The sequence below is a fragment of the Homo sapiens genome, chromosome 22, assembly GCF_000001405.40.
Source record: "Homo sapiens chromosome 22, GRCh38.p14 Primary Assembly".
NCBI lineage: Eukaryota > Metazoa > Chordata > Mammalia > Primates > Hominidae > Homo > Homo sapiens.
In genome coordinates, this window is record NC_000022.11 from 18,720,434 (window position 1) to 19,679,744 (window position 959,311).

Genomic DNA, 959,311 nt, shown 5'->3' on the forward strand with positions numbered 1-959,311 from the left:
AAGAAAAGGGAACACGTTGAAACTCATTCTAAGAGGCCAGCATTATCCTGATATCAATGCCAGATAAGAACACTACAAAATAAGAAAACTATAGGTCAATATCCCTGGTTAACATAGATGCAAAAATCCTCAATGAAATACTAGTAAACCAAATTCAACAGTGCATTAAAAGAATTATTCACCATGAATCCAGTCTCTACCAAAAATCCAAAAAAAAAAAAAATTAGCTGAGCATGCTGGCGGGTGCCTGTGGTCCCAGCTACTAGGGAGGCTGAGGCAGGAGAATGGCGTGAACTTGGGAGGCGGAGCTTGTAGTGAGCCGAGATCGCGCCACTGCACTCAGGCCTGGATGACAGAGCGAGACTCCATCTCAAAAAAATAAATAAATAATAAATAAATAAAAAACAAAAAAAGAATTATTCACCAGGATCAAGTGGGATTTATCTCTGGCATGCAAGGATGCTTTAACATACAAGAGTCACTAAATGTGATACACCACATCAACACAATAAACGATAAAAATCCTTTATTTTTATTATTAAAAAGCACTTGATAAAATTCAACATCCTTTCATGATTAAAAAAAACAACAAACTGAGCAAATTAGGTGCAGAAGGAATGTACCTCAACATAATGAAGACCACATGTAACATACTCAACAGTGAAAGACTGAACGTTTTTTCCTCGAAGATGAAGAACAAGACAAGAATTCCTACTCTCACCATTTCTCCTCAAAATAGGACTGGAAGTCCTAGCCAGAACAATTAAGCAAGTAAAGAAATAAGGATGGAAGTAAAATGGTCTCCATAGATGACATATTTTTATGTATAGAAAACTGTAAAGACTTCACTAAAAGACTGTTAGAAGTAATAAATTCAATAAAGTAGCAAGATACAGAGTCAACATCCAAAAATCAGTTGCATTTCTATGCATAGATGGACTGGAGGGCATTATGTTAAGTAAAATAAGCCAGACACAGAAAGTGAAATATTGTACAATCTCACTTATGTGTGGAACCTAAAGACGTCAAACTCAGAAGAAGAGAACAGAATGGTGGTTGCTGGGAGCTGGGGAAGAGAAGGAAATGGGAAGTTGATGGTTAAAGTGTACAAATTTCAGTTATGCAAGATAAGTAAGTTCTGGAGAGCTATACAGCATAGTACCCACAGAAAATGTTACTATATTCTTAAATTGTTTAATTAAAAACTTTTATTATTATTATTTTTTTTTAGACAGATTTTCACTCTTGTTGCTAAGGCTGGAGTGCAATGGTGCTGTCTCGGCTCACTGCAACCTCCGCCTCCCAGGTTCAAGAGATTCTCCCACCTCAGCCTCCCAGTACTTTGCTCAGATTATAGGTACCCGCCACCACGCCCAGCTAATTTTTGTATTTATAGTAGAGATGGGGTTTTGCCATCTTAGCCAGGCTGCTCTCCAACTCCTGATCTCAGGTGATCCGCCTGCCTCAGCCTCCCAAAGTGCTGGGATTACAGGCGTGAGCCACCGCACCTGGCCATTAAAAACATTTTTTTATACAATAATAATAATAAAGAGGCAGAAGGAAATTTTAAAAGGTGATGGATATGTTTATAGGCTTGATGATAATGGTTTTATGGTGTAAATTTATCAAGATGTGTACGTTAAATATGTACAGTTTTTATGTAAATCATTCCTCAACAAAATGGTTTAAAAAGTAATAAAGTAATTACTGATAAGGGGGGACTTACTTCTGGCATTTTGCTATACATTTTCTATATGCCTTACAGCATTTTTGTCCATTTCCTGCATGATCTCATTTGTATTTAGTTGATTTTTTGTAGCGAAGTGTTTTAATTCCCTTCTCATTTACTTTTTTATGTTATATAATGTTTTATTTGTGGTTACCATAGGGATTACACTTAACATTCTAAAGTTATAGCACTCTAACTTGAATTCATACCAGCTATATTTCAATAATATGCAAAAACTCTCCTCACAGTTTTGCCACTCCTCTTTCAGTTATCAATGTCACAAAATTACATTTTTGTACATTGTGTGTCCATAAACATAAACTAATAATTGTTTTTAATGCATTTGTCTATTAAATTATGTAGAAAGCAAAACATGGAGTTTTAAACCAAAGTTACGATAATACTAGATTTAATATTTTCCCATATATTTACTTTTACTGGCATCTTTATTTCTTCATATGGCTTTGAGTTACTATCTAGTGTTCTTTCTTTTCAACCTGCATGATTCTCTTTAAGATTTCTTGCAGGGCAGGTCTAATGGTAGCAAACTTCTCAACTTTGGTTTATTTGGGGATTTCCCAATTTCTTCCTCACTTTTGAAGGACAGTTTTGCTGGATATAGGATTCTTGGTTGAGAGGTAGTGGTTGTTTTTCTTTTAGCCCTTTACATATGTCATCCCATTGTCTTCTGTTCTCCAAAGTGTCTGATGAGAAATCTACTTATAATCCTATTATATATTCCTAGCATGTGACTAGTTGCTTCTCTCTTGGTGCTTTCAAGAGGCCCTACTGGCTAATTATAATGTCTCAGTATGAGTCTTTTTTTTTTCATCCTACTTGGAGTCCATTGAGTTTTCTGGATATTTATTTTCATGTCTTTCATCAAATTTGGGAAGTGTTCAGCTTTTTTTTTTTCTTTTTTGAGACAGAGTCTCGCTCTGTTGCCCAGGCTAGAGTACAGTGGTGTGATCTTGGCTCACTGCAACCTCTGCCTCCTGGATTCAAGCGATTCTTCTGCCTCAGCCTCCTGAGTAGCTGGGACTACAGGTACGTGCCACCACGCCCAGCTAATTTTTTTTTTTTTAAACGGAGTTTCACTCTTGTTGCCCAGGCTGGAGGGCAATGGCACAATCTCGGCTCACTGCAACATCTGCCTCCTGGGTTCAAGCGATTCTCTTGCCTCATCCTCCCAAGTAGCTGGGATTACAGGCATGCACCACCACACCTGGCTAATTTTGTGTTTTTAGTAGAGACGGGGTTTCACCATATTGGCCAGGCTGGTCTCGAACTCCTAACCTTGTGATCCACCCACCTTGGCCTCCCAAAGTGCTGGGATTACAGGTGTGAGTCACCGTGTTCAGCCTCAGCCATTATTTCTTCAAATGATCTCTCTGCCCCTTTCCCTCTCTTCTTTTGGGACTTCCACAATGTCTGCTTGCTATTCAACAATCGTCCTTATTTCTGTTCCTCTGACTTGATCATTTCAAGTGTCCCATCTTCAAATTCACTGAATCTTTCTTCTGTTGCTCAAATCTGCTTTTGAATCCCTCTGGTGAACTTTTATTTCAATCACTACACTTTTAGTTCCAGAATTTATTTATTTTTTTTCTTTTTAGGTTTTCTATCTCTTTATTGATATTCCCATTTTGTTTACACATAATTTTACTGACTTTCTCCACATCTTCCTTCAGTTCTTTGACCATCTTTAAGAAAGTTGTTTTAAAGTATTTGTGTAGTAGGTTACCATCTGGTCTTTCTCTGGAACAGTTTCTGTTGTTGTTTTTCCTTTGAAATACCATATTTTCTTGTTTTTTGTATGCCTTGTGTTTTGTATTGAAAACTGGACACTTAAATCATGCTGCTATAAAGACACATGCACACGTATGTTTATTGCGGCACTATTCACAATAGCAAAGACTTGGAACCAACCCAAATGTCCAACAATGATAGACTGGATTAAGAAAATGTGGCACATATACACCATGGAATACTATGCAGTCATAAAAAATGATGAGTTCATATCCTTTGTAGGGACATGGATGAAATTGGAAACCATCATTCTCAGTAAACTATCGCAAGAACAAAAAACCAAACACCGCATATTCTCACTCATAGGTGGGAATTGAACAATGAGATCACATGGACACAGGAAGGGGAATATCACACTCTGGGGACTGTGGTGGGGTCGGGGGAGGGGGGAGGGATAGCATTGGGAGATATACCTAATGCTAGATGACACATTAGTGGGTGCAGCGCACCAGCATGGCACATGTATACATATGTAACTAACCTGCACAATGTGCACATGTACCCTAAAACTTAGAGTATAATAAAAAAAAAAAAAAAAAAGAAAACTGGACACTTGAATATAATAATGCAGTAACTCTGGAGATGAGACTCTCCTCTTCCTCAGGGTTTGCTGTTTTGGGGTTTTGTTATGTTTTACATTGTTGTAGGTTGTCTCCATGCTGAGGATCAACCTGAGTTGTAAGCTTGAGGTCTTCTCAGGTCTGAAGCTGCTCCTTTCCCTGGGCACACACTCCTCTCTCCAAGGATGTGTGGTAACTTTAATTTCCTCTGTGTATGCCATTGCTTTTGAGTGTCCTAGTCTTTAATGTTTGGCTCCCAAAAAAGGAAAAGAGAACAACGAAGGGGAAGGGAAATGGGGTTCTGGCCTTTTCTATCTCCTAGAAGTTGCTTCAGTCTGGTAAGGGCTTGCAGCAGTGGAGTGGGGAGTTGTGAGCAATAATGGCTGCCGGCCTCTGTGTTTGCCCTTCCATAATCAAAAGTAGCAATCAACAACCAGAACGCAGATGCTAACACTTGGAGGACAGAGTGCTTATCGCCCATGATTGTTCCCACAAGTCTTAGCCCAAGAAGTTAGAAGTGGTGCTCAAGTTTGTTTGTCTGACAGAAACTGTGAATCCACACTGGCCTGCTTATTTTGAGGTTGTGTTGCCAGAGCTTTCCTAGCATAATAAAGAGAGGTGCATACAAAGGAATAGGAATAGTAGGAGGTGGGGGTAAAAATATCAGGTGTGATCCACATGCCAAGCCGACCCGCACTGTGTCCCACAGGAAGCCCAGAAGATGTTTCTGTAAGAAATTAAGGATTCGTTTGTTGGGGAGGGCTGCTGGCATGCTTGAAAAGTACTGTGACGGCTGAATTTTGTGGGCTTGGGGAGATTGCAGATTCTCTGATTTCAAGGGGAATGATGTGATCCTAGAGTTGCAAAGAACAAGTGACAGTGGAGGCGCTTATGCTTTGTGACTGCACTAGAGACAAGGAAGACACAACTAGAATAATGGGGAGCAGGAATGGAGCGGCCAACAGAATATGTGACTGTTAGGGATCTTTGATGAAGGCTGATTCTCAGGGAGTGAACTAGATCAGTGACCAACTATTTGTCTTTATATAACTGGGTAATGTGGATGGATTCTAATAAAGGGACTACTTACAGCACAGCAGGAAAGTCACAAAGAAACCAGACAGAAGAGTGTAAGTAGTAAGGGGCCAAGCAGTCACCTGACTAGAGACAGTGCCAGCTTGCCAAGAAGGCACCAGACAGAAGCTGTGATCTTCAGCAAAGGGACACAGTCTGCCTGTGCTGACCCTGCAGGGGCAGAGGTGGGGGATACACACACTCTTCTCTCACCTATCTTCTGCCACCCCCTCCATTAGCTGAACCCCAATAAAAGCATGAGGGTAAGGGAGATCTCTGAAGTATCCAATTCAGGTGAGCCTCCTAAGGAACAAAGCAGAATGCAGAAAAATTAAGAGTGGGTCTAGGGAATAAAATAGAGATATGCACCAGAGTATGATGATGTGTCTGGGAAAGAATATACAAATACTTTTAAAATTACTAGACAATAAACCTGAGATGACACTAATACAGGTAAATCTCATTTAATGGTAATATATTCCAAGAAATGCATCATTAGGTGATTTTGTGGCTGTGCAGACACCAAAGAGTGTACTTTATACAAACCTAGACAGCGTAGCCTACTACATACCTAGGCTATATCGTACAGCCTATTGCTCCTGGGCTACACACCTGTGCAGCATGTCACTGTGCTGAATACAGTAGGCCAATGGTCCCCAACACCCAAGCCATGGACCAGCACCGGTTCGTGTCCTGTTAGGAACTGGGCACAAAGCAGGAGATGAGTGGCTGGCCAGCCGAGCATTACTGCCTGAGCTCCGCCTCCTGTCAGATCAGCAGCAGCATTAGACCTTCACAGGAGCACAAACCCTATTGTGAACTGCCCATACAAGGGATCTAGGTTATGTTCTCCTTATGAGAATCTAACTAGGCTGGGTGCTGTGGCTCACGCCTGTAATCCCAACACTCTGGGAGGTCGAGGCAGGTGGATCACAAGGTCAAGACAATCCTGGCCAACATGGAAACCCCGTCTCTACTAAAAATACAAAAATTAGCTGGGTGTGGTGGCGCATGCCTGTAGTCCCAGCTACTCGGGGGACTGAGACAGGAGAATCACTTGAACCCGGGAGGCAGAGGTTGCAGTGAGCCGAGATTGTGCCACTGCACTCCAGCCTGGCAACAGTGGGAGACTCAGTCTAAAAAAGAAAAAAAAAAGAAAAAAAAGAATCTAACTAATGCCTGATGATCTGAGGTGGAAGAGTTTCAGCCCAAAGCCATCCCCACTCCGTGGAAAAATTATCTTTCACAAAACCAGTCCCTGGTGTCAAAACTTTGGGGCCCACTGCTGTAGGCAGTTATATCACAGTAGTAATATCTAAACATGGAAAAGATACAGTAAAAACACAGTACATTGGGAGACCGAGGGGGGCGGATCACCTGAGGTTAGAAGTTCGAGACCAGCCTGACCAACATGGAGAAACTCCGTCTGTACTAAAAATACAAAATTAGCTGGGTGTGCTGGCGTGGGGCTGTAATCCCTGCTACTCGTGAGGCTGAGGCAGGAGAATCACTTGAACCCCGGAGGCAGAGGTTGCAGTGAGCCAAGATCGTATCATTGAACTCCAGCCTGGGCAACAAAATAAAACTCCTTCTCAAAAAAAACAAAGAAAAATATATATATATATATTACAAAATTTAAAGAGAGTGGTACACCAGTAAAGGACATTTAGCATGAACAGAGGTTGCAGGACTGGCAGATGCTCTGATGAGTCAGGGAGTACTTGGTGAGTGAATGCGAAGGCCTAGGATATTACTGTACATAACTATAGACTTTATATGCACTGTACACTTAGGCTACACTAAATGTATTTAAATTTTTTCTTTCTTTAACAAGTTCATCTTAGCTTATCATAACTTTATAAACTTTTAATTTTTTTAATTTTTTGATTCTTTGATAATAACACATCTTAAAACAAAAACACATTGAACAGCTGTACAGAAATACTTTATATCCTTATTTGATAAGCTTCATTTATTTTGATTTTTTATGTTTTAAACATTTTTGTTAAAAACTAAGATACAAACACACACACTAGCTTAGCCCTGTAAGGGTCAGGATAATCAATATCACTGTCTTCCATCTCGAAATCTTGTCCAAGTGAAAGGTCTTCAGGGTCTTCAGTGGCAATAACATACATGCAGCTGTCATTCTCTATGATAACAAGGCTTTCTTCTGGAAGAACTCGTGGAAGACCTTCCTGAAGCTGTTTTATAGTTAATTTTTTTTAATGAGTAGCAGTACTACACTCTAAAATATGAATAAAATCTATAGTATTATACATACTGTTGATCCTTGAACAGTGCAAGGGTTAGGGGACCAGCTCCTGTGCAGTTGAAAATCCATATATAATTCTGGGCTATCCCCAAACTTAACTTAATATACGATATATATCATATATAATATATATGATATATATCGTATATATTACATATGATATATATCGTATATAATATATACGATATATATCATATATAATATGTATGATATATATTATACACAATATGTATGATATATATTATACACAATATGTATGATATATATTATACACAGTATGTATGATATATATTATACACAGTATGTATGATATATATTATACACAATATGTATGATATATATTATACACAATATGTATGATATATATTATATACAATAAGTATGATGTATATTATATACAATATGTATGACATATATTATATACAATATATGATATATATTATATACTATATGATATAGATTATATACAATATATATGATAGAGATTATATCCAATATATATGATAGAGATTATATACAATATATATGATACAGATTATATACAATATATATGATACAGATTATAAACAATATATATGATACAGATTATATACAATATATATGATACATTAGATACAATATATATGCTAGATTATATACAATATATGATATAGATTATACACAATATATATGATATAGATTACATACAATATAAATGATATAGATTATATACTATATATGATATATATGATATATCATGGTATATCATATATATACCATGGTATATCATATATATATCATGGTATATCATATATATGATATATACGGTATATCGTATATATGATATAGATGATATATCGTATATATGATATAGATGATATATCGTATATATGATATAGATGATATATCATACCTGATATAGATGATAAATCATATATGATATAGATGATAAATCATACATGATATAGAAGATATATATCATATATGATATAGATGATATATATCATATATGATATATCATATATTATATAATAAATGAAAAATATTATCTATAATAAAAGATATATATTACATAATAAATGATATATATTATGTAAAATATATGATATATATTATATATTATATCTGATATATATTATATATTATATATTATATCTTTTATCTGATATATATTATATATTATATCTGATATCTGATATATTATATATTATATTATATATAATTATATTATATTATATTATATATTATATATAAAATTTATGATATATATTATATATTATATATAATTTATGATATATATTATATATTCTATATAATTTATGCTATATATTATATATTCTATATAATTTATGATATATATTATATATTCTATATCATATATATTATGGTATATTATATATAATTATATTATATATTATATTATATATAATATACCATAATATATCATATATTATATAATATATAATATAATATAATATAATATAATCATATATAATATATAATATATTATATTATAAAATATATTATATTATGATATGCTATATATTACATATTACATTATACAATATTTTATATAATATATAATGTATATTATATATTATACTTTATTATATTACATATATAATTATACATTATTATATTTCATATATAATTATATATATTATATTATATATAATATCTGTATAATAATATATATTATACATAATATTATATATTATGTTATATATAATATTATGTATAATATATATTATACAGAATATTATATATTATATTAAATATATTATATATTGTATTAAATATAATATTATATATTATATTAAATATAATATTATATATTATATTAAATAAAATATTATATATTATATTAAATATAATATTGTATATTATATTAAATAAAATATTATATATTATATTAAATATAATATTGTGTATTATATTAAATATAATATTATATATAAGGGATGCAGGATGTAAAAGGAAATTATATATATGTTATATATTATATATATTATATTATATATAATATATATATATATTTGGGGGTGCCCTATTTCCTATCTCATAACTTATTTTAAGAAGCACAGCATAATAATGTGTGGACTTGGGATTCAGTTTTTGAAACGAAACACTGAGCCTTCGATGACCTTCCTGTACATCTGAAAGCACACCTGTCTGCATGGCAGCAGTTGGACCTCACAGTGTGGATTGTGCCTTCACCCTGGAATGTTTATGCCCTATCGCCATGGTGATGGGATTAGGGATCTGCTGCCCTTGGTCCTAAGTGCCACTATCTGTGCTGAGTTTTTCAAAGGTCAGAGCAGATTGAACCATTGTGGTTTCATTTTCCCTGATTTTGATTTTTCTTATGGGGAACCTGTGTGGCTGCATTCAAGGTATGTTCATACTGGCCTGTCAAATGCGATCTTTTCAAATTACTAGTTAATGCTTTCAAAATATGTTATATAAAAAATTAGCCTCCGTATTTTCCATATGCAGTTATAAATATGTTTCATGATTATGTTTTATTCCTCAATTTATATATTTGATTATTGTACCAAGCAGAGTATCTTTGAAATTTTTCTTCATTTAAAAAATATGTATCTTGACTCAGGCCTGTAATCCCAGCACTTTGGGAGGCCAAGGCAAGAGGATCACAAGGTGAGGAGATCAAGACCATCCTGGCCAATACAGTGAAACCCTGTCTCTACTACAAATACAAAAAATTAGCCAGGCATGGTGGCAGCTGGTGTAGTCCCAGTGTGGTGTAGCCCCAGCTACCTGGGAGGCTGAGGCAGGACAATCGCTTGCACCCGTGAGGCAGAGGTTGCAGTGAGCCAAGAAGGCGCCATTGCATTCCAGCCTGTGCAACAGAACAAGAATCTGGTCTAAAAAAAATTATACATATATAATGTATATTATATGTACTATATATTATATATATCATATAATATATAATATATATAAAATATAATATACATTATATATAAATAATATATATTATATGTCACGTTATATATATAATATATTATATATAATATATTATATATAATATACATTATGTACATAATATATTATATATAATATATTTACATAATATACTGTATACATAAGATATATTATATATAATATATTATATAAATGTATTATATATAACATATTATATATAATATATTATATACCTAATATATATTATATATAATATATTATATATAATAAATATATTAGGTATATAATATTTACTATATATTATATATAATATATGTAATATAACATATATAATATATGACATATATAATATATATATTTTATATAGAATATATAATATAGATAATATACATATTATATAATATGTATCATATATTACATAAAATATATATCATATATAATATATATAACACATCATATATATTATATATAATATGTATGAAACATATTACATAATAAATGACATATATAATATATGATATATATTACATATAATATATGATATATATTACATATAATATATGACATATATTATATAGTATGTGACATATATTACATAAAATCTGTGACATATATTATATGTAATATATGATATATAATATATAATATATGATATATAATATATAATATATGATATATGATATATGATATATAATATATGATATATGATGTATAATATATAATATATGATATATATGATATATAATATTATATTACATATAATTATATTATATTACATTATATTATATATATCATAATATATTATATAATATATAATATATATCATAATATATTATAGAATATATAATATATAACATAATATCTTACATAATATATAATATATTATATAATATATATCATAATATCTTACATAATATATAATATATTATATAATATATATCATAATATCTTACATAATATATAATATATTATATAATATATATAATATCATCACATTCCCATAAATATATTATATATTATATTATTATAAAATACATAAGCCTATATAATGTTATATATAATATAATGTTATATAATATTATAGAATATAATATTATATAATATAGAATATTATATTATATAATAATATATGATATTATTTTATATAATAATATATGATATTATTTTATATAATAATATATGATATTATATTATATAATAATATATGATATTATATTATACAATAATATATGACATTGTATTATATAATAATATATAACATTGTATTATATAATAATATATAATATTGTATTATTTAATAATATATAATATATTATATAATAATATATATTATATTATATATTAATATATAATATTATATAATATAATATTATATAATGTTATATAATAATATATAATATAATATTATATAATATTATATAATAATATATGATATATTATATAATAATATATGATATATTATATAATAATATATAATATTATATTTAATAATATATAATATTATATAATAATATATAATATTATATAATAATATATAATATTATACTATATAATAATATATAATATTATACTATATAATAATATATAATATTATACTATATAATATTATATAATATTATATTATATAATATTATATAATATTATATTATGTAATAATATGTAATATTATATTATGTAATAATATGTAATATTATATTATGTAATAATATATAATATTATACCATGTAATAATATATAATATTATACCATGTAATAATATATAATATTATATCATGTAATAATATATAATATTACATCATGTAATAATATATAATATTACATCATGTAATAATATATAATATTATATCATGTAATAATATATAATATTATATTATGTAATAATATATAATATTATATTATGTAATAATATATAATATATTAGATTATAATATACATTATCTTATAATATATTATTGTATAATATATTATATATTATATTATATATAATATTATATTATATATAAAATATATATTATTTTATACAATATATTACATATAATATATTATATAAGATATTATATATATCTTATATAATATATTATATGTAATATATAATTTATATTATATATTATCTTGTATATATAATTATACATATTATATTATATGTAATAATTATATATAATTATATATTATATTATACGTAATAATTATATATAAGTATATATTATATTATATGTAATAATTATGTATAATATATATTATATTATATGTAATAATTATATATAATTTATGTATTATATTATATGTAATAAATACACATAAATATATATATTTTATTATATATAATATATATAATTGTATATTTTATTATATATAATAATTATTGATTATATTATATATTAATTATATTTTATATTATTTTTAATATTAATTGATATTAATTAATAATAAATTTAAAATATTAATTATTATTTTATATATTATATTATATTATATATTATATTATATATTATATTACATTATATATAATATATGTTATATTATATTCTTATATATTATAATATATAATATATTATAATATATATTATATTATATTCCTATATATTATAATATATGATATATTATAATATATATTATTATCTAATATAATATATTATATTATATTATATTATATATATTATATTATGTATAATATATAATTATGTATTATATTATATATAATTATATATAATTATATATATATTATATTATATTTTATTATTATATATATTCATATATATTATATTATATATAATACATATTATAGTATACGTAATATTATATATAATATAAGGATGCAGGATGTAAAAGGAAATTATATATATGTTATATATATAATATATATTATATTATATATAATTATATGTATATATATTTGTGGGTGCCCTATTTCCCATCTCATAACTTATTTTAAGAAGCCAGCATAATAATGTGTGGGCTTGGGATTCAGTTTTTGAAACAAAACACTGAGCCTTTGATGACCTTCCTGTACTTGTAAAAGCCCACCTGTCTGCATGGCAGCAGTTGGACCTCACAGTGTGGATTGTGCCTTCACCCTGGAATGTTTATGCCCTATCGCCATGGTGATGGGATTAGGGATCTCCTGCCCTTGGTCCTAAGTGCCACTATCTGTGCTGAGTTTTTCAAAGGTCAGAGCAGATTGAACCATTGTGGTTTCATTTTCCCTGATTTTGATTTTTCTTATGGGGAACCTGTGTGGCTGCATTCAAGGTATGTTCATACTGGCCTGTCAAATGCGATCTTTTCAAATTACTAGTTAATGCTTTCAAAATATGTTATTTAAAAAATTAGCCTCTGTATTTTCCATATGCAGTTATAAATATGTTTCATGATTATGTTTTATTCCTCAATTTATATATTTGATTATTGTACCAAGCAGAGTATCTTTGAAATTTTTCTTCATTTAAAAAATATGTATCTTGACTCAGGCCTGTAATCCCAGCACTTTGGGAGGCCAAGGCAAGAGGATCACAAGGTGAGGAGATCAAGACCATCCTGGCCATTACAGTGAAACCCTGTCTCTACTACAAATACAAAAAATTAGCCAGGCATGGTGGCAGCTGGTGTAGTCCCAGTGTGAATTGGGATTCAGTTTATTCAGTTTATTCCCAAATTCCAAATTATATATATATATATATAATTTCCTTTTACATCCTGCATCCTTCAACGTTCCATCCCCCACCCCACAGATTAAGTTATTCCCCAGGGGAGAATATGGCAAAGTCTATTTTAATGCAGTTTTTAACCCAATTAAGAACCTATGAAATCATTACTTTCCAAAACTTTGGAACAAAGCCACAGTAGTATGGATCCGTTGGAGGCTTTTCACACAATAAAATGTACATCTCTTTGTTTTTAACATGTTTTTCCCTTCCTCTCTTCTTTTTTTGTGAAATGTGTATTTACTTTAATATATTTGTAGTAAGTCACTTCCATGCACATATTAATTTTTTAAAGTAATAAGTATGTGTATTGTCTACGTGTGAAAGAAAACACACATTTATTTTTATGCCTTGGAAGTTATCCAGAATCATGGAATTGTCAATCACAGTCAATCACCCAACCTACTCACCTTTCCAGTGTAATCTTAGTCAAATTTTTTTTTTGTTATCCAATGAGATGCAGTATTTCAACTCAGAAAGATAAATAGAGTGAATTTATAGAGACTATTAACTAAGAACATACAGTTTTATTTATACTCAGAAGCAAGTAGATTATGTACATATATATGAAGATAAAAATTAAAAGGATAATTGTGTAAATTTGCATGTAGAGGGCTTTGAAAACCTGTTTACTTGTTAATGCTGTTTTGATGTATTGTGTCTTTGTTCTCCCGACCCATCGTCCAGAGCTCTCTGCAGGAGCTAAGTGCTCATCAGTTCCATGACTTGGAAACTGTCTAAGTTTAGAGGCACTTGTATTTGTTAGTAAATAAGGCAAGATGATATTGTTTCACAGGTTTTAGTGCCGAAGACTGAATAGATAAGCTGCTCCACCCAGTACACTGGTGTTCATTTCATGGTCATCTCATCTGTTAACCATGGATATAAAACATTTATCTTCAATGATGGGGTTTTACCATGTTGGTCAGGCTGGTCTCGAACTCCTGACCTCAAATGATCCACCCACCTCCACCTTCCAAACTGCTGGGATTACAGGTGTGAGCCACTATGCCTGACTGATTATTTTCATAACCAAGAAAAGAAATAAATACAATTAATGCTGGTGCATGGTATTAAATCTAGTTTTTAAAAAATTCACACATAAACAAGGCAGAACCCTATACCCTCCATGATAAATGCAGTAGCAGTGTATGTGGGTCTGTGGAGGTTGAAAGGGACTTGGTAGATGTCAAGAAGGTAGTGGCAGTCCTGCTGGGCTTTTAAAGGGTCTGAAGAAGTGACAGGATGCTGTGGTTGAATCCTAGCATGTATTTTAGCATTTGTTCATTTGGAGTTGATTATTTCACGTTGCTTTCATTTGCCATTACCTGGAAAGCCAAGGGCTCTACTCTCATTTCCTTGCTGCTCTTTCTTTGCCTTCCTTGGTCCGTGAAGAAGATGGTCCAGGAGAAGCTCATTCCATGCTTGTTAACCAGGCACGCCCCTAAGTTCCAGTCCCTGAGTCATTCATGAGTAGCACTGCCAATGAACTGACAGCCATGCTGTGTCCCTCCACATCCCCTAGGTGACTCGAAGAAGCCTTCCAAAAAGCGTGTGAAAAGGAAGCCCTACTCTACTACCAAGGTAAAGTAGCCTGTCTTTGCCTAAGATGTAAATGTTGTTTTCTTGGATCCTTTATTTTTCAGTTGATATCAGCTATGGGAAAATTCTCCACTACATTATAGGTGTTAGATAATATTTCCTTGGGGATGGAGGAGGTGTATTTTACCAACTGACACCTGATTCCAGAGGACGTGCAAAATTGGCAGTGTCAGATAGTACACTGGGTGTTAAGGGATGTTTTCTTCAGGAACAAGCTTTCCACTTTAGATAAGAATTCTGCAATTGCTACTCAAAAATTACCTAGACAGAAACATTCTTCAAGAAAAGCTCCTGTGCTTTCCTAAGGGAACTCTACTCTAGAGTTGGGGCTTTTGACTTGAACCTTATTTCCAGTCTTGGTTACCCAGAGTTTCCAAGTGAACAAAAGACCTGTGTGAGCCATCCATAGCATAGCCTGATTCTCAGAGTGTTTTCCTTCTCTAATTACAGGTGACTTCAGGGAGCACATTCAATGGTACGTATTCTGGAATCACTCACTGGTTGTTAGAAAAGGATTCTACAGGAAATCTGGAGCTTAACTGCTGGCTTTTGTCTGGAGAGCCTCCATGATCCAAGACATCTGGTGGGAATGAGGATGTAGGGTATAGTAAAAGAAACTGGTTTTCCTGGTGACATACTCTTTTTATCTATGTATAGTTTCTGGGAACATGTTCACATTAGGTTGTGTGTGGGTATGTGTGTATTAGGGCGGGGGTGGGGTGAGGTGGTCTGTGTGCAAGTCTGCATGATTTGCTTGTGAATGTGTGTCTATGTGTGTTTCCCCTAGGAAAAAAATGTTGTGTTTACCCAGCACAACTCTCAGTGCCATGTTTCTTAATTTAACAAATCAGACCACATACTTTACTTACATTAGTTCACACCTCATCATCATCATGCCCATATGTTGTGAGCTTGTTTATTGAGCCCACATGCCAGATGGAGAAACTAAGCCACATAAATAAATGTGCCCTGGTTCACTTGCTGCATAGTGAAGAGTCAAAATGTTTACTCAAACGGTGCTAATGTTGAAGGCCTGAACTACAACCTCTATTTATCAGCCAGTGAAGAGATCACTATTCACCATGCAAGGGAGTTCCAGCACCCTCTATGCCTGGAATTACCCACGCCTGCAGAGATCCCAAACGCCATCCCTCACATAAGACAGCCTCATGATCTCATAATCCAGGTAGCTATGTAGACATCTTCCTGCAGGTGTCACATAGTCCTTAGTGTGAAACCAACATAGAAAGCCCATGTTTCTGATCAAATCACAGGTTCTGAAACACTAAGGGAGGCACTAAGTAGGACAACGTGGTGCCTGCGTGTCATAGCTGGGTCTCCTCAAGACATGGATCAAGTCCAGTAAGAATTGGGGAGATGCTTTAGAGTCTTGATGGAGTTATCACCACAAGCCCTCTGAGCTACACACTTTAGGGATCATGACCATTAAGTACTCAAATTACCATTTGGTTGTTATCCGGGTATCCGTCGTCCTTGTGGCAACCCTCTTGTGAAGCTGGTGTGGACAGCCTCAGTGCTGGAGCTGTGCCTGCCTTCTGAGTGGACCCTTTCTGTGTTAGCAGGTGGGTACAAGCGTGGGGGTCAGCACACTCAGTGGATTTACACACACAGCGTTGAAGAGTAAGGCTGGGCTTCGTTATTTATACATTTTCAATAAATGATGATCTTCATAACATAAAATCAATGATGTAGTACACTAGAATACTGTCCCTAGTATTGAATCTTGTCTCTCAGCAAAGGGTTGCTTAAAGTCACGTGACAGATTCCATTCAACTGATGACACATGCTGTAGCAGCAGTTAAAGCAGTCATTTGAAAAGGCTTTTACTATAAACTTATGTGTGAGCCTGAAGTGGGGGATAAAAGAGGTGATTAGCTCCCCTGTGCCATGTTTCTGTTATGTGCGTGGTGGAGGAAAATTACACAGGAAGGTGATGGAGAGAACAGAGCAAAGGATTGGACAGGTCCATTGAACCCATAAGACTATGGTGAGGTTAGTGAATGAGACTGGTCATTTTAGGTCAAATTTTACCCAGAGCTGGTACAGCCACTGCCGATTCTTAGCCAGACCTTATTGCAGGCAGCTCTGATCAATAGTCAAGGAGGCAGTGGGGGTTGCAGACTTTATTCATTAAATCACCAAAGCACCAGCCCACACGGCCACTTTTCCAGTTAATTCACAGTAGCTTGCATATTCAGGTTTGATCAGTGGAAGGGAAGTTACTCTTTGCAGACTCATTTTTGACAATCATTTTGCGGTGTCAGAAGGTCTGAGCAGCCTCGGGAGGCAAGCAGTCCCTGGTCCCTCAGTGTAGTCACTGGAGGAGACAGTCACTGAGAGGCAGCTGGCAGGGTGAAGGGAAAGGGGAGGCAGGCCACAGAGATGACAGTCTTTAAGCTGTCATACTGGTGAGGTCAAGGATCTGAAAGAGGAAGGAGAATTCTTTATCATTAAGGACCTGTCCTTATCTCAGGCATTTCCTCCAGAGCATCACCTTTGTCCACCCACACACCTTGGGCTAGGAGGACTGGAGAAAGACAGTGAGGGGTCTCTTGGGTCTCTGGCACAGGGCGTGATGAAGAGGTGGCAGTTTTTCAGGAATCTCTCTCTCTAGGGAACCAAATACATTTCCCATCTCAGGTCCTTCACTCAGCGGGGTTGAGGTTCTGCTCGTCACTTATCATCTCTGAATGTCAGCACCCTCAAGTGTAAAATCTCAGCCACAGCCCCTCCTCTGCACCCCCTGCAGGGCTGATGTTCTCCATAAACCATAAGGCGTCATGCCCACGGAAAAGCCGAACAGGAAAGCATGCTCCACTGCCCCGGAGCCATCCAAGTTCCCCCTCCATATTCCGCCACTGCTAAGTGTCCAGCTTATTCCTCCTGGCCTGTAGTAAACACTTAGAGAACATTACTGAAGTACCAGTCCTCTCTAAGGTTTTCCTGTATTTAGTGATTTTTTAGCCCTGTACTGTGATACTAAGAAGTAGGGCCTAAATAGGGCCTAAAAAGTATTGCTAAAATTACATTATGACAGTGCAGAGAACTGAGGGCAGAGGGAAGACATGAGCTTGCCAGGTCCACATGGCTTAGTGGAATTTGAATCCGGGCCCCCACTCTGCACCAGCCCTGCACTCACAGTCATCCGGCTGTGTTCCCCTCTCCAGGAAGGCACTGCCCACGCAGTCTGTCTGATAGAGGTGTTGAGTGCTCACTGAACTCCGTGATCTTCCTGAAACCCAACTTTGATTCAGTGGGCTCTGCTTGGAAGCCTGTAAAGAAAAGGATCATAAGTTTAAACTTAGAACAGATTATCACTATTTTCCCTCTGGCCTTCTGTCAGCAAGATGTCAACAGCCCTATCTATTGTCAATGCATTAACCAGCGTCTTCTCTGATAGAGAATACAAGAAGATATGCTGTGCACACCAACCAGTGTAGGAGACCTCATGGCTCCCGGGTAAAGAAGAAGAGGTACCCACAAGAAGGTACTGTGGAAGTTCATTAATTAAGTTGATTCAAGAATTGCAGTTGCGGGGAGTATTCAGTGTCCCATATGTAAGAGGAAACTATGAAGAGACTAAGCCATATTTTTTAATGTGTCAGGATTCTAATTTGCCTGGTCAGTAAATATTGCTACCACCACAAAAGTAAATATCTACTTAAAAGTCAATTTTGGTTCATGTTTAATGATAGACAATGTTTCAAGCTAATGTCTAGAACTTACCTGGTTGTTAAACAAAAGCATAGATCTCCCTGAAAGAGTGGTGCTATATTATTACTTTTCAATTAATATATTTCTTTAGAGAATTTTAAATTGACATAAAAACTGAGCATATGGCCGGGTGTGGTGGCTCACACTTATAATCCCAGCACTTTAGGAGGCCAAGGCAGGCGGATCATCTGAGGTCAGGAGTTGGAGACCAGCCTGGCCAACATGGTGAAACCCCATCTCTACTAAAAATACAAAAAAATTAGCCGGGTGTGGTGGCAGGCGCCTGTAATCCCAGCTACTCAGGAGGCTGAGGCAGGAGAATCGCTTGAACCCAGGAGGCAGAGGTTGCAGTGAGCCAAGATCATGCCATTGCACTCCAGCCTGGGTGACGAGTGAAACTCCATCTCAAAATAAATAAATAAATAAATAAATAAAAATTGACTATATAATACACGAAGTTCCCATATTATTCTGACTCCTCACCCTCACTTCCTAATTTCACCTATTAGTAACATCTTACATTACTGTGGTACATTTGCTAGAATAATGAGAACATATTGATACATTATTATCTGAAGTCTACATTTGCATAATGTTCATTCTTTCTGTTATACATATATATGAATTTTGAAATATTTAAAACATTATGTTCACCCTTATGGTCTCATAAAGAAAATGTTCACTTCCCTAAAAATCCTCTCTTCTCATTAATCTCTGTCCTCTTTCTCCAGAAACCTTGGCAACTATTAATATTTTTACTATCGCTTCAGCTTTGCCTTTTCCAGAATGTCATATAGTTGGAATCATATATTATGTAGTTTTTTCAGATGAATTTATTGCACTAAATTGATGTATGCTTTAGCTGCTTTCATGTCTTTTTTATGCCTTAATGGCAAAAAATGGCACATTAAATCACCAAATAATATTGCATTAAATGAATTTTTGTCTTTTTATTCACCTGTTGAAGAATTCGGTAGATTTCATGAGAGAAACCATCTGGGCCTGGTGCTTTCTTTTTCGGAATGCTCTTAATGTGAATTCAACTTATTTAATAGACATAAGTTTATTCAAATTAGGATTCTAGCGTGACCTTGGGAAGATTGCCTTTCAAGGAATTGATACATTTCACTGAGGTTATCAGACTGCGGTCATAGAACTGTTCATAATATTCCTTTTAATGCCTAACAGTTCAGTAGAGATGGCTCCTCTTTTATTTCTGAAATTGGTCATTTGTGTTATCTTCTTTTTCTTGGTTAGCCTGCATATCAATTCATTCATTGTAATGAGCATATCAAAGAACCAGCTTTTGGTTTTATTGATTTTCTGATGATTTCAGTGTTTTAATTTTATTGATTTCTGTGATGTTGTTTATTACTTTTACTTGCTTTCCATTGCATTCCTCTATTTTCTATAGTTCCCTAATTGAAACATGATATTACTGATTTTAGGTCTTGTGATTTTTAGTATATTGCATCCAATGCTGTAGATTTCCCTCTAAGGACTGCTTTTGCTACATCCAGAAATCTTGCCAAGTGACATTTTCTTTTAATGTAGTTAAAAGTATTTTTAATTTTCTATTGAGACTTCTTCTTTTACCCATGAGTTATTTAAAAGTGCATTGCTAATTTGCAAATATTTGGGGATTTTGTGGCTCTTTTACAGTTGTTGATTTTTTGTTGTCAGGTGTGTGTTGCAAAAGCAGTCGTCTACCTCATCTTGCCACCACCCAAGATGGCCCAGGATGTGGGCTCTCCCTGAGTGAATCTTTGGCAATCTGCCAACCTGATGTGTTCGGCCTCCTTCTTTAGTCTGAGCTTGCCTTCTGCTTAGAAAGGGCCATTCTCAGTTCTGGCAGGGAGTTTTCCCAACATTGAGAAGGTGGCATTCTTACTCCCCACTGCAGCCTGCACCTCTGACCGGTGGTCAGCAGACAGGACAGAGGTCCTCATTAGACAGAGTTCAGCAGGGTCTCTGACCAAAGTGCATCTTCAGAGTCTGCACCTACCCACTGTGACCACGGGCAGGCTCTGAGTCCTAAAGCAGGAGGAACTGTGCGACCATCCTGATTGGAAATTTGTGAGGATCACCGTGTTACTCAAGTAAGGTCTTTGGAAAGTGTCGTATTACTACTGTTTGTGAACTGCTTGTTGGTGGCCTGGCTGAGCCACACACTTTATGAAAACCAGGACCCCTCAGCTGGTGTGGGTGTCTATGCAGCCTGAGACCCTCATGTGAACAGCCTCGTGGCAGCTGTCTTTGCCCCTTGCCACCATCAGTGCCTCCTTGTTCCTGGGCACTGCTTTCTCTGATGGTGCTCCATTGTTTTCCTGCACCTCAGTGTCTACAGCTGGATGTCTCTTCCACAGTCTAGGCGAGGGGGCATCAATGGCAGTTCTGCTGTGGCACTGCCCTCCTTCTTAGCTTGTCTTGCTCTGTCTTAGGCTCCCTCAAAGATCCCACCCTTCGGGTTCTTCCACAAGTTTCTTATTGAAATCCGAGCAGAAAACTATGACCAATATGACCAATCCTATACCCACTGAAGACATGAATGAAGAATTAAAACAATTCTCCATGGACTCTACCATATAGATCCCTAGAAGTAATTTCTAAAAAAAAAAAAAATCAAGGAAGATGTAATAGTTTTCCATAAATTAGAATACCCTACATGTACAATTAAATGAAATGGCTAGTATAGTCTTGAAACCAAATCCAGATAAGGTAAATTAAATTCTGTGATATTTTAAAATACTTTAAATTCTGACTAATGTGAGTTAATCTCAACATATGAAATAGTAGATTAACATTGAAAATGCAATAAATAAAATTAGCTACCTCAAGAGTTTAATGGAAAAAAATGTGATTATTGCAATAGATTCAGGAAATTCATGAATAACATTCACCCTATATTTGTAGGACAACTATCTGATTAACTTTAAGTGACCTGTGACAACCACTTGAATTAATGCTGCTTTCACAGCATATCTCTTGGCTTGTTAAAAACCCGACAAGAATTTCCGTAACATTATTTTTAACACCTATATTGGGTGTGAACCCACCATAAAGTTTGCCCACTGAAAAGGTCTAGAATTTGATGCTTTATTAAATTGATACTGTGTGCACCCAACACCACGATCTAATTTAAATATGTTTCCCTCACCCAAGTTCTCTCTTGCGCACTGGCAGTTAATCCCCACTCCCATCTCCAGCCCTAAGCAATACTGCTGTGACATTCCATCTCCATAAATTTCCCACTTGCTTTATAGAAATGGACATATATATATATTTGGAATCTGACTTCCCTCATTTAGCATACTATGTTTGAAGTTAATTGACGTGTTAGCACGTGCTGGTCATGTGTTTTCCTTCATAGTCTGCTGTGTTTATTCATACAGATAGTGTTTATTCATTTATCAGTTAATGGACATTTAATTGTTTTGTTATTTTCTTTGATGAGTAATGTAGCTTTGTGCATTCATATACAGTCATGTAATGCATAATGACATTTTGGTCAAAAAAAATTTTTTTTTTTCTGAGACCCAGGCTGGAGTGCAGTGGCACAATCTCGGCTCACTGGAACCTCCATCTCCCAGGTTTAAGCAATTCTCATGCCTCAACCTCCCGAGTAGCTGGGACAACTGGCACACACCACCACGCCTGGATAATTTTTGTATTTTCAGTAGAGACAGGATTTTGCTGTGTTGGTCAGGCTAGTCTCAAACTCCTAGCCTCAGGTGATCCACCCACCTCTGCCTCCCAAAGTGCTGGGATTATAGGCATGAGCCACCACACCCAGCCTAATTTTTTTAAGAAAGAAGGGAACTATTTTCTAAATTACTTTTGCCAATTTATATTCCTACCATGATGCATAGCACTAATTTCACCGTACAATGTATGGTAGGCCCCAATATGTAAGAAATGATGAAAGTAACACATAAAGATTAGTATAAGACAAATGAGATTATCGTTGTTGCTATCATCTTTGTCAAATTCTGAAAACAATCTGAGTATATTTTTATATAAATATGCTTGGCAACATAGCTGAAAAAAGCATTATCAGTTACATTTATCAGTAACAAAGACATAAATTTGAAGGGGGAAAAACACTTGTACTAACAATGCAATGTCAGAATTAACATAAAAATTCTGCTGGTCACTTTGGAATATTTAATTGCCTGGGGCAGTGTTTAGTAGACACATGAGCATCTATGGAGCACCCAAAGTAGGGGAATCAACAGAACTTGGGTTTCAAAAGTTATCTGGGTTTAGAGCGTGAAACTTTGTTAGAGGACACACACCTTGCATGAGTGAGGTGCCTTGGTGTGTGTGGACGTATCATTATGCTTGGAGGTACAGCATAATGGTGGCTTCCTCCAGAAAGGGACATTTGGGGTAGATTCATGCCATCTAGACAACACAGCCTGATGTGGCATGGACATGAATGGAGGTGAAATGGTCAGTAGTTGAGAGGATCAGTCCTGACAAGGGCCGAGGTGAAAAACCTGGGAACCCCTTCAGGTGCAAAGTCTTCAGTTGAAAAAGGAGGTGGTCACAGGAAATACTGAGATGGGTCAGCAATGCATGGGAGACAGAGTTCTTGGCCCTGCAGGGTGAGTAGTGTGGATTCTCAAGTTTTCTCCTCTCTCCATTAATTTCTTTCCCAATGCAGATGACTTCCATCATACAGTCTTCAGCAACCTTGAAAGATTGGACAAGCTTCAGCCCACTCTTGAAGGTAAAGGAAGGCAGCTAACAAGACTGGCATCTGGGCTTGGCTGTGCATGTTTTCTATCGTGGGGAAATATATATAACACATTATTTATCATTTGAACCTTTTAACCAAAGTGTGCACTCCGTGGCATTCAATATATTCACAGGGTTGCATAACCAACACCACTATCTACACCCACAATTTTGATGATTTCTTACAAAACCTTGTCCACAATAAGCAATATAGCGCCTTCCCCCTATTTCCAGCCCATGGTGATTCCTATCCCACTCTCTCGTATGAATTTGACTATTCTAGGCACTTCATGTAATTACAATTATACAATATATTCCTTTTGTGTCTGGCTTATTTCACTAAGCATAATGTTCTCAATGTCCACCCATGTTGTATCATCTATCAAAATGATGTTCATTTTTTACAGATGGATGATGTAGCATTGCATGCAGACCACCTTGCTTTTATTACATTCATTTGTTCACTGATGGTTGGATTATTTCCACCTTTTGGCTCCTGTGAAAAGTGATGCTACAAACATTAGTATACAAACATCTGTTTGATTTCTGTTCTCTATTCTTTGGGGTGCCTAGGAGTAGAGTTCCTGGGTCCAACAGGGGTTCTATATTTAACCTTCTGAGCCACTGCAGACTGTTTTTCACAGTGGCTGCAACTTTATCCATTTCTACCATCAATGTATCAGGGTTACAATTTCTTTACATCCTTGTTCACACTTATTTTCCTTTAAATCATCCTAGTAGGTGTATATTGGTGGCTGCTTGTGTTTTTCATTTGCATTTCCCTAATGACTAATGATCCTGAGCAGCTTTTCCTGTGCTACTATTTGTGGCTATATCTTCTTTAGGGAAATATATGTTGAAGTCTTTTGCCCATTTTTAAAGAGTTGTCTGATTTTTATTTAGTTAGTTTGTTGCTGTAGATTTTTGAATATATCTTAAATATATTTAAAAATATTCTAAATTTTAGTCTCTTACAAGATAAATGATTTGCAAATATTTCCCCCTTTGTGTAGAACTTTAGATTCACAAACTTCATTAATTTGTATGAAATCCTCAGCAGTTGACCCCAAACAGATAAGACTGAAGCAGTATTTTAGGAATAGTTGAAAGTATGATCACCACAAAACATAAGCGTAATCAAATCCTGCAAGCTACATGTAAGGCACAATGACAAATAAGGCAGCAAAGGGCCATCTGGTGATTAGTTCACCACACTTGTTGCAACTGTTTGCGCTGCAGAGTTAAAACATACCAGCATTCAACCCATGTCTCCTGTCTTGAAGTAAACTGTCGTATGTTGGCTGGCCTGAACAAGCGTAGATATTCTCCATCCTCAGTTAATATGCATGCATGACAAAGAAAAGGAGGCCTGGATGAAAAAATATTGTGTGATTAATAATTATGCTTTAATTAATTTTAAAGGATATAATTTCAGTACTTCTAATTCTCCCATCAGCAGTTATAACAAAGGATTAGTGAATAAATACCATAGACTGTTTTGCCTAGAATTGAATCCAATCTGTCTATTAAACTTTGCTTTTATTCAAGTGCAAAATGCTAAAACACATAATAACTGCAGTGACAGCCACTGTGGATCCTCAGAGGTAAAAGTAGTCTTGGGACATAAATCCTGCAAGTAATATTGTTTTTACAGGTTTAGAAAACCATTTAGCTGGGTTTCAAACCTCACAGTGTGAGCAGTGGGACTCTCATCAAACTATAGCATGTGCTTCAGTACCATTTGTAGACTGACTCATTCCCATTGCCTTAAGTTGCCATCAGCAAAATGCCAGGGACTCTATTTCTTGCTCCTTAGCTCCTCGTTCTTGCCTGTCTTTCCACGAGGGAGGATTTTCTAGCAGGAGCTCAAGCTGTGCTTTTAATGAAACACATCCACACACACTGTCCTGTTGTCCACATTAAGCAGAGCTCCCTGAATAGCTCATGAACAAAAGCATCTATGACTAACTGTTGCTCTGTGTCCTCCTAGCCTCTGAGGAGTCTCTAGTTCACAAGGACAGAGGAGATGGAGAGAGGCCAGTCAACGTGAGGGTAAGGTTGCCTTGCTTTCTCTGAAATAGAAATGTTCCTTTCTTGTTGTCTTTCTTTTTCAACTGACTTTACATGTGAAAAGATGACAATGTCCATGACAGGTATTAAATGCAGTTTTCTGAGGGGGAGGAAGAAGTGACTCTTAGCAACTGATATGTAATCCAAAATGGCATTTAGCTATGATGGCTTCAGGTTGTAGACTGTATCCTTGGGGTCCTTGTCCTTGGAAGCAATGTCTTCTCCTTGGATTCAGTATTTTGCACTTGCCAACCTACGTGGACCTGAGAGATCCGCCATCCAGAAGCTGATGTCTTTTCCAGTGTGTATCCTACCCTTGTTTTGGAGGCCTTGAAGTTGACTACACTTTCTGATCAAGTTTTCAATATTCATTGAGAGAAACACAGCCTTGTGCAAACAATCCACAACATGACATACCCCTCAAAAAGCTTTGTTTCTGTATTGCAGGTGGTGCAGGTGGCCCCTCTGAGGCGTGAATCTAGTAAGTATTCTGGAATCACTTACCAAGAAAACAATCTGGATGCCAAGAAAGGTGTGGCATCCTTGCCTGGTTTCAATGTGAAGAGCCACCCTGATCCTGGGATTGTGATAGGAATAAGTATAGGGGAAGTGTTTTTTTAAAACCTGAATTCCCCAGGGAAAAATTATGGCCAAATTTTGAGGAAGCAGCTGTGCTCCCTTTTGGGTGGTGCTGAGTTGGGTGCTTGAGGATTGGTGGTGTCTTGTGTGAGGCTGCATCGTGTGGTGTGAATGTGTGTGTTTCTGTACAGGTGAGGCTGTGTGTTTTCTCAGGAGAGATTTCCCACTTATACAACCCAATCACCAGTGTCCACTTCTAACAATAAAATCCACCCCCGCTCTACTCTCTCTGTACAGTGACTCCTCCACCCTCACCAGAGCCATCCCCGGGTCTGCCTTATTATCCCCACTGCTCAGGTGGAGAACCTGAAGGGCCAAGGGAGTGGCCCCAGCTCCCGAGTTCCTGAATGAAACAGTGAAAACACGAACCCAGGAGTGTGGGCCAGTGCTGACGCTGACATGCACTTAGTCATGGGGTGTTCACCACCACACAGGGAGTCCAGCATTCATGTATAAACCCTAAGGCACCGAGCCCAAAAGGCCCCAGGCACTGCCCATCATCATAAAGTGGCCTCCGTGGTCACACAACCCAGGGCAGTTATAGGTTCATCTCCCCACGGACAGGCATAGTCATCAGTGTGTCAAAAGCACAAAGATCCCCAGGTGTTTGGCTCAGCTCACCGATCCTTTTTTTTTTTTTTAACTTTTCAGTTCAGGGGTACATGTGCAGGATGTGCAGGTTTGCTACATATATAAATGTGTGTCATGAGAGTTTGTTGTACAGATTATTGCATCACCCATATATTGAGCCTAATATCAGTTATTTTTCCTGATCCACCCTCTCCTCCCACCTCCCACCCTCCAGTAGGCCCCACGCTCACAAATTCTAAGAGGAGTGGGGGACCACAAAGGCCAGTGTGGCCCACTTCAGTTGTGAAGTTAATTTGCTCAGCAACTGGCCAAAGTCTATAAGGATGGGTGATGTATTTTAGTAGATTTAGTAATACTATCTTCCCAAGCCCTAAAATGCTCAAATCCTGCCAGCCAAAAATGGTGAGGAGGGACAGATAGGAACTCTGTGTGGCACTTGGTTATTAGCCTGGCTTCCATCCCTTAGTGGCAACTCTCTTGTATATGTGGGTTAAAGACCCTCAGCCTCAAGCCAAGCCTCCTCCATGAGGAGCCATCTCACTATTGACCGGCTAGTGCCGGGTATGGCCACCAGCCCAACTGAAACAAAATGTTGCTTTAAAACAAGTGTAAATCTCGTACATACAACAGGCAAATGCAGAAGCAGTGTGGTCTCGCAAGTTGTAAAGAGGACAGTCGCAATTTTGCTGGACTTCAACCTGGGTAGAAGACACGAGGGAACTCTGTCACTAAATCACGGCAGAGTTCAAGGCCGCTTGTAGACTATTTCGTGTTATAGAAGGTGGCCTTTAGCTACTAGGCAAAGGCCTCTGTTTCTCATTTCTTTCCTGTTCATCTCCTTGGTCATCCTTCTTCCGCAAGGGAAACGAGCCCAAGCAAAAGGCAGTTTCAATATTAATTTGACCGAGGTTTTGTGCAGTTAATTATCATCCAGGTAATCAGGTGCAACCCAGTCTGCCTAGCAGCCCCCCTATCTCTGCTCTGTGTTTTCATTTAATAAACATTTTGGTCTACTTACTATGTGCTAGATTTTCTCGAGACCAAGTAAATGAGATAGAATCTTTATGTTGGCAGCTAAGTTAGATTTCACATAACTGACAAAAATTAAAATTTCTGATTTCTTGTAAAAATATTTTGTATGTGTGAATGCATACTGAATGTAAAGTGGATAAAAAACTCACACTTGCACTCATGGAAGGCTTTTCATGAATTTGTCAATTTTTATTTTTTATATTTCCCCACTTCACTGGATAATGCATACCTGAACCTGGAAACTGATGCCCACTGCAGAAAGTGTTCTGAGCCACATCCCTTAGCTTCACTAGTGCAGGTCCACCTGGGAGGATGTCCCAGCATCAGCTTGGCCCATGCTGTGATCAGCCACCTCCATGCACCACACCAAGCAAGCCCCTGGGTGATTCACAGTCTCCACTACCAGGGCACTGACCTTAACTCTGTGTTCTTCTAGCTCCCCATGAGGACACCGTACACAACATCACTAACGAGGATGCCTCACACGATATCACTAACGAGGACGCTGTCCACGGCATCGCTAACGAGGCCGCCGCCCAGGGCATCGCCAACGAGGACGCCGCCCAGGGCATCGCCAACGAGGACGCCGCCCACGGAATCGCCAGCGAGGACGCCGCCCAGGGCATCGCCAACGAGGTCGCCGCCCAGGGCATCGCCAACGAGGACGCCGCCCAGGGCATCGCCAACGAGGACGCCGTCCATGGCATCGCCAACGAGGACGCTGCCCACGGCATTGCTAACGAGGATGCCGTGCACGGCATCGCTAATGAGGACTCCGTATACGACATCGCTAATGAGGATGCCATATATGACATCGCTAATGACACCGTACAAGGCACGCTAACGAGGATGCTGTACACGACATCGCTAATGAGGACACCATACAAGGCATCGGTAATGAGGACGTTGTATATGACATCGCTAACAAGGACACTCTACAAGCCGTCGCTAACAAGGACACTGTACACAACATCGCTAATGACGGCACCGTACAAGACATCACCAATGAGGGCGCTTTATACGACATTGCTAATGATACCGACAAGGCACGCTAACGCGGACACTGTACACGACATCGCTAATGAGGACTCCGTATACGACATCGCTAATGAGGGTGCCGTATATGACATCGCTAATGACACCGTACAAGGCACGCTAACGAGGACGCTGTACACGACATCGCTAATGAGGACACCATACAAGGCATCGGTAATGAGGACGCTGTATACGACATCGCTAACGAGGACACCATACAAGCCGTCGCTAACAAGGACACTGTACACAACATCGCTAATGACGGCACCGTACAAGACATCACCAATGAGGGCGCTTTATACGACATTGCTAATGATACCGACAAGGCACGCTAACGTGGACGCTGTACACGACATTGCTAATGAGGACACCGTATAAGACATCGCTAGTAACTATCGCAAGAACAAAAAACCAAACACCGCATATTCTCACTCATAGGTGGGAATTGAACAATGAGATCACATGGACACAGGAAGGGGAATATCACATTCTGGGGACTGTTGTGGGGTGGGGGGAGGGGGGAGGGATAGCATCGGGAGATATACCTAATGCTAGATGATGAGTTAGTGGGTGCAGCGCACCAGCGTGGCACATGTATACATATGTAACTAACCTGCACAATGTGCACATGTACCCTAAAACTTAAAGTATATATAAAAAAAAAGACATCGCTAGTGAGCACGCTGTATACGACATCGCTAATGAGGACACCATACAAGGCATCGCTAACGATGACGCTGTACACAACATCACTAATGATGACACCGTATAAGACATCGCTAATTATGACGCTGTATACGACATCGCTAATGACACCGTACGAGGCACGCTAACAAGGATGCTGTACACAACGTCGCTAATGAGGACAGTGTACAAGCCATCGCTAATGAGGACACTGTATATGACATTGCTAACGAGGACACTGTACAAGGCATTGCTAACGAGGACGCTGTACACAACATCGCTAATGAGGACACCATATAAGACATCACCAATGAGGATGCTGTATATGACATCGCTAATGACACCCACAAGGCATGCTAACGAGGACGCTGTAGACGACATTGCTTATAAGGACACCGTACAAGACATCACTAACGAGGACGCTGTATACGACATCGCTAATGAGGACGTTGTATATGACATCGCTAATGAGGATGCTTTACAAGACATAGCGAATGAGGTTGCTGTATATGACATCGCTAATGAGGACATTGTATATGACATCGCTAATGAGGACGCTCTATACGACATCACTAATGAGGACGCTGTATACAACATCGCTAATGAGGACGCTGTATATGGCATCGCTAATGAGGATGCTGTATACGAATTCGCTAATAAGGACGCTGTATATGACATTGCTAATGAGGACACTGTACAAGACATCTGTAAAAAAGAAGATGCTGCCAATGTAAGACACTTTTCTTTGTCTTGAACAGAAATGTTACTTTCCTGGCTTCTTTCCAATCAGATGTAGACATGAACATCTGCCAGTGTGCATTATCGATGTCATCTGCAGTTTAATCAAATGTAGACATGAACATCTGCCAATGTGGACTATTTATGACATCTGCAATTCCCTTGGTGTGGTGCTATTGATTGGCGGCCTCTCACCAACCCATGCCAGGCACACTGGGGTGTGGTAGATGGCAGCATCCACGATCCACTGCAATGCAGAGGTGTTTCCCTCCACAGCAGTTTTCCCCCATGGATTAAGAGTTGTGAAACTGCCAATCTAGATACACTTTAAAGATAAATTCTGTGGGAAAAGGTCTTGTCTTTTCCACAGGTGTCTTCCGTGCCAGTTTTGGGGGACTTCATATTTTCTCTCTCAAGTTGTCGAGAGACTATCAGATCTGTGTGACGTGTATGGCATCATTTCACCCTCCTAATGTTTTCTTTTCTATAATTGCAGGAGCCATTGACACTGGAGAATGATACCTACCCTGAAATAACTCACTTCCTGAGAAAAAAGCGCCATCTCTAGGGTACAGAAACCTGATTCTGGGCTCCTTTTGGGAAGGAGGATTTGGGGTCTGGTGAGAGCAAATGATTTTGCAAGTATAAAACCATGTCCAGAGAGGCTGTAGGGATATCTGTGAGCCCAGAGGAAACACCAGGGGATCCTGTGCGAAGCACCATGGCTTCAGCTAGGGTGGGAGGAGTGGGTGGGCCTCTCTCTAATGACTTATCCTGGTGTTTGTGTTTCTAAAGATTTGATTGTGGAGAGCATATCTGATGATGGGGATTTGTAGGTAGGTAACTACTTTCCACGTAAGATCCAATTGGAGAGAGTTCCCAGGGGCCTTCGGGGTATCCATGCTGCTTGGGAGGTTAAGGGAGGGGGCATGAAATCAAAACAAAACAGGAAATATGTGTCATATTGGACTTGGTCTTTTCCGGGTTTATTGGCATAATAGTTAGAACTGTCTCTCTGGGCTATGAGGGTGCTGTGTTATTTAAAGGTGGTCTTTCCCAGAACACCTGGCCTTTTCTTTTCTGCCTCTGCCAAACATCACAGCCTTTGGGTTGGATTAGTCAGCACCCCTTGGGATTGTGCAGAAGAGGTTTGGGGTTGCATCGAGTGTCACCTGTGGTGAACAGAATCTGAGGGACACAACTCTCTCACAGGCACTTCCTCCAACCTGGAGACAGAATTCTCCTGGTGTGTGCCCAGGGGTGGAGGAGAAATTGACAGTCTGCCTCTGAACTTTCAGGACTTTAAAAAGCACTCATGTTTCCATCCTCACTGTTGACTCCTGGCTTAAAGGGATCTCCCGGGGTGAGTGAGGAGGCGGGATCGGACCCTAGCAGTCTGACGGCAGCACCTGTGTTCCTCTGCACTGGGCCGTGGATGACATTACACACCTTGGTGAGAATCAGGAATTGAGGCTAACCACATCTGAAATTGAGATGGGCCTTGAGTCATATAAATAGTTTGGAAAAGATGCATTTTACTACGCTATTGAAAGAAACCATTTATTTCTCACTCCAGCAGGATAAATGGTTTTCAGTATCCATTTAACTGCTCATTGACTCTTACTGTAGATGAGGAGGTGGCCAGCAGCCCCTGCCCTCCCCCAGTTGGTAGGCCCAAGGTAACCAGCAATTGACTGGATATAATGGAAGAGTGGTGCATTCGGAGGTATCTGTATTAATGGGACCCACATGATATGGATGAGAGCTATTAGGGTGAGAAAAAGCCTGGGAGCACAATGAAATATTTAAATATTAAACAAAACATTGTTGAAATCTCCATTGTACTTTAGTAGTTGAAGTCATTCTTGTGGTCATCACTGCCTTTCCCAAGCATAACAAGCTACTTAATATCACATGGACCCGTGCCATGAGGAATGATGATCAGTTTGTAAAATGCCAATAAAACAATTGCCTATATAAGCCACAATGTTTCATCCATATATTTCAATTTCCATGTATAAGTATAGTTCAAATTTCAGAAATTTATTATTATCTAATAGAATATGCATGGTATATCAATGAGCAATTATCATACTGTTTCTATTAACAATTATTTGTATGATGAAAAAAGCAGACTCCCATTCTTGGATTTTTCTCAGTTTGCACACATTAGCATGACAGCCCCATTTCCACCTGACATGTGCCAGCAAGAGGCCAGGAACAGAGGCTTTTCTTATTAACTAAGATTTCTAAATGTATTACGTATTCACATTTAGAAACTCTAAATATCATAAAAGGTTAGCAAGGAAGTTTCCCTTCCACTCTGAACTTCCAAACACCAAGTCAACATTTTTGTTTGCATATCATCCCTGCAATCTATGTGCAAATAGAAGCATGCACCTGGAATGCAGGCTGATGTGTGATCGTGTTTACACAAAGTCCTCTGCACCTCTGCATATATCACTGGGCAATGCACCTTAGTTATCATTCCACATTTCAAATGTAAATCCATTGTATTGTTTCAGAGCTATAAAGTACTGCACCCCATGACTATTCCCAAAATTACTTAAGCACCCCGCTATGGGTATCCATTTGTTCTGTTTCCAGTCTTGCTCTTATAACCAATGCTGTAGTGAACAGCACTGTGTTGAGAAGTGGTGAACGTGGGCATCTTTGTCTTGTTCCCTTCCTCAGGGGGAATGCTTTCAACTCTCCCCCATTCAGGAAAATGTTGGCTGTGGGTTTGTCATAGATAGCTTTTATTACCTTAAGGTATGTCCGTTCTATGCTGATTTTGACGAACGGTTTTAATCATAAAGAAATGCTGGATTTTGTCAAAGGCTTTTTCTGCATCTATTCAGATTATCATGTGATTTTTGTTTTTAGTTTTATTGATGTGATGTATCACATTTATTGACTTGCGTATGTTAAACCATCCCTGCATCCCTAGTATGAAACCCACTTGAATCATGGTGGATTATCTTTTTGATATGCTGTTGGATTCAGTTAGCTTGGTTGTAGCATTTCTTATTATTCCATCTGTGGAATGTATTGGTTGAAATAATGAAAACATGTTCTATCCTCACTGCTTAGCACTTTGTGTTTCTTTAATAGCCTTCCCAACAGGGCAACATAAAAGCAGGAGCCCTGCTAGTCTCCCCTTAACCCGGAATCCCCCCTTCTCCACAGCTCGCTCATTGGACAGGATAGACTGGGCGCCCAGGCTTCAAGGTAAGGACATGCTCTGTCACCTAGAGGTGCAGTGCTTGGGAAGGCCAACCTTGGAGGGTTGCCTGCCAGCTTTACAGTGACAGAGGTGTTGAGAGGGACTGACCACCAGTGCAGAAGGCTGTGCTTTGTTGGTGACATAAAGGATTGTTTCACAGATTGTTGGGGAGGGACAATCCCAAGGCCTCCCCTGGCCCTGGTGCTGGCTCTGCACAAAGGCAATAAGAGAGGGATGCTGGTAAGGGCTGACCTGTTGCTGTGCTGGGGAGGAAGGTGCTGGGCTGAAATTCAGGAGGCTGAGGATGCAGCAGTCCCATAGGAGGTACATGACCTTCAGGATACATTTTCTTCATTGATGATCAATGGAAATGAGAAATCACTGACTATTTTTTCTATCATTGGAATCTACTCTCCACTGCTCATGCTGTTCCTGTCTTTTGGGGAAGATGGAGGATCAATCAGTGTGCGCTGCCCTGAGTGGAAGGAAGGAGAACTGTGACAAAAATTAAGGAAGGATGAGAGACGGGAGGGCCCTTCATCCAGCTGCTTGCAGAGTCCTCCTGAGGAGGAAAGCCCCGTGGCTCCCTGGCGAAGGAGCAGTGAGGGCTGCGTGACTCCCACAGTGAAGTGTGTGGTATGTCTGAGGACACCCAGGCTGGTGGTCCATGAGGAGCCAGTGGCAGAGTGAGAAGCAGAAAGGCCAGGAGGGTGGCTGGAGGCCAGGCTCTGAGTCATTCTCCATGTGATGGAAACAGCCGGAGCCCAGTGGGCTTGGAGGTACAGGATGCGGTGGCTGATGACAGAACAATGTGGAGAGAGGTGTCATTTGTCAAATCCTTACTTTGTTCTGGGCATTGTGCTAAAAATTCTGATGGCTCATCCCATTTAGGGGCTGAAAGTTGCAGAGGTTTAGGAAGCTCACCCACGATACTGGAGCCCCCATCTCCTGCCCTAGTGCTGTCCACCTTCTCACCCAGCCACCACCTGTTTCGGGGGAACACACAGAAGTGGTAACCTCTTATGGAGAGGCAAGTAAATTCTGCTGTTTTTGTTATTCACAGAAAAACACTGGCTCGTGTGGGTTGGGAAGGTGAAATACCAGAAGTATTTCATCTGGTTATTTCTACCCATGCGACTCCTATAGTATTGAAATGCATAGGTTAGCATTTTTGGCCAATTTACTCAGCATTCTGGGTTAAAGGCTTTTATTTATTTTATTTATTTATTTATTTACTTTTGAGATGGAGTTTCACTCTTGTTGCCCAAGCTGGAGGGCAATGGTGCGATCCTGGTTCATTGCAACCTCCGCCTCCCAGGTTCAAACTATTCTCCTGTCTCAGCCTCCCAAGTAGCTGAGATTATAGGCACATGCCACCACACTGGGCTAATTTTTTTGTATTTTTAGTAGAAATGAGATTTCACCATGTTGGTCAGGCTGGTTTCGAACTCCTGACCTCAGGTGATCTGCCCTCCTCGGCCTCTTAAAGTGCTGGGATTACAGGCGTGAGCCACCACGCCTGCCCTAAAGTCTTTTAAAATTCACTTGTATAAGTTGACTTAGTTTTCTTTAACCTTGTAGAAAAATACAAAAATGGCAATCTCTTTTATCACACAAATAATGTCTTTTTAATGGAGTGATTTTTTTTCTAATTGAGGTATTATGTACTTTTCATTTACTAATTATTGTTTACATTTGAAGTGTTTTATGAATTAATATTTAATTGCATAGATGAAGATTACTAGTTATAGGCATTTTACTAACCAATACTCATTAAGCATAGCGTGGATTCATATGACATCAAGGAGCTATTTTATTTGGTAAAACGAAAAAGCACAAGAATGAACGAACGCAAGAACTGAAACAGTGGAGACACCTAGAATGACTTGTCTAAGATCTAAATCATTTTGTTGTCTTCCCAGCGTACTTATTATCCTGATCATTGTCATCAGCATTGTTTGGGTCCTTTTAGCACAGATTTCTCAAAATGGGTAACTCCATAACAGTTGGAAGCTTACGAATTCATATAATTTGTAAGAGGTCAATTTGGAAGTACCTATCTATTTTAAAATTCCAATAACCTGGGAATTTCATCCCATGTCTAGAGTCTTTTATGTAAAATATTTCCACAATTAGGAGAAATATGTGCATGGGGATTTTCTATGTAGCGGTGTTTTGATAGAATAGAAAATTGGGATAAACCAAATTTCCATCACGAAGGAAATAGTAATATGCTGAATAATAATACAGCGAATATTATGCAGGCTTTAAACATCAAAAAAGAGTTCAACTTCTGACTTCCGATGATGGTGTTGAAGCAGGTCACTGCTGGTTTACATTTGATTTTCATGTGGGAACTCTGGAAGTCCGCCTTAGTGATTTTACATGTGGCTAAATTGAGCTAATGACAAGCTGTTCGAAGTATGGCAAAATGGAACTTTAAAACAGTATCTTGTCAACAACCAAGAGGACCTGTTTCACATAAAGCCCACGCATTCATCTGCCTGTCCATCATTCTGTCTGTCCACACGGGCATCATTCGTTAGTGGAACTGAGTGCCCGCTGTCGAGCTGACAAGCCCATAACCTCCCTGTTCCTAGTCACACATTAATTCTTCAACAAGTCCCTTTTGATAGATTGTGATTAAGCTTAGCTACTATTTCCAATTGCTTCCCCAAACGTACTTCTCACTGTTCTCCCATCACACCCTTCAGCCCATCCATGCGGGGTTCCTTTGCTTTTCCCACCTTACACCAAACTCCCTATTTTTACTCCCACTTTTACCTCCTCTCCAAGACAAAACAAACAAAACTAGCATTTTAAAACTTAGTTGTAATCTTTCTTCCTTCATGAAAATTTCTCCAACAGCCACTCCCACGGTCCTGTGTGTTCCGGATATTTTAAAATAATGGCTATAAGGCTGAGCACTTCAGGATATGCTGTTTTGCTGTGTGCAGATGGAGGCAGTGGCTGGAGTGAATGAACGGCAACACTTGCTGGCAACCGGCAGAAGCTGAGAGACAGGGAACAGGCTCTCCTCCAGAGCCTCCAGGAGCCAGGCCTTTGGACACCTTGAATGTGGGCTTCTGGGAGACCATGCGTTTCTGTTATAAGCAGCCCAGTCTCTGGCAGTTTTTACGGCTGCCCCGGAACACTCATCTATACCTGTCTGACAAGGTCAAGCTCCAAGGAAGGGATTCTTTACATATCTACATTGTTTGCAGATTTTACAATAATCATTTATTCTTGCATGGCTGATCATTGTTAACCAATACAAATAAAATAATAAAGAAATGACCCACATTTTATGTTGGGAGTTTGATCTGCCATTTATCAAGTATGGAATCTTGAACAAGGGGTTAAACATCTGAATGTCTCCATCACTTCATCTCTAAAGTGGGGGTGCTCACACCCACTGGGCTCCCCCGCCCAGGTTGGTGCCGGACTCTCCCTGGGCCCCCCTGTTCTCTCACCAGCCACATCCATTCTCCCCCCAGAGGCGCTAGTGACTGTGCGTGGCTTTCCATTCCCACCACGTTTGTCTCTAACCCCAGTGGCAGATCAGTGTAAGAACACAGCTGAGTGCTCCTCGCCTCCTTGCCCCTTCAAGGGCTCCTCACCACCCACCAGATCAGGTGCAAACTTCCAAGCCTTACTGGATCCCTTTCCACATTCTGAGCTCCGCCTGCCTTCCCATCGCTATCCTTCCCCACCTGCCTCCCTGGTAGAGAAAAGCAGAGTGTGTGATGCTGTCTGAATGCTGAGCACGGCCTTTTGCAGCCAGTCCACTGTGTACGCTGCCCCTATCGGAGACCTCCACCTTAACCCTTTCCAGCCTGTAGGCTCCTCCCAGGGCCCCACAACAGAAGTGACTTCCCTTGCCTTTGAATTTCTATAGCACAAGCCCTACTGCCCCCCGTTAAAACTGCAAAGTCCTTTTGTGGAAAATAACTTTATTCATGACTGTGTTTATCACACTATCTTATGGAGAAGAGATGATCAATAAATATTTGCTGAATAAATGAATAGCAGTTACAAAACACTAGATTCATATGGAATTAATGTTGGTTCTCAAAGTGAAAAATTACAAACAGCACTGATATTCAGCCAGTATACAAGTCTGGTCACAGCAGTTGTATAATACTGAAATACCCCCTGCCACTGACCTTTGGCCCCCAGATGCCTCCCACTGCCACTGCTCTCCCCACTGGGAACCCCTGAAGTTCCCACAGGCTCATAACTAAAGGGCTAATGTCTCGCACAGCAGCGAGCACCCAGGACCGAGCAGCCACATGGCCGGGTCTGCTGGTGAAAGCATCCATTCTGACTGATCAGGACCTGAGGGGCCTCATGGTTACATATTTTGATAATATCCCTAATTATAAATAAGGCTCAGTTATATAGTTTGAAAACAATGCTTCTCCTCATTGCAAAATCTCTTAGAAGACTCCGTAGATCCAGGAACGGAAATGGAAAATGACAGCGTGTCAATCTCTGAAGGTTTTGGGCATTTCCATTAGCACTCCATCTTCATGTAAACCAGAAGATATGCAGTTTCCTGCCTAGAGAGAAGAGAAGACACATCAGCACAGCGGCATGAAACCTTCATCAGAAAACAATGCTTCATTAATCCGTGACAGGACAAGCGTCAGCAAACTTCCAGGCGGCTGGATTAGGCCTTCATCTATCCATCACCTTGGAGAGGAACAAAATAGGTGGCCTGGGAAGTTAAGCACTATGTTTCTATTAGTTAATATCTAAAGCGGAGGTTAACAAGCTATGGACACACAAGCCAAACCCAGCCCTCTTGGGGTTTTTTAAATCTACTTTCAACTTTTATTTTAGATTCAGCGGGCACATGTGCAGGTTTGTCACGTGGATATGAGCATACTCCCCAACAGTTGGCCTTTCACCCCTCCCCTCCCTCCCCATCCAGCAGTTCCCAGTTGTTGCCATCTTTAAGTCAATGAGTCCCCATGTTTAGCTCCCATTTATAAGAGAGAACATGCATTATGTTTTGTTTGGTTTTTGCTGGTTTTTTTTTTTTTTTTTAATGGAGTCTTGCCCTGTAGCCCAGGCTAGAGTGCAGTGGCACAATCTTGGCTCACTGCAACCTCCGCCTCCCAGGTTCAAACGATTCTCCCTCCTCAGCCTCCCGAGTGGCTGGGACTACAGGCGCCCGCCACCACGCCCGGCTAACTTTTTGTATTTTTAGTAGAGACAGGGTTTCACCGTGTTAGCCAGGATGGTCTCAATCTCCTGACCTCATGATCTGCCCACCTCAGTCTCCCAAAGTGCAGGGATTACAGGCGTGAGCCACCGTGCCCAGCCTTTTGTTTATTTTTTGACGAGACCGTTCTTGCTCTGTCACCAGGCTGGAGTGCACTGGCACAATAATAGCTCACCACAGCCTCGTGCTCCTGGGCTCAACTGACCCTCCTGCCTCAGTTTTAGCTTCCTGAGTAGCTAGGACTACGGGTGTGTACCACCATGCCTAGCTATAATAATTTTTATTTTTTTGTAGAGATGGAGTCTTGCTTTGTTGCCCAGGCTGGTCTTGAACTCCTGGCTTGAAGTGATCCTCCTGCCTCGGCCTCCCAAATTGCCGGGATTAAAGGTGGGAGATCGCACCCAGTCTCCAACCCTCTTTTTGCAAGTAAATGTAACTGGACCCCAGCCATGCTCATCTGCCCATGTACTGTCTGCGGCTGCTTTTGCTCTACAGGGCAGAGTTAAGTGGTTGCAACAGACACCGCACAGACCACAAAGTCTGAAGTACTTTCTCTCCAGCCCTTTACAGAGAAAGTCTGCCAACCTCTAATCTCAATAACAGGGAAATCAATGACAACCACAAAGTGACAAAGATTGGGTGTCTAAGATGGATGCTCAGAATAAACAAGAGAGAAAGATGAAAAGTAGAAGGAGGATTTCAAACGCAAGCTTCACCTAATCCGTTATTTTTCAAATGACCAGGCCTATCTCTGTAGCTGAAAATCACCTCAAATAAGATCTCTGATATACAGTCTCCAAAAGCTCAGCTAAGAAACTTACAAAGTCTCTCTGCCTTAACTTCATCCACCTTTTTTCTCTCCAGCTTTTCCTCGGTAGTTAATGATTATAAAAATATTTATTGGCTCATGCCTGTAATCCCAGCACTTTGAGAGGCCGAGGCGGGCAGATCACGAGGTCAGGAGATTGAGACCATCCTGGCTAACACGGTGAAATCCCGTCTCTACTAAAAATACAAAAAATTAGCCAGGCGTGGTGGCGGGCGCCTGTAATCCCAGCTACTCAGGAGGCTGAGGCAGGAGAATGGCATGTACCCACAAGGCGGAGCTTACAATGAGGTGAGATCCCACTACTGCACTCCAGCCTGGGCGACAGAGCAAGACTCCATCTCAAAACAAACAAACAAACAAACAAAAAAACAGTGTGATGGCCAGGCGCAGTGCTCATGCCTATAATCCAAGCACTTTGGGAGGCTGAAATGGATGGATGGCTTGAGCCCAGTAGTTTGAGACAAGCCTGGCAACATAGCGAGACCTCATCTCTACAAACATCTTTAAAATATGCCAGGCATGGTGGTGCATGCCTGTAGTCCCAGCTATTCAGGAGGCTGAGGTGGGAGGATCACCTGTGCCCGGGAGTTCAAGGCTGCAGTGAGCTATGATCACACCACAGTGCTCCAGCCTGGGCAACAAAGCAAGACTCCATCTCTAAAAATAAAATAAAATTAAAAAAAAAGATCTTCGCTGTAAAAGAGGTACGCTCAAATGCAATAAAAGCATATAAGAAGGCCGGGTGTGGTGGCTCATGCCTGTAATCCCAGCACTTTGGGAGGCCGAGACGGGCGGATCACGAGGTCAGGAGATTGAGACTATCCTGGCTAACGCGGTGAAACCCCATCTCCTCTAAAAGTACAAAAAAATTAGCTGGGCTAGGTGGCAGGCGCCTGTAGTCCCAGCTACTCAGGAGGCTGAGGCAGGAGAATGGCATAAACCCGGGAGGCAGAGCTTGCAATGAGCCTAGATCGCACCACTGCACTCCAGCCTGGGTGACAGAGTGAGACTCCGTCTCAAAAAAAAAAAAAAAAAGAAAAAGAAAAGAAAAGTTCTTCTGACATTTGTGTATGAAATCAGCCTTCACTACATGGATAGGACCAGCACGCTTCTGCGGCACGACTCTGCAATCTTACTACATTTTTTTTTACTTTGTATTTTATTTATTCCTTTTGAGACAGAGTCTCACTCTGTCACCCAGGCTGAAGTGCAGCCGAGATCTCGGCTCACTGCAACCTCCACCTCTTGGGTTCAAGCAATTCTCTTGTCTCAGCCTCCCAAGTAGCTGGGACTACAGGCACACGTCAAAACGCCCGGCTAATTTTTGTATTTTTAGTAGAGATGGAGTTTTGCCCTATTGGTCAGGCTGGTCTCAAACTCCTGACCTCAGGTGATCGACCTGTCTTAGCCTCCCAAAGTGCTAGGATTACAGGTGTACATTTATTTATTTATTTGAGATGGAATCTTGCTCTGTATTTATTAATTTATTTATTTGAGATGGAGTCTTGCTCCATCGCCCAGGCTAGAGTGCAGCAGTGCAATCTCGGCTCATTGCAACCTCTGCCTTCCAGGTTCAAGCGATTCTCCTGCCTCAGTGTCCCAAGTAGCTGGGATTACAGGTGCCTGCCACCACAGCTGGCTAATTTTTGTATTTTTAGTAGAGACAGTGTTTCACCATCTTGGCCAGGCTGGTCTCGGGCTCCTGACCTCATGAACCACCTGCCTCAGCCTCCCAAAGTGTTGGGATTACAGGCCTAAGGCACCATGCTCGGCCATATTTATTTATTTAATTATTTAGAGACAAAGTCTTGCTCTGTCACCCAGGCTGGAGTGCAGTGGCGCCATCTCAGCTCACTGCAGCCTCCGCCTCCAAGGTTTAAGCAATTCTCATGCCTCAGACTCCTGAGTAACTGGGACTACAGAAACTTGCCACCACGCAGGGATTTTTTTTTCTATTTTTTTGTAGAGACACAGTTTCACCATGTTGGCCAGGCTGGTCTCGAACTCCTGACTTTAGGTGATCTGACAGCCTCGTCCTCTCAAAGCACTGGGATTACAGGCATGAGCCCCTTGCCCGGCCTCTCACTACATTTAAGTGACGCCATGGCTCATGCCTGTAATCCTAGCACTTTGGGAGGCCAAGGCAGGTGGATCACCTGAGGTCAGGAGTTCGACATGAGCCTGGCCAACATGGGGAAACCCCGTCTCTAGTAAAAATACAAAAATTAGTCAGGTGTGGTGGTACAAGCCTGTAGGCCCAGCTACTTGGAAGACTGAGGCAGGAGAATCACTTTAAGCGGGAGGCAGAGGTTGCAGTGAGCCAATATCATGCCACTGCACTCCAGCTTGGGTGACAGAGTGAGATACTGTCTCAAAAAAAAAGAAAAAAAGAGAGAAAAACATATGATGCCGGGGCATCTCGGCCTCAATACCTGGGTGAGCACAGTCATGTCCAGGCCAGGGCTGCTGGTCGAGGTCCGGCCCCATCTCTTCCAGCAGAAAGGGAGTAAGCTTGCAGGGCGGCTGGGGGACAAGATCCCAGGATCTCAGCCTCTGCTCATGGATCAGCTCTGAGACCCCGAGTGAGCTGGGGGTGCTCTGTGCGCATTGGTTTCCCCAGCTGTCAAGTAAAGGGATTGGATGAGGAAGTCTTGTCAAGGTGGAATGATCTCAGATTTGGGGCAGCAGTGAATGATCCCGCTCCCTGGGCCATGCCAGTGGCCCGGCCTCGGCTGAACACAGCCCCAACACTCTGGAATGGGGATGAGGGGGCAGTCAGCTCTTGCTCCTAGTAAGAGAGATGCAACAGGGCTCTGTGGCTGAGCTGGGTGCCTTGCCTCACACCTGTAATCCCAACCTTTGAGAGGCCGAGGCAGGAGGATTGCTCGAGACCGGGAATTTTGAGAATAGCCTGGACAACATAGCCAGACCCCATGTCTACAAAATAATAATAAAACACACAGCTATAGTCCAAGCTACTTGGCAGGCTGAGGCAGGAGGGTCCCTTGAGTCCAGGAATTGGAGGCTGCATTGAGCTATAATCGCACCACTGCACTCCAGCTTGGGTGACAAAGTGAGACCCTGTCTCTAAAAGAAAAAAAAATTGGCCTGTGAGCATGGGCTTGATTTTCAAACAGGACCCGGAGGGTAGGGTAAACGTGTGGGTAAATCTAAATGAATGTTATTGGTATAAAATTACAGTAGTATAGAAAATGATATCTTGTGGGGTTTAAAAGAAATAAAACATACTGAAATATGTATGGGTACAGTTATATATCTGGGATTTGCACTGAAATAATGTGGGGTAGAGGGAAGCAGGAAAGAGTATACATGAAATGAGCTTGGCCATAAGATTGTTGTTGAAATTGAATGGATACTCGGGGCTTCATTACACAATTCTCTTTACTCTTACATAGCTCTACACTCTCAACATAAATAAGAATAAAAACACAAAAAACACACAGATACATCTATGCACACACACATATTTAAAATACACAAAAATATTAGCATATAAGTCACTGGGGGTAAATTTAGTTCCTGTTCCAAGGTTCTTGTACTGACTAGGAAGAGGATAGAAGTACTAACTCATAGGCTGGGTGCGGTGGCTCACGCCTGTAATCCCAACACTTTAGGATGCCGAGGTAGGCAGATCTCTTAAGGTCCGGAGTTCAAGACCAGCCTGGCCAACATGGTGAAACCCTGTCTCTACTGAAAAAGAATACAAAAATTGGCCGGGCATAGTGGTGCACACCTGTGGTCCCAGCTACTCAGGTGACTGAGGCAGGAGAATTGCTTGAACCCAAGAAGTGGAGGTTGCAGTGAACCAAGATTGCTCCACTGCACTCCAGCCTGGGCAGCAGAGGAAGACTCTCTCTATCTCAACCACAACAAAAAGTACTAGCTCATGTTAGACTTTGATAAGTGAAGGATGCATGTTGTAAGCTCTAAAATAATCCAGTCATCTTTTAAAATAACTCTAAGACTGCACAGTTATGAAACTAATAGAGAAGGAGGAAATTAAATAATAAAAATAATAAATCCAAAACAAGATGTGAGAGGAGATAAGAAGAAATAGAATAGGCATGGAAAACAAATTGGTGGTGGGTTTCAACCCAAATAAATCATTAGTTACATTTAAAAGGACAATAAAAATTAAAATAATTGAAAATAAAGTAAAACCCAACTAATGCCTTTTATATAAGGATACAGAGAGGTGGAAGATCATGAAAAATATGTCATGCATGTACTAACCAAGAAAGCTGTATAACTTTTTTTTTTTTTTTTTTTTTTTTTTTTGGGAGATAGAGCCTCACTCTGTCTCCCAGGCTGGAGTGCAGTGATGTGATCTTGGCTTACAGCAATCTCTCCCTTCTAGGCTCAAGCGATTCTCCCACCTCAGCATCCCAAGTAGCTGGGACTACAAGTGTGCCAACTTAGAATTATATTAGCCACACCCAGCTAATTTTTGTATTTTTTGTAGAGGCAGGGTCTCGCCATGTTGCCCAGGTTGGTCTTGAACTCCTGGGCTTCAGTGATCCACCCACCTCGACCTCCAGCAAAGTGCCAAGATTACAGCCATGAGCCACCATGCCCAGCATAACTATTTTTAATGAAGTAGACTTTAAGAAGAAAAGTATTATTAGAGGTAAGAGACACATCACAGAAAAGAAGAATTTACTAGGAGCCAGGCGCAATGGCTCGTGCCTGTAATTCCAGCACTTTGTGAGGCCAAGGCGGCGGATCACCTGAGGTTGGGAGTTCAAGACCAGCCTGACCAACATGGAGAAGCCCTGTCTCTACTAAAAATACAAAAATTAGCCAAGCATGGTGGCACATGCCTGTAATCCCAGCTACTCAGGAGGCTGAGGGAGGAGAATTGCTTGGACCCAGGAAGTGGAGGTTGCGGTGAGCTGAGACTGTGCCATTGCATTCCAGCCTGGGCAACAAGAGCAAAACTCTGTCTCAAAAAAAAAAAAAAAAAAAAAAGAAGTTACTAGCTAGTTTCGGTAATTCTTAACAACCAGGAAACTGGAATGTGAAAGTTTTTCAGAGAAACTAAACCAATAGATTATACATAGAGAGAGATTTATTTAGGAATTGGCTCACATGATTGTGGGGACTAGCAAGTTTTAAAATCTGTAGGGCAAGCCAGCAGGCTATAAATTCAGGTAAGAGTTGATCTCGAAGTCTGGAACCTAAAATCTGTAGAGCAGTCAGCAGGCCAGAAACTCAGGCAGGGTTTGTGTGTTACAGTCTTGAAGCAGAATTCCTGCTTCTCTGGGAAACCTCAGTTTTTGTTCTTAAGGCCTTCAACTGATTGGAGGTGGCCCACCCATATTATGGTGGGTAATCTGTTTTACTTAAAGTCAATTGACTGTCAGTGTTAATCACATCTATGAAATAACCTCCCAGCAAGATATTGACAAGTATTCGACCAAACAACAGGACACCATAGCTTAGCCAAGTTGACACATAAATTAACCATCAGGAGCAAGTAGAATATCCAAAAAACAACATACTAGGGGTATTATATCTTATATAGCTATTATAATTATATAAAACATATAATTATAGAATGACGATATTAAGATAACCATTAGAACAAAAATATAAACTTTTCTTTCCTTTTTTTTTTTTTTGAGACCAAGTCTTGCTCTGTCACCCAGGCTGGAGTGCAGTGGTGCAATCTTGGCTTACTGCAACCTTTGCCTCCTGCGTTCAAGTGATTCTCCTGTCTCAGCCTCCCAAGTATCTGGGATTACAGGCACCTGCTACCATGCCCAGCTAATTTTTGTATTTTTAGTAGAGACATGGTTTCACCATGTTGCCCAGGCTGGTCTCCAACTCCTGACCTCAAGTGAGCCACCCCCCTCGGCCTCCCAAAGTGCTGGGATTACAGGTGTGAGCCACCACACCCAGCCAAAAATCACCTTTTTTACAAGGATCAAAACAGTCATTATGCTGGAGATGACAGACCTCACTGTCACCATGCTCCTTTTGTATGTCTACTAGGCACGGTGCTGGGTCCACACTCACAGAAACCTTAGGAACTCGCACCCAGGGGCTCCGGCTGTAGCAGAATCCCAAGAATAAAACCTGGTGCTGAAAGAGTAGGAGATGAGGCCGGGTGCCATGACTCACTCCTGTAATGCCAGCACTTTGGGTGGCCAAGGCGGGTGAATCAAGAGATAGAGACCATCCTGGCCAACACGGTGAAACCCCGTCTCTACTAAAAATACAGAAATTAGCGGGGCGTGGTGGCTGGCACCTGTAGTCCCAGCTACTCAGGAGGCTGAGGCAGGAGAATCATTTGAACCGAGGAAGCAGAGGTTGCAGTAAGCTGAGATCGCGCCACTGCACTCCAGCCTGGTGACAGAGTGAGACACCGTCACAAAAAAAAAAAAAAAAAAAAAAAAAAGCAGGACACTGAACTCTGGGAGGGCCTCCTGGTGAGAGGTGAGCACAGAGGGGAGAGATGGAGGCAGGAGCATGGGCTTCTGGTGGCCCCAGCAGACCCTGTGGCAGCGTGGCCAGGGTCCTCTGCAGGGAGGAATCTTGGCCAGGATGACGCTGTAGCAGGCCTCTTCCTGAGGCCTCCAGCCAGCCCGGCCAGGGTCCCAGCGTCCAGTGACCCCTGTTTCACAGCAGCAGCTGGGGCCAGCCCCAGGCTCTCTTCCACTCCCAGCTTCTTAAAACTGGAAGTGGAGAGAGTTGTTTGATAAAACACTGGGGCAAACCACATCCTCTCTTCACCAAGGGAGAGTTCGAGGGGATGCCGGCAGAGGGAGCTTTAGAGTAGAGACCCCTACCCAACCAGTGACCGTCACGCACACAGCAGGGCATGCTATGGAGACCCCCAGACAGTCACTCGGGGAGACCCAGCAGGTCCAGACTCTTCAGAGATCTGTGGCAGCAGGTCCCCACTCCCAAAAGCCACGTGCCCACGGGTGGTCTCTGGTGCCTGAGACCCCAGTCTCATTTGCATCTTTGCAACTTCGAGTTTAAGTGGGTGTCGCATCTCTGTATGTCCTCCCGAGCAGAGGAGGGGCACAGCCTGGGGTGGCAGCTGACGTCAAACCCTCAAATCCCCTGAGAGCCACTGGGGAGACTAAGCAGTCCCCAGCCCCCACTTGTCCCTGAGCTGCCATTCTCAGCCCTGTGGGAGGAGACAGAAAGCCCTGAAGAGAAACCAAAGGACCAGGTCAGGAGGGGCTGGGGGGGTGGCATGAGCAATCAGGGCAGGGAAGGATGGACAGATGGGGGAATGGAGGGAAGAAGGAATGAATGAAAAGGTGAATGAATGAACAAAGAGAGAGAACGGCCACTCCTCCCTTGCTTTAGTTTACAAAGTACTGGGATCCTCCCAACAGCCTGCAAGACAGAATTTCTGGGAAGCAGACCAGGTGGCTGGCAGGGAGGGGAGGCTTGCCCTGGCTTTTGTGGGCCCAATGGGAGGCAGGGGGCAAGAAGGGGCATCCTGTGTGTGTCCTCCCTGCAGCGGCAGCAGCACCTTCCTGGAAGAGGGTCAGGAAACACCCGCTGTGGCCCCTCTCCACCACGCCCTCATCCAGGACACCAAGTATCAGTCACTCAGCTCACGAGACCCAGGCCCTGACTCAGGGAGAGAGGATGTGAGGGGTGGGGCACCGGGCTCCTCAGGACTGAGAGACCTGAGATGTGGCCCCGGGCTGGGTGTAGGGGCAGACTGGCTATGGCAGCATTGTGTGTACCCCAGCAGGCCAGTACCCACGCAGGGAGCCTCCAAACCCCTTCACCCATGACCCTGGGAGAAGACCGCAGCCTTGGAGAATTGGCCTCACTGAAGGGGCCTGCACCGGCCAGCAGGGTCAGGCGGGGCCAGACAGGTTCCCACCTGGGATATGCAAATGGGCCTCCTGAATCCTGGAGCCAGGTATGGACTCACACACCACCATTGTCCCCAAGTCCCCATCTGCCCCACGGGCACACCCTGCCGCCTGTTCTGTGCAAGGGCCCTGAGGCTGTCTCCTTGCGCTCAAGCCCTGCAGGTGCTGAAGCCCACACACACGGCTCCTGCTTACTGGGCCAGTGCACGTGCACACACACACACGTGCACACACACACACACCCACAAATATACCCACACACAATCACACACATTCACACATACCCACCCCCCATACTCACACTCACACATTTACACACACCCACACACCCACACTCACACACTCACAGTCACACACACCCTCACACAGCGAAACACAATCACACACATTCACACCCACCCACACCCCCACACACTCACACTCACATATACTCACACACACCCACACACACATACACAAACACAATCACACACATTCACACACACCCACACTCACACATACACACACCCAAACACGATCACACACATTCACACACACCCACACCCCACAAACACACTCACACATATACCCACACACACTCACACATAATCTCTCACACACACACATGCTCACACACACACGCCTTCTCCAGGAGGGGCTGGCTGCCAAAGGCCACCCAGCTTCCTCCCACGTCTCACTCACCGTACAATATTTGAGAAGACCTTGGAGTCAGCAGCAACAGCGGTGTGGGCAAAGGCCGGGGGTCAAATGGGGCCTGGTGTCGAGAGAGGACCACAGCCAGCACAATGACAGCCAGCGCCAGCCCCAGCCCCAGCCCCAGCAGGACCAGGTCACCCATGGCTCCGTAGTCCTGGGCCATGGCTCTGCGGCCCAGAAGGAGAGGGGAGGCCGGTGGGCAGATGGAGGGACAGATGGGTGGGCAGATGAATGGACAAGAAGATGCATAGATAGACTCACAGGTAATTGGACAGATGGACAAACAGGTGGGGGCTGAAGACAGACACGAAGATGGATCGACAGACAGGCCAGATAGCTAGACAAAGAGGACAGTAAGAGAAAGATGGTCAGATAGACAATGGGACAGAGATGGGCTTACAGATGGGCGGACAGACAGACAGGTCTGAACAGCGGGCTGCCAGATGGACAGATGGGTGAATGGACAGATGGCTGGCAGCTGTGGCGAGCTGCTGCCCTCACCAAGTGCACACTACGGAGTGGCCAAACTCATGCCTCAACTTCTAGTTTTCAGCTCCTGCTTGTTCCTGGCAGGAGGCCAGGCAGCAAAGCGTCTGAGGGGAGTTTTCTTTGCCTAGAGAAGTCAGCTGCTGTGTTAACTCCCTCACTGCTGGTAGGTCCAAAGGCCCGACCTACCGCCCACCAGAGCCCATGGTCACACTGTCGCAATGTGCAGGAGAACTTGGTGCGTGCTGCACTGCGGTTGCCAGGTAGGGGCAGGGCTCCCTGGAACCTCCACACCATTCCCCAGGTTCTCAGCAGCTCTGGGAAAGCAGAGCTGGGGCCGCTTAACTCTGCCCTGGATCCGGCAAGGCTGCCCCCCTCCCAGAGTGGAGCCCTGCTCCCCAGCTCCCATCTCTATCCCCTAACCCTCTCCGCATGGCCCAGCCTAGTCAGCATCAAGGTGGAGCTGAACAGAGGCAGAAGGAGGAGGACCCAAGGTGGTGTCACTCAGGACCCGGGTTCAAGTCCTTATGCTTCTGCAGCCTGGCCTGGGTCCCCCAACTCCCCCAGGGTGACCAAGGGCTTCCCAGTCTGCACAGAGGACAGGGGGTCTTGACAGCATCAAATGCTAGTGACTACGAGACACTTACGTGGGAAATGCAGACAGACCATGCCTCTAGCCCTTGGCACCAGGCACCATCCATCCCTGGGACTTGCTGTCCTGGAAATGCAGCATGGTCCTCCAGGGAGGGGGGCTGTGCCATGTGGGGGCCCCACCCCACCTGCAGCTCTTTCCCACCCTGGCTGCAGGTCTGCTTCCCTGAATCCAAATCCGCTACTACTGTGCTGGCAGCGCAGCCTCTCTGGGGACACTGGCCTGGCTCTGTTCTCCCCAGGCCTCAGGGTGCCTAAATGGGAGGCAACCAGGGGAGTGAGGACCCACTGAGGGGCTCCGTTGACCAGGCTCAGCAGGGGTGCAGGTGATGTGGGGTGGAATCCTTCCCACATGGCCCCCACAGTCCTCCCCGCTTCCTCCCCAACTGAACACTGCCTGCTCCAGATGTCTACACCTGGAGTCTGGGCCCCTCCATCTGGGCAGCAGAGAAACTGAGGCACAGAGACAGACTGTGTCCTTACAGGGCACACAGCCTGCCAGGCCCCTATGTCCGGCCAGAGCCCCTGGCCAGCCTGGGCTGCAGTGATTGTTTAGAGGTAGGCTGTTCCCACGGCTGCCTCTCACGGTAGGGGGGCCTGCGGACGCCTCCTCCCGCCCCCACCCGACTCCCAAGCCTCAGTGACATTGCTCAACCAGGAGCTGAAGTGCATTCCTGGGCTCAGGCCAGCCCACCCACCGACCCGCTGCAGTCCTGGAAGCCCAGAGGCCTGGGCAGCAGGAACAGTGGAGACAGCAGTGTGGGGGACGTCCCCCTCCTCTCCCCACCATCCTCGTCAGGCAGAGGCCAGGGTGCAGGGACCGCCCGAGCAAAGGCCCAGGGAAATGAATGGGTGTCATTCTGGTCCTGACCCGAGGCACAGCCAGGAAGGTCCCTGTGGGGAAAAGAAAGAGATATCAGACTGTTACTGTGTCTATGTAGAAAGAAGTAGACGTAAGAGGCTCCATTTTGTTGTGTAGTAAGAAAAATTCTTTTGCCTTGAGATGCCGTTAATCTGTAACCCTAGCCCCAACCCTGTGCTCACAGAAACATGTACTGTGTCGACTCAAGGTTTAATGGATTCAGGGCTGTGCAGGATGTGCTTTGTTAAACAAATGCTTGAAGGCAGCATGCTTGTTAAGAGTCATCACCACTCCCTAATCTCAAGTAAGCAGGGACACAAAACACTGCAGAAGGCCGCAGGGACCTCTGCCTAGGAAAGCCAGGTATTGTCCAAGGTTTCTCCCCAGGTGACAGTCTGAAATATGGCCTCGTGGGAAGGGAAAGACCTGACCGTCCCCCAGCCCGACACCTGTAAAGGGTCTGTGCTGAGGAGGATTAGTAAAAGAGGAAGGCCTCTTTGCAGTTGAGATAAGAGGAAGGCATCTCTCTCCTGATCGTCCCTGGGCAAAGGAATGTCTCAGTGTTGATTGTATATTCCATCTGCTGAGATAGGAGAAAACTGCCTTAGGGCTGGAGGTGGGACATGCTGGTGGCAATACTGCTCTTTAATGCATTGAGATGTTTATGTATATGCACATCAAAGCACAGCACCTTTTTCTTAACCTTGTTTATGACACAGAGACATTTGTTCACGTGTTTTCCTGCTGACCCTCTCCCCACTATTACCCTATTGTCCTGCCACATCCCCCTCTCTGAGATGGTAGAGATAATGATCAATAAATACTAGGGAACTCAGAGACTGGTGCCAGCGTGGGGCCTCCATATGCTGAGTGCAGGTCCCCTGGGCCCACTTTTCTTTCTCTATACTTTGGCTCTGTGGCTCTTTCTTTTCTCAGTCTCTTGTCCCAGCTGATGAGAAACACCCACAGGTGTGGAGGGGCAGGCCACCCCTTCAGGTCCCTGAATGTCCTTCCTCAGGAAATGATGGGGGAAGGGGCGATGAGAATGAAGGAGACGATTTAAGTCCCTCACCCCCCGAGGTAGTCCTGGGCTGAGCCCCATGGGACCTAGAGAACCAGGGTGTACCCCACCAGCATGTCGGGTCCAGGAAGCCTCGTGGCCAGCTCCCACTTCTCTTCCTGCTGTGCAACCCAGAGCAAGGCCTGCCCCTCCAGCTTCAGTCTTCTCCCCTGCAAATGGGGCCACGGCCTTTCCTCTCAGGCCAATATAAGGATTGAGGCCGGGTGCAGTGGCTACCCCTGTAATCCTAGCACTTTGGGAGACTGAGATGGGGGGACTGCTTGAAGTCAGGAGTTAAGACCAGCCTGGTCAACATAGTGAGACCCCATCTCTATTGGTTTAAATTTTTTTAAAAAAAATTAAATAAATAAAATAAGGATTGAAGAGTGACTTGTACACCAGTTGAGCCCACCTCCATCTCACCCTTGCAGAGCCCCAGAGACACAGCCCTCCAGAGCTCAGACCCAGTGGGACTTGACTCCACAGGCATAAAACCCTGTTTGTCTATGGGCCCTTTGGAATCACCAGGTTTTCGGGGCTCCTGAAGGATAGCCCCGACCTGGCCTCACCTGGCCCCTGGCCCCAGTGCCCCTGGTGATATCCAGGTGCTGGGCTGTGATCACCGCCTCCCACCAGCCCACCTCCACCAGCCCTTCCCAGAACCCTGCTCCAGGTGTTGGAACTGTGCACAGAGGAGGGAGCAGGCCCCGAGGGAGGCCTGGAGGGGCTGCCAATGGTGAAGGCTGCTGTGTCGAGCTGTTTCCTTCCGGACCCACTCCCTCTGGGCTGCGTCCCCGGCTGGTCCAAGCCCTGATCCCTGGGATCTGGGGACATCTTCCCGTTTGCTGTTCCCTGAGAACCAGGCCTCCCTCTGGAGAGGATCACAAGCTTGGGTTTCACTCTGGGCTTGCTCTTGGGAACCCCCCAGGGGCATGGCTCTGACCGAGATGTTTTCCTCCAGCCTGTTGCCCAGTCCCCATTCCTCGGACCCTCAGCTTCACCTCCAGTGTCATCGGCAGGGTGAGCTGGACGCCTACGGGTCTGAGAAGGCGCCCGGGTTCCCAGCATCGGCTGGCCACCCTCTGCCTAAGAAAGCGCCAGGGTCGTGACACCCCCTGGTGGCTGATCCTAGGTAGTGTCACTGCCCAGCCCCAGTAAGGGAGGGCCTGGCCCCAAAGTCTGAGGGATCAGGGTGGGAAGGGGCAGGGTTTGGTGTGAACCTTCCCCTGGCCCCCAGCCATGTGCCTTGCTCTCCCCATGCTGAAGATGCTGAGGCTAGTTCCAGTGCCCGCATTGTGAAGATCTCCGAATCCCACCTCTCTGTTCCTCCCCAGCCAGATGGCTCCATTTCACACACAATACACTGAGGCCCAGAGAGTGGGGAGACAGGCCAGGGAGGCCACCTGGAGCCTGGCACAGTGGCCTCATTTATTATGCTGCTCTGCTGCTCACAGGGGAAGCCCGTCCCCCAAAGTCCTCTTCCTCATCCTGGTGAGTATCTTGTCCCTGGATTGCTTGTCAGCCTTGTCTGCCTGGAGCACTCAGTAGCCAGCAGGTTCCCCGCCTTTCCTGGAGTCCGAGGCAGCTGCCCAGCCACCAGCCGTGCGGACGATGGCTTGCACCACAGCGATGAAGGTGGACGCGATCTGGGTGTGATGGTGCCGGGTCTCCAGGGCTGCAGTCACTGCCTGGGGGTGGGAGGAGAGGGGAAGCCTGAGCAGGGCTCCAGATGCCACCTGAACCACACCTGTGTGGTCACAGGCCTCAGCCCAGGTGGTGCCATTTCAGGCCAGGTCATCAGGAAGAGCAGGTTGGGGCCTGCTGGGTCTCACTGGAGCAGGGGGCTTGGCCCTCATGTCACAGGGGCTCCAGATGGCCCAGGCACTAGAGAGAGGACACCAACCATTGTCCACTCTGTGATGATCCAGGCCTCCAGCCCAGGATGCCCTGGGACCCCACACCGTGACTCAGTTTCTCCAACCCCCGGCCCACCTGGTCAATGTTTCTCTCCACTGTCGTGACGTTGGGCAGAAGCTTGTTGTGCAGCCGGGGCTCCTCCACGGCCCTCTTCACGTCATAGCCGAACCAGAGGTTGTAGATGATGGCCTGGGGCATGGGAGTGTGATCAGCGTGGCTTGGGGGCTGTGCAGAGTGGGCAGGGCCAGGGAGAAAAGGGGTGACACATACCAGTGCAGTGTCTGTGGTGATCTGCGTGCCCCCAGCAGCTCCCACCACCATCCGGACCTGGCCGTCCTGGCCCACCATGATCGTCGGGCACATGGACAAGAGCGGCTGCTTCCCTGCGGCCGATGGGAGAAGACAGGGATGCCCGTCAGCTGCCTGCCCAGGACACCCGCCCCTCTCCACCCCAGTCCCCCACCCCCCGGACCTCCACCCCATACCTGGCTGGATGAAATTGGCAGGTGAGGGGGGTGCCCCAAACTCATTGGTGATGCTGGGAGAGCTGAAGTCGTCCATTCATTATTGAACAGGATCCCACTGACCGGGGAGCAGACCTTGGAGCCAAAGCTACCGCCCAGCCAGGTCAGACAGCACCCGACCTTGCCTGGCCCAGCCTGGTCCCTATCCACCCACTGAGGCTCAAACATACTCACTGAGAGGCCCAGGATAAGCTACCAAGGTTGGGCCTCAGTTTCCCACCAGGAAAAGAGGTGATGGAGCCACCTTACTGGATAAGTGGGCAGTCCCTGGGCCACCCGCCCCTGGCCCTTTCCCACCCAGGCGGCCCAGCAGCCCCTACTAGAGGTTGATGGTGCTGGTGGCGGACACAGCACTGCCGTCCTCTGCGACGACAGACAGGTGAGCAGTGCCCCCGTCATCCGGCGTGTAGAACTCGGGCTTGTAGTAGGAGATCGGGTGAGTGGTGTGGTCAGAGATCTGGGACCGGAGCTGGGCAGCGAAGAACTCAGAGGTCATGTTGCGGACCACCTGCTGAGACCCCAGAGCTGGCCTGAGGAGGTGGGGAGGGGGCACAGGTCTCAGAAGGCCCTTGACTGTGACTCTGACCGCAACCCTCTGGCACCCACAACCTTCCGTGGCTCCCCAGGACCCAAGGGCAGGCCCAGGACCTTGCATGACCAGTCTGACTCCCTGTCTCTGTCGCGTTCCAGCAACTCTGAATGTCTGTCTGCCTGGTCCTCAGCCTCCAGACCCTTGCCACATTCAATCACTCATTCTTTCATGCAAAAAATATTTCTAGAATTTGCACTGCATGCCTGGCACTGGGGAATCAACAGGGAACAGACACTTAAGTCCTGCCCTCATGCCAAGAAAAACAAACACACACAGGGAAAGTGCTGAAACCACAGGCCAGGTAAGGGGAATCAAGAGGCATGAGGTATGGGCAGAGTGGTCAGGGAGGGCTTCTCAGAGGAGGCAACGTGTGAAAAGAGCCTGGAAAGTGGCCTAAATGGTCAGTGCAAAGGCCCTGAGGCAGGTGGCATAGGCTGGTGAGCGATAGGCAGAGAGTGAATGGAGTAGGGTGGGGAGAAGAGGATGAAGATGCAGGCTGGGGCCCATCCCACAGGACCTCCTAGGTCCCATAACAACTGGCTTTTGCTCTGTGCCATGCAGGCTTAGGGCAGAGGAATGAGGAGGCTGGGGAGTGTTTTCACAGGGTCCCTCTGGCAGCTATGACGGGGATAAGGATAAAGCCCAAAGGGGAGGCTGTGGGTATCAACCAGGCAAGAGATGATGGCCTGGGTGGGAGAAAGAGAAGAATCAAGCATGGTGCCGACTAGCGAGGCCGGCAGAAGGGGCCGGTTTGGGGATGGTCAGGAGCTTGATTTTGGATACTTCATCAGACCCAAAGAGCATGGGTGCACGTATAAAAAAAATAAATAAATAAGCATGGGTTCACGGGCAAGGGCGGGCTGAGAGATGAACATGGAGGTATTGACATTGAGTGGCTGCTGGATGCCATGAGCCTGGCCAAGGTCCCCAAGGCAGTGGCGAGGAGGAGATGAGGAGGTCAAAGAGGAGACAGAGAGGATGGACCCGAAGGCCGAAGAAAATGCCTCAAGAGAGTTTCAACACCGGGCGCGGTGGCTCACGCCTGTAATCCCAGCACTTTGGGAGGCCGAGGCCTGTAATCCCAGCACTTTGGGAGGGCGGATCATGACGTCAGGAGATCGAGACCATCCTGGCTAACACAGTGAAACCCCGTCTCTACTAAAAATACAAAAAATTAGCTGGGCGCGGTGGTGGGCACCTGTAGTCCCAGCTACTTGGGGGGCTGAGGCAGGAGAATGGCGTGAACCTGGGAGGCAGAGCTTGCAGTGAGCCGAGATCCCGCCACTGCACTCCAGCCTGGGGGACAGCCTGGGGGACAGAGCGAGACTCCGTCTCAAAAATAAAATAAAATAAAATAAAGTTTCAGCAACACCCCACGGATTAGCTGACCAATCCCAGGGAAAGGTGTTCTGTCTGAATCTGCCCTCAAGGAAACAGAAAGGCAAATCCACGATGTGGGACATTTTCCAAGACTACTGCCCTGGGCTTTAAAAATCAACAAAACAGGCCAGGCACGGTGGCTCATGCCTGTAATCCCAGCACTTTGGGAGGCCGAGGCAGGCGGATCACGAGGTCAGGAGATCGCGATCACGGTGAAACCCCGTCTCTACTAAAAATACAAAAAATTAGCTGGGCGCAGTGTCGGGCGCCTGTAGTCCCAGCTACTCGGGAGGCTGAGGCAGGAGAATGGCGTGAACCCAGGAGGCAGAGCTTGCAGTGAGCCGAGATAGCACCACTGCACTCCAGCCTGGGCAACAGAGCGAGACTCCGTCTCAAAGAAAAAACACACCTGTAATCCCAGCGCTTTGGGAGGCTGAGGTGGGAAGACAGTTTGATCCCAGGAGTTTGAGACCAGTCTGGGCAAGACCCTGTCTCTAAAAAAAATACAAAAATTATCCAGGTTTGGTGGCACCTGCCTCTGGTCCCAGCTGCTCAGGGGGCTGAAGTGGGAGGATTGCTTGAGCCCTGGAGGTTGAGGCTGCAGTGAGCCAAGATCACACCACTGCACTCCAACCTGGATGACAGAGACTCTGTGTACAAACAAAAACACAACAAAAACAAAACAGCCAAGGGAGCCTACTGTAGGTAAAGAGAAGGGACAGCAGGTTGTGTCACCCCGACATCCTGCTGTGCTATGTTCAAGTCTCACTTTTGAGACACACCCTGAGGTGCGACATCAGTAACCTACTGTGGAATCCCTCAGAAAAACACGAATCCCAATAGATGTGGGTGGAGACGGAGAGAGTTAGGAAATCCGGCAGAAATGTCCACACTGCAGAATCCAGGAAAAGGGAACATTGATGCTTGGGCAGTTTTGGGTTTTTTTTACATTTTTGTAGGTGCGAAAATTTGCAAAATGAAAACTCGAGGAGAGTGTGGTGAGCTGTGTGAGATGCTGCTGAGTGGGGCCTGATGGGGAAACTGAGGCTGGACATGGCGATCTGGTGGCATGGGGATAGAGCAGGGGAGGGGATACCCTGAAGGGAGAGAGGACATAGCCCAGCCATGTTTGCTCTAAGAGGAGCAAAGGACAGAAGGAGGCAGCAGATAGAAGTTTCTAGAGCAACAACAGCTGCCTTTTTTTTGGGAATAATCCGTGATAAAGAAATAAATCATCAGAGGCAGACAGGAGCATTGTAGGAACAGCACCCCGAGCCAGCGAGTAGATGAAGGAGCTGGCCTTAGCCAAAAAGGAGGGCAGAGGGACACGCTGCAGTGGCTCTGTCCCCTCAGAGAGACAAGACACCAGGTCACTGGCTGCAGCGGGAGTCAGAGGTGCAGAATGCTCACAGGGAAAGAGAAGACACCACCCGGGCAGCTGACGCCCCTCCTGGGAGGTCACTGGTCAGTGTGGGGGGGTCTGCAGATCCGCCCAGGAATGCCAAGGACCCAAGTAGGTAAGGAGGGATGTGAGGATCCTCAGCGGGAAGGGATATGACAGGGTCTTATAGGGACCCAGCATGGAGCTGGGGCAACTACTGGGTGAGTGGGTCAGGTGGTGCAGGGCTGAGGGTGGCATCTGGGAAGCGTTAGTTTGGAGTGACAGGGAGTGGGTGGCCGAGGTCTCTGTTCACCTGGCCCTCTCCCTTTCACCCATCCATCTCACCATGCCCGAGGGCTGCAATGCCCCCATGCATTCCTCATCTCAGCACTGAGCACTCAAGAACCACAGCATGTGCAAAGGACCTGAGGTAGGAGGGTGGCCACTAATTCCCCACACTGTCAGTTCTGTGGGGCAGAAGCCAAGACTGGGGGTCACCCACAAGTCCATCCGAGCACACAGTAGGCCCGCAATCAAATTCTGTGGCAGGAATGGATTCATAAAGCATATGTGAGGCTGTAGCCACCCTGGGGAGCCCACCTGATGCCTCTACGGCAGGCCCCACACCCACAGTGGGCCAGCCCCTGCCCCTTACCTCAGTCACATCCACAAACTTGGGGTCCCCAAGCAGGGTCCTCTTGGCGTAGGCAAACCGGAAAGCCTCTACGATGCGGTGGTACGTCAGGCCCTTCTGCTCGGGGGTCTCCACGCTCTCCCGGGAGAAGTTGTACCCTGGTTGATCAGAGCCAGGTGCATGTTGCTGAGCCCCAGAGGCTCTGAGGGGCTCAGAGGGTTAACACCTGCCTGAGCCACTTTGCCCACCTCAAGGAGCGTTTAATAATCAATAGCAGCAGCTGCTTCAGAAGGCTGTGGTGAGAGTGAAGTAAGGTGAGGGCTCCCGAGCCTGGACCTCACGTCACGCATCAGCTCTGGCCATTCAATGACCAAGTGGCAGGGTCACCCACTGGACTGGGGTACCCTCTGGACCGGCCCTGCAGCCCTGAGCTCCTGCACCTCTCTCCCTCCTGATGACTCCTGTTCCTCCTCCAACCCTTGAGCATTGCCCGCTTCAGCCCTGTTGCTCTGCACTGCCTCCTTCAGGACATGGTGAGCTGTGACGCAGGGACACACCTCAGGAGCTCAGTGATGGAAAGACGTGGCATGGGGGGCGAGCAGAGATGCAGGAGGGGTGGGGCGTGGGGAGAGAGAGGCAGTGTCATGGGTCCTACCACACGGCTGTGGTGCGACCACTCACCTTTGAGGATGTTGAGGATGAGGGCCAGCACGGGCCCGCTGAGCCGCGCACTGGGCATGTACAGCACCGCGTCTCCCAGGCTGATGTTCAGCGGGTGCTCGATCAGCTCAGCACAGTAGTTGTTCAGGTCCTCAGCTGTCACAATGCCCCCTGCAATGGGACAGCAGCTCGAATGGGCGCTGGGATGGGGCTGCACCACTGCGTGGAGGATGGAGCTGCACCAGTGGTGTTGGGGGCAGGCATGGCTGCACCATGGTGGTGGGGAAAAGCCTGTACCTACCAGGGAGGACAGAGTGCACTACTGGAGGGGTGGGACTGTGCCCTGGGAGGGGGCCACAGGCAACCTCACCTCCTTGGGAACCTCACCAGCTCCGGCACTCCTGTCTCCCTGACACTGCTCACCACCCGACAGCTGGGCTGGGGCCACCTGCCCTCTGCCTGCTTGGCTTACTGGCTTCCTGTCTGCCTTCTCTCATCTGTGGCCAGAGAGTGTTTTCTTTTTTCTTTTTTTTTTTAGAGATACGATCTTGCTCTGTTACCCAGGCTGGAGTGCAGTGGCTTAATCACAGCCTTGAACCCCTGGGCTCAAGTGATCCTCCAGCAGACCCTCCCCAGTAGCTGAGACTAAAGGCACAACTACACCCAGCAAATTTTAATTTTTTTGTTGTGTTTTGCTATATTTCTTTCTTTCTTTTTTTTTTTTTTTTGTGAGACGGAGTCTCGCTCTATCGCCCAGGCTGGAGTGCAGTGGCGCGATATCGGCTCACTGCAAGCTCCGCCTCCCAGGTTCACGCCATTCTCCTGCCTCAGCCTCCCAAGTAGCTGGGACTGCAGGCACCCGCCACCACATGTGGCTAATTTTTCTGTATTTTTAGTAGAGACAGGTTTCACTGTGTTAGCCAGGATGGTCTCGATCTCCTGACCCCGTGATCCACACGCCTCGGCCTCTCAAAGTGCTGAGATTACAGGCGTGAGGCACCATGCCCGGCCGGGTTTTGCTATATTTCTTTTCACTATGCTTTGAATTTTTTGTTTTCTTGTTCCCCACCCCCACCCCCACTATATTTATGTAGATTCTCAATATTTTTTTTGTAGACTCACTATGTTGCCCAGGCTTGTCTTGGACCTCCTGACCTCAACTTCTACCTCAGGCTCCCAAAGTGTTGGGATTACAGGCATGAGACACCAAGCTTGGCCTCAGAGGGCCTTTTCTCTCTTTTTTTTTTTTGAGATGGAGTCTCACTCTGTGGAGTGCAGTGGTGCAATCTCGGCTCACTGCAACCTCAGCCCCACAGGTTCTAGCGATTCTCCTGCCACAGCCTCCCAAGTAGCTGGGATTACAGGCACAACCCACCATGCCTGACTAATTTTGCATTTTTAGTAGAGACAGGGTTTCACCATGTTGGCCAGGCTGGTCTTGAACTCCTGACCTCAGGTGATCCACCCGCCTCGGCCTCCCAAAGTGCTGGGATTACAGACGTGAGCCACCGCACCTGGCTCAGAGGGCCTTTTCTAACTGGAGAATTCCTGCCGGTGTCCCTGCTGCTTGGCCTCTTCTCCTCACGATGAATGGATAGAGGGAGGGAGGGAGGCTCTTAATTCTCCTGGAGTCAGCTCCAGACAGGGTATTGGCATGCCAATTTCCAGCCTCAGTGGTAAAGGTCGACACGCTAATCACCCTCCTCCATGAAACAGTGACAAAAATTACCTGAAGAAAGCCACAGCCAAGCTCCAGGCCCCTGCCCCACAAATCCCCTTCCCCATGCCTCTCTCAAGGCGACCCTCATCCCTTGTAACCCTCTTGGTGAATCAAAGCGCCCTCTACTGGGCCTTAGCCCAGCTGTTCCTCTGCTAGGAATCCCTTCCTCTCTCTGCCTAACGAAGTTATCTGCAGCCCAGCCGCCACCTCCTCCAAGAAGTCCTCCTGGATCTTCAGGCTGTATTCTAGTGCTTCCCTAGCCCTGGCTCTTGCCTACACCTGCATTTACCCCAACAGGGACTTGCTCTCCTGGACTGTGTGGCCTCTCTTGGTTTTGATATAAGCAGGAGCTGTGGACCCACATGGCCAGTCACTGACCCTCCTCCACCAGGAACTTCCTGCAGGCTCAGGCAAGACAGGAGGACCCCATGGCTCTGGGCTACAGCTCAGGGTTTCCACTGCAGAGTTCCTCACCCAGGTCCTTGAGGTTACCCACTCACCAGCCGCCTGGATGTCCTTCACAATCTGGGCCATGAGGCTGCCGTTGTAGAAGGCCTGGGCACCCTCGATGGCCAGCATCTCGTAGGTGTCAGCCAGCCGCGGCAGGGTCAGTCTCTCCCCCTCCCGAAGCACCTTTCTATCCCGGCAGAACACCTCACTGGGGCAGAGGGGGCTCATGTGAGGCAGCAGGTGGGGTGGACTCAGCTAGACCACCCCCCACACCTGCCCACACAGGAGAACGGAGCAGAACAGGGGCAGCGCCTGTCACAGGTGGGTGGCCCTGTCACTCAGCGCTCGTCCTCCTAGTGTCCCTTCCGGGAGCCTCCTAGTGTCCCTTGCCACTCAGGACACGTGGCCAGCCACAGTGGCCACTGGGACCCCACGCTCAGAATGTGTCCCCACACGTGGTGGGAAGGGTCTGTATCTCCTCATCCCATTATCAGCACAGGGTCCTGAAGGCAGAGGGCCGCTCCACTGCTGCTACGGCCTGCAAGGTCCTTGGGCTGTGCCTGCCCTGCCTGTGTCAGGGGGCCGCACCCACAGACATACCACAAGACAGGCTGCTGCTCGATGACGGTCCGCTTGTTTTCCAGGACTGCCGCCAAGCCCTTGCCCACGGGGAAGCCCTGGCGGGCCAGCTGGATGCTGGGCTGGAAGAGGCGAGCCCAGGGCAGCCGCCCATGCCGCTGGTGTGCCAGCTCATAGCCTCGGATCTCCCCAGGCACCGCCACCGACAGCCCTCCTGGGGAGAGAGAGCCACAGTTAGTGACCCTGAGTGGGGGACATCGGGATCTCTCGCAGGCAGCATCCCAGGCACAGTCCCTGACTCGCTTTACAGATGGGGCAATGAGGCTTAGGAGGAAAGATTTTTTTTTCTTTTTTGAGTTGGGGTCTTGCCATCTTGCCCAGCCCAATCTCGAACTCCTGGATTCAAGCAATCCTCCCACCTCAGCCTCCTGAGTCGCTGAGATTACAGGTGTGAACAGCACACCTAGCAGAAGGGGATTTTTAATTTTTAAATTTATTTTTTAATTTTAATTGTTTTTTTTTAGGAGGGGATGTTTAATTTTTTTTTTTAGGAGGGGCTCAGCAGGTAGGAGTGTACATGGACCAGGGATGTCTGAGGAGGGCACAGCAGGGGAAGCAGTAGCATGCGGCTGGGTTTTGCTGTCCCAGGATGAGGTGTCTGTCTGTGCAGGTGCCTGCATGTCTAAAATCCTGTGCCAGGCCAGACCCCCTCCCATCTCGCTGACCACAAGGCCTTATCCTGTAAGACTCATGGGCTCCACCAGAATGTGCCAAAACAAGAGCAGATCCCACCTTGACCGAGGTCAAGCACAGGCCACCTTCAAGACACAGCCAGCCCCAAGAAAGGGCTCCCTGCCTCTTTTCTACTGCCCCAGAGAGGCAAGACTGAGCCTTAATCTCCGTCCTGTCCCCTCTCCCAGCCTCAGTTTCTGCATCCAACTATAAGGGTTTTTGTTTGTTTGTCTGTTTTGAGACCAGGGTCTCATTCTGTTGTCCCAGCTGGAGTGCAGTGGTGCAATCATGGCTCACTGCAGCCTTGGCTTCCCAGGCTCAAGCGATCCTCCCACCTCAGCCTCTGAAGTACCTAAGACTACAGACATACCCCACTGCACGTGGCTTTTTTTTTTTTTTTTTTCTGAGATGGAGTTTCACTCTTGTTGCCCAGGCTGGAGTGCAATGGCACAATCTTGGCTCACTCCAACCTCCACCTCCCGAGTTCAAGTAATTCTCCTGCCTCAGCCTCCCAAGTAGCTGGGATTACAGGCATGTACCACCACGCCTTGCTAATTTTTGTATTTTTAGTAGAGACGGGGTTTCACCAGGTTGGTCAGGCTGGTCTTGAACTCCTAACATCAGGTGATCCATCCTCCTCAGCCTCTCAGAGTTCTGGGATTACAGGCGTGAGCCACCACTCCCAGCCTAATTTTTTATTTTTATTTTTTGTAGAGACAGGGGTCTTGCTACGTTGCCAAGACTGGTCTCAAACTCTGGCCTCAAGCAATCCTCCCACCTCAGCCTCCCAACATGCTGGGATTACAGGTGCACTCAGCCTATAAGGGGTTTTGCCTTCCAGTTCTGACTTTTGAGGAGGTCATTGGAAACAGACCCCTGGGCCTGCTTCCCCCCGAGCCCCACTGCCCATATGGACACTACAGACACTGACCCTTTGCCCAGAAAGGTACAACTATGGCCTCTGCCCCCAGGGACTCTCCTGCTCTTGCGAGAGATGATGGGGCCATTTGCCTTGGCTTGGCGGCTGTGGCTCTAGAACTGCCTCTCCCACCCTGAAGCCTGGCACAAGTTTCCAAGAGCTGGTGGTTTCAATTCCTAGAAGCTGCACATATATCCCGGAAGGTCTGACACCCAGCATATGATTCCTTCCACCTTGTAGTTAGACAGAAGTTCTTTTTTGTTTTGTTTTTTTTTTCTTTGTTTGTTTTTGAGATGGAGTCTTGCTCTGTCTCCCAGACTGCAGTGCAGTGGCATGATCTCAGCTCACTATAACCTCCGCCTCCCAGGTTCAAGCGATTCTCCTGCCTCAGCCTCCCGAGTAGCTGGGATTACAGGCACAGGCCAGCACGCCAGGCTAATTTTTGTATTTTTAGTACAGATGGGGTTTTGCCATGTTGGCCAGGCTGTTTTCAGACTCCTGACCTCAGGTCATCCACCCACCTCAGCCTTCCAAGGTGCTGGGATGACAGGCGTGAGCCACCGTGCCCAGCCAAGACAGGAGAAGTTCTAATCTTTGATAGCAGACCAGGGTGACGATGCTTAGCAACAGTATTTTGTATATTTCAAAGTAACGAAGAGAGCACTATGGTGCTAACACCCAGAAATGAAAAATATTCAAGGTGACGGAGACTCCAAATACCCTGCCTTGATCATTATACACTCTATGCATGGAACAAGCACTCACATGTACCCATAAATATAGAAAATATCATGTATCAATATCAGAAAAAAATCTCCTCCTGACCTCAGCCCAATCAGGCTCTCATGCCACCACACTTGCCAAGTTCTCTGGTGACCCCCACACTGCCAGACCCAGTGCCCCCTCTCAGCTTTACTGGGCTCATCACTCTCCCTGAGAGCCGCCCCTGCATCCCAGCACCTGGCTCCACCCGAGTCTCCCCCGCCTGCCATCCTAGCTCCTACTCTCCCCTCTGTCTTTGCTCTCTCTCCTGGTGGTCTGCTTGACATCTGAGCTTCAGCCTCCATTTATGCACTGACAACTCTCAAATTGACCTGCTGGCCTGGACTGCTCCTCCGATCACCAGACCTGAGGATCTACCTGCCTGCTTGAAGAAAGCATCTCAAACTTCAACGTGCCCAAAACCGAGCTCCTGAGTGTCTGCTCAACCTGCTTCCTGAGAACCCTGCCTGTCTCCATTAGGGTCACCCCATCCTTCCAGGTACAGACAAAAGATCAGGGGTCCCCGGGGACTCCCTACACAAGCGTCACACCCAACCCATCCTCAAATCCACAGGCTCCACTTCCAAGTGTGTCTGTGCAGCGTCAGCCACTTCCCAGCACCCTCTCCACGAATTACTGCAGTGACCTCCGGACAGGTCCCCACATGCTCCCTGCCCCTTACACAGCAATCCAAGGGGTCCATAGACCAGATCCATCCCCTTCCAGTCACACACTCCACGAGCCCCCACTTCCCTCAGACAGGAAGCAGAGGCTTCACCATAACCTAAGAGATCCCGCACAACCTGGGCCATTCCCCTTGGATCACTTGCTGCAGCCTCCCCAGCTCCCCACAGGGCTCTGTCCCTGCCATCACACCTGGATAGCAGACCAGGAGATAACTCCCCTGACCCCATCTCTGCCTCTGGGTCTTTGCTCAGATGTCCCCTTCCCTGACTAGGTCACCCTCCATAGAGTCCCAGATTTTGAGGCCCTCCAGGTCTGTTTTTCTACAGCCCGTAACACACCCGCACTTGCCTAGTTTCTCCTCCCACCTGGAGTGTCACAGATTTCATCTGCCGTCTTTGTTTTTCACCCCAGCTTCAGGAACAACAGCTGATTCTTTAAGACAATGCTCAATACATTCTAGTCAAATAAATGGTTTTAAGCGTCCACAAGGTGCCAAGCCTATGATTCCCGCATTCTCTTACCCTCAGCAACTTCATGTCTACAGATGCTGAGTTTCTCAGTGAGTATTAAAAACAAATGAAAGATTGGTCGGGCACAGTGGCTCACGCCTGTAATTCCAGCACTTTGGGAGGCTGAGGCAGGGGGATCACGAGGTCAGGAGATCGAGGGACCAGCCTGGGCAACACAGTGAAAACCCGTCTCTACTAAAAAATACAAAAAATTAGCCGGGTGTGGTGGCGGGCGCCTGTAGTCCCAGCTACTCGGGAGGCTGAGGCAGGAGAATGGCGTGAACTCAGGAGGCGGAACTTGCAGTGAGCTGAGATCGCACCACTGCACTCCAACCTGGGCGACAGAGTGAGACTCCGTCTCAAAAAAAAAAAAAGAAAAAAAAAATCAAAGATTGAGTATGTTGCAGAAGACTCCAAAGGGCACCACCCAGGACCCCCACCTGAAGTCTAAGACCTGCTATGGTGAGTGTGTCCTGCCCCTCCATCCTCCAACTTTTTTTTTTTTTTTTTTTTTTTGAGACGGAGCTTCGTTCTTGTTGCCCAGGCTGGAGTGCAGTGGCATGATCTCGGCTCACAGCAATCTCTACCTCGTGGGTTCAAGCGATTCTCCTGCCTTAGCCTCCTGAGTAGCTGGGATATTACAGGCCTGTGCCACCACGCCCGACTAATTATTGTACTTTTAGTAGAGAAAGGGTTTCACTATGTTGGCCAGGCTGGTCTTGGACTCCTGACCTAGGTGATCCATCTGCCTCAGCCTCCCAAAGTGCTGGGATTACAGGCGTGAGCCTGTGAAAAAAAGGCCCAGCCTTTTTTTTTTTTTTTTTTTGACAGGGTCTCACTTTGTTGCCCAAGCTAGAGTGTAGTGGTATAATCATGGCTGACTGCAGCCTCAACCTCCTGGGCTCAAGTGATCCTCCCACCTTAGCCTCCCGAGTAACTGGGACCATAAGCACACACCGCCATACCTAGCTAATTTTTTTTTCCATTTTTTGTAGAGATGGAGTCTTGCTATGTTGTCCAGGCAGGTCTCCTGGGCTCATGCGCTCCTCCTGACTTGGCCTCCTAAAGTGCTAGGATTAGAGGTGTGAGTTGTTGAGACCCTCCCATCCTCCAACTTTTATCTCACACTCTATTGTGCCTCCTTTGGGGACAGACAGTGGCTTCCTGGATGGACAGTGGCTTCCCCTCAGGTACCTGGGGAATTTGGGGGCCTCCTCCCCACTTAAGACCAGATTAGAAAAGAGAGACTCCACCTCACATTCTAGAGCGCCATCCCCACAAATGAACAAATGAGTGAATGGGATGCCTGTTGAAAAGGCAGGATATAGACAGCCTGGGTTCAATTTTAGCTTCACCACCTCCCAGCTGTGTGACCTCAGCTGATTTGCATGACCTGTCTGAGCCTCAGCATCCCCACCCTGTAAAATGGGAATCCACACAGCATCCCCTTGCCCAAAGGAGCAGGGAGGGTTGTGAGAGGCTCGTGGGTGAAAAGCACAGAGCAGAGCATGGGCCCCAGTGAGCCCTGATCCATGAGGTCTGCTAGCATAATAATTATTCTTTCCATGTGCTGCACAGAGTGGCCCCGGAGGCCTTAGCAGAAATAACAGAAGCTCCCGGCCCTTTACCATGGTGATGATGGTCCTGACCACTCACTGTGGGAGGGTGCTATGGGGACAGGAAGGGATGGGGGGTGCTAGAACTGCCCCTGAACCCTGACGGGAGCAGGCTCCTGTGGGCAAGGCCCCTTCCCGGTGGCTCAGCCAGCTCTGCACCCACGCCCCAAGTCTGCCGCATGGCTTACCCTTCTGGGACTGCTCCGAGCTGTTGAACATGCTGGCAAAGGCCAGCCTGGGGGCCACCTCGCGGGCATTGATGACCTCAGCTTTTCCTAGAAGAAGCAGGTAGGCAGGCCCACCCACCAAAACCCTTTATGCCACGTGAGCCTGGGGGCCACCCAGCTGTGCCTCGGCCCAACCCACACCCCCTGCCCCTCTCCCTCTCCGCTTCCGAGGCACTCATGAGTGGTGCTGTTGTAGATGGTGAGGAAGAGGCCAACCCCGATGCCCATGCTGTGGGCATTCATGAGCCCCACACACAACAGGGCTGCAATGGCTGCATCCACTGCAGAGCCACCGTCCCGCAGTGTGTCCCTGCCATGTGGCACATAAAGGCATGAGAACCTGCAGGCTTCCACCCTGGCCCCGCATACACACCCTGCTGCCCACCTGCCCAAAGGAGGATGGAAGAGAAGTCCATTCGAGTTTTGGGGTTTTTGTTTTTAGTTTCTTTCTCTTTTTTTTGAGATGGAGTCTTGCTCTATTGCCAGGCTGGAGTGCAGTGGCACGATCTCAGCTCACTGCAACCTCTGCCTCCCGGGTTCAAGCCATTCTCCTGCCTCAGCCTCCTGAGTAGCTGGGACTACAGGTGCATGCCACCACGCCCAGCTAATTTTTGTATTTTTAGTAGAGACGGGGTTTCACCATGTTGGCCAGGATGGTCTCTATCTCTTGACTTCATGATCCACCTGCCTTGGCCTCTTTTTTTTTTTTTTTTTTTTTTTGGAGACAAAGTCTCTCTTTGTTGCTCAGGCTGGAGTGCAGTGGTGTGATCTTGGATCACTGCAGCCTCAGTCTCCTGGGCTCAATTGACCCTCCCATCTCAGCCTCCCAAGTAGCTGGGACTATGGGCACATGCCACCATGCCCAGCCAATTTTGTTTGTTTGTGTATTTTGTAGAGATGGGGTTTCATCATGTTGCCCAGGCTGGTCAAGAACTCCTGTGCTCAAGTAATCCACCCACCTTGGCCTCCCAAAGTGCTGGTATTACAGGCATGAGCCACTGTGCCCAGCCTTTGTTTTATGAGACAGGGTCTCACTTTGTCACCCAGGATGAAGTGCAGTGGCACAGTCTTGGCTCAATGCAGCTTTGACCTCCTGGGCTCAAGCAATCCTCCCACTTCAGTCTCCTGAGTAGCTGGGACTACAGGTAAGAACCACCACACCGGGCAATTTTTTGTCTTTTTCGTAGAGATAGGGTCTTTCTATGTTGCCCAGGCTGGTCTCAAACTCATGGTCTAAAGCAATCCTATCGCCTCAACCTCCCAAAGTGCTGGGATTACAGTTTCTTCTTTTTCTTTTCTTTTTTCTTTTTTTTTTTTTCTGAGACAGAGTTTCACTCAGTTGCCCAGGCTGGAGTGCAGTGGCATGATCTTAGCTCACTGCAACCTCTGCCTCCTGGGTTCAAGCGATTCTCCTGCCTCAGCCTCCTGAGTAGCTGGGATTACAGGCGCACACCACCATGCCCGGCTAACTTTTTATATTTTTAGTAGGGACAGAGTGCACCATGTTGGCCAGGCTGGTCTCGAACTCCTGACCTCAGTGGTCTGCCCGCCTCAACCCCCCAAAGTGCTGGGATTACAGGTGTGGACCACCTTGCCCAGACAGTTTCCTCTTTATTAAGCAAACAAATGTACATGACTTTTATAATTGGGACAAAAAGGGAAATTGCTATACTTTATTAATAACATTTTTTTTTTCCCTGCTAGAGATGGTGGCTTACACCTGTAATCTCAGCACTTTGGGAGGCCAAGGTGGAGGATCACTTGAGGCCAGGAGTTCAAGACCAGCCTGGGCAATAGAGTGAGACCATCTCTACAAAACAGTCTTTTTTAATTAGTCAGGTATGATGCACGCCTGTAGTCCTAGCTACTCAGGGGGCTGAGGTGAGAGGATCGCTTAAGCCCAAGAGTTCAAGGCTGCAGTGAGCTATGATCATGCCACTGCACTCCAGCCTGGGTGACAGAACAAGACCCTGTCTCAAAATATGAAAAACATAATATTTTTTCTGTTTAAGTCTTTAGGAGGGAACTTATCTTTATATATAACATGAGATAAGAGTCTAAAATAGAATAACACAGTAGAAGCCAGGCACCATGGCTCACACCTGTAATCCCAGCACTTTAGGAAGCTGAGGCGGGAGGATCACTTAAACCCAAGAGTTTGAGGCTGCAGTGGGCTATGATCGCTCCCCTATACTCCAGCCTGGGTGACAGAGTAAGACTCCACCTTAAAAAAAGAATAAGCCCTTCATGTCCCTGTTTGGGCAACAGCGTTCCTTGGGGGGAGGGGGGAGGGGGGAGGGATGGCATTGGGAGATATACCTAATGCTAAATGACGAGTTGGTGGGTGCAGCACACCAACATGGCACATGTGTACATATGTAACAAACCTGCACATTGTGCACATGTACCCTAAAACTTAAAGTATAATAATAAAATAAAATAAAAAAAAGAAAGAAAGAAATTGTCTCCTAACCAAAAAAAAAAAAAGAAAAGAAAAGAAAAGAATAAGCCGGGCGTGGTGGCTCATACCTGTAATCCCAACACTTTGGGAGGCCCAGGTGGGTGGATTACCTGAGGTCAGGAGTTCGAGACCAGCCTGACCAACATGGTGAAACCCCATCTCTACTAAAAACACCATAATTAGGCCAGGCGCAGTGGCTCACACCTGTAATCCCAGCACTTTGAGAGGCAGAGGTGGGAGGATCACAAGGTCAGGAGTTCAAGACCAGCCTGGCCAACATAGCAAAACCCTGTCTCTACTAAAAATACAAAAATTAGCTGGGCATGGTGGCACATGCCTGTAGTCTCAGCTACTGTGGAGGCTGAGGCAGGAGAATCACTTGAACCTGGGAGGTGGAGGCTGCAGTAAGCCAAGATTGCACCACTGCCCTCCAGCCTGGGTAACAGAGCGATACTCTGTCTCAGAAAACACACACACACACACACACACACACACATATACACACACACAAATTTGTTGGGCGTGGTGGCGCACTCCTATAATCCCAGCTACTTGGGAGGCTTAGGCATGAGAATCGCTTTAACTTGGGAGGCGGAGGTTGCAGTTAACTGAGATTGCACCACTGCACTCCAGCCTGGCAACAGAGCAAAACTCCATCTCTAAATAGATATAGATAGATAGATAGATAGATAGATAGATAGATAGATAGATAGATAATAGATAGATAGATAGATAGATAGATAGATAGATAGATAGATAGGAAGAAATAAGTAAAAATAACAACCAAACAACAAAACAGTGGAGTTTATCCAAAGAAACAGAGACTCTTAGAACTGAGAAAAGGGGCCCTGTTTGGCTCTAGAGACCCACACCCTGCTCTCGGAGTCACCGTCCCCTTCCCAAAGGCTACTGAGAGAGTCCAAGCGAAGCTTACATGTGGGGAAACTGAGTCTCAGAGGGGTGAAGGTATTGCTCAGGTCCACTTGCCCAGTTTTCAGGGCCCATGTCCCATGCCCTGCCCCGCTCACCTCCCAATCTCCAAGCACTGCTTGGCATCCGCGGCCACGGCAGCCCTGGTGTACACATGGTTGTCAGGTTCCTTGGAGGCCGAGGGCAGCCAGAGACAGAGGCCGACAATGACCAGCACCAGGACCACGGCCAGCAGGCCCAGCACCACTAACTTCTTCTTCATGGCTCTGCTGCACCCACGGGGTAAGGAGCAGGGTCAGGCCCAGCCTCAGACATGCCCTGGCCCCTCCCCAACAGGGCACAGTCTAAAGTCAGGCCTCAGAAACACAAGGCCTGTGTCTCCTTCCCGCTTCCCAGAATACGTGCAGGCTGTCCGGCCCCCAGACCTTTGCGCAGGCCATGCCCTCTGCCAGAAGCTCTGGGCCTCATCTCTGCCCTCCCAAATCCTCCCTGCTTATCTTCAGAGCCCATCCTGGTAAGAACCCCATCTCCAGCAGCGGCCCTTCCTGGGAGCCCCCAGATTTCCACACCCCTCTTTCTGCAGGGCCTGGCCTACCTCCTCACAGTGGCTGAGCCTCCACTGCTTAGGGAGAAGCTCCAGCAGGGATGGGCCTGGCCTGGTTTCTCCTGTGTCCCCCACCCCAGCCTAGAGCCTGGCACTGTCCAGGAGTCCTCTGAAGACCCTCCACCCCACCTGGAGCATGGGGTTTAGCTTCCATAGTGCCCACAATCAGAGCGCCCCACAGATTCACTGCCACGGGGCCAGGACTTACCGTCCAGCAGCAGACGGGGGCCCCAAGCCTTGCCTGGGGTGTTGGCCACGAAAGACAGGAGGATTTGGTGGAAACAGCTGAGGAAATAACCGGGGTCTCCCTCACACTCTGCTGAAGCCTGTAGCCACAGAATCTTCTTCAGAGACTCTCTGATCAGGCAGCCTTCTCGTTCTCCTGAAGGTCAAGGGAGGTTACCTGAAGCACGCACAGCCCAGACCTTTCTGGGGGACTCCGTGTTACCTCCCTCTGCCTCTAGCTGGTTTCTCTGTCTCCAGTTGAACTCTGGAGGCAAAGAGGCTGTCAGTAACACATTTGTTTCCATGAATTCTCTCAGCATGTCTCCCAGGCACAGGGTTTTGCACGGAGCAGGGCAGGTAGGGGACAGGGCATTCCTGCACAAGCCCAGGATGTGCATGCGGTAAGCATGGCAAAGGGGGCTCAGGGGGCACCGCCAGCCTGCCCTGCTCTGACGCTGGACTTGCCACTCACCTGCTGTGGGGCCTCAGGCAAATCACTGAACTGTCCAGCCTGGATGACGGCAGCACCTCACTTGCCTTGCTGCTGGGAGTGTTGTGAATAGAGTAGGTTAGACTGTGGGCAGGGCTTGGTGAATGGTAGCTGTGATTATCATCATGGCTGCACTGGGGACACCCCCAGGAGGCCTGAGTGGCACAGGTCTCTTGCTCACTGTATGTCCCCTGTGGACTCCCTTCCAGGCTGTGCAGTGAGTGGCAGCAGTGACCCTTGGGAAGTCTCATGGCTACGGCAGCAGGTGACAGGTGTGACAACAGGGAAGAGGGATGTGGTGACAGAGGTTGGGGTTCCCCTCTCCCACAGTCAGTTTCCCACAAAGGGCGGTGTCTGCCAGCAAGCCCCTCCAATGAGCCCCAAGCTTGGTTTCCCTCCACTCCACGCTGTCCCAGTGCAGAGCGTCTGACCTCAGAGGCAGACACACTGTCCCAGAGGTGGTCTATGAATGGAGTCCCCGTGCCCTCCCCACACACAGGGAACATCCAAATGCCATCATGGAAGGGTGGCCACCTCCCCAGGCTTGGTGGGCCTGGGGCCGATAGTGTGATACATTTGACCCCCTCCCAGCCCTGGATGCAGACACCAAGAGCAGAGAGACCTGGCAGTAGTCATGCAGCAGCGCACCACCCCACATCCTCAGCACAATCCAAAGCAGCCCCTCATCCCCACCGTGACCACCACAGCCTGAATCCAGGCGCCACCTGTTTCTGACCTGAACTCCCTCACAGCCCCCGCCTGCACTCCCTCCCTCCAACATCACCTGCCCTTCAGTCTTCCAGAAAGCAGCTAGAGGGCTCTGTCTGTCCAACTGCAGAACAGGCCCTGCCTCCTCCCTGCCCCGTTGGACAGCTCACACCCTTCACCAGGCCTGACAGCGCTCTTGCCACTCCAACACCCTGGGTCCCAGCTGGGAGTCCGGGTCAGGGTTAAGGGTTCCTGATAGAGACACCGATTCCTGGAGGTCCAAAGAGCCTCAGGAGCTGGGCCAGCAATATGCAGCATCTATTATGGACACAGAACATTCCCATCACATGGCCGGGTGCAGTGGCTCACGCCTATAATCCCAGCACTTTGGAAGGCAGAGGCAGGTGGATCACCTGAGGTGAAGAGTTCGAGACCAGTCTGGCCAACATGGTGAAACCCCCATCTCCACTAAAAATACAAAAAATTAGCCAGGCATGGTGGCAGGTGCCTGTAATCCCAGCTACTCAGGAGCTGAGGCAGGAGAATTGCTTGAACCCGGGAGGTGGAGGTTGCAGTGAGGCAAGATTGCACCACTGCACTCCAGCCTGGGCCACAAGAGTGAAACTCCGTCACACACACACACACACACACACAAGAAAAAAAAGGTCTCCTGCTGGGACACAGACTAGTTAGAGAAAGGAAAAATAAACAAATGATAGTATGTGTATTAATAAAAGAACTAGCAACACCCACTGCTTAGTTGTGATAATAAAAACTGGACATTAATATAGGCAGAAAAACAGAACAGCCTTGATATGGTTAACCCTTTGACACTGGCAAACACTGTGACCAGTGCTGCCCACACTGGAAGCTCCTGCATCCCTCTTCCTCATGTTTCCTTCAGCATTAAGGAGCAACAAGGGAGACAGCCAGTTCATAGTTCCTTACGCATGGAGCCAAAGGACCTTCAATGTACAAGGTCTGAGCAAGGACCCGCAGCCACATGTGCTTCCTGCTTCAGCAGTGCCCCGTGGGTCTCAGAGCTACCCAAAGGCCTATCCTTCCGAGAGGTTTCTCCTCTCTCCCAACTGATGTCATACGTCTCATCTTCCTTGTCATTCAGATCATCAACCACAAACGTCCTTGCCTTATATTTTCATATCCCTTTTCACCAGTTACAGGGTTAGTTAACTTACGAAATTCTTAACATCTGCATTAGATCTTTTTAAAGTTTCACCCTCAACCACCTATTATTTAGAAGTGAACACAGAAATTTAGTTTCCTTGTGCTATCTGTTGACCCCTAAAATATGCTGGGAGTTTTGGGATTTTTTTTAAAGTCAAATGCATGGCATAAAGCAAAATTACACTACTAAAGAACTGAGTCAGGCCAGACGCTGGCAACGTGAAGACAGCTTCTCCTTACCCACTAGGTTCATCTTTGCACTGTTAACTCCCAAAGTATTGCTTCTCGGTGCTGGGTGTGTGGCATTCATATTCCCCGGCATCCCGGGCCTGAAGATCTGTGATGTGCAATAGGGTTGGGTTCCCCTGGACTCTTTCTATGAAGATCTTCCCTCCGCGGACGCGCTGGGTGTAGATGGCATAGGGGAAGGAAGAGTCCATGGTGCTGACGATCTGCACCTCTCGCTCTGGCGACGAAGGCAGGTAAATGGACCACTGGAAATTCTGTTCAGAAGGTCCCTGGTAGCCACTCACATTGCACCAGATAGTGATGTGGGAGCCCTCCGTGCGGTACAAGGGTCCTTCCTGAACGGTGACCTGCCGCTGTGCTGACACCACACCTACGAGGGAGAGAAACACACGCAACATGCTCACTTACTTCTCAGACCAAAATGCAAAGTAGGCAGCAATCTCCAAAGGGTTTGTTATTTGTGTGACATGATAATAATATAAACAGCTTACTGGCCCTTTCAAAGGCACTCTGTGATTTATAAATATTAATTAAAACACTCTGTGGTAAAGCACTGTCCCTAATTTGCATATATATGGGAATTTGATCATGCCAAGATGTGCTTTTGTTACTTATTCAACAGCTGACCCTTGGGAATTTCATTTAGCCCCTCTGTTTGTCATGTATACGGCAGTTTTATATCTATTTATTAATGCTGTGTATAAAGTTTTTAATAAAATAAGCAGGAAAAGTTGAATCCTTGGCACAAATTCAGATGAAAACAAATAAAAGCAACCATCTAGGAATCTGGCTGAAATTAAATGCTTCTTCCTTGGTCCGAGTGCTGGTGGGAGGGAGTCCTGGGAGCACCTTTTTACTGGTGCTGCACCCTTCATTTTCCCATGTAGCTGCTCCCCAACACCACCCCAAGGAGCATTCCTTAGTTTCTCTTCCCTCCATAAATGGAGGCAGGGCTGAGCTCCTGCAGGCTGCTATCGTTTTAAGCTGAGCACACCCAAATACAAATGTGAAGGGCTGAAACAGATCCCTGATGCCCAGATTCCCACAAACTGACAAAGGGGGGAACTAACAGTGCCCAGCTAAACCTGTGACAAGGACAGTCAGGCTACCCTTGAGTTTCCCACTCAAGACTCCCCCGCTGACCTCCTGCCTTCTGGCTCAGATACTGTTCTCCACGGTCACTTCTGCCTGCCTTCTCCATGTTCTTCTTAAAGTGGCATGGTGAGTTTAATTTCTCATTTCGTGCCAACTCAACATTGATTGTGCCTGAGCCACTCAGAAGGTGGGAGGGGGCACACCCCTGCCTCTTCATTTCGGCAGTGGTCACGTACTGCAGGTTGTGAAAAGCGCAGGTGAGTTATAGGTGCAGCTTTGCCACCAATTAGAGCTGGTTGTGTCATCTCAGACAACTTGCTTTTCTTCTCCAGACCTTGATCTTCTCATCTATCACATGATTTCTAAGAACGCTTTAGAGAGCACTAGCATGGGTTCCGATGCTGGCTTTGTCACTTATTAACTGTGATCTTGGATAAGCTGCTTAACCTCTCTAAGCCTCAGTTTTCTCATCGGTAAGATGGGGATAATAATGCCTGTCTCATAGGGTTATTGAGAAGATTTAGTAACATCTGTAAAGACCCTAGCACAGAGCCTAGCCCACAATCAGTCCTCAATAAAGAGCTGCTGGCTAAGACATATTTCTGCTGGAACATTCTGTGGCTCTGGATCCATAGAGGACAGGATTTGGCCAATGACTGCTTAAGGACATTTCAACGGCCCCTTGACAATGACACCATCACTGGGCTGCCCACCTCATCCCACAGCTGCAGCCCATTCTTGTGATAGCTTCCCTTTTCCCCCACAAATGGGAATGGCGGCTGCCCTGGCTATGCCTATCTGAAGTGGATCCAGCTGGTGAACAGCCGGGACAGCTCAAATACTAGTGGAGTGCAGCTCTCTGCCCAGCCCAGCAGGTGACTGTGCCTCAGTGTAAGCTAATCTAATCTGCAAGATGACAGACCTCAAAACGGCCCATACAATGAAATGCCCATGGCTTGCAAAACTTTAATTCATGCAGAACCTTTCCTCACAAACAAAATCTTACACAGCACCCCATCTTGGCTTCAGCAGAACCAGGAAAAATAAAAAATTGGCAGGGGAAGGAAATAAACAGAACAAGTGGTATCTGAATTTATTTGATATATTCTGGTTGATGGCATTAATTATGACATTTAAAGTCACCATGAGGACAACTCATTAGTAACATCAGTATGTTAAAATATGGTGCATAACATTTTTAATATATGTACAGTCATGCACTGAATAACATTTCAGTCAATGAGGAAACACATGTGCAACAGTGATCCTGTAAGATTATAATGGAGCATATATAGAGATCTAATATATGGCACTTAATGTTGGCATGGCAGATCAAGTAGGGGAAATGACTGATATTTAGTAACAGTGCTGGGACATTTGATTTTCCATAATAAAATATATAAATGAAAATATATATCCCATCTAGGTTTGTTGAAATACACCCTATGATGTTCACACAAGAATGAAATTGCCTAATGATGCATTTCTTAAAACATGTCCCCATCATTAAGTGACCCATGACTGTATACACACACACATATGGTGACACTTAAATCAAATGATTGCAGTATTCCTGAAACACAGAACATTTTGCAAACAATTTACCTACATTCATAACATTAGGCATCCTTAGAATTGCAGTGTTCTATGACAGAGCAACTACAACCAACCCCCATCCATCTCCTGCAAAGAAGGCTGGAGGCAGGTCAGGGTACACCAGCATCTTCAAGAACTGCTTCTCAATCCTGGACCTACACTGGAATCACCTGGGGAGCTTTAAAAAAAATAACAGTGCCTGGACCCCACCTGACATAACTGGTCTTAGGATTAATTAGGGTTTTTTTTGAAGCTCCACAGATGATTCAAATCAGGTGTAGCAAAGCACTGTTACTTTAAAGTGTCTCTACCTACGTGGTGCCAGCCAAGTGCTCAAATGAAATATCTTAAGGCTCTCACTGGCTTTAAGTTTCTCTCTTTGGTAGAGACCCAATCACTGGTTCAAGGAAGTTTCATTCTCCTCCAGTCTTCCCCAGTGCAAAAGAAAACAGCTGAGACCCATCAGATACTGGCTTTTGTGATGCAATAATGAGTTTAACCAGAATGCATCCGATTTACAGACCTTACAAAGGCACTAGGCCAGCGGATCATGCACGTCCTCCCCACCCAAAGGTAAACAGTGTTAAGTGGCCTGAATGAGCCAGGACAGCAGGGTCAAATCAACTTGTCTAGGCTGGAAGCAGGTTATAAACAATCTGGACAAATAAATAACTACTGGATTGCACTTTAACCACACACATTCAGCTGCACCTGTTTATTAAATACCTCCTTATTTTCCCTCTGCCCCACAAAGGGCTTCTGACCCCTGAAAATAATGCTTCTCAACATAAAAAGAATTGTTTTCTTCTTGGCAGTTTAATTCCCCTTCCACACATCCCACCCCACCATTTCCCTATAATGGTAATACCCCGCTGTGCAGACCTCTGCTGCCTCCAAAGAGACACAGGCGCCCAACCCTGACCAGGGCATCCTCTGACCCACAGCCCCTCTATCTCCCCTCTCAGCCTACAATAGAAAGTTCCTCCCAGGCAAGGATCATTTTTTTTAAATAACTTTTTTAACTTTAGACATTCTGTACTCTTTGGATTACTCTGCAATAAGCAAATATGACTTCTGTAACATAAAAAGAAAGATCAAAATGTTATATATAACTGCATGAAAAGAACTAGAAAGAAAATACTAGGTGACAGGATGGCAAGTGATTTTTATTTTTTTCTTAATATTTTACTCCTTCCCCCAGTCCTCTGCAATGAGTATGTACCAGTTTTATAACTAGAAAAAAATTTTAGCCAAAAAGAAAAATAATGCATGTTTGCTATATAAAATTCACTACTGTAGTATTTATATATATATATATATATATATATATATATATACACATACATATTTGGTCTTTGTCCCCAGTTCCTGGCACTGAGCTCCTAAACCCCTTGGAACTTCCTAAGCAATGGGAGTACCTTTTGTTATTTATAAGAAGCCCCTTTTGGCCATCCCAGAGTTTATGCTAACGAGGTGACTGAAGGTGAGCACGGAGGCAGTTTCAAGGAAGGAGCTGGCCACGCTTAGAATTGTGGAGTTTTCAGCCCCGCCCTTAGACCTCCAAGGACAAGAGGGGGACCGCAGATTGATCCAATCAGCATTGGTCAGTGATTTGATCAGTCATACCCACGTAATGAAATCCCATATGAAAACCCTAAATAATGGAGTTAGGAGAGCTTCTGGGTGCTGGAAGCGGCGTGCACCAGGAGAGGGCATGGGCAGTGAGCACTACTCCCCTCTCAGACCTTGCCCTATGCACTAAATAGGACTGACCTATGTGACCAATAGGAAATGCACAAATGGTGGAATGTGACTTCCAGGGCTAGGTCATAAAAAGACAAGCACGATGTTATGAGGACATCAAAGCAGCCATATGGGGAGGACCCCATGAGGCCTCCTGCCAGCAGCTAGCACTAACTTGGCTAGCATGTGACTGGAAGTAGATTCTCCAGCCTCAGTCAACTCAGTCAAGCCTTCAGATAATGTCAACCCCAGGCATCTTTTTGTTGTTGTTGAGACAGGGTCTCACTCTGTCACCCAGGCTGGAGTGCAGTGGTGCAATCATAGCTCACTGAAGCCTTGACCTCTGAGGCTCAAGTGACCCTCCCACATCAGCCTCCTGAGTATCTGGGACCACCAGCACACACCACCATGCCTGGATAACTTTTTTATTTCTTATAGAGATGGGATGATATGGTTGGGGTCTGTGTACCCACCTAAATCTCACGTTCAATTATAATCCCCAATGTTAGAGGTGGGGCCTGGTGGGAGGTGACTGGATCACAGGAATGGATCTTTCATGAATGATTTAGCATCACCCTTTTGGTGCTGTGCTCGTTAGAGTTCTCCCAGTATCTAATTGTTTAAAAGTGTGTGGCACCTCCCCCCTCTCTCTCTTGCTCCTGCTTTGGCCATGTAAGGCGTGCCTGCTTCCCCTTCACCTTCCACCATGATTGAAAGTTTCCTGTGCTTGCCCCAGAAGCTGAGCAGATGCCAGCATTAAGCTCCCTGAACAGCCTGTGGAACTGCGAGACAATTAAACCTCTTTTCTTTATAAATTCTCCAGTCTCATGTATTTATAGCAATGTGAGAACTGACTAATACATAGGGTCTCACTGTGTTGCCCAGGCTGGTCTCAAACTCCTGGGCTCAAGTAATCCTCCTGGCTTTGCTTCCCAGAGTGTAGAGATTACAGGCATGAGCCACTGAACCTGCCCCTTTCCCCCCAACAACATCTTGATTGCAACCTCCTAAGAGACTCCGAGTCAGAAGTATCCAGTTAAGATGTTACTGACTTTCTGAACCACAGAAACTGTGAGATAATAAACATCTATTGTTCCTTTAAGCCTTAAGTTTGGGGCTTTTTTTTTTACACCAATATATAACTAATGTAGACACCTGCAGTCCCTAAGATTGAATGCAAAATTGTGTTACATACACATGAGTGTGTTCTTCTGGGAAAAGAGTCCATAAACTTCAAAAGATTCTCAAAGGAATCCAAGACCCAAAAAGATTAAGAAACATTGCATCAGACAATAAATTGTCAATGAGCAAGGTCCTGTCCTTTTAGATTGGGTTTTGAAATCACCCATCCCACAAATATATGATACCATTTAACTAGTTTTTCAAGATATTCCTTGTTCAAAGATGCTCCCACTTTTTCTTTGTGCTCAAGTCCTAGATAAACTTGGCTAGGGGCAGGAGGTATGATTCAGGAGTTAGTGAGCCGGGAGGGCTCACTGTGCCTGGGAAAGCCAGCTTCTCATGAATTTTTGGAATATGCCTTGGCTCAGAAACCTACCTCTCTAGGCACAGGATCCAACTTATATGTTCAAGATGTGTGACTGAGCATGTGAAAGTGTCAGAGGGATCGACCTCACCATTTTACATCTACTTTTCCAGTTGTGGCCCCTACAATCATCAAGGCTCATTCGGCACCATGCTCCTCCAAATTCTGCATGCGACTCAGCCACACTAATATCTTTCTTCATCTATAAGATGAAAGTAATACAATGCACCATGTAGCAAACTCACAGGAGACCCTAGAGATCAAATAACACTGTGAAAGCCACCAAATGAATATTTTAAAATTTTATCTCATTTCTGCCAAGGTGAGATATCAATCTAAAAACAGGATAAATCTTTGTAAGTACAAGAACATTAAAAAGAACATTAAGTTTGGGTTAAAAATGCAAAACTGCATATGCAGGAAAATTACGTTAAAAAAAAAAAAAAATCCTACACCTACAAAAACAACCAAACAAAACATTGATGATACTGGGCTGATTCACTGAATGGTGAGAATATGAGTGATTTTCTCCTCTCCTATTTTTCTCAATACCTTTTCTCTATTATCTCCTTTTTTAAATAAGCAAGTATATATTGTTCTAAACCGAAGATAAATGATCATGAGCAGCACTTTCCCAGGCACTGTCCTAGTTGCTCTGCATACATCATCGCATTTAATCCTCACAACAGTGAATGGGGTCGATTTCATTACAGCCACATTTACCAGACAAGGAAATGGTTTTCAAGGTTAAGTAACCTTCTCATGACACAGAATGTGACTAAGAGTTTTCTTATTCCATGGCTCACACTAAATGTGCTCTGTGAATATCAGTGAGAAGTAATAAAGCACTGACTGGATTTTCTTGGTCACCGGGTCCTAAAAGAAATGATGGGGAATCTATGCAGTCCCAAGTTAAAAATGGGAACTGAACTGAGCTGCCACAGCATGCTGAATAGGTGGAGTCCAGGCCAACTAAGTGCTTCATGGAACTTAAAGGCTCCAGAGGGAAAGCAATCGGGAAGGCACTTCCACAGGCACATCGGTGACAACTTCTGGGGATTCTTACCTGTCAGCCTTCAGCCAAGGAAGGACAGGAAGTGGCATGGGCTAAAAGATCCTTTGTTTGACCTCTTTCCAGATCAGGTGACAGGAAAACACAACACTTGAACCTTTCCAATAAGGACAGCCAGCACTTACTGAGCCCCAGCCAGGTAACTGACACTGTTCCAAGTACTCTGCTTGTATAACCAGCTTTAACCTTGCAACAGCCCTCTGAGGTAAATACTCCTAGTGACCTCACTTTACGGATGCAGAACCTGAGGCAAGGAGTTAGGGAGTAAATGAAGCTGGCTAAAGGCACTTGCACTGGCCAGGCACAGTGGCTCATGCCTGTAATCCCAGCACTTCCAGATGGATCACTTGAGGTTAGGGGTTCGAGACCAGCCTGGCCAACATGGTGAATCCCCAGCTCTACTAAAAATACAAAAATTAGCCGGGTGTGATGGCACACGCCTGTAATCCCAGCTACTCAGGAGGCTGAGGCAGGAGAATTGCTTGAACCTGGGAGATGGAGGTTGCAGCAAGCCGAGATCACACCACTGCACTCCAGCCCACTCGGTCAATGTCACTGCCATCAAGGGACAGTCTAACCAAGGTCCAGATGGCACAAGTGGAGCCATAAAACCAGGACAGCTTGAGGTTCAGCTTCCTGAGCCCACAGGTGCAAGGACCTTATCTGGATCCATACTTTCATCAAAAATGTCCCTTGAGGCCAGGCACAGTGGCTCATGCCTATAATCCCAGCACTTTGGGAGGGCGAGGCAGGTGGATCACCTGAGGTCAGGAGTTCGAGACCAGCCTGGCCAATATGGTGAAACCCTGTCCCTACTGAAAATACAAAAATTTAGCCCAGCATGGTGATGTGCGCCTGTAATCCCAGCTACTCCGGAGGCTGAGGCAGGAGAATCGCTTGAACCCAGCAGGTGGAGGTTGCAGTGAGCCGAGATCATGTCATTGCACTGTGGGCTGGGCAACAGAGCAAGACTCTATCTAAAAAAAAAAAAAGGTACCTTCAGGATTCCTCGAGCCTGGGAGGCCAAGGCTGCCATGAACAATGATTGTGCCACTGCACTCCAGCCTGGGTGACAGAGCGAGATCTTGTCTCAAAAAAAAAAAAAAAAAAAAAAAAAAATGGCTCTTGAAACAGCCATCAACTCCCATGTGATAAATGCACTGCCACAATCCAGCAGCAAACCTAAAGTTCGGAGTGAATTCCTAAGTCTTCGCCTTCACTGACTTCCCACAGCATGGGCAGTAGCTGTGAGACCTTGGGCTGGTTACTTAACCTCTCTGCACCTCAGTTTCCTCATCTGTAAAGTGGTATAATCGTCACAGTGTTATGGAAGGATTTAATGAGTTGCTACATTTAAAACTTAATTCCTGGCACACAATAAGTGCTCAATAAATGTTTAGCCGCTAGTTGCAGTAGTAGCAATAGTAGTGATATTAACTCTAGCTGTGGAACTAATTTCTCCCACACACCGTGGCAGGTTGTATTCTCCAGACACAGCAGTAACAATATCTCCTTCCCACACGCTCTTTTGCAATGTGACCATGCCACACACTCCCATCAAGAGGTGGAGTTTAGAATAATTCCCTCCTCTGTGGATCTGGGCAGGAAGTCACTGTGTGACTTCCAGTCCTAGGTCATGAAAAGTGATGTAGCTTCCATTTCACTCAGGGTCCCCTGAACCACCACATAAGAAAGCCAACGGTCCTGAGGCCATGCTGTGAGGGGGCCCAAGGCACATGGAGAGGCCCTGGGCAGGTGCTCCAGTCCAGAGCTGGCTCCAGCCAGGTCCCCCTGCCACCAAGTGAGTGAATGAGCCAATCACCACCCAGCTCCACCTGCCACCATGTGAGTGAACAAGCCTCCCCTGTGAGCTGCCCCCAGCCTCGGAACTTCCAGCCATGCCTGCCGTGCCTGTAAATTCTCAACCCCCAGATTCTGTGAGCATAACAAAATTGTTGTTTTAAGCCACTGAGGTTGGGAAACATTTGTTACATAGAAAGGTAACAAGAACATATGCTATGGCTTCAATCAACATTTTTTTCAGTACCTATTATGATGGACACTAGGACAGAAACTGAGGGAGAGATTAATAAGACATAGTTGACAAGTTGTCCTAAGCTGACAATCCTAAAATAAATACACATAACTAATCATTTTAATGGTATACGATAGCAGTGAGGTGCAAAGTGCAAGGTTAAGCCCTTTCAGAAAGTGAAAGCATTCAAAAAGCCTTCAAAAAAGTAGTGACATCTGAATTGGGTCCCAAAGCGCAAGGGAAATATATACCACATGAAAACACCGCAGTGCATTCCAGGATTAGCAAGAAGTTTGCGGAGGTCGTTTTGTCACATGACTGGAGGGCACATCAGTGCCAGGCGGAAAAGGGCACCGAAAGGCACATTAATAAAGTCAAACACCTCCTCTGGGACAGGGGAAGTTGAGAAAGAGCCTAACAGAGGTAAGGAAGAAGATGGATCAGATTTACACTTTCGAATTATCACTCTGGTGGCAGGTGAAGGACAGAGCAGAGGGCAGGACTGGAAGCAGACAGACCAAATTCACAGTCAAATGCGACAAGATGAGGGCCTGGCCTAGTTTTAAATCCAAGGACAAAAATATCATTCATTCACTCTTTCATTCTTTCTCTTATCTGAATCCCCAGTGGTACCTAAAATAGAGCTGGTCTAAAGATGATGATTAATGAATGTTAAATTATTGATACTACTTCTAAGAAGATGTAACTGCCAGCTACAGAACCAGCCAAAAGGACTGCAAACCCAGTAATTCATTTCATCCCAACCTGACTGATCTCTCTGATGTCTGCACTGCTGTGTCACTAGACTGCCTGATTGTCCTAGGTTGAGACATTTACCTACTGAGCCCCAGGGATGGGTGGCTGCTTCTAAGCTGCTGCCTAATTCCCTCATTACTAAATGTTGACGCTGCTTCCTTAGAGGACTGCTAAACCATAACTCAAAAATGTTTTAAACATGCTACTATTTACTTAGATTAGAATATTTACTTAAATGTTTTAAAAAATACAGTATTTTAAGTCTTTTATCTCTTCTGACTACTACCACTAACCCTGCTTCCCCTCATTTTTCCAGAGATTAGCACTACTGTGATTTAAGGATAGAGCTCTCCAGACTTAAAAAAAAAACAAAAAACTGCTTTTATATCTAGATATATGTAACCACTGAAAAATATACATTATTTTTCAGCATTTTTTACATAAACATTATCATCCCTTTCATTGAGTTATGTTCCTCAGTTTTCCTCCTCAAAGTTTTTGAGATCAAATATAGTTCCCATTTTTCTTCTTTATATAGCTGCACAGTATTCCATCATAGGATTACACCACATTTTATTTATTCCAATATTAATGAATATTTAGGTTATTTATAGTTTTTTTTCTATAACCAACAAGCCCATGCCTTCTACTGCTTATCCTTTCCCCACCTGAATTTGTACAATCCCCAGCTTCTCTTATCCATGACCACTGAAACCCCAGGGAAGACCTTATCACTTTCAGGATGTCCATGGCTCTTTCACCCTATGCCATGCTTGGAACCAGGAAAGCCCAAAAGACCCCACTTCCTGCCCTTCTATTCTGCTCCTCCTCTCCTATCGCTCATTTCTTTGCCTCTATCCTCCACTCCTCCCAGCAAAGGTAGGGATAGCACCTGAGTCCTGCCACCCTCTCACCTGCATTCCCCCTCACTCTCATGCGAAGGACAGCACAGAAGCAGCATCAAAAAAGAAAGGCAGCGAGGGAGCCCTGCAGCCTGCCCTAGGCCAGCCATGCCCACAGCCACAGGAATAGACACTGTTTTCAGCCCCACCTAGATTCAAGGCAGCATCTAATAGAAATGCTTATAAGTAAATATAAGTGCCAGTATTTGCCTTCTATTTTCTAGAGGGGAAAAAAATTAAAAGGCAAGATCAGATTACTTGCCTGGAAATGTTCTCCCTGTAATTACTCTGACCGCTCTTTCTTTCCCTCCGGTTTTGGAGATAATGGAAATAGGCTGAGTGTTGGGCATTTTTTTTTTTAAAGAGGGCAGCTTCATGGCAACACTCCCTCTGAGAAGTCCAGAGGCTCAGTGAACCGCAGCTTAGAGTGAGTTCCAGTAAAAGGACCATCACTTGAACCAGTAAGTGCCTCATTCCTTCTCACAGCATACATTTCACAGCAATTACTGTTGCTATTATTTTACGCTTCATTTCTGGACCTAGGATACCTCAGTTTCTCCAGACTCTCAGTCTGGTCCCCAGGTTTTCAGTCTGAGAGAAAGGTGTCTGCTGGATTTCAAACAGTCCCTCTACTGGCCGCCACCACCACCCTCTCCTAAAGAGGACTGGAATAACTCTTCCACAGCTCCCGCCACACTCAGCACTGCCTGCACCTCCTCCTGGAGCTGGCAGGGCCCCAGCTGTGCACCCCTCAATGCTCTCACAGCTTCAGGAAGAGGACTGCTAAGCCCAGGGCCCTGCTGACAACATGCCGGGAGCGCATCTGCAGGCAGGGTCAGAATGTCAGCTACCAGGCAGCAGAGAGATGCGGGGCACCAACAGCAAAAGCACTTGGGGGGCTTTTTCAAGTGGCATCAGAACTAGACCTGGATACAAAGGGGTGGCCCTGGCTTCAGGAAGCCCATGATAAGTCAGTCTGCTGTGTCCTTCAACACAGTGTCCCCACCTTCTGTCTCCCAACACTAGGCCATGGAGACACAAAACTAGAAAATGGGGCTGCCTAGCTACGAATGCCCAGGCTGTGAATTGGGGTCTCCAAAGGAACCTCAGAGCCGTGTCCTACTCAGAGCAGCTCCTTCAGCTCTTCACCCTGGAAAGCACTCCGGTACAAAACAGGAATATTCCTCTTCTCCTGACTCTGCCCAAGGCACTGCTGTGACCCTCTCAGCAGTGGAAGCACTAGCCAATGTGCCATCCTCTTGGACGATAGCTGGATAATCGCAATAAGCAGAGCTCCAACAACTAGCTCTAGTGTGTGGGGAGAAGTGGGGAGGATGGAGAAAGGATACAAAAAGACACTGTGGGATTTCAGGGCAACCCATGAGTGAGGATCACAGCAGAGCTATGCCTTGCAAGGACCAGAACTGGAAAACCTTTGTGACTTAGACCACCCTCCTCAGGACAGCTCCCGCCACTCTTCAGGGACAAAGTTCCTTTACTCAGCCATAGTTTCTGTGCTCCAAATACTCAGCTTACACATGCCTGTTGCTGCTGCACTCACCACTGTGGTTCTCAGTGCAAATTCCCCAGAAAGCAGTCTGACTGGCTGGGAGACCTTTTTTTTTTTAACCAGGCCCCCAAAGTTGTAGATTTTGGGGTCATTTACAATATGCATTTCCCCAACACACTCAGATCTAGGTGGACTTGACCAGATGGGCATCTGTATTCCATTACCCAGCATATAACCACTTTGGGCAACAGGGAATGTGAAGGGCCCCAAACCGTTCCCCACCAAGAGTGTGGGTGGCAGGCACCCTGAAATATGTCTAGCACACTCATAAAGCATGAACATCTACACACAACTAAAAATAAATAGTGAGAGCCCTGACACTGCTTCTGGGGGTTTTCCCAAGCACCTGTTACGAATGATAACAATGGATGGCCGCTCCTTCTCCCTCAGCTTTGACTTTCATTGCTGGTGGCTCAGGCTCCTGTGCTTGGCTGTCATCGGTGGGTAGCCCTGGATTGGACATTTTCCCTATTCAATTCAAGGACCATGTTCTTGAGCATAACTATGACCAGGCAGTAGGCAGTGGGCCCTGCTCTTTCTTTCCAGGGAGGCACAGATAAGCCAGCATCACAGATGCAAAAAACAGAACCGTGGAGGTAGAGACTAATTCTTCAGCAGCCCAGAGAAGAGAACTGGGAAACAGGGCCCTCGCAGATACACAAGACCAAGCTGGAGAGTTCAGGGACTTCCAAAAGAAGGTACAAGAATGAGCACTATACCATAGTGGGGTGGGTCACAAAAGCAGGAAAAGGTCCCCAAACAAAGAATCCATCAGTCAGTTACAGCACTCTCCCCATGTGGTGAAACAGTACGCAACCATTTAAAAACTGCAGAGAACAATATTTATGAACACCTAAAAATGCTGAAAGCACACTACTAAGTAAAAGGGGAGAAAGGCTATAAAAGGATTTGAAAGTATTTTCGTAAAGATAAACACCCACACACACCCACACACCTCTATATATGTGTGGAAAAAGGACTGGGCTAGTATATTTAAAAAACGCTAAAGGGAGGTCGGGTAATAAGGGATTGTTTTTTCCTTGCACTTTGTGTTTTCTAAGTATTCTATAGTCTGAATGAATTAGATTCATAATTAGGACCAACAGTCATAAGCAATTTCTCAGACCACCTGCCTCATAAAACCCAAAAAAAGAAGTCAGAGAGGGGTGAATATTTTGGTACAGATGAATTCAGGTTGTGTAAGTGGAGAGGAGGGAGGTGGCCAAGGAGCCTGAAGTGGGGGAGGGGGGCTGATGGTGAAATAGGGAATGGGTGGAGAGAGAAAATGATTGCAAAATTGGCTGGAGCCAGCCTGGTCAGGTCAACTTTGCAGGTGTGTGAAGTGTCAAATGGTTAATCAGTTGCCCTCTGTTTGAGCTGCTTAATGCACAAGGGCCTGGTTGAACAGGTTTGACCTCATTTACTTTTTCTTAAAGCTGTTTAGCCACTTTCCTAAAAACTCCTATTTTCTGAGTTATTAAACTTTCCATTCCATGTTGATCCCTTCCGAGCCCTCTAACGCATCTCTTCTCTTGCTTCTTCCAACTGGATGCCTTCATGAGGCATTAACAGATACTGTGAGCCCTGATGAAAATCATCCTTTCAGGGTACAAGGAAGGCACCTGAATGACAGATGGTTGGAGGAATCTTGAGAAAGCAGTTTAGGCATTAACATGCAGGCTGTCGCTGACTTACACAGAGCCAAGGACGTGACATACAGCATGGGGCCATTTCTAAATCCCCACTGAGGACAAGGGTCCTGGAGGGAATGGGATTTGGAACAAGATTTGGGCTTTGAACATTCGCTACAGGCTCTGACAAAGCAGTGATGGTTCAAAAGCCTCTGCCCCCTGGTGGCAAGCCCTGCCCAGATGCTGTTAAGGGGCTCTCCAGGCACGCCCTCCTAATTAGGGGCAAAATCAGAGAAGCCTCTTTGGAAGAAGACAAAAGGCACAATGAGATGCGGTCTCCTGAAGTAGAGGCTTTCTCTCTGGTTATCACCTGAAACAGGAAATAAGGACTGAGTACCTGCTCAATTCCAGGCACTAGCCAAATCTGCAGCAAACTAGCATTTCCAAAGGTGTCTTCTTACTTTAATCTCACAGCCACCCTGTGAGGGAAGTGTACATTCCCCATTTCGCTGATGAGATGAGCAAACTGAGGCTCGGAGAAATTGTCAGTGGGATACAGAGTTGGCATCCAAACCCACAATCTCTGACTCTAAGCTTCTGTTTCATTCATTCCACAAATATATATGGTGTCTCCTCTTTGCTGGACACTGTACTGGGCTGATGAGCTACAAGACCCAATCTTTACAGTCTAGGAGGCAGAGATAGATAAGTAAACAGAGGCGGCAAAGCGTGGCACTGTGAAAGATGCACTGAGGACACCGAGCTAGGTGTTCCACAGGCGTCAGGAAAGGCTTCACACAAGAGAGGTTGCTTGTGCCCAGTTCTAATTAGGATGAGTAGGTATTTCTGCTAGATCGTGGTGGGGTGGGGAGGACATCACATAGGACCTCAGCAGAGAGCAGCTCGAATCTATGCAGAGCTGCACGAGGAGCCGGAGGTCCAGAGTACTGCAGCAGTTTGACATTGATGGGTGGTAGGGTCCATGAAAGTAGAGGAAGACCAAGAGGAAGCAGCAGACAGGGGCCAGGCCAGGGCAGGGATAGGGTGCTCTACTAAAGAGCATGGGCTTTGAACTATGAGCAGTGGAGAGCCACTGGGGGTGTAAATAAGGAAACAGATATTCCAAATCCTGCCTTGGGAAGATTGTTCTGGCAGGAGTGATGGGAAAGGGGCCCTGGCAGAAGATTCCTTCATGCTCCTGCGGTGATCCAGGTGAGAGCTGCTGAGGACCCCAACCAAATCAGATCACTGGACCTCCACTGGGAGTGAAAGGGGGTGGTCTGGCCAGAGAGATAGTAAAGAGATGTAGTTAACAGGCAAGAGAATGTGGGGATATCCAGGGAGCTGTCCACAATTCGCAGGTCTTAGGCAACTGCTTGGGAGAAGTTGATGAGGTCATCACTGGACAGAGAATCTATTCCCTGGGCCCAACCAACTCTCTAGACCATCCTGCCATGTGCCTCTGAGAAGTGAGCTTCCCCAGCCAAGCCCACAGGAGGACATATGGAGCAAAGGTCAACAGTCACTCAGCTGATGGATGGCAAGCATTCAGATGGGAGGTGCCTCCACAGGCCATGATAACCCATGGATCCATTTGAGAAAGATGCCAAAAAACAGTTAATTCAAGGCCACTTTAAAATACCTGGCATTCAATCCTCCTCAATGTCTCCATCAACTGTAGACCCTATAACTACCAAATGAGCTCCACTCGCCACAAAGCTCAAGACACAGAAACGGTCAGAGAGCAGAGCCTATTCCTGAAAAGCAAAAGACTCCAAACTTCCACAACTCAACCAGTGAAGGGCTGGGGAAGACTGACAGGTTCACTAAGAAATGAGAGGAAGGACAAACAAGGTGTTCAAATTAGAAAATGATTCCATTAATGAGGGCTCTGATGATATAGTTGTGGAGGTTATCAGTTTGCCAGAGCTGCAGATTTAAAATACTTACATGGTCATCGAAACCAAAAAATGCTGACCATCCCCCAAAACCTCCCACCCCACCTAGTGCTGATAACAGGAGTTATCAGTTGCCTTTTGTGTACAGCTAGATGAGATATGGATCTGTGGGGGGAAGAAGGGGTGGGCGTGCTAGCATCTCTCAGCTAGACTGTCATCGGATGGTGACATTCCCCAGGACTCAAGCAGCATCTGAGAAGCCACTTTCAGTATGACTATGGAACAGCTAACCACACAACACAGCATACTGAATGAGGAGCCTCGCAGGCTGAGAAGAAAGCAAACCCGGAAGGCAACAAATGGATACGTGCATGCTGAAGGACTCGTGTTTAATTCTTCCCGGTAATCCTTTGTCAGGCATATATTTTTGTCTCCTCAAACTTAAGAAAGAAATCCATGCTCTGGAGGGGAGAAAGAGAGGCTGTACTCATTAACTCAGAGCTGACCTCGTCTGGCAGGATTAACTCGCCATACCTGTCCAGCCCACAGAACCTGGCCTGGAGCATGGAGGGAGAACCACAGCCAACTCCAGAAAAATAAAAGGCTGCAGCGAGAAACAAGTGGGGCCACAGAGAGAAAGGGGTTTTGAAAAAGTTCTAAATCCCCATGGCTAGGGACAGTGACATCAGTGTGTTTACCAAGTATTTGATTTACTTGCTCAGGCAAAATTCCAGAAGAGACACTGGGACCTGTGTGGAGAGTTTCTTCACTGCAGCTATCCTGCCAAGCTCATTGTAAAGTGACGAATTTTGTGGACACTTACAGAGAAAAAATAGCTTCAAATGCTATAGACCAATGCTGCACGCTGCAGAGACACAGTCTTTGGGTTCTGTGAGCTGTATTTGGGCATTACGCAGAGTTCAGCTGCCATCTGTCCCTTTGAAGGCCAGCTAAGAAGTTGGTCCCAGCCTGGGCATGGTACCACTGTCCTACATTCCAGCCATTTGGGATATCCTGGGTTCAAGCATTCCCTCCCATTGCTGGATCAAGCACTTCCCACCTCCTGCTCTGGGAAATCAGATCTCAGTAGGTCATCAACCATCCCAGAAAGTCCAGCAGAGTTGGTTTTGGTTTGGGGGTGTTTTTTGAGTTGGGTGGAAGAAGAGACCTTATATAATCTTTTAACTTTTTCTCTAAGGCTGAATTCCCTATAAGCAAAATTTTAAAATTTTTTTTAAAGAAGAAAAACACCCAGACAATCCTTAAAATCCCCTTTCAGCTCCAAGACTGTGTAATTCTGTGATACCAGTATTGAAAGCCCCTGCATTTCCCTAACTATATATTCCCCTATGCCAGGGAAAGGTGCATGTAAGTGAGAGAACAAAAAATTTCACAATCGTGGGGACCTCTTCTTTCGGCTTTGGAGCCCCCTTCCCTCTGTCTCTGTACGGGGCAGCTTTTTCCTTCTGTCTTCTCCCTTCCTTCTTGTCTACTAAACTCTCTGCGCCTTAGAACCAAAAATAAAAAATAAAAATTCAAAATCATGATCTTAGGGGTGAAAGAACACTGAGAAACCATAGAAAGCAAAAATGAAAAGCCAACATAGAAAAAGTCTGACTTGAATTAGAAGCAGCACTTAAAATTACAGGTTCAGAAAAAGCTTGAACAGAATCCAGGGCTGAGGTCAGCCCTGAGTCTGCAGGCTCTGCCCTCTCACAAAGGTGAGTAGATGGGTCTGGAGAGGGCTGTTCATGCTATGGAAGGGCCTCTATGCCATCGAGGCTAAAACCAAAGCAGGAGCAAATCAGCCCTGCTAGTGTGTACAGTCGGCATCAAAGAGGCAACAACGGTAGAGAATATTTTCTGAAAGACACACATGAAACCAGTAACGGCGATGGTCTCTGGAAGAATTAGGTCAGAAGCAGACTTAATTTGCACTGTGTACATTCTTTGGTATCCTTTTTAATTGAACGCATGTGAATGCATTACCTATTCAAAAATAAATGTGTAAAAACACGTGCCACGACAAAGCAAAATGAGGAGACAGTATAAAAAAGACAAGGATAATTTTAAATTTCTCCTAATAAAACGCTGTTTAAAAATCTAAGAGGAAAAAAGGGTAGGCTCCAGCTAGTGGAGAGAACAACTGAAAAACAAGAGCCACGTGTTCCCATGGTCCTGGCCAACCCCACTTCTTTCCCATCCTCACTCGTTCACATCTGCCTTGGAGCACCCACAGCAAGCCTGGCTTCATGCCCAGAACATCGCCTGGCTTTCCTCCTCTCTCCCTGCCCACATCTCCTCAGTCACTCGCTGCCTCCTCTCTTGCTTCTCTCCCAGTTCTCAGTTTGCCCATCAAATCTCAGGTGGTACTCTCCATTCTCTGCTATGAGGGAGTTCATTTGTTCATGCAATTTCCCCACCGGAGACAAAATGTATTTCCCAAAGTTGGCTTGCAATGACATCTCCCATGCCTGCTCTGCTTACCCATGACTTTGACACTCCTTCCATCGAGAGGGCAGAACCTGTGTTTCCTCTCTCTGAATCTAGGTGGGCTACAGCTCTGGTAGAAGTGACACTCTGTGACCTTAAGGCTAGGTCACAAAAAGGGAATGCAGCTTCTGCCAGCAATCCTGGGACACACACTTGGAGCCCGAGCTGCTGTGTAAGCCATCTGCCTGCTCTGAGCCCACCACACTATAAGGAAGCCCAAGCTAGCCCACAGGAGAGACGAGGTGAAGAGAATGAGATGCCAGTCTCCACTGCTCCAGCTCTCTAGTGTCCCAGCCCCAGCCACTATCTGACTGCAACCCCATGAAAGACTGAGCCAGAACCACGAGCCCAGCCCTTCCTGATGTTGACATACAGACTTCATGAAAGAGAATAAACTAATTTTTGCTTTAAGCCACTATGATTTGGGATGATTTGTTATGCAGCACTGGATAACTGCAACACCTGCTTCTAAACAGTAGAATCCCAAACGTCTAGGCCCCATCTCTAACTTACTTCATGTTCCTGTTCTCACTGATTTTTTGCCACTGAGCTTGACCAAGCCCTTGAGTCACCAATTCCAGATATTTGTTTAAACAAATTCACTGTGACTGTCTACACTATCCATTCCTCCAAAACAATCCCTGTTATAGTTGGCCTTCCCCAGTTCTCTTCCTGGCATAGAGTAGTCTGTGCCCTTCTCTCATTTCTTAATATGACCCTCACCCATGGAGTGTTCCTAGATTCTGCTCATTCATAATGCTTCTTCACCCACCCTAACCTCTCCCTCCTGTAGCCACAGATCATCCACTTTTCCAGGCCTCTGCACTGGAGGCTGCATCAGCCACCTCCCAGTACGTCATCCTTTCCAATGCCCTACAACACGGGGCAGAAAGGACTCTTTTTTGCTGCACATCCAGGCTGTTTAAGAAAAGGCTTAAGGCAGCTTAAGCACAAAGAATGTCATCTTCAAACATTGTAACGGCATCTTCTTTTTGGGACACTGAAGTATTCCCATGATTCCAAGAATCAAATGAACAGCATCTGGTTATGGGGTCTCTGGTCTCTGCCAAGGCAAACTCATAAAGCATTTCAGAGCCCTTCATCTGGAAAGGCCTTTTCTCCACCCCACGCCCAGCCAATGCCCACTCATACTTTAAGGCCCAGCTCATCCGTCATCTCTGCTAGGGAACCTTCCTCAGTCAGTGCCTTATGCAGGCAACCATTCCTGCCTTGTGTTGTGTTGTGTTGTGTTGTGCCTTAAGTCAAATCCTTAACTCATCTTTGTGTGTCCCCTTGCATTTCAGACAGTAGGTGCCCAATAAATGTTTGTGGGATGAATCAACTGGTAATTCTCCTGGAACACCCTTTCCCAGTACACCTCCACTCGCCAGAACAACTGTCTTCCTCACAGGTGCCAGCCATCACCCCGACCACACCCTCTCAAAAGGCCTTTGCCAGTCATCAAACAAAGCCTCTTGTCTCCTGAGAGCCGCTCCACAATCACCTTCCCAAGAAGAATTCCCCATACCGAGTCCACCATTCCTTCCCTGATCAAAGTTGCTTTCACAGGCATCTTTTCAGCTATCCACTCTTCACGGCTTGGTTTTCATGCACTCTGAGTTGGCCCTATCTCCCCTTTTTGGCCTCAAGCACGTCAAGAGGAAGGCTGGTGACAGCCTTTCCCGAGCTCAGGACAGTTTTCATGCAAACTCGTTCTTCCAGGTTCTTATGCCTGGAAGAACTGCTGCTCTCCAATAGCATGAAGTAGACAATGATGTTCTTAGCATCCAGTCTTAAAACTAGAAAAAGTATTGGCACTGCTGAATCCCCAGCTCCTAGAACGGTGTGTGGCACCTAAACAGAGCTCAAAAATATTAGGTGAATGGAGGAAAGAATGAACAGTCATCTGGCCCAGACTTGGAGAAGCTGTGATCTGTCTAGCCCTTCTACACCAGGAGCGAGGCCTGAAAAGCTGCATGACTCACCCAAGGTCACGAGCAAGCCAGTGAAGAGGGGCTGGAACCCTGTCTTTTGCCTCAAAGCACAGGGCCCTCCTTCTGTCCCACCCAGCTTTCTCACCACCCACCCCACCCCTTCCACACTCCAAAGACAGCATCTCCGTGAGAAGCGTTGGGCAGTGTCCAGGAGTGTTTTTCTTCCTGGCTTTAAAACAAATTGTGACAAATGGCTCCACAGATCTACCGGGCCGTGGAGCTGAGCAGATGGGACTGCAATTCACGCTATTAACTCAAATTCTACTTGACTTTCTTTCAAATCAGGGCATTTTATCTAGAAATTATAAAAAATTGTTGGGGGAGTGCCTTTGTAAGGAAGTTTGCCAGCACATTCATTTACAAATCGACTTGCTCCTGGCCACCCTCACTGATCACGGACTTTTACTCACGCTCCCTTACTCTCTCCCATCAAAGAGTCCAGCGCATGGAGAGAGTGATGGAATCTTGAGGCCCACCGGTCTAACCACCCACCTAAGCTTGACTCCCCTGTGCCTGTGGACATCCTGCGTGCAGATGCACATTCCCACTAATGGCAGCCAGGGGAAAGCACTATTCGAAAGTTCTTCTTTACTTTGAACTCAAATTGGGCTCAGGGGTCCTGGATACAGGACAACCCCAATCTCTTATTTATTCAATGGACAACAGGTGAGCACATACTAGGCCTGGACACTGATGTAGGTAGGCACTAAAGCTTCAGAGAGATGCAAACGAGCAATCTTTACCCTGAAGGAGCTCATGTTCTATGGGTTCATTTCCTTTCCCTGTGTCTTACAAACAGGTTCCAGTTTGTTTCCGTCCTTCAGAGTGTACTGCCTAGAACTGCATGCTATTCTCCACAAGTGGCCTGACCAGCTTGTGGACAAGGATGAAGCAAGCAGACCACCTTCTTTCAGTGCAGACAAGATGGCTGTTTAGAGGCCACATCACGTGGCAGACACCTGCCAACTAAAACCCTCCATCCTTCCCACAGCCTCCCCCTCCTACACTTTGCAGCTGGATTCAAAACCTTGCATTCACCCTTGTTCCATCAACAGGGCCAGGCCATCAGTCTGTCTCATCCGGACTGTTTTTTATCTTACTTGCCAACCTACACACTTGCTGTTCCTTCTTGCCTTAAAGTCATACAGATGACTTTAGGTGATTCAGATGAGTGTGACCTCTACTTTCACCAAACACAATAGTCAATTCAGAAAGGTCAAGGACAGAACCCTCCAGCATGCTAACGCAGCCAAAGAAGTCTGAAAACAATACTTGGCCACACTGTTTTCCTGCTTACGGATGTGGGCTGCTCTTGTCCTGCCTGTAAATATATCGGATCGCTCTCCTTCTTGCTGGCATCCACAGTAACTATACTCAATAAACACACCAACTTTGATGCCAAATCCTAGGCCATCCCACACATCTTAAAAATAAAACAAAAATATGTTATTCCAGCTACCCTCACTCTTTTTGTGGTTTCCTGCAGTCCAACTAGCTACAAATCTCAAAGCCAAAGATTGTAGCTCCCTCTCTTTTGTTCTTTCATCAAGCCAAGGAGTCCTGCTCCTCTCTCTCTAGTCTCTCCTGTGTCAGTGCCACTTGTCAACTGCCTAATCCAGCCACGCTGCTCTTCAATATTAAAGGTCTTCAGCATATTTTAAAGTTAGTCTCCTACTGCCACTCTTTTCCCTACTCTTGCCAGTCCACTCAGTAAACTACTGCCATACAGGTCTCCCACAGCAGTTTCTCACCAGATAAACAATGGCCGGAGATTCCACTTTGCCAATCACATCAAGTCCAAACTCCGTGTCTTGGTATCCAAGGCTTCTAAAGTCTGGCCCCACTCCACCTACTCACTCTGACACCCACCACTCCCTCCAAACATTCCCGGTACGTCTTACTGGATTTTGCCATTTCCTCCAAGTTGACCAGGAGTCATTCACACCTAAAGGCTATGCTTACATCGTTTTCCATCTCTTGTGTTGGTGAGCTAAAAACAAGATGGAAAAGAAAAAAGAAGAGGAAGAGAGAAAAAGAGAAAAGGAAGAAATGGGGAAAACAGCAATAGGACCAGCTAACTCCTACAGCAGAGTCTTGCCAGGCCCTCCCCTAATTGCTTTATATGTGTTACAATGTTTAACCCTCACAACTACAACAGGAGTTGGGTACCATTCCATCCCCACCTGCAGATGAGTGTGGCACCCCAAGATTAAGTATCTGCCCAGGGTCACGTGAAAAGTCTGCATGCATGCTGAACCATTCCAGCTGCACCACTGCCCAGGAAAAAAGTCACAGGTAGGAAGACAAGTATAGAATTAAGAACAAGGCAACTAACTGTACCAGGTGCTACAGAAGGGTGGTCAGCCTGGAAAATCAGGAGGTGCATTCCTTGGGAGATTGCCGCAATCAGAGTCTGGGAGTATGCAGGAGCCTGGCAGGCAGCCCAGGGACAGGTGAGGCACAGGCACTCATTCCCTTCCATGTGAGAAGTCAGGGCACGTGCAAAGCCAAGGCCAGAGGACAAAGGTGAGCTCGCCAATAGGGCCAATACTGGGTCTGGCTGGAAGGGGAGGGTGGACAGAGATGGGTACTAAGAAGTGAAGATGGACAGGCAGGACCAGGTCTTAAAGGGTTTGTGTCTTGCTAAAGATGGGCCCTTAATTCCGTGACACATCTATTCAACCACTCCTCATTATCTACCTAAATTCTACTGTGCCTTTACAAAGCCCAGTTCAAGTCCTTTTTCCTCTCAGGCCTGTCCTCCCTACTCCTGAGCAAACCACAGGTGTGGAGACAGGTCCCAACCACCTGCAGATGACAGAAGGAAGCTGCATCTAGGATCGGTCTACACAGAGGCAAGAAGGGATCCTCCTCCTCTGCCTTCTCCTTTCATGCTGTTCTTACCTTCTCTCAAAAAGAAAGAAAATACAGTGTCATTGCTTCTTCCCTAAGCTTGTTAAGTCAAAGCAAGTCAAAGCATCAGAGCTTCATTACTTGGCTTTTTCTAGCTATAAGTGTCTGGAAAATATCAGGAGTCACTGGCCTCTAGGAATCCATTAAGTTAAAGGAGCTCCATGATCTACTATCATAAGATGACAAAGAAAATATGCACTTTCTTTGGGAGGCCAAGTTGGGCGAATCACTTGAGGTCAGGAGTTCAAGACCAATCTGGCCAACATGGTGAAACCCCGTCTCTACTGAAAACACAAAAATTAGCTGGGCTTGGTGGCAGGCACCTGTAATCCCAGCTACTCAGGAGACTGAGGCAGGAGAATCGATTGAACCCTTACCCAGGAGACAGAGGTTGCAATGAGCCGAGATGGCACCACGGCACTCCAGCCTGAGCAACAGTGTGACTCCATCTCAAAAAAAAAAAAAAAAGAAAGAAAGAAAGGAAGGAAGAAAGAAGAAAATATGCATTTTCTCAGGATTAAATAACAAAAAATGCCAAGTTTCTTAGCTCCAGTCAAGAAAATGACATCATGTGACAACAGCAGCCATTGCAAGTTTATCAGAAGATGAACAATTACAGATTTTTCATTTCTGAATAAGGAACCATTTACACAGACACATGTATAACAAATGTCTGTGCACATCCCGGACTTGTCAAATCTTAACATTTTGCCACACCTGGTTTAGTTTTTTTATTTTTCCTTTCAAGAAAGAAAGCATTACAGGCTGTGCTTCAATCCCTATTTCACCCCCTTTCAAGCCCCACTATTCCACCCATCCCAGAAATGACAACATCCCGAATTTGGTATTTACCACTCTTGCACATTTATTTTTATGCTTTTACTACCTATGTATGTAGCCATAATATATAGAGTTTTTGGATGCTATAAAACTGTTTAAAATGGCATCACACTGTATGCACCCTTTTGCATCTGTTTTAATTGACAAAACATTTTTGAGGGTAATCCTTGTTGACATATGTCACTCCAGGGCATTCCTTTCAACTGCTTTATACCATGGTCCACTGTCTGGATAATCATTATCTATAGCACAATGTATTCATTTTCCTACTGATAAATTTTTAAGTGGTTTCCAACTTTTCATTGCAATAAATATTCTTGTAAATCTTCATCCAAGGGTATCTTCAACCACACTAGGCATTGCCCAAATTGCTCTGCAACATCAGTGCACCAATTTACATTGCCAAGATCAGTGTTTAAGTGTTTCTATTCTTTGATGTCTTTGTCAACCTTGGTACTATTTGACTACTACACTTTTCACCAATCAGATATAAGGATGAAATGGTGCCTTCTTGGTATTCTGAAAATTAATTTTAAATGGGAAAATAAATTACTAATAAGTGCAGCTTAATCAACAAGAGTTTTCATTAACATGTGGGAATACACCAGGTGTTCCTTGGATTTTCTTGAAAATTCTACAGGGAGGGTACGGGAGTGACGGTACAGATAAGATTGGACATGAGCTGATAATTGTTGGAACTAGGTGATGAGTGTATGAGGGTTAATTATCCTGCTCTCTCCACTTTGGTACATATTTGAAATTTTTCACAATAGAAATTAAAAGAAGAACAGGGCGTGGTGGCTCACGCCTGTAATTCCAGCACTTTGGAAGGCCATGGCAGAGGATCACTTGAGGTCAGGAATTAAAGACCAGCTGGTCAACATGGGGAAACCCCACCTCTACTAAAAATACAAAAATTAGCTGGGTATGGTGGTGTGTAATCCCAGCTATTGAGGAGGCTGAGGCACGAGAATCGCTTGGACCCAGGAGGCAGAGGTTGCAGTGAGCCAAGATCGTGCCATTGCACTCTAGCCTGGGCAACAGGGCAAGCCTCTGTCTCAAAAAAAAAAAAAAAAAGAAGAAGAAGAAAGAAAACAAAGAAGAAAGAAAGAAAGAAAGAAAATTAAAAGAAGGAAATGCCATAAAGCATCTGGGCAAAGAACATCCAAAGAAGAGCACTGATCACTGCAGCAGACAGCCGTTCAGAATGGGCAGAGAGCAGAGCTGGCAGGAAGAGAGGACAAAAGGAAGACCAGGAAGGGAAGCCAGGAAAAGAGATTTTGCATTGTGTTATTATTTCAATCAGAAGACTTAGGAACATTATTTAATTATCAAATTTGTGTGTCTGATGATCCTTTACAACACTGCAGCATCAAATAAAGTGTTATCAGATTTCTTTCTTTTTTTTTTTTTTGAGACTGGGTCTGATTCTGTAGCCCAGGCTGGAGTGCAGGGGTATAATAATAGCTCACTGCAGCTTCAAACTCCTGAGTTTGTTTGTTTGTTTGTCTGTTTGTCTGTTTGTTTGTTTGGAGAGACAGCGTCTCGAACTCCTGGGCTCCAGTGATCCTCCCACCTCAGCCTCCCAAAGTGCTGGGATTACAAGCATGAGCCACTGTGCCCCAGCCCAACATCTGATTTCAAAAGTACTATTGATATTATAATCACCATTAAAAATCACTGAAGTTTTTGTCACCCAAAGTTTTACTTTGAAATATAGAACATTTCATTTTTTTCCCACACACCTCACATCTGCTTTTGATTTTTAACATGTGCATGAATTACCTCTTATTAGAAAAAAAAACACAAAATTTTTTGGTAAAAGAATTATCTTAAGTGGGTATTTTTTCCCTAAGTCTGAAATGACTTAGTAAGGATAAGAGGTCAAACCATATGCTTTGTAGTGAAACTGCAACTATGATGAATAACATTAGAATTCTGGATGCCTTCCAGCAGCTGGAACAGGGCAGACCTGAGGCGGGAGTCCTCATGCTTAGGGGAAGGGGCTCAGGCACTGGGAGTCGGTCAGGGCTCCCAGGATGTAAAAGATACACATGAAAGAAACAAACAGTGGGACTCGGGCCAGTGCAAAATTTGGCCTGGAACTGAGCTAAAAACTGTCATACTGGTGGGAAGAAGCAGATTGGTTCAACAGGGTAACCAAATGTGAAAAAGAAAAGCCTCACAAGAATTAAAATTGATGGTTGGAACTGGGCGCTCCGAGGCTGTGGGCCGGTGTCCTGCCCCGAAGGGTTTGGCTGCCAGCAGGTGCAGCGCTGCCCTGGGATACCAGCTCCTGGGATGCGCTGTAGTATCATCAATCACCGGTGCTGCTCGCTGGGCCTTGGAAGCACACAGTAGTAGCAGATGTCAGCAGGGGGCCACCAGGGCCACCTGCCAGTGAGCCCACTGCTTAGCTGAGTCATGGTCAAGTTTCTCTGCAGATTGTTGCCTGAAAATATTTCACCACCTGGAACCTCCCTGTCCCACCCATCTTCACTTGCAATACTCACTCCCCTCACCTCTGCCCCTAAAGCAATTATTCATTAACCACAGGGATCCACCATCCAGGAACAAAAGAGGCTTGAAAGCTCTATCTGTGCCTGCACTTCTTGGTCCAAAAGGCGCAGGGGGATGGGGGAGAGGCACCGGGGTCATGGTGCAGGCTCAGCTGTTGAGCCTCATTCCCCAAACACAATGTGACAGGTATCAATAGTTCTGGAGTTGATCATTTCACAGAAAGGAAACTGCTGTCAACCTGCCCAAGGCCACACAGCTAGTCCTGGATAAATTGACTTAAAGAACCCAGGTCTCTGATTCCCAAATCAGTGCTCTTACCCCTCCCACGCCACCTCTCTCTTCTAAAGATCCACCCAATGGAACTGCCCCAGGGCTGGTATCCCAGCTACTTCTCCATTCATGCCGCAGGTCAATGATTCAGGGCGGACACTCCTCAAGTGACCTTCAGAGGCCCTGACTCACTCCTCCGACAGTCCTTTGTGTCTGGACTCCCAGCCGCTCCTCAGCAGCTCTGTCCTCTTTTGTACATTTATTACTGTCAGCCTGAGGCTAGCAGGAGGTCTCAATGCCTGGTGATCTGAGGCCAGCCTGTCCCAGGCCCTCCCAGTCCCGTGAGGTCCTCCTGGGGATGCAGGCACAGCGACTGACAAGGATAAGGAGCAGAAGGGCAGGTGGCTTTCTGGGTGTGAGCTTGGCCTTCTGCCACACCCATGCTCAGAAAGGTGTTTACGGGCACGTCTTGTGTTGTCACAGGTGTAGAAAGGGCTTTGACACGCGGCAGATCCTCCAATCCCTGTGAAAGAGGGATCATTCTTTCTATTATACAGTGAGGACGCTGAAGTCCAGAAAGGTCAGGTGACTGATGAAAGGTCATAAAATTAGCAGGAATCAGGGAAAGGGCAGGAAAGCAGAGCTTCCAGTTGCAAGGTCAGAACTCTTCAGCCCAGCAGGCGAGTTTGCCAGCCAGTCTGTGCCCTGGTCTCTGCCCTCCCCAAACACGTGCACCAATTTGGAGGGGCTGCTCCCAGCACGCATGCTGCAAGATAAACTTCAGTGCTCAGCCCTCTCACTGTGACAACAATCCCTTAGAAAGGGGTCCACGCTGTCCATCTGGGCCCCTACACCAAAGAACACCTAATTATCAGTGGTCCTCACTCAGGAAACATGCCCACAAATAAAGACAAAAGTAAACCCAACTACACATTCCTCAAAATCCTCCTCTCCATTTCACAGAAACACCACAACAGAGCAGAACTGCAACCTGATAGCATCCCTGTCTGGTTTTGACTCTTTCAAAACATCAGGGACCTCACAGGAAAGCAATGCAGAAAACTGCAGTCATTTGGCCGCTTGTTAAGGAGAGCCCTGAGCAGCAAGCTCCAGACCGGAGATGCGCATATAACAGCAGCAGTTCCACACAGCCCTGCACAGCAGCAATTCAGCCTCTGGCAGCTGTGATGATGCTGAGGCAGTGTCCCCACTGCCCCAGTGGCTTCTGCATGCAGGTTCATTTGGGACAGGACACCTCTAACTCCATCTCTGGCCAGGAGCCAGCATAGTAGGTGCCATGAAAGCCAGGAAGTGAACTGCACAGAATGGACTGTTCCAATGTCCATGGGCTGCAAGTGGGTCCCACGTCACCCACAGGTGAATCTTAATTATGAACCAAGGTGACGGCAGAGAGGATGGGCAGCAAAGGAGGGTGTGTGTGGTGATCAGCCATCAGAGGAGACGGCCCTGTGTGATGAAAGGACCTCCTCAGGAAACCTCCCCACCAGCAACTGGCTCCAAATGGTCAGACTTTCCAAGAAATTCCTGTGAAAAGGACAGGCTCAGGGCATGTGAATGTGATAGTCAGCAATTCGCACCTCAGCAGCCAGTGACACTATGGTATAGGGAAAAGAACCTAGATTAGGCATCAAAAGTACCCGGTCCCCTTCATACATGGCTGGTGGGGAGGTAGGATGGTGCAGCCACTTTGGAAAACAGTCTGGTAGTTTCTTTCAAAGTTACCAAATGACCCAGCAATCCCACTCCTAAGTATTTACCCAAGAGAAATAAAACCTGTGTCCACACAAAGACTTGTACACATCCTAATAGCTGTATTCATAGTAGCCCCAAACTGGAAACAACCCAAATGCCCATCAGTTTGTGAAGAGATGGACAAAATGTGCTATATCCATAAAACGGAACCCTACTCAGCAATAAAAAGGTGTGAACTAGATACACACAAGAACATGGAGGGATCTCAAAAGCACTGTGCTGAGCGAGAGAAGCCAGATTCAAAGGGCTACACACTGTAGGATGCCATGTGCATCACATTCTGTACAGTGCAAAACTGTAGTGGCAGGATTCAGGTCCCCTGAGGCTGGGGTCCTGGAGGCAGGAGAGGGGCTGGTAGCAAGGAGGCACAAGGGAACTTTTTGGGGACAGAGGAGTGGTCCATATTTGATAGGTGGTGGTTGTGTGGCTGCTCATGTTTGTCAACAAAGAATTACATATTTTAAACTGGTGAGTTCCGTTGTATGCAAGCAAATTATACCACAATGAAGCAAATCTTTAAAACACTAGGTTCCTTTTCTTTATCTAGAGCTCAAAGTAGTGGCCCATGCTGGCTATGACTTGGAGAAATCACACAAGCTTACTGGGTCTCAACTGCTTCATTTGTACAGGTGGCTGCATAACACTCCCCGGGCAGGGGAACTGTAGGGATGAAATCAGCAAATGTGAGTGAACACACAGAGGAAGCAACACATAGGCCTTCCCCAAATACCCACTTCTGTTTTCTTTCCTCAGTGTGAGTAAGTGGCTCTAATGATCCACAAACCTTCCAACCAGCCAAGTCAAGGACCAGCAGGAGGACTCAGGAAAGTACTGAAATGCTGGGGAGAACCAGGACAGCGGCTGAGCACAGCCAGACAGGGAGGGCAGCCTGGTGGGGCCCTGGGAGCCATGGACGCGACTGCGCTGGGAGTGGGGATGGGAGATAGCAGGAGTTGGTGGGTGGGGCACAAAGTGGGAGCCAGGGCCAAATTGCTGCTGATTTGACCATTTTGCAAAAGGCCAGCCTGGCTGTGGCCTCAGGCCTCTCATTTCCTCTACCATAATGAGGGGTCACGGAAGTGCCTTCCCACAACTGCAGCATCTCCCTCCACATTTGGGCTCAAATACAGAGTGGGGCCGGAGACAGAAAAAGTCTCCGTGACACACTGTGATTTGTTTCTGCACTGTGTGAACCCTTGGCTCTGTGACACAGAACACAGGTTTCAGCAGTTCCTGTCACTTCCCACAGGCGAAACAGACAGAGCATTCTTTTGTCCGGCTTCTGGTGAAACGCCATTATCGTTATTTTTAGGAGGAAGATGGAGAATTGGGGTGGGTCCCCACAAAGAGGATGGATTCAGGAGACTTCCAGGAACCTTAAACGGCTTGGAAACTAATTGTGCCAGTTCTTTTTGATGTCTAATTTTACTCTAAAATTTCCTCTCAGCACAATATATTAATACTGATCAGCCAAGAGAAGGTTAGGTTTTGGCTCACAAATAGTCAAGGAGAGAATCTCCTTCATTCATTGAGAAGGCAGAAGATGGCGTTAAAGAGTATTCACAGGTAACTAAGATTGCCAGAGGGAGAATCGAGTGAGTTGTCAGTGGTGAAATACAGAGGAGGTAGAGAGAGCTACACTGAGACAACAAAGGCAGCTTAAGGGAACAAAGCCAGCTAAGGGAACAAAGCCGGGGTCCCTCAGGTCTGTGGCCACCGGCTCCAGCCAGGACAGCCTGGTAGCTGAAGAGCACGTCCTTGCCCGTTACATGCCTGTGTTTCAAGTGATGCTAACTTGCTAATGCAGATATCTCCCCAAACCCTGCCCCTGGCTCACCACCCAGTGAGCAATCACTCACTTTCCCCAGGACACCTTCAGGGAGGTACTCTGCCAGCACCGCACACTTAAACAGCTACTGCAGGTTCTTCTCTCAGACGCAGCACGGTTCCTGAGATGACGTCAGCGCTGCTCGCTGAAAGCACCAGGCAAGGAGGCAAAACAAAGGAAATCCTAAAGAGCAGGCGAGAGAACAGTGGAACTGGCAGAGAGAGGCACTGGTGCGGATGGAGAGGGCAGCAATAAAAACTGGGGGACACTTAGAGGCAAAGGTATGGCAGGTGACAAAAAAGATGAGCTGAAGCTCAGGAGAGACCCAGGCAGCGATGCCCAAATGACCGGCTGAGGAATCACCTCACTGCTGCTGATGCCCTTGACAGCAATGTCTGAGGCTGGCGTGAGTGCTCCATGCTCAGAGATACCTAGAACCCAGCTACAATGGCCTTATCAGACTGAAACAAGAACACCAAGATATTCCAAGGGAGGTGACAATGGGGTCCAAAGGTTGTGCATTTATGGATCACAACTATGTGCTGAGTGTGGCCCAAATCCCAGCTCCATATGGTCACACCATGTCTACAGCCAATCAGCTGACCGGGGTGGCAACCCCTGGCTCTGCTCAACAATAATGACAACCATCATTTACTGAGCACTTACTATGTGCCAGACCGATGCTAAGTGCTTTCCTCAGATGTTTCCATTTAACTCTTAGAATCACCCTAATGAGTATCTCCTATTATTTTACAGATGAGGAAATGAGAGTTTAGAAAAGTAACTTGCAAAATCATACTGCTGGCTCCATAACAAATGTTGATTGAATGTTGTCTGGGTGGACAGAGGCAAGGATGACCGGAACGAGACAAACAAACAAAAGGCTGACTGACAGACCATTCGGGTAGCACTTTTCCTGGGATTAAGCTTAGACCTTGTAGGCCTATCAGCCAGAAGCAGTGTGTAAAATAAGAGTGGCTGACTGGGCACGGTGGCTCAAGCCTGTAATCCAAGCACTTTGGGAGGCCAAGGCGGGAGGATCACCTGAGGTCAGGAGTTCAAGACCAGCCTGGCCAACATGATGAAACCCCGTCTCTACTACAAATACAAAAATTAGCCGGGTGTGATGGCACACGCCTGTAATCCTAGTTACTCGGGAGGCCGAGGCAGGAGAATCGCTTGAACCCGGGAGGCAGAGGTTGCGATAAGCTGAGATTGGGCCACTGCACTCCAGCCTGGGCGACAGAGCAAGACTCCCTCTGAAAAAAAAAAAAAAAAAAAAAAAGAGTGGCTACCCAAGAACGCAACAGCAGCAGCAAACACTGATCTGATGACACCCCAGTTTTGCAGAAGAGGAAGGAAACATAAGAATGTCAACTCTCCATTCAACAGAGAAACAGTGCCACCACTGTCTTTAAATTTTCAAACTTATCAAGAAAAGCTCCAGAGAGGCCAGTGCCAGCAATGCCGGCTGTCTCCCAAGTCTGAAGGGTTTTCCTCTGGGTATTAGGAGTTGAGGTGTTTGGTTAGAGAAGAAACAGGATGCACGGGAGATCACACACACAGATTAAGAGGTGCCTCTCAAATGCCTTTCCCACGTTTCTAACTCTGCTTTTTTTAAAGCACGATCAGACCCGCCATCTGCACTTTTACCTGCTGCCTGACGAAAACCAGATGCCAAAGGCCTCCCAGCACTCACGGGGCCCTTTACCCTTAGGAAAACACCGTGATTCAGCCAGGCCAGATTGATGCAACATTGTAACAAAGCGTATGCAAAGTGCCTAGCTCCGGACTGCTTGCAGAAAAGGCACATTTTGACTCTTCTGAGAGTGGGAAAGATTTGAAAGATGGGATTTGCACCTTATTCTTATTCAAGTCTGGAGATCTGGAACTTCTTCCTGAAGCTCCACGTTTAGCCAGATAATTGAGACGCTCCACCTGGTCACCACTGGACACCAGCCACCCAAACATTCTCCTCTGCAAGGCACTTGGCATTCTGGTGCCTGTGGAGAGAGCAGCCTTCTCACTAGCACAGCTCATGAACAAGGATCCCCTTCCCTGGACAGCCAAGATGTAAACCTGCCCCCAGAAACACTGAGAGTCCTAGAGGTAGAATGAGTCGGCCAGCAAGCTCCAGCCCATTGAATGCAGACCCCTGAGCAAATCAAGTCAGGAGAAGGTGGACAACTGTACCCTGAAGACCACATACCACCCAGACCCAACACAAATAGCTGTCAGCACTGCCACCCATTACAGCTTCAGATCTCGCTTCTACCAGCATTTCCCAGCTGAGCAACAACCGTCAAAGTCTGGTCCTGGAAGGACAGCCCTCCCCGTCTTGGCAGCCACACTTTCTGGCCCTAGCCCAAGGCTGCTGTGGCATGGGAGGAATCAATGGAGGAATACATGGCTCTTCCCTGGTTCCTTCCTCTCCCACTTCATTGACTAACACTAGTCACATGGCCCCAACTGAACTGTGAGGGAGGCTGGAAAATCTGGAGTATGTGCATGCCTAGTGAGTTGCCTCTACCACATCCTCTTAACCCTTGGCCTCTCATTCCCAAAGTCTAGCCCTATTTTCAAATGAATTCAACGCCTCATTACTTAGATCTTTCCTCATTACCTCAAAGCCATAGTGGCAAAAAGCAAACAGCATCTTCCTAAAATCTTCCTCTTCCATCTTCCTCTCCTAGATATCCATCTTACCCTTCTTTGCCAGTTAATTTATTACAATCTTCCTTTGACAGCTTCACTCCCTCCCCGCACTGCTATCAACTCAAATGTGAGTTATTTCAGTAGCTTGAGCTTGTCACTGGCCTTTTACTTTTTTCCCCTTCCAAAGAACCTGGTACCCAGCTACTTAATCCTTATCCTTCTTCCCAAGGCCCACTTTCATTCCTTTCTCCCCCATTCATGAGCCTGCAATACTTTTCCCGCTGCATAAGTCACGTGTCACCATATAAACTCACAATTTGAGGTGCTCTAGAATCTGTCCATGGAATTAGTCAGGACATAATCTCCCTGTTTTTCGGCAGTGCCACATCCATACCTGTCTTCACAGGTTTGCTCATGCCACCATTCCTTTCCCCAGAACGCCCTTCTGCTCCTCCCACACAAATCCTAACCCTCCCTCAGGACCCATTTAAAATACAATCTCCTCACTCAACTCTTTCCTACCAACTTGCTTTCCCCTCTCCTTTCTGCCTTACCACAAAGCTAAGCTCTGTCTCTGAATAATGTGCTTTTTGATGATAATCTGAATGGTACAAGAAGAAATCCTATTTCATGCTCCTTTGAGGGAGTGTCTAATATAGGTTGCCTTCGACTATAAGTAATAGAAAATTCCCACTCAACTGGCTTCAACAGTGAGGACAAAATGTATGGAGATTGGACGGTTCAGTCTTCAGGGGCTTGGCCCTCAGGGTTTTTCCCATCTCTTCCCGTCTGCTGGCCTCAACAAACCTGCTTTCCTCATTGCAACAAGATGGCTGCTTCACGTCCGAGAATCTAGTGAAAGAAGCTGTCCCTTCTGCATTTCCTTTTACAAGGAAAAACATCTTTCCCAGCATCTCCCAGCAGACTTCTCATACCTCAGTGGCCAAAACCATGTCTAAACTACGGGCCTCCAGGATGGGCTCAGCTCAATCAGCACATACCCTAGAGCTGGAGGCAGGGTCACCTTTCCTTGAGTGGCGTGTGGGAGAGGTGTGGCATCCAACCCAACTGGGTCCTGCCAGCAGGAAGAGAAAACAAGAGCCACTGTAGGTAACCAATCACGTCTACCACAGGCAGGGACCAATACCACATATCTGTGTTTCCCCTCACTTGCCACCCCCATCCTGTGCTGGCAGATGAGGATGCTCAACAAATAGCTGTGGAACTACAAATTATCCTGTGGGTGTGAGAAAAGAGTGTGCATTATAATAGGGTGGTACAATTGGACATGTGTGCACGGAAAATGGAAAAACAGCCATGAAATCCAAACAGATGCAAAAACGTTCTTAACACAGAAGGTTTGGGAAGCTCTGATCTAAGCCCTAGCCTGGGCCCTACTCCCAGTTCCACAGATAGGGAGCAGGCCCCAGGCCAGAGTGCTGGGCTTCTCCCAGCAGGATCCAGCTGGGGCTTTCTCCTCAGTTCAACCCTTGCCTCTGAGGACCAGTGGTCTACAGTCCAGCCCACAACCCTTCAGACAGAAGTTCCAGGCACAAAAAGGAAGCTCACAATAAGGAACGCCCATGCCTAGCCATAACTGAGCGCATCACAGACTCACACAAATCTGTGGAATGAGTGCATGATCTCATGAGCTCTGGTCTGGAAAAGTAAGTCTCCCTACACTAGGACTTAAAGGGAAGGCTTCTTTGGCTATGCCAATATCTTTCCTGCCACTTTCTTCTTCAGGCCAAACAGCTCCTATCCCTGCCTTCCATCTTAGCTTTCCAGCATACTCTTCCCAGGTTCTTTGGGCTACTGACAAGCACTCCAGACCCAAATACACATGCTCCCACCTGAGGCTGGGAAATGTACCAAGAACTGCATAGAAAATATACTGGACAAAAGGCACTCCAGTCTCACAGATCTCCAGTCCCACAGTCTATATCACCAGTTTTAGCTGTTTGAAGTTTTAGAATTCCTTTTCAAAACCATAGCTAGCATTTCTTTGGCTAGAGAAAACTGTGTGAAATGCAGCCTACCATAGGATCACTGATTACAACATGCATTCAACATTCAATACATATTGACTGAGCAACTATTAGGTTGAACTATGTGACATTATTGACATTCGACTGCTTCTGACCTATCAAAATGGCAATAAAGCTCAACTTAATATTTACTCTATGCCAGGCAGTAGGCTAAGGAAGGATTTGGGACACCATGACAAACAACACAGAAGTAACCCCTATCTTAATGGAACTTAAAATCTAGTTGATTAAACCATTACTTACAAAAGTACAATCTAACTTCAGGATTGTAATTAATTATAAATGCATTTATTTGTTTACTGCCTGACTTCTTTGCTAGCCTATAAACTACACAAAGATGAGGGTTATGTCTCCTCCATTTCACACACTGGCAAAGCATATAGCAGAATACATCATATATTTGTTAAATGTATTGATTAGTGTTACAACAGACAATTGCATGTGCTATGGAAGCGTTTGGCAGAGAGATCTAATCTAATCTTGGAAGGTGAGGATCCTGGCCATCACTAACTTGGAATTTCTGATACTGATGATATAAGGTTGAGTTATGTCTTCATGAAACAGGTCTCTATACAGCATATAAACAACTACCAGCATGCACAGGGGTTCCGTAGGGACTATTTAAAATACTTAAGGGAACAAACGGTTTTCAAGCTCAGTCTAGTATTTCAGAAATTCCATTTACATAAACAATTGGTGCACTAATTGCAAATCATTCTTATTTCTCTCCTAAAGCAGGATCCCCTAAGGATCTTTATTAGGCATTCTATTAGCCTAGTTTGAGTTACAGTATTTACTTAAAAGTAATAACAGTGAAGTTCTTGAAAAATATTTGGTAATTCAGACATTTTACTAATTCAAACTAATCTTCCTCATTAGTCTACGTTGTTAGAGGTTTAACCATTGTATTAAGAGAAAGTATCAAAGGCTTCACTTAGAGTAATAGTCACCAAATTTTTTTGCAAGACACCTTGGTAGCAGGAACCTGAGCTAACATCAGGAGGTAGGTAGAAATAGAAAATAAAGGAATGACAATTTGAAGAGCAACTGCAATCCAATTTAGTCCAACAGATGACACACATATGAAGTCACATTCAAATTATAAGCAGAGCACAAAAATATTTTAGATCCTTATCTTTTGATTAACCTGGTATCATTCAGGGAAAAATGTCAGGGAACACCACTGACCAGCAGTCCTCTCTTATCTATTTTGCAGATCTTATCTATTTTTCTCCCTGAGAACCAGCCCTGGACACAAACTGCATAAACATCAATGAGCCTAGACAGGGTCTTCATGTGTGTTTGGCCTGCCATTGTTCTCTGTACCAGTACGGAGATTTAGTAACACACTGGTCACATTCATGGGGCATCTTGAACTCTCTTGACATGGTAAATGAACAGCAGGTCCTGTTCCCATGCCAAAAGCAAACAAAAACCTGTCACCAGCAAGGAAGACACCCAGTCTCTCCAAAGGATGCCAAAGTCCACATCCAGCCTCCTTTGCAGAGCCTCACAAATCTCTCGGATGCAGGCAGGATGATCACGGGCTAGGGAAGATTATGCTCTGAATGTCTTAAGAGATTAGTTACTTAAAATCCTCCACATGACTTCAGTCATCCCCGTTGCAGATCACAGAGTAAAAAGCCTACCTGATTAAAGCTGAATGCCTATACATTTGCAAAAGGGAAAATATGCAGAAGAAAACGAGAGTCAGATACTGATGGGCATAGCACCAGCTCTAGGACATCAGAGGTGTTGAATAAATGATGACAAGGAGACACACATAGTTCTGATATATTCACCATAAATACCACAGTCCTCAAGGCTCTCTCAATTACTTACTTCCCCCCAAATCAGAGACTGAATCTGGCCTTATCTTCAAATGAGGCCCAGCTCTCCCCAAATTCCAAATATGGGAAATTACAGCTCCTCTGTGGTAGGGGGAAGAGTGGGAAGGCGAATGTTTGTATTGCATAACGTTTTAATTAAAACAAAGATGACGTGCACCAGAGTCTCTTTCTCATCTCCTGTTAGGGGCGTTTTCCAGTACTACTTCCACCCTTTACCCACCCAGGTCACCATGGTCTTTTTCTTCCCTCTAGGACAATTCACCTTTAAAATAAGAGGATTGGGCAAGAAATCTACAAAGATTTTTCCAAAATGAACTCAGGCCTAGAGGCATATTAGTTCTCTATCTTGTTGCTCCCTTCTAGAAGTGCACAGTTCAGAGGGATGCCCAGCCACAGAGGTGCCAAAACGCAGAGCTGGAACCAATCACCTGCTCCAACAGAGACAAGGTGAAAGCACTGGGCAGGGTGCTCAGAATGTGCTCTTGCTTCTTTGTAATGAAATATCAGAAGACAGATTGTAACATTGTTCAGCAAGCTATTTTTTGTACTGAAACATCAGAAGGCATTATGAAACTGTTCAGCAAATCATCTCTAAACAATGTCATAAAGGGTTACCTAGTTTGGGGTAAGCCCGGAATGAATATCTGCACCATCATTCCTCCCGCTAACAAACATGTCCATCTATGTGAAGCATAATTCCCAACACACCACCATCTCCAAACCAACACCAAACCACTGCCAAACAAAGCTGAAGAGGAAAACCAGAAAGGTCTCCGAGAAGTGCTGCTTGCAGGGAGAAGAATGGCCCTGCACAGAGGCTCCTGAGGGCAGCAGGTGCCTGCTTTGGAGCCTTGGCAATTTCCACCAGGCAGAATTTACAACCGTCTGGGACCTGCAGTCTCAGAGGGCTCACGGAGAAGGGGGAAGCTCTTGGCTACCCGGGAGGTCACCAGTGACTCTGAGCAAAGTGCAGATCAATGCCTGCTTAGGGTTAACCCCAGGCTGGGAGAGGGCATCTGGCAAGGAACAGACCTGGAAGAGCCTGCCCCTCTTTGAGCTGCTACAGCAGCTTCTGGGAATTTGTAAGAGCCATACTGATGAGGGTCCCACACCCTCCCTTGCCAGGGCGCCCTCAGGGAGGCCACACTGCAGGAGGCAGAGTATGAGGTGGGGAAGATGGATCGGCCTTATCCTCACCACCCCCCATACGAGTCTCCTCTGGTATGGATGGTGTCTCCTCTCTGGTGGGAAGTATGTGATTTCTCTATTTCTATTTCTCTTTTGTTCGGGCTTCCTAGAAATTCAGAGCTAGGTGTGAAATTCCCAATTCCCACAGACAAGCAACATCCCCAGCAGTAATAAGGACGTTCCACACACCCAGGACTTGGGATATTTGTGTATTTTCAAGAATAAAAGTTTGCCCTTTAGCCTCCTCAGAGCCCCCTCCCTTCTCCTCGCTCTCCCCTTACCACTGCTATTCATCATCTTACTCCTACAGATACCCCCTCTTCGTGGTGGCACCGGGCACTAGTAACTCATGGCTGTAAAGGAGAGCTGAGAACAAAACAGGAAGAAAAGAGGTTAAGTAATGGCAAGAAAAAAGATGTACCTTAGGAATAAAAAAGAGTTCCCGAATGTCACAGTGTATTTAATTAATGCTTCTATTTATTAAAGATTAAAAATACATATCAGGTGACGACTTAAAATGTTAGTCATGATTTTAACTGTGAATTCTGTGGCACCGGAGATAACAGAACAATGAGTGCTTGTAGAAGGCACTCGGTTATTTGTTGAATGAACTTCTTGGGAAAGCCTTCTTAGGAAAGTATTAGAAGTAGATTCTGCTAAAACAGGGGCTACCCTCAGAGGTCTCAGGACAAGGGATAGAAAGTCAAACACTGATGTTTAAGAAGGGATGCCTATGACACATGAATCCCACAGCCATCTCTCCAAAAGAGCAACTATTTTGACTGCGCATGCGGGAAGATGGCGGGCCGGGCGACTTGAGATCCGCGGGTCTCCCTGCTCCTTTTCCGTCTGCGTCGGGAGCTCCCGGGCACGTGAGGCCGTGCCGCGTTTACTGGCGGGAGGGACGGCCTAGCCGGGCGACGCCTCGGAGGAGGCCGCGGACCCCTTAGGTGCTGGGCCCTTGGAAATCGGCGCGTGGGGGGCGGTGCTCGAGCTGAGCGCGAGAGGGCGGGAGAGCTCGTGGGGTGCGAGAGGAGCAGGACGCCCGGCCGGGCAGCATGAGTCAGCAGCGGCCGGCGAGGAGATTACCCAGTCTCCTCCTGCACCCGACGGAGGAGACCCCATCAACGTGGAGGGCCTGCTGCCATCAAAAATAAGGATTAATTTAGAAGATAATGTACAATATGTGTCCATGAGAAATCTGCTCCCGGGGGTATTCTTGACTTAAACAAGGTTGCAACGAAACTGGGAGTCCGAAAGCGGAGAGTGTATGACATCACCGATGTCTTAGATGGAATCGACCTCGTTGAAAAGAAATCCAAGAACCATATTAGATGGATAGGATCTGATCTTAGCAATTTTGGAGCAGTTCCCCAACAAAAGAAGCTACAGGAGGAACTTTCTGACTTATCAGCAATGGAAGATGCTTTGGATGAGTTAATTAAGGATTGTGCTCAGCAGCTGTTTGAGTTAACAGATGACAAAGAAAATGAAAGACTAGCATATGTGACCTATCAAGACATTCATAGCATTCAGGCCTTCCATGAACAGATCGTCATTGCAGTTAAAGCTCCAGCAGAAACCAGATTGGATGTTCCAGCTCCCAGAGAAGACTCTATCACAGTGCACATAAGGAGCACCAACGGACCTATCGATGTCTATTTGTGAGAAGTGGAGCAGGGTCAGACCAGTAACAAAAGGTCTGAAGGTGTCAGGACCTCTTCATCTGAGAGCACTCATCCAGAAGGCCCTGAGGAAGAAGAAAATCCTCAGCAAAGTGAAGAATTGCTTGAAGTAAGCAACTGATGGCATTTGAGAATTTATGTATCACTGAGTTTTTTGGGAATATCTTCGTGGAGAATTACGCATCAAATTTGATTCTCAGAGCAATAAATTATCCATGAAGTGCTCTCGTTCTCAGTAGCGGCATCATGGCCAGTAGTGTCTTTGAGGAGTTCACCACTTAGATTACTGAGTAATTGTGGTTTCCACATTTGAAAACAACTCCTTTTATAATTATTCACTGCTTTTTGTCAGTGAAATAGACATCTTGCCTCCTGAAGTAGCTTCATCACAGAGTGTCATGAAGACAGACAGTCAGGCTGAAAAGGACAGTTCTTTGTGGACTCTACCCTTCCCTTCAAGGAGTATGTCATATGTCACAAAAGAAATTGCCTTACACTGGTTCATGTTTGCAGTTACTGTTGTACATTGCATAGATGTACACACGAATTTAAATGTGATGTCTTTGTATATATCTGTATAATGTTGAGATTACTTACGAAATATGTCTGAGTGACACTTTTCACTCTTGTACAGCCAAAATAATGTATATATGGAAAATGACAGACAAATTCTCTAATCTCTTTGGTATCTATAACTTATTAGAATCCTCTGGATGAGGGTTAGAAGAGACTTTTTCCAAACTTCTACATGTAGAAGTATCATAAATGTGCTACACATTTATGTTTGTGGATTTAATTAAAGTATTTTAATATGGTTTTCAGTGCTAAAATTGGAGTCAGATACTTCTTGGTTTTAAGCTGTCTACCTAATTGCTGTCTCCCAGCAGATCGGTGGCATGCCCAGTGGCTTTGGGGGCAAGGATAGAAATGCCATCAGGAAATAGCTGAATTCATTGTGAAACATGAATTCAGTCATGGTGATAATTGGAAACTCCTTTCAGGTTTTTGCAAGTAGATTTTGTAATGTTTGTGTATGCAGCCTTGCTGTTGAGTCAGTCCAAGGGGTTTTACTTAGGACAAGTTGTACCTTGCCCTCTCTCCAGCTCTGCTCCCACATTTTCACATACCTAGCTATTTCTACCTCATTGGGTAAGTCATTTACCACTCTGTGCCTCAGTTTACTCTGTAGTTTACCATTAGACTGTGAGCTCCTTGAGGGACTTTGTCATAATCACTGTTACATCCCAGTGCCTCACACTATGCCTGGCCCTTAAGAAGTGCTCAATAAATGTCTGAACAAAAAAAAAAAAAAAAAAAAAAGAGCAACTATTTTCAAAATCAGGTCTAAAGATGAGCCATCCAAGAAACTGCTCTTGCTCCCAGAGGTTTTAAAGAAAGTCATTCCCATGAACGTGAGAAGTAACCCAACACTTTGAAATGATAATCTTTTTACAGCAATAACTGTTGCTGCAGGGCTTGAGAAAAAAAGTTCTCTTCCTTTGGGTTAAAGTCTTAAATGCTGAGCCCGTAGCCAGCAACCTTAAAGACTACTCGGGTCCAGTTCATTCTATCTGGAGGAGTCACTTGGGAATTGAAAACACAGGAAAACTTTTTTTCTGGTCCATGAACAAACAAGAACACTTAACTGAATTAGACACAAAACTAAGTATTTATGGTTGTCATCTTAACAGGTTTCAAACAGGCTTCATTTTAATTTAACATAATTTCAAAATTATAGCAAAATAGTCAATAAAATACGAACGTGCTTAATTTGATGAATTTATGTGTTTTTTGAAGAAAATATGCAGAATAAACAAGTCAATTATTCTCACTAAATACATTAAAATTTAAGGGTAATATTTTTATTATGACTTGCTCTCCTGATACAGCAAAATTTATTGTTATGTAGTTATGGAAGGAGGCTCACTACTCCCCAATGATTTCACAAATTACAGCTTCAGCCAGCTATAAAATAACCAAATCAGTTCTGATATAGCCATAAAATTAAGCCTGAAAAAATAGTGAAGTAAATCATCCCTTTAAAATCAAGTTGTTGAACAATATGTTCTGCATGATTCCATTTATGTCAGAAAAAATATATTTGTGTAAGTATATACACAGAAAAGGGTCTGGAAGAATATATACCAAACTATAAAGAATCTATATCAAAGTCAATAAGGGGCATAGACAAGGAGGGGAACTTTCACATTTTACTTTCCACATTCTTTTTTTTTTTTTTTGCCGGAGTCTCACTCTCTTGCCCAGGCTGGAGTGCAGTGGCGCAATCTTGGCTCACTGCAAGCTCCGCCTCCCGGGTTCACACCATTCTCCTGCCTCAGCCTCCCGAGTAGCTGGGACTACAGGCACCCGCCACCACGCCCAGCTAATTTTTTTATATTTGGGGTTTCACTGTGTTAGCCAGGATGGTCTCAATCTCCTGACCTTGTGATCTGCCCACCTCAGCCTCCCAAAGTGCTGGGATTACAGGCGTGACTTTCTACATTCTTGTAACAGAATTATAGTCACCGTTACCTCCATCAAAAAATTAAAATTCAAAAATTAGGCCAGGCACGGTGGCTCACGCCTGTAATCCCAGCACTTTGGGAGTCTGGAGCAGCAGATCACCTGAGGTCAGGAGTTGGAGAGCAGCCTGACTGGCCAACATGGTGAAACCCCATCTCTACTAAAAATACAAAAATTAGCCGGGCGTGGTGGAGGGCACCTGTAATCCCAGCTACTTGGGAGGCTAAGGCAGGAGAATCACTTAAACCCGGGAGGCGGAGGTTGCAGTGAGCCAAGATTGTGCCACTGCACTCCAGCCTGGGTAACAGAGCGAGACTCCATCTCAAAAATGAATGAATGAATTAATTAATTAAAGCAAACAAATATAAGCTACCACCTGAAGTAGAAACCAGTATCTCTTCACCTTACATTTACATAATACTTTACCCTAATGCATTTTATCTGCTGTTCTAAATCATGACTTACTTCAAATCAAATCTTAAGTGAAAATCAAGATTTCCTTTTGGGGGCATTATACAAAAAAGACTGTAAAATTTCATTCTCTGAAAGTCTTTTTAAAAAGGGATAGATTGTATCTGGCTGGGATAGGGTAGGTGTGATCGGACCCGGAGGAAATGACGGCTGCTCAACTCTGCATCTCCTTTCCTCACCCTGCTGAAAAGTGCCACCTAGCATGGTCAATCAAGGTCACCAATGCAAAGCAGTAGTGGGCAAACACCACCCAGGTTATCCAAAGCAGCACATGGGGTTGGGAAACTGATGACCTTGGAGATTTCAAAATCACCTAACAATAACCCCACCTTCCCTAACCACAGGGCTAAGCAACCTAATGGATCGAACATATGTGTGCTTTGGTCATCCGCAACCCAGACCACTAGACTAATTTTGCTTTAGAACTGGACTATATCAAGTGTGAACGATCATACTTGTTATCATGTGGGAAAAAAGGTTTAATTACTCCCTAATTGTCTGGGAAACAAAAGATTTCAAAATACGGAGCTCCTGGGGGAAGGAGAGTTAATAAAATGGGTCCTTGAGAAGTGAAGTGGGAAGCCTGCCTCATGCCATGGCACCAGCGATGCCACAGGTGTACCCAGTGCCCTGCCGAGAGCAGAGACGGTGTTCTCAGAGTTGCTATCAAAAAGGAGGCAGCAGACTGCATTCTGAAGCATCAGACAATGGGTCACATGCGAAAACAGAATTAAATACACAAAAATAGCACCAACTTAAGGCAAGCCTGGGCAAACTGCACTACATCAAAGAAAGAACACACAACTGGTATCAGATTTTTTTTTCTGTTTTAATAAAGAGAAGGCCTGGACACCTGAAAGTTGACGGGAAGCAGGCATCACTAATTTCTCCGAGTTCACAGTTTTGTTAGAATGTCTTTGCTCTGATTATGGTTTTATTTATTTATTTTTTTGAGATGGAGTTTTTTTTGTTTTGTTTTGTTTGCTTTTGTTGCCCTGGCTGGAGTGCAGTGGTGCAATCTCGGCTCACCGCAAACTCCGCCTCCCAGGTTCAAGAGATTCTCCTGCCTCAGCCTCCCAAGTAGCTAGGATTACAGGCACCCACTACCACGTCTGGCTTCTTTGTGTTTTTAGTAGAGATGGGGTTTCACCATGTTGGTCAGGCTGGTTTTGAACTCTTGACCTCAAGCGATCCACCCGCCTCAGCCCCCCAAAGTGCTGGAATTACAGGCATGAGCCACCACGCCTGGCCTGATTATGTTTTGATGGATATACAGAAGCTCTTGCTTTGGTACAGAAACAGGCCCCGCTTTGCTTCGACCTCTGGGCCCCCCACCTTCAGAAATGTCTGGTGCCATTCCTGGCTCCTCCTCTCAGTGGTCTTCCAGGGTATCCACTCACAGCTTTCTGATGTCGCCCACCTGTCTCTAGCCCAGATACCCAGTCCTCATGGCAAGTGACTGCAGCAATTTTTACAAATCTACACCCTTAGGGTTCCCATCCCAGGACGTTCAGGTTTCTCCACCCCTTTAGAAGTGCCCAGAATATCCCCTACCCCACAATTCCAACAGGACGTCACTCTCCTCTTACTTAAGAAAAATGCCTAAAATTCCAGCCCTTCCAAAAGGCCTTTCTAGATTGACCACTCAGGAGTTACTCTGGCCTCCCCTTCACTCCTGCTAGACTGAAAACAAGGACAGACTTGCCTGGCCTCTCTCCCCGAGTAGACACCTACCCCCAGTGAACACATCCTGTCAGTGTCCTCCCGTCTATTTGCAAATTGATTGACTGTTTCATTGCTGGCCTTGGATGACCTCTCCTAGAGGGCAGGGACGGTGGTGTTCGGCAAAGCCTTGGTCGTCTGGATAATGGGAAATGGGGTCTTCTGGTGAATTTAATTACAGGGTTAGGTGGAAACTTTGCTTCAACTCTCATTATTAGAAAGTCTATTGTAAAGCTTTTTAAAATACAACTGACCACTTTCCAGCGAGGGTAGAGTTAATATGCCTTAATCTTTGATTTAGGATCTTGCAGTGCCCCAGGCTCACCATTCTCTTCTGCTACTATAATTATAGATGCGGAAGACATACAGACTGGGCTGACGACTGCTTGGAAGCTAATTTCTAGAATAAACCCTTGCTACCACATCTTGTGATTTTTGCCCTTCTGAAGGTGGAGTTCCAAAATAAAAACAAAATCCCGCTTAACTGAGGGTTCCAGTTGAGGGAGGTCTGCTGCCATGGTCTTTGTTAAGTGCCTGCCACCATGGCCCACAATTAGTCAGTTAATAAAGGGTTCTTGATGAGAGAATTTGGCAACATGTGATTTTCCACAAATATAAGCTTGATTTTGATGCAACCACTCATTTCTTTGAAAAATCAGGGGGCATTCACACACAGGTGTTCTAGATTTCCTTACAGTAAAACCTACCCTTTACAAGGAATAGCTGTGTTCACTTTGAAGCAGTAAAGAAGCAGGTGTCCACTCATGGCAAATGAGGAACTCCCTTTTTTTTTTTTTTTTTTTGAGACGGGGTCTCACTCTTTTTTTGTGTGTGTGAGATGGGGGCCACCCAGGCTAGAGTGCAGTAGTGCAATTACAGCTCACTGTAGCCTCAACCTTCTGGGCTCAACCAGTTCTTCCCACCTCAACTTCTGAAGCAGCTGAGACTACAGGTATGTACCACCATGCCCAGGTAATGCTTTTGATTTTTAGTAAGATGAGGTCTTGTTATATTGCCCAGGCTGGTCTCAAACTCCTGAGCTCAAGTGATCCTCCTGCCTCAGTGGCATGAGCCACTATGCCCAGCCAGAAGCTAAAAATATTAATCAAGGAGTCATAACTAAGGATGCACTGCACACCCGAAGCCAGGGACCACAAGAGGTCAGCAACTGGGACTGCTTCCTCCAGTTCCCAGGCTGGGGCTCAGCAGCAGTGGCCTGGGCTCTGGGGACTTACTTTAAGCCGAAATCCCAAACTCATTATCATTCAAACCAATTTTCTGTGTCCAGCATCATCCCACCTAAACTGGTCCTTAAAACCACTGACAGTCATTTCTCCAATCTGTAAAAGGCCTGCTGAGGCCTTTGCATTATCAGGACTTAACTGGGAGTAGAATGCCCTCCCCATCCAAATCCTGACCATTTCTGAACACTCAGCCCATGTCCTCTTCCTGAGTGTCTTCCCCAACAACAACCACCTACGCTGAACTTTACTTTGATCTCTGCAGCAAACTGTAGATAGAGATGGGATCTCACTATGTTGCCTAGCTGGTCTTGAACTACTGAGCTCAAGTGATCTCCCTGCTTCTGCCTCCCAAAGTGCTAGGATTACAGCAGTGAGCCACCACACCTGGCCTATGTATGCCTTTTTTTTTCTTTTCTTTTTTTTTTTTTTTGAGACAGAGTCTTGCTCTGTGGCCCAGTCCGCAGTGCAGTGGTGCAATCTCGGCTCATGGCAACCTCCAGGTTCAAGGCATTTTCCTGCCTCAGCCTTCCAAGGAGCTGGGATTACAGGCACGCACCATCACGCCCAGCTAATTGGCCAGGCTGGTCTCAAACTCCTGACCTCAGGTGATCCACCCACCTTGGCCTCCCAAAGTGCTGGGATTACAGGTGTAAGCCACCACACCCGGCCACGTGTGCATTTTAAAACGTTATGCTCAGACGGGGTCTATAGGTTTCACCAGACTGCCAAAAGGATCCATGACACAAAAAAAGTACTCTCAGTTGCATCCTTCGGAACCTTTCAACACATACACATATACCTCACTCATCCTTTTGTGAAGAGTGTCTATTAATCACTAGATTAAGAGGATTTGGATAAAATTTATAAACGTACAAACTTTGCTACCAAGGACTGACACATTTACTTTTCTAGCTCATCAGTTTATGTCCTAGAAAAATTCCAGAGCCATATTAACCAGCTGTTTCCTATTTTTCATTTTACGATGGTGTTTCCACTTTCACCTGCAAAGTGACTAATAGTAATACCTATTACAGTAATTTAAGTAACACCATTTAGAGTAATTTCATCTTTAGTACTGTATTTATACTACTAAGAAAGCCGCCAACGATTCAAGCTGCACTCACTGGTGAAACCCTATGCTATATACGTAATTAATTTATTTCCTAAATTCTTACCTCCCTCCACCCCCTCCATTGGAAAATAAACTCTAAGAATGCAAAAGTTTTTGTGTGTTTTTCTTCAACGCTTAGAGCAGTGCCTGGCACCTAACAGTCAATATCTGCTAACTTTGATGAATGAATGGTATATTTATATTATGCAATATTACTATGCAGCCATGAAACACAATGAGTTAGAGTGGTACCAGCTAATTTAATGGAATTTCCAGAAGTATGAAATTAAGAAAACAAGAAGAAAAGTGTCAAAAATATCATCCCACTTTTTTTTTCTTCCCTGAAACGGAGTCGTGCTCTGACACCCAGGCTACAGTATAGTGCTGCCATCATGGCTCACTGCAACCTCAACCTTCTGGGCTCAGGGAATCCTTCCACCTCAGCCTCCCATGTAGCTGGGACTACAGGTGTGTGCCACAACGCCCAGCTAATTTATTTTAAATTATTTTTTGTAGAGACAGGGTCTCCCTATGTTGCCCAGGCTGGTCTCAAACTACTAGGCTCAAGTGATCCTCCCACCTCAGCTTCCCAAAGTGTTGGGATTACAGGTGTGAGCCACTGTGCCCAGCCTAATCCCACTTTTTAAAAAGTATACCCCCAAATCCATACACTGGTGAGGAAGTGGAGAACGTGGAATCCTCACACACAGAATGTAAAATGGTACAGCTCTGGAGAACATTTTAGCAGTTTCTCAAAATGTTTAACGTAGCTACTACATGACCCAGCAATTCAACTCCCAGATATACACCTGAGAGAACTGAAAGGATATGTCCACACAAAAATTTGCAGAGGAACTTGTACACACTTGTTCACAGTAGCATTATTCATAATAGCCCAAAGTGGCAAAAACACAAATGTTCATCAACTGATGGACAAATAAAGCATGAACAACTGATGGACAAATAAAGTATATCATTCAGCATATAAGAAATGAAGTGCTAATACATGCTACAACAGGAATAGACCTTAATAACATTTTGCTAAATGAAAAAAGCCAAACAAAAGGTCACATGTTGTATGATTCCATTTACATAAAAATACCTAGACTAGGCAAATCCGTAGAGACACAAAGATCAGTGACTGCCCAGAGCCAGAGGGAGTGGTGAATGTGAAATGGCTGCTAATGAGTACAGACTTCTTTTTGAGGTATTGAACATGTTATGGAATCAGATGGTGGTGATCAATGCATAACTTTGTGAATATACCAAAAACCACATGAAAGGTACACTTTAAAAGCCTGAATTTTAAGGTATGTGAATTGTATCTCCATAAACCTGTGATTTTGTTAATATACGCTTATTTGCAAACGAATACATGGATAATGAGGAATAATATGAAAGGTTAATGACAACCTTGGTGATAGGGTACAGGAGACTGGGAGAGGAAGATAAGTGTTGAGGTAGAAGAAGACAAAAAATAAAAGGCTAAAACAATAATCCAGGGCCAGAGGCCATGAGTTGGGAGATGGAGCAAGACGAAGTGTACAAAGAAATGAGCATAAATCATAAAAATGAGGGAACTAGGGTTGAAAACTCCAGCAAGTAGTTTGTAATGGGGGAGATGAAGCAAACCTAAGTAACTGCAATGATTCAACGGAATTTGCAGAAAATGCAGAAGGGCGAGAAAACAATGAAAAAATGGATCAGAAGATTTAAAATTGGCTCTACCCCACCAAAGTTTTAAAAAGCAAGCAAGAAGAAAATTCAGTTGCTCCTGGGCAAGAATTCTTGGGCCCAGTGGGGTAGAACCAAACCATGATAAGGAGACACCAGTGTTTTGTAAGCAAGAGAATATATTAAGGAGAGAAAAGGGGCATTTATTGGGAGAAAAGTTCTCACTGTGATTGTTCTGGACTAAAGTAGCCCCATCGGACTGCCTCAGGAACTCATGGTGGAAGAGGTGCCACTGGAAAATGGCTAAGTCGGGATCTTCCCCAAGAACACTAGAAGAGACAGAGGAAGAATAGAAGAGCTTTAAATTTTAGCAGATATTTCTTTTTCTTGTTTAATTAAAATAAATCTTATTGACCTAATATTTTTGAGACTGGGCTCTTGCAATGCTCCCCAGACTGAACTCAAACTCCTAGGCTCAAGAGATTCTTCCACTTCAGCCTCCTGAAAAGCTGGCACTACAGGTGCACACCACTGGGCCCAGCATAATGGCTATTTCTTGACAAATCTTGACAATGCCACCAGTATGTTTTTCTTTAGAGACAGAGTCTCGCTTTGTAGCCCAGGCTGGAGAACAGTGGTGTGATCCTAGCTCACTGCAGCCTCAAACACCTGGACTCAGGAGATCCCCCTGCCTCAGCCTCTCAAGTAGCTGAGACTACAGGTGCGCACCACCACACTTGGCGAATTTTATTTTATTTTTTTTATTATACTTTAAGTTCTAGGGTACATACACCTGGCTAATTATAAAATGTTTATCTGTACAGACAGGTTCTCGTTATGTTGCCCAGGCTGGTCTCGAACTCTCGGCCTCAAGCAATCCTCTCCTCCTCACCTTCCAAAGCCCCGAAATATGCCCACATCCAGCCTGCCACCAGTTTCTTTGCATACTTCTTTCCTAGGCTTGACCAAGACCTTTACTTTCTTCTGTGTACAGCTCAGCATTAAAAAAAAACAAAAAAGTTTAGGCTGGGCACAATGGCTCACGCCTGTAATCCCAACACTTAGGGTGGCCAAGGTGGGAGGTTTGCTTGAACCCAGGAGTTCCACACCAGCCTAGGCAAGATGGCAAGACCACGTCTCTCCAAAACAATTTTTGTAAAATTAGCCAGGTGTGCTGGCGTGGGCCTGCAGTCTCAGCTAGTGAGAAGACTAAGGCAAGAGGAACCCTTGAACCCAGGAGTTCAAGGCTACGGTGAGCTGTGATCACCTCTCCAGCCTGGGTGATAGGGTGAGACCCAGTCTCTGAAAACAATTAAAAATAAAAAAAGTTGAATAATGAGTCTTCTTTTTAGAGGCAATGTATTTTTCCTCTTTAACTTTTTGTTTTCCTTAGGCTATATGCACAATAGACAAAGTTGAAATTTAATCTTAATCTCGTAAACCCTTACTGTCCAAACACATCAAACTCAAAAAAAAAAAAAAGACAAAAACAAAAAAGGTGAAAGGTGTACAAGAGAAAAAAGGGAAGTAATCTGTGCCAAATGTACATTCCTTCCACAATTTGGGACAAAAATGATGTCTACCTGGTCTCTGGGTGCCAAAATAAGACATTAGAGACACTCCCCTCCTTCAAGAAATAAAATTGGAATCAGACACTAAGATACAATTAAACAGACTTTGAAAGTTGGTATGCACTACTGGGAGGTGTCTCACAGCTGGCAGGGTCAACTGCAACTAGAAGAAAAGCTCCTAAGGGCAGAAACTAAGTGGCTCACTTCCTCTGTAACACTGCCGTGCCCAGCACTGTACCAGCACCCCAGCAGAGTCAACAACTTTCCGTCAAGCCACACACTTACGGTCTCATCGTCCAGTGGAGGCCGCAGATGAGACATAGTGTGCCAAATCCCAAATGCACAGGGTGCCAGACAAGTCTGCGGGAGGCAGGAGGACTAGGGAAGCCTTCCAGGCAAGGTGATGCCTGAGCTGAGTTGTTTTTCTTTTGAGTTTGGAACATTAATTTAATCGGAGGAAAACAAGGGACATGAAAAGGGCAAGGAAATAAGAAAATGAGCTGAGTTTTGAAGGCAATGATCGGATGAAGTGAGAGAAGAATATTCCAGCAGAGGGAGACAAGGAGACTGCAGAGATTTCAAGGGGCCAAGAGCTGTTCGGTGCAGCTCAGTGAAGCACCTAAACAGAGGTGGGGGAAGGAGAACAGGGGTCAAAGCCCAGTATTGAAGTGTTCTGGATACCAAGCTAAGGAGACCTTATTACGAAGGTACTGGGGCTGCTGAAGGGTTTAAATGGGAGAGTGATTGTGAACAGATTAATAGTTTGGAAAGATACAGGCAGAAGTAAACCTCTGGATTTAACCAAAAAATAAAGGACAGAACCACAATGAAGATGTTGGAAAAGATCAGGAAAAACACTGTTAAAAGATATTCACTCTCGGGGCCGGGCGCTGTGGCTCACGCCTTAAATCCCGGCACTTTGGTAGGCCGAGGCGGGCTGATCACGAGGTCAGGAGATCGAGACCATCCTGGCTAACACGGTCAAACCCCGTCTCTACTAAAAATACAAAAAAAATTAGCCGGGTGTGGTGGCGGGCGCCTGTAGTCCGAGCTACTCCAGAGGCTGAGGCAGGAGAATGGCGTGAACCCGGTAGGCGGAGCTTGCGGTGAGCCGAGATCAGGCCACTGGAATCCAGCCTGGGCGACAGAGGGAGACTCCGTCTCAAAAAAAAAAAAAAAAAAAAAGAGTCTGGCTCTGTTGCCCAGGGCTGGAGTGCAGTGGCGCGATCTCGGCGCATCGCAATCCCTTCCCAGCCCCCGGGTTCAAGTGATTCTCCAGTCTCAGCCGCCGGAGTAGCTGGGACTACAGGGGCGTGCCACCATGTCTGGCTAAATTTGTATTTTTACTAGAGACGGGGTTTCACTATGTTGGCCAGGCTGGTCTCCAACTCCTGATCTCGTGATCCGTCTGCCCCGACCTCCCAAAGTGCTAGGATTATAGGCATAAGCCACCACGCCCGGCCTCTTTTTTTTCTTTTTCTTTTCTTTATCTGGAGACTGAGTTTTGCACTTGTTGCCCAGGCTGGAGTGCAATGGTGCGATCTCAGCTCACTGCAATCTCCACCTCAGCAGGAGAGCAGGAATCTTCAGTGATCCACGGGCAGATCTGCCGCCATTGTGGGCACCTGTTCCTCCCGCGACCTTTGTGCTCGCCTCTCTCCTTCCAGTACCTATTGCATGACCCCCCACGTCCGCCTCCCGCCATTGCCAGCAAGCGCCTCGCGCGGGTACCTGGCTGCGCTTATTAATCCGTTAAGCTCGCTCTGTCACGGGCGCCGTGATGTGCTCACGCGCCCGCTCCCTCAGGTTTAAAAGGCGCGTTGCCCGGCAACAGAAGAAACTGCTGGCTTAGCCGTTGGCCGAGTTGGCGGCTGGACGAGGACGCTCAGAGCCCAGCTCTCGAGAGTTCAAGCAACCGACGGTTCCCCACTGCTCCCAGGAGCGGTTACCTGGGCACTCTGTGCCCCTCCTTCCTGTTCGGGCCCAGGCCGAGGACCTGCCAGTAGGGCTCAGTTGCCTGGAGCCCGTTCAGCCCATCCCCCAGTTCACTTTGCCTGTGGGATCTCCCCGTTGCTCCTGCCCGTGGACTGAGTGGCAGGCCATCCTACAAGCACCCGGACACTTGACATCAGTGGTGTCAAGACAACTCTAAGAAGGTTTTCCGTGATCCTGCAAGCCCTGCCTTCCTTCCTGGGATCCTGCCTTCAATTTGATTGCACAGGTACCACAGCAAGCCAGTGCTGTGTGCTCCGAGTTCCAGGGCGTCCTCCAGCTCAGCCACTGCACTGAGAACATGGACTCTCTGTGGGGCCCAGGAGCCGGGAGTCACCCCTTTGGGGTCCACAACACCCGGCTGTCCCCAGACTTGTGTCCAGGGAAGATAGTGTTGAGGGCCCTCAAGGAGAGCGGGGCAGGGATGCCTGAGCAGGACAAGGACCCTAGAGTCCAAGAGAATCCTGGTGATCAGAGAAGGGTCCCCGAGGTCACCGGGGATGCACCGTCTGCATTTCGGCCCCTGCGGGACAATAGAGGCCTCTCTCCCTTTGTGCCCGGGCCCGGGCCTCTGCAGACAGACCTCCATGCCCAGAGGTCAGAAATCAGATATAACCAGACATCCCAGACCTCCTGGACGAGCTCCTGCACCAACCGAAATGCCATCTCCAGCTCCTACAGCTCCACGGGAGGCTTGCCGGGGCTAAAGCGGAGGAGGGGGCCAGCCTCATCCCACTGCCAGCTGACCCTCAGTTCCTCAAAGACAGTGAGTGAGGACAGGCCTCAGGCTGTCTCTTCAGGTCACACCCAGTGTGAAAAGGCAGCAGATATAGCACCAGGGCAGACACTCGCCCTCAGGAATGACTCCTCCACATCCGAGGCCTCTAGGCCCAGTACACACAAGTTTCCCCTGCTGCCACGCAGGCGAGGGGAGCCTTTGATGCTGCCACCTCCCTTAGAGCTGGGGTACCGGGTCACTGTTGAAGACCTGGACCGGGAGAAGGAGGCGGCATTCCAGCGCATCAACAGTGCACTGCAGGTTGAGGACAAGGCCATCTCGGACTGCAGACCCTCACGACCTTCCCACACTTTGTCCTCACTTGCAACAGGGACTTCTGGTCTGCCTGCCATTTCTAAAGCACCCAGTATGGATGTACAGCAGGAGACACACAAGTCCCAAGACTGCCTGGGCCTACTGGCCCCCTTAGCATCTGCTGCAGGTGTCCCCTCTACAGCTCCCATGTCTGGGAAGAAGCACAAACCACCAGGCCCCCTGTTCTCCTCCTCAGATCCCCTTCCTGCCACCTCTTCCCATTCCCAGGACTCAGCCCAGGTCACCTCGCTGATTCCTGCCCCCTTCCCAGCTGCAAGCATGGATGTGGGCATGAGAAGAACAAGGTGTGGCACTTCTGCTCCTGCAGCTGCCGCAGCAGCCCCTCCCCCCTCCACATTGAACCCCACGTTGGGGTCACTACTGGAGTGGATGGAGGCCCTTCACATTTCTGGGCCTCAGCCACAGCTGCAGCAGGTGCCCAGAGGTCAGAACCAGAGATCCCAGACCTCCCGGACCAGCTCGTGCCCCAAACGAAATGCCATCTCGAGCCCCTACCGCTCTACGGGAGGCCTCCCGGAACGAAAGCGGAGAAGGGGGCCAGCCTCATCCCACTGCCAGCTGAACCTCAGTTCCTGAAACACAGTGAGTGAGGACGGACCTCAGGCTGTCTCTTCGGGTCACACCCAGTGTGAAAAGATGGCAGATACAGCACCAGGGCAGACACTCGCCCCCAGGGGTGGCTCCCCCAGATCCCAGGCCTCTAGGCCCTGTAGATGCAAGTTTCCCCTGCTGCCACGCAGGCGAGGGGAGCCTTTGATGCTGCCACCTCCCTTAGAGCTGGGGTACCGGGTCACTGCTGAAGACCTGGACCAGGAGAAGGAGGCGGCTTTCCAGCGCATCAAGAGTGCACTGCAGGTTGAGGACAAGGCCATTTAGTACTGCAGACCCTCACGGCCTTCCCACACTTTGTCCTCACTTGCAACAGAGGCTTCTGGTCTGCCTGCCATTTCTAAAGCACCCAGTATGGATGCACAGCAGGAGAGACACAAGTCCCAAGACTGCCTGGGCCTAGTGGCCCCCCAGCATCTGCTGCACAGGCCTGTAGTCCCAGCTACTCAGGAGGCTGAGGCAGGAGAAGGGCATAAACCCGGGAGGCAGAGCTTGCAGTGAGCTGAGATCGCGCCACTGCACTCCAGCCTGGGTGACAGAGCGAGACTCCGTCTCAAAAAAAAAGAAAAAGAAAAAAAAGTTATTGTGACATTTCTGTATGAAATCAGCCTTCACTACATGGATAGGACCAGCACGCTTCTGCGGCACAACTCTGCAATCATACTACATTTTTTTTTTTGTATTTTTTTTATTCCTTTTGAGACAGAGTCTCACTCTGTCACCCAGGCTGAAGTGCAGCCGAGATCTCGGCTCACTGCAACCTCCACCTCCTGGGTTCAAGCAATTCTCCTGTCTCAGCCTCCCAAGTAGCTGGGACTACAGGCACACGTCAAAAGGCCTGGCTAATTTTTGTATTTTTAGTAGAGATGGAGTTTTGCCATATTGGTCAGGCTGGTCTCGAACTCCTGACCTCAGGTGATCTACCTGTCTTAGCCTCCCGAAGTGCTAGGATTACAGGTGTATGTTTATTTATTTATTTAAGATGGAATCTTGCTCTGTATTTATTAATTTATTTAGTTGAGATGGAGTCTTGCTCCATCACCCAGGCTAGGGTGCAGTGGTGCAATCTCGGCTCACTGCAACCTCTGACTTCCAGTTTCAAGCGATTCTCCTGCCTCAGTGTCCCAAGTAGCTGGGATTACAGGTGCCTGCCACCACAGCTGGCTAATTTTTGTATTTTTAGTAGAGACAGTGTTTCACCATCTTGGCCAGGCTGGTCTCGGGCTCCTGACCTCATGAACCACCTGCCTCAGCCTCCCAAAGTGTTGGGATTACAGGCCTAAGGCACCATGCTCGGCCATATTTATTTAATTATTTAGAGACAAAGTCTTGCTCTGTCACCCAGGCTGGAGTGCAGTGGCGCCATCTCAGCTTACTGCAGCCTCCGTCTCTGAGGTTTAAGCGATTCTCATGCCTCAGCCTCCTGAGTAACTGGGACTACAGGTACTCACCACCATGCAGGGATATTTTTTTCTATTGTTTTATAGAGACACGGTTTCACCATATTGGCCAGGCTGGTCTCGAACTCCTGACCTTAGGTGATCTGACAGCCTCGTCCTCTCAAAGCACTGGGATTACAGGCATGAGCCGCCAAGCCCGGCCTCTCACTACATTTAAGTGACACCATGGCTCATGCCTGTAATCCTAGCACTTTGGGAGGCCAAGGCAGGTGGATCACCTGATGTCAGGAGTTCGAAACGAGCCTGGCCAACATGGGGAAACCCCGTCTCTAGTAAAAATACAAAAATTAGTCAGGTGTGGTGGTACAAGCCTGTAGGCCCAGCTACTTGGAAGACTGAGGCAGGAGAATCACTTTAAGCGGGAGGCAGAGGTTGCAGTGAGCCAATCTCAAAAAAGAAAGAAAAAAAAAAAGAAAAACATATGATGCTGGGGCATCTCGGCCTCAATACCTGCATGAGCACAGTCACGTCCAGGCCAGGGCTGCTGGTCGAGGTCCGGCCCCATCTCTTCCAGCAGAAAGGGAGTAAGCTTGCAGGGAGGCTGGGGGACAAGATCCCAGGATCTCAGCCTCTGCTCATGGATCAGCTCTGAGACCCCGAGTGAGCTGGGGGTGCTCTGTGCGCATTGGTTTCCCCAGCTGTCAAGTAAAGGGATTGGATGAGGAAGTCTTGTCAAGGTGGAATGATCTCAGATTTGGGGCAGCAGTGAATGATCCCGCTCCCTGGGCCCATGCCAGTGGCCTGGCCTCGGCTCAACACAGCCCCAACACTCTGGAATGGGGATGAGGGGGCAGTCAGCTCTTGCTCCTAGTAAGAGAGATGCAACAGGGCTCTGTGGCTGAGCTGGGTGCCTTGCCTCACACCTGTAATCCCAACCTTTGAGAGGCCAAGGCAGGAGGATTGCTCGAGGCCGGGAATTTTGAGAATAGCCTGGACAACATAGCCAGACCCCATGTCTACAAAATAATAATAAAACACACAGCTATAGTCCAAGCTACTTGGCAGGCTGAGGCAGGAAGGTCCCTTGAGTCCGGGAATTGGAGGCTGCATTGAGCTATAATCGCACCACTGCACTCCAGCTTGGGTGACAAAGTGAGACCCTGTCTCTAAAAGAAAAAAAAATTGGCCTGTGAGCATGGGTTTGATTTTCAAACAGGACCTGGAGGGTAGGGACAGACAGTGCTGTCACCCTTAGGTGCTGAACACTCAGAAACGGGCCAGCGGCAGCCCTTCCCTCACCTGCAGACACCAGATTGGGCAGAACAGCACATGGCACTTGCAGCTCTTGCAGTGAGGGCAGAACCCAGTGTCAACCCTTCTGCCTGTGGGAGGGGCTGCTGAGGCCTGCGGAGAGGCCAGGGTGGAGGCTCGTCCCCTTGTCCAGCCCTTGGCGTGGTCTCCACCAGGTCCCCAGCCCACCAGTGCAGGGCGCCCCTGAGCCTGCTGCTGCCATGGGCCCTGTCTCTACCCAGGACGTCCCCACACCCTCGCAGTGTCAGGGAAATGATCATGGTGGCGGTGACACTCCGCAGGCAGGGCTGCTGAGAGAAGCTGAGAAGGGTCACACTGCAGGCAGGGGCCCGTGTGACAAGCCCCTCTCACCCCGAGAGAGCTGACCAGGCAGCTCACGAGCAGAGCCACATCCCGGGAGTCCGAGAAAGGTCCTGGCTGGGCTCAGCCACCTCATTGGCCACGGGCAGCCTTTGTCATGTGAGCCTTGCTCTCCTGGGGAGGCTCAGGCTGACAGCTGATGTGGGCATTGCCGAAGGTAACCCGTGGCCCAGTGTATATGGCCGGGTCTCCTCAAGCTGCATTCATTCAAGTAGGACCCAGGGTGCGTGCCCATCTCCAGCCCAGGGCAGCTCCCCTGTAAGCTGGGTGAGCTACTGAAGCCAAGGCGGGAGGCAGCTGACAACACCCACAGCCCATGCGGAGGTGGTGGAAAGGCTGAACTCAGCAGCAACACCAAATCCTGGACCAGGCAAAAACCACCCAAGACTGAGGGGCTCGTGCCAGAGCGGTGGCCACAGGTAAGAACCCGGGCCCAGGCTGTGTGGCAGGAATCCTCCATGTCCCAGGGCTTAGCATAGCAAAGGAAGACCAGCCGGGTCACCCTGGTGGCCATCTGTCCCTGTCCCACCTGCAGAGTCAGAACAGCCTCTCCCCAGTGGGGATCATCTCTCTCTGCCAAAGCAACAGCGGTCCCTGCCCCAACCAGACTACCCCACTCAGTGGAGTTACGGATGCTGCTCCAGCATCCTAACACTGCCCAGCTGGTGCCTGCCTGTGCTCACCCACACCCCCCAGGCCGGCCTTCCCTGCAGCCTGGGCTTGGCCACCTTGGCCTGATTGAGCACTGAGGCCTCCTGGGCACCCAGCCCCATCACTGCACCTGCTGCTTCCAGCCCCACCCCACCGGCTCAGGGGTTCTTCCCAGCGGCGCTGATCATGAAGTCAACATGCACGCAAGTCGTCTCAGGAAACTTCTTAATGAAAGTGTCGGCCACGGTGGTGTGTAGGTGGCTGAGCTCAGATTGCAGCTGCTAAGACACCAGCCACTTACCAAGAGAAAGCCAGGCTGCTTCAAACCCAGGGCCCACGGCAAAAAAGCATCACTTCCGGCCGGGGAGTCTGGAAGCCACGCCTTGTGGGAGGTCACACTGGCATCTAGGCCTTCGCCTGCATTGCAGAAGGAGAGCCGGGTCCCCCTCCTGGAGAACGCTGCGTTCCCCAGCCCCACACCGGCTTTGCCACCACACAGGCTGTTGAGGCAGGAGGCGGGTAAGACGTAGCTGTAGACCCAAAGCAACCACCAGCCCTGGGACCCTGCGGGAGAGGAGCACTTTTAGAACATGGAAAAGTGTGGTCATCCCATCATTAGACAGCACACATCCTACATAAATAAAAAGTCGTATGGGGAAGGAGGTTGGGGAGGGAATAAAAAATTGGCACAGACATTGATAGACTGGTTTCCAGTTTCAAGGTAACAGATGCACATCATGAGACCAGAGGAGGCAGAGACAAGGCTGGATTTGGCTTTTCTAAGCAACATGTGTTCCTGCGCAGGGCTGAATGGTCGCTGAGACAGAGATGGAAGCCAGGACAAGGGAGCCCACCGGGCCCAGATAGGTACAGAGAGCAGAGGCTCCTGTTCTGTCCTCGCCACCCACGAGGGTGACACTGCTTGTAAATGGTGGCTGTGCTCTCCCAGCAAGAAAAAAGCACAACTAAATCCACACTGCACACAGACGCAGACAGAAAGCCTTCAAGTGGCTCTGTTTTCTGCTCCCTGCCTTGCCAGGTCCACAAGCAGAGAGGAGTGTCAGGCACATGGCCCCGCTGTCAGGCTCCCCAGTGAGCTGCGGGCTCAGCAGGAGCTGCCCACTGACACACAGGGGACACCCACTCCTGCCACCTTGGGAGCGGTTGCCAGACAGAGCCGCACTGGGTGCTGGTGTCATCCAGGGACCCCACACACTTCCTTAAATGTGATCCTGCTTCCCTCTGCGCAGCTGCATCCTCTCCTCCTGCAGGACCGTCTGGAAACTTGGCTCTCAGTTTGCTCTCCCTTCTCTCCTCTGCCTGCCCCAAGCCCCTCTTTCTAAAAAAGTGATGCCATGTTCATGGGGTTATTTCTTGAAAATACTTGGCGGCCTCCATGCTTCTGTTTTCTTTGAGCCAGGTGGTCAGGAGGGCTTACAAACAATGCCTGGGCTCCCCCGCAGCTGTCGGCAGATGGGGTAGCGAATGGTCCTGTGCCTCCACCTGCTCCGGGAGGGAGTCTCCCGTCTCTAGGCCTAGCCCCTTCCTAACCCTCCACGTATCCTGTTCTCCAGAGACTTCAGAACCCACTCCTGAGAACAGCGGAGCCAGGCGCTTAGAGGAAGACCAAATGCTGCCAGGACACGGATTGTCCAGGATTACATTCCAGCATCTTATTAGGTATCTGGATCTGTTGGGGAAAAAATTAGAAACTATGTATAAAACTTAAAAATATTCAAGCATCAAAAGGTTATTTAGGATGAAAGTTTTAAAACAAGTCATCAGCAAGCTGCTACCACCAAGTGGAGACTTATACAAAAGTTGAGCGAGTCCACTGAGCTGAGAGGACAGAAATGAAGTCACCTGTGCTGGGGCAGGGGCAGGGACACTGGGGGCAGGGAGTGTGTGGGCAGAGAAGCCAGAGAAGTCCAGGCCTGTGGAAGCCAAACAGGAGAGCGTGGGCCGGAAGGGCGGTCAGGATCGGGGGACGAGGTCGCTCTCCCTGGAGAACGAACCCTAAGGTGCATAGCCTGGGATTCCCTCCCTGGAGGTCCTGTCCCCCGACATTTCACGGGCCTTCTGAGCTGCCTTCCAAGGAGGACTAACACGGCAACAAAAGAACCATTTCTGCACAAAAATCCTTCTGGGAAGAAAAAGAAGAAAGCCAAGAATGGAGTCAAAACGCTACCCAGTGCTGACTAAGCCTCTCAAACCCTGTTCTAGGTGGACTGTGGTTTCTAAGTCAGGGAAATGGAAGAGGCCCCACCCACACAGGGACAGGGCCATGGCCCCCACAGGATGAAGCAGCAGCGTTTATTCAAGATACAACAGTGAGGGAATCCGGTCACGTTCCCTTCTCCCCAGAGAGGGCGCTTCTTGACAAGTGATTCAGTAGAAATCTTTTAGACTCTATAAGTTAAGTTCATAAAAACCACTGCTTTCACCCTGTCTCCCAGGGCCAGGCCTGGACTCCGAGATGAACTGGTTTGGGGCGCCCTCGGGTGGCCACATAAAAAACCCACAGTCTGAGGCCAGCCTGGGGCTTTCAGACCTGGGCGGGATCTGCCCAGGCCACCTGTCCTTCTGCTTTGGGCCGCTGTCTCTTGGCAGATGGCCTGACACCTGGGGGTGGCCCAAGGATGCCTCAGAAAATCTTGATTCCCACTCTACAGATGGCCTGATTAGCCAGAGGTTTCCAGGCCGTCTGTCCGCCTCCAGGAGATGGACTGGGACCTTTAGACATCGGTGGAGAACAGGATGCTCTGTCCCTTGCTGTCCAGGGCAGGGATGGCCTCCAGCCGCAAGAAGTACAGCAGCACCTCGACCTGCCCTCGCGGAGTGGGGAAGAGGAGAGTGGCTCAGAGCGGGGCTCACAGCTGCTGGTGGGGAGGTCTTTGGGGCCCAAGCTCCCAAGTCCACCTCAGGTGCTAGAAACCCCTGCTGGTGTCATGAACCCCTTACAGTGGGACGGGGGTGGGGTGGGGTCCTGACAAGGCATGACTTGTTGGGTGAGGGGTGGTTATTTATTTTAGAGATGCACAGGGCCTTGCTCTGTCCCCCAGGCTGGAGTACAGTGGCTCCATCATGGATCACTGCAGCCTCTAACTCCTGGGCTCAAGCAATCCTCCTGTGTCAGCCTCCCAGATACCTAGGATTACAGATGTGTGCCCCAATGCCTGCCTAATTTTTCTTTGTATTTTTTCTGGAGATGGGGTTTGCTACATTGCCCAGACTGGTCTCAAACACCTGGGTTCAGTTGTCCTGCCTCGGCCTCCCAAAGTGCTGGGATTACAGGCATGAGCCACCACACTCGAACACTTGGGGTGGTTTTAAGCCCCCAGCAAGGTGCACCAGCAGGACCAGGAGGTGGCCTGGGCACCCCCTATCACTCCCATCCATGCAAACCTAGGCAAGTCCCTGTCTCTGAATCTCAGCCACCACCACATACAATGCAAGTGGGAAGATGGGCAGGACTGGGGGTGGGGCAGGCAGAGGCCACCTCTGTCAGGCTGGGGTTGCATGGGCTGGAGGCTGTCTTCCCATACCTGGGACATGACCTCCAAGGACCAGCTGTCAGTCATGGTGATGGGCTGGCTGGGGTTGGCAGGGAGCTTGCTCTCCTTCTCGGAGGGCCGGAGCAGCGTGGGGCCAAACACCGTGCCAAGGTTGTGCAGGGACATCTTATTGACTGCCTCCTTCTCTGCCATCCTGTAGAGGACCGAAGCAGAGGGTGCTGTTTCAACGCCACCACCAGGAGAGAGGCAGAGGGGCTGTGCCGTGCTAGAGTCCTCAGGGAGGGAGTGACCTCGACCCTGGCTGTGCTGCAAGCTGACTCCAGCCTTGGTACTTCTGGGTCTCAGTGGCCCAGGACAAGGGGCCAGCTCTGGGCTGATGGGGAGGTCTTCATGATGTGCTTGGGAGGGAAGGGGGGGCGGTCCAAATGCACTGCTGGCCACGGCCAAAGCTCTGAGCTCTTTGTTAAGGCCACAGTGCAGAGGGAGGAGGGTGGCAAAGAGGAGAGGCAGGGGCGGGGGTGGCAGTGGTGCTAGTCCTTAGAAGCAGTGAGTTACTGCAGACAGGGGTCAGGGGATAGGTCCGTGGTGCTGGGGGTCTGGTGGGAGCAGAGGGGCACCCCACGGCCTGGAGACCTGGTGTCCTGGGCAGCCACAAGAGAGCTGGGCTACCTTTCCAGGCGGTCTAGAAGGAAAAGGAAGGTGAGCAGGTTGGCCTCCGGCAGGGACGACAACAGGTTGAGCATGCAGCTCTTCTTTGCAACTGGGTCTGAAAGAGCTGCAGGAGGCAGTGGGTCACTCCCCTGGGTTACGACAAGCCGGAGACCTCTCCCGAGGTGGTCACATGGAGCGCCCGGGACACGAGTCCTTGCGCAGTTTAGGCTTGTCATCATCGTCACACCCACAGCGCTGGCCGCCAGTGAGGACCCTGTGAGGGGCACCTGTGTGGGGTGTGAACCACCTGAACGCCTTTTCTCTGCCTCGCAGGGGTCAGCAGCACCCGGCAAACAGCAGCAGGAGGAGCCGCTAGAGCAGCTGCTCATGGGCAGAGCTGCCCTCGGGCAACTCCTGCCACCACCCCCTCCCCAGGGAGCCCAAGGCAGGGGAGGCTCAGCATGGAATGAAACAGGGGAGTGAGGGACACAAGGAGGTGGGAAGTGGGAGGGTCCCAGCCCCACCAAGTACGCAGAGAACCCCTCGTTGTCCTGGACACCACAGGGGCACCTGCAGGCTGGGAGACCAGGTCCTCTGTGCATGGGCCCGGGAGGCAGACCTGCCCTAAGGGTGATGCACAGGCTACAGGTGCTGCACGCTCCAGCGCCCACTCTAGACATCAGCCTCCAGGTTGACTAAGGGTCAGGTCATGTTTGAAACCATGCTTGGCTGGACCAGGACCCATGGCAAGAGCACCTGGGCACCAGTGTTTAGCCCTGGTCTGCAGGAAGGAGGACAGCAGACTTTAGGACCCCACAGCACGGCAGTGCTGACCATTTCACCCACTTGGCCTCCTTGAGAAATATGGATGGGGACCCCTCTGGGGATGGGCAAGGCCTTCCAGGATAGGCTCAGTTTTGGTCCCCTGCTTTTTGAGGTTGGGTTAAAATTCCGACCATGGCAGAGGAAGCACAGCTCAGGTTCCCACACCTCACTTTTCACAGCCTCTGAGGGCAGCAGTGCACGTGGAGGAGACGTCTCCCATGAGGCCAAGGCCTCCAGTGCTCACCGATGCCCTCTGCGAAGTTGGGGTAGAACTCGTCAGTGAAGAGGGGCTCGGGCAGCTCACGGAAATACAGCTTCAGCGTGCCTGCGATGGCGTTCACGTCCATCTCGCTCATCATCACCGACACGTCCTTGTTATCTGGAAAGAGCACGGAAATGCAGCGGCCTCCTTGAAGATCCTGAGTGAGTCACCCACCATCCCTGCCTTGGCTAAAGCACCGTCCCTGCCATCCTGACCACTGTGTGGGTCCCTCCTGGGCTTTGAGCAGCTCATCTGACTCCTCCCAAGAGCTGTGCATGGTTCTGTGTCTGCAGAGTTGATAGGGGTGCGTGGGCATTCCCATTCCTCTCCCCTGCTTGGCCTGATGTGATGGCCAGGAGGAGGCCAGCATGGCAGGACACAGCGCCTGCGTGGGGATTGGGTGGCTCTGCCCTGTACATAGCAACCACCCCTGCACCAGTGTCATCTGATAGCAGGAAGGCCGTGGGAGAATCTGATTGGTTTCAGTGTTTGAACCGGTGTCTTCCTTTGGACCCAATTGGCCATTGGTGCTTACATCCTCACCACAGGCCAGGTTCATTCTGGGCCCTCAGAGGGAGCTGAAACTACCACAGGGCCCTCCCAGGGATGCTGGGCATTCTAGGGGTCCTGGTCAGGGTGGGTGGTCTGTGCTGCAAAGAAGGGTCTGCAGGCACAAAATCCTGTTGCTTTGAAGATGCTGGGAAGGACCCTCTGGGGTCTCAGTGCCCTCCCCTGGCATTTGAGGCAGGTCCGGGTCCTTCAAAGCCTGTGAGGGTTGGTGAGATGGAGGCGGAGAGGCTGCAGCCCCGGCCTGCGCTGAATTTCATCAGTGCCCTCTGCCCACCACATCCTCATACAGGGCAGTGGACAGACCGCACTGAGTCCTGGGCTTCCACCTCCTGTCCAACCCCAAGGCAGGAAGGCCAAGGCCCCGCAGAAGCCCCTGGTCCACTGCACCAAGTGGCACGAGTGGGTACGATGGTGTAAAAACTGGCTTCTATAGAAGCTGTTTGTACAACTCTTGTTTTCTCTTTTTTAAAAATAATAAAACAGTAAATGAAGAAAAGACACAGAGAAGGATGTGACATGCCTGGGCCGTGGAGCACTCTGAGATCTCATCGCGGACACCACTGCCCACACCTCCATCCCGTCCTGCGCAGGCCGACACTCACTGACGTTGAAGGCTGCCTTCAGTGCCTGGATGTCTGCGGCCACCCCAGACATGCGGTAGATGCCCACCTCCTCCATGCCTCGGCGCTCGATCTCCTCCACGCACTGGCGCACGATGTAGGGCACCTTGGACCTCTCTCTCCTGCGGGAGGAGGGAATGTTCTCAGTGTCCTAACAGCCCTGCTTGGGCCATAACACAGGAGACCTGCTCCCTATGTGCACACCCGGAGGTGGGGTGAGGACGGTGATGAAGGTACCCAGGTCTGGGGCTGCACACAGAGCCTTCTGCATGCCTGTCCTCCCTCTGCAAGCTCTGTCCTCATTGCATGTGCTTTCTCAGGAACCTTTCAAGCGGCCAGAACCCCTGCAAATCACACATGACCTTTGTGGGAAGGTCAGGAGGCCTGTCTAAGTCAAGTCAGCACGGGAAGGGCATCTGACAGATTCCAGGCCTGGGGTGAGCAGCCTGTGCCCCCGGCTGGGAGGTCAGACCCGGTGTTGGTCCTGCCACCCACGTGCTGTGTGAGAGGAGAATCCGTGACCCCTGCCCTGGGCCTTAACACACATCCGACGAATGAATGAAGGGTTGCCTCAGCACCGGTGCTCCAAGTCCTGCGATGCTAAGTGCTTTTCTCCTCTGAGTCTTAGCAATGGACAATTCCAATACCTCCACACAGGACACTAGAGTAAGAATCCTTCACAGTTAGAACGCAGTGCTGTGCGGAGGCCTTAACTTGAGTTCTGTTTTGCACCTGGATTTACCAGCACATCAAAGCTGCTTCGCAAGCCCCCTCATCAGCAGGGCTCATGTGGGGGAGCTGCTGATGGAGTCCTCGCTGCTCATGCCCACAGCCCTCCCAGAGTGCTATGCGAGTGGCTGCCGTGCAGTTGGGGGTGGGGCGTGGTGTTTAGACACAGATAGGAGTCCAGGGTATGACTGATGGAGGCCCCGGCCCACGTGACCAGCAAGGTCAGAGGCCCAGCCAGATTCCATCCTGAGGAAGCAAATGAATTCTCAGAGGAAGTGGTCTGTGTCTGCATGAACTGCTCTCAAACCAACAAATAGGCTTCTCTTGGCAACTGACTCGTGACAAAGGGTTCAAGATTGTTTGAAAAAAAAAAAGGGGGGGGGGGGACAGGGAGGCAGTAGGTCCTGGAAAAGTAAATTCTTTATTTTACAATAAGAAAGTGATTACATATTTTATTTTTTTTTACAATGGTGGAAAATTAGAAGTGATTGTGAAAATGATGTCTACCCGCCTTGCTGATGAGTAGGATGTGATTTGGCTCTTTAGGAAACTGAATTTGCAGAACTTAAGAATATTGATTTATAAAGGGCATGGCCATTGACCCAGTCCATCTTATGCAAATCTGGATGCCATAAATAATATTTAAAAATGAAAGTATTGGGGTGGAGGTTGCAGTGAGCGGAGATCGCCCCACTACACTCCAGCCTGGTCAACAGAGTGAGACTCTGTCTCAAAACAAAAAAAAAAAAAAAAAAAGAAGAAGTCATTCCCAACATTGCTCATCAAATTATGACCATAAATTTCCAGGATCAGACTAACGGCTAAAGAGACTGATGCATCAACACCAGGCAGAGAATAAAGCAGATTTTTTTTGTTTTGTTTTGGAGAGCCTCTAGGAACTTGAAAAATACATATGCCACACTCTTAAGACCCGGTGGTTCTTAATCAGGGATGTTCATTAAAATGCTGGAAAACTCTAAAGATTTCCAGGTCCCATCCAAGGAGATTTTGCTTCTGATTGACTGGCTAGTGGCCTGGCCATTGGTATTTTGAAAAATCCCTCCAAGTGATTCTTTTACATCCCAGCTAGAAAACCCTAAATTAAAGGTGAAAAACCAGACACCAAGTGGCATTTAAATAAATGTCAACTTTAACTCCACAAAGCATCTGGTTGCATGTGGACAGAAAGAGAAGGAAAGAGGGCCCTATATCTGGATAACTTGGAAATGTGCTCCCCCTAGCAAGATATCTACCAAAATTAAAACCATATTTGAGGATGCTGGCACTGTGAGCAATATATAAATGATGCATGTAACATCATTTAATATGATCTTATTTTTAAAAATGAGTAGAGTGGTGTTTTCTAGCTGTTAGTGTTTCCAAATATCAATGTAGAAATTAGCCTTCTGCAGCTGCAGAGGCAATTCAGTTTGCAGCTTGCTTGCATGTGGCCTAGAGCCACCCAGCCTGATATGTACTAATTTTTTATGTTTAACTTGCCAGAGTAGAAACTCAGTTTCTGGGCGAGGCATAGTGGCTCATGCCTGTAATCCCAGAACTTTGGGAGGCCAAGGCAAGCAGATCACAAGGTCGGGAGTTCAAGACCAGCCTGGCTGACATAGTGAAACCCTATCTTTGCTAAAAATACAAAAATTAGCCCGGCATGGTGGCAGGCACCTGTAGTCCCAGCTACTTGGGAGGCTGAGGCAGGAGAATCACTTGAACCTGGGAGGCAGAGGTTGTGGTGAACTGAGATCATGCCCCTGCACTCCAGCCTGGGCAACAGAGTGAGACTCCATCTCAAAAAAAAAAAAAAAGAAACTCAGTTTCTGGTTACATCTGATCTTTATTTTTTATATATCATCTAAGCTATAAAGTTATATTCCCTATTTGTGATCTTAAAAGAAGGACTCCAGGAAAGTGTTCAAATATTCATATATCTAAACTGGAACATATGTTTATATTTTTAAAAGTAGCCTGAGAGGTTGGCAACTAAAGTCATATGTTGAATGATCATTTCTCAAGAGTTTCATTTTATGGTCTTTCTCTTGTTCTGTAAAATGTGGGCATGGATAGATATAAAGTGCCTGGTGTCCATGCTTTTGTGAAATCCCTTCCTCTTCCATGTGAATGGGACCTGTGACTTTCTTCTAACCCAGAGAACACAGCAAAAATGATGTGATTTATCTGAGTCCATTGATGACATTGATTACGACTTCCCTTCACCACATTATTTAGGACTGCGTCGTAGGAGACTGGGACACATATCCACTTTGCTGGCTTGATGAAGTAAACTGCTAAGTTGAGGAAGCCCACATGGCAAGGAACTGTGGGCAGCCTTCAGCCAACAGGCAGCAAAAAGCTGAGCTCCTCGGAGCTACAGCCTCAAGGAAGTTACTTCTGCTAACAACCTGAAAAAGCTTGGAAGCTAGTTTCTCTCTAGTGGAATTTTTAGGGAAGAGCATGGCCCAGGCAAGATAAATAATGTAAGTGGAAAAACCTGTCAACAATAAAGGTTTTAAAGGAAAAAACAAAAAACATGTAATTTAGAAAGTAACTGCCAGGAAAAAAAAAAAAAGAGACTGGGCCAGTGGCTTACTACACCTGTAATCCCAGCACTTGGGGAGGCTGAGGCGGGTGAATCACAAGGTCAGGAGATCGAGACCATCCTGGCTAACACGGTGAAACCCCGTCTCTACTAAAAATACAAAAAAAAAAAAAAAATTAGCCGGGCGTGGTGGTGGGCGCCTGTGGTCCCAGCTACTGGGGAGGTTGAGACAGGAGAATGGCGTGAACCCCGGGACGTGGAGCTTGCAGTGAGCCGAGATCATGCCACTGCACTCCAGCCTGGGCAACAGAGCGAGACTCCATCTCAAAATAAATAAATAAATAAAATATAAGGTCTCAGGAACGTAAAGATTGACATTTACTCCCAAACTATTAATATATGTCCACCCACCTTTCTTGTAGCAAAATCTTAACTTGACGTTTGTTTCAATAGTTATTAAATTTAATTATAATGTCCTAGCCCAAAATACAGTAGAGGTAAACATCCAAGGTACTGGCTTGAGGCCACTGGCCCTGTATCTATAAAGGAGAGGGAGACCATCAGGGGAGGGAGGGTAAGAAAGGGAGGAAGAGGGCAAACAAGTTATCAAAAAACAACAGTAGGCAGGGCACTATGGCTCATGCTTGTAATCCTAGCATTTTGGGAAGCCAAGGTGGGCAAATTGCTTGCACTCAGGAGTTCAAGACCAGCCTGGACAACATGGCAAAACCCCATCTCTACAAAAAATCGGCCAGGCCTGGTGGTGTACGCTTGTAATTCCAGCTACTTGGGAGGCTGAGGTAGGAGGATCACTTGAGCCTGGAAGGCAGAGGTTGCAGTGAGCCGACATCATGCCACTGCACTTCAGCCTGAGTGACAGAGTAAGACCCTGTCTCAAAAACAAACACATCAGTTATTCATATTTCAGAGTAAGGACAAAACATTTTTAAGTAGCTGGCAAAGGACATCACTATATTTCAGAGTAAAACAAATAGGAAATGCTTATCATTTGACATATTTTTAAACATTGTATCTGAAAAGTGAACAAAGAAGTGAATGTGCTTATGATTAAATTGACTTTGTTACTTTGTAAACTTGTAGCTTTAGACCTGTCTCTTAGCATCACCAAGCCTTGATCTTTTCATCTATAAAATGGGCATGGTAATGCCAGCCTTGCTATGTTTATAGGTCACTTAGGAATGAGGTATGTATGGTGTTGACCATGGTTTCTGGCAAGTGGCATATATTCATTATACCATAGCTCTTTTCAGAAAGCTAAGTCACCACGTACATGTTAATGCAACCTGCTGAAAATAGGCATGGAAAAACTAGAAAATCTAGAAAAATTAGAAAATCACTGAAGAGGATTTTCTTTAAAAAAATACATACTTTAAACTCGGGAGGCTGAGGAGGGAGAATCGTTTGAACCTGGGAGGCGGAGGTTGCAGTGAGCCAAGATTGTGCCACTGCACTCTAGCCTGGGCTACAGGGCAAGACTCCATTAAAAAAAAAAAAAAAACCAGCAAAAAACAAACAAAACATAATGCATGTTCTCTCTTATAAATGGGAGCTAAACATGGGGACTCATTGACTTAAAGATGGCAACAACTGGGAACTGCTGGATGGGGAGGGAGGGGAGGGGTGAAAGGCCAACTGTTGGGGAGTATGCTCATATCCACGTGACAAACCTGCACATGTGCCCGCTGAATCTAAAATAAAAGTTGAAAGTAGATTTAAAAAACCCCAAGAGGGCTGGGTTTGGCTTGTGTGTCCATAGCTTGTTAACCTCCGCTTTAGATATTAACTAATAGAAACCTAGTGCTTATCTTCCCAGGCCACCTATTTTGTTCCTCTCCAAGGTGATGGATAGATGAAGGCCTAATCCAGCCGCCTGGAAGTTTGCTGACGCTTGTCCTGTCACAGATTAATGAAGCATTGTTTTCTGATGAAGCTTTCATGCCGCTGTGCTGATGTGTCTTCTCTTCTCTCTAGGCAGGAAACTGCATATCTTCTGGTTTACATGAAGATGGAGTGCTAATGGAAATGCCCAAAACCTTCAGAGATTGACACGCTGTCATTTTCCATTTCCATTCCTGGATCTACGGAGTCTTCTAAGAGATTTTGCAATGAGGAGAAGCATTGTTTTCAAACTATATAACTGAGCCTTATTTATAATTAGGGATATTATCAAAATATGTAACCATGAGGCCCCTCAGGTCCTGATCAGTCAGAATGGATGCTTTCACCAGCAGACCCGGCCATGTGGCTGCTCGGTCCTGGGTGCTCGCTGCTGTGCGAGACATTAGCCCTTTAGTTATGAGCCTGTGGGAACTTCAGGGGTTCCCAGTGGGGAGAGCAGTGGCAGTGGGAGGCATCTGGGGGCCAAAGGTCAGTGGCAGGGGGTACTTCAGTATTATACAACTGCTGTGACCAGACTTGTATACTGGCCGAATATCAGTGCTGTTTGTAATTTTTCACTTTGAGAACCAACATTAATTCCATATGAATCAAGTGTTTTGTAACTGCTATTCATTTATTCAGCAAATATTTATTGATCATCTCTTCTCCATAAGATAGTGTGATAAACACAGTCATGAATAAAGTTATTTTCCACAAAAGGACTTTGCAGTTTTAACGGGGGGCAGTAGGGATTGTGCTATAGAAATTCAAAGGCAAGGGAAGTCACTTCTGTTGTGGGGCCCTGGGAGGAGCCTACAGGCTGGAAAGGGTTAAGGTGGAGGTCTCCGATAGGGGCAGCGTACACAGTGGACTGGCTGCAAAAGGCCGTGCTCAGCATTCAGACAGCATCACACACTCCGCTTTTCTCTACCAGGGAGGCAGGTGGGGAAGGATAGCGATGGGAAGGCAGGCGGAGCTCAGAATGTGGAAGGGGATCCAGTAAGGCTTGGAAGTTTGCACCTGATCTGGTGGGTGGTGAGGAGCCCTTGAAGGGGCAAGGAGGTGAGAAGCACTCAGCTGTGTTCTTACACTGATCTGCCACTGGGGTTAGAGACAAACGTGGTGGGAATGGAAAGCCACGCACAGTCACTAGCGCCTCTGGGGGGAGAATGGATGTGGCTGGTGAGAGAACAGGGGGGCCCAGGGAGAGTCCGGCACCAACCTGGCGGGGGGAGCCCAGTGGGTGTGAGCACCCCCACTTTAGAGATGAAGTGATGGAGACATTCAGATGTTTAACCCCTTGTTCAAGATTCCATACTTGATAAATGGCAGATCAAACTCCCAACATAAAATGTGGGTCATTTCTTTATTATTTTATTTGTATTGGTTAACAATGATCAGCCATGCAAGAATAAATGATTATTGTAAAATCTGCAAACAATGTAGATATGTAGAGAGTCCCTTCCTTGGAGCTTGACCTTGTCAGACAGGTATAGATGAGTGTTCCAGGGCAGCCGTAAAAACTGCCAGAGACTGGGCTGCTTATAACAGAAACGCATGGTCTCCCAGAAGCCCACATTCAAGGTGTCCAAAGGCCTGGCTCCTGGAGGCTCTGGAGGAGAGCCTGTTCCCTGTCTCTCAGCTTCTGCCGGTTGCCAGCAAGTGTTGCCGTTCATTCACTCCAGCCACTGCCTCCATCTGCACACAGCAAAACAGCGTATCCTGAAGTGCTCAACCTTATAGCCATTATTTTAAAATATCCGGAACACACAGGACCGTGGGAGTGGCTGTTGGAGAAATTTTCATGAAGGAAGAAAGATTACAACTAAGTTTTAAAATGCTAGTTTTGTTTGTTTTGTCTTGGAGAGGAGGTAAAAGTGGGAGTAAAAATAGGGAGTTTGGTGTAAGGTGGGAAAAGCAAAGGAACCCCGCATGGATGGGCTGAAGGGTGTGATGGGAGAACAGTGAGAAGTACGTTTGGGGAAGCAATTGGAAATAGTAGCTAAGCTTAATCACAATCTATCAAAAGGGACTTGTTGAAGAATTAATGTGTGACTAGGAACAGGGAGGTTATGGGCTTGTCAGCTCGACAGCGGGCACTCAGTTCCACTAACGAATGATGCCCGTGTGGACAGACAGAATGATGGACAGGCAGATGAATGCGTGGGCTTTATGTGAAACAGGTCCTCTTGGTTGTTGACAAGATACTGTTTTAAAGTTCCATTTTGCCATACTTCGAACAGCTTGTCATTAGCTCAATTTAGCCACATGTAAAATCACTAAGGCGGACTTCCAGAGTTCCCACATGAAAATCAAATGTAAACCAGCAGTGACCTGCTTCAACACCATCATCGGAAGTCAGAAGTTGAACTCTTTTTTGATGTTTAAAGCCTGCATAATATTCGCTGTATTATTATTCAGCATATTACTATTTCCTTCGTGATGGAAATTTGGTTTATCCCAATTTTCTATTCTATCAAAACACCGCTACATAGAAAATCCCCATGCACATATTTCTCCTAATTGTGGAAATATTTTACATAAAAGACTCTAGACATGGGATGAAATTCCCAGGTTATTGGAATTTTAAAATAGATAGGTACTTCCAAATTGACCTCTTACAAATTATATGAATTCGTAAGCTTCCAACTGTTATGGAGTTACCCATTTTGAGAAATCTGTGCTAAAAGGACCCAAACAATGCTGATGACAATGATCAGGATAATAAGTACGCTGGGAAGACAACAAAATGATTTAGATCTTAGACAAGTCATTCTAGGTGTCTCCACTGTTTCAGTTCTTGCGTTCGTTCATTCTTGTGCTTTTTCGTTTTACCAAATAAAATAGCTCCTTGATGTCATATGAATCCACGCTATGCTTAATGAGTATTGGTTAGTAAAATGCCTATAACTAGTAATCTTCATCTATGCAATTAAATATTAATTCATAAAACACTTCAAATGTAAACAATAATTAGTAAATGAAAAGTACATAATACCTCAATTAGAAAAAAATCACTCCATTAAAAAGACATTATTTGTGTGATAAAAGAGATTGCCATTTTTGTATTTTTCTACAAGGTTAAAGAAAACTAAGTCAACTTATACAAGTGAATTTTAAAAGACTTTAGGGCAGGCGTGGTGGCTCACACCTGTAATCCCAGCACTTTAAGAGGCCGAGGAGGGCAGATCACCTGAGGTCAGGAGTTCGAAACCAGCCTGACCAACATGGTGAAATCTCATTTCTACTAAAAATACAAAAAAATTAGCCCAGTGTGGTGGCATGTGCCTATAATCTCAGCTACTTGGGAGGCTGAGACAGGAGAATAGTTTGAACCTGGGAGGCGGAGGTTGCAATGAACCAGGATCGCACCATTGCACTCCAGCTTGGGCAACAAGAGTGAAACTCCATCTCAAAAATAAATAAATAAATAAATAAATAAAATAAATAAAAGCCTTTAACCCAGAATGCTGAGTAAATTGGCCAAAAATGCTAACCTATGCATTTCAATACTATAGGAGTCGCATGGGTAGAAATAACCAGATGAAATACTTCTGGTATTTCACCTTCCCAACCCACACGAGCCAGTGTTTTTCTGTGAATAACAAAAACAGCAGAATTTACTTGCCTCTCCATAAGAGGTTACCACTTCTGTGTGTTCCCCCGAAACAGGTGGTGGCTGGGTGAGAAGGTGGACAGCACTAGGGCAGGAGATGGGGGCTCCAGTATCGTGGGTGAGCTTCCTAAACCTCTGCAACTTTCAGCCCCTAAATGGGATGAGCCATCAGAATTTTTAGCACAATGCCCAGAACAAAGTAAGGATTTGACAAATGACGCCTCTCTCCACATTGTTCTGTCATCAGCCACCGCATCCTGTACCTCCAAGCCCACTGGGCTCCGGCTGTTTCCATCACATGGAGAATGACTCAGAGCCTGGCCTCCAGCCACCCTCCTGGCCTTTCTTCTTCTCACTCTGCCACTGGCTCCTCATGGACCACCAGCCTGGGTGTCCTCAGACATACCACACACTTCACTGTGGGAGTCACGCAGCCCTCAATGCTCCTTCTCCAGGGAGCCACGGGGCTTTCCTCCTCAGGAGGACTCTGCAAGCAGCTGGATGAAGGGCCCTCCCGTCTCTCATCCTTCCTTAATTTTTGTCACAGTTCTCCTTCCTTCCACTCAGTGCAGTGCACACTGATTGATCCTCCATCTTCCCCAAAAGACAGGAACAGCATGAGCAGTGGAGAGTAGATTCCAATGATAGAAAAAATAGTCAGTGATTTCTCATTTCCATTGATCATCAATGAAGAAAATGTATCCTGAAGGTCATGTACCTCCTATGGGACTGCTGCATCCTCAGCCTCCTGAATTTCAGCCCAGCACCTTCCTCCCCAGCACAGCAACAGGTCAGCCCTTACCAGCATCCCTCTCTTATTGCCTTTGTGCAGAGCCAGCACCAGGGCCAGGGGAGGCCTTGGGATTGTCCCTCCCCAACAATCTGTGAAACAATCCTTTATGTCACCAACAAAGCACAGCCTTCTGCACTGGTGGTCAGTCCCTCTCAACACCTCTGTCACTGTAAAGCTGGCAGGCAACCCTCCAAGGTTGGCCTTCCCAAGCACTGCACCTCTAGGTGACAGAGCACGTCCTTACCTTGAAGCCTGGGCGCCCAGTCTATCCTGTCCAATGAGCGAGCTGTGGAGAAGGGGGGATTCCGGGTTAAGGGGAGACTAGCAGGGCTCCTGCTTTTATGTTGCCCTGTTGGGAAGGCTATTAAAGAAACATAAAGTGCTAAGCAGTGAGGATAGAACATGTTTTCATTATTTCAACCAATACATTCCACAGATGGAATAATAAGAAATGCTACAACCAAGCTAACTGAATCCAACAGCATATCAAAAAGATAATCCACCATGATTCAAGTGGGTTTCATACTAGGGATGCAGGGATGGTTTAACATACGCAAGTCAATAAATGTGATACATCACATCAATAAAACTAAAAACAAAAATCACATGATAATCTGAATAGATGCAGAAAAAGCCTTTGACAAAATCCAGCATTTCTTTATGATTAAAACCGTTCGTCACAATCAGCATAGAACGGACATACCTTAAGGTAATAAAAGCTATCTATGACAAACCCACAGCCAACATTTTCCTGAATGGGGGAGAGTTGAAAGCATTCCCCCTGAGGAAGGGAACAAGACAAAGATGCCCACGTTCACCGCTTCTCAACACAGTGCTGTTCACTACAGCATTGGTTATAAGAGCAAGACTGGAAACAGAACAAATGGATACCCATAGCGGGGTGCTTAAGTAATTTTGGGAATAGTCATGGGGTGCAGTACTTTATAGCTCTGAAACAATACAATGGATTTACATTTGAAATGTGGAATGATAACTAAGGTGCATTGCCCAGTGATATATGCAGAGGTGCAGAGGACTTTGTGTAAACACGATCACACATCAGCCTGCATTCCAGGTGCATGCTTCTATTTGCACATAGATTGCAGGGATGATATGCAAACAAAAATGTTGACTTGGTGTTTGGAAGTTCAGAGTGGAAGGGAAACTTCCTTGCTAACCTTTTATGATATTTAGAGTTTCTAAATGTGAATACGTAATACATTTAGAAATCTTAGTTAATAAGAAAAGCCTCTGTTCCTGGCCTCTTGCTGGCACATGTCAGGTGGAAATGGGGCTGTCATGCTAATGTGTGCAAACTGAGAAAAATCCAAGAATGGGAGTCTGCTTTTTTCATCATACAAATAATTGTTAATAGAAACAGTATGATAATTGCTCATTGATATACCATGCATATTCTATTAGATAATAATAAATTTCTGAAATTTGAACTATACTTACACATGGAAATTGAAATATATGGATGAAACATTGTGGCTTATATAGGCAATTGTTTTATTGGCATTTTACAAACTGATCATCATTCCTCATGGCACGGGTCCATGTGATATTAAGTAGCTTGTTATGCTTGGGAAAGGCAGTGATGACCACAAGAATGACTTCAACTACTAAAGTACAATGGAGATTTCAACAATGTTTTGTTTAATATTTAAATATTTCATTGTGCTCCCAGGCTTTTTCTCACCCTAATAGCTCTCATCCATATCATGTGGGTCCCATTAATACAGATAACTCCGAATGCACCACTCTTCCATTATATCCAGTCAATTGCTGGTTACCTTGGGCCTACCAACTGGGGGAGGGCAGGGGCTGCTGGCCACCTCCTCATCTACAGTAAGAGTCAATGAGCAGTTAAATGGATACTGAAAACCATTTATCCTGCTGGAGTGAGAAATAAATGGTTTCTTTCAATAGCGTACGTAGTAAAATGCATCTTTTCCAAACTATTTATATGACTCAAGGCCCATCTCAATTTCAGATGTGGTTAGCCTCAATTCCTGATTCTCACCAAGGTGTGTAATGTCATCCACGGCCCAGTGCAGAGGAACACAGGTGCTGCCGTCAGACTGCCAGGGTCCGATCCCGCCTCCTCACTCACCCCGGGAGATCCCTTTAAGCCAGGAGTCAACAGTGAGGATGGAAACATGAGTGCTTTTTAAAGTCCTGAAAGTTCAGAGGCAAACTGTCAATTTCTCCTCCACCCCTGGGCACACACCAGGAGAATTCTGTCTCCAGGTTGGAGGAAGTGCCTGTGAGAGAGTTGTGTCTCTCAGATTCTGTTCACCACAGGTGACACTCGATGCAACCCCAAACCTCTTCTGCACAATCCCAAGGGGTGCTGACTAATCCAACCCAAAGGCTGTGATGTTTGGCAGAGGCAGAAAAGAAAAGGCCAGGTGTTCTGGGAAAGACCACCTTTAAATAACACAGCACCCTCATAGCCCAGAGAGACAGTTCTAACTATTATGCCAATAAACCCGGAAAAGACCAAATCCAATATGACACATATTTCCTGTTTCGTTTTGATTTCATGCCCCCTCCCTTAACCTCCCAAGCAGCATGGATAACCCGAAGGCCCCTGGGAACTCTCTCCAATTGGATCTTACGTGGAAAGCAGTTACCTACCTACAAATCCCCATCATCAGATATGCTCTCCACAATCAAATCTTTAGAAACACAAACACCAGGATAAGTCATTAGAGAGAGGCCCACCCACTCCTCCCACCCTAGCTGAAGCCATGGTGCTTCGCACAGGATCCCCTGGTGTTTCCTCTGGGCTCACAGATATCCCTACAGCCTCTCTGGACATGGTTTTATACTTGCAAAATCATTTGCTCTCACCAGACCCCAAATCCTCCTTCGCAAAAGGAGCCCAGAATCAGGTTTCTGTACCCTAGAGATGGCGCTTTTTCCTCAGGAAGTGAGTTATTTCAGGGTACGTATCATTCTCCAGTGTCAATGGCTCCTGCAATTATAGAAAAGAAAACATTAGGAGGGTGAAATGATGCCATACACGTCACACAGATCTGATAGTCTCTCGACAACTTGAGAGAGAAAATATGAAGGGGTATAGTGATTGAGTCAAAGGTCGAAGTCCCCCAAAACTGGCACGGAAGACACCTGTGGAAAAGACAAGACCTTTTCCCACAGAATTTATCTTTAAAGTGTATCTAGATTGGCAGTTTCACAACTCTTAATCCATGGGGGAAAACTGCTGTGGAGGGAAACACCTCTGCATTGCAGTGGATCGTGGATGCTGCCATCTACCACACCCCAGTGTGCCTGGCATGGGTTGGTGAGAGGCTGCCAATCAATAGCACCACACCAAGGGAATTGCAGATGTCATAAATAGTCCACATTGGCAGATGTTCATGTCTACATTTGATTAAACTGCAGATGACATCGATAATGCACACTGGCAGATGTTCATGTCTACATCTGATTGGAAAGAAGCCAGGAAAGTAACATTTCTCTTCAAGACAAAGAAAAGTGTCTTACATTGGCAGCATCTTCTTTTTTACAGATGTCTTGTACAGTGTCCTCATTAGCAATGTCATATACAGCGTCCTTATTAGCGAATTCGTATACAGCATCCTCATTAGCGATGCCATATACAGCGTCCTCATTAGCGATGTTGTATACAGCGTCCTCATTAATGATGTCGTATAGAGCGTCCTCATTAGCGATGTCATATACAATGTCCTCATTAGCGATGTCATATACAGCAACCTCATTAGCTATGTCTTGTAAAGCATCCTCATTAGCGATGTCATATACAACGTCCTCATTAGCGATGTCGTATACAGCGTCCTCGTTAGCGATGTCTTGTACGGTGTCCTTATAAGCAATGTCGTCTACAGCGTCCTCGTTAGCATGCCTTGTGGATGCCATTAGCGATGTCATATACAGCATCCTCATTGGTGATGTCTTATATGGTGTCCTCATTAGCGATGTTGTGTACAGCGTCCTCGTTAGCAATGCCTTGTACAGTGTCCTCGTTAGCGATGCCATATACAGTGTCCTCATTAGTGATGGCTTGTACACTGTCCTCATTAGTGATGTCGTGTACAGCATCCTCGTTAGCGTGCCTTGTACGGTGTCATTAGCGATGTCGTATACAGCGTCATAATTAGCGATGTCTTATACGGTGTCATCATTAGTGATGTTGTGTACAGCGTCATCGTTAGCGATGCCTTGTATGGTGTCCTCATTAGCGATGTCGTATACAGCGTGCTCACTAGCGATGTCTTTTTTTATATATATATACTTTAAGTTTTAGGGTACATGTGCACATTGTGCAGGTTAGTTACATATGTATACATGTGCCACGCTGGTGCGCTGCACCCACTAACTCATCATCTAGCATTAGGTATATCTCCCGATGCTATCCCTCCCCCCCCACCCCACAACAGTCCCCAGAGTGTGATATTCCCCTTCCTGTGTCCATGTGATCTCATTGTTCAATTCCCATCTATGAGTGAGAATATGCGGTGTTTGGTTTTTTGTTCTTGCGATAGTTACTAGCGATGTCTTATACGCTGTCCTCATTAGCAATGTCGTGTACAGCGTCCACGTTAGCGTGCCTTGTCGGTGCCATTAGCAATGTCGTATAAAGCGCCCTCATTGGTGATGTCTTGTACAGTGCCCTCATTAGCGATGTTGTGTACAGTGTACTTGTTAGCGACGGCTTGTAGGGTGTCCTCGTTAGCGATGTCGTATACAGCTCGTTGGCGATGCCGTGGGCGGCGTCCTCTTTGGCGATGCCCTGGGCGGCGTCCTCGTTGGCGATGCCCTGGGCGGCGTCCTCGTTGGCGATGCCCTGGGCGGCATCCTCCTTGGCGATGCCCTGGACGGCGTCCTCGCTGGCGATGCCGTGGGCGGCGTCCTCGCTGGCGATTCCGTGGGCGGCGTCCTCGTTGGCGATGCCCTGGGCGGCGTCCTCGTTGGCGATGCCCTGGGCGGCGTCCTCTTTGGCGATGCCCTGGGCGGCGCCCTCGTTGGCGATGCCCTGGGCGGCGTCCTCCTTGGCGATGCCCTGGGCGGCGTCCTCCTTGGCGATGCCCTGGGCGGCGTCCTCGTTGGCGATGCCCTGGGCGGCGTCCTCCTTGGCGATGCCCTGGACGGCGTCCTCGCTGGCGATGCCGTGGGCGGCGTCCTCGCTGGCGATTCCGTGGGCGGAGTCCTCGTTGGCGATGCCGTGGGCGGCGTCCTCCTTGGCGATGCCCTGGGCGGCGCCCTCCTTGGCGATGCCCTGGGCGGCGTCCTCCTTGGCGATGCCCTGGGCGGCGTCCTCCCTGGCGATGCCCTGGGCGGCGTCCTCGCTGGCGATGCCCTGGGCGGCGTCCTCGCTGGCGATGCCGTGGGCGGCGTCCTCGCTGGCGATTCCGTGGGCGGCGTCCTCGCTGGCGATGCCGTGGGCGGCGTCCTCGTTGGCGATGCCCTTGTCGGCGGCCTCGTTAGCGATGTCGTGTACAGTATCCTCGTTAGCGATGTCGTGTGTGGCGTCCTCGTTAGTGATGTCGTGTACGGTGTCCTCATGGGGAGCTAGAAAAACACAGAGTTAAGGTCAGTGCCCTGGTGGTGGAGACTGTGAATCACCCAGGGGCTTGCTTGGTGTGATGCATGGAGGTGGCTGATCACAGCATGGGTCAAGCTGATGCTGGGACATCCTCCCAGGTGGACCTGCACTAGTGAAGCTAAGGGATGTGGCTCAGAACACTTTCTGCAGTGGGAATCAGTTTCCAGGTTCAGGTATGCATTATCTGGTGAAGTGGGGAAATATAAAAAATAAAAATTGACAAATTCATGAAAAGCCTCCCATGAGTGCAAGTGTGAGTTTTTTATCCACTTTACGTTCAGTATGCATTCACACATACAAAATATTTTTACAAGAAATCAGAAATTTTAATTTTTGTCAGTTATGTGAAATCTAACTTAGCTGCCAACATAAAGATTCTATCTCATTTACTTGGTCTCGAGAAAATCTAGCACATAGTAAGTAGACCAAAATGTTTATTAAATGAAAACACAGAGCAGAGATAGGGGGGCTGCTAGGCAGACTGGGTTGCACCTGATTACCTGGATGATAATAAACTGCACAAAACCTCAGTCAAATTAATATTGAAACTGCCTTTTGCTTGGGCTCGTTTCCCTTGCGGAAGAAGGATGACCAAGAAGATGAACAGGAAAGAAATGAGAAACAGAGGCCTTTGCTTAGTAGCTAAAGGCCACCTTCTGTAACATGAAATAGTCTACAAGTGGCCTTGAACTCTGCCGTGATTTAGTGACAGAGTTCCCTCATGTCTTCTACCCAGGTTGAAGTCCAGCAAAATTGCGACTGTCCTCTTTACAACTTGCGAGACCACACTGCTTCTGCATTTGCCTGTTGTATGTATGAGATTTACACTTGTTTTAGAGCAACATTTTGTTTCAGTTGGGCTGGTGGCCATACCCGGCACTAGCCGGTCAATAGTGAGATGGCTCCTCATGGAGGAGGCTTGGCTTGAGGCTGAGGGTCTTTAACCCACATATACAAGAGAGTTGCCACTAAGGGATGGAAGCCAGGCTAATAACCAAGTGCCACACAGAGTTCCTATCTGTCCCTCCTCACCATTTTTGGCTGGCAGGATTTGAGCATTTTAGGGCTTGGGAAGATAGTATTACTAAATCTACTAAAATACATCACCCATCCTTATAGACTTTGGCCAGTTGCTGAGCAAATTAACTTCACAACTGAAGTGGGCCACACTGGCCTTTGTGGTCCCCCACTCCTCTTAGAATTTGTGAGCGTGGGGCCTACTGGAGGGTGGGAGGTGGGAGGAGGGGGTGGATCAGGAAAAATAACTGATATTAGGCTCAATATATGGGTGATGCAATAATCTGTACAAAAAACTCTCATCACACATTTATATATGTAGCAAACCTGCACATCCTGCACATGTACCCCTGAACTGAAAAGTTAAATAACAAAAGGGATCTGTGAGCTGAGCCAAACACCTGGGGATCTTTGTGCTTTTGACACACTGATGACTATGCCGGTCCGTGGGGAGATGAGCCTATAACTGCCCTGGGTTGTGTGACCACGGAGGCCACTTTATGATGATGGGCAGTGTCTGGGGCCTTTTGGGCTCGTTGCTTTAGGGCTTATACATGAATGCTGGACTCCCTGTGTGGTGGTGAACACCCCATGACTAAGTGCATGTCAGCGTCAGCACTGGTCCACACTCCTGGGTTCGTGTTTTCACTGTTTCATTCAGGAACTCGGGAGCTGGGGCCACTCCCTTGGCCCTTCAGGTTCTCCACCTGAGCAGTGGGGATAATAAGGCAGACCCGGGGATGGCTCTGGTGAGGGTGGAGGAGTCACTGTACAGAGAGAGTAGAGCGGGGGTGGATTTTATTGTTAGAAGTGGACACTGGTGATTGGGTTGTATAAGTGGGAAATCTCTCCTGAGAAAACACACAGCCTCACCTGTACAGAAACACACACATTCACACCACACGATGCAGCCTCACACAAGACACCACCAATCCTCAAGCACCCAACTCAGCACCACCCAAAAGGGAGCACAGCTGCTTCCTCAAAATTTGGCCATAATTTTTCCCTGGGGAATTCAGGTTTTAAAAAAACACTTCCCCTATACTTATTCCTATCACAATCCCAGGATCAGGGTGGCTCTTCACATTGAAACCAGGCAAGGATGCCACACCTTTCTTGGCATCCAGATTGTTTTCTTGGCAAGTGATTCCAGAATACTTACTAGATTCAAGCCTCAGAGGGGCCACCTGCACCACCTGCAATACAGAAACAAAGCTTTTTGAGGGGTATGTCATGTTGTGGATTGTTTGCACAAGGCTCTGTTTCTCTCAATGAATACTGAAAACTTGATCAGAAAGTGTAGTCAACTTCAAGGCCTCCAAAACAAGGGTGGGATACACACTGGAAAAGACATCAGCTTCTGGATGGTGGATCTCTCAGGTCCACGTAGGTTGGCAAGTGCAAAATACTGAATCCAAGGAGAAGACATCGCTTCCAGGGACAAGGACCCCAAGGATACAGTCTACAACCTGAAGCCGGCATAGCTAAATGCCATTTTGGATTACATATCAGTTGCTAAGAGTCACTTCTTCCTCCCCCTCAGAAAACTGCATTTAATACCTGTCATGGACATTGTCATTTTTTCACATGTAAAGTCAGTTGAAAAAGAAAGACACCAAGAAAGGAACATTTCTATTTCAGAGAAAGCAAGGCAACCTTACCCTCGCGTTGACTGGCCTCTCTCCATCTCCTCTGTCCTTGTGAACTAGAGACTCCTCAGAGGCTAGGAGGACACAGAGCAACAGTTAGTCATAGATGCTTTTGTTCATGAGTTATTCAGGGAGCTCTGCTTAATGTGGACAACAGGACAGTGTGTGTGGATGTGTTTCATTAAAAGCACAGCTTGAGCTCCTGCTAGAAAATCTTCCCTCGTGGAAAGACAGGCAAGAACGAGGAGCTAAGGAGCAAGAAATAGAGTCCCTGGCATTTTGCTGATGGCAACTTAAGAAAATGGGAATGAGTCAGTCTACAAATGGTACTGAAGCACATGCTATAGTTTGATGAGAGTCCCACTGCTCACACTGTGAGGTTTGAAACCCAGCTAAATGGTTTTCTAAACCTGTAAAAACAATATTAGCTTGCAGGATTTATGTCCCAAGACTACTTTTACCTCTGAGGATCCACAGTGGCTGTCACTGCAGTTATGTGTTTTAGCATTTTGCACTTGAATAAAAGCAAAGTTTAATAGATAGATTGGATTCAATTCTAGGCAAAACAGTCTATGGTATTTATTCACTAATCCTTTGTTATAACTGCTGATGGGGGAATTAGAAGTACTGAAATTATATCCTTTAAAATTAATTAAAGCATAATTATTAATCACACAATATTTTTTCATCCAGGCCTCCTTTTCTTTGTCATGCATGCATATTAATTGAGGATGGAGAATATCTACGCTTGTTCAGGCCAGCCAACATACGACAGTTTACTTCAAGAGAGGAGACACGGGTTGAATGCTGGTGTGTTTTAACTCTGCAGCGCAAACAGTTGCAACAAGTGTGGTGAACTAATCACCAGATGGCCCTTTGCTGCCTTATTTGTCATTGTGCCTTACATGTAGCTTGCAGGATTTGATTACGCTTATGTTTTGTGGTGATCATACTTTCAACTATTCCTAAAATACTGCTTCAGTCTTATCTGTTTGGGGTCAACTGCTGAGGATTTCATACAAATTAACGAAGTTTGTGAATCTAAAGTTCTACACAAAGGTGGAAATATTTGCAAATCATTTCTCTTGTAAGAGACTAAAATTTAGAATATATTTTAAATATATTTAAGATATATTCAAAAATCTACAACAACAAACTAACTAAATAAAAATCAGACAACTCTTTAAAAATGGGCAAAAGACTTCAACATATATTTCCCTAAAGAAGATACAGCCACAGATAGTAGCACAGGAAAAGCTGCTCAGGATCATTAGTCATTAGGGAAATGCAAATGAAAAACACAAGCAGCCACCAATATACACCTACTAGGATGATTTAAAGGAAAATAAGTGTGAAGAAGGACGTAAAGAAATTGTTACCCTGATACTTTGATGGTAGAAATGGATAAAGTTGCAGCCACTGTGAAAAACAGTCTGCAGTGGCTCAGAAGGTTAAATATAGAACCCCTGTTGGACCCAGGAACTCTACTCTTAGGCACCCCAAAGAATAGAGAACAGAAATCAAACAGATGTTTGTATACTAATGTTTGTAGCATCACTTTTCACAGGAGCCAAAAGGTGGAAATAATCCAACCATCAGTGAACAAATGAATGTAATAAAAGCAAGGTGGTCTGCATGCAATGCTACATCATCCATCTGTAAAAAACGAACATCATTTTGATAGATGATACAACATGGGTGGACATTGAGAACATTATGCTTAGTGAAATAAGCCAGACACAAAAGGAATATATTGTATAATTGTAATTACATGAAGTGCCTAGAATAGTCAAATTCATACAAGAGAAAGTCGGATAGGAATCACCATGGGCTGGAAATAGGGGGAAGGTGCTATACTGCTTATTGTGGACAAGGTTTCGTAAGAAATCATCAAAATTGTGGGTGTAGATAGTGGTGTTGGTTATGCAACCCTGTGAATATATTGAATGCCATGGAGTGCACACTTTGGTTAAAAGGTTCAAATGATAAATATTGTGTTATATATATTTCCCCATGATAGAAAACACGCACAGCCAAGCCCAGATGCCAGTCTTGTTAGCTGCCTTCCTTTACCTTCAAGAGTGGGCTGAAGCTTGTCCAATCTTTCAAGGTTGCTGAAGACTGTATGATGGAAGTCATCTGCATTGGGAAAGAAATTAATGGAGAGAGGAGAAAACTTGAGAATCCACACTACTCACCCTGCAGGGCCAAGAACTCTGTCTCCCATGCTTTGCTGTCCTGTCTCAGTATTCCCTGTGACCACCTCCTTTTTCAACTGAAGACTTTGTACCTGAAGGGGTTCCCAGGTTTTTCACCTCGGCCCTTGTCAGGACTGATCCTCTCAACTACTGACCATTTCACCTCCATTCATGTCCATGCCACATCAGGCTGTGTTGTCTAGATGGAATGAATCCACCCCAAATGTCCCTTTCTGGAGGAAGCCACCATTATGCTGTACCTCCAAGCATAATGGTACGTCCACACACACCAGGGCACCTCGCTCATGCAAGGTGCGTGTCCTCTAACAAAGTTTCACGCTCTAAACCCAGATAACTTTTCAAACCCAAGTTCTGTTGATTCCCCTACTTTGAGTGCTCCATAGATGCTCATTTGTCTACTAAACACTGCCCCAGGCAATTAAATATTCCAAAGTGACCAGCAGAATTTTTATGTTAATTCTGACATTGCGTTGTTAGTACAAGTGTTTTTCCCCCTTCAAATTTATGTCTTTGTTACTGATAAATGTAACTGATAATGCGTTTTTCAGCTATGTTGCCAAGCATATTTATATAAAAATATACTCAGATTGTTTTCAGAATTTGACAAAGATGATAGCAACAATGATAATCTTATTTGTTTTATACCAATCTTTATGTGTTATTTTCATCATTTCTTACATATTGGGGCCTACCATATATTGTACAGTGAAATTAGTGCTATGCATCATGGTAGAAATATAAATTGGCAAAAGTAATTTAGAAAATAGTTCCCTTCTTTCTTAAAAAAATTAGGCTGGGTGTGGTGGCTCATGCCTATAATCCCAGCACTTTGGGAGGCAGAGATGGGTGGATCACCTGAGGCTGGGAGTTTGAGACTAGCCTGACCAACACAGCAAAATCCTGTCTCTACTGAAAATACAAAAATTATCCAGGCATGGTGGCGTGTGCCAGTTGTCCCAGCTACTCGGGAGGTTGAGGCACGAGAATTGCTTAAACCTGGGAGGTGGAGGTTCCAGTGAGCCGAGATTGTGCCACTGCACTCCAGCCTGGGTCTCAGAAAAAAAAAAATTTTTTTGACCGAAATGTCATTATGCATTACATGACTGTATATGAATGCTCAAAGCTACATTACTCATCAAAGAAAATAACAAAACAATTAAATGTCCATTAACTGATAAATGAATAAACACTATCTGTATGAGTAAACACAGCAGACTATGAAGGAAAACACATGACCAGCACGTGCTAACACGTCAATTAACTTCAAACATAGTATGCTAAATGAAGGAAGTCAGATTCCAAATATATATATATGTCCATTTCTATTAAGCAAATGGGAAATTTATGGAGATGGAATGTCACAGCAGTATTGCTTAGGGCTGGAGATGGGAGTGGGGATTAACTGCCAGTGCGCAAGAGAGAACTTGGGTGAGGGAAACATATTTAAATTAGATGGTGGTGATGGGTGCACACAGTATCAATTTAATAAAGCATCAAATTGTAGACCTTTTCAGTGGGCAAACTTTATGGTGGGTTCACACCCAATATAGGTGTTAAAAATAAATTAATGTTACGGAAATTCTTGTCGGGTTTTTAACAAGCCAAGAGATATGCTGTGAAAGCAGAATTAATTCAAATGGTTGTCACAGGTCACTTAAAGTTAGATAGTTGTCCTACAAATATAGGGTGAATGTTATTCATGAATTTCCTGAATCTATTGCAATAATCACATTTTTTCCATTAAACTCTTGAGGTAGCTAATTTTATTTATTGCATTTTCAATGTTAATCTACTATTTCATATTTTGAGATTAACTCACATTAGTCAGAATTTACAGTATTTTAAAATATCACAGAATTTAATTTACCTTAACTGGTTTTGGTTTCAAGACTATACTAGCCATTTCATTTAATTGTACATGTAGGGTATTCTAATTTATGGAAAACTATTACATCTTCCTTGATTTTTTTTTTTTTTTAGAAATTACTTCTAGGGATCTATATGGTAGAGTCCATGGAGAATTGTTTTAATTCTTCATTCATGTCTTCAGTGGGTATAGGATTGGTCATATTGGTCATAGTTTTCTGCTTGGATTTCAATAAGAAACTTGTGGAAGAACCTGAAGGGTGGGATCTTTGAGGGAGCCTAAGACAGAGCAAGACAAGCTAAGAAGGAGGGCAGTGCCACAGCAGAACTGCCGTTGATGCCCCCTCGCCTAGATTGCGGAAGAGACATCCAGCTGTAGACACTGAGGTGCAGGAAAACAATGGAGCACCATCAGAGAAAGCAGTGCCCAGGAACAAGGAGGCACTGATGGTGGCAAGGGGCAAAGACAGCTGCCACGAGGCTGTTCACATGAGGGTCTCAGGCTGCATAGACACCCACACCAGCTGAGGGGTCCTGGTTTTCATAAAGTGTGTGGCTCAGCCAGGCCACCAACAAGCAGTTCACAAACAGTAGTAATACGACACTTTCCAAAGACCTTACTTGAGTAACACGGTGATCCTCACAAATTTCCAATCAGGATGGTCGCACAGTTCCTCCTGCGTTAGGACTCAGAGCCTGCCCGTGGTCACAGTGGGTAGGTGCAGACTCTGAAGATGCACTTTGGTCAGAGACCCTGCTGAACTCTGTCTAATGAGGACCTCTGTCCTGTCTGCTGACCACCGGTCAGAGGTGCAGGCTGCAGTGGGGAGTAAGAATGCCACCTTCTCAATGTTGGGAAAACTCCCTGCCAGAACTGAGAATGGCCCTTTCTAAGCAGAAGGCAAGCTCAGACTAAAGAAGGAGGCCGAACACATCAGGTTGGCAGATTGCCAAAGATTCACTCAGGGAGAGCCCACATCCTGGGCCGTCTTGGGTGGTGGCAAGATGAGGTAGACGACTGCTTTTGCAACACATACCTGACAACAAAAAATCAACAACTGTAAAAGAGCCACAAAATCCCCAAATATTTGCAAATTAGCAATGCACTTTTAAGTAACTGTTGGGTTAAAGAAGTCTCAATAGAAAATTAAAAATACTTTTAACTACATTAAAAGAAAATGTGACTTGGCAAGATTTCTGGATGTAGCAAAAGCAGTCCTTAGAGGGAAATCTATAGCATTGGATGCAATATACTAAAAATCACAAGACCTAAAATCAGTAATATCATGTTTCAATTAGGGAACTATAGAAAATAGAGGAATGCAATGGAAAGCAAGTAAAAGTAATAAACAACATCACAGAAATCAATAAAATTAAAACACTGAAATCATCAGAAAATCAATAAAACCAAAAGCTGGTTCTTTGATATGCTCATTACAATGAATGAATTGATATGCAGGCTAACCAAGAAAAAGAAGATAACACAAATGACCAATTTCAGAAATAAAAGAGGAGCCATCTCTACTGAACTGTTAGGCATTAAAAGGAATATCATGAACAGTTCTATGAGCGCAGTTTGATAACCTCAGTGAAATGTATCAATTCCTTGAAAGGCAATCTTCCCAAGGTCATGCTAGGATCCTAATTTGAATAAACTTATGTCTATTAAATAAGTTGAATTCACATTAAGAGCATTCCGAAAAAGAAAGCACCAGGCCCAGATGGTTTCTCTCATGAAATCTACCGAATTCTTCAACAGGTGAATAAAAAGACAAAAATTCATTTAATGCAATATTATTTGGTGATTTAATGTGCCATTTTTTGCCATTAAGGCATAAAAAAGACATGAAAGCAGCTAAAGCGTACATCAATTTAGTGCAATAAATTCATCTGAAAAAACTACATAATATATGATTCCAACTATATGACATTCTGGAAAAGGCAAAGCTGAAGCGATAGTAAAAATATTAATAGTTGCCAAGGTTTCTGGAGAAAGAGGACAGAGATTAATGAGAAGAGAGGATTTTTAGGGAAGTGAACATTTTCTTTATGAGACCATAAGGGTGAACATAATGTTTTAAATATTTCAAAATTCATATATATGTATAACAGAAAGAATGAACATTATGCAAATGTAGACTTCAGATAATAATGTGTCAATATTTTCTCATTATTCTAGCAAATGTACCACAATAATGTAAGATGTTACTAATAGGTGAAATTAGGAAGTGAGGGTGAGGAGACAGAATAATATGGGAACTTCCTGTATTATATACTCAATTTTTATGTATTTATTTATTTATTTATTTATTTATTTATTTATTTTGAGATGGAGTTTCACTCTTGTCACCCAGGCTGGAGTGCAATGGCATGATCTTGGCTCACTGCAACCTCTGCCTCCTGGGTTCAAGCGATTCTCCTGCCTCAGCCTCCTGAGTAGCTGGGATTACAGGCGCCTGCCACCACACCTGGCTAATTTTTTTGGATTTTTAGTAGAGATGGGGTTTCACCATGTTGGCCAGGCTGGTCTCCAACTCCTGACCTCAGATGATCTGCCTGCCTTGGCCTCCTAAAGTGCTGGGATTATAAGTGTGAGCCACCATGCCCGGCCATATGCTCAGTTTTTATGTCAATTTAAAACTCTCTAAAGAAATATATTAATTGAAAAATAATAATATAGCACCACTCTTTCAGGGAGATCTATGCTTATGTTTAACAACCAGGTAAGTTCTAGACATTAGCTTGAAACATTGTCTATCATTAAACATGAACCAAAATTGACTTTTAAGTAGATATTTACTTTTGTGGTGGTAGCAATATTTACTGACCAGGCAAATTAGAATCCTGACACATTAAAAAATATGGCTTAGTCTCTTCATAGTTTCCTCTTACATATGGGACACTGAATACTCCCCGCAACTGCAATTCTTGAATCAACTTAATTAATGAACTTCCACAGTACCTTCTTGTGGGTACCTCTTCTTCTTTACCCGGGAGCCATGAGGTCTCCTACACTGGTTGGTGTGCACAGCATATCTTCTTGTATTCTCTATCAGAGAAGACGCTGGTTAATGCATTTACAATAGATAGGGCTGTTGACATCTTGCTGACAGAAGACCAGAGGGAAAATAGTGATAATCTGTTCTAAGTTTAAACTTATGATCCTTTTCTTTACAGGCTTCCAAGCAGAGCCCACTGAATCAAAGTTGGGTTTCAGGAAGATCACGGAGTTCAGTGAGCACTCAACACCTCTATCAGACAGACTGCGTGGGCAGTGCCTTCCTGGAGAGGGGAACACAGCCGGATGACTGTGAGTGCAGGGCTGGTGCAGAGTGGGGGCCCGGATTCAAATTCCACTAAGCCATGTGGACCTGGCAAGCTCATGTCCTCCCTCTGCCCTCAGTTCTCTGCACTGTCATAATGTAATTTTAGCAATACTTTTTAGGCCCTATTTAGGCCCTACTTCTTAGTATCACAGTACAGGGCTAAAAAATCACTAAATACAGGAAAACCTTAGAGAGGACTGGTACTTCAGTAATGTTCTCTAAGTGTTTACTACATGCCAGGAGGAATAAGCTGGACACTTAGCAGTGGCGGAATATGGAGGGGGAACTTGGATGGCTCCGGGGCAGTGGAGCATGCTTTCCTGTTCGGCTTTTCCGTGGGCATGACGCCTTATGGTTTATGGAGAACATCAGCCCTGCAGGGGGTGCAGAGGAGGGGCTGTGGCTGAGATTTTACACTTGAGGGTGCTGACATTCAGAGATGATAAGTGACGAGCAGAACCTCAACCCCGCTGAGTGAAGGACCTGAGATGGGAAATGTATTTGGTTCCCTAGAGAGAGAGATTCCTGAAAAACTGCCACCTCTTCATCATGCCCTGTGCCAGAGACCCAAGAGACCCCTCACTGTCTTTCTCCAGTCCTCCTAGCCCAAGGTGTGTGGGTGGACAAAGGTGGTGCTCTGGAGGAAATGCCTGAGATAAGGACAGGTCCTTAATGATAAAGAATTCTCCTTCCTCTTTCAGATCCTTGACCTCCCAGTATGACAGCTTAAAGGCTGTCATCTCTGTGGCCTGCCTCCCCTTGCCCTTCACCCTGCCAGCTGCCTCTCAGTGACTGTCTCCTCCAGTGACTACACTGAGGGACCAGGGACTGCTTGCCTCCCGAGGCTGCTCAGACCTTCCGACACCGCACAATGATTGTCAAAAGATGGGTCTGCAAAGAGTAACTTCCCTTCCACTGATTAAACCTGAATATGCAAGCTACTGTGAATTAACTGGAAAAGTGGCCGTGTGGGCTGGTGCTTTGGTGATTTAATGAATTAAGTCTGCAAGCCCCACTGCCTCCTTGACTATTGATCAGAGCTGCCTGCAATAAGGTCTGGCTAAGAATGGGCAGTGGCTGCACCAGCTCTGGGTAAAATTTGACCTAAAATGACCAGTCTCATTCACTAACCTCACCATAGTCTTATGGGTTCAATGGACCTGTCCAATCCTTTGCTCTGTTCTCTCCATCACCTTCCTGTGTAATTTTCCTCCACCATGCACATAATAGAAACATGGCACAGGGGAGCTAATCACCTCTTTTATCCCCCACTTCAGGCTCACACATAAGTTTATAGTAAAAGCCTTTTCAAATGACTGCTTTAACTGCTGCTACAGCATGTGTCATCAGTTGAATGGAATCTGTCACGTGACTTTAAGCAACCCTTTGCTGAGAGACAAGATTCAATACTAGGGACAGTATCCTAGTGTACTACATCATTGATTTTATGTTATGAAGATCATCATTTATTGAAAATGTATAAATAACGAAGCCCAGCCTTACTCTTCAACGCTGTGTGTGTAAATCCACTGAGTGTGCTGACCCCCACGCTTGTACCCACCTGCTAACACAGAAAGGGTCCACTCAGAAGGCAGGCACAGCTCCAGCACTGAGGCTGTCCACACCAGCTTCACAAGAGGGTTGCCACAAGGACGACGGATACCCGGATAACAACCAAATGGTAATTTGAGTACTTAATGGTCATGATCCCTAAAGTGTGTAGCTCAGAGGGCTTGTGGTGATAACTCCATCAAGACTCTAAAGCATCTCCCCAATTCTTACTGGACTTGATCCATGTCTTGAGGAGACCCAGCTATGACACGCAGGCACCACGTTGTCCTACTTAGTGCCTCCCTTAGTGTTTCAGAACCTGTGATTTGATCAGAAACATGGGCTTTCTATGTTGGTTTCACACTAAGGACTATGTGACACCTGCAGGAAGATGTCTACATAGCTACCTGGATTATGAGATCATGAGGCTGTCTTATGTGAGGGATGGCGTTTGGGATCTCTGCAGGCGTGGGTAATTCCAGGCATAGAGGGTGCTGGAACTCCCTTGCATGGTGAATAGTGATCTCTTCACTGGCTGATAAATAGAGGTTGTAGTTCAGGCCTTCAACATTAGCACCGTATGAGTAAACATTTTGACTCTTCACTATGCAGCAAGTGAACCAGGGCACATTTATTTATGTGGCTTAGTTTCTCCATCTGGCATGTGGGCTCAATAAACAAGCTCACAACATATGGGCATGATGATGATGAGGTGTGAACTAATGTAAGTAAAGTATGTGGTCTGATTTGTTAAATTAAGAAAAATGGCACTGACAGTTGTGCTGGGTAAACACAACATTTTTTTCCTGGGGGAAACACACATAGACACACATTCACAAGCAAATCATGCAGACTTGCACACAGACCACCTCACCCCACCCCCGCCCTAATACACACATACCCACACACAACCTAATGTGAACACATTCCCAGAAACTATACATAGATAAAAAGAGTATGTCACCTGGAAAACCAGTTTCTTTTACTATACCCCACATCCTCATTCCCACCAGATGTCTTGGATCATGGAGGCTCTCCAGACAAAAGCCAGCAGTTAAGCTCCAGATTTCCTATAGAATCCTTTTCTAACAACCAGTGAGTGATTCCAGAATACGTACCATTGAATGTGCTCCCTGACGTCACCTGTAATTAGAGAAGGAAAACACTCTGAGAATCAGGCTATGCTATGGATGGCTCACACAGGTCTTTTGTTCACTTGGAAACTCTGGGTAACCAAGATTGGAAATAAGGTTCAAGTCAAAAGCCCCAACTCTAGAGTAGAGTTCCCTTAGGAAAGCACAGGAGCTTTTGTTGAAGAATGTTTCTGTCTAGGTAATTTTTGAGTAGCAATTGCAGAATTCTTATCTAAAGTGGAAAGCTTGTTCCTGAAGAAAACATCTCTTAACACGCAGTGTACTATCTGACACTGCCAATTTTGCACGTCCTCTGGAATCAGGTGTCAGCTGGTAAAATACACCTCCTCCATCCCCAAGGAAATATTATCTAACATCTATAATGTAGTGGATAATTTTCCCATAGCTGATATCAACTGAAAAATAAAGGATCCAAGAAAACAACATTTACATCTTAGGCAAAGACAGGCTACTTTACCTTGGTAGTAGAGTAGGGCTGCCTTTTCACACGCCTTTGGGAAGGCTTCTTCGAGTCACCTAGGGGATGTGGAGGGACACAGCATTGCTGTCAGTTCATTGGCAGTGCTACTCATGAATGACTCAGGGACTGGAACTTAGGGGCGTGCCTGGTTAACAAGCATGGAATGAGCTTCTCCTGGACCATCTTCTTCACGGACCAAGGAAGGCAAAGAAAGAGCAGCAAGGAAATGAGAGTAGAGCCCTTGGCTTTCCAGGTAATGGCAAATGAAAGCAATGTGAAATAATCAAACTCCAAATGAACAAATGCTAAAATACATGCTAGGATTCAACCACAGCATCCTGTCACTTCTTCAGACCCTTTAAAAGCCCAGCAGGACTGCCACTACCTTCTTGACATCTACCAAGTCCCTTTCAACCTCCACAGACCCACATACACTGCTACTGCATTTATCATGGAGGGTATAGGGTTCTGCCTTGTTTATGTGTGAATTTTTTAAAAACTAGATTTAATACTATACACCAGCATTAATTATATTTATTTCTTTTCTTGGTTATGAAAATAATCAGTCAGGCATAGTGGCTCACACCTGTAATCCCAGCAGTTTGGAAGGTGGAGGTGGGCAGATCATTTGAGGTCAGGAGTTCGAGACCAGCCTGACCAACATGGTAAAACCCCATCTCAACTAAAAAAAAAAAATAAAAAACCCAGCTACTCAGGAGGCTGAGGCAGGAGAATCCCTTGAACCTGGAGGCAGAGATTGCAGTGAGCTGAGATTGCACCACTGCACTCCAGCCTGGGTGACAGAGACTTCATCTCAAAAAATAAAAAAATAAAAAATCCGGCCAGGTGTGGTGGCTCACGCCTGTAATCCCAGCACTTTGGGAGGCCGAGGCGGGTGGATCATGAGGTCAGAAGATTGAGACCATCCTGGCTAACAGAGTGAAACCCCGTCTCTACTAAAAACACAAAAACTTTGCCAGGCGTGGTGGCACGTGCCTGTAGTCCCAGCTACTCGGGAGGCTGAAGCAGGAGAATCACTTGAACCCAGGATGGGGAGGTTGGAGTGAGCTGAGATCATGCCACTGCACTCCAGCCTGGGCAACAGCGCAAGACTCTGTCTCAAAAAAAAAAAAAAAACCTCCCCTAAAAATAATCAATTATTAAAGATTAGAAAATACTGAAATGCTTATATTTTAAAATAACCACTCTAACCGTACATTTTCCGTTCAGTCTTCCTTTGCCCTGTGTTTGCAGTCATCGTGTGAGGGGCTGGCCATGTTCAGCCCAGGCAACCCACAGCCAGAGAGGGCAGAGCGGGGAGATGGGCCCTGGTGAGCACTGAGGCTCTTCAAACCAGCTGCCAAGGGAGTTGCAAGCTGGGTGACACATGAGGCTCATTATTTAGTGGTATTTTATGTTCTTACTTGTCCCCAGTTTGTGTAGCTCACAGACTTTTTTTTTTTTTTTAACATTTCTATAGGGGTCATTTGAAGTTCATAACGCCATCAAATATCAGTACAGGGTCTTCCCATTATTTACCGGCTTTGGGATATGTGCTGAGGAGTGGCCGCGCACTGAAGGAATGTGACCGGTTGTCCCAAGTGTTGTCCTCCAACTCAAAATCCGCAACCAGTTCAAAAGCATTTGGGCTTTTATGTGCCTTTCACATAAAGACTATGACACAGCTAAGCTATTCATGTACTAATACCTGCCCTGAGCTGTGTGACCACAGACACCACCCTATAATGTGCCCAGTGTGTAGGAACTCTACAGGCTCAGATCATTCCACACATACATGCAGATGTTGGAACTCCCTTGCACAGTGACTCATGATCCCAAGGCTGAGTGCTGAGGGCAGGTCAGTAGTTCAGAGCCTCAGCATTGGGGCTGTATGCTTGGGTTCCCATCTTGGCTCTTTTGCTGAGGGGCTCATAAGCTTGGGCACATTCATCTCTGTCTTTTTCTGCCCAGCGAAAGGTGATAGTAAATCAATCATGCCATTTGTCTGTGGTGATGGCCGAATGATTTGATGTAGGTAAAGTGTACAGTATAAGTGCTCATGAGGCTTAATTATCAGTGAAATGTCTTGCTTTAGATTTCACAGCTTAATAAGGCTCAGAGGCTTATTCACGCCCAGGATTCTGACCTCCCAAGTCATTGTTCTATGACATACACCTGCTTGGCCTAAAACCGACCACTTTATCATAATGCAGACCCAGTTTTGAAAGAAGCAGATAAAGTTGTCAAAAGTACTGTGTCTGCCTCAGCGCACACTCAGTGCGCTCCACACAAAGGGCATCACCATCTGCCACAATGGCCCAGTGGCCTGGCTGGCACAGACAGTGGCAGAGCAAAGGGCAACAGATCCCTAATCCAATCACCATGGTCGATAGGGCATCATAGACATTCCAGGGTGAAGGCACAATCCACATTGTGAGGTCCAACTGCTGCCATGTAGACAGGTGTGTTTTTACATGTACAGGAAGATCATTGAAGATAAGTGTTTTATATCCATGGTTAACAGATGAGATGACCATGAAATGAACACCAGTGTACTGGGTGGAGCAGCTTATCTATTCAGTCTTCTGCACTAAAACCTGTGAAACAATATCATCTTGCCTTATTTACTAACAAATACAAGTGCCTCTAAACTTAGACAGTTTCCAAGTCATGGAACTGATGAGCACTTAGCTCCTGCAGAGAGCTCTGGATGATGGGTCGGGAGAACAAAGACACAATACATCAAAACAGCATTAACAAGTAAACAGGTTTTCAAAGCTCTCTACATGCAAATTTACACAATTATCCTTTTAATTTTTATCTTCATATATATGTACATAATCTACTTGCTTCTGAGTATAAATAAAACTGTATGTTCTTAGTTAATAGTCTCTACCAATTCATTCTATTTATCTTTCTGAGTTGAAATACTGCATCTCATTGGATAACAAAAAAAAATTTGACTAAGATTACACTGGAAAGGTGAGTAGGTTGGGTAAATGACTGTGATTGACAATTCCATGATTTTGGAGAAGTCCCAAAGCATAAAAATAAATGTGTGTTTTATTTCACACGTAGACAATACACATTTTTATTACTTTAAAAAAATAATATGTGAATGGAAATGACTTACTACAAATTTATTAACGTAAATACACATTTCACAAAAAAAGAAGAGAGGAAGGGAAAAACATGTTAAAAACAAAGAGAGGTACATTTTATTGTGTGAAAAGCCTCCAACCCATCCATACTACTGTGGCTTTGTTCCAAAGTTTTGGAAAGTAATGATTTCATAGGTTCTTAATAAGGTTAAAAACTGCATTAAAATAGACTTTGCCACATTCTCCCTTAGGGAATAACTTAATCTGTAGGGTGGGGGATGGAACGTTGAAGGATGCAGATGTAAAAGGAAATTATATATATATATATATATATATAATATATATACGTATATATTATGAAGATATATGTATATATATTATATATAATTATATATATAATATATATATAATTTGGGAATTTGGGAATAAATTGTATCCCAACTCACACTGGGACTACACCAGCTGCCACCATGCCTGGCTAATTTTTCGTATTTTTAGTAGAGACAGGGTTTCACTGAATTGGCCAGGATGGTCTTGATCTCCTCACCTTGTGATCCTCTTGCCTTGGCCTCCCAAAGTGCTGGGATTACAGGCCTGAGCCAAGATACATATTTTTTAAAGGAAGAAAAATTTCAAAGGTACTCTGTTTGGTACAATAATCAAATATATAAATTGAGGAATAAAACATAACCACGAAACATATTTATAACTGCATATGGAAAATACAGAGGATAATTTTTTAAATAACATATTTTGAAAACCTTAACTAGGAATTTGAAAAGATCGCATTTGACAGGCCAGTATGAACACAACTTGAACGCAGCAAGACAGGTTCCCCATAAAAAAATCAAACACAGGGAAAATGAAACCACAAAGTTTCAATCTGCTCTGACCTTTGAAAAACTCAGCACAGACAGTGGCACTTAGGACCAACAGCAGGAGATCCCTAATCCCATCACCATGGCGATAGGGCATAAACATTCCAGGGTGAAGTCACAATCCACATTGGGAGGTCCAACTGCTGCCAGGCAGACAGGTGTGCCTTTACATGTACAGGAAGGTCATTGAAGGCTCAGTGTTTTGTTTCAAAAACTGAATCCCAAGACCAAACATTGTTATGCTGTGCTTCTTAAAATAAGTTATGAGATGGGAAAGAGGGCACCCCAAATATATATATATAATTATATATAATATAATATATATAATATACATAATTATGTATAATATAATATATATAATATACATAATCTCCTTTTACATCCTGCATCCTTATATTATATATAATATATTATATATAATAATATATAATAATATATAATTATTATATATATAATATATACAATTATATATGATTATATAATTGTATATAATTATATATATAATATAATAATATATAATATCTATTATTATATTATATATAATATAATATTATAATATATATCATATATTATAATATTATATGTAATATAATATAATATCATAATATATAATATATACTATAATATTATATATAATATAATATATTGCATAATATATAATATATACAATATATTATGTATAATATATAATATATAATATTATATATAATATGTCATACTATAATATATATTACAATATAATATATATAATATTACATATATAATATAAAATATTACATAATATATAATAATAATATAATATAATATGTAATATTATATAATATGTAATAATATAATATATAATATATTATGATATATATAATATAATATATTATATCTTATGATATATTATATATAATATAATATATGATAATATATAATATATTATGATACATTATATATAATATAATATATGATATAAGATATTATATATGATATATGATGTAATATATATAATGTATAATATATAATATATATAATATGTAATATATATTATATATTATATATTATATGTAATATATATTATATATTATATATTATATGTAATATGTATTATATATTATATGTAATATATATTATATATTATATGTAATATATATTATATATTATATGTAATATATATTATATATTATATGTAATATATATTATATATGATATATAATATGACATTATATATGATATGACATATAATATATATTATATATTACATGTATACTACATATATTATATATGGTATATAATATATACTATATATAATGTATATAATAGATATAATATATAATATATAATACATTTTATATAATATATAATATATAATATATATAATATATAATATATATTATATATAATATAAAAAATATATGTTATATAAAATATATATAATATATATTATATATATATAATTTTTTTGAGACAGAGACTTTTTCTGTTGCACAGGCTGGAATGCAATGGCGCCATCTTGGTTCACTGCAACCTCTGCCTCACGGGTTCAACTGATTGTCCTGCCTCAGCCTCCCAGGTAGCTGGGACTACACCACACTGGGACTACACCAGCTGCCACCATGCCTGGCTAATTTTTTGTATTTTTAGTAGAGACGGGGTTTCAGTATATTGGCCAGGATGGTCTTCATCTCCTCCCCTTGTGATCCTCTTGCCTTGGCCTCCCATAGTGCTGGGATTACAGGCCTGAGCCAAGATACATATTTGTTAAAGGAAGAAAAATTTCAAAGTTACTCTGCTTGTTACAATAATCAAATCTGTAAATTGAGGAATAAAACATAACCATGAAACATATTTATAACTGCATATGGAAAATACAGAGAATAATTTTTTAATAACATATTTTGAAAACATTAACTAGGAATTTGAAAAGATCGCATTTGACAGGCCAGTATGAACATACCTTGAATGCAGCAAGACAGGTTCCCCATAAGAAAAATCAAAATCAGGGAAAATGAAACCACAAAGGTTCAATCTGCTCTGACCTTTGAAAAACTCAGCACACACAGTGGCACTTAGGACCAACGGCAGGAGATCCCTAATCCCATCACCATGGCGATAGGGCATAAACATTCCAGGGTGAAGGCACAATGCACATTGGGAGGTCCAACTGCTGCCATGCAGACAGGTGTGCTTTTACATGTGCAGGAGGATCATTGAAGTCACAGTGTTTTGTTTCAAAAACTGAATCCCAAGCCCACACATTATTATGCTGTGCTTCTTAAAATAATTTATGAGATGGGAAATATGGCACCCCCAAATATATATATATATAATTATATATAATATAATATATATAATAGATATAATTTCCTTTTACATCCTGCATCCTTATATATATTACATTATATAAAATATAATAATATATAATTATATATAATATAATATAATAATATAAAATATATATTACTATATTATATATAATATATAATATATATTATATATTAAACAATACAATAACATATAATATATGTTATATATAATACTATATATAATGTATAACATATATAATATTACCTATGATATATAATAATATATATTATGTATAATATATCATATTATAATATATATAATATAGTATATATAATATGTATTATATAATATCTAATATTATATAATATATAATATATCATATATAATATATTATGATATATTATATATAATATAATACAATATAATATATTATATATTATGATACATTATATATAATATAATACAATAAAATATATTATATATTATGATACATTATATATAATATAATACAATAAAATATATTATATATTATGATATATAATATGTAATAAAATATAATATAATTATATATAATATAATATATAACATATAATATTTATGATATTATATATATATAATTTTTTTGAGACAGAGACTTTCTGTTGCACAGGCCAGAGTGCAATTGCGCCATCTTGGCTCACTGCAACCTCTGCCTCATTGGTTCAAGCGATTGTCCTGCCTCGGCCTCCCAGGTAGCTGGGACTACACCACACGGGGACTACACCAGGTGCCACCATGCCTGGCTAATTTTTTGTATTTTTAGTAAAGACAGGGTTTCACTGTATTTGCCAGGATGGTCTTCATCTCCTCACCTTGTGATCCTCTTGCCTTGGCCTCCCAAAGTGCTGGGATTACAGGCCTGAGCCAAGATACATATTTGTTAAAGGTAGAAAAATTTCAAATGTACTCTGCTTGGTACAATAATCAAATATATAAATTGAGGAATAAAACATAACCATGAAACATATTTATAACTGCATATGGAAAATATAGAGGATAATTTTTTAAATAACATATTTCAAAAGCATTAACTAGCAATTTGAAAAGATCGCATTTGACAGGCCAGTATGAACATACCTTGAATGCAGCAAGACAGGTTCCCCATAAGAAAAATCAAAATCAGGGAAAATGAAACCACAAAGGTTCAATCTGCTCTGACCTTTCAAAAACTCAGCACAGACAGTGGCATTTAGGACCAACGGCAGGAGATCCCTAATCCCATCACCATGGCGATAGGGCATAAACATTCCAGGGTGAAGGCACAATCCACACTGTGAGGTCCAACTGCTGCCATGAAGACAGGTGTGCTTTTACATGTACAGGAAGGTCATTGAAGGTTCAGGGTTTTATTTCAAAAACTGGATCCCAAGCCCACACATTATTATGCTGTGCTTCTCAAAATAAGTTATGAGATGGGAAATAGGGCACCCCCAAATATATATATATATATTTATAATTATATATAATATAATATATAATATATATAACACATATATAATTTCCTTTTACATCCTGAATCCTTATATTATATATAACATATTATATAGAAGATATATAATATATTATTTTGTACATAATATAATATATATAATTATATCTAAATATATAATTATATATAATTATATCTAAATATATAATTATATATAATTATATCTAAATATATAATTATATATAATTATATCTAAATATATAATTATATATAATTATATCTAAATATATAATTATATATAATTATATCTAAATATATAATTATATATAATTATATCTAAATATATAATTATATATAATTATATCTAATATATAATATATTATGCTATATTATACATAATATAATATAATGATATATAGTATAATATAATATATATCATATATATCATATATTATATATCATTATATTATATTTAATAGATATCATATATTATATATAGTATATATCATATATTATATATAATATGTAACATATAATATATAATATATATCATTCATTATACTATATATTATATATAATATATATCATATATTATATACATAATATATGATATATATTATATATAATACATGGTATATATTATATATAATATATGGTATATATTATATATAATACATGGTATATATTATATGTAATACATGGTATATATTATATGTAATATAGTATATATTATGTAATATATTATATACTATATGATGTATATATTATATATTATAGAATGTATATTATATAATATGTTATAGAATGTATATATTATATAATATATAATGTATATATTATATAATGTATATATTATATAATGTATATATTATATAATGTATAATGTATATATTATATAATATATTATATGTTGTATAATGTATATATTATATAATATATTATATGTTATATAATGTATAATGTATATATTATATAATATATTATATGTTATATAATGTATAATGTATATATTATATAATATATTATATGTTATATAATGTATAATGTATATATTATATAATATATTATATATTACATATCCAATATATAATATATTATATATATCATATATCATACATTATATATTATATATGATATATAACCTATAATATATAATATATATTATATATGTCATATAGTATATATTATATGTCATATTATATATATTATATATTGTTCATATAACATATATTATATATGATGTATATTATATATTATATATAATATATTATGTATATAATATATTATATATTATATATAATGTATATAATATGACGTATAATATATATAATGTATATAATTTGACATATAATATATATAATGTATATAATTTGACATATAATATATATTATGTATATTATGTAATATATCATTATATTATATATATTATATATTATATATACATAATTTTTTTTTAGACAGAGTCCTGTTCTGTTGCACAGGCTGGAATGCAATGGCGCCATCTTGGCTCACTGCAACCTCTGCCTCACGGGTTCAAGCGATTGTCGTGCCTCATCCTCCCTGGTCGCTGGGACTACACCACACTGGGACTACACCAGCTGCCACCATGCCTGGCTAATTTTTCGTATTTTTAGTAGAGACAGGGTTTCACTGTATTGGCCAGGATGGTCTTGATCTCCTCCCCTTTTGATCCTCTTGCCTTGGCCTCCCAAAGTGCTGGGATTACAGGCCTGAGCCAAGATACATATTTTTTAAAGGAAGAAAAATTTCAAAGGTACTCTGCTTGGTACAATAATCAAATATATAAATTGAGGAATAAAACATAACCATGAAACATATTTATAACTGCCTATGGAAAATACAGAGGATAATTTTTTAAATAACATATTTTGAAAGCATTAACTAGTAATTTGAAAAGATCGCATTTGGCAGGCCAGTATGAACATACCTTGAATGCAGCAAGACAGGTTCCCCATAAGAAAATTCAAAATCAGGGAATATGAAACCACAAAGGTTCAATCTGCTCTGACCTTTCAAAAACTCAGCACAGACAGTGGCACTTAGGACCAACGGCAGGAGATCCCTAATCCCATCACCATGGCGATAGGGCATAAACATTCCAGGGTGAAGACACAATCCACATTGGGAGGTCGAACTGCTGCCATGCAGACACGTGTGCTTTTCCATGTACAGGAATGTCATTGAAGGCTCAGTGTTTTGTTTCAAAAACTGAATCCCAAGCTCACACATTATTATGCTGTGATTCTTGAAATAAGTTATGAGATGGGAAATAGGGCACCCCCAAATATAGCCAATAGTGAGAGTTTCAAATTGAAGAGAGGCACAACTGATACGTTGAGAATAAACAGAGATTCCATTCTGCTTTTTCTTTTTTAACTTTTATGTTAGATTCAGGGTGTACATGTGCAGGTTTTTTCCTGGGTATATTGTGTGGTGCTGAGGTTTTGGGTGTGAATGATCCCAACACCCAGGTACTGAACATGGTACTCAGCAGTTTTTCAACCTTTTCCTTCCTCCCTCCCCCTCCTAGCAGTCCTAGTGTCTATTGTCACCATCTTCATGTCCATGGGTACTCAGAATTTAGCTCCTACTTATAGGAACATGAGGCGTTTGTTTTCTTTTACTGCATTAGTTCACTTCGTGGATTCCAGCTCTAGACATTTTCCCTCAAAGAACATAATTTCATTCGTTTTTGTGGCTGCATAGTATTCCATGGTCTATATGTACCACATTTTTATCCAGTCCACTGTTGATGGGCACCTAGGTTGATCCCATGTCTTTGCTAATGTGAATAGTGTTGCAATAAACATATAAGCGCATACGTCTTTTTGGTGGAATGATTTGTTTTCTTTTGGATACATATTCAGTAATGAGACTGCTGGGTTGAATGTTAGTTCTGTTTTATGTTCTTTGAGAAATCTCCAAATTGCTTTCCACAGTGGCTGAACTAACTTACATCCCCACCAAAGGTGTATAAGCATTCCCTTTTCTCCTTATCCTTGCCAGTATCTGCTATTTTTTTTTTTTTACTTTTTAAAAATAGCCATTCTGACTAGTGAGAGATAATATCTCATTGTGGTTTTGATTTGCATTTCTCTCGTGATTAGTGATGATGAGCATTTTTTTCATGTTTGTTGGCTGCATGTGTGTCTCCTTCTGAGAAGTGTCTATGTCTTTTCCCCCTTTTTAAATGGGGTTGTGTTTTGCTTGTTGAATTATGTTCCTTATAGATTCTAAATATTAGACCTTTGTTGGATGCATAGTTTGTGAATAATTTCCCCCATTCTGTAGGTTGTTTACTCTGCTGATGGTTTCCTTTGCTGTGTGGCAGCTCTTTAGTTTAATTAGGTCCCATTTGTCAACTTTTGCTTTTGTTGCAATTTCTTTTGAAGACTTAGTCATGAATTATTTCCCATAGCCCATATCCAGAATGGTACTTTTGAAGTTTTTCTTCTAGGATTATTGTAGTTTGAGGTCTTAAATTTAAATCTTTAATCCAACCTGAGTTAATTTTTGTATATGGTGAAAAGGTGACCAGTTTTTTGTTTTTTGTTTTTGTTTTTTGTTTGTTTGTTTGTTTTTTGAGAGGTAGTCTTCCTCTGTCACCAGGCTGTAGCAGAGTGGCGCCATCTCAGCTCACAGCAACCTCCACCTGCCGGGTTCAAGCGCTTCTCCTGCCTCAGCTTCCTGAGTCGCTGGGATTACAGGCACGTGCCACCACACCCAGCTAATTTTTGTATTTTTAGTAGAGACAGGGTTTCACCATGTTGGCCGGGCTGGACTTGATCTTCTGACCTTGTGATCCTCCCACCTTGGCCTCCCAAAGTGCTGGGATCACAGTCGTGAGCCACTGTGCCTGGCCAATAAGGTGCATTATTAACATCAATAAAGCTCAGGAAACAGCTTTCACCATATTTTTGTTTAATTTACAGTTTTTCCCAGAGTCTTTGGAATAGATTCCTCCCTCCATGAGCCAGAGAACTTACAATGTTCACTACAGTGTCTTTAAATGTAGCAGTAGCAGCTGTGGGTTGAGAACACAAGTCTTCGACTCTTCCTTTTAGAGCCAGCCATTCACGGTGCTCTGTGTTCTTATTCGGCATTGGGTAGGGGCATCTGGGTGCTGGGCATAGCGCCAGTGCCCCATGGAGGAGGGAGGCAGGAAGCCCCTTTCTTCCTTCTCTAAAACCTTTTTTCTTTATGTAGATCCAAGTTTTTAGCCTATATCATTTTCTTCTCTCTGGATAACTTCTTTTAACATTTTGACAGATCTACTGACAGCAAAATTGCATTTCTCTGAGAAAGTCTTTATTTTTCTTCACTTTGGAAAGATAATTTTGCAGGATACAGAATTTTAGGTTGGTGGAATTTTCTTGCTTGCTTGCATGGGTTCTGAAGAAAAGTTTGATGCAATTTTTATTCTTATCCTTACATGTGTTAGGCCCTGCTAAAGCCCAAGGTGGTTAGACTCTTGTGAAATAGTTTCCCTGGGGCAGGCTTTTGCTAAGGGAACGGAACACCCAGGGTGTATTTCAAAGTAGTTACTTTTCCCCTTCCCTGTGGGAAGCAGGAGGGAATTTTTCTCTGATGTGCATAAGAGCGTCTGGCAGAGCTCTTGGAGGTTCATGAAAGTGTAGGGCCCCCTAAGACCGGGCTCCCTTAATTCTTAATTCTCAAGTTTATGTACACGTGGCCTCCAGAAATTTGTTGTTTACATGTAAGTCTTCCCACCGTGGTTCTGGCTCCAGTGGCAGCCTCCGATCCTGTTAGGCTGGGACTCACTGCCTCTCCAATTTGGGGGATAATGGTTTGGCGTGTTAACCTCAAGTCTCTGATGGATCTAAGAAAAGTTGTTAATTTTCAGTTTGTTCAAGGTGTTTTTTGTTGTTGTTGTGAGGACAGGAGTGACAGCTTCCAAGCTGGAAAACAGAAGTCACATTTGGGTTTTGTTTCAAGATATTTTTCCAATGACAGAGAATGATGCCACACACATTTCCATAGATGTCTTTTGATGCAGACGTGCATGTGTTTCTGTTATCCTAAGAGTGAAATACCTGAGTCCTGAATGTGCTCCTTTCTAGAACCTTTATTCAATGCCAAACACAGTATCCCCTCCAGCAGTGATGAGAGTTCTTGTTGCTCCAGATTCTCTCCAACACTTGGTGTTCTGTCTTTTACATTTTAGCCGTTTTGGAGGATATGTTATCCTGTTGTGATGTTAATTTGCATTTACATGAATATTAAGAAAGCTGAACACATTCAAGTATTTGCTTTTATAAATTACATGTTTAAGTGTTTTACCCATTGTTCTTTCTCTTAGTGATTTTTTTTTTTTCCCAAGGCAGAAGAATTTTTCTTAGTACAGAACAAAATGAAAAGTCTCCCATGTCTACTTCTTTCTACACAGACACGGCAACCATCCGATTTCTCAATCTTTTCCCCACCTTTCCCCCCTTTCTATTCCACAAAACCGCCATTGTCATCATGGCCCGTTCTCAATGAGCTGTTGGGTACACCTCCCAGACGGGGTGGTGGCCGGGCAGAGGGGCTCCTCACTTCCCAGTAGGGGCGGCCGGGCAGAGGCGCCCCTCACCTCCCGGACGGGGCGGCTGGCCGGGCTGGGGGCTGACCCCCCCACCTCCCTCCCGGACAGGGCGGCTGGCCGGGCGGGGGGCTGACCCCCACCTCCCTCCCGGACGGGGCGGCTGGCTGGGCAGAGGGGCTCCTCACTTCCCAGTAGGGGCGGCCGGGAAGAGGGGCTCCTCACTTCTCAGACGGGGCAGCTGCCGGGCGGCGGGGCTCGTCACTTCTCAGACGGGGCGGTTGCCAGGCAGAGGGTCTCCTCACTTCTCAGACGGGACAACCGGGCAGAGGCGCTCCTCACATCCCAGACGGGGCGGCGGGGCAGAGGCGCTCCCCACATCTCAGACGATGGGCGGCCGGGCAGAGATGCTCCTCACTTCCTAGATGTGATGGCGGCCGGGAAGAGGCGCTCCTCACTTCCTAGATGGGATGGCGGCCGGGCAGAGACACTCCTCACTTTCCAGACTGGGCAGCCAGGCAGAGGGGCTCCTCACATCCCAGACGATAGGCGGCCAGGAAGAGACGCTCCTCACTTCCCAGACGGGGTGGCGGCCGGGCAGAGGCTGCAATCTCGGCATTTTGGGAGGCCAAAGCAGGCGGCTGGGAGGTGGAGGTTGTAGCGAGCTGAGATCACGCCACTGCACTCCAGCCTGGGCACCATTGAGCACCTCTCTTAGTGATTTTTAAGAGCTCTTTACATATTGTTGATGTGAGCCCTCTGTCAGTTCTATGTGTTCATAGATCTGTTCCCACTCTGCAACTTGCCTTGTCACTTTCTTAGTCTCTTAATAAACAGAAATTCTTAATTTGAATACAGTCTAATTTATCAATTTATTCCCTTAAAACTATGGCTCTTTGTGAACTGTTTAAGAGATCTGTCCCCATTCATGGTCATAAAAATTGGCTGGGCATGGTGGCTCACACCTGTAATCCCAGCACTTTGGGAGGTCAAGGTGGGCAGATCACCTGAGATCAGGAGTTCGAGACCAGCTGGCCAACATGGTGAAACCCTGACTCTACTAAAAATACAAACATTAGCCAGGTGTGGTGGCGGGTGCCTGTAATCCCAGCTACTTGGGAGGCTGAGGCAGGAGAATCACTTGAGCCCAGGAGGTCAAGGCCGCAATGAGCAGTCATTGTACCACTGCACTCCAGCCTGGGTGACAGAGCAGGATGCTCTTTCAAAAATAAACATAAAAGTAAATCTAATGAGCTCTAGGATTTCTAATTTGAAGATAGAAGCGATAAACAAAATAAGAAACCAAAATACATTCTGTTTTGATTAAAGCAGAGGTCAGCCATAACTCTGAACCTAAAAAGGAGGTCACCTGAAGCAGCTGTGAGTAAGCAGGGTAAGATAGGAAGCAGAGAACCGATGCTCATTGCCAGATCTTAGGAAAAAAATAATAAATTAGGATGACATACTTTTGCAAAATTAAAGAAATCCCCTGAGGTGCTAATACAAAATTTCATTTGTGATAGGACTAATAAAGAAATTCAGCTAGTAGTGGGATCTGTCGTGGACTGAGTTTGATTCCAAGAACAGAAGAGGCAGGACCAGTGAGAAATAGCACAGACATATTTGCAAAAGCAGCCCTCCCACGTTAGGAAGAAGGGATACTTTTGCACAGTGAACAGCACTACAACTGCTCATGTCTTTCATGTACTATCACACATGGAATGACTGAGATAATCCTGTGTTCCACACATAGTCCTCCTCCCATCCCCCACCACTTAGGCAAGAGCTGTGCCCAGGAAATGTCACCCGTAACTGGTCTGCACAGACCCTGTCTTCTAAAAGGGTGCTGTGCCTCCACCAGACCCCATGAGCAATACATTTGTCAAGCACACGCGAGACATGCCAAGGCCAAGGCCTGACTGATTTGACAGTAAAGACACAATGAGCCCCTCTCATTCAGAGCTTATTACTCACAGAGTGAAAATAAGAGAAGTCTGAGGTGGCAGCTCCCTGCCATCCTGGTGCCACACACTAAAAAGGACAGCACCGAAACAAAAGGGGTCAGAGGGCATGCATTGCAGGACACCCAATGCAGAGGAGCCCCTTGAGACTGCAGCTGGGTGGTGTCCTCATCTGCAGCTCTGTTGTGAGGGCCAGGGGCAGGGCAGTGAGGAACCCTCACCAGGGCCAGTGAGGCAGGCAGTGAGGAACAGTCTTGGGAGACAGAGGAAGTGACCAGTGGCCTGGGTGCAGCCTGATGTTCTGGGAGGAGCAGGCTTAGGTCAGGTGCTGTGTGCACCTCTGTGTGGCCTATGGGGATCCTGCAATGGCTCAGGGTCTCACGGCAGAGCTGTTTCTCTGCCCACACAATGGACTCACAACCTGACACACGAAAATTCACAGAGAAACACAGAAAGGCACACGTGACACTCAAAGACAGACCCACACAAAAGCCATGCAGCAAAGCCTTTTGCCACACATGCACATGCACACACACACACACAGGCTCCCATCCTTTCAAACCACAGACTTGGTGTTTGCCCAGACACACCTGTGTCAGAGAAAGGGGATCTGCAGCTCCCCAACATACACCAGTCACTCCACACTAACCCAAGGTGTCACCAGCCAGCCTGGAGGACTTGGGAAGCTAAGTGGAGGTGGACAGTGGCCACAGAGCAAAGGCCTTCAGTGGATACCACCTGATGTAAAGAGCCATGGGGTCCACCATGTGCACGCACACAAGGGGCACACATGTCTGCGCACCAGCTCCCCCATTCCTACACACATATCACCCATCCCTAGGGCTCTGGGGGATGAGACCCCTCCCTGAAGACCCACAGGAGTCCCCATGCCTGAGTGACCCACTGCTCACGTCCATGCAAAAGAAAAGAACTTTTTATCTGAGGAATGCGAGACCCCTTTAATTATCTGGCCCAGAGAGTCACTGGACTGAAACAGCAGTCACATGTCACTCCCACTTGAGCTAACGACCTCTTGAAGCCAATTGCTCTGTGGGTTCCAGACTGACACCAAGTAGACATAAAAAGCCAGACGCTGGACACCATAACTCTTCCCCTGTAGTCCAACACCTTATAGCCAGTCACTAAGGTTCTCTCTGGAAAGCAGTCAGAATTCCTGCTGACTTCATATCAGCCCACTCCTTGTCCCCTTCAGTCTTTAAAAACTTGCTTGTAATAAGGCTGAATGAAGTACTCCCAGGGCAACTTGGTGTGTCCTGGGCAGCTCTCTCAGCCTTGGTCCAGACAAACTCTCTATATGAACTGTGGTTCAGTTTGTTTCTTTAGGTCGACATCCACATTAGGGGAGCAGTGCTGCTGGGCTGGGGAAGCTGGTTCAGGTCAGATGTTGCACCAAGGGTTGGAGAAGGGGCCTTCCTGCATCAGCACCCGGACAAGGCAGAGGAGCAGGTGTCCAAACCCAGGCCTGGTCTGCTGCTGCTGTGGCTCACAGCCCCCACCCCACCTGGCAGACCTGGCAGACCCCGGAGCTGGCGACAGTGTTGCCCAGCTGGCCACAGACATATCATCACGTGGGGCTGCCCTATATGCTCCCAGTCTCCACACAGACACCCTTCATGGACTGGGGGACTGAGGGCAGGGACACTGGTGAAACAGGCAGGCATCTTCACCCAGCTACTCATCCCACTCACCACCTCCGGGGGAGGTGACAGTGACCAAGCCCAGCCCCAGCTGGCTCCTGGTCACTCACTACAGACTCAGCTCCCACAATCTCGAATCCCACCTCCAGCTCCTGCCATTCCGAGGGACCTGGAGGCCAGGGTGCCCGGCGCATGACCAGCTCTGGGTTGTGGACCGCCCTCCACGGCAGTGGCCTGAGCGCTTGTTGTCATTATTCACTTTATTCACTCCTGGTTTCTGTCTGGAAGGGATCACAAAGACATGGCTTGCAGGGGAGCCAATCCTGCCAGGGACTGAGGAAACAGATCCTGGAGAAAACCAGAGACTTTGCTGGCACTTCAGGGGGACCCCAGTTGGCTCAATGCCCCCCTCTCCCCCATAGCCAACTGCTAACCAATGTTCTCTCTGGAAACCAGTCATAATTCCTAACCTGGTCAAAGCAGGGTCATCTCACACAGCCCAGCCACCCATTCTTTAGCACCGCAGGCAGCTAAAGAATGCCTGGTGAAATGCAAGTCTGATCGTGTCTGCGTCCCCAAGCCCTTCCGTGCCCCCTGCTGCTCTTTGGACAAGCCCCCAGCAGCCTCTGTAATGCACAGCACCCGCCCTTGTCTCCTGTGCTGGCTTCCGCAGCCTGGCCACACTGGTCCTCTCGCCCATCCACCTGACCTGACTCTGGCAGGGCCTTTGCAGGAGCCATTCCTCCACCCGAACCCCTCCTATTAAAACGTGTTCCTAGCCGGTTCAGCCCCAGCCTGTAGGGACCAGCCCCACATGGTCGGTGGGTCTCTCCCCGTGTGCCGCAACGAGAGAGTGTAGAAATAAAGACACAAGACAAAGAGATAAAAGACAGCTGGGCCCGGGGGACCACTACCACCAAAGCGCGGAGACCGGTAGTGGCCCCGAATGTCTGGCTGCGCTGTTATTTATTGGATACAAAGCAAAAGGGGCAGGGTAAAGAGTGTGAGTCATCTCCAATGATAGGCAAGGTCACGTGGGTCACGTGTCCACTGGACAGGGGGCCCTTCCCTGCCTGGCAGCCGAGGCAGAGAGGGAGAGGAGACAGAGAGAAAGATAGCTTATGCCATTATTTCTGCATATCAGAGACTTTTAGTACTTTCACTAATTGACTACTGCTAGCTAGAAGGCAGAGCCAGGTGTACAGGATGACTAGGCATAATAAAGGCAGACTAGGAGCGGGACCACTGAAGCACAGCATCACAGGGAGATGGTTAGGCCTCCGGATAACTGCAGGCAAGCCTGACTCATGTCAGGCCCTCCACAAGAGGTGGAGGAGCGGAGTCTTCTCTAAACTCCCCCGGGGAAAAGGAGCCTCCCTTTCCCGGTCTGCTAAGTAGCAGGTGTTGTTCCTTGACACTTTTCACTACCGCTAGACCACGGCCCACCTGGCAACGGGCATCTTCCCAGACGCTGGCGTCACCGCTAGACCAAGGAGCCCTTCTGGTGGCCCTGTCTGGGCATAACAGAAGGCTCGCACTCTTGTCTTCTGGTCACCCCTCACTGTGTCCCCTTAGCTCCTATCTCTGTATGGCCTGGTTTTTCCTAGGTTATGATTATAGAGTGAGGATTATTATAATACTGGAATAAAGAGTAATTGCTACCAACTAATGATTATTGATATTCATATATAATCATATCTAAGATCTATATCTGGTATAACTATTCTTGTTTTATATTTTATTATACTGGAACAGCTCGTGTCCTCGGTCTCTTGCCTCAGCGCCTGGGTGGCTTGCCGCCCACACCAGCCACCAGAAGCTCCCCAGCCCCGGCCCAGCAGCTGGTCTGGGGAGCGGGGAGAGGGCAGTCTGGGCTCGCGGTTCCGGCTGGGGGCTGGGCACCCCGGGGCGACCACGGCAGGCCCAGATGGGGACTCCGGTTCCAACTCTCCTGGCCCAGAGGCTCTAGGGTGGTCTTGTCTGTCTCACTCCGGGGGCAGAGAGGACGCAGACAGACCCCAACACCACTGCTCGGCCGCGATGGTGCCTTAGACCCAGGTCCTGTGGGCTCTGGCCCGAGACCCCTCCCTCTGGGAAGGCCGGTGACCGGGACAGTCCACCTCGCAGGCGCGCCGGCGCGGAGCCCGGACCTCAGCCCGCAATGACTCAGCAAGGGCCGGTGGGATTCTACATGGTCCTGCGATATCCAGGCGACGGAGTCTCGCCTCTAAAGTGGCCCGGGGAGCAGGAAGGTATGAGCCTCAGCTGAGCGAAACCCTCCTTGCAGCCACCACGGAGGGACGGGGCGCGTCTCCTTCTGAATGACGCAAGGGGCGGGGCGCGTGGTGGGGCGGGGAAGGCGCGAGGCGCGCCGCGATCGGGGACTGTCCTAAGACGGGCGGGGCGCGCTGCGCTAGGGACTGTCATAAAAGGGGCGGGACGCGCCGCGGTCGGGATGACGTGAGCTGGGGGCGCTCGTCGCTGCAGCCGGCGGCTAGCGGGCGTCCGCGCCATGGAGCGCTACGCGGGCGCCTTGGAGGAGGTGGCGGACGGTGCCCGGCAGCAGGAGCGACACTACCAGCTGCTGTCGGCGTTACAGAGCCTGGTGAAGGAGTTGCCCAGGTACGCGGGCGGGGCGGGCGGCGGCCTGCCGAGGCCGCATCGTGTCCCGCCGGGGCTCACCGCGCTCCTCTACCCCGCAGCTCATTCCAGCAGCGCTTGTCCTACACCACGCTGAGCGACCTGGCCCTGGCGCTTCTCGACGGCACCGTGTTCGAAATCGTGCAGGGGCTACTGGAGATCCAGCACCTCACCGAAAAGAGCCTGTACAACCAGCGCCTGCGCCTACAGAACGAGCATCGAGGTGCGCGGGGGCAGCGGGAGGAGGTGCCGCCTCCTCGGGGTCGGCGCCTCCCGGCAGCTCTTGGTATCTGTGCAGCTCGGCTCCTTCCTTGGGAGTGTTCGGAAGAGGTCCCTAAGATTAACAAAATCAAGGGCGCAGAGACTGAGACAGCGCCTTTTTGGTGACCAATGTGTCCAACGAGTTTTGTTTTCAGTTGCGCAGCACCCACCTTCTTAGCAGAAACTCCCTGTTCGGGCTTCCCTGTGCCCCACCCCCTTCCAGGCCTGATGGCCCTAGGCCTCCGTGCTTGGTTGGCCGGCAGGCTGACTCTGGTGGTAGATCTGACTGCGTTGCCCTCCGGTAATTGGAGTTCTGTTGACAGGTGAGCAGCGCCCTTGGGTAGTTGGAGGTCTGTTGACAGCTGTGCGCGCCCTTCAGGGTCAGTTCCCTCTCAGGCCTGCAGGGCCTCATTCTAGTTGCACATCAAATTCCTAAGCACTGTCTCCTGTGGCGCCCTCCCAAACCAGAAGAGCTTCCCACTTGAGCCGCATGCTTCCTGGGCTTCGGAGCCCTTTCCTGCAAATTATATAGGGCAGGTCCCCCTGCACCATCAGATTTCCACCTTTGCTGTTTTATTTTTCCCAAACTTCTTATTTTAAAAGTTCAAACATTTGGAAAAACTGAAAAGACAGTGTAGTGCATACGCTTGTGCTCTCCACCGAAAGTTCAGTAGTTAACATTTTGCTCTAGTTCTTGACATCCCAAAATACATACATGTGACAGCATAGAATTCACCAAGAGTCTTCAGCATTCCTGGAGACCAGGATTTTCAACCCAGCCATGCTGACATTTGTGGCTGGGTAAGTCTTTATGGTGAGATGCTGTCTTGCGCATTGCAGGATGGCAGGGGTACCCTCCCTAGTCGTGAAAACCAAGAATGCCTCCAGACAACCTGGGTGGTGGGGTCAACCTTGGCCTTGGATTGGGAGCAAGTGCTCTAGAACAAGAGCGGTCTCCTACACAGCTGCAGAGGGTAGCCCCCTGAGAAATTAACTGTTCCAGGTGTCTCCTGACTTTCAGTGCATGGCCACATCATGGTACCTAACTTGTGGCAAATTGTTGCTTTATAAGTAAGGATCCAGTCCAAGTTCATGTACTACAATTGGTTACTTTGGTCTCTTTGCTTCTGGAACAGTCCCCAACATTTATTGTGGCATTGACTTTTTATAGAGTCTAATTCTATAATTAGAATGCCCTGCTCTGGATCTATCAGAGGAAATGCTTCCTCGTGCATTTAACCTGCTTCTCCACTCTCTGGGTTTACTGTACACTGGACTCCTGGTAGGAGCCTGATTAGAGGCAGGTTTAATGTGGCAAAAATTCCTCCTAGCGGGGCAAGGCCCCCTTCCCCAGAAGGCAGGCAGTGTCCATCTGCTCCAGGATTGGTGTGTTTCTATCAAGAATGGATGTTGGATTTTGGCAGTTTCCTTTTTGGCAGCTCTTGAGATGATCACGTGGTGAATCATTTTCTATTACTACAGTGAATTACAGTCACTTGAATTCCATCCTACTGGGTCGTGCTGTAGTATCCTTTTTATGTATGCTGGATTTGATTTGCTAAAATCTTGTTAAGAATTTTTTTGTCTATGTTCATGATAAACTGTGGTCTATAGTTTTCATGTAATACCTGGTTTGGGTATCAGGGTTTTTGCCAGCCTTATAGGATGAGTTTCGAAGTGTTCTCTCCTCTTCAGTTTTCCAGAAGAGTTTGTGTAGAATTGGCATTACTTCTTCCCCTAAATGTCTGGGTGACTGTCTTTTTAAAAATTTTATTGAGCTGTAAGATGCATGCAGTTTACTAATCCCAAGTGCATGGCTCATTATTCCTTAATGCTCAGACTGTGCCATGTGTGGCCAGTTGGGGGCGCTCCAGGCACCTTTAGATGCCGCCCCATCATTCTGTGAGCACTTTCTTGCTTTCTGGTTCAGGTATGTGTTCAGGCTCATCTTTTCTTGTTTTCTCCGTGTCTCAGTCCTGGAATCGGCCATTTTTCCACAGAGTTGTAGTTCTTTCTAGCAGGATGGGGAGTTTCAGTAACTGCCTGGGCCCAATGCTGTTTGTGCTTCAGAAGGTTTGGGCCAGGTCCTGGTTCCACCAGCAGCAGGCATGCCTGCGTTGACTTTCTGCTTCTCCTGCTGATTTGGCAGGGGTGACTGGCTGCTCCTGCCTCCTTTGTGTTCCCGGTCGTGTCTAAGGCCAGGCCCCTTCTGCCCAGGCAGCCGGCGTGGCTCTCTTCTTGCCTTTTGGTTGCATATCTAGTGGAATCTCGTAGTGGACCTGGCACTTGTAGCAATGTTTGATCAGTAGAGTGAAGATGATGACATTTCCCTGCTTCCCTGTGTTATGGAGCTGTCTTGAGGGGGGCTTTTGGTAAATACCATCGTCGAGGTGTGTACAGAATGCCAAGAAACAGGAGATTGGGGAAGGCTGTAGGCACAGCTGGAGCCAGGCTACCTGCAGGGGAGCCTCAGGGGCCGTGGAGTTCCCTGGAGACTTGCCACCAGAGAAGAGCTGCAACATCAGGGCTCTTCCCAGGAACAGAGTGTTGGATTTCACGTTTTGTTGTGGCCAGGGACCCCTCCTTCCTGGGGAACTGTAGCCATTTGGCACTTAATGCACTGGCGCCAGCTGCGGGGTGCTCCATGTTCCATTTTGCCATGATGGTTTATGTCCCATGATCGCTTCCTCTGTACACTCCCTTCAGACTAGAGTTTGCACATCTGTGTTTGTGCACAGTTTAGCAGGGACCGTGGAGCTTTGCTTGGTGGCCGAGGGTGAGCCCCTCAAAGCCACACAGACTCCCTGGCCCAGAGCCTCACAGGCTTATGACACCCCAGGTTCATCCCAAACTTGGGCCTCCCAGGTCAGCTCACCCTTCTCCCTCTGGTGCTGTGTAGGGGCTGGGAGCTGCAAATGGGGGAGGGGGCTGCCCACCCTGAAGGGCAGCACCAAGGGTGGAGGGGCCAACCACACACCTGGTAGGCAGAGGCCCCACGCTCAGGGTCAGCGACCCGGCTCCTCCTGCTCCTTTCCCATGCCTTTGCCTGAGGTGGTCTCCAACACTTGAGTAGATGTCCTATGGCCTGTGGCCACGGGGGCCCTGAAGCCCTCAGACTGCAGCCTCCCTCCCGCCTGCCCCCTCCAGCTGCCCTGGGTCTGGGGCTGCAGCTTTGGCCCCACCTGGCCAGTCTTCCCCACCCCCACTCTCTTTCAGTGCCCCGCACCTTCTGGAATCCCCTGGAGACTTGCCGTGACAGTGGGGTGGGAGGATGGAGGAGGCTGGCGTCCTCCCCAGTGCAGACACCCCTTTGGCCTGGCTGCTCTGCTGGGTTGGTAAGGCAGGTGCCCATGGGTGAGGGCTGCTGCCGAGTCCCACCGCCTGCTGACGGGCTCTCATCCCTCCCAGTGCTCAGGCAGGCGCTGCGGCAGAAGCACCAGGAAGCCCAGCAGGCCTGCCGGCCCCATAACCTGCCTGTGCTTCAGGCGGCTCAGCAGCGAGAACTAGAGGTACTGGGGACGCAGGCAGGGTGGCCGGCCCAGCTCTCCTGTGGGCACCACCTGGCTCTGCTGACTGGGCTGAGCTGAAGGGGTGTGGGGGGCTCAGGTGTGGGTGGCTACCCTGGGCCTGAGTGGGACACTGGAGGCCTAGTGAGTCCCACCAGGTGGCTCCTCGCTGAGGGTGCCAGGTGTGCTGGGACTGGGTGGAGGGTGAGAACCCACCAGTGCTCCCCTGGAGTCCATTAGTGCCCCTCGTGGGTTGGGGTCTCCGCAGAGCAGGTGGCCTCGGGGGGTACAAAGGCAATGGTGGGGTGATGGGGCCAGCCAGGAAGGGGCCCATCCTTCTCCCCGGGAGCACAGGGACAACCAGAGACCGGCATGTAACCAACAAGTCATGGGGCAGGGTGTGCCTGCGGAGATGTGTGTGTGGTCCCAAGGCAGTCCCAAGTCAAAGCATTCGTGGAAGCCCCTTGGGGCCCCCTTCAGGGGTTCACTTGGCCGAGGAGAGGCCTGGGTGTGGTGAGGATGCATTGGTGGTGTCAGAGCTGGTGCTGTTGGGGACAGCAGCAGGAGCATGTGTTTGAGCTGCCCTCACCTCCCCCGCCGCCCCCGGCCCCACGGCAGGCGGTGGAGCACCGGATCCGTGAGGAGCAGCGGGCGATGGACCAGAAGATCGTCCTGGAGCTGGACCGGAAGGTGGCTGACCAGCAGAGCACACTGGAGAAGGCGGGGGTGGCTGGCTTCTACGTGACCACCAACCCACAGGTCAGTGCCTGGGCCTGCTCTGTCCTAGCCCGAGTGCCCCTGGGCCCCATTCCATCTGGGATTTCACTGCTGGTCCCTGGGGAGCCAGGCTCAGGGTATAGGGGGTGAAGTGGAAGGATTGAGGCTCTGGAAAGGATTTCTGTGCCATTCCCAGCATGGAGGCCAGGCCCATTCCCTACAGGGGGGTGAGCCAGCCAGCCATGGGCACTGCCCACCCTCCCCAGGCCTGCTGTGCCCCACAGGGCCCTCTTCTGCTCCCCTCCCGCATGCCATTCCAAGTGGCCCTGCTGGGTGCAGAGGCTCAGATTCCGAGTGGCCCTGCTGGGGGCAGAGGCTCAGATTCCGAGTGGCCCTGCTGGGGGCAGAAGCTCAGATTCCACCCTGTCGTAGCAGGCCATGACCAGGCTTCACAGGATGGTCGCCCCGTGGGCTCACTGCCTGGCACCTTTGGGCCGGGATGAAAGGGGCCTGGGGGTCACTCTGGCCTTCATGGGGCCCCTCTGTATCCCAGGAGCTGATGCTGCAGATGAACCTGCTGGAACTCATCCGGAAGCTGCAGCAGAGGGGCTGCTGGGCAGGGAAGGCAGCCCTGGGGCTAGGAGGTCCCTGGCAGTTGCCTGCTGCCCAGTGTGACCAGAAAGGCAGCCCTGTCCCACCATAGCCACAGGCAGCAGAAGTCTGGGCAGAGTTCATCTTCTTGACCTTTGGCCACTGCCTTCCCAGCTGCCCGCAGGGGGTTCCCCCTGCTGAGGAGAGACCAGGTGGACCCCAGCTGCCTGTCACCCTTCATCTGGGACTTGCTGTCAAACCCTAGGATAGTCTCATAAAGGGGAGGCTGGGCCAGCCTGCTGCTGTCTGCTTCAGGGCCAGGCAGAGAGTGAGGCTGGGGGTTCTCACACCTTACTCCACCGGGCACATCCCAACCTGCACTGGGGCCCACTCGAGCGCTTGTTCTGGTCTCAGCCGCTCCCTTGGCAGCTGCAGCCCCCATGCAGAAGAGGCTCCCAGGCCCAAGCTCTGTGTGACCCAGAGAAATAAAGATGCCTCAGTGTGGCCCGCATGTGGCTTGTGTGATAGCTGCAGGTTCTGCCATAACCGGGGCCCTGGTAGGGCCCCCACCTCTGTTGCAGCAGAGGCCTCTACCTGGGGGCCCCTTCCTGGGCTGTGTGCCCAGCCCACCACCCCTCCCCCTGCCTGGAGACTGGGACCCTCCAGCCTTTCCTGCCCCAGCCCTGGTCCCAGGATGCTGTCACTGCCATCTGTACAGGGGCCCCCATCCAAGCCCCAGGGCATGAGGACCACATCCAGCCTGCTTTGTGGGGCTGGGGGCTGGAGAGCATGGGAGAAGGCCCGAAGTGCAAGTATGCGCCTGCCGCAGCCTGGTCAGTGTCCTGTGGGAACCACTAGGAGGAGCCTGATGCAGGTCACTGGGGTAGAGGACTCAGGGTGGCAGGAATGGCCTGAGGAGGAGCCCTGCGGGGAGGCGTGCCAGGCCCACCTGGGGAGCTTGGCCTCTGCATCTGCATGAGTCCCCTCCGTGCTGGCCTGGGCCCATGGGCCCTGCTGGGTCCTTGTGGAGTCAGGGTTGGGGGTGTCCAGCACCCTGGGTGGCCAGGTCTGCGCAGGGCCTGGCCCCCAGGAACAGATGATGCTGGAAGCCAGAGTCTGGGATGAGACTTCTCTGACCCTGTCTGAGCCACTCCCTCTTTGTTGCCCAGAGCTGACCCTGTGTGAGGGCAAAGGGCTCTCAGCTGCAGGAACAGTGGTTTATTGACCAGGCAGGCCTCCCCAGCCCGGCCACTGCTCCCCAAGGGGCTCGGGCTGTGTGGGCTGGCCTTGGCAGAAGGTGGACAATCCTCTAGGTCCAAGGACATGGGGGTCACAGAGGTGGGGGCCTTGGGCCCACACATTCGAGGAGAGTTCCCAAAAGTTTCCAGTGGCTGTCCCAGGCAGGTATCAGGTTCGGCCCACACCTGAGTGCCCATACTCTGGGCAGGGCTGGGAGGCACCTGACCTCACCTCCAGCAGCTCTGCAAGTGTGGGGTGAAAAAAGGTGAATCTGTGTGAGGATGGGGTTGGCTGCAGCTGTGGTGATGGCCTGGGCGGGGGCGGGGGGTGCTGGAGGCTAAGGGTGTGCTGGCGGGTGCTAGGCAGGGCGATGGAAGAGGTTGCCAGTTCGGAGCCGCCTCAAGAGCTCCAGCCACAGCAGCTGCCGCTCCCGATGGGTGCCCTTCATGAGGCTGCTGTTCTCCAGGGCACGGCGGGACAAGTAGGGCAGCACCTCCATCACGGGGCCATAGGGCACGTACTTGTACACGGGGTAGCCGGCCTGGCCTGCATGGGGGCAGATACACCATGAGGCCCAGGCCCAGCACCGTACCCCATCGCACCAGGGAGGGCCCCACTCACCCAGCGGGAAGCTGATCTGGTCACACATGCCTAGCAGCTGTCCAAAGTACACCCGGTGGTCAGCAGGATGCAGGCCCAGCTCCTCCATCCTGTGCAGGTGAAGCCAGGAACTGAGGGCCAGTTCCAGGACACTGTCCCCAGTGCAGGGATACAGGGCTCCTGTCCCAGCTCTGAGCCTGTCCTGCCATCCCAGGTGCCCCATCTGCACTCTCCAGACTTCATCCCCTGCAAGGTGGGGCTGGGGTATGGGCTCTGCCTGGCCCTGCCCCAGTGAGGCCTCTTCCCAGCAGGACTCTGCTGGGCTGCCCTACTCGTCTCCCTGGGGAGGCCTCAGCCCTTGGCCAACAAGGCCTCCCACCTGCTTTCCCTCCCCTCTCCTCTCTCACCTCTCCTCTAGCTCCCTTCTTGGAGGTGCAGCCCTTCCTCGGGCCCTGACCCACCCAGCAGCCTGCCCCACAGGGCAGAGAAGCTCCTCAGCTCTCCTGCCATCCCTTCCTCAAGCCCCTCCAGGGTTCTGTGGTATGACTGGTCTCCGGCCCCTGCCCTCGCCCTCTGTGGGCTGCTGCCCTGCCCCATCCCCACAGCTGCTGTGTCCCACACAGCTGCCACCAGCCCCCGAGTCCTCGGAAGGCGGCTGCTCTGAATCGAGATGTGTTGCAAATGTCAAATACACACGGGATTTAGGAGACTTTGTAGAAAAATAATGCACGATGCCGCGTTGCTTTTCTAAAAGCAACTGGAATACAATTTGAAGTAATATTTTGAATATTTTGGGTTAATTAAAATTATTCTTGAAATTCATTTTATCTTTTTCCTTTAACGTAGCTACTAAATTTTAAATTACAGATGTGGCTTGCATTATATATCTATTAGCACTGCTCAGATACTGGGGTGGGGCCTCCACTCTGTCCTGTCTTCACACCACCCCGTATAGCGTCTTACAAAGATTCTCAGGGTCTGAAATATCCACGCAGTGGCAGTTCTCAAGTTTCATCTCCAGCTTACTATATCCAGGTATCCCGACTTCGCTGGTCTGCAAAGCACTGGGGTCCCCACCCTGGGGTGAGTTCCGCCTGCTGCTCACGCATCACCCGGGACCACCCAGTCTAAAGCAGGCACCCATCTCTGCCACATCGCCCTGGCTTCCATCTTGTGTCTTCCTCAACCCCAGGACATGAACCCGAGAGCCGGGTGCCACTGCTGGCTGCCCCCTCCCCTGCTGGTGTGCACAGCCTCTGCCATGTGACTGCGGCTCCTCCCAGCACAGGACAGTGGCTCACTCCACCTGGCATCTGGGCTTGGCCTCGTGAGGCACTTTGGCCAGCAGGGAGGTACCAAAGGTGACACAAGCAGAGGCTTGCCCTCTCCAGGCCTTCTGGAAGCCTGAGCCCACCACGTGCTCAAGCCTGGGCTGGCCTGTGGGACGCTGGACCCGGGATGCAGTCTCCTTTACTGCCCCAGCCATGAATGAGCTCATTAGGCCCCACCGGCCCCAGATCACAGACGCAGGAGGGACACAGGCACAGCCAGCAGCAGAAGCATCAGCTGAGCCAGCCCACCCCTGGCCTACAGAACATGCCACTGTTCCAGCCTCTAAGTTTGGGGCTGGTTTGTTCCTTGGCCAAAGCCAACTCCGATTGTTTGAGGGTGGGTGGTGTGGCAGTCTGGGCCCAGCACAGGACAGAGCAGCTGCCATAGTCTAGAACCACTTACCCATGGGAGGGGACCCCAGCTCCCCAGAGCTCCCCAACCACCCACAGCAGGGGCAGAGCTGAAGCCTGCAGGGGTCCAGCCTCTCAGGCAGGGATGTGAGCGTGGTACTGGGGGAGCCTGGCACAGGGCCCTTGGGGCCAAGAGGAGAGAGCCCGGCTGCCACTCAGGGGAGGGGGAAGCTGTGTCCACTGGGGAAGCCACTGCCACAGCAAGATAGTAGGGACAGACAGGTGCCGGGCGGAAGCTGGAGAGAGGAAGCCCTGCTGAGGGCAGGCTGTCCTTTCGGAGTTGGATGGTGATGTGTCTAGTCAGGCTGTGAGTCCACCAGCATTGAGAGTCCACCCAGAGGCTGGGAGTCCTGATTACAAGCTGAGAGGAACCCCCACCAGCTCCCGAGTGCTGGGCAGTGCTGGCCACCAGGCCTGTGCGTGTGGAGAAAGTGAGTCTGTCCCATCACCGACACATCTATGACAATTAGCAGAGGATCAGGGCACAAAAATGGGTGTGCTGCAATTTCAGGCCATGAAAAAGTAGCAGCATCGTAAACAAAGGCTGAATGTGGACATCACTGAATGATTTCAGAGCCGTGAGTCAGCTCCCGAGCAGCACCAGGATGTGTCCTGTTGGCTGCAGCCCTGGCCCCAAGCCTGGCCCTGTGGCTTCACAGCTTCTTGGGGAGCCCCCTCGTGCCACAAGCCCTGGATCTGGGGCACCCTGCCCTGCTGAGAGTGGAGCTCCTGCTCAGCTCCTAGGAAGGCGAGAGCCAGCGAGGCCACTGCCCAGGCCCCCGAGGGTTCTAGGGGGTCCCATCCCTGGGAAGGCGGAATCTGGGAGGGGAGGGGGACCTAGGACCCCATTGTGTGCATAGCTTGGACTAAGGCATGAGATAAGACCAGGGTGACAGTACAGGAGTATCCAAGAACTGACTTCACCTAACTTCTGCATTTGACTTGTTAGAATTCTACCGAAGTTGTGCTCCATGGGACAAATGTTTAAAGAGAAAACAAACCGTTACATTCCAGATGTAGTTAAAATGTTAAGGGCGTATTAATGAGGTGGCACTGTGGAGGCCTCCTGAGGGACTGGCCTCCAACACTGCATTTGTACCTTTCAGGAGCCATCCGAATACCCTGATGAAATTTAGTTTTTTAATTGTGAAGTTTAATAAGTCAGATGTTAATTTTTAAAAGTCTGGGTACAGTGGCTGATGCTTGTAATCCCAGCACTTTGGGAGGCCAAGAAGGGAGGATCACTTGAGGCCAGGAGTTTGAGACCAGTCTGGCCAACACGGTGAAACCCTGTCTCTGCTAAAAATACAAAACATTAGCCAGGCGTGGTGGCACATGCCTGTAATCCCAGCTACTTGGGAGGCTGAGGCATGAAGAATTGCTTGAACTTGGGAAGCGGAGGTTGCAGTGAGCCGAGACCACGCCACTGCACTCCAGCATAGGTGACAGAGCGAGATTCTATCTCAAAAAAAGAAAAAAGTTAATTTTAAAAACCAACGTAACTGCAAAAAGCCATTGTGCTCTCACAGTCCGATGTCCAGAACGCCAGCGGGCCTGGGCCTGCCCACTGAAGCCACCCTCCAGCTCATTTCACCAGCCTTTCCCCACAAATGCCCGACCACCCAGCAGGTCGCTCTGCCCACCCTGAGCTCTGCGCTGCTGCCACCTCTCCCCAGCCGGAGGAGACAACGGCTCAGGTTGGGGTTTCGGTGCAGGGTGGGGCACACCTACCTGCGCAGTGCAAAGCGCACTGTGTCCTCATTGTGGGAGGCCACCATCACCTTGGCCTTGGCGTTGTGCTTCAGCTCCTCCAACACGTAGTCCAGGCACCTGTGGAGAGTGCCATGTGAGCCCAGTTCCAGGCCTGTGGCTGCCTGCACCTCTCATTACCAGCTGCACAGAGAGGAGGCCGAGGGCAGACCCAGATCCATCCATTGAGCTGGCTCTTTCCAAGGGTATCCACAGGATCAGGAGGAACAGGAGCAGCATCTGCCCCTCCCAGCACCTCATGAAAAAGAAAGACCAGCAACCAAGCAAAAGCGATGTCTGGGACCAGACAATTCACGCAGAACCAGCTGTGGGGGCAGAGTCCCTGCATCAAACGTGCTGTGACTCTGGGGACCAGCCCAAACATGCCCATGAGCCTCATGACAGACACAGCTTTGCTTCTGGGGAGGGATCGTACAGTGCACCCCTGGCCCTGCAAGGAAATAAAAGGGAAGCAGGTCCCTGTAGGGCACAGTGGGGGTGGGCATCCCGGTGCACCAGGAAGCCCGAGCAGTACGGCCCTCCTGCAGCGAGGTCACTCAGCAGGCTTGACCACACGCACGTTCTCTCTGACCCAGCAATTCCATTTCCAGCAACCTAGGACAGCTGCATCCTCAGACACAAAACCCCTGACGGCCCGTGTGTACCACAGAGGGTGACGGTATGTCCAGCGAGTCCATTACAATAACCAGACTAAAAACCAATAAGATCAAAGATGCTGGACACATAGCCCCGGGCACTCCATGCTGGCTGTTGACAGCACCACTCTGCAAGCCCACACAAGAGGACCCAGATGGAACGCGAAATGAAAAACACATCGGGCAGAGGACACGCTACAACGCAAAAAACAATGGCGGAGATGTGTGCGCTGTGGCACGACATGCACAGCGGCTGCAGGAGGGGAGCTGGAGCCAACCAGGAGACACTTGGGGTCTCTCTGAATTTGCAGCATGCACACACGCCTCTAAGAGGAAAAGCCCATGGTTGGCCAGCCTGTGCTACATGAAAAGATCACCAAGAAACTAGAGCAGTAAAAGCAGGTGCAGAACAGCTGATGGGCGATCCCACTGTGTGAACTGAAAAGCAAACAGGCTGAGCCTGCAGGGTGGGGAGGACCGGGTGTTCATGCACATCTCTGGATCTAAGTGTCTGCAGGAGCAAGCTCAGGGAACTGTGGCCAATTTTGCTTTGTTCAATAGGCTTTTCTATATTTATAAAAGAATAACCTTAATGCTTTTGAAAAAGTAACACATGACATAAAAGCTGAGGAAATACCAGTTCTGACCTGGGGACACATGTGGCTGACAAGTTCAGTCTCCAAGCCTCTCCCTCAGGCCTGGTTTCTTGGCGCCCTGCCCTGAGAAGACAGAGGGGTGGGAGAGCTGCGCACCTGTGGTACATGGCGTTGGTGGCCTCGTACGTGGGGTTGATGGGGTCCTCATAGCCGATCTCTGCCGCACGGGCTCGCTCCTGGGCCAGGTATGCGCCCCGCACCAGCTTGGCCCCAAAACACCAGCCCTCACGGCGAGCCAGCTCCACGTCCAGGGTCACATTGTCATAGGCATCCTGTGGGGCCAGGGCCAAAAGTCACAGGGAGCCTGGGCAAGCCCAAGTGACAGCAGGATGGGGCCTTCCTGGGCCCAGGTGCAGTCACCAGGGCTGGGCAGCAGCTGCCTGGGGAGGTGCAGCTCAGGGCACCTGGAGCAGGTGTGGGTGAGGATGGGCCTCCAACCTCTGTCCCCAAGGAGCAATGGCAGTGGGGACGTCTGCAACTTCCTGTGTGGCCTGTGGACGGCCCTGTGGGTGCAGCCCAGGCGCCAGCAGCCATCATGTGCTCCAGACTCCCAGGCCGACCGGGAGGGGTGCATACTGCATGCTCCTGCCTGGACCCCTCCCCATGCCACCCTGTGTCCTCTGGGCATCCGGCTCACCCCTGAGAGCTCTGGACCTGCTAACATCCCTGAGCAGTTTGGGGCCCAAAGGCTAGGGTGGGCTCCCTGAATACATGTGACATCCTGGGTGAGTCTTTCCGGGGAGGGCCCAAAGCTTTCAGGAGGTTCTTAGGGGCGCTGAACTGAAAACACGCTGGAGGAAATGGTCATGTGACACCTTCCAAGTTTGGGGTGTCGGGTACATCTAGTGGACCCTCATAAAGATTGTTGTCTTCCTCCTGCTCCTTAGACACTCTTGGCTGGTTCTGAGAACCAGGGGAGAGGTTGCGGGCAGCGGGTCTTTCTTGCTACTCTGAGGCAGTCACCCTGGCCTCAGCCTCCTCTGCAGGCCTGGCTGTGGCCACCACCTAAGGGGCTCTTTCCTGGACCCTGGGGCCCGCTGGGTGAGCTGTGCTGCAGAAGACCCCAACAACCCCTTGGGGGCACGGCCCACTCCCTCCTCCATCCCATGAGCTCCCTGGTGGGTGCTGAGTGTAAAACCAGCCAAATGCCAGGGAGCTCAGATGAGAGGAGCCCCTCCTGTGGGGTCTCCAAGCCCCAGGGCAGGCAGGGAGGGGCTGAGCGGGGGCTTGCCTTGAGGTAGCACTGGTATGTGTTGAAGATGAGCGGCTTCTCCACATTGAACTTCCGCTGCATCTCCAGCGTCAGGCGGCTGATGGCCGGCTGGAAGTAGGTCTGCTCGGCATCCACCATCAGCCGCACGCCCATCTCTGTGGCTTTCTGAGAGGCGCAGGGGGTGGGAGAGTGGGAGCAACTGTTGCTCAAGTGAGGCAGGTGCCCTCTTCTCCACGAGTCCCAGGTACCCTCTGCCCGAGCGGGACAGCTCACCTTGGCCAGGACATCCATCCGCTGTAGCATCCTGGTCATCTGTAGCTCCTCCTCCTCAGTGAACCGGGACAGCAGGGGCTCCAGCTGTCCTGTCTGGGGGTGCAACACGCGGTCAGGCCACAGCAAGGGCGGGAAAGTGCCACCCTGAGGCCCAGGCTAAACCTCTCTCAGTATTCCCAGCCCACAGGAACCCTCTCACCCGTCTGTGCAGGGCTGGGAGGGAGGGCCACCTGGACAAGCAGCACAGTGCCCCTGAACCTCCAACGCAGCCAGTGCACTGCCCTATGCGGGGCCTAGGGGTACCACGAGGGAGCTCAGTGCCCATGTCAGTGGGCCCCAGGCTCAGTCCAGGCCTGCACTCCGAAGTGTGTACTCCCCAGTTCCCACAGAGGCCCCACCGTTGTGGGAGAGCCCCCTGCAACTCCCATGTGACATTGAACAAGTGAACACTGATCACCCAATCGTCAAACAGAAGGGCTCCACCCGGAGCAGGCAGAGGGCCCAGGAGGAAGACCCCTGGCTACAGGCAGACAGGGCAGTTGTGCAGCACGTGCTGACACGTAGCCAGGGACCAGGGCAACCACCAGGATGAGGCCTTCAAGTTGCTGGTGCTCAGAGGCCGTGGGGACCCATCCCGCAGGGCCTCCCGCTCACCCCTTTGCTGGCCCCAGCAGCCTTGCCTCACTGGGCACAAACAGTACCACTCTATCCCTTGCTACACCATGCTAAAGTCTCCAACAGCTGGTGGCCTTGGTGCACAGCCACACTGTACGCACTGCGCCCCGAGGCTCTGGGTCGGGGGCTCTAAGTTTGAGGCTGGGCCCTTAGTGGACTGGGGCTAGATGTGTCATGGAAAGCTGCCTCTGCAGGATGTTTTCTGAAGGTGCTTCTGTTCTTTCTTTGAATCCCAGTTTAAGCTGTGGTTTCAAGCAGTCTGCCAGGTCCTGGGCCCCCCTCCCACAGGCAGATGAGTCTCATTCCTCTCCCCGCTGTATACAGGCTGGCCTGGTGACATGCTTCTAACAAACAGAACTTGCCAGAAAAGACACCGTGTGACTTCTGAGGCGAGGCAGGAAAAGGTCACCCAGCTTCTGCCTGGCTCTCACGTCTCAGGTGACACTGGCCCTTAGAGCCCAGCTGCCATGTTGGGAAAAAGCCCAAGCCACAGCCAGCACCAACTCCCAGACATGTGAATGGGTGCCTCCCCCAGGTCCCAGCGCCACCACTCTGTGAGTACAGCTACCCAGGAGACCCCAGGGGAGGACTGCCCAGCTGAGCCCTGTCAACCCCAGAACCATGAGGCAGAAGCAGAGTGGCTGCTGCCGTTTCAGGCCTCTGAAGTTTGGGGTGACCTGATGCACAAGACAGATGACTTGGGGAAGGCCCCCAGACCCCCTCTCCTTGTGGTGTCTTAAGGCTCCGCGTGGGTCTCTGTCCCGCCAAGCACTCTGTGGACACTAGTGGGCTTGTCTTCTTCCCCCTGGACCACAGGGGGTCTGTGGGGCCATAGTGTGCAGTGATTTTGGTCATGTTAAGTTCCCAGGGTAGGCAACAAGAGACACACGTGGCAGGCTGAATTCCCTTCTTAGCGCAGCGCCCTGCTGAGCTGGGCCTCACTGAGGAGCGGAGGTGTTACCTGTGCGTTGGGGACTACCAAGTGCTTGGACAGCTTGGTCCTGCTGTCGATGAGGCTGCTCCAGTCCAGCAGGTCCATGGTGCTGAGGGAGGAGGCGCATCAGCAGAGGGGGCACCCCCACCTGTGGGTGCTAGGGTCGGGTGGGGGATCGAGGCCCAAACCTGTCCGTTCACCACCCACCACAAAACCCACCTCGGTGTTCAGTTTTAAAAGACAGAGGAAATATAAATATTGTTTTCTGTTTAAAAATTTAAAACCAGTGGCATGCGGGGGCTCAAACTTATAATCCCAGCACTTTGGGGGCTGCGGCGGGCAGGTCACTTGAGCCCAGGGGTTTGAAACCAGCCTGGGCAACATGGTGAGACCTGGTCTCTATAAAAAATAAATTAATTAAATAAATTTAAAACCAAAACACAAACAGTCCTGCATCTAGGCGGCTCTGAAAACACTGAGTACCCTAGGCTGTTTTGGGCTTGTGGAGGGGCCGAGCACAGGCAGCCAGGCAGGAGGCGGACACAGCTCCGGGCGGCCAGGGAGGACACAGTGGGCAAGGCTGGCAGTGTGTGAGGGGATGGCTCACTACTGCACCACCCCAGTCACCTCCCCACTTCAACTGGAGGCTCCTGGTGATCTGGGTCCCAGCCCCTGGCTCCAAGGATGGGGCATGGGGCTCTGATCCTTCACCTGCCGGCGTGGACTCCAGGGAGGGCTGAGAGTGCCACCTTTGCTCTGGACCCAGATAATTCTATAAAGAGCCCTCTATGGGGTCTGTGCTGGCCCTGTGTCTCCCCTGCCCAGCCCAGCCCCAGCCTCAGGGACTCCTGAAGCCATCAAGTCCTGCTGTGTGAAAAGCAGTTCCTTCAGCACTGTCATCCCAGGGCCCACCCTCTCAGGCAGGGCAGCCAGGACTGGGAGACGTCACTGGGGCTTGGCTGGAACCATGGCTGATGCTCGTGTCCTCTCAGCCTGGGGGCTGCTCTCACCCAGACACTCCCAGGGTCTCTGCCGTGAACCAGTCCTCAATCTCAGCCCTGGATGCGATGCCCAACTTTGCGACACTTTCCTTGAGAAGTGAGAAGGCCTGGATCAGCCCCATTCACTCATATTTTATCCTTCCCCCCACCCATTGGCCTCTGGTGCTGTTTCTGGCTTTATTACATCGTTAGTAAGAACAGGATCCATGTCTGGTTTGTTTCTACTGCATAGACAGGTCTATTCCCACCCCGCTGCTGATGCACGCCCACGCCCTGCAGGGCTGGGTCTCCAGCCCTCCTGCCAGCATCTCCCCTCTCTGTTCAGAGTCCCTCTGACCTCCTCCTCCCCACCAGGCCAACCCCAGCAGCTGCAGAGTGAGCCACATGCCCTGGGTGAGTTCCCAAAACCACCTCCGACCACTGCCCACCATGCCCCGTGTGACCCCACGGTGCCCACCCCCTCACAAGCCACAGGAGTGGGGAAGGGGAAGGCTGCCCCACCTGCAGCACCGCCACCTCCAGCTTGGTGTCCATGGCAGCCAGGCCCGCCTGCCCTTGCTCCACAGCCATTTGGTGAAAGAAGCACCTCCACTTGGCCAGCACCTCTGAGAACTGCAGCTGCAAACGCAGGCCTGAATGCCATCTGCACACGCCCCTGCCCACCCCAGTCCCCCACACAGCCCCTGTGGCCAGCTCAGGCCTCTAAGGCATGGGCACCTGTGTTTTTGGTGGATGCCCACAGCTGCCCTGAGATCTCGCACAGCACCAGACTCTGCAGGTGGAAGGTTCTAGCACTTACCAGAAACTGGGGTCTCCCCAGTGCTGTGAGCTTAATGGCTATGAAGCCGTCATCGCTGACTCTACCTGTCAGAAGCCACAGGAAAAGCCATGACAGCCCTGAGAGGTGCATGGAGGCAGCGCAGGGTGCGACAGGGAGGGCCAGGGCCTGGCCAGCCCACAGCAGGCTCCTGACCCCACCCCACCCCGCCCATGAAGTCCTTGCACATGGCGCTCTAGAGGCCCTGTGGAGATGGGAGGGGGCTCCGTGGCGGGGTTTCTGTTTCCATGCAGGTGTGGGACAGCAGTGGGCACAGGAGCTGCCTGTCCCCTGCCAAGCAGCCCCCACAGGCTCCCTGCCTCGGTTTCCTTCCCTGTGCCACCAGCACCACAGGCTGCTCACACGTGGGTCACAGGACCCAGAAACACCGAGCGTGGCTAAGACAGAGACACCCCAGCGAGGTCCCCTTGCTCAGGCCTCTGCCCCAGAGACCGAGTCTCTCAGGAACCTCTGACGCAAGCGCAGGCTCCTGCCCCCGTGCAGCCAGCCCGCAGTCCCACCCTGTCCTCCAGGCCAGCCCTCCTGCAGCATTCTTGCCCCTGACACTTCTTTCCAAGCAACAACCAGAAATGTTCCTTTAAAGTGAAAGCAGATCTTACCATCTCATCTTGTTTCACGCCACCCCAATGCAGGGCCTTCCCCTTCCACCTGCCCTGGGAGAACAGGCAATGGACGAGGAGAAGACGCCCCTCACCCTGATGGCCCAGCATTCAGCTGGCCACTCTGACCCTCAGCCCCCATCAGGAGGCGGCTTCCAAGCACTGCTCAGAAGTGCCAGGTGCAGCGGCATGCACCTATAATCCCAGCACTTTGGGAGGCCAAAGTGTAAGGTTCGCTTGAGGCCAGGAGTTTGAGACCAGCCTGGGCAACATGGTGAAACACCATCTCTACAAAAAATATGAAAATTAGCTGGGTGTGGTAGTGTGTGCCTGTAATCCCAGCACTTTGGGAGGCCAAGGTGGAGGGATCACTTGAGCCCAGGAGTTCCAGGCCAACCAGGGCAACATAGTGAGACCTCATTTTTTTTTTTTTTTTTTGAGATGGAGTCTCACTCTGTCGCCCAGGCTGGAGTGCAGTGGCGCAATCTTGGCTCACTGCAACCTCCGCCTCCTGGATTCAAGTGATTCTCCTGTCTCAGCCTCCCAAGTAGCTGGGATTACAAGCGCCTGCTGCCACGCCCGGCTAATTTTTTGTATTTTAGTGGAGACGGAGTTTCACCATGTTGCCCAGGCTGGTCTTGAACTGAGCTCAGGCAATCCACCCGCCTTGGCCTCCCAAATTGCTGGGATTAGAGGCGTGAGCACTCCAGCCTGGGTGACAGAGCAAGATCCAGTCTCATTTGAAGCAAACAAACAAAAACATAAACAGGCCTGGGACCCGCTGCCCCTGACGGAGGGCTGCTGGGGCCAGCATGGGGCTGTGCAGGTCGGATGTTTCTAACACTGAAGGACATTGGGCCTTGCTGACCTCTGGCTTCTCTATCCCTGGAAACACCTGCTGCCCCCACCGCTGGCCCCCAGAGGCTGTGTCAGGGAAGGACAGAAGATGCGGCACCAGCTCCCTGAATGGAACCTCCACCCTGGGCTAAGTGTGGCTCGGCAGCTGACATGGACCAACTTCCTGCAGCTCCCGATCCTGGCCCTGAGCCAGGGAGAAGGGTGGGGGGCATGAGGCGGGATCAGGGAACAGGGAGCTGGGGCAGGAGAGGAGATGCCTTCTGGGAGGCAGTGGGGCCCCTCAGGAAGGGGCTGAACAGTGAGGGACCCAAGTGTGGTCAGAACCCAGCCCTCTGGCTCCTGCCCCAGCTTAGTGTTCACCCACCGGCACCTCCATGAGCCCAGGGGTCCGCTCAGGCTGGGACATGGCAGGGGTATAGCCAGCAAAGAGGGGGCCCCACCTGAGGCTTCGATGCAGCGCAAGAATGTCTCCATGTGGCTGTCGCACTTGGCCTCATTGGCGTAGAAGTAGGTGCGGGCACTGATGACACCATTCCTGCGGTCCCCGAAGGCCCAGTGGGCCTGGTATTGCTTGTCCCGCTTATTCGTGCCTGGAATAGCGAATGCACGGCCTGAGCACAGCTCCAAACACCCACCCCCAGCACCCACACACCAATAGCCCAGGGCCCCTGCCCTCAGGAGGGCTCCAAGCATAGTGGCCTTGCCAGCCTGGCCCTGGCACTGCACTGCCCCATGGTTCCCATCCCCAAGCCCACCCTCCTGTCTACACCGCGGCTCTTCCACCTGGAGTGCTGCATCCCCCTGGCTAAGCCTCCTCATGAGGCCAGGACGGCAGTCTCCTTAACAAAGGCCTAGGTCCACCAGGAGGCCATGAAAAAGGAGCAGGGCGTCTCCCCAGACACTTGCGAGTATGTCAGAGCCCAGAGCGACAGGGCAGGTGCCCTGGACATAGGGAGGAGCCCGGGCTCCGACGTCACCCCAAGGCCCACTTGTGCCCCAGCCTAGACTCTCCTGAGCCACCAAGGGGTGTGCGGAGTCGGGAGGGAGTCTGTTCCTGCGCGGCAGCCTCTCACTCACCACTGCCATCCCTCTCCGCAGCTGAGGTGCAGGACCTGTGGGAAGGAGGGGGAGAGCAAAGGTCAGGGTCACGCCACCTGAGCCTCAGGTGACAGGCACGTTCCCACTGAGGCTGCACGGAGGGCCCCACCACAACCCCGGTGGAGGGTAGATTCCAAGGTGCAGCCCCAGCCCCACCCCTAGCCTGGGGTGGAACACTTGGGCCTGGGAGGGGCAGCAGTTTATGGGGCTGCTGTGTCCCAAGGGCTCAGGAAGCCCGGGGCTCCTTGTGGGTGGAGAAATCAGAACGATATTCCTGAGCTCTCAGAACAGCCCAGGGCTTGCAGCAGGTTCTCAAATAAAGGTAGTTACCTGGTTCCAAGACAGAGCCAGTCAGGGCTGAGAGGAACGGAGGCGGGAAGGCACCAGCACACAGAGGTCCCCAAATCCCCAGCGAGGCCCCCTTACTCAGGCCTCCACCCCAGAGCCAGGGTCTCCCAGGCAGCTCTGATGCAAGCACAGGCTCCTGCCCCCGCACAGCCAGCCCTGCAGTCCCGCCCTGTCCTCCAGGCCGGCCCTCCTGTAGCATTCTTGCCCCGACACTTCTTTTCCAAGCAACAACCAGAAATGTTCCTTTAAAGTGAAAGCAGATCTTACCATCTCATCTTGTTTCACGCCACCCCACCCAGGGTTCCCATCATTTCCTAGTAATGCCCAAAGTCCTGGGCCCCTGGCTTGGGCACCTCAAGACCAGTGAGGCCAGGATGCAGGCTGTCCCCCGCTAGGCTGGCCACACTCTGCTCAGCCAAGCCCCTGTCCTTCCTGCAGAAGCCTCTCCATCCCCGCCTGGCCAGCACCCCCATTCCCCCTGGCCCCTCCCTTCTCTAGGGTACCTGGCTCCCCTCCCCCACCAGCCCTGCACCCCTGCCAGAGCCTCCTCTTCTTCCTCCTCCTCCCCACAGCCACAATCTGCTTCTGGCACTTGGTTTCAGTGCTGTGTCATCCAGGCTAGCAAGAGTTGCTGCGGCCGTTAAGTCTGCTGTGACAAAGCGACCATGGTCTCCCTGGCCCCCGGAGCAGCTCTGAGGGTCACCTGACTTTATATTCAAACCTGATCAAGTCAGTGACCACGGAGAGAGCTCAGCTGCATGACCAACAGCACCCAGAGCCTTCCTGAAGCTCCCCAGAGGCGCTCGGACCCTCAGGGGCAGCTCTGCCCACACTCACAGGAAAGGAGAGGGTCCCCCTCAGATGCCGGGAAGGGGAAAGGCAGAGCAGTGGTCAGTGAGCCGCATCCCAGAGGCCTCCATGTCAAGGGGCCTCAGCTGCCCACTTTCCACCTGGCTGCTCAAGGAGCAAGCCCTGGGCCAGGAGCCCCCGCCAGGAGGCCTTCCCTCCCACCCACTCCTGGGCAGCCCCACATGGGCCAGGGACTCCACATGTGCTGCCAGGGCCCCTGAGGCTGCAGCCCAGTGATGGGAGCTGGCAGGCAGATATGCTCTGGCCACCTTATGCTGACAGAGATGTGACAGAAGAGGGTGGAATGTCACCATGTGACTAGGGAACAGGCAGGCAGCACGTGAACCCCTGCCTGAGACAGGGAGCTCCTGGGCCCCTGGCTTGGGCACCTCAAGACCAGTCATGAGATCAGCCCTAAGACCTTCACGCCAAGGCTTAGGTACAGCCAGGAAAAGCCATCCCCAAGGGGGACTCACTGTCTATGTTAAGGCCGGGGTGGCAGCCAGGGCCCTGCCCAGGGCAGAAACCCTCATGGCAAGTAACAGCAGACAGTGGGGACAGGGCCTCAGGGGCCTCCATGACCCTGAAGAGAAGGTCCCATCCTGAAACCACACAGCCCACAGTTTGGATAACACGGGACTTAACCACACAGGTGTCTGCCTGTGAGGCAGCTCACCTTCATGAAACAGGATCATTATCTGACAGGTCCCCAGGCAGATGAGTTCCCGCTCAGCATTCCCACAGCTGCTGTGTTCATCCTCTGAGGTGGGCCTGGCAGGAGAGGCTGGGGAAGCCAGGGCTGCTCCCTCTCCTGCTCTGACACACTCAGAGGCAGAACACCATAGGCTACCGCTGCTCCTCTCCGTGAACTTCCAGAGCACAGACCAGGCTGACACAGCCAAGCAGTGGCCAAGATGACCACACAGCACGTGCAGTGGCCAGAGGGGCAGCCAGGTCTCAGAGTGGATGGCTACGCAGCAAGGACAGGGCCACACTCTCCAACAGGCATCATGGATAAGTCACAAGGAGACACAAATGGTGGTTCCCAGGCAGGTCAGGGGTCCTATTTCCACTGGAGAAGAGGAAGAAAGCACCCTGGGAGCAGCTGATTCAGAACTGCGGGTGCCACACAGGAAATCTGGCTTTCGCCACCTGGGACGTTGCCACGTCCTGGCTCAAGGCACCACAGGGAAGAGGGGGGCACATGGCACTGGCAGCTGTGGGGTGTTAGAGGAGGAAGGGTGAACCAGTGGATGTGGGGCCCTGATCAGGGTGGGGACCACATCCCAATGCCTCCTTAAAGCCAGGACCTGCCTCGTGCTCCCCCAGTCCCACCCCTCATCATGCCCAGGGCATAGTCTGTTGAAGGGCACATGATCGCACACATGGGCACGACCTGGGACAACAGAGGAGGGAAGAGCGACAAGGGGACATAGGGCAGAGGAGGACAAGCACGTGTCCCCAGGGGGTCTTCAGAGACAGCAGGAAGACCCTGACCACCCCCTCAGCCTCCACCTCAGCTCTGGGTGGCTGTCCCTGGGGACGTGATGCCTATTGAAACAAGCAGAGCATGGGGGTCCACACCCCGCCCTTGTCCAACTCTCTCCTGGAGGGAAGCCTGGCAAGCCGCTTCCTACCTGTACCCCCCTCCCCAGCTCCCCAACCCTCTGCCTCCCCAGCCCCTCGCTCAGGACACTCACTGCACACATATCCTGCCTCCAGCCAGCCCTGGGCCTGCACAGCCAGACCAATGCCCCCATCCACCCCCTAGGTGTTCCCTCACAGCCCAATCATCAGGAAGATGCCTTGGCCCCTTCCCCATCCCCAAGCCCTCAGCCTGCTTCGGGGATCCCTGGGACTCCTCTCCTGGGGTTGGGTGGGGCCCTGGCCTCTGGGAAGCATGGTCCACCCCCCCCCCGGGTGGGCATTGCCCTCCTGCACCTCCAGGCTCCCACCTCCTCTTTCTTTCTCGGGAGCACTGCTGGGACTCACTTTGCCATGCACTCAGACGCCTCCATCCTCCCTGGGCCTCTCACGGCCAGCACCACTTGCCATGGCCTTAATTTGGGGCGGTGGCCTCAGTGTCTCTCCCCAGAGTAGAGCCCATGGCCCTTGTGACAGGAGGGTAGGTTAGGAAGGCAGATCTCTAAGCAGTTCCCTGCACTAGGGTCTGCGTGACTGGTCACTCCTGGCCAAGCAGGCCATGCTGCAGTGTGGACATCAGACCAGTGCTTGCAGACCCAGCCCTACCCCCATGGCTCAGGCCCCTCTGAAAGCACAAAGCAGCTGAGCTCGGTAGGTGTCCTCAGCATGCACCCCTGTGAGGACAGGAGGGAACCCTGTTCACTTCCCAGAGCTGGAGCAGGACCCCTGCAGACAGCAGCCACCAGCAGCAAGACAGGTGAATCCCTTGCAGGGCAAAGGACTCAAGCTCCTAAGGACACAGGTGCCCAGCCCCCTGGCAGAGTGCAGGCCAGTCCACCTCCAGACACTCAGCCTGCAGGGCAGGGAGGAAGCCAGGCAGGACCACCCTGGGAAAGGAGTCTTTTCATACCAGAGGCGCCTGAGAGGAAAATCCCATTGTGAAACCAAGTCCCCACCCAGACTCCTTCTGAGAACACACAGGCCATTGGTTATTCAACAGGCAGCTCAGCAAAGGCTGCAGCCAAGAGCTCAGGCAGCTGCAAGGCCCACGGGGCCTGCTAGGAACACAGTGGGGTGCTGGGGCTGTAGTACCCCACCTTCAAAACAGCCAATCGCAAGGCAGGGGCTGGGCTCCCCTGGCCAATCCTCTCCAGGCAGCTGGCAGCCGACATGCTGAGGCAAGCCTCAGACATTCCGTTCCCAGGGCTGGAGGCCTCATGTGACTGCCTTTCCCTCCCCTTCCCAGGCCAGCCACCAGGGGAGGGGCAGGAACAACCACCAAGGCCTGACCAGGTCCACAGAGGGACTGTCCCAAGCCTTATGTGGGTCAGGCCCGGCTGCTGTCAGGGTGCAGGGGACCCAAATACATAGGAAGACATAGGGAGATCCCATCTTTACAAAAAAAAATTAAAACTTAGCCAGGTATGGTGGTGCGTGCCTGTGGTCCCAGCTACTTAGGGGGCTCAGATGGGAGGATCACTTGAGCCCAGAAGGTTGGCTGCAGTGAACAATGGCACCACTGCACTCTAGCCTGGGCAACAGAGCAAGACCCTACTTTAAAAAAACTGGTTGAAAGAAATCAAAACAAGAATAATATTTTGTGACACAAGAAAATTATATGAAATTCTAATTACTATGGCCCTACTGAGGCAGAGTGAAGCCGTTGTGGCAGGGAGGGTGTGGCCCGACTGAGAGTCTGTGCTACCTGGCTGTTTACACAAACTTGCTGACCTGATGGAGGAGGCTCTGCTACAGCCTCTCTTTTGCAGGGATTCCTGACCCGCAGGCAGGTCCCACTGCCCGACCCTTGCCTGGCCTCAGCCTGCCCTGCAGTTGTGGAACCTCCCAGGCCTGGCCCCTGCCCCATTGTCAGTGGAGAAGGGAATTGAAGCCAGGAGCAGTGTAGCAGGCCGGCCTGGAGTCAGCTCCTGGAGGCCACTAAGCTGATACAAGGCCCCTTCCCTGGGCAGTGAGTGTAGAGGGCAGTTGGTACCACCCTGACCCGCCCTCCTGGGCAGGGCATCAGGACAGAACAACAAGACCACGTTTCCCTCCACTTCCTGGAGCAGTCCCTGGCTCATGTGAGATCCAGGCGAGACCAACCATTCTTTGCAGAGTGCTTGGTTCATATGCTGGTGCCTGTGCTCCTCCAGGCGGTGGACTAGATAGGGCCAAGGGCCATTCTGTACTCTGCTTCCTCAGGCCTCACGCACACCAGGCCTCCCATGAAAGCCCAGAGCTGTCCACCGCATGAAACAAAAATGCAAGAACTCCAGGCAGAGCCCAGGAGGGTCATCGGTAGTTGGGCTGACCAAGCTCTCCTAGCCTTGGCCTCTGCCCAGCTGAGGCTGAAGCCCAGCAGCTGGATACATCCCACCTGCTCCCACTGGGTGCTCCAGGGTCATGATCAGAAAGCCCGCAGACACCGGGCAGGCCTTACTCCATCTCCTTGTGCTCTGCCTCCTCGGGGCTCAGGTCCTCCTCCACTCCATAGTCCAGGATGGCGCTGACACCGAAGGCCCTGTAGTGCCGAAGCAGGGGCTGGATGGACTCCTGGTCCTCCCCGGCTACAAAATGCCCATAGAAGGTCATCTTCATGAGCTTGTTGAATAGCCTCTGTCCTAGAAGTTTCCTGGAAACATACAGCAGCTGAAAGGCAAAGGGAAGCCGCTGTCCTGGGCTGCCTGAACTCTCCTTTCCCAGCAAGGCACCGCTGCTCATCCCCGACCACACTTCACCCCAGCCATGGGGCCTCGATATGGTCTCTTGGCGACTGGGCTTTCAGGGTCAGTTTCATGGTGAAGACCAGCTAAAGCCGCTTGCTTCTCCACCCTGTCCATCACTCCAGTTCCCATCCAGGGCAGAGAGACCACAGGAGGTGCTGCCTGCTTGGCCTGAGGACACTGTTCCCACCTGGACTCTGCCCCTTCAGGGCCCCACCCATGAGTCACTCCAGCAGCACACAGTGGGTGCCTGACCACTGCTTGGTGGATAAAAAGGAGAATGGCCAGCCTCCCTGGGGATGACAGCCGGCATTTTGAGACCATCCTCTGTATCCACACCTTGGTAGTTCTGCTGCGGAAGAGGAGGATCTAACTTGACTTTCTAGTACTTGAGTGCCCAGATTTTTCAATGTTTTGTTCCCTCTTATCCCAAGTCCCTTAAACAGTGTGACTGGCATGAGGCCAGCCCCCGAATGGATGCTAAATAACAAACGTGTGAAACTCAGGCTGAGTCTGCGCCCAGCTGGAGGGAGGCATGCCCTGGCAACAAGGACAATGAGCTAGATGACAGTCCACAGGGGCCTGTGAGATGACTCCCACCCCAGGACCCATGCGCTCTGCAGGGTCATCTGGGGCTGACCAGCCACTCTGACAGATGCTGCCCGGGAACTGTCTGTCTCCTCCAATCATATTTCACCACGTCGCTCATTCAGATGTCCCAAGCTGCCATGCACCAAGCACCTTTTATAGACTGGAAACAACCAAAGGAAACCGACCAGGATCTCACATCCTGGTGGTAAAGGAACCCCAAAGGGGAAGGAGGGACTCTGCCTATGACTCAGGACAGGGGGATGGGGCAGTGCCTGCAGGGTAGGGCAGGGGTGTTTACTAACCCAGATCCAGGAGTGGGGCTTGCCAAGGCGAGGAGATGGCATGGACAACTGTGGGAGCTCCAGCACGGGGGACAGCCAGGGCAGAAAGGACAGGGACAACGAGAGGCTACTTGGAGAGGAGGGCCGAGTGTGATGCTCAGAAGCACACCTCCGCGTTGTGTCTGCTGCCCCTGCCGACTCAGCCCCAACACAGGAAGAGCCTGGGGTTTCTCAAACCCAATGGATACTAGAACTCCTTTTATGTGGGGAGCATCTCTTGAGACCGTAGTTTCAGGAACAACTTCTAGTCTAAGCAAAACCATTAGCGAGTCAAACACTTACACCCAAGCCAGCCCTGAGCACCCACACGCCTGCCCACAGGCAGACATAGCCCCACAGCCTTACCCTGAACATTGGTGCCCCATGGAGACGCCTCCTGACCATCACCCCTGGGCACGCCATGGGGCAGCCCCAAGGACCAGGGTTTCCCAGGCACTCACCCCTGCCTTCCTGCAGCCTCCAAGCAGAATCTGACTTTAAGGCATTTTGTTCTTTTATCAAGAGGATTAGAAACTGGAAAATGAACAGGCTGACATGTTCTCCGTCTCCCACTGAGCCTGAGCCAGGCCTCATTCCTGCTGGCAGCACCCAGGGATAGTTGGGAGAACAGGATGGGTCTGAAACATATCAAAGATCACCCAAGTGGCAGGCGGGGCAGAACTGGGGACCTGAACACCATCACTGGGCTTATCCACATCCGCTCTGAGAGAACCATCAGAAAACAACAGGAGGGAGGGTGGGCAACTGTCGACTGCCGCACGGGGCCACGCAGTCTCCCTCTACCTAACTGCTCGCCTCCGCACGGCCAGCACTAAATGAAGGGGCGGGAGCCCAGGCTGCACTGACTCCAGGGATGCTTATTCACAAAGATGGGGGGCTGGGGGACTGGGCCCGGGCTGAGGGTGGAAGCTCCCTGCACAGGGCTGCAGAAGCACACAGGCAGGGCTGGCAAGTTTTTTATTTATTTATTTTTAGAGGCAGGGTCTCACTCCTGGGCTCAAGCGACACTCCTATCTCGGCCTCCAGAGTAGTTGGGACTACAGGCATGCACCACCACACTCAGCTAACTTTTATTTTTTCTTTTTTTTGAGGCAGAGTTTTGCTCTTGTTGCCCAGGCTGGAGTGCAGTAGCACAATCTCGGCTCACTGCAACCTCCACCTCCCAGGTTCAAGCGATTCTCCCGCCTCAGCCTCCCAAGTAGCAGAGATTACAGGCGCACACCACCATGCCCAGCTAATTTTTATATTTTTAGTAGAGATGGGGTTTCTCCATGTTGGCCAGGCTGGTCTCAAACTCCTGACTTCAGGTGATCCACCCGCCTCGGCCACCCAAAGTGCTGGGATGACAGGCATGAGCCACCGCACCTGGCCCCAGCTAACTTTTAAAAATATTTTGTAGAGACAGGGTTTCACGATGTTGCTCAGGCTGGTCTTGAACTCCTAGCCTTAAATGATCCTCCTGCCTTGACCTCCTTAAGTGCTAGAATTACAGGCATGAGCCACCATGCCTAGGCATGAGCCTAGGGCTTGTAATTTTAAAGCTGACTCCACAGCAAAGCAACCACTTTAACACCATCCTGGTGTCACTGATGTCCCCGCATGGCACTACCTGAGACCAGGGCAGCCCCACATCTTCTTCAGGTGAGGAGATCCTTCGAGGATTTAGAAACCTGCACCAGTAACACATACACTTGTACCCCCTGTGAAAGACTCAACCAAATGTGTGCAGAGTAACACTGGTAGAGCCGGTTCTCTCCCCTCCCCCCACTCAGGGAACCACTGTCACCACGGGTCCTGTCCCTTCTGTGAGGGCGCACACCCAACCTCAGTGCTGTTGTCATGGAAATCCTGGGACTTTCCTAAACCCTCCTCAATAAGTCTGGCTTTCAGGCAAGGGCGGGCCCCACTGCTGTCCCCATCCAAGGCAGCAGCTCAAAGATCAGCTACTACAACCTGACACGCCTGTGGCAGATGTGGCCTCACTGCCCGGGTGCCTCACAGACCTGTGCTGGCTCAGCAGAAGGAATCTCCCCACAGCCCAGAGGGTGAGGGAAGGAACTCCCCTCTGGCCCGCTCACAGGACCAGGTTCTAGTGAGCAGCTCACAAGCCCAGGACCTGGCCTCTGCCTTCTTCCAGTGCTGAGGCTGCCGACACCCATGGGACCACTAGCAAGACAACAGTACAGACCCCACTGAGGGACTTCCCAGGGCACAGGTGGGACCCTAGGGGAGCCTGGGAGAGGTCACCTCTGGATGCCCTGCCTCTTCCAGGTACTCACAGCACCATCCCTGAGCCCTGGCACTTGCCTCAAGAAGGCACCCAAGGGACAGCGGAGCCAACAGTTTCCTCCCACAGTCACGGAACAGCACCTGGCATTCCCCGCAGCAGACTGGGCACCAAACCCCACACCCAGCTCTGCTGGCTTCTCTGTGCAACAACTTGTCTTGAATCTAGACAAGAAACCTTAGGGCTGTGCCTACAGAAACCTGACCTGGTGCCTTCCTAGCCCCCTCCCCATCCCAGCCATGCTTAGGGCTGTGCCTACAGAAACCTGACCTGGTGCCTTCCTAGTCCCCACTCCATCCCGGCCACAAGGTGGGCATGGCTTCTGCACGACTGGCCCCAGCTGCCACCTAGCATGCCCGTCCTTGCCCTGGGCAGGGACCTGTGGCTGGCCACTCCCTCCCCTGGCATTTCTGCCCTGCTGCCTCCTCCTCCTATTGCAGCACCACCAGCACTGGCTCCTCTTTTGGGATGCCCCTTAGATGTGGGCACTCCCCAAAGCCTCCACATCGCCGTCCCTCACCTTGCCAGTTCCTCTACCTGGGATGTCCCTTCTCGCCCTCCTGTCTCCTTGGCCGGGGCTCTCTATGACCAAAACTTGACCTTAAGACATCCTTGTGTGCACACACAGCAATGCCCTCCCAGAGCCCTCCATCTGTCCAGTTCAGCTCCTTCTTCCTCCACCATCCTCCGCACTCCCGCCACCACGGGTCCTAGGCTGACCTTGGCGCTCCCCATGGGATTCGGGCCAACAGCATCTGACTCTGAGTTCGTGGATCCCTGCCCTCACCTCGCACCCGCCGAGGCCTCACCTAAGCTCAACTGTGGCTCGGTGCTTCTCATCTGACACCGTCCCCCGCCTTCCCCCGCCTCCTGTTGAGGCCAGGGGTGCAGCCCCCGACCTCTGTACAGTCTCACCTGAGAAATCAACACCACCAGATACCCTGGCGCCAAAAAGCGGAACCTTGCAAACTCTTCCCAGGGTCACCTGGAGATAACCGTCATCTCTAGTACCCCTAGGCTGATGCGGCTAAAACAGTGTTCTGCTTGTTGCCCCCCACCACCGCCACCAAAAGCCCTGACACTTTTTAAAGCTACCATGGGTGAGTTCAAAGCTGGGCGTTTGAGGGGCTTCCCATTTTTCCCCAACAGTGTTCTCAGAGTGGCCGTGTCTGGGAAGCTGCTGGGTCCCGGGGTTTGAATTCCGGGGTTCCAGGCTATGAGCCCTACACCAGGATTCTCTTGTCTCAACATGAAGAATACTCCATTTTAAATTCCAAGTGATAACTCTGTATTCCCACAAGTGGTATATATCGTAAATATGAAAACGACCATTGTTTTTAGTTGGTAGACATCGACAAATAGGAAAATTTGCGAGGTCCGAGAGGGACTGCAGGAAACGCCTCCCTTCCTGGCTTCCCTTGCTCCAGGAGATGCTTGGGAGGCACCCGTTTCAGGCCAGGAAGCTCCGTAAAGGCTCCCGGGACCGGCAGAAGCCCCCGCGCCCCCGCCTGCACCCCGCGCACCTGCTCGTGGCGCGCCAGCAGCGCGGGCCAGGCGCACAAGCGCAGCACCAGCAGGCTCCGCGCCAGCTCCCAGGTTCGCCGGCTGCGGTACGCCTCCTGCGCGTTGCCGAAGTCCACGGCGGGCACCGGCGGCCGCACTGCCGTGGCCGACCCACCTCCTGGCACGGCCGCTGGGCCCGCTGCGGGCTGCTCGCGGGAGGCCGGCGCCGTGGACAGCGGGACGAAGCGGGGAATGCAGGGGCGCAGCGCGGGCAGGGCGCGCCTCAGAGCCATGGCGGGACGGCGGTACCCGCCCGGGCCGCTTAAGTGTGCGCTGTTGGTCCCGCCCCGCCCCGCCCCGCCCCGCCCCGCCCCGCTCGGTCCCAGAGGCCTCACCCTATATTCCTGACAAATGCCAGACAAGGGCTTAGACTTCACAAGCACCCTGGCACTTCAGCTGCATGGTGGGGACCCTCTGCCGGCAGGGCTGAGGCCAAGGCCCACTGGCTTCTCAAAGCCTCTGCTCCTGCTCTCCGTGAAGACAGCAACAGAGTGAGACCCTGTCTCAAAACAAAAATTATGTATTTTCAGATAGCTTGAAGGAGAATATTGAGTGTTCGTAATGCAAAGAAATAATAAATGTTTGAGATGATAGGTATGCTAATTACCCTTATCTGATCACTATACACGTACAGAAACATCACTACGTACCCCACAAATATGTACAATTATTATGTGTCAACTAAAAAATAAAAATAGCCGGGTGTGGTGGCTCACGCCTGTAATCTCAGCACTTTGGGAGGCCGAGGCAGGAGGATCTTTTGAGCCCAGGAGTGCCAGAGCAGTCTGGGCAACATAGTAAGACCTCGTCTCTACAAAAAATAGAAAATTAACCAGGCATAGTGTTGCATGTCTGTAATCCCAGCTACTCAGGAGGCTGAGGTGAGGGGATTGCTTGAGCCCAGGAGGTTGAAGCTGCAGTGAGCTGATTGTGCCACTGAACTCCAGCCTGGGCAATGGAGGGAGACCCTGTCTCAAAAATAAAAGTGAATTTTTTTTTTTTGAGATGGAGTCTTGCTCTGTCTCCCAGGCTGGAGTGCAGTGGCATGATCTCAGCTCACTGCAACCTCTGCCTCCCGGGTTCACGCCATTCTCCCACCTCAGCCTCCAGAGTAGCTGGGACTACAGGCGCCTGCCAAGCCTGGCTAATTTTTTATGTTTTTAGTAGAGACGGGGTTTCACCGTGTTAGCCAGGATGGTCTTGATCTCCTGACCTTGTGATCCGCCCGCCTCCGCCTCCCAGAGTGCTGGGATTACAGGCGTGAGCCACCACGCCCGGTGAATTTTTTTTTTTAAAGAAAGATTCCGGACACAAACGGCCACAAGTTGTATGGTTCGTTTTATATGAAGAGTTCAGAATAGACAAATCGATAGAGACAGAAGTCACACGAAGACAAGCCCATAGTGGAGCCTGGTGAGTATGGCACTGGCAGTGGTGCCTGGAGGTGGAGGACGGGAGGAGTGGGAGGGGCTGCCAAGGCCCACGGAGTTTCTTTGGGGTCCGGAAATACTCTGGGGCTAGAGAGTGGTGATGTTTGCTCAACCTTGTGTATAGACTAAAAAACCATTCAATATCTCAATAAAGCTGTTATATTTTTTTAAAAAAGCAAAGTTCTAGCATTTGCTTCAAGGAAGCCTGTGGCCCTGCACAGAGGCAAAGGTGGGCAGGGGCTGCCAGGGGCAGGGCTGCAGAGAGGGCAGGGGGAGAAGCGAGGGGTGCAGGGATCACAGAGATCACCACTCACGTCCAGACCATAGCAGAGCAGGCCTAGCGCTGGGTGCCCAGGCCCACGGGAGAGCCCACCTGTGAGGGCACCTGTGGGAACAAGGCTGGCCTGAAAGTCACTGGCTCCATGTGACAATCAATGAAACAACCGAGTTTCACAGGAGCTCTGTAAATCCTAGGAAGCAGGTCTTAGGCTCAGCTGGGGACCCTTGGCAGGTGGCTACCCTGAGCCAGCTGATGGCTTTTTTTTTTTTTTTTTTTAAGAGACAGGGTCTCTCTCTGTTGCCCAAGCTGGAGTGCAGCCATGTGATCACAGCTCACTGTGGCCTTGAACTCCTGGTGTCTCATGTGTCCCTGTGAAGGGACCACCAACCAGCTTTGTATGAGCAACAAGGCTGTTTATTTCACCTGGGTGCAGGCAGGCTGAGTCCAAAAAAGGAGTCAGCAAAGGGTGGTGGGATTATCATTAGTTCTTACAGGTTTTGGGATAGGCAGTGGAGTTAAGAGCAATGTTCTGGGGGCAGGGGTGGATCTCACAAAGTACCTTCTCAAGGGTGGGGAGAATTACCAAGAACCTTCTTAAGGGTGGGGGAGATTATGAAGTACATTGATCAGTTAGGGTGGGGCAGAAACAAATCACAATGGTGGAATGTCATCAGTTAAGGCTATTTTCACTTCTTCTGTGGATCTTCAGTTGCTTCAGCCCATCTGGATGTATCCGTGCAGGTCACAAGGGATATGATGGCTTAGCTTGGGCTCAGAGGCCTGACACCTGGGCTCAAGTGATCCCCCTGCCTCAACCTCCCAAGTAGCTGGGACTACAGGCTGGACTGCACCTAGCTAATTTTTAAAAAATATTTTTTTGTGGAGACAGGGTCTGGCTGTGTTACCCAGTGTGGGGAAAAGCAAGAGAGATCAGATTGTTACTGTGTCTGTGTAGAAAGAAGTAGACATAGGAGACTCCATTTTGTTATGTGCTAAGAAAAATTCTTCTGCCTTGAGATTCTGTTAATCTATAACCTTACCCCCAACCCCGTGCTCTCTGAAACGTGTGCTGTGTCAACTCAGAGTTAAATGGATTAAGGGCGGTGCAGGATGTGCTTTGTTAAGCAGATGCTTGAAGGCAGCCTGCTCCTTAAGAGTCATCACCACTCCCTAATCTCAAGTACCCAGGGACACAAAAACTGCGGAAGGCCGCAGGGACCTCTGCCTAGGAAAGCCAGGTATTGTCCAAGGTTTCTCCCCATGTGATAGTCTGAAATATGGCCTCGTGGGAAGGGAAAGACCTGACCGTCCCCCAGCCCGACACCCGTAAAGGGTCTGTGCTGAGGAGAATTAGTAAAAGAGGAAGGAATGCCTCTTGCAGTTGAGACAAGAGGAAGGCATCTGTCTCCTGCCTGTCCCTGGGCAATGGAATGTCTCGGTATAAAACCCGATTGTATGCTCCATCTACTGAGATAGGGAAAAACCGCCTTAGGGCTGGAGGTGGGACCTGCGGGCAGCAATACTGCTTTGTAAAGCATTGAGATGTTTATGTGTATGCATATCTAAAAGCACAGCACTTAATCCTTTACATTGTCTATGATGCAAAGACCTTTGTTCACGTGTTTGTCTGCTGACCCTCTCCCCACAATTGTCTTGTGACCCTGACACATCCCCCTCTTCGAGAAACACCCACAAATGATGAATAAATACTAAGGGAACTCAGAGGCTGGCGGGATCCTCCATATGCTGAACGCTGGTTCCCCGGTTCCCCTTATTTCTTTCTCTATACTTTGTCTCTGTGTCTTTTTCTTTTCCAAATCTCTCGTCCCACCTTACGAGAAACACCCACAGGTGTGTAGGGGCAACCCACCCCTACATCTGGTGCCCAACATGGAGGCTTTTCTCTAGGGTGAAGGTACGCTCGAGCGTGGTCATTGAGGACAAGTCGACGAGAGATCCCGAGTACGTCTACAGTCAGCCTTACGGTAAGCTTGTGCGCTCGGAAGAAGCTAGGGTGATAATGGGGCAAACTAAAAGTAAAATTAAAAGTAAATATGCCTCTTATCTCAGCTTTATTAAAATTCTTTTAAAAAGAGGGGGAGTTAAAGTATCTACAAAAAATCTAATCAAGCTATTTCAAATAATAGAACAATTTTGCCCATGGTTTCCAGAACAAGGAACTTTAGATCTAAAAGATTGGAAAAGAATTGGTAAGGAACTAAAACAAGCAGGTAGGAAGGGTAATATCATTCCACTTACAGTATGGAATGATTGGGCCATTATTAAAGCAGCTTTAGAACCATTTCAAACAGAAGAAGATAGCGTTTCAGTTTCTGATGCCCCTGGAAGCTGTTTAATAGATTGTAATGAAAAGACAAGGAAAAAATCCCAGAAAGAAACGGAAAGTTTACATTGCGAATATGTAGCAGAGCCGGTAATGGCTCAGTCAACGCAAAATGTTGACTATAATCAATTACAGGAGGTGATATATCCTGAAACGTTAAAATTAGAAGGAAAAGGTCCAGAATTAGTGGGGCCATCAGAGTCTAAACCACGAGGGACAAGTCCTCTTCCAGCAGGTCAGGTGCCCGTAACATTACAACCTCAAAAGCAGGTTAAAGAAAATAAGACCCAACCGCCAGTAGCCTATCAATACTGGCCTCCGGCTGAACTTCAGTATCGGCCACCCCCAGAAAGTCAGTATGGATATCCAGGAATGCCCCCAGCACCACAGGGCAGGGCGCCATACCCTCAGCCGCCCACTAGGAGACTTAATCCTACGGCACCACCTAGTAGACAGGGTAGTGAATTACATGAAATTATTGATAAATCAAGAAAGGAAGGAGATACTGAGGCATGGCAATTCCCAGTAACGTTAGAACCGATGCCACCTGGAGAAGGAGCCCAAGAGGGAGAGCCTCCCACAGTTGAGGCCAGATACAAGTCTTTTTCGATAAAAATGCTAAAAGATATGAAAGAGGGAGTAAAACAGTATGGACCCAACTCCCCTTATATGAGGACATTATTAGATTCCATTGCTTATGGACATAGACTCATTCCTTATGATTGGGAGATTCTGGCAAAATCGTCTCTCTCACCCTCTCAATTTTTACAATTTAAGACTTGGTGGATTGATGGGGTACAAGAACAGGTCCGAAGAAATAGGGCTGCCAATCCTCCAGTTAACATAGATGCAGATCAACTATTAGGAATAGGTCAAAATTGGAGTACTATTAGTCAACAAGCATTAATGCAAAATGAGGCCATTGAGCAAGTTAGAGCTATCTGCCTTAGAGCCTGGGAAAAAATCCAAGACCCAGGAAGTGCCTGCCCCTCATTTAATACAGTAAGACAAGGTTCAAAAGAGCCCTATCCTGATTTTGTGGCAAGGCTCCAAGATGTTGCTCAAAAGTCAATTGCCGATGAAAAAGCCCGTAAGGTCATAGTGGAGTTGATGGCATATGAAAACGCCAATCCTGAGTGTCAATCAGCCATTAAGCCATTAAAAGGAAAGGTTCCTGCAGGATCAGATGTAATCTCAGAATATGTAAAAGCCTGTGATGGAATCGGAGGAGCTATGCATAAAGCTATGCTTATGGCTCAAGCAATAACAGGAGTTGTTTTAGGAGGACAAGTTAGAACATTTGGAGGAAAATGTTATAATTGTGGTCAAATTGGTCACTTAAAAAAGAATTGCCCAGTCTTAAACAAACAGAATATAACTATTCAAGCAACTACAACAGGTAGAGAGCCACCTGACTTATGTCCAAGATGTAAAAAAGGAAAACATTGGGCTAGTCAATGTCGTTCTAAATTTGATAAAAATGGGCAACCATTGTCGGGAAACGAGCAAAGGGGCCAGCCTCAGGCCCCACAACAAACTGGGGCATTCCCAATTCAGCCATTTGTTCCTCAGGGTTTTCAGGGACAACAACCCCCACTGTCCCAAGTGTTTCAGGGAATAAGCCAGTTACCACAATACAACAATTGTCCCCTGCCACAAGCAGCAGTGCAGCAGTAGATTTATGTACTATACAAGCAGTCTCTCTGCTTCCAGGGGAGCCCCCACAAAAAATCCCCACAGGGGTATATGGCCCCCTGCCTGAGGGGACTGTAGGACTAATCTTAGGAAGATCAAGTCTAAATCTAAAAGGAGTTCAAATTCATACTAGTGTGGTTGATTCAGACTATAAAGGCGAAATTCAGTTGGTTATTAGCTCTTCAATTCCTTGGAGTGCCAGTCCAGGAGACAGGAGTGCTCAATTATTACTCCTGCCATATATTAAGGGTGGAAATAGTGAACTAAAAAAAATAGGAGGGCTTGGAAGCACTGATCCAACAGGAAAGGCTGCATATTGGGCAAGTCAGGTCTCAGAGAACAGACCTGTGTGTAAGGCCATTATTCAAGGAAAACAGTTTGAAGGGTTGGTAGACACTGGAGCAGATGTCTCTATCATTGCTTTAAATCAGTGGCCAAAAAATTGGCCTAAACAAAAGGCTGTTACAGGACTTGTCGGCATAGGCACAGCCTCAGAAGTGTATCAAAGTACGGAGATTTTACATTGCTTAGGGCCAGATAATCAAGAAAGTACTGTTCAGCCAATGATTACTTCAATTCCTCTTAATCTGTGGGGTTGAGATTTATTACAACAATGGGGTGCGGAAATCACCATGCCCGCTCCATTATATAGCCCCACGAGTCAAAAAATCATGACCAAGATGGGATATATACCAGGAAAGGGACTAGGGAAAAATGAAGATGGCATTAAAATTCCATTTGAGGCTAAAATAAATCAAAAAAGAGAAGGAATAGGGTATCCTTTTTAGGGGCGGCCACTATAGAGCCTCCTAAACCCATACCATTAACTTGGAAAACAGAAAAACCGGTGTGGGTAAATCAGTGGCCGCTACCAAAACAAAAACTGGAGGCTTTACATTTATTAGTAAATGAACAGTTAGAAAAGGGTCATATTGAGCCTTCGTTCTCACCTTGGAATTCTCCTGTGTTTGTAATTCAGAAGAAATCAGGCAAATGGCGTATGTTAACTGACTTAAGGGCCGTAAACGCCTTAATTCAACCCATGGGGCCTCTCCAACCCGGGTTGCCCTCTCCGGCCATAATCCCAAAAGATTAGCCTTTAATTATAATTGATCTAAAGGATTGCTTTTTTACCATCCCTCTGGCAGAGCAGGATTGTGAAAAATTTGCCTTTACTATACCAGCCATAAATAATAAAGAACCAGCCACCAGGTTTCAGTGGAAAGTGTTACCTCAGGGAATGCTTAATAGTCCAACTATTTGTCAGACTTTTGTAGGTCGAGCTCTTCAACCAGTTAGAGAAAAGTTTTCAGACTGTTATATTATTCATTATATTGATGATATTTTATGTGCTGCAGAAACGAAAGATAAATTAATTGACTGTTATACATTTCTGCAAGCAGAGGTTGCCAATGCTGGACTGGCAATAGCATCTGATAAGATCCAAACCTCTACTCCTTTTCATTATTTAGGGATGCAGATAGAAAATAGAAAAATTAAGCCACAAAAATAGAAATAAGAAAAGATACATTAAAAACACTAAATGATTTTCAAAAATTACTAGGAGATATTAATTGGATTCGGCCAACTCTAGGCATTCCTACTTATGCCATGTCAAATTTGTTCTCTATCTTAAGAGGAGACTCAGACTTAAATAGTAAAAGAATATTAACCCCAGAGGCAACAAAAGAAATTAAATTAGTGGAAGAAAAAATTCAGTCAGCGCAAATAAATAGAATAGATCCCTTAGCCCCACTCCAGCTTTTGATTTTTGCCACTGCACATTCTCCAACAGGCATCATTATTCAAAATACTGATCTTGTGGAGTGGTCATTCCTTCCTCACAGTACAGTTAAGACTTTTACATTGTACTTGGATCAAATGGCTACATTAATCGGTCAGACAAGATTACGAATAATAAAATTATGTGGAAATGACCAAGACAAAATAGTTGTCCCTTTAACCAAGGAACAAGTTAGACAAGCCTTTATCAATTCTGGTGCATGGCAGATTGGTCTTGCTAATTTTGTGGGAATTATTGATAATCATTACCCAAAAACAAAGATCTTCCAGTTCTTAAAATTGACTACTTGGATTCTACCTAAAATAACCAGACGTGAACCTTTAGAAAATGCTCTAACAGTATTTACTGATGGTTCCAGCAATGGAAAAGCAGCTTACACAGGGCCGAAAGAACGAGTAATCAAAACTCCATATCAATCGGCTCAAAGAGCAGAGTTGGTTGCAGTCATTACAGTGTTACAAGATTTTGACCAACCTATCAATATTATATCAGATTCTGCCTATGTAGTACAGGCTACAAGGGATGTTGAGACGGCTCTAATTAAATATAGCATGGATGATCAGTTAAACCAGCTATTCAATTTATTACAACAAACTGTAAGAAAAAGAAATTTCCCATTTTATATTACTCATATTCGAGCACACACTAATTTACCAGGGCCTTTGACTAAAGCAAATGAACAAGCTGACTTACTGGTATCATCTGCACTCATAAAAGCACAAGAACTTCATGCTTTGACTCATGTAAATGCAGCAGGATTAAAAAACAAATTTGATGTCACATGGAAACAGGCAAAAGATATTGTACAACATTGCACCCAGTGTCAAGTCTTACACCTGCCCACTCAAGAGGCAGGAGTTAATCCCAGAGGTCTGTGTCCTAATGCATTATGGCAAATGGATGTCACGCATGTACCTTCATTTGGAAGATTATCATATGTTCATGTAACAGTTGATACTTATTCACATTTCATATGGGCAACTTGCCAAACAGGAGAAAGTACTTCCCATGTTAAAAAACATTTATTGTCTTGTTTTGCTGTAATGGGAGTTCCAGAAAAAATCAAAACTGACAATGGACCAGGATATTGTAGTAAAGCTTTCCAAAAATTCTTAAGTCAGTGGAAAATTTCACATACAACAGGAATTCCTTATAATTCCCAAGGACAGGCCATAGTTGAAAGAACTAATAGAACACTCAAAACTCAATTAGTTAAACAAAAAGAAGGGGGAGACAGTAAGGAGTGTACCACTCCTCAGATGCAACTTAATCTAGCACTCTATACTTTAAATTTTTTAAACATTTATAGAAATCAGACTACTACTTCTGCAGAACAACATCTTACTGGTAAAAAGAACAGCCCACATGAAGGAAAACTAATTTGGTGGAAAGATAATAAAAATAAGACATGGGAAATAGGGAAGGTGATAACGTGGGGGAGAGGTTTTGCTTGTGTTTCACCAGGAGAAAATCAGCTTCCTGTTTGGATACCCACTAGACATTTGAAGTTCTACAATGAACCCATCGGAGATGCAAAGAAAAGGGCCTCCGCGGAGATGGTAACACCAGTCACATGGATGGATAATCCTATAGAAGTATATGTTAATGATAGCGAATGGGTACCTGGCCCCACAGATGATCGCTGCCCTGCCAAACCTGAGGAAGAAGGGATGATGATAAATATTTCCATTGGGTATCGTTATCCTCCTATTTGCTTAGGGACAGCACCAGGATGTTTAATGCCTGCAGTCCAAAATTGGTTGGTAGAAGTACCTATTGTCAGTCCCATCAGTAGATTCACTTATCACATGGTAAGCGGGATGTCACTCAGGCCACGGGTAAATTATTTACAAGACTTTCCTTATCAAAGATCATTAAAATTTAGACCTAAAGGGAAACCTTGCCCCAAGGAAATTCCCAAAGAATCAAAAAATACAGAAGTTTTAGTTTGGGAAGAATGTGTGGCCAATAGTGCGGTGATATTACAAAACAATGAATTCGGAACTATTATAGATTGGGCACCTCGAGGTCAATTCTACCACAATTGCTCAGGACAAACTCAGTCATGTCCAAGTGCACAAGTGAGTCCAGCTGTTGATAGCGACTTAACAGAAAGTTTAGACAAACATAAGCATAAAAAATTGCAGTCTTTCTACCCTTGGGAATGGGGAGAAAAAGGAATCTCTACCCCAAGACCAAAAATAATAAGTCCTGTTTCTGGTCCTGAACATCCAGAATTATGGAGGCTTACTGTGGCCTCACACCACATTAGAATTTGGTCTGGAAATCAAACTTTAGAAACAAGAGATCGTAAGCCATTTTATACTGTCGACCTAAATTCCAGTCTAACACTTCCTTTACAAAGTTGCGTAAAGCCCCCTTATATGCTAGTTGTAGGAAATATAGTTATTAAACCAGACTCCCAGACTATAACCTGTGAAAACTGTAGATTGCTTACTTGCATTGATTCAACTTTTAATTGGCAACACCGTATTCTGCTGGTGAGAGCAAGAGAGGGCGTGTGGATCCTTGTGTCCATGGACCGACCGTGGGAGGCCTCACCATCCGTCCATATTTTGACTGAAGTATTAAAAGGTGTTTTAAATAGATCCAAAAGATTCATTTTTACTTTAATTGCAGTGATTATGGGATTAATTGCAGTCACAGCTACGGGTGCTGTAGCAGGAGTTGCATTGCACTCTTCTGTTCAGTCAGTAAACTTTGTTAATGATTGGCAAAAAAATTCTACAAGATTGTGGAATTCACAATCTAGTATTGATCAAAAATTGGCAAATCAAATTAATGATCTTAGACAAACTGTCATTTGGATGGGAGACAGACTCATGAGCTTAGAACATCGTTTCCAGTTACAATGTGACTGGAATACGTCAGATTTTTGTATTACACCCCAAATTTATAATGAGTCTGAGCATCACTGGGACATGGTTAGACGCCATCTACAGGGAAGAGAAGATAATCTCACTTTAGACATTTCCAAATTAAAAGAACAAATTTTCGAAGCATCAAAAGCCCATTTAAATTTGGTGCCAGGAACTGAGGCAATTGCAGGAGTTGCTGATGGCCTCGCAAATCTTAACCCTGTCACTTGGGTTAAGACCATTGGAAGTACTACGATTATAAATCTCATATTAATCCTTGTGTGCCTGTTTTGTCTGTTGTTAGTCTGCAGGTGTACCCAACAGCTCCGAAGAGACAGCGACCATCGAGAACGGGCCATGATGACGATGGCGGTTTTGTCGAAAAGAAAAGGGGGAAATGTGGGGAAAAGCAAGAGAGATCAGATTGTTACTGTGTCTGTGTAGAAAGAAGTAGACATAGGAGACTCCATTTTGTTATGTGCTAAGAAAAATTCTTCTGCCTTGAGATTCTGTTAATCTATAACCTTACCCCCAACCCCGTGCTCTCTGAAACGTGTGCTGTGTCAACTCAGAGTTAAATGGATTAAGGGCGGTGCAGGATGTGCTTTGTTAAACAGATGCTTGAAGGCAGCATGCTCCTTAAGAGTCATCACCACTCCCTAATCTCAAGTACCCAGGGACACAAAAACTGCGGAAGGCCGCAGGGACCTCTGCCTAGGAAAGCCAGGTATTGTCCAAGGTTTCTCCCCATGTGATAGTCTGAAATATGGCCTCGTGGGAAGGGAAAGACCTGACCGTCCCCCAGCCCGACACCAAGGGTCTGTGCTGAGGAGGATTAGTAAAAGAGGAAGGAATGCCTCTTGCAGTTGAGACAAGAGGAAGGCATCTGTCTCCTGCCTGTCCCTGGGCAATGGAATGTCTCGGTATAAAACCCGATTGTATGCTCCATCTACTGAGATAGGGAAAAACCGCCTTAGGGCTGGAGGTGGGACCTGCGGGCAGCAATACTGCTTTGTAAAGCATTGAGATGTTTATGTGTATGCATATCTAAAAGCACAGCACTTAATCCTTTACATTGTCTATGATGCAAAGACCTTTGTTCACGTGTTTGTCTGCTGACCCTCTCCCCACAATTGTCTTGTGACCCTGACACATCCCCCTCTTCGAGAAACACCCACAAGTGATGAATAAATACTAAGGGAACTCAGAGGCTGGCGGGATCCTCCATATGCTGAACGCTGGTTCCCCGGTTCCCCTTATTTCTTTCTCTATACTTTGTCTCTGTGTCTTTTTCTTTTCCAAATCTCTCGTCCCACCTTACGAGAAACACCCACAGGTGTGTAGGGGCAACCCACCCCTACAACCCAGGTTGATCTGAAACTCCTGGGCTCAAGCAATCCTCCTACCTTGGCCTCTCAGAGTGCTGGGATTCAGGCATGAGCCACTGCGCCCAGTCATGGATTATTTTGAAAGAATGATGCCCTGCCAGGGCCAGAGGATCCAGGTGGGAGTTGGCGGTGGGGGGGTCCTCAGGGAGATCGGCTGGATGGGAGTTGAGTGCCGGGGACAGAGGGGTGGGGTCTGTTCTCCAGCTCAGGAGACAGGCAGAGCTGAGAGGGCCAGACTTGGGCATGTGGTGGTGACCCAGCTGCTGGGCGCCCCCGAGGTTGGGCCGGTCACCAGGGCCTGCCACTCCCAAGGAGGAAGCAGACAAGAAACAGACCTTCGAGGGTAGAGAGGCCGCTGTGCTGCCTGTCCGGGCCCCTGCGGACATGCAGTCAGCCCCGCTCAGGACTCCTTCCATTCTCCCACTTGCACTCATTCCCAGCGAGATAATTGTTTCTCCTCAGCCATGAGCATGACATTGGAGCTCTGGCAAAGTCAGGTTTTTTTGTTGTCTTTTTTGCCATGTGCCTCTTACCTGTACTCCTGAAATATTTGTTTCTGTGCTGGAACCATGGCTCCCTGCATTCATTCTGATTTGTTGCATTTTTGCTGCTTGCCCTGTAGCTACTTTTACCAATACATTTGCTCTGTCTGCAGGCAAAGGAATTCATTCACATTTGTTTAATTTGGAGCTTGTCTTTCCTTTATCAGCCTGCACCAAACCTGGGCTGCTGGGTATATAAATTTCCCTCATCGGTACGTTATCCCATTATCCACTTCATGCTGCCGTTCACAGATCCTACTTGAGTTCTGTTCAGCTATGTCATTTTATTCATTTTTTGCAAAGCTAGTAAAATGTGATTGCATTTCCTGAAGTTAAGATTGTCTGCTGGATCCCAGAACACGCCACTGTTTATGTGAATGCAATCACACTTCACCACTTTATATAATCATTTTCAATGCGTGTATGAGAAAAGGTAGTTAGATCCCCCCACCCCTGCTAGATTGTTTCCTGCTGAGACCAGCTTAGTCGGGGAGACCCTAACACGGTGGCGCTAGAATAATTAAAGACACACACACACAGAAATACAGAGGTGTGGAGTGGGAAATCAGGGGTCTCACAGCCTTCAGAGCTGAGAGCCTCAAACAGAGATTTACCCACATATTTATTGACAGCAAGCCAGTGATAAACATTGTTTCTTTCTTTTTTTTTTTTGAGACAGAGTCTCGCTCTATTGCCCAGGCTGGTGTGCAGTGGGACAATCTCCACTTACTGCAAGCTCTGCCTCCCGGGTTCACCTGCCTCAGCCTCCCAAGTGGCTGGGACTACAGGCGCCCGCCACCACACCCGGCTAATTTTTTGTATTTTTAGTAGAGACGGGGTTTCACCATGTTAGCCAGGATGGTCTAGATCTCCTGACCTTGTGATCCGCCCGCCTCGGCCTCCCAAAGTGCTGGGATTACAGGCGTGAGCCACTGCACCTGGCGTGTTTTTATCCATTTTAATGGGTTACTAGCTGCTAATCTGTCTGCAGCTCCTTCAAGCACTCCAGTTCCTGGCATTAAGGTCAGATGTTCCTGGGATGCTTTAAATATTTGTTCTTTTAATTTTGCACATCCAAAGACAAATTTGTAGAGGGCCCTTCTAGATGCTTTTTTATTCTTTCCCAAATTTTGATCTTATTAAGAACTGTTAATAGTTTCCACAAATCCTTATGTGAAGCTCCTAGAGCGGGCCATATCATTTGAGATTGAGGTGCCACTATACTGCCATGGTTCCAGATAATGGGAACTTTTGCCATACTTCTTATCATTTCTACCACCTGACCATTTGTTCAGACCAGCTGAACATAGGGTGGCCGTGGCATGCAGACTGAGAGGTGCAATTCAAGCTAAACATCCCCTTAGGGGACCAATCAATAATGATTCCATAGGAATCGCTGCGCAGCACCTCTGCCTGTTCTGCAATGCAATCTTCCTAAACAAGTACGTTCATTATTTCTGGCCAGGTTCTATTTTGTTTACAAATAGGTTTTTGAAGGCAGTATGCCTCAATTATAGGAGCAGATTTATTATGGTAAATACTGAGATCAGAAAGCATGTGTAAATACGTCATAGAGTGATTACTTTCAGGCATTATTACCAGTCAAGATTGATAAATATGCCCTGTAAGTATAATTGTTCTCTGTGTCAGACCTTGTTGAAGGAATACTCACGGCAGTGGTGATAACCGATATCATAGCTACCAGTAAATTACTCATTGTGACTGGTTGTCCCTCTTTCCTCAGGTTTTCTTCTGCCATCTGTGACAGCTTCTTGATCTGTCCCCAGGTGGGTGGCTGTGTTCAATGGGTGTTGCTTGTGACAGTTGGCTGGTGTGAGATGTGTTTCAGCCCCAGGTCTCAGCCAGTGGTCGCCCAGTGGCACAGTCAGAGCCGGGCCTGCCTGGTTCCCTGGGCTGGCACTCTGAGTCCAAGGTGGCACGGTTGGGCAGCGACCCCTCCCTGAGCCCCCAACCTCTGACCTCCTAGGCACTGGCCTGAGCCGTGGCTTCTGAAAAGGAAAACCTGGGAATTCCTTCAATGTCCACCTTAGGTGATGATGGGCTCAGGGCACCATGGGGTGTGCCCAAGATGATGAGCCCCTCCCTGCATGTCAGTAACAGGGACACACATCTCTGATGCGCGGGGAGGGAAGAGTCTGAGTGTGTGAAGCTGTCTGTCCATGCAGGCCACATGTGGATGGGGGGCAAGGACATGGAATGGAGGAAGACAGGACTCAATGTTTTTGCATCGACCGCTCTTGTATAAGAGCGGTCTTTACAAAGTAATAATGCCTTGAGTTAACCCCACAGTTTATCTTGTAATGTGGAACAGTCAGGGCCAATTGAAGATGAGCATCCCCCTGAGGCTGACTCATAGCCGGGCCGCTGGAGCCAGGCCCTTCGGGGTATTTGAGATTTCTTTAGCCAGGCCTGGGGGGCACTGGCAGGGAGTGCCTCCAGAGCTGTTCACGGCCTTTGTCTCCCCTCTGGGAAGGGCACTGAGTGGAGTCAGGTGAGGGGCCCGTGCTCGCCCACCAGGGTTGTTCCAAACACAGGCAGCAGGGCTCCCTGGCAAGCTCCCGGGTGCCCTGTGAGCAGCTCTGACGTCGGTGGACAGTGTTCCCAGTGAGTCTGCCGTCAGTCCTTGTGCCCAGCATTGATTTTCCTTCCGCGGTCAAGCTAGGCTGTGTTGTTGGTACTCGCTGTACCTCCAGGTGCTGAGCAAGCTGACCTTGGCCTCCCTGGCCCCACGGCTGCATGAGGCTAATCTCCCCCTACACACCCCACCCCTCTGCCCCCGCCAACACCAGGGCACAGAGGGGCTGGCCCATGGCTTTCTTGAAACGGTGCATTTCACTTCTGATTATAAAACTAAGGCGTGCTTTGGTAGACAGCGTGGTGGATATGGGGAAGGATAAAAGGACATCAACCTGTTCTGACATCCCAGCACCCAGGGCAGGGACCCAGAGGGGAGATTTGGGTGTATTTCTCTCCGTTGTCTTCTCTGCAGGCATGACACAGGTGTGCACACACTCATCCAGCCCACTGACGTGTGCACAAGCATGAACACATGTGGGACACTTGCCCTGCGCTGCAGTGTGTGTGAGTCATGTGCACGTCCACTGCCCTCTGTGGAAGGCGTGTTCACACCTGTGCACATACCTGAGGCCGCTCTATCACTGCAGGCCCCTGTGCATTTCCTGGGAGGTATGTTCCCATTTCATTAAGAATTCTCGGCCGGGCGCTGTGGTTCACACCTGTAATCCCAGCACTTTGGGAGGCCGAGGCGGGTGGATCACGAGGTCAGGAGATCAAGACCATCCTGGCCAACATGGTGAAACCCCGTCTCTACTAAACATACAAAAATTAGCCGGGCGTGGTGGTGGGTGCCTGTAGTCCCAGCTACTTGGGAGGCTGAGGCAGGAGAATGGCGTGAACCCGGGAGGCGGAGCTTGCAGTGAGCCGAGATCCCGCCACTGCACTCCAGCCTGGGCGACAGAGCGAGACTCCGTCTCAAAAAAAAAAAAAAAAAGAAAAAGAAAAAGAAAAAGAAAAAGAATTCTCAGTGATGGATCTACTCCAGGCCCTGCCTCACCATCACTAGCCACAGAGCTACTCACAGCCAGTGCTCTCCTCACAGGGGTCTGAATGGCAAGGAGTGAGCCGCAGGATGACCCAGGACAAGTGGCAGCAACAGGGTGAGTTCCCAGGATGCTGGACAGGCTGTGTGCAGCTCCCGGTTCTCAGCGGGTACAGAGATCCCAGGGAAAGCCGTGAGATGACTCCTGCACTTGTCCTGCCAGCAACCTGCAGGGGTGGGTGGGATCAAGAGTGACAGAAACCGCAGGCACCAGGCATCCCCCCAAAAGAGCAAGGGGGCTCTGGGTGATGTCCTGGAGGGGCAGGAGCAAGGAGGGAGGCCAGGGGCACCGAGGGCATCTCATCACATGGGCTCTGTCCCAGCCACAGTGCTGTCTCTCCCAGAGCCCTGTGTAGCCTCCTGCCCATAGGTGAAGACCCAGCCTCAGCTCCCTGCACGCAGCAGGCCCACCCATCCATCCATCTGTTCACACCAGGAAGCCCAGAGGCAGGTGGATGGCCTCTGTCCTGGCAGTGCAACATTGCTGGAAGCATCCTCCAAGAGTCACCCATCCCCACAGACACTGATGGAGGACAGCAATGATGCTTCCTGACAGCAACCACCATTCACTGAGCATTCAGCAGGGGTGGGTGTCAGGGTCAGCCTCCACCACGTCACTGTGGGAACAGCCCCCAGGACCCGCTAACTCATTTTATACATCAGGAGGAAAGCCAGGGAGCACGGTACACTCTCCAGCTACCGTGGGGCCAGCACACTGTCCAGCCACCTTGGGCCAGTGAAACGGAAAAAGTTCCCTTGTTGCCCTAGCAGTGTGTGTGAGAAGGGGAGTGGCTCGCTTCTTCAGTGCTCCACTGCCCAAACCTCTAGGGGAGCTTACAGACGGGCAGGCTGTGGAGCTCCGACCCCACAGCAGTGTCTAGGGGTGAAGGTTTACAGCTGAAGCCCCAGTGGGCGTGTGTCACGGGGGCTTTTTTAGTTTGTCGTCTGTAGGGTGGCTTGTGTTAGTCAGAGGGCTTTCTGGATCCTGGGGTTCTTGCCTTTGTGTACCAGAAGAGTCAGATCACACGTGGACTTGGAGAATGAGTGCAAGGTTTTATTGAGGGGAGGTGGCTCCCAGCAGATAGGGGAAGCTAGAAGGGGGTGGAGTGGGAAGGTTTTCCCCTGGAGTGGGGCCGCTGTGCACCCGGGCTGTCCTCCAACTGCCCCAGCCAAACTCCGCGTGGTTCTGCCAGTCAGTGGCCTGCCAGCATGCCGGTGCCTATCAGTGCGTTCATCTCGACATCCAGCCGCCCGTGTGTGTCTCCGCTGATGTGCTCCTCTCCACGTCCAGCTGCCTGTGTCTGCCTGCTAAGGTCTCAGGGGATTTTATAAGCACAGGATGGGGGCGTGGCAGGCCAGGGTGGTCGTGAGAAATGCAACATTTGGGTAGGAAGTGCCTGTTCTCACCTAGGTCCGTGGGGTTGGAGCCCTAGTCTGGGACCATGCCCTCCTCTACCCAGCACTTCCTTTCCCTGCTTCCGTATCATTTAAATGGACCACACTTTTCCCTTCCCAGCACTTGCCTTCCCTATCAACAGCACATTCTCTAGCCACCATGGGGTCAGCACACTCTCCAGCTACGTCGGGCCAGCAGCGGCTGGGCTCCAACTCAGGTCTGCACCAGACCCTCATTCTTAAACCCCTGCGTCTCGGCCTGCCCATGTTCCAGCTTCCCCAAGTCTTGACTCCCAATGTCCCAGCCTCCTTGAGGTCTCAGTCTCCCTGTTCCAGGCCTCAGCCTCCCCTGAGTCCCTGCCTAGCCCAGTTCCTACCTCCCACTTCCCCTCCCCAGGTCTCTGCTACCATGGCCCACCCAGCTGCACCCCCACCCCACACTTCTCCTGGGACCCAGGAGGCCACTCATGGGCTAAGCCTGGTGGCATCTTCATGTAAACCTTGCCCTGAGCACACGCCCGTGGCTGTGGCTGCTGACTTTCACTGTGCATATTAAATGCCATTAAGATGGTTGCGATTGGTTTTCAGTGTCCAGAGGACTGCAGCACACGGAGAAACAGCCGCCCTGCAGGGCCTCTCCCCGAGCTCTGGCGGGTGAGCCCTTGTGGGAGGGGCTGGGGAGCTGGGACCCATTTAGGGTGTGGTTGGGGGAGAAGGCAGGAGGCAGGTGGGACCTCCCCCGGAACCTCTCCTGAGACACCCTAAGGGCTGGGAATGGGAGCTACTTGGTGGGGGAACCCAGCAGGGGTTTCCTGTCCCCGGGCTCTGGCCATGACGAGGACCCTCCTGCTGTTGCCTCTCCCAAGGCCACTCGGCCCCTGCTCACTGTGCAACCTTACAGAGCAGCTCAGCCTCTCTGAGCCCCTCTGTCATCTTTAGCCACTGCCCACCAGAGTCCCCTTGGAGCTGCTGGCCAAGGCAAGGCTGGGCAGGGGCTTGACATAGGCTCTCACGCCTTCAGATGCCCTCAAATGGGATTCAACCCCGTCTTGGCTCCTGAGACCTCCCAGCCTGGGGTCTGAGGGTCTGTCCAGATCTGCAGGTAGATGGCTGGGCCTGCAGGGACAGAGGCGGCCGGCGGAGGGCAGCAGAGGGCCGCAGAACTGAGCGGCCGGCACTCACCAGGCCGGGATGTGGCCACCCTGCATGCAAGCAGCCCTGCCTCTGCCCTGGGTCTTGTCCCACCCCCCAGGACACCCAGGCCCTGGCTTGGCTGCGGCAGGGAGGCCAGGCCTCACCCCTCTCCCTCCTGACACCTGCCCAGCCACTGGCTTGGGCCGCCGCCCTCCAGGCCTCTCCTGCCACCCACCCCAGCACCAGGCCCCCTGATGCCCCTGCTTCCCTCCCAAGGGTCCCTCCTAGACACCATCCTGGCCCAGCCAAGATGCCAGCACAGGATCTCCCCAAAACACTCTGGGCCCTGGAGGACAGGGTGAGGCTCCGGCACCTTCCAGGTGGCACTCATGATGGACAATCTCAGGGGCCACACACCCTGGACCCACCTCCCCCAGTGCAGAGACCCCCACGGCAGGCTCTCAGCCGTGAATATGGACACACAAGGCTCCCGGGACATGGGCAAAGGGTTGACACTGGCTCATAGTGTGGGCACCATGTCACAGGGCGAGACGGAGACTCAGCCCCCAGGGTAGCGGCCAGTGCTGACCTTGGGCTAGGCCAGGGCCTGGCCATGCTGAACCAGGTCTGAGCATCCTCAGGGGCCAGCCTCTCCCTGTGGGGTCCCCACAAAGGTGGCCATGGGCTGTCCTCTGATGACAGGAAGCCCCCCTTCCCGTCAGCCCCGTCTGTCAGCTCCCTCTGCCCTGGGGTGAGGCCTCTATGGTGAGGCCCATGGTCCTGGCTCCAACCTCGCACTCCTCGGGACCCACTCCCATGCCCGGCTCCCTGCCAGACCCACACACCCAACCCAGCTAACACCAGCCCCACCCTGTCCTGCCCCACGGGGGCAGTGCCCTCCACTCTCCTTCACTGGTCCCCTCTCCGTCCTCCTCTCACCCACTCTTAAGAAACCTCCCACACATGAGCACCCGTCCGTCCCCACACCTGCTCACCAGGCCTGGCTGGGCCTGACCCTCTCCTGAAGTGAGGGCTGCAGCCTGGTCGGCTCAGCTCATCAGCACAGACTTGTTTCTGTCACAACAGCTGATGAGGACTGAGCAGATCATGGGCTAGCCAGGTCTCCATGGCCTGCCCCAGGCACCGTGATGTTCCAGGATGGTAAAATGAGGGAGGAGGTCCAGGTGGCTGACAGCTGGCTGAGGCAGAATGCGCTGATTGGCGCTGCCCAGAGGGGAGGTGGACCCCTGGGCTAAGGGAGCTCCAAGGAACAGAGCTGAACCCACCACTAACAAAAGATGGGCCAGAGCCAGCACCGTATGCCACAGCACGCAGAACAAAGGCCTCGTGCCCTGTGCCCAGCTGGCCGTGTGTCCCCTCCAGGCCCGTCACTGGGCTTCCTGACCGCCTCATCTCCACTGTCTCTGGTAGCCACCCTCATTGTACCCTTCTCCATGGTGCCCTCTGAATGAGGCCACCATGTCCGAGGGGACATGGATGACTCCAGCTGGCATGGCCTTGCCCATCCCTTGGGGCTGCAGCACAGTGGCCACCCTCTCCTCACTGCTGGGAATGTTCTGGAGCTGAGTTGGTGCAGGGAGGGTGAAGAGGCCCCGAGCCCTCCACACACCCACCTCTGGCAGCAGTTAGCAGCAGCTGGGGAGAGAAGGGTGTGAGCTCTTGCAGACATGGCACCCCAGGGTATCCTGTGCCAGGGGACACTTTGGCCATGAAGGAACTGTCGGGGCATGGCAAGCTCTGGGGGGCATCGAGGGTGCACTGACAGCACTTGTAGGGGAGCGGGGTCCCAGTCTCAGCACTGTCCAGTCAGACAGGCCTGGCCTGAGTTCCAACTGCCTCTCCCAGCTGTTTGACCCCAAACATCATGGTTTTCTGGCCTCTGGAACGGTGCTGGAGAGGGATGAAAGCATCACCGGGGGTGCAGGAGGAACCACAAAGTCCTGTGGAAGTTCATGGCAGCTGTGAGCCTTTCATTCTGAGTATCTGAGACCCCAGGAGGGGCTGGGCGCTCGTCTGGGCTGATGTCTCACAGTGAGGGGCGGCGGCCCCAGCCAGGATGCACCATTCATTGCCATTGATGAGGTCTGGGAAGAGAGGTGGTTTGGGGGACATCATACGGGGTCCCTGGGCCGGAGGGTCCCATCTTTGGAACAGAGGGGCCGGGGGCCATTCCAGAACAGTGTCCAGGAGAGAATGGGCTCTAAGCCGACCACCCAGCCCCCTCCTGCCATGTGGGGCTCTGTGCTGAGTGCATGGCCCCCCAGCCCCCCGCCTGTTTGATGGCTTCTCCCCTCCCCTCTCTGCTGCCTGGTCCCCTGGAGCTCTCCCTTCCCCAGCATGGGGCTCAGTTAAAGAAAAAACTGATTCCTGCAGATGAGGGGAGGAACAGCCCTGCTGGAGGCAAGGTGGGCGTGGGGGGAGCTTGTCTCCCCTGATGCGCAGGCAGTGGCTGGCGGAGCGTCTTCGGGGGTGGGGGATGAAAGCTCAGACTCTGGCCTGTGGGTTCCAGCTCTAGGCTTCCCAACCACCAGGCTCCCCAAAAGGTCTGTAGTGTCCTGGGCACCCAGGCCCCGATCTCGGGGGCAGGGGGCACAGTGCCTCCCACAAGCGGCTCTCGGCCCAGCCTCAGGGCTCCTCACGCACACCCAGGGCCTCTGGAGTGGGCAACTCCTGCACCCTCCACTTCCCTCAGCTCAAAACCAGGGCAGGTTCGAAACGCGCGTGCAGCTCATCATAAACACGGGTTTGGAATTTCTAACGCGGTGCCTCCAATTTCACAAAATATTGCCCCACTTTAGACATTCTCAAGGAAAGGAAATGGGGGCTGGGAGGGCCCAGGGCCTGTGGAGGGTGGGGCTGGGGGAAGCAGCCATGGGACCCTTTCCCTGCTGCTTTCAATCTGGCTCAGATATTTTTTAGATGAAATAAAATCTGATTCAGTGGTGGTTTCTGCACTGCCCCCAGGGTCTGGGGTCAGAATTCCCCCGCTGGGGCACAATAGGTGCCATTTCCCATGTTTGGGGGCTCAGGGAACAGGGTGTAAGCCATGAGGGGAGGGGCTTGGGAAGGTGGGGATGGGCTGCTGGAGGCCGTGGGCCGGCGTCTTGGTGTGGCAGCCTCCACCACGGCAGGCAGGTCATTTGATGCCCAAGGCCCAGGGCCCCCTGTCCAAGGTGAGGAGCTGTGGCTGGGTCTCTGGGGAGGCCAGGCTGCCTGCAGTGGACCGGCTATACCCTGGAGCCCCGCGCTAATGCCCATCCTCAGATGCTCCCAGCTCCGGCTTGCCTCAGGGCCTTGGCACTGGTGACCCCTCCCGGTCTCCTGCACTGTCTTCAGAGCCTATGGCAGCAGCCCCACCTGAGTTCCAGCTCTGCAGTCTGCTTTGGGCCACATTTCCTCACTGCAGGCCCAGCTGGCTCTCAGCATGGTATCTGCCCGGGTGCCCACATCACAGAGACTGGGGTATGGAGGATGGCAGGCTCCCAGGGACCCTCTGGGCCGATCTCCAGGTTGGGTGCATGCTGGACACTCACTCCATTCTGCCCTCCATTTGCCCATGCTCCGTCCACCCAGCCGGGCCCGGAGGGTCAGGGGTGTGTGGGCAGGTGCTGCTCAGAGGCCCTGGCTATGGGGCAGGGGGCCCAGCCTCAAGACTGCGGCCTGGCCCTGAGCGTGGGCGCAGCCTGGCTCCCCGACTCTCCCTCCCCATAAATAAAAGATTCCCTTCCTCCTTCCAGCTTGCGCAGCCGCCGCCTGCTCGCCGGCCCGGCCCTTTGTGCCCACGCGTTGCCATGGAGATGGGCGATTCAAAGTCCTGGCACTTCAAGGCTTCCCTCCTCTCCTGGTGGGCCGGGGCGGGGGTAGCCGGGATGGTTGCCCGAGCCCCAGTGGGTGCCGCCTCCTCTCTCTGTCCAGTAAAATGCCAGATCCTGCCGGGGCTAGGGCACCCACCAATTCTCACTCTGGTGTGGGTGGCTGACTCTGGCCCCTACCCTGAAAACAGATGCGCTTTTACAGGGACCTTCTTCAAAGTTTGATAGAATAAGGGAAACTGAGGCACAGCTGGTCCCTTGGCCACCGTGGGGAACACAGAGCCGACCCCCTGTATCATGCACCATTTGCACAGTGGGCTGCTTTCAGCTGTGTGCTGGCCAGGGTCATCAGGCTCCAGGACGTGGCCCTGCGGAGAGGCTGCCCTTCCTCCATCCCAGCATGGACGGCCCAGGGCTGGAAGCCGGGATTTGGGGTGAGCTGCACGGGGATGACTAATCCAGCCACAAAGCCGTCCCCTCCACACTCTGCCCGCCATGCGGGTTGGAGCTATCTCTGAGTCACCGTGGAGACGTTGAGAATGTCGCAGGGTCTTTGAGGCTCTTCCGCTCCCCCCAATCCTGTTCCCCACTCATACTTTTTATCTCCCCACAATCTGCCCTTTGATCATCTCCTAAGACTCATGCAACCAGCAGAATTGACGGCAGCACTTTCTGGTTCAGCCACTGCCTCCCACCTACCCCACTGCGGCAGCCACTTGGTATTTGTTGCCTGCTCACTGTGGCAGCCAGGCAAGTCTGGGACCCCTTAGAGCCTCGGTTTCCTCTCCTGTGTAATGGAAGCAGTCGTCCACTCTTAACAAATGTCCAGAGATGTCTGGGGGCCAGGTCTCTGTGCTGGGCCTGGGAACAAGACACCTGATTTTGGGGGAGATTCTGTCCCCCTTGCTCCACCCCATGAACTCTGGTGAGGGTGACCACCACACACCACAGTTACTTCCGGGCCCCAAGTGGCTGGCCCATCAGGGACTTCCCGGGAGTCACAGGTTGGAGGGAAGGAAGCCAGGGAGAGGTGGCAGAGCTGGCTGCACCCCAAGGCTGTCTCCAAGGGGCCCACCCTTGGCCTCCATCCACCCCTCCCTGGCCCGGACCCCTGTCCTGCCTCAGCAGCCCAGCCCACGGCAGCTGTCCCCTCACAGGCTACAAAGATGGTGGCCCTGGTCCTGGCCGTGGAGCAGGCAAGGCACGTGGAACATAAAGAAATATGGTTGTGAAGTGGCCAGGCCATGGAGGAAGCTCGGGGGACCTCGATGTCTACATTAAGACCTCCCAGGAGTGGGTTGTCCCTTCTGGAAGGGTGCTGGGGACAGCCGTGTGGCCCTTTTCAGTGGAAGGATCCCACATCCTCAGGCAGTGCCATCACATCCCCTGAGAAGCCCTGAAACCCAGGCATGAGGATGCAGCTGGCCCGGTCCCGGCAGGGAAGGGAGTGCAGCAGCTGGGCTCCGGCTCGCCTACCCACTGATTGCCAGTGTCCTGGGTGAGAAAGCAGGAGGCTTTTGTGCACACATGGGCCTCGGGACTGGGTCAGGGCTCAGGCTCCCCAGACGGGAGAAAGTGCATGCAGGGCCACCGGCTCCCCAGCTGAGGCTGAGGGAGGTGTCCTTGCCTTCCGTGCTCGGAGCCCTGTCTCAGGTGCTTGGCGCTCTTCTCTGCATCTTGGGTTTCCAGCAGGCCTGCCCCGCCCCAGGACTTGTGGGGAGGCTGGGACTGACCGCGATCCCCCAGGAACAAGGCAGATGATTGATAGAACTGGGCCCCGCCTGCTCTCTCAGCCCCCAGAGCCCCCAGAGGTGAGCTCCAGATGTCACCAGGGCTAATTTGGGAGCCCCTGCCCCATAGAGGAAACCCCCTGCACCAGGCAGAGCCCCGCTTGGCCCCTGCTTCAGCCGAGGGCTGCGGCCCATGCTGCCACCTCCCCTGCCCTGCAGCGGAGCTAGATGATGGCTGTTCTGTCAAGGGGGCCCTCGGCCTAGAGCATCAGTGCCACTCGGCCAGGACTAGCTCAGGTGGTAGTTTGGGGCTTTGACCCTGGCCTGTCTGATCTGCAGGCCGAGCATCCCCCACCACACTGTTTTCTACAGGATGGAATGGAAAGGAAGCCAGAGACCGGGAGACCCAGCCACAGCCATGCAGGAGAGGGCTGGTCAGGGCTGAGGCTGCTGCCCCTGACCTGAGAGCAACGGCACCATGCCCCTCCATCTGCCATCTGCACACAGGGTCGCCTCCAGCCCACAGGGCAAGGGGGCCAGGGCTGGGTCCTGAGTGCAGGGGTGTCCTTGGCAGGGTAAGAGTCAGCCTAACTCAAACTCCACTGCCACACTTTGCAGTGAGACTGACAGGTGGAATAAACCCACCAGGCCCCTCAGCACCAGTAAGAGCTCTTCAGAGTGGCCCAGGCCTGGCCATGTCCCTGAGAGAGGGGTGCTGCTGGCGCGCCCTGAGCAGGGGGTGGGCTGGGCCCTACTGCTTGGTTCTATCTCAGATTTTTGCTAATAAGCCCGTCTTTTTTCTTTTTTTTTTTTAATAAACTTTTCAACTTTAGAACAGTTTTATCTTTGCTGAAAAATTGAGAAGACAGTACAGAGAGATCGCATCTACCACACACCAGTTTCACCGTTGTGAGCATCTGGCATTGGTAGGTTAGAGTTGCTGAGCCAATAGCGGCACACTATTATCAGCCATCGTCCATGCAGTGTTCACATTTCCTTCGTCCTTACCGATGTCCTTTTCTCCATACCAGGATCTGACTTTGGTCATTGAAATTGCCAAAAACAAGGGGACACAGGAGTGTGTTTGGCCAGGTGGGCCACCTGCTGCTGCTGCCTCCAAATGTTCATCCCAGCCCCCCACGCACTCGGGGGATTTTCAAAGGGTCTCACGTGTTGGGTGCCAGAGACACCCTCCTGGGCCTTGGATTCCTCCTCTGTGATGAAGGCCGGGGCTGCTGGCTCCTCCACACCACACTCGGCCCCCAGCAGACAGGCAACAGGGGCCTTGTCCCACTGTAGCTGTGGTCAGGTGGTCCAGGGCTAGACGGTCCTATGGGGAGCTGAGGCCCCCACCTCGAGATCTCCCTGCCCAAGACACCAGTGGGGTTGGGGTGGGTCAAAGGCCTGTTCCTCCAGGGCCCATAGCAGGGGCTTCTTAATCTGAGGGTGAGAGGGTTTGGGAGGTGACACCCCAACTCCCACCCCAATTCTCACCCTCCACTTCTCACCCCACAAGCTATCACCATGACTGCCCACCTCCACTTCTCACCCCCACCTCTCACCCCTACCTCTCACCTGCCGCTCTCACCTACCACTTCTCACCCCCAATTCACACCCCTACCTCTCACCTGCCGCTCTCACCTACCACATCTCACCCCCAATTCACACCCCTACCTCTCACTCACACCTCTCACCCACACCTCTCACCTTCCAGCTCACTCCCTCTATTTCTCCCCTCTCAACCTCTTCCTTCTCTGAGCTCAGCCTCCACTGAAAAGGTGGCCTTTTCCCCAGATAGCTGGGCAGGGGCTGGACCGGACAGATTGCTGGCAGGGGAGGCACACTTGCTCTTCTTTGGTGAGAGTGGCTCTTGCCTCCTATGATCCTGGAGCTCAGGCCTGTCCAGCGCCCCTCCTGGAGGCAGCAGGGTGGGTGTGTTCCTGCAGACATGGACAGCCCACCTTGGCACTCAGGGCCCAGCAATCCAGCCCCTCCTCCAGGCAGCCATCCTGGATCACTCCTCGCTGCTTTAGCTGACTGGCATCTCAGCACCTCCCCAGGGAATGTCCCCAGGCCCTGCAAACTCAGTCCTGTCAGCCCCCAGCCCGCTCTGGGACCCCTCAGGAATGCTCCTTTCCTCGAGTCTTCTTCCTCCCACGGCCTCCATTCCCGTGGATTCTCCCTGCTAGGAAGTAGATCTCATCCCGTTTCACCATCAGGGAAACTGAGGCTGGGAAGGTAAAGGTACTGCCCAGAGCCATGCCTGTGGGAGGGCTGGGACTTGCTGGTGGCCTGTGAAGGTTGGGCAGGGGTGGATGGCTGGAGTCCCCAGGACCACCAGGACCACACCTGGCAGTGGAGGCCTAGGGTGAGGGACTGGGGCTGAGCAGGGCCTCTGTGCTGCCACTGTTGAATGTGACACAGCTCCTGAGAAGCAAGACCAGAGACAAGTTAAGCAGGCCTCTGCTAATGGGGCGCTAACAAAGACAAGAAGGGTGAGCAGGCATCAGGAGCGCTTGGGGACTCGCGGTGGGACAGCCATGAGAACTCAGCCCACAGCCATGTCAGTGGTGGCAAGGAGAGGACGGATGTCAGCTGTTTTTTATTTTATTTTATTTTATTTTTTATTATTTTATTTTATTTTGTTTTATTATTTTTCTAGAGGGTCTTGCTCTGTTGCCCAGGCTGAAGTACAGTGGCATGATCAGGGCTCACTCGAACTCCTGGCTAACATGATCCTCCTGCCTCAGCTCCCAAGTAGCGGAGACTACAGGCGTGCACCATAACAGCCAGATAATTTTATTTTTTTAATTTTTGTAGAGACTGGGACTCACTATGTTCCCCAGGCTAGTCCCGAACTTCTAGCCTCAAGGGATTCTCCCTGCTCTGCCTTCCAAAATGCTGGGATCACAGGTGTGAGTCACTACAGTTAGCCTGTTTTATTTTAAAATATATATATTTCCTGTTTTGAATGGGTATCCTCTCCTTCCACCCCATCCCCAGCGACCTGACACCCCCAGCTGTACCTGCAGGCGGTCCCCCTCCTCACCCCCACTAGACGTATCTGTGAGTGCCTCACCCCGGCCCCACCAGACCTGCAGGCCTCTCCCTGCCCTCCAACAGCCAGACCTGTGGGAGCCCCTAAGCAGCCCCCCTAGGGAACCCCCAGCCTGATGCGGCTGCCATCCCTGTGGGTGAGGGGCAGCATCTCACTGCAGCTTAGATCTGCGTGTTTCTCACTCTGAGTGAAGGTCAGCAGCGGGTGATGGGAGGTTCCTTTCATGCCTTTGCCCATTTTTCTCTTGGGCTGTTGCTCTTTTTCTTACTGATTTGTATTGAGAACCAAAAACGGCCCTTTGTGAACTGAGTTGCCGATGTTTTTACCCTTTGTTGGTTATCATTTTATGGTGGTTTTTTTCTCTCCATGCATCTGCCTTTTATTTTCACGAGGTTGAATATACCCATCTTTTACTTTATGGCTTCTGGGTTTTGTATAATTCTTAGAGTGACTAAAGATTGGTTTTTTGCCATCCATGCTTTCTTCTAGGAGTTTTATGGTTTCATTTTTACTTTTTAAATCTTAGTTCCACTTGGAACTTGTTTTAGCGTCAAGGAGTGAGGTAGGAATCCAAATGTTTCCTCCATATGTCAATTCCGTTGTCTTAAGGCCAAGTGTTGATTGTATATGTGGGATTATTTGTTGAATATTCCATCTCTCCTCTTGGATTTGACCTGCCTCTTCTCATATTTGCATTTGAGCCTCTTTCTGGACTCTTTCCCATCGTGTGACTGTCCAGGGTCTGTGTTAATTATCATGGTCTTAGAATATAAGGCGTTTCAGGATGTGACATGGCCCATCTCTCTCCGTATGCTCCTTCTTTCATGTGAACTTCACAATTGCTCTGGATGGGCCTCCTGATTCATTCAAGGAACAAGCCGTCAGGCTTCAGCCAGGCCAGAGAATGGGCCGTGGGTCCCAGCACTGGGCTTTCATCTGGGTTCCATCCCATTGGCCTGTGCCCCAGGGCCTGGCTCCTCGGGACTCAGCCAGTCCTGCCGGTGGAGTGCGCAGGCGTGACGCTGAGTGCTGGACTCTGTTTCCACGCGAGGCCTTGGGGTGGAGGGGTGTCTCAAGGGAGTGGCCAAGGCAGAGGACCCTCTTTCTGGATGTCCTCACTTGCCCATGGGAAGGGAGGTGGTCCTGGCTGAGCCACAAGGCCCTGCAGGCCCAGGCCCTGCACACATGCACCTTGGCAGAGCCAGCCAGAGAGGCCTGATGACCAGAGCACCCAAGCGGCAAGGGCAGGCAGGAGTGCCCAGGAGGGAGCCAAGCTGTGGCCGCTCTGCTGAGCCATCCGTTCCAGCAGGCAGCAGGCAGCGGACTGAGAATGCTCAGTTCAGAACTCGAGCCTGGGCATGAACCGGAGCCTCCAGAAACCTGCCCCTTAAGCGGGCCGGCTAAGAGTGGCAGCTGGGAGCTGGAGACCCAGGACACAGGCAGCCCCCAGCAGCCCATGTGGCCTCTTCTCAGCCACACCCCGAGGGCCCCGGGCTCTGCTCCCACCATGGCCGGCCTCCTGGGAGCCCCTCGCCTGGCTGGATGGGCCAGTGAGGCGGTGGCATTGAGCAGAGGGTGGTGGGGCCGGCAGACCCCAGATGTCCTGACACAGGCTAGGAGAAGCGCCTCCAAGGCTGGCAGCAAACCCCAGCCAGCCTATATAGTCAGCAGGAATCCTGGCTAAAAATACCCCAGTCTCAGAGGCCCACCAGCTGCTGCAGTCTCAGAACCCCCTCCTCACGCTGGGCACTGCCCATGTGCCCCTCCACCTCCCTTGCAGGCAATAAGGCCTGCGGACACAGGAGGAAACTCAGGCCCTGTGCCAGCAAGTCCTAGCCCCAGGGCCTGGCCTCCAGGACTGCCCACAGAGGCCCCCATCTTACTGCAAGGCCAGGGCTGGCCCCGCCCTGCTCTGCACCCGTGAGCCTGGGCAGGGGTCAGGGCAGGCCCCATCAGGACCAGCTCGGGCAGGGGCGCAGGCTCTGCTGGCCCCACCCTGCACAGCTCCCTGTCCCATGGCTCTCAGAGGCAGAGCCACTGGCTGGGGGGCAGAGCCCCAAGGACTTGGTCTGAGTCACCATGGCAGAATGTGGGGTGCTAGGTGGGCTCTTCCCAGTCACCCCTGTGGGCTTCAAGTGACCACACGGCATGGCTATGCCCTTTATCCTGGAATCACTGGCTGGGGAACTCAGGCCAAGGCCCACCTCCCCGGGGCTCAGTTTCCCCACCTGTACCCAGTGGGGATATGTGGAATAGGGGTCCAGTAAAGGTATACGGGGTGTTACAGCTTGCCTCTCAGAGTGTTTGTTGAGTGACTAAATGAATGAGGAAGTGAGCAGATGAAGGCAGTGAGGGAGGCTGTGAAGGGTGGGACCACTGCGCTCAGAGCAAGCCCTCAGCCTCTCCATCTGGGAAACGGAACAAACCTGCATGCCGCATGGATCATGGTGGCCCAGAGTGGGGTGCCCAGGGACCCAGGGAGCTCCTACAAGAGCAAGGCTGGGCACTAGCCAGCCAAGGCATCCTAGGGACCATCTCACTGTGGCCCCAAGGTGGGTTTGGCGGTCCACCCTGCCTTCCACTCCCCACCCACTCCTGCTGACAGCTATCGCCATGCCTTCCCTGCCTTCCCTGCTCCACTGGGAGCTCGTGGGTGCTTTCAACAGGTGCCCCTCCCCCCCAACCCAGGTTTGACTGCCTGCTGGGCTCCTGGTGTTAACAGCAGCTCCCAATTTAGCTGTCACTGCCAGGTGGGTGGCTCTAGAAGGATCCGTACTCCCTGCAGGGGTGGGGGAGGGGCGTGAAGCCACAGCGGATGCCTTGGGCACAGCCCAGGGACCCCCACCTTCCGGAGCTCTGCCCCTGCACCAGATTTGTGCCTACAGGGACCAGAAGCCTCCTACTCCCCAGCCCCACCCAGCCGGCCTCCCCAGAGAGAGGCCACCAAGTTGGTTGTGCCCACTGAGAGAAGACCCTGAGCCCATCTGCTGGCGAACACAAGTGGCCCGAGCTCATCTCAAGGTCCAGGAACCCTGGGGACTCACCCCTTCCTCTGGGCACCAGGAAGAGTGGTGGACCAGGGGTCCAGGTGCCAGCCTGGCATGTCCCACTTGGTCGAGTGTCCTTTCATCTCTGTTCAGGTTCCCATCCTGGAGATGGGCCACAAGGGATCCAGTCCAGGGCTGGGGGAGGCAGCCCTGTGGGAGGAGGCCCTTGCTAGTGAAGGGTCAGAGGCATTTGGAGATGGGCAGGCCCAGTGGGATTCTTGGGGCCACTGCCAGGATTTGGTTGTCGGTCCCTTCCTTGTGCCAGCCCCCTTTGCTGCTGCGTGTGGCTTTGATGAATAAGAGATGAGGAAGCATATTAATTATGGCTTAACATGCACCAAAGTTGGGCAGAGGGACTCCTAGGGATGGGAGTCCTCAGGGGTGCAGAACTGATGGGGGAAGACCAGGACACCCTCTGCAGCCCTGGGGATGGGGGATGGTGAGAGGCTTCTGGAGGAGGCAGAGGCTGTGGGCAAAGAGAGGGCTGAGAGAGGCTGCCAAGACGTGGGTCCACCTAAGCTCCCCAGACCTCCTTCTCTGGTCTGGAAAATGGGTGGTGGTAGTAGTGTCTACACTGCAGGACTGAATGGGATGACTCACTCAGCAGGCCTGGCACAGAGTCCTCTCGGGCCTTGGGCATGCAGCCACCCTCTGTGGTGAGAGCAGATGGCAGGCTGACGCCCCCCAGCTCCCTGGCACCGGGACCACATCCCTAGCCGCCCACTCAGAGTGCAGGGAAGGGTTGGTCACATTGACACGCTTGGGCAGCAGGCATGTGCTTGCCGCATGACCTTCTAGCTTCCTTCCTGGTCTCTCCTTGCATTGGCCTGGAGTGGCCCAGAATGTGTGGAGCAAAGACCCAATTTCCTTGCTGCCCATCCCTCCCCAGGAGACACCGAGGGCCTGGATGTCCGTGAGAACCGCACAGGCATGCCAAGGAAAGCCATGGCACGCCTATCTCTCCAGGCGGGAGATGAGCCTCCCGAAGCCCTGGGAAGAAGGGACCTTCCAAGGAGGCTGAACCGTGTCCCTGTCAGCCCAAGACGGGCCACTGCGAAAGGTCCCCTCATCTCAAGCTGGCTTCTATGGGCAGGCATGGAGTTTTGAGTGAAAACCCTGCATGATCCTCTCAGGGGACAGGAGGGGTGAACAAAGGAGGGACAGTGACCAGCTGACCAGGCCCTGAGGCATTAGCGTCTGCCTCGTCCACATGCTGTGCAAGCTCAGCGAGGCCAAGGGGCTGGGCCGAGGTCACACAGCTGGGCAGGGCCCTCATGACCGGCATGCTGGTCGTGGAGGCCGAGCCCCAGGTTGGGGGTGGGGGTGGGAGGTGAGGCAGCCCCTGGCCTCACTGGAGGGGGGTGGTGGGCTGGGGAAGCTGGCAAAGGATGTGCCCTACATGGTGGGTGTGAGGTGGGGAACGATTCGGGCAGATGCCCGTGTGGCCCTGCTGACCCAGTCCAGGCAGGGTGTGACAGGTCTGCCCAGCCCTGAGGTCACAGCTGTCTGCAGTCTCCAGCTCACTCCTGATCCCCAGGGCCACGTGTCCAGAAAGCCTGGGAGCTTGCATCAGCTGGGCACAGATGGCCTGTCCTCCCAGCACCCCTGCTGGGGCTTCCTAGGAACTGACTGGTGTAGACTCCGGGCAGCAGACGGCCAGGCTCTGCCCACAGGGTCCCTGGCTCCTCCCATGAGGTGACCCGATAGAACTGGCTGTGCCCCTTGACCAGGGGCTCCAGCCCTTGTCAAGCCCTCCCTGCTAGCCCCTCACCAGCCGTCAGCTGCCCTCCCTCCCTTGCCCGTTGGGCCCTGGGGGGGTGATGGCTCCGCGGTCGCCTGCCCAGAGAGTACACCACTCCCCATGCTGCCCCCCGACCTGGCTACACCCTGAAAAATGTGGCTTACCAAACCCTCCCACATGCACAGCCTGAGAAGCGGGCTGTGCCTTGCTGGTAGCAGACCGACCGGCTGCCTAGCCCTGCTCAACTCTGCCTCTGCACCCCCATAACTCCCTATCAGCGCTGGCCCACACCTAATCGTTCCAGCTAGCACCCAGGAGTGGGCTCAGCTTCCAGTGGGGAGGGCGCTGGCCAAGGTGCTGACCGAGGTGGCGGACACAGGAAACCAGCCGGTCCCCCAGCGCTCCCTCTGTGGGCCTTGGGCCTGCTCCCACTGCACAGACAGGTGGGGAGGTGGAGGCCCAGGTCCCAGCCCAGAGCAGCTGGGAACAGCCGGACTTGATGGCTGGAGAGGGCTGTGGTGCCAGAAGCCTCCAGGTTAGCCCTGGCTCCCCATTTCCCCCCATGCCCATCCCATGCCCCAGAATGGTCACTTTGGCTGCTGCAGGAGGGGTGGGAGGGGCTTTAAACCTATGAGATAGGGTGTGGGGTCACAATCTTCAATTGTAGTGGGCCGCTCTGGGTCACTGGTAATTGAAGAGACGCCTGCATAGTAAGCACGCAAGTGTCCTCTCAAGCCCTCTCTGCAAGCACAGAGCAGCCCGAGACTGGAGCCTGGTCCACCCCAGCGCTGTCCTCAGACTGATGGTCAGTGCCTCATGACTCATCTAGGGTCTGATACATCCCTGTGGTGAGAGCTCAGTTCCTAGTCTAGGGGCTGCTGCGTGCAGGGACCCTGGAGGAAGAATGCTTGTTTAGGGGTCAGGCCTCAGCCTCCCACTGGCTCTGTCAGCTTCGCCTGAGGTTCCCCATCTGTGCAATGGGTGATGACATCTTGGTGTGGCTCTGGGAGGACCTGTTGAGCCACCTCAGGGGCTGAGCTGGTGGCACTCGGCAGCCAGCACCCTCTGGGGAGGTGGCAGTGTGTGCACAGCCCACCCCTTCAGGAGGCCAGGGGACAGAGTGGCTGGGGGTGTCTGGGCCCCACCTCACCTTCTGTGTGGCTGGGAATGGCATGCACTCCACAATGCCCTCATAAGCCTAGGCTGGGACAAGGGTGATAGGGATAAAGCAGGCCAAGGTGATGAGGGCCACAGAGCGGCAGCCAGAGGCATGTGGGCAGTGCAGCCTCCACACCAGGCAGAGGGCCCGGCCAGCATGGCTCCACCCTGGGAAGCTGCCTGCCACTGGGATCAGATGGGAGCACCAGGGCTCTGGGAGGTCCTCACTTCCTCTGGACAAGGCAGGCAGGTCACCAGCCCTGTGCCCTGCTCATCTCCCTCAGGGCCACCTCCATGGCCAGGGGCAGGCAGAGAGCACAGGGCTGCCCAGTCACCAGGTCTCTCTGCTTCATATCAGTGGACCTGGGCTCTGAGGGGAGCCATCAAGACCTCAGGCTGGCCCACTCCGTCCTTGAGTCAGGGTCCTACAGACTGACACCAGGTTGGCCTGCAAGACCCTGGTCCTGTCATGCAGGGTGGGCCTGGGGAGGACCCAGCCCAGCTGAGCTGACTCCCAGCACTCCTCCAGGTGCAGGGACAGCCTGGCAGTTGTCTGAAGACCCCGGGATGGGCTTAGGAGCTCATCATCATCGGATGCCCCCCGAGCAGAAGACGGAGAAGGAACACCCCCACCCTGTGTGGTGTGTGTAGGGGTGTCACTGGGTTCTCTGGCTCCATGACGCCCCCCCGGCCCCGCTGGGGGCTGGCTTAGTAGAGTGGGGGATGATACTAAGCAGGCGGCCTCGGAGAGCGTCTTCTGGGTTTGGAGGCCACATTCCGCAGGAAGGAAGAGGTGGGGGACCCCTGCAGGGTTATGGGTAACATCAGGCCTGGGTCCCCTCCCTGGGGTGGTGCAGAGAGGGCCACAAAGGCCCAAGAGGGCCCCCAGAACGCTCTTAAGCCTTGAGCCTGTTTCTTACTGAAAAATGGGGGCGATCGTGCTCCAGCAAGGGGCTTCTGTGCAGGGGGCGGGGGGGGGCGGGGGGTTCATGGGTTTCGTGAGGCCAGGAAGCGAGTGGGTCGCGCAGAGGCCATCCCCAGGCCTCAATGGCCCCAGCCGCCATCCCCTCCGCCGCCTGCAGGGCCGCCGCCTCTTCAGGAATGCGCGGCTTTGTCTAGGGCCGGGTGGGCTGAGCACCTCCTGCTGCCCGGCCTACGCTCCCCGGCCAGCCGCGCCGCTCACGCCCCAACTTGGGCCCGCGCCCCCCAGCCCCCGCCCAGGCCCGCGCCCCCCAGCCCCCGCCCAGGCAGGCGCCTGCGCCCAGGTGAGGGCCCCGCCCGCCGCCGCCTCCCGCGCCCTGCGCGCCCGCGGCCCGAGCCCCGCCCGAGCCGGGCGGAGCGGAGCGCGCGGAGCCTAGACCCGCTGCCGGGCCGGGGCTGGGCCGGAGCGGCGGCGCCTGGATGCCGGCCCGGGGCTGGGCCGGAGACTGGCGCCCGCCCCGAAGCGACTTTCGGTCCCCGACCCGCTCCGCCTGACCCCTATGATGAAGAGGGCGTCCACTGGAGGTGAGTGTCCACGCGGCGCCAGAGCCCAGCAGGCGGCGGGGCGCAGAGCGGGGTGGTTCGCCCCTCCTCGGAGCCGCAGGGCCCGTCCAGGGCTTCCAAGGCTGGGGAAGCGTAGCCGGGCGGCCGGGAGGGCCACCGCAGTGCCGCGCCAGGCTGGGGCCAAGGGCGCCCCGGCCCCGGGAGGGCGGAGCCGGAGGCAGCAGGAAAAGTTGCCGCTTCCCGGGTAAGTTGACGGCGATGGCGGGGCCGGGGGTGGCGGCCCGGGGGTCCCCGAGGCTGGGCCAGGTCCGGGGTGGGGGCCGCGGGCTGGAAGGACGGGGTCCGGCCTCGGCGCCGCGGCCACGAAGGGGTTAATGAGCGGGTTTTTTTGCAGAAACGCGGGTACCGAGAGTAGGTGGAGGTATCGGGCCGCCTCCGCCCCCGCCTCGCGGACTGGGCTCAGAACCTCCCGTTTTTCTGAGGTCAGGCCTCAGGGGGATCAATGGGGGCGTTGGCGGCAGTAGAGGGCGTGGGGGACAAGGTTGTCCCAACGCTGCCTCCAGGGCGGGCGGTGAGAGGAGGCAGCAATGCCCAGACATCCGCAGCCCGAGGGACATTGAGAGGCTTGGCTGGGGGAATCAGGGGTGGTGGGGCAATCAGCATCCCCTCCCTGGCAGCCTTCGTGAGACTCCCCCGCCCCACTGGGTGTGAGGTCCCGCAGTGGGGGGCAAGGGAGGGTGGGCTCCATGTGAGTTGGGCATGCCCTGCCTGGAGGGTGCTCCCCAGGTGCCCACCCAGGCTGCCCTGCTGATGTCCATGGTGTCGCAGGCTGCACACACGTTTCCTTGCACGTGCACATGTCTACACGGACTGCACACTTGCACACCTCTGGTGCACATGCGTGCCAGCGCCACCCCAGTGTACACATGCACGAACACTGGGTGCACACACGGACTCTGAGGGTGCATATCTGTGTCCTCGCCCCCGCTTGCACGCCCACGGCCACACATGCATGTACGCGACATGCCTGCTGTGGTCTCCACGGGTGGCACATGCTGGGGCCCCTTTCACAATACCCACTCCCGCACCCACATGCTCGTCTGTTGAGTGGGGAGGCCAGGCCCACAGACAGGGGCAAGACATCCTGGGCCCCACCTCTGCCTGCCTGCCTCCGTGTCCTGGGGGTCCCCGCCTCGGGCGTGTGTGCGTGTGTGTAACTTGGTATGCATCTGCACGTGTGTCTGTGCGCGTGATCATGTGTGCCTGCGAGCACATAGGCATATGTCTCTTTGCCTCCAGGGTGTGGGTGCCCCTTGTGTGCCTAGACAGGCTGTGGCCTAATCTGGAGCAGAGGCCCTGGAATGTGTGTTGGGGGCTCATTGAATGCCCCCAGCCCAGGGTGTGAGGGGCAGGGTCTCCCAGCCACTCCGCACCCACCAGGGCTGAGGCAGTGATAGATGATGGTGGGCTGGAACCTGTCTGGTCAGGGAAGACCCATTTCAGGCCATGAGGTCAACACTGTGACCAACAGGCCAGACCCTGGGCACCCTTGGTGGCCGCTGCAGCTTGGCTGACTGGAGCACGTGACCCAGCGTGACTGCAGAGGCCCCGCCTCCAGTACCTCAGTTTCTCCATGGTGAGGACCTTCTTGGTGAGGGGTTCCGTGGTGGGCTCCCCTACCTCCGGTGTTGTGTAGGGTGCTGAGCAGATGGATGCCATGCTGCATGATGGGCAAGGGTGGCCCACTAGCACTGTGGCAAGGGCCCTGGGCTGGGGCTTCAATTGGCAGGCCACACCTCCTGCTCCCCTGGCCACCACCAGAGGCTCATCTATAGAGTGGGGACCAGCAGGTTATCCTTGTAGGTTGTGTGAGGGTGAAACATACTAGCAGAGGGGCAGCTGAAGCAGTGGGGCTGGCCAGTCTCTTTTTCTAAGCCTCAGTCTTCCCATCTATAAAGGGGGTACTGTTCCCTGTTCTTCTCTACTGAGGTGAGGAGGAAGTGAGCTCCCATGCCGGGGGTGGGAATGGGTGGCCATCAGCACCTAGACCCCACCTGGCAGAGGGGCACGTGCAGGGCCTGCCGTGGCAGAACCGTGACCTGGATTTGGGTCCTGGCTCAGCCACCTGCTGGCAGTGTGACCTTGGGTGTGACAGGTCACCTCTCTGCCTCAGTCTTCCTCACCTGCACCATGGGCCAGTGGTCAGGGATTATCGGGGCACTTCCAGGCTGAGGCTGGGCGGAATTGGCCCGGCTTTCCCTGTGGAGTTCCGACTCTGGTGCTTCTGCCTCAGAATGCCCAGAACACCTCCCCACACCCCAACTCAGCAGAGTCCTCCTGGGACCTTTGCATGGCCAGCTGGCCCCTCACCCCATCCATTTGCAGAAGGGACAATAAAAGCCCCTAGTCAGGCAACTCAGGCCACAGGTGAGTGGAGAGGGGACAGGGCAGGGATGCTGCCCAGCTTGGGAGACCCTCCCATAGTACCTTCACTCCCTCCCTGCCCTCCCCCTGTTCCTCACCTGGGGGTCTGTGGAACCCCTGAGCCTCAGTTTCCCTGTGCCAGGGTCCTTCCACTGGGACTGGCAGAAACGTAGGTTTGCATGGAGTGAGAAGCAGGGGAGAGGTTGAGGGAGGGCCTGGCCCAGCAGGTCTCTGAAAGCCAGAGGGCTTGTGGAGGGTCTATGGAGGACACCCCCACAGGGGCTGGGGCCCTGGAAGGTGGGGGAAGGTCCTGTTGTCCTGGGAGGCTGGGGACTGGCCCACAGCCTGTGGAGGGGCTGGGGTTTGTTTGCTGTTGCTGTGAGTGACAGGCAGGCTGTGAGGGCCAGGGCATGTGGGACCGTGCCCTCCGCCTCCCTCTGCCCAAGGACAGTGCAGCCTTGTAGCACTGCCCTCTCCTCGTCCCTGCCCCAGCCTTGAATTCATGCTTTGTGGCACGGACGGCCCTGTGCAGCCGGTGCAACACCAGGAGGGTCCAGCTGGTGAGGACAGGACGGGTGGGAGGCAGAGGAGCCCTCCTGCTGTCCTGGGCCTGTGGCCCGGAACCTCTCACCGGGAGCCTTGGTCTGTGCACCTGGGAAAGGGGTCAAGAACAGGAAGCATACGGGGAGTTTCAGGATGACCTGGAAATGAACAAATGCATGTGTGAGCCAGGCGCCCTGCCCGGCCCTGGCACAGGGTTAGTGAGGGCTCCCGACGCTTGGCTACTGTCTGATCAATGAGGTTCATGCCGTCCCGCCCCCATTCTGGCAAGCCTGACCTCTGATCCCCAGGCTGGCCTGCCTGACCCTCTGCAGCCACCCAGGGCCTGGGCTTTGGGGTCTGCAGGAGCCGGCCTGGCTGCCTGCTGCCTCTGCAGCTGTGCAGATGCCCTCTCGGGGCCCTCTCTGCACCCCTCAGTGTCCCTGCTCTGCAGCCTGGCTGCACCCAGGCCAAGGTCACAGGCACCCTCCTCGAAGCCAGATCCCAGATGCTGCATTTGCCCCAACTGTCCGTTCACTTTCTCATTTGTTCATTCATTTGCTTGTTCGTTCCTAGCCTGTCAGATTCTCTTCTGAGCCAGGCAAATCAAGGGGTGCAATCCTTGGCATCGTGCATCTCTAGGATTAAATGCTTTAAAGGATAGGAGGTAACAGAGTGGCCCCGGGGAAGCCCGATCGGAGTGGCGGGCATGCTACCCCACCCTGCAAATCTCCCTGCACTGTCCCTGGGGCCCAGCTGGGTTCCCCACACCAGTTGTTCTGTGCTGCCGTTTCTTCTTTTATCGCTGTATTTTAAACACTTTGCACATCGGGAACTATTCTTGTGCATCGTGGGTTTTCTGGTGTGTGTGGAATCCCTTCCTGAGAATGCACCATCATTTATTTATCCAAACCTGCACCGGCCTCCTGCACTGCCTGCAGCCGTGGAGCTGGGCACCGGGAGATGCAGCTCTGCACACCCACCCCACCATGTCCTCAGCTGGCACCCACCAGGTCTAGGGGCTGGTCACGTGCCTCTCCCCTGATGCTTGAGCTGATTTCAGGGGACTCGGCAGCAGGGCCAGATCCCGCCCCTCCTAGCCAGCTGAGGCCTTTGACAACCGTGGGCTGGCCGGGTGGGTGATGGTGAGTGAGTAGAGTCTGGGCATCCATTTGTGCAGTGGGTGCCTTGGGGCCGCCTCTCCTCTCCCTCTTTCACACAGCCTCTGGTCTTGCCCGCTATGGCCTGCGGGGCCTCTTCTGCGGGGCAGCAGGGCAGCGGGGCATGGGGTAATGCTGACACTGTTCTGCAGCTGTGTCCTGTCCAATGGAGGCAACCCACGGCAGCCAGACCAGGAGGTGGAGAAGAAAGGCAGGGCTGTTGGCACACCTCGAGAGTGGCCTTAGGAGAGGCTGAGTGGGCACAGGCCAGGGTCCCCATGTAGTTCTACACAGGCCTGGCAGGCGGTAAGCCCCATTCAGGGCCCTGGCACATGGAGCCGGGCTGATCTGGGAGTGAAGTGTCAGGTGCTGACCCAGCCTCACTCAGAGCAGCCTGCCCTGGGCCCCCGGGTGCCTCTTGGCTCTCCAGTCGGCACCCTGGCATTCTTAGCTGGCTGTCACGGGTCACGGTCCATGGAGTTGAAATTCTTTGGAATGTTGGGGGTATCACATAAGGGCTTTGTGGTCAAATGTGGGACCTGCTGGAATAAATGGTGCTGATGGTGCTCCTTTCCCGCAGGGCATCTTGGGCTCTGTTTTGGAGAGGGGTGGGCAGCACCTTCTCTGAGAGGCACCCCTATGCGATGTACCTCAGGGCCTGGTGTGCCCAGGAACCTGTTTTGGGAAACAGTGGTTGAAGTGCCTCGGAGGACCAGAGGAGACCTGTGGGCCTCCAGCAAGTGCCCCAGGATGGGTAGACCCTGCCACACAAACCCCGCACCCACGGGGCGCCCAGTGGGTGGAGGGACCACTGCTTCCCCCAGCAGTTTGAGGCGATGTGCAAATTTAACCTTTGGATTTATGACTCAATTTCTTTGTAGCAAATGTCACGGGAAATGTCAGGCCAAGGCTGAGGCTGGGTGAGGGGCCCGTCGAGGAAGCGGGTAGGGCTAGGCAGGCTAGAGTACCGAGGAGGGGCTCAGGCCAGGGTGGGCTTCAGGCCCCTCACCTCCTCCTGGGAGCCTTCCTGGATTGTCCCTTGCTTGCCTGGATCCCCGGCACTGTGTCCTCAATTTGTCCCAGCTATCACAACCTTGTTGAGATGTTGCCTTTATTTGCCTTCTACCAGGGCCCAGATGAGGCCAGCTCGGGGACATGCCAGAAGTCCCCCATTCCCCAAGGCTGGGCAGCCATGGGATCAGCTTGTGCAGTGCCGGCTTGCTGTATGACCTTGGGCAGCTCCACCCTTCCTGGTCACCGTAGGCCTCTCTGCAGTCCACAGCTGGTGGCCAGAGGTGGTGTTCCCAGCTCAGTGCCTTCAAGAGTGGGAAAACGCCTAGAGTCCTCAGTATGTGGGGTGTGGGGCTCTGGAGGAAGTGGGTGGGGGCTGAATGCAGGGCTGGGGTTGCGGAGGGCTGGCCCTTGGTGGTCCCAGGGGCTAGAGCAGCCCCTGCACACAGCAGGTGCTCAGTAAAGACCAAAAGGCAGTGCGTGGATGTGGAAGGTGGAGGTGGATTCCAGCTGGGAGTCCACAGTCCCCAGTTACATGTCCCCCCTCCACCGCCACATGCCAGATGTCATTCCAAGGCCCCACGCTGGCCCGTCACCAGCTCTGCCCTGCCTCCCAGGCCCGGGCGGGTCAGGGAATGGTGACTGCCTCCTCCCTGCCGTGTGCCAGGCCTGTGCACTGGAGCAGGGGTTCAGGCTCCCTAGTGCTCTGCATCTCTCCTGCACACACAGCTCCCCACACTGCACACCTTAGGCCTCCAGATCCAGCCTGTCTGCTAGTGTCACATCCTCCGTACCCAATGTCCAAGCCCAGAGTCTCAGCCTCTTCCCTCGACCCATCCCCAAAAGCAAAATCAGTGTCAAACCTGCACCCTGTCTCCCGGTCCATCCCCTTTACTCCTCACTGAGGACCAGCCTCAGACCTGGCCTCTGTCCCCAGCCTGTGGCCACAGCTGGCCCCTGCAACCTCCCTGCCTCCTGGGTTCAAGCGATTCTCCTGCCTCAGCCTCCTGAGTAGCTGGGATTACAGGTGCCCACCACCAAGCTAATTTTTTTGTATTTTTAGTAGAGATGGGGTTTCACCATGTTGGCCAGGCTGGTCTTGAACTCTTGACCCCAAGTGATCCACCCACCTCAACCTCCCAGAGTGCTGGGATTACAAGCGTGAGCCACCGTGCCTGGCCTCTGAAGGACACTTTCAAGAGAATACACAAACAACAAATCAGGAGAAACTATTTGCAAATCATATATCTGGTAAAAGACTTATATCCTAAATATACAAATAATAACTCTCAAAACTCAATAATAAGAAAAAAACCTATTCACAAATTGGGCAAAATAATTGAACAGATGGTTCACCAAAGAAGACATTTTGTCAGCAAACAGGCACCTGAATAGATGCTCCACATCTTTAGTCATTATGGAAATGCAAAATAGAACCTCAGTGAGATAATATTTCACACCCACTAGGATGGCTGTAATTTAAAACAGAAAATATCAAGTGTTAGGAAGGATGTGGAGGAACTGGAACTCTCATACGCTGTTGGTGGGAATATAACATGATGCAACCACTTTGGAAAATAGTTTGGTAGTTTCTTAAAGAGTTAAATATGAACCTACCATATGACAGTCATTCCCCTCCTAGGTATTTACCCAAGATAAGTGGAAGCATTTGTCCAGACAAAGATTTGTATACAAAGGTTTATAGCAGCTTTATTCGTATAAGCAAAAACTGGAAATGACCCAGAAGTCTGTCCACATGTGAATGGATAAACAGGCTATGTGATATCAATACAGTGGAATTGACTTTTGACACATGCAACGTGGATGTGTATCATGGATGAATATCAAAGGATTTTAGACATGGATAAATATCAGAATGATTATGCTGAGTGAAAGAAGTCAGACAAAAAGGAGTACATACTGTATGTTTCTGTTTAGATTAAATTCCACAAGATGTAAACTAATCTACAGTGACAATATAGAAGAATGGTTGCCCGGGGCAGGGAAGGGCACGGGGAACCTTTTGGGGGTAACCACCTCAACTGTGGTCAGAGGTTCACAGGTACAAACATGTCAAAAGGTACCAAATTATACGTTTTAAATGGGTGCAATTTATGTCAATTACACCTCAACAGAGAAAAATACAATGCTTATTTTATGCAAAGGGTTATTTTGTAAAACTCTTTTGAGGAGGACCGTCCTGGTCAGCGGCCCTCACCATCGAGACTCTCCCTGCACATGGGTGCTGTGGTGACTCGGCCCCTGGGCTCACCCTCTGGTGCTGTGTGCACCTCAAGAGCAGGATGGAAAGGTCCCCTCCCCACAGCCTGGCTGTCAGACCCCCGGCACAGAGGTGCACCGTGCAGCCTCCCGTCATTTCCCATTTGCCTGCCCAAGCTCTCAGTGTCTGAGCTCTGTCCTCTTTCTGGAAGACAGCCAGGTTTAGTGTTGGGAGCAGGAGACCAGCATGGGCTAGCCCAGTCCCACCACCTGAACAGAGGGGCTGTGATCCTCCAAGCTACCCAGGGAAGGTGCCACCTGGGTGCACAGCTGGTCCCAATGGTCAGGCCTCCCCTTGACAGAGGGGCAGGGCCGTGTCATGGTCAGGGCCTGTGCTCTAAAGCCAGACTGAGGGTCAAAACCCAGCTGCCCCATTTACAAGCTTCACGGTCTCAGGAGTGTCACTCTGCACATCAGTTTCCTCATCTGTAAAACCGATCAGTGACATCTGCCTGGTTACCTGCTGGGGCAAGTGGGTGAGTTGAGTCCGATGAAGCACTTAGAACGGTGCCTGGTATGTGGCAGTGTACAGAGCATGGGGCAATCACTGCAGCCGACCTAGCTGGTGGCTCCAGTGGGCCTTAGTGCCCCAGGCATCTGAGGAGCCCACTCTTCAGCACTGCCCCCGAGTGGCTGCAGCACACACTCCCCCAGGACTCATTCAGCCCTCCCAAGGAGTGGGAAGCCTCCGGAACCTGGTGCTGTCCGAGGCACGACACGCAGGAAGCAGGGCAGGTGTCCTCCCTGGCCCCTCACCCTTCCTAGCCAGGCTGCAGCTGATCCGAGGTGGTTCCTTGATCCTGGAGTCTGAAGGGACATTGAGGGGCTACCTGTGCTCCAAACAGACCAGCCCGCTTCTCATCTGCTTCACACACAGGGGTTCTGGGTAAGATTTCACTTCATTTCTTTGAAACACCACTCTGCTGGGCCAGCCAAGTCCTGTAGACCCCATCACTTGTACCCCTTGACCTCAGCAACAGGACCAAGACCTGTAGACCCCACCACTTGCACCCCTTGACCTGAAAAACAGGACCACAACCTACACCCAGCCGTCCTCACCTGGACTATGAGGATGGTACTGCTCACTGGCTCCGGACAGCTGTGTGACTCCAGGGGAGCCAGCTGTGGTTGAGATCTCGGGGGTCTTGGTAAATCTGGTAAACTCCTTGTGCAGTTCTAGCGAGCCCAGTGTGAGGACTGCCTGTTGGCTGGGAACCGTAAATCTGCTTGGGTTTCATGAGAATCTTGCCCTGAGTGACCTCCAGCTGGGGAACTCACCCTCCATCTGCGCCAGGGAGAGCTTGGTCATTGTCTGCAGGGACCCAACTAATCAGGACGGGCTTCCACGAGGAGACAGATTTGAAAGTATGCTCTCTTCGGGAAGCAGTAGCTTTAAACTGGACTAGCTCTTATATAATGGGCACTGTGTCCCTAACGAAACCAAAATATGGTCCAATAATGGCTTCTTTGAGGGAAGCACAGGGCAGTTGGGTTGTCCAAAGCCTTCTTTGGAACTTCACAGGTTTAAAAGGTGATGGTTCAAGAGGCCCCAGTATTATTCAGCCATATAAAGGAATACATAAACAAAAATGTGGCCTAGCCATACAGTGGAATATTACTCAGCCATAAAAAAATAACATTCTAATACGTGCTACAACATGGAAGAACCTTGAAGCATGATCCTGAGTGAAAGAAGCCAGACACAAAAGGTCACATGTAATGTGATTCCACTCATATGAAATATCCAGAATAGGTCAATTCAAAGCGACGGAAGATACATTAGAGGTTGCCAGGGGCCAGGGAACAGGGAAATGGGGAGTGACTGCTAATGGGTTCTGCTTTAGGGTAATAAAAATGTTCTGGAATTAAACAGCAGTGATGATTGCACACCATTGTGAATGTACTAAAACCAATTAATTCTACCCTTTAAAGTGGTGGATCTTATGTGAATTATATCTCAATTGTATCTAAATAAATAATAATTTGTAAAGGCCTCAGGAGAGGAGCTGATAATCAGGACTTAATCCCTGACTTGGCACACTACCTGTCACCCAACTGTCTCCAGTCCTTCATACTCATCAGGAGCCTTGTGCAACATCACCTTTGCACTTGAGGCTTCCTCTGCTTAGAATGCTGATCTGCCTGCCCCAGCATGTCCCATGAGCCTGCCTGGCTCAGCTCAGTGACTCTCGGCTTCTGCTCTCCCCATTCCAGGTATCACAGCTTGTATTCTGCTTTCAGAAATCAGGTAGTCAATCTTGCTGGTGCCTAGGGGACTGGCATTCTGTCACATATAAAGAGTGGGTGACCGCCAGGTGCGGTGGCTCACACCTGTAATCCCAGCACTTTGGGAGGCTGAGGTGGGAGGATCACGAGGTCAGGAGATCGAGACCGTCCTGGCTAACACGGTGAAACCCCATCTCTACTAAAAATACAAAAAATTAGCTGGGCGTGGTGGCGGGTGCCTGTAGTCCCAGCTACTCAGGAGGCTGAGGCAGGAGAATGGCATGAACCCAGGAGAGCTAAGATCGCGCCACTGCACTCCAGCCTGGGCAACAGAGCAAGGCTCCATCTCAAAAAAAAAAAAAAAATGAGTGGGTGACCAGCATTAGAGCATCAGGGAACACCCTCACCCAGGCACTCACCTGTGGGATGAAGCCACAGCACATCACCATGTGGAAGCCAAACTTGGTCACATACTGAGGCTCAGCACCCTCACCTCTTCAGCCTGTTGACAGAGATCCTTGGCCTGAAGGAGCTGTTTGTCTTTCTCTTAAATGCCAGACCTCAGCAGAGCATCAGTACAAGCCTGGGCTGCACATGCTAGAATATGGGTGGTCTAAGGATGTACTACATACAGTAGCAATTAGTCAATATATGGATCTGCCAGGACACTCCTACCTGAAGCACACTGGACAGCAGGGTTGGGTATAAAAGGGGTTATTATTACCTCAAGCACACCAGACAAGAGGGCTGGGTATAAAAGGGGTCATGTGCCAATTCTACTAGCTTATCAGCTCCATCAAAATTCTTATTTAATAATGTCATTTTCATAATGTAGTGTAAAGGGAGATGGTATACAACTCAACCTATTATTGAAATGCCACCAAGAAGTACCATGAGCACCAATCTAGGGTAGACAATGTGGCTGGGTCAAGGTACCCAAAAGCAATCTGAACATACCCACTGTGTTCTCCTCCTTCAACTTCTCCCTGAGCTTCTGGTTGTAAAGGTGCAAATCTGCCATCTGGTCTCCAAGTTTTGATGCTTAACGGAGGAAAGAAGAAATGCCCCTAATTAAAATAACAAATAAAAAATAACATTATCCAGTTTGTTCCATTTTCAGAAATGTTTTAAATACATTAAAAACTACTCTGCACTCTTTAAAAAGTAAAAAATGAACCCCAGGCAATGACTCTTTTCCTATTTCTTTTTTTTTTCTTTTCTTTTTTGAGACGGGGTCTTGCTGTGTCATCCAGGCTGTAGTGCAGTAGCACAATCATGGCTCACTGCAGCCTTGACCTCCAGGCCTCAAGCAATCCTCCCACCTCAGCCTCACAACTAGCTGGGACAACATGCATGTGCCACCATTCCTTTTTTTTTTTTTTTTTTTTTAAGATATGGAGTCTCCCTATGTTGCCCAGCTGGTCTTGAACTCCTGAGCTCAGGCGATCTTCCTGCCTTGGCTCCCCAAAATACTGGGATTACAGGTGTGAACCACTATGCCTAGCCCTGGCAATGACGCTTTCCAAAATATAAAATTGTGTAATCACAAAGAGGAATTAAGCAGGTGAGCTTCAACAGAAGTCTTAGCAGGTACTAGGAATTAAAGGAGGAGTGCTGAAAAAGTAACAATAAGTGAAAATGCAGGGTCAGGCACAGTGGCACAGTGGCTCAGGCCTATAATCCCAGCACTTTGGGAGGCTGAGGTGGGAGGACTGCATGAGACCAGGAGCTGAAGACCAGCCTGGGCAACATAGTGAGATCCCATCTCTACAAAAAATTTAAAAATTAAAAAAAAAATAGCTATAAATTTTTTGTGAAAACCAATGTAAATCACATATAGGAAAAAGACTGGGACTGGGTGTGGTGGCTCACAACTGTAATCCCAGCACTTTGTGAGGCTGAAGGGGGTGGATCACTGAGGTCAGGAGTTTGAGGCCAGCCTGGCTAGCATGGTGAAACCCTGTCTCTACTAAAAATACAAAAATTAGCTGGTTGAGGTGGCCGGATACCTGTAATCCCAGCTACTCGGGAGGCTGAGGCAGGAGAATTGCTTGAACTTGGGAGGGGGAGGTTACAGTGAGCCAAGATCGTGCCATTGCACTCCAGCTTGGGTGACAGAGCAAGACTTTGTCTCAAAAAACAAGCAAACTGTCTGGGTGGGGTGGCTCACGCCTGTAATCCCAGCACTTTGGGAGGTTGAGGCAGGTGCATCATGAGGTCAGGAGATCGAGACCATCCTGGCTAACACGGTGAAATCCCGTCTCTACTAAAAATACAAAAGAGAAAAGAAAAAAAAATAGCTGGGCGTGGTGGTGGGCGCCTGTAGTCCTAGCTCTTAGGGAGGCTGAGGCAGGAGAATGGCATGAACCCAGGAGGCGGAGCTTGCAGTGAACCGAGATCGCGCCACTGCACTCCAGCCTGGGTGACAGTGAGACTCCAACTCAAAAAAAAAAAAAAAAAGAATTGCGTATTTGTTTGTTTTGAGACAGGGTCTCACTCTGTCATCCGGGAAGGAGTGCAGTGGCGCGATCTTGGCTCACTAGAGCCTCTGCCTCCTGGGTCCAAGCAATTCTCCTGCCTCAGCCCCGGAGTAGCTGGGATTACAGGTGTGTGCCACCACACCCTGCTGTGTTTTTGTATTTTTACTAGAGACGGGGTTTCACCATGTTGGCCAGGCTGATCAAGAACTCCTGGCCTCAAGTGATCCACCTTCCTCGGCCTCCCAAAGTGTAGGATTGCATGTTTAAAAAAAATCAAACCTCATGAATGAGACCAAAGCGTCTACTGGCGCACAGGAAAAGAACACCCTTTACTTGAAATTACCCCAGGGAAAACCCAGGCACAGCCTCCCCAGCCTGGCAGCCCCTGCCAGCCTGTACCTAGGGTGGGCGTGAGCGTCCACAGCTGGGAGAGCAGCCGGCACACCCCAGCCCTGCTCCCAGGGTGAGCCACGCATGCACCAGGCAGAGAACTCCTGGGCTTCCGGCTGCTAAGCCCCAGGGGCCCCAGCGTCACCTGCTCTCGTGCGTGGACTGAGCACCTACTGTGTGCAGGCCCTTCTCAGGGGTGGGAGGGAAGGAGTGGTCTCACCCTGCAGAGCTTTCAGGACAACTGAGGAAGTTTCCCAGGGTCCATGGGAAGTCTGAACCAAAAACTGCTTCCCAGTGAGTGGGACTCCTCACTTTGAGGGATTTGGGTTCTGAGCCAGTAGAGCAGGCAATGCAAGAGGATCCGATCCCACATCCAGGCTGCATGGCTCTGGGAGTCCTCCTGCCAGCACTCTCCACCAGGACCCCTGCTGCCCCTCAGAGCACCCCCCACCAGAGTATGCAGGGCCTCTTGAGCCCACTTGGGCCAGGAGGGCACCCAGGCCTGCCTTTCCCTGCCTGCCTGCTCTCAAGGGTTAAGCTAACTTTCTCCATTTGTGCTAACGTTTTCCATACATTCTTTATTTATTTAATTTTTTTTATTTTTTGAGACAGAATCTTGCTCTGTCGCCCAGGCTGGAGTGCAGTGTTACCGTCTCAATCTAGGCTCACTGCAACCTCTGCCTCCCGGGTTCGACTGATTGTCTTGCCTCAGCCTCCTGAGTAGCTGGGATTACAGGCCCGTGCCACCCCCCCGCCCCCACTGGCTAATTATTGTATTTTTTAGTAGAGACGGGGTTTCACCATGTTGGCCAGGCTGGTCTCAAACTCCTGATCCACCCACCTCAGCCTCCCAAAGTGCTGGGATTACAGGCATGAGCCACCACGCTTGGATTTCCATACATTCTGGCCATTGGGACGAGCTGTGCACCCAGGTGTCACATTCCCTGGGTAGCTTGGAGGATCACAGCCCCTCTGTTCAGGTGGTGGGACTGGGCTAGCCCATGCTGGTGTCCTGCTCCCAACACTAAACCTGGTTGTCTCATCCACGCAGGGCCCCCACAGGACCTCCAGTCCATGCAGGGCCCCCACGAGACCTTCTGGTCTGCACAGGGCCCCCAGAGACCAGGAAGGATCCCCTCGCTGGAATTTGAGTCCCAGCCTGCGAGTTGGGCCAGTGGCATTTGTTCTCCACGTGTGACTCTGTAAACAGCTTTCCCTCCTGGTTTCTGTCTTTTTTTTTTTTTTTTTTTTTCCGAGACATGGTCTTGCTCTGTTGCCCAGGCCGGAGTGCAGTGGTGTGATCTTGACTCACTGCAACCTCCACCTCCCGGGTTCAAGCAATTCCCCTGCCGCAGCCTCCCAAGTAGCTGGGATTACAGGCGCCCACCACCACGCCCAGCTAATTTTTTGTATTTTTAGTAGAGATGGGGTTTTACCATGTTGGCCAGGATGGTCTCGAACTCCTGACCTCAGGTGATCCACCCGCCTCAGCCTCCCAAAGTGGTGGGATTACAGGCGTGAGCCACCGTGTCTGCCCTGGTTTCTGTCTTGGGTGTGGTCCCCAAACTCTTAAGCACAGCCTCACACCTCCACCCAGTCATTCACATAGACCCTGGGGTGCGCAGAGGCAGAGGGTCACCCGCAGAGGAGCTGTCCGCATGTCCATGGCAGCCTCAGTGTGGCTTCTCTGCTCAGCCCAGGGTGTGGTGATTCCGTCACTGCTTTAAATGTGGGGTTCAGGAGGAATTCTGATATAACAGGGATGTCTCCACATGTCTTCCCTGCCTTAGCGTCTTGAGGTGTACGTGGAAAAACCTCTGGCAGGGCTCACTCTGACAGAGTCCCGGCCTCTGACATTGAATCACCCACAGTCTCTCTAGTTTATGTGGTAGGGTTCGGGATTTATGAAAATCAAGTACTAAAAAATGACTTCCTTGTCTCTTTGAATTCAACTCTGATTAATGTTTGATCCTATTTATTAACTTAAACCATGAAATTCCCTTAAGTATTTTAAATGGAATTAATATACGTCATATATTTGATTTTTATTTTCCTATATCAGTTGTTTGGCTAGCAAACAGACCTTCCAAGCATTTAAACAGTGCTTGTAAATCTAATAAATTAAGCTAAAAATATGAAGCACGTTTAATTCTCTGGATTTTAATATACTTTGTGAGCTTAGTAACATTTTTCTATTCCTCTTAAACTTAAAAAAAAAAATTGAAAACTAGGCCAGTTTCAGTGGGTCATGCCTGTAATCCCAGCACTTTGGGAGGCCTAGGCAGGTGGAACACCTGAGGACAGGAGTTCAAGACCAGCCTGGCCAACATGGTGAAACCCTGTCTCTATTAAAAATACAAAAATTAGCTGGGAGTGGTGGCACATGTGTGCCTGTAATCCCAGCTACTCCGGAGGTTGAGGCGGGAGAATTGCTCCCAGGAGGTGGAGGTTGCAGTGAGCCGAGATTGTGCCACTGCATTCTAGCCTGGGCAACAAGAGCGAAAGTCTGTCTCAAAAAAAAAAAAAAAAAAAATTGGAGACTAATATTAAAGAGCACAATCTAAAGTGTAGGGCTGGAATGAATGAATGAGCTCTCTAGGCGAGCAAAGCCTTTCAGGGCTGATGTCCCTCGGTCCCACGAGCCAGGCCTCCGCAGGCTGAGCACTGAGCGCTGTCTGTCTGACCAGAACATCATCCACTCGGGCAGTGCCCTCCTGGCCCCGGCCACCAGGGCAGCGTGGGAGCAGATCCAGCGGAGCGAGGGTGGCACGGCACAGCTGCTCCGGCGCCTCGAGGGCTACTTCAGCAATGTGGCACGCAACGTGCAGTGGACGTACCTGCAGCCCTTTGTCATCGTCACCACCAACATGAGTAAGGCACTGGCTGCGTTGGGGGTGGAGGCCTGCAACCCTCAGGGGTGCGCCCAGGAGCTGGGTCCCCATGGGTGGAGCAGGTGGGCTCCCGGCCCCCACTTGGCCATGCTCTTAGAAAAATGATTCAGAGGCTGGGCGCAGTGGCTCACGCCTATAATCCCAGAACTTTTGGAGGCCGAGACAGGCAGATCACATGCAGTCAGGAGTTGGAGACCAGCCTGGGCAACATGGTGAAACCCTGTCTCTACTAAAAATGCAAAAAGTAGCCAGGTGTGATGGTGCATGCCTGTAATCCCAGCTACTTGGGAGGCTGAGGCAGGAGAATCACTTGAACCTGGGAGGCAGAGGTTGCAGTGGGCCAAGATTGCACTATTGCATTCCAGCCTGGGTGACGGGGAGACTCTGTCAAAAAAAAAAAAAAAAAGCCGGGTGCGGTGGCTCATGCCTGTAATCCCAGCACTTTGGGAGGCCGAGGAGGGGCAGATTACGAGGTCAGGTGATCGAGACCATCCTGGCTAACATGGTGAAACCCCGTCTCTACTAAAAATACAAAAATTAGCTGGGCGTGGTGGCAGGCGCCTGTAGTCCCAGCTACTCGGGAGGCTGAGGCAGGAGAATGGCGTGAACATGGGAGGCGGAGCTTGCAGTGAGCTGAGATGGTGCCACTGCACTCCAGCCTGGGCGATAGAGGGAAATTCCATCTCAAAAAAAAAAAAAAAAAAAAAAAAAAGGTTCAGCAGCAAGGCCTCCATTTCCTCATCTGTAAATGGAGCCTTTGGGAAGACAGTCTGCAATGACACACCCATGGCTCCCAGGGGACAGGTCCTGGGCTTGGGAGATGTTAGGCCGTGATCTTGGGGGTTTGGCAGGCCTTCCAGACCCTCAGGTGTGAGACTCTAGAAGAGTGAGTGTCGAGGATCCTGCCTCACTTCAGGCTCACTGCAGACAGGTGTAGGTACACATGGGATGCAGGAAGTTGGAAGTCGCTTCTGTTCTAAAGATGGTTAGTCAACTGGATATGGCGGTTCACACCTGTAATCCCTGCATTGTGGGAGGCTGAGGTGGGCAGATTGCTTGAGCCCAGGAGTTCGAGACCAGCCTGGGTGCCATAGTGAGACCCCATCTCTATTTAAAAAAAAATTAGCCAGGTGTGGTGGCATGCTCCTGTATTCCCAGCTACTCAGGAGGCTAAGGTGGGAGGATCGCTTGAGCCCAGGAGGTTGAGGCTACAGTGAGCTGAGATTGCACCACTGTACTCCAGCCTGGGTGACAGAGTGAGACCCTGTCTTAAAAAATACATATAAATAAGTAGGCTGGGCACGGTGGCTCATGCCTGTAATTCCAGCACTTTGGGAGGCCGAGGGAGGCAGATCACTTGAGATCAAGAGTTTGAGAACAGCCTGGCCAACATGGTGAAACCCATTCTCTACCAAAAATACAAAAAATTAGCCGGGCATGGTGGTGTGTGCCTGTAATCTCAGCTACTCGGGAGGCTGAGGCAGGGGAACTGCTTGAACCCAGGAGGCAGAGGTTGCAGTGAGCAGAGATTGCACCACTGCACTCCAGCCTGAGCGACACTGTGAGACACCGTTTCAAAAAAATTAATAATAAAAAATAAATTAATTAATAAATATGTCCAGCCAGTGTCAGTGTGACAGTTGTGGTCATTTTGATAACAGCAAGGGTTCAAGAAAGCCCTGGGAGTGATGTCTGATTAAATGAACTGTCCCCCCAGTTCTTGCTGTCGACATCTTTGACAAGTTCAACTTCACGGGAGCCAGAGTCCCATGGTTCGACGCCATTCATGAAGAATTCCCCAGGGAGCTGGAGTCCTCCATCTCCTTCCCAGCCAACTTCTTCAAACCACCTGAAGAAAAAGGTAGAACCGCTTAGAAACCTGCTACTTCCCTTGGAGTCCCCAGCGTTCAGGGAGGGGAGGGCTCCCCCTGCGGGCATCCCAGGAGGATGAACACGCCATACTCCCTGCGCACTGAAGATCCGGGGCCGGAGTGTTCCGAGTGTTCGCTGGCACCAAGTCCTATTGGTGACAGCAGGTTGTTTTGTCCAAGTGCTTAGGTAGAGGTTGAGCATCCTAATCCTGAAATCTGAAATGCTCCAGAATCTGAACCTTCTTGAGCACCAACCTGACACTTAAAGGAAGTGCTCATTGGAGGGTAAGTATGAAATGATACTTTAAAATAAAAAAAAATCAAAATCCAGGCCGAGCACAGTGGCTCATGCCTGTAATCCCAGCACTTTGGGAGACCGAGGCAGGGGGATCACCTGAGGTCAGCAGTTCGAGACCACCCTGGCCAATGTGGTTAAACCCCGTCTTTACTAAAAAATACAAAAAATTAGCCAGCTGTGGTGGTGGGCACCTGTAATCCCAGCTACTCAGGAGGCTGAGGCATGAGAATCACTTGAGCCCAGGAGGCAGAGGTTGCAGTGAGCCAAGATGTGCCAGCCTGGGTTACAGAGTGAGACTCTGTCTCAAAAAAAAAAAGAATCCAGAATGTTCCCAAACATTTCAGTTAAGGGATACTCAGCCTTGTAACTGATAACTTGAGAAAGAAAAGAGAACTGAAATTTGTATGTGAGCTGATTGTCTTTGATGGGCAGTTGAACCCGTGAAGTTGAACTTGTCAAAGATGTTGACAGCAAGAACTGGGGGGACAGTTCCTTTAATCAGACATCACTCCCAGGGCTTTCTTGAACCCTTGCTGTTATCAAAATGACCACAACTGTCACACTGACACTGGCTGGACATATTTATTTATTTATTTATTTATTTATTTATTTATTATTATTAATTTTTTTGAAAAGGTGTCTCACAGTGTCGCTCAGGCTGGAGTGCAGTGGTGCGATCTCCGCTCACTGCAACCTCTGCCTCCTGGGTTCAAAGCTGCTTCTAGCTGGGCATGATGGCTCACGCCTGTAACCCTAACACTTTGGGAGGCCGATATGGGGAGGATCGCTTGAGCCCAGAAATTCAAGACCAATCTGGACAACATAGGAAAACCCCATCTATACTAAAAAAGTTTTTTTTTAAATTACCTGGGCATGGTGGCACATGCCTGTAGTCCAACCTACTCAGGAGGCTGAGGCGGGAGGATTGCTTTAGTCCAGGAGATGAGGCTGCAGTGAGTTGTGATTATGCCTCTACAGCCCAGCCTGGGCAACAGAGCAAGAACCTGTCTGGGTCGGGGGAGGCAGGGGAAGCTGATTCTAAATAGAAATAGAAATTTTAGACTCACCTTCCCTTCCCTGCAAGAAACAAACAAACAAAAACAAACAAGAATGCTGTCTGTGTATGTACAAATCTTCACTCCTGGGTTGAGATTATGATACAAAACAGTTTGAACATTCTGAACTTTCTTAAGGTGCTTTTTTTACAGATCTGTGACAATTACTAAAAACTTCCCCAAATAAAAAGGACATGAAAAGGTAAACTCCATAATGGACAGTTTAAAATTGGAAACCTTCTTAGTAAATGGATTTTGTCAGGTATATGGTGTTACCTCATGTGTCTTTTTTTTGTTTGTTTTTTTTTTTTGACAGAATCTCACGCTATCGCCCAGGCTGGAGTACAGTGGCGCGATCTCCGCTCACTGCAAGCTCCGCCTCCCGGGTTCACGCCATTCTCCTGCCTCAGCCTCCCGAGAGTAGCTGGGACTACAGGCGCCCGCCACCACGCCCAGCTAATTTTTTGTATTTTTAGTAGAGACGGGGTTTCACCGTGTTAGCCAGAATGGTTTCGATCTCCTCACCTCGCGATCCATCCGCCTCAGCCTCCCAAAGTGCTGGGATTACAGGCGTGAGCCACCGTGCCTGGCCCTCATGTGTCTTAAAAAGAGGGGTGACTCTGATGTGGGGTCATGCTTGAAACTGAGAGGACGAGGTCCCCGACCCTCCATTGCAGCCAGCTCTCTCTGGAACTAACAGAGTGAGAACTCGCTCATTACCAAGGGGAGGACACCAAGCCATTCATGGGGGACCCACCCCCATGACCCAAACAACCCCGACCACGCCCACCTCCAACCCTGATCACATTTCAACATGAGATTTGGAGGGGCCAGACCTCAAAACTGCATCAGATACATTCATGTTTAAGCAGTCCATCTCCAGAACTCTTTTCATCCTGCAGATCTGAAACTCTAGCCCACAAAACACCAACTCCACTCCCCAGCCACTGGTGCCCACCGTTGTTTCTGTCTCTGAATTTGACTCCTCTAGGGACCTCCCATAAGTGGAATCATACAATATTTGTCCTTTTGTGCTTGGCTTATTTCACTGAGCGTAATGTTCTCTAGGTTCACCTGTGTTGTAGCAAACGTCAGACTTTCCCTCCTTTTGAAGGCTGAGTAATATTCTGTTGTGTGGATGGAGCACGCATTGTTTATCCACTCACCTGTTGACGCATGCCTGGGTCGTTTCCACCTTTCGGCCTGTGTGAATGGTGCTGCTCTGAACAGGGGTGAAGACGTATCTGGGCGTCTGCTTTCAGTTCTTTTGGGTGTATACCCAGAAGTGGGCTTGCTGGGTCACGTGGTAAATCCTGTGGTTGATTTTTTGAGGACGCACCATACTGTTTTCGGTGGGACATCTGTTGGGTTTTGAGAAGCACCTGCTGGCACTGAGAGCTGTCTTGGGGAACACAGGTGCTCCTGCCGGAGTCCTCACGCTCTGCTCACGTTGCAGAAGGCCCCCTGGTAAGGCCAGCCAGCCGGAGGACCACCCCGCAGACCACACGCCCAGGGCCTGGCACCGAGGGGGAGGCCCCGATCAGCAGGTGAAAGCGACACCCTGATGACACTGGCTAGTTCACCTTCACTCTGGTCATCGTTTACTGTACCCCGGGGCAGCTCCCGCCTGAGCCCTATGACCCCAACCGCCGCAGCCTCTGGTAAGGCCTGGGTATGGGGCACATGGAGAGGGCCCATTCCAGAGGCTCCTAAGTCAAAAGAGATTCCACAAGTCAAAATCCTGATCCTGATCAAGCACAGGCCTTCACAGTGACATTTCACTGTGACCCTGGCCCAGAGACAGAGACCACTGTCCTGCAGTGTCCCTGGGAGGGAGGTTCTGGGTCTGCCACAGGACACCACACCCTGGAACATTGCACACCCTTTGCCTGGCCTTTTCCCAGTGTTTCTGTCAGAAATGCCCCCTCCCAAGCATACACCCCATCTTGTGCCCCGAGGGACTCGATTCTCTCCCCACACACCCGACCCGAGGCTGTCATGGGTAGTGCCTGCTGCTGGCCCCAGGGTTAGGGCTGCTCAGCCAGTCCTGGCTGGAAAGGATGAATGTCCCACAAGCAGCTTTGGGGCCTGCTTGGTGGGAGCAGCCCGAGGATCCGCCCTTCGTCCTCCTGCCATTTCCCACTTCCCTGGCTCTGGGGTCCTCATGTTCACGTGGTTCTCAGTGACTGGGTGATTGACCCCCATGAGCTGTCATTATTTTGGTGTCTTTTGCTGGACATTTAAGCCATTCCTTGTGTTTCTGCCATTAGCTATTATGGGCTGTAACATCTTTGCACCTGTGCCTTCTTTCTTTTTAAATTTCTGAAGTCCTAATTTGACCCAAAGGTGACACATCTCCCTGTGTGCCCTGTCAGTGATGAAACCTGCTCTGGGGATGAAGATGCCGTGGGGCCCACAGATCCAAGCTCTCGGAGTGTGATTCTGTCTCCCCTAGAAACACATCCATGGCATGTCCTCAGGGCATTTGTGCATGGGATTAAGCAAATGTTTCCTAATCATGTTTGTCCCTGTGCTCTGGCTTCTTGACCTCAGGCTGCCTCACTGGCCCATCATTAATACGTCGATGGTGAGCGCACTGGTGTACAGCGAGGGGGCTCCACTTCCGAGACCCCTGGAGAGGCCCGTCCTGGTGGAGTTCACCCTGCTGGAGATGGAGAAGCGAACCAAGCCTGTCTGTGTGTTCTGGAACCATTCCCTGGCGTAAATGTGATGCCGGGAGTTCTGCATCTTCATGTGAGGGCTTTGCCAAGACACAGAGAACCCGCAGGGTTGTTGGCTCAGCGGCAGATCGTCCCACGGGGACAGTCTCTTGTGGTCTGTGTCTCCCCCTTCAGCCCCCTGTGGGGCAGTGAGCCTCCTGCTCTGCTTCTGTGGGTGCATCAGAGCCCCCCCAGATGCCCACACGCAGACGCGCACAGGCCTGCACGTGGAAACACAGACATGCGCACACGCAGGCCCACACACAGACGCACACAGAGCTGCACGTGGAGACACGTGCGCACACGCAGGCCCACACGCAGGCCCACACACAGGTGCACGCGGACCTGCACGTGGAGACACAGATGTGTGCACATGCAGGCCCACACACAGGTGAGCGTGGACCTGTGTGAACAGATGCGCGCAGACCTGCACGTGGAGACACAGACATGCAGGCGCACAAAGAGATCCCTCAAGGCTGACACCCAGGAAGGGGCCTCTCACTTGTGGGACTCCCGAGATGCAGTGGCCAACACGAGTGTAGTGCCCAGTTCACTGCTGGATAAGACAGAGGCCTGTTCTGGTCACACATGGGAGGCAGAACCCAGAGACTGGGCCCAGGAGCCCTTCTGCTGACAGTGGGAACTCCCAGCTACGTGTGGGGGTCCCCATACCAGACAAAGGTCCCTGACCTTAGTCTTGCCCGAGAGGCCGACACAGCCCAGCTTTGGGGTCTGGCTTTACCCACAAGAGGCCACACCTTGCCACAGCACTGTTTATCTGGCCTGTTTCAGAAGCACCGTCAGAGTGGCGAAGGCAGGAGGTGGTGCACGAGAGTCTACGTTCTAGCATCCATTCAAGTGAGGGAAAGGCGTTTCGTACTTAGAAAAATGCAAAATTAATGATTCTCACCCACACATGAGACTGTGGATTCACCCATGTATGAGATAGTGGATTCAGAGCCATGCTGTGGCTCTCATCTGCTGGGAGCCAGTAGTGTTTGTGCTTTGGTTTTGCTTTTTTAGCTACATGGTTTATGTGAGGTGCGGACTTACTTGAGTTGCTCTGTCTTTACAGGGAGCTTGCTTTTTCTCTGCTGGTTTGTTTTCACTTTTGCTGTCTCTGTTTAGAAGAAAACATTAGAACTGGGGTGTGGTGGAAGGATGGGAGCACAATCTGGGAGGGGAAGACCTGCTCTCTCTCCACATACCAGGAGGGAGTGGCAGGAAGGGGAGACACTGTGCCGGACTCAGGGAGTCAAGAGCGTGAGCACCCCCAGGCTTCAATCTGCTGAACGTTGTGCATCTGGGGGCGCCCGTGCAGCAGGAACACTCTCCCCATCACAATTCCTCTGGGCACAGTGGAGAGCCATGAGTGGGGGCTGTCCTGGGGGCTGCGCTATGGTGAGTGAGCCCACGCCAGGAGCCAGTTCAGCCCAGCCTCATTCTTCTCCTGCTTCTTTGCTTTCCAAGTTCTAGTTCATAAGCAACCAGCACAGTACCTGGAATGTAAGAGGCGCTTGGCTTATAAAAGAGAGAAGAAAGGAACCCCTTTCACCACGAGGGACGTCAGGCCCAGCTCTCTGTCCCGGGCATTCATCTTTTTTCCGGCAATTAGCTTCAGCTCTAATGACCTGCTGTCTGCTTTATGTTGCACCTATGATTTCCAGATTGTAAAGTTTGTGGCAAATGTATTAACGTTCACATCCCATTTACAGATTAGCAAACTAAGGATCTGAGAGGTTATGTGATTTTCCCAGTCTGGCGGAGGGCAGGGCCCTGTCAGAAGCCGAGACACACCTCGTAACAGCTTGTTATTTGGGGCTTCCCATCAGTGAGGCAGGAGTCATAATGGGGCCCTGGCTTCTGGGCAATTCCCATAAAACATTGTGCCACCTGAAGATGGAAGTGTCAGAGGAAGGCGAGATGTTATTTCTGAAAGCATCTACCCTCAGAAAGAGACAGAGGAGTGCATCGCAGCTGTGTGAACCCGGGGTGGTGGTGGTTCCAGCAGCGGGGCACGTGGTGGACGCAAGACGGCCCCGTTTGAGTTTTGCTGCTAGGTGACATGTAGAACTTGAACTTCAGAGGGTGCTCCTTGGAGGCCCTGATGAGAGAGACACAGAAGGGAAGGGAGACTGTTCCCATGGTCCTGCCTCTGCGGCAGCGAGCCTGCTGCTCTTGCAGCTGGGTGGCTGTTCGGTGCAGGGGGCCGGTGAGGAACACGGTGGGGAGCAGCCTGCGAGGGCGCCGGGCTTTCAGCACTCACTATACCTGCTGTTTGGTTTGGCCAGGATGGCCTGGGAGTCCCCAGGGCCGGGCAAAGACTGCCCCCAACAGACATGGGCGGAGGGAACCGTCTCACCCCTGCCTCTTCTCCCTTCTCTACGCAGTGTCAGTGGGACGGGAGGGTGGTCTGCCCGGGGCTTCAAGCTCCTGTCCAGGAACCGGACCCATGTCGTACGCCAGTGCAGCCACACGGCCAGCTTCGAGGTGCTCATGGACGTCTCCAGGTGTGAGATGGGCATCTTCTTGTGGCCACTATGCCCGCTGAGCCTACCCCCAAACCTGCCCCTCCTCAAACTAAATCTTCCATTCTAAGCGCTTTGAACGAAGCAAATCAACCAATTAAAAAAATATATTCCAGGATTGGCCAGAGTCTGTGAAGATTTCCATAACAAATCCCCGTTACAAGGGTTTTCAGAGAGCCCTGGTTGTGCATTAAACCCCGCGATGGCAAACCCAAAGCTCAGGCTCTGAGGAGCTCTTGGAGTCTGCCCCTCGCTTCAGAGATGGTCTGTGCGAGGGTGCCGCTCTCCTCCCGCTTTGATCATAAGGAAGGTGACAGCTGCTGGGGACGGTAGGCACTCTCCCTCAGGGCCACAAGCTGGGCTGCAGGATAAAAGACTGGGCGGCTAATGTTTAACCTCTGGCATTTTAAGCGGCCTGGGAGTGTGAGCCGGCCATTGTGGGCCTGCAGATGAACTGGGGAGTGGCCCGAGTGCTGTCCTCGGCAGGACAGTGCTATCCAGCCAGGAAGTGGGTGGCAGCCAGCCTGGGAGTGGCCTATGTGGGACCCTCCTGTCTAGGAGTCAGAGCCAGAGGCCTGGGTGGCCTCCCCTGGCCCCTCCCCAGGGCTGCGCTGTAGCTCAAGGGCCCAGGCCACCATCCTTCCCGAGGGCTTTCTGATGTGAAGTGGCCCTGGTTTCTGTCACAGTCTTGGAAGGGTGAGTCAGCCCTGGGGCAGGGCTGGAGGAGGGCTGTGGCTTCCTGTACAATGTGCGGGGGAAGCTGTCCCACCTGTGCCCCCATCTCATGGGCAAATGGCACTCCCCAGCAGGACCCAGCCTGGAGAGGGGTTCAGTGATTAGTGGACTTTGTTCATAGAAGGGCAGGGTTGGGGGTTGTCTCGTGGCCAGGACGCCGGGCAACATGTGGGCCAAGGAAGCTGAAATTGAGGCGGAAGGAAGGAGGCTGGAGTGGGAGTCCGAGGCTCCCATGGCCTGGGTGCCCCAAAGTTAGCGGTCTCTGAACAGCCCTGAACCAGTGGAGGGAGACTGGGGTGCTGCTCCTGGCCCCAGGGATGTCCAGGGCCCGGGCATTGAAGGGACCTCAGAAGGGGCAGTTCCAGGCCCAGGGCTGTGAGCACTCGGCCTCCCCAACCCAGCCAGGTCTTGGCTTCCCAGCTCCTAGTTCCACATGGTAAGCAACGCCTTCCAGAAGTTACCAGAGAACCAGAGCTTGTTGTTCCCCAAATGCAGAAACTCCCCAGGGACCTGGGTCCTGGGCAAGTGTCCTGGTTTGTAAAAGCACAGGAAACACAGCAATGTGAACCTACACACTGCTGAACTGTACGCTTCAAAGTGTCCAAGATGATATGTTTTATGTCATGTATATTTTAGCACAATTTTCCTTTTTTTGTTTTTTGACACAGTTTTGCTCTTTTCGCCCAGGCTGGAGTGCAGTGGTGAAACCTTGGCTCACTGCAACCTCTGCCTCCTGTATTCAAGTGATTCTCTTGTCTTAGCCTTCCAAGCAGCTGGGATTACAGGCTGCAACCACCATGCCGAGCTAATTTTTGGATCTTTAGTAGAGACGGGGTCTCACCATGTTGGCCAGGCTGGTCTCAAACTCCTGACCTCAGGTGATTGACCTGCTTCGGCCTCACAAAGTGCTGGGATTACAGGTGTGAGCCACTGTGCCCAGCCTGTTTTTTAAAGACATGTTCACTGCCTGTAAGAAATGCATAATAAGGTGGGGTGTGGTGGCTCACACTTGTAATCCCGGCACTTTGGGAGGCCGAGGTGGGCAGATCATTTGAGCTCACAAGTTCGAGACCAGCCTGGGCAACATGGCGAAACCCTGTCTCTACCAAAAATACAAAACTTAGCCAGGCATGGTGGTGCATGCCTGTAGTGCCAGCTACTTGGCAGGCTGAGGTAGGAGGATGACTTGAGCCTAGGAGGCAGAGGCTGCAGTGAGCCAAGATTGTGCCTCTGCAACAGAGCCAGACCCTGTCTCAAAAAAAAAAAAAGCATAATAAGGGATCTGGAATTTAAAAAATAGGTCCATATAACAAGCTATAATAGAGACGTGCAGCTGGCACAGGACATCCATCCACTGGTGATAATGATAGAACACGTCATATTGCACGATAGTAGGAAAAACAGGACAGATGGGAAGGGTGCGGATGACCAGCGCCGTAGCAATCTGAAGCATCGAGCCTGCCAGTCCACATAACTGAAACCTGAAGCTCTGCCCCTGCCCAGCTCTGTGACTTCCAGCAAGTTGTTTAGCTTCTTTAAGCATTGATTTTCTCACCTGGAAGATGAGGGTTGCATTCACACTCTCTTCATAGCTGTGACCTAAGGATGATATGAAACGACGCCCTTGGCAGATCTATCAGAACCCCTACCACATAATAAGTGCTCAGTAAAAGGTTTTGCTGAACAAAGGAAATTACATTCATGTTGTATTACCACAATTACCCACTTTCTTTATAAAGCGGTAGTAAGTCTTTCAGCCAAAAGAATAAGTCCATGATGGGATTAAGTGAAAGTCCAAGAGGTACTGCATGCACCTAAGGTGGAGATGTGTTTATCTTTTGCATAAGCTGGGGATGTATTTGGAAGGTTTCTGCTAGCCCAGAATTTGGGTGGACAGGCTGAGCCCCTCCCAACAGCAGGATTCACCTATGGGGTTGGTTTTGGGTAGACAGGCTGAGCCTGCCCCATGGAACTGTAGGGGCTTACGAAGGCATTTCGTTTGGGGAAGGAGCTCATCCAGGAGGACTGGGATCTCTGGTTATATGTGACTTCTGACCTCTGGGCATGGAGGTCTCTCTCCAGAGGCCCAGGCCTGGACACGAAGGGAGAGAGGCCTCCATTGTCCCACAGGGGCCGAAATGCAGACGGTGCATCCCCGGTGCCCTGGGGAACCCTTCTCTGATCATCAGGATTCTCTTGGACTCCGGGGTCCTTGTCCTGCTCAGGCATCCCTGCCCTGCTGTCCTTCAGGGCCCTCAACACGATCTTCTCTGGACACGAGTCTGGGGATAGCCGGGTGTTGTGGGCTCCAAAGGGTTGACTCCTTGCTCCTGGGCCCCACAGAGAGTCCTTGTGCTCAGTGCACTGGCTGTGCTGCAAGATATCCTGGAATTCGAAGCACACAGTGCTGGCTTGCTGTGGTACCTGTGCAATCAAATTGAAGGCAAGATCACCAGGAAGGAACACAGGGCTTGCAAGATCACGGAAAACCTTCTTGGAGTTGTTTTGACACACCACTCATGTCAAGTGTCTGGGTACTTGTAGGATGGCCCGCCACTCCACCCAGGGGCAGGAGCAACAGGGAGATCCCACAAGCAAAGTGAACTGGGGGATGGGGTGAGTGGGCTCCAGGCAACAGAGCCCTACTGGCAGGTCCTCACCCCCTGGGCCGGAACTGGAGTGAGGGGCACAGAGTGCCCAGGTAACCGCTCCTGGGAACAGTGGGGAACTGTCAGATGCTCGAACTTTCGAGAGCTGGGCTCTGAGCGTCCTCGTGGAGCTGCCAACTCGGCCAAAGGAGAAGCGAGCAGTTTCTTCTGTTGCCGGGCAACACGCCTTTTAAACCTGAGCGAGTGGGTGCGCATGCAAAGAACGGGCGCGAGTGACAGAGCGACCTTAACGGATTAGCACCTTAACGGATTAGCACCTTAACGGATTAGCGTGGCAAGGTATGCAAGCAAGTCACCTGCTGGCAATTTGGGGGTGGGGAGGGGGAGGTGCGCAATACATACTGGAAGGAGAGGCACCCACACAAAGGACGCAGGAAGAACAGGTGCGCACAAAGGCACAATGGCGGCAGATCTGCCCGTGGATCACTGAAGATTCCTGCTCTCCTGCTGAGGTGGAGATTGCAGTGAACTAAGATCACACCATTGCGCTAGAGCCCGGGCGACAGAGCAAGACTTGGTCTCAAAAAATAAATAAAATAAAATAAGTACAATAAAATAACAAAACAAAACAAAGTAAGAGGAGATGATATCTGGTCGTGTTTTATGGCCATCTGGTAAGCTAGATTCTTTCCTTTGGTTTTATTGCCAATCAATGATTAGAAAGAAGCAGTTTGCTGTTGGCTTGTTTTTCCCCTCAACTAAATGTAAGAAAAAAAAAGAGTCAAAAATACCGAAGCTAATTTTAAAATGTATGTATAGAGAGAGACTTGGTCTTACCTTGTCATCCAGGCTGGAGTGCTGTGGTGCCATCACGGCTCAGGGCAGCTTCGACCTCATGGGCTCAGGCAATCCTTTCACATCAGTCGACCAGATAGCTGAGATTACAAATGTGGGAAACCACACCCTGCTAATTTCTTGTATTTTTTGTAGAGTCGGGGTTTCACCTTGTTGCCGAGGCTGGTCTTGAACTCCTGGGCTCAAGCAATCTTTCTGCTTCTGCCTCCCAAAGTGTTGGGATTATAGGCATGAGCCACCATTCCCGCCGAAATATTTTTGAGATTCATAGAGATGAGTAGGTCATAATAAGAGTGCACAACTTGTAGTTATATTTAATATCTTTTGAAATTACTCGGCACCCCCATTGTAATTTAAATGATTTGTTCCTGACCTGGTTTTACTTTGTTCCTGAGGGTTGCAGATCCCTTGAACAATATTCCACGAATGAAGCAGTGATAATAAACCTGCAGCTGCCCCGAGGGGGCGCTGTGCGGAGGTTCACAAAGGGACCTGGGTCTCCCTGGTGCGGATGCGGGGGCCGCCTCCATTCTGCTTTCTGACACTGCCACCGCGGGGCCAGGCTTGATGTGACCCCATCACTGCTCAGTTCACTACACAGTTTCATCTTTTGATATGGAAGATTTGACTCCATCCACGTTCCTTAGGAGGTTACTGGAAATGACAGCGCTGTAAATTTCTGGGTAAATGAGCAGCCAACATTTTTGGGAGCTGTCACACAACCACACTGCCCTTCCCTCTGCCTGAAAACCTTTAGGCCTGATTGACTCGGAGAAAGCCCATTAAACTCAGCCCCCACTGACTTGTTCATTTCCACTCAAACGTTTGTGATAGTCCCAACACAAGGCTTGTCCTCCAAGGGACAACTTGTAAACACTTCTAAGAGAAAGGGTTGACTGGGCCCGGTGCCTCACACCTGTAATCCCGGCACTTTGGGAGGCCGAGGTGGGCAGATCACTTGAGGTCAAGAGTTTGAGACCAGTCCATGATCTTGGCTTGAAGAGGCAAGACCCTATAGTTTATTGAACATTTTAAGCCCACTCCTTGATCCATGAGCCGCAGAATGGATGTTGTATTAGCAAAAATGAAAACAACATTAATCTCCTTGTATCATCATTAGAGCTCCTGGCTGACTGGTTACATTGTCAATCAACAGTAATATTTTGAAAGGAACAGTGGGCTTAAAATGTTCAATATGCTGTCAACAGATGTGCTGTCATCCAGGCTTTGTTATTCCGTTTATAGAGCACAGGCAGAGTAGATGTAGCGTAACTCTTAAGGGCCCTAGGATTGTGGGACTGGTGAATGAGCACTGGCTTCCACTTAAAGTCACCAGCTGCTTAGGCCCTAATGAGAGAGACAGCCTGTCCTTTGAAGCTTTGAAGCCAGGCATTGACTTCTCCTCTGTAGCTATGAAAGTCCTAGATGTCATCTTTTAATAGAAGGCTGTTCTATCCACATTGAAAATTGTCATTTAGTGTGGCCACCTTCATCAGTGATCTTAGCTAGATCTTCTGGGTAACTTGCTGCAGCTTCTGTATCAGCACTTGCTAGCTTCGCCTTGCACTTATATGTTATGGAGATGGCTTCTTTCCTTCAATATCGTGAGCCAACCTCTGCTAGCTTCAAACTTTTCTTCTGCAGCTTCATCACCAATCTCAGCATTCATAGAATTGAAGACAGTTAGGGCCTTGCTGTGGATTCAGCTTTGGCTTAAGGGAATGTTGTAGCTGGTTTGATCTTTTATTCAAGGCAGGAAAACTTTCTCCATATCAGCAATAAGGCTGTTTTGCTATCTATCATTTGCGTATTCACTGGTGTAGCACTTTTAATTTCCTTCAAGAACTTTTCTTCTGCATTCACAACTTGGCTAACTGGCCTAGCTTTCAGCCTTTTGGCTTTTGCCGTGCCTTTCTCAATTCGCTTAAGCATTTCTAGATTTTGATTTAAAGTGAAAGATGTGGGAGTCTTCGTTTTACTTGAATACTTAGAGGCCATTGTAGGGTTACTAATTGGCCTAATTTTAATATTGTTATGTCTCAAGGAATAGGGAAGCCCAAGGAGAGGGAGAGAGACAGAATGGCTAGTCAGTGGATCTTTCAGAACACACACAACTTTATAGATTAAGCTCACTGTCTTATATGGGCACAGTTCATGGCACCCCAAAACAATTACTATAGTAGCATCAAAGACCACTGGTAATACATCACCATAACAGTTATAATAATAATGAGAAAGTTTAAAATATTGCAAGAATTACCAAACTTGACCTAGAGACATTGAAGTGAGCACATGCTATTGGCAAAATAGTACTAACAGACTTGTTTGTTACAGGGTAGCCACAAACCCCCAATTTGTAAAAAACGCAGTATCTGTGAAGCACAAGAAGGTGAAGTACAATCTGAGGTGTATCTGTATTTTCTTCCACGTTGTTAGGTGTCTTCTTATAACCTAAGTTTTAGATTTTCCTAGACAATAACTTAAATAATTTTAGAACATTATAAATTACTTCTCCCTTGAAGGATTGCTTGTGGTCAGGAGTTTGAGACCAGCCTGGACAACATAGTGAGATCTTCTCTCTACTAAAATTTAAAAAAATATATAGCCAGGCATGGTGGCGATCCTCCCACCTCAGCCCAGCTACTTGGAGGGCTGAAGCAGGGGGATGACTTGAGCCAGGAAGTTGAGGCTGCTGTGAGCCATTATCACGCCACTGCACTCCTGCCTGGACAACAGAGCAAGACCCTGTCTCCAAAAAAAAAAATTACTTCCCCTTTGATTATAGAACTTTGTCACATATCAAGTTGATTAAATGAAGATAATTCAAGCATTAAGTAATTATTTAATGCTTTTTGTGTTCTTCTAGTTTGAGTTCTATGATTCTATGATCTTAAGATATTTACCTTAATATATAGAGAGACATATATATTAATTATTATATAACACAAATCAATTATTTCAATTAATAATTTGAAGTTTTTTTCCATTTACTTGGTACTTAGAATGCAGGGGGAAATATGATATAGGATGGTTAGTCATACATAAGGAAAATTCTTTTTGTACACTTGACAGTCTTGGCTACATACCCAATTCTCTGCTTTTTTATTTCCTATGGACACTTCTTTGATGATATATATGTATGGCTTGGGGGAGGCGGTTGGCTTTTGTTTCCTGTGAGACAGATATCTAAGTTCCATAGATATCTGTTCCTTCCCTTTAGAAGCAAAGAGGATACTGGTTCTTTTATTTCAAGATCTGTAAGTTAAAATTGGACAGTCTGAAATGCATAATCTTTTTCTTTTTTGAGACGGAGTCTCACTGTCACCCAGGCTGGAGTGCAATGGTGCAATCTCGGCTCACTGCAGCCTCCACCTCCCTCCCAGTTTCAAGTGATTCTCCTGCCTCAGCCTCCAGAGTAACTGGGATTACAGGTGCCTACCATCATGCCTGGCTAATTTTTGTATTTTTAGTAGAGACGGGGTTTCTCCATGTTGGCCAGGCTGGTCTCGAACTCCTGACCTCAAGTGATCCGCCTGCCTCAGCCTCCCAAAGTGCTGGGATTACAGGCGTGAGCCACTGCACCTGGTCTGAAATGCATAATCTTTTAAAACTGAAAGCCATTTCTAATAGTGTTCTTAATTTGTCAAGAATCGTATGAGAAGTGCCAGTGCCCTTTGCCTGTCTAGCTATAAGTGGATTATCATGCCCACCCTTTGGAGCCAGCAGTTTTGGTTCAGTCCTTTGGTCTCTGACTACTCACAGTCTGCAGGAAAGAGCAGGTTGTGACACTTGACTAGTTTATGAGAGCAGAAGCTGTTACGTGACACTTAGCACATACTGCTCTCAGAGGCCCCAGATGGATCATTAATGCTCGGAACGTGCGTGCTTTATGGAGAAACCGCCTAATCAACGGAGGTAGATTCCCTAATACCCATATCATCTTTCGTTAACTCTCTTAAGAGTCACCCTAAAATTACTGTGCTGACGATCACTGTATTTCATTAAGTATCCATTACAAAACAAGCCCTTATGAGTTTAGCTTTTATTTAACAAATACATTGTTCTCTTCTAACTTGTGCCTTTTATCATCCGTTGAAGCTTTAGAATAGTAGAATGTTCATGCTGAAAACGTCTTGGCATTCTGGTTTATTATCAGGTTTACAGATCTGGGACTGAAACCCGCACAAGGATAAATGGCTGCCTCAAGGCTATCTTGTGAGTCCAGGGCGTTATGTAACCAGCTTTCAGTACTATTGCTTTAAGGGTTGCATCTTCCTTTTTTTCTATTTTTAAAAAATCAGTGCCTCTGTTTATACACAATTATGTTTTTAATTTAAATATGCAGCTAACTGTAATAATTTTTAAGTGCTTATCATGAGAAGGGGTAATCGAGTTCCCATTTCCTTATCTCTAAAATTTCGCTGTCCAGAGACAACCATTTTTAATTTTTTTAGCTGTTGTCTTTAGGGATTGATGGTACTAGATTGGTAATACAAGAATAACCAACCGGAATAGAGAAGATGTTTATACATTCAGTAAACTTTTCTTTGGTTTTAGATTTTTCTGTCTATGAGCTTTAGTTGCGTTATTGTTTTCTTGCTCTGGAAAACCCTAACTGAATGCAATCAAGATGCCTCTAAAGGTTCAATTGAGAGAGCTTTATTTTGAATGAAAAATCTCATTGTTTTTTGATGAAATGCTAGACTTAGAAATGGATTGGTTAAATCTGAAGAATAATGAAACCACTTAATCTAGTATAAAATACTTTTAATAAATGAACAGAAGATTTTAGTGCTGCCTGAGGTCATTTAATCTCAGATTGACATTGAGAATGCAGCTTTATTGGGGGATGTACTTCATGAATGTGTGGGCCACAGAAGAAAAGATTGGCTGTTTCTTGCTGGAGATGAGTGGAATCAAAAGAATTAATGGGCTGGAATGGTTTAGCAGGCATATATTTATGTGTTATGCTTTGCTTGCATTCTAAGCTTTTTTTCCTAATATAAAAGTTAATAATTTGTCAACTAGTAACCTCTGTGTCAGGTAGTGTGCTGAGTGTTTAAATAGAAGTTAGGGAATAAAAATAGTTTCTATTCTCAGGAAGTTTATGGACTAGTCAGTAAAAAATACATCAGTAATTAAAACTCAGTAAATTAAAACTTTTGTTTATGGTTATAACAGAATATCAGACCAAATCTCTGATGAGACTACTGTAAAAACTGTTTAAAATACAAAAACAAATATCTTTGATGGCACTGGGGACTAACCAAGGCAGCCAGGTCAAATTTGGCAGGAGCCAAAATTGTAGAGAAAAATCCTATTGAGTTGAGCCCGTATGTACCCCTGCTTTTTTCCCTTAGGGTGGTGGCTAACTCTACACATGGGGTGGAGACCAGACAAAGCAGTGGTCCAGAGTTTGTTTCATAACCACTGAGTAGTGGGAGTAAAACTTGAATTGAGGGATTCTAAGGCAGCCAAGATTTGAGGGTCCAAGATCCTAGGAAAAAGACAACCTCAAGAGTAATGAACTCAGTCAACATGGTGGCACATGCCTCTAGTCCCAGCTACTCAGGAGGCTGAGGCAGGAGGATTGCTTGAGCCTAACAGTTCAAGATTACAGTGAGCTTTGATCACACCACTACACTCCAGCCTGGGCAACACAGTGAGACCCTATCTCTTTGGGAAAATAGAGAGAGAGAAAGAGGGTAGTAAACTCAATATTTGACTTAGCTTTTGCTGTTAAGGTATTTTTCAAAGTCAGAAGGAGAAATTCAGTAGAAAGCTATTACCCAAGCCTAAAAAACGTAAGCACAGTTTTTGTTCTCACAGGAGTAGGTTGACAAAAAATTAGATTTCAAGGCCAGCCAAAGAGGAATGACAATGGGAAATACTCCAGGCCTTCGGCTGAGACCTCAGAAGAATTATGACCTACAAATAAAGGTTGACCAGAAGTTATCAGCTTGAAATCCAGCTTCAAAACTTTGATTGGATCAGGGTGATCAGCCCTTATTCTAGTTACCTGCCAGAAGAAACTTAGCCCCTATACTCTTGGAACATACTATCCTGCATTCCATCAAAATACCAGGCATGGCCAGGCGCAGTGGCTCATGCCTGTAATCCTGGCACTTTGGGAGGCCAAGGTGGTAGGATTACCGGAGGCCAAGAGTTCAAGACCAACCTGCCCAACATAGTGAGACCCTGTCTCTATAATTAATTAATTAATTAAATACCAGGCATGCCAATAAGCACGATCAAGTGAATGAAAATCAAGAGAAAGAATGAGTAACAGAAAGAACTTGAGGTGATCCAGATATTGGAACTCTTAGATAGGCTTTTAAAATAACCGATTTATGAGTTTAAGGAAACAGATGAAGAGATAGAGAGTTTTACCAGAGAACTGGAATCTATAAAATAGAATCAAATGAACATTTTATTTTATTATTTTATTTTATTTTTTATTTTTTGAGATGGAGTTTCACTCTTGTCACCCAGGCTGGAGTACAATGGTGCAATCTTGGCTTGCTGCAACCTCCGCCTCCCAGGTTCAAGCGATTCTCCTACCTCAGGCTCCTGAGTAGCTGGGATTACAGGCACCTGCCACCAGGCCCAGCTAATTTTTTTTTTTTTTTGTACTTTTAGTAGAGACGGGGTTTCGTCATGTTGGCCAGGCTGGTCTCGAACTCCTGACCTCAGGTGATCCTCCCAAAGTGCTGGGATTATAGGCGTGAGCCATGGCGCCTGGCCAAATGAAAATTTTAGGACTAAAAATACATTAGCTTGAGTTACAAACTCCCAAGCATGTGTTTCACAACCACTCAACACGGAAAAGATTTGTGAATTAGAGGACTGATCAGTAAGAAATATCTACAGTGAAGCACCGAGAAATGAAAGGATGAAAAAAATACAGTGTAGTGGAGACACAGGACATAATAGAGGGGTTAAGACACATACAATTGGGTTATACTAAGAGAAAAGAGAGGGCTAGGAGTGTCATAAGTGCTAAAAGTCAAGGACAGCAAAAAAAATCTTTAATTGCTAGAGAAAAAAGATACTAGGTTAAGAGGAATAATAAGATTGGCAGCCGATTTCTCAATAGATAACAAAAAGAGGATTTGTCACCAGCAGGCCCATTCTGAAAGAAAAAGGAAGTTCTCGTCGCAGAAAGAAAATAATACCAAAGGGAAACAAAATTTCAAGAAGGAATAAAGAACAGTGGAAGAGTAAATATGAAGGTAAATATATATGAATATTGACTGCAGTGTAATAAAAATGTCTTATTTAAAGATACATGCAGGTTTAAAGTTTAAGATAAAATGGTTCAAAAGTTAGGAGGGGGCAGTAAATATAATTAAGGTGTTGCAAGGTCTTTGAATTGTTCAGAAGGTTAGGAAATTAATTTGTCGTAGACTCTGAGTAAGTGAAGGGCTGCACATTGTAAATCTCTAGTCCTACACGCTGCTACAGTTGACATTCATTGCACGGAGTTACTGAGAACTCAAATGTGACTATTCTGAATTGAGATGTGCTGTGATTATAAATAAACACCAGATTTTGAACACTTAGAAGATTTCATATAGAAAAATAGAATGTAAAATGCTTCATTTAAAAAATACTGATTACATGTTGAAATGATCTCTTTTTTTTGAGACAGAGTCTCGCTCTGTCACCCAGGCTGGAGTGCAGTGGTGCATCACGGCAGGCTCCACCTCCCGGGTTCACGCCATTCTCCTGCCCCAGCCTCCCAATTAGCTGGGACTACAGGTGCGTGCCACCACCCCCGGCTAATTTTTTTGTATTTTTAGTAGAGATGGGGTTCCACCGTGTTAGCCAGGATGGTCTCGATCTCCTGACCTCGTGATCCACCCGCCCCGGCCTCCCAAAGTGCTGGGATTACAGGTGTGAGCCACTGCGTCTGGCTGAAATGATCATATTTTTAATATGTTTGATTAAATAAGATACATTAATATATATTTTTAACTTTTTCAATGTGGCTACTATAATATTTAAAATCACATATTGTTAACAAAGTAATAAAAGAATGGAAAATAAGAGGCTAACAGAAGAGAAATGGAATATTAATACTTGATTAATCCAAAATAAGGCAGGAAAGGAGAGAAAAGGAACAAAGAACTAAGGGTACAGTAATAGATGTAAACCCAAATATGTAAAAATCACATTATAGGTAAATAGGCTGCATATTCCAGTTAAAAGACAAAGATTTTCAGATTAAAAACAATAGACCCAACCATAATTTTGTTCAAAAGACCCACTTTAAATAGAAAGACTGGAAGTAAAAGAGTTGGAAAAGATGTACTATGCGAGCACTAACCAAAGGACTGCTGGAAGAGCTATACTAATTTCAAAGCGTCATTTCTCAGAAAGAAATATTACTAGAGATAGAGATTGTCCGTAATGATAAAGGATTAAAACAATTACAATAGCCAAGGCACCCTTAGAAAACAATGTGGGAAGACTTCACGCTGCCCAGTAAGACTTTAGAGGCACGTAGAGCACATCATAAATTCATATGTATCTAGTAACGCAGCCCCAGAGAATATAAAGGGAAACTGATAGAACTAAAAGGCGAAATAGGCATATTTGGAAATTTTAACACATTCCTCTCATTAACGAATAGAAAAAGCAAATGAAATTTAGTAGAGCTACAGAACATGTAAGTAATGCTATTAACTACTTTGTCCTGACTGATCCATAAAACACTGCACCAGACAACAGCAAATTGCACATTCCCTTTGTGTGTGTGTGTGTGTGTGTGTGTGTGTGTGTGTGTGTGTGTGTGATGGAGTCCCTCTCTGTCACCCAGACTGGAGGGTAGTGGCGTGATCTCGACTCACCACAACCTCTGCCTCCCGGATTCAAGCGATTCTCCTGCCTCAGCCTCCCGAGTAGCTGGGATTACAGGCATGTGCCACCATGCTTGGCTAATTTTGTATTTTCAGTAGAGACGGGGTTTCTCCATGCTGGTCGGGCTGGTCTCAAACTCCCGACCTCAGGTGATCCACCCGCCTCGGCCTCCCAAAGTGCTGGGATTACAGGTGTGGGCCACCGCGCCTGGCCTGCACATTCCTTTTAATTGGCCACAGTATATTCATCAGAATTGGCCACATGCACTCTCAAAAAATTTCAATGAATTAAAATCCTTCAGAGTAAGTTCTCAAAGTGGAGGGAAAAATGTGATCTAATCAAAGTGATGAACAAAAGCATTTGATAAAATTCAACACCTGTTTATTAGTTTCCAAAAAAACCCCCACAGAACAAATTTCTAACAAACTGGGAATAAAGGGACTTTTAAAAAGATGATAAAGGGTATCTACACAAAATAATATTTATAGTGGACATTAAGCCTAATGGTGACTTATTGAAAGCTTTCTTCCAGAGATGAGGAAAGAGACAAGACCCTGCTCTCATCACTTCTATTCAGTGTTGTATGTAAAGCTCTACTGGGAGACTGAGGCAGGAGGATCTCTTGAGGCCAAGAGTTCAAGACTCACCTGGGCAACATAGTTAGATGCCCATCTCTACAAAAAATTAAAAAATAAAGTTCTAGTCAGGGCAGAAAGGCAGAAAGAGAGATAAGAAGTATAATACTTGGAAAGAAAGAAATAAAATTCTATTTGCAGACATGATTATGATGTAGGAAATACTAACAAAGATGCATGTAAAATATGAGAATTAATAGCAAGTGAAAAAAATTTCAGGATCTAATTTTTATTAGCATTTAAAAAATAAAGTACAGTGGCCAGGCACAGTGGCTCACGCCTGTAATCCCAGCACTTTGGGAGGCCGAGGCGGGCGGATCACAAGATCAGGAGTTTGAGACCAGCCTGGCCAACATAGTGAAACCCTGTCTCTACTAAAAATACAAAAATTAGCCAGGTGTGGTGGCATGTGCCTGTAGTCCCAGCTACTTGGGAGGCTGAGGCAGAAGAATTGCTTGAACCCAGGAGGCGGACGTTGCAGTGAGCTGAGACTGCACCGTTGTACTCCAAAATGGGCGACAGAGCAAGACTCTGTGTCAAAAATAAATAAATAAATAAATAAAAATTATAGCCAGGCTTTGCTGTGCCTGCAGCAGATTAGACACAGAATGCCTCATTTTAAAAGCTCATAATACCAAGTGTTGGCAAGGAAGCAGAGAAACAAGAACACTTGCACCCTGCTGATAGGGCTCTAAACTGTTCTCGCCAGTTTGGAAAACATTGGCACTATCTGCTGAAGTTGAATAGTCTCCTTAAGAGTCAAAAGCTGGAAACAACCCAAATAATCATCAAGACATGAATGGACAAATGAATTGTGATATATAAGGTATACAAAACAAGCAAAAAAAAAGAACAAACTGTTGCAACATGCAGCAGCGTGGATGAATCTCACACGCATAATATTGAGCAGAAGCAGCCAGATGCACGGGAGTCTGAACTATGATTCCATTTAAATGAAGCCAAAACAGTGGTGGGAATTAATCTATTATAATATGTCAGAAGAGTGGTTATCTTTAGGGGAATTGAGGGAGGCTTTCTGGGATTCTGATTACATTCTGTATCTTGATTTGGGGGAGGTGGCTACATGGTGTATTCACTTTGTGAAAATGCTTTTAGCTGTACTTATCATTTGGGTACTTCATGTATATTATACTTCAGCAAAAATTAATAAAAAATATTTTTGGTATTTTCAGGAATGTTGTTGCCCCAATTATCTGTGGTTCTGAGGTTTTTATGTCACATGTTTCTGATATTTTACTCTTCTTCATTTATTCCAGATGATTTATTAAGATCCATTAGATTCATTTTCTTTTCTATATAAAACAAATTATTTATAGTATAGTGTATTCGTTTTCTGTTACTATTGAAATTACTACAAATGTAGTGGCTAAAACAACACATAGTTTTCAGCTTAGAGTTGTGTTGGTTAGAAGTCCAGCATGGCTCTTACTGGACTAAAATCAAGGTGTCAGCAGAGCTGTGTTCTTTTCTCAAGGCTTTAGGGGAGAATCTGTTTCCTTGCCTTTTCCAGCTTATAGAGGCAGCCATGTTTTTTGGCTTGTGGCCCCTTCCTCCATCTTCAAAGCCAACAGCTGGTCAAGTTGTCACATTGCGTCACTCTGACCATAGGTTATCTGCTTTTAAGGTCTTGTGTGATTTGATTGGGTCCACCTGGACCATTCAGGATCATCTTCCTGTCCTTAAAATTCTTAATCACATCTGCAAACTCTCTTGCCATGTAAGTGAACATGTTCAGAGGTTCCAGAGAGTAAGACATCAATAGCTTATGGGGCTACCACAGATACCTTATACAATTATCTCCTGAAAGTTGAGTTTCTAGGATTTAGTTGTGTTATTTTTTTTTATAACTTGCATACCATACAACTCACCAAGTTGGACAGTTCAGTGGTTTTTAATGTATGCACAGAGTTGTGTAACCATCATCACAATAAATTTTAGGATATTCTCACCACCTCACAGCCCTAGGCAGCCACCATGGGTTTGCCTGTCCCAGACATTTCATGTAACAGGAATCATTTGTGGTCTTTTGTCACTGGCATCTTTCAGGTATCATTTTTTTTAGGTTCTTCCATGAGGCATGTGTTAGTACTTCACACCTTTCTATGGCTGAATGATTTTTTTTTTTTGAGACAGAGTTTCTCTCTTGTCACCCAGGCTGGAGTGCAATGGCGCGATCTCAGCTCACTGTAACCTCCGCCTCCCGGGTTCAAGCGATTCTCAGGCCTCAGCCTCCCAAGTAGCTGGGATTACAGACATGCACCACCACACCCAGTTAATTTTTGTATTTTTTTTTTTAGTAGAGACAGGGTTTCACCATATTGGCCAGGCTGGTCTCGATCTCCTGTCCTTGCGATCCGCCCGCCTCCACCTCCCAAAGTGCTGGGATTACAGGTGTGCACCCTGATAAGTGACAAGTGCTGATTAATTTGCATTTCTCTCATTATGAGTTAGGTTGATCATCATTTTCTGTATTTGTGTGTGTGTGTGTGTAAATTGATTGTGTGATTCATTCATTTTGCTCATTCTTCTGTCTTTTTTTGGTCTTTTTCCCTTCAATTTTAAACCATTTTGGATGTATTAGGGACCTTAAGCATTTACTTGTGAGATATTGCAAATATACTTTCCCAGTTTTTTATGTTTTTAAATTCTATTTATGATGGTTTTCTCGTCATGCAATAACATTTTCACTTTTTTTAATTAAAAGGATTTTTTATTTTTAAGATTTTAATTTTTATGTAGTCACATCGATCAAGTCTTTGTTTTACAATTTCAGATTTAAAATCGTAGTTAGAAAACCCTGGACTTTATATTTGATATGGTGTGAAATAGGTCTCAGCATTTATCTTTGCCCCCTTTGTGTATACACTTGACCTAGCACTATTTGCTGGAAGACTCTTGTTTTCTGCATTGCTGCTTTGGTTATAAAACATGTGTCTATAAATATGCAGCTTCTTCAGAGACTGTTTTACTAGTTTATTCTTGTGCCAGTGCTGTATTGTCTTAATTATTATAAGTGCAAAGTTTGTGATTTGGTGCCCTTGTGTATATTTAACTTTGTCATTACCCAAAGGCAAATTGTAACCAGAGAAGTGTGATGAGTAATCCACGTTGACATGACAATGGAGGGTGGTTTTCAATGTAATTATTATCAAATGAAAGAATATTTAACTTACGGAGGAAGAAAGATTAGTTCAAAGACAATTTTACTTTTATTAGCAGGATATAAAAGAAGATTGAAAATATAAGAATATGTTGAGTTTATTTACTGGCTAATAGAGGAGGGACAAATTGGCAGGAAAGTGGTATGACTTTCATTGTGTGACTTTTTGGCATCATAGTTGATGGCCAGTTTTTGTGAACAGAAACAAGTCTTAAAGAATATGAACAGGCCAGGCGTGGTAGCTCACACCTGTAATCCCAGCAGTTTGGGAGGCCGAAGCAGGCGGATCGCTTGAGGCCAGGAGTTTGAGACCAGCCTGGCCAACATGGCGATACCCTATCTCTACTAAAAATACAAAAGTTAGCTGGGCGTGGTGGCACACGCCTGTAGTCCAGCTACTCAGGAGGTTGAGTCAGAAGAATCGCTTGAACCCAGGAGGGGGAGATTGTGGTGAGCCAAGATCATGCCACTGCACTCCAGCCTCAGTGATAGAGTGAGACTTTGTCTCAAAAAAAAAAAAAAAAAGAAAGAAAGAAAAAGAAAAAAGGCTAAGCGCAGTGGCTCATGCCTGTAATCCCAAGCACTTTGGGAGGCCAAGGTGGGTGGGTCACCTGAGGTCAGGAGTTTGAGACCAGACTGACCAACATGGTGAAACCCCATCTCTACTAAAAATACAAAATTTAGCTGGGCGTGGTGGCGCACGCCTGTAATCCCAGCTACTCAGGAGGCTGAGGCAGGAAAATAGCTTGAACCTGGGAGGTGGAGGTTGCAGTGAGCCGAGATTGTGCCACTGCACTTCAGCCTGGGCGACAAGAGCGAAACTCTGTCTCAAAAAAAAAAAAAAGAATATGAACAGTCCTTGAAATTAATGAAATTAGTGCAGTGTCTCTCTCTCTTTTTATGTATTCTAGATTTCATAATGTGACAGCCCTAAATCATAAATCACCAGAGTTAAATTCTGTTTAATTCATTGAAAATATTGATCCCTTTTTCTGCCTCTTTTTTTTGGGGGGGCAGGTGGGGACAGGGTCTCACTCTGTTGCCTAGGCTGGAGTACAGTGGCGTGATCACGGCTCAGTGCAGCTTTGACCTCCTTGGCTCATGCGATCCTCTCATTTCAACCTTCCCAATAGCTGGGACTACAGACATGTGCCACTTTACCCAGTTAAATTTTTAAATTTTTTGTACAGACAGATTCTCCTTATGTTGCCCATGATGGTGTTGAACTGGGCTCAAGTGATGCACCTCGGCCTCCCAAAATGCTAAGATTACAGGCATGAGCCACTGTGCCCAGCCTTTTCTGCCTGTTCTTAACCTAATGGTACTGTATTAGAACTTTCATAATTGAATAACAGAAATACACTCCACATGGAGTCACTGACATTTAGAACTGGAAGAGACTTTAGAGATTAGTTACTTATAAACTACTTTGATTTGTACAAATAAATTCAGTACAATTATCTGAGAGAGGGCATGGTTCCAGATAGGAGATAGTGTAAATCGGTTGGCTAACTCATGCCAAAGAGACAAAACTTTTGGGTTCTTTTGATAAAAAGTAGTTTTTATTTTTTTTCCCCACAGATCTTTAACTCCTCTGTGTTCCCTTCATTTCTAGAGGAAGTGAAAACATTTCTTCACTACTTTTTAGAATAATAAATTTACAGCCAATTTATTATCCATAGTGTTTTTTAAAGCTCATATTTTAAACATTGTCTTTATAAAATATAAATATTGCAAATGGTCTTTATCAAGTAATATGATCATTTAGACAGCATAACCCTTGCTCAAACTGTAAAGTCTCTAGTTTTTTATTAATATATTATGCATGTTTTAGAAAATACCTCCTTTCAATGGTGACTAAAATTTGACTACTACAGAATTATAAAGTAAAAAACATAAATTTCAGAAAAAATTCTTTTTTTCTTTTTTTTTTTTTGTGACAGAGTCTCACTCTGTCACCCAGGCTGGAGTGCAGTGGCGTGATCTTGGCTCACTGCAAGCTCCACCTCCCGGGTTCATGCCATTCTCCTGCCTCAGCCTCCCTAAGAGCTGGGACTACAGGCACCCGCCACCACGCCCAACTAATTTTTTGTATTTTTAGTAGAGACAGGGTTTCACCATGTTAGCCAGGATTGTCTCGATCTCCAGACCTCATGATCCACCCACCTCGGCCTCCCAAACTGCTGGGATTACAAGTGTGAGCCACCGCGCCCGGCCCAGAATAAATTCCTTTAGATACTGGCCTCATCATGGAATCACTTTAGAGCAATGAGGATTATTTGACTCTCAATGATATTTCTTTCTGGAAATTGCAAGATGACACTTCCTGTGGCATTATAGGATTTTCCCAAGATATCATGTGCTATCCCCCATCATCTGAATCTGGCATATGTGGACACATCTCAGGCTTCCATAAAGTCTTTGATTACATATATGATTTTATTGTTTTAAAAAGAAGTACATGATTTGGCCAGGCACAGTGGCTCACGCCTGTAATCCCAGCACTTTGGGAGGCCGAGGTGGCTGGATCACAAGGTCAGGAGTTTGAGACCAGCCTGGCCAATATGGTGAAACCCCGTCTCCACTAAAAAAAAATACAAAAATTAGCTGGGTGTGGTGATGCATGTCTGTAGTCCCAGCTACTTGGGAGGCTGAGGCAGAAGAATCGCATGAACTGGGGAGGCGGAGGTTGCAGTGAGCCGAGATTGTGCCACTGCACTCCAGCCTGGGCAACAGAGCCAGACTCTATATCAAAAAAAAAAAAAAAAAAGAAGTACGTGATTGTTTATAAACCTGTAAAGTTCTATTTCTGTAGCGCAGTATGGTGTGCTGCTTACTACCCGTCAGAAAGTTTTGGTAATAGGGCTCTTGAACTCAGTATAAAAGTCATGAGCTTTGTTGAGTCTCAAAATATCTAATCTTGCTTGATCTACTAAATTCGTTTTCATTTTCTGTTGCTTCTAGACCAAGAGCAGTGATGACCTTTTAGCTGGAATGGCCAGAGGGGTAACGGTGACTAATGGTGTTAAAGGGAAGGAAAGCTCCTGCCCATCTGCAGCACCTTCGGCATCTGCCCCTGCCATGACCACTGTGGAGAACAAATCCAAGATTAGCACAGGTATGGGTGACATTCAGTCTGAGACTTCAACTGCTTTTTTGTTTGAATAGGCAGGATGCATTGGTGTTTACAGTGTTCCATCTCATTATAGGAAATTGTAGACATACAAAAGTAGATGGATTGATATTTCAGCCCAATACGCTCATCACGCTCATCACCATTATCAGCTCACAGCCAGTTGTAACTCTGTGATACCCACCCTCCCCTCTTATTATTTTGAAGCAGATTCTGGACATCATATCATTTCATCCATAAATATTTTATTATCTTGGAAAGAGAAGGATTCTTTTAAAAATATAATCCTAATACCATTATCAGTCCTTAAAATAATTGATAATCATTCCTTAAATCATACCTTATTCAATGAGTATTTAAATTTCTAACAGTCTTATAAATATTTTTGTTTTATTTACTATCTATTTTTATGTTTGGATCAGGACTCCCATAGGTCCATATATAATTGGCTGATGTGTCTCTTAAATCTTCTTTTTTAAATCTATGGGTTTAACCCAATTCTTGCAGTTTAATTTTTGTGGAAGCTGGTCACGTGACCTATAGAGTTTCTGAGCATGTGGATTTTTATATCACAATATCCCCATGACGTTTTTGCCCATCACCCTTTGTTGTGTGTATTTATTGTAAATGGCATTGGAGACTTATGGGACAGATTCAGGTCCCCTGTCCCCCCAATTTGAAAAAAAAAAAAAAAAACAACCAAAACACCATGTTGACCAGGCTGATGTCGAACTTCTGACCTCAGGTGATCCGCCTGCCTTGGCCTCCCAAAGTGCTGGGATTACAGGCATGAGCCACCGCATCATTTAAATGTACTGAAAGTCCAGGCATGGTGGTTCAGAGCTATAACCCTAGTACTTTGAGAGGATGAGGCAGGCAGATCACCTGAGGTCAGGAGTTCAAGACCAGCCTGGCCAACATGGCAAAATCTTGTCTCTACAAAAAAAAAAAAAAAAAAAAAATTAGCCCTGCGTGGCGGCGCACGGCTCTAGTCCCAGTTACTTGGGAGGTTGGGGCATGAGAATCCTTTGAACCCCGGAGGCAGAGGCTGCATGCAGTGAGTTGAGATGGCACCACTGCACTCCAGCCTGGGCGACAGAGCAAGACCCTGTCTCTAAATAAGTAAATGTTGCCGGTAATCCTAGCACTTTGGGAGGCTGAGGCGGGTGGATCACCTGAAGTCAGGAGTTCGAGACCAGCCTGACTACTATGGTGAAACCCCGTCTCTACTAAAAATACAAAAATTAGCTGGGCATTATGGCATGTGTCTGTAGTCCCAGCTACTCAGGAGGCTGAGACAGGAGAATCGCTTGAACCCAGGACGTGGAGGGTGCAGTGAGCCGAGATTGAGCCACTGCACTTCAGCCTGGGTGACAGAGTGAGACTCCATCTCAAAAAAAATTAAATAAAATAAAAAATAAAAATAACAGCTCCCTAACAGCTCCGGAAAGATAAACAGAAAACAGAAAATGACATGCTCAGCCCTTGAGGCCAAAATGCCCTTCCCCAGAGCAGCTGCCAGAAGACAGGGAGCAGGATCGGGTTGGAGGTCACTTCTGGGTGAGGGGGAGAATGGTCAGACCCGTGGCAGGGGTGTTGGAGCCTGGTCGGCCTCACTGGAACAGAAGAGAGCTGCTTCATGATGCTCAACTGACAGGCAGAGCCTCGCATAACCCAAGTTCTCATGGTTCAGAGAGGCCAGCCAGTGCGGGGACAAAGACAGGCACGCACTGAAATGGTTTCCTGGAAGACGGCCCGGTTGCATCTCTCAAACGGGACCAGATTGGAAGGGAGACCAGCTGCTTTGGGCAACCGAGGCTGCTTCTGGGTGAACTCCCAAACTAGATGGTGCCGAGAGCCCTGGACCTGGCAGCTGGGCTGGACATCACATGGCTCTGTATTCCAGGAAACGGCATCTCAGTGCTTGTCTGGCCAGTTCTCCAAAAGAACCATCCACAGGCCATTTTTCCATTCCCTTCCTATGCACAGACTGGGCTGGGCCTGATCAGAAAACTCTCCCTTAGGGTTTTCAGTCACTGGCGAAACTTGAGCCCGGCACTGAGGATAGGATGTTAAAATGTGACTCTGGGCCAGGCGGCGGCTCATGCTTGTCAACCCAGTGCTTTTGGGAGGCTGAGCTGGGAGGGTCACTTGAGGTCAGCAGTTCAAGACCAACCTGAGGAAAATAGATCTCTACAAAAAAATAAAAATAAAAATTAGCCAGCTCTGGTGACATGCACCTGTAGTCCCAGCTACTTGAAAGGCTGAGGTGGCTTGAGCCCATGAGTTCAAAGCTACAGCTATGATGGTGTCACTGCACTCCAGCATGAAAAACAGAGTGAGACCATGTCTTGAAAAAAGGAACAAACTAGGCATAGAAGAAACATACCTGAAAATGGCCAGGCCCAGTGGCTCATGCGTGTAATCCCAGCACTTTGGGAGGCTGAGGTGAGTGGATCACCTGAGGTCAGGAGTTCGAGACCGGCCTGGCCAACATGGTGAAACCCCATCTCTACCAAAAGTACAAAAATTAGCCGGGCGTGGTGGCGGGCGCCTCCCAGCTACTCCGGAGGCTGAGGCAGGAGAATCACTTGAACCTGGGAGGCAGAGTTTGCTGTGAGCTGAGATTGCACCATTGCACTACAGCCTGGGTGACAAGAGCCAGAATCCATCTCAAAAAAAAAAACCTAGAAATAATAAAAGCTGTATACGACAAAGCCATAGCTAACCTACTACAGAATGGGGAAAAGTGAAAAGCGTTTCCTCTGTAAACAGGAACAAGACGAGGATGCCCGTTCTCACCACTTTTATTAGACATCACACAAATATGCAAGAGAAAAAAATAAAAGCCACCCACACTGGAAAAGAGGACATCAAATTATCCTTGTCTGATGAAGATGTGATCTTGGATTTACAAACATGTAAAGCCTCCACCAGAAAACTCTAGACTTGATAAATAAATTAATACAGTCATTTGCAGGATACAAAATCAACATACAAAAATCAGCAGCATTTTATACACCAATAATGGTCTAGGAAAGAAATTAAGGAGGCAATCCCATTTACAATAGCAACAAAATGAAAAATGATATGCCACAGAGGAAATTTTACCAAGGAGGTGAACGATTTCTACAAGGAAAACTACAAAACACTGATGACAAAGTTTAAGAGGACGGAAAGAAATGGACAGTCATTTCATGCTCATGGAAGGAATTCATAGCATTAAAATGACCACACTGCCCAGAGCAGTCTAGAGATTCAATACAACCCCTACCAAAATACCAGTGTCATCTCTCACAGAACTGGAAAATCGTAAAACTCATATGAAACCAAAAAAGAGCTCAAAGAGCCAAAGTCATCCTCAGCAAAAACAACAAAACTAGAAGCACCCCATTTCACTGCAAATTAGAATGACAAAATTTTTGACAAGTGCATGGTAACCAAAACAGCATGGTCCTAGCATAAAACTAGACACATAGATCAATGGGACGGATGACAGAGCCCAGAAAGACAGCCACATAGTCTTGGGGCTTGTGTCTCTCCTGCTGTGCATCCATGCTGGGTGCTTTACATACAACAGGCAGACAAGAAGTCCCTGTTGCAAGTGAGGACAAAGTGTGGGAAGGCCGTGAGGGTCTGCAGTCCCAGATGGCCTTGGCCTCACCCCGCAGTGCGCTTTTGCACCAGAGTGCCACCTTCTTCTCCAGGTCCAGGTCTTCAGCAGTGACCCCAGACCCCAGCTGTAAGGGAGGTGGCAGCATCAGAGGCTCCCCTTGCCTGAGTGGCAGCAGAGGAAACTTGCATCTATGGGGCCTAGAGGCCTGGGATGTGGGGGAGCCATTCCTGGGGGCAAGTGTCTGCCCTGGTGCTGCATCTGCTGCCTTTTCACACTGGGTGAGACCCCAAGAGACAGCCTGAGGCCGGTCCTCACTCACTGTCTTTGAGGACCTGAGGGGCAGCTGACAGTGGGATGAGGCTGGCCCCCTCCTCTTTGGTGACAGGAAGCCTCCCATGGAACTGTAGGAGCTCACGATGGCATTTTGTTTGGTGCACGAACTCATCCAGGAGGTCTGGGATCTCTGGTTTTATCCGACTTCTGACCTCTGGGCATGGAGGTCTCTCTGCAGAGGCCCAGGCCTGGGCACGAAGGGAGAGAGGCCTCCATTGTCCCACAGGGGCCTAAATGCAGACTGTGCATCCCCGGTGCCCTCAGGAACCCTTCTCTGATCATCAGGATTCTCTTGGACTCTGGGGTCCTTGTCCTGCTCAGGCATCCCTGCCCCCCTCTTCAGGAGGGCCCTCAACACGATCTTCTCTGGACAGGAGTCTGGGGCACAACTGGATGTTGTGGGCCCCAAAGGGGTGACTCCCTGCTCCTGGGCCCCACAGAGAGTCCTTGTGCTCAGTGCACTGGCTGAGCTGCAAGACATCCTGGAATTGGGAGCACACAGCACCGGCTTGCTGTGGTACCTGTGCATTCAAATTGAAGGCAGGATCGCCAGCAAGGAACACAGGGCTTGCAGGATCACAGAAAACCCTTGGAGTTGTTTTGACACACCACTGATGCCAAGTGTCTGGGTACTTGTAGGATGGCCCTGCCATTCCATCCAGGGGCAGTGGCAACAGGGAGATTCCACAAACAAAGTGAACTGGGGGATGGGATGAGCAGGCTCCAGGCAACTGAGCCCTACTGGCAGGCCCTTGGCCCCCGGGGCCGGGACAGGGGTGACAGACACAGAGTGCCCAGGTAACCACTCCTGGGAGCAGTGGGGAACCGTCGGATGCTTCAACTCTTGAGAGCTGGGCTCTAAGCATCCGCCTTAGCTGCCAACTTGGCCAAAGGCTATGCGAGCAGTTTCCCGTTGACGGGCAATGCATCTTTCCAACCTGAGCGAGTGGGTGTGTGTGCAAAGATGGTGCGAGTCACGGATCTGCGCAGGAAGGGTGACTTTAAGGGATTAGCATGGCCAGGTATGCACACAAGGCACCTGCTGGCAATGCCTTGGTGGGGAGCGGGCAGTGCACACAAGAGGTACTGGAGGGAGAGGCGCGCGGGAAGAACAGGCGCGCACAATGGCTGCAGATCCACCTGTGGATCGCTGAAGATTCCTGCTGAGGGTTGAGGCTGCTGGGCTGGAGGACTGTATGGTCCATGCATTGTAATGTCCCCTTCTCTCCCTGGCCCGGAGCCCCAAGAGCTATCCGGACTCTCTCCAAGACCTGGTTCTGGCCCAGCAAAGAGGTCTCGGCAGGGGAGCAGGATTCCCGGCCCAGCAGCTGGCTCAGGAGGTGACAGCTTTGGGATTCGCATCTGAGCATCCTCCTACTCTTCTCCTGGGAACTCTGTTGGGGAGGGTTGCTCAGAACAGAAGTGCCTGGGACGCCCAGATCCTGCTGGAGTGGCAGCTGGGGTGATGGCCAGGGCAGGCTGGGAGGGACATACTTTCCATAGGACCCAGTGCTTTCATCTCCGTGCAACTGACCAAGAGAAACCAAACCCAAACTCCTTCCTTTACACAGACCTATTTGAGGGAGGCTGGGTATTGTTTGTGTATTTCAACCTAACAAGATTTTGAGATAGTTGGAATGCAGAAGGAGACAGGAGGACTCAAGTGTCCTGTCTTTTGCAAAAATGTCAAACGTAGCTACTCAGTCTCTTTTTTGTTTTTTTGTTTGTTTTGAAGACTATGGTTATTTTGCAAAATATATATTATTTGAGTTTCTCTAGGTGCTATTTTTAGATAAATTAATATACTTTTTTCATCAGCACATGAAACGTTCTTCAAAACAGATCCTTTGTTAGTCCACAAAAGCTGTCCCTACACATTTTAGGAAATCATAATCATAATCATTCCAAAGATCAGACAACAGAGGAATAAACCTAGAAATGGACATCAAGGCAAACTACAGAACCTATACGCATACATGAAAATTAAACCCCACCCTCCTGAATGAGCACTGATTCAATGAAGAAATTAAAATGAAAATCCGAAAATGTTTTCAAACAAATGAAAATGGAAACATCATATACCAAAAGCCTTTGGATTCAGCAAAATCAGTGCTGTGAGGGAAGGTTGTAGCAATAAATACCTACATCCAAAAAGTAGAAAGATGAAAAATTAATAAACTTATGATGCACCTTAAAGAACTAGAAAAGCAAGAACAAAGCAAAACCAAAATTAGCCCATGAAAAAAATAATAAAGATCAGAGGAGAACTAAATAAAATAGGGTCTCAAAAACAACACAGAAATCAAGAAAAGGAATTACTGGTTCTTAGCAAGAAAAACACACTTTGGGTATTTCCTTTTTTTTTTTTTTTTTTTTTTTGAGAAAGCTTTTTTTTTTGAGAAAGCGTTTTGCTCTTGTTGCCCAGGCTGGAGTGCAGTGGCAAGATCTCCACTCAATGCAAGCTCCACCTTCCAGGTTCAAGTGATTCTCCTTCCTCAGTCTCCTGAGTAGCTGGGTTACAGGTGCTAACCACCATGCCCAGCTAATTTTTGTATTTTTAGTAGAGACGGGGTTTCACCATGTTGGTCAGGCTAGTCTCAAACTCCTGACCTCGTGATCTGCCCGTGTCGTCTCCCAAAGTGCTGGGATTATAGGTGTGAGCCACCGTGCCTGGCCTCAAAATATTCTTTTGAGGGACTCTTGCATACAAGCCCCAAGAGGCAGGTGCAAAAATGTCCATAGAAACACAGTAATAGAAAAAAAGAAAATCCAGACTGATTCAAATGTCCATTAACAGGAGAATGAATAAATTAGTTGGAATCTTCTTTTCTTTTCTTTTCTTTTCTTTTTTTTTTTTTTGAGACGGAGTTTCGCTCTTGTTGCCCAGGCTGGAGTGCAATGGCACAATCTCAGTTTGTGGCAACCTCCGCCTCCGGGGTTCAAGCCATTCTCCTGCCTCAGCTTCCTGAGCAGCAGGGATTACAGGCATGCGCCACCACACCTGGCTAATTTTGTATTTTTAGTAGAGACGGGGTTTCTCCGTGTTTGTCAGGCTGGTCTCAAACTCCGGACCTCAGGTGATCCGCCCGCCTCGGCCTCCCAAAGTGCTGGGATTACAGGCGTGAGCCACCACTCCTGGCCATTAGTTGGAGTCTTCTTATACAGTGGTGAGACTGAATCAGCCACAGTTGCACAACAGAATGGATGAAGCTTAGAAGTAATGTTGGGTTTAAATGGCCAGTCCCAGGCTGTTACATTTACCATTTGCAATAACAATAGGAACTAAGGTAACTGAAGAATCTAACAAAAACTATGCAAGACCTGTATAGAAAAATTATAAAACTTGATTGAAAGACATTTAAAAAATCTAAATAAGAGAGATAATACATAATCTACTCTTTGTGGATTGGGAGATTCAGTATTATAAAGTTGTCGATTCTCCCCAAATTGTTCTACAGATTTAATGCAAATCCAGTAAAAAATTCAACAAGAGGCTGGGCGCGGTGGCTCAAGCCTGTAATCCCAGCACTTTGGGAGGCTGAGGCAGGCAGATCACAAGGTCAGGAGATCGAGACCATCCTGGCTAACATGGTGAAATCCCGTCTCTACTAAAAAAAAAAAAAAAAAAAAAAATGAGCCAGGCGTGGTGGCGGGTGCCTGTAGTCCCAGCTACTCAGGAGGCTGAGGCAGGGAATGGTGTCAACCCAGGAGGCAGAGCTTGCAGTGAGCCGAGATCGAGACACTGCACTCCAGCCTGGGCGACAGAGCGAGACTCTGTCTCAAAAAAAAAAAAAAATTCAGCAAGGGGTGTGTGTGTGTGCCTGTGTGTGTGTGTGTGTGTGTGTGTATGCAAGCCATAGACAGAATACTTTTTTTTTCTTTTTGAGACAGAGTCTCACTCTGTCGCCCAGGCTGGAGTGCAGTGGCTCGATCTTGGCTCACTGCAACCTCCGCCTCCCAGGTTCAAGTGATTCTCCTGTCCCTGCCTCCTGTGTAGCTGGGATTACAGGTGTGCACCACCACATCTGGCTAATTTTTGTATTTTTAGTAGACACAGGGTCTCACCATGTTGGCCAGGCTAGTCTCCAACTCCTGGCCGCAAGTAATCTGCCCACTTCAGCCTCCCAAAGTGTTGGGATTATAGGCGTGAGCCACCGAGCCCAGCTAGTACACAGAATACCATTTTTTACTTAAGTATATTAATCTAGAAGAGTTTTTTTTAAAATACAGTATACCATTTTTATCTATAACACTTAAAGACAATCAAAGCCAAATTATGCTGTTTCAAGATACCATATACTTAGAAAAACATCTATAAAAAGCAAGAGAAACATACAAATCAGGCCCATCTGGAGAGAAGGGAGTGAAGCATTGCGCTGATACGGGGATAAATATGCTGGTTGGGTAGACAGGCAGTCCTTATGCTTTTGGCTGACGTAGATGTTACGTACTATTTCATGTGTTATCACACTCTCCAGTAAACACGTAACATAAGAGAATAATTAACCACTATCAAGCGTTCTCATCTTGAGACAGGAAGATGTAGAGGAAAGACCTTGATGTGTGTGTCAGTTACAAGGATGTACACCAGTGACTGACATGACTTGGTGCAAATCTTGGGTAGAGACCTATACTTAAGCTCCTCACCCCCACCTGCCGAGGCGTAAGGGCTCAGAGGGGGTTCCATGGGGTGGGCGGGAGTGGTAAGGGTCGAGGTGCAGCCACAGCCTGGCTCTGTGCACACCCCCTCCCTCCCCCTGGTCCCATGTGCACACCCTCTCCCTGCCCCCTGCCCCTTGTGCACACCCTCTGTACCCCCCTTCCCGCCCCAGCCTGTGTTTGCAGTGCTACAGGGTGGCTGCAGCCTTTGCCTCCCACAGCTCCTCAAGGTCAGAGGGCTGGGAACCCCTGGGATGTGGCTGGGATGAGGACCCTGCCCCTCCTCAGGCATTTCCAGGCAAGGGGCACAGAGACACAGCCAGCCCAGCAGCTGAGCCCCTCCTATCAGGCCAGGTGGGAAACTGAAGCATGAACACAACCCCAGACTGGAAATAAAAAGCCGTCATGTACTGTGTGCCTACTGAATGCCAAGCCCTATGCCCTATTCTTTAATGTCATCTTTAATGAGATGTCTTCACTCAGTTCACCACATGATAGTAGACAGGTATTTATGATGCGCCTACTGCATGCTGGGCACTTTTCTGGGCCATGAGGACTCAGGGAGGTCCCTGCTCTGGTAGAAGTCAAACCCGACAGGAGACAGAGACTAGGGGCCCACACACCAGGAGGAAGAACCCAGTGCAGAGAGTGCCAGCAGGAAGCCACAGGGGCAGGGAAGGCGCTCCTGGGAGGGTGGGTGGCTGCGTCCTGAGGCTGAGCAGGGGGAGCTGGCCTCGGGACAGGATGTGCGCAGGCGTGGAGCAGGAAGTTCCTGGAATGATGGGCAAGAGGGAGCAGGTCACTGGGGGCAGGTCTAAATACTGGGGGCTGCATTGGGATAGCAGAGGCCTCGGACAGGCCCGCTCAGCATGTAGACTCCCCTCCCTGGCCCCTTCCCTAGGATGACAGTGGAGGTCCATCCCCAGGTGGTGGTGAGGGCAATCCTGACACAGAGACCCCAGCCCAGCTGGCAGGGGAAGGGGAGCCCCCAAGGACCCCTGTATGTTGGGGCGTGTCCCGCCAGGCGGCCCTCCATGGTGCCCAGCAGCAGCCCTGCTTGCGGACCCTCTTTAGTCCCCACTGTTAAAAAAATAATTCAGTGAAAATTGACACTAGCTGGGCATGGTGGTAGGTGCCTATAATCCCAGCTACTCGGGAGGCTGAGACGGGAGAATCGCTTGAACCAGGGAGTCGGGAGGTTGCAGTGAGCCGAGATGGCGCCACTGCACTCCAGCCTGGGTGACAGAGTGAGACTCCGTCTCAAAAAAAAAAAAAAGAAAAAAGGAAAAATGACACTTGCCAAAGCGCTGTAGGGAAGACTGTCCAGGACCGTGTCACTAGGCATAAGGGACCACGGTGATGAGATTCTGCAGTGGGTAAGAGACTGGGCTCAGCCTCGAATACAGCATGGGCAAGTGGGATCGGACCGTCAAGGAGCAGGGGGAAGACTATCCAGGACCGTGTCACTAGGCATAAGGGACCACGGCGATGAGATTCTGCAGTGGGTAAGAGACTGGGCTCAGCCTCGAAGACAGCATGGGCAAGTGCGATCGGACAGTCAAGGAGCAGGGTGGGGGGCAGCGCATGGAAAGTGACTAAGAGGAAGCATCAGCAGCCAGGGATTCTGGCTTAACTCCCCTAACAGAATTCTTGCTGAAGGCCGGCCAGGATGGCCAGACCGCACCTGGGGGACAGAGGGGGAACCCGATCAGATGTCAAGGACGGGGGGCTTCTCGCTAAACTGACTTTGCAGGATTCTTGCTAAAACTAGAGTTTATAAGGAAGTGCTCAGATGTGCCTAGGAGAAGGCTCAGGAGCCTAAATAAAGCTTGACCAAGCAGAGAATCTTTGTCACCAGCTGTGGTGAGAGTGAGGCCCAGAGTGGGTCAGGGCTTACCTGCTCAGGTTGTGCAATTGGGAGGGGTCCATCAGGAGCCCGGAGTCTTCCCACTGGGGGCTGAGTCTGGGCCCTCAGGGCACATATAGGTAGATGCTGTCAGACCCGACACCCCATGCAGTGCAGACTGGGATGCTGGTGCCTGTGGCACAGACTGGTCAGACCCACCCCAGGCTAGACATTCCTTGCAGGGAGAGCTGAGGCTGCTGACACCAGGAACAGACAAACAAGGTCATCACCAGGTAATGAGCTTGTTACCCACATCAGGCAAGGCCATTGCTGGGTAATGAGTTGGCCTCCTGCAGAGCCACCTGCGCTGGGATGGTTCCCAGAGATCTGGCTAGCCAGTGCCACAGGAGGCCGGGGCACAGTTCCAGGGCCTAGTGGGCAAGGCAGGGGTATTCAGGGACAAGGTGCACCTGAGTCCCCACAGGAAGCCCCAGACCCTGCAGTAAGACCTGGAACAAGTCATTCTCCTCTCTAAGCTCTCAAAGAAGAGGTCAGCTCAGGGGTCTGGGAGGCAAGGTCTCCTAGAGTAGACTAAGCTGGCCGCTGCCATGCTAACACACACCCTCCCAGCCAGCCGCTGGTCCTGACAGATGAGGAAACTGAGGCTAGGTGTTTTCATGAGGCCTCTGAACCCAGAACCCAGTACCCAGTGTCCTGAGCAAAGCCCAAGCCAGACCTGCCAGCTTATGTGTACAGAGGCCCCACTATGCAGCCTGCACTCCTGGGGCCTAAAAGGACCATCACCTCCCCTTCTAAGAGGCTGGGCACAGGGGCTGGGTCCCAGCCAGGCCACCCTTCCTCCTCCTCCAAAGGCCCAGCAGCAGCTGCTCCCAGAGCAAGCAGCACAGTCGCAGCAAAGGCTGGACAAGTGTCCTGTGCTCTGTGGTCTGAGCAGAGGGCCAGGGGCCGTGACCCACATGGCCCCTCCAGGAGCAGCTCCAAGATGAGCCTTCCTGTCCCCACCAGTGTGTCCGGGACCTCAGGGTGGATCAGCCGCACCTGCCGGCTGCTCCTGTTCCTTGCTCTTCCTGGGGCTCCCCACCACCTTTGGGAGGCAGCTCCAAGACCCTGCTGCCTCCCTTGCTTACCCTCAGGCCCCTGCTGGGTGTGCCCCCTCCCCACACAGACCCCTGAGCCAGCTTCGAGGACTCTGCCTGCATCTCCACGTCCACTCTGATGACTGTGAAGCTACAGTCACACTCTCCGCCTCCACCCCCGCCCTGCCGGGTCCCTGCAGCAGCTCTCAGAGGCCCCCACAGCCCCTCCCACACACAGAGCTCGCCTGGCCCTGCCGTCTGAGCGCTCCCCTGGCTCCCAACCGCCCTTGGGCTCTGGGACATAAAACCTCCAGCCAAGGTGGCTGCCAAGTTTTATTTAATAGCCATAGAGCACAAAAGGGATGACAATTAAGTCACACGGAGAGACTGCCCCATCGGGACCCCTGGCCAAGCTAAGCAGAGGAGCCCTGGGGTTTCCTCTGACCCCCCACTGTGAATGCATTACTGACGGGCAAGGTGGCCAGTTGCCCACCCAGCCTGCACGTCTGCATGCACAGAGCTACAGCCTGGGCCCAGGGACAGCCCCGGGAGCCGGTGGCTTCCCACAGGCACAGCCAGCCTCCCCACCCCCACCATGCCTGGCCCCCGGCCCAGGGCACACTGAGGGGAACAGGAGGGGAAGGAGCAGGCCCTGCACTGGAGCCTCAGTCAGCTCCTCTGTGCCAGGGGCAGCTGGAGCTGGCTGAATTTGAGGAACTTCCCGGAGGAACTGGAGAGCAGACCTGTGTGCGCGCCCCGCTCTGCCACGTTCCCTGAGGGACACACTGCTTTGACCAGCCCCCACCCCATCTCCTCTCCGCCAGTCCCCGGTGTCCACCCCAGCCCCGCTACCGATGAAGCTCAAGCCAGGGTCCCCATCACCTGCTTCACGGCCATCCCTGCACTTGAGCTCAGGGGCTCAGGGTTGTGCTGACACGCCTGCCTGTCCACCCCTCACCGACACCTCTGCAGTCCTCCTCAGGGCCCAACAGGACCCCCAGGACCCCGCTCCCATTCTGCCCTTGCTCCTGCCAACCTGTCTTCTCTATGCCCATGACTTTGGAACCCTCTGCCACAAGTGCCAGCCCCCACATCTGTAGCCCCTGCAGGAACAAGCCCTAATCTGGACTCATTGCAATGGCTCAGCTTCTCTTCCAACCTGTCCATAAACCTCCAGGCAGAGATCACAAAACTAACAGCTCTTTCTGCAAATCTGGACTCTCTCCTGCACCTTCTTCACCGTCCAGGCCTCCCTGTCATCCGTCCTGGGGACCTCAGAGATCTCTTCATTTCACAGGTGAAGACTTGGCTCAGAGAGGGCAGAGCCCCTGGGTCACACAGCCCGTCTCCAGTAGGGCTGGGGAAAAGAACCCAGGGCGCTCTTGTTGGCAGTGTTTTAATGACTGGGGGGAGGGAGAGAATGGCTAATGAGGCTCTAGGGATCAGCACAGCCAGCTGCTGGAGGTCCCAGAGGACGGGTGACTCAGCAGGAATGGGGGAGTCTGAGGGGTTGACAGAGTGCCCAATTCTCACCTCCTCCTGCACCTTCCAGAGAGACGGGCTGCAGGGAGTGATTGAGTGGATGAACATGACTAGAGGGACCCAGTCTTCTCCTCAGCAGCTGCTTGAGGACAGTATTAGCGGTCCCCTCAATCCCCCCCCCAACACATGCACACATGCACTGACCTGCAGGGGCCAGATCCCGGTGGACCCGGGGACACAGCTTCCAGGGGCTGTCTTGCCATGTCCCTTCCCAGATCTGCCTGGATTCATGCCAGGCCACCCTCCACAATTTGCTGAGGGAGGCCCCAGAGTCCAGGGCACCCAGAGTGCTAACTAGCCCCTGGGGGTACAGGGAGAACAGCATGCTGTGTGGGGGATACTACTCTCTGCCCATACCTAGGGCCCTGTGGCGGCCACAGGCAGCACTGCTTATGCAGAGGCACTGGGGTGAGAAGGAGTAGGGTGCAGTAGTGAGGGCTCCACAGAGGGTGGAAGGGCTGCAGGGGAAGGCAGACCAGCAGGGATGCCATGAGGGCCTCAGATGCCAGGCTGCAGAGGTGGACGGGCTGGCCAGCTCCTCTCCCCAGCCTCCTACTGTAAAATGGGAGAGGATCCCAGCCCTGCTGATTCATCCACTCACTCCATGGCAAGACAGCCACTGACAGCTCTGTCCTGGGGCCCACCCGGGCCTGGCCTCTGTGCAGGCTAGCACTCAGTATGCTTAGTGCCACACTCGGCCCAGGAGAAATGACCCAGCCCTGGGCTCAGAGACCCCACAGTGGGTGGATGGAAAACAGTCATTTAAATACAACTGTGAAGGGTGCTGTGGAGGAGGGGCTCGAGGTCCCCAGTGTGGGATGGGGTGGTCATGGAACGTTTCCCTATCTAAGTGGGAAAAGTGAGAGCCACCAGGAAAATGGCGGGGGTGGGGGGGGAGAGGAATTATGCAAAGACCCAGAAGGATGAAGAAGACTGTTGGATTAGAGGAGGTTAAAGACACAGACAGGCTTGGACATGGTGGCTCATGCCTGTAATCCCAGCACTTTGGGAGGCCAAGACAGGAGGATCACTTGAGGCCAGGAGTTCAAGACCAACCTGGGAAACACAGTGAGACCCTATCTCTACAAAAAAAAAAAAAATTAAAAAAAATTAGCCGGGCATGGTGGTGCACAGTTGTAGTCCCATCTACTCAGGAGACTGAGGTGGGAGGATCGCTTGAGCCCAGGAGGTGGAGGCTGCAGTGAGCTATGATTGCACCACTGCACTCCAGCCTGGGCAACACAGCAAGATCCTGTTTGTAAAAACAAAACAAAACAAAACAAAAAACCCAGCTTGAGATGGCCAGGGATTTCCAGAGGCCCTAGGCAGACCGCCTTGGAGAGTAAGGGAGACCCTGAAGAGCTCCCATGGAAGGGCCAGCAGCCTGGGGCTGGAGATGCCACCTGGATGGATTCCTCCAGCTGTGTGGACTAGGGGACAGGGTGAGGAGATAATGGCCTGGACTACATGGAAGGACGTCGCCCTGAGCCATTGAAAAGGGCTGTGGGGTCCATGACCACTCCTGGCTTTCCCTTGACTATGATGGAGACAGTAGCTTCCAGTGTAAAATGTGAGCTCAGTTCCTGACTCGTGTCTAGCGGGTGGTGCCTGGTCTTTGGCTGGCGATGCTCCATGTCACCTATGCCCAGAAACTGGGCCATGCCCTTTGTGAGGACCTGCCCACAACGTCGTCGTTCCCGCAGGGTCCCCTGGGAACCGGGCTGCCCGAGACCCGGCCCTGCCGGGGTTCCCTGCGCCCCAGACCGGAACCCCCAGGGCTTTGGTCGTTCCCACAGCCGTCCCGCGGGCCCCCTCCACGGTGCGTCGCCTGGGCCCCAGCGGTCGCTAGGCTGCAGCCTGGGGCTCCCGGCCATCCCGGGCGCTGGCGGCGGTGGAGGCAGCAGGGCGGATGGCGGAGCCCGGCCGCCCGTGGGCCCAGGCGCGTAGTGCGTACAGAGCCAGCGAGGTGCTGCGGCGCGGCACGGGCCGCCGGCGGGATCCGGGGCCGCAATCCAATGGGCCGGGCCAGGAAGACGCCCGAGCCCCGGGCCGGATGGCTCGCCTGCGCGGCCAGCTCCGGGCCGAAGCGGCTTCGCGGTCCGAGGTGCCGCGGCTGCTGAAGCTGGTGGAGCGTGCGGGGGCCGGGGCGGCCGGGCGCGGGCGAGAGGACCGGCGCGCACAGCCGCGGGCTCCGTGTGCTCGGTATGCGGGGAGCCCCGCGGCGGGGCCACCTACCCGGCGGGGGTCCTGGAGGTGAGCGAGCGGCGGCTGCAGGAGGGCCTGGCGGCAGTGCGCGAGGAGCTGGGCGCCGGGATTGAGGCGCTGCGCGCGGAGCTTCGAGCGGAGCTGGATGCCCTGCGCGCGCTGCTGCCGCCGCCGCCGTCCCCGCCTGCCCGCCGCGAGCCCCGCGCCGTCCCCCGCGCCGCGCCCCGCGGCCCGACCCTGCCGCGGACGCTCGGCACCGTGAGCGCCCTGGTCGCCGCCTCCAGGCCCGCAGACGACGCCCCGGACGGCCCAGCAGAATGCGGAGCGCACCGAGCCCCGGCCAGGAAGAACCACAAGAAGATGCCAGTGCCGCCTGGGGCCCCGCAAGGTGGCGGGGACTGAGGGCGGCCGCACAAGGGCAGCCTAGGCGAGGTGCGGAAGGCGTCGCGCTGGCTACTCTGGTACCCCCAGGACGGGGCAAGTGAGCAGATCGGTCCCCCTCGTGGAGCGTGGCTCTGAGTCAAAAGGGTGCCCGGGTGCCGCCAGTTAGGGCTCCGGTACTGGAAGGAGGGGGTGGGCCACGTGCGTCTAGGGAGTGCAGCTGGCAGCCGGGGTCCTTGCCAGAGACTGAGTCCGGCTAGAGAACAGGGTGGAGCCCCTTTGGACCTTAGAGCTGGGCCTTTGGGCCTTGGGTCTGGGTGGGCCTTTGGGCCTTGGGTCTGGGTCAGCCTTTGGGCCAGGGCTGGGTCAGCCTCCAGGGAACAGCCGAGACTCCTCTTCCTTGGGGTGACTGCAGGTTCTTTTTCTTGCAAGGTCTCAGTGAGGAGGCAGGGTCTCCACGCACTGGAATAGTGTCAAACCACACACAAGAGCACAGAACCCAGGGACACAGGGCGGCTGAGACACTCAGCTGGTGATGGTCCTCAGGATGGTGTCAACCAGTATGTAATCACATTCCACAGGGCACCAACTGGACAGAGGCCTCCGGTCAGCCTCACTCTGACTGCAACCCCCTCTCACTGGACAGCATCACCTGGACACAGAGCCTCACCTAGTCTGTGTCCCATGGACACAACTTTGCTTTGGACAGTGACACCAAGAATACTCACCCCTTTACTTAGCCAGACCACAGGCAGCCACCTGGACACAAACATCTCTCCAGAGTCAGCCTCCACACAGACTCCACAGCAGAACTCCCAGGGAGGCACTGGGGCATGGCTTCAGAGCACCAGGCAGCGCTCCGCGGTGCCTAGCACCCGCTCAGCCAGGGCAGCCTGCAGCGGAGCTTGGAGCCAGCAGCTTCTCATCTCTTGGCCTCGGGAAATGTAGCTGGAGTCATCATTTAGCAGAGCACGGTGTCCCTGGGTTGGCCACCCAGCTTAGTTTTAAAATAAAATAATGTAATCTTGGCCTAATGGTGGAATTTCTGACTGCTAGATGTTCTCCTTCCATCTGACCAGGGGATTCAGACACAATGTATAGGATGAGGGTGGGGGCCCTTCTCCCTCTGAGAGGAACCTGGAGAGGCCCGGGTTCTGCTGAGGTAGGAGAGGGTCACTCAGAGGGCTCCCACGGAACAGACAGGCACACTGAGGCCTCAGTGGGATTAGGGCAGGAAATGCCCCTCTTGCAATGGGGGACCACGCCGGGTCACGCACCCACCCCCTCCAGGCTACATTAGGCTAAGGTCACTCTGTGCATTATTTCATTATTTCACATGGAGGGTCGCCCACGGTTGACAGAACCACAGGCTGAGCCCCAGGCCCATCAGAGCGCAGTGCACAACTGCTAGGGTGGGGGAAGAGCAGGGGGCTGCTGCGGGGACCGAGGCTCTCGGAGAGGCCAAGACTGCGTGCCCCTTAAGAGGCTGCTGTGGGCCGGGCACGGTGGCTCAAGCCTGTAATCCCAGCACTTTGGGAGTCCGAGGCAGGCGGATCAGGAGGTCAGGAGATCGAGACCATCCTGGCCAACACGGTGAAACCCCGTCTCTACTAAAAATACAAAAAATTAGCCGGGCCTGGTGGCGGGCACCTGTAGTCCCAGCTATTCAGGAGGCTGCGGCAGGAGAATGGCATGAACCTGGGAGGCAGAGCTTGCAGTGAGCTGAGATTCCACCACTGCACTCCAGCCTGGGCGACAGAGTGAGCCTCCGTCTCAAAAAAAAAAAAAAAAAAAAGAGGCTGCTGGGGGCGGAAGTTACCCGTGAGCGGTATGGGGTGAAAGTGGGAGGGTCCAGCCTGGGGCAGGGTGTAGAACAGGGTCATCTGAGGGTGCAGGGCAAAGAGATCAAAACGGGGTGGGAGAGGGGCAGCGCCTGCGGGAGGAGCCAGGCAAGGCCCGGGGAGGGGTGTGGGGGGCGAGGGGGGACGGTGGCTCCACCTGCACCCACCGGATGGGTATGGGGTCCTCGAAGACGGTCCAGAGCACCGTGGGCTCGCAGTCAGGCGGGGTCAGCGACCCAGCGAAGCGACAGTAGCTCGAGGTGTTGGGCCGCATCGACGCCAGCGGGAAGGTGGACATCAGATTCACTGAGAGCCCCGGGCGGCAGAGGGAGGGGGATTGGAACCAGCCTCCCTGTGCCCTGCTGGTGCCATCCCCAGCAAACCCCCCGCCCCTGAGCCGGAAAACGACCCGGTGGCTCCTCACCTGGCTCAGGCACCTTCCTCAAGCCCGACACTATGGCGCAGAAGTTGGTGTTGCTACAGTCCTGCTCCTGGGAGGGGCTCCAAGTGCGAGGGGTTCTGAGTGAGGGAGTCTCTGAAGAGGGAACTCAGCTGGGGTACTCTAAGCAGGAGGCTCCCAGTGGCAGGAGGCATCTGGCATCTGGGAAATGGGGTGGAGGGTTCTCGCCGCCACTGGCCCTGCCGATTCAGGCATTCCCACCGCCCCATCCTCCCACAGATCCTATAGACCCTAGAGATCCCCCCACGGACTCCACAGGCCTGGCCTGTCCACTTCCAGGATCCCCATGGACCCCTTTTTTGGAAACATACATAGAATCACAGCCCTGCCTTCACCGCCAGCAGCACCTCCAGCAGCAGGGCCTGCACTCGAGCCCATCACCGTGGCGTGGTGCCTCCTCCATGCTCTGGTACTTTGTGTTACTGTGGACCACGTGCATCTGGGGGGAGGCACAGATGTGGGAGATACCCAGCTGCCCTCACCTTGCTCTCTCTCACCTCCGTGGGAGCACTCCGGCCACCCCACCTTGTTCCCGAGTCTACCTCCATAGCCTGGCGCTGCCTGTCCAGGCTGTGCTCCGAGTCTGCTCGCCTCGGGCCCCCCCACCGCCGGCAGTTGAAGTGCAGCTGCAGTGCGCGGTAGACAGGCAACAGCAGCCCAGCCTCCCAAATCTCCAGGTGGTTCTGAGGATCAGTGTCCATTCAGAGTAGCAATGAAGGGGAGGAGGCACACGACACCCTCTCTACCTCACCACCTGTCCATCTTGTGCCATTAGGGCACAGGGTATGAGCAGAGGCCCTTCCTCAGGCCAGGTTTCTCCCCAGTGCGGCCCCATTGCCTCCATGGAATGGAACCCATGGTGTCCATGGCTCCTGCTGGTCAGCAGAGCAGAGCTCCACAGACTGCAGGGGAAACCCTTCCCCCCCCCACACCCAGCATGGCATGGAAGAGGGCAGAGGGCAGCCCTCCTGGTGTGGGGCTCTAAGCCCAGCTGTGTGTGGTCAGGGATCCTGGCCCTGCCAGAGACCCTGACTCCTGGTCCTCAGGGGCCATGGCTGGTTGTGATTTGTAAGGTGGGACCTGGCACCTACACAGAGGGTGCATCTGGACTGCTGTGTGAGGATGCTCCTTTCCTCTGAAGCTAGCCCCTGTGGAGGGTTTTTGGCCCTGTAGGTTGTCTCAGCTCCCGTGTGTAGGGGGTCCTGGTCCCTGTGTACACGCAGGAGCTCTCATGCCCTGTGTGGGGCTCCTGCCTCTGCCTAGGAGGGGTCCTGACCACAGGGTGCTGACTTGTGTGGCTGTCATTCTCCAGGGTCCAAGGGCCTGGAGGTGCTGAGTCATAGCCTCGGAAGATGAAGGGCCCTAGGGTAGAGTTCCGCCGGACCCTGTGAAAGTCAATGTTGATGAGGGACTGGCCTGGGCCCCCACAGGCAGGGGGCCAGCTTCTTCCAGTGGGTGGGGACTGCTGGAACAAGGACTGGGGCCTTTGGGGTGGGGGGGGGGTCAGGGAGGCAGCCTGGGGGTGCAGCAGAGAGTGGCCCCCATACACCCAGAGGATAGCCCAGCCTCAGGAAACCTAGCTCCCTGCTTCCCCCACACCTGAACAGGTCACAGCACCCCCCTTCTCTTGTACCCTGCATCTGACCTATCCATCTAGTCTCCCAGTTGGCTGCCCCATGGTGAGATGAAGGTGGAAGGGTCTCCGGCACACAGTTGCACACCCACACTGGGACCTCTATCACCTGCACACACTTGGGCTGGCCACAGTAACGGGCACACCAGCCTTGACTGACTCGGGACCGGCAATCACAGCAGGCCCAGACTCACACACAGGGGGACAGTCACGCACTTGCACCTGATGCCCAGTCAGTCTACTGGGGCAGACGACTACAGACAGAAACCTGCAAAGGCCACAGAGTGCAGGGTGCAGACTGTCTCTTGGCCACTCTTGCACCACTGGCACATGCTCTGGTGGTCCCAGGACACAGACTGATCTGACACAGCCTCACATGACACTCTGTCCTCACCATACTTGAGGTCCTGGGAGTCATAGCACCAGGCACCTATAGAGACAGTGGGCAGGAGGCTGAGCTGAGAGGCCAGTCATCTGGGCCCTCTCCAAGCCCCATCCCATCAGCTGGGGTCCAAGAATGAAGTAGGTCAGGGGTTTAGGCCAGGGGAGGCCAGTGAAGAACCTTCTCTCCTGTCACCCCTACCTCAGTATTTTCTCTCCCCAGTCCCTCCCCACTCCCAGTGGCAAGACCTAAGGGGTGGTGGAGCATGGCAAGAGGGTAGATTGGAGGCCAGACAGGAAGAGTCCTGGTGCTCACTCTCAGAGTCTGCGCCACACCAGCTGCACCGCAAGGCGAGCATGATGCCAGGGGCGTGCGTGGCTCAGTGGCAGCCGCAGCTAGGAAGGACTAGAAAGTGGCTAGACCACGCAGCCAGGATGCTGGCCTGGCTACTACATATTTATTCATTAGCTAGCTGGGCTAGGGGCGTGGCTACTGAGGAGAGGATGGGAGGGGTCGGTGCCCAGGCAGGGCCACCAGGAAGAGCGCGAGCGCTCCAAACTCACCCAGGTGTGCTCTGGTCCCAGGGCTGCACTGATGCCAGCAACAATCGCTGAGGTTAATCCTGCAGGGGAGGGGTGACCTATTATTATCCCCACTTACAGTCCAGGAAACAGAGGCTGGGGACCAGAATGACACACCAAAGCCACCAGCAAGAAAGGTCAAATAGTGAGGGCACCTTGGACCCCAGTGCCCATGACTTTCGGGGCAAGGATGGGAGGAAGGTGTAGGATGTCTCTTGCCCCACTGTGGGCCCGGAACTGCCACCCCATCCCAAGACCACAGCCTCCCTCCTACCCAGGCCCCCCTGCGGATCCAGGCCAAGACGGAGCCCTGCAGGAGGTCAGAGGAGGGGACTTCTTTGCACCCTGCGCCTCTTTCCAATCGCCAGAGGGCAGGGCCCTACCCACATTGGGGATGGGAAGACAGCCCCTACCCAGAGGCAGGGCTCGGGGCTCTGTCCAGAGTGCTGACAGTGACCTGTGTGCTCGGGACTCAACACCACCACTCCACTCCTGCCCCAGCAGATGGGATAAAAAATGAGGGGCCACATCCTCGAGGCTCCCATCCCTGCCAAGGGACTTACCAGTTCCTTTCCTAACCCTGACTCCTCTCGTGTCCGGCCGCAGGACGTCCCCCCAGTATACACATCTGGAGTGCCCCCAGAGCAGGGCATGCAATCACACTTCCTGGGCCCACTACCCTCTGAGACCTAGAGATGGCACTGCTGGACATGAGTGAAGAGGCCCCAGAGGACCTAGGCTACTTTGTAACATTAGGTGGCTTGGACTGGAGGGAGGGGCTGTTTCCAGCCACCCGGATGATGAGGGGAGCTTAGAGGAAATGGCGCTGACGGCCAGGTTCCAAGCCCTGCCCTACCACCCCGTCCCATGCTAGCTCCCAGATGGTGTCAAGCAGCCTTGCCTTTATGTGGATCCTGTGCACGTCAGCAACACCTGCCAAGGCAGCAGCCGATGCCCCAAGCAGGGCTGGGTGCTGCAGGATAGCTGTAGGCAGCTCAGGGCTGCTGCTCTCCCTGCACACTCCACCTAGGGGCTCCAGGCTCAGCTCTGCCTGGTCCTCAGGGGGTTTGATGGACGCCTGCAAGGGCTGCAAACCCTAGGTGCATTCTGCTGAAAGGTGGGTACCCAGCCTCTTCCACCTTAGCCTGTGGCAGCCGTGGGGGCCACACCAAGGACTAACCATGCCTCTTCCGGAACACAAGTTTATTTGGCATTTGGATGAAATGATTCTCACAGCATCTTAAGAAAAGTTAGTGTCAACCCAACCAAAAACTAAAAACCCTTAATGAAAACATAAAAAAACAGGCATCAAGACAATGTACAGTATCAAATCCCACCTCCGCATGGCAGGTCAGAGGGCACCTGGGCTCTGAGAAACCGTGGCAAGCTGGTCCTAGAGGAGGAGGACCCCTGGAGCACAAGGTTCAGCAAGGGTGACCCCGGGACTTGCTGGTCAGACTGGGGACTGCAGCAGGCCTTGCAAAGGGGGCATTCTGGATGGTGGTGCAAGAACAGATGAGCGAGTCCAGCTCTCCTCATGCTCCCAAGGGCCTCCTGGAGCCACAGTGGCAGCGGTGTTCCAGGCAGCCCTGCCATGTGGACCTTCTGCCTGGCCCAACGTGCCAGTGGCCTGAGTGCTTGTGGAGGCCCATGGGGAAGGGGCCACCCAGCAACCCCGGCCAGCCCAAGGCCCACCCTCTGCAGCCTGCATGGTCCACTTTACCCCGTTTCCTCACTGCCCCCTACGTGTCTGACCGGCCCCTAATGTTCCTCTGGTCCCCAAAGGAAGCGTCCCAGTCCCACACATCTCGTGCCAGCCACCCTGTCCCGCACACACAGTTCTGAGGCCTGGCAGGAATCCTCTGAGCTCTCAGGCTCAGGCCCGTGGGGGACTCTGCTGCGTGGTCCTCGGGCCCTCACTGGCCACCTGGCACCCATAATGCACATGCCTGCTGCTCTGGAACCTGGCTGCCCTGCCCCAGTGCATGTGGGATCCACGGCATGCTTCCTGCTTCGTCCTCTGCAGCCAGTAGGGGACTCCTGTGGCCAGGACTTCCTTGTTAAGTAGCAGCCCTTCTCCAAGGGGAGCACAAGCCTGCCCGCACACAGCCTCCAGCATCATGCTCCAGCAGGCCAAGCTCAGGGACAGGCAATTCAGTAACAAAACTCACAGCTCTGGACAGTTCTGGCACAAAGGTCAAGTCTGTCTGTGGGCAACTCAAGATTCTCATTCCACATGGGATGGAAAAAATGGGTCTCCAGCCACAGTGTGAGAATGTGTCAAGAAGTGGACTGTGCATGGAGTCCATCCCCGAGCAGCACCACAGAACTGCATGCTTCAGACAGGCCTCCCAGGTGCTGCCCCGCTGGTCTGGAAAGACTGAGCGAGACAGCACTGCCTCAGCACAGCCCAGGATGCATCGATGACCCTGGAAGAGTGGGCCCCCAGTGACCCGTGAAGTTCCATGTGCCACCCTCACCTGCAGACGCTTGGCCACATACACACACAGAGACACAAACATACAAAGGAAAGATCCAGACATTCAACGTAGAAAAGATATGGATGTGCTAAAAATCGCACAGAACCCGCTTAATCTCCAAACCTCAGAAATGTTAAAGGCCCTGTGTCAGGCAACAAAACCACTGCCCAGGAGCAGGCAACAGGGTCCGTCAGGCAAAAGGGTGCCAGGAAGGGCCCCCAGCCCCTGCGCTGCTGAGGAGGGGCCGGGAGGTGTGCATGCGGCCGCTGGGCACTGAGCTGCAGTAGTGGCGGTGATGTAAGGAGTGGACTTTAAGGAGATAGATGCAGCCCAGGATGGTGGTTTCAGCCACCCCTCCTGCAATGAAGCAACCCTTTATGGCACAAATGGGGCCGGGGGCAGGCCCAGGGGCAATTCAACAGGAGGCAAGAGCCCAGGGCTCCAGAGTGGAGAGACAGGAGGCAGCTCAGTCCCCAGACCCCAGCAGAGCATCTGGGGCCTCGGCCCCACTCCAGAGCTTCTTCCTGAGGGAGCCATGCACAGCAATGCTGGGAGAGGGACTGATGGGGTGGGGTCAGGCCTCCTGCCACAGAGCTGGGCTGCAGAGCCCAGATGGAAAGACACAGTGAAGAGCTCAACCTCCTTCCAAGCTCTCCTTCTCAGGGCTTCAGGTTCCAGAGCCCCAGGGGAGCTCCCAGCCAGGGGCAGGGTCACCTTGATATTCACAACTGGGCTTGTGGGGGCCATCTTCAGTGCAACCGTTGTGACAAAGTCAAGAGGCTGCCTCCCTGAAGCAGACCCACTGCCTACGCCACACTGACGGTCCAGAGGCCCCCTCCTGAGGGCGGCCAGCAAGGGGCACTGTGGCAGCTCCCACTGTGCCTGTCCCAGACTGGGTCAGCAGGTCTCTCTGGACAGCACACTGCACCAAGTAAGCCCACCAAAAACGCATCAGGTGTGGCCATGGCCCACAGTACCTTCTTCATTCCCTGCCTCTAACATGTGCGGTCTGAATGAATTTTGTCACTCTTCTGCCATTTATAAAGGAGAAGACAGTGATCCAAAGCTATGCATGTTTCTGAAGCCCTCAAGGAAGCTCGGTGCAGGCCATCACTTCTTTTGGCAGAAGGCGGGCTGTGGTCTCTATGTACACACGCGAGCCCGCCAGTGACGTGCGGCAGTGCGTGGCGTCCAGGCTGGGACAGGGGCCTTTCAAGTCTCCCCAGGGACCGGTGTTTTCTACAACAGACAGGTGCTCCCAGACCGTTGGGGTACAGGCCAGGCCGTCTACACCACAGTATTGAGGGAGCTGCGGCTGTGGCGGCCACCCCCTGGCAGTGCCTCTGCAGCTGGGGTGCTCCCGCTCTGGGCAGGGTCAGGGGGCACGAGCAGGGCGCTGCTGCTGTCGGCAGAGTCTTCCAGGTCTGCCAGAGAGGCCCCCGCAGTGGGCAGAGGCTGCTCCAGGCGCCGGAGTAATGCACCTTCACTCCCACCATCCCCAGGGGCTGGCAGGCTGACCTCCACAGGCTCAAAAGCATCATCGTCTGCAGGAAGAGACAGAGGGGTGTCAGAGGCAGGTACGGGCCTGGCACAGGGGATGCAGGGGAGCTAGGCAAAACCAGGAGACACTCCTCCTGCCTGAAGGCCCCCCTGAAGCTGGGTGGTGAGCAGGACCTGGGTGGCTCCCCCGGGCCTCAGATTTTGAAGGAGGAGCCTGCCCCACATGACACCTGTTGTACCTACTGCCCCCTGTGGCTGGGAACCTGGTATATGCAAGGTGCAGGGCCCATCTCACAAAGGCAGACACGGGCCTGTCCCACCATCGGTGTGAGGTAGGGGAGACACACTGACCAGCAGTCACTAGAACAGAGGGGCCCAAAGGGAAACCGTCTCAGACTCAGTAAGGTGAAGACCCGGCTCAGCAAGAAGGCAGGGGCATTTGTCATCAGGGAGGCACTGGGCCCAGGTGGGTGGAAGAACATTCAGGGCTGCAGCTGGAATGTGGCAACCGGAGTGTGGGCAACAGGGCTGCAGTGAGCGGCCTGGAAAACCACACAGGTGTTTGCAGGAAGCTCTGATCCAAGGCAGGCTGTGTGGTAGGCAGTCGACTCGCTTTGTTTTGCCCGATCTTTATTACTTGCTTTTTTTTTCTTTTAAGAGACAGGATCTTAAAAGATTGCACACTGGTGTGCAGTGACGTGACCATGGCTCATGACAGCCTTGAATTCTGGGCTCAGGTGATCCTCCATTCTCAGCCTGCCCAGTAACTGGGACTACAGCTGTGCCCACTATGCACGGCTAGTTCTGAATTTTTTGTGGAGAAGGAGGTCTCACAGGCTGGTCTCGAACCAACCTGGGCAACATAGTGAGACCCCTCCTCCCGCCTCAGCCTCCCAGAGTGCTGGATTACAGGTGTGAGCCACTGCGCCTGGGCTGCCTGCTTGTCATTACCATAGGCTGTCTCTGAAAGCTAACAGCACAAGGCCCCGGTGATGCACCTCCCTCCCGGCCAGCCCCTCACAGCCCCCACCCTGCTCTGCAGCCTGGCCCACACAGGTGTCTGGGATCTGCTGCCACCCACCACCATCCCTTGCAGGAAGCTGGTCCTACCCTGGAAGACTGTGACAATCTGTGTCATGAGGGCAGGGGTCAAATGCAAGTCTTTTCTGCACCCCCAGATCATGCAAGAGCTGTGGCAGCTGACTAAACAAACGAACAGGACTGAGACCTTTAGGCACAGCAGCCCCAGCCTCACAATGCCCATTCTGCCGAGATGGGCAGGCATGCAAGGAGCCAGCCACTTTGGGGTGGCACTGCCTACCAAATATACTACAGGTTTGTGTGTGTTAGGGGGCCTAATGCACAGGGAGATGGGATGGGACACCTGCACTGCTCAACAGAGACAGAGACAGGCCAGGGGTCAGGGGCCTGCCACTCCTTAGCTACACAGCCTTGAGGAATGGCGCCCACTCTCAGATGGGTGGTAGGCTCCAACTATGGGCCAGTAGCACAGAAGCCACGCTTTCCTCCCACCTCACAGAGCTGCCTCCTGACACGACAGGAGGGGCTGTCACCATGGTGTCTCTAGCTCATGTGTCTACAGACAAGTGATTGGCTCCTGGGTCTGGGCCAGCCCTGTCTTCACAACCACCACTGTCGGGCTCCCCAGGTCTCTAGAGCTGGGCTGAGGGCCCTGAGGGCTGCCCAGATGACAGGTGCTCACAGAAGGCAGGGAGGTAGGAGGGAGGGGTCCCAGGCCTTCTCAGAGCTCTCTGCACAGATTGCCAAGGGCGGCCAGGCAGGGAGATCAGGACCCCTTCTGCACGGGCAGCCCCAGGAGAAGCCTTAAAGGAAAAACCAAAGACAAAGCCGGAAAGAAGTGAGGTCCCTAGGCCTCTGCAGCTGGGCAAGAGTGCTGGGCTCAGCCCCACGTGCCAGGTTACTTGACAAGGTGTTCCCTCTCCCTGGGGAGTCAGGCACCTGCAGGGTCATAGAACACACTGTCCGGGTGGATGGAGGCCTCGTAGGGCGGCGGAGGGTCGTCGGGCTGGCCGATGTCCGGGTACTTGTATGCCGTGTAGGGAGGTGGAGGGTCGTGGAAATGGAAAGTCCCACCCTCTCCGTCGTCAGAAAGATGCAGCGGCGTGAGGCCCGTGCCAAACCCGTCTGGGCCGTAATCAAAGCCAGGGATCCTGCGGCCGAGGTTGAAGTGGTGCACTGGGCCATCAAAAGTGTGCAACGGGAACAGAGACAAGTCACTGGGGGCAGGCTGCCTGGCTCCTGAGCCCCCCACCCCCAGGCTGGGCCTGCCGTCCCTGAGTGCACACACCTGTGCCCCGCTGCCTACCCCTCGGCCACATTCGGCATCCCCATGAGACCCCTGGTGTGCTCCGTGGCATGTCTCACCCTCACCACACCAACCTGTCCCTCTGGGCTGACACTTCTGTCAGACCCAGCCTCTGGCTGACCACACCCCTCCAGCTGGAAGGGTGATCCGGGCCTCTGACCCTCAGAGGCCTCCGAGTTCTGCCCACCCTGTGGCTCAATGGGAATAAGGAGGGTCTTGGCAAGAACTTTCCTGGCCCACAGGTGAGGACACAGACCCCACAACATGTGGCCTTCAAACCTGCCTCTGCCCCTCTCTGTCCAGGGCTGGGGAGCTCATGGAGACATGGGGTGACCTGGGGTGGGGATGGGGACCAGGGTTGTGGCCCTCAGAGGGCACTTACAGTTTGCTCCAATCAGGGACTCGATGCGCTCCCGGCGCCGCTGGCGCAGCCGGTGGACCATGAAGAGCAGCAGTGACAGGATGAGGAAGGAGGAGATGCAGCTGACGACCAGGCGCATCCCGCTGGCCATGGAGTCAAACAGACTGTTGCCATCTGAGGGGGAGGGGAGGAAATGGCCGCTCTGAGAAGGGGGCCACCCTCGTGCTACGCTGGGGATGCTGTCGTCCTCCTGCCCAGGCGGGCTGTGTGGACAAGGCACACAGTGTCTCCCTGCACCCAACCATCTTTAGGATACATGTGAAATAAGGCCGCTCAAAATCAAGAACATGGTGACAGCACAGAAGCAGAAGAGCGAATCCCAGGTCAGGAGGAGCATCTCACCATGGCCCCAGGCTGCTGTGTGCCAACACCCCTCTGACCATCACCGGAGCAAACTAGGATTTCCTGTCCTAGGACTAGCACTCCTAGGAGGCTGCGCTCATGTGCTGTGTACCCCAGGTGTGGCTGGGGAGCGGCCCTCCTGCAGAGGTGCACATCCTTTTCCAGGGGCCAGGGCTGCACACAGGCCTCCCACGTCCGTCCAACAGCAGCCTTCCTTTTGTCTGAGGCCTGGGCTCTTGGGAGGAAGGTGCTCAGTTGCCCAGCAAGAATGAGCCAGGGGGCGGTGAGGGACAGCCCTTTCCTGGTAGGAGGCCAGGGTTGGCCAGGTAGGCAGGGGTCTCATGGATGACAGTTGCTGGCAGTTTGGAGTGGGGGTGACGCCCCTGCGGAGCATGGCTCGGGCGGCTGCCGTAGGGAGGACAGGCTGCAAGGGAGTAGCATAGGGCATCAGGAAGCCAGGAGGAGGACCTGCCGCAGCAGAGAAGGGAATGACAGAGGCCTGGACCGGGTAGTGACAGACTGGGAGAAGTGACAGTATAAGGTACACTTGGGACTCGGATTGCCACAACTCCCTGATGGACTGTGTAGGGGAACAGTGAGCCCCTGTGGGCAGCCGCACGGTCAACTCAGGTATCATTTCACAAATGTGCCTCTGCTGTGGTTGGGCGTGAAGCCTGTCACTCCAATCCTTAACAAGCCATGGCAGAGAAAATGCGCATCCCCTGACGCACCCAGCCCTGGCATACACGTGCAGATGACACCTGGACACAACACTGGGTCTCACAGGCTCCCCACTGAGATGCTCTCCCGGCTCAGCCACACCCACACATTGGGTACACACGCACCAAGCGCAGGTGTAGGAGGGCTGGGTGGACCCGACTCCACCTCTTTGCTGGGTGAGTAGGCAGGAGGGGCCATGAAGCTTGAAGCTGAGTCCCAGCCAGGCTAGACGCCAAGGAGCACTGAGTCTAAGCTGCTGCGCCTTCCTCTGCTCTTCTTCAACCATTTCACGCTTTTCGTGACCACCACTTGGCTGGGATGCTACTAGTATTCAGCAGGTGGAGGCCGGGGTGCTGTTCAACATCCTCCAGGACAGCCCCCAACACACAGTATCTGGTCCAAATGTCAACACCGCCAAGAGGGACACACCCTGCCCTGGTGCAGTGCACACTGGGGACAGGGGCTCGATATGAGCTGCCCATGGGGAGGCAGAGATGACATGAGTGGTAGCAGGCATGAAAGGAGAATCTACCAGCCACACATCTATAACATGGCTGGCAGTTCCATGCACTCCTGACTTGGGTAAACTGGCAACTCACAGAAGTCACAGAATAATGGAACCAGGAAGTGGTCCCAGAAGTAGCTTCCTCCACAGACCAAGAGTGAAGGCCAGGGAGGCTTCAAAACGAGGAGTGACCCATCAGCTCCTGGAAGCAGGAGGACCCCACACCAGCAGGGACCCTGCTAAGCTAGGAATGGCCACTCCCACCTCTGCAACAATCTCGGCAGGCAGGACCCCTACTGCCTGCCCCAAGGAGACACTTCACAACCCCCGTGTGAGTGGCTGGGTTCCCAGAGCCCTCAAGCCATTCCTGCTAGCCCAGTACACTCCATGCCCACACAGATGGCAGCGCCAGCTCCTGTCCTCCTCCCACGGGGCCAGGAAGCATCTCCAAAAGCTGCATTTTTTGCTGACGACACATGAAGTGAATATGTGAGAAGGATACATCCTCTCACCAATTAGCTGCTTTTCCTGATGCCTCTGACCCTCCTCCAGTCTCAAGGGCACTGTCATCAGTGGGAGAAAGCCTAGTGGCCCAGGGACTGGTGACGTGCCTGTTCATTGGAGGCCAGTTCAGAGATCCCAGGGGAGCTCCTAAGAAAGCAGCCCCTTTGCAATGACTAACTCTTAATCCGTTCTAAAATAAACCCAAGGACACGGTCAAGGTCCCAACTGTCCCTCCAAGGTGGGGACCGGAAATAATCATCTCTCAGAACCAAGCCACTTGTAGTCAAGCACAAAGAAGAGAGCCTGCCCCAGAAGCCAGAGGCCAGCCCAGGGGCCCCAGAGGCCCCTTGATAGGGCTGATCTCTCCATGGAGTTCTGGGCTGTGCAGTTGGGGTTGTCTTTTGTCTCTCAGCTATCCTGCAGCTCCCAGAGAGAGGATCCAGCCTGTGCAAGAAGAGCTCCAGTGACAAGGAGCTCACCATTTCATTGAGCTTGGTTAAGTGGTAACAGTTTCAAAATCTCCATCAGAGACACCATGGGGAGCAGAAGGTCAGCAGGGATCAGAAGCTGAGACCAGGAACCCAATGTGGGCTCTGTGCCTGGCAGCTGCACCAGCCAAACACCTCACCATGCCTCTGGGAACCTCATCGTATCAGGGCTGCCCGACAGCAGCAGAGCAAGCAGGGGCAGAGGGCGGCATGAGTTTCAGCTGCTCTGCACCTTGGCCAGCACTTGATGCTATCAGTTTCATTACTTTAGCCTTTCGAGCAGGGGTGGTACCCCACGTGGATTTAGTTTGTTTCCCTAATGGCCAATACTGAGCATCGTTTCAGCTGCCTGACTGTCATCCTATATCTTCTTTGATAAAGTTTAATAATTTACATCTTCTTCTAAAGCCATTTTTCAATAGCATTGTTTTGTTTTCTTATTATTGAGTTTTTATGTATTCTGAATACAGACCTTTGATCTGTGTTTTGCAAATACTTGTTTTGATTCAGTCAGGGGCTTATTTTTTCATTTCCTTAACAGTGTGTTCCAAAGAACAGAAGTTTTCAATTTTGATGAAGCCAAATTTGTCTGTTTTTTTTAAGGATCATGCTAAAAATGTTGCCTAACCCATGGTCACAAAGATTTCTCTCCTATGTTTTCTCCTAGAAGCTTTATAATTCAAGGTTTTACAGTTGTGTCTATGACCATTTTGAGTAAATTTTACATACAGTAGGAGGGACAGTGTAAGGTTCGTATTTTTTGGCATATGGATGTCCTGCTGTCCCAGCACCAGTGGTTGAAAGACTATCCTTTCTCCACTGAACTGCTCTTGCACCTTTGTCAAAGATTAGGCTGGTCTGAAGGTAGTGAGTCATCTCGATTGATTGTTCACAGTCAGTAACAGATCAAACTCCTTGTTGTACTCTTTTCCCGTTCTCACGACTGCACTTGACTCGTCTTAAACAAACAAAAACAGAGAGATCACCTGATTATACGTAGTGTGGGACTATTTCTGGACTGTTGTGTTCCACTGATCTATGTGTCTGCCCCTTCATCGATACCACACTGTTGTGATTACTATGGCTGTACAGTAACTCATACATTAGGTGGCATGGATCCTCCAACTTTGTTCTTTGTAAAAACTACTTTGGCTATTTTAATTATTTTGCCTTTCCACCAACTTTTATCTACCTTTTTATTTAAGAGACAGGGTCTTGCTATGTTAGCCAGGTTGGTCTTGAACTCCTGGCCTCAAGCAATCCTCTTGCCTCAGACTCCCAAAGTACTACAATTACAGGCATGAGCCGCTGAACCCAGCCCTATTTTATTTTTACTTTTTGAGATGGAGTCTCGCTCTGTCACCCAGGCTGGAGTACAGTGGCGTGATCTCAGCTCACTGTAACCTTTACCTCCCAGGTTGAAGTGATTCTCCTGCCTCAGCCTCCTGAGTAGCTGGTATTATAGGCATAAGCCACCATACCCAACTAATTTTTTGTATTTTTTGTAGAGATGGGGCTTCACCATGTTGGCCATACTGGTCACAAACTCCTGATCTCAAGTGATCCACCCTCCCCAGCCTCCCAAAGTGCTGGGATTACAGGTGCGAGACACCATGCCTCGCTCCACCTGATTTTTAGAATTAGCTTGTCAATACCTACAAAAATGTCTGCTAGAATTTTGGTTGGGATTATACTGAATCTATAATTTGGGAAGAGCTAACCTCCTAATGATATTGAGACACCTGATCCATGAACATGGTATCTTTCCTTTTATTTAAGCCTTTTTGTCATCATGGTTTTACAGTTTGCAGCAAACAGAATGTGCACATATTTTATATTATTTATAATTGGGTATTTCATTTTTTTTGGTGCTATTATTAATGGCACTTTTCTCAAAATTTTCAATTTTCAACTGTTACAGATAGATTATATAAATATGATGAATTTTTGTTACGTTGACCTTATATCTGGAGACCTTGCTTAAACACACTTATTAGTTCTAATAACTTTCCTGTAGATTCCCTAGGATTTTCTATGCAATCATGTGATCTGCAAAGGGAGATGGTTTCATTTCTTCCCCTCTGGCCTGGATGGTTTTTCATTTCTTCTTGCCTTCTGGCACTGGCTTTGACCTCAAGCACAATGATGACAGGGTGGCAAGAGTAGACACTCTTAGCTTGTTGGAGGGGACATTCTGATGCTTAACACATGACATCCTATTCCCAGAGTCTCCAGTTTTGGTGATAGTGTCTCGGTTCTTGAGCACTTTCCAGAAGAAGGCCCTAGGAGAGTCAGGAGCCCATGGAAGCATGGCCACAGGGCAGGCAGAGCAGGGCCCAGCTAAGTCGCTCTGGCCGTGCAGGAGAGAGGGCTGCAGCTGCTCTGGGCCCACCCAGATGCACTAAGGGCCCTGCTCTGCTAAGAAGTCCTTGGGGCTGGGCAGGCTCTTTAGGCCATACATGCCCACAAATGGGTCATCCTTGTACACATCTGGGCATTCTTACAAAGCTTGGACAGAGTGGCAAGGCAGCACTGGTAGACTCCTGAGAAATGGAACCAGGAGTCCAGGTAGCATGGCTTGTGAACAGAGTTTGACTCTTGTAGCCAGTCACTAAGCTGGGGGTTTAAAGTTATGTGGCCGGGCACAGGGAACTTGATAAGCACTCAACCAGTGCTTCTCATGGCCCTAAACAGACATGCACCCTATACGAGGAGAAACTGCCCTGCAGAATGGGGTCCAAGCATCACCCTCTAGCTCTGGGTCCTCTGGTGGGCTTGGCTGCAAATGTAGCCTTGTGCTCACCACAGTCAACTGCACATGTCTGATGGTACATGCCACAGTGCCCACTTTCACCCAGCCTCAGGCACAGCCTCTGGAGGACAGCTTTGTCCTCCCACCCAGCAGCCCCCCAGTGTGGAGGGACACTGACAACATTCCACTCAGGGGCAGCTTTCACTGTTGTGGCCCAGCCTCTAGCTGCAGCCTCTCCTCCACAGGGCCCCTAGAGACAGAGATGGCCATCACACCCTGCCCAAGCTGCTCTTCTACAGGGGCCACAAGTCCAGGGGCTTCCAAAAGTCCCCATCATTTCATTCCTACTGTGGCACCCAAGAAAGAAAGAAACTCATACTTTTGATTTACATTTCTCTTGAGATCTGAATTCACACAGAGCTGCAGCTACACCGGTGTGCAGAATGACAAAGCATGCCCGTGGAGTGTGAGGGGTGTTAACATCTCAGAGAGCAGTGGCCCACCTGCTCCTCTCTTTTTGCAAGTGGAAGGGAGAGGATCACCCTGAGATCAGATTCCCTGTAGTGTCTACCTTAAAGCCCCCGCCTGGTGGTGAGGAGTCTGATCTCGAAACTGAGAATAATACTTCATCTTTTTCTCGAAGATTCTAAGGTAAAAATGGATGACTGTAAGCAATGACAACTGTCACTACCCTCCATATCATCATACTAGAGAACAGGAAGAGCTCCAATGTGGACATAAATTAGAAGTCTAGGCTGGACGCGGTGGCTCATGCCTGTAATCCCAGCACTTTGGGAAGCTGAGGTGGGTGGATCACTCGAGGCCAGGAGTTGAAGACCTGGTCTGGACAACATGGCGAAACCCCGTCTCTACTAAAAATACAAAAACTAGCCAGGCATGGTGGCATGCGCCTGTAGTTCCAGCTACTGGTGAGGCTGAGGCAGGAGAACGGCTTAAACCCTGGAGGCGTAAGTTTGAAGACAAGTTTGAAGCTGTCAGTGGTGACTTGTGAACAAACAGCCACACTTGAGTTCAAGTTCATTTGTGAATGCTGCCTGTCACCCCAGAATGGGAAGGAGGCAGCTGGAGGGGTCGTGTCAGACACGCCCACTAGAGTAGTGGCATCAAAGTCTCTGAGACATCTCTGTGACAAACGCTGCCATTGCTGCTGCGCGATGCTCCATAAACTCTCCTGAGTCCTCACCACTGAGGAAGCAAAGGGACGCCCAGCCTCCAGCCCCAAATAGGGAGGCTGACTTGGGACGTCCTATCAAGAGTCTCACCTGGGTCCAGACACATGAACTTGCAGCACTCTTTGGGGTCCTTGCGGTACTGTTGGCAGCCCTGGGGCCTCTCACAGAGAGCAGCCACACACATCTCAGGCTCCCCTCCATGGCAGGTGCAGCTCAGGCATGGGTCGTCCCCCTTAGGGGTGAAGTAGAACCCTTCATCCACCACGTTGTCCTTGATGTCAACACATGTTTGACCTGCAATGAGCATACATTGTGTACAGATGTATACAATGCCAAAAAAGGTAGCCTCCCCGTGTGGGCCACACTGCCAAAAAAGGTAGCCTCCCCGTGTGGGCCTGTGAATGCTACCTGTTACCTTAGAATGGGAAGGAGGCAGCTGGAGGGGGCATGTGAGACATGCCCACTAGAGTAATGGCATCAAAGCCTCTAAGACAGCTCTGTGAGCAAACACTGCCATCACTGCTGCACCACTTGACATGAGCTGACCTTCCCCACCTGGGCCTGGGGAACGAACAAGGCAACTGAAGACTTGGCCAGATTGTGCTGAGAGTCTTCCCAGGGCTGGAATGCCATGGATCTCTGGCCCATGGCACAGGGAGTGGCTGTCCAAGAGCAGTCACTACAACACTGTTAGAACAAAGTACATCTAGCCAGGGCAAATGGAGGCCGGAGAGCCAGGATGGAGCACAATGCCAGACTCCAGGGTCACTGCAGAAGTGTTTGCCTGGAAGTTGCTGAAGTAGATTACTTATGAGATTTTCTCAATTCTAAGATGCAGCTGCTATGAGTATTAACCATTTCAAAATCAGAATGTGTGTAAGGAAGCTGCCAGTTCTGCTTGGGAAGGCAGTCCACTGGACCTGAGGCACACTCTGCACAGAGCTGACCTAGGATGAGAGTAAGAGGAATGGCCATGGCTAAAAACCCAGAGTCTTCAACTGGTAGGCAGACGTTGCAAATGCCTGGAGGAGAGACAAGGAATGAAGGAGCCTCCAAGAGAGCCACCCTCAGTGAAAGGCAAAGAGACATGAGAAGGTAGCTTCTTACAGTCTCCAAATGGGGTAAGGATGTCTAGAAAAAAGACTCTTCCGAAATTTCACAATCACAGGTCTATGCCTCACTTAAGATTGTAGTCAGCTGGGCGCGGTGGCTCACACCTGTAATCCCAGCACTTTGGGAGGCCGAGGCAGGCAGATTGCCTGAGGTCAGGAGTTCAAGACCAGCCTGGCCAACATGGCAAAACCCTGTCTCCACTAAAAATACAAAAATTAGCCAAGCGTGGTGGCATGTGCCTGTAATCCCAGCTACTCAGGAGGCTGAGGCATGAGAATCTCTTGAACCCCAGAGGTGTAGGTTGCAGTGAGCAGAGATTGTGCCACTGCACTCCAGCCTGGGCGACAGCATGAGACTCTGTCTCAAAAAAAAAAAAAAAAAAAGATTGGGATCAAATCTAGGTCACCCATGTGGTCAGGAACTCCCAGGGCAAGATACTCACATACAATTATTCCCTGGCTAAAATAGAGAAAAAAGAATGAACAGAAATGAACAGAGCTCCCAGAGAAATGTGAAACACCATTAAGTACACCAACATATGTGAAACAGGAGTAACAAATGGAGAGGAGAGAGAGAAAGAGGCAAAAAAAAATTAGTCGAAGAACTAACAGCTGCAAACTACTCAAATTCATTGAAAAACAATAACCTATACATCCAGGAAGCTCAACAAATTCCACATTCCTAGGATAAATGCAAAGGAGCCACAAACTGACACATCAGAGTGAAAATGCTGAAAGTGAAAGACAAGGCGAAAATACGAAAAGCAGCAAATGGGACGTGACTTGTTACTTCTAAGGGAACCCCAATAAGACAAACAACTGACTTCTCAGCAGAAACAACAGAGGCTGGGGCAGTGGGATAACTGCTCACAGAAAACCATCAACCAAGATCCATATCCAGCAAAGATATCTTCTGAAAAATGAAAGTAAAATAAACTTTCCCAGACAAACAACAAGTGAGAGAAGTTGTTTGCAGATCCACCTTATAAGAAACACTAAAGGAAGTTTTTCAGGCCAAAAGTATGCAATCCCCAGATAGTAATTTGAATACAAATAAGAAACTGAAGAGCAACAGTAAAGGCAATCGTGATTATAAATTATAGCCTACATGCATAGTTTTCCTCCTTTATTCTCTTAGCTGATTTAAAAAGCAATTGTATAAAATAATATGTATGGAATGTAGTATTGGGTCTATGACATACAAAAATATAACACACTTAGATTTGCCAAGAATGGCACAAAGGTGGTGTGTGGGAGCAAAGCTATACTGGACTAAAGAACTTCACCTAAGTCTCACATCTTATTAAAACACTCATTCGAAACATGTCCTAGACTTAAATGTAAAACGGAAAATGATTAAAATTTTAGGAAAAAAACACAGAAGAAATGTAAGGCTAGGCAAAGAGTACTTGGACTTGACACCAAAAGAATAATCCATAAAAGGAAGCTGGTTTCAGTGGCTCGCACCTGTAATCCCAGCACTTTGTGAGGCCGAGGTAGGTGGATCACCTGAGGTCAGGAGTTTGAGACCAGCCTGGCCAACACTGTGAAACCCTGTCTCTACTAAAAATAGAAAAATTAGCCAGGCGTGGTGGCTCATGTTGGTAATCCCAGCTACTTGGGAAGGTGAGGCACAAGAATCACTTGAACCCAGGAGGTGGAGGTTGCAGTGAGCCAAGATTGCACCACTTCACTCCAGCCTGGGCAACAGAGTGAAATTCTGTCACAAAAAAAAAAAAAAAAAAAAAAAAATCCACGAAAGGAGAGAGAAATAACTAGGACTTCATTAAAATTAAGAACTTTTGTTCTTTGGGTAAACTTATACTGCCAGGAAAAAACAGCAACAACAAAACTTTTGTTCCTGAAAGCTCACCTGAAGAGGATGAAGGCAAGCTACAGACTAGAAAAAATATTTGCAAACCACATATCTGACAAAGGACTGGTATCTAGAATACATAAAGAACTCTCAAAACTCCACAGTTTAAAAAAGAACAAAACAGATCATTAGTTCACACCTGTAATCTCAATACAGGAGGATCACTTGAGCCTAGGAGTTGCGTTTGAAGCCAGCCTAGGCAACATAGTGAGATCCTATCTCTATAGAAAATAAAAAACTTAGCCAGGCATGACGGTGCACACCTACAGTTCCAGCTACTCAGGAGACTGAAGTGGGAGGACTGCCTGAGCCCGGGAGCTGGAGGTTACAGTGAACTATGATTGCACCACTGCGTTTGAGCCTGGGTGACAGAGCAAGACCCTTTCTCAAAACAAAACGAACAAACGATGCAAAGAGAAAACGGAAGAATAATGTGAACAACAGAGAATATACAGATGGCAAATAAGCACATGAAACATGAAGAGGTTTTAACATCAGTAGCCTCAGGGAAATGCAAATTGAAACCATAAGGAGCCACAGGTCTACATACATATCTGCATACCTAACAGAAGGGCTAAGATGAAAAATAGTGAAAACAGTAAGCGCTGGGGAGGATATGGAGAAATTAAATCACTCCTACGTTGAATCACTCCTACGTTGATAGTGGGACTATAAAATAGTACAGCCACTCTGGAAAACAATTTGCTTGTTTCTTTAAAAACTAAACCTGCAACTACGATACAATCAAGCAACTGTAATCCTGGGCATCTATCACACAGAAGTGAAAACACATTTGCAGCCAGGCGTGGTGGCTCATGCCTGTAATCCCAGCACTTTGGGAGGCCGATGCAGGTGGATCATCTGAGACTGGGAGTTCAAGACCAGCCTGGTCAACATGGTGAAACCCATCTCTACTAAAAAGACAAAAATTAGCTGGGCGTAGTGGCACATGCCTGTAATCCCAGCTACTCGGGAGGCTGAGACATGCGAATCGCTTGAACCCAAGAGGCGGAAGCTGCAGTGAGCCAAGACTGTGCCACTGCACTCCAGCCTGGGCAACAGAGAAAGACTCTGTCTCACACACACACACACACACACACACAAAAGAAAAAAAGAAAAAAGAAAACACGTTTGCACAAAAACCTGTATGCGGATGTTCACGGCAGTTTTCATTGTAATAGCCAAAGACTGGAAACAGCCCAGATGTCCTTCAACACTTGAGGCCTATAGTTTGAGACCAGCTTGGGCAACATAGCGAAATCCCGCCTCTACAAAAAAAAAAAAAATACAAAAATAAGTTGGGCACAGTGGCATGCACCTGTGGTCCCAGTTACTCGGGAGGCTGAGGTGGGAGGTTCACCTGAGCCTGGGAGGTTGAGGCTGCAGTGAGCAGTGATCACACCACTGTACTCTAGGGTGACAGAGACCTTGTCGCCAAAAAGAAAAAAAAAAGGAACAAATCATTAATAAAAGTAACAATTTGGATGACTCTCCAGGGAATTATGAGTGAAAAAAGCCAACCCCAAAAGGTTGCAACTATATGATTCCATTTATAGAACATTTCTGCCTCATGATGATACCTGACAAAGGCCAGACCACATATGACCAAAGGCCTCTGACCTACCACTTCTGTAGCAACCAGTCTAGGGCAGTCAGGATCTGGCCAGTGGCCACCAGCTTCTCTATTTTGAGTCCATACTTCCAACTGGAAACCCACCAGGGAAAGTCAAATATGTTCCCCAAACCAATCACCTCCACTGCCCTGCTTCTAGTCAGGCTGCCTCTAATCAGAGCATACCTGGAGCCTTTAGGGCCCTGGTGAAAAGCCACTGTGCTGGACCCAACTCCAGCTGCAGGAGGGTCAGAAGCACTTGTGAAGGCTCCACCCTGGATCCTCAGGGCACTGGGCCTGCTTAAGGCTCAGATACAGTTAGAACATCAGACCCTACTATCAGCATGCTAACAAGCCTTGAGTCACACAGTGGACTACTGCTAGGCGGGCTGCAAAAGACAGACTCTAGAGATGTAGCCCAAAGGGATGACCTCAAGTAGAGGGTGGAGCAGACATTAAGAAAAACCCTCTGGCAAACCAGCCTCCACCCAGAACAACAATGCTGCTAAATACGAAAGCCTGAGGTGCACTGAGGGCAACTACAGTGCCAACAAACCCCAAGCCCAGCCCAACTCTCGCCCAGATCAACGCCCTGCACTGTACTAAAGACCTCCCCACAAGAAAGGCCTAGTGGAAGTAAAGGCATAGCCACTGCAAGCACAAAACTACTGAACTCAGTCTCTATTGTCCCACACAAGATGTCAGAGTTCCAATGAAAAGCCTAGAAAAAAGTACCATGCTCCAGAGACAAAACAATCAAAAAACCAGACTCAAATATGACACAGATGAAGGAACTTCCCCACAGGGAATTTAAAATAACTACGATTAATTTGTTAAAGGCTCCAGTGGAAAAGCTGGACAATATACAAGGTTAGATGGGAAATTCAGATGAGAGATGGAATCTATAAGAATCAAATGGAAATCCTATAAATAAAAAAACAGACAAAATCAATGAAACAGATGAAGAATACCTTCAATGGGCTCATAAGCAGACTTGACATAGCCAAGGAAAGAATTAGTAAACCTGAGGACAGGTCAACAGAAATTACTCAAACTGAAGGACTAAAAGAATCCAAGAGACATGATGACTAGATGCAATGCATGATTCTGGACAATGAAAAAAATAGCTATAAAGGATATTATTGGAACGACTGATAAAACTGGAATAATGGATTGTGGATTACTGTATGGTACTGTATCCATGCTAAGTGTTCTGATTTTGATCCATATAGTGTGGGTACATAAGAAAGTGTCCTTGTTCTTAGGAAATACACACTGAAGTATAAAACGCTTAATTAAGGTCCACAGTATCTTCAGTTTACTCCCAAATGATTCAGAAGAAACATGTAGAGAAAGTGAATGATAAAGCAAATGCAGTAAAACTGAAATACTGTAACTGGTGAGTCTGTGTAAATGGTGTATGAAAGGAAGTTCCTTGTATTATTCTGCCTTTTCCATAAGCTTGAAATTATACCTAAATTAACAAGTTACAGAAGTCTCCCTCGCCTGACCCAGATGGTCCTATAAGGTGGTTCTATCAAACACTCAAAGACAAGTTTATCTCCAACTTGGACAAATGGATTTAGAGAACAGTAAAATAAAATGTTTGCCAACTCATTTTAGAAAACTAATATAGTATAATACAGAAATGAGTCAATGTAGTCCCAGCTACTTGGGAGGCTGAGGCAGGAGGCTCACTTGAGCCTAGGAGTTCAAGACTGTACTGTGCTATGATCGTGCCTGTGATTAGCCACTGCATTCTTGCCTGGGCAACACAGTGATGCCCCACCTTAAAAAAAAAAAAAAGAGAGAGTCAAGGAGAGTATAGAAAAAAATGTAACAGGCCAACCTCACTTCTTAAAAGAGTTTCAGGCCAGGCACGGTGGCTCACACCTATAATCCCAGCACTTTGGGAGGCTGAGGCAGGTGGATCACTTGAGGTCAGGAGTTCAAGACCAGCGTTCAAGACCAGCCTGACCAACATGGTGAAACGCCATCTCTACTAAAAATACAAAAATTAGCCAGGCGTGGTGGCACATGTCTGTAATCCCAGCTACTCAGGAGGCTGAGACAAGAGAACTGCCTGAACCCGGGAGGCAGAGGTTACAGTGAGCTGAAATCACGTCACTGCACTCCAGCCTGGGTGACGGGGCAAGACTCTGTCTCAAAAAACAACAAAGAGTTTCAAAAATTCTAAATATCAGCAAACCAAATCCACCAATATAATATATTATATATATATAAACCATGAGGATGGTTTAACATAAGAAAATCCATTTATATGAAATAATGACTGAACAGACTGAAGAAAAACTACATAACCCCAATAAAATCCACTAAAAGCATTTAATAAAAATCAGTACACTTTTGTAACACAAATATTCCCAGCAACCTAGGAATAGGTACTTCTTTGACTTCATACAGGTACATTCTAAAATCCTATAGAAGGCATTCTGTAGAATATTGATACATTAAAATAGCATTCTAAGTTGAGAAGACAAGAATGCTCACTACCACCATTTCTAATCATCACTGTCCTGGAGACTGTAGCAAGAAGAGTTGACTGGGCAACATAGTGAAACCACATCTCTAATAAATGTAAATAAATAAATAAATGTCAAAGATTTGAAAGAAGAAACAAACCCATCTAAATAGAAAATCAACAAAATCCACAAACTAAGAGAACCAATAAAGGAGTTTAGAAAACATATCCTAAAATTCACATAGAAAAGGGTCAAAAATAGGCAACATAACAGGCAAGAACAAGGCAGAGGAAGTCGTAACACCAGCAGTCAAGATTTATCATGAAGCTCTCTCTGTTGCCAGCCACCTGGGAGGAGCTGCCGCCCCGGCCGCACATCTGCAATGGATGGTCGCGAGGAATCATCCGGCCTGATCAAGGGGAATAAGCAGACCCACAGCACTGAGCCTGAGAACTTAAAGGCTGCAGCTCCTTCCACTACAACGAGCTGATTCACTGCAGGACTGTGGGTGTGGACCCGGCAGCTGATGGCAAAGGTGTGGTGGTGGTCATGGAGTGGAGATCCGGCCAGCAGAAGCCAGCCACCTCCTATGAGGGGACCACCGTCGGGTGGACACGGTGGCTCACACCTGTAATCCCACCACTTTGGGAGGGCGAGGTGGGCGGATCACGAGGTCAGGAGATCGACACCATCCTAACACTGTGAAACCCGCCTCTACTAAAAACACAAAAAATTAGCCGGGCGTGGTGGCAGGCACCTGTAGTCCCAGCTACTCAGGAAGCTGAGGCAGGAGAATCGCTTCAACCTGGGAGGCGGAGCTTGCAGTGAGCCGAGATCACGCCACTGCACTCCAGCCTGGGCAACAGAGCGAGACTCTGTCCCAAAAAAAAAAAGAAAAAGAGGACCACCGTCAACAAGAACGCCTGCACCATGCTCGGCAACATCACACACATGATCCGCAAGAACAAAGCCTCTCCCCAACCTGCGCACAGCTGCCATCCCAGAGCCAGCGCCATCCTGCGAAGCCAGAAGCCTGTGATGGTGAAGAGGAAGGGGACCTGCCCCACCAAGAGCTCCTGAGACCCCTGTCCCCCAAAAGCAATAGAGTTAGCTGGCTTTAATAAAAAAAAAAAAACACACACACCATAGACTGGCAAGGTAAACAGAGAAGCAGAGAAGCAGAGAGAAGGATGGCAGAAATGGGGGGTGGGGAGGTGACAAACAGCCTTAGATGCTCCAGAGATGCCAAGTCCTTGGGTCCTCATTCCCATTTACTCTCTTAACAACACTGCAACAGGGAGGACAGGGATGATTGTCTCTTCCGTGGGAAAAGAAGCTGGGCTCTAAGATGCTTCCGTGGGCTCTAAGATGCTGACCAGCTGCCCTGGTCACAGAGCTGCAAATGGGCCCCAAGAACAAGGTGTGAGCTGGTAAGGGGCGTCCACCGCAACACTGCAAATCAGGTTCTGCCTCCGAAACCTTGAACTCAGGGTCCAACAAAGTGACACAAGGGCCCAGACATTCCCCAAGAACGCCAGCTCAAGGGGGCTTACTTCTTTTACACAGAAATGAAGACTTCTCGTAGCAGCTCTCGGCGTGCCAGCTGTGGAGGTCGTGGTGCCGCAGGGTGGGGAAATGGAAGCACTGAAGCTGGGCACAGAACACGTTGTCGTTCTCAGACATGGCCGAGGCAAAGATGGGGTCTGGGGGCAGGAACACCTCTGAAGAGCCTGTTGGGGAGACAAAAGGTGGGGCTGGACAACATCACATCAGAGGACAAGCTGTGCAGTCCTCAAGGGGACCATGGCGTCAGACAGGATCATCAACCACAGGGCCTGGACCGCCAAGTACTGGTGGTCACTGTGGCCAGGTGTTCACTCGGGACTCCCCAACCTCCTGGGAGTCACCCCAGGTGCTGGGCCTAGCGGGAGCCACTCCTTGGAGCCTGCAAGCACACAGGCCACAAACCCTGGGTAGCAGTAAGTGCCAGCCTGAGCACCAGAAGAGGGTGCTGGATCACGGTTAGTGGGTGGCATTTAAAGTTAGAGCAACAGCATAATAACAAAGTAATGGATTGTGGCACACTGGATTAAAATGCAAACAGGGGAATGGGCAAGGGAAACAGGCAGGGAAGCTCTCCCTTAGGACAGCACACTCAGATAAACAGAAGACTTACAAAGTCCACCCAACACCCAGGAGAAAGGCGCCGTCAGGCAGCATTGGCACTGGCCGGCACTGCCAGCAGCTGGCTGCAGGGAACACTTAGGAAGCACTGGCTCCCGGGGACCTCTCTCAGCTCAAGGGAAACTGTCACCCACTCAGCTCCTGCCTAAGCCAGGCACAAGGCAGTCAGAAACCGTGTACCCCTGCCGCAGAGAGCGTGAGGGTTGGGGACTGCTAACCTCCAAGCCTCTCTTTTGCAAGGTTCCAGGTGGGCTCTGGCCATGCCCAGGGCATGGCACAGCCAGCCCTAGGCCCCACTCTCTCCCCTGCACGGCCCTTCCAGTCTGGGCTGCCAAGATTCCTTGAGGCTTACCCGACCAGGATCAATGGAAACACAAAGCAACCTTTCCAAGAAGCAGAATAATGAAGGCACACCTGGTGCTCTCCCCCTCCTAAGACAGCAGCAGTGCAGCTCACCCCATTTATAAGCCTCCAGCATTCTCACCTGCGTCTTTTGGAGCTCTGTTTATACCCAGCACGAAACATGGGGCTCTGCCTCAAAAAAGCCAGTGAGTCTGGAGGCAGGCCTATGCTGTGGGCCTGTGGACACATGGTGCCCTGCCATGGGCAGGAGGACAGCTCTCAGGAAGCTCTGAGACCTGCAAGACCTGTGCCAGGCCAGCAGGCAGCCACAGCAACAGCTGTGCCCCCTTCCCAGGGACATACAGGCCCAGCATCTCGCCTGCCTCATCTGCATCTATCAGACCCACAGCAGAGCAGGAAAGGGGCCCACTGTCTGGAGTCACCTCCCCATACCACCTGGAGGGCTGGTCTCCACTGCTGACAGTGGGTGCCACCACCATCACGCTGTGCACCACCCCACCTTTCCTCCAGGCCCCCGAGCCCCTGCACACCCTCCTCATCTCCCACAGATGCCTTCTCACCTAAGTAGAGCCCCTCCCCTTTTAAACACTGTTTTCTTCACTATTTGCCTTCTTGTCCCGTGGCAAGAAAACCAAACAGGTTCCTTCCAATCTTTAACAAACAAAAAATCTTCAGCGCTGAAGCTAGTTGCCAGCTAAGAGCTCCTGCCCACAACTACAGTACATGACAGCAGACTGAGACCAAGGACACAAATGACCTCTCCGGGCAGAGTCCTGGGACCCAGCATTTGCCCACGAAAGCTGCCTGGACCGGGGCACAGCAAGTCAGAGTGAGTCAGGCAACCAGCAAAACAGGGTTCGTGTGGCACTCTAGGCCAGGGCCCAGAGAGCCACACAGTGCTCCCTCCTGGCAGCAAGCTGCATGGGCACCTGTGTAGCGCCCCTGCCCAGGGGAGCTGCTGGTGGCTCTGCATCCAGGTGCTGAATGGGGGCTGGTCATGCGGGCACTGCATGCCTACCCGAGGTGCAGCCTTGCAGAGCGGGCAGGTGTTCGTCTTTGGAGCATCCCTGGAAGAGGTCACAGTGGCAGCCATGAACAAGGCAGCCTGTGGGGCTGGAGAAGAGGCTGGGGAGTGGTAGGTGATGAGGGTAGTGAAGGAAGGGGCTGCTGGCCTTGATGGAACTGTGATTTCTATGAGAAACGAGAGCTGTGAACAAGGGAGCAGAGGTGAAAAGGACCCCCAGCAGCTGTGTGAGGAGCGGTGGGGCTGGGGCCAGGAGACCAGACAGAGGCCACGAGCACAATCGGGTGACGGATGATTGGGTGTTAGATCCCGGTGGGGGCTGCAAGACTGGTGCCAGGTGATGAGATCCTGGACATATTCCAAAGGTGTGAGAGGAGCCTGGAGGCTTCCCGATACTGCACTGGGGATGACTCCTGCAGATTTTCCTCCAGGGCCTCCCACTTCCTCCTGGACACCCCCTTACCTCAAACATCCCGCTCTTCCTGAAGGACCCTCATCCTAGAGAAAGGCCCTGTGAGCAGAGCTGCCCTGGCTACCAGAGTGACTGGGAGCAGTTCCTCGTGCAGAGCCCTCCTCTCAAGCCTCCCTCCAAGACACTACTCCTCACCCCCTGCCACCCCAGCAGATCCAGTCCTCACCTCGACAGGGTGGCGGCAAGTTTCCAGGTGCCCCTCCCATATGTCCACACATGAGGTGTGCGCAGGACTCTGACGGGAGCCTTGGGCTGGGCCGTCACCAGCCACCGGAGGACACCCTGCTCCCCAGACTGATACACGAGGGCATCTGAACCTGATTACCTCTGCCACCACATCCTCTCCCACATGTGCGAGCAGCCACTGCCACCTCCATGTCCACCGCTGCTCGCCGAGCCTGGAGAACCCTCCCCGGCCCCCGAGTCCCCCATTGTTCGAGTGGTGGGGAGACCTTCACTCACTTTTCTGAGCCCTCAAAGAACCTCCCCTTCCTGTCTCGCCACCTCCACAGCCACAGAATGAGCCTCCACTCGGGCCCACCAGGGGCTGTCCAGATGCTCCCGAATGCCCCACCACGGTGGCAGCTGCCCCACTCAGGGTCTGTCTCCCCTCCAAGAACTGTGGCCTGACCCCAGCTGACCCCATCCTAGACCAATGGTCAGCTCACCCAGAGGGCAGGGTCTCTACAATGCACCTTCCAGTGGCTGCTAGGCCAGCCTGGCCCCTCCCTCACTGCTGACTGAGGCTTCTAAACGCTAGGTCCCACAGGCTGGCCCAGGACCACAGCCCTGACTGCTGGCCTCAGCGGGCAACACCATACAATCCCTCAGGTACAGCACCAGAGAAAGAAGAAGACGGAGACCATAAAGGACTGGGCACAAGATTTTGGGGGAGAAAAGAAGGCTTCTACTAAGTCACACACCTCCTGACCTCAGCCAACCTGCAATGTGCGTGCTGAGACACCACGGGGGACAAATGAGGGCCAGGCACTGAGTAATCTTAAATGAGCAAGTGACACAACATGTGGACACATGAAACACACGCTGTTTTCACTTTTATATTTTAAGGTAAATATCAAGTATGACTCACCAGACAGAAGCTACACTGCTGGTGCTGACGGGAAGGCCCTGGGAGCAGCACGTGGGGCGGTGTGGATGATTCTCCCTACACAAGGATCTGTACTTTTTCAACCTTTCTGCACAAATGTTACAGAAATCCTGGCCTCATGTCTTCTGGCAGCAGCAGCGGCAGTTCTGTCTCCAGGGCACATCATGACCTGGTGCTGTCAAACCTGCAGGGTCTTGGCCCCCAGGCGGGGCTCACAGGCTGGTGTGGGCCTGGGGGAGCGCCTGGAGAGCGCTCCACCAAGGCGCACAGGAACCCTGCGGAAACGAGCTCCCAACTTCAAATGTGTGTGCAGGGTACCGACACATGGGCATAGTAAGCGTCTATGTACCATGGTATCACTCACACCCCAATCTGGAACATATTATACAACACAGAAAAGATGGACAACATGTAGATGAAAGAAACATTTTTCAACATCTTAATGTGAGGCCCTTCCACCATCATTAGCTGATATTCTCAGGTACAATATTTTCTTAGGGAAGGGTTCAGAATGAGTAACAAATGACTTACATCCATTTCCCATGGTTTTTTGGGTATTTTTGGGGGGGCCAACACCTCAGACCCCAATGACCCCTCTGCTTTGCACCATGTCCCCAGGCAGGAGAAAGGCTGGGGTGGGCTGGGCTGGGCTAGACGTGCTCTTGCTAGCTTGTTTTATACTCAGTACTGTCTTCACTCTGCAGCTTGCTTTTGGTACAGGAATTTTTAAAACGATTCCACTATGGAGAGAGGAGTGCGTGCACCCGAGCCACCTCGGTGCTGACCGCACCCTGCTGCTTGGCTCCTCTCTGCCCTACCACCCTGGGAGCCCCTCCCCTGCAGACTCCAGGATACTGGCTCCTAAAACCACACAACCACAGTCCTATTGCTGCACCTAAGAAAATGAATCTTCCACAAGTCCCCACTCATTTCTTGAATTGTCCTGTGGAAGATTTTATAAGCCTCCCAACCTAGGACACCATAAGGGTTCTTGTGCCACATTTGGTTTTATGTTTCTTTAATCTCTTTAAGCCCAGAACCACTCATGATGCTGAGCTGCATCAAGGGCCAGTTATCCTGCAGCAGAAGAATTATTGTTATTGTTACTATTTGTTTTGTGACCACTATTTAAATCCGCTAACAGAGTTCCCGAATCCATTTAACTGGGCACAAGCAGGCAGTGGCACATGGTCACCTCCGTGGAGCTCCGGGATGCTGTGGGGCCCCTTGCACGTTGAGCCACACAAATAGGGAGCTCTATGCCAGCTGCAGCTGCCAGCACCAACATACGTGTTCAATCTTTTTCTAAATTTTAGGTTCACTCTCCTGCCTGAGGCTCCAATGGAGTCACTGAGCTGCACTTGGCCATTAAAGCCCACCCAGGACCCTTGCCATTCTCACACCAAGCATGAGGCCCCCAGTCCCCAACTCTGAATGTGCTGTCATCCCACTCAGAATCATGTCTTCTCTTCAACCACCAGTGTCAGGAGGACAAGCTACCAGGATAATTATGCTCTATGAGGCAAACTTTGACTCTGGGGCCTGGAAACCCAGAAGCCATTGATTAGTCAATAGCAATCTAAACAATGCACTCATAAAGCCAGGGAATGCAAATGTGGCTGGGGCTCTCAGGAGGGCACTGGTGGTCATGAGAACAGGGTGGCATCTGTCCTGAGCAGGATCGGGACAGCAGGTGTGGCCCCAGTCTGCTGGGCTCTGCAGCCCCCACCTCTGCTCCTGCCCTGTCCCAGCAGCCAGGCATGGCCCCGCCTCTGTGGGGCCCTCTTTTCTCCAGGGAAGCCGGCCACCCAGGCCTTGACCCTTTTCAACCCTGTCCCCAGGCCCATCACTCCTCATTTATCCTTCTTAGAGATACTTAAGACATCAACAGCAGGACTGGGATGTGTTTACGAAAAGAACCCAAATCCTAGCTCAAGCCACAGGCACAAAGTACAGCCCAACAGACAGGGAAGGGGCAGGGCAAGGGAGTGTGACCCTGGCGGCAGCTGGAGAAGGCACTGCTGGAGTATGTCCAGGAGGAGCTCGCCAGTGCCAGGGCAATGGGACAGGAAGGGCAAGCCAAGTCCGAGCCCAGGGAATGTAAAGGAAACAGCAGCCATGTTTCCTTTACGTCGTCTTGGTATTTCCAAGCAGCTCCGCATAAAATCTTTGCGCACACACACACATGCATGCTCACTCTCTCTCTCTCTCTCTCTCTCTCTCTATCTGCCTGATAGTTTCCTTCAGGTCTGGATTCTACGTCTGACCTTTGTCCTGGCAAGCTTGTCCTCCCCTCCAGCCTGCCAGGGGCACACTCTGCATGCTCATTTTTATACTCCAAGGTCTTTAACTTCAAAAGGAGGCGGGGGACAATCTAGAAAGCTGGCCAAAGTGAGATGCAACAGAGGGTTCCAGAGACAGCCACCGCCCAATGCAGGGCCTGATCTGCAGGCTGCACTGGCCCCATGACCGCAGCCCTCCCTGCAACTGGGGCTCACCCACTCCCTGCACAGCACCCCTACGGGCCAGGCAGCACTGGGTAAGAGGGAGGAGGGGAGGCCCCGAATCAGGGTGACTCTGCCCAGCTTCAAACACTCCCACACACCAGAAGGGCTCACCTTTGAATGCCACCTCCCAGCGACCTTCCAAGGAGCGGTTCCGGCCAGTGATAACATACTGATAGCCAACCCACAACCTGCAGGGCACAGAGACAGAGACAGAGATCTCAGCGGCAGGAGGGATGCAACCATCAATGACTGTGTGTTTTTTGTTTTTTGAGACAGAGTCTCGCTCTGTCACCAGGATGGAGTGCAGTGGTGCGATCTCGGCTCACTGCAACTTGACTTCCTGGTTCAAGCAATTCTCCTGCCTCAGCCTCCCGAGTAGGTGGGATTACAGGCACAGGCCACCACGCCCAGCTAATTTTTGTATTTTTTTTTTTTTTTTTAGTAGAGACGGGGTTTCACCATATTGGCCAGGATGGTCTCGATCTCCTGACCTCATGACCCACCCGCCTCGGCTTCCCAAAGTGCTGGGATTGTTTTTTAATAGCTATACTGACCTCCACAACACTGAGCTTCTAACATGAGACACTCATGTTAGAATGCATTAAAATTCAAAACAAGAAAGTTCACAGGGCAGGAAAAGTTTTATCTCAGGGAACTCTTGCCAAGACTGTTTCTATGAGCTAAACCGGTAAAGCTTTCACAATTTAAGCAAGAACAATCTTATTCTTGGTAGACATGAAACCCCATGAATACAACTCGGTGACTATGCTAAAACCATAGGACAGGGCACTCCACAGGGGAGATTTTCATGGCATGTGAACTGCATCTCAATAAAGACATAAGTCCCTGCAAATATCCACTACCATGGGGGCTGAAAACACTTGCACGGCTTCCCACTCAGAGCCAGCCCACCTCAGGCCTGCAGCCTGCTCCTGAGCATGCAGGCCTAGCACTGAAAGGACCTTGCACTGGCATCTGGCTGACCGCCATAAGCTCCTGCCTAGTCCATGTCCCTTGGCCCAGCTTTCCAGCCCCAAGCCTAGAGATGCCCATCAGCAGGTCTCCCCGCATGGCAGGAGCCCAGGGATGGCACACTCTGCCCTATGCTGTGCAACCACAAGGCTGTCCTCAGAGATGGGGCTGCCCTGCCCTCCGGGCTATACCCTCTTGCTTCTCCACTGGACTCACAGGCCTGTCCTCATGGGGTTAGTACAACAACCTGTGAGCTAAGAGTTAGTTTCCTCCCTTTGTAGCTGCAGAAGGAAAAACAACTCCGTCTTGTGATTTGCCAAACTCTCACAGGGCATAACTGTGGAGTCAAAACCCAGCTTGGGTCTTGAAGCGAAGGCCCCCTTGCTTTCTTGGGGGGAACCCCCACCTACACTGCACACCCCTTGCACAAGGCCCACGAAGCCCCACACCAAGCAGTTCTCCCCACACAAGCCAGCACCCCCAGCCCCCTGCCTGCGCTCAGCAACTGCACTTGTACAAGGAGAGGGGTACCAATGAAAGGGGCTGCCCCACAGTCCCACAAAGTAGCAGCAGAGTCCAGCCTGCCCCTGCTCCCAGGACCCTCCACCTATCTCGATGCACACTCCTACCCATGGATCTCCTGGGCTTCCAGTGGGCGAGGCTGGTCTTCCCAACCTGCTGTCTGCCAGCTGTGCTCCAGGAGTTTACTGAGTGGTCAGAGGCCATGTGCTCAGTAGTCATCAGACTCTGACTCCAGCCCCTCAGGTCCCCAATCCAGGACTCACTTGCGCTGGTCCTTCCAACCAAAGCTCCGCTCGGGCTGGTCCCATTCCTGGGCCAGGACAAAGCGCAGCTCCTGGTCAGTGGAGAAGGTGGCGAGAGAGCCATTCAGGCGCTGGCAGGTCTGCGCGGCATCCCAGTAGTTCTCCCCGCTCAGGTAGACCCGGTAGCAGCTGGCCGTGCCTTCGTAGTGGTGCCACCCTGTCGGGCACTTCCCTAGGAAACATAAAGGACAGAAGGGGAGTTGTCCCCCAAGTTAGGATCCAGCTCCAAAATGGAAATTATATGTACTCCATCAGGGACAGGCACACCTTGTAAATCACCCTAGAGAAGTGGGGAAACTGAGGCTCAAGAGGACAAGGTCTGCTTCTGAAACCACATTGCAGAAATGCTCAAGTTTCTCTAAAACACAGATTCAATGATACAAGTACATTCGGTGACTCTTCCCATTTCTATAAGATCTTTTAATTTATTCACTAGTCAAGAACGGCTGCTGAATTAAGTCTTGTAAAGTGGATTTCATTCTCTGGGTTAACAACACAGCACAACTCCCATGCAGTTCACTTTGGGCCCTGCTTCCAATGCCCAGCTCTCCTGGCCTCCGCTGCCAGCTAGCTCACTCCCCTCTCTCCCTTTTCTACTTACATGAGCATTTGCAGTAGGGGCTGGCCAACCCTCCACTAAAACAGCAGCTCAAAGGATAACAGCTGGGAGAGCCATGACACTGTGTGACCCGCCCCTGCCTCCCACAGCCGAAAAAAATAAGGTGTGGGCGATGCCACAGGTGGCAAAGCTAAGGAGCCAGCCAGCACTTGAGTATCAATGAGTCTGGCCAGCGTCCTCTCACTTCCTCCACCCATCACTTCCGACTCCTACACCCACACACGGGAATGCCTGGTAATTTACAGCTCACCTTAGGTAACACCAGTGACCTCTTTTATAGAATCTTTAACCTTCAAATGTTGGGTACCTCATATTAGTACACTGGAGAAGAGTGACAATTTTTAGCAAAGCCAGTTGTAAAATTAAAAATGCCATTTTTAAAGTGCAGCTATGTCTTGTGGCACTAGTAAAACTTCTAGACACGTATCCCCATGTATTTATTATGTAAGCATGTGTGTGTGTGACTTCTTCATAAAGGCACATAGATTACAGAAAAAGAGGGGCACCCCTAGCCCCTAAGCATGGCCACAGCTGGACAGCACCATCTGCTCACCGTGAAGGGTACACCTGAGTGTGCAAGGAAGCTCTTTAGGTGCAGACAAGGAATCAGAGGGCTGGCAACAGTGGCTCACGCCTGTAATTCCAGCACTTTGGGAGGCCGAGGTGGGCAGATTGCTTGAGCTCAGGAGCTTGAGACCAGCCTGGGCAACATGGCGAAACCCCCTATCTACCGAAAATACAAAGAATTAGCCAGGTGTGGTGGGGCACACCTGTAGTCCCAGCTACCTGGGAGGCTGAGGTTGGAGGATCACTTGAGCTCAAAAAGGCAGAGACTGCCTGCAGTGAGCCAAAAGTGCGCCACTGCACTCCAGCCTGGGTGACAGAGTGAGACCCTGTCTGAAAAAAAACAAACAAAAAACAAACAAACAAAAAAAAACAAAACAACAATAAAAAATGTCAAGGCATCAGCTCTCGAGAAGGTGTGTTGCACATTCATTGCGTGTTTCCTGGGTGCCACACCAATGCATGCAGCCTGACCACATGCCCCGCAGGTGGCTCTGCACCGTCTCCATGAAGAGGTGAGGACACTGAGGCAGGCAGAGGCCAGGCCCCTATCTCAGGCAAGGTGAGAGGAAGCCCTGTAGGGAGGGAAGCTGGCTGAGGCATGGAGGGAAGGAGACATCCCAGGATGGGAGCCAGCTGGCTGGGGCATGGAGGGAGGAAGCACTCCTGTGCACTGACTCATCTTCTTTATGTTCTGAACTTGGTGGAGTTGCTTACTACCCAGGCAGAAGTGCTGCCTGTTCAAAACTGAACAGACAGGCAAGGGGAAGGAAGAACATGGAGCTGAGCATCAGGACCCCCTGGGGCTGCACTGTGAACTGCCCCTTCCCTACAGGTGGCCTCTCAGCCTCAGTGTCTTCACACACCAAGCCTGTGCACCACACTTGCACTGTGGGGACCCGTTCGGGCTGTGGGCACAGGCCGGAGACAAAGTGCATCACCAGGACATGTCCAGCCCTGCTTCAGCCGCACCAACATGCGTGACCACCTGGAAACACCTGGCCCCACTCTGGCCACCCAGGGTTGGTGGGGGTTCTGCCAGAAGCAGACCTGGTCACCTCTGAGGTGCTCCCCAGTGCTGAAAGTCTGGGGGCTGAGGAGTAACACAAGCAGACAGGCCCAAGGCAGGGCAGCAGGCCCATCCAGTATCAGTCCTGCCTGGTCCACAGCCGCTGCTCAGCGTACTTGGGTACCTCGCGCCTGAGAGGGTCTGCTCAGGGCCATTTCAGTGGTGGCTTTTCCTCCCCTCAACCTTCCTTGATGATCTCATGCCCCTTTAAAATTTCAATGTCATAGGTAATTTATTAAATAACTAATCACCTTAAAAATTTTTCTTAAAATGGCTGGACACAGTGGCTCATGCCTGTAATCCTAGCACTTTGGGAGGCTGAGGTGGGTGGATCACCTCAGGTCAGGAGTTCGAGACCAGCCTGGTCAAGGTGGTGAAACCCGGTCTCTACTAAAAATACAAAAATTAGCCGGGCGTGATGGCACGTGCCTGTAATCCCAGCTACTCGGGAGGCTAAGACAGGAGAATCACTTAACCTGGAAGGCAGAGGTTTCAGTAAGCTGAGATTATGCCACTGCACTCCAGCCTGGGTGACAAGCGTGAGACTCCGTCTCTAAATAAATAAATAAATAAATAAATAAATAAATAAATAAGGAGTCGAGCCTTCCCATTTTATTGCTGTATCTAAACTCAGAGCTGGTTTCCTCATTTATAAAAGGGAATAATACAACTTTGGAATTTCCAAGGGCCAGTGCCTTCTGGCCCTGAAAAGCAGTCACTTTGTGAGAACAAGCAGCCTGGCCTCAGAGCCGGTTGACTTCCTAGGGCCTTGAGTCACATACCACCACTCCAGCGCTGGGTGACTGCGGGTGGGTCATCATGCAGCCTCATTCATTCCCCTCACTGGCCTCCAAGGGCTGCTTTGAGAAACCCCTCACGCAGCACAGTAGTGCTGGAAAGGCAGGGGTCATGTCAGGCTTGCACTCCCCAGTGTCCCAGTCAGGGCAGGTCTGCAACTTACTGCTGAAGCGAACGGGCTGCGCCACGTTCACCGCGTGGAAGTGCGAAGGGTCGCCTCCTCTGGCCCGCCCCTGCCGCGGATCCACAGCCTCCTTCCCATGATGAGGACGCACCTCCCCGGTCACTTCTGAAAGCAAAAGGAGATGTGTGCTGTGAGTCCTGCCTGTGCAGTCGCAGTCTCCCTGGCCAGCATGGTTCAGACCACTCAGGGCTGCAAGGCCGGAGGGGGGGCCTGTAGCACAGAGTCCGGCAATGCAGGCTTTCTTTAGAGCCCTATGAAACACTGCCGCTCGCATCAAATGGGTCCCGTGTGCTTCTTATTAAAATTATGCCGTGGCAGTTTTTGTTTTTTAAGTTACTATTGTGAAATGGAGGCCCTCTTCATTGCATTTTCTAACAGGTCATTGCTAGCACAGCAAAGGGTCCTGCATAAATTAAAATCCCTCAGCAGTTCCAGCCCCATGGGGATGGCCCATGAAAGAGTTCTCTCCAGAGCCCAGGCTGCCCCTACCCCTTCCTTGAGGGCCTTCTCTCCCAGTATGAAGGAGACCCACGTGTGCAACCTTCCTCTGCAGCCCTTGTCCTGGGGCCTGAGCTGCCTATCTGTCCCCCTGCCTGCTGGTCCCCCATGGCTGTGAAGGCCTCCAGGCCAGGACCTCAGTATGTTCCTGTCTGGCTCTTTGGTGCTTGGCACAGGCCCTGGTGTGCAGCAGGTCTCAGTGCATGGCTAGAAGGTGTCAACAGGCAGCTGAAGATGAGGAAATAACTATAGTTTTATACAGCATGATCTAATAGTAATTTGCACACCAGTGCTTCCACCCACACACTCTCTTTTGTCCTCCAACCCCCTTGTGAAAAAGGAGAACCACACTCCTCCCATCTCACAAGGTGAAGGGCAGACTCAGAGAAGGGGAGTGACTTACCCAAGGCCATGGTGCAGGGGAGAGGGCCCTCATGGGCCCGCTCACCTCCCACTCTGTACAGGTGTACCCTGATGTGTCATGAAGGGCATCGGGTACAAGGTCAGGTCAGATGGGAAACAAACTTGGTCTGCAAGGCTGCACACAGACAGACGCCTGCCAGCAAGTGCACTCTGGCTGCAGATGGCGAGTGGGGCCTCGGCTCCCCAAGGGAGGTCACAGGGAGGGTTAGGAGGCCTCCTGCAAAGCCTCCTTCCCTGAACCTGAACCGGCAGTCAGCGCCACCTGACGAGCCCCTCTCCAGCAGGTTGGTTCTGCTAGTGTCATAGACTTTGCAATGGTTTTTATTTAATAAAAAATCCACATGCTTTTTTGCTCATGATAAAGTAACAAACATTCAATGTGAAATGCTTGAAAAATACAAAAGTTTGAAAAGACAATAAACAACAAAGGCCATATTTAACTATGCGAGCATCTGCCCCCTCACCAAGTCTCTTTTCTACACAAATCTTTAAGAATACTGGGATCACATCAGACACTCCATTTCACGACTTGCTTTGTAAGCTTAAGACTATAAACAGCTTTCTATATTTTTAAATGGGCTTAGGAACATGACTTTTGATGGCTGCATAGTATTCCACAAATGGATTTCTTTCATCCCCATAATCTCTATGGTTTGAGGTTAGGCTGTTTGCATTTTTTTCATTATTCTAGAAAAGGCTGCCTTAAACACCTTGTACACAAGTGCGTATGTAGTCTCATTTCTGAGACTCTGGATACTCACTCAGTACTCAATAAGCATAGTTCCATAGCTCCTGTCAGGCATGTGATGGGGATGGGTTGCTATTCGACTGGGAATCACTAAAATATAAAATATGCTACCTGTGTCCGAGACACTTTCAACAGAAAGTGAAGACCTCAAAGGGAGAAGCATCTTCAAGGCTTGTGTTTTTTGGTAGAGGTGTCTTTGGGGTACTTTACCACCCCAAAATACAACCTAAGGACCTCAGTGTGGGACAGTAACTGGCACCACGACAGGCCTGATGCTGTAAACACGCAGTACTTGGGGACCATCAGCTCTTTAGGACTGGTCCCATGTCCTAAGCCATGCTACCTGCAGCACCCGACACTCTGGGTAGGAGACTCGACCCACAGACTCGCTGGTAGCTCTGATGCAGGGATGCAGCCACTAGGATGGGGCATCAGCACTTGGTGGAGAAGGGAAGAGCCACCTGAGCTTCTGGGCCTGAGACTGGAAGCTGAGAAAGAACAGAGGGGCTTTCTGGCAGATGGAGCAGCTTTGGCAAAGGGCAAAGGCAGACATATCCGGGATAAACCTGAGGCCAGGCCTGAGTGTGGCTGGAGAATGTCACTGAACTTAAATTCAACATCTCCCTCTGCTCAAATGGGCAAGACCTGTGGCTCCACTTTGTATCCTGGCCTCTTCCCCAAGCCAAGCACAGTACCTGGTAAAATTGCTCACAGAAAGACAAGATGAACTGAGGGCAGAGGAAAGGGAAGAGAAAGAAGAGATAACAGAGGGACAGTGCTGCCAGGTCACATGGGCACCAAAGACCAGGTTGTTACATGTTGACTGAGTGAAGTCATCTGCCCCCTGGGGTGGGAGACCAGGTGAAATATTTCAGAAACATAACCAGAAAGCCAAATGGTGATAAAGGACACCACTCTGTTGAGCAGGCTTCTCTGGGTTTAGGTGGCAATTGTGAGCCCTTTCTTTTTTCCATCATGCATCTCCATATCCAAATGCTCACATTCATCCCCTCACCCCCACGTTTATTCAATGCCCATTCTGGGCCCACCATGGAAACCTGCCAGCACAGACACAGGCCTTTGCCAGCAAGAAGGGGAAGGGCTTGGCTGTCAAGATGATGCTGATGTCAGACAGTGTCCTGGGGGAGAGTCTGGGGGCCAGGCTGGGGAATGCGCATAGCACAGGACAGAACCCTTACAGACCTCTCAGGCCTGCCTCTGACAGTAGAGAATGTCCCTCTTCCCGCGGAGGGCCAGCCTTTGGTAAGCTGGGGGGCCTCTTCCACCTCCACCAGGGCCATGGGGCCCGAGCAGCCCTGCCTCACAGCCCAGCTGGGGACCTGGTGCAGGGGTCACTGTAGCACCCAGAGCCACATCTGCTCCGACTCTGGGCTCCATGACCTGTGCAGCTCGGAGCACATGTGCCCCTCCTGCCTCCAGCACCACTAGAGTGCCACGCTGCTGCTTCCCCAGCACAGGAACACACTGGAGAGCAAGTTCAACAAGGAAACAGAATCAGGGAGAATACCTAGAATACCACTCCACAGACTATTTATTCACAAATTACTTTTCGTCACAAAAAGGGAAAGAAATATTCACAATAGTGATCAAACTTAACATCACCAATAATGAGACAAAATGACCTTGGGCCTCGTGATTTGATAATTTATGACTTACATAGTATTGCTACCTAAAAAAAAAAAGTCTCACCTGAAGCTAATCCTGAAGAAAGAGACAAGTCCAAATTGAACGCCATTCTACAGAACTGACCTGGACTCTTCAAATATGGCAATGTCATGAAAGACGCCCAAAGCCCCCTGCAAAAGAGGGCTGGGAATACTTCTAGATTAAAGAACAAAGCAATACGGCAATAACATACTTACATTAATCCTTGAATAAATCTTGAATTAAAAGGGGAAAGAAACCTGTAAAGGATGTTCTGGGGATAATGAAAAGAATCTGAATATGGATTACACAGAATAGTACTACAGTAAATTTCTTGCATGTGAAAAGGCTTCTGTAGAGGATTGTTCTTATTTTTTGATCATAGTATTTAGGGGTAGAATATCATAATATCTGTAACCTCTCAAAGGGTTCAGAAGAAAAACACAAAGAGCAACTGCGGCAGGTGAACCCGGGTAAAGGTGCGGCAGGACACTATCAGCTGGTGAACCCGGGTAAAGGCTGCAGGAGTGTTTATTGCACTATGATTATGAGTTTTTTATAGATCTGAAATTATTCATATTAAAAGGTGGGCGCAGGGACAAGGCAGGTGGACACACCCAGATTCCTCCCACAACTCAAGCAGTAAACAAATCAAGAGTTAACTGGTAAGAAGATAAAACAGGTGGTGTCTGGGTTAGGGGACACCAGTTCAGCTGAAAATCAGGGTTCTTTACTCAGGGAAGAGAGGACAGATTCCCCATCGCCATTTTTCTTCCACTAAGCTCTCAGAACCCCAGGCTCCAGGCAGATAGGAAATGGTCCTTTATGGAAAAAATCTGACCAGGTCAAGAAGAAAGTCCCCAACAGGAGGAGATTCCCAACGAAACATATCCAGCTGGTTCACCCTCCAGGGAAGCCCACGTGCACAGAACTTCAAGTCCCTCAGCCACATACAGCAGATAGGGAAGGACCACCAAACCTCTGAGGCAGAGACCCAAACCACAGAGGAAAATAGCACAGAAGAAACAAGTACAGAGACAAAAAGTTAAAACCAAAAACAGGCCATTAACATCCTCAAAGTGAGAGGTTCTACTGTACTCATGAAACAAGAAAAGGGTGCTATTAAGAAGGAGCATGGACCGGGCACGGTGCCTCACGCCTGTAATCCCAGCACTTTGGGAGGCCCGAGGTGGGCAGATCACAAGGTAAAGAGATCAAGACCATCCTGGCCAACATGGTGAAACCCCGTCTCTAATAAAAATGCAAAAAATTAGCTGGGCGTGGTGGCACACACCTGTAGTCCCAACTACTCGGGAGGCTGAAGCAGGAGAATCACTTGAACCCGGGAGGCAGAGGTTGCAGTGAGTGGAGATCGCACCACTGCATTCCAGCCTGGCAACAGAGCAAGACTCTGTCTAAAAAATAAATAAATAAAATTTTTTTTTAAAAAAAAGGAAAATGCAGACAACACTATCCATCATTACTTGCCTCTGAAAATGATCTTGTACAAATGAACAGGAGGCCAGGTGCAGTGGCTCACACCTGTAATCCCAACACTTTGGGAGGCTGAGGCAGGAGGATTGCTTGAGGCCAGGAGTTGGAGACCAGCCTGGGCAACACAGCAAGACCCTGTCTCTATGAAAAATAAAAATAAAAATAATTAGCTGGGCATAGTGGCATATGCCTATAGTCCCAGCTACTCAGGAGGATGACACAAGAGGACTGTTTGAGCCTAGCTGTTTGAGGCTACAATGAGCTATGACCACACTAGTGCACTCCAGCCTGAGTGACAGTGAGACCTGTCACACACACAAAAAAAAACTGAATACATGACAGCAAACATGAAAACTCATAAAAGATTTGGCAGAAGTTATAGAAACCTACTAAAAGTAAAATAATCAAAGAGATGGAAAACTGCAGAGGAGAAAACGAAAACTGGGAATCAATCCAAGAGCTCCAATTCCCAATAATAAAGAGTTCCAGAAAAAGGGAACAGAGAAGAAAACAGAATAGAACAGAGAACAGGAAAGTGACCCCTTTCCCTAAGCTGTAAGGCATGAGTCTAAGATGAAAAGACCCACTGAGGAGGCAGTGCAATGGTTCAAAAGATACGCAAAATTTCCAGGAAGAAAACAAGTTATGTTCAAAGAATCAAAAATTATGTCACCAGCAACACTGGTGTTGGAGTAAAAATGGAGTAAGCTTAACCTTCAAAATTATGGGAAAAACTTATTTCTAGCTTATGATTCTAAAACCAGCCAAACTTATGTGCAAAGGTAAAATAAGGACACTTCAGACATGCAAACAAGGAAACACAAACCTTTGTCTCCTATGTTCCTTTTCCACATAAGTGGGGCAGTACTCGACTAAAATGAAGGAATAAAACAAAACAGGAAAGATATAAAAACCAAACACCAGAGGTTCCAACGCAAGGAGACACAGGTGAGAGTGACTGATTCTCCCACACTGATGGTGAACGGGGAAGCTGGCCCAGCAGCACTGACAGGTGAGGACCACCAGGGGCGTCTGGGAAAGGAGGGGCCAAAGAACTCTGACTGATAGAGATCTGTAACTGAGGGGACATCAGGAAAGAGACTTCTAGGTACTTAAAAAGAAAAGATATATATGAATCTACAGGATTCACACCAAATTGGAAAACGGCTTGGCAATTTCTTAAAAAATTAAACATGGCTCGGCACGGTGGCTCACGTCTGTAATCCCAGAACTTTGGGAGACCGAGGCAGGCGATCGCTTAAGGTCAAGAGTTCGAGACTAGCCTGGCCAACATGGTGAAACCCTGTCTCTACTAAAAAATACAAAAATTAGCTGGGTGTGGTGGCATGCACCTGTAATCCCGGCTACTCAGGAGGCTGAGGCAGAAGAATCGATTGAGCCTAGGAGGTTGCAGTGAGCCGAGATCGCGCCACTCCACTCCAGCCTGGGCCACAGAGCAAGATGAAAAAAAAAAAAAAAAAGTGAAAACACAATGTTGTGCCAACAAAAAGGAAACGGAGTGCTCCTGCATGGCCCAGCTAGGAGCAGCACTGAAAGCAGGCAAGACCTCACAGAGCACAGGGCCCAGACTCACCCACCAGGCTTAGGGAAGAATCAGCAGAGAATGCCTAAAACCACGGAATTTAAAGACACACAGATAAATACCAAATGAAACAGCTAAAACAATGTTTGCCTTGAAAATTAGAGGGGTTCATAGGGTTTGCTATTAAAAAAAAGACTTACAGAATCATTTGAATATTCAAATTGTATGCATAAGTAACTTGAATAAAGATAAAACTAAAAATTTGAAGTAGACAATCAAAATCAGTTCCTCTACAGATCTGGGATGCCCCGCCCCACCTTTTTTTTACATCGGAGCTGCCGCTGAGGCATCTACTGCTCTGATTCCTGATCCTTTTATTGTGACCCAGGTTTCCCGCTACAGGGGTTGATGTCCTCTGCATTACCAACGTGCTGCAGCTGCACAAGGAGGTAATTTATACAGGCCTTTTTAAAATTATTGTGCCAGTCCCTTCCAATCCAAGGATACAATCTTTCATTTCTGGGAAATTTTCTTATATAACTTCTTTGCTAATTCCCTCCTCCCCCATCTCCTCTATTTTCTTTTAAGGAATTTGTATTAATCAGATATTGGATTTTCTGAACTCATTTTTAACCACTTAAGAGTGTACAGTTGGGCTGGGTGCAGTGGCTCACGCCTGTAATCCCAGCACTTTGGGAGGCTGAGGCAGGCAGATCACAAGGTCAGGAGATCGAGACCATCCTGGCTAACACAGTGAAACCCCATCTCTACTAAAAATACAAAAAATTAGTCGGGCATGGTGAAAATTAGCCGGGCGTGGTGGTGGACGCCTGTAGTCCCAGCTACTTGGGAGGCTGAGGCAGGACAATGGCGTGAACCCGGGAGGCAGAGCTTGCAGTGAGCCGAGATCGTGCCACTGCACTCCAGCCTGGGCCACAGAGCAAGACTCTGTCTCAAAAAAAAAAAAAGAGTGTACAGTTAAGTGGCATTATTAAGTACCTTCACATTAGTTCCATAACAACCATCACCACCATCCATCTCCAGAACTTTTCATCTTACCAAACAAACTCCGTATCCATTAAACATTACCTCCCAATTTTTCTCTCCTCCCAGCCCCTGGCAACCACAATTCTACTTCCTGTATCTATGCATTTGAGTATCTTGATAGCACATCTAAATGGAAACATACAGTATTTGTTATTTTGTGACAGGCTTATTTCACTGAGCATATCCTCAAAGTCCATCCATGCTGTAGCATGTGTCAGAATTCCTTCCTTTTTAAGGTAAACCATATTCCACTGGATGGATAGACTACCTTGTTGTTGATCCATTCATCTGTGATGGACACTTGGGTTGCTTCCACCTTTTGGCTACTATGAGTAATGCTGCTATGAACTTGGGTGTACAAATCTCTCTTCAAGTCTCTGCTTCCAATTCTTTGGAGTCGAACTGCTAAGTTGTATGATAATTCTACTTTTATTTTTTGAGACAGAGTCTTGCTCTGTCGCCCAAGCTGGAGTGCAGTGGCATGATCTCAGCTCACTGCAACCTCCGTCTCCCAGGCTCAAGCAACTCTCCTGCCTCAGTCTCCCCAGTAGCTGAAATTAACAGGCGTGCGCCATGACGCCCAGCTAATTTTTGTATTTTTATTTTATTTATTTTTTAAAGTTCACTTTATTTTTTGGGGGGGAAGGAGTCTTGTCCTGTCACCCAGACTGGAGTGCAGTGGCATGATCTCAGCTCACTGCAACTTTCGCCTCCTGGGTTCAAGTGATTCTCCTGCCTCAGCCTCCCAAGTAGCTGGGATTACAGGCATGCATCACCATACTCGGCTAATTTTTTTTTATATTTTTGGTAGAGACGGGGTTTCACCATGTTGGCCAGGCTGCTCTAGAACTCCTGACCTCAAGTGATCCGCCCGCCTCGGCCTCCCAAAGTGCTGGGATTACAGGCGTGAGCCACCGCGCCCGGCAGGTAATTCTACTTTTAATTTGGGTGGCACTGTCATACTGTTTTAGTAGCTGCACCAGTTCCCATTCCTAACAACACCGCAGAGGGATTCCACTTTTTCTAAATCCTCGTCAACACTTGTCATTTCCTGTTCAACAGCAAACATCTAATGGCTGTGAGCTATTTCACTGCTGTTTTGATTTGCATTTCTCTAATCATTAATGTGCTTATCAGTCATTTGTTTATCTTCTTTGGAGAAATGTCTACTCAAGTCCTTTGCACATTTTTTTTTTTTTTTTTTTTTTTTGAGATGGAGTCTCGCTCTCTCTCCCAGTCTGGAGTGCAGTGGTGTGATCTCGGCTCACTGCAAGCTCCACCTCCAGGATTCATGCCATTCTCCTGCCTCAGCCTCCCGAGTAGCTGGAACTAAGGCGCCCGCCACCACACCTGGCTAATTTTTTGTGTTTTTTAGTAGAGACGGGGTTTCACCGTGTTAGCCAGGATGGTCTCGATCTCCTGACCTTGTGATCCGCCGGCCTCCCAAAGTGCTGTGATTACAGGCGTGAGCCGCCGCACCCAGTCCTTTGCACATTTTTTAACCAGGATATTTATTATTATTGAGCTGTGGGAATTCTTTTTATATTTTAAATATTAACCCTTACCAGATATGAGTTTCAAATGTTTTCCATTCTGTAGGCTGCCTTTTCACTCTGTTGAGTGCTTCTTTTAATTAATAGAAGTTTTAAATTTTGACGTAGCTTAATTTATCTATTGTTTCTTTTGTTGCCTGTGATTTAAGTGTCTTATGTAAGAAATCATTGCCAAATCCAGTGTCACGAAGACTTTATTATGTTTTTCTAAGAATTTTATAGTTTAAGGTCTTAAATTTAAGCCTGATCCATTTTGGGTTAAGTTTTGTATATCATTAGCTAAGGGTCTAACTTTATTCTTTTGATTTGTATGTCCAGTTTTCCTAGCACCATTCATTCTGAAAAGACACTTTTTCCCTCACTGAATGGTAATGGCATCCTTGTGGAAAATAATTTGACCACTGTATGCAAGGACTTATTGCTAAGGCTCTGTATTCTATTCCATTGGTCTATATGTCTGTCTTTATACCAATACTACAATGTTTGGATTACTGCAGCTTTGTAATAAGGTTTAAAGTCAGGAATTATGAGGATTTCATATTTCTTCTTCTTTTTCAAGACTGTTCTGGCTCTTTGGAGTCTGCTGAGATTCTATGAACATTAGGATAAATTTTTCTACTTCAGCAAAAAAAACTTGTTGGCATTTTAATAGGGATTGAATCTGTAGATTGCTTTAGGTAATAGTCACATCTTACGTTTTACAGTCCATGAGCATGGAACATCTCTCAATTTATTTTTGTCTTTTTTTTTTTTTTGAGACAGTGTCTCACTCTGTCACCCAGGCTGGAGTGCAGTGGTGCGATCTCAGCTTACTGCAATCTTCACGTTCTGGGTTCAAGCAATTCTCCTGCCTCAGCCTCCTGAGTAGCTGGGACTACAGGTGCACCTCACCACACCCAGCTAAGTTTTGTATTTTTCACCAAGACAAGGTTTTGCCATGTTGGCCAGGCTGGTCCTGAACTCCTGACCTCAAGTGATCCACCCGCCTTGGCCTCCCAAAATGCTGGGATTACAGGTGTGAGCTACCACACCCAGTGTCTTCTTTAATTTCTTTTAACATTTTGTAGTTGTCAGTGTTTTCAGTCTTTCATGTGTACTTAAGAATATTCTTTAGTACAGACAGACCCCCAACTTATGATAGTTTGACTAAAAAATTTTTCGACTTTACAATAGGTTTAAGACATAAATCTGTTATAAGTTGAGGAATATCTGTATTTTATTCTTTGTACTATTACTGTAAATGGAATTATTTTCTTAATTTCCTCTTCAGATAGCTGAGTTAGTGTACATAAATATAAATACAACTGATTTTGTGTTTTGACTTTGTGCCCTGCAATTTTGCTGAATTCATTTATTAGTTCTAACCATGTTTCTGTGAAATCTTTAAGGTTTTTATATATAAAATCATGTCGTCACACATACAAACAGGGATAACTTTACTTCTCCCTTTCCAATTTTGATGGCTTTCTCTTCTTGATTAATTACTGTGGGCAATTAACTTCAATACTATGGTGAATAAGTGGTGAAAGCAGACATCCTTGTCTTGTCTCTGATCTTAGAGGAAAAGCTTTCAGTCTTTGACCACTGACTGATTTTAGTTTGCTGAGACATCCTTGCATTACATTTGGTCCAAGCCTTTTGACAGACTGCTAAACTTGGTTAACTTGGTTTTGCTAGTATTTTGTTGAGGATTTTGTATCAATATTCACAAAGGATATTGGTCTGTAATTTTCTAGTAGTATTACTGTCTGGCTTTGGTATCAGGGCATGTTAGAGTCACAGAATGAATTCACTTGAGAAGGACTGATGTTAATTCTTCTTTAAACGTTTGGAGAATTCATCAGTGAAGCCATGTGGTTCAGGACTTTTCTTTGTTGAGAGGTTTTTGATTACTGATTCAATCTCCTTATTAATTATAGTCCTATTCAGATTTTCTATTTCCTCATGATTCAGTCTTGGCAGGTTGTATGTTTCTAGGAATGTGTCCGCTTCATTTAGGTTAAGCAATTTGTTAATGTACAATTCTTAACAGTATTCTCTTATAATCCTGGCATCAAGTAATCCTCCCACCTTGAACTCCCAAAGCACTGAGATGACAGATATGAGCCCAGCCCAAAATCCAAAACTCTTGAGTGCCAACGTTGTACTCAAAGGAAATGCTCACTGGAGTGTTCAACTGGTAAGTATAATGTAAATATTCCAAAATCAGAAAAAAATCCAAAATCCAAAACACTTCTGGTCCCAAACATTTCAGTTAAGGGATACTCAATCTGTATTTTGAATGTGGCTTTTTCTTGATTAGGCATTTTCTTAGCTGGGCTAAGAAACCTCTGACTGTTTTCCAGAGCTTCTATAAAGTTATTCCATCTAGTCCCTAGTTGCTTATTAATGTTTTCTATGGTGGAACGAGAACCTGGAGCTTCCTGGACTGCCATTTTACCAATGTCAGAATACATTTTTTTAAGTTTTATTACATGAATAAAGTAACTGCTAATTGAGGGATTACTGTGTGCTACATTCTTGTCTAATCCCTTTATATGTAGCATGTAATGTAATCCTCACAACAACCCCAAGTGACAGGCACTATTATTTTCTCCATTTTATGGATGCAATTTGCCCAAAGGATCACAGCCAGTAAGTGGTGAAAGCAGGGGAGCAGCCCCAGTCCCTGGCTCAAGCCCCCACATTTAACCACGATATGACATACAGCAGAGCTGGCTGCCTCAGGCCACTTTGCTGTGGCCCTTCTGGTCTGGTGTGCTTTGTTCAGACTCTGGCGAATATCCACAGTGGATGTTTTCTTCTAGATCTGGTCAGCACTGGTTGTCTTTCATCATAAGAGGAAGGTGACCCAGCTAGCCAGAGGCTCTAGTGAGCCTAGTGGGCTAGACGCTTGTCAGGGACCACGGTGGGAGAGCTAGTCTTTCAGTTGGAAACCTTCCATTATGTTGACACTTTTCTACCTCTTGTATGAAGTGCCAGTGTCTCTAGAAAAGACTCCTCCAATCTCCTGTCTGGGAAAACACCTGGCTGCTGACATCTGGAGAGCAGGGCAGAAGACAGGCCTGAGCATCCTACTTATTACCTACTTGTCACTACAGAGAATTTCTCTTAATTCCTCTATTTTCAACCTCCACGACTCCCCTCTGTTGTACCTGGTGTCACTTATTTTGCAGACTTTAAGTGCTGTCTAATAGAAACACAATGCAAACCACATTTCAACAAGTAGAAACAAACATGAAATTAATTTTAATACTTTATCTAACCCAATATATTCAAAATACTATTACTGCAACATGGAAACAATATAAAGAAGTATTCATGGGATGTTTTACATTCTTTTTTTGTACTAGGTCTTTCCTATTTGGTGTGTATTTTACACCTGCTGCACATCTTCCTTCAAAACAGCCACATGTGACTCATGGCTACTACACTGGACAGTGTTGGTCTAGAAAATCAACTCCTGCGGGGCACAGTGGCTCATGCCTGTAATCCCAGCACTTTGGGAGGCTGGGGGCAGGATTGCTAGAGCCCCGGAGTTCAAGACCAGCCTCAGCAACAGGGCGAGACCTCGTCTCTACAAAAAATTTAAAAATTAGCTGGGCATGGTGGTACACGCCTGTAGTCTCAGCTACTCAGGAGGCTGAGGTGGGAGGATCGCTTGAGTCCAGGGGTTTGAGGTTGCATTCAGCTGTGGTTTCACCACTGTACTCCAATGGGCAACAGAGCAAGACTCTGTCTCAAAAAAAAGAAATGAAACCCCACATCTTATGGTAGCAGAAAGAGTCACCCAGTGATGGAAAGTGAAGAAGGGAATGCGAGTGCCAAGAGAATTCCACCAATCCCTATCCCACTCCCATGCCTATGCCTGATGCCTGCCACCCTTGGCACTCAGAGCCTTCAAGCGCTGAGCCTTTCTGGGAGGCTGCTGGGCAAACTGCTTATTTCTTGTTGTTCTCACTCAAGCAGGCCCATGGTTGCAGCTGCTCTGCTACACCAGGTCAGTTTAACTCTCCCATTGGCTTTTCTTTGGAAAGGAAAAAAGCTGTATAATATGTGAAACATTTCAAAGAATGTATGTAGCACACATGTAAGATTCATAAGCCTAATAATATAGTTGTGAGCGACCTCCCCACACCCCATTTAGGAAATCAAGCATTATTTTGCTTCTCCCAGTCTTATATCCCTCTGTCTCTCCACCAGGAACTAGAATTTTGTGTATCACTGCGCTTATTTTTTTCTTTTAGTTTACCACATGTGTATGTATCTATAAGTAATATAACGATCTGTTTTGCTTCTCTATATTGTGCCATATGTCGTTTTTAGCAACTTGCTTTTAGCTGACGTTCTGTTTTCAAGATTCATCCATGTTGCTGCATAAACCTAACATTCACTTACTGTTGCTGGTGTATAACATTCCATCATGTGAGCACAGACATTTGGGTTGTTTCCAAGACATGTATCAATGGCAAAAATTAAGATGTCTGACAAAACCAAGAGTTGGAGAGGATGTGGATGGCTTGGAATTTTATCTGCTCCTTTACACCCACTCTGGAAAAACTGTACAAACAATTCTGCAAGGATTTTTCCAGAGTTTCCCTAAATAGAAATCCTGGATCACAGAAAATAAGAATGTTCAGCTTTGCAAGATAATGTCTCTATTCCAGAGTGGGTGTAAAGAAGCACATAAAATTTCCACACTATCCATATCTTCTCCAACATTTTAATTTTTGCCAGTCTAAGCATCTGTAAAGTGGTATCTCACTGTATGTAGTCTTAGAATACTAACGAGGTTAAATTTAAATGTCTTTTTCTATGTTTAATCACCATCTACGAAATGCTTTATAGGAGTTCTTTATATACACTGAATTAGAATCCTTATCCTTTACAGGCTGTAAGTGTTGCAAATATCTTCTCTCTACTCTAGCTTGTCTTTTCACAGTCTTTACTGGTGTTTTTTGGGGTTTTTTTTGTTTTTTTTTTTTTGAAACAGGGTCTCACTCTGATGTCCAGTGGTGTAATCTCGGCTCACTGCAGCCTTGACCTCAGGGACTCAGGTGATTCTTCCCACCTTAGCCTACTGAGAAGCTGGGACTACAAGTGTGTACCACCACATCTGGCTAATTATTTCTTTTTTTTTTTTTTTTTTTTTTTCATAGAGACAGGATTTCACCACGTTGCCCTGGCTGGTCTGGAACTCTTGGGCTCTGGCAATCTGCCCACCTTGGTCTCCCAAAGTGCTGGGATTCCTGGCATAAGCACCTGGCCTATTGGTGTCTTTCAATAAACGAGAGATCTTAATTTTAATCTAGCAAATTCAGTCATTTTTATTTTAGAGTGAATATTTTATGTGATTAAGAAAAAGGTGGCCAGAGGCTAGGTATGGTGGCTCATGCACCTGTAATCCCAGCACTTTGGGAAGCCGAGGCAGGCAGATCGCCTGAGATCAGGGGTTCGAGCCCAGCCCGGCCAACATGGCAAAACCCCGTCTCTACTAAAAATACAAAAATTAGACGAGCGTGGTGGCAGATGCCTGTAATCCCAGCTACTCGGGAGGCTGAGGCAGGAGAATCACTTGAACCCAGGAGGTGGAGGTTGCAGTGAGCTGAGATCGCACCACTGCACTCCAGCCTCCAGCCTGGGTGACAGAGCGAAACTCCATCTCCAAAAAAAAACAGAAAAAAAAAGAAAGAAAGAAAGAAAAGAAAAAGGTGGCTGGGCGCAGTGGCTCATGCCCCCGTAATCCAGGCACTCTGGGAAGCCGAAGCAGGCAGACTGCTTAAACTCGTGAGTTAGAGACCAGCCTGGGCAACGTGGCGAAACACCGATTCTACGAAAACATGCAATTAGCCGGGCATGGTGGTGCACGCTTGTAGTCCTAGCTACTCCGGAGACTGAGGTAGGAGGATGGCTTGAGCCCAGGAGGCGGAGGTTGCAGTGATACAAGAACGTGTCACTGCACTCCAGCCTGGGTGACAGAGCCAGACCTTGTCTCAAAAAAAAAAAAAAAGAAAAAGAAAAAGGCACACTTCCCTATCAAGGTCTTAAAGATAGTCTCCTATAATTTATCCAAAACTGAATTTCCTGTATGTTGTGAGTTAGGGATCCAACTGCATCCTTCTCCGACTGTCACAGCACTGTGTTTGAAGAGTCTGCCCTTTGCACAGCGATATGTAATTCCACCTCTGGAATTCAAGCTTCTTAGGTCTGTTTCTGACAGCTTCTGTCTCACTGGCCAATTTGGATTTCCCTGAGCCAATTTTGAAGTAAATCTTGATACGGGCAAGGCAAGTGCTCCCTCCTCATTCCTCTTCTTCACAACGACCTCTCAATACTACGACTTAATTCTTCTCAACATTTTAGAATCGACTTATCGCATTTCACATAAAACTCACGGAGCTTTAAAGATGCACTGAATCCACAGAACAATATGAGTTTTTAAAAGATTCGGTCTTCCTAGGCAAGAACATTCTGCCACTATTTACTTGTCTTCTTTAATGTCTCTTAATAAAACTGCAAATTTTTCTCCCTCAAAAATTTTACACATCTTTTGTTAATTCTCGTTTATATCAAAGATGGTTCCCCTCTCCCTCTCCCTCTCCCCCCTCCCCCTCCCCCTCTCCCTCTCCCCACGGTCTCCCTCTCCCTCTCTTTCCACGGTCTCCCTCTGATGCCGAGCTGAAGCTGGACTGTACTGCTGCCATCTCGGCTCACTGCAACCTCCCTGCCTGATTCTCCTGCCTCAGCCTGCCGAGTGCCTGCGATTGCAGGCGCGCGCCGCCATGCCTGACTGGTTTTCATATTTTTTTTGGTGGAGACGGGGTTTTGCTGTGTTGGCCGGGCTAGTCTCCAGCTCCTAACCTTGAGTGATCCGCCAGCCTCGGCCTCCCGAGGTGCCGGGATTGCAGACGGAGTCTCGTTCACTCAGTGCTCAATGTTGCCCAGGCCGAAGTGCAGTGGCGTGATCTCGGCTCGCTACAACCTCCACCTCCCAGCCGCCTGCCTTGGCCTCCCAAAGTGCCGAGATTGCAGCCTCTGCCCGGCCACCACCCCGTCTGGGAAGTGAGGAGTGTCTCTGCCTGGCCGCCCGTCATCTGGGATGTGAGGAGCCCCTCTGACCGGCCGCCCAGTCTGGGAAGTGAGGAGCGCCTCTTCCCTGTCGCCATCCCATCTAGGAAGTGAGGAGTGTCTCTGCCCGGCCGCCCATCATCTGAGATATGGGGAGCGCCTCTGCCCCGCCGCCCCGTCTGGGATGTGAAGAGCACCTCTGCCCGGCCACGACCCCGTCTGGGAGGTGAGGAGCGTCTCCGCCGGGCCACCCCGTCTGAGAAGTGAGGAGCCCCTCCGCCCGGCAGCCGCCCCGTCTGAGAAGTGAGGGGCCCCTTTGCCCGGGAGCCGCCCCGTCTGAGAAGTGAGGAGCCCCTCCGCCCGGCAGCCGCCCCGTCTGAGAAGTGAGGAGCCCCTCCGCCCGGCAGCCACCCCGTCTGAGAAGTGAGGAGCCCCTCCGCCCGGCAGCCGCCCCGTCTGGGAAGTGAGGAGCGTCTCCGCCCGGCAGCCACCCCATCCGGGAGGGAGGTGGGGGTCAGCCCCCGCCCGGCCAGCTGCCCCGTCCGGGAGGGAGGTGGGGGGTCAGCCCCCGCCCGGCCAGCCGCCCCGTCCGGGAGGGAGGTGGGGGGTCAGCCCCCGCCCGGCCAGCCGCCCCGTCCGGGAAGGAGGTGGGGGGGCGCCTCCGCCCGGCCAGCCGCCCCGTCCGGGAGGTGGGGGGCGCCTCTGCCCAGCCGCCCCTTCTGGGAAGTGAGGAGCCCCTCTGCCCGGCCACCACCCCATCTGGGAGGTGTACCCAACAGCTCATTGAGAACGGGCCATGATGACAATGGTGGTTTTGTGGAATAGAAAAGGGGGAAACGTGGGGAAAAGATTGAGAAATCGGATGGTTGCTGTGTCTGTGCAGAAAGAAGTAGACATGGGAGACTTTTCATTTTGTTCTGTACTAAGAAAAATTCTCCTGCCTTGGAAAAAAAAAAAAAAACAAAGATGGTTCCACTGGGAAAACAGAAACCATGCTAAGGGATTTCTAACACGAAGGGTTTAATACAGAAAATAGGTGCTTTCAAAACAACTGGCAAGGCTATATAGTGTGAGCAAAAGTAAAGTGGGCTAACTCCCCATCTAATTCCCACAGTCATTGTCAAGAGTCAGGAAGCTACTACTGCCATCTATAGGTTAGGAAACTGCAAAAATCTGCTGCCAATACTGCAGCTGCTCTGCAGCCCTGAGACAGCTGGCCAGTGGGGGAAGGCAGAAGCCACTGCAAAAAGTCACCTCAAAAATCTAAGCCCATGCACACCCCCAACATACACTATGGCCTGAGGAAGAAAGGTTCCACCTCCCTTCCACTTGCCACATTTCCCAAGACACATGTCATAGGGCAAATGACACACAGAAGCCTGCTGCCAGGTGGTTCTGAGTGCTACTGCTCCAGCATTCCAGCCTCTGAAACCCACGGACAAGCCCAGAAGGGAGTGAGTGGGAAGGTACTGAATGCCCAGGCTGTACCTAGCATGTCATTTCCCTCTTTTCAAAAACATGCAGAAATTACTGATCTACTGTTACATCTTTCCCCTTTTTTTGTCCCTTTGGTTTTACATTTTTTATACTCCTTTTTAGCAGGCTTTTAGCAGGGCAATGAAGTAACCCCATAAGGTAACTCCAGAAGTCCTGAAGTCTAGTTCAAAAGCAACTTGACTGAGAATGGCCCAGGGCTTCCCTAGGGGTTACTGAAACTCTCCTCATACAAAGGAAGGTCACAGCTTTTGAGCAAGGGTGGTTATTAGCTAACTCTCTACTTCCCCCACAAACACAAAGAGTTTCCTTTTTTGAGAGGGGAGGAGGTTGGGGGAAGGGAGAGTGTCAATGAGGACTTGACTCTATATCTATGATTTTTTAAAAATTTCTTTTAAAATAAACTAGAAAAAAAATCACAAGATTTAGCAGTCATTAATTCAAGGAAGTAAGAAAATACGTATTACACATTCTTTGTACATTTTTATGACTTAATTTGCTCAGAATCTCAACTTTAAGAACAATTAGAAATCAACCTGCTTGGCCGGGCACAGTGACTCACGCCTGTAATCCCAGCACTTTGGGAGGCCGAGGAGAGCGGATCACAAGGTCAGGAGATCGAGACGATCCTGACTAGCACGGTGAAACCCTGTCTCTACTAAAAATACAAAAAAAATTAGCCGGGTGTGGTAGCAGGCGCCTGTAATCCCAGCTACTCAGGAGGCTGAGGCAGGAGAATGGCATGAACCCGGGAGGCAGAGCTTGCAGTGAGCCCAGATGGCGCCACTGCACTCCAGCCTGGGCAACAAAGCGAGACTCCATCTCAAATAAAAAAAAAAGAAATCAATCTGCTCACCCTCCAGACTGTGACACAGCACTATACAAGGACAATCATAGGACCGTGAGTCAAGGAGAAGCAGGGTGAGCCTTGTCAGGGCAGTGGCCTCCTCAGCCCACCCAGAACACTCCTAGGCCCTACCAAGCCTCAGGGGGCTTGCACACACGGGTCCTCATTGTCATGCCTTCACTGCTCAGCCCTGGTGCAGGCCACCACTCGTAACTTTCGGCTTCTATGAGAGATTTTATTTTTCTGTCTAGGGAAAACATATGGCAACCAATGTAACTTCAAGCCAATACTCAAGTGCAAAGTTGATGCCTGCTCCATGCCAGGCCATGTGGTCAAGAGAAATAAAACCTACTCCTTGCCTTCAACAAGTCTTCAGAGCGTGGAAAGATGAACAAGGTGGCAACTATGAGTGTGGATACCACTATGTTCAGCGTGTGTAACAGGACAGTTATTACAAACAACTACAAAAGCAAAGCCAAATGGCACTTTGAGAACAACAAATAAACTCTGCTTCCATTTGAAAGCAAACCAAGAATCATCTGGTTCTCTCTTCAGGAATTCTCCAAGAGGCTGGATATAAGGTCTCACTCTATGAGTCAGACAAGGGGAGGCTCCCACTCATAACCACATGGTCGTCCCCAGGCTGACCAACCAGGGAACTTCAGCAGCCCAAGCACTGGGAAGCCCACTGGGAATCCACTTTCTCTGGGCTTTGACCCCAAAGACCCACCAGAGAGGCTCCCAGACAAAGGACTGTCCCAGAGGCTCCTGACCGGGCCAACACCATCCAAACCCTCATTTGGAAAGGCAAACACCTCTACCAGAGACACGCATAATCTGATGAAGAATGGGCTCCAGAGATGATCAGGAGGGGCCCCCTCTAAACAGCATTCTTTTCTTTTTTTTTGAAACAGAATCTCACTCTGTCGCCCAGGCTGGAGCGCACTGGCATGATCTCAGCTCACTGCAACCTCTACCTCCTGGATTCAAGTGATTCTCCTGCCTCAGCTGGGATTACAGGTGCTCGCCACCACGCCCAGCTAATTTTTGTATTTTTAGTAGAGATGAGATTTCACGATGTCAGCCAGACTGGTCTGAAACTCCTGACCTTAAGTGATCCTGCCTGCCTCGGCCTCCAAAAGTGTTGGGATTATAAGGCATGAGCCACTGCACCTGGCTTTTTTTTTTTTTTTTTTGCCTTTGAGACAGAGTCTTGTTCTGCAGCCCAGGATAAAGTGCAGTGGCACAATCTTGACTCACTGCAATCTCCTCCTCCCAGGTTCAAGCAATTCTTGTGCCTCAGCCTCCTGAGTAGCTGGGATTATAGGTGTGCAGCACCACACCTGGCCAATTTTTGTATTTTTATTAGAAACGGGGTTTCACTATGTTGGCCAAGCTGATCTCAAACTCCTGGCCTAAAGCGATCCACCCACCTCAGCCTCCCAAAGTGTTGGGTTACAGGTGTGAGCCTTCGCACCCTGCCTAAACAGCATTCTTTACAGGCAAATACAATCTGACCAGACCATCTCTGCTTCTTATTTTGGAACCCCCCCTCAAAGAACTACCACAAGTTCAAATGTCACCTAATCCCCTACCTAATACCCTGGTTGGAATGAATTGGTTTTCCTTCAGTACTAAGCCTATAGGAATTACAGCACACCTTTCATGTCCTAGGCCAAGTCCCACTAAGGAAGGAGAAAGGTCTCTGCCCCCTGGGAACTCATGGTCTGGATGGAAAAATCAAGCCTGGGCACCAGGAATGGTGAGAATTACCAATGGTTCTGATGCTATAAGAGAGGGACGAATGGGGGACTGGAAGAAGCCAATCTATAAAATGAGGGACCACAGACATTCTCCCACTGGGGTAACATCTGAGCTACACCTTGAAGGATGGTAAGGCTTGTCTATGCAGAAACAGAACAAGAGAATTCCAGGAAAACATAAAGGAAGCACACATCTACAAGATTATTAATGGGGTGGGCACAAGAAACAGCCCAGCTGAGCCACTGAAGGGGAAGTAGTGATAAATCAGGTTGGCAAAGCAGACCTAAACCAGCTTGTGAAGGAGTCTGCATGTCTGGCCAAAGCATTTAAGCCTGTGATTCTCAAGCTGGGGTAAGACACACTTTCCCCTTAGTGGCTTTATCAGCACCACCTAGTCTTAAAAACGAATTCATGGATACATGTATATGTATGTCTCACACATTCACACACACATGCACAAGTACTCACTACACCTCCCACCCAACCAAAGTTGAGAACAACGGATCCAGTGAACATTGTTATTCATGGGGTGCCCTGTATTCCTTGAGGGTGCTGAGGCAGAAACCAGGTGAAGAACCTGGTTCTCCGATTTAGCCTTTTTGTGGCCTTTCCATACATCTTTAGGAGACTACATAATGGCCAGGAGAGAACCTGTGAGTGCAAAGTTCCAGGTGAATGAGTGAGCAGGAGGGGAGGGCGTGCCAAGGCCAGTCTAAAAGAGCACATTCAGGATCAAGAGGCACCCACATCCAGAGCCAGGATGGGGATAAGGTCAGAGAGGTGGCCAAGGTGCCACCCCTCAGGAGGGGTTCACACTCAAGATCATCCAAGTCCAGGGAGTGCAGCGCCTCCTTAAGTGGAGCCTCCTGGGCATCTCACGGGCCTCCCCACAGCCCTGCCATCTTGCAAGTTCTGGGATCTGCCTAGGTTGGGCACTTATTTTTTAAAAAGACAGAAAGACAGAGAGAGAGGAAGGGGTCGGCTCAAACTAACTTTCCAATGTGTTAAGACAGCACACACCTCCACCCCTCACAAGAGGCACAGTCACCCAGCTACAACAAAGAGACAAGGTGGTGTGTACCCCGCCTACTCAACACACTCACCTGGACAGTTGGCTTCGTCGCTCTCATCCTCGCAAGTCGCCCAGCCGTCACACTGCCAGGGGAGGGGGATGCACTGGATGGTGCCGCTGCGACACGCAAACTGCCCAGGGTTGCACCGCAGCTCTGTGGGACCAAAGGGTGAGAGGCCATTGAGGAAGTGGCAGTAGGCCAGCAAACCATAGCCCATGGGCTGGATCAATCTCTTCCCATTTGTTTGTTTGTTTGTTTTTGAGACAGAGTCTCATTCTGTCACCCAGGCTGGAGTGCCAGTGGTGCAGTCTCAGCTCACTGCAACCTTCACCTTCCGTGTTCAAGCAATTCTTGTCCCTCAGCCTCCTGAGTAGCTGGAATTACAAGCATGTGTCATCATGCCTAGCTAATTTTTATATTTTTAGTAGAGACGGGGTTTTGCCATGTTGGCCAGGCTGGTCTTGAACTCCTGGCCTCAAGTGATCTGCCTGCCTCGGCCTCCCGAAGTGCCAGGATTACAGGCATGTACCACTGTGCCTGGCCCCCATCTGTTTTTAAAATCAGGTTTTATCAGAACACAGCCACAAATATGTATTGTCTATGGCTGCTTTCAAGCTACAGCAGCCGAGCTGAGTAGCTGCAGAAAAGACTATATGGCCTGCAAAGCTGAAAACATTTAATGCCTGGCCCTTTACGAACCTATTACCTAGAGATAAAAACTGTAACACTTAAGATGAAAAGTACGCTGCAGAACATTAACAGGTTAGATTTTGTAGTAGAAAAGATTAGTGACTTGAAGATATAATAATAGAAACACTCTGAACTAAAACACAGAATGAAAAAATACCAGGAAAAAATGTGCAAATCATCAGTAAGCTGTGGAACAACCTCACACACCCTAATACATGGGGGAACAGACACAACATCTGAAGAAACAATGGGGAAAATTTCCCAATTTGATGAAAACTATAAACCCACAAATCCAGGTAGCTCAATGAACCACAAGCACCAGAAATACAAACAATACAATTCCAAGTCACATTGGAATTGAATTGCTTAAAATCAGCGATAAAATCCTAAAAGCAGGCAGAAAAAGAAGACATGCACAGAAAAACAAAGATCTAGATGACAGCAGATTTCTCATTAGAAACGATACAGCCTAGAAGACAGTGATGTGACATGTTAAAGTTCTGAAAGAAAAAGCTGTTGACCTACAATTATTTAAAGCAAACACACAGATACTGTATTGTGCAGTTTATAACATACACAGAAGTAAAATTTTGACAATAGTAGCACCAAAGGTGGGAAGAGAGAAACAGAAGCACACTGTTTTAAGGCTCTCAAACTACAGGTAAAGTGGTCCATCACTTGAAGGTAGTCTATGATAAGTTAATGATGAACCCGACTAAAATAACACAAGAGTTGTGGCAAGTAAGCCAACATAGAAGAGAATAAAAAATAATCCAAAAGAAGGAAAAAAAAAAGACAAACAGATGGTACAAATGAAAACAAAGGGTAATATGGTAGATTTTAATTAAACTTGCCTAATCAATAAATACGCAGAACGATCTAAACACTCCAACTGAAAGGCAGAATTTGTCATGTAGGGAAAAAATCAAGATACAACTACATATTACCTAAAACAAACTCACTTTATATAGGCATAAATAAGAGAAAATAAAAGAATAAAAAAGATATACCATGTTAACACTAATCAAAGGATAGCTGGAAGGGCAGGTACATGGCTCATTCCTGTCATCTCCATAATCCCAGCATTTTGGGAGGCTGATGCAGAAGGATCACTTGAGCCCAGGAGTTCAGGACCAGCCTGAGCAACATGGCAAAATGCCATCTCTCTAAAAATACAAAAAATTAGCCGGGTATTGGGACAAACGCCTATAGTCCCAGCTACTCGAGAGGCTGAGGTGGGAGGATCACCTGAGCCTGGAAAGTTAAGGCTGCAGTGAGCTATAATCGTGCTACTGCACTACAGCCTGGGCAACAGGAGTGAGACTCTGTCTCAAAAAAAGGCTAGCTGGAGTGTATTAATATCACACAAAGTAGACTTCAGTGCAAATATTACCAGGAATAAAGAAGGTCATTTAATAATGATAAAGGGATTGATTCAAGAGGACATAATCCTAAATGTTTATGTATCTATTAAAATTTACAAAAGAAACTTCAAAATTCATGAAACAGAAACTACTGTAACTGCTAATAGACGAATCCACAATTAAAGTCAGAGCTTTTAATAACCCTCTTGATAGAACAAGCAGATAGAAAACCAGCAAGGGCTGGGCGTGGTGGCTCATGCCTGTAATCCCAGCATTCTGGGAGGCTGAGGCAGGCAGATCACTTGAGGTCAGGAGTTCGAGACCAGCCTGGCCAACATGGTGAATGGACAGGAGTTCGAGACCAGCCTGGCCAACATGGTGAATACTAAAATACAAAAATTAGTTGGGTGTGGTGATGCACGCCTGTAATCCCAGCAACGTGGGAGGCTGAGGCAGGAGAATCGCTTGAACCTGAAAAAAAAGGAAATTACAAAAGAAGAGCAAATGAAACCCAGCAGTAAGAAATAATAAAGATGAGAGTGGACATTACTGAAATTGAAAACAGAAAAATAGAGAAAATAAGAAAAACAAAAGTTGTTTTTTTGAGATCAGTAATATTAATAAACCTCTAGACAGTCTGATCAGCAAAAAAAAATAAAGAATACAAAATACCAGGCCAGGCATGGTGGCTCACACCTGTAATCCCAACACTTTGGGAGATGATCCAGCAGATCATCTGAGGTCAGGAGTTCGAGACCAGCCTGGCCAACATGGCGAAACCCTGTCTACTAAAAATACAAAAATTAGCCAGGTGTGGTGGCACATGCCTGTGGTCCCAGCTACTCAGGAGGCTAAGGCAGGAGAATCGCTTGAACCTGGGAGGCAGAGGTTACAGGAAGCCAAGATTACACAACTGCACTGCAGCCTGGGCGACAGAACGAGACTCCATCTTAAAAAAAAAAAAATACTACTATCAGAAGAGAGATGTCATCACTGTGGATTCCAGAGAAAGTATAAAGGCTAACAGAGGAGTGAAGAATAAGGTAATAGTATGAAAAACTTTATGTCAATAAATCTGACAATTTGGATGAAATACACAAATTCTTTGAAAGATGAAATGCAAAGTTCACTCCAAAATAAATAAACAATCTGAACAGCCCTAAAAGGAATTGAATTTTTAGTTAAAAATCTTCAAAGGAAACTCCAGGCACAAATAGCTTCAATGGAAAATTCCTCCAAATATTTAAGGAAGAATTGATGTCAATTCTATACAAACTCTACTGTAAGTTCAGGTATTTAAAAATTACCATTAACAATAGTATCAAAAAATAAGAAATACTTAGGTATAAATCTAACAAAAGATGTGAAGTCCTGTACACTGAAAAATTTTCAACATTGCTGAGAAAAAACATTTTTTAAAGACCTAGGTGCAAAGGCAGCTCCCTGAAGAAAGAACAGGCCTTTCAACAGAATGGTACTGCGAAACACGGAAGAAAGAAAAATGAAGAGGAGGAGGAGGAGGAAAGAAAGGAAGAAGGAAGGAAGGAGTTCATCTACAAAATGAAGTTAAAAAAAGGAGGAGGAAGAGGAGGAAGAAAGAAGAGAAGAAGGAGGAGGAGGAGGAAGAAAGAGGAACAAAGAACAACTACTTTGATCCATTCCTTGAACCGCATAAAAAATTCAGAATAGCCAGGCCCAGTGGCTCATGCCTGTAATCCCAGCACTTTCGGAGCCTGAGGCGGGTAGATCACCTGAGGTCGGGAGCTCCGAACCAGCCTGACCAACAAGGTGAAACCCTGTCTCTACTAAAAATACAAAATTAGCCAGGCATGGTGGTGCATGCCTGTAATCCCAGCTACTCGGGAGGCTGAGGCAGGAGAATCGCTTGAATCTGGGAGGCGGAGGTTGTGGTGAGCCGAGATAGTGCCATTGCACTCCAGCCTGGGCAACAAGAGTGAAACTCCACCTCGAAAAAAAAAAAAAAAAATCAAAATCGATCATAGGCCTACAGGTGAAGCCTAAAACTATAAAACTCAAGAGAAGAAAACACAAGAAGAAAATCTTCGCACCCTTGGTTTAAGCAAATACCTTTAATATATCTACCAAAAACACAATCTATAAAAAAAATTGATAAATTGGACTTCATCAAAATTGAGAACTTTTGTTTTTCAAAAGACATGTTAAGATAATGCATAGACAAACCACACACAGAGAGAAAACATTTGCAAATCATGTATCTGATAAAGGGCTTGCTTGTAACCAGAATATATAAAGCATGCTCAAATTTCAATAAGAAAACAACCCAATTTTTTAAATGGGCATGGGCCAAGTGCAATGGCTTATACCTGTAATCCCAACACTTTAGGAGGCCAAGGTGGGAGCAACACTTGAGCCCAGGAGTTCAAAACCAGCCTGTGCAACATAACAAGACCTCATCTCTACATTACAAAAAAAAAACAAAAAAATTAGCTGGGCTTGGTGACACATGCCTGTAGTCCCAGCTACTCAGGAGGCTGAGGCAAGAGGACTGCCTAAGCCTAGGAGTTGGAGGCTGTGGTGAACTAGGATTGCAATGCTGCACTCCAGCTTAGGCAACAGCAAGACCTCCCCAACTCTAAAAAAAAATAATAAATAAAATAGGCAAAAGATCTTAATGGTCACTTAACCAAGGAAGATATATACAGATGGCTAGCAAGCACATGAAAAGATGCTCAACGTCTAGTCATTAAGGAAATGCAAATTAAAGCATGAAAAGGTGGGGCACGGCGGCCCATGCCTGTGATCCCAACACTTTGGGAGGCTGAGGTGGGTGGATCACCTGAGGTTAAGAGTTTGAGACCAGCCTGGCCAACATGATGAAACCCCATCTCTACCAAAAACGCAAAAATTAGATGGGTGCGGTGGCGGGCGCCTGTAATCCCAGCTATTCAGGAGGCTGAGGCAGAATTGCTTGAACCCAGGAGACAGAGGTTGCAGTGAGCCAAGATTGCACCACTGCACTCCAGTCTGGGCGACAGAATGAGACTCCGTCTCAACAAACAAAAACAAAAACAAAAAACCATGAAGAGAAACCACTTACTAGAATGGCTAAAATGAAAAAGAATGACCATACCAAGTGGTGGCAAGTGTGTGAAGCAACTGGAACTCTCCCAGTGAAAATGTAAATGGTACAACTTCTTTGGAAAACAATTTGACAGTTTCTTTAAAAACTGAATGTATACCTACCATATAATCTGACCATTCCATTCCTAGGTATTTAACCAAGAGAAATGAAAGCATATGTCCACACAAAGACTTGTTCATAGTACTTTTATTTGTAATATCCAAAAGCTGGAAACAAACAGTGTCTATCAAGAAGCAAATTGGTAAGTTGTGTACAGCCATACAATGGAATACTACTCAGCAATAAAAAGGAATAAGCTATTAACACATTCCGCAGCATGGATGAATCTCAAAATAATTATATTGAGTGAAGAAGCCAGTATGTACTCAAAAGAATACCTACTGTATGACAACATTTATATAAAAATCTAAAAAATGCACTTGCAGCTATCAAGACAGAAAGGGATGGGGGTGGGAGGGATTACAAAGGAGCACGAGAAAATGTTTGGGGTGACGATACGCTGTGTTTGTTATCTTGACTGTGGTGACGGTTTCACAGATTTATACATATATGAAAACTCAAATTTGGCCGTGTGCAGAGGCTCACGCCTATAATCCCAGCACTTTGGGAGGCTGAGGTGAATGGATCACCTGAGGTCGGGAGTTCGAGACCAGCCTGACCAACATGGAAAAACCCCATCTCTACTAAAAATACAAAATTAGCCAGGCGTGGTGGTGCATGCCTATAATCCCAGCTATTCAGGAGGCTGAGGCAGGAGAATCGCTTGAACTTGGGAGGCAGAGGTTGCAGTGAGTCGAAATCACGCCACTGCTCTTCAGCCTAGGCAACAAGAGCAAAATTCTGTCTCAAAAAAACAAAAAACTTGGCCAGGCGCGGTGGCTCACACCTGTAATCCCAGCACTTTGGGAGACCGAGGCAGGCAAATCATGAAGTCAGGAGATGAAGACCATCCTGGCTAACACGGTGAAACCCCGTCTCTACTGAAAATACAAAAAATTAGCCGGGCGTGGTGGCGGGCGCCTGTAGTCCCAGCTACTCGGGAGGCTGAGGCAGAAGAATGGCGTGAACCCAGGAAGCAGAGCTGGCAGTGAGCCCAGATCGCGCCACTGCCCTCCAGCCTGGGCAACAGCGCAAGACTCCGTCTCAAAAAAAAAAAAAAAAACAACTCAAATTTTACACTTTATGTATCATTTATTATAAGTCAATTATACCTCAATAAGGCTTTTTTTAACTATCATGAAATAGATTTCTGTTTAAAAAATCAGGAAACAATTTTGAGATCAAAAGATACTGACCACAAGGCTAAAAATCCAGGCACCCTGTGTTCTAGGACTAGATATGCCTGGAACTGAAGAACTAAATTGAATCATGGCCCACCTAACGTGCTTGCTTCTCTGGAAAAGACAGCCTTGGCCTACCAGATCTCACCCCCGCCATCCATACAGGAGCTAGGTCCTTTTCATAATTATAAATCCAGGGCTTGCCCCATGACTGGTACTGAAGCACTATTTGATGAGTAAATCAGCAATTGGGACATGCTCTTCTGGCCTAATGTCTGTCTTCCTCAGCCACAATTAACCATTAGACCAAGAACCTGGAACCCTCCATTCCTCCTCAGTGTATTCTAGGTCTTCAGTTTTATTAAAAATTTCTAACTTCTTATTATTTTGCCATAAAAATGGAACATGAATGGAACTGGAGGACATTATGTTAAGTGAAATAAGCCAGGCACAGAAAGACAAACTTCACATGTTCTCATTCATATGTGGGAGCTTAAAAAAAGTTAAACTCATGGAGCTAGAGAGTGGAGTAGTGGTTACCAGAGGCTGGGAAAGGCAGAGGTGAGAAAAAGAGGTTGGTTAATAGGTACAAAAACACAGTTAACTATAGTTAATAATGGTTTATTCTATACTTCAAAATAACTAAATGAGTAGAATCAGAATGTTCCTAACACAAGAAAAGTTACAAATGCTTGAAGTGACAGATACCCCAATTACCATGATTTGATCATTACACATTCTATGCTTGTATCAAAATATCATATATACCCCACACATGTAACTACTGTGTCCATAAAGTTAACAAAAAATTTTTTTAAAGACTAATGCAGGAAAAAGGAAAAAAAAAGCCTTCTAATTTCCCAAACTATACTGAGAAAGAGTTCATTCACTGAATAGAGATTTAGCAACAGAACATTCTTTTTTATTTTTTAGAGATGGGGTCTTACTATGTTGCCCAGGCCAGAGTGCAGTGGTGGCTATTCACAGGCACAATCATGGTGCCTCAAAGTCAAATGACTCTCCCACCTCAGACTACAGGCCTGAGCTACCCCGCCCAGCAGAATATTTTAACAGTGTCCATTCTATTAAAAAAAAAAACAAAAAAAAAAAACACCCTATGGTGTTGTTCAAAGTAAATTCATAGCTCATGTCACAGCCCTCCAAATCTACGCCCTAACATATCATACCCTAGGCCCAGAAAAACTTCAATGCACTACCTTAAATTATTTTTGGAAATAGTTGAGTAAGAAGTAATAAGTAACAACACTGGGGGTTTTCTTTCTCCATACCCCTATATCCTCCAAAAGCAAACGTCAGCCAAGTCTTCTCTGGCAAACAAGGCCCCTTCCCCCATGCACCACATCCACCTTGCCTTGCCTTGGCTGCTTCTAAGTAGTACTTGTCACTCCTGGCTTCCTATATATCAGTATATAGTAAACCTATATATATATATACATATATAGATATGTAAGTGAAACAGCCAGGTGCAGTGGCTCACGCCTGTAATCCCAGCACTTTGGGAAGCCGAGGCGGGTGGATCACAAGGTCAGGAGTTCAAGACCAGCCTGGCCAAGATGTTGAAACCTCGTCTCTACTAAAAACACAAAAATTAGCCAGGTGTGGTGCGGGTGCCTGTAATCCCAGCTACTCTGGAGGCTGAGGCAGAGAACTGCTCGAATCCGGGAGGCGGAAGCTGCAGTAAGCTGAGATTGCACCACTGCACTCCAGCCTGGGCGACAGAGCAAGGCTCTGTCTCGAAAAAAAAAGTAAAGCTTCCTGAGGGCACAGGTCATGTCTGCACTGTTCACTCCTGTGTTCCCAGGGCATAGCCGACCACACTTAGTGTCCATAACTCAAACACACTTGAAGAATACTTCTTCTCTCCATACTCTATGCATGTCTGGGAAAGGCTCCAAAGGCCCAAACAGCCTTCCTCTTTGAGAAGTGCCCATCTGGCCACTCCATGAGTGCCACCTGCCCTGCCCCAGGCTGGGCCAATGAGAAGAGTCTGTAAGGTGATGGGAGTGGGAAGATCCAGGCTAGCCAGACTGAGACAGTCACTTGAAGTTCTGTGCACCCTGAGGCAGAAAGAGGTAAGGGCTAAGACCAGAAGGGCTGAGAAAGGGGAGCAACACCCTTCACAGTCCCATGACCCCAAGGATGGCTGTGCTTCCTCCCTGGGCTCAGGGAAAAGTTCCTCCTACAGCTACTCCTTACAACCAGACAGCTCTGGCTAAAATAGCCCCCACACGGATTTTCTGTCCTTTTCTTTCTTTCTCCAGACTTTTAAAAAAAAAATAGTTATCAAAAGAGGAAAAATAAGCTATCAGCAGAATGACTGTCTTGCTACATCCTGAACACAGCTGGGCTCCCCACTGCTGGGCCTTAGTCCATGGCATCCCCTCTCCCCAGGTCTCAAGACACACCACTCTCCAGGAACCCCTCCCCAAACTCCCCTAACTGAGTCGGCCTTCTTGGCCTAGCCCTGTTTTCCTAAGCAGCCCTTCTCTGTTCTTTTCTTCACACCCTGAGTAGGGTCAGCACACTTTTCCTTCAAGGGCCAGATGATAAGTATTTCCAGGTGGCCAGCTTCACAGGCCACCCTCTCTCTGCCACAGCTGCTCAACCCTGCTGCCGTGGAGCTAAAGCAGCTGCAGATAATATGGGAATGCGTGGGCATAGGCATGTCCAATAAAGCTTTAGCGAAAAACAAAAAAAAACAGTGGCCAGTTGCAGGTATAGTTTGCCAAACCCTGTTCTCGAGTATACATATAGGGACATTTTACATACATGTAAATGTTTTGTTTTTTGAGACAGGGTCTCGCTCTGTCACCCAGGCTGGAATGCAGCGGCATGACCACAGATTACTGCAGCGTAGACACCCTGGGCTCCAGTGATCCTCTTGCCCCAGACTCCCAAGTAGCTGGGACTACAGGCACATACCACCATACTCAGCTAATTTTTTATTTTTTATTTTTAGTAAAGACAAGGTCTTGCTATGTTGCCCAGGCTGGTCTCGAACTCCTGAGCTCAAGCAATCTTCTCACCTTATGCTCTCAAAGTTTTGGGATTACAGGCATGAGCCACTGTGTCTGGCTGAGGGACACATCTTTATTGCTGCCCCATACTCCATGTCACCAACACCCCACACATGGAGGCATGCACTAAATGCCTAATGAACTGCACAGCTCAAAATCTTCCCATATTCTGCTAGCAGACAATGAAGTGTCAGAAGTTCTCCAATAGGGAAGGTTTTTCTCCCTTCTTGATCCATCTGTCAAGCCGGGTCTATTCTGGAAGCAACTGAAGATGTGGATCACTCATTAACACTGGCACCTACTCTGTGCCAGGCAGTTCTCCAGGTGACAGGGCTGTGGTAATGAACAAAGAAAGTCAATTCCAGGACATGACAGAGCTTGCATCCAGCACAGCACACCAGATGGTGACTCCAACAGGTCAAACTGGCATTGCTTTAGCTGGACATCAACACTGCGTTTCCACTGACTACGCGTGGTGACTCACGCCTGTTACCCCAACACTTTGGGAGGCCAAGGCAGGTAGATTACTTAAGCCCAGGAGTTCGAGACCAGCCTGGCCAACATGGTGAAATCCCAGCTCTACTAAAAATACAAAACATAAGCCAGATGTGGTGGTGTGCATGCCTGTAGTCCCAGCTACTCAGGAGGCTGAGGTGGGAGAATCACCTCAGCCTGAGAAGTCAAGACTGCAGTGAGTCACGATCACACCACTGTACTCCAACCTGTCTCAAAAAAACAAAACACCACCACCAACAAAAAATTGCCTGTCCTTTCTCAATATCCTCCACAGTCTCTCTGTAAAGCAGTAAGTGCAACTTCTGCCACATACAAAGTTGCTTAAAAACAGTCACCCTTGGCCAGGCGTGGTGGCTCACGCCTGTAATCCCAGCACTTTGGGAGGCCAAGGCACGTGGATCACAAGGTCAGGAGTTCAAGACCAGCCTGGCCAAGATGGTGAAACCTTGACTCTACTAAAAATACAAAAAAATTAGCTGGGCATGGTGGCACATGTCTGTAATCCCAGCTACTCTGGAGGCTGAGGCAGAGAATTTCTTAAACCCAGGAGGCAGAGGTTGCAGTGAGCCGAGATTGTACCACTGCACTCCAGCCTGGACGACAGAGCAAGATTCTGTCTTTAAAAAAAAAAAAGTCACCCTTGACCCAGTATGGTGGCTCATGCCTATAATCCCAGCACTTTGGGAGGCCAAGGTAGGAGGATCACTTGAGGCTAGGAGTTTGAGACCAGCCTGGACAAGGCGAAACCCTGTCCCTACTAAAATACAAACATTAGCTGGACGTGGTGGCACACACCTGTAATCCCAGCTACTCGGAAGGCTGAGACACAAGAATCGCTTGAACCGGGGAGGCGAGGTTGCAGTGAGCCAAGATCACGCTACTGCACTCCAGCCTGTACAACAGAACAAGACTCTGTCTCAAAAAAAAGAAAAAGAAAGTCACCCCTTTTCACTGATGGCTTTACAAGGTCCTGTCCCAGGCCTTCTGGTGATGACTGTCACCTTGCTGTAGCATGGCAGAGGCAGGCCAGCTCCTCTTAGCCAATGGATTGTTGACACTTTATGAAACAATCCATGCCCACAACATACCAGCCACAGTACCAACATAAGGACAGCCCCATCCTGGCTAACATGGTGAAACCCCGTCTCTACTAAAAACACAAAAAAATTAGCCGGACGTGGTGGTGGGTGCCTGTGGTCCCAGCTACTCGGGAGGCTGAGGCAGGAGAATCGCTTGAATCCGGGAGACGGAGGTTGCAGTGAGCCAAGATCGTGCCACTGCACTCCAGCCTGGGCGACAGAGCGAGACTCCGTTTAAAAAAAAAAAAAAACCTGCCACATCAGCAGTTCCTAGACTTCTTCATTCTAAGACACCTTAATACACTTAAAATTATTGAAGACCCCAAAGAGCTTTTATTTATGTGGGTTATATCTGTCAATATTTACTGTATCAGAAATTAAAACTGAGAAATTTGGCCAGACATAGTGGTTCACGTCTGTAACCCCAGCACTTTGGGAGGCCAAGGTGGTCGGAACACTTGAGGTCAGGAGTTCAAGACCAGCCTGGCCAACATGATGAAACCCTGTATCTACCAAAAAATACAAAAATCAGCCGGGCGTGGTGGCACGCTCCTGTAGTCCCAGCTACTCGGGAGGCTGAAGTGGGAGAACCACTTGAACCTCGGAGGTGGATGGTCCTTTGCAGTGAGCCGAGACTGCGCCATTGTACTCCAGCCTGGGCATCACAGCGAAACCCTGTCTCAAAAAAAACACTTGAGAATTTTTTGAACACAAGAATCTGAAGCACCTGCTCAAAGGTTTTAACCTTTTAATAGAATTATCAAATGCTCACGATTCCACTCATAGGCATGTACTCAAGAGAATTAAAAGCAGAGACTCAAACAGATGCTGGCACACCACTGTTCCCAACAGCATTATTCATACTAGCCAAGAGGCAGAGACAACCCAAGTGGCCATGACAGATGGGAGGATAAATAAATGTGGTATAGCTCTACAAAAGAATATTATTCCACCATAAAAACAGGAGGCATGTAGTACCCCATGGGCAACCAAGTAATGGTGTATTGTGTCGCTTCAAAAGTAAATGTGGGGCCTGGCATGGTGGCTCATGCCTGTAATCCCAGCACTTTGGGAGGCCGAGGTGGGCGGATCACCTGAGGTCAAGAGTTCAAGACCACCCTGGCCAACACGGTGAAACCCCGTCTCTACCAAAAGTACAAAAGTTAGCTGGGCGTGGTGGCGCACACCTGTAGTTCCAACTACTTGGGAGGCTGAGGCACAAGAATCACTTGAACCAGGGAGATGGAGGTTGCAGTGAGCCAAGGTCACGCCATTGCACTCCAGCCTGGGCAACAGGAGCAAAACTGTTAAAAAAAAAAAAAAAAAAAGTGAATGTGGGCCAGGCATGGTGGCTCACCACACTCGTCAGTAATCCTAGAACTTTGGGAGGCCGAGGCAGGTGGATTACTTGAGGCCAGGAGCTCAAGGTCAGCCTAGCCAACATAGTGAAACTCCGTGTCTACTAAAAATACAAAAATTAGCTGGGTATGGTGGCACACGCCTGTAATCCCAGCTACTTGGGAGGCTGAGGCACAAGAATTGTTTGAACCTGGGAAGCAGAGGTTGCAGTGAGCCGAGATCGCATCACTATACTCCAGCCTGGGTGAAAGAGTGAGACAAAAAATAAAAAACAAAAGTGAATGTGATCAGCCATCAGCCATAAAAAGGAAGAAAATTCTGACACATGCTACAACATGAATGAACCTGGACAACATTATGCTAAGTGAAAGAAGACAGACACAAAAGAGGCAAATAGTATATGATTTCACTCATAAGAAGTACCTACAGTAGTCAATTTAATAAGGATGGAAAGTAGAATGGTGGTTGCCAAGGACTAGGGGTGAGGAGAATAGGGAGTATTGTCTAATGGGTATAGTTTCTGTTTGGATTGACAAAAAAGTTCTGGAAGTGGGTAATGGTGCTCGTTCCATAACATTCTGCATGTTCTTAGCACTGCTGAATTAACCGTACACTTAAAAATGGTTAAAATGGGGCCGGGCGTGGTGGCTCACGCCTGTAATCCCAGCACTTTGGGAGGCTGAGGTGGGTGGATCATGAGGTCAGGCGATCAAGACCATCCTGGCTAACACGGTGAAATCCCATCTCTACTAAAAATACAAAAAATTAGCCGGGCATGGTGGCGGGCACCTGTAGTCCCAGCTACTCAGGAGGCTGAGGCAGGAGAATGGCGTGAACCTGGGAGGTGGAGCTTGCAGTGAGCCAAGACTGCACCACTGTACTCCAGCCTGGGTGACAGAGCGAGACTCCGTCTCAAAAAAAAAAAGGTTAAAATGGGGCTGGGCATGGTGGCTAATGCCTGTAATCGCAGAACTTTGGGAGGCTGAGACAGGAAGATCGCTTGAAGCCAGGAGTTTGAGACCACCCCAGACAACATAGTGAGACCTCATCTCCACAAAAAATAGAAAAATTTGCCAGACACGGTGGCATGCACCTATGGTCCTAGCTACTCCGGAGGCTGAGATAGGAGGATCACTTGAGCCCAGGAGGTCAGGGCTGCAGTGAGTTATGATTTGATTGCACCACTGCACTCTAGCCTTGACAACAGAGTGAGACCCTGTCTCTAAAAAAGATAATATGGTAAATTTTATGTTACATATATCTTACCACAATTTAAAAAAGAAATGAAATACTAACACATGCTATAACATGGATGAACTGCGAAAACATAATGCTAAGTGAAAGAAGCCAGACACAAAGGACAACATATTGTATGATTCCATTAGTATGAAATATCTAGAATGGGCAAATCTATACAGACAGAAATTGCCAAAGGCTGTGGGCAGGGGAATTGGGGAGTTACTGTTTAAAAAGTATAGAGTTACCGTTTGGGATGATAAAAAAAAAAAAAAGTTCTGGAAATGGGTAGTGGTGCTGGCTGCACAACATTCTGAATGTTCTTAATGCCACTGAATTGTGTACTTAAAACTGGTAAATTGTATGTGTATTTTACCACAATAAAAAAAGTTCTTTTTTTTTTTTTTTTTTTTTTTTTTTTTTTTGAGCCGGAGTCTCGCTCTGTCACCCAGGCTGGAGTGCAGTGGCAAGATCTCGGCTTACTGCAAGCTCCGCCTCCCGGGTTCATGCCCTTCTCCTGCCTCAGCCTCCCGAGTAGCTGAGATTAGGCGCGCACCATCACGCCCGGCTAATTTTTTGTATTTTTAGTGGAGACAGGGTTTCACTGTGTTAGCCAGGATGGTCTTGATCTCCTGACCTCGTGATCCACCTGCCTCGGCCTCCTAAAGTGTTGGGATTACAGGCGTGAGCCACCGTGCCCGGCCAAAAAAATTCTTAAAAAAAAAAAAAAAAAAAAAAAAGGCCAGGTGCGGTGGCTCATGCCTATAATCCCAGCACTTTGAGAAGCCAAGGTGGGAGGGTCACTTGAGTCCAAGAATTCAAGACCAGCCTGGGCAACATAGCCAGACCCTGACTCTACAAATAAAATAAAATAAAAATTTTATTTTTTATTTTATTATGAGGTGAGAGTACCTCTTGAACCCAGGAGTTCAAGGTTACAGTGAGCTATGACCCAGCCACTGCAATCCATCCTGGGCAACACAGTGAGGCACTGTTCTTTCAAAAGAGAGAGAGAAAAAAAGAGAGAATCCCAAGCATACATCCCATTAGCTGTCAGAGCAATGATGTCATCACATATCAAATAGTGTCTGGAAATGCTACCTTATGCTTGTGAGGATGAGAGAAAGGCAAATGACACCTCAGTATTATCATGAAAACAGTTTTGACCTCACGGAGCCCCTAGAAGGGTCAGGGAACCCCCAGAGACCCCTGGGCACACTTGGAGAGCTACTGCTTTGGGCTATGCAACGCCCAGGAATTAGTGGATTCATGCCCTGTAGAAACCCACGAGTCTCTGCAATACAAATTCTTTCTCTAGATTCAATTTCTCCTTTGTCAGCAAGCCTTAGCCTTGTTTCAAGGCTGTCTCAAACTGAGCTGTCTCAAATTACTGTGTGAAATTTAGTATGCTGCATAAATTGTTTAGAATTGATTTCTCTTCAACATTTGCCCACAAAGAACAAGAGGGAGACAGAGTACTAGCAGAAGCACACATGTCCACAGTTACATCACTAAGAAAATCAAAACATTTCCAGCAAAGAAATGCAGGAGAAATTCCAGCCCATCTGCTCGCACTACTCACAGCCCACTAAGATAGGTCTCCACCAGAGCAGTCTGAGACCCATCAGACACAGACTCCCACACCCGGGGTAGGGGACACCCATGCCCTGCTGGAGTGCCCAGAACAGAAGGTTCCAGCATCCCTGGCAGGCCTGCTCACACCTGGCAGTAAAGCCTTACTGCACATTCTGTCTTGGAAAGAGCTGGCAGCTGCTTCCCAGTGGGGCTTTCCCACAGGTCATTTCACCTTCCATACAAGTTGCTACTAGGAAAGGGAGATTTGTCCAGCACACTTCAAAGCAGCAGCAGCAGCAGAGGGGAGAAGGTTTGGAAGCCAAGGGCTGGCTGGGCTATTGTAACAGGCGACCACGCATCTCCAGGAGACCAGAGGTGTGGATGCTGGGTTCTGCCCTGGGCCAGCCATCTCTTCTCCAGATGCCCTCAAGAAGGGACAGAGGGCCGGGCACGGTGGCTCATGCCTGTAATCCCAGCACTTTGAGAGGCTAAGGCGGGTGGATCACCGGAGGCCAGGAATTCAAGACCAGCCTGGACAGCATGGCAAAGCCCCATCTCTACTAAAAATACAAAAATTAGCTGGGCGTGGTGGCGCACACCTGTAGTCTCAGCTACTTGGGAGGCTGAGGTGGGGAGAATTGCTTGAACCTGGGAGGCAGAGGTTGCAGTGAGCCAAGATCATACAACTGCACTCCAGCCTGGGTGACAGCATGAGACTCCATCTCAAAAACTAAAAAAATAGGGAGGACAGAGACCACTGTTGATAGCACAACTAAAAGACAAAACAGAGGGCATATTGCTCGGTGACCTTCTAAATGGAGGGGTCACCTCTGTCCTGAGGCAAGAGTGAATAATAAGGGCCTTGAATGGGGCCTCAGAGATGGCCAGCATCTGAGCCACCAGGGGCCATGGGCAGGCCTCTGGCAAGCACCCATTCTGAACAGGTGCTGCCCAGTGGGGAAGGGAGCGATGCACGCTCTGGAAGGCACACTGTACTCCGGGGCCCCAGAGGGACTTCGGGACCAGATAGCTTCATGGGATGTGCTATAACTCCAGAAAGGGACGCGGCTGGCGATGGAGGAGTGCATCATCAGAACACCAACCTGCGTCAGACAGAGAGCAGACCTGGGAGGGCAGAGCTAGGAAGTGAGGAAAGGCAGGACCTGGCATTCCAAACAGTGCACAGACCATCCCAGAACCAACTGTGATCACATCACAAACTCCCTGCCTTCTCTACAGTGCTCAAATGCCATCTGCCCTTTTATGGAGTCCAAGGGCCACCTCTAACCTTCCCGCAAAGCCCCACATCCAGGTTCTTGGGGGTCCCGGCTCACCAGTCCCTGCAGCTCTCCCCTGAAGCCCGTCTAGCCCCTTCCCCATCGCTGCCACTGCCCCGTAGCACCAGCAGGCCAGCACACAACCTCCCCACCCCTGTAGCTTCCTGGAACCACGCAGGGAGACTGGCTTGGAAAGACGCCCCAGAGATCCGTTGCGAGACAAACAGCAGGCTTCAGCTCCTGGCCCGTGCAACCCTGCTCAGCCTCGCCAGGCTGCTTCCTCCATCTGTAAAGCATGGAGGTGACCATCCTGCCCTGCCTATCCCTCCTGACTTCCACGGAGGTGATGAGGCCCAAAAGAGAAAATTACTCCAACAATGCTCAGCTGCTGAAGTTTCACATATGCCACCCTTAGGAACAATCCTGGGAGGTCCTCTGCAGAGATAAATGCTCTGAGAGGGACCCACAAGGGCAAAGAGAGGATGGGAGGCAGGAACCATGGCCAGGGGTTCTGTGCAGTTTGACCTGCCACTGCGTCTCAGCAGCAGGGGGCAGTGAAGACTGCTGATACCTGGAGGCCTGAGCATCCTCTGTACTGGCAGCCACCAGGCTACAGCACCAACGATGCCAGCATCTGAACCTCAAGCCACAAGGAGCCCAGAGGCCAGCCGGCTCCTCACCCATGAGGGCCCAGAGTTCAAACGGGAACAAGACATGTGTGGCTCATGGAAAATGATGAGATTGGAAGTTTCATTAGCAAAATGTGAAGGAAGGCCCGAAGCTGTTCTATGTATTGAAACCCCCAACTAGTCCAGCCAGCTAGCTTCTCAGAGGGGCTGACCCGCCTACTCAGTGTCCCACATCAAGTTGGCAGCAGCAGAATGGGCATCAGAGGTCAGGCTGTGGGCTCTTTGACCCAAATCCCCATCCCTGAAGCCAGCAGAGCCCCTGGGTGGGGCTCTGCATTCTGACTCCCTAGAGGACCAGGTCCAAACTTTCCAGTTCTGAGCCATTTCCTTCACCGAGACAGCAGTCAGCAGAGCCTCTGGGGGCTCACTGCACAAAGCCCAGGGATACCAGAGCCCCACCACCAGTCTGGTGCAGAGCCAAGGATGTACCAACATATTGTACTTTTTTTCCCTACCAGTGGCCAGTTACTAGAACAAAATATTTTACACCTGCAAACACTCCTGCTGTGGTTTTGAAATATGCCTGCAACTTCTTTGATATGGCTCCCTAAATGGCAGTAGCTCCCCAAACACATAACCACCAAACCCATTTCCAAACAGCCCCCGGGGCAAGTGGAATCTCTGAGTGAAGGCTCCACCCTCAGTCACTCCTCCCCTGGACCCTGGAGCTCCTGACTCCCCATCACCACCACTGGAGACAGGTGGCCAGCTCTCCTGCAACAGTGGAGAGGGAGTAGGGTTGCCAAGCGCTAGGGGAGTGCCAGCCACTTTCTCCCACAGCCCAAGGGGTCACAACACTGACACTGGGGAACACCACACAAGAACAAAGGGACAAGGCCTATGCTTCAGCATTTATTTCTCATAAATAACAAGCATTTTCTACCTCCAGGAGAAGAAGTGATCACCACCTGCTACCATCTATCTGTAGATGCTGTCCAACCAAAACACTGGCTCAGCTGCTCTGCCCTGTGGCTTCTCCTTAGGCAGATGTTTGGGAAAGAAGGCCCTGTTTAAAATAAGTTATCCTAGAAAAGAAGGGAAGGTCCTAAGAAAAAGGAAGGGATCATATAAGATGAAAGAAGAGAAAGGCAGGTCCACCAAGCATACCTATTCCATGAGTGACACTTTCAAGAAAAGAACAGCAACTTGCAATCAGTCCTTATTTCATGGGGGTTCGGGCAGGAGGGGCTACATACTTGGGAATAAGACCAGGGCAGGAGGGTGGGACAGAACTGGAGCGAGAGCTATCTCGCATCTGATGTAAACATCAGCCAGCAGTTTCATCCAACACTCGCACCACATTTCGATCATAGCCACAGGATAGCGCAGCCAATTTCTCTAAGAGAAAGAACAGCTGTAGTCAAATCAGATTCCTGAATGCTCATTTTGCATGTGCCAGGCAGTATATCAAGTGCTTAGAATACATTATTATGAATCCTTAAGACAACTCATTTGCTCCTTCCATGAACACCGCCGTGTACCTCCTAGGGGCCAGGTGTTGTACAGGACACAAGTGAGAAGAGCAGGAGGAGAACCATAAGGTGTCTGCCCCCACGAAGCTCAGATTTTACTAGGGAAGGAGAAGAACTTCGTAACCTTGGGGTAGGCAAGGATTTATTAGACAAAAACAGAAAGCATGACCATAACAAGAAAAAATGATAAATCAGACTTCTTTAAAATTAAAAAAGTCTTTGATCAAAAGCTTAGTAAAGATACACAGACCACACTGAGCACAGTAGCTCTCACTTGTAATCCCAACACTTTGGAAAGCTGAGACAGGAGGATCACTTGAGCCCAGGAGTTGGAGACCAGCTTGGGCAACACAGGGATCCAGTCTCTACAAAAATTAAAATAAAAATATTAGCCACATATGATGGTGAACACCTGTGGTCCCAGCTACTCGGTGAGGGTGAGGTGGCAGGATCACTTGAGCCAGGGAGGTCAAGGCTGCAGTGAGCTGTGATCCCACCACTGTACTCCAGCCTGGGCAACAGAGAATTTATCTAAAAAAAAAAAAAAAAAAAAAAAAAAAAAAAAAAAGATGCACAGGCCAACAGAACAGAATAGAATACAGATCTCAGAAATAGACCTACACAAATGTAGTCAATGGATTCTGACAAAGGTACAAAGACAATTCAATGGAGAAGGTATAACCTTTCAACAAATGGTACTAGACAGTTGGACTCCACATATCAGAAAATGAACCTCACACTTTGGGAGGCGGAGGTGGGAGGATTGCTTGAGCCCAGGAGCTCAAGACCAGCCTGAGCAACAAAGTGAGATCTCATCTTTACAAAAAAAAAAAAAAATCAAAAAATTAGCTGGGTGTGGTGGCATGCATTTGTAGTGCCAACTACATGGGAGGCTGAGGCAGGAGGATCACTTGAACCCAGGAGGTCAAGGTTTCAGGGAGTTACGATTACACCACTGCACCTCAGCCTGGATGACAGAGCGAAACTGTCTCAAAAGGAAAAGAAAAAAAAAACCTCCTTAATCATCAGGGAAATGTAAGCCAAAACCACAATAGGCTATCACCTCACCCATTAGGATAGCCACTGTCAAAAACAAACAAACAAACAAGTGTTGGCAATGATGTGAAGAAATCAGAACTCATGTACATCGTTGGTAGGAATGTAAAATGGTACAGTCACTATGGAAGACAGCATGGAGTTTCCTTAAAAAATTAAAAATAGAATTACCATATGATCCAGCAATTCCAATTCCACTTCTGGGTACATACCCAAAATTAATTGAAGGCAAGGTCTCAAAGATATATTCATATACCTATGCTCACAGAAGTACTACTCACAATAACTAAGAGGTGGAAGCGACCCAGGTGTACACTAAATAAACAAAATGCAGTATATGCATACAGTGGAATACAACTCAGCCTTAAAAAGAAGTTCTGACACATGCTACAACATGGATGAACCTTGAGGTAAAATAAGCCAAACATAAAAAGACAAATACTGCATGATTCTACTTATATGGAGTATCTAAAGCAGTCAAACTCTTAGAAACAGGAAGTAGGACGGTGGTTGCCAGGCTGGAGAGAGAGATAAAAGGGAGGGGTAGTTACTCAATAGGTACTGAGTTTCAGTTTTGCAAGATGAAAACATTCTAGAGATCTGTTGCATAACAAGGTACATACTCTGGCACTACTGAACACTGAATGAACTGAACACTGAATTGAGTGGTTATGATGGCATATTTTACGTTATTAAAAAAAAACTGCGGTAGCAGTGGAGCCGCCTAACCCTGAAAAGCACATATAAAATACGGAGGGATTTAAAGTCCTAAGGATAATATTACAACTGAATGAAGTAACTCCTGCAAGAAAGCAAGACTAGAAATCTGACGCATCTAAAAGGAGACTGAGCCTACAGCCCAGCCATGGGCAGGCAGTTCTGCCCAGTTCCTCCCTTGTCTAACAGAGTGGGTCCAAACTTTAGTGTGATCACCACAGGGAGTTACACTCACAAAAAGCACATGTCCTATCATATGGGGTCTTTAAAGAACATTCAAAGGAAACATTTGCAGTCTGAAAGCTTCATTTCCTGCTCTTATTTCAAAACCTAAGTTGAACACAAGATTTAACACACGAAAAACTCTATCCAAAAAACGGGGTTACAGTTAAGGTTAATGGAGCTATTACATGCCAAGTGCTGATGAGGGTGCCTGATGCTCAGAAATGGGGATGGGGTGGCAGTGATAAGACAGCATCAGCTAAGAACCAAGGCAGGGACTGCAGGAACAGGCTGCGGGGAAGTGTCAGCTTCCTGGGGGCATTTGTGTGGACACAGCAGGGGTGGGCCCTGAGGAGTCAGGGCTGCGGCACCTGGAGCCTGCTGAAGCTATGGGAAGAAGACAAGAAAAGCAGGGTGGGTGGGAAGGTTCACATTGAAAAGGCGGGAGGAGAGCATTAGGACAAATACCTAATGCATGCGGGGCTTAAAACCTAGATGACAGGTTGTTAGGTGCAGCAAACCACCATGGCACATGTATGCCTATGTAACAAACCTGCATGTTCTGCACATGCATCCTGGAACTTAAAGTAAAATAAAATTAAATTAAAAAAAAAAAGAAAAGGCAGAAGGAGAAAGACAAGGAGTAGATGGAAAAAGAGCCAGAGACTTCTCTTGAAGCTGTGCAATATCACAGCATGAACTCTATGCTGCCCATGTTTCAAATACCCACTCCATGACTTTAAAAGCTGTGTGACTTTGGCTAAGTCACTTAGTCTCCCAAGCTCTGTTTCTCTATCTGTAAAATGAGGTTAATATGAGTAAACCTACTTCCTATAAAAAGACATCACATCTCATGCTGCAATTATAAAGCAGAAATATGCAACAGCATTAAGCTAAAATTTCATTTAACTTTTTTGTGGGTTCTAAGCATTTTAGATCTATTTTTTCTGTTAAGTAGTATGTTTTATATTCAGTTATACACATTTTTTTCCTTTTAAAATACCTTTTCCTCATCTTTTACTTTCATGAATGTTTGTTAAGAAGTAATACATCCACACGGTTGAAAACCCACAAAGTCCGTCCATACAAAAGAAGGTGACACTCTAATAAGCCTCCCAAGCTTCTGGAAACACACAGGTAGATTTGATTGCAATCACTGTGTGGTGAGATCACAGAGGGTGGTCACCAGCTGGCCTGAATTGATCACCCAAGCCCAAAGAGACATCACAGCATCAGTGTCCACACAAGATGCTGGTGCAGTCAGAACTGTGAACACTAGCGATGCCCAACTCAGTGAAAAGGTGCCCGGTTCTTAGGCAGGAGGCCCCAGGTGGTGGCGCTCCACTTAGCTCCCTCTGCCATACAGCTCTTTCATCAGCTTTTGGAATCATGGTGCAGGAGGCAAAGCATGTGGCTCAGGATAGCAGTCCTGAGTTTCCTGTTCTTGCTTCTACTTAAAAGCTAAGTGATGCCACCAAGCAAGCTAATTAACCTCTCTGGGTCTTAGCATCCTAATCTCCAAAACAGACCTACCACCTGCCTCACTGATCACCCCTCCACAATGAGTCTTGTCAGGTAAAGGGTGTGTAGAACTATACCCAAACTCCCAGGCCAACCTCAGCCCCTGCTTCAGACAGCTCCCCCATACCACTGCATACCCAAAGACTATCAGAGCACGAACCCAAGCTATCGGATGGAGAGGAAACACAAAGGGTGATGGCTGGTGGAATGAGACCCTGTTAAACCAACAAGCTCACAATGTCAGCACTTGGGCCCAAATAGCCCTTGAACATCTAAACTCTTTTTTGTTTTTATTTTTTATTTATTTATTTTTTTTTGTCTCCAGGAAGAAACTGAAACTTAAAAAGTGATTTACCAAGAGTTTTGACAAAAGTACATCAACGAAGGCTCAGGACTGTCAGAAATGAAAAATAATTATTTTTAAAATATCTATTTATTGGCTGAGCATGATGGCTCATGCCTATAATCCCAGCACTTTCAGAGATGCAGGCGGGTGGATCACCTGAGGTCAGGAGTTCAAGACCAGCCTGGCCATCATGGCGAAACCCCATCTCCACTAAAAATACAAAAATTATCTGGGCGTGGTGGCACGCACCTGTAGTCCCAGCTACTGGGGAGGCTGAGGCAGGAGAATCGCTTGAACCCGGGAGGCAGAGGTTACAGTGAGCCGAGGTCGCACCACTGCACTCCAGCCTAGGTGACACAGCAAGACTCCATCTTTTAAAAAAAAAAAAAAAAAACCTAGGAAAATAATAAAACCGTTCAAAATTGAGATGCTTCCTTACCAATTAGTGTAATGAAAGAGGGGCTTGTTATAAATACTGAGGTTACAGTAAATACCACTCTCAATATTATTTAATAAACATGGTTTCAAATCAAAACAGGTTTTTTTTTTGGTTTTGGTTTTTGAGGCAGGTCTTGCTCTGTTGCCTAGGCTGGAGTGCAGAGGCATGATCTCAGCTCACCATAACCTCTGCTCACTGGGCTCAAACGATCCTCCCACCTCAGTCCCCTCCAAGTAGCTGGGACTACAGGCGTGTGCCATCATGCCCAGCTAATTTTTGTAGTTTTTGCAGAGATGCCATATTGCCCAGGCTGGTTTAGAACTTCTGGGCTCAAGCAATCCACCCACCTCAGCCTCCCAAAGTGCTGGAATTTCAGGTGTGAACCACCCGGCCCTGCCTCAACACAGTTTTGAACCTAACTGTGTAACAATCACATGGAAGAGAGAAGAGAATTAATCCAAGTAGCTTTTGAACCCAAGAACCTTGAGTATACACCATCAATCTGAAAACACAAAGAGCTAAAAAAAATTAAATTAAATTAAATTCTACTTAATAGGTCTGCTGTTACTAGTGGTGCGAATGCAGTACTTCTGAAACTATTCTGGGTGCAGTGTAAGACTAAGCAAATGAGTAAACCTACTGATGCTGTTGGGAGCCAGGGTTCTCACTGTAGAAAAAGAGAGAAACAAACATGCAACAGAGAAAGCAAGCAAGAACCTGGAACGCTGGATTAGAACTAAAGAAACAGTATGGGCCAGGCACAGTGGCTCACGGCTGTAATACCAGCACTTTGGGAGGTGGAGGTAGGCAGATCATGAGGTCAAGAGATCGAGACCATCCTGGCCAACATGGTGAAACCCCATCTTTACTAAAAATACAAAAATTAGCCAGGTGTGGTGGCGCATGCCTGTAGTTCCAGCTACTTGGGAGGCTGAGGCAGAAGAATCGCTTGAACCCGGGAGGCGGAGGTTGCAGTGAGCCGAGATCACCCCACTGCACTCCAGCCTGGCAACAGAGCGAGACTCCGTCTCAAAAAAATAAAAATAAAAAAAAAAAAATAACAGTATGAACTTACACAGGCACAGACACATGCACGTATGCACACACCTCTTGGGCTAGACTGAAAAGATGGAGTCGCAGCATACTCTAGTAGCTAGCAATAAACACATCTACCACCAAAATCCTGCTTTCTAAATACCATCTCCCACCAAAAGGAACCAGCGCTCTGTGGGAAAATGCCCCATTCCAGTGTGGGGCAGGTAAGGTACAAGATGTGCCTGGTAAAAAGGAATTTCAAGTTGATGGAAACATGTCAGAAGGCGACACGCTCCCATCCTGAAAAGGCCAGGTGAAGGGGTTTCCACTTGCCAAGTCAACCTACTGTTATGTAGGTTTGAAATATTTCCAAAGTAAAAAGATTTCTAAAAAAGAATGAGTTAGGCCAGGCACAGTGGCTCATGCCTGTAATCTCAGCACTTTGGGAGGCCAAGGCAGACGGATCACCTGAGGTTGGGAGTTTGAGACCAGCCCAGCCAACATGGCAAAATCCCATCTCTACTAAAAATACAAAAATTAGCCGGGCATGGTGGCAGACGCCTGTCATCCCAGCTACTTGGGAGGTTGAGGCAGCATAATCACTTGAACCCAGGAAGTGGAGGTTGCAGTGAGCTGAGATTGCACCACTGCACTCCAGCCTGGGCAACAAAAGCAAGATTCCATTTGAGGAAAAAAAAAAAAAAAAAAAAAAAGAACGAGTTAAGACAATCTTGCCCCGACCCATTCCCACCTTTCCTCTCCATCTTTTGTTACCAAAGGAAAAAAAAAAAAAAGAATGAAGTTATATATGCACTGATCTACAAAGATCTCAAAATAAGTTAAATACAAAAATTAAATAAAAAATATAATTCCATTTATGTAAAATATTCTATGTATGAATGTTAGCAAATGTGAAGAAATATCAACTTTATTTTTTCTAGATTGTCCAGACAAGATCTTCTACACCCTTGGGCTCTCTCCATGCCCCATGGCTTACCATGCTGGTCTAGCAGGCATCCTTCGCAAATAGGGTAGATGGGGAAATCCGAAGAGCTGCTCCCACTGTCAGGAGTGGCCAAGAAACCTCCAAGAACTGCAGCAAAGGCCTGCCATGGCCCCCAACAAGCCTCTAACTCTTCCAGGTCCTCTTATTCTAAGACCATAGACAGAGTTCTGTAGGTAAACTAATCTACCTGGAGGCCCTAAGAAGCAGCCAGTGGCACCGGAGAGACCTCTGCATCAGCAGACCTAGTTTCAATGGAGCATCTGGCCCGGTCCTGTGGTCAGTCTCCTGCTGATCATCCCTGTGTTGACCTTCTGGGTCCCTCTGCTGTGACTCCTGCCCCTCATCCAGTGCCCTGGCCAGCCACAAACAATCCTCTCCACAACTATGAACTCCTAAGGAAGGTTTCCCAGAAAATGAGACTTCCCAGGCAAGGAAGAGGGCAGGGTCTACCTGGGGGACCCTTAGTCCACCATACCCACCAGAATACTGTCCTCAGTACTGTCCTGTCCAACAGTAGCAGCCAACAGCTGAAGGATGACAGACTAACCAAGGAAGACAAGCTAACCAAACTGATAGCTGTCTGCCATTTTGCCAGAGGTCAGCCAGAAGTCAGCCTACAGGGAGGGACCTGTAGGGGACAAGGGCACTAAGAACAATGACCAGCTCAGAGTGACTGAAGCAACAGCTACCGCAGGCAGAGGAGGAGGAGAAGGCCAAGAGGCAAGCATGTGCAGCCCATGCAGCCCATGCACCCAGCCAGCTCTTGACCAGAAACAAGCCCTGCACTGTGCAAACAACCCAGGGAAGGTCCAGCCACATCCTCACACAGGGCAGTCCAGTTCTCAAAGCCAGGTGCCAGCAAGTCCATCAGAGAGGCAGCTCCCTCAGCACCGGCTTGCTGGGGTCCCTCCCTCTGGGAGCCCCTCAACCCTCCACCCCAGGCTGGGCAGCTGGTGAGCTTCAGTGAGGATCCACATTAATGAGAAGCCACACTTGCTCTCACCTCTCAGCTCAGCTCCCATCACAGAAGCAAGCTCCTACCAGGGTGGGGCCCAGGCCAGCTGGCTCCACAGCCATGTCCCCTACCCCCGGATCCCATCCTCCCAAGGCATTTTTGCAGGACTGCCACAAGGCTCTCATCCTCCTCGCCACCCCCACCAGAGGCAGCTGCAAGGCCTGCTGGCTAAAGTAGCTGTTGCTCTTTATGTCAAAATATAAATAGGCATTTGTGCATTTGTTCAATAACTGATTTCTGAGTGCCCAGTCTGTGCCTGACCAGGCCCAGGTGACAGAGCATGAATGTGACAAAGAGCAAAACGTGTATGAACAATCCCAGCCCTGTCCAAAGCACCATGGCTGTTTCGGGGGCTCTCAGCAAGTCATACGCAGTCCCTCTGATCCCATCATAACAGCAAAGAGCACTCTCTGTGTGGCAGACACTCCTCAGAGCCACTGTACTCTGCCACCTCCTGAGGGAGCTCTCTCCCGACCAATAAGCCCTGTGCACAAACCACCTCACATTTCACATTTCAGTTCAGGGTTCCTGAACTCTATCTGTGATTAACACTAACATTTTGCCTGATGAAGAGTTTGCTTTATGTCAGACACTTTTTAGAATTTTATACTTACCCATTTTAATCCTCACAACATCTCTATAAAGCTCTGTTACGATGTCCATGTTCCAAATGAGGAAACTGAAGAGTGAGCAGTAGAACAGATTGAGCCTAGGCAGTGTGGCTCTAGAGCCCATGCTCTTAAGCCACCATACCCAACTGCCTGCCATGGGCCAGGATGAGAAGGCTTGATCTAATCCCAGCTGCTACTTTTACAGACAGCTCATTTGAGGCAAAACCAGACCTGAGCTTCCCCATCTCCCAGGAGGATGCCCAGAAGGTCCAGGGCATCTGGGTCCACAGGCTATTCACCCTCCAACCTAGACTTGCCCTGCCAAGCCCGCCATGTCCACACTGACAGGACACACAGCTTGGAATGGCAGGATGAGATGGACTGGCTTTGACTAAACTTCCCAGGACAACTGGTAAATCATGTCAGAAACACAAATACAGGTGTTACACAGCTATCACATAATAACCATACCCAAGCCCATGCATCACTCTGCTCAATGAACTGTTGGCCCAAAACTGGTCTCTCGGGATTACCGAGCCCACTCTGCAGACTGGCAGTGAAAGAAAGGAAAGAGGACGGTCATCAAAACCTCAGCACCCAAACATAACAGCACATAAGAGAAAATCTAATAGCATACCAAGGAAAAGACATCTAATCAGTCAAGAGCTATCTACGGGGTCCTTAAATGTTGTCACTGATGCATTCCACTTAGAGTCAAGAAACTACTAAATGCCAATCGGGTCGTCCTTATGCCAACAACCAAGAGAGGCAGAGGAACTCCCTGCCTGTCAAAGGCTCAGGTCCAGCAGGAGAGAGTCAATAACTAGATCACCTGCCATCAGTGTTGAGAGGATGCATGCACTACTAGATCACCTGTCATCACTGCTGAGAGGACATGCACACAACCGGATCACCTGCCACTACTGCTAAGAGGAAACATGCATAATGAGATCACCTCCCATCACCTCCCATCACTGCTAAGAGGACACCTGCACAACCAGATCACCTCCCACCATGGCTAAGAGGACACGTGCACAGCTAGATCACCTGCCCTTACTGCTAAGAGGACACACACAGATCACTCACCTCCCATTACTGCTAAGAGGATCTGTGCGTAACAAGATTACCTGCCGTCACTGCTAGAAGGACACCTGCACAAACAAATCACCGGCCACCGCTGCTAAGAGGATATAATCACTCAGTACTCTGGGAAGTGGGAAGGAAGGGGTGGGGAAAGTGCCCACAAGCTAGCTTGGGAAGTGGAGCAGCGAAGGCGCAGCCTAACACAGCACAAATCTTCCACAACAGCAGTCTTCATTCCTAAACCCAGAACCGCCAACTAAAACAATAACCCTGACATGCAGTGATGCCAGCTTGCCTCCACCTGGGCCAACCTGGGCTTTAACTACAGGGCTTCCTGCACCCATGAGACCTTCCCACGTGACACAGGGCTTGGCACATAGCAGGTGTTAGTGAGAACGATGGGGTGGGGTTAAGTGGGAGCAGCCTCTACTCTCTGCAATGGTTAACATGTACAAGGATAAACGGCCATGGCGCATACAACTTATTCTCAAATGGTTCAGAAAAAAGCAATGTGTGTGAGTACACAGATATGCACATACACATGGAAGATGAGGGATAAGGCAAATAAGGTAAAATGCCAACAGTAGGGAAGCCTCAGCAAAGGATATGCAGGTGTTCTCTGCACTCACTTTACTCTTGCAACTTTTCCGGGAGTTTGAAATTATTTCCAAATAAAAGTTTTCTTTTTGTCAAGAAAAAAAAGGAAAATTCATTAGCTAGTGAAGGTAGAAAGTATATTACATCACTTTCCAACTAAAAAAAATGAACCTGTTAACCCAAAAGCCAAATCTACCAGTGGACAAACTCTACAAAGTGTCACAGTACTGGCTACAGAGGAAAGCACTCCAAACTCAGGAGGATTTGGCAAGGCTAGGTGCAAGCTCACCTCTCCAGCTACTTCTGAACCTCGGTCACTTTTCCTTGTGATGAAAATATGCACTCTCTCCCTATGCACCAAACCCCTGTGCTACTTCACATGAAAGAAAACTCTGGACTCCAGCCGGGGAGAGGTGGCTCACACCTGCAATCCCGTAACTTTGGGAGGCCAAAGCAGGTGGATCACTTGAGCCCAGGAGTTTGAGACCAGCCTACATGGCCAACATGGTGAAACCCCGTCTCTACTAAAAATACAAAATTATCCCAGCATGGTGGCGTGCGCCGTAATCAAAGTTACTCTGGAGGCTGACACAGGAGAATTACTTGAACCCAGGAGGTGGAGGTTACAGTGAGCTGAGATCCCGCAACTGCACTCCAGCCTGGGTGACAGACAGAAACTCCATCGCAAACAAAAAAAAAAAAAAAAAAAAAAAACAACTCTGGACTCCAGAGCCAAGGTGCTGTGTTCACTTCTCAGCTCCCTGAGATGTGATCAGCTCAGCACAGCTGCCTACTGAAAGCAAAAGAGAAAGAACCCTGAGCTAGCAGCCAGCTCCACCTGGGTCTGAACCCACGCTCTGCTGCTCACCAGCTGTGTGACCTTAGACAAGTCACTTGCCTCTCCCAGCTAGCTGTACCAACAATAGAAGGAAGACGACCTTCTAGTCCTCTACCTTACCAAGGGGCCTAGCTGAGCACAGGCCCTGTACAGGACCAACAACCAGCAGGAAGGGACCAGGGTGCACCAGCATTCAGAAGGCAATTTTTTCTCAGCTATGTATGGTGGGTTCAACCTGGATAGAGCTGTGGCTCATGATATAATTTTGTTTCACAATTAAAGCTAGAAAGAAAAACAGTTTTAGAATCAGCAGTCGATGCTGCCTTCTCTACACAGATGGAGAAAGGGCCAATGAGACAGTATCACAATCAGTGGTCCCCAAATCCCCCCACCATCTCGCTGTCAGTTACCTCAGCAGTAGTCTCCAACCGTTCTTCCTCATCACACCCCCAGTGATCATAACACACATCATCAGTGGTCACATGGCCAAACACAGAAGGGATTTGGCAGAGGGTGAGTGGTTCTGTCCCTCAGACTGGAGTATCCACATGGAAAAAGATTCTGCACCCTCACCTAGAGGACCCTGGGACCTAACAGGGGACAGAGGCAGTCTGTGGCTCCACCTGGGGTTAAGGAAGCTGTTCAGAGCATAATATGAGGTACTCCTGTGGCTGGGCTGGAGACACACAGTTGGAGTGCACAGACCCCAGTCACGGGTGCATGATGGGGGGAAGGCCAGACTCCTACGATGAAATCTCATCTCAGCCTTAGCTTCATGAGTGCTCTGGATTTCAGCTTCCCCATCTTTAAATGAGGCTAAAAACAGCATCTAGCAGGGACCTCTTGAGAGTTAACATATGTTAGTGCTTAGAACAGTGTCCGGCACATGACACATCTTAAATCAAGTTCAAATGTGCACTTAAAAAAAAATTGCTGGGCATGGTACCTCAGGCCTGTAATTCCAGCACTTTGGGAGGCCAAGGCAGGTGGCTCACCAGAGGTCAGGAGTTCCAGACCAGCCCGGCCAACATGGCAAAACCCCATCTCTACTAAAAATACAAAAATTAGCCGAGCGTGGAGGCGTATGCCTGTAATCCCAGCTACTCGGGAGGCTGAGGCAGGAGAATCGCTTGAACCAAGGAGGTGGAGGTTGCAGTGGGCCAAGATCACGCTACTGCACTCCAGCCTGAGCAACAGAGCAGGACTCTGTCTCAAAAAAAAAAAAAAAAAAAAAATTGGTGAAAGGTCAAGTACAGCAAGCACTTGCTGCCCCATAACTCCATGAAAGGCCTTCCACCCTGCCCTGTACCAGAGAGGAAGCCCAGGTGGCTTGGCATCATCTTCAGGGACCCCACCAGGCAGGAGTCAGAAAACACCCTCCTGAGAAGTGGGCTCTGACTGATACCTTCCTCATACTCAAGTATGCTTTTAAGGCCGGAATCCCCACAGAAAGAACGCAGACTAAGACCAGAGAAGCCCCAGCCTCTTGCAAGCACCAGCCAGGCAGATCCCTGCAGCACTCTCAGGAAGGACACATGGTGAATGTGTGAAGAGGCACACACGGGCATACAAGGAACACATCAGGCCCAGAGGCCTGCCCTCCCTGCCCAGCCAAAGCCAGGAAGCCAGCTGCAGCTCCCGGGTTCTGCAGGGCAACTCAAGACGCCTCCAGGGGTAGCTGCAATGTTCTCATCTGGAGAGTCATGGAATCGAAAGAATAAGTTTGCTCCCTCTACCAGATCCACCCCACCCATGCCCTACTCCGACCTCAGTGTGAGGTCTCCTGTGACGCCCTCACTGCTTCACAGGTACAAAAAGATGGCCACCTCCACCCACCTCTGGGACCCCACACTCCAGGGTATTCAACACACAGGAGTGTGACAAGTGACTTACACCTGGCCTCTGTTCCACATCAGGCACTCCTAAAAGGAGGGGCTTGTTCTTGTCACTTGGATTCCCTAGGGATGGGCAGGGGGCAAGCACCCACAGGCACTTTCTCAGTTGCTGCTGGCCAGTTGGCAGGCTATGTGAAAAGGCTGGCAAGGAAAAAGGAGTCGGGGACGTCAGTCACCTCTATCACCCAGGCAGGAGATGCTGGGCCTGGAACCAGAGGCACCCCAAAGAAGCCAGGCATAATATGGCCTCACCTGAGCCCGGTGACCTCATCTGCAAAACTGGGACTCAAGAATCAGAAAACGGTGACCTTCTACCTCTCTACACGTACATATATGTTTTCTAAAGAAGTTAATCACAAGAATCCACAAACCCATTGGTTCTGACCTCCAAGAGCCTATATGATACCCTCCTCCACAGGTAGCCCTTTTCCTGGCTTCTGTTCTTACCAAGGCCACCCCACAACTAGTCATCCCGCTGCCCAGAGAGCAGCCAAAAGCAGTGAGCAACTAGCTCTACATGGGGAGACCAGAGAAGCATCACTGAATCTGTCCAGGTTGAGCACCGGTCAGGGCCTTGGCCACCAGGCAGGCACTAGGGAGGAGGCAGACATTCCACATAGATGACACAAGCGCAGAGCCAAGAGGTGCGGTGTATCTGGGCTGGGAGCCTGGCTAGGGCACAGGAGAGGGCCACACACCCCGTGCTCCCACACCCAGGTCATCAGAGAAGATGGCCCTGGCACTTCTGCCTTCATGGGACCTTTCCTCCATTAAGAAATATTAAGAGTCATGCTTTTTCACTGTATTAGTATAAAGATGACTGTATTAATATACATACGAAAACATTTTATTTGACCTAAAAGTTCATTTTTTTTCTGCTGACTTTAAAAAAAAATAAAATAACATTCGAAGGCTACTAAAAGTACCGTGGGCAAGTGATACCAGGATTCCTGTGCCTGATGGATACATCGGCCCTGCATTTAGGGAGTTTGATTTTTTGGTGCAGTTCAAGGGGAGGTACACCGAAATAGGTAGAAAAGGGTCTCCTGGTTGCCACGGTTCTGATTCCCCACCACAGACTTAAGAACACACTAGCTCCGAGGGGAGTTCCAAAGCACGGACTCATTCATCACATACACGCAGCACGGCTAAGGGCCCCGCACAGTGGCGAGGTCTCTGCTCCCGGGACGCTCGCGCCGGCCACACAACGCTAGGCTGACTCCTGGTGCCTCCTCTAGGCCCGGTGGGACCTGAGGACTTCCTTAGCGCAACGTCTCACTGAATGACAGCCACAACCACCGCTGTCCAGGCGAGGAGTTTCCAGGACTGAGAGGCTGGCACTAGGCCACTGCTGGGAGGACGTCTGTGAAACCAGGTGCCCCTGAGAGCCACTGTCCCCAGCCCGACTCCGACGCTGGACTGGCGAGAGGGTGCGCCCGTGGCGTAGCTCCTGGCCGCCGCCGCTCCCGGGAAGGGCCCAGAGGCAACATCCTGGACAGCAGAGCTGCACGAAGTCCGAGGCGCCGCGAGCCCAGGTAAGCTCCAGCAGGCGTCCGCAGAGAGTGCCAGGCGGCCCGCGAGCCAGGCCCCGCCCGCCCCTGCCCCAGGCGCGGCCCCTGCAGGAGGGCGCCGCGGGTGAAAGGAGGTCCCGGGGCGACCCCGGCCCCGCTCGCCGCCCAGCCCCCACACCGCCCCCATCGCGCGGCGCACCTGGCCGCAGCGGCTCGGTGACAGTGAGCACGAGCAGGAAGAGCAGCAGGAAGGCGCCGCTGTCTGCCTTGGGCACCATTTATCCTCCGTTCATCGTCCCCGGGGCGGCTGGAAGGCCGGACCAGGCCGGACTGAGGGTCAGGGGACCGTGCCAAGCGGAGGGTCAGGCGGAGCTGAACCTGGGCGAGGCGCGGAGAGGCGGCGGGAAAGAGCTTCGGCTGGGCCGCGGGCTGGCGCACACTCTCGGCTGCAACCTCAGGCACCGACTCCAGCTGCGCGCAAGATGGCGGCCGTCCTGCTCGGCTCCGCGCCGCGCCGCCCCGCCCCGCCTCCCGCCCGCGACGCAGGCGCGGGCCAATGACCGTCAAGATGGGGGGCGGGGCCAGAGCCAAAGCCCTCCGAAGAGGGTGAGGCCTAAGGTCGCGACGGCGGAGGGCGGGGACCTAAGGGCGGGGACTGAGGGGCGGGCTCTAAGGGAAGGGCGGGACCATACGGAGTGAGGCGTGCCATTGGTTAAGCAGAGAGGCAGGGCCGGGGCCGGGGCCTGAGCGGCGGGGCCACCGAAGGGAGTAGGGTCTCTGGACGCCGGTTAGGGACGGCGGGCGCGGGACGGCAAGGATGGACATCGAAAGGCGCGGGGCATGGGGCGGGGCGCCGAGGGGTCGCGCGGGTGGGGAGCGGAGAGAACGAAGTGGGAACCTGGCTGGGACTCCAAGGGTCTTCACACCTGCAAGCTCAGGTCCCGTGAGCAGCCCAAAAGTGCGCCCCAAAGGGGTCTTTTTAAGGCCGAACCGCTGTGGAGGAGGGAGGGCCTGCCGGTTCTGAGGGTGGGGAAAGAGGAACAGGAATGGCCTAAGAGAGTGTCAGGCAAAGAGAGACCGGGAAGGCCAGGTCCTGGAGACTGCAGCGAAGCCGGCTCCCTGGAGGACCTGCCTACACAATGGCTAGGGGAAGGCCACATGTGCAGGAAAGAAAGCTAGGCAGAGAGGAGGCTCAGCGCCCCTGCGAACAGTGCTCCAAGTGCCACTTCTCCCGTCATCACCAACAGGGTGAACCTTGGAGGGCAGTGTCGGCGAAGAGTCCAACTCTGTAAAATATTTGAAGACATTTCTTCTGAGCCAATATGTGACCAATAGCCTGGGACACAGCCCCAGGAGATCCTGACAAGTGCCCAAGGGGGTAGGGCCACAGCTTGGTTTTATACATTTTAGGGAGACAAGACATCAATCAGCACATGTAAGATATACATTGGTTCAGTCGGAAAAGGCGGGACAACTTGAAAGTGGGGGGTGGAGGGGGGCTTCTAGGTCATGCGGATTGGCAGTTGGTTCAAAGAGTTTATCTAAAGACCTGGAATCAATAAAAGGGACTGTCTACATTAAGGGGTTGTGGAGACCAAGTTTCTTAGGCAAATGAAGCCTCCAGGTATCAGGCTTCACAGAGAAAAGACTGTTAATGTTTCTTATTAAAAAGTGCCAGACTCTGCCGGGTGTGGTGGCTCACGCCTGTCATCCCAGCACTTTGGGAGGCCAAGGCGGGCGGATCACCTGAGGTCAGGAGTTCAAGATCAGCCTGGCCAACATGGTGAAACCACATCTCTACTAAAAATACAAAAGTTACCCAGGCGTGGTGGCACACGCCTGTAATCCCAGCTACTCAGGAGGCTGATGGCAGGAGAATCGCTTGAACCGGGGAGGCAGAGGTTGCAGTGAGCCAAGATCATGCCACTGCACTCCAGCCTGGGCAACAGAGTAAGACTCTGTCTCAAAAAAAAAAAAAAAAAAAAGGAAAAAAAAAAGGAAAAATAAATAAAAGGTGCCAGACTCTAGTTAATTCTCTCAGGAGAAAAGACCTTGAAAGGGATAGGGATTCTCTACAGAATGTAGATTTTCCCCACAAAAAACAGCTTTGCAGAGCGACTTCAAAATATGTGAAAGAAACCTGTTTTGCAGTAAAATATGTGTTTCCTTCCGGGCCTGCTGTCATGCTGGTATCTTACTGCCACAGAGTCTGTTGTCAGTCTTCAAGTCTCTGTGTCGATGTTACACTGCTTAGCTGTGCCTGAAACCTGAAGGGAGGAGGGATAATGAGGCCTGACTCCCACTTCCTATCACGGCCTGAAATAGTTTTTCAGGTTAAGTTTGGAATGCCCTTGGTGGAGAGGAGGGGTCCATTCAGATGGCTGGGGGGTTAGAGTTTTATTTTTGGTTTCCAGGAGACAGTAGTTGGGGTGTCCCCAGCGGGAAGGAGAAGGAGGCTGTCTGGAAGGAGGAGAACCAAGAATGCACAAAGGCCTGGCAGTGGGCAGTCAGCGTTAGGGAAGAAGGTGAAGGAGCAGAGAAAAGGGGGAAGGGCCACGGCAGGTGGGGACCCAACCCAACATGAGTGACAACCAGCCCGCCCTACCAAGTCATCCTGAGGGGCCCAGGGTTCCACTTGGCTCCTGTGAGAAAGGGGTGCTCACTCCCTCTAGGTGGATGAGGCCAAAGTCAAATCCAAGGCTAGGATAGTCATGTGACTCCTACTCCCCTAGGGCATAGCCCGGAACAAGTGCTGGACACAGAGCCTGGCACAGCAGAGGGGCTCCACTGCCAGAAAAAACAATGGCCACACTCTCCAGTGCTGCCCCTGCTGCTTGTACTGTCCTCAGAGCAGCCACCAGTGCTCAGGGTGGCATCCAGTCCCCGCCTTTAGCCCCCAGCCCCAGATCTGCCCTGGGAGCCCAGCCAGGGGCAGAAAAAAAACTAGTTCATTGAGTGCCAGGGAGCCCTGCCCAAGGACATGGCGTGCAAGATGTTCCACCAACTCTCCTCAGCCATTAAATACTGCCACGACCTGGACATCATGCACCAGAACCTCAAGTGTTAGAACCTTCTCCTCGACAAGGACTTCAACATCAAGCTGTTCTACTTCAGGTTCTCCAAGCTCTGCCTGCGGGATGACAGTGGCCAACAGAGATTAAGCAAGAACTTCTGCGGGTTGGTGGCATATGCAGCCCCCGAGCTGCTGCAGGGCATCCCCTACCAGCCCATGGTGTATGACATCTGGAGCCTGGGCATGATCCTCTACATCATGGTCTGCAGCTCCATGCCTTACGACTCCAACATCAGGAAGATGCTGCGTATCCAGAAGGAGCACCGCGTGGACTTCCCACACTCCAAGAACCTGACAGACGAGTGCAAGGACCTCATCTACTGCATGCTGCAGCCCGACGTCAGCCAGCGGCTGCACATCCATGACACCCTCAGCCAATGCTGGGTGCAGCCCAAGGCACAGGGACTGCCCTCTATGGTCTTCAACAAGGAGGGGGAAAGCTCCCAGGGAACTGAACTCTTGTGGACCCCTGAACCTGGCTCTGCCAAGAGGTCTGCCACCAAGCTGGAGCCTGGGGAACAGACACAGCCCGAGGGACAGCCTGAGACAAAACCTGAGGGGTTGGCAATGCAAATGTCCAGGCAGTCGGACATCCTAGGCTTCCCCAGCAAGCCGTCGACCAGGGAGAAAGAGGAAGGGCCCCCCAGCAGCCTCCAGAGATGCGCACCTAGTGAGCCGTTTGTGGCCCAGTGTGCCAGCGGCGAATGAGATGGAGCTCACGCCTTCAGGCCCAAGCTCTGAAGAAGTCAAGGCACAAACCAGAGAAGGAAGACGGTCCCGGATGAGCCGCTGTTTTCATCAATTTCTTCTCTCTCCCCTTGAACTTCATAACCGACATTGCTAAAGGAGCAATAAATCACTATATTAATGCAGATGCCAAAGTGAATGTCTTTGCCTCAACTGACTAGTCCTGGGCTCCCCTCCACTGGTTTCCCACTCAGATTGTGCAATGATTCCTCGTTTGCTTGGGAAAACACATCCCAACGTGCCCAGTCCAGACCATGACCTCAGGCCCAGGCTGGGGCTGGGGCTTGGGCTGGGGCTGGGAGAGACCTGGAGGGGCAGGGGCCAGAGCTGAAAGGTGAGTGAGGAAGCCGCTGCCTCAGAAGGGACGCCCCCAAGTGCGGTGCTGGGGTCGGGAAAGGGCAGGGAGAGGACAGGACCAAGAAGCATGCCGAGGTACCCCTGTAGAGGAGCGCAGGCTTTATCTGCAGTTGGGACTGAGGGTCTGGGCAGACCTCTCCAGCCCCACAAGGCTGCCAGTGGGGGTTGTGGGAGGCTGCAGAGGGCAGGTGGCCAGCCTCTCAGCCACTCCTGAGCTCCCTACCCTGCTGGGCAACTCGTTCATTGTGCTCTGTCCATCAGAGGCCCCCTGTGTCCAGCCAGCACCCAGCTTTCAACAGTGCCGGGGTCGCCGCACCCTGTGGTCATTCTCTAGCCCGGGAGAAATAGGAGGCTCTGCTGGATGGCCCAGCCACACTCCAGCCTGAGCATGTCCCACAGTCTTGTGTGGTCTTGACCACATCTTGTTGTCCCCGTCCCAGCCTGTCCCAAGGGACGACACCCCTGCATTAGAAGTTGACACTGGCAAGTAGGATACGACAGGCAACCACAAAGGACAAGCGCTTTCAGAATTACCTCTCCCATGGCCTCTAAGTGGATGGGGCCAAAGTCAAACCCAAGGCTAGGACTGTCATGCGACTCCCACTCCCCCAGGGCGGGGCCTGAAGCAGGTGCTGGACACAGAGAATGTCAGAGCAGAGGAGCTCCACTGCCAGCAACATCGATGATCACTGTCCACAGTCTACCTATGGTCACTTCTCTACCTCGGGAAGACCCCAACCTCAGTCCCCTTGGAGAAGTAGGGTCTAGTGAGAGCCTGGACTGGCCCTCCTTGCGCTCTTCCCCAAGTCCACCTGCCTCCTCATGTTCTCACAGCCCCCTTCCACGTGGTTTAATTTCAGGCCTCCACCCCAACCCTCCCACCACCTCCGACAGTGTCCAGAGCCATCCCCCACCAGCCTGGCTCCCACTGCCCAGTGGGGAGGAACCTACCCTGGCCTCTGGGGTCCTCCTGTGGCCCAGTGCATCCTCCCCTGGCCTCTGGGCACCAGGCCTCACCACTGCGCCCCCATCACACACACGGCCCATAATCATACAGGGAACTCGCCCCTGCAGACTCTGTCCAGCTCTCCAGGCTCAGCTGAGAGGCTGAGGCCTCCATAAAGCCTTCTAGGGGTTCTCAGCAGCCTGCCACTGTGTACTCTGCCAACAGGCCTCAAGGAGCCACCCTATTTTTCCCACCAAGAAACTCATGGTGGAGAGGGAGCCCAGAGTGCTGGGATGGGGGCCCGGGTGGGACATCCTGAGAAATGGCTCTTGGGGCCTCCTCCTCAATTATCCCCACGGACCTGCGCTGGTCCTCAGGGCAGTGGCTGGCAAGCAGGTCTGGGAGCCTCACTGTAGCTCAGCCAGGTAAGCCCGGGTGGGAGGGGCTGCAGGAGGAGTTCCTGCTCTGAGCTTTACAGCTGGAAACAGCTCAGAGGGAGTGGGCCACCTGTCTGAGATCACACTGCCCAGGGCAGGAGTCCCAGGTGACGCCTCCACAGGTGGCCTCGCCATGCCGGGCGACTCCTGTAGGTGGCTCAGCCCTGGCTCAGACCCCTTCAAGGATTCTCAAAGGTGCTAGGACCAGGACCTCAACAGGGCCCTCCATGGCCTGTCCGTGCTCCTGCCAAGCCACATCCCTTCAAACCGTCACATGTAATAGCTATCCTCATCCCTCTCCACCTGGCTAGTTCCTCAGACCTCAGCCTTCCCCAGCTTCCCAAAGTCCAATCCCCAGTTCCCTGTCCTCACAGCACCATGGTTCTGATGCGTGGCACAGCCACCATCGCGCACACACACTTGGTGTGATTGAGCCTCCCTCGCCTCTGGGCTCCAGGACGGCATGGGTGGTCTAGCTCATCAGTGTACCTCGGCATCCAGGGCAGACCCTCAGTGCTTGGGGGACAAATAGGTAAAAAGGTGTCTACTTTATAAAGGATAGGAAGGTTCAGAGAGAAGTGGATTTCTCAGAGTGTGCAGGTACCTTGCTCACAGGACTGCAACCCTAGGAGCAACGCTGGAGGTCTCCAAGTCGAATCCAAAGCTCTCTGTCAAACATACCAGGAGTGCCGGCCCTGTGTGTGCATCCTGGATGAAGCGGCCCGCTCCATGCCCGGGCAGTTCTGCCTCTGCAATGTTGACACCTGCCTCTTCTGGCATGTCCCCCAAGAACCAGAGAGACCCTCAGGAGGTGAAGAAGTAGAATGCACAAAAAGAGGGAGAAGGCATTGGTAGAGTCTGGGAAGAAGGCAGATATGCAGCCAGGGCACGGTGGCTCATGCCTGTAATCCCAGCACTTTGGGAGGCCGAAGCAGGCAGATCACTTGAGGCCAGGAGTTCGAGACCAACCTGGGCAACATGGTGAAATCCCATCTCTCCTAAAAATACAAAAATTAGCTGGGCGTTGTGGTGCTTGCCTGTAATTCCAGCTGCTCGAGAGGCTGAGGCATGAGAATTGCTTGAACCTGGGAGGTGGAGGTTGCAGTGAGCCGACATGGTGCCAGAGCATGACTCCATCGAAAAGGAAGGGGAGGGGAGGGGAGGGGAGGGGAGGGGAGGGGAGGAAGCAGATATGCAGAGAAGTGTCCCAGATAGGGCATTTGGGGGAGCAAAGGAAAGGGTCAGGGGGTGGTAAGTGGGAGGTCTCATGCTCCTGGGTCCTGGCCTGCAAATTTTCATAGCCAGCCCCTTCTAGGACAAAAAGGAGTGAAGTGTTGGTCATTTCAGCCGTAGAGGCTCCCAGGAAAAAGGAAAGCATCAAACTAAAGCTATTAACCACCGATGCTATAAAGAGCTTCGGGTGGGACTCTGGGAGGCTGTCACTGCTGGAAGGCAGTCACTGTAGGCACGTCGGCCCACCCTGCCCATCTGAGCCTCTCAGCTTAGCATCCTGACTTTGGCTGCCCTGTTTCTGCAATCCTCCCTAGTGACCTCCAAACACAGGGTGCTCCCTGTGTACTCCAGATGGAGTGGGTCCACACAGCCATGCCAGGGCCAAGATGTCACATCTGTCTGACATGTCCTGCCCCTCTTGTCAACCCTGTGGAGTCTGCTGATCCCCAGCACCCCAGCTCCAACATCACTTCCTCTTTGAAACCTTCCAGGACTAAACCCCACCTGGGAACAGGCCTTCCTCCCTCTCCCCTAAACACTGAACACACAGCTCATCTGTCCCAGCTGCTCCCTGTGAATCCAGGATGCCTGTGATGGATGACAAATGAACATCAGTCCAACGCACCTGAGGAGACATGTACAGGATGCCACATTTCCCAAAGCACAAATCCACACACCAGCACTGAAACAGGATGTTCACACTGCAGGTGCAAAAGGCAGCCCGAGACGTAAATGCTACCCAATGTCAGGGTTCCAACAGGCGACTGCTGCTCACTCCACACAAAGGCCCAAACTGATGTGATTCAGAACCCCCTCCTCACCCAGGTGCCTGGTCTTTGCAGTGCATGGCCTGGGCGCTCTCAGCCCCAGGATTCCCCAGCACCAAGGCCCATCCACTCACAGTCTAGCAAACAAGACTAAGACCTGACCTTCTCTGTCTCCTGCTGATCCTGAGGCCCACCCTGGCCCAGCCTCTTCTCATTTGGTCAAAGGCACTGGCCCCCACTCTCACCTCAAAGCCAATTCTACTCTTTCTGTCTCTCTCTCTCTGCCACTGACCATCTTAAAACACAACTGGGACGGCCCTCCTCCTGTCTTGCACCTGCAGGGGCAGGCTGCCGCTTAGAGAAAAAGCCGAGACTCCTTCACTTCCCTCCTACTTCCAGTCACTTTCAGAAAAAGCCCTCTCTTCTCCCAGGCTCTCTGCTGCCTGGGTGCCTTCCTGCCGCCTCTACCCAAGGGAGGCCCTGCCCCACCCCTCAGACATGCAGCCACCTGCCCTGGACCCTGGGCACCCAGCTGGCATGCACTGCAGCCCCGACCCACCCATACACAGGCCCTTGCTCGCTGGAGCAGCAGCGACTCACCTGCCCGGCTCTCTACCCTGAGGGGCCTGCCGCCTCTGCTCCCAAACACAGAGCTGCTTTCGTCTACCAGGCTTGGCACCACTGCCAGCCTGACTGGTCCAGGGCAGTCCCTCCCAGGTACCACTGTTCCCAGAACCAAGCCAGGTCCAGCTGCATTTTCTTGAGGCCCAATAACGAGAAGCAGACAAACTAGGAAAGAAGGGAGTTTATCACTGTAACTGGATACAGGGAGAAGGCTGGAGATAATTCCAGCAGACCAACTCAAAGTGCTACAATTTTCTTACTGTTTATATAGGTTGGGGTTATGTGCCTACATGCAGTACAGCAATCACCTAAGTCTACTGGTAACTAATTTTGTTCCAAGGAGAAGGTCAGAGGCAAAAAAAATGCTTGCTAAGTCCGATTAAAAGGGGCCCAGTGCCTTCAAGGCCTGTCTACTGTGGTACCGGAGTGATTATTTCGATTGTATCTCCTTTACAGCTTGGTCCAGAGAGCTGCCTTAGACTATCCAATTGATCTATTCAAACAGCTGCCTGTTCCCTTAACTTGTCTTCAGATTTTGTCGACCCGAGATGGGTCCTGGCACTAGGAATGTAAAACCGTTCCTATTATTTTGGCTTGCTCCAGCAAAAGAGAAGCCCATGCAAGGCTCCTGCTGACCATGTTTCATTTCTAGCTTTGATGTCTGGGCACTGATTTCCCTAGATTTAACTATGTGCTCAATGGTAAGGCAGTGCTGTGGAAATCTGTCTGTGTAACTGGGGTGCTATGCAGGCCTGTCTGGGTGACTGTCAGGGACAACTGTCCTACCACACCAAGGACACAGCCCTGGGGGTGCTTTTCTTCATAGCCAAAGAAGCTGCAGGAAACCCACCCTAGTGGGACAAAGACCAATGCAGGGTCAGTCCCCACAGCCAGGTGATGCAAACAGGCTGGACGTGGGCCGCCTCCCCTCCAGCTTGACTTGTGACAGGGAAACCAATGCAGCAGCAGCAGGGCCACCAGAGTCCTGTCCTGGGGACAGGCTTCCTTCCAGCGGGCGGGGAGTGGGTGCTCCTGCCAGACCAGCCTGGCTTCCACGGTTCCAGAGACCCTGTTCTCCCTCAGCCCAGTCCCCGCCCCCACTCCTTGGCTTTATGAGTTCATTGGCTGAAGTCACCCGGAGACAATGCTGAGTGTTCCACCCCTGAGTCGAAGCCCAGCCCAGGGCAGCCCAGCCAGACGCCTCCGGTAGTGTAAATGAGGACAATGCCTGCTGGCCCACATGACGGGGGGATGTAGACGGCAGCGGCGCCAGTCGCTCCTGGCACCATGGACGATGCCACAGTCCTAAGGAAGAAGGGTTACATCGTAGGCATCAATCTTGGCAAGGGTTCCTACGCAAAAGTCAAATCTGCCTACTCTGAGCGCCTCAAGTTCAATGTGGCTGTCAAGATCATCGACCGCAAGAAAACACCTACTGACTTTGTGGAGAGATTCCTTCCTCGGGAGATGGACATCCTGGCAACTGTCAACCACGGCTCCATCATCAAGACTTACGAGATCTTTGAGACCTCTGACGGACGGATCTACATCATCATGGAGCTTGGCGTCCAGGGCGACCTCCTCGAGTTCATCAAGTGCCAGGGAGCCCTGCATGAGGACGTGGCACGCAAGATGTTCCGACAGCTCTCCTCCGCCGTCAAGTACTGCCACGACCTGGACATCGTCCACCGGGACCTCAAGTGCGAGAACCTTCTCCTCGACAAGGACTTCAACATCAAGCTGTCTGACTTTGGCTTCTCCAAGCGCTGCCTGCGGGACAGCAATGGGCGCATCATCCTCAGCAAGACCTTCTGCGGGTCGGCAGCATATGCAGCCCCCGAGGTGCTGCAGAGCATCCCCTACCAGCCCAAGGTGTATGACATCTGGAGCCTGGGCGTGATCCTGTACATCATGGTCTGCGGCTCCATGCCCTATGACGACTCCGACATCAGGAAGATGCTGCGTATCCAGAAGGAGCACCGTGTGGACTTCCCGCGCTCCAAGAACCTGACCTGCGAGTGCAAGGACCTCATCTACCGCATGCTGCAGCCCGACGTCAGCCAGCGGCTCCACATCGATGAGATCCTCAGCCACTCGTGGCTGCAGCCCCCCAAGCCCAAAGCCACGTCTTCTGCCTCCTTCAAGAGGGAGGGGGAGGGCAAGTACCGCGCTGAGTGCAAACTGGACACCAAGACAGGCTTGAGGCCCGACCACCGGCCCGACCACAAGCTTGGAGCCAAAACCCAGCACCGGCTGCTGGTGGTGCCCGAGAACGAGAACAGGATGGAGGACAGGCTGGCCGAGACCTCCAGGGCCAAAGACCATCACATCTCCGGAGCTGAGGTGGGGAAAGCAAGCACCTAGCATGACAATGGCCCCGTTGTGTGTGGTGGGGGTCGGGGTTGGGGGGCATGGTGCAGTCGGCCTTCACGTAAACTAAGTAGGCAGGTAGGATCTGAAGAAGGCACAGGTGCAAGTAAAATTCGTCAATTAAACCACTATTTTGATTACGTTCCATTAGCTTTCTTCCACTTAGCAGCAAAGACGTTCCTTACTGACCACCAAATAAACCACAGGGTGTGTGCAAGCATCAAGAGTGCCCAGTGAGGAGTGTTTTTCTCTGGGACTCAGCCAACCGCCCCACCTGACACACAGTGGTCTCCGGCCTAGGAGCACAGGACAGATGCTCAGGTACAGGCAGAATCACAGTGTGGCCTGGCCTTGTGGGGGACAAGAGGGCCTCTGCCAGGGTCCACCCACCAGGCCCACACTGTCTCCCTCTGACCTGGCCTTGTCCCCAATGCCCTGGGGCTGGCCAGCTCCAGTGGTCCACGACTCCCCCTGGCTTCCTGCAGTTCAGCCCCCTCTGACCTACCCCCACTCCCTCACAATCCCTCGCTCAGCATCCTCCTCTTCCTCTATTTCCTGGAGTCATGTGAGATTTCTGTCCTCAGCCCTCAAGTTCCCTGCCCTGTCCTCCAGGGGCAGCCCCAGCTGAGACCTCCCCGTGTGCCCTCCCCACCCAGTGGCTCTTCAAGCTGCTCAGCAGCCCTTGATGATGGCACACTGGCCGGTCTTTTGTGCTTCCTGCTGGGTCACCCATTGCTCCCAAAGCATGCGGCCCACTTGCTGGCCAAGTGCTCCAGGTGGTCAGCACCTAGACATGCTCCTCCCCCCTCCCTCCCCACTTCCTGGGGGCTCCCTTGGGATAACGTGCACCCTTTCCTAGGGGATAAAGCACTGAAGGCCCCACGTCCCCCACCCCTTAAGAGTCCCAGCCTGATCTGTCCAGCAACCCACTGTTATCTGGGAGCTCCTGTTGGTGGAAGTGACCAGGTGAGGCCAGGGCCAGCAGCATAAGATGGGCAGTGCCTATAGCAGAGGGGTGAGTGGGATAGTCCCACCCCATGAGCTGGAAGCCAGGTGCTGGGAGAAGGTGATAGCTGAGATCACCTGATATGCAGCCCCCACACAGTCCTATAACCAGCGCACCTCACAGCCGGCAAGCCCAGAGTGGAGGCTGCAGACCTGGGCCCAGAACCGCAGGGGAACCTAAGGGTACAACTTCCAAGGGCTCCGTTTCTCCTTCATATCCCCCCAGAGAAGCAGAAAGCACTGCAGGATGTGAGCTCAACTCAGAACACAGGTTCCGAGTGCCGCAGAAAGCAACGCCAGTCACCCGGTGCTCCCACAGCCGCCCCACCTGCAGCTTCCTCACCTGGGGGGCCCCTCGCTTCAAGCCCCGCAGTCCTGAGACGTGATGCAGGCCCCAGGGCAAGGCTAGGGCTCGTGTGGGGAGCAAGATGGAGAGGCAACCCCCCAGACTGTACCTAGGTGTTCTTTAATGACAGTTCAAGGGGCCAATTAAACAGCAAACAGCTTGGCAAGGCCCTGGGGTGTGGTGTGGGCACGAGTGCCTTGTGCCAGTCTGGCCCCAGCACAGCCCCTTTCTCCAGTGACTCCTGGTATGGTCAACAGCTTCTGGCCCAGGCCTGGGCCCCGAGAAGGCTGGAGTCCTCTGCTGGGTGTACAGCTGCCCTGCAGGCTCTGTGAAGCGTCTATGAGCCCAGCCCAGGCCTGGCTCTAAAAGAAGTCCGAAGCTTTGCGCCGGGCAGGGAGCTGCAGCAGGTTGTCCGTGATGGAGGCCGGGTCCTGTGTGAGAGGGGTGCGTGTGGCAGAGCCAGGCGCCGGTGTGCTTGTGGGGGTCTGCAGCCCACTGGCCGGGGTCTTGAGGTGGGTGGAGCGTGCTGGGGATGGTGTGTAGCTGGCCCGCAGGGCCCGGTCTGTGTACTTGCTGGCCGTCCTGCTCACAAGGCGCTGTAGGGCTGGCGACATGGCTGGGCTCAGGCCTTTGGGGGTGAGGCTGGGGTGGAGGAATGGGTGAGAGAGGCAGGGTTAGGTGGGCTGAGAGCTGCCGGCAGCAGGGCCTCCCTTGGCTCCCAGGAAGAGCCTGGGCAGAGACACAGTCACTCTGAGCTGAGGAGGATGGTACTGCCAGCATGGCAGCAAATGCGGGGGATCCCTGAGGTCAAACAGCAGCGCTCAGGTCAAACCTGAGGTCAAACAGCAGCACCGCCCTTGGCTGTGGGGGCTGGGGTGCACCCCCAGGCCTCTGAGAGTTGGAGTCCCCACCCCTCTCCAAGGGGAACGATGACTCTCTCCACAGGGCTGATGAAAGCTCCCAGCAGGACCACACGCCTAAAGATGCCTCTTAGGGACGGGTCAAAGAGGACGTGGAGGAAAGAGAAGATGGAGGGGGCCTCTCATCCTGTCCATGTGCGGCCATGCTCTGGATAGAGGAGCTGCCACAGTACCCACTGCAGAACCCCGCGGACCTGCCCTGGACTCTGCCGCGTGGGCCATGCCTCCACACGGTCAGGGCAGGGGCCGAACAGGAGCAGGCCAGAGCCACCCTCGCACTTCCCCACCAGCCAGGCGGCCCCTCACCTGGCCAGATTCTCCGTCACTCTCCGCAAGGCTTCCTGCTTCTTGGCCCGGTTCTTGGCAGCGGCCTCGTTGGCCATCTTCAGACCCAGCCGCTCCCTGCGGCCTGGCTCCAGGATCTACAAGGTAGCAGGTGTGTGGGTAGCTGCGCCAGGCCTGCCACACGCCAGGCAGCCCCTCACACAGAAAGCCACTGTGGTGGGTGCCAGCCTCTCTTTGTTGCCTACAAAACCCCCACAACCCATCACCTCCCACTAAAAGCCCCTGGAAAGCCCCAAACCCCACCTGACCTGCCCAAGGCGCAGCACTCCTCACCTGTCTTCGTGTTCCTCCCAAAACCATGACCTCTGACAATCTCTCAGGAAAAAGCAGTCTGTTTTAGTGTTTCCCTGATTATCAGAGTGAACATCTCTGTCTTTATCGGCGCTCTGTATTTCGGGCGCTTCCCCGTGTGCCTGTGGCCTATTTTGCTCTCAAGGGGCTCATTTTCCTTTTCTGCTGCTGTTACTCAGAAGACCCTTGCCAAGACCTTGTGTCAAGTCAACTGTGCTACGCTGTGCACATGTTTTTTCACTCATTTACATTTGTTTCATTTATAACATTTTCTGCTGTATTTGTTATTTTCATTTGTGATTTCTTCCTTTGCTTTTATGTTTAGAAAGTCCCTCCTAACTTAAGATTAGACTACAGGCTGGGAGTGGTGGCTCACACCTGGAACCTCAGCACTTTGGGAGGCCAAGGTGGGAGGATCACTTGAGCTCAGGCATTGGAGACCAGCCTGAGCAAAATGACAAGACCTCATTTCTACACACACACACACAAAATTAGCTGGGCATGGTGGTGTATGCTGTTAGTCCCAGCTACACAGGAGGCTGAGGCTGGAAGGTCATTTGAGCCCAGGAGCTCAATGTTACAATCAGCTATGATTGCACCACTGTTCTCCAGCCTGGGCAACAGAGTGAAACCCTATCTGTTAAAAAAAAAAAAAAAAAAAAAAAAGAGGCGAGGCACAGTGGCTCACGCCTGTAATCCCAGCACTTTGGGAGGCTGAGGTGGGTGGATCACGAGGTCAGGAGTTCGAAACCAGTCTGGCCAAGGAGTTCGAGACCAGTCTGGCCAACATGGTGAAACCCCATCTCTACTAAAAATACAAAAATAAGCCGGGCGTGGTGGCACGCGCCTGTAGTCCCAGTTACTTGGGAGGTTGAGGCAGGAGAATCACTTGAACCCAAAAATCAAACTAAATATTCGCCACTATTTTCTAGTCCCAGTTACTTGGGAGGTTGAGGCAGGAGAATCACTTGAACCCAAAAATCAAACTAAATATTCGCCACTATTTTCTTCTGGTTGTTTTATGGTTATTGTTTTTACATGTAACCTTTTCACCTTTCCACAATGTATGCTGCTACACATCCTGAGGACCCAGCTCCCTTCATTTCTAAATACTCTGCTATTCAGTGCAATCTGAGTTGCCATCTTTATCGGGCCCCAAATTCTGACTTGGATCATGGTTTGTTTCAGAATTTATCTGTTTACTGTTGGCCTGGAGACTCGGGAAGCAGTGGCAGGCATACCTCAGAAGCACCTCAGCCCTTGCCTTGCGCTCTCACATTGGACAGCACGGCATCCTCTTCATTATCCCTCTCGCACGTTTGCCTTGGTTATCCTTGTGTCCCAGACAATTTAGAACCAAGGTAACCAGAACCTCTCCCCATGTTTTGTCTGGACATGGGTTACCTGTACTAAGTATTCTGGGGAAAGGCCCGCAGTGGTATGGGGAGGCCTGTTGTATCTGACCCAGCCCACGAAGAGCCTCCCCTGGTCTGTGCCGGGCCTCACACACTCCACCCTGACCACTCCTACAACACCAGGCTTGAGCCGTGTAATCCAGCGTGTCCCAATCGTGTTCTGTAACCAGGGGCCTTCTCTACAAGCACACAGCCTCGTCCTATGGCCCTCAGGCCTGCAGAGCTCCTCACGTGTCTGTGACCATCCTGCCTCATTCATGAACAGCACCCGGCCTCCAGGATCCAGAGGGCCCAAGCCACTCCCTGCCTTGGTGTCTCAGCCCTTACACCCCCAAATCCCTCTGTGACAGGTCCACCCACCCACACCTGCCTTCAGCACCCTGGCATTCAGAAAAGCCAGCACTCTGCCCGTCAGCAGCTGGGGGCCGATCCCAGTGCTCAGTCCTGAGCCACAGGCACTCAGGGCTCCAGAGGTGTCCACCCCGGTCGCACACAGTTCCCCCATCACCACAACCCACCTTAAAAGCTGGGCCGGGTGTCCTGTCCACGTAGGGCGTTTCCGACCCTTCAACTCTCAAGGGTGTGTTCTCAACCTCCCCCCAGGTCATCATCGGGGACTCGTTCACACCTGCAGACAAAGAGCCCAAAACCACCTCAGGCCAGAGGACTCCCCACCACCCTCCCCTCCAGTCACAGCTTGTTCACCCAATGTGCATCCCAGCTAATACGAAGGCAGGCAGCTAGCCCTCTCTCCTTCCCCAGGACTCTGGAACCCTGGCACCTCCATCCTCCGAAAGGGAAATGCCAAGCTCCCAGCAGGCCCGAGGCAGGCTCAAGGCCCTACAGCCATGTGCTTAGCCTACAAGCCTCTGGGAGGTCTCCCCCAGCCACGCAGGAGGAGACACTCAGGCCTTCCAGGGCTCCCAAACCTCCTAGAACCCCAGGCAAACCTGTGGTGCCTTCACATGCCCTGGCGTGTGACACAGCACCAGCACCCAAGAGCACAGAGGCCAGAGTGCAGAGGGACACCCACGCATGCCACAAGACCACCTGAGTTTCACCTCCACTGAGGTGCTGGGCCTCCCTCCCTGCAGTGCTAGGTAGACTTAGACTCATAAGCACTGTGCACACACCCCCACCCACTGACATCACAGTAAGGACCAGGACAGGACACGTCATCCCAGGATGTCTCAGGCCAGGTCTGCCTGAGAGTCCAGCCCACCCACGGCCCCAAGCAGCCTGGACACCTGGCCTCTAGGGCCTTGTACAGACAGGAGACCAGGTCCCTGAGTTACACAAGGTGTGGGGCAGGCCAGGTAGAGGCCAGGAGTGGCCAGGGCCGACTGAGAAGCCCACCTCCCCCAGGGAGTCCCAGCAGTAGACCCACTTGCCAGTGGGCACTTTTCTCACCAGGGGCAGGGGAAGGAGTGGCAACAAATCCAAATCCACCCACTCGAGGGGACTCCTGGGGGATCAGCTCCTTGCCATCGGGGCCCACCTTGCCCTGTTTGTGCTGGAACAAGCAGAGAGGCTGGCATCAGGGGGACCGCAGCCCACGCTCGACAGCTGGCCGGTGGGCAAACACGTGGGAACATGCTGGAAACACTTCCTCTCCTCAGGGCAAGGCTGGGGCTCTGGGGTTGGCAGCCTTCTTGGAGAAAGAGAGGGAGGGCCCCTGCCCCAACCCCCCAAAAGACCTTGAGGGCCTGTCAAAGTGGGTACCCAAGCAAGGAAAGCCCCCTCCTCCCATCCAGGGAGGTGCCAGGGCCTCCACTCGAGCTGCGCCTATCCCAGCAACTCCAGAGGATGCTGACGCCAGGCCCCTGCAGGGGGCAATGCTGATGACAGGCAATGCTGATGACAGGCAATGCTTATGCTCTAGTCTCTTCCTGCCTTCCCCACTTCAACCCTGTGACTGCCACAGTCACCATCAGAGAGTATCTACTCGTCTTGCTCCCAGACTCAGAAAGCCTCTGCTCTCTGCCAACCCAGGGCCTGTCCCACCCCAGCCACCCCCTGGGGCTGGGCTCCCTCTGCGGCTCTCTGGCTTCCCTGCCCGGTGTGTGGGCGTGCAGCTGCCAGCCTGGGCTCACTCCCAGCAGTCCCTTTTCTCTCCTGCCCCTGCCATCAAGGGAGCTGGCACAGATCTGGACCTACAGAACGTGTGTGACCAAGGCAGTGTTCAATGGAAGCCCACTGGGGCCAAGGAAAGACTCAGGATCCTGCCGCACAGGGCCCCAGATGGTTCCACTCACTGAGCTCTGCCAAGCTCAAAGAGATGGGAGAGATCATGCCTGCCCCCAGGCAGCCCTGTCCAACCTGGCCCATGCGGCCCTGCTGACCCGCCTGCTCACCTGGGCATTGAGGGCGGCTGCCTGCTGGAGCTGGCACCTGCTCAGGGCTTGGCTGAAGGGGTCCCTAAGGAAGCGCGTGTTCTTATGTACCACCTGCCGGGGCTTCTTAAACAGCTGCTCCTCGTCAGGGACACCTGGCAGACGAAGCAAAGGTAGCAGCAGGTGTCAGAAGGGCAGCAGCCTAAGGAGCATGAGGAGCTCGCTTCTCGGCCAAGTCACTCCCAGATGAACAAAAGCATTGAGCAGAACGCAGGCCCCAGTGCCGCTGGAGAGGGTCTCACTCACTGCTGACCTCACACAGACCTGTCCACCCTTAGACAGACCAGTACCCATCAGAAGCCCAAACTGCAAGGGGGCACGGCCATACACACCTGGAAGGCTGCTCCAAACACAGCCAGACACACACAGCTCTACCCAACACCTCCCCATTTGGCTGCGAGGCCCGCCACTTACCCTCTGGATAGTACATGAGGGAATTCTTGGCCTTGTACTTCCAGGTCTCCACACTGGCCTGGCTGCTCTCGATGGCCTGGTGCTCTGCTGACGGGAGTTCGAGATTATCTTTCTGCCTCTGCAATCACATGGGGAAAAGTGATGGTCAGAGATGCCCCTGGGCATTGTACCCATGGCCCTGGGGCTCCCCAACCACCACAGAGGGTGCCTACGCCTATGTGACACCCCAGACCCCAGAGACACCTTCTCAAACTCTTCCTCAGCCTGGTAGAGCCAAGCGTGGCGTGCCCGGCTTCTCTCCTTGGCCACCTCCATGATCTCCTGGAAGGAGGCATTGTCCTCACTCGTGTAGCGGCTCAGGAAGACATCTAGGCTGGGCAGCGGCTCCTTCTCCTCCTCCTCTCCAGCCTCTCCTGCTTAGGGGTTGCGGGAGGAGGAACACAGCACCCTTTGCAGTCAGGAAAGAGGAGGACACCCAGGCCCAGGAATCATAGCCCCCAACATGCAGGGCTGGAATCCTCTCCCCTGGTCCTGGCTTCTGCCCATGAAAGCCCACACTGCCAAGGACTCCCCACGGGGGCAGAATCCACCCACCCTGACTGCCCAGAGAGCCCTCAGGTGGTACCCTACAGATTCAGGGCCAGCTCTGCTCATGTGCTGGATGCCAAGGGAATTACGTGGTCTGATTCAGACTGGAGAAAGCAATACAGGTGTTAGAGCAAGAGCTCGTGATCACAGGCAGGCTCCTCCCCCACCAAAGTGGTGCCAGGCCTGTGGGTGCCAGGCCTCCAAATCCCTGGGGCTCTCCCTCACTCCCTAGGATTTCCTTACCTTACCCACTCTTCTCTTCCTGGTACCTGTACTACAGGTGGGTGGTCATCGCCTAATCATCCTGACCTGAGAGCGAGCCCCAATTCCAGGGATCTCATATGACTTAGTCCTCTGGATGGGGCCTCACAGGTGCTAAGCCACAACCCCAAACACCCCCCCCTCCGACCAACCCTGCCACCATGGAAAGTGGTACTCCCACTGAGGTGGTGCCCTGGTGCTGCGTGTGGTGGTGCAAACTTCGGTGGGGCCACCTGGAGAGCTCTGCCTTCAAGTCTAGTGACAGTCCTGACCACCTGCTACACGTGAGGCTATGCACAAGGCACAGTGGCTACAAGCTCAAGACCCACGGGATGAGGACAGGGGTCAGAAACTCTATTCATCTCAGAGAGATAAGAAGTGAAACCCTGACCATCTCTGAGACCTGCAGAAGTGACTGCCTTTCTGAGCCTCAGTTTCCTCACCTGTAAACATGATGATGGTTCCTACCACTTAGGTTCTGAAAAGGATTCCTATATTTACTGGCATGTAGGTGTACAGGTATTGAAAATCTGCAAACTGGCTAGGCATGATGGCTCACACTTGTAATCCTAGCACTTCGGGAGGCCAAGGTGGGAGGATCACTTGAGCTCAGAAGTTTAAAACCAGCCTGGGCAACATAATGAAACCTCATCTCTATAGGAAAAAAAAAAAAAAGGAGAAGAAAAAAATCTACAAATTGCCCTGTGATGCACAAGCTACATTTCAACAGATAATCAAGCTTCAAGGACAACAAGGACTGTGTTAATGGCCGAAAAAGCTGGATTGTAAAGCAAAAAGTATCATGTTTGCATGTTTGTGCAAACACACAACACATCTGTGCTACTCCAGCACAGTGGAGTCTACAAACTGATAAGAAAGAGTGTCTCGTTTGTCTATACATGCACTGACATTCTACTACTGATGAAAAGAGGGCCTGACAACGCAGAAGTCCCATGGCGTGCAGAACACTTGCATTCAACAGGACTCGGAGTGCCCTTTCCTAAACCGACTCCCCCATCAAGTCACGATGTTACCATATAGAGCTGTGTGTCCCAGCAAACATGCTGAAGATGACAACTCTTTCATCTGTTCCATGTGTATCTGTGCAAGGCCCACAACACCACATGTGCTGTTCCCAACACGGAGCATACAGATGAAAGCAAAACAAAGCTTCTGCTCTTGTGCAAGGGATGCCAATTAGGGAAAGAGACCATAAACAGAAATGCCTTTAAAACGTTATGTCTTGGCCAGGCGCGGTGGCTCACACCTGTAATACCAGCACTTTGGGGGGCCGAGGCAGACAGATCACCTGAGGTCAGGAGTTCAAGACTAGCCGGGACAACATGGCAAAACCTCGTCTCTACTACAAAATACAAAAATTAGCCAGGAGTGGTGGCAGGCGCCTGTAATCCCAGCTATTTGGGAGGCTAAGGCAGGGAGAATTGCTTGAACCTGGGAGGTGGAGGTTGCAGTGAGCCGGGATCACACCATTTTACTCCAGCCTGGGTGACAGAGCGAGACTCTGTGTCAAAAAATTAAAAATAAAATGAAATTAAATAAAATAAAATGTCTTGTGATGAAAAACCAAAGCCAGGCTGGAAGCCACAGAGCACCAGTGGTGTTGTGACTTCACACTGGCAGGTCAAGAAAAGTTTCTCTGAACAGGTAACACCTATGCAGAGATCTACAGGAAGAAACACAGTGAGCCATGCAGTTATCTGGGAAGTGACCAACATGAAGGAAACAAATGGAGAGGCCCTGAGGCATCTTCAGGATAGTAACAAAAGGGGCCTTCCAACATCCATGAAGCCCACAGGGCAGGGCTGGAACACAGCAGAAAAGCCAGCAAGAGCTGGTGAGAGTCCCATTTCACAGAGGCGAGCCATGTGTGGGAGCTGGACCCAGATGTTCTACCACCTAGACCAATGTCCTTTGACTTCACAGGCTGCTATTTACGCAAGACCCCTCAGGAACAAGATGTGGCCTGCAGCCCTCTGGACCACCCCCTCAGGGCCTCACAGGCTAAGATTCCCAGGCAATCCTGACCATGTGACTTAAAGAGGGCACCCTCACTCACCATCCTCCAGGCCTCGGCCGCGGGGCCTGGGCTTGTTGCCCACCACTCCAGTGCCTGCATGCACCTCAGGGGTTTCAAATGTGGCTGGAGTCACATCTAGGGGAAGAGAGGGGGATAAGAATTAGAGTGAGCCTGAAGCGACAGTTCAGCAGGCTTTCCCCTCTCCGCCACCCACAGGGTCCTCATACAGGGTGGCGGGGGCTCCCGGGACATCTTGCCCAAGGCAGAGCCAAACTTGATGGCAATCTGGCGCATCCGTTCCAAGTCTCCATTCTCCTCGGCTTCCAGGTACTCCTTCTGTGCCTGGAGCTTCTCCACATCAGGAAAGAAATCCCTTTGGATGACCGTCTGGAGGCCCTGCAAGGAGAGATCAGAATGAAAGTCAGAGGCCAGGCGCGGTGGCTCACACCTGTAATCCCAACACTTTGGGAGGCCAAGGGAGGTGGATCATGAGGTCAGAAGTTCAAGACCAGCCTGGCCAACATGGTGAAACCCAGTCTCTACTAGAAATACAAAAATTAGCCGGGCGTGGTGGCAGGCACCTGTAATTCCAGCTACGTGGGAGGCTGAAGCAGAAGAATCGCTTAAACTCGGGAGGCGGAGGTTGCAGTGAGCCAAGATCACACCCCTGCACTCCAGCCTGGGCGACAGAGCGAGACCGTCTCAAAAAAAAAAAAAAAAAAGAAAAAAGAAAGTCGGAGCTGCAGTCTGGGTGCTCCTGCCTCACAGGTCCACTGCTGTACATGCTAAGGAACTTGCTGAACCTCCTTCAAATTCTACTTCCCCAATGACTGGGGCTGGATTGAGGGAGCTTGAGGGCACTTTCTAGTGGGGTTGAGCATCCCATATGGTAGCCATGCTGCAACCTCTAACATTACTAAACACTCTTCTGAAGTCCGTGAAACCCTTCTCTCTCGCCCTTGCTAACTGGTCATTCTCATTCTCCATTGCTGGCTCCCCACAAGCCAGACCAATGTGGGTGTTGTCACTTTCATTCCACACATGACTTTCTATTTCCAATCTAAACCTTTCTCCTGGCGGGGCATGGTAGCTCACGCCTGTAATCCCAGCACTTTGAGAGGCCAAGGCGGGCGGATCACCTGAGGTCAGGAGTTCGAGACCAGCCTGGCCAACATGGTGAAACCCCACCACTACTAAAAATACAAAAATTAGCCGGGCGTGGTGGCGGGCACCTGTAGTCACAGCTACTCGGCAGGCTGAGGCAGGAGAATGGCTTGAACCCAGGAGGCAGAGGTTGGTTACAGTAAGCCGAGATCGCGCCACTGCACTCCAGCCTGGACGACGAGCGAGACTCCGTCTCAAAAAATAAAATAAAAATAAACCTTTTTCCTGAGTAACTTCAGCCAGTCACTACCACAAGTTGAGATTCCCAAGTCTGCACCTCCAGCCAGACCTTGCTCCCGAGCTGCATATCTGGGCACCCAACCGTCCGTTAAAGCCATCCATCTACATATCCCAAAAGGTGTCCCGAATTAAACAGGTCTAAAACCAAACTGACTTCCGCCAATCCCCGTTTCAGCTCCTCCTTCTGTGTGCGTGTGGTGGGGCGACGCAGGTCCACTCACTCGAGATGCTGTCACAACTGCGGTCTCTTTCCAGGAACCCCAGCATTCACACTTGCTGCCACCGCTCTTTAGAAAGCCCTCTTTGCCACCATCCTTCCAGTTTGTCAAACTCCTACTCACACTTTAACAGAAAATCTTCTTTCCCTGACCCCCGTCCCATACAAAGAGAGCCGCTCTCTCTTTTCCCTGACAACACTACTACAGCCTCTTCCACCACAGACGTCTTCCTCTGCCCTGTTTACTTGACTCGTGGGACCGTCCACACCCGGCTCCTCCACTTCCACGAGGAGACGGAGTGTCAACACCCGAGAGAGGGAACCTGAGAGGAGCTTGAAGCAGAGGATGGGCCCAGAAGTCGCCGGCGTCCGCACCGAGGTCGTACCTCGATATACTCTTCCTCGTCCAGGACCCGCTGCTTGCTCGTCGCAGCCCCAGCCTCTCCCGCCTCGCGCTTCCTCGGGGGCCTGGACGCGGCGGGAAGCAACAAGGACGACGCTGATGCGCCCGGCGTCTCCATCGCTATCCCAGGAAAAAGCTCGGGCCCAGCAGGCGCGTCACAGGGTGGAGGGGGCGGGACTGCACCATTTGCGCAGGCGCCTCCAATAGTTGGCCAATGGAAAAGCTGTGGCTCTAGAAAGCCAGCCCGCGCTCCGTTCTGACGTCACTATAAATGCTAGACTTTATTGGAAATGTAGTCCTTGTCCTGCCCCGCGCTATTCATGCTTGTCAATGCTGTGAACACGAGGGGGTGCTGTGGAGGTGGCGGGGAGGATGCTATAGGGCGTGTTCTTCACGCGAGAAATTCTGGCTTTGCAGCGTCCAAAGGCCTTAGAATTCTAATTTCCCACAAATAAGAACTATGTATGCTTCGAGATTATTCTACAAAAATACAAACCAGGAAATTTACTTATATAGGAGTTTCAAGCTTTATGCAAGAAAAGGGCCTTAAAACAATTTTTTTTTTGAGACGGAGTTTCGGTCTTGTTGCCCAGGCTGGAGTGCAATGGCATGATCTCGGCTCACCGGAGTTCCCGGGTTCAAGGGATTCTCCTGCCTCAGCCTCCCGAGTAGCTGGGATTACAGGCATGGGCCACCACGCCCGGCTAATTTTGCATTTTTAGTAGAGACAGGGTTTCTCTATGTTGGTCAGGCTGGTCTCTGGATTACAGGCGTGAGCCACCGCACCCGGCCAAAACAATCTTTTTTTTTTTTTTATAGTTATCTAACAAAAGGTGAAAGAACAAGACAGTGGTTCGATTAAGAAATGTCTAAAGATTATTCTGTAATCCCAGAACTTTGAGAGGCCAAGACAGGCGGATCACCTGAGGTCAGGAGTTCTAGACCAGCCTGGCCAACAAGATGAAACCCCATCTCTACTAAAAACACACAAAAAAATTAGCTGGGCATGGTGGTGGACGCCTGTAATCCCAGCTACTCGGAAGGCTGAGGCTGGAGAATTGCTTGAACCCAGGAGGCGGAGGTTGCAGTGAGCTGAGATTGCACCATTGCACTCCAGCCTGGGTAACAAGAGCAAAACTCTGTCAAAAAAAAAAAAAAGATTATTGGGCCCCCAAATGCCAGAGTGGGCTTCCCAGAAGAGGGATCATTCTCATTCAAGACCAGGCACGGTGGCTCACGCCTGTAACCTCAGCACTTTGGGAGACCCAGGCAGGTGGATCACTTGAAGTCAGGAGATTGAGACCAGCCTGGCCAACATGGTGAAACCCCAACTCTACTAAAAAAAAAAAAAAATACAAAGTGGTGGTAGGTGCCTGTAGTCCCAGCTACTTGGGAGGCTGAGGCAGGAAAATCACTCAAACCCAGGAGGTGGAAACTGCAGTGAGCAGAGATTGTGCCACTGCACTACAGCCTGGGTGACAGAGTGAAACTCTGTCAAGAAAAAAAAAAATTAATATTCAAGTGAACCAGAAAATTGCCTCGGCATTTTTAAGGAATTTCTTCCCAAACGAAAGATGTGAATTGTGTTGGACAAATAAATTCCGCCCTGGAACAATTTAATACAATTTTGCTTTTGCAACATACAGGGATACCTTCATTCACTGAAGTGCAGCGTGCTGCTGCTGCCCTTGTAGAAGTGACAGTGCAATGGGGAAGACAGAGACACTTGTTAGATCATCACACAAACAGGTGTAAAATTGCAGCTGTGTCCGTGCAAGAAAAGAGTTTGTACTTGGGGAATCTTGACCTAGTTCGGGAGGTCAGAGAAGCTTCCCCAGGCAGAAAGTGATTGCAGATTCAAAAGACGAACAAACCGGCAACAGTCAGGTGGAAAGAGCATGTGCAAAGGCCTAGTGGTGGGAGGGAGCAAGGCAAGTTCTAAAGAAGTCCTTTGGAAATGCAGAGTGCAGTGAGGTGTGAGATGATGCCAGAGAGGCAGGGCCAGGCTGCACAGGGCCTTGTAGGGTATGGTGAGGTGGTTTGTCTTCATTCTGAATTGAAGGGGCAGGCCAGGCACAGTGGCTCATGCCTATAATCCCAGCACTTTGGAAGGCCTAGGCCGGCGGATAGTTTGAGGTCAGAAGTTTGAGACCAGCCTGGCCAACATGGCAAGACCTCATCTCTACAAAAAACTTTTCAAGTTAGTCGGGTGTGGTGGTGCCCACCTGTGGTCCTAGCTACTCAGAAGGCTGATGGGGGAGGATCGCTTGAGCCCAGGAGCTGGAGGCTATAGTGAGCCATGATTGCACCACTACACTCCAGCTTGGGTGATGGAGCGAGACCTTGTCTCAAACCAACCGACAAACAAAAAAGCAGAGCCAGTGTGGTGCAGGTGGACAAGATTAGAGACAGTTGCAGTGGTCAAGGTGAGAGGTGACGGTGGCTTACATCAGACTGGTGCAGTTAGAGCTGGAGAGATTCTGGGATTTATTGATTTATTGATAAACAGTAAAACTGACTTCCTGTCAGCCTGGGTATAGTGGATGATCAGGAGAGGGAGGGGTCCAGGGACCAGTTTCGGGTGGGCGGCTAGCTCTCTGGCTCATGTGCCTGGTTTGCACAGAAGAGCTCACTGTGGACAAGGTGACCTTAAGGAGTCTGTGGGCTTCAAGGGGACAGCTGGAGATAAATACCTGGCTCAGGGGAAGTGCCTGGCTTGAGATGTAAATGTGGCAGAAAGATGGGAATTGGAGTCTGAGGGTAAAAGATAAACCGGGAAGAGGGTGAAGATGAGAAGCGAGCGCCTGGGTGTGAGCGTGAAGGATGCCTATGTTAATAGCCTGCTGTGGGGGGTCAGCCTGCCAAGGAGCAGCTAGAGCTCAAGAAGCAAATTCAGGAGAGCAACACAGCCACTGAGCCCTGGAAGGTGGCGCTCCACAAGCTCTGATCGGGGCTCCCAAAACAATGACAGATGGCCATTCAACCAAGGAACTCAAGGGGCCTGGAGCCTGTGAGATGCGAGTGTCCCCAGCTGCAAGGGAGCTGACTGGGACACGGGCATGTCCACAGGTAGTCTGTTCAGTCCCCAAGGGCAAGACCAGGGTTCAGGGAGAAGGGCTTTGTGTGCATGCTAGGGGTGGAGGCGGGGATGCTAGGGACACCCAGCAGTGTCAGGGCAGTTCTGACTGGGGACACCATGCTTGCTTGGTGTTATCCAAGCTGGCCAGCCTTGGGGTGTCTGGGGAGCTGCAGCCCTGGCTTCTGCAGTCCTGCTTTTAGAGATGGACTTCATCTCTTGCAGGTAGAATGGCCCCATTCCCTGCAGGGCCTGTAAGGAGACAGAACGAGGTGCTCAAGCCAGCTGGGGGTGGGGATGTGAGATGCTTTGGACCCACTGTAGGGCCTACTTGGGGAATCTAAGGCTTCTTTCCACTGTGCCTTTTGCCATGGGCCAGGATAAAGAAGGGGAGGGCAGGCATCTTCCCAGGCAGCAGGGGCGGGGTCTCCCCAGTCCAACCTCCTCTTGCCCTACCCTAGGATGGCACAGATTGCTGTGAGGGAGTCCGAGCCCACAGCATGAAAACCCCAGGAGGAAGCAGGGGACCCTCACCCATGGGCAGGTTCACAGTAGCCTAGAGGCCAGGGCTGGACCCCAGGGGTCCAAGGCCACCATCCGTGGAGCAGTCCCCTCTGCTGGGGAGCACCCTGGTGCAGAGACTGAGGATCGCTGAGCTGTGCTCCTCTCAAAGACAGCTGTACCCTAAATACCCCCTCGCTGGGAAGGAAGAAGAAGGGACAGCTCCTTGTTGGGTGTGGGAGTGGAGCCAAGGTGGACTTGAGACTCTGGGCGGCTTCTGTGGTATTTGAAGTTGCTAGTTTCTCAGTATCAGCGCGAGGCTCGAAGGTGAAGGGACTGTGGAGGGGCTCCTGGAATCGCTCCTGCGACCTTCTTATTCTACAGGTCCAGATACCAAGACCCAGCCCAGGGCCTGGGAAGCCTGCAACGCCAGGACTGCACAGACACGAACCCCATCCCCTCTCCCGCTGGGGGAGGACGAGCCAGGTCAAGTTAGGTCAATGTCCACATTGAGAAGAGGGTGGCCAGCATGTCCCAGGGTGCGGAGAGACGCTCCACTGCGTAGGATTCTGGGTCCCGTGTTGATACGGGGTGGTTCCCCTCCTGCGGTGGAGTTAGTGTCTCTCGGGGGGTAGGGAGCTGAGGAAACTGCTCTATGCCCCAGCCCACCCCCAAGGGACTCGCCACTCCCACTGCCGTGGAACACCAAGCACCGGGGGCCCGTCCCCAGCGCCACGGCAGCACGAGCTGCAGGAGGCAAGGGCTGTGGAGACGGGTGGAGGCGGCCGGTGTACTCTCCCAGCTCCTTTTCGGGTAGACCTGTCTTCTCTCAGCGCCAACTCCAAAGATCCCAAAAAGGGTGGCCGAGCCCAGGGGCAGCTCCTAGAGTCATCAGCAGCTCCCCTTCGGGGACTTCTTGACGCCGGGCAGGAGCCTCGCGGAAGCCGACGCGCGCTTCTGGTGTCGCCATTTGGCCCGGCGGTTCTTGAACCAGACCTGGGGATGGGGGGAATGCTCAGCCCTAGCCCCAGGTCCTGCGTCCCACCGGCTCCCGAGGGTCCCACAGGGACCGAGAGGGGAGCTTCGCAACAGGGATGTGGGCGGACGGCGCTGTAGAGCCGACACCCGGGCCGCGGCTGCGCGCCACCTGCCCTTATTCGCTGCGGACAGACTCGGTGGGTCTGGACGCGAGATGGGAACCCCCTTAGTACCCGCCCCAGCCTCCAGCTGGCGGCGACCAGGACGCCCCTTCTTGGGTTGCGGGCTCTTCTGAATTTCCCAAATTCTGGACGTGAACGCGGGCCTCTTTCGTCACCAGAGGAAAGTGTAAAACAAAAGAAAAGAAAAGTAGCCCTCCGGTTCCTTTCCCGCGGCACCTCCCTGCTCTCACCCGCTCCTCATACCCCCGGACGCCCAGCGCCGTCCAGGGACCTCCTCCCTCCGGCGCGCCAGGGCGGGGCTTGGGCCGAGGCCGTCTTTGCAAAGGGCGCCCGCCCGCCAGGACCCCAGTCCAGTGTAGCCGCGGCCCGCGCGCTCCGGGGAAAGGCTGGGCGGGGCACTCACCTCCACGCGCTCCTCGCGAAGGCGGATGCGGCCGGCCAGGCGCTCGCGCGTACTCACGTCAGGATACTGGTTCTGCACGAAAAGCGCCTCGAGCGCCTGCAGCTGCTCTTCGCTGAAGATGGTGCGGTGGCGCCTCGTGCGCCGCTGCGAACCCGGGCCGACCGCGCCCGGGAGCGCCCCGGAACCTCCGGCTGGCGCACCCAGAGACAAGGGCACCGCCGGTCCCAGCCTCAGCGGCCACGCCAGACGAGCGCCTGCGGAGCGAGGGCGCGGTGAGGCGCGGGGCTGGGGCCAAGCTCGGCACCCACTGCGCCGCGCCCCGGGCTCCGCCGGGCCCCGCGCCCCGCTCCGCGCCCACTCACCCAGCCCGGCGGCCGCCTCTGGGGGCCCGCAGGGCGCCGCGCGGGGGCCGCAGCAGCAGCAGCAGGCGCAGGGCGCAGCCTCGGGCGCCCCGGGCTCCTCTGGCTTCGCGGGGCTCTGGCGACCGGCGGGCTGCGGTGGGCAGGCGGCCCGGGCCGGGAGGCTCCGCTCGGGCAGGCTGGAGAGGATGTGCTCGATGGAGAAGGGGCAGGGCCGCCCGGCACCCCGGCGGCTCGCCGCGCCCCCAGCCGCTGCCGCCATGCCCGGCCCGGCCGGGGCGCCGCCGCCGCGGGAATATATACGTCGGGGAGGGAGCGCGCAGTAATCCCCGGGCCGGGCGTCCAGTCCACGCGGGTTAATCCCGCAGCGCCGGCCGCGAACGCGCTAATCCTCGACTGCGGCGGCCCTGCCTCCGCGCGCGGGGGCCGGGGGCGCTGCAGAGAGGGCCCCCTGTGCCCCCCACCCCGCCCCGCGTCCTCCTGCCCCACCCGCGCCCGCCGCTCAAGCTGGCAGGGCGACCTGCGGGGAAGGGGCGGAGGGCCGCCTCGCCGCCGCCCGCGGGGCCTGGCAGCCGCTCGGAGGGCGCCCCGACCCTGGCAGCTCCCCAGAGCGCGGCGGTGCCTCCCGGCCCAGCCTCTGGTGGCTCCCCCTCGTTCGGCTGGGCCTAATTCCTCGTCCCCTCTGGGGCCCTACTGCGGCGGCTCAGCACGCCTGCAGAAGCTCGGCCTAGCCGCCCACCCGAAACTCCTGGACCGCAGCCTCCATGGGGCCCAGCACCACCGGCAACCGCACGATCCCGCCGCGCTCGGGTCCCGAACCTGCCCGCCACCTCGGAGCCAGGGTCTCATGGCCCTGGAGGGCGTGAGAGCGCGGCAGGAAGCCTGGGCTGCCGGGTGCCCCCAGTTCTCCGTCTCCTCACCTGTGTCAAGGAGACCTCCCCGCCCCTTCCGAGGCCCCTCCTCGGTGCTTCAGAGCCGCCTGTCCTCCAGCTTTCCCACTGGTCCCAGAATCCCCGCGAAAACATCCAACACTGCACCTCGCCCTTCCCCGCACTGTCACTGCCCCCCAGAAGCTGTGGGCTCCCCCTCCTCGCTCTCCGCCCAGGCCAGTCCTCTGGCCACACCGTCCTCGGTCCCTTCTGCCACAGCGCAGGTGACCCGCACTTGGCTACATTGTTTCACCCTCAGTGAAGCGGCTCCTGGCAGCGGGACCGTCACTTCAGCTTAAGACCCTTTCCTCTTGACCTTTGAAAATACAGTATGGGACTCATAGCACAGAGAAACAGACGGCCTGGCTCATACTCCGTTGTCAATTTCTGGCCGTGTGACCTCCATAGGCGTCTTCAGCCTCTGGGCTTGGCTTTCCCAATCTGTAAAGTGTAGTGACTAGGTGTGAGACGGTTAGAACCTGGCCGCCTCCCCAGGGCAATGCGTATTCCTGCGCTCCTCCCGCCGCCAGCCCCTCTGCAAGACTCTGCCATCCCCACTCTGCTATCAGTGAAAGTGCTGTGGACATCACTGTGACCGAACCTGCTGATTTAATTTCTGTCACAAGAGCTCCCACATAGGTTTCCCAGGGGTAGTCTGGAGGCTCAGTGATGAGCTGCCACCTCCATGAGTGGCTCTGTCAACCCCTCCTCCACCCACCTCTTGGTGGTAGAATGGCTGCCACAGCCCCACACTTTTCATCTCCTCCCATGGCCCTTTGGATGGCCATGGATCCCTCCTCCCTCAGCAGACCTCCCTCACAGAACTGCATCTGGACCATCCTCCAAAATCAGAGTGCTGCTATGATGGGGGAGGCAGGGTCATTGGTCAGGAGAGCCAGCCCAACATTTGCTGAGCCCTCTTCCTCCTAGCCCTGGCCATTCCTTCATCCTTTCCCATTCTCACCCTCAATACCTATTCCAGCCTTGGAGCTCCAGACACCATCTTTGTGACAGTGACTCACAAGTGCACCTCCAGCCTGGCCTCTCTCTCTGCTCCACGCTCTTGTTTCTGGAGCCTGCTCCACATCTCCATCTCCACTACCAATAAAGTTCTCCCAGTCACCATGCCAGAAAGGAACTCAAGGTCTTCTCAAAATCCCTTTCTTACCCTATGTTCTCCACTTTTACAAATGGGCCACTGCCCACCTGTCCATCTCTAGTGCTCATTCTCTTCTACCTATTTGCCTCTGCGTGTGCCCTGCCTCTTTACCAGTCCACCTTGGTAAATGGCCCACTGTGGCACTTTTTCAAAAAGTTTATTTTCTATTTTGCATTATTTTTTGAGACAGGGTCTTGCTCTGTCACCCAGGCTGGAGTGCAGTGGTGTGATCATGGCTCACTGCAGCCTTGGCATCCTGAGCTCAAGTGATCCTCCTGCCTCAGCCTCCCAAGTAGCTGGGACTACAGGTGCACCACCATGCTCAGCTAATGTTTCTGTTTTGGGGGGGTTTTGCCACGTTGCCTAGGCTGGTCTCAAACTGCCGAGCTCAAGCAATCCGCCTGCCTTAGCCTCCCAAAGTGTTGGGATTACAGGCATGAGCCACCGTGCCTGCCTGGCCTGCCCCCCTCCCTTTTTTTTTTTTTTTTTTTTTTTTGAGACGGAGTCTCGCTCTGTCGTCCAGGCTGGAGTGCAGTGGCATGATCTCAGCTCACTGCAAGCTCCACCTCCCGGGTTCACGCCATTCTCCTGCCTCAGCCTCCCGAGTAGCTGGGACTACAGGCGCCTGCCACCATGCCCAGCTATTTTTTTTTTTTGTATTTTTATTAGAGACGGGGTTTCACCATGTTAGCCAGGATGGTCTCGATCTCCTGACCTTGTGATCTGCCCGCCTCGGCCTCCCAAAGTGCTGGGATTACACGCCCGGCCTTTTTTGTTTGTTTTTTTACTTTTGAGACAGGGTCTCGCTCTTTCACCCAGGCTGGAGTGCAGTGGGTGACCATAGCTCACTGCAGCCTCTGAACACCTGGGCTTAAGAGGTTCTCCCACCTCGGCCTCCCAAGTAGTTGGGAGCACAGGCACACGCCACCATGCCTGGCTAATTTAAAAAAAATTATAGATAGGGTCTCACTATGTTGCCCAGGCTGGTCTAGAACTTCTGACCTCAAGCAATCCACCTGCCTCAGCCTCCCAAAGCTCTGAGGTTACAGGTGTGAGCCACCGTGCCTGGCCACTCTGGCGCCTCTGAAACATGCTGGCAGGTTCTCTGATGCTGCTCCCTTTGGGAGTTTAATTGGGTTTCTTCCTGAAACATGGGCTGGCCTTCACGACTTGCTTGTAATCCATAGAATGCAGCAGAACTGACATCGTGTGGTTTCTGAGGCCAAGTCACACACAGAGTCACACAGATCAGATCAGCAACCCAACTCCTTCTCTCTCTCTCACACATCTTGGGATGCTTGATCTTTACACCCAGCCACCATGCTGTGAGGGGCACAGGCAGCCTCGGGAGAGGATAGGCGTGTTCCTGCCAGCAGCACCAGCTGAAGGACCCATCCACCCCCTGCACGGGTCACCTACAAGTGAGTGAGGAAGCCTTCCAGATGGCTCTGGCCCCGGCCACCATTGGACTGCAACCACAGGAGACACCAAAACTGAGAATCCCCTCCCTGAGCCCAGTCAAGCCCCATGACTATGAAATATAATAAAATAGATGATGCTGGGTGTTTTTACTGCACCAAGTTTGATGTGGTTTGTTATATAACTATAGATAAGCAGAACGGGATCTGGTACTGGAAGTGGGGTGGGTGCTGCTGATACAAAACCTAAATCATGTGACATTGGCTTTGGGATGGGGCAGTGTCCAGGAGCTGGGAGGACCTTGCAGAGGCTGACAGTGGGGACTTAGAGGAAAGTGAAGAAATTGTTACTGGAAGATGGAGGAAAGAAGACCATTGTTATGCAGTGGCAGGAAGTTTAGCAACATTGTCACCTGTAGCCAAATAGGAAATAGAAGCTAGATAGTATTCCCAAGAATAAAATGATCTAAGGACATACCCAGAGAGAAAGTTCAAGGTGCTACTTGGCTTCTTCTAGCTACCAATAATAAAAAGAAAGAAGATATGATTCAAAAAGCAAGATTTAGGGCCGGGCATGGAGGCTTACTCCTGTTATCCCAATGCTTTGGGAAGCTGAGGTGGGAGAATCACTTGAGGCCAGGAGTTCAAGACCAGCCTGGGCAACATAGCAAGACCCTCATCTCTATAAAGAAAAGTTTTTTCTTTAAGATGGAGTCTTGCTCTGTTGCCCAGGCTGGAGTGCAGTGGTGTAATCTCTGCTCACTGCAACCTCCGCCTCCTGGGTTCAAGCAATTTTCGTGCCTCAGCCTCCCGAGTAGCTGGGATTACAGGTGTGTGCCACCATGCCCAACTAATTTTTTTGTATTTTTAGTAGAGACGGAGTTTCTCCCTGTTGGCCAGGCTGGTCTTGAACTCGTGACCTCAGGTGATCCGACCGCCTCAGCCTCCCAAAGTGCTGGGATTACAGGCGTGAGCCACCTTGACTCATCACCCTGGAGCTTCAGGTACTTCTCTTGATGTCCTCATCTCCTAACATCCTTCCTCTTCCTCCCCCTCCCCTCCCCCTTCCCCTCCCCCTCCCCTCCCCCTCACCTCCCCCTCACCCTCCCCCTCCCCTTCCCCTCCCCCTCCTCCTCCTTCTTCTTCTCCTTCTTCTTTTCTTTTCTTTTCTTTTCTTTTTTTTTTTATTTTCCAAGACAGAGTCTCACTCTGTCACCCAGGCTGGAGTGCAGCAGTGTGATCTTGGCTCACTGCAGCCTGCCTCTGCCTTCCAGGTTCAAGCAATTCTTGTGCCTCAGCCACCTGAGTAGCTGGATTCCAGGCATGCACTGACATACCCGGCTAATTTTTTGTATTTTTAATAGAGATGGGGTTTCACCATGTTGCCCAGCCTGGTCTCGAACTCCTGACCTCAGGTGATCTGCCCATCTCAGCCTCCCAAAGTGCTGGGATTACAGGAGTGAGCTACTGCACCAGGCCCTCATCTCTTAACTTCTAATCTTGCTCTGTCCAGGTCCCTGAACCAACCAGCTCAACTATTTGCTACAGCTGGTGGGTCTTGCAGGTTCTGCCTTTGCAGAGTGGATGGCACAGTGCTCACAGAAACTCTGCCGTTTGGGAGTCTTTGCCCTCATGCTCCACTGCCGTTCAGGGCTGCCTGAGTGAGCTGTGGGGCAGATGTCATAAGTGAGGCCACATGGGATGGCAGTCACCTGCTTTCACAGCTTACGTGTGTCCTCTGGACTTGCTGAGAGCTGATCCTCGTAATGCCACTTCTGTTGTGTGGATGGTTGGTACCTTGAGACCTGGTGGCTTGGCCAAGCACAGTGGCTCACGCCTGTAATCCCAGCACTTTGGGAGGCCGAGGCAGGAGGATTGCTTGAGCTCAGGAGTTGGAGACCAGCCTGGGCAACATAGCAAGACCTTGTCTCTACAATAAATAAAAAAATTAGCTGGGCGTGGTGGCATGTGCTTGGGGTCCCAGCTACTCAGAAGGCTAAAGCGAGAGGATCGCCTGAAAGATCGCCTGAACGAGTTCGAGGCTGCAGTGAGCCGAGATCAAACCACTGCACTTCAGCCTGAGTAACAGAACAAGACCCTGTCTCAAAAAATAAAATAAATAAAGCCTGGCATGGTGGCTCATGCCTGTAATCCCAGCACTCTGGGAGGACAAGGTGGGTGGATTACCTGAGGTCAGGAGTACCAGACCAGCCTGGCCAACATGGTGAAACCCCGTCTCTACTAAAAATACAAAAATTAGCTGGGCGTGGTGGCAGGCATCTATAATCCGAGCTACTCGGGAGGCTGAGGCTGGAGAATCGCTTTAACCCAGGAGGCTAAGTTGCAGTGAGCCAAGATCACACCAGTGCACTCCAGCCTAGGTAACAGAGCGAGACTGTGTCTCAAAATAAAATAAAATAATAAAATAAAATAAATAAAAGACCCAGTGGGTGTCTCTGACAATACCCAGCTCTAATGAGCCTTCTGGTCACTCAGTAGCCCATCGTCAGATGCCCAGTTCCTGCCAGGGCCCAGAAACGTGGAAGGAGCTGTTTTGTTTTGTTTTGTTTTTTGAGATGGAGTCTCGCTCTGTCTCCCAGGCTGGAGTGCAGTGGCGCAATCTCAGCTCACTGCAACCTCCGCGTCCCAGGTTCAAGTGATTCTCCTGCCTCAGCTTCCCGAGTAGCTGGGACTACAGACACCTGCCACCACGCCCGGCTATTTTGTGAATGGTATGTGGCATGGCCTTGCTCCAGAACCCTAGGAGTGGGCACTGCCACCCTTCCACTGCAGCCTGCTGAAGGCGCCACATGAAACCTTTCTCTGCCAAGCGTTGGCCATGGCTCTGTCAGGTCACAGGGTCAGGCTCAGGGCTGCTGGTACCACAGCCTGGACCTGCAGCAAATCCCATACTGCCCTAGGCTCTACTAAAAGCTGGCATCCTCCATATCACCCACAAATTTCTTGGGCAGTATTCCCAAGTTTTTTCCGCCTCCAAATCGCAAAGAAGCCTCACCCTGTTGTGTTCTTTCATAGTGGTGAGAGGAGCTGGGCGCTCGCCCTTCGCCTTGGAGGAGTTGCTCTGGCATCCCAGGCCGCTGGGCTCCCAGAGGCTGCTTTTTTTTTTGTCTCTTCTTCATTACCGGTTTGTGAGAGTTCTTTGTATATTTAAGATACTAGTCCCTTATCAGATATATGATTTGCAAATATTTTCTCTCATTCTGTGGGCAGTTTTTACTTTTTCCTTTTCTTTCTTTTTTTTTTTTCCAGAGACAGAGTCTCGCTCTGTCGCCCAGGCTGGAGTGCAGTGGCGCGATCTCGGCTCACTGCAAGCTCCGCCTCCCAGGTTCACGCCATACTCCTGCCTCAGCCTCCCCAGTTGCTGGGACTACAGGTGCCCGCCACCATGCCCGGCTAACTTTTGTGTTTTTAGTAGGGATGAGGTTTTGCCATGTTGGCCAGGCTGGTCTGACCTTAGGTGATCCGCCCACCTCGGCCTCCCAAAGTGCTGGGATTATAGGAGTGAGCCACTGCACCCAGCCTTTACCTTTTTTTTTTTGAAACAAGGTCTCACTCTGTCGCCCAGGCTGGAGTGCAGTGGCATGATCATAGCTCACTGCAGCCTTGACCTCCTTGGCTCAAGCCATCTTTCCATCTCAGCCTCTTGAGTAGCTGGGAATACAGCCAAATGCCACCATGCCTGGCTAATTGTAAAAAATATATATATACGTATACACACACACACACACACACACATATATATATTTGTAGAGACAAGGTCTTGCTGGCCTGGCACAGTGGCTCATGCCTGTAATCCCAGCACTTTGTGAAGCTGAGATGGGCGGATCACCTGAGGTCAGGAGTTCGAGAGCAGCCAAGCCAACATGGTGAAACCCCGTTTCTACTAAAAATACAAAAATTAGCTGGGCGTGGTGGCGTAGGCCTGTGTCCCAGCTACTAGGGAGTCAAAAAAAAAATTGAGACAAGGTCTGGCTATGTTGCCCAGGCTGGTCTCGAACTCCTGGGGTCAAGCAGTCCTTCCACTTCAGCCACCCACAGTGCTGAGATTACAGGTGTGAGCCATTGCGCCTGCCCGTTTTTTGCCTTTTTATTTTTAGAGACAAGGTCTCACTATATTGCCCAGACTGGTCTCAATCTCCTGGGCTCAAGTGATCCTCCAGCCACAGGCTCCCGAATAGCTGGAAGTCCAGACGCTCACCAGCATGCCTGGCTTCAGCTGGCATTTTAATAGGAGTTATATTGAATCTGTAGATTAGTTTTCGGAGCAATGCCATCTCAACAATATTTAACTCTTCCAAGCCATGAACATTAGATGTCTTCCATTTATTTAGTGCTTTGATCTCTTTCAACAATGTTTTGTAGTTTTCAGAGTTTAAGTTTTCATTTTGTTTACATTTGTTCCCTAATATTTTGTTCTTTTTTTTTTTTTTTTTTTTTTTTGACAGAGTCTCACTCTGTTACCAGGCTGGAGTGCAGTGGTGTGATCTTGGCCCACTGCAATCTCCGCCTCCTGGGTTTGATTCCCCTGCCTCAGCCTCCCGAATAGCTGGCACTGTAGGCGTGCACCACCACACCCAGCTAATTTTTTTTTTTTTTTTTGTATTTTAGTAGAGATGGGGTTTCACCATGTTGGCCAAGATGGTCTTGATCTCCTGACCTCGTGATCCGCCCTCCTTGGCCTCCCAAAGTGCTGGGCTTACAGGCGTGAGCCACCGTGCCCGGCCAATACTGATGCATTTTATTTCTTTTTCCTACCTAATTGTAGAGCTTTCTTTTCTTTTTTCTTTTTCTTTTTCTTTTTTTTTTGAGACAGAGTCTCACTCTGTTGCCCAGCTGGAGTGCAGTGGCATGATCTTGGCCTACTGCAACCTCTGCCTCCTAGGTTCAAGTGATTCTCCTGCCTCAGCCTCCTGGGTAGCTGGGATTACAGGCACGCACCACCACGCCTGGCTAATTTTTGTATATTTTTAGTAGAGACGGGGTTTCGCTATGTTGGCCAAGCTTGTCTTGAACTCGTGATCTCAGGTGATCCACCTGCCTCGTTCTCCCAAAATGCTAGGATCATAGGCGTGAGCCACTGTGCCCAGCTTAGAGCTTTCAATACAATGTTGAATTGAAGTGGCGAGAGTGTACATCCTTGTGTTGTTCCTGATCTTAGAGGAAAATGATTCGGTCTTCACCATTGAGTGTGATGGTAGCTGAGGATTTTTCATAGGTGCCCTTTATCAAGTTGTGGAAGTGTCCTTCTTTTTTTTTTTGAGACAAAGTCTCACTCTGTCGCCCAGGCTGGAGTGTAGTGACGCAATCTCCTCTCACTGCAACCTTGCAATCTCCGCCTCCCGGGTTCAAGCAGTTCTCCTGCCTCAGCATCCCGAGTAGCTGGGATTGCAGGTGCGTGCCATCAAGCCCGGCTAATTTTTGTATTTTCAGTAGAGATGGGTTTTCACCATGTTAGTCAGGCTGGTCTTGAACTCCTGACCTCATGATCTTCCCGCCTCGGCTTCCCAAAGTGCTAGGATTATAGGCGTGAGCCACCGCGCCCAGCGTGTCCTTCTAGTTTTGGGATTAAACAACATGATCCACTGGTTTTTGCAGGAGCCAGATAATGTATTAAACTGGGATTTGCTAAAGACCACATTGCAACCTCCTTTCAATCTTTATTTATTTATTTTTTGAGACAGGGTCTTGATCTGTCACTCAGGCTGGAGTGCAGTGGTGTGATCAACACTCACTGCAACCTCACCATCCTGGGCCCTGGTGATTCTCTTGCCTCAGCCTCCTGGGTAGCTGGCACTGCAGGCATGCACCATCGTGCCGGGCTAAATTTTGTGTTTTTTTATAGAGACAGGGTCTCACTATGTTGCCTAGGCTGGTCTCAAACTACTAGGCTCAAGCGAGCCCCCTGCCTCAGCCTCCCAAAGTGCTGGGATTACAAGGCATGACCAGCCACTCCCGGCCATCCTTTCAATTTTCAACTGAGACCTCTAAGCTCTGCTATCCTTCCTGGGACGCAGCACTGTATTTTTTTCTTTTGAGACGGAGTCTTGCTCTGTCGCCCAGGCTGGAGTGCAGTGGCGCAATCTCGGCTCACTGCAAGCTCCGCCTCCTGGGTTCACGCCATTCTCCTGCCTCAGCCTCCTGAGTAGCTGGGACTACAGGCGCCCGCCACCACACCCAGCTGATTTTTTTGTATTTTTAATAGAGACGAGGTTTCACCATGTTAGCCAGGATGGTCTCGATCTCCTGACCTCGTGATCTGCCCGCCTCAGCCTCCCAAAGTGCTAGGATTACAGGCATGAGCCACCGCGCCCGGCCAGCACTGTTTTTTTTATCTTGGTAGGGGCAGTTCAGGAACTTTCATGTAGCCTTTATTGCAAAACAGGTCTCACTTTTGAGAACTGAAAGTAAAATCCTAAGCACTCCCACCAACTGAAAAGATCCCCCTTGACCAAAGGACCCCAGAGAAACCTTAAAAACTGAGTTAACAGCCATGACAGGACAGAAGGTCAGACATGCCTCGCTGTACCCTGTCCCTTTTGTGGTTTAGGCACAACTGACCAACATTAATGTTAAAATAGAGATCATAAGACTGACAGAAGAGACTCTGGCAAAACGATACCAAATTATAAACAGGACCAAAGGCCATGCTAGGCAAGGATTAAGTCATGCACCCCTATACTTAAAGAAGAAACTATATTCTGTCACAGGTGGTTTTTTTTTCCTCTAACAGTTAAACAAGCACTAGCCTCAAGATAAACAATATTAAAACAATTACAACTCAACCACTGCCAGACACTCACTGACCCTCCTGTTGTACAAGCCACAACTACAGCTTTGATAGGACATGAGACTGGATTTAGTAACTTTCTTCTGATAAAAAGACCATCCACCCTAGACTGGTTCTGGCTGGTTACAGAGGCTGCACACTTGCGTGCCTTCACGTCCGTCCCTACTTCACCTTCTGACGTGTAGGGCCTAATTGTAATGCATTTAAATGTGAAGTCTCCGCCCCAAAGTAAACATGGCTGCATGGGACATGCGTATTTGCTTCTCACATATGCACATGTTCCCCCTTCATGAATATTCACAGCTCCTCCTAGATCCTGTTAAATATGTATACTTGGCTGGCCTGGTGCGGTGGCTCACGCCTGTAATCCCAGCACTTTGGGAGGCTGAGGCAGGTGGATCATGAGGTCAGGAGATCAAGACCATCCTGGCTAACACGGTGAAACCCTATCTCTACTAAAAATACAAAAAAATTAGCTGGGCGTGGTGGCGGGCACCTGTAGTCCCAGCTACTCAGGAGACCGAGGCAGGAGAATGGTGTGAATCTGGGAGGTGGAGCTTGCATTGAGCCAAGATCGTGCCACTGGACTGCAGCCTGGGAGACAAAGTGAGACTCCATCTCAAAAAATATATATATACACACACACACACACACACACACACATATATATACATATATATATACGTACACATATATATACACATATATATACGTACACATATATATACACACATATATATATACACATATATACACACATATATACACATATATATACACATATATATACACATATATATACACATATATACACATATATATACACATATATACACATATATATACACATATATATATATGTATACTTGGCTCTCCTATTCAGCATAAATTCCTGTTTCACCGCTCTCATCCTAAACATGCCTGTCTTTTGATCTCTGCGAGAGGCTACACTTCCCAGCCTGGCCGCCTTGCAGGCTATAACCCTTTATAAGAAATAAAGTTGGCAGAGCACAGGGCTCATGCCTGTAACCCCATAGTCCCAGCACTTTGGAAGGCTGAGGTGGGAGGATCACTTGAGGCCAGGAGTTGGAGACCAGTCTGGGCAACATAGTGAGACCCCATCTCTACAAAAAATAAAAAAATTAGCAGGTATGGTAGCGTGCACCTGTGGCCTCAGCTACTTGGGAAGCTGAGAGGGGAGGATCTCTTGAGCCCCAGAATTTGAGACTGCAGTGAGCTATGATTGTGCCACTGCTCTGCAGCCTGGGTGACAGAGTGAGACTGTCTCTAGAGAAAAGAAAATAAATAAAGTCTCCTTTCTAAATTTATAAATTGTGTGATTTTTCAGTTGGCACTCTACAGGTTAGAAATCACTGTGAAAGTTCTGCCAAATACTAAATATGTCTATTCCAATTATGCATTCAGAAACTGCAGAAATAACCTGTGAGTAGCTCATGAATTGCTGGGCCCACTGTGGGATGGAATTGGGCCAGGACTTTGCGTACTGCCCGGCTGTCTGTGCTCCTGCTCTAGCAGGGAGGCCATGAGGGCACTTTGGGTCCCAGGAATCAGTGCTGACTTGGAGCCAGTATCCAACAGCACTAAAAAGATCTGGGTTTTCCCTTTCCCCAGCGCACAGCTACCTGAGTAAGCGGAAACAGGCCCCTTCGTGAAAGGATGAGGGGAATCACTACTAGAAGTACCTTTCATGGTGTTCCTGGCTCCTTCCTCATGGGAAGGAGACTTCAGCAGAGGAGGTCTGGGCCTGAGAACTGGCTGGACACTGGGCGACACTGAGACATTTCAGTGGGCAGGTGACCTGACCTCAGCCTTTTGCCCTTCTATTATTTTTACTTATGTTTTTAAATGTAAAATAAAGACAGCATAGCATTTACCATTTTAACCTTTTTGTTTGTTTGTTTGTTTTTGGTAGAGGGGATCTTGCTCTGTCACCCAGGCTGGAGTACAGTGGTGCAGTCATGGCTCACTGCAGCCTCGATCTCCTGGGCTCAAGCGATTCTCCCACCTCAGCCTCTGGTTGCTGGAACCATAGGCATCCACCATGTGTACCTAATTTTTGTATATTTGTAGAGACTGGGTCTCACTTATTTGCCCAGATTCATTTTAACCTTTTCTACGTGTGCAATACAAGTGTGCATTAAGGATATCCACAAGGCTGTGTAACCCTCTCCGCGACCATTCCCAGAGCTTTCCTAATCAGAAAACTGTAACCATTGCACAGTAATTGCCCTTCCCTGAACTCCCAGCCCCCGGCGAGCGGGGCTCATGGCTGAATAACACTGCACTGCATGTGCAGACTACATTTTGTTTATCCACTTATCCCTCCAGGGTCCTTGGGTTGTTTCCACCCTCTGGCTGCTGTGAATAGCGCTGCTGTGAACATGGGTGTAATGCGCTTGCTTCAGTTCCTGCATTCAGCCCTTCTGGGTATATACTGAGGAGAGGAATTGCTGGGGCGCATGGTAATTCTATGTTTAGGGTTTTGAGGATCCACTGAACTTTTCCACAGCTGCATCTTACATTCCCACCAGGTTCCCATAAAAGTTCTACTTTATCCACGTCCTCAACAACATTTGTTATTTTCTGGTTTTAAAATGTATAGACATCCTAGTGGGGATGAAGTATTTTTCTCATTCTGACTTTTTTTTTTTTTTTTTTTTTTGAGATGGAGTCTTGCTCTGTCACCCAGGCTGGAGTGAAAGTGGTGCGATCTTGGCTCATCGCAACCTCCATCTCCTGGTTCAAGTGATTCTCGTGCCTCAGCCTCCTGAGTAGCTGGGATTACAGGCGCCCGCCACTACACTCAGCAAATTTTTGTATTTTTAATAGAGATGGGTTTCGCTAGGTTGGCCAGGCTGGTCTCGAACTCCTGGCCTCAAGTGATTGGCCAGCCTTGGCCTCCCAAAGTACTGGGATCACAGGTGTGAGCTATTGTGCCCAGCCTCTTTGCTTATTTATTTATTTATTTATTTATTTTTATTTATTTTTTTGAGACTGAGTTTCGCTCTTGGCCCCCAGGCTAGAGTGCAGTGGCACAATCTCAGCTCACTGCAACCTCCGCCTCCTGGGTTCAAGCAATTCTCCTGCCTCAGCCTCCCGAGTAGCTGGGATTACAGGTGGCTGCCACCACACCCAGCTAATTTTGTATTTTTAGTGGAGACAGGGTTTCACTACGTTGGCCAGGCTGATCGTGAACTCCTGACCTCAGGTGATCTGCCCACCTTGGCCTCCCAAAGTGCTGGGATTACAGATATGAGCCACCGTGCTCGTCCTCTTTGCTCATTTTTAATGTTTTTTTCTTTTTTCTTCTTCTTCTTTTTTTTTTTTGAGAGAGTCTCGCTCTGTGGCCTAGGCTGGAGTGCAGTGGCTATTCACGGCTCACTGCAGCCTTGAAATCCTAGGCTCAGGTGATTGCGTGAGCCACCATGCCCAGCCAGTTGTTTGTTGTTGTTGTTGTGTTGACTTACATTATTTTTTCCAATATTTCATCATGAAAATTTTGATGAAATTTTCATCAAAATATTCAGATAATTTGAAGGGATATTCACTGTCTAGATTATTCAATTATTAGTATTTTGCTATAGTTGATTTATCACTATGTATGCATTCGTCTTTTATTTTTACAAATGGGGTCTTGGTATGTTGCCCAGGCTTGTCTTGAACTCCTGGACTCAAGTGATCTTCCCGCCTCAGCCTCCCAAATTGCTGAGATTATAGGCGGGAGCCACAGCAGCAGGCCAGGATTGTTTTTTATTAATTTTCCAGTGGCCTGCCAATGGTATATATAAATCCAGTCCATGTTTGTGTAGTCATCTGGTAACTGTTTTAGCATCCCAGCACACAGTCAAGAAAAATAAACTTTAAAAATAACTAAAATAACTAAATAACTAAATGGCCCAGGCACGGTGGCTTACGCTTGTAATCCCAGAACTTTGGGAGGCCAAGGCGGGTGGATTGCCTGAGGTCAGGAGTTGGAGACCATCCTGGCCAACATAGTGAAACCCTGTCTCTACTAAAAATACAAAAAATTAACCAGGCATGGTGGCGGGTGCCTGTAATCCCAGCTACTTGGGAGGCTGAGGCAGGAGAGTCACTTGAACCCGGGAGGAGGAGGTTGCAATGAGCCGAGATTGCGCCATTGCACTCCAGCTTGGGTAACAAGAGTGAAACTCTGTCTCAAATAAATAAATAAAATAACTAAATGGAAATTCTAGAACTGAAAAATGCAACATGAGAAATAAAAAATTCCCTAAATAGGCTTAACAGCAGAAGAAAGATAACAGTATAACAGAAGAGTCAGTTTGAGACTAGCCGGATAATAGAAATTATCCAATCTGGGGTGGGATGGTGGCTCGCACTTGTAATCTCAGCACTTTGGGAAGCCAAGGCAAGCAGGTCACTTGAGCTCAGGAGTTAGAGACCAGCCTGGGCAACATGGCAAAACCCCACTTGAATTTCTACGAAAAATACAAAAGTTAGCCGGGCATGGTGGCACATGCCTGTAGTGCCAGATACTCGGAGGTGGAGGCGGGAGGATTGCTTGAGCCCAGGAGGTTGAGGATACAGTGAGCCAAGATCACACCACTGCACTCCAACCTGGGTGACAGAGCGAGACTCCATCTTAAAAAAAAAAAAAATCCTGGCACTTTGGGAGGCTGAGGAGGGCAGATCGCTTGAGCCCAGGAGTTCAAGACCAGCCTGGGCAACATAGAGAGACCCCCATCTCTATAAAAAATACAAAAAATTAGCCAGGGGTGGTGGTGCACACCTGGAGTCCCAGCTACTCAGGAAGCTGAGGTGGGAGGATCACCTGAGCCTGGGGAGGTCAAGACTGCATTGAGCCATGATCCTGCCACTGCACTCCAGCCTGGGTGACAGAGCAAGACTCCATCTCAAAAAAAACAAAAGCAAGTAAAAGAAGATTTTTTTTGTATAGAGTCAATAATATATAAAAAGGCAAAAATAGGCCGGGTGCGGTGGCTCACGCTGTAATCCCAGCACTTTGGGAGGCCAAGGTGGGCAAATCACGAGGTCAGGAGATCGAGACCATCCTGGCTAACACGGTGAAACCCCGTCTCTACTAAAAAATACAAAAAATTAGCTGGGCCTGGTGGCGGCCACCTGTAGTCCCAGCTACTTGGGAGGCTGAGGCAGGAGAATGGCGTGAACCTGGGAGGCGGAGCTGGCAGTAAGCCGAGATCACGCCACTGCACTCCAGCCTGGGCGACAGAGCAAGACTCCATCTCAGAAAAAAAAAAAAAAAAAAAAAAGGCAAAAATAGAGAAAATAATGAAGCCAAAGATAAACAAAATTAATAAACTAAACTGAATCAGAAAAAAGGAACACTAATTACTAATATCAGGACTGAGGGAAGGGATGTAACTATAGATTCTGCAGAATTTAAAAGAATAATAAGGGAATATAATGAACAACTTTATTAATAATCTATAGTTAACCTGCAGTTAATATCATACTTTCTGGCAAAACGTTGGTTATTTTCTCCCTAAAATTAAGAGTAAAGTAAGGATATCCATGACACTTCTATTCAACGTTGTCCTGGAGGTTTTAGTCAGTGCAATAAAGCAAGAAAAATATAGAAAAGGTATAAAGGGCTTGGCATGGTGGCTCATGCCTATAATCCCAGCATTTTGGGAGGCCGAGGCTGGAGGATCACTTGAGGCCAGGAGTTTGAAAACAGCCTAGGCAACATAGTGAGACCTTGTCTCTAAAAAATATTTTTTAAAAATTAGCAGGGCATGGTGGTGCACACCTGTAGTCCCAACTACTTGGGAGGCTGAGGTGGGACGATCACTTGAGCCTGGGAGTTGGAGGCTGCAGTAAGCTATGATCATGCCACTGCACTCCTGCCTGGGCACCAGAGCAAGACTCCATGTCAAATAAACCCCTCAAGGCCGGGCGCGGTGGCTCACGCCTGTAATCCCAGCACTTTGGGAGACCAAGGCGGGTGGATCACGAGGTCAGCAGTTCGAGACCAGCCTGACCAGCATGGTGAAACCCCATCTCTACTAAAAATACAAAAAAAATTAGCTGGGCATGGCGGTGGGCACCTGTAATCCCAGCTACTTGGGAGGCTGAGGCAGAATTGCTTGAAACCAGAAGGCAGAGGTTGCAGTGAGCCTAGATTGCAACACTGCAGTGTAGCCTGGGCAATGAGAGCAAAACTCTGTCTCAAAAAAAAAAAAAAACTCTCAAAATAAAAAACCTAAGTGCGCAAGGCCATCCACTCAGATACACCGCCCCACACATCAGCGTCCCACCCCTTCACTATCAGGCTGTCACTTTGCTGTGAGAGCCTTGTTTAGGTTGAGATCCCCTGCTTCTCCTGGAGTTCGGCTGTGCTCCACTAACCCCCGGGGCCTCATCTTCATTTCTGTCCACCCGCCGGCCAGTCTCTGCATGTGCCAGCTGGGCTCTGATGCGGGGCACTCTGCTTCATGCTGTTGATCGGTGTGTCTGGATCTGTCATGTTCTCTCCTCAAGGAATCAACAGTGCTTAGCAACAGCCTCTCAGTCCCATGGCTCTTGGAGTTCCTCCCCACCTCTCAGGTGCCCAGGGCACTGCACCAGTGACACTGCCTCCAAATGTCTCCCATCCCAGTTCCCCCTGGTGACAGTTCTTACTGTCACACTGTGACCCAGGCCGGGGGCTGTCAGTTCTCCACCTGACACCTTGGCATCTACGAGGATGGAACACCACAAAATGCTGGAAACACGAGAAGAGTGACAGCTCCTCGTTGCCACCCTGCCGGCGCAGGAGCCAATTTCAGAGTGCTGTCCTTCAGGTGGGCTTCCCAGGGCCACCCACCAGACACCCACTGTTGAGGTCGAGTTCCCTAGAAGCAAAGCCTGAAGCAAGGATTCTTGTTCTCGGGCTGTTGCTGAGCGTGTGCCCAGGAGAGTGAGGAAGTCTGTGCTGCCTTCCGGTGGTGCTGAGCCCTGAACGGTTTCCAACAGGAGCTTACTTGTTCATACTTCCAGAGGTCAGGAACCCAGATCAGGGTGTCAGCAGTGTCGTGCTCTCGGAAGGCTCCAGGGGACAGTCTACCCGGTGCCCTTCTCCCAGCATCTGGCCTTGCTGGACCCACTGGGCATTCCTTGGCTCACAAATGCCCCCTCCCATCTCCACCTTGGTCACCACATGGTCTTCTCCTGTATGTGGCTCTTCTCTTCTGAGGACTTCATCAGTCTTACTGGGTTAAGGACATACCCTACTCCGGTATGACTTCATCTTCATTTGCATGGTTCTTGTTGTTGTCTGGTTTACAGGCAGGGTCTTGCTCTCTTGGCCAGGCTGAAGTGCAGTGATGTGGTCACAGCTCAGTGCAGCCTCAACCTTCTGGGCTCAAGCAATCTTCTCACCTCAGCCTCCAAAGTAGCTGGTACCACAGATGTGTACCAACATGCCCAGCTAGTTAATTTAAGTGTAATTACATCTGCAAAGATCTTATTTCTAAATAAGTTCACATTCACAGATAGGATGAGCGAGGACTTTGGCATCTCTTTGGGAGACACAACAGAAACCTAGAGGGACTCCCCATCCTGATTTGCCTGTGACTTTCCCAGGTTTTGGTGCTGACAGCCCTGCTTTCCGGGAAATTCCTTAGTCTTGGGAAAACTGAGATGCCTGGTCACCGTGGAAGTAGGACAGGGCTGGGTGGTAGAGTGCAGACTGCTGAGCAGAAAGCTGTCTCTGTTACAGGTCAGTTTTCATCATTCCACATGGAACCGCTGTGGCAGACACTGAGAACTTCACAGATCTGAACCACCTTTCGGCAAAGCAGGGATGCCCAGGTATCAGCCATTGTCAGGGTTCTGCCTCTGGGTCTGGAGGGCTGCTGTGTGGGTGGCTCTCATTCCCCAGGACAATTCTCCAAGACCAAGGTGGCCATGAGCCACCAGGAGGCAACAGTCAGCAGCTGGGGACCAGTAGGCTGACCCCTAAAGGGGATCTGAATAGAGCCATCTATGCACACCCATCCCCTTGTCTTCCCAGTAAATGGCCCGCGGCCCCACCTACTCACCTGGGTAAACACACACCTCGACTCCTGTGCACCTTGGTAAACACACACCTGTCCGTCCAGGTAAATGCCCCACTCACTCACCTGTGCACCTTGGTAAACACACACCTGTCCGTCCAGGTAGATGCCCCACTCACTCACCTGTGCAGCGCTCACCTGACTCTAGAGCTGCTCAAGGCTCAGCTGGTGGGCAATGCTTAGCACTCCCTACTCCCACCTCGGATCTCATCGTCCACCTCCAGCTCCATCTGGTATTGCCCACGCCTGTCCCTCTGCACTGCCTCCACCTTGGCGCCAGTCGTAGATGTCTGCCACCGGCACCCCCACAGTGGCTGGCTTTTGAACCCACTCCCAGCAACTTTTCTCTCCTGTCCTCCTCCCCAAAGTGAGCCTCCCCGAGAGGCGTCAATGCTTGCCACAAACAGAAGTCCCATCATGGCACCCTCACTTCAGATGCCCGGAGTGAGTGGTCCTCAGTCCCTGGAAGCCCTGGACTCTGCCACCTCTCCCATCTGTCCCCTCCCTCCTCACTCTCAGCTGCCCAGGTCCCTGGTCAGCTCCTTCAATGCATCCACCCTGGCTCCTTGACGCCCTATCCTGGGGCTCCTGGCACCTCTGCAAGGGGGCCTTCCCTACTGTCCCCACCTGCACCTCTCTAGACAATCCCAGTGCTCCCGGCTGCCACCATTTCTTTCCCCGACTAAAGAACAGACCTGACTGTTTCCAGGACTGGATGAAACTGAGGCAGATGAAGAGGGCAGGGATCTGGAGGGGCTGGGGGAGAATTAGAGGCCACAGAGGAATGGAGCTTTGGGTGGGCACGGACAGACCACTGGATTTGGACAGTCAGGGCCGGGACGCAGGAGCAGCTAGGGCCCAGGGAGCCGGGGGTTAGGTCCCTCAGATCCCGCACATGCAAAAGTGAGGCTGAGGTAGGGGGGTGGTCCCTCGGCATGTGAGCCCAGGGGGTTCCCGAGCCAAGTGGCAGCCGGAACAGTGGGGAGGGACAGCCAAGGAGGTGGGGAGGGGTCGCTGGCCCCGCTCAGGGCTGGTTGGGGTGGAGGAAGCCCGGGCCCAGGCCGCCCCCCGCTGGGTCGAGGCCACCCCGCCTCGAGGGCGCGGCCGTCCGGATCTCCTGATTGCTTTCTTTCATCTCTGTTCCTTTCTCAGCCACAAACGCCCGCTAATGCCTCTTTTATCACGGAATTAGGGGATTTAGGGCCGGTCGCACAAAGGGGCCCTCGATAGCGGCCATAATCAAACCCCAATCGGCCGACCTTGGACGGGCCGGGGAAGAAAGGAGCGCCGGGGATTAGCGCGGTACCGCGGCCGGGCAGGCAGAGATAGCATCGGCGCCGCTGCGGGGCTGAAGCCGCGGAGGGCTCGGCCGCGCTCGGAGAAAGGACGGCTTAGCTCCTGGAGCCGGGGATTCTGAAGCCATTAGGTGGGGATTAACACCCAAGTTAATCTGCTTTGGTCGCTCAATTGTCAGCAGCGAACGCGCGGGACTGAGGAAGCCTGGCTCCCAGCGACCACAGGGCCTTGCCACCCAGCAGTCCAGAGCTACGAGCTGGTATCAGTTTCCCCAGCTGTCACCCGGCCAAGGCGGGCCTTGGAGCCAAAAGGGAGATGCACACCTTGGTGGGCTGGCCAACGGGTCTGGATGAGTGGACCCCCTGCCCCGCCAGCCTTCCTGGGTAATCAGGGAACTCAGAGAAGGATGTTCCTGCCCCATCCTGACCCAGACCACTTGTGGACCCTGACAGCCAGTGCAGCCCTGGGTGCCACCCACACACTGAGCTTGGGTTGCACGGCAACATGCATGACACACCTGTCCCCATCAAGCAGGGTCAGGGGGCAGCCTGCAGACTGGGTGGACGCTGACAGCAGCTAGCAGCCCCCTTGCAGACCCTCCATCTTCCCTTTGGGGTCCCTGTCCAGGTATAGCCCCCTAAAGACCTCTGTTGACCAACTCACTGACAGGGCAGATGTGACACCACCTGCTCTCAATTCATCCTCACTCTTCATCTTCAGTCCTCTCTCACTAGGCGGCAGAGGGAGGGACTGGACCTATACAGGTCCCAGGTAGGTCCTTTGTCTCTGTCTGGGTTTTCCTATCTGAGGAATGGAGCCGGCTAAGGAAAGGCCCAACCAGAATGTGCCAGTGTCGTGTGTGGCCTGTGCTCACTGCTATCTTCTGTGGGGACGCAACCCCAACCCTGACTCCTTCTCCTGTTCCTGCCAGCAGGCCCCCAGAGTAGGTGGCTCAGAGGGGTGTGCTTACACCTGCCTCCTCCTCCATGGAGATGTGGCAAGGTCACTGTGCCTTACATGAGCCTACAGGCAGCAACAAGTGGCTGGACTGGAGCTGACCAGGCAGGCAGGATGGGGTGGGCAGTAGCAGAGGAGAGGCCAGTGGAGCGCTCTGGGTCCCCATCTTCTTTCCCATGGCTGAGACTAGGGACATTGGAACAAAAAGTCCCAAGTGGAGGAAAAGACGCAGTCATAAGTACATTTGTCTTTCCTTCCCTCTCATCTCCCTTCCTCCCTTTCTTCCTTCAGCAGTGACCAACGATTCTCCCATCCAGGCCCTGTGGAGGGGACACAGGCGTGAGCCACAGACCCAGGCTCTGCCCTCTGGGAGCTTGGGTCCGAGGACACAGTTAGACAACCGGATGGGAGGGCGCCCTTCGGGAAGGGGAAACAGGCACCCCACATGCACAGGGCCAGGCAGGGCCTGAAGGGCAGTGTGAATTACAGGGAAAATGCGGAGGGAGAGGAAGAGTGCTCCAGGGCGAGGAAGCCGCGCCCGCAGCGATCTGGAGTGCGGTGGGGAGCAGGTGAGGCGGGAGAAGCCCAGTTCTGGGACACGCAGGCCAGCTCTAGGCAGGGGAAAGGAGGGGCGGGAGGCCAGGGAATGTTCCCTCAGGCTGGTGCGTCAGAATGGCCCAGGCAGCCTCCAGCGTGGGCCCCCGCTGGTCCCGGGAGGCGCCGCCAGAGGCTCGGGGAGGGTGGACGATGTGGCTGGGCCGGCGAGAATCCAGGGGCTGCAGGCAAGGACGGGGACTCGCGATGAAACCCGAAGATCAGGGGCTGGTGGCAGTGACCGCGAGGGGCCTCCAAGCAGCCCAATCAATCTCGGACGAGGGGTCGAGTCAGTGGCGGTGCAGGCGGCAAAGGCAGCCAGGGTCTGAGCAGCGCGGCTCCAGCCCCAGCAGCAACGGGAGAGCGCGTGCGCCGCCCCAGACGACTGGACGCGCCCTCGTGACGCCATCAGCGCGCGCCGCCCCAACTTCCGAGCGCAAGCGTGGTCGCCCCCACAGCCTGTGGGCTACGGGAACGCGATCCGACTCGGCGGCCCTCCCTGCCTGGATGGCCGGTCCCCGAGGCTGAGGAAGTCCATTCCTCTTTCGGAAATGGTCCCCAGGAAGCTTCTCCGTGTCCCCCTATGGCCGGGTACTGAGCGGGGCCCGGGTGGTCTGCGGCCGTGGCCCCCGCCCCTCAGCGCAGGCGACCCTCCTGGCCCTGGCGGGCACAGCGCCTCTCCCGTGACCTGGGCCGGCCCGCAGGATGAGCCCCCGGATCACGATCGCTGGCATTTTATTTACCTTCTTCCATTACAACCCCAGGCGAGTCTCCCGGGCCCCGAGAGGAGGGGGTGACTGGTCAGGGTCATCGGTAGCGGCGGCAGGGGCCTGCATAGGGCTGCCTCGGGGCGACTAGCAGAATGGCCGCCAGCCTCGGCTGCCCCAGCCCCCAGCGCATGGAATGTGCCCCGGGCCCCAGGAGCTCCAGGAACCGCGCTTGTGAGACGGAGCTTCGGCTGCTTGGAGCTAGTGAGCCACCGGCCACGGCAGGGATTTGAGCAGAACTTGGGGGCAGAGGGATGAGATGGTGCATCCCTTGAGGTCACTTCAGGAGATGACACTCCTGTGGCTAAGTGTAGCTTCCCAGGTCATGGCTCCCAGGTCAGGCCTGGTCAATGGAGAATTAAGTGGGCGTTGGGTGGTGGATGGATGTGATTTGGCAGAGGGGACAAATGTGACAACAGTGTAATAAGGGCCATGTTGGGGAGGGTCAGGGGTCAGGGTCCGGCCCAACCTGAGCAGAAGGGAGGCTGCTCTCAGGGATATTTGTCAGGTAGGAATGGGTGGAGTGGAACTACAGGGCCACCATGTTTCCCATGGGTCACCCATGGTGGCCTTGTCATGTTTATCCGTGATCCTCAGTGTTCTCTGTGGTCCTCCCGTCACCCCTTTCAGACTGTCCTTTCAGTTCTCCACTGTCCCTGCATCACCTCTGCCCCTGTCCCGTTTGTCTGTGTTCAGTCCATGTTCCCAGGTCTTGAGGTGGCCCCTGGTTCTATGCCCCTTACCTAAGACCCTGTGCAGGGAATCTGTGAAAACACAGAGGAAATAAAAAGTGAGGAAAATAGTACTCTTGCATCCTCGACCAAGATAGTGTTTGTTGTGAGTGCTGAGACGGACCAGCATTCTCTTTGTTGGTGAAGAGGAGACAGACCCATCCACAGGAGTCATTGGCTTTTTTGAATACTAAGCTCTGACTGCCATTCATCATCTACACAGGGACAGAAAACCCGGTCTGGGGGACGTGGCACGCAGCAGTGTGTGAGGGGAATGCCAAGGAATCTGGGGAGCGTCAAGGAATCTGGGGAGCGGGAAGATGGAGCGGGGTAGCTGCCTGGAGGCCTCAGTCCCACAGCAGTGAGGACAAGGCTGGAGGTTAGCCAAGCCCTGCCCTAGGTGTGGTCACGACCTCACCAGCTCCCTTTTCCTTTTCTCTGAGGCCATTGTCTCTCCTGGGCACAGTCCGTAAGGTTCAGATTCCAGACTGTGACTTTAACTGGTCACCGTGGCTCTGGCTGGAGCAGGACATGGTGACCTGGAGTCTCCATCCACTCCTCCGATGTGCACTTAGCCACCTCCTGGGGCTCTCCCCAGCACTGGCCGAGCATCCTGGTTAGTGGGGAAACGTGGAGCACCAGGCTAGAAATCAAGACCCTTCTGCCTGCAGACTAGCTTGGAGACCCATCCACGTGTCTCTGCTCCTCTGCCCCTTAAGGGCAGGTGCGCCCCAGTGTTCTTAGTCTGTGCTACTCCCTGCTGCGGGCCTCCTCTCTGCAGTCTGGTTAAATGCAACTTGGCTCCCTCCAGGCCCCTGCCTGCCTCTCCAGCCTCCAGCTCTTTCCTGCACAGACACCTTTCCCCTTGGGTCTCAGCTCCAAGACTGGAGGCTGCTTGCTTCTTGAGGGAATGTGTGAAGCAGCCTACAGTGTGGGTTCTATCTACCAGAGTACGTGGCTCCTCCATGCTCGTGGCCCCAAGGGACTCAGACCCAGCTCAATCAACATTTCTGGCTGGGCTATCTGATGTCTGCCGTGTGATTCAAAGGTGATTCGAGGTGACCCTGAGGATGGCAGGGGTCCAGGGAGGGTGGAGACCCATGCCATCCTACACCCTGCTCTCACCTAGTGCAGCCTCGGCCCCTTCCTGTGGAGAGGGACAGGGACAGGACTCGGTGCAGGTGTGCAGTGAGTGGCTGGCATCTCTGGAGGTCAGTATGTGAGGGTGGGGGTCCCCTCCAGGCAGCTGCGAGGGCTTGGCTGCTCCCAGAACTGCCTGGAACCTGGGGAGACTGTAAACAACCTCTTGCAACCCCAAGAATAAAGCTGCCATGTGTGAGGGCTTGCTCTGAGCTAAGCATGATTCTGAGCACCGGCAGGGAGTACAGCAAGTGGATGCTGAGGCCTGGAGGGCAGGCCCCAGAGAGCTGAGTGCCCCTCCAGGTTTCATGGCTGGCACTGTGGACCAGTGTGGCCCACTGCCTGCTTGCCACCCCACAACAAAGCTTCAGAGGTGCAGAACCAGTGGCCTGAGCTCCAGGGACAGGAAGCATCTTGGCGTGGGGTTCTCATGGTGGCACTTGCATGCCCTAGTGCACAGGGGCGGAAGGGGAAGCTCTGTTGCCTGGGCCCTTTCTCTGTGGCAACAGATGGGGAAGTCTGCCGTGAGGATAGAGAGTGCATGGCCATCCCATCACAGCACAGGTTGAGTGCTGAGCCACCCCGAGCCCTCCCCAGCCCAGCGGCTCTCCCCAAGGAGGCTTCAAAACCCCGTGCTCCCTTTGTACCCCCAAGCCCATGCTTGGCTCTCAGATCCACCTCGGGCCCTTTGCACCCCAGACTCCTCCCCAGCTGCACATTCCCGGGATTCCAGGCATCTGGTGCTGTGTGAGGTCACTAGGACAGGGCAGTCTCCCCAGGGACGGGACCTGTTCACATGGAGTTTCTGGCTGGCAAAAGCTTGTTCTCCAGTCTGAGCCAAACGCTTGCATGACTCTTCCCCCACGGAGGCACTTGGACAGGAAGCTGGCTTCTCTGCACAGCCAGGGGCACTAAGTGATCCCATCCTGCCTGAGCGTCCTCCACGTGGCTCATAGGCTGTGGAAAGAGGGGCTTGGCCCCATGGGGACATGCCAGTTCAGAGCTCTGGCCTCCAGCCAGAGGGACACCTTTCTCTGAGGCTCATGGCTGTGGCATGAGGTGCCCAGAGAGCCCTGGTCAGGCAGCCCCACCTCCTGCTGCCCCAGGGCAGCTGCCTCCCAGCCCAGGTGAAGGAACAAGGGAGGGCCCCTGCCCAGAGCCTTTGGGTAGCAGATGCCAGACACCCACCCCCACCTGGAGTTCAGAGGCCTCAACGTGCCCCCATCTCCTCCTCCCCACGAGCAGCCCATTTCACTCACTGAGGAGCTGGGCATACCCCAGAGGGGCCCTGGGCAACCCAACCCTTCCCTAAGCTTCCCTGTGGGTGAGGGGCAGGCAGTCGTCCTGGGGGCTCCATCTCCTGGGCCCAGCCCCCTGCTCTGAACACTCTGCCAGGCCACCCCTAGGCCTTGTCAACACACCCTTTTACCCATGCCACGGGATCTTGCCCAGAGGCCACAGGGAAGGCCAGGGTGCACCCAGATCCTTCTTGGCCTGGCGCTGGGCTTCTCAGGGAGCCAACACTGTGGCCACAGCTGCTCTGCCCTGGGTGGACACTAGGCTTTCCCTGTCCCCCTACTGCAGTGTCCTCAGATGGGGGTGGCCTGGTCCCCTGCAGAGGCACAGCCACCAATGCCCATGCATAGATGGGTCCATACAGGGACGAACACAGGACAGGAGGCTGCAACAGGATCCGGTTTATTCTGCCTTGGCAGGGTGGTCCTGAGAGTGGTGGGTGCCACCCTGTCCGGGGCGGAGAGAGGGCCCGAGGGCCAGTTAAGGCCAATGGCGGGAGAAGCAGGGGGCTGCAGCCCCTGGAATGCGGTGAAGCCAGGCCGAGGCCCGGAGGCAGCTGTGGTAGGCCAGGGCAGGGTGGAAGGCACCGGACTGGGACCGGGCCAGGGCTACAGGGCCGAGGACCCAGGCCACACGGGCACCCCGGGAGGCGGGGCACAGGGTCACGTGACACAGAACATGAAACACAGGCACAGGGTCATAGGCCAGATGCACATCCAGCCATGGCTGGGCCAGACACTGGGACACAGTGGTGGTGTCACACACAGACCACAGGGGGGACACATGGATTTGACAGCCACAATGCACAGACCAGGCTACAGAGCTCGAGGGACGTGGGAAGGGGCCTTTTGGCACTACTGCACTGGAATCGTGAGACAAAGGTAGCAGGACACTCTGGCGGTGCCTGGGGCGGTCCCCTTGCGGCCTCTCTAGGCTTAGTCCGTCTTCCACACTTTGTTGAGCAGCTTCACCACTTCATCATAGATGACAAACACTATGGCCACATCCAGGCAGACCCGGCCCAGGCGGGGGACAGTGCCCTTGTAGAATCTGGGTGGGAGGAGGGGCGGGGAGAGGAAGGCAGGTCAGCACAGTGTCCCTGCACAGGGCAATCCCCAGATACTGAAGTGAGAGGCACAGAGGCCTGAAGGGGACAGAGTGGGCAGGCCAGGTAGGCCGGGAAAGGTTTGAGGTGGGGACAATAGCCCTGCCCCTCCCCCACTCACGCCTTGAGCCCCTCCTTCTTCAGGATCTGCAAGCCGCAGTCCCACGTGTTCCGGTATTTGTGCGCCTCCAGGCCCTATGGGGGACATCAGCAGGCAGGGGCTCAGCAGCTAGCTCTGGCCTGGTCCCCCCTTCCCCTCCCCTTCCCGGCCCCACCACCTGCATCCGGGTCTTAATCACATCCAGAGGAGTGTTTCCAAAGACACTGGCTGCGCCTGCAATAGCTCCGAAGACCCCAGTGATCAGAGGGTTCATGGGCTTGTTGGGGTTGTCCCCTGGATATAGGAGGGGTGAGGTGGGTCAGAGGGTGCCGGGAGGGGCCTGGATCAGCACTTCAAAAGGTGGGTGCCCGCCACCCAGGGGTGGCCCCAAGGAGAGGAGAGGAGCTGGCCATGTGCAGAGATGGGGCCCTGTGATGCAGACACACCTCGGTACCAGTTGCGCAGGGAGGTCATGACGAAGAAGCGGATGGCCTGGTTCGAGCCCTGCTTCAGGACAGTGGCTGTGAGGCCCTGGTACGTCCCCTTCAGCCCTGCGGGAAGGCAGGCACGGGGTTACCCTGCAGCCTCTCAGGCCCCGGTTGGGAATTGGTGTGTGTGGGGGGTGGGTGTTGCACAAAGCCCAAGGCAGGATGGGAGGTGCAGGCCCTTCCCACCCTGGCCCAGGTCCCTGAGCCCTATCAGGAAGGTCGAGTGGCTCACCTTGTTCCCGCACAATCTCCCTAACCCCGTGGAAGAATCCTCTGTACTTGGGGTTTGGGGAGGTCTGGTCGTGGATGAACTTCACCTGAGAGAGAGAAGCAAAGGCGCAGGTTCTCGGCTGCCACCTGGGTGGGTCCTGGCTAGCTGGCAGGCCCAGGGCCCATCCAGGGTGGAGGGAACTGGGAACTCTTCCCCAGGAAGCAGTGCAGCCAAGGCCGCCCTGGGCTGCCCACACGGACCATGCCCCGGGACACAGGGCAGCCCACACGGACCATGCTCTGGGACACAGGGCAGCCCTGTGAGCAGCCTCTCCCTTTATGTTTGCTGCTCTTTTCCAGTTTTGGCAGTGAAGGTGTCATTTTGTTTTCTGCTTTATAAAAGTATTTTTTAAAGACTTTAAGGCTGCCTTTAGCATAGACTCAGCCTCCACGGGTGGCCCTTCGTGGCAGGCGTCCTGCCCCAGGGCCCCGCGGTCACCCCGCCGGCCTTCCCTGGCGTCCAGGAGACCCTCCCCAGCTTGCCGGTTGCCCCGGGAGCACCGGGCCAGCGGGGCCGCCCGTCTCCGTACTCCCTGCGTGTCCGGGGTCCTCGCCAGGACCTTCCCCACCTTGATGGTCTCCATGGGGCACACGACCACCACGGCCTCGGCCACGCCAGCGCCCAGGCCGCACAGCAGCCCACGCGTGCTGTCCAGCCGTCCCTGGGCATCCCGCATGTGGTTGCTGAGGAACTCGAACATTCCAAACCTGGAGGCGGGAGGCGGGTGAGAGGGGCTGCCGCGGCCGAGCCCCCCTCCCGCAGCAGCCACCGGCCGGGCCTCACCTGACGGCCGCCTTGGGGATGGAACCGTAGAGCAGGGAGCTAAGGCCGCGGTACAGGCCCAGGACGCCATGGCTGCGAACCGTCTGCCGCACGCAGTCCCCTGGGGGAGGGGGCGGTCAGGACCCCACGGCCCTCGGTGCCGCCGCCCTGGGTACCCGCCCCCCGCGGCGCCGCGGCCTCCCCCTCCTCACCGATGCCCCGGTACCGCGGCGGGTGCGAGCGCTCGTCCAGCTGCAGCTGCGTCTTCACGTACTCGGTGGGGAAGGTGATGCAGATCTCGATGCCACCCGCCAGGCCGCCTGCAGGGACCGGGAACCCGCTCCTGAGACTCCCGCCCGGCCGCTGGCGCTCGGGCCCCTCCCCCGTCCCGGACTTCGGTCGGCGCGGCCGCCGCGCCAGTGCCGCGGGGAACATAGGCTGGGGCCCCACGCCCCCATGCCCTCACCCCGTTGTCCCGGCGAGGCGCAGGGGGTGACAGACGGGAGGCGGGCGAGTCCCAGCGCGCCGGGTGGGGACCAGGACCGCGCCTCCACGACTCCCCAGCCCACGGCCCAACCCGGAAGTGGGGCGGGGCCTCAGCGTCCCGGGCCCACCCAGAAGCGCGGCGGGAGAGGGGTCCGCGTCCCGGAGGGGCCCACCTGCCAGGATCGCCTTCCCCGGGTGCGTCAGCTTGGCCTTCCCGGACGCGGGCGCGGCGGCCGCCAGAGCGCGCGGGGCGCGGGGCGCGGGCATGGCGGGCGGGAGGCGGGGCGCCCTGTGGCGGCTTCGGGTCCGAGACTCCAGAACTCCGCGCTCGGTCCGCGGTGGCGGCGGCGGCCGGTTATGGTCCCAGGGGCGGGGCGGCCGCGTCAGCTCCAGGTCCCGCCCCGCGTGGTCCGAGCCAGGCCCCGCCCCCAGCCCGCCCCGTGCGGGCCGGGAAACTGAGGCCTGGGCGGGGCGCGCCGAGGCAGGCGTAGGGGCGGGGCCAAAGCGCAGCCAATGGCCGAGGCCGAGTCCCTGGGCGACCGCGAGCGGCGGGACGGGGGCGGGGCTGCGGGAGGCGGAGCCGTGGCCCAGCTCCGAGCAGTGGGTCAAGGTGCACTGTGTGCCGCGCCGCGGGATAGCGGGCCTCGGGTCTGCGCGACTGTCGAGAGCGGCGGGATCCCCAGGGATCCCGGAGGCCAGGGGCACACCCTCCCCGAAAACACGTGGGGCTAGCCCAGTCCCAGAGGAACTCTAACGTTTCAAACCTGGAGGCGGGAGGCGGGAGGCCGGTGAGAAGGGGCTACGCCGCCGGGCCCCCCTCCCGCAGCAGCCACGGGCCGGGCCTCACCTGCCGGTTCCCACCCACACCTTTCCCGGTTGTAGTTTCTGCGCTCAGCGAACAAGGTCAGGAAAGACCACAAATGCAAGCGGCTGTATTCTCCTAGGCAGCTTGTCTGGGCAACGGAGGTCCCACACCCCAAAGAGGACCCAGCAAATCTTTAATGGACTGCGGGGCCTAGGAAACTGGCCCGTCCCTCCTACCCATACCAGCACCAAGCAGAGCACCTTTGCCTGGATAAACCGACTTTAATATTTATGATTGCCAAGAGGCTGAGAGTCCTTTTATGAGGTCCGGTACCTCCAAACAAGACGTGTTCATGTAGTCTTCAAACTGGCCTGGAGGGGGCAGCTCCAGCCAGTCGGAGGCGCCCAGGAGGAAGGCCTGGCTCCAGCAGGAGGGCCCACAGTCCAGTCTCTGTTGTCGGCTAAAGCTGGTCTTGCGCCGTCAGCCTCTACCCTGGCCTCCCCAGGCTCTGGGATGGCTCAGAGGTTGCCGTCATTGGGTTTCAGCAAAAATAAATATTGTCCAGGTGTCCCTGCCTCCCATTGCGTCCCCTGTGCTGCTGGAGTGACATGCTCCTTGGAGAAGTTAGTAACTCTGCAGGTAGGGTGGGTGGTGACAACGCCCACTACACGCGGAAGTTGTACATTGGAGGCTGGCGAAGTTGGGAGCAGAGGCATATCCATAGGGGAAGCTGGCAGGGGCTGGGCCCACGGCAGGGCCTGCAGAGGGGGAAGCCCACAATGAGCAGAGCTCTTCCTGCCCATGGGGGTCCTCTCCTGGCTGCCCCTGAGTAGCCCGGGGCCCAGGGAGCAGGGTCTATAGGACCAGCCCTTACCACCCAGACGCTGAGGCCCCAAGAGAGCAGGCATCCAGAGGCAAGGAGCGTGGGGTCAGCCAGAGAACCTGGCCTGGCTAGAGGATAAGCTAGTCTCCAAATGGGACACTTACTTAGTGCAATCAGCTGGGTCTCATTCATGCCCATCAAAATCTAAAAAAACCAGAATGACATTAATGGTGGAAGGACACACTCAGCCGGACGCTGGAGACCCGCCGGCGTGCTGCACACTCACACCACACCCTCAGGCCTGTGTTTGCCCCACAGTGTCCAAGCACCCCACAGCCTCTCCAGTCTGCTCGACAGCCAGGCTGCCCTGGGCAGGTTCTCAGGTGCAAAGCCCCTCCCAGCACACACCAGCAGCAGCCTTGCTGTCCAGGGGCCAGGCCCAGCAGGACACAGCAGTAGTTCACAGCTAGGCAGGCACCCCTATCAGAAGGCAGGCATCCTTACAGCAGGGAGGACAGCGGCCGTGCCAACATTCCTGGGCGTACACTTCTCCACACCCAGTAGCCACTGGGATCCTTCCAGCCCCCACCCATCTATTCCCATCCCCATCCAAAGCCCAGCCAGGTAAGGGCAGTGGGACTTTGACTCCCTCCCTGCTCCCTCCCCAGGGGGTTGGGGGCTACAGGTGCCACCTACCAAACACGAGAGGGGCAGGCTCTGTCACATGCTCCTCTTGCTTGCGCAGACTCTCCAAGGCATCCAGTTTGTCCACCTGCAAGGAGGCAAAAGCACGTGAGCACCCGCTTGACAGAGTGCAGTCCGGCCTCTAGGTGAAAGTGGAGTGGAAGGTCAGGACACAGGGCCTCCAGGAGAATGACAGTGGAGGAGGTGCACATGGGCAGATGTGGAGTGGCTCAGCCCACACCCCATGCACTTTTAGAATGCAGCAAGGCATGGAGAGGTGAAGCCTCGGTAGCTGGGCTGAGATGGAACGCCAGGTGGGGCCCCCAGAGCTTCCCAGTGGGCACTGGGGCAGTCAGTTGTTACAGGCTGTGCATGTGGCCTGCTTATGGGGGGCCAAGTCCTCCTCTGGATACAGGGACACTGCCACTTACCGACCTGCAGGGCTGGGGCCATGTGCAGGGAACACTGTCTGCTTCTGGCTCTGGCCAGTCTAGTTTGCCCGCCCCTCCAAACCAGCAGAGAGATCATGTGGCTCTCAGAGACAAGTCACCTGGCACCTAGACACTTCACCTGAGAAGCACTGAGGACAAACTGCCTCCTCACTCTTCCCTGAGGCTTCACCAGGCACTGACCCCACCCACTGCCAGAGAGCGAGGCGGCAGCACTGCACTAGAGGGGCGGCAGCAACTGTGCAGCTAGGATCCCCTCACAAACACACTGAGTAAGAAAGAGAAATAAGAATGTGCCCCCCATGAGCTGGGGTCTGGGGGGGGCTGAGAAATGAGGAGGAAGCAGGGGGCACACTTGCTGACACCTAGGGTGAGGGCTGAGCTAGGCCTGTACCCTCCCTACAATGGGAGAGCGCTGGGGGCGTCTCAGAGGGATGGCCCTCAAGCTTCCCAGATGAGCCACGAGGCCCCAGGCCCAGCTGTCCACCAGGAAAGGACTGTGCTTCTTGTCCGCGCCCTCATTCTCCCAGCACTGCTGTGTGGTGTCAGCTGAGCACCAGCTCAAGCTGACAATCAGCTCACACCCCCATGCCACTGACTGGGAAACCCCTTGCCAGCCCCCTCCTCTCCTTGAACTCTCCCCATGACAGGCGTCTCATCTGCCCCAGCAGGAATAGGTGGGTGGCAGCAGAGAAGGTGCTCCAGCAGCCACCACCTCCCAGGGCCAGTGGAGTCTGGGAACCCTGGGCCAAGGCTGTGCAGCCACAGTGTGGACCAACGTGATAGTGGCTGCTAACTCCATCATCCGCAACAGAAAGGGAATGTGCGCCTCAAAGTCCTGGGGGATCCCCACAAGCACTTTGACCCCCACAGCAATGACACTCCCTAGGGCCTGGTGAGCCTGAGTTCCTCTGACACTAACCCACGGGCCTCTACTGCCAGGAAGAGATTCAAGCACTTTCTTTCCTTGTGCTGGTTCTCAGAACACAGACTACTTTCAGGAAAGACACCCGAGGGATGGGAAAACCTGCTCATCATGGTGACAGCAGCTTCCACAGGCACGCACCAGACACCGCACACCACACACTGCATACCACAAACCACATACCACACGTGCCGCCTGTAGGGAGTTGCCATCCACTGTGGTGGGGGAACCAGGGCCCTTGTCAATCCAACCAGTCCATGTCCCCTGGCAGCCCACGAATCTCAGGCCACGTAGCCAGGGCTGTCCCTTCCTCCCCAACCCTTGAGAGTCATCAGGGAGTCTCACTCAGGCATGCTATGCAGATGGGATGGGGTCACACTGTCCTACAGGAGGGCAACGGCCTTGAATGGACTCTGGGATGGCCTTTATCAGGGGCTGGGCAGCCCCCTGGAGGCTCTGCAGGCGGCAGGCAGCCCTCCAGGCTAAAGCTGGCAGCATGAGCCCGCCTTCCTGTTTCCTTCCTACCTCCCACTCACCTGGGAGGCCCCTCCCTTCCCTCGCTCCACTGAGTGATGCTTCAGCATGAGTGCCTTCCGAGGCTCTCCATCTGGCTTGAAGGAGGTTAGATAGGCAAGTAGATGCTACTGGAAGTAGCTTTTCCAGTGTTAGAAACAACAAACTGTACCAGATGACACTGCTGACACAGGTCTCTGGACAGTGGCTAAAGCTAGATCCCAGCAGGGACTCCTAGGACTTCAACACCCAGGGAGAGTTTTACAATCAAGTACTGTCACTTCGATGAGGCAGAGAGTCATCCTCCCTATAGCTGTTAGAAGGATTCAGTGGATCTGTGAATACTCCTACTATGTGTTCAGCAAAAGGCAGCTACCACCAACCGTATGCTAACAGCTGCACCCCCAGACGCCACTGGGAGCTCCTCAGGGAGCTGGGATTGCCAGCCACCTCACTGTCACCTTGTTGAAGTCCAGGGCTGGGGATGAGCACGCCTGTTGTGCTCCTAGCAGTGTGCACATTGGGACAGCTGCCCAGCCAGAGTCTACAGGAGGGCTGCTGCCAGTGGGCACTCCCCATGATGATTTTCTGGAGGGGCTTAACGTTGGGCAGAAAACCACTTCAGCATGAAGGAAAGCAGCCACTCCTGAAGGCAGCCAGGGCTGGCTGGGGAATCTGGGTTGGCCTCAAAGGGGCCCACCCTTAAGACCTGCGGCCAGAGTCACTGCCAGGGTTGGGTCATGCCACACAGGGGCCGGGGAGCTGCAGCCGGCCCGGCACCTACCTTGCTCAGGTACTCCCTCATCACCTGGATGAAGTAGGGCATGGCCAAGTCCACGAGGTTGTGCCTCCAGGCCAGCTCAAGCACCATGTCTGGGCGAAGCAGGTCATAGCAGGTGAAGAGACAAGCTGCGAAGCACTCCCTCTTGCCTTCCTCCAGGAACCACTGCAGCAACTTCTGGGCCAGCTCAGCATCCCGCGACTCTGCAGCATGCTGCATGGCATCCTGCAGCCAAGGCAAATGCTTGCTTGGGCATCCTGCAGGCAGAGGCTTTGTGCCTGCAGCAGCTGGGCCGGAGGGCAGGGAGTGGCACTAGACTCCACCAAGGACTTCCTGCGCTGTGGAGCAAGCCTGGACCCATGGCTGGGCCATTCCCTATGCCCTGCTGCCCACTGGTGAAACGGAGATGCCACCTCCGGAGGCTCTGGAGGGGACAGGTGGCTCACGGAGGCGCAGGTGCCCTGGGAGACAGGAACTCTAGCCCCGAGGGCAGAGGGCGTGCACAGGCTGCTCTGAGGAAGGCACTGATGGGAGTTTGGGGGTTGTGGGGCTGCTGCAGAGGTGCTGCACTCAGGTCCATGGAGCGTGTGACACCAGGGGAGCAGTTAGGAGGGGTACGGCTACTGCTCTAGAAACAGCAATGTGTTTTTCTTTCAAGTGGCTCAAAAACCCCTAACTGCTATTTTCATCCTTGCAAATGTATTTGTCTAAGACAATATCATTGACAAAATAACACCTGCACCTGACCAGTCCTGAAGAAGCCTGCACTTTCTGTGGCCATTCTCTATTTTCTAGCTCCACAGCAGGCACTGGATCACCTGATTCCTTCTATGGCAGGGGCTATTAGTACCCCATTCAGAGACCAGGAACCTGAGACCCAGATGTAGTCACTTGCCCAGGGCCACTCCACCTGGAGTTGGCCATGATCCACTGACTGTGACCTGTGCTCTCCAGGGATACCCTGTGGCGGTCCCAGCTCTGCATGCCTGCCATCGCCTGCAGCACACACCTCTGAGTTCCGTTTGGGAGACCCCTGAGGACGCCCAGTGCCCACATCTGCATGGACCCGATGTGCTGAGCTGGCTCCGGAAAGAAGTCTCCCCCGCTGGCATGCTGCTCATCGATCGCTGCCTCCTGACCCACACTGTTCCTACAAAGGCACCAGGATTCTGACCCTCAGGTGAGAGCTCCAGGTGCCTTTGGGTCTCCGCTTTGAGGACCTGTGACGCCCGCTCATCTGTCTCCCTGCCGTGCCCTCCACCGGCCCAGCCTACCCTTGCTGACTTGTCTTCCACATGTGCCTAAAGTGGGCCCTGCTCTGTTCCTCCTCTGTGGGCCTTGGGGACTGTCTCACTGCCTTCCCAGAGGACTTCCAGTAGAAGCAGCCCCCAGGAAGCTCCCAGTCAGTGTCCCGCTCCTGCGGCCTGGAGCCCAGCTCGAGTCAGGCTCTCCCACACCCTCCTCTCTCATCACCTCCCCGGCCCATGCCACTCTCAGGGAGGCTTCATCCTGGTCCCCATCCCTGTGTCCAGCTCTCCAGTCTACACCTGTACTTCCGCAGGCCCCTGCTCTTCACTGGTGGGTGTGGGAGGGCCCCACTGACCGAACTTTCATTTAAATGCTACTTCTGTCATCTGGAAATACAGTTTTCTGTTGCTAGCTGGCTTTGCCCTGACTGGACACGCTGTGACCTGGCCACTCCTCCAGGAAGACTCCAGGAGGCTTCAGCTCTGGCCTCAGGGCAGGCTCCTCCAGTGGCAGTGCTGACCTTGGGAGGTCTGGGGAGCCGCCTGTGCACTGGGGCTTGTGGGCCCCATCCCTGCCTCTACGGCCTATACACAGCACCACGCCCTAAGCTGTGACAACCAAACATTCCCTGGGGTCACAGTCATTCCTGGCTGACAGCCACTGTTCTGGGGGAAGCGCGCTCGGCCACTTTCTTTTTTTTTTTTTTTCTTGAGACGGAGTCTCGCTCTGTCACCCAGGCTGGAGTGCAGTGGCGTGATCTCTGCTCACTGCAAGCTCTGCCTCCTGGGTTCACGCCATTCTCCTGCCTCAGCCTCCTGAGTGGCTGGGACTACAGGCTCCTGCCACCACGCCCAGCTACTTTTTTGTATTTTTAGTAGAGATGGGGTTTCACCATGTTAGCCAGGATGGTCTCGATCTCCTGATCCTGTGATCCGCCCGCCTCGGCCTCCCAAAGTGCTGGGATTACAGGCATGAGCCAACGCGCCCGGCCCTGTGCTCGGCCACTTTCTATCTGTGGCTTTGTCCTCTGGACTCTCTTCTGGGCCCACGTGGCTCGGAGTGGGTGGCTGGCAAGGCCAGTAGGCCTCTGGCAGCACTGATGGCCCTGCTCACTCATCACTGCCTGAGTGTTGAGGAGGCTGTGTGTTTAAGCCCCTGACAGGGACCACATGGGTAGGACAGAATGGCTGTGATCAGCCAGCCGAGGGCAGCCTTCCCTCAGGTGCGTCTGAGCCCAGCTGTCTCCTCCCAGCAGCCAGGTCCAGAGACCTCCAGGTGCGGTCTCAGAGCCTCAGCAGCTTTTCCTCTCCATTCCCTCTGCAGGGGCCCTGTGGGCACCTCAGGAAGGATCACAAGCACTGTCACCAAGGGCTAGGATATGTCACAGAACAGTCCAGAACACTGGAGGTGACAACTTAGGGTGAAACTCAATGCAACACTGATGCAGGCATCAGAGGCCTCCACGGAGTCTGAGCCAACAGCCGCAGACCAGGAGCCATGAGAATGAGGCCCCTGTGCGGGACAGGAAGTGGCAAGTATCCATGTGTCCTGTGAAGATACTCAGGAATGCCTAAGGCCAACTCCGTAAGTAACACCCTCAGGTCAAGTCCAGAGTCTTTGGGCACAAGGAGCCCTTGGGAATTGGCTCAGCTGCATCACACAGCACCCACAAGGGCCCTCTTGTACAACTCCACCTCACCCCCGCGGGGAGATGTTCAGGCCAAGCAGAGGATGTTAATGCCTTCAGGGTCTTGGGGGTCCCTCCAGGCAGCCCAACCTGTCTAGCTGATGCCCAGATCCCGGTCTGAGAATGATACTAAGAAACCTCTCACCAGCAGAAAAAACACAGTTTCTTTTTCCTCTCAAGTGATCCTCCCACTTCAGCCTCTAAAGTAGCTGGGACTACAGGTGCACACAACCGTACCCAGCTTTGAAACAAATGTTTTGAATGTGATTTATTTATTTTTTTCCTTTTTTTTTTTCCGAGACAGAGTCTCACTCTGTCACCCGGGATGGAATGGAGTGGCGTGATCTCCGCTCACTGCAACCTCCGCCTCCTGGGTTCAAGCGATTCTCCTGCCTCAGCCTCCCAAGTAGCTGGGATTGCAGGAGTGCACCACTACACCCGGCTAACTTTTGTATTTTCAGTAGAGATAGGGTTTCACCATATTGGCCAGGCTGGTCTTGAACTCCTGACCTCAAATGATCTGCCCACCTCAGCCTCCCAAAGTGCTGGGATTACAGGTGTGAGCCACCACGTCCAGCCTTTGAATGTGATTTTAATTTAGGTTTTTAAATTCCTCAAATCTTTTTTTTTTTTTGGAGACAGGGTCTCACTCTGTTGCCTAGAGCAGTGGTGTGATCATAGCTCACTGCAGCCTCTGACTCCTGAGCTCAAGTGATCCTCCCTTCTCAGCCTCCCGAGTGGCTGGTACCACAGATGTCCATCACTACACTTGGCTAATTTTTTGTAAAGATGGGGTCTTGCCATGTCGCCTAGGCTGGTCTCAAACTCCTGGGCTCAAGCACTCCACCCACCTCAACCTCCCAAAGTGCTGAGATTACAGGGAAGTTCCCAAATCTTGATAGGAAGTAAAGTAGGTGCCAAGAAGTGAATCTTGCCACACTGTGTTTTGGTAGAGTGAAACTCACACAAAACTGCTGCGAAAAGAATCAACTCCGTAAAACTCTACAAGTCTTTCAATCCAAACAGTTTTTAAGGGGTGCTAGCTCACTCCCAATTCTTACTCTATGTTCTAAATATGGTCTCCCATTAATACTAATCCCCCCACCCACCACGAGGATCCCCTGGTGAAGCTCAGAGCCAGGTCTCAGGAACAAGAGGGAAGGGATGTGACCCCCAAAGCCATCAGGAAACACACCAAGGCAGGAAGGTGGGAGGAAACGGGCCCAGGCCACCAACCTTGTAGAGATGATCCTTCTTGCAGAGCTCCACGCTCTGGGCCCACCAGTTATTGCCCTTGTACAGATAGGCCGCAATGCACCTGAACTCCATCAGCTGATGCTTCTCCAGCTGCTGAGCCAGGCTGATGTTGTCAAAGTTGTCATAGGCATCGATAGATGCCCTTAAGCCCTAGGAAGACAGCCTTTCTGTGAGGGATGGGACACTGACATGGGCTGCCTACACATGGAGCAGGCACCTTGTGTTACTTGATGGCTGTTGCTATCAGCACAGCCTTAGAAAGGCCCCTGCCCATATATCCACTGGTGTCCTGTGGGGCCTGCACACCCTCCTGTGCAAAGGCAGCCTGCTTTGAGAACAGAATGGCAGTTGCAGGGGAGGAGCCCAGCCCACCCAGGACAGGGCTCCTTCCTGCACACCCACCTGATAGTCCTCCTCCTCTGTCAGCAGGTGGTTGAGTGCCTCATTCACACTCTTGTTGTTGTGGCTCTGGACTGACCGCAGGTAAGGCTTCACCAGGGGCAGCTGACCTGCCTGACAAGTTGAGGGAACCGTCAAGGCACTTGGCCAAGCTTGTTATGGGGACACTAGGCAGGGGCACAGGTGGGCACGTGCGTGCCATCCACTTGAATGGTCCAGCTCTGGAGCCAAGGGCACCTTCTGGACACCTAGAACCAAAAGACCTACACTCACACAAAGAGGACTGTCTGGGCGATTCAGTGGATGCCAATGTCACCACAGACATTCACACCTTAGAGAGACACATGGGTTTGGGTCCAGACCACCACAATAAAGTGAACATTGCAATAAAGTGAGTCATATTAATTCATGTTTACACTATGTTGTAGCCTAAGTGTGTAACAGCATTATGTCTACAAAAACACAGTACACACCTTAATTAAAAATATTTTAGTGCTAAAGAATGCTAACAATCATCTGAGCCTTCAGTGACTCGTAATCTTTTTGCTGGGGAGGGTCTTGCCTCAATGTTGATGGCTGCTGATTCATACAAGTGGTGGCTGTTGAAGGCTGGAGAGGCTGTGGCAATTTCTTTTTCTTTTTTTTTTTTTTTTGAGATGGAGTCTTGCTCGTCGCCCACACTGGAGTGCAGTGCCGTGATCTCGGCTCACTGCATCCTCTGCCTCCCAGGTTCAAGCAATCAATTCTCCTGCCTCAGCCTCCTGAATAGCTGGGACCAGGCGCTTGCCACCACGCCTGGCTAATTTTTGTATTTTTAGTAGAGACAGGGTTTCACCATATTGGTCAGGCTAAGTCTCGAACTCCTGAACTCAGGTGATCTGCCCACCTCTGCCTGCCAAAGTGCTAGGATTACAGGCATGAGCCACTGCGCCCAGCCGGCAATTTCTTTCCTTCTTTTTTTTGGGGCGGGAGACGGAGTGCAGTGGCGCGATCTTGGCTCACTGCAATCTCTGCCTCCTGGGTTCAAGCGATTCTCCTGCCTCAGCCTCCTGAGTATCTGGGATTACAGGTGCGCGCCCACCACACCTGGCTAATTTTTGTATTTTTAGTAGAGACAGAGTTTCACCACGTTGGTCAGGCTGGTCTCGACCTCCTGACCTCATGATCCACACGCCTTGGCCTCCCAAAGTGCTGGGATTACAGGCGTGAGCCACCGCGCTCGGCTGGCAATTTCTTAAAATAAGACATCAATGAGGTTTGCCTCACTGACTGACTCTTCCCTTTATGTAAGACCACTCTGGACTTGTGTTGCATAAAACAAAATAAACTAAACAAACAAAAAGACTCTGTGCAGCATGCAATGCTCTTTGATAGCACTGTACTCACAGTAGAACATTTTTCAAAATTGGTCTCAGTCCTCTCCAACCTTGCTGCCACTTTATCAACCAGGTTTATGCACTATTCTAAATCCCCTGTAGTCATTTCAACAATGTTCACAGCATCTGCCCCAGCAGTAGATTCTATCTTAAGAAACCACTTTCTTTGCTCATCCCTAAGAAGCAGCTCCTCATCTGTTCAAGTTGGATCCTAAGATTGCAGCAATTCAGCCCCTTCTTCAGGCTCCACTTCTAATTCTAGTTCTCCTGCTGTTTCCCCCACATCTGCAGTGACTTTCTCCACTGAAGTCCTGAACCCCCAAAGTTATCCATGAGGGTTGGAATCCACTTCTTCCAAATTCCTGTTAATATATGGATATTTTCCTTATATACTGGTGTCTTTACTTGTTTCCAACTTCTTATTGATACATGATAGTTGTGCATATTAATTGGGCATATGTAATATTTTGATACATATACACATGTGGGATGATCAAATCAGGGTAATTACGATATCCGTCACCTCAAGCATTTATCATTTCTTTGTGTTGGGAACATTTCAAATCTTCTCCTTTAGCTATTTTGAAATGCACAATAATTTATTGTTTTTTTTGAGATGGAGTCTCTCTGTTGCCCAGGCTGGAGTGCTGTGGTGCAATCTCGGCTCACTGCAACCTCCCGGGTTCAAGCGATTCTCCTGCCTCAGCCTCCCAAGTAGCTGGGACTACAGGTGCCTGTCACCACGTCTGGCTAATTTTTGTATTTTTAGTAGAGACGGGGTTTCACCATGTTGGCCAGGCTAGTCTCGAACTCCTGACCTCGGGTGATCCGCCTGCCTTGGTCATCCACCCACCTTGGCCTCCCAAAGTGTTGGGATTACAGGCATAAGCCACCATTCCCGGCCATTAATTAGCCTAATTCCAATGCTGTTGTGTCTCAGGGAATAGGGAGGCCCAAGGAAAGGAAGAGGGACCAGGGCACGGCCAGTCAGCGGAGCAGTCAGAACACATACAACATTTATCCATTAAGTTTCCCTTCTTATAGGGGCATGGTTTGTGGCATCCCAAAACAATTACAATAGTAACATCAAAGATTGCTGGTTGTGTGCACTGGCTCAAGCCTATAATCCCAGCACTGGAGGAGGCCAAGGCGGGAAGATTGCTTGAGGCCAGGAGTTCAAGGTTGCAGTGAGGTATGACCATGCCACTGCACTCCCACCTGGGCAACAGAGCAAGACTGTCTCAAAAAAAAAAAAAAAAAAAAAAAGATCACTGATCACAGATCACCATAACATATATAATGACAAAATTTGAAATATTGTGAGAAATCCTAAAATGTGACACAGGGACATGAAGTGGGCACATGCTGTTGGAAAAATGGTGCTAATCGACTTTCTCAATGCAGGGTTACAAACCTCCAATCTTTTTTTTTTTTTTTCTTTTGAGACAGAGTCTCACACTGTCACCCAGGCTGGAGTGCAGTGGCACGATCTTGGCTCACTGCTAGCTGTGCCTCCCGGGTTCACGCCATTCTCCTGCCTCAGCCTCCCAAGCAGCTGGGACTACAGGTGCCCACCACCACGCCCAGCTAATTTTTGTATTTTTAGTAGAGACGGGGTTTCACCGTGGTAGCCAGGGTGGTCTCGATCTCCTGACCTCGTGATCCGCCCGCCTCGGCCTCCCAAAGTGCTGGGATTACAGGCGTGAGCCACCGCACCCGGCCACAAACGGCTAATCTTTAAAAAAACACAGAATTTGAGAAGCACAATAAAATGAAGCATGATACGGGAGGTATTCCTGTATCTGAAACCTAAAACACTTTGATACACTGGTGAATCTTCAAGTCAGCTGGGGGTCATTTCAAAAACTCTTTATAAAGGTGCTATCATTCAGATGACTTTGTTAGAGCTAGCCCAATACACTCTTCTACCTGGGGTTTTGGTTGACTCACCTTTGAAAAGAAACTGACTGTCCAGGTGTGGTCCAGCCGGGGTGAAAGCACCAGCAGCAGGTCATTGATGAGCAGTGGTTTGTAATCCAAATAGAACTGCAGGGCTCTGTAACAGAGCTCGACGTTGGCAACCTGTGGTGAGCAAAGCTGAGGGTCAGTCCCTGCCGCTGTCTCCAGATACCCCAGGGCTCCTTCCAGTTTTTGCTCAAATGACACTTTACTACTGAGGCCTGCCATGACTACCCCCTATAAGACTCAATGGCCTGTGAAGGTGCCTCCTCTCATCCCTGAGGTATTTTGTCCCCCAGCACTGACACACTGAGCATTTTTCTTAAGAGGCCAGCCTCAGGGTTTCCTGCCTCAACCCAGCACCTAGACCAGTATCTGATGCAGGGTCCACGATCACTCAGTATCGGCTGAATGAATGAAGTGTAATCAGTCAGAATGAAGCCCCACAGCAAAACCAAACAACAGAGTATGTTTCCATCCAAGCAAGATTACTCCAGCTTTCCTTGGAGGCCTCAGCCTGAGCCATAACCAAGTGGACAGCATGTCCTGTGACATCACCAGAGCTTTTGAGCTGAAACACTGTGGTGCTCAGACCCTGGGTGAGACCTGAAGGCCAGCCCATGCAGAGAGTGGACCACTCTGGGTGGACCCTGTGCCTGTGCTCCTGGGTCTCGAGATTTGGCCAGGCTGCTGTGTCTCTTAGCACTTTCCCCACTGGTCTGCCACCATTCTCTTGCTGGGCGATGTCATCTTTTTTTTTTTTTTTTTTTTGAGACGGAGTCTCACTCTGTCGCCCAGGCTGGAGTGCAGTGGTGCGATCTCTGCTCACTGCAAGCTCTGCCTCCTGGGTTCATGCCATTCTCCTGCCTCAGCCTCCTGAGTAGCTGGGACTACAGGCAGCTGCCACCATGCCCGGCTAATTTTTTGTATTTTTAGTAGAGCCGGGGTTTCACCGTGTTAGCCAGGATGGTCTCGATCTCCTGACCTCGTGATCTCCCCACCTCAGCCTCCCAAAGTGCTGGGATTACAGGCGTGAGCCACCGCGCCCAGCCCTGGCGATGTCATTTGGTGGCTTGCTGACTGTGGCATCGATGTCCAGGGCCTGGACACAGCTCTGTTCAGGGAGCATGCAAGCCAGATGGGCATGAACCAAGACAGTGGTGATGAATGTGTCTGCGTGAGTGTGGGGGTCCCGGGATGTGCACAGGGCACAGCTGGAGCTAAAGTCATGCTGGGATCCCAGGGTGATCACCACTGGAGCCTCCAGCACTGCTGGGTTTGGGTGACCTGGCAAAAATGTGGGGCCCGATGGGGTCTTCTGACTAAAAGGGGTCTAATGGTCCCACTATGGCTTACTGGCCACTTCAGGGTGTCTTCTTTCTCCTTCTCTTTTCCTTTTGTGCTAGAGCACTCACTGTCACCAGAGATTCTGACCCAGACAGGCAGCAGGGTCCCTAGTACCCGCCACCATGGATTCAGAGCAAAACGGTGAACTGGCCGCATCACAAAGCTTCACCTATGGCACTGGTGGGCCCCCAGACTCTGCCACAGGCCACTGTGGGTCCACTCCTATTGGAGCTCTAGCACCTGTCAGCCTTCTAGGCTGGCCCTTTACTCAGCAGCAGGGCCAGGACATGGGGGCCTCAACTAGACACTGAAGAAGCAGAGAGCAGTCAGGATGTGATGTGGGGCTGAAGAGAAGGGTAGGGACTCAAGTTCATCTTCTGTGGCGAATCACCTCCTCAAAGCCCCACCTGCTTCCCCACCAACCACAAGGCTCCTCAGGCCTCCCGTGAAGGAGAGGAACCATCCAAGGACAAGCCCATTTCAGAGACTCTTGCAGGTATCACGCGAGTGGACAGACTTGAAGTGGGGCACCAGCAGTCCTAGCTTCCCTTGTGGGACACCTGGTACCATGTGCACTCTTGGCCCTTTCAACAGGTCCATGCAGCATGGCCGGAATGCCGTTTAAGGTGGAGTATAACTGCCATGTTCCCACCCAGTTCCTCTGGTGTTGAGGCCTGCAGGGACACACATCTCTGTTGGGCTCAGCTGCTGGGATCTGGAGCCCTCTGCACTACAGGAGGAATGGAGCGGCGGGGCCCCTCTGGAGCGTCCTCCAGATCCAAGCTGAAAGACAGGATGGGGTGAGTCCACTAGCCACGCGCCAGGACATGGAGCACTGGCAGGCCCGTGCCCACTAGCATGGTCAGCAAGGACAGCCAGCACCCCAGAAGACATGGTAGTATCCCTGTTTTATACAAGGGAAAACTGAAGGCTGGGCGTGGTGGCTCACGCCTGTAATCCCAGCACTTTGGGAGGCCAAGGCAGGCGGATTGTGTCTGTAATTTATTCCTTCCGGTGGGTTCTTGGTCTCACTGACTTCAAGAATGAAGCCACAGACCCTCATGGTGAGTGTTACAGCTCTTAAAGATGTTGTGTCCAGAGTTTGTTCCTTCAGATGTTGAGAGGTGTGAGTTTCTTCCTTCTGGTGGGTTCGTGATCTGGCTGACTTCACAAATGAAGCTCCAGACCTTCGCAGTGAGTGTTACAGCTTTTAAACCTAGTGCAGACTCAATGAGTGAGCAGCAGCAAGACTGATTGTGAAAAGCAAAAGAACAAAGCTCCCACAACATGGAAAAAGACCCGAACAGGTTGCACTGCTGGCTCGCATGGCCAGCTTTTATTCCCTTATTTGGCCCCACCCACATCCTGCTGATTGGCCCATTTTACAGAGCGCTAATTGGTCCATTCTACAGAGTGCTGATTGGCCCATTTTACAGAGTGCTGATTGGTACGTTTTTTACAGAGTGCTGATTGGTGCATTTACAATCCTTTAGCTAGATGCAGAGTGCTGATTGGTGTACTTACAATCCTTTAGCTGGACACAAAATTTCTCCAAGTCCCCACCCGACCCAAGAAGTCCAGGTGGCGTCACCTCTCAAGATCACCTGAGGTCAGGAGTTTGAGAACAGCCTGCCCAACATGGTAAAACCCTGTATCTATTAAAAATACAAAAATGAGCCGGGCGTGGTGGCAGGCACCTGTAATCCCAGCTACTCTGGAGGCTGAGGCAGGAGAATCGCTCGAGGCTGGGAGGCGGAGGTTGCAGTGAGCCAAGATCGCGCCACTGCACTCCAGCCTGAGTGACAGAGTGAGACTCCGTTTCAAGAAAAATAATAATAAAACAAAAAAAGAAGAGAAAACTGAAGCTGAGATTCCGCCACAAGCTCCAGGATAGCTGGTTGGCGTGCTGTGCTGCACAACCTGAAAGAAGCGCCCACCGGATGCCAGGCACCTGCCATGGACCACTTGGTCGGGAGGAAACATGATGTCCATTGTATGGATGGGATAACGAGGTTCACAGCGGTGACACCCCTAGCCCACATGGAGAGAGACAGTGAATGGCTGAGCTGGGGTGCCCCCCGTGTGAGTTAGCAAGCTCCCCTGCTCAGGCTGCTGCTGGCCCAGCCCTATGGCTAAGTGGATTCCTGCTATCGTGTGCCCCAAATACAGATTGGATGTCGTCCATCTGATTGGACCCCTGCACTGGCGAGTATCCTCCTACCCCCTTCACACCTGAGCTGACAGTGTCTGTCTCCCACACGGCAGGGTGTAGTAGAAGCATCATGAATCACACAAGGAACTGGACTCAGCCATCAGCCCTGCAGGCACCAGATGAGAGATGCTGCTCTCCCACACAGTGAGTCTCAGCTGTCCTGCTATTATTTTATATGCCAGTAAGAAACAAAAGCATGGCCACTTCCACCACGGCTCAGCAATTTTTAAAAACACCCTAATATCAGAGGAGTTACAATGTGAATAAAATACACACAGGATTGATCAAGTATGGATTTTCCAGCACACAGACAAATCTACAAGGCAGCAGCCACGTGTGCCAGGCCACAGTAAGGTATGACCTGGCCGCACTCCCTCCAGCAACCTGCAGACTCTGCTCAGGGTGGGACGCCCCATCAAAGGCCCCCACTTTCACGTACCACCATGCCCAGTAACATGGATGTCCTCCAACAAGAAGCTCGGGCTTGTGGCCTGGTGCTCAATACTGGGTTCCTTCAAATAGTTCCCAGGAAAGGCAGAGGCTGAAGGCCTCACCTGGCAGCACACGTGCCACTCGCGCCCACCCTCAGTAGCCGCATGTGGAAAAGAGGTGCATGAGCGAGGCCACAGCTCACTGCTGTGCCACTCCAGTCACAAGCCGACTGTGACAAGTTAGTTACCCAAAGACCATGGCACAAAGCGCAGATACCCAATGCAAAGGGATGGGGGCTGAGGATAAAGAATTCCAGCCCCTTCACCAAACTCACATACAGAGCTGGAGAGGGGTGGGTCCTGAGGTTGAACTCTCTAAGAGACCGGAAACAAAATAACAAAGGCTCACTTGACCATGGCACCCAAACCCGACACCACCCAACAGTGTGGCTGCTGACAGAGAAACTCGGGTCCCGGTTTAGCCCAGTTAGGCTACAGGATGGAGGCCCACTCCCAGACAGGTAAGGCCGCTGGTGCTGGGGAGAGACATGAACTAAAAAAAAAAAAGGTCCGATGGTGAACAATAACCACAGGAAGTGGGGGTGGGAGCCCTGAGCTGACAGGGCAGAAGGAAGAACGAACTGAGGCCTGGCCACAAGGGCGTGGTATGGTGGGAGGGGCGGGCAGGCAGGGCCACAGGGCCACGGCTGCATGCTGGCCTGACCCTGCCCGCAGCTCAGCTGTGCATCGCTAGACGGGTCACCTGCCCTTCTTAAGTGTCAGTTCCCTTCAAAGATGGAATTACTACCATCTGCCCAGAGGGTGGTGGACTCATACAAGTGAACGCACACACAGCATGGGGGCATGCTGGTACTCATTCCACTCCCACCTGCCCATTCCCCTGCACCCAGAATAGGGCCTGGCAGAGGCTGGCAGGAGCCAGCGCTCTGTATCCCCTCTTACCTTGGTAATGATGTCCTTGAACTGACCCTCCTTCCAGGCCTCAGTGGGGTGGCTCATCATGGTGAGCACAGCATTGTCATACTCCTCGTACTTGTCATAGAGGAACACCAGCTCAGCCCACAGGTGTGCCTGCTCTGCAGCCCTCAGCACCTGGACAAGGAGGTCAGGGTCGGCTTGTGCTGCACGTGGCCACGGCTGCCAGACTGCAAGGAGTACACGGTACCTTTGGGATGTTGACACGGGACCAGAAAAGCTCCAGATGCTCCAGCATCTTCTGTGGCTTGAATTTGGAGTAGAGGATGGCCAGCTCAGTGAACATGCCCATGTGGGCCCGCTCCAGGCCCAGGGCCGCTTCCAACAGCAAGATCAGCTCCTCAAAGTAGCCACGATCCTAGCAGACCAACAGCCACGCGTGGGGCAGAGTGATTGCATGCCTCCTGCAGCCACCCTCCAGCCCATGCCCACGCCGCAGGGACTGTGCTTGTGACTGGGAATGATCCCGAGGAGGCATGTGTGAAGAAAACGTGTATACATACTGTGCTACAGATCATGCCATTTACTTAGCAACTTATTGGATCATCTGACAATTACCAGTGGCACACTGCACTACAATTTTCAAGTTTAGTAAGTGCAAATTAGTATTGCCAATTTTATTTAAAGAATTAGAAAAAAAAATAGGAAGTGGGTGGTAACAGGGTCTGGGAATGATTTGTTTTAATCCCTTGCTACAGCTCATTACTGAGATCCTGGCTCCAACAAACCTTCAACTCCACTCACGATGCCACGTGGCTGTTGTTTCACTGTGTCCCTAATTATGATGGCCAGCCCCTTGCATTCAGCCCCACACGCCTCTGACACTCTCCCTGGACAAGACCAGACGTCTGGTTACAGCCTGCTCAGCATGCAGAAAGCCTGGAGAAACACCCAGCCATGTGACCCTTTCCCTTTACTCTAACGACCACAGCCCTGGGAGGGTCCGACCTAGAGGACTGCCTCACACCTCTTGTTTTCCCAAGGAGGACACCCTTCTGTGCCCCCTCCACTCTCAGACTAACCTCATTTCCCAGTGGCACACTTGTCTGCTGGCAGCATCTGCACCCCCCAATCAGCTACAGACACGCCGCCTGTGCTCCTGTCTGGAACCTGCCCAGCCTGCAGCTCCATCCCACCTGCTTGCCTACCAAGGCCACAGCTCCGGTGACTCCTCATTTCTCTTCTGCCTTATTTTCACTCTCCACAGCTGGGTTCAGCAAGCATCCCGCTCATCCTCCTATCCTAAACACCCTCTTGACCCGATGTCCCTGCTAGCTACCTCCCATTTTTTCTACTTCCTTTTGCAGCAAAAACTCCTCACAACAACCATTCCCATTCCTCTCCCTGTTCTCTCCAGCCACCATCAGGCTGAGTCTCTCCCAAGCTCCAGGTCACAAGCAGCCCCCTGGCCCTGCCATCCTGCTGTCTGCTCAGCAGCAGGCCCTGTCCCTGCTGACCGGCCCCTCCTCTCCAGTGCATCCAGGAGCCAGCACACTCTCTGGGTTTTCTTCCCACTGTACTGGCTGCTCCTGCTCCCCTCCTCAGCCCACCCCTGTTGGGCAGTCTGGTCTTTTCACCTACACTCATCCCCAGGGGACTGCAGGCAAACATAGATGGATGTGGATCACCTATATGTCAGCAACTCCAGGTTCACTGCTCTAGCTAGGCCCCTCCTCTGTGGAGCTCCAGATCTGTCTCCAGCTGCCTACATGATGCCCCCACCTGAACATCCAGCGGGCAGCTCAAGACTTAGCACCATGTGTCCAAAAAGTAATTCTTGTCCTTCCCTCCCGTGCTGCACCTTCAGTCTTCCCCTCATCCACTGGTGATAACTCCGTTATTTCTACTTATTCAAGCCAAAACCAAATGGAGTTATCCTGGGCTTTTCTCTCTCACTCCACATCAGTGCATTAGCATATCAAGGTGGCTGCTCATTCAAAGCACACACCCAATCCTGATGGCCTGATCACCTCTCACCCTGTCACCACCACCCTAGTCAGAGTCACTGTCCCTTCTCGCCTAGACCACTGCAACAGCCTCCAGCTGCTCTTCTGGCTCCTGTCCCTACTCCTCAAGTATGTGTCTCAGCACATGAGCCACCATGATCCTTTTACCCCCGACAGCCCTGCACCCATCCCAAGTACAGCCCGTGACCTTCCTAACGGCCTGAGATCTGGCCCTCCGTCAGCCTCTCTGCCCCATCTCTGGCTCCAGCCCCTTCCTTGAATACACAGCACACTTCTGCCTCAGGACTTTGCCTGGCCACTGACCCTTCCCTCAAATGTTCCCATGACCAAATCCTTCCATTTCTTCAGGTCTTTGCTCAAATGTCACCCCCTCAATTGCTGCTACCTTGACCGCCCCTTTATGAAACTCCATCCAGGCACTCCTATGCCCTCAAACCGGCTCCATTTTCCTCTATAACTGATCACCTTCAAACACACTATATAATTATTCATTAGGTTTGTTGCTTGCCTGCCAACCTTGCTGAATGCCAGTTCAATTAAATAGAGGCTTTTCTGTTTTGTTCACTGACACAATTATTGAGAATAATGCCTAGCACACAGTAAGTACTCAAAGATTTGCTGACTAAATTGTTCTTTTGTCAGCCCTGTACTGCTTGATCACCCTCCCTGTTGGCTTTCCAGTTCATTTCTCAGGCGCCTCTCTGGGGGTGGGAAAGCATTTCTCATTGAAAAGCCATCACACCCAGCTAATATCTGGACACTCTGGCGCTGGTGCGAGCCCCTCCAGACAACGTCTCACATAGTGAGGGGTTTGGGGCTCAATTTCCATGGCCATGGTGACACTGCTGAGCAGAGTCAGATCCCATCTTCGTCTGCCTTGACTAACCATACCTGGAGTTGTCATGTGGCTCTAGGAATCCCACAGGTGGAAGCCCAGGTCCCTAAACACACAAATCACTGTCTACCAACCACTCAAGAGAGCCTACCTACAGCATGAACATACAGGGCCCCACCCTTCCAAAGGGTCCAGGTGGGGTTCCCTCTCTTGCCTGTGCTTTGTCCCTAAGGCACTTGAAAAACAGACTACTGGGGCTGCACACTGTGGGGAACTAGGCTATGGACTAGAGCTCTGCCACCACCAGCCCAGTATTCTCAGCAACCCTCCAAGGGTTGTTCCCGTCATGCAAGCCACTGACTGGGCTTCTGAAGGCCCAATAACACAAGAGGATGGAGAGAACTTAAAAAACACAAAATTCCAGCCAGCCATGAGGTCGAGGATAGCTAACAAGGCAATTGAATTTAGTTCATAAATGACTGTCTAACACATGAATCTTCCCCTCAGGGCCATGCTTCATATTTGCAGATGCAACACTGTGATGGTCACGAGCTAAGGGGATGACCGTGCCTCTCTGTGGAGTGTTTAGGCATCACTTGTCATCTGCATTACCAGCAGAGATCATCTGGTCACCTGGTAATAGCACATCAGCTCCTCCAGCTCATCTGCATGAATGACGATGTGAAGACCACACAGCTGTGCGAAGCGGAACTCTTGTCCATCCATGCAGGCAAAGCACACCTAGGGGACGGAGGGCAAGCGTGAGGGTCCCCAAGACAGGACACAGCACCACAGCAGCTGACTTACAAGGCACACAGTTGCAAATGCAGAAATACCAGCAGTGGGGTATTTTAAGTTGGATTCTGAACAAGTAGCTAACTCTATGATGAATTGTACAAGACTGGGAGAAAAAATATGACATTTGTAATCTGCAGGCCAAGGGGGTGCTTGAGACCATGGAAAGAATAAAGTTTGTGCATTACTTCGTAGGCCCTGAGTTTTGTTCAGGTGGCGGGAAAGTCATGCTGGAATTTCAGGTTTGGGGTTTGAAAAGGAAGGCTAAAAAATAATGACCATCAGAATGCATCTCATCTGAGTGTTGTTTTCACGGGGGAGCTTGTTTTAATAGTTTTTTAGACTACTTTTGTTTTCTGCACTGTACAGTATGTATACTTAATGATAACAAGCCTTGAGAAGTGCAGAATTCCCCTGTACAAAAATAATCACATAAGCCAGTGTCATTAACTTGAGATATAATCTTTGGCCCACTGTTTCCTATGTGTGATGCATACACCAGCACCCTGACAAATTTCCCACATAAACACAGTGGAATTACATCATACATTCTGCATGATGATATATTCCTCGCATAATATTGGCAACATCTTTTCCTGCAACTCTGCCTATTCATCTTAAACAGCAGGGTAGAGTTGTAATGCATACATTAACAAAGGCCTTGGCCGGGCGCAGTGGCTCATGCCTGTAATCCCAGCACTTTGGGAGGCTGAGGTGGGTGGATCATGAGGTCAGGAGATAGAGACCATCCTGGCTAACATGGTGAAACCCCGACTCTACTAAAAAATACAAAAAAATTAGCCGGGCGTGGTGGCGGGCGCCTGTAGTCCCAGCTACTGGGGGAGCTGAGGCAGGAGAATGGTGTGAACCCGGGAGGCAGAGCTTGCAGTGAGCCGAGATCGTGTCACTGTACTCCAGCCTGGGCGACAGAGCTAGACTCCATCTCAAAAACAAAAACAAAACAAACAAACAAACAAAAGGCCTTGACATTAGACCTTTAGGCTAATTTTAATCTTTCATTAAACAATGCTGTTTTGGATATTTCTTCAGTTTTTTCTACTTGAAGATGGATTCTGATATTATCAGAGAGCCTCCAGACAATTTACCAATTTGCCACAAAGGACCAATAATGTAAATTTACACTGATTATGCAAATAAGGTGACATGATTTAAAAGTGTTATGAAAATACTTATAATACTGGTAATTCCATGCTATTAAGGCTACCTCTGGGGGCCAACTGGTTCCACATCAGATTCTCTGGGGCCTCTGTTCCAACTACAAACACTAGCCTAGAGACTCTAAGAATCCCAAGGGTTCAGACCCCTGCCTGGGCAAGAGACCGGCACCCAGAAGAGTACCGAGCAGAACGCAAAGGACACGGAGAGCGTGCCTGTCCAGCACACTCTGCCGTCTGCAGTTGCCCGCAGCTCACCTCCTTCCACGTCCGGGTGCTGCTGGCCTTGCGGCTGTTGTCCACTGCTGCCTGATACTCACCGAGGTGAACCAAGGTGGAAGCCAGGCGGGCAAAGTTAGAAACATTGCTATAGAGCAGCTTGGCAGCCTCGTACATTCCCTCCTCGTAACAGCGGTCTCCAACCTACGGATAATAGGGTAGCTCGACTGAGACACTCTTCAATGGGAAGATTTCTCCAGAGTTGCTTTTAAGTTCCTAGATGGCAGAGGTATTTTTCTGTTTGCTAGGGTGGTAAGCATCTTTCTGATCGCACCAGTGACCAGATGAAGTTGGCCTTGGCTTTCTAGTCCCTGGACACCCTCCTCCACCTCAGGGGGCGCTTCTACCTGCCCGCTCCTATCTAACCCTGCGTTCTGGCACCTCTCAGGCCCTGGCTGTCACCTACCACATCTGCACCCCACTGGGCCTGGGCTGAGGAGGTGTGCTCCTTGCTGCTTCCAAGCCGTTCCCCTTCCTCCTCAATAAAAACCGTTCACAACCAATCTTGTGTCAGGTATCACTCACCAGCCCTAGTTCCTGATGCCATTTACAAATCTTTCTCATTCTCTGGCAATTTATTTGACTTCCTATGAGCTGGGGACCTTGTTCTTCTCACAAGAACAAGTCACTGCCATAGCCACACCTTACACCTCAGAAGAGAGATGCCAGCCCTGGGAACCTTCCACAAGTACCTACTCTGCCTAGCACTGCCCAGCTCGCCATCCTGAGCGCCTCAACTCCACCAGTCCAGTGACTGGACTGAATTCCTGCAGCCCTGTCCATGCCCAACTTGCACTTGCCCCAGCTGGTGGCCCCAGATCATGCTGGACAGCTCCTGGCATTCACTCTTGACTCTCCTGATTGTTCTCAGTCCTGCTCAGAGCTAGTTCTCTGCCCATTCCATACCTGTGGCTGCAGAGCTAAACACAGACAGCAGAACCCCAAAGTGCTGATGGGTCTCTCTAAATTCATGAAGGCTAACATCAAATGCACTGGCAACACTACCCATCCTACTTCCGCCATCCACAGCACCTCCCGCACCAACCCTCCTTCCGCCATCCACGGCACCTCCCGCACCACCCCTCCTTCCGCCATCCACGGCACCTCCCGCACCACCCCTCCTTTGCCATCCACGGTACCTCCCGCACCACCCCTCCTTCCGCCATCACGGCACCTCCCCCACCACCCCTCCTTCTGTCATCCATGGCACCTCCCCTCCTTCCATCATCCATGGCACCTCCCCTCCTTCCGTCATCCATGGCATCTACTGCACTACCCTACTTCCGTCATCCATGGCACCTCTTGTACCACCCCTACACGCCTGTCATCCATAGCACCTCTACTGCCACCCCTCCTTCCATCACCCATGGCATCTCTCATGTTAACTCTTTCATATCTCCTTCTCTTCTCAAAGCTCTAACGATTCCTCAAGCTGAGTATTTGGCTTCCCTTTTCCTGAGAAAACAAACTATCAGGAGAGCCTTTCACAGCACAGTGTCCGTGGAATGTCCTTCCTATGCCACCAAGGCCTGCTCCATGGATGTCCCTGACCCCCTCTCCACATGCTCCATGTCAGGGTTTCAGCAAATCCCTGCATCAGCATCCATCACCTTCTGCACTCATCCACTCTGACAAGCTTAAAGAACCACTGTTCTTTTCTCTAGTTTAAAACAAAACAAAACTGGCCAGGCACAGTGGCTCACACCTGTAATCCTAGCATTTTGAGAGGCTGAGGCAGGTGGATCACCTGAGGTCAGGAGTTTGAGACCAGCCTGGCCAATATGGTGAAACCCTGTCTCTACTACAAATAGAAAAATTAGCTGAGCGTGGTGGCGGGCGCCTGTAATCCCAGCTACTCAGGAGGCTGAGGCAGGAGAATGGCTTGAACCTGGGAGGCAGAGGTTGCAGTGAGCTGAGATCGCACCACTGCACTCTAGCTTGGGAGACAAGAGTGAAACTCCATCTCAAAAATAAATAAAATAAAACTAATCCAACTTGCTCTGCCCTCAACTTACCTGGGGGCTGTCAGCCTGTTTCCATGCTTCCCATCAGAGCACAGTTCTCAGGGAGTATCTGTGTGTCTGTAACAGTTGTCCCCTGTCTTCCTATTCTCTCTGCAATCCACTCCAATCAGGCTTCTGCCAGCCTCTCTGCCAGGGTCACTGCTCCTCCAGACAGACGCAGACATGGTTTTCTGGACACCCCTGCCTGCTTTTCTCCCACCCCGCTGGCCAGTCTCCATCTCCCCCTCTCCCTGCTGTGGGGCTTTGGGGTGCTCTGGCTTCTTTGGTCCATCCCCCCCCAGCCCCACACCCCCACTGCCATGCTCTCCCACACAGGTGGCGGCTGTGGGTGCTGCCTGTCCCTGGAGGCTGCCCATGCACATCTCTAGTCTGGGCTTCTCCTCTAAAACCTAACTCCTACTTCCAGCTGGACAGATCCACATGGCATCTACTAGAGGTCCGACTTGTCCGAATATTAGTCCTGATGCCCCCAGGCAGTCCTCACACACTGTCCCCACACTGGTAAGCATGACTGCCCACACCCCCAAGCTTGACCCGCCCTCACTGCTTCTCTCCTCACACCCCACTTGGCAGCACGCCCTGCCGGCTCTGCCTTCAACACACATCCAGAAGCTGACTATGCTTTGCACTTGCCTTGCCCACTTTATCTGCTGTCGCTGCCCCTTGCGACATCACTGCACCATCCTCCTCTATGCACTCCCTGCTCCACCCTTGTCCTTCACTCTGTTTGTAGCATAGCAGCCAGAGGGGTTCCGCTGACCCCTAGACCAGATCATTTTCCTCCTCTGCTCAAAATGTCCAGTCTCGCCCAGAGCAGAAGCCAGAGAAGCCAGAGTCCTGATGACGACCCCTGAAGTCCTGACCCGCAGAGGCCAACAGCTGCCTCTTCCTACTGCTCCCCAAGCCTCTCTCGCTGGATGGCTGTGCTCCAGCCAGGGGCTCCTGCACCCCACAATGCTCCTCACAGGATCCTTGCACTTGCCCCGCTGTCTTGTTCTAAGGGCTCCTTCCCAGAGGTGTACAGACTCAGCACTTACCCAGGGGCCCTTTCTAAAACCAGAATGTCCACTGTCACACCCACACCGTTCCAACGCTTCTTATCCCTGCCCCGCTTCACTTAGCTCCTTATATTCACCATTTAATAGATCACAGTATTTTTAAGAATCTTATGATTCACGGGGCAGAAATCTGATTACCATTTTCCCTGCTACATCCATAGCCCCTACTCTGGCACACAGCTAGCTGATGCTTAATAAAAGGTGATGAATGCATAAATGAAGTATTCTATCAAAGGGGTAAGCATGTAAGACTTGTTACTGCCAATTTACAGGAAACGCAGGGAAAATGAGTTAAATGACATTGTGGAGTTGCAGTCAGCAGATGCCAGACTGTGGGAAACATACACAAACCAGGCGATGGGCTGGGATCTGGCCCCCAGGCTGAAGGTTACTGGCCCCTATCTCAGGGGAGTGACAGCAGAAGGCAGAGAGCTTGCCAGGCCTGGGGCCACTATGAACATAGGTAAAGAGCCAGGTGTGCCTCTGCCCCACCCAGCCGGCCCTATGTGAGGGAGCTTCTGCTCTGGCCCACAGCGCCTCTGACTCAGGAGAACCCTGTTACTAACCCAGAGGGGGATTGGGGGCAAGGCTTTGTTTTCTATTATTTTAACTACTTTTTGGATTATAAGGGCAATTTCTAAAGTTACATGATCACTGATTAAAAAAAAAAAACTTTGCAAACACAGGCAAGTAAAAGAAAAGCAATATGATATTGCCAATTCCAAATCCCAGAGTTATTCACTGTCCTCATCAGTATTATACTCCATTGATGGATGTTGTTATTTAACTATTTCTTGGCCGGGCACAGTGGCTCACCCCTGTAATCCCAGCACTTTGGGAGGCTGAGGCGGGTGGATGGTTTGAGCACAGGAGTTCGAGACCAGCCTGGGCAACATGGTGAAACCCCGTCTCTACCAAAAATACAAAAATTAGCTGGGAGTGGTGGCGTGCACCTGTGGTCCCAGCTACTCGGGAGGCTGAGGTGGGAGGATGGCTTGAGCTCAGGAGGTCGAGGATGCAGTGAGCTGAGATCGTGCCACTGCACTGTAGCCTGGGTGACAGAGGAGACCCTGTTTCAAAACAAAACAAAAGCACTATTTCCTTTTGCCAGACATTGGCTTTTGATTTTTATTTGCATAATCATGCTGCAATGATTAAATATTTATAGGTAAAACTATGTGGATCTTTTCTACTTTCTTGGGATAGATTTTTACATCTAGACTTAGAGGTCCATGTTTAGAAATAATAAAACTCTATAGCTATATTTCAAATATTTATGTATTAGCTGAACTGATATTTTCCTTTATGCTTTCTTCCACTGCTTACATGTTTAAAAATTCCTTTCTCATGCAAAAATTCAAATACATATTTTTAAAAAATTTTAAGGAAAAGCTCAATTTTTACCTTTAATTCTTTCATCTGGAATTTTACTTGGTTACAGAATTACATGATGAACTTTTAACACCTTTCAAAACTTTAACTTAATTTCCAACCATTGTTTTTTTTTTTTTTGACACAGGCTTCTCACTCCGTCACCCAGGTTGGAGTGCAGTGGCACAATCACAGCTCATTACAGTCTTGACTTCCCAGCCTCCAGTGAGTCTCCCACCTCAGCCTCCCAAATAGCTGGGACTACAGGATGTGCCACAATGCCTGGTTAATTTTTGTATTTTTGGTAGAGATGGGGTTTCTCCATTTTGCCTGGGCTGGTCTTGAACTCCTGACCTCAAGTGATCCACCTGCCTTGGCCTCCCAAAGTGCTGAGATTACAGGCCCTTCACCCCCTTGTTTTCTTTTTGTTTGTTTGTTTTTTAAAGACAGGGTCTCGCTCTTTGCCTAGGCTGGAGTGCAGTGCCCCGATCACAGCTCACCCCGATCACAGCTCACTGCAGCCTTGACCTCCTGGGCTCAGGTGATCTTCCCACTTCAGCCTTCCAAGTAGCTGTGATTACAAGTGCATGCCACACACTCGGCTAATATTTTTTAGTTTTTTGATAGAGATGGGGGTCTCACTATGTTGTCCAGGCTGGTCTTGAACTCCTGGGCTCAAGTGATCTTTCCACCTCTATCTCCAGAGTTGGGATTAGAGGTGTGAGCCACCGTGCCCAGCCCCAACAACTACTTGGAACTTATTTTGAAATAAAAAGCTCAAAGTTCATTTTGTTATTTTTTTTCTTTTTCCTTTTTAGAGATGGGGGTCTCATTATGTTGCCCAGGCTGGTCTTGAACTCCTGTGCCCAAACGATTCTCGCACTTCGGCCTCCCAAAGTGCTGGGATTACAGGCATGAGCCACTGTGCCCGGCCCACTTTGTTGTTATTCATTTCAATAAATTGCATGCGTTCCTCCAAGAAGTGCACTTGTAACTAATATAGAGTTATAATACATTCCATTATCTCTTCATGTCTCTGCATCACATTTTCCAAGGGTAACATCTTATCTACATGGCGGACTCCACAATTATTTAGATCTTTTATTTATGGTTAAGGTTTATTTAAACATTTTGGCTTTATTCCTATTAAAAAAGGAATGTTTTCTTCCCCATTATGTTATCTGATTTTTGGTGACATAAACTACTAATTTTTTTTTTTTTTTTTTTTTTTTGAGACGGAGTCTCGCTCTGTCACCCAGGCTGGAGTGTAGTGGTGCTATCTCGGCTCACTGCAACCTCCATCTCCCGGATTCAAGCGATTCTCCTGCCTCAGCCTTCTGAGTAGCTGAGACTACAGGCGTGTGCCACCAGGCCTGGATAATTTTGTTATTTTTAGTAGAGACGGGGTTTTGCCATGTTGACCAGGTTGGTCGCAAATTCCTGACCTCAGGTGATCCACCCGCCTCATCCTCCCAAAGTGCTGGGATTACAGGCATGAGCCACCATGCCCAGCCTATTAATTTTCAATATATATTTTATGCATCCAGATTATTAACTCTGACTCAATTAATTTTGTTTTCTTGTAGTAAACAGAACGCCTGGATGTAAGTCTTCACATCTCTTCTAGGAGAATTATTCTGATGTGTATAGCCAAGAGCATGTCAAAATTCCATGGGTCTCAATTTCCATACCAATAATAGCAACAGGTTACTTACTTCCTCGTGTGGCTTGCTTCTCATGATCTTTATCTGCATCACACTAAAGCAGCGGTCCCCAACCCCCATGCCACGGACCGCTGCTGGTCTGTGGCCTGTTAGGAATCACGCCCCATAGCAGCAAGTGAGCAGCAGGCAAGCGAGTGAAGCTTCATCTGTATTTACAGCTGCTCCTCATTGCTTGCATTACTGCCTGAGCTCCGCCTCCTGTTAGATCAGCAGCAGCATTAGATTCTCACAGAGCACAAACCCTATTGTGAACAGCACACGCGAGGATCTGTGTTGCATGCTTCTTATGAAAACCTAATGCCTGCTGATCTGTCACTGTCTCCATCATCCCCAGATGGGACCATCTAGTTGCAGGAAAATAAACTCAGGGCTCCCACTGAGTCTACATTATGGTGAGTTGTAGAATTATTTCATTATATATTACAATATGATAACAGTAGAAATAAAGTGGACAATAAATGTAATGCACTTGAATCATCCCCAAACCACCCCCGACCTGTCTGTGGAAAAACTGTCTTCGATGAAACCAGTCCCTGGTGCCAAAACAGCTCGGGACTGCTGCTCTGAGGAACATCCCTGGACCTAAATCTGACTGGCAGTGCACAGCCCCCAGGGGGCATGGCCTACCTGCTGGATGTGGGCATTGTTGGGTCCATTAATAAAATCTTCTAGCTCAGAAACACGGCTGGTTTTAGCCAAGGCAAAAATAAGTTCAGTCTCTATATAGGACTCACGGCCCTTTTTCCTGGCCATCTGCAGAAATTTAACTAGATCCTCCCAGTTGTCTAAAGACAGAAAACAAAGATAGGTTAACCCAGAGCTGATAATTTTAAACAAGGGCTCAATTCCTCCCATTCTGTTCTCAGCCAGACACATTTACCCTCCAGTTATGTCTCACTGGGAACTCAGACTCCAGATAACGTCTAGGAGGTCTTGATTATGCTCACTAAGCAGATCCATAGCTCAGAAGGGAGGAGGGGAGGGGCAGAGCCACACTCAGGCCACCTCCCTTAGAAAAGACTTTGCCAGGAGACAGAATGCTTGTTCTGGACATCAGAGAGGTCGGTGCCACAATCAACTTGAAACACCAGAAGATCCCTGGGAATTGTGGGCCTGTCACTCACTTTAAAATTACTACAGTGGCGATATTGAGATATCTAGTGTGCTTAAATGACCTCATCTTGTAAAGGAGGGCAATAGTCAACTAAAGAGCTGGTGTCAATAACAGAATAATGTTTATCTCAGACTCTTGTGGGAAACTTTCATGTAGATGTGCCCTCTGATATCTCTGGATACATCATACGTAGAGATTTGTGAGAATCTCTTCAACTTCTTGCTTCAGCCAGGTTTTGCATCAGTGAGATGCAGAGCCCTAGGGAGAGGGGACTCACTTACTGCTCCTGCTGGCTGACTGAACAACTTCCAGGTAAGAGGAAGGGTCGTCCCCTCTGATATAGGAGTTGATGGCTTCCTTCACCAAATCTTTCTGGAGCTGGGCTTGGGCCAGCTGACTCCACACAGCAGGCTCATTGCATCTCTCCGCAAACTCATATGCCCGGTCCAGGTTTCCAATGTGCTCGATCAGGACCTAGGGGTTATGAGAGGACTTCCATTCTCTGCAACATCTAGTCAGCTCCAAAAAACAGACACATTTTTGTTTGGTTTCCTGTTCTGCCTAAAGCTGCATGACCATTTCACTTCAGTCAGAAGCAATCAGGTACTAAGCATTTCTCAGATGGACAGGTTGAGGGAAGAGACAAGAGCTATTATATGAGAAGGGGGATGCCGAACAAAGAAGAGACACTCCAATAAAGAGGCACAGAGATGGAGATAGCCAGGTTAAGCTTTCTGGGCCGGGGGTAGGACATGGGACTTGCTCCTGACCTTGGGAGGAAAGACAGTGCAACAGAGCATAGAAACTGTAAAAGAGTTCACAAGAATTGCTGTGGGGAATAAGATTGCTCACCAGGCAGAAACAGGCTTGCTGAGCAGTCTGGCAGATTGCGTGACAGTGAGGGCCACCCACTGTATAGTAGTGGAGGTGGTGGCAGTATCAGCTGCCCCCTAATATGATGAGCTGGTCTGTCTCAAAGCAAGGCCAGAGCCCATGAGGGGGCACAAAAGAAGGGCTCCTGGATTGGGGGTTTCACAGCAGGTATAGAAATAAGGTAAAGGAAGAGGCAAGGACATAAAGATAATTGGTAGGACAGCAGTTCAGGTGAGATGTCCTGTGGTTTACAACTGATTTGGAAATAAAACCAGAAGAGGCTCATAGACTGGAAAGAAAGGGATGCAGTTTAAAGAAGAAGAGTTCTTGAGGAGGCAGAGGGGCAGGCAGGGAGGGCTGGAGGGCCTGCTCTGGGAACCTGACCTTGGATCCTGAAAAGCTCCTGCTGAGGAGATGGGGGAATGGGGAGTATAGGGGGTGAGTAGCATGGTGCAGAGGGCTGGAATGGTTGTCATTGAGGGTAAGATGTGAGTGCCTCTGAAAATCAAACGTTTCTGTCACCTGGGCTGACCGATGACATTGGGTCAGGTACCCAAGTCCAAGGGAGTGCTGGGGAGTAATAGGGAAGGGGCAGACTAACAGCCAATGGAAGGAGCACCCACAGAGAAGGTCAAGACAAGGGGCCAGCGGGCTGGGAAGATGGGTTGCTGGTGAGGAACAGAGAAGAGCACGAAGAGATGCACTGGACAACCAGAGGGTCTGACACCCTTGGAGAGGACAAGGGCTTGCAGGGCGCACTCATGATGTGGCAGAAGGTGCTAGGTCCGACATGCTTACACTCAGCAGCCCACCTGGATTGCTGAGGCATTCATATCAAACTTGTGGAAAACGGTGAAGGCCTCCTCATACAGTGCGCTGCTGACAGCGATGCTCGCGATGTCCAGTGCGTCATAGTTGTCCAGGCGGCTGATGTACTCCATGACCCGTGTGCGGTCTGCCTTGATGGCAGTCAGGATCAACAGATTCTGTAGATTCCTGAGGAGAGAGGGTGGTCAGCACGGCATCCCAGGAACGAAGGCTGCACAAACCATTTTTTGGCAGGTCAGGCATCCCCAGACCCCCAGTTTTTTTAAAAAAGTAATTAATATACACACACATAACTGCTAAGTAAATACAACAGAGTATTTGTGAAGTATTTGGGATCTAAAAAGAAACAGTATAGCAAAGTCTTGGGAAAGCACAGGTAAGAGAATCAGAATGTGCCAATCAAACCACTGGGAGGGCTGCTGTGGCTTTTTAGAGCCCAGCCTCTGGATCCTGCTGTAGAGGTACCTATTTTCCTACCTGTGCTTTCTTTGTGATTCATTATAGCTTTATCACATCTACTGTATTTCTAAGCAATATAGGCAGCTTTGCATTTTTTTTTAACTTTTTAAAAATTTTGAGACGGGGTCTTGCTATGTTGCCCAGCTGGTCTCAAACTCCTGGCCTCAAGTGATCCTCCCACCTTGCCCCCACAAAGTGCTGGGATTACAGGTGTGAGCCACCACACCAGGTCACTTTGCATTTCTTGAACTTTCCTTTGCTTTAATTATAATAGATGCATTCTTGCAAAACTTTATACAATTCAAAAATGTGGAAAAAAAATCAGTGTAACACACCACATATCAATAATCTAAAAAAGAAATACTACATCTTTATCAAATGATCAGAAAAAGCATCTGACAAAATCTAACACCTATTAATGAGAAAAACTCTCAACTAGAAATAGAAGGAAACTTCCTCAATCTGAGAAAGTACATCTACAAAAAGCCCACTGTTAACATCATAAGTAACAGAGTCTGGACACTTTCCCCGAGGATCAGGAACAAGGCAGGGATGTCCACTCTCCACACTTCTATTTGTGCTGGAGGTTCTGGTTAAGGCATTTAGGCAACAAAAGAAACAAAAAGTTTCTTTTCTATAATGAATCGCAAAGAAAGCACAGGCAGCACTAGATTAGGAAGAAATAAAACTGTCCCCGGTGTCTCACGCCTGTAATCCCAGCACTTTGGGAGGCTGAGGCGGGTGGATCACAAGGTCAGGATATCAAGACCATCCTGGCTAACACGGTAAAGCCCGTCTCTACTAAAAATATAAAAAATTAGCTGGGCGTGGTGGCAGGCGCCTGTAGTCCCAGCTACTGGGGAGGCTGAAGCAGGAGAATGGCACGAACCCAGGAGGCAGAGGTTGCAGTGAGCTGAGATTGCGCCACTGCACTCCAGCCTGGGCGACAGAGCAAGATTGCATCTCAAAAAAAAAAAAAAAAACAAAAACAAAACTGTCCCAATTTGCAGCCAACATGATTGATTAAAAAAAACTGAAGAAATCTACAAAAAAAAAAAAATCCAATAAATGAGTTTAGCAAGGTTGTAGAATACAAGGTCAACATACAAAAATCAATTGTATTTCTATATACTGACAATGTTTTTCAATGAACAACTGTAAACAAAAAATCTATTTAAAATACTTCCAAAAATATGAAATAAGTATAAATCTAATAAAATCTACATATGACCTATATGCCAAAAACTATAAACTGCTGATGAAAGAAATCAAAGATCTAAATAAATGGAGAGACATATCACTTTCATAGAATCAACATAGTAAAGATATCAATTCTCCCTAAATTGGTCCATAGATTTCATGCAGTTCCAGTTCCAGCAGATTTTCTTGTACATATAGACAAGCTAATTCTGAAATTTATATAGATAGGCAAAGGAACTACAATAGCTAAAACAATTTTGAAAAAGAATAAAGTTGAGCCCAGGTATAGTGGCTGACACCTGTAATCCCAGCACTTTGGGAGGCCAAGGTGGGAGGAGTGCTTGAACCTCAGGGTTTGAGACTAGCCTGGGCAATATGGCAAGACCCTGTCTCTACCAAAAAAAAAAAAAAAAACAACTAGCCAGGCATGATGGTGCACACCTGCAGCTACTCAGAAGGCTGAGATGGGAGGACTGCTTCAGCCTAGGAGGTTGGGGCTGCAGTGAGCCGTGTTCATGCCACAGCACTCCAGCCTGGGTGACAGAGGGAGACCCTATTGAAAGAAAGAGAAAGAAAGAAAGAAAGAGAAAGAAAGAAAGAAAGGAAGGAAGGAAGGAAAGAAAGAGAAAGAAAGAAAGAGAAAGAAAAAAGAAAGAAAGAAAGAAAAGAAAGAAAGAAAGAACAAAGGTGGAAGAATTACACTATCTGGCCAATTGATTTTTGACAGAGATGCAAGAGCAATTCCATGGAGAAAGAGTATTTTTAACAAATAATGCTGGAATAAACTGGACATTCATATGCAAAAAGCTGAACCTCACCCTAAACTTCACACTTTATTGGATAATGAATCTAAATATAAAATGAAAAAGAATGAAACTTTTAGAAGGAAATAACAGAAAATCTCTGTGACCTGGGAGTATTAACAGAGTTCTTGTTTTAACACCAAAGCACAGTCCATAAAAGAAAAGTTTATGAATTGGACTTTATCAAAATTATAACTTTTGTTCTGTTAATGACACTATTAAGAAAATAAAAGAAAATCTACAGAATGAGAAAATATATGGAAATCACATATCCAACAAAGGACTTGTATCCAGAATATACAAAGAACTCTGAAAACTCAACAAAAAACCAAACAACCCAATTAAAACACAGGCAACAGATTTCAAGAGACACTTCACCAAAGAGGATCTACGGATGGTAACTGAGCACATAAAAAGTTGTTCATCATCATTAGCCACTAGGGCAATGCAAATTGAAACCACAATGGCACACTGCTATACATTTATGAGACTGGCTAAGATAAAAAAATACCAATATACCAAGTGCTGCTAAAGATGAAGAGTGACTGGAACTCTCACATATTGCTGGTGGGAATGCAAAATGACACAGCCATTCTGGAAAACAATAGTGAGGCGGTTTCTTAAACAGTACATATACCATGTGATTGGGTATGTTTAAACAAAAATCTGGACACAAATGTTCACAGCAGATGTATTCATAATAACCTCAAACTGAAAACCACCCAAACGTACTTTGATGGGTGAAGAGATCCTGTGGTACATTCGTACAACAGAATATCATTCAGTGACAAAAAAGAATGTAAGGCTGATGCGATGCACTCACCAAGTTGGATGAATCTCAAAGGCATCATCACGCTGGGTGAAAGAAGCCTGTCACAGAGGAGTCTATACCACGTGACTCCATTTGCATGACATTCTTGAAAATGCAAAACTAGTGTGGCGGGGTGGTAGCCAGGGTTGGGGGTTGAGGTTTGGGGGAATGTATAATATACACGGTAGCTAGCACAAGGGAATGTTAAAGGGTGATGGAATTGTTTGTATCCCGACTGTGGTGATTCTACAGATCTACACTTGTGTTAAAATTCCTAGCACTGCATTCCCCATCCCCTTCCAGAAGGTCATTTTTACTGTATGGTGGTTTTATAAAAAAGAATTTTAAAGTTGGGTGCTAAGGGTCATCCATGTACAGTGTTCATTTCTACTGCTATCTGGTATTCCACTGTATGACTGTACTACAGCCTACTTATTGATGGTTATCTGGATCGCTCTTAGAGCTTTGTCTTGAGTATCCCTGCACATCTCCTCATACAAATAAGCTGAGTTCCTTTAGGGCTCATAAGGAAGAGAGGAAATTGCTGGCTGTGTGCATCTTTTTTCACCAAACTGTTTCCAAATGTAACGCACATTCCCAGCAGGGGCACGTCAGAGGTCCAGCTGTTCAACATCCTCATCAGCACTGATTAGGAGAGTGGGGTTCCTGCTGCTCTGGCAGGAGTAACAAAGCATCGGATGATGCACTGTGGCCTCACTCTGTGCCTCCTTGGTGGCTGATGAGGCTGAATTCACAAGCTGCCCTTCCTCTCACCGGAGGGTGTGCTCAAGCTCTCTGCTTGGTTTCTCATTGGGTTGCTTGTGTTTGTCTTTTATTACAACTTTTCCCTACTAATTTTTTGTTGGTTGTGTTGCAAATATCTTCCCCGCATTTGTAGCTTCTCATTTGTCCATCTTCTTTACGATAAAGTGCTTAAGTTTAATACAGTCTTATTGGTTTTTCACTAAAGGTTTATTTATGGTTTCTGGTTTCTGTGACTGGCTTAAGAATTTATTAGGTCATAAGTATATTCTTCCAAGTATATACTCTAAAAATAATATATTTTGCTTTTTTTTTTTTTTTTGAGATGGAGTCTCGCTCTGTCACCCAGGCTAGAGTATAGTGGTGCCATCTCGGCTCACTGCAACCTCCACCTCCCAGACTCAAGCGATTCTCCCGCCTCAGCCTCCCGAGTAGCTGGGATTACAGGCACCTGCCATCATGCCTGGCTGAATTTTTATTTTTAGTAGAGACAGGGTTTCACCCATGCTGGCTAGGCTGGTCTCAAACTCCTGGCCTCCCAAAGTGCTGGGATTACAGGCGTGAGCCACTACGCCCAGCCAAGGCTATTTTTACCTACGCATAAAACTGTCTGGTGAAATCATCAATGAAAGAAGAGCACGAACTTGAGGTTACCTGCATGTTTGAGAAGCAAGTGTTTAAGAAGACAGCAGAGCTACAGCCACCTGTAAGTGCCTGGAAGTACACACAAACTAACAACTATCAAAGGAGGTTGATCAGACAGCAAGACAGAATATCGTAGCCACCTCAGGCACCTTAATCCTGGCATCCTGTCATTAGTCAGGGTTTATGATTCCATTAAATATAATTTCACATTCCATATGCCATTACCATATAGCATCTCCAAGTTTAAAAACACACACACAAATTCCTCTCTATAATACTACAGCCCTTGATAGCCTTTCTGGCCTACAAAATAAATCTCATAACTAAATCTTTACAGCTGCACTTATGATGTGAGTTGATTAAAATCTGACACAGAATCTCTGATGGTGAATTTTGAAGTGGAGAGGAACCCCAGGTGGCTGGCCCATGCGGAAGCACGCACTCTTACCTCTATGGTGCCTGCCCATGCAAAAGAAGCACGCGCTCCCACCTCTATAGTGCTGGTCCATGCCGAAACACACACTCCCACCTCTATACTGCCGGTCCGTGTGGAAGCGTGCACTCTCACCTCTATAGTGCCGGTCCATCGGAAGCACGCACTCGCACCTCTATAGTGCCGGGCCTGTGCTGCTGCCCCTGCCACAGCTCCTGCTCATCTGGCTTCTACATTATACTTCGGGCAAGTCTTCCCTGATACATGCCCAGATCTGGTTCTCCTGCCACCTTTCTCCAAGCTTTGTTCACCATGATTTGAAGAGTTCAACACATCCTTAGGCCACATGAGACCTTCATAAAATGCCAGCTCCCTTTCTCTGAGCATTGTGTTAAAGGACAGTGTGGGCCAGAGCAGTAAGAGGAGCGCAGGCTCCTAGAAAATGTGAAACTGAGGCTGGGCTCTGAGACAGGCAGGAGCTAATAAGGGAAGGGCTAGATTGAGGTAGAGGAGGTGGTAAGAAGATTGGCATGTCTGGGGAGCAGCCAATGGGCAGGCTGGATGGGTGAAGCGGTACGAGATTGTAACAGAAGATGAGTATCAAGCAGATGTTTTGAATCTGCCTGTGTCCACAGCTACCCCTGGCATAGCCTCACCTGTGCTCGCTGAAGACAGAGTTATCCAGAACTATCTTCTCCAGCAGTTCAATCAGTTCATTAGGCAGGTCGGCTGTCATAAAGGCTTTGACAGTGACCGAAATCTCTTCAGGATCCCGTGTTTCTGACAATGCTGTCTGTACCACCTGGTTTTAAAAAGCATTTGAAAGAACTTGATTAAAGTCAATTCAAGACTGTATCTTTGAAGCTAAACAGAAGGGAAGGACTCCTCCAAGATGGTCTGGAATAGACACAGAGAAAATGGGAGACTTCTTAATGTAACAAAGGAAGGGTTTTCAAAGTTAATTTCAGGAAATTCTGTTTGCTCTGTTTTGACAATTAGTTTTTCTCTCATATCAAATATGCTACAGACTCTTACTCAGCTCCAATGACCAGTGCACCAGGCATTTTGAAATGAATGTCTCCTTTTAGATTTGTCTCTTAAAGCCACTAATAGCAAATATGGCTCCACTTCTCTAATGAAGACACCGCAGGGGCTTCCAGCAGCCTCTTACTAGAAGAGAGCACTGCCACTGCTGTGGCACAGTCCACAGCCAGAGCTGTGGAGCCACGTGCCTTCACACCGGATGACACTCAGAACCACAATCTGAAGGAAAGACCAACAAAAGACTGGCTGTGCCACCCCTCCTCCAATTATAGGTGTCTCACATACAAAAACACTTACAAATAGGGTGGAAAGACAGTTTTCCAAAGAGTACATTTCCCATGCAACAGCAGTTTGGAACGCCAGCACTGTTCTCTTTGCACTTTGGACCAGGCACCTTCAGTGACTTCCAGAATCTAATATTTTTGCCAAGTTTCTGGTTCTCCTCAGGGGTGGGCAACAGCCGTGTATCAATGAGAGGGAAGAGACAGCTCTGGACGGTCTTTCATGGCTAACACAGCCCTCTGACCATGAACTTTCACCTAGCAATCTTGAGGGGCCTTAAAGGAACCTAGGGTCAAGGTCAGTCCAGTCCACCTTTCTGCTAGTCTTTGTGAACTCAATGGTACCATAAGATGCAAAAGTTCTACCTCTGTGGAATTTGTAGTAACTACAACAAGGAGGCTGAAGAGTTTGAGAACAGGAGCTCTCCCAGCAGCTAAGGAACCAAAAGGGTATGCCTGAGGGAAAGGGGCACCAGGACACAGCACAAGTCCATCCAAAGGAGAAGGTACACTTCCAACAGTGACATCTAACTGTCAATTCTTGAAAACCTTGGAGGCCGGCCGCGGTGGCTCATGCCTGTAATCCCAGCACTTTGGGAGGCCAAGACGGGCAGATCATGAGGTCAGGAGATCGAGACCATCCTGGCTAACACGGTGAAACCCCAGCTCTACTAAAAATACAAAAAAGTAGCCGGGCGTGGTGGCGGGCGCCTGTAGTCCCAGCTACTCGGGAGGCTGAGGCAGAAGAATGGCGGGAACCCGGAAGGCGGAGCTTGCAGTGAGCCGAGATCGCGCCACTGTACTCCAGCCTGAGTGACAAAGTAAGACTCTGTCTCAAAAAAAAAAAAAAAAAAAAAAAAGAGTTCGAGACCAGCCTGGCTAACATAGTGAAACCCCATCTCTACTAAAAATACAAAAATTAGCCAGGCGTGGCGGCAGGTGCCTGTAATCCCAGCTACTCAGGAGGCTGAGGCAGGAGAATCACTTGAACCTGGGAAGTGGAGGTTGCAGTGAGCCGAGATCACGCCATTGCACTCCAGCCTGGTGAAGAGCAAAACTCTGTCTCAAAAAGAGAAAAAAAAAAAAAAAGAAAGAAAGAAAACCTTGGAGCAACTTAAATAAATACACACAGGTTGTTTTAAGGGCAAAAATAAATTTCTACCATCTGTTTGAGTCAATACAGGATGCCCCACCTAAGGTTGCCTCAGGACACTGCTCTCAGTAAACTTTTCATAATGAGGTTCCACTCCAGACACTAAAAGCAGCCTCCCTCTGTTATTATGCGCTCTGGATTACAGGAGCATTGCAGTTGAATTTCGCACCAGGAGGTGGCTACAGATATCCAATTACAGCAGAGATAATGAAAGACCAGCAGCTCTACCCAGAAACAGGAAGACAAGAGGCCCCCGCTGGCTCCGGTATGGTGCAGTGTTAAAGTGGCCCTTCCCCAGTACCAACATGAAGTCACCTTCAAGGTGTACCAGGTGGCTGGACTATACCTGGAGAAATGTCTGATGTCTGGGAACCTGGATGTAGAACCCTAGTAGAATATTGTGTTGTTTAATATTTTTATTAGATTTGGATGGGTAAGTCCAAAGTTGAAACAGAGATTCAAAACAACATGACCTTCCATAAATCTCAAAGTATTTCAAAATAAAAAGTTTATTTAAAAAAGTAGTGGCACAGGCTTGAGGAAACAGTGGACAGAAAACGAGAGGATGAAATTCAGTAGAGATAAAGGTCAAATCCAGCCCTCAAGCCTTTCGAAAGCACTGGTCCAGCAGGTTGGCAATGTGTATGAGGGAGGTGGGAGTTTTAACTGGTCCTATTCTCAGGGCTGAAGCCACTTGTTGGACGAGGGTTTTGTTCCAACATTGGTCTTGCCCCACCCCTAAACAGTCTGCCTAGCACCTAGGGACAGTGCTGAGGGCAGCAGAGGCACTATCTGCAAATGTCTGTGAGGCTATAACTGGAGAGGAGGCTCTTCCACAGGGCTGTGGGAAGCCCTCCCAGAGGCCGAGGCAGACTCCCACCTGCCAGGCCATACCCAATAATGACCCCTGGCCCCAGCACTCTGCCCAGTCTCCAAGGAGGTGCTGGATAGTCACAGGGGCATAAAGAGCACCTCAACAAAGGGAAGTCAGCTGAGACAACCTTGAAAGCTACTTCACCTCTGTCCACGAGGGCTGAGCTGGGCCCAGCATGCAGGCATGACACCAGGTACTCTCTTCCTGGGCTGCATATCCCTGCTTTGGATCCAAGGGCCAACTCTATGCCCTTGGCCAGTTAACAGTTCCAAGTCAGCTTACCCTGGGGAATCAAGCTATTTTTAGGCAAGCTATTTCTGCAGGGGAGAAGGTTCGTAAGGACTAAGATGTTTTATTTATTTATTTATTTATTTATTTATTTATTTATTTAATTTTTTTGAGACAGAGTCTCACCCAGTTGCCCAGGCTGGAGTGCAGTGGCGTGCAGTCTCGGCTTTCTGCAACCTCCACCTCCTGGGTTCAAGCGATTCTCCTGCTTCAGCCTCCTGAGTAGCTGGGATTACAAGCATGCGCCACACAGTGTGTTTTCGTATTTTTAGTAGAGATGGGGTTTCACTATGTTGGCCAGGCTGGACTTGAACTCCTGACCTCAAGTCATCCACCCGCCTCGGCCTCCCAAAGTGCTAGGATTACAGGCGTGAGCCACCATGCCTGGCCTATTTATTTATTTTTTTGAGATGGAGTCTCTGTCTGTCGCCCAGGCTGGAGTGCAGTGGCACGATGTCGGCTCACTGCAACCTCCACCCCCTGGGTTCAAGCAATTCTCCTGCCTCAGCCTCCCAAGTAGCTGGGATTACAGGCGTGTGCCACCATGTGCGGCTAATTTTTGTATTTTTAGTGGAGATGGGGTTTCACCACGTTGGCCAGGCTGGTCTTGAATTCCTGAGACCTCAAGTGATCCACCCACCTCCGCCTCCCAAATTGCTGGCATTACAGGCGTGAGCCACTGCCCTCAGCCAAGATGTTTTAAATTAAAAATGAAACCAGTCACTTGAGCCACAATGATGATCGGACGGCAAAATGCAGGTGTGCAGACATACCCATCTCTGTGCCTCACCTGGTCAATTAGCTGTCTCCTGGATGGGTTGGTCTCCTCAAGGACGTGAGCCCAGAGCTCCGGATCCTTTCTGCATACCAGGTAGCGGGCCTCGCTTTTGAACAGAGAATTCTCATTGCACACCTGAAATGAGCACACTCATGTGTGTGACACAGCAGCCAACCAGCGGAAGCTGCTTGGGAGGACACACCCCAATTCGTTCCCTGTGTGCCTGATACTGGTTTGGTGGACAGTCAGGGCCCAGGCAAGACGCTATGCTTTGACATGGGATGAGCAGCATCCTACAGGGTTAACGATGGACTCAAACTACCTCAAAATGCCCTTTCCAAGTTTACAACAACTCCCAGGGATGTGCCACATATCTGGCCAGTAGGACTTCCTGCATTCAGGGACATGCTCTGTCTCCCATTCTGTCTGATACAGCCACTAGCCATGGGAGGCTACTGAGCCCTTGAAATGTGGTGCGTGACAGGAACTAAACTGGTAATTTTTAATTTAGTTAAATTTAAGTACTCATATGTAGCTAGCTTTAAACCATCTGTAAAATGTTATCAGAACAGCCTAGAACTGGTATAAAACAGCACAAACACTGCAATGTTTCAAGATCTAAAAACTGTAAACTGTGCTTTCACTGGTAGATCTGGAGACCTTTTTCTGAATGTTATAACAGATCTCCAAAACACCAACAGTCCACTGGAATGTTCTAGCGTGTGCAGCACTTGCTAAATCCTGGTGAGGATCAGATCTGTTGAGTGCCAGATGCCCGGCACAAGGCTGAGCGGCGTGCACACGTGCTTGCGGATGCAGCGCAGTCCGCCTGTGTATCACAGGAAAAGCCCAAGCAGGCTGGTGTGGCACCAACCTCACAGGTGCCCTATTCATGTCTGGATTTTTAGATCAAATGATTAGGTAGGAACAGTTCATACAATTCAACCTAAACATGTAATTATATGTGGATCCAAGCCTGGGCAGATGCAGGCAAAAGACCTGGGCAGATGTCTCAAGGAGAGGCCAGCAAGAGCTCATTGGTCAGGTGATGGGGAAGGGCTTGTGTAGAGGGTTACCCCAAAAAGGGGGCATGAAGTACAAGGGTACTCGGGACATGAGGCACCCAGGGAATTGCAGGCCTCTCCAGGTGGGGTGGCAAGATGGATGGCTGATCAAGTTCGGGAGTTGGGAAAGGTGGCAGTCCACAGAGGAGCTCACGAGTCAGGCCAAGGAGTTCAATTCTGCCCTCAAATTGCCAGGCAATAGTAAGGACTGTAAGCAGAGGGATGATAAGTCAGGTTCAGGACCAACTGGTCTACAGGTACAATGCATACAAATTGCATGAGCAAGTTCCCAAAAGCTGTGAGAATCACAAGGAAATAATCTCATGACCTGCCATCTCCAGGTGCACAGAAAGCCCTGATCAGCTCCCCACAGGCACACCTTTGAAAGCTTCCCTGGGAGCCCAGGGTTACATGGGCAGCTCAGCACATCTGCTACCCACCTTGATGAGCTCAAGGTCACACTGCCCCCGCTCATAGGCAACACAGGCCAGATGGGGGTCTCGCTTCTCACAGTAGCGGCCCACCACGCTGCTGTCATAGTAGGCATTCTCTCTCAGGAAGCACTCGGGGCTGTTGTTGCTGTCGATGTAGATTTTAGCCAGTGCATTGTGAGTGGCAGGCTCCTCACAGCCTTCCTGAATCTGGGACTCCAGCCAGGGAAGCAGCAGCTTGAGCCTTTGAAAGAAGGAAGGTGCTGTAAAGTCTCAAGGCTACCACTGGAAGTCTTGAGGGCAACTCCAGGGCTCTGACAGATGTTTCCTGAAACAAAAAATCTCAGAGTCCATTGACTTCAGGTTGCTCTAGGGACCAAGATGGACCTGGTTTCCAAACTGATTTCTACTGTTAGGTTTTCCCCCAAGGTCTTCACAGTACCAATAGCAAGTAACTCATTGCTACATCTAAGATGTGTACATGAACGACCAGCTATAGAGACAGTCCTGGAGAATTAGACAGAAACAACAACAGACACTAGAATCCAGGGGTAAGAGAAAACACCAAGTAAGGACACCTTACCTATTTCTTTTTTCTACTTCAGCCACCAACTCATCAGTAGAGAACTGTCCTCTCACTGCCATGATTAAGTGTTTAATCACTTCCTCAGAACAATCCACATCAAGCAGCCCTCCAATCACAGCTGGGGTCCGGCTAGGGTTGACCTAGGGTAGTCAAGGTCAAGTAACTTCAGTGTTGCAAACACAAGTTATTGTTAGAAGCCTCCTACGACGTGGACAGTTTGGGCAAAACCCTGAAAGGGCTCCTGTTTAGCACTGCGCTGTGTCCCACCAAAATTCACCTGCTGATGTCCTAACCCCTAGTGGGATTCTACTTGGAAAGAGGGTGTTTAAGAAGGTAATCAATGTCAAGGGTGGGGCCCTAATGTAATGGGACTAGTGTCCTTCTAAGAAGAGGAAGAGACACCAGGAGTGCACATGCACAGAGGAAAGGCCCTGTGAGGGCACAGCCAGGAGGCTGTCTGCAAGCGTGGGAGACAGCCTTCACCAGAAACCAGCCCTGCCGACACCCTGATCATGGACTTCCAGCTTCCAAAACTGTGAGAAATAAATGTGTGTTGTTTCAGCTGCCTGGACTGTGGTCTTCTACTCTGGCAGTCTGAGCACACGAACCCACCACCCTTCAAAATGATAGTCTCTGAAATGTCAGGTGTTACAGGCAGCCTCTGAGGGGAAGACTGCCACTGACTGGGGCCCAGAGGCAGCCGGGTGTCACTCCAGGGAGCCAGCAGTACCTTCTGCACGTAGATCTCAATGTACCTCTGCAGGTTGTTGCGGTATAAATATAGGACAAGGTCATGGACAAAGCCAAAACGATCACACACGATGATGAGGGGAAGCTGGTCTGTGAGCTTGGCCTCCTGAGGATTAGAATGCACAGAACAAGTCAGGGAGTGGAGAAACCAGACAGCCAGACCTCGGACTCATTGCACACATGGGACGGCTCTGTCTCTGCAGCAGAGTGACACACAGGAGACTCAGAATGAGACTGCTCTAAATAGGCTGTCGTTTTGTGGTATGGCATTTGCTTTGGGAAATAAGTGAGAGAAAGATATTAGTATTTGGTTAAAGACTGCTACATTTGGCATTAACATTCCAAATCTGGACAAAAATATCTTTTAAGACAAGCAGCTCATTATGTGCAAACCCAACAGAAACCAGGCCATTCTCAAGAACAGCACACCTGCGGTAAGGGCTGCCTTTTCAGACACGCAGCCGCAGGCCATGGAAACACACCCGGCCACCATTCCCAGATGATGATGGCACTTGGGTAGGACAGCCACAGGCCACCACAATCATGCCTCCCCTCATGTGGTCCCGTGCCTAGATCACATTTTGAAGTTTTAAGTGTGGCCACATGACCTCATTTCCTCCAATGGAACGTGAATCCAAGTGTCATCTGCCACTTGCAGGCCTCGCCCATAAAAACCACCTATGCTGGTTCCTCTGTGCTCTTCCCTTCCTCTAGCTGACTGGGAAGACGACATCCAGGTGAGGTGCTGAACACGGCAAAGCAGCCATGAAGCTGGTCCTTGAAGTACAGTGGGAAGGAAAGTCACCCCACTGACCTCCAGCCTACCCTGGACTGCCACATAAGGAAGTAGGCTTCCTGTTCTTTATGACACTAGTGCTGAGTGGTCTACTTGTTTCTGCAGCTTTGCCTGCCTAATTGACAATGGCACTAATGGGATGTTGATGAATTACAATGCAGCAATAAGTGCCAGATACTTAGAGCACAGCCTCAAGCTGCTTTCCACACTCTTAAAACGATAGAAGGGTTACTTTAGAACTTTAAGCCATAAAGTGGAGCTCTGTCCCTGGGACTAAGGGGTCCCTGGCGAGACAGATCCAGCTTCCTGCCCCTGGGACGTCCTGCGGATGGTCTGCCCCACCTGCCATCAGCAAGGGCAGCTCATGGAAGGAGGCAGCACTGGAACACACCTTCAGGAAGTTCTTCACACGCTCTGGGTTGTAGCAGCTGCTCTCTCGGCATATCCTCTCCACCTCCTTGATCTGCCCTGTCTTACAGGCAGCCTGAATGTATTTCAGATGCACATCTGGGTCTTGGCTGAAGTTCACGATTGAGCCCAGGAAGTAGAAGAGGCCTATGAAGAGAGACCATTCCATTTTTGTCCTTGTAACACCTGCCTGTCTCCTCCGTAGCTGCTGCCCACCTTCCCTCGATGACCCTGCTCCACTCTCCAGGGACCCACAGCACACTCAGAACTCATAATCAATATGCCATTTGTCTGTTTTGGCAGCTCCCAAAAATAGCTAGTCGGATTTCCATTATATTTGGCAGGTATACCTGGCATGTTTTGATGTAAAATACTAGATATTTGGTACAAGTGAAATTCCTTTTGTGGGCCCAGGTATACCTAGATAGTCGTCATCAAGAGTAATTCCCACTGAGGTAATCTGAAATGGTGGTGGGACTGCTTCTCTAAAAAGACACATCAAGGGACAGAGAAATAAGCCATGGCCTCCAGGAGGAGGCCTGCAACTCAACACAGAGCTGACAGTGACATGGGCACCACATGCTGAGCCCCAGGGTGAGCCCCAGAGGACAGCATTCACAGAGGCTAATGATGTTCCTCATCATTACAGAGGCCAGCCAGGAGGCACCAGTAACAACAGGGTACGACACATCTGAGAAGGCCCCTCCCTGTCGAGGTCTTTCACTGTAACTGTGAGACCCTGATGCTAGGAAGGGAATGGGCAGCCCCTGGGCTGACGGTTCTCCACCAACCTACTCTACTGCCCTCTCCCAGCCCAGCTCCACTCAATCGTCTGCCATGGTCTTTCCTACAGGGGTGTCTTCTAAAGAGAAGGCCAGTTCCCTGAGGACAGGGTCATGTCCCACCCTCCACCGATGCCCCAACCTCACTGGACACATGGCAGTGGCTTGATGCCTAGACAAATGCTTAGTCTCTATCCTGGGTGGGCCAGACAGCCCCCATCTGTCCCTAACAAAGCCACTCCCATCCCAACTGCCCTAGAACACTTTTTTGGTGTGATGTCCAAGAAGGGGAAAGGAAGACAACCAGGTTACCTTGTCAGCCCCCCACAATCAACTGGGTAGCAGACACCACAAAGCAATGCACCCTCTATCGTGGGCTCTCATTTAGGAGAGGCCCAAAGAGCCTCCCTCCTGGGGCTGTAAAGACCAGACATCAGGCCCTTTCACTGTACCCACGACACAGGCTTTTAGATGAATTCTTGCCAGACTGTGCTGCGTAGACACACCGGGCTCCATAAGTTTCTCCATCCCATCACCAACCAACCTGATTTCTTCCTTTGGAAATACCAAAAAGGTTACTGAAGCTGAGGGTGCACATGAGATGGCAGTAGCATTCTGCCACCGACTGAGCACCCAAGGCAGCCAGTGCTGCATCCTGCCTGGCTTTGCAGGAAGGCCGTCTTAAGGCGGGCAGGTAGGCAGCAACACCTGAGAAAGGAGGTGTAGTCACATGGTGGGGTCGGCGAGAGGCTGCATGGTTTACCTTTGTAACTCTTGAAGGATTCAAAGAGCTCCACCAGGGCCTGCGTGCCCAGCTGCTCGTGGTACTTAGAGGCCACCTGCACACACAGCTGAAGGTTCTGTCTGATGTTAGCAGACAGCATGGCATGCAGACACTCCACAGAATCCTCCACCGATAAGGAGCCAAAGAAATTGACAAGCCACTGGGAACAAGGAAGAGTCTGTCCACAACGATGCACCACTCTAAAGATTGCTAACACTTGGAAAATAACTAGGTCATTCTCCTGTTCCCCTGAGTGTCAAAAATACAGAGAATTTCCACATAAAGGGGTTGAAAAGCAACTATCCATCACGGGAAAAAGTAGGAGCAAGGAGTAAAGCTGGGAAAAGACACTGATCTAAACTGTTCACCTGGAATATTCCACAGATGATGCTAAAACTTATTCCATAAATTGGAACACAATAGCTAGTTTAGCTTTGCTAATGGTTTCAGACAGTCCTATTAGGTTGTCAATGTTAAAAGGTGACCAGTATACTCCTGCTATTAGACTAAGTCAAAGGTGGATATCAGAAAGAAAGGTGCTACAGGGCCCAGACATGCTGCTGAGCAGATAAACTTTGTGCGTGGGCTGAATTAGAACTGCTTTTGGTAGTAAAGTATGGTAGGTTAGGGCAGTGACAGGCTCAGGCCACAGTTCCACAATCACCAACAGGTGAACACTGGGGAGCATGTGACATTAATTGCATAGACAACAGCCATAATAGGAGTGCCCAGGGGTACACAGTACCTCGGGATTGAGGAGGTGAGTGTGGACCACAGCCCTCTTGATGTCATAGAGGTCGGTGTAGTGCTCCAGTGCTTGCTGCAGGAGGCCTGCCTTCTCACAGAGCTGGGCAATGTGGGCCCGGTCGTAATGAGTAAACATTTTATTTCCAAGGATGGCATCTGCAACCTATGAAACAGGGAGTTCGGTGAGAAGCCCTGATCAATGGCAATAACTTTTTAAGACCAGCTGCTCAATCTTGCCCCAGGGTAGGGTATAGCCTGGCAACCAGAACTCACAGGCCCCTGTCCACATCCATACCTCTGTGGTGGCAGCAGTGCTTGTGGGTCCCAAATCCCTGGCTGTCCTTCAAGCCATCTTAGGCCCTTTGCACAAGGCTTCATTCTCCCATGTTGCAGCTGGGCCAAGCCCATGTGGTCACAGAGTTGGGCCTGTGAGAAAGGCTGAGGCTCCATAAAGCCCTATTACTGGGATGAGTCCAAGTCACTGTTGCAGCTTTTAAGCAATCACATTCTTTTTTTCCTTTTTTTTTCTTTTTTTGAGACAGAGTCTCACTCCATCACTCAGGCTGGAATGCAGTGGCACAATCTCAGCTCACTGCAACCTCCATCTCCCAGGTTCAAGCGATTCTCATGTCTCAGCCTCCCAAGTAGCTGGGATTACAGACGCACACCAACATGCCTGGCTTATTTTTGTATTTTTAGTAGAGACAGAGTTTCGTCATGTTGGCCAGGCTGGTCTCGAACTCCTGACCTCAAATGATCTGCCCACCTTGGCCTCCTAAAGTGCTGAGATTATAGCCGTGAGCCACCGTGCCCAGCCAGCAATCACATTCTTATAGGGTTTCTATGGCAAGATCAATGTGAGGGCTCAAGTCTACCGATTCTCCTTGAATGAGCTCAAGCCTTAGATTAGCAATGACCAGAAGGAGACCTGAACAAAACAAATCCCATTTGTGCTTACTAGACTTCTCTACTAGGCTAAATACAGAACTAGGAGTTGGGGATTGCATTTAAAAAACAATGAACACTCCTGGAAACAATTTTGATGAGGCATAAAATCTTTTTTTTTTTTTTTTTTTTGAGACAGGGTCTCACTCTGTTGCCCAGGCGAATGGAGTGCAGTGGTGCAATCTCGGCTCACTGCTGCTTTGACCTCCCAGGCTCAAGCAATCCTCCCACTTCAGCCTCCCAAGCAGCTGGGATTACAGGCACATGCCACCACACCTGGCTACTTTTTTTTTTTTTTTTTTTTGAGATGGAGTCTCGCTCTGTTGCCAGGCTGCAATGCAGTGGCATGACCCCACCCTGCTCACTGCAACCTCCGTCTCACGGGTTCAAGTGATTCTCCTGCCTCAGCCTCCCAAGTAGCTGGGACTACAGGCATGCGCCACCACACCCAGCTAATTTTTGTATTTTTAGTAAAGACAGGGTTTCACCATGTTGGCCAGGCTGGTCTCGATCTCTTGACCATGTGATCCACCCGCCTTGGCCTCCCAAAGTGCTGGGATTACAGGTGTGAGCCACCGCACCTGGCCCACCTGGCTAATTTTTATATTTTTTTGTAGAGATGGGGTTTGGCCGTGTTGTCCATGCTGGTCTCAAACTCCTGGGCTCTGCTCACCTTGGCCTCCAAAAATGCTGGGGTTATAGGCGCGAGCCACTGCACCCAGCCACTAAATATTCTCTTGAAGTAAGTAATTTTTGGGCTAAGACTGGATAGGTCAACACAGCAGCCTTGCAGCATGGCTGAGTGAGTGCTCCCTCAGTATCTAATGATGGTCTTGACAAGCTACACTCCTGGGTGCCTTCCCCTGCCACCTGGCACACTCTTTCTTATTCCTTCTAGGATCTGCATCACCAACCAGGTATGGCCACAGAGTGACCACAGCCACTGTCACACACCAGACCACTTCAGAGTGATGCACAGAGTTGACGATCAAACACAGTACTAAGAGTAGGGCTTTAGAACATCTAGCACTTACCTGAGTCTCCTATCCTTTGTTTCCTTCAGGTTTATCTTTACTTCTTGTTTTCAAACATTTTCTCCTCATAGCAACAGTGTATTTTATAGAATGTAGAAACCATCACGCAGTCCTACTGCCCAGAGAAGACTGCCAGCGTCCTGGGGCACTAAGCCAGAGCCTGCTGGCACCTCACCCAACTACTTGTTTCTCCTTTAGGGTCTGGGCATTCCTTAGGGTCTGTCTGCCAAGTTTCTGAGTGACGCTTGGTGTGTTTCAAATCTCATTCACCAGAAACGGTTACATACACTCACAAAGTCATGAGAGTCCAGTAGACCCCAAGCAGCAAATTAACAGTACTTTTATTTCCTAGAGTTGGAATATGACCCACTTCTTAGCAGCTAACTTGTAGATTTGAATAAATTGAGGTAACAGAACAATATACTTAATATGTTGTTTCCTAATTATAAAAACAGTAAGTGATTATTAAAGAAAAATCAGAAGAGATAAGTAAAGAACAAAGTGAACTTGTACAATCTTATCCACTTAGTACCGTGGTGAACAGCTTGATATAAACTCCTCTAAATCCCTTTCTTGTATATATATCTAAATTTAACCCAAAATAGCACAGACATGTGATTTGATTATACCTGCTCCCACAAGTTTCAGGCCAACAAATGATGCCTCACCACAGTGAGATACCACTGCACGCCCATTAAGATGGTGATTACTATTATTATTATTTTAGACAGGGAAGATGTGTTGGCAAGGATATACAGAAATTGGAACAGCTGAGCATTGCTGGGAAGAATATAAAATGGTACAGCCTCCTGGAATACAGTATGGTGGTTCCTCAAAAAGGTAAACATAGAATTACTGTAGGACATGATCCAGCAAGTCCACTTCTGGATATATGCCCAAAAGAATTAAAGCAGGGTCTCAAATAAATCTTTGTACACCCATGTTAACAGCAGCATTATTCACAATAGCCTAAAGGTAGAAGCAACCCAAATGTTCATCAATGGATGAATGGATAAACACATGTCATATATACACATGGTGGACTATTACTCAGTTTCAAAAATGAAGGTGTTTCTAACACATGCTACAACATGGATGAACCTTGAAAATAATATGCTAAGTGAAAAAAGCCAGGTAAAAGGACAAATATTTTGTGGTTCCATGTATATGAAATATCTTGAAAAGCCAAATTAATAGAGACAGATTAGAATGGCAGTTGTCAGGGGCTGGGAAATGAGGAGTCACTGCTTAACAGTTACATAGTTACTCTGGGATAATAAAAGTTCTGGAACTATGTAGTGGTAATGGCTGCATAGCATTGTGAATGTTCTTAATGCCACTGTATCAGACACTTAAAAGTTGTTAAAATGGTAAATTTGGTTATGTATATTTTACCACAATGAAAAAAAGAAGAAAGGAAGAAATGCTGCCCTAATTAGAACTGTTTCCATGAAAGTCCTGTATCATGATTTCTGGAAAATCCTTTTAAGGAAAGTCATGGAGAATGTCCACTGAGAAGTACAAGATAAACATCTGGCACAAGCCCAGCCCAGTCCAAAGCCACTGTGCTCAAGTCTGCAAACCCAGAGAGGTGCCACAGGTGCTCTGCCTCTCGGTGTTAGCCTACAAGTCACTGACCTGGGGTGCATGAACAAGGTTCATCTCCAACAGCCATGTCTGCAGGAGTCCCTCAGCTGGGCGATTATTCTTCAAGGCATCCAATAAGAAGGAAGTACACTGCTGAATTAAACTGTTTTCCATGAAAATGTCCACAATCTGAAACATATCCAAGCCACATTTTCACTCAGTATGTTTTCATTCAGTGTTTCATTTTCCTATTGAAATAGTTCCTGAAATATTATCTCATTTAGAAATTCAGCAATTAGTTCCCTCCCTTGGTTTTTTTTTTTTTTTTGAGATGGAGTCTCGCTCTGTCACCCAGGCTAGACTGCAAAGGCACAATCTCAGCTCACTCCAATCTCTGCCCTCCACCTCCTGGGTTCAAGCGATTCTCCTGCCTCAGCTTCCCAAGTGGCTGAGACTACAGGCACCCGTCACCACACCCAGCTAATTTTTCTATTTTTAGTAGAGACACGGTTTCACCATGTTGGTCAGGCTGGTCTCGAACTCCCGACTTCAGGTGATCCGCCCGCCTCGGCCTCCCAAAGTGCTGAGACTACAGGCATAAGCCACTGCGCCCGGCCCCTTTCCATTTTCTTCTGTCATCGCAATTCACATACAGCCAGGTGTGGTGGCATGTGCCTATAGTCCCAGCTACTCAGGAGGCTGAGGTGGATGCATTCCTTGAGCCCAGGAGTTGAGACCACTGTGGGTAATGCAGTGACCTCATCTCAACAACAACAACACAATTCACGTAATTTATGGTCATTAATTTATTAATAATCTTGCAAAATCATATCACCTACATCATACTTATCAGTGAGGTATTTTACTGAAGTATATGAAAGGGAGTAACTTTTATAACATATGAACCCCCAAGCAGTAATCATACATTACTTAATCACATCCTAGAGGCAGCTGTGATGCTTAACTTTAGGTGTCAGCTTGACTGGATTAAGGAACACATAGAGAACAGGTAAAGCATTCCTTCTGGGTGTGTTTGTGAGGGCATTCCCAGAGGAGACTGGCATGTGAGTTGGGGGAACAAGTAGAATGATCCACTCTCAATGTCGGGGAACACCATCTAATCGGCTGGGGGCACAAAAAAGGAAAGAATAGATTTCTTCTCTCTTTCTCCTGGAGCTGGGACATTCTCCACCTCCTACCTTTGGACATCAGAACTCCAGGCTCCCCAGCCTTTGGACTCCAGGACTTACACCAAAGGCCCCCCAGGGTTCTCAGGCCATTGGCCTCAGACTGAGAGTTACGCCTTCAGCTTCCCTGGTTCTGAGGCTTTCAAACTTAGATTGAGCCACGCTACCAGAATCCAAGGTCTCCTCTAGCTTGCAGACAGTCTATCACAGGACTTCTCAGCCTCCATAATCACGAGCCAATTCTCCTAATAAACTCCCTCTCATATATCTGAGATAGGGTCTCACTCTATTGCCTAGGCTGAAGCAGTGACAAGGTCACCACTCACTGCAGCCTCAACCTTCAGGGCTCAAGCGATCCTCCCATCTCAGCCTCCTGAGTAGCTGGGACCACAGGTGTGCACCACCATGCCTGGCTAACTTTTAAAAAATTGTTTGTAGAGATGGGGGTCTCACTATGTTGCCCAGGCTCCCTTTCATATAGCTATAGCTACGCTATTGATTCTGTCTCTCTGCAGCATCTTGACTAACAAAGCAGCTGATACTTGATATCTAACTCATATATATCATTATATTATTGGGGCACAACTGGGAAAATGCAAATATTTACTTAGACAATTATTAAAGTTAAATTGATGTTAATTTAAATAATTAATATGCCTTAGTAAGATGTGAAATACAGGAATAAATTTAATAATTGTTTTTGAAGGACAGCTTTACAGGAAAATAAAAAAGAACTTATTAACTGTGGAACTTCTCATAAAGTATGAGAAGTTTATATTTTGAACAACTTTAAAATATGAACTGTAAACAAGATGTGAACTGGAAATTTCTTTCCTATTGAAAGCTAAGTAAATTTGTCTCAAATCTCTTATTCATGTTCTCCAAAATATCTGCAGATTCCCAGATGTACAAACACATACAACTGCACTTATTATTTCTAAACAGTTGTTGGTTCTGATGCCTTGCTTCAAGCTTTGTTACACATCTATATATCATCAAAGCTCCTTGTACCAATTTACTGAAAGTGACTTGTCATGTGTTTACATCTAAATTTTAAGTAGGTTACACTAAAAAACAGGCTGATGCTCACGTAATCCAGGTCAGTCAGACACCCACAGGATGAACATCTGGGGGACGCAACAGCACTAGCTCCTGGTGCTCAGGCCAATGGTCAGGGAGAGACAATGATGTAGTAACTGGGGTGGGCCACGGGATGGAGGGCTGGAACCTAAATGACATCCTCACACCCTACACCATCACCACCCAAAGACACAAACCCAAACAAACATTCTCTAAAGTACTTCAAAACAAAGGAAGCAATGAGTACTCACATAGTAAAGACTAGAAGACAAACTCCCCAAGTACACTAGATTTTTTAAAACTGCAAGATTAATAGCAGATGAAGAAAAGCATTGAGACAAGTTAACAGGAAACGAATCAAAGAAATCTTCTAGATGGCTCTAAAAAGCCACAAAAAGTTGTCCAAAACTGCCTACGCTCACCTGGCTAATGTTGGCCAGCGGCTCCTCGTCCTGCACTAGCATTCGAGAAAACTGCAGGCCCTGTTCCGGACTGATCTTCATTACACCCCTCAGCAGAAAGATCCAGTCTGGGGTGTACCCAACCTAGAAGCAAGGGAGCACCAATCAGGAAAATCAATGAAAAACCCTGGGCATTAGAAAAGGAAGTTATCCATCCTTTGTTTTAAACTCGTGTTAACAAAGAAATGAGCAGCAACATTATCATGTGTAGGTACCACCTTCTGCCAAACACAATATCCAATTAAATGAATTGATTTAATGTACATGGAAGGCACAATTAACTATACAAAGAGCCCAGACCACAAAGAAGTTTCCTGATCTGTGTGCAAACACAGCCTGCCAGTAAGCACACAGGGATAAGATCTGGGAGTCTGCCAAAATATCAAATTAACATACAGAAGGAAGAGAGGGAGAGAAAAAACAAGATAAAGCTCCCAAATAAAACGAAGATGGAAGGACTGGAAAACTAAGGATAATAAAAAGCTGAAGAGAATAAAATATGATCATTATGAATAAAGATCCTAACAGCAACATTGCCAACTCTCACACCAGAGGACTTACAAAGAAGGGTATTTTATAAACTTTAAAATCAGCAACCACTCAACCACACGTGAGTAATCTGTGAGATGCCAGTGGTTCAACACACGTTACCTTTTTGGCATAGAGCACAATTTTCTGGAATTGGCCTGTTTCTGCAAAACACTGGATCACTTTGCTTGGCACATTTGCCCGAAGGTACACACTCAGAGCGAGCATGGGGTCAGTGGTTTTGACCAAGTCTCCGAGCTCCTCTGAGCACTCCAGCTGTGGTATGCCAAGGGACAAGGCAAAGTTAGGAGGCAGGTAGGGAGCCTGGACCAAGTTTTCAAGCTGTGCGGGGGGGCTACGAGCTCACAAGTGTTTCTACCTTATCTTCTTTCAGCCACTTCTCTAGGAGTTGCTTACGCCCCTGCTGAAGAACCAGATGGCAAAGTTCTAAGGATTCAAGTTTATTGAGCTGACCCTGGTCGAGCAGGATTCCGAAGTACTGCAGCAATGGAGAAGCCTGGCCAGACTGAGCGGGTATACTCTGGAATTTCTGGACCGTCTCTCTGGTACGCAGGATTCCCTAATAATAAATGGAAAAATAGGTCATTGTGTTGTAATCACAGGGGATCCCTTCACTCAACTTCCTTGTATGTAAAAACAAAAATCTGCCAGTGGAAATTCCACACTGCTCTGTCATAGACAAAAAGTCCTCTACCAAGGCAACTGCTTCTATCTTCAACAATAACCATAAGTATAGGGGAATCTAGGTCCTCCAGGTGGCTTCACACTTAGGGTCTTACTTCTCCCCCAGCATGCTGCAGTAAGAATTCGGCCTCTCAATCAGTCTTGTAGTAGTGAAGTTCTGCTATCATTATATTCTAATTCAAAATACTCAAATTCACAGATGAAGGCTAGAAATGGTTTGTTCACAACTACCCCTTGAAAGACAAGAAAAATTCTTTCAAGGACAAGCAACTTGAAAGTCTTTATCTACTCAGGAACAGATCCAGTCTCTGAACAATTTATCCAAATGAAATAAACCCAAGAAAAAGCCATATGCCGAAATGCTATATTCTAAAAGAGTGGAGAAAGTCCAGGGTAGGACTATCGCTAGATAAAACAGGGAACAACCACTTGATGTATTGTACAGTTGCATATTTGACAACCAGGTAGCAAGAGTGGAAAATGCTAAGTTACAGAAATGTGAAACTGTATCTAAGCTGTTGGGTGAGAGGTACGTATGCACACAAAGTGGGAGGCGTGAAGAAGTGCCGATGCAGCAAGAGTGTGTTTTTTGTTTACTTCCTTTACTGTTATGCCATTGGTGCAAAAATTTTAAACTAAAAACTCCTAACATAACACTAATAGACTGCAATATCACTAGTGAAATGCTTTTATGACTTATTTTCCTCTCAAGGTTGGTTCTTAACACTCAGAACACTTGAACAGTATTCAAGGTTTATCACCTTTGGTGCAGACGCTGCAACTTTGGCGGCTTCAGCATAGCTGCCCTGTGCAAAGAGGGTATTGAATTTTCTCACAAACAACTTCTCTGCCCCAGCCAGGTTACTACGAACGGCCAAACGCAGACCAAGGTCTGGATTCTGAAGCACGTTGGTTGCATAATTCACAATGTTATCTTCCTCAACACAAACTGACAGTACCTGTAAGGACACAACAAGTGAGAGCAGCCCGGCCTAGAAGAGTGCTCCACCATCCCTCTGCCATGTTCCCTTCCGATGCTGGAGTGGTAGCCACATTCTCAGGCGAGTGTTGAGCACACCTGTGATGGTGGCCCTCACAGTGAAAGGAGGCAAAGCAGCCGAAAGCCAAATGGTAACAAAACAGAACAGCATAGGAGTCTATGTAGTTATTAAAGTCACACAGATAAGTGTGATGCGTTCTGCGCTACAGCAAAATGACCTATGTGGATGGAACTGACAATTTTTCTTCTTAAACTTTTTATTTTTAAAGTACAGAGTTTCTTTCTTTTTTAAAAAATATTTTTGTAGAGACAGGGTCTTACTATGTCGCTCAGGCTGGATTCAAACTCCTAGCCTCAAGCAATCCTCCTGTCTCAGCCTTCCAAAGTGCTGGGATTATAGGAATCAGCCACTGTTCCCGACTTTTTTTTTTTTTTCCCCTGAGACAGGCTCTCACTGTTTCACCCAGGCTGGAGTGCAATGGTGTGATCACAGCTCACTGCAGCCTCAAACTCCTGGGCTCAAGCCATCCTCCTGCCTCAACCTCCCATGCAGTTGGGATTACAGGCATAAACTATTGTGCCCAGCCAAGAGTTTCTTCTTTTAACTATCTTTTTCAACTATGGTTGAGAAAAGTTACTTAAATACCATAGTATCTGCTTTTTCAACCCTCCCCAGTTAGGGTGTGCATGGTATAAAGATGATGTGCATCAGAACTGCTGTTCTATACGCAGGAAGGAGCTGCTCTCCTCCTGGAATCAATCCTGTGTTAGGAATGGTGCTGTCTGAAGAGAGGAAGTGTCAATATGAAGGAGGAGACATGGGTTTAAGTTTAATAACAGGAACTATTAATAGCTACACCCAGCTGCTTTCCTAGAGAAGGGGGAAAGTTTAAACGCCAGTCCCTAATGAATGGAAAAGGTAGAAAATGAAATGTCAGAGTTACACACCTGTCCCTTTTTGTTGACACCAATAATTCCAGAGGTTGGTTTGTGTGGAGCAGTGACAAATATTGTGTCAGCACTAATACGGTTCATGCAGATGCACACGCCAGACTCTAGGTCGTACAGATGAAGATAGCCATACTTTGTGATCAAGTAAATAACACCATGTTTAGCTCCAATCTATAAGAAGACAGAGAGCAAGAGGTTGGAAAGTAAGGAGGAGAAGCCATGCGGGTAAAAAGAGCTCACAAATGATAAAGAGGATTCTTGTTTGTTTGTTTGTTTTTTGAGATAGGGTCGTGCTCTGTCACCCAGGCTGGAGTGTAGTGGTGCCACCATAGCTCACTGCAACTTCCGACCTCTGGGCTCAGGTGATCCTCCCATCTCAGCCTCCAATGTAGCTGGGACTACAAGTGTGAGCTGCCACACCTAGCTATACAAGGATTCTTCAGTTTCTCAGGCCGAGAGATTACTGGTGGGAGCAATGCTTTCCTGAGACATGGATTCTAAGTTGTACTTGATTGAGAATTAGTTTTAAAGACAATATTTTGTCCAACCACTCTCAAATAAAGGTCCAATAAACTCAGGCTACTCCATTTATCTTTCAGGTAGAGCGATCCTTTCACAGTTTATCGAACCCCTTTAAGCAAGCTGTGAGTTCATAAGAGAAGGGGAAAGTTCTGGACAAAGACCTCAAACGCCAAGATGATGTTCCAGCATGCCTTCTACCACCACTTATTAACCTTTGAGTTTTGCCAAATGCTATTAACTTTTACAGAAAAATATTTAACACACAAGAAAACCTGAAGGGGCTGGGGAGAAAAAACAGATGCATTTGCCCAACCAGATTATTAAACATATATATTAAAACAGACAGTAATTTTTGAAGTATGATTTTACCACTGGAAGAGACAGAGAGAGAAAATAATTAAGAGCCCTGAAAGAGAATGAATCATATATGAGAATTTATTAAGAATGAGTGTGTGGTGGCTAATGACTATAGTCCCAGCTACTTGGGAAGCCAAGGCAGGAGGATCACTTGAGCCCAGGAGTTTGAGTCAAACCTGGGCAACGTAGCAAGACTCCAACTCTAGAAAAATAAATAATTAGTAGGTAACATATTAGTGGAAAATAGGCACTTTAATCAATATATAACATATATTATTAATATAGTTAGCTAGCTATCTGGAGATGGAGGTAAGAGTAAAGAACTGAATTTCTATCTTACTCTTTAGATCAAAGTAAATTCCAGATGGGTCAAAGATTTTAAATAAAAAACAAGGACAATTAGGATAGGAATGAAAGAAAATATAGGTAAATGTTGTGATCATCTTCAGGTGCAGAATTAGTCTCAAAACATGATACCACTGCCACACAAAAATGCAGCACTTCCATAAGGTGCCACATATCACAAATTACGACTGGGAAAAATATTCAAAATACATCAGACACTTAGTACTCTACAAGTACAAAAAGCTCTTACGAATAAGGTAAAAATCCTGGAGTTGGGCACAGTGACACACACCTGTAACCCCAGCTGCTTGGGAGGCTGAGGCAGGAAGATCGCTCGAGGCCAGGAGTTCAAGACTGGCCTAGGCAACATAGCAAGACCCCATCTCTACTTTTTAAAAAAAGATCCCAATAGAAAAAAAATGCAAAGATTAGGAAAAGGCAATTAACCGGATACATATGAGTGGCTGATACATCAATTCTGCCTTGATGGTAACCAAGGGAAAGACATCACAACATGGGATGCTGTCCAGCTACCACCGGCAGCATCAGTAGGAATGTGAACTGGCCAGCATGGTCAGGAGAGTCTGTGATGAGAGTGTGCCCCTGACCCAGCAGTTTAATTTCTAGGAATTTATCCTCGGACTTTTAGACTAACATACAAAGATGTATGGAGCACAATGTTCCTTATAGTGTTTCTTGTAAATGTAAATACCAATCAACAGGGGATTGTTTAAATGAGTTGTAGCAAATCCACAGAACAGATGACACAGACAATAAAATACATACATTATGTTACTGGAACAGAATGATCTACAACATAGCTAGAGGAGTTTATACAGCAGCAAGGCTAGTGCAGAGCCATTTTCATAAGAGTCCATCTGTATAAATCTGCACAAATGTATGCATGTTAAGTTACTTCCAAAGGGGTAGCCAAATTATCAGCAGTGCTAGGATTTCAGGTGATATTTAATCCTGCTGTTACATTTATTGATATTATTAGAAATGTACAGATAACATATATTTTATGAGAACAAAAGAGTAAAAAGGAGAGTAGATTATATAATCTTACATATATAATGTGATGCCAATTTTGTTCAGAAAAGGTATAGATCTAAATTTTTTATAAAACAAATTGTAAGATTTTTTATTTTTATTCTTATTTATTTATTTATTTATTTTTTGGAAATGAAGTCTTGCTCCAGGCCGCGGTGCAGTGGCATGCAGTGGTGTGATCTTGCCTCACTGCACTCTCTGCCTCCTGGGTTCTAGAAATTCTCCTGCCTCAGCATCCCATGTAGCTGGGACTACAGGTGCACACCGCCATGCCCAGTTAATTTTTTATATTTTAGTAGAGACGGGGTTTCACCATGTTGCCCAGGCTGGCGTCGAACTCCTGAGCTCAGGCAATCTGCCCGCCTCGGCCTCCCAAAGTGCTAAGATGACAGGTGTGAGCCAACGCGCCCGGCCAAGATTTCTTATATATTTTACATCCAACTGGTTTATCTACAGAGGAATGTTTTCTGACTCTGTGCCTTTGACACTTCCACAACAATATTCTGCTCCTCAATAAGGAAAGCACACTTGATCCTGTCACGAACACACTTAGCACACACGGAACCACCACAGGCCCTGCTGACATGTGTTTCTGTTTTAGGGAACCTCACAAGAACTTCAGGTCTCATAGCACGAACTCCTCGAAGTCTGGCTAGGCACATGCCACATGCAGGTTCAGGTGTTTTCCCAACCTTCTTGATGTAAAGGTGAATAATTCTCCCACCAGGGGCTTGGGACTACCTAGTTTCACTAGAGGCTGCGTGTCAAAGGCTGGGCCATTCTGAATGCCAGCTCAAAGGACTGTCCCTGGGAGCTCTAGGCTCCCTCAATGGCAGCCAATTGTAAAGGAAATAAGTGTTTTATTCTTTTTTTTATTATTATAAGTTCTGGGTTACATGTGCAGAACGTGCAGTTTTGTTACACAGGTATACACGTGCCCTGGTGGTTTGTTGCACCCATTAACCCGTCACCTACATTAGGTATTTTATTCTTTAAATATTCTCATACCACAGTGAACATCTAATCTTTTATAATAAGAAGGAAAGAGCTGAGGACTTTGATGTGTGACTTGGCAACGTCTTCCTGCTGCCCTAACTCACCCTCATGCCGGGCATTCCTTTCTACGAACAGGGCTTTCCCAGCTCACACGCCAAAGCCTTAGGCCTCTAAATGGGTTTGAAAGCATCACAGTGGCAGGAGACAGCAGAAGCAGACTAAAAATGGCAGCCTCCTGTATCTTGGGAGGTGCTAGAGTAGATTTTAGGACATGAAGATGTTTAGAGAGCAGCACATTCGTACCTGCATAGCCACTGGAAAATCATTCTGTGCCTCTGGAGGAAAAAACACATCTACTGCTTTCTTTACAAAAGGTTGGTTTCCCGCTGCAGGCTGTCCAACTTCAATGATGTGCAACTAGAAGAGAGATTTTAGGTCAATCAAGGGGACCGCCTGTGGTGGTGGGCAAGTGCTAGTCAAGGCACAGAGGCAAGTGGAGCCTCAGCTCCACACACTGGATGATTAACGCTAAAAGTCACATTCAACCAAAGCAGAACAACCCCCTTGTCGGAGTGCCTGTGATTATCCAATAACCTGCTGCCCACCACCAAGCATGGCACAAAGGGCCAATGCCAGGCAGCCTGGAGCCTCAGTTCCAGCACAGTGGCAGAGTCACTTCCCCTCCCCGGGCCTGGATGCCGATGAAACAAAGGGCTCCAGTCAGAATCTGCTGTCCCTTCCAACTCTGCTCTCTGCCTTTCTGGGTATGGCCCAGACTCATACAAGCCTGTTAGTGCAAGATCTCATCACTGGAGGCGAAACTCACGAGACATCCTCACCATGGCACAGGCCTGAGGTTTTCAAGGTTGTGCTGGGCGGGGGTAAGAATCTGATGAGGGAGCCCATCCCTGCCTTATGAGAACAGCTCCAAGTTCCTGACCTATGCCAGTGCCTTCCCTATAACTTTCTTTTTCTTCTTTTTTTTTTTTTTTTTTAAGATGGAGTCTCGCTCTGTCGCTCAGGCTGGAGTGCAGTGGCGCGATCTCAGCTCATTGAAACCTCTGCCTCCCGGGTTCAAGCGATTCTCGTGCCTCAGCCTCCCAAGTAGCTGAGATTACAGATTACAGATGCATGCCACCACACCCGGCTAAACTTTGTATTTTTAGTAGAGATGGGGTTTCGCTATGTTGGCCAGGCTGGTCTCAAACTCCCGACCCCACCTCGGGTAATCCAACCCCACCTCGGCCTCCCAAAATGCTGGGATTACAGGCACGAGCCACCACGCCCAGCCACCATAACTTTCATCTAAAGAAAAAATATTATAACTAACACAAGTCCACAACAAAATCCAAAATGAAGGGTAAGAGACACAAAACAAGGGCGGGAGGCTGGGCTTAGAGGACACAGACAAGGGTGTCTGTGGAGGGGCAGTCTGGGTTTGCGGTCTGGGTTTGGCCGGGCAGAGAGAGGAGGGAAACACCAAAGGGGCTCAGATAAGGAGGGGAGCAGCACTGAGAGCCGGGCCAATGGGGGAGGCTGAGCGGCAAGCATGTGGGTGCTCCTGTGGGGACAGAAGTCTGTGGATGGGGAATAGAAAAGTCTTGCACTGGGAGCTTTAAGGCAGATAAAAGGTAGTTTAGGAAAATTATCTGGCTAGGCCTATTGGTAAGAAGGCGTGAAGCAGGTCTGAGGACCTAATAAATGGCTATTCTGTAACCCAAATGTGAGGTGAGAAAGGCTTAGTGTACCACAAAAGGGTAAGTCAGATGTGGGACTTGTTAAAGGTCAGACAGTGACGAGAGAATAGAATGGGGCTTGACTGCTATGGGTTCTTGCTCGGGAGCTGAGAAGGGTGACACTGCCAGCAGGAGCAGAGGCACAGAAAGGACACCAGGCTCTCAGGGCAGCAGCAGGAGGAGGTTGGCAGAAAAGAACTGTGTCCAGGCAAGCTCCGCCCCACATGTGGAGACAGCTGGCCAGTCCCAAAAGGACAGGTGAGTCCTGAAAGGAAGGTGCATGCCTGGGCACAGGCGGGGCGGGCACCCTCCCAGGACCCCACACCCACCCTGCAGCCGGGAGGACCGAGTCTGCCACAAGACACAGGGCCGCTCCAGGACAGGTACTGTCAGGAAACCGCATTTCCCAGGCTCTCTGGGTCACAGAAGACCTCCTGGTCCATCTCCAGCTCGGCTGGAGGGGCATGCCCACCAGAAAGCTAGGTGTAGAGAGAACCCCCAGCCCCTTCTCTTCTTGGGGCTGCCGTCTGTGTACAGAGCCCCGCTCTGGGAAGTGCTCTTCTCCACAGGGCACTCTGTGAGGCAGGCTCTGCTCCTCAGAGGGAGGCCTGTCGCTGCCCTGCTGCATCTGTAAAGGAGAGGTGTGCCTCACTCTGAGGGAATATGGGAGCAAGCTCTTTGAGCCACATAACTAAAGTCAGTGTCCTTCATCAGCAACAAGGCTGACACGTGACCCGAGTCCTTTTCCTTCTGGCTCTCAAATGAGGAGGGCATGAAGTATGTTACTCAACAGGAGGCCAAAGTATTCAGTGTATTTCAGATGAGGAAGTTTGTAAAGCCACATTCTAATTGAGAACTCCTCTGCCTTGGGGAATATTTCGGGGCTAACGAACAACCCAAAATTATGGTTTGAGAAAGTGTTTTTCACAAGACGACTGTCTTGAAGCAGCTCTCCAAGTGGCTGAGACCACAATGGCGGAACCCAAGGTCTCCCTGACATCACAAGCTCTTCTGTCTCCTCACCTCTGCCCATGGCAGCCCTGCCGAGCAGCCGCTGGCCATGTCCCTGAGCCTAATAAAACCCACTGGCTCCTGGGCACAGTCTCAATCTCTCTGGAGCCTCCCTGAGGCGCCTCCCAACCACCTGGGAAGAACCATGCTAATGGCAAGGATGGCACCACACTGGTGATTTCACAGTCATCTCCCCAAGAGCAGAAACTGTGCCTCATCTACCTTTTTTTTTTTTTTTTTTGGAGATGGAGTCTCGCTCTGTCGCCCAGGCTGGAGTGCAGTGGCGCGATCTCGGCTCACTGCAACCTCTGCCTCCTAGGTTCAAGCAATTCTCCTGCCTCAGCCTCCTGAGTAGCTGGGACTACAAGCGCACACAGCCAGGCCCGGCTAATTTTTTATATTTTAATAGAGATGGGGTTTCGCTGTATTGTCCAGGCTGGTGTAGAACTCCTGAGCTCAGGCAATCCACCCACCTCGGCCTCCCAAACTGCTAGGATTACAGGTGTGAGCTACCGCACCTGGCTGCCTCACTTACCTTTAGAGTGCATTTCAGTCTAGTCTGTGTGGAAGGATTTTTTTTTTTTCTTTTGAGACGGAGTCTCACTGTGTAGCCCAAGCAGGAGTGTAGTGGTGCGATCTCGACTCACTGCAACCTCTGCCTTGCAGGTCCCAGTTCAAGCAATTCTCCTACCTCAGCCTCCCAAGTAGCTGGGTTTATAAGAATGCGCCACCATGCCCAGTTAATGTTTGTATTTTTAGTAGAGACGGGGTTTCACCACGTTGGCCAGGCTGTTCTTGAACTCCTGACCTCGTGATCCACCCTCTTCGGCCTCCCAAAGTGTTGGATTACAGGCGTGAGCCACCGCGCCCAGCCTGAGGATTTTTTAGGGGAATGGGGCCACTTAATCATGTGCATCACGGTGCACAGTTCTCAACACCACCATGAACCTTTCCTCACACAGACATCTGCAGGCCATGCCCAGCCACACACACGCACACCCCTAACACCAGCTCATGACACTTTTCTCAGGGAGAAGACAGTAGAGTGGATCTTACCTTGCCTCCTGTGGGATTACGTACAGCAAAGCAGAAAAGGGTGGCAGGCTTGGCATTCCCCTCCATCTTGAACTCTGCAAAAGCCGCAGCATGGCCTTCTATGGGTTGTGAAACCTTCCTATCCACAGAGTAGAGCTGCATTGCTCCAACCACACGGTTTTGCTAAGAAAAGATATTATGCAATGAAAGGGAGAGAAAAGAGAGGAATATAAAGAAACAATTCTTAAAATATATTTCTAAAATGAAAGTCTCATACATTAGAGGTATACTTCCTCTAGTAAAAATTAAATGTATTAGCTATTAAAGGCATGATATCACTCTGAATTTTATGTGGAAAGATGGCAAACACTATGGAAAAAAATAAGACCACAAAAAAGTAAGATGGACAAACCTAATTTGTTAAATATAGTAAGTGTGAGAGCATTTTTTCATGGAAAGTAACTCGTGCACTTTGGAGGAAAAACTCTAAAGCATTAATAGTAGTTAAATCGGGGGATGCAATCACAGGTAATTTTGAAAATTGTGTTTTCTGAAATTTCTAAGTAGCAAAAATTGTATTTAATAAAAACCAATAAGGCCAGCACAGTGGCTCACACCTGCAATCCTAGCACCTTGGGAGAATCACTTGAGGCCGAGAGTTCAAGACTAGTCTGGGCAACATAGCAAGACGCCATCTCTACAAAAAAATAAGAAAATTAGCTGGTCATGGTGGCATGCGCCTGTTGTCTTAGCTACTCGGGAGGCCAAGGCAGGGGGATTGCTTGGGCCAAGAAGTTTGAGGTTGCAGTGAGCTATGACTGCAGCACTGCACTGCAGCCTGGGTGGCAGAGCAAGACTCTGTCTCCAAAAAAACCAAAACCCCCAAACCAGTAAGACTAATATCTTTTATAAAACTTAGAACTTGTATTTTCTTTCTTTCTTTCTTTTTTTTTTTTTTTTTTGTGATGGAGTCTTGCTCTGTCACCCAGGCTGGAGTGCAGTGGCGTGATCTCGGCTCACTGCAAGCTTCGCCTCCTGGGTTCACGCCATTCTCCTGCCTCAGCCTCCTGAGTAGCTGGGACTATAGGCGCCCGCCACCATGCCTGGCTAATTTTTTGTATTTTTAGTAGAGACGGGGTTTCACCATGTTGGCCAGGATGGTCTCGATATCCTGACGTCGTGATCTGCCTGCCTCAGCCTCCCAAAATGCTGGGATTACAGGCTTGAGCCACCATGCCCAGCCAGAACTTATATTTTCTACTAAAGAATTTCAGTACATTTATATCCAATGTCAAATGCTCAAAAAGCTAAGTGAATGGAATACAAAAGGGTCCCAGTTCAAGCTCCTGTAATTAAACATTCAATCCTCTCTGCTGAGTGAGCTCACATATAGTCGTGGGTAAAATCCTCAGTCTATTCCTCACTCACTCACAACTCCTTAAAATGGGATAACAAAGGCTTCAACTTTGTCTTTAAAAATATTTTCTATTGCACAGATTTCTGTTAACGTTATTAAGCAAAGTACTGACACATGCTACCACATGGATGAACCTTGAAAACATGCTAAGGAAAGAAGCCAGGCATGAAAGGCTGCATATTGTCTGATTCCACCTATGAAATATCCAGAAAAGGAAAATTTATTGAGACAGAAAATAGATTAGTGGTTGCCAAAGGCTGGTAATAGGGAGAAATAAGGAGTAAACCAGCAGATAAGTGGTCTGTGTTTTAACAGAAAAATGAGCATGGAAAGGTAAAAATGAGAATCCAAAGACAGGACAAAACTCACCCTCCCCAAGAGACTGTGGGAAGACTTCCAGCAACATGATGATAGCACATTTGAGTCCTAAAGGTACAGATACCTAAACGAAGCCTAAACTGCAGCCAAGACGAAGAGGCAGAGAAGACAGAACAGCCAAGGTGAAGGTGAGAGACCAGACCTTAGGCTACGTGTGTGGCCTTGGGCCGATGTCCTGCTTCTAAGTCTTAGGCACCTGCCAGGCTTACCTTCCCACCTCATGGGGCTGCTGAGTGTTAAGTGTGTCAAATTTTGGTAAAGGCATGTTAAGGACTGTAGCAGGCAAGGATTCAATGAGCAAATGCATTCATTGTGCCAGGCACCATGCTAGGGGCCAGGGATAAGTAAAATATGACACAGGTCCTTCTCTCAAGAACAGATGGTAAGAGTTTCCGGCAAGTACACAAGCAACTGCAATACAGAGTGCTGATTGCTACAGCATGGGAGAGAACAAGATGCCTTATCAGCTCACCAAGATCAGTAAGTCAGGGAGGCTTCCCAAAGTGACACCTAAGCTGGAGTAAGAGCTAACCAGGTGACAGGAACAGAAGTTGTTTCAAACAGAAACAGGCATCTGTATTTGCAAATGCTTAGACAGGGTTGGCAAACTATGGCCCCATGTTCCCCTCTCCCCCTCCTTTTTTTTTTTTTTTTTTTTTTTGAGACAGAGTCTGGCTCTCTCTCACCCAGGATGGAGTGCAGTGGCGTGACCTCGGCTCACCACAACCTCCACCTCCTGGGTTCAAACGATTCTCCTGCCTCAGCCTCCTGGGTAACTGGGACCACAGGCGCGTGCAAGCATGCCTGGCTAATTTTTGTCTTTTTAATAGAGAGGGGGTTTCAGTATGTTGGCCTGGCTGATCTCAAACTCCTGATCTCATGATCTGTCCACCTTGGCTTCCCAAAGTGCTGGGATTACAGGCGTAAGCCACCACACCTGGCTTCCCCTCCCCTTTTTATGTTGAGGTGACATTCACAAAACAAAATGAACCATTTTAAAGTGTATGATTGAATGGCATTTAGGACACTCGCAATGTGTGGAACCAAAACCTCATCATAGTTCCAAAACATTTTCATCACCCAAAAGAAATTCCTGTGCCCATTAGTCAGTCCCCAGTCCCCTGACCCAAGTCCCCTAGCAGCCACCAATCCTACTTTCTAGCTCCATAGATTTACTGATTCTAAATATTTCATATAAATGGAATAACAATAAAATATGAGGCCTTTTGTGCCTCACTTTTTTCATTTAGTAAGTTTTTGAGGTTTACCTATGTGTAGCATGTATCAGTACTTCATTTTTAGGGTTAAATAATGTCCCACTGTATGGATACACCACAACTTGTTTATCCACTCATTTGCTGGTGAACATTTGGGCTGTTTCTACCTTTTGGTTATTATAAAAAATGCTATTACGAATATCTGTGTAAAAGTTTTTGTGTGGATACATTTTCATTTCTCTTAGGTAGACACCTAACAGTGGAACTGCTGGGTCAAATGGTAATTCTGTGTTTAACTTTTTTTTATTTTTTGAGATGGAGTCTCCCTCTGTCATTTAGGCTGGAGTGCAGTGGTGCGATCTTGGCTCACTGCAAGCTCTGCCTCCCGGGTTCACGCAATTCTCCTGCCTCAGCCTCCCAAGTAGCTGGGACTACAGGCGCCTGCCACCATGCCCGGCTAGTTTTTTTGTATTTTTAGTAGAGACAGGGTTTCACCGTGTTAGCCAGGATGGTCTTGATCTCCTGACCTCGTGATCCACCTGCCTCAGCCTCCCAAAGTGCTGGGATTACAGGTGTGAGCCACCACGCCTGGCCTTATGTTTAACTTTTTGAGGAACCACCAAACTGCTTTCCACAGCATCTGAACATTTTTATATTCCTACCACTAATGTAGGAGGGTTCCAATTTCTCCATAACATTGCCAACACTTCTTTTCTTTTCTTTTTTTTGAGATGGAGTTTCGCTCTTGTTGCCCAGGCTGGAGTGCAATGGCGCGATCTCGGCTCACTTCAACCTCTGCCTTCCAGGTTCAAGCAATTCTCCTGCCTCAGCCTCCGGAGTAGCTGGGATTAAAGGCATGCACCACCACACCCGGCTAATTTTGTATTTTTACTAGAGATGGGGTTTCTCCATGTTGGTCAGGCTGGTCTCAAACTCCTGACCTCAGGGCCAACACTTATTTTCTACTTTGTAAAAATTATAACCATTCGAGTGGGTGTAAAGTGGTACTTCATTGTGGTTTTGAATTGCATTTTCCTAATGGCTAATGATGTCAAGCAAGTCATTTGCCCACTTTTTAACTGGGTTGACTTTTTGTTGTTGAGTTGTAAGTGTTCTTTGTATATCTGGATACTAGACCCTTATCAGATAGATGATTTTCAAATATTACATCCCAGGTTGTCTTTTCACTTTATTGGCAATATCCTTTTATGCACAAAAGTTTTTAATTCTGAAGTCCAAATTATCTATTTTTTAATTTTGTTGTTCAGGCTTTTGGTGCTATTATATATCTAAGAATCCATGCCAAATCCAAAGTCATAAAGCTTTCTCCTTATGTTTTCTTCTAAGAGTTTTGTAGTTTTACCTTCTACATTGAGGTTTCAGATCTATTTTGAGTTTATTTTTGTACATGGTGTGAGGCAGGTGACCAACTCCATTCTTTTGCATGTGGATATTTAGTTGTCCCAGCACCATTCCTGAAGAGACTATTGTTTCACCATTGAACAGTCTTGACACTCTCATCAAAAATCAATTGGCCACAGATGTAGGGGTGTATTCCTGGACCTTACATTTTTTCCCATTGGTCTACATGTCTATTCTTATGCCCATGAGGTGTTTTGTTGTTGGTAAATGCATGGGATTTTTTTATTTGTTGTTTTTTAGTTTGTCAGTAAAGCATATACATGTAACTATGATTTATAATTTTTGTTTTATATTCTTCAAACATGATGATTTCTTTGTAAAGAGGCATAATTCCCAAGAGTTTTTATTTTGTTGTTGTTGTTGTCATTTGTTTTGTTTTGTTTTGTTTTTGAGGCAGAGTTCCACTCTTGTTGCCCAGGCTGGAGTGCAATGGTGTGATCTCGGCTCACTGCAACCTCTGCATCCTGGGTTCAGGCGATTCTCCCGCCTCAGCCTCCCAAGTAGCTGGGATTACAGGCACATGCCACAACTCTCGGCTAATTTTTGTATTTTTAGTAAAGACGGGGTTTCACCACATTGGCCAGGCTGGTCTCGAACTCCTGACTTCAGGTGATCCTCCTGCCTTGGCCTCCCAAAGTGCTGGGATTAAAGGTGTGAGTCACCGTGCCTGGCCCCCAAGGGTATTTTTAAAAGCTTAATTGAGATATAATTCACATACCATAGAACTTATCTATTTAAAGCAAGCTTGTCCAACATGTGGCCCAGTATAGCCTTGTATGTGGCCCAAACACAAATTCATAAACTTTCTTAAAGCATTATGAACTTTTGGCTGGGCATGGTGGCTCACACCTGTAATCCCAGCACTTTGGGAGGCCGAGGCAGGCAGATCACCTGAGGTCAGGAGTTCGAGACCAGACTGACCAACATGGAGAAACCCCATCACTACTAAAAATACAAAATTAGCCAGGTGTGGTGGTGCATGCCTGTAGTCCCAGTTATTCAGGAAGGCTGAGGCAGTAGAATCGCTTGAACCCGGGAGGCGGAGGTTGCGGTGAGCCAAGACCATGCCACTGCACTCCAGCCTGGGCAACAAGAGCAAAACTCGGTCTCAAAAAAAAAAAATTATGAATTTTTTTGCAATTTTTGTTTTTAGCTCATCAGCTATTGCTAGTGTATTTTATGTGTGACCCAAGACAATTCTTCTTCCAGTGTGGCCCAGGGGATCCAAAAGATCAGACACCCCTGGTTTAAAGCATACCATCCAATGTTTCTTCGTATACTCAGAGGGCTGTGCAATCATCACTACAACATAGTTTTAGAACACTTTCATCCTTTGAAAGAAACCCTATTAGCATTCAATCCTCATTCCTATCTCCCAGACTCCACCTCCAGTCATAGGCAACTACTTATCTATTTTCTGTGTCTATAGGTCAGACTATCCTGAACATTTCAAATAAATGGAATCATATAGTATGTGGTCTTTTGTGACTGGCATCTTTCACTTAGCTTAATATTTCCAAGGTTCATTCATGATGTATTTTTAGTAGAGATGGGGTTTCGCCATGTTGGCCAGGCTGGTCTTGAAATCCTGACCACAGGGTGATCTGCCTGCCTCAGCCTCCCTCCCAAAGTGCTGGGATTACAGGCATGAGCCACTGTGCCTGGCCCTTCTAAGAGTTTTATAGGTTCAGTTCTTACATTTAGGTCTGATCGATTTTGAGTTTTTTAGTATTATGAGACAGAGGTCCCATTTAATGCTTCTGCATATAAATGTCCAGCGCCCCAAGACCTTGTATTGAACAACTCCTCTTTTTTTCACTGAACTGTCTTGGCAACCTTGTCAAAAATCAATTGACCACAAGGGATACAACACTTTGATTAGACTGGAGGAATAAGTTCAAATGATCATGCCTATAATCCCAGCACTCTGGGAGGCCGAAGCGGGCGGATTACTTGAGGTCAGGAGTTTGAGACCATCCTGGCTAACATGGTGAAACCCCATCTCTACTAAAAATACAAAAATTAGCAGTGCGTGGTGGCACGTGCCTATAATCCCAGCTACTCGGGAAGCTGAGGCAGGAGGATTGCTTGAACCCGGGAGGTGGAGGTTGCAGTGAGCCGAGATTGTGCCACTGCACTCCAGCCTCAGCGACAGAGCAAGACCCTGTCTCAAAAAATAAAAAAAATTAAAATTAAGAAATTAAAATTAATGAATTTTTAAAATATATATTTGCACTCTACTGATATTATTTTGATTCAGAGAAATATGTTCATAACTTATTAGAAATAACCTTGAGTAGTTTGAGACCAGCCTGGCCAACACGGTGAAACCCTGTCTCTACTAAAAACACAAAAAAAATTAGCCAGGCATGGTGGTGCACATCTATAATCCCAGCTACCTGGAAGGCTGAGATAGGAGAATCACTTGAACCCAGGAGGTGGAGGTTGCAGTGAGCCGAGATCGCACCATTGCACTCCAGCCTGGACAACAGAGCAAGGCTCTGTCTCAAAAGAAAAGAAAAAAAAAGAAATAACCTTGAGTAAATTTAAATTTATTTCTAAGTTGATGGTATGGCTAGGTTTTGATAATTTTTATTTGGTTTCCCTTCCCTTTAATCAGAAAATTAACTTTCATACCCTGTTCACAAACCATCAAAGCTGATTTTGAAACTTAAAAAAAAAATCGCCAGGTACCATGCAAAAGCAATCTTCCCTTTAGAATGACTGATGGTATGCTAAGGTTTTTCGTGGCATATTATTATTAAAGGTGAATACAAATAAATGGGCCGGGCGCGGTGGCTCACACCTGTAATCCCAGAACTTTGGGAGGCCGAGGTGGGCAGATCACTTGAGGTCAGGAGTTCAAGACCAGCCTGGCCAACATGATGAAACACTGTCTCTACTAAAAACGCAAAAATTAGCTGAGCATAGTGGCACACACCTGTAGTCCCAGCTACTCGGGTGGCTGAGGCAGGAGAATCACTTGAATCTGGAAGGTGGAGGTTGCAGTGAGCTGAGTTCGTGCCACTGCACTCCAGCCTGGGTGACAGAGTGAGACTCTGTCTCAGAAAAACAAAAAAAGAAAAGAAAGGAAAACAAAACCTGTTTTTTGGGCACATCACTTTTCTGGGACTCATCTGTTCTTTTTTTTTTTTTTTTTTTAATTTTAGAGACAGGGTCTTGTTCTATTGCCCAGGCTGGAATGCAAAGACATGATCATGGCTCACTGTAACCTTGAACTCCTGGGCTCAAGCAATTCTCCTGCCTGAGCCTCCCACGTAGCCAGGACTACAGGTGCATGCCACCACACCAAGCTAATTTGTTTGTCATCTATTCTCAAGTTAGTACCACATTCTATTTTTTTTAACTTTTTTAATTTTTTTTTAGACAAGGTCTCACTCTGTCACCCAGGCTGGAGTGTAGTGGTGCAATCTCAGTTCACTGTAACCTCCACCTCCCAGGCTCAAGCAATTCTCCCACCTCAGCCTCCAGAGTAGCTGGAACTACAGGTGCATGCCATCATGCCTGGCTAGTTTTTGCATTTTTTGTAAAAAATGGGTTTTGCCATGTTGCCTAGGCTGGTCTCGAACTCCTGGGCTCAGGTTATCCACCTTCCTCAACCTCCCAAAGTGCTGGGATTACAGGCATGAGTCACTGAGCCCAGCTAGTACCACATTCTGGATCACTGTAGGTTTGTGGCAAGTTTTAAAATTGGGAAGTATAAGTACTCCAACTTTTTATTTGTTTTATGGTTGTTTTGGCTATTCTGGGTTCCTTGCAATTCCACATAAATTTTAGGATCATCTTGCCAACTTCTACAAAGAAGCTAGCTGGTATTCCAATAGAGATTATGTTGAATTTGTAGACCAATTTGAGGAGTACTTCCATCCTAAAAGTATTAAATCTTCGAGTCCATGAACATGCAATATTTTTCGATTTAGATCTTCTTTAATTACTTCCAAACATGTTTTGTAGTTTTCAGAATGTAACTTTTGCACTTTTTAAATTAAATTTACCTCTAAGTATTTTATTCTTTTTGATGTTATTATTAATGAGATTGCTTTCCTGATTTCATTTTTGGATTGTTCGTTGCAAATGTTTAGGAACACAATTGATGTTTGCAAACTGATATTGTATTCTGTAACCTTGTTCAATTTGTTTATTAGTTCTAATAGTTTTTTACTAGATTCCTTAGGATTTCCATATACAAGCTTATGTCATCTGCAAATAGAGACAGCTTTAATTCTTCCATTTAAATCTAGATGCCTTTTTGTTTTGTTTTGTTTCTGAGACGGAGTCTCGCTCTTTTGCCCAGGCCGGACTGTGGTGGTGCTATCTCGGTCACTGCAAGCTCCGCCTCCCGGGTTCATGCCATTCTCCTGCCTCAGCCTCCCGAGTAGCTGGGACTACAGGCGCCCGCCACCGTGCCCGGCTAATTTTTTGTATTTTTAGTAGAGACGGGGTTTCACCGTGTTAGCCAGGATGGTCTCAATCTCCTGACCTCGTGATCCGCCCGCCTTGGCCTCCCAAAGTGCTGGGATTACAGGCGTGAGCCACCGTGCCCAGCCTAAATCTAGATGCCTTTTATGTTTTTCTCACCTAATTGCCCTGGCTAGAATCTCTAGTCCAAAGCTGAACAGAAGTAGCAAGAGAAGACATCCTTGTCTTGTTTCTGATCCTTGGGGGAAAGCTTTCAGTTTTTCAACATGAAGTAAGATGTTAGTTGTATTTGTTGTAGATGCCCTTTATCAGGGTGAGTAAGCCAAAGTCTTAGGTCTTGTCTCCCCTGTATATCTGCAATGCCACTGCCTTCATCTAGTCACACATGCTTCATATCTTCTGGGGGTTGCAGAAATGGAACAGAGCGTTCCAGAAATGGAAGTACTCCTTCCCTGTTTGCGTATTCTTAACCTTTCTCATACATGTCTCTATTCCAGAACAGACTACATGGTTTTGTTCCTGTATCTGCCTTTCAACTAGTCTCCTGGCCTCCAGTCTTCATGGTGGTCCATCTTCAACATCAATGATAGCATTTTTTCAATTCCACTATGCTGCTAAGAAGGAAAATTAATTACATCACTCTCACTCAAAACCTGCTACATAATTCCCATTGCCTGCAGTCTGGCCCCCAATCATCTCTCTAAGTCTTGCCCCTCTAGCTACCTAATATGCTTACCTATAGGTATCATCCACGGTGGGTGACCCCAGACTCCCAGAAAGAGCCATTCTCCTCCATTCTGTGCCTTTGCATACACTGTGTCCTTCCAAAGTGCACTTTAATAGCTAGCAAAATGCATCTTAGATCCCCTGTGTTGCAGGCTGTCTTGACTTAAGCTGCTCTCTCATGGCTCCCACAGTATTCTCTTCAAACATGTGACAGTTCCTTAATTACTAGAATTGTGCAGATACACCTTCCCCACTAGGCTATAGACAAATCATTCACTGGTCATCAGGATTGAATGACGAAGATCTATGTCCCAAGTGCAAACATCCTGTAGTCCTCAAGTATCTGGTGACTGAATTAGCCACCAGGAATGAAAAAAGGGGACGGGCGCGGTGGCTCACGCCTGTAATCCCAGCACTTTGGGAGGCCAAGGCGGGCGGATCACGAGGTCAGGAGATCAAGGCCATCCTGGCTAACACGGAGAAACCCCATCTCTACTAAAAATACAAAAAATTAGCCAGGCATGGTGGTGGGCGCCTGTAGTCCCAGCTACTGGGGAGGCTGAGGCAGGAGAATGGCATGAACCCAGGAGGCAGAGCTTGCAGTGAGCCGAGATCGCGCCACTGCACTCCAGCTTGGGTGACAGAGTAAGACTCCGTCTCAAAAAAAAAAAAAAAAAAAGGGAGGACAAAAAGATACTGCTTTCAGTATAATAGAATATGAGTTAGTAACATTCCAGTAAGTCCTTAAAATACAGTCTAAGAACTACTTCTTTTTTTTCCCATAAAATTAAATGCTTTTTAGTGTTTCAAATAAGCAGCATTTACACAGAAGCAGCTCTATGTTAACCATCTAGATGCTGGGACTTTGATACAATACCTACAGTGCAGACACACGGGGGCCAGAGATGCCAGGAAGGCCGCGTTGTGTGTGGGCCGTGGTGTGTGCGGGCAGTGTGTGCAATTACCAAGGACAGGCCAGCTGACCGCCCATTTCCCCAAGACCTCCCTCCCTGCGGCAGCTGTGCACATCGGGGCCCTTTGACCCCATGGGCCACGGTCCCTCCCTGCCCTGGCTGGGACGCAGTGGGCAGGATGTCTAGCCCTCTCTCGTCTTCCCGAAGGACTACTTCTTATAAAACTATGGGTTCCAAATTACTCTATAAAATTCCTCAACAACCTCTCAAAACAGTGCTAGAAATAGTTTATACAATGAACATCAGTAACCTGAAGGAATGCAGTAGTAGTTAATAGGCCAAAGGTAAATTAAGATTATTTGATCCAAGTTCAGATTTCTTTGTAATCTCTATTTCTCTCAGTTCCAGGCCTACTTTTGCCTTATACCTATAACCAACTTTTTTTTTTTTTGAGACAGGGTCTTGCTCTGTTGCCCAGGCTGGAGTGCAGTGGCGCAATCTTGGCTCACTGCAACCTCAAACCCCTGACCTCAAGAGATCCTCCCGCCTCGGCCTCCCAAAGTGCTGGGATTACAGGCATGAGCCACCGCACCTGGCCCTATAACCAACTTCTAATGATTTAACCACTCCATTCTAATATTGGGCTTTGAAGTTACATCAGACCAGCCCCTAAAGGCAGCTCAAGGCTTACCTGAGCCGAGATGCCTACGAGCAGCAGCCACTTCTGGTACTCATCAGTCCGGTAGTGAATCACCTGGCAGCCCACCAGACTGGTATGTCTATCAAACATCTTCATGGGCTGGGAGTCACCTTCCATGCTCCAGTGGTAGACCGCGGTCTCGGTCACCAAGGCAACAGTGTTCACAGAAACCCATTTCCAGAAAATCACTTCTTCTGCCATAGTATGAGCCTTCATTTTACTCTTCATCTCAATATTAAAGATCTGAAGTGTCTTCCCAGCTAGTATTTGATATAATAGAGATTAGAGAAAGACAAATTAAAAATCTGAAAGACAAATTCATATACTCTTAATTCTGAATTCTTTTAATATTACTTTAGGTTGTACTGCTAATCTGATTAACAGGGTCTGAAAGATGCTGCCAGAGTAGTAATTAAGCATACCTTAATGTCTAAATATTGAGAAGAGCCTGTATGCATTAAATTCTTCTTCAGAGGAATGTAAAAGTATGTAACTATTCATAGAAATATGTGAATAACAATGAGAAATTAGTTCTACTGAAGCAAGCCTCTCTTTTAGATTGGTTTCTTCTAGTTTTAAAATACTTTTCTGGATAACTCAGCAAAAACATAAGACACCCCTTCTCTGTGTGGTCTCCAATTTTCAAGAAAGACTACAACTATCCCTTCACATTAAACCAACTTCTCCAAATTTGTCTTAAATTCTAGACCAATGCTGACAAATGGAATTTTCTACAATGTTGGATATATTCTATATTTGTATCCATCACAGCAGATAATAGCTATATGTGGCTACTAAGCACTTAAGATGTATCTAGCAAGATATTTCAGGAACTGAATTTATACTTTTATTTAACTTTAATTAATTTAAGTGTTAAACAGCCCCATGTAGCTAATGTCCAATAGGGCAGTACAATTCTAGACAAAATATTTGGCATCCATTCTCTGGCAAGAGATCCATATTGTTTCTACATGTAGCAATGAACTAAATTTTGATTTTGGAATTATACAAAATTTAGACCTAACATAAAATATTAAAATATTGCTTCCCACAAAGATTGGGAACAAGGCAAGGATTATTTCTCTGACCACTTGTTTTGATACTGAGAATAACATAGCTGGTGTGATAAGGCAAGAAAAATAAAAGGCATAAAGATCAAAAAAGGAAGTAAAGCTGTCTTAACTCACAGACAACATAATTATTTACAAAGAAAATCCTGCAGAATCTACAAATCTACAAAACAACTATTAGAATTAATAGATGACTACAGGAGTGCAGCAAGATGCAAAGACAACCTACAAAAATTTCAATTGGGCTGGGCACAGTGGCTCACACCTGTATTCCCAGCACTTTGGGAGGCTGAGGCTGGTGGATCTCTTGAGGTCAGGAGTTTGAGACCAGTCTGGTCAACATGGTGAAACCCCATCTCTACCAAAAATACAAAAATTAGCCGGGCTTGGTGGCAGTCACCTGTAATTCCAGCTACTTGAGAGGCTGAGGCAGGAGAATCGCTTGAACCCAGGAGGCAGAGGTTGCAGTGAGCCAAGATGATGCCACTGCACTCCAGCCTGGGTGACAAAGTGAAAACAGGTCTCAAAAAAAATCAACTGAATTTTGAGATACTAGCAGCAAACAATTTGGAAATATAAAAAAGAATTCAGGCCGGGCATGGTGGCTCACGCCTGTAATCCCAGCACTTTGGGAAGCTGAGGCAGGTAGATTACCGGAGGTCAGGAGTTCAAGAACAGCCTGGCCAACATGGTGAAACCCCGTCTCTACTAAAAATACGAAAATTAGCCGGGCATGGTGGCACACTCCTGTAATCCCAGCTACTCGGGAGGCTGAGGCAGGAGAATTGCTTGAGCCTGGGAGGCGGAGGTTGCAGTGAGCCAAAATTGTGCCACTGCACTCTAGCCTGACCGACAGAGTAAGACTCTGTCTCAAAAAAAAAAAAAAAAAAATTCATACCACCACCCAAAACATAGCATTTTGGAGTAAATTTAACAAAGGGTAAGCAAAGTCTCTACACTATAAAATATTCCTGAAAGAAAGTAAAGGCTTAAATAAAAGAAGGGGCATACCATGTTCATGGATCAGAACACTTAAAATTGCCAAGATGTCATTTCCCCATAAATTACGTACAGGTTCAATGCAATCCCAATCAAAATCCCAGAATCCTTTTCCTTCTTTCTTTCTTTCTTTTTAATAGATACAGGGCCTCACTTTGTCACCCAGGCTGGAGTACAGTGGAGCAATCATAGCTCATTGCAACCTCAAATTCCTGGGCTCAAGTGATCCTCCTGCCTCAGCCTCTCAAGTAGTTGGGACTATAGGCATGCACTGCCACACTCAGCTAATTTTTCTTTTTTTTTTCTTTTTCTTTTATCTTTTTTTTTTTTTTTTTTTTGAGACACAGTCTCTCTCTGTTGCCCAGGCTGGAGTGCAGTGGCATCATCTCAGCTCAATGCAGCCTCCACCTCCCAGGTTCAAGTGATTCTCCTGCCTCAGCCCCCCGAGTATCAGGGATTACAGGCACATGCCATCACGCCCACCTAATTTTCGCATTTTTTTGTAGAGATGGGGTTTCACCATGTTGGCCACGCTGGTCTCAAACTCTTGACCTCAAGTGAGTCGCCTGCCTCAGCCTCCCAAAGTGCTGGGATTATAGGCGCGAGCCACCATGCCCAGTCTAATTTTTAATTTTTTTTTTTTTTTAGAGACTAGGTCTTGCTATGCTGCCCAGGCTGGTCTCAAACTCCTGGCCTCATGCAATCCTTCCATCTCAGCCTGTCGAAGTGCTGGGATAACAGGTGTGAGCCACCACCCTGGCCCAGCATCTTTTGTTTGCTTGGTGGAAAATAAAATGATGCTATAATGAATATGGAAATGCAGAGGACAAAGAATAGACATAACAAATTTGGAAAAGAGCAAAGCTGGAAGACTTACAATACCTAATGTTGAGATGTACTATAAAGCTATTAATAAAACCTATGTTATTGTCATAAGACACATAGATCAATGAAACAGAAGAAAGTCTAGAAACAGCTGCATGCACTGATTTGATAAAAGTGCCTCAAAAAACTCAATAGGCCCAAACACATTTTTTATAAAAATAGAAAAATCCATTCTAAAATGTATATGGAACCTCAAAGGACCTCAAATAGCCAAAATAATCTTGATAAAGATGAACAAGGTTGGATGATCTCACACTTCCTGAATTTAAACCTCATTACAAAGTTAAAGTAAGCAAATGTATGGTAACAGCATAGAAACACAGACACCAGTGGAATATAAGAGAGAACTCAAAAATGAACCTTCACATATATGATCAAATGATCTTTGACAAGGGTACTAAGACCATTCAATGAGAAAAAAGAATACTCTTTTCAACAAATAATACTGGGAAAACTGGGTCCACAAAATAATAAAATTGGACCCTTACCTTATACCATATACAAAAAGTAACTCAAAATGGATTAAAGACCTAAACATAAAAACTAAAATCACAGGCAGAACCTGAGTCCTGTTCTCTCACTTTCCTCCCCAGACAGCATGAGTTTCACCACTCACTCCACTACCTTCTCTACTAACTACCAGTCCCTGGGATCCGTCCAGCCGCCCAGCTACAGTACCCGGTTGATCAGCAGTCCAGCCGGCATCTATGCAGATGTAAGGGATTTGGGCTCCCAGATCTCTGTGTCCTGCTCCACCAGTTTCCAGGGTGGCTTGGGGTCCAGGGCCCTGGCCACTGGGATGGCCAGGGGTCTGGCAGGAATAGGGGGCATCTAGAATGAGAAGGAGACCATGCAAAGCCTGAACGACCACCTGGCCTCCTACCTGGACAGAGTGAGGAGCCTGGAGACTGAGAATTAGAGGCTGGAGAGCAAAAACCGGGAGCACCTGGAGAAGAAGAGACCCCAGGTCAGAGACTGGGCCATTACTTCAAGACCACTGAGAAGCTGATGGCTCAGATCTTTGCAAATTCTGTGGACAATGCCTTCATCGTTCTGCACACTGACAATGCCCATCTTGCTGCTGCTGACTTTAGAGTCAAGTATGAGACAGAGCTGGCCATGCACCAGTTTGTGAGGAGCGACATCCATGGGCTCTGCAAGGTCACTGATGACACCAGTGTCACTGGGCTGTAGATGAAGACAAAGATTGAGACTCTCAAGGAGAAGCTGTTCTTCATGAAGAACCATGAAGAGGGAGTAAAAGGCCTACAAGCCCGTATTACTAGCTTTGGGTTGACTGTGGAGGCAGATGTCCAAATATCAGGACCTTGGCAAGATCATGGCAGATATCTGGGCCCAATATGACAAGCTGACTCAGAAGAACCTAGAGAAGCTGGACAGGTACTGATCCCAGCAGATTGAGGAGAGCACCACAGTGGTCATCACGCAGTCCACCGAGATCAGAGCTGCTGAGATAACACTCACAGAGCTGAGATGTCCAGTCCAGTCCTTGGAGATTGGCCTGGACTTGATGAGAAATCTGAAGATCAGCTTGGAGAACAGCCTAAGGGAGGTGGAGGCCTGCTATACCACGCAGATGGAGCAGCTCAACAGGGTCCTACTGTACCTGGAGTCGGAGCTGGCACAGACCTGGGCAGAGGGACAGCGCCAGGCCCAGGAGTACGAGGCCTGGAACATCCAGGTCAATCTGGAGGCTGAGATCACCACCTACCACCGCCTGCTGGAAGATGGGGAGGACTTCAATCTTGGTGAGGCCCTAGACAGCAGCAACTCCATGCAAACCATCCAAAAGACCACCACCTGCAGGATAGTGGACGGCAAAGTGGTGTTTGAGACCAACGACACCAAAGTTCTGAGGAATTGAGCCAGCAGAAGCAGGGTACCCTTTGGGGAGCAGGAGGCCAGTAAAAAGTTCACAGGTTAAAAAAAACCCCAACAATTAAAATCATAAAATGTTTAGAGAAAACATAGGGGAAAAGCTTGATGACATTGGATCTTGCAATGATTTTTTTGGATATGACAATAAAAGAAAAAAAATGAATTGGACAGCATCAGAGGTCACAAAAGAGAGAAAAGGCAACCCACAGAATAAGAGAAAATATAGGCATACCTCACTTTATTACACTTTGTTTTATTGTGTCTTGCAGATATTGCACTTGTTTTGTTGTTTTGTTTTGTTTGAGACAGCGTTTCGCTCTTGTTGCCCAGGCTGGAGTGCAATGGCATGATCTTGGCTCACTGCCACCTCTGCCTCTCAGGTTCAAGAGATTCTCCTGCCTCAGCCTCTGTAGTAGTTGGGATTACAGGCGCCCACCACCATGCCCGACTAATTTTTGTATTTTTAGTAGAGACGGGGTTTTACCATGTTGGCCAGGCTGGTCTCGAACTCCTGACCTCAGGTGATCTGCCCGCCTCGGCCTCCCAAAGTGCTGGGATTACAGGCGTTTTTTTTGTTTTGTGAACAACAACAACAAAAAAAATCAAAGGTTTGCGGCAATCTTCCATCAAGCAAGTCTATTGGTATCATTTTTCCAACAGCATGTGCTCACTTCCTGTCTCTGGGTCACACTTTGGTAATTCTCATGATATTTCAAACTTTTTCATTATTATATTTGTTATACTGCTCTGTGATCAGTGATCTTTCATGTTATTACAGTAATTGTTTTGTGTCACCATGAACCACACACATATAAGATAGTGGACTTAATAAATGTGTGTGTTCTAACTGCTCCACTGACTGGCCATGCCCTAGTCCCTCTTCCTCTCTTCAGGCCTCCTTATTCCCTGAGACACAACAATATTGAAATTAGGCCATTTAACAACCTTCCTTGCTAAAGGAAAGTGAAAGTGAAAGGAAGAGTCCTACGTCTCTCACTTTAAGTCAAAAGTTAGGAATGATTAGGCTTTGTGAGGAAGGCATGTCAAAAGCCAAGGCAGACTGAAGGTTAGGTCTCTTGCACCAGTTAGCCAACTTGTGAACACAAAGGAAAAGTTATTTAAGGAAATTAAAAGTGCTATTTCAGTGAACACATTAATGATAAGAAAACAAACAGCCTTACTGCTGATATGGACAAAGTTGTAGTGGCCTGGATAGAAGATCTAAGCAGCCAGAACAATCCCTTAAGCCAAAGCCTAATCCACAGCAAGGCCCTAACTCTCTGCAATTCCATGAAGGCTGAGAGAGGTGAAGAAGTTGCAGAAGTCTGAAGCTAGCAGAGGTTGATTCATGAGGTTTAATGAAAGAAGCCATCTCCATAGCATAAAACGGCAAGGTGAAGCAGCAAGTTCTGATGCAGAAGCTGTGTCAAGTTCTCCAGACGACCTAGCTAAGATCATTGATGAACAAATTTTCAATGGAGAAGAAACAACCTCCTACTGGAAAAAGATGCCATTTAGGACTCAAGCAAGAGAGAAGTCAATGCCTGGCTTCAAAGCTTCAGAAGACAGGTTAACTCTCTTGTTAGGGGATAATGCAGCTGGTAACTTTAAATGGAAGGAATGCTCACCGACCACTCCAAAAATCCTAAGGCCCTTAAGAATTATGCTAAATTGACTGGGCGCAGTGGCTCACACCTGTAATCCCAGCACTTTGGAAGGCTGAGGCAGGCAGATCACTTGAGGTCAGGAGTTCGAGATCAGCCTGACCAACGTGGAAAGAAACCCCGTCTCTACTAAAAATACAAAAAATTAGCCGGGCATGGTGGTGCATGCCTGTAATTCCAGCTACTTGGGAGGCTGAGGCAGGAGAATCCCTTGAACTCGGGAGGTGGAGGTTGCGGTGAGCCAATATCGTGCCACTGCACTCCAGCCTGGGCAACAAGAGTGAAACTCTGTCTCAAAAAAAAAAAAAAAAAAAAAAAAAGAATTATGCTAAATCTCCTCTGCCTGTGTTCTATGAATGGAAAAACAAGAGTCGTGATGATAGTACATCTGTTTACAGCATGATTTACTGAATATTTAAAACTCACTGTTCAGATCTACTGATCAGAAAAAAAAAAAAAGGTTCCTTTCAAAAGATTACTGCTCTTTGACAATGCACCTGGTCACCTAAGAGCTCTGACGGAGATATACAAGGAGATGAAAGCTGTTTTCATGCCTGCTAACACATCAATTCTGCAATCCGTGGATCAAAGAGTAATTTCACCTTTCAAGTCTTATTATTTAAGAAATGCATTTTTTTTTTTTTTGAGACGGAGTCTTTGCTCTGTTGCCCAGGCTGGAGTGCAGTGGCGTAATCTTGGCTCACTGCAAGCTCCGCCTCCCGGGTTCACGCCATTCTCCTGCCTCAGCCTCCCCAGTAGCTGGGACTACAGGCGCCCAACCATGCCCAGCTAATGTCTTGTATTTTTAATAGAGAAGGGGTTTCACCGTGTTAGCCAGGATGGTCTCGACCTCCTGACCTTGTGATCCACCCGCCTCAGCCTCCCACAGTGCTGGGATTACAGGCGGAAGCCACCGTGCCCAGCCTAAGAAATACATTTTTAAAGGCTACAGCTGCCATAAATATGTCTCCTTTGATGGATCTAGGCGAAGTAAATTGATAACCTCCTGGAAAGGATTCACCATTCTAGATGCAACTAAGAACATTCGTGATTCACGAGAGGAGATCAAAATATCAATATTAACAGGAATTTGGAAGAAGTGTATTCCAACCCTCATGAATGACTTTGTGAGGTTCAGGACTTCAGTGGAGGAAGTCATTGCAGATGTGGTAGAAACAGCAAGAGAATTAGAAGTGGAGCCTGAAGATGGGACTGAATTGTTGCAATCTCAGGATCAAACTTGAACAGATGAGGGCTGCTTCTTAGGGATGACCAAAGAAAGGGGTTTCTTCCAATGGAATCTACTCCCAGTGAAGATGCTGTGAACACTGTTGAAATTACTACAAGAATTTAGAACAGTACATAAACTTACCTGATAAAGCAGCACCAGAGTCTGAAAGGACTGACTCCAATTCTGGAAGAAGTCTACTGTGGGTAAAATGTTAGCAAACAGCATTGCACGCTACAGAGCAATCTTTCATTAAAGGAAGAGTCAATCCCTGCGGAAACCTCACTGATGTCTTTTTTTAAAATTATTTATTATTTATTTATTTGTTTTTTGAGATGGAGTCTCACTCTGTTGCCAGACTGGAGTGCAGTGGCGTGATCTTGGCTCACTGCAACCTCCACCTCCCGGATTCAAGCGATTCTCCTGCCTCAGCCTCCCAAGTAGCTGGGACTACAGGAGCGTGCCACCAGGCCCAGCTAATTTTTTTGTATTTTTAGTAGAGACGGGGTTTCACCATGTTGGCCAGGATGGTCTCGATCTCTTGACCTCATGATCTGCCTGCCTCAGCCTCCCAAAGTGCTGGGATTACAGGCATAAGCCACCGCACCCAGCCTGATGTCTTATTTTAAGAAATTGCCAGCCTGTCGCGGTGGCTCATGCCTGTAGTCCCAGCACTTTGGGAGGCTGAGGCAGGTGGATCACGAAGTCAGGAGATGGAGACCATCCTGGCTAATGTGGTGAAACCCCATCTCTACTAAAAATACAAAAAATTGGCTGGGCTTGGTGGCAGGTGCCTGTGGTCCCACCTATTTGGGAGGCTGAGGCAGGAGAATGGCATGAACCCGGGAGGCGGAGCTTACAGTGAGCCGAGATTGCACTACTGCACTCCAGCCTGGGCAACAGGGTAAGACTCTGTCTCAAAAAAAAAAAAAAAATTGCCACAGCCACTCCAGCCTTCAGCCACCACCACTGTGATCAATCAGCAGCCATTGGCATCAAGGCAAGACCCTCCACCAGTAAAAAGTTTACAACTCGCAGCTGGGTACAGTGGCTCATGCCTGTAATCCCAGCACTTTGGGAGGCTGAGGCCGGCAGATCACTTGAGGTCAGGAGTTCGAGATCAGCCTGGCCAACATGGTGAAACCCCATCTCTACTAAAAATACAAAAATTAGCTGGGCGTGGTCGCACGTGCTTGTAATCCCAGCTACTCGGGAGGCTGAGGCAGGAGGATCCCTTAACCCTGGTAAACAGAAGTTGCAGAGAGTTGAGATAACGCCACTGCACTCCAGCCTGGGTGACAGAGAGAGACTCCATCTTTAAAAAAAAAAAAAAAAAAGATTACAACTCACTGAAGGCTGATAATGGTAAGCAATTTTTAGGAATAAATAAATAGATTATTCATTTATTTATTTATTTATTTTGAGACAGAGTCTCTCTCTGTAACCCAGGCTGACATGCAGTCATCAGACTCCTGGGCTCAAGATATTCTCCCATCTCAGCCTCCTTGAGTAGGTGAGACTACAGGCGTGCACCACCACACCCAGAATTTTTTTTTTTTTTTTTTGAGCTAAGGTCTCACTGTATTCTTTGCCATGCTGCTCTTGAATTCTTAGGCTCAAGCGATCTTCCCACCTTGGCCTCTGAAAGTACTAGGATTAGAGGTATATGCCACCATGCCTGGCCATAAATTATTTATTTTTATTTTTATTTTTATTTTTTGAGATGGAGTCTCACTCTGTCACCCAGGCTGAAGTGCAGTGGCGCAGTCTTGGCTCACTGCAACCTCTGCCTCCCGGGTTCACACCATTCTCCGCCTCAGCCTCTTGACAGGCTGGGACTACAGGCAACCGCCACCACGCCCAGCTAATTTTTGGGTTTTGTATTTTTAGTAGAGACAGGGTTTCACTGTGTTAGCCAGGATGGTCTTGATCTCCTGACCTTGTGATTCTCCTGCCTCGGCCTCCCAAAGTGCTGGGATTATAGGCGTGAGCCACTGCACCCAGCCAAATTATTTTTTAATTAAGATAATCCATTTTTTTAGACATAATGCTATTTCACACTTAATAGATTACAGCATAGTATAAACATAACTTTTATATGCACTGGGAAACCAAAAAATTCATGTAACTCACTATTGTAATATTCTTTTTATTGTGGTAGTTTGGAATTGAACTCAAAATATCTTCAAGGTATGCCTGTATATGGAAATCATATATCTGACAAGGGGTTAATATCCAGAATATATAAAGAATGCCTACAACTCAACAACAAAAAACACAAATAGTCCAGTTAAAAAATGACCCACGTGGAGTGGTTCACGCCTGTAATCCTAGCGCTTTGGGAAGCTGAGACGGGATGATCATGTGAGGCCAAGAGTTTAAGACAGCCTGGGCAACATGGCAAGACCCTGTCTCTACAAAGAAAAAATGTTTTTAATTAGCTGGTTGTAGTGGCGCATGCCTATAGTCCTAGCTACTTGGGAGGCTGAGGTAGGAGGATAGCTTGAGTCCAGGAGTTCGAAGTTACAGTCTCTTAAAAAAAAAAAAAAATGGCTACCATTAAAAAGAAAACAATACAAATAACAAGTGTTAGCAAGAATGTGAAAAAATTGGAACCCTGTGCACTACTGAGAATATAAAATAGTGCAACCACTATAGAAAAGAGATGGCAGTTCCTCAAAAAAATTAAAAATGAATAATGATATGATCCAGTCAATTACTTGTGGGTATAGAATTAAAAGGATTAAAAACAGGTTCCCCAAAAGACATCTGTACACTCATGTTAACAGCGGAATTATTTACAGATCTAGCTTTTTTTGAGGTACTACTATCTCTGAGGTACACAGCTAGAAAAAAAGAGTTAATCTGACTATCCAGTTAGTTAGCCAAGCTACGCAACAACTGATATTATTACAATATTATCATCAATTAGCAAAACTGGTTTTAAACCACAATTTGAGAAATAAGGCTGCTGTTGCTAACAGAAAGTCTTTAATGATATCATGATATACCTGGGCAATAATTAAGATGATTTCTTGAATTCACAAAAAGGAGCAACTCAATGGTGAAATTTCATGCAATTTTTTTTTTTTTGAGACAGAGTTTCGCTTTTGGGGCCCAAGCTGGAGTGCAATGGGTCGATCTAGGTTCATTGCAACCTCCGCCTCCCGGATTCAAGTGATTGTCCTCCTTCAGCGTCCCAAGTAGCTGGGATTATAGGCATACACCAACATGCCCAGCAAATTTTTGTATTTTTAGTAGAGACAGGGTTTCACCATGTTGGCCAGGCTGGTCTCAAACTCCTGACCTCAGGTGATCCACCTACCTTGTGCTCCCAAAGTGCTGGGATTACAGGTGTGAGCCACCGTGCCCAGCCGAAATTTGATACAATTTATATCCAAAACACATGATCAGTAAGATAAAGGCCTGCTGCCATAAAACAGTTCTAAAGTTAGCTATAACTATATTATCAACTTAAGTTTAAACTATATAAATTTATAAAACAACTGCTTTTGGACATAATTTAGGTGTGATGTAGTTTTGCTCTCTAGTCAAAATGGTAAATGTTAGACCCTCACTGTCTTCAGGCACTAACAGCTTATGGTAAATGACTTCTAATCAGACTGAACTAAGATGGGAGCTCAAATCCACAAAAAGAAATAAAGAGCACTGGATATGATAAATATGTTGGTTAGTATAAAGATTTCTCTTAATTTCATTAAATAATATCATTTAAAACCACAATAAAACTACAGGTTGTTGAGTTTATAACATATATAGATGCATATATGCATCTTATTTTCTCTTTTTTAATATATTTTATATATTCATATATATGAATGATAAAAATAGCACAACAGAGGGAGGAGGAAATGAAGCTATGCTGGAGTGAAATTTCTGCATTTTAACAGAAGTTAATATTAATAATCTGAAATCATTTGTGATGTTAGGATGCATTTTATAAACCCTACAGCAACCACCATAAAAATACACATACATACACAAAATAGTAAAAAGAAAAATTCAGAAGAATTAAAATGGTATGCTACATTTTAACAAGAAAGGCACAGGGTAGGCAGCTGTGCGCATGTTCCTGAAGCAGCCTATATACACCTTGCCAGAAGTAGGGTTTTTCAAAACAATCAAGAAAACTAACAAATCTTATTTATTTATTTTTACAGACAGGGTCTCACTCTGTTACCTAGGCTGGAGTGCAATGGCACTATCCCAGCTCACTGTAGCCTTGACATAATGGGCTTAGGATGATCCTCAAGCCTCAGACTTCTGAGTAGCTGGAACCACAGACACGTACTACCACACTGGCTAGTTTTTTGTTTTTGTTTTTTAATTTGTAGAGATGGAGTCTCCCTATGTTGCCCAGGCTGGTCTTGAACTTCTGGTCCCAAGTGATCCTGTCACTTCAGACTCCCAAAGTGCTGGGATTACAGGTATGAGCCACCAGGCCTGACCCAAACCTTAGTTAATGATCAAGAAAAAAACAGAAGACACAAATTATCAAAATTAAGAATGAAAGAGGGCACCACTGCCAACCCCAAAGAAATTAAAAGAAGCGAATATTATGAACAATTTTATGTCAACATACTAGAAGACTTAGATAACCTGGATACATTCCTAGAAAGACACAAATTACCAAAACTGACACAAGAAAACAGAAAATCTGAACAGATTCACAGCAAGTAAGGAAGTTGAATTTGAAATTTAAAATCTTCCCACAAAGAAAACCCCAGGACCAGAAGGCTTTCACTGTTGAATTCTATCAAATACTCAAAGAAGACAGAAATAAGTCCTTCACAGATTCTTTCAGAATATAGAGGAAGAAGGACCTCATTCTCTAAGGCCAACATTTGCCTAATTACAAAGTCACAAAAGGACATCACAAGAAAAGAAAACTATAGACCAATTATAAAAATAACAGAAAACCCTTAGAATATTAGTGAACAAAATCCAACAACATAAAAAAACCACCATACACCATGACCAAAAGAGATTTACCACAGGAATGCAAGGTTGGCTTAATAGCCAATAATTAATTTATGTAATACACCACACTAATAAAGGACACAAACTATGTGATCATCTCAGTAGACACAGAAAATAGAAGGGAACTTCTCCAACTTGATAAAGGATTTATCTACCCCAAATCCACAGCCAACATCATATTTAATTGTAAAAGGCTAAAAACTCCCCCCTAAGGTCAGAAATAATTCAACGATTTCTGTTCTTGTCACTTCTGTTTAATACTGTACTGGGTATTCTAGCCGATGCAATGTTGAAACAAACAGAATCTGGATTAGAAAGGAAGATGTAAAACTGTCTATTCACAGATAACATGATACAGTATGTAGAAAATGCCAAGGAATCCACTAAAAACTACAAGAATAAGTTTAATAAGTATATAGGATACAGAAAAATATACAAAAATTATTTTATTTCTATATACTAGCAAGAAACAATCCAAAAATAAAACTAAGAAAATAAGTCTGTATATAATAACATAAAAAAAGAATAAAATACTTGGGAATAAATTTAACAAAGAAGTATAGGATTTGCTCACTGAATATGCAAAACATCACTGAAAGAAATTAAAGATCTAAATAAACAGAGACATTAAATGACTAGAAGACTTAATATTGTCAAGATAGCAATTCTTACCAAATTGATAAATTCAATGTAATCTCTATCAAAGCCCCAGAAGGATTTTTGTAGGAATTCACAAACTAAACCCAAAATTTATGTGGCAATTCAAAGGATCTCGTTTCAAAGAGTTTCAAAAACTATTTTGAAAAACACTAAGTTGGAGTACCAACACTATCTGACTTCCAAATTACCATAAAGCTACAACTATCAAGTAATCGGTGCAAGAATGGGCACAGATCTGGGTCGGGCACAGTGGCTCACACCTGTAATCCCAATACTTTGTGAGGCTGAGGCAGGTGGATTACCTGAGGTCAGGAGTTCAAGACCAGCTTGGCCAACATGGGGAAACCCCATCTCTACTAAGCATACAAAAAACTAGCCAGGCATGGTGGCAGGCACCTGTAATCCCAGCTACTTGGAAGGCTGAGGCAGGAGAATCGCTTGAACCCAGGAGGCAGAGGTTGCAGTGAGCCAAGATTGCGCCCCTGCACTCCAGGCTGGGTGAGAAGAACAAGACTCTGTCTCAAAAAAAAAAAAAATTAAAACTACAAAACCATAGGCTAAGCACTCTTAGCTATGACTCCAAAAGCATGATCCATTAAAGAAAAAAAAAATAGGTAAGTTGGGCTTTATCAAAATTAGTAAGTTTTGCCCTTCAAAACATATCCTATGGTTTGAATGTTTTTTGTTCTCTCCAAAATGCATGCTGAAACTTCATCCCCAAGTGTTGGGAGATGGAGCCTTTTGGGAGGCAAGCCCTCATGTTCTCACAAAAGAGCTTGATGGAGGGACTTAGGTTCCTTTTTGCCCTTCTGTCACAGTGTTCCTCCCCTCCAGAGGATGCAGCAACAGGGGCCATCTTGGAAGTGGAGTGTGAACCCTTAACAGACACACTATCTGGTAGCATCTTAATCTTGGACTTCCCAGCCTCCAGAACTATGAGAAATAAATTTCTATTCTTTATAGATTTCCCAGTGTCAGCCATTTCATTATAGCAGCACAAACAGACTAAGACAAGATGTCATTAGGAGAATGAAAAGACAAGGTACAGACTGGGAGAAAATATATGTAAATCACATAGCTGATAAACTATGTATATCCAGAATATATAAAGAACTCTTATAATTCAATAATAAGATGGACAACACAATTAAGAACTGGGCAAATATTTAAATAGACATTTCTCAGAAAATATATATAAATGGTTAATAATCATATTTAAAAATAAAAGATATTTAACATAATTAGGCATTAGAGAAATACAAATTAAAACTGCAAAATGCTAGTACACAACCACTGGAATTGCTATAATAAAAAAGATAGTATCAAGTGTTGGCATGGATGTGTGGAGAAACTGGCATCCTCATACATTGCTGATGGGTACATAAAATGAGACAGTCACTTTGGAAAACAGTTGGGCAGTTTCTTAAAAAGCTAAACAGGGCCAGGTGCAGTGGCTCATGCCTGTAATTCCAGCAATTTGGGAGGCCAACGCAGGTGGATCACAAGGTCAGATCAAGACCATCCTGGCCAACATGGTGAAACCTCGTCTCTACTAAAAATACAAAAATTAGCCAGGCGTGGCGGCACATACCTGTAGTCCCAGCTACTCGGGAGGCTGAGGCAGGAGAATTGCTTGAACCCAGGAGGCAGAGGCTGCAGTGAGCCGCGATAGCGCCACTGCACTCCAGCCTGGGTGACAGAGCAAGACTCCTCAAAAAAAAAAAAAAAGAAGAAAAAAAGCTAAACAGGCCGGTAGTGGTGGTTCACGCCTGTAATCCCAGCACTTTGGGAGGCCAAGGGGGTGGATCATGAGGTCAGGACTTCAAGACCAGCATGGCTGAGATGGTGAAACCCCGTCCCTACAAAAAACACAAAAATTAGCCAAGCGCAATGGCAGGTGCCTGTAATCCCAGCTACTTGGGAGGCTGAGGCAGGAGAATCACTTGAACCTGGGCAGCAGAGGTTACAGTGAGCCAATATCATGCCATTGCACTCCAGCCTGGATGGGCGATAGAGTGAGACTCCATCTGAAAAAAAAAGCTAAACAAATTTATCATATGATCCAGCAATTCTACTCCACCCAAGAGAAATGAAAATATATGTCCACATGCACACATATGTTTATTGCAGCACTATTTACAATAGCAAAGACATGGAACCAACCCAAATGCCCATCAGTGATGGACTGGAAAATGTGGTACATACACACCACGGAATACTATGCAGCCACAAAAAGAAATGAGATCATGTCCTTTGCAGGGACATGGATGAAGCTGGAAGCCATCATCCTCAGCAAACTAACACAGGAACAGAAAACCAAACACTGCATGTTCTCACTCATAAGTGGGAGTTGAACAAGTGAACACATGGACACAGCGAGGGGAACAACACACACCAGGCCTGTCAGGGGAGTGGGGGGCGAAGAGAGAGAGAGCATCAGGACAAAGTTAATGTATGCAGGGCTTAAAACCTAGAGGATGGGTTGATAGGGGAAGCAAACTACCATGGCACATGTATACCTATGTAATAAACCTGCATGTTCTGCACATGTATCCTGGAACTTAAAGTAAAATTAAAAAAAAAAAAAAGAAATTGCAGAACAACAACAACAAAGAAAATATGTCCACACAAAGACTTGTCAGTGAGCATTGATAGCAGCAATATTCTTAATAGCTAAAAACTGGAAACAATCCAAATGTCCATCAACTGGTGAATGGAAAAACAAAATGTGGCATATCCATACAATGAAACACTATTAGACAATAAAAAGGAACAAACTACTGATACATGTTATAACATGGATGGACCTCAAAAACACTATGCTAGGTAAAGGAAGCCAGATGTAAAAGACTACATATTGTATGATTCCATTTATTTGAATTGTCTACAAGAAAGTCTGTTGAGGAAGAAAGCAGATGAGTTGCTGCCTCGGGCCGGGAGTAGGAGTGAGAATGGTTCTAAACAGGCATGAGGAAACTTTCTGGGGTTGCAGACATGTTCCAAAACTGTATTGTAGAGATGATTCCACAACTCTATGAATTCACTAAAAATCACCGAGAAGGAGTGAATGTTGGTCGGGCACGGTGGCTCATGCCTGTAATCCCAGCACTTTGGGAGGCTGAGGCAGGTGGATCACAAAGTCAAGAGATCGAGACCATCCTGGCTAACATGGTGAAACCCCGTCTCTACTAAAAATACAAAAAATTAGCTGGGTGTGATGGTGGGCACCTGTAGTCCCAGCTACTCAGGAGGCTGAGGCAGGAGAATGGTGTGAACCCGGGAGGCAGAGGTTGCAGTGAGCCAAGACCATGCCACTGCACTCCAGCCTGGGCAACAGAGCGAGACTCCAACTCAAAAAAAAAAAAAAAAAAAGAATAAGTGAATGTTATGGTATGTAAATTATACTTGAAAAAAGCAGACAAAGAAAGATATAAAAAAAAAATCTGGACCAAAAATTCTTGGTGGTACGCTGTCAGGATGGGGGTACCTTTTAGTGTCAAGCAGCCTTAGATCACAGAGGAAATTTCTTCTAGCTTGAAAACTTGTCAAGTTGTCCTTAGCCTGGTTTAAATGAACATGTGTTTATGAGGCACAAAATATTCAGCATCACTAAAAGGACCAAAAAAGGACCAGCCTTCTTTGGGAAATACTTCAGGTCAGACTTAAGTAGTCTAGGTGAGGAGGGGGCCTCCAGGGGGTGCCATTCCCCCTCTTCTATCCCCCACTGAGCTCAGTGCCAACTCTGCCGCACAGATACTAGATTAGCCTATACTCCATCTACTTCTAAAAATTAAGAGAAAAAAGGTAAAGTTTGTAAAAAGAGATACATATAAATACTGAAAAGGTAATGTGATATGGTTTGGTTCTGTGTCCCCACTCAAATCTCATCTCAAGTTGTAGTTCCCAGTGTTGGAGAGGGACCTGGTGGGAGGTGACTGGATCATGGAGGCAGATTTCCCCCTTGCTGTTCTGGTGATAGTGAGTGAGTTCTCACGAGATCTGATGGGTATAAGTGTGTGTGTGGCTACTCTGGACACACTGCCTGTGGGTTAGCCCTGCTCTGCAAGGAGCAGTTAAAAAAAAGTGTGTGTGTATGGCACTCCCCCTTTTGTTCTCTCTCTACTGCTCCGCTACGGTAAGACATGCTTGCTTCCCCTTCACCTTCTGCCATGATTATAAGTTTCCTCAGGCCTCCTAGCCAAGCTTCCTATATAGCCTATGGAACTGTGAGTCAATTCAACCTCTTTTCTTCATAAATTATCCTGTCTCAGGTAGTTCTTTATAGCACTGTGAGAACGGACCAACACACAATGTTTCATAATAAAATTGACAATATCACACCTGGGCCAGTAATGCAAGGTATCTGCCAACTTTCCCTATAAAAGGACATAAAAGACCTCTGTCTGTTTTGTTTTGTTTTGTTTTTACAACTCCTCATAAAAACCATTCTTGGCCAATTGAGGTGGCTCACATCAGTAGTCTCAGGACTTTGGAAGGCTGAGGTGAGAGGATCATTTTAGGCCAGGAGTTTGAGATCAGCCTGGGCAACATAGTCAGATACCATCTCTACAAAAAATGTTTAAACATTAGCTGGGCATGGTGGCATGTGCCTGTAGTCCTAGCTACTTCAGAGGCTGACGCAGGAGGATCGTTTGAGCCCAGGAGTTCAAGGCTACAGTGAGCCATGATCACATCACTGCATTCCTGCCTGGATGACAGAGAGAGACCTGATCTTAAAACAAACAAATAAAAAACATTCCTAGTTCAGGAGCAAAAAGCAGACCGTTTGCCAATCCCTCAGTTAAGGTGTTCCACTAAAATCACAAGCAACAGATGAGTAATTCTGCCACCACTTCATGCTCTTTAAGTCAAAGGCAAAATGTATCTGGTTTTAAAGAATTCACCACAAATCCGTCAGCAAAGAAAGTATGAACAGAGACTGGGTACTGGGTAAGTGAATCTGCTCCAGGCTTCTCCAGAAAGCCGGGCAATGACGTGGGCTGAGTATCTCTGAGCACTTGGGAGTTCACGGCCAGGCATGAGGACAGGCTGCAATGGTGTCCCTTTTAATTTTTTTTTGAGACAGAGTTTCGCTCTTTTTTGTTTGTTTGTTTGAGACAGAGTTTCGCTCTTGTTGCCCAGGCTAGAGTGCAATAGCACGATCTTGGCTCACTGCAACTTCTGCCTCCTGGGTTCAAGTGATTCTCCCGCCTCAGCCTCCCGAGTAACTGAGATTACAGGTGCACGCCACCACGCCCAGCTAATTTTTGTATTTTTAGTAGAGAGGAGGTTACTCCACGTTCGTCAGGCTGGTCTCGAACTCCCGACCTCCAGGTGATCTGCCTGCCTCGGCCTCCCAAAGTGTTGGGATTACAGGCGTGAGCCACCACGCCCGGCCTTAATTTAATTTAATATTATTTTTAGGGACAGGGTCTTGCTCTGTCACCCAGGCTGGAATGCAGTGGCACGATAATAGCTCACTACAACTTCGAACTCCTGGGCTCAAGTAATTCTCCAGCCTTGGCCTCCCAAAGCACTGGGATTACAGACATGAGCCACCTGGCCTAGCCCTTTTTGTAAAGGGAGGTCCGAGAGCTGCTTCACGAGCCCCTTTCCAATCACAAAACTTCACCAGCCAAAATGGGAAAAATCTGTGAGATACAAGGTGCAGCACCCCCCCACACACCCTGTATTTCTGCACTGGATCCTAGAAGCTAGTCAAGGTGTGTGATATGGCAGAGGACTCTGAGGAGCTCACTTACAAATCAATCATCTCCATCAACCAATCACTATACAAACAACTCTTTCTTCAAAGACAGTTTGCTCATTTTGGTGTAGGGCCTTGAAAACACACTGTACATCCTCCACTTGTCAACGATTTGTACTACAATGATCTGAGATTTTACTGCTACAGAATTAGCAGTAAAAATAAGATAAAGCCTTAAAATTATGTCCCTTTTTGGTTCCAGAGTCTTACACTTCCCCCACGGAAAAGAAAACAAGACTCAACATGTTATAGTTGAAGTGATCTATATGACCATTAAGAACGAAAATAAAAAGCAGCAGCCCCTGCCACCTGGAAGCTGGCCTGGCAATCACAGCAAGGCCATGCTGCTCTCCTGATGGACATAAACCACCTTGGAGAACACCAGCCTCAGGCAAGGGCCCTCTGAGACCACGATCAAGTGAGACACAGCAAGCACAGAAAAAACAAGGTTACTGCGCAACTCACAAAATACCAACACGCCTCTCTTTCAGCTAAAATGAGTGACTGCTACTTCTTTACCCATTATAGCTTTAATCTCACTCTAGTCTTCCCTCCCTAATAGATGAAATTTATTGAGATACGCAATCATAAAAATTACCCCCACTTGCTGCCAACATCCAATCTACAGCAAACCCCTGCTTCCTTAGACTACCCCCTAAATCATCCAACCAAAGCCCAAATCCTATAAAAGGCTCTAACACCTTCTTACTGAGACACTCCCCAGTTCCCCATGGCGTGTGTTCTCTCCCACTGCAACAGTAAACCCACCTTCTTCAACTGCAAGTGTGTTCCTGGTGGTCTTTGGCTGGAAGGGATTGACAACATCTAACTATTGCGTTCTCTTTACTCCCCGACTCCACACCACAACACACACACACACACCCTAGGAGCTCCGCACTGCACATTGTTAAAGAGAACTGTACCAGAAAACCAGGAAGATTAAAATGCAGATCATTTCTGAGACCTGCTGAAAACACTAAACAGCAAACAAAACCGCAAACAACATGCTAAATAAGGCCTCTCAAAAGTACTACAACAAGGCTGGGTACAGTGGCTCATGCCTATAATCCAAGCACTTTGAGAGGCCAAGGCAGGAGGATCACTTGAGGCCAGGAGCTCAAGACCAGCCTGAACAACATGGTGGGACCCCCTTCTCTACAAATATTTTTTTAAGTACTACAACAACATAAAATGCAGAAAAGGGCGACACTGCAAGGCAAATATTCCATCAAAAAGAGCCAAGGGGTAAGTGACAAAGTAAGAGACAGATAAAAGCATCATTAATATCCCATAATTGTAATAATTTCTAACCAAAATCATTTATACTGCTTACACTATATGTTCAAATAATTACTTTGACAAGATTACAAGGGAAAAGGTAGGGTTGGTAATAGAACAAAGATCCTTTCAAATAAAAGAATTTCAGTTATTTCTTTTTAAATAGAAAGGTCTTAACTTTCAGATGTCCTTCTACCTACTGAAATGACCAAGTAGACACTATTTCTGTAATAAAATAGAAGCCTAGGCAAAGCTAATATTTGGCATTCACAAATTTTACCTCCAGAAACAGTTTTTGCTTTTCTTTGTTTCTTTTTTTTTTTTTTTTGAGACCGATTTTTGCTCTTGTTGTCCAGGCTGGAGTGCAATGGCGCGATCTCTGCTCACCGCAACCTCCACCTCCTGGGTTCAAGAGATTCTCCTCAGCCTTCCTGAGGAGCTGGGATTACAGGCATGCGCCACCACGCCCAGCTAATTTTTTGTATTTTTAATAGAGATGGGGTTTCTCCATGTTGGTCAGGCTAGTCTTCGAACTCCCAACCTCAGGTGATCTGCCTGCCTCGGCCTCCCAAAGTGCTGGGATTACAGGCATGAGTCACTGCGCCCGGCCCAGTTTTTGCTTTTCAAAGTAAGTGATACTGCATTTCACACAAAACATTAAGTCTACTGCATACATAATCCTTTTATTTGCCAAATGAAGGCAATATAAGAAGATTCTATATTTTTCAAGATAACTAGAAGGCTTTAAGCACCCAAGACTCCCTGATTTCAAGGAAGTAAAATTCTATTAATTATCAGCTCCTCTATCATTGATGTGTTTCACAGGAGGAAAACCCCCGAGCCTGTGTCGTCGGATGACCGGAAGCACCACTGCAGCAGGCCCTCAGGCAAGGGGGCCACACAGCCTTCCTGGGAAACATGCACAGTGCTGTTGTGCGTTCCTAGTCGCATGAAGACAAAGGCCTGGGCATTTTCTTCCTCTCGGTGTGTCTGGCGCTGTGGGTGATGTTACCAAGAAGCTCTGGTGCTCAGGGGCCTCTTACTAGGGCACACTAAACATAACTTTTGCTAAAACTTTTGGAATTAAGTGGAATACTATTGAGGAGCACTTCGCCATGAGCTTAGTGACACTTGTTCAATATTTAAGGTAACAAAGCAGTTAAAATGAGGTAAGATTCCTTTCTAACAATCCCATCGGGTTTACCTTTCAGAGCTATCACCTTAGAGGCTGGATTCATGATGGCACTCTCTGCAGAGATAGGCCGTCGGATCGGAGCCATTGGGTCACTCATGTCAATGATCGTGACCTGTGCCTGCTCACCAACTTTCTCTCGGATACATATGAACTTGTCAGATTCCATGGTCAGTGTGCTGAATCCAATGTTAGCTGGATTAATTCCAAGGTTTTGGAGCTAAACAGAAAAAAAGCATTTGATTAAATTTTTTTCCTCTGAAATGGACTGACTGTAGCCAAAGGCAAAAGAGGAGAAGTTAAATAAAATTTAGAAAAAAGTTAACATTAGGTAAACACTTGAAGGAAACATTAGCTTGCTTTTCTACGCCTGTAATAGATCCACCCAAGCCTGTGAATCAACTCTCCTTGAGAGATTACCAGCCCACAGTGGAGATAAGACATGTGCAGGATGACACTAGGCAGTGTCAAGGACGCCACAAGTGATACAGACAGGAGGAGATGAGTTGGGGGTGAACTCCCAAAGAACACCATCAGATAAGGTGTCACAGATAAGCCCACCACCGAGGAGAGCTTTGGGAGGAAGGAGGTCTTGGAGAGGTGAAGGCGAGGGAAGTGGAAGGGAAAAAGGGAGGAAACACAAAACCTGATTTCTCCAAAAGGCAAGAAAAAAGAACTGGCCAAAAGTTTTTGCTTAAACATTTCCCTAGATATCATCAAACCTGTCTACATCTGACTTGAATGAATTTCTAAGTCAGTGTGAATACTTCCTGGAGAGTCTGGGGTTAATAAGAAAGTCAGCAGGTTTGGCACATCTTCCAGGGCCGATGGACTGCTACTACTGTGTAAACTGAAACCAAGCACCTTTCTCCAAAGGCCATCTTATACGCAGTGCCTGGGCTAAATCAAGACCTGCTAATGGGATAAGCTTCAGTGAAAAACTCTGGGAAAACACATACTCAATAAATGTTTATCACTCCCACAAAGCACCAAGCTTATTTCTATAAATTTCTCTGCTCTGACCTACCTACAAGACACCTTTATTTACTTATTTACTTATTTATTTATTTATTTTTTGAGCCGGAGTCTCGCTCTGTTGCCCAGGCTGGAGTGCAGTGGTGCGATCTCGGCTCACTGCAAGCTCCGCCTCCCGGGTTCACGCCATTCTCCTGCCTCAGCCTCCCAAGTAGCTGGGGCTTCAGGCGCCCGCCACCACGCCTGGCTATTTTTTGTATTTTTTTTTAGTAGAGACGGGGTTTCACCGTGTTAGCCAGGATGGTCTCAATCTCCTGACCTCGTGATCCGCCCTCCTTGGCCTCCCAAAGCGCTGGGATTACAGGCGTGAGCCACCGCGTCTGGTCGACACCTTTATTTTTAAACACTGTTCTGTTCAGCCCCAATTCTACTGCTACTGATTGGACCACTTAACATCTGTTACCTTGTGTAACCTTGAAGAGGCTCACACTAGCAACAAAGATCATGGACCGCTGCATTAAAATTGCACCACCCTTTGGAAGGAACACAAGTGAGACTGTTCATACTGAGAGTATAATTCAGGACGGTGCCTTGTTTGTCTTTTGTAGCAGAGTCTAGCACATACTGGATGTTCCAGCTGCTGAGTGGAGCAGGCTACAGGACAACAAGTCACCTCATCTCATCTTCCTGTTAACCCACTGAGACAAGCATCTCACACACACTTTACACTTGGGAAAAACAAAGTGTTGGGGTTAAGAAATCTTTCAGAAATTACAAAGCTGATTAATGATGGAGCCAGGTATAATAAAGCCTGTGTTCTGACCACAATACTGAGTTGTTTGAAATTCATATTCCATTTTAACACAGAAAAGATAAACTAAGTGGTGATTATGTTCCCAAATGAGTCCACCAAAACAAACAAAAACACATATAACAGCAAAAAAACAAAACATTACTTCATAACTGTAGTGAAATAGTTTTTTAAAAAATAGAACTTGCCAATTGATATTGCCATTATTACAAGAAAGTCCCTTCATGTTCCAACGTTGGGTTATAGCAAGGAAAATAATGCTAGGAGTGGTTTATTAAGCATAGGAAAAACCTAAGTATTTTTCCTGTTCTCACACATCACTCAACACAAGACTGCCAACGCCAGATGTGGGGGGGTTTCTCCAGCAGACACCACCTAGTTATCCTACAATTTAATTCAATTCTGACAATATCTACCTGGAAATAGTATCAGATCCCACAGGTTGAGGGCTCAGTCCCATAAGACTGACTACACTTCAGACACTAATCGCAAGCCCCAGGCTGTGGCCTGTACTTCTGACCATCCAGCTATAAAGCAGGGTTCCCATGACCTTCTTCCTGGGTTTGACTAATTTGTTGGAGTGGCTAACAGAACTCAAGGAAACACGTTTCTCATTTATTACAAGGGATATTACAAAGGATACTGATGAACCGCCAGATGGAAGAGGCGCATAGAGAAAGGCGCGAGGGGTGTCCTTGCCTCTCCCAGCACACCGCTCTTCAGGGACCTCCATGTGTTCAGCTATCATGGAGCTCCCGACATCTATCTACACATCAGCACCACATTATTTTATTTATGGAGGTTTTGTAACATCTGGTAGGGCCTGCCGTCCTCAGCACTTGTTACTTTTGGAATTTTCTTAGGTATTATATTGCTTAACATTTTGTAAGTCTAAAAAAAAATTCAAGCCCCAAAATAAGAACATGGGGGTCATTTGTGGCAGGCGAAGTCATGAAACTGGACGGAAGCACCAAGAGAGACCGTGAAAAGTGAGAGAATGGTTTGGAAGCCCAGGGCACAGAGCCCCAGGACACACCAAGGCTTAGAAGGCAGGCAGAAGAGCAGCCCATGAAGATGGACATAATTTACTTAAGTAAAGTTAACATATTTAAGTAAACCAAGAATAAAAGATAACAGAAGCCCCATAAGCACAACCACTGATACTTAGTAAACCAGGAAACCACATTATCACAACCAAAGAAAACCTCCCAGTCTCACCACCTTTTTCACAAATGAGCCATGTTCAAATTCCATCATCCTCTCCTAGTTTAGTTCCCTGCTGGCTTATACAACAACATCCAAGGTCATAAATTCCTGGAGGACACAGATCAGATTAGTGGGGTTTTTGTTTTGCTTTGTTTTTGAGACGGAGTCTAGCCCTGTCCCCCAGGCTGGAGTGCAGTGGCGTGATCTCGGCTCACTGCAACATCCACCTCCCGGGTTCAAGCGATTCTCCAGCCTCAGCCTCCTGGGTAGCTGGGATTACAGGCACTCACCACCACGCCCAGCTATTTTTTGTATTTTTAGTAGAGACGGGGTTTCACCATGTTGGCCAGGCTGGTCTCGAACTCCTGACTTGTGGTGATCCACCTGCCTTGGCCTCCCAAAGTGCTGGGATTACAGGCTTGAGCCACCACAACTGGATAGATTAGTGTTATTTACTCTGTCTGCAATTAATAGAAAAATCCTGAAAAATAGAATAATATAAATGCCCTAGAAGTTACAGTATTTATGTATTTATGTATTTATTTATTTATTTGAGACAGTCTCGCTGCGACGCCCATCCTGGAGTGCAATGGCACAATCTTGGTTCACTGCAACCTCCGCTTCCCGAGTTCCAGCAATTCTCCTGCCTCACCCTCCCGAGTAGCTGGGACTACAGGCATGCGCCACCACGCTCGGCTGATTTTTGTAATTTTTAGTAGAGATGGGGTTTCACCATATTAGCTAGGCTGGTCTCGAACTCCTGACCTCAAGTAATTTGCCTGCCTTGGCCTCCCAAAGTGCTAGGATTTACAATATTTATTAACAAAACAGAGGACAGTGGGATTCCAGAAGATAAGACTGCTGCATCTGAGGTTTCCCCTCCAAATTCTACAACATTATCCATCAGATTTGTGAGCCCTTTGAAAAGAAAAACATGAATACCTGCAATCAATATGGGCTCACTAAGAAGTCATGCCAAACCAATCTAATTTTCTTGAAGCCAAGTAAATGTGATAGAATAAATCTTCATTTCAGCAAAGTATCTGGCTTACCTCTGCTGAGGTAGCCAAAGTAACTTTCACGGATAATCAGTCCCCTACCCCAAGCCTTTTATCTGTGGCATGCTTATAGAATAGAGAGCTTTGCGCTTTGTGTTAGTTATTCATATTTACTTAATCTCTTGTTTCTTCTCAGAGTCAAATTCATTTTGAATCCATCAAAACATTTAGCACATAAAAGCCCAAACAATGTATGAAACAAAAGACTCTTGGAATGAGGTAGAAAAGCATGAGGTGAGCTTGTGTCCACAGCTGAACTGCACCTCAGTGGTGCTGGCCACATGGATCTGTCTGTCTGCTGCCAGGGCCCAGAGCTCTGACCTTAATCACCTGCTAGTCAATATTCTGAATAATGACTCTAACCAAAGTCATATACAGGGACTGTTTTATCGGCTAAGGTTATGCTTTGAGACTGTCAATATACTAGAGTAACAATCAGAATCTTAACAGATTTGAAAGGACTATGAAATTAAAAAGATAAATGTACACAAATAAAATACATTTGTGTTAAGTATAAAAAAAAGATCAAAGCTTGCTTCAAAAAGCAGCTCTAATACATAAAATGTCAACCAAATGCAATGCATAGGCCTTCTTTGGATGCTGATTCAAATAAAGCATTTGAAACAAATAGAGAAACAACACTGACAAGATACTGGATGATACTGAGAAACTACTGATTTTTTTTTTTTAGGTGTGATGTTATTAGAGTTAAAAAATAAAGAATTATTAGTGTATATCAATGGATGAATAGATAAGCAAAATGTGTTATACACATGCAATAGGAGTATTATTCAGCCTTAAAAAGGAAGGAAATTCTGACACATGCTACAACATGAATGAACCTTGAGGTCATTATGCTAAGTAAAAAAAAACCAAGGTCTGGTGAGATGGCTCACGCCTGTAATTCCAGCACTTTGGGAGGCTGAGGCGGGTGGGTCGCTTGAGGTCAGGAGATCGAGACCAGCCTGGCCAACACGGTGAAACCCTGTCTCTATCAAAAATACAAAAATTAGCCAGGCATAGTGGCGGGCGCCTGTAATCCCAGCTACTTGGGAGGCGGAGGCAGGAGAATCACCTGAACCCAGGAGGTGGAGGTTGCAGTGTGCTGAGATTGTGCCACTGTACTCCAGCCTGGGCAACAGAGCGAGACTCCATCTCAAAAAAAAAAAAAAAAAAAAAGACAGTCACACAAAAAGACAAATATTGTATGATTCCATTTATATCCAGTATGTAGAAGAGTCAAATCTATAGAGACAAAAAGTAGATGGGGTTGGGGGGAGGAGTGTGAATGGGGAGTCATTTCTTAACAGGTATGGAGCACCCATTTTACAAGATGAAAAGAGTTGTGGGCCGGGCGCGGCGGCTCACACCTGTAATCCCAGCACTCTGGGAGGCCGAGGCGGGCAGATCACGAGGTCAGGAGATCGAGACCATCCTGGCTAACACAGTGAAACCCTGTCTCTACTAAAAAAAAATACAAAAAAATTAGCCAGGCATGGTGGTGGGTGCCTGTAGTCCCAGCTACTCAGGAGGCTGAGGCAGGAGAATGGCGTGAACCCAGGAGGCAGAGCTTGCAGTGAGCCGAGATTGCACCACTGCACTCTAGCCTGGGCGACAGAGCGAGACCCTGTCTCAAAAAAAAAAAAAAAAAGAAAAGAGTTTTGGAGATGGATGGTGGTGATGGCTGCATAACAATTTGAATGTACTTAATATCGCTAAAATATACACCTAAAAATGGTTAAGATGATAAATTTTATGTTATGTATATTTTACCACAATTTTAAAACTTGGAAAAAAATAACAAAGAGTTCTCTCTTGGTGACACATCCTAAAGTGTTTAAGGATAAAACAAGATGTCTGGAATTGGCCTCAATAAAATTTGGCAGTGATCGGAGACGTAAGTAAATCAAAGCTGGCCACGTATTGGTAAGCAATCATTCTTGGTCTTGTCTACCTATCTGGATTTTCCGGCTTTAGCAGGATAGGACTGGATGCTCTCCAGACAGAGCAGTGCACTGAAGTGGGCCTGGGTTTTCTAAATTGTCCTTTTGTTCTCAGTTTGGGGATCGATGTTGGGTTAATACGGTGACATTCTGATTTCAACTCCAAATACCAAGAATTGGTAATCCTGAATAATTTGTATCCAATCTCTTGAGCATAGTGGGTTCTTAAATAATAGTAGCTGAGTCAAGTTCCTTATCTAAGAGCATACATACACATGTATGGCATTTGAAAAAGGTAAAAGTCCCTCACAAATAAGACAGTGTTTTAACAACTGAGAAGAGTGGATCCAAAAATAAGATAAAGACTATTAGAATCAGATTAAATTAAGACAGTAGTTCTCAACCAGGAGTGCTATTCTGCATTCTTCAGAAATGGGAAAGGGGCGGCCGGGCACGGTGGCTCACGCCTATAATCCTAGCACTTTGGGAGGTCGAGGTGGGCAGATCATAAGGTCAAGAGATGGAGACCATCCTGGCCAATATGGTGAAACCCCGTCTCTACTAAAAACACAAAAATTAGCCAGGCATGGTGGCGTGCACCTGTAGTCTCAGCTACTCGGGAGGCTGAGGCAGGAGAATTGCTTCAACCCAGGAGGCGGAGGCTGCAGTGAGCCAAGATCGCGCCACTGCACTCCAGCCTGGCGACAGAGCCAAGACTCCGTCTCAAAAAAAAAAAAAGAAATAGGCAATGGGTTCGGGCGCAGTGGGTCACGCTTGTAATCCCAGCACTTTGGGAGGCCAAGACGGGTGGATCACTTGAGATCAGGAGTTCAAGACCAGCCTGGCCAACATGGTGAAACCCCGTCTCCACTAAAAATACAAAAATTAGCTAGGCCTGGTGGCATGTGCCTGTAATCCCAGCTACTCAGGAGGCCGAGGCAGGAGAACCCAGGAGGTGGAGGCTGCAGCAAGCCAGGATCACTCCACTGCACTCCAGCCTGGGCGACAGAGCGAGACTCTGTCTCAAAAAAAAAAAAAGAAAAAGAAAAAGAAAAAAAGAAATGGGCAAGGGTAGTTTTAATAGTACAATGAGTGGGGAACTCATTCTCTACTCATTTAGCCAGGAATGCTCAATACAGGACAATCCCACAAAAATAACTTTTCCATCTAAGATGCCAGATACTACTGTGAGTTTTTCTCCATACGCAGGAACTAAGTCCCAGAAAAGTGATGTGCTGAAAAGCCAGGTTTTTTCTTTCTTTCTTTCCTTTTTTTTTTTTTTTTAGACAGAGTCTTACTCTGTCACCCAGGCTGGAGTGCAGTGGTGGCACCATCTCGGCTCATTGCAACCTCTGCCTCCCCAGTTCAAGTGATTCTCCAGCCTCAGCCTCCCAAGTAGCTGGGACTACAAGTGCCCACTACCACGCCTGGCTAATTTTCATATTTTCAGTAGAGACGGGGTTTCACCACATTGGCCAGACTGGTCTCAAACTCCTGACTTCAAGTGATCCACCCGCCTCGGCCTCCCAAAGTGCTGGGATTATAGGCGTGAGCCACAGGGCCTGGCCCAGGTTTGTTTTTTTTTTCACTAGTTAGTAGAAATAACCAAGGATTCCTGATCCCTAGTATATTATTCTGATAGGTAACCTAGCTACACATTTTTAAAAAAATTTTCTTTCTTTTTTTCTTTCTTTTGAGACAGAGTCTTGCTCTGTCGCCAAGGCTGGAGTGCAGTGGTGCAATCTTGGCTTACTGCAAAGTCTGCCTCCCACACTCAACCGATTCTCATGCCTCAGCCTCCCAAGTAGCTGGGAATACAGGTGTCCGCCACTGCACCTGGCTAATTTTTGTATTTTTAGTAGAGACAGGGTTTTGCCATGTTGGCCAGGCTGGTCTTGAACTCCTGGTCTCAAGTGATCCACTTTCCTCGGCCTCCCAAAGTGCTGAGATTACAGGCATGCACCACTGCACTGGACCTTAGCTACACATTTTAAATGGCATATATAAGATTTAACTAAAGAAAGGTAAAGAAGATGCTGTCTAATGATCCTTTTCAGTTCTCAAAGCCTGCAATTAAATCAATCAAAATTCAAATCTGACAATGGGGGCCAGACATGGTGGCTCATGCCTGTAATCCCAGCACTTTGGGAGGCCGAGGCGGGTAGATCACTGGAGGTCAGGAATTCGAGACCAGCCTGGTCAACATGGTGAAGCCCTGTCTCTAGTAAAAATAAAAAACTTAGCTGAGCATGGTGGCACACGCCTGTGGTCCCAGCTACTCAGGAGGCTGAGGAACAAGAATCGCTTGAAACCAGGAGGCAGAGGCTGGAATGAGCCAAGATTGTGCCACTGCACTCCAGCCTGGGTGACAGAGACAGACCCTGTCTCAAAAAAAAAAAAAAAAAAAAATCTGACACTGGGGAATATGCAAAAAGAAATTACTCATCTGATAGTCCTGTGGTTTCTATGTATAAGGGGCTTAAGGAAGATGTCTGCCTGGGAGGACTACAACTGTGTTTGTACAAGAGTATTAGTGAGAACATCAACTGCCTACATCAGTGAAGCCAGAATGCTTAAGTTGCACTGAACATCCCCATGTTTTCACACCTATGTGGACACCAATATTTTTTCTTTCTGTATCTGTCTCCTTCCCAGTCTCACTCACTGCTTTATCCTTGTGCCTAGCATATGGATGGTAAACAAATAGTAAAACAAATTACTTGTTTCAGGGCAGTAAAATTTAGTTCATCTACAGTTTTTAAAACATACTTTGAGGGCCTGGCGTGGCTGCTCACGCCTGTAATACCAGCACTTTGGGAGGCCGAGGCGGGTGGATCACCTGAGGTCAGGAGTTGGAGACCAGCCTGGCCAACATAATGAAACCCCATCTCTATAAAAATACAAAAATCAGCTGGGTGTGGTGGCGGGCACCTATAATCCCAGCTACCTGGGAGGCTGAAACAGGAGAATCACTTGAACACGGGAAGCGGAGGCTGCAGTGAGCCAAGACCACGCCATTGCATTCCAGCCTGGGCAACAAGAGTGAAACTCTGTTTCAAAAAAATAAATGGGCTGGGTGCAGTGGCTCACACCTGTAATCCCAGCACTTTGGGAGGCTGAGGTGGGCGGATCACGAGGTCAAGAGATTAAGACCATCCTGGCCAACATGGTGAAACCCCATCTCTACTAAAAATACAAAAATTAGCCAGGCATGGTGGCACGCACCTGTAGTCCGAGCTACTCAGGAGGCTGAAGCCAGGAGAATCGCTTGAACCGGGGAGGCAGAGGCTGCAGTGAGCTGAGATCATGCCACTGCACTCCAGCCTGGTGGACAGAGCGAGACTCTGTCTCAAGAAAATAAAATAAAAAACACATTTTATATTTGAAACACGCTGGGCGCGGTGGCTCACGCCTGTAATCCCAGCACTTTGGGAGGCCGAGGCAGGCGGATCACAAGGTCAGGAGATCGAGACCATCCTTGCTAACACGGTGAAACCCTGTCTCTACTAAAAATATAAAAAATTAGCTGGACGTGGTGGTGGGTGCCTGTAGTCCCAGCTACTCGGGAGGCTGAGGCAGGAGAATGGCGTGAACCCTGGAGGCAGAGGTTGCAGTGAGCCGAGATTGTGCCACTGCACTCCAGCCTGGGCAACAGAACAAGACTCCATCTTAAAAAAAAGAAAAAGAAAAAGAAAAAGAAACTTACCAAAGAGCCTTTCCTAGCCTAAAGAGGGAGCTCTGTAAATGAGGGCCTATGAAGAATGTTGACACTAAGGTCTCTTCCAGAACTTACATTCCAGGAGTAGGTTAGTTCAGGGATAGTTAACTACATTTATATAATGCTTTACAGAACTTCTCTCAAATTACACTATTACAGGTTTTCTTTATTTTAACACCAGTGCACAAGACTCTATATTTATCCCAGTTAAATGTCAACTAGCTGGATTCTGGCCTGTCAAGATATATCCGATTCTAATTTCATCACTGAACTTTGCTATCCCAGCTTTGTGGCATCCTTCTTCAGCCTGCCAAGAGTGATGGTCATCTCTCTGGCATGGAGGCCAGCAGCAGGCCTCAAGAGAAGTGGAAGAAAATGTGGGAGAAGAGCCTGCAAACTCAGTAAAGTCTCAGTGAAGAAGCAAAGGAAGGAAAAATCAGACAGATTGCAGAAAGATTCCCCCTTAGAGAAGGGGGTGACAGGGTGCCAGCAACTACTACCCTAGGGAATACTGATAAACAACATGTCAGATAGATGCAGTGATCTGTCTGTGATCCTATGGGAGGATCTTCAGTGTGTTAAGTTACAAAAGCAAAGGGCAGAAGCATATTTAAAGCAGGATTCTTTTGAACATTTTTGGAAGGATATGGTGGCTTCGTTTATAGTGGTTTCCCCTGGGGAGAGACAGACAGAGGCTGAACTGAAAGATTTTAATTCCCATCAGACTAGCCCCTGCAACAGAAATATCTCAGCAGAGAGGAACCTTGACTCAGATCCTCCTAGGACTTAATTCTTTCAACCCAACCAACTAAAAAAGCACTGGTTTGTGTAGCTTAGGCATTCTGAACATTTAAATGTTCTATGGTGAAGATCTGTTTTTCCAAAGAGTCCCCATTCAAATTCATTTACTCTTTGGTCACCCACAATGCCACAGCGGTAGGTACTCCCACAAGGCTCACCCTCGCAGACACCCTGGCTGAGGCAGGTTACTCTCCTTGCTTTGTAAATAAACAAGTCAGAAGGCAACTAACTGGCCAGTATGTATTTCCAATACCAGAAGCAGTGGTAGGCCAACAGGCAAAATTTAACAGTTTACATGGTATCTTAAAATGACATTTTACATGGGATGCAATAATTTTAGGATGCAATGAGCCAACTGCTGTCTTAGTACATCAAAAACCACTTCACAAAATGAGATAGCTACATAATGGCAACATAAACCAAATATGGACTGGATTACTATGGGTACGTGTCCCTTTTTGGAGCATGACCCCCAGAAGCCTCTCCAGACACACACGGGTGTGTGTGGATGGGAACTGTTTTCAGTTCAAGCTCAATCTACACCTTCACAGTTTTACTTTCCCCCCTCTTTCCTTAATGATTAATATTGACTAACATGTAGAAGGCTGTTTCACCTGGGCTGTGTGTAAGACTCACCTGGGAAGGAATACCAAAGCTCCATCTCCACCACTCAGAGCTTTGGATTTAACATCCAGCAGAAATATGTTTAAGGCTGCAGGCCATTCTCACATGCAGCCTAGGTAGAGAAGCACTGATTAAGATCTTGACCATCTTTCTCCTACAATTCTAATGCTCAAGGTCTCTACACCTGTTTCAAACACCGCCTCAGAGACACTTTGAGGGAACATGTTTACGTTTTCTGTGTATTGAGCTATGACACATTTCACAGCTTACAAACTTGGAGCTGCTTTTTTGATATAGCTGGGGGGAATTACTTAGGGCTCAAGAAAATTTTTATGTCACCAAACTATTCAGCCATTCCTCTTCTGAATCAAGATGTCTTAAGTGCTCAGCCCATCCTCAGATATTACAAACAGCAATACCCTTCCAACTCTCACATTTGAATATTTCTAAAAAGTTCAAATGGTAGCTCCCTGAGCTCACAATCCAGCAGAGAAAATGAACAGCTACAGTACCCTGGGAAGAGTGTCATTATAAGAGGAACCCCAAAGAGGCACAGAGGAAGAACTCCTAACTGACAAATCAGGGAGAGCTTCCAGAGACAGCGTCATTTCCACAGATACCAGAAGGCTCAGTAGGAGTCAGTGAGTAAAGAGGGGTGAGAGGAGAATGTGTTTTGGCAAGGACACAAAGGGAGCGGCAGCAGAGTTGAGCAGGTGTTGGGCTGGGAAGAACAGGAAAGAGCACGTGGGGATCAGTCTTTTCATGCCAGAGGAAACACGAAACCACTCCCTGAAGGACTTTAAGCAGATGCTCATCCTTGGAGATCATGTTGCCTGTGTGCTGGAGAATGGATCACAGGAGGGCAAGACTAGAAGTAGAAGGACAAAGCTAGCATGACCATCAAGGTGGGGAGGGATGGCATAGTTTAGGGAAACGGTAGTCATGATGACAGTGGCAGAACGATGCCAAAAGTAAACAGGAGAAAGGGACAACAGGATGGGGAAAACACATCCCAGGCTCCTGGCTGGACACTGGACAAGATACACATCTGGGGAGAAAGGGAACCCCATTTATGAACACTGTGTTTGAGGAACCTGCTGACCATTTCCTGGCCTTCTTCAGTAGGCAGCTGTCACAATGGCAGCAACAGCTCACAAGGACACAGTGCTTTACAGTAGTCCCTTCTTATCCGTGGTTTTTTTCACACTGTTACCTATAGTCTGAAAATATTAAATGTAAGACCCCAGAAATAAACAATTCATAAGTTTTAAATTGCATACCATTCTGCAGAGTGATGAAATCTTGCACCAGCCCACCCAGGACGTGAATTATCCCTCCTCTGCCCAGCATATCCACGCTGTAGACATTGCCAGCCCATTAGTCACTTAGTAGCGGTCAGTTACCAGGTTGACTGTTGCAGCATCACAGAGTTTGTGTTCAAGTAACCCTTAATTTACTTAATAATGGCCCCAAAGTCCAACAGTAGTGATGCTGGCATATTGTTATTATTGTTCTGTTTTATTATTAGTTATCATTGTTAATCTCTTACTGTGCTTAACATAAATTCAGCTTTATCATACATATGTATGCATAGGGAAAAAAAGTGTATAAAGGGTTCAGAACAATCTGCAGTTTCAGGCATCCTCTGGGGGTCTTAGAACATATTCCCCATGGGTAAATCGGGACTACTGTATTATGTAACAGTTATTGTTTAATGCTTTACATTTATTAACTCAAAAACCTCACAACTACCTTGTGAGATAAGAAGTATACCTTTTATCCTTATTTTATAGATGAAGATATAGAAGCACAAAAAAGCTACAAACATTGCCCTAAATCACACAGCCAGTAAGTGCCTGAGTCCACATTCAGTGCCTTCAGTTTGGCCTCAGTCTGTGCTCTTAACCAGGACCTGCTACTGCCTCACACACACACAGCAGTGAAACTGCGAAAACACTCGGATGGCTTGGGAACATCAAGCTTATGGGAATACATAACATCACCAGCAGCATGTCCTGAATGAAAAAGCAGAGGGGCTCAAGACAGATTCCAAGCTCATGCACAAGAGCCGCCCATGGGGCAGTGGGTGTGGGCAGAGAGGAAGGAGAAACCCTGGGAAACTGTGGAACCAAAAACAGTAGAGAAAGGACCCTCAGGAGGCAGTAAAGTGCAGCATCAAATGCGGCTGGACATCACAGAAGATGCGTGTGGTGTGATGGGCTTTATCTCACCTAGCTCATCGCATCTTATTTTTTGAGACGGAGTCTCGGTCTGTTACCCAGGCTGGAGAGTAGTGACATGATTTTGGCTCACTGCAACCTCTGCCTCCCGGGTTCAAGAGATTCTCCCGCCTCAGCCTCCTGACTAGCTGGGACTACAGGTGCGTACCAACACGCCCGGCTAATACTGTATTTTTAGTAGAGACGAGGTTTCACCATGTTGGCCAGGCTGGTCTCGAACTCCTGATCTCAGGTGATCCACCCGCCTCGGCCTCCCAAAGTGGTGGGATTACAGGTGTGAGCCACCATGCTCGGCCTGATTTTATTTTTTACAGCAAAGATTAGCCAACTGCAGCCTGCTTTTGTATGGCTAAACTAAAAGTCTTTTTCATATTTTTAGAAGGTTAAAAAATGTAAGAATATGGGACAGAGACAGAATGTGGCCCTTACAAAAAAGCCTGCAGGATGGCTTGTAACCTTGGCAAAAACAGATTCAGGGGAAAAAATGGGGACAAAAGCCAGACTGCAGGTTACTGTGGAACATAAAAATAATGAAGCACTAAAGCAGCTCTTTCATGACATCCAGCTATGAGACAAGAGCTTCGTGGGGACAAGAGCGGGGGAAGAAGTTTGCTGGTTGTACAGATGGAAGAGAGGTGAGCATTGCCCAACACAAACAGGAAGAAACAACAAGACAGAAGGATGAAAATACAGGAAAGGGAGGCTATGACTGAACGAGGCTCCCTTATAGGGAAGAAGGATACCAGATCCAGAACATAGACAAGAAAGGACACCTACTTTTGAGGTAACAGGAAGGCAGGAAAGGGTGGCTGCAGACAAACATCTAAGTCTGCAGCCATATAGGTGAGAAACATCCCAGTTATGGCTTCAGTTTTCTCCAAGTCATCTGCTGGTTGCAAGGCAGGAGTGGCAGGATCAGGGATTTAAGGAACAGGCTGAAGTCTCGAAATGTCTGTAGTGAAGGCAGTGTGTGCTGACTCAGTGTTTGCTCTACAGAATGCACAGCAGCCTCAAAGACCCAGTCAGTGTTAGAGACCACAAACCAGACTTGCATTCACGTGGCTGCCCACCACAAGCCACAAGCATTTTCCAGATAATGGAACATATCAACTCTGATGGACATTACAAATCCTGATGGACATTAGAAACTCTGATGGACACCTAAAATATCTTGTTGCTTTCTTGCCCTTTGAAAAGAACATATTTAGATAGTGGTTAAGCACAGGCATTGGAATCAGACCTGGGTTAGAACTCAAGCTTTGTCACTTACTAGCCATGTAACTTTTGCTGAAGGAATTAGAATATTAACCTCAGTGACCCATGGTAGAAAACAGGATATCACTATCTGCCTCAGTTATCATGAGGATTAAATTAAACCAGATTTATAAAATACAGTAGTCTAGTGAGTGGCAAGAGAAACGGCTCAGTAAATGATAACTACATCATCATCATTATTATGAGCAGCAGCAGTATTTTGCTACCTCAACATGACTGGTGCTGGCTTAGCTTAGTGGCAGAATGAAGCCCGGACAGATGTCAGGGCACTCCCACCTCCATACAACTTCCACTGTGTCACTAACCAAGTGACCCTGGCAGGATCCCCTGGATATCAAGTTTCCAGTCTGCAGAATGAGGGGACTGGACTGCACTACACAGTTCCCAAGGCTTTTCCCGTCTGCATCTAGGGCTAACAGTGCTCTGCACTGTGAAAATAGGAACTTTCAAGCAAGCACGTTCCTCGATGTACTACTTTGTGGTCAAAAAGACTTGAGTCTGAATCCTGTTCTTATTGAATGAAGATGAGTTCTTTAACACTTTTGAGACTCGGTTTCCTCATCTAGAAAAGAGTAAGCGAATCGCAACGAATGGTAGTGTGATGATTTAACACAGAGCACTCAGGGAGGAGCCGCTGGCTATCCCTCCTCTGCCGCACCTCCCAGGGTAAACGTGGGGACCAGCACCGCTCCCGGGCAGACCCGCGAGCGGCCCGCACGACGCCCGACCTGAGCCTTTGCTCAAAGCAGGGGGCCAGTCCTTATGTTTCTGAACACAAACAAATGGAGAACAAACTGGGACCTTATTAAAAAGGCAGGCTTTGGGGGTGTTACTGCATTGAAAAGCCCTATTTAGGCTTGGCCCTGAGAAATTTTTCTCTTGGGTCACGCATGTTCACGGTCCTCCCAGGCGAAGCCGCCCTGGGGACGAAAACCGATCACAGAGGCAAACTCAGGGGCGAATAAGGACCGCAGGACGCCAAGGAGGGGCGTGGAGCTGTGGGATCCGCGCGGCCCTTGGGTTGCCCTGCCTGCAGCGGGAATTTGTGTGCCTCCTCGCGGGCACTGAGCGGGGCGTCCCAGGGGGCGTTGGCTTCCACCCCCACCATTCCCCAGCCGGCCCCGCCGGTAACGGGCTTCGGCGACGGCACCCAAGCGGGTCCTCAGGAGCGGCCGCCGCGCCCGGGACGCCGCAGCCCCAGCCCAGGTGGGAGGTCGGAAATCGGCGCGGCCAGCTGGGCAGCGGCTCAGCGGGGCTGGGGGCGCGGGGTCAAGCCTGGCAGTCCGGCCCGGCGGAGGCGCGGCTGACAGGGCAGCCCCCCAGCCCGCCGGGCCTCACCTGGAAGTGCTCCTGAAAGCGAACAGGGAGGATCTGCGCCATGGCTGGTGCGGGACCTCGGCGGCGGCGGCGGCAGCGGCAGGAATGAACGCCGACCCCTCGCGCGGGCTGACCGGTGGCGACGGCGCAGGCGCAGTGCCCCGAGCTCCCGGTCCTGGCCCCCGCCCTCCTCCCTGACCGCGCCCCGGCCCGCACCCCCTTTCCCCGCCCCTTCCCCCGCCCCTGCCCCGCCCCTGCCCCGCCTCTGCCCCGCCCCTGCCCCCGCCCCTGCCCCCGCCCCTGCCCCCGCCTCTGCCCCGTCCCGCCTGCGCGGATCCCTCCGCCCGCTCCGAGGGTCCGCGGAAAGTAGTCCCGCGCGCCCTCTGCCCTGACGCGGTGTGTGCCAGCTACCCGAGTGAAAGGTTTTCGGGGGATTAATCCTGATGGGGTCTGCGGCGGCCCTTGCCCAGCGCCTTCCACATGTGGAGCGGGCCAGTGGTGCTAGTTCTGCCGCCAACTCTGGACGGTTGAGTTCAGGGCCACTTTTTACTCAGGCACGGATGTGACAGAAAGATGGAAAAGGGTCTTGGAAGAACCACATGTGCCGTATAACGAACGACCTTTTGGTCTGAGGAGGACCGTGTATATGACGGTGGTCCCATAACATGATAACGGAGCTGGAAACTTCCTGTCCTCTGGTGAGGGCTTAGCTAAGGACATTTCCTCTCCTGTATTTGGAGATACACGTACAGGTATGTCATTACCGTGCCAGGGGAATAACGCACCTCACACGCGGTGCGGGTTTGCGGCCTAGCAGCAGCGGACCGCATCAGCTGCCTAGTTGTGTAGTGGCTGTGCCATCTGAGTTTGTGTAAGTTACCTTGTGATGATCCCACAACCGAGACGCATGTCTCAGAATGCATGGATGCATGGGACGCGTGACTGTACGTGTTACAGACGTGTTTCGGCGTGAGGCTCGGCCCCTGCTCCTTTAGGAAACACCTTTCCTGGCTCATGCGGTTTCTAGAGAACACTGTGTCGGAATATCAATGTAGAGAGTCAGCGAAGGTCATCTAGCAGCAGATGACCAGCCCCAGGCCAGTGAGGATCACCCAGAGTGCCCGTGGCTGCACGACAGTAGTAGCAGGTGGAAGCTGGAGCCCACACCTGGTTTGCCCAGCAGCCAGTTGTTTTTCCGAGGCACCGTTGGCTGATGTTTTGCATACAGATGATTCAGCTGCATAAAAGATGTCTGTCAGGAAAGGGAAGCCCTTGGCATTCAGCACAGGCACTCCCTACGGGGTAATCGATAGCCGTCTCTGCTGCTTCCCATGTTGCTCACTGGTAATTTTAAGAAATGAACGGCCCACCTTGAATAAGACAAGGATGGTGCAATTATTTGCGCAATGGCTTGACCATCTAGTAGCCAAAAATATGTTAAGGAATAGAACAGACTGTTCACTTTCAAATTAAATCTCTTTTCCAGTATTAGCCAAGACCTCTGCAGCCCGCCCTTTCTAAAATCCATGTGGCCTCATCCGCTAAATATAGAGCTGGGTTTTGCTGTGGTTAGTACTACATTTCCCAAATCTCTTTATTTTGGCAATGATGCCTGTGACTCCAAGTACCCTTTACCCCAAACATTATATAAATTTTTTAGTAATTAATACCATCACTCCCTAAATCACCTTCCCCAGGGCTTTTTGGGGATTAAAACTAAAATTTTATACCCTAAAAGAAAGAATTTAAGAAAATCATAGTTAAGCAAAGTGACAGGATTGTTAATACGTCGGGACCTCAAGTGGGGATTAAGTTTCAACATTAATTTTAGAGGAGACACAAATCTTTCTGTCTCTTCAAACCATAGAAGAGACAGAAAGCACAACAGTTATTTGAATAGACAGAAGTGAATATAAGTGATAGTTGTAGTTAACAGGAAATAAAGTTGTTAATATACTTGTAAAAAAATTAAATGTTCTGACTTGAAAGGGACTTTAATATTCTCACCACTTGTAGGTAACTTGCTAAGTAACCCTAAAAAAACCTTTCAATTCTTTTTTTTTTTTTTTTTTTTTTGAGACAAGAGTCTCGCTCTGTCGCCCAGGCTGGTGTGCAGTGGCACGATCTCTGCTCACTGCAACCTCTGCCTCTCAGGTTCCAGCCATTCTCCTGCCTCAGCCTCCCAAGTAGCTGGGACTACAGGCGCACGCCACCGCACCTGGCTAATTTTTCATTTTTAGTAGAGACAGGGTCTCACCATGTTGACCAGGCTGGTCTCAAACTCCTGGCCTCAGGTGATCCATCCACCTCGGCCTTCCAAAGTGCTGGGATTACAGGTGTGAGCCACCGCGCCTGGCCCGGGATTAAGTTTCAACATTAATTTTGAAGGGGACACAAACCTTCAAACCACAGAAGAGAGAGAAAGTGCATCAGTTATTTAAACAAAGGGAACTGAATATAAACAATAGTTAACAGGAAGTAAATTTAAAATAATAAAAAGAAAATCCCAAGATATGGAGTTACAAACATAGGACACAGCTACCACCCCTAGAGCTCAAAGATGAAAGAGAAGCTGGAATTATTACAGCTTAAAGGAAGGGCTTGCAGAGCTGGAATTCAGATCTCTGAGGAGGTGTGTTGACCAGCTGGGGCTGGGGTCATTGAGCCCAGAGGAGAGATCCCATGGGGATGGGACTCAGACCTCTGAGGAGGGTCCCTACGGGACTTAGACACACACTATGGATGAGGGGTGGCTGTGGAGCTGGGAGTAAGCCCTCTAAAGAGGGCACTGGGAGACTCTCACCCAGATCTCTAAGGAGAAGGCATACTGAGGCTGGTTCTGCAAGTCTTGGAAAAACTTAAACTGGATTCAGCTTCTGTGGGAAGAATGTGCTGCTGCCTTGTTGAAGAAGCCTAGCTGGGGTGATGCTCACAGGAAGTGGCCCTGTGGTCTCCCTCTATCAACCTATCAGCTTAGTCTAATAGGGAATATTAGATCAGATCTTCTTTATTTGCCAATGAGAAATATGTTTTTTAGAGTCTCAGCCCTGGCATCAGAAGCAGTGTCTAGAGGTGGGAAGGGAGAATAGAGCTGAAAGACATTATTTAATAACTGGTACAAGAAACGACATGTTATAGCTAAATTCCAATTCCCATGGGACTTTCCTATAGGTGGAATTGAAAAGTCTGTGGAGGCGTATAATCGCAGCGCTTTGGGAGGCTGAGGTAGGAGGATTGCTTGAGCCCAGGAGTTCAAGACCAGCCTGGTCAACCCCATCTCTTCAAAAAAATTTAAAAATTAACAGGGCATGGTGATGCATGTCTATAGGCCTAGTTGGGAGGCTGCAACAGGAGGATCACTTGAGCCCATGAGCTCAAGGTTACAGTAAGCTATGATCGTACCACTATACTCCAGCCTGGGCAACAGAGAAAGACCCTGTCTTTAAAAAAGAAAAAGTCACTGGAGGACTTTAGTTTTCAGACAGCTTCAGAGAACTAAAAAGGCAGTGAATAATTATGAGGCCAATATCAGAGAGAAAGGACATGAGAGAGGTGAGTGGTTTATGGCTGCTTTTTCTTGAAAGGCATCTGCCAATTCCAGATGAATGTTTGAGACACTAGGACTCTGAGCAGCACTTTTAACACTCTCATTGCCCTAGGACGACAAAATTTGGAGGCTTGGTACCACCAAGGAGGTATCCCACTGTACTGTTTTGGGACCACAAGTTGTTTGGGACTCCATTCAAATCATGTCAGTCCTTGCCAGCAGCAAATGTAAATCTTCCCTGGGAATGATAACCTCATCCATGGTCTCAAATTACTTCTACAATTGTTCATATGCAGTGTTCAACACTGAATCAAAAATAAGTAGGCATCCAAGGAGAAAAGACAAAATGGTTGCAAAAAACAAGAGCAAGCCTGGACAACATAGTGACACCCTGTTTCTAAAAAACTAATAATAATAATAATTAGCTGAGCATGCACCTCCAGAGTCTGAGGCAGGAGGATGGCTTGAGCCCAGGAGGTCAAGGCTGCAGTGAGCCAAGATCACACTGCTGCACTCTAGCCTCGGTGATAGAATGAGGCCCTGTATCTGAAACAAAAACAAGAACAGTAACAGACAAGTGAGCTCTAGGGGATCAAAAAATGGAGTTTTCACAAAGACTTTTAAATAATTATGCTTAATATGGTTAAGAGGATAAAAGACAAGGTTAAGAATTTTATCACAAGCCTGTAAATTATAAAGAACCAAATGGAAATTCTAGAACTGAAATTGTGAAAATTCACCAGATAGTGTTAGCATATTACACACCTCTGAAAAGAGAAAGCTAGTGATGGTAGAGTTAAGTCAGAAGAGTATATCTAAATTAAAGCACAGAGATAAAAGGACAGAAAATAAAGCATATGAATAAATTAGATATAGAGGATACATGTAGAGGTCTAACATACAGGTAACTGAAGTCCTAGAAGTATAGAGAAAGAGACAGAAGCAATATCTAAAGAGATAATGGCTTAGGGTTTGAAAATTAATGAAGGATATCAATCTTCAGTTTCCAGAAACATTACAGATTTTAATTGGAATGTGTAAATTAAGGCAAAATACACTTAGGCATATCATAATGAAATAGCTCAAAACTAGGGAAAAAAAACTTAAAAGAAGCCAGAGGGAAAACAATGGATTACTTTCTAGGGAGAGATAATTAAGCTTAACTACTGACTTCTCAAACAATGAAGCAGAATAATCGTATCTTCAAAGTGGTCAAATAAAATAATGAGGTTGAAACTGGAAAAGTTCCCTTGTCCCCCTTGCAGGGCATGCGATGGGGGTGTAGCGCGCTTCTTCAGTGCCCCACTGCTCAAACCTCGAGGGGAGCGTATGGACGGACAGGCTGTAGGGCTCCAACCCCACAACAGTGTCTAGGAGTGAATATTTACAGCTCCTGAAGCCCCAGTGGGCGTGTGTTACAGGGTGATCTTTTAGTTTTGCCGTCTATAGGCGACTTGTGTTAACCAGCTCAATTAGTGCCTCTACTTGTCGCATGGACAGAGGGCTTTCTGTATCCCGGGTTCTCGCCTTGGTGTACCAGAAGAATCAGATCACATCTGAGCTTGGAGAATGGGTGCAAGGTTTTATTGAGTGGAAGTAGCTCTTAGCAGAAGCTGAAAGGGAAGTCAGAAGGGGATGGAGTGGGAAGGATTTTCCCTGGAATTGCACTGCTCACCAGCCCTGGGCTCTCCTCCAACTGCCCCAGCCAAACTCCACGTTGTTCAGCTTCACCAGCATGCTGGTTCCTGTCAGTGCCTTCCTCTGGATGTCCAGCTACCTGTGTGTCGCTCCCCTCCCCTCAACGTCCAGCCACCTGTGTGTCTGCCAGCTAGGGTCTCTGGGGTTTTTATAGGCACAGGATGGGGGCACGGCAGGCCAGGGTGGTCTTGAGAAATACAACATTTGGGCAGAAAATGCCTGTCCTCACCTAGGTCCGTGGGGGGTGGAGCCCTAGCCAGGGGCCACGCCCTCCTCTACCCAGCGCTTCCCTTCCCCTTTTCCATAGCATTTAAAGGGACCACATCCTTCTCTACCCAGCACTTCCATGTCAACATTAGGCTGGGCGTGGTGACTAACGCCTATAATCCCAGCACTCTGGGAGGCCAAGGTGGGCAGATCACTTGAGGTCAGGAGTTCGAGACCAGCCTGGCCAACATGGCGAAACCCCATCTGTGCTAAAACCCCGTCTCTACTAAAAATACAAAAATTACCTGGGCATGGTGGCGCATGCCTGTAGCCCCAGCTACTCAGGAGGCTGAGGCAGGAGAATTGCTTGAACCCGGGAGGCGGAGGTTGCAGTGAGCTGAGATGGCACTACTTCACTCCAGCCTGGGCAACACAGAGTGAGACTCTGTCTCAAAAAAGAAAAGGGAAGGGAAAGGAAGGGAGAAAGGAAGGGAGGGAGGGAAGAAGGGAAAGGAAAGGAAGAAGAGAAGAAGGGAATGGAAGGGAAAATAAAGAAAATAATGACATTGGCAGACAAACAAGATCTGAGAAAATTTGTTACCAAAAGATCTAAACTAAAGGAAATACTAATGGGTTTTTATCAGGTCAAAATAAAATGTTCTCAAGTGGAAGCTCAGAGATATAGAATGGATAAAATTCAACAAAAAGTATATATTGGTAAATCTAAATGAAAGTTAACTGCATGACACAAAAATAATAAAGCCTTCTGGGATTAAAAATATGTCAGAATTTAGGCCGGGCGCGGTGGCTCAGGCCTGTAATCCCAGCACTTTGGGAGGCCGAGGCCGGTGGATCACGAGGTCAGGAGATCGAGACCATCCTGGCTAACATGGTGAAACCCCGTCTCTACTAAAAATACAAAAAATTAGCCGGGCGTGGTGGCAGGCGCCTGTAGTCCCAGCTACTCGGGAGGCTGAGGCAGGAGAATGGCGTGAACCCCAGAGGCAGAGCTTGCAGTGAGCCAAGATCGTGCCACTGCACTTTAGTCTGGGCAACAGAGTGAAACTCTGTCTCAAAAAAAAAAAAAAAGTCAGAATTTAAATATATAAAATCTATAGTAAGTCAGAACTGGGGTAATCCAGGCATCATCTGAGAAAGGGGTATAAAAAAGGTTAGATTTGTAGTTGATTGAATAATTGGTCCCAAGTCTTAAGGCCTTGTAAGAGTTCTATTCCTCTGCACTCTTGCCATGGCTTTGTAGTGGATTGAGGGTGCTTCTTCACCCCTTGGTTCCAGGTTTCACCCTGTGCCTTGCTTCAGCTCATTGGATGTTAGAAGTGTGATATGAGCAGAAATTTAACTGTCCCACATTGTTTGGATTGCACTCTTGCACTTCTGTTGTGTCCGTGAGTACAATTTGTCCCCCCTAGCCATTGCCTTTTGAGCTTGGAGCTCAGGATGGCATGTATAAAGTAGATCTCAGCCCAGTCTGCATCTTGGATGCAAGATTAGCTAAGATTGGCCAAACTCCAACTGAACCACTGACCTGTGAGTGAGAAAAAATAAGTAAATGAGATTATAAACTACAGAGATGTTGAGGTTGTTTGTTATGTGAAAATAAGAAATTCAAAATCAAAGTGGTTGGAACTTTAAATTATTTTGAACCTTAAAGAAATGTGGTTATGAGGCCCAAGTCATACAACAGGCAGCTGTAACCTAGGCAGCTGTAACCTTTGTTCCTCTAATTATGGATTAGCTTTTTCTTTACCTACATTGTTTTATAAAATGTTGTAAAAGACTAAAGGATGCCAGAGAAGACCCTTTCTCTCTTAACTGTTGATCTTCATTATAGATTAGCTTCCTTCTTTCTTCTCTTACACAATGACCTCACAACTATCACATTGTCTAAAATAAAATGTTAAATATTCTCTTATACTCCTTTAAATTGGGAAAGAAAACAAGCTATAACTAATAAAGTTGCAGTAACTCATAAACTACCCTTGTATGAAAAATGTAATTCTGTTAAATTTCTTTGTTTGCTGCCTATATAAGTAAGACCATAACCTTTCAGCTTGGGATCACTGACCCCATTCCTTTGGGGTCTGTATTTCCGGATATTCATCCTCAACTTTGTGCTTGCATAAACTCTTAAACTGGATTCTGATGCTTTAAATTATTTCAGGTTGACATACTAGTGACCCAGATGGGACCTGAAGTTAGCTTCTGCCACTGACTCCTGCTGTTTTGCTAACAGATAGGTGGTACCAGTACAGACTGTTGCTGGAGTTTATGGGAGCCCTAAGTGAGACCCCTCTTGCATTTTGAATCTCCCTGGCTTAGATGAGATTCGTATATTGTTCAAATGACCTGATTCCATACTCAATGGGGCTGGAATTAAAGTTCTACTTTAAATCTTTAAGGTAGGAGTTTCATTTCTTATCTCTCGAGAGATTCTGTTGTTTGCAGGTTTACGGTTTCATTCTTTTTTAAGGTTAAGGTTTTGTTTGCCTTACTTGCTAAAGTTTGCAACCTTTTCTCTCATGCAAAATCTGGTTAAAGGAAAAGCAGTTTCCCTTTAATAAGATATGAATTTCTGTGGCTTAAGCAAAATTGTGACCTTAAACTAGCCAGGTTTTGAAGCTCAGTTCAATTTGGCACATTTAAATTCTTTTTTTGAGTGACCAAAAATTTATAAAAGACCTTTATTGGCTGGGCACAGTGGCTCACTCCTGTAATCTTAGCACTTTGGGAGGCCGACGCTGGAGGATCACTTGAGACCAGGAGTTCGAGACCAGCATGGGCAACATAGTGAGACCCTGTCTCTGCAAAAAAATAAAATAAATAAAAATAAAAAAAAAATAATTAATTAAAAAAAAATCTTTATGAGAATGTGATAAGTCCTGAAGGCAACGTACACTGTTCATCCTGACCAAAAGGCACCTTAGGTGACTGAGGTCTTGTAGGAGTGCCAGAGATTATCACTTGTGATGAGAAATGGTCACACAGGGGATCCCCAAAGAAGAACATACAGGGAAATTTGCTTAAATTCAGTAAATATATATAAGGTACTGATGTCCCAGTGCCTTAAGCTCCCAGAATTTCTGGGTTTCACTGAGACACATAAGAGGAAAGAACTGATCCAAGGGTAACACACGGGGGAGCTATTCCCATAAATAATACATTTGATCCAAAACATCTTTCCCTTTCACTTAAGAGGAGAATACAAATTATAGGCGATCAGCTATCTAAAATAGAGTCCTCCTTGTGGAGAGGTCCATCTTTAGAGACTCCAGCTGGATACCTGTACAGTACTTACGGTTTTACTTCTTGTCATTATTTAGAAAAATTGTCTCTTGAAGAACTCACGAAGAACCAAAATTGCAATGGCCAAAGTAGGGTACTTTGAAATGCCTAAACTAAATTATTTGTGTGCTCAATTAGAAAAATCCGGTTCTGGCCGGGCACCGTGGCTCACGCCTGTAATCCCAGCACTTTGGGAGGCCGAGGCGGGCGGATCACCTGAGGTCAGGAGTTCGGGACCAGCATAACCAACATGCAGAAACCCCATCTCTACTAAAAATAAAAAAAAATTAGCCGGGTGCGGTGGCACATGCCTTTATTCCCAGCTACTCAGGAGGCTGAGGCAGGAGAATCGCTTGAACCCAGGAGGCGGAGCTTGCGGTGAGCTGAGATTAGGCGTCATTGCACTCCAGCCTGGGCAACAACAGCGAAACTCCGTCTCAAAAAAAAGAAAATAAAAAAGAAAAAGAAAAATCGGGTTCTAGGATAAAATAGAATAATTGGGAGATTTATTTTTAGAGGTATTTAGAAGCATCCAGAAGAGGTTCTGATAAAGTTACTTCACTGCAGGAGGAAAATAAAAGATTGCCTAAAGGCTGGGCACGGTGGCTCACGCCTGTAATCCCAGCACTTTGGGAGGCCGAGGCAGGCGGATCACAAGGTCAGGAGATCAAGACCATCCTGGCTAACACGGTGAAACCCCCATCTCTACTAAAAAAATACAAAAAAAAAAAAAAAAAAATTAGCTGGACGTGGTGGCAGGCGCCTGTAGTCCCAGCTACTCGGGAGGCTGAGGCAGGAGAATGGCGTGAACATCGGAGGAGGAGCTTGCAGTGAGCCGAGATCGCACCACTGCACTCCAGCCTGGGCGACAGAGCAAGACTCCATCTCAAAAAAAAAAACCAAACAAACAAAAGGTAGTCAACTGGCATAAAATATAACCATATATACAAAATCCAGAGTCAGTTATGTTATACTTTGAAAGATGTAAAAAGACTTTTAGACAATATTCAGGCTTATGTGAGGTGAGTGATGCTAATCATAAAAATGATACTTTCCTGGGCTGGGTGCCGTGGCTCACACCTGTAATGCCAGCACTTTGGGAGGCCGAGGTGGGTGGATCACCTGAGGTCAGGAGTTCGAGACCAGCCTGACCAATATGGTAAAACCTCGTCTCTACTAAAAATACAAAAATTAGCCAGGCGTGGTGGCATGCACCTGTAATCCCAGCTACTTGGGAGGCTGAGGCAGAAGAATCACTTGAACCCAGGAGGTGGAGGTTGCAGTGAGCCAAGTTGCGCCATTGCCTCCACCCTAGGCGACAGAGGGAGACTCTATCTCAAAAAAAGAAAAAGAAAAGATACTTTCCTCAACTCCAACTTTATGAATGTTCTAGATAAAGAATTCACTCTAATAGTAAAGAGACAGTGCCTTAGTTGGGCCACTTCTCAAACCCATGATTTGATTAATCTTGCTGACGGGTCGTTGTGTACTTTAAAGAAGAAAAAGATAAAGAGGCCATACCAAAGAATAAAGTGAGTAAAGTTATGAATTTGCAACTAAAACAAGTATCCACCAAGTGTAGACAGTCAAAATACCCCAATAAACCTTTGAACAGGTCTAATCCTTCAATCTGTAATAACTACAATAAAACTGGCCACTTTCCAAAAAAGATTACTGAAAACTAAAACAGAAGGAATGACAACAGATGAAGGAGGAAAATACGGAATAGAGGTGCTCCAAGAAATTTAAAGGGAGCTTTCCTTTTCTGCTTACTAATATTCTGGGAAAAATAGAATTTATTTATTTATTTATTTATTTGAGAGGAGTCTTCGCTCTGTCTCCCAGGGAGTGCAGTGGTGTAATCTCGGGCTACTGCAACCTCCACTTCCTGGGTTCAAGCAATTCTACTGACTCAGCCTCCTGAGTAGCTGGGATTACAAGCATGTGCCACCATGTCCAGCTAATTTTTGTATTTTTCGTAGAGGTGGGTTTTCACCATGTTGGTCAGGCTGATCTCAAACTCATGGCCTCATGATCGGTTTGCCTTAGCCTCTCAAAGTGCTGTGATTACAGGTGTGAGCCACCATGCCCGGCCTCAATAGAAATTATTTTAAGTAAAGAACAATACCAAGTCCTTGTTGATACTGAGCAACATTATCTGTAATAAATCTAACCTTATCACAAAGTCGGGGTAAACATTTCTGAGGGTAAACACTCGGTCTAAATGGTAGGTGTCACAAATACTTCCATATCAGCACACAAGTCTCACCCTGCAACTTCTCAACTAGGTATCTTACAAGGGAATCATGTTTTCCTTTTGGTTCCATCAGCCCCCATCCATCTGATAGGAAGAGACTTCTTAAAACTATATAATGCCTATATTTCTTTCTCCCAGAAGTGGGAAATATATTTAGAATTAGATGGTATGGATGACACAACAGAATTAACAGACACAAGCAAAAAATTTTTAAAAATTTAATCCAGTTACTATCCATCTCACCATTGAGGACACTGAATTATTAAGCAATGAAGAATTAGAAAACCTACTAAAGGTAGTACTTGATTGATTGTGGTCAAAGTCCTTCACTGATACAGAAACTATTGTTTCAGCTACTTCAATAACATCTCATAATATTCATCAAAACCCCTTCCAAATATCAGATACTATCCCACGATAACCTTAGGAGGGGTAAAACCTATGATTTCAGATTATATAAAAAGAGGACTGATCAGGCTGGGCACGGTGGCTCACACCTGTAATCCCAGCACTTTGGGAGGCTGAGGCAGGCAGTTAGTCTGAGGTCAGGAGTTTGAGACCAGCCTGGCCAATGTGGCAAAACCCCATCTCTACTAAAAATACAAAAAAAAAAAAAATTAGCCAGGTGTGGTGGCATACACCTGTAGTCCCAGCTACTTGGGAGGCTAAGGCAGGAGAATCACTTGAACCCGGGATGCAGAGATTGCAGTGAGCCAAGATTGCGCCACTGCACTCCAGCCTAGTGACAGAGTGAGACTCCACCTAAAAAAAAAAGAAAAAAGAAAGAAAAAGAAAGAAAGAAAAAAAAGGACTGATCATTCTCTATACAAGCCCTCATAATACACCAATTCCCCGTTAAGAAAACCAAATGGTAGAGGATGGAGACTTGTACAGAATTTGATAGCAATAAACGACATAATTCCACAGCATCCGGTAGTGCCTAATCCTCACACATTGCTCATATCTATTCCATTGAATGCAGAATTTATTATTTTGTGTGTGCGTGTATCGGAGTCTCGCTTTGTTGCCAGGCTGGAGTGCAGTGGTGTGATCTCGGCTCACTGCAACCTCTGCTTCTTGGGTTCAAGTGATTCTCCTGCCTCAGCCTCCTGAGTAGCTGGGACTACAGACATGCGCCATCATGCCCAGCTAATTTTTGTATTTTTAGTAGGGATGGTTTCAGCATGTTGGCCAGGATGGTCTTGATCTCTTGACCTCGTGATCTGCCTGCCTTGGCCTCCTAAATTGCTGGGATTACAGGTGTGAGCCACCATGAATGCAGAACTTTTTACAGTCATAGATTTATGCAGTGCATTCTTTAGCATTCCTATAGATAAAACTGGCCAATTTCTCTTTGCCTTTACTTGGGAAGACAGACAATATACTTGGACATTCATGCTCCAGGATACACTGAAAGCCTCACTTACTTTTCACAAACATTAATAAAAGACCTCTCAGATGATAACTTCATTGAGAAGCCTGTCTATTTTTTTTTTTGAGACAGTCTTGCTCTGTTGCCCAGGCTGGATTGCAGTGTCACAATCATAGCTCACTGTAGCCTTGAACTCCCAGGCTCAAGTGATCCTCCCACCTCAGCCTCCAGAGTACCTGGGACTACACAATACAAGCCACCATGCCTGGCTAATTTCTGGTTGTCCTTTTTTTTTTTTTTTTTTTTTTTTTGTAGAGACAGGGTTTGCCTTGTTGCCCAGACTGGTCTCAAGAAAACTCCTGGGTTCAAGTAATCTGCCTGCCTTGGCCTCCCAAAATTCTGGGATTATAGGCATAGGATTATAAGCATACCACAGCTTTTTTTTTTTTTTTTTTTTTTTGGAGACAGGGTCTCACTCTGTCGCCTAGACTGGAGTGCAGTGGCGCTATTACGTATCACTGTAGCTTCGGCCTCCTGGGCTCAAGTGATCCTCCCACTCAGGCTCCCAAGTAGCTGGGGCCAGAGGCATGCACCCCCATGCACGGCTACTTTTTTTAACTTTTTGTAGAGATGCGCTCTTACTATGTTGCCCAGGCTGGTCTCAAACTCCTGACTGATCCTGAGTCATCCTCCCGCCTTGGCCTCCCAAAGTCAAAGTGTTGGACTTACAGGCATGAGCCACCATGCCTGGCTGAGAAGCCTGTCTGAATACAATACATAGATGATTTACGTCTTTGCTTAGATAACAAATAGGCTTCCACAGTAGATGGAATACACCTGTTACAATTGGCCCTAATGGATCATAAAGTGTCTAAAGAAAAACTTCAATTTTGTAAAAACAAAACAAAAAAACCAAAACAACTACTTAGGCCACCTAATATCCAAGGAATGACTTTCTATTAATCCCGATAGATTGAATGCAATTGTAGCTGTTCTGACACTGAGAACCAAGAAACAGTTAATGTTTTAGGGACTAGCAGAATTTTGTAGAAATTATACTCTAAACTTTTCTTTAAAAGCTCTGCCCTTACATGCTCTCTTAAGATAAGACATGCCAGACTCTCTAGATTGGACAGAAGAAATTCAACTAATATTAGAAATGATCAAAAATAGGTTGGGCGTGGTTGTTCACTCCTGTAATCCCAGCACTTTGGGAGGCCGAGGTGGGCAGATTGCTTGAGGTCAGGAGTTTGAGACCAGTCTGGCCAATGTGATGAAACCCTGTCTCTACTAAAAAGTACAAAAATTAGTGGGGTGTGGTGGCACACTCCTGTAGTCCCAACTACTTAGGAGGCTGAGGCACAAGAATCACTTGAACCTCAAAGATGGAGGTTGTAGTGAGCCAAGATCATACCACTGTACTCCAGCCTGGGCAACACAGTGAGACTCTGTCTCAAAAAAAAAAAAAAAAAAAGAAAAGAAAAGAAAGGAGAAATGATCAAAAATGACCTTGCTAACACTCCAGCTTTGGGGCATCCAAATTATAACATTTCATTATTTGTGTATGAAAGTGGTGGAAACAACACTTTAGGGGTCCTAACCCAAAAAAAGAGTTCAAAATAGACCTATAGGGTATTAGAGCCAACAATTAGACACTGTAGCAAAAGGACTCCCACCTTGTATGAGAGCCATAACAGCCACCATTTGTTCATTAGGGCAACTGAAGAAATTGTCATGGGAACACCCCTTACTATCTTCATCCCTTATTCTGTGGAGGTATTGCTATACTCACGCCATACTTAACATTATTCAGTTAGTAGACTGGCTTCATATGAGATGTTGCTTATTTTAGCTTCTCATATCATCATCTCTAGTGTAACGATGTAAGCCCTGCATTCTTTTGCCTTCATTTTTACATGAAATGCCACACAACTGCATAGCTCTAAGTGATCAACATTTTTCTTCTAGGTCAGACCTCCAAGAGACTCCCTTTATGAATACTGATGCTATTTGGTTCACAGATGGATGTTACTTGAAGGATGAATCTTGAATCTACCAAGCAGGTTGCACTATAATGTCTTTAAGTGAGGAAATAGAAAGTGCCTATTTTCTGAAAGCCATCTCAGCTCAATAAAAGGAATTAATAGCATTGAATAGGCCTGTCAATTGGCAAAAAGAATATGTGCTAATATTTATACAGACAGTAGACATACTTTTGGAGTAGCCCATGATTTGGAAATGTTATAGAAGCAAAGAGTGTTCGTAACCTCTTAAGGCCAATCCATAAAAAACAAACTTCTTATTTCATGACTACTAGAAAAAATCCCTGGCCATTATTAAAATTTTGGGTCATTCCAAATCAGATACTCCAGAAAGCAGAGGATATCAGCTAGCTGATAAGTAGCAAATAGAGCTGCTCTAAACACATCTAAACAAGAGAACCAACCTGTGTTAACTTTTAAGGAAGGACCTGAATTTGACATAAAATTAGCTCAATTCAGAGCCCTAAAATCAGAACAAAAAGATTGGGAAACAAAAGGGGGGGAATAGATTCCCCAAAAGATGAGGTATGGTATGGGCCAAACAAGTTGCCCGTACTTTCTGCTGAATTTTAGTTGTTATTATTATTTTTTTTGAGACAGAGTTTCACTCTTCTTGCCCAGGCTGGAGTGCAGTGATGTGATCTCGGCTCACTACGACCTCTTCCTCCTGGGCTTCAGCAATTCTCATTCCTCAGCCTCCCAGTGAATGGAGTTTTGCTCTTGTTGCCCAGGCTGGAGTGCAGTGGCGCAGTCTTGGCTCACTGCAACCTCCACCTCTCAGGTCAAGCAATTCTCCTGCCTCAGCCACCACACCTGGCTAATTTTTCTGTATTTTTAGCAGAGACAGGGTTTTCATCATGTTGGCCAGGCTGATCTCGAACTCCTGACCTCAGGTGATCCACCCGCCTTGGTCTCCCAAAGTGCTGGGATTACAAGCATGAGCCACTGCGCCCTGTCATTTCCACATTTTTTAGGTATTTCTTACAAGCAGCACCCCACTCCTCACGTTAATCTCATCTAGAAATGCCCTTACATACACAGCCAGAATAACGTTTAATCAAATATCTGGGCACTGTGTGACCCAGTCAAGCAAGTTGACACATAACCATCATAAATATCAAAGTATTTGTGGAAATATTTTAAAAACTGCTACAACATGTATATTGGCCTGGTGTGGTGGCTCACACCTGTAATTCCAGCACTTTGGGAGGCCAAGGCAGGCGGATCACCTGAGGTCAGAAGTTCAAGACGAGCATAGCCAACAGGGTGAAACCCTGTCTTGACTAAAAATACAAGAAGAAGATTAGCCAGCCATGGTAGTGCACGCCTGTAGTCCCAGCTACTCAGAAGGTTGAGGCACAAGAATCGCTTGAACCTGGAAGGCGGATGTTGCAGTGAGCTGAGATCGCACCACTGCACTCCATCCTGGGCAACAGAGTGAGACTCTCTCTCAAAAAAACCCAACACTGCTACAACATGTGTATAGGTTTCCTTGTGATATATTTATATTTACAAAATACATACTTACAAATATATACATCTGTATTTACTAAAACGTGATTTTTTAAAGACAGAATCTCACTCACATTGCCCAGGCCGGAGTGTAGTTGCATGATCATGGCTAACTGCAGCCTCAACTTCCCAGGTTCAGGTGATCATCTCACCTCGGCCTCCCAAGTAGCAGAGACAATAAGCATGCACCACTACACCTGACTAATTTTTTAATTTTTTGTAGAGACAGGGTTTTGCCATGTTGCCCAGGCTGGTTTCGAGCTCCTGGGCTCAAGCCATCTACCTGCCACAGCCTCCCAATGCGCTGTGATTACAGCCATGAGCCACCACACTCAGCCTCAAAAGTATTTTAATAAGAGAGACTAGAAAATATCTTCATGGAACAGTTAACCATAAGAAATGACCCAACGAGCCAGACATGGTTGTTCATGCCTGTTTATTGATTTGGTATCCTGCTACTTTGCTGGATTCACTTCTTAGTTGTAACCACTGTGTATGCATGTGTGTGTGTGTGTGTATGTGCGTGTGTGTAATCCTTGATTTAAGATTGTGTCATCTGTGAACACAGATCATCTTTTTTCCTTTCCAATTTGCATGCCTTATATTTCTTTTTCTTGTCTAACTGCTGTGGCTAGAGATTCCTTCCTATGTAGAATAGAAGTGGCAAGAGTAGGCATCCTTGTCTTCTTCCTGATTTTAGTGGAAAAGCTTGCCATTATTGTGTTGAGGCAATTTTCTTCTATTACTAGTTTGTTGAGTGTTTTATCATAAAAGACTGTTGAATTTTATCAAATGCTTTTTCTGCATCATTGAGATAATCATGTAGTTTTTCCCATTCATTCTGTTAATGTCATGTTTTGGGTGAAGTAATCTGTTTACGCCTGTTAGGTTTAATTGGGGTTTATTGTGTTAAGTCCTCTGTTTCTTTAGTTACCGTCTCATCTGATTGCTCTATACCTATCATTGAAATTTGGCAGTTGAAGGCCGGGCGTGGTGGCTCACGCCTGTAATCCTAGCACTTTGGGAGGTGAAAGCGGGTGGATCACGAGGCCAGAAGATCGAGACCATCCTAGCTAACATGGTGAAACCCCATCTCTACTAAAAATACAAAAAATTAGCCAGGCATGGTGGTGTGTGCCTGTAGTCCCAGCTACTGGGGAGGCTGAGGCAGGAGAATGGCATGAACCCGAGAGGCGGAGCTTGAAGTGAGCTGAGATCGTGCCACTGCACTCCAGCCTGGGCAGCAGAGTGAGACTCTGTCTCAAAAAAAAAAAAAAAAAAAAAGAAAGTTGGCGATTGAAGTCTCTAACAATTATTGCAGAACTATCTTTTTCCCTTCATTTCTGTCCATTTTTGCTTCATATATATTGAGGGTTTGCTATTAGGTGTGTAAATCTATATGATTCTTATATCTTATTGATATATTGAACCGTTTGTTAATATATAATATTCTTATCTTTTGTAATCTTTTTAATTTAAAGTTTATTATATCTGATATTAGCATAGCCAGTCCAGCTGTCCTGTATTTAATATTTGTATAGGATATCTTTTTCAATCCTTTTACTTTTAACCTATTTGCATCTTTAATGGAAAGTGAACATCTCTTATAGGCAGCCTGTATTTAAATCATGTGTTTCTAGCCAGGCATGTTGGCTCACGCCTGTAATCCCAGCACTTTGGGAGGCCTAGGCGGGTGGATCACTTGAGGCCAAGAGTTTGAGACCAGCGTGGCCAACATGGCAAAAGCACATTGGTACTAAAAATATAAACATTAGCTGGGCGTGGTGACACGCACCTTCAGTCTGAGCTACTCAGGAGGCTGAGGCATGAGAATCGCTTGAATCTGGAAGGCAGAGTTTGCAGTGAGTGGAAATCATGCCACTGCCAGCCAGCCTGGGCAACAGAGCTAGACTCTGTCTCAAAAAATAAATAAATAAATAAATAAAATAAAAATCATGTGTTTCGATTCTTCTGCTAATCTCTCATTTAACTGGGAATTTTAATTCTTGGTATTTTGCTATTTGTTTTCTATATGCCCTACAGTTGTTGTTTTTTTTTTTTTTTGTACCTCATTTCCTTCATTACTATCTTCTTTGTTTAGTTTATTTTAAATAGTGAACCATTTTGATTCCCTTCTCATTTCCTTTTTTTGCTTTTTTGAGACAGAGTCTCACTCTGTAGTCCAGTCTGGAGTGCAATGGCACAATCTTGGCTTATTGCAACCTCCACCTCCCAGGTTCAAGTGATTCTCATGCCTCAGCCCCCTGAGTAGCTGGGATTACAGGCGTGTGCCACCACACCCGGCTAATTTATATATTTTTTAGTAGAGACAGGGTTTCGCCATGTTGGCCAGGCTGGTCTCAAACTCCTGGCCTCAAGTGATCTGCCTGCCTTGGCCTCCCAAAGTGCTGGGATTGCAGGCGTGAGCCACTGTGCTGGCTTCTTTTTCCCCACCTTTTTTTGGAGACGGAGTCTTGTACTGTCGCCCAGGCTGGAGTGCAGTGATGTGCTCTTGGCTCACTGCAACTTCCACCTCCAGGGTTCAAGCGATTCTCCTGCCTCAGCCTCCTGAGTAGCTGGGACTACAGGTGCCCACCGCCATGCCTGGCTAATTTTTTGTATTTTAGTAGAGACCAGGTTTTGCTGTGTTGTCCAGGCTGGTCTTGAACGCCTGAGCTCAGGCAATCCACCTGCCTCGGCCTACCAAAGTGCTGGGATTACAGGCGTGAGCCACGACGCCCAGGCTTTTTTTTGTTTTTTTTTTGAGACAGTTTCTGTCACCCAGGCTGGAGTGCAATGGCATGATCATGGCTCACTGCAGCCTCAGTCTTCCTCAGTCTCCTTGAGGTGATCCTCCTACCTCAGCCTCCTGAGTAGCTAGGACTATAGACATGCACCACTACACCTGATTAATTTTTGTACTTCTTGTAGAAACAGGGTTTCACGTTGTTGCCCAGGCTGTTCTCAGACTCCTGGGCTCAAGGAATCTGCCTGTTTCAGTCTCCCAAAGTGTTGAGATTACAGGCATGAACGACTGTGTCTGGCCTTCATTTCCTTTTGTCTACAATTTATAGATTTTTTGAGATAACCATGGGAATTTATTTTAACATCCTAAATTTGAATACAATTTTAACTTCAATACTGTATAAAACTCTGCTTCTGACAGGGCGTGGTGGCTCACGCCTGTAATCCCAGCACTTTGGGAGGCCGAGGCGGGTGGATCCTGAGGTCAAGAGATTGAGACCATCCTGGCCAACATGGTGAAACCCTGTCTCTACTAAAACATACAAAAATTTGCTGGGCATGGTGACACACGCCTGTAGTCCCAGCTACTCGGGAGACTGAGGCAGGAGAACAGCTTGAACCCGGGAGACGGAGGTTGCAGTGAGCGGAGATTGTGCCACTGCACTCCAGCCTGGGAGACAGGGCAAGACTCCGTCTCAAAAAGCAAAAAACAAAAAACAAAACAAAACAAAAAAACTCTGCTTCTATACAGCTCATTCCTCCTACTTTCTTTTATTGATGTTACAAATTACATCTTTATATATTGTGTGCTCAGTAACATTGACTAATAATTGTATTTATGCATTTGTCTCAGAAATCATGTAGAAAATAAAAAGTGGAGTTATTAACCATAATTATAATAATTACCCATGTATTTACCTTTACCACAGATATTTATTTCTTTTTACTTTTTATTTATTTATTTATTTATTTATTTTTGAGACAGGTTCTCGCTCTGTCACCCAGGCCAGAGTACAGTGGCACCATCATAGCTCACTGCAGCCTCAACCTCCCAGGTTCAAGTGATCCGATCCTCCCACCTCAGCCTCTTGAGTAGCTGGGACTACAGGTGCATGGGAACCACACCCAGCTCATTTTTTTTGTATATTTTGTAGAGACAAGGTTTTGCCATGGTGCTCAGGCTGGTCTCAATCTCCTGAGCTCAAGCAGTCCACTCACCTAGGCCACTCAAAGTGCTGGGATTACAGGCATGAGCCACCATGTCTTCCCTGTTTATTTCTTTATACAGCTTTGAGTTGCTGTGTAGTATTCCTTCATTTCTGTATGGACTTCCTCTGTCATTTCTTGCAGGACAGCTCTGGTGTTAATAAATTCACTCAGATTTTAGTTATCTGGGAATATCTCAATTTCTGGATCACTTGAGGTCAGGAGTTCAAAACCAGCCTGGTCAACATGATAAAACCCCGTTTCTACTAAAAATACTAAAGTTAGCTGGGTGTGGTGGCATGCAACTGTAGTCCCAGCTACTTGGGAGGCTGAGGCAGGAGAACTGTTTGAACTGGAAGGCAGAGGTTGCAGTGAACCGAGATCACGCCACTAAACTCCAGCCTGGGTGACAGAGTGAGACTCTGTCTCAAAAAAAAAAAAAAAAAAAAAAGGCCGGGCACAGTGGCTTCATGCCTGTAATCCCAGCACTTTGGGAGGCTGAGAGAGCTGATCACGAGGTCAGGAGATCCAGACCATCCTGGCTAACGTGCCGGGTGTGGTGGCGGGCACATGTAGTCCCAGCTACTCGGGAGGCTGAGGCAGGAGAATGGCGTGAACCGGGAAGGCGGAGCTTGCAGTGAGCTGAGATGGTGTCACTGCACTCCAGCCTGGATGACACAGCGAGACTCCTCTGTCTCAAAAAAAAAAAAAAAGTTAACCTTCTTACTTAGCAATTCTGTTTCAAAGCAAGCTGAAAGATGGAAATAAATATCAGAACATAAATCAATGAAAATAGAGGCCGAGTGCAGTGGCTCATGACTGTAATCCCTGCACTTTGGGGGGCTGAGGTGGATGGATCACTTGAGGTCAGGAGTTCGAGAACAGCCTGGCCAACATGGTCAAAGCCTGTTTCTACTAAAAATACAAAAATTAGCCGGCCATGGTGGTGTGTGCCTGTAGTCCCAGCTACTTGGGAGGCTGAGGCAGGAGAATGACTTGAACCCGGGAGGCAGAGGTTGCAGTGAGCAGAGATCATGCCACTGTACTCCAGCCTGGAGGACAGAGTGAGACTCCATCTCAAAAAAAAAAAAAAAAAAAAAAGAAAGAAAATTGAAAGCAGAAAAGATTTAGAAAATTAAACTAAAAGCTAGTTCTAAAAGATCAATAAAATCGACAAGCTTCTAGCATGACTGACAAAGGGAAAAAGAGTGAAGAAAAAATTAATAGGAGTTATCAGTACAGAGCGTGCAGACATCAAAAAGATAAGGAAATACTACAAACACCTGTACAAACATAATTTGACAAGTGAGATGAAATGGACAAATTCCTCAAGGCAAAGCAAGACAAAACAAACTCCCACTACCCATCTATAATGAAATAGATAATCCAATTAATCATATAACTATTAAAGACATTGAATTTGTAGTTAAATAATTTTTGAAATAGAAATCCACATCCCCAGATGGTTTCACTGGATAATTCTATCAAATGCTTAGATAATTAACACCAATTCTATATAATCTCTTCCAGAAAACGGAAAGCAAATCACTTCCAAATTTATTTTAAAGTTAAGAAAAAATAGTACATGCTGGGCCTGGTGGCTCACACCTGTAATCCCAGCAGTTTGGGAGGCTGACGTGGGCAGATCACTTGAGCTGAGGAATTTGAGACCAGTGTGGGCAACATGGTGAAACAATGTCTGTACAAAAAACAAAAATTATCCAGGCATGGTGGCATGCACCTGTAGTCCCAGCTACTTGGGAGGTTAATGTGGGAAGATTGCTTAGACCTGGGAGACAGAGGTTTCAGTGAGCTGAGATCACACCACTGCTCTCCAGACTGGGTGACAGAGTGAGACTCTGTCTTAAAAAAAAAAAAAAAAAAGAAGAAGAAAAAGGAAAAGGAAAACAATACAAAGAAAGAAAACTATAGACCAACATGAGTCATGAATATATGTGCAAAAATTCTTAACAAGATATCATAAATGGAATTCAGCGATATATAAAAATAATTATACACCATTACCAAGTGGAGTTTATCCCAGAAATGTAAGGCTGGTTCAATGTTCAAATACCAATCAATGTGATCCACCATATTAACAAGCTAAGTAAGAAAAATCACATGAGATTATCAATTGAATTCTGCAGAAAAGGCATTTGACAAAGTCCAACACCCATTCATGATAAAAACCACCAGAAAACTTAGAGAGGAATTTCTTCAACTGAATAAAAAATATTTAAAGAAAAATCATGTGGCTATCATATTCAATAAAGACTGAATGCTTTTTCTCTAAGATCAACAACAAGGCACTCATTACTACTATTCAACAAAACACTGCAAGTTCTAGACAGAGTCTCACTCTGTCACCCAGTCTGGAGAGCAGTGGTGTGATCTCAGCTCACCGAAGCCTCTGTCTCCCAGGTCTAAGCAATCTTCCCACATTAACCTCCCAAGTAGCTGGGACTACAGGTGCATGCCACCATGCCTGGATAATTTTTGTTTTTTGTACAGACATTGTTTCACCATGTTGCCCACGCTGGTCTCAAATTCCTCAGCTCAAGTGATCTGCCCACGTCAGCCTCCCAAACTGCTGGGATTACAGGTGTGAGCCACCAGGCCCAGCATGTACTATTTTTTCTTAACTTTAAAATAAATTTGGAAGTGATTTGCTTTCTGTTTTCTGGAAGAGATTATATAGAATTGGTGTTAATTATCTAAGCATTTGATAGAATTATCCAGTGAAACCATCTGGGGATACAGATTTCTATTTCAATAAGGAAAAAGAAATCAAAGGTACAATAGCCAAGATTTGGAATCAACCTGTGTATCAGCAGACAAATGGATAAAGAAAATGTGTTATATATACATGATGAAGTACTTTTCAGCCATGAAAAAGAATGAGATCCAGTCACTTGCAACAACATAGATGAAATTGGAGAACATTACGTTAAATGAAATAGGGCAGGCATAGAAAGACAAACTTCAAATGCTCTCACTCATTTGCAGGAGCTAAAACTTTAAATAATTGAACTCATGGAGAATAGAATGGTGGTTACCAGAGGCTGGGAAGAGTAGTAGCATTGGGGTTGGGGGGAGTGGGAATGGTTAATGGGTACAAATTTAGTTAGAATGAATAAGATCTAGTATTTGATAATGCAACAGGGTAACTACAATCAATAATAGTTTATTGTACATTTAAAAATAACTAAAAGAGGCCAGGCGCGGTGGCTCACGCCTGTAATCCCAGCACTTTGGGAGGCCAAGGTGGGCGGATCACAAGGTCAGGAGATTGAGACCATCTTGGCTGACAGGGTGAAACCCCATCTCTACTAAAGATGCAAAAAAAATTAGCTGGGCATGGTGGTGGGTGCCTGTAGTCCCAGCTACTTGGGAGGCTGAGGCAGGAGAATGGCATGAACCTGGGAGGTGGAGCTTGCAGTGAGCCAAGATTGTGCCACTGCACTCCAGCCTGGGTGACAGAGCGAGACTTCATCTCAAAAGAATTAAAAAAAAAAAGAGTATAACTGAAATATTTGTAACACATAGAAATGATAAATGCTTGAGGTGATGATGGATATCCCATTTACTCTGATGTGATTATTACACATTGAATGCCTGTATCAACATAAATATATGGACCCCATAAATATATACACCTTCTATGTCCTCATAAAAATTAAAAATAATTAAGTTTAAAAAAGAGTCTAGGCACGGTGGCTCATGCCTGTAATCCCAGCACCTTGGGAGGCTGAGGCTGGCGGATCACAAGGTCAGGAGTTCAAGACCAGCCTGGCCAACATGGCAAAATCCTGTCTATACTAAACATACCAAAATTAGCTGGGCATGGTGGCAGGTGCCTGTAATCCCAGCTACTTGGGAGGCTGAGGCAGGAGAATCGCTTGAACCTGGGAGGCGGAAGTTGCAGTGAGCTGAGATTATGCCATTGCACTCCAGCCTGGGCAACAAGAGCAAGACTCTGTCTCAAAAAAAATAATAATAATAATAATTAAAAGGCATACTAATCAGAAAAGAAGAAAAATTTGTCCCTATTTTGAGATGACGTGATTTAACTATATGGAAAGCCCAAAGGAATAAAACAACAAAAACAAACAAAAAACTCCTAAAAAACTAATAAGTGAATTTAGCAAGGTTGCAGGATATATCAACATATCAAAATTAATTGTATTTCTATATACTAGCAAGGAACACGTGGGCACTGAAATTAAAATATAATACTATTTATAATTGCTCCACAAAAATACTTTGGTGTGAATCTGCCAATACAGGTGCGGAACTTACATGATGAAAACTAGACAATGCTGATGAAAGAAATCAAACAAGATCTAAATAAATGGAAAGGCATAGCATGTTCATGGACTAGAAGACTCAATTGTAAGGACACCCGTTTTCCCCAAATGGTACACAGTTTTAACACAATTACTATCAAAATCCAAGCAACTTTGTTGTTGTTGTTGTAGATGCAGACAAACTTATACTAAAATTTGTTTGGAAACATACAAGCCCTAGAATAGCTAAAAAGTTTTGAAACAGTTCTGAGGTGGGAATTAAAGAAAGAAAGAAAAATAAAATTAAAAAGAGAAAAATATGTTCAAAAAAACAAGCTTTCTGTATTAGGCTGGCTCATCCCAAAGTCAGTAACAGGCAAAGCCCAGACCCAGGCAAAGTCTCGATAACATTATCTAAGAAGCCAGGGCTCAAAGGAATGTGCTCTGGAGACTCTCCCAGCACTCCCTCCACATAAGGAGAAGAAAAACAAATTTTCCTTATTTTCCTTTCCCCTATGGTATGAGTACATTTATGACTTTATAGATTCCCGTTTTCTTTTCTTTTGTTTTCTTTTTCTTTTTTTTTGAGATGAAGTCTCGCTCTGTCACCCAGGCTGGAGTGCAGTGGTGCAATCTCAGCTCACTGCAAGCTCCGCCTCCTGAGTTCACGCCATTCTCCTGCCTCAGCCTCCTGACTAGCTGGGACTATAGGCGCCCGCCACCATGCCTGGCTAATTTTTTGTATTTTTAGTAGAGACGGGGTTTCACCTTGTTAGCCAGGATGGTCTCGATCTCGTGACCTTGTGATCCACCTGCCTCAGCCTCCCAAGGTGCTGGGATTACAGGCGTGAGCCACTGCGCCTGGCCAGATTCCTGTTTTCTGTAACTAGTAACCTCAAGTATTCTGTTTTTTATCCGAGCAGCACAGCAAAGGTCATGAGACATGCCTGAGCAGGCATAATCTAACTGTCATAGTTTGATTAACTGCCTTTGTTCTGCTTCTATACACTTGCTTTCACACCACTACACTTCGCATCACTGTAACCTTGTTTCAAACTAGCCAACCCCTTTTCAGAAGTGTGTATAAAAGTCAAGTTCTGTCTTTGTTCTAGGCCCGGTCTTTGGATGTTAATCCACTAGGCCAGAGTGCACTCAATAACATCCCCCTGTTCTACCTATTGGTCTCTCCAGTCTCCTGATTCCCACAACAGTTCCACTGGATCTTTCACTGTCTTTGTAGTTTTACCTTTTATAGAATGTCACTTAGGTGGGGCGTGGTGGCTCATGCCTGTAATTACAGCATTTTGGGAGGCTGAGGCGGGTGGATCATTTGAGGTCAGGAGTTCGAGACCATCCTGGCCAACACGGTGAAACCCCGTCTCTACTAAAAATACAAAAATTAGCCAGGTGTGGTGGTATGCATCTGTAATCCCAGCTATTCAGGAGGCTGAGGCAGGAGAATTGCTTGAGCCTGGGAGGTGGAGGTTGCGATAAGCAGAGATCATGCCACTGCACTCCAGTCTGGGTGACAGAGTGAGACCCTGTCTCAAAAAAAAAAAACAAAAAACAACAAATTGTCACTTAGTTGGAATCATACAGTATGTAGCCTTTTCAAATTGGCTTCTTTCACTTAGCAATATCCATCTAAGGTCTTCCATGTCTTTTCATGGCTTGGTAGCTCATTTCTTTTCTTTTCTTTTTTATTTTTCTTTGAGATGGAGTCTCGGTCTGTCGCCCAGGCTGGAGTGTAGTGGCACGATCTCAGCTCACTGCAACCTCAACCTCCTGGGTTCAGGCAATTCTCTTACCTCAGCCTCGCAAGTAGCTGGGATTACAGGCACGCACCACCACACCCAGCTGATTTTTGTATTTTTAGTAGAGAAGGGGTTTCACCATGTTGGCCAGGCTGGTCTTGAATTCCTGACCTCAGGTGATCTGCCTGTCTTGACCTCCCACAGTGCTGGGATTACAGGCATGAGCCACCGTGCCCGGCCTGAGCCACTGCCCCCAGCCGGCTCATTTCTTATCATTGAATAATATTCCAATGTATGAATGTGTCAGTTTGTTCATTCACCAATTGAGGGGATATCTTGATTTCTTCCAGTTTTTGCAGTTTTGAATAAAGCTGCTATAAACATTCATGTGTAGGTTTTTATGTGTATATAAGTTTTCAACTAATTTTGGTATATACCTAGGAGTGAAATTGCTGGGCCATATGGTTAGGCTATGTTTAGCTTGGAAGGCACTACTAGATCATCTTCCAAAGTGGCTGTATTCTCAAGAGCAATGAATGAGAATTCCTGTTTTTCTATGTCCACATCCTTGTCAGCATTTGATACTGTCAGGTTTTTGGATTTTAGCCTATCTAATAGGTGTATAGTGGTTTCTCATTGTTGTTTTTGTTATTTATTTATTTATGTATTTATTTTAGAGATGGGTTCTTACTCTCTTGCCCAGGCTGGAGTACAGTGGTATGATCATGGCTCACTGCAGCCTCAAACTGCTGGGTTCAAGAGGTCCTCCTGTTTCTGCCTCCTAAGTAGCTGGACTACAGGCATATGCCACCATGCCCAGCTAATTCTCATTGTGTTCTGAATTTGTAATTCCCTAATGACATATGATGTAGAGCGTCTTTTCATATGGTTATAGCCATATGTATATCTTCTTTGGTGAGCTCCGTTCAGATATTTTGTCCATTTTTAAACTGGAATGCTTATTTTCTTATTTTTGCATTTTGGGAGTTATTCGTATATATTGGATACAAATCCTTTATCAGAAAAGTTATTTGCAAATATTTTCTCCAAGTCTGTGGGTTTTCATTCTCTTAGCAATGATGTTCTCAGAGCAGCAGTTAAAAATTTCTGTCTAGATTCTTTTTTTTATGTTTGCATGTGTAAAATGCAAAACTTCCTGAGTAGAAGGGACTACAGGTGCATTTATTAGAGCAGTATTTATTGAAAAGACTAATATTTTTCTATTGAATTGCCTTTGTTCCTTCATCAAAGATCAGTTGATTTCATTTGTTTGGGTTTATTTATGGGTTCTCTACTCCGTTCCTTTACCAATGTCACACTGTCTTGATTACTGTAGCTTCATAGTAAGTCTCAAAGTTGAGTAGTGTGAGTACTCTGGCCCTGCTTGTCTTCAATATTGAGTGGGCTATTCTGCATCTTTTGACTTTCCATACAAACTTTAGAATTTGCTTGTCAATATCTGCAAAATAACTTGCTGGAATCGTTATTGGAATTAAATTGAATCTATAATTGGTAAGCGCTAACACATTAATGTTGAGTCTTCCTACCCATGAACATGGAACTTATCTCCATTTATTAATTTAGATTTTTTATTTATTTCATCAGAGTTTTGTAGTTTCCCTCATATAAAGCTTGTATGTATTTTGTTAGATTTATACCTAAGTATTTTGATTATTTGGTGTTTATGTAAGAGGTATTAAATTTTCAATTTCAAATTCCAATTGTTCAGTGTTGGTTAAAGAAAAGCAATCAACTTTTGTATGTTAACCTTATATCCTGCAATGTAACTATAATAACTTACTAGTTCTCAGAGTTTTTTGTTGATTCTTTGGGATTTTGTACATAGATAGTCATGTTATCTGCAATTTTTTATACTTTATTTCCTTCTTCCTAATTTTTATACTTTTATTTCCTTCTTTTGTCTTATTGTATTAGCTAAGACTTCTAGTACAATATTGAATAGGAGTGGTGACAAGAGACATCCTTGCCTTTTCCCTGATATTAGGGGAAAAGCATATAATTTTTCACCATTAAGTAGTGTATGATGTTAGCCATACATACATACATAGTGGAATTATTGTAGATGTTCTTCATCAATTGAGAAAGTTCCCTTCTATTCCTAGTTTGCTGAGAGTTTTTATCATGAATAGGTGTTAGATTTGTCAAATGCTTCTTCTAAATGTATTGATATAATCATGATTTTCTTTTTTAACTTAATTGATGTGATTGATTACAATAACTTATATTCAACCATTAAACAAGTATGCATATCTGGAATACATCCCATTTGGTCATGTTGTATTTTTTTCATACAATGTTGGATTTGATTTGCTAATATTTTTATCATGGATAAAAGGGGCATTACTATCGGGTAAAATTCAGCCCCCGATATTTCACCTGGGTCCTTTTCTATTTTCCCTAAGTGTTGGCTGGTCTGAGAAATAAAGGGAAAGAGTACAAAAGAGAAATTTTAAAGCTGGGTGTCTGGGGGAGACATCACATGTCGGCAGGTTCTGTGATGCCCCCCAAGCCGCAAAACCAGCAAGTTTTTATTAGTGATTTTCAAAGGGGAGGGAGTGTATGAATAGGGTGTGGGTCACAGAGATCACGTGCTTCACAAGGTAATAAAATATCACAAGGCAAATGGAGGCAGGGTGAGATCACAGGACCAATGCGAAATTAAAATTGCTAATGAAGTTTTGGGCATGCATTGTCATTGATAACATTTATCAGGAGACAGGGTTTGAGAAAAGACAACTGGTCTGACCAAAATTTATTAGGCGGGAATTTCCTCATCCTAATAAGCCTGGGAGCGCTACGGGAGACCGGGGCTTATTTCATCCCTTATCTATGCCCATAAAAGACAGACGTCCCCAAAGCGGCCATTTCAGAGGCCTCCCCTTAGGGATACATTCTCTTTCTCAGGGATGCTCCTTGCTGGGAAAAAGAATTCAGTGATATTTCTCCTATTTGCTTTTGAAAGAAGAGAAATATGGCTCAGTTCCACCCGGCCCACAGGCAGCCAGACTTTAAGCTTATCTCCCTTGTTCCCTGAACATTGCTGTTATCCTGTTCTTTTTTCAAGGTGCCCAGATTTCACATTGTTTAAACAATTTGTGCAGAAAACGCAATCATCACAGGGTCCTGAGGCGACATTCATCCTCAGCTTACAAAGATGATGGGATTAAGAGATTAAAGTAAAGACAGGCATAGGAAATCACAAGGGTATTGACTGGGGAAGTGATAAGTGTCCATGAAATCTTCATAATTTATGTTCAGAGACTGCAGTAAAGACAGGTGTAAGAAATTACAAAAGTATTAATTTGGGGAACCAATAAATGTCCATGAAATCTTCACAATTTATGTTCTTCTGCCATGGCTTTAGCCGGTCCCTCCGTTCAGGGTCCCTGACTTCCCGCAACACATTACATCACAGTGGAAAGTGAGATAGTAAAGGAATATTATGAAGTACTCTATGCTCAAAGGGGGCATGATCCCTATGACAAAGGGATCCATTCTTCGAGAAGACATAACAGGCTGGGCATGGTGGCTCATACCTGTAATCCCAACATTTGGGGAGGCCAAGGCAGGAGGATCATTTCAGCTCAGGGGTTCGAGACCAGCCTAGGCAGTGTAGTGAGATCCCATCTACAAAAAAAAATTTAAATTGGCCTGGCATGGTTGTGCCTGCCTGTAGTCCCAGTACTTACGAGGCTGAGCTGGGAGGATCACTTGAGCTTGGAGGGTAAGGCTGCAGTGAGCTGTGGTCACACCACTGCACTCCAGCCTGGGTGACAGAGTAAGACTGTCTCAAAAAAAGGGGAAAAGACATGAAAATTACTATATTTCACTGAAGATTTATGAATTGCAAATAAGCACATGAAAAGATGTTGAACATCATTAGGTATTACGGAAATGCAAACTAAAGTTACACCTGTCAACATGGCTAAAATTAATAGTGACAACAAATGCTGGTGAGCATGTGGAAAAACTTGATCACTCATCCATTGTTGGAATGTAAAATGGTACAGCTTTGTGGAAAATACTTTGTCATCTTGAAAAAAACTGCACTTGCAGCTACCATAAGACCCAGTAGTTGCCCTCTTGGGAATTGCTTCCACAAAATCAAATGCTTATGTTCACACAAAAAATTTAATATCAGGGCTTAACTGTAATCACCAAAAATTGAAACTAGCCCTGATGTCCTGAGCAGATGAATGGTTAAATCAACAGTGCAGCAAAACCATGAAATACTCATTAGCAATAAATAAAAACTAATGAAGTAATAATATACACAACAACTTAAATTAACTCCAGATAATTATTCTGAGTGAAAAAAAAATCCAGTAGGTTAGGTAAGCATGACATTGACATAACATTGTTGAAATCAGGAAATTACAGAAATGGAAAACAGATTGGTGGTTAGCATGGGTTAAGAAAGTGGAATGGTGAAAGGGAAGTGGTGTGGCCATACGTGAGCAACACAACCCCACTTAGGTAGAATACACATCTTCTCAAGTAGACAAGGAACATTCTCCAGGGTACAGCATATGCTAGGTTGTAAATCAAACCTTAGTAAATGTAAAGGATAGAAATAATACAAAGTATTTTTAAAAACACAACGGAATACTATTAGATCAATAACAGAAAGAAAGTCGAGAAGTTGGGAAACCCACAAAGGTGTGGAAATTTAACAGCACACTCTAAATGACCAATGGGTCAAAGAAGAAATCAAGAGGGAAATTAGAAAATACTTTGTGGGCCGGGTGCAGTGGCTCACGTCTGTAATCCCAGCACTTTGGGAGGCCGAGGCGGGTGGATCACGAGGTCAGGAGATCGAGACCATCCTGGCTAACACGGTGAAACTCCATCTCTACTAAAAATACAAAAAATTAGCCGGGCATGGTGGCGGGCACCTGTAGTACCAGCTACTCAGGAGGCTGAGGCAGGAGAATGGCGTGAACCCAGGAGGCAGAGCTTGCAGTGAGCCAAGATTGCACCACTGCACTCCAGCCTGGGTGACAGAGTGAGACTCCATCTCAAAAGAAATTTTATAAAAAAACTTTTTAATTAAAAATTAAAGAAATACTATTATATATAGAGAATGAGGGTTTAAAAAAAAAAGAAGAAATACTATAAACAATTGTAGCTTAGATGAAATGAACAAGGCCGGGTGTGGTGGCTCACGCCTATAATCCTAGCACTTTGGGAGGCCGAGGCAGATGGATTACCTGAGGTCAGGAGTTCGAGACCAGCCTGGCCAACATGATGAAACTCCGTGTCTACTAAAAAAAAAAAACAAAAAATTAGCCAGTCGTGGTGGCAGGCGCCTGTAATCCTAGCTACTTGAGAGGCTGAGGCAGGAGAATCACTTGAACCTGGGAGGCAGAGGTTGTAGTGAGCCAAGATCACACCACTGTACTCCAGCCTAGGCAAGAAGAATGAAACTCTGTTTAAAAAGAAAGAAAGAAAGAAAGACAGACAGACAGACGGAAAGAAATGAATGAACAAATTTCTAGACAGACACAAGCTTCCATAACTGACTCAGAAGAAACAGACAATCCAAATATGCCTATAATAACAAATAATGAGATTGCTTTAGTAATAAAAAAAAACTACCCAAAAAAACTGCGGGCCCAAATGGCTTTACTATTGAATTCCACCAAATATTTTTTTTAAATACCAATTCTTCACAAACTCCTCAAAGAAAAATAGAAAAGGAGGGAATACTTCCCAACTCATTCACGGATTCTATAAGGCAACATCACCCTGACACCAAAACCAAAGACCTAACAAGAAAAGAACTCTTTAGACAATATATTTTATAAATGTGGACCCACGAAAACCCTGAAAAATACAATGACATGTAAAAGTATTGTATACCATAGCCAAGTGGGATTTATCTCAGGAAGGAACAGATGGTTCAGCATAAAAAGTCAATTAGGCTGGGTGCAGTGGTCACACCTGTAACCCCAGCCCTTTGGGAGGCTGTGGCAGGAGGATCACTTGAGCCCAGGAGTTCGAGACCAGCCTGGGCAACATGGTGAGACCTCACCTCTACAAAAAAAATCACATTAGCTTGGCGTGGTGGCACAAGCCTGTAGTCTCTGCTGCTTGAGAGGCTGAGCAGGAGGATCATTTGAGCCCAGGAGGTCGAGGCGGCAACTGAGCCATGGTTGCACCATTGCACTCCAGCCCAGGTGACAGAGCAAGACCCTGTCTTTAAAAAAAAAAATCAGCCAGCCACGGTGGCTCATGCCTGTATTCCCAACACTTTGGGAGGCTGAGGCGGGTGGATCACCTGAGGTCAGGAGTTTGAGACCAGCCTGGTCAACATGGTGAAACCCCGTCTCTACTAAAATAAATACAAAATTCAGCCGGGCATGGTGGTGAGTACCTGTAGTTCCAGCTACTTGGGAGGCTGAGACAGGAGAATTGCTTGAACCCAGGAGGCAGAGGATGCAGTGAGCTGAGATAGCATCACTGTACTCCAGCCTGAGTGACAGAGCAAGACAACATCTCAAAAAAAAAATCAATTAAGTAGAATTAGAAGGGAACTTCTTCAACCTAATAAAGGACATCTGTGAAAAGCACACAATTAAATATAATACTTAATGGTGAAAGACTGGATGCTTTCCTCCTGAAATCAGTATTAAGACAAGGATGCCCACTCTTGGCACTTCTATTCAACATTGTACTAAAGGGTTTGGCCACAGCAATTAGGCAAGAAAAAAAAAAGGCATCCAGGTAGGAAAAGAAGTAATACTATCTCTATTCACAGATGACATGATCTTATGTAAAGAAAATTCTAAAGAGTCCAAAAAAAACTATTAGAACTAATAAATGAGTTCAGCAAGATTGCAGGATATAAGATCAATATACAAAAATCAATGTATTTTTATACACTTGTAATGAAATGGAAGTGAAATTTTAAAAACACTTCCTTAGCCAGGTGTGATATGTGGACTTGGTAGTCCCAGCTACTTGGGAGGCTGAGGTAGGAGGATTGCTGGAGCTCAGGAGTTCTAGACGAGCCTGGACAACATAGCAAGATTCCATCTTTTGAAAAAACCAAACAGCTCCACTTACAATAGCATCAAAAAGAATAAAATACTTGGGAATGAATTTTACAAAAGAACTATAAAACTTATATTCTGGAAACTTCAAAACATTGTTGGAAGAAATGAAAGAAAACCTAACTAAATGGATAGATGTTTATGTTCATTGATTGGAAGACCTGATACTGTTAAGATAGCAATCTCCTCAGATTAATCTATAGATCATCACAACCCCTAGAACTGCAGCTGATTTCTTTCTAGAAATTGACAAATTGACCCTAAAATTTATAAGGAGACTCAGGGGCCCCAGAATAGCAAAAACAACCTTGAAAAGAACAATTACATTGGAGGACTCACACTTCCTTATTTCAAAACTTTCTATAAAGCAACAGTAATCAAGACAGTGTAGCATAGACATATTTCAACACAATACAACTGAGAGTCCAGAAACGACCCAAGTGTCTCTGGTCTCCTGATTTTCAACAAGGGTGCCAAGACCATTCAATGGGGTAAAAATAGTCTTTCAACAAATGATGCTGGGACATCTGGATGGACACACGCAAAATAATGACATTGAACTCTTCACATAATATACAAAACTTTACTCAAAATGGATCAGAGTATTCAATGTAAAAGCTAACATTATGAAACTCTTAATAGAAACATAAGGGTGAATGTGTATGAACTTGGATGTGGTAGTGGTTTCTTAAATATGAGATCAACAGTGTGAGCAACAAAAGAAAACATTTGAGATAGGGCCTTAGTCTGTCACCCAGGATGGAGTACAGTGGTGCCATCACAGTTCACTGCAGACTCAACTTCCGGGGCTCAAGTGATCCCCCCAGCTTAGCCTCCCTAGTAGCTGAAACCACAGGTGTGTACCACGATTCTGGCTAATTCTTTTATTTTTTGTAGAGATGGGGTCCCACTATGTTGTCCAGGCTGGTCTCAAACTCCTGGGCTCAAGTGATCCACCTGCCACAGCCTCCCAAAGTGTTGGGATTACAGGCACGAGCCATGGCACCCAGCTGATAAGGAATATTTTTTATGCAGAATAGATAAAAACTCTCACAAACTCAATGATAAAGACAATCCAATTGAAAAGTTGGCAAAGGATCTGAAAAATAAGACACACAAGTGACTAATATGCACATGAGAGGTTGAGCAACATATCAGTCACTAGGGAAATACAAATCAAAACCACTCTGAGATATCATGTTATACCCACTAGGATGCCTTTACTTAAAACAACCTGATAGGCTGAATGTGGTGGCTCACACCTGTAATCCCAGCACTTTGGTTGGCCAAAGCAGGAGGACTGCTTGAGCCCAGGAGTTCAAGATCAGCCTGGGCAACAGCGAGACCCCCGTCTCCATAAAAAAGTATAAATATACATACATACATACTTGGTAATAGGAAATGTTGGCAAAGATGTGGAAAAATTGGAAATCTCATACACTGCTGATATGAATATAAAATGGAGCAGCCACACTGGAAGGCAGAATGGTAGTTTGTTAAACAGTTAGTTATAGAGTGATCATACGGCTCAGCAATTCCACTCCTAGGTCTATATATTATATATCCGAGAGAAATGAAAACACATTTCCACATAAAAACTTGTACGCTGATGTTTATAGTACCATTATGCATAATTGCCAAAAGGTGGAAACAATCCAAATGTCCATCAACAGATGAACAGGTAAGCAAAATGATGCATACAATGGAATATTATTTGGTCATAAAAAGAAGTGGAATAGTGATACATGCTACAACATGGATGAAACTTGAAAATATTATGCTAAGTGAAAGCAGCCAGACAAGAGCAATATTCTGTGATTCAATTTATATGAAATGTTCTGAATAAGCAAATCTATAGAGACGGAAAGCAGGTTGATGGTTGCCTCAGAATGATGGGGATCGGGGATAGGGCATGATAAAGTGTATGGGGTTTCTTACTGAGGTGATGAAAAGATTCTAATAATGGCTGTGGTTAAAGTGTATGGGGTTTCTTACTGAGGTGATGAAAAGATTCTAATAATGGCTGTGGTGATGGCTGCACATATGATGTGACTACACTGAAAATCATTAGATTGTAAATCGCATGCTGTTAACTATTTCAGTAAAGCCGTTTTTTTTTTTTTAAGCAAAACATGAGCCATCCTTTTCTTTTTTTTTGAGAGTCTCGCTCTGTTGCCCAGGCTGGAGTGCAATGGCATGGTCTCGGCGCACTGCAACCTCTGCCTCCTGGGTTCAAGTGATTCTCCTGCCTCAGCCTCCCAAGTAGCTGGGATTGCAGGTGCGTGCCGCCATGCCTGGCTAATTTTTTGTATTTTTAGTACAGACAGGGTTTCACCATTTTGGCCAGGCTGGTCTCGAACTCCTGACTTCAAGTAATCCGCCGGTCTTGGCCTCCCAAAGTGCTGGGATTGCAGGCGTGAGCCACTGTGCCTGGCCATAATCTTTTCTTTTTTGAGATGGAATCTTGCTCTGTCACCCAGGCTGGAGTCCAGTGGCACAATCTCAGCTCACTGCAACCTCTGCTTCCCAGGTTCAAGCGATTCTCCTGCCTCAGCCACCTGAGTAGCTAAGACTACAGGCACCTGCCATCACACCTGGCTAATTTTTTTTTTTTTTTTTTTTTTTTTGTAGTTTTAGTAGAGGCAGGGTTTCACCATGTTGGCCAGGCTGGTCTCGAACTCCTGGCCTCAAGTGATCCACCTGCCTTGGCCTCCTAAAAGTGCTGGGATTACAGGCGTGAGCCATTGCACCTGTCCTGAGCCATCCTCCTGAGGAAAACGTACTCCATCTTGAGAAAAACCAACAGACGTAGGAATAGAGTACCTAGGTTATAGAGCAAGTATATGTTTAATTCTATGAGGAACGATCACACTGTTTATCAAAGTAACTATTCTTCCTACCAGCAATGCATGAGAGTTCCAGTTGCTCCACATCCTCACTAATACACATTATTGTCTTTTTAAAAAATGTAAGCCATTCTAATAGATATGTGTTGTTACTGTTATTTCTTTTGCTGTACAGAAGCTTTTTAGTTTGTCTAATTTGTCTACTTTTTTGTTGTATTTGCTTTTGAGTCCTTAGTCATAAATTCTTTCTTTCTTTCTTTTTATTTTTTTATTTTTTTTGAGACAGAGTCTCACTCTTTCGCCCAGGCCGGAGTGCAGTGGCGCTATCTTGGCTCACTTCAAGCTCCGCCTCCCTGGTTCACGCCACTCTCCTGCCTCAGCCTCCCGAGTAGCTGGGACTACAGGCACCCACCACTGCGCCAGGCTAATTTTTTGTATTTTTAGTAGGGACGGGGTTTCACCGTGTTAGCCAGGATGGTCTAGATCTCCTGACCTCATGATCCGCCCGCCTCAGCCTCCCAAAGTGCTGGGATTACAGGCGTGAGCCACCGCGCCCAGCTTTTTAAATTTTTTTTGAGACAGTCTCGCACTGTCACCCAGGCTGAAGTGCAGTGACGCGATCTCAGCTCACTGCAACCTGTCTCCTGGGTTCAAGCGATTCTCATGCCTCAGCCTCCTGAGTAGCTGGAATTACAGGTGTGTACCACCATGACTGGCTAATTTTTTGTTTTTGAGGCGGAGTTTCACTCTTGTTGCCCAGGCTGGAATGCAGTGGTGCAATCTTGGCTCACTGCAACCTCTGCCTCCCAGGTTCAAGTGATTCTCCTGCCTCAGCCTCCCAAGTATCTGGGATGACAGCCATGTGCCACCATGCCTGGCTAATTTTGTATTTTAGTAGAGAGGAGGTTTTACTATGTTGGTCAGGAAACAGTGTGATCATTTTGGGTCTTGCTTTTATTTTTTGGTAGGTGGATCTGAAGCAGTGCTGCCTTAGTCTCCTTGGACTCTCAGCTCCATTTCCTCAGCTCAAGTAGTCCACTGGGCTCTACCTCAGTTCTGCCTCCTCTTGCTGTGGCCTAGAAATTCTCTCTGGATATCAGAAAACAAAGGACAGTAATCCCTGCCAAGATGGGATACAAACAAGGTGAGCCCCATGATTGCCCAAGCGTACTACCTGGAGTGTCTTCTTCTGTTTTTTTCTTTTTCTTTTTTTTCTTCAAGATGGGATCTTCCTGTGTTGCCCAGGCTGGAGTGCAGTGCCATGATCATGGCTAATTGCAGCCTTGAACTCCTGGCCTCAAATGGTCCTCCCACCTCAGCCTCCCATGTAGCTAGGTCTCCAAGCGCATGCTACTGTGCCCAGCATGGTATCCAGTGTCTTGAAACCACCATTGCATGTATTTTTGACGGGCTCCTTTGGTTGTTTCAGGTAGAAGGGTCAACCTGGTCCCTGTTACTCCATCTTGTCTGTAAGTTGAAGGCCTTGATGTTTTCTGCTTATCTCTTCATCATCTCCAAACGGTGGTGGTAAAGTCACTCACGACTGCTGTTTCCTTCAAGGGAGGAAACGTGCGAAGACTTTGCCCACACAATCTCAATTTGTCCTCATAACGTTGCAGATTTTTTTTTTTTTTTTTTTTTTTGAGACGGAGTCTTGCTCTGTTGCCGAGGCTGGAGTGCAGTGGCGCGATCTTGGCTCACTGCAACCTCTGCCTCCCGGGTTCAAGCAATTCTCCTGCCTCAGCCTCCCGAGTAGCTGGGATTACAGGTGTGTGCCACCACACCCAGCTAATTTTTGTATTTTTAGTAGAGACGGGGGTTTCATCATGTTGGTCAGGCTGGCTCGAACTCCTGACCTCGTGATCTGCCCACCTTGGCCTCCCAGAGTGCTGGGATTATAGGTGTGAGCCACTGTGCCCGACCCCAGTGCAGATTTTTTTAGTCTCAATCTCTATTTGACAGCTAAAAAACTGAGGCCCAGATGTTTGCTGGTTTGGAGCCCAGACAGGCCTGTTGGCATATATTGCTTCCTGGAGCTCCACAAAGCTCGCAATGTCTTGCTGCATAGTTGCTAAGGGAGCTGCCTCACCTGCACAGCAAGTCTCTGGCTCTTCATTCCTTAAGAGTCCCACTTGCAGCCTGGCTTTTTATGTGTACACACACACACACTCACACAAACTATCCTGGCTTTATTTGGCATGAACACATGCCTGGGTCTCATCCAGCCACTTGACATCCGAGTGAGACATGGAGTGGAATGGCTGCTAGGCCAGAGATCAGTGGTCAGTTACCCCGGCCTCTGACTCCAAGTCCAAGGCTCCTTCTCCAGGCTCAGACCCACACACTGGGTGGTGGTGACAAAGATCAGGACCCAGGAGTGGGTGGTACTCAGCCCTCACTGTGCTTAAAGATTCTGTGATTCTGTTTCTTCTCCTGTAGATCAACGTCTGGATCACTTTCTAATAAAATTCCAACTTTGCTGATAATTCTCCAATATACCCAAGACTGTAAATACTGATTTCCTTTCATGAAATTGTCCAAACAGCTGCAGCCCTTGGTGCACAGTATGATCTGGACCTGGGGCACAGCAAGACCAGAACCATGAACCACCATGAACCATGACTCCTCACTTGTGAGATGACGTGTGCAAGGTGACCTATGGTGCTTCATGACCACAGAAGTGACCACTCTACACTGTGAAATGAATTTCTGCATGGGGGGTATATTAGGGTTCTCTACAGGGACAGAACTAATAGATATATATGAAAGTTTATTAAGTATTAACTTACACAATCACAAGGTCCCACAATAGGCCATCTGCAAGCTGAGGAGCAAGGAGAGCCAGTTCGAGTCCCAAAATTGAAGAACTTGGGAGTCCGATGTTTGAGGGCAGGAAGCATCCAGCACGGGAGAAAGATGTAGGCTGGGAGGCTAAGCAAGTCTCATCTCTTCACATTTTTCTGCCTGCTTTATATTCGTTGGCAGCTGATTAGATGGTGCCCACCTGATTAAGAGTGGGTCTGCCTTCCCCAGCCTGACTCAAATGTTAATCTCCTTTGGCAACACCCTCACAGACACATCCAGGATCAATATTGCATCCTTCAATCCAATCAAGTTGACACGCAGTATTAACCATGACAGGGGGGAATGAGATGACACAAAGGATCCCTTCTGGCTCTCATGTTCTGTCACCATCTACTTCAGGAGAGAGATGCACTGTGTGGGGAGGATGAAAGTTAGAAGGAAAAGGCAAGAGAAATCAGGAGGGTTTGGTATTCAATGCGTGTTCATTTATTTTACACTTACAAAAGAAATCGCCCACCCCTTTGCCCCATTCCCCCAAAACAGTCTCTTTTTACAAACATTTAAAAATTAAAACCAAATGAAGATAGACAAGTTAATTTCAGTACAATTATTTTTCAGTGTAGCTGTCATAATTAGAGTTTAAATTTCCTACAAGTGACCAATGTCCAAGTGACTTATAGGGAAATCCTGATTATCGGCCAAAGGAAATTCAATATTACAAGTTAGCAAATTCTAGTACAAAAATAGTCCGTGTGTTGGAACAGCTTTCCTTTTACATAGGTCTTAGGTCAGTCTGCTGTAATACCTAACGCTTCCGGATTCTCTCTCACAAATGGCTCAATCGTCACTGCTGAAGCAGCATGGTGCCTGCAGCAGCAGGGGCTAGTGTCCACCTTGGGGCCGTGCTGGAGACGGCAGGCCTGGGACTGCCTTGCTGGCCCCAGGGCACCTGGGCAGAGCTCCAGCCCTAGCTCCGCATCGGGGGCTTGGAGGGAGGGATGAGCTTCCCCCTCCTGAGGCAATGTCAGACCCAGGACACAGGGCACATCTGCCCAGGGAGCTGGGCTGGCGCTGGTGCAGGACAGCACATCTCCTGCCAGTGTCTCCTCCCCCTACAGCCTGGTCAGGTGAGAGGCGGTCCTGCATGTCATCAGCGGCGAGAGTGTGGCCCTGCCCTTGCTGCAGCCAGGGCAGGCTGGGGCAGGCTACTTGTCCCTCAGGATGTCGAGCTGTTCCTGACACTCGGTGAAGAGGCGCTGGAATCGGAGGTTCTGCCCGATGACTGGTAGCAGCTCCTTCAGCAGCTCCCTCTTCCGCAGACCCTGTGGACACAGAGTGACAGCTGAGTGCAAGTGTCAGTGAAGAGACCTAGATTGTGGGGACTTTCCTGGCCTGGCAGAGAACCTTGTGTCTGCTCACGGGAGAAGGAAAGAACAATTCCTCTGCAGGTGAGAAACTGTGAGAGAGCTGTGGGGCAAATGTGCAGGATGAAGTGGCAGGTGGAATGGGAGCAACACAGTGTGGGGATAAAGGAGGATGAGGCCAATGCAGGGTCTGCTCCTCCATCCGTGGGCACAGCCACTGCTGACCTTATAGTGACTGAGCAGTTCCCTGACCATCCAGGGCAGGATGAGAGTAGAACAAGGCTGAGGGTCAGGTGGCTGGCCATTCAGGAGGGGCTGTTCCCTCATGCTGATGTTTGCCAGGGGTTTGAGGTCAAGCCCCAGGGCAAGGATGCACCTGGGGGGCAGTGACTGGCTTTAGTTTTCCAGCAACACAAATGAGGTGCCAGTATCCCCTGATGTGGAGGATGTTCGGATGCTGACCAAACTATGCTTAGTTGCCTAAACATCCTCCACGTCAGGTCATATTGGCACCACAGTCTGAAACAAGCATTGCCAGTTGGGGTCTCTGCTGCACAGACCAAAAGAGCAGACTCCTGAGCAGTACGGCTGCTCCAAAGGGAAAACTACCAGCCAGACAACTTTAACACTGGACGAGAAGGTCTAAGATCTTGAATTAACGGTGACAGATATACCTGCAACAAGTCTAGAAGTGACAGTAAAGAATAAGTGTAACTATTAGGTTTGAGTAACACAGAAGTTGTTAGAGATGGGATAAGCAGGAGAATGGCTGCTGTTGGCGACCAAGTTTGATGGAGGAGCAGCCCACACTCCAACAGGGAGGCTCTGACACCAGAGTGCCATAGTCAGAACAGAGATGGTATGGATTTGCAAAGGCTGAAATGTTTACTATCTGGTCCTTTACAGAAAAGTTTGTCAACTCCTAAAATAGATCATGTTTTCTAACTAAAATAATTGAGTAAAACTCATAGGTCAAAGGGGAATTCTAATTAAGTGAAATTAAAAATGACTTGCAAGAGAATGGTAAAAAAAAAAAACCAACACAAAATACTCCAAAAGTGGTAAGATTCAGCAAAAGTGGGCACTTTAGAGGCATTTAGAAACAACAGCTTATACTGTATTAGAGAACATGAAAGAATGACAAGCCAAGACTCCAACCTAAAGCCATCAGGGGAAAGGAAAAAAAAAAAGACTAAAGAAAAAAAGGACATGAGAAAAAAACATTTTTTTTAAAAAAAGGAGATAATAAAAATTGAAATAAATAAAATAGAAAACAAAGATTTAATAGAGAAGATTTAGAAAAACAATTTTATTTTATATATTTTTTTGAGACAGGGTCTAGCTCTGTTGCCCAGGCTGGAGCGTAGTGGTGCAATCACAGCTCGCTGCAGCCTCAACCTCCCAGGCTCAAGTGATCCTCCTGCCTCAGTTACCCGAGTAGCTGGGACTATAGGTGTGTGCCACCATGTCTGGCTAATTTTTATATATTTAGTAGAGCGGGGTTTCACCTTGTTGGCCAGGCTGATCTCAAACTCCTGAGCTCAAGTGATCTTCCTGCCTTGTTCTCCCAAAGTGCTGGGATTAAAGGCGTGAGCCACTATGCCTGGCAAAAGTCATTTCTTGAAAAGACTAATGGACAAACGTCTGGCAGGATTAATCAAGAAAGAGAGAGAAAGCTTAAAGAAATAATATTAGAAATAAAAAGAGACATAACTACAGATATAGAAGAAAGAAAAAGATATGATTACTATCAACTTTATGCTAAGAAATTTGAACATTTAGAGAAAATGGAGAAATTCCTAGAAAAATATAATTTATCAAAACTAGCTCAAAAAGAAATAGAAAGGAAAAGTTAATTATTACCATAAAGAAAACATCAGGAATACTATTTTAAAACTGACATCAAGGATGAGATTTTCTTTGTCTTTCCTTTCCCACAGTTTGACTAATGTGTCTCAGTGCAGGTTCCTTTGGGATTTTCCTACTTAGAGTTCACTGAGGCTCTTGTATTAGTAGACCCCCGTCTTTCCTCAAATTTGGAAAATTTCCGCCAGTATTTCTTCAAATAAGCTCTCTACTCCTTTCTCTCTCTTACACTTCTAGAACTCCCATTATGGATTCATGGGTATACTTGGATGGTGTCTGGTAAGTCTCTTAGACTCTGTTTGCTTTTCTTCATTCTATTTTCTTTTTGCTCCTCATACTTGATAATTTCAAATGACCTGTTTTCAAGTTTGCTGATTTACCCTTTTGTCTATTCGAGTCTGCTGTTGAACCCTTCTAGTGAACTTTTCAATTCAGTTATTGTATTTTTAAACTCCAGATTTCTGTTTAGCTCTTTTTTTGGAATTTCTATCTCCTTGTTGATACTCTCATTTTCTTTTTTTTTTTCTTGAGATGGAGCCTCGATCTGTCGCCCAGGCTGGAGTGCAGTGGTGTGATCTCGGCTCACTGCAAGCTCCGCCTCCTGGGTTCACACCATTCTCCTGCCTCAGCCTCCCGAGTAGCTGGGACTACAGGCGCCGGCCAGCACGCCTGGCTAATTTTTTTGTATTTTTAGTAGAGATGGGGTTCCACCATGTTAGCAAGGATGGTCTCGATCTCCTGACCTTGTGATCCGCCCGCCTTGGCCTCCCAAAGTGCTGGGATTACAGGCATGAGCCACTGCACCCGGCCCTCATTTTCTTCATATATAGTTTTCCTGATTTTGTTTAGTTGTCTGTATTCTCCTTGAGCATTTTTTAAGACATTTATTTTAAAGTCTTATGTCTGATGGGCACAGTGGCTCATGCCTGTAATCTCAGCACTTTGGGAGGCCAAGGCGGGCAGATCGCTTGAGGCCAGGAGTTCGAGACCAGTCTGGCCAACATGGCGAAACCCCATCTCCACTAAAAATACAAAAATTAGGCCAGGCGCGGTGGCTCACGCCTATAATCCCAGCACTTTGGGAGGCTGAGGCGGCTGGATCACTTGAGGTCAGGAGTTCGAGACCAGTCTGGCCAACATGGCGAAACCCCATCTCCACTAAAAATACTAAAATTAGCCAGTCCTGACCTCAGGTGATCCACCTGCCTTGGCCTCCCAAAGTGCTGGGATTAAGGCATGAACCAACGCACCCGGCAGTCCTTTTACTTTTAAGCCATTGTGTTATTACATGTAAGCTGGGTTTCTTATAAGCAGCATACAGCTGGTTGTTATTAATTCTAATCTGATAATCTATGCCTTTTAGACCTATATTTAATGATTATTGATATATTAGGGTTTAAATCTACCATCCTATGTATGTTTTTCTGCCTTCTTTTGAATGAATGTATTATTTTCTATCATTCAATTTTATCTATTTGTTAGTTTTTTAGCTACGATTCTTTTTACTGCTTTGGGATTTGTATGTGTATGTGCATGAGTTTTATTTTTTGGTTTTGGTGGTTGCTCTAGGGCATATAACATACAGTATATGCCTTTACTTATCATAGTCTGTCTTCAAGTATTATATCACTTTGCATAATGTGTAAAAATCTTTTAATGGTATACTTTCATATCCCCACTCCTGGCGTCTGTGATACTGCTGTCATGCCACTTCACTTCTACATATGTTATAATTACAAACTACATTTTCATTATTTGGCTTAAAAAGGCAGAACTTTTTGACTTTTTTTTTTTTTGAGACAGGGTCTTGCGCTCTGTTGCCCAGGCTGGAGTGCAGTGGCGTGATCTTGGCTCACTGCAACCTCTGCCTCTCAGGTTCAAGCAATTCTTGTGTCTTCGCCTCCTGAGTAGCTGGGACTACAGGCATGTGCCACCACACCCGGCTAATTTTTGTATTTCTAGTAGAGATGGGGTTTCGCCACGTTGGCCAGGCTGGTCTTGAACTCCTGGCCTCAAGTGATCTGTCCACCTCGGCCTCCCAAAGTGCTGGGATTACAGGCGTGAGCCACCGCGCCGAACGAGAACTTTTTTACATTTTGACATTTAGATGAACACTTTTGACATTTAATTCTTAACCCTTTGGAGGTATATTTTTATGAACTGAAGATCTGCTTTTACTTAGTTACATATAAATAACCAGTTTCCTAAACTCCATTTATTGAATAGCCCCCCCTATTTTTCCCACTGTATCTGTTTTGTCTTCTCTCTCATATAGCAAAGTATCTAAATTACTCCGGCTTCATAATAAACCCAAATATCTGGTAGCATAGTGAATGTCTTAACTATTCTTGGCTTTTTACTGCTCCATATAAATTGTTGAATTAGCTTGTCAAGTTTCATTGAAACCTCTAGTGGGCATTTGATTAGAGAGGCATTGAGTCAGTAGGTCTGTTTAGAAACGGTTGGCGTCTTTTACTGTACTGCACTTTCTCATCGTTTGTCCAGGTTTTCTTTAATGACTTTAAGTAAACGTTTATAATTCTTAGCATATAGGCTATGTACATCCTTTGTTAGATTTATTCTTAGATACTTTATAATTCTCAAAAGAGACAATCTTGAAAGTGGCAAAAAAAAAGTGACTCATGAGAGGGATTTGAAGTTTGTGAAGAACTACACGCACAATTGCTGGCTTAAAGATGGAGGAGGCAGGTGGAAAGCTAACAAGGAAATGAATTCTGCTATTCCAATAACGACTGAGCTTGGAAGAGGACCTTGAACCCTAGGTGATCTCATCTGGCCAGTAATTTGAGTAGAGAATTCAGGAACCACTGCAAAAGCACACCAGGAAGACCGAAAGAAATCACAGATCCTTTGAAAGAAGTGGCAGGCTGCTGCAAATTCCACAAGACAGGTGAAAAACTCTGGTGCTCTCTCAAAAGTGCCATCTCCTGGCTGGAGGCCAATTAACTCAGGACATTACAGCAATTCATAACAGAACAACCCTGCTCCAAGGAAGGAGAAAAACAACAGCTAATTCCACTGCCTGCAACATCCTTTCTAACCAGTGGTCCTGAGTGTGTCCACATGATGACTTCACTGGTAGCATAACCAGCATTTGAGAAAGCCTGCACACTAAACATATCTACAAACAAGGACTCTCACAGAGTCTACGCCATTCCCCTGGCACCACCACCACAGCAGGTGCTGGTATCCACAGCTGGGAGATCTGAAGATGGATCACATCACCGGGTTCTTTGCAGACGTTCCCCAGCATGGGCCCAGAGCCTGGTAGCCCCACTGGGTGGCTAGACCCAGAAGGGCAATAATAATCACCGCAGTCTGGCTCATAGGAATCTCCATCCCTAGGGGAAGGGGAAGTGCACCAAATCAAGGGATCACCCTGTGGGACAAAATAATCTCAACAGCAGCCTCTGAGTTCCAGATTTTTCCACTGAACTAGTCTACCCAAATGAGAAGTAATCAGAAAAGTAATTCTGGCAATAATGACAAAACAAGGTTCTATAATACCTCCAAAAGACCACACTAGCTCCTCAGCAATGGATCCAAACCAAGAATAATTACAAAGTACATTTTCATTATTTGGCTTAAAAAGGCAGAACTTTTTGGCTTTTTCTTTTTCTTTTTTTTTTGAGACAGGGTCTCGCTCTGTTGTCCAGGCTGGAGTGCAGTGGCGTGATCTCTGAATTGCCAAAGAATTCAGAAGGCTGATTATTAAGCTACTCAAGGAGATACCAAAGGTGAAAATCAACTTCAAGAAATTTTAAAAAATATATAGGATATGGATGAAAAATGCTCCAGAGAAATCGGTATCATAAAGAAAAAATCAAAAAATCAAAAATCAAAACTTCTGGAAATAAAAGACACACTTAGAGAAATACAAAATGCACTAGAAAGTTTCAACAATAGAATCAAAGAAGTAGAAGAGAGAACTTCAGAATTCAAAGACAAGACTTTGAATCAGACAAAAACAAAGAAAAAATAATTTTTTAAAAAAATGAACAAAGCCTCCAAGAAATTTGGGATTATGTTAAATGGCCAAACCTAAGAGTAAGAATAAATGGTGTTCCTAAGAAGAGAAATCTAAAAGTCTGAAAAACGTATTTGTGGGGATAGTTGAGGAAAGCTTCCCTGACCTTGCTAGAGATCTAGACATCCAAATACAAGAAGCTCAAAGAACACCTGGGAAATTTATCACAAAAAGATCATCACCCAGGTACACAGTCATCAGGTTATCTAAAGTCAAGACAAAGGAAAGAATCTTAAGAGCTGTAAGGCAAAAGCATCAGGTAACCTATACACGAAAGCCTATCGGATTTTTTTTTTTGAGACAGAGTCTTGCTTTGTCATCCAGGCTGGAGTGCAGTGGTGCAATCTTGGCTCACTGCAATCTCTGCCGCCCTGGTTCACGCAATTCTCCTGCCTCAGCCTCCCAAGTAGCTGGGACTACAGGCCCCTGCCACCAGGCCTGGATAATTTTTGTATTTTTATTAGAGGTGGGGTTTCACCGTGTTGGCCAGGCTGGTCTTGAACTCCTGACCTTAAATGATCCACCCACCTTGGCCTCCCTAAGTGTTGGGATTACACGAATGAGCCACTGCGCCTGGCCAGAATACCTATCAGATTAACAGCAGATTTCTCAGCAGATACCCTACAAGCCAGAAGGGTTTGGGTTCCTATTTTTAGCTTCCTCAAACAAACTAACTGCCAGCCAAGAATTTAGTATCCAGCAAAATTAAGTGTCATATATGAAGGAGGCATAAAGTCTTTTTCAGACAAATGCTGAGAGAATTTGCCACCACCAAGCCAGCACTACAAGAAATGCTAAAAGGAGTTCTAAATCTTGAAACAAAACCTTGAAATACACCAAAATAGAACTTCCTTAAAGCATAAAACTCACAGGGTCTATAAAACAATAACAAAATGAAAAAAAAAAAACCAACAAAAAAAGAAGGTATTCAGGTAAAAACAAGCATGGTAAATAAAACAGTACCTCACATCTCGATACTAACATTGAATGTAAATAGTCTAAATGCTCCACTTAAAAGATACAGAATGGCAGAATGGATACAAATCCACCAACCAAATATCTGCTAACACATATGGACTCACATAAGTTGAGGGTAAAGGGGTGAAAAAAGATATTCCATGCAAATACAAACCAAAAGCGAGCAGAAATAGCTATTCTTATATCAGACAAAACAGACTTTAAAGCAACAATAGTTGAAAAAGACAAAAAGGGACATTACATAATGATAAAAGGATCAGTCCAACAGGAAAATATCACAATCCTAAATATATATGCACCTAGCACGGGAGCTCCCAAATTTATAAAACAATTAGTACTCAACGTAAGAAATGAGATACACAGCAACACAGTAACAGCGGGGACTTCAACACTAGACAGGTCATCAAGACAGAAAAGCAACAAAGAAACAATGGACTTACACTATACCCTAGAACAAATGGACTTAACACATATTTACAGAACATTCTACCCAACAACTGCAGAATATACATTCTTTTCATCAGCACATGGAACATTCTCCAAGAAAGACCATATGATAGGCCACAAAACAACTCTCAATAAACTTAAGAAAATCGAAATTATATCAAGTACCCTCTTAGACCACAGTAAAATAAAATTGGAAATTAACTCCAAAAGGAACCCTCAAAACTATACAAATACATGGAAATTAAAAAATATGCTCCTGAATGATCTTTGGGTAAACAATGAAATCAAGATGGAAATTAAAAAGTTTTATGAACTGAATAATGACACAGCTTATCAAAACCTCTGGGACACAGCAAAAGTGGTGCTAAGAGGAAAGTTGATAGCATTAAATGCTTACATCAAAAAGTATGAAAGAGGCCAAGCACGGTGGCTCGTGTCTGTAATCCCAGCAATTTTGGAGGCCAAGGCAGGAGGATCACTTGAGGTCAGGAGTTCAAGACCAGCCTGGCCAAAATGCCAAAACCCCGTCTCTATCAAAAATAGAAAAAAATTAGCTGGGTGTGGTGACGCATGCCTGTAGTCCCAGCTACTTGGGAGGCTGAGGCCTGAGAATTGCTTGAACCTGGGAGGCAGAGGTTGTAGTGAGCCGAGATGCACCACTGCACTCCAGCCTGGGCGACAGAGCGAGACTCCGTCTCAAAAAAAAAAAAAAAAGATCCAATTAAGCTAAATTAGAAACAAAATGAAAGATATTACAACTGATACCACAGAAATAGAAAAGATCATTCAAGACTACTATGAACACCTTTATGCACACAAACTAGAAAATCTAGAGGAAATGGATAAATTCCTGGAAATATATAACCCTCCTAGATTCATTCAGGAAAAAATAGAAACTTTGAACAGACCAATAATAAGTAGCAAGACTGAAACAGTAATTTAAAAATTGCCAACAAAAAAACAGTCTGGGACCAGATGGATTCACAGCTGAATTCTATTGAACATTCAAAGAAGAATTTGTACCAATCTTACTGAAGCTATTACAAAAGACAGAGAAAGAGGGAATCTCCCTAAATCACTCTATGAAGCCAGTATCACCCTAATACCAAAACCAGGAAAGGACATAACAAAAAATGAAATCTACAGACCAATATCCCTGGTGAACATAGATGCAAAAATCCTCAACAAAATACTACCTAATCGAATCAAATGGTGTATCAAAAAGATAATACACCATGATCAAGTGGGTTTCATACCAGGGATACAGGGAAGACTTAACGTACACATGTCAATAAATGAGATACATCACATAAACAGAATTAAAAACAAAATCATATGATCATCTCAATAGATGCCGAAAAAGCATCTGACAAAATCTAGCATGCCTTCGATTAAAGCCCTCAGGAAAACCGTCATAGAATGGAAATACCTCAAGGTAATAAAAGCCACTATGACAAACTCACAGTTGACTTTATACCGAAAAGGGAAAAGATAAAAGGGTTCCCCCTGAGAACTCTAACAGACAAGGATGCCCACTGTCACCACTGCTATTCAACATTGTACTGGAAGTCCTAGCCAGAGCAAACAGACAAGAGAAAGAAATAAAGGGCATCCAAATATGTAAAGGGGAAGTCAAAATATCGCTGTTTGCCAATGATATGATCGTATACCTAGAAAACCCTAAAGACTCATCCAAAAAGCTCCTAGATCTAATAAATGAATTCCGTAAACTTTCAGGGTACAAAATCAATGTACACAAATCAGTAACACTGCTGTATACCAACAATGACCAAGCTGAGAATCAAATCAAGAACCTCTTGTTACAATAGCTGCAAATAAAATAAAATAAAATACTTCGGAATATACCTAACCAAGGATGTGAAAGATCTCTACAAGAAAAACTGAAAAACTGATTGCTGAAAGAAATCATAGACAACACAAATAAATGGAAACACATCTAAAGCTCATGGTAGGTAAAATTAAAAATGACCATACTGCTAAGAGCAATCTACAGATTCAATGCAATTCCCATCAAACTACCATGATTATTCTTCACAGAACTAGAAAAAACAACCCTAAAATTCACAAGAAACCACAGCAGGGTGTGGTGGCTCACGCCTGTAATTCCAGCACTTTGGGAGGCTAAGGTAGGCAGATCACTTGAGCCCAGGAGTTCGAAACCAGTCTGGGCAACATGGCGAAACTCTGTCTCTACAAAATATACAAAAATCAGCTGGGTGTGGTGGCTCACGTCTGTAATCCCAGCACTTTGGGAGGCTAAAATGGGCAGATCACTTGAGCCCAGGAGTTCGAGACCAGCCTAGACAACATGGTGAAACCCTATCTTTACAAAACATACAAAAATTAGCCGGGTGTGCTGGCACATGCTGTAGTCCCAGCTACTCAGGAGGCTGAGGTGCAGGATCACTTGAGCCTTGGAGGCAGAGTTTGCCATGAGCCGAGATTGTGCCACTGCACTCCAACCTGGGTGACAGAGTGGGACCCTGTTTCAAAAAAAAAAAAAAAAAAAAAAAATCATATGGAACAAAAGAGCCCAAATAGCCAAAGCAAGATAAAGCTGGAGGCATCACATTACCCGACATCAAACTATACTACAAGGATATAGTTACCACCAAAACAGCATGGTACTGGTATAAAAATAGGCAAACAGACCAATGGAACAGAATAGAGAACCCAGAAATAAAGCCAAATACTTACAGCCAACAGATCTTCAACAAAGCAAACAAAAATACAGAGTGGGGAACAAACACCCTATTCAACAAGTGGTGCTGGGATAACTGGCAAGCCACATATAGAAGAATGAAGCTGGATCCTCATCTCTCATCTTATACAAATATCAATTCAAGATGGATCAAAGACTTAAATCTACGATCTGAAACCACAACAATTCTAGAAGATAACATCGGAAAAACTCTTCTAGACATTGGCTTAGGCAAATAGTTCATGACTACGAACCCAAAAGCAAATGCAACAAAAACAAGGATAAAGAGATGGCACCTAATTAAACTTAAAAGCTTCTGCACAGCAAAAGAAATAATCAGCAGAGTAAACAGACAACCCACAGAGTGGGAGAAAATATTTGCAAACTATGCATCTGACAAAGGACTAATATCTGGAATCTACAAGGAACTCAAACAAATCAGCAAGATAAAAACAAATAACCCCATTAAAAAGTGGACAAAGAACATGAATAGACAATTCTCAAAAGAAGATATACAAATGACCAACAAACATATGAAAAAAATGCTCAACATCACTAATTATCAGGGAAATGCAAATCAAAACCACAATGACATACCACCTTACTCCTGCAAGAATGGCCATAATTAAAAAATAAAAAAAATAGATATTAGCATGGAGGTGGTGAAAAGGGAACACTTTTACACTGCTGGTGGGAATGTAAACTAGTACAACCACCGTGGAAAACAGTATGGGGACTCGTTCTGGAGATGGAGTCTCACTCTGTCACCCAGGCTGGAATGCAGTGGCACGATCTCGGCTCACTGGAACCTCTGCCTCCTGGGTTCAAGTGATTCTCCTGCCTCAGCCTCCTGAGTAGCTGGGACTATAGGCATGCGCCACCATGGTTGGCTAATTTTTTGTATTTTTAGTAGAGACAGGGTTTCACCATGTTGGCTGTGCTGGTCTTGAACTCCTGACCTCAGGTGATCTTTCCGCCTCAGCCTCCCAAAGTGCTGGGATTACAGGCATGAGCCACTGCACCTGGCCAGAGATTCCTTAAAGAACTAAAAGTAGAACTACCATTTGATCCAGCAATCCCACTACTGTGTATCTACCCAGAGGAAAAGAAGTCATTATGTGAACAATACACTTGTACACACGTTTATAGCAGCACCATTTGCAACTGCAAAAATACGGAACCAGTCTAAATGCCCATCAACCAATGAGTGGATAAAGAAAATGTGGTATATATACACCATGGAATACTACTCAGCCTTAAAAAGGAATGAAATAATGGCATTCACAGCAACCTGGATGGAGTTGGAGACCATTATTCTAAGTGAAGTAACTCAGGAATGGAAAACCAAACATTATATGTTCTCACTTATAAGTAGGAGCTAACCTATGAGGATGCAAAGGTATAACAATGATGTAATGGACTTTGGGGACTCAGGGGGAAGGGTGAAGAGGGTGAGTGATAAAAGACTACACATTGGGTACAGTGTACACTGCTCAGGTGATGGGTGCACTAAAATGTCAAAAAAAGAAAAAAAGCAACTCATGTAAATAGGATATTCAATAAGATTATCAGCATAGTCAGTGGGATGACATATTCAAAAGAAAGAAAGAGGCCAGGTGCAGTGGCTCACACCTGTAATCCCAGCACTTTGGGAGGCTGAGGTAGGTGGATTGCTTGAGCTCAGGAGTTTGGGACCAGCCTGGGCAACACAGCAAAATCCCACCTCTACCAAGAAAAAAAATAAAAATAAAAAATTTGCCAGGCATGGTGGCGCACATCTGTGGTCCCAGCTACTCAGGAGGCTGAGGTGGGAGGCCCACTTGAGCCTGGGAGGTGGAGGTTGAAGTAAGTCGAGATTACACCAATGTACTCCAGCCTGGGTGGCAGAGTCAGACTCTGTCTCCAAAAATCTACAACATCGTGGAAGTTGGAAAACACACTGTTATTTTAAATTTCATGTATTTTTATAAAAACAGATGGAGTTGGTTGGGTGTGGTGGCTTACACCTGTAATCCCAACACTTTGGGAGCCTGAGACGGGTGGATTGATTGAGCCTAGGAATTTGAGACCAGCCTGGGCAACATGGAGAAAACCCCATCTCTACAAAAGATACAACAATTAGTTGGGTGTGGTGGTGCACGCCTGTAATCCCAGCTACTCGGGAGGCAGAGGCAGGAGGATTGATTGAGCCAGAAGGTTGAGGCCACAGTGAGGGGAAAAAAAAAAAAGAGAGAGAGAGAGAGAGTCTTGCTATGTTGCTCAGGCTGGTCTCGAATTCCTGACCTCAAGTGATCTTCCCACCTCAGCTTCCCAAAGTGCTGGGATTACAGGTGTGAGCCACCACGCCTGGCTGAAAAAACACACTATTAAACAAAGTGAGACAAATGAAAATGAAAATACAACATACCAAAACTTACAGTATGCAGTGAAAGCTGATCTCAAATCAATAATCTAACATTACACCTTAAGGAACTAGAAAAAGAACTATACCTAAAGCTAGCAGAAGAAAATAATAAAGATAATGGGACAAGATAAATGGAAAATAATAGAGATAATCAATGAAACCAAAAGTTGATTCTTTGAAAAGATGAACAAAATTGACAAACTTTTAGCTAGACTACATAATAAAAAGAGAGACAAGATCCAAATAATGAAAATCAAAAATGAAAGCAGGGACATTACAACCAATGCCACAAAAATAAAAAAGATTATAAATAAGAGAACAGCATGAACAACTATATGACAATAAATCTGATAACCTACATAAAATGGAAACAACTTACCAAGACTGGCTCATAAAGAAATTAAAAATCTGGACGGATCTCTAATGAGCAAGAAAACTGAATCAATAAAACAAACCCTCTCATAAAGAAAAGCCTAGGATCATATAGCTTCTCTGATGTATTCTACCAAACACTTAGAGAATTAACACCAATCCTCCTTCCAAAATAGGTAGGAACACTTCCTATTTCATTCTATGAGGACAGCATTACCCTGACAAAGCTAGACAAAGATACTACAAGAAAACTATTAGATCAATATCCTTTGTAAACAGTGACCCAAAAATCCTCAACAAAATGCCAGCAAACAGAATTCCAAAGTACATTAAAAGAATTATACACCATGACCAAGTGGGATTTATTCCTTGAATGCAAGAATGGTTTAACATATGAAAACCAATCACTGTAATACATCACATTAATGAAATAAAAGAAAATTTTAAAATGACACGATCATCTTAATGCAGAAAAAGCATCTGAGAAAATGCAACATTCTTTCTTGATAAAAGCACTCAACAAACTAGGAATGGAAGAAAACTATCTCGACATAGTAAAGACCATAAATAAAAAGCCCACAGCTAACATCGTACTTAATGGTAAAAGACTAAAAGCTTTTCCTTTAATATCAGGAACAAGAGAAGGATGCCTGCTTCCAGCACTAATATTTAACGTAGTATTAAGAGTCCTAGACAGATCAATTAGGCAAGGAGAAGAAATAAAAGGCAACCAAATTGGGAAAAAAGAAGTAAAATTATTTCTGTTCACAGATGACATGATCTTATATATGGAAAACCCTAAAGATTCAGCGAAAAACTACTATAAACAAAGCAAAACATTCTGCCTGCCTGTGGTACTAGGAAGAAGCTGCAAGAGGACTTGCCCTCTGGCCTGAAGGCAATGTAAAGAGCAGCCAAGTATTATTGATATTTCCTCACCCTTCGGCTCTCAGTAAAGGATGGTTTTTCCACTCTTTCAGGATGCGATGTATAGCTCTTTGTACAGCCTGCAACACACAACTTAATCACCACCTCTCTGGCCACTGCCACAGGTCTTACAGCAGCAGTCCCCAACCTTTTCGGCACCCAGGACTGGTTTTTTTTTATGGACCAGTGGGGGAGGGGAAGACGGTTTCAGGATAAAACTGTTCCACCTCAGATCATCAGGCATTAGATTCTCATAAGGAGCACACAACCTAGATCTCTCATATGTGAAGTTCACAATAGGGTTTGTGCTCCTATGAGAATTTAATGTTGCTGCTGACTGGTCTGTGGCCCAGAGGTTGGGGACCCCTGTCTTACACTGAAGACCACAGCAAAGGGAGGCTTCCTAAGAACAGGGCCTGGCTGGGGAGGCTGGAGCCAGAACAAAGCCCAGGAACCTGAAAGGTGTTTGCTTAGTGCCCCAACCTTCTGCTTCTCATTTTCCTCCCATGCACACTGAACCATGCAAAGGATCCTTGAAGTTGAAAGAAATCTGAACCTTTGGTGTCCCTGTGGTGCACTGGCAGCTCAAATCAGAGTATATAAAGAGCTCCTATAATATACATAGAGTTCCTACAAACCATTGAGAAAAACAAATGGCAACAAGTATTTCAATAGATAGTTCAAAAAAGGGAAACACAAGCGGCTCTTAAGCATGTGAAATGATGCTCTCCTAACAAGCCTTCTTGGGAGGGCTGCTGAGTCAGCATGGCTGGTTGGAAGTCCACCCTCCAACCACAGCTATATTTTCCCAGTTATTTGAAGGATCAGTTCCACTTGAATGACCAATTCTCACCATAAATGTTGATAAATAAGGCCAGGCACGGTGGCTCACGCCTGTAATCCCAGCACTTTGGGAGGCTGAGGTGGGCCACTGCATTCCACACTCCAGCCTGGGTGACAGAGAGAGACTTCGTCTCAAATAAACACATAAATAAAATAAAAGAGTGTTGATAAATAAACCCAAGAAGAGCACAGAAGGCTCATGCTCACTCATCTCCTCTGCCCCAACATCTAGATGAAAAGACAGTAAACATACAGAAAAAAAGGAACAAATTCAGAATAGTGTTGAGATCAGGAGAGGACCTGGCAGAAGACACTGGGATTGGCTATGTCTACGTCTGCTCTAAATCCTCTTCTCTTACATATTCTTTGTACAGAGGGAGAAAACCTGCTCATTTTCCCAGCCTCCCTTGCAGCAGAGGTGGGTGCCCAAGTGATTTAATGGTTGCCTGTGAGGCACAGACTAGTTTCTGGGAGAGCGTTTCTTTTCTGATGAGAGGGTGAATGTTGCTGTTGCCAGATTTCTCCTGTTCTCTCTCCTTCCCTGATCTTGGACATGGAAGCCACCTTGTAACCATGAGGGAAGGGCTAGGAGACCTTTACAGAGGGTGGTAAGCGGGTGGTACATACTGACAGGTGACTCTGGGAGGGGAACCACAGATTCTCTTAGGCAGAGCCTCAGTGAAGTGTCCTGTTTGGAGTTGGTAAGAATAATCAGCAGGAAGGAGGGGAGAAGAAGAAATCATGGCCATCAAATGGTAGCCTGTTTGTGGCTCCTTCTGTCTATACCACCACGGCCCAGAGTGCTTACTTTCAGGCTGAGAAAGAGAACTACTATGGTGAGCTTTGGCGGGCATCTTGGGCTAAGGCTGACAGAATGAAGCTCCACAACCTGCCCATGAGGGGGACTCACTGGGCAGGTTTCTGCCTGCCTCCCACTCTAGTAGATGGCTCATCGGCCTGTCCTGGAGGTGAGATGTGCTAAGCTGTGCTAAGCGAACAGCTGTACTCTTGAAAAGGAAACCTGAGGCCACTATCAATCTGGGTTCTTCACTTGTAACTACAACCTGATAACCAAGGATTTCCACATAGGGTAAAATGTCCTCAAGTAAAGACCGCAATGAACAAATCAAAGATTGAACCCAGAAAAGCCAGATAATTCAGGGAACAAATTATTTTAGAAAATGTTAGCATCTGCAGCTGATATCTGAGAAGATATCACAAGCCTTTCCTTCCATTAATAGACCATGCAATTCAGAACAGCCTTCCTCACTGACAACAAAGAAAAAAAGGTGGACAAATAGCAGCAAACTTCTGAGAGCTAATGTGTTAATGATAAATGACTGAGCCATGCTGTGGGGAAGACAGAGATCCAAAGAGGGATGCCTTTGCTTTGGAAATATTTATCCATGAGGAAGAAGCTAGGCAGAACTTCTACCAAACTTGAGGGCCTGGGTTGGGAGCGGTGGCTCATGTCTATAATCCCAGCACTTCGGGAGGCTGAGGTGGGTAGATCACCTGAGGTCAGGAGTTTGAGACCAGCCTGGTCAACATGGTGAAACCCCGCCTCTACTAAAAAAATAAAAATTAGCTGGGTGTAGTGGTGTGTGCCTGTAATTCCAGCTACTTGGGAGGCTGAGGCAGGAGAATTGCTTGAACCCAGGAGGCAGAGGTTACAGTGAGCTGATATTGTGCCACTGTACTCCAGCCCGGGTGACAGAGCGAGACTCCGTCTCAAAATAAACAAACAAAACAAACAAACAACTTGAGGGCCTAGGGGGACCATAGCAGGGGCTAGGGCCCTGTTAACTTACCCCTCCTTTGTCCTGGTATTCCAAAGGTACGCAACCTAGAATAAGCGTCAACTGGAAGTAAACTAGCCTCTATACCAGCTGGCACCCAGCTTTGAGTTCCAGGCAGCCTAGAAAACCTCAGTCCCTGAACGGGATCATGGAGTCCCTACAGTGCTACTCCCAAGAAGTTGGCAGAAGCAAATAGAAGTGTTCTGTAGAAGAAGATAACATCATCTTAGGCCTCAAACTATTTCTACAATAAATTTTTCAAATACTATGTCCACCAGATAGTAAAAAATAACCAGGTACATAAGGAGATAAGACAATCTGAATGAGAAACAGCAGAAATATTTATAGGCAACGGAAATAGATCTGCAAAGGCTCCTGATACTAGAATTATCAGACATAAAACTTTAAAATAACTAAGATTATTATGCTAAAGTAGATAAAAGCCTAAATTAAAAATCTGGTGAAGAATTGAAAGCATGAAAAATGATACAGCTGATTTTTTTTTTTTTGAGACAGAGTCTCACCCTGTCGCCTGGGCTGGTGTGCAATGGCGCGATCTCGGCTCACTGCAACCTCCGCCTCCTGGGTTCAAGTGATTCTCCTGCCTCAGCCTCCCAAGTAGCTGGGATTACAGGTGCCCGCCACCATGCCTGGCTAATTTTTTGTATTTTTAGTAGAGATGGGGTTTCACTAAGTTGGCCAGGCTGGTCTCAAACTCCTGACCTCATGATCCGACCCCCTTGGCCTCCCAAAGTGCTGGAATTACAGGAGTGAGCCACCACGCTTGGCCTTTTTATTTTTTATTTTTTGAGATGGAGTTTCGCTCTTGTCGCCCAGGCTGGAGTACAATGGCGTGATCTTGGCTCTGCCTCCTAGGTTCAAGCGATTCTCCTGCCTCAGCCTCCCGAGTAGCTGGGATTACAGGCACATGTCACCAAGCCCAGCTAATTTTTTTTTTTAGTAGAGTCGGGGTTTCACCATGTTGGCTGGGTTGGTCTCAAACTCCTGACCTCAGGTGATCCGCCCATCTTGGCCTCCCAAAAGGCTGGGATTATAGGCATGAGCCACCACGCCTGGCCTGATACTTGATTTTACTTTTTTTTAAATTTTCCTTTTCTTGAGACGGAGTTTTGCTCTGTCTCCCAGGATGGAGTGCAGTGGTGTGATCTTGGCTCACTGCAGCCTCCTCCTCCCGGTTCAAGCGATTCTCCTGCCTCAGCCTCCCCAGTAGCTGGGATTACAGGAGTGTGCCACCACACCCAGCTAATTTTTATTTTTAGTAGAGACGGGATTTCAGCATGTTGGCCGGGCAGGTCTTGAACTCCTGACCTCAGGTGATCCACCCATCTCGGTTTCCCAAAGTGCTGGGATTACAGGCATGAGCCACTGTGCCCGGCGATACAGCTGATTTTAAAAAGAGAGGATATTACATCTCTCAGATGATGGGGAAAATGAAAGGGAAGAAATAATCAAATAGGAAAACCGAAGAAAATCACTGGTCTCTGTCTCTGTTTCTACAGAATGAATGAGCTTTCTGAATCTTCAAAACACCAAGATAGGATCCCAAAGTACTTACAAAGCAATGGAAATTAGATTTACAATAGATTTTTTTAGCAATAACACTGGATGCAAAGTCTATGGAACAATGCCTTCAGGGACTTAAGGGGATTTGACTTTGAACCCAGGATTCAAAGTACCTAGTCAATTAAGGTACACCACAGTCAAATTTAAGAATGGAATAAAAAATTAGGCCTCTGTACACACCAAGGCCTGTGAGGGCTGACCCTCTGGCCTTTTGATGTCAACTCCTTTCACCCTTCTGCTACCATCCCGTTGGGCTGTTCCTTTTAAACTCCAAGCTCTCCCACCTCAGGCCTTTGCACTTTCCCTCTGCCTGGATGTTCTTCTCCCAAATATATGCATGGTTTCATCCCTCACCTTTTCTGGTCTCTGCTTATCTGTTTGTTTGGCCTTTCCTTTTTCTTTTCTTTTTTTTTTTTTGAGACGGAGTCTCGCTCTATTGCCCAGACTGGAGTGCAGTGGCGCGATCTTGGCTCACTGAAAGCTTAGCCTGGCCTTTCTTAATTGCCCAGCATGAAATAGCAGCCTGCCAGTATTCTATATCTCCCTGCCCTTTTAATTTTTTTCCCATGGCATCCATCACCACTCAAGACACTACAGATACCTCTTCTCATTTGCTTAGTCTGTCTCTCTCCATAAGAAAGCAGATCCATGAATGCAGGGACTCAGTCTGCCTTATTCACTGCTGCCTGCCCCATTCACTGCTGCCTGCCCTATGCCTATAACATGCCTGGCCAGGGGAGGTGCCCCATCAGTAATTGCTCAATGATTGAATGAAGCTGTGAGCTAACTCTTAGATCCATACCTTCTCCCATCCCCCACCAACCTGTTACCTTCTTGATTTAATGAATGGTTCTGGCATCCATTTTTTGCAGCTGAACCTGGAGGTGCCACATGTTCATTATGCTTTTTCCTTCCACATCCAACCACCCATCAAATCTTATTGGTTCTGCCTCCAAAATACATCTTGAATCTGTCTCCTTTCCCCTCTCCATGGCCACCACACTGATCCAAGTCACCTTCATCTCTTCCTGGGACTGTTACAGAAGATACTCCCTGACTGTTTTTCTATTTTAGTTCATGACACCTCTGTGCCAACTCTGCCAAGAAGAAAACGCTAGCTCCTGTAAAGGTCTCTGTGGTCCACCTCCTGCCTCATTTCACACCACCCTCTCCTTTTGCCTTCTATGTGCCAGCCACAGTGGCTCCAAACAGATCAAGCACTCCTTGCTTTTACTCTCACTTCTACTAGGAAACACTTTCTCCAGGTCTCTGTATGGCTGTCTCACTCTTCTCCTTGGGTTTCATCCGCAGTGTCCTCTCACAAGGCCTTCCTGGTCACTCCTTCCCAGGCACTCTCATCTGAAGACCCTGCTTACTTCCTTCTTAGTCTGAATCTAGTCTGAAAATATTTTGTTGACCTAACTGCCTCCCTGTTTATGTGTGCATCCCTACCAGACCGAGCTCCACGAAGGCAGGGAAGTACCTTCCGTCTTTTGTCTTCACAACCAAGCCCAGAGCCCCTGCAGGCAGCCTCCCTCAGCACAGGCACGTGGCGGAGCACTCCGTGGCTCCTGATGTCCAGGGCCCAGCTCCTGCCAGGTTGTGGAGGGCCGTCGGCATGTCACCCTCTCACTGATGCTGGGACCTGAGGCTGGGTGCTGGAGAAGTCTAACGGGACACAATTTCAAAGCACTTTGGCTTATTTAAAAAATCTCCACCTTCATGTTTCAAGAAAGAATTCTTGCAGCAACAATGAAAGAAGCACCTACCACTACTGTTGACTCCCACTGGCTTCCAGTGGAGTAGTGAACCGGACCCAGTAAGTCCTTGCATATTTCTCGAAGTCGGTATTCAAACCCTAATTACAGAAAAACAAACAAACAACAACAACAAAAAACAAAACAGAAATAGGAACACATTACAAAAAGAAATAAAATCAAGAATATGTTGTTGTGTCTATCAAATCAGAATAAACACATGCGTATTTTATTGCCTACTATGGGCAAGACGCCCCTGCATGTCTCTCAGCGGGGGGCACTGAGACCCATAATCACAGATTTTCACTCACTTGCTCACTCCCCTGACATCTGTAGTGCCTCCTCTGTGTGTTGGGCCCAGAGGAAAAACGAGATATGGCCAGTTCTGTGATAAACTCCTTAAGGTGATGGGAAGATATGGGAAATTGTGGGCTGGTGAGATCTGTCTTTGAGAAGATGCGCTGGCAGCTGGTGTTGAGGGGAGGTCAGGAGGGTGGGACGGCCAGCCCGCAGGAGGTAAGAGATGGCAAAGGCATGACTGAAGAGGGGCAACTGAGTGGAGGGGGCATAGGTCCATTAACTCAAGGGTTATGGGCACCACCCAGTAGGGCTGCTAGAAAGGCTGGAGGTAGAGTGTCGGGGTTTGTCAGCACTTGGGGCAGCTAAAGCAATAGGGAATGGATTAAACTGTCCAAAGAAAAGGGTGGAGTAAGAGAGATGAAACTGGAATCTGAGGAATTTTGGAAGTGAATGGGGTCCACTTTTATACTAGATTCCTCCTTTTACAGCCAAGGAAACAAGGGACAGAATGGAGGGTGGGTAACTGGTGTATGGACACTAGAACAGGCAGGTGGAAGATGGAGAAAGAGAAGCAAGCAGCAGAAGTCATCCCAAGATGGGTGGCGGGGCGGAGAGGAGGTGGGGACTTGATGCAGGGCATCAGAGCAAGTCCCAGTCAACACCCAGGATGAAGCAAACCAGAGTGGAGTAAGAGGAGGGGCTCCCAGGGAAGACGTGACTAGAGCACCACAGGAGAGGTATGAGAGCCTGGGAAGGCTGAGTATTCAGAAAAGCTGGGGACCACACATAATGGCAACCACATAGACCTGGTGGGAAGAGTAAACATCAAATTCATCATCGTGGTCTGCAGGGAGGGAGGGGAGGCTTCAAGTTGATCAGTAATATTTGCTGTCGTTTACAAGTGTATGTACACACACACACACATACACTCGTATTTACACAGCCAGAGGCACATGTGACATGTTAGTTCTGGGAATTACATCCGTGAAGGTCTGATTATGATTTTCTCTGTCTTTTCTGTACTTAAATTTTTTTCTAAATTATAATCAAAATGGGGAGGGTGATGACAAAAATAAAGCAAAAAGCCCAGGAAGCTGCACAGAGAGAGCTCTGGGAGGGCCTGCCCCATGCCGCACCCTGAAGGCTGCACTCAAGTGGGAGGAAAAGTTGGTAAGGCTATTGGAGTCACTGTGAGGACAGTGCAGCCACCTCTTCCAGCACACCTGGCTTTCTGCAAGGGAGGCAGCAGAGTGAGAGCTCTGGCGGGAAGTGCCAGAAATGGAGGGCCTCAGTAAGTGCAGGACATCAGGCAAGCCTGTCCAGGGCAGGAAGGGCTGGGAGGAGGAAGAGAACCACTGCTACAAGATGCCCTCACTGATTAGCAGCACTGCCAAGTTGTGGTGCAGGGCAGGAGCCAGAACATAGAATCTGCTCCTTCAGACCATGTCTTTCCACCCAGGCATCTATTCCTCCGTCCTGCTGCCTGTCCTGCTGCTTCTCTGCGGGAACACCCTCAGGGTCACTCTATTCAGAGCCTCAGAGCCTATAAGGGGCTGGGTGCCTGCTGAGCTGCCTTGACTGCAGCTCAGGCTGGGAGGTAGAGGCTGCTGGGCCATCACATCTTTTCCCTGATTTCACAGGGACTAAGTGAGGCCTGGGAGGATGGAGGGGCAGAAGGAGAAGGCTGCTCAGGGCTGCCAGGAGCCTCACCTTCGTTTACGAGGTACCGTGCGTAGACGAGGAGCCAATGGCGGTACTCGTGGCTGGACTGCAGGGTGAGTGCTGCTGCCACCTGGTTCTCTAGGTAGGCCAGGGTGGTCTCTTGCTGCACCACATGAGGCACGGAGAAGAGCCGGGCAGCCTGCCTTCCCGAGCTGCAGAGACCAGGAGAGTTTCCATGATGGGGCAGCAGGCACTACACAGAGTCAGGAACTGCCCCCGTGTGCAACAGGCAAGGAGCTGGCAGGAGGCAGGCACCAGGGCTGCCAAGGCCTCCCGTCCACTAGCCAGTCTGTTGGCAGATGCCAGATCTGTTGTCTGCCCATCCCCACGCCCCAGCCATGTGCCTCCTGGCACCCTTGGGGTATCTCACCCAGCACCTGCCATCTGGGCCCCTGAAGTGACAGGGCCAGTGATTGCTGCCCCCAACCCCAAGATATTACCTGATGCAGGACCACTACCCTCAGCACCCCTAGTCCGTCCTGCCCAGCCTGCCTGTGCTGACCAGCACCTGGGGCACAGGGGAAGGGCAGGTGGAGACCAGGCCTGGGCAGGGACTGTGCGTGCACTGACCCAGGCACTTCCCCAGGGCAGGACTAAGGACAGTGGCCATGGCATTCAGGTCACGTACTTGGAGGTGCGGCCCTGGATTATGGCTAACGGTCCTGAGCACAGCATGGCGTCCTGGGATGGCAGGCTGCTCCTAAAGTCTGCACACTGAGCCAGTGAGTCCTGCTTGTCAGAAACCAGGTTCCTGGGGAGGCAAAGGCAGGAGCAGAGCTCAGGAAAACCAAGAGATCTGGTTGGCCTCTTTGCCAACCAGAGAAGGCTGGCAAAGAGGCCACAGAGAAGCAGCCCCTGCCGACACAGAAAGCCAGTAGAGGCTGAGCGCCCCTGCACTTCCGCACAGGCGCCTATCACTGACAGGTTTCATGGTAATGGGTCTGATAGATCACTGTTCCAAAGGAAAAATGAGTGAAGTGAAGGCTGTGGATAGGGCCCTTGCTGGGAACACTTCAGCTCCATATGTTGGTTCCTGATGACTGCAGGCCTCTGTGTGCAGTGTGCTCTGATGCTCAGCTCAAACACTGCCATGGTCTGCCCACAGGGCCACATGGCCTGGGCCCTGTAGCTAGCGAGCAATGCCAGGCCTCTACCTGCCTGTATTTCTACAACTATCCCAGACTGGCAGTCCTTCCACCTTCTCTGGACCCTTCTCATCCTTGTGAAGAAGACTCTTCACACACTTTTAGAACAGCTAGATGTCTTTGTAAATGTGTCCAAAATACAAAGATGCCTACAGAGAGTCAATATTTCTCTTCTTAAATAATCAGCTTATTTCCATTATTACAGCAATCATATATAATAGACAACATTTTGCAATTTGGGGGAGCAGGCAGTGGAGATTTTTTTTTTCCTTTGAGACAGGGTCTTACTCTGCTGCCCAGGCTGAAGTGCAGTAGTGTGATTACAGCTCACTGCAGCCTCGACCTCCTGGGCTCAAGGGATCTCCTGCTTCAGCTTCCCAAGGAGCTGGGACTACAGATGTGTGCCACTGCACCTGGCTTATTTAAAATTTTTTTTTTTTGGTAGAGACAGGGTCTCACTATGTTGCCCAAGCTGGTCTCAAACTCATGGGATCAAGCAATCCTCTCAGCCTCCCACAGCGCTGGGATTACAGGTGTGAGCCATCGCACCCAGCAGATTTTTTTTTTCCAAATTCAAGAAAGAAGTCTCAGTGTGAATGTAGACTTCTGCATGGCAGTTCTTAACAGAAAAGGGGCTAGGAGGTAGCAAGCTTTGGTTCTTAAGGACCAAAGGTATAGACAGAAGAAAAGAACTTGGAGTGGCTGGAACACAACGTACATAATTCACGTGTCTGGGTTAAGAGCTCTGATGTATAAATTATTTTGCAAGTACAAAAAAGGGCTCCAAATTCCTGAGTGGACAGAGGAAAAGTACAGACCATCATGCCTGGGTAAGTGGATAAGCATCCTTACTAATTCACTGAGGAAGTCTGAAGTGCTTACTAAGCTCACAGAAATTGACTAGTCCTGTTAAGGCTCCTGTAAAGCCCACTAACCTATGCTCATGGTGGCTAAGGGGGCCACAGCAAAAACCATAAAAATTTTGGGGCTTTTTCAAAAAGTGCCTCCTGAAAATAATGCAGGAGGACAGTGCTCCTGCACACAGGCTCTGAGGGCAGAGGCCATAGGCTGCAGTGTCCTGCTGGGACAGGGGAGCATGCACAGATAGTCAATGCAGCCTGCACTCCAGGGCCTGACTCTCAGGAAAAGCAGGGCTAGGCAGCCCTGTAGGCCACGACCCTTTGCTCTGCTGTCTAGAGCAGACAGACACTCTTCCAGGGAATAGGACTGGGGGTCAGCTTGCTTACCATGTGGAAAGTGACGGATTAAAGCAGTACGCCTTCCCATCGGACAGGTTCATTACTGGGATTCCATGCTGCGTCAGCAAGATCTGTGATACCGTCATATCACTTCCTGAGGACAGCATGGGAATGAGTTCTGGGTGTGCTCTGATCAGCAAGTGTTTTCAAACATATCAAAGGAGAAATCTGTACTCTAGGCTCCCACAGTCCCAGCAGCAAATGCATCAACACTGCCTTGGCAAATAGGGAGGGCAAGCCATTCTCCTTGCCACACACCAGGCTTTTGTCACCTCTTGGGGACCCATTCAAACATGCCCCCAAAAAGTGTGTGTCTCCTGCAGCGTAACCACACCTCCTGCCTCACTGAGAGCCCTGGGCTGAGGCCAGAGCCTGGCTCTCTGAGCGGGGCCCTTCTGCAGCATCAGACATGAACTTGGGCCCCCAAAAGAGTAGGGACAGCCTGTTGCCTGCATTACCTGCCAGGATGGAGTGTAGAGACTCTTCTTTCACCACAACCACCTGTCTGTGAACATCCCTAGGAGGGAGACAGGGAACAGTTTACTCACCAACCCAGGTAAACACATCAGAGTGTGCCTTGGCTGCTCAGACACCCTGGCCCTACTGCATGCGACCCTAACCCTGGCCTCTCCTAGTGAGAGGGGCTCTGGGCTACGAGTGGCTTCTGCTCTCCATGTGCCACTACACTCCCTCTGCATTAAGGCTGCAGCACAAAGCCCAGGCAACAGAGCCATGGGGAACCCTCAGCGCCCACACCACTTTGGGGGAAGCCAGGCCACAGCAGCCACATCAGGAACATGGCCACATTCTGCCAGCTAAGACTCCATTTCTGATGAATCTTGCATAGGACCCTGGCAGTGCAACTGGTCGCATGGGCTGCTCCAGTAAGGAAATAATCGAGCAGGCAAGCTGCCTCCATCCCCCTTGCACACTACCCCTCAGCCCTCAGCCTACCCAGGGCACCCAACACAAGCAATATCACTAACTGCTCAGGGCCTCTTCTGGGGCCTGATGGCCAGCCTTGTCCACTGCCTTCCCTGCCCCTGCAGTGAGGTGGGGCCTACACAGCCCTGTCCTGCCCTGGCTGAAGCCCACCCCACCCTGTGCCTGCCTCTCACCAGACAGAGAGTGTGGCTGCAGCGGTGAGCGCCATGACGTAGGAGCCTGTGCAATGCAAAGTAGAGATCGGGGATGGCAGGAGGATGGGAGAGAGGAGACGGCGACCACAGGTGGAGAACACTGACAGCATCCTTTTTTCACAGGCGACACACACCACGTCACTGAGAAGGCAGAGTGGGGGCAGGTGTCATGGGGGCTGAGTGCTGCAGCCAAGACAGTAGCCCTGGAAGTGTGGGCCTTCCCTCTGCCTGGGCCCAACAAGGGCCTCCCCTGAGCAGGTACAGCCAGAAGGGAAGGTGGATTGGGTCAGGGTAGGGCTGGTGGGGCTGTTGGAGCCTCCCTGAGATCTTGGATGAAAGAGGCTTCTGTCCTATTTCCACAGGCTGCCTGCGCTTTCCTGAGCTCATGCTGATGCTGACCAAGGGGTGTGGGGGCTTTGGAGAGCCAATGCCTCTGATGATCACCCAGGAAACATGCCTTGCTCATCAGATAAGGCCACATAGTACCCACAGGACAGTCTCCTGGCTGCAACTAGTCAGACCAGTCCTGAGAAGGTCTCTAACAAGGCAGGCTAAGAGAAGTATGGGGATGACAGCATGCACCTCTGTGTCCAGGGGGCTGTCTGGCTGGCGTGGGAGATGTGTGTCGCTCCCAAACAAGGAGTGCGTTACAGAACAGTCTGGACACTGTCCAGCTTCTCCCGAGTGACCACCAGGCCCCTGGGTGGGCCCTGCACGAGCAGGCTGCTGCCTTCCCAGACAGAGCCCCCTAAGGCACAGCCACAGGCCCAGGGTGAGGCTGGAGCTCAGACGCAGGCAGGGGTAGCAGATGTACAGCCAGTACAGTGAGATCCTGGCCACAGTAGGCCACCCAGAGCCCTGCTTTGTGTCACTTCTATCCTGGTGAGCCAGTCACTCCAGCAGGCTCAAGGAGGTCAGTTAAGGAAGGAGCTCTGCCAACTGCCTTCCTAATGAGCCACTATTGCTACTGGCTCCAAAAAGGGAGAGGCAAGTGAGATGCTTTTGTTTACAAATGTTTACTTGGAGAGTATGAATCAGAGAACACTCTAAGCAGCACGGGCAACAAGGAGCTCTCTGCAGTGCTGTGACTGAATTCTTATTTTTTCTGAGACAGAGTCTCGGTCTGTCGCCCAGGCTGGAGTGTAGTGGCGTGATCTCGGCTCACTGCAACCTCCGCCTCCCCAGTTCAAGCGATTCTCCTACCTTAGCCTCCCGAGTAGCTGGGATTACAGGCACATGCTACCACGCCTGGCTAATTTTTGTATTTTTGGTAGAGATGGGGTTTCAATATGTTGGCCAGGCTGGTACTGTGACTGAATTCTATCTGCCCATCTCTGGTGGTCAGAGCCTGGCTCAAGCCAGCCCACTGCAAAGAAAGCCATCATTTTTGGGCTGTAACACTGGGGAACAGGTCTGCAGGCTGGGCCTGAACTGGGCAGGACTAAGCAGGAGGAGAGGTCCCACGTGGTCCAGCAGGCTTGCCCCACAGCTGCCATGTCACTGTGGGAGAGGCTGTGCCGACACCCCTTAGCCCTCAGCTGGGCAAGCCACCTGCCTTGAGGGGAGGGACAGAGAGTGGGAGCCTGTGGAAGCATCTGATACACAGGTGCCTGGGACTGGGAATTTAAATGGCTCATCTGGAGGGGGAATTTGAGGGAGGAACAGAACAAACAGTGGGGTCCCCTAGGCCTAAAAACACAAAACTCACTCAGGGCCCACGAGAATTGTGGTCTAAGACCTAAGGCCATGTGCTTTGACACAAGTAAAAGCATTTACATGGGACCTCATGGCAGATGATTAAGGGTGTAATTATGATGACTGTATCTGGTCCTGACTGGGATGCTACATCAGACAGGAACCTGAGGAGAAACATTGGTTCCCCTTCCACATTGAACACAGGTAGGGACAGGGCTCACGTACAGTTCTAGGAACCCAGGGGAAGATACTGGGTGACTAATCACTGAATCAAGGTCCCCCTCACAGTGCAGAATCTGGCATGGGCTGGGATGGGGACTTCAGGGACAGTCAGAAATCCATCCTGACCAACTTGGATGGAAATCTGGGATCCAAAAAAGGAACCAGCCCAGGTCAAGGTGAGCCAGGCACACCTCAGTGTGGAATTCGAGACTTTGGGGATCTGGCTGGACAAGGGAATCAGGCCATCAGGTTCAAAGCTTGGCCTGGGTAACCCTCAAGGGCTCAGTTTCCCCATCTGTAACACGGGGATACTGATGCTGACCTTGCTGGGTGCTGCAGGGACTGAGATGACAAGCACATATGCTTGGCCTGGAGTGAAGCCTGGTGTGAGTCTCTGTGGGAGCTGGTGCTCCCAGGGTCATGCACCTCCCCTAGACAGGCCCAGGCCCAGAATGATGGCATGTGTGCCTGTGTCACCTGGGCCGGCTAAGGACCTGCCCACCCTTACCAGCTGCCCGCAGCAGTGAGGATCCGGCTGGTGAGTACCGTCTCCCACTCCTTCCCTTCCCGGTTGCACTTCAGGCGGCTCAGCTTCACGCCCCCCACCACTGTCACTTCATTCTCCACCTCAATGTACATGGAAGGATCGGAGCTGACCTGGATGAAGTAAACACACGGGTCTGCTCAGACAAGGGCCGCAGCCCAGGTGACATGCTCCAAGGCTCTGTAGCCTGGGGCCCCAAGGCAGCAGCAGGATACAGAGGCAGACTGGCTGGCCAAGAGAGGAGAGGGAGGGCAGGTAGGGCAAAGGGGCTGAGCGGGAGGCCCAGAGGGCCAGACATGTGGCCCCCAAGGCAGGGAGAATGCTGGGAGCTGGTTTCTACCCTGTCATTTGTGTAGTTGAACAGCCAGAGAAGAGAAGCAGTGCCAGGGTTAAAGACCCCAAAGTCTCCCAACCCTGCCACTTCATCTCACAAGGGAGTAACGTGCCCAAAAGCACACTGCAAAGGACCGAGCTGGGAGTGAGACTTGGGTTTCTAGCCTCCTACTTGAAGAATCTTCAAAGATGGCAGTGTTTGGCAAGATTAGAGACCATGTCAGTGCTTGGAGGGAATGTTTAGAAAACCCCCAAAGGGGCTCTCCAGTTCCTGTGGTGGTGAGACTTGGTCTGCTCAACTGAGACTAAACTGGCAGGGGTGTTTATGGCACAGCATGTATGAAAAGCACCTAATTCAGTGTCTGGCACCAAATGGGCTCAGCCACACGCGTGTGTGGGGAGCTGACCAACAGATTTTCCCTGTGGTAAAATAGGCAGAACCACCAAACAGTCTGTGCTTGTGTGGCCACTCAAGTGGGTGAGCTGGGCCGAGGGCTGACTGCCCCCTTCACAGACCCAGAAATGACAGTCCCAAGCAGTGCTTGGAGGGCAAGATGCCTAGGGGAAGGGCTGGAGGAGTTTGGGAGAGTTCTGTGCTGAGAAGCAGGGCACCCAGGAGGGAACCTAAGTCAGAACACCTCTGAGTGCAAGAGCACGTCTGAACGCTGCTGACCACTGGAGGGCCCCTGCCTCCGTTCACACCAGCAATAAGAACAAACCCTATGGGTTCCTACCCTTTGGCTTCCCTGCTTCATTCCTCTGCACTGTGGCCCAGAAGGACCTATGGTAGGAAGGGCTGACGCCTGCTCTCTGGTGCCCTGTGAGGACCAACCTGGGCTCAGAGCAGTGTGTAGCCAGTGGGAAGTGACCCGCAAGCAGGGTCCAAGAAGGCTGCTCGAGGACACGCACCTGAGCTGAGGTACAAGGGTATGCAGAGAGGCAGCAGTGTGTGTGACGGCACCATGGCAGGAGAGGCCTAGATACTATGCTGGGCCAAGTGACCAGGAGGGCTCTGGGTATAAAGGATTATTTACTCCAGAATTGTGTTTTGGATAACCACATGCTTACAAGCTTCCATTCCAAGAGCTCAAACAACTCTGATGATTGACTGTGCCAGACACTGAGAAGACAAAGCTAGCAGGATGGTTGGGAGATAGATTATGACCACACATTCCCACAGACACCAAGCCTGAGGCTGCCCAGGGCTGTGTGTGGAGGTGGAGGTGGCTTCCAGCCAGGACACCTGAGAGGAGTCCTGAAGAGCACCAGAACATGTGGTGGTAATGGCAGCCCCAGCAGCTGGAATCCCAAGGGCAAAGCCAGACAGAGGCTATGGGTGAGTGAGAGTGGAGGCTGGCAATTTCGCTAAGAGTTGGTGGGTACCCCGATCTGCTATGACTTCTCCCAGAAGGTGATGGAGAGCCACTGGAAACCAATCTCCAAGGAAGTGACAAGATAGGATTTGTATGCAGTAGGGGACAGAGAATGTCTGGGTGTGCCTGAGGGAGAACTGGCAGGGTCCTAGAACTTACCTGGAGGGTGAATGCTCTCTGGGGGCTTGGAATTGGCAGCTTCAGTGCAAGTGCTGGTGCAGACAGACACATGGCCTCCTTCTCTGCGGTTAGGGCAGCTGGAGACTGGAAGAGCCAGAAACGTTCCTGAGCCTTGCTCTAACACTACGGGGTAGCATTTGGTAAAGGCAGGTCACCCAGAAGTGAGGCTGAGCCTGCGACCAGAGCATTTCCACCCTGGGAGGGAGGAAGCAGAGGGGAATGCTACAAGGATCCTAACCTCATGGACAAGCCAGTTGATGCCAGGGAACCTGCTCAAGGGCCCTGGGTGAGTCAAGGGCACATCTGAGGGAGAGCGTGGCCTCCATGCTACATTCCAGGGGCTGCATGTCTAAGCCAGCTGGTTCCCAAGGTGACCCACCCAGCTGAGGCTTACCATGCACACAGGGCCTTCAAGCTCTAAGTACAGAAAGGTGGGCTAAAGAAGGCAGGATGGGCCCACTGGCCTCACCTGGACAGACAGAGACACAGGCATGAGACGAGAGTCCTTCCGAGGCCGCCCTTTCTTCTTCTTCTCTACTGTCTCTACCTCAAGCTCAAGTTTTCGCTTGGACAGTGAGGAAGCCTTAGCCAAAGGGACTTTCTCATCGCTGTCACTGCTGCTCTCCAGGAGGTCTCGGGGCCTCAGCTCTTTCACAAGGTTCTGCTCTTTTAACCTGCACAAAAACATTACATCACACTTCCCTTCAGAAACCATTCATGCAAGAAAGAGTGAAGTGAAATATTTAAAGTGCTTAAACAAACCTCTTGCCAACCTAGAATTCTGTGTCCAGTGAAATTATGCCTCAAAAGTAAAGGAGAAATAATGACTTTGTCAGACAAAAATAAACAAAGAGACACCGGAATCTGTTGCCAGAAGACCTGCCTTGCAAGAAATGTTAAAAGTCTTTCAGAGAGAAGATAAATGATGCAGGCCAGAAACTCACATCTGCATGAAGAAAGGAAGAGTGATGTTAGAGAAAAAAAACAATGAACATAAAATAGAATCTTTTGTATTTCATATTCCCAACTGATCTGAGAGACAACTTTCTGTTCAAACAAATAACAGCCACCATGTCTTGAATTACTATAGTTTATGAATGAGTGAAATAAGTGGTACCAATGTCATAGGGCATGGAAGGAAAGAGTGGGGAACTCTTTCTACTACCCATGAAGTGGTATAATATTATTTGAAAGTAGAGTTAGGTTATAAATGTTTATTGTAAACTCTAGAGCAATCACTAAAAAAAATTTTTTAAAGCATAATTAATAATGCTGAGAGGAGAGAAAATTTATTTTTATTTTATTATCATTTTTTTTTTGGAGATGGATTTTCACTCTTCTCGCCCAGCCTGGAATGCAATGGTGTGATCTTGGCTCACTGCAACATCCACCTACTGGGGTCAAGTGATTCTCCTGCCTCAGTCTCCCAAGTAGCTGGGATTACAGGTGTGTGCCACCACGCCTGGTTAATTTTTGTATTATTAGTAGAGACAGGGTTTCATCATGTTGGCCAGGCCAGTCTTGAACTCCTGACCTCAGGTGACCTACCCGCCTCAGCCTCCCAAAGTGTTGGGATTATGGTCGTGAGCCACCATGCCTGGCTGAGAAAACTGAATCATATAAAATACTCAGCTAAAACCAGAGAAGGCAGAAAAAGAAGATAAAAAGAAGTGAAGATTAAAAAAAAAGAATAAGGCCGGGCACGGTGGCTCACGCCTGTAATCCCAGCACTTTGGGAGGCTGAGGTGGGTGAATCACCTGAGGTCAGGAGATTGAGACCGTCCTGGCCAACACGGTGAAACCCTGTCTCTACTAAAATACAAAAAATTAGCCGGGTGTGGTGGCGTGTGCCTGTAGTCCCAGCTACTCGGCAGGCTGAGGCAGGGCAATTGCTTGAACCCAGGAGGCAGAGGTTGCAGGGAGTCAAGATCGTGCCACTGCACTCCAGCCTGGTGACAAAGTGAGATTCCGTCTCAAAAAAAAAAACAAAAAAAACAAAAAAAAGAAATGGGTTTATGTTTTTAAAAATTTAATTTTAACTACAAAAGACAAAGACAGATTAATAGTAGGTGGACACAGTGGCTCATGCCTGTAGTCCCAGCTACTTGGTAGGCTGAGGCAGGAGGACTGCTCGAGCCCAGAGGCTTGAGAGCAGCCTGGGCAAAATAATGAGACCCCATCTCTAAGAACAAAAAATAAGTAAATAAATAAATACAAGAAAAGGGGTGATTCTAACTATATGACAACCTGGAACAGGCAAAACCATGGAGACAATAAAAAGATCAGTGGTTTCCAGGGGTTGGGGAAAGGAAGGTAACTATATGAAGCACAGAATTTTTAAGGCATTGAAACTATTCTGGCTGGGTGTGGTGGCTCTTTCCTGTAATTCCTACACTTTGGGAGGCCAAGGTGGGCAGATCACTTGAGGTCAGGAGTTTGAGACTGGCCTGGCCAACATGGTGAGACCCCATCTCTACTAAAAATACAAAAATTAGCCACGTGTGGTGGCATACACATGTAATCCCAGCTACCTGGGAGGCTGAGGTAGGAGAATTGCTTGAACCTGGGAGGCGGAGGTTGCAGTGAGCCGAGATGCGACTGTGCCACCGCACTCCAGCCTGGGCAATAGAGCGAGACTCTGTCTCGAAAAAACCCAAAAAACTATTCTGTAAGATATATAATGATGAATATATGTCATTATACATTGGTTAAACCCGTAAAACGTACAACATCAAGAGTAGACCCAAATGTAAACTTTGGGTGACGGTGTGCCCCACTCTGGTGGGGGATGCTGAAAGTGGGGGATGCTATGGGTATGTTGGGGAGGCGGGCATGTGGGAACTCTTTGTATTTCCTGTTCAATTTAGCTGTGAACCTAAACTGCTCTAACAAATAAAGTCTATTAAAAAAAAAAAGCGAGGACTGGAGAAAGACATGCCATGATAACACTAATCAAAAAAAGGTGGTGTAGTTACGTAAGCAAAGCAGGCATCAGAGACAGTAAAGTTATCAAGGATAAAGAGGGACATTACACAGTGATAAAGATGAAGGAGTCAATTCTTCAAGAAGACAGAACAATTCTGAATAAGTACACAGGCATACCTTGTGTTATTGTGCTTTACTTCACTGTGCTTCGCAGAGACTATGTTTTTTTTACAAGTTGAAGGTTTGTGGCAACCCTGCATCAAGCAAGTCTATTGGCGCCATTTCCCCAACAGCAGGTGCTCATTTCGTGTCTCTGTGTCACATTTTGATAATTCTCACAATATTTCAAACATTTTCATTCTTATTGTATCTGTTTTGGTGATCTGCCATTAGTGATCTTTCATGTTAGTATTATAACTGTTTTGGGGCACTGTGAACCACACCCATGTAAGATGCTGAACTTAATCAATAAATGGCGTTTATGTTCTGACTGCTCCACCAACTGGTTGTTCTCCTGTCTCCCTTCCTCTCCCCAGGCCTCCCTATTATCTGAGACAAAACAATATTGAAATTAGGCCAATCGATAACCCTATAATGGCCTCTAAGTAAGTGTTAAACCAAAAGCTAAAAATGATTAAGCTTAAAGAGGAAGGCACATTGAAAGCTGAGACAGGCCAAAAGCTATACCTTTTGCACCAGTTAGCCAAGGTGTGAATGCAATGGAAAAGCTCTTAAAGGAAGTTAAAAGTGCTACTCCAGTGAACACATGTTTGAAAAGAAAGCAAAACAGCCTTATTGCTAATATGGAGAAAGTTTTAGTGCTCTGGATAGAAGATCAAACCAGCCACAACACTCCCTTAATCCACAGCCTAATCCAAAGCAAGGCTCTAACTATTTTCATTTCTATGAAGGCTGAGAGAGGTGAGGAAGCTGGAGAAGAAAGTCTGAAGCTAGCAGAGGTTGGCTCATGAAGTTTAAGGAAAGAAGCTGCCTCTATAACATAAAACGGCAAGGTGAAGCAGCAAGTGCTAATGTAGAAGTTGCAGCAAGGTATTAGAACATCTAGCTAAGATCATGGATGAAGGTGGTAACACTAAACAACAGATTGTCAGTGTAGGTAAAACAGCCTTCTATCAGAAGAAGATGTCATCTAGGACTTTCCTAGCTAGAGAAGGGAAGTCAATGCCTGGCTTCAAAGTTTCAGAAGACAGGCTGGTTATCTTATTGAAGTGAATGCAGCTGGTGATTTTAGGTGGAAGTCAATACTCATTAACTATTCCAAAAATCCTAGGGCCCTTAAGAATTATTCTAAATCTATAAATGCAACAAGAAAGCCTAGATGACAGCACATCTGTTTAGAGCATGGTTTACTGAATATTTGAAGCCCAATGTTGACACCTACTGCTTGGAAAAAAAGATTCCTTTCAAAAGATTGCTGCTGACTGGCAATGCACTTGGTCAACCAAGAGCTCTGACAGAGATGAATGTTGTTTTCATACCAACTAACACAACACACATTCTGCAGCCCATGAACAAGGAGCATTTTCATCTTTCAAGTTTCATTATTTAAGAGGTACATTTTTGCCTGTGGTCCCAGCTACCTGGAGGCTGAGGCAGGAGGACTGTTTAAGTCCAGAAGTTCTGAGTTATAGTGCGCTATGCCAATTGGGTGTCCACACTAAGTTTGGCATCAGTATAGTGACCTTCTGAGAGCAAGAGACCACACCAGGTTGCCTAAGGAGAGGTGAACTGCCCAGTTTGGAAACAGAGCAGGTAAAAACTCTTGTGTTGATAAGTAGTGGTACTGTGCCTGTGAATAACACTGCACTCCAGCCTGGGCAACATAGCAAGACACTATCTCTTAAATAAATTAAAAATAATAATTAAAAAATTTTGTGGGCCAGGTGTGGTGGTTCCCGCCTGTAATCCCAGCACTTTGGGAGGCTGAGGCAGGCAGATCACAAGGTCAGGAGACCGAGACCATCCTGGATAACACGGTAAAACCCCGTCTCTACTAAAAATACAAAAAATTAGCCAGGTGTGGTGGGGGGCGCCTGTAGTCCCAGCTACTTGGGAGGCTGAGGCAGGAGAATGGCGTGAACCCGGGAGGTGGAGCTTGCAGTGAGCCGAGACCGCACCACTGCACTCCAGCCTGGGCGACAGAGCGAGACTCCGTCTCAAAAAAACAAAAAAACATTTTGTAAGCTATATCAGATTCCTCTGGCAGATCTGGGCAAAGTAATCTGGAAAGTATTCACCATTCTAGATGTCATTAAGAACATCAGTGATTCATGGGATGTCAAAATATCAACCTTAACAAGAGTTTGGAAGAAGCGGATTCCAACCCTCATGAATGACTTTGAGGGGTTCAAGACTTCAGTGGAAAAAGTCATTACACATGTGGTGGAAACAGTAAGAGAACTAGAAGTAAAGCCTGAAGATGGGACTAAATTGCTGCAATCTCATAAAAAACTTGAACAAATGAGGAGGTGCTAGTTAGGGAAGAGCAAAGAAAGTAGTTTCTTAAGATGGAATCTCCTGGTGAAGATGCTGTGCATATTGTTGAAATAATAAGGGATTTATTTATTTTTATTTTGAGACAGATTCTCATTCTGTTGCCCAGGCTGGAGTACAGTGGCACAATCTCAGCTCGCTGCAACCTCCGCCTCCTGGGCTCAAGGGATTCTCATACCTCAGCCTCCCCGAGTAGCTAGGACTACAGGCATGCACCGTGACAACCGGCTAATTTTTTGTATTTTTAATAGAGATGGGGTTTCACCATGTTGGCCAAGCTGGTCTTGAGCTCCTGACCTCAGATGAACCACCCACCTCGGCCTCCCAAAGTGTTGGGATTACAGGTGTGAGCCACTGCACCTGGCCTTTATTGGCATACATTGAAATATCATGCCATCGAAATCCTTTTTGTAAGGTTGGTACTAATGCCTCCTTTCATTTCTGATTGTATTTATTTATATACTAATCATACTTTAATACAACTGTATGTCGGGCTTTTTTCAAATAACATTCCATCTGAACTATTTTTCCATAGTACAGTCATCCTTTGGTATCTGCATGGGGATTGATTCCAGGACCCCCAGGAGATATCAAAATCCAAGGATGCTCAAGTCCCGTATATAAAATGATTTAGTATTTGCATATAATGTAGGCACAGCTTCCAATGTACCATTTTTTTTTTTTTTTTGAGACGGAGTCTCACTCTGTTGCTCAGGCTGGAATGCAGTGGTGTGATCTTGGATCACTGCAACCTCTGCCTCCCAGGTTCAAGTGACTCTCCTGCCTCAGCCTCCCAAGTAGCTGAGATTACAGGCACGCACCACCACGCCCCGCTAATTTTTGTATTTTTACTAGAGACGAAGTTTTGCCATGTTGGCCAGGGTGGTCTCGAATTCCTGACCTCAGGTGATCTGCCTGCCTTGGCTTCCCAAAGTGCTGAGATTACAGGTATGAGCCACTGAGCTGAGCCCGGCCAGCCTCCTATATACTTTAAATAATCTCTAGATCACGTATACATAGTACAATGCCTAAAAATAACTTCATTTGCATGGATTCAAAGTAGTACTTGGCATGTAGCAAATTCAGTTTTTGCTTTTTGGAACTCTGTGGAATTTCTTTTCCCAAATATTTTTGATCCATAGTTGGCTGAATCCATAGATGTGGAACCCATGGATACAGAGGGGCGCCTGTACTTTGGTCCTTATAAACATTAAAGAGAGGCACAACATAATGAATAGCTTACTTCCTCAACACCTCTCTTTTGAAGAAGTTGGTAAATGTTTCTCATAATGCTGTGTTAAACATCTCTAAATATGACAGACTCCCTGGATCACAGGTGCTATCACTGATCTTATTTCCTCAAGGAGTTCACCATGAGTGAACTCCTGTCTAGTATCCAAGAGCCCTCATCCCTGCCTGCCTTCCCACTGCTAACCAGCCTCTGGCCTGTTAGCCCCTCCTCTGGGCACTGTCTTCAGCTGTTTTCCCTGCTAGTCACCTGGGTCAAAGAAATGTGGGCAGATACACACACCAGCGTGTAGAATCCTGGATTCTTTTCATTTGTATCCATGTGAAAAACTGGGAAGACAAGAGGCCCATGACGCTGCTCTGTGAAACTGAAGTGTCTGTTCCCCTTTCTTCTAATGTCCTACAACAGGGCAAAGCATCCATCTGTGGGTGTAGCTTAATATTCTGGAAGTCCTGAGTCAGTGCTCCTCAAAATCCTTTAAAAATTTTTTTTTTTTTAAATGTCAGACATTTGCCTCTTCAAAGAGCTTGTTTTACTATGTTGTAAAAATCAGATCATGTACATTTTCATATTAAATTTTTTGTTAAATAAGCTTTTGGAACAGTCAAAAATGCTTTCTCTCAGATGTTCTGAATATGGAAATGGAATATTAGCTTGTTCTAATTTTTTCTAACATGAATTTTCCTGGTTCAGACTGATCTGAAAGGGTTTCATGTATTAAAATGAGAGAATCCTATTGTGAAACATGGAAAAAAAGTCAGACTTTTATGTAACTATCGTTTTGTAAAATACAGCGAGAATGTCACAGCAACGTCCAACTATCATCTAAGTTTCTAAGGCGGGCGGTGGCTTCCTGAGCTCACCACAGCACTGGCCCATGACATACACTTGCTTGGCACTGCCGAGCTCCAGCTGCTCCACCCTCTCTGGTTGGGACCCCTGAGAGCCCTTAGGAGTCTCCCCACCTCCTGCCTCTGCCAGATGCCCCATTCAGGGACTCTGGGGCCAGTGGCCCACTGGGAACTGCACCTCCCCAGCCTGCATGTGGGCTTGTATCAGTTGTTACAATATCCCTGGGAGCACCAGGTAAATCGATCTACAGCAGTTGCCCAATGGGTCTAGACATCTGTGAAGCAAGAGCACAGCTGGCCAGGGCTGCCCCCCTTACAAATGGGCTCCATCCTAGGTTCTGTCTGCTCAGGCCTACTTGCCCTGTAGTCACTTACCTCAGGTCCCTACGTGCTTCTGCCTGACACCTGGCCTTAGGAGAGGGTGGAGCAGAAGACCCACAGTTTCACCCAGGGCTGCTACCCTGTACCTGGGATGCTAGCATTTGGCTCCCAATCCACCTGAGGCTCTTGGCTAGGAAGTGCCAGTCAGGTTGCAGGGGTCTCACTGCCCAACCACTGTGACGCACAATGAAGGAACAACAGCAGGAGCTGACATGTGCTGCTCACCGTGAGGCAAGGACCAAGATACGGCTTTACAGGCCTAAGGTTAAGGGATACCTCCTATGAGGAGAGTTTTCCTGGGAGGTCCATTCTGCCTGAGAGGAGATGGACTCAGAAAGACCATGTGTCTCAAGATTATCCCTCCTCCCTCTCTGAGGAAGTGGGGGACCTGGGCCTAACTTGCAAGGTGTATTACTTTGCGCACCACCCCTAACCACTGCATGACACTGTGCCTCAAAGAAAATCTCCACTGAAGGCCAGGTGCGGTGGCTCACACCTGTAATCCCAACACTGGGAGGCCGAGGTGGGCGCATCACTTGAGGTCAGGAGTTCAAGACCAGCCTGGCCAACATGGTGAAACCCCATCTGTACTAAAAATACAAAAATTAGCCGGGCGTCATGGCATACACCTGTAATCCCAGCTACTAGGGAGGCTGAGGCAGAATTGCTTGAGCCTGGGAGACAGAGGTTGCAGTAAGCCAAGACTGCGCCACTGCACTCCAGCCTGGGCGACACAGCGAGACTCTGTCTCAAAAAACAAACAAACAAACAAAGAAAATCTCCACTGATGGGTGTTTTCTTGTTTCGTTTTGTTTTTGTTTTTTGAGACAAGTCTTGTTCAGGCTGGAGTGCAATGGTACAATCTCGGCTCACTGCAATCTCTGCCTCCTGGGTTCAAGCGATTCTCCTGCCTCAGCCTCTCGCCACTACACTTGGCTAATTTTTGTATTTTTATAGTAGAGACGGGGTTTCACCATGTTGGCCAGGCTGGTCTCCAACTCCTAACCTCAGGTGATCTGCCCACCTCGGCCTCCCAAATTACAGGCATGAGCCACCACGCCTGGCCTGTTTTGTTTTTATTCTTGTTTTGAGACAGGGTCTCACTCTGTTGCCCAGGCTGCAGTGGAGTGATTTCTGCTTACTGCAACCTCTGCTTCCTGCGTTTAAGGAATTCTGCTGCCTCAGCCTCCTGAGTAGCTGGGACTACAGGCACGCACCACCATGCCCAGCTAATTTTTGTATTTTCAGCAGAGATGGGGTTTCACCATGATGACCAAGCTGGTCTCAAACTCCCGGACTCAAGTGATCCACCTGCCTCGGCCTCCCAGAATGCTAGGATTGACTACAGGCATGAGCCACTGCACCAGGCCTCCAGTGATGGGTGTTTTAAAGGGCTCCTCCTGGTTTTCATTGAGAATCAATACAAGAAAACAGCCACATCAAGAAAGTATCTGCATTTTCTGTAAGGCCTTTGTTAAAGATACTGGGACTTGTTTTATTTCATTTTCCTCATATAAGGATCCAACCCAACCTGAGAATTCAGCACCAGGCTCCTAGAAGCTCACTATACTCATTCTGGCTGGAAAGCAGGAAGCTCAGCCCCAAGTGAATGCTCACTCACTGCCACTTTCAAGTGAGAAACTGAGGATGACAAATGTGATGGTGGCCCCTTATTATACAGATCTTGCTACAGCTGTATTTATGGCTGGACGGTCTTGTGAGACCCTGTGGACATAGCTGCTGAGGAACCAACCCTTGTGGCACCAGGACCCAGGATATACAGTCAAGATTCTGTCTCCAGAAGCCAATCTAAGGGCTATCCTCCTGGCTTCTCATTCAGGGTATGCACTACATGAGAGATAAGGGCCACAGAAAGCCACAAAGCAAACATGAGTGTCTTCCTCAATAAGCAGGACTGTCTGTGGCACACTGTAGTTTCTCTCAGGTGGGGAATTCATTTTATTTATTTTGTTCAGAACTTGCTCCATTTCAAAATCTGAGGTTTCTTCACCTTCTGGTAAGCCTCTTAACTCCCTCTTGACAACTACCCCGCAGCACATCCTCCTGGGGGGACTCCTCTCTATTGCCCTGTCTTCAGCTCCACCTCCTCACCTCTGTGCCACTCTGGCCAATTTTGTAGACTGAATGTTCTTTTCAGCTGGTTCTGATCTGCTCTCTGAAATGCTTGTTGACTTTTAAACTGCAATGATTATTATTTTTCTTTTCTAAAAGTATTTTTTTTGGTTCATTTCCAAATCTGGTTTTTTTTTGATAGTGTATTATTCTTTTAATTTTTATTGAGATATATATATCATAAACTTCGCCACTTTAAAGTATAGAATCATTAGCTTTTAGCATATTCATAAGGTTAAGCAACCATCATCACTATCTAATGCCAGAACATTTTCATAATTCCAAAAACAAACTCTGTACCCATTGGTACTCACTCCTTATCCTCCCTCCCTCAGACCCTGGCAACCACTGTTACTCTACTTTCTTTATGGATTTTCCATTCTGGACATTTCCTATCAATGGAATCATACAACCTATGATCCTTTGTGACTGGCTTCTTTCTCTTAGCATAATGTCTTTAAGGTTTATCGTTATTGTAGCACATGTAAGCATTCCATTCCTCTTTATTGTTGAATAATATTCTATTGTATGGGTAAACCATATTTTGTTTATTCATCACCTGATGGACTTTTGGGCTATTTCCACTTTTTGGTTATTATGTACAGATGTGAACATTCATGTATGAGTTATTGCATGGATATATGTTTTCAATTCTCCTGGGTATGTATCTAGGTGTGGGAACTGCTAGGTCAGATGATAACTCTATATTTTACCATTTGAGGAACTTCCAGACTGTTTTCCAAAGGTGCTAAAAGACTTTACATTCCTACCAGCATGTATATGAGGGTTCCCTTTAGAGCTAATTTTTGTTTACAGAATAGAGTATTAATCTTTCCTCACATTTTGTTTTAGCTTTCATGTCCTTCAAGACTTAAGCATACTTTATAGTGCCATCTGACAATTCTATGATCACAGGTTTATAGGACCAACACTTATTATCTGACTATCTGATCTTTTAATTACAGACCTCCAAATGGGTATGAAGTATTTCATTGAAGTTTTGCTTTGTATTTCCCTGATGGCTAATGATGTTGATTGAATTTTTATGTACCTGTGCTTTGTATATATTCTCTGCAGTTTCTCTTCAGATCTTTTGCTCATTTTTAAGCTGTGTTATTCGTCTTTTTATTGTTGAATTGTAAAAGTTATTTATATAATTTAAATTCTGGACTTTAATTAGATGGGATTTGCAAATATTTTCTCCCATTCTGTAGGTTGTCTTTCAATTCTGATAGTGCTTTGGAAGCAAAAAAGCTTTTAATTTTTTTTTTTTTTTTTTGAGATGGAGTTTTGCTCTTTTGCCCAGGCTGGAGTGAAGTGGCGTGATCTCTGCTCACTGCAACCTCTGTCCCCCGAGTTTAAGTGATTCTCTTGTCTCAGCCTACTGAGTAGCTGGGATTATAGGCGCCTGCCACCATGCCTGGCTCATTTTTGTATTTTTAGTAGAGATGGGGTTTCGCCATGTTGGCCAGGCTGGTCTTGAACTCCTGACCTCAGGTGATCCACCCACCTCAGCCTCCCAAAGTGCTAGGATTACAGGCGTGAGCCACCGTGCCTGGCCAAGCTTTTAATTTTTAACATGGTTTTGTAAAGATGAGGTCTTGCCATGTTGCTCAGGCTGGTCTGAATTACTGGGCCTTCTGTCTCGGGCTTCCAAAGTGCTAAGATTATAAGCATGAGCCATTGTGTCCAGCCAAAAGTTTTAAATTTTGATGAAGTCCAATTTATCGATTCCTTCCTTTAGTTGTTTGTGCATTAGGTGTCATATCTAAGAAACAGTTGCCTAATCCAAGGTCACATAGATTTCTATCTATATTTTCTTCTAAGAGTTTTATAGTTTTTGCTCTTACATTTAGTTCTTTGTTCCCTTTTGAGTTAATTTTTGTTTATAGAATACAGTATTAATCTTTCCTCATTTTGTTTTAGCTTTTGTTCCAATTTTGTTTTAGCTTTCATGTCTTTCAAAATTTGTTCCAATTTTGTTTTAGCTTTCATGTCTTTCAAGACTTAAGCATATTTTATAGTGCCATCTGACAATTCTATGATCACAGGTTTATAGAAACCTAAGTCTCCCAGTAAGTATGTCTCCTGACATTTGTGCATGACAGGCTCTTTCTTCTTGTGACTGTGGATTTTATGATCATCTAAACAGTGCTTTATCAGTGGTAATGCTGTACACCCTGGCCCAAGGAATGTCACTGCATGGTGGATACGCATCTCTGCCAAGTGCCTCTGAACGTCAATTAGACCAGGATTTCGTTTGTGTTCATTTCTCGGCTTGGCGATTTCTATACAACACAAGTAGTATTAAACTGGCCCTGAATCCACATGAGGGCAGACCTGTGGTTACACAGTCTCAAGGGAAGACTGTTATCCCAACCCAAAAACAGGCTGAGACATTCCAACTTCTCTGCTAGTTCTTGTGCTGTCAGTTGGGTTTTCCCAGGTCTGCCTCAGTCCTTTTTTAAGCAGCTTGACTTTATGCTGGTGACTTAATTCCAACTCCTACATGGCTTAGACCCCAGGCCTTGTCTCAAGTCGATGTGGTCATTAAAACTCAAGGTCCTCAGTCAAGACCCCTAGCCTTGCACCCATGGTGCAGTTCTGCTCACTGCTCTGGCTTTTTTGTTCACTCTTAGATTTTAGACTCTGGGTACTGCTCTTTCCTGTGAACTAGTTATTCATTTTAGGGACGAGGGTTGCATTTAATCCAGCATTTCAAAGTATTTAGAAGCATGGAGACCGCGCGCGGTGGCTCACGCCTGTAATCCCAGCACTTTAGGAGGCTGAGGCGGGTGGATCACCTGAGGTCAGGAGTTTGAGACCAGCGTGGCCAACATGGTGAAACCCCATCTCTACTAAAATTACCAAAAATTAGCCAGGTGTTGTGGCAGGCGCCAGTAATCCCAGCTACTTGGGAGGCTGAAGCAGGGGAATCAATCAAACCTGGGAGGCGGAGGTTGCAGTGAGCAGAGTGGCTAGGACAATAGACATAAGCCACAACACCTGGATAATTTTTCTGGTAGAGATACGGGTCTCACTATGTTGCCCAGGCTGGTCTCAAACTCCTGGCCTCAAGCGATCCTCCTGTCTTGGCCTCCCAAAGCATTTGGGATTACAGGCATGAGCTATCGCATGTGGCCTGCATTGAGTTAATTATGAAACAAGCATGATTAGATTACAGAGCAGACTACAAGATTCCACACCAAGTTTATAGATACAGCATCAAACTTGCAGAAAGGGTCCTCCCATGCTAGCTTCCAGGAACTGTTTTCCAAGGAGAATAAATCCTGTCCAGACATGCAGTTCTGGACAGGGCTTTTCATAAGCAAAGCCCCAGAGGTAGCATGCTGTGGCTTTAGCTCCAAATCACCATCTACTGCAAGGACAGGTCACATACAAATGCTCCTTTCATTGGGCACCTGCTGGCTGTGTGGCTACTGCAAGTTTCTGACCAGTGTCCTTGTACTTGGCTGATGGTGGCACAGGCTAGGGTGTGTCTGCCCAGGGCTGCTGAGCCCTATAAACCTCGCAGTGGGGTGCAACTCTTAAGGGACAGCTCTTAAGCCCCCAAAGTCCAGCCCACATCTGCCTCTCCTCTCCTAGGCTCTGACTCACTGGGATGTGAACTTAGCTCCTTGTCAAGCTAGGCTTGGAGGGAGGGGCCCTCTCAGGAGGCAGAGAACTTCAGTGCCAATGGCAGAGGCTGCAGACATTCGCTCTGGCCACCTCAGGAGGATGCACTACTGCAAAACTCCAAGAAATAAAGAACTACAACCTGCGTGATGTCACAGCTGTGTTTGAGGGGAGACCCAGAGAATGGATAAGCAGCATAGTGTCCACAAGAGCTCAGAAGCCAATCTGACTTGACAAAGACCTCACTTACATCATTTTTATTGCAGCTCTCTACCTCTGGTCAGTTTCTGAGTGGAAGGCCGTCACTTCCATGATGTATCAATATCAGAGTCTTCCACCTCTCCAACTAATCTCATGCTCTCTTCCGTGCAAACTCTGGGCTCCATCCAAACACCATTATTCTCAGTTCAGCCTCTGCACTGACCAATCCTTGTGCCTTTGACCTTGTGGTTCTTTTGCCGCGTCCTCCCCCATGACTCCTTCCAGCCACCTTCCCACTTCAAGGAACCACCTCTTTCTCCTGGTGGCTCACTAAGGGCTCTGCAGTCTTGCTCCCATGTATTGAGTGGCTAGAGTCTTTTCCCCAACAGGAAGGCAGGTTGCTTGGTGGGAACACTGCCACTGTGCTGTTGACCCATGCCTGCACCCTGCCTGGTCCTTCAGGGTCCTGCAGCTACCACCTACCTTTCCACAGCTGTCGGAGTCATGCTGGTCAGGGCAGGAGCACCTGGTGTGGCTTTGGACCGCTCTGTGAACCGGGAGTCAAACGCTTTCATGGGTTCGATCTTGGACGGGGTCGTTAACACAGAAGGTGACAATGCAGCAGGAGTAGAGGTAGCATTCATACTGGGGTGAAGAAGAGGGGAGGCATGTCAAGCGCAATCCTGAAAGGATCTGGAGGTCTAGTATTTGCATTATTTGGAGCCTACTAAAAAAGGCACAAATATCAAACTTCCATAAACACAAAAAATGTCAAGATACAATCTACTACTCCCATTTCTTTAAAATTTTCATGTGTCAAAATTATGGACACCTAGAAGGTTGTGAGCAAATGCATTCACATTTCCCCCTTTGCACTGTTCTGAGAGCTTTTGCGGGTAGAATGAGGCCTAGAACATGGTTCTTACAACCCTTTTCTCTAGTCACACTGCCCTATCTCCACAACTTAAATACAGCACCTCTACCCCAAACCACTCCAGCCACTCACCTTTCCCACTTTGACAATGAGTCTCATGAGATAAGCCTGCACCTGGGGTCCTGAAGCCATGGTCTGCTTTTACCCTTAGTCAGGCATCCTCCATCCTGAGCGGCCCCTCCCATATCTCCCTGTGACAGTGTCACATTCTTAGCATTATGCTCCAAGTGCTCATCACACAACTTTCATCTTCTATTCCACAGAGAAAGGAGAGGCCAGGCAGAAGCCTGCCTGGTCCATCCTTCATGTCCAAGCCCACACCACACGCTTTGGGACCATGGCCACTGGACCTCCTCCTAAGCACACCCAGGCTAACACCTTCCACTCCTATCTGCCCAGACACCACACCACATGCCTGGTAGTCACCCTGGACAGCCCCATTCTTCTCCTCCATGATCTGTGGCCACTAGAATGGGCCATCCCCACAGAGTTCTCAGATCTGGCATGGTCTGTCCTTCCCAGGCTCCCTTCGTCCTGGCATGCTTTGCTTCCTCACTGGTCTTGCTGCTCAGTCTTCTCTTCCTACCCTCTCAGGGTCCCCCCAGGGCAGTGACCTAATGTTTGGGCATGCCTTCACAGCCATGGTGCTAGCACCCAGAAGTAGGAGGCTGAAGTAACATAAGACTCCATTCCACCAATGGAGAATTGCTCTGACGGTATCAGCTGTATCCCAGAAGCAGGGGGCTGCAGTAACACAAGACTCCATTCCACCAATGGAGAATCGCTCTGACGGTATCAGCTGTATGTGCCAGGGAGTGGCCTATTTGGGGCACCACCGCCTAACAGAGTCACTTTCCTAAAATGGAGATCTCAAAGCCTTCTACGTCTCCACTCTGGGGAAAAGCCCAGACTACCTGATCCAGCACAGACACCTTGGCCTTCTCCCTCTTCTTGGCCTTCCTCAGGGGACTGGGGGGCTGCTGCCCCTAATCCCCAGGCCTCATCCCCTGGTAGGCCTGTATGAGTCCTGTGGAGGGTACCCTCTGAGGCACCTCCCTGATCCCTGAGATACCAGCCCCTCTTTGGATGGCTAGCCATTTCTATCCAGGGGACCTGAGGGGCCACCTGCAACCCTGTGGCTACCTCTCCCCCACCAGCCTACACACTCCCTGAGGATGAGGACCCACCCATTAAGCCCCTGCGATGCCTGGGGCCTAGCAGGGTGTATAACCCAGAGCAGGTGCTGAGCAAACGTTCACTCCTGGCTTTCATTTGTGCTTGCCTGGTTCTTTCTGATTTCTAATTTGGTTTCCAAGTAACAATGGGTGAGGACACAGGCTCTGTGAGTGAATATAATTCTGAGAGTATAAGGGGAGTCTGTGCCCTCCCACAGGAGAACCCTGCCTAAGATGAATGCTGTGTGATGTGCTCAGCAGAGTGAAGTGGAAGCTGAGGCCCCAGAAATGTGAAGCACCTCCAGTGTAGAGCTGCCAGGTGGGGCTGACCCTGCAGCACGTAGCATTTCACTGGTAGTTCCCACCCTTAGCAGCCTGACCCTCGGTCAGCCTTGATACACTCTGTGAAATCCTCAACAGTCCTGTGCATCAGAGACTCACTGAACAAGTCCTCCCCTCTGAGAAGTCCCCATTTCAAATCACGCATTTTTTTCTTTCTTTTTTGATTGAAGGGGCCACAAAGTGCAAACAGAATAAAATTCTCTGTCCTCAAAACTATGTGCAAACCTGAACTTTCCCCAGGGACAGGAACAAGCCTTGGCACCCACTAACCTGTCTTTATTGACAGAATCGCCTGCAGGTCTGGCACTGGCAGCCACCACAGGCTCTGTGCAAGGCTTCGAGGCGCCGAAGGAGTTAGGGGTACTGGAGTCCAGTGGCAGTAGCTGTGGACTGCTATGAGAAGAGAGCATGGTGCCCGCCAGGGAGCCCGAGAGGGGGATGCTGTTAAAGAATGCCGTGGAGAAGTCCCTGTCATCAAGTAAGAACAAAAGTCAGCCTTGAAAGTCAGGTGCCACATCCAGTACTTTATACATTCAAATAACTTTTTTCTAGGTCCAAAGGCAGTATGTTTTCATGATAGAAAATCTGCAAAGTTACAGAAAAGTAAAAAGAAAATTAAAGCCACTTAATATACTATATTTAATTGAATCTAGGATTTACAGGTTCTATATGTACTACTAAGAAAGAAAACAATGCTACTAATTGTCAGATGCCATTGACTGTACAACACACCCAAATCTCAGAGGTGTTAAACTGTGCAAACACATGTCTTAGGAGGAATGAAATGCAGCAATACAGAAAGGGCCTCCCTTTCATGAAGGGCCATGGGGCATGCCACTAGATGGGTGTGCCATAATATACCTAACCCAGCCTCTACTGAGGGACCACAAGACTGTCTCCAGCTTTTTCTAGAACAGATGCTGCTGCACCAGGAAGCAAGGTATTGCAGTGTCAGAACTGAGGATTCTGGGACAGCCAGGTCTGACTCCTCTGCCATTTGTTAGCTTGTGACTTGCTCTAACTACTCTTGTGCCTCCAGTCATGTCTGCAAAATACAAAGTGCCAGGACTCTCCCCATGGGGTTGCTGTCAGGACTAAAGCAGTTGGTGTAGGACACTCTTAGAACACACATTGGCTGCTCAAAGAATTATGAAATTCTAATAATTGTCATTACACCTAAGATTCACATAATATATGGGATAAATTCTTAGAAGTGGAATTGTAGCAGCAAATGAAATGTTCACTGATGATTTGGAATAAATATTTCTAAAGTGCCCTCCTCAGAGGTTTAAATTACAAGCCATGTATGAGAGCGCCTATTTCTCCACATAGGTGCTTAGTAACACTTTTATCAAATTTCTTGACACTTAACAATCTGACAGAAGAAAAATGGTATCTTATTTTGATATGAGTGACGTTGACATTTTTTCTTTTTCTTTTTTTTTTTTGAGACAGAGTCTCTCCCGCCGCCCAGGCTGGAGTGCAGTGGCGCGATCTCGCCTCACTGCAAGCTCCGCCTCCCGGGTTCACGCCATTCTCCTGCCTCAGCCTCCCGAGTATCCCGCCACCATGCCCGGCTAATTTTTTGTATTTTTAGTAGAGACGGGGTTTAACCGTGTTAGCCAGGATGGTCTCGATCTCCTGACCTCGTGATCCGCCCGCCTTGGCTTCCCAAAGTGCTGGGATTACAGGTGTGAGCCACCGTGCCCGGCCGGCAGTTTTTCAAAGTAGAAATACTTGATTTCCGGCCAGGCGCAGTGGCTCATGCCTGTAATCCCAGCACTTTGGCAGGCCGAGGCGGGTGGATCACGAGGTCAAGAGTTCGAGACCAGCCTGGCCAACATGGTGAAACCCCGTCTCCACTAAAAATACAAAAATTAGCCGGGCATGGTGGTAGGCGCCTGTAATCCCAGCTACTTGGGAGGCTGAGGCAGGAGAATCTCTTGAACCAGGGAGGCAGAGGCTGCAGTGAGTTGAGATCACACCACTGTACTCCAGCCTGGGCAACAGAGTGAGACTTCGCCTCAATTAAAAAAAAAAAAAAAGAAATACTTGATTTCTTTTTTTTTTTTTTTGTGAACTGCTTGTTCATATGCTTTGTCTACTGTTTTGTTATTGGTCTTTATTACTGATTTGTAAAAATCATTTACATATTAAAAAAATTCCTTATATGGTAGGAAATATTTTACCTGGGATGTTGTGTTTCAACTATTTATGGCCTTTTTTTTTGAGACGAAGTCTCGCTGTGTCGCCAGGCTGGAGTGCAGTGGCGCAATCTCGGCTCACTGCAACCTCTGCCTCCTGGGTTCAAGTGACTTTCCTGCCTCAGCCTTCCAAGTAGCTGGGACTACAGGGGCGTGCCACCACGCCCAGCTAATTTTTATATTTTTTAGTAGAGACGGGGTTTCACCATGTTGGCCAGGATGGTCTTGATCTCTTGACCTTGTATCCATCTGCCTCAGCCTCCGAAAGTGCTGGGATTACAGGTGTGAGCCACCACGCCCAGACAGCCTATCTTTTAAATGCACTAAAATTTTAAAATTTTTGTGTACTCTAAATTGTCATTTACAGAAAACACTTTTTTGACCTCTGAGATTATAAAAAATATTCTTCCAGGGAATCTTCTAAAATTTTAAACAAAAATATTTTAAATAACAATTTAAAAAGAAACAAACTATAAGCTGTTTAGAATGTATGTAATGATAAGTTATGAGGCTGGGACCCAACATTGTTTCTAGGAGGTGCCATGTAGTCCTGTCTTCCATTTACCGAATTAGCCAATGTTTTATCACTGATGTGAAATGCTACCTTTAAAATTCCCATAAATATTCGGGCCTGTTTCCTCATATTCTATCATATTCCACTGCACTATCTACTCATGTGTCAGTATCTCACTGTTTTGAGTTATGACAGCTTTTAAGTCTTAATTTCTGGTGGGGCTAGTCTTCCCTGGCTAATCTTCTTTTTCAGAAATATTTCGGCCATTCCTATTTATTTTTCCAGATAACTTTATTTTATTTATTTATTTATTTGATACAAAGTCTCACTCTGTCACCCAGGCTGGAGAGTGGCACTATCTTGGCTCACTGCAACCTCCCAGGTTCAAGCAATTCTCCTGCCTCAGCCTCCAAGTATCTGGGATACAGGTAGTAGCTACAGTAGCTACAGGTGGGCACCACCACTCCCAGCTAATTTTTATATTTTTAGTAGGGACGGGGTTTCACCATGTTGGCCAGGCTGGTCTCAAACTCGTGACCTCAGGTGATCTGCCTGCCTCGGCCTCCCAAAGTGCTGAGATTACAGTTGTCAGCCACTGTGCCCAGTCGATTTTTCCACATAACTTTATAGTTACCTTGTCTGATTCCCAAAATTCCTACGGTTATTTGTACTGGTTAAATTTATAGGCTACAAGAGAGCTGACATCTTTATGATGCCATCCTAGCTAATCAATGGTATGAATTTCTAGTTATTTCTTTGAGTTTTCTTTGAAGCCTCTCAGTAGGGTTTTTAATTTTTTCTTCATTAAGATATGCATCTCTGGTTGCATCCTAGTTATTTTATTTGTGAATATGACTTATTTCTTTATGTGCTCTGAGGGTAGTTGGTGCTACCTGACTTCATGTTGATTGTATCCTGCCATGTGACTATCTTCTTTCATTGCCTATGGCAGCTTTTCCAGTTGATTCTCTTATAAACCATATCATCCTTAAATAATTATCCTTTCCAATTTGTTCTTTCCTTTGACTAACTACATGGGCTAGGACCTATAGAACAATGTTAAATTATAGTTGCAAGAGTAGGCATTTGTTTAGTTTTTGAACTTAATTTGAAATAAGATAATTTATCAAGTTAAGGAAGCATCCACCTATTCCCATTTAACTGAGTTTTAAAACAACGTTGAATTTTACCAAAACGCCTATTAAGCATCGATGAGAGATCATATAATTTTTTTTCTTTTGATCTACTGATACGTAGAATTAAATAGTTACCTAAAATTTGAACCTCCTTACTTTCCCAAAACAAACCTCACTTGGTCATGGTATATTAGCCTTTTAACAAGCAGTAAGGTTCTGTTTGTTACTATTTTACTTAGGATTTTGCACTGACATTCAGAAATGAGAATGATCTTGAATTTATTATGTTTTATCCTTGTAAGATTTTGATATATTATGTTCATTTCAAAATAAAAATTTGCACATTTCTTCTCCATGCACTAGAATATTTAAAATGGTATTAACAGTTACCTGAGTTACCTGTTCCTTAAAAGTTCCTGAAGTTTCCCTGTGAAGCCATCTTAGTCCGGTGGCTTTGGTGGGGTTAACTCTGTCCTCTATTTCTTCCACAATAATTTTTCACTTTTAGTAATTTTATTTTCTTCAAAAACCATCCACTTTCTGTGCAAATTTATTTGCACAGAGTTCAGCAAAGAAGTCTCTCATCTTTTTGATTTGTCTATTATTTCTCACTTATACCTACTTTGTATATTTATGCTTTTTCTCTTCTTTCTTGATTAGCTAAGCTAATAAGGACCTATCCTGTTGCTACGTGTTAGAACGTGGGAATCAGGAGGGCAAAAAGCTTTTAATACCAAAAGGATCAGGTCCTGATGCTAGAAATATGCATCCTATGTCAGAAAGTTGGCCCCAGACCAGTTAGGAAGCCACCTACACCTTCTCACCAGGTAACGCCTGGAAGGATCCACAGAACAAAGTGTCACCATCACCACCACCACCTCCCCATCCCACAGGCCCAGTATGTTCAGAGCTCAACCACACACTGGGTCTCACTTGGTCTCAATAAAAGGTAGGTAGGGGCATTACCCCCTACAGGGTCACAATAGGAAAAAGACTTAGTCAAAAGAAAATGAGTGCTCTGTGGGGAGCCAGCAGACCTGGTTCTTGCTCTACTCGTGGGGACCTCAGAGCCTGCACATCTAACATGAGGAGACTGGATCTGTACACTGTACGAGTGAAGGTTTCTTTAGACACCAAGGAAGATTTGGAATAGCTCGTGGATGGACAACTGCAAAACGCAGAGGCCTAAAGTGTGTGGCCTCCATGAAGGGCTTACAAATGCCCTGAGCAGATAGACGGAATGAGAATAAAACCCAGAGTGAACTGCCTTGACAGTGGGGGTCTATTTCTTTCACACAGTGCTTTATCATTTTTCTTTCTTTTTTTTTTTTTTTTTGAATCAACACACATCATTTTGGGAAGAATAACCAATTCAAAAACAATCTTCACTATATACACTGGGACAACAGCAAGTGGTGAATGAGTCTCTTCCCCCTTCTCTGTCCCCCACAGGGAAATATGTTTGGGAGCCCTACTCTCTGCCCAGTAATTCCACTTCTAGAAGTTATCCTGAGAGAACAACCACAGGTGAGCTCAAAGACTCATTTATAATCACGAGAAACTGGACACAAACACAAGTCTACAGTGAGCTGGCTAAGCAAATCCTAGGATGGGAATCTGGATAATCAGATAGCAAACACCTCAGAGGACTAGTTATTAAAATGGATGAATGGGCATGAAACAGTAACGAGTGGGGAAAAAAAAGACTGGAAATACAGATATAAAAACATTAACAGTGACTGTATCTGATTATGGATAATGTTTTTTTCTTCTTTGGGCTTTTACTATTTTCTAAATTTAACCATGTGTAAATATACCTTTCATAATCATAAAAATAACTTTATGAAAGAAAAAAAAGAAAAAAAAAATCAGCCTGACTGACTGCTTTCCTTGTGCGTCCTCTGGTGCCCTGGCAACAGTGAAGTGCAGCAGATGTGCTGGCCGCCTTAGCACTCCCACCCCTCACATGATTCAGGTGTGCACAAGGGCTCCAGGAGGAGTATGGGCTTTGAGACTGCGGGAAGCTGAGCTTCACTTCCTTGCTTCCATGTTCTACCAGTCAGGTTGTGAAGGACCCGTGAAGATCCTCACTGTGAAAGTGTTAACCGCTGAAAGAAGACAGGAAGATCTCGCCAGATAAGACCATGAAAGGGGAATGAACCAGTACCCAGTGTCCAGCTGTGCTATGCAGAGAGGCGTGATTCTTCTCCGGCCATCTGCTGTCCGAGTCTCAACTTGTTTCTTCAAAAGATTCTGGCAAAGCAGAGTTACATAAATGAATGCAAAAGTTTTGGCCAACTATTTCCAAATATTAAAAAATAAAGTCTCTTTTTTTCCTGGTGATAAGAACACTAAGCATAAGATCCACCCTCTTAGCAAAGTTTTAAGTATGCAATATCATATTGTGAACTGTAGGCACTATGCTGTAGGGGAGATTTCTAGGACTTATTCATCTTCTATAACTTAAACTTTATACCCTTTGGCTAATAACTCCCATTTTCCTCTGACCCCAGTATTCACCATTCTATTCTCTGTCTCTGTGAGTTTGACTATTTTAGATTCCTCATATAAGAGGTATCAGGCAGGCCAGGCACGGTGGCTCACGCCTGTAATCCCAGCACTTTGGGGAGGCCGAGGTGGACAGATCACAAGGTCAGGAGATCGAGACCATTCTGGCCAACATGGTGAAACCCCGTCTCTACTAAAAATACAAAAATTAGCTGGGCGTGGTGGTGTGTAACTGTAATCCCAGCTACTCAGGAGGCTGAGGCTGAGGCAGGAGAATCGCCTGAACCAGGGAGTCGGAGGTTGCAGTGAGCCAAGATTGCGCCACTGCACTCCAGCCTGGTGACAGAGCGAGACTCCATCTCAAAAAAAAAAAAAAAAAAAAAGAGAGATATCATGCGGTATTTGTCCTTCTGTGTCTGGCTTATCATTAATTTGTACACACTAAGTATGTATAACTTTTTATATGTCAATTGTACTTCAACACGGTAGGTTTAAAAATAATAAGGCTTCTAAGGAAATGTATTCTAAATTGCCCTCCTGGTACAACTAAATAAGACACCCAAGCAAAGAACAAGCAGTGGGTACATGCCACACTGGCCGCCTCGCACAACAGCCATGGGACCAATGAAAGGGCTAAAGGACTGAGCTCTGTACCCGTGAACCACACATCTGTCACTAAGCTAGGGATTTTCTTTCTTTCTTTTTTTTTTTTGAGACAGAATCTCACTCTGTCTCCCAGGCTGGAGTGCAGTGGCGCAGTCTCGGCACACTGCAATATCTGCTTCCCGGGTTTAAGCAATTCTCCTGCTCAGCCTCCCATGTAGCTGGGATTATAGGCATGCACCACCATACCCGGCTATTTTTTTTTTTTTTAAGTAGAGACAAGGTTTCACCATGTTGGCCAGGCTGGTCGGAACTCCTGACCTCAAGTGATCCGCCTGCCTCAGCCTCCCAAAGTGCTGGGATTACAGGGGTGAGCCACTGCGCCTGGCCTGAGGTAGAGATTTTCAAACTGACTTTCAAAATAGAATCCTTCCTTCCACAGAAAGCTTGTAACTAGGGGTTTTCTCTCATACTTTATATCTGAATTGCCTGGAGGAGGTTTGTCAGCCTACACAGGCTCCTGGAGATGGTTTATACTCCCCAGGCAATAACGTTCCCTACCCTTTTCCCGCCCCATTTCCAACCCCTTCCCATCAAACATGGCTTCCAGATGAAGAAGGGGGAGCCCATAGAAGTCTCCTAAGGGCAGAGCCTGAAATCCACTGTTGTTAGCATCTAGGATTTTTAGAAAGACCAGAAGGATAAAATTCGTAAGTTCTTACAAGAGATGACCTCCTCTGGGCTCCTGGGGATAAGGAGGCCTTTGATAAAGAGGATCCAGGCCCCATTACTGCATCATGCAGCAGTGGGCAAGGGGCCAACAGGCCCGAGGCTGGCTAACCCACAGATCCCGTACCACTCTAAACAAACCCCTTCCTTACCACCACTGGTGTCTGCCCCTCACCCTGTCCCTGGGCATATGTCCATGTCTTTAGCGCCACCAGGCAGGGCTCTCACCTTCCTGATATCTTCAAGACTCTCCCCGTTGACAACGCCTGCGACTGAGGTGGCTGAGCCCATCTCCCTGGTCGCAGCACTCTTCTGGTCCAGCTGCTGCTGCTGCTGCCTTCGCTGGTACTTGAGCATCTCAGGGTTCTCAATGACGGCTGTGGAGAGCTGGGCCTCGGTCATGATGGCTAGGCTCTTGCCATAGGTGGACTGGTGAATGCGGCTCTGGGGAAGCAAGGAGAGGCATGACATGCCAGCATGAGTGCCAGTGTGGCCAGTGCTGCCCACCAGCAGGCAAACTACAGCAGGGCTCTCCTGGCTCTGAGTGGAGAAGGGACCCAAGGCCAACTCCCCATCGCCTCCCATCCTATTCTGCCTGTCCCTCATTCGACAGCTCTGTTGATGTCTCATGCCCACCCTTGATTTTTATGGCCTCCCTTGTATCTGTAGCTGGGATGACAGTAAATGAGACAGCCAACAAGACAACACCTGCCCCACAGTCTGGTGGAGAACAAATGACAATCCACAGTGCTTCAGTGGAAAGGAAGATACTCAAGGTGCTAACTTAAGGCTCTTAAATCACTCCTAGGACCCAAATGATTTTGGGAATCAGATCCTAGAACAAAAGTCTACTTTCACAGCTCATCTGCAGCCATAAGCCCTGTGGTTGGAAGTCCCCATTGGCCTGCTTAGTGTCTCTAAGAGTATGGGAAGGCCTGGCACAGCAGGGCTGGGGAGCCTCCTTTACTCCCACCCCTCCTAGTATGTCATCATACTCCCCTCCTTCTAGGCCCTCATAGTCTTGTGCCCTAACAAGCTAGACAGGAGCCTCATGAGAGCAGAGATGGTGTCCCCAGCACACTGTAGTGACTGCTGTACATGAAAGTGCATGAGGAACACACTTCCATGGGATGTGCAAATGTCCAATGTGGGATTCTGCTCAAGAACAGGGACTGTGGTTAACAGGACATCTGCTTTACAGCAGAGCATGGGTTGAGAGGCAGCGTTCCAAGAGAGGTGCCTTGGGACCTGCTCCTGCAGGGCTTGAATGTGGCCAGGAACCTCCTTTTCTTGCCATCTTGGCTCCTGCCCTTCTCTCCTGAGTCTATCCCCTGGAATCTCGAAGCAGAATTCAGTGTTTGGCCAGGGTTTCCCTAGTGTTCCTCCAACATGGAGTCCCAGCCTGACTTGGGAAATGGTAAGCAGATGGGTTATTAGGCTCCCAGAGTGACTCCAAGGGAGTGCATAGTGATCCCAGGTACCTGATGACAGTGACAAGGTTGGAGGAGGACCTGAGGCCTCTGAGATACTCATTCCTTCATGGAAAAATGATGGGGTGGCAGGCCCCATTCTAAGTGTAGTCATTAAGGCAGACCTCTCCCCCAAAGGGGTTCACATTTTAGTGGGGAGGTCACACTGTAGGTTAAGAGGAAGCTTCCACCAGCAAATAAGGTCATGAGGAGAGCTGCCAGCCTGCTCTGGGCTTTCACAGAGCTCCCTTCAGACACATACACACAACCCACCAAGTGGGGGCAGGTTTCTAAGCCTCTGGTAGGTGAAGCAGGGCTTTTCTCAAAGCCTGGCAGAAGGGCAGAGAGACCCCATCACCCCAGCAGAGCACAGAGGGGAGGCAGCCTGGCCCAGAGGCAGCAGGCCTTGTTCACTCTTCTGACCTAAGGGTCACATACAGTCTGGGCAAAGAGCCATGCTATTTTCTGAGGCTTAGTTTCCATATCCACGAAATGGATGAGCCTTGCCTTGAAGGGTTTTGTGCAATTTAAATGAAATCATATGTGCAAAACACATTCCCAGAGCCTGGCAGACAATGCGTTCTAAGAAATGACCAATATTACTACCATGAAGGTGAAAGTGACATGAGCAGGGGCCCCTGAGGAGTCACTTCAGCTCTTTCCCAGGGCAAAAACCTCCCAGTGGATGGCCTATTATCAGCTCAAAAAGAGATGCCTAAAATAGTTCTACTCTTAACTCCAGGACTTATTTCTGAAATGGGGACTCGTTTTTTAATTAATCTATTTTGTAAAGAAGGATTACAAGATATAAAAGATGAATACCCCATTACATGTTAAGAAATGACTTGTCTGTGTATCTCACAAGAAGAGGGTGTAGTCAAAGGGGTCTCTCAGAGCTATTGTGGCAATGGCCACAGAGCACCCAGCAGCACAAGAGCCGTCAGCCTACCTTCTCCTCCTCGCTCAGGGGATCGCCAAGCTCATCCTGGGAGAAGTCGAGGAATGCCACAGAGCCGTCCATAGAGCATACCAAGATGCCCAGCCCATTCAGAGTCCTGAAAGACATGGCCATCAGCAGCCTGGTAGCAAGAGCCCCAGGCAGACACATGTGCCGCAGTAGCTGGCCTGTGAGGATGGTGGGCAGTGTTCTAGGGAGATGCTGGAAACTCCTGGTTCCCTTCTGTGGCCTGGTTCCCTTCTTTGGCCTGGGCGGGGGGGGGAGGGGGCGACAATTGTATCCCAAAGGGCCCTGGTGTTCTTTAGCTCTAAGCAGGTGTACAAAATATCTCCTTTACCATATGTTCTGTAAGAATTTTCAATTTTACTTATCTTACTTTTGAAACTATTAAAATAAAAAAAACTTGACAAAGTATACATATAAATCAGGTCACTGAGAAGCAGAAAGTGTGCTTCTGACTTTGGTTCATGCACTGACGGAGTAAAGTGGAACATACTAGGATCACGTCATTCTCCTCGTCTTAGACAAATCCTGAAAAGGCATTTTCCAGTGGCAAATTCTACACAGGCAGGACATTCTCGCAGCAGCAGGTACACCGCTGCCAGTTCCCAAATCACGTGCAAACAGCACTCTTGGTCTGCGCTACTATGACACCTGGGGAGGGGCCACTGGCCACCTGACCCTAGTCACACCCAGAAGGCCTCATGTTCCAATGTGTGGCTTCTCCTTTCTTAACCTATTCCTGTAAGTAGAATCCACCTTACCAGGAAATATCCATGATGGATTTGTCAAACAGTTCATGGATGACCACCAGCGGCCGTTTCAGACATGTGAGCTGGAAGGAAAGACACAGTCAAGGTTAATGAAATTACTGAAATCCCCTTCTGTATTCAGCTCAGTTAACATAACCAACCTAGAAGCCTGGGTCAAAGTGGCTGCTGATATTTAAGGCATCTTCAACTCTATTCAAACTGCAGCTGCAGAGATCCCAAACTGTGGGAACCAAAGCCTGCCAAAAATGTGCATGCTACCTAGAGTGGACCCTGCCTCCAGGGCTTGCTGTGGTCTGACAGGGGAAATAGCTTTATACACAGATAACTAGCAACAGAGAAGGCAGAGTGGGAGTGGGTTTCTGAAGGGCTATGGTCGGAGGAGAGGGACAGCCCCAGGGTGGACCTCTGAGAGGGTCTATGGAGCAGGAGACACGATGCCAAAGCCTAGACAGGGGATGAGGCACCCTGAGAGAGAACACAACACATCTTCCCTGGGCCCAAGGGACTCTGGTACACATTTATCCAAGGCTCATTCTACACTATGTGTAGGTAGTACAGAAATACACACCTGGGCCCTTAATCTGGGCCTAGTTACCGACTATTAATACTTTGATGAATTATTATCTTCTATTTTGTGCAAATATTTATTTTATTCTTCAAAGTAAGAATTTATTTTATTCTTCATAGTTGTGTCTGTTTTTTCATTTAACACACAATAAGTATGTCATTAAATATCCTGTAAAAGTCTCTTCTGGATGACTGCATAGCATGCACTGTGCATATTCTCTATCGAGTCACTCAATTGCTGGCATACACTCTGACTCCACGTTCCCACAACTATGGTAGGCCTTTCCACTTGTGCACAAGTGCCTGGCTACCCTGCTGGCTGGCCCTGAACTGCAGGACAATGGGCAGGGAAGAAACACACTTCCTCACGGGATGGTGGGCTCCCATAGGTGCTGCTGCAGCTTCTGGGAGGCTGTGGGGCTGAGCGTCCCAGTGCAGCCTGAGACTGCTATGTGGGGAAGGAGAAGCTGTGTCTACCCTAGTGGTGGAGAGGGGGCTGAAGTCTGAACGATCTGGAACCCACATTAAGAATCTCGCCTCCACCTTAATTCCACTTCTAGAAAAAGCTGCCTTGTCCCTCCTCTCATAAATGTGCCTACAGACCCCTCAGAAATCTACAGGCCGTGTGACTGCCTAACCTGAGCATTCTAAGAAATATGGGCATCACAGTCAGTGATGTTTTGGTTGCAGCGCCACAAACAGGGCCTCTGGCTGGGAGGAAACAGGGAAGGTCCCCTGAACGGCAATCTGTGGTACTGTGGTTCAGGTTCCAGAATGGGTGTTAAGTGAATACTTGGCCTAAAAAAAAAAAAAAAAATCACAACGCACACAGTAATATATTTCTCTATACCAAACTAATAAATGCAGCCAGAGGATAACCTTCAAACCCAGAACTTCCAACTTGCTCTGCTTATAGGGACACTTTTTTACAAAATGAAAAAAAAAAAAAATTAATGTGTGTGCACTTTGCTTTATCAAACTTTAAATATATTGGCACCTTGATGCTCAGCACCAAGACTGCTCCCTGCACTGCATGCGGAGGTGTCTCTTACCACACAGTCAGGTCACAGCACACCAGCCCCTGGCAGTGAGAAACTTAACCCTTCAGGAGCCCTCACTTAGAAACCGCCACAGTTCTTACCCTTGGGTTCTCACTCGCCAACTACCATTGAGTATATCTGCTGAGAACCTGCTCTGTAGAGGGCACTGAGTTAGGAAGGTGAGGGGAACAATGAAACTGAAGACACATCGGGCTGGGTGTGGTGGCTCACACCTGTAATCCCAGTACTTTGGGAGGCCAAGGCGGGCGGATCACCTGAGGTCAGGAGTTTGTGACCAGCCTGGACAACATGGTGAAACCCCATCTTTACTAAAATTACAAAAAAATTAACCGGGTGTGGTGGCCTGTAATCCCAGCTATTCAGGAGGCTGAGGCAGGAGAATCTCGCTCGAACCCAGGAGGCAGAGGTTGCAGTGACTCAAGAAGCCAAGATTGCACCACTGCACTCCAGCCTGCTGGGCAATAGAGGGAGACTCTGTCTCAAAAAAAAAAAAAAAAAAAAAAAAAAGAAGCTGAAGACATCGCCTCATCTCAGGGGATCCAGCGAGTGAGGAGTACTAGGCTCACAACCTTACCCATCACAGCATCACCCAGGGGTGAAATGGACTAATAGAGGCGTCAGCTTTCTGTGTGTCTTTTTCTGTGGACATAAGCACTTATCTGTCTTGGTTGTATGCCTAGGAGTGGAAGTGCTCTAGGTCATATGCTTAGCTGTGGTAGAAACTGCCAGACAGTTTTCCCAAGTGCTCATGCCAGCGTAAACACCTGTCAGCAACACGTGTCAGCAATGTATCAGTTCCAGCTTATCATGTCCTTGCTGACACTTGGTACTATTTTTTTGTTTTTTTTTTTAATTTTAGAACTCTACTCATAGGTATGTACTCATAAATGAAAACGTACATCCACATAAAGACTTATACAAGAATGTTCATATCAGCTTTAGTCATAATATCTCAAAACTGGAACAATCTTAATGTCCATCAACAGGAGACTGTATAAACAAATTGTGGTGTATTCATACAGTGGAATGCTACACCGAAATTATAAGGAATAAAATACTGTTAAGTGCAGCAACATACACGAATCTCAAAAACACTGTGCCAAGCAAAAGAAATGAAGACACAAAGAAGCAAGTACCACACAATTGCATTTATATGAAGTTCAAGAGCAGGCAAAACTCATCAGTGTAACAGAGGCCATTAGAGTGGTTGCTTTGGTGGTGAGGGAGGTCTTGACTGGGGAGGGACAAAGGGACAAAAAGGAGTGCTCTAGGCAGTGATGACACTGGTGTGTAAACATGTATGACAACTCACCAAACTGTACCTTTCAGGTGAATACACTTTATATAAAGATTTTTCTTTTTCTTTTTTTTTTTTTTTTGAGACGGAGTCTCGCTCTGTTGCCCAGGCTGGAGTGCAGTGGCGCGGTCTCAGCTCACTGCAAGCTCTGCCTCCCAGGTTCACGCCATTCTCCGTCTCAGCCTCCCGAGTAGCTGGGACTACAGGCGCCCACCACCACGCCCAGCTAATTTTTTGTATTTTTAGTAGAGACGGGGTTTCACTGTGTTAGCCAGGATGGTCTCGAACTCCTGACCTTGTGATCCGCCCACCTCGGCCTCCTAAAGTGCTGGGATTACAGGCGTGAGCCACCGCGCCCAGCCATATAAAGATTTTTCTAATAGGAAGCAAGCCCAACATGCTGCTCATGGCATTGACCACTGAGGGTGCTGCCTGAGTCTGGACACAAGAGCTGGTCTAGGTGGGGGTCAAGGTGGCCTCTCCTGGCTGGGCACAGACCCAGTCTTCAGCACTTCCTTCTGGGAGAGCAGGAGAGCCTGTGAGCTTCCAAGGAGGGGCTGACCCCAGGTGCAGAATAGAAATACACTCTTAGCATCACCCAAAGCAGGTCTCTTTCCTCCACTTGCTACTTTACCAACCTACACCTCCCGTCCTGCAACAAAAGCTCAGGATAGCAGGCTCACCCAGACAGAAAGCGAGCGGTCCTTGCTGCCAACAGCACAGCAGCAGTACGGGCAGCTAGGCTTCGCAGAACTCCCATTCTTCTGCTTCTTTTTGAAGATTTTTGGGTTGAATTTCTAAAGCCAAATAACAGATGTTAAAAATAATTAATCAAGCATCAGGCATGTCCCCTGTGCCCAAGTCCCAGCCCACTGAAGGGAGTCTCCCACAGACATTCTCTGAGCCCAGGCACTGAGCATGCATTTCATCTTCCCGACCACCTATGAGGCATCTGGCTGATGATGGAAAGGAAGCTTAGGGAGGTCAGAAAGTATGTGCGGAGGCACCAAATGAGTAAGCTGGGAAATGCAGATTTGAAACTAGAGCTACCAAACTCTCCATTTCTGGAGCTTGCCAAGTAGAAGGGATGCGTAGCTACTGAAACTAGCCTTCTCAATTCCCTCTGGCCAGGCAGGGCCAGCCCTAGGACCTGCAGAAAAGCTGAGCCTGCAAGGGGGCTTCAGAAACAAAGACCTACTCACTCCCTATCTCCTAAGGGAGGCCAAGGGGATGGGCAGGAGGGGTGTGAATCTCTGAATTCCTTATTGCCTCACTGCATTTGTTGTTCAGTCATAACCGTCTAGCAGAGATCTGCTCAGTCAGAGAGTCATTTGTGATCTCCCTGGGCCAGTGACCATGGCAATATCACACAAAGGTGCTTGGTTGGCTGCTTAGTCCAGGGAACTACCCCGAGAGTAACTTGTCTTTGTTTCTGCAAAGGATGAAAGCACTCACTGAGCTCCCAGACACCCTCCTGGATTTAAAGGGGTGGGCGCTCTGGGAATCCCCAACCTAGGACAACTGAGGGCAGAAGAAGGAGGGTTCCTGAAAGCCTGGTGTCAGGTAGCCTAGAGATGTTTTAATTCCAGAGGGCAGGCAGGAATGGCCGGGGTGCACAGAGACTGGAGAAGATGGAACTCAGAGGCGTGTCCCTGGGCTTGCTGTCTCTAACACCAATGAGGCTGCAGGGCCTTAGGAGCTCTGTGAGCCATAGGCAGGCGTCGTGATCTCCCAGAGCTGCTAATAAAGTGGTTGTGAGGACTGCATGGGAGAATCACGTAGAGCACTAACCATGAAGCACTGATTTCCAAAGACTTTAGCAACAAAGCTCTGGTTCAAACAAAACCCTACATGAACTCCAAAACAAAAAAATTTAATAAGTAATATTTTATTCATATAAAATTTGTGTTTTAAGGTACAATATATGATACTTATTATCTTTTTTTATTTTTATTTTTGAGACGGAGTCTCGCTCTGTCGCCCAGGCTGGAGTACGGTGGCGCAATCTCAGCTCACTGCAACCTCCGCCTCCCGGGTTCAAGTGATTCTCTTGCCTCGGCCTCCTGAGTGGCTGGGATTACAGGCGCATGACACCATGCCCAGCTAATTTTTGTATTTTCAGTAGAGACGGGGTTTCATCATGTTGGTCAGGCTGGTCTTGACCTCCTGACCTCATGATCCGCCCACCACAGCCTCCCAAAGTGCTGGGATTACAGGCATGAGCCACCGTGTCCGGCCGATACTTATTATCTATTTAAACACGGGCAAAAGTGAGTCTATTTTCATCAGGGTCTTGGATGATCCTTCACTTTTATCAACCTTAGTCCACCAATCTGTTTATTTTATTTGGCTGCCCAGTGTTGAGAAAATCCTGGTTCTCACAGATTATTCGCAACTACTTAACAGCTTGCCTTGGGCTCTGTCAGGACACTATTTAATTAAAGTCATGGAGAAGCATAAGACGAGTGGCCAGACAACTCTCATGCCTAAGGACTGACAGCAGTTCACGCCTCTGAGCTCTTCACCTGCCGCAGCAAGATCTGGCAGCAGCTCCCAACTCAGTGATCCATGGCATGGCCTTGCACCTGTGGTTGATGCTGCCAGGTGTGGGGACAAGCACAGTGCTTGGTGGGTATACCAGAATTGTACCTGTATTCACTGGAGCCAGGTGAGGGTGGCACCGTGCTTGGGCACCCCAAGCATACCTGAGTGTGTAAAAGGCTGATGTGGAGCTACGATGTTCCTAACCCAAGACTGATTTTGGTGATGTTCACATGTAAAGTTTGCCAATAAATCAACCAAGTACATACTCTATTTTGTAAAATTAGCTTTTAAATATTTAAGTATAACTATTCAAAATAAACCAAGAATTAATATTTGCTGAATCTTGGAGCCCATCTCCCTTTAGTTCCCTGGGCACTCACCACGACAGTCACAGCTTTCCGGTGCCCAACAAAGTCCATGTTGGTCTTCCATCCCTCCCGTTCGATGATCTGGGCAGTGGGGCCTGAGTTGTTCATGGCATGGGCAGACACCAGGTAATGCCCATCAGGTGACCAGCTGAGCCGCAACACATGGGTCGTTCCTCCACACTGAAAGAAGCATCTGCACTTGAAAGGAGCTCAAGGCCACCTTTGTGACCAAAACTCTGGCCTCGAGGATAAAGTTAAACTTCAATTTATAAATGTGTGATGGTGGAGCATGCACCCCAAGCTTCTGGCTACACTGACAGCTTCTGTCTCACCAGATGGCCCAACCAAAAAGGGCTCTGTGAAATGAATTTGGAAACTGCAGCATCCTACACTCCCCCAGAGGAGCTGAACAAAGAAATATAGTACAGAAGTGTATGCCCTGAGGAGATCTGCAGGAAGGCTACCTGTTTGAACCATAGCCTCTGCATGGGCCAAATCTCTCTGGCCACTGACCCAATTCTTCTGTGTAGCACCTGTTAACCCACAGCATGGCATCTGCACAGCATCCTCAAGATATACTCTGGTGGAGAAAAAGCCCTTTTTAACCCAGGAGCCTGGCAGAAGCCTGTGTCTGTAATGTAGCTGATGACTGTGAGGCACCACCTACTCTCTTGAGCCTGTTGCCTCACCCAAAGGGTGGTGAGGATACCCGCAAGGGAGAAGAGGTTTGTAACATCCTTATAAACTATAAAAGGAACAGTAGAAAGGCACTGCTCCCCCAGTCTGGACTGGGGGCTGAGGCAGAGCATCCCTCCACATTATCCCTCCTGCAAAAAGAGATGACATGGGTCCAGAGCCAGCTCCTTGAAGCTCAAGGTGGGCCCAGGGCAGCTCTAAAGACTTAAGGGTTAAGATCATGACCTCACAGCTCTAGAGCAGGACATGACAAACCAGAGCCTGAGTATAGTGAAATCACCCACCTCAGCTCTCAGCCTAGGTGACAGAACCACCCCCTACCTGGAAGGATGGGCCCACCCAGTAGAGGCTGAAGAGTACTACCACCTCCTGCTGGTACTCAAGACACTCCTAAAGCCGTCCCTAGGAGTCCACCTCATGGGACCCCACTGCCTGGCAGTCAGAGCCCTGAGGAACTCCAGAAGGAGCAAAAGCTCCTTAGGGCAAGACTAAGTAAGGTAAAAACCAGTACTCATATACCTAGCCCAGGAGCTGGTGTTGTGCGGGAAGAACTGAACATATGACTATCACTTTACTTTTGCAGCCATCCTGACCAGTGGGCAAATGCGTGCTCTTCCTGCAAACCTTCCCTCATGTGTCCCTCGCTCTGTGAAGTCTTTCCTGATGCACTCACCTCTCCTGGGCTGTTTCTGCACTCTGGACAACTCCATTATCATGCAACTAATGGGAATGCCTGTCTTTCCTATGGGGCTTTAAGCTTCAAGAGGAGAGACTCCATCTCAATCCACTTTTATTTCCCTGTGCCCAGTTATTGCCTTCTATACAGTAGACACTTAATAAATGTCTAATGAACAATGGTGATCTTGAGCTCTCATTCCATTTGAAATCAGAACTCAAATAACGGAAGAGAGATTAAAATACCAGAGAAGCTACTGCAGTCTGATCTCCAAACATGTGCAAACTGTACTGCTAACTCCAGCCAGGAAAAAAGGCCCCTGAACTGCAGGGTGCATATCAACAAGCACAGCACAGTCGAGGATGGCACAAGAGTCTCCTCCATCCTCCCCAACAAGCTGCTCTGCGGGAGGCTCAGAGTAAACTCCGCACTATAAGAAGCAGTTTTATCCACGTCTGTGGGAGTGAGCTGGGTGACAGAATGATGTGGAGACATCTCTAAGGTTCACTTCAACTTTAAACCTATAAATCCGGGCCAGGCGCAGTGACTCATGCTTGTAATCCCAGCACTTTGGGAAGCTGAAGCGGGTAGATCACCTGAGGTCAGGAGTTCGAGACCAGCCTGGCCAACATGGCGAAACCGCATCTCTGTTAAAAATACAAAAATTAGCTAGGTGTGGTGGTGGGCACCTGTAATCCCAGCTACTCAGGAGGCTGAGGCAGGAGAATCGCTTGAACCCAGGAGGCGGAGGTTGCAGTGAGCTGAGATCGTGCCACTGCACTCTAGCCTGGGCAACAAGAGCGAAACTCTGTCGCCAAAACAAAGCAAAAAACAACAAAACTATAAATCCCTTTTATTTCAAAGTTGGAAATTAAACAGCGTCTCAGAAATGAAGGATTCTGTATTATCTGACTCTTAGGGCCAGAGTCCCACCCCAGAGAGCCTTGGTGAATCCGCTCAGGCCCCCGGACTCTGTGCATTCCCCAGGTGGCCTGGCCCATGGCCAGCTCCCTCTCTGTACACAGAAGTCAGGAAGAGGCTGGGGCAGCTGCGGGGGCTCAGCTCCCTGAGCTGTCCCCACTTACCTCATCAAAAGGCTTGGTGATGCTGGTCTCCAACTGCCAGTCCAGCGTCCTCCACACCTTTAGGCTGCGGTCATCAGCTTGAGAAGCTATGTATTTACCAACAGGGTCCCATGTCAACCCTTTGACCAAGCCAGAATGACCTCTCAGAGTAGCTAGAATTTCTGTGAAGAAAAAAGGAATGTGGAGAGGTGTTGTCTGAGGGAAACATGACCTGCAATCCATGGGCCATGGGATGGATATGCAAGAGAGGGGACTCAGCAGTCTGCCATGGCCAGCCCCCACACCAGACAGAAGCAGAAGGGCCTCCTCATTTGATCTCCACCAAGGCAAAAGCCAATTGAAGAAATGACAGCATCAAGGAGGCAGGCACCAAGGGGCTAGTTCTGATCCAGGTCTTATCTGTATCTAGCGGCCCTGCCTATGGCTGCCCTTCCTGGGCTGTGACACCAGCACTTCTGACGTTAGCCTCCCTGGTAGCTCCCTGATAAGGAGGAGGCCTACTAGCTCAAAGGGCCTGACTGTGGCTGAGTCTTTTATAAGTTATGGCTGAAGACAAAGGTGTGTACGACGGTACCCCATATAGATCTGTAATCCAAATGCTACTCCGGTCTCTAAAGCTTCCCTCTCCATAGCCAGACTGAGTGTTTCCACACATGCTGGTGGCTTTCAAAGAGTTAAAATGACCTGGATCCATAAGGAAAGCATACTTCAAATACAGAGCTGAAATATGAGAAGAATTTTACTAGTTATAAACTGCAGCACTGTGCCAGGTTATGCCATCTGTTGTGACTTTAAACACAATGAATAAGAAAAATCAATCTTTTGCAAAACTGGGTTTGTGTTAGCCCGTATCTGCTCAAGGGTTTCACAGAGGAGATGGTGACTGAGCTGAGCCCAGAGCCCAGTGGTGGGGGTGCACACAGCAGGTTTAGGAGCATCAGGGTCCCCAACAACAGCTGCCCATCCATTACCCTCCTGATCTGTGGCATGCCATGCTAGCACTCAGTTACCATTTTTCTTAAGCATGAATCTCTTTTTAAAGCTTAAACAAATGTAACTGACAAAGAAAAACTGACAAGACACATAAATCCTAGGCCACTGTGACACATCTGTTGCCACCAAGACTAAGGAGACAGCCCAACCCCTGCTCCAGAAACTGACAGGCAGTACTGCTTGCTGTTAACCAGTCAGAGGAGGCCCCAGACCTGGGAACTTTACAGCATTCCAGATGACGACAGTGTTATCCACGCTGCATGAGGCTAGCCAGGCATCGTGGGGAGACCATGCTACATCCATCACATCTGAAAGAAGACAGAGGGTTCTGGTGAGATCTCTTACCTGGTGATGCCCTTGTCTATTAGCTTGGCCAGTGCCCCTGGGACCTGGGACCATCATAACCACTCTGGTATTTTTTAACCAACCTGAAAAAACTCCCCCCAGAATTTTTCAATTGGTCATAAATTTAAAGCATCTAACCGACCCCAGTGCCTCACTCCTTTTACAGACGAAGCAACTGAGGGCGTGGTTCAGAGCTTGGGCACCATATGGCACCACACCCATGCATGAGAGCCTGCTACTTCGTGGGTCTGTGGCCTGGAGCATGCTCCTCAGCCCTGCTGACTTGCTTTGCCAATCATAACAGGGCCTTCCTCCGAGAGCCTTCTGAGCATGAGACACAGTGGGTAAAGCACATGGCAGAATGCCTGGCACAGTCAGAACTCCAGGGCTGCTGACAACTGAACACAAGTCATCTTGAGGCCCTCGTCTGGTTCATGGACTGGGTCTCATCTCCCAGACCCTGACAGGAGTACCCCTTCACTATGGAGCCTCCAAACAGAATTATTCACATTCACTTCTTTGTGACTCCATTTTATCATTTGTTAAGTGCAGATTAAAAAACAAAATCTAGGCCAGGTGCAGGGACTCACGTCTGTAATCTCAGCATTTTGGGAGGCTGAGGTGGGCAGATCGCTTGAGCCCAGAGGTACAATACCAGCCTAGGCAACATGGCAAAACCCTATCTCTACAAAAAATTGGCTGGGCTTGGTAGCACATGCCTGTATCCCCAGCTACACAGGAAGTTGAGGTGGGAGGATCACTTGAGCCCAGGGAGGTTAAGGCTGCAGTGACCATGATTGCACCACTGCACTCCAGGCTGGGCAACAGAGTAAGACCCTGTCTCAAAAAACAAACAAAAAAACCAATGAAACAAAAAACCCCAAAACCTATCCTCATAGGGTCACTGTAAGGATTAAATGTGATAAACTGCTGCAACACCATGCCAGGCACACACCAAGGCATCGATGAGGGTCCGCTGTGACGATGGTGCCAACCTTGCCTATCCTGCCATCAGGGGTGAAGGGCGCAGTCTTAGTTATTTCTCTAACCTCAGCGCCTGGTGCAGTGCTAGGTATACAGAAGAATGATTGGTGAGTTGAAGAAACAAACATAGCAGCAAGGTAATAGCTATCAAGTCCTTTCTTTGTACAAGAGGTTTAAGCAAAATATTCCAAATATCTATTGTATTTTTTCCAGTTAAAAAAAAACTATAGTAACAGCTTAACAGGTTTTTTTTTTTTTTTCAAATTGTCTCACATGCTGTGGTTCACATTTTGTATTCTAAATGCCTATGTGATCTTCACAGCTTCTTTCCTTTTTTGCCCTGCATTCTATGTGGTTGAGAGTATTCACTACTATTAATTGACCTAATTTAACACTGAAGATTAACTGGATTCTGGTTTTTTGGGCCCGTGTGTATTTGTCACTCTCCATACTCCAGATTATTACTCTGAGACGCATACCCTAGAGTGGGAATCCTGGGCAGAATATCTGAGCATCCTCATAGGTCTGGATTCTCATAAAACTGTAGACTGCTTTTCCAAGATCCCTGTGGTTTTACATTTCTACATGCAGACTGTTTGCTTCAAAACTCCCTTATTAGCATTGAGGATGATGACTTTTTCCCCTTCCGACTTATTTATTCAATACAATTTTATATTTAAAATTTTTAATTAGATTATTAGTGAAAGCGTTTGTCTCTTATCTAATGTGTTTTTGGACTGATTTGCTGACTTATTGTGACCATTTACTGGGAAGTGTTTCGGGCAGTGGGTCTAACAACATAAATGCAGTGCCTACAAAAATGAAGAAAACAACAACTTTCTCTAGTAACTGAGAGTCCTGGAGGGGCACACATGCAAACGCCAGGACAGCAGGGGAGTGCCCACATCCTAGAACAGAGAATATGTGGTTAGGTGGGAGCCCAGAAAGGAGAAGGGATTTTCTTAGCAATCTCCACAGACACATATAATGCAGCTATTAACTGCAAATTTCACCTCTCTACTTTTTTATACTGTAGTAGTTTTATGGAGTAAAGTCTGTTATTCTCCTTTGTGATTTCTTCTATTGCCTTGTTAACCTTGAAAAATATTCTCTCTGCTAGAGGTCTGGTAAATATTCAATTCTATTTTTTCCTTGTGTAGTTATTTAGAATGTTTCTCTCTTTAGTATCTGGTTTGGTGTGTGCTGTATTTGGTGAGGATTGAAATTAATTTCTCCTCACTAACTGCTTAACAGTTACTATGCTCCATGTGAGGAAGAATCCATTTTGATAAGCGATGCCTCCTTTCACAACACACCAACTTCTTAGGTATACTGTAGCCTCTTTCAGTGTTACGAGTTTACCCTCAAACCCATGATGTTTCTATCACTGGAACTTTGAATGTTTTCATCCGTAACATTCTTATCCTTCCAGATACGATCCTTTAGAATCACTGCTGAGTAAATCCACATACATGACATAATTTTCTCCTAAACTCCCAGTTTGGAGTTTCTGTCTTCAGACTATATAGCACCTCCTTTTTATGGTGCATCTACACACACAGGAGACCCTCCCCTCACTTGTAGATTTACATTTCTGGCCACTGTTCTCACCATCATTCTTGGTGACTCCAAGAGGATGATTCTTCTAACACTCCAGGCTCTTGGTTCCTTAAATTCCTCCTTCCCTTCTGATGACCGTGGCTTCCACTACTTTCACCCCACGGTCATGTCCAGAGGCCTTCCATGACAAATCACTGCAATCTGTCTCAATTCCAACCTTCCCACAGGCCAACCATCAGCCCCGTGCTCCTAGCTCACCCTCAGCTCCAACAGCACTTTCACGCCACCAGGAACTCCGATCTACTGATGCTGCCGTCCCCTCACCACTTGCCAACCACCTGGTCCTTACCTCTCTCCTCCAGCTGAGAGCCCACCACCACTCCCCCTTTTCTTCTCCTCCATCTTCCTACACGCCTGACAAAGCTCAGCTCCTCTCCTAGTGTTTTTTGAGTACTCTCCAATGACACCTTTGGCCCAATGACACCACATGAATATTGCACTTGCCTAGGCCCCCAGCACCCTCCATGCTGTCAAGCCCAGCAGTCTATCCTTGGTCTTCACTTTGCCCCTCAGCAATAAGCAATACGCTGCCTGTTCCCCTCTCCTTCAAATACTCTCTTCACTGTCCGTTTTGTTGTTGTTGCTGAGACAGGGTCTCGCTATGATGCCCAGGCTGTTGAGCTACTGGCCTCAAGTGATCCTCATGCCTCGCTTCTTTTCACTGTCTTAACTGGCCTCTCCTTCTAGCTTCTTTTTCTGGTTTCAGCTCTCCAATCCCTAGGCTCATCCTTGGACTCTGCTCATACCCAGAACCTCATATTTCCAAGATTCATATTTCCAAATGTCTACACAGTATGTCCATTTACACTGGCAAACTTAACATATCCAAAACCAAACTCTGAAAACACTTCCCTTAACAAACATTTCTGTCCCACCTGCAGACTTCCTGCTTCAGGTTACAGCCACTGCATCCTTTCCACTGTTTGGACCATAGTCCGGGAAGCCATCCTGACTCCTCTGCTTATCTCACATCCCATATTCAATGCACCAGGAAATCCGCCTCTGATCACTTCTCACCACTTCTGTGTTATGACTCCAAACCACCATTGTCTCTCCCTTGTTTTTCGGAGCGGCTCCTTTACTAGTCTTCCCAGTGCAGCCCTGAGACCCCCATGGTAGAATCCACACTGCTGCCACAGGTCTCAACTCCTCTGCCTAGATCCCTGCGGAGACTTCATATTCTTGCTCAGAGAAGAGCCTCTGCCACGGTCTCAAAGGCACACTGCCTCCCGCACCCTCCTCCCCCGCCCCAGCTCCCAGGGGTTCACTGGGCACAGTAAGCACATGTCCATGCTCCAAGGCCTTCGCACTGGCTGTCCCCTCACTGCCGTCCAGTCTTCCCTCAAATGTCATCTCCTCACTGGCCCCCAGCACTCATCTTCCAACTCCTTACAGGACTCTGCCTTCTAGGCTCATCTTCAAATCTCCTATACTACTCACTCGTCTGTCTCTTTTACAAGAACAAATCTCCTTGAGAGAAGAACAGTGCCTGGAACATGGCAGGCACTCAATAAATGTTTGGTATGTGGACAAGTAAATATTAATTTGGGAAAAAATGTATTTCATCTAGCCTTTCAATTTAGGAAGCCATTTTCTATCTCTCAATGTCATTTTGTATCTTAAAACGTTTGTGATTTAAGTCTTACAAAACTAATTCATTTCTTGGTAAGATTACTTATTCCTGGATATTTATAACTTTTGATCCCACTCTGTATAATTCTCTTTTTATCATTAGATATTCTAATTGGCTATTAGTAGCAAAAGACCAATAATTTAAAATTGTTCTGTTATGAGGCCAATATAAAGACTCATTTTATTAGTTCTAAGTATTTTTCAGTGCTTTATTTGTTCCAAGAGCTTTATCCCCCTATGGTTTTTCCTAATATGAAATAATGTCACCTTCATTTCCTTTTTGCCTTATTTTCCAGTTTCTATTTAACTGTGTTGCAGAAATTCCAGAGCAACAAATTAAATGACAGCACCCATCATTGTCTTTTCTTGATATAAACCGCAACCAGGCTTAACTGTGAACTGTAATATTTGCCACTGGTTTGAAAAAGACTAAGGACTCTACCATGTTAAGGAAATAGCTTTAGGACAGGTGTGGTGGCTTATGCCTGTAATCCCAGCACTTTGGAAGATGCAGGTGGGAGGATCGCTTGAGCCCAAGAGTTCAAGACCAGCCTGGGCAACATAGTGAAACCCCATCTCTACGAAAAAAAAAATCAGCCAGGTATGGTGATGTACATCTGTAGTCCTAGCTACTCAGGAGGCTGAGGCAAGAGGATCACCTGAGCCCAGGAGTTCAAGGCTGCAGTGAGCCGTAATTGCACCACTGCATTTTGCCTGGGTGACATAGTGAGACACAGTCTCAAAAAAAAAAAAAAAAAGAAAAAGAAAAAGAAATATCTTCCTATGGGCATTTTAAAAAAAGCATTTTTAATAGGAACTGATGTTGAATTGTCTAATGTTCCTTTTAAAACACCTAAGATGACTGTAGCTTTTCCCATCTAACTTCCTAGTATGTAAAGTTATATTAATAGATTCCCTTGTACTACACTTACAAGTCACATTTAATCATAATAAATTACTATTTTCTGGCCGGTCATGGTGACTCATGCCTGTAATCCCAGCACTTCGGGAGGCCAGGACAGGCAGATCACGAGGTCAGGAGATCAAGACCATCCTGGCTAACACAGTGAAACCCTGTCTCTACTAAAAATACAAAAAAAAAGTGGCCGGGTGTGGTGGCACGTGCCTGTAGTCCCAGCTACTCAGGAGTCTGAGGCAGGAGAATAGCTGGAACCCGGGAGGTGGAGGTTGCAGTGAGCTGAGATCGTAACACTGCAGTCCAGCCTGGGCAACAGAGCAGGACTCTGTCTCAAGTAAATAAATAAATAAATGAGTAACTGCTTTCAAGTGTTATTATATTTACTAGTATTGTTTCTGATTTTTCTATCTTTATTCATATTATTCTATGCTTTTGTTACATTATTTTTCTTAGGTTTTCTTGTATTTTCCAGATACAATAACCCTGGCTTATATCTTCCTTTCAATTATAAATATTGCTATTGTTCTGTATAATTTTTCTTAAAAGCTCAAAACAATGCACCTACAACTAATTTAGAACCAAGAAGCATTTCTGAAGACAGCCTTTCATTTCTTCATTGGTTACTATTCTGTTCAGTTTTTCCTAATCCTATGGTATCAATTATGAAAGTTCCTATTTTCTAGAAAATTATTTTTTAGTATTTTGTTCTTTAGCTTAATAGTACAAACATTATATTGTACTGTTTGATGATTTTTTTCTGTCTGGGTTAAATGTTTTTCTAGATCTTTAAACTCTAATTTTGTCTAGGTTTTTTCTTCCCAACCCCCAATTAAATATACCAAGTATATATTTCTCACACTTTGCTTTTCAAAGATCCGGTTCTTTCTTATTCATTTACTTCTGCTTTTCATTGATTTTTCTTCTTGAATGGTTCTGCCTGCACCTGCTACCAGGACCAGTGAGTAATGAGTGTCAGGTCCCCAGCTGAAGGTGGTCAACTCTACTTGTCTGGTAAAGGAGCCCCACTGGGCGGTGGGTAGGAAAGAGAATGCAAGGCTCTGGTTAGGGCCTTGTAAAAGTCCTCACTTGAGGCCTACCCCACACTTGGGCACCCTCATAGACATGTGCACCAAGTTCCAGAAAAGTCCAACTAGACTTCACTGTTAGTACTGTGACACAAGTAAGGGCCAATTACACAATTTAATTATCAAACAATAACACAACACTAACCGTTTCAGCTTTCACAAATGTGGACTCAATCTATGGCCGCCACCAAGATGGGTTTGTTCTCCTTTTAACAGTCTACAGGGAATCTGCTAAGCATACACTAACAATGGATTATAGCTGATGCCACCTCCCACACCTCTCACTCCTGCCCTGTCCTCGCCCAGAGCTCCAGGCTCAATTTGAAGGTTTCTTGACATTTCTTCCCCTACCCCTCAAGCCAGGGGCAACTCCATTCTGAACTGGTATCCGTCCCCATAAGCCTGTTGTCCTTAGGGTCTCAGCAGAGGTGATACCTCTGACTATCTAGGCATCCAGCCAAGAATCTATCTCATACCTCTCTGTGCCCTATCCTAAGTATTCCCAAATCAATCTCCTCTTCTCTACCTCAATTATCACAGGCCTAGCTCAGGCCCTGACAGTGTCCATCTAAACGACTGGAAGAACCTCCACTTCACTGAGCTGTCACAATGACCTCTCTGTTGTGCTTCAAAGCTTTTAGTGGCTCCCTATCTCTTCCATGACAAGGGACTCCCTCAGTAACAGGGAGCACAAGCTTTCCATGATCCGACTCTGGCATACCTGACCAGCCTCACTTTGTGCTGCTCCCTGCCTTGTCTATAAAGATCCAGCCATGGTGAAATGCCTCCAAATCCCCATTCACACCAAGACTTTCTCACTTATGCTGTACCACCCTGCCTGGAAAACCCTTTGGTCCATTCCTGGACCAAACGGACTCAGACTCCTAAGTCAAGTCTAAATTGCACTCAACCTGGTATCCTTGACACCTGAGTGTACAGTGCATGGGCAACCTTCCCCCTCAGTCTAAATTCATAAAATGTGCTTCTTTCCATGCCAAGTTTATTTAAAACACTGCAAACATACTCAAGGTCAAGTTGAGAAACTTTTCAATGGGCATCTGTGAGCTGATTTCTGGGGAATAAACAAAGTGTGCTTACGGACTTAGTGATCCGCTGATGAAGGTACTGATTCTGTTCAGCAGGACAAACAGCAGAACGTGGGAAGTTCTACATTAAAGATATAAACATATACCCCATGAGGGCAAGAGTGGGGAGACTGAATGCAGCTGGAGACAGGTAGTGGACCCGGTGACTGCACAGATCTTAAGGGACAGGCAGGGTGTGACTGATTGTGATGGGGTGGGACAGCCCAGACATAGGGCTGCTTTAAGGACCAAACAGTCCCACAGGGGACGTGGCGGTGCTGCTGATCTGAGCCAGGTGTCAGGGGCCCACCCACCCCAACAGGCAGTCCCACTCACCGCCTGAATGATTCCGGAGGATAGAGACACACCGCCACTGCTCCACATTGGCAAGCTTACCACTGGAGCCGAACACGGTGCTGGGGCCGATGTACCTGTGTGAGAAAGGGGCCAAAAAGGCACTCATGGAGTGCTCTGGGCACTGCATAGAAATGCTCCCTGCAGCCAGCTTATCAGGGCACACAGAACAAAGCAAAAACAAACAAGAACTGGAAAGCACTGGGTTGTTGAATAAAAGGGGCTGGTTAGGTGAATTATGATCCATGCACTTGATGAAATACTACACAGCCATTACAAATCTTGCATGGGAAAACGTTCACAATAAGTGAAAGAAGCAGGCCACAGGACATCACATACAATATGATATCACTTATGTAAAGGAAAAAAAACCACATGACATGGATAGCATCTATGCATGGAAAATGGATTAGAAGGACACACATCCCAAAATGTCAAAATATTAACTGTAGCTTTCTTTAGGTGGTGTGATGAGGGATATTTTTTCTTTTGTATTTTTAGTTTTCTAAATTGTATACTAAATGTTACTTATGTTGGCTATTTAAAGAAGCAAAATCAACAGTATTTTATTTTTAAGCATCTCACAATGAATCAAATGGCTTTGACATCTGAGGCAGAGAAACCACGCGATCTATAGGTACTAGCCCCCACCACAGGAGCCAGAGGAGCATCAATCACCTGGGGCCTGGTGGAGGCAGTGCTGACACACCGATGATCAGAGCCTCTGATAACACCTTTTGCTCTTGTAGAGCTCATCACAAATCCACAGAAAGAGTGTGCTGAGATAGCCAAGTAGGCTGAAGAGACAGCCTCTGCCTCTGCTCTTGAAGCCACAGCCACAGGGCCACTCTTGGTGAGCAATGGTGCAGGGTCTGGTGCCCCAGACTGACTGGCCCAGAGACCTGGGAGCAATAGTTTTCCAGGTGATGGTTAGCTCCTTTTGAGAGTAGAGCAGAGGCTGCCCCAGGTGGGGACCAACAGAGAATAAAGTAATGGCAAAGAGGCTGGACTCTGGATCCCCTGCCCCAGATCCTGGGCAAGAACCAGAGCACCCTGACTTTTAACCATTTTGTATATTGGGCTTCCATGTGAAATTTCACTTGAAAAAACAAAAGCAACGAAGCCCCACCCACATCGGCACTAGAAGAGATCAGACTTTCCTTTTCAGGTGAGAGCCTGCAGTCCTGTGAGGGGGCAGCTGACCAGGTCTCCTGAATTCCTGGTCAGGCTCCACCTGCTCCTGACCTACATGCACTTTCCACTACTTATGAGGTCAGGGCTATGGGAACTTCAGTGACAGGGTAGGGAAAGGTGACTTTGATAAAGACCAGCAAAGCAGCTTCTAAAAATAAAATGTGAAGAAAGGAAAATGATGCTTACGTAGCCCGCTTCCACACCATAATCAGTTTGTCATCTCCCCCAGAAGCTAAATACATCCCACTGTTTGACCACCGCACACAGTTCACACATGCTGGGAAGAAAAAAAAATAAGGTGATGAAAATCCAGTAGTCATGCCCATTTGCTTTATGTAGAGTTTGGCAAGATGTAAAGGGTTTATAAAATCTAATCTATCTAATCTATTTAAGGCATCTACTGTGTGAGAGCCCCAGAAAAACAATTCAGTTTAAGCACTAACCTACTTGTGCTATAAAAACAAATTACCAGAACAGTCTGGAGGGGGAAAAATATACATTATCTGAGAATCGTTAGTGCTGAATGACATAGTCAATAGAAGGCTTCTTTCTAAGAAAATCAAAAAATGATAACCAAATCTCATTATTTCAAAAGGGTCATCTATTAATGAGACACATTTCTGAGTAGAGATTATTCTCAAAAAAAGAGTACGTGCTAAAAAGGGTCAGATGCTTTTTCTAGATTTTTCAGATGAACAGTCTGTTACAGTATAAAACTCTGACTTCATCTCATCTGTCAGAGCCAGCCCTGTCACATTCGGATTTTCCAAACTCGCCAGCACTGCAGATTGACTGACTCTGCGCTTATAAGCTAAGATCAGCAGAAATTCCCCCAGGCCCCTGATGGGCCAGAGCCTCCAAGAGCACTCACAACTTGGCCTTTGGAAGACCTGAAAGATGGCTATCAAAGTTGTAGCCCCCACATGGCCCGTGAGTAACATGCTCCAGGTCTGAAGACACTGAGAGGCATGTTGAGAGGACAAGAACACACAGAGGAAAGGAAGGAGCTGATGTCCAAAGGCCAGTGACTGTTCATTAAGCATCTCAGGGGTGGGAAACTAAGGCACTACAGCAGGAAAGGAAACCATCACACTGTCTGATGGCCAAAAGGGTCCTGGCAGAGAGCCTCAGAGTGACACAGTAACAACCTGAGATGTTTTGGCAAATTGTCTCTTGCGCACCCTTCCCCAGAACCCTACTGTGTCCAGGTCGCTGGCCCCAAAGCCCCATGGAATCAGGCAGTAACGACTCATGAGCAGGAAATCACCAGAGGTACCTGCAGACTGTCCAAAGATGGTTCTGTGGGCGGGCCGAGTCTTCTGCTGAATAACTCACCCAGGTGTGCAGCCAACATCTGTGCCTTCAGACAGCAGGCCGAGGGGAGTTACCGCCGCACGGGGCCTTATCTTTCTAATTACAAACACATGTGCTAACCTTGGGCACTCTGCCAACACGCAAAGCCTGCAAAGGGCCACTCTGTAATACCTAAGTGATTGTCCATCTGGCAAAGCATCTTGGGAATATTTTCATCCTTCTCGTCATCCTCCTGGAGGACTGGAGACATATTCCAGATCACAACCTTCCCAGAATCCTGCCCTGGAACAAAGGAGCAGAAATGGCTGAATGTGCAAGGAGTAGAAATTTGATATTAATATTTAATGTCAAATTAAATTAGGAGAAGTCCTCACTTAGCTTCCATAAACAATAATTAACTAGATCTAAGGAGACTGAATTTAAATTACTAATTTAAGTTACAGAAAAGATGATAAGTACTCATGGGGACGAAACGGAGCGGACTTAGCAGTCAGCAGAAGTCAACCTGACTTTACAAAAAGAACTTTAGACTAGCAATCAGGAGGGAACTGAGCTCTGATCTGGCCTCTAACACGGATCCACCAGGGGTCCCTAAAAGGTCTTCATCCCTGCCCAGCACCTAGACTCCGACTCCTTGACTCCTCATCTGTGAAATGAGGAGAAGGGAAAGTCAATGTCATAAGACCTTTTCTGTTCTGTGTACACCCTAAAAAGCAAACAGAAAAGCACACCCTAGTGGGGTTTCCCTCCCCTTCCAGGTGCTGCCTGGAATTTAGGCTGTTCCAGAGCCGACTGTTTTGAGACCCAAATGTACCCTGAACACAGGAAAAATGGCTCATTATCTTGTTATCCACCCTTTGCAGTTACCTACAGACGAGAGACCACCAAAAGAGGGGATTTAGGGCTCCCGTGGTCATGAGTTGATGTATTGCTCGGCTAAAAAATATACCCATGCCTTTTAGTAATGATTTCTTTTCTTTTTTTTTTTTTGAGATGGAGTCTCACTCTGTCTCCCAGGCTGGAGTGCAGTGGCACGATCTCGGCTCACTGCAACCTCCGCCTCGCAGGTTCCAGCGATTCTCCTATCTCAGCCTCCCGACTAGCTGGGATTACAGGCGAACACCATGACACCTAGCTAATTTTTGTATTTTTAGTAGAGACGGGGTTTCGCCATGTTGGCCAGGCTGATTCGAACTCCTGACCTCAGATGATTCGCCTGCCTTGGCCTCCCAAAGTGCTGAAATCACAGGCGTGAGCCACCGTGCCCAGCCTTAGTAATGATTTCTAAGCTTTCCATCACTGATATCTAACGAAGTTTAGCCCCTCACTTAATTTTCCTATTATAATAGGGCCAAATCCAATGAACATGCCAAAATTACCATAAAGCATGTTTGAAACTGCCTCTTGGCCAATATGTAAAAGTATTTCCAAAACATCTCTGCTGGACCAAGGTGGCAAAATGTGTGTCTTCTGGGTACAGGTGCGAACCCTCTGATTCCTTCAGCTAAGTCCATGTGTTCTCTCTCATGTGCTGCACCTCCTCCTCTCGGGTGCAGTCCACAGCATGGAAGGAGAGAAAGGCTTCCCTGCCCACAGCTTCCCTACACTCCCTTCCAGCTCCTTGATTCTGGGTGGAAGCATCTGCTGGAAACCCACCCTGCAGCACCTGGCCTGAGGACCTAGAGCTCACAAAGGCACTCTCTAAGTGCTGCCTGGGGAGGCCTGGTTGGAGGGAGGCCCCGCTCTGGGGTAAAGATGACAGAGGGCTGGGCTCTGTGGAATGCTACATTGTGTCACTATATATACATCTTGGTATTGTGGCATGAAGAACAGCTCTGTCTTTCCAAATAGAACCATGCAACATTGCAAAAGATGCTGGCTGAAGCATAAGGGCAATACTACCAATAACAGTTTCAAATGGTGTGGGCTTTCTTACTTGCCCACAGTGTGCTTTCTCTTTAACCTAACTGAATTCCTTTGACGAGAAAATGGGCCTAATAACTACACGATTGCTTTAGAAGCTTAAATTACCCTCATTCCCTTTTTTCAGATGAGAAAAATGCTGACAGAGCCCTTGTCTCTGGGGCTGGGCTTTGCCCACTGGACCACCTACCGCTCTCGATGCTCTACAAGTTTGGGGATACAAACTGATTTTAATATTAACTCAATAAACAGAAATTAGAATGATACATCCGCTGCCAAAATACTTACAGAGAGCACACTAAAGCCATAAAAGGATTTTGATTTTATTCATTCAGATAACACATTATAACTGTACATTTTAAACAGCGTTGCATCCATCCTGAAAAATAGCAAGTATTCCCTCTACAGCTAAATGGACAGCAGGAGAAGAGCAAGGTGGCAGGGCTGTTAAGCTTTCCCTTTCTTTATTCCATAAACATACCTTGTCCTCCAGTTGCGAACTTGGTCCCGTCAGGGTGAATATCAACTGAAAAAATCGGCTTGCCTGGAAACAAAGAAAAAAAAATACAGTATCTAAATTGGCTTTTATTCATTGAAGTGTATCAAACTCAACAGATTCAGTTAAAGTCTAAACTGCTAGAAGATTCTCCAAACATCAGACAACTGAAAGTCCAACAGTGGGAGAAAGCATTCCATCACTGAGAATGGCTGAGCCCATAGGATGCCTGGGCATTTGTCTGCCATCTTGTAGGGATGTGTGTTTGTAATGGCTATGAGCTGTTCATGATTGAAGTTCTGAGTCTCAGGTACTTAGTGAAAAGGGCACACAGCTGTAACTCCAGACATCTCCCTATTGCATGGATCTGCACTTGACTGGCAGCCTAGACAGAAGGACTGCTATTTGTCTTTTCTGGCTGACAGCTGAGCAGGACCAGCGCTGGCTGCAACCAAGGAGCATTGCTTCGCTTGTCATACTTCTGCTTCCAAACAGCCCTCTTTTGTTTGTGCTGTGAAGTTCCCATACCGTCTGCCATCTCAGCATCTCCTCTGGCTGAACCTCCTTCACAGTTTGTACTCTATGTTAAATTAGCTGTTCAATTCCTCCAGGAGAAAGGACTGTGGCTATTAGTTCTTAGAAGCCCCAAAGAGCCCAGTATGGGCCTAGGCTTGCACTAGGATCCCATGAAGCTAGCTGGCTGGCTGGGTGGGTGGATCAGACCGGCAAAAGCACTGTAGGAGCTTGAAACCCAGCAGACCATAGAAGGCACTCACGCCTGGTGGGCATTTGTCCAGCTCCCTGCTTCTAGGACAAAGGTTTAAGAGCTACAAGTGGCATGTCAGTTGCTGTTGAGTTCATCACATCTTCAGCCTCTAGCACAGTACCCAGTGTACAGTAGCGCAGTAATATTTGTTCATTGACAAAGGAGATACATGACAATGATCTGAGCATCAACAATTGCTGATATAGATGGGCTGTTGCCAAGAGTCTCTTAATTGAACATGTTCTGTCTCTGTCACCCAAGAGGAGGCAATGTGGACACAGTACCAGAGTCACCAGCCCTAGAATCACTCAGCAAGTACTGGGATCAGGAGTGTGTGGGCAGGCAGTGGCTGTCTGAGAACTGTGAAGTCCTGCCAGGGCTCCCATGCAAGTGTGAAAATTAAATGCTGGTGCCCAAAAGGCACTGCCCAGCATGGGACCCAGGCAGCACCCAGCTGTGGAGAGCCGCAGCCATGTAGTCAAATCAAGCATGAACTTGAGATAAAATACACTTTCCTTCTTACTGGTCACTATGTAGTATAGGTTGAGTATCCCTTATCTGAAACACCTGGGACCCGTTTTAACCAAAGGGAAATGACAGAAGTAATGTTGCTCCAGTTCCAGGTGTAGGCCTTAAGAGTCTAGCAGTTCAACTTTGGCTCTCTGGAGAAACCTAGTTGTCATGTGAGAAGTCCAAGTACCCTGAGACCACCATGTTTTGAAGAGGCCCAAGCTGGCCACATGTAGAGCATCAAAGAGCCCGGACAAGTGAGAATCAAGGTCACAGACACAGGCCTGGTGAGGTGTTCTATCCCCAAGCTATTCGAGCCATCCCAGCAGATTCCATAGAGCCAAGATGAGCTGAACCTGCTAAGTCCTGACAAGCTGCAGAATTATGAGCAAATAATAAAACTGTTATTGGTTTAAGCCAGCAAATTTAGGGGTTTGTCATATAAGAGATAAACCAAAATGCCAATTCATTTGCTTTTCTGCTTAAGCCAGCTTGAGCTGGGCATTTGTCATTTTAACAAAAAATGTTCTAGCTGACAGCTTTGGTCTTGACGGGCAATCAGGGCGGAACATTCCCCTCCCCTTGGAGTGCTTTTCAGTTCCATAAGTCTGTGAGACATTGTATTACATCAGTCCCCTCAAGAAGCACACCAGAAACCCTTACCTGCAAGTCACAGTTCCCCTGACTACCCAAGAGCACGTACAGGCTGAGCCAGGCTGTGCTGAGGGCTCAGCTGCACAAGTAACCAATTACAGCCCATGCGCTTTAGATCATGCCCACTCACAGCATCAACTGCATGTTTTCTCACTCAGTCTCTGTTTGCAGATTTCTACTATGTGCCAGGCATTAGGCTAAGCAATGAGAAAGTAAAGATACATAATCATACAAACTCCCCTAGTAAGATGTCCACTGATGGACACTTCACAAGCAGAAAGCCACCTGACTCAGCCTCGGGCTTCCTGCAGAAATAATAACTGAATTGGGTCCCAAGGGTTGAGTAAGAGTTAGCCAGAAGATCGGGTGAAGGAGAGGGTTTTCAGGCTGAGGGGACGCACGGCATGGAATCAAGAAATAGGCTGATGTAATGTTGCAGAGCAGACTGCAGGTAGAGAGTGTGAGAAAGAAGAGGAGACAGAGATGGCTCAGCAAGCATCAGTAAGGAGCTGAGACATTTCTCTAAAGGTACTTTCAAGGCAGGGTAATGCCAAGGTCAGATTCACATTCTGGCTCCACAATAGCAGTGTGGAAAATGGGGGTGGGGGCCTCAAGGCTCCAGGGGAAGGCAGGGATGGAGGCTGGCAACAAGTTTGGGTTTTGGCATTAAACATCATGGGCTGAATCTTTAGCCCTGCCACTTACCCAGCTACAAAGCCTTGAGATTTTATTTTATTTTATTTTTATTATTTTGAGAAGGCGTGCCTGGTTCATTGGCACCAGGTTTCCTTTCCTAGTGCTATGCAGATTAGATGAAATATGGTAGGGGACCTACACAGATACCAGCGCAGTGCTGGCTCCCCGCCTCCTTACAGCACTAGGCCTTTCCATCCCAAGGAAAGCAGTCACTCACATTCCATTAGTGGGAATGAAACTATTTATTTATTTATTTATTTATTTATTTATTTATAGACAGAGTTTCGCTCTGTCGCCCAGGCTAGAGTGCAGTGGCGTGATCTCCACTCACTGCAAGCTCCGTCTCCCAGGTTCACGCCATTCTCCTGCCTCAGCCTCCTGAATAGCTGGGACTACAGGTGCCTGCTACCACGCCCAGCTAATTTTGGTATTTTTAGTAGAAACAGGGTTTCACCATGTTAGCCAGGATGGTCTCGATCTCCTGACCTCATGATCCGACCACCTCAGCCTCCCAAAGTGCTGGGATTACAGGGGTAATCCCGGCCACCGTGCCCGGCCAGGAATGAACCTCTTCTAAAGGGCTCTCTGAGGTGGAGCTAAGGAAAGGGACCTTCTGGCTGAGCTAGTTAGACAACTCTTCCTGTGGCACAGCATGATGATGACAAAGATGAGTTCCCAACTACCTCCAGTGTCTGGCCTTTCTTTGTAATAGAGACAGAAAGAAAAGACAAATTAACACACCCTAGACTCTAGAGACACCAAGCAATCACCTATCCTTAGATCAACCCCAGATCAGAATGTTGTCCCTGCACACCCAATACACAGCCAATATAGTCAGCCACTGTCTACTGTCTGGGGATTTGCTGATTTGACAAGAGCAGCACAAATGCTTTCCACCTGGCAGGGAATAAAGAATACATTAAGGAAGCTGGGATTATGACAGGGCATGCTCAGGTAGAATCGTACCCTCCTTCACACTAGGGGAAAGATTCCTAGAAGAGGACTAAACATGGGAACTTAAACTCTGAGCACAGAGAGGTGGCCAGAGGCAAAGCAGAGAGGGCACAATGGAGAGCTGCTGGCCCTTCCCTCTCAGCAGTCCCACAGACCTTTGGTTTGGCTCCAAAAAGTCTCTGGGCTTTTATGTTCTGATAGTTCATTGGGTAGAGCTGACTGGAACACATGTGCATATGTCCTTTTGGAATGAAGCTTGGGAAAGTTGAGGCTTTTGCCCAGTGAATGTTGCTCCTGGGAACACTTCCTGCACTGCCCAATAGAACTTGGTTTTAACCAATGTTGACAAATTTAGAATTAAAAATAAGAAAATGTTTGAAACATTTATTAAATGAAACAGTTACAGAACAATACTAAAATATAAGGTGGGGCCGGTCATGGTGGCTCACGCCGGTAATCCCAGCACTTTGGGAAGCCAAGGCAGGTAGATCACTTGAGGTCAGGAGTTTGAGACCAGCCTGACCAACAGGCGCACCATTGCACTCCAGCCTGGGTGACAGAGTGAGACTGTCTCAAGAAACAAAACAAAACAAAAAATATATAAGGTGGGTGCAAACAACACAAACTTATTTATTTATTTATTTATTTATTTTGAGACGAAATCTCACTCTGTCACCCAGGCTGGAGTGCAGTAACGCAATCTCAGCTCACTGCAACCTCTACCTCCTAAGTTCAAGCGATTCTCCTGCCTCAGCCTCCCGAGTAGCTGGGACTATAGGTGTGTGCCACCATGCCTGGCTAAAAAGTGCTGGAATTACAGGCTTGAGCCACCCCGCCCAGCTACAAACAACATAATCTTAAATGTAGAAAACCCTAAAAATTCCACAGAAAAACTATTAGTGCTAATAATGAATTCAGCAAAGTTGCAGGATACAAAATCAACAAACAAAAGTCATCTGCATTTCTATACACCAACAATGAACAATCTGAAAGGGAAATTAAGAAAACAATTCAATTTACAACAGAATCAAAATGAATAAAATTTGTAGGAATAAACTTAGCCCAGGAGGCGAAAGACTTGTACACTGAAACTATAAAATATAAAACACTGCTGAAGGAAATCAAAGACACAAATAAATGAAAAAACATTATATATGTACTCATGGACTAGAAGATTTAATAACTTTAAGATGTTAGGCTGGGCACAGTGGCTCATGCCTGTAATCCCAGCACTTTGGGAGGCTGAGGTGGGTGGATCACATGAGGTTGGGAGTCCAAGACCAGCCTGATCAACATGGAGAAACCCTGTCTCTACTAAAAATACAAAAATTGGCCGGACATGGTAGCACATGCCTATAATCCCAGCTACTTGGGAGGCTGAGGCAGGAGAATTGCTTGAACCCGGGAGGTGGAGGTTGCAGTGAGCCAATTTTGTGCCATTGCACTCCAGCCTGGGCAACAAGAGTGAAACTCCGTCTCAAAAAAAAAAGATGTCAAAACTCTTAAAAGTGATTTGTAGGCTTAATGCAATCCCTATGAAAATCCCAATGGTACTTTCTGCAGAAATAAAAAAAAAAATCGATCCCAAAATTCACATGGAATCTTAAGGGACTCTGAACAGTCAAAAGAATCTTCAAAAAGTACAAAGTTGAGGATCTCGCATTTCCTTATTTCAAAACTTACTACAAAGCTACAGTAATCAGAACAGTGAAGTACAGGCATAGACAGACACCTAGAACAACAGAATACAGAGCCCAGAAATAAACTGTTGTGTATATGATCAAATGATTTTGACAAGGGGCCAAGACCATTCAATGGGGAAAGAACAGTCTCTTTTACAAATGGTGCTGCGAAAACTGCACATGCAAAAGAATGAAGTTGGATCCCTATCTCATACCATATACAATTAACTCAAAATGGATCAAAGACCTGCATATATATCTTAGAAGGAAACATAGGGGAAAAGCTTCACAAGATTGGATTTGGCAGTAATTTCTTTTTCTTTTTTCTTTCTTTCTTTTCTTTTTTTTTGAGACAGCACCTCATTCTGTCGCCCAGGCTGGAGTGCAGTGGTATGATCTTGGCCCACTGCAGCCTCAACCTTCCAGGCTCAAGCAACCCTCCCACCTCAGTCTCCTGAGTAGTTGGGGACTGAGGGCACAACCACGCCTGGTGCGCACCACCACGCCTGGCTAATTTTTGTATTTCTTGTAGAGATGGGGTTTCACCATGTTGCCCAGACTGGTCTCAAACTCCTGAGTTCAAGCGATCTGCTACCTTTACGTCCCAAAGTGCTAGGATTATAGGCGTGCACCACTGCATCTGACCATGAATTTGGCAATAATTTCTTAGATATGAGACTAAAGGCACAGACAATAAAAGAAAAATAAACTGAACTTTATCAAAATTAAAAACTTTTGTGCATCAAAGGAAAATATCAACAGAATAAAAAGGCAACCCATAGAATGGGAGAAATATCTGCAAATTACATATCTGATAAGGGATTAATGTCCAGAATATATAGAGAAATCCTGAAACTCAACAACGTGACTCAAAATTGGGCAAATAACTTGAACAGGCATTTCTCCAAAGAAGATATACAAATGAGGCACGGTGCAATGGCTCACATCTGTAATCCCAGCACTTTGGGAGGCTGAGGTGGGTGGATCACCTGAGGTAAAGAATTCAAGACCAGCCTGGCCAACATGGTGAAACCCCATCTCTTCTAAAACTACAAAAATTAGCCAAGCGTGGTGGTGGGTGCCTGTAGTCCTATCTACTCTGGAGGCTGAAGCAGGAGAATCACTTGAACCCAGGGGGCAGAGGTTGCAGTGAGCTGAGATCGTGCCATTGCACTCCAGCCTGGGCGACAGTGTGAGACTCTGTCTCAAAAAAGAAAAGAAAAGAAAAGAAAAGATACACAAATAACCAACAAGCACATGAAAAGATGTCAACATCAGTAACCAGTAGAGAAATGCAAGTCAAAACCACAATTACGTATTACCTCACATCCATTAAGATGGCTACTAACGGCTGGGTGCGGTGGCTCATGCCTGTAATCCCAGCACTTTGAGAGGCTAAGGTGGGTGGATCAAGAGGTCAAGAGATCAAGACCATCCTGGCCAACATGGTGAAACCCCATCTCTACTAAAAATACAAAAATTAGCTGGGCATGGTAGCGTGTGCCTGTAGTCCCAGCTACTCGGGAGGCTGAGGCAGGAGAATCACTTGAACCTGGGAGGCGGAGGTTGCAGTGGGCCAAGATCCCGCCACTGCACTCCAGCCTGGAGACACAGTGAGACTCCGTCTCAAAAAAAATAAATAAATAAAAAGATGGCTACTTACAAAAAACCTCAGGAAATAAGTGTTGATGAGGGTGTACAGAAATTGTAACTCTTGTTAAAAATATAATTACCATATGACCTGGCAATTATACTTCTGGGTATATAACCAAAAGAAAGGGTCTTGAAGAGCTATTTGTACACCCATGTTCATAGCAGTACTATTCACTACAGCCAAGAGGTGGAAGCAACCCAAGTGTCCCTTGACCGATGAATGGATGAACAAAATGTGGTATATATCCATACAATGGAATATTATTTAGCCTTAAAAAGGAAAGTAGTTCTGATGCACACTACAATGTGGATGAACCTCAAAGACATTATGGTAAGTGAAAAAAGACAAATGTCATAGGATTCCACTTATATGAGCTATCTATGAATAGTCAAATTCATAGAAACACAAAGTAGAATGGTGGTTGCCTACGTCTGAGTTGAGGGGAAAATAGGGAGTTGTTGCTTAATTGGTATAAAGGTTTGCAAGATGAAAATGTTCCGGAGACTGGCTGCACAATAATGTGAATTGTGACAGTACTGAATTACATACTTAAAAATGATTAAGATAGTAAATTTTATATTGTGAATATCTGACCACAATTTTTAAAATGCTAATAAAAACCAAACAAAACCAAAAATAAAAATAAATAAAATGGAGGAGTGTAGGAGGGAGGTGGGTGTAATTATAAAAATTGTTGGCGGGGTGCGGTGGCTCACACCTGTAATCCCAACACTTTGGGAGGCTGAGGCGGGTGGATCATGAGGTCAGGAGATTGAGACCATCCTGACTAACACGGTGAAACCCCGTCTCTATTAAAAATACAAAAAAAAAAAATTGCCAGGCATGGTGGTGGCAGGCGCCTGTAGTCCCAGCTACTTGGGAGGCTGAGGCAGGAGAATGGCATGAACCTGGGAGGCGGAGCTTGCAGTGAGCCGAGATCGCGCCTGTTCCAGCCTGGGCAACAGAGCGAGACTCTGTCTCAAAAAAATAAAAATAAAAAATATATAAAAATTGTTGGAACTGTTCAGCATCTCGACTGCAGTGGTAGATACATGAACCTGCACAGGTGACAAAATTGTATAGAACTAAACATACACACGCACAAATAAGTACAAACAAAACTGGGGAAATAAATTTTAAAAAATAGGTAGCATATGTCAATGTCAACTATAGTTTTGCAAAATGTTAACATTGGGAGAAACTGGACTAAGTCCAGAAGTACCTTCTCAGTATTTCATACAATTCGGTGTGAATCTATAATCATCTCGATAAGAAATAAACACACACACACACACACACACACACAAGGCCTGTTTTTAAAAAACGATATATATGTGTGTGTACTAATATATAAGGCAGTAGAGGTAAATATCCAAACACCAGAGGTTAGGTCATAATAAAAATGATTCTTTTCATGTGCAGGTGACAATATGCACACTCTATAACAAGCAATCCCTCTGGAGAAACTCATCAGCCAAACACACTAATGTGACCTATATGCAAGTAACTCCTATGGCTGACTGCCTTCTAGACACCTCACCCTGATCTTCTCTATAACGGTCTGATCTTTCCAAGAAACCTGCTCTACCCACTGTCTGCCCCAACACAGTTAAGGCCAGACCTTGAGAGGAGAGGCCAACAATCCTTGCACAATGGCCACCCCGCCCCCACGACTTTTCTGACCTCATCTCCTACTAACCCCCACCATCGCTGGTCTTCCTCTTTTCTTGGACTGTACCAGGTGCGCTCCTATCTTGGGCCTTGTACTGACTCTTCCTTGCCTCCTTCAGGTCTTTGCTCAATGTCACCCTCACATTGAGGCCTACTCTAACAACTTTAATTTAAAGGATTATTTCCCCAATGTGGCACAACAAATCCCCTTAGTCCTGATCTATTTATTTCCTCGGGAATTTCTTACATATTAATTTCCTTTATTGTATGTCTGTCTACTCTGCCCACTAGAATGTAAACTCCAGTAAGTAGATCAGCTCTTTTGTCTGTTTTATTCACTAATTCATCCTCAGGACCCAGAGCTGTGGCTTGGCACATAACAGGCACAACAATAAAAACTTGTTGCTGTTGAATGGCTGGAGAAAGCTCATGACAGAAGCACTACATTCAAACACCTTCAGTATCACTGGTGTAACAATCTTTGGAAGGCAGGCTCCTGATCTACTGCTGTGGGGACTCAGATTTCGCCAACTGCCTGCAGGTGGGAAGCACACCCTTGGCTGGTTCACAGCCATCTGCTGCTGTTATCTCTACCACTTTCGACCACAAAAACTTATCCCCATCTTCTTTAGTAAGCATGACACAATGACATCTCATAGGTGTCAGATGCCTAAGAGATTGAAAACATAGCACAGGAAGGAAGCTGTTGCACCATACAACCATTGTGTGTGTGTGTGTGTGTGTGTGTGTGTGCACGCGCCACAAACTAAAGTGGAAAAGTGTCACAGGTATATCATTTAGGAGACCTTAATCACTTCTCCTGAAGCATCTGCCAACATATAATCAACAAAGTTTTGAGATTGGGCGCAGTGGCTCACTCCTGTAATCCCAGCACTTTGGGAGGCCAAGGCAGGCAGATCACTTGCTCTGAGGAATTCGAGACCACTTTAGGCAACATGGTGAACCCCATCTCTACAAATTAAAAACAAAAAACAAAAATTACCCAGTAGTGGTGGTGCAAGCCTGTAGTCTCAGCTACTCAGGAGGCTGAGGTGGGAGGATCTATTGAGCTCGGGAGGTCGAGGCTGCAGTGAGCCGTGATCACGCCACTGCACTGCAGCCTGGGCAACAAAAAAAACTGTCTCAAAAAAAAAAAAAAAAAAACCAAACCAAAACAAAAAACAAACAAACAAACAAAACCCCAAAAAACAAAAAAGTTTTGACGAAAGGCATTTCTGTTTCTTAATACTTCTTTCCCCCCTCATTTTGCAAAACAGAGGTATTCCCTAAAAAGTATCTGCACAGGAGGATTGCTTGAGCCCAGGAGCTCAAGGCTGCAGTGAACTATGGTCATGCCACTGTACTCCATTCTGAGCGACAAAGTAAGACCTTGTCTTTAAAAAAAAAAGTTATCTGCAAGGGTACAATGTATATTATTCAGGTGATGGTTGCACTAAAAGCCCAGACTTCATCACTAAGCAATATATCCATGTAACAAAACTGCACTTACATCCCTTAAATTTAACAACAAAAAGTTATCTGCAAAATGTACTCCTATAAATCTAGTCCCTTCCACCTACTTCCATTAGAAAATTAAAAGCTACATTTCCATAGTGGGAAAAATCTGCTAGCTCAACAATAACCACAATTAAGAAGACAACAAACCTACAATACTATTTAAGTGAAAAATGCACAGCAGGCTGGGCGCAGTGGCTCACGCCTGTAATCCCAGCACTTTGGGAGGTCGAGGCGGGTGGATCACCTGAGGTCAGGAGTTCAAAACCAGCCTGGCCAACATGGTGAAACCCCATCTCTACTAAAAATACAAAAAATTTATTGGGTGTGGTGGCAAGTGCCTGTAATCCCAGCTAATCGGAAGGCTGAGGCAGGAGAATCGCTTGAACCCTGGAGGCAGAGATTGCAGTGAGCCGAGGTTGCACCATTGCACTCCAGCCTGGGCAACAAAAGCGAAACTCCGTCTCAAAAAAAAAAAAAAAAATGCACAGCAACATTTTAGCTATGCCAGTTATCTGTACAATGCAAGGTCTGTAAGGGAGGCTACACACCAAAGACATTGGATTTGCTATGGTGACTGATGGGGATTTGGTTAAAGTCTTAAAAAAATTCAGACACTTGTATAATGTGCATACACTAAATGCGTCTTCTAAAATCACAAAATCACCCAGTTGTTTTTTTCCAAATGGTTTGAAAGACCACATTAAAAGTTTTAACAATGTGTTTTCCTTTGTGCATTTTCTAATTTTTCCTAACTTCTTTCACAGTCTTACTGAGCTCAGTAGATAGCAACTCTGCCCTTAGACTGGAACTCATCCTTCTGTTCTCTCTTAACTCTTTTGTGTGTGTGTGTGTATGAGATGGAGTCTTGCTCTGTCACCCAGGCTGGACCGCAGTGATGCGACCTCAGCTCACTGCAACCTCCCACTCTGGGTTTCAAGCAATTCTCCTGCCTCAGCCTCCCGAGTTGCTGGGACTACAGGTACATGCCACCACACCTGGCTAATTTTTGTATTTTTAGTAGAGACGCATTTTTGCCATGTTGGCCAGACTGGTCTTGAACTCCTAACCTCAAGTGATCTGCCTGCCTTGGCCTCCCAAAGTGCTGGGATTACAGGTGTGAGCCACCATGCCCGGCCTGTTCTATCTTATCTCATACCCCATATTTGACCCTACCTTCCCAACATACCCATAACCCAAACTTTCAGGAGAGATGCAAATGTTCCTTAACTTTATCAGGGAACAGGTTACAAAGTACATTAACTTGTCAAAAGTCAACACATTATACATTTAAGGTCTGGACATTTTATTTATACCTGAAAAGAATGTGTTTATATATACACACACACACACACACACACATACACATATATATATATACATATATATATTACATATACATATAAACACATATATACATGTAATGTATTACATAAACACACACACACACAGAGTCTCCCCCACCAGCTCCAACCATTTCTTGCCATCACAGCCATCACCATCCTGATCCAGACCATCTCTTGCTTGGATTACTACCAGTAGTTGGCATTATAACTGGTCTCCTGGCTCCTCCCTCCCTCTGGTCCCCCACAACCAATCTAGTCTCCACGTAGCAGTCAGAAAGATCTCTAAAACTCACGTCAGATCACAGTAGTCCTCTGCTCCCCTTGCAGTGAGAATCAAGGCCTTCTAGTAGCCTACTAGGCTCTCCCAATCAGTCTGCTATTCACTCTCTGGCCTCCTCTCTCACAGCCCTTGCCTTGCTCCAACCACAATGACATCTGTGCTACTGCTCAAACCCTCCAGGCAAGTTCCAGCTCTTCTTTCTGCCTGGAATGCTCTTCCCTCAGATGGCACCTTCCTCATCTCCATGAGGCCTGCAGCGAATGCTGTGGTATCATGCCCAGGTCCCTACCCTCCAGGGACTAAAGCACACTCCCATAGCTATCTGTGGAGTGTTGGCAGCCCCAACAGCTCCCTGTAGTCTTCCTCCAGGTCAGACCTGCCCTCAGTGGAAGCACTCTTTTGGCAGGGTCAGGTCTCCTTTCCAAAAGAGCCTATATCCAGGCTGTGGACACGGGAGTAAAGGGCCCTGGTCTCCCACCCCAATCCACGACAATTCTGAAGGGCCTCCCCAGCTACAGAACTCCCAGCAGGGCTGGCTGCGGCTTTCTCTGTGCTTACATCATAGCTTGCCTTCTCCCTCTGTCTGGTGCTGCTTCCTTCACTCCTTCAATGGTGTGGATCCCGAGAGCCCTCCCCAATAATCCTGCATGCAAAAATCTGCAGCTCAGAATCTGACTCCTGCAACAAGGCCTTTGCTCAAATGTTACCTTTTCACTCAGGCTTTGCCAAAGCGTCCCACTTAAACCCGTCTATCCCCCGCCTCTGCCTCAGCATTCCTCATCTCTAAGTCTGCTGTTTCTCCAATTCACAGGATCTTGTTTGTGATTCCGCTATGTGTCTCACCAGGAAGCTCCCCTCCCACATCTCCTCTTTTCCACTTACACAGGAAACCCCCAGCAGATCCCATCCCAGTCTCACTGGCCAGGATGCATAACAGGCTGCTCCTCAAGAGCCTGGCATGCTGCTTGGTTCACTGCTGTTTTAAGAGCTGAAAACATACACACACTGACTCACACACATGCATACACACACACACACACACACACACACACACACACACACACACATATTTTCAGCTCTTAAAACAGCAGTGAATTTATCAACTGTTTTTTCCATGTGAGACCTTCTGTTAGAGGATGCAGCAGACCTGGAGTCTGCTCCAACGTAGGTCTATCCCTGGACCTCAAATAAGGCCTGCTGTCCCTTCTGTCTGGTCTTCACCACAGTGGCTTTTGCCAGGGTAGCCTCCCAGGGAATTGGCCTACCCTAGGTTTGTTAATGCATCGAGGCAGACAATGCTTTTAGGAGCAACAAATGTTAATCTAAATGGGTTTTCTTTTTGCCAGGAGTGTTTTAAAACCATTTGCTATCTGTTTCATCCACTTCCTTTCCTAAAATGGAAGGCTCTAGAAGACAGAATCATGTAAATGAACTCCTTGGGTAAGGCTTGGGCAGAATGTTTCCCCTCATCATTGGAATTGCCAGCAGATTCCACTAGAAAGAGCCAGCCAGGATGAACAAGAAGTTTATTTGCAGTACATCAACTCTACCAGCCAAGGACAACAGACACTGTTAGCTGCCCATCCATCAGCCACTTTCCATCACCAACTTCCAGCACTCAGCACTCCTTCAACATTTACTGAGTGACTACTATGGTGTGTACCAAGTACCATTCCTGGCCCTGGGAAAAGGGCATGAGCAAAGACAAAGTCTGTTTTCCAGGAGCATATGCTCCCCCAGGGAGGTGTCTAATAGAACTCCAGTTTTATTCAGATATCCACTCTGCCCGTTATGTAAGCCAGTAGGCAACGATGATTGATGCAAGAGAGGGCACATGACCTAGTTGGACCAATCAGCCAATGGGGAAGACCCAAAGTCCAAGGCTGGGGCACAGACCTCTCCCTTCTGCTTCTCACTGAAAACATTCTCGATACCCCACAACCAGAGAACTCTTGAAAATCAAATGCCAGAAAAGGCTCACCAAGCACATTTCAAGAGAAACCTACCAGGTTAGAAGCCCCAAGGCACTCAGAATGGCTACAGAAGCAGTCAGAGGACAAGCTCCAGGGACCAGACTCCTGGTCCCATGCTGTACCACGTGGTTTCTGAAAGCTGTCCTTCTGAGGAGGAAATGGGCCTGAAGCTCTCCAGGACGGAGTGGCCAGCCTCAGCACAAAGACCAGTGCTTAGCAAATTAGAAAGAGTAAGTCTGGGCTTGGGCTGGAGTCTAAGTGTGACTCTCAACACATCTCCATCACATCTAGTGGAATCTTGGTGCCAGGGGGTCACCTCATCTCACTCAGCCTAAGTTTCCATCTGTGAACTGTAATGCTGCAAGTCATAGAGAATTTCGAGGGTAATCTTCTATCGTATATAACAAGTCCTGAGATAGGTCAGCTTCAGGGTGCATTAATTTAGCAACTTAAAGAGACGTGTCCCTCTGTCTTCCTCTCCTGTCATCAGTGTCGGCCCTGTTCCAAGCTGGCTTTTACACGCAGACCTAGTAAAGTCCAGCAGAAGAGACTAGCCTGTCAAGCATCTCCTCTTATTTAATTCCCTAGGAGGTCCCAGCAGACGTCCCCTCCTAGTCTCAAGGGCCAAAATGGCATCACATGGCTGTTCCTCAACAAATCCTTGGCATTTACCCACACATCAGCTTAGGGCTATCAGCAGGTTGGCCTGCAGAAGGCAGACCAAAAAAATTGGGGTTCTGCTAACAAGGAACAAGGCAGGCAACCCTACAATATTTGCAACACTCCCTTTGTGCTATTTGACAATATGCACAATGTTCACAATCCCACTCACTTCTAGGTGTTGTTGCTGACTCTGGCAGGATGATAAAATGTGCTTTGCATAAATTTTTGGTCCCCAGGGCTCATTCCATACCTCTGGTTCATGTGCTAGACACTTCTGCAGTCCATAGGCAAACACCCCGGATGAACAGAACATGCTAGCAACCTCTGGGGAAAGGGAGGGGTCAAGCCAGACACAGAGCATCCTCTTCCTGGTCACCGACAGGACCCAAGATCAGCACAGTGGAAGCAGGTCTCCTACTTGGCTTCAGTGGTCAAGGCCAGACGCTCCTCAGAAGTCCCTCCCAGCTGTGTAACTATGATTCTGCTCATAAAGTGAAAATAGTTTTCAACCACTTCTTAGAGTAAAACAAATGTTTAAGAAAATCCCATTTCCTGGCCTTCATCCATATTCTTTCTGCAGCATATTAAAGAAATAAATTCAGAGAGAGGCTGGGAGCGGTGGCTCACACCTGTAATACCAGCACTTTGGGAGGCCGAGGCGGGTGGATCACCTGAGGTCAGGAGTTCGAGAGCAGCCAGGCCAACGTGGCGAAAATGTGTATTAAAAATACAAAAACACTAAATACCGAATACTAAAAATACAAAAATTAGCCAGGCGTGGTGGCATGTGCCTGTAATCCCAGCTACTCGGGAGGCTGAGGTAGGAGAATCACTTGAACCCGGGAGGTGGAGGTTGCAGTGAGCTGAGACCATGCCACTGCACTCCAGCCTGGCCTGGGTAACAGAGCGAGACTCTGTCTCAAAATAAATAAAGAAAATATATAAGTAAATAAATACATTCAGAGTGGCCCAAATCTACAGTCACCTGCCTACATGGCCAAGTCCCATTAATTCTACCTCTACCCTGTCTTTAGTGCCTCTCTATTTCTCACCTCCATCACCTGTGATCTCCCTGTCTCCCTGAGCATCTCACCAAGACTAGAAATTCCTAACTCCTCTAGGGCCTGCCTAAGACACAGGTTGGGTGTTTCATCCAGCTTCCTCAGAAGCCTCAATGTTCTCCTCTCTCCCCTAACCCCAAGAAGGAAGTTCAAGCTGCTGGCAAGGCTCTGCCTCCCAGCCCCATTCTCCCTCTTGCCCTGTTTAGCCTCCCTCCTAACATGTTCTATGTCTTTCCCTAAATGCTTTCACCCTCTGGGCCTTTTCTCCTGATGGTCTCATGTGCTGTAGCGCCTTCTCTGCCATCACAATTCTAGTCACGTCAAGGTTCAGTCCAAGGACACATCCACAAACCCGACTCTGCTGGTGAAGTGCCCTTCCTCCTTGGGCTATCACGCTTATTCCTCTAGCTCCTGTTTCCCCTGCCCTGCATTCTAGAATACGGTTTGTATGTCAATCTCTCTCATCTATCTTCCACACAGCTTTCTGTTCAGAGAGAGAGCCTTATTTACCTCTGGTCCCCACAGAACTCTTACCAGAAAGGTTCAATGTTTGTTGCATAAATCAGTGAAAAATCCACAGCAAAATCTCACCCAGTTTTCTTCTGACTCTTCAGATGTACTCTGGTTATTTTCCTAAATCAACCTACTGTCTTCAGGCATAAGTCAGGAGAGAAATTGCTGAGAGAATTTGCATTTTCTGAGCTACCACATGGAGCAGGTGAGGCAAGAATTACTGACTTCATGAACAGATTAGGAAGAGATGGAAAAACTTTTTATGTCACATATTTAGTAAGCAGCAGGGCACAGAGACTCCAGAGCAGGATATCTGATTCCAAAAACAGAAGACAAAATTCTTGTCCTCAAGAAACTTACAGTCTAGTCGGAACTGTAAGACAAATACACCAAAAGGCAAATAACTTATTCAGAGCGGGGTTTCTCACCCTTAGCACTATTGATATTTGGGGCTAGATAATTCTCCATGAGTGGGCTGTCCTGCATGCTATACGATGTTTAACAGATTTGTCCCCTACCCACTTGATACCAGTAGCACGTACCCTGCCCAACCCTGTTGTGACAACCACAAATGTCTCTAGACATTGCCCTGTAGAACCACTGATCTAAAGCAACTGCCATGTTTATCTCTCAACCACTGCAATCATATAACCTCACCATTAGGATCCTTTCCCTGCCAATTCTCAGACATAGGTCTGCAGTGCCCTCCGGCAGCAGGCTGGACCTTACCCACCCACTCCTAACTTTATCATTATATGATTCTGCCTACATTTTCCCTTCAAGCTGAATTATTTAATTTTCATGCTGATGTCTCAGTAGGACAGCTTCAAATCCTTTTCAGAATGACACAAGGTAGGGGTAAAAATAATCCAATCGCAGGACAGGAGAAAATACACACCATAAGGCCATGTGATTACCAGCAAATTACCCTGTTCTTGAAAATTTCCCAAATCCCTTTTCATAACACTGCCATCAAAGTGTGAACCAAAGGCCAAAGGTGGACAAGAGCTCTTTCAGTCCTGGCCCTCTTGGTTAGAACTGGCTTCACCAAAGAGCTGAGCATAAGCGCTGTCTGCCCAGGCATGAGAATTCCAGAAAAAACTCAGGAGCAAAGGCCCAGAGTTGGGAAGAGCCATGAATCTCAACGAGATTTTCTAAACATACAAACTCCATATTTCTACAAACTTTAAAACCAGAAACCTAGTTGTTTTTACTTTCTGACCTTAACCTAACTTAGAAATAAAGCTTATTTTGGTCAATTCTAAAATAAAATATATAGAGAATACTGTATCCAAGAACACGAAGTAAAATGTGTATGTATGAACAATAACTGACACATCTTCTATATAAATGATAGCTATTATATTTCAATTTAACAATCTTTTATATTTGGTCCCAGGATAAAATGGAAGAGGTAAGTCTTATTTTACCAAGGCCCAGAAGTAGAGTTATAAGTCCAAGAATTTACAGCTAGTAAATGATGCAGTTTTGAACCCAGTCTGATTCCACATTCAAGGCTCATTTCACTACAACGTGACAACTTCAAGATTAACTTATTGATAACCTTAGACAAGTGCTTCTCAATTGGGGGTGATTTTGGCTACCAATGGACATTGGCAATGACTGGAGATATTTTTGGTTGATACAACTAGAAGTTGTATCAACTTACTCTAAGAAGGTGTTTGTGAAGTGCTACTGGCATCTGGTGGGTAGAGGCCAAGGATACTAGAAACATTCTATAACATAGATGACAATCACACAATTTTATGGCCCAAAATGTCAACCTGCTGAAGTTGGGAAACCCTACCTTAGAGGTGTCTCTATTATCAGCCAAGAAAATGAAGACCAAAGTACACCCACATTTCAATAAATACTTCTTCTCCTGTTCTAGCTACCCTCTCCACTTTGAATGGATTCCCTGCCACACCAGAGAAAAATGCTGAGCTGTCTGCTACTTCCCCCTTTAGACTCTCGAAAAACAGAAAAAGTATGTTCATGCTGGGTGCAGTGGCTCACGCCTGTAGTCCCAGCTACTCAGGATGCTGAGGCAGGAAGATCCCTTGAGCCCAGGTATTTGAGTCTAGCCTGGGCAACACTGCAAGATCCCATTTCTATTAAAAAAAAAAGTTATGTTTGTGCTTCACAAAATTGGAGACATGAATATAGAACAAGGAAGCCAGAAAGTGCAATGATGGCTTTACAAAAGCAAGCACAATTTTACTGGCCACTACCCACCCCTCAGGCTTCCGGCTGAGCAGCCCCTGCTCCCAGCAGCCACCAATACTCCTACAGTATTTAAAGGCCTGCTCGGTAGTGATTCAGACCAGCATCATCTCCTCCAGGGCAGTGGTAATTTACCTCTTGACAGTCCTTCTGAACATTCCATGAGATTTTAAAAGAAAGGAAATTTAACAAAGAACAAGTTTAAAAGAAGTTAAATCCCATCCTGCCAGAGTTGCCATATCTTTTTTTTTTTTTTTTTTTTTTTTTGAGATGGAGTCTCACTGTCATCAGGCTGGAGTGCAGTGGCGCGATCTCGGCTCACTGCAACCTCTACCTCCCGGGCTCAAGCGATTCTCCTGTCTCAGCCTCCCGAGTAGTTGGGACTACAGGTGCGTACCACCACGCCCAGCTAATTTTTGTATTTTTAGTAGAGACGGGGTTTCACCATGTTGGCCAGGATGGTCTCGATCTCTTGACCTCGTGATCCACCTGCCTCAGCCTCCCAAAGTGCTGGGATTACAGGCATGTGCCACCGTGCCCAGCCTCTTTTTATTATTACTTATTATCTCAGATTTCTAAAGCACTTAACAGTTTGGGGAGCATTTTTATATCTACGCTCCCAACTGAGTATCACAAGCATACTATGAAGTGGTTAGAGTAGATATTATCATGCTCCATTCTAGGGCTGTAGAGAGGCCCTCAGCAATAAGGGCCACTGTTGTGCTTGCTCTGCCAGGCTGATGCACTTGGCTGCTGATCTGAGTGTAGTCTCTTATTCATTTGTACCTAGTTCGTCACTTAAGCATCTTGACTTACTTATGTTTACATAGCATAAAACTTTTGGCCTACAAAGGAGCTTATCAAAAAGGAACAAGTTATATGACAGTAGAAGAGAGGCTGGAGAAGGGTAGGCTATTCACAAAAACTGATTTAGGTAAAGCATTTTAAAATAAAAATTCTATCAGACCTTCACACAGTAAACTAGTTCATAATAACATTTTTCCTTTCCTAATCACAAGCATCATAATTCATAATTACAATATTTGTCCAGTTCTCCAGGGAAAGATCTGCACAGTACACATCAGGAAATGCTCTTGGAGATCAACAGGAGAAATGAAACTAAAACTCAAGGCTTCGGCTTTCATGCACAGTAAACCTAACTTCATCTTGATAAATTATGAAAACCTCAGCTTTCTTACCTGTTTTAGCCAATATTTATCACATACCCATCATGTGGAAGAGGTTGTTCAATGCAGTAGGGCATACAGAAGGGACTGAGGCAGTCCCTACCCTGGGGGCATATGGAAAGTACCCTCACACCTTCCATGCCAGGCAAAACACACAGACAGTGATACAGCACATCTACCGGGGTAACTCAGGATGAACAGTTTCAAAAGAAACACGTGAACCTAGTCCCTGAAAAATGGGAAAGATGTCACACAAGATGGAAGGAGAGAGAGGTGGCAGGAGGAGAACACACACATGATCAGTTCAGTTTAGTTGTGGTAGTAGAGAGCATCCTGGGACCAAATTCAAAACGAAAAAGCCACATGTTAAAATATCTATTCTCGCTCCTAAAGAAAACGGTAGCACCCTGTAGTCGCACTGCAAAGTAGAAATGAGGAACAAGACAGCATCAGGGTGACCCTTTGCCTGTCAACAGTCAGACAGGCCAGAATCAGGCCCTGGGCTGGAGGAGTCTCCCTGGGTTGATTTCTGTGCTACAGTGCTGTCAGCAGAGTGGGGTGGGGGAGGGGGAGGCGCGCTTTTTTCATCTACCCGGGGAGCAAACACCAACTCCTGCAGCAGTTCTGCCAACAAGGCAGAACTATGACGAAACTGATTACCACTAGCCTCTCTGTATCAGAGTCAAGATATGGGGTGGATGAGTCCGTTCCCCAAGGGTGTGCTTTGGAGCCACTGCCACAGAGCTAAGAAGCCCCTCTGCTAGAACACACCTGTGCCCTATCTGCCCAACCCTAGTTCACCCTGATGTCCCAGCTCAGCATTAATCGTGGATCCTTCGCGGGGGCCCGGGGCCCCCAAACCCTCCTATTTAGGGACCACAATTCCCCAACTGGGGGCACTGTCCCCAGATCCAGAGGGGCAGTAACAGTCCCTCTTGCAGATTTCGGATCTTCATCCTGCCACTGAAAGGCCACAAGGGGGATTTCATCCCGGTTTCACCTTCAGGACCGTCTGAGCACTTCTCGGGCGATGCAGACCAGTGGAAGGCACTGGCTGGCACCAAGGCCCGCTCCTGGGAGCCAGGCCGCGGCCCCTCCAAGGACCACAGGTGGGCAGCGGAAGACTCAGAGCAAGAGCCAGGGGCGAAGATGGCCCTCGCTGCGGTCAACCCGGAGCACGTGCTGGGGCTCACCAGCCTCTCCGCGCTGAGGACAAAGTCCGCTCCCGCCGGCTTCTTGGCTTGGGCACCGGGTACCGGGCGTCAGGGGCGAGACAGGCAGGACTTGCGCGCGCCCCGACTCGACTCCAGACCCCGACCCGACTCCGGGCTCGGCCTCCCGCGACCCCTGCGCGCACTCACCATTGTGGTTGACCCAGGTCGGCTTCAGGAGCTTCATTGTTCGGCCGCCGCCGCCGCCGGGCTGAGGCGAGCGCCGGGTCCCTCAGCGCGCCCGGGCCATGGAGCCACCGCCGCCGCTTCCTCCCGCGCCACCCGCCCTCCGGCCGCCGCCCGCCCCGCGCCCTCAGGGCCGCCGCGCCATCGCCGGCCCGCGCCCCCCTCCGCCGCCACAGCCGCCACCCGCGCTCGGCCGCCGCCGCCGCCACCACAGCCGCATCCCCTGCGCCGCTCCTCCTCAGGCGGCTCCCGGGCAACGCCGGAAGTCACGGCGCGCACCTGCCAAATCGCCCCGGCGGGAAACCGCTCCCCACGCGGACTGGGCCGCCCCGGCTCCTCCGCTGGCAGGGGCTTCGGGTCGGGCCCGGGCGCGGGCGCCCCAGAAAGGGCGGTTCGCCTGGACGGCGGACAGCGAGCGGGGCCTGCAGTTGCAACCCGGGCCGCCCGCAGAGGCAGGCGGGGCCCAGGTGGCGTGGACCGCCCGTCACCAGCTCTGCCTCGCCAGTCTGAGTCCGACTTATTAACTAGCTTCCGTCATTCATCAACACGCGCTATTGGGCATCTTGCGAGCGCCGGGCTCCGCGCCGGCGCCGGAATGCGATCCGGGCTTCGGACTCGAACGAATGCGGGGGACGAGCCAACCCTGGTGGGGGAGGCTGGGGCGGACGCGTTTATTAGAAGATCGGGGCCGTTTGCCTAGACATGAACATTTGGACTCGGAGGAGCAGAGGGACGCCCCCTCGGCCGCTCCGGCTGCACTGCGGAGCCGAGGCCCGCGCGAGGGCGCAGACCGACCAACCGGCTAGGGCCTGACTGGCTAGACTGTGCCCGCTGCAGAGGCGCGCTCCCAGCACAGGGCGGGGACGGAAGGGAGGACCCCGAGCCGCGTGAAACGCAAGGCCCTCGTGTGTGCGCAGCTGACACCCTAGGCGGGGCTGCGTCGGGGGCGGGGACAGGCGCGTCCCAGCCCACGCAGCCGGAACGCCTGAGCGCTGGGCGCCTGGTCTGCCGGACCTCAGCAGGGGGCACCGCGGGCCGGACTGTGGAGGGGCGCACGCCCGGAAGCGGCGAGGGTAGCCATGACGGCCTCCGTGCTGCGAAGTATCTCGCTAGCCCTGCGCCCGACTAGCGGGTGAGTGCGGACGCTGGCCGGATAGCGGAGTGCCCAGGGCGCGTGCGGGGTCTTCGCGACTGTCCGCCAGGACTCGCCTGTGCTCCCTGCTCGCCTCCCAGTCCACGAATATCTCAGGGATGAGCCATCTGGTCGTGACTCTTATGCATGAAAATCTGAGCACCCTGGCGAGCAGCGGTCCTGCTTAAGTCCTCTGTGGTCTGAACGAAAGATTTTGAAAAACCTTCCACGTTGACCTTGCTGTCATATCAAGTAGTTAGAAGTGCCCCGGGTTTGGGAGCATTGCAATTTTTTATTTTCCTGTGAAGTGGGAGAGAATCAGATATTTATTTATTTATTTGAGACAGAGTCTCGCTCTGTCGCCCAGGCTGGAGTGCAGTGGCGCGATTTCGGCTCACTGCAACCTCTGCCTCCCGGGTTCAAGCAGTTCTGCCCCGGCCTCCCGAGTAGCTCGGATTACAGGCGCCCAACACCACGCCCGGCTAATTTTTGTATTTTTAGTAGAGACGGGGTTTCACCATGTTGGCCAGGCTGGTCTTGAACTCCTGACCTCGCGATCCACCCGCCTCGGCCTCCCAAAGTGCTGGGATTACAGACGTGAGCAACCGCGCCTAGCCTGGAGAAGCAGATATTTATACATACTCTTGTATCTTTCAGGCTTCTGGGAACTTGGCAGACGCAGCTTAGAGAGACTCACCAGCGAGCGTCATTGTTGTCTTTCTGGGAACTCATTCCCATGAGGTAAAACTCAATCGAGGGCCTGACCTCTGGGGGTAAAGGTGTCAGTCTATGTGTAGAGAACAAAGCAAGAATGCTGGATGTGTGGTTTGCAAAATTAACAGCCTACAAAGTTTCTCAGTTAAATTTAGGCCGATGCTTTTCTGTTTTTCCAACATTTTCCAAACCATAGATTGTTGTTTGTAATTTTTAAAATTTGAGCAGTTTCTCAAGAAGTAAGTATTCTCCTTGAAGGGATTCTTGTGTGTTTTAAAGGACACAGCTTAAGTTTCTGTTTCTCCATGACCCTTCCTCTTCCCTGCCCATTCGGAGGCCCTGGAGAGTGTGGGGAAGATGCAAGTATTAAAGGTATTTCCATCTGGCACTCTCGACTCTTTGTAGATACTTGATTCAGTCAATCTTGATAGTAAAGGATTTGATTTTTCTTTTTTTTTTGAGATGGAGTCTCACTGTGTCACCCAGGCTGGAGTGCAGTGGTGTGACCTCGGATCACTGCAACCTTCGCCTCCTGGGTTAAACTAATTCTCCTGCCTCAGCCTCCCAAGTAGCTGGGATTACAGGCGCCCACTACCACGCCCGGCTAATTTTTGTGTTTTTAGTAGAGACGGGGTTTCACCATGTTGGATGTTGGTCAGGCTGGTCTCGAACTCCTGATCTCAGGTGATCCACCCACCTCAGCACCCAAAGTGCTGGGATTACAGGCCTGAGCCACCGCACCCAGTCCACAAATCAATTTTAATAGTAATAAGCTTCTAATCTAACAGTTTGGTATTTTCACTTTTGAGTGTAATCCCAAGGCACACCTGAATCCCAGCAATAAAGAGGAACACTTCCCGATTTTATACCCTGATGCCTCTTGTTGCTTTTGTACTTTTTTTTTTTTTTTTTTTTTTTTGAGACAGAGTCTCGCTCTGTTACCCAAGCTGGAGTGCAGTGGCGCGATCTTGTCCTACTGCAACCTCCGCCTCCCAGGCTCAAGTGATTCTCCTGCCTCAGCTTCCCGAGAAGCTGGGATTACAGGTGCGCACCACCACACCCAGCTAATTTTTGTATTTTTAGTAGAGACAGGGTTTCGCCATGTTGACCAGGCTGGTCTCGAACTCCTGACCTTGGGCAATCTGCCCGCCTTTGCCTCCCAAAGTGCTGGGATTACAGGCCTGAGCCACTGCACCCGGCTGCTTTTGTACTATTTCTTGTAATTGATGGCACCTACACAGTTCTCACAAGTACTGTGGGGTGGAGTACCTCCTCACCACGCTGAGCTCATGAGTTAGTCATGCACAGCTCCTTCCCCCAGTGGAGAGGTCAGTATGGGGTACTTACCATCTTGTCTCTCAGTAGGTTCATGAGACCAAAGAGGAAAATGTTTAATATTTGCTTTATCTATTAGATCAGAACCTCTTCGAAAAAAGAAGAAGGTAGATCCTAAAAAAGACCAAGAAGCAAAGGAGCGCTTGAAAAGGAAGATCCGAAAACTGGAAAAGGCTACTCAAGAGCTAATTCCTATTGAAGATTTTATTACCCCTCTAAAGTTCTTGGATAAAGCAAGGTAAGGATCCTTCTCTAGGGATGAAGTCCTCAGGACAAAGGAGTAATATCAACTTCAGGTAGTTGTGTCTGTAGTTCACACCTGTGATAGTCATTGGTCAGTAGGCTTGAGCTGACTTGGCCCTAATGAGTCCTTGCTCCTTTTGGAAGCAGGAGAAAGCATCCTTGGGTGGTACTCTTGAATGGCTCTGGGTGGGAAAGAACCTAAGACATCTAATAATCCAGATGCTTAAGCACTGCTCTGGAGTTCATGTTGTTGCTGTCATGCATGAGGAGTCTTGGCTGTTTCTGATCCCTTGGGCCTGGAGTCTGAAGCCCTCGCCTCATCCTAACAGTAGAAAACCCTTGGCCTCCTGTTTTATCATGCAGATATCTTTGGTTGGTATTTGTTGGGATTCTACTGTGTGCAGGGTTAACAGCTCCTGCTGCCGTTTTGTAAGCAGTGTGCACCATCTATAAAGGGGCAGGTGTTAAAAGTCTTCTCTCACCCAAGGGAGTATTTGCTTGGGCAGAGGAAGTGCTACCAGTCTCCTCAGATCATCTGTTCTTTTGACAGAGAGCAAATGACCTTGGTTCCAAGCATCAGTTGCAGCTGCAGCCACATTCAACATTCCATTTCTTAATTTGTCCCAAACTTGTTTTATCTCCTAAGTCCTGTCTGTGTCTGGCAATGGGAATACTTGTGTCAGTTGCAGTCACAGACTTACATGCCAGTGAGATTGGTAACCCTTAGCTTCTTTGCAGAGAGCGGCCTCAGGTGGAGCTCACCTTTGAGGAGACTGAGAGGAGAGCTCTGCTTCTGAAGAAGTGGTCCTTGTACAAGCAGCAAGAGCGTAAGATGGAGAGGGACACCATCAGGGCTATGCTAGAAGCCCAGCAGGAAGCTCTGGAGGAACTGCAACTGGAATCCCCGAAGCTCCATGCTGAGGCCATCAAGCGGGATCCTAACCTGTTCCCCTTTGAGAAGGAAGGGCCACATTACACACCACCGATCCCTAACTACCAACCCCCTGAAGGCAGGTACAATGACATCACCAAGGTGTACACACAAGTGGAGTTTAAGAGATAGACTTGCAGGCTGCTATCCTTAACATGCTGCCCCTGAGAGTAGGAATGACCAGGGTTCAAGTCTGCTTTCCACAGAATCAGGCATGCTGTTAATAAATACTGGTTTAATCAAAATGCTCCTTTGTCTTGTGTTAGAATTTTTTTTAAAAAATTTTTTTTTGAGACAGAGTCTCACTCTGTTGCCCAGGCTGGAGTGCAGTGACGCAATCTCGGCTCACTGCAAACTCTGTCTCTCTGGTTCAAGCGATTCTCCTGTGTCAGCCTCCTGAGTATCTGGGATTACAAGTGTGCACCACCACGCGTGGCTAATTTTTGTATTTTTAGGAGACAGAGTTTTGCCATGTTGGCCAGGCTGGTCTCGAACTCCTGACCTCAAGTGATCCGCCTACCTTGGCCTCCCAAAGCACTGGGATTATAGGCATCAGCCACCACGCCCAGCCAGAATTAAAATTAATTCACCAGGCCAGGCTCAGTGGCTCATGCCTGTAATCCCAGCACTTTGGGAGGCCAAGGCAGGTGGATCACGAAATGAGGTCAGGAGATCGAGACCATCCTAGCTAACAGTGAAACCCCATCTCTACTAAAAATACAAAAAAAATTAGCTGGGCATGGTGGCGGGCGCCTGTAGTCCCAGCTACTCAAGAGGCTGAGGCAGGAGAATGGTGTGAACCTGGGAGGTGGAGCTTGCAGTGAGCCGAGATCACACCACTGCACTCCGGCCTGGGTGAAAGAGCGAGACTACATCTCAAAGAAAAATAAAAAGTTTATTCACCTAAGATGGATGGAGGTGACAGATGCTGCCCTTCGCCAGGTAATGGGAAGAAGATAACAAAGACATCAACTGCTGCCCTCAAATGGGGAAAAAAAAATGTGTAAAAAGAAGATCCCAAGGGTATAGTGAAAATACCAACAGGAGTCAGAGTAACAGAGGAGTGGTGGGAAAGGAAGTTGCCAGCTGGAAAGGCATGTGGAGAAGCAGGGCCTTCCTGATGGGAAAGACCAAGGAGCCACCTTTGTGTTTTCAGCTGGGGTTAGGGGGAGGCAGAAGAGTGTGGAGCAGGCCAGGAACATACTAGTTAATAAAGATGCTGTGGCCCCCAAGAGGGTGTGAGGCCTGGCTGGGGCAGCGGACTCTGTCTCAAGTGCTTAGTCTAGAATGTGAATGTATTAGTCTGCTCAGGCTGCCATTACAAATTACCATAGACTGGGTGGCTTAAACAAAATAAATTTATTTTCTCACAATTCTGGGGGCTAGAACTCCTGAGATCAAGGTACCAGCAGGCTTGTTTTCTGAGTCTTTCTCCTTAGCTTGCAGATGGCTGCCTTTTCCCTCACATGGTCGTCCCAATCTGTTTCCTAATTTTTTATAGACACCAGTTATACTGGAATAGGGCCCACCTAATGACCTCATTATAACTTTAATTATCTCTTTAACGATGCTACCTCCAAATACCTCCAAATACAGTCACATTCTGAGGTATGGGGTTGGGGGGAGTGGGAGGGTCGTATGGGTAGGACTTCACCATAGGAACTGTAGGGGACACAATTCAGCCTGTCACAGTACAAGCCCAGTGTACGAATAGAGCCATTTTCCCCAGTGGCTTGGATCACAACCTCAGAAAGGATTTTTTTTTTTTTTTTTTTTTTACCACCTTAGTGCAGGTAAACCAGGGAAACATTTCATTGGAATAAGAACTTAGGTTGTCTTCCTAGCGTGTGGTTCACTTTTTTCCCTTTTTTAAAAATTGTGGTGGCCAGGCACCGTGGCTCACGCCTGTAATCCCAGCACTTTGGGAGGCCTAGGTGGGCAGATCATCTGAGGTCAGAAGTTCGAGACCAGCCTGACCAACATGGTGAAACCCCGTCTCTACTAAAAATACAAAATTAGCTAGGTGTAGTGGCACATGCCTGTAATCCCAGCTACTCGGGAGGCTGAGGAAGGAGAATCGCTTGAATACGGGAAGTGGAGGTAGTGAGTCGAGATCACGCCACTGCACTCCAGCCTGGGCAAGAAAAGCGAAACTCCCCATCAAAAAAAAAAAAATTGTGGTAAAATACACATAAACTTTACTATCTTCATCATTTCTAACTGTATGGCTCAGTGGTATTGAGGACATTCATACCATCAGACAACATCACCACCATCCATCCATCTCCAGAGGTCTTCATTGCAAAACTGAACTCTACCCATTAAACCATAATTCCCTGTTCCCCTCTTCCCCCAAGCCCTGGCAACCACCATTCTACCTTTTCTGTGATTTTAACTATTCTTAAGTACCTCACAGAAGCGGAATCATAGTGTTTGTCTTTTTGTAAGTGGCTTATTTCACTGAGCATAATCCTCAAGGTTCATCCATGTTATATAGCACGTATCAAATTTCCTTTTCATGGCTGAATTAATGTTCCATTGTACGTACGCCACATTTTCCTTATCCATCTGTTGATGGACACTTGGGTTACCTTCCGCATTTTACTATTGTGAATAATGCTGCTATGAACACAGGAGTACAAATATCCCTTCAAGACTGTGCTTTCTTTTAGATATACGCCCAGAAGTGGAACTGCTGGATCATATGGTGAGTCTATTTTTAATTTTTTGAGGAAGTGCCATATGGCTTTCCATGGCTGCTGTAACATTATATATTCCCACCAATAGTGCCCAAGGATTCCAATTTTTCTTTGCTGTTTTTTTGGAGTCGGAGTCTCACTCTGTCGCCTAGGCTGGAATGCAGTGGCATGATCTTGGCTCACTGCAACCACCACCTCCCGGGTTCAAGCAATTCTCCTGCCTCAGCCTGCCAAGCTGGGACTACAGGCGTGTGCTACCACGCCCAGCTAATATTTTTTTTTGTATTTTTAGTAAAGATGGAGTTTCGCCATGTTGGCCAGGCTGGTCTTGAATTCCTCACCTCAGGTGATCTGCCCGCCTTGGCCTCCCAAAGTGCTGGCATTACATATGTGAGCTACCACACCCAGCCAAGGTTCCAATTTTTCTACACCCTTATCACACTTTTTTTTTTTTTTAATAGTAGCCATCCTAATGGGTGTGAGGTGGTATCTCACTGTGGTTTTGACTTGCATTTCCCTAATGGTCAGTGATGTTGAGCATCTTTTTATGTGCTTTTTGGCCATTTGTATGTCTATTCAAGTCCTTGTCTTTTTTTTTTTTTTTTTTTTGAAACAGTCTCACCCTGTTACCCAGGCTAGAGTACAGTGGCGTAATCTCGGCTCACTGCAACCTCTGCCTCCCGGGTTCAAACAAATCTCCTGCCTCAGTCTCCCAAGTAGCTGGGATTACAAGTGCATGCCACCACACCTGGCTAATTTTTATATTTTTAGTAGAGACGGGGTTTCACCATGTTGGCCAGGCTGGTCTCGAACTGCTGACCTCAGGTGATCCGCCTGCCTCAGCCTCCCAAAGTGCTGGGATTACAGGCCTAAGCCACAGTGCCCGGCCCCTTGCCCATTTTTGAACTTTTTTTCTCATTGAGTTTTAGGAGTTCTCTATAATTCTATTAATCTCTTATTAGAGATATGATTTGCAAATATTTTCTCCCATTCTGTGGATTGCCTTTTTATTCTGTCGATGTGTCTTTTTTTTTTTTTAAGAGATAGGGTCTTGCTCTGTCACCCAGGCTAGAGTGCAGTAGTGCAATCATAGCTCACTGTAACCTCAAACTCCTGGGCTCAAGCAATTCTCCTGCCTCAGCCTCCTGAGTAGCTAGGACTACAGACACCACCATGCCCAGCTACCTTTTTTTTTTTTAAACTTGTAGAGATGGGGTCTTGCTATATTGTCCAAGCTGGTCTTGAACTCCTGGCCTCAAGCAATCCCCTTATGTCAGCCTCCTGAAATGCTGGGATTACAGACATGATCCACGGTGCCTGGCCTGATAGTGTGTTTTTTAAAAAATTTTTTCTATAAGGAATGGAGGCAGGGTTTTACTATGTTGCCCAGGATGGTCTTGAACTCCTGGGCTCAAGTGATCCTTCCACCTCGGCCTCCAATAGTGCTGGGACTACAGGAGTGAGCCACCATGCCCGGCCAATAGTCTTCTGATGTGAAATTTAGTGCCTTTAATTTTCATGAAGTCCAATTTATCTATTTTTTTCTTTTTAATGTTGATGACTTTGGTGTCATATCCAAGAAACTACTACCAAATCCAACGTTGTGAAGATATTCCCTATATTTAATTTTAAGCTCTTACAATTTCGGTCAATTTTGAGTTAACTTGTATATGACGTTTGGTAAGGGTCCAACTTCACTCTTGGATATCCAGTTTCCAGGCATCAACCATTTGTTGAAAAGACTGTCCTTTCCATAGCCTGGGCGATCCTCTTACCTCAGCCTTCCAAGTAGCTGGGACTACTGCTTTTTTCAAAAAAAAAAAAAAACTTCGTTTTAAAACTCTTATCAGTCCTGGATAAAAATGTTGCCTAAGGATTCTAAGTCCTTTGGCCCCACCTGAGACAAATGCTGAATGGAACCACTTTTCATGACCTCCACTGCTGCCTCTGAGGTCCACGTCATCGTCAGTTTTTGCCTGTTCTATTGCAGTGGCCAACTGATCTAACCACCCCATCCCTTCTCCACACAGCAGCCAGAGGTCTCTAGAACCAGGTCAGGTCAGGTCTTTGGCTACCTGCCACCCAGAGAATCGCATACCCAGATTCCTGATCACAGCTCACAGCACCCGCTCTGGTCAAAACATGGTGTCAGGTCCCTTTGCCTTTGTGGGTCCCTTTCTCTGCCTGACAGGAGTTGAGCCTCTTCACCCAGGTCTGGGCTCAGACACTGAGGCCTTCCCCACCTCCCCGCCCAAGGTAAGTGTCCAGCACAGGTGCTTGATAGCAGTGTTTTTTTTTAAACAGTAGGTTTCATCTGTTAGGTTGTAAAATCAGTTTGGTAGGTCATGGCCGACAGTTTGTTTTCAACTTTTTATTTTGAAGTAATTATAGATTCACAGGAGGTTGCATAGGAGGTTGTCTAGGGAGGTCCTGGGTACCCTTGCCCCAGCCTCCCCCAATGTTAACACCTTATACACTACAGCACAGCATCAGGACGCAGAAATTGACATTGGTACAGTCTACAGAACATACTCAGTTTCCCCAGTTACATCTGTACTCCTTTGTGTACCTAACTCTACACAATTTTAACTTCATGTATAGCCCTGTGTAACCACCAGTCAGGCTGACAGATGGTTTTCAACACCACAGGACTCCCTCGTATGAACCACCCCCTCACCATCCCTAACCTAAACCCCTGGTAACCTTTAATCTGTTTTCCATCTCTATAATTACATTATTTCACCAATGTTACATAAATGGAATCCTGCTACATGTATGTTTTCAAGATTGGCTGTTTTTGCTCTGAAGAATTTCCTTGAGTTTCATCTGAGTTGCTGTGTGTACAGCAGTTACTGAAAATGGCACTATATCACATACAGTACGGATACATATTGTTTTGTATTTCAACAATAATATGCTATATATAACAGTCTATGCCAGATAATAATGTAAAATACTTATTATTAATATGGGGTTTTATCCAAAACATTTATTTTTATTTTTAAAACATTTATTTAGAGATGGGGTCTTGCTCTGTTGCCCAGGCTGGAGTGCAGTGGCACGATCATAGCTGACTGCAACCTCAAACTCCTATCCTCAAGTGATTCTTCTGCCTCAGCCTCCCAAGTAGCTGAGATTACAGGTGTGAGCCACCACACTTAGCACCTGTCCAAAAAGTTTGAAAGATATTGCTCTTATTACAGTATTTGTTTTCTTCATACCACCACCATAAAATACCAAACTGCTTCAGAAATTACCACCATTTTATTTTTATTTATTTTGAGACAGGATATTGCTCTGTCACCCAGGTTGAAGTGCAGTGGGGCACAATCATGGCTCACTGCAGCCTCAAACTCCTGGGCTCAAACAATCCTCCTATCTCAGCCTCCGAAGTAGCTGGAACTACAAATGCACGCCACCATGCATAGCTCATTTATTTTTTGTAGAGATGGGGTCTTGTTACGTTGCCCAGGCTGGTCTCGAACTCCTGGGCTCAAGCAATCCTCCCACCTCAGCCTCCCAAAGTGCTGGGATAACAGCCGTGAGCCACCACATCCAGCCACCGTTTTAAATTCCTATTTATTGATGTTTAATGTCTGTCTTTTACCCAAACTACAACAGAAACTCTTTGAAGACAACTTGTCTGTTTCAAAACTGTGGTCTTATAAGCCTCAAACCCTGTCCAACATGTGGACACTCAGATGTTGTGAAGCAATTGACATAGAAACAAATGCAGGAACATCCTGTCCAGAGAGATTATCTGTTGATGTGGAACTTGAGTAGTGAAGGAGGAGGCAAAACATGATAGTCACACTACAGAGGCAGGACTTAATGCTTCCTAACAGAGCATGCAGCCGCACAATGCATACCTTGCTAAACAAGCAGGTGGCAGGGAGCGTGGCTGCACTGAGGGGAAGCCCCTCATGGACTGGGGTGCTGGCTGGCATGCCCTGGCTTTTGCTGCACTCTCCAGCTCTGCCCCAGGAACCTGAAGGCAGCTGCTGCAATCCCAGGCATCACATGCAGGCTGCAAACTCATTTTATTATTTTATCTTTGAGACAAGAGTCTCACTCTGTCGCCCAGGCTGGAGTACAGTGGCACGATCTCAGCTCACTGCAACCTCTGCCTCTGGGGTTCAAGCAATTCTCCTGTCTCAGCTTCCCGAGTAGCTGGGATCACAGGCACGTGCCACCATGCCCAGTTAATTTTTGTATTTTTAATAGAGATGGGGGGTTTCAACCATGTTGGCCAGGCTGGTCTCAAACTCCAGACCTCAAGTGATCCACCCACCTTGGCCTCCCAAAGTGCTGGGATTACAGCAGACTGCAAATTCAGATGCCCCGTCCCTGTGTTTAAGAGTAAGAAAAACCTTGTAGATCTCTAGCAGTCTTCCTCTCTTCCCTCACTGGGTGGAAATGCTCATTATTAAACCAGCCACAGCCATGCTGGAGGCACCCTGGTTGCCTTAGACACATCAGTACTCCCCTGATGATGGGGGAACGCTGGCTCCTCTTTAGATGCTCCTGCTCTTGGGATCCCGTGAGCACAACCCCCACCCCCACCCCCACTGTTCACAGACACAGGGGCTCTTAGGGAGCACAGGAGAAAACACACTCAAGCAGGGAAATACTGTTCTTTAATGGACACCCTTCTAACGTGATAGATTATTCTGCCCCAAAGAACAAATTAAAAGATATTCAACTTGCTGCCTGTGTCCAGGAAGAGAGCAGGGAGGGTGCTGGGCACAGACCCAGCCTAGCCCTCAGCATCACACAACAGGGCCACCATAGGATGAGAAACCATTCTATTAGTAATAAACAGACCTCTTCAAGAAATAGTGTTTTTGGTGGTTCATACATTTTAAAACACTTAACAAGAGAATAAGCATACAAATTTCTAATACTGTCCAGGTACAACACTGTTACACACAAAATCTAACAAGTGTGAACTTAATTTTCAGCTTCTATTTGAAATCAGATGAAATAGCTTTTGATACATTAACCACCAGGGGAAATTTTGAGGGAAGGAGTGCTTAATTCCATATGTCTTGGACTTGGATTTCTTCAGCTGAGTCCACAAACCCTCTTTATGCAAGGTTGTGTGTTCTGTAGCTGTGTGCATTTCTTAAAAACCAGAGTCTCCAGGGGCCGACCTGGGAGCCTAAGAAGTGAAGCCTGCTGGTGCAGAGGGGCCAGCAAGCCCTACCTGCTCGGCACACCTGCCTGCATGTGCAGTGGAACTGAGCGAGTGGAGCAGAGTGTGAGCACTCACAATGCTCACCAAACCTGGGACGTGGCAGGCAGTTTCCCAAGGACTAGGAAAGACATTCACAGTGGCACAACTGTTTAGCTACCTCATTATGACCCACCTGTGTGTCCACACAGGTCAGGGCTACCCTTCAGTTTACCTGAGAAGCCTAGACCTCAGGACCGCCATCTCCTATGCTACCATGCCCAGCCTGACCTGGCTGCTCACAAGTACCTGCCATAATGCTTGGCCTCCTGGAAGCTCTAAAGCGGTGCAATTGTCCTGCAGAACATCGCAGTGTCAGGGTATCCTGCATGCAGGTGAGGGGTGGGCAAGTAGGGCTAGCAATGTCCTGCTCCATGTTCCTGTGAGCAAGAGCTCACAGGGACCCACCAGACTGTGTAGGCTGGTCACAGTCCCCAGGGCTGTGCAACAGCAACTTGAAACAGACTGAGGAAGCTGCACAGGCCAATGGCAGGGATGCTTGTCACTCGTCCTTCTCCTGTGGCAGAGGGAGATGCCAGTCTGGAGGGGGGCTCTGCCTCGGGGCCCACACCAGGATGTGCTTCCGTGCAGCCCGGACTCGTGCCCGCTCGCTCTCACAGAGGGATTGCTGTGCAAATGAGACTCTAGTCACTCCCCAGGCTCTGAGCACCCTCAAGACCCCTGTACCTCCCCCCTCTCATCACCCTCTGAAACACAGATGGACAGGCAGGGCCTATGGTACACACCACTCTGCAGCACAGCTGCTTCCACCTACTATACCTTGGCGATTCTTCCATATTAGCGCACAGAGATGGAGATCATTTTTTTTCTCACAAGCTACTGTGAAAAACTACTGAATAGGTCATAATAATTTGAGGAATTTTTAAATATCTTCTCCTGGACCTCAGGGCTCAATGGCTCTGGTTGACCTCGTGAGTCTGGGGCATATTCACCTGCTGAGAGTGAGCCTGGGGGTGCTGGGTGGAGAGGAGAGAAGAGTCTGAGAGAGCAGCTGTGGGGAGCTGCAGGGAGGAGTGTGTTAGGGAGAAGGGAGGAAGACGGGGAAGAAATACATGTCCTGGGTATCCTGGAAGGGTGGGAAGAGTCCAGAGGACAGACCACCCGCCTGAGTGGTGCCACAAGTGCCACTTAACCCATCAGCTTCTCTTGGCTACTGTCTCCCAATACAGACACAAGTCAGTGTATCACAACATGGGTGACCTTTGCTGTCAGCCCTTGGTAGGTATCAGGTGCTATGTGAGCCTCTTTACACAGATAACTTAATCTGTCTACATGTCTGTCTTTGTTCAAGCTCTATTGCCTCAAATAAAATATTTTGATCGTGTTTAAAAAGCTATCAGAAATGTAGTACAGAATATTAAAGATTCCCAAATGTCCATTCCCAATGCGGCAGTTAACAGCTTCCCTGATATCTTTTTTTGGTCCACATTTTAGAGCTAACATGTTTCCCTAAAGATAGGATAATCTTTTGCTGGCTAGTCTACTTCCTGCTTTCTTTTCACTAAACAATACACTGTAGGCACTTTTCCATACCCAGGGAGATGACCGACCATTCTTTTCAAAGGCTATCTGGTATTTCACTTTGTGGAAAAAGCTATTTGGTCAAATGTCTATTAGTGAAATTTAGGTTGTTTTCAGCTTTTGCAGTATCAAAAACATAATTAGCATTCTAACTTTTAACTGTACACTGTTATCCAATTACTTCCCTGGGATAAAGTTCCAGAAGTAAAACTTAAGGTCAAAAGGTATGTATCTGACATTTACATAATCAGAACACCTGACACCCCCACCAACACTGCACAACTACCCAGAATTCTTCAAACCTCTATCAACACCACTTTCTGCTGTTACTGTCATTTAGACTTATATACCTGACACCTGGCCATTTGATTTTTTCTTTTTTTTTCTTGAGAGGGAGTCTTACTCTGTTGCCCAGGCTGGAGTGCAGTGACACGATCTCGGCTCATTGCAACCTCCGCCTCCCAGGTTCAAACAATTCTCCTATCTCAGCCTCCCGAGTAGCTGAGATTACAGGTGTTTGCCACCATGCGTGGCTAATTTTCGTATTTTTAGTAGAGATGGGGTTTCGCCATGTTGCCAGGCTGGTCTCAAACTCCTGACCTCAGGTGATCTGCCCACCTCGGCCTCCCAAAGTGCTAGGATTACAGGCATGAGCCACCATGCCCAGGCTTTTCTCCTTTTTTATTATTTTTATAAAGATGGAGTCTCACCATGTTGCCCATGGCTGGTCTCAAGCTCCTGGGCTCAAGCGATCCCCTTGCCTCGGCCTCCCAAAGTGCCGAGATTACAGGTGCCCACCACCATGCCCAGCTGGCTTTCTTTTTTAATGAATTGCTTCTTTGTGTCCTTTGGCCATTTTTCCATTCTGAAATAATCCCTATATTTCTTATTGATATATATATAACAGCTCTTTATACACACACACGCACATATATATACATTAAAGTTATCAATCTCTTGCTATATAAGCTGTCAGCTTTCTTACTTTTTTTGACTTTCACATATTATGGAATAGTCATCATTTTCTTTTATACAGCAGTCTGGTTTCCACATCAGTTCATCTCTTTCAGATCACTGTATACACTTAATAATGTTGAAGTGTTGATCAGTCCCATTGATTCTCATTCCTTGGCACTCCCCATGAGCCTCGCACCTTTCGGCTGGCTTCTCTCCATCTCCTCTCCCACAAGGGGTCCACCGTAGCACTGTATTCTACACTACAGTGTGGGTGCCAGGAGGGCAGAGACTCTTCTTATCACTCGTGCATCCCCAAGAGCACCCAATGTGGTACATATTTGCTGGACGAAAAAACAACTAGAACCACCTCCTTACCGGTCTCTCTGCTCCTGTAATATATTCTCTACACCCTAGCAAACAGATTGAACTTCTTTTACCCTCTCTCTTTTTTTTCCCCCCTGAGACAGGTCTCCCTCTGTTATCCAGGCTGGTGTGCAGTGGTGTGACCATAGCTCACTGCAGCTTTGAACTCCTGGGCTTAGGCGATCCTCCCGCCTCACCCTCCCAAGTAGCTGGGACCACAGGTGCACGCCACCACACTTTGCTAACAGACTGATCTTTTAAAGATATAAATCGAATTATGCCTCCCAGCACACTTTAGACTAAACTCTAAACTCCGTATCAAAAGGCCCGCCAGGTCCCTGGTATACCGCTCTCCAACCATCCACCTACCCTCTGCTTCAGGAACCCAGGCCTTATCTGTTTCTCAGCGGTGTCTACCGGGGCTGGATGAAGGCTGGCTCCTGGTCACTCAGGACTCAGCAACATCACCTCCTGCGTAGGCCAGCTGATGACCCTAACACCGGACGGCTGCCCTCTTCCCTCTCTAAACCACTCTACACCCCCTCCTCGCTGGTCTCCTCCTTTGTCTTTCACGCCCTCTGAAAGTCCTGTTGATATGCTAATTTACACAATCTCTCAAAAGAAAGGAAGCGTGAGGAGGATAGGGACCCCGTCAGTCCCCGGCTAGGTCGCGGGGCATGGGGCGTGGAGGGGTGGGGAAAGCTGGGCCCCGCAAGGCGCTCCGAAGCGCCGCCCCGCTCCCTCCCGGCGCACCTGGGCCTCGGCGTTCCGGCGCTCCTCCCAGTCGCGGCAGCTGGCCAGGTCGCGCTGCCACTGTTCGCAGGCCGGCCGCTCGCCGTGGACGTAGTAGTGGTGTAGGAAGTGCCTGGCGCTGCGGCAGAGCTTCCACTCGGCGCGGTAGGCCTCGCAGGGGCGCGGCGGCTGCGGCGAGAGGCGGCGCCTGAGCGGGGCCCGGCGGCCGCGCCCTACGCCCCGAGCCAGTCCCGTTCCCTCCCTCCGGAAGACCCCGGTGGTTCCCGGCTCCGACCCAGCACACTCACCTGCCAGCCGCTGCCGTCCGCCATGTCTGGGCGACCGGCGCGCCAAGCCCGCCCCTCAGTCCGCCAGCCAATGAAAAATGAAGAAAACGGCACCTCGTGATCGACTGACAGAAGAACTAATGAGCACCGACACATTCAATCACGTCTTCGCCCCCTTCTTCGAGAAGCGCCGACAAACAGGACGAGCAACCAATAGCAACCGAGGGCGGCTGCGGCGCGCGCGGAGGGCCGGGGTCGCAGGGTAAATCCGGGGCGAGACCTGGCGCGAAGCCTACGCGACCACCGCGACGACAGCGCCATTCACCCCGGGCCAGGCGGGCATCCTGGGCCGCGCAGCTACCTTACGTCAGCCGCCTCTCAAATCACACGGCTCTGGCCAGTTCTTTTCAGCAGCTTTATGAGATTTTCTCAAATCTCAACAATCCGGTATATTTTCAAAAGTACATACTGAGCATCAAGGTGGTGCAGCGAACCTCCCAGATCTGCAGCTCCAGCAGTCTTGCTTGAGCGTCCACTCAGGATGGAGGTGAACTCGCAAAGTAACTGAGATTGGTTGGGCATGACATATGGTGGATCTAGGGTTGAATGACCTCCCCAGGGAACGCAGGCTTGAAGTGGAGGCTGAGAATGCAATCCGAGTACAGCCATAGGCCGGTCAAAGGTATGGAGGCGGTGTGTAGCAGGGGTGAGCGGGGTAGGAGTGGCTTGGATGTCTGTAGTTCTATTCTAAGGGTGCGGGAGACATGTAACATTTACCTTATTCATTTTTCGAGACAGGGTCTTGCTGTGTCACCCAGGCTTAGTGCAGTGGCGTGGCGTGTTCATGGCTTACTGCAACCTCAAACTCCTGGACTCCGAACAGCTGGGACCAAAAGCATGCACAGCCTCACCAGGCTAATTTTTAATTTTTTTTTTTTTTTTTTGTAAAGATGGGGTCTTGCTAAGTTACCCAGGCTAGTTTGGCCTCAAGCGACCCTCTCACTTTGGCCTCCCAAAGTGCTAGGATTATAGGCGGAGCGCCAGTGCCTGGCTGGGACGTTTATAAAAAGGAGCAATGCACAAGAGGCAACAAAGGCAAGTAAAGAGGAGGCTGGTGGGCTTGCAGAAACGCCCTGCAGTACCTATGCTGCGGTTCTCCCACTTCACTGATAACAAATCCTCAGTATCCACTGATACAAATCCTGGGACTGCTGGGCCAGTCCCAGGAATGACACTGGGACAGACTCCCTGGAGGTGGATCAGAAAGCTGCAGTTTTACCAGGGGTCCTGCTGTTGAGGCAGCCGGCTCAAGGACCAAGCCCAAATAAGACACTGAGAGGAAGGCTGCAGGCCAGGGTGCAGGAGTAATGACCAGGATCAGTGCTCCAACTGGCCCCACTGTGTCATTAAAAGGCTCTGCAATGGAATCCATCCTGGTCCAGGCAGGGGAGTGTGCCTCCAGCAAAGGACCAGGCGTTTCACTGCATACACAGCAGGTGTTGCTTAGTGAAGACAAAAACCCAGAGCCAGAGGTACTGTAACATTCTTCATTATGCATAAAGTGACAGTCTGTTAGCTGATGTGATCCTGCAAATGAAGGCTGTCTACCCACCAAGGGTTTCTCCCTCTGCTAGTAAAACTGAGACTTTGTCAGTGGAGGCTCAGGTAAGTCCCCACAGTGCTCATGCCTTCCAAAACCACGCCCATTTCCAGTGATGATGGTTTGTGCCACAGGCCAAGTACTGAACATCATGACACTCATAGACACTCTTCACTGAAGACGTGGATAGACCCTGGGGCCACCATTCTCTCCTCTCTGGAGTGTTGGAGGGGCCCTGACCAGGGCAGGACCCCCATGTCTGGAAGCAGGGTTAGCCCTGGCTCATGGGGGACCCTGCTGGGCTTAGCCATTGCCACCTAGGGATCAGGCAGCCTTGTTTCTTCCTACTTTCTCCAGGAGAAGCCCCAGAGGGACACTTTTCTAATGGTGAGATGGAACACGGAGCACCTGCCAACAGGCCTTCAGTTATGGTCAGAGGCCCAACCACCAGTCTGTGTTAGTACCTAATCAAACATTTAGATTTAGGCTTTAGTTATTGCCTGTTTTTACTTGAAATTCTTGGCTTAGAATTATTCCCAATGGGGCCAGGCACAGTGGCTCATGGGAACAAATTTAAAATAATCAGATTAGCATGTCAAAAGATCTCACGTTATAGAAAGTGAAGATCTAAGACCAAATAAATACTGATAAAAAATACAGGCCAGCAGAAGCTTGGATGATTTAATAAATTAAAATTGGGAGTTGGGGAGTAGGGAAGAAGGAGAGGAACATCTCTTTAGCATTTGTTCATTCTAACATTCACATGTTTGCTTCTCCATGGAGTTGTTTCACTATGAACAGGTTCACTAAGGAGCCAGTTATGTCCATATGAAATGAGAATAAAAGTGCAAACTCATTCAGATCAGGTTCTTCTGAGTGGTGTTTTTGAAAAAAATATGTAAAATAAAAATAGAAACATTCTTTGTCAAATACTTAAATTGCAGCCACAGTAGTGGGACAGCCACTACTTATAGAACACATGTCTATTTAAAGCCTTTTTTTAGGCCAAAGACTGACACCTATGCAATTGATGTAGGAAAAGAAAGGATAAATGAAGAAAAAGAAAGAACACTTCATGTTAGACAATTTAGTCACCTTCATAGGTTTTGACAGAATTAGGGATGCAGAATTGCTCCTGCTGAGGCAGTGGGAGCTCCCCTCAAGCTGAAAGCGTGAAGAGGTGAGGAGGCAGCTATCTACAGGCCCTCAGGGACAGCTCTTTGTCTTTCCCCAAATCAAGCATACAACTACAAAGTCCTGCTGCTCCACTTCCAAGTCAAACTTAATAATTCTTAGGTAACTCTAAATAAATCTTAAGTAACAGAGTATTCTCTGATGAGGCTCGTCCCTGTCAGTGCCAGTAACTAAAAGCCAAGATGTTGCAAATGATTCTTTTATTATTTTCCAATCAGCCAACAGTCCTCACTTAGGGCTTTCTTCCCTTTTTACGCAATGACTGTCCTTCTCCAGAGAAAGCGACGAATCTGCCTCCAGCTTCATCCTAGGTTTGAAGAGAAGATACTATTTTCAGAAACTCCCTGGAGGTTTACAATAAATGCCTTACTCTATGGACTCACGTACCATCCACATTACTCATAAGAAATATCTCAGGCTGGACACGATAGCTGACACCTGTAATCCCAGCACTTTAGGAGGCCTAGGTGGGAGGATCACTTGAGCCCAGGAGTTCAAGACCAGCCTGGGCAACATAGTGAGATCCCATCTCTACCAAAAATAGCTCAGTGTGGTATGTGCCTATGATCCCAGCTACTTGGGAGGCTGAGACGGGAGGATGGTTTGAGCCAGGGCCATAGTGAGCTATGATTGTGCCACTGCTCCAGCCTGGATGGCAGAGCAACAGAGCAAGACCCTGCCTCAAAAAAAAAAAAAAAAAAAAAAGTCTGTAAGTTCATCACCCAAAAACATTTCAGGTCACTTTTCTGTACATGCTTAAAGAATTGTTTTCCCACTTAATTCTGAAATCTCATGCCAATAAACTTCCTGTCTAGTATACTCCCAAGGCTACAGAACTGAATTCTGTAAAAAAGAATTCCATGATGTAGGAGGGCCAGTTTTCTACCAGTGGACATTGTTGTGGTAAGCAGCTTAATGTATTTGCACACAACTCTGATTTTTTTTAGAGCTCAAATTCCTGGGTCAAAGTGTGTACACACTTTTAATGCTTTTAACATATAGAGACCAACCAGCCCTCAGAAACATTCCACTAAGCTATCCTTCCATCAGCAGAAAGAGGGATTGTTTTTTCCCAAACCTTTGAAAACTGCACATATTTTTTTTCACATGCTTTTATTGCTAGTCAGTCTGAGGCATTATCTCAACTTTTCCCTAGGAAGAAGAGGATTCTGGAATGTTCAACACACATCCCTGCACCTGGCTCCCCACTAACTGTAGCATGTTATACCTGCAATAGAGCACTGTTTAGTATTTATGTGGTCACATTCATGTAAATTTGAGTCACAGCTGCATTTAGTCTTCCTTTGCCGCACAGCCTTCCATTCATCCTGGTGTCAATAGCTGTGTTTGGCTTCTTCCTCTATTCAATCACAGCCTGCATTGCATGGAGTTCATCTGTTTTGACAAACCTGTGTCTCCTGGGCCTTCGCCCTGCCGTACCTGGACTGGCCTTTCTCTAGGTGCCGTACATGTTAGTGGGGGCTCCTTATTTCCTGGATTCTATGACTTTCTTATTTCTACCTTATTCCTTCATTTTAGTGAGGAACACCTCCTAGGAGCTTCCTGAGAAAAGATGCATGAGGATTATCTTCTTGTGAGTTCCTTTTTTCTAATCTCATATTTCATTGATAGGCTGGTTGGTATGTTAGTCTGCTAGGGCTGCCATATAAAATGCCAAAGATAGGGTGGCTCAAACAACAGAAATTTATTCTTCATAGTTTTGGAGGCTAGAAGTGCAGGATCAAGGTGTCAGCAGGTTTGGTTTCCTCTGACACCCTTTTCCTTGGCTTGCAGATGGCTGCCTTCTTGCTGTGTCCTCACATGGCCCTTCCTATGTCCAAATTTCCTCTTCTTAAAAGGACACCAGATTGAATTATGGCCAACTCTAATGGTCTTATTTTAACTTAATTGCTTCTTTAAATGGCCCTATCTGAGTTACTGGGGGTTAGGGCTTCAACACAGAAACACTGGAGGGACACAATCCAGCTCATAAGAGTTGGTACAGAATTTTAGGTTGGAAAAAATTTCCCCTCAGAATTTTGAGTATATTGCTCCACTATCTTCTAGTTTCCTCTGTGTCCTGCTAAGATGATGTCCCTTTTTTTGGGAGACAGGGACTTACTGTTACCCAGGCTGGAGTGCAGTGGTGTGATCTCAGCTCACAGCAGCCTCCACCTCCCAGGCTCAAGTGATGCTCCCAACTCAGCATTAAAGTAGCTGGGACTATAGGTGCGTGCCACCATGCTTGGCTAATTTTTAAAATTTTCTGTAGAGACAGGGTCTCCCTATATTGCCCAGGCTGGTCTCAAACTCCTGGGCTCAGATGATCTTCCCGCATCAGCCTCCCAAAGTGTTGGGATTACAGGTGTGAGCCATGGCGCTTGGCTGATGATGTCCTTAATGCATGGTGATACCTCTGTTCTCTCTCTAGAAGCTTTAGGATCTTTCTTTGCCTCAAAGTGGGGCTATTTTCATTCATTTTGCTGGAACTCAGTGAGCCCTTCAAATCTGCAAAATTGTGCCCATCTTTGGGGAAACTATTTCCCTGATGATTTCTGCTCCTTTGGTTTCTGTGGCTGTTCTTCCCACAAATCCTCTATTATTTAGATGCTGGAATGGAAAGCTTTCTGACTGTGGCCTTCACTTCAGAGATAGTAGTCTAGAGACCTACTGGAGTCGAGCCTCCAGCCTTCTGGGATGGGGGAGGGAGGGTAATGCAGCTCTAACTGCTTAGTAACAGAATTCTGTCTTTAGTCCCTCATTTCTAGAGGTGCCTTTTGAGAATTCCACAATCTACACAGAACTGCTTCTAGGCTTTCTATGGTCTACTAAGGTACCTGGGGCTTCCAAAGCCTTGTAGTTGCCTCCTCTTCCACTGTCTTTCTTACCTCATGACCTTTAGCCACAGCCTTAGTGGGGCTGCAGGATGGAATAGAGCTAAATATGTCTTCAATCCCATCTTTAAACATATACTTCTTAAATACATATTTATGGTCAAACAGGCCTGCTGTGCCCACTGGCCTCCCCTGCCTTCTGTAAATTTGCAACAGTCAGGTCACAGTCAGCCTGGGGGACGTCCCATGCTAAGGTCTTAGGTCGGAGTCAGGCACTGGCTTTTAGTGAGAAAGGCAGCCTGTAGCTGGTGAAGCCTGGATGGTGCCTGAAGGAGGAGCTGGAGGGTGAGGTCTGACTGGCCACTATGTTTGCTCCTCTGAGCCTGAAAGGTCCCAATGCCCAATGCTGTTTCAACTTGAACATTGAGCCCAGAAGTGGTTGTGAGTAGGACCAGGTGTGCAAACTTCACAGTGGTCTCTGTCCCCAACCACCCCAAGTGCTAGAGAAAAGAGTTCAGTAATTGGGATGGCTCCCATGTAGCAGCTGGTCCTGAATGGGTGGCTCAGTACATCTGCCCTCTGCCCTGATCCTGGATCCTCAAGGGTCCAATCCTTTGAGAAAAGGAACCAGGAGAGCGATGGGTCTGAAGCGCTGGTGTTGTAGAAATCCTCATCACAAAGAGGTGACTGCGTTCCAGTTGCTGCCAGGCCTGGCCATATTCCCACAAAGTGCCCATGTCTACAGGATGCTCAGCCCTTGCCTTCCTCTGTCCCGCCACCACCCTGCTCAGCTAGAAGGTGCTGCCTATATTTGAAGTTCAAGGTCTCTGTTGGAAGACGAAGCCCACCCAGGGCACACAGTTCTGTGATAACAGAGCCTGGAGTCGGCTCTAGAGCAAGACAGAGCTCCTGACCCCCATGCTGCAAGTCTTCTGTTTCATACACCCTACACCAGCTCTACAGAAAAAAACAGGACACCAGGGAGCAGAGGGACCCTAGGAAAGGGAAAACATGACAGACACCCTCATGTGGTTTGGCTGCGTCCCCACCCAAATCTCATCTTGAATTACCACGTGTTGTGGGAGGGACCAGGTGGGAGGTAACTGAGTCGGTGGGAGGTAACTGAGTCATGAGGGCGGGTCTTTTCCGTGCTGTTATCATGATAGTGAATAAGTCTCATGAGATCTGATGGTTTTATAAGTAGGTGTTTCCCTGCACCAGCTTTTTCTCTGCCTGCTACCATCCATGTAAGATGTGACTTGCCCCCTGCCATGATTGTGAGGCCTCCCCAGCCATGTGAACTGTAAGTCCATTAAACCTCTTTCTTTTGTAAATTGCCCAGTCTCGGGTACATCTTTACCAGCAGCTTGGAAACAGACTAATGCACACCCCTACTCAGAATGCCAAGAACTTCAGTCATCACTAGCAAATAAATCTCCTCATTACCAACCAAGGAAATACAAGGAAATACACTCACCTCTTCAACCTTTTTGACAAGGGGACGTGAATTTCTGATGAAAGTTATCTTACCAAGTTTAAATTCATAATTGGGAATTCCTCTGTAAGAAGAGACAGAGACAGAGAAATGTTATTTCCAGGAAAAAAGGACTAAAATTCATTTTTGACAGTCAAGAGGAACGCAGAAAAGATGCTGCTGCACCCCACCTGGGCCCTTTGGTGCTTCCTGGCATCCTCCCAGGAGGGAAGCAGAAAGTAACTGACTTCTTGGTTTGGTATCAATATTGGGTATAGGGCCAGGGGCTTTAGGCTCTGTACCTGTCTATGGAGAGGGGTCATCTGAAGGATTGGGAAGCCCTCACTGTCACTGTCCTGAGCTTCACAGAACCCCCTGAGGTGGCTAGACTCTCACTCCAGTATTCTGATTTCACACACACAACAGACAACTGACACACCTCAGCCCTGCCCCTGCCATCATGGCCACCAGAGGAAGGGTCTGCTGTGGGTCCCCGGACCCAGCAACAGAAGCACATCTGAGGTAGCTCCTCAGGGAACTTTCAGGGGAACTGAGATAATGTGACCTGATTAATAATTCCAAGTCACAAAACAGGAAAATAGGCAGATCACCAAATAGGGACCAGAAAGGTTTTGAGTAAGAGACAGATCTAATCAGACTCGCATCTTAGGAAAGCCAGTGGGGGCAAGAAGAGGCTGAATTGGGGGTATGGAGAGGTATGGAGAGAGGCTGGACCACAGTGGTACTGGGGGTGGCACTGTGGAAGGAGGGGCATGTTGTGCTCCACCCCACCAAGGAGAGCAGCTAAGGGTTTTAGTCCCTTGGGAGACTACTGACCCAGGCTTTGTCTCCAGAACTGGGGTGAGGCTGCCCGACCCCAGCGGGCTGGCACAGATCCTCCTCCTGTCCTGGAGGAGAGCCAGGACAGACCTACCTTTTAATATCTCCAGGCTTGATTGGGGAGGGGCTGGGCTCTACCCCTTTCTTCTTTCCATCCAGTCTATTGCCAGATCCAGAGAAAGCCTAGACAGGAAGTAGGTGAGTCATATAATAAGCCCAAGTGTGAGGACGATATGTCCTTTGCTTGGAGATCACTGCAGGGATGTGAGCTGGGGGTGCTGTGCAGACCCCTTCAGGACTGAAGCCCTGACTCCTCAACTGCTGGGGTGCTGGCAGCTAAGAACTCTGCCCAGTTCCTCAGGGGGTGGCCATGAGCTGAAGACAGCCACTTGGCCAAGGGCAGCCAGCAGTCAGTGTTGGGTTAAAAGACCTGATCCCTGCCTCTGCAGGGCCACCCAGTTCAAGCTCTATGGGTGGGCTAAGGCTACTGTTGTGACTGCCCCATAGCTCAGCTTCCCATCATTCTGCCCTCTCTGCTGCTTCCTGGCACCTCCTGCCACCTCAGTGCCCACACATGAACCACCTCCACCTGTTTCCCATGGAGCCTTGCCAGTAGTTATGCTAAGGGTCATGTTTGCAACCTACATGGTACAGGCAAAGAAAAAAGGAAACATGATTTACAAGAGAGAGAAAGCAAATGTGGTAACTTTTGGTGAACCTAAGGGAACAGTATATGTCTACTGTACTATTTAAACTCTTCGGTAGGTTAGAAATTCTTAAAAATCTGGGCTGCCTTATGGGGCTGTTGGGAAGATTCCAGGAGAGAGTGGATACAAAAGGGTTTGGTAACTGAGCGAGTGGCAGATTTGCATATGCACAGGTACCCAGAGGCCTAACCCCTGCTGATGTCCATCGAGCATCATGGAGAACACCTTGAGTGAGTGCTCTAATTTCAAGGAGCAGAGGGCACAGCAATATAAGTCAAGTGGTCTGGTACTCACGCGGAAGCCCAGCTCTCCAGCATAGCCACTGTGGTCGGCTTCACCTTCCTGACAGGGAAAAAGAAAAACAGGTGAGCTCCTCAGCGGGGACACCCAGCTTCCCTCTCACCCCCACCCCCGGCTAGGATGTCCCCCGGAAGCATGGCTGGAAGGGACGCAGAGGATATGACTACACCAACACTAGCAGAGGCCACCCACGAGCCACTGCCAGGAACTCAAAAGCAGCATGCAGCAGGACAGCAAAGGACACTGAGGATAACACTTACTGTCGACTCCTCATGCTGGACTTGTCTTTCGGGTTCTTTGTAGCCCAGGGGAGCATCAAAGTCCACCTGTGTTTCCAGGATTTTAAAAGTAAAATATTGAGACATGACCACCCTTGGCTTCCTTTTTTGTTTTTAATTGAGACAACTGTAGATTCACATGCAGTTTTAAGAAATAATACAAAAGATGCCTTGTACACTTGCCCAGTTTTCCCAACGGTAGCATCTTACAAAATTACAGTAAAGTATTGCTGCCAGGATATCAACACTGGCACAACCCACTGCTCTTATTCAGATTTCCCCAGTTTTACATGTTTTTGTTCATGGGTATCTTTAGTTCTACACAATGTAATCACTGTGTGGGGCATGTATCCACCACAGTTGAGATGTAGAACAGTTTCACCACCACTAGGACTGCCCATGTTGTCTTTTTATAACCATACCCAGCTGTCTCCCAGCCCCCTCCACCAGTCCTAAGCCCTGGCAACCACTGGTCTGTCTTCCATTTCGAAAGTTCTGTCACTTTGAGGATGTTATATAACGAAGTAACTTTTTGGGATTGGCTTTTTTTGCTCAGCAGTATTCCCTAGTAATACAACCAGGATGCTGTGTGCATCAGCACTTCATTCCTACTCAGAAGGTTCAGTACGCTTCCTTAGCTCTTAAGCATATTCACTCCTCGGCCAGGCGCGGTGGCCCACACCTGTAATCTCAGCACTTTGGGAGGCCGAGGCGGGTGGATTACCTGAGGTCAGGAGTTTGAGACCAGCTTGGCCAACATGGTAAAACCCTGTCTCTACCAAAATACAAAACTAGCCGGGCCTGGTGGCACATGCCTGTAATCCCAGCTACTCGGGAGGCTGAGGCAGGAGAATCGCTTGAACCTGGGAGGTGGAGGTTGTAGTGAGCCAAGATCGCACCACTGCACTCCAGCCTGGGCAACAGGAGTGAAACTAAGTCTCAAAAAAAAAAAGAATATTCACTCCTCAACGGGTCAGAGCTAACCATGGCAGCACTGGCAGCAAACTCTGTTGCCCCAACTGGCCCTGAGATAGATCACAAGGTCACAGTCTCCTCATGATGTTCTGACAGCATCTTCCTCCTCTTTACCCAGAGTCCCAGGGGCTGTTTGATGCCCTCCTGACACCCTGGCCTGCAGTGGTCACCAACTGCCCATCCTCCCAGGGCCCAGGCTCACTGTAACTGGACAGAGCCACTCACGTTCATGTCACACTCAATGATGGACACTGCCTTGTCGGGTTTGGTCTCCATCACACGCAGTTCGTAGATCTGTGGGGCAAACACAGAAATCAGTTGGATGGTTTCCTGGCAGCACTGGAGCTGTCGCTGTCCATGTTACTGTGGCTCTACTGGCTCCTGCGAATGACACAGCATTCATGCCCATGACACAACCTACAGCTGCACTTCTTGCTGTGACAACACTGCCATAAGGGACAGGCTGCCCTGTGCCCATCGCTGAAGAGATGCTGTTCCCCAGATATGGTTCAAATTAGACAAGGTAGTTATACAGCTAACTGCAAAAGACACTAACAACCTTTAACCTGGAAAGTTCACTTCTGGAACTTTACTATTTATTTTATTTATTTATTTTTAGACAGAATCTCGCTCTATCGCCCAGGCTGGAGTGCAGTGGTGCGATCTTGGCTCACTGCAACCTCCGCCTCCAGGGTTCAAGCACTTCTCCTGCCTCAGCCTCCCTAGTAGCTGGGACTATAGGCATGTGCCACTACACCTGGCTAATTTTTGTATTGTTGTAGAGATGGGGTTTCACCATGTTGGCCAGGCTGGTCTCGAACTCCTGACCTCAGGTGATCCGCCCACCTCGGCCACACAAAGAACTGGGATTACAGACATAAGCCACCGCACTCGGCCTTCGAAATTTATTCTAAGTAAATAACTAGCTATACCCAATGAGAAAATTCTAAGAATGCTCATACCAACGTCACTAATACCACTGTACAGATGCTCCTTGACTTATGATGGAACCAAGTCCCATAAACTTATAAGTTAAAAATGTATTAATATTCCTAACCTACCAAACATCATAGTGCAGCCTGCCTTAACCATTCTCAGAACACATACATTAGCCTACAGTTGGGCAAAATCATCTACTATAAAGCTTATTTTATAATAAAATGTTGAATAACTCATGTAATTTATTGAATACTGTACTGAAGATCAAAAACAGAATGGTTGTATAGGTATTCAAAGTATGGTTTTTACTGAATGTGTATCATGTTTGCATCATAATAAAGTTGAAAAATTCTAGGTAGAACCATGGTCAGGGACTGTCTGTATACTCAAAATGCAGCTGAATTATATTTCTTCATATGTAAATTTACAGTTATACAATGGTATGCTACGCAGCCAACAGGAAAATAATTGTAAAACCAGTCATGTTGCTTGTGTCTAAGATGACCTCACCTATGTAAAAAAGGCACATAAAAAATGTCCAGAAGCAGGGCCGTGCGTGGTGGCTCACGCCTGTAATCCCAGCACTTTGGGAGGCCGAGGAGGGCAGATCACGAGGTCAGGCAAATGAGACCATCCTTGCTAACATGGTGAAGACCCGTCTCTACTAAAAAATACAAAAAATTAGCTGGGAGTGGTGGCAGGTGCCTGTAGTCCCAGCTATTCGGGAGGCTGAGGCAGGAGAATGGTGTGAACCCAGGAGGTGGAGCTTGCAGTAAGCTGAGATCGGGCCACTGCACTCCAGCCTGGGCAACAGAGCGAGACTCTGTGTCAAAAACAAACAAACAAACAAGCAAACAAACAAACTCCAGAAGCATAGAAATTAAAAGTGGCCCTATCTACTTTTTCCTGCATCATTTCAGGTTCTTTGCTTTTATCTAAAGTCTGTCTTGCTTTTTTTTTTTTTTTTTTTTCGAGATGGAGGCTCGCTCTGGCACCCAAGCTGGAGTGCAATGGTATGGTCTTGGCTCACTGCAACCTCCGCCTCCCGGGTTCCAGCGATTCTCTTGCCTCAGCCTCCCAAGTAACTGGGACTACAGGTGCGTGCCACCACACCCAGCTAATTTTTGTGTTTTTAGTAGAGATGGTGTTTCACTATGTTGGCCAGGCTGGTCTTGAACTCCTGACGTTGTGATCCACCCGCCTCAGCCTCCCAAAGTGCTGGGATTACAGGCATGGGCCACCATGCCCGGCCAGTATGTCTTGCTTTTACAACCATTTTAAAAAGTCTGGATAGTCCCACCATTTAAAAAAAAAACCTAAGCAGGGCCAAATCTACTTTTAAAAGTGTCATAATTATTGAATAGATAAGGAATAAAAAAAGGATCTGTCATTGTGTGGATATACTACCACTTATCCACTGAGCATCCGGCCTGTTTCCAATCATTTTGCTGTGTTAATGACACTACTATAAACATTCAAACATGTCTCCTAGGGCTTGGCTCATGCTTCTCTACCGTTTTCATGTTTTCAAAAGGCCACAAATAATCAGTGGGTCATAAAACCAACAGGGCTGCAAGCAGAACTGAAAAGGAAAGAATTGGAAGACAGTACCCTAGAAGTACTATTGCATTTAGTAAGGATAAATATTCCTGTGACATTTTCCATTTACTTTTATGTATTGGCATAATATTAAATACTTTTTTTTTAAACTATGGGACCAATTTTCTAGGTTGGTGCTCCTCAAACTACCTGGGAAGACCTAGTTTTTAAAAATGTGCAGTCTGCTGGACTGCCATGTGGTCCTCCTGCACAGAAGCAAGACACAACACACACCAGACGCCCAGAGCTCACCAAGACAAGTACTGGTTCTGTGGCCATGTGTGTGGAGGTTATGACAATGCCAAATTACTATACGTTTCTAAACATTCACTTTTGATTCCTGCTTCCTCGAGGCCCTGGCAACCACCATTCTTTTTTTTTTTTTTTTTCCCTTGAGGCAGGGTCTTGCTCAGTCCCCCAGGCTGGAGTGCAGTGCCTTGACCCTGGCTCACTGCAGACTCAACTGATCCTCCCGCCTCAGCCTCCTGAATAGCTGTAACTAGGCACATGCCACTACGCCCAGCTAATTTTAAAATTTTTTCATTAATTTTTTGTAGTGACAGGATCACACTATGTTACCCAGGCTACTCTCAAACTCCTGGGCTCAAACAATCCTCCAACCTTGGCCTCCCAAAGTGCTGGGATGCCAGGTGTGAACCACGGTGTCCAGGTGATTCTACTTTCTGTCTCCCATGAGTTTGACTACTCTAAGTACTCATGTAAGCGGAATGTAGTATTTGTCTGTCTGCATCTGGTTTATTTCACTGAGCAGAATGTTCATCCATGTGGTAGCATGTGTCAGAATTCCCTTCCTTTTTAATGTTGAATAATATTACATTGTATGTGTGTACCACATATTATTTACCCATTCATCTGCAATTTATTTTTGACTATGGTATGAGTTAGGAACTCAATTTGTTTTTTCATCTTAGGAATAGTCAATATCCCAGATTCCGCAACCCCAGTATCTCCTTTGCCTGGTGACATCAATGCTGCCTCAGTGGTGGACCAAGATTCTTTGTATATAAAGCTTTCTTCCACTGGCCTACTTGTCTACTCCAGAACCAATGCCATATGGTGTCTTAACTACTGGAGCTTTATTACACTCAGCTGCCGTATAGAATCTTCCTTATATATGACCAGATTCTTTTGTCAATATTTTATCTACAATCTATGTATCTGTATCAAGTGACAATGATCTGTAGTTTACCTTTCTCCTATCCTTGTGTGGTTTTGGTGATCAAGGTTATGCCGACCTCAGAGAATGAGTTGGGGGATATGTTCTTTCTCTATTTTTAGAATATCTAAGAGCAATTTATTGCTTGAGTGTGAGGAAGAACTTGCATATATAACCATCTGGGCCTGTGTTTCCTGGATTAAGATTTTTCTGATTGAATTACTTGACTGGCTATACAATTATTTAGGCTGTTTGTTTTTTTTTTTCTTTAGTCAAACTTCAATTACACTTTTCTCTAGGAAATAATTTATCAATGTCAAATAAGTTGGCTCATTTCTTAGTATAAAATTTTTCACAGTTTTATCTTTCAAGATATTTGCTTTATCTAATTCATTTTATTTGTTTTTAAACATTCAATATGCATGTAGACTTTTCAGGGTTTGCTTTTTTTTTGTTTGAGGCAAGGTCTTGCTTTATCACCTAGGCTAGAGTGCAGTGGCACGGTCACTGTTCACTGCAACTTCTGCCTCCCGGACTCAAGTGATCCTCCCACTTCAGCCTCCCAGGTAGCTGGGACTACAGGTGCATGCCACCATGCCCAGCTAATTTTTGTATTTTTTGTCGAGATGGGGTTTTGCCATGTTGCCCAGTCTGGTCTCAAACTCCTGGACTTAAGTGATCCACCCACCTCAGCCTCCCAAATTGCTGGGATTACAGGTGTGAGCTACCACACCCAGCTTCAGCTATCTTTTTTATTAACTTTATTGAATTGTAAACAGAGAACACTTTAATTCTAAACAACTCTCTCAAGAGAGTAAGTCTAGGCCAGGCGCGGTGGCTCACATCTATAATCCCAGCACTTTGGGAGGCTGAGGCTGATGGCTCACCTGAGGTCAGGAGTTCGAGACCAGCCTGGCCAACATGGTGAAACCTCGTCTCTACTAAAAATACAAAAGTAGCCGCAAGTGGTGGCACATGCCTGTAGTCCCAGCTACTCAGGTGGCTGAGATGAGACAGGAGAATTGCTCGAACCCAGGAGGTGGTAGCTGCAGTGAGCCAAGATCGCGCCACTGCACTCCAGCCAGGGTGAGACAAAGAGAGACTCTCTCAAAAAAAAAGAGAGTAAGTCTAAAGACTTACTCTTTTCCAACATTTTAGATGTCATTTTTTAAGCTTCATACATTAAACATTATTACTGCTTTATATGGCAACATTTACCCTGGATTCATATTTGCCAATTTATTTATTCCCTATTCCTTCTTGCTTTCCTTCTAGGATAATGCTTATTCCTAAAGTACATGCTTTTAAAATTCCATTGGTAAATAACCTCTCTCAGATTTGGTTCATCTGAAAATATTTTCACTTTGCCCTTATTCTTTAAGGAAGGTTTTGATGATAGTTACTTGATACTGGCTGTAACTGTTGCTATTCAAAGACCTGCTACTTGCTGTTCTTCTGAAGGTACTGTGTTTTCTCCCTGCTTACCTCTCTGTATTTGGTATTTTCTACCTGTAGCTTATTCTGTTTGTTATACATTATAAATTTCCTGTCATGATGGGCTGACCACCAATTCTAAATCAATTTCAGTTACCATCTCTTCAGATTATTGCAATTCCTCCATTCTTTCCTACTGGGATTGCAATGGGCATGTTTGACTTTCTCAGTGTCTTCAACATCTCAAGCTCTCATATGTTCCATCCCCTTGCTCCTCTGTGTGAAATTCTGTTATTTCTTCAGATTCATCTTTCATTAACTCTTTTATAGCTGTTGTTTAACATTGTTTTTCAAATCTTTCTGGTTATTTTTGATAGCCTTTTGTTGCTCGCTATTATAATTCCATTTTAAAAAATATCTTTGAACATTTTATATCTAATTATTTTACATTTGTATCTAGAAATTCTAATGCTGATTTCCTTAGGGATCTAATTTTTATTGTCTCTGCTTTGGTGTAGTTTAATTATGTGTTCTTTGCTTGTTCAATTGACAGCAATCCCAAAGACGTAACTAAACTGGAGTGCTTTTTCCAGAGAGGATCTGTTTATTTCTCCTGAGACAATGACAACACCCACCTCTGTGTATATTTTACTGCTTTTAAGGGTTCCCGTTCAATCCTGATCTCTGACTCAGATCTCCCACTAGAGCACTGATATGGCCATCTGCCCTCAGGGCAACCCAGCTTAGAGTGTTTAAAATTCTCTATAAGCACAACAGTACATTAATCAGAAGGGCCCATTAGAGGATCTAGTTTTCCCTACTTCTAAAAGTGGAAGTTCAAACCTGTGTTTCAATTTTACATACACTCTTATATAATGTACCCTCCCTTAGAGTGCAAAGTATCAGTACTATCCTTTATCATCAGTTTAGGAGTTATATGTAGTATTACTACCTTAACATTAAAAACAATAACATTAAACTGCCTGTAATTAATTATAAAAGCTTAGAGTATTCAGTTAAGGTAAACGATACCTAAAATGTTCTCCACAAAGCTAAAGGGAACAAGATTATTTCTTAGTTTATTAAAAGGAAAAAAGAAAGTGTGATTCGAAACCCAAGGAACTGAAAAATAAGGTCAGATGCCTCAAATATGAGGAAACTGCCAGAGAATAAGCTGGATCCCTGCACTGACACCAAGGGAGTAACTGGCTAAACCACAGGCAGCTGTGACACAGCTGTGACGGCCCAGTCCCCGAAGGGACCAGAGAGTGCTGTGAAGGAGCTAAGTGCTAGCTTCAGGGAAAGCCCAGCCAAGCCAGGCTGTGGTCACTCCCGAACACTAAGGCTAGCCCTGGCAACAGCTCTGTGGGAGGGTCAATTGTCAACAGTCACAGTGAACAGGGGCACCCATATTACTGTGCTCCATGCCTGTGGTGGGACAGCCTGATGGCAGGATTGCCAACTATTACATCCTCCTGCAGGCATATTCCCATAGGTAATAGGAAAGTGAATGCTTTCTTGAATTTTGGACTAAGTCCTGTCATTTCACTTTACAGTTAAATTGTCTAGATCCAGACACCTAAACAGCATAAAATCAGGGATGAAAACAGAGGCATTCAGACCTGAGAGACTTGTGTCAGAAAGGTCAAGCCTAGAGAAGCTGCTAAGTGAAAACGGAAGCTGAAGAAAACAGGAGGTGGAGGAGGATGTGGGCTCCCAGGAGGAGAGGTGAGCCTAGGAGGTGTTGCCCTAAGGCAGAGCCAGGCTTTGCTTCTCAGATGCCACACAGCACTTGGCCCCACTGAAGGGCCTGTCAGCTTCTGTGGGGCAGGTATCCCAAGGACAAGGACCCAGCAGGGTTGTTATTGTGTCTCCACAGCCCTGCAAAGGGCTTAGCTCAGATTAGAGGTGCAGTGGGGACCTTTCAAACCAAGACAGAACCAGCAGCCTTGCCACCAAGGTACACAGAGGTATGACTAATAAGTCTATCAATGTTCCCCTGTAAATGCAATCTATCCTCAAAACAGAGTTACCAAATGAATTAGGGCTCTAAATATGAACCCGGGAAAACTTAATAACCAAACAGTAGGCAGTAATTAGGTGATAAGATCCAGGCATACGCTGCTTAAAAAGAAGCCCCATTCAAACATTAGAATGGACACTGCAGGTGGCTCTTGTCAGGAATGACCTGCATGAACTGGGCTCACCTTTTCATTATAGTTGATGGCAATCACATCCCCGGTGGTCAGACAGGCAAAGTTCCTAAGTGCGTTTTCTAATCTGCAGACACATTCTGTCAAGGCAACATGGCAAGATGGATACCTTAATCTGAAACAAGTTTCCATGTTAGATGATTACTGGTAGGTAGAGACTGTACCATGATGGTACTTGAAACACGAAGCTTTTAATACAATAAAGTACTACTTGGCAATAAAGAAGGATGGAACTCCTAATATGCAATAATATGGATGAAATGCCAAGCTGGGGTAACAAATGCCAAGCTGGGGGAAGGGGAAATAACCAACCACAAAAGGGCAGTGAGATTCCATCCACATGGAACCCTGAGAAAGACAGATCTATGAGGATGGGAGGTAGCTGAGAGGTTTCTGGGCCAGGGGATCAGGTGGGGACTGACAGGAAAGGACCTTTTGGGGACATGGAAATGTTCTGATTACATGGGTGTATACATTTTCAAACTGGCTGAACTGTGTGCATTTTATTGTATACAAATTATACCATGGGATTTTAAAAAATCCTGTGGGAGTACTAAAGAACAAAAAAGATTTAATGAGTCAGATAGGTCCTCTCAAAAGTTCCTCAAAATCAAAGATGCTTTCATTTATACTTCTGTTGTTTCTATCTTTTGAGCTGATAACTTTAGTTAATAGAAATTAAAATAAAGAAACCAGCAAATACTTTTTATAACAGTAAAACTGTAGAACCCAAATGCCCACACAAGGAAATGTCTATTCATGTGGAATATTTTGCCATGTCTTCCTCATCAATTTGCTGAAGGACTTTACATAAAAAGGTCACATGAAATGTGGCTCCAGAGCCTGCCACTGTGAGTCCAACTTGAGGGTGAAAGGGTGAGGCTATCTAGGTTCACCTCGCTTGGTCAAACAGCTTTCCAGAACCAGAGCAACTTTGTGAAAAGCGCCTTATGTGGTGGATGCTTTCTTTGCTCCCAAATATGAAGTGCCACGGTACGAAGTGCCCTTCCCTCCACTCCTCTAGTGACCCTGCCAGGGCATCTTCTCTGACTTCCACTGCAGCAGCTGGAGGAGCAGAGCCAGAGCCCTCAGGCTGAGAACACGAGGCCTCTGCAGGCAGGGCGGGCTCCCCATATGGCCTCTGCGTACTCTGGCACCTGCTGCAGCACCAGCTTCCCACTTTCTCTGCTCGGTGCCAAGACTGCTTTCATCCAGACCTCAGCCAGACCAGAAAACACCAGGCTCTCAACTGATGGAAGTGACGCCCTTTCTCCACACACTAACAAGTTAATTGTGCTGACAAAACAGCATCTGAGATCAACCTGATAAGTCTGCATTGGGGCAGGGCGCGGTGGCTCATGCACGTAATCCCAGCACTTTGGGAGGCTGAGGCAGGTGGAGCACCTGAGGTCAGGAGTTCGAGACCAGCTTAGGCAACATGGTGAAACTCCGTCTCTACTAAAAATACAAAAATTAGCCGGGTGTGGTGGTGCACACCTGTAATCCCAGCTACTCAGGAGGCTGAGGCAGGAGAATCACTTGAATCTGGGAGGCAGAGTTTGCAGTGAGCTGAGACCGTGCCACTGCACTCCAACCTGAGCAGCAGAGTGAGACTCCGTCTCAAAAAAAAGTCTGCATTGCAACACATGTAAAAACCCTGAGAAAATGGGCATGGCCCATTCCTGGTCACTGACAGCCAAACAAGCATGTCTAGGTCAGAGCTCTGAAGGACAAGTTAACTAGCTCTTCCCATAGGACATCCCCCTGCCTGTGGGACAGGAGGCTCAACAAGGCCATCGTGTCCAGAACATAGGCAGCAAAGAATATACATGGCCCATATGCATCCAGAGCACACCCAGCAGTGCCTTGCTCCTAAGAAAACATGCGGAGAGAGCGCTACTGGGAAAGGAGGCAGCTTTTCTTAACTTCCTATCTGTCTGTGTTGTTTGACTGTTTGTTTTTTTTTTCAAGTATGCATTAAAAAAAAATAAAAAAAAAGAAGTAGAATGGAGTGGCCACTCTTATGCCATGATCGTAACAGGAAAAATCAGGGCCATGGAGCTAGAGATCTTGATTGGTGCACACAGCACCGTCCCGTACCTGCACTGCCTACTTCCTGATGCTGTCAACACATACACCTGGCTTAAGTTCAGAGGTGAACAAAAAGAATCCACTAGAACCTGATACCTTTGCTTTCTGCTTGGTGACATAGAAACTGCAGTCATTGCTACCTATTGGCCTGGAGTGAATCAGCTCTCAGGCTGGCATGCAGTGAGGTTGACGGGCCAGTGCACAGCTGGGCGGAGGTACTAGGGAGCCACAGAAGGGGCTGGAGCTGAAGGCAGATAAGCTGCTCCCTCCTTCCACTGGACATACTGTGCATCCTGGCTTTGTGCCAGGTGACACAGACCAACTGAAAGAAGGGCTTCATTGTGGTCTCCATGAAGTGTCTGGAAAGTGACAGAGGTGGCCCAGACAGCACCCAGTGCACTTGGCCAGGGCCACGCAGATGTGCTAGCTGAACCCCATTATTCTCAAATCACAACTTGAATCACAAATGTGTGATCCCCAAAGCAGGCACAGATTCAATACAGTACATGATGTTTAACAACCGCCAGCACACTCTCCTTTGTCTAGAAGAACTCCGCTTATTTGAAAAAGATACACGGCTTTGGGGTTGGTGATGTCCAGGAAGTCAGGGCTCTGAGGTTGGAATTTGGAGTAGGTGGCCACTTGAAGGTTGACGCTCTCCACCTGGACCAGGCCGCCTTCTTCCAAGAGTAAGTTCTGCATCATCTGAAAGGAAGAAGAGGCTACATGAGACTCCTAGAGATGAAGCAGCCTCCACAACCACTGCTCCCTATACACTGGGCAGGCCCGTCTTACTTGGGTCCTTGGAAGAGGAACCTGAGCCAAGATAAGTAATTCGTGATACTATGTCAGGAAGGAGGGAAAAATCAAGTGATGTGGAAGGAAGAAGGCCAATAAAGGGGTGCTACTGAAGCTGTATAGCTCACAGTGTGAACGCATCTCTGCAGGGCTGCCCGGATTACTCACTAGCTCCAGGCTTCCCAGGGGCAGAGCATTTTCCTGGAATAGTCACTCACTGTACTTCCAAGCTGTCCCACAAGCAAATTATAAGGCCCTGCGTCAAGTAGGGCTGCACCTGAGGTAGGACAAAAGCAGCACAAGGCAAGGCTGACCTGGCAATGGAATGGCCCACCACAGCTGAGGCTGCAAGATGGTGACAGACCCCAGAGGTCTCTGCTAAGGAGGTTATAAAAATCTGACAAAGCCTCCACATGTCTCTATTAAACAACCCAGCCAGGTAGACGACGGCTGAGAAGTGAGACGGAAAGAGATAAACAATGCCCATGAGTACTGGGTGTGCAGGGAGTCCAGACTCAGGTCAGAAGCTCTATGTCTCTTGCAATGAAATTTTGCTTGTCTTATTTGAAACCGTCTTAAAAGGGGTGTCAGACATATACATCAGTAGAAAGAGCCGTAGAAGAGAGCTCCCACGCACCGAGCCCTGACAGTTGGACAGTGCTCACGTCGTGGCTCAGTCCATCGATCAGCACTACCTCACACCCAGTCCCAAGCCACATTAGATGCCCTGAAGCAAATCCCAGGTATCACATCCCTTCAAGAATGTTTCATCGGGAGTGGCAGTGAGAAGGTGACTTTAACAGCCAAGGGAAAAGGGGGCTGAGGGCTGTGTCACAAATGAGAGGGAGCTCATGAGGAGGGAGAGGCATGCTGAGGCCGAGGCTGTGCCTGGGAAGCCGTGCCTAGGCCATGAGTGAAGCCTGAGTGGTGGGCCCTATGGATAGGCTTGCAGAGGACCCCATGCACTCACGCTGACAGCTGCTTGTCAGGCTAGTAAGGGCAGAAATAGAGGGTGGTCACTCTACCAAATGCCACAGGCAGGCACAGAAGGATGCAGAGGTGACTGGCTTTGGTAACGGGGGTCTGGCATCCCCAGGAGTGATGTTCTAACAGGAAGTATTCTAAGGCTCAGAGTTAGCCAGTCGCAGGCCAGGCGCACTGTCCCTGGGTAGATTTTTGTGGGAAATTTGTCAGCGAGGGGAAGGATACTGGGCTGCAATTGCAAGCCTGAGGGAAGGCTGGCCAGGGATGGGGGGTGGCTTCCTCAGCCAGAGGCAGGACACTGCCATAGGTGATGTGAGGAGGACAGGCAGAGAGGTCAGACTAGGGCTTGAGGTGAGAAATGGGCTGCTGGAAGAGGCCTGAGAGCACTAAGCAGGCAGGAGGAGCTGATGCCTGGCCCTCCCCATGCAGCATTTTAGAGCATACAGCACAACGGGCAGCCGAGTACCCACATGTCACAAACGGCTAGTCCAGGGCTCGGATCTAGGTCAGCAGACGAAGCCTTGGCTACAAGGAAAAAGGCCAGTACCTATTCCAGGCTGGCTCGCCCTGAAGAAGCTTGGGAGCATGGGTGGGATGGAGTCCACCAGCCAGCCCAGAAAAAGCACTGGCTCACATGCCCTCCAAGACAGCAGATGGGGTATACCTGTCACCCGCCTGCCCATGCCAGGAGCTGGAAGGCCAGCTCAGGGGAAGAGGTGGCCTGATGGCTTCACACCCCAAACCAGCTCCAGGCTACCTAAAGAGGCTTTCCAGGGGAGAAAGGGTTCAATTAGTTTCCTGGTCTAAAGCAGTCCAACAGCTTGGACAAGAGGCCACCCAAACTTCAAGTCTATGGGTTAAAGGAGAACCTTCGAGATACAGTGTATCCCCAGCATCACCACCTCCTCTTATAGGTGAGCCACAGAAGGGACTGGGGAAGTAGTCACTGCCTGACACTTCAGCTACCTAGAGTGGCTTCAGTGACCAGGTGTTCTACCGGATGAGCACAATGTGGCCTCAGGCCCTTGGGGGCACCTGCAGACAAACACAAGAATAGCAAGGGGCTGAGCAGCAAATACTGGGGAGGGCAGGTGAGCCAATCTGGGCTTTGAGGCATAAAAGCCCCCCAACAGGCCAGGTTGGGCAGGCCTAGTCAGCTGAGGTGAGGAGGCAGCATGGGAAGGCCAGGCACTAGGAGGTGCAATGGGAGTGCAGGGCTCTTGTCGGGGAGACACTGGCCAGGCCCAGACCTTGGGAAGGACCCTGGGACCCAGGCTGAAGAGGATGCCACTACCATGGCAGCATGGGCAAGGTCACCTGCTACAGCAGGAAAGAGACCTTCAGAATTTTGATTCATATTATTGTTGTTTTTTTTTTTTGAGATGGAGTCTCGCTCTGTCGCCCAGGCTGGAATGCAATGGCATGATCTCGGCTCACTGCAACCTAAGCCTCCTGGGTTTAAGCCATTCTCTTGCCTCGGTCTCCCAAGTAGCTAGGACTACAGGCACGTGCCACCACACCCGGCTAGTCTTTGTATTTTTAGTAGAGACGGGGTTTCACCATGTTGGCCAGGCTAGTCTCGAACTCCTGACCTCAAGTGATCTGCCCACTTTGGCCTTCCGAAGTGCTGGGATTAGAGGCGTGAGCCACCGTACCTGGCCAGAATTTCAATTCATATTTAATCTCAGAAAATATTAGTTAAGGCCATCCCTTCTGAACGTCTGGCGGCCACCATGATAGGGCATCAGCAGGAGAGGTGGGCTGTGCTTCAGACCACCTCCCTGGTGGCAGCCAAGCAAGCACTCCTGAGAGTTTCCAGCCCACAGCTCACTGCGGGGTCTCTCAGTATGCCTGATGTAATCCAAGCACAAAGAGAAGGACAAGCAGGTCCCTTTGTGAACTTCCCTAATGTGCCAGAGCTGGGGAGAGGAGTGAGGAGAAGAAGGAGCCAAGTGGGCCACAGCTACCTGTGTGGAACTCTCACTGCTGCAGGCTCCTCCCTACAGCACTGGCACAGTTCTGCTCACTTCTCTGAGGGGTACAGCCTTGAGGGCAGGCTCTGGTGGCTCACACGCCCTGGATATCCCAGCCCAGATCTGCAATGACATCCTTCAAGTCAACTTTCCAAAGAGAGCCTGCTTGTAAGGAAAAAGACGTCACTCCCATGGCAGCTCAGTTGAGAGATTTGGGAGACTACGTCAGAGGTAACTGAAAACATGTATGCTGTGACAGACTACTAAAAGTAGGGGAAAAGCATAAAAACCTCAAACACCCTACTTACTAGACCACCTAAAAAATACTGTTGCTCCATTATTTTTAAAAACGCCTCACCCAGGAAATCACAGATGAACAGTTCAGCTGCGCAACTATCAAAGAAAAGGCCACTCCCACAGCACAGTGGCCCACAGGTGCGTCCAGAGCCCACCAGCCCGCATAAGGCACAGTGCACTGCTCTGGATCCCTTCTCTCTCGCTGGGTCGGCTCAGGCTAAGACGCTGAGCAGGAGGAGTAGGCGGGGCCACCTGCTCCAGGGCCAGGACTCTCGAGTGCAGGAGATGTCTCTGCCTAAGTGGCTGCTCTCTAGAGACCCTGGCAGCCCCACTCACCCAGTGTGGGAGGTAGCAGATGCCCTCATCAGCCACAAACTCCAGCACGCCACAATGCGTCATGCGGTCCGAATTCTTATTGGTCAGTTTGAACAGCATGGGATAGGTAATGTTAAGTCGGCCTGAAAATAAGAGAGAGACTATGAGGCACAGCTCCTATGAAGGGACACCTGTTCGGCCCACGCCTTCCCATAGAAGGAGCCTCCCCACAATCCTGCCCTCAACCCCACACTCCTCTGGCAGATGAATCCCCCTCTGTGAGAGCACAGTGCACGGCTCAAGGAGGAACCTGGCAACTTGGTAACACAGCACTGGCATAGACTTGTGATTTTCTGAAGTCAACATTTTAAAAAGTGATGTGTTCATTCATTTATTCATAAATAATTTCAGTGCCCACCATGCCCTGGACAAAATCCCGACCTTCAAAGGTTTCTAGTTTGAAGGTAGAAACCTTCCAACAAAGAAAACCACAACCAGATGCTGCAGGTGCTGTGGGAAGAGCTGGCAGGAGGGGGCAGAGCTACTGGGCTAGGCTCCTAGAGGCCGAGTTCTTTAGGCTGGGCACTGGGCGGGCAGACCTGGGAGGAAATCCAGGCAGAGGTGGCAGCCTGAGCAAAGGCGTGGAAGGGAAGAGGAGCCCAGGCAGTTCAGAAATGGTGGATAATTAGGCAAGACAGGCTGGGGACAGGTGTGCGAGTGGTTGGGAAGGGGAGGGGCACCACACGGGGTAGAACCTAGGGCCTGGGCCCAGCGGGCAGTGTGAGCTCTCAGCAGGGTCATGACATAGGACGCCCCCTCTCTCTGATGGACCTTGAGGTGTGGGCTGAAAGCAAGGCCAGAGGCAAGTAAGCTGGACTGGTGACGTGCTGACCCAAGAGGTGCACAGGCACATAAAGGAAGGGCTGGCAAAAAGAGGCAGGAAAACCCAGGAGACACTGGGCCCCCGGGAGAAGACCGAGAAGGAACTGATGGTAGTGATGGTGTTTGCCATGTGTAAGGCCCTTGTTCAGTCTTCCCAGAACAGTCAGGTAGGTACTATCATTATCCCCTTTTATCTATGGGGAAACTAAGGCCCACAGGTTAAGTAACAGCACACAAGTGGTGAGCACACAAGACCTCACAGCACACAAGTGGTGATGCCAGGATTCAAACCAAGGCTGCTGGCTTAAGTCCAGGGATTCAACCATCAAAGCAGAATTTAGCTTGTTAGTTCAGACAAATATTCCAATAAAAATCACACTTAGTGTTAGGAAGTAACGCAGATTCCATTTGAGATCTCCCTAAAAATTCTAATAAAGCAAATCAAGTTAAAAGCTTGGGCAGGAAGCTACAGAGAACCTCTGAGAGTAGCATGGAGGTACAGTAAGGGTGGGCACTCCCTCCTATCACCAAGGGTGACTCTCACACTGGCAGTAAAGGGGCCAGGACCTCTGTCCCGGTCCACCTCTCAGCTGCACAGCCATGGAGCTGACATACAGCTGGTCCACAGTAAACTGGACTGGGCTCAGCCAAGGGTCTGAGATTGTTGCAAGTGAAAGAGACTCCAATGTCCCTCAGTCCACTGACTCTCAAACTGCATTTTGTGACTTAGAGGCTCCCAGTGCCCTGGGGCTCCCAGTCCCTCTGTACCCCCTCACTTTCTCCAAAAAAAGCAGAGAACCTCATTTTATGAATTAGAGGACTTCCTATAAGATTTAGACAGAAAGAGTTTCTCCCATCACTTAAAAGATTTGAACAACACTGATCTGAGCTACACCTCAATGACCCAGCCCCTGAGTCTCTTCTGGACACCTGTGCCAAGGGTCACCCCTGGTGTCTGGCTCCTGGGTCAGCATGACTTGAAAGGAAGACCTTTTTAGGGAGCCTGTTCTCTCCTCTGTAATGACAGGGTCTTCGTGAGAACTGTGAACTCCATAGCTCTGTTGACCTACTGGTTGAGCTGAGGCCTCCACTGGGTATAGCCACAGCCAGTGCTGGCTCAGGGGCTACCTCCACCTTGTGGTTGGAATCGGATAGCTTAGGTTGTCACAGACACTACAGTACTTCTGATGCACAGACACTGTAGATATCCCCAATTAAAGAAGAGGACATTGAGGTTCAGAGAGGTCAAGTTGCTACTCTGGAGTCAGGCTGGGCAAAGAGCCCGAGGTGAGTCACACCACAGCCAGCACCTGTTCTCTGCTTGCTGCCACCAGAGGCCCCCAAAACCAAGCATGAACCTGTCCTCCTGGCCAACCCCAGTCTCCTGCCTCACACAGGAAGAATTCACACCAGAAACACTCTTTAAGTCTGGAAGGCAATGACTGCATCCTTGATTGGGTTGTCCATGATAGGGATTTTCTGTGCCTGTGTAGTATGGGGCTAGGGCATGGGTTTCCAGGTTGCTCTCATGGGATAAGGGGTCAGAGAAAAGGGAGGAAGAATGTGGCCACTCTTAGAACCCCTGTGGGCCTATCTCACTCCTGGTAAGAGGCAGGAGCCCAGCAAGAGGAGTGGCTTCTGGATGGAAGACAATAGCTCAGTTTTTGACATGCTGAGGATGCATTGGTGCACTGGAGATTAGAAACGGGGGTCTGGGCCGGGCATGGTGGTTCACGCCTATAATCCCATAACTTTGGGAGGCCGAGGCAGGCAGGTCACCTGAGGTCAGGAGTTCAAGACCAGCCTGCCCAACATGGCGGAACCCCATCTCTACTAAAAATACAAAAAATTAGCCGGGCGTGGTGGCGGGTGCCTGTAATCCCAGCTACTCGGGAGGCTGAGGCAGGAGGATCACTTGAACCTGGGAGGCAGAGGTTGCAGTGAGCCAAGATTGCGCCACTGCACTCCAGCCTGGGCGCTAAGAGCAAAACTCTGTCTCAAAAAATAAATAAATAAATAAATAAAAGAAAAGAAATGGGGGTCTGGAGCTCAGGAAAGATGTTTGGTGAGGGGATGAGGAACCTGCTCACAGCGCCCTCTTGTGAGCTGACCAATTCTTCCTTTAGGAAAAAAATCTAGTGAGCCCAGCCAATGGCATCAGCTGCCCTGGCACGGTACAAAGCACTTGATACTTGTACCTTCACTTAATCCTGACAGAATACTGAGAACAGTTGGGGGGTGGGTGGAGGTGGTGATCAGGAAGGGAAAGGGAACCCCCTTCACAGAGGAGGAACCTGAAGCACCCAGGGCAGTGATGAAGCTGAGGTTCAGGGGGCCCTGGCCTCGCCCTAGGTACCTGTGACCCAGGTTCTCCCAGCCCAGCGCATGCCCTCCACGGACAATTCACAACCAGATGCTGACAAAGGGCACTGGTGTCTGGATGTACTGAGGAGCCCATGCTGACTCTTGGTGTCCATATGTACATTATCTAAGTCCTTAAGTCACTCAGAAGATACTTACTGAGTTGGTCCAGGGCCGAGGGTGGCATAATTACTGTGGAAAGAACATTTAAGAAATATTAAAAAATAAAAATAAAAAGGACAGACCAAAGGCAAGATGCAGTTTCTTTATATCTAACAAAAAGCCTTAAACTGTTTTTAGGGTAGCCAGAATGTCCCAGTGATCTTTCATGAAGAATCTTACTTGATGTAATTTATTTTGGGAACTGAATGGTTATCAGCCATAAACCTAACCATAATTAGCACCCCACCCCAACAGAGCAAGTCAGGGATAAATCCCAGCACCATTTTCACAGTAACACTAGCTTCTGACTCCCACATGCAAAGTAAGTACTGTTGAAGGCTACAGCATTGCAGACTTAGGGCAGGAAAAGTTACTATTCAAATAAAAACAAGCACATACTCTTCCCTCCTTTCTCCACATCTGACCTGTCATTAGGCCCTGCTAGCATGGACACAGAGAAGCAGCGGTACTGTGTGGAGAAGCGGTTTTGGAAGACCCTGGGAATAGGGTGGTCGAACATGTTGAAAGAGAACTAGAAGGAGGAAAGAGAAACAAGTATTAAAACAAAGGTACATTTCTTCATGTCAAAAGCCAAAACATGTCAGAGTAATTAATGCTACTAAACATTGTCAGAGAACACAATGTACTGAAATCTTCAATGTAATCTTACTAAATACAAAACAGGCCATGCCAAGCCTGTCCTGAACCTTTTTCAGGGCTATGCTCCCATCTTCATCCTCAGGATCAAGGCCCAACCTCTTGCATACCTCAGAGACTTGTACTGACAGCCCCACAGACTCCTGCCTGGGCTAGTTCCTCTGCCTTGAACACTTTTCCTATTATCATTAATCTAAACAATATTTGTTAATTGAAACATCTCTTTATTGAGTGCCTACTGTCTGCCAGGCTCTGATATGAGCACAAGGGAAGCACCACTCCAGTGATGTCTGTCCACTAACAAAATAGATACCACCCCTGTCCTGGTGAAAATGACACTCAAAGCAAGAGAGATATACACTCCAAGCAACGGACACACACACATGTGTGTCTGGCAGTTCTGAAGACAAGCAGCAGGGTAAGTAGACACAGGGCTCCTGGGAATGCTATTTTAAATAGGTGGTTAGGAAGGGACTCTGCACAAAGACCTGAATGCTATGAGAGGGAGCCAGGCAAAAAAGAGGGAAAGACATTCCAGGCAGCAGGAAGAACAGGTACCCAGTGGTTGCACCCCTTCCCCTGGGTTCCAATTACCATCCTTTCCTTTCCCCAGGAAGCCTCTCTTGCTCTGCTGAGGGTCAGGTCTAGTGCCTCTCCAGCGTGCTCTCACAGCACAAAGTAGGTACACGTTACACTATGTTATGATGCTTTCTTACAGCAACAAGCAAAGCTAAAACATGATGCCATTAAAAAGATAAGATCCTAGATCTTAAACTGTAGACTAAGATGAGGCTTAGCAAACATGTATCAATTTGAAGGTTTTCTCAAAGTACAGTATTCCTCCCACCCCCCACCCCCATATCCACAGGGGATACATTCCAACATCCCCAGTGGACGCCTGAAACCACAGATAATACTGAAATCTATACATACTATGTTTTTTCTTATACATATCTACAATTTTCTTATACATATCTACAATAAAGTTTAATTTATAGGCTGGGTGCGGTGGCTCACGCCTATAATCCCAGCACTTTGGGAGGCAGAGGCAGGTGGATTACCTGAGGTCAGGAGTTTGAGACCAGCCTGGCCAACATAGTGAAACCCTCTCTCTACTAAAAATACAAAAATTAGCCGGGCGTGGTGGTACACGCCTGTAATCCCAGCTACTCAGGAGGCTGAGGCAGAAGAATCGCTTGAACCCAGGAGGTGGAAGTTGCAGTGAGCCGAGATCGTGCCACTGCACTCCAGCCTGGGCAACAGAGCAAGACTCCATCTCAAAAAAAAAAAAAAAAAAAAGTTTAATTTATAAATTAGGCACAGTAAGAGATTAACAATTAATAATAAAACAATTACAACAATATACTGTAATAAAAGTTATGTGAATGTGGTTTCTATTTTAATATTTTTGGACCATGGTTGACCTCGGGTAACTGAAACCACCTAAAATCTCACAGGAGGATATATATTCAAAAGAACTGGAGGCAGAATCAAGAAGAGATTTTTGTACACCCCGTATTCATAGCACAATTATTCATAATAGCTAAAAGGTGGAAGCAACTCAAGTGTCCAATGACAGATGAATGAATAAACAAATTGTGGTATGGTATATACATACAATGAAATATTATTCAGCTTTTAAAAGGAAAGAAATCCTGTCACATGGATGAACCTTGAGGATATCATGCCAAGTGAAGTAAGTCAGTCATAAAAGGACTTATATTTTATGAGTCCGCTTCTAGGAAGTACCTAGAGTAGGCAAATTCATGGAGACAAAGTGGAACAGAGATTGACAGGGGCTGTGAGGAGCAGAAAATGGAGAGCTATTGTTTAATGTGAGTAGAGTTTCACTTTTGCAAGATGAAAAAGTTCTGAAAATCTGTTGCTCGTGAATGTACTCAACACTATTGAACTATAGACTGAAAAACGGTTAAGATGATAAAAATTTGGTTTTTTTAACCACAACTAAAAAAAAATCTGTATTAGAGAAAATTTCTTGACTTGATTCCAAATATATATTTAGTAGAAGGAATGCCACCTACTGACAAAGCAGTTTACTAGCAACTCCAAAATTAGCAAGCTGAATTAGCCATCTCCCAAAATGCAAACATAGCATGTTCCCGCCTAAAATCTGGGATGGTTCTTTACTCCCTGGCACTCTAACACAGTAATTTCCAATCTTTTGTCTTTCTTCTTTTAAGCAGCATAACTGTTCAGCTAAATCTTGGCCAGAACCATAACACAGGAAATAGCGTTTCTGGGTGAACAAGGCCAGAACAGGGTAGGGGCTTGCTTCCCTTGAGTGCTTCTCACTAGCCAACCTATGTAAGCCATTTCTTCTCTTTGAATATAAAAGGTAAATCCGCACAAAGGGGCAACATACTTAACAACCTGCCTGCAGTTTACCCATGAACCCGACCTTCTGCCCCTTCTTTGCTGCTCCCGATCCCATCTCTCACTTTCCTTTTCAATCCCGAGACCTAGCACACTGCCTGGAACATATCAGGTATTCTTGAGTGGATGAACTCAAGAATAGAAATAAGCCAGGGTTTGACAGTGACACACTTGGGATAAAATCTAACAATCATTCCTTGTCTTTACTAAAATAAACAGGTGACAGGAAGACAATACCGTAGAGTGCTTTGCAGCCAGACAGACTTGGCTTCAACTCTCCAGTCCCTACTTCTGTGACTCGAATAAAGTACCTCTGTAAACGTTAGTTTTCTCATGTTTAAAATCATCATCATCCTTGCTTCCAAAGGGATTGTAGGGATTAAAAGAAATAAGCCGCGATGAGGGAGTACAGGTGTTAAAAGCTGTGTAACAGGAAATGTACCAGCAGGTATTAGCTTCCATCGTTATCATTACCGAACACAACACCGCTGTACAGATTCGAAGGCACGAACCCGTAGGCACGGAGCTCACGGAGCTGGGGCAAGAGCTGGGTGTCCCCCAAGAGCGGGGGATGCCCACTACGGATTCTCCCTGGGGAGCGCCCTGATTCTGTTCCCATCCCCAGCAACCTTGCAACTAACTTTGGGTTTATGGAAACCTGTTGCGCGTCCAGCACTTGGGAAACCCGTGAATGGACACAAACCTTCCTTTCTTTCGTCAAGGAGGGCAAGTCCGGCTGAGACAGAATGCGAGCCACGTTCAGGACCGGCGGACGCGACCACAGGCGGTTAGTGGTCAAGGGTCCTGCTTGTGCCCGGTGCGGCCGATGAGCCTGCAGGCCGGACTCAGGCCCGGGTGACTCGGCACCTCCGCCGCCGTCCCGCCCCGCCCTGCCCCGCCGGGCCCTACCTCAGGCCCCGGGCCAAGGCCCAGCCCCCGCCCGCTGCCCGTCAGCGCTTACCATGATGGACACCACCTGGCAGACTCCGCTCCTCTCAGGCAATGCAACGAAGAAACCCCGCCGACCGCTCTCCCAGCCGCCGCTGCCGCTGCCGCCGCGCCAAGCCGGTACGCCCCAGAGGCTCACCGGAAGTGCCGGACCCGAGACCCGGAGGGGGGGTGCCCGGGACAAAGCGTCGGCTGCAAAAGAGAAAAGGCCAGGCGAAGACGCTAGGCTCTAAAACACCCTCAGTAGAAGCATTAAAATGCCCTTTCGTGATTTATTTCCCCTTTTATAGGTATTTTTAAACGTTATTTTAAATTACGTGTTGACAGTATTCCCCTCCAGACGAATTTAGTAGGGCCCATTGTCCTTACGACTACACTACCCACAATGCACTACCCAGACTGCCTCTGCTTCAGCCATCGAGGACTCGGGCGGAACTAAGCTACAAATCCTTCTTCAAACCACACCAAAAACCTATTGCAAACGTAAATGCTGCCCCATTGGGTATGTGACTGAGTTTAATGTATGGTTAGAAGTATACTTTCCCTGAGGGTTCCCAGTGGGAGGCAGTAGGCTTCTCTTCCCAAAGTAAAGATGTCCGCCCAGCGTCGCTTTTCTGGGTAAAAGCGAGTCAGAGTTGAAGGGGGCAACAGTGTTTGCGTTCGGCCTCAGAGGTGACGCTTCTTTGGGGGCGGGCTGGAGTTTTCTGGCCGTGAATGGCAGAGCGCTAATGGCCGCCTCCAATGTGGCCCAATCAGAAAGAAAGGAAGGCTGGGAACTAAGAAGCTATTGGTTGGTGATCCCTGGACCAATCGGAGGAGCCGTGATTTGGCGGGAGTCTTGACCGCCGCCGGGCTCTTGGTACCTCAGCGCGAGCGCCAGGCGTCCGGCCGCCGTGGCTATGTTCGTGTCCGATTTCCGCAAAGAGTTCTACGAGGTGGTCCAGAGCCAGGTGACGCCCAGTCCGGGACCCCCGCCGAGGCCTTGCCGGTGGGGAAGGGATGAGGGGGAGCGACCGTGGGTGACCGGGAGGCAGGGGAGGGCCGGGGTTCGGGTCGCCGTGTTCAGCCGGTCTGCTCTTCCCCGATAGAGGGTCCTTCTCTTCGTGGCCTCGGACGTGGATGCTCTGTGTGCGTGCAAGATCCTTCAGGTGAGTTCTGCGGACCCTAGGAGGGCGGGGCCGGCGCGCGAGGTGAGGGTGCTGCGTGGGGGCGCAGGGCGGGCAGAGTGTCAGGATGGGTGCTGAGGGCTTAGGGTGGGAGAGGGAGCAGGGCAGGAGGTGAACAGCAAGTGAGAGGAGAGAGACTCGGAGGAGAGGTTGCCTCCCTGTCCCAACGGTGTGGGGTGGGATAAAGGATTAAGTAAAAGGTAAAGAGACTAGTTTGTATTTTTGCAATAAGCTATTAATATTAATAGGTGAACACAGCAGTTGCATTTGGGGGAAACTTTGGATCTGTCGTGGCCTCTCAAATGGGGGATTTGAGAGAGAGGAATCTGTGACAACTGTGGGTATAGTCGTGTCACAGGTGTTGCTGGGAATATGGGAGCCCCTAGTCTATTAGGGAAGATCGTTAGTTTGGTTTTGAATAGGGCATAGTATTTACGTTGTTTTGGTCAGGCCCTTGGATCAGGAACTTTTCAGAAGGCCTGGAAGTTAAATCGGCATTTCTCCCCGATGTTTTACTTTGGTAATTTGCAAAATTCACAGAATGGTATGGTAAACGCTCATATCCCTAGCACCTAGCTTTTCCCGTAAGCATTTCACTAGCTTTAATGTTATCCCGTGTCTTTTGTCTCTCAACCCGTCTAATCTTCCTCAGTTTCTTTTCAAGGTAAATTGCTAATGTCCTAAATAAGATAGGCTTTGAAAACACTCTCTCTCCAGGCCTTGTTCCAGTGTGACCACGTGCAATATACGCTGGTTCCAGTTTCTGGGTGGCAAGAACTTGAAACTGCATTTCTTGAGCATAAAGAACAGGTATTGAAGATGCGTTTTAGAATAACGTGGCTTTTTACTCAATTGTAATTTCTTGACACAGCATTCTATTTCCACGATAGATTAAGCGTGTATTTAAGTATCAGCTACATTAGGCAATATGGAAGAGAAAAACATGCTGTATTTACTGGTGACTTACCACGCCCAAGTTGTAGAAGCAAAATTGACAGCAAAAAAAGATAATGAATGTGGATAGCCCCAACTTTGAACTTGTTTTAACTTGTTTTGCAGAAATTTGATTGTAAGGTGCTTGGAATCTAGCAGTTTTTAATATGGTCTAGTTAAAATTATTTTATTTTATTTTGGTTTATTTTTTTATTTTTTATTTTTTTTGAAACGGAGTCTCGCTGTGTCGCCCAGGCTGGAGTGCAGTGGCACGATCTCGGCTCACTGCAAGCTGTGTCTCCTGGGTTCATGCCATTCTTCTGCCTCAGCCTCCTGAGTAGCTGGGACTACAGGCACCCGCCACCACACCTGGCTAATGTTTTTGTATTTTTAGTAGAGACGGAGTTTCACCATGTTAGTCAGGATGGTCTTGATCTCCTGACTTTGTGATCTGCCCACCTCCGAAAGTGCTGGGATTACAGGTATGAGCCACCACGCCCAGCCTTTATTTATTTATTTTTGAGACGGAACCTCGCTTTGTCACTCAGGCTGGAGTGTCATGGTGCAATCTTGGCTCACTGCAACCTCCGCCTTCTGGGTTCAAGCGATTCTCCTGCCTCAGCCTCCTAACTAGCTGGGATTACAAGTGCCCACCACCACGCCTGGCTAATTTTTGTATTTCTAGTAGAGACGGGGTTTCGCCACATTGGCCAGGCTGGTCTCGAACTCCTGACCTCAAGTGATCCGCCTGCCTCAGCCTCCCAAAGTGCTGGAATTAGTTAAAATTATTTTAGAATACACTACTATTTTATGTTATTTCTCTGAGAAAATGCATCCTGGTTTCCAACTTAAAATCCAGGAATAAATTTAAACAATAGATGCCAGGATTCCTCCCACCTCTGCATGGGGCCAAATGAGAGATGGGACATTGTACACCCCACAGAGAGGGGATGGGACATGGAAGAGGGTCCCTGGAGTCCCTAGCCATATCTAGGATTGTTTTGGCAGAGACAAATCCTCTCCTGATGTTCCTGTTATTATGTCAAGGACCCGCACCAGCTTGGTATTTATAAGGAAAGAAAGTGCTATAGTGATAGAGTGTGATAAAGGACTTAATATTTAAGTACCCATAAAGTATTTGCTAAAAACTTAAACCTGTACGATGCCATTAGCCTGGAGAGGCACGCAGCATAGTACTGTGAGGTCTGGAGAGACCCAATCACGTGCTCGAAGTCTTGGTCTGCTCCTCATTAGTTTCTTGAGCCTGTCCACGAGACTTGGGCTTGCTGAGTCTCAGCGTGCTCCTGGGGAAAACTGGGAGCCCCAGGGCCCACCCTGCTGTGTCACCATGCTAAAGCACTTAGCATGCCAGCCTGGCCATTTTTTGGAGTCCCTTGCCACGTGGGCCTCGCCACATGTCAGGGACTGAGTGAGTTTAAGCAGAACAACTCAGAGGCTTAGTGATGAAGGAAAAGGGGCCTCCTCGATATAGCTACTTTACAATATCTTCCTTTTTTTCAGTTTCATTATTTTATTCTCATAAACTGTGGAGCTAATGTAGACCTATTGGATATTCTTCAACCTGATGAAGACACTATATTCTTTGTGTGTGACACCCATAGGCCAGTCAATGTCGTCAATGTATACAACGATACCCAGGTACTTTTTGTGCTATGCCCTCAAACTGTCTGTACTTTTTATGCCATGTACAATGTCTCACCTGGTGTTCTTGGTAAGGTGTGTGTCTGACTACCCTGTGGGACTGGGAACAGCCTGAACACAAGAACTTGGTCTTTGTCATCTTTTTTTTTTTTTTTTAAGGAGAGTCTGGAGTACACTGGCACAATCATGGCTCACTGCAGCCTCAAACTCCTGGGTTCAACTGACCCTTCCTGCCTCAGCCTCCTTAGTAGGTGGGACTACAGGCACATGCCACCACGCCCAGCAAATATTTGTTTTTATTTTTGTTGAAATGGAGTCTTGGCTGGGCGCGGTGGCTCACGCCTGTAATCCCAGCACTTTGGGAGGCCGAGGCAGGCGGATTACGAGGTCAGAAGATTGAGACCATCCTGGCTAACATGGTGAAACCCCGTCTCTACTAAAAATACAAAAAATTAGCCAGGCATAGTGTTGGACGCTTGTAGTCCCAGCTACTCAGGAGGCTGAGGCAGGAGAATGGCATGAACCCAGGAGGCAGAGCTTGCAGTGAGCCGAGATCGTGCCACTGCACTCCAGCTTGGGCGACAGAGCGAGACTCCGTCTCCAAAAAAAAAAGAAAAGAAAAATCAGCCTGGAGTTGCTTTCAGACAGGAGTTTTAGTCACCACTTAGGGGTTACACATCTTCATGTCCTATATCAGACAGAGGCCAAGTTGTGGGGCGTTCATTTTATTGGTGTATGACGTAAGAGGATGCTGTGTTTCCAGACTTAAGTAGACTAGATGGTTCTCAAAGAACTGTTTTCAGATTTTCATAATTTCTGCATACCACGTATGGTGTAACTCTGGTGCCTCACTGGTAATGAAAACAAGAAAATTCCTTAGAAGCCTGGAACTCTTGTTAAATAGGTAGCTATTTGTATGAACAGGAAACTGAGTCAGCTTATTAGGAAATGATAAGATTCTGCAGAAGAACATATTGTATAGTTTTCCGTAGAAAGAGGAGAGGCTTAATTCCTTTTTGTTTTGAACTTAGATCAAATTACTCATTAAACAAGATGATGACCTTGAAGTTCCCGCCTATGAAGACATCTTCAGGGATGAAGAGGAGGATGAAGAGCATTCAGGAAATGACAGTGATGGGTCAGAGCCTTCTGAGAAGCGCACACGGTTAGAAGAGGTGAGTTTGGGTCTCTCACAGCTATCCCAGAGGAACTTGCACTCCCAGAGGTCGGAGGTCATCCTGAAGCCTGCCAGGCCAAGGTGTACTGAGGGCAGTGGGAAGTGGAAAAGTTAGCAGGCATGGATGCTGACCCTGGGCTCTGCTGTCCCCTGGTTATGTGGCCTCAGGCAGGTTACTGGACTTCCCTAAATAGTGGCTTATCTGTCCAATAGGATCCTGTCAGAAGAAATGAAATTTAGGACAGCTCAGCTCTGCGGCTAGATAGCAAAAAAATAATGTAGAGAAGCAATAAATAGTGTAACCCCCACCCCTTCCTTTTCTACTGTCTTCTAGCATCACTTACTATGCAGTCACTGCAGAGGAGCAATGTGGGTCTGCATCCCTTGGCCAGGCCCAGTCCCAGACAATTACTGCAGGGGAGGTATCTTGTATGTGAAGATACCAGTGGTTTTCACCATGTGGACCTTGGGTCTGAGCTGCTTAGTGATCTGGGGCTGGGCCCAGTGGCCTACCCAACACTACGGCTTCTGCAAGATGTAAAATGACAGGCAGAAGGTGGTTGTTCCCATAGCACGGAGGGCCACGTGATGCTTTTGAAGATGGCCTCTGGCTCCTGATCTTGGTGTGTGACCTAGAATTTGCCCCCGTAATGTTCTAGGGTCTTCCCTTCATCCTCAGCCTGACATTTCCCGGTAATGTGCTTTTGGGAAGCCTTTTTGAGCCATATTTGAGATGTTCAAGACATTCTTCATTTGGGGAAGGGGCAATGCCCTTCAAACTGAGGCATGCTTCTCTCTTCTTTCTCACCTTTGTCACCCCTTTCACTAGGTTTGGGTGTCTCATAGGGAACCTCTTGGACCCACTGTTATATTTTCTTACCTCTTGCCCAGCTCTTTGTTCTATTTTTTGGAAGACTTTTTGTTTTTTGTTTTTTTTTTGTTTTTTCCCCAGACGGGGTCTCTCTCTGTTTCCCAGGCTGGCCTCAAACTTCGGGCTCACTCGATCTTCCCACTTCAGCCTCCCAAGTAGCTGAGACTAAGCACATGCCACTACACTCAGCTTGGTCTTTATCTTCTAATCTTTGGTTTGTGAGGGGTCCTTTTTGTTCTCTGAATTTTTTTTTATATAGCATTCTTTTAACTATCGATGAGCTGCATTTCATTGGTTCCCAAATGTCAGTATCCAATGGGATTTCCCGGGAAACATTCATGTTCTACAGATAAGTCTTGGAATTTTCCACTCTGACTAATAAACAAATATTTTTTAAGCACTTACTATGTGCCAGGTACCAGTTAGGCCCTGGGGTGCGGGTATGAGAGCAAAGTCCTGCCTTTGCAAAGCTTTCCATTGGGGGAGACAGATACTGATCATGTAAATGAGCACAATTAGGGAAAGCTTTCAGGTATCAAACATGAGTTAGCAGGGGATGGAGCCAAGAGGATTCCTGGGCAGAGCATCCATAGACACTGCAGCTCTGAGGTGGGAAGGAAAGTTTCAAGGAAGGCTTGGCCAGCAGTGCCAAAGGAACAGGCAAATGAGAACAGACCAGTGGGTTTGGCAATAAAGAGAAGGTAGGTTGTCTTGATGAGATACAGGAAAATAATCAGCGTTTCCTTTTACATACTTAACACATCAATTTGGAATTTGTGTTTGTAAATGTTTAACATAATATTCATGGATTATAATAGGCATAATTTCCCACCAACTTTTTATTTTGAAATTTTTTGAAATGTATACAGTGGTTGAAAGGATAGTACAGTGAATATCCATGTACCTTCAATCTAGAGTCAACAGTGGATCATGACTGTAGGTGGTCTCAGCTACTTGGGAGGCCAAGGCAGGAGGATTGATGAAGCCCAGGAATTTGAGAACAGCCTGGGCAACATGAAGAGAACCTGTCTCAAAAAAAACAAAAACAGTTTTTCACATTTGCCACATTTGCTTTCTTTCTGTGTATTCTTTTTTCTGTATTATTTGAGAATAGATTGCAGAAACTGATATTCTTTTTTATTTTTTATTTTGTTTTTTCTTGAGATGGAGTCTCACTCTGTCACTGAGGCTGGGGTGCAGTGGCACGATCTCGGCTCCCTTCAACCTCTGTCTTCTGGGTTCAAGCGATTCGCCTGCCTCAGCCTCCCAAGTAGCTAGGATTACAGGCATGCACTGCCACAGCCAGCCAGAAACCATGATATTCTACACATTCTTTCATAAGCAGCTCCTAAGAATAAGGACATTCTTCCCCATAAACACAATGCCATTGTCATACATAAGAAATTAATAATATCCTAATATCATGTAATATTCAGCCCATATTCAGGTCTCTTTAATTGTCCTCAAAATATATTTTGCAGCTATTTTTATTTCTGAACTATTCTCCAATCAAGATTAAGACATTTAGCTATTCCTCTTTACTGTCTTAACCTAGAACCATACCTTACCTCTTTTTTTTCTTTTGTTTTTAATGACATTGAAGGCCAGTTCTCTTTTCTAATATTTACTACTACTTGTTTCTTCATGGAGTACTTTAACTTGCTTCTCTATCCCTGCATTTTCTATGATCTGTAAATTAGGTCTAGAGCGTTGATTTTAATAACATTAAGCATTCTTGAGAAGAATACTTTTTATATAATTAAAACCTGTGCATGATTTATAACTAAGTATGTGTATATTAGAGGTATATATATATTTTTTTGAGACGGAGTCTCGCTCTGTCGCCCAGGCTGGAGTGCAGTGGTACGATCTCGGCTCACTGCAAGCTCCTGGGTTCATGCCATTCTCCTGCCTCAGACTCCCAAGTAGCTGGGACTACAGGTGCCTGCCACCACGCCCAGCTAATTTTTTATATTTTTAGTAGAGACGGGGTTTCACCGTGTTAGCCAGGATGGTCTCGATCTCCTGACCTCATGATCCTCCCACCTTGGCCTCCCAAAGTGCTGGGATTACAGGCGTGAGCCACCGTGCCCGGCTGCTTTTTAGAGGTATATTCTTAGAAATATTTTTACCAGCCTGGTGTGGTGGCTCAAGCCTGTAATCCCAACACTTTGGGAGGCCAAGGCGGGTGAATCACCTGAGGTCAGGAGTTTGAGACCAGCCTGACCAACATGGAGAAACCCTGTCTCTACTAAATACAAAAATTAGCCAGGAGCAATGGCAGATGCCGGTAATCCCAGCTACTCGAGAGGCTGAGGCAGGAGAATTGCTTGAACCTGGGAGGCGGAGGTTGTAGTGGGCCAAGATCACGCCACTGCACTCCAGCCTGGGCGACAGAGCAATACTCTTGTCTCAAAAAAAAAAAAAAAAAAAGAAATATTTATACCAGACTGGACAACATAGCAAGACACTGTCTCTACAGAAAAATAAAATAAAAATTAGCCAGGCATGGTAGCATGGTCACATAGGCCCGGCTACTTGGGAGGCTAGAGTGGGAGGATGCCTTGAGACCAGGAGGTTGGTTGAGGCTGCAGTGATCCATGATCACATCACTGCACTCCAGCCTGGGCAACAGAGCAGGACCTCATCTCTTAAAAAGAAAAGAATGAAATATTTTTATTAATAAGGGTGCACATTCAAAGAGGTTTAGAGACAATAGGTTATAAATAATTGTTTTAAGGAGTTCTGCTATAGGCCGGGCGTGGTGGCTCACGCCTGTAATCCCAGCACTTTGGGAGGCCGAGGTGGGTGGATCACGAGGTCAGGAGATTGAGACCATCCTGCTAACACGGTGAAACCCCATCTCTACTAAAAATACAAAAAATTTCCCGGGCATGGTGGCAGGAGCCTGTAGTCCCAGCTACTCAGAAGGCTGAGGCAGGAGGATGGTGTGAATCCAGGAAGCAGAGCCTGCAGTGAGCTGAGATCCACCACTGCACTCCAGCCTGGGCAACAGAGCAAGACTCCGTCTCAAAAAAAAAAAAAAAAAAAAAAGAGTTCTGCTGTAAAGAAAAGAGGAGACATGGGGTCGAGAATCATTTTTACTTGTCTTTTAAAGGTTGGATGTTAGAGCTGGACCCCAGCAAAGATGAGAGTCCGCTATAAAAATAACCATAATTATACTTAATCTACAGGTGCTATAATATCGTGGCTCAGGTCACGGGTTTCAAATTTTGTATCTGCTATAACAGCTTTGTGACTGTAGGCAAGTGACTTAACCTCTGTGTGCCATTGTAAAATAAGGAGAATAACTAGACTTAATTGTTTTGGTTCCTACTGATGTTTAACAAATTACTCCAGAACCTAGCAGCTTAAAACAACCTTTTCCTTATGCTCATGGATTCTGTAGGTTAGGAATTTGGGCAGAGCCCAGTGAGGATGACATCTTTTTGATCTGTGATATCTGGGCCCTCAGGTGGGGACTCAATGGCTAAGAACTGGAAGCATGGCTCAGACATCTGCTGGGAGGGCTCCAAACCAGGACTACTGAGCCAAGCACCTGCAGGGTCTCTCCATTGAATGTGACTTCCTTACAACATGACTGCTCAGGCTTCCAGCATGAATATTCCAGTCACCCGGGCAGCCACTGCATGGCTCTCCCGACCAGCCTTGGAGTACCTCAGCATCCAGTAGCCACAAGGGAGGGGACAGGACCCCACCATGCATTGTGGCAGGGTCAAAGAAATCTCAGGCTGTGGGAATTTTGTTACTTTATTGAGGCATAATGTCTACACAATTCACTAGGTGGTACAATTCAATGAGATTTAACAAATGTATAAAGATGCAACCACCATCCCACCATGATAGAGAACAATTCCATTACCCGCAAAAAGTTTCCTCACCAGGACCATGGCTTTTTTTTAATTAAAGTTTTTCTTTTGAGATAATTACAGATTCACATGTAGTTGTAAGAAGTAATATAGAGAGATCACTTATATACTTTGCCCAGCTTCCCCCAATGGTAAAATCCTGTAGTATAATATCACGGTCAGGATGGGAGGCTAAGGCAGGCGGATCACTTGAGCCCAGGAGTTGGAGACCAGCCTGGGCAACATGGCAAAACCCTGTCTCTACAAAAACTACAAAAATTAGCCAGGTGTGGTGGTGCACACCTATGGTCCCAGCTACTTGGGAGGCTGAGGTGGGAGAATCACCTGAGCCCAGTAAGTCGAGGCTGCAGTGAGCTGTGAGCACACAACTGCATTCCAGCCTGGGCAACTGAGACTATCTCTAAAGAAAAGAAAGTCTCCTTTCTAAATTTATAAATCATGTGATTTTTCAGTTGGCACTCTAAAGGTTAGAAATCACTGTGAAAGTTCTGCCAGAAACTGAATATGTCTATTCCATTTATGCATTCAGAAACTGCCAAAATAACCCATGGGTATTGCTTTAAAAAAAAAAAAAAAGATACAGAACATTTCCAGCACTGTAAGGATCCCTCTGTTGCCCTTTTATAGCCACACCCACTTGTCTGCTGCCTGGTAACCACTAGAGAGCTCCATTTCTGTAATTTCATTTCAACAATATTATGGAAATGGAAATGGAATTATACAGTATGTAGCCTTTTGGGATTGGCTTTTTTTCGCTCTGCATAATTCTTGGAGATTCATCCATGTTTGCTTGTATCAATGGCTCATTCCTTTCTCGTCCATCAGCATTGTGCAGTTTTCAGTGTATAAATTTTCTGTTTTTGTTAGATTTATACCTGCATAAAAACAAACAATATTTATTATTTCTGCGTGCTAGCCATAAATACGTGGACACCAAAATTTAAAATACAGTATCATTTGCAGTCAGTCAAAAAAATGCATAGTCTGCTGTTGTTGGGTAGAGTTTTTTAGAAATGTCACTTACATACTGAGAGTTGGTGGTGGTGTTGAGTTCTGTTTGCTTGCTGCTTTTCTGGCTAGTAATACTTTCAACTCTTCAGAAAGGGACATTGAAGACCCCAACTCTGATTATAGATTTGTTTGTTTCTCCTTCCAGTTCTATCACTTTTTACTTCACGTATTTATAGCTCTCTTGTGCGCACACATTTAGGATTGTGGTGTCCTTTTGGTGGATTGACCCTTTTATTCACTTAGTGTCCCACTCTGTCTCTGGTAATTTGCTTTGCTCTGAAGTGTGATTTATCTGATATTAATATTGCCACTCCTGCTCTCCTTTGATTAATGTTTGCACGATATATCTTTTCACATTCTTTAGTTTCATTCTGCCTATATTGTTACATTTGTAGTGAATTTTTTAAAACAGCATACAGTTGGCTCATATTTTTAAATCATGTTTTTTAAAGCCATTCTCTATCTCTTAATTGATAAACTTAGCTTACTTACATTTATTTTAGTTACTGACATGTTAGGGCTTAAGTCTGACATTTTATTTTCTGTTTCCTGGTCTCTGTTTTTTTTATTCTATTTTTTTCTTGTTCTTTGTTATTTGTATTTTTATTTTTTTGAGATGGAGTTTCGCTCTGTTGCCCAGGCTGGAATGCAGTGGCGCGATCTTGGCTCACTGCAACCTCTGCCTCCCAGGTTCAAGCAATTCTCCTGCCTCAGCCTCCTGAGTAGCTGGGACTACAGGCACGTGCCACCACGCCCAGCTAATTTTTTGTATTTTTAGTAGAGATGGGGTTTCACCTTGTTGGGCAGGCTGGCCTCAAACTCCTGACCTCAGGTGATCCGCCCACCTCAGCCTCCCAAAGTGCTGGGATTACAGCCACTGCGTCCAGCCTGTTTTCTTTCTTTTTCTTTCCTCTAGTGTTTGTGAGTCTATCTCCTTGTATAGATTTTTTAGTGGTTGTTTCAGGTTATTACATTACATATCCATAACTTATCACAGTCTACTGGTATCATCATTTTACCAGTTGAGTCACATGTAGAAACCTTATCTTCTTTTTTTTTTTTTTTTGAGGTGGAGTCTCACTCTGTCACCTAGGCTGGTGTGCAGTGGCACAATCTCAGCTTACTACAACCTCTACCTCTCGGGTTCAAGCAGTACTCCTGCCTCAGCCTCCCGAGTAGCTGGGACCCCAGGTGTGTGCCACCATGCCCGGCTAATTTTTGTATTTTTAGTAGAGATGGTTTTCACTCTGTTGGCCAGGTTCGTCTCAAACTCCTGACCTCAAGTGATCCACCTGCCTCAGCCTCCCAAAGTGCTGGAATTACAAGCATGAGCCACTGTGCCTGGCCTTGTCTTCTCTTAATGTCTTTTACTCTGCCCCATTTATAATATAATTTTCTTAAATATTTCCTCCACATATACAGTGTTATAATTTTTGCTTCAGTAATTAAGCATAATTACAAACTCAAGAGGATAAGTAAGGAAAGCCTATTGTATTTACCTCATTTTTGCTTACTGTATTTTTTTCTTCCTTTCCAGTATTCTAAGGTTTCTTTTCCATTTCCTTTCTATTTAAGAGTCTCCTTTAACCGTTCCTTTGGGGGAGAGCTACTGGAGATAAATTCCCTTAGTTTTCCATCTTTGAGAATTTCTTGATTTTTTTTTTTTTATTCCTAAAAGGTACTTTTACTGGATGTAGAATTCTGGGTTAATACTTATTTTCTTTCAGCATTTGGAAAATACTGTGCCACTTACTCTGGCTGCCGTGATTTCTCATGAGAAATCCTCTGTCATTCAGGCTTTATCCCTATCATGAAAGTCTTATTTTTCTTTGGCTGTTTTTGAGATATTTTGGTTTTGTTTGAGTGTTCAGAAGTTTAATTAGGATGTTAGGATGTGTCTTGGTGTGGATTTGTGTCTATCCTATTTGTTTCTCTTATTTTTTTGAGACAGAGTCTTGCCCTGTCACCCAGGCTGGAATGCAGTGGCACGATCTCAGCTCACTGTAACCTCCACCTCCCGTTACCCAGCTTCTTGAATCTGCAGGTTTATGTCTTTTTTTTTTTTGAGGCAGAGTCTCACTCTGTCTCCCAGGCTGGAGGACCTGCAACCTCTGCCTCCTGGGTTCAAGCAATTCTGCCTCAGCCTCCTGAGTAGTTGGGATTATAGACATGTGCCACCATGCCTGGCTACTTTTTTTGTATTTTTAGTAGAGATGAGGTTTTTCCATGTTGGCCAGGCTGGTCTCAAACTCCTGGCCTCAAGCAATCTGCCCGCCTCGGCCTCCCAAAGTGTTGGGATTATAGGTGTGAACCACCACACCCAGCCAGCAGGTTTATGTCTTTTGCCAAATTTTCAGCCATTATGTCTTCAAGTGTGTTTTCAGTGCACCCTCTTTCTCCTCCTCCAGGGCACTGATGACGTGAATGTTAGCTCTTTTGTTGTAGCCCCACAAGTCCCAGAGGTTCTAGTTTTTTTGGTCTATTTTTTCTCGGTTGTTCAGACTGGGTAATTTCTGTCTTTCTGCCAGTTCACTAATTCTTCCCTCTGTCCCCTTCATTCTGCTCTCGAGCCTATTTGCTGAGTTAATATTCCAGTTGTATTTTTCAGTTCTAAACTTTCTTCTATATATATATATTTTCTTTCTTTCTTTCTTAAACTTTGTTTAGAACACTTGTCTCTTCTTTAGATCTCTTATTTCTTTGCTGAGGCTTCCCGGCTTTCATTTGTTTCAATCGTTTGTCATTGCTCGTTGAAGCATTTTTATGATGGCTGCTTTAAAATCTTGGGCAGATAATTCTAACAACTCTGTCATCTTGCTGTTGGCATCGGTGGGTTTTCTTTTTTCATTCATTTTGAGATCATCCTAGTTCTTGGTATGATGAGTAATCTTCAAATGAAACCAGGAGATTTTTGTATTATGTGATGAGATTTCGTGTCTTCTTTAAGTCTTCTGTTTTAGTTGGCTTTCTCTGACACGGCTCAAGCAAGGAGAGTGAGTGATGCCAGGTAGAGGTAAAAGATCAGGTTCCCCACCTGATGTCTATCACCTGGGGCAGTGAAGGTCCAGGCTTCCCACTTTGCTGCCTCTTACCCTCCTAGCAGGGAGGGGAGGAATTTCTCATTACTAGAAGGTGGGGGTGGAAGTCTGGGTTCTCCCACCATTGGTTCTCCCACCCAGAGGTGGGGTGTGGACTTGTCACCAACCAGCAGGGGTTGCAGTCTCAGTTCCCTCCTTGGCCTCTCTGATACCACCAGACAGAGGGCTTGGGGTGCCTTGCTACAGCTTCGCAAGGATGGGAGCCTAGGCTCCCACTGGGCCTTTGCTGGGGTGGATATGGATGTTCTTGGTGGTGTTGGCTAGAGTAGATGGGCTACTGCCTAAAAGCTTTCTGTCTTGGGAGGTTGCTCCTTCCCAGTCCTTTGACTAGACAGAGCAGCTTTTGTGGGTTTTTTTTTTTGTTGTTTTGTTTTGTTTTGTTTTGTTTTGTTGTCTGCACCTGTTGGTATTTCTAGGTTGCTGGCTTTTCAGCTCCAACTCTGGCATATATGAACCAGAAGGAAAACTCAAGGAACACTGTGTTGTTCCTCATGTCCCAGAGTCCCTAACTGCTCTGCCTTCACCTCTACCTTTCAGAGTCTTACTTTGTTTTTTTTTTTTTGTTGTTGTTGTTTGTATGTTTCTGAGGCAGAGTCTTGCTCTGTTACCCAGGCTGGAATGCAGTGGCACAATCTCGGCTCACTGCTACCTCCACCTCCTGGGTTCAGGCAGTTTTCCTCCTCAGCCTCCCAAGTAGCTGGGATTACAGGCATGTGCCACCACGCCCGGCTAATTTTTGTATTTTAAGTAGAGACGGGGTTTTACCATGTTGGCCAGGCTGGTCTTTAACTCCTGACCTCATGTGATCCGCCCGCCTGTCTCCAAAGTGCTGGGATTACAGGCGTGAGCCACTGCGCCCAGCCTTACTTTGTTTGATCTATGATGTCGAAGGGTTTTCGGTATATTTAATGAATGTATGGGGAAAAACATATCTACTCCATTTTCCCAGAAGCAGGAGTCTCGGGACCATGGATTTCTAAACCTACCACATTATTCCAGGCCTTTGTTGTGAAGATTAAACGAGGTTGTGCCTGTAACATTAGAATAGTTCCTAACGCATGGTAGAATATAAGAAATGTTAGCTCTCATCCATCCTGATGTGGAAGCTGGTACAAAGTGGGTGTGAGCTTACCTTGGATCCCATAGTGCTGTGGGTGACAGCAGCTAGGGTGGATGAACACAGTTTTGCCTGGAGCAGGTGCTTGGGAAGCCCCTACTCTTTCTGCCCATGGTGTCTGGAGAGCTGGGAGCCAGAAGGGGTCACAGCCATCCCTTGCCTCCATGCCTCTCTTCCGTAGGAACAGGCTGTGCTCGGGGCACTGGTGTGACCGTGTTCTCTCTCAGGGGTCTGGGCCTACTGACTTCTGCCAAATTGGAACCTTCTTGGGCTGTGGGGATAAATTCCTGGTGCATTTGCTCCACCTTTTGTTCTCTTTGTCCCTGTATCAGGAGATAGTGGAGCAAACCATGCGGAGGAGGCAGCGGCGAGAGTGGGAGGCCCGGAGGTGAGTCTGTGCTTCCAGCTGCTCCCAGCACCAGAAGCCCACTTGCCTGGGGGTCTGTGGTGCCACCCATACCTCTGACTTCCTGTCTCAGGATAATTTATTGAGTTTAGAACCTTTGGGCCAGTGGCTCTGGGAGTGAACCTGTGGCCGCTGCATTGGAGAAGAGCTCCAGGTTGTTCGCCGGTCCCATGAGTGACAGGACAGCCCCAAGGTCTCCCAGGTACATGCCATCCATTAGAGACCATGGCCCTGGCTCTTTATTTTTATCAAGTTTTTCCAATGTAGATACTTTGATTTACAAATTATTTATAAGAAGTGCTCTAAAATGAAAATATTGGAAAGGTTATTCTAGCTTGAAGTGAGCATGCAGCAGCGCCCTTGAGGTGGGTCCCGGGGGAAGCCCTTGCTGGATCTCTCATGGAAGGTCTCCCAGGCCATCCAGCTGATGTTCCCCCTGTTTCAGCTGAGGGCATGCACTCCTGCCGCTGCCACAGGAGGAAGGCTGCCCCCTCGGATAAGGACAACGTAAGACAGGTGTGGTGGCTCATGCCTGTATTCCCAACACTTTGGGAGGCCCAGGCAGGAGAATCCAGGAGAGTTCAAGGCTGCAGTGAACTATGATTGTGCCATTGCACTCCAGCCTGGGTGACAGAGCGAGACCTTGTCTCTAAAAACAAACCAAAAAAGGATAATATAAAACCATTTCAGGAAGCATAAGGAAAGAAAAGTGAAAATAATCCATAATCACACTGCCTAATTAAAAGAGATTCTGGGTTTGGGTTTCTATTCCTGGGTTATACATACTTGTGCATATTTTACATGATACATCTGATTTTGCATCTTTCTACTTAATATAACCATTTAAAATAGTTCTGAACAGGCTTTCTAAACAGCCTAGTACTTAATTGGCAGTTTCCCTTCTTTTTGAAATGTAGGTTACTTCCAATATTTTGCCATTATAAATAAGGCTTCAGTGAATTACTTTGTGCACACAGCAAGTTTTGTCTTGCTTTTTCCTTTGAATTGTAATTATGGGACAATTTCTCTGAAATGGAATTCTGAACTATACCACTTTACATCATACATTGCCACTGGCAGTTTGTGTTAATTTCCCAACGTTACACATATACATTCTGCTAAAGAGTCAATAAGTGGCCAGGTGTTGTGGCTCATGCCTATAATCCCAATACTTTGGGAAGCCAAGGTGGAAGGACTGCTTGAGCCCAGGAGTTTGAGACCAACCTGGACAACATAGTGAGACTTTGTCTCTATTAAAAAATTTTTTTAAAATTAGCTGGGTGTAGTGGCACATGCCTGTAGCCCCATCTACTTAGGAGGCTGAGTTAGGAGGATCACTTGAGCCCAGGATGTCAAGGCTGCAGTGAGCTGTGATCACACCACTGCACTTCAGCCTGGGAGACATAGCAAGAACCTGTCTCAACAAAAAAGAAAAAACCAAGAGTCAATATGTGAAAACAAATAGTACCATGATTTAATTTGCATTTCATTGAATACTGTCAAGTTTAGCATTTTTCCAAAATATTTGGCTTCCTGTACTGCTACTTCCTGTTGAAGACCTGCATTTTATGTCATTACAGAAGAGACATCCTCTTTGACTACGAGCAGTATGAATATCATGGGACATCGGTAAGTATGAATAGGTGGAACTCACTATAAAGTTCTGACTCCAGGGGTCAGTGTCCTCAAATGTGAAGAAGAAACGTAGATTTTAGAGCCACAAAAGCCTGGTTTGAATCTGAGCTCCATGTCTTCCCCCTGTGTGACCTTGGGCAGGTGTTGCAAGCTCTCTGAGCCTTAAACATCTCCTCCTCTGTAAAGAGAATAATCCTCATTTCAGAGGTAATTATTAAAATGGTCGTTTGCACCCAATAGGTGATCAAAGAAGAGCAGCGTTTATTTTTGTTCATCAAAAACACAGAATGAGTTTGTACCAGTCTCTGTGCGAGAAGATAAAACGCTATAGACTTATAATGGCCCATCAGTGTGTGTCTTTTACAAAACAGAATTTAGTGTAGAAAACCTACTATGTCAATAGTGTTGAGCAGAGCTCAAGGCCTTAAGGAGCCCTAGAAAATAAGTTTCAATAAAACATCCTGTATTTAGTCTTAGAATTTAATACTGGGACCTTGAACTCTAAGCACCGTATTTCCAGTGTCCCTTTTATTGTCAAGGTTCCATTGTCCTTTGAAGGATCATCCTTTTGCTGTCTCTGCTCAGTCCTTGCTAATGGAAAATTCTAAACAGTTGGTGGGGAGGGTGCTGATGCTCACTTAGAGAAGATAACTCCCTCCAGATATATGGGGCCAGTTCCCTTGGAAATTCTCTCCCTGGAGGAAGCCCGCATCTCACGGCAAAGGGGATCTTAGGGTCTTCTGGTCAGACACCAGTCTTCCTCAAGGTCTTTTACCAAATAGAGACCCTCTGCTTATGGGAGTTAAATGCTCCGATGTGGACAGCCCTGTTGGAAAGAGAGGTGCTGAGGCCCCTCCCTCTTTAATATTCAAATAATTGGACCCAGGGCTCTGCCTCACCTGGCCTTCCTGGGAATGTGTTTGAGGACGCCAGCCAAGCAGGAGGAGTGTGCGGATGCAGAGCCAGGCAAATGATGGGGTCTCCTGGCCTTTGGGATTCAGTGCCTGCCTTGGGCATCACTGAGGAACACAGGGAGATACAAAGAGGCCCCAGCCAGTGCTGCACCCGGGCTGCCCCTACCAAGTGAATTCTTCCCTTGCTACAGGATAAAATATACAGACAGTAATGATTTTAGGTAGCAAAGGAGTTACTTTCAGTCTTCCTCTTCTCAGTTTAGCGTGTACTCATCCCACATGTCGGGCTGGAATCCACCCACATGCCCTGGCCAGGTAGACCCTCCATCCGCAGGGGTTTGCCAGGGCCCTTCTGGCTCAAGTCCAGTCTGGCTGCATGGCCCAGCCCCAGCACATGCCCCTCCCATGAGCCTTAGACTTCTCTGCTTCCTTACAGTCAGCCATGGTGATGTTTGAGCTGGCTTGGATGCTGTCCAAGGACCTGAATGACATGCTGTGGTACGTAGCCCCTGCGGCAGCTGTGTGGGAGTATTTGTTGCCTTGGTCAGTGCCACATAAGCAGCTCTGTCCTCCCACAGGGAGGGTGTTTCCCTTGTCCCCACCAGGAGTGTCAGATGCAGCCCCTTTCTGGGTATGTGTGTGATTTTGGTCTTTTTCCTAACTGTGAAGCCCTGGGAGCTTCACACAAACATGGGACTTGGAGTGTCGGAGAATGCAGAGGAAGAGAATACAGTACAGCTTCACCTTCCCCACTCCTGCTGCTCAGCCTGTACTCAGTAAAGTCAAGTGACAGGAGGAGTGTGAGATTTGAAGGAGGCAGCCTTTGCAGTGGCTCACATCCTTAATTCTACATCCGTAATCCCAGTACTTTGGGAGGCCGAGACAGGAGCATCACTTGAGTGCAGGAGTTTGAGACTAGCCTGGGCAATGAAGTGAAACCCTGTCTCAAAAAAAAAAATTGTCTGGGCATGGTGGCTCACCCCTGTAATCCCAGCACTTTGGAAGGTCAGGAATTCGAGACCAGCCTGGCCAACATGGTAAAACCCTGTCTCTACCAAAAATAGAAAAAAAAAAATTAGCCAGGCGTGGTGGTGGGTGCCTGTAATCTTAGCTACTCAGGAGGCTGAGGTAGGAGAATCGCTTGAATCCGGAAGGCAGAGGTTGTAGTGAGCCGAGACTGCGCCATTACACTCCAGCCTGGGCGACAAGAATGAAACTCTGTCTCAAAAATTAGCCAGGTGTCATAGTGTGTACCTGTAGTCCAAGCTACTCAGGAGGCTGAGGTAGGAAGATTTCCTGAGCCCAGAAGTTCAGGGCTGCAATGAGCTACAATTGTGCCATCGTACTCCAGCCTGGGTGACTGAGTGAGATGCTGTCTGCAGAAAAGGAGGCAGCTCTTGCTAGGCATCCTTGCAGTCCTGGCACACGGTGGCAAAATTTGATGTAGGAAGAACCATCCCTCCTCTGAGTCCGCTGTGCGGGCTGCACCTGGCATGACCGAGCACAGTGGGGCCCAGTCACTCTTGCTGTGGGCTGGCCGTCATGCTGGGGAAGCCAGGCCTTGCCTGGGTCTCAGGTAAAAGATGAGCCTGAAGATGGGAGCCTTGAAGGCTCACCAGAGGCCTAAACACTGCTACTCTACATCCTGCTACTTTAAGCTGCAGGATGAGTAGATGTGAACACAACTAGGGCCCCCTGTGCTGGGGGCATGTGCCATGAGGGGCTCAGAGAGATGAAGTGATACCAGGGTCACCAACAGCTCAGCACAGGCCTCTGCCATGATACTGTATCAACTCCACTCCGAGTGTTGGGGTCAGGAGTGCAGGACAAGAGCAGAGCATGGCCTAGGAGTGGGTGGGAGTGCTGGCTCCTATTATAGCTGCCATGGCTCTCCTGGGAGGTTTTCCTCCTCTGAGTACCTAAAGCTCCCACAGTGGCAGACACTGCACTGCAAGGCCCCAATTACCCTTCTAACCTCTTCACCTCAAGGAGAGAGGCCACCTGACTGAGGCAAGCCAGGGTCTGGCCCCACTGGCAGGACATTCCCCAGAGTGCTGAGCTTGGGCCCGTTCCATCATCTCACTCCATCCCCCAGGCCTCATTGAGCCCAGGTGGGCTATAGGCCGGCTCCACTGCCTTCTCTTCTTCCAGGTGGGCCATCGTTGGACTAACAGACCAGTGGGTGCAAGACAAGATCACTCAGTAAGGACACACTCCCTTGCCTTGCAGGGTCAGCCCTGTGCTGTGGCCAGGTGCACAGCCTGACCATAGCCACTAAGTTTTTAGCAGGGTCCCTGTAGGGTCCTATTGAGAAGTGAGGACTGGCCCTCCTCCTTGGGCCCAAGCATTTGTCACTGAGGAAGGGCTAACTGAGTACCAGCCGAGTGACCGTGGCCTTGTGTGGCGTCTTCATCTGGCAGGTAGAGCCAGCCTCCCCAGTTCTCTCCCAGTGCCCTGCTTGTGCTGGGTGCTACCAGCAGGGCCAGGCTTAGAGGCAGGTGCTGAGGTGTGGCCCTTGCAGTAGGTGGGGGGATGGGGGAAGACAACACAGGAGCAGGTTGGGGGCGGGATGAGAGCCCCTAGTGAGGACCCTGAGTATCTTGCCAAGCAGTAGGGGTTTGACCCCAAAGGTAAGGGGAAGGCTCCAAAGGTAAGGGGTCTGGTGTGAAGCAGAACCCCTTTTGCCCTCAGTGGTGGGCTCCCCATCTGATAGACTGACGGTGAGCTGCAAGGCTGCCTCAGAATGCAGATGCTGCAGGGCGAAGTGGGGGTTGGCTTCTTCTTTCATCCCTGCTAATGCACGAAGTGGCCCAACCTTCTCTAGTGGCCATCAGGCAGAATCTCTTAGGGATTGGCATGGACCTAGACCCCAACATGCTGGTCCTCTCCTAGGGGACCCATGTAGATGTCCCCAGGCTGTCACCTGGCACAGCCCTAGGCGCAGCCTCCAATTGGGTGCTGGTCTCCTCATGCAGTTTGAATAGGCCCCATGCCACTATTTCCTGCCTCCCCAGCCCTGCCCCTGTCTGGATCCTGCAATAAGGCCCACAAGGCAGGAGAAGCCCAAGTTTCAGGCCTGGAGCTACGGCCTGGACAGGTCACCTTGGCACAGCCCACTGCCCTGTTGGGCCCTGAGTCCCTTCGTGTGTTAAGAGTAGCATGGAATTTGTGCACAGATAATGTAGGGGCTAGAAACACCATGGTGTATGCACTGATAGGCACTGTTCCTGGTCTGTAGCAGTCTCTCAGGTGAGGCCCCCACGGTCACTGTCCTGGTTGGTGGCCCTTTGGAACCTAGAGTGGGGTCTTCCTGCTCTCATTGTGCTCAGTGGCACTTCCTGTACAGGATCTGTACCTGAAACTGTCCCTATAAACTTTACAAAATTAATGAGGGCAGGGGGAGGGGAGAAATGAAAATGAACCCAGCTCGCAGCACATCAGCATCAGTCACTAGGTCGGCGTGCTCTCTGCCTGCTTCCTCGTAGCTGCTTGGTGTCTCATTGCCTCCGAAACATGTAGACCCTGTCACAAGATTGTAGTTCCCCTAACTGCTCCATAGATCACAACTTGAACCTTAGGAAATGCCGTTTTCCCTTTGAGATATTTCTTTGGGTCCCACATACTGATGGAGCTACTGACTGAGCTGCTCCGAAGGACCCCACGAGGAGCTGACTAAACCAAGAGTGCAGTTTGTACACCCTGATGATTACATCCCCCTTGCCCCACCAATCAACTATCCCAATTTTCCAGCCCTCCACAGTCTCCCTAAAAGCCCCAGCCCAAAACTCCTCAAGGAGATGGATTGAAGATCTCCTCCCATCTCCTTACTTGGTGCCCTGCAATCATGAAACTCTTCCTCTGCTGCAAACTCTGCTGTCTCAGTGTAACAGGTCTGTTACTGCACAGTGGACATATGGACCGCCTGGTCCTATAACACATTTTGGAGGCCGGGCGCGATGGCTCACCCCTGTAATCCCAGCACTTTGGGAGGCAGAGGTGAGTGGATCACCTGAGGTCAGGAGTTCGAGACCAGCCTGGCCAATATGGTGAAACACCGTCTCTACTAAGAATAGAAAAATTAGCTGAACATGATGGCACACCTGTACTGTAGTCCCAGCTACTCGGGAGGGTGAGACAGAGGAATCGCTTGAACCCAGGAGGCGGAGGCTGCGGTGAGCTGAGATCGTGCCACTGCACTCCAGTTTGGGCAACAGAACAAGACTCCGTCTCAAAAAAAAACAAACCAAAACAAACAAAAAATTATGGAGAGCCTACCTGAAGCCCCTTATGGGTATTTGCCTGCGGCTAGGTGCCCCTTCACTGTTCGGTGGGCAGGACCTAGAGACAAGCCCAAGTGGCCACTGGGCTCCATTGAAATATGGGCTGTTGCTGGTGCCCTGCCTGTTGACGGAGCAGTGTCAACCTTCGGTGCATAAACTGCTCGCAGCAAAGACAGTTTCTGGTTTTCAAAGGCATTAGAAAAGTTTTCTCCATGCAACTGGCACCCCTTTCTCTTCTGATTTGCTGGCCTCCTTGGAGGTCTTGTGGCCTCCTCAGAATCTTGTGACATATTATAACCCTTTCTTAACTGGAAATGACCCAGACACCCAACAAGCATCTAAAATAATTTTAGGATTTTAAGCTGCATGGAACGTTTGCCTAGAAGCATTCATACAATTTACATTTCATGCATTTTTAAGTTTGCCTAGATTACTTATGAAAACTGAGAGACAAAACTAGTCATCATTTCAAATTATTTTATTGTTAACCTTTTTCTTTTTTTGAAATGGGGTCTTGCTCTGTCTCACAGGCTGGAGTGTGTTGGCATGAACGTAACTCACTGCAGCTTTGACCTCCTGGGATCAAGCAATCCTACCACCTTAGCCTCCCATGTAGCCGGGACTACAGGCATGTGTCGCCATGCCTGGCTAATTTTTTTGATTTTTTTGTAGAGATGGGGTCTTACTTTGTTGCCCAGGCTGCTCTCAAACTCCTAGGCTCAAGCAATCCTCCCTCCTCAGCTTCCCAAAGTGCTGGGATTACAGATGTGAGTTGCCACACCTGGCCTTCTTAATCATTTTTATAGCCTGTGACCATCAGATGTTCACCTAAGAACCTTAAAGTTAAATGCATGTGTATTTTTGCTGACAACTCAGAAGATTCAGCTGTTATCATTAAACCAACAATATTCATCTTATTTGTCAAAAAGTCATACAAAGATCATTCTGGTTTTGGTTAGTTTTACAGTCTTAAAACCTTTTATGCAAAGTCCTGACACCCTAAATATCCAGTAGAGACAAATATAAAATCGTTCAGTCAATAAACTCAGAAAAAAGATGTACGCTGATAGTTTTGAAGACGTTTCTATTTTTATTTTACCAATAATTTTAAAGCCAGCTTATTTACTAAAGATCATTTAAGTCACATGAAGTTGAAAAATATTTGAACTTATTTACTTTGTTTATGAGCACTCATTTATTTATAAGCCAATTTGGTAGCATGTAGGCACAACACATAACACAACATGTACATACATCTAAATTTATTTTAACCCACATACACACACATACAAAGGTACAGCTTTTACTGCAGAACTCTAGCCATGAGACAGCAGTACAAACTCACCAGTTTATAAAAGAGGGCTGGATCCAAATTATTTCTGACAAAATTGGAACCATTCACATAAATAAACTTTGTTTATCCCAGTAGGTAATTCAGTGAAGGCTGTGAACTAAAATTTTGAATAAAGCAGTTTCTATAGCAGTTTGATTTTAAAAACTTACCCTTTCTTTTTTTCTCCAGTTTCAAGTTTTCAATGATTACATTTTAGCTACAACTGGCTGAGCTGTATAAGCAAAACAAAATCTCCAAGTAGCTCTGAATAATACCATAGACAGTGAGTCTTTTCTCAATACCAGTAGCTTAATAATACCAGATTCAAAGCAGACAGAAAAGAGACAGGGGTGATGGCTCATGCCTGTAATCCCAGCACTTTGTCGGGGGTGGGAGGATTGCAGGAATCCAACCTAGGTAACATAGAACCCCTCTCTATAAAAATAAAAAAAAAATCAGCTGGGCATGGTGGTGCATGCCTGTGGTCCCAGCTACTTGGGAGGCTGAAGTGGGAAGATTACTTGAACCCGGGAGGTCAAAGCTTCAGTGAGCTATGATTGTACCACTGTCCTCCAGCCTGGGCAACAGAGTGAGACCCTGTTTTAAAAAAAGAAAGCAGGCAGAAACTTTCTCATAGTTTTTCCACAGGAATTTCTTCTTTTAGTGGGTAGGTTACCCACTGCACTATCCTGATGAAGATGTACGTCTCTTGTCTTCCCAGTTTCACAAGATGCAGCCCAGTGCCCAGCTTGGAGTAACCAAATCAATATTTCTCATTCCAGCTGAGACGATATACACACAACAAAAATGCAGACACTGATCATTCCACTCTGCGCCCAGATTTGACGTGGCGAGGCTCATACTTGCCCCTGTCAGCCCCCAGCACCTTTGATCTACTCAAAGTTGGGAGGAATTACCTCCAACCAGGAGTTCAGCGGGTGGTCTCTGGGCAAGATGAAAAAGTATATGGTCAACCTGAGTTAGGCCTGCTGAGCTGCTGCTAGCAATTCCTTCAGGGATCCCTTTCACAAACATAAACCTACATAACAAGACAAAGACAAACAAAAGGCCTTCCGAAATCAAGTTCCAAATTTCAGAAGTCAAGAGGATTTCTCCCAAGCAGTGCTCTTTGGTCTCCTTCCAATGCAGAGGAAGTCCCCTCAAACGAGGCCCTTCCTATTATTAGGGAGGGTCGACAAGACCTCAGAAGAGGCCTCGAGACTTCAGAGGGAGCCACAAAACCTTTGAAGAGGCCACAGGACCTCCAAAGAGGCCAGCAAATCAGAGGAGAAAAGGGTGCTGGTTGCACGGAGAAAACTTACCTAAGATGCCTTTCAAAACCAGAAACTTGCTTTGCTGCGAGCAGTCTATGCACCAAAGGTTGACATTGCCCTGTCAACAGGCAGGGCACGGGTGGCAGCCCATATAGTTCAATGGAACCCAGTGGCCGCTTGGGCTTTGGGCTTGTCTCTGGGTCCTTCCCACTGAACAGCGAAGGCGCACCAAGCCGCAGGCAAGCAAATGCCCACAAGGGGCTCGAGGCTAGACTCACCATAATGTGTTATAGGACCAGCAGGTTTGTATGCCTGCTGTGCAGTAACAGACTTGTTACACTGAGACAGCAGAGTTTGCAGCAGAGGAAGAGTTTCATGATTGCAGGGCACCGAGTGAGAAGATGGGAGGAGATCCTCAAATCCATCTCCTTGAGGAGTTCTGGGCTGGGCTTTTTTGGTTTTGTTTGTTTGTTTGTTTTTGAGATGGAGTTTTGCTCTTGTTGCCCAGGCTGCAGTGCAATGGCGCTGTCTCGGCTCATCGCAACCTCCGCCTCCCAGATTCAAGTGATTCTCCTGCCTCACCCTCCCAAGTAGCTGGGATTACCAGTATGCAGCAACACGCCCGGCTAATTTTGTATTTGTAATAGAGACGGGGTTTCTTCATGTTGGTCAGGCTGGTCTCAAATTCCTGCCCTCAGGTGATCTGCCCACCTTGGCCTCCCAAAGTGCTGGGATTACAGGCATGAGCCACTGTGCCCGGCCTGGGCTGGGGCTTTTAAGGGGACTGGAGGGTGAGGGGCTGGAAAATTGGGAGAGTTGATTGGTGGGGCAAGGGGGATGTAATCATCAGGGTGTACAAACTGCACTCTTGGTTTAGTCAGCTCCTCGTGGGGTCCTTCGGAGCAGCTCAGTCAGTAGCTCCATCAGTATACAGGACCCAAAGGAATATCTCAAAGGGAAAACAGCATTTCCTAAGGTTCAAGTTGTGATCTACGGAGCAGTTAGGGGAACTACAATCTTGTGACAGGGTCTACATGCTTCTGAGGCAATGAGACACCAAGCAGCTACGAGGAAGCAGTCAGAGAGCACGCCGACCTAGTGACTGATGCTGATGTGCTGCGAGCTGGGTTCATTTTCATTTCTCCCCTCCCCCTGCCCTCATTAATTTTGTAAAGTTTATAGGGAACATTTCACCCACTCTGCTGTGGATCCCTGTCACTTACGGAGTCTGTCATCTTGGCTGTATGGGCTGTGGCCTCTGCGGTGCCCATTCTCAGGAGGTGTGAGACCCATGAGGACCGGAGGTGGACAAGGCTAGAGACCACACCCCCCCGCTCCATCCAATCATGTTTTCCTGGGTGCTTGGTTTCTATGCAGGCTGCATGTCCTTAGTCCCTGCATGGGAACAGCTCCTGTGGTGAGCAGGCCCCTGAGGAAGGCCTTGAGCGGGAATGGAGCCTAGGCTTAGGCTGCCTGGTAAGAGCTGGAGGGAACCAGCCGAGGCTTGTGCTACTTTTTTTTCCAGAATGAAATACGTGACTGATGTTGGTGTCCTGCAGCGCCACGTTTCCCGCCACAACCACCGGAACGAGGATGAGGAGAACACACTCTCCGTGGACTGCACACGGATCTCCTTTGAGTATGAGTATCCTTGTGGCCCAGCCTGAGGGGCACAGGCAGCACCCCTGCTCAGCAGGCCTTGTTTGCTTTGTCACCCTCTGTGGGTTCTGGCCACATCCCCAGGAGGGAAAGCAGGTGGGGCAGGAAGTTTTGGGGGAAGGGGCTGTGGTGTGCTACCCCAGCTCATCTGTGTGGCTTTGGCTTCTAAATGCCAGAGCTGAGTTTGGAAGTATCACCCTTCTCCAGCACATCCCTGTAAAGTGCTTATTGTGGGCCTGGCTCTGGACATGGTAGCAGTGCGGGCAGTGGTTCACGCAGTCAGGAAAGAAGGCAGCTGCCATGTAATCACACAGCGTGACGTGTCTTTTGAGAAGCACATGGGACATTGGTGGAGTGCTCAGAAAAGACCATGGGGAGACCACATCTCACACAGTCTCAGCCACACTCAGTGTGGCAGCTGCTGTACTGAGCACAGGAGGGGCTGGGGGACTGGCTGGGGTCAGGTGTCAGGAGGCCAGAGCAAGCCTTGTGAGCCAAGGGCAGCGGGAGGCTGTGGAGTGACCAGAGTTTGAGTCAGGGTTTTTAAAAGGTCCCTTGGCTGCCCAGTAGAGGTAGGTTGGGGGCAAGGAGATGGTCACTGCTTTCCAAGGCCACACAATAGTGGCTTGGCCCAAACTGCAGCAGTGGCTGTAAGCAGTCAGATAGCATGATGTCAGGGACGGAGCTGCCCTGTCTCTGCACTGTGATGGCTGGGAAGGAGGAAGAGTGAGGGTGGACACGTCAGTAGTCAGGTGGCCATCGGAGCCTGGGGAGCGGGGTGGAGCTGGCTGAACTCCTGGGGAGGGGAGCCGCTGTGCACTGGAGCTGGTCCCATCATGTGCGTGGCAGGGTGGGCTCACTTACCCAGGGACCATGGGAGTGTGTGACTGAGACAGGAGGGAGGGAGTCAGGGAGCTGAGGATGCTGGGGCTTGAGGAAGCTGCTGGAGTGTGGGCAGGGAGCATGGTGGTCTGAAGGCCTGGGAGTTCCCAGGAGTTGGGAGGGGCAGTGGTGGGAACTGAGCATGCCGAGGAAGCAGGCAGGACCAGGCTCTCGTCCTGTAGAGGGGAAATCCACCGTGGGGGACAGTCCACACTCACAACTGCGCTCACGGTGCCAGGGGCAGTGATGGATATGTTTAAGAAAAGGGCTGAGGAGGTCGGGCGCTGTGGCTCACGCCTGTAATCCCAGCACTCTGGGAGGCCAAGGCAAGTGGATCATGAGGTCAGGAGATCGAGACCATCCTGGCTAACACGGTGAAACCTCGTTTCTACGAAAAATACAAAAAATCAGCCAGGCATGGTGGCGGGTGCCTATAGTCCCAGCTATTCGGGAGGCTGAGGCAGGAGAATGGCGTGAATCCAGAAGGTGGAGCTTGCAGCGAGCCGAGATCGTGCCACTGCACTCCAGCCTGGGCGACAGAGCGAGACTCCGTCTCAAAAAAAAAAAACGAAAAAAGGGCTGAGGATGGGGGCGCTTCGTGGATGGGGTCCCAGTGGAGGGCTCTCCGGAGGAATGGGTTGTAGGGAGGGCTGGGCTAGGTGGAGCAGGAGGTGCAGGACGACAAGCTGGTGACGCCCAGCCTCCTACGTCATGTGTGGCCATGACTGCTCCATGTGACCACAGCACCTGGACTTTGCAGACCCCTGTGCTCCAGATTCTCTGCCTGTCAGACGGATGGTGGTCTATGCCTGTCACTTCACAGGCTCTCTGTATGGGTCAGCTTAAGCTAAGAAGGTCAAAGGGCTCCAGGTCACTCTTGGGATACCTGGTTTTGCAGGCAGGCCTGGTGAGAAAGGGCCCCGCCATCAGAGTGGCCCACCTGCTGGAGTTACGAGAGTGCTCAGGGCGGCCAGTGGGTGCTTGCATGCTCCTTGACTGCAGGCCCAGCCTCCGCCTGGTGCTCTACCAGCACTGGTCCCTCCATGACAGCCTGTGCAACACCAGCTATACCGCAGCCAGGTTCAAGCTGTGGTCTGTGCATGGACAGAAGCGGCTCCAGGAGTTCCTTGCAGACATGGGGTGAGTGACTGCCTGGGCCTCTGCAGTGCCAGCCCTGGCCACCCCCAAGGGAAAAGCCCCTCTGCTTTGTTGTGACCAACTTAGTTATAAAATGCAGCCTGTTCTGCCATAAGCTCCTTGCCCTAGATCCCAGAATATCTTCTGAATGCTGGTGCGGGGACATCCTCGCTTGCCCTTGGTTTGGGTTTCTTTCCACCCTGTCGGTGTGTGGTGACCTCACTCATGTGGCTTGGGCTTGCTCTTTCCAGTCTTCCCCTGAAGCAGGTGAAGCAGAAGTTCCAGGCCATGGACATCTCCTTGAAGGAGAATTTGCGGGAAATGATTGAAGAGTCTGCAAATAAATTTGGGTAAACACACATTTTTCTGGATTTATCTTCATTACATCCAGGTTCATTAAAGTGAAGGGTTCTACTTTAACTGTGCTCCTAAAATAATGCAAAAAAAACCAACGTGCTCCTAAAATAATGCAAAAAAAACAACAACCCGAGAATGTACAAATGAGTGTTATCTGAGTCTGGCCATTCCTGAAGTCTTGAGTTCTTTTTGGGTTAAAAATAAGACTTCTTCAAGCTTGTGAGGTTTAGGATCCTAGGATCCTTGGATCCTAGGGCTGCTGTGGGACCTGTGAGGTCGACCCCAGTCTGTTTCACTGGAGACAGCAAATGGGCCACAGGGCCAGGTTCAGGTGAACTCTGCCCGACCAAGTCCATGGGCACTCCTGGAGGCCCCTGGCTTCTCCCACCCCAGCCAGCTGGCATGCTAAGGTGTGAGAGAGGACCCCACACACCCCCTAAGCCAGCCATAAAGCTGTTGACAAGAAGGCACCCGGCCACTCTGGGCTGCAGGGCTGGTATGTCTGGACGTTCTGACCTGCCTCATCCTCTGAGCAGCATGGCTGTGCTGGAAGCATTGACTTGGGCCTGTGAGGGACATTAGCACATCTGTTGGCCTGCCTGGCAGTGAGAGCTTGCCCACAATTTGAGGGTGACAGCTGTGTTTGCTCCCATGACAGGATGAAGGACATGCGCGTGCAGACTTTCAGCATTCATTTTGGGTTCAAGCACAAGTTTCTGGCCAGCGACGTGGTCTTTGCCACCATGTCTTTGATGGAGAGCCCCGAGAAGGATGGCTCAGGGACAGATCACTTCATCCAGGCTCTGGACAGCCTCTCCAGGTAGCAGGAGGGCTGTGGGTTTGCCTCATGGGGCCACCACTGGTTCTCACACTGCCCAGGGAGGTCAGTTACGGGGACCCCAGGGCTGTGGGAGTGACTGTGTCCTGCAGAAACTGCTTGGGTGAACTGGAATCACAGTGCCAGTGTGGTGTGCACCTGACACATTACCTGCCCCTCTTCAGTATTTGTCACTTTCTCTTGAATCTTTTTTGGCTTTTTTTTCTTTTTGATTTTTAAAATTTTCTCTTTTTTTACCTTTTGTATCTCTTAACAAAAGGCATTATTTGTTATGTATATTCGTTCTTGTGTTTAATCTTATAGTTGTCATTTCTCAATTTTTTAATTTTCCAATTCTTTCTTATCTCACTTCCTGAGATGTCCTATATTTTTCCATGTCTTTTCGCTTGTTTTGAAATGGAATGTGACAATTTGGATCTTTTTTTTAGCATGTCTGTCTAGTGTCAGACTAAAGACATCAGAGAAAAATATCTCCAAATACACTGAATTTATTTGGGAATTAGAAAAGAGGATTATAGTGTCTGCGATGCACAGCTATGGCAAGCCAAATATGCATCCAAAGAGAGGAGGCTAAGGGGACACTTTTATTGGCAAAAGGAGAAGTTCACGAAAGCTAGCTTGGAAACAATTCATTGGTTTCAGAGACTCAGAGCCAGAGTTGGCGTCAGTTCAGTGGTGAAGATGCATTACTGGGCAAGTGTTATATTTTAAGAGCATCTTATCTGAATTGTTGCAGTCCTAAAGAAGGGATTTCTTGTGGGGTTATTTAGAAAGTCTTTGAGTCTTTATTCCAGACATGCAAGCAGGAGCTCTCCTTGGTGCTTTCCCAGCTTTAATTTGTTTGGGCCTGTCAAAAAGTGATTTCATCCTGGGATCTGCAACTTTCACATTAGTGTACTTTCATTATCCAGAGAGGTGTTATTCTGTCCCTTATTCTCTTTTTTTCTAATAGTGACTTTGAGGGGATTTGACTTTGCTACTTCTCTCATGCTTTTTATGTATAAATTTCATTTCCCTGACTTTTTAGGAGGAGGAGGCATGATTCAGACAGCTTTTCTGGCTTCACAGAGCTGCCACTTCTGTTGCTTTTGTGCAGTGGTAAAGATGCATATGTATATATGGGGGCCTGCTTTCTGGGATTTCCTGGTTCTGCTCCCAAGCACACTTTTTTTTCCACTGCTTTATTGAGATACAATTTGCATGCCATACAATTCACCCATTTAAAATGTACAATGTGATGGCTTTTATTTATTTTATTGTTATTTTTTTAGAGACAGGGTCTCGCTCTGTTGCCCAGGGTGGAATGCAATGGCATGATCATAGCTCACAGCAGCCTTGACCTCCCAGTCTCAAGCAATCTTCCTACCTCAGCCTCTTGAGTAGCTGGGACAACAGGTGCATGCCACCACGCCTTGCTAATTTTAAAAATTTTTGTAAAGATGTATCACTATGTGGCCCAGACTGGTCTCAAATTCCTAGGCTCAAGCAATCCTTTCACCTCAGCCTCCCAAAGTGCTGGGAGGAACAGGCATGAGCCACTGTGCCCAGCCTGCAATGACTTTTAGTAGGTTGCAGTTAGGTTTTGCAAGGTTGTGCAGCAATCACCACTATCTAATTTTAGAGCATTTTTGTTGCCCCAGAGAGATCCTCCCAGCCTCTGGCAACCACCAGTCTCCCTTTTGTCTTTATGAATTGGCTGTTCTGAGCATTTCATACAAATGGGATCATATAAGATATGGTTCTTTGTGACCGGGTTCTTCACTTAGCATCATATTTGCAAGGCTCATCTATATTGTAGGATGTATCGGGATTATATGTCTTTTCCCTCGTCCGCCACCTGAGACAGAGTCTCACTCTCGCTCAGGCTGTAGTCCAGTGGCACGCTCTCGGCTCACTGCAACCTTCGCCTCCTGGGTTCAAGCAATTCTCCTGCCTCAGCCTACCGAGTAGCTGGGATTACAAACGCATGCCACCAAGCCTGGCTAATTTTTGTAGTTTTAATAGAGACGGGGTTTCACCGTGTTGTTCAGGCTGGTCTTGAACTCCTGACCTCTTGATCCACCTGCCTCGGCCTCCCAAAGTGCTGGGATTACAGGCATCAGCCACCATGCCCGGCCAGTGTCTTTTTATTATAAATAATATTCCATTGGATGGATATATTCTATTTCATTTATCCATTCATAAGTTGATGGGCATGTGGTTTGTTTCCACCTATTGACAATTATGACTAATGCTGCTGTGAACTTGCATGTACAAGTTTTTGTGTAGTCATGTCTTTGTTTCTTTTGGTTATATACCTACATGTGGAAATGCTGGGTGACATGGTAACACTAGGTTTCAAGGAACTGCCAGATTTTTGAGGAACTGCCAGACTTTTCCACAGCAGCTGCACCATTTTACATTCCCACCAGGAGGGAGGGTTTCAATTTCTTCACATCCTCACCGACACTTGTTATTGTCCATCTTTTGGATTACATTCATCCTAGTGAGTATGAAGTGGTATCTCGTTATGGTTTTGATTTGCATTTTACTGATGACTAATAGTGTTGAGCATCTTCTCATGTGCTTATTGGTCATTTGTGTATCTTGTTAGGAGAATTGTCTATTCAAGTCCTTTGTCTTTTTTTTTTTTTTTTTTTGAGACAGGGTGTCACTCTGTTGCTCAAGCTGGAGTGCAGTGGTGCAGTCATGGCTCACTGCAGCCTCAAACTCCTTGGCTCAAGCCATCCTCCCACCTCAGCCTCCTGAATAGGTGGGATTACAGGCATGAGCTACCACACCTGCTAATTTTTAAATTTTTAGTAGAGATGAGATCTTACCATGTTGCTCAGGCTGGTCTCAAACTCCTGGGCTCAAGCAGTCTTCCAGCCTTGGCCTCCCAAAGCACTGGGATTATAGGTATGAACCACCGTGCCCAGCCTAAAACTTTTATATATTCTACATACAAATCCCTTATCAGATAAGTAATTTGCAAGTATTTTCTCCCATTCTGTAGGCTGACTTTTCACTTTGGCAGTGTCCTGTGAAGTATAAGATTTGTTAATTTTGATGACATTTAAGTTACCTACTTTTTCTTTTGTTTCTTGTGCTTTTGGTGTCATATCTAAGAAACCATTGCCTAACCCAAGGTCATGAAGATTTCACATTATTTTTTCTACTAACACTTTAATAGTTTTAGCCCTTACATTAGGAGTATGATTCACTGGAGGTTTTTTTTTTTTTTTTTTTTGAGACAGGGTCTTACTCTGTCACTTAAGCTGGCATGCAGTGGCATGATTTCCACTCACTGCAACCTCTGCCTCCCAGGTAGCTGGGACTACAGGCATGTGCCACTGCACCTGGCTAATTTTTGTATTTTTTGTAGAGACATGTTGGTCAGGCTGGGCCCCTTACTCTTTACTATAGTCTCCTTACACTTCAGCAAGGCCCCTTGCTCTTTACCATGCCCCCTTATACTTTACCAGGCTCCCTTGCTGTTTAACAGGACCCCTTGCTCATTACCAGGACTCCTTGCACTCCAGGGAGGCTCCTTAAACTTTCCCTTGGCCCACTGCACTCACCTGCTCTTGCATAGGGCAAAACTCTCAGTTTGGGCCGCTGCTCTCCAGTTGCCTGGAGTTTTAAGTCTTCTTAGGTCTCACTACCTCTTGGCTTTCTCTCGCACTGATGTAGATAGTATACCTGTCTGGCTGTTCATGGTCTCTTTTTACCTGCTTACACTTTGGGGTTTGAAGTGTTCCCTTGTTCTCTTAATTTGTTGCAAATGTGGGTCCTAGGTTTTTGGTTTTGCAATCTAGTTGCTCTACTTTTATCTAGAAATTTGGGAAAATCCAAAAACTATTTTACCACTGTTGCTGCCATCATCCCAGCATTGATGGGTAGGCTTTAGACATTGTCTACCAACTTCCTGCTATGACAAAGGAGCATTTATCCCACTCTTGTCCACCTTCCCTCCTGTTGGTACAGTTTTGCCACTATTTTTAACTTCTTTGTAACTTTAACATATTTATGTCTTCTTTCATCACTAGTATCTCGTCTCCCTACTTTGTAAGAAAAGGATATTTAAAACACTCTTAGTCCATTTTGTGTTGCTATAAAGGAATACCTGAGGCTGAGTAATTTATAAAGAGAAAAGGTTTATTTGCCTCATAATTCTGATGGCTGGAATGCTCAAGATTGGGCATCTGCATCTGGTGAGGGCCTCAGGCTGCTTCCACTCATGGCAGAAGGGGAGCTGGTGGGTGCAGAGACCATGTGGCAATGGAGGAAGGAAGAGAGAGGAGGAAGGTACTAGGCTCTTTTTAACAACCGTCACGGGAACTAATAGAGTAAGAACTCACTTACACCCCCTAGCCCCAGGGAGAGCATTCATCTATTCATGAGGGGTCTGCACCCATGACCCAACACTTCCCACTAGACCCCACCTCGAAGATCTTGGATCAGATTTCAACATGAGGTTTTGAGGGGACAAATGTCCAAGGTGTAGAAACAGCCTTACTTTGCTCTTCAGTGCTGCTCAGTACTTTCTGAAATTTGTGCTTTTACGTTTTCAAGACTGATAACAATCTTGGGTTAGAGAAAAAGATATAAATTGTCTTATCTTTGGTTACAGGTTGATTTTAAAAGTTGAAAGTAAACAAATAGTTTTACTTTATTGTGCTAATAAACTATTCCAGAGACAATCATGTGTAGTAATAGATTACTATCTGGCACGGCTCTTTGTTTTTCCTGCTGTTTTTAATTGCCTCCTTTATCACATCCATTTTTTTCTCCTCCAAACTCCTTCCAGCTGTTTTTCTGTGAGCCCCTTTTTGCTGGAGAGTCTGGGGTTCTGTCTTCCCACCACAGCCTGGACCTACAGCTCTCTAGACCTGCTTTCCACTGTCCCCATGGATGTCCAAATCTTGGCTGTGCCTCTTAGTTTAGTCCAATGTTTCTTGGGATCTTCATCTTTGTTTCATTTACTCCCTCATTAAATTAGAGCACAGTTCTTAAGTAACATTCAAAGAAAGGGCGCATGTGAGATAAACTTTCTGAGTTCTTATATATCTGACAATATCTTTATTTTACTATTTCTTTACTATTCCCCCCACAGAAAACATCCGTGTTTTTTATTCTTGCTTTTCAGGCTTCCTGGAATGACGATGCTCTGTCTTATTTTTTTGCCTTACATTTTCCATAGCTTTGTCTTGTTATCTATGTTGAGGAAGTTTTTCTTGACTCCAGACTTGGAGTGGATGTTTTATCTTTTGCAACTGTTTTAATTTCCATCAACATTTCCTAGTTTTTAACTCTTCCTTTTTCATAGCATCCTGTTCTTGGTTTAGGAATGTAAGAGTTGCACACATCTCTCTGAAGATACTAATTAGAGTTCAGTTTAACTTTCTTTAGTTCTCCAAATTATCTGTTTCTTCAGGGTTATTTTTTTAGGCCATAGGCATTTCTCAAATGGTCTGATGTCTTTCATATTCAAGAACGGGATTGTGGACCCTTGGCTGGGCCATGGGTATCTGGGCACAGCTCACTGGTCATAAGACATCGTTTCACCTTAGCAGGCAGGAGCCAACTGTGACACTTTGGGACTCCCCACTGTAGGGCCCAGAGGCTTTGCTTGAGGATTCTACTTATTCACAGATGGTACATTTCATATACTCAGAGGGGAGCCTCCCTTTTTGTGGGGAAGAGTAAAAATCTATCTGTTGGGTTTGAGGGGATCCCTTGTCCAACCTCCAGCCCTTGCCCAAGCCTCCCCTGTGTCAGAGTCCTCCTGGGCCTTCAGGATCTTCCCTTTGTTGGCTTTTAGTTTCCTGTCTTCTGATACTTGCACCCGCTCCACCTCTCATTTGCATTACTGTGGGTTTATACATTTTAAAAAATTCTTTCCTTTCATGTGAAAGACAACTCAGGAGGGAAAGAAGATAAATTCTTACCCCCAAACCTCTTCCTGAACCAGGAACCAAGCAAACTATTTGTGACTTTGGTATTTTACCAAGAGTTCCTGACAAGCACCACCAAAGCCATGTGTCTGCCCTGTTACAGGAGTAACCTGGACAAGCTGTACCATGGCCTGGAACTCGCCAAGAAGCAGCTGCGAGCCACCCAGCAGACCATTGCCAGCTGCCTTTGCACCAACCTCGTCATCTCCCAGGGGCCTTTCCTGTACTGCTCTCTCATGGAGGTCAGGCTTCCCACAGAGCACAGGCGCCTGGTCACAGCACCAGTGGCTTCGTCTGACCATCTGTCTCGCCTCCGCAGGGCACTCCAGATGTCATGCTGTTCTCTAGGCCGGCATCCCTAAGCCTGCTCAGCAAACACCTGCTCAAGTCCTTTGTGTGTTCGGTGAGGGGCCAGGCGGGTGCTGTGGGTACAGGAGGGCAGGTGCTTGGAGAGCTCCCTGGATGGGGAGTTAGATGCTGGCCTTGGGGTGCCTGTGGCTGTTGACCAGCTGCAAGGTCTAGGCACATCCATTACTTTTTCTGAGCTGTCTTTTTCTCAGCTGACCCCTAGGAACCTTCCAGTTCTCTCAAGCTCTGATTCATCACTGGCTGTCTAAGTCACTCAGACAAGTAGGGAGGGGCCCTTGCAGAGTGAACAGGGCTGGGGCTTGTGTCCTATTGTTGCAGGTCAGGGAAAGCGGGATGGTTGTAGCACCGACTGGCTTCCCAGCAACAGCTTGTCCACTAAGCTGATTTCCTGTGCCTGGCTTTGTCTTCTGTGTGGCCTAACCCCCTCTTTGCGTTGGCGTGGAACACACTCCTAACTTGGCTGGCTTTAGGGCAGGGGTCCTCACCTAGCCGACATGGGGCTCCTCCCAGATGTGACATGTCAATAATTGAAGTCCTCCTCTGCTTCGAGGATGAGAGTTTATGCCGGGGGCTATTTCAAACAAAATGTGCTAACAGGAAGTTGAACTTTTCTTTTGCCGCTGAACTAACCAGTAAAATGATGACAGATGACATGTGTTCTATCAACCAGGTAATGTCAAAGATAAACTAGGGACAGAGCATGGGCCTTGACGTCCTCTAGGCTGTGTTCAAAGATGAGCCTCCTCATTTGCCAGTTGTGTGACGTGAGGTAGATGATCTGACCTGATCCTCAGTTTCCTCATCCGTGAAATGGGTGAACACATACCCACTTTACAGGATCCATTCATTTACCAGACATGTATTGAACATCCACCACCTGCCCGGCCCTGTTGTGGAGTGACTGCCCATCCTGGTGCACATCCTGGGACACCCCTCAGTCCTAGACACACCAGGAATACTGGTCACCTGGGCTGTAGGGTGTGGGTGCAGCAGGCACAGCAGAGAAGGAAACCCTAAACCTTTATCCTGAAGGAGCGTGCCGGCGGGGGGGACGAGGAGTGGCAGCTGCGGTTAAGATGAGGGGATGTGCTGCCAGGGGATGGAGCAGGATGAGGCGGGGTGGGCTGGGGCCTCCTGGAGAAGGTGGCAGCTGCTGCAGGACCTGAAGGAGGTGAGGGAGAGGATAGCAGGGCAGGCTCCTTGCAACAAACAGCCAAGGGGCAGTGGGGCTAGGCTGGTAGACAAGGAGGCTCGGGGACACAGCATCACAGCCACAGTACCATGCTGTGGGTACGGGAGGGCAGGTGTTTGGAGAGCTCCCTGGACTGGGAGTTAGACACTGGCCTTGGGCATCTAACTTGGGGTGGCTGGGTGGGGACCAAGGCGTCTCCTGGTGACAGCGTCCCTGGAGGCTTTGGGGAGTGGAGTGACTGGGCGCTGTTGGGCTCTGGGCTCTGAGTGTTGAGCTGGGGCCCACCATACCCTGACGGAGGGTGCTCTCCGACTCCATAGACAAAGAACCGGCGCTGCAAACTGCTGCCCCTGGTGATGGCTGCCCCCCTGAGCATGGAGCATGGCACAGTGACCGTGGTGGGCATCCCCCCAGAGACCGACAGCTCGGACAGGAAGAAGTGAGCAGCTTCCACTCGTCCTGGGACTGGAGGGTCGGGGGTGTTGGGGTTATCAGCTTATTAGCCCTGCTGAGTAGAGTGGTATTTGCCTCTAGTGTCTGTCCTGGGGCGGGGGGTGGGAAGGGTCCATTGCAGGCCGCCTGGCCCCCGACATGTCTTGTGTGTCAGCAGCTTTTTTGGGAGGGCGTTTGAGAAGGCAGCGGAAAGCACCAGCTCCCGGATGCTGCACAACCATTTTGACCTCTCAGGTGAGAGTCTCCTGCCACTCTGCCACACTTTCCCACCTGACCCTTTGAGGCTATTGCAGGCCCTGGAACCAAGCAAGTTGGCATGGCTGGAGGAGCCTGGCCAGCAGCCCTCTTGACCTTCCAGATCTGGCCCTGGGACAGGCTACTCCTGGTGGCTCAGGGAGCTCTGGTGAACCTCAGGCCCCTGAGAGGGAAAAAGTGTTTTCCAGGGAATGACTGGCCTGGCTGTGGCCTTACAGCGGCCTTACAGCCAGTGCTAAGGATCACTTTCCCAGCAAGCCTAGGGGACTGGCCACCAGGGCCCGTGTGCCCCGATCTCACCTGTCAGGGTTGGGTTGTTTCTGTTTCATGGGGTGAGGGAACAGCAGGGCCCGTGATGACCCAGGACACCAACCCTTGCTGCGCCAGCCACCTCTCCACAGGCCGGGGTGTGTGTCGTGATAGGTGCTACCTGTGAGATGGCTGGGACACCGGCCCCACCTGTGTGTCAGATGAGCCCAGAATGGATAGGCCTGCCTGCCCACTGCTTCCCCAGCACCAGCACGGAACATGGTTCACATTCGGCTGTGTTGGCGTTCTTATTATTGTTGACAGGTTTTAAAGTAAAACAGACGTATTGATATTTCACCCCGGGTTAGTTTGCTAAAGCTGCCATAACAAAGTGCCACAGACAGGGTGGCTTCAACCACGTGTCTCCTCCCAGTCCTAGAGGCGAGAAGGCCCAGGTCAAGGTGGGGCAGGGCTGGCTTCTCCTCAGGCCTCTCTCCTTGGCTCACACAGATGACCACCTTCTCACTGTGTCCTCACGTGGTCTTTCCTCTGCATACCTCCTTGGTGTCTGTGTCCAAACCGTTTCATCTTCCAAGGACACCAGACAGATTGGATTAGAGCCCACCCTAACAACCACATTTGAACTTAATTACCATAGTCACATTCTAAGGTCCTGGGGGTAAGGGCTTCAACATAGAGATGTGGGGGAGACCGTTCAGCTCATAACACCCTCAGTACTTCCTGCACCTCTGAGAAAGGATATTTTCTTGCCTCATCACCACGGATTCCTCAACAATGATAGACACTGTCATGGGAGATCCAGCCTTTGTTGAAGTGGCGTCAGCCATCTCAGAGCTGCCTTCCTTGAGCCAGACCCAGCCATGGCTGTGGCACTGTGTGGCATTGGTTCACCCCGCACAGCAGCCCCTGCTAACTCTTTTGTGCCTGTGATGTGGGAGAGGTGGATGGACACCCACTGGCCTGCAGAATATCTGGCCTTCAGTATACAGGGAGGACTCGGGCTGGGAACTGCTTGGTTTCCCTGAGGGTGGAGAGCCAGGGGTGAGGGTGCAGAGTGGGCCATGTCTAGTGCCCACCTGCGTGGGCTGGGTCTGGGGCTCTCGGGGCTGTGGCTGGCAGCATAGATGGCTCCCAGGGCCAGGCCAGCCCCATCCTGGGGCCTGGTTTTGCTTTGTGGTGAGGGTCTGGGTGCTCAGCTGAGCCTGAGGGCCCTGTGAGATATGGGCAGTTTGCACCATGTCCCCTTGTGCGGAAGAGAACACTGAAGCCGAGGAATTGGCCAGAGTGCGGCCAAAAGTGACCTGCCCCACCCAAGGACTTCCACAACCCACTCTGGGGACGGGGGTTCATGCCAGCTGGGGTGGGCAGGCCCGTGTTTGTCCAGGTCTGTAGGGCCCTTCCCTGTGTCACCTCTATTGTCTTCCCGGGGGGGAGTTCTCCCTGCAGGCCCCAACCCTGACCTCTCTAGCAGTGCAGACAGCAGTTGTGAAGATGAAGTACAGTGAGACAGACACAACCACTGAGTGCAGAATACCACAGGCCGGGAGGAGCCGCGCACTTTGGAATGCAGTGGAGGGCAGGCAGCGGAGGGGAGTTCTGTGCCCTGTCTTGTGTTCCCACTCCTCCCTTCTCACGGCTGTTTTTCTTTCATTACTTCAGTAATTGAGCTGAAAGCTGAGGATCGGAGCAAGTTTCTGGACGCACTTATTTCCCTCCTGTCCTAGGGTGAGTTACAGGGGTTCTGCAGGGGTGGCTGCAGCAGCCCCCTCAGAGCCCGACCCTGATGCCCTGCTCTGTCCTCCCTCAACGGAGGCTTCTACTTGGGTTTCAGACCGAAGCAGGGTTCTTGAGATTGGAGCCAACACATTTTTCCCAAGCACATCTGTCCTTAGGCTGCCAGCAGGGCCACAATGGGGCATTTTGAGGCAGCTAATTTCATTAAGCCCCTGCGATCCCTTCAGAAAGAGCTGGTATTCACCCTCTGCTGACCACACTTGGGCTGGGCATCGCGTGTGACACATGTCACACACAGACTCCCTGGTGCTGCCCTCGAAGGCCACCTGGAGCCTCCTGTCCCACAGCCTTCGTGTCAGGCGCTGGGCAAGAGCCCGCAGAGCAGCCATCCGGGCTTTTGTGTGCTTGGCTCATGAGAAAGCAAAGCTGTTGGCAGCCGCTTAGCTGGGAATTCCAAAGCGCTGGTTCTGCTGGGGCCTTCACCAGCACACAGCTGTCCTGAGGGCCCCATTGGGATTCACTGGCAGGTCACTGTCCCGGGACACCTCCCACTGCCCCATGTGCTACCTCTTTCTTAAGGGTTCCCAGGAAATAGGCCTGCCTTGTGTCTTTGTAACCATCTCTCAGCCCAGGTTCCCCACAGGGAATGCCACATCCAGCCCTGCATCTCCCAGAGCCCTAGCCTGGAGGCTGCGGCTGTGGCAGATGGGCCCTGCCAAGACTCTGTTGCAGGAGGTCCCTCAGGCCAGGCCTGGGGTCCTCCCCACTCTCCCATCCGTCCGTCCATCCATCCATCTGTCCATCCCTCCAGGGGCAAGCACCTGTTCTCCTGTTGGGGCTGGAGTGGGGGTTTCTGCTGACAACAGCATAGGGGGCCTCAGGGACCCCACAGTTCCTCTCAGGGTGGCCTGGGCTACATGGGGCCCATTTTGGGCGCGGGGCTCTGAGTCAGACCCTCGGGGTTTTTGGCAAGTTCTGTAGGGTCATCAGCAGTGACCTTGGGCCAGCCACCTAATCAGGCTTAGCCTGTTTCCTCATCCAAAAATGGGGCCCACTCTCTCCTTAGACGATGAGTGTGAGCATCACAGGACTGCATAGGGTGGGGCGGAGGCAGAGGTGGGGCTCTCTGGCAGTGGAGTGGGTGCTAGAGGCAAACCCCTCCCCTGCAGCCTGCTTGGTGGTGATGTTATGCTGCTGTGTGTCCTTCCACTGAGGCAGGGGCACAGGTGGCCTGGGCTAGGAGGGCTGAGCAGCAGAGTGCCGAGGGATGGAGGGAGAGCCCCCATGGGAGGGTGCCAGGGGGCTGGCTGAGCAGCTGGGCGGGGTCCGTGAGGTAAGAAGGTGCCCGGGCCAGGGGGCAGGAGCTCTGATGTAGGACAGCTCAGCCCAGTCAAGGGGTGCTATGAGGACAGCAGGGGCCTCCGAGTCTGGGGTGGCCTCACCCCCACAAGCAGTCCTGGCTACTCAGCAGCACTACCCAGAGGGGACGCCTGGGCAGTTTCTTCAATTCGGTGGCACATCAACATCGTTTGAAACTTGTTTTTTCTTGTTTTGTTTTCTAGAATTTGATTCTTCCAGAATGACCTTCTTATTTATGTAACTGGCTTTCATTTAGATTGTAAGTTATGGACATGATTTGAGATGTAGAAGCCATTTTTTATTAAATAAAATGCTTATTTTAGGCTCCGTCCCCATTGTGGCTCTGGTCTCGAGGCCAGTGCTTGAGTGTGCTCTGAGCCTTCTGTGGGTCTTGGGCCCCAGGAGCCCTCAGTGCCTGGCAGGAAATCAGCATGGGGATTGGCCCCAAGGACAAGATCTCCTTACTCTGTCCTCCAGGCCCTCCGGGTGGCAGTGGACAGAGGTCAGGACCCCTCGGCATCCCCGCCTCCTCATAGCACCTGCACCGGCCACTGCCTGGTGGTGCCAGCCAGCACCTGGCTCTGTCCACCTACCACTTCCTCTGGTCCACCTGGCCTCAGCCACATAGCAAGTCCACCCTCTCAGCCATCCCTCCACCTGTGGGTCTCACCATCCAGCACTCTTTTCCAGGTCTTTGAAGGCAGGAGTGATTTGGGTAGGTTTTAAGTCAGTGGGGAAAAGCTCAGAAAGAGTGGCCTGGAAAAGAGCACACAGGTAGGTGGGGCTGGTCTTGGTGCAGCCCTTGGCAAAGGGCAGTGGGCACAAAAGGGTGAGAGCTGGACTGGAGGCTGGGCCCCTCCCCTCACCTCTGGTGGTTTGCACAGCTTCCCGGGACCCTTGAGCTGCCTACCCTGGCCATTTGGGAAAATTCAAAGGCTGTGCAGCTTCCTTTCCATGCCCTTTCTTTCCTTTTTTTGAGACAGAGTCTCGCTCTGTCACCAGACTAGAGTGCAGTTGGTGCGATCTCGGCACACTGCAACCTCTGCCTCCCGAGTTCAAGTGGTTCTCCTGTCTCAGCCTCCCGAGTAGCTGGGATTACAGGCACACACCACCACGCCCAGCTAATTTTTGTATTTTTAGTACAGACGGGTGTCACCACGTTGGCCAGAATGGTCTTGATGTCCTGACCCTGTGATCCGCCCACGTCGGCCTTCCAAAGTGCTGGGATTACAGGCGTGAGCCACCGTGCCCAGCCCCGTGCCTGTCCTTTCTTAGGAAAAGGCTTTCTTAGGAATGCCCTCCCAGGCAGCCTTGGGCCTCAGCTTCTGACCAAACACACCAGACCTGGTACTACCCAGTCCCGGTGGCCAGGTGCAAGAGTGTAAGGACCATTGTTTTTGGCTCTGCCCAGGGCCACAGCTCTGGGATCACACACTCCCAAGCTTGGGGACTATTCTTGGTCCCTGTTGTACAGGCCCAGGTGGGGTACAGGTCAGGCCTGCTGAGGACCTCTGCACCGTGGGGCCCCTCTCCCTGTAACTCATCCCACCGGCTGGTTCCACAGCAGCTCCCAGGAAGCTGCCACACATTCCAGCAGCTGCCCTAAGCCACTCTGAGCCTGCATTCTTGGGGTTCTCCCACTGCTCCATGATGGTAGCCTGGCCAGACCTAGGAGACTCCCTGCCACTGGATGTGGCCCAGACATTTCTGGGCAGGGCCCCCAAGTCCAGTTTGGGGCAGATACCAAGTCTCCCTTCCGGCTGGGCTTAGAGCTCTTCCCTGCAGCATGCCCCCTTCATCAGCTGCTCTCTTCTGCTTCTAGCTTTATGTCAAATGTCAAAAATGTGTTAATTCAAAGTGCCTAGAACAAGGCTAAAAACAGTGAGCTCTCAGTGGCTATGTTAGATGGCTCTAGACACCCCCATTCCGAGGTGCCTGGCAGGGGCCAGCACTGACTCCCAGGCCACACAGCCCCTGGAGGAGGAAGGTTACCCAGAGTGCCCCCAGCAGGGGCTGGCACAGGTGCTGGTTGTGAGCACCATTCTGGGCAGGCTGCCAGGCCAGCAGGGTGGGTACAGGCTCTGTAGGGAGCTGCGCTGGGACTGGCAGAGGAGCCAGGACGAGGGGCTAGAGCCAAGCTGTGGTACTCCAGGCAACCAGCTGCCAGCACCTCCTCCCATGGCAACCCTACTGTTGACCGGCGTGTCCTGCATTCACCCCTGTTCCTGCCCCACCCACCATTGGAAAGGGCCTGGTCGGGGATTCTACAGACCTCTGTGGCCACTTGATGGGGCTTGGGACTAGGCAAGCCCTGAGAGGGCAGTGGAAAACCTCACCCTGTGCTGTGTGGGGCTTGGCCCTTTCTGGGAGAAGCCAGCGGCCTGGCTGCTCACCCCCAGCACTTCCCACACCGCAGGACCCCCACTCACCAGCCTGTGTTGAGGGCGCTTCACCCCGCATCTTCTGCTGGGGTCTGCCGCTGCCCCCGCCCCTGTCCCATCCCGGGCCCCAGGGCCCCATGACGCAGCAGCTCTTCTGACCGCAGATCCCGCCTTTCTGGGCTGTAGTAAGTGGTGGCTGTGTCTCCCACCTGGTGGGAAGGTGGCAGGGAGGATGGGGAAAAGAGCCCCAGCCTCCAGCCCTGGGAGGAGGTCTCCACAGGAGTCCTTGGGAGGGCGGGGCTGGTGGGTGATGAATGGGGCTGCTGGACACGGAAGATGGCTGGACAGAGAACAGGACACAGGTGGGAGAGAGTTCAAACCATTTACTAAGCAGATTCTTAGCCTTCCCACTCCCGCCCTCTCTCAAGCTCCGGTGCCCACAAGCCTTGCCTGGGGAGATGCTGGAGTGAGACCGGGAGGTCCAGGCCAAGTCACTGGTCCCTGGGCTCGGGCCCTGCCGATGGAGTAAAGACCAGCTGTACACATCTTCCGGTGGGGGCCCTGGGCTCTGCATCCGCCCCTCCGAAGTCAGCAGGAGCCTCTGGGAAGTAAGGCAGCAGCCAAGACCCCCAGCGTCTTGGAGGGGAAGCGAAATCCTCAGTCTGACACCCGCTCTGCCTATGGAAACAGCGCCGCGCACAGAAAAGGAAACTTCATTCCGTCTGTTAAGGGCAGGGCCGGGCTAGTGGCAGGAGAAGGTCAGCTGCGGGCGCAGGCAGGAGCGGATCCAGGAGCCGCGTCGGGGCGCAGAGCCGGACGTTCCGAGGAGCCTGCGCGCCGCGCTACCCGGCGGAAGCCGCGGTCCATGCGGGGCTCCCCAGGCTTATCCAACGCCTCGCAGGCGTGGCTGGCAGGAGGGGCCCGGCCGTGCCCAGCGCCCTCAGACGTAGTTCTTCTTGTCGTAGTCGCCGGTGGCCGTGGGCCGCCGCGGCGCTGAGTACTTCACGGGGAAGCTGAGGTCGGGACGGCCGGTGCAGACCCAGGCGCCGCAGCACAAGAGGCAGCCGCCTACCATGAGCAGCGCGGTGGCCGCCCAGCCGATGTACAGCGCTGCGCCCAGCTCGTACTTCTGCGACACGGGCACAGACGGGTCGTAAAACTCGCGGACGACAATGTTGGCGAACCAGCAGAGTGGCACGAGCGCCAGCAGCCCGCAAAACAGGTAGAGCACGCCTCCCGTGAGGGCCACACGCGCCTTGGCCGGGCCCGGGGCCACGCAGGTGGTGCACTGCGCGCCCGCCAGGGTCACGAAGAGCGCAACGAACGCCAGCAGCACGGCGCTCACGGTGAGCGCCCGCGCCGCCTGCACCTCGGTGCTCAGAGCCAGCACCGAGTCGTACACTTTGCACTGCATGTGCCCGGTGCTCTGCACCACGCACGACATCCACAGCCCCTTCCAGGTGGTCTGCGCCGTCACGATGTTGTGGTCCAGGAAGGCGGTCACCTGCCACATGGGCAGCCCGCACGCCAGGATCAGACCCCCCCAGCCCACCAGGCACAGCACCAGGCCCAGGATCTCCAACGCTGCGGACCCCATGGCTAGAGGCGAGACGCGCACCCGAAGGCCCGCAGAACCCCCAAGGCCGTGCTGCGCGGCGCCCTGGGCGGGCCCTGGTGCCTTTGCGCCCGCGCTCCCGGCTCTTGGCCCCAGTCCGTTTGCCCCGCGGGTCTGTCGCACCTCCTGGGTCTGCCAGCTCCTGCCGGGGGGTACCCTCTTTGAAGGTTCGGGGGCGGATTCTGTCCCCCGGGCCCGGCCCCCCGGCCCGAAGCAGCCAATCCGTGCGCGGGTCATCGTGCCGCAGCCAATCACAGAGCCTCTGGCAGCTGAAGTTAGGGAAACAACGGCTCTTGAGGGGTAGCTGAGGGCGCGGGACCGCTCCCCGCCCGGCAGCCGCCCCCAGCCCCACCCGCCGTTGTCCTAGTCGCGGCCGAGCGCATTCTGGGCTGGCCTAGGGCGCGCTTCTTGGGCCGCCTCCCTGCGCGTCCCGGCCCCGTCACTTCAGAAGGCGCTCGACCCCCAGTCTGCACCACCCAGTCCACTCCCACATCCCCGACTGAGCCGGGTGGTCTCTTCCACTCGAGCCAGCTCCACTTCCCTGACCAAGGTTTGCAGAAGCCCCCCACCCCGTCACCGCCGTAGAGGCCCTCGTAGGGGGGCTCTCCAGAAAGCCCGCCCCGGGGTCCAAGCCCCACCCAGGCCCTTTCTCGCACTCTCACTCTCCAGCCCCGCTCTGAGTCCCAGCACTGTCTCTCTCATCCCATGGCAAACAGAGAGGCCAGGCAGGCGTGTGGAGGTCAGGCCCAGGGCCCCAGCCTCACCCCCCATGCCACTCACTGCCTCTCTGGAGCCTGAGTCTCTGGCAAAAAGCGGTGGCACAGGGGCTTTCCCCCTGCCTGGCGACCCCCACTCTCCCAAGCCGCAGGGGCTTCCCAGACCTCTCAATCTTCACAGGGGCTGCTCCTCTTCCTGCGGTACTGCCCGCACCCCATCCTTGGGGGCCCAGTTCAGGTGACACCACTTCAGGAAGTTCCCAGTGACCCAGCACACTGGGTGTAGCACCCAGGGGCAGTGGTGGCCCCAGGCCTAGCAGCCTGCTCTGGCCTTCAGACAGGAGAGACAAAGGGACACGGAGGGGCTGTGCCCTGCCCTCCCACCAGTGGCGATGGTGTCCCTGGCACCCCAGCCCCCAGGCCACCCTCCGGAAGCCAACTTGGAGTTTCCTGGCCAGGAGGAAGAGCCCCCATCCTTGCTGGAGGAGGGAGGCGCGGGATTTCCGGGCATTCTTCTGCACAATGGCCCAGCCATTTCTCGAAAGGTCCACTGGTGTGGACACTCCGGGCCCCCTGAGGCTCAGGTGGGGGCACGCGGCTCCAAAACCCACAGCCCCATGGGGGCACCAGCCCCTTTCTAGTAGTTCTTTCCCCAGTCTCTCTCGGCCCCTTTGTTTCCAGTAAAGTTTGAACTCCAGGCCCTGGACTGAGGCCACTGGGTGCCCAGTTCTTTTATCTGGTCTGTGCTCAGTTCCATTGGACAGGGCCCTCCATAGAAAAAGTATGGCACTGAGGCTGGTCACAGATGTGGGAGGTTTGATGACTTTCTCCCTCCTGGGGCCCGGTTCCCTTCTCCCCCTTCAGATGGCTCTGAGATGGTAAATGAGATAAGGCCAGCGTCTGGCTCACCTAGTGTGGGGAGGTTCTGAAGGCAAGTGTGCCCAGCCCTGAGGCTGGAAGGAAATCATACCCTCTTTGCTCAGCCCCACGTGGCCTCTCCCCACCAGGTATGGCTCTGAGGACCACTGCCTTCTCCCAGCTATCACTTTAGTCACTGCCTTCCTCCTGCTGCAGACCCATGGGCCATGCCCCTTCCTCTACAGACCCTCCTGGACATCTCCTCCTCTGTGTACTCCAGGGGTACAGCTGACCCACCCACCCTCTCACTCTTACTACCCCCTAACCCAAGCCCAGGGAACTTCCCCAGATCCCCCTACTCCCAGCCCTTCCATGCCACCATCTTCCTGGGATGACTGCTGCGGCCTCCTCAGGTCATCAGGGACCTGCCCTTGCCCAGCTAGGCCACCCACCCCACCAGGCCCCTCTCCTGGGCCTCACCCTACCTAAGACCCTCCATGGCTCACATTGCCCATGGACGAAGAGCCGACTCCCAGAGCAGCTGGATTGATGTGTACCTGCATGCGCTAGGACTGGCCAGTCCAGCCACCAGTCTTGGTGCGGCCCTGAGCACACACTCTGCCCCAGGAGACTTACCTGCCTATGGGCCTCACATGGGCCGTCTCTTACCTTGGCCTCTTCTGCCCGCAGCGTGTATCTGTCAGGTTGGGTCCTGCTCATCTTCTAAGATGTGTTGCCGAGGTCATTTCCAGGAACACCTTGCTGCACCGTCCCCCAGCATTGCTTTTAGAAGCTTGAGCTGGACCTGTCCTTTTGCTTGCCGACTTTCCCACCTAGTATCCAGGAATAACCTCCACAGGGTGGCTGTCTTCATGCGTCTGTCCTGCACAGGAGGCTGCCTGTTGCCCTCTAGCCAGCTTGGAGCTGCAGCCAGCCCAAGGCTCTCCCTTCTCACCTGGCTGCCTGTTTTTCTTCTCTCCTAGCTGTCACCCTAGGGTGGCCCCAGCAAGCTCATGTTTCTTTGGCGGCAGCCTCACAGCATCTCAGGGACGTGGCAGAGGAGTCTCAGGCTTCACCTTTCACAATCTGGTTTCTACCCTGACCCCACTATGTTGGTCGAGGCCCCAGGCTGCAGTGGAACAATGCCAATGCAGAGAGGCCCAGAGAGGGCCGCAGGGGCTGACGCCACCCCAGACAAACCCACCTCAGATGGAGGCTGGCCTCTGAGTAGCCCAGGCCAGACTCCGGAGGGGCATGAGGGTGCACCCACCTTTCCTGCCACTCATGGAGGGTCTGCTCACCTACTTCGTGGCAAGCACTGTCTCTAGGCAGAGCACACAGCACAAGAAGCTCCTGCCCAGAAGGAGCTGACAGGAACCTATCAACCAAGAACTGGGCAGGAAAGACAGTGGTGAAGGCCTCTCTGAAGAGGTGACATTTCACAGGGATCCGGGGAAGAAGTTCCAGGCAGAGCAGAAGCAATAGCCAGTGCAAGATCCCAGAGGTGGGAAGGGGCTCGGCGTCCAAGGGGCAGAAGCGGCCTTGTGTCCACAGTGCCACAGTGGTCCAGGGCCTGCAGGTGGAGATCGGAGGTGTCCTGGTTAGGCAGGGACACAAACCCCTGATCTCTGGTAAAGGGCCCTTGGGGCAGAGCACTGGCCAAGGCCACCTGCTCACCCCCAGCCATTGTTCTGCTTTCCCAGGGGAAGAATGGCAGGATCTCATTAATTGTGTGTGAGAAGAGCCTGAGTCTGCAGAAAAGCCAAGTTTATCTTGAGCAGCTGCTGGCTGACCCTGCCCCAGGGTAATCCCGTGACCTTCCAAGGATAAGCTAAATTTAGGCTCAAGATTCCTGGGGATTTGGGTTTGGGAAACTCCTAGTTAACAGATTTGATTTCAGGGGAAGTGAAGAACAGCGTTTCTTCTATCTTTCAGTTTTGAAACAGTTAAGGATGTGTCCTTCTATTTCCGCAAATGTTTGCAGAGCCTCCAAGCACAGTGTGGCCTGGTGCTCTTTCTTGACACAAGCCAGTACTCCTGCAGGCCGAGAGCAGCAGCTGGGGTCCTCCTGCATCCCTGACCACTGCACCAGGTGCCCGAGGCACCCTGTGTGGGGCCCCTGGGCGGCTGTGACGATGTGAGCAGCATCCAGAGTGGACAGTGCCAGACTCGGCGGTTTTGCGGGCATTGTTGTTACTCTTTGTGGTTAAACACAGGCATGGAGTCAGATTCGCTCCCGCAAGCAAGAAACTTTCTGGACTAGTGAGGTGGCCTCTCTGCCTTAGTTCCTCACTGGTAACGAAGCCCCCCAATGGTGGAGGCTGCGAGGCTGCAGGGGAGGCCGATGCCAGTCCCGGTTCTCTTCTGCCTTTCCTGAGTGCCATCCACCCAGGCTCCCAGGGCCTTCACAGCTCATCCAACCTCAGCCGCACCCCTCAGGGTAGTCATCGCTGGCTGTTAGTCAGAATTGGAGGTCACTGTGGCTTTAACTTCCCCAGCGGGTGAGGGAGTGGGGGGCAGGGAGCTCTGGTGTGATCCACGAAGGGTCAAGGGTTCTATAGAATGGCAAGCCAGGCCAAGCGCAGTGGCTCACGCCTGTAATTCCATTCAGGAGGCCGAGGTGGGCGGATCACTTGAGGTCAGGAGTTTGAGACCAGCCTGTCCAACACGGTGAAACCCCGTCTCTACTAAAAATACTAAAATTAGCTGGGCGTGGTGGCACGCACCTGTAATCCGTTACTCGGGTAGCTGAGGTGGGAGAATCCCTTGAACCTGGGAGGCAGAGGTTGCAGTGAGCCGAGATCATGCCATTGCACTCCATCCTGGGCAACACAGCAAGACTCCATCTCAAAAAAAAAAAAAAGTCCACCAAAGTACATCATAAACCAAATTTCGTAAAACTGGTGCTAAAGAGAAAGTCTTAAAAGCATGGAGAGGAAAGGCCGGGCGCAGTGGCTCAGGCCTGTAATCCCAGCACTTTGGGAGGCCGAGGCGGGCGGATCACCTCAGGTCAGGAGTTCGAGACCAGCCTGACCAACATGGAGAAACCCCGTCTCTACTAAAAACACAAAAAATCAGCCGGGGGCTTGGTGGCAGGCGCCTGTAATCCCACCTACTCAGGAGGCTGAGGCAGGAGAATGGCGTGAACCCAGGAGGCGGAGCTTGGAGTGAGCCGAGATTGTGTCACTGCACTCCAACCTGGGCAACAGAGTGAGACTCCGTCTAAAAAACAAAACAAAAAAAAGCATGGAGAGGAAAAAGACACATTGTGTGCAGAGGAATCAAGAAGAAGGAGATTTCTTGTTGGAAACAGTGCAAGCAAGAAGATAGTGTAGCAATATCTTTAAAGTACTGCAAGAAAAAAATCCCTGTAACCTAAAATTCTTTTTCTTTTTTCTTTTTAGACCGGGTTTCACTTTGTCATCGAGGCTGCAGTGCAGCGGCACAAACATGGTTCACTGCAGCCTCAGCCTCCGGGTTCAAGGGATCCTCCCGCTTCAGCCGCCCAAGCACCCAAATAGCTAGGACTACAGGCGTGCGCCACCACACCCGGCTAATTTATTTTATTTTATTTTTGTTTTTTAAATTTTTTGTAGCGATGGGGTTTCACCATGTTGTGCAGGCTGGTCTCAAACTCCTGAGCTCAAGTGATCCATTTGCCAATCCCAGTGCTCGGATTACAGCGTGAGCCACCACGCCCAGCCTTAACCTAAATTCTATACTCACCAAAAATGTATTCCAAAAATGAAGGCAATACCACATCCATGGATGAGCCTGAAAAAAATAAATGAAGGCAGCTGGGTATGGTGGCTCACGCCTGTCATCCCAGCACTTTGGGAGGCTGAGACAGGTGGATCACCTGAGGTCAGGAGTTTGAGACCAACCTGGCCAACATGGTGAAACCCTGTCTCTACTAAAAATACAAAAATTAGCTATGTATGGTAGCAGGTGCCTGTAATTCCAGCTACTTGAGAGGCTGAGGCAGGAGAATCGCTTGAACCCAGGAGACGGAGGTTGCAGTGAGCTGAGATTGCACCACTGCACTCCAGCTGGCATGACAGGGCGAGACTCCATCTCAGAAAACAAAAACAAAAAAAATGTTTTTAAATAAAGACAAAACAGACTTCTGCTTCCTAGAAGACAGATAAACATATGTTTCCCTATTCCTTCCACAAAAAAACCCTAAATGTTATAAATAAAGCAAACATAAGAAGATGCTAAGTGTTACAAAGAAGGCAGACAAGCTAGAGACTTAGAGCCAAGGACGAAATGGTGGTGTTTCTCTGGGTTGCCTTTTTGTTTTTTTTTTTCTTATTTTATTTATTTATTTTAGAAATAGTTCTCATTCTGTCACCCAGGCTGGAGTGCAGGGACACAACCATAGCTCACTGCAACTTTGAACTCCTAGGCTCAAGTGATTCTCCCACCTCAGCCTCCCAAGTAGCTGGGACTACAGGTATGCACCACCACCCACCTAATACTTTTAAAAAATTTTTGTAGAGACGGTCTTGCAATGTTGCTCAGGCTGATCTTATAACTCCTGGTCTCAAGGGATCCTCCTGCCTCAGCCTCCCAAAGCACTGGGATGACAGGCATGAGCCACCATGCCCAGCCTCCTGGGTTATCTTTTTGACTCATGTATCCCAGACTGCATACAGAGGAGCTGGCCACCCAGAAACACCAATGGGTACAGGCAAAAAATAAGTCCTAAGCAAAGCCGGTTCTGTCTAGCCAAAAGATCAGGACAAAGACAGACTAACAAGACAAAAATATTTTAGACAATAACCACTCTACTCAAGCTATACTACTACAGAAAAAAACTGTGGCCCCAACCCTGCCCTCAATAGCAAAGACCAGTGGGGAGCTTAGACTCCTACCCTTGCCAGGCTGTAATGAGATGCTCCAGCCTCCTACTGGGGTGTCAGAGGAGGCCAAGGAAGACTTGGGTGGAAATAGGTCCCCCTCCCTGACCACAGTGTCAGTGGAGACCACATGGGGAGCCTGGACTTCCACTCCTAATGTGGTAATAAGGGCCCCCTCCAGGTCCTCACTATGGTACTGTCAGAGGAACCTAGCAGAGGGTAAGGACATTCTTCATTTTCCAGAGGTGATGAGGCTCTCCCTGCCCACACATGGTGCCAGTGGAGGCCACGTGGGGATCAGCAGCAGGCATTCCTCCCATCCATGCCTGGGGTATCACAAGAGGCCGAGTGGGGAGCAGGAACTCCCAGCCCCACCCAGCAGTCACAAGGATCCCCGTGGCCCCAGGTGTCAATGGAGGTAGGGTGGAGAACCTGGACTTCCACTTCTGCCTGGCAGTAAAGTGTCCCCTGTCATTGCCAGAATGGTGTCAGAGGAAGCTTGCTAAAATACAAGATTTAAATAAGATCCACAGTCTTGTAATAACCAAATTATCCAAGTTTTGATTGAAAATAAGTCATCAGGCTGGGCGGGGTGTCTCACGCCTGTAACCCAGCACTTTGGGAGGCTGAGGCCGGCAGATCATGAGGTCAGGAGATTGAGACCATCCTGGCCAACATGGTGAAATGCCATCTCTACTAAAAATCCAAAAAAATTAGCCAGGCATGGTGGCACACGCCTCTAGTCCCCGCTACTCAGGAAGCTGAGGCAGGAGAATTGCTTGAACCTGGGAGGCAGAGGCTGCAGTAAGCCGAGATCATGCCACTGCACTCCAGCCTGGGCAACAGATCAAGACCCTATCTCAAAAAAAAAAAAAAAAAAAAAAAGAAAAGTCATCATACCAAGTATCAGTAAGATATTAAACTAAATTGGCCAGGTACAATGGCTCATGCCTGTAATCCCAGCACTTTGGGAGGCTGTGGGCAGATCGCTTGAGGTCAGGTGTTCGAGACCAGCCTGGCCAATATGGTGAAACCCTGTCTCTACAAAAAATTAGCCAGGCTTGGTGGTGCACCCCTGTAGTCCCAGCTACTCCAGAGGCTGAGGCATGAGATTAGCTTGAGCCTGGGAGGCGGAGGTTGCCGTGAGCTGAGATCGTGCTACTGCACTCCTCCTGGGCAACAGAGCAAGACCCCGCCTCAAAAAAAAAAAAAAAGAAAGAAAGAAAGAAAATCGACAAAGATGGCAATGTCACAGATGTGAGAATTACTTCATATTTCAAAGCAGAAATGATAAAAATGCTTCAGTGAGCAATTACAGATATGCTTGAAACAAATGAAAATATAGAAAGTCTTACAAAGAAATAAGAACCACATAGAAATTTTAGAACTAGGCCAGCCATGGTGGCTCATGCCTGTAATCCTAGCACTTTGGGAGGCCGAGGTAGATGCATTGCCTGAGCTCAGGAGTTCGAGACCAACCTGGGAAACATGGTGAAACCCTGTCTCTACTAAAATACAAAAAAATTAGCTGGGCGTGGCGGCGTGCACCTGTAATCCCAGCTACTCAGGAGGCTGAGAGAGGAGAATTTCCAGAACCCAGGAGGCAGAGATTGCAGTGAGCTGAGATCGTGCCACTGTACTCCAGCCTGGGTGACACAGCGAGACTCTGTCTCTGAAAAAAAAAAAAAAATTTAGAACTAAAATACAGTAACCAAAATTAAAAAAAAAAAAAAAGGTCATTGGGGCTGGGCGTGGTGGCTCACGCCTGTAATCCCAGTACTTTGGGAGGCCGAGGCGGGCGGATCACGAGGTCAGGATCCTGGCTAACAAGGTGAAACCCCGTCTCTACTAAAAATACAAAAAAATTAGCTGGGGGTGGTGGAGGGCACCTGTAGTCCCAGCTACTCAGGAGGCTGAGGCAGGAGAATGGCGTGAACCTGGGAGGTGGAGCTTGCAGTGAGCCAAGATTGCGCCACTGCACTCCAGCCTGGGCGACAGAGCAAGACTCCGTCTCAAAAAATAATAATAATAAAAAGGTCATTGGATATCAGCTGGACAGCAACATGGAAGGGACATAGGAAACTATTGGTGAATTGGAAGCTAGAACAGTGCAATTTTCCCATCTGGGCCAGCCACAGTGGCTCACACCTGTAATCCTAGCAGTTTGGGAGGCTGAGGCAGGAGGATTGCTTGAGGCCAGGAGTTAAAGACCAACTGGCCAACACAGTGAGACGTGTCTCTATTAAAAACAAAATTTTAACCCAATTATCCCATCTGAACAAGAGAGAGAAAATCACTGAAAAAATAAGAATAAACAAAGGCTCAGAAAATGTGAGATCATAACAAAAGACCTAACATCCATGTCATGAGAGTGCCAAAAGGAGAGGAGAAAGGGGGTGGGGTTAACAAAGCATTCAAAGAAATAATAGCTGGAAATTTCCTGAATTTAGCAAAAAGAAAAAGAGAGAGAAAAAAACCCTACAGATTCAAGAAGTTAAGTGAGGCCGGGTGCGGTGGTTCACACCTTTGGGGGCCAAGATGGGTGGACCGCTTGAGCCCAGGAGTTCAAGACCAACCTGGGCAACACAGTGAGACCCCTGTCGAGAGAGAGAGAGGAGAAAAATTAAATGGAACCTTAAACATGATAAACTCAAAGAAATCCACACTAAAACATCTTTTTTTTTGGAGACAGATTATTGCTGTGTCGCCCAGGTTGGAGTGCAGTGGCACGATCTCGGCTCACTCCAACCTCTGCCTCCTGGGTTCAAGAGATTCTTCTGCCTCAACCTCCCAAGTAGCTGGGACTACAAGCACATGCTGCCATGTCCAGCTCATTTTTTTTGTATTTCAGTAGAGACAGGGTTTCACCGTATTGCCCAGGCTGATCTTGAACTCCTGAGCTCAGGTGATCTGGCCTCCTCAGCCTCCCAAAGTGCTAGGATTACAGGCGGCAGCCACCGCTCCAGGCCCAAAACATCTTAATTGAACTTCTGAAACCTAAAGACAATGCAGCTAGACAGAAAAATGACACCTCACCTATTGGAGAAGAAAATGAATCAAATGACAGAGAATTTCTCTTCAGAAACCAGGGAGACCAGAAGAAAGTAGCACATTTTTTAAGTGCTGAAAGAAAAAAAAAAAAATCTCAATCCAGAATTCTATGTCTAGTGAGCATATTATTCAAGAATGAAGGGGGAAAATTTTTTTTTCAAGTGAAGGAAAATGAAGAGAATTTATTGCCAGCAATATATGCTGAAAGAATGCTAAAGGATGTTCCTTAAACAGAAAGGAAATGGTAAAATAAGAGTCTTGGAACATCAGGAAGGAAGAAAGAACATGATAAGCAAAATACTGGTAAATATTAATACAATAGATTTTCTTCCTCCTCTTGAGTTTCCTAAATTATGTTTGATGGCTGAAGCAAAAATTATTACACTGCCTTAAGTGGTTCTCAATGTATGTAGAGGAAATATCTAAGATATATAATTATATTATAAATGGGGGAGGGTAACAAGACATTAAGGGAGGTAAGGTTTTTTGTTTGTTTGTTTGTTCGTTTTTGAGATGGAGTCTGGCTCTGTCATCCAGGCTGGAGTACAGTGGCAAGATCTCGGCTCACTGCAACCTCTGCCTCCCGGGTTCAAGTGATTCTCCTGCCTCAGCCTCCCAAGTAGCTGGGACTACAGGCGCCCGCCACCAGGCCTGGCTAATTTTTGTATTTTTAGTAGAGACAGGGTTTCACCACATTGGCCAGGCTAGTCTCAAACTCCTGACCTCAGGTTATCCGCCTGCCTCAGTCTCCCAAAGTGCTGGGATTACAGGCATGAGCCACCATGCGCAGCTGGGAGGTAAGGTTTTTTTTTTTGTTTTTTGTTTGTTTGTTTGTTTGTTTGTTTTTGAGATGGAGTCTTGCTCTGTTGCCCAGGCTGGAGTGCAGTGGCGCAATCTCGGCTCTCTGCAAGCTCCACCTCTGGGTTCACGCCATTCTCCTGCCTCAGCCTCCCGAGTAGCTGAGACTACAGGCGGCTGCCACCAAGCCTGGCTAATTTTTTTTGTATTTTTAGTAGAGATGGGGTTTCACCGTGTTAGCCAGGATGGTCTCAATCTCCTGACCTCATGATCCACCCACCTTGGCCTCCCAAAGTGCTGGGATTACAGGCATGAGCCACCATGCCCGGCCACCGGGAGATAAGGTTTTTTACACTTCATTCCAACTGGTAAAATGTTGACACCTGGAGACTTTGATTATATAATATAAATTTTATATATATTTATCCTACAGCAACCACTAAAAAGCTATACAAAGGTATCAAGAAGAAAAAAAAAATAACAAATGCTGGTGAGGTTGCAGAGAAAAGAGAACTCTTATACACTCTTGGTGGGAAAGTGCACCCATCTGGTACCATAAACTAGCCCAACCACAATAGAGAACAGCACGGAGGGTCCTCATAAAAACTGCACATAGAAATACCATACCATCTAGCAACTCCATGACTGGGCATTAATCCAAAGGAAGGAAGTCCGTTTATCAAAGACACATCTGCACCCTTATGTTTACCGCAGCACTGTTCACTAGCCAAGACATGGAATCAACCTAGGTGTTCAACAGCAGAGGAATGGATAAAGAAAAGTTGGTACATATACACAATGAATACTATTCAGCCATTAAAAAAAAAAAAAAGAAATCCTGTCATTCATGGCAACATAAATGGAACTGGAGAACAATATGTTAAGTGAAACGAGCCAGGAACAGAAAGGTTATTTATTTATTTATTTTTCACTTATTTATTTATTTATTGAGACAGAGTCTTGCTCTGTTGCCCGGGCTGGAGTGCAATGGCATGATCTTGGCTCACTGCAACTTCTGCCTCCTGGGTTCAAGCAATTCTCCCACCTCAGCCTCTCAAGAAGCTGGGATTACAGGAGCGTGCCACCATGCCTGGCTAATTTTTGCATTTTGAGTAGTGACGGGGTTTCACCGTGTTAGCCAGGTTGGTCTCAAACTCCTTACCTCATGATCTGCCCGCCTCAGCCTCCCAAAGTGCTGGGATTATAGGCATGAGCCACTGTGCCCGGCTGATGTTTTATTTTTTAGAGATGGGGTCTCACAATGTTGCCCAGGCTGGTCTCAAACTTCTGGGTTCAAGTGATCCTCCTGCCTCACCCTCCCAAAGTGCTGGGATTTCAGGGAGGAGCCACCACACACAGCTAAGACAGAGTTAAACACCACATATTCTTATTCATATGTAGCAGCTTAAAAAAGTTGATCTTGGCTGGGTGCAGTGGCTCATGCCTGTAATCCCAGCACTTTGGGAGGCCGAGGGCGGGTGGATCACGAGGTCAGGAGATCGAGACCATCCTGGCTAACACGGTGAAACTCCATCTCTACTAAAAATACAAAAAATAATAATAATAATAATTAGCCAGGTGTGGTGGCGGGCACCTGTAGTCCCAGCTACTCGGGAGGCTGAGGCAGGAGAATGGTGTGAACCTGGGAGGCGGAGCTTGCAGTGAGCCAAGATTGCGCCACTGCACTCCAGCCTGGGCAACAGAGCGAGACTCCGTCTCAAAAAACAAACCAAAAAAAAGATAAATAAAAAATAAAAATAAGTAATAAAAATAAAAAACAATAAAAATTAAAAATTAAAAAGTATATTTAAAAAGAGGTAGAGCTATATGCACTGACCTGGACATATCTCTAACAGATCTTATTTAGGGAAAAAAATCATTCAAGTTTATCACATTACATATACAATGATACTGTGTAAACTTAAATTCCCACAAAAATGAAACTATGTAATTTTTTTTGTTTTGTTTCATTTTGTTGTTGTTTTTTAGTGAGACAGAGTCTCACTCTGTTACCCAGGCTGGAGTGCAGTGGCATGAACATGGCTCACTGCAGCCTCTACTTCCCGGGTTCAAGCAATCCTCCCACTTCAGCCTCACAAGGAGCTGGGACCACAAGTGTGCACCACCACGCCTGCCTAATTTTTGTATTTTTCTGTAGAGAGGGGGTTTTGCCATGTTGCCTAGGCTGGTCTCAAACTCTTAGGCTCAAGCAATCCTCTGCCTCGGCCTCCTAAAGTGCTGGGATTACAGGTGTGAGCCACCTGGCCAAAACTATGCACTTTTTTTTTTTTTTTTTTTTTTTTTTTTGAGAAAGAGTCTCGTTCTGTCGCCAAGCTGGAGTGCAGTGGCAGGATCTCAATTCACTGCAAGCTCCGCCTCCCGGGTTCAAGCGATTCTACCTCGGCCTCCTGAGTAGCTGGGACTACAGGCGTGTGCCACCACACCCAGCTAACTTTTGTATTTTTAGTAGAGATGGGGTTTCACCATGTTTGCCAGGCTGGTCTCGAACTCCTGACCTTATGATCCACCCACCTGAGCCTCCCAAAGTGCTGGGATTACAGGCGTGAGCCACCGTGCCCAGCCCCAACTATGTACTTTTATGTTTATTTTTATGAATACAAATGGACAGATAAAAGTCTAAGGCATAGATGCCAAATTGATATCTATTATTGCCTATGTGTAGGAGACTCTGGGATTTACTGGGGGAGACATCAGGGATTTTTTACTTTCTTTGTATTCTGTACTTTTTCTATATTTCACGACTTTCTATATTGTTTGAAAGTTTACAACATAAATGTATTTACATCTTACCTACAAAATTATTATTTCTTTAATGAACAGTTGTAGCTTATATATAATTCCTTCAGAATAAATAAATAAAAGAAAGGAAGAACACGGGGGAAAAGCTATACAAAGAGACACACTCAAAAACACTGTAGATAACTCAAAATGTAATTTTTTTTTTTTTTTTTTGAGACGGGGTCTCACTCTGTTGCCGCCCAGGCTGGAGTGCCGTGGCGCAATCTCGGCTCACTGCAACCTCCGCCTCCCAGGTTAATGACATTCTCCTGCCTCAGCCTCCCAAGTAGCTGGGATTACAGGCACCCCCCACCATGCCCGGCTCATTTTTTGTATTTTTAGTAGAGATGGGATTTCACTGTGTTAGCCAAGATGGTCTCGATCTCCTGACCTTGTGATCCGCCCGCCTCGGCCTCCCAAAGTGCTGGAATTAACAAGTGTGAGCTACGGTGGCCGGCCTCAAAATGTAATTTTAAGGAATATTCAAGTAAGCCACAGGAAAGCAGGGAAAAGTAAAGAGAAATGAACAAAAAGAGACACAACAAACAAAAAAATAAAAATAAAATAGCACTCTTGGGCCAGGCGCGGTGGTTCATGCCTATAATCTGAGCACTTTGGGAGGTGGAGGCGGGCAGATTACTTGAGGCCAGGAGTTTGAGACCAGCCTGGCCAACATTGCAAAACCCCATCTCTACTAAACATACAAAAACTAGCCAGTCATGGTGGTGCCCACCTGTAATCCCAGCTACTGGGGTGCCTGAGGCATGAGAATCGCTTGAACCCAGGAGGCCAAGAGGCAGAGGTTGCAGTGAGCTGAGATCACACCACTGCACTTCAGCCTGTGACAGAGCAAGCAAGTAGGCAGGCAGGCAGAGAGAAAGGAAGAAAAGAAGGAGAGACGGAGAGAGGGAGGGTGGAGGGGGGAGGGAAGGAGGAAGGAGGGAAGGAAGGAAGGAAGGAAGGAATAATTACTAGAACAAAGACATTACATAATGATGAAAGGGTCAATTCACCAAGAAGACACAGCAATTCTAAATATATAGGCACCAAACAACAGAGCTTCAAAATATGTGAGGCAAAACTGATAAAACTAAATGGAGATATAGATAAATGAACAATTGTAGTTGAAGCTTCAACATTTCTCTCTCAAAAATTGATAGAAAAAGTAGACAGAAAATCAACAAGAAGACAGAATCTCAAACACCATCAACTAACAGGATTTACTCCACATTTACAGAGCACTACCTAACAGCAGTGGATACACATTCTTTTCTAGTGCCCACAGAACCAACCATATCTTGGGCCGTAAAGAAACCTCAAAATCAATGAAACCAAAAGTTGGTTCTTTGAAAAGTTCAACAAAATTGACAAATCTTCAGCTAGATTGACCTAAAAAGAGGGAGGAAACCCAAATTACCTAAATCCGGAATGAAAGAAGAGATATCACTTGTGGGCTTACACAAATAAGAGTGATTTTATTTATTTATTCTACTTTATTTTATTTTTTTGAGATGGAGTCTCACTCTGTCACCTAGGCTGGAATACAGTGGTGTGATCTCAGCTCACTGCAACCTCCACCTCCTGGGTTCAGGTGACTCTCCTGCCTCAGCCTCCCGAGTAGCTGGGATTACAGGTGCCCACCAACATGCTGGGCTAATTTTTGTATTTTGTATTTTTAGTAGACACGGGGTTTCACCATGTTGGCCAGGCTGATCTCGAACTCCTGACCTCAGGTGATCCGCTGGCCTTGGCCTCCCAAAGGGCTGGGATTACAGATGTGAGCCACAACACCTGACCAAAATAGTGATTTTAGAGGAATACTATGAACAGTTGTATGCCAACAAATTAGTTAACCTAGATGAAATTGACCAATTCTTAGAAACATAGACTACCAAACCTGACTCAAAAAGAAATAGAAAATCTGAATAGATCTATAACAAGCAAATATAATACAAAAAATTAGCCGGGCATGGTGGCAGATGCTTGTAATCCCAGCTACTCGGGAGGTTGAGGCAGGAGAATCACTTGAACCCAGGAGATGGAGGTTCCAGTGAGTCAAGATCGCACCATTGCACTCCAGTCTGGGCAACAAGAGCGAAACTCCATCTCAAAAACAAACAAGCAAACAAACAACAACAACAAAAAACACAAGCAAATATAACAAACAAACGGATTGAGTTAGGAAAAAGAAAAAAAAAAATCCAACAAAGAAAAGTCTAGGACCAGATGGCTTCACTGGTAAATTCTACCAATTTTTTTTTTTTTTCGATGGAGTCTCGCTTTGTTGCCCAGGCTGGAGTGCAGTGGCGCAATCTCAGCTCACTGCAACCTCCACCTTCCGGGTTCACGCCATTCTCCTGCCTCAGCCTCCCAAGTAGCTGGGATTACAGGTGTCTGCAACCATGCCCAGCTAATTTTTGTATCTTTAGTACAGACAGGGTTTCGCCATGTTGGCCAGGCTGGTCTCGAACTCCTGACTTCATGTGATCCACCCGCCTCGGCCTCCCAAAGTGGTGGGATTACAGGCGTCAGCCATGGCGCCCGGCCCTATCAAATGTTTAAAAAACAACTAGCACCAATCCATCTCAAACTCTCTTACGAAAAAGAAAAAAAAGAGAGAGGGAATTCAATCCATTCTATGAAACCAATATTACTTTGACACCAAAAGTAAAGCAAAAAAAAAGAAGAAGAAGAAAGGAAAAAGAGAGAGGAAACTACAGACCAATATTCCACATGAATATAGATGCAAACATTCTTAACATTTTATAAAATAAATTCAGCCGTATATAAAAATAATTATACACCATGATCAAGTGGGATTTATTCCTAGAATACAAGCTTGGTTCAACTTCCAAAGATCAATCAATGTATACCAATGTAAGCTAAAGAAGAAAAATCACATGATTATATTAATTGACACAAAAGAAGCATTTGATGAAATTCAACACCCATTCATGATAAAAGCTGCTGGTAACCAGTAATAGAAACTTCCTCAACTTGATAAACAGTGTCTACAAAAAACCTACAGCTAAAAATTATACTTAATAGTGGAAAGCTGAATACTTTTCTGTGAAAATTAGGGACAAGGCAAAAATTCTGCCTTCACTACTCTTACTCAGTATAGTGCTGGAAGTTCCAGACATCACAGAAAGGGGAGAAAAGGAAAGAGATAGAGATCAGAAAGGAAAAACCAAAGCTGCTTCTATTTGCAGATGACATAAATCAATTCCCATGGAATCTTTTAAAAAGCCTTAGAACCAACAAATGAGTTTAGCAAGATACAAGGATTCAAGATCAACATACAAAAATCAATTGCTATTTCTATGTTCTAGCAATGAGCACATGAAAACCAAAATAAAAAATAATATCATTTGCAATCACTCAAAAAATGAACTAGGTGTAAATCTAACCAAATATGGGTTTGTATGGATAAGGACTTGTATGCTGAAAACTACAAAACCCTGGTGAAAGAAATCAAAGAAGATGTAAATAAATAGAGAGGTATGGCCTGTTAATGGACTGGAAAACTCAACATGGTGAAGATGTGAATAGTTCGATTCCTTTCAAAATTCTAGAAAGATTTCTTGGCCAGGCACGGTGGCCCATGCCTGTAATCCCAGCACTTTGGGAGGCCGAGGAGGGCGGATCATGAGGTCAGGAGTTTGAGACCAGCCTGACCAACATGGTGAAACCCCGACTCTACTAAAAATACAAAAATCAGCTGGGCGTGGTTGTGTGTGCCTGTAGTCCCAGCTACTGGGGAGGCTGAGGCAGGAGAATCACTTGAACCTGGGAGGCAGAGGTTGCAGTGAGCCAAGATCACGCCACTGCACTCCAGCCTGGACAACAAAGCGAGACTCCGTCTCAAAAAAAAAAAAAAAAGAAAAAGAAAGATTTCTTATAGATATAGGCAAGATTATTCTAAAATTTATAAGAAAAAGCAAAAGAATTAAAATAGTTAAAACAATTCCAAAAAAGAAGAATAAAGTGGGAAGAGTCACTCTACCAAATTTCAAGATTTGTATAGACTGTTTGGCATTGGTGAAGGGATAGATACATTTTGTTCAATGAAACAGCCTAGAGAACCCAGAAACAGCCCCATGCAAGTATAGCTGGCTGATTTTTGACAAGCATGTACAAGCAATTCAATGATACAAAGGAATCGAAACCAGGAACTCAAACAGACATTTGTACCTCAGTGTTCATAGCAGCATCATTCACAACACCCCAAAGGTGGAAAAACCCAAATATCCATCAGTGAATAGCAAGATAAACAAATAACCAAACCTAAAAGTGGCATATCCATACAATGGAACTTTATTCAGCCTTAAAAAGAAAGAAGATTCCAGTACATGCCACAACATAGATGAACCTTAAAGACATGATACCAGGTGAAATAAACCAAACGCAAAAGGACAAATACCGTATGATTCCACTGACATGAGGGAGAGGCCTGGAGTAGTCAAATTCATGGAGACAGAAAGTGGAATGGGGATTGCCGGGGTGGGGGCGTGGGACAGAGTGCAAAATAGGGCTTTTCTGTATCTATTGAAATTTTGTTGCTGTTGTTGTTTTATTCTGTTAATGTCGTGATTCACACTATGTAATTTTATATCAACCCTGTATTTTTGCGATAAACCCAACTTAGTCATGATGATTTATGTTGTTTTTTTCTTTTTTGAGACGGAGTCTCACTCTGTCGCCCAGGCTGGAGCCATCTCGGTTCACTGCAACCTTCACCTCTCGGGTTGAAGAGATTCTCCTGCCTCAGCCTCCGAGTATCTGGGATTACAGGCGCGTGCCACCACTCTGCCTGGCTAATTTCTGTATTTTTAATAGAGACGGGGTTTTACCATGTCGGCCAGACTGGTCTTGAACTGCTGACCTCAGGTGATCCACCTGCCTCGGCCTCCCAAAGTGCTGGGATTACAGGCGTGAGCCACCGCGCCCAGCCAATTTCTGTATTTTTAATAGAGACGGGGTTTTACCATGTTGGCCAGGCTGGTCTTGAACTCCTGACCTCAGGTGATCTGCCTGCCTCGGCCTCCCAAAGTGTTGGGATTACAGGCGCGAGCCACCGCGCCTGGTCGATTTATCTTTTTTATACATTATTGGATTCAGTTTGCATCTCTGTTCATGAGTGAAATTTACCAGTAATTTTATTTTTTTGTCCTGTTCTTGTTCAGTTTGTATGTCAAGATTACGTTAGTTTTATAAAACTGAAGTGAAAGTGTTTCTCACTTTTCTATTCTCTGAAATAATTTGTACAAGGTTGGAATTATCTGTTTTTTGAAAGGCAGAATTTGCTTGCAAAGTTATTTTAACATTTTTGGGGGAGGAGGGGAATATTTTAAATTACTGATTACATTTCTGTAATTGTTGTTAAGACAATTGAGGTTTATTTCTTTTTTATTCCATTAAAAGAAACCTGTGTTTTTCCAAGAAATTATCCAGTTCATCTGTTTTCAAACTTGTTGGCATAAAGTTGATATAAGAGCCTCTTATATTTTCATATACTTGCTGACACACCCATGTTAAATCTGTTTTGTCCTGGTGTTTTTTATTTGTGCATCCTCTCTTCTTCTTGTTAATACTTCCAGAAGCTTGGCTTTATATTTGTATTTCCAACAAATCAATGTTTGACTTTGCTGCCTTAAATTTTATTTAATCTGATATTGACCAAATTAACAATTTTTCTCTTGGTTAGTCTTTGCACAGTATATCTTTCTTTCCCTTGACATTCAATTTTTCTTTTTCTTTCTTTTTCTTTTCTTTTCTTTTTCTTTTTCTTTTTTTTTTTTTGAGTCAGGGTCTCTGTCACGGAGGCTGGAGTGCAGTGGTGCAATCATAGCTCACTGCAGCCTCCAACTCCTGGGCTTAAGTGATCCTCCCAACTCAGCCTCCCAAGTAGCCGAGACCACAGGTGAAACACCACCACACCAAACTTCTTTTTCTTTTGCAGAGACAGGGTCTCACCATGTTGCCCAGGCTGGTCTTGAACTCCTGCCTCAAGCAATCTTCTGCCTTGGTCTCCCAAAGTGCTGGGATTACAGGCGTGAGCCATCACACCCAGCCCATTTGGGTTTATTTGTGACATTTTCTGCCCAGCTTTCCCACTCATTCCTCCTTTCTTGCATCTTTTGGGTGTGAGAGAGAGAATGTGTCTTTTTTTTTTTTTTTTTTTTTTTTTTTAGAGACGGAGTCTCGCTGTGTCACCAGGCTGGAGTGCAGTGGCAAAATTTCGGCTCACTGCAACCTCTGCCTCCCGGGTTCAAGCAATTCTCCTGCCTCAGCCTCCTGAGTAGCTGGGACTACAGGCACACGCCACCATGCCCGGTTAATTTTTGTATTTTTAGTAGAGACAGGGTTTCACCATGTTGGCCAAGCTGGTCTTGAACTCCTGACCTCAAGTGATCCACTCGCCTCAGCCTCCCAAAGTGTTGGGGTTACAGGCGTGAGCCACCGCACCCAGCCACGTGTGTGTCTTTTATTCCCTGCTTTCCCTTCTGCCTGTTTGGCACTTATAACTACTGTGCCTATTTCATGGATGCCCTCCAAAGTTAATATCTGAGGTTAATGTTTTTCCCTCCTCCCATTCCAATGGGTATTCTCCCAATACCAGAGCCTTAGCATGTATCACCTGCTACCAGCTCACATGCCATTGTTGCCCAGCGCACGTGCTGGGTGTACTGGTGTGCAGAGTCCAACGGGAGGGCTGGGAGAAGGCCCCCGACCTCCCTGCCCTCTCAGACTGTGGCCGCACCCAGCTTGCCAGACGGAGAGCCCAGGAGCAGGAAGCTGGTGTAAACACAGGGCGGGCACCCACACTGTTCCCAGGAGCCAGTCCTTAGATCCTATCTGGCTCTCACCCTGCCTTTGTCAAGCCCTCAGGACTTGGCACCCAGGTCTGATCTGGGTGGGCGTTTGTCCAAACAAGAAGTGAGCCAGAGCTGGACATCCAGGACCAGACCATACCACACAGAGGGCATGGGGACACTCTCCCAGGGCCTGCAGCCCTTCCCGGGGCTGCTCTTGGCAGCCCAGGCACCCTGGAGGATATGCAGTGCCTCTCTGCCCACCCACACCCCTCTGGGGCTGGCAGGGCCTGGAGTGTGCGTGGGCATGCAGACGCATACACATCTAGCCCTTGGCTCTCCTCATTGGACCCCTTCAGACACTCCTTTCTCTTCACACTTTTACGGAAAAGGCACAAGTGGGGATGTCCTGCCCTGTGACTGGCCTTGGCTGGCCTGGCCCCTGTAGCACACGCTGGTGGAAGGAATGTCCACAGTGCAGAAGGCGCTGCTGCAGACCGTGGGCTCACCCGTTCTCATTCCACCTGCAGGTGGACCAAGCCTGGGGTGGCGGGGACAGGCCCCACAGACTGAAGTGACAGGGGATGGAGAAGGGCTGGGGACAGAGGGGACACAGCCACCTACCTGGCAAGCTAAGAGGTCGGGAAGAGTAGCTGCCACTTACATGGGTTTAGACAAACAAACAGGAGTTCACCAGGGTGAAGGGAAACGGGAGACCTGGCTAAAAGCAGGAAAAAGTACCAGCATGGGAGCGGGGGCAACAGCAGAACCCCAGGGAGGGTCAGATGGGGTGCAGCGCCGGGAGGCCAGCCAGTTCCCTGGAAGAGAGTTTGCAGGACTAAAGCCTAGAGCCTAGATTGCTGCAAAGTTTCCCAGAAGCGGCTGTTGAACAATAGTCACGGCCGGGCACGGTGGCTCACACCTGTAATCCCAGCACTTTGGGAGGCCAAGGCGGGCGGATCACGAGGTCAGGAGATTGAGACCATCCTGGCTAACATGGTGAAACCCTGTCTCTACTAAAAATACAACAAAAATTAGCTGGGCATGGTGGCAGGCGCCTGCAGTCCCAGCTACTTGGGAGGCTGAGGCAGGAGAATGGCATGAACCTGGGAGGTGGAGCTTTTAGTGAGCCGAGATTGCGCCACTGCACTCCAGCCTGGGCGACAGAGCAAAACTCTGTCTCAAAAAAAAAAAAAAAAAAAAAAAAACAACAATAGTCACACGGCCACATCTAGCTGGGAGGAAAGGTGAAATATGTTTTAGCTGGGTGGCCACGACTAGTGAAACATGAGGCCTGTATTTTTGCTGGGGCAGTGAGCATCCTTGGCCACATGCTGGGCTCCAGGGGGACGGCCAGGGGCATTGGCCAGGGAAGGAGCCCAGGAGAGCAAACAGAACCTGCATACTCACTCCCCTCCCTCCCAGTCCCATTTAATCTAACTGTGAAGACAGTGAAAACTAATAAGCCCACAGTAAGAGGGGAAATACTCGAGACTGCCATCAGTTGACCAGAAATTTTGGAAGAGTTTGAAGAATTTTTGGGAGACAGGAAGCAGATAGGATCAGGGCATAGTTAAGGGCACCCAGGCAGAAGCCACGGCCCTGAAGGAGCCCCCGGCAAGGGCAGGGATGGCTGCAGTTGCCAGCTTTAGCCCTGAGAGCAGCTTTGTGAGGCAGGCAGAGCAGTTCCCGGGAGGGCCCACCACAGTGGTCAGAGAGGCAGCAAACTGGCTCCGCCGTGCAGCTTTGGGCGGAAAGGCAGGTCCTGCCAGGAAAGAAACCAAGCAGAGTCAGTTAAAGGAGGTCTCCTGGTGGTCCTAGAGTGTTGTGGGGGAGGTTACGAACAGGTCTTCCACACACCTGGTGGGAGTGTGAGGTGACACAACCACTTGGAGAACAGTTCCCCAGTATCTCACAAAGCAGAACGGGTGCGTAGCCCATGAGCCAGAAAACAAGGACCCGTGTGTGCCAGAGTAGTGATACGAGAATATCCATGGGAGCATTGCCCTTAATCCCTTAATAGTGCTAACTAGAGTGCACACAAGTGTCCATCAACAATAGGCTGGATGAATGCACTGTGGTATATTCACACAGTGGAATACATGCAATGCAGAGCAACACACAGCTTGTATGAATTTTATAAAGGTAACAGCGGGTGAGAGGCACAAGCCCCTGAACTGTCTACTGTATGATTCTGTGGCAGATTGTATTTTCCAAAGATGCCACCAAATGTAGAGACATTCAAAGATATCACCCATTGGACATTCTCTTTTTCATTTTACTTTTGTAAAAATTGCGGGCGGTGGTGATGGTTGTACAACAATGTGAATATACTATTGCTACTGAACTGCATACTGAAAATGGCTAAGATGAGGCCGGGCGCGTTGGCTCATGCCTGTAATCCCAGCACTTTGGGAGGCCAAGGCAGGTGGATCACTTGAGGTCAGAAGTTTGAGACTAGCCTGGACAATTTAGCAAGACCCTATCTCTACCAAAAAACAACAACAAAAAACACATTTTTTTTTCATTAGCCAGGTGTGGTGGCACATGTCTGTAGTCCCAGGTGTTCAGGAGGTTGAGGCAGGAGGATCACTTGAGCCACGAGGTCAAGGCTGCAGCGAGCTGTGATTGTGTCATTGCACTCCTGAGTGAGATCCTGTGTCTAAAAAAAGAATGTGGTAAAATATACATGACATGCACTTTACTTTTTTTTTTAACCGAGTTTTGCTCTGTCTCCCAGGCTGCAGTGCAGTGGCGCAATCTTGGTTCACTACAGCCTCCACCTCCCGGGTTTAAGCAATTCTCCTGCCTCAGCCTCCCTAGTAACTGGCATTACAGGTGCACACCACTACACCCAGCTAATTTTGTATTTTTAGTAGAGACGGGATTTTGCCATGCTGACCAGGCTGGTCTCGAACTCCTGACCTCAAATGATCCACCTGCCTCAGCCTCCCAAAGTGCTGGGATTACAGGCATGAGCCACTGCGCCCGGCCTCATCTTAACCATTTTCAGTATGCAGTTCAGTAGCAATAGGTACATTCACATTGTTGTGCAGCCATCACCACCGCCCATCTCCAGAACTCTTTTCATCTTGTAAAACTGATACTCCATACCCGCCAAACACTACCTCCCCAGTACCCTCCTGTTCCAGTCCCTGGCAACCATATCTACTCTCTGTCTCTATGAATTTGACTACTCTAGGTACTTCATGTAAGTGGAATCATACATGAGGTATTTGCCCTTTTGTGACTGACTTGTTTCACTAAGCATAATGGCCTCAAAGTTCAAAGTTCATATATTTTGTAGCATGTATCAGTACTTCATGAATTTTTTTTTGTTTTGAGACAGAGTCTCACTCTGTTGCCCAGGCTGGAGTGCAGTGGTACAGTCTCAGCTCACTGCAACCCCCACCTCCCAGGTTCAAGCAATTCTTCTGCCTCCGCCTCCCGAGTAGCTGGGACTACAGGTGTGCGCCACCATACCGGGCTTTTTTTTTTTTTTTTTTCGTAGAGATGGGGTTTCTCCATGTTGGCCAGGTCTCAAACTCCCAACCTCGAGTGATCCACCCACCTTGACCTCCCAAAGTGCTGGGATGATACAGGCATGAGACACCACACTCAGCCTTGTTGTTGTTGTTGTTGTTGAGACAGGATCTGGCTCTGTCACCCAGGCTGGAGTGCAGTGGCCTGATCATGGCTCACTGCAGCCTTAACCTCCCAGGTTCAATCAATCCTCCCACCTCAGCCTCCCGAGTAGTTGGGACTACGGGTGCACGCCACCATGCCTTGGTAATTTTTTTGTATTTTTTGTAGAGAAAGTTTTGCCATGTTGCCTGGGCTGGTCTCAAACTACTGGGCTCAAGCATCCACCTGCCTCTGCTTCCCTGAATGCTGGGATTACAGGCGTGAGACACCATGCCTGGCCCTTCATTCCATTTTTTTTTTTTTTTTTTGAGACAGAGTTTTGCTCTTACACCCAGGCTGAAGTGAAGTGGCGCGATCTCTGCTCACTGCAACCTCCGCCCCCCAGGTTCAAGTGATTCTCCTGCCTCAGCCTCCTGAGTAGCTGGGATTACAGGCGCCTGCCACCACGCCCTGCTAATTTTTGTATTTTTAGTAGAGATGGGGTTTCGCCATGTTGGCCAGGCTGGTCTTGAACTTCTGACCTCAGGTGATCCACCCGCCTCAACCTCTCAAAGTACAGGCATGAGCCACCGCGCCTGGCCCCTTCATTCCTTTTTAAGGCTGAGTAAAATTCCCCTATATAGTTATATTACATTTGTTTATCCATTCATCAACCAAAAGTCCACTTGGGGCCAGGGATGGTAGCTTGCGCCTGTAATCTCAACACTTTGAGAGGCCAAGGTGGGAGGACCACTTGAGCCCAGGAATTCAAGACCAGCCTGGGCAACATAGCAAGACCCCTTCTCTACAAAAAAAATTGGCCAGGCATGATGATGCATGCCTGTAGTCCCAGCCACTTGGGAGGCTGAAGTGGGAGGATCGCTTGAGCCTGGGAAGTTGAGGCTGCAGTTAGCAGTGATCGCACCACTGCACGTGAGTCTGGGTGACAGTGAGACTGCCTCAAAAAATGTTTTTAAAAATACAGTCGTATTGGCTGTTCCAAATGATGGTGCCATGAACATGGGTGTACAAGCATGTGCTGCTCTTATGATACAATGCTGATGTGCTCCCCATCAAAAGCTGGGGTCTATATTCCCTCTCCTTGCACCTGGGAAGGTTGTGACAGAAATGATGCTATGTGACTTCCAGGCTAGATCATAAGAGGTGATACAACTTGCTCCTCATCCTCTTTAGTGGCTCACTCTTGGAGCCCAGTCGCCATGTTGTGAGCAACTCAGACCAGACTTAGAGGCCACATGTAGATGTTCCAGCTGGCAGCCAGCATCAACTACCAGATAGAGGGAAAGAGTTTTCCAAGCAACCCCAGCCTCTGTGACTATCTGAGCAAGAACCACCCAGGCGAGCCCAGTCAACCCCAGAGCCATGAGAGATGACAGAAATGACTGTTGCTGTTTCAGGCCACTGAGGTTTGGGGTGTTTGGAGTGCAGCCACTACATGCACCCTACAAAGAAGTCTGCCCTGGGATGGGACCCCCCACATCCCACAGCCACCTCCAAACACAGGACCAGAGACCCCAGGATCAGCAGGCCAAAATGACCATAAAGGAAGCCCAAGCTTGCCACCCTGTCAACGAGGAAGTCCCAGATGGGAGATAGTAATGCGAGAACAAAGGAAAACGTAAGCAACCTTGATGATGTGAAATAATAGTAAAGCTGATGGAAACGGGGAGGTAGAGCAGGAAGATTTCTTCATCTTGCACAGTGGGGTCCGTCATAAAATATCTACAGCAATAGAGGTCTGGGGCAGGTCCAGGCTCCACTAGGTGGCTGTAAGGTGGCTTGTTGGACGGACCCGAGTCACTGGTGTCACTAGTCCCTGAAATCACAGCATCTCCACTGCTCTGACAATGACAGGTTTAGAGGTTAGGCCCCAGCCTGCTGGGTATGCATTTCCTTTAGTGCTGGAGATGGACTCAGAATGCGTATGTGACCCTATGTGGGCCAGCAATTGGCCAGTGCAAGATTGCTGGGGATTCTGGGACCGGGGTCCTTATTTTCAAGATACAGCCATGTGAAAAAATGGCTCCTACCAACACACGAAGAGGGAAACTCCGCACTCCTATTGCTTGGCAGCCATCCTTCCATCACTAAGGGAACCAGCCTTAGGATAAAGCTGAGGGGTGGAGCAATGGAAGGTACTCAGGTTTCTATCACAGTTTTTGTTTGTTTGTTTTTTGAGACAGAGTTTTGCTCTTGTAGCCCAGGCTGGAGTGCAATGGTACGATCTCAGCTCACTGCAACCTCTGCATCTTGGGTTCGAGCGATTCTCCTGCCTCAGTCTCCCAAGTAGCTGGGATTACAAGCGCCCACCACCACGCCCAGCTAATTTTTTTGTATTTTTAGTAGAGATGGGGTTTCACCATGTTGGCCAGGCTGGTCTCAAACTCCTGACCTCAGGTGATCTGCCCGCCTCAGGCTCCCAAAGTTCTGTGATTACAGGTGTGAGCTACTGCGCCTGGCCCCAGCTAATTTTTATATTTTTAGTAGAGATGGGGTTTCACCATGTTGGCCAGGCTGGTCTTGAACTCCTGACCTCAGGTGATCTGCCTACCTCAGCCTTCCAAAGTGCTGGAATTACAGGCATGAGCCACTGCGTCCAGCCTCTATGATGGTTCTGTAAAGCCTGTAAGCTGAACAGCCCTGGAGCCTGCCTTACCTCTGAACATCCACTGGCATGAGCCAATAAATTGCTATATTAAGACCGTTCTAGTTGGATTTTTTTCCTTTTTTTTTTTTTTAGACAGGGTGTCACTCTGTCACCCAGGCTGCAGTGCAGTGGTGTAATCATAGCTCACTGCAGTCTCAAACTCCTGGGCTCAAGCGATCCTCCTCCTTCAGCCTCCTGAGTAGTTTGGACTACAAGAACGTGCCACCACACCTGGTGAATTTTTAAATTTTTCTTTTGTAGAGACGAGGTCGTGCTATGGTCACCCCGGCTAGTTTAGAACTCCTGGTCTCAAGTGATCCTCCCACATCGGCCTCCCAAAGTGCTGGGATTATAGGCATGAGCCACCATGCCCAGCTGTTTCTTTCCTTTTTAAAACATTTTTTATTGAGATACAATTCACATAACATAAAATTAATCACTTTAAAGTTTATACTTCAGTGGCTTTAGTATATTCACTATGCTGTACATGCATCGCCACGGTGTAATTCCAGAACATTTCCATTTCCCCAAGAGAAACCACAAATCTGTTGGCAGTTATTCTCCACTTCTCCCCACCCCATGCCCTAGGTATCCACCAATCTACTTTCTGTCTTCGTGGATTTGCCTGTTCTGGACATTTCATAGAACTGGAATCACACAGCATGTGGGCTTTTGTGTCTGGCATCTTTCTCTCCGTAGATTTTCCTATTCTGGACATTTCATAGAACCGGAATCACACAGCATGTGGGCTTTTGTGTCTGGCGTCTTTCTCTCCATGGATTTGCCTGTTCTGGACATTTCATAGAACCGGAATCACACAGCATGTGGGCTTTTGTGTCTGGCATCTTTCTCTCCGTAGATTTGCCTATTCTGGACATTTCATAAAACTGGAATCACACAGTATGTGGGCTTTTGTGTCGGGCGTCTTTCTCTTAGCACAGTGTTTCCAGGTTCATCCGCGCTGTAGCCTCATTCAACACCTCATTATCTGTGACGCTAAATAATATTCCTTTATTCTGTTTATCCATTTACCTGTTGGTGGTCATTTGTGTTGTTTCCATTTTTGGGCTATTGTGAATAGTGCTGTTATGAACTTTTTTTTTTTTTTTTTTTGAGACAGAGTCTCGCTCTGTTGCCCAGGCTGGAGTGCAACGGCATGATCTTGGCTCACTGCAACCTCTGCCTCCCGGGTTCACGCCATTCTTCTGCATCAGCCTCCTGAGTAGCTGAGATTATAGGCGCCCACCACCATGTCCAGCTAATTTTTTTGTCTTTTTAGTTGAGATGGGGTTTCACCATGTTGGCCAAGCTGGTCTCAAACTCCTGACCTCAAGTGATCTGCCCACCTTGGCCTCCCAAAATGCTGGGATTACAGGCGTGAGCCACCGCACCTGGTCGATTACTATAGTTTTGTAGTAAGTTTTGAAATGGAGAAGTGAGTCTTCTAACATTGTTCTTGTCCAAGACTGCTTTGGTTCTTTCTGTGTCCCTTGCAGTTCCATATGAATTTTAGAATCAGCTTGTCCATTTCTGGAAAAAAAAAAAAAGCTGTTGAAACTTTGATAGGTATTGCATTAAATCTGAAGATCTTAATGTTAAGTTTTCTAGTCCACGAATATAGAATATCTTTCCATTTTCTTTCAACAATGTCTTGTAGATTTTTTATAGCAGCCTTGCACTTTTTAAATTAAATTTATTTCTAAGTATTTCAAGACTATTCTTTTGATGCTGTATTTTCTTAATTTGATTTTCAAATTGTTCATTGCCAGTAGATAGAAATGCAACTGGTTTTGTATATTAATCTTGTATCCTGCAACTTTACTAAACTCACTTATTAGCTCTACCAGTTTTTGTGCAGATTCTTTAGGGTTTTGTTTGGTTTTGTTTTGACAGGGTCTCACTCTGCCACCCAGGCTGGAGTGCAGTGGCATGATCATGGCTCACTGTGGCCTTAATCTTCCAGGCTCAGGTGATCCTCCCACCTCAGTCTCCTGAGTAGCTAGAACTACAGGTGTGTGCCACCATGCCCAGCTAATTTTTTGTAGAGATGGGGTTTTGCCAGGTTGCCTGGGCTGGTCTTGAACTCCTGGGCTCAAGCAATCCACCCACCTCAACCTCCCAAAGTGCTGGTATTAAAGGCATAAGCCACCATGCCCAGTTTCTTTAGGGTATTCTTTATACAAGATCATGTCATCTGCAAATGGAGTTTTACTTCTTTCTCTCCAATCTAGATGGCTTTTTGTTATTTTTTCTTGTCTAGTTGCCCAGCCTAGAATTTCTAGTACAATGTTAAGTAAGTGGCAAGAGTGGCCATCTTTGTCTTGTTCCTAATCTCAGGGGTAAGGCTTTCAGTTTTTTACCATTAAGTATGATATTAGCTGTGGGCTTTTCACAGATTCCCTTTATCAGACTGTGCGAGTTCCCTCCTATTCCTAGTTTAGTGCATGATTTTTATCACTAAAGGGTATCCTGACTTTGTTAAATTTTTTTTTTTTTTTTTTTTTTTTGAGATGGAGTTTCACTCTTGTTGCCCAGGCTGGAGTGTGTGATCTCGGCTCACTGCAACCTCTGCCTCCCCATTTCAAGTGATTCTCCTGCCTCAGCCTCTTGAGTAGCTGGGATTACAGGCACCCGCCACCACGCCCCACTAATTTTTTGTATTTTTAGTAGAGATGGGGTTTCACCATGTTGGTCACGCTGGTCTCAAACTTGTGACCTCGGGTGATCCACCCGCCTTGGCCTCTCAAAGTGCTGGGATTACAGGCATGAACGAACCACCACACCCTGCCTGTTAAAGGTTTTTGTCAAATTCTTTTGTGCCTATTTAGATGACCTTGTGGTTCTGTCCCTTTATTCTATTAATATGATGTATTACATTGATTAGGTTCTGTGTTTTAAACCAACCTTGCATTCCTGGGATAGATCCTACTTGGTCATGGTGTACAATCCTTTAACATGTTGCTGAATTTGGTTTGTTAGTTGTTTGTTAAGGATTTTTGAATCCAAATTTATAAGGGATATTGGTCTGTATTTTTTATTGTGATGTCTTTGTCGGGCTTCACAGCATAAGTCAGTAAGTGTTCCCTCCTCTTCTGTTTTTTGGACACATCTGAGAAGTACTGGTGTTAACCCCTCTTTAAACATTTGGTGGAATTTGCCAGTAAAGCCGTCTGATCCTAGGCTTTTCTTGCTAGAACTTTCTTTCTTTTTTTTTTTAACTAGTAACTCCAAATTCATCAAATTTGGGAAGATTTCAGCCTTTATTTCTTACTAAGAATGAGGCATTTCTCTTGAATGTTTTCCTCATGTTGCTACAAACCTTTTTTTGTTTGCTTGCCCTTTTTTTTTTTTTTTTTTTTTTGAGATAGAGTCTTGCCCTGTTGCCCAGGCTGGAGTGCAGAGGCATGATCTCAGCTCATTGCAACCTCTGCCTCCTGGTTCAAGCGATTCTCCTACCTCAGCTTCCCAAGTAGCTGGGGTTACAGGCATGCACCACCATGCCTGTTTTCTGTTTGTTTGTTTTCTTTGTTTTGTTTTGTTTTTTGTATTTTTAGTAGATACTGGATTTCACTATAAGGCTGGTCTCGAACTCCTGATCTCAAGTAATCCACCCGACTCGGCCTCCCAAAGTGCTGGGATAACAGGCATGAGCCACCATGCCTGGCCTGCTGCAAGCCTTTTAATGTCCAGAGCTATTTTTAAAAAGTTGATTTTTGAGTTTTTTCCCTTTTTTCATTGTTTTTTGTGGAGGGGTGAAATTTGTATTTCTTCATCCTCCATCTTCACTGATGTCCTTCCTTAGCTGGGTTTCTGATAGGGCAGACAAAAATGCCCCAACTCCTAAGACACTTATTTAGTTATAAGGATGATGGTTTTCAAACTTTAGTGAACACAATTAACTAGGGGAGACTATTATAAATACACATTCCTAGGTCCCACCACAAATTCCAATGAGTTTGTCTGCGGCCTGGGAACCTGCATTTTGAAAGCACTGGATTACAAGATCTAAAAGTAATGAACAAATTGAGAGGTTGAGAGGAGGAGAGGTTGTCTAAATATGTTAACTTCACATTGATTTCATACAATAGAGCCAAAAGAAACTACACAGTTGAGAAATCAAGATGTGGGTTGTATGCTTTAGAATTACGAAGGCAACCACTGTAAGAATTAGAAACAAAAATAGTTAAGACAGGCCACCTTCAGGGAATGGAGTTGGAGTAAGACAGGGCAATTTTAAATTTTCTTTATAGTTTGAGCTTTCTTTCTCAAATACAGCTGTTATCTTTATAATAAAACAAACACAAAAATGACAAGAAAATCAGTAAAAGGGGACTATTGGCCAACAATTCTGTCTTCCCTTCCCAGTGCCTCTGCCAGTGTACTCATCCATCCACCAGCAGCTATGGCCCAGGGGCGTGCAGCCTGGCTCCTCAGAATGGCACATGGAGCTGGGCTCCTCCCAGGAGCCACATTCCTTCCCACCTCCCCCCAGAGGCAGGCATGGGCAACTGAATGCAAACAAGATGAAGAGGAAGGACACTGTAAACTAAACAATTGTTAGCTTCCAGACGCAGCCACAACCTGGAGTCACAGAGCCCTCCTGGACTCAGGGCCAAAAGAGACCTACACAAGGTCACATAGTGACCCAGTCCTTCCCAGAACCAGTAGTCTTTGGAGCTTAAAAACATAAGCATAGGCCGGGCAGGATGACTCATGCCTGTAATCCCAGCACTTTGGGAGGCCAAGGCAGGCAGATTGCTTGAGCTCAAGAGTTCGAGACCAGCCTGGGGAACACGGTGACACCCCGTCTCTACTGAAGTACAAAAGAAATTAGCCAGCGTGGCGGCGTGTGCCTGTAGTCCCAGCTACTGGGGAGGCTGAGGCAGGAGAATTGCTTGAGCCAGGGAGGCGGAGGTTGCAGTGAGCCGAGATCGTGCCACTGCACTCCAGCCTGGGTGACAGAGTGAGACTCTGTCTTTAAAAAATAAAATAAAATAAATAAGCATAAATCTAAAACACTTTGCTTGGAAGCTGGCCTCAGGCTTAGCTTATACCATGAATTCATCTGCCAACTGTTTCAGAGGTCTGGGCAGAAGGGCTGCCCAGCAGGAACCAGAGGTCTGGAACAACCAAGTGGGGATGGCTGATTCTGAGGGAGGGATGGGCATGTGACAGTGTGCCCTCTGAACTGTGGGGGAATGTGGCTCCCCCGACCCCTGGGCTCTGGGGGGCTGTTTTCTGGGTGAAGGTGATCCAGACTGTTCAGGCCAAAGCCCCAGTGCCAGAGACTCATTGTCCCTCCCACGGTGGAGATGTTCCTCTCTCAAGGTGTCCTGCATTAGCATGGGACGTTCTCCTCCACTCCACCGTGCCTGGAATCCATGTGGGCAAGGATGAGGAGGGAAGCAGCTGTTAGTGGGAAGTGAGGCTGTGGGACTCCAGCGTTCTGGACAGTCCCAGCCCGAGGTGACACTACTCTGATGTGCTGAGTGGCTGACTTGGTAGGGAGTTAGTGTTTGGAGGTTTTCTCACAATTCCATGAGAATCCAGGGCAGGCCATGATAGTGGGGAAGGCTTTCACATGACGCAGCACTGGAGCTGGACCTGCTGGCTGGGCAAGCTTCAGACACAGGAGGGTGGTGGCATATCCTTTGCTGTAACAGGCAGAAAATATAATGATGTGACATGCCCCACCTGGGCCCATCTTGCCTCTGGCCCTGCAGGCCTTCTGAAACCAGCTCTAGGAGGCCCAGGGAACCCCACAGGCAACACCAGATTTGACCCCACCAAGGAGGCCATGACAGGTCCCAGTCCACAAGATGAACACTATGCTCTTTAAAAAGAACTCCTGTCTTAGTTGGTGTTAGTTCCCAGCCAGTGAAGTCACAATGATGGTAGCAACAGGTACCATCACCTGGCACCTGCTGAGTGCCAGGCATGGTTCCCAGGGATGCACACACACAACGCTACCCCGCAGCCCCAGCCATCCATGTACCCCTGTGGAAAGGAAGGCACAGAGACACATCACGGGACTTGAGAGTGGCAGAGTCAGGATCTAGGCGGGCAGTCAGCTCCAGTGGGGGTTCACAGCCCCTCGCTACTCTGCCGTTACCTTCATCCATGACAATGTGACCAGTCATCTCTGCAGCTGCAGGGGCCAGTAAAGTGCGAGACTCCTAATTCCAGTGCATATTTGCTGAATGAGAGAATGAAAATGTGTACCCACATACCTCAGGTACCTACAACAGACTGTCATTATAACTGCAAGAGACAGAGTGAAATTAATAGACACCGACATGTCCTCAGCAATTCCAACAAAACAAATAGTGACAAGTACCCAAGTTAGTATGACCTACTAGTCTCCAAATCATAGTAACTGGTGGTCAAAATGAAGAGGCAGGACATTCCACAACAGTGTGGACGCACCAAAGGAATGGGCAAAAACACACACCTCCTTCTTCTCAAAAGTATGTGTACTGGTTTTCTATGGCTGACATACAAATTATCATAAATTTAGCAACTTAATACATCCTAGCACTTTGGGAGGCCAAGGTGGGAGGATCACTTGAGCCCAGCAATTCGAGGCTGCAGTGAGCTATGGTCAAGCCACTACACTCTAGTCTGGGCGACAGAGTGAGATGTTGTCTCTAACAACAACAACAAAGCCCAGTTCGGGTGGTAAAGGTGGCATTTCATAGCGATGGGATGGTGCAGGGTGATCCTGGCAGGGCAGGTGATGAGAGTGTGGAGGCAGAGCCTGGGAAACCTCCATGTCAATATGATCACAGAAACAAGGAGCGCTCCATCGCAACTGGGGCAAAGTAGAAAACGCACTGAGGGACTGACCTGATGAAGGTGGAGGGTGCGAAATGCAATCCAAAGTAAAGAAGAGATGAGGGTGCAGAAAATTATGGGCAAGAAACAATGCTCTCAGGTTCTAGATTTGTGGTCTTAATTGAATCACAATTTGGAGAGGCTTATTTTGTTTTTATTTTTTTGAGATAGTCTCGCTCTGTCGCCTTGGCTAGAGTGCAATGGTGCCATCTAAGCTCACTGCTACCTCTGCCTCCCTGGTTCAAGCAATTCTCCTGCCTCAGCCCCCTGAGTAGCTGGGATTACAGGCATGCATCACCACGCCCAGCTAATTTTTGTATTTTTAATAGAGATGGGGTTTTACTATGTTGGCCAGGCTGGTCTTGAACTCCTGACCTCAGATGATCCACCCGCCTTGGCCTCCCAAAGTGCTAGGATTACAGGCATGAACCACTGTGCCTGGCCGGAGAGTCTTAATTTATAAACTTTAAAACTTCAGAACACTAAAAAAAAAAATTAATTAAAAAAAAAAATATATATATCCATTTGGGCCACATGTGGTGGCTCATGCCTGTAATTCCAGCACTTTGGGAGGCCAAGGCAGGAGGGTTGCTTGAGCCCAGGAGTTCGAGACCAGCGGGGGCAACATAGCAAGACCCCATCTCCACCAAAAAAAAATACAAAAATTAGCTGGGCGTGGTGGTGTGCACCTGTGGTCCCAGCTACTCTGGGGGCTGAGGTGGGAAGATCATTTGAGCCTGGGAGGCAGATGTTGCAGTGAGCTGTGATCGCTCAACCTGTCCCCCCCACAACAAAAATTTTGAGAATCTGTCTCAAAAAAAAAAAAAATTTGTTTTGTTGAACCATGGTCTAGAGAATTATTAATAGTAAAGAAAATAGAAGTAAAAACTTATTTTTAATAATTGCTCATTTTTGTTTTCTAAATATAACTCTTTTATTTATTTTATACTATTCATTTATTTATTTTTGAGACAGGGTCTCACTCTGTCACCCAGGCTGGAATGCAGTGGTGGGATCACAGCTCATTGCACCCTTGACCTCCTGGGCTCAATCGATCCTTCTGCCTCAGCCTCCTGAGTGGCTGGGACTACAGGCATATGCCATCACACCCGGCTAATTTTTTTGTTTTGTTTTTTGAGACAGAGTTTTGCTCTTTTTGCCCAGGCTGGAGTGCCATGGCATGATTTCGGCTCACTGCAACCTCCGCCTCCCGGGTTCAAGCCATTCTACTGCCTCAGCCTCCAGAGTAGCTGGGATTACAGGCATGTGCCACCACACCCAGCTAATTTTGTATTTTTAGTAGAGATGGGGTTTCTCCATGTTGGTCAGGCTAGTCTTGAACTCCCAACCTCAGGTGATCCGCCCGCCTCGGCCTCCCAAAGTGCTGGGATTACAGGCGTGAGCCACCACGCCTGGCCAACACCCAGCTAATTAAAAAAGAAAATTTGGGGGATGGGCACGGTGGCTCACGCCTGTAATCCCAGCACTTTGGGAGGCCGAGGCGGGTGGATTACTTGAGGTCAGGAGTTCAGGACCAGCCTGACCAATATGGTGAAACCCCGCTTCTACTAAAAATACAAAAATTCGCTAGGCATGGGGGCACGCACCTGTAGTCCTAGCTACTTGGGAGGCTGAGACAGGAGAACTGCTTGAACTGGGGAGGTGGAGGTTGCAGTGAGCTGAGATCGTGCCACTGCACTCCAGCCTGGGCAACAGGGCGAGCGAGACTGTCTCAAAAAAAAAAAAAATTTTTTTTTTGTACAGATGGAGTCTCACGAGGTTGCCCAGGCTGGTCTCAAACTCCTGGCCACAAGCAATACCTCCCACCTTGGTCTCCCAAAGTGCTGGGATTACAGGCGTGAGCCACCTTGCCCAGCCAAATAAACTCTTCTAAAGATTGTTCCCAGGACAAGTTTAGGGCAAATGTTCCACAAACTACTACATGTAAGCACATGTGTGATTACGACTGAACTTTCACCTGATTTGTGAGGCCCCAAAGTAGCCTCAGAAGGAAAGAGCCAGGCCCCTCAAACTGCGGGGAGGTGAGTATTCCACGCTCACCTGGGCCAGCTCCTCCTCCTGCAGCTCAAGGGCTCAGCCTGGTGGGGTGCTGTTCCCCAGGGCGCTAAGGAGGAGCCAGTTTCTGTCTCACATGGGTTGATGGCCATGCAGCTTGATTTCCTCTCTGAGTCAAAGGAATCTTGTCAGGGCCAGGCCCGCAGCTGCCCTCCTGTCTTGGAAAACTAAGAACTGCACCCCACCCCTGCAAGTCTGTCCATAGCCCCGGCAATGCCACGTGCTGCCTTCCTTTTCTGCATACTGGTCTTGGCCACCTGCCATCACCATGTGGCCCCAGTCACCTTCCATCACCATGTGGCTTCTCCTATGCCCTGGTCCTTGCCCCTGAGGCATTTAAGCACATCTCCACACCCGCTCAACACTGCAGTGCAGCCATTGCTGTGTGCTTCTGATCTCGGTGAGTTCGCATGCTCAAGAAGTCTTTGGCACAGAGTTTACGACCTCAGGCTCTCCAGTTCAATGGGCCTAGGTTCATCCCAGACCTGTTCTATTTACTAGCTAAGTGCAGTTGTCTTAACCTCAGTGAGCTCATCTAGTTATATACAGAATGGTGATGGCAATACCTACCTTATAACATTGGACTGATCCACCCAACAAGCATACCTTGGGCACCTTCCAGTGTTCTCTGTGTGGGGGTACAGCTGAACTGCCACAGGGTGACAAAGGAACTAGAGCTGGGGTTGGGGGTGGGGGCTGCTGGGGCTGGCCCAGGCAGGACCTTCAGTGCCTGGCTAGGAGCCTTGGACTCTGTCCTCAGAGCAGTGGGAACCCACCGGAGGGCTTCCGTTGCAGGGTGGGAAGGGTGATGGGGTATGCCAGACTCATCCAAACAAAGCCACAGTCTTTGGGGAGGGGGCAGCAACTGGAGGCAGGGGGACTGCACAGGCAGCTATTTGCAAGGATTCTGCAGGCAAAAGTAGTGTGGGGGGAAATTGGGGATGAACTTGAAACTTAGGTGATGGGTGGGGATGTAAATTCATTCAACCTTTATGGAAAACACTAGGAAGATTTCTCAAAGAACTGAAAATAGAACTACCATTCGATCTGGCAATCCCGTTGCTGGGTATCTAAAGGAAAAGAAATCATTACGTCAAAAAGACACCTGTATTTGTATGTTTACTGCAGCACTATTCACAATAGCAAAGACAAAGAATCAGCTTGAGTGTCCATGGATGGAAGAATGAAGAAAGAAAACATGGTATATATACACAATGGAATACTATTTGGACATAAAAAAGAATAAAATCATATCTTTTGCAGCAGCATGGATGAAACTGGAGGCCATTATCTTAAGTGAAACAAGCTGGACACAGAAAGACAAATACCACAGGTTCTCACTTGTAAGTGGGAGCTAAATAACATGTACATAAGGACTTAGAGTGTGAAATGATAGACAATGGAGACTTTGAAGGGTGAGGGGTGGGAGAGAGGTGGCTGGTGAGAAGTTACTTAATGGGTACAGATATTTGGGTGTTGGATACCCTAAAAGTCCACACTTCACCAATATACAATCTATGGATGTAACAAAACTGCACCTATACCCCATAAATTCATACAAATAAAAAAGAAATTTAGGTGATAAGAGCTATGGGCCTTGGTTACCAGTTCTGTGCATGTGCATGAGTGTGTGACTTGTGGCATCACACGGTGTCAGGGAGCCGATCGGGGCACTGGGAGAGGTGATAAACTAGAATTTGGAAATGCTGAATTCGAGGTGCCTGTGAGGTAGCAAGTGAGGAAGTCCAGTAGGCAGTGGGCTAGACATCTGGAATTTAGGAGAGATCTTAATGGAAGAAAAAGATTTGGGAATTAGGGTTTTCGGGGGGTAATTGGCAGAGAATTGAGGGAGGAGATGGTGTGGGGTATCTTCTTTTTTTTTTAAATAGAGTCTTGCTCTGTTGCCCAGGCTGGAGTGCAGTGGCACAATCTTGGCTCACTGTAACCTCTGCCTCCCAGGTTCAAGCAATTCTCTGCCTCAGCCTCCTGAGTAGCTGAGATTACAGGCTACTCGGGATTACAGGCCTGGCTAATTTTTTGTATTTTTAGTAGAGATGGAGTTTCGCCATCTTGGCCAGGCTGGTCTTGAACTCCTGACCTCATAATCTACCCGCCTCAGCCTCCCAAAGTGCTGGGATTACAGGCATGAGCCACTGCACCCGGCCCATATCTTAATTTTTTTTTTTTTTTTTTTTGAGACGGAGTCTCACTCTGTCACCCAGGCTGGAGTGCAGTGGCGCGATCTTGGCTCACTGCAAGCTCTGCCTCCTGGTTTCATGCCATTCTCCTGCCTCAGCCTCCCGAGTAGCTGGGACTACAGGCACCCACCACCATGCCTGCCTAATTTTGTGTATTTTTAGTAGAGACTGGGTTTCACCATGTTAGCCAGGATGGTCTTGATCTCCTGACCTTGTGATTCACCCGTCTTGGCCTCCCAAAGTGTTGGGATTACAGGCATGAGCCACTGCGCCCAGCCCCATTTCCATTCTTGTTTCCAAAGGACTGTATCGGCTGTACTATCACCCCTGTAGGGACACTCCCTCAAACACCAAGGACTCCTTGGTATAACAGCTGCACTTTCAGTATCTGCTGATCAAGAAAATATATAATGACAAAAGTGCATTATAAGGTCAGCAATGTAGGTATTATTTTATAATTTTTTTTTTTTTTTAAAGACAGGGTCTTGTCATGTCCAAGCTGATCTCAAACTCCTGGGCTCAAGTGATCTGCCTGCGTTGGCCTCCCAAAGTGCTGGGATTACAGGCATGAGCCACTATGCCAGGCCAAGCTCAGCAATATCTTAAGTGAGTCCGTATTTTATTTTTTAATTTTTTTAAATTTATTTTATTTATTTAATTTTTGAGATGGAGTCTCGCTCTGTCTCCCAGGCTGGAGTGCAGTGGCGCGATCTCGGCTCACTGCAAGCTCCACCTCCTGGGTTCACACCATTCTCCTGCCTCAGCCTCCGGAGTAGCTGGGACTACAGGAGCCCGCCACCACGCCCGGCTAATTTTTTGTATTTTTAGTAGAGACGAGGTTTCACTGTGTTAGCCAGGATGGTCTCGATTTCCTGACCTTGTGATCCGCCTGCCTCGGCCTCCCAAAGTGCTGGGATTATAGGCGTGAGCCACCGCACCCAGCTGAGTCTGTATTTTATTAACTGCAATGGCATCTATATATATTTGGAAAATACAGTACTGTGTCCACATGCTCTGTGGAAGCTCTGTTATACTAATTTAATGATAAATGCAAATTACTGAGCTATCTCATCTCAGGAGGTATAAATTACTTTCTCTAATTGCTACCTTCAATGAATCTCTGTCAAATTTCCCATATTTCCCTTAACAATACTTTGGGCAGATCCCGTAAGTTCCCAAGCAGTTATTCAAAGTCCAGCTAGTTCAATCTCAAATACAGGGTAAGCCTTTGCCCACTCCCATCACCATGTGGGTTTATGGCTTAGGACTCTTTAAGAGAACAGGTGGGATGTGCTGCCTCTGAATTCCCACCACTCTCCTTAGGGTCTCCCTTCTCTGATGTCAGGTCATGGAGAATGAATTAGGGAAAACGGCAAAAGTCTTTCCACGTACAGGGTACACTGGCCGTATTTTTCTCAGGCTAACACTAATTTAATTTTTTTTTAAATTGAGGTATACTTTACTTACAACAAAGTTCACCAATTTTAAGCACACAATTCAATTTTTGACAAATAACTACCACAATTATGATACAAAATATTTTCACTGCCGAGCCCACTTTGTGCTCCATGCAGTCAATCCTTTCCCCCAACACCTAGCCCCTAAGTACTCATCTGCTTTCTCTCACCACAGTGTTGCCTTTCTAGAATTTCACAGTATGCAGCCCTTGGTGTCTGGCTTCTCCTGCTGAGCCTGACAAATGTGAGACTCCTTCTTGCTGTGTGCAGCAGCAGTCTGTTCCTTTATTCTGCCAAGTGTTATTCCACTGTATGGATCTACCTGTTCCACTTTTTGTTTGTTTGTTTGAGACGGAGTCTCGCTCTGTCACCCAGGCTGGAGTACAGTGGTGCAATCTTGGCTCACTGCAACCTCTGTCTCCTCGGTTCAAGCGATTCTCTTGCCTCAGCCTCCTGAGTATCTTGGATTACAGGCATGCACCACCATGCCCGGCTAATTTTTGTATTTTTAGTAGAGACGGGTTTCACCATGTTGGTCAGGCTGGTCTCGAACTCCTGACCTCAGGTGATCTGCCCGCCTTGGCCTCCCAAAGTGCTGGGATTACAGGCATGAGCCACTGTGCCCGGCCTCCACTTTTTGACTATTATTCATAATGCTTCTATGAACATTTTGCTATAGGTAAGTCTTGTGGTGACATGTTTCTATGTCTCTGGGCTAAGTACCTAGCAGTAGGATTGCTGAGCTGAATGGTTAAGCGGTTACAACTTCATGAGAAATTACCAAAATGTTTTCCAAATTGGCCTAATCATTTTGCATTCATTCCTACCTGCTATATGTGAGAATTCTAGTTGCTCCACATCTTCATCAACACTTGCTACTGTTAGTCTTTTTAATTTGGGTCATTCAAGTGGACATGTACTGGTTTAGTGATGTCTCACTGGTGGTTTTGTGTTTCTCTAACAACAGATGATGGCCAAGCATCCTTCAGGTACTTATGTGTCATCTGTATTGTATTTCTTCTTTGGTGAAATATTATTTTGTTTGTAAATCAATCAATCAATCTACCTATCTGTCTATCTATCTATCTATCTACTGAGACAGGGTCTCACTTTGTCACTCAGCTGGAGTGCAGTGGTGCAATCACAGCTCACTGCAACCTTTACCTCCTGGACTCAGGCGACTCTCCCACTTCAGCCTCCTGAGCAGCTGGGACTACAGGCATGCACCACCACACCTGGCTAACTTGTTTTTTTTTTTGTAGAGATGGGGTTTTGCCATGTTACCCAAGCTGGTCTCAAACTCCTGGGCTCAAGCGATCTGCCCACCTCGGCCTCCCAAAATGCTAAGATACTGCATTCAGCCTGTTTGCAATTTTCTTATAGAGCCAAATGAGTTCTTTATGTATTCTGAGTAGAAATACTTTATGAGATATGTGTTTAGATATTCTCCTAGTCTGTAGCTTGTCTTTCATTGTCTAAATGAGGTCTTATTAAAAATTAATTTTCTCTGGGTTTATTGAAGTATAATTTACATTTAATAACACTCACCCTTTTTAGGCAGAGTTCTGCGAATTCTACCACTACAATCAAGATATAGAATTTTCCCATCACCCTCCCAAAATTTCCCTATACCCTCTTCTAGTCAATCCCCTCCCCTCAAATGCAACCCCTGGCAACCAACCACTGGTCTAATAGTGTCTTTTGAAGTGGTCAAAGTTTAAAATTTGATGCAGTATGATTAATCAATTTTTAAAATTATGTGTCTTAGTCTGTTTGTGCTGCTATAACAAAATACCTGAAACTGGATAATTTGTAAACAGCAAATTCATCACTTACAGTTATAGAGGCTGGGAAGTCCAAGATCAAGGCACCTGCAGGTTTGGTGTCCAGTGATGGCTCGCTCTCTGCTTCCAAGATGGTGCCTTGTTGTGTCCTCTTGAGGAAATGAACACTGTGTACTCACGGTGAAAGAGATGGAAAGGCATAAAAGGGCTAGCTGGTTCCTTTGGGCCCTTTTATAAGGGCACTAATCTATTCATGAAGTTGGAGTCCTCATGATCTAATCCCTCCCTAAAGTGTTAAAATCAGGTAACTTAAGTTCTCCAACTAGCTGTTTTTGATCTCTGTGAGGCCAGTCTGTACACTAACCTTTTTTTTTTTTTTTTTTTTTTTTGAGACGGAGTCTCGCTCTGTCACCCAGGCTGGAGTGCAGTGGTGTGATCTCGGCTCACTGCAACCTCTGCCTCCTGGGTTCAAGCAATTCTCCTGCCTCAGCCTCCTGAGTAGATGGGATTACAGGCAAGTGCCACCACGCCTGGCTAATTTTTGTATTTTTAGTAGAGACGGGGTTCTACCATGTTGGTCAGGCTGGTCTCGAACTCCTGACCTCGTAATCTGCCCGCCTTGGCCTCCTGAAGTGTTGGGATTACAGGCATGAGCCACCGCGCCCAGCCCCACTGACCTTCTTTCATGGGGAGTTCATGTAAGTTTTTCCAAAGGCTCTGCAGGGTATCTTCAGTATAGAGTGTTCTGATATGGGAAACGAGCTCTAGCTCAACCTCCTTCACTCCCAACTCCAACTAGCTTTGCCATCAGTGTTACTCCCTATTGCTGTTTGCTCCACAGCCTCTTGCCTAGTGGATGTGGTCTGGCATTGGACAGCACAAGCAATGACAGGGAAGCCCCCTGAAGACCCTTGCCCAGAGGTCTCTGAGTTTTCTAGATTTCTTCAAAGCCAGGTATAAAGGCAGTCTAGCAAGCTCACACTGTCCAAGCAGACATCCAATCAGGGAAGATGCCAGCCTCTCTTTTTTAGGCATCTGAAGTCATTATGGTAACTCTCTTTGAGCTACACCCTGTTGGCTTTAGTAATAGCACCGCACCCTCCCTATTTCTGCACCCAGGAAGCTGCTTAGGGAAACTCTTACCCTTCCTCCCGCCCCATCCCTCCCCCGTTGTCCAGTTATGTAAGCCTGAGGGTAGGGTGGTGGTGGTTCAGAATGGCAGGGCTGGCTCTTCAGCCCTCTAACAATAAGCTCTGGGTGCTGCCATGTTGTGCTGCCTTTACAGTGTGGGATACTGAATGCCTCTGGGTACTCACCTTTGTGCCCTGACTCACTAATTCCAGGGTAACAGGAAAAGGCTCATTAAACGTCCCGTTACACACAGCTCTAATAAAAACAGCAATAATAACATCAAAACACTCACATAGTGCTTGCCAGGCACCAGTCTCTTTCTCTACTTATGTTAACTCATTTCCTCTTCACAACAACCCACCCCATTAAGCAGGATCAGTAACCCCTTTGCACAGCTGAGGAAACTGAGACATAGAGGAGGTAAACTGCCCAAGGTCACAGGGACAGAGAGCCAGAGAGCTGCAATCCAATCGAGGGAGTTTGGCTGGAGTCCACGCTGCGCTGCTTTCCACATAGGAGAGGCAGAGAAAAGCTGCACCTGCAAGAGCGATGGTTTCGGCTGCGTATTTGGAATAACGAAGTCAGCGGTCAGGAGCAAGGAGAAGGCACACATCTCGGGCCTCATTTCTGTCCCCGAGCGCTCCCCCACACTGCGAGATCATGGCGGTGGAGGGGAGTCCCGCATCCTGACCCCCGGCCGCCGCGCACTGGGGGGCCCTCAACCTCTGGGTTACTTGGGGGCACGCAGTAGCCACCCACGGGGCAGAAAAGACGGGGGCGGTCAACTTTCTCCACTCCAGCCGCCTGGGGTCCCGCCATCCCTCAGCCAGGACGCTTGGCAGCCGCCTCTAGGCTAGGTGGCCACGAGTTGCGTGCGAGAGCGAGGGCTGCGCATGTGCGAGGCGTGCGTGGTGCGTGTGTGGCGCCGCGGGCTTCCGCTCCGACGTGGGGATCACTAGACAGCAACTGCCCCCCAAGTTCTCGTATCAGCTGCGGGAAGGAGAGAATGGTTCTAGTCAACCGAGAGTGGAAGGAGACCAAATTTCAGCAAATGCACGGACTTGAGTCCTCATGAGCAGGGTGGCCATGGTGCGGAAGCAGCTGGCACGGCCCCCTCAACCCCGGACCCCTGGGGTCCTCACTGCCGACCCGCGCATTCAGTGCTGCGCATAAATAAGATTTCCAATTAGAAGGCCTAGGTCCCAGCTCTGCCCCACAGCGTGGCTTTGGGCCAGGCACGTCATAGCCCTGGAACTCTTTCTTCCCATTGTTGAGATGAAGAGGGTGCACGATATGTTCGACGCAGCAAGGTTAAATGGAAGGAAACGGGGCGGCCGCTTAATGACTGGTTGCACGCGCTTGCGTTGGGTGCTGCAGCCTGGTGCCAGGAAGGTGGGGCAGGGACCTTGTGGTGTAAGGAGTGGCGGTGAAAGTGCCTGGGGTCAGAGAGGAGAGGCAGGGGATGAGTTCTGAGTGGGAGGAGGGGGCAGCTCAGGTTTCGTCAAGTAGATGACCTCTGAACCAGAACTTGAAGGATAAGACGGGAGATGGCCGAGACGAGAGATGGCCCTAGGAGCATCCTGGCACAGCAGGTGCCTGAAAGCCTGCATAGGGCATAGATGTGTCTAGAGAGTTCTGGGAATGATCGCTAGAGCGGTGTTGGGCTCGTAGGGAGGCAAGAGGTGGGCTTGGAGCGGGAGGTGGGAAAGGCATGGGGAGTGTCTTGAAAGCCCCCTTCATCTGCAGGTCCTGAAACGCTGCAGAGGGTCTTTAGGCGTGGAATTTACATAAGATGTGTGTTTCAGTAAAGTGACTTACAGGAACCAGACAGGAATTGTAATTATACAAAGGGGATTTCGGAGGAAGGAAGTTAGTCTCAGTCCAGGGAATAATGAGGGCCTGAGCTCAGGAGTGCAGTGGGGAGGGAGAAAGAAGGATTCCAGAGAGATTTTGGGCAGAGTAATTGACAGGCTCCCGATTAGAGCAGAAACTAAGATGATGCCTAGGTTTGGAAAACTGGGTGAATTGAATCATTAAGACACTGAAGTGTCCACCAAGTGCAGACCTTGTGCCAGGCACTCAGCATCCAAAGATCAAAAAAGACCTAGTCTCTGCCCTCAGGTGCTTCTACTTGAATAGGGCAGGTGGACACATAACTAGGTAATTGTATCTATACCCTGTGATGTTGAGGATTACAGCTGTCCCTGCCTGACCTGGACCTAGGGGTGAGGGCAGGGGGGCTTCCTAGAGAAGTGGGACCTGAGCTTGGCAGAAATGGGAGTTCACAGGCAGTGTGAGATGGGTCCCCTAGGTACAGTAGGAACGCAAGCAGGAAGGCCAGGGAGTTTGTGATGTGTTTGGAGAACTAGAAGCAGATGCTGGAGTGTAAAACCGGAGCTTGACTTTTATTCTCTAGAGGGTGGGGAGCCATTGCAGAGCCTTAGGCAGAGAAGGGCCTGGTCAGATTTGGGTTTAGGGCAGCTTGCCCTGGTGCCTCGTGGAGAACGGTTGTAAAGGCGAGAAGCTAGGAGCGAGAGGTGGCTGTAGGAAGTGCTGGTGAAAGAGAGTGGAAGCTGGAGCTGACACAGGGAGTTCAGGAAGGAGAGTGGGCTGGGGGATGGTGGGGTGGGGAAGTGCAGGATGAGGAGGGAGGGCTGAGGTGAGGTCAGTGCTGCACACCAGGTGCATGAGGCCTGGGGAGCATCTCCATGGAGGTACCTAATGGCAATTTACTAGCCAAGTCATCTTGACCAGTTCACTTAGCCTTGGCGATTTGCCTCATATTGCAGAATGTGGATGACAAGACCTACCTCATAATGTTGGAGTGATTCACTCAACGAGTATTTACTGAGTATCTGTTGGTGTTCTGGGTGCCAGGGATTCAGCTGGATGGCCTCAGCAGAAAATACACAGGAAATATGGGTTGAGCTAAAAATCAAGGGCCCAATTAGAACAGATTTGACTATCATCCATATTAACACTCCCAGAAAAGAGGGAGATGAGCAGAGAGAGAGAGAGAGAGACTTTTCCAGTTGCAAGGCAAGAGTAGGCTGCAGGGTCACCTTGTGCTGGCTGGCAGGAGCCAGGGGCTGGCATGTATCCTGTTTGGCCAAACCATCATTAAGTGGCAGTTCGAGAATAGGCCCTCTAAGCTCTTGCACTGGTGTCATAACATCTGGGGATTTCCTGTGTGTCAGTGTTTGTGTGGATAGAGGGAGCTGGTGGTAAGTGTTCAGCCAGGTGCATCCAAGATCCCAGGGTCTCATGGGAGGACCCAGGGCTGGAACTGGCCTCCTCATACCGCTGTACAGCTCTGCCTGGAGCCTGGAGCCTCCTCCTCTGCTGAGTGGTGCTCTCAGCACAAAATGAGTGTTATCAAAGGGGCATATATTCTGCACTCACTAGCTGCACAAGAGAAGAACAGCGGTTGTTGGTATGCCTTATAACTACTCTTCAGAATACACACCCCTTTGACAACATTCACTTTGTTCTCAACCATAAACAACCACACCCCTTGTTTATGGTTGAGAAGATGAAGGCCTGGTGGAATTAGCTTCTTGCCAGAGACTACACTGTGGCCAGAAGGACTCTGCCTTTTCCTTGGCTATCTGAGCTTCATCTCAGAGGTGTTTAATTGCTCCAGCCAGATCCATGTGAATAGCAAATTAAGCCCACACAGTGGCTCATGCCTGTAATCCCAGCACTTTGGGAGGCCGAGGTAGGCGGATCACTTGAGGTCAGGAGTTTGAGACTAGCCTGGCCAATATATGAAACCCTGTCTCTACTAAAAACACAAAAAAATTAGCCAGGTGTGGTGGCACACGCCAGTAGTCCCAGCTACTGAAGCGGAAGCTACATCGAGTTGAGATCGTGCCACTGCACTCCAGCCTAGGTCACAGAGCGAGACTCCATCTTAATAAATAAATAGCAAATTAATGTTTTAAGTGAAGTAACAATAACGGTTTACTCTGATTTAATTTACAAATAAACATGGAGTTTTTGTTTATAAATTTTCACCAAATTTAAAATCTTCAAAGGCTAATTAAAATAGTTAATATTTATTGAGTGCTTCATATGTATTTTCTCATTTGATTTTCACAACATCCCCATGAGTTAGATATGATTATCATTGCCATTTTACTGAAAGTAAGGTTGGAGCAAGGTGGAGTAGGATGGAGTAAGGATGAGGTTAAGGGTGGAGTAAGGTTGGTATACGGTGGCTAAAGTTGGGGTAAGGTAAAATAAGGTTAGGGTAAGGTGGGATAAGGTTGAGGTAAGGCGGAGTAAGGTTGGGGTAAGGTGGGCTAAGATGAAGTAAGGTTTGGCAAAGTTGGGGTAAGGTTGGAGTAAGATGAGTAAGGGGGTAAGGTTGGAGTAAGCTTGGGGTAAAGTGGGGGTAAGCTTGGGGTAAGGTTGGAGTAAGGTTGGGGTAAAGTTGGAGTAAGGATGGGGTAAGGTGGGGTAAGGCTGGGATAAGATAGAGCAAGGTTGGGGTAAAGTGGGGTAATGTGGGGTAAGGCTGGGATAAGATAGAGAAAGGTTGGGGTAAAGTTGGAGTAAGGATGGGGTAAGGTGGGGTAAGGCTGGGATAAGATAGAGCAAGGTTGGGGTAAAGTGGGGTAAGCTTGGGGTAAGGTTGGAGTAAGGTTGGGGTAAAGTTGGAGTAAGGATGGGGTAAGGTGGGGTAAGGCTGGGATAAGATAGAGCAAGGTTGGGGTAAAGTGGGGTAATGTGGGGTAAGGCTGGGATAAGATAGAGAAAGGTTGGGGTAAAGTTGGAGTAAGGATGGGGTAAGGTGGGGTAAGGCTGGGATAAGATAGAGCAAGGTTGGGGTAAAGTGGGGTAAGGTGGGATAATGCTGGGATAAGATAGAACAAGGTTGGGGTAAAGTGGGGTAAGGTTGGGGTAGGGTGGCCTACAGTTGGAGTAAGGTGAGGTAAAGTTAGGGTAAGGCTGGGGTAAGGTGGAGGGTAACTTTTCAGATGTGATACTGTTTTTGCACGCCTTATCTTTCCCTTCTTGCTGCTCAGTTAGGAGCAGCTTTTCTCCTCAATTTAACTGAAGTGAGCATTTGCTGGAGAAGTTGAGGGAACACGCACATTGTGCAGCCCTGTTTGTCTGAGCTGAGGCTTGTGTTTGTCCTAGGAAGGGCCATTTGGGAGCTGTTTGAGATGGCATCTCACAGCGAGCAGAGGAGGGCACAGTCAGGGTGGTGATTGGGGTGAAAACTCTGCTCATGAAGAATGATTTGGTATGTGCACAGATGATAGCTTTTCTAAATCCTATTTTGTTTTTCTGAAAAATAAGTGACAGTAACCTGAACACCTTTGAGTTTCTCCAATGCTGGCTTAGTCTGAGGCTGGGGCCTGCCTGCCATCCCTTTCCCTCTCTCACTGAGTGGCTGCTGCTTGCCCGTCTCTGACCTTTGAGAGTCTCAGGTCTGATGGTGGTGGAGATGGAGCACAGGTGACTGATTCGGGGGACTCGGAGACACACCCCTTGGAGGAGGGACAGGGAGGGTTGGAGGTAGCTGGTTTCATGTGGGCAGAACACAGGACATAGACATCCTCTGTCAACGTTGGTCTTCTCTGTAGTATTTTGTGCAGGGTCCTGGTCAGTAAATCTGGCCAAGTGAGTCATCTGAAAGCAGTCATGTGATCTGTGTTGATAAGTGGATAAAGCATTGGCTTTCATCACTCTCTGGATTTGTTAGTGAACTTTAAAAAAGAAACCTTTCTTGTGCTTTTAAATAATGACTGTGTTTTTTAATCTTACCATTTAAATCTAGTTTTCCTGAAGATGCCTGTGTGCCTTTGGCCAACAGGATCTTTGTCCGAGGTGACAATGAAGATAGTATACCATGAGCCCATACTGCCTGCAGAGTCGTGGCTGCCAAAATTAACAGCTGTGGAATTATTTGTGACCCTGTTAAGGATAAACATATTTGTCCCTTTTCATTTTATGATCAGCAACTGCTAAAGTTCTTACTTGTAATTGCAATTTACTGCCCTCACTGTATTGCTTAGTTTAGAGGTGGACACAGAAAGAATGGAACATTTGTTTTCTTTTGGGTCTGAGCTATGAATTTGGGCCGCATTATCATGCAGGCCTTGGCCCCTCTGTCTCTGCAAGATTGGGCTTTCCTGTTTTTGTCATTCTCAGCTTACTTCGCAGGCATGCTTTGTGTAGAGGAGAAAAATACCCTCCAAAGAACCTCCCAAGGAGGTTACCAGGTACACGGTTCAGCCAAGTGGGTGACTCAATGGGATGCATCTCTTTGTGTTTGTCAGGGCCGGGAAGGGTGTGACAGCATGTGGGGAGAGACTCAGTTCCCAGCCAAATAACTTTACCACCTGAGCTATGAGGCAGTTCCTGCACATCACCACTCCAGCAGGGTCCAGCCTTGCTGCGGCAGAAAGCGAGTGTGTGGGAAAGCAAATGGCTCCACACGACGCTTGCAGTGTTCAGAGGGATGAGTATGAATTGTGTGTATCTCAGGGACCCCTTTGACCCATGAATACATGTATAGAGTATTCTCTATTATGTGGGTGAAGTGTATCTACTTACATACTTAAGTATTTGTGAGTAAAACGAGAAAAAAAAAAGATGTGAAGGATGGATAGAGAAAATAAAACAGCAGGAGGCTGGTAGTTCCTGAGGCTGGATGCTGGGCACATGGGCATCCATTCTACTCTTCTCTCTATACTTCTGTGTATATTTGAACATTTTCAAAATAAGAGGTTTTATTTTGTTTTTTGATTTTTTTTTTAGATGGAGTCTCACTCTGTCGCCAGGCTGGAGTGCAGTGGTATGATATAGGCTTACTGCAACCTCCGCCTGCTGGGTTCAAGCAATTCTCCTGCCTCAGCCTCCCAAGTAGCTGGGACTACAGGTGCGTGCCATCATGCCCAACTAATTTTTTTTGTATTTTTAGTAGAGACGGGGTGTCACCGTGTTGGCCAGGATGGTCTCCATCTCTTGACCTTGTGATCCACCCGCCTTGGCCTCCCAAAGTGCTGGGATTACAGGCGTGAGCCACCGCACCTGGCCTTTTCTCTTTCTTTCTTTTTTTTTGAGATGGAGTCTCACTCTGTAGCCCAAGCTGGAGTGCAGTGGTGCGATCTTGGCTCACTGCAACCTCTGCCTGTGGGGCTCAAGCGATTTTCGTGCCTCAGCCTCCTGAGTAGCTGGGACTACAGGTATGCGCCACCACACCCAGCTAATTTTTTGTATTTTAGTAGAGATGGGGTATCACCATGTTGCCCAGGGTGGTCTCGAACTCCTGAGCTCAGGCAATCCACCTGCCTTGGCCTCCCAAAGTGCTGGGATTATAGGTGTGAGCCACTGTGCCCAGACAGAATCAAAGGATTCTTTTTTTAAGTATGTACAGTATTTGTCTTAGTCTATTGTGCTGCTGTAACAAGATACTTGAGACAGGGTAGTTTATAAACAACAGATATTTATTTCTTACAGTTCTGGAGGCTGGGAAGTCTGAGACCAAGGCACCAGCATTCAGTGTCTGGTGAGGGCCTTCTTGCTGTGTCCCCATGGGGCAGAAGGCAGAAGGGCAGAAGGGCAGAAGGCAGAAGGGCAAAACCTGCCTCGCTGGTTCCTTCAAGCCGTTTTACAAGGTCACTGATCCTGTTTATCAGGGCTCCCCCTGCAGAACTTAATCACCTCCTAAAGGCCTTGTATCTTAATGCTGTCACATTGGCAGTTAAGTTTCAACACATGAATTTTGGGGGCATCCAGGCCATGACAGTTTTCAAACATTTTTCTGCATATGTAGGACCCATCAAACGCTGTACTCCTGCTCTGGTGCACACACTGAGCTGGGCATCTGGGTTCAACAATGCTTCACTTTCCTGGCACGCAGAGCTGAGGGGCAGGGACAGAGATGAAATCTCTGAGGCACAGTGATGGTATCATGGAAACCTTGAACTGAGGGGAGGGTCGGAGTTGGTTTCACTGAGGAATCGAGGACTGAGCTGAGAACCGAAGGATGACTGGGAACCTCCTGGGTGCTGTGGGACTGGGACTGGGGGCGAGGGAGAGGGAGTCTCAGATGGTGGGAATCCCCTGTGTAGTGGCCCTGGGGCCTGATGGTGGCCAGAGGATGGAGCCCAGAGGGAGGGGAGGATGGTGAGGCAGGGGTGGAAGGTAAGGGGTGTTCCAGGCCCGGTTAGGGGATTGGCCTTGGTATTCGTGCCATGGACAGCCATTGAGGCGTCTAAGCAGGGAGTAGCCACAGATCAGGCTCCTGTTTTCCAGCCACCGTTTATTTGTGGCTTGGAGGATGGATGGCACAGGCAGGCACTGGCATCCAGGTGAGAGATGACAGCTCCCCAGACTGAGGCTGTTGGGGGTGTGTGGTGGCAGGAGTGGGAGCAGAGGTGTGTTTGAGAGAGATGGAGGATGTAGTGGCGGTCTAGGCATGGGTCATGGGGAGGAGGGGTGAGCATAAACGGTGATGGAGCCATTGCAGAGATAGAACGCCAGAACAGGACCTGATGTGGAAGGGAAGACCAAGCCTTGTGTCTGACTTGGGTGGATCTGGAGGGAGATTTTGCAAAGCAACTTGGTCATGTAGACTTGGGGCTCAGAGGAGGCCCCTGGGAAATGAGTCTGAGGGACTCCTCCGCATGCAGACACTACTGAGAGTGTGGAGGAGTTGCTTAGGGAGAGGTATGAGCCAAGGGACCACATGAGGTGGCTCCAGCAGACTGTTGAGCCCCAGCTCGGGTCTTTTTAAAATTAAACAAGCCACACTTAGGTGTGCTTGTTGTAAAGATGTGAAGCCATAGCTACTATATACAGATGCAGACACTTGCAGACACTTTTCTAGACAGCACAGCTACACGTATGTACATATGCATATATATTATTTTCCGTTTTATGTAAATGGGATCATACCATCATCCCAGCAACTCATTTTTTTGAAGGTTTGTTTTCTGATTATAAATGTCATGCAAAGGTATAATGGGAGTCCTCTCCTAAAATCCCATTCTCCAGAGATAACATCATTGTTAACATAGTCCTTAAACGTTTTCTTCTATACCTATATAGTATTTTATTATATGGATGAATCATTATTTATAATTATTCCTCTGTGGAAGAACATTTAGGTGCCTGTAAGTTTTCTTCTGTTAAAATATAGCCCTACAGTGAACATTCTTGAGTGTGTGTATTCACTTGTGTGCATTTGTGAGTAGTTTTGCAGGCTGGGCTCCTCCAAGTGGAATTGCTAGGCTAAAGGGCATGTACCTTTTAGAGGTTTTTGTTTGTTTGTTTGTTTGTTTGTTTTTTGAGATGGAGTCTTGCTGTGTCACCCAAGCTGGAGTGCAGTGGCGCGATCTCAGCTCACTGCAACCTCCGCCTCCCGAGTTCAAACAATTCTCCTGCCTCAGCCTCCCAAGTAGCTGGGATTACAGGCATGCGCCAACAAGCCCAGGTGATTTTGTAGTTTTAGTAGAGACAGGGTTTCACCATGTTGGTCAGGCTGGTCTTGAACTCCTCCTGACCTGTAGTGACCCACCCGCCTTGGCCTCCCAAAATGTTGGGATTACAGGCATGAGCCACCACGCCTGCCCAACCTTTTAGAGTTTTAACAGATGTTGCTCCGTGGCCTGAGAATGCCTGTTTCCCCACACTTTCTCCAGCACTAGATTTAACCTAATCTGTTGGGTGAAAAAGGTTGTCTTATTGATGCCTTAATTTACATTCTATCCATGACTTGCAACTTTAAGCATCTTTTAAAATGTTTATTGGTTACAGGCAATCTTCATGAGAACATTGTATCCTCTGTCTGTTTTTCTTTTGGGTTTCCTTTATTTTTCCTTAATGGAGTTGAAACAGTTCTTTGCAGGATCTGGCAGTTGATTGACAGCTTCTTAATTCTAAGAATGCCCCCAACTTAAAAGCAGCCCTGGAGGGTCCCCTTCTTCCGTGTCACCCCCAGTGTCTTGTGTGAGTTGTCACCGGGCCCCACTTGTTTTCCTCTGAAGCATTCTGACAGCTCTGCTCGTGGCCCCTGCGTTTAAGAGACATGCTGGGCCGGGCGCAGTGGCTCACGCCTGTAATCCCAGCACTCTGGGAGGCCGAGATGGGTGGATCACGAGGTCAGGAGATCGAGACCATCCTGCCTAGCATGGTGAAACCCCATCTCTACTAAAAATACAAAAAATTGGCCGGGCATGGTGGCAGGCGCCTGTAGTCCCAGCTCGGGAGGCTGAGGCAGGAGAATGGTGTGAACCTGGGAGATGGAGGTTGCAGTGAGCCGAGACTGCGCCACTGCACTCCAGCCTGGGTGACAGAGAGAGACTCCGTCTCAAAAAAAAAAAAAAAGAGACATGCTGCAGGCCAGGCATGGTGGCTCATGCCTGTAGTCCCAACACTTTGGGAGGCCAAGGCGGGCGGATCACTTGAAGTCGGGAGTTTGAGACCACCCTGGCAAACATGGGGAAACCCCGTCCCTACCAAAAATACAAAACAGCTGGGCGTGGTGCCTGTAATCCCAGTTAACTCGGTAGGCTGAGGCAGGAGAATTGCTTGAACGCAAGAGGTGGAGGTTGCAGTGAGTCAAGATCATGTCACTGCACTCCAGCCTGGACAAGAGTGAGATTCTGTCTCAAAAAAAAAAAAAAAAAGAGAGAGAGAGAGAAACATGCTGCTGCAGAGCACCCCTGCAGTGTTCCCGAGGTGTGAGGTGACAGAGCCCTAGTCTCTGATTCTGTGACAGCTTCAGAGGGTGACACTCTGTGTCGGGCCCAAAAGGGCTCCCCTGGGCTGTCAGTGATGAGCTTCTCTGGTCACCTTTGGGGGGTGCCGTAACCTCACCTCTGTTCAGTTTCTCAGATGGCCAGTCAGGGAAAAGAGTGGCCATCAACATATCATGAAAATGTTCTATTTGAAAATGCAGAGTACAGTTCCTGGGGACACGGGGATCTCCCAGTGCTCGGTGCTTCAAGACCCTGGGCAGTTCATATTAGACAATGTCACAGGAAGGTGTGAGTCATTCTGGGCGGTTGCTAGTGTGCCGTGCCTGTGGGCTTGGTGCTGGGGAGGCCAGGCAGGCTTGGTGGTGGGGAGGCCAGGCGTGGGAGTGATGCTCCTGACTATGCCTTCTCTCCCAGTCACTCCTTTCTGGGTTTTGTTAGGGGAGGGGGTGTCTAGGGCCCAGGCCATCACCAGAAGCTTGGCCCCCTGCTCTTGCTTCTGCCAAACACTCCACAGTTCAGCTGGAAGCGCCCTCAGGGTTGTCCAAGCTGCCTGCAGTTGGTTGTGCCTCCGACTGGCTCTGGCCCCGCCTCCCAGCCTCCGTAGCTGGTTCCTGAGCCCTACTCCTGGGGCCGCCAGCCTCTCCTACTTCCCTCCTCTCTCTCTGCTTGCTTTGCAGCAGCTTTACTGAGATATGATTCACATACCCTACAATTCACCCCTCGGAAGAAGAGTTCTTAGTAGAGTTTTCCATCATTTTTAGTCTGTTCACAGAGTTGTGTAACCATCACCATCCAGTTTAGAATATTTGCATGGCCCCAAAAGAAGCCCAGTACTCATGAATCAGTCACTCCCATTTCCCCCTCACCTACCTCCTCTCTCAGCCTCTCCCAGCCTCTCACAACCACCAGTCTACTTTCTGTCCCTATGGATTTGCCCTTTCTGGACATTTCATGTAAGTGGAATCAGATGGTATGTGGCCACTTGTGTTTAGAGTGGTGAGCAGAGCCCAGGCTGCGGCAGACATCCAGACCAAGGCGGTCTGGGCCAGGTGACAGCCTGGCTAGGGTTTGGCGAGGTCAGTTCCTCCTGCCTCCGTGGGGCCCATGAGCCGCAGTCCCCAGGGATGCATCCGGAGGGCATCAGAGGCAGGACGCCGAGCAAGCTGATACCCAAGGAGTCACAGCCACCCTGGGAGCTTAAAGGGCCGATGCAGGGATTGGGAGGCCGTGGTCTGGGTCAGTTGGGAACTGGGGGTGATCAGGGATGGCCACTCATAGAACCTCTGGATCCTGTAATCTAGAGAGACACGGAACATGAGCTCCCCTGTTGGTGTCTCTCCTGAACCCATTCCCTCAATATAGACACGCTTCTCCTTTGATGTTGTAGACAGTCTGAGATATATTCTACTAATTTTACCAGTTAGGCTTTCCGTGAATTGATGCCTTGTTAAAGTTCTCTAGAGGGTTTTGACATTCATTTTCATTCATTCACATCTTAGGGTGAATTATTTTAATCTAGGTACTTTCTTCCTAACAGAAGAATCAAGTTAATGAAACTGGAAGTCCCTAGTCTCCTTAGATTTCATAATTGGCCTCACAATGTCACAAGAACCCTGATCCTGGCACTCGTCCTATCAGGTGCTGTGCAAGGGAAGCGCTGTGAGTGACAGAGCAAAGCCAGGCATCTTTCAGTCAAGGATTTTCTCTCCAGTTGTGTGCAAGATAAGAAGTGACTGACTCTGTGTAGCCAGGAGGCTGAGGCAGGAGGATGGCTTGAGGCCAGCGGTTTGGGACCAGCCTAGGCAACATAGTAAGACTCGGTCTCTACAAAAAATTTAAAAAATATCCGGGTGTGGTGGTGCGTGCCTGGGGTCCCAGCTGCTGGGAATGCTGAAGCAGGAGGGGATTGCTTGAGCCCAGGAGTTCGAGGCTGCAGTGAGCCATGATTGCACCACTGCACTCCAATCTGTGTGACAGATGAGACCCTGTCTCTTAAAAAAAAAAAAAAACCAAAACCAAAAACAAAAAACCACCTCTCTAGATTATGTTGCTCCTCTGCTCCACACCATGCTGTGGCTTCTGTTCACAGTCAAAGGTCCCAAAGTGGCCATGGCCTGTGCTGCCTGCTGCCGCTCTCCACACCCTGGCCGCTCGGTCCCCAGGAGACCAGGCATGCTCCTGCCACAGGGCCTTTGCACTGGGTGCTCTCTGGGTCTGGAACAGGCCCCACACCCACTCACTTCCCCCAAGTCTGCTCAGATGCCACTTCCACACTTCCTAACAAAAGGAAGCTGTTGGTGAGCAGATGCTCAGTAACTTATGTGTGGCCAGAAGGAGCGAGTGGCTCCAGCCTGCGCGTGGAAAGCTGGCTCTCCTGGGTCACTGCTCTCACTGAGCCTCGGGTTTCTGCTGCCCAGAGGACTGCGTGGCTCTTTCTTGTACCTGGCAGTTCTGACACTGCTGGAATTGGGAAGAAAAGGGACCCTGAGACTAGGTCACTCCCTCCTGGGGTCTCAAGGGGCCCTGTCCCTGGGGCTGGAGGCTGAGCTTCCTCCTCCTTGTCCCCACCCTGGGGATGGCCTGTGTTCTGTCTTCCTTGTGCTCACCACTGGCGCCTGTTGGCTGAGGCAAGAGGGCCTCCAGCTGGGTTCTTCCTGTCCTCTAGTTGGTGCCTGAAGGCCCCAGTTGGGTGGGGTCTCTCTTTACCCTCTGGTCATATAGCAAACTGTGGCTGGTGTGTGGTGAGTCAGCCCTGTGTGCAGGCAGGGTCCCATTTCCCTGTGTGCAGGCCACAGTCTGTCCCAGTGCCTGCAAGGCCTCTGCCCCAGCTGGCCTGGACCCCCCTTGCCAGACTCTGCTCTTTGTGGGGCTCTGCCCACATCTACTGCCCAGTAGGACGCCCAGTCTCCACTGCTCTTTGGAGGTAAAAGAGGGCCTGGCACACTGGCACGGGGTACTTTCCCAAAGGTCAAAGATGTGTTGAGTGAACGAAGGTAGAGAGTTCATTTCTGAGACCTTTGCTGGCCTAATTCAGCTCAGTGGGGTGAAGTTATTACTGTTGAGATGCTTGCTGTTTTGATTGTCTTTAGAGAGCATTCTTAATATTTGGATGGTTTAAAATACCAAGGAGAAAAAAGGGAGGAGAGGCTTCTTTTTTAAAAATACCAACTTCATTATGAAAACACACAAATGTACACACAAATAGAATAATATAATGACACCCCTCCCACCACCACACGGCCTGTTTCAGTCTGTGTCCACAGCGAGGCTTCTGAAGGAAAGGCTGTGGAGGGGGTGAGCTGGTGGAGCCCATGTTCTCCCGGGCCTGGCCGGGATGTGCTTGCCGCTGTCACAGCTCCCCCATCTCCACCCGTCACATGACATCGAATGAGGCCGGCCTGGCTCTAGCCACTGCACAGGTGTCCCGTGGTCATTTCCTTCCTGTGCTGCTGAGGCACACAGTCACCCGTTTGCAAACTCTGAGGTGTTTTCCCTTTTCCCATTTCCTGTCACTGTTTTGAAGCTGTGAGAGGAAGAGAGAGACCTCGATCTGATAACCATTCATTTACTATCAAAGTTGGGGTCACATCCTTATAAGAACGTGTGGCTTGAGGTCATGAATAGCAGTAATGCGAGGGAAGCTAAGATTCTGGCAGGATGCAAATGATCTGGGAGTTTTCATTTTGTCGTTATGTATGGGCTGTTTTCTGCTGCATTGTTAACTATTGGAAAAGATTTTCCATGGATTATTATATGGATTATAGAGGAAAATGCAAATCTCCAACCTCTATACATTTAATCACTTAAATGAAATGTCAAGTTTTCTTGTTAAGAATTATGGTGCTGACTGGAAGAACAACATGGCTTTAAATATGACTTATTAGTTTCTTTCCACTTCTAAAGTTCAAAATAAAACATCATAGGTGGCAAAACAAATCAAGGTAAAATACGTTTTGAAAAGTCATAACTTTACTCAACAACAAAAAATAAGAAATAGACAGAGGACTTGAATAGACATTTCTCCAAAGAAGACATACAAGTGGCCAAGAAGTACATGAAAAGATGCCCAACATCACTGGTTATTAGGGAAATGCAAATCACAGGCATTAGGATGGCTATTATCAAAAAAAGCCAAGCAAAACCAACAACAGAAAATAAAAGCATTGGCAAGGATGTAAAGAACGTGAAGATGTGGAGAAATTGAACGTTGGTTTACTGTTGGTGGGAATGTAAAATGGTGCTGCCACCGTGGAAAAGTTTGGTATTTCCTCAAAAAGTGAATCAGAGGCCAGGCGCGGTGGCTCACGCCTGTAATCCCAGCACTTTGGGAGGCCGAGGTGGGCAGATCACGAGGTCCGGAGATCAAGACCATCCTGGCTAACACGGTGAAACCCCATTTCTACTAAAAATAAAAAAATTAGCTGGGCGTGGTGGTGGGCGCCTGTAGTCCCAGCTACTCGGGAGGCTGAGGCAGGAGAATGGCGTGAACCCGGGAGGTGGAGTTTGCAGTGAGCCGAGATAGCGCCACTGCAGTCCAGCCTGGGCTAAAGAGCAAGACTCCGTCTCAAAAAAAAAAAAAAAAAAAGTGAATCAGAATTACCGTGTGGTCTAGGAATTCCACGCCCAGAATAGGCATGCACTGAAAAGAATTGAAAGCAGGGACTCAAGACACTTGTGCATCGATGTTCACAGCAGCATCATTCACGCTAGCTAAAAGGTAGAAACAATTCAAACATGCACCGACAGATAAATGGATAAGCAATGTGGTCTACAGACATGGACAATGGAATATTATCCAGCCTTAAAGAAGGAACTCTGGCCGGTCACGGTGGCTCATGTGTGTAATCCCAGCACTTTGGGAGGCCGAGGCGGGTGGATCACGAGGTCAGGAGTTCAAGACCAGCCTGGCCAAGATGGTGAAACCCTGTCTCTACTAAAAATACAAAAATTAGCTGGGTGTGGTGGCAGGTGCCTGTAATCCCAGCTACTCAGGAGGCTGAGGCAGAGAATTGCTTGAACCCAGGAGGCAGAGGTTGCAGCAAGCCAAGATCATGCTACTGCACTCCAGCCTGGGTGACAGAGCAAGATTCTGTCTCAAAAAAAAAAAAAGAAGAAGGAATTCTGACACATGTTACTACATGGATGAATGTTGAAGCCATGCCCGGTGAAATAAGCCAGTCACAAAAAGACAAATATTGTCTGATTTCACTTATATGAGGTATCTCTTATATAAGGTAATCAAATTCATAGAGACAGAAATTAGAATAGTGGTTACCAGAGGGTGGGGAAGCAGGGAATGGGAAGTTATTATTGAATTAGTATAGACTTACAGTTTGGGATGACAACAAAGTTCTGGAGATGGATGATACTGATGGTTGTACAACATTGTGAATGTGCTTACTGCCACAGAACTGTACAATTAAAATGATTAAAATGATCCTTTTGGCCAGGCGCGGTGGCTCATGCCTGTAATCCCAGAACTTTAGGAGGCCGAGGCAGATGGATCGCGAGGTCAAGAGATCAAGACCAGCCTGGCCAACATGGTGAACCCCATCTCTACTAAACATACAAAAATTAGCTGGGCATGGTGGCACGTGCCTGTAATCCCCGCTACTCGGGGGCTGAGGCAGGAAAATCGCTTGAACCAGGGAGTCGGAGGTTGCGGTGAGCCGAGATGGCACCACTGCACTCCAGCCTGGTGACAGAGTGAGACTCCGTCTCAAAAAAAAGGATCCTTTTGTGCTGTGTATATTTTACCACAATTAAAAATGCAGGAGTTAGTAAAGGAATGGAACAAGATCATGTGAACGTGAGTTATGAGAATACTGGAATGGCATCCGGCAAAGCAGACTCAGAACAGGACTGTTCCTAGAGATAGGGAGGACTGTTTTATGCGGATAAAGTGGTCAAGTCATCAAGAAGACATTATGATCCTAAATATGTATGCACCCAATACAGAGCAAAAACTGACAGAACCAAGAGAACAAATAGACAAATGCGCAGTTATAGCTAGAGATTTCCACACTTCTCTCTCAGTAAATGACAGAACAAGGAGGCAGAAAATCAGTTTAAGAATGCAGAATACTGCCTGGGTGCGGTGGCTCACACCTGTAATCCCAGCACTTTGGGAGGCCAAGGTAGGCAGATCACTTGAGGTCAGGAGTTTGAGATCAGCTTGGCCAACATGGCAAAAACCTGTCTCTACCAAAAATACAAAAATTAGCAAGGTGTGGTGGTGCATACCTGTAATCCCGGCTACTTGGTAGGCTAAAGCAGAAGAATTGCTTGAACCCGGGAGGTGGATGTTGTAGTAAGCCGAGATCACGCCATTGCACTCTAGCCTGGGCGACAAGAACAAAACTCCATCATGACAAAAAAAAAAAAACAACAACAACGACAAAAACTAGCCAATTGAGTTGGGCACAGTGGCTCACGACTGTAATCCCAGCACTTTGGGAGGCCGAGGCAGGCAGATCGCTTGAGCTCAGGAGATGAAGACCAGCCTGGGCAACGTGGTGAAACCCTGACTCTACAAAAAATCCAAAAAATTAGCCATGTGTGGTGGTGTACACCTGTGGTCCCAGCTGCTTGGGAGGCTGAGGTGGGAGGATCACTGAAGCCTGGGAGGTCAAGGCTGCAGTGAGCAGAGATCGCGTCACTGCACTCCAGCATGGGTGTCAGAGTGAGACCCTGTCTGAAAAAAAAAAAAGTCAGTTGAATCTAGCAACAAAAAAAAGGATAGGCCATGGACAAGTAGAGTTTATCCCAGTAATGCAACATCAGCTTAACATTTAAAAATCAATATAATCCTCCATATTAACACAAAAAAAGTAGGAAAACACTATCAATAAAGAGCAGAAAACTGATGGTACAACAAGTGGATGAATCTCACAGGACTTATGTTGAATGAAAGAAGCTGGACAAAACAGTATGCACTGTGATTCCTTTTATAGAAAACTCTAGAAAGGACAGATCTCATCTAGAATGATGGAACACAGATGGGTGGTTCCCTGGGTCCTGGTGTGACCAGGAGGAGTCATGAGGGAAGCTTCTGGAGTGATGGGATGTTCTTGGTTTTGACTGTGATGATGGTTACTTACACAGGTATACACATTTGTCTACATGCATTGAGCTGTATACTTTTATTTTTTTTTTTGAGACAGAGTCTCACTCTGTCACCCAGGATGGAGTGCAGTGGCACGTCTTGGCTCACTGCAAGCTCCGCCTCCCGGGTTCACGCCATTCTCCTGCCTGAGGCTCCCAAATAGCTGGGACTACAGGCATGGGCCACCACACCCGGCTAATTTTGTTTTTGTATTTTTAGTAGAGACGGGGTTTCACCATGTTAGCCAGGATGGTCTCGATCTCCTGACCTCATGATCTGCCCACCTCGGCCTCCCAAAGTGCTGGGATTACAGGCGTGAGCCACCATGCCCGGCCTAAGCTGTATACTTAAGATGTGTGCACTCTCTCGTATGCAAGCTGTACATCAATAATATTGATTTTTAAAAATCCTTTAACTGAGGTAAAACACTGATGTACAGTGTAGTTATTCTGCATTTTCTGAAATAACCATAGTTTATATCAGAAAGAATAGGGAGCTACAGAAGATACAGAATAGTGCATATAAGTTGCTACTTTTTATTGATAAATTTTTACATGTTTATGTGGTACATGGAGTAGTTGTTACATTACACATTACAGAATATGTAATGATCAACTGAGAGTATCTGAGGTATCCATCACCTTGAGTGTTTCTTTCTTTTTTCTTTTTTTTTTTTTTTTGAGAGGGAGTCTTGCTCTGTCACCCAGGCTGGAGTGCAGTGGCACGATCTTGGCTCAATGCAAGCTCTGCCTCCCGGGTTCACGCCATTCTCCTGCCTCAGCCTCCCGAGTAGCTGGGACTACAGGCGCCCGCCACCACGCCCGGCTAATTTTTTTTTTTTTTTTTGTATTTTTTAGTAGAGACGGGGTTTCACTGTGTTAACCAGGATGGTGTTGATCTCCTGACCTCGTGATCTGCCTGCCTCGGCCTCCCAAAGTGCTGGGATTACAGGTGTGAGCCACCGTGCCCGGCCTTGAGTATTTATTTCTAAGTGTTTGTAATGAGGTAGGAGGCAGGCGAGACTCAACTCCGGACCAGATTGAGGACTGGCCAAAACTAGGAAGAAGTGCACAAAGGACCTCTCCATAAGACATGCCCACCAGTGCCATGACAGTTTACTATTGCCATAGCAACACCCAAAACTTACCACCCATTTTCTAGCTGTTTCTGAATAACCTGCCCCTTAATTAGCATGGCACTAAAAGTGGGTATAAGATATGACTGCAAAACTGCCCCTAGGCTGCGACCCTCAGCACACTGCCTATGGGGTAGCTCTGCTCTGCAGGGGCAGCCAGCCAGAGCTATAGCACTGCCTCCACCGCAAGAAAGCTGTTTTCTTCCACTACCAGCTTGCTCTTGAATTCCTTCCTGAGGAAGCCAAGAACCTGCCCTGCATCAGTAGCATTTCAAGTCCTCTCTTCTAGCTGCTCTGAAATATGCAATACATTGTTGCCAGCTACAGATACCCTACTACCCTGCTATGGAATGTTAGGGCTTATTTCTTCTACCTAACCATATGTTTGTACCCATTAGCCAACTTCTCTTTATCCTCCTCCCACCCACACATGCTTCCCAGCCTCTGGTATCTATCATTCTATTCTCTCCCTCCATGACATCAACTTTTTAGCTCCCACATATGAGTGAGAACATATGGTAGCTGTCTTTCTGTGCTTGGCCTATTTCACTTAACGTTATGATCATCGGTTCCATCCATGCTGCTGCAAATGACGATTTCATTCATCTTATGGCTGAATAGAATTCCATTATATATATATTTATATATATATATATATATATATATATATATCTATCTCACATTTTCTTTATTTCTTCATCTGTCAGTGGACACAGTTTGATTCCATATCTTTGCTGTTGTGAATAGGAGAGTGCTACCACTGTTAAAGGATCTATTTACATACATGCTTATAAATAAATGCATCCAGGATTTTTGTAAAGATCTATCATTACTTTCACTCTTTTGTAGCTTTTGAATTTTTTCATCATGTGCATCCACTTCCTAAAAACAAAATTTCTTTTTTTAACTTTTCTTTTCTTTTTCTTTTTTTTTGAGGCAGGGTCTCATTCTGTCACCCAGGCTGGATTGCAGTGGTGTGACCTGAGCTCACTGCAACACGTACCTCCTGGGCTCAAACAATCCTCCTACCTCAGCCTCCTGAGTAGCTGAGACTACACACTCATGCCACCACACCCAGCTAATTTTTGTATTTTTTGTAGAGATGGGGTTTTGTTATGTTGCCAAGACTGCTGTCTAACTCCTGGGCACAAGCAATCTGCCTGCCTTGGCCCAAAGTGCTGGGATTACAGGCATGAGCCACCGCACCCAGTTGTGTTTTTTTGTGTTTTGTTTTTGTTTTTGTTTTTGTTTTGAGACAGAGTCTCCCTCTATTGCCCAGGCTGGAGTGCAGTGGTGCTGAAACAGGAAAAGTTCCCGTGTCCCCCTCGCAGGGCAGGCGATGGGGGTGTGGTTCGCTTCTTCAGTGCCCCACTGCTCAAACCGCTAGGGGAGCATACAGATGGGCAGGCTGTGGGGCTCCGGCCCCAGGGCAATGTCTAGGGGTTAATGTTTACAGCCAGGACCCAGTGGGCATGTGCTACTGTTTGCTCTTTTAGTTTTGCTGTCTATAGGTGGCTTTTGTTAACCAGTTCAATTAGACCCTCTAGGCCTGGCATGGTGGCTCATGCCTGTAATCCCAGCACTTTGGGAGGCCGAGGTGGGCAGATCACTTGAGGTCAGAAGTTCAAGACCAGCCTGGCCCAACATGGCGAAACCCCGTCTCTACTTAAAAATACAAAAATTATCCGGGTGTGGTGGCTCACACCTGTAATCCCACCTATTCGGGAGGCTGAGGCATGAGAATCACTTGAACCCCAGAGGCAGAGGTTGCAGTGAGCAGAGATTGCACCACTGCACTCCAGCCTAGGCGACACAGGGAGACACCATCTCAACAAAAAACAAAAAAAAAAAACAAAAACAAAAACAGAAAAAAAGGACCCTGTACCTTGTTGCGAGGACAGAGGACTTCCTGTATCCGGGTTTTTGACTTGGTGTACCGGAAGAATTGGATCACACGTGGGCTTGGAGAATGAGTGCAAGGTTTTGTTGAGTGGAAGTAGCTCTCAGTAGATGGGGGAGCCAGAAGGGAGATGGAGTGGGAAGGTGGCTTTCCCCTGGAGTCGGGTCGCTCAGCAGCCCAGGCTCTCCTCGACTGCCCTGGCCAAACTCCACGTCGTTCCACCAGTCGAGAGCCTGCCAGTGTCTGCCAGTGTGCTCTTCTGCCAGAGTGCTCCTTTCAACATCCTCTCAAAGTCCAGCGGCTTGCGTCTCCTTCTGCCAGTGTGTTCCTCATGATGTCCAGCCACTTCTGTGTCTGCCTGCTAGGGTCTTGGGGGTTTTCATAGGCACATCATGGGGATGCAGCAGGCCAGGGCATTCTGGGTAAATGCAATGTTTGGGCAGGAGTGCCTATCCTCACCTAGGTACATAGTGGTGGAGCTCTAGCCAGGGACCATGCCCTCCTCTACCCAGCACTTCTCTTCCCCACTCCTGTATCATTTAAAGGGACCACGCTGTTCCCTTCCCAGCACTTCCCTTCCATATCAGCGCTATCATTAGCTCCCTGCAGCCACAAACTCCTGGGCTCAAGTGATCCTCCTGCCTCTGCCTCCCAAGTAGCCAGGACTAAAGGCATGTGTCACCATGCCTGGCTAATTTTTTTAAAAAGTTTTGTAGAGATAGGGTCTTGCTATGTTGCCCAGGCTGAATTAACTGGACTATTGTTCAGGAAACCAAAGTACCAGGCAGTACAATGCTAGATTTGAAGTCTATGAAAATAGTACCCTCTGAATCATTAAGGCGCATCTTCCTATGAGAGGTGGCTTGAGCCAGACCCTGGTGGCCAGGGGCAGTGTCTGTCTGGACCTTCCCACCAACAGGCTGTGCAGCCCTGGCCAGCCCCTATTGCTCCTGTACTCTTTCCTTACCTGCTAAACACACCCAAATCACAGCAGAAATCCAATTCACTTGAAGACAAGGGCTAAGCCTTTCTCATAACCAAAGGCCGTGCGCTTCCCAGAGCAAAAGTCTGTATTTGTCCCCTCATGTTCTGAGCTGCCAGGCAGTAATTCTAGCCTACAGTTACTCAGTGTGACCTAAAATAACAATTACCCAAGAAATGAAATTCTGATAATTTCAAGTAGAATAAAATGGAACATATTTTAGTGAATGGATTGTAAGGAAAAGCCTAAAGATTTGGAACTGCCCATACGTGGCACTTTAAAAATCTTGGGCCCTTTATTTCAGGTAATCAGTTCATAGAGTAAAAACCCATGTGACTGCCAAGACTGGTTATTAGTTCAAGCCCAAGAACACATCTTCAAAGGAAGAGAATGAATTTATCCACAGTTCTGATTGTTTTTTACGTTCTAAAATCACACTTATTATTAAAATATAATTCACTTAATGGTGATGGTAATTACATCAGCCAATTCACTTAAAATGAATGCGCAAAGATGAATGCACAAAAATGCACCATTTTTCAATGAATTGGCTGATGTACTTACCGTCACCATCAAAACGCAGGGTGTTCCCCTTTCCCCGGGAAGCTTCCTTGTGCTGCAGTCTCTGTCAAATCCCTTATTCACAGACCTGGCCAAACACTGGTCACTAGAGATTAGATTTAGCTTTCAGGGTTTCACAGAAGTGGAATCATTCACTCTATGCTGCTTCTTGTCTGGTACCTTTCGCTCAGCACAATGTTTTTCAGCTTTATCTGTGTTGTTACATGTGCCAAACCTTTATTCCTTTGTCGTTGTTGTTTTGAAACAGTCTTGCTTCGTTGCCCAGGCTGGAGTGCATCGGTGCCATTGTAGCTCACTGCAGCCCTGAACTCCTGGGCTCAAATTATCCTCCCGCCTCAGCCTCCCAAGTAGCTGGGATGACAGGTGTGTGCCACTGTGCCCTACTAATTTTTTATTTTTATTTTATTTTATTTTATTTTGAGACAGAGTCTCGCTCTGTCGCCCAGGCTGAGTGCAGTGGCGCAATCTTGGCTCATTGCAAGCTCCGCCTTCTGGGTCTACGCCATTCTCCTGCCTCAGCCTCCCGAGTAGCTGGGACTACAGGCGCCCGCCACCACACCAGGCTAATTTTTTGTATTTTTAGTAGAGACGGGGTTTCACCATGTTAGCCAGGATGGTCTCGATCTCCTGACCTCATGATCCACCCGCCTCGGCCTCCCAAAGTGCTGGGATTACAGGTGTGAGTCACCACGCCCAGCCCATTTTAATTTTTTTTAGAGATGGGGTCTTAACTATGTTGCCCAGGCTGGTGTTGAACTCCCGGCCTCAAGTGATCCTCCCACCTTCGTCTCCCAAAGTGATGGGATTACAGGTGTGAGCCACTGCACCCGGCCACATTTATTCCTTTTGATCGCTGAACAGTACTCCTCAAATGATTTTTTAAAAATAACTATCTTCTTCCTCATGACCTGCTGGTAACTCCTAGAACAGTGATGGAGGAGAATTATGGAATGGTCCTTCTAAGCTCCTGAATAATTAAACCAGTGAGCAGAGCCACTGTCCCATCCCGTTGGCCACACCAGACACTTGGGAATTATTTTTGGTTCCTTCTTCTACCTCTTTTCAATTCCAATAATTACCAAGTTCTATCAATTTTAATCCCCTAATATCTCTCTAATCGATCTCTTCAGTTGCTATTTAAGTAACTCTTCATTTCTTCTCACCTGTGTTACTACAGAAATTCATTTTTCTATAGTTTTGCCTTCCATCAATCCCTTCTCCATCTTAAACCAAACTGATCTTACTGAGAGGAATGTTGTGATTTCCTCTCTCTCTCTCTCTCTGGAATGAATATATACATACATACATATATATATATATATATATGTGTGTGTATATATATATATATATATGTGTGTGTGTGTATATATATATATATATATATGTGTGTGTGTGTATATATATGTATATATATTCCAGAACCTTTTCATCACCCTAAAGAGAAACTCTGTCCCTAAATCCCATTCCCCCTCCCCTAGCCCCTGGTAACCACCAACCACCATCTCACTTTCGCTCTACAAATTTGATTATTCTAGGTACCCCATATAACGACTCGTACGGTATTTGTCCTTTTGTGTCTGGCTTATGTCACTTAGCCCAATATTTTTCAGGTTTATCTATGTTGTGTCATGTGTCAGTATCAGGATTTCATCTCTTTCTGAGGCTGAATGATGCCCCACTGTGTTTATCCATTCATCTGTTGGACACCTGGGCTGCTTCTATCTCTTGCTATTGTGAAGAATGCTGCTGTGAACATGGGCGCACAAGCTTCTGTTCCAGTTCCTGCTTTAATTATCTAGGGCATACACTTAGGACTGGGATTGATGGCTCATATGGTAATTCTGTGTTCAAATTTTTGAGAAACCACCTAACTGTTTTCCACAGCGGCTGCACCATTTTGCATTCCCACAAGCAATGCGCAAAGGTTCCATTTTCTCCAAAACTGGATACAGTGAACAACAATGAAGGTTTTTGGTTTTAAACATATATACATATGTTGTTTATATGCTCTACACACATCTCTGTGTGTGTATCTTAAAATGGGTGCCAGTGACTCGCCATTCAGTTTTGGGCAACGTGGACTCTCGGTGCCTCAGTTTCCTCACCCCTAATGGAGGTACTGATACTGTTATCATTCTTGAAGTGATTGTGCAGTTTAAATGAGCAAATATATGTAAATGACTTAAGTGGGACCTGACAAATGCAGATGCTATAATGTAAGGATGGCTGATCTCATTATTGTTGTCATACTATTACTGAAAATCAGTGTGAATGAAATCTCTAAACTTTGCAATCAACACTGCTCACCTGGGTCTCCGTAGAAGCTGCAGCGAGCTGGGGCTGAGGCAGACAAGCCTGTGGACATGAGAACAGATGCATGTGCTCCTCAGACAGACAGACAGTAGGGTGTTGTGGAAGGGGTCATCTTTAGAGGCCACATACTGTAGTCCATCTCCCTCACAGAGCAGGAAGGTGAAGCTTGCCAAGCCTGAGGGAATCCTCCAGCCCAGACATCCTATGAGGGCATTGCCAGGACTTGGGGGTAGTGCCCTCGCTCCAGGCATGTCTTTTCCCCATCCCTTGAGCAGGAAGAAGCACAGCAGACAGCAGGGTGCATGCAGAGTACCTGGCAGAATCGCCTCGGTAGTGAGAACAAGCCTGCGTGATGCTGCAGGTGCCCCTGACTGTGACTGAGCCTGGCTTCACACACCTGGGTTTCCTCATGGCTGTTTTCAGCAATTTGGTTACTGTGGTCCCAGGATGCATAGCCTCTCAAGATTCCACAGAACAGCCTGGTCCAGCATGAAGGCTACACGGTGCCTGGTGCCATCTCTCAACGTGTTTGTTAAAAGGGAAGCTTTGTGGCCTCTTCATCTAATATAGAGGGCCTTCAAATTATAGACTTCCAAGTCCATAGCTATAGAGATTTTCATTTTAAAATATATGTATTGGCTGGGCATAATGGCTTACGCCCGTAATCACAGCACTTTAGGAGGCCAAGGCGGGAGGATCACTTGAGGCCAGGAGTTCAAGACCAGCCTGGGCAACAGAGTGAGACCCTGTTTCTCCTAAAATAAAAATTAAAAAATTAGCTAAGGATGGTGGCATGCACCTGTAGTTCCAGCTACTTGGGAGGCTGAAGTGGGAGGATCATTTGAGCCAAGGAGTTTGAGGCTGCAGTGAGCTGTGATTTCACACTGCACTCCAGCATGGGTGACAGAGCAAGACTCTATCTCTAAAAACAAAACAAAATAAATAAAATACAGTAAAAAATAGTGTGTTGTGTTGTGGGGTCTGATGCGGATGTCTACAGCTCTTCATTCCTAATGCATCTGCTGTTTTTCCAGCTCCCCCTGAGGCCACGGGCCACACAGGCCACAGGGGCTCTGCCTGCCCAGCTGGGTCCACAGGAATTCTGCCAAGAAGGGCTTTCTTTTGCCCTTGTGGGAGCTGGTGGGTCACTTCCTGGTTTTTTTCTCATGATTATTGTTTGTGAAGTTTGAATAGAACTGACTCCTGGCTTGTTTTTTAATTATTAAAGATTTAAGAACTTTTGAAAAGATTAAAAAAGAATTTTGCTCATATTCCTGCCAGCCTTGCATAATAATTGTTTTCATTTCTATAGACTTTTTTCTGGTCTTTTCTCATGCTGACACAGATTTTACATTGTTGTAATCATTGTGTGGGGACAATTTAGGTTCTTTCTTCTCAGTTTTGTTTGTAAACATCTCTTTCATATCACATTATTTATTATTATTATTATTTGAGACAGGGTCTCACTCTGTCACCCAGGCTGCAGTGCAGTGGTACAATCATAGCTCACTGCAGCCTCAACCTCCCAGGCTCAAGCCATCCTTCTGCCTCAGCTCCCTGAGTAGCTGGGACCACAGGTGTGTACCATCATGCTCGGCTAATTTTTACATTTTTTGTAGAGATGGAGTCTCGCTATGTTGCCCAGACTGGTCTTGAACTCTTGGCCTCAAGGGACCCTCCTGCCTCAGCTTCCACAGTCCTGGGATTATAGACATGAGCCACTGTGCCCACATTATTTATTTTTGACAGCCAAATAGTAATCTGTCAGGTTAACATACTGTAATATATTATAGAGAAGAGACATTCCTCTCTGACTGGTATTTAATTTTACCCAAATTTTCACTATCGTGAATTTTGTTTAACTCTTCTTGGTTTTATGCAATTTGTAAAAAATCACTGTTCATAATTTGTCTTCCATGCAGTTCATGCCACAGCATTTGAGAGTGGGTGCTGCCCTCCTCCACCGTCCCTCTTCTATCAGAATTCCGCCACAAGAAATGTCCTGGCATTAACATTTTGGAAGCTGCTTTAGTGAGGGCCACTCTTGGGGCTGGACAAATGGCTACTTGAGGGTGGTATCTGCCATGAGGTTGGTCAGGTACAGGGGCTTGGCTGGCCTGGCCTGGTGTGGACTATTCCAAGGTCACGTCATCAACAACAAGGTGGGTTAGCTATGGTGCACATACTCCGCTACCCTAAGCAGCTGGAAACCTGGACAAAATGTCTGAATCAACTGTTTTCAGGTGTTGAGAAACAGGCCATGCAGAGCTGTGACCCCAGAGTCTACAGAAATGAGATGGCAAGGCGCCGCAGCTGCCCTGGGTTTCTGCCTTGGTGGGGTCGGGGGTGCTTCATGCACATCAAGCAGTGCGAGTGGCTTGGCTGCATTGAGGAGCGGAGATGGGGGGCTCTGAACAGCTGTGGTTTGTGGGCTGAGTCCTGGAGGGATGGGAACACTGCAGAGAGGGGGCTCCAGTAATCCTCAGGGTTGCCCCGAGCATTGGGAGATCCTAAGCTGTGTGTGTGCGGTGTGCAACGTCGTGGAGACAGGAAAGAACGAGTGACCAGGAGCAGAAAGGCAGCTGAGTCCAAGAGTTCACCTGTTCTGGGAGATGCTCGGGTGGCAGCCAGACTCAGTGGATGGCTCTCACTGAACTCCCGGGATGCCCTAGAGACCCCTGAAGAGCCCCACCTTAGTAGTGGAGCAAATAAGCTCTAGAGTAAGGGTGTCTTAGACCCTCCCCTGCAGAGCTTAAAACAAGGCTTCAAAGTGAGGTTGGAGGCGGGCCCCAATCTGGAGGCTTGGCTCATGCAAGGGACCAAATTGAGGCCTAGCTAAACAGGGAGGGGGCAGAAGCAGCTTTCCCTAAGATACACCCACCAGTGTGCCATGTCAGTTTACCATTGCCATGGCAACACCCAGAATTGACCTCTCCTTTCCATGGCAATGACCGGACAACCCAGGAGTTCCTACTGCTTCCCTAGAAATTTCTGCATAAACCACTCGTTAATCTGCATGTAATTAAAAGTAGGTATAAGTATGCCTGCAAAGCTGCCCTGAGCTGCTACTCTCTGCCTATGGGGTCCCCCTGCTCTGCAGGAGCAGTCACGGAGCTGCAACACTGCTGCTTCAGTAAAAGCTGTTTCTCCTACCACCAGCTTGCTCTTGAATTCTTTCCTGGGTGAGGCCAAGAACTCTTGAGGGCTAAGCCCCACTTTAGGGCTCATCTGCCCTGCCTCAAAAAAATCAAACTAGTCTGCCAGTGACTTTGCTGCTTAACCAGGCTTGGAAGAAAAGAAAACTATAGATCAAGGTCCTTCATGAACACAAATGTGAAAATCTTCAACAAAATATTACCAAATATGACTCAGCCATGTACAAAAAGGATTATACACCATAATCAAGTAGAGTGTATCCCAGGAGTAAATGGTTAGTTCAACATTCGAAAGTCAATCAACACAATTCTTCCTATCAGCCAACTCAAGAAGGAAGCATTTATGATCGGCTCAATAGATCCAGAAACGGCATTTAACAACATCCAACACCCATGTGTGACCAAAACACAGGAAGCCGGGAATTAAAGGGAATTTCCTTAATGTGATAAAGGCATCTACAAATGCCCTACAACTAGCAGCATGCCTAAGGGTGAAAGACCGAATACTTTTCCCCTAAGGGCCAGAGCAAGGCCAGGTTGTCTGACCCCATCATTTCTATTCACCATTGTACTGGAGGTTGTAGCAAGGGCAAAAGGTGAGAAAAAGGAAAGGCATACAGATTGGAGAGGAATAAACAAAACCATCTTTATTCCCAGATGATAGGATTTTCAGTGTAGAAAATCCGATGGAATCTACAGAAAAGCTACCGAAACTCACAAGGAAATATATCTACTAGCAAACCACTGAAAATTGAAATAAACATGTCCATTTATGACAGCACCAAAACACAAATTTGGTCATGAATCCTATAAAATATATGCAAGAGCTACATGCTGAAAACAATAAAACTTGGCCGGTGCAGTGGCTTATGCCTGTGATCCCAGCACTGTGAGAGGCTGAGGCAGGAGGATTACTTGAACCCAGGAGTTCAAGACCAGCCTGGGCAGCATAGCAGGAGCCCATCTTTATACCAACAAGGAAGAAAGAGGCCAGGCACAGTGGCTCACACCTGTAATCCCAGCACTTTGGGAGGCCGAGGCGGGCGGATCACTTGAGGTCAGGAGTTCAAGACCAACCTGGCCAATATGGTGAAACCCCATCTCTACAAAAATACAAAAATTAGCAGGGCATGATGGCCGGTGCCTGTAATCCCAGCTACTCAGAAGGCTGAGACAAGAGCATCGCTTGAATCCAGGAGGTGGAGGTTGCAATGAGCTGAGATCGCACCATTGCACTCCAGCCTGGGTGACAGAGCGAGACTCTGTCTCAAAAAAAAAAAAAAAGAAGAAAGAAAAAGATATATAAAAAGCTATAAAATGCTGATAAAAAAATCAAAGAATTCCTAAATAAATGGAGAGGTATATTGTGTTCTTGTGTTGGAATAGTCAATATTCCAAGGTTTACAAGATGTCAGTTCTCCCACACTGATCTAGAAATTAAACTAAGTCCCAGTGAAAATCTCTGCAGGTTTTTTGGTAGAAATCGACAAGCGGACTCTAAAATTCACAGAGAAAGGCAGGAAGCTACCATAGACACTACTCTAGAGAAGAATATGGTTGGAGGACACACACTATCTGATTTGAAGACTTACTACAAAGCTACGGTCATACAGACATGGTGGTGTTGGAGAAGGCATAGACAGATAGATCAATGGACAGACAGGCAGGCCACAGAAATCGCCCCACATGGCTGTGGTAGATTGCCTTTTGACAGTGTGAGGCCAGTTTAGTGGAGGATGGATTGTTTCGGGATGAAGTTCTTGGTTCAGAGGGTCTGAGACTCAAGGAGGAGTTCTGGAGCCCAGAGACACCGTTTTGGGAGGTGTAGACTTAGAGTTGGAATGGAGGACGTAGGAAGATGTGAGCTTCCCCAGGGAGATGGGAAGATGGAGGAGAAAGCTGGGGTCCTGACTCTGGAATAGGAGAGAGACAGGATTAAGAGAGGGACCTAAAGGCGGGGAAGCTCACGTCTGCACAATGGGGAACGTATCTGGGGAAGGAGCTGGCACATGCTGTCAGGTGCTTCTTTGAGCACAAGATGGCCCAGGCCGGAAAAGGGATTTCAGGGAGGTAAAGAAATGCAGAAGAATGGGAGAGCAGGGTGGAGACACAATGGTGCTGCACATCAGCCTGGTGTCACCCTCTGCTGCACATGGAGGGATGGGGGTCATGCCAACAAACAGCCATACAGTTTTCCTTCTTAGCTGCTTGTTTTTTTTGAGACATGGTCTGGCTTTGTTGCCCAGGCCGGAGTGCAGTGGCACAATCTTGGCTCACTGCAGTCTCAATCTCCCGAGCTCAAGCAGTCCTCCCACCTCAGCCTCCCAGGTATTTGGGATCATAGGCATGCACCACCATGCCTGGCTAATTTTTAAAATTTTTTGTAGAGACAGGGTCTCACTATCTTGCCCAGGCTGGTGTTGAACTACTGGGCCTAAGTGATCCTCCTGTCTCAGCCTCCCAAATCATGCTGAGATTACAGGCATGAGCTACCAGGCCCGGCCTCTCAACTCTTTTTTTTTTTTTTTTTTGAGACAGAGTCTCGCTCTGTTGCCCAGGCTAGAGTGCAGTGGCACAATCTCGGCGCACTGCAAGCTCCACCTCCCGGGTTCACGCCATCCTCCTGCCTCAGCCTCCTGAGTAGCTGGGACTACAGGCGCCCGTCACCATGCCTGGCTAATTTTTTTTGTATTTTTAGTAGAGACGGGGTATCACTGTCTTAGCCAGGATGGTCTCGATTTCCTGACCTCGTAATCCGCCCACCTCAGCCTCCCAAACTGCTGGGATTACAGGCTTGAGCTACCGCGCCCGGCCTCAACTCTTTAAAGTAAGATCTATCATCCCCATTTTACGGACAGGGGAACTGAGGCTGGGTTCCTGCCGCCAGCGAGTGGGACCCCTGGCCTTTGAGCCCCGGCCCTTCCCACCACCCTCTGCTGCTGGGGCTCAGCCCTCGGGCACGTGGTTGTGTTAATGGAGAGCCATGGCCATGACTTGGAGGGCCCGGAGAGCGTGCACATCATGCCTGCTTCCCATGATGCCCTGCGAGGTGGGCAGAGGCCGGGGGTGCTCAGGCCGAGCCCCTGCTACAGCAGATCTGAGGCACCAGCAGGGACTGGCTAGGTCCTCCCAGGCAGGCCAATGTGCCCGGGTCTTGGGCCTCTCTCTCTCACTCCTCACTGCCTCTCAGCTGCCCAGGCAGCGTCCCCTGCAGAGCAGCCCTGGAGCCTGGCCCCAGGCTGTGTTGCTGCCTCTTGCCCCCATGGGGCTGCCTCTGCAGGGAGCCTGAGTCGTTTCCTCCCTGGGCAGGTTTCAAAATGGCTAAGTCCAGTGGAGAAAAGAATGGCTCAAAGGGACCACAGGCTTGAATTTGAAAAAATAAAAATGCTCGATGCCAAAGCGTAGACGCACATTTATTTGAACGACTTACACTTTGACCTGAAACAGTTTTTTCCAAATTGTTTTCCACAGCGGTAATCTCTTCAAAATGAACACATGTGAGGTCTTCGAATGTATGTTAAAGGCCAGTATTTGTTTTTTTTTTTTTTTTTTTTTTTGCTTTGGAAGAACCGACCTCATCGTTTGCATGAGAACCTGATATTCTTGGTCCTCTGTACCTTTTGTAACTTCCTCTGAATGAGAGGAAATATGGTTTCCAGTTATGTTTAATTTACTTTAAACAAATCAAAGCACAGATTTCTACTTCCTGCCTGTGTAATACTTGACTGCAGGCAGCTTCAAAGGGCAGAATCACTGTTCTTGTGACTGTGCCTCTGTCGTGTTCTGTTATAAACAGTTCAAAGCTCTGCATTGTACAGGAGCGCGCGGAACAGCATGTAGAGATCTTTTTCTCTGTAGTGGCGGCAGAGCTGTGTGTGCCCTTTTGCTTTGCCTTGTGCTGGTGGTGGATTAAGTTTAGGTTTTCATAGAATATATATTTATGTAGAGACTCAGAGTTTATTTTTCCTGTTTTCTCCAGCACTGCTTAACTCATTCTCTGAAATGTTTATCACAAATGGCAGGTGGGGCTCAGAGGATGTCTCTATCTTTGTTCCTTGGCTTAAACTGGCAGGTTGTTGTAAAGGGCAGTGGGAGGGAAAGAAAACTAAGGGGAAACCAAATTACTTATTTAGGGCTTGATTTTCTGGCAGGTGAATTGGGCTTAGGAAACCCCACCTAGATTAGCAGCTGTTCCTGACCGGCCCCTCGCCAAAGCTGCACCCCTGGGTGGTGGTGGGGGCTTCAAATTAGGGTGTCCCAAGGGCTGGATTGTTCCAGCAAAGGTGTTCCTGGATTCCCAAAGCAAGTTCACTTGTTTTAGGAACAGTTCCCTGAGGCTCTGCAGGGGCTGCTGGGCTGCCTTGTCTCCCCAGGTCCATGACGCCAGGCCACCATCCATGCATCCTGTTGTGTGCTGGGACGGGGTGCCAGATGCTGGCATCCAGGAACAGAGAGTGGATTGCATGAACATGGCTACCATGCAGTTGGTTCTCTGCTGCTGGGGTGCAGGCACCTGAAAGACACGGAGGAGCTAACCCAGCTGAGAAGGGTGTGTGCCAGTCAGGACCTGGGGTGCAGGACACAAACATCACACCACTGGGTTGCACAAGACTTGGAGGAGGGGCCCAGGAGGATGACATCAAGGTCTGGAGGGGGTTGCTCAACAACACACCTGGATGTGCAGTGCAGGCATGGCACCTGCCTCTGCAGCAGGGCCCAAAGACTCGATGGGGCTGCCATGTGGCCTGATGTGAGTTGGAGTGAGGCTGTGACCCCCGGGTGAAAGCTGCAGCCTGCATGCATCGATCACAAGCGAGGGCTGGCTGTGTCCTCATCCCAGGAAGGGCGGGGTGAGGGCCTCACCACAGTGTGGGCAGGGCCCACTCACGCCCTGGGAAGTGAATCAGGAGGTGGCAGCAGGCACTGGGGCTCTCTAATCTCTTGCCCGTCTTTGTCCAGTTATTGTGAGAGCTCCAATTCCCTGTTCTTATTTCTCTGAAAGTGCTGATAAGATGGGTACAGAATAAATCAAATGCAAAGTTACGTTTCCTGGCTTAGGAAGCAAAAACCTAAGTATAACCTTGGAAGTGCTCCTGGGTACTCCTTTCTTTCCCCAAGGTGATTTTTCCCTCTTAAACACATTACAGTAAAATACATACAACATTCACTACTTTAATCATGTTTTGTTTGTTTGTTTGTTTGTTTGTTTGAGACAGGGTCTCGCTTTGTTGCCCAGGCTGGAGTGCAGTGGAGCAAGCACAGCTCGCCTTCTGGGCTCAAGTGATCCTCCCAAGTAGCTGAGACTACAGGTGTGAGCCACAGTACCTGACTGATTTTGAAAAAAAATTGTTTGTAGAGATAGGGTCTGGCTATGTTGCCCAGGCTAGTCCAAACTTCTGACCTCAAACTATCCTCCAGGCTGGGACTCCCAAAGTGCTGGAATTACACACGTGAGCCACTGTGCCTGGCCCACTTTAATTTTTTTTTTTTTTGAGATGGAGACTCTGTCACCCAGGCTGGTGTGCAGTGGCACAATCTCGACTCACTGCAATCTCCACCTCCCGGGTTCAAGTGATTCTCCTACCTCAGCTTCCCTAGTAGCTGGGACTATAGGCATGCGCCCCATGCTTGGCTGATTTTTTTTGTATTTTTTAGTACCAACACCATGTTGGCCAGGCTGTTCTTGAACTTCTGACTTCAAGTGATCCACACATCTCGGTCTCCTAAAGTTCTGGAATTACAGGTGTGAGCCACCGCACCTGGCCCCACTTTAACCATTTTTAAGTGCATTAAGGACATTCACAGTGTTGAGCAGCCAGCACCATCACCATCTCCAGAACGTCGTCATCTTCCGAGGCTGAAACTCTGTTCCCATTGAACACCACCTCCCCACTCCCCATGGCTGTCTCAGGAGCTGGCCTGAGCACTGCTGCCCTCAAGGTCACTCTAGAAGTGGAGCTTCAGTTCGGCCCCCACTTCCTGTGGCTCTATCCCTGCAGGTGTGCCCGGGATCCAGAGGTGGCCCCATGAGGCCTTGTCCGAGCAGGTCTGGCTGGACCCTTGCTCCTCTTGGAGCTGGGTAGGGCTGGGTGGGCTGCGTAGGGATGTTCAGGGCAGTGGTCACCTGTTGCCCAGCTCTGGGTGGAGCCCTGTCTGAAGACAGCTGTTCTTTTCTAAAGAAAGAAGATCTGTCAGACGTTAGTCATCTGCACCACTGTCACAGCTGACGTTGATTGAGCTCCTGTGTCCTGGGCACTGTCCCAAAAGCCCCCTGCATGCAGTTCTTGCCATTTAGTACCTTTTGTTTTGTGTTTACTGAATGGATACAGCCGGAAGCTAGCTAAATTTAACTCACGCCCTCGACTTGGGTGGAGGTGAGGAAGGGGCTTTCTGAGGCAGGGAATTGGGTGAGGGCTTTATTTTATAGGCATACTTTGGAGATAGTGTGAGTTCAGTTCCAGACCACACTGCAGTAAAGTGAATATCATAATGAAGTGGGTCATATGAATTTTTTGGTTTCCCAGCACATATAAAAGTTATGTTTACACTAAACTGTAGTCTATTAAATATAGGATAGCATCACATCTAAAAAAAACAATTTTTATATGCCTTCATTTAAAAATACTTGGCCGAGCGTGGTGGCTCATGCCTGTAATCCCAGCATTTTGGGAGGTTGAGGCGGGAGGATCATGACCTCAGGAATTCAAGACCAGCCTGGTCAATATGGTGAAACCCCGTCTCTACTAAAAATACAAAAAAAAAAAATTAGCTGGGCATGGTGTCGCGCGCCTGTAATCCCAGCTACTCAGGAGGCTAAGGCAGAAGAATCTCTTGAACCCAGGAGACGGAGGTGGTAGTGAGCCGAGATCACGCCATTGCACTCCAGACTGGATGACAGAGCGAGACTCCGTCTAAAAAAAAAAAAAAAAGAAAGAAAAAGAAAAAAAAACTTTACTGCTAAAAATACTAATGATCATCCAAGTCTTCAGTGAGTCAGAATCTTTTTGCTGGTGGAGGGCCTTGCCTCGGTGCTGATGGCTGCTGACTGATCAGGGTGGTGGTTGCTGAAGGGTAGAGGGGCTGTGACAATGTATTCAAATCAGACAACAGTGAAGTTTACCACATTGATTGACTCTGCCTTTCACAGGAGATGGCCCCCGGCACTGGAGGCTGCTTGATACCATTTTACCCACAGTAGAAGGTCTTTCAAAATTAGAAATCCTCTCAAGCCTGCTGTGTTTTTTCGGTTATGAAATATTCTGAACGCTTTGTTGTCATTGCAACCATGTTCACAGCATCTGCCCCAGGAGGACGTTCCGTCTCAAGGAACCACTTTCTTTGTTCATCCCTAAGAAGCAACTCCTCATGTGTTCAAGTTGGATCCTGAGATTGCAGCAATTCAGCCCCTTCTTCGGGCTCCACTTCTTTTTTTTTTTTGAGACGGAGTCTCGCTCTGTCGCCCAGGCTGGAGTGCAGTGGTGCAATCTTGGCTCACTGCAAGCTCCGCCTCCCGGGTTCACGCCATCCTCCTCCCTCAGCCTCCTGAGTAGCTGGGACTACAGGCGCCCGCCATCACGCCCAGCTAATTTTTTGTATTTTTAGTAGAGATGGGGTTTCACCGTGTTAGCCAGGATGGTCTCGAACTCCTGACCTCGTGATCCACCCACCTCGGACTCCCAAAGTGCTGGGATTACCAGTGTGAGCCACTGCACCTGGTCTAGGCTCCACTTCTAAATCTGGTTCTCCTGCTGTTTCCCCCACATCTGCAGTGACTTTCTCCACTGAAGTCCTGAACCCTCAAAGTCATCCATGAGGGTTGGAATCTACTTCTTCCAAACTCCTATTAATGTTGATATTTTGACCTCTTCCCATGAAGCAAAAATGTTCTCTTTTTTTTGAGACAGGGTCTCACTCGTTGCCCAGTCTGGAGTGCAGTGATGTGATCGCGAGGACATCAACAACCTTCTGGGCTCAGGTGAGCCCTGCCTCAGCCTCCCAATTAGCTGGAACTATAGGCATGCACCACCAAACCTGGCTAGTTTTTTTTTTTGTTTGTTTTGTTTTTTTTTTTTATAAACAGAGTCTCCATATGTTGCCCTGGCTGGTCTCAAACTCCTGGACTCAAGTGATTCTTCTGCCTCAGCCTCCCAAATTGTTGGAATTAACAGGTGTAAGTCACCACAACTTGCTGCTTTTCATGGCATCTAGACTGGTGAATCTTTTCCAAAAGATTTTCAATGTACTTCGCCCGAATCCATCAGAGGAATCACCATCTATGGCAACTATAGCCTTATGAAATGTATTTCTTGAATAATAAGACTTGAAATTGAAATTACTCTTCAGTCCATGGGCTGCGGAATGGATGTTGTGTTAGCAGGCATGCACACAGCTTTCATCTCCTTGTCCATCTCCATCACAGCTCCTGGATGACTAGGTGCAGTAATATTTTGAAAGGATTCTTTTTTTTTTTCTGAGCAGCATTTCTCAACAGTGGGCTTAAAATATTCAGTAAGCCCTGCTGTAAACAAATGTGCTGTCATCTAGGTTTTCTTGTTCCATTTCTAGAGCGCAGGCAGAGAAAATTTGGCATGATTCTTAAGGCCCTAGGATTTCTGGAATGGCGAATAAACATTGGCTTCAACATAAAGTCACCAGCTGCATTAGCCCCTAACAGAGCCAGCCTTTCCTTTGAAACTTTGAAGCCAGTCATTGACTTCTCCTCTCTAGCTAGGAAAGTCCTAGATGGCATCCTCTTCTGATAGAAGGCTGTTTCACCTACATTGACGATCTGTTGTTTAGTGTGGCCACCTTCATCAGTGATCTTAGCCAGATCTTCTGGATAACTTGCGGCAGCTTCTACATCAGCACTTGCTCCTTCACCTTGCACTTTTATGTTATGTAGATGGCTTCCTTCCTTACCCTCATGCACAAATCTCTACTAGCTTCTAAGTTTTCTTCTGCAGCTTCCTCACCTCTCTCAGCCTTCATAGAATTGAAGAGAAGTAGGATCTTGCTCTGAATTAGGCTTTGACTTAAGGAAATGCATGGCTGGTTTGATCTTCTATCCAGACCACTACCACATTCTCCATATCAGCAATAAGGCTGTTTCACTTTCTTATCATTTGTGTCTTCACTGGAGGAGCACTTTTAATCTCCTTCAGGAACTTTACCTTTGCATTCACAATTTGATTATTTGGTGCAAGAGGTCTAGCTTTCAGCCTGTCTCAACTTTTGACAGCCTTCCTCACTAAGCTTAATCATTTCTAACTTTTGACTTAAAGTGAGAAATGTGCAACCCTTCCTTTCACTTGAACACTTAGAGGCCATTGTAGGGTTATTAATTGGCCTAATTTCAATATTGTTGTGTCTCAGGGAATAGGGAGGCCTAAGGAGAGAGAGAGAGATGGGGCATGGACAGTCAGTGGAGCAGTCAGAACACACATATTATCAGAAGTTCACTGTCTTATACGGGCATGGTTCCGGGCCCAAAACAATGACAATAGTAACATCAAAGATCACAGGCTGGGTGCAGTGGCTCACACCTGTAATCTCAACACTTTGGGAGGCTGAAGCACGTAGATTGCTTGAGCCCAGGAGTTTGAGACCAGCCTGGGAAACATGGTGAAACCCAGTTTCTACAAAAAATACAAAAGTTATCCAGGCATGGTGGCACACGTGTGCCTGTGGTCCCAGCTACTCGGGAGGCTGAGGTGGGAGGATCGCCTGAGCCTGGGAGATTGAGGCTGCAGTGAACCATGACTGCAGTACTGCACTCCAGCCTGGGTGACAGAGTGAGACCCTGTCTCAAAAAAAAAAAAAAAAATCATTACTCATGAGGCAGGAGAATAGGGTCTGGAAGCAGGGAACCTAAATCCTCACCTTTTCTGCACTGGCAGATGGGAAATTGGCTGTCTTCAACAAATCTGACTGATTGCCGGTGGAGTCTTTGTTTGCAACTTGGTAACTTCACTCTGGCCTTGGAATGGTTGCTGTCCACAATCAATCAGACTGATTGTGGGCAGAGTCTTTGTTTGCATAGAAGTATAACTCTGTAACTTCATCCTAGCCTCTGATTGCTTTTTGCAACCAATCAGATGTTTGCACAGGAGTGTGACCTTTGTAACATTACTTCAGCCTCTGGTTGGCTGCTTTCTGCAACCAATCAGAATGATTGTGGGCTATCACTTCATTTACATGAGATGAGCATGAAGTGGCCAATGGGAAACTTCTTGGGGGTATTTGAACCCAAGAAGATTCTGTATCTGGGCCCTGAGCCACTGCTTGGGCCCGCTCCCACACTGTGGCGTGTTCTTTCATTTTCAATAAACACCTGCTTTCATTCTTTTGTTGCTTCATTCTTTCTTTGCTTTGCTGGGTGTTTTGTCCAATTCTTTGTTCAAAACACCAAGAACCTGGACAACTTGCAGTCACGACCCTCTACCGGCGACAGTCACCGATCACCATGATGGATACCTAATAAGGAAAAAGTATGACATATTATGAGAATTACCAATGTGACACAGAGAGCCAGAGGTCACATACTGTTGGAAAAATGGCACCAAGAGACTTGCTAGACACAGGCTTGCCACAAGCCTTCAATTTGTAGAAAACACAATATCTATAAAATGCAATAAAGCAAACTACAATAAAATACAGGTGTGCCTGTATTCTATTTTGCCCCAACCTCCACAACAACCATGAGGTGCAAAGATATTTCACCCCCATTTTGTAGACCAGAAAACAAGCAGAGAGAGGCTAACTGTAAGGGTGTGTTTTTAGATCCCAATGCCAGGAAGGGTCAGAGTGCAGGTTCTGCCACATTTGACATCATGCGGTCCAGGGGGCCACTGCACCTGATGCCCGTGTCATCAGGGCTGGGATTTGGTCTCCAATGCACCTGTGTGATCAAGGCCCAGGATGTGTGCCGGGGGGTGGCTTTCCTTCCTGGGGGAATGTGACTGGCCCATACCATTTCTGGTTTAACTTTCTAGTGAATCGATTTTCATGTCTTTAGAGTTTAAACTGTGCAGGCAGCCTCAGGGAGAGCCAAGAGTTCCGTGGACAGTCTTGAAGCTTGATGGGCTCTTCTGAGTGACAGCGTGAGCGCCAGGCACGAGTCCAGACTGTGATATGGGCTTTGACCCTCTGACCTCATTGCCTCTCTGTTTATCCGCTTTGCTTCCTCTGCAGCTGATGTCATTGTGGTTCACATTTCGCAGTAGGATGATCCCTGGGGAGTGGGTAGTGAGGGACACTTGTTGGGGAGGGCCTGTCTGGACCTAGGGACAGAGCTGGGATCATCAGCTGTGACCTGTTGGCCAGATCCCAGCACCGCTCTACCCCATGGCTCAGGAGCTTACTATGTTTGTTACATTGCTAAATGGTCAGAAAGAAGGAAGAAGAAAGAAGGAGAAGAGGAGGAGGATTATTATTCACGATTGGCCTAAGGGGCTCACACCTGTAATCTCAGCACTTTGGAAGGCTGAGGCGGTGGACTGCTTGAGGCCAACTCAATCCCCGTCTCTACAAAAAATTAAAAAATTAGCTGGGAGTGGTGGCATGAGCCTGTACTCCTAGCTACTCAGAAGGATCGCTTGAGCCCAGGAGTTGGAGGCTGCAGTGAGTTATGATCGTAAAAAATAAAAAGATTTCATGACATGTGAAAACGATCTGAAATTCTAATTCACTGTCCATAAATGAGCTTTACTGGAACACAGTGGTGCCCATTCCTTTTGCTTTGTGTGGGCTGTTTTGCTCCCACGGCAAGGTTGAGTAGCTGGGACAGAGGCCATGTGGCCTGGAGAGCCTAACATATTTACCAACTGGCCCTTCCCACAAGACGCTTGCCAAGCCCAGGCCCTGCGTTCCCTCCCTTCCTGCGATGACAAAGTCAGGTTGGTAGTCACATTTCATGGGGTTGGCACAAACCGTTGGTGCTTAATCGGAGTGGAAGAGGCTGTGCTGGGGGCCAACTGCACAACTGCACGGGTTCCAGAGAGAAGGCAGCGGCCCACATGCCATCAACTGTCCCACACCTGTGGCTGCCAGGGCCTGCCTCCGAGGGACGCCCCCCTCCGCCCGCCGTGTGTTCATTAAGAGGGCCGGGGTCTGTGGTGGCCCCACAGGCAGCGGGCCTCTGTCCTGTGCTCAGGTGGTGCTCTTTGAAGGGTGGCAGGGCCGGGGGCTCCTCTTGTGCTGCCAGAGCTGGTCCCAGAGACCCACCTGCCCAGGGCCAGCCCGTGGGATGGCAGCCCCGTGCGTGACAGTGGCCTTCGCATAGTACCATCTGCTCCCAGTGGGGCGGTTCTAGACTTGCTCTGGGAAGCAGCCTTTCCAGATAACAGGAGACACCCCAGCCAGTCGGTGGGGAAGCAGGCCTGGGGTCGGCCACGGGGACTCTGGAGGGTCTCTTCAGGCCACGGCTGGTGTTTCCTGAGGAAGTGGGGCCGACACAGAAGGGCCAGGGCCGCGTGGTTGAGAAGTAAGGATGAGGATGATGGGGGCTGCTAAGATCCCTGGCCCCATCACTGTGCAGCTTTTCTACTCACTTGTGGTAACAAACGCCCAACATGACATTTATCATCATAACCATTTTTAAGCACCCAGTTCGATAACCTAAGTATATCCTAAGTATATCCTTAGTATAACCTAAGTATATCCGCGTTGTTGTGCATCCAGTCTCCAAAATCCTTTTCATCCTGCAAAACTGAAACACTGTACCCACTAAACCACAACTCTCCTTTCTCCCTTCTTTTCAGCCCCTCCCCAGCTTACCATTCTGCTTTCTGTCTGTGAATTTGGCTATTCTAGAGAACTCATGTCAGTGGACTCACTCCGCATTTGTCTTTCTGTGACTGACTTATTTTACTTTGCATAATATCCGCAAGGTCCATCCACGTGGCGGTGTGTGTCCGAGTTCCCTGCCTCTCCAGGCTGAGTGATGCTGCCTTCTGCGGATGTGTCATCTTTTCTTTATCCATTCATCTCCTCATGGGCACTCAGGTTCCCTCTATCTCTTCAGCATGGGTGGGCATTTGCCCCAATCCTGCTTTCGCTTCTTTTGGATCTACACCTGGAAATGGTGTGCTGGATCAGAGGCTCTTCTTACTTTTAACTTTTGAGGAGCAGCCACACTGATTTCCATAGCAGTTGCACCATCTCACATTCCCACCATCGGCACACGAGGGTCCCACCGTCTGCACATGAGGGTCCCACCGTCTTCATTCACATCCTCACCAGCATGTGTGTGTGTGTGTTTTTTTAATAGCAGTCATCCTAGTGGGTGTGATCCGTTTTGTTTTAAGTAAGGCATAATTTTCATACAACAAAATGCACAGATCTTGTTTCCCATAACAGGAGTTTTGGCTGATGAACTTTCATGAAATCTACATCCCACCCAGGGATAGGACATTTCCGGTGCTCTGGGAAGCTCCCTCTCACCTTTCCCTGTCATCCCTCTCCACCCGGCACCGGGTTGCTGTCACACCGGAAGAGCAGTGCCTGCCCCTGCCCTTGGTGCCGATGCACCCACAGTAAAGACAGAAAGGTTTGCGTGGGCCCAAGCCTGCCTCCCCATTAGGCAGCCCTGCTCAGGGCTGCTCCTCGCACCCGGGGAGGAGGTGCCTGTGCCTCCAGGAGCAGGGAGAGGGCTGGGTTTGCAGGTGCCCTGCATCCAGCTCCAGCCTCTCCCCAGCCCGCTGTGTTTGCTTTTGGAGGGCTGAGCACAGGATGTGCCCGTCCTCTGCCTGATGACAGTGGAGTGATGTCAGGCCAGGTGCTTCCCGGAGGGAGGCAGGGCGTGCAGCCTGCTGCCTGGCAGGGGAGGGGGTGGGCAAGGTTCCCAAAGAGAGAGCTGAGCTACGGGCCGACTATGCATCAGCGATGTTTACAACAGCTTCCCGCCCTCACCAGTTTCGAAGTTTGCGTTTCCATTCTGAGAGCCTCATTTTCAGCCCCACTTGCTGCTAAAGGGCAGTTTATCTTCAGAATCAACATTCGGATAGAATCGCGCACCCTCTAACCTGGGAGCAGAATGTGCTCGGCTTTGACAACTATACAGTTTTTATGAGCAGCAGGTTCCTGAAAAGCTTGTGTTCCCAAGGCCAGGCTGGTGCCACGGGAAGGCCTGTCCCAGGCTGAGCTCCGTCTCTCCTCCCGTGGATTTACTCAGTAACGTTGCAGGAGTCTGAGCCCCGACAGTGTCGTGGGTTCATTCAACCTTCAGCAAATCATTATTCCTGTCAGACGCTTGGGATACAGAGTTGAGCAGGCTGGGAACCAGGGGGCAGACTCAGGGGATGACAGCATCACACATAAATACTCATATCCACCTAAGTGTGCATTCAGGCTGGGTGGTCAGGGGGTCCCTTAGAGGAAGCCACACCAGAAGGGTGGATGGGATTTAGCCAATGAGAAGAGCTGAGGTGGTGAGTCTCAGGGGAGCTCGGATGCAGCCTCTGTGGGGAGGTGTGTGAAGGGCCATGCCCTAAACAGCGTCCAGGGCAGTGGGGTGGCCAGCCCCTGACTGAGGGGGTTAATGGGGGTGGTGATAAGCCCCAGAACCAGAATTGCTTTTCAGGCCTCAGTGGCTCAGATTCCAGAGGCTTTGGTGTCTTTGGCAGAAAGAGACTGAAGTTTCTATTTCAGTTCTCTCAGTGAAAACCAGCATTTCTCACCCAGGCTTTCATGCTTTGGCTGAGTTCTAGGCTCCTTTTCTCCCAAGACATGGAGCAGATTCCAGGCTGGTGGCCGTCTCTGTGTGGTGCCTGAGCTGCGTGGCATCGATGGCTGTGAGCTTTGTCCCCACTGGCTCACGAGCTCACAGGGCCACACTGCCTTCTCCACACCGTACCCCACAGCATCGCGGTGCCAGTGCCTCCTGGCCTCCAGAGGTGGCTATTGGCTGCCTCATGCCTTCCTCAGAGATCTGGTTTTTAAAGTAAAGTGAGGGTCAGTAAATGGAGGGAGACAGAAGCAAAGAAAAATGGGTTGGACACAGAAAACAAACTGGCTGTCAGAGCTCTGATCTGAATCTCAGGCATCCTTTCCTTTCTTTTAAAAATATGTGATTGTGGTCAAACATACAGAACATAAAAGGTCTACCCATTTTTAAGTGCGTAGTTCAGTGGTGTTAAATCCATTCTCACTGTGCTGCAGCCACTCCCTAGAACTCTTCATCTTGGCCTGGTGCGGTGGCTCACGCCTGTAATCCTAACACTTTGGGAAGCTGAGGCGGGCGGATCACCCGAGGTCGGGAGTTCGAAACCAGCCTGACCAACATGATGAAACCCTGTCTCTACTAAAAATACAAAAATTAGCTAGGCGTGGTGGCACATGTCTGTAATCCCAGGTACTCAGGAGGCTAAGACAGAAGAACCACTTGAACCCAGGAGGTGAAGTTTGCAGTGAGCTGAGATTGTGTCATTGTACTCTGGCCTGGGCAACAGAGTGAAACTCTGTCCCAAAAAAAGAAAAAAAGAAAAGAACTCTTCATCTTGCGTGAATATTAAGCATTTTTTGAAAAACAAAAGGAGGCCAGGCATTGTGGCTCATACCTATAGTCCCAGCACCTGTATTATCAAGGCCCAGGGTGTGTGCCTGGGTGTGGCTTCCTTCCTGGGAAGGATCACTTCAGTCCAGAAGTTCGGGACCAGCCTGAGCAACATGACAAAACCCCGTCTCTACAGAGAAATGCAAAAATTAGCCAGGCATAGTGGCACATGCTTGTAGTCCCAGCCACTCTGGAGGCTGAGGCAGGAGAATTGCTTAAGCCAGGGAGGTGGAGGTTGCAGTGAGCTGAGATTGCACCACTGCACTCCAGCCTGGGCAAAAAAGTGAGACCCTGTCTCAAAAAATAAATAAAAAATAAAAAAGGAAAGGAAAGAAAATAAACAGAGCAAGGTTCTCTTCAAAATTTAGCTGCAGCCAGGTGTCGTGGCTCATGCCTGTAATTCCAGCACTTTGAGAGGCCGAGGTAGGAGGATCACTTGAGCCCAGGAGTTTGAGACCAGCCTGGGCAACATAGTGAGACCTTGTGTCTACTAAAAAAAGAAAAAATTTAAAAAACCAGGCATGGTGGCATGTGCCTGCAGTCTTAGCTGCTCAGGGAGCTGAGACGGGAGGATCCCTTGAGGCCAGTTCGAGGCTGCAGTGAGCTGCGATTGTTGCACTGCACTCCAGCCTGGGTGACAGAGCAAGAACTTTCTCAAAAAAAAAAAAAAAAAAAAAAAGGCCGGGTGCGGTGGTTCCCAGCACTTTGGGAGGCCGAGGAGGGTGGATCACTTGAGGTCAGGAGTTGGAGGTCCCCCCTGGCCAACATGGTGAAACCCCGTCTCTATTAAAAAATACAAAAATTAGCCAGTTGTGGTGGCATATGCCTGTAATCCCAGCTACTCAAGGGCTGAGGCAGGAGAACCGCTTGAACCTGGGAGGCTGAGGTTGCAGTCAGCCGAGACTGCTCCACTGTACTCCAGCCTGGGCAACAGAGACTCTATCTCAAAAAAAAAAAAGGCTCAGCTGCCAGGAGCCAGCATTTTTCCTCTTCCCATCATTCCCTTTCTGCAGCCAACTCCTGCCCCTCCTCATGTGCATTGTGGGGGCTGTCACAGCCCTGTGGCTTCTGTGGGGCGGGGGCACAGCGGTGACTGCTGCCCAGGGTAGAGCTTGTGCAGAGGCTGGCTCCCCATGACCTGCCTGCTCCTGAGTAAGTCACTGACTCCCCTGCAGCTCTTAGCAAGCCAAGGGACAGGGCTGCTTGCTCTGCAGATTGGTGAGGTGAGGGACAACCCCCCAGCCTAGCGGCTCTAGTGCTGTGGGAAGGTGCAGTCTGCGGCAGAAGGGCCCAGGGACTTGGCCTGTTAAGGGCCACGCCAGGCTGTTTCCTTCATGTCTCACCTGCAGCACCACCACACCTGCCGCTGGTGGAGCCCCTCCCCCCTCACACCCCCACTTCTGCTCCTTAGCAGGTCTTAGTTCTCATTTTGCATCACAGTGGGCCATGTGGTTTTCCACAAAACAAGAGGGAGAAAGGCAATAATACAGTGGCTTTCGATTTGTTTCGATTTGTAGTAGTAAAGTCTTTCTTTAAATAAAATCTTCCCTGGTAATTGTGTCATGGAAGAAATAAGCAAAGCATCTCTAGTTGAGGCAGCCAGGGTGCCTCCCCGTGCTGGGGCGCCCCCACTCCCAAAGCCCGTATGCCCAGAGGCCCCTCCACTGACCCAGGAATTTGTAAACCCTCGCCTTGGTGTTCAGCAGGAAGCTCACACAGGGGCAGCAACAAGCCCCACCGCCACCCCAATCCCCCCACTACGCCTACATTGAGGCTGCCCTCGAGGTGAGTTCATGCATACAGAAGTCCAAATTTAGACCACACGTTGGGGGTGATACTGCCTGAGGTATGAAGATAGGATTTGTCTGATAGGCAGATGTAAAGGCTGGAAATTACCTGCATGCTAAAAAGCAAAACAGAGATTCCAGGTTCCCATGGTGGAGGGAAGCACAGAATCTAGTAAGACAAACCTCCCAGAAACTCACCGCAGCAACCAAGTTGAAGAGAGGAACAACCACAGGCCTCGAACTTCAGGAGCCCATGGTCAGGGAGAAACAGAAGATTCGGGTGCAGCAGGGCATGGCTCCCAACAGAGGCGTGAGGATGATGTGAGGCTGGGGTCTTAGGGGCTCCAGCTCCCCTGCTAATTTGGAGAGATGGGGGCTAGAGGCAGCCCTAGGAAAGGATGGGAAGGAGCTGCAGCCCCCCAGCACTACGAGTCTCGGTCCTGGGTGGCTGGCGAGCCCTGGGGCACTGTGCTGAGGGCACCGTGGGCCTACACTCGTGGCCAAGCGGCGGCCCCTGGGTGGCCTACACTCGTGGCCAAGCGGCGGCCCCTGGGTGCTCCTCTCTGCTGCCATCACCGCCTTCTGCCTGGCTTTGTGTCCTCTCCCATCCCCTGCTGGGCTCCATCCTGCACAGGCCCTTCCCATGACCCACTCCCCTTCAACCCATGTCTGCTGCTGACCCCCCAGCCTAGCCTGGGGTCCCATCCTTCCTGCTGGCCCTTCTGCCTCCCGTTGCCTCCTCAGCCCACCCTGGTTTCCCAGGCCTGCGACCGGCTTCGGACTCAGCGAGGCTCACATTCAGGAGTAAAGCTGAGGACCTGCACTCAGAGCTGGGCATTTTAAAAATCATCTTTATGAAGTTGATCAGACCAAAAAAAAAAAAAAAAAAGACAAAGAACTTGCTTGCATCACAAACATCCTAGTGTCCACCATCCCTCTTCAGAAATGAGATCTGACAATGCACTCCACATCCCAGAGGCCCCCGAGGTGAGAGTGGCAGTCCTGAATTTGGTGTTAACATTCTTTGCGTGGGTTTGTACTTCTAATGCCTAGGCTTATTCCTCCAAGTGATACAGATCACACTCTGCAGTAGCACAGGAGATATAGAGACCTATTACCTTTATGCATGGATAGATGTAGCTATCTCTCCATCTGTCTCCCTGCCCATGTATGTGTGCATTTCTCTATCCATTCATATATGTATGTATGTATCTATTCCGGTACATATACACCTGTCTATCCATCTAGCCATGTATATATGTATGTGCCTAGCCATCCATCCATGTACATATGTACCTATCTATCCACCTATCCATTCATGTATGTACCTATTCATCCCCCTGTCTATTCATATGTGTGTGTACCTATCTATCTACCTATCCATCCATGTATGTATGTACCTATCTATCCACCTATCCATTTATGTATGTATGTACCTATCTATCCACCTATCTATTCATATGTGTATGTACCTATCCATCCACCTGTCTATTCGTGTGTGTATGTACCTATCCATCCACCTGTCTATTCGTGTATGTACCTATCCATCCACCTGTCTATTCGTGTGTGTATGTACCTATCCATCCACCTGTCTATTCGTGTATGTACCTATCCATCCACCTGTCTATTCGTGTAAGATTGTACCTATCCATCCACCTGTCTATTCGTGTATGTATGTACCTATCCATCCACCTGTCTATTCGTGTATGTATGTACCTATCCATCCACCTGTCTATTCGTGTATGTATGTATCTATCCATCCACCTGTCTATTCGTGTATGTATGTACCTATCTATCCATCCACCTGTCTATTCGTGTATGCACGTACCTATCCATCTGTCGTTCTCTTTCTTCTGCAGCTCCTTTCCTCACCTGCAGTGTGTGAGCCTGCCACGCTAACTGTGACATGTGTCACTCCAGTTCATTCATGAATAGTTGCAGGGTTGCTGGGGCACACAGAGTACCAGGGGAATGCCAGTCCTGGCTGGGCCACAGTGTCCATCCTACTGATGGAGTGTCAGCGGGGTGGGGGTGGGACTCCAGTTTTCTGCAAGTCTAGCACGGCTACTGAACAGTCTCATGCAGGCGCAAGGGGTTCCAGGGCAGGTACTGAGACACGGGCTTGCCAGGTCCCACGGCATGGCTGTCCTTGGCCTCCTGACACCGCCACAGCTCTGGCCAAGGCTGCTCTGCATCACCCCCCACCACAGGCGTGGGAGCCGTCTTTCTGGTTTCTGTGGTCCGTTCTGTTTCCAGTTTGTGAATTACCAGTTCCTGTTTTCCCCCTTTTCAATGGGTTCTTGGCCTTTTCTTAATTAAGTTATTAGATTCTATGAATATTCTGGATTCTAATGCTTAGTTGGCTCTATCCTCTGCAAAGCTTTTCTCCCAGTCTGTGGCTTAAAGTCTTTTCACTCCTTTATTTTGTCTTTTAATATATAGAACGTTTACAGTGGAATGTAGACTAATCCAGCAATCTGCTCTGTGCTTTCAGTGTTTTAATCAAGAAGTTATATTTCATACCAAAGTCATAAAGCCTTCTGCATTTTCTTCTGAAAGTTGTAAGGTTTTATCTTGAGGTCTTTGGAGTAAGGTGTGACATAGAGATTCAGTTCTGTTTTCTTTTTCCACATGGACATGAATCGAGTCCCTTCTCCCTCCTACAGGCTGTAATGCCACGTGGCCATCTGTTACGTGGCCACAGTTTCTTGAGTCTGGTCCTAGACTCTTCTCCGTCCTGGGACTGCTCATCTGTCCTGAGCCGGCACAGCCTTTGGGTATTTCAGCTTTGCGATCCATCTTTATGCCCCACGTTGCCCTTCAGAACACATCTGACTGTTCTCGGCTCTTGGCTTTCCCATCACATGTTTTAGAATCAGCCTGTAATCCCAACACTTTGAGAGGCCAAGACTGGAGGATCACTTGAAGACGAGTTCAAGACCACCCTGGGCAACAAACTGAGACACGGTCTACAAAAAAAGTTTTTTTAATTGTTAAATGTGGGGCCGGGCGCAGTGGCTCACGCCTGTAATCCCAGCAGTTTGGGAGGCCGAGGTGGGTAGATCACCTGAGGTCAGGAGTTCAAGACCAGCCTGGCCAACACGGTGAAACCCCGTCTCTACTAAACATACAAAAATGAGTCGGGCATGATGGCGGGCGCCTGTAGTCCCAGCTACTTGGGAGTCTGAGGCAGGAGAATCGCTTGAACCCGGGAGGCAGAGGTTGCAGTGAGCCAAGATTGCGCCACTGCACTCCAGCCTGGGTGACAGAGTGAGACTCCATCTCAAAATAAATAAATAAATAAAATAAATAGTTAAATGTGCTGCTGTGGTAAAGCACACTTAAAAAAACTGCATTTTACAGTCATTTGTGTTAGTGAGCCTGAATGCTACTGAATTCTGAATATTGCTCTTGGCTCCCACACCCTTCAGAGCTTTCTCTCTGACACTCACTGGGTCATGGTCTGCCACGTGACTCCACCTGCCTCTCTCTTTCCGGCTCCCACAGCCTTCAGCTTTCTGACATTTTACATGGTCCAGGGGCATCCTTGCCATGTTGAAAATAGAGGTGATGGCAGGCATGATACAGCAGAAATGTTAATACAAGAAGAGAGAACTTATTAGCTATGCATGACTCTGTGCTCCAACACTTGAACATTTCATTAAAATAGACAATTTCCTAGGAAAAATTAAATGTTCAAAACCTGGATCTAAAAAAAAAGTAACCTTTCTATTGCCTCTTTGGGTGTTTTTTATAATTATTTTCAGCATATTGGCCCCTTCTTAAGGGGAAATCATGTAGAGTAGAAAAAAAAAAAGCGCACCGGGTCACTGTGATGCCTCCCCAGTTACCACCCGAGTGGCTCCAGCAGACACTCTGGAGACCAGAGCCCGGCCACCAGAGCACCACAGGGGACCGCCACCTGTCAGGGCTTTAAAAATACTGCGTTCCTTTCTCTGTTTCCTTCTACTCTACTTTCACTCTTTTTGAAAGTGAGGTTGGCCTTTTTACCCAAAAACTCTCAAAGTCCTCCCACACACTGTCGTTGGCCACTGTCATTTAGCAGGAGGGAGTGTGTCCAGCCTGGGAAGTGAGCGACTGCAACTCTGTGTTTGCCTAAACACAGTTTCTTGTTGCCGATGCCTGCTCTCTTCTCTTATTTACTCTGTGTACCGAGGGAGGTGGGCAGGCGGTGTGAGTAACCTCTCTGCTCCCGTCGAAGCTGCAGCCCCGTCCTTGTGTGTGTTCACAGACAACATTGGCAGTACCATCATGATGACTGGTGCCACGTCCTGAACAATCGGCCCACGGCTGTCGGGATGCACCTGGGCTTGGGAACTGGTGTCTTGGATGTGGGACACTTCCCAGATCACAACGAGAGCTTCCATGGAGAGGGAGTCCTTCCCAGACTGTCAGATGGCCACCTCAGAGACAGTAGTCTTTGGGATGAATACTTTTGTCAATTTTGTCTGCATTCCTGAAGGAATAGGACATCATTTTGAAGAACTTGGGAGTATTATTTTACCTAAAGCTAGGAAAACAGGAAGGAACTGTGTTGTTATTTTAGATACTGTTCAGATACGATATGAGCATTGAAATGAATAGGGTCATCAGTCGCTGTGGTTTGATTTTATTGTGGTAAAAACACATATTATACAATTTACCATCTTGATTTTTTTTTTGAGACAGAGTCTCACTCTGTCACTCAGGCTGGAGTGCAGTGGCACGATCCCAGCTCACTGCAACCTCTGCCTCCTGGGTTCAAGTGATTCTCCTGCCTCAGCCTTCCAAGCAGATGAGATTACAGACATGCGCCACTATGCCCAGCTAATTTCATTTTTTCTTATTTTTTGTAGAGACAGTGTCTCACTATGTTGCCCAGCGTGGTCTCGAACTCCTGACCTCAAGGGATCCTTCCACCTCAGCCTCCCAAAGTGCTGGCAAAGTGCTGGGATTACAGACATGAGCCACCACTCCCAGGCTTTCACTTATTTTTAGATTGGATTATTTGATTTTGTTGTTGTTGAGTTTTAAAAGTTTTTGTTGTTGTTGTGTGTTGTTGTTTTTTTTTTCTTGAGACAGAGTTTTGCTCTGTCACCCATGAAGGAAATAATGTATACAGTGGTCTATTTCCAAGACAAAGTGCATTGAATTGGCTTAGGTCAGCAAACTACAGAAGAAACAGGATATACCAGGCCCCTGCTTGGATAGCCAATGACTGCTTGTCGGCCTTCCCCTTCCCTCTCTTCTTGCCACGCCCCGCACCCCCACCCTCCCCACCCTTAGTTGCCTTCACCTGAACCAAAGAAATTCAGTCTAAGACGAAAGCTTACTAGTCTTCAAAATAGCTCGCTTTGTCTGTTCTTTTCAGCCTGCCCAGCTACTTAGGTCACAAGTCAAAAACTTGGAGAACCCCTGAGCTAACTAGGATTGCAATGCATTGTGGGCTGCAACAAAATGCAGCAAGATAACTGTAAAAAAAAAAAAAAAAAAACACCTACAGGCCCTACCTAACAATCAGAACAATCAGTAGGCGATGTCCGGGAAGGTTGTAGCCCCATAGTACTCACTTTATGAGGAACTGGGGGAGGGACCTGCACACTAGGGGATACATTGCCTATTGAAACTGTGCTGGCTGTGCCTGCCTATCAGGCAAGATCGTCATTAAAAGTCTCACTTTGGCTGTTCTCTGGGTCTCTGAGTCCATTCTTTGGGTTTGGATGAGTGAGTTTGTTTCTCACATCCAGGCTGGAGTACTGTGGCGCGATCTCAACTCACTGCAATCTCTGCCTCCCGGGTTCAAGCGTTTCTCCAGCTTCAGGCTCCCTGGTAGCTGGGATTACAGGCGCGCACCACCACGCTCAGCTAATTTTTGTATTTTTGGTAGAAATGGGTTTTCACCATGTTGGCCAGGCTGTTCTCGAACTCCTGACCTCAGGTGATCCACCCTCTTCGGCCTTCCAAAGTGCTGGGATTACAGGCGTGAGCCACCGTGCCCAGCCAAGAGTTCTTTCTATGTTGTGGCTGTTGATCCTCGTCAGATGTATGATTTGCCAATATTTTTTCTCATTCTGTCAGTTGCCATTACTCTGTTGACTGAGTCCTCTGATGAGCAGAAGTGTTAAGGTTTGATGTAGTCCCTGCGGTCTGGCTTTTGTTAAAAACGTGTTGGCAGGGGGAGGGAGGGGGTCAGAACCCTGCAGGAGGTTCTATTACTTCTGGTGATGCATTGCTGAGCTGGGGCGTTCTGTGATCAAATTTCACTGGCTTTTCTTGATTTCTTTCCAGCCTGAAACTCAGGTGTGGAGTTTATGAAAGTTCTTCATGCAAAAGTGAGTGTTGTCCCTGAGATTGCTAAAGCCGATGCCCTCACCTGAAGGAAAGGGAGCATAGCGTAGGAACGCTGGTTCCTGGATGTCTTTCTTTGGGGCCTATGTCATGGGGGGCAGAGTCAGGTTCTAATGTTGATTCTAAAAGAGAAGACCCCATTTGAGAGAGTAAGCATTGCTGGTTTGCTAAAAGTAAGAAAAGTTTCTACTCGTTAGAGAGACTGTCTCCTGCGGTTGCCTGGCCGCCCTTTGCACAGCCCGCGAAGGGCACGTGGGAATCCTGCTCCATTCCAGGTCCCGGGCCAGTAGCTCCAGGCCGCGCCAGGGTCGGTGCAGAGCGGCATTTCCCGCCCCCACACACCTTGACAGGCCAGGTAACAAGAGAGGCCTTTCTAGAAAGTCCCTGGAAAAGGCTCTTTCCTCCCAAACCGGCAGATTATGCTTTGTATGTCTGTTGTGGCAAGAACCTTTTCTTGTTTTCTTTCTCAAAGTGACAAATTGATGGCAGGGCAGATAAATCGTATTTTCTTTCCTTCTTTCTTTCTTTCTTTCTTTCTTTCTCTCTCTCTTTCTTTTTTTTTCTTGGTGACAGGGCAGATAAATCATATTTTCTTTCTTTCTCTTTCTTTTTTATTTTTCTTTTTGAGATGGAGTCTCGCTCTGTCACCCAGGCTGGAGTGCAGTGGCACGATCCTGGCTCACTGCATCCTCCGCCTCCTGGGTTCAAGCGATTCTCCTGCCTCAGCCTCCTGAGTAGCTGGGATTACAGGCATGCACCACCACGCCCAGCTAATTTTTGTATTTTTAGTAGAGATGGGGTTTCACCATGTTGGGCAGGATGGTCTTGAACTCCTGACCTCAGGTGATCCACCCACCTCAGCCTCCCAAAGTGCTGGGATTACAGGCATGAGCCACCATGCCCAGCCTTTTTTTCTTTTCTTTTCTTAATAGACAGGGTCTCACTTTCAGTCACTCAGGCTGGGGTGCAGAGTTTCAATCCTAGCTCACTGCAGCTTTGACCTCCTAGGCTCAGCTGATCCTCCTGCCTCAGCCTCCCAAAGTGCTGGGATGACAGGTGTGAGCCATTGTTCCCAGCTAAATAGTGCTTTTTCTTCTCTCTAACATTGAAATATAGAAAGTATGAAAAAGCCACTCATGGTCAAGCGGCATGTCCCTGCAGAGCTGTCAGCCACACTGCCTCCCAGAATCCAGGTTGGGGGTTTCCGATGCTGTCTGTTCCATGTGACCTCACAGCCTCCTGAACCAACTGATGGCCCCAAATGTTTATCCCCATTCCAGATGGCACCTGGTGGTACCTGAAAGTGACCTCTGGGCTGCGAGGTGCGTGGTAATGTCCCTGTGGCCCATCTCTAGATCGTGAAGAGGGTGATGTGAATCATAGCACACTCCAGGACATCACAGGGCCCCAGCACAATTGTGTATGCTGTGACTCCGTCACCCAACTACTTCGAGTCTTCAAAGACATTGAATTGCCATTGTTCTAATACTTATTTGCCTTTGGTTCCCACTCCTTCCTCCCCGTGGTGGGAAGAAAGTTGGGGAATGTGCACCCAGAAGATGTCGGGGCTGGATCAAGCCCCTTTTCAGTCACTGTCATTCATAGTTGAGATGTGAACTCTGCAAAGGCAGTGAGTACAGAACATTCTTGTTTCCAGTGCAAATCCACTGTGACCAGGAAGCTGTGCCTAGGTCTCTGACTCCAGCCACCCATACCTCCTCTCCCTGTACCCAGAGCCCTGGATGAAAGCATGAGTCTGGGATGCTGGGAAGAGGGCAGACAATGACAGCTCCCAGGCGCTGTGGACCAGGCAGGCTCTGTGTTGGGCTTTCCTGGCAGACGATGCTGTAGTTAGTTAATCCTCTCGAGGACATGTGAGATGAGGGTATCATTACCTTAGAGATGGAGGATCTGAGCCTCCAGCAGATAAGCAGCTGCCCCGCTGCAGAGAACTGAAAATGAAGCTAAGCTTGTTGGCTTTTCCCCACCAGCTGCCTCCCACTTCCTCCACCTGCTCTGTCTCTGCAGAAAACATCAAGAATGCAAATCCAGCCCCTTGGCCAGCTCATTTGCACACACACTCACCTCAGGGGTCTCTGGGGGTGTCTTGGATGCAGACCTCCATCCCTCACACCCTCACACCTGTCCGTCCAAGGGTCAGGCCATGCTGGAGTGCCTGGGCTGGCCTGATGGAGATGCTGCACCAGCTGAGTCATGGCGGGAAAACAGCCGGGAATCACCCAATATCTATTCCTTCCTTCCTTTCCATTTTCTTTTACAACAGCAAAATGATGCCAAGATTTTTCTGTGCTTCCCCTGTTATAGGCTGATTTATGGCCTCCCTCCCAAGTTCCTATGTTGAACTCCTAACCACCCAGTCCCAACCCCATATGGCTGTATTTGGATAGATCTTTTTCTTTCTTTCTTTTTTGAGACGGAGTCTTGCTCTGTTGACCAGGCTGGAGTGCAGTGGTGCAATCTTAGCTCACTGCAACCTCTGCCACCTGGGTTCAAGAGATTCTTGTGCCTCAGCCTCCTAAGTAGCTGGGACTACAGGTGCGCACCACCACGCCTGGCTAATTTTTTGTATTTTTAGTAGAGACGGGATTTCACCAGGCTGGTCTTGAACTCCTGACCTCAAGTGATCTACCTGCCTCGGCCTCCCAAAGTGTTGGGATTACAGGCCTGAGCCACTGCACCTGGCTGAGAGAGGGTCTTTAAACAGGTAATTCATTCAAAATGAGGTCATGAGGGTGGGCCCTACTCTTGTATGACTGGTGTCCTATAAGAAAAGGAGACTAGGGCCTAGCAAGGTGGCTCCCAACAGTTTGGGAGGCCAAAGCAGGAGGATTGCTCAAGCCCAGATGTTCGAGACCAGCCTGAGCAACATGGTGAGACCCCCATCTCTACAAAAAATTTTAAAAATTAGCCAGGCATGGTGAGGTGCACCCGTAGTCCCAGCTACTTGGGAGCCTGGGAGGCTGAGGCAAGAGGATCGCTTGAGCACTAGGAATGTGGGGCTTCGGTGAGCCATGATTGTGCCACTGCACTCCAATCTGGGCAACACAGCAAGATCCTGTCTCTAAAACTAAATAAAGAAAGAAAAAGGAGAGGAGATTAGGACACAGGTATGCCCAGAGGGATGACCCTCTGAGGGCATGGCGAGAAGACGGCCATCGACAAGCCCGGGAGAAGGTCCCCGGAAGACATAACCCTGCCCACGCCTTGATCCCAGACTTCCGGCCCGCAGAATATAAGACAATAAAGGTCTGCGGTGAGGCCACCAGCCAGTGGCACTTTGTGATGGCAGCCCCGGGAGGCCAAAACAGCTGCCTGTTCCCCACGTCCCTCTCCCAGCAGAAGCGCATGGGCTGCTCTTGAGCCCCAGCTGCAGTCCATCACTGTCAGTGCTAATGCGAAGCTCCCCTAAGACTGACTTGACAATATTGGCGAGTGGGCTTGACCCACCAGCCTGCATCCGGTGCCGGTGAATGGGCACTTACGTTCCTTATTGAAACGCTACTTGTGGCCCTCTGCTTCCCGGAGCTCCTGGCAACAGCCCAACTTTATGTTCCAAATAGGAAAAGGCTGCTTGATTTAAAGACTCGGACTTCATTAGGCGTTACCTTGATTTATGGAAAAATAATACTGAATGGTTGCATAACAATGGCCCACTGCTCACCTACGTGTGGCCTGGGGTTAATAAAACCGGCACATTTGTCTCTCCCACGATGACGTCAACGTGTACCAGCCCTTCTCTTCCACATGGGAAACGTGTTATGTTGTTCCAATTGTACATTCACTTGGTGAAGGGTTGTGTTAAGTGATTCCAAAAATTGACTGTGTATATTTTCTCTAGGGAAGTTATTGTATATTATTTTAGCTGGGAACATCTCTCGCACACAATTACTAATCAGAAGTGAAAATCAGGATTTGTCCCCGGCCCACCTGGCGGATCTGATGCAGCGCCAGGGCAGCCCGTGAAGACGGGCGCTCTTCCTCCGTGACTCTGGGCCAGGCAGAAGGAGCCTTGGAGAGGCTGCAGGAGGAAGCCCGGCTTGAGGCCATTCCTGTTTTGTCTTGCTGGAATTCAAAGATATTTGTTAATCCTTTCCCCCCACTTGAGTTGAGAAGGCCTGGAATGAGGTTTCACAAGCTGTGCCCTGTAGAGCTCCTGGGGAAACTGGCTCGAAAGAATGACTTCTCGAGAGGGAAACTAATATTTGCTTATTTTCCCCCCACTAACTTCCCAAGGGAAGGCTAATCTTTAGAAACACAGAAACTTTGGAGGCCAATAAAATTGAGAGCAAGAGAAGCGAGATTGTTTCATTGTTGCCACCATGAAGGAGAGTTTGTTTTTACTGGATTTCTTTTTCCCTTCAGGAAGGCTCTGGTAAGAGTCCTGATAGATTATTCTCGCACCCCTGGTTCTGGCTTTCCCCCCATTGTTTCAATTGCCCTTTTAATCACCACGATCTCAGTCAAGGTCAAGGCTGCTGTTTCATGTACCCGTGCCCCGCCTGCCCTCCTCTGCCGCGGATTCCCATGGGGATGTGTGTGGCTGCATGACCACCCTTCCGTGTCACCAATCACACCGAGCAGCCCTGAAGCCAGCGTGGGGTGTCGGCAGGGTGGTGGCACTCGGCATTTCCCAGCCTCTTCTTGGATGCCTGGGGTCCTCTCTGCAGGGTTTGGTGAGGCCCTGCTGGGGTGAGAGCCCTTGGCAGCCCCAACTGTGTCTGATCACAGGCGAAGCATTTATGAGGCAGCTGGGTCCCATAACAGAAACAGGGAAACCAGAGGCAGAAGTGACATTACGAAGTGGCTTACGGCGCTGCTAAGTCAGGGTTGGGGTAGCAAAGCGTCATATAGGGAACTGAAATGCTTTTCAGCGCACAATAGCAGTGAACTGGATGGGAATCTTCGGGCCGAGAGAAGTCCAGGCAGAGGCGTTAAAAAGTTTAGGCAAGGAAAAGGAGTGAAGGGCTGGACCTGGTGGGGTGGGGTCCCATTCCCAGGAGAGTCGGCCCTGCCCCAGCAGCTTCCAGCTGGAGCCTTCAAGGACCTGGAGGGGGCAGGACCAACCCCTCCACCCTCCCTGCCCTTCACCCTCAAGTTCACCTGCAGGGCTGTCTTCTTGCTTACTAAGGCCTGGGAGAGTTTAATTCCAAAGCAGAGGATGATGACTGGAGAAACGGATGCCTGGTTGAGTCACTTCTGGGGGCTCAGCATTGGAATCCCTCTGTAACCTCCCAGAAGCAGAAGTGGTGGCGTCCAAGGCTGCCCAGGCCCCTCCAGTGATGAGGAGCCCAGACCCTACAACACGCCTTTGCCCCCTGCACACCCTTCCTGCTGACAGCCCCATCCCATGCTCCTCCCCATCTGACCCGTGTGTGTGTGTGTGTGTGTGTGTGTGTGTGTGTGTGTGTGTGTGCGCCCCCCACCCCCGCAGACCTCCCGAGACAGCTCTGGCAGCCCCACCTGCCAGGGGTCAAGTGCAATTCCTCTGGAAGTAGCATCTTTCACATGGAAACGTTCCTTTATTTTCAGTAGTTATGGTCGTCAGCGAGCCCTCTTAAAGGAGTCAGGTGTCCTGCTTTTGTTAAAATGACGTTGTCTCCTAACTCTTAGAGAAGAGGAAAAATGTCTCTGCCCAGCTGGCATGCTGGGGCACAGACCACTGAAGCCAAGGCTTTGGACTCGGGGGTTCTGGAGGCTGGAGGAAGGGAGAAGGGGATGCAGCGCAGCGTGTTGTGTGTGCATAGTGCTCCAGGGACTCCAGAGGAGAAAGGAGTCCCTGGGGAAGAGACATGGGTCTGCCTCTTATCCTAAGTGCTTTCTGGTGCTCCAGGGAGAAGTGTTTCTTGTCTGAGATGTGGCAGACATTTAGAATCATTGCTCAGAACTGTCTCATCTTAAACCTTTTAACCAGAAAGTACAGAACCATTGCTCCAGGGGAAATACAAGCTTGTGAGAGCTTCTGTTTGCAACATTTCATTCACTAATCCATACATAACCTTGTTGTGTGTCTGTTTCTGTTGAAAGACACTTTAATATATATTATTGCTTCTTTAATGTATTCACCACCAGCAACACCATAACTCTTGCCTGAACGCAGCTCATCTAACACACATATTTTCCGCATACAGTTCATTGCAGCCTTTTTTTTTTTTGAGATGGAGTCTCGCTTTGTTGCCAAGCTGGAGTGTAGTGGCGGGTTCAAGCGGTTCTCCTGCCTCAGCCTCCCGAGCAGCTGGGATGACAGGTGCCTGCCACCACGCCCGGCTAATTTTTGTATTTTTAGGAGAGACAGGGTTTCACCATGTCGGCCAGGATGGTCTCAAACTCTTAACCTCATGATCCACCCGCCTCAGCCTCCCAAAGTGCTGGGATTACAGGCGTAAGCCACCACACTCGGCCTTTTTTTTTTTTTTTTAAGAGATGGGGATCTTGTTCTGTCACTCAGGTTGGAGGGCAGTGGCATGATCACAGGTCACTGCAGCCTTGACCTCCTGGGCTCAAGTGATTGCCCACCTCAGCCTCCCAAGTAGCTGGGACCACAGGCACACGCCACCACATCCGGCTCATCACAGCCTGTTTGTGCTTAGGAACACTAGACAGCCCTCAAGGTCTTTACCTATAAAGTAGAGATGTCAGAGATGTCAGAGGCACTTGAACCAGAGCAACTCCATCTTGAATAGGGGCTAGGTAAAATAAGGCTGAGACTTACTGGGCTGCATTCTCAGACAGTCTTTTTTTTTTTTTTTTTTTTTTTTTTTGAGACGGAGTCTCACTCGGTTTCCCAGGCTGGGGTGTAATGGCGTGATCTTGGCTCACTGCAACTACCACCACCCAGGTTCAAGCAATTCTCCTACCTTAGCCTCCTGAGTAGCTGGGACTACAGGTGTGCATGACCACGCCTGGCTAAGTTTTGTATTTTTAGTAGAGACGGGGTTTCGCCATGTTGGCCAGGCTGGTCTCGAACTCCTGGCCTCAGGTAATCCACCCACCGTGGCCTCCGAAAGTACTGGGATTACAGGTGTGAGCCACCACTCCTGGCCCCTCCGGTTAGGCATTCTAAGTCACAGGATGAGATAGGAGGTTGCTGCAAGATACAGGTCATAAAGACCTTGCAGATTAAAACAGGTTGCAGTAAAGAAGCAGGCTAAAAAGCCATCAAAACCAAGATGGTGATGAGAATGACCTCTGGTCATTCTCACTGCTACACTCTCAAACTGTCAACAATTTGACAATTTACAAATGCCATGGCAATGTCAGGAAGTTACTCTGTATGGTCTAAAAAAGGGAGGCATGAATAACCCACCCCTTGTTTAGCATATAATCAAGAAGAAACCATAAAAATAAGCAACCGAGGCCGGGCATGGTGGCTCACGTCTGTAATCCCACCACTTTGGGAGGCCGAGGCGGGCGGATCACAAGGTCAGGAGATCAAGACCATCCTGGCCAACATGGTGAAACCCAACTCTACTAAAATGCAGAAAAAATTAGTTGGGTATGGTGGTGCGCACCTGTAGTCCCAGCTACTCCGGAGGCTGAGGTAGGGGAATTGCTTGAACCCGGGAGGTGGAGGTTGCAGTGAGCTGAGATCGTGCCACTGCACTCCAGCCTGGCAACAGAGCGAGACTCCGTCTCAAATTAAAAAAAAACAAAAAACAAAAAAAAAAGCAACCAGCATCCCTCAGGGCTGCTCTGACCATGGAGCAGCCATTCTTTATTCCTTCACTTTCTTAATAAACTTGCTTTCACTTTACTCTATGGACTCGCCCCTAATTCTTTCTTCCTCGAGATCCAAGAACCCTCTCTTGGGATCTGAATTGGGACCACTTTCCGGGAACAGAGACAGCAGGGCAATGGCCAGAGGCCACATGAGACAGTCAGTAGTGTATGGAGGCGGCAGCAGGTGCCCAGAGGCATCCCCGGCCCACCCCCAGAGCCTGGCCTGACATCCAGGCCTCGCAGGCTTCAGGCCAGGACCCTACCAGCAACCCCCCACCCCCGAGCACCCCAGGTGTGTATGGGTGGGTGGGGCCTCCCGTCAGCCCACCCAGGGGCCTGTCACACCCCTGCTGCACACAGCCTCTGCACTCTGGACTGCATGCTGGAGCCCGTGGGCATCAGAGCCACGGGCTGGGCTTGGCAGGATGCACCTCCCAGCAACGGTGTGCTCACTTCTCCTGTCCTCCCCTGGCTCTGATGACACTGTGAGGCAGCAAACCAGGGTCCTGAAGGGACCTCTAAAGATACAGTGTGTGCAGGGACCCTGCCCAGGGTGAGAGCAGCTGGAGCTCTTGCCGTGATCATCTCAGGCTGCCCAGGTGAAGGTGTTTCCCCAACAGCCCTGGCCACAGAGGAGGCCAGGCCTCTTCCCTGCCCACCAGTCTCATGGCCCTCCAGCCTTCCCTCCCGCCACCTGGGCCAGGGCCAAGAGTCTTGGAGGGAGGTTCTTATTGCTACCAGGTGACCCCTGCTCCTGGCTGGCATGGAGCAAAGTCACCCTTGCTATCAATTTAACACAGATGAAAGATCATGCTTGTTCCCATTCCCACCACCTGGACATCCTCCTCTCCTGGACCCTACAGCCTGCGTGGGGGGTGCATTTGCAGGAATGGACCTTGCCTCCCTGGAGTACCTCTTGGCTTACAGCCCCATCCTCCCTGGGGTCTGCTATCCTACTGACCTGAGCGTGCACACTGCTGATCTCCTGACCCACTGTTTAGGAAAATCACTCCTTTCCAAGCCTCCTGTTTCCTTGCAAATGCTCTAGAGCAGGGGTCCCCAACCCCTGGGGTCACAGGAATGGGCCACACAGTAGGAGGTAAGGCGCAGGCAAGCAAATGAAGCTTCATCTGTAACAGCTGCTCACTGCTTGAATTACCCCCTGAACTCTGCCTCCCATCAGATCAGCAGCGGCATTATATTCCCATAGGAGCACAAACCCTATTGTGAACTGTGCATGTGGGGGATCCAGGCTGTGTGCTCACGAGAATCGAATGCCTGCTGATCTGTCACTGTCTCCCATCGCCCCCAGATGGGACCATCTAGTTGCAGGAAAACAAGCCCAGGGCTCCCACTGATGCTACATTATGGTGAATTGTATAGTTATTTCATTATATATTACAATGTAATAACGATGTCATAATGAGAATATAATAATAACAGAAGTAAAGTGCACAATAAAAATGTAATGCACTTGAATCATCACAAAACCACCACTCCACCCTCGGTCTGTGGAAAAATTGTGTTCCACAAAACCAGTCCCTGGTGCCAAAAGGCTGGGGACCGCTGCTCTAAGGCATAGCAGTCTTTAACCTTTTGGGGCACCATGGAGACTTGCATAGCCTGATGAGCTCTGTGGACCCCTTAGAACTGCTGATGTGTGTCGCTTACATTCAGAGATGGAGAAAATGCTAAACCTTAGTGAAAATAAAGATGCTTTTTCTCCCATCCAAGCTCCTGAGTGCCCTGAATGCCACCCATGGGGACCTTGGGGAAGCCCTAGGACAGGGATGTAGGTACAGATTGACAGTCCAGAGCTGCCATCAGGGAGAAGCATTTGCAAAGCACAGGCTCTGCAAATGGGGTCTACTTCCTCCATCCCCCAAGCCTGTCTTCTGCTTCACTTTGCCAAGACTCTGCCTTGCCCCAGTGTTGGAGCAGGATGCCAGATGGCAAGATGGGCTTATGGGCTGGGTCTTCTGTTTGGTCGCGGCAGAGCCCATGGCAGCTGTAGGAACTTTGACGGGGAAGGGGCAGGGGCGGGAGCAAACCTGTAGCGTGAAAGTATGTGAACGCTCTGTCATGGAGGGCACCCCAGGCCGTGTCCAGGCCAGCTTCACCCTGTCTCTGGGAGAAGGAAGCCTGGTCAGAGCTGAGGAGGCTCCAGGGCACCAGGCCTTGTCCCTCTTGCGCCTGGGCGTGATGCTCCCCAATGGCGTGCGCCAGTCCTGGGACCATTGCTGCCGGCCGTGTGTCTTCTTCCAGGGTGCAGAATCCCTTGTCAAGCTGGGTGGTTTGATGCCAGCCCCTGGGCCTCGAAGCTCCCTTCCTGATGGAGTGCTGCCATTTGGAAGGGGTAACTTTCGTGGTCATTTTTTTAAATCATGGTAAAATATACATAACTACATAACATAAAATTTACCATTCTTCCTTTTCTTTTCTTTTCTTTTCAGACGGAGTCTCGCTCTTTCGCCCAGGCGGGACTGCAGTGGCGTTCTCTCGGCTCACTGCAAGCTCCGCCTCCCGTGTTCACGCCATTCTCCTGCGTCAGCCTCCCGAGCAGGGGACTATAGGCGCCCGCCACCGCGCCTGGCTAATTTTTTGTATTTTTAGTAGAGACGGGGTTTCATTGTGTTAGCCAAAATGGTCTTGATCTCCTGACCTATTGATCCGCCCGCCTCGGCCTCCCAAAGTGCTGGGATTACAGGCGTGAGCCACCGCACCCGGCCAAAATTTACCATTCTTTCTAACCATTTTAAAGTGTACAGTTCTGTGGTATTAAGTACATTAACACTGTTGTACAACCAGCACCACTGCCCATTTCCAGAAGGTCTTCATCTTCCTAAACTGTAATTCTGTGCCCATTAAACTCCCCATGTCTTCTTCTCCCAGCCCCTGGCAACCACGATTCTACTTTCTGTCTCTGGGAATTTGACGACTCTTATAATTGGAGTCATGCAACTTTTGTGTCTGGTTGGTTTTACTCAGCAGAATGTCGTTTCATCCATATTGTGGCCTGTGTCAGAAGTTCCTTCCTGTCAAAGGCGGAATGATACTCCATGGCAGGTTTACACCACATTTTGTTTTTCCACTCATCCGTGGAGAGACACTGGGTGGGTCCCTCCTTTTGGCTGTTGAGAATGATGCTGCTGTGAATGAAGTGGTTAGAAGGGGGCTTTCAGACGTGTGAAAGGTGTCTTTGGGAATTTTAATTTCAGCTCCCACAAATGAGTAAAATTTGTCTTTCTGTGCCTGGCTTATTTCACTTAACATAATGATCTCCAATTCCATCCATGCTGTTGCAAATGATAGGATCTCACTCTTTTTTCATGGCTTCGTAGTACTCCACGGTGTATTTGTACCACATTGGCTTCACCCATTCGTCTGTTGATGTTCGACACCTTATTATTATCGACTGTAGTCACCCTGCTGTGTAATAGATCTCTTTTCTTTTTTATTGATATTTCAGAATTGTGCATATTTTGGGGCACATATGATATTTTGATACATGTATATAATCTATAATGTTCTAATCAGGGTCGTTGGGTTATTCATCTCCTCAAACATTTGTTTTTTCTTTGTGTTGGGAACATTCCAATTCTAGTTATTTTGAAATATACAGTCCGGGCGTGGTGGCTCATGCCTGTAATCCCAGCACTTTGGGAGACTGAGACAGGTGGATCACCTGAGATCAGGAGTTCGAGACCAGCTTAGCCAACATGGTGAAACCCCGTCTCTACTAAAAAATACAAAAAATTAGCTGGGCGCAGTGGCAGGCACCTGTAATCCCAGCTACTCAGGAGGCTAAGGCAGGAGAATCTCTTGAACCTGGGAGACGGAGGTTGCAGTGAGCTGAGATTGTGCCACTGCACTCCAGCCTGGGCAACAGAGTGAGACTCCGTCTCAAAACAAAACAAAACAACCCCAGAAATACACAATTCATTATCGTTAACTATAACTTTCCTACTCTACTTTCAAATACTAGAACTTATTCCTTCTACCTATATTTTTTAATCCCTGGTGATCTCTTTTCTTATGGGAGCAGTGTGCGCCCTGATGGTGTAAGGTGGAAACCCGCCCCTTGTTGGAACCAGGATTGAATATCACCGCACAGGAGCTGAAGGTTCCCACCCGGCAACGTCCCCCCTTGGCTGTGAAGCAGAGAGCCCAGGGCTGCTCGTTTCCAGTAGTCCTCCTGGCAGAGCACCGCTGAGGAGGGTGGTGAGGGGAGGAGAAGATGCATTCTGCAGGGAGAAGCATCATAGTGGGGGCCGGGGACTCTCCTGCGTCTCCTAATTGCCCGACTGTCATGTGACCGATCAGTGCACTCCGAGCATTACACAGAGCAGTCATCCAAAGAGAGGCAGCGCCTCACAGCCCTTGGCTGGAGAGGAGAATGGAGGCTGGAGGCTCCAGAAATTTGGGATGGGAGGAGAAAAGGAAACAGAGGTGCCCCTTCCCCTGTCTTATTGCAGGGAATCAGTAAAACGACTACTGGAGTTCACTGGCTTCTCTGAATCTTTGTAGAATTTCTCCTGCACCTCTGATCCCATCCAGCTGCAGACACAGTGCCTGTTCAGCAGGGTGTGTGTGCAGACCACGGACTCACAGACGGGGACCCTGGGGACCCCAGGTTCTCTCCCCTCACTGAGGACAAGAGAGGGGCCCCCACCCCATGTTAATGATGCGGGGCCTGCAGGGACCTTAAGTTGCATTAGCATGGCATGGAACAAGAGAGAAAATTCAGAACCTCCAGCTTGTGATATGCAACAACCAAAAATGTGGCTGAGTGTGGCCGCCTTGCAAAGGCCTGGGCCCTCTTTAATGGGTGCTTGCTGCCCTCTAGTGGAGAGATGAGGACGGGGGGTGGGCGAGCTTGCTCAAGGACACTCACTGGGGAAGGGCGGTTTGCAGACAGGTGTCGTGTTTTGGTATATATGTGTGTATGTGTGTTATGTGTTAGGTGCTGCGAGCATATGAAATGAATTACAACGTTGTTATGGGCTGTACTGTGTTCCCCCAAATTCACTTGTTGAAGTCCTAAGCCCTGCTCCCTTAGAATGTGGCTGTATTTGGAGACAGGGTCTGTAAAGACCTGAATGAATTAAAATGAGGTCATTAGTGTGGGCCCTGATCCCGTATGACGGGTCTTCTTCTTCTTCTTCTTTTTTTCTATAACATCTAAAGTGAGATTTATTTGTGTTAAGCTTTCAGAACATTTCAGAACATTTGCTGCGACTCAGGTAAAAATAGGTAAGTATTCACAGAATATGTTAAGTCTAGAGTTCAGAAAGTTATTTCAACTAAAATAGGTCAATCCTCACATCTGAAATCACTTAGACATTACTGATGTATTTGGAAGTGTTTCTGTATAGATATTTTAGGCTGACGGTGCTCAGTGCTTTAGGGGGTCAGGTAAACCCAGTTCTCGTTTGTTCAGCGGTGCCTCATTTCCACTACATAAAGCTTGTTCTCCAGTTCCACCACCAATGCCTACTTTACGTGATGTTGCACTGTGTTGGTGCCATGTAAGGTGATTATATTATGAAAGGCCTCTAGACCACCTTGTTCAAATGTAACAGCTGGTTTCAGTAATTCCAGGAGCAAGGGAACTGTCTCCAACAATTCTCAGGTTGATAAATTTGATTTTCCAAGTATTCTCCACAAAAGGGCAGCAGGTGAGCCCAAAACTTTGTTCAAAAATGCCCAAGCAAGTGTTCCCTCGATGTCCCAGCAGTTCCCAGCAGTTCCAACCATCACCAGCCCATGAAGAGAAGAAGTACATTTCTACATTGGGCTGAGAAAAAGAAATTCTTCTTTTACTAGTGACGGCAAACGGAGACTCATGATTTCTGTCCCATGGTAGTCCATCCCTTTTTTTTTTTTTTTTTTGACGGAGTCTCGCTCTGTTGCCCAGGCTGGAGTGCAGTGGCATGATCTCGGCTCACTGCAAGCTCCACCTCCCGGGTTCACGCCATTCTCCTGCCTTAGCCTTCCCAGTAGGGGACTATAGGTGCCCACCACCACGCCCGGCTAATTGTTTGTATTTTTAGTAGAGACGGTGTTTCATTGCGTTAGCCAAGATGGTGTTGATCTCCTGACCTCGTGATCCGCCCGCCTCGGCCTCCCAAAGTGCTGGGATTACAGGCGTGAGTCACCGCGCCTGACCTCTTTTTTTTTTTTTTTTGAGACAGAGTCTTGCTTGGTTGTCCAGGCTGGAGTGCAGTGGCGTGATCTCGGGGCACTGCAGCCTCTGCCTCCCAGGTTCAAGTGATTCCCTGACTCAGCCTTCCGAGTAGTTGGGACCACAGGCATGTGCCACCACACCTGGCTAATTTTTGTATTTTTAGCAGAGATGGGGTTTCACCATGTTGGCCAGGCTGGTCTCAAACTCCTGACCTCAAGTGATCCACCCACCTCAGCCTCCCAAAGTGCTGGTGTGAGCCACCACACCCAGCCAGTCTATCACGTTTTGTTCTGACTTGTTGTAATAGAATCTAAGCTGAGTCTATCACGTTTTGTTCTGACTTGTTGTAATAGAATCTAAGCTGGACATCATGCTGTGGTTCCCATTCATCTTGAGGTGGTCCCAGGAAAGAATTGTGAGAATTAAGAAGTCCAAAGACCCGGTGACAGAATTCTCCCAGGCAATGAAAATCAACCTTTTCAGCTTTTTAATCTTTTGCCTGCTGTCGAAAGAGCTGGATGTCCTCTGTCTTTGTAACTGGCTCTGGTGTTTCCTTCAATTTTGGCTGTGATTGCTTTTATACGCTAAATAAGACTGTGTTTTTTAGTAACTGGAGGTATAACAACCACCCCCTGGTGTTGCCAAGTACTTAAATGTGACCAGAAAGGTGGACGTTTTTACGCCTCAGAAGTTCTGCCCTTGGACTGTCCACTAACATTACATGAAAGGTGCTCCAAATCCTCAAATCAGCAAGTGCTGCCCATGACATGGATAATCCCGGAAGCTGCGCCATTGTCACTGCCACCACCTCCTGGCGGGCCCAGCTGCCTAAGCCTGTGTAGTGGTTCCGAAACGGGAAAGGTTCCTTTGTCCGCCTTGCAGGGTGTGGGATGGGGGTGTGGCTCGTTTCTTCTGTGTCCTGCTTCTCCCACCGCTAGAGGGGGCATACAGATGGGCAGGTTGTGGGGCTCAGGCCCCACAGCAGGGTCTAGAGATGAATGTTTACAGCTGAAGCCCCAGTTGGCGTATGCTACTGTTTGTTCTTTTAGTTTTGCTGTCTATAGGCGGCTTGTGTTAACCAGCTCAATTAGACCCTCTACTTGTCGCGTGGACAGAGGGCTTTCTGTATCCCGGGTTCTTGCCTTGGTGTACCGGAAGAGTCGGATCACACATGAGCTTGGATAATGGGTGCAAGGTTTTATTGAGTGGAAGTAGCTCTCAGCAGATGGGGGAACCAGAAGACAGATGGTTTTCCCCTGGAGTGGGGCAGCTGGGTGGCCCAGACACTCTTCCGACTCCCGGCCAAACTCCACGTCATTCCGCGATCAGTGGCATGCCTGTGCCTGTGGGCGCATTCCTCTCGCCAGCCGGCCACTTGTGGATTCCTCCGCCAGTGTGCTCCTCTCCACGTCCAGCCGCTCCTGTCTCTGCCTTGCTAGGGTCTGGGTTTTTATAGGCGCCCGATGGGGCGTGGCAGCAAGAGCGGTCTTGGAAAATGTAAGGCAGGAAATGCCTGTCCTCACTTAGGTCCGTGGGGGTGGAGCCTTAGTAAGAAACGGTCTTTGCTTTGGGAGGCCAAAGTGGGAGGATCACTTGAGCCCAGGAGTTTGAGACTAGCCTGGACAACACAATAAGATCCTGTTTCTACCAAAAAAATTAACCAGGTGTGGTGTTGTGTACCTGTAGTCACAGCTACTGAGAAGGCTGAGGTAGCAGGGTCAGAAAACGCCCTCCTATACCCGCACTTCCCTTGGCACTTCCCTTACCCCCTTCCGTATCATTTAAAGGGACCATGCTTCTCCCTTCTCAGCATTTCCGTATCAGTTTCAGAGCAGTGGATCTGCCATGGTGGCAGGGATTCCCCAGGATTCTGCCTAAGCGGGGTCTGAGACTAACTGGGTTCTAGGCCCCGAACCCCCTCCACTCCCAGGCTCCAGTGACCTGGGGTCAGCATGAGGCTTGGGAAGGAGTGGCTGTGTTCCATGGCACAGGTCTGCCCTTACATTGGTGGTCTTTGGGCTGCACCAGGCAATTGGTGACGGTGCTGCACAGGGCCATGAATCTCCTCATTGTCCAGTAGCCCAAGTAGGTTACGACAGCCCTCCGTCTCTGGAGAGCTGAGTCCTGACATCTCGACCCCCGGGACAGAGGGAGAGGACGATGGCAATAATGTTGCCCCTGTGGCCCACCAGGCCCGCACCTTGGCAACACACACCAGAAGTCATGGCAAGTGTTCTTATAAGAAGAAGAGATTAGGCCTATAATCCCAGTGCTTTGGGAGGCCAAAATGGGAGGATCGCTTGAGCCCAGGAGTTTGAGACTAGCCTGAACAGCAGAGTGAGATCCCATTTCTACCAAAAAAAAGTTAGCCAGGTGTGGTCTTGTATATCTGTAGTCACAGCTACTCAGAAGGCTGAGGTAGCAGGGTCACTTGAGCCCAGGAATTCAAGACCAGCCTGGGCAATATAGCAAGACCCTGTCTCTACAAAAAATTCAAAAATTAGCCTGGGACTATGCCTGTAGTCCCAGCTACTTGGGAGGCAGAGGTGGGAGGATCATTTGAGCCCTGCAGTGAGCTACGATCATGCGACTGTGCTGCAGCCTGGATGACAGAGCAAAACCCTGTCTCAAAGAAGGAGAAGAAGAGATTAGGACCCAGACAGGCACAGAGGAAAAGGAAAGACCCCGTGAGAACGCAGGGAGAGAACGGCCATTGACAAGCCAGGGAGAGAGGCCTGAGAAGGACCAACCCTTCCAGCCTCCAGGACTGCAAGGAGTAGGTGTCTGTTGTTTAAGGCGCCCAGCCTGTGGTACTTCATCATGGCAGCCCCAGCAGACTAACACACACGGATTCTGTCCTTCAGGAGCCAGTATTTGTAGATAAATCATGACTGAATGGCAGTGGTGAGCAAAACTTAATGGCCCTTGCCAGCTTCCAAACGCCCAGCGCTTTCTGCGTGCACCCTCAGGCAGTGGCATCGGGCACACAACCATTCCTAGCTCAGGAAACCAAGGGGAAGAGGTTCCGCTGCAGGCCCGGGAGCCCAGCCGATCCCAAAGACTAAAGACCTAAGCCCCGGGCTTCCCAGAGGAGGGGCACAGCCTTTTGAAAGCAAGAGGAACTTCTGACAAGGTGAGCAGGGTGAGGAAGTTATTGATTTTGATTTTGATTTCCCCTGAATTCTCTATAAAAATAGAGGGGGCAACCAGAACCCAGGTAGTGAAACCAAAGCCCATGTTGGAATTTACAACCTAGTGAGGGGAGGCCGCGGCCTCGGGGCGAATCCATGAGGGGTTGGCATGTGTGGTGGGGGGAGTGCTGGGGGAGACTGGGGGACATGGCAGCGGGATGGGGAGGGGAAGATAACACCAAGCAGAGGAGAACGAGGACGCAAGGAGAAGGAGACGGCGGACTGCAGAACGAGCAGAGGAGCGCAACAGATGCTGGCAGGCCGCAGAGAAGGGGCACCCTCCTTTAAGTTTAAGGACGCAAATTTCAAGGTCAAATCCTATGCAAAGGATTATAAGTGTATTACAAGAAAAAAGAAAATAGGACGAATAATGTAAAATGGATGAAAACTATGCCCTAATCATCATGTCCAAACAAACTTTAAACAAGAAACTGATACAAGATACGTGACAACATACATACATTTCTCTGAACTTAAAACTTTTAAAAAATTGAAAATGAATGGCAAGAAATTAGGAAAGGGTTGTAATGAATATTTAAATATCATTTCAGAGATGAATATTAAACAAGAAAGACAGGAGCAAATAGACAAGGGCCTAAGAGAAATAGAAGTTGAAAAGAAAGAAAATCTTTGAGCATAAAGAAAAGAGAAACACGTAAAATCTCACTACAGACCAGCGCTAACAGAAGAACATTTCAACTTGATGACAGGGAACACTAGTTTTGAATCTTGATTAAGCAAAAAGTTTCTCCTGTGCACACAAGAGGAATTCCAAGGATAACAAGTGTTGATGAGGTAGTGGGAAATTAGAACCCTTGTGCACTGTTCATGGGAATGCAAAATGGTACAGTATGGGGATTCCTCAAAAAATTAAAAATAGGGCCAGGCAAGGTGGCTCACACCTGTAATCCTACCACTTTGGGAGGCTGAGGCGGGAGGATCACTTGAGGCCAGGAGTTCAAGACCAGCCTGGGTAATATAGTGAGACCCTGTCTCTACAAAAGAAAAAAAAAAAATTAGCCAGACAAGGTGATATGCACCTGTGGTCCTGGCTACTCAGGAGGCTGAGGCAACAGGATCACTTGAGCCAAGGGGTTCAATTTTGCAGTGAGCCATGATTGTACCACTGCACTCCAGCCTGGGTGACAGCAAGACCCTGTTTCAAAAAAATAAATAAACTAGAATGACCACGTGATCCAGCAGTTTTATTTGTCAGTATGCCGGAAAGGTTTGAAAAGCAAGGTCTCCAGGAGGTACCTGCACACCCATGTTCACAGCAGCATCATTCACAACAGCCAACCTAACCTGGGTTGCTTGGGGAGGAGCAACCTAAGTGTCAGTCAACAGAAGAACAGATGAACGAAGTGTGGTTTATACATACACTGGAAAATTTAGCCTCAAAAAGGAAAGGAATTCTGATACATGCCCTAATATTGATGAACCTTGAGGTCATTATGCTCAGTGAAATAAGCCAATCACACAAAAGACAAATACCGTATGATTCCATTTATATGAGGTGCCATGTGTGGTCAAACCCATAGAGACAGAAAGCAGAACGGTGGTTGCCAGGGGCTGGGGAGGTGGGGATGGAGCATTGGCATCTAATGGGACAGTCTCGGTTTTACACAATGACAAAGCTCTGGAGGTGGGTGTGGTGAGAGCCGAATGTGAATGCACTTATTGCCCCTGAACTGCATGCTTAGAAATGGTCAGAGTGGTGAATGTTATGCGTATTCTACCACAATTTAAATAACTTAATTAAAAACAATTCCATTCTTCTCATTAGTAGACCTATCTTATGAAAAACTGTACTCTTATTATATTTGAATTTCATCAATAAAAATTGTGTGGAAATGTGTTTGTCTCTTGTGATGTAAGTACCTACATGGTATCTCCAGTTTTGGCTCTTCTCCTGCAAGGTCTGAAACATATTCTCTCTGGCCCCGCACAGAAAACAGTTCCGGACCCTTCCTCTAGAACAGGGTTCGGCATGCGGCAGATGCCCAGGAAAGAGTGAAGGACCAAGCTTCCTCCCTTCTTCACCGGATCCCTCTGGCAGCTTCGGGTCCAGTGAAAGAGAACCCAGGCCAGTCCCTTCTCCGTGAGCCTCGCCCCACAAACACCGGCCTCCCTTGCCTCATCTCTCGCATCTTAAATCTCTTTCACCTACGAACCGACTCAAGCATCAGCCTTAGAAGGATGCCCTGGGCCCCGTTCCTCTGTCCATGCACATCCAGGCTCTACCCCGGGAGTTCAAGGCCACCTTCAGTTCCTATATCCTGTCCCTGCTCTCTGTGACCTCTGACCCCACAGCCCCAGGTCTCTAAGCGTCCTCCCACCTGAGCCGCTGCTCAGGCCAGCCCCGAGCAGCCCTCTGTGGGTCCTGATTCCCAAAGAGCATGATCCCAGGTCTTTCTGGGTCCCTCCCACCTTGCCCTACTTCATGCTTCCGTGCCTAGCCACACCCCTGCACAACCTGTGATCTGGCCTCAGGAAATCTGTTTCTCATGTCTGCTGTATAGGCTTGGCTGCCCATGGCAGCAGGAAGAACCTCGCCTCCCTTGCTCACACAGCAAAGGCGTTTAGGCCTCATATTGGGGAAGCCCAGGGTGGGAGGCCCCTGACTCTTTGGACCCATGACGACATCAAGAGTATCTTCGTATCTGTGCTCTGCCATCCTCAGCTGGCTTTCCTCAGCTGCCATTTCAGTCTTCACACCAGATGTGATGGTGTCCCAGGAAGAAGAGGCCATCTCTTCCCATGGCTCTCTTCGTCAATAGAGAGTACATTCTAGAAGCCCCGTGGTAGGCTTCCCTATGGCTTGCACAGGACTGAATCACAGAACTGTGTCCTCAGCAGTCACTGGCAGGGGACAGGGGTCACCCGAACTGGGTGGAGGCCCGAACCTGACACCCCTGAGCTGTGCTAAGCAGAGGGCTCCTGAACAGAATTGAGATTGAGGCCACAGGGCCAGGCTGACTCCCTCCTGCCCCACGTGCTCTCCGGTGAGACCCTGCTTGGTCTGCAAAGCCGAGCTCGATGCCCTCCCTACCTCTTCTCTCCTAGGCCTCATCCACGGCCTTGTCTTGGGCCAGACAGCCATGTGCCATGTCTGTCCTCCCATGCAGCATCTGCACCGTGGGGGTGGGGGGGGAGATTCTCTGCCACGTTCAGCACCTCAAAGGCAGGGGGTGCATTTCACTCAGCTCTGCATCCTGTGCACCCTCAGCCATGCCGGCAGAGCATGTGTGGGGAAGGGCCCGAGGGACCCCAGGGAAGGAAGAGCACTGTGTCTGCATCCAGAAGAAAGTTCTGAAAAAAATGGGAACCTCTGTGACTACAATGAACTTGTAACAAAAGCAATGACTTTGCTCTTCCAGGAGGCACAAAAGGAGCCCCAGGCAGTGCGCAGGACCCCCAGGCAGTGGTCAGGAGCCCTGGGCAGTGAGGAGGAGCCCCAGGCAGTGGTCAGGAGCCCAGGGCAGTGAGGAGGAGCCCCAGGCAGTGGTCAGGGGGCCTGGGAAGCAGCCAAGAGCCCTGGGCAGTGGACAGGAAGCCCAGGCAGTGGCCAGGGGCCCCAGGCAGTGAGTAGGAGCCATGGGCAGTGGCCAGGAGCTGCAGCGTGCCAGTGTTCGCTCTGGCACTCAGTCAGGGACATCTGGACCAGCATCCTGCATGGGCTGGGTCTCAGGCTCCTTGCTCCATGAATTAGCAGAATCTCAGGCACCTGCTCTTGAATATGGGAAGGTGACATAGCACTTCTAGTAGGTCTTTTCCTAACCTCTTCCCTTTGCAGTTATTCTTTTTCAACCTAAGCATGCCAGGTGATGACCTTGTGATTCTCCTAACATACAAATGGCAGGCATGGAATAGTTCCTACCCAGGGTGCTGTGCTGGCCAAGGCTTTTCCAGCTTGGAGCAGACCTCATGCTCAGCCAGGAGACTGCCCACGGCCTTGGTGAGTTCCAGAGTCTCCTCTCCCTGCAGGGGTGTCTTCAGGAGCCCACAACCCAGCAAGTCCCTCTTCAGTGAAATGTGCGGGAGGAGGCACTGCAAGGCCCCAGGCCTCCAGGAAGCCGGAAGGTGCTGATGGGGTGCAAGGCAGGGCAGGGCTGGGGGAGGGGGGGCGCAAGGTTCACAGAGGCAGTGAGTGGAGTTCTGTTAACAGGGAAATGAATTAAAATATGTGGTGCGTGGACTTTGGGTCTCGAGGCCCAGAAAGCTGAGGCAAGGTGGCCTGAGTCAAATGGACAGGGATTGTCTGCCCAGGAGCTGGTTCAGCCGACATCAGAGATCATCTGTCTGCACAATGGCCTGCTAGTAAAGATTTTCAAGTTGTTCACACGTGTTACCCTTGAGGGTTTAGAAACATTCCCTGGGCACTCCCAGGGTGCTCAGACAGATGCTGTGGACTGGTGGCCAGTGAGCACTAATCATGACTTTTATTTTTCTTTTTGAGACAAGGGTCTCACTTTGTCACACAGGCTGGAGTGCAGTGGCACGATCACAGCTCACTGCAGCCTCAAACTCCCGGGCTCAAGTAATTCTCCTGACTTAGCCTCCAGAGTAGCTGGGACTACAGGTGCATACCACCACGCCCAACTAATTTTCTATTTTTAGTAGAGATGAGGTCTCACTTTGTTGCCCAGGCTGGTCTCGAACTCCTGACCTCAAGTAATCCTCCCATCTCGGCCTTGAAAAGTGCTTGAATTATAGGCATGAGCCACTGCACCTGGCATAATCATGCTGTTTATATGTTATGATGTTTTGATATCTTGGGAGGCCAGGCTGGCTGGGAAGAGACTGTCCCTCCCAGAGACAGCTAAATCCTACAGATGATAAACAACTTGCCTGGGAGCCTGTTTATTCACATGCAGACCAACCCATCCCAAGTCCATACTCCCAACCACCCCCTCTATCTAACTCTTACAACCAAGCCATTATTTCCTGGGCCCTGAATCCCACAGGGCCAGGCAGCAGGCACTAGGGATGGCCCTATACCCTGGCCAGCCAGCCTTATTCAGACCAGCTGGTCCTGAGCTGTTCACCTGCCCCACCTTGAAAGGCTCTGGTCTCAGCTTTCCCTGTCTCCTCTCTGCTTCCTGACCCAACCTGGGTCACCCACTGTGGCCTTGTGGGTGGGGTGAGTGTGCCCCTCCTCTCCAGAAATACGAATAATGAAGTCTTTCAGTGGCGCTGGCCACTCTCTGTGGGTGCTGACACCTCTGTAAGTTAAACTCCCATAGGCACGATGGAGACGCCTTGTGACTCAGCTCCTCAGTGCCAACACGGGCTGCCCCGTCGGCCACAGCGCGGCCAAAGAGCCCAGAGAGCGTTAGTATCTGTAGCCAGGCCCCTGTTGCCACCCCAGCTCTCCCGTAACCTCACATGCATGGCGCTGCTCTACTTCACCTCAGAAAAAGGACACACATTTACGTTCCATTTTTTACTTCAAATAATTGTTTAGATTGTGGTAAAATACATATAACACAACATTGGCCATTTGAACCAATTGGGTGGCACTAAGCACATCCACAGATTGTGCCACCATCTCCACCATCCGTCTCCAGGACTTTTCAACCGTCTCCACCATCTGGCTCCAGGACTCTTCAGCTTCCCACCACAAACTATCCCCATGAAGCACTCATTCCCCATCCCCATTCTCCTCCCCTTGCCCCTGGCGCCTACCATTCTATTTCTGTCTCCGTGGATTTGACTCCTCTAGGGTACCTCATGTAAGTGGAACCATGCAGTATTTGTATTTGTCTTTCTGTGACTGGTTTATTTCACTGAGCATAATGACCTCAGAGTTCATCCCTGTTGTAACATGTGTCACAATTCCTTCTTTCTTTTTTTTTTTTTTTTTTTTTTTTTTGGCAAGGTCTCACTCTGTCACTCAAGCTGGAGTGCAATGGTAGGATCATGGCTCACTGCAGCTTCAAACTCCTGGGCTCAAGAGCTCCTCCTGCCTCAGTCTTCCCAGTAGCTGGGACTATAGGCATGCACCACCATGCGTGGCTAGCATTTTATTTTTGTTGAGAGAGGGTCTCGCTAGGTTGCAATTCTCCCATCTTAGCCTCCAAAGTGCTGGGATAACAGGTGTGAGCCACTGCACCCGACCCAGAATTTCCTCCTTTTGACGGCTGAGTGATGTTCCATTGTCCGCACACACACATTTTGTTTATCCTTTCATCCATTGATGGACACTTGTGTTGCCTCCACCTACTCGTAGCACCCTGGCTGTTATGAGTAGTGAGTGCACTATCTCTTGTGTGCAGTTGTCTCATGGAGACCTTGCTTTCCTGCCTGTGGCGTTAGTGCAGGTGGCAGGCAGGTCGGTGGGCAAGCAGGTGTGCCCTGTGGATGACGAGAAGCTTTTTCTGCTTAAAGCCCTGCATGGATCAAAAGTTGGAAAATATATTTGATTTTTACAATTTGTTCAAAATTAATCAAGCAAACACTGATTTTCATGTATTTTCTGAGATCTCTGCTATAAAACAGAAAACCACCACCCTCTTTCCAGGGAAGCATCTTCTTCCTGGCTCCCTCCTTCCCTTCGGGCCATGGCGGCATCCTCGGATCCTCCCTAGCCCATTCATATCACACGGCTTTTCCTCCTCTGCATCTCGATACCACTGGCTCCTTTGGGAGGTTCCTCTGAGCCACCCATGCGCGGGGTGGGTTGTCATGAAAAGTCACCAGTTCCACCTCCAGCCAGAAGTCCCACAAAAGCGAAGGGCACTGAAGACAAAACCACCCTTCCCTTCTCTAAAGGAGGAGGGGCGGTGCTTCAGAGGGTGTCCCCCAAACCCGTTCTTTAGAGCAGGGTCCCCAACCCCTGGGCTGCGGAGTGGTACAGGTCTGTGGCCTGTTAGGAACGGGCCTCAGAGCAGGAGGTGTGCGGTGGGCGAGTTTACCGCCGAGCTCCGCCCCCTGTCGGATCAGCTGGGCATTCCATGCTCATGGGAGGCAAACTCTATCGTGAACTGCGCATGTGAGGGATCCAGGTGGTGCGCTCCTTCCGGGAATCTAATGTCTGATGATCAGAGGTGGAACAATTTCACCCCGAAACTATCCCCCACCCAACCCCATCGGTGGAAAAATTGTCTTCCACGAAACCGGTCCCTGGTGCCAAGAAGGTTGGGGACTGCTACTTTAGAGCATGTCCTCGGAGTGGAGGTACCTGCTCTCCACGCAGTACAGCATCTGGCTGTGTGGTGGCTGCAGTCCAGTGGGTCTGAGAGGGGTGGAGGGGGAAGGTGGAGAAGGAGAGGAGGGAGGAGGGGAGGGAGGGAAAGGTGAGAGGGGAAGACGAAGGGAAGGAGAAGAGGTGGGGGAGGGGGCAGGGGGGCAGCATTGGCCAGGTAAGGGCGTGTCCACTGTGAGGCACCGTGGGATTCCTGGGCGAGGACTGTGAGACACTGGTGAGCGTGTGTGCAGGGCTCTTTCGGGCTTCCTCTGTTTTTAATGACATCAGAGTGCGTGCCATGCATGGGGCTGTCCTGGTGTTGGCACTGACCGCTTGGAGCCCAGCTGCTGCCCCCTTTCTCAGGCCACAGATGCGCCCAAGAGCAGGGTTTGTCCAGGCCCGCCTGGGCCCGCTCCACGCCATCCTGCAGTGCCCACGCAGCAGCGGTGCCAGGTCTTCCTTCAGCACCCATGCGTGGTTACCTGTGGCCGATGTGGCAGGCGTGTAGGGTGTGACTGCAGAACTGCATGGACCAAGCACCGTCTGCCTCCTAAGGGAGCAATGGGACCGAGGAAGTGGGCCCCATGTTGGCCTTGACCAGCTGTGCCCACCTCCTTTTGGGAACAGATGTGCCAAGAACAACCAGGCTAAGGAAACGTGGCTCGCACACCGGGAGCCCTGGGGAAAGACTACAACGATCCTTTTAATAATACTTTTTACTGACTGTAGTCATAGTGTAATAATTTCAGAAAATTCAGAAACCATAGAAAAGTATACAGAAGAAAATTAAAATTACCTGGTGCCCCCACCAAGCCACAGTGATCATTGTTCAAGCATTAACAAATTTTCCTGGATTTTGGTAAACAGATATAAGTGCATATTTTAAGTGGAAATATTCTATATTTAGTTTTGATCCTTGTTTTCATCCCTTTAAAAGGATTTTTCATATTATTCAATCATCTCCTAAAATACAGTTACCAGTAACTGCCTTCATTCCATTAGATGCTGAAATGGATTTAACTGTTCTCTGGTGGTTAGTCATATATTCTTGTTTCTTTCTTCTTTCCTGGTATACATAATATTGGGAACATCTTGGAACAAGATGGCTGTACTCAATTATTGAAATTCCTAAACGATAAATGACTGGAGGAGAATCCTGGATCAAGGAGGGGCTCCTGGAAGTGCTCTGGGCCCTGCTGGAGGCACAGGCCTTGGCCACAGGCCACCACACATACCCTTTGGAAAGAGACTTTGCCATTGTGATCGGCCAAAAATGAAACCTCACTTTATTTTATTGTGAGACAGTGTCTCATTATGTCACCCAGGCTGGACTGCAGGCTCACTGCAGCCTCGACCTCCTGGGCTCAAGAGATCCTCCCACCTCAGCCTCCCTAGTAGCTGGGACCACAGGTGGGCGCCACCATGCCAGGCTAATTTTGTATTTTTTGTAGAGATGGCATTTAGCCATGTTGGCCAGGCTGGTCTCAAACTCCTAGGCTCAAGGGATTCGCTCATCTTGGCCTCCCAAAGTGCTGGGATTACAGGTGTGAGCCACCACGCCCAGCCTTTTTCACTTAATTTTGAAGCTTGGAGATAAGTTTTATATAGGCCCATATACGGCTGCCTGAAACCTCACTTTAAAACTAGGTATATTTGTTTGCTGCCTGCTGAGGCTGAGTGCTCATTGCCTGTTGCTTGGCTATTTGTAATTGTCTTTTGTGAATTGCTTTTTCTTATCATTTGCCCATTTTTGTACTGGAATGTTTACCTCTTCCTGGCTGATGTGCAAAAGCTCTTCAATTCCCTTGTCATATGCCTTCCAGCATGTTATCATGGCCTTTGCACGTCTATGGGTTTCCATGGCCAGACCTCTGGCTTCTTATCTTCACGGCATCACCTTTGCTCCTATGCTTAGACGATGCTTGCACATTTGAGGGAAAGGGAGCATTTTCCTGTTTTTCCCCTGTATTTGGTTTATTACATTTGGCTCTTAAATCCGGTGGTTCCCAGTTAGGGGTATGCATCAGATTTCCCAGGAGGGCTTTTCTAACCATAAGTGCCTGCCTCAGTCCATCCAGATCTTCCCATCAGCCCCCAGGGTGGGGCGGGTGATGGCGGGTGGGGGTACAGCCTTGTTTTGGAAAAAGTGCCATAGATGGTGCAGATGCAAGCCTCTGATTATGGGCTTCTTCCTTCTGCCACATGTGTGATGTAAGATAAGGATGCTATTTTTATTGGCTTATATTTTAAGAATAGCTGATTGCACAAGTATATTTATTGTGCAAACGTGCCTTCTTTCCCCACTCAGTGACATTATATCTAAACCAAATTCTCAATTATAACACGGGAACGTTTCCCTTTAGCCTGCGAAGATCCAGTGTCTCGGTTATGGTGTTTCTGGTTCCCCGGCCACTTGGAAGACACCTGGAGCTCTGTGATCTTGGTGGGGACCTCAATGTCAGCCGGGACCTCAATGTCAGCAGACCCTGTGTCCCCAGTGTGGCTGGGCTTTGCTAGACCTGTGGAGCAATAGCTAGTCAGGCTTGTGGCCCCAATCCAGCCAGCATCACACACTGTCCAGCCTCCCTCTGACATCAGCATAGGTCTAATGTCAGCATAGGCCCTCTGCCGCAGGGCTGTGCCCAAGGACACTCTCCTGCTCTGGGTCCTAAGGGAGGGAGGATCTCAGGAGAGGCCTCTCCTCATCCCTGGCAGATCTCTCAAAATGGCCTGCAGCCGGGATTCCAGACACCTGAGCTGGTGTGAGCCCACTCCCCACCGCTGGCTCTCAGGCTGGAGTGGGGCCAGGATGTCACTGAGCTCCTCAGAGTTTGCAGACCATTTGCCCCTCAGCTGGACCCCTGGCCCACCAGGGACTTGAGCAAAGCTGTTCCATCAACGCAGGGGAGGTGAGACCACATCTAATCAGGGGTCTGATGTACACACAGCACCATCACCATCTCAGAAAGGTTCATCACCCAAGCACAAAGAAGCTGGACTTGGACATCTGACAGCAAAGCATGACCCATTTTATGTGAGGCAACGAGTCTGAAAGCAGGTAACCGGGACACCCAAAAGCTGAAAGCACAGAGGGGTTGGCGAGGAGTGCCTGGACCTCTCCCTCCCCAGGGGTGTCTTCCTGTCAGAGTTATGCATGCTCTTGCCAGAGAGGGCAAGCTTGACAGCCAACTGCCGCTTGATCAGCCTGCCCCTCCTGCCTCACCTCCTGTGCCTCAGCACGTGGCCATGTCCCCATGCCCCCCCAAATCTCGCACCCTCTCCACCGCACAGAGCTCTGTCTTAGGTCCCCAAGGGCCACATGGGCAGCCTGAGTCCTTCCCTTACTTCGCAGGTTTTTCCACAGCACTGGTGTTGATTGCTCCCTCCCTTAGGGAGCTCTCTCCTGACTCTAAGCTCTCCTCTCGAGCTCCTGCCTCTCGCTCCCTGGCTGGGCACCTCCCTTTCCTCTCTGAGATGATGCCCTCCAGGGCTCTTTCTCTGCAGCTTTCCTCACTCAAAGTGTTTTCATTCTTTCCCAGGGCCTTGCCTCTCTTTTTATATGGGGGCCCCAGAACTTGTTTGGAGCCACAGACCTGTTGTCCCCGCTGCTCTAGGGGCCTCTGCAATTGGGCACACATAGATCTTTCCCAGTTTACTCCCACCCCAGTGAGCGGTCCCACAGCCTCCTGCTGCCTTCACAGGCATCTGGGGGCACACACATTCATGTGGTCTGACGGCATCTCACCTTGCACTTCTTCCTGCTCGCCTGTTGGAGGTGCCACAGAGGCCCCTCCATGCCACGACCTGTGGCTGAGTAGGTTTCCACACTTACTTTTTTTTTTTTTTACAGTTTTATTCAGGTATTATTTACTTAACTCCAAATACACCCATTGTATTGAGTTTCAGTAAATTTATAGAGTCGTGCCACTATCCCCTCAGTCCAGTTTTAGAACATTTCTATCACCCAAAAAACATTTTCTTGTGCCTGTTTGCAATCCCCACTCTCTGCCCCACCCCTGGCTCAAAGCAGACCCCGATCTGCTTTCTACCTGTAGATCTGCCCCTTCAGGATCTTGAACATTTACTTTTCGCCAGTTCACTGCAAGAGGTTGAGTCTCAGCAAGAGTAAGGAATGGCTCCGGAGAGGTGACACCAGCTAAATGGTGGACTAAGGACCTTTGGAAATTCTCTCCTCCAGAAACTTGACGACAATGCTGGCAAAAAATCATCATAATCAGCTGTTTCAAAACTCTGGAAATTAACCAAAGGCCCACAGAAATTTAGGGAATGCTTATTCAAGAAAAACAGCTGACTTTCAATAAGAACAATGGACTTCGTGGTGTTTTGTGGGTTTTTTTTTGAGACAGGTTATTGCTCTGTCCCCCAGGCTGGAGTACAGCGGTGCCATAATAGCTCGCCGTAACCTGGAACTCCTGGGATCAAGGGATCCTCCCACCTTAACCTCCCAAAATGCTGGGACTGCAGGTGTGAACCACCACGACTTGCTAATTTTTAAATTTATTATAGAGATGGGGTCTCACTATGTTGCCCAGACTGGTCTAGATCTCCTGACCTCCAGCAATCCTCCTGCTTCAGCCTCCCAAAATGTTGGGATTACAGGTATGAGCCACGGTGCCTGTTCTGTGTGATGTTTTAGCCTGCACTGTTCTCATCATTCTCCCCTCAGCTCCACAATGGTCTTGGAGACTAACAGCCCACCACTATGGTGAAAATGAACATATGGCAGCTGCTGAAAGGTGTAGAGAGGGTTGGAGCCCCATTTCCACAGAATTGTCATTATTTGACCGCTCTGGTGGTTCCATAAAGACCCCACCCACAAGACTTTCTTTATTTGATCGGACTTGGGGGATGCCCAGTATAAAGAGCTGTTTCCCTAGGAGCATTTGTTGAAAACAACCAGAGGTGATTGTTGTATATCATGGTTGCCTGAGGTGGTGTATAACAGTTGGAGCAAATAACAAGCTAACCCAGATATTTAAAAGGAAAAGCTGGGAAACAAGATGTCTATAGGGGCTTTGACAAGCTCTGACACATTCTTGGGCATCTAGAAGGCCATGTGCAGGGATGAGTGTATACTCAGGAGAACCTCACCTCTCACCTCTGGCTAACCTTGAAGCTCTGCAGAAGTGGGAAGTAAAAAGTAAGGTGGAGTTGCCAACTGCTTGGCTGAGGGTCAAAAGTGTGCCCCTACCCATACACAGAGCCCCTCGGCAAAGGCTAAGAGACATACTGGTTCCAGGTATCTAAAAATATTTGTGTCCAGTCATTTAGCTGCCCATTAAGCTAACTGAATAGAGACTTCAGTAGCCACACACAAAAACAAATACAAATTTTACATAATTAGCCCAGGAAAGTCACTGAACAAACAAACAGCAACAAACCCTGGGGAGGAGGGGGTGCAGGAATCTGATTTCCAGAGTTGCCATGTTATATTATTTTAAAATATCAGTTTTTAACAACAAAAATTATGAGACACTGTCCATGAGAAAGCCCAGATTGTTGGATTCACCGTACAAACACCTTAAATGAACTGCTTTTAAATATGTTCAAGAACTAAAAGGAACTATGTCTAAAGAACTAACAAAAAATATGAGAATGATGTCTTACCAAATAGAGAATATTAATAAAGAGAATAATTTTTTTTTTTTTGAGATGGAGTCTCACTCTGTTGCCCAGGCTGGAGTGCAGTGGTGTGATCTTGGCTCACTTCTGCTTCCCGGGTTTTCAAGCGATTCTCCTGCCTCAGCCTCCTGAGTAGCTGGGATTACAGGCATGTGCCACCATGTCCAGCTAATTTTTGTATTTTTAGTAGAGGTGGGGTTTCACCATGTTGGCCAGACTGGTCTCAAACTCCTGGCCTCAAGTGATCTGCCCACCTCAGTCTCCCAAAGTGCTGGGGTTATAGGTGTGAGCCACCATGCCCAGCCATAAATTATTTAAAAAACAAAAAGACATTCTGGAGTGAAATGTATGATAACTAAAATAAAAAATTCACCAGAGAGGCTCAACAGCAGATTTATGGCCAGGCGTGGTGGCTCATGCCTGTAATCCAAACACTTTGGGAGGCCAAGGTGGATGGATCACCTGAGGTCAGGAGTTTGAGACCAGCTTGGCTAACATGGTGAAACCCTGTTTCTACTAAAAATACAAAAAAATTAGCCAGGCATGGTGGTGCATGCCTGTAATCCCAGCTACATGGGAGGCTGAAGCAGGAGAATCACTTGAACCCGAGAGTTCAAGAGGGCAGTGAGCCGTGATCACGCCATTGCACTCCAGCTTGGGCAACAAAAGCAAAACTCTGTCTCAAACAAACAATCAAAACAGCAGATTTATGTGGGTAGAAAAAAGAATCATTACACTTAAAGAGGTCAGTTGGGGTTATCTAAGGAATAGAAAGAAAATAATTGAGTCTGAAAAACAGAAAGAACAGGATGAAGAAAAATGAACAGAGTTCCAGAGACCTGTGGTACAACAACCAAGCATACCAATAAATGCATAATAGGAGTGCCAGAAGGAAAGGAGAGGAGAAAGGGATAAAACAATATCTGAAGAAATAATGGCTGAAATTTTTGATAAAAAACATATATGTATAGTTCAAGAAGCTCAAGAAACTCCAAGTGGAGTAAACTGAAAGACATCTACACCTAGATGCATCATAATCAAACTGTCAAAAACCAAAGACAAAGCGAGCATCTCAGAGCAGCAGGACAGAAGCCACTTGTCACACACAATAGAGCCTCAATAAGATTGACAGCTGATTTCTCACCAGAAACTATGGAGGCCAGAAGGAAGTGACATATTCAAAGTGCTAAAGGAAAACAACAAAACAAAACAAAGCAAAGCAAAACAAAACAAAACACTGTTAACCATCAATCTATATCAGCCAAAACTATCCTGCAAAAATGAAGGAGAAATTAGGACATTCCCAGATAAACAAAAACAGAGTTTCTCATTAGCAGAGCAGCCCTACAACAAATGGTATCGGCCGGGTGTCTTTCACCCTGAAATAAAAGGACATTAGGTAATATTTCAACTCCAAATAAAGAAATAAAGAACTCCAAGAAGGATAACCACATAGGTAAATATCAAAAACAGTATAAATGTATTTTTATTTGTAACTATTTTTTTCTATCTAATTTAAATGACAACTGCATAAGCAATCATTATAAGTTTAGGTTGATGGGCACACACTGTAGAAAGATGTAATTTGTGCTACTGTGGCATGAGTGGAGGACACAGCTATACACGCACACACACATTCATATATATATAAGAAATTTCTATTTCTCAGTCATTTGAAGATAATTAAATGGTACACATTTAACACAAAAGAAGAAGTGGAGAAATGAACAAAACAGACATAAGGCATGTACAAAACACATAACAAAATGGCAGATAATCCTATTCAAGAGTAATTACATTAAGTGTAAATGTTTAAAGAGCCCAATTAAAAGGCAGAAATTGGCAGAATGAATATAAAAACAAGATCCAGTTATATGTTCTCCCAAGAAATATACCTTAGATTTAAAGACACAAGTATGTTGAAAGTAAAAGAATGGAAAATGATATACCATGCAAACAGTACCCAAAAAGGAGCTGGAGTGGCTATACTAATATTAGACAAAATAGGTTTTAGCACAAAAAATGTTACTAGAAACAAAGTGGGAAGTTTTGTAATAATAAAGGGTATATTCATCAAGAAGATATAACAATGATAAACATATATGCACTTAGCAACAAAGTCCCAGGATACATGAAGCAAAAAATGACAGATTAAAGAGAGAAATAAAGAATTCAACAATAATAGTCATAGAGTTCAAGAGGTCATTCTCAGAAGTTCAACAAGAAAATAGAAGAGTTGGCCAGGTGTGGTGGCTCACACCTGTAATCCCAGCACTTTGGGAGGCTGAGGCGGGTGGATCACGAGGTCAGGAGATTGAGACCATCCTGGCTAACACGGTGAAGCCCCATCTCTACTAAAAATACGAAAGAAAATCAGCCAGGCGTGGTGGCAGGCGCCTGTAGTCCCAGCTACTCAGGAGGCTGAGGCAGGAGAATGGCGTGAACCCAGGAGGCGGAGCTTGCAGTGAGCTGAGACTGTGCCACTGCACTTCAGCCTGGGCAACAGAGTGAGACTCCATCTCAAAAAAAAACCAACAAAAAACAAACAACAACAACAACAACAAAAGAAAATAGAAGAGTTGAACAATATTATAAGCCAACTATAACTAACAGACATCTGTAGAACACTCCACCCACTAGCAGAATATACATTCTTTTCAATTGCACATGAAACATCTTCAGGATAGACCATATATTAGGCCATAAAATGAGTCTCAATAAATTTAAAAGGACTGAAATCATACAAATTGTCTTCTCAAATCACAATGGAATAAAATTAGAAATCAATAGCGGAAGGAAATTTGGGAAATTCACAAATATGTGGAAATTCAACAACACAGTAACCAATGGGTAAAACAAGAAATCGTAAGGGAAATTAGGAAATACTTTGAGATTAAAGAAGAATAAGACACAGCCTACCAAAACTTATGGGATGCACTAAAATAGTGCTTAGAGAGAAATTTAAAGCTATAAGCACCTATATTAGTAAACAAGGAAAATTCAATTTAATAATATAAACTTTCACCTTCAGAAACTAGAAAAGGAAGAGCAAACCAAAAATAATGCAAGTGGAAGGAAGTAAAAAATACAGATTACAGTGGAAATAAATTTTAAAAGAGAAAAGAAAATAATAATCAATAAAACCAAAAGTTGACTTTTCAAAAAAGATCAACAAAGTTGACAGCCTTTTGCTATACTGACTAAGAAAAAAAGTCAGACTCAAATTACTAAAATTAGGAATGAAAAAGAAAACATCACCACCAACATTACAGAAAAATGATTATAAGGGAATACTATGAACAAATGTATGCTGTGGCAGGTGGCATAATGTTCCCCTAAGATGTCTATGTCCTAATCCCTGGAACCTATGAAGATGTTACCTTAAATGGCAGATGGGATTTTGAAGATATGATTAAGTTAAGGATCTTGATATGGGAGTCTTAACTTGGATTATCTGGATGAGCTCAAGATAACCACAAGGATTCTTACAGACGAAAGAGGGAAGCAAGAGGGTTAGAGTCAAAGATTTGAAGATGCTATGCTGCTGGCTTTCAAGATAGAGAAAAGGGTCACAAGCCAAGGAATATAGGTGACTTTTAGAAGCCAGAAAAGGCAAAGGGACAGAGTCTATCCTGGAGCCTCCAAAAGGAATGCAGCCTTGCTAACACCTTGAATTTAGCTCCTTGAAATCCATTTTGGATATCTGACCTCAAGAACTACATGATATTAAATTTGTTTGGTTCTAAGCCACTAAGTGTGTGGAAATTTATCAGTGCAATAGAAAACTAATACACATGCCAACAAGTTAGATAAACTAAATAAAACAGACAAATTTCTAGAAAGTTAGAAACTTCTGAAACTGACTCAAGAAGAAATAGAAGATCTGAATAGAACTACAAGTAAAGAGATTGAATTAGTAAAAAACAAAACAAAACAAACAAAACTTCCCATAAGCAAAGCCTAGGGTGAGATGGTGTCACTAGTGAATTCTACCAAATGCTTAAACAGTATTTAACACCAATACTTTACAGACTCTTCCAAACAGTAAAAAAGAAGAGAACATTTCCCAACTCATTCCATGAATACCCACAAAACAATGCCAGACAAAAGCACACACAAAAGAAAGCTATAAGCCAATATCTTTTAAGAATTTAAATACAAAAATCTTCAACAAAATACTAGCAAACAAAACCCAGCAACATATACAAAGGATTCTGTACTATGAGTCAGTAGCATTTATGTCAGGAGTGCAAAGTTGGTCCAACAATCAATCAATCAAGTCAATCACATTAATAAAAAGATGGGCAAAAAAACACATGAGCATATTAATAAATGCAGAAAGCATCTAACAAAAATCCATCAATCTTTCATGATAAACACTCAACAAACTAGGACTGTAAGGGAATTTCTCAACCTGATAAAAGGCATCCATAAAAACCCCCACAGCTAACATCATAATGGTGGAAGACTGAAAGCTTTCCCCCTATGATCAAGAACAAGACAAAGATGTTCACTCTTACTACCTCTATTCGGCATTGTAATAGAGGTTCTAAACAGGGCAATTAGATAAGAAAAACCACCCAGATTATAAAGAAGCAAAACTATTTCTATTTGAAAATGATGTGATTTTGTATAAAGAAAATGCTAAGAAATCCAAAACAAAAGAAAACAATTACTAATAAACTAGTTCAGCAAGGTTGCAGGATACAAGATCAATATACAGAAATCCATTGTATTTCTATACAGTAGCAATAAGCAATGTAAAAATAAAAGTAAGAAGATAATTCGATTATAATAGCATGAAAAAAATAAAATACTTGGGATAAATTTAACCCAAAAAGTGAGAGACTTGTACAAAACATTGTTGAAAGAAATTAAGGAAGACCCAAGTAAATGGGAAGACATCCTGTGTTTGTGGATTAGAAGATGTACAGTTGGCCAGGCATGGTGGCTCCTGACTGCAATCCCAGCATTCTGGGAGGCCAAGGTGGGCGGATCACTTCAGGTGATCCTGAAGTGGTCAGGTCAGGAGTTCAAGACCTGCCTGACCAACGTGGCAAAACCCCATCTCGACTAAAAATACAAAAATTAGCCAGGCATGTTGGTGGGCGCCTGTAGTCCCAGCTGCATGGCAGACTAAGGCAGAAAATCGCTTGAAATCAAGAGGCAGAGGTTGCAGTGAGCTGAAATTGTACCACTGCACTCCAGCCTAGGCAACAGAGTGAGACCGTGTCTCAAAAAAAAGAAGAAGAAGAACATGTACAGTAGACCTTTGAATGATGGTGGCAATTCGGGGCACAGGTGAAAATCCGCATATAATTTTTGACTCCCCAGAAACTTAACTATGACTAGCCTACTGTTTCCTGAAAGCCTTACCAATAACATAAACCATCAATTAACACATATTTTGTATGTTATGTGTATTGTATACTGTATGTTACAGTAAAGTAAGCTAGAGAAAAGAAAATGTTATTAAGAAAATCACAAGGAAGATAACATATGCTTCCTATTCATTAAGTGAAAGTGGATCATCATAAAGATCTTCATCCTTGCTGCCTTCACATCCAAGGAGGAGAAGGAAGGGTGGGGTTAGCCTTGCTGCCTCAGGGGTGGCAGAGGCAGAAGAAAATGTGTTCATATGTGGACCTGTGTCATTCAAACCTGGGTTGTTCAAGGATCAACTGTAATAATGCAATACTCCCCAAATTGATCTACAAACTCAGTGCCACCTGACTTCTTTGCAGAAATGGGCAAGCTGATCTTAAATTCATATGGAAATGTAAGGGGTCCAGAATAACAAAAACAATCTTGAAAAACAAAATAAGAGCAATGTTGAGGACTCACACTTGCTGATCCCAAAACTTGCTACAAAGCTATAGTGAGGGAGACGATGTGACACTGGCATAAAAATAGACATATAGGCCGGGCGTGGTGGCTCACACCTGTAACCCTAGCACTTAGGGAGGCCAAGATGGGTGGATCACCTGAGGTCAGGAGTTTGAGACCAGCCTGGCCAATATGGTGAAACCTGGTCTCTACTAAAAATAAAAAAATTAGCCAGACTTGGTGGTGTGCGCCTATAGTCTCAGCTACTTGGGAGGCTGAATCACTTGAACCCGTGAGGCAGAGGTTGCAGTGAGCAAAACTCTGTCCAAAAAAAAAAAAAAGAAAGAAAGAAACCCCATCTCTACTAAAAATACAAAAATTAGCCAGGTGTAGTGGCTCATGCCTGTAATCCCAGCTACTCAGGAGGCTGAGGCTGGAGAATTGCTTGAACCCGGAAGGCGAAGATTGCTGTGAGCCGAGATCGCGCCACTGCACTCCAGCCTGGGCAACAGAGTGAGACTCTCTCAAAAAAAAAAAAAAAAAAAAAGACATATAGATGAATGGAATGGAATTTAGAGTCTAGAAATAGACCCTCATATTTATGGCTAACTGAGTTTTGATAAGGATGCCAAAAAGACTTAATGGGGGAAAGAGTATTCTTTTCAACAATTGTGCTGAGACAACTGGATATATCCACATGCAAAAGAATGAAGTTAGGCTCCACCTCATACCATATACAAAAATTAGCTCAGAATTGATCAAAGACTAAGTATAAGAACTAAAACTATAAAAGTCTTAAAAGAAAATAGAGGTATGAATCTTCACGACCTTGGATTTGGCAATGGTTTCTAAGATACGACATCAAAAGCATAAGCAACCAAAAAAATAGATAAATGATAAATTATTAAATAAATTATTTAAAAATAAAAGTATTCATTAAATCAATAAATGTAAATACTTTTATGCTTCAAAGGACTCTATAAAGAAGTGAAAAAGACAACACAAAGAATGGGAGAAAATCTTTGCAAATCATACATATGTAAGTCCCTGATGGAACTTGTAACTAGAATATAAAAATAACTTTTGCAACTCAATAATAAAAAGACAACACAATTTAAAAATGTACAAAGGAGCTGAGTGTGGTGGCTCAGGTCTGTAATCCCAGCACTTTGCGAGGCTGAGGTGGGAGGATCACTTGAGCCCAGGAGTTCAGGACCAGCCTGGGTGGCATTGTGAAATCCTATCTCTACTAAAAATATATACACACACACACACAAAATAGCTGGGTGTGATGGCACACACCTGTAGTCCCAGCTACTCAGGAGGCTGAGGTGAGAGAATCACCCGAGCCTGGGAAGTAGGGGCTGCAGTTAGCCGTGATGACATCCACACTCCAGCCTGGGTGATGGGAGTGAGATCCTGTTTTAAAAAAAAAATGCACAAAGGACTTGAATAGGCATTTCTCCAAAGATATGCAAATGGCCAATAAGCACATGAAAAGATGCTCAATGTCATCAGCCATCCGGGAAATGCAAATCAAAGCCACAATGAGATACCCCCTAGGATGATGGCTATAATCAAAAAGATATTACAATAATAAGTACTGGCAAGGATATGAAAAAACTGGAACCCTCATGCACTGCTGATGAGAATATAAAATGATGCAGCTGCTGTGGAAAACAGTTTGGCAGTTCCTCGAAAAGTTCAACATTGAGTTATCACAAGACCCAGCAATTCCACTCCTGGGCATATACTTAAAAGAATTAAAAATGCGTGTGGGACACAGTGGTTAACACCTGTGATCTCAGTGCTTTGAGAGGCAGGAGGTTGACTTGAGCCCACGAGTTGGAGGCTGCAGTGAGCTACGATCGTGCCACTGCACTCCAACACAGGTGGCAGAGCAATATCCTGTTTCCACATATATGTTTATAAACATATATACATAATAGTCAAAAGATGGCCATCAACTGATGAGTGGATTAAAAAAACGTAAAAGATCCATACAGTGGAATATTATTTAGTCATAAAAAGGAAAGGCCCAGGCGCTACCTAAAATATACCAAGCCCCAGGTTTACATAGGGCCCCAGGTCACACTAGGCTCTAGGTAGACACTGGACTCTAAGTAGACTTTAGGCCCCAGGTTCACAGCCACACCTCAGGAGGATACCACACCCCAGGTAGCTGTAAGACTCAATCCAGACACCAGTCCCCCGGTGGAGAATCTACGCCCCAGCTGGACATCAGGTTCCAGGTAAACACCAAGGCCCAGTTGGGTTTACTGGATCCATTGGTGGACATCAGGCACCAGGTTGGCACAGAGCCCCCACATAGATATCTACACCACAGGTGGACATGAGGCCCCAGGTACATACCCAGTCCGCAGGTGACTATCGGGCCCTAGGTGAACACTAGGTCTTAGATGAACTTCGGGACCCAAGTGGATACCCAGGCCCCTGGGGAACATCAGGCTCCAGGTGGACACCAGGACCCATGTGGGCAACCAGGTCCAGAGGTACATCAGGTTCCACATAAACACCCAACCTCCAAGTGGATACTGAGCCCCCAGGTGTACACACCAGTCCCTCGACAACTGAAAGGTCACATACTCTCAGGCCAAATGCAATAGAGTCATCTCTCCCAAAAATATGTATTTGGGAAAGCGAAAACTACACTTCTCAATCATTCTCAAGTCAAGGGACTCTTAATAGAAGGCCAAATACACACTGAAAGAACCAACCATGAAATTCCCACATCCAACAGGAGTGCAATGCTGCTCAACTAGTCCCAGAGCAAGACCCACCACAGGCTTTGCATGGAGGACACACAGATTAGAAGGGAAGAATGGAAATGTGGGACCTGAGATTGCAATACAAGAAAAGAGAAAAAGGCAACCGTGCATACCAAGAAACCCAAGAAAGAAAGGGTGACGTGGAGAAATAACTAACCCAGGCCCAGTTTTCCAAGAAACATTAGAACCCGCACTGCGAATGAAGTGGCAGGCCGAATCGAGCCCTGTCTAGATTTTCAGGTGTGGGTCTCTCCTAGATGACTTAAAAGCCTACAAATTGCTGAGGTCACCCTGACTATGTCCGACCCACCTTGCAGAAATTCACCACTGGGAAAAGACACCCAAACCAATGCAGTTCCGGAGCTTACCTTGGAGAAGCTTCCTGCAGTCCCTGGGTGCCACTGGCTGGCTCTGCGGCTTTCTTGGAGGGCCCGCGGCCTCAGCCCGGCTCCCTCCCTCAGCTCTGGTGCGTGGCCGCAGATGACCCGAGCGGCCTGGGCTTGGGCTTCTGGTGCCCTCGAGGAGCCGCCCTGTGTGCTCACACAGGCTCCTGGCGGCGGGCAGCACAGCACTCTCACTTTTGGTCACCGGTCCTTTCCCGAGGGCAGTCTGGCGGGGCACGGCTCCAGGGCCCCGAGTCCAGCACCTCCCTGAAATCTTCACGCCACAGGCAAAGCAGTAGGGCAACTTACCCAGGCTCTGCCTGAGCCAAGATGGCGCCTTCCTCACAGCCTGTGCAGGAGGGCGAGGTCCCAGATGATGAGGCGCGGGACAAGGGCAACTCGCCACCCATTCTTCCCAGAAAGAGGGCAGGTGCATGGGGGCACACCCCCTACAGGTGGACATAAGGCCCCAGTGGACACCGAGGCCACGGGAAAACATCAGGCCACAAATAGACACTGGACATCAGACACCAGGTTGACACCAGGACCTGGGTGGACACCAGGTCTCAAGGGGCCTCCAGTCCCTGCACAGACATCAGGCCCCAAATGGACAAATCAGGTCACAGTTTGGCACATAGGCAGGCCCCAGGTGGACACCAGGCCACAGGTACATAACAGGCCCCAGGCCAAAACCAGGTCCCAGAAGGACATCAGACATCTTAGTGTATGTCAGGTCCCAGGTTGACATATAGGCCCCAGTGGAACACCAGGCCCCACTTGCCAGTTTCCAAGTGGATATCCAGACCCCAGGTAAATATCAGCGTCAAGGTGAACAGGAGGCCCCAGGTGGACAACAGGCCTCAGCTAGATGCCTAGGCCCCTGGTGAACTCCAGCCCCCTGATGAACATTAGGCCCCAGGTGGACACCCTGGCCCCACGGGAACATCTAGTTCCAGGTGGACATCAGACCCAAGGTAAATACCCATCCCCAGGTAAACGCCAGACCCCAGGCAGATTACAGGTCCCAGAAAAACACCCAGGTCCCATGAAGAAATCAGACCCTAGGTGAACTCTGGTCTGCAGGGGGACATGAGGCTGGGTATCCACCTGGGACCTGGTGTTCATGGGGTGGGGGCCGATGTCCACCTTGGGCCTGTTGTTCATCTGTGGCCTGGTATTCACCTGGGCCCTGAGAGTCAACCTGGTGCCTGATAGCCACCTGGGGCCTACATAGCCACCTGGGGGCCTGGTGGTCACTTGAAGCCTGGTGTCCTCCTGGGGCCTGTTACCAACATGCGGTGTAGGTATCCACCAGGGGCCTGATGTCCACCTGAGGTCTGGGGTTCACCTGGAGCCTTGGTGTCACCCTGGGGACTAATGTCCACCTGGAGCGTGGTATCCATCTAAAGCCTGTGGTCTGCCTGGGGCATTATTATGTCCCTTGAAGACTAAGTATCCAACTAGGGCCTGATTTTCACATGAGGCCTGGGTATCTGCCCGAAGCCTTGGTATCCTCCTTGGGCCTGAAGTCCATCTGTGACATTCTGTCCAGCTAGGGCCTGGGTGTGAACCTGGTGCCTGATGTACGCCTCAAGTCCAGCGTGCACCCACCTGGGACGTGATGGCCACCTGAGGCCATATATCCACATGGAGCCAGGGTGTCCACTTGGGGCCTAATGTTCACCAGGAACATAAGTATCCACCTGGGGCCTCATGTCTTCCTGGGGCCTGGGTGTCAATGTGGGGCGTGGGCATCCACCTGGGGGCTGATGTCCACTTGGAGCCTGGTGTCTACCTGGAACCAATTTTTCAACTGGGAACCTGATGTCCACCTGGTGCCTGATGTCCATTTGGAAACTGGAGTCCACCTGGGAACTGGCATACACCTAAGACATAGTGTTGAGCCGGTGTTTGATGTCCAATGTTCACCAGGCTCCAGGTGGACACCGGGCCTCAGGTTGACACCCAGACTCCAGGTGGACACCAGGCCCCAGATGAATGCCAGGTCCCCGGTGAACATCCAGGCCCCAAGTGGAAACCAAAACCTCAGATGTCTAGGCATTAGACCCCATGTGGACATCCAGGCCCCAGGAAGTCATCAGGCCCCAGTGGACACTCAGGCCCCAGGTGGACATGGAGTCCCAGGTTGACACCCAGGCCTCCAGTGAACAGCAGGCCAAGGAGAATTCCAGGCCCAGCAGGCCCCAGGTGGACAGCAGGATCCAGGTGGACACAAGGCCCCCAGATGGATACATAAGACCCTGGTGAACATCAGGCTCCACATGGACACCCAGGCCCTAGAAGAACACCAGGCCTCGCGAGGATACGAAAATTCAAATAAACACTAGGCCCCAGGCTGAAATCAGTTCCAAGGAGGACACTAGACCTCAAGTGACAACCTGGCCCCAGGTGGCTATGTGGGCCCCAGCTGGACGGCAGGTACCAGAATTGACATCCAGGGCCCAGGTAAACACCAGGCCCCAGAAGGATAACAGGCACAAGGTAGACATAGGCCCCAGGTGCACACCAGATCCCACGTGGATATCTAGGACCCAGGTGAACAACAGGCCCAAGGTGAGAATCCGGTCTCCAGGAGGGCACCAAGGCCCAGGCAGACACCAGGTCCTAAGAGGACACCAGGATACAAATGGACACCAGGCCTCGGGTGGACACCAGGCTCCAAGTGGACATCAGCCCCCAGGTGGGTATCTGGCCCCAGGTGAACACCCAGTCTCAAGGTAGACACCAGGCCTTAGGTAGACAGTAGCCACTGGGTGAACACTGTGCCCCAGGTGGACACCAGGTCTCAAGTAGACACCCAGTCCCCAGGTGGGCACCAGAGACCAGGCAGCCTGATGAGTCCCCAGGTGGGCACCAGAGACCGGGCAGCCTGATGAGGCTCCAGGTGGACACCAGAGACCAGGAAGCCTGATGAGGCTCCAGGTGGACACCAGGCTGCAGGTGGTACCAGGCTCCCAGCTGATACCCAGGCCCCAGGGGAACACCCAGGCCCCAGGTAGACAGCAGGAAGCCAGTGCACCCTAGGCACCCAGGTAGATACTAGGCCCCTGGTGAACATCGGGCCTCAGCTGGACACCCAGGCCCCAGGGAAACACCCAGGCCCCATATGTCAGGTTGTTAGGTCCCATATGGACAATCAGGCCCCAAGAAGTCATCAGGCCCTGGTAGACACTGAGACCCCAGGTGACTATCCAGTCCCAGGCTGACACACAGGCCTCAGGTGGACACCGGGCCCTAGGAGAACTCCAGGCCCCAGCTGAAGATCAATGCCCCGGGTGGACACCCAGGCCCTAGCTAACGACCAGTCCCCAGGATTCCATCAGGCCCCAGGTGGATACTAAACTCTCGGTGGACATCAGCAAATGCCCAGGTCCCAGGTCAAAACCAGGCCCCTGATGGACCCCCTGACCCCAGGTAAACATGAGGTTTCAGGTGGACACGTGACTCTAACTGGATATCAGGCCCCGGGTGGACACCCAACCCCATACGGATACCTAAACCCCCGATGAACATCAAGTCTCGGGTGCACCTCTAGGTCCCAAGTAAACACCTAGGCCTCAGAAGTCCAGACATCGGGCCCCATGTGGAAATCCGGGTCCCAGGAACTCCTCAGGCACCAGGAAACACTCAGGCCTCGGTTGGATATCTGGCCCCAAGTTGACACCCAGGCCTCAGGTGGACACCAGGCGCTAAGAAAACGTCAGGCCCCAGCTGAGATCAACCCCTGGGTGGTCAGTACTGGCGCATGCTAAAACATGTATGAGCCTTAAAAACATCATGCTAAGTGAAAGAAGCCAGGCACAAAAAGCCACATAGTTTGTCATTCCATTTACATGAATGTCTAGAATAGGCAGATCCACAAGAGACAGAAAGTGGGTTAGTGGTTGCCAGAAGCTGGAGACAGGGGAGAACGGCGAGTGACTGCTAATGGGTACGGAACATTATTGGGAGGTGATGAAAATATTCTGGAATTACATAGTTTATGATGTGGCATAACATTTAAAATATGCTAACAACGACTGAATTGTACGCTTTAAAAAGGTGAGTCTTTTTCTTTTTTTGAGATGGATTCTCACTCTGTCGCCCAGGCTAGAGGGCAGTGGCCCGATCTCGGCTCACTGCAACCTCTGCCTCCTGGGTTCAAGCAATTCGCTGCCTCAGCCTCTCGAGCAGCTGGGATTATAGGCGCCCGCAGCCACACCTGGCTAAGTTTTGTGTTTTTAGTAGAGACAGGGTTTCACCATGTTGCCCAGGCTGGTCTCAATCTCTTGACCTCATGATCCACCCGCCTCGGCCTCCCAAAATGCTGGGATTACCAGCGTGAGCCACCGTGCATGGCCAAAAAGGTAAATCTCATAGCATGTAAATTACATGTCATTAAACACACACACACACACACACACACACACATGAGGTGGGTGTGGTGGCTCAGGCCTGTAATCCCAGTACTTTCGGAGGCCAAGGCGAGAGGATAGCTTGAGCCCAGGAGTTTGTGACAAGCCTGATCAACAGAGCAAGACCCTATCTCTACAAAATAAAAATTAAAAAAAAAATTAGCTGGGTATGGTGGCATGCACCTGTAGTCCTGGCTGCTTGGTAAGGCTGAGGCAGGAGGATCGCTTGAACCCAAAATCTGAGGCTGTAGTGAGCTATTATTACACCACTACACTCCAGCTTAGGTGACAGAGGAAGACTCCATCTCTTAAAAAACAAAAAAACAAAAAAAAAAAACTAATAAAATAAAAACATGAAATCCAAACCAAAAAGAGATGAGAGGGGAGGTAGGCAGAGAGAGACAGAGGGAGAGAGAGACCAGGAGAGAGCCAGGGAGAGAGGAAGGGAGAGAGGCTTGGACTGAGTGTCTGAGTCTCCATACAGACAGTCAGATCACTGGTATGTTGTGGGGGTGCAGTTGGGGAAATGAGGAAACTCCAGGCATCAGGGGGCCCCATTTGAGATGTACCATCCAGAGTGTGAGAATTCTAATGAGTAGGCAGGGGCCATAAGGACCATTTTCTTCCTCCCTCCCTTCCTTCCTTCCTTCCTTCCTTCCTTCCTTCCTTCCTTCCTTCCTTCCTTCTTCCCTCCCTCCCGCCCTCCCTTCTTTCCTTCCTTTTTCGTTTTTGAAATAGGGTCTCACTCTGTCACCCAAGCTGGAGTGCAGTGACACAATCATAGCTCACTGCTGCCTCGAACTCCTTGGCTAAAGCAATCCTCCCACCTTAGCCTCCTGAGGAGCTAGGACTACAGGCATGCACCACCACACCCAATTAATTTAAAAAAATTTAATAGAGATGGGGTCTTGCCGTGTTCCAGGCTGGTCTTGAGCTCCTGGACTCAAGTGATCCTCCCACCTCAGCCTCCCAAAGAGCCAGGATTGTAGGCATGAGCCACCGTGTCCAGCCTCTTTATAAATAAAAGATCAGTGACACAGAAAATGGTTTGGTTAAAATACTTTATATTTCTTCCTAAACTCTTCTTCCAAAGTAAAATAAATATATTTTCAGTTATAAGTAAATTTGCTGGAATGTTTTTCCACCTGCTGGGGCAAAGGTCCTCCCCTTCCACCCCTGCCTGCTGCCCCCGGTCCTGTCGAGGGGCAGATTTCCTCCCTCACAGGGCAGACAAGCCACATCGGGGCAGTGTCTGCCGCTGCTTCCGAACTCCCTGCTCACGGACTGGGAGCGGGGCCTCTGGCCCCTGAGTGAGCTGGGGCAACAGACTTCAGAATGTCGCAGCCCGAGGGAGAGTCACCTGGAGAGCCACTGGGGAGACGCTGATGTGGGCTGATGCTGGATGATGGAAAACACTGTGTTTCGTGTTTTTTATTTTGTCAGGTGTGATGACAGTATAATGGGATGATATGTTAAAATTCTTTTTTTTTTTTTTGAGACGAAGTCTAGCTCTTGTCCCCCAGGCTGGAGTGCAATGGCACGATCTCGGCTCACTGCAACCTCTGCCTCCCAGGTTCAAGGGATTCTCCTGCCTCGGCCTCCGGAGTAGCTGGGATTACAGGCGCCTGCCACCATGCCCGGCTAATTTTTGTATTTTTAGTAGAGACGGGGCTTCACCATGTTGGCCAGGCTGGTCTTGAACTCCTGACCTCAGGTGATCATCCTGCCTCGGCCTCCCAAAGCACTGGGATTACAGGCGTGAGCCACCGCACCTGGCCTAAAATTCTTATCTTTTCATGTATCTCAAAATATTTAGGGATCAAATGTGTCTGGGCCATGCTGGAAATACTTTAGACAAAGAAAACAGGAGAGACAAAGCAGATAAAACAAAATGTTGATAATTTTAAATCTAGCTGATGGGTATATGGGGGTTCCATTTAATATTTTCTCTCCTACTCATATACGTGTGTTTGTGTGTATGTGTGTGTATGCCTTTCAAAATTCTCATTGAAAAGTGGCTGATCGGAAGTGCACCCTCAAAGATGTTTTCCCCTTTTCTCCACTAACTCACTTTTTTTTTTTTTTTTTTTTTTTTTTTTGAGACCAAATCTTGCTCTGTCACCCAGGCTGGAGTGCAATGGTGTGATCTTGGCTCACTGCAACCTCTGCCTCCCGGGTTCGAGCTATTTTCCTGCTTCAGCTTCCCGAGTAGCTGGGACTACAGGCATGCAGCACCATGCCCGGCTATTTTTTTTTTTTTTTTTTTTTTGTATTTTTAGCAGAGACAGAATTTTGCCATGTTGGCCAGGCTGGTCTCAAACTCCTGACCTCAAGTGATCCGCCCGCCTCGGCCTCCCAAAGTGCTGGGATTACAGGTGTGAGCCATCAATGCCTGGCCCACTAACTCACTTCTAAATGATCTTGTTCTCTTTGAACAGAAATAAAGGATATTATGATCTTACCACTTTATAAATTAGAATGATGAAATTGAGAAAAACTAGAGATGACTAAGATGAAGACAGACATGAAATCGTGCCAAAAAGTGCCCATGCTGTATCCAGCAGCTGCTGCAGCCACAGAAATGCTCGAGTTGTCAGCGAGGGTACTCACTGCTTGATCATCTAGCATTGCCAGATACTGTAAACCGCCGCACACCTATCAGCAGGGCACTGGCTACATCACACAGATTGCTGTGCCATGGTTTAAGGTCACATTGCAGCAGAGCAGGAAGCATGTGGCTGGGAGTGGCACGGGGCCAGCTTTCAGGATGTATGGTCTGGACTGAGCTGCAGTCCTTGGGGCCTGGACAGCTGCTCTGGCCCTGAGCCCTCCTCCCCTCCCTGTGGTCTCTCCCTTTCCATCTCTCTCTGCTACATAGCCTCCCTTCCCTCTCTCTGCTCTATTCTCCTTCCCCCATCCCCTTTCCCCTCACCCCCAGGTCAATTTTCTTAGATATCTCCAGGCCCAAGTTTGGAGGTTCCCAATTAGGGTGCAGGCTGGCCCTCAGGTGCGTGGGGGTCCACCTTGTCCAGCCATGGCTGGCCCCAGTGCTACGTCACAATGTAGGGACTGAGAGTGGATGCGGTGGAGGTGGGCATTTACCACACTGTAAGGGATCAGTCAGTACAGACCAGGAGCAGGCCGAATAGTCAGTACCCGTGCAGTTCCGGAAAACCCACTCGTTTTGTGAAGAGCGTCTGCCAGCTCCTGCATCTGCTAGGGCCCTGCTGTGCCTCCTCCCCTCTCCTGCCCCCTGGGACTCCGCCTCCCTCCCCTGCTTTCTTTTCTCCTGGCGCTTGTCCCCATCCCACGCTCCACCGCGGGATATAGCAATGACTTATTTGTGTATTGAGGTCAGTAGATCTCCTCTCTATGAAGACAGGTCCCTCAGGGACAGGGCTGTCTGTGCTGGTGGCCGCAGCAGCCCAGCCCCTACAGCCTGCCCCACATGGTAGACAGGCAGCTATTTGCTGAGTAAATGAAGGGGTCAGGGGATCGCTAATAATTTTCATTTTATGTTTTATGCTTTCCTTTTGGTTTCAACTGTTCTGTAAAGAAGACATTTTATACTAGAAAATAATATTGCTTTAAAATGTAAATGTGCATGGAGCAACAGGAACTCTCTCATTCATTACTGGTGGGAATAGAAAGTGGTCCAGCTATTTTGGAAGACGGTTTGGCAGTTTTTTACAAAACAAAACATACTTTTACTATACAATCCAGCAATCACACTCCTTGGCATTGGCCCAGATGAATGGAAAACTTAAGTCCACACAAAAACCTGCGCATGGATGTTTATAGCAGCTTTATTTATAATTTTGTCAAAACTTGATAGCAACCAAGATGTTCTTCAGTGGGTGGGTGGATAAATAAACTGTGGCACATCCAGACAACAGAATATTATTCAGTGCTAAAGAGAAATGAGCTATCAAGCCATGAAAAGCCTTGGAGGAAGCTTAAATGCATATTACTAATTGGAAGACTCCAGTCTGAAAAGGCTACGTACTGTACAATGCCAACTCTATGACAGTCTGGAAACAGCAAAACCATGGAGACAGTAAAAAGATCAGTGACCCCCCGCCAGGTTCAATGGCTCACTCCTGTAATCCCAACACTTTGAGAGGCCGAGGCAGGTGGATTGCTTGAGCCCAGGAGTTCAAGACCAGCCTGGACAACATGGTAAAACCCTATCTTCTCTACTAAAAACACAAAAATTAGCCTGGCGTGGTGGGGGGTGCCTGTAATCCCAGCTACTCTGCAGGCTGAGGCACGACAATTGCTTGAACCCAGGAGGTGGAGGTTGCAGTGAGCCGAGATCATGCCACTGCGCTCTAGCCTGGGCGACAGAGCGAGACTCTGTCTAGAAAAAAAAAAAATCAGTGGCTCTCATAAAAACATCAGTGGCTCCCAGGGGTTGTAGAAGGGAGGTGAACATGTGGAGCAGGAAGGGCTTTCCGGGCAGTGAAACCGCTCTGTATGATTCTATAATGGCGGACACGTCATTATGCATTTGTCCGAATTCTCACGAAGTGCAGCATCCGGAATGAACCCTAGTGTGCACTGTGGACTCTGGGGGATAGGCTGTGTTTACCTAGGTTCTTGGACTTAACAAGTGCACCCCTCTGTGGGGTGCTGACGGGGGAGGCTGTGCCTGTTGGAGCGGAACATATGGCACATCTCTGTAACTTCTGCTCAGTTTTGCTATGAACCTAAAACACCTCTAAAAGCTAAAGTCTATTAAAACATTTTAAAAAGTAGATTTCAGGCTCAGTGAGGTGGGAGAGGGCGGTGGGGGTGTTCCCAGGCACAGAGGGAGCAGGCACACCCTGCCCTCGCACCCTGGGAGAAGCTGGGCTGGCTGAACTTGGGGAGGCCTGGCCCTGGGACCTGCAGGTAGCCTCTGGAATGCGGACGTGCAGGCTGACCCTGATGGTCCTGTGAATGCCAACCAACCTGCCACTCCTGGGCTCCCTGGCACAGTCACCACAAGTGTCACCCCAGGTCACTCGCAGATGCACCCTTATCTCCAGACCAGCTGGAGACCTGGCCTGAAGCTGAGGGTTGGCGGCAGGAGAATGGCCCAGGCAAAAGTTCTCCTCCTAAAGTTGCTTTGGAAGGAGGGCCGGGGAGGGCCCTCCCGGACCCTGGAAGCATGAAGACCTCCCCACTGGAGTGAAGACAGGGAGAGAGCCAGGCGTGGCAGGCACAGCCAGGGTGCGCACAGAGGATGGCTGCCCGGGGCTTAGCATCTGCTCACCTCATGAGGTTGGCACTGCTGCCTAGACAACCCATGTAATACCCCAGGCCTCACCATTTTGGATTGAGAGATGAGCTCAGCGTCCCCTCACAGGGCTCTGGAGGGTTTAGCAAAAGGCTGCGGTGAAAGTCACCCGGTCCACGGCTGTCTCTGCCACCTGGGACTCTCTGCTTCCTTTGCCTGTGACTCTGCAGCCACTTGGCCCGGCCCCCAGTGCTGGGCACCCCTCTAGATGAGCGATTTGCCTTCCTCTCCGGGTACAGATGATGAAGGGGCCTCTCCCGGTGTCCTGGGTATTTCTGGCAACCAAATGGCCCCTGCCCAGGCAAGAGTCCCGCTAGGAATCAGCACAGCCTGCTTGGGCTGAGTTCGTGGGTGGAGGGCATGAGCTTCCGAGAAGCCCCTGCAGGCGCCAAGCTGGGGGGCCACCAAGCCCGTTTTCCGCCGTGGCTGCCTGGGTGCAGCGGCAATGCCTGTGGCGTGGGCTGCTGGCCTGGCCTGTGGGGCAGCTGCAAGTTTCCCTTTTAATGGAAATCTCTCTCTTGCAGCCATACATTGTGTTTGACTCGAGTGTGTTTTTCTTGGCTTTAAGAAACAGGATTAGTTGCACTCTTTGTAATTTTTGGTATTAAAGGTATTTTTAACAAATGCAGTCTGTATCGTGGGAACATCCTGAAGTTCCTGGAATGTCTGTAGTCTAAAGTCAAGCCTGTTCCCACCCCTGGCCTTCCTCTTTAAAGGCTTGATGTTGTTCGATGGGATGTCTATTTTTGTTCATTTAGGTTTCAAATTGAAGCGTGACTAGCACTGGGAAATTGGCATTCCCCTGCAGTCAGCTCTTCTTCCTCCAGCCCCAGATGTGGGACGGTAGAGCAGAGGGGCAAAAGGATCGGACGGCACTGTGTGCTCTAGGCAGGGACAGCTGAGGGGCCAATGCCCTGCCCCTCCCAGCCAGAGGAGGATGCCCCCATCTGTTCACTGCACCCTCCAGTGGGAAACGAGCAAAACAAGAGGCAATGCATTTGCAGTCACTACAGTAGGAAGAGGTATTCGCTTTCCACCAGTAAGTGACAAATCACTCATAAGGGAGTGCTGGGAAGGGAAGAGCATGATCCCTTTAAATGATACCAAGTGGGGAAAGGAAGTGCTGGGTAGAGGAGGTCGTGGTCCCTGGCTAGGGCTCCACCCCCACGGACCTAGGTGAGGACAGGCATTTTTGTTTGCCTGCCCAAATGTTGCATTTCCCAAGACCACCCTGGCCTGCCATGCCCCTGTCCTGTGCCTGTAAAATCCCCTGACATTCTAACAGGCAGACACACAACAGGCTGGATGTGGAGAGAAGCGGATCGGCGGAAGAAGACACAAGCGGCTGGACGTCAAGGGGAGCACGCTGGCGGAAGAGCACAGCGACAGAAGAGCACACTGACAGACGTCGGCAGGCCACCCACCCTGGCAGAATGACACAGGGTTTGGCTAGGGCAGTCAGAAGAGAGCCTGGGCCGCTGAGCGCCCGACTCCAGGGGAAAACCATCTCTTGTCTGGCTCCCCCATCTACTGAGAGCTACTTCCACTCAATAAAACCTTGCACCCATTCTCCAAGTCCAGGCGTGATCTGATTCTTCTGGTACACCAAGGCAAGAACCCAGATACAGAAAGCCCTTTGGCCTTACAACAAGGTAGACGGTCTAATTGAGCTGGTTAACACAAGCTGCCGATAGAGCACCCTGTAACACATGCCCACTGGGGCTTCAAAAACTGTAAACATTCACCCCTAGACACTGCTGTGGGGTCGGAGCCCCACAGCCTGCCTGTCTGTATGCTCCCCTCGAGGTCTGAGCAGTGGGGCACTGAAGAAGCGAGCTACACCCCCATCGCACGCCCTGCGAGGGGATCAAAGAAACTCTTCCCATTTCATCACCACCAACAGCAGCTTGAGATGACACCCATTTGCAGCCTCACAGTTCCACGAGGCAGGAACTTGAATGTGGCTTAGCTGGATGCTCTGCTTCTGGGTGTCTCCCGAGGCTGCAGTCAAGGTGTCTGCCAGGGCGGTGGTCTCATCCAAGGCTTTGCTGGGTGGGGCTGCCCATCCAAGCTCACTCATGTGCTCTTTGGCAGGACCCAGTTTCTCTGGCTGCTGGACCAAGGCCCCAGCTCTCGGCTGTCTCTCGGCTGGAGGCCGACTTTTGTTCCTTGCTGCATAAGCCTTCCATAGTGGCAGCTTCCTGCACCAAAGCCAGCAAGGGTAAGATTCTAGTCTTTTGTAGTCTAATCACAGTGTGACATCCTCAATGTCGCTGCGTTCTGTTAGAAGGAAGTTACTCAAGGGGTGAATACAAGACCATGCCTTCCATGAGGCAGGATCGTGGGGCCACCTCAGACACTGTCTGCCACAGAAGCGTGTAGAAACGATCCACCCCTTGCTCATATGTGCATTCACCAGAAGGTGCTTTGGCCCCTGGTCCAGAGCGGGAGCACCAGGGTGAGGCTCTGACCCCCTGCAATCCTTTCAACTCTCCCATCCCTCCATCTCCTCCTCTTTAGAACGGGGGTGATGGAATCCACTGTGCAGTTTTGTAATGTTTTTAAATTAGAGGTTGTATTGGGCCATTCTTGCATTGTTACAAAGAAATACCTGAAACTGGATAATTTATAAAGAAAAAAGCTTTACTTGGCTCACGGTTCTGCAGGCTGTACGGGAAGCATAGCAGCATCTGCCTTTGAGGAGGCCTCAAGAAAACTTCCAGTCTTTGTGGAAGGTGAACGGGCCGCAGGCACAGCGCATGGTGAAAGCAGGAGCTGCGGTCGCGGGGGCGGGGGATGCCACACACTTGAAAATGACCAGATCCATAAGAACCCGCTCACTATTGCCAGGACAGCACCAAGAGCATAGTGCTAAACTATTCATGAGAAAACCACCCCCATGAGCCAATCACCTCCCACCAGACCTCACCTCCAACACTAGGGATTACATTTCAACATGAGATCTGGGGAGAGCCACACATCCAAACTATATCAGATGGGATGAGAAATAATGAAGAGCTGGCCTTGGCATTTTGCTCATAGTGGGAACCCAGAAATCCTTGAATGAATGAATGAGTTTCCTGTTGACACAATATAAGTGCTATGATACAAATGTATGTGTCCCTCCCAAAGTTCACATGCTGAAACATAACCCCAAGTTGATGCTATTAAGAGGTTGGGCCTATGGAAGTTGATGGCCATGGGGGCAGAGTGTCCTTATAAAAGACGCTCCAGAGAGCTTGTTCAGCCCTTCTGCCATGTGAGGATGCAGCCAATAAGGCTGCTTGGAGGCAGAGAGCAAGCAAGACTCACCAGATACAAAACCTGCCAGTGTCTTGATCTTGGACTTTTCAGCCACCAGAACCATAAGCAAAAAACTTCTGTTGTTTATAAACTATCCAGTCTCAGGTATTTTGTTTTATTAGCAGCTGGACAGCCCAAGGCAGGGACAAAGCCCCATTTGGAGACTTTGGCAGCAAGAAATACATGAGAATTCCTTCAGAATATGTGGATTCCTGGGGAAGTGAAACCCAGCTCAGCCCCTAGGGAGTGCGGAAGGTCAGGCCTCTAGCTTGGACTTGGCCCTTTGTTCTAGAGAATTAGACACTCAACAAAGCTCCGCGGTGCTCACAGCTGAGGCTGGAGAAGGGACAACCCAGATGAGGAAGGAACAACATATTTTTTTTTCTGGCTTCTACTTTATTTTATTTTGAGACACAGTCTCACTCTGTCACCCACGCTGGAGTGCAGTGGTGTGATCTTAGCTCACTATAGCCTCTCTCTGCCTCCCAGGCTCAAGCAATCCTCCTGCTTCAGCCTCCCAAGTAGCTGGGACTACAGGCCAGTGCCACTACATCTGGCTAATTTTTAAACATTCTTTATGGAGATGGGGTTTCACCATGATGCCCGGGCTGGTCTCAAACTCCTGAACTCAAGTGATCCACCTGCCTCAGCCTCCCAAAGTGCTGTGATTAACAGGTGTGAGCCACTGCACCTGGCCTCTGTCTTCTATTTTAAAAAAGAAACTTTTATGTGGTTATAAAAGTGATGCTGGCTAGCAGGAAGACCCTAATGGAGAGGCTAGAAAGGAATGCAATCCCACTGCCCAGAGAGGCCGGCCTGGCTGTGCCAGAATCATAGAGTGGGGGTACACTTTCACCTGGCACAGCCAAGCCCACTCAGACCTGCCCAGTCAGAGCTGGGGCAGAGCTGGGCAGGAGGAGGTTGGAGACACCCCCTGAGTGATTCTGACAACCTCCTGGTTGCAAAGTGCCCTCTATGCAGCATCTCCCGTGGGTGAGGTCAGGCTCTTGGAGCAGTTTTCTTTGTCTGCTTTTCCCCATGCAGCATTATATCATCCACATTTTCCAGTGATGTTCTCTCCCTGTGACTCTCACACCTGTAATCCCAGCACTTTGAAAGGCTGAGGCAAGCAGATCACTTGAGGTCACGAGTTTGAGACCAGTCTGGGCAACATGGCGAAACCCCATCTCCATAAAAAATATTTAAAAATTAGCCAGGTGTGGTAGCACCGGGCTGTAGTCCCAGCTACTTGGGAGGCTGAAGCAGGAAGATTGCTTGAGCCCGGGAGACAGAGGCTATAGTGAGCTAAGATCACACCACTGTACTCCAGTCTGGGTGACAGAGTGAGACCGTGTCTCAACGTAAAATTCTCCAGGTGTTCTCCCAGCCCACAGCCCTCGTCAGGTTGGCATATGACATTGTAGGCCTTTTCTTCTGTGTTTCCATAATTACATATTTACGTGGCAATATAGTTTTGGATTGTTTTTTTCTCTTTATATAAATGGTATCATACCACAAGTGGCATCCTGTGTCTTACCAGTTTCCCACTGTGATATGTCTTGGTATTTTTTCCATGGTTGGACATGTCACTGACACATATTCTTTTCATTGCTTCTTGGTTTTGAGGTTCCAAGGTTCCGAGATTCCATAGTTCCAGGGTTAGATGGTTCCATGATTCACTGGTTCCAAGGCCCAAGGTTACATGGTTCAAAGGTTCCAAGGTACTATGGTTCCATGCTTCCAAGATGCAATGGATCCAAGGTTCCAAGGATTAATAGTTCCATGTTTCCAAAGTTCCTTGGCTCAAAGGTTCAATGTTATCATTGTTCCAAGGTTCCATGTTTCCAAGATTCAGTGGTTCCAAGGTTCTATGATTCCATGGTTCCAAAGATCAGTGATTTCACCGTTCCAAAGCTACATGGTTTCCTGGCTCCAAGGTACAATGGTTCCAAGGATCCAAAGTACCGTGGCTTCATAGTTCCAAGGTTCCAGGGTTCACTGGTCCCAAGGCCCAAAATTACATAGTTCAAAGGTTCCAAAGTACTGTGGTTTCATGCTTCTACGGTGCAATGGTTCCAAGGTTCCAAGGTTCAATGGTTCCATCCTTCCAAGATTCCAAGATTCCATTATCAAGGTTCAGTGTTACCATTGTTCCAAAGTTCCATGGTTTAATGGGTCCAAGATTCAATGGTTTCAATATTACAGAGTTCTAAAATTCAGTGGATCTGTGGTTCCAACTTTACAAGGTTGTAAGATTCAGTGGTGAATGGTTCCAAGGTTCCAAGTTTACAGGGTTTCAAGTTTACAGGGTTCTAAGGTTCTGTGGCTCTGTGATTACAAAGTTACATGGTTTCCTTGTTCCAAGATTACATGGTTCCAAGGTTCCAAGGTTTCTTGATTCCATGGCTCCAAGGTTCCATGTTTCCATACTTCCATATTTCAGTTGCTCCAAGGTTCCATGGTACCAAGGTTTCATGTTTCCCGGTTTCGAGGTTCAGTGGTTCTGTGGTTTCAAGACTCCACGGTTGCAAGGTTTCATGGTCCCATGGTCCAAGGTTCCAAGGCTCCAAGTTTCCAAGGTGCCATGGTTTCAGAGTTCATGGTATCAAGGTTTAGTGGTTCCTTGCTTCCCAGTTTCCCTGGTTTGTTGCTTCCAAGTTATCAACATTTCATTTTTCATTTGCCTCCACCTATTTGTAGACACTCAGATTGCATCCGGAGATTTTGCTCTTATCAACAACGCCACCACTATCAGCCTTGCTTTTTTTTTCCTTGTGCACATTTAGGAGTGTTCCTGAAGGGCAAAAATCAGGAGCAGAATTGCTGGATCCCAAGAAGTAATATGTGAAATTTAATCAATAGAGCCATATTGCCCTCTAATGCATCTGTATCAGTTGCAGTCTTCCAGCAGTGTATCTGAGTACCATTTGCTCGTCATCCTTGCTATGACACAATATTATCAAACTTTGGTAATCTTTTTTTTTTTTTTTTTTTGGAGACAGAATCTCACTGTGTTGACAGGCTGGGATGCAATGGTGGGATCTTGGCTCACTGCAACCTCCGCCTCCAGGTTCAAGCAATTCTCCTGCCTCAGCCTCCTGAGTAGCTGGGATTACAGTCACGTCCCACAAGGCCCGGGTACTTTTTGTATTTTTAATTGAGATAGGGTTTTGTCATGTTGGTCAGGCTGGTCTTGAATTCCTGGCCTCAAGTGATCTGCCCACCTTGGCCTCCCGAACTTCTGGGATTACAGGCATGAGCCACTGTGGCCGGCCAATCTTTGATAATCTGACGGATGACAAGAATATCTCATTGTAATTTTTGTTTCACTTGAGTTTGAACTCTTTTACAATATGTTTATTGACCACTTGTGTTTCATTGTTACCTGTGAATTGTCTGTTTTTATTATGTAGGTGGTCTTCTTGTTGCTATGTAAAGATTCTTTTTTTTCTTTCTTTTCTTTTTTTTTTTTTTGGGACAGAGTCTCGCTCTGTCTCCCAGGCTGGAGTGCAGGGGCAGGATCTCAGCTCACTGCAGCCTCTGCCTCTCGGGTTCCAGCGATTCTCCTGCCTCAGCCTCCTGAGTAGCTGGGATTACAGTTGCCTGCCACCACGCCTGACTAATTTTTGTACTTTTAGTAGAGATAGGGTTTCACCATGTTGGCCAGGCTGGTCTCAAACTCCTGACCTCAAGTAATCCGTCTGCCTCAGCCTCCCAAAGTGCTGGGATTACAGGCATAAGCCACCATGCCCAGCCATAAAGATTCTTTATGTGTTCTATTACCAATTCTTTGCCTTTGTTATACATGTTGCAAACATTTTCTCCCAGTCCATCATTTCTCTTGTAGCTCTGTTTTTGGTGAGTTTTATGTATTGCCTGATGTATCAGTATTTTCTCTCTGGGTTCAGAAACTTATGTATTGTATTCTCTACTTCACCAACAAAGTTTCCTGTTTTTTTCTTTTCTTTTATTTTTTTTGGATGGAGTCTCACTCCGTCACCCAGACTGGAATGCAGTGGCACAATCTCGGCTCACTGCAACCTCCACCTCCCAAGTTCAAGAGATTCTTCTGCCTCAGCCTCCCGAGTAGCTGGGATTACAGGTATGAGCCACCACACCTAGCTAATTTTTGTATTTTTAGTAGAGACGAGGTTTCACCGTATTGGCCAGGCTGGTCTCGAACTCCTGACCTCAAGTGATCTGCCCATATCAGCCTCCCAAAGTACTGGGATTACAGGCATCAGCCACCATGCCTGGCCTATTTTCTTCTTTTGTATCTCATCAGTATTGATGTCCACCAGCCAAAGACCATCTGTAGTCAACAAAGTTAAGTTTATTGCTTTGTTGCAAGTGAGCCTGCACATCTAAAGGAGTGGGTCTGGGGACAGAGTTAGTCATAGGATGTCCTGTCAGCGTTTGGACAGAGTTTGTTAACTGAGGGTCTTACTGGAACAACGATGAGTGGTCTTGTCTTTATGAGTTCGTTTTGTTTTGTTTTAGAGACAGGGTCTCACTCTGTTGCCCAGGCTGGAGTGTAGTGATGTGATCATAGCTCACTGCAGCCTCGAAATCCTGGGCTCAAGCAATCCTCCCTCTTCATCATCCCTAGTAGCTGGGACTTCAGCTCCTGTAGAGGCGGGGTCTCACTATGTTGACCAGGCTGGCCTCAAACTCCTGGCCTCAAGGGGTCCTCTCACTTCGGCCTCTCAAAGTTCTGGGATTACAGGCATGAGCCACCGTGCCTGGCCTGGTCATGTGTGTTCATGGGCCAATTTGTCCATGGCTTATTTTAGGACACATGGATGTGAATGAACTGGTGTTAAATAATGACGCCCACTGTGGCTTGATCTGGCACAGTTGATGTGTTTTGTGAGTCAGGGTATATTTCGCAAGCTGTGGTTTCTGTTTTAATCCTCAGTTTCCCCAAACAGACTGGATGCAGCAGGACCCGTTTACACCTGAGCTGTGGCTTTCCCAGTCATTTTCCTGGCCAGCCTTGGCTGAAGGACCAGCTGTTCTCTTCTGAGCGTGCCATCATCGATTTTTGTGCCAAGTCAAATGGTAGCCTTTCTGACGCCTGCAACATCCAGCCCCCTTGTTCTTTCTGTTGGATCATCTGACAGGACATCAGCTTTGTGGCAGCATTCCAAAACGTGGATATGCACTTGGCTACTGCAACACAGATAAATACTAAGACAAGAGTTTTTATTCACAAGTGAAACATATCTCCTATGTTCTGTGTTCTATTAGGAGCTTTCTCGGATGACCAAGTGGTTTCTTCCCTTTGATCTGGATGAGATTTGTTCAACTTTGCCAGAGTTTGAAGAATTAGTTCTGTATCTGGTGATTGTCAAGAGTTAGGGTCTTGGAAGCACCAACAATGGGGGTGTCCACTGGCAATGGAGTCCCTGAATCCGCAGAGAGGGAAAACAGCCAGGAAAATAAAAACCAGGGACATGCCTCATGCAGAGAAGCCCCAGCAGTGGGCAGAAGCGTTCTAGTCCGCTGATCTCTGCTCGTGGACCCCTCGGTCCTGGGAACCCTGACCCGCACGAGGTCCATGGTGGTGGCATTGGCACTGCCCCTAATTGAATTCCCTGTAGTACCAGTAGCCACCAGAGCCTGGGACAGTCCTTGACTGAGGTTCTTTAGATGTTTCATCCACACGGCTCAGTTCCCGAGCTTTGTGGATAGCAGGAGCCTTGGGGAGAATGTAAATAAATGTTCTGTAAATGTCAGTTCGGCCCGTCAGGTCTAGAGTGTAGTCTAACTTTGATGCTGCTTTGCTCATTTTCTGTCTGGATGATCTGTCCATTAATAAGAGTGGTATGTTGAAGTCCCCTACAAAACTCTAATAGGTAGTAAGAATAAGTGTTTTTTTTCTGGATTTAGGAAAGACAAAGTCAAAGAATTGTCAGAGAACTTAATATATGAATAAGGCTAGAAATGGCAAATTATACATACAGATAAATATATATAGAGAAAAATATATAAATATATATAACAAAAAATTTTTATATATGTATACATATATTTTCCAAGACAGGGTCTCACTCCCCTTGCCCAGGCTGGAGTGCAGTGGTGCAGTCTCAGCTCACTGCAGCCTCAACTTGCTGAGCTCAAGTAATCCTCCCACCTCGGCCTCCCAAGTAGCTGGGACTACGGGCGCGTGCCATCGTGCCCAGCTAATTTTTTGTATTTGTAGTAGAGGCAGGGTTTCACCAATTTGCCCAGGCTGGTCTCGAACCCCTGGACTCAAGTGATCTGCCTGCCTCGGCCTCCAAAAGTGCTGGAATTACAGGTATGAAGACTTCATTTTCTTTGCAGTGATTTTAGGATAAGTTAAGGGTGGAGCCAGAATAAACCCAGCTGTATTAAACCCTGAAATTCCAATCCTTTCCTCTAATAGCTTTAACACAATGTTTTTACTTTTAGAAATGAGATCTCACTCTATCACCCAGGCTGGAGTGCAGTGGCATGATATAGCTCACTGCAGCCTTGAACTCCTGGGCTTAAGCAATCCTCCTGCCTCAGCCTCCTGACTAGCTGAGTAGGCACACGCCACGACGTCTTAGTTTTAATCTTGTGCTGTGTAAGTAGAGCTCTTTAATCAGACTGCAATGTATTTTTCTGTGGGATATATGATCCAAACCTTTGTTTCTTCCAAATAGATAGCCAGCTGTTGCAATTTTAGACTGGTGTGACCATTTTTCTGTTCATAAGAACACTTTAGAGAATATCAAGCATGTGTATCTTTCTGTTCACTTACGCTCATTTTCTGGAGTTAAATTTCCTGAACTGGAATTACTGGGTCAAAGGTATGAGCCTTTTGAGGTTCCTGGTGCATGTTACCAATTGTTTTCCATAAAGGTTGCACCCACAGGCAGAAGCATCCATCCTTGGATATTCTAATTGTAAAAGATATGCTTTTCTAGTGTGGATAAGCAAAGTAGCTTAACATTGCTTCAATTTACTCATCTTTTTTTATTTTTATTTTTTATTTTTGAGATGAAGTCTTGCTCTGTCACCCAGGCTGGAGTGCAGTGGCACTATCTTGGCTTGCTGCAACCTTCACATCCCAGGCTCAAGTGATTCTCCTGCCTCAGCCTCCTGAGTAGCTGGGATTACAGGTGCCCACCACCACACCCAGCTAATTTTTGTAGTTTTTAGTAGAGACGGTTTCACCATGTTGGCTAGGCTGGTCTCAAACTCCTGACCTCAAGTGATCTGCCCACCTCAGCCCCCCAAAGTGCTGGGAATACAGGCCTAAGCCACCATGCCCAGCCCAATGTACACATCTTTAAAAATTAGTGAGAGGCCACTTCATACCCATTGGGGGTGCTACTATATTTTAAAATAAAAACAGAAAACAAGCAGGGCATGGTGGCTCACGCCTGTAATCCCAGCACTTTGGGAGGCTGAGGTGGGCAGACCACCTGAGGTCAGGAGTTCGAGACCAGCCTAGCCAACATGGTGAAAGCCTATCTTTACTAAAAATACAAAAATTAGTCAGGCGTGGTGGCGGGCACCTGTAATCCCAGCTACTCGGGAGGCTGAGGCAGGAGAATCGCTTGAACCCAGGAGGTGGAGATTGCTGTGAGCCGAGATCACACCACTGCGTTCCAGCCTGGGCAGCAGAGCGAAACTGTCTCAAAAAACAAAACAAAACAAAACAAAAAAACAGAAAACATAAGTGTTGGTGAGGATGTGGAGAAATTGGAACCCTTGTGCATTGCTGGTAGAAATGCAAATAATGGAGCCACTATGGGTTCCTCAAAAAATTAACTATAGAATTCGCATTTGATCCAGCAACCCATTTCTGGGTATAGACACAAAAGAATTGAAAGCTAGGACTCGAACAGATACTCGTGCACCTATTATTACAACAGCCATGAGATGGAAGCGATGTTATTCATAACCCAAATGTCCATTGACAGATGAATGGTTAAACAAAATGTAATATAAACTTACAGTGGAATACTATTCAGCCTTTAAAAAGGAAGGAAATCCTGATAGATGCCACAACATGAACGGACCTCCAGGACATGATGGTCAGTGAAATAAGCCAGTCGCGGAAGGACAGTTTCTGCATGGTTCCACTTACGTGAGGTTCCTACAGTAGTAGAAATCATAGAGATAGAAAGTCGAATAGTGGCTGCCAGGAGCTGGGAAGAGGGGACGGTGGGGAGCAGTTGTTTTATGGGGACAGAATTTCAGTTTGGGAAGATGAAAAGTCCTAGAGACGGATGGTGGTGATGGTTGCACAACAACGCGAATGTGCTTAAGCCCATCAAATCTCACGCTTAAAAATGGTTAAGACGGGCCGGGCACAGTGGCTCACACCTGTAATCCCAGCACTTTGGGAGGCTGAGACAGGCAGATCACAACATCAGGAGATTGAGACCACCCTGGCTAACATGGTGAAACCCTGTCTCTACTAAAAAATAAAAATCACAAAAAATTAGCTGGGCATGGTGACGGGCACCTGTAGTCCCAGCTACTTGGGAGGCTGAGGCAGGAGAATGACTTGAATCCAGGAGGCGGAGTTGCAGTGATCCGAGATGCACCACTGCACTCCAGCCTGGGTGACAGAGCGAGACTCCGTCTCAAAAAAAAAAAAAATTGTTAAGATGGACAGTCTTTGTGTGTGTGTGTGTGTGTGTGTGTTTGTGTGTAGGCCGGGCACGGTGGCTCGTGCCTGTAATCCTAGCACTTTAGGAGGCCGAGGCAGGTGGACTGCCTGAGCTCAGGAGTTTGAAACCAGCCTGGCCAATATGGAGAAACCCCAACTCTACTAAAAGTACAAAAAATTAGCCAGGTGTGGTGGTATGTGCCTATAATCCCAGCTACTCGGAAAGCTGAGACACGATAATCACTTGAACCTGGGAGGTGGAGGTTGCAGTGAGCAGAAATTGTGCCACTGAACTCCAGCCTGGGAGACAGAGTGAGACTCTGTCTCAAAAAAAAAAAAGACTCACCCTGATCACAGCTCAGTGCAGCCTCAACCTGCTGGAGCAATCCTCTCACCTCAGCCTCCCGAGCAACTGGGACTACAGCTGTGGGCCACCATGACTGGCTAATTTTTAATTATTATTATTATTTTTTGAGATGAGATCTCCCTATGTTGCTCAGGCTGGTCTTGGACTCCTGGACTCAAGTGGTCCTCCTGCCTTGGCCTTCCAAAGTGCAGAGATTATAGGCATGAGCCACTGTACTCGGCCTGTCATGTATATTTTATCACAATAAAAAAATCTGTGAGAGGACCATTTCTTCCAATGTTGATTGGCCAATCCTATTTTTGTGTGTGTGAGTTTTTTCTTCATTTTCTGAGCCCACTTATGTCCGAGCTCTGAGTCCCAGGAGGCCAGTGGAGGAGGGAAGAAGAGGACTCGGCCTGAGGGTGACATGAGACTTGAAGAGGCTCCTGGTGGCATAGGGGAGGGGACAGCCCAGGGGAGGCAGTTCCGTAGGCCTGGCAGTATGAACCCCAGGCTGAGGCAGGTGCTAAAGAAGAGGCCATCTCCTCGAGGCCCTGACCCTGGAAGGCATTTGCTGAACACCCAGTGCCTGGTGACATTTGGGGTCCTGAGCCCAGCCAGCCTCCGAGGATCAGCCCTGCCTGTTATGCGCGGAATGTTTGCATCCCTCCAACATTCGTTGTTGAAATTCTAACCCCTAGGGGGGTGGTACTAGAAAGTGGGGCCCTTGGGAGGTGAAGAGGTCGTGAGGGTGGAGTCCTCATGAATGGGAGTAGTCCCCTCATCAGAGGGGCCCGGAGAGCTCTCTGCCCTCTGCCACGTGAGGATTAAACATGAAGTAAAAAATCTGCAGCTGGAAGCGGCTCCCACCAGAACCCAACAAAGCTGCGTCTTGGTCTCAGATTTCCAGCCTGCAGAGCTGTGAAGAATACAGTTCTGTGTTTAAGCCACTCAGTTTACAGTATTTTTTAATAGCAGTCCAATCTAACAAAGCCACCACCCCTGGCTGGGCCCCAGCTAGACAGAAAGCCTGTCAGGGCACTCTAGGGTTTAACTCCCCAAGCTCAGAGAGCGTGTTGGGGCCAGCTGGTGTCCCACACCTGGGCCACTTATCTGCAGGACAGGGTGATGGGGGCTCCCCCGTGTGTCGTGACCTCTGGGGGAGGTTTTCTAGAAAGTGCATACACTTGCTCTGTACGCATCTCCACCCTGATCCAGGGTGCTCCCATCTCTGCCCCAAGCACCTGCTCCAGAGGACGCATGGTCCCACCGTCCAGGGTCAAGAACCCCGGACCAGGCCCTG

At 48.2% G+C, this 959,311-nt stretch overlaps 15 protein-coding genes, 13 long non-coding RNA genes, 1 other non-coding gene and 14 pseudogenes across 104 annotated transcripts, besides 113 other annotated features; 21 read left to right on the top strand and 22 right to left on the bottom strand.

Annotated features, from left to right (window-relative positions):
• Positions 9,891–10,392: an enhancer, noted in NCBI's record as "OCT4 hESC enhancer chr22:18717837-18718338 (GRCh37/hg19 assembly coordinates)". NCBI's record gives its function as "activates a minimal SCP1, AML or CMV promoter by ChIP-STARR-seq in primed H9 embryonic stem cells {active_cell/tissue: H9 hESC(primed)}" and the evidence as "EXISTENCE:reporter gene assay evidence [ECO:0000049][PMID:30033119]".
• Positions 13,198–13,699: an enhancer, noted in NCBI's record as "OCT4 hESC enhancer chr22:18721144-18721645 (GRCh37/hg19 assembly coordinates)". NCBI's record gives its function as "activates a minimal SCP1, AML or CMV promoter by ChIP-STARR-seq in primed H9 embryonic stem cells {active_cell/tissue: H9 hESC(primed)}" and the evidence as "EXISTENCE:reporter gene assay evidence [ECO:0000049][PMID:30033119]".
• On the top strand, positions 13,502–37,472 carry FAM230E (family with sequence similarity 230 member E). 2 transcript variants are annotated; one of them, NR_165635.1, is made up of 12 exons: positions 13,502–13,621; positions 15,599–15,657; positions 16,126–16,150; positions 19,097–19,183; positions 24,077–24,142; positions 26,141–26,202; positions 26,668–26,701; positions 28,919–30,931; positions 31,436–31,508; positions 31,735–31,775; positions 32,238–32,392; positions 37,034–37,472. It is a non-coding gene; the product is annotated as a family with sequence similarity 230 member E (long non-coding RNA). The 2 variants fall into 2 exon arrangements; NR_136561.2 differs by lacking the exon at positions 28,919–30,931 and having other exon boundaries at positions 31,436–32,392.
• Positions 37,473–38,101: 629 nt separating this feature from the next.
• Positions 38,102–49,414, bottom strand: FAM247C (family with sequence similarity 247 member C). The gene is made up of 2 exons (XR_937989.2): positions 48,774–49,414; positions 38,102–38,727 (listed from the first exon to the last, which is right to left on the bottom strand). It is a non-coding gene; the product is annotated as a family with sequence similarity 247 member C (long non-coding RNA).
• A 3,841-nt stretch (positions 49,415–53,255) lies between these two features.
• On the bottom strand, positions 53,256–71,528 carry GGT3P (gamma-glutamyltransferase 3 pseudogene; annotated as a pseudogene). The gene is made up of 13 exons (NR_003267.1): positions 71,340–71,528; positions 70,626–70,796; positions 67,312–67,446; positions 67,098–67,178; positions 61,706–61,898; positions 61,156–61,313; positions 58,957–59,106; positions 58,297–58,433; positions 54,609–54,796; positions 54,250–54,376; positions 54,035–54,147; positions 53,840–53,953; positions 53,256–53,535 (listed from the first exon to the last, which is right to left on the bottom strand). The product of NR_003267.1 is annotated as a gamma-glutamyltransferase 3 pseudogene (transcript).
• Positions 76,906–77,517: an enhancer, noted in NCBI's record as "OCT4-NANOG hESC enhancer chr22:18784852-18785463 (GRCh37/hg19 assembly coordinates)". NCBI's record gives its function as "activates a minimal SCP1, AML or CMV promoter by ChIP-STARR-seq in naive and primed H9 embryonic stem cells {active_cell/tissue: H9 hESC(naive and primed)}" and the evidence as "EXISTENCE:reporter gene assay evidence [ECO:0000049][PMID:30033119]".
• Positions 82,341–82,842: an enhancer, noted in NCBI's record as "H3K4me1 hESC enhancer chr22:18790287-18790788 (GRCh37/hg19 assembly coordinates)". NCBI's record gives its function as "activates a minimal SCP1, AML or CMV promoter by ChIP-STARR-seq in naive H9 embryonic stem cells {active_cell/tissue: H9 hESC(naive)}" and the evidence as "EXISTENCE:reporter gene assay evidence [ECO:0000049][PMID:30033119]".
• Positions 82,843–83,342: an enhancer, noted in NCBI's record as "H3K4me1 hESC enhancer chr22:18790789-18791288 (GRCh37/hg19 assembly coordinates)". NCBI's record gives its function as "activates a minimal SCP1, AML or CMV promoter by ChIP-STARR-seq in naive H9 embryonic stem cells {active_cell/tissue: H9 hESC(naive)}" and the evidence as "EXISTENCE:reporter gene assay evidence [ECO:0000049][PMID:30033119]".
• Positions 100,173–100,686: an enhancer, noted in NCBI's record as "NANOG-H3K27ac-H3K4me1 hESC enhancer chr22:18808119-18808632 (GRCh37/hg19 assembly coordinates)". NCBI's record gives its function as "activates a minimal SCP1, AML or CMV promoter by ChIP-STARR-seq in primed H9 embryonic stem cells {active_cell/tissue: H9 hESC(primed)}" and the evidence as "EXISTENCE:reporter gene assay evidence [ECO:0000049][PMID:30033119]".
• Positions 100,687–101,202: an enhancer, noted in NCBI's record as "NANOG-H3K27ac-H3K4me1 hESC enhancer chr22:18808633-18809148 (GRCh37/hg19 assembly coordinates)". NCBI's record gives its function as "activates a minimal SCP1, AML or CMV promoter by ChIP-STARR-seq in primed H9 embryonic stem cells {active_cell/tissue: H9 hESC(primed)}" and the evidence as "EXISTENCE:reporter gene assay evidence [ECO:0000049][PMID:30033119]".
• Positions 101,203–101,716: an enhancer, noted in NCBI's record as "H3K27ac-H3K4me1 hESC enhancer chr22:18809149-18809662 (GRCh37/hg19 assembly coordinates)". NCBI's record gives its function as "activates a minimal SCP1, AML or CMV promoter by ChIP-STARR-seq in primed H9 embryonic stem cells {active_cell/tissue: H9 hESC(primed)}" and the evidence as "EXISTENCE:reporter gene assay evidence [ECO:0000049][PMID:30033119]".
• Positions 101,717–102,230: an enhancer, noted in NCBI's record as "OCT4-H3K27ac-H3K4me1 hESC enhancer chr22:18809663-18810176 (GRCh37/hg19 assembly coordinates)". NCBI's record gives its function as "activates a minimal SCP1, AML or CMV promoter by ChIP-STARR-seq in naive and primed H9 embryonic stem cells {active_cell/tissue: H9 hESC(naive and primed)}" and the evidence as "EXISTENCE:reporter gene assay evidence [ECO:0000049][PMID:30033119]".
• Positions 102,231–102,744: an enhancer, noted in NCBI's record as "OCT4-H3K4me1 hESC enhancer chr22:18810177-18810690 (GRCh37/hg19 assembly coordinates)". NCBI's record gives its function as "activates a minimal SCP1, AML or CMV promoter by ChIP-STARR-seq in naive H9 embryonic stem cells {active_cell/tissue: H9 hESC(naive)}" and the evidence as "EXISTENCE:reporter gene assay evidence [ECO:0000049][PMID:30033119]".
• Positions 103,064–103,568: an enhancer, noted in NCBI's record as "H3K4me1 hESC enhancer chr22:18811010-18811514 (GRCh37/hg19 assembly coordinates)". NCBI's record gives its function as "activates a minimal SCP1, AML or CMV promoter by ChIP-STARR-seq in primed H9 embryonic stem cells {active_cell/tissue: H9 hESC(primed)}" and the evidence as "EXISTENCE:reporter gene assay evidence [ECO:0000049][PMID:30033119]".
• Positions 104,073–104,576: an enhancer, noted in NCBI's record as "NANOG-H3K27ac-H3K4me1 hESC enhancer chr22:18812019-18812522 (GRCh37/hg19 assembly coordinates)". NCBI's record gives its function as "activates a minimal SCP1, AML or CMV promoter by ChIP-STARR-seq in primed H9 embryonic stem cells {active_cell/tissue: H9 hESC(primed)}" and the evidence as "EXISTENCE:reporter gene assay evidence [ECO:0000049][PMID:30033119]".
• E2F6P1 (E2F transcription factor 6 pseudogene 1) lies at positions 112,986–115,193 on the top strand (annotated as a pseudogene).
• POM121L15P (POM121 transmembrane nucleoporin like 15, pseudogene) lies at positions 125,853–140,631 on the top strand (annotated as a pseudogene). Of its 2 annotated transcripts, NR_170942.1 has the most exons (7): positions 125,853–127,893; positions 131,204–131,410; positions 131,786–132,161; positions 133,217–133,322; positions 135,357–135,485; positions 136,142–137,056; positions 137,949–140,631. The product of NR_170942.1 is annotated as a POM121 transmembrane nucleoporin like 15, pseudogene, transcript variant 2 (transcript). The 2 variants fall into 2 exon arrangements; NR_135922.1 differs by lacking the exon at positions 125,853–127,893 and having other exon boundaries at positions 129,685–131,410.
• On the top strand, positions 126,115–127,996 carry LOC102724728 (POM121 transmembrane nucleoporin pseudogene; annotated as a pseudogene). The gene is given in 1 exon segment (NR_136575.1): positions 126,115–127,996. The product of NR_136575.1 is annotated as a POM121 transmembrane nucleoporin pseudogene (transcript).
• Positions 131,851–138,210, bottom strand: BCRP7 (BCR pseudogene 7; annotated as a pseudogene).
• A 3,977-nt stretch (positions 140,632–144,608) lies between the features above and the next one.
• On the bottom strand, positions 144,609–176,331 carry FAM230F (family with sequence similarity 230 member F). Of its 3 annotated transcripts, none has more exons than NR_165500.3 (13): positions 176,196–176,331; positions 166,506–166,564; positions 166,013–166,037; positions 162,980–163,066; positions 158,006–158,071; positions 155,945–156,006; positions 155,446–155,479; positions 153,180–153,232; positions 151,187–153,152; positions 150,581–150,653; positions 150,314–150,354; positions 149,697–149,851; positions 144,609–145,048 (listed from the first exon to the last, which is right to left on the bottom strand). It is a non-coding gene; the product is annotated as a family with sequence similarity 230 member F (long non-coding RNA). The 3 variants fall into 3 exon arrangements; NR_165501.3 differs by lacking the exon at positions 176,196–176,331 and adding an exon at positions 172,430–172,538; NR_136571.2 differs by lacking the exon at positions 176,196–176,331 and adding an exon at positions 173,896–173,998 and having other exon boundaries at positions 151,187–153,232.
• Positions 175,607–176,108: an enhancer, noted in NCBI's record as "OCT4 hESC enhancer chr22:18883553-18884054 (GRCh37/hg19 assembly coordinates)". NCBI's record gives its function as "activates a minimal SCP1, AML or CMV promoter by ChIP-STARR-seq in primed H9 embryonic stem cells {active_cell/tissue: H9 hESC(primed)}" and the evidence as "EXISTENCE:reporter gene assay evidence [ECO:0000049][PMID:30033119]".
• Positions 182,981–183,840: an enhancer, noted in NCBI's record as "H3K27ac-H3K4me1 hESC enhancer chr22:18890927-18891786 (GRCh37/hg19 assembly coordinates)". NCBI's record gives its function as "activates a minimal SCP1, AML or CMV promoter by ChIP-STARR-seq in naive H9 embryonic stem cells {active_cell/tissue: H9 hESC(naive)}" and the evidence as "EXISTENCE:reporter gene assay evidence [ECO:0000049][PMID:30033119]".
• Positions 183,841–184,698: an enhancer, noted in NCBI's record as "H3K27ac-H3K4me1 hESC enhancer chr22:18891787-18892644 (GRCh37/hg19 assembly coordinates)". NCBI's record gives its function as "activates a minimal SCP1, AML or CMV promoter by ChIP-STARR-seq in naive H9 embryonic stem cells {active_cell/tissue: H9 hESC(naive)}" and the evidence as "EXISTENCE:reporter gene assay evidence [ECO:0000049][PMID:30033119]".
• Positions 184,284–184,467: a silencer, noted in NCBI's record as "fragment chr22:18892230-18892413 (GRCh37/hg19 assembly coordinates)". NCBI's record gives its function as "represses an EF-1alpha promoter that drives an FKBP-Casp9 reporter gene in an ReSE screen in HepG2 liver carcinoma cells {active_cell/tissue: HepG2}" and the evidence as "EXISTENCE:reporter gene assay evidence [ECO:0000049][PMID:32094911]".
• Positions 184,816–185,354: an enhancer, noted in NCBI's record as "H3K27ac-H3K4me1 hESC enhancer chr22:18892762-18893300 (GRCh37/hg19 assembly coordinates)". NCBI's record gives its function as "activates a minimal SCP1, AML or CMV promoter by ChIP-STARR-seq in naive H9 embryonic stem cells {active_cell/tissue: H9 hESC(naive)}" and the evidence as "EXISTENCE:reporter gene assay evidence [ECO:0000049][PMID:30033119]".
• Positions 185,355–185,892: an enhancer, noted in NCBI's record as "H3K27ac-H3K4me1 hESC enhancer chr22:18893301-18893838 (GRCh37/hg19 assembly coordinates)". NCBI's record gives its function as "activates a minimal SCP1, AML or CMV promoter by ChIP-STARR-seq in naive H9 embryonic stem cells {active_cell/tissue: H9 hESC(naive)}" and the evidence as "EXISTENCE:reporter gene assay evidence [ECO:0000049][PMID:30033119]".
• DGCR6 (DiGeorge syndrome critical region gene 6) lies at positions 185,790–191,655 on the top strand. Of its 3 annotated transcripts, none has more exons than NM_005675.6 (5): positions 185,887–186,051; positions 186,132–186,292; positions 189,739–189,839; positions 190,455–190,595; positions 191,107–191,655. In NM_005675.6, exons 1-5 carry the CDS (start codon positions 185,942–185,944, stop codon positions 191,254–191,256), a joined length of 663 nt encoding a protein of 220 aa, NP_005666.2. In that variant the 5' UTR covers positions 185,887–185,941; the 3' UTR covers positions 191,257–191,655. The 3 variants fall into 3 exon arrangements, with proteins under 3 accessions (XP_047297465.1, NP_005666.2, XP_047297466.1); XM_047441510.1 differs by lacking the exon at positions 185,887–186,051 and adding an exon at positions 189,547–189,665 and having other exon boundaries at positions 186,206–186,292; XM_047441509.1 differs by lacking the exons at positions 190,455–190,595; positions 191,107–191,655 and adding an exon at positions 189,547–189,665 and having other exon boundaries at positions 185,790–186,051; positions 189,739–189,838.
• Positions 185,893–186,430: an enhancer, noted in NCBI's record as "H3K27ac-H3K4me1 hESC enhancer chr22:18893839-18894376 (GRCh37/hg19 assembly coordinates)". NCBI's record gives its function as "activates a minimal SCP1, AML or CMV promoter by ChIP-STARR-seq in naive H9 embryonic stem cells {active_cell/tissue: H9 hESC(naive)}" and the evidence as "EXISTENCE:reporter gene assay evidence [ECO:0000049][PMID:30033119]".
• Positions 187,987–188,690: an enhancer, noted in NCBI's record as "H3K4me1 hESC enhancer chr22:18895933-18896636 (GRCh37/hg19 assembly coordinates)". NCBI's record gives its function as "activates a minimal SCP1, AML or CMV promoter by ChIP-STARR-seq in naive H9 embryonic stem cells {active_cell/tissue: H9 hESC(naive)}" and the evidence as "EXISTENCE:reporter gene assay evidence [ECO:0000049][PMID:30033119]".
• Positions 188,691–189,393: an enhancer, noted in NCBI's record as "H3K4me1 hESC enhancer chr22:18896637-18897339 (GRCh37/hg19 assembly coordinates)". NCBI's record gives its function as "activates a minimal SCP1, AML or CMV promoter by ChIP-STARR-seq in naive H9 embryonic stem cells {active_cell/tissue: H9 hESC(naive)}" and the evidence as "EXISTENCE:reporter gene assay evidence [ECO:0000049][PMID:30033119]".
• Positions 189,394–190,096: an enhancer, noted in NCBI's record as "H3K4me1 hESC enhancer chr22:18897340-18898042 (GRCh37/hg19 assembly coordinates)". NCBI's record gives its function as "activates a minimal SCP1, AML or CMV promoter by ChIP-STARR-seq in naive H9 embryonic stem cells {active_cell/tissue: H9 hESC(naive)}" and the evidence as "EXISTENCE:reporter gene assay evidence [ECO:0000049][PMID:30033119]".
• PRODH (proline dehydrogenase 1) lies at positions 192,348–216,120 on the bottom strand. 3 transcript variants are annotated; one of them, NM_001195226.2, is made up of 14 exons: positions 215,957–216,120; positions 210,557–210,765; positions 205,255–205,289; positions 204,618–204,767; positions 202,682–202,746; positions 202,384–202,500; positions 201,892–201,971; positions 200,909–200,990; positions 199,273–199,365; positions 199,018–199,164; positions 197,883–198,058; positions 196,457–196,555; positions 193,005–193,093; positions 192,348–192,929 (listed from the first exon to the last, which is right to left on the bottom strand). In NM_001195226.2, exons 2-14 carry the CDS (start codon positions 210,712–210,714, stop codon positions 192,742–192,744), a joined length of 1,479 nt encoding a protein of 492 aa, NP_001182155.2. In that variant the 5' UTR covers positions 210,715–210,765; positions 215,957–216,120; the 3' UTR covers positions 192,348–192,741. The 3 variants fall into 3 exon arrangements, with proteins under 3 accessions (NP_001182155.2, NP_001355179.2, NP_057419.5); NM_001368250.2 differs by lacking the exon at positions 215,957–216,120 and adding an exon at positions 215,737–215,860; NM_016335.6 differs by lacking the exon at positions 215,957–216,120 and adding an exon at positions 215,582–215,860.
• Positions 215,842–216,076: a transcriptional cis regulatory region, noted in NCBI's record as "230 bp fragment that overlaps the internal CpG island (CpGPRODH)". NCBI's record gives its function as "reinforces hsERVPRODH enhancer activation of PRODH in transfected Tera-1 cells" and the evidence as "EXISTENCE:reporter gene assay evidence [ECO:0000049][PMID:24218577]".
• Positions 215,842–219,304: a biological region, named in NCBI's record as "human-specific endogenous retroviral insert PRODH enhancer". NCBI's record gives its function as "regulatory_interactions: PRODH".
• Positions 215,903–215,937: a direct repeat.
• Positions 215,990–227,326, top strand: LOC122455341 (uncharacterized). Of its 2 annotated transcripts, NR_173080.2 has the most exons (4): positions 215,990–216,215; positions 216,919–217,034; positions 219,240–219,316; positions 226,358–227,326. It is a non-coding gene; the product is annotated as an uncharacterized LOC122455341 (long non-coding RNA). The 2 variants fall into 2 exon arrangements; NR_173081.1 differs by lacking the exons at positions 215,990–216,215; positions 216,919–217,034 and having other exon boundaries at positions 219,036–219,316; positions 226,358–227,260.
• Positions 216,090–219,304: a promoter, noted in NCBI's record as "PRODH upstream region including the hsERVPRODH element". NCBI's record gives its function as "drives expression of the PRODH gene in transfected Tera-1 cells; is cytosine methylation-sensitive" and the evidence as "EXISTENCE:reporter gene assay evidence [ECO:0000049][PMID:24218577]".
• Positions 218,240–219,304: an enhancer, noted in NCBI's record as "hsERV region present in the LTR+ construct but absent in the LTR- construct". NCBI's record gives its function as "activates the PRODH promoter in transfected Tera-1 cells" and the evidence as "EXISTENCE:reporter gene assay evidence [ECO:0000049][PMID:24218577]".
• Positions 218,241–219,208: a mobile genetic element.
• Positions 218,263–218,557: an enhancer, noted in NCBI's record as "tiled region #122; HepG2 Activating non-DNase unmatched - State 3:PromF". NCBI's record gives its function as "activates a minimal TATA promoter and a strong SV40 promoter by Sharpr-MPRA in HepG2 cells {active_cell/tissue: HepG2}" and the evidence as "EXISTENCE:reporter gene assay evidence [ECO:0000049][PMID:27701403]".
• Positions 218,263–218,557: a silencer, noted in NCBI's record as "tiled region #122; K562 Repressive non-DNase unmatched - State 22:ReprW". NCBI's record gives its function as "represses a minimal TATA promoter and a strong SV40 promoter by Sharpr-MPRA in K562 cells {active_cell/tissue: K562}" and the evidence as "EXISTENCE:reporter gene assay evidence [ECO:0000049][PMID:27701403]".
• Positions 218,419–218,926: an enhancer, noted in NCBI's record as "OCT4-NANOG-H3K27ac hESC enhancer chr22:18926365-18926872 (GRCh37/hg19 assembly coordinates)". NCBI's record gives its function as "activates a minimal SCP1, AML or CMV promoter by ChIP-STARR-seq in naive H9 embryonic stem cells {active_cell/tissue: H9 hESC(naive)}" and the evidence as "EXISTENCE:reporter gene assay evidence [ECO:0000049][PMID:30033119]".
• Positions 218,427–218,463: a protein binding site, noted in NCBI's record as "SOX2, site 2 oligonucleotide". NCBI's record gives the evidence for it as "EXISTENCE:protein binding evidence [ECO:0000024][PMID:24218577]".
• Positions 218,926–218,957: a protein binding site, noted in NCBI's record as "SOX2, site 1 oligonucleotide". NCBI's record gives the evidence for it as "EXISTENCE:protein binding evidence [ECO:0000024][PMID:24218577]".
• Positions 226,805–227,550: an enhancer, noted in NCBI's record as "OCT4-NANOG-H3K27ac-H3K4me1 hESC enhancer chr22:18934751-18935496 (GRCh37/hg19 assembly coordinates)". NCBI's record gives its function as "activates a minimal SCP1, AML or CMV promoter by ChIP-STARR-seq in naive H9 embryonic stem cells {active_cell/tissue: H9 hESC(naive)}" and the evidence as "EXISTENCE:reporter gene assay evidence [ECO:0000049][PMID:30033119]".
• Positions 237,346–237,863: an enhancer, noted in NCBI's record as "H3K27ac-H3K4me1 hESC enhancer chr22:18945292-18945809 (GRCh37/hg19 assembly coordinates)". NCBI's record gives its function as "activates a minimal SCP1, AML or CMV promoter by ChIP-STARR-seq in primed H9 embryonic stem cells {active_cell/tissue: H9 hESC(primed)}" and the evidence as "EXISTENCE:reporter gene assay evidence [ECO:0000049][PMID:30033119]".
• Positions 249,116–249,947: an enhancer, noted in NCBI's record as "H3K4me1 hESC enhancer chr22:18957062-18957893 (GRCh37/hg19 assembly coordinates)". NCBI's record gives its function as "activates a minimal SCP1, AML or CMV promoter by ChIP-STARR-seq in naive H9 embryonic stem cells {active_cell/tissue: H9 hESC(naive)}" and the evidence as "EXISTENCE:reporter gene assay evidence [ECO:0000049][PMID:30033119]".
• On the top strand, positions 250,035–310,809 carry DGCR5 (DiGeorge syndrome critical region gene 5). 5 transcript variants are annotated; one of them, NR_110533.2, is made up of 6 exons: positions 250,035–250,225; positions 267,324–267,467; positions 270,287–270,491; positions 271,384–271,584; positions 293,920–294,073; positions 310,349–310,809. It is a non-coding gene; the product is annotated as a DiGeorge syndrome critical region gene 5 (long non-coding RNA). The 5 variants fall into 5 exon arrangements; NR_026651.2 differs by lacking the exons at positions 267,324–267,467; positions 310,349–310,809 and adding an exon at positions 301,929–303,122; NR_024159.2 differs by lacking the exons at positions 267,324–267,467; positions 310,349–310,809 and adding an exon at positions 296,864–299,864.
• Positions 277,632–277,800: a silencer, noted in NCBI's record as "fragment chr22:18985578-18985746 (GRCh37/hg19 assembly coordinates)". NCBI's record gives its function as "represses an EF-1alpha promoter that drives an FKBP-Casp9 reporter gene in an ReSE screen in phorbol 12-myristate 13-acetate-treated (for megakaryocytic differentiation) K562 erythroleukemia cells {active_cell/tissue: K562(+PMA)}" and the evidence as "EXISTENCE:reporter gene assay evidence [ECO:0000049][PMID:32094911]".
• Positions 297,407–297,908: an enhancer, noted in NCBI's record as "H3K4me1 hESC enhancer chr22:19005353-19005854 (GRCh37/hg19 assembly coordinates)". NCBI's record gives its function as "activates a minimal SCP1, AML or CMV promoter by ChIP-STARR-seq in primed H9 embryonic stem cells {active_cell/tissue: H9 hESC(primed)}" and the evidence as "EXISTENCE:reporter gene assay evidence [ECO:0000049][PMID:30033119]".
• Positions 299,219–299,718: an enhancer, noted in NCBI's record as "H3K4me1 hESC enhancer chr22:19007165-19007664 (GRCh37/hg19 assembly coordinates)". NCBI's record gives its function as "activates a minimal SCP1, AML or CMV promoter by ChIP-STARR-seq in primed H9 embryonic stem cells {active_cell/tissue: H9 hESC(primed)}" and the evidence as "EXISTENCE:reporter gene assay evidence [ECO:0000049][PMID:30033119]".
• Positions 309,091–309,788, top strand: FAM246C (family with sequence similarity 246 member C (gene/pseudogene)). Of its 2 annotated transcripts, NM_001396027.1 has the most exon segments (3): positions 309,091–309,331; positions 309,333–309,367; positions 309,369–309,788. In NM_001396027.1, coding segments are annotated over 3 exon segments (696 nt in total).
• On the bottom strand, positions 311,095–314,489 carry CA15P1 (CA15 pseudogene 1; annotated as a pseudogene).
• Positions 315,586–315,755: a silencer, noted in NCBI's record as "silent region_13451". NCBI's record gives its function as "represses an Ori minimal core promoter by ATAC-STARR-seq in GM12878 lymphoblastoid cells {active_cell/tissue: GM12878}" and the evidence as "EXISTENCE:reporter gene assay evidence [ECO:0000049][PMID:35858748]".
• DGCR2 (DiGeorge syndrome critical region gene 2) lies at positions 315,853–401,979 on the bottom strand. Of its 5 annotated transcripts, none has more exons than NM_001184781.2 (10): positions 401,695–401,979; positions 368,935–369,057; positions 347,667–347,792; positions 344,415–344,625; positions 342,769–342,845; positions 336,553–336,729; positions 328,007–328,210; positions 321,374–321,526; positions 320,625–320,861; positions 315,853–318,688 (listed from the first exon to the last, which is right to left on the bottom strand). In NM_001184781.2, the coding sequence occupies exons 1-10, from the start codon at positions 401,771–401,773 to the stop codon at positions 318,432–318,434; spliced, it is 1,644 nt and encodes a 547-aa protein (NP_001171710.1). In that variant the 5' UTR covers positions 401,774–401,979; the 3' UTR covers positions 315,853–318,431. The 5 variants fall into 5 exon arrangements, 4 of the variants coding, with proteins under 4 accessions (NP_001171710.1, NP_005128.1, NP_001167005.1 ...); NM_005137.3 differs by having other exon boundaries at positions 344,415–344,634; NR_033674.2 differs by lacking the exon at positions 368,935–369,057 and having other exon boundaries at positions 344,415–344,642.
• Positions 316,239–316,859: an enhancer, noted in NCBI's record as "H3K4me1 hESC enhancer chr22:19024185-19024805 (GRCh37/hg19 assembly coordinates)". NCBI's record gives its function as "activates a minimal SCP1, AML or CMV promoter by ChIP-STARR-seq in naive H9 embryonic stem cells {active_cell/tissue: H9 hESC(naive)}" and the evidence as "EXISTENCE:reporter gene assay evidence [ECO:0000049][PMID:30033119]".
• DGCR11 (DiGeorge syndrome critical region gene 11) lies at positions 325,729–327,942 on the bottom strand. Its single transcript, NR_024157.1, has one exon. It is a non-coding gene; the product is annotated as a DiGeorge syndrome critical region gene 11 (long non-coding RNA).
• RPL28P6 (ribosomal protein L28 pseudogene 6) lies at positions 335,408–335,754 on the top strand (annotated as a pseudogene).
• Positions 365,609–366,110: an enhancer, noted in NCBI's record as "H3K4me1 hESC enhancer chr22:19073555-19074056 (GRCh37/hg19 assembly coordinates)". NCBI's record gives its function as "activates a minimal SCP1, AML or CMV promoter by ChIP-STARR-seq in primed H9 embryonic stem cells {active_cell/tissue: H9 hESC(primed)}" and the evidence as "EXISTENCE:reporter gene assay evidence [ECO:0000049][PMID:30033119]".
• Positions 366,111–366,610: an enhancer, noted in NCBI's record as "H3K4me1 hESC enhancer chr22:19074057-19074556 (GRCh37/hg19 assembly coordinates)". NCBI's record gives its function as "activates a minimal SCP1, AML or CMV promoter by ChIP-STARR-seq in primed H9 embryonic stem cells {active_cell/tissue: H9 hESC(primed)}" and the evidence as "EXISTENCE:reporter gene assay evidence [ECO:0000049][PMID:30033119]".
• Positions 374,254–379,751, bottom strand: LOC124905078 (uncharacterized). The gene is made up of 2 exons (XR_007068002.1): positions 379,712–379,751; positions 374,254–378,733 (listed from the first exon to the last, which is right to left on the bottom strand). It is a non-coding gene; the product is annotated as an uncharacterized LOC124905078 (long non-coding RNA).
• Positions 385,701–386,201: an enhancer, noted in NCBI's record as "H3K4me1 hESC enhancer chr22:19093647-19094147 (GRCh37/hg19 assembly coordinates)". NCBI's record gives its function as "activates a minimal SCP1, AML or CMV promoter by ChIP-STARR-seq in naive H9 embryonic stem cells {active_cell/tissue: H9 hESC(naive)}" and the evidence as "EXISTENCE:reporter gene assay evidence [ECO:0000049][PMID:30033119]".
• Positions 389,280–389,329: a silencer, noted in NCBI's record as "silent region_13452". NCBI's record gives its function as "represses an Ori minimal core promoter by ATAC-STARR-seq in GM12878 lymphoblastoid cells {active_cell/tissue: GM12878}" and the evidence as "EXISTENCE:reporter gene assay evidence [ECO:0000049][PMID:35858748]".
• Positions 389,425–389,927: an enhancer, noted in NCBI's record as "H3K4me1 hESC enhancer chr22:19097371-19097873 (GRCh37/hg19 assembly coordinates)". NCBI's record gives its function as "activates a minimal SCP1, AML or CMV promoter by ChIP-STARR-seq in naive H9 embryonic stem cells {active_cell/tissue: H9 hESC(naive)}" and the evidence as "EXISTENCE:reporter gene assay evidence [ECO:0000049][PMID:30033119]".
• Positions 389,928–390,429: an enhancer, noted in NCBI's record as "H3K4me1 hESC enhancer chr22:19097874-19098375 (GRCh37/hg19 assembly coordinates)". NCBI's record gives its function as "activates a minimal SCP1, AML or CMV promoter by ChIP-STARR-seq in naive H9 embryonic stem cells {active_cell/tissue: H9 hESC(naive)}" and the evidence as "EXISTENCE:reporter gene assay evidence [ECO:0000049][PMID:30033119]".
• Positions 393,780–394,674: an enhancer, noted in NCBI's record as "H3K27ac-H3K4me1 hESC enhancer chr22:19101726-19102620 (GRCh37/hg19 assembly coordinates)". NCBI's record gives its function as "activates a minimal SCP1, AML or CMV promoter by ChIP-STARR-seq in primed H9 embryonic stem cells {active_cell/tissue: H9 hESC(primed)}" and the evidence as "EXISTENCE:reporter gene assay evidence [ECO:0000049][PMID:30033119]".
• Positions 401,338–401,839: an enhancer, noted in NCBI's record as "H3K27ac hESC enhancer chr22:19109284-19109785 (GRCh37/hg19 assembly coordinates)". NCBI's record gives its function as "activates a minimal SCP1, AML or CMV promoter by ChIP-STARR-seq in naive H9 embryonic stem cells {active_cell/tissue: H9 hESC(naive)}" and the evidence as "EXISTENCE:reporter gene assay evidence [ECO:0000049][PMID:30033119]".
• Positions 401,624–401,743: a silencer, noted in NCBI's record as "silent region_13453". NCBI's record gives its function as "represses an Ori minimal core promoter by ATAC-STARR-seq in GM12878 lymphoblastoid cells {active_cell/tissue: GM12878}" and the evidence as "EXISTENCE:reporter gene assay evidence [ECO:0000049][PMID:35858748]".
• Positions 401,864–402,303: a silencer, noted in NCBI's record as "silent region_13454". NCBI's record gives its function as "represses an Ori minimal core promoter by ATAC-STARR-seq in GM12878 lymphoblastoid cells {active_cell/tissue: GM12878}" and the evidence as "EXISTENCE:reporter gene assay evidence [ECO:0000049][PMID:35858748]".
• On the top strand, positions 404,441–405,454 carry TSSK1A (testis specific serine kinase 1A (pseudogene); annotated as a pseudogene).
• On the bottom strand, positions 409,846–424,218 carry ESS2 (ess-2 spliceosome associated protein). Of its 7 annotated transcripts, none has more exons than NR_134304.2 (10): positions 424,073–424,218; positions 422,293–422,461; positions 422,105–422,200; positions 419,422–419,594; positions 419,179–419,296; positions 418,726–418,859; positions 417,870–418,046; positions 416,890–416,999; positions 414,627–414,742; positions 409,846–414,042 (listed from the first exon to the last, which is right to left on the bottom strand). NR_134304.2 is itself a non-coding variant. In NM_022719.3 (10 exons), exons 1-10 carry the CDS (start codon positions 424,205–424,207, stop codon positions 413,763–413,765), a joined length of 1,431 nt encoding a protein of 476 aa, NP_073210.1. In that variant the 5' UTR covers positions 424,208–424,218; the 3' UTR covers positions 409,846–413,762. The 7 variants fall into 7 exon arrangements, 6 of the variants coding, with proteins under 6 accessions (NP_073210.1, XP_005261339.1, XP_006724392.1 ...); NM_022719.3 differs by having other exon boundaries at positions 417,782–417,884; positions 419,422–419,591; XM_005261282.5 differs by having other exon boundaries at positions 417,782–417,884.
• TSSK2 (testis specific serine kinase 2) lies at positions 410,875–412,189 on the top strand. The gene has a single exon (NM_053006.5). It carries the CDS (start codon positions 410,967–410,969, stop codon positions 412,041–412,043), a length of 1,077 nt encoding a protein of 358 aa, NP_443732.3. The 5' UTR covers positions 410,875–410,966; the 3' UTR covers positions 412,044–412,189.
• Positions 415,192–415,361: an enhancer, noted in NCBI's record as "experimental_62558 CRE fragment used in MPRA reporter constructs". NCBI's record gives its function as "activates a minimal promoter by MPRAs in K562 erythroleukemia cells, with activity observed for the non-introgressed 22:19123223 variant allele {active_cell/tissue: K562}" and the evidence as "EXISTENCE:reporter gene assay evidence [ECO:0000049][PMID:34662402]".
• LOC112268297 (uncharacterized) lies at positions 415,776–416,513 on the top strand. Its single transcript, XR_002958753.1, has 2 exons — positions 415,776–415,826; positions 415,906–416,513. It is a non-coding gene; the product is annotated as an uncharacterized LOC112268297 (long non-coding RNA).
• Positions 423,287–423,793: an enhancer, noted in NCBI's record as "H3K4me1 hESC enhancer chr22:19131233-19131739 (GRCh37/hg19 assembly coordinates)". NCBI's record gives its function as "activates a minimal SCP1, AML or CMV promoter by ChIP-STARR-seq in naive H9 embryonic stem cells {active_cell/tissue: H9 hESC(naive)}" and the evidence as "EXISTENCE:reporter gene assay evidence [ECO:0000049][PMID:30033119]".
• On the bottom strand, positions 426,560–429,859 carry GSC2 (goosecoid homeobox 2). Its single transcript, NM_005315.2, has 3 exons — positions 429,592–429,859; positions 429,230–429,483; positions 426,560–428,662 (listed from the first exon to the last, which is right to left on the bottom strand). The coding sequence occupies exons 1-3, from the start codon at positions 429,848–429,850 to the stop codon at positions 428,558–428,560; spliced, it is 618 nt and encodes a 205-aa protein (NP_005306.1). The 5' UTR covers positions 429,851–429,859; the 3' UTR covers positions 426,560–428,557.
• Positions 428,811–429,310: an enhancer, noted in NCBI's record as "H3K4me1 hESC enhancer chr22:19136757-19137256 (GRCh37/hg19 assembly coordinates)". NCBI's record gives its function as "activates a minimal SCP1, AML or CMV promoter by ChIP-STARR-seq in naive H9 embryonic stem cells {active_cell/tissue: H9 hESC(naive)}" and the evidence as "EXISTENCE:reporter gene assay evidence [ECO:0000049][PMID:30033119]".
• Positions 448,409–449,346: an enhancer, noted in NCBI's record as "H3K27ac-H3K4me1 hESC enhancer chr22:19156355-19157292 (GRCh37/hg19 assembly coordinates)". NCBI's record gives its function as "activates a minimal SCP1, AML or CMV promoter by ChIP-STARR-seq in naive H9 embryonic stem cells {active_cell/tissue: H9 hESC(naive)}" and the evidence as "EXISTENCE:reporter gene assay evidence [ECO:0000049][PMID:30033119]".
• Positions 451,143–451,282: an enhancer, noted in NCBI's record as "active region_18655". NCBI's record gives its function as "activates an Ori minimal core promoter by ATAC-STARR-seq in GM12878 lymphoblastoid cells {active_cell/tissue: GM12878}" and the evidence as "EXISTENCE:reporter gene assay evidence [ECO:0000049][PMID:35858748]".
• Positions 451,143–452,157: a biological region, named in NCBI's record as "H3K27ac hESC enhancer GRCh37_chr22:19159167-19160103".
• Positions 451,221–452,157: an enhancer, noted in NCBI's record as "H3K27ac hESC enhancer chr22:19159167-19160103 (GRCh37/hg19 assembly coordinates)". NCBI's record gives its function as "activates a minimal SCP1, AML or CMV promoter by ChIP-STARR-seq in primed H9 embryonic stem cells {active_cell/tissue: H9 hESC(primed)}" and the evidence as "EXISTENCE:reporter gene assay evidence [ECO:0000049][PMID:30033119]".
• On the top strand, positions 451,273–452,399 carry LINC01311 (long intergenic non-protein coding RNA 1311). Its single transcript, NR_103767.1, has one exon. It is a non-coding gene; the product is annotated as a long intergenic non-protein coding RNA 1311 (long non-coding RNA).
• Positions 451,363–451,532: a silencer, noted in NCBI's record as "silent region_13455". NCBI's record gives its function as "represses an Ori minimal core promoter by ATAC-STARR-seq in GM12878 lymphoblastoid cells {active_cell/tissue: GM12878}" and the evidence as "EXISTENCE:reporter gene assay evidence [ECO:0000049][PMID:35858748]".
• Positions 451,613–451,682: an enhancer, noted in NCBI's record as "active region_18656". NCBI's record gives its function as "activates an Ori minimal core promoter by ATAC-STARR-seq in GM12878 lymphoblastoid cells {active_cell/tissue: GM12878}" and the evidence as "EXISTENCE:reporter gene assay evidence [ECO:0000049][PMID:35858748]".
• Positions 451,713–451,892: an enhancer, noted in NCBI's record as "active region_18657". NCBI's record gives its function as "activates an Ori minimal core promoter by ATAC-STARR-seq in GM12878 lymphoblastoid cells {active_cell/tissue: GM12878}" and the evidence as "EXISTENCE:reporter gene assay evidence [ECO:0000049][PMID:35858748]".
• Positions 454,603–455,350: an enhancer, noted in NCBI's record as "H3K4me1 hESC enhancer chr22:19162549-19163296 (GRCh37/hg19 assembly coordinates)". NCBI's record gives its function as "activates a minimal SCP1, AML or CMV promoter by ChIP-STARR-seq in naive H9 embryonic stem cells {active_cell/tissue: H9 hESC(naive)}" and the evidence as "EXISTENCE:reporter gene assay evidence [ECO:0000049][PMID:30033119]".
• SLC25A1 (solute carrier family 25 member 1) lies at positions 455,148–458,303 on the bottom strand. 4 transcript variants are annotated; one of them, NM_005984.5, is made up of 9 exons: positions 458,147–458,303; positions 457,700–457,807; positions 457,509–457,608; positions 457,294–457,432; positions 456,687–456,771; positions 456,413–456,517; positions 456,145–456,260; positions 455,988–456,061; positions 455,148–455,811 (listed from the first exon to the last, which is right to left on the bottom strand). In NM_005984.5, the coding sequence occupies exons 1-9, from the start codon at positions 458,238–458,240 to the stop codon at positions 455,697–455,699; spliced, it is 936 nt and encodes a 311-aa protein (NP_005975.1). In that variant the 5' UTR covers positions 458,241–458,303; the 3' UTR covers positions 455,148–455,696. The 4 variants fall into 4 exon arrangements, 3 of the variants coding, with proteins under 3 accessions (NP_005975.1, NP_001274316.1, NP_001243463.1); NM_001287387.2 differs by lacking the exon at positions 458,147–458,303 and adding an exon at positions 457,954–458,072; NR_046298.3 differs by lacking the exon at positions 457,294–457,432.
• Positions 457,520–458,599: a silencer, noted in NCBI's record as "silent region_13456". NCBI's record gives its function as "represses an Ori minimal core promoter by ATAC-STARR-seq in GM12878 lymphoblastoid cells {active_cell/tissue: GM12878}" and the evidence as "EXISTENCE:reporter gene assay evidence [ECO:0000049][PMID:35858748]".
• Positions 457,601–458,348: an enhancer, noted in NCBI's record as "H3K27ac-H3K4me1 hESC enhancer chr22:19165547-19166294 (GRCh37/hg19 assembly coordinates)". NCBI's record gives its function as "activates a minimal SCP1, AML or CMV promoter by ChIP-STARR-seq in naive H9 embryonic stem cells {active_cell/tissue: H9 hESC(naive)}" and the evidence as "EXISTENCE:reporter gene assay evidence [ECO:0000049][PMID:30033119]".
• Positions 458,800–458,899: a silencer, noted in NCBI's record as "silent region_13457". NCBI's record gives its function as "represses an Ori minimal core promoter by ATAC-STARR-seq in GM12878 lymphoblastoid cells {active_cell/tissue: GM12878}" and the evidence as "EXISTENCE:reporter gene assay evidence [ECO:0000049][PMID:35858748]".
• On the bottom strand, positions 459,040–571,286 carry CLTCL1 (clathrin heavy chain like 1). Of its 21 annotated transcripts, none has more exons than XM_017028953.3 (33): positions 571,167–571,286; positions 555,190–555,397; positions 533,526–533,794; positions 522,342–522,503; positions 518,842–518,955; positions 515,263–515,436; positions 514,076–514,273; positions 512,989–513,189; positions 512,733–512,885; positions 512,043–512,165; positions 509,405–509,542; positions 505,786–505,950; positions 505,020–505,200; positions 503,458–503,621; positions 502,251–502,376; positions 501,518–501,660; positions 500,944–501,178; positions 499,452–499,574; positions 495,678–495,823; positions 489,893–490,076; positions 488,489–488,681; positions 487,721–487,878; positions 480,896–481,060; positions 479,301–479,408; positions 476,056–476,223; positions 475,833–475,982; positions 470,871–471,002; positions 467,548–467,658; positions 467,125–467,295; positions 462,981–463,178; positions 460,298–460,373; positions 459,766–459,805; positions 459,040–459,536 (listed from the first exon to the last, which is right to left on the bottom strand). In XM_017028953.3, the coding sequence occupies exons 1-32, from the start codon at positions 571,206–571,208 to the stop codon at positions 459,786–459,788; spliced, it is 4,899 nt and encodes a 1,632-aa protein (XP_016884442.1). In that variant the 5' UTR covers positions 571,209–571,286; the 3' UTR covers positions 459,040–459,536; positions 459,766–459,785. The 21 variants fall into 21 exon arrangements, with proteins under 21 accessions (XP_016884442.1, NP_009029.3, XP_016884443.1 ...); NM_007098.4 differs by having other exon boundaries at positions 462,957–463,178; XM_017028954.3 differs by lacking the exon at positions 518,842–518,955 and having other exon boundaries at positions 462,957–463,178.
• LOC112268289 (uncharacterized) lies at positions 476,211–479,656 on the top strand. Its single transcript, XR_002958736.2, has 2 exons — positions 476,211–476,456; positions 479,175–479,656. It is a non-coding gene; the product is annotated as an uncharacterized LOC112268289 (long non-coding RNA).
• Positions 497,285–498,022: an enhancer, noted in NCBI's record as "OCT4-NANOG-H3K27ac-H3K4me1 hESC enhancer chr22:19205227-19205964 (GRCh37/hg19 assembly coordinates)". NCBI's record gives its function as "activates a minimal SCP1, AML or CMV promoter by ChIP-STARR-seq in naive H9 embryonic stem cells {active_cell/tissue: H9 hESC(naive)}" and the evidence as "EXISTENCE:reporter gene assay evidence [ECO:0000049][PMID:30033119]".
• Positions 502,948–503,499: an enhancer, noted in NCBI's record as "NANOG hESC enhancer chr22:19210904-19211455 (GRCh37/hg19 assembly coordinates)". NCBI's record gives its function as "activates a minimal SCP1, AML or CMV promoter by ChIP-STARR-seq in naive H9 embryonic stem cells {active_cell/tissue: H9 hESC(naive)}" and the evidence as "EXISTENCE:reporter gene assay evidence [ECO:0000049][PMID:30033119]".
• Positions 512,795–513,994: an enhancer, noted in NCBI's record as "BRD4-independent group 4 enhancer chr22:19220751-19221950 (GRCh37/hg19 assembly coordinates)". NCBI's record gives its function as "activates an origin of replication core promoter dependent on BRD2, P300/CBP, MED14 and CDK7 cofactors, and independent of BRD4, by STARR-seq in HCT116 cells {active_cell/tissue: HCT116}" and the evidence as "EXISTENCE:reporter gene assay evidence [ECO:0000049][PMID:35650434]".
• Positions 518,010–518,306, bottom strand: RPL34P35 (ribosomal protein L34 pseudogene 35; annotated as a pseudogene).
• LOC124900485 (small nucleolar RNA SNORA15) lies at positions 529,407–529,533 on the top strand. The gene has a single exon (XR_007068175.1). It is a non-coding gene; the product is annotated as a small nucleolar RNA SNORA15 (small nucleolar RNA).
• Positions 532,698–533,036, bottom strand: DVL1P1 (dishevelled segment polarity protein 1 pseudogene 1; annotated as a pseudogene).
• KRT18P62 (keratin 18 pseudogene 62) lies at positions 537,044–538,428 on the top strand (annotated as a pseudogene).
• Positions 554,363–554,864: an enhancer, noted in NCBI's record as "H3K4me1 hESC enhancer chr22:19262319-19262820 (GRCh37/hg19 assembly coordinates)". NCBI's record gives its function as "activates a minimal SCP1, AML or CMV promoter by ChIP-STARR-seq in primed H9 embryonic stem cells {active_cell/tissue: H9 hESC(primed)}" and the evidence as "EXISTENCE:reporter gene assay evidence [ECO:0000049][PMID:30033119]".
• Positions 554,865–555,364: an enhancer, noted in NCBI's record as "H3K4me1 hESC enhancer chr22:19262821-19263320 (GRCh37/hg19 assembly coordinates)". NCBI's record gives its function as "activates a minimal SCP1, AML or CMV promoter by ChIP-STARR-seq in primed H9 embryonic stem cells {active_cell/tissue: H9 hESC(primed)}" and the evidence as "EXISTENCE:reporter gene assay evidence [ECO:0000049][PMID:30033119]".
• Positions 570,475–570,988: an enhancer, noted in NCBI's record as "H3K4me1 hESC enhancer chr22:19278431-19278944 (GRCh37/hg19 assembly coordinates)". NCBI's record gives its function as "activates a minimal SCP1, AML or CMV promoter by ChIP-STARR-seq in naive H9 embryonic stem cells {active_cell/tissue: H9 hESC(naive)}" and the evidence as "EXISTENCE:reporter gene assay evidence [ECO:0000049][PMID:30033119]".
• Positions 571,099–571,283: a silencer, noted in NCBI's record as "fragment chr22:19279055-19279239 (GRCh37/hg19 assembly coordinates)". NCBI's record gives its function as "represses an EF-1alpha promoter that drives an FKBP-Casp9 reporter gene in an ReSE screen in phorbol 12-myristate 13-acetate-treated (for megakaryocytic differentiation) K562 erythroleukemia cells {active_cell/tissue: K562(+PMA)}" and the evidence as "EXISTENCE:reporter gene assay evidence [ECO:0000049][PMID:32094911]".
• Positions 571,099–571,404: a biological region, named in NCBI's record as "ReSE screen-validated silencer GRCh37_chr22:19279055-19279239".
• Positions 571,165–571,404: a silencer, noted in NCBI's record as "silent region_13458". NCBI's record gives its function as "represses an Ori minimal core promoter by ATAC-STARR-seq in GM12878 lymphoblastoid cells {active_cell/tissue: GM12878}" and the evidence as "EXISTENCE:reporter gene assay evidence [ECO:0000049][PMID:35858748]".
• LOC105372859 (uncharacterized) lies at positions 571,514–631,119 on the top strand. 3 transcript variants are annotated; one of them, XR_938002.3, is made up of 6 exons: positions 571,514–571,897; positions 607,965–608,140; positions 609,542–609,647; positions 611,121–611,249; positions 613,269–613,310; positions 630,611–631,119. It is a non-coding gene; the product is annotated as an uncharacterized LOC105372859 (long non-coding RNA). The 3 variants fall into 3 exon arrangements; XR_938000.3 differs by lacking the exon at positions 609,542–609,647; XR_938001.3 differs by lacking the exons at positions 609,542–609,647; positions 630,611–631,119 and adding an exon at positions 613,563–613,599.
• Positions 576,123–576,624: an enhancer, noted in NCBI's record as "H3K4me1 hESC enhancer chr22:19284079-19284580 (GRCh37/hg19 assembly coordinates)". NCBI's record gives its function as "activates a minimal SCP1, AML or CMV promoter by ChIP-STARR-seq in primed H9 embryonic stem cells {active_cell/tissue: H9 hESC(primed)}" and the evidence as "EXISTENCE:reporter gene assay evidence [ECO:0000049][PMID:30033119]".
• Positions 576,625–577,124: an enhancer, noted in NCBI's record as "H3K4me1 hESC enhancer chr22:19284581-19285080 (GRCh37/hg19 assembly coordinates)". NCBI's record gives its function as "activates a minimal SCP1, AML or CMV promoter by ChIP-STARR-seq in primed H9 embryonic stem cells {active_cell/tissue: H9 hESC(primed)}" and the evidence as "EXISTENCE:reporter gene assay evidence [ECO:0000049][PMID:30033119]".
• On the bottom strand, positions 610,265–711,300 carry HIRA (histone cell cycle regulator). Its single transcript, NM_003325.4, has 25 exons — positions 711,007–711,300; positions 690,283–690,345; positions 688,050–688,160; positions 686,751–686,841; positions 685,353–685,447; positions 677,559–677,654; positions 676,354–676,514; positions 673,909–674,076; positions 671,668–671,781; positions 668,051–668,121; positions 667,278–667,383; positions 665,088–665,303; positions 663,187–663,272; positions 657,436–657,633; positions 655,198–655,359; positions 641,294–641,498; positions 640,804–640,908; positions 638,903–639,051; positions 636,457–636,618; positions 635,797–635,855; positions 635,327–635,432; positions 633,563–633,685; positions 632,923–633,086; positions 630,925–631,013; positions 610,265–611,123 (listed from the first exon to the last, which is right to left on the bottom strand). Exons 1-25 carry the CDS (start codon positions 711,041–711,043, stop codon positions 611,007–611,009), a joined length of 3,054 nt encoding a protein of 1,017 aa, NP_003316.3. The 5' UTR covers positions 711,044–711,300; the 3' UTR covers positions 610,265–611,006.
• Positions 645,332–645,611, top strand: RN7SL168P (RNA, 7SL, cytoplasmic 168, pseudogene; annotated as a pseudogene).
• Positions 709,767–709,896: an enhancer, noted in NCBI's record as "active region_18658". NCBI's record gives its function as "activates an Ori minimal core promoter by ATAC-STARR-seq in GM12878 lymphoblastoid cells {active_cell/tissue: GM12878}" and the evidence as "EXISTENCE:reporter gene assay evidence [ECO:0000049][PMID:35858748]".
• Positions 710,137–710,206: an enhancer, noted in NCBI's record as "active region_18659". NCBI's record gives its function as "activates an Ori minimal core promoter by ATAC-STARR-seq in GM12878 lymphoblastoid cells {active_cell/tissue: GM12878}" and the evidence as "EXISTENCE:reporter gene assay evidence [ECO:0000049][PMID:35858748]".
• Positions 710,137–710,902: a biological region, named in NCBI's record as "H3K27ac hESC enhancer GRCh37_chr22:19418111-19418858".
• Positions 710,155–710,902: an enhancer, noted in NCBI's record as "H3K27ac hESC enhancer chr22:19418111-19418858 (GRCh37/hg19 assembly coordinates)". NCBI's record gives its function as "activates a minimal SCP1, AML or CMV promoter by ChIP-STARR-seq in primed H9 embryonic stem cells {active_cell/tissue: H9 hESC(primed)}" and the evidence as "EXISTENCE:reporter gene assay evidence [ECO:0000049][PMID:30033119]".
• Positions 711,187–711,586: a silencer, noted in NCBI's record as "silent region_13459". NCBI's record gives its function as "represses an Ori minimal core promoter by ATAC-STARR-seq in GM12878 lymphoblastoid cells {active_cell/tissue: GM12878}" and the evidence as "EXISTENCE:reporter gene assay evidence [ECO:0000049][PMID:35858748]".
• Positions 711,877–712,186: a silencer, noted in NCBI's record as "silent region_13460". NCBI's record gives its function as "represses an Ori minimal core promoter by ATAC-STARR-seq in GM12878 lymphoblastoid cells {active_cell/tissue: GM12878}" and the evidence as "EXISTENCE:reporter gene assay evidence [ECO:0000049][PMID:35858748]".
• On the top strand, positions 712,112–715,642 carry MRPL40 (mitochondrial ribosomal protein L40). 2 transcript variants are annotated; one of them, NM_001318151.2, is made up of 4 exons: positions 712,112–712,426; positions 712,832–712,915; positions 714,303–714,461; positions 715,205–715,642. In NM_001318151.2, the coding sequence occupies exons 2-4, from the start codon at positions 712,911–712,913 to the stop codon at positions 715,527–715,529; spliced, it is 489 nt and encodes a 162-aa protein (NP_001305080.1). In that variant the 5' UTR covers positions 712,112–712,426; positions 712,832–712,910; the 3' UTR covers positions 715,530–715,642. The 2 variants fall into 2 exon arrangements, with proteins under 2 accessions (NP_001305080.1, NP_003767.2); NM_003776.4 differs by having other exon boundaries at positions 712,112–712,174.
• C22orf39 (chromosome 22 open reading frame 39) lies at positions 720,453–727,278 on the bottom strand. Of its 2 annotated transcripts, none has more exons than NM_001166242.2 (3): positions 727,232–727,278; positions 726,945–727,112; positions 720,453–721,261 (listed from the first exon to the last, which is right to left on the bottom strand). In NM_001166242.2, the coding sequence occupies exons 1-3, from the start codon at positions 727,253–727,255 to the stop codon at positions 721,211–721,213; spliced, it is 243 nt and encodes an 80-aa protein (NP_001159714.2). In that variant the 5' UTR covers positions 727,256–727,278; the 3' UTR covers positions 720,453–721,210. The 2 variants fall into 2 exon arrangements, with proteins under 2 accessions (NP_001159714.2, NP_776154.4); NM_173793.5 differs by having other exon boundaries at positions 720,453–723,957.
• Positions 726,474–727,376: an enhancer, noted in NCBI's record as "NANOG-H3K27ac hESC enhancer chr22:19434430-19435332 (GRCh37/hg19 assembly coordinates)". NCBI's record gives its function as "activates a minimal SCP1, AML or CMV promoter by ChIP-STARR-seq in naive H9 embryonic stem cells {active_cell/tissue: H9 hESC(naive)}" and the evidence as "EXISTENCE:reporter gene assay evidence [ECO:0000049][PMID:30033119]".
• Positions 726,824–727,223: a silencer, noted in NCBI's record as "silent region_13461". NCBI's record gives its function as "represses an Ori minimal core promoter by ATAC-STARR-seq in GM12878 lymphoblastoid cells {active_cell/tissue: GM12878}" and the evidence as "EXISTENCE:reporter gene assay evidence [ECO:0000049][PMID:35858748]".
• On the top strand, positions 727,001–731,255 carry UFD1-AS1 (UFD1 antisense RNA 1). 2 transcript variants are annotated; one of them, NR_186687.1, is made up of 2 exons: positions 727,001–727,892; positions 731,161–731,255. It is a non-coding gene; the product is annotated as a UFD1 antisense RNA 1 (long non-coding RNA). The 2 variants fall into 2 exon arrangements; NR_186686.1 differs by lacking the exon at positions 731,161–731,255 and adding an exon at positions 728,009–729,672.
• Positions 729,478–758,760, bottom strand: UFD1 (ubiquitin recognition factor in ER associated degradation 1). Of its 6 annotated transcripts, none has more exons than NM_001035247.3 (12): positions 758,650–758,760; positions 755,037–755,169; positions 754,635–754,667; positions 751,254–751,375; positions 747,440–747,570; positions 744,769–744,841; positions 737,638–737,706; positions 736,420–736,485; positions 736,154–736,201; positions 735,247–735,335; positions 734,369–734,397; positions 729,478–730,311 (listed from the first exon to the last, which is right to left on the bottom strand). In NM_001035247.3, exons 1-12 carry the CDS (start codon positions 758,650–758,652, stop codon positions 730,307–730,309), a joined length of 801 nt encoding a protein of 266 aa, NP_001030324.2. In that variant the 5' UTR covers positions 758,653–758,760; the 3' UTR covers positions 729,478–730,306. The 6 variants fall into 6 exon arrangements, with proteins under 6 accessions (NP_001030324.2, NP_005650.2, NP_001349839.1 ...); NM_005659.7 differs by having other exon boundaries at positions 734,316–734,397; NM_001362910.2 differs by having other exon boundaries at positions 734,316–734,397; positions 758,392–758,760.
• Positions 758,527–758,596: a silencer, noted in NCBI's record as "silent region_13462". NCBI's record gives its function as "represses an Ori minimal core promoter by ATAC-STARR-seq in GM12878 lymphoblastoid cells {active_cell/tissue: GM12878}" and the evidence as "EXISTENCE:reporter gene assay evidence [ECO:0000049][PMID:35858748]".
• Positions 758,997–759,296: an enhancer, noted in NCBI's record as "active region_18660". NCBI's record gives its function as "activates an Ori minimal core promoter by ATAC-STARR-seq in GM12878 lymphoblastoid cells {active_cell/tissue: GM12878}" and the evidence as "EXISTENCE:reporter gene assay evidence [ECO:0000049][PMID:35858748]".
• CDC45 (cell division cycle 45) lies at positions 759,033–800,179 on the top strand. Of its 13 annotated transcripts, XM_047441534.1 has the most exons (21): positions 759,033–759,138; positions 759,393–759,586; positions 759,725–759,784; positions 760,520–760,612; positions 762,257–762,394; positions 763,429–763,572; positions 773,894–773,949; positions 774,074–774,169; positions 775,548–775,596; positions 776,953–777,014; positions 778,668–778,718; positions 784,929–785,048; positions 786,953–787,084; positions 787,333–787,431; positions 788,097–788,258; positions 794,316–794,454; positions 794,532–794,615; positions 796,094–796,212; positions 796,384–796,460; positions 798,411–798,476; positions 800,048–800,179. In XM_047441534.1, the coding sequence occupies exons 2-20, from the start codon at positions 759,536–759,538 to the stop codon at positions 798,473–798,475; spliced, it is 1,797 nt and encodes a 598-aa protein (XP_047297490.1). In that variant the 5' UTR covers positions 759,033–759,138; positions 759,393–759,535; the 3' UTR covers position 798,476; positions 800,048–800,179. The 13 variants fall into 13 exon arrangements, 12 of the variants coding, with proteins under 12 accessions (XP_047297490.1, XP_047297487.1, XP_047297488.1 ...); XM_047441531.1 differs by lacking the exon at positions 774,074–774,169 and having other exon boundaries at positions 796,381–796,460; XM_047441532.1 differs by lacking the exon at positions 774,074–774,169.
• Positions 759,387–759,436: a silencer, noted in NCBI's record as "silent region_13463". NCBI's record gives its function as "represses an Ori minimal core promoter by ATAC-STARR-seq in GM12878 lymphoblastoid cells {active_cell/tissue: GM12878}" and the evidence as "EXISTENCE:reporter gene assay evidence [ECO:0000049][PMID:35858748]".
• Positions 778,181–778,397: a silencer, noted in NCBI's record as "fragment chr22:19486137-19486353 (GRCh37/hg19 assembly coordinates)". NCBI's record gives its function as "represses an EF-1alpha promoter that drives an FKBP-Casp9 reporter gene in an ReSE screen in phorbol 12-myristate 13-acetate-treated (for megakaryocytic differentiation) K562 erythroleukemia cells {active_cell/tissue: K562(+PMA)}" and the evidence as "EXISTENCE:reporter gene assay evidence [ECO:0000049][PMID:32094911]".
• Positions 785,438–785,938: an enhancer, noted in NCBI's record as "H3K4me1 hESC enhancer chr22:19493394-19493894 (GRCh37/hg19 assembly coordinates)". NCBI's record gives its function as "activates a minimal SCP1, AML or CMV promoter by ChIP-STARR-seq in primed H9 embryonic stem cells {active_cell/tissue: H9 hESC(primed)}" and the evidence as "EXISTENCE:reporter gene assay evidence [ECO:0000049][PMID:30033119]".
• Positions 785,939–786,439: an enhancer, noted in NCBI's record as "H3K4me1 hESC enhancer chr22:19493895-19494395 (GRCh37/hg19 assembly coordinates)". NCBI's record gives its function as "activates a minimal SCP1, AML or CMV promoter by ChIP-STARR-seq in primed H9 embryonic stem cells {active_cell/tissue: H9 hESC(primed)}" and the evidence as "EXISTENCE:reporter gene assay evidence [ECO:0000049][PMID:30033119]".
• Positions 794,050–794,550: an enhancer, noted in NCBI's record as "H3K4me1 hESC enhancer chr22:19502006-19502506 (GRCh37/hg19 assembly coordinates)". NCBI's record gives its function as "activates a minimal SCP1, AML or CMV promoter by ChIP-STARR-seq in primed H9 embryonic stem cells {active_cell/tissue: H9 hESC(primed)}" and the evidence as "EXISTENCE:reporter gene assay evidence [ECO:0000049][PMID:30033119]".
• Positions 794,551–795,051: an enhancer, noted in NCBI's record as "H3K4me1 hESC enhancer chr22:19502507-19503007 (GRCh37/hg19 assembly coordinates)". NCBI's record gives its function as "activates a minimal SCP1, AML or CMV promoter by ChIP-STARR-seq in primed H9 embryonic stem cells {active_cell/tissue: H9 hESC(primed)}" and the evidence as "EXISTENCE:reporter gene assay evidence [ECO:0000049][PMID:30033119]".
• Positions 801,660–802,592: an enhancer, noted in NCBI's record as "H3K4me1 hESC enhancer chr22:19509616-19510548 (GRCh37/hg19 assembly coordinates)". NCBI's record gives its function as "activates a minimal SCP1, AML or CMV promoter by ChIP-STARR-seq in naive H9 embryonic stem cells {active_cell/tissue: H9 hESC(naive)}" and the evidence as "EXISTENCE:reporter gene assay evidence [ECO:0000049][PMID:30033119]".
• On the bottom strand, positions 802,591–804,904 carry CLDN5 (claudin 5). 4 transcript variants are annotated; one of them, NM_003277.4, is made up of 2 exons: positions 804,722–804,904; positions 802,594–804,109 (listed from the first exon to the last, which is right to left on the bottom strand). In NM_003277.4, exon 2 carries the CDS (start codon positions 804,075–804,077, stop codon positions 803,166–803,168), a length of 912 nt encoding a protein of 303 aa, NP_003268.2. In that variant the 5' UTR covers positions 804,078–804,109; positions 804,722–804,904; the 3' UTR covers positions 802,594–803,165. The 4 variants fall into 4 exon arrangements, with proteins under 4 accessions (NP_001124333.1, NP_003268.2, NP_001349996.1 ...); NM_001363067.2 differs by having other exon boundaries at positions 804,621–804,904; NM_001130861.1 differs by having other exon boundaries at positions 802,591–804,904.
• Positions 818,039–818,239: a silencer, noted in NCBI's record as "peak4453 fragment used in MPRA reporter construct". NCBI's record gives its function as "represses an SCP1 promoter by STARR-seq MPRAs in K562 erythroleukemia cells {active_cell/tissue: K562}" and the evidence as "EXISTENCE:reporter gene assay evidence [ECO:0000049][PMID:32103011]".
• Positions 823,881–824,380: an enhancer, noted in NCBI's record as "H3K4me1 hESC enhancer chr22:19531837-19532336 (GRCh37/hg19 assembly coordinates)". NCBI's record gives its function as "activates a minimal SCP1, AML or CMV promoter by ChIP-STARR-seq in primed H9 embryonic stem cells {active_cell/tissue: H9 hESC(primed)}" and the evidence as "EXISTENCE:reporter gene assay evidence [ECO:0000049][PMID:30033119]".
• Positions 834,212–834,914: an enhancer, noted in NCBI's record as "H3K27ac-H3K4me1 hESC enhancer chr22:19542168-19542870 (GRCh37/hg19 assembly coordinates)". NCBI's record gives its function as "activates a minimal SCP1, AML or CMV promoter by ChIP-STARR-seq in naive H9 embryonic stem cells {active_cell/tissue: H9 hESC(naive)}" and the evidence as "EXISTENCE:reporter gene assay evidence [ECO:0000049][PMID:30033119]".
• Positions 834,333–834,627: a silencer, noted in NCBI's record as "tiled region #325; HepG2 Repressive non-DNase unmatched - State 12:CtcfO, and K562 Repressive non-DNase unmatched - State 25:Art". NCBI's record gives its function as "represses a minimal TATA promoter and a strong SV40 promoter by Sharpr-MPRA in HepG2 and K562 cells {active_cell/tissue: HepG2 | K562}" and the evidence as "EXISTENCE:reporter gene assay evidence [ECO:0000049][PMID:27701403]".
• Positions 834,915–835,617: an enhancer, noted in NCBI's record as "H3K27ac-H3K4me1 hESC enhancer chr22:19542871-19543573 (GRCh37/hg19 assembly coordinates)". NCBI's record gives its function as "activates a minimal SCP1, AML or CMV promoter by ChIP-STARR-seq in naive H9 embryonic stem cells {active_cell/tissue: H9 hESC(naive)}" and the evidence as "EXISTENCE:reporter gene assay evidence [ECO:0000049][PMID:30033119]".
• Positions 845,697–846,406, bottom strand: LINC00895 (long intergenic non-protein coding RNA 895). The gene has a single exon (NR_024381.1). It is a non-coding gene; the product is annotated as a long intergenic non-protein coding RNA 895 (long non-coding RNA).
• Positions 847,005–847,340: a silencer, noted in NCBI's record as "fragment chr22:19554961-19555296 (GRCh37/hg19 assembly coordinates)". NCBI's record gives its function as "represses an EF-1alpha promoter that drives an FKBP-Casp9 reporter gene in an ReSE screen in HepG2 liver carcinoma cells {active_cell/tissue: HepG2}" and the evidence as "EXISTENCE:reporter gene assay evidence [ECO:0000049][PMID:32094911]".
• Positions 875,948–876,490: an enhancer, noted in NCBI's record as "H3K4me1 hESC enhancer chr22:19583904-19584446 (GRCh37/hg19 assembly coordinates)". NCBI's record gives its function as "activates a minimal SCP1, AML or CMV promoter by ChIP-STARR-seq in naive and primed H9 embryonic stem cells {active_cell/tissue: H9 hESC(naive and primed)}" and the evidence as "EXISTENCE:reporter gene assay evidence [ECO:0000049][PMID:30033119]".
• Positions 877,526–878,026: an enhancer, noted in NCBI's record as "H3K4me1 hESC enhancer chr22:19585482-19585982 (GRCh37/hg19 assembly coordinates)". NCBI's record gives its function as "activates a minimal SCP1, AML or CMV promoter by ChIP-STARR-seq in naive H9 embryonic stem cells {active_cell/tissue: H9 hESC(naive)}" and the evidence as "EXISTENCE:reporter gene assay evidence [ECO:0000049][PMID:30033119]".
• Positions 878,027–878,527: an enhancer, noted in NCBI's record as "H3K4me1 hESC enhancer chr22:19585983-19586483 (GRCh37/hg19 assembly coordinates)". NCBI's record gives its function as "activates a minimal SCP1, AML or CMV promoter by ChIP-STARR-seq in naive H9 embryonic stem cells {active_cell/tissue: H9 hESC(naive)}" and the evidence as "EXISTENCE:reporter gene assay evidence [ECO:0000049][PMID:30033119]".
• Positions 884,925–885,492: an enhancer, noted in NCBI's record as "H3K27ac-H3K4me1 hESC enhancer chr22:19592881-19593448 (GRCh37/hg19 assembly coordinates)". NCBI's record gives its function as "activates a minimal SCP1, AML or CMV promoter by ChIP-STARR-seq in primed H9 embryonic stem cells {active_cell/tissue: H9 hESC(primed)}" and the evidence as "EXISTENCE:reporter gene assay evidence [ECO:0000049][PMID:30033119]".
• Positions 885,493–886,060: an enhancer, noted in NCBI's record as "H3K27ac-H3K4me1 hESC enhancer chr22:19593449-19594016 (GRCh37/hg19 assembly coordinates)". NCBI's record gives its function as "activates a minimal SCP1, AML or CMV promoter by ChIP-STARR-seq in primed H9 embryonic stem cells {active_cell/tissue: H9 hESC(primed)}" and the evidence as "EXISTENCE:reporter gene assay evidence [ECO:0000049][PMID:30033119]".
• Positions 886,543–887,116: an enhancer, noted in NCBI's record as "H3K4me1 hESC enhancer chr22:19594499-19595072 (GRCh37/hg19 assembly coordinates)". NCBI's record gives its function as "activates a minimal SCP1, AML or CMV promoter by ChIP-STARR-seq in naive H9 embryonic stem cells {active_cell/tissue: H9 hESC(naive)}" and the evidence as "EXISTENCE:reporter gene assay evidence [ECO:0000049][PMID:30033119]".
• Positions 896,719–897,298: an enhancer, noted in NCBI's record as "H3K4me1 hESC enhancer chr22:19604675-19605254 (GRCh37/hg19 assembly coordinates)". NCBI's record gives its function as "activates a minimal SCP1, AML or CMV promoter by ChIP-STARR-seq in naive H9 embryonic stem cells {active_cell/tissue: H9 hESC(naive)}" and the evidence as "EXISTENCE:reporter gene assay evidence [ECO:0000049][PMID:30033119]".
• Positions 897,299–897,877: an enhancer, noted in NCBI's record as "H3K4me1 hESC enhancer chr22:19605255-19605833 (GRCh37/hg19 assembly coordinates)". NCBI's record gives its function as "activates a minimal SCP1, AML or CMV promoter by ChIP-STARR-seq in naive H9 embryonic stem cells {active_cell/tissue: H9 hESC(naive)}" and the evidence as "EXISTENCE:reporter gene assay evidence [ECO:0000049][PMID:30033119]".
• Positions 899,253–899,547: a silencer, noted in NCBI's record as "tiled region #15144; HepG2 Repressive non-DNase unmatched - State 22:ReprW". NCBI's record gives its function as "represses a minimal TATA promoter and a strong SV40 promoter by Sharpr-MPRA in HepG2 cells {active_cell/tissue: HepG2}" and the evidence as "EXISTENCE:reporter gene assay evidence [ECO:0000049][PMID:27701403]".
• Positions 899,898–900,659: an enhancer, noted in NCBI's record as "H3K4me1 hESC enhancer chr22:19607854-19608615 (GRCh37/hg19 assembly coordinates)". NCBI's record gives its function as "activates a minimal SCP1, AML or CMV promoter by ChIP-STARR-seq in primed H9 embryonic stem cells {active_cell/tissue: H9 hESC(primed)}" and the evidence as "EXISTENCE:reporter gene assay evidence [ECO:0000049][PMID:30033119]".
• Positions 907,069–907,149: a transcriptional cis regulatory region, noted in NCBI's record as "candidate enhancer chr22.250 targeted for multiplex CRISPR interference". NCBI's record gives its function as "positively regulates DGCR2 gene expression with high confidence in K562 cells {active_cell/tissue: K562}" and the evidence as "EXISTENCE:mutant phenotype evidence [ECO:0000015][PMID:30612741]".
• Positions 909,996–911,736, bottom strand: LOC100129254 (chromosome 3 open reading frame 38 pseudogene; annotated as a pseudogene).
• Positions 932,984–933,207: a silencer, noted in NCBI's record as "fragment chr22:19640940-19641163 (GRCh37/hg19 assembly coordinates)". NCBI's record gives its function as "represses an EF-1alpha promoter that drives an FKBP-Casp9 reporter gene in an ReSE screen in K562 erythroleukemia cells {active_cell/tissue: K562}" and the evidence as "EXISTENCE:reporter gene assay evidence [ECO:0000049][PMID:32094911]".
• On the bottom strand, positions 938,825–939,381 carry LOC100420103 (uncharacterized; annotated as a pseudogene).
• Positions 946,587–947,438: an enhancer, noted in NCBI's record as "H3K4me1 hESC enhancer chr22:19654543-19655394 (GRCh37/hg19 assembly coordinates)". NCBI's record gives its function as "activates a minimal SCP1, AML or CMV promoter by ChIP-STARR-seq in naive and primed H9 embryonic stem cells {active_cell/tissue: H9 hESC(naive and primed)}" and the evidence as "EXISTENCE:reporter gene assay evidence [ECO:0000049][PMID:30033119]".
• Positions 947,439–948,288: an enhancer, noted in NCBI's record as "H3K4me1 hESC enhancer chr22:19655395-19656244 (GRCh37/hg19 assembly coordinates)". NCBI's record gives its function as "activates a minimal SCP1, AML or CMV promoter by ChIP-STARR-seq in primed H9 embryonic stem cells {active_cell/tissue: H9 hESC(primed)}" and the evidence as "EXISTENCE:reporter gene assay evidence [ECO:0000049][PMID:30033119]".

What these genes read in the sequence shown, in the direction of transcription:
- DGCR6 (NM_005675.6), top strand. Translation starts at nt 185,942, where the DNA reads ATGGAGCGCTACGCGGGCGCCTTGGAGGAGGTGGCGGACGGTGCCCGG. An exon ending in CCTACAGAACGAGCATCGAG is followed by an intron (nt 186,293 to 189,738) that starts GTGCGCGGGGGC and finishes CATCCCTCCCAG; the next exon opens with TGCTCAGGCAGGCGCTGCGG. An exon ending in ACGTGACCACCAACCCACAG is followed by an intron (nt 190,596 to 191,106) that starts GTCAGTGCCTGG and finishes TCTGTATCCCAG; the next exon opens with GAGCTGATGCTGCAGATGAA.
- PRODH (NM_016335.6), bottom strand. Translation starts at nt 215,854, where the DNA reads ATGGCTCTGAGGCGCGCCCTGCCCGCGCTGCGCCCCTGCATTCCCCGC. An exon ending in GCAGAGCACAAGGAGATGGA is followed by an intron (nt 205,290 to 210,556) that starts GTAAGGCCTGCC and finishes TCCTTCCCACAG; the next exon opens with GTCCTGCACCTCAGCTGCGG. An exon ending in GAGACCCTGGGAGTGTCTGG is followed by an intron (nt 200,991 to 201,891) that starts GTGAGAGCAGCC and finishes CTCCTCCCTCAG; the next exon opens with CACCATGGACCTGCTGGACT.
- DGCR2 (NM_005137.3), bottom strand. Translation starts at nt 401,773, where the DNA reads ATGGTGCCCAAGGCAGACAGCGGCGCCTTCCTGCTGCTCTTCCTGCTC. An exon ending in CTGGGAGGTGGCATTCAAAG is followed by an intron (nt 336,730 to 342,768) that starts GTGAGCCCTTCT and finishes TCTCCCCAACAG; the next exon opens with GCTCTTCAGAGGTGTTCCTG. An exon ending in TTCATTTCTGTGTAAAAGAA is followed by an intron (nt 328,211 to 336,552) that starts GTAAGCCCCCTT and finishes TGCTCATTGCAG; the next exon opens with GTCAAACATGTGTTGACATC.
- TSSK2 (NM_053006.5), top strand. Translation starts at nt 410,967, where the DNA reads ATGGACGATGCCACAGTCCTAAGGAAGAAGGGTTACATCGTAGGCATC.
- ESS2 (XM_005261282.5), bottom strand. Translation starts at nt 424,207, where the DNA reads ATGGAGACGCCGGGCGCATCAGCGTCGTCCTTGTTGCTTCCCGCCGCG. An exon ending in CCTCATGTACTATCCAGAGG is followed by an intron (nt 418,860 to 419,178) that starts GTAAGTGGCGGG and finishes TTCGTCTGCCAG; the next exon opens with GTGTCCCTGACGAGGAGCAG. An exon ending in CACTCCTTCCCCTGCCCCTG is followed by an intron (nt 417,000 to 417,781) that starts GTGAGAAAAGTG and finishes CTTTGTCTGCAG; the next exon opens with GTGTGAACGAGTCCCCGATG.
- GSC2 (NM_005315.2), bottom strand. Translation starts at nt 429,850, where the DNA reads ATGGCGGCAGCGGCTGGGGGCGCGGCGAGCCGCCGGGGTGCCGGGCGG. An exon ending in AGAGGCGGCCGCCGGGCTGG is followed by an intron (nt 429,484 to 429,591) that starts GTGAGTGGGCGC and finishes CTCGCTCCGCAG; the next exon opens with GCGCTCGTCTGGCGTGGCCG. An exon ending in TTCGCGAGGAGCGCGTGGAG is followed by an intron (nt 428,663 to 429,229) that starts GTGAGTGCCCCG and finishes CCCCATCCCCAG; the next exon opens with GTCTGGTTCAAGAACCGCCG.
- SLC25A1 (NM_001256534.2), bottom strand. Translation starts at nt 457,922, where the DNA reads ATGTTCCCCGCGGCACTGGCGCGGCGGCCGCGCCGACCGAAGTCCGGG. An exon ending in GCCGCGGTACCGGGGCATCG is followed by an intron (nt 457,609 to 457,699) that starts GTGAGGAGGGGG and finishes CCCCTCCCCCAG; the next exon opens with GGGACTGCGTGCGGCAGACG. An exon ending in ATCCCCAAGGCGGCCGTCAG is followed by an intron (nt 457,433 to 457,508) that starts GTGAGGCCCGGC and finishes TCCCGCCTCCAG; the next exon opens with GTTTGGAATGTTCGAGTTCC.
- CLTCL1 (NM_007098.4), bottom strand. Translation starts at nt 571,208, where the DNA reads ATGGCGCAGATCCTCCCTGTTCGCTTTCAGGAGCACTTCCAG. An exon ending in GTGTCAACAAAAAGGGACAG is followed by an intron (nt 514,274 to 515,262) that starts GTGTGTAACTCT and finishes GTGTCCTTACAG; the next exon opens with GTACTGTCAGTTTGTGTTGA. An exon ending in CGCTGGCCAACATTAGCCAG is followed by an intron (nt 509,543 to 512,042) that starts GTGAGCGTAGGC and finishes GATATGTTTCAG; the next exon opens with ATTGTGGACATTTTCATGGA.
- HIRA (NM_003325.4), bottom strand. Translation starts at nt 711,043, where the DNA reads ATGAAGCTCCTGAAGCCGACCTGGGTCAACCACAATG. An exon ending in ACCGCTCGCTTTCTGTCTGG is followed by an intron (nt 668,122 to 671,667) that starts GTGAGCCTGCTA and finishes CTTTCCTTCCAG; the next exon opens with CTCACATGTCTGAAACGGCC. An exon ending in ATCCAGGGCCGCACCTCCAA is followed by an intron (nt 633,087 to 633,562) that starts GTACGTGACCTG and finishes TGGTCTCTGCAG; the next exon opens with CTCGGGAAGGCAGGCTGCCC.
- MRPL40 (NM_003776.4), top strand. Translation starts at nt 712,122, where the DNA reads ATGACGGCCTCCGTGCTGCGAAGTATCTCGCTAGCCCTGCGCCCGACT. An exon ending in GCCCTGCGCCCGACTAGCGG is followed by an intron (nt 712,175 to 712,831) that starts GTGAGTGCGGAC and finishes TGTATCTTTCAG; the next exon opens with GCTTCTGGGAACTTGGCAGA. An exon ending in TGGGAACTCATTCCCATGAG is followed by an intron (nt 712,916 to 714,302) that starts GTAAAACTCAAT and finishes TTTATCTATTAG; the next exon opens with ATCAGAACCTCTTCGAAAAA.
- C22orf39 (NM_173793.5), bottom strand. Translation starts at nt 727,255, where the DNA reads ATGGCGGACGGCAGCGGCTGGCAG. An exon ending in CGGACGGCAGCGGCTGGCAG is followed by an intron (nt 727,113 to 727,231) that starts GTGAGTGTGCTG and finishes CTCTCGCCGCAG; the next exon opens with CCGCCGCGCCCCTGCGAGGC. An exon ending in GCCGGAACGCCGAGGCCCAG is followed by an intron (nt 723,958 to 726,944) that starts GTGCGCCGGGAG and finishes TCATTTGCACAG; the next exon opens with CAATCCCTCTGTGAGAGCGA.
- UFD1 (NM_005659.7), bottom strand. An exon ending in TCTGCTACCTCCCACACTGG is followed by an intron (nt 747,571 to 751,253) that starts GTGAGTGGGGCT and finishes TCTTCCTTTCAG; the next exon opens with ATGATGCAGAACTTACTCTT. An exon ending in TCATTGAGTGTGACATGAAC is followed by an intron (nt 736,486 to 737,637) that starts GTGAGTGGCTCT and finishes CTGGAAACACAG; the next exon opens with GTGGACTTTGATGCTCCCCT.
- CDC45 (XM_047441534.1), top strand. Translation starts at nt 759,536, where the DNA reads ATGTTCGTGTCCGATTTCCGCAAAGAGTTCTACGAGGTGGTCCAGAGC. An exon ending in GCTCTGGACAGCCTCTCCAG is followed by an intron (nt 788,259 to 794,315) that starts GTAGCAGGAGGG and finishes GCCCTGTTACAG; the next exon opens with GAGTAACCTGGACAAGCTGT. An exon ending in CAACCATTTTGACCTCTCAG is followed by an intron (nt 796,461 to 798,410) that starts GTGAGAGTCTCC and finishes TCATTACTTCAG; the next exon opens with TAATTGAGCTGAAAGCTGAG.
- CLDN5 (NM_001130861.1), bottom strand. Translation starts at nt 804,077, where the DNA reads ATGACCCGCGCACGGATTGGCTGCTTCGGGCCGGGGGGCCGGGCCCGG.